We start from the raw sequence: 940,698 nt of genomic DNA, 5'->3' as shown, positions 1-940,698 counted from the left end.
TATATATATATATATATATTTTGTATTCTTTGTTTCTATGTATCATTTGTATACAAGGGGACCCGTAAATATAAAAATAAATAAATTCGAGTCTATCGGTTTCCACGTGAAAATAATAATTAACCCATTCTCAAACAGTAATTGCAATGCGACGATTTTCATCTTCTTTTCCACGCTTTTTCTATTTTATTATCGCGCGTTACAAGCATTGCGACAGATTTGTAAAATTGTTACACGTGTTTCGAGAGCCACGTGGCGAATCTTTAAATTTGTAATTACTATCTCGTTCATCGATTCACTTGGTACAGACCCCATGTGTCTCCACCGTCTTAGAATCGGAAGGAGAAATTTGTTTACGATGATTAACGCGATCTTTGATCCCTACGGTTCTACGATACACGTATCTTTAATCTTTTCGATAAAATTTTGCAATCCGCTCGAAGGACAACGATTTACGAAATTGTTCGCGTCTCGATCGTAACCCCGTTTCGAGCCACGGGATTATATACCTCGTGGCGTGTAAAGAATTGACACGTCACATTTTTAACGAATTCGGAGCTCACGAAACATCAACGACACGAGACAGCTCCCCGTAAAGAATTTAAACAAATTGTATATCCGCGAAATTTATTCACGACCGTGCACGATCTTTAAATAGGCGGAACACCGGTTCGTCCTTTGAGAATCTTCTCAAGCTCTGGTAAGCCGGAAATGCACGAGCTGTTTCCTTTCCTGCGGAAAAGGAGCTCGAAGGACAAGGGTTACGAGAATAGAAGCCAAACATTCGTAAATACCTCTACGTGTACGTTTGTCGAACTCACGAGGAAATGTGTTTCCTCGCGCAAAAGTCGAGAGACGTTTCCACCAATTTCGAACTTCCCGCGTCGCGATCTTCTGTACCCCGAGACTTCGAGAAGTTTTCCTTGAAATTAGAACGTACGCTCGTTGGAAAACTTCGTCTCTGCGCGCGTTGCAATTTTTCCAAACGTTCGAAGAAAAGAAGGACTACACGGCGATCCAAAATTCGAGCGCCCATAACGAATCCGTACGCGTGGGAAACGTGACGGAGATGTATTTCGCAATACGAGTGTTTCTTTAAACGAAGACGTCAGTTTAGAATTTTTGTTTTCGTTTTTTTTTTTTTTAATGTATCGTTGTATCTTGCAACCTATACTAGCGACGATAACCGTTCGTAAGGAGAGATCAACGACCTACGGTACAATAGGTCGTTCCATGGTACAAATACGTAACGATGCAATCTTGAAAGTGCATCTCGTGGCATCGTATTTTTATCGCGTTAGATATTTCAAGTTTTGAACTTCAACTTGTTGACGAGATGTACAATCGAGATCGCTCTGTTTAACGATCGCGATCTCGTGACGCATAATTCAGTGTATCGTTAGGTCGTTGAACCCGTGGCAAATGCGTTCTACGTAGCACGAAATAATGAATAGGGTGATGTTCGATTTGGAAAACGAATCTAACCGTGCCCGTGGGTAATCGGTTCACGCGACCCGTACCGGGGCTCGAGTTTTTCGTTCGATTTTCGTCATTGTGCGACGTGGGTAATTATCGTGCCTCGATAACGACGCAATTACTCGTCGGAAAAGACTCTCGTAATGTTCGAACGTTATTAACCCAATTAACGTCGACGAACGATTCGAAAGATCCACCGATCGTAAATATAAAATTACATCGCGGATGGAAACTTTACGGACGATTATACATTTATATTTTATTGTATAATCGGACACGAAGTGGGGTGTGGAAAATTTCCACGTCTCGTTGGGCCAAGATTATGTAAAGAAAACGAGCGAGCAGAGAATCCTGAAAGCTGCTGCTCCACTAATTGAGTTCGTTTGACACAATTTAGCTGGGCAGCGAACTTATGAAGAGAATTACGCAATTATGTAAAATTCTAATGGAAAGGTTCGACGCTTATTTTCAAACAATTTCACGCAAACGCGTACCAACTTCGTGAAAGTTGAAGCTCGAGTTGGGAAGTTCGTTTACCGTCGATACGAGACTTACGGTTTCTTTTTCAACGAACTAATTCGGTGTCGTCCGATAATCGGAGTTAAGAATTTAATCGGGCATCAAAATCATTGGATCTAAATCCAACAAACTTTGGAACGCGATTAAAACATCGTTAATCAATCTTTACGATAAGAAATTTATCGATCCCGCACGAATATCACGAGACTCTCGCAAACCTGTGCGCGTTTCTTTTCAAAGGAATTGAATTTTATCTTGGCGTAAAGTACTGTAGAATTCCGTGAAAATAATGAACTTATTGTATCGTTGATATCTTATTTCTTGTAACATATCGACTTGTTGGTAACCCGATTTGTCGCTAATTTTGAATCACGCTTGCTTCGAGTTCGAATTGTCTATAAAAAGTGTTTCCGTTTAAGAAGACAGAACTTCTCTTTTAGAGATTGCGAGCAATCACAGCGTAGCGAATAATTATTTATGAATCAACGTTACCGCCACAAGGCTTTATCCCATATACCCACGCGACCATGTCAAAGTTACTTTTCAGTAAAAAAGTTTCCACAATTCGATTCGTCGTAATATCGTTAAAACGAAATGGAAAATGACATTTCTCCGCGTTAAAACTTTAATTTCATACCTATTCGAGAACGTTCGATCCAACTTTTATAAATTCGGATATAAAGAACGGATTTACAAATTATTCGTTCTTCGTTATTCTTCATTTCTGCAAATTTATTTTTTAGCATTGTCGCTCCTTCTTGTTACAAGGAACGCGTAGAAAACTTTTTCTTTTATCGTACATCGTAATATACATACACGATAATTGTTACATTTTTACGAATATTAATCATCATAGCCGTTGCATTTTACGTTTTTTCCGATCCTCTGCAATTTTCGGCAGCGTGATTAGTATTTACGTTTACGAAATAAACGTTGCACAGGTCAAAATGCACTCGGAACGCTCATCGAGTTTATCTATTCGATAAGAGTCCGGATCTCGAGTACAAGAATACTTCTTTCGTTTATTGTACACCGTAATATACATACACGATAATTGTTACATTTTTGCGAACATTAACCATCACAGCCAATGCATTACGTATACGAAATAAACGTTGCACCGATGAAAATGCACTCGGAACGCTCACCGAGTCGATCTATTCGATAAGAGTCCGGATCTACGAGTACAAGAATACTTCTTTCGTTTATTGTACACCGTAATATACATACACGATAATTGTTACATTTTTGCGAACATTAACCATCACAGCCAATGCATTACGTATACGAAATAAACGTTGCACCGGTGAAAATGCACTCGGAACGCTCACCGAGTCGATCTATTCGATAAGAGTCCGGATCTCGAGTGCAAAAATACTCCTTTCGTTTATTGTACATCGTAATATATGTATTATTACATTTTTGCGAACATTAACCATCACAGCCAATGTATTACGTATACGAAATAAACGTTGCACCGGTGAAAATGCACTCGGAACGCTCACCGAGTCGATCTATTCGATAAGAGTCCGGATCTACGAGTACAAGAATACTTCTTTCGTTTATTGTACACCGTAATATACATACACGATAATTGTTACATTTTTGCGAACATTAACCATCACAGTCAATGCATTACGTATACGAAATAAACGTTGCACCGGTGAAAATGCACTCGGAACGCTCACCGAGTCGATCTATTCGATAAGAGTCCGTATCGCGAGTACAAAGTTTCGCGGAGAGGTCGCGAAAGTAAATGGAAACTTATTTGTACGAATACACGCGGCTTTATCGAGGTGATCGTGTTTAGCGAGCCGAGACTCTATTTTTACGGCACCCAAGGATGCTGAAAGGGATGCATTATACGAGGATGACCCAGTTTCGTTGCGGCGGCACGGTGTTCCTGGGTGAACTGCTGGTTGAATGGTCTCATCGACGTCACTATTCGCGAACTAGGTCACCATAGAATTTCCGTATCCCCCTGTATCGTAACGGTCCTCCATCGACAAAGAGCGAGGTGGGGGTTGATTGTTACCGGGAACCACGGCCTAACGAAGCGTTTTCACCGAATCGAATTAACGAAAATAGCGATGATTTCGTAAACTCGAGCTACGCGCGCAGTTTGCACCGTTGCATCGGGAAACAGCGAATCGATAAGCGCTCAGCGGGAAAGACAAATTGCTTCGTTACGATCGCTGGAAGATAACGTGGAATTATCTACGCTCGTTGTATCAAATTTTTTCTGTATTCGTTCTCTCCTCTCTTTTACATTTCCCTTCTTGTCCTGTTCCCCTTGTCCTGGTCTTTCCACCTCGTCACGCCGCGCGCGACATTATCGAGAGTAGACGACCACGACAACGATCGCGACTACACGGTTACGTAGGTACGCTATACGCGATTTACGCGGGCGAAACCTTTGACTTTACGATCGGTGTGTTTAGCATTGCGCAGGACGTCCGTTCGTCATGGGATCCAGTGTTATGCGAAACGCTTGAAAGCTCGCAGCTTACAAAAGGATCCCGGCATGAATGAATCCGCCGACATTGCTGGTCTCGAAATAGGCCACCGTAGTATGCTTCTTGCCTTTTGTACCGTACTTCGTTTATATAAACAATGCCCGGCCACCGAGACATAAAATTGTCGGATAATGTTTCGAACGGACCGACGAGTAGCGCAATTTTTGCGAGCGCACGAAACAGGAGATTAAGATAATAATAATAATAATAATAATAATACCAGCAATACCAATGATGATGAGTCTTTAGTTTCGCGTTGCTTTCAAACGCATTGCTAAATTAATTCCTTCGCGAGGTAAATAATACGCTTTCGATAATAAAATTGATAAATACTTGTTCTCTTTTTTCTTTTTTTCTTTCTTTACATTTGGAAGAGTAACCTTTCGATATTTTCAATTTACCGAAACAACAACCGAACCGTGGCATCTTTCTTTTATCGCGTAGGAAAATGTCGAACGAGAAAATTGTGCGAGTGATTTACAGCGATGTCCATTATCGAATTTTCGCCGGGAACGAGCGTTGGCACCTCGTTTCTGAAAGAAATGCAAGGTGAATGGACCAGTCGACGTCACCACTCACGAAGTAGGTCAGCCCGGGGATTTCAGTTCATATTTCCCCCGCGTCACGCTCGCCGCGGTGGTGGTTCATTGAAAACTCGAAAAACGTTAATTCAGGGGGATAGATTACCATATCCGGTGTAGGTCAAGACCTGACGTTTCCGGCGTTGCGTTCCTCGTGATTTTTACAAAAAAATCTTCAAACCCGCCGCGGAATTCTAACGCGTGAACATTTTCGTTTCGCACCGGTGTGCCGAGTTCCCCTCCAATTGGAAAAAGCGGAGAAATGTTCATTTAACGAGTTGCGTTCATTCAACTTGTCACACTTGTGGAATATTTCAATTTCATAGTTCGACGGTTGTTACGTTTCGCGTAAATATTCGTCGAGTGGATACTCCGAAAATATGATCCCACGATCGTGTATTCCAACGCGCGGGAATACAAATGGAAACTATTCGCCTCGATCGTCAGTACTATTTATACGCTCGTTAATGATCTCGACCGTTCGACGTGACTTCGAACTTCCTTCGAAGAAACGGAAAAATGTCGTTACGTCGTCACGCGCCCCCGCGAAGCGACGATTGAATTTTTTCGAAAATTATTGCCCGTTTCGATGGACATCGGTAACGAGGACGAGGTGAAAATTGCGAATTCTTCGATACTCGCCCACTGAAACGCAATCGATGATTTCCTCGCGAGGTTCCGTGTAATCTTTTTTTTTTTTCAATTATCCCCACGGACGATGCATTCACCTGATATCCGTTTCACGAAATGTCGACGTCGGATGTACTTACCGATGACCTTTCGCCTACTTCATAAATCCGTGTCAGACATTTAATTTGCAAGCAGATTTATGATCGCGCGGAACGTCTACCGAGTTCGAAACGAAACAGAGAATCCTCGTCGGTCGTTCGAAGACGCAACATTTACATTTTTCCAAAGAATTTGGATTCAACGAATGGAACATTTTTAGGATGGAAAACGAGATATTGTCGTCGGGAACGAGAACTCGAGAAATTGAAAGTAACGGACAAGTTGTAGATATTTGTACCGATTTTTAATCTCCCGTTGCTCTCATTTTTCTCGAGAGTAACGAATTTACAAGACAGCTGATCGAACAGTGTTCAAGAACGATTTATTCTATTCGTCTGTGATTAATTACCGATACATCGATGTTCGAAGAAATATGTTACAGTTCCCGATGTACTTGCACGGACGATAAAATGTTTGTGTAATACATTATGTAATAATACCAGTTTTTGTTCCTATATACGAACAAACGGTTGTATCGTGATTGAAGACACGTTCAAACACGCGTAAAACGTTCTCCAACCGCTGTTGGCGCGTATATGGTAACAGCTTAAAATTCATTTATTTATTGAATTACAGGTGAAAATTTTTGATAAAAAAAAAAGGTACAGAAAAATTATGGAGAATCGTCTTAGGATGGTTATACTATTTCTCACACAAATGGAGGAAACGAAAGAATATAGAAATCTACAAAATCTACTAACATCGATAATATTCCATTAAGACTATTAAACTGACCGTAAACTGTTCCATGAAATTCTGGTTGCAAAATTAAACCAACGTCTCTGTGAGTTTATATATTGGGTTTTTCAGAAATTCATTTCGTTTCTTTTTGGTGAAAACGAAATACGAATCTTTCAGAGTGTACAAACATTTGATTAAATTACATATTCTCCATTTTGGAAAACGAAACGACTCTTCGAACAATCCAATAGAATTGAACGATTTAATACCTGAAGAACGTCTCGATCTGTTGCGTCCTTGTCTCAGCCGAAGGGACGACGAATCCAGGTCTAAATTATCGGTACCCTTCGTAACCGGAAGCTTAAGGTCGCGAAGAGGTGAAACGCCATTTAAACGAGGCCTGTCGGTAATTTGTCCACGAGTCGTGCGTAAATTGTACCCTGGAAAGACGGAGAAATTTACGACCGTGTCCGCCGAAAAGGAACGGTGTCGCGAAGGTCGGTATAAACAAATTTATGTTGCCAAGTCGATATCGATGCTGCGACGGGGACTCACCGTAATCGTGTGGATAAGAGAGAGTGAGAGATAGATAGATAGAGAGATAGAGAGAGAGAGAGAGAGGAGAGATGGGTTGGGCGCTGAAAAGCGCGGTCTTTCTCTCGTGAATCGTTCCTCCTCGAGTTTGTAATTACTAAGCAGGGTTGTTGCTAGGGGCAGGTGAGCGTCGCGGAGCCGGAGAGAAATAAAAAAAAAAAAGGGGGCGACGATAAATTCCCGACGGTGAGAAATAAACGTCGAGATCGCGGGCAGCTCTTTCTCCTCTTCCCTTCCATATTCTTTTTTCTTTTTTCTTCTTTTTTTTTCATCCTCGTCACCGATAAATTCCCTTTCCTTTTCCATCGCGCGGATTATACCTACCCCCTCCGGTTGTTTCTCTTTGCGCCGCGGAACGTAGATCGCGCGAAACGATCCCTCCCCGCGTGTGACAGAGAGAGAGAGAGAGATGAGAGAGAGAGAGAGAAAGAGGCGGAAGAACGAAAGAAACGGGAGCGGCTGTCGCGTGAATAGCGAAACGAAAGCAACGGAATAAATCGGTGAACCGGATTCACCCTTACGGTGCACAGTACGGTGAGTAGATGAACGTTTGGGACGAAATAGGAACGTAACTTGTACAGTTTCTCAGTTCCGAAACGATACCCCTGACACTCTCTTCGAAGGAAATACAAATCTGTTTGTACGAGAAGGTGTATTGTTTTGATGAAAAATTGAAGTTATTTTACTTATCGTGAGTGGATGGGTGATATTATTTTACTTATTGTTAATATTATAATAGGTTAACGCAAGTTTGTAACTGTGTACCAATTTCTAGCGGAAATGCTGTCGAATTCTCGAGATCATGAAAATTTTTTCATTTTCGAAACGATACCCCTGTTTTGATGAAAAATTGATTATCCGGTAGGTGAAGTTATTTTATTCATTATTAGTATTGTAATAGGTTAACGCAAATTTGTAACAGCGTACATGAAAATAAGAGATCATGAAAACGAAACTGCCTTTAATTTACCGAGAATTTTCTTCGATCATTTACGTATTATCGTTCGAGATTTATGCGTCTGGATTCTGAATTTTCTACTCCGAATCTGAACGCTGAACAGAATATTTTAAAACGAAGTATTAGAAAGTTCACTTTCGAATAGAATTAATGAAAGCGTAATAGTTTGTAGCGAGAAGAACGATGAAATTCTTAAAATAGATATTCAAAGAATGCAAACGTTTGATAAAAAAACTACAAGATACTTTTCACCGTTTTTCATACAGATTGGATCGGATGTTGACAGTGATCGAACATTGTTTTCGACACAGATCGTAAACTGAATCTATTCGTAAAATAAGCGGAGCAATAAATACGTTTTTCGGGAGTATATTCCATAGAATATTTATCCAAGTGCAACCGAACGAGAAAAAAGAAAAAGTTCGAATCGTTGGACAACGAATGCAAGAAAATTAAGGATCGATACAAACTCGTTATTTTTCGGTAAGATGGGTTCTCTGAAACATCGTAACGTTGAAATAAAATTGAAATTCGTCAAATTCGTGTAAAGTTTCTCGATGTTCGTGCATTGTTTGTTGCAGTGCGCGTTACGTGGAAACCTAGACGAACGGTTCTGCAAAACGGTTCGAAAGATCTGGTCGTGACGCTCGAACACGCGAACGGAAGAAACGACGGTAAAGGTGGGCATAAATATCCGTGACGTGTTGCGAGATTGTCGTGGTCGTCGGAAGATGGCTGAGTTCTTTGCACCGACCAAGGGAACATAAATAGCGATTACTTGACGAAGAAACGAACTGAGAAAACTTCTCCAAGAGGATTCGATCAACGGGCCATTGTTCTCTAGCGAGGCCTGCGAAACGTTGCACAATACTATCCGTGCCGATGAAATATTAATTAGAATCGTCGCGGCGACGTTACGGAACCTCTTCCTACTTCGCGATTAGTTCGAGACGCCACCGAAGGCTGCGCGAAAAGACACCAATCGCGACTGTAACCATGCAACGAAAGTGGTACCACGAACGACACGGTTTCGATTATACGTGATTATTTTCTGAAATGAATACCGGTGATAAAGTTATTTGGGGAAAGATTTGTCTCGTAACCTCGAGCGAGAGAATTGAAAAGAGAATTAAAAAGAAATTTTAGTAAATCGATCGCGAATGAAACATTTATCGTTCTCGACTGTAACCATCCAACGAAAATGGTACCTGGAACGACACGGTTTCGATTACACGTGATTATTTTCTAAAATAAATGTCTCTACCGGTGGTAGTGTTATTTGGGGAAAGATTTGTCTCGTAACCTCGAGCGAGAGAATTGAAAAGAGAATTAAAAAGAAATTTTAGTAAATCGATCGCGAATGAAACATTTATCGTTCTCGACTGTAACCATCCAACGAAAATGGTACCTGGAACGACACGGTTTCGATTACACGTGATTATTTTCTAAAATAAATGTCTCTACCGGTCGTAGTGTTATTTGGGGAAAGATTGTCTCGTAACCTCGAGCGAGAGAATTGAAAAGAGAACTAAAAAGAAATTTTAGTAAATCGATCGCGAATGAAACATTTATCGTTCGTTGGTTGCTCGTACCTTTATCCACGTAAGAATATTGTCCATTTACGATGCGATACAGCGTACAATACATCTCTGAAGCAATGATACTATTTTATACATAATTCGAACAATCTCACCGATTCGAAATCTGAATCTATTCGTAAAATAAGCGGAGCAATAAATGCGTACTTTCGGGAGTATTTTCCATGGAATATTTATCTGGGGTATATTATATCAATATACCCCGAAATCTCGACGAGCTCTTTTGTACCGCACGCTGTGACGCATCCTGTACAATCGTGTCTCGTTTTCGTCGCGCGAGATACGCTCGCGTCGAGTCGACGCCGGTTACGAAATCGTGCTCGGGATCCGCTCGGGAAATGTATCATCAGCGATCGAAATCGCTGGATACGCGTGTAAATATTTACAACGTTTCACTCGTCCAATGGTTACCTGTCGCGTTTTCACGTTCGGTCGCCGTGAAGGAAAAAATAAAGTATCAACGAAAACCTCGGATACCTAACGGGGTAGGTTCACTCGTTTGGTTGTCGTACGTTACGCGTCGCGTTGATTTTCCAGTTTGTACGCAAATCGGAAGAGCGAACGCGGCTGGTATAATCGTGCTCAACGGCACCAGATATCGACGAAGAGAGAAGCGAAAGAGTTGCAAAGAAGGAGGGACGATCGAAAGGGGAGAGAAAGGCTGAGAGGGTGACGCATGAACGGAAAGCGGAAGCAACGGAGCCGCTCAATGAAAGAGCTCTACCCCTGCAGCGGATGCGAATGGGCAAACCGGCCCATTGAAGATACCTCGGATATTCGCAATGCGTATGCGCAGGGTTGACGTTTCTGTTTATCGAGCAACCGACCGTCTCTCTCCCTTCTTCCACCAACCCCCTCTCACCGTCTCGTTCTCTTCCTCCGTTGCCTTCCTTCCTACCTCTTTTATCAGTCGTCCCCTCCCTCCCCGCCTCGCGTCGTGTTTTTCTCTTACACCGGCCGACGACCGTTTATTTTCATCCTTCCCTAGCCCTCTCTCTTTCGCTCTACCGAGAGCACGCGAATTTTTTTCGCTCCAAATTGTTCATTGTTCGCGAACGCCACACGCCTCGCCTCGTGTACCGTTGAGAAACGCTGGAGAAGTGTACGTACATACGTGTTCACGGGCGACGAATCTCTTTACAGTCACCGTGAAACACGAATCGTCCTTCGACTGTTGCGCCTACGATATCCGATAGGTGGTTGCTCGATAAGTTTCGTCGTTCGATCAGAAATCGAGCTATTAGCTTCGTTTTTAGTTTTCCAATGATGGTACCGGGTTGTTCGACGAGTTCCCTCGTTCGATGAAACTTATCGAACGGTACGGTACTAGCTTGCTCGATCAATTTTGTCGTTAGATAAAACTTATCGGACAGTACTGTTCAATGTAGTACTTTTGAAGGTAGTACTGTTCAACGTAGTACTGTTCAATGTAGTACTTTTGAAGGTAGTACTGTTCAACGTAGTACTGTTCAATGTAGTACTTTTGAAGGTAGTACTGTTCAACGTAGTACTGTACAATGTAGTACTGTCTAATGTAGTACTGTTCAACGTAGTACTGTACAATGTAGTACTGTCTAATGTAGTACTGTTCAACGTAGTACTGTTCAATGTAGTACTGTACAATGTAGTACTGTCCAATGTAGTACTGTACAATGTAGTACTGTCCAATGTAGTACTGTTCAATGTAGCACTGTCTAATGTAGTACTGTTCAATGTAGTACTGTTCAATTTAGAACTATTCAATGTAGTACTGTCCAATGTAGTACTGTTCAATGTAGTACTGTCTAATGTAGTACTGTTTAATTTAATACTATTCAATATAGCACTGTTCAATGTAGTACTGTTCAATGTAGTACTGTTCAATGTAAAACTTATTGAACAACATAGCACGTACGTCGCGATACGCGATTCGATTTTATTCTAATTGGCACACCGTGTTTACACTTCGAGAACGACGTAGTCGTAAAAATTGTCTCGTGAAAAGTATTCCCGAATCGAACGGTTACGATTCAAACGCAACGAGAATTTCCGTCGGTAACGAAACGCGAGTTTAAACATTATAGAAATATAAAAATACGTTTTAATTTCCTTTCCAGTATTTAAGAACTCATAACTCGTAAAGATCTATTTGAATTTTGAAAATTGAACAACTCCGAAAGAATCTTTACCGCTTCCAATGAAAGATACTTATTTTTTCCACTTTCGAAAGAATTTTAACAACGTATCAGCCGACCATTCGGTTTCGAATTAATTCCAATTACACTTTACTTGATTTGTTTCTTTACATTTTTACGTTTCTGTATTCGTTCCGTACATGTAATAAAAACGCGAAGAGAAATAACGATAAAATTCGAAAGGTTTGCAAAAAGTGTAATCGGTTCGTTTGTAATTTTCTCGTACGTGATTTACATCGTTCCATGAACGATGATATTAGACGCGGCTTGGTTGTAATGGCTCGAAGCTGCATCTGTGCCGAGTATTATCGGCCCAATCGATCTGGTATATCCGGCTTCGGCTAAAACGTTGCCTCGCACGGTTCGTTTATCGTGTAATCGTCACACTCGTGTCACTAATTAGTCACTAATTACGAATGCTCCCCAACGTTCGGTCTGGTGCCGATGGTATTACAACACAGGAGGAGCAGCTTAACGAACGAAGCCTTTTGCCAGACGTGGGCGTACTTCCGTTTCACTCGGAGAATATAACCCGCTATCCGGCATTCGGTCGCGTTCCGGGGTAAAACGAATAATTGCTCGGAATAAAATTACGAACGGTGACTCATCCCTACTCGAGTGGAAGAGAGTGAATCGATGTTGGCGTAACTACTACACGTTTACGATAGTGCGCGACATTCGTAGAAACCTTGCAAAATCGCGACAATTCCTCCATTTCTTCCAATGTTTACCTTATTTTACGAATAAAAAAGAATAGAAAAAAAAATAACGGAATGTTCCACCGTGTAAAAAGAAATATTCCCCCCAAAATATTGCGATACACGAGTTACGGTACGTCAACGTTCCTCGCGACACGAGCCGAAGAACGATTTTGCTCCAAAATCGAAAAACCACGGTTCGAGATATTTGAAAAAAAAAAAAAATTTCTCGCGTTGGTTGAAACTTGAGAAACTACTCGAAACACGTGTAGATATTGCACGCATTTCGGACACAATTACGAGATTATTCGAAAATGAACAATTTTATTCTCGCGCTGTTCAAGTTCGTTCTCTCGAGCGTAGAATGAATTTCAAGAGCACCGGTATTTTCGGTCTTCAATTTTCTATATCGACGAAATAAATTTGTTACCACCGTGGCGAATACACGTGAATGCAACACGTTCAGTCGAAAAGCGGCGTAAAAACGACGATAGTTTGTTTTACGAGCGCGCAACGCTGAAGACGGCACGGTATATTTTTATTACGATGTAATTCCAAGTTGTCGAAAGTGAGGCTCACGCTACGCCCGGTATCTTTTGCATTATTCCCGTGCTTTCTATTTTCGTGCGGCCCGATAAGGCACGTTGCGATTATTGTTATTAACGTTGAAGTTTCGAGGACGTTGTCCAGGCGGAGAAACTTATTAAAAAGGTAACGCGTAACGAGGACGTTATTGTATTGTTCGACGAGTGTACGAGATGGTAGGTGCGCAAGCGCGCGCGGTGTATGCACTTCGGCGAGGTTTTCGAGTCACCGATGAATTATGCACGGTAGGGAACCGAGGGTCGACGTATTCCGGCAGCGGCAGAAACATTTCTTCCCGAAACACGTGTTTCGTCTTTCTTTTAGCATTGCCCACCGATGCGTGATTCCTGTCTCACGTTCCTCCTAAAAAGAGTTACGTATTTCGGTACGCTTACGGTTCTCACGCGGTTAAATCCGTCTCACGCACGATGATTCGCTGATCGTCGCGTTCGAGACGTTCCCTCTTCTCACGCATTGTAATTATATTATTTTCTCAGTGATCTCATCGAGCGTTACACTTTTGTTCCTGGCCGATGCCGACGCGTCGTTTCGGTTCACCCGGCTGCCTGAGAAATAAAGTATCGTAAAGGGTCGTACGGAAGGTCGTTCCGTTTTCCGAAATAGAACATCTATAATTTAACGAAACGTTCGTACGCTTTGAAAAAATCGTGTTTCATTTTCATCGAAAAGAAAAAATTAAAAAAAACGAAACGATTTTCCGAACGACCCGATAAAATAGCGATTTTTAAATTCGAACCGGACGCGTCGGGGATGTTTCATTTCGATCCCGATTCCGTTGTTCGTTTAACCAGGATTTATCACCGCGTTGGAAATAAATTGCTCCGTGTCCGGAGAAAAGAGACGCGTTATAATTAGCTCCGTTTATCCGAAGTTTCGTCGCGTTCACGAATATTCGATTCATCGTCGAAGAGCGTACCATGAAAACGTGATTTTCTTTCGCGAAACGGAACCGTTTCACTCCGAGTCGATCGAAATCTTTTTCGTTTTCGTTCAAGACACCTCGAAACGATCGATATATTTCGTCGAAAGTCACTACAGTGAACGATTCAACGCGAGTTCTTCTCTCATATCGGATCCAAAGCACGGTATTCGCGGATCGGATTAAAAGACAAAAGAGGAGTATTATTTCGTTGTAGCTATTGGATCGTTTTAAAAGACAGAAAGGGGACATTATTTCGTTGTAAAATTGGGAGTGGATCGTTTTGAAAGGCAACAATTTTAAAGACAAAAAGGGAACATTATTTCGTTGTAAAATAGGGATTTGGTGGTTTTAAAAGACAAAAAGGGAACATTATTTCGTTGTAAAATAGCGAGTGGATCGTTTTAAAAGACAAAACTTTAAAAGACAAAAAGGGAACATTATTTCGTTGTAAAATAGGGATTGGATCGTTTAAAAAACTGAAAGGGAACATTATTTCGTTGTAAAATAGGGATTGGATCGTTTAAAAGACAAAAAGGGAACATTATTCCGTTGTAAAGTAGCGAGTTTTAAAAGACAAAAAGAGAACATTATTTCTTTATAAAATAGAGATTGGATCGTTTAAAAGACAAAAAGGGAACATTATTTCGTTGTAAAATAGGGATTGGATCGTTTAGAAGACAAAAAGGGAACATTATTTCGGTGTAAAATAACGAGTGGATCGTTTTAAAAGACAAAACCTTAAAAGACAAAAAGAGAACATTATTTCGTTGTAAAATAGGGAAAGGAACCTTTTAAAAGGCAAAAATGGAACGTTATTTCGTTGTGAAAGACTGATCGGATAATTTGAAAAGACAAAAAGTGAATGTTACTTAATTGTAAAATGCCCAAGATGGCTGAAACTTTGCGCTCGGAGATCCTTTCGATGGTATACCGTCTCGTAGATTTTGAACCGCCAAAACCCAACCGAATCGCACGGAAATCTATTTTGAGCAATCGGACCGATTCGAATCAACATCGGGGAGGAAAATGGGCAGCTTTATTTTATGGACGGAGAAATTGCTCTTCTAACGGAGCCACCTACGGCAGCGTGTGGTAAAACGGACATTGCAGAACTGGAGGAATTTAGCTGAGAAAGGATGATTCACCCAGAATGTTCCCGAGATATTGCACGAACGTACTATCACCTTCCGAGTAGTCAGCAACACTATTCGAACAGAAAAACGATACCGTCGGAAGAATTCCTCGCAATTTGCGCTCGTTACGAAAAAATATTCGATCGTTCGGTGAGTCGTTTCGTATATTTCGGTGAAAACGAAACACGATTTTTTCAGAGCGTATAAACATTTTATCTGATCATACAATCTCCGTTTTGGTAAACGAAATCACTTCCCGAACAACCCGATACAATTTAAAAACACACGTTACAAAGTTCTCGATCCCGGCGCGTAGTTCTGTGCACTTCACGCGTACACAGTTTCGAGATTATTCGAAAAGATACTCGGAAGAATTTCATCGTCGATTTAGTCGGTCGTTTGCAAACGATCAACGAATATTTCCAGCGTTGAAAAATCGGTAAATCGAGCATTATCAATGAACGAATATTGGCAATGTGAACGATTAGAAATATTCCGCAACAAATTCGTACTCCGTCGCGACGAGACGATATATTTCAGTGTTTCATCCGGAAATATCTTTCGAGAAACGGACGATCGTGTGTACAGTTTACTTTTACTTTGAAAATGTATGTCGTATCCATAGGAATTTATGTTTATTTTATGAATAGTTGGATACAAAATAGCGCGGAGCAAACTGCTCGCTCTTTCTCTATGTATATATTTTTCTCTGTGTACATAAATACATATGTATATAGATATATATATATACTCGACGTATTCAAGTAGCAGGAAATGTAAAATTAGTTTCCGGTTAGCGACGGGAAGTGCCAAAAATGTTTCCTTCCCTTTGGGCCGACTATTCCAAAACTGGTATAAGGAAACAATACGCGGTAAGCGCTCGTCGTAGCGGAAGTAACGACCTAGGGATCCTAAGAGGGAAGCCGGATGAACCTTTAAACTCCTATTCGTAGAAGCGGGTCTCTGGACCCCGCGGTTCTTCGACGGTCCCTTTCTATCCTTCGGGCGTTTCGTAGAAGCCGGTATATAACCTTTTGTTTGCTTTTAGCTCTGGTTCGTGTTCCTCTGAATAGAAAATCAATTCTCGTCCGTTACAACGTTTAGGTGTCCCAGGTTTCGTTTAAAACACTGCACGACCGAAATTATCGTCGACGGTTTCGCGCGTTTTCTTTCTTTCTTTCTTTCTTTTTACACTTCTTTTTTCTTCTTCTTCTCGAAAATACCGTAAATCGTCGATGAGAATATCACGAACGATTCGAGCGCGTTAAGAATTTTTACGACTTCCTCTACCGTTTCGGCGATCCGAAAACAAACGAGAAGGATTGTCTTCCGGTCGTCGCGGGATCTCGATTCGCGAAATCTAACGATCCAATTGTAAATTGTACATCCGAAACGATTACTCGACAACGGAAATTCAATATCCTACAATAATCGGAAATTCTATACAATTTTCTCCGATCGAGTTACTCGCGATACTACGACTCCTGACAACGTTTTCCATTATTTACCGCGAATTGATCAACGAACGTAATCCGTTCAATCCGATTTCGCGGAAGCAATGGAAATTGCCCCGAGAATATCCAGCGGGAAATTTAACCGAGTTTTTCCGTTAGGAAAAGAAATAGTTTAAAAAGTCGCTACCCTTTGAACGGGAGTTTTCGTTCGCGCGTTACACGTTTACCCACGGTGATATTTCCCGCGAAATGTTGTTCAGATTACGTCCGGTATAAATACGATTATCGTTGGAAACGCGTTCAGAAACTTCTAAACTCGCCGTGAATATTCGCAACGTGCGTTAACTTTCGGATCGTTTTAAATATCGTTACGCGGAGGTAACTATCGAAGTTACCAACGAACATTCGCGATTCAATTTCACGACTACACGATACGGGAATATTGTCACGGAATATAACACTCGATGTTAGTTCTCTTTCTTCGTGCAGTACTTCCGTACGAATCGAATGGAAATTAATTCGATGTACGCTTTCAAACTATCCACGAAAATTCGAACACGATCGTTTACCGACGATCTTTGGTTTTCCAAACCAAATCTGAAAGAAATATCGGGTTGTTCGAAAAGTCATTTAGTTTCTTCTTTTTCTGGTGAAAATGAAACACGATTTTTTCAGAGCGTGTAAACGTTTTACTAAATTACACATTCTCTATTTTGGAAAACGAAATCACTTTCGAATCACCCGATATTCGAACAGTTTGTTCGAAGATCGACCGGATACCAATCGAAGGAATTGAAATCGGTGATTTGAACGATAGTTATCGTTAAATGCCCGTAACGCTCGTAAAAAAACCTTAAACGGTGGTTCGTTTAATACTCGTGGTGGTTTGTCGTACGGTAAAGGTTCACATTACCGAAGCAACGTACGGTATCGCACTCTCATTCTCAAAGTGAAACGCAAGCAATCTCCTTTCTGCACGTTTCGCAATTATGCATTCCGAGGTGCTCGCGCTCCGATTAATCATCGATTGTTCTTCGCTTACGCATGGATTTATAACAGAGACCGACACGCATACGCCGAAGGACGACGATTTTCCGTCTCGTTGCGACCGGAAACCGGACGTGACGTTTAATCATTCACTGATGCCGTGGAAATACATTTATAGTCTCGATCAAGGATCGAGTTTTATTATATATAGAAATACGATACGATTCTTCCGCCGAACGGACGGACAACGGCTCCATTCATCCCGCCGGTTGGATTTAATTAAAATAATAAGTAAAATTAATAAACTGCACGGTGAAACGGCCGTATTTTTACTCGCCGGCCATTAATTAAGAAAGTTTCGCGGCCCGATACGGTTCTATAAATACGAGCCAACGGATTCCGAAACCCGGGTTCGGTTATTGTACGGGTATTACGGGTAATTATCACTTCCGTCCAATATCGCGTATGATCGTTCGCGAGGAGAAATCCACCGCGTTGATTTCGCGCGTGTTCGTACGCGAGAAAGTGGATGTTACACGCCGAATGAATTAACGGCTTCATTTTTCATTCATATATTTGTTTTGTACTCTTTAAATCGTGCCTCCTCGGCGCCGACGGTTATCATCGACGCATCGGCTCGTTGAATGGCGGGAGAGAGAAAAAGGAGGGAAAAAAAAGTGAGAAAGAAAAAAAAAGAGAAAAAAAAAATCCCCCCCGAGAATGCACCGCAGTGGGAGTGCCGTATTACCGATAATCGATGTCTGATTTTTACCGTGAAAAAATAGATACTACCGACTTTCTCCCTTTGATTCGAAATGAACGTACATCGCGTTCGTGGACGAACGTCTCGTTCGTTGTATCGTTCCACGGAATAAATCATCTCACGACTTCTGATGAATCGTTTCGATCGAAACAGTGTCCGTGCGTTCGCAACGTTTCGCCAGAAACGACGAATTCGTTTCGGAAGTTTCGACGGTGGTACCAAGCGTGTCTGGGAAAAGTTTCGCAAAAATTGAACCCGGTCCGTGAAACGTTACGTAAAATCGACGTCTGTCGGAAATACGGAGTGAAAAAAAAAAAGAAAAAAAAAGCGTACCGGTTTTAAAATATCCGAATTCCTCGCCAAGGACGTTTACGGAACTATCTACGGTCGCGCGAAACGATACGTCGATGTTCCGTAGCTCGAGTGCATTATCTACCACCGGAACTACCTAATCGTCCCGGTCGATCTCATCGTTGATAATTCGTTCGTCGGTCAATTAACACGTTGACACCAGTTTTCCATATTTAAGGGTGTCCACGATGGTTGGGCAAACTGTAGTGTAAAAAATTGAAATATTCGATTATCTGTCGCTGTACTTTTTAGTTTATAGTATTACTATAATAGTATTAATATATCTTTAAAAGAAAATTGAGTAAAAATTGAAATATTCGATAATCTGTCGCTGTACTTGTTATTTTATAGTATTACTATAATAGTATTAATAGACTTTTAAGAGAAAATTGAATAAAACATTGAAATATTCGATAATCTGTCGCTGTACTTGTTACTTTATAGTATTACTATAATAGTATTAATATATCTTTAAAAGAAAATTGAATAAAAAAGTGAAATATTCGATAATCTGTCGCTGTACTTGTTACTTTATAGTATTACTATAATAGTATTAATATACCTTTAAAAGACAATTGCGCAAGATAATTGATTAATGCTATTCCTTTTCGTATAATGCGTTATTGTACACGTTTCTTCTTTGTTTAAGTTATGTTTCATTTGTATAGATTTTATACGAAGGGTTTCGGTCCGTTTATAAATAAATAAATAATAATAATAGTATTACTAACGGGGGTAATGATATTTAAAAGTTTACAAGTACAATCGAATCTCGGTAATTCGAACCTCGATAATTCGAAAACCTTTATAAGACGAAGATATTGTTCGTTTCCTTCCCCATCGTTATGAAAATCTTTGCAATTCGAAATATAAACCTTCTGTAATTTGAATTATTTACAACACAGGTAAGTGGGTAAGTAATACCTCATTAGGTATTATTATTAGGTGATTATTAGGTAATTATTAGATATTATTGTTAGGTGATTATTAGGTATTATTATTAGATGATTATTAGGTAACTATTAGATATTATTGTTAGGCGATTATTAGGTATTATTATTAGATGATTATTAGGTATTATCATTAGGTGATTATTAGGTATTATTATTAGGCGATTATTAGGTACTATTATTAGGTGATTATTAGGTATTATTATTATCCGACTATTAGGTTAATCAGGTAACCTCTACAATTCGAATTGAAAGAAGCTCGACTTCTGTAAATCGAAATACACCTCTGTAATTCGAAGTCTCATTTCCGCCACTTTTTGTAATTCGAATTATTGCGTTTGGAAATCGAAAATAACGAAATCGAAAATAACAAAGAGACTTTTCTCGATGAACTATTGATGTCAATTAAACGAGCTCGAGCAGCACTCAATACTCTACGAACTATTGTAGAAATATCTAATAATTGAAAAGGGCAGGTAATTTATCTTATAGTCTATTATAGTAAAATTATTGTAAATGGTAAAAAGTATAATTAGGATTCTCCTAGAGATTACAGAAATTAAAGAATATATCAAGTAAGAATTTTTTATATTATTCGCTAGTTTAACTATGGACCATACAATTATAATTGTTATAATTTCTATTATAACTCATAAAATATATAAATTTTGGGTTCTTAATGCAATAAACGAAGGGACACAACGTATTCTCTGATCTATTTTCTTACAGTAGAAAATACTATCGAAAAGAGTAACGCGTTAAAACAAACGAAAATTTCAAAATTTTTCAACAATGATAATATGCTTCGTACGTATATATATATATGTACAAAAGTGTAATATACATTCAAATTTTTCTGCATCGTTTTTTGAAACTTCGTTAGACGAAATCTCTATAATTCCAAGATCTTTTTCCTTCCCTTGAGATTCGAATTACCGAGATTCCACTGTATCAGAGTTCCTTTCTTGTAATCGCTGTAACTTTGCAGTACCGGTCACCGGTGACCACCAGTGGCCACACGTTCAACTTGTTAAATCATCCAACGAGCGTTTCGTTCGATCCGTTTCGAAATTCATCAATGGTGGCCACACGCAACGAGACCTTGACCTTCGCGAGACGTTTCTCGGAACCGTGAAAATCTTCCTCGTATCCGTCGCGTCTGGCCGGAAACGGATGTGACGCGATTACGGGATCGTTAAAAGTAGCCGCGGAAAAGAAAACATCAGGATTTCGTCGGCGATACCCGAGCATAACGATCGTTTATCAACAGATCACGACTCCACCGTCGGTGGAAATAGAACAGCCTCGAGTTTCAAAATTTCCTACGGGATCTCGAGCGCGTGATTTTCTTCTTCTTTTTTCTTTTTTTTTTCCATTTCTTGTTCTATCGATCGATTTTTTTCTCATCCACTTGAGAACGGATCGAGCACTCTCCGTTCTCGAATCTCGCGACCGGAACAGGAAATGACGCGGTCAGAGATCGGTTAACGGCCGAATAAACGCGGCGATATCGCGAGCCAAACAGGAAGTATCTGGATCCCGGATGTTTTTTTTCTACTTATCGACTCGCGAAATAACTATCGTCGGCTGCACCGAGCGGAAACACGGTGACGCGTGGATTCGAGATCGAGATGCAAAAACGATCGGGTTCGACGTCCGTTACGGATAATGAATGATTAATCGGAAACACGAGATCCGATAAGATACCGTCGTCGGGTAACGATCGAAACAACATTTCTTCGGAATACGAGACTCTCTTTCGGGATTACTTTACCAATAACGCAAATACACTCTTGATTCATTTTTCGCGTTGAATAATATATTGAACTTTGTGATTTACGAATTGTACGAACGGGATTCAAGCGAGGGTTTCTGTTGCGATACGTGGTCGTATTTTGCAACGATCGAGAAAAGTACGACGAGCGTAAGGTAATTAGACTGTAAACAGAAGGATGCTTTCACTTTTGAATAAAGAAAAAAAAAAAACAAGGTTTATCGGTCTTGCGAGAAGCACGTGGAATTTGTCGAGAGGTTACGAATGCTTAGGAATTAGTATGCGGTACACCTTCCTTTCACATCCAGCATTGCGAAATACGTTTCCTTAAGGTTGGCACATGCTCTCGTACTGAAACCAATTATCGACTTTGTTCTCTTCTTTTTTTTTTTCTTTAAACAAATCTTAAGGATCTTTCACGGGATTTGGACTCGTTCGCGGTCTCCGAATCTTTTCTCCTGCAGCCGCGATTCGGTCGGCACTATATGTCTTCAATATTTAACGTAGAAAAATAATAAACTCGTGTTTGAAATAATCTACGAAGCAAAATAAATCGGAGTTTATATTACACGTTGTCACGCGTTGATGTATCACCGTGAAAAAGGAAACGTTACCAAAATTGAATCGAAATTTCCTCCAAGTGTTATCTTTAACGCGAATCGATCGCCTCTTTGTCCAAATACGAAATTTACAACGTACACGTATCGCGTTTCGAGTCAGTGGATACGCGTCAATTATTTATTCGTAATACAATTACGTTGACAAACTGTTAATTTGAGATTCACGGTATTTCGAAACGATAGAGTTCCCCTTCTACTCATCGTTTTCGTTCAACTACGATTCCTATAGATTTCTAACTCTCGTTTCACCACTATTATTACTTTGTCTTTCAAATTTAAAGTTACCGTAATTTCCACCGTACGGTTTCCCGGTCGTAAAGTCGTTGATGCAACTCAACGTTTAACGGTCCGTGTAAACGCGAAGAAAAAATAACAATTACGTTTACGCGGAGCGGGCACGATCTTTCTCGCTCGTTTCTCGTGTTCGTTCTCCGAAGAGTTTCGTGCCCTTAGTATTTACCAACGTGTCGTATTCGATAGCAACAGCACAATTACGGATTCGCTGCAACCTCGTTTTTCTCCATCGAGTTCCACGTAGCGCGCGTCAAAGCACTTTGTCAATCACCTGTCTTCGGCAGGCACTCGTGCCCGCGCGAACCGAGTTCCAGCTCGTGAACGAAGGTCTTATTAATTTACGACTCGGTGCAGCTCGAGGAAAAGTACTCGAGGGAAATCGGGACACGAATTTGTTCGCGGTCGATCGGAAAACCAAATCGGCTGAAATTGAACTAATTTTCTCCACCGCGACCAGTTCGTAAATTAATTGATCGGGAATCTTCGGTATCCGAAGCAATAGACCGGTACAATGTTTCGGATAATGGAGTGCTCGCTTCTCTTTCTATGTATAGGTTGTTGGATAAGATTTGGCGGTTTTTTTCATTGTGAAAAAATACTATGACACTTTGACTTTGAACAACTGTTAAGATGCGAACGAGTCGACAGATCTGCACGAAACTTCACACGTGTTCATCAAACAGTAGCGATAGGTTGTTCGATAAGGTTTGTCGTTCGATAAAACTTATTGAACAGTACTACATTGAACAGTACTAAATTGAACAGTACTACATTGAACACTACTACATTGAATAGTATTATATTGAACAGTACTACATTGAATAGTATTACCTTGAACAGTACTACATTGAATAGTATTATATTGAACAGTACTACATTGAATAGTATTACCTTGAACAGTACTACATTGAATAGTATTACATTGAACAGTACTAAATTGAATAGTACTAAATTGAACAGTACTAAATTGAATAGTATTACATTGAACAGTTTTAAATTGAATAGTATTACATTGAACAGTACTACATTGAATAGTATTACATTGAACAGTACTACATTGTACAGTACTACATTGTACAGTACTACATTGAACAGTACTACATTGAATAGTACTAAATTGAATAGTACTAAATTGAACAGTACTTCATTGAACAGTACTAGATTGAATAGTACTGCATTGAACAGTACTAAATTGAATAGTACTAAATTGAACAGTACTACATTGAACAGTACTACATTGGACAGTACTACATTGAACAGTACTGCATTAAATAGTACTATATTGAACACTTTCATCGAACGACGAAACTCATTGAACAATCCAGTACCATTTGTAGAAAAATATACGAACGATTCGACAAATCTACAATGAACTTCACACATGTTTGGAAAAATAAAACGACGCACCTAATAGCTCCATTTCTCATCGAACGACAAAACTTAACGCAAACTATTATACATACATTCTTTTGTATTTCGAAAAAATCGACAACACAAACGTAAGAGTAATATTCTTACTTAAATTTAGACGTCGAAATTTTTCTTCTTGCTACTAATACACCATCTCGGCCATACATTTTTTAACAGGTACAATTTGCACGTAATTACGTTCTCCTCGTATTCCTAGATTGTTAACAAGGGGAATTTTTCACGACAGTAATCGTGGATCCTCCAATACCGCAACCGGGTTAGGTTTGATATCAGCGTAAATTCTTTTTATCGTCGAATCTCGCCCTATACTCCGCAACCAGTCGTTAACTCCTGTTACCTGTGCGTATCCGTGGCCAAGTATTATTATTATAGCTAATATCGCGGTATTTTCGTCGTTTCCCCGGTTATGAATCATCTCGCGTTCGATTACACCGTTTAATCGTATCGTCCCCTGAACGTGATTGGAAATTATTACAAGCTACGAAGGAATATCGAATTTTCGTGCATCTTGCCCGCTGAAAGCCTATCGTGAAAATTGGTGCACGTCGCCCGGTTCGATCGATGGATTCGCGAGTTTCTCGTTACATCGTTCGTTTTCGATTATTATTACACCGGCACGGTTGCACGTACATCCGCGTTGATTCGTCGATAAGATCTCGTCCCGTGCGAAAAACCGGGCAGAGTTCGTCGACGACGAGGACGACGGAAATTTTTTCGTTAAATTGATTTCGAGCAGGCCTACGAAATTAACACGGTTTCGTACGTGTTCCGAGCACAGGTGCTCTCCGTGTGTCTTACGCCCAAGTGTACGCGTACGCGTACATAAATACGTACGTGTAAACACGTGTACCACGGACGTCCAGGAAAGCGAGCGTTAATAGACCCGAGTGTGTTCCGCTCTTGAAAATAAAACGGTCGTTTCTTTTGCGAATAATTTATCGTATCGCGCGCAACGGAGGGGACGAATAAATTTAACGAAAGTTCCCGGGCCGGCCGCGGGCGCTCGTAAAACAGCAAATCGCGCGAATCGAAAGCAGAAACGTGGCCCACGACCGAAGAAACGAGAACAAAACTTGTATCGATCGAATCGTTTTAATTATTCACCGAACGATCGACCGATCCTCCGATACGAGTTGATCGTGACCGTTCCTATGGTCCCGGTTCGTTCGATCGACGGATAGTCCGAACCGATGATTTCCATTTTCTCGCGATGGATTCGAAATTTTACGGTCGAGCTCGTTCGTCGACGATCGATAAAAGTTGAACTCGATTCGATTCGGGATCGTAACGAAACGAAAGGTTGGGCAGGCGGTGCGAAAGTGGTTTGCTGCGTGTGTATCGATTGGGGACGCGGTTCGCCCACGAGACTAGCCTACATTCTAGCCCCTTGCTTCACCCTTCTCGGCCAGCTTGTCTTCCCCCCTTCGTCCCCTCTGCAACCCCCCACGACTTCGCCGCCACCACCGCCACCACCACCACCGCCACCGCCGCCACCACCACCTCTGTCCCAAGCTCGAGTCCTCATTCAGCATTCCCTCTTCTCGGCATTCTGCTTCCCCAACATCCCCTTCCTTGCTACCTTTCAATTGCTACTCGGACGCGGATGAACGAAAAGAGGGGAACCAGCGCGCCGCTACCGATAGAAGAGGGGGCCCGCGTGGGCCAACGGTGCGCCGGTCCAAAAACCAAAGAAAATCGGACCTGCTTCCAGATGCGAAATGGAATACGAAACGAGAGCTGGCTTTAAGGGACGGCCGGCTCAATGGACCGTCCGAAATACGTATCACCGCCGAACCCTCGCGGAGAAGGACGAACCGGGTCGATACTCGTTAACGGGCATCGCGATCTAACAAGAAACACGCGGCCGACTTCACCGAGGTTGCTTTTCATCGCCTTCGCTCGTGCCAGACCACTCTTTTCGTTCGTCCCTTTGCGTTAGTATAATGACTCGTTTTGCAACGGTGGAACTCGGGGCGAGAGTACGCGGGGAATCTACGGTGCAACGAAAAAGTCACATGGGAGAGTACTCGAGTCGATCTGACGGAAATATTGGAAATCTGCTCGTCGATCGGCATCCGCGAGCTCCTTTTTCCTTTTTTGCGCATCGAGGAGAGAAATCTACGAGCGATCGATAATTGTTTCTTTTTTCGGTTTTTTTAATTTTTTCTATCTTTCGTTCTATGGCCAATATTACCTGGAAAGACTGGAACTTGAACTCGTCGAGAAGCGAGAAATCTACGAGAGATCGCTAATTTTTTTACTTTTTTACTTTTCCATTTGTCTGATTTTCTATTTTTCTATTTTTCTATTTTTCTATTTTTCTATTTTCTATTTCTTATCTTACGACCTATGTAATCTAGAAAACTGGAACCTGAACGCATCGAAGGAGGACGCTCGTCGAGAAACGAGAAATCTACGAGAGATCGGAAATTTTTCTACTTTCCTACTTTTCCATTTTTCTGTTTCTCTATTTTCTATTTTTCTATTTTTCTATTTTCCTATTTTTCTATTTCTCATTCTACGACCAGCGTAACCTGGAAAACTGAAACCCCGAACGAATCGAAGGAGAACGCTCGTCGAGAAACGAGAAATCTACGAGCGATCGTTAATTCGTCAACTTTCCCATTTATCCTATATTCCAATTTTTCTATTTCTCATCCTACTGTGAACGTAACCTGGCAAACTGGAACACCGAACGAATCGAAGGAAGACGTTCGTTCGCAGAGATTACGTACCGGTCCACCCCGAGTTTCGTTATTACGACTCGTAACAGCGCCGGTCAACAGACACCGTCGTAAACCGTTATCGCGTTATCTCCCTCCCTTTCCCACCGTCTTCGTCCCCCCTCCCCGACGAAGGTATCCGCTTTGCGTTTAGGGGTGAATTTATTTTAAAAGTCGGCCCGCGTCTATCGATCCGTCCTTACCTTTCTACCCAGTGATTCGGTGAACGCTTCCAAAACCGAATTACCCTAACCGACTCTGAAATAGGTCAATACGCGCGACCCGAGAGAACTCGTCGATTCCGACCCAGACGCGGCCGGATTGAAACTGTCCTTGAACTATCTTCGTCCTAAAATAATGTAGCGTGAAAAACACCCGGTTACAGGTGGAGCTGAAAGACCGGAGCGCGCGCTCGAGCTTTCGAACGAACGCACACGCCTCCGTCCAGGGGACACACGTACACGTGAAACGTATCGTTGAAAAAGCCGAGGGGGATGCGTGGATTCGGAATGGACGACCGGTTCGAAAGTGTGCAGGTACTCTGCCGCTCGTGGGGTAGGCCGTGCAGCGGGTGGAACGAGAGGGTAGGGAAGGGGGGCTGCACTTGGAGAGAAGAAAGAACGACACCATGAGTAGCCGCAGCACCCTGCTCGGGTGGCGTTCAGGGGGATGAAGCGAGGCCGCGTACTGTAAAAGAGGGGAAGGTGGGTCGCCTCGTATCCGTGTCACGAATGCGCGCGTCTGCACTCCACCTCGCCACCCTCCACGGCCGCCGAAAGAGGTGAATGCAGTTGGCCGTCATTTTGCAACCCGTTCAGACGCCATTCAGATGCGTCCGATGCAAGTAGCCGGCGTCGCGCGAATCACTCGCCGCCCTCGTCGTTGATACTTCGAGTCGACGGAAACGAACGTTGAGGGATCGGTTCGCGCGATACGAGCTCGTATCGGAAAATTACCGACGAGAGATCGGGACGCGTTCACCGTTCGTTCCACCGACGATTCAACCTTCGTGTATCGTCGTGCACGGAGGACACCGAACGATCGGTGTTTTTCAACGCGGGAGACACGCGCGTGCCGCACGATTCAGACGCAACTTACGGACGATCGCGATCGAGGGTTCGATCGATCCGGGATCTCCGCTCGGCAATACCTGAATGGAACGTCCAGACGGTGTTCCCCACTTTTTCAAACGCGAGAGACCCAAAACGATGCATTTTTCGAGTTTCACGCATCCAGAGAAAGGACGCAGAACGGACCGAACTTCGCCGACCGAGAAACAACAGACCGGCGAGTGTACGACGTTCGTTTAGAGCACGGAGGAACGAATCGGGGGTCGAAATCGGTGAGTATACGAGACGATCGAAATTATTTCGCCGTCGGATTATGGTATCGCAGAGACGCGACTAGAAGTATACTCGAGGATTTCGTGCGTATCGATTCTTCCTTCGACGATGCAACGCGTTCGGTACCATCGATCCCGTACGACGAATCTCGTACGAGTTTTCTCCTCGATCGACAGCGAGAATTGGACATTTCGTACAGTTTTGTACGATTGTACATTTAACGCGCAATTTTTCCAATTACGAGTTCCACGGTGTTTACGAACGATACCGCGACCACGAATTTATAGAATCGAACGAAACAGTCAGGTAGAGTTCCCATGAGTCATTCCGTCGTGAGAGCGCCTAGAGCTCGAGAAATCGATTCGGCATAGTCTAATTCGCTTCGCCGGGGACAACGCGTATCATCTTCTCGTTAAAGCTGCAACCGAGTTCGTGAAATACGAATCGTCGATCGGGATCAATGTTGCTTCTTTTTTCGCGATCGATGATCGTTTACCGACAATTCGGTCCACCGTGTCGATCGCGCTTCGTGCGGTAACCTACGAGCGGACTGTTAAAGTTACGTATCGTGTCGTTAAACGTAACTCGTTGCGAAAATGTTCAAGTTACGAACGATTCGTATAAATGTTTTTCCACGCGGAATTTTTCGTTTCGTCGGTATGGAAACTGTGACGTAGAATCTGTACACATTTCCGTGAAATTTCAGGTACGAGAGATTCGGAGGACGGAGAGTATCGCGGATAAAAGAGAGCTCGTTGTAACGCGCGTCCCACGTGCTCGCATCGAGAAAATCGCCGCTAGGATTTATTCTCTTTTCCTCTGCTTTCCAACGCGACCGGACGACCACTTTCCTAGACGAAGGCGTCGTTTCGACTGTCTGGCAACCGCACTCCAAAAGGAAATATTAAGGTACCTACCACTACCATCACCGTGTACAACGGTTACGTTTATTGACCTTTGGAACCACCTTTACGTAACGTGATTTTCCCCTCCGCCCACGCGTCGTGCGATAGCCACGATAACTTTACCAATTTCCTTTGTTTCTTTCGAGTCGTCGACATTTTTTTCCATCCCCAATTTTTTTCCTTGGAATTTCGAGATGGTTAAAGATGGTTCGATGTCGTTTCCAGCAAATAAAAATACCTTCGAAGGAATCGATGAATGTTCTAGTTGTCAAATTACGATCTTAGGGTCAGAAATCGAGCTCGGAGGAAACAATGAAACTTTCGAGAGCGGATTATTCTTTTCCATCCCCAATTTTTTCCCTTGGAATTTCGAGATGGTCAAAGATGATTCGATGTGGTTTCCAGCAAATAAAAATACCTTCGAAGGAATCGACGAATGTTTTAGTTGTTAAATTACGCTCGAGGGGTCAGAAATCAAGCTCGGAGGAAACAATGAAACTTTCGAGAGCGGATTATTTTTTTCCATCCCTAATTTTTTCCCTTGGAATTTCGAAATGGTCAAAGGAGAACGTTCGATGTTATTTTCCAGCAAGTGTAAAATACGTTCGAAGGAATCGACGTTAGTTCTCGTTGTTGAATTACGCTCGAGGGGTCAGAAATCGAGCTCGTATGAAACAATGAAACTTTCGACGAGCGAATTTTCGAAAATGGATTATTTTTTCCATCTCCAATTTTTTCCGTTGGAATTTCGAGATGATCACAGAAGATTCGATGTGGTTTTCGAGCAAATAAAAATACGTTCGAAGGAATCGACGAATGTTCTAGTTGTTGAATTACGCTCGAGGGGTCAGAAATCGAGCTCGTACGAAACAATGAAACTTTCGACGAGCGAATTTTCGAAAACGGATTATTTTTTTCCGTTGAAATTTCGAAATGGTCAAAGGAGAACGTTCGATGTTATTTTCCAGCAAGTGTAAAATACGTTCGAAGGAATCGACGTTAGTTCTCGTTGGTGAATTACGCTCGAGGGGTCAGAAATCGAGCTCGTACGAAACAATGAAACTTTCGACGAGCGAATTTTCGAAAGCGGATTATCGACGATGAACGTTCGCGGGCATCGACTCGCCTCGAATAACGACGAAGCCTTTATAGTAAACGCTGAACGAGATTTCATTGAGCGCTCACTGAACTTTATAGATGCTCCTATCCAGTCGTGCGAATGGCGAACTCCTTTGACTGACGGCCTACCGTGCCTCGTTCTACGGCGATAATTATAGACCGATTCGAGATAAATGCGCGTATTAACGATACACGTACGCGAAAAAACGTTTACGCCACCGTTAACACATCCAGTTGCTTATTCGGAATTCCTTTGCCCGTAAACGATACAATGCGTCGATAACGAATACAATTATCGTAAAATGATCGTTAAACGGGTCTAACACGATTCATATTAACAGGATGATTTAACTATCGAACTGTGCAACGATTAACGATTAACGTGTTCAATTGCTTTATATTGATCGTATTTAACCAGCGAACGGTGTTTCTTTCTTTTGAAAGACGTTGAAACGAATAATAGGTTGTTCGATAAGGTTCGTCGCTCGATAAAACTTGTTCAACGGTACTGTTCAATCTAGTACCGTTCGATAAGTTTTGTCGTTCGATAAAAACTATTCAGCAATCTAGTACTATATTGTTGAATAAGTTTTGTCGAACGACGAAACTTATTAAGGAAGTTAGTACTAAACTGTTGAATAAGTTTTATCGAGCAACTTAGTACTATATTGTTCAATAAGTTTTATCGAGCAACCTAGTACTATATTGTTGAATAAGTTTTGTCGAACGACGAAATTTATTAAAGAAGCTAGTACTAAACTGTTGAATAAGTTTTATCGAGCAATCTACTACTATACTGTTAAATAAGTTTTATCGAGCAATTTAGTATTATATTGTAAGTTTTGTCGAACGACGAAACTTATTAAGCAAGCTAGTACTATAATGTTCGATAAATTTTATCGAGCAACCTAGTACTATTCTGTTGAATAAGTTTTATCGAGCAACCTAATACTATTCTGTTGAATAAGTTTTATCGAGCAACCTAGTACTATACTTTTCAATAAGTTTTATCGAGCAACCTAGTACTATTCTGTTGAATAAGTTTTATCGAGCAACCTAGTACAATATTGTTGAATAAGTTTTATCGAACGACGAAACTTATTAAGCAAGCTAGTACTGTACTGTTGGATAAATTTCGTCGTTCGATAAAACTTATCGAACGATACTAGATCGAATTGTTCGCTAAGTTTTATCGAGCGACGAAACTTATCGAACAACCAATTATTCGTTTCAAAGTCCCTCGAAAGACCTAGCATTATACCATTGAACAAGTTTCATCGAACGACGAAACTTATCGAACAACCTAGCGCATCGAAAGAGTAGAAACTCTCCGTTCGTAAATTGTACACAAGAGATTAAATAGAAAAAAACAATTGGAGCGTACGAACGCGGGGTTTCCGTTGGTAACAGTTTGGAATTTCAATCGCTACGTATCGATCTACGCGATCGAAAAACAACGGAAAACGGCCGTAGGTTATTGTAAAAATGTTCGCGTTTCGATGATTTCGGGACAACGTTTCGCGATGAAACGATGTTCGCGTGGGCGTTCGGTAATCCGTTTCGTAACTCGACGGATCGTGCGATTAATTACAATACGTTTGATCGCGGGAGTACGTGAACTTCTACCGTACGAGAGTAGTTGTTCCTTAACTCGATCAACTTTTCGACGAGAGAGAGAGAAAGAAAAAAAAAGAAAAAAAAAAGGAAGAAACCGTTCGCAAAGCGGCTCGCCGCCACCCACGCGATCTACGATTCGAAGACCAATCAGCGGGCCGCAATTTTACGCAACTGCGTGTCTGGCTGCGTGCGCCCTACGAAAGCTCACAAGCTCCCTCAGAAGGGTGAATGGAGGCTCTAATTTAGTCAGTGGCACGACCGCCCTACGATCCGTGCAGATCCTCCACGCTCCGTTGGTGAAACATCGTCCCGAGCGGGAGCTTTTCCTTCCCTGTGCACGGAACGGTCCATTCGTTCGTTCGTTCGTCTCGCGTCGTCTCGCCGTTAACAATGGGAATCGATTGTGCGGTGATTTCAATATCCAGCGAAACGATCGGTCATTTTATCGTGATCAGTCCTCGAGGCCCGGCTGGTCTAATTTCAAACGAAAGGGACGATCACGAGCGACTCGAGTAAACGCCATTACCATTCACCGCGTTGCATCGCGCGAATCGAAGATTTGCATCGACTCGTTCGCGGGAGAACGTTTCGTTTTCTCTCGTCTGTCGAATCGCGAAACGAGAAACGGAAACAGTTCTCGTCGTTCGTATCGATCGATCGGTAACGCGTCGTGACAAGTGTCGTTTGTATACTTGGTTAACGCGTTTACGTGGAATTTACGAACGAGAACGCGTACACTGTGCGCGATTCGTACGTTTCGTTAAGAAAAGAAACGAAACACGAGACGCGATCACTCGTTTACGTACGATCGCGGATAGAGGATACCGGTGTTCCCGAATGCTCAGCGAATACACTCGGTATTCGATACGTTCGTTCGTCGTTGTGCCCTCGTTTCGATAAATCGTGTACACGGATTCGTTGAAAGACGAAACGCAACGGGGGATCCGAAGATTCGGTTCTGCCACCGTTGGTTATTGATTTTTCAGCTGCTGCTGCTGCCACAACAATGATAGCCGGTTACCATTGTTGAGTGACAGGCATCAGCGGGCAACGTGTGGCTTCAGAGAAACGAGAGTTCATTGAACGTTAGCTACGAGAAACACAGTACAAGTATTGTACGATGCAACACGGCCGATTGCTACACGCCTACCGTCCAATCGAGAACACCACCGGGGGAGAATCGCACGAAAAGACGATCGTTTTTAAACATCCAGCGAAGCGAACGTGCAATATTGTTCGTTCTTTGGGACTGTTTGCGCTTGAAATCCACAACTCGATCGATTCGCGATTGAATCGACAACATCGAATCGACGCGCGTTCGATTTACCGGGGGAGAATTTATCAGAAGAGAATCTCACGAAAAGACGATCGTTTTTAAACATCGAGCGAAGCGAACGTGCAATATTGTTCGCTCTTTGGGACTGTTTGCGCTTGAAATCCACAACTCGATCGATTCGCGATTGAATCGACAGCATCGAGTCGACGCGCGTTCGATTTACCGGGGGAGAATTTATCAGAAGAGAATCTCACGAAAAGACGATCGTTTTTAAACATCGAACAAAGCGAACGTGCAATATTGTTCGTTCTTTGGGACTGTTTGCGCTTGAAATCCACAACTCGATCGATTCGCGATTGAATCGACAGCATCGAGTCGACGCGCGTTCGATTTACGACCGAAACGTTACCGTTTCGCTAACGATCGAATTTTTTATGTAATAGCGATACAGATGAAACCTGCACGCGTGTTCTCGAACGAAGAAACGGGGAACGAATCGAACATCGATCGAACGAATCGGAGTAAAGAAAGAATGATAAATAAATTCGAATGATTGGTATCGTCTGGACAGCACCGTGAACGGTTTTGATAATTCGATGGTTACTTTTTCGTTCGTGGTACGAAGACGATAGACGAAATATAAACAGAACAAGAGAATAATTGGGCAGAGGCGAATATTGGATGTCGGGGGCATATGGCAGGGATGAATGGGCAACATCCGGTTTTCTGAATCACCGAGATATTCTTGAGAAACGCGTAAGACGGGCGTCCACGTTCCCGTTCGGTCGAATATTGTTCGAGGATTTCGCCAATACCGCGTCGATAAAGAGCGAAACAAATACAAACGGCACGAAATTGCTTAACGCGAGCAAAATCACGCAAATACCGTGGTTTGCATCACGTAGCCAGCTGCGAGATAAACGAAGATCGTTTCATCATTGGATATACGTACATAGATGTATATATAGATATATATATATATATATATATATATGTGTATGTGTGTGTGTATTAATCGGGCAACGTTATGTGTCTGAAAACCGACGAGGAACTACAATTCTTTAACAATTTCTGGATGGAAAAATACGCAATGCTCTATTACACTTGCGCAAACATGAAGCGTTGCTTCGACGTTATTTTAGTTCACGGTAATTCAAACACCAGTCAATGCTAACAATTTCGAGTCGTTTCGTTCCCTTTACTTTTATTTCATTCTCTTTCTTCCTTTTTTTCTTTTTTTTTTTTTTTTTTTTCCGCGCGCGAAACTTTAATTTCATGCCGCGAGCCTACAGGATGATTCATCCTCGGGATGCATCACCGCAACATAAAGGTGTTTCTTTTAATGTCAACCACCGTGACGGATATCCGTGACCTAGAAACGTTCCCACAGTTAGACATTTGTTGCGATTGCAACATTTTTATTTCAGTAGCGGCGGAATAATCGCGAACGATCAATCCCGAAAGATCGGTCTCTCTCCGGCCGTCTCGTGTTCCGGCTACTTGGAAGTAAGATGCGCGCGATTGCCCCGTAGGATTGTTGAGAGGTTTTCGGGCCATTGGCGGGTTTGTTAGAAATGGTACTTCCGTTAAGCGAGCGTGTGACATTGTCCGCGTGAGAACGCGTCCGTCGAAATAAACGACACGAAACGGAGATACGTTGGTCGCCTGGAACGGAATAACCTTCTCACTTGGTCTCAATGGGCAAACGTAAAACTTGATTCCGAATGCGCTTTACTATCATTAGTTGCACGTGCTTCGCTTTCATTCACCTTGAGTCCCTCCCGCTGTATTCTCGGCGCTGATAGTAAACTGTCGACGGGATTGGCTCCGGTTTGCGTGCGCCTGCTCGCCGATTGGCTGGTATTTCCTCCCGCACGTAACCGAGTGCAAGGCCGAGCCGAACCGAAGCCCAGGTCAGGGTACCCGAACGGCGTCTTCGGCAGTTCGAACGAGAGGCTTGCGCAGACGAGACCGTTCGGTCTTCTGCTACATCGACATGGCTGTTTACACGTCCACGCAGCCGCTAGTTTCAAATCGCAAGCTGTTTTTCACTTTGAACAGAACGATCCTCGTATTCCTGGCGTGCGTGCTCCTCGCCAAAGGTATCGGATCGAGTCTTTAACAACAGGATCTTTCTTCTTCGCTCTTCGTATCACGGTGCCGATCTGTGCATTCTGTTGCCCGCGTACACACGCTCCGAAAACAGGATGTAGTTTATTTGTGTTCGTTGTTTTCGCGCCTGTGTGTAAATGGGAGGTGCGTGTACAGACGCGACCGTGTACGTTGTGTCTGTGACTGGAACGATGCTATTCATCCACTTGTCACATGCACTCTTCGAATTGGTGTATACTCCATCTGCTCGTTACACTGTTACCCTTCCCCGCTTCGGAATTTCCTTGGTGGCTCCGTTCATAAAATTAACGCACGATGTTTACTTCCTGTGTAACGGCACGAAAGCCGTTTCCTCCGATTTCCGAGGATCTTTTTCCGACGACTAGAATCGTGATCGGCATTGTCGTGAAGTAGAATACGTTGTCGATGAAAGCAATGGGAAAGTGTTTGGTATTGCGTCGATAAAATGTGTAACTGAATTCGTTTGGTAAAAATTTGATTTAATTATATCCGCTTCCACGTGTAACGTTACGCGAGTGTTGCGACATCTTAAAGATGCATTCGTAATTTTAAAGATAAAGTAAATTTATTTCTTACGTTTGTGTGCGTATGTGTACGTTGTTACGTTATATTTTCAAAGAACATTTTACATTTGTCGAAACTAGTATTCCGTTACACCGTATTACTATGTAGAGCGATAAATTTCGCTTAGTTTTCCGTACAAGTTGATTCCGTTATATTTCCATCGGTACCAAACTTTAAATATACAGTTCAAACATTGAAGCGAATATTACAGAAAAGTTTAATTCGTTTCGAGCGGTCGATCCGTAACGTTCGTTTCCTTTGCAGGAGGTACGAGTACTCCATTGACTAATCACTATGTAAATGATGCAAACTATTATGACATCTCGGGTAACGATGACAATTCGGATTCATTGGAGAAGTTTTACTTAATTACCGAACAAAGGTGGCATACAGATACAGTGCTGCCTATCCCTTTATTGCCATCTACCGAGGGAATGTCTGCTCGATCTCATCACAGGTATACGGTTAAACTTGTATTTAATACGGTGTTATCGTTTACTGGAAATTGTATTAAACGTACAAATTTGTTCCATCTAGGATCCCGCAGTCCATAACGGGACTGGATGATGCTGGAATGGATTTGCAAGCAGCTCAACTTAGTACCCGTGCAGGACAGGAGGTACGTTCCACTGCAACTTTATCATGGCTAGACTGGCAATTACCCTTCTTCGTAGCACTTTGTGCCATCGCTGGTGCTATTGTCTTTACATTCTTGGTAAGATATTATTTTTGTCGAATTTTATTTTTAATAAATTTGATAAAATTTGTCGAAATTAAACGATCTACAAACATTTTATTGTTTGTAGATTTTGTTATGGCTGCGGAAACAAATGTCGTGTGAAAAAGATACAGAAGATGGTGATAGGAGAGGTCTGGTAGAGGAAGGTGCTGTGTGTCATTCCGACAAGCTTGTCAAAGCTACAAAAGGATCGGTCGAAGGTCAATGGGTACATCAACCTACCGTAAAGCCATCTGTATCTATTCAATCTGTTCGAGCAGTTACTGGTTTACCAGAGGTATTTTTCTCAAACGTTTAGACCGTAAAAACAAATTTCTTATCCGTAATAAATGTTTTTCTTCGTAGGTAATGTCAGTGGCAACACCGGAACGCAGACCAGAACCTATACGTATAAAAGCCAAAGGATTATTGGAACGGCGTGGTTCGAGCGCAAGTTTGACTATAGAATTGGCACCTCCACCCGAAAGCCCGCCACACGTAGTTACACCTACTCGTGAGTGTACTGCTGAAGAATTTTTGCTGAGTGCTGGAAATGTTCTATCAAGAACTCAACTTAAAAAGGCCGTCAGTGATCCAACATTGCTGCACAAAGAATTTTGGGAAGTACCGCTTAATTTGCCCGAGGAACTAGATATTTATGGATCTTGGGCAAAAAATAGATACTGTTCTGTATTACCAAATCCGCAGTCAAGAGTAGTTCTACCAGGTTCTTCCGACGATCCTCTTTCAACTTATATCAATGCCAACTACGTCCGGGTATGTATAAAATAAAACGAGATCTGTCAAATTTAAAAGTTCTGTGTATTTTGTTTTGCACCGTTACTCGTTTAATTTGACAGGGCTACGACGGAGAAGATGCCCGCTACATTGCAACACAGGGACCACTGGCTCACACGGTAGGGGACTTTTGGAAAATGGTTTGGGCAGAAAAAGTTCCCGCGGTTGTTATGATGACAAAGTTACACGAAGCCGCTAAAACAAAATGCGAAGCGTATTTTCCGCTGGATAATAATAGTCGCATCCAAACTGGACCTTTCACTATTATTGTTACTTCTCTTGACACCAGAGACGGTTATGCAATCAGAGATTTAGAACTCAGATACGAAGGAGAAAGGAGACATGTGCAGCATTATTGGTAATTACTTATAAATTTATTCTGACTGTAATGTATTGCTGTAATATTAATGAATGATTCTAGGTTTGATTCATGGCCGGACCATGCTGTACCCGAAGCTGCGGATACTCTTGTTAGTTTAGCTGCAGAAGTAAACTCTCTACCAGGACCGGTTGTTGTTCATTGCAGCGCAGGAATTGGACGGACTGGATGTTTCATAGCTTTAGCAACGGGCATGATACAATTATTACGAGACGGGAATGTAGATGTTCTGGGCATTTTATGTCAAATGAGGTTTGAAACATGATTTAGATTGAATTAAAATGTCCCGTGTAGCTAGAAAATATTACACCTGCAAGTATATTTAAAAATCATCCGTTTTAGGTATGATAGAGGAGGTATGGTTCAAACGGCAGAACAGTACGAGTTTGTTCACCGTGCGCTTTGCCTGTACGAACAAACTCTCGACGGTGGTAAATCGTCCAGTTCAGGAGATTGACGTGACTGAGCTGACGCTGTGGGAATTGATCAGATTTCGCTAAAAGAAAATTAACCTGAGAGTTACTACAGGAAGGTTTGCGAAACGACTGTGAGGTATTGTCTGCAACATATTACTTCGTCCAGGTGTGAATATCTCTACTACGCAAGAAACTCTATGAAGAGAATCTTAATTTCAACTTGGAACTAATGGATGTCTCATTAGTCTCCGTTTTCACTCGTTTAAGATGAGTTTTGTCTCACTTAAGAAGCTGCCATTTCTATACTGCCATGACGAATCATTGACAATTAATATCAGTCACAAAGCTCAAGAGAGAAGCAAATGTTCAAATGATTACGCTATTCTTAAACGGAATTAAAACTGTTTGACAAATGAAAAGATTACATCAATTTGACTCGTGAAATGAAAGATCAGGGTTTGTCTGAACGTTAACTCAGATTTTTATGCATTCTCTGTGTGTCGAAAATTAGATTTGTCGGTTATAAAAATTTGGAACTATAGTATTCTCAGAAACTTGTACTTTCTACAATCGAAACAATTTTTCCTTAGCTTCTAGATGCAGCGATGTATTGCAAAATTAACTCAGCTGCCCAATATATACAGTTACAAATACGAATGCTAATGGTAATAAACGTTTAATTTGAAATGATGAAATCATAAATACAGAAAGGCAGATTGAAATTATCACGAAATCGGGACCCAGATTAAGTAAATATTTTTATCCTATTTGTAGTTCCTAGTTAATTTTACAGTTTAACGTACAGAATGATTTCCATGACTTTTAATTAATTTATCAACAAAGACTGAATGCAGGTAGTACAATACGTTTATTATATAAGTTACAAATCTAACTAGAAATAATATGCTTCTGTAACACAAAGCAAAATTCGTGACATGTACGATGGTCGTAAGAAAAGTAGTTTCACTTAAAAAAAAAAAGACAAAAAACAAAAAAAAAGAAACATTCAAAGTAGTGAATCGTAGGGTTGGTTCATTGACCTAAAACTTATCAGTAATGCAAACTTTATCGATTCCTGATACAGTAAATCAAATCACTGTATAGCGTTTTCTCGAAGTATTATATACAAAACTGTAATTATTTATTCTGTTTACTATTCGAAATATCAATTAATGTTTACAGAAATTCTGATGTAATCTCATAAATTAATAACGAAGTGAATCGCTGCTTTTACGAGTAATTAATGATTGGTCCGTTTGTTTGAAAAATTAATCTGTAGCTGACAATAAGTGTGATTTGAGCCTTTAAGAAAAATTGAAAAAGAAAACGATTTGGTTTTTCACAAATGGCAACAGCTGAGCGGCTACATTATTCAGCTAAAATTTTCTTGCTCGAACAAATGATCTTTATCGAACTATAGATTTCAACGTTGTAACAGTACCAAAGTTGTTATTAGTATTTGGTAACTATTACATACCATAAGGAGATATATTGCAGACTCTGCAAAATTTACGATGACTAATAATTGTTTGGACTTGAATTTGTTTTGTGCAACTGACTCTCATCGAATTTCAATGTAATCTGTTCCATTAGGCTATGCAATTGTCCGAAAGTGCATGTGCCGTAGTCAACTCAGATGTTATTTCAGACACAATTAATCAATTTCACCTCGTTGATCGTGTTGTAACATTTTTCATTGGAATTATCAATACGATGCCTCAAAGTTATTCTATCTCGAACGCGGTACGAATGTATGAATTTTGAGCAAATGATTGTGATATGTATACATATATACTATATATACATACACTTGTACATACGTTGTACAGAGAGTAAAATATATTTAAGAGAGTATGTATTTGTGTAAGCAAATCAAGAGTAAATTATTTATGAATATGTAAAGCCTTAAGCGACTTTAATTTAAACGTATTAATAACGTAACAAAAAATAATAATTTAGAACCCTTTGGTGTTCAATTGTACTTATGTGACGTAATAAATGTTTATAGTACCCATGCAGTATTTGCGTATTTTTTGAACGGATAATTATTTCTAATTATTCGTTCGGTAATTTGATCGTAAAATACATCGAAACTTTCGTTAAAGTTATTTCCGTTTTGACACAGTTTCCGTAATGTACGCATTCTTTTGGTGTTTAATTCTATAAATGAATTTCCGTTTCGTATCGTAAATGTTCAAAATTTAAATAGATCCTTTGATTCGTATTTGATCATTTTAATTACGAATTCGTACTCGATACGTGAAATATGTACTTTTTTTGGCTAACGGTTAGTGATTAATCGCAAAATGTACATCACCGTGTACGTTACGTGTATACAAATATTTGGGTAACAAAGGCTTTGATAAATTTGTCGATTTTGATTTACCGCGTCGGTTGCGGTTCAGTGTCGCCATCTTGAGTCTCGAAGTCCTTCAAACGATACTCGAAAGTTCCTGTCACATTTGGAGACCGTTCGGTACGAATCGTGGTGCTCCCTCGGTGAATTTCCAAACAGAAAGTTGCCCGTATCGATGCTAGCGCAACGGAAACGCGTTTCCACGAGCTTTAATCGCGAAACGTACGATATTTCGACATGTGGCGGGTATAGTGCGCGTTCTTTAAATTTCGCTCGAAGGAGACTGTGACGCGTCACGTGACCCGCTCGTTCTCGGCACGCATGCACGGGGCGCGTTTGCATGTATTACATGTCGTGCGCGTGTGGTGTCGGCACGGAACTCAAGTTTAGTCCGCGCCTCGGGATTCTACACGGCTCCTGGTGTGGCGAGCCAGCGGCAGAAAATCTACGGAGAAATCGTTTCCACGGAAGAAAAAAGAAAAGTCGACAGGTTCATTGAGTGTGCACGTTTCTTTTATACGGGTTACGGGATCTTTTTTCCATCGCGATGGTCTCGTTATCGTCGTCGTTCACCGTGCCGATCCCCGACGACGATCGTTCGTAGATCGAGTGTCGCTGCACTCGAAGGTACAGCGAAACACAGTGGCCACACGGAAGTAGTATCGTGAGCGTATCGTTCGTGAATTTCGAGGGAAGGACAGAGAAATACGGACGTGTGAGACGGACGGACAGACAGAGAGTGAAGGAAAAAAACGGAAGAGAGTTACATTAAACGTTGCGTACTATGTGGGACGTCGCGTCGAGTGACATCGTAGCCTGGAGACAAAATGGGGCCCGTTGATCGGGCCCGGAAGATCTCAGGGGTCCGATTATCAACGGAGGTATGGATGTCATCGGGGACGGGGACGAGCAAACCCTCCAGGCGATTCTCGGTGAGTACGATGTTATTACACGGTGAAAAACGATGCACGATCGAAACGTTCACCGCCAGCAGTTTCCGACGATTGACAAGCGTGACAGCTACGGAGTGTCGCGGTTCCCTCGCGGTTCGCCATACCTTCGCACGTCGTAAATGCGTTCCTACGAACGTTCGGTTGCTCCCGTGCATTGACCTTAAACGCACCGGACACGGCTGATCGCGCGTTTTCGTGTTTCGCCCTCCTTGCTTCTGACGGACGACGGGATAAACAGCGTTATCCTGCACCTCTTTGACCTTCTCGTGTATTTACCTACACGGTCCATTCTTTTTCCGGTATGGAATATTATTCCCGTGCGACGAACGAATATCGAATCGTGGATAGAAAATGGTCGAGCGATCGTTAAAGTTACGGAATTGAACGGGGGGAAAAGAAAAAAAAAGAGAAAAGGAAACACGACGTCCATCGTTTTCGCTTCCGGCGTTCGCGATCGTTTCTTGTTTCGATCGATAATCGTCATCGAGCGGAACGGTGAATCGATTATTATCGTCCCGAAAACTATCATTCCGTCGAAATCGCGGCACTCGAAACACTCGGAGAGAACCTTGCGTCGAGACAATTCCGAGACGCGGGTTAAACGTGTCGGAGATACGGAACGAAAAAGAAAAACAGAAAAGAAAAAAAACTATCAGCGTATCAATATCTTACAGCGACATAGTAGTGTTTACAGTAGCAGTACACGATAATATAGTAATATTTGCATCGAATGCTCAACGTACGTACGTTGAAGCTTTTAAAGTATCGGATATCGGATCGAGTCGTAATCGCTCGAGTCGATGGTTTCACCTTTTTCAAACAATTCCGAGCAGCTTCTATTTAGCAATATGTAGATTTTTCACGGAGAAACTGGTTACATTTGTATTACGTTTCTGATTTATATACGGCGTATCGACGCTTTCGGTGTGTCGAACGGTTTACCAACAATGAGCGATAAAGCTGTTCGAGTGAATACAAGATTTAAGAGATTGGTATTTCGAAGTGTAGAATTCTTTTTCTCTCTCTTTTTTTTTTCTTTTTTTCCTTCGACGTAACGCCACAATGGAGTCGGTCTAGGTTTGTTTGCCGAGTGATTTGCGCACTCGCGGCTGCGATAGCCGACCAGTTCGTAGATTGTCGTCACGTTGTCGAGAGATCATTCATAAATTTTTGCTGAATCGTTTCGAACGGTTTCGCGATGCAAAATTCTTCGCTCGCTCTGATTGATCTCCAAAGGAGAGCCGTGTGCCTACGTGGATACATTTACCCTACTTTTGCCTCGGCTATGCTACTCCCCTCCATACTCGCGGAAAAACCGCCTTCGCATACCTGTTACACACGTTTGGTTCAATGCATCGTGCTGCATCATTTCTCGCCATTATTCGGTTGCAACTATGCAGATCGCGGCAGCACCTTCCGCGTACGTACGTATGCATACGTGTGTGTGTGTACGGGCGCGGAATCGCGCGCAGAAAACAAAAAACACACGTTTCTTCGAACGTCTTCTTTCTAACGTTCGATTCCTCGATACGCGAAGTTACGTAAAGCGGACAAATCGAGGCACGATAGATTTTGACGCGCGGAGCGGTTACACGAGTAACGATAACACCGTCGAGCTGTTACACGGTCGCTACGTGAATCAACGTTTTATGAGCGTAGAATTTAATTGTTTTTTTTCTTTTTTTCACACCGAGATGGAACTCGAACCGAGATCCAGTGAACGTCACGGGACGATCCAGAGCCGAATCCCGCGTATCGAAAATACGATTCTATTTCAATTTTCGAAGCTCGTCGCGATAAGAGGAAGCTGGTATCGGGACACGTTCACCGTTACGTGTCTATAATGTGCTTAAAACAGACCGGAGAACCGTTCCGCGCGTAAATGAACGTTTCTATACGCACACGGGGTTAATTGAACGACAGAGGGAACTTTCGAGCGAGAGACATCGAATCTTGGCTGCGAATCGCGATTCGAGGGAACTCGCGCGAATTCGATTCGTCATTCTCCAGACCAGTTACCGATCATTCTCGATCGCGTTTTGCATCGAGTTCGACGCGTTCGGGACGACGATTTTCAAAATTACAGGGAATCGTGGAACTCGAGCAATCGATCGATTCATCGTTGCGATTTTCGCGCGAGTATCGTTTCTCAGCCTCGATCCGTGACTAATGCTTGGAATATTCGACGTTCTTGGCCGTGTTTGCACCTTTTCCCGAATACTCGCGCCTCGAGCTGGTCTTCTGTGCCGGGTGCATTCACCTGCAACGAGTGCACCGTAGCATTCTTTATCTGGGTCGGAGGTTGCAGTGTAACGCCAGGTACTCCGTTTAGCTTGATCTTTCCGTGCAGCCGGCTCGCGAGGAATATACCTGAACGTACACCACTCGCTTATCCGATTAACGCGAATTCTTCGCTCGCGGATAAATACGATCGAGTGTGCTTAACCACGGTTGGGTCTTCTCGGACCCGCGGGACTTTCGCATGATTGTATCGTTGGTACGGCTTTTCTTGGAAATTGACAAAGGTTCGATTCAAAGGTAGAATTTTTATTGGAAATGTTTGCAAGATCGAATTACGAGTGCAAACATTTTTGGTGGTACAGTTTTTCTTGGAAATTGAGAAAGGTTTGATAAAATGGTAGAATTTTTATTGGAAATATTTGCAAGATCGAATTACGTGTGCTAAGATTTTTGGTGAAATTATCGAGGCTGGAAATTTAACTATAACGAGATTATCGATTATAAATCTATGCACTTGTGGATATCCACGCATACGCATATGTATGTTATATATATTTTTGTATGCGAGTATAGTACGGGTCTTTCCGGACCCGGAGGGACTTTCGCATAATTGTACCGTTGGTACTGCTTTTCTTGGAAATTGACAAAGGTGCGACGAAACGGTAGAATTTTTATTGAAAATGTTTGCAAGATTGAATTACGAGTGTAAAAATTTTTGGTGGTACAGCTTTGTTTGAAAAATGAGAAAGATTCGATGAAATGGTAGAATTTTTATTGGAAATATTTTCAAGGTCGAATATGTAATATATATTTTTGTATGTGAGTATAGTACGGGTCTTTCGCATAATTGTACCGTTGGTACAGCTTTTCTTGGAAATTGACAAAGGTTTGATAAAATGGTAAAATTTTTAGTGGAAATATTTGCAAGATCGAATTACGAGTGCAAAAATTGTCGGTAGTACAGCTATTTTTTGGAAATGAAAAAGGTTCGACGAAACGGTAGAATTTTTATTGGAAATATTTGCAAGATCGAATTACGAGTGCAAAGATTTTTGTTGAAATATATCGAGGTTGGAAATTTAATTACAACGAGGTTATCGAATGTAAATCTATACACTTGAGAATATCTATACATACACATATGTATCTAATATATATTTTTGTATGTGAGTATAGTACGGGTCTTTTCGGACCCGGAGAGACTTTCGCTTAATTATACACATTTGTACGTAATATATATTTTTGTATGCGAGTACAGTACGGGTCTTTTCGAACCCCAGCCTGGTCTCTCTCGTGATTGTTTAAATTAACCGAGGATTTTGTACCGAATGTATTCAAAGAATTCGTTTCCTCGCTCTGGGTGATACTTTAATTGTTCTCGGCGGTGCGATTCTTCGCAAATTTATTGTGTTCTCACCGACCGCCCGAGATTGGGAACCGGAAACAGGAAACAATTAGGGAAATACACCGCCGAAAGTAATTGGAAGGGTCGCTTGTTTCAATAATCGTTGTTTAAGGTGGTATTGAGTACCTTAAAAGTCATCAACGTAGACAAGTACTCGTTCAGAAAAACGATCATTGCATCGTATATGCATTTATTTCGTTTCTGGTAACGTGATCGCCTAATTGTTCCGAGCTATGGAGAATCTCGTATTCAGAGAACGAATAAATTATACGAAAGAATTATTTTACTATCGAAACCATAGAATATTTCTCGAATACTTCCGCGAATACCTTTATCACGAACTTCAATAACCCATTGGTATTCAAATCTTCAATATTTTCTATAAGTTAACAATTTTCTACATCTAGTAAAATACTACTACCTTAAATAGCACAAACAAATCATTAGGTATATAAAATAAAAAAAGTCGATAACCTACTTTGTTAATATAGTATGTCAAAATACAATATGTAACCTCAGTACCTGGATAATCAGATCCCAAAAATCAGATTCATTCGTAAATGTTTCTAGTAGATTAGAGGATCTCGCGTTCGGAGAATGATATATCAAAAACGGAACATTTGTTGCTCACGTAAAACACCGTAGTATTTTTCGTTATGTCCGGTCCGTGTAACGCGAACAACTTTCAAAATGTTGCTCCGTTGGAGTAGACGATCCGACTCGAGAAACTATTATGCATTCGAGCTCTTGAATATTGACTATCGTTTGGAGCGCAAGAAATCTGACAAGAAAGAAGCTTCCATGAAAAAAGTATAATAAAGAAGAAAGATCGCTCCTGAAAGAAATTCCAAATCGTATCTAAATACGTTTCGGTCGTTTGTATCGGCTCGTTTACGTATTCTCTTCACCACATGTATTCTCCTCAAACCTGAACCGATACTTCTTTCTCCGTACAATAGTCGTCCGTTAGAAAGGAGGGTAACCTTGAGGCGGGCCAATAGATGGCGCTGTCGGTAGACCGCGCTAAATTATCCGCGTCGCGAGGGCGTGGTAAAAAATTCCGACCAATGGGAACCGGTGTTCGTTCCGGGGCAGATACTTGGAGCTCCCACGAATACATCGTTCAAGTGGTCGCGTCGCGAGCGATCGACACGCGACTCGTTTGGCCCGTCTCGTTCGATAAACAACCGATAATAATTGGTGAAAAGTTTCGAAATGGAATCACGGTTTCGCGATTATCGTTCAGAGACGGATTCTAATCCGTGCGGTGGATGTTACCGCAATTCGTCGGTCTTTGCCAACAATTCCACTGTTCTCTCTTCGCTAGCGGGCCGACAGTGAAAGTCGCCGCCGCGGTGAACGTGCTTTTCCGTTTATTCGAAATTAACGGCTCGATACTCCACTCCGGTGTAACCTGCGCCGTGTGCACCGACAGTTCCATTCACTTTTGATGATCGTGATTTCGTTAACGTTTCGTACCGAATTATTCTCTTCGTGTTTTCTTCTCGGTTGAAAAAAAGACAAACGAAGAGATCTCGTTGTTAACGTTTCGTATTGAAGGATTTTCTTCGTGTTTTCTTCTCGGTTGAAAAAAAGACAAACGAAGAGATCTCGTTGTTAACGTTTCGTATTGAAGGATTTTCTTCTCGTTTGGGAAAAAGGAAAATAAAGAAACCTTCTTGTTCTTGTTTGGTACCGATCGCCGCTGAATGATTTTCTTCTCGCTTGAAAAAAGAAAAGAGAGAAACTTCGTCGTTAACGTTTGGTACCGTTCGCAGCTGAACAATTTTCTTCGGCTTCTCTTCTCACTTGGAAAAAAGAAAAAGAAAGAAACCTCGTGGTTAACGTTTGGTACCGCTCGCAGCTGTGTTTTTTTTCGTATTTTCTTCTCGCTTGGAAAAAAGAAAAACAAAGAAACCTCCTCGTTCACGTGTGGTACTGATCGTCGCTAAATGATTTTCTCGCTTTAAAAAAAAGAAAAAGAAAGAAACCTCGTCGTTAACGTTTCCTACCGAATGATTTTCTTCGCATTTTCTTCTCGCTTTAAAAAAAAGAAAAAGAAAGAAACCTCGTCGTTAACGTTTTGTACCGAATGATTTTCTTCGTATTATCTTCTCGCTTGGAAAAAAGAAAAAGAAAGAAACCTCCTCGTTCACGTTTGGTACTGATCGTTGCTAAATGATTTTCTCGCTTCAAAAAAAAAGAAAAAGAGAGAAACCTCGTCGTTAACGTTTGGTACCGCTCGCAGCTGAGTGTATCTCTTCGTATTTTCTTCTCGCTTGAAAAAAAGCAAAACAAAGAGGCCTCGTCGTTAACGTTTTGTACCGAATGATTTTCTTCGTATTATCTTCTCGCTTGGAAAAAAGAAAAAGAAAGAAACCTCCTCGTTCACGTTTGGTACTGATCGTTGCTAAATGATTTTCTCGCTTCAAAAAAAAAAGAAAAAGAGAGAAACCTCGTCGTTAACGTTTGGTACCGCTCGCAGCTGAGTGTATCTCTTCGTATTTTCTTCTCGCTTGAAAAAAAGCAAAACAAAGAGGCCTCGTCGTTAACGTTTCGAACCTAATGATTTTCTTCTCGCTTGGAAAAAAAAAAGAAAAAAAGAAATCTTGTCGTGAACGTTAAAGAAAAGGAATGAAACCTCGTCGATAACGTTTGGTACCGCTCGCAGCAGCTCGATTTTCTCCGGCTGTTCTTCTCGCTGGAAAACAAGAGGCGAAAGAAGAAACCTCGCCGCGATCGTCGCGATTTTTGTCGCGAATCGGTGATCTTTCCGCGCGAACGAGGCCCGTGAAAGCTCGAGGAGAGAGAGAGAGAGAGAGAGAGAGAAATAGAGAGAGGAGCACCGCGTCGGAACGTCGCTTAACGAGATTAGTACGCCGGCGTTAAATATAGCGGCGTACTTTCCTCGTTACTAATTAATTCTCCGCGCTAAATTATGCAAGGCTCGGCCGAGTCTTGCGTGATCGCTACGGATACGAGCAACGGCACGGATTGCATTTTCCCGGCGTGCACGCTCGGTACTTCGATAGTCGTTCCTCGTGCTGGACCACGATTCGTTCCACCGATTTCTTCCCCGGAAAATTACGCTAGAACCCCCACCCCCCAACCGTTGTCGTCGCTAGGAGTCAAAAGAGCGCTTTTCCTGATTTGGACGCCGCTTATCGGCAGTCCGCGCAGAACAGCGTAACGACGCAAAACGAGCGTTAATGGCAACGTGCTTGTACACGTGCACACGTATGCACTTACGTGGACGCATCTATGCAGCAGCGCGTGTAACCCGCGCGTCATTCACTCCCAACCGAGAGAGATACAGACGGGTTGCTGCGACGCGATCTCGTTCCGCCATTGCTTTCAAAATATTCGATTTTTCGAGTTCCACGGCTTATGAAACTTACTCACGTCGAATAAATTAATCGAAACTCGACTTCTACCGACAGCGAGTCAAGTATCATTGGACACGAATCGAGAGTAAACGCGACTCGTGTGTTTCGTTCGAATGAGACGATACGATTTATCCGATCTTGTACAATTGGGTATTTAAGTTTCTATTGGGTTGTTCGGAAAGTAATTTCGTTTTCCAAAATTGAGAATATGTAGTTCGATGAAATGTTTGCACATTCTAAAAGAATCGTGTTTGATTTTCTACGAAAAAAAAAAACGAAATGACTTTCAAAACGACCCAATAATTTTGTTTTTTTGGTTGGCGGGTTTTCCGGGGTTTCGAAACGGAATTTAGTCTCGAGAGAAAAACCGATGCGTATGCATTTCATGTAACGGAAGTTGCATACGCTGGTAGGAATACAACGCGAATTGAAACAGCGTTTCACGTGTGTGGAGGTAAAAAAATTGATTTAATAGTCGGCGTAATGTTGGATAGTCTTCGAGTTTGTTCTTTTGTTTAGCGTTTGTTAGTGTATTTATGAAAGAGTGCAAGAATTAGTCGTACCGAAAGGAAACGATATTCTTACTGCACGTGTCGATGCACCGGGATTATCGTTCTGTGAAGCTTCTTCGAAAGTGTTTAATTACGGAGCTTCTGATAGGTTGTTCGATAAATTTTGTCGTTCGATAAGAAACGGAGCTATTAGGTTCGTTGTTTTATTTTTCTAAAGATGGTACTATCGTTTGATGAACGTGTGCGAAGTTTCGTGCAGATCTGTCGACTCGTTCGTTTATTTACAGTCGTTCAAAATCATAGTCAAACGTCATAGTATTTTTTTACAATGGAAAAACGACAGAACTTATTGAACACAATAGTATTTTAAATCAGAGTCGAGCATTAACTCGATCGAGCTAAAAGCGAAAAAGAATAACAATACCAAATGGAGTACCCTGTGCATTTATCGAATTTCTTTTATTTCGGTTCTTTAATTACCGATTACGATTTCTCATTCGATATTTGTTCGTATCGTACGGAACACAGTTGGAGAAATGTTACAAATCGGTTGGAACCGTCTCGATGCAAAAATTTCCAAGCAAGCGATAATTTGTCCATCGTATTTCAAATTCGTCCGAGTTCTTATCGCCTCGGCGTTGAACGAGACTCTCCAATTGTTTGCGCGGAAGTTGGTAAAATTTGCACAACATTCGTTTCGATCTCACCAATTTCATCGAGACGTGATTTTCACTTGTCAGAGTACGGAACATTCCTAAATGAAACATACGCTTATCGTTTCTCGAACGAAAGTCCGACCGACGAGGTCGAAACACTCGTCTCGCGAGTTCGTATTGATCGAACTTATTCTTACTTTGTAAGAATTCGAAGCCGGAGAATGTAAAATTGTTCCAAATTTTCCCACCTCGTCGTCATTCTGCGTCTTTGCAACGCGTGAAAAGTGAAAAAGTACAGTATCTAGGGTCACGGTTCACGATTATTGTTACTCGACGCGATCGAGTCACTCGTCTCGCGAGTTCGTGTTTCGTAAGAATTCGAAGCCGAAGAATGTGAAATTTTTCAAAATTTTCCCACCTCGTCGTCATTCTACGTCTTTGTAACCCGCGAAAAGTGAAAAAGTACAGTATCTAGGGTCACGGTTCACGATTATTGTTACTCGACGCGAACGAGTCACTCGTCTCGCGAGTTCGTGCTTCGTAAGAATTCGAAGCCGGAGAATGTAACATTTTTCAAAATTTTCCCACCTCGTCGTCATTCTGCGTCTTTGCAACGCGCGAAAAGTGAAAAAGTACAGTATCTAGGGTCACGGTTCACGATTATTGTTACTCGACGCGATCGAGTCACTCGTCTCGCGAGTTCGTGTTTCGTAAGAATTCGAAGCCGAAGAATGTGAAATTTTTCAAAATTTTCCCACCTCGTCGTCATTCTGCGTCTTTGTAACCCGCGAAAAGTGAAAAAGTACAGTATCTAGGGTCACGGTTCACGATTATTGTTACTCGACGCGAACGAAGCGAAACGATCGTTCGAATCGCGTACGTTTTCATTGGCAAGGCTCGCAAAGGTCGCGAGGACAGATTTTTATTGCGGAAAGTTTCTCCAGAACATCGTTCGTGAACGTAACGCAACAACGGTTACCAATTAGAGAACAAAAGAGGTGAAAACTTCGTTTGTTTCTCCCAAAGATCTGCCTCTGCACATCGAAGAGTTTCTGGAACAATGCGTTTACCTGTATCGAGATTAATCACGGTCGACGCGGCAAAAAATTTAATCGACTTTCAAGTCGTTGCATTTTTGCTCCCCCTTCGCGTTGTACCGGTTTTTTGCCGCGAAAACGCAAAAAAAAAAAGAAAAAGAAAAAAAAAACGAGCTAGACTAGCCGGACATCGGGTACACGGTGTATCGAAAACGTTTTACCAGGAGCCATAACTGTAAACTGGCTGCTAAACGCGTGAATAAATACCAGTCTCTTACGATTTTGTGTAACGCTCCTCGTACACCGAGTCACTCGAGTCTATTTGTTTGGCTTTAAACGGAAATCCTTGAAGGTATTGAGAAAAAAAAGGAACCTTCAACGATGTTACCGCTAGCGTACTACGCGTATATCTCGTCAAAAGATATGGAAAATTTTCAACGGTACGTGGACTCGCTGGTATACGAAATTATTGTATATTTCGCGATTCGTTCGAATGTCCTCGAGTTTCAATTTTGCACGCAAAACCGCTTTCAAAATTATACAATCGCGTTGTGCCGGGTTTTTGTGCAACGCTTTAAAAAAGTAGAGGTTTCTTTCTCTCCTCGAAGTGAAAATTCGTTCTTTGTTCGTTTCCACCGGAGAACGAAAACAAAAAACGAATTACGAACGAAATAATACAACCGAAGGTACCGTAGGTGTACTTCAGGTATTACGCGGTCGAAATCCCGTATTCGGAGTTTAGGTGTAGGTATTAGAACTCGTTCGTCGAACCCGGCCCACTGGTAGACTATTGTAACAAGTTCGAAACAATTTCGTCCGAATACTTGAACAAGTTGTTTATATTTGAACCACGCGGATCTGCACGACGAACTCGAACATCAATCCGAACTTGCGAATTACCTTAAATTGCAAATGGAATTTCGGTGTATTTACACCAATCTTTCACCAATTGCCAGACATTGAAACAGTGTGGTACTTGAAGAATTCGGAGATCAGTTGTTTCCGAAAGTTGCTCGAGCATAACGCGGATGAATTTCCCGAACACTCGTTAATTCGAACAACGCGAGATATTCGAGTCACGGTATTCTTTGTTTTTATTTTTCGCAATATTCTTCGTTCTAACGAAGTTTTCATACAAATGCTTTTTACGCGTTCAAAATGCGAGAAATGGACAAGATCGATGCGAACAAACTCACGATCGACGATAACTGGAACAATTTATCCATCGAACGAATATCCTATATTTTTGTTCTTTCGCGGATGAATTTCCCGAACACTCGTTAATTCGAACGCGAGATATTCGAGTCATCGAGGACTCAAACATATCGAGTAACAACGCGAGGTATTCTTTGTTTTTATCGGGTTGTTCGAAAAGTCGTTTCATTTTTTTTCCGTGAAAATGAAACACGATTTCGTTCAGAGTGTATGAACATTTGATTAAATTATATATTCTTCATTTTGAAAAACGAAATTACTTTCCGAACGACCCAATATTTTTCGTAATATTCTTGGTTTTGATACAAATGGTTCCACTTTTTACGCGTTCGAAATGCGAGATATGGACAAGATCGACAGGAAGGAACTCACGATCGACGATAACTGGAACAATTTATCGATCGGACGAATATCCTCCTACATTTCCGTTCTTCCGCGGATGAGCGCATCTGTCGCTCCAGTTTCACCTTCGTCGAATTTGTCTATAAATAGGAACGAATGATAGGTAAGCCGTACCGGTAGCACTAGTTTATTATACTCCATATAGTAATGGCGGCCATAAATTGCAACAAACGGTGTCGTGACGAGAGGCAATTTACTACTTACTACTTGCGCCCTTGCGTCTCTGCGAACGCGTCAACTTTCGTTCCGATGCTCTTCCTAAAATTAATACTCGACCACCAAGAAAGGACAATCGTTTCACGAATTTCACAGCGACGATTTGCATTCGTCGATCGTCACGGAGATACTAGGTTGTTCGATAAGTTTTGTCGTTCGGTGAAACTTATTGAACAGTATAGTACTGAGTTGCTCGATAAGCTTTGTCGTTCGATAAAAACAGTACTGTTCAATATAGTACTGTTAAATAAGTTTTGTCGTTCGATAAAAATAGTACTGTTCAATATAGTACCGTTAAATAAGTTTTGTCGTTCGATGAAACTTATTGAACAGTATAATACTAAGTTGGTCAATAAGTTTTGTCGTTCGATAAAAAAAGTACTGTTCAATATAGTACTGTTAAATAAGTTTTGTCGTTTGATAAAAACAGTACTGTTTAATGTAGTATCGTTAAATAAGTTTTGTCGTTCGATGAAACTTATTGAACAGTATAGTATTAAGTTGACCGATAAGTTTCGTCGTTCGATAAAAACAGTACTGTTGAATGTAGTACTGTTAAATAAGTTTTGTCGTTCGATAAAAACAGTACTGTTCAATGTAGTACCGTTAAATAAGTTTTGTCGTTCGATAAAATTTATTGAACAATATAATACTAAGTTGGTCAATAAGTTTTGTCGTTCGATAAAAAAAGTACTGTTCAATATAGTACTGTTAAATAAATTTTCTCGAACGAAAAAACATATTGAGTAACCTATTACATTGGGAGCGATCGCCCACGAAAATGATAAACGACCAACAATCTTGTAGAAATAGATTCTGCCGAGTTCCCTTCTAAATATGGAAATTATAGGCACATGGAGAATCTTTGTATCGATTATTGCCATCGATAGATCTGTTCCAAATAGATTCGGTTTCTTCTACTTTTACCATTTGTGAAATTGAAATTTACGATGTAACTTCTTTTGAAATACTTTTTACATTTTGAAAGGGAATCTTACAACTTTCGATAATTGCGCAACAAATTTCCAAATCATCAATTCAGCCGGAAATAGATTTTCAAGTTTCTTGATTGTATCGATTATTACTATCGGTAGATTTATTCGAAGATTCAGTTGCCTTTGGAAAAAGTATTCTTAAAACTCTAAAAATGATCGATAATTGTATAAAAATGTTTCCAAATCTTCTACTTGTATCGTTGAAATGTACAATGTAACTTTTTCCAAGTAATATTTACATTTTGCAACAACGATTTCCGCAACTTTCCAAAAACAAGTTTCCAAATCGGAAATTCAGCCGTAAATAGATTCTCAAGTTTCCTAAATGTACCATCTATTACCATCGACGAGTCAACACAAACGAGACACATCTTCTTCCACTCATTCGTACGATTGAAACTCACGCTTCGAAAAATGTGCGAGAAACGACCGGTAATCCATAAAAAATTTCAAACACGGCAATTCGAGTAAAAACTCGTCGAGTTTTGCCAACCGTTACAGGAACGAAGCAACCTATTAACTTATTTCTGTTCCGAACTTATTATTTCTATATTCCCGTAGCGGCACGAGTCGGTCGCAAGTACACGCAAATTTCTCGAAAAGTGGCACCGAAGTTTCCGCCGACAGAGCACGTACTCACTCTGTTCGGTTCTCCAAGTGAAAGTACAGTTAGTTCGTGTCTCTAATCGCACGTTTTTTCGACCCTTTTCTCGTTTACGGAACGATACGTACGAGATGTACGATTTATTTAATAGACGATGAACGTTCGGATGTTCCCGATACGGTGTATCTCGTTTGCCACCGCGCAATACGAAATTCCGTGCTCGTGTACCGTTACATTCGTATGATATTTTTCACCGTGAAATCGTATCGATCGTCGGGCGAAAGTTTATTTTCGCCGACGGACACACGCCAGCGACAATAAAACCGTTCGATCCGTAACGGAGCTTATCGGCGATCGCTGGACTTTAAGGATGAGTTATGGGAACTTGTTCGTACGACATGGCCGTCCAGGAAAGCACAGCGCAAGCTGGAGGTCGCTCCGTACCACCCACAAAAGCACATTGGTCGATGGAAAGCTCCGTGGATCCGCCTTTCGGTGAAAAGCTCGGGCATGCGTCGCTTAGAGGCCACCGGGGAGCAACCTATTGGCTACCTTATTATTGGCTTCTTTTTCCCCCGTTTCGAGCCACTTTTCTACCGTGCCACACCGTTGAGCCTGAACAACAACCGTGGATATAAATAACGATGAGACACGAACGAATATTTTGTCAGTCGCGGAGCATTTCGCTTTTAGAGATTGTATAATAAATATATGCGTCGCTATCTATTATAACGATGTGTGTGTGTGTGTGTGTGTATGCGTGTGTGAGCTTAATGTGGTCAGTTTTGAAATTTTTATACGCGTGTAAGCGAGTACGGTGTACAAAATGCGGAGAAGTCTTTGGTAACTTGAAACCGGGGTCTAGAACGCTACGTGTAGTTGTACGTATATCGAACGTAGATGTATCGAATACTGTAGGAGAAGTCGATGCACGGTATAATACTTATAAAAGTATTATATCGCTTTTGGAGATTGTACAATAAATATATGCGTCACTATTTATGATAACGGTCCGTGTGTGAGCTTAATGTGGTCAGTTTTGAAATTTTTCTCCGCGTGTAAGCGAGTACGGTGTACAAAATGCGGAGAAGTCTTTGGTAACTTGAAACCGGGGTCGTGAACGCGACGTGTAGTTGTACGTATATCGAACGTAGATATATCGAACATAGATGTATCGAATACGGTAGGAGAAGTCGATGCACGGTATTACAAGTATTACACGGTATTATTTGTTCAGGTTCCGAATGGCGGGGGTAACGAAATATTTATATACCGGACGCGTACTCGAGCATCCGGAAGATCTTCTTTTCGATGAAACGGAAAAAGAAACGATAAAAGAATATCGTTTCGTAGGGTCGAGCGATCCGATGGGTAAATATTTGTTCATCCAAGTATCTTGTACGATCTCAAGATCATTGACAGTTTTCTTCGAACAAGACGTCACGTTTTCGTTAACGCAGCGACGTTGTTTATAAGAAAAACAAATTCGTTAACGCGCGATTCGTCGACTTCCGTACGACCTTGAACAATAACTATCGCGATTGCACGGTGAAAAGTGAACCGTACGTGAAGTTTAGGTTTCTGGTTCAAGTATGTACCCATTTTATTTAAGCAGGTGTTCGAAATCGATCGAACGTTTCTTCGTGGCTGTAAAAACTGTGATTATTTATTTATTTATCGTACACGAAAATGTACGAAGCGTACCGCAACACTTCGCACACATTCTGAAAGGAAATGTGTGCATATATTTTTGCAACGGGGCACGTAAATTTTATCTACTTCCTTTTTTTCTCTATGCAGACGTGATTTTTGTTATTCAAGGCCATTGGAGGGTAAACAAATCCTACGTGATCGAATTTTCTTCCCTCTCTACGATAAAAATATGTCGTTCGTTGTGAAAGAATCTCGACGACCTTGGAGACTCGTAAAATACGATCGTGCATAAAAATTGTTGCTCATAAGAATAAATTTATTTAAAACCGAAAAGGAATTGTATCTTTTTACGCTCAATGTGCTTCTAAAACATCCTCGTGATCATTCTCGCGACATTGAGAGCGATAAATATTAAATTCTTTCGGAATAAAATTTAACTATAATCGATAAATAATGTAGCCTTGTCCAAAATTTTCTATTGTTCATAATATTGCAATACAATTAAAATTTAGACTTTCGCGAGCGACCGTATATACAATAGAATACAATTTAATTATAATCGACGAACAATTTAGCATTGTCCAAAATTTCCTATTGTCCATAATATTGGAATACAATTAAAATTTAGACTTTCGCGAGCGACCGTATATACAATACAATACAATTTAATTATAATTGACGAACAATTTAGCATTGTCCAAAATTTCCTATTGTCCATAATATTGGAATACAATTAAAATTTAGACTTTCGCGAGCGACCGTATATACAATACAATACAATTTAACTTTAATCGACGAACAATTTGTCCAAAATTTCGTATTGTTCATAATATTGTAATACAATTAAAATTTAGACTTTCGCGAGCGACCGTATATACAATACAATACAATTTAACTTTAATCGACGAACAATTTGTCCAAAATTTCGTATTGTCCATAATATTGCAATACAATTAAAATTTAGACTTTCGCGAGCGACCGCATATACAATACAATACAATTTAACTATAATCGACGAACAATTTAGCATTGTCCAAAATTTCCTATTGTCCATAATATTGGAATACAATTAAAATTTAGACTTTCGCGAGCGACCGTATATACAATACAATACAATTTAACTTTAATCGACGAACAATTTGTCCAAAATTTCCTATTGTCCATAATATTGCAATACAATTAAAATTTAGACTTTCGCGAGCGACCGTGTATACAATACAATATAATTTAACTATAATCGACGAACAATTTGTCCAAAATTTCCTATTGTCCATAATATTGCAATACAATTAAAATTTAGACTTTCGCGAGCGACCGTATATACAATACAATACAATTTAACTATAATCGACGAACAATTTGTCCAAAATTTCGTATTGTCCATAATATTGCAATACAGTTAAAATTTAGACTTTCGCGAGCGATCGTATGCTCCAGAATCTTTTCCAAGATTTTGCACTCGCGAATCCGCTGTAACGTGAATTTCCACTGCAGCCTTGTGAAAGAGAAAAACAACGACCTGTATTTTCAGGGCCGTGCAAGATCAATTTGCCAATGAATGTGATACATATCTAATAGATCGTTCCTAACGTTGACACACGAAAGGATGCCCTTCGGGCTGAATACAGATTCGTTTCGATCTCGAAGACGCGCGTATTGGTTCGAAACGATTGAATTGACCGTAGGAATTTGATCGCAGTCTGACGCCGCCACGTAAAAAGACGCGTGATTCCATTTAAGAAAATGACGATGACTTTCGAGTATTCGAAACCCCTCCACCAGCAGCGAAACAACACCGAACGAAACGCTTCGATTTTTGTCCGAAATTGATTCTTCTTAAAACGATACTCGCGCGAATCTTCCACAATGGAACACCTTGTGATCGAGAATATCTTTTCGCCGGTGTTACAAAAAAAATACAACTTAAAAAAAAAAAAAAGAAAAATTCTTCTCAAGGTTGACGACACTCGAGGAGAATTCTGCAACCTCACGGTTGAAACGTAGCATCGATAAATAATTAACTGAACTTTACGCACTCGTTGAAACCGGACGCTATTCGATTCATTTGTAAAGATTGTTTCGCGCATTTGAAAGCTCAAAAGGGAAAATAACGTTCGAATTGTTACAGAATAGGAGAATTTATTTTTAAAGTCGTTTTCAAGGTTCATCGCTCTCGAAGAGGATCGTACAACTTCACGGTCGGAAAGCAGTAATAACTCGATAAATAACTCGGTAAATAATTAACTCTTTTTGGGCCATAGTGGGTTCAAAAATGTCTCACCTTTTTAACGACCGACAAGCACGGCGGGATATTTGTCAACCCACCGTGTGAAATTAAAATAGTTCCACGATGAGACCGTTGATAATTCCATCTCGTAATTGAGTATCTCCTTGATCTGTTTTTTCGTTTCACTTGTTTTATACAATTTCTTTCGACAACTGTGCCTCGAAGACTCGATTTTGAGTCCACGATGTTCGACGAAAATCGAACGATGCCCATTGTCAATATTATCTCACGCACTTGCAAGGGGCAATGGAAAATTATTTATCGTTACACCGTTTTGAGGAGACTCGGTAGCAAAATGCGAAGTTCGACGAGAGATAGCACTCTCTTCCGGGCGCGATAAAATTGTTGAAAATCGTCCTTGTAAATTCGAGGGAACGGAGTCGAGCACGAGTAACGCGCTTCGTTCGAACATAAAGGAGAGACCAACGCGTAAAAATCATGCGCTCCCGTGTAGGTACACACGTTCGTTCGCGAAACTCATTTCAGGTCTCCGACCTGAATCGCCGTGAAAACTTCAGTTATTTGTCCGGCGGAAGTCGATGTGGAACGCCGCTGCTGATGACATCCTTGTTTTTGCAACAGCCGCGACACGTGCACTTTATTCGCATACGTATGCAAATAGAGAATAAACGGTGCTCAATGCCCGCCGCGATTACAGAGATTTTGACACCCGAGTTTTGTTTACTCATGTAGGGTCGTTGAACACGCACGCACGCACGCACGCACGCACGCACGCACGCATCAACGAACGAACGCGTGCACGCGAGGAATGGCCGCGCGAGTACGCGAACGAGGACTCGTTGAAAATAGTAGGTAGGTAGGTAGGTAGGTAGGTAGGTAGGTAGGTGCATCGTGGGCAACGTCATTGCGATAGTATTCGAAAAATATCGACGTGGAAAAATGATTGTTTCGCAACTCGGCCGAGAAAACTGGTCGTGACGATAGTTTATGGAACGGGTACAACGTTTTCAACGATCGTGCGCGAACGACTGGTTGGTTAATCTTTGGAATGTTTTCTGCCCGGTATCGCTCCGCCAAGACCGATTCGTTAAGTTTATGTACTTGTCCTTGATGCGAAGGCGTGAATCCTTAAGAATACTCTCCGCGGTTGCGTGAATAGGAAATCACCTGGTCGATCGGTTCGTTGCATATTTACCATTGATATTTAAATCTATTTCGGTCGTGGAAACGATTTTCTTCACATTTTTACGAATCTTTAAAAGTACTGTACGCGATTGCGTGAATGGGAAATTATCTGGTCAATCGGTTCGTCGCGTATGTATATATTTATCATTAGTATTAAAATCTATTTCGGTCGTGAAAACGATTTTTTTTTAATTTTGTCGAATCCTTAAAATTACTGTACGCGATTACGTGAATAGGAAATTATCTAGTCAATAGGTTCGTTGAGTATGTATCAATTTAGCATTGTCGTTAAAATCAATTTTGTTCGTGAAAGAAATTTTCTTAAAATTTTGTCAAATCCTTAAGAATACTGTACGCGATTACGTGAATATAAAATCACCTGGTTAAAATCGGTTAGTTGCATATTTACCATTGATATTTAAATCTATTTCGGTCGTGGAAACGATTTTCTTCACATTTTTACGAATCTTTAAAAGTACTGTACGCGATTGCGTGAATGGGAAATTATCTGGTCAATCGGTTCGTCGCGTATGTATATATTTATCATTAGTATTAAAATCTATTTCGGTCGTGAAAACGATTTTTTTTTAATTTTGTCGAATCCTTAAAATTACTGTACGCGATTACGTGAATAGGAAATTATCTAACCAATAGGTTCGTTGAGTATGTATATATTTACCATGGTCGTTACAATCTAATTTGTTCGTGAAAGAAATTTTCTTAAAATTTTGTCAAATCCTTAAGAATACTGTTCGCGATTACGTGAATATAAAATAACCTAGTCAAAATCGGTTAGTTGCATATTTACCATTGATATTAAAATCTATTTCGTTCGTGAAAGAAATTTTCTTAAAATTTTGTCAAATCCTTAAGAATACTGTTCGCGATTACGCGAATATAAAATCACCTGGTTAAAATCGGTTAGTTGCATATTTACCATTGATATTAAAGTCTATTTCGGTCGTGGAAACAATTTTCTTAAAATTTTGTCAAATCCTTAAGAATACCGTACGTGTTTACGAGAATAGGAAATCACCTGATCAAAATCGGTTAGTTGCATATTTACCATTGATATTAAAATCTATTTCGGTCGTGGAAACAATTTTCTTAAAATTTTGTCAAATCCTTAAGAATACTCTACGTGTTTACGAGAATAGGAAATCACCTGATCAATCGGTTCGGTGCGTATTTGCAATTGGTATTAAAATCTATTAGTACGTATCCATAGTATGTAAGTATTATTTACTCGTTCGAATCACCGTCCGATTTTTCGTATCGGACTCTGGAGAATCGAACGACGGGCTCCGAGACGGTAAATAAAATAATTCTTCCGTCTTCTGAAATGCAACGAGTTAGTTTTTAAAGAAGCGCGTGGAATTTGCTAACGATCGTTTAATACGTCTGTGATGCATTACTGGTCGCGTACCAATATTTACAAGATTCTTCGTCCTTTCATTTATCTCGTATTCTTTTCCCATTAACGGTGTAGCTTTCGTACCAGCGTCAATTAACGACAAAGCACAGCGTAAGATGTCGTTTACCACGGTCCGGCTAATAAAAAAAAAACTTTTTGCGTTAACCTTACTTACGCGGTACATTCCCATAGCGGGTCGGGTTTTGTTCGACGCGTTTGAAATTTTATAAATTCGATGTTCGTCTTCGCGTTTAATTACACGTGACGAATACATTTACGCGATACGTTAACGCATCGAGATTTGTTCGTCGCGTTTCAAGTGTTACGTATACGACATTTTACGATCACAAAGTTACAAATTTTACCCGTCGTAATATTCCGATCTGAAGTAAAAAACGTTCGCGAAAAATTCCCGTGCAAGAAATATCGTAGTAAAATGATCGCGGGAAACGAGTTCTTGGAGGAAAAATTTCCGTCGGTGTACGAAAGATTTCGTAGTAAAGATCATCGTTGCGAAACGAGTCATCGATACGCGTTCAACGGGTAAACATCGGATGCAATCATCCCCCGTGAAGATTTCTCGCGATTCTCTCGGCTCGATCCTCGAAGATTCCAGTCGCGTAGATACGTTCCTGCTTACGCACCTGTGGGTGAACCTGTTCGACGCAGGTTGTAAAGCCTGTTTACAGCCGTAAAGTTCCCTAAGCTGCTCCCTTCGGTGTTTATGCGAGCGTGGCTGAGAACAGGGGAGGGGATCGGGTAGGTGGTAAGTTGGTCGTCCAGGTGTAAATACATCCACGTGCGAGGAAGGTTCGTGCGAGTCCTCTTCTGGACGGACGAAAGGGGACGAACTATGGGGTGGTTTGTTTAATCGATGCCACGACTCTTTGATCCCGTTGTGTCCACAACGTTCCGTTCGCTTTCACAATCGCGGATTGCGCACACAACGTGCTCTTTGTTTCCATTGCACGCCGCTGATTCGCCGGAGTAAACAACAGCCTATTCTTGCGCGGGAGTCGTCGGAAAATTTAGTACCGCGGTGGGCTGGTCGAGCTTTAAACTCGTTCGTTTCTTTCTTTTTTTTCTCTCTCTCTCTCTCTTTCTCTCTGTTTTCTTTTTGAAGCGTTCCCTTAATTTTCGTTTCCTCTTCGACCGAACGCGACGATACTCGCGCGTGAACGGTTCAACACGCTCGAGAAGTTCGGTACGGCCACGATGACGAAGCAACACGCGCGTGTGAGTCAACGATTTCTGGGGACTAGTCGTACGTTCCGTCCGAGACGATCGAATCTTACGATACGCTCGTGTTTTATTATATTACGGTCGTGGTAAAAATCGAGGGAAATACGAAGGAGCAGCCACTTTGGCTTTGTATACTCGATGCGAGAGTCAGTCCGGTGTCCCGTCACCTTTTTCTTATTCCCACGTTTCTCGTTCCACGTTTCTTCTCTCTCTCTTTTTCTCTTTCTCTCTCTCTCTCTCTGATCCTCGAAACGCGTTCGTAGAAGGAGTTCCAGAGTGGTTACACGACGTCACATCGCGAAGCGGAAAAGTACTTTTTCTCTTGTTTTCCTTTCACGATCCTTGGCGCGTACACCAGAATTTAAAGCTCCGCTAGGTACCCGCGATTGCCATCTAGCCGCATACAGCGTCGCGATGCATGAATTAGAAAGACCGTCTTGATTGCAGATCGACGGAGATCCTGAAATGGAGAACCGAGAGATTTCAAGGATATGCTCCCCGGCCGTTTAACGGGGGATCTATCATCTTGAAAGTCACTTCGGTCTCTCAGATCTTTCGATACGATTACATTCTTGGCCGTGTACCTACAAGGTACCACACATCACCGCGAGGAAACCGATCGTAACGGCAACAAGGACTCGTTCGATACGTACTGACGTAACCTAATCGCTTTCGATGTTCCCGGAATGGTTAATTTCCGTCTCTGGTTCTTTTCGTTTGTCTACGTTTCACGCGAAACACCGTAACCGAACTCCTGTCCGATCGTTTCGAGAACGACGTCCACCGTTCTCGATTATTTCGCGACACGAATCTTTATAGGACCAGTTTTTGCGTCCCACGTACCACGTCGGATAACAACTCGGGTATTATTAATATTTACTCCGTGCTATTTTCAGCCGTTTTCGAACACAAGCATTTAAACGTCCACGATTCGGGAAACGAGCCGCGAGAAACTCGACCGACAAAGCTGCCCGTGCTCACCGATCATCGAGTTCAACGATAAACTACGAACGTTCCGGGTTGGAAAATCGATAAAATTATATTTACAAAAATCACCTCCCGTTCGTTATCACCTTGGACGATTTGATCGTTCCCGCGTCCAAAGAACTACCGTATGTCTCTCTCTCTCTCTCTTTCTCTCTCTCCACGACAATCCGGTTTTCTTTATTTTCGAATTCTTGCGCAAACTTCGCGAGCGCGTTACGCGTGAACCGTGTGGGGGGGTTTCGTTGTTTGTCAACGTACCGGGGAACGATACCGAACGTCTCGCTGGTCTTGAACAAATTGTCATTGCACAACGGCCGAGCGGGTAACGCGGAGTAACGAGACACGAAAAACGTCATTAACCATTACGACGGATAATGTTCTCGTTGCTTCATACGTCAATTGGGCGTAATAGCGGCGCAGTGTCGCTCGACGAATCGATTTACGAAAGATTTTCTCGTTTCTGGTCGGTAGGTGTGAGCCAGCCGGTCGTACGGAGGAGCTTGCAAAACGAAAGCGTCACGGTTAAGTAAACGGACGGGGGAAAATCATTTTAACGGAGAGAGAGTCTCGAAACGTTGTCGGGACGATTCGATTTGCCCGAGTTGCTAGGAATCGTCCTACTTATTGGAAAACCAGCGTTATCGGTAAATATGTTTTCAACGCGGAAACCGTTTCTGTGTGCGGCGGTAATTATCGCTTTAACGATTTATTGTAACAACGAAGCCACCGGGACGGGAATACGTTTCGAGCTCGTCGTCGCGCGGCCGAGAAAGTCGATCTCGGTCGCCGAAAGTTTTATCGACCGTTAAATTGTGCTAGGTGAAAGATAAAAACAAAGAGGCGAAGGGAGAACGAGCTGGGTAATAAATTCCATAGATACGAACACCCACGACCAACCATCGACGAGCCCATCGCGAATCAATCGCGAGGAAAGGTTTCGGTTGTTTCGAGCGGGTCCGCCATTAGCGTTTTAATCGAGATGGCAATTTCTGCCTTTGGCATCTCGAAATTATAATATATCCCGACACTAACGCGTCTATTACCTGCCATTGTCTCGTCTTGATACAATATTTCTCGTTATATTCAACTCGAATTCTTTTCGAGTTACTTTCCTTTGCTTTCGCGGTCTTGAACAGTTTCCATTTTCTCATTTTCCAATCGAGTTCTTTTTAAAGATACTACGATTAGAATTCTACGAAACTGTCGGTTCACTGACAGTCTCGATAGAATATTTATCAACGTTGATAGAGTTTGTAAATTTCTACAAACTTTCTTCGCTTCTCCCACGTTAGAAACGTTCGTCTCCGTTTTTCGAAACAATGTTACGCGACTGTTGGTCTATTCCGCGGATGGGTCACGTGTAATTTTTCGGTATTTTCTTTACCGGAAGGCTTGTTCCGTAAATCGATAAACAAATGAGACATTTATTACACAACGTTCCTAATAAAGTGAACACTTTTAGAAATAATGTTACGCGGTTGTTAGCCTTCTCGGATGGGTCTTTCGAATTATATTCATTTATCGAATATAATTTTTCGGTATTTTCTATACCGGAAGGCTTGTTCCGTAAATCGATAAACAAATGAGACATTTATTACACAACGTTCCCAATAAAGTGAACACTTTTACAAATAATGTTACGCGGTTCTTATCCTTCTCGGATGGGTCTTTCAAATTATATCCAATTTGGAAATGAATACGGATACCATTTCGGATGGTCTTTGAAATAATCCATTCGTCGAATATAATTTTTCGCTATTTCCTTTACCGATACTACACCGTGAATCGATAAATAAACGAGAACACACGTCCGAGTAAAATGAATCGTCGGATAACCGAACGGAGGCTTTCTTTTCGAGCTCGATTTTTCCAACTCGTTCAGCTTGTGTCGCGTTTTTCGTCGCGTTGGTCGAAGGACAGGTTCTCGTGTCTCCTCAGGATTCTATTACGCTCACGCACGAACCGCTAATTTGATATTACGTCACCAGGGCGGTACACGAGACTTCCGGGTTAAAAGTCAAAGTCATTCGTCGCGATGTCGAAGTTGGTTCCTGGCGAACGCAACGTGACGACGATTCGGGATACACGATTCGAGGCGTCGATTCACGGACAATGGAACGAGAAGACGTAACTTTCCAAAATTCTCGAGACGAACGAAACGAGACGGTATCGTTCGCGCGAATCGAAACGAACGACGATGATTGTTTCATCGAACACGAACGATTCAATTCGACGCAAAGGCGCGCGCGATTTCGACTCATGGAGCGAAGCGACCAATCTCGCGCGGGTAATTTGAATAAAAAGAAATGTCGCGGCTGGCACGTGTGAAACTTTCGCTCTGCGTAATTCACCATGTTAGGTGTTCGACGCAGTCGACGAGAGAATGCTTCTCGAGGAAACCGCGGAGGATTTCACAAGTGTCACAGCCTGTTGTTGGTTTAATGACGATTCGCATCACTCACGCTAATCGTATGTATATGCGCCTACTTGGAAGTCTCGTGGCACGTATTCATGCCAAGATAAGTATCCGCCGTCAGTATCTTCAATTGTCCTATTCCTTGGCGTTGAAGACGCTTCGTATTCATTTTTTTTTTTTTTTTCGTTTTTTTTTAGTCGAGTGGATAGATGGATAGATTTATTCGTTTTCTCGCGATCAACGTGTACACGATTTTCTATCGCCTCATTCATTGGCGTTGAAAACACTTCGTATTCTTTTTTTTCATTCGAATAGGTGTATAGATAGATTTATGCGTTTTCCGTCTCGATGTATACGCGAAGATCTTCTATTCCATTCCTTAATGTCGAAGACAATTTGTATTCATTTTTCTATTCGATCAGATGGACAGATTTATTCGTTTTCTCGCCTGGTTTGGGATCAACGTGTACTCCAAAATTTATATTCTTGCTTTCTTTGGCGTTGAAGACACTTTGTGTGCATTTTTTTATTTCAGTAGATACGTAGACAAATTTAACGATTTCTCGTCTCAATGTATACGCGAAGATCTTCTATTCCATTCCTTAATGTCGAAGACAATTTGTATTCATTTTTCTATTCGATCAGATGGACAGATTTATTCGTTTTCTCGCCTGGTTTGGGATCAACGTGTACTCCAAAATTTATATTGTTGCTTTCCTTGGGGTTGAAGACACTTTGTGTGCATTTTTTTATTTCAGTAGACACGTAGACAAATTTATGTGTTTTCTCGTCTCAACGTGCACACGAAGATCTTCCATTATTACATTCCTTAATGTCGAAGACATTTTGTATTCATTTTTCTATTCGACTAGATGAATAGATAAATTTATTCGTTTTCTCACCAGGTTCGCCATCAACGTACGAAGATTTCTAATACTTGATCCATTCTTCAGCGTTGAAGATACTTTGTATTTATTTTTTTGATTTCAGTAAATACGTGGATAGATTTATGCGTTTTCTCACCTGGTCCGTCATCGACGTGTACTCCAAAATTTATATTGTCGCATTTCTCGGCGTTGAAGACACTTTGTACGTTTTTTTTTTTTTTCTTATTCGAGTAAATATACAGACAAATTTATTCGTTTTCTCGCCACAAAGTATATACGCGCGAAGATTTGTGCACGTTTGTCTTACAATTTCCTCTCATTCTTTCCTCGGCTTTTTCTACCCACGTACCTGGGTAATTACACACTCCTGGTTTCGCTTGGTTCGTGTATCCCAACAATTAAATAATTTAAACAGAGTAGTTCGTTAAAACTTTCGTGCGGCTAAATCGTTGAAATATTGTTTTTATTGTTCGACGTAACGGTCCTCGGTCTCTTCTGCGTTGTTGATTTAATTCCACACTTCGAACAAATTGCTTCCTGTTCTACCGTCTATTAATCGTCTCGCACGCTGAACATTTCAACGAAAAATCGGTGTCCAATTCGACGATTGATCAGCGAACTTGCATCATCGTTTATAATTATTCGAACGATACGAACGTAAATATATTTTTAAAGCTGCACAAATATACTTCGTTATCGTTACCGTAGATCTTTCTTCGAACAGTACGTATTACTTTCATCGCAAATACACCGACCTCAAACTTTTCTTACGAGATTGTTACTCATTGTTACATCCGAGACTATTTTCGGGTCGGCATTGTATAGAATAATTTTCATCGTTTTACTCTCTTTGATCGCGTCCTTTTCCAATTATTCATCCATTCGATCGTTCCGTATTAATAACCCCGCGAAGGATACCGAATGCTGTTTGTATAAATGGCTCGTTGTTTACCGTAACGGTCACGTTTCTACGCAACAACGAACAGTTACGAGCGCGAAATGCCGAAAACGGTGAAACTTTCCGACTTCGAGAATAAAGAATTAATTCGCAAAATGCGCGATACTCGATCGAATATATTTATCAAAAGAACGTCCCGTCGGAAGATTCAATGCGCGCGAAATTCGAAAAGGGAACCGAGGACGCGAACAATCTCGAATAACTGTTCCTTGCCCGAAAATATTTGGAAAAGTATCGCGTACAGTGAACTTGTCGACAAACTACGATACATTTATCTTTTTATCGTACAACCGATGTACGATCGAACGAGTACTGTTTTATTTTTCATCGCGCGAAACGACGCGCGGAAATAAATATCGAAGCAACGCGTTTCAGCTGTTTCGAATTAAATCGGGAAGGGATTAAACAATAAAACTCGACGCGATAGTCGACGTATCGAATAATACGAGTTCGAAGATCGACGAAGAATTTTGTTAAAGTTCCTCGACGACGAACCTGCGTCGATTATGTTTCTCGCGGCGGCGGCGGCTGCGACGCGCAAACGTGCCACGGCGAGTTTACTACGCCGGCCGTTCTAGATTTTCACGGGAGATTGTTTATAATGCAAGAGAGAGGATGTGTGGACTACTTTGCGAGCCGCGAGTCGTCGCGCGATCACAGAACGCTCGTACGTTCCACATGCAGAACGCGAGCCGCGTAAAACCGAGGAAACGATCTCCTACCGTTGCTTTTTTCGTTCCACGCTCGTACGGCATCGTTACACGCGTGTAAACATCGCGCGACTCTAACGACCAGCCCCGAACCAAATTGTACCAATCGCGTTACGTACGAAATAAGTAGGTTAAGACTGCCGTAAAAGGTCGTAGCCGGTGTAACAACCGCGCGCCGTGATTAACATTTATCGCGGCGCGTAATACCTTCTCGGTCCGCGTGGCCCTTGAACGTAGAAACGATCGTGATTTTTTCAGCGATACTTGACAAGTTTCGATAATCCGTACGGATTAGATAAGACGGGCCTGGTTGCTCCAGCTACGACGATGTAACGTCGTATCGTTGAATATCTCGAGGGAAACGAATCTCGTCGAGGATCTAGAAATTAACGAATCGCGGAGAATATACAGAGATTACGGAACATCGTCGGGGATCTGGAAATTAAAGAATCTCGGAAATTGCGGAATTCTGTGGAGTATCTGGAAATTGAGGTACATCGGGGAATAATTATCTGGAAGTTACGGAATTCTGTCGAGTATCTGGAAATGAACAGATTTGGTCGATGATCTGGAAATTAAGGAATATCGTCGGATATCTCGACAGTAACGAATTTAGTGAAGTGTCTGGAAATGAACAGATTTCGTCGAAGATTTGGGAATTAAGGAATATCGTCGGATATCTCGAAAGTAACGAATCTAGTGAAGTGTCTGGAAATGAACAAATTTCGTCGATGATCTGGAAATTAAGGAATATCGTCGATGATCTGGAAATTAATGAATATCGTCGTGGATCTGGAAATTACGGAATACCGTTGAGTATCTATAAATTAAAAAATATCATCGAATATCTTGGAATTTGCAAATTTCGTTGAATATTTGGAAATCAAGGAATATCGTCGAAGATCTGGAAATTAAAGAATTTCGTCGAGTATCTGGAAATTACGGAATACCGCTGAGTATCTATAAATTAAAAAATATCATCGAATATCTTGGAATTTGCAAATTTCGTCGAAGATCTGGAAATTAAGGAATATCGTCGTGGATCTGGAAATTAAAGAATCCCGCCGAGTATCTCGAAATTACGGAATTCTCTCGAATATCTGGAACTTAAAACGTATCGTTGAAATATTTCGAATTTGTAAATCTCGTGGAATATCCGAGAATGAACGAACATTTTCGAATATCTCGAAATTTTCAAATCTCGATCGAGCACGTGAAATCTTTCGTTTGTCGATCGACGAACGTCTCCCGAGTTGTTTCCGAGGATGCAGCAGGATGTTTCGGTTCCCAGTTTCTGCACGATACCACTGATTTCCCTGCGAAGAAACGCCACGAGGAATTATACACGATTTAACGTCGTATCCACGGCGGTGGCACGGAAACAAATATTAATAGCATAATTACATCGATATCTCGGCCAGAATCGGAAATACGGCACCTTGGGAACCCGTGCTTCCGCCGGTTCTCGTAGAGTACGCGTACACGTTTACCTGCACGTGTGTTGCACCGCGGTTGTAAAAATGTCTCGTCGTATCGTTTCGTCACGTTTTCCATATTTTTTCCAAACTTTTTTTTCCTTCTATCTATCTGTCTCGTCATCGTTTTCCATTCGGTTCTCGTTGCTCGACGCGAAACACAAGGGCCTCGCGGTTCGAAACGATGAACGAACAATGCGCGCGAAAGAAACGATCGAAAGGCGGCGATTCAGAGACGAGAAAAACACTCGATAACGACAGAACGATGGTGTTCGTTCCTTTATCATCGTGGAAGTAAACGAGTCGCGTTAATCATTCTCCTGAACGGCGTTCTTGAGCAACACCTTCATCGATCGCTATCGTCTTCGACGAGGATGCACCGACACCTTTGTCCGTCCTCTCGTTGCGTCGGCGACGATTACGATTCTTTTCCACGACCGTGCAACCAACCTATCTCGCGAAACGTGCTTGACCGTTTCGAATCGTGAATTACGCCAAGAATCGTCGAGGAAACGGAAATCCAGCGTGACCGAACAAAAGACCCCGGACAAACCGTTCAATTGTGTCGCGAGTACGGGCTGCATCATATACAATGGTTAATCGTCCGTTGGATCATTGCGTGATTCAGTCCTCGTGGAGTATAGCCTCCCTTTTCATTTGAAAATAATCATCGTTTTATCGTTACGAAGAGTGGATCGTGTTATTCGGCTCGGTGTTAATCATTCGTGGAGATGAGAGCTATTATAGATGAACTTTCGTACGTCGTTCGGATAGAAGGGGAACACAAGATGCATTATATTTAAGCATCGTTTGTATTATACGATTTATTACAACGGGAAATCGAGAGTATTAAGATTAAGAAGATATTCGTACAAGACGATTCGTATTTTTTGAGAGATACTTTACGATCGACGACCGCGACCTATTCTTAGTTTCGTATCTAACGAGAAATCTTTGCTCGCGTTTGTAAGTCCGTAGTCGAAGGAATAGAAAAAAAAAATTGTTCCGATACCGAAGATTTATCTATACCGTTAGTTTTCTGTTGTTTAATAACTTTTTAAAATCGAGTTCTTCTCTACTCGAATCAAGCTGATCCATTAAGAAGGAACCCGTAATTTGTCTTGCTCAAGTATACCGAATAAAGCTTCAATCAATCTATCGTACCTCACTTAATTTCCACGAAAAGCCGTACAAATTGCACATTCGAGGGTTGCGGGTCTCCAGGGTCCGAAAAGACCCCGAGTATCCACACCAAGGATTTAAAAACCGCGTGTAAAACGTTTCTATCGGGCGTTCCGTATCGCTGGGAAAAATTCTCCACTAATATAGTAATTCGTCAATTCCTTCATATTGTAACATAATTTTCCGATACTAACGCGCGGAGAATCGGGTTCAATTCGAACGCTCGCGATCGTAACGAAGTTCTCGGTATCTCCGATTTGGAATCGATTAGCGGAAAGTTTGCCAAAAGCGCCTTCTAAAGTAATTCGAAGCGATGTGTGACCTAAACTCGTCCAAGGAACGCGAGTCGTGTAAGGAGACCGGTCGACGACGATGGTTTATTGCTCCTCTCTCGACTCTCTTTCCTTAATCGATTTCATTACCTTCGGTAGAAATAATTGCCGCGCGCACGAACGATGATCTTATTTATCCAGTCGCCTCGCCTCGACTCGACTCGACTCGATTCGCCATCGTATCGAACGGTATCTCGTGCCCGTCGATTTAATTCCATCGGCGCGAGTCGATCGTTTTTCGGTTCGCGTTGCTTGGCACACGTTGCTCACGTGTCGCCTTGGTATTTCACGTGGGCGCAACGCGTTCTCGCGGAGACGACGTGTTACTTCGCGAGATGGTTCCGCCGTTAACACGTTAAACGCCACGACAGTTTTCTAGACTTGAGCTTGTCCTCGATATTCGTTCGAAGCGTGGTGTAAAAAGTAGAAAAGTTCGATAATTCGTCGATGTACCTTTTGTAGCATTACTAACGAGAGTAATGATATTTAACAGTTTACAATTTCTGTATTTGTAGGTCGAGTTTTATACTTGAGCTTGTCCTCGATATTCGTTCGAAGCGTGGTGTAAAAAGTAGAAAAGTTCGATAATTCGTCGATGTACCTTTTGTAGCATTACTAACGAGAGTAATGATATTTAACAGTTTACAAGTTCTATACTTGTATGTCAAGTATACTAAGGATGTCCTCGATATTCGTTCGAACCGTGGTGTAAAAATTAGAAAAGTTCGATAATTTATCTATGTACTTTTTGTAGCATTACTAACGAGAGTAACGCTATTTCAAAATTTACAAGTTCCATACTCAAGGATGCACTCGATAGTAGTTCGTACCGTAGTGCGAAAAGTAGAAATATTTAATAATTCGTGGACGTACTCGTTACATTGCTAACCAGAACGATGCTGCTGAAAAGTTTGCAAGTATTAGAGTACGTGTCTTACGAAATTTCTCGATGTACCGCGATCGTGAGTGCATCCGAGAATCTAAGTGACTTTGGAGCGGCGGTCCCCAGGGACCACCGTGGTTCGTTTAACGTGTTAAGAACGTGCATTGTGTATCTGGCACCGTGGTTCCGTGTGTACGGGCCGTGCATAAGCGTAACGAGGAGCCTTGAGGCCCCAACCGTTGGAGACCCGTAGCGCGGTGTCGTCGCGGGGAGAACGAAAAAGATTTGCATCCCGAGGAGGCGTGGGTTTATCGAACAGCACTACGATGACGGTGGCGCGCGGTCTAAGTGATAAATACGATGCAGTTTTCTTAGGCGAGAGCGGTTTCGTATTGGCATTAGCGTCTGCTAGCCACCACCGAGCGTGGAGCGCAGGAGGCTGTTGTATTTGTATCATCGTAAAGTGACGCAACCGGTGAAAGCCGACGGATTCCGCGTGGTAAAGTTCAGCGAGCGTATCAGTGTGGGAATCAGGCGACTTTTCTACGCTCGAACTATGGGAGGAACGCATCGATCACTCATTGCCACGCTGTTGGACGGTGATTCGCGGAGCTACGTGTAGTACACACGGCGTTGGTGGGCGCTGCCCGGGGCTGGTTATTGCCCCGTGGTGTATCTCGAAAACCGCGTGGATATCGATGCGACGATCCAGCCTGCTACACGCGGAAATAGAACTCGGGGTATTAGGTGATCGTTTCTTTCCTCGCGAAATTTTCAAAGATAACGGTTCACGGGGTAAGACGAACGAGGATCGTGTTTTGTATAAATTATAGTTTAGAAAAATTTACGCGAAGCTACACATGGAAATAGAATTCTAGGTGATTGTTTCTTTTGTCATGAAATTTTGAAAAATAAATTTTTACGAGGAGGCGAGGATAATGTTTTTCAAAAATTATAATTTAGAAAAATTCATGTGAAGCTACACATGGAAATAGAATTCTAGGTGATTGTTTCTTTTGTCATGAAATTATGAAAAATAAACTTTTACGGTGTAAGATGATCGAAGATCGTGTTTTGTAAAAATTATAGTTTAGAAAAATTCACGCGAAGCTATACATGGAAATAGAATTCTAGGTGATTGTTTCTTTTGTCATGAAATTTTGAAAAATAAATTTTTACGAGGAGGCGAGGATAATGTTTTTCAAAAATTATAATTTAGAAAAATTCATGTGAAGCTACACATGGAAATAGAATTCTAGGTGATTGTTTCTTTTGTCACGAAATTATGAAAAATAAACTTTTGTTGTAAGATGAGCGAGGATAATGTTTTCTAAAAATTATAATTTAGAAAAATTTACGCGAAGCTACACATGGAAATAGAATTCTAGGTGATTGTTTCTTTTGTCATGAAATTTTGAAAAATAAACTTTTACGGTGTAAGATGATCGAGGATCGTGTTTTATAAAAATTATAGTTTAGAAAAATTCATGCGAAGCTACAAGATGGTACACGCGGAAATAGAACTCTAGATTGAGTTGATTCTTCCTTTCGTCACGAAATTATGAAGAATAAACTTTCACGGTGTAAGGCGAGCGAGGATAATGTTTTCTAAAAATTATAATTTAGAAAAATTCTCGCGAAGCTACCCATAGAAATAGAACTCTGGGTGATTGTTCCTTACGTCGCGAAATTATGAAAAATAAACTTTGACGGTGTAAGGCGAGCGAGGATAGTGTTTTCCAAAAATTATACTTTAGAAGAATGTTCGTTTTTGGGAAGATCGAACGAAGTTATTTATCGAGGAAATGTTTAACAACGTTTTCGATCGTTTTACATCACGTTTCGTAATGTAGCCGGAGAAAGGAAAGGAAATTGTGCAACGCATACATGACTAGGAGAAATTATTGTTTAGAAACAATTATAAAAAGATTCGTTGAGGTTGCTCGCCGTACGAACGTTTGGAAAGTACACGCGTCACGAACATACGTAGTAATATAATTACACACTTTTCTCTCCTCTCGCGATTCTATTAATATTTACCCGGTGATTTTAAATTATTATTTTTTTTTATGAATTTTCAACCTCGGGACGCGTCGAGAGTTCGTTAACGCGACCACGTGCTTTCGTTGTTACGTTTTTTTTCTAACGAGACGAGCGATTAAGGCCATCGATGTTTCCTTTAGCTCTGTTTGTTTTTCTCGATTGTTTCTTTAACGTAAAATGACATTCGTTTGCTTATGGATACAGAATACAGGAAGACATTGTTCTCGTTATTCGTCCTTCGTTCTCGTCCGTATTTTCAAGGTTCTTTTTGCAAATATTTTGTATTTTCGTATCGTGTACAATTAAAACGTTTCGAGGTCAAGTTGATTCGATCGGAGCAGCGGAGTTAAACAGAAACACAATCTTCTCTTATATACGATGATTATAATTCTATACCAGAACCATCTCGACAGTCACCGGTGAAGAATATTAGCGAACTTTAACTGAAAGTAATCCGACTTCGATCGATCGAACGAAGGCGACGTGTTCCACGAATACGTTATTGTTATCTGCAAAGAGGCTCCGTTAACGCGAAAACCTTTCAGATCCGAGTAACGAACAATCGAACAGTTAGATCGCGTCAATAATATATCGTAAAGAAATTCAGTAGATGCACAAAGTACATACTTCGAATAACAAACGCGGCTCACACCTTTTCTCATTTCACATGGACTGCAATGTTGTTTCAGTTTCGTGAAAATCTCTGACCTAGACTGCAAAAACCAAAGTATAATTATTTATAACTATTACAAATCTAAGTTAACTCAGATCTCTCCTAATTTCGTACAGTCTGTAACATTGTTTCGATTTCACCAAGATCTCTGACCTAGACTGCAAAAATCATGACACGATTGTTTGTAATTATTATTGTGAATGAGTAAAAATCGTAAAGAGAATTATTTAGAAAAGAAAGAAACATTAATGGGGGACACCACTTCGACGAATCAAAAGAATGGAATTTTTTTCTTCTTATTTTCATACAGTTTAGAATTTTCTTAAAGTGTGCAGAATGTTGCATCGAGAAGATATTTCGAAATTCGAACGTTCAGTAAATTTGCAGCGATAAATAAATTTGTTTCACGTTTCTCTCAAAGCTATATTTTTCCACTTTATTTGATACGTGAATTATTTAACTTTTTACAAACGTTTAAAGTCGTTTCTTATCGGATAAAAATGATTGTTTTATCATCAAACTTCGATCATTTCTACAACTATGAAAATTTTTGAAAAATCTTACGCAATATTTCAAACAGTCTCTACTTTTTGAATCGACAACAATTTTTCATTTCAAACCTCTAAGTTCTCGTCAACTATGGCAGCCAACGAACAATACTTCATCAGAAAGAAACAGCGAATAATTTCGCCATTTTGTACGATTTTTACTTTCGCAAAATTGTCAAACGAACCTGAAAGTTATATTTATATTCCCCAAGAAAAGATTATATTTTTCATTTATTAACTACCTGGGAAAAAATTCGCAAAATTGACCCATTACCGAGCGGTGTCCCTTAAGAAAAGGTGATCGATTGTACGCGATATCTCTTCGATCTTATCCGTATCCCGAGGACAATTATTGCATTCGAGGTTCGTGAATCGCAAGACAAATCGTCCTGGATCGTTGTTTGCGCGCACGATTTAACGCGCATTGAATCCCGAGGTAGAAAACCATGGATCGCATCCATTACGGAAGAAACATGGCCTCGCTCGTACCTCTTGATGCTTCGATGCCGTGTCTTCAGCTTAGGTCACGCTAAATCCTCTCCTTCCCGTTTCATACACCACGGTTCTTTCGCGTTCGGTTTCTCCTACGCGATACGTCGATTTATACCATCGATCCGTACATAGACGAGTCGAGTCGAGTCTTCCTGTTTCGAGTTTCCATATGCTCGATCGCCCATCAACTGCACACAGCGAATACAGTGTGCGATGCTTTTCATGTAACGCGTAATTTTATCCAAAAATTGACAGAAATATTTCTGGTGCAATTTATGCACGAATTGCTTACGCGAGTAATTCAATTTATCATTGCGGTGCAATAATTGATACTGTGACGGTAGTTAGGTAACGGTAAATAACGTGACTATCTAACACGATCTTCACGAACATTTTTTCAACACTTTTTCGCTCAAATCTACTCGGTTCGATATTTATCGATTCAACACTTCTTGGTTAAACACTGTCTTTCCTTCCGAAAATAGAAAAGCCATTATCCGATTTTTCGTTGGGTCTGCTTCGACCCCGACTTTCTCTTTCATTATCGTTGCTCGTTAAATGTTGAAGCTCGAAGCTACGTTTTCGTAAATCTACGCTAAGCTAAAATTGTGGTACTACATATAATAATAATTCAACGTACGCACTATTAACACACGTATGACACATTTACATCGGACGTTATCGTCGGAAAAAGGTGTTGAAAAATCGTTACACATATTCTCTTTTATTCTCCAATACTGCTCAAGAAAATTCACAAACCTCTCTCTTCCTCGATTTGAACATCGAAGATACAATCGACATCTTGCCTCGTCGAGTATAGATTCCACGCTAAGTTACAATAAGAAATTTTCAAATCATTTTCAAATTCGATATTCAATTAAAACTCGATATTGAATATACAGCAGCGACTATGGACCATCCAATTGAAGGTTGCAAACTCGAGGATCATATTTCACCATTTTTCAATAAATTAAAATCGGAAAAACCCAATCCTCGACATATGAAGGAAATTCAGTTAACGTTCTACAAAATCGTCTGTTTTCCGCGTACGTGAAAATTGTTCTCGAAAAATTGACAGAAATATTATTCAATGTACGTACAATCGGCACACGTGTAAGATATTTACATCGAACATATATCGTGTCTGTGACCTTCCAATCGAAGGTTGCAAACTCTAGGATCATATTTCACCATTTTTCAATAAATTAGAGTCGGAGAAACCCAACCCTCGACATATGAAGGAAATTCAGTTAACGTTCTACAAAATCGTCTGTTTTCCGCGTAGGTGAAAATTGTTCTCGAAAAATTGACAGAAATATTATTCAATGTACGTACAATCGGTACACGTGTAAGATATTTACATCGAACGAACATTACATCGAATATATATCGTGTCTATGACCTTCCAATCGAAGGTTGCAAACTCTAGGATCATATTTCACCATTTTTCAATAAATTAGAGTCGGAGAAACCCAACCCTCGACATATGAAGAAAATTCAGTTAACGTTGTACAAAATCATTTATGTTTTCCGCGTAGGTGAAAATTGTTCTCGAAAAATTGACAGAAATATTATTCAATGTACGTACAATCGGTACACGTGTAAGATATTTACATCGAACGAACATTACATCGAATATATATCGTGTCTGTGACCTTCCAATCGAAGGTTGAAAACTCGAGGATCATCCTCCTGGTGTACTTAGCAACGAATCGACGCGAGAACGAGTCAATGAATCATTCCACGGCTCGCTGTTCAAATTTCTTCCCGAGATCGCTAATATTTGCCACAAATCGCGAGGTGTTAATTCATTGTTGACGCGTAATAATAGTCAAATGCCCGTTGGTGTACACTAGCGCGAAACGTTTTGCGTACGATCGGTAATGAAAATGTTCACGTTGGAAAATAACGATCAGTCGCGGCTGCCGTTTCACGGTGGTCTTTTTCTCGCGACTCCGTTAAAAACCTAAAAACTGTGTCACGATAGAAACGAGATTGCGTTACACACGTTCACACGTACACACACCGGTCCCGATTACGTTGGATCGCGTTATATATTATACTTGTTTACGCGCTTACGCGCGCACGCCCACATTAAACGCGCTTATTACCATATTTATTGCTACGTCGGTAATATTTATGCCCGTAGACGAATACGTCACGGATGAATGATGCGCGTGGACGAGGTCGAACGTTTAGGGTAAGTGCACCAGCGCACGCATGTTCCAGCGGAACGGGATCGGAGCGATTTCTCGAAAAAAATTCCGCGAGGTTCGTCGAGCGATTGCACGAACGTGCATTCGTTTCGTTGGAGCGTTCGTAAAAATGTATCGTTTCAAGTTATAAATATCGCGAACAGTCCAGAAGCGGGACAAACCACCCGTAAATAAATATTGCGCAACCGCGAACCATTTTCCCATCTAGTGCACCGAAATGCGCGATGCGACTCGAGAGGGGATTATTATTTCGAGTAGCAGAGTCGGAATAATTTAGAGACGATAATCGTCCAAAGTCTTGTGAAAAGAGGTCGAGATTTATTTCTCGAAATAGTCCCCGATATTACTTACACCATCTTGAATGAAAATTATGTAATTTGAATGGAAATGTATATTCGTTGCACACTTTGCGCTCTCGCGATGCAAAACTTTCTCGAGAGTTCTCTTTTTTGAGATATTTTGCGAATTAACTGAGTATTTTTTGACAAATAGAGAAAAAGTTAAGAAAGTGTCGATATTCTCGTAGATAAATATTAAATATCCTCGGAAAGATAGAATAGTAGATACTTCCAAGAAAAATAATATCCCACCTAAATGGTATTTTTCTTAATTAAATTTTCTCGAAAAAAATTCGATCAATTTTTCTCGATCGGTGTGCCCCGTTTCTACATAAAGTACAATCACCGTGAATCACAGGTATTTCGTCAGAGAACACCGTCGTTATTTTACCGAGACGAACGATAAACGCGAGCAAGAGTTACACGCGTTCGTTAGCAATTCCCCGTGTTTTGGTATGCAAATAAGCAAGTCTAGGACATCATATTTAAAACCGTGCACCCCTCCCCAATGAGCTTCTGTTCCGATTGCATACGCGAGCGAAATACCGTTATTAACTGACAATTCATGGATCTGTAATTGTGTGCTCGATCGCGCGTGTGTGGATACGGCTTCATTCAATTATATAGATGCCAGCGTGCCAGGTGAAAGGTGTACAGGTGTGGTTAACGTAACCGTGTACAATGCACAATCGCGAAACAGTAAATAATTCGCGTACCCAATTACGGACATCCAGCGCGTACGTCAAAAAGTTAACCACCCAGAACGATAAATCGACGATAAAAATGAATCACGAGTAACTGTACGATACTGGTATTAATATAAATTTCGACGGTTCGAGTTCTTAACGTTTATTTACACCGTGCTGGTTCGAGTATCCGTTGAAGCTGCTCGCGATATCACGACGCTCGAATATTTCGATTTTGTTCGAGACGAGCCTTCGAATATACTATATACACGAATTTTTTTTAACCATTGTTCCTTTCGTATTCGAATAATTCAAATTTGTTCACGAGTCGTTCGAACGTAATTATTTGCACCGTGCTGGTTCGAATATTCACATATCGCGACGTTCGAATATTTCGATGTTCGAATCGAGACGAGCGTTCGAATATATACACGAATGTTTTTTAACCAATATTCCATTCGTATTCGAATAATTCAAATTCGTTCACGAGTCGTTCGAACGATTCGACTCGAACCAGTTTCATTCAACTCGCGTATCTTCGTCCATTGTACCAGCTACACCTGTTATTAGTTCATCGATAATTTTTTCCAATCGAATTGAACACGATGTACGTAACGGTGAAACAAAAAAAAAAAGAAACAATAATAACGAATACGTCGGATGCATACCGATAGAGATGTACGAGTCAGCTTTAACGCGCGTTACGATTATTTGCTTTCTTATCGCGTTCGCGTGTTGCCTGAAAACTTTTATTTGTCTGTACGAACGATTATTTTTCGTGACTTTGGAGCGTTTCTCTTTCTTCTTCTTCTTCTTCGGTTGTATTTTTTTTGTTCGTTACACGTTCGAAAAGAAGGGCATCGATGTTACGACGAGTCGATCGCGAAGACACGTATCGAGATACGATTCGGGTCGAAATTCAACATTTTTGAAACGCATATACGTGCAAAGACAATGGCGTGAGTCAGAGTCGACGGAAATCTGATTAATTGCGTTTCACCGCAGCTACGATTCAGAAGCGATCGCGGTGAAAGTGTAGCGTTAAATAGTCGAGACGTTATCGGTTAAGTTCAAAGGCCTAGTTTACACTTTGGAACGAATTTGGTGAAACAATCGACCACCGTTACTCTTTCGTTCGATCGATGTACCCGTACTTTCGACATCGTGTTTTCCACGATGAAAATTCTATTCGAGGGTACCATCACTGTGAGCAAAAAATGATTCTCTGTCGAAGAGAAAGGAACAAGAACATGTATTTCGATGCGTAGCAGTTCGACATCACGGTTTCGTTAAGAAATACGTTCGTTTGGCAGATGTTCTCACGTCGATCGTTAAATCGCAATAAATTCGCCATTAACGATGTTCGCGCGCTGGAAATATTAAGTTGGCGTATATTTTTGATGATCGTTCGATTACTGGAACGTTAGGAACGCGGGATCGTGTGACGAAATTCAACAATTTTGTTCTCTTCGTTTCATTTATTTTTTTCTTTTCATACGCGTACGATATTGTTCTTAACGATGCGAGATAACGGAATCGAACACTGTCGATGACGTATCCGTTTGTAGAAACGAAGGAGTTGAAAATCACGTGGAACTATGTACTGAAATACATAATGTTGTACTCAAAAGTATTTGAACGTTTAGTGGGAACAAAGTGAACTTGTAAAATTATCAGAAAATTATCGTAATCTTTTTCGAATTATCACCACGTTCGTCACTCTTCACTGCAAGGAATGCACGTAATCGACGTTGTAATAAAAATCTCACCATTTGTGTACAACGGAAGAAAAATTCCGAATATTTTTTTTCAATTTTCCAATGTTTCTCGATTACACGATTTCTAATTGTACTGTTTGGTTCCACGATGATCACGAACAGAGACGAAAAGAAAAACCCTCGAGCCTTTGTGTATTCGAAGAACCGGTCTGGAAAAGATATCTGCATCGAAGTGAACGCACAGCGTACGTACGTTTTCAATAAACGGGTAAATTAATTATACAAACAGCTTTTGCTAATAAGATGCAATAAAACTGGCGGAAATGAATTAAACCGGATCGATAAGTGCGTTTCGTATGAAACGAGTAGGCGTTCTAATACTTTTGAAGGATAGCGTACGTGTTAAATTGCAATTATATTTACAAGTAATTTTACAAATCTACGTAAAAGGATCTACCTTGCAAGAAACCTTGAAATTTCGATAGATTTAAAAATTTACCTTCGTTTCGTAAATCTACAAGGTAACGTACAAAATACATTATTTATCTACTATATGATATATTTACACGTAATTTCACAAATTTAAGTAAAAGGATCTACCTTGCAAGAAACCTTGAAATTTCGATTGTTTTAAAAATTTACCTTCCTTTCGTATATCTACAAGGTAACGTACAAAAGACATTATTTATCCACTATGTAATATATTTACACGTAATTTCACAAATTTATGTAAAAGGATCTACCTTGGCAAGAAATTTGAAATTTCGATAGATTTAAAAATTTATCTTCGTTTCGTAAATCTTCAAGGTAACGTGCAATAGAAATTATTTATCTACTATGTGATATATTTACACGTAATTTTACAAATTTATGTAAAAGGATCTACTTTGCAAGAAACCTTGAAATTTAATAGTTTTAAAAAATTACCTTCGTTTCGTAAATCTACAAAGTAACGTACAAAATACATTATTTATCCACTATGTGATATATTTACACGTAATTTTAAAAATCTACGTAAAAAGATCAACCTTACAAGAAACCTTGAAATTTCGATAGTTTTAAAAATTTACCTTCCTTTAATATATCTACAAGGTAACGTACAAAATACATTATTTATCCACTATGTAATATATTTACACGTAATTTTACAAATCTACGCAAAAAGATCAACCTTGCAAGAAACCTCGAAACCTAATAGTTTTAAAAATTTACCTCCGTTTCGCTAACATACAAATTACATTATTTATCACCCTAGAAAGGACAACGTTTCTTTATTCCTACAAGTATCGCGTACCCTCGAAATGGCTCGTAGACGAGATTCTCTCGTTCTTTTCGATAAAAGTCTCTATTATTTGTCCAAGTCCCGGAAGAGTGTGCACAGAAACGAGGACAATACGGAATCATTCGCGTTTTCTACACTGTACATCGTAACGTTTGCGACACGTATCGTAGAATCCTCTCCAGGAGGCTTGAAAAATGTTGCGAGAGCTTTCTTTTCAGCACAAAAACGTTACCGGATTTCCTAAGCAGCCGGTATGCACACGGTCATTCACGATTTCTCAAAGTTTTCCCGGAATCGATACCAAGCGAGGAGGAATGCGAATGGAGCAGTTCTTCGAAAGAAAATTATTGCACGTAGATACGCGCGATGCAGATCCATCCTGCGATCATCACAATAAGGATAAAAACAATGATAATCACGCCAATAACTCATTTTGCCCGCGTCAGCTCGTGCCGATGTTTCTACCGTTACTTCGGAACTGGTAGCGATAAATAGCTTTTTCCTTCTCGTATTACGAACGACCTGTTTCAGTTTTTTTTTCTCATTCGAGTGATACAGCTGGTACCCTTATCGGTCGATCGACAGGGAGCGAAGACGATCGGTATAATCATTCGAGGAGTAAGTATCCGATTTTGGTTCACGGGACGCGCCTAAGCGTAATTTTCGCTCTTCGACGTCGATCTTTTCTGCAAAATTGGTAAAAATTGCCGAAAAACGGTAAGTGGCACTCTTTTCTCGCAGTTTGTCACACTGATTTTCGTAATTCACGATTTCTCGACCAGTTCGAAATGTCGTTCGTTCGAAACAACGACGATTGCTGGATCGTTGCGGGATTTAAGGAAGAACAACACTCTGTAGAGTTTGTAGAAATCTAGATTTGTAGAATACTCTGTGAAGAATATCTCTATAAAATTTGAAGTAAATCGGGTGCGTAACTCCGGAGATTTCGTGTCGGTTAGGTTGAAAAGCATAGTCTCGAGAGACACGTAAAACAAGTTTATTTATCGCTGCAATTTCGCTGACTGTTCGAATTTCGAAATATCTTGATAACGTAACTCGTTATAGTGGTGTCCCTCTTAAAACGCTCCATAAGTGGTCCATTTTTGCCATTTTCAATCTTATTATTTTTTGTTGACTCGTCAGGCTAGTGTCCTCCCCTTTAAGCGACAAAGTGCCCTGTAAATGGTCCATTTTTGCCATTTTCAATCTTATCGAAAATGTTTGTCATTTTCTGGATGGTCCACGGATAAATCGAGATCGAAGAACGAGTGCAGCGATTGCGTTTGTTTTTTCAACTCTGCCGCGAAAAACGAAAGTGATCGAAATTTAATAATATAATTATTAATTAATTGATTCGAAAAACGAGAATTAATAATATAATTTTTCATCTGGACTCGATCGGGACGCGTTTCAACCTTAACACGTGGCTGTTGCCGATTTCGCGAATCGAGGCCTCGATTTCGAAAATTCCAAGATCATCGAAATAAACGCACTCTCTCGTTCGAGGAAAGTGCACGTTACCTTTCGACGATGCACCCGTCGGAGAAACGCGGACGAATCGAAAATCGAACCCGATCGTACATTGTAGTCGCGACCGAATCGTCGGTTTTCCCATCGTTGGATCATACTTATCGAATTCCGTGGAAATTCGACGAAATTTTTGTCGAGCTCGAACCGTCGATCGCAGAGTTCGTTTCAGACACGAAACGATGATAGACACGTGCACGTGGACGTCAAACGTTCGAGCACGATAATACGGTTATCGCCATACCTCGGGGAATTCATGCTTGTCTCGTAACAAAAAAGAATGAAAAATCTCCGATCGCATGTTCCGCGCTGCGATGTCCACACGCCAGCGTTTGTTCGAAGCTGCTGGAAATAATACTTTTTAAAAACGTACGCCACCGGAACGACGATCGGCCGAACGAAGAAAAGGAGAAGGAAAAAATTTAGAAAAATTAAAGAAAAAAAGGAAGATAAAATAAACGAAATATTGAATAGGGGAACAACGACGTTACCGAGCAACGTTACTCGAGTTTAACGATAGCAACGAAGAAGGAAAAAGCAAAGATCGACCGAGTCACTGCGGTGCATTGGTTAGAATGACTGCGTTTCATTTGAGAATTTAATTTTCGCGTACGCGGCTTTCGCATTAGCTCGCGCGCTCGTGTGGGACGATTATTTAATGACTGTGATAATTTTCTCGTTGTCGCACTAATTTCGGTTAGTTAAGGTCACGGCTTGGAGGCTTTGAGCTCCGTTGCGGAGGCCCGTCAGAGTGTAATTTTTCTCGTTAAGCGGCGGTTCGTCGCTTGACGCGAACGACGAAGTTCGAATCTTGGAAAAACGCGATCCGGACAGGCGACGAACGTTTCTGCGGTGTTTCCGCAACGTCGAACGTTTCTGCGGTGTTTCCGCAACGTCGAACGCGAAACATCGAACCATCGCGAACTCGAATACCAACGAACGTGTCTTTGTACCATCGATCACGTTTCGGAGTGTAACGATTTCCACGCGTGATAAAATATTTAGAAAATCGCGAGAAAGTTTGTTGTTTTTTTTTTTTTCTTTTTTTCGTATCGTTGCAATATTCAAGGAACAAAGATCTCACGTTCGTACGCGCGCTACGGAACGACTGAGCGGCGGCTGCGAGTGTGTGTGTGTTTGTACGTGCGTGAGGGGAATGTCCTTAAGGGCGGCCATTGTGAGAGCGGAATTCTAGAGACAATAGCGAGTGTAATTCCAAACGTATCGATTGCTGTGTTTCTTATTAGTTGACGCCGATTTTAACAAATCTTGCACGATCGTATGCACGTGGAATCTCGCGAGCGCGAAATTACACGCGTTTATTACATTATTTCGGTTATCTTCGATTTTCCAAACGAAAATCAATCGTTTTTTCAAATTTTCACGCGTTTATCACATTTTTTCGATTTATCTTCGATTTTCCAAACGAAAATCAATCGTTTCTTAAAATTTTGACGCGTTTTTCACATTTTCTCGGTTATCTTCGATTTTCCAAACGAAAATCAATCGTTTCCTCACATTTTCGTGTTTTACACATTTTCTCGGTTTATCTTCGATTTTCCAAACGAAAATCAATCGTTTCTTCACATTTTCTAGGTTTATCTTCGATTTTCCAAATGAAAATCAATCGTTTCCTCTCGTAAAAAATATTTCCATCGATGTGAAAACAAATTCAATCGCGTTGAAAGATAACATTCTAGAAAGACCATCTGGAATTTATCGTATATTAAATACAAACAATTACGGTCACCTTCAACCGCAATTCGTCAACTATACGTTGCTGTTCCTCTTTTCACTTTATTTCACGAAAATTGCGCGAAACATATTTTTTGAACTTCGACGCGTATCGATATTCCTATTTCGAAACTTCTTCGAACACTGTCAATGCATGTGCATCGGTAAGTCGCAGATAGGTATTAACAATTCATTTATGCATATTCTCAACAATCGAAGGTCACCTGCTCTTTGCAAATGATATTTTTCAAATAATCACATTACGCCTATCCTTTGTTTCTTTTTATAGCACGAGGTTTCTAAACAACGAGCCGCGCATCAAAAATATTAACCACCGCGTTAATGTTCACCGGTTGAATTCCTTTGGCGGTCGTTTCAAGGTGATTTTGTTTAACACGCTTGAATTTGATTCAATATTGTCCGCAGCCTTCGTTGCAATAAAAAGAAATTTCGATTTAACAAACCGAAGGTGACCTAGTAATCTCGAAAGCCGCGAGCGATAAAGATAAACCTTGGATAGTGCATAATGTGACTCCTTGAACGGTGCAACAATATTCGTTCGAACACCAATTTTTATCGAACAGATGGACAAAAACTAAATCGTACAAAACTTTCAATTTCCTCGATTTAGTACCGTTAGTCGATACACGGGAACATTACACGCTTTATGTTCGAACGATACTCTAATTTAAAAAATAATAATACTCGTTCTCGAATCGCGTCGAAAATGCACGCTACGCGAAAAAAACGTCGAATCGCGATTGCAAAAAAAAAGAAAAAAAGAAAAAAAAATATTTCCTCTCATCGACTTCGTGTTTACCTTGTCGTGCCGCTGGAAAACAGATGCTTGATGCTTAATTCGCGCGGAGATAACGCGCATTGTATTACAATCGGCGATAAGCAATGCGTGCCCCTGGATTTTCGCGTTACAGTGCTACATACGTTCCGACGTTTCAACAAATCGGCGAAACAACGCGCGAAACGTACACGGAGGTTGTGTTTGCGATCCCGATAAGCGGCGGAGAGAAAAAAAACTCAAACAATGATCTCACCGTGGCGAGGAAAACTGGGAAAAATGGTAAACAATCGCGTGCAAAATACGGGCGATACCGACACCCGTGTTCGCGGCTCTCAGGACTTTTCGCGCGACCGCTTACCGGAACGCGAAACTAGCGCGCAGAACCGCGCGCGTTATTTAGTTTATTTAAATCGATTCACCGTGCACGCTGAGATCATTCATTTTTTCATTCCGTTTTGCTACTTTTATCGTTGGAAAGCTAGACCAGTTACCAGAGGAAAATGTGAGCTCTGCGTACAGTTGTGAGAATTCCTTTTAAAAAGAATTGAATTTCAACGATCAGAATTTTCGCGAGTTATTTAATTTATTTAAATCGATTCACGGTGAGATAATTTCATTTTTTCCTTCTGGTTTGCTACTTTTATCGTTGGAAAGCTAGACCAGTTACCAGAGGAAAATGTGAGCTCTGCGTACAGTCGGAGAGAATTCCTTCTAGGAGGAATGGAAATTCAGCGATCGGAATTCTCGCGAGTTATTTAATTTACTTAAATCGATTCACGGTGAGATAATTTCATTTTTTCCTTCTGTTTTGCTACTTTTATCGTTGGAAAGCTAGACCAGTTACCAGAGGAAAATGTGAGCTCTGCGTACAGTTGTGAGAATTCCTTTTAAAAAGAATTGAATTTCAACGATCAGAATTTTCGCGAGTTATTTAATTTATTTAAATCGATTCACGGTGAGATAATTTCATTTTTTCCTTCTGGTTTGCTACTTTTATCGTTGGAAAGCTAGACCAGTTACCAGAGGAAAATGTGAGCTCTGCGTACAGTTGTGAGAATTCCTTTTAAAAAGAATTGAATTTCAGCGATCAGAATTTGACGAGTTATTTAATTTATTTAAATCGATTCACGGTGAGATAATTTCATTTTTTCCTTCTGGTTTGCTACTTTTATCGTTGGAAAGCTAGACCAGTTACCAGAGGAAAATGTGAGCTCTGCGTACAGTTGTGAGAATTCCTTTTAAAAAGAATTGAATTTCAACGATCAGAATTTTCGCGAGTTATTTAATTTATTTAAATCGATTCACGGTGAGATAATTTCATTTTTTCCTTCTGGTTTGCTACTTTTATCGTTGGAAAGCTAGACCAGTTACCAGAGGAAAATGTGAGCTCTGCGTACAGTTATGAGAATTCCTTTTAAAAAGAATTGAATTTCAGCGATCAGAATTTGACGAGTTATTTAATTTATTTAAATCGATTCACGGTGAGATAATTTCATTTTTTCCTTCTGGTTTGCTACTTTTATCGTTGGAAAGGTAGTCTAGTTATTAGAGAAAAAATGTAAGCTGTGTGTACAGTCGGAGAGAATTCCTTTTAAAAAGAATTGAATTTCAGCGATCAGAATTTTCGCGAGTTATTTAATTTATTTAAATATATTCTACGAGGCACGGACAATTCATATTTTTCTCCTATATTAGTAGTTTCATCGTTTTCGCGAATACTGAATTTTGTAACGCGAAATTCGTACGTTACGTTATTTATTTAAATCTATTCTACGAAGTACCGTGAAATAATAAATTCTAACTTTTCTTTCGCGACTTTAATCGTTCGAACGGTCGTCCAGTCGTTAAAGAGAAAAAGGTAAGCTATGCCGTTGGAGAGTAATTGAAATTCAGCGATTAGAATTTTCCATATCCTACGGAGCACCGTGAGATAATTCATTTTTACCTTCTCTTTCGCTACTCGTATCGTTCGAACGATCGTCCAGTCGTAAAACAAAAAAAAAGTTAAACTGTGCATACATCCGGAGAGAATACCATCGTATAGGAATCGAAACTAAGCGATCAGAATTTTCGAGAAAGGTTATTTTCACTGTCGGGATTTCGTATCGCGTACGATTAACGACCGATAGCATTCCCATCGTGAAAACGCGATTCACGTGTCGAAAACACGGATTTCCCTCGCCTGGTGAACACTCGTGCGCGTTATAGCGCATAGTTCCACGTTGTTGTGCACCGGGATCGAAAAACGTTGATTTTCTATTCCCGCGTCTTCTATCCGATGTTGATTCATCGCGTGTATTGGTTCTGCGTGGAAATTAATTCAGTGTAATACTTTTTTGCCCTCCCTGCTTTCAGCTCGGCGGTGCACTCTTTAAAATGAGCTTAATGAGCAAGAATTGAATCGACGTGGCCGCTGGTTATACCGGTTATTAGTAGTTCGCTAATAGCGTCTTTTTTTACACGTTCGAGCGCGCCGATTCGTCACCGACACACGACCGTCTTTCGTGTTGCCCCCTCGTTCGTCGCGTTGCACAATATTTTTTTCTGCTTTCTTCCTCGGCGCATCGCCTAGCGGTCGCTCGTTCCAGCGGCGCAGAATGCATGTGTAATGCAAGGTTGATCAACGGTTACTCACTCTTTATTATCATAATACGCGAGCACGTGAACGGGGATTAGTTAGCCGTGGTCTCGTCTTGCGCGTCGATTTCGAGTGAAACGTATTGCAAAAACCGTCACATCCCGGGAAATCGGATTCGTGTCGAGGTACAACGATCGTTTTCTCCTGTCTGGTGAGTTCCTCGGGTCTCTCACGACCCGTCGCGTCCTTACAATGCATCGTTCTACGATCGAAGCTATTACAACAGGTACCATCGGGTACTCTGTACTTCCTTATGGATCGTCTTTATTGAATCTCACGTGACCAAGGTTTAGAGATTTCAAAAGTAAAGAAACTCGTTTAACATCACTACCAGGTTTATTTAAAAAGAACAGGCTCGCTCCTGGTAACTCTCGCTGGACTTTCTTCGAGTTTGACTCACTTCGACAAATCTCTAACAAGTGTCCCAATTGTGCTTCTCTCGCAGCCTATATTCTCACGTGCATACATTCCTTTTCGCTCCAAAACTTAACATTTCTCACTTCGTGCATCTGGTCACGTTCACCGAAAATTCTTCTGTCTGGTGTCATCTCGATTGCTCGTCTTTCGCACCTTAGTTTAGACATTCAGTCATTTTGTTCACTCGTCTTTCACGCCTCGAAAACACTCGCTCGTCTATCCCAAACACTCTTCACATTTTCTCAGAATTATACGTATAGTACTCATTTCGTTACATTCCCACACCCAGTTCTCTCGTTGTATTATAAAGTCAAGACTCAAAGTTAAGAGTTGCATTCGGTAAATTTTCCATCGAAAAACTTCCAAAGCATGAATAGAAGAACGCGTTGGGGTTAAATATGTAATTCTAAGAATTCAAATTCCACAAGTGCAACACGTTGGATAAGAAAAGAGTGCAAATGTACTAAGGAAGAATGAAAGCACGAAGAATCTTACGATATCGATTGTAACCGAATTAGTTTATCGATACACTATTGTATTAACTAACGCAGGGAAAACTATCGTGAATTTCGAGTTAGCGAAGATACTACAGGATTTTCTTTTCTCGAAACAAGAGACTTTAAGAAAAACGAAGGGAAAAGCTTCCAACTCATGAATGAAAGAACGCGTTCGGATTAAATATGTAATTCTAAGAGTTCAAATTCCACGAGTGCAACACGTTGGATAAGAAAAGAGTGCAAATGTACTGAGGAAGAATGAAAGCACGAAGAATCTTACGATATCGATTGTCACCGAATTAGTTTATCGATACACTACTGTATTAACGATACACTACTAAGAGAACGTCTTTCCCTGGTGAAAAGAAATTTTTAGATCGCGTGAAGAGTACGACTGCATCGTCGATGCATCTTCGCTCGGCTTCTCGTGATAGAGAGAGAATTCCAAAGTATGGTACTCGTTCGATCATCGAAGTTAAGCTACGTTGAACACGCTCGGTACACGACAGTACACGTAAGTAGTCGATCGTCTAAGAATATATTTGTACTGTCGACGATCGGTGGATCAAAGTCCTAAAAGTCTGGATCCTTGGGTAATGGCCAAGACCTGTCGATATCGGCCAACACCGAGTGACAACATTAGCGACGATAGAGTGCACCGAAACGAAGATATACATTGGCATACGAACACTGTTGGCAAACACCGAGTTTTCACTGCTGAGGAACTGATCTCTGGCGAGAGTTGCGATTCGTATTGGGTCGGACGTTTCAAACGACGACTCGAGAACTTGGAAAACATTACTCGATCCTGTCCAGACTCTCCTTGACTCGATAATTACTAGCTTGTTCGATAAGTTTTGTCGTTCGATAAATCGAACAATCTATTACTGGGTCGTTCGGCAAGTTATTTCGTTTTTTTTTGGTGAAAATGAAACACGATTTTTTTTTAGAGTGTATACACGTTTTATTGAATTATATATTCTCCATTTTGGAAAACGACCTAACCCAATAGTTTCTCAGCTCTTAGGTACATTATATTGAATTTCCAGTACCAGTTAGAAGATAGTACAATAAAAGTCATCTCTGGTAGTCGTATGAATGTATGTGTATATGTGTATGTATATGTATATGTATAATGTCTTGCTAGAATGTTCTAGAAGATTCTATTTTACGGATAGGTGATGTTTATTAAACAAAATAAGAGTTCTTACGTTACCGTGTCGAACTGCGATTCGCAGTTAGTTTGAAAACCGATCTCGTAAAGAACGCATGCAAAGGGTATACCTTTAGAACTATTAATAAAGTTTGATTCATCGATAAACTAGAAACACCGAGTAATTATTTAATCACGCCCATAACCCAAAATTCCAATGCAATATGACTCGTTTAATATCGAAAGAAGCCGATAACCAATAATGACGAATATCTGGGAATCCGTTGTTTCCAATGTATAATCGTCAATCTGTACGTTACTTTTGGTATCCAATGAGAATTCCAACCGAGTGTAACAAACAAAAAATACACCACGAGACTTTAGATACACCTGATCGTGCACGGTCACCGATCCTCGATCTTATCACCTAATCTAGGATGTCCCTTTCGAACGGTGAATCTCTTGGCAGAACTTGAAATTTTAACCTTTATTTGAAATTTTAGTCTCACCTTCGGCCGAATATTTATCGCCAAAGATCGCGGGACTGTCGAACACGGATTTGTTCGGTTCTGAATCGGATCTATTCGCCACGAAGGTCGATCATCGTCGAAGATTCCCCGTGGTACGAAACTCGTCGAAAGCAACGCCTTCTCGATGAGAAATTTTGATCGATGTCAGTTCACGTTAAGTACCGGCCGACCGAGAAATCTGTTGCGGCTTGATAAGTAGAGTAAACGACAGATCGGGTAATTGGGGGTCCCTCGGAGTAAATAGGTGGCCATTTAACCGGGAGCAAACATTTGCATATTATCGGGCCGTCTGCGCACGCCGAGGAAAGAATTTCGAAGCGGGGCCTGGGAATGATCGCTGGGTGCTTCGTCGGTCGTGTGTAACGGTAATAGAACCAGAGGGGTTGATAGAACACACGCGGCCGCTTAATGCGTGCGATTACACGCACCCGTGGGTTCACGCACGCGACTGTTAGGTTCGTGCAAACTCGGCGGACAGCGTGCAGGTGGTTACCAAAAGAATTTCGCGGGAATAATTTCGTTTTACTTCCTTCGACACGTCATTGCGATCGCTTTCGTTCCTCTTTTCTTTTTTTTTTTTTCGTGTAATTACCTTTCCACGGTCGACGATACTCGTGGCCACGAGACACGTTGATCCCGTTGTTGGAACTTTTATTTTCAACCCGTAAATCGCGCTCTGGGTCTGTGAATTCAAACGTAGCATTTTTCGGATAATTTCTATCGCCTGCACTTCGAATTTTAATCTTCAGTCTATAGTTTGCACATTCTAAGTACATAAAGGTAAGTGTTACTGTTTTTTCGGATAATTTCTATTATTTTAACTTTAAATTTTTAATTTTCAATTGATAGTTTGTACTCTGGGTTTATAAACTCAAATATTACAGGGGTTTTGGTGTAATTTTTATCCTCAGAATTTTGAATTTTAATCTTCAGTCCATAGTTTATACATTTGAAGTCCATAAAGGCGAACGTTACTGTTTTTCGGATAATTTCTATTGTTTTAACTTTGAATTTTAAATTTTCTGTCGATGGTTTGTACTCTGGGTTTATAAATTCAAACATTACAGGGGTTTCGGTGTAATTTTTATTCTTAGAATTTTAAATTTTAATCTTCAGTCTATAGTTTCTACATTTCAAGTCCATAAAGGCAAACGTTACTGTTTTTCGAATAATTTCTATTGTTTTAACTTTGAATTTTAAATTTTCAATTGATAGTTTGTACTCTGGGTTTATAAATTCAAACATTACAGGGGTTTTGGTGTAATTTTTATCCTCAGAATTTTGAATTTTATTCTTCAGTCCATAGTTTATACATTTCAAGTCCATAAAGGCAAACGTTACTGTTTTTCGGATAATTTCTATTGTTTTAACTTTGAATTTTTAATTTTCTGTCGATAGTTTGTACTCTGGGTTTATAAACTCAAACATTATATGGGTTTTGGTGTAATTTTTATCCTCAGAATTTAAAATTTTAATCTTCAGTCGATAGTTTGTACTCTGGGTTTATAAACTCAAACATTACAGAGATTTTGGTGTAATTTTTATCCTCAGAATTTTGAATTTTAATCTTCACTCCATAGTTTATAAATTCCAAGTCCATAAAGGCAAACATTACCGATCAACTTCGATATTTAAATTCAAAGGATTCTCGGTGTAATTTTTATCCCTCGAACTTTAGATTTCAATCTTCGGTCCACAGTTTATATCCTCCGAGTCTACAAATTCAAACGTCACAATTCTCCGGAGGAAGTTTTATTGCTAGAGCTTCGAATTTCAATCATTGGTCGTTAACTTACGTTCTTGGTTTATAGATTCGAGCATTACCTTTCTTCGGACAATTTGAAGCGAATCGTACCTGTACATAGGTACATGCCTTTGCAAAATAAGCGACGAATCTCGTGTTTCTACTTATTTCCTCGTCAACTTGTTCGGTGTTTTTACCGTTGGACCAAGCTCCGTGAGAATAATATGAAAATAATAGTGGTACAAAAAGTAACAGCTGTGTTAGGTGTAGTAACAGTAGAGAGTCGTGGTAATATAAAAACATTGCAACGAAGTCGGAGAGAGTAGCTTCTCGGTGTTACTTCCACGAGTATAGTAGTATTTCATTATTCTCTGGTAACGTGTAAGTCGGTGAATTGTAAAATCAATTCCGTCGTCGTTAATCCGTGCACATTGTATCTACGAACTTGGCAATGTTTGAACGATCTTTCCGTTCTCTTTGCTGCTGTCTTTCAGCAGATTCGGATCGTTTCCAGGTGAGTGTCGCCAGCTTGGAACGAGCGGCCAGAAAAAGCGACAACATTTACCATTTCGTCGTACCTAAATCCTCCGTTCTTCTTTCTTTGCTTACGAGTTGCAGTAACAGGAAACCACAAATGGGCGATGTTTCAGAACCACGAAATTACATCAAAAATCACCGACAAAATTCGATTGGATTCTTAACGATAGCCGAGAAAAACACCGTCCCGTTTCTTTCACCCAAACAATTATCCCTCGTTATTATCTCTTTTCTCTATATTTCGAAACGTAGTAAAATTACGAAAGAAGAGGTCTGGGTTCCCGATACTTCGTTTAAAATTGATTTCGAACACCCGTCGATAAGATCGTTGCATCGATACGTTCGTTTCGTTCGCCCTTTAAATGTCTCGTCTCGAGCGATACGTTGCCCTTGCGTTACAAACTCGCGACGTGGTTTTTAAATTAATAAGCGAATTAGGGTGCTTCGAATTTATTCGCGGATTTCGTGTCGGTGAGTTGTTCCCGTTCGTGCACTGCGGATAACTCTAAATGTTAGCCATTAGCGACCGTAATTGGTAATCGATGTCGCTCGTCCCGTTTTGAAATTCATTCCTATCAAGGAAGCTTGTTCTTCGATAACGAAACACGAATAAAAACCTGTAATGGTCAAGAATACATCGACCATACGTCAAAGTCTAAGCATCGTTAGACTATTATCATCGAAAGGCCACGAACATTTATTTCCAATTCTTTGATACGCTTTCGGTACGTTTTATCGTTCGATAATAATATTATTCGTAAATTGTTTCGTTCGATCGTAGCGAATCGACGTTTCCTCGTTTCGTAATTCTTCGTATTCATATTTCGTGATTTCTATTACACCTCGAGTCGTTGTTTCGTTTTCTCTTTTTTCTTTTTTTTTTCGCTCATCAATATACATTCCTTGCACTTTAAATCATCGATAATACACTTCGAGTTGTCGTTATTGTTCTCGTAGAATTTTAACCAGCCGATTAGAATTTCCGCGGTTTCCAAGGTATCCTTCATTTTGAAAAGAGTGTAGAACGACATTGATATATTAAGTGAATGGATCGGGCAAACTTTACCCTCCTTTGTTCCAAGATCCACACAAGCACCGCCCTCTGACTCAGGGGTAGAACCCCACCGAAGTACAACTATGGTGGATGTACGTTTCAACGAAGAAACCGTTGAAAAAGTTACATAAAAAATGATTGGAAACGAAGCTTCGATCGTTGTAAAATAATACGATGCAAATGCCCCGCAGATAAAACTCTTAATTTATTCACCGTCTACGGAATTATTGATTTTCAACGTACGGGTGCTTCGTAAATTCCATACGTTACGTGCGAAGTCAGTTGGCACGTTTCGAAAAAAAAAAACTTACGACAGCTTTCCGTAATGTAATTTTCAAACACGTTTTCGTTATCGTGTTACCCTGCTTGTTATCATTTACGAACGTTAAAACGATTGAAAATTGCTACCGGTGAACGTTCGCGAGATAATTATTCTCGTCTCGAGTGTGTCTTCGAGTACTTTCTCCGGAGCCGTTTCGATTATTTTCGAACGAAGGATCGTTTCGTGAGAAAATTCGATGTTTCGTGAATTCGGTAGAGGGAAGCGAACCGAGCGCTACGATAATACGATATTTAAATCGCGTAAAGGACCTCGAAGGTTTGGAAACGTCGGGTACAATTCGTGAACTTGTTCGAGCGGTTCGAAATGAAAGTTTCGCGGTTCGGTGATTAATCGCGGGATTCATTTCTCGTATTTAATCGCTTCTATCGGAAGTGTTCGATGTCGGGAGGAAGTTCTGCCACCGATTCAAGCGCAACGTCGCGAATAGAAGAGCGGGAAGATTCTAGGGCACTTCGATACGATATTACGAACGAAGGGGTTGCGTAGAACTACCCCTCTGGTCGTTGGAGGCTCGTGGTAAGCGCCGCCCTCGAGCAGCCAGGGCCAGGGGAAACCCCCACTATCCTCGGAATATGGTGGTGGCACTAGCGACCCTCGTCGATACGGGGAGGGCCACGATAATGCCATTCGGTTTCATCGCGAGAAAACGAGGACCGCGGACAAGCAGCGTCCTCCATCGTTGCGTCGAATTTTTCGTGAAACGACGTTCGTCGAATGGTCGTCGTTGTAGTTTTAAACGTCAACGATAACGGTGATCGCGCGCGATGATCGTTCACGCGCGGTTTTCGAAAGTCAACAGTCTCGTCGTTTAACGTGTCTTCGATCATTGAGGTCTCCGGTTCGTACGGAACGATTCCTCGATACTATTGCGCGACTAATCGCAACGATCGGGCAGTGACGATGCATCGGTACGCGTCACGATCTTCCTACGCGAAAACGATCGTTCTTCGTTGAGAATTCGAGACCGATCGTGATGAAACGACCAGTGAGACTACCGGTTTTAGTATACGCGACGAGCATCCGGTTCCTGTAGCCACAGTTATGTAGTGACCCGGTGTTGTGTCCCTTCGCGAGACATTCCATCGAGAGTGATCGAGAGTTCGTCGATCGGTTCATCATGGAATTCCCGTGGACGCTACAACATCAGACCACCGATCCTGTCCAAACGGGACGCAATCATCCGAACGATCATCACGAGGATTCTGGGATTAGTCAGGTGGCCACTCGACGATTACTGGCCGTCGCAGGTAAATCGGTGAACGCGAACGAGTTTATCGGGTGACTCGATTCCACTGGGTTGTCTTGTGAGTTTTGTCGTTCGATGAAACTTACTGAACGGTACCGCGTTGAACAGTGCGTTCGATTAAACTTATTGAACGGTACTACATTGAACAGTACTACATTGGACAGTACTACATTGGACAGTATTACATTGGACAGTACTACATTGGACAGTACTACATTGGACAGTACTGTTCAATATGTTTTGTCGTTCGATGTAACTTAGTGAACAGTACTGTTCAATGTAGTACAGTTCAATGTAGTACGGTTCAATAAGTTTTATCGAACGTACCGTTCAATGTAGTACTATTCAATGTAATACTATTCAATAAGTTTTATGAAACGTACTGTTCAATGTGGTACTGTTCAATAATAATAGGTTGTTCAATAAGTTTTGTCGTTCGATAAAACTTATTGAACAGTACTACATTGAACAGCACGTTCGAAAAAACTTATTGGACAGTATTACATTGAACAATACTATATTGAACAGTATTACATTGAACAGTACTACATTGTACAGTATTACATTGAACAGTACTACATTGTACAGTATTACATTGAACAGTACTACATTGTACAGTATTACATTGAACAGTACTACATTGTACAGTATTACATTGAACAGTACTGTTCAATAAGTTTTGTCCTTCGATGAAACTTATTGAACAGTACTCATCAATGTAGTACTGTTCAATATAATACTGTTCAATGTAATACTGTTCAATGTAGTACTATTCAATGTAGTAGTGTTCAATAATAAATTGTTCAATAAGTTTTCTCGTTTGATAAAATATGAAATATTTCTACATTATTATAGAAATCGTAGTTTCGTTTGGGGAAGTACTTCCGGACAGTTTCGAATCAAGAAATAAAGTATAAACAAACGAGAACGCCTCGCGATCGTGTCACGTTGAATACAACCGATATTACACTAAATACCAGTAAGGCGAAAAAATGGAATTATTATTCCGTTCTCGCAGGGCACGACGCCAAAACGTTACCTTCTTTCCCGTCTTTTCAGCGAACGAACAATGCTAGGAAGCGCGAACGTTTATTACGACTTCCCGTAGAATCACGGTTCGGCGATACTGTTGCATTGTTTGCACGTGTGTAACGTTACGTAATTGCGTAAACGATTCATCGAATTTTACGTTAAACTCGGGCCGGTTTCGTACGAGCTTCGTCGAACCGTTTCGCACGTTACCGATGCGACACAACGACGACGATAAGAATCCACGAAACGATACCTCGATTATCGTCGATTCCCGATACATCTCGAGACGAAGGAAATTGAATCACGATGCATCGATATCGGTCGTACGTTACTTTTTACGTAAGCGTGGACGTAGTATCTAGATCGAATCAGAAAGTAACCGTGGAATTAAAATAATTATGTTACAGTATAAGATGTGGTACGAATTTGATATCTAATAGTACGTAATTGCGGTACTATTAAAACGGATATTGTGCCCGCGTTTACCACGGTTCAGAGGTGCTTCTGGAAAATTAGATTATTACGTTGTGGCGAAACAATGGAGAAATGTGCCTCTGCCACTCTCTCTCCGGCTATTAATGAAACGGTTTTTATTGCGCTCGTAATGGTTATCGGCGGAAATCCATAGATCCGTGCACCGCGGCTATTACTTCTAAGATACTTCCGGGAAGCAATTTTATACGAAGACAGTGGAAGTGAACCGTAACGTATCGATGATCCTGCCAATTCTACAATATTTCTCCAAGCGGTACGAATCCTATTTGACAAACAATATCAACGACGCGGACTCGTCGAGAATCTGAATTCTAAAATATTCGTTCACGCGATCGAAATCGTATTCAACGAACAATTATCAACACCGTTATTTCAAGAATGCAAATTTCCTCAACATTTCACCGCACGATTCGCACCCGTATTCGTCAAACAATATCAACGATGCAAATTCAAGAACATAAATTTCAAAACATTCTATCACACGATTCGCATTGTATTTGACAAACAATATCAACACCGTTACGCCAAGAATGCAAATTTTTGAACAACCTACCGATAAACGATTCACACTGTATTTAACGAGCACTACCAACGCCGTGAACATTGTTACTAAACGCAGCGAATATAATCGAAAATAAGAAATTTCTTATTTTCGCTCCTCTTGTTGCAACAACACACCTGGTTGCTACCTTCCCAAAAAAAATAACGGACAAATAATATCTCTCCAAAAATCAATTATTCTCCAATAATGCACAATGGAGATAACATTCTCTCACGGGTCGGTGTAAACTTATTTTACACTCGTCCTGTAATATTTATTCGTTCTTGGTATTATATTTATTCGTTTCACAGGTTTCTTCTACTCCCTTTGGGAATTTAATTTTGGTAACTCGCATAAACTTCGCGACTGTCGTGTAATATTTATCGATTTTTGGTATAATAACGGTAACGAAATCGTCCAATGAAAATCATCGGATTCGACGGCGGGAAAATTAGCCTTGTGCGAATTTCCACGACACACATCGGACGATTCGGTCAGATTCGTCGATGTGTTGTTATTGCTGTATCGTGATGGTCACGTGGCGTTGTTTCGACACCGGTTCGATTTTCGATTGACCATCGGGCGATACGTGTCGCGCTCGTTTATCGCTCGAAATCGTACACAGCTTGCGTGTCGGTAAGGGTCTCAACACCTGTCGGTGGGTCCGATCATCCCTCCGTGACCATCTAATTACCGTGAAAAAAGTTGCATCGAAGCTCGCTCGTTCCCTAATCGTTTAGGCGGTAACAGCGAATTCGGCAGCTGCACTTACCCCCGACGATTATGGGGCGAAATCGTCGATTCGACTCGATTAACTTCCTCCGTTTAAACGGTCTTCCGGTCCGCGGGTATCATACGCGATCGCGAAGTCTCACGGGTCAGCTGGTTGAAAAGCGATTTCGTGGAAAATTATCGGTGTCATTTTACACGCGTGCATACCCACCGGCGACAGGTGAGAACACCTCGGTCTCGATACTCTCGCTCGAACAGTTGCAAAGTGTTTTTCTTTTTTTTTTTTTTTCTTCTTTTTAGGAGATAAATTAGATCGGGTAGTTTTCTACTCGCTTTGGAAACCTAATTTCGGTAATTGTAGAAACTTCGCGACTGTCGTGTAATATCGATTGGCTTTTGGTACTGTATTTATTTATTTCACTTTTTCTACTCACTCTAATAGCCCAAACAGTTGCAAAGTTTTTTTTTCACAAGATAATTTAGATCGGATAATTTTTTACTCACTTTGGAAACCTAATTTCGGTAACTAGTAGAAACTTCGTGACTGTCGTGTAATATTTATTGACCTTTGGTACTATATTTATTTATTTCACTTTTTCTAGTTGCTTTGGAAAGCTAATTTTGGTAACTAGTAGAAACTTTGCGATTGTCGTGTAATATTTATTGGCTTTTGGTACTATATTTATTTATTTCACTTTTTCTATTCACTTTAATAGCCCAAACAGTTGCAAAGTCTTTTTTTCACAAGAGAATTTAGATCGGATAATTTTCTACTCACTTTGGGAATTTAATTTTGGTAACTCGTAGAAACTTCGTGACTGTCGTGTAATATTTATTGACTTTTGGTACTATATTTATTTATTTCACTTTTTCTAGTTGCTTTGGAAAGCTAATTTTGGTAACTAGTAGAAACTTTGCGATTGTCGTGTAATATTTATTGACTTTTGGTACTGTATTTATTTATTTCACTTTTTCTATTCACTCTAATAGCCCAAACAGTTGCAAAGTTTTTTTTTCACAAGATAATTTAGATCGGATAATTTTCTACTCACTTTGGGAATTTAATTTTGGTAACTCGTAGAAACTTCGTGACTGTCGTGTAATATTTATTGACTTTTGGTACTATATTTATTTATTTCACTTTTTCTAGTCGCTTTGGAAAGCTAATTTTGATAACTCGTAGAAACTTCGTAACTGTTGTGTAATATTTATTGGTTTTTTCTATTATATTTATTTATTTCACAAGGCTTTTTCTACTCACTTTGGGAATTTAATTTTGGTAACCAGTAGAAACTTTGCGATTGTCGTGTAATATTTATTGGCTTTTGGTACTATATTTATTTATTTCACTTTTTCTACTCACTCTAATAGCCCAAACGGTTGCAAAGTTTTTTTTTCACAAGAGAATTCAAATCGGATAATTTTCTACTCACTTTGGGAATCTAATTTCGGTAACTAGTAGAAACTTTGCGATCGTCGTGTAATATTTATTCGTTCTTGGTATGATATTTATTTATTTCACGTGTCTCAAGAACCGTCCGGTATCTACAAGAATTGAGCAAAAAGTACAGTAATCAGTTTCTGAACAATAGGCTCGACTTCCGACCGAAGACGAGGAGAGAACAGAGAAAGTAGAAAAAAGTATACCGTAGCGGTGTAACGTGTCTTTATCGTAACAGAGTTACGCGTAACGAGAATCGTGGAATTGAAATACGTGTACGAATATAGGTAAATTTACAATCCCGTTGTATCTCTCAAGTTTCCGTAAAATTATTCGCGATTGAAATCGACGGTCACGGTATGATAACAACGACCGTAATAACGTTTTTATTGTACCGTGTGAAATGATAATACGTGATATTTTTGGATCACCGACGACGCAAAATAGATTTCCTCTTATTCGAGTTTTCTCGATCGCCAATGGAATCTCATTGTCGGTGAAGACCATTGTTTTCGTTCCAGTGTTTATAAATATGGGTGAAGTCAGCCGGTCGTACAAGTTCTCGTAATATATTTACTTCCAATAGTTTGCACACGTATACACGTACCGATTCAAGATCCGTTGTAAACGTCCTCCCGGTTGCAAATCGTAAAGGTCTTCTTGGATCGGTGTCGCTCGAACGGATGCTAATGTCTTCCGACTCTTCGGTTGCTCGAATGCCGCTCAGATTTTATCCTTCGTGTACAGAAGATTTCCACTATCTTCGGTGTTTCTCGATGCTTATAAATACAAACACAAATAGGTGGAGGTCTACATTGAGATTCATTTAGTCGAAACTCGAGACAGGTGCTCGCGTACTCGATAAATCTTGCGAATCGATTCTCCCGTGAGACACTCGATTCACGAGAATTGAAACAATCTTCTTCTACGTTCCCGATTTATTTTACCAGCGCGGCGATATTATTATTTCCAAATTCCGGGAAAATTCAATTTAAAGAATCTTATACGGTAAACGGAATATTTTTACATTCTAGAATTATCTTCCAGTACGGCGATATTATTTCCACGGTTGGGGAAAATTCAATTGAAATAATTTCGTACGGTAAACAGAATATTTTCACATTTCCGATTTATTTTCCAGCGCGGTCAAATTATTATTTCTATATTTCGGGAAAATTCAATTTAAATAATTTTGTACGGTAAACGGAATATTTTTACATTCTAGAATTATTTTCCAGTACGGCGATATTATTTCCACGGCTGAGAAAAATTCAATTTACGTAATTTCGTACGGTAAACAAAATATTTTCACATTCCCGATTTATTTTTCAGCGCGGTGATATTAGTTCCACGTTTGAGGAAAATTCAAATTAAATAATTTCGTACGGTAAACAGAATATTTTCACATTTCCGATTTATTTTCCAGCGCGGTCAAATTATTATTTCCAAATTCCGAGAAAATTCAAATTGAACAATTTCGTACGGTAAACAGAATATTTTCACATTTACGATTTATTTTCCGCTACTGCGATATTATTATTTCCAAATTTCGAGAAAATTCAATTTAAACAATTTCGTACGGTAAAAAAAATATTTTCACATTCCCGATTTATTTTCCGGTACGACGATATTATTTCCACGGTTGAGGAAAATACAATTCACATACTTTCATACGGTAAACAGAATATTTTCACATTTACGATTTATTTTCCAGCGCGGCCATATTATTATTTCCAAATTCCGGGAAAATTCAATTTAAACAATTTCGTACTGTAAACGGAATATTCGCTACCCTCGTGGAAACGAGTTTCCTCTCTTATTTCCATTGTCGTTGTTATTAATTTCCGTCGGCAACGATCGGTATAATTGCCGGGGCATCGGGTAGTCGCGAACGGGGCATTTTACGACGACGAACGAAAGTGAGCCAATTTTCATAGCCGCGACATGGCACGAACTGCCATTTACAGCGCATTTCTATTTGCTTTGTCGGAGAAAGTCACTGGAGAGCCTATACGCGAGCCTTTTCGCATCGTTTGCGACTCGATCAACCGAGGCGGCCAAACTATACGCATTTTCACGCTGTAATTAAAACGGTAAGTTTTCTAATTTATTCCAGGGGTTATTATCATTCGAACGATATAGCAACAAAGTGACCGGACAAGTTTTTAACACATTTTCTTTACCGCGTACGAGAATCCGTAACGGTCGATTTTCATACATTCTCGATACGTTTCGCTATCTGTTCTCCGCATAAAAAAAACACACACATATCGGTATTTAAACCGGGGTAACTCGTTAATTGCGAGGCGTGGAACGCGCGAGTTTCGTAATGCTTTATTACCCGAGATTCTTCTTAATTACGAGGAGTTATTACATAAAAAAGAAAAATAATAATTCAAGTTCACTTCGAAAACTCGCGGAGAACTTTTCTATACACGCTGAACGGTTTTCCCGTACCCTTTCCTCTAATTCGTTCAACCTCGTAACAGTTTGACGTTGTTGCAACTATTAAGGAAATATTTCTGCGTTATTCGAACCCACTCGTATCTTTCGTTCCGTTTCGTGTCCGAGTAGAAACGCGAACCATTTTCTTTCTCTCCGCGAGACGATACGCGACTCTTGTTTACACGCGATGGAGACACGTACTGTTACGTCTAACACGTGTCGTCTTTTGCATAATTCGTTGTCGAATTCGTGTGCACTCGTGTGTCGATAAACCCGTTGCAACTCGTTCGGTGCTCGATTTACATCGTAGAGATTTTAACGGTAGGATCGCGAATCGATTAAACAAAAATCGAGAAGAGAAAAATGGCGCCACGTTGGCCAACTGCGTTTATATTTTCATCGTTCGTACTCCGGGCAAAAATCGTCGCGGGACAGTGTACAGAGTGTTTTGGTATAGAATCCTTGACCCAGAAAACGACTAGTTCGGGTATTTCGGTGAGATCGATACTCGAAGCTGAAAAAGATCCGATCCGAAGCCAAGGTTACTCGCGTCTGGTCCATCAAACGCGATTTAAACTGTTCGCGCACGAACTTACGTAAACACGTAACAACGTTACAACATCAACACTAATTATAACGTGTGCACGAAGCAAGGTCTACGCCGAATGATTCGGCGTTGGTTTCGATGATCGAGAACGATGATAAAGATCGCGAGGGAACCGTTCTCGTTCCGTTCGAATCGATCGCGTTTTCGTTCGGATCGTTTCTCGATTCTCTTATCGAATCATTCCGCTTCCCAACAAAAATTCACAAATGATTGTTTACAATCCCGCGATGCACCGTTTAGTCGACCGATTTAACGTACGATCACGGCCGCTTCGTCGAGCCGCTAACGACTTCCTTTTGCTTTGTTCCTAATAACAATGTAATTATTACGCAAAAGGCTGAAACTCGGTGAAACTCGTCGTCGATGGTACCGGCGCACCGTGGAAAAAGACAATCTTTTTATCTTAGAAAGTTCACTCTACGTTTCATCCTGCCACGACGATTTTGTCAGACAATAAAATTGTTACGGACAAACGTGTATGTTTGCTCGTTTCTCACTTTCGCGTCTCGAGTGCGTCGACACACAGGGAGGATATTTTTTTTTTTTCTTTTTTTTCCTTTCAGTGCGGAGAAAAATGTTATTCACAGTTTCCCATGCGATTACACGGGAAAAATAAGTTCCCGCACTCGTTTCGTGCGTAATCGTTTCAATAATCGAGGATCTCGGTTACGAAGAATTTGGAAAATTATTCGCGAATGTAGGAATTTCAAAATGGCGGAACAAGAGGACGAAGAGAAGCGTGGATGAATTATTTATTTCGGTAAAATGCTGTTCTGTGTACGATTTCGATCCCACAGGACCTCGGTTTCGAAGAATTTGGAAAATTGTCCGTGAATGTAGGAATTTCAAAATGGCGGAGTAAAAGGACGAAGAGAAGCGTGGATAAATTATTTATTTCGGTAAAATGCTGTTCTGTGTACGATTTCGATTTCGAAGAATTTGGAAAATTGTCCGCGAATGTAGGAATTTCAAAATGGCGGAGTAAAAGGACGAAGAGAAGCGTGGATAAATTATTTATTTCGGTAAAATGCTGTTCTGTGTACGATTTCGATTTCGAAGAATTTGGAAAATTGTCCGCCAATGTAGGAATTTCAAAATGGCGGAACAAGAGGACGAAGAGAAGCGTGGTTAAATTATTTATTTCGGTAAAATGCGTTCTGTGTACCATTTTAATCGTAGAATAACTATTTCAATCCCCCAGGACGTCGATTTGGAACAATTTGGAAAATTGTCCGCGAATGTAGGAATTTCAAAATGGTGGAGCAAGAGAACGAAGGGAAGAGTCGTATATTATCAGAAAATATATTCATATCAGTCTTGTCATCGCTTCGAGTTCGTTACTTAACACTTTCTATTTCGCGATGAGAATAATTCGAACTTTCGAAAGGCTTTTTTTAATCGTACATTCAAATTCAGAAAAAGTGGTCGCGCGACGAAGCGAGGCTTCGCGTATCGAAGATGGCGGTATACGATTTATCCGAGTTAAAGTACAAAATTTCATTCTACATTTTTTCATTTCCTCGACTCGCGATTGAAAGTTATTTCTCGGGAAAATAAATCGTTCCAATGCGTACAATATTTAAAAATAGTTCAAGTATTTTTAACCATTAAAACTTCAAATTTCTACGGAGCTAACGAAACCAAACGATCGTCGAAAGATTGCAAGAAATCGTTCGAAAATTATTTCCATTATTCGAGTTGAAATACAAATTTTCATCCTATCCTGTTTCTTCGTCCGAGTTGTCGTCGTCAAACGAATTTCTCGGAAAAGAAAATTGTTCCGAAACGAGTATTATTTCAAAGCAGAGCGCCAAGTATTTCTAGCTTTCGAAGCTTTAGATTTCTATCTTTCTAGTCAACAAATTGGATCATTGGAAAAGTACGAAAAAGTCGTTCGAACATTTCGATGAAACGTTCGCAGCGACTGCAAACAGTATAGACGCGACAGTCAGTGGTAGAAAGAAGTTGGTAGAAATTCAATGAAACTGGAGAGCAAAGTAACGCGAATTGCTCGACTGGTCGTAGTTCTGTATATAAAACAACGATTGTATACCTATACGTTTACGTATATTTAGCTGTCGTAATAATATTCAGATTCAAGTCCATCTTACTGCACCCAGGGGCGGTGTTTGGTCGATACTTCGAAGAGGGATTGGTTGGCAACGGGCCAACCACCGGTATAATTCACCCCACAGATTTCTGTCGCGTTTATTATACTGGCCTCTGTGTATACGTGTCCCATTAATTACGTCGCTGACCATTTCAAAATGGCGAATCCTCTCTGGGAAATTTTCTCCGGAAGTTTCGTCGTTTAAAACGCATCAAGATATATCGCGTTTGGTACGTTGTTCGAAGATTTTCAACAGTTTGGACATTTCAAAGGAGAATCGTTTACGAATAATAACAAAAATAACTATTATCGTATGCTTTGAAAATTTGATTTCCATTCTAACTTTCGAGCGTGTATCAAAATAACCGGAAGATATCGCGCTACTATCCTTAGGAGTCGTTTATACATTGTTCGAAGATTTTCAACAGTTTGTACATTTCAAAGGAGAATCGTTTACGAATAATAACAAAAATAACTACTATTTTATGCTTTGAAATTTTGATTTCCATTCTAACTTTCGAGTGTGTATCAAAATAACTGAAAGATATCGCGCTACTATTCTTAGGAATCGTTTATACATTGTTCGAAGATTTTCAACAGTTTGTACATTTCAAAGGAGAATCGTTTACGAATAATAACAAAAATAACTACTATTGTATGCTTTGAAATTTTGATTTCCATTCTAACTTTCGAGCGTGTATCAAAATAACCGGAAGATATCGCGCTACTATTCTTAGGAGTCGTATAAATGTTGCATTCCGTTTCGCTCGTGGATACGATAAATATTCGATTTCGAGTCGATTATTGGAAACAATTGTAAATTTATCGGATATATTCGTCTGTTCATTTTTCGTCGAGGTGAGACATTTTTATTTACCTTTGCGTACTAGGCGAGCAGATGTAAAAATACTGACCGCGTTATTCGAATAGGTATTCCTCGAATTATTTTCACCGATGTAATTTGATCGAAAAAATTCATATGATTATCGTAACGAGAATTGTCTTCTTCGCAGTGCAATTATCGATAACTTCGATGCACGTCGAGTATCGAAGAATGTTGTCATTATCGATGTAAAATTCATTGGAATTTAAATGAATTTTACATCGATACAAAGCATTCGTGTGCTCGAGATGAATCGATTTCCGCTGGTATCTCGGAATATAAACCCGAAAATATAAAGCGAGGTGTGTTTTTAGACGGACTTGTTCGATGGAAGACGTGGAACGTCACATTACAATTTTTCTCACGTCTTACCGACCGTGTCTTCTTTCACCTTCGATGATCGTCTGGGATTTTCCTGCAAACCTGGCCAAGAAAAAACGAGAGAAACGCTGGAACGTTCGCGTTTGCGTTTAACAAATCGACGATCTCCGCGAGCGCGTAAACTATCGAGGCAACACGGTGTACAGAGAGTTCCAGGAACGTGGCTACTGGAACTTAATCGCCTTGAAAAATTTACGAAAGTCCGAACGAACTCGTTTTTATAATACTCCGAGTTTTGTAACCCGTGGGTTAATAATATAGCGAAAGATTCAGATGATAACCGAAACGAATAGTTACGAAACGTGTTCCATACGTTTCGATCCAATTCCCGAGTCCTGTTCAAAGGATTGTCAAATTTAGGAATTCCGGTGAACCAAACGGGTCCGTAATTTTTTCGTGATAAATTTAAATAGAATTGTCTCGGAACGAGTATCGTTATCAACGTATGCGATTTCCTGTTTTCCGTCTTTGCGATCCGAGTAACCAACACCTGACTGTACAAGGTGTTATTCTACAAAAAAAAGAGACAATTTACTTTCTTCTCGCGAGTTCTATTATTCAGTTAACCATCGAGTTGGTTTCACTCTAAACGCGAACGTGGCTAATAATATTTTAACTAAATGTTCAATTTGTCTAAAATTCGTTGATATTTCTCGCAAGATACATTCCTCGTCGGGTGATAAAGCTCGGTGAATGTTACAATTGAACGTTTCGTCGCGAAGTTATCAAGAGCTGGAACTCCGTTTCGAGTCGGTACACGAGGTTTAAATTTGTACTTATTAATTCCGTAACGCCCACTCTGTCTCTCTTTCCTGTTAGTCTCTTCTTCCGTTAGCTGCGCGCGAATTCCGCACACGGACGAGCACGAGCAACGAAACGAAAAATTGATTTCAACGATCCGCGATTTCCACGGTCGCGGTTATACTCTCGATCGATTCGCGTCGGAGAGGTCACAAGACACTCGAACGAAGAGTATCTCGGAAATTGTTACACGGTTCGAGAACAGGTTCTGTTTTAAACTTGTTTCGACGCGTGTCCTTCTTTTGTCTTCATTCGGAGGCGTTGCAAATATCTCCAACGATCGCGGCACCGCGAAATCAACGCGATAGGAATTCAACAGAGAAAACACGCTCGTGAGCGCGAAAAACCGAGATTTCCATTCGGATGAAGCGTTCGCGATTCTAGGCTGCGTTGGTTCGTTTGTTCGTCGCGAACGTTGTTTACAAAATAACCGGCGAGCGCGAACCTCGCGATAAGCGCTTGGAAACGCGGTAACCCGGTGTTTAGTTAACAAATTACGCGGCTGGCGGCCGGTTAATGATTGTTGAACGCGCCATTCATCGACAACTACGACCAGACTCGTACGATATTTTCCGTTGGAAGTCTTAAAGGCGCCCTTACACTTGGTTGCCGCCGTGAATGGCCGGCCGGAAGCAACGAGTTATGACACTCGACGTGGAGTCTTAAACACTTAAGTGTACCCAAGGTACCCGCGTACGTGATCGCATTGTGTTCGGTGGCGCACGCACACGCGAATGTTTACCCGGAGAAGCTCGAAAACAGCTGGCCTGATTCTCACAACGAGTGACGCCGCACACGAAACATACGAGAGCGTCGGGACGCTTGAACGAGAAACCGAAGCTTTCGGTTGCGAAATCGTTCCGATTTTCTATTTACGACCAAACGAATTGCATTTTCTACGGGACGAGAAGCTCGTGAATCGAGAATCACCCTCGCGGACCCGTAGGTACGAAGGTACGAAGGTACGAAGAGAAATGGGTGGGGTTTTTAAGATAAACGATTCCAGCGATCGGTTCTTGAACGTGACGACATTTTGTACGTTCAGCTGTACCGTACTCGTTGGGATTCCAATTGCCCGTGAAATCTCGCTCTTGACCATTCAACGAATCCGTGCTTTCTCTTATGAGAGAATCATCGTTGTGCGACAACCACGGTTTAGAGCGTTAACCCTTTCGTTATCGAGGACGAGACATCTCGTTACCATGGTGGGTCGTACGATAGTGTGACTCTTGTGTGCCTTGTACGCGAGGAGGAAGTTTTTTATCTCGAAATTTGGGGCGAAGAATTTGTTTTTAAGACTATATTTGTCGGTGTAATTTTTATGTTGGATATTATAAAGAGTAATTTTTGGAGGAAGTATTGAATTGATGGTATATGTTTGCGTTAACCCTTTAGTTCTCCAGGACGAGATATCTCGCTACGAGAAGGTGTTGTGTAGAAATTTTTTATCTCGATATTTAGGGCAAAGAATTTCTTTTTAAGGAAAAATTTGACGGTGTAATTTTTATGTTGGATATCATAAAGAGTAATTTTTGGAGGAAGTATTGAATTGATGGTATATGTTTGCGTTAACCCTTTAGTTCTCCAGCACGAGATATCTCGCTATGAGGTGTTGTGTAGAAATTTTTTATCTCGATATTTGGGGCAAAGAATTTGTTTTTAAGACAATATTTGTCGGTGTAATTTTTCAGTTGGATATCATAAGGAGTAATTTTTGGAGTAAGTATGGTATACGTTTGAATTAACACTTTCGTTAGCGAAAAAGAAATTCTTCATCTTGGAATTTGGGGTAATGTTTATAAAATATTTTGTCGTACGTGAAAGGGAAATCAAGGATAAGTAAAGAATTCGTTCCATTGTTTCTGAATTAATTGCGTCGCGAAGTATAATCTATAGTAACGAAAAGGTCAACCCTTGTAGTACGATGACTGGGTCAAGTATGACCCGTACCGGTGGATCCAAACTCGTCTAATTCTTCCTCGTAAATATTATTACAGTATAGAGTATTTCGTAACAAGTGAGCAATATTTCAGTTACGAATTCAGCGCCTACAAACAACGAAAAATGTTCTTATCGACATATATATCCTATTCGACTTTGTTTACAAGATACGGGGAATTTTGTATTCTGTCGTTTGGTATTCGATCACTTTCGCGCGAGATGATCAAAATGTCATCATTTAAATGCCCGAAGTCGTTTCATCGTCGATGTTACCACGATTTTTTACCCCATGATGATCCTTGAATTTTTTCTTCAATTCACGTTTCTTTAACGTCGCAGTATTTCAACATTTTCGTTAGACATTGAATATACGATGAATAAAACTTGAACGAATACGTTGCATCGGCTTGTCCATCGAAAACATTATTGCAACGCAAAACTCGCTGTATCTCGTAAACAAAGTCAAATAGGACATACACGTTGAGATTAACCTTTTGTCATTGTCGTTAGGTGCTGAATCCGGCTCTGTAATATTGGGACAGGAGAACAAGATGGTAAATTTGGAAATGATAAATGAATAACATTTTTTTCTCAATTCGAAGCAAGTAATATTTATCTCTGTACCTGTACCAGCATATCTATTACATAGTGTTCTTCTGTACAATGAGATTCACGAACATAGCTGTTACAATTATCTCGCGTTAAGCTATATTGTCATTTCTAACGCATGTGTAACATCTGGTAATCGTTTTTCACGTCATCGCAACAATAAATATCAAGAATCGATTATGTCGTAGCTTGGTCGAATTTCAAAGATTCTGCGAAGACAAATTATTATCTTTAAAATAATAACCACGATGACTGAGTAACGTCAACGTCGATAGATATTATACGCATCTATTGGCGAAGAAATTTCCGTAAACTTGATCATTGGTCGATCAATGCACACAATTGTTTTCGCTCTTGCTATAGCTACAACCGACCCAGGATTCCATTATAAATAAAAAACCGGAGACCTTTAAATGTCTCAAATGGTTCCACCCGCCCAGACGTTCACTATCGTTCTTGTATCTCGACGTTCTACAACTTTTACCAAGAATCTCTTTCGTTATCGCTAACAATTTTGACACTATTTACGCGGATCAACACAAGGCCTTACGTCAGAATTATGTATATGATCGTTGAACTAATTTTTGCGTCTCCGTACGCGATCTCGTCATTTAATGCAACAAACTTTAAACCGCTTACGATTACAACGAACGTGTAATCTCAACGAATTGTACCTATCTCTAAATCATTCTCGTTATTTACAATTTCTGGTAAAAAAAAATTAGTATCGTTTACGTTGATCGTTATATTAAACTCGACGTTACGCTGTCACTATTAACGAAAGAAGCAAACCGTAAGAAGTAACTTTATTTTGAACAAAATACCAACGCGGCAATAAATATTTTCATTTATTTACAAAATGGTCGAAAAAATGTGCCTAATCTCCGGTCGGGAGTACAATTATTTTTGATCGTCTTCACCGATGTACATCGCTTCGAACGAAATACGAATAAATTCGTATTCTGAAGATATTGCACCGGGTGCATCGATGCATCTGCATCGTTGCATCTGCATCGTTCCTCGCGATATCGAGATTTCTTCCCGCGAATTAAACGGAACCTCTTATTATCGTATTAATATTTTACCAACTGCATAAATTTGTTCCATTCTATTTCATTCTACACGAGACTGTGCTTCACCTTCAACATTCGCGTAAACAACTTTTGCCGCGATACAGAATAATGTTCCGTCGTGGTGTCTCTTAAATAGGTTGCTCGATAAGTTTTGCCCTTCTCTAAGAAACGGTGCTATTAGCTTCGTCGTTTTATTTTTTCTAAAGAAGACACTTTCGTATAGATCTGTCGATCAGTTATACAGTTGTTCAAAGTCGAACCGAATTTTTTTTTACAACGGAAAGAAAGCACAACGAAACTTATCGAACAATCTAGCAAAACTGTCACCGGAGAATGAAAATGAAATTTAAAGTTGGCGAAAGTTTAATTTCATCGGAGTATTAAACGTTGTTCGACGTTTTATTTTTTCTAAAGAAGACTTCTAAACTTTCGTATAGATCTGTCGATCAGTTCTTACATATACAGTTGCTCAAAGTCGAACCTACCATTTCTTTTTTTTTACAACGGAAAGGAAACACAACGAAACTTATCGAACAACCTAGCAAAACTGTCACCGGAGAATGAGAATGAAATTTAAAGACGGCGAAAGTTTAATTTCATCGGATTATTAAACGTTGTTCGTCGTTTTATTTTTTCTAAAGAAGACTTCTAAACTTTCGTATAGATCTGTCGATCAGTTCTTACATATACAGTTGCTCAAAGTCGAACCTACCATTTCTTTTTTTTTTACAACGGAAAGGAAACACAACGAAACTTATCGAACAACCTAGCAAAACTGTCACCGGAGAATGAAAATGAAATTTAAAGTTGGCGAAAGTTTAATTTCATCGAAGTATTGAACGTTGCTCGTGTTAGGTATTTACATCGATAAACTTGTCGCAGCTAGGAGGAACTCTTCTGTTCCAAGTGCGCTTTAAATGTCACTCTTAATAAACGATCACGAACGCGCACACGCGCGCGTCCCGACGAGTGTGCGTTAACGTTGTTTCGTGCACCGAGTCGGTTGCAGGAACGAAGATGCAGATAATTCAGGTATACCGTGAGAGAGACATCCGCGTGGGAGTAGCGAGGCGTTGCAGGTGAGAACGAGCGACGTGGAATCGTGAAGTACACATACTTCGGGTCTAGGTGTTCGTAAAGGTCTTTCGTACGAACACGCGTAAGGGAATTATGTCGAAATCGTTTGGTTATGCGCGACACACGGCCTCTATCGTCTCGGTGCGTTTAACAAACTTCCAAATCTCGCGAGCTTTTACATTTCGAACTAGAATATTGGTCCGAATCCGTTTCGGTCCGCGTTGCCCGTTCAAAACAATAATACTGGTAATGACACAGCTATTTGCTTATCGCGGCTCGTATCGTTGGTATAATAAGTGCCAGACGCGTCGAGCGTTCATTCGATTACTTTAATCACCGTGCAGCGGTAGTAAATTAATTTAACGCTAATAAATTACTAGAACATCGAATAAATTTATACTCGTTCGTTGGTTATCACAGCTCGAAAAAAAAAAGAAAAGAAAGGTTCACGCTTCGCGTTCGTCGTTTGAAATTTCCTTCGTCGAACGAGTACGAGGGACGTTCGCACTTTGCACGAATTAAATGAGGGTGCGACTAAGGGAGATGGTTGCGTTGTTTATCCAAGAGTAACCGAAACACGCGTAAATTTCGTTTCTACGAGGCTTCCTTTTCGAAAGTTATCGATTTCGAAGCTTCGAGTATGGATACCTCGAATACGGCGACGGTTTGTGTGTTTTGAAACTTTCGAGCACGAGCTCGACACCGTTTCGAACACAACGTTCTCAAGGTGCACGTTTGAAAGTTAAACGATCCACTATCGAGCGATTCGAACAATAAATGAATGAGCGAAGGGAACACGACGATACACGATTATTTGCATTAATCGTTCGCTACGAATACTCTAATATTCGTTCGTAAATATTCCTTCGTTAATATTATATATTTCATATTCGGGTTAGGATTCAATGTGCGACCGTTTCGAATTATAGTTTTCGATTACTGGTGTACGTAACACCGTTGTTGCGTACAGGAAAAATGGTTAACGAAATAGCTGCGAGAAAACGAAAAAAAGAAAAAAAAGAAGAAGAAAACTGATTCGATTAATAATTCATTTCTGGTTTATTGTACGGTCGTAGCTGTTGCAAAAGGATATATTTAGACCACGTTTGCGTCATCGCGATATCTCGAGATCGTTGTTATCAGTTGGTACCCCCAATTAAGAGGACGGACGAGACCGACTGAAACACGCGTTTTGTTTTTATTTCAGGTCGGGGCGATTTCGTCGGAGGCATAGACAACGAAGCCCTGGACTTCTCGCAATTGGAAGATTTCATTAACAGCGACAGCGAACAACCAGCCACGTGAGTCTCAACGACGAAATTCTCTAGTAGAATAAATTGTAGCACGCCACGACTACTCACTGTTTGGTGGATCTAATCGGGAACGTAAACGCGGTTCTCGTATCGCGAGCGAGGAAAATTTCGAGCAAATCATCACGCGTGTTGTTTCGTAATATTTTTAATATTTATTTCGCACGTTAGTCTATTCAGAATCATTCTATCGAATCGTTCATCGAATTGATTTCTCGTTGAGAATTACGTTCACATTTGATCGATCTTTGAACACTCTCAACATTTCTGTCCTGTTCCTGATAATATTTCAACGATAATTCGACGCAATGATTAGAAAAATATTTCTTTCACCAACAACGTTAATTACAATACTTTCGTACGAACGTGTACGTTTACGCATTATCGCGTAATCGCAAGTACGCGATTTTTAATCGTAGTTGAACCTTCTATGAAAAATTTCTCCGCGCGCGATTCGGTGCCCGTGAAAACGTAAATTTGTAACATTTCCCCGGTCAACGACAAGATTCGAGTTTGGTCGGAAGCCATCGTTGACGCCTACATTGTCAACACACGTGCGTATGCGTTTCTACCGCAATCGGAATATCGACTTAACGCCCGATCGATCGTTACGAATCTTCCTTTTGATATTTCGTTCTGCGTTTAAAATGTCCCGTGAAACCGATCTCGCTTATCACGAGTTTCGTGGCCCGTGTTAACCGTGCAGATACACCGAACTGGTATCCAAATTGCGTTATAAACATCGTTGGTGAAGTATTGCTCGCAATTTGTAATTTTATCAGAATTGAAAAAGACGAACTCGAAATACGAAACATCGATTTCGTTCGATCTCTTCCAAACGCGTAATCCTGGAGCGAAGTACCATGTGAATTAAAATAAAGTACGAAGAACGCTCACCGCGTCTACCGGATTATCGTTATTGCCACGTTGTGTATTACAGTGGTATTAAATTATTATTCGTAATTACGACTCTAATTATATGTAAATTATTCGTGTTTTTAATTACGCAACTAATGGCGTTATTACCGATCGGTTGAAAATTCTATGGAAGTTATTCAATCCGTGGAAGATTTTGCATAAGAAATTTCAATTTGTTCGTGTCTCGTGCATCCTGTCTGGAGTTCCTAGATAAAATGCATTGCGCCAGTGACGATCACGAATTCGCAGTAACGACAAAACGTTCTCACTTCAGACACCCCGTTTCAAATTATGCCAATTAAAGAATTCAGATGTAATGCGCTTACCAGCGTGTTGCAATGGCACGCGTTTCCTGCCAACCATAGAACTCATCGCGCTGAGTCGCTGAATTGAATGGTCTAGGCGCAACGTGCTTCGATCGTTTGGTTCCACGTATTCTTTGTCTCGAGTTGGTCGTCGATCGAGTTCGATACGTGCGTACGAACGTTCGGACGATTCCTTATTTGTACGAATCAATTTCCAAATTCTGTTGTTCGTTCGCCAGTGGGAACTAATTAAAATCGTTTCTCGTGGATGCAGCGTTGAAACGTCGTTTGCCGAACGATTACGTAAGAAAATACGTTGCAACAGCTGCATCGATGACTCCGATGGCGGATATCGGGGAACACGAATATATTCCGGGTCTCGTTATTATTTTGAGTGAGCGGGTACCACTAGTCGATGCAGTGCACCGCGATGCAGCGGTTCTATGCACGCACTTGCGGAAGAACGAAAGTGCATATACACTAACGATCATAAGTTCGAGACCGCTCTTGGATAAATTGGGAATCATTTGATGAAAATCTCGTAATACCCGACATTCCTTTTAATTTTAGTTCCTCGCAGCTCCAATTTTACGTAAACTCGTAAGTGTGATGTTGAATTGTACAATTAGTTGTCTCTATTTTTGTTTTTAAACGAACGCAATTCCGTTTGACAGGAAGATCATAAGTTCGAGACTGTTTTGAACGAATCAGTAGTTATTTTATGGAAATCTGATAATATCCAAACTTCCTTTTAATTTTACTTTCCTCTACAGCTCTAATTTTACGTAAACTCGTAAGTACAATATCGAATTATACAATTAGTTGTCTCTATTTTTTTTAAACGAACGCAATTCCGCTCGAGAGGAAGATCATAAGTTCGAGACTGTTTTGAACGAATCAGAAGTTATTTTATGGAAATCTGGTAATATCCAAACTTTCTTTTAATTTTACTTTCCTCTACAGCTCTAATTTTACGTAAATTCGTAAGTACAATATTGAATTATACAATTAGTTGTCTCTATTTTTTTGTTTTAAACGAACGTAACTCCGTTTGAGAGGAAGATCATAAATTTAAGACCAGTCTTGGACGAATCGGGAGACACTTTATGGAAATCTGTTAATATCGAAGATTCCTCTCAATTTTAGTTCCCTGAATCTTCAGTTTTATGTAATTTCTTAAACGCAATATTGAATTGCACAATACGTATATATTGTATAACGTGAAGATTCTCAATCGAAGTGTTGTTCGTTTCGGTGGATTTCCGTGTGCGCAACCGGTTCTTTTAGAATCGATAAAACGTCCGGGTGCCCATTTTGTGTCAGCACGGTCGCTAATATTCTCCGTGTCCGATGAATAAATGTCGATCCATCGACGATAAGCTCGGTGAATTCGACGAATGGTTCAAGACGTTCTGGCGTCCAATTAATAATTATTCCGTTCGCGGGTAAACGACAGGTACTCGCGAGCGAGTTTCTACACTCGAGCGAATTATAATTTCGGTTAGTTTGGTTAGACTTGAAAGTGTAACGATAAAGGGACCCATCTCAAACTTATGGCCCGTAGTGTACGCGTCTGCTCGAGACGCATAGAGAAGAAAGAGGATAAACGTCCATGCGGCAGGCCGAATACATGGTCAGCCATGCAAGCACACTCGAATAGAGTGCGCGTGTGGAAACTGCAGACAGATATCATGTGGTAGCGACCGCAGAGGTGTAATGATATAATGACAGAGACAGCCTGGTCGGAATTGATGGAATCAGTGCTTGCCGCGTTAGGCCTGGTAATCCAACCTAACGCACTCGTTCCATTAAAGGCCCGGCACTGATCTCAGAAACAGATTTCATTCACGGATCAACCGAATGGAAGCTTCACCCTTGATCTTTCGCGCGGCGCGAGATTGCGAAGAAAGTCGAATTGAACGCAGATATGTAAATCTTCTTTCAAAATTTCGCACGAGCACTTCCACGACGATCGTTTCACGCAAAATTGTCGTTTATCGACCGAAACTGGCCAATCGACGATCGGTTGCGCTGTTGCGTTCAGTATAGTAGGTGTAGGACACCTAACAGCAGAACTGTACCGGAACGGGAACAGTCGAAGCAAGAGAGATTCGAAAACGGGATCACAGTAGATGCAAAACAACAGAAGCCCTGGATTCGCGCGATGCGTACACACGATACGCAATATCTGCATCGGACACTTTTGATTTGGTTCAGACGATTCGAACTAGAGCGACTCGATACACGAGATCACGGACCCCGAGGGCCTAATACCAACGGCCCTCGGAGCTGTGGAACCCGATACACTTGTCCCCGGATACGCAAGATCCCCGAGACTATTGTTTTCGAATTCGCGAGCCTCGATTCGACCCGGACTAACCGGGGTTTCGAATGTTCCGAGAATTCAAGAAATGTCGGGGATTCCAGGAAATTCGAGTTTCAGGATTTCGAGACTCGGGGTATTCCCAGAGTATCGGTATCACGGAGATTGTAGAGGTTTGGGAAGGGTCCGGATGGAATCTCAGCGTATTCGTGAGATCAGTGGGACTTGTGAGACCTCTCGATTACTTTGAGTCTGTGAAATTTCGAGTCCACCGAAGTCTTTAGGGATTTTCGAGTATCTGGATCATAAAGATTGTAAGGATTTCAGGGGGTCCAGATGGAATTCAACTGTACTCGTGAGATCTGTGGTACCTGTGAGACCTCTCGATAACATTGAGTCTGTGAAATTTCGAGTCCACCAAAGTCTTTAGGGATTTTCGAGTATTTGGATCATAAAGATTGTAAGGATTCCAGGGAGTCCAGATGGAATTGAACTGCACTCGTGAGATCAGTGGGGCCAGTGAGACCTCTCGATAACATTGAGTTTGTGAAATTTCGAGTTCGCCGGAGAGTCCAGAGATATTCGAGTATTTGAATCACGAAGATTGTAAGAATTCCAGGGAGTCCAGATGGAATTGAACTGTACTCGTGAGATCAGTGGGACCTGTGAAACCTCTCGATAACTTTGAGTCTGTGAAATTGAGTTTCCAATATCACTGGGTGTACTCTGGTAGAATCCCATTCCTCTGAAAGCCCCGATGAACTCTCGAGACTCCTGGGTCATTTTGTTAGATGCAGGATACATTGCACCTTGAACGTTGCATCATACGCGACTGGAGTCAACGGAGTTCAACGATTCTATGGTCGAGTATATCGGGCGTCACGAGTCTGGAGTCGAGTGTATCGAGTCTCACAGGTCCGAGGTTGAGTATACAGAGACTCACGAATTCGAGTATATTGGGTCTCACGAGTCTGGAGTCAAAGGTATTGGATCTTACGAGTCTGTAGTTGAGCGTATTCTGCCTTATGAGTCTGGAGCTAAGTGTATTGGGTCTCACGAGCCTGGAACCGAGTGTATCGAGTCTCACGAGTTTGTAATCGAATGTATTGTATCTCACGAGTCTGGAGTCAAAGGTATTGGATCTTACGAGTCTTCAGTTGAGCGTATTCTGGCTTATGAGTCTGGAACTAACAATAAGTGTATTGGGTCTCACGAGCCTGGAACCGAGTGTATCGAGTCTCACGAGTTTGTAGTCGAATGTATTGGATCTCACGAGCCAGAGGTCGAGAGTATTCGAGTCTCACGAGTTTAGAATCGAATGTATTGGATCTTATGCAGTCGAGTGTATTGAATCTCACCGTTCGTGGACCCAAAATCGTCGAAATAGTTTCACCGAGGTCAAGTTTATTGGTTTTTACGAGGCTCGTGTTGAACGTGTGGCATCTCGCAGGTGTGGAGTTGTACGAGACGATTACTGAGCGTGACGAGTCCGGTGCACCTTGTGCCATGAATCTGTGGGTCATTGTAACGAGTATAGAGTCTCACAGGTCCGAGACTCGTCTATATAATGGTAGTAGACTGGTGTCGTGTTTGTTGAGTTTTACGAGTTTTGGTGTCGAGTGTATCGTGTTTCACGAATCTAGATTCCAGTGTATTCGGTTTCACGAATTTCAGGTCGGGTGTATTGAGTCCTATGAGTCCAGTACGATCGATGTTGGTTATAACATACGTGGACAAAGAAGTGTATGGAAGATACTTAGATATTTACAATACTTAAGATATTTATCCACTTATTTATACGTGCATAAATAAGTTTTAATTTTCTCTCGAACGATATTTGCGTTGATTCCTTCAGAGTAGGATGTACACGCAATACTCCCGCTTAACAATCTCCGTAAATATACTTTTACTATTTAACTCGTTCTCTATTTTAAAAAGTATGGATTACATTGTCATATCGTAACAGATTAATCACAGTTACCGTTACACACAAGAATAAATCGAAATGCACATAGCCAGGACTCACGTATACACATGTCGGCTATAAAAATTCTGGAAGGATGGCGGGTGTGCAATTGTACCGTGTAATTGATGCATGAAAAGCGCAATTGCAGTTGGAGTTAGCAAAAAAAAAAAAAAAAAAAAAAAAAAAAAAAATATTCAATGATAATCGGTACAAGTTTCAAGGATCGTGGATTTGAAATCGCGACAAGGTAATTACATAATTACCACCAGCAATATAATAGTATGTATTATTCAACGTAAATTGTTGCGTAGATTACGTTGCGGAACTGGAATTCGTGGAAACTCGATACGGGAAACCCCAAAAAAGTTTGTCACCGTGATACGAACGTCGTGGACTAACCTATCGGGTCGTTATCGATCGGCGATTAGTGTAAATCGAGAGAGTCGTTGAATTTTTTTTTTTTTTAATCGACCGTTTGAATTAAGTCGTTGGATCTCGTTTCCTTGTTCGAAGACACGCGGATACCATTTGAAAGGTAACGTTCCTGTTAGGATACCGATGATACTCCATTAAAAATACGGTACTTTACGAGCGGGTGTATGATTGTGGAAATAATACTGTACGAGTGGGTCAGTGTCAGAGAAACTACTTTGCAAGTAACGGTATGCTGTATCTTGAGTTTCGTTTAAAACGCAGGGACGATTCAATATTCGAACCTTTGGCGAAACGTAATACTTAAATGGCAATTAAAACGTTAACGGTATAATCGATTCTCTCGGTCTGTTTCTATACTTCGCACGAGAAATTCGTCTTACTTTTTTTCGCGTAAGAAACTTTCAAACGTGCATCAATTCTTCAAAGGAAAATCAAGAGTCCAACTTTGTTTACAGATCGTTCGAAGATTCCATTATATAACGCTCATTGATTGTGTCTCGCTATTGTTTGGTTACAGCAATTTAAAATTATATTCGAATCGTGACGAGCATCGATTGTGTTTCGATATTTATTTATAGTTGCAGCAATTTAAAATTAAATTCAAACAGTTTCACATTACGTAGCTTTCTTCGAAGCACTCGGTACTCGTCCGAATTGAATTTTACTCGAACAGTTGTCCATGGAGTTGTCGAAACGACACCACTCTCGATATCTCCGGTCACGTTGTATTTCCATTGTAATTACGTGTTTAATTGTTTCACCTCTAGATATTTCGCGGACACTCTCGCCCACAATGAAAATGGGGGTGGAACGACGACCCATGGCGGCAGAGTCGAGGCAACGGTTGCTCAACAACCACCGTCTCGATTACCCTCTCCGATTACCCAAAATCATCCGGTCTCGAGTACGTGCACATCCGGTACCACAACCGTACCAAACGGCACTACTTACAAGGATCCGCAATCGTACGTTCACCCGTAAGTTAAGCCTGTCACGAGAAAGGAAACACAAATTCCAAAAAGTACACGTTTCGCGAGTTACACCTGCGAGCGTTAAGGGTGGACACCACTCCGAGACGTTGAAAATTGGGTAAATTTTGCGAATTTTTTTCCAAGCGATCGCTGCGTGTAAAATGTAGCCTTTTTTGGAGAATATAAATATAACTTTCAGCTTCGTTTCACTATTTTGCGAAAGTAAAAATCGTTCAACATGGCGGAGTTATTCGCTAATCCTGGAACCCCTTCTGGGGAAACGTTCGTTGGTCGATATAATTGACAAGAACCGGGAGGTTTGTAGTAAAACAAAATGTTGTCGATTCTTAATCTAGAGACTGTTACCTAAAGTGTAGCGTAGGATTTTTCGAAAATTTTAACAATTGTAGAAATGATCGAGGTTCCAAGAAGAGACCATCATTTTTATCCAAATAGCTACTTTAAAAGTTTACAAAGAATTGAATAATTAACGTATTAAAAAAATCGTACGCTACACTGTAGAATGACTCTACGAAGAATATCTCTGCAAAGTTTGAAGCAAATCGGACGTGTAGTTCCAGTGATTTCGTGTCGGTTGAGAAATACAGTTTTGAGAGAAACGTGAAACAAGTTTGTTCATCGTTGCAACTTCGTTAAATGTTTGAATTTCGAAATATCTTTTCGACGTGACATTCCGCGCGCTTTAAACTCCAAGAAAATAAGAAAAAAAAAGAAAAAAAATTCTATTCTTTCGACTCGTCGGAGCGGTGTCCCCCTTAAGTCGATAGAGTTGCGCAACACCGGAACAAACGACTGCAACGACGATTCGTTTCGCGGATCGGTAGATCGCAAATTGAGAGATCGAGAGCTACGGTCGCGCTGTTACGCGGCCGTAAGGATACCTCTAGCTTCGTTGAAATATTTTTCTCTTTCAGACACGCGTTGCCAGAAAGTCCACCGGACAGTGGCAGCGAACCACCGTATTCGCCGCCTGGTCACAACGATACCCAACACGTACATTCGCCACGTGAGTGTGTAAAAAATATTCGAAGATCAAGTCCAGGCGATTCGTAGCCCGCGGTTGGGAACGCGTTTAAAATTCCAGCCAGAAAAATGTCGTGCCGAGTCGCGTGCCTCGTGCTCGCGCGAGACCCCGATGAACTCATCCCGAACGTCCTCCAATTAAGGATTTACAGTTACGGAGAGCTCTACTATTTATTTCAGATCAAAAGGTAGCTCTCCAAGAAATGCTTCTGCATCATCAGGGCAATCAGGCGAACTACGCGTCGAATTTGTTACCATCCTCGCCGAGGACTTTGACCTCGTCCACCGATCCGATGTTGTTGACCCATTCGGTCCTCACGTCCCATCTGGCGCCTGGTACACCGAATCTTCAGCCACAGCAGCAGATAGGTCAAACGTTGGTGCCGCTGCCTCACGAGCACAGCCCCGGTAACATCAACACCTTGTACTCGTCGCTACAGTCCGCGCCCAAGAAGAGGAAACTGAGCCAGGATGGTCTTGTTCACGTGAAGCAGGTGCAACGAGTAAAATTTCCGATTACTAATATCGATCGATCGTAGTCATTCGTCAATTCGAAACGATGTCGCGATCGTTTCCGCGATTAGAACAGGACAAGGTGGGACGTCGATTGTTCGGACGAAATGGTTCACTTGTATTTAGGTTTCTTCGGTTCTCGTCTCGAGATATTTCGTAGCTCGTACTGTGCACGACACGCGAGAGGTTAGTGGTAAAGGGTCGACAGAACTGTGTACTGTAGGGAGCTGAGAGGTTGGTGAGACGTTACGGGGGTAAGATGGGTATCGGTGCTCTAGTTTCGGATGAAAGTACCGACACGACATCGGAGTAGTGCGTGAAAACTAAACGATTATAGTTTCTCGGAAAGTATCGTTTTTGCGATTTTATCGCGATAACAGTGAAGCTAACAGCGTGTCCTTGGAAATGCCAACTTACCAACTTAACAACTTCCCGAAGTACCTGCTCATCTGGGTATGCTTCTCTTTTAAAATTGTGTCTTTAGAATTTCTCGACCCATCGTTACAATCGTATGGTCTATCTTTACAATTGTACGACTTTTCTTTACAATTGTATGGCCTATATTTACAATTGTATAGCCTATCTTTATAATTGTACTTTTACAATTGTGTGACCTACCTTTACAATTGTATCTTTACACTTGTCTGACCAATCTTTACAATTGTATGGCCTATCTTTACAATTGTACAACCTATCTTTACAATTGTATGGCCTACCTTTACAATTGTACAACCTCTCTTTACAATTGTACGACCTACCTTTACAATTATACGACCTATCTTTACAATTGTATGGCCTATCTTTACAATTCTACGACCTACCTTTACAATTGTATTTTTACAATTGCATGATCTATCTTTACAATTGTACGACCTATCCTTACAATTGTACAACCTCTCTTTACAATTATACAACCTCTCTTTACAATTGTACAATCTATCTTTACAATTATAATACATAGTCTATATTTACAATTGTACCTTTACAATTGTACGACCTACCTTTACAATTGTATCTTTACACTTATCCGACCTATCTTTACAATCGTACGGGAGAAGATTGATCCTCAACCAGTTGTATCCGGGTTCCTTTTAATCCTTCCTCTTGAGCCTTCCTTTTAAGACTTCTCGCGAACCGTGGACACTAACTACCGAGTTCACTTGTCTCGAATCGAGCAAAACTATCCGTAGAGGTCACGTATCGAACCATCTACCCTGGACCAAGTACCGGACGATCGGCGTTCTACTTCGCGACTGTCTGTTTCATTCTCTTTCTAATTATCGACGTTGTCTCTTGTAGGAGCCCGAGCTGGGCACGGTGGAGCACAGCTGTAGCAGCAGCAGCGCGGTCCTGGACGGCGACGAGGTCGCCGACAACAGTTACATCGACGCTAGCTATCAGTGCATCCGATTTCATCCCTTTCAGCAGACGTCCTGGCACGTTCTTTGCGATCACAATCTGAAGGAGCTCCCGGTGCCGCATTATCGCGTGGACGCCGACAAGGGATTCAATTTCAGCAACTCGGACGACGCGTTCGTCTGCCAGAAGAAGAATCATTTTCAGGTAGCCATCGCGTTTTCGATCGTTCGTTGTTACGGTGGTTCGTCCGTGACCTAGAACCGGATTGTTCAAACGGCGAGGCGAATTTTTCTTTTTCGTTTCTTCTCTTGTTTCTCTTTTAGATCACCTGCCACGCTCAGCTCCAAGGCGAGGCTATATTCGTCAGAACCGGTGAGGGTTTGAAAAAGATAAGTAGCTTCCAATTACACTTTTACGGCGTCAAGGTCGAGTCACCGACGCAAACGATCAGAGTCGAGCAGAGTCAAAGCGACAGAAGCAAGAAACCGTTCCACCCCGTGACGTAAGTACACAGATAAAAGCACGAACGAACAGACGCCGTAAGAGAAAAAAAAAAAAAGAAAAAAAGAAAAATAAACCGATCGGGGGCACGTATTTGTTTTTTTGTTTTTGTTCGTTTTCTTCCGCCTTGGAAAGTGTTCACTCACGACACACGTTTCGGATCCTTTGGTGCGAAATTCTTTCATTCACGGTAGCCAGAAGAAGTTACTGCGTTACGCTAAAATAGAGCTGCTTTCAGGGTGGAACTGGGCGGCGAGCGGGTTACGAAGGTAACCGTTGGCCGTCTTCACTTCAGCGAGACGACCAGCAACAACATGCGGAAGAAAGGGAAACCGAACCCGGATCAACGATATTTCCATCTGGTGGTCGGTCTGCACGCTCACACCGCGGACCAAGCTAGTTATCAGGTGGTGGCTCACGCCTCGGAGAGAATAATCGTCAGGGTAATTGTCGACGTTTCCACGTAATCGAGATTATATCACCGTTTATCCGATGTACACGTGCAAAACGATAAAGTATACGTCCCACCTTAACTCGTCGATCGTGGATCCCTGAATTTCACGGATACGCGTAAAGACGATACGTACGAGACGAGTCCAAAAGCGATGACTTAAGAGACGTGAGTCAGTGAAACTACCGTTTCTATAGCATAGCCATTTTTAGCTATTCCGAAGTGAACATGGAAACTGGAAGAGCAAGCGACAAGAAACTTTTTCTATAACTGGCCGAGATCCTTAATCGTATCTGTGTATAAATCACCGCGAACGGAGTAAAAAAAAAAACTCTTGCACCGTTTTTGTCGAAAATGAGTAATTAACTATCTAAAACCGCGATTCTTCTTTTGGGCGTCGGGCGATAGTTGACTCTTGCGACGACTCTTGGATATTTTAGCTATAAATATTCATTCGAGGTGCGTAACTTTTTCGTTGATTTCGAATCGTGTCGATCCTTCGTCTGCCGTAGCTTTCAAAACTTTGATCTTTGATACTCAATTTACGCGACTGTGTGGCTTTTTAATTAACAATGAACACACTACGAGTACTATCCAGTAACGTGACAATCTATGGTCTATTGGTCTCGGTGGCTAAAATGTTCGTAGACATTTATTGGAACTCGATTCTCGGTCTCGAAGCACTGACCTCGTCCTTTATCTTTGGTACTCAATTTATGCAACCGTGTTCAACCAACGATGAACACACTAGGACCGGTTACCATCGAATAACAGGCTATACTCACTCGATCTCGGTAGCTAAAACGTTCATAGACACTTATTGGAACTCGATTCTTGGTCCTGAAGCACTGACCTCGTCCTTTATCTTTGATACTCAATTTACGCGACTGTGTGGCTTTTTAATTAACAATGAACACACTTGGAGTACCATCCAGTAAGGTGACAACCTATACTCACTTGATCTCGGTAGCTAAAACGTTCGTAGACACTTATTGGAACTCGATTCTCGGTCCCGAGACATAGACAGGGTTGTGTGAATTTTGCGATCATCGCTTTGGAATCGTGTACACGTGTAGCTACGTACGTATACGGACAATATCGATATTCGTGTTCCATATAGGCAAGTAACCCGGGGCAGTTCGAGTCGGAAGGTAGCGGTGTTGGCGCCGAAGGGGGTTGGCAGAGAGGAGCGGCACCAGACAGCGTTTATCATGCCGGTCGTGTTGGAATTAACACGGACAGGCCGGACGAGGCTCTGGTGGTTCACGGTAACATGAAGGTACACGTCAACGTCGTTTCTTCGTAGGAGACAAATTGTTTCGAAATGTAAATGAACGCTCGCATAATAACGATACGCGGTCGCAGGTGACGGGCCACATTGTTCAACCCAGCGACGCGCGAGCGAAACAGAACGTGCAGGAGGTCGATACGCGCGAACAATTGCGAAACGTGCAACAGCTGAGAGTGGTACGCTATAGATACGCTCCAGAATTCGCGCAGCACTCCGGTCTGGGTATCAAACACCAAGAGGACACGGGCGTAATCGCGCAAGAGGTACAACAGATACTACCGGAAGCTGTGCTACCGGCCGGGGATATAGTTCTTCCAAACGGTCAAAGGATCGAGAACTTCTTGGTGGTGAACAAAGAAAGGATATTCATGGAGAACGTCGGCGCCGTGAAGGAGTTGTGTAAAGTAAGAACGTTCGTTTTTTAGCGAAATCGTCAATCGTCGCGATGATGGTTTCCACGTTACGTTGTCGCTAAACGTTGCTCGATCTCGTTAGGTAACGGACAGCTTGGAAACGCGCATAGATCAATTGGAGAGAATAAACAAACGTCTAGCGAAGCTGAAGAGAGGCGACAGCCTCAAGAGTTCTATTAGTACAATATCTAGCATATCAAGTAACAAATACTCATCCTCTATAAATAATAAGACCACTGTACAGGGAAAGGCGAAAAAGTGCGAACGCGAAGACGAACTACTTTGCAGCAACAAGTTCATTCAGATTATCATTGTTATACTTATACTGATCATGGCGTTTTGGTAATTGGATTTCTTTACACGAACCCGTTCTCCACTCGTGTTTCGAACGATCGAACGTTTTCTGTACTCAGACGAGCAATCTTTATTGCAGCTTAGTCGCGATGGCGACCTTATACTTCTTAGAATATCAGAAACGCAGCAGCCTCGAATGGTCGGCGGTGGCCAGCAACGGGATGTTGGCTATAAGACCGGCTCGTCCTTCGACAGTGTCGAGCACACCTAATTACGATCCTCGTTACAACTCGTTGCTAGACAGCACGCTGTCCTCTTCGTATACTAAACACGGATCGCACGGTAGAGGCTCGGATGGTAGTTTATCCATTAAAAGCAACGCACTTTCGACCGAGGCGCCGCATACGAAACAGCAACTTTATTCGCAAGAAATCACTTGGTACCCGTTAAGTCACTCGGGCCCGCAACCGAAACTCGAAAAGAATAGGTTCGTCGCGACAATTGAAACGATCGAGTCGTATTTCGAATTCAAATTGTTCGACTGTATTCGATTGACCTTTTCAGTGAATTCCCTGGAAATTGGTTGAGCAGAAGTGGCGCTGGTGCTGTTCCAAGTAACGTGGATGAGAACGATCAGGGATCGGATGTGGACTCGTCGTCCGTGACCAAAGGTCCAATTCCTTTAGGTAGACCGGTGAATTGTCCGAGGCATTTCACCGAATTTGAAAATCCGTGTCAGGTATGATACCAACACCGGTTTCAATTCTCTCTGTTTCGTTCGCTGGATCGTTGCGCTCACCGAGACATTCATTCTTAGGTTTATTGTTGCACGGCTAAAATTCACCAGTTCGAAGATCCTCAACCCGATCATCCTCCGGAGAAGAAATCAATTTGTAAGTCTTATATCGTAATCGCTCGGAATGAAACGTCTAAATACGGTGCAACAGACGTGACCGTTGCTTGTGAAAATAATCCGATTAACTTTTTCAGCAGATCATATAGAACAACCGTTGAACGTGCACGAAGAGAAACGTAAGATAAGCAAAGGTTTTCAGAATGGTATCAGTCCGTCTGATCCGAGCACGCAAACACTCGTGAAAGAGGTAAAATATTGGGTTGTTCGGAAAGTCATTTCGTTTTCCAAAATTGAGAATATAGAATTCAGTAAAATGTTTATAGACTCTAGAAGAATCGTGTTTCATTTTGACCAAAAAAAAAAAAAACGAAATGACTTTCCGAACGATCCGATAATATCGAGTATATTTTACGTCGAAGATGATTCTAGGCAAGCTGCGTTAACATTCTTGTGCTAAGAGCGACGCATTATACTTTGTGCAGAATAATTACAAATATCTACACAAGAGAACAAGAAGAGAAACTGGTGGTGGTGATTGGGGGGAAGTTGCCAGTAACGCTGCGGGATCATTACCACCGGAACCTAAACCGCAATTGTGGATCGTTGCAGAAAGTTTTAATACTTCCCTCGATCAAAAGTATTGCTCAGCGTCCTCGCAGGATTCACCGAATAATATTACTTGTATCATTCCTTTGTCCAAGTATATGCCAGACACCCATCTCACGTTGCATTTTGTGTAAGTTCATAAATGTTGTGTATCGTTAACAGCCTGGTTCGTTAAATGGGACAAGCGTTTCAAGTGTCTTGTACTTTCAGTGGAATGCCTTGGTATTGGCAAGTGGTACAGCAATGCTCATTGCTGGCAAGTTCTGGCTTAGATGAATCCATGATATGCGGGCGGAAATACACGATGCAACAACCAGCTCAATATATCGAAAATAACAATCAACCAGGAGACAAATTATTTTCTCTCGATGTTGTTCATTATCTCAGGAAAACATTGAGGTTTCGCGTACCTACTGTACAACCACAAGAGGTAATTAGTACTACGCCGTATAAAAGTTGTACCGCCATCTTGAAACAGTCAACTGCAAGCTAATTTCTATCTTTATTTGCAGAATATTTGTAAGAATAAGCACGGAGTCGATTATTCGGAATATACATTGCACTTCTATCGAGATTGCGATGAATAATGAATTTTTTTAACGATATTACATTTCACAGGGAATTCAACGTCAAGAATGTACGTTCTTGTCCAAAAGATTGTTGAATATCTATACAGCAGGACCTTCTTGTGCCTTCGTAACGTATTCCGTCTCTATTTTTTCCAACTATAAAATTGTGTACAGTATGTTTGATGATACATATCATCAGGTACATCTGTAATTGTATTTTATATGTTATTGCAATATATTATGTAGTGTGACGATTATAATGATTAACAGAAATGGTTAGATCTTACAGACCCAAGTAGCGGACGTAATGCGGTAGAATTTAGAACATTCTTTTCGTTGTTTAGGAAAGTATGCGTATTATTTTGCTCGCCTCGTCCAAGATATATCGGATATTATAAAATAATATAAAAGTATTTGATAGTTGATGGGTGACAGTTTAAATGTTCTGCAATTTTCAATAATATATTTACATTCTTCAATGGAACCATGACAGCAACGCTTACGTCTTACACAACTCTTGAATCAGAATTATGATAGGTGCTCTTACACCGTCAAGTGTAAAATATTGTACAAAGTAAACGAAACTAACGCTAAAGACTAAATTTTAAAGATCATGTATATATTTTTTCAAAAGTGTAAACATATAAGAAATACACCCATCAACTAGTATTAGCACACTGTCTCACTTGTTTTCACACTATTTATACTTGTGTACAAAATATAATCATTATCAAACAGATGTGTTTGCGAACAAATATTCCGTAATATATTACGAACAAAAATTTCCATAGGATCAGTATTTCAACCGAATCTATATTTCGTATCTTGACATTAATTTATTAACACGTATAGCCCATACTTCGATATTGATTGATATACATACATATTTTAGAACAGGTGACAGGTGATATATTCTCTGTAAAATAAATTGAATTTTGTGATCAGCAATCGGGCGATCAAAGACTTCAAAGCACTGCAATAATTGTTAAACGATGCCTATTTTTCAAAGATGAAATAACGTTCAAAGTAACATTAACAATTTTGTTTTCATGTTTTGTTAGTTTGAACATTATTATTTACAGGCATTGATATCCTTTCAAGATTTTACTTCATTTTAAATACGTATCTTTTCTGAGAAAAGAACTGAAGCGTTTCGACGCTTAATTACTTTAATGCGAATAACGATAGATGTTTATAAAACGCGATATTATAGAATTTCAAGTTCCTAAAAGGTATTGTATAATAATTGTCTATTTCGTATTTTAGAATTAGGTGGATACATTTTATTTGCACTTACCGTATAAATAGTTATTAGTTGCATGTAAGTAGATTCCCACTATTATCATTATTATTATTGTTGCTATCACTACTATTGTTGCTATAATATGTAATAAGACTATTGCTGTTGTTATTACCTAATGTCGCTATATAATCGATATACATATTGGATTCAAGTTATGATTTCCGTTTGTGAGATTTGAAATGCAATGTTGTTAAATAATTCATTTTAGAAATAATTAAGAAATCTCGTTAATATTTAATATATCACCACTGTTCTTTGTTCTTTTCTTTTTTCTTTTTTTTTTTTTTCTTTAATTGAACAGTATATCAGTGTCTTGCTGAAATAATACGATCTAGAGGGATTGTCATATATACTTTTGCATAAATTATTTCATGCTTATTTTGTGTCGTTACTCAATTTTGTCTTACAAGTAATTCTACATTACGCCAATATACAGGCAAAATTGTGCAACATTGCTAGTTCACGTTCATCGCGTTATTAGAAACTCGAGAATAGGTCGTTCATTATTTGAATTCTTTATTTATGCGTGAGTATAGATGGTGAGCATACGATTTCTGCCGTCCATGTTTTTCCGTACATGAAAATGTTTACGCTAACTTATAAATGAATATTAATCTATTCACCGATATATTTTTACATAACGAGCTCATGTGCACGAGCTTTTGAATAGCATGTATCATTTTCGTATACGTAAATCGTGTAAAAAGAAGGAAACATTATTGTACAATAAAGTGTAACTGAAGTGCAAGTATAACGCAATATATTATAGCATAAGTCTTCATTATCGCATAAAAGAATTGTACAAGGATTTCAAATTTTTTATTTAAAGTTTTCACAGAGTTATATCACTTTTACGTTTCACCGTTTCATCTTCAGTTTCTAATTCGGTTTCGTTTTATGTACTTTATCATTTTTATCAAACAATACACAACCCGAAGAAATGTAAATCAAGTTTCCAATAATGCGAAAATGTAAAGTTCACGATCCTATCGAGTTTCTGCATTTTAATATTATTGTAACGTTTATGCGATTAATATACAATATTAATAATAGAAATATACATATGTATATGACATTACGTTAATTTTAATCTTGTACGTATCATTATCTTTTCATACAGAATCTGTCGAGGAAAAGGAGATTCTGCGTAACACGTTGCGAAATGGTATTTGTGTAACGTATTTAATTTACATAGCGTAGTATCTATTCTTTTCGTAGGAAATTCTACATATTGCGAACATTTGTATATTTCCCATTATCATTTAAAGTGTAATGCTTCGTTGTCGCATACGCTTTACATCGTCGTTCGATTTATTATTAGAATTTGTTATTGTTTTATATTTTAATGTATTATAATTTTGACTCAAGTTCAGACGAAACACACATTTTCTATATACTTTGAATCGTTCATTTTTCATGACGAATTCGCTGGAGGATATTATTTTCTAAATACAAGAGAGTGCAAAGTGCGAACGCGGCAATTTAAAAGTTAACGCGCGCGCACAATTAATAGAAGTGTCATAATGTCGAAAGAAAAATGGAAATTTCTATCTTGAATCTCGAATTCTAATCTTAAAGATACTCGCTCCGAGGTGGAAAGATTTACGTATTTGGTAGGAAAGAAATTTCTGTTTAACATAAACGGCATAATCCATATGTTTTTAAGTAACGCTAGTAGGATTTGTACATACAACTTAGTATAGCAATGGTATGTGTACTACTTGCGGTAAATTGTTTAGGTTTAAGGGAATAAAAGTCATATAATTACCATATCATTGTAATGACGTTAACGAAGGAGATAAATTACTCGCAAAGGTATAATTTCTCAAAGTTATTCTGCGTATTATATTTTTGAATAATTGGCATTCGAAAAACGGACGACTTACTTGAAAAATACTTTAATTATTCTAGGTGCAAAATGTTATTCAAAATGGTATTATAAATTTATCTGTGTCGATAGAAGATTTTCATTCTGATTTTAAATAAAATTATGGAAATTTGACAAACATCGCGATTACCAGATAAACACACGAACGATTGATTCACTAGTCTCATTATACTTTGTTCTAATAACACCGTTTTTCTCTTTTCTACTAATATTAAACATATTTACTATTTTATTAATACGATTTATTATTGCTCACCTCTTGGGCACTAAATAGCTCTATATTATGTATATTTGAACAGAAACGCATGTAAATGTTATATTCGCATATTTATGAATGTACTGTTAAGACAAATACATATAACAAACTTGTATTTGTAGGAAAATAAAGATATTGCTCCAAGAAAGCTATTGATTTGTCTTGCGTACGATACAATAAAACGAAGCTGCAATTGAATCCGTCATTTTGACACACTGTTCTCAACCGATGCGCATAATTAACCGATCTTTTAACGGCAAATAAAATAAAGAAACAACGTCTACTGCAACTCCCTTTAAACTTTGCGAGACTGTTAACGTACCTATTGTAACGACACGTATCATAATCATCGAAGATTAAAAAGAATCGTTATATATTTCCGTACGAATGTTAAGAGAAAATGGAGACGCACGATATCGTTGTATCGTAGGTTAATGATAATAATATTGACGTAAATCTCCGTCAGCGTATACAAAAGCATACGTACGAAGAAACGATAGGATATCCTCCGCGTCCTTGAACGACCAATCGATTCGACCACGCTCGCAGCAACCATTCGGGATTCGAAGGAAGGCGCAAGATCGAAGGAAGTAACACCGTGTTCAAGATAATCGCATAATTTATATTTGTATATACAGTCACTTTACAACGCGTACTTTTGTTATACAGTGTAGCTCACAAATACTTTAGGTCAGTGAACGGCGAGTGGTCGCAGTAAAGACGGTATCAAAGTAAAAAAACTAATTAAGATGATCGCTCTGCTGCGTGGGTGTCCTTCGCACGAAACAAATGACACATCGAACGGTGTCGTCGTAACGGAAGGTCTCAGCAATTCGTTTCCTCTTGTCGACCATGCGGGACGATCGCTTTTCCCGCCCAGAAAATTCCGGAAGCTACCTGTTCGAGTCACCGAGCTTCGTGGAGAGAAACATCGATTCCACCGTGTTCGTCCATACTGGCGATCGATACTCGATCGTGGATTTCAATCGCCCCGCGATCCGTCGCCGTCTTCTCGACTCGTTTAACGAATCGAGCATCGATCGAAACGAGATCAACCGACCGTTTCCCCCGAGTGCGAATCTCACCGTCCCCCGAACGCGAGGGCGAAGTGGAACGAACGCGAAGCGTGGAGAAACAGAGCGGTGGGGGGAACAGCCTAGCGGTGTGGCGGGGATAAGCCCTGGACGGCCTTGAGCGGCCAATTGATCACGCCTCGACCGCGGAGCCGGCCTCGGAGCCCGCGTACGACTTTGGAGTTTCGAGCGGGGAACGCGACAGTCCCTACCACGGTTTTCAAGCGAGCAAGGGTAATATTTTTTTTATGGTTTATTCTTGTACCGTTCCGTCGGATACACATGGTACACATATCTCACGTTTACGATAACACACTTATGTATGTAGGTATCGGCGCGGGCACATTCGCGTCACGTCGACGAACCTCCGCAGAAGGAATATTGGCCGGCTGAACGTCGACACACTGCGATCGACAATGGGAATACAGGCGTGTGTACAGCGATCGCGAATAGTCGACGACACGCGTTTTGGAACACATCTCGTTACGATTCGTACCTGTTTACTCGTTATTGCATGAACACCTTCTCGAAGAGCGGAAGCCGGGAGTCTCGGTAATTGTACAAGAAAATGTTTGCCCGCCATGTTCCAAAAGACGTTGCCAGGAGGGTAACGCTCGTTAACTTATCACGCTCGAAATCGAACTGCCGGTAGGGCAGAAATGAACCAACTGTTTCTTTAGAAATTTACAATGCTTGAAATTGTAACGGGTTGATATTGCTCGAAATCGCGAACACCGTTTCTTTCGCGATGAACGTTTAGCGCGTGAGCAACGCGTGTCGCATAATACTGGGCGAACCTCTGTTACAAAGTAATTCTTGCCGTTGTTTTTTCTTTCTTTTCTTTTTTTCTTCCTTTTTTTCTTTCCACGCTCTTGGAGACATGCGCGTTACTGGCCGCAAATTCGTATCGATATGTCGTGACAGCGGGACCTGTCTCTCCGAAGTAATACAAAAAATCACATTTTTTTGTTCAAAAATTGTTTGGATATGTGACGATATTGCTCGCGATCATTCGAATTCTCGCGCGTTACCAACGAGGAACAATTTACATTATTATACGTAAAGAATCGAGACGAATTGTGATTGTCCGAGGAGAAATGTTACTTCGAACTTCCTCGGGGGCACCGATCGCAACAAATCGACAGATATGACGAAGAAGATATGATTGGTTCGAGAGGTCGCGATTATAATACAAAACGACTTATCAAAAAACTTTCGTGCAAGCGTGCCTCCGAAATGAACGAACGCAATAAAAAAGTTCATTTTTAAAAATATCCAACGGTTCGTTACGGCAACGGGGTCGTCGAAGTTGAAGACGTTTACTTCTCTCTCTCACTCGTTCGTTCTTTTCGTTTTTTCTTTTTTTTCTTTTTTCTTTAAACAACAGTGACGCGAAAGTTTGGTCGATCATCGATGGTAGTGGGCTCCTACGATGAATTTTTCGGAGCCGCGTAAACGTCCTTGACATCGAACATCTTCAGATGGAAATGGGCTCGTATGTACATACCAATTAACGACAAATTGCGTCGACTTTTCGTATAAAAAATCATGCGTGTCGAGGATATGTATTCGTGTTTCGCGCTTAAACACTAATTACGTACGCGAGAGTGCGCCGAAAACAATCTTAGAATTAAGTTCTCGTTTCATCGTCGAATCACTTACATTTTATCGGAACGTTCGTTCAATTCGTTTATACTTTTACAAAATCAAAGAGGGATTTGTCGATTGCTGAGAAACGCTGGAAATGGTTCGACGATTTACTTAATCGGGATCCTCGACATTTATATACGGATCGCGATCCGGCAATCAATCCGATAGTTAAATTAGGCTTCGTGGAATACAGACGCTTCGGATTGGTGAGCAGGGGAAGAACACGTTGACACAGACATCTTGGTTTCCCGACGAGGTGACAGAGAAAATAAAACGAAGAAAGTCGTCGGGACACGGGATTCGATGAACATTTACGATTAATTAGGTCGTCCTGGCGAATTCGTTAGGTCCAACGCATGAACGTGCGCGCACGCGGTATACACTAAACGACAATTAATTCGTAGATCAGCGCGTGTGTTTATTTACAAGTATGTTTATTGTGGTGGTGGTGTGTATGTGTGTGTATGTACGTCGCGGAACAGTTTTTCCATTTTGCATGCACGCCTTCGGCTCACATTCAGACACTTCTCGTCGTTGATCATTCGATTACACACAAGCGGTACGTTATCGTATAATAATTATCATATCCTGTCGTTTTTTTCGGGAGTTTGAATCGTTTCCCGCCAACGATCGGCCTCGAGTGCCTCGCGAGGTCAGAGACTTCGTACTCGTTTCCTTTTTCGAAAATTACAGCCGGTTCGAAACACGTTCACCGTCGATTATTAAGCGCGAAGAACGTCTCTCGTTTTCTTTCGTATGGTCGGAGCCAATTAAATTGGCCGTTCAAGGACACTTCACCCGCTACGAATTGCAATGTTTATTTTCACCTCGACCCGAACGAGAACAATTGAAAATACGAAGTTAAAAATAGTCGAAAACGATAACTTTATCCCGCGCGAGAAACGATAACGATTCTTTACTTCGTTCGATCGTGTTACGATAAATTTTCTTAAACCCGACGATACTGGAAACTATACTAAAGATTATTTCGCGAGATGTTCATCGAAACGCAGATTGTATCCACAAGTGAGATTGTTCCAATAAGTATCACTTAGAATATTTTATCGATAGCTTGCTTCTCTGTTCGAGAAACAAGGAACGAGCGTCTGCAGCTAGAAGAGATTCTACGCAACTGGTGGGGGTAACGAAATGCTGTGGTGGGGATAGGACTATCGTTGGCCTTGAACGGTCAATTTCATTCGTCCGCGAACATCGTGCGTGTTTCAGTTTCAGAACCCACCGAACGACCTTCCTGGACGATATCCTTTTCGTATTCGATGGATTTCAAGATTAAAAACACTGATCGCACGTATCGACCGTGAACGTGTCGACCCTCTTAATACCGAGTCGTTTTGAGATTCACTCGTGAAAACTGTCAAGACCGTTTACGAAAAAAAAACAAAGAAGAAAAACGTGAACTTCGGTTTCAATCGTCGAAACAATTTTCTCGTTCAAATTTTATCATTCGGAATATTGTGTATTACGGAGCTCGATATCGGCTTAATGAAACAGCTCCGATATTTCGCGCAGGTGGTTGAATTACACGATTTGGTAATTCGTTACGAGAATTTAATTAAAATTTGGCTTCACCGCGCGATAAATACGCACCGCGCGCGTTTAATTGTTTCAAGCTTCAGCGTACGCTCGAATTCAAGTTCAACGTTTCACGATCGAAGCATCGATGGGAATATCGTCGGTCACCTTGGCACGGACGATCCTGTATCGTGTAATACTCTTGCAACGATACGTCGGTGAACGTTGCTCGGCAGATTTTCGCAAACGCTCGAACTCGAGAACGAAAACATCAAAGATCGTTGGGATCGGGAAACGATTCGACGCCCATTCGTAACGCGTCCTTGTTCTCGTCAATATCAGTCCGTTTACATTTGAATCGAACACGGTGTTCCGTGAACCCTGTATCGCGAAGAAATGACCAACATATCCGCGGAATATTGTACGCGTGTTAAGTGCGCGCGGATTGTCGAACGGAAGTGAAGTGTCTTCGAGGTGATCTCGGATTGTCCTCGATTTGCCTCGTGTATGATTGAAATGCAACAGGACATCGTTTGACGGATACAATCATCGTATTACCCTACGTAGAATTTAACCGCAGTGTCCATTACATGGAATGTAATCTGCATATTGGTATGTATAATATTTTATATTTATATTTATATATATATATTTATATATATATATAATATATATCTATTCCTTTGCGCATTTGTAAAAAGCCTTGCCTGCCTAGAAACAACGTTGTACGGTGTATCTGTTTCCGTATATATTACCACGCGCGTTGCGTGTTCTGTGTAGGTACATGTATACATTTTTGTGTGTGTGTACGTGTACGTGTACGTGTACTTTATTCTGGTATTTTTCCATTTTTGTTTTTTTCTCGCTACTGGCATAAATCAACAAGTCCTTTAAAATACATTCCTCTATTCTGATAATCCACGATCGTTAAATCTCTCTACCGAAACACTCAAACATAACACCGATTTATCGTTTTGTTTTGTTTTCTCTTCTTCTGCTTCTTCTTCTTCTTCTTCTTCCTCCTCTTCTTCTTCTTCTTCTTCTTCGTCTTCATCGTCGTCATCATCCTCTTCTCTTCGCTGTTTCCCTCTCGTCGCGGTTCCCCGCACTTGCGCGTTATTCCCACGTCCATTATTTTTTTTTCTTTTTTTTGTAGTCAGTCTTGGCATCGTAAAACATTTATAGGTGCTTCGATATATTAACTTACAGAGTAACGGCTAACGATTATTGATAAGTTTCCCCGCCCCTAACCCGTCCCCCTCTGTAACGCGTTCGTTTTTCTATTCTCAAGCTTCCATCACCCTCCAACCCTCAACCCTACGCGTCTCGTCGTAATTTTCGCCTCGATATCGTGACATGCTTCCTCTCTCTCACCCCGGTCCCCTAACCCCCCATTTTCCCCACCCTCCCGTCTCCCATGTTATACGTATACGCGTTAAATTGATACATATATATATCCCATATATGTATATTAATCTCGTCACCTTAAAAATATATTATTGTCCTTCGATGAGAACGTAGCATTGAACGCGACGCTTCTTCCTCTTGCTTATGCCCTCTCTCCTTGCACTTCGTTTCCCGATGAAAACGTTTGCGTTTCTCTGTCTCGTTCTCTCTCTCTCTCTCTCTCTCGTTCTTTCTCTCGTTCACGCGCTCTTTCTCGCTCTCTCTTTCTCTCTCGCTATCTGTCTCTACGCTATTCGAACGAAAAAATAAATATAGGAGTTTAGCCGAGCTGCATCGTTGGATCCGCGGGTTCACGATCCGTTTCCACGCGGCACGATCATCGTCGTTCCCTCGGGTACGGCTTTGGCAGGAATCACGTGTCTCGTTTGCGGCATCGGCTCCGATTCCATCCGCCATATTGTTTCCGGTAGAGCCCCGATCCGACCGTGACCGAAGCCTCCGTGTCCCGTTTCGGTTTCCTCCGCTCGGAAACGAACACCTTCCGAACGAGACTTCCCCCCGTAGGACGTCTCCGGGGTGGTCGGTTTCTCTCTGTATTGTTTTTCGTCTTCCATTTTCGTTTCGGCCGATGCTAACTGTTCGTGGACAAAGGCGTCGTCCATTCGACGAGCGTGGCCGGGGGCGACGTCACGATGACGATCGTCGTATCCGGGGTTCGTTATCATACGTCGTTGTCGTGACAGTGCTCGATCTTCCGCCTGGCGAGCTGAAGCCGCCGTTTGTCCACCACGAAGTCCGTCACGCAGCCCCTGACGCCGCTGTGGCCCGGTTTACCACCGACGAACAGCTTGCCGTTAGTCGTCAACAGCGTGGTCTCCGTCGATATCTTCACCGGGGGGAAGTCGTCGATCTGTATCATCGATGCTTTTCGTCTTCTCGAGGCTCTGATGTGGTGGAACACACCGTCGTCCACGTGTTCCTGAAACGCAACATTCATGGGTCAATCGTTCCTCGGAATTGCGGACAGCCGGAAACACAAGCCGAATCTTTTGTGCACGGAGTCGAAAAAAGGAATGTGGACGGAGTGGGAATACTGATAGATGTTTATGTTGTATTCTGGTCAGATTATACCTTGTATGATAATCGATACACGATAGTGTACCTTATAGCAGATACAAGGTATAACAGTGTACTTAAAGACAATAGGAATACTCGTTACTTCTTCCTGATTTCTTTCACTCCTTACACATGGGATTCGGTTTATTTTTCTGGGTAGACTGCTAGGGATGATTCTTTGAAAACATCGATCTCTCGTTGGTAAACTCAACGACCGAGATTATTCCAAAAGGATGTACACTGCGGGGTGTTTCGAGTTCTTTTAAAAATTGTAAGTACAAACCCTGCTTATCAAGGATATCTGTTCGTTTCGGCTCTTGTGGGTGAGCACCACTTGGCCACCGTGCAACGAGAGCATAAGGTGTTCGACTTTTCCTCTTCCGATCCAGGCGATGAGACCCTCCGAGTGAGTCGTTCTCAGTTTCAGCTCGAACTTGTTCGACTGTTGCCCCCGGCGCCTAAAAATATCGTTCAATGTGACATCCGTTTGTTGCGCGAATCGTTTCAACATCGATCTACGGTGCCATGGGACAAGGACATTACACATACAGGCAAGCATGACACCCAAGTGAAAAACAAAGCCATAAACATCGTCCCTTCAAACCTGTTATCGCGCTTTCGTCGTTTTTTATCGTTTCTCTCGGATCTTCCTCGAGCATCGACGCAACGAAACAGGACTTCGAACGAAGTCAAACGATCGTTTTGGCAATACCTGAAACGTTCTCGATAAACATTCGGAGAACGTTGCCCCTCGAAGTTTCAGCGGCCAGGCTTGAAGGGTTCGTCACGGACAATTCTCTACTCCAAAGTAATCGGGATCGTACGCGTGATATACATGGACACATGGAACACGATCTCCCTCAAACGAGTACACCACAGCTATTCTTCCTAGAAACTTACTCCGTGTAATCGTAACTCTCGTAATCGTAGTCGACGTCCTCCTCCAAGTCGTAGTCGGAGTAGGACTCCTCAAAGTACTCGCCGAGGGTAGTGTTAGTCGAGTTAGTACTAGTTGGTGTTACATAATCAGAAGGTTAGTGATACTTTTTTCGTAAGGATCTAGTCGGTCTACCGTTACTAATTTTATTGGACAGCCTAACGTGGTGCCCCTAATCGAGGAATACCTCAAGAGGTGTGCTGCAGTGATCTAAGAGATATACGACGGAACTGTTTCGATTTGTCTGTTCGGTTTTACCTTCTTCCGTTGCGGTGCCTAAATTGCAAGTAGTTGTTGCCCTTGAAGCGTACCGGTCTCTCCAGTATCTCCGGTGACACATCGTAGCCCATGACTGAAACGACGGAAGCTCCTTGTAACGATTCCAATTTAATTTTTAACGGGTAACGTGTCGCAACTGCCGGCCCGTTCGATCGAAGAGGAAGCAACTTACAAAATTCGCAATGCAGACCATCGTAATCGTTGGCGCACTTGCACAGATAGCTGTTGAGAAGGGGTAAACACACTCCTCCGTTCTGACAAGGATTCTCGTTGCTGGGGCACGGCAGACCATCGTAAATGTCCGTGTTGTGTTGGGTGACGTTCACCGCTAGATTCTGATAAGTCTTCCCGTTCACCATCAATCTTTGCACAGCTCCCACCAATCCGATCCAGGCACCGGCCAAACGATGTACCTCTCGCCAATGTCTGCGAACAACGACACGTTGATTCATCCCGATATTCGTTCGAGTGATCTCGGTTATACCGAACCGGATAACTTCGATCGCGTAGGATTCGTAGGTGACGATTTTTCGAGATTTTTCGATCGATCGAAGAAACGTACTTAACACCACCAACGTAGAGCGGCATTTCCAGGTTCAGTTCCATAAACGGGCTCCCAGACAGTCCTCTTGCGACCGTTCCGTCGTCCAATTGGAGGACACCCTCCCTGCCGAGTCTGCTGATTCGTACGCAATGCCAGGTGTCCAGAGTGACCGGATCCGGGGAGGTGATGTTGGCGATACCGCTCCCAAGATTGAATCTGAACACCAGCCGACCGTGGACCAGGTTCAGACTGATAAAGTCCCCGCGTCCGTTGTTCAATTGACCGTTGTAGAGCAACAGGCCGTCGTTCGCCCGAGTGAGGAACCACAGCTCGATGGAGAACGCTTTCGCCACATCCTCCAGACACGGGAGCTCGAGGAAACCGTCCTTGGACATTTCGGGTATCAGCAACTCCGTCAACTCGGCGTCAACTGTAAACGATCGAACAGGTTTAGAAGTGTTCCGTAGGAGTTCACGAGTCGTGAGGTCGTTCAACCCTCTCTACCGTGTACTCGTGCAGTTTCTGAACCGCCTTGTAAATGTGTTTCGGTGACGTTTACAATTTTGTTGCACTTTATTGAAAAAAACACCAGCGAGTACTCTCGGAACGTGTATCAATCTCTGACAAAACCGTTGCACCGAAAAGTACTACGGTTTCTTTAGAAAAAATGACTGAAAAAGTGTTATTTTTGCCCAGAAGGAGACACTCTGGTGTTTGGTGCGTACATTCGATCTTTTTATAAATCTTTTTATAAATGTATTTCTATTTATAATATCACGTTCTCACGGAGTAGATTTTCATCGATTCTGAACAGTGGTTTACTCACGAATCTCGCAGTGTTCCCCGGTCCTGCCCGGTGGACACTTGCAAACGTAACCACCCTGAGGAAGAATGTCGCAGGTGGCACCGTGTTGGCACGGTTCCCCGATACAAGGGTCCAGTGACTCCTGACAGTTCCTGCCGGTGAACTGGGGAGGGCAGATGCACCTGTAACCAGGCGGTTCGTACTTCTCGACGGCGTAGCTCCCGTGCTCGTAATTGTTGTTCTCGTAATCGACGTCGTAATCGTAATCGCGTTTCCTCGCGTTCTTCTTCGGTTTTCGTTGATCGATCGAAGCGCAATGGGACCCCTTGCACCGCACGATGTTCACACCGGTCTTGTTACGATTCTTCCCGCGTTTCTGCATACGTCTGCACTCGCGACCATCGCAGAGATCCTCCTCGAAGATCGGCTGACACGTGGCCCCGTTCTGACACGGTAGGTTCGCGCACGCGTTCTCACCGCACTCCTTCACGCGATAGGTCTCCAGGACGTCCTTGTTGTGGCCCACGTGGAGATCGACGAAGTTACTATTGATCTTCAGTTTCTGAATGCACCCGAGGAAACCGTGACTGGTGCCGATGTTCTCGTAAACCCTGAGAGGGGAAACGTGGATTACAAAGTAGTAAGGGAAGTGGTCTGCAATCGAAGTGCAAGTCGAGAAACCACACTTTAAAATAGCATGCAATCGAATCGAAGTGTAAATCGAGAAGCCACACTTTAAAATAGTATGCAATCGAATCGAAGTGTAAGTCGAGAAATCATATTTTGAAATAGTCCACAATCGAATCGAAGTACAAGTCGAGAAACCACACTTTGAAATAATAGTCCACAATCGAATCGAAGTACAAGTCGAGAAACCACACTTTGAAATAGTCCACAATCGAATCGAAGTATAAGTCGAAAAACCACACTGAAATAATATGCAATCGAATCGAAGTGTAAGTCGAGAAATTATATTTTGAAATAGTCCACAATCGAATGGAAGTGTAAGTCGAGAAATCATATTTTGAAATAGTCCGCAATCGAATCAAAGTGAAAGTGGAGAAACCACACCTTAAAATAGTCCGCAATCGAATCAAAGTGCAAGTCGAGAAACCACACTTTAAAATAGTATGGAATCGAATCGAAGTGCAAGTTGAGAAACTACACTTTAAAATAGTATGCAATCGAATCGAAGTGTAAGTCGAGAAATCATATTTTGAAATAGTCCACAATCGAATCGAAGTACAAGTCGAGAAACCACACTTTGAAGTAGTCCACAATCGAATCGAAGTACAAGTCGAGAAACCACACTTTGAAATAGTCCACAATCGAATCGAAGTGCGAATCGAAAAACCACGTTTCGAAACCCTCGAGAAAACAGCTTCTCGCGCTCCGTGAACTCGAGAAGCACCTACCCGATCGAAAATTGTTAACTTTGGATCACTGCCGTTCTTCGTTCCATTCATCGATTCACTTACTCGATGAAAGGAATTTTTTAATTCCGAAGAGAAGACGGGTCGATTGAAATTCGATTCCACCGAAGTTCAATTACAATAATTCTCTTATAGTTCGTTAATTTGAAGACATCTAGGTAGAATGTAACCTCTCTTTATCGAGGATATCTCGCGTATTTTATACCGGAGGACATTCTTCATCTGAAAATTTGTGACAACTCGTTCATTTTCTCCTTGGTAGAGGGGCACTCAAAAATGATAAGTGAAAGATACGTTACATTTTGCAAATCAATTTTCAAAATCGATTCTCGACACTGCAACGCTATCCTTTCGTAACAGAGGACCTCCTACCTAAACCCTTGGAGTTGGTCGGGTCAAAGTGACTCCTAGATTCAAACTCGTCTAATTGTTCCTCGCGAACACTGTACAACGATACAGGATGCTTCGCGACAAGTGGATAATATTTCAAGATTAAATATTAATTGTTCCTCGCGAACACTGTACAACGATACACGATGCTTCTTGACAAGTGGATAATATTTCAAGACCCGGTCGACTATTTAAAAACACCGAAGAAGTTCGTATCGACCTATCGTCCTATTCGATTCCGTTTACGAGTTTATCTCGATACAGAGTTGATCCCAAATGAACGAGTTTCGTCGCAGAAAAATGATCGATTCCGAAGAGAAAGTTCAAGTACTCACTTGGAGTAATTCGTCGGCATATTCCCGATGAACGTGTTCTGGTTCAGGTCCAACGTCTTCAGCATCCCCTGGCTCTGACCAGCTACACCGTCGCCGTCGTTGAAAATTAGGATGCCGTCCTTGTGGAATCTCTCGGCCGCCACGCGATGGAACGTTTTCATAGTGACTCTCTCGGAGGAGGTAAGAATCACCGGTCCGTTTCCCAAATTGTACCGAAACTGCACGAGCCTGTAAAAGAAATTGTAGAGGGACATTCGGAAGAACGTAAAGGTGCACGAAAGCTTTCAAGGGAATTAGCGGGCCCTGGTCCGATGACGTTCTCCGATCGAACACGGTTGAATTAAATTACCCCTCGAAATTAACCCCTTACACAGCGGTGTCCTACATACCGAGTTCTTCCTTTTATTTTCCCGAAGAATCTCGAGACACTTTGGTAATTTGTACAAAGTTTCGTCCAAGAGTGATGGTACAATTTTACTTCGCGCGGATCAATCACTTCTCTATCCAAATGGAGTTTTCCAAAATGGAGAATATATAATTTAATAAAATGTTTGTACATTCTAAAAAAATCGTGTTTCGTTTCCACAAAAAAAAAAAAACGAAATGAATTTCTGAACAACCCAATATATTCCATGTCGCTTAAACGACAATAAACGAGTAACTTTTCGATCATTTTTCAAATATTTTTGAGATCATTTGCGCAGCAAGGGGTTAGAATAATTCTTCGACGTCGTTGGATTATTAACCACCCGCGCTCGAGTTAACTCGGGGACAAAATATTGAGTTGTTCGAAAAGTCATTTCCTTTTTTTTTAGTGAAAATAAAACACAATTTTTTAAAAATTGTATAAACATTTTATCAAATTACGAGGTGTAGATATAATGGGTTGCTCGATAAGTTTCGTCGTTCGATAAGAAGTGGAGGTACTCGTACATATACTCCATTTTGGAAAACGAAATGACTTTCCGAGTAACCCAACAGCTACCGTGTAGTCTATTTTTAACGAAACCGCCACCGATCGAAATAAAAGTTAAAATTCGTTCAATTTCTCGTAGCGAAAGAAGAAACGAGAACGCATGAGAGCGCACAAGAAGGTACGAATATGTTTTGCACGAGTCTGGAAAGTAGACCATCGAAGAGAGTCCTCTCCGAGGTCGAAGCGGTTAATTTCCCCCGTGTTGCCCCATGATTCAATTTATCGGGAGGCAGTGGTTGGCCACGTGTCGCAGCTCGCCCGTTAATTCCGTGTGTTCGTTGAGAGTTCGCGGGATAACAAGTACGTTACCCGTCGACGATGGCCAACGAGACGAAATCCCCGGTCCCGTTGCTCTTCTGTTGGCTGTAAAGTATAATCCCGTTGTCGGCGTACGTCTTGAACTCGACCTCGATGCTGAACCTGTGGTAAGCCTTCAGTCTGTTCATCCTTACGTAGCTCTTGCCATCGAACGACGGCACTTCGTAATCCCTTTTGTTGATCTCCTCGTCGCATAATAGCCCGGTGTAATTCGGCCGGCACATGCAAACGAACGTGCCGCTGGGCAGGTCGAGGCACGTCGATGTCGCGTGACAGGGGTACGACAGGCAGGCACGAAATTCTTCGGTCGGTGTAACTGGCACGTAATTAGCTGGGGACAGGTTAATTAGATTCGTTCGTTCAACGTTCTTCGAAGGATTCGAGGAACACGGAATCGTTCGAGCCCGGGGAAGATCCACGCGTTTCGTTGGTTCCGGAAACGGTGGAAACTTTCTTTGGTGTGTTTGCGACCCGATTGTCGTACAATGGTGAAGTACCAGACGATTCGGACGTGTCCATATTTCGGGGACCGAATCCACGATTTCGAGTAAGTGCGAAACGTGCTGCGAACGTCTCGAATGAAATTTCGCGCGCGGGAAACTCGCGTCGAGTTTCGAATCAATTTCACATTTGAAACTAAACGTTGTTTGTGTACCCCTTTCGTTTAGAATATCGTGGGAGACTCGTGGTGAAGAAACCGGGTCGAACGGTGAGAACCATGAGTGAATCTTGTCCATGTTACGTTGAAATGTATTTTCTTGAAAGTATCAGAAAGAAACTCTTGTTTAATATCTTCGAGAAGAAAATTTAGCGAGAAGATTGAGAGTCGTGACCGATATTGTCGATTATGACATCGAAACTTAGATAATAGGGCAAGGGGTTAACAACCGCTTCACCGATTGCGTGACAAAAATATAAAAGTTAGCCATCGTTGCAGACAAGTGGTACAAAACAGAAGGATTTGATCGTGATATCTAAAACAAACTGTCCACTATCCGCCTCTATGAATATTTGTGCGAACAAAACGACGAATTAGACGAGGTGTGCAAAGTTTCAACCGAATCCGTGACCGGAGTGTATTGTTCTTGGTTTCGTTTCAGGTGTTCGATCGAAACCGTCCGACTCGATACGATCCGTGATTCCTTTCGGAGGTAAACTTCTCAGCTGGGTACGGTACATAAAATATTCAATCGTTTACCGAAGCACTCTTGTCGGTCGCTGGTCTCCGCGTATCCGTTTGAGCAGATGCAGCCACCGTTGGAGCATTCGCTATTGGGTATGGTGCAATCCTTGTCGTCGGCGCAGAGGTCACCCAGCAACGCTGTGACCACGCGTATCGTTGCTGGGGTCGGTCGGTACGCGGCCGCCACACCTGGAAAATAGAAGAGGGCTGTGAATCGATGTCCACGGGGCTGTTTCCCTCCTTATAGGTGGGGGAGGGTGAGGGTACAGGGGACCCACTTCCGACTGAACATCGTTCGGAACGTTATCGATCCGATCGGCGACGTCCAGCCGATCCAGAATTAACCGCAAAGCGGATTTAGAGCGGACGATTCAAAGCGACGAGGCGACACACGCACACCAACGCACGCGTACAATCCGCTGTCACGATCCGGCTGCTATTTCGAACTATTAATTGCGCCACGCTGAGAATGTTATCGCGAACGAATTACGTAGCGCCGGTTATTAGAGAAGCTAACGTTTTCAACGGAACGTGTCCCGTGTCTGTTCCGTGGGCTCGGTACGGTGGCACGTACACGGTGCCTCGAACGAAAGACGATGCAACCGTGATTTTAATTTCACCGAGGACGTTCCCGGAAACCGAAACCGAAACCGGATGTATCTCGCGAACAAGTAACGGCTGATTCGGCCCCCCGAATCGCGAATTTCACGTAACACGGATCTTGAATTTTCGAACAATTCTCCGAAACGATTTTCTTCGAATTTAACGACCGTTATGTAGATTTTTTAACGTATGATTTTTGAAACGGGTGTCGAATCGGAATGGGAAGTTCAAGAGAAAATTAATTGTAAATATGCGAGTGAGAATTTTTTTAAACAGTTTTCTTGGGACTTAACGACCGTAGTGCAAGTCTTCTTAAATTATAATTTTTTGAAAAAGGTGTTGAATCGAAATGGGAAGTGGAAGAGAAAATAAATTGTAATCATGCGCGTGAGAATTTTTTTAAACAGTTTTCTTGGGACTTAACGACCATAGTGCAAGTCTTCTTAAATTATAATTTTTTGAAAAGGGTGTCGGATCGGAATGGGAACTCGAAGAGATAATTAATTGTAAATACGCGAGTGAGAATTTTTTAAAACAGTTTTCTTGGGACTTAACGACCGTAGTGTAAGTCTTCTTAAATTATAATTTTTTGAGACTGGTGTCAGATCGGAATGGGAACTCGAAGAGAAAATAAATTGTAAATACGCGCGTGAGAATTTTTTAAAACACTTTTCTTGGGACTTAACGACCGTAGTGTGTCTTCTTAAGTTATAATTTTTTGAAAAGGGTGTCGGATCGAAATGGGAACTCTAAGAGAAAAGAAACTAAATACTCGCGTAGGAATTTTTCAAAACGCATTCATCGTCTTCAATAAACAACCGTACCGTAGTATTCCCGATTCTTTCTAATCTTCCCAACTTTTCACGCGTTGAAAACATTTCTCTTCGTCGTCAACAACTGTGACGTAAGAAGTTCTTTTTTTTCCTTTGTAAGTTTCACGATTATTCGCACCGATTAACAAAACGTAGCCGAAGTAACCGTGAACGAAATGTTGATGCGATCAGTTTTAGCGATGAGTGTGTTAAACATTGCGCGATAAATATATTACATTCGAAGCAGACAGACGTCGAAGGTGATTGCGTATTAAGGGTGCACGATTATTTAGAATAGTAAACAGAACGAGGGAGGTTATTTCCCGGTTTCATTTAGTAAAATGTCTTTGCGTGTGCTAAAATTATCCAGCTCCGGGGGGATTGGACGAAATGTTCCGTGAAAATGGGCGGGAGCGGAATGGAAACGGGGGTTGGCTGGTTTTTACCGTGCTTCAAATTGTCTCTGTCGATCGTGATGGTTTCTTGATTCGCTCGGTGGGTGTAATAATAGCGTGGATCCGGTTCTGGCACCAGCAAGTGCCTGGTAGATTTTGATAACGGAGAAATGGCGGCTGCTGGCTGGGTGTATTGCACCGCCGTGTACCTTTTAACGGGGAAGTCCGTGTTCACCATGGGATCGTCTGAAAATTTCCGGAAATTCCAACATTCTGCAGCCATTCGAGAATGCAACGAAAGAACGAGGGGCGTAGAAGGGGGAGTGGAGGCGCCCGTTGTTTCGAGCGGACTTAAAACTATTTAAACGATGGTGCTCTAACGAACCGCGTTTACAAACGAGCAGCGAATCATAACGTTTCGGTATGTAAATGCGTTTCCTTTATTCTTTATACAGAACCAACATTATTCTACGCCGGTTTTTTCTTTTTATATTTTCCACCCTTTTCTTCGTTCACATCGACCCACGGGAAAAGAAAAATTCCACCCACACGCTCGGGCTTCTTCACCGACCGGACCATTCTTAACGATTCCTGAATTTTTACCGTTTTCGTGTGTTTTAAATTATAATTAAATCAGTTGGCTCGCGTTCTTCGAACGCTCGTGCTCGTTCGTCGACTCTCCCGACGCGGTGTGCCCACAGAACCGAAAGGAATAAAAAATTAAAATAAACTACGAGATCCAGGGTAACCAATATTTTATACCTTTGTGAAAATAGAAAGTAAGCGCGGCAGGACCGAAGAGAGAGAGAGAGAGAGAGCTATTCTCGTGTTTTCCGAGTTAATTCAACGACGTACGAAAATAGAGGGCGGGTTTTAAATCATAATTTTGCTGGTTGCGAATTTGTTCAAAAAATACAGCATGTCGAAGTTCGAGAGTTTTGCCTATTTTCGCACAAAACGGGCCGTACGAATGAATTTTTATCCTCGAAATTATCAATCGTATTTTCTTGTTTCCATCCAGGAAGATCGACCTTTTTGGAATAAATTTTTTTATAACGATCGCTTTTTCGCAAATGTCGGTGCTAAAAATTTCAATAGATGTTCGACCTGCTTGTTCGAAGCTTTCTCTATAAAATATCTCATATATACATATACTAGAATACATTTCGAATTATTCGAGCTATTCAAATATTTATCGAATTTGCTAGAATTCTCCGAATACTATTCGAATTACCAGAGTTTACTCAAGCTACTTGAATACTTATCGAATTCACCATAGTTCTCCGAATACTTTTCGAATTACCAAAATTTACTCGAACTACTTGAATACTTATCGAATTCACCATACTTCTCCGAATACTTTTCGAATTACCAGACTTTACTTGAGCTACTTGAATACTTATCGAATCCACCATACTTCTCCGAATACTTTCCGAATTACCAAAATTTACTCAAACTACTTGAATACTTATCGAATCCATCATACTTCTCCGAATACTTTCCGAATTACCAAAATTTACTCAAACTACTTGAATACTTATCGAATCCATCATACTTCGAATACTTTTCGAATTATCAAAATTTACTCGAACTACTTGAATACTTCTCGAATCCACCATACTTCTCCGAATACTTTCCGAATTATCCAATTTTACTCGAACTACTTCAACATCTATCGAATTATCGAAACGATCGAGCTACTCGGAACCGATACTCGAGTAAACTCGGTTTCCTCCGAGTCAATATAGTCCCGTTTCCTCGAGTCGTCACGATCGCGCGAATGTTTCGAGTATTCGATCCCCTCCTCGACGTTTTAACGTTTTAATCACGTAGCGAATTTCTATCCCCGTTCCCCGTCCCAGTTGTCGCGGCAACGATAGGAAATCGTAGCCCCGCGCAAAAGAGAATCTCCCGTCGTGGTGCGGTGCAGGTTGGTGTGGGGTGTGCGGAACAGCGGACGAGGTGCGTTGCAATTTCTCTAAATAATGAGAATCGAAAAGCTAATTCTATCGGAGGCGGTAACGCGGCACCGGTAACAGGAGTTGGAGACGGCTTGATGGGATTTTAATTACTTTCCAATTGCAGCGTTGCTTCCTATTATTTCACATCGACGACTTCCGCTGCGCGCTACTTTTTCCTTCGTTTTCTTTTCAATTTTTTTTTTCCTTCCTTTTTTCTACCCCTTTCCCTCCCCGAGGCGCTCCAACTGTTGTACTTCTCCCCCACTTCCTCGTTTCTTCGAGCCTCGCGCCACCCCGTACTCGTGCACTCTATCGGTCCCGTCGTATTCGCGTATTTCTCTCGATATAATCGACTCGTTTATCGACTGCGGGACAATCCGACAACGAAACTTTTCCCTCGCCTCTGTCCCCATTGAAAATATTTTCCGCTCTGGAAATCGGTGAAGACCGGGGGCTGGCTCGTTGGCCGTGCGGGAGCGAACACGAGCCACGGAGAGAAAGACAGAGCGCAGGGGGAATGGATTTAGTCAATTTAAGAGTTCGCCGATTGGCGCAGAAGAGACTCTGACGGGAAATACGAGTTGACATTTACGAACCGAGGGAATTTCTTTCTCGACTCGCTTTGTCGATTGGCCTTTTCATCGGGGGCTCGTTGTTCCATTATTTCATTCTCTTCCTGTTTATTTTACAAAGAGTGCCGGAATAACGTCGGGGCTGCCGAGGGAACGAGGAGAGCGGATAGACGTTAGTCACCGTGTATTTATTCGTCGAAAGCGGAAAATTTTAACGAAGTCGCCGGTTCAAATGCGCGAACGGTGTTGCCGTTACTTTTCGGTTTTACTTTCGTCTCTCCAATCTTCCACCGTTCCGGGGCTTCCACCACGTGAAATTATTAATCTCTCTCGAGTAACTTGGAAAGAGATACGCGACCGAATTTGCGAACATCGATCGAGCAGCGCTCGACGATATCGTTGCGACGATACGGGTGGTAATTTTTTATCCGGTGTTCGATACTCTTACGAATCTCGGAGAGAAACGTTTCGAAAAAGTATACTCGGTGTCTCGTTAAAAGTTCCATACGGAACGAAACTGAACATCGAATTACGTTACACGGTACAATTGTCGCGAAAATTGTTCGTCGAAGTGAGCGACAACTAGATACGATTATGGAAGAAATTGTATTAAAAGAAACTCGAGCTTCGGAAAAATAACGAAGAGTTTCCGGAGCATAAACGCGGAGCTGTTATATATCTTACTTAATTCCACGTTATATACGTATAACGTTGAAAAATATTAACGCATTATGAGAAATAATATCCTTTGCAAATACCACTGAGCCAGCGGTTCTTTCGTTACGCAACTTTCCACGGTGTTATTTTTCCACGCTCGAAACCCTTAACCGGCTCCGTTCTCCGTTTTCGACCCCACGCGTTCCGAAAACCACCCCTCTCAATTTTATATTCACTCCGCGACCGAAACTGTCTCCGTAAGCAATATATCGATTCGTAAATCAGAATCTCTCGTTTTCCCGAAACGTAGCAGAAATCCCCGTGAAAATCGTCTCCCCTCGCGTTATTTACGATCTTTGAAGCGACGTCACCCGTATTGTTCCATCGGTTTTTCGCTGCGTCGTCCACGGTAGAGGGACTCGCGACGATAATGTAACCTGCTACGCGGAGATCTTAAATCGATGACGAATTACACGTACTCTAGCGAAGAAGATGGAAATCATCGAAACGGAACGAGATCGAGCGAAAACGAGCGACGACTAAAAGGCAATGGCGTAGACACGGACCCAGAATGCTAATACAGTATTCTAATATAGTATTCAGATACTGATCTTCAGGGAAAGAAAAAAGTTTCTTTACATTTTGTAATGCAATCTCGATGAATTCTACGTAATAATAATCGTCGTCGAGAAAAAGTATGACGATTCGGTAAAATTCGGTAAAATATAGTATTCTAATATAGTATTCAGGTACTGATCTTCAGGGAAAGAAAAAAGTTTCTCTACATTTTGTAATGCAATCTCGATGAATTCTACGTAATAATAATCGTCGTCGAGAAAAAGTATGACGATTCGGTAAAATGTTCTCATTCGTTCGTTCTACATAATCCGCAAGTTGTTTTCGCGTACTGATCGTTTCATTCGACTTTGAATAATTTTTCCATCACGTTCACGGTAAACAATCGTGGATTTACAATTTCGTAAATGCACTGTAAATTTTCTTACGCGATAAGATCCACGGTTTTGTATAGTCTCCGTTATTTTGCATAGTCTTCGATGCAAATACGAAGATTCTACTCCTATGCAAGAAACATACGAACACCGAGGATCTCTGGTGGTGATTGGGCGCAGCGAGGGCCTAGTATTGGCCCTCTGTCGTTCAGTTCGCGGATACTTGGCAATTTAAGATGTCGGTAGATACGCGAGGGATACTAGACACTGTTCAGGGTCCTGCGCTCGAGCGTGGTGCGTGACTCGAAAAAAAGGAAGGGGCGCGAGAAGGGGAAGCGGAAGGGGGTCGGTTCGCAAGCTCGGAGTAATCTGATTTATGTTTGACTCCGCGGGACGGGTCCCGAGAAGAAGAAGAAGAAGAAGAAGAAGAAGAAGAAGAAGAACTTCTTAAGAGATTGACTTCCAGCGACCGAGAGGACCAGACGCGGTCGGGGGTAGCTGTCGAAGGGGCTGAGCAATCGAAAATAAGGGGTGAAAGGTTACGGAACCGGCGAGAGACTTTAATAGATTCCGACGTTTCGTTCCGCGAACTTTGTCACCGGCTGCGGAATACTTTTGAACGCGGGTGCAGCTGGGGACGTCTCCTTTCGCACGAGTTTCCACCCGAAACTACCCCTCCGAACACCAACCCCTTGCACGATTCGACGCGTAATCCGATTCGATGAGTCAATCGATCACGCGTGGCTCCCGAGTCGAGGTGGAAGGATTTCACTGGGATTTACATCCGCGTTGTTGTAACGAGTTATGCGAGGGGGAGGGGGTGGTGGTGAGTGGTGGGGGGTGTGGAGGGTATTGGAAACGGTGCCCGAAAAAATTTGAGGGCGCGTACAGGCGCGATCGTGAGCTTGTAACTGGACTCGCATCGATCGCTTCGTAAATATTGATTTCGGTCGAAAAAACCGACACGACCCGACCGACTGTCGTATTGTTCGCGAGGTTACAATTTCTCGATCGTTCGCGGACGTTTCGGGTTTCGGGCATTCGTTAAAAGCGAGTCGATTCTTCTGTCGCGAAACAGTTGCGGTGCGCTCGGGCTGCGAAAGTCGCGTTTTTCAACGAGAGAATAGTAGAGGAATGGTAGAAGGATGGTAGAAGGATGGTTGAAGAATCGTAGAAGAATCGTAGAAGAATCGTAGAAGAATGGTTGAAGAATTGTAGAAGAATCGTAGAAGAATCGTAGAAGAATGGTAGAAGAATCGTAGAAGAATCGTAGAAGATCGTAAAAGAATCGTAGAAGAATTGTAGAAGAATCGTAAAAGAATCGTAGAAGAATTCTAGAAAAATTGTAGAAGGATCGTAGAAGAATCATAGAAGAATCGTAGGAGAATTGTAGAAGAATTCTACAAGAATCGTAGAAGAATCGTAGAAGAATCGTAGAAGAATCGTAGAAGAATCGTAGAAGAATCGTAAAAGAATCGTAGAAGAATTCTAGAAGAATCGTAGAAGAATTGTAGAAGAATTGTTGTAGAATAGTAGGAAAATCGTAGAAAAATTCTAGAAGAATCGTAGAAGAATTGTAGAAGAATTGTAGAAGAATAGTAGAAGAATTGTAGAAGAATAGTAGAAGAATAGTAGAAAAATGGTAGAATTCCGGGGGAGGAGAGACGAAAAGAAAAATTCGTTGGCAGGGGAGTGGGTAGCTCGACATTATTTCCATTACCTCGTTATTACCTCTCTTATGAGCGGGCGGTCCGAGTCTGGATGAAATTTCGCGAGTTCGTTTGGAAATTTCATTAACAACTTTCCAAGACAAATCGCCGTGGCGCGGATTCGAGATTTTAAAAACTACTTTGAAACGAATGACGGACGCAGAGAGCGGAGCGGAGCGGTGGTGGTGGTGGTGGTGGTGGTGGTGGTGGCCGATCCGAAAACTTTTTGCCCCGGATAAGTTCCCTCGTCCCTGGGAACTCGCGGAGACTGATTGGAAAGCTATGCAAAGGAAATTCTTTAGCTCGGGTCGCTCGACAGATTTATCGGAGCAGGCTCTCGATTCGTTCGGCTCGACACCGACTGGAATCTCCCGTTGGTGAATTTACGACGGATAACGCTATCAAAAAGCAGTCGGTACAACGTTTCGTTCCAAGTTCGATGGTTAGGGGAGCTCTCGCTCCGCGCGGACTAATTTATTTTGACGGGCGGACACCGCTGCTTAATGGTCACACGGCTCGGAGACGTTTTGGTTACCGTTTTCTTAAGGTCTCGATGTTAAGTTCCGGCCGGGCATATCTCACTGGGACCACTTAAGACGAGACTTCGCTCGGAAGTCGACGGTGATTTAGTTAAATCCACCTTCGGCGCTTAGTTTCGCGAGTTAACGTCACCAACTTTCCTGGGAATTTACCTACGAGTGAGACACCGGGTTACTTGCCACGGTTGGGGGGAGCGAGACGAAGAAAATCCCACCAATCGGCGCTCGAGTCCAACCGGATCTTTCGTATTGTTCGATTCCGTGACCTCGTTCGCGAGAAGACGTTAAGGCAGACTCGACGACCTCGTCCTTCGATCGTCGCTCAGGTGGTCGGGACAAAGATGGCCGCCACGGGGTGTATCGCGATCGAGGAACACGCGTTCGTGGACACGAGGTACGTTTCGGTTTATATTTTTCACGGATCGCTATTTTTATATTTGTACCCTTTCGATTTTTTACAAACGATTAACGTCGTCGAATCGAGGAAGCTTACGAAGAATTGCATCTCGTGAGATATAAAAACACGTAAAGTATTTCAACAAAATTGCCACAATCTTGTGTTCTCTTGACAAAAATAAAATCGTTACGATACAAACGCGTCGACTATTCAAATAAAATTGTCCATACTGGTTTTGCTTTCGGATATTTTACCGAGTTACCGGTTTCTCGTAACGGGGAATATTTCCAGCGCAAGGGGTTACCGTAACACCTTGTATAACATCGTTGAAACATCGCAGCTCGTAAAATGTGAGAAGACGTAAAATCTAGAAAGAAAAATGTTGCCACACGTTCGACGACGAACTCTTTCGTCTCGCGCCTTATTTTTCGGTGCAACGCGACAACGACGACTGTCGGAAGTGCAACCGCATCGCGTACGATACTTTTTGTTCGTGGTAGCGCGATACGTTGGAAAACTTGGCCGATCGCACCCCGTAGTTTCGCGACTCCACGGCAAACCGAGGTATAGTTGTACTCACTTTGCTTTCTTTCTCGTTGGACGGTTCATCTCGGTCGTTTCGAACTCGAACGAGTTCGCGCACAGGGTCGATCGCGAGTAACGTTAATGAAGAAAGCAAGCAAAGCAGCGGGGCAAAGAAGGGGGTTATAAACATATATGTATACATGTCAGTAGAAACTTGATAAGTTTATTGTTACGTTAATTGGATACAAAGGAACAGGTTGTTAGATGTTAGACCTAGTTTCGATCGTGCTCCGTGTGATTCGACGTTTCTCCGTTAACGAGTGACAATATCTGGTTAACGGTTCGTTAATCGTGCTCGCGACGTTTTCCTCTTCCACGTCGAAGCAAACTGGGCAACGCGAAACCTGCGCGTTACACGATCGAGCACGTTCGGTTCCTCCGGCTTCTAAATAACTCGATCCTAGATATTCGACCGTCTACGTTCGGTAATCTACAACCTATACTCTATAAAGTCGACGAACCATCGTTAGGTCACACCCGATGTTCGAATAAACCGGGTGTCGTTCGTTATCGTTTCGAATGTCTATTTATTTATACGGGGATGTAATTCGCTGCTCGTCGCGGTTCGAGAACCGGTGGAGATCGATAGAAACGATCGTCGACGGGTAAAGAAATCGTGGCGGGGTGGTATGGGCGGGCGGAACTCTAAGAACGGTGCGTACACATCGATAGCTACGGTCGAGTTACCGGCTGTTGCTACAACGTCGACACGAGCTTCGTAAATTCTCTAACACCGCGCCCGTTTCTACAGGAATCCTATCCCAGCAGCCGTAGTCGTACGATCGTTAAAATCGTCCCGGTGTTTGTTATCGCGGATGTTAGTAACGCAGAATATAAGGCGGCCTGTACGGCGTACGCTCAGTGAACCCACCTCTGCAGTGGCCGAAGGCCTGCGTGACCACGTCTGCCTGGTGGCGACAAGCGTAGAGCCTTAGCTCGCATTCGTTGTCGTATGTCTGTCCGTCGCTACCGCAGATCGGCACCGACGGTATGTCCGATGGACAGGACGACGGACAGACGCAGTGCGGGCCACCGATCTCCGAGCAGTGGCCCCCGGAATAACATTCCAGCTCGTTGCAGGACGTCGGTATCGGTGGTATCGTGTCGGCTGCAAGCAGATGGAACGGCCACGTTAGAGCGTAAGGGCTTTCGGAACTATCGAGTATCTCGATATTCGAGACCAGACGGATCCTAGAAGGTACCGTCTTCCCTCGAGTAACATCGAGAATCTCGTTTACGTTCGAGAATCTTCAATAGATCGGGATTTTTAAACATTATGAGAATTTAGATAGATGGTAGGTATAAGTTTGTAGGTATGTAAGAATGTTGCAATGTAGGAATATAGGAATTTAGGAATGTAGGTATGTAAGTATGTAGGTATGTGATATAGGTATATAGGTATATAGGTATGTAAGTATGTGGGTATGTAGGTACGTAGGTATATAGGTATATAGGTACGTGAATATGTAGGTATGTAGGGATGTAAATATGTAGATATGTAGGTATATAGGTACACAGTTAAATAACTATATAGGTACACAGATAAATAAGTATATAGGTACACAAGTAAATAAGTATATAGGTGAATAGCTATATACACCTAGTGATTTCCACGACTAGTGATTTGAGATTGATTTTAGAAACTTTAAGTTCTCGTAAGGCCTACAGAGACAGTAGATACTGCTCTCCTCGCGCGTGATACCTGAGTAGCAACCAGTTGGCGTCAATATCTTGTTGTGATCGGTACAGATCGTGCATTTCTGACCCTGAGTGTCCGGTTTGCAGACGCAGCGACCAGTATTCTGCTCGCAGTCCTCTCTGACGGAGCCAAACAGCGAGCAGCCGCATGCTGAAGCATCGTACAAAAGCGATTTAACGTCGATCCATCGGTGCCGGTGCGAAAAATTATTGATCGATATCGTCGATAAACGTTGATACTCTAATTTCGCGATAAGTCGGTTTCAAGATCAATTTTACACCGACGTCTAAAGGCTCCTATTATCCAAGTGTGTTCTTACGTATGCATCCTTGATGACCTTCGCTGATCTTGGTCAGTCCCCAGTAGCCCGGCATGCAACTGTTGCATTTCTGACCACCGACGCCCGGTTTGCATTCGCATTGTTCTGTCTCCGGGTTGCAGGTGTCAGAAACACTGCCCAACCTGTTGCAGTTGCACAAGCTCGGGCAACCTGCACCGTTGGGTCCGCGCGCGGCCGTCTTACCATCCGGACAGCAACCGTGCCAGGAGTCCGAGCACTTCACCGCCTGAGTCTCTTGAGCTGAACGATCGATAACAGCAACGATTCATTTCTCCGTTTATTTAACAATCTTCCCCGCTCTGACTCGTCACACGGTTAATTTCGAGCGACGAACAAGGTGGAACACGGTAAACCCTCGTTAATCTCGACACGGTTGATCCAAAGTAGATAGTTGGGAATATTTTCCAACGACACGGAACGTCCAACGCGAATATTTCGTACATACGTTTAAAGTTCGTACTTGGAACAATGTTCCCACGATTTTTCATAAAAATACGTCAACACGTATAGAAATCATGCGCGACTCGGTATCGTGTTACCAGAATTTCCTAATTCTACACAGTGGGGTGGGTTTCCTCGGTCCTGACGATCGAAATCGAGATACGGACGTTTAAAATTGATTTAAAGTCCCTAATAACGTGTTTGTGTATGTTTGAAGATATCGATCCGTGTCAGGTGTGTCGAAATTTTCAAGAGAACAATGTGAATCGTTTAAGAAGACTCGAGAGCTTTTTCAAATTGGAAACTATATTTCTCGACGAAGCGCGAGTTTTTTTTTCTCGCTGGTCGTTTGGTGAAATACTCCGTTTTTAATGTTTTCTCGTTTCTTCGAGGTCGTCCGTTGCTTCGTTAATTTGGAGCTCTATTAAACGACCTCTTGCCTCCGATTCGGATTAACGAGGTTTCATCGCATCGATGGAAGTTTGAAACAGAATCAACGCGAAACGTTGACGAGAGTTGGACAAACCTTTTCTGCAACATCGAGCGAGTCGTGTGGTTTGATGACAGTAACTGTTACTAGGGCAGTCCCTTCGTTCCGGTCCATTGCCGCAGTCGTATTCTTTCCCATCGTTATCCACCAACGGAGGATCACCGTTACAGGGCTTTACTTCCTGACCTGTATCGAAAAACATTTCTCGTGAGTAATATTTATATTCCTCAACTCTATTTCTACGTAACAATAGTTCGGTGCGCTAATCGATTTGCTGTAAACAATAGGTACGTACATCTTTCTAAAAAAACAAAAAACTCCTAAGCTAAAAACATCGATGAAACCTTAACGAGGAAACGCAAAAGAATCGATGCACGCGGATTCAACGAAGCAGCAAATTGCAACGTATTTAACCCTCGACAGGTTGAGTCGGTTTGATCGGGTTTGATCGGGATAGAAAACAAGCGACGCGTTCCATCCGATTAAATGACAAATTATATATCGTTGCATCAACGAACGTAGCTACCAAAGAGTACAATCAATGTTTTCGTACTTCGATCATAGTTCGAAGAACAGAAGATTTTCAAGTGACACGTTCCGACTCCACTCGACCCGGTTGAAGGTTAAAACCGTGTAACATTGACCGTGAGCGATCGAAGCGGACGAAAGGAATGTTAAAAAGTGGAGGGGAGGAAATGGCTAGAAACCGCACACCGCTTCGTTCCCCGAAAGAGGAAACAGCTCGTTAAATCATTAACCAACGGCAAAGCAGGGGACACACACGCATGCACACGTAGACGCGTACAATGCGGAACAGTTAAGTTAGTTGGAAGCAAGTTTGTCACGCTCGAAGCAATTAGGCAGCGAATCGACGTAAGTTTCCCGGCTGCTTCGAACCTTCGCAAAGATCGAGGGGTCTAGGCCTTAGCTCCTGCTGCCTCTGGCAGGCCTCCATTTTCATGGCGCACAGGGACGAGTAGGTCCTCAGGTCGCTACCGCAAACGGGATGCATGTTTTCCGCGGATATCGAGGCGCAGTCGAACTTGCAACTGCACCTGGGGTAGTTGTCCGGGCCTAGCTCGCAGGTCGCCTGGAAGTCGCAATTGATGTCCTTGCAATCCTCCCGGCCCAGGGTGCTGGTAGGTATCGCAGTGGTGGCCAATCGAACCACCGCTGGCGTCGACATCGTGGCTATTACGAAGCGATTAGGGAAAGGTTAGAGCAGTTGGTTAGTTCACCGAGGTTTGTTCATTTTTAGCGCGAGTTGCGGTTAACATCGAACGAGATGATCGTTAGTCGACACCAAGGAATTAGGTTCATTCGCCAAGGAGTTTCTCTGCGTTAGAAAAGCACATTCGTGATGTTAACGGCCAATCCCCTCCGATGCGTTCGGATACGCGATCCTTGTTAAGTACAGTAACTCTTAGTTGCGAGAAACCGAGCTCATTTTCACGAATCCGGGGTAGGTGCATTTTTCCCTCGGAATCCGATTCTCTTTTATCTCGGTTAGACATCGAGTTTGGATCCAGGACGGACCAACAACGAATTTCAACTTATTTCGAATAAAAATATCTTCGGCTCAATATTTTCTACAATTTTACATTTTGCGAGGTACGATGTACAAAGTCGTGCAATTTTTCACGGGATACTATACGACGCGAGTTGTGCTAAATTTACAGCGACTGAGAGTCGTCTTTCAAATTTAATTTAATTTTAATTTTCTTTCGTCTATTCGCGTTGTATACGCGGTACCAGTGGCGGTAGATGATTCGAGTCGCATGTAAGCGGGGTGAGATCGTTTCCTAGAAACGAGAGGTAGTGTACTCGACGAGCTCGCCCCTTAAAAAGTTCGGGAACGTACTCAATGCTGCTACAGCGAATCGCTCGCCGCAGTCGCCGTAAAATGTCACGTGCAAGACAGGCAATTTTGGATCCCTGTCGCAGGCCGCTTTCTGCAGTTCGCAGTCCGATTGGTAAGTCTTGGCATCGCTGCCGCACACGGGTTCTCCGTTGCTCTCGGGACACTCGTCCGGGCACACGCATACACCAGCCATGCAATGAGCGCCATGTTCGCATTTCACGCGCGTGCAGAGTTCTGAAACAAAGGTTTTCCAACTTTCTTTTTTCACAGTTTCGCGTTCATCTTGTTTCTTTAACCACTCGAGCGAAAATTTCGTTCCTACGTGGTGAATCTTTAATAAACCTCGTATCGATTGATCGTTACCGCGTGGAATCGAGATAGTCGACTCCCTTTGGTAGGGTAACTCTTGCGACGAATTAACTTTCTACGAGTATGATTCAGTATGATGTAGTACGGAATAGATACGACCAGTAGGACTTAGTATAGAATAGTTATGATCTAGTTTAGCTTAGTATGTAACAAGTATGATCTAGTGTGATTTGGTATGTTTCAAGTATGATCTAGTGTGATTTGGTATGTTTCAAGTATGATCTAGTATGGTTTAGTGTGTAACAAGTATGATCTAGTATGGAACAGGAATGATTTAGTATGGCTTGGTATAGAATAGATATCATTTGGTATAACTTAGTATAAAACAGGTATCATTTGGTATGGTTTAGTTTGTAATAAGTATGGCCTAACGAACGTGGTTTAGTATGATTTAGTATGGGATGAACATGACTTAGTATGACTTATTGAACGGGTATAACTTAGCACGAGTTAGTTATGACCTAATATGACCTAGTATGTAACAAGTATGACTTAGTTTGGCTTAGTATATTTCAAGTATGATCTATTGTGGTTTAGTGTGTAACAAGTATGATCTAGTATGGGATGAACATGACTTAGTATGATTTGGTATTGAACGGGTATGACTTAGTACGAGTCAGTACAATTAAGTACACTACTAATCGACAACGAACGTTAAAACTTTCGTATTGGTGGTACCATTGCGAAGTACGAGTAAGAGTGATTAAATCGCTTACCGCAGTCACCCATGTAGGCGATGGTGATTTGTGTCTGAGATCTACACGAGGCTACCTTCATCGTGCATTCGTTGGCGTAAGTTTCTCCATTGGAACCGCATACCTTATCCGCATCTGCTGGTTCTTTACCCTGAAACGAGATAAGTGTCTCGTCGGTAATTAACGATAATGAATCTCAGTTCAGCGCGGTATATTGTCGACTTCCCTCGAATACACGATAAATTTCAAACGTGTCATGATCTTCTCTAATTCAAAAACCAAGGTACATAGAATACACCTTGGTTACATTTATTTACTTATTTACTCATGATCATTGCTATTACACAATTTTGTTGCTCATCGTGCTCCGTAGATTCACCCTCCAAAGTACTATACACACTGTCGAAGAACAAAAGAGAAACATTGAACATTTTCTCCGATCCTCTCTAACTCGAAAACCAAGGTACATAGAATACACCTTGGTTACATTTATTTACTTATTTACTCATGATCATTGCTATTACACAATTTTGTTGCTCCTCGTACTCTATAAATTCACCCTCCAAAGTACTATACACACGTATTTCCAAATCACCCTGCATTACTCGAACAACTCACCCCGATAAAACGAAACTCCGACTACCGGAGCATCGTTTTCTTCGTCGCATCAACTCGTAGATTTACGCATGCAGGTTACGTTCGCGAAGAGAAACGGGCAGAAAAACGTGGAACGGTTCCACGCGTTTCGCACTTGTTGCGTCCCGGCAAGGCGCAACACGAAGGGTTCGGAGACGGGAGGGGTGGTTACCGGGCGTCGTCCTGACGTACGTAGCTACGTTGGCGTCGCGACGCCGTGGGACGAGCCCGTGCACCGGAGTGAGAAAATAATACGCGAAAGAGCAAAACTTAATTAGCCACGGCACGGTATCCAGTTCCCCCCCGTTGTTTGCTTATTACACGCGTTTCACGCACGCGTTGGCCGAGCGTTCCGCCCGGAGCGTTTTCACCGTGTCGCCTCGCCGTGCGCATAAGCGAAGCGCGCGGAGGAGACACGCGCGTTTACAAATGCACGCGTGACCGACGACAACGCGACACACGGACGTAGACACGACCGGATGTAATTGGAATTCGAGGCCGAAGTATTTCTGGCCACGGTGTACCTCTCAAACGGAGAATAACGGTGTAGGATTTATTAAGGCGTAGAGTATCGGAAATATTCGTTCTACTATCGCACGTGTTGTAAGAAACAGGAGTATCCCGAGTGGACAATACTTCTCGAGGTACTTCGAAATTGTAATCTACTGTACTGTGGAAAATAGATTATAAATGGTTCTTATTATTATTAATAGAGTCTACGTGTATCGTGATCGAATTTCATGCTAATTTACAGAGCTTGTTAACAATTGTCAACAACGACTATCGATCAGAGGCATACTGCTTTGTCTCTGGGGTACTAGAAGGCGTAGCGAGTAAATTAACTAAATTGTAAATAGAAAATAGAAAGTCGGTAATAGTTTCTTCGGTAAAAAATCAGAAAGAAGTGAACGTTTCTCGGCCAGATCGCCAAGAATAATCCCCTCAAGCTCGACGTCGATTTTATCGCGTCGTGCAACGCGCGCAGACGGGAAGATCACTTCCGGGTTAAGGGAAACGTGGCGGAATCTGTAAATAGAACGCCGACAGTGTCGAGTAATGTTTGCCGGTGTAATACGACACGGATGACTCGATCGATAAACTAACAGCGAACCAAAGACCCCTGACGAAGTAAATTAGTTTAACATTCGAGTCGACCATCGATTCGTGTTCCCTCTGCTCGTTCGTTTCCCCGTACTCTCTACCGATTAACGATACTAATTCGATTTTAACCCTACGGGAACAACGAACAGACGGGGAACAATATCCGCGAGCGAGCGAGTCGATTTTCGTTTCTTCTCGCGACTCGACGCCCGCGTTTCCTTCCTACCCTTTTCTTTTTTTTTTATCGTAACTCACGAGACAATTACGGAGGGGATGCGCGGTACTATAAGGGCGGTCGGGACGTGCCCAATATTTCTCGTTTGCAGTTCAAACAATTCCTGTAACCCTCATCTCTTTCTCCGCGCGTCCCGAATCGGTCCTTTACGTCTCGTCTTTTCTCGAAAGTCCTTTCGTTCCCGAATGCTGACGCGTAAAATTCGCGGGGAACATTGTGCGATCATGCGAGAAAGATGTAATTTCGCGTTTAAGACGGGAACGCGAGGAACGTTCGGCGATCTTACGCCGAGAATTACGCTGATGCATCGCAATCAGTCTGCAACATTCCTTTTCTTGGCTCCTTGTCCGCCATCGTTGGGAATGGGAAAGGGGACGAAGTTTCAGTTAAGATCGATCGAGCATCGATCGGACCAAACTCGATGACTTTATATCGGGTTGTTCGGAAAGTCATTTGGTTCTCCAAAATGGAGAATATATGATTTAATAAAATGTTTGTACGCTCTAAAAAACATCGTGTTTCATTTTCATTAAAAAAAACGAAATGATTTTTCGAAGGATTCGATATAAAATGGCGAAGAGAAGCTCTTTTCGAAATGAAAAGTTTGAAGATGCTTGTTTGAGAGAAACAGTTTCATAAGACGAGTGGTATGTATATGTGGAAATAATAACGAATTATGTGTAAATACACGTGGAGAGAAGTGTGGAGAGAAGTGTTTGGAAATGTGTTTTTTTCTAAGGAGTGTGCCTGGTATTTTTCAGAGTACACTAGGAGTGTGCCTGTGTGCGAAACAGGATTTAGAATGCAACGAGTGAAGGTGCAGTCGAGTAGCGTTAGAGTACCGATTATTGATTCTTTTCGTTCCATTTGTTCGAAATTCATTCCGATTTCACAATATCTATATCCACGTATTGCCAGTCTTACGTATCGATCTTAGTTGCGAGTCCTTTTCAAAAACAAGCATTATGTACAAGTAAAGTTACCATGCCAAGTGGAATATCGATAGCGACAAAAGGAAACATTTTTCTCCGTTTAAGATGATACTTAACGACGTTTGTTTCTTTTAACATTTTCCGAAAGTTTCGCGTCCGAAAAACATTACGACGAAATTCGTAACAATTTGTAACATTACGGGACTTCGAAACGAACTCTGTGTATACTTCTGCACGGTACGCCGAACTTGGAAGCTGTTCTTCTCGAAATGACATTTTTCAAGCTGGTTGGCACCGATATCTCGGGAACCAATAGACCGATACAAAGTAAATGTCCCTCTATCGTACGAGCTAAAATAAACTCGAGAACTCTCGAAGCAACAAAACTCGCCGAAGAAATCGAATTTTTTCTTCGACACGCTGTAATTTTTCCAATTTTCGGGCTCTCGTGTTTCCCTTACCTCGCGACACACGACAATCTTTCCAGGATTCTCTTGTTAAAAACGATCGAACGTCGCGCGTTTGGTAACTTGGGAAAACGTGAACAAAGGTCTGTACAATATTTGGAGATTGATCTTCAAGTTCCGATGTATATTTTTGGTAATGTATAATTTACAAGTTTTCCACGGAAAAAGTTTCTATGGGAAAAAGTTTTTTATGGGAAAAAATTCCTACGAAAGAAAATTTCCGAAAATTTGCAATGGAAAAAAATTTGTACGGAAAAACATTTCCTGTGGAAAGAAAATCTATGGAGGAAAGTTTTCTCCGGAAAAAAATTTCCTACTGAAGAAAATTTCGAATGGAAAAAGATTTTCTACGGAAGAAAATTTTCTATAGAAAGAAAATCTATGGATGAAACTTTCCTCCGGAAAAGATTCCTATGGGAAAAATATTTCTACGGAAGAAAATTTCCAATGGAAAAGAATTTCCTACGGAAGAAAATTTCCAATGGAAAAAAATTTCCTATGGAGGAAAATTTCCAATGGAAAAAAATTTCCTACGGAAGAAAATTTCCTATGGAAAGAAAATCTATGGATGAAAGTTTCCTCCGGAAAAGATTCCTATGGGAAAAATTTTTCTACGGAAAAAAATTTCCTACGGAAGAAAATTTCCAATGGAAAAAAATTTTCTATGGAGGAAAATTTCCAATGGAAAAAAATTTCCTACGGAAGAAAATTTCCTATGGAAAGAAAATCTATGGATGAAAGTTTCCTCCGGAAAAGATTCCTATGGGAAAAATTTTTCTACGGAAGAAAATTTCCTACGGAAGAAAATTTCCAATGGAAAAAAATTTTCTATGGAAAGAAAATTTATGGAAGAAAGTTTCCTCCGGAAAAGATTCCTATGGAAAAATTTTTCTACGGAAGAAAATTTCCAATGGCAAAAAATTTCCTACGGAAGAAAATTTCCAATGGAAAGAAAATCTATGGATGAAAGTTTCCTCCGGAAAAGATTCCTATGGGAAAAATTTTTCTACGGAAGAAAATTTCCTACGGAAGAAAATTTCCAATGGAAAAAAATTTTCTATGGAAAGAAAATTTATGGAAGAAAGTTTCCTCCGGAAAAGATTCCTATGGAAAAATTTTTCTACGGAAGAAAATTTCCAATGGCAAAAAATTTCCTACGGAAGAAAATTTCCAATGGAAAAAAATTTTCTACGGAAGAAAATGTCCTATGGAAAGAAAATCTATGGAAGAAAGTTTCCTCCGGAAAAGATTCCTATGGGAAAAATTTTTCTACGGAAGAAAATTTCCTACGGAAGAAAATTTCCAATGGAAAAAAATTTTCTATGGAAAGAAAATTTATGGAAGAAAGTTTCCTCCGGAAAAGATTCCTATGGAAAAATTTTTCTACGGAAGAAAATTTCCAATGGAAAAAAATTTCCTACGGAAGAAAATTTCCAATGGAAAGAAAATCCACTATGGAGGAAACTCTCCCCCGGAAAAAAAATGTCCAATGGAGATAAGTATGGTCGAAGCACACGCGAGAGAACTCGTACGGAAAAACGTGAAGAAAAACGCGTACAATATTTGGAAATTGACTTTCAGGGGTCCCGATGTGGACGAGACCCTTTAATGTCCGTCTCGTGGGGGAGTTTCGCGCGACTGTATCACGTGCTCTTCTGCGGAAGGTCGTTCCAGCTGATGGTTTCGCGTCGGTCTGCCCCATAATCGTCCTGTAACGTCGTCGTTGGATTTTGGATAGCTTCGGGGGACAGGAGGTGGTGTAGCTACCGCGTGTACCGTCGCCCTTGGCCACGTCCAACCACTTTTCCGATTCCCCCTTTTGGAAAAAGAAGCATGCCCCGCCGACAGTTACGCCGAACGACCGCCACCACGACGTCGCACCGTTGAAACTCGGAATTGTTCGTGGTTTTGTCAGCAGGACGTTCCACGAATCCGTGAATCTAACCCCCGTGTCTTGGGCCGGTTCCACCGACGAAGATCCTCGTCCTCGTCCTCGTCCTCCTCGTCGTCGTCGTCGTCTTCTTCGTCTCCAATCCCTCCTCTCCTCCCCATCTGCCCGGATAACGATATCTCTCGGAGGGCCCTGACGTGCTCTCCATTCCCAAACGAATATTTGCGCTCGGGGAAGTTTTATTTCACAGAGCTTCCAGGGAACCACCACGGATTACTCGCGATAACGTCGCAACGCCCTTTCCCTTTTCTTTTCCACCTCTTTCTTCTACCATCTCCCTTCTGACCACGCGTGTAGTAAGTTCCTCGACGCTCTTGGGATTTGCGAAAGTATCGACTCGCTCGCCTATTCTCTCCCGTGGGAGAGAAAAAGGAGCGGATATTGCCACGATCTCGAGGGAGGAAACGGATCGACGAGAGCCGGGTTCGTTCGAACGTTGCGTTCGTGACGTAGAAAAATTAGAAAAATTAGGAAAATTAGGAAAATTCCTTCTCTCGTAGGTTAACGTTACGAACTATGTCTCGAGGAACGATCCGTGACGCGAGAGACTCCAGAATGGTGGATCTCAAAACAGGAGACACTGTGTTTGTTAAATTTGATTTAACTTCTGATCGAGAGTTGTGGGTGGACACCTATAGGTGGATTATTTAAGAAGAATCGGAGATTCGGAAGAGATATCAACATTGAAACTACCCACGGTGAACGTATTACTATTTTTATCAGATCGTATACATATCTTCGATGTTAGATAGGGAAAGGGCAAATTAATTTACGAGTACCGTTAGTTGTCTATTTTGATAATTGTCTATGAATATCGTAGGCAAAGACACCATGAATAATTGAGTAATTTTGAAAAGAAGTTTGACACAAGTCAAATTGCCTCCTTTGATAATTCTAGTGTTAAACATCAATATCTCCTTCAACACTCTTACTTGTTTCGAACAGTTCCCCACCGTGTCCAGATCACTCCCTCGGAGGATCTTTTCCAACTCGTCGGATCGTACATATAAAGTTCCCAATTTGATTGAATATTCAATTTGATTGAATATTACTAATAACGTGTCGTATACAGAATGTTAAACATGACAATACTATCTAGATTTACGTCGCTCTTATTATCCGTAGCGATGAATATTGCCGACGAATGTAAACCGATTTCGAGGAGAGTATATTTCGATGTTGTTAATATTTTCCTAGGTAATTAAAAAAAAAGAAAAAGAACCAGATATAATACAAAGACGTAACAAGATACGAAACTTTTCTTCGTTTTCACAGAGAACAAAATAGAAAATCGTGTCGTACACACTCGACGAGTTCTAAAAATTCTAAAGAACGAACAAAACGCGAATTCTCAGAAAACGCGTATGCGTATAAAAGACATTCTCGGATCTGTTTCTTTCGAGTAGACGCGTGTACGCGTTCAAGGCGATCGTTGAGAACGAAACAAACGGTTCGTTACGCTGAACATTGCGCGGTCGAGCGGAAATGCGAACAGTCGTGTCATGGAGAGCGTATTCTGATTCCGGCGCGTATATACGCGCGACGGCGCATCCATCATCGTAATGAATATTTTACTACGATCGTGCTAACGAGCGAGGCTTAACGCAACGATTGACCGCGAGCACGTAAAGCCGAGAGAGATCGGCACGTTCGACGATTCGATATATTTAACGGCGATCGTTTCGCGCTCCAGCTCCTTCGATAAGACTGGATTTTTTTTCCACCGCGAACGCGATCGATCTCGCGGCGACAACCTGCCCTTGAAACGAACTCTCGTTCTCGATAATCTCTCGCTGCTTCGATCCACTGGGTGGAATCTTTTTCTTCGGACGAAGAAGAATTCCTTTCGTCGAATCAGATTTCGTTTCGTCGATCGTGTGCAACATTTACTATGATATTGTACAGGCTGAGTTTCATAGGGAATGTATTCGAGGAGATTTATCGTACGAACGTGTTCTGAATTTTTCGTTTTCGGTTGTATCGAGACGACGTCTTCTTAATAGACACTGTGTATTTTTAACACCGTAGCCGATAGTAAAATTCAATGATCAATAATAAGGTGAGCTCGAGTTGACTTTGAAAGAATATACGGTGTTGTTTTTGAAAAATTGAAGATCACCTCGATGTCTCTGAGAATACAAGAGACGAAAAATTGAAAAGGAATTCGTTCGTTGGAACGTATTTCGTACGAAATGCTTTTTTGTTATTCAATCAATAATGGTGAAAATTTTTGTAGAAAATGAGAGGAGGGTATTCGAGATGTTTTCGCTACTTGACGTTGAAAAATAATTAACCTGATCGATTTTCTTCGAAATTGGCGGCGAGAATTTTATTTGAAACAATGTCTCGAAAGTCGATTGTTTGAAATATTCTTGCAATTCTCGATCAAAGAACGATCGAGGATGTATTTTCTTTTTTAGAGACAACCGAGTCCCGTTTCTTTCAACGAGAGGGACGTAGAATTGGCCAACGACAGGATTGGAAACTATCGTTTGGATAACAAATGATATCTCTACGTTGGAAAATTGATATCGGTTAATTTCGTTTCAGAAGAAGCGTTCCAATTCACTTTGATAAGGATTAACTCGATGATTTCAATTCGAATCAGGGATTAACCTACTGAGCATGCTCCCGTTTCAACTCGAGTGTTGAGGAGATTCCAGAACGAAGTAGCTTTCCTTTCGATGCTTTATCTTCTAATGAGAAACTTTGACATTTCGTTAAATTACGCGGAGTTTGTTACCTTAGGTACGGTGTAATGCGATTAAGGTAATTTTAAACGGTGATACGTCCAATCGGGTTGAATGTTACGAATTAATCGACACGTAACGCACGATATTCTGAAATGAAATTCCCGGTAAGAAAATCGAAGGAAATTTCATCGAGTTACGCGAGAGTTCTCATATTTTTCAACCCTTCTGAACATTCGTTATTCACGAAACTTTGAATTCCTCGTTTCTTCGTATATTTCCTAATCTTTGATTCGTATCTTCTGGACGAAATACTGTGGACAATTAAGTATACAAAAACTCGCTCTATGGACACGGATTTAAAAAAAATTCACAATCTCGAAGTTCGTCGAAATGTTCACTTACCGAGTTCTCGCATTTTCCAGGACAAATGCATTTGGCTTCACCAGTGCTGTCGCTCTCGCACACGGAATAGTACTCGCACTTCTTGTTCTCGCAGCCATCTGCAAGCAAACAACAATTACCAATTAACGACCATCCACGGACCACGATTATCACCGTAGCTGGTTTGTCGGGCAACACGGATTCCCGGGCGATCTATCTCCCGGTAATTGCCCGCGAAGGGCAAAAAGACCGAGGCTGCTGACCGTTCGTCACGGTGTCCGAGCAGGTCGCTGAAAATCGTAAATCTCTCGCGATATTTTGCACGTCTCTACCCTGGTCGAATTAAAGAAGAGTTGAGCTCGTGGATCGCTGGAGTAAGTGCCCTTAACCCCATTGATCTCAAGATTACGAACTGAAAATTATGTTTTCTCTAGTATTCGTTGCTGTCAGATAATTTTACACAAATAATTCTTCCTCTCGTTATATGTACTTAGAAACAGCCATGGAGGATTTCATAACGAATGGAGCTTAGACTCTAGCCTTCGACAGTTGGAAAGATCTTTGCTCTTAAGTCATATTTGCTATTGGAGTTTAACTGTAGCAAATATTCCACGAGGAATACGTACACAATTTAGAGTGATTTAAAGGGTTCCACGTTGTAGCGTTCATAGGTGGCTGGACTAAGTACTCTTAACCCCATTGATCTCAAGATTACGAACTGAAAATTATGTTTTCTCTAGTATTCGTTGCTGTCAGATAATTTTACACAAATAGTTCTTCCTCTCGTTATATGTACCTAGAAACAGCCATGGAGGATTTGATAACGAATGGAGCTTAGACTCTAGCCTTCGACAGTTGGAAAGATCTTTGCTCTTAAGTCATATTTGCTATTGGAGTTTAACTGTAGCAAATATTCCACGAGGAATACGTCCACAATTTAGAGTAATTTACAGAGTTCCACGTTGTAGCGTTCATAGGTGCCTGAACCAAATGCCCTTAATCCCATTAATCCCAAATGAAAAATATCTACCCCCTAGTATTCGTTGCTATCAAATGGTTTCACTCGAATAATTCTTCCTCTCGTCATACTCATCTAAGGGTAGTCACGAAAGACCCTAGACTCGAATCTCCGGCAGTTGGAAAGATCTTTGCTCTCGAGTCATATTTATTGCGGAAGTTTAACGCAATTCCACCAAAGTTAAACTCTTTTCCTTGCCTTGTGTGTAAAATTACACACTGCAACATTCGTGGACACTTAGCCTAGCTGCCTTTGATCACATCGATTCGAAGATCACCAACCAAAAGCATCTACCGTCTAATGTCCATCACCATCGCGTGATCTGTCTCGGAATAAATTCATCTTCTCGTCGTGATCATCAGGGACAGGGTATCGATGGTACGACTGACTCTAGTCTCCAGCAATCGGAAGTATCTTTACTCTGGAGCAATTCCAGCAACGGTACGATACGAAACTCATTGCAACTCGAAGAAGACTTCTGTACCGACGATTCCCTAGAACCCCTAACTGAAACTATCCATCTGCTGGTATATCCACCACTATCGTTCGACTCGGTAACAATTCTTTCCCTCGTCATATTCGAATTATCACGAAGGTATCAAGCAAGATCCCGAACCCGAGTCTCCGGCGTCTGCAAGGATGTTTACTCTTGGATCGTTCTTGCTGCTGGAGTTTAACGCAATTCCATTAGGGATAAGACCCTTTCTCGGCCCGATTCGGGGAAAGTAGCACGGTGAAGGAGAGGCAAGACCACATGGAAAACTTTGATTCCACTTCGCACGGAGTTAACGTTATCCTCGTGACCGCCACGGTACTTAATCTACCCAGCTGGTATCCACCAGGGGGTTTTGACTCGTAACAGACCACCCCATCGTATTCGAATCATCGAGAACTTGGCTGCTCCGTTGTCCAAACGTTCGCGAGAGCCTCGCGTTTGGTCCTCGATGACTTTCGCTCCCGGAATTGTTTCAGACGATTCGCTCGCGATTGATTTCCGTTACCACGATCACAGGATTGAAGTATTTCCATTGAAATACTTACAATTATGATTATATGTATGTTAAATTTCATAGGATTTCCTTTTACGTCTGGGTTTCTTTCAAAAGACATATTTTTAGAAAGTATCAAAAAATATAAGACATGTTTCAGATATGTTTCGAAAAATATAATAAAGAAATACTTGTAATTATGATTATATGTATATTAAATTTCATAGGATTTCCTTTTACGTCTGGGTTTCTTTCAAAATATATATTTTTAGAAAGTATGAGAAAGTAATATGTTTCAGATATGTTTCAAAAAATATAGTAAAGAAATACTTGTAATTATGATTATATGTATATTAAATTTCATAGAATTTCCTTCTACGTCTGGGGCTCTTTCAAAAGACATATTTTTAGAAAGTATAAAAAAGTAATAAGATATGTTTCAGATACGTTTCGAAAAATATAATTCATACATTTCACTGAACGCGGATCGACGCCCTTCCGAAGCAGCAACCGATCGCCCTCCGTGCCCTGTCGCGGTCCGGCTCGCCTTCTGTTCGACGCTTAAACCGTCATTAATAAAGATTCTCGGTCCCGGTGTTTGCATAACTGCATCCGTTTCGAGGGAAATTATCTACCCAACCTCCGTATCGGGACAGGGTGGCATTGGCTGGATCCAAGGATTCGGACTGCGAACGAGAAACGAATCCTGGAGAGACGGAACGTAGGACGAAGACGGGGCTAGCAACAAACGCCGTGGACGAGAGCAAAGGAAAGAGACGGACAGGACGGGATGGAAGGTAGATGGTTGGCATCGAAGTAGAATTTGCAGTCGAGAAGTTATCTTTAGAATTCATTGAAAGCCGAGAGGAAAGGGGCGTCGGCTTACCCTCCCTCTGCCAGGCGACGTGTCGATGACGCTACTACAGTCGAGGGTAACAAGCGTTCGCGGGCCGGAGAAGGACGAGGTGTCTTGGGTGTTGGTGGGTTTGGGGGGATAGAGGTTCGAGAGGGAGAGAGTTGGAGCTGGCTTCTGGCTTTCCGTGCTCGCGGCGCGAGAATCCTGGTGACTGCGATCGGTACACACCAAGTCGAAGCCGGTGGTTGGCGTAGGAGTACGGTTGCCGCGCAGAAGGGACGAAACTGCATGCATATGCAACGTGCATGCCGCGAGGTAACAACTCATACAATTTCAGCGAGGGGCGAAGTCGCCCGCGTCGTGATATGCATGGAACCGAATCCCGGCAGTACGTTTCAGAAGTTTCACGCGATTTTAAACCATGCAAATTATCTCGGGACGGGTAGAGTTCCCTCGGTACGAATCTACCGATTCGAATGGATTTCTTCGTAGCGGATCTGGTCTTCGAGGAGACGGATGATGGCGCGAGTACCTAGCTGTTGCAAAAACACGAGTTTCGGAACTCGTTTCGGGGCAGATTGGGAATTATTCGTCGTATTGCTCCGCGGATGGAACCACGTCGCCCGGAGGTGTACGTCCCGGGAAATATTTACATTCAAATTTCTCGCGATAATATTCATTAGCGCGATGCCTCCAGAGCGGGTTAATCAGAGCGTGTATCCGTATCTCGCGTTTCCGCGTAACGTGTGTGTACGTGTACGTATACTTTGCTTTTGTATAATGATTTTATTTCTTCCCTTAGTTTTTCGGGAGTGGGTCGACAAGAGTCTATATATCCGTACCTGACGTTTCTCTAGCGACGTGTATTTTTCTTTCTATAGATTAGTTTCGTTTGCTCCCACTTCGTACACTCTTCGTTTCTCTCGGTGCGATTTTGGGTATCGAAACAGGAGAGTTTCGTTGTTTTTTTTTTCTTTTTCTTGCAAAGAATTGCGTGGCAATTTTTTAATTTCATTTTACTTTCCGTATAATATATTTCCTTTGAAAGAGTTTCGAGCACAAAAAATTGAGATTCTATTCGACTCGCCTCGTCGATTTGACTAAAATTTTCCTCGTAATCGGGATCTTTCACTCGAAATTCGTAAAGAATCTACTTATACTCGTCGGTATAACTATACGGTTCGAAATAGCAGGTTCACGCGTTACTTGAGTAATCGTTCGACGAATTCCACGCAAAAATGACGTTACTTCTCAAGCAGACCTCGCGTGCAGCTTACGGGAAAAGTTTCGTTTCGTCGCGTGTGCTCTTTCGGTAGCAGCAGTCGTCACCTCGTTGGAAATTCGCCTTATCGCGTTTTTCCAACCCGAAATATCGGTTCGACTCGTATTTTTCTCACTTTGCTCTCGTGTTGTGCAACCAAATTTTTTTGGTCACATTTACCGGCGATTGATCGACGGTGGAACGATTTAACGAGATTTTATCCCTTTTTCGCGAATCGTCGATAACCAGTTTTTTTTTTCCCTTTCTTCTCGGTACTCTTTCCGGTTGCAGCGTTACCCGGTTAAAGGATTTTTCAATAAAGATGCAAATTCCGTTAATGAGGAATTCTTAAGGTACAAAGGTACCCGCCGTCGTGCATTAATATGCAAATACGATTATGATATCGAAACGGGTGGGGGAAGATCAAAGGGTCTCGTGCATTGTATGGAAATTTCGCTGAAAGTATATCGAATCGTGGGTGTCTCCTTTGATTCGGTAAAAATTTTCGTCGCCGTAGGGACCAGACCGAGCGTAACAATTTGAATCTTCGATCCGACAGTTGTTCCGCGAGATTAGAATTCGATCCGTGGCGGGTCGAATTTTCGGTAAAAAGCGATGGAAACCGAACACGATCGTTTTTCGCGAAACGAAGACGAACGTTAAATTCTATCGCGAATGGATATCAAAAATTGCTGAATCGATCTTGTTCGTTCGTTCGTTCGATTTACGTTCTTTTCGTGCATTTGGAAGCAGCGATCGCTAAATATTTTATTTTCACCGTTCTGTCCGCCGTTCTAATTTATCACGGAGCATTTAACATCACGATAATAACACGGTTAATACCTTTGAATAATTGAAATCCCAATTTCCGTGATTGCCCGCTCGAAAGCATCTCGTTATCAACCCCCATATTTATTCAGGAATCGATTCGATTCGTTCCACTTTTTCGTCACGGGAGGAAGAAGCTGTCGAAACACGATCGAAGAAACTAACATTAAAAAAAAGATCTCAATCAACGACAATCGAGTTAGTCGAGGTACCGTATCGTCGATAAGTTTATTACGAACGTGGCGTGGTTGTTCGCGGCGATTTCGATCAACTTGTCGATATCTTTTTGCCGAGCGTCTATCAAAAATTAATACCGTTATCGCGTCCGAATACGATGTTTTACAATTTAAATCGACTTTCGAGTTTCCATCAAAAATTCGAACGGGAATTACTGAACAGCGTATACCGGAGAATTCAATAATAAAATATAATATTACGACGAGCGATGTTAATTTTGCCTTTAACCGTTTCGGTTACCGTATTGACATTGAAAAAGAGTAGAACAACTTGATCTTCGCTTCAACTTAATTGAAGAAACACGTTCCTTATCCGTGTGCTCGACCGTTTTCTGTCAAGGGAGAATTCTCGATCGGAAGTGATTGTTTGGAATTAAACGCAACGGAAACCGCAAGACCTGTACGTTTGATATTCGACACGCGCGTGCACTAGTACCCGGAGTACTCGCGCGAAAATTTCCGCGCGATTATCTCGCAGGTTTGCGAAGCTATCGATCGTTTCCCGGGTGTGCGTCGAGGTAACTTGTCTTCGCGGCTGGCCGCGATCCGGGATCGTTTCGTTCGTTCTCGGGTGTAAATTGCTCTCGGTACGAACGACAAAGGGATCTTCCCCTTTAAAACGGAACGAACAAACGTACACTTCTCGCGAGTAGTTACGAGTTTCGGTTCCCCGGAGCGAGTAGCACTCGTGTACGAGTGACCCGAATCGAAGAGGCGCAGAGCACAGGCCATCGGGTGATTCGTGCACGAATGTGCGGAAATAATTTGCGTTGGAAATGAACAATGCCATGTGTCACACGGCAGCCAGCCATCGCGAGCCACCTCTTCGAGTTGTGCGTTTGCCTCGTGTCGAGCTACGACTGTTCGTGACCGATTTCCATGAACCGTCCGCGAGAAAGAACCGGTGAGAACGGAGCACCTGTTTAAAGCCGCGTGTCGTCGTGGTGCCCGAGACACGATTTTAACCTAACACCGAAAATAACTATCACCGCCGGTTATCGTTCTCGTTCTCGTTGGCTCTTTCATCGGAAAGCTTTCCGTCATCGATTCGCGTTACGCGTACGACGCGAAATGCGGTGCAAAAATACGATTGTTGCTTGTCTCTAGCAACTCGGTGAAAGAGACTTTCAGCTTCGCGTCGCGAGATTAATCGCAAGTGAAACGTTCAAATAAATCGGTCCAGTTGAAATACGAATTGTTGGAACGAATGCAACAACGATCTTAAGGGTGGCAGATGTCGATTCTGCCACGCGGTCAACCGCGTTTGGCCATTATCCTTTTGGTTTTTCATTTTAGTCGAGTTGCAAGTCCAGAGTCGGAAAGACCACACGACACTGTCGTCGTTCACATCAAGACGTATCACTGTATACGCATTTCTTCGAACTTTATATTCTTATGTATACAATAACTATACTACTAGATACGCGAGATCCCTGCGTATTGTAATAAACTAGATATTATAATCTGAACTTTACAACACGAATCACTCTAATACGTATATACTGGCGAAAAGTTGTCGAGTTGTATAGATCGAAACAACGATACTGGTCGAGACGATGATCAAGGGTCCTTGTTTCACCTCTCGAGGCTTTTTATATGGTATTTTGGTGACCAACCGGCGCACCAATTAGCTGTTAGTACTTTTTGCTTGCTTCTTTCCCAGTTAGTACCTTCTGCTTGCTTTTCTCCCACTTTCTTCTCGTTTTCCCAGGTGTGATCCTTATCACCCGGAGTACCTCGACGAGTTTCCAAGACTGTATTGTTTCAAAATGGTTTCGTAACTTACCAAAAGGTCTCATCGACGCATTAAAGCAATCTTAATTGTCGTCGTTGAAACCGTTCGCTGCCTCTAGGAAATCTTTCTCTGTTGTCGCGCCGAGACGGTGTGCAATTTTTTATCCGCGCAAACAGGGAACCGTATAAATTCACGTTCGTCTCGCCGAACGGTGGAAATTCAACGAGATTCCAACGTTAGATTCGATTCGAGTTTATCGGAGGGTAGGTTTGTTTCTGTTTTCAAAATTTAGCGAGGTATCTCGGGAGCGCAAATAACCGACCGAAGTGGAAGTAAATTGAATGAAGGAAGTTGTGCAGTACAGACAGCCTCGACGTTCTCTTGTAATAAACGAGAGAGAGAGAGAGAGAAAAGGGAAAAGAAAAGCATCGGGGGAAGAAAAAGTAGAAACTAAAGGACAGCCGAGAAACCCGGGAAGAAGTTGAATCAGAAGGACGTCAGTGATCTGGCCGGTGCTTTTTCCGTGACCTATCTGTATCGAACATCCGAGTCATCTCTTTTTCCCCGTTTTATCCGCGGTATTGTAGGATAACGAAATTGCGTTGGGAGTTATCAATTGCTTCTTACCAAGACGCTGAAAGTCGAACGGACGCAATTACATTTTACGAAGCGATTGCTGAATTACGAACGACACGGTTACACAGAGTTCGAGGAAATAAATAATTCTTTATTTATTAACGCCGGTGACGCGCTCTTGGTCGTGTAAATCGTTACTGGGCTCTGGTAATTGATAGTTACTTGTTCCGAGTTAGTACTATTAACGAAGTTTTAATCGAATAAAAAAGGTGAAATTTTTACATTTTTCCGTACTTCGAATATCACTTTCCTCGGGTTACTTTAAGTTACTCGCATTGGTGCGATTAATTTACGATAATTTACGTAATTTCGACTTCCAATTTTTGTTCTTGTCGAAGGTGACCTGGATCAAGATTGGAAAAGTTTTCGGAACGTATAAATATCTTGCTTCTAAAAATAAATATCCGTGTCACTTTTTGCAAGATCGTGATCGTGCACGTTTGGAATTGAGTTACATTCTAGTATCCTTCTATATTAATAGTTTATTATTTCAGACACAAAGTTTATCTTGTTCTTTTAGGGGGTCGCCCTTAAAAAGAATTCTCAAACCGTCGTGATCGATCGAGATCGTCAAAAATAAAAATTCTACTACTTGCAAGTCCCAAATCTTGTACACACTGGGTTACATTCGTTTAGTATCGTTCCAAACCTGCCCAGGTGCAAAAATACAGAGTGTCCCAATCATCACCGGTCGATTTGAATTTCGCGCTATTTTTAAAACGTCGAACCGATTAATCCGAAACTTGACATATGTCATCTAGACAGATGGGAAATTAATCGTGGAAAAAGCCACGGTGAAAGAAGGCGTGAAAATTATTCAAGCGTATTACGAAAAATCGGGTATCTTTAACGTTAACCATTCAGTAACTTCGTAATCGTTTCCCTCGAAACCACGTGTCAACAATACAGAGACAATTCCATACCTAAAACACAACACCAAACGGATCATTAATAAAATTGATCCAAGTTTGTGCGAAAACGTCGTGAAAAATGTTAGGAAAAAATCAGTTCTCTATAAAAAAAAACCAACCCAAGAATCTATCTTATTCCATTATTAACTCCCGAGTTTGTACTTTCAAACGAAAAAAAAATATCGAGTTTACATAAACCGTTTGAGTTTTATTCGAAAGGTAAATCGACCGGCCATAATCGGGACAGCCTTCAATCTTTTCCCCTCTACAGTGTCACACCTCTCGACAAACTCTTCGAACGAGGTCGTAGAAACTAAAAAATTCCCAGCGCTGTTTCCAAATCCAAAATGGTGGGCATCGGGTAGGTTTGGTAGGTCCCTATCGAGCTCTGCTCTGTACGCGCAGGGTGTGGGTGGTGGCCGTCAAGGAAGAGGATTCGCAGACAGTCGAGTGGTACCGATGTCGGCGTCGGGGATGAAAATTCGAGAGAATTAAAGGGCCGCTGTCTGGCGGGGATCGGTACTCACTGCAGAGTCCCTGGTAAAGCACGCGAATCTCTCGTCGATGTTGACAGGCCTCCAGGCGCAGCTTGCACTCGTTCCCGTAGCTGATGCCATCGTCGCCGCAAACCGGTTGAAATTCCGCCGGACAGGTCGGACACTCGCAAATCGCTGTGCCGCTGGTCTCCGCGCAAATCGCGCCCCACTGACAAATCTGCAAAGGAACAGAAGAGGGGAATTATATCCGTTTTCGAATCGACTTTCCCCAACCACGAGCGTTCTCGATCCGAACGACACGTCGACAGTCTCTTTTCGCGTGTACTCTACTTTCTTTCGTTCTTTCTTTCTTTGGTCTGTTCGCGGCTGTTGAATAAAAGTTCGATCAATCGCGCGTGGATCCTCGTACCCGCTCGTTTCCAACATCACCTTTCGGCGACAGTCAGCTCCTTTGTCGTTCAACGCTCCGAGATATCACCCGTGGGCTACCCGATAATCTATCGTCCGCGATATTTTATCGCTGGCCGTTTTAATTCGCAAGAAGTTTAATGTGCACCCGTTTCGCGAAAATTCTCGGTCGGTCGATGTTTCATTCGCGCGATTTTTCACCGTTATCGCGCCCGTGCGTTACGATTGAATCGAGCAACGTCGTCGGGAGCTGCAACGAGGATTATGATTGTAAAAGGTTGCACGGAACGAGAGGGGTGGGGGTTGATTAGAAGACGAACACGATTTCGCGGATCGAGATTCTTAAAGTGTTGACACACCGGCTCGGAACGATACAGTTATCTGTAATCGCGATTATCTGCAAAAGAAGATATCTATGCTTTGGTATGAAATATTTATTATCTACTTTTAGAGTTTTACGCGCAGTTGGAACTCTTCGTTTTATTTTATTTACTTCTTTTAATTTTTAGGCGAGAAGACAGATGTATTCGTTATCTCGTACGATTAGAATTTATCGTTCGTACAGCTCGAGACGTTTAATATTTTGATTGTATTTTACGTGTTATTATTTTACCAAATTCGAACCAATCTGTATTCGTGTTTTACATAACGAACAGAACACTGAATCGACGAATAGTCGTTCGAAATTTTTATCCGGATAAACATTTTTCCAAACATGTGGTTAACAACCCGAGTTACTGGATAACGGGTGACCTGTGATTCTTCGAATATTGAAATATTTTCTTCCATAATTTCAATTTTCGTTCAACGAGTAACGGATAGAAAATTGTTCGTCTTTCGTCCCAAATTTCTATCCCAAAACAAATTTTGCCCAAAATCTGGTTCCTCAAATATTGAAATATTTCGCTCTACATATAATTCAAACTTAAATTTCCGTTCAAAGAATAACGAACAAAAAAACCGTCAATTATTTATTCACCGTCCGAAACATTTATCCAAATATACCTAAATTGTTTCCAAATTTGTTTCCTCGAATACTACACTATCTCTATATACAATTCAAACTCTAATTTTCGTTCAATAAATAACAAACCAAAAAACCCTCAATTATTTATTCACCGTCCGAAATATTTATCCAAATATACCTAAATTGTTTCCAAATCTGTTTCCTCGAATACTACACTATCTCTATACACAATTCAAACTCTAATTTTCGTTCAATAAATAACAAACCAAAAAACCCTCAATTATTTATTCACCGTCCGAAATATTTATCCCAATATACCTAAATTGTTTCCAAATCTGTTTCCTCGAATACTAGAATATTTCTATATACAATTCAAACTCTAATTTTCGCTTCACGAGTAACGAAGTAAAAACTATCGTTCACTTTTTATTCGTTCCCAAGTGGATAACTCGTTCTCTAGTTTGATGCAGCTTCGACACAAAATCAGTACCGACCTTCTCCGAACACGGCCCTCTGGATCCACAAGTTCCCGTGTAGGCGACCTCGATGTTGATCTTCGTCAGACAGGCCTGTCTCTTCAGCTCGCATAGGGACGTGTAGGTTTTCCCGCCGCGCGCGCAGATGGGTCTCATCACCGGTTCGCATTCTGGGCCGCATTCGCAGCTCGCTATCCCTTGTCGGTTAATGACGCACTGCTCGTGGGGGCCGCACTTCGCCTCGTCGCACGGATTGATTCCTGCACAATGGGGCGGATTAAAAATCCCCTTTCATCGCGCGTCAAGCCACGCTCGCGATAAAGGTTTTGTTTGCTCGCCAGCGGGAGCAGCTGGCAGTGGGCATTACGGGACGTTTATTCTAGTTGGCACTCTCGAGCCCCCGGATCGAGGGCAAGGCGGTGGGCGAAAGGGTGTCACGCGCGAGAGCGATGAAATTTTTCAACCCGGAAAGCTTTTTTAATTTGCATTCCCGGTTGTCTCGTAGCGGCTCGCAATACCTCTACGCGAACGCGTCGAAATTTAAAAAGCAAAACCTTCCACCGATTCATCCTTTCGTACCACGTATTTTCGAATTATCTTCGGACCGGAGCGAACGAAATACTGGAGCGTTTCGTCATTGTGCAAAGCGATCGTCTTGGCTGAGCGAAAGTTAAACGTTTCTTTTTTTTTTATGAAAGGTAAATGTAACTTTGTTCTATCGACAAACCTATCCCGCTTCACCGGGATGAGAAATAAGTTTCGTTGTATTCTTTTGGAAATATAAATAAGATGGTTCGACTGCTTGGAAACACGAACACGGTTCTTAGATATTCTTCAGGTATATAGACGGAATTTAATACGATCGAAATTTTGACTTGGTGAATTATCAAATATGTGTAATAGGTTGTTCGATAAGTTTTGTCGTTCGATAATACTAATTGAGGAACTTGGTAGATGTTTTTATGTTTTTACGCTTTTACACACGGTCAATGTGTTTTCGTAGGATTTCGATGATTTTTACGATACGATTCAAATTACCCGAACTGCAGGCGCCGATGTAGATCTTCCTGAGCGATAATCTCGATCTGCAGGCTTCCTGTCTGAGGCTGCATTCGTTCGAGTATGTTTTGCCATCGCTTCCGCAAACTGGCGAGAACTCAAGGCCGCATTGCTCGCCGCAACGACAGCCCGGTTGCCTCGAGTCGTCCAGCTGACAGATTTCCGGTTCTACGCACTCCACGTTACCGCAGGGATCTGGAAAATTAAATTGGCGGTACGCGCGTTGAAACGTTGTTCAGCTTTGCAACATCGAAGTAACGGTTTATCGTTTTGTGCATTTTACGTGCAAGTACCATCACGAGTGTCTTACACGGTCGGATAAAGCGATCACCTTGTACCTGTATCGCGATCCCTTCGTTTTAGAATTTCGTTTCAAAGCAGAAAATAGAATTTCCCGCTTTCGAGCGACGAAATGGAGATCCGTTCGCTCGAAAGCGGGGCAGGTAGCGATTTTTATCTCGAACCGAGCTCAACGCGAGATTTCTCGAGTCGACAAGGCTACTCGAACCCGGTGTAAAAATTGTCACTTGAAAGCGGGGACAGTATGAAGAAAATCTCGCGTACGGTTAAAAGAGACACCAACTCGGAATTTACCCTAATAAATGCAATATTTTCTCCAATAGAATATACTGACTGGAACCAAGTAGAATACGAATCCTAGAGTCGACGAAACTATTCGAATCCGATGTAACAATTGTCACTTGAAAACGGGGACAGTACGAAGAAAATCTCGCGTACGGTTAAAAGAGACACCAACTCGGAATTTACCCTAATAAATGCAATACTTTTTCCAATAGAATATACTGACTGAAATCAAGTAGAATACGAATCCTAGAGTCGACAAACCTACTCGAATCCGGTGTAAAAATTGTCACTTGAAAGCGGGGACAGTATGAAGAAAATCTCGCGTACGGTTAAAAGAGACACCAACTCGGAATTCACCCTAATAAATGCAATATTTTCTCTAATATAATATACTGACTGGAACCAAGTAGAATACGAATCCTCGAGTCGACAAAACTACTAGAATCCGGGGTGAAAATTGTCACTCGAAAGCGACCATTGCAAAGAAAATGTCACGCATCGATAAAAGAGATCGACTCGAAATTCGTCCAATAAATACTACGCTCTTCGGGTCACAACATACCGGATGGTTACAATTTCTATAAATACACTTTTTCCGCGAAATCACACTCCCGTCTCGAGTCTGGTCGCTTACACGAACACGCTCGATTTCTCATCGAACCACGAATATTCCCTAGCCCTCTCGTACCGCTCTAATTCGACCAAGTCTTCGTTTGCACGAACCGTGGAGCACAACATATCGGATGGCTGCAATTTCTATAAATACGCTTTTCCCGCGAAATCACACTCCCGTCTCGAGTCTGGTCGCTTACACGAACACGCTCGATTTCTCATCGAACCACGAATTATTCCCTAGCCCTCACGTACCGCTCTAATATCGAGCAAGTCTTCGTTTCCACGTACCGTGGACACGGTGGATCGATTTCTCATCGAGCCAGGAACGTTTCTTACCGTTTTCTCGGCTCGTAGGGTTCTAATTCGATCAACGATGAATTAAATCACCGTCCATCGTGGCAACAGTCGGTTCGAACGGTCAGTTTTCTGCTGAGAAAACACTCGAGGAGGATTCGGACAGCCGAGGGGGCAGATGTGGGGGTTGGTAGTCAGATTGATAGAGGCAGATAGAAAGAGCCCGCTGAGAAGTGTACGCGGTCTCGCGAGTAGGGCAGGCAAGGGGTTCGAAGGGGTTACCGTAGCGTAGGGTAGAAGCATGGCCGCGTCGAGATTAATCTTCGCCCTCGACCAAGGAAGGAAGTTGGATTCCGTTTCCTGTCCGTAGGCGGTAGGTTTCGACCTTATAGCGAGGCTGACGCGGCAAGTTCCCGAGCGGTGGTGTTTCTTGGGGTTAGTTCGAGTTACAGACCAGTGGAGCGGCTAAACTCGACCCTTCCGCAACCACCCTCGTTTCTTCCTCGCCTGACGTCAGTTTAGTGGCTCGTCCAGAGTTGTAATCGAAGCACCGTTACCACCCCTTATCCGCCCGCAAACCCTATCACGCGTGTCTGTTTACAAGGACACGTACCTCCGGATAGGAAATTGTATTTGCGTAGCATGATTCGCCCGTGACATCGTTTGAAGTGTCCACCGTTGTTCGATATCGTTGACGTTTGACGGCGATTCTCGCGTACGCCACCGTAAAGTGTCCGTTTGATCGTTTTCCCGCCAAATTATCGCTCCATCGTCGATACCAAAGCGCGTAACCGGTCGGCCCTGTCCGCGAGTTTCGTTACGAGTACGTTCGTCCATCGGTGCGAACGTTGATCGAAACTTTAGCAAAAGTTGATGAATAATGACACACGGTTCTGTTTTAAGCTACGTACTCGAAATTAATCGGTATAAACTTCCGAATAATATTATCGATTGTCGAAAACGTTCTTGGTGCACGCTAAGTTTCACGGTGGGGATCATTCGGTGCTAGTAATCGTATCTGCGAACGATCGGTGGAACATTATTGATTTTTTTACGGAGAGGTATTATCCTTTGAAAGCTCTTTGTCGAGTGCAGTACGGAATTAGGTTAAATACAGATTCTTGTTGTATTTTGTATTTATATATTTGTTCCCGGCAACGCAATGAAATCGTAAAGAAAAATAAGTTAGAGTTTACTTTATACAAATAATATCTAGAGAAGCAATTGTCGTGTTTTCTCGTGGTCGAGTAACTGGATATTGGTGACCAGTATATTTACAAAAAGAATGTAGAACATTTGGTCTATTTTTCATTCTCGAATTAAATATTTCCTCTTTTTCTTCGTTTATAATCGACTTACTCCCCAGTTTTTCGATTCACGGTTTCGTTACAAGTCTCGGAGAATCGTCGCGAGAAACGTCACGAATCCAGCATCCAGTTCGTTTCTCACGACTCCCGGATCCGTTCAGAGACACCGGTCACGGGTTGTCCTCGAGCAAAGGCGAAACCACGGGTCTTGGAACCACCGGGATAACTTCACGCGACATTACCCTGATGCGGATTTCTTTGTACGGTCGTCTAGGCCGGACCCGGATGATCCTCTCTGTATCGGCGTCTGCTCGTCGTTATCCCGGGACTACTGCTCCGGGAGCGCGTAGCGACGTTTCGTCGTCGTCGGTGCAACCGTCTCCAATGGGAACAAAAGACAAGCATCGCGAAGAAGAAGAGGAAAAGAAATGGGTAGAGAGATAGAGAGATAGAGAGATTAGAGAGATAGAGATGTAGATAGAGATATAGATAGAAAGATAGATAGAGGGATAGAGAGATAGATAGTGATATAGATAGAGATATAGATAGAGAGATAGAGAGATAGAGAGATAGAGAGATAGATAGAGAGACAGAGAGATAGAGAGATAGATAGAGGTATAGAAAGATAAATATAGAGACAGATAGAGAGATAGAGAGATAGATAGAGGGATAGAGAGATAGATAGAGATATAGATAGAGATATAGATAGAGATATAGATAGAGAGATAGAGAGATAGATAGAGAGATAGAGAGATAGATAGAGAGATAGAGAGACAGAGAGATAGAGAGATAGATAGAGGTATAGAAAGATAAATATAGAGACAGATAGAGAGATAGAGAGATAGATAGAGATATAGAAAGATAAATATAGAGATAGATAGAGAGATAGATAGAGACATAGATAGAGACATAGATAGAGATATAGAAAGATAAATATAGAGATAGATAGAGAGATAGATAGAGACATAGATAGAGACATAGATAGAGACATAGATAGAGATATAGAAATATAAATATAGAGATAGATAGAGAGATAGATAGAGACATAGATAGAGACATAGATAGAGATATAGAAAGATAAATATAGAGATAGATAGAGATATAGAAAGATAAATATAGAGATAGATAGAGACATAGATAGAGATATAGAAAGATAAATATAGAGATAGATAGAGACATAGAAAGATAAATCTAGAGATAGATAGAGAGATAGATAGAGACATAGATAGACATATAGAGAGATAGATAAAGGGATAGAAAGATAGATAGAGGGGTAGAGAGATACATAGAGGGATAGAGAGATAGAGAGATAGAGACAGAGAGATACATAGAGATATAGAGAGATAGATGTATAAATAGATGGGTAGATATATGGAAATATAAATAGATGGGTGGATATATAGATATATAAATAGAAGGGTAGTTATATAGATATACAAATATATACATATAGAGACAGATAGATAGCAAAATAGATAGCAAGATAAATAGACAGAGAGATATACAAACATCGATGTATAACAGATATAAAATGTCGGATGGACAGAGTGAAAGAAAAGAAGAGTCCTCCCGGATAAGAGTATTTGATCGCGCGCAACTGCCACGGCGAGAAACTAATTTTCCAGTCGGGTCTGGGGGGCGTCGATTCGTCGCATTTAAATTTCCAGAGGTCGCGATAATTTTCTTCTCACCTTATAATGCAACGGGCTGGAGAAACGGAGTGGAGTAAGGGATAGAAATGGGCGTCGGAAAGGGAGAGTCGGCTAGGGGGGGTATTAAAACAACATTGAATGTAAAGTGGACGCGAGGGAGAGGAGACCGGAGACAAAGAGTGGAGCAGAGTGGGGGAAGGTACAGATAACGGAGGGAAATGGGAAAAGATCGGGACAGGCCGGCGTCACTTGAAACCGTAAAACCCCTCGTAAATTGCCTTAAAGCCCTTCGATCGTGGACAGTGTGCGTCGAGTCCTCGATTCTCACCCCGTTCCGCACACCCCCTCGCCCTACGTGCCCCTCCTCGGGCGATTTCGTCCGAACAAAAGCCATCCGAGCGAGCGATAAAAGTATGTTTAAAATTCCCGCGTCGCCGCGGGCCAATTGTTTTTAAGTCCGTCGCTAAGACCCATCCGCTTCGCTCGTCGACCTTCTTTTTCCGGTGTCCCCGTTTCGACGCTCCCCCACCCCTCCCGTCGTCGTCGCGACGCCCCTCAACCGTCAACCCCTCGCCCTTCGCGTCAAGCTCCCTGTCTAATCTTTCGAGAGAGTCGCGCGTCGGAAACTTGCATCCACCGTGGCGGTCGTGGCTACTTTTTTCTTTTCTTTTTTGTTTCTTTTTACCCATCCCCTCCCTCGAGAGTGACCCAGCTAGCGGCGGCGCGCGTATTTTGCGTTCCCGCGGTACCACTTTTAAAAAGGGAACAATGAGCCACCGCTGGAACAAGAAAAGAATCTTCGCGTGGCGAGTTGAAGCCACGGATAAGAGAGGATTGAATCGAGTTCGGTCAACGAATCGAAAGATCGTTAACTTCTCCGCTCGACGGCCACCGTTTCCAGATTCACGGGACCGGCGAAGAGGGGAGCGAATTCTTATTTCGCGCACCGTTATTGTTCCGCGTGGTTTATCCGCTTACTCGTCGAGGACAATCCGTCCGCTCGGACTTCTTTCTCGTACGACGTGCGCTCCGCGAGGAAACGCGACCGCTCGTCGAGATCGTCGGAATGCCGGCCGGAAAGCCTTTTCTGTAAATTGTTTTCCGAGAAAGGGACCGACCAACCGACCGGGAAGTTATGAAATCCTTCGCGAGGAATGTCGCGGCCTGGAGGAATTTCGTTTAACAAAAATTCGTGTTTTTGGTGAACGAAATCCGTGTTTCGAGAGATCCAGCGCGATAGGGACACGCGTTCACCGCACGAGAAGTGTTTACGTTTCTGGATGCTTTGTACGATTGTCGAGAAAGATTTGGAAAATTCCTGTACACGGTACATGAACGCGGAAACTTTGCGTTCACGGTTATTTTGTACGGTTGTTGCTCCGTTTCGCTCCACACGGATCACACCGTACGACAGTTGCTATCTGTTGTGAGAAACAAAAGAGAAACGGACTGACGATAAGACGACACGTAGGATCGGGTATTCAGTTTAATAAAGAACGTCGATCCATACACACGAGATGCGTCGTTCGGCCTTACTTCCCTCGAATTCAAAGAAAACGCGCGAAAAAAGATCGAACCGGTTCACGCGTGTAAAAGAACACGAACGCTGTAGAAATTTTTGAGTTTTCGAGAATCGTTACACGGAACGATTGTCAAGGGTTGGAGGAAACAGGATGCGATTGGGGACGATTCAGAAAATTCGTTCGAAATGAAATCTTTCAATTCCGACACGATTCTGTGTTTCGAATTCGGTAACGTTTGCCGAGTACGTTGATCGATTAATAGTTCTCGATTAATTGTACAAAGACACTTCCGAACCGCGAATGAAACACGGTATTCGATAAAAACGAAGTGCCCTCGACGAGCAAGCTTTTTCGAACGAAGCTCGCGCGGGAATGGTCGAGTAACGACTGCTTTACGACTCGATCGCTTCGAAAACGCGCGTACCTGTATCGGTTCGAAATATCGTAACGCGAAAGTCGCGGGAAAAATTGCGAACAAATACTCGGTATTAAATTTCTCTCACCCGTGTATACCGTGTACACCGTGTGGAAATCGTTGCAAAAATCGACGAATACGGGTTAATAACGGTCTTGATTTTCGCATTCGTTTCGAACAAAATCGTCCCCGAAGAGGCTCTCGAGCGTCCCCTCTGCTCGAAAACGAAAAATCCTCGGTTTATTACAGCGGTATCTCCTCCGTTGTAAAAACGCGGCGCAGCGGGGGGAGGGTTATCGAGGGTGGCGGGGTTTTCGACGAGGGATTTTCGAGCGGCACCATCGTATCGCCCTTTATACGTACCGGTATTCACTGTTCGTTTCAATTCCCCCCACCCCCGGTAACCCGGGCTGTTTTAACAGAATTTACTTTAAAAGCCATTCGCGCGCATTTCTCTTTCATTTCGCGCGCGACTCGAATCGGCTTTTACTTAACGATCGTGATCGCCGTTGTTCGGCGATAAACCCGTAGATTACCCTCGACGAGATGACGGGGTAGCTCGTTTCGTTGCAGAGAATTATTTAATTCCCGCTCTGTCCATAAATACTAGGGGGATTTTCCCTTGATCGGGCCGGACGGAAAGTGATTCGCGCGTAGCCCCCTCGCTACGCCACTGAGGGGGGCGTCTCCGCGTAACGTGTGCGCCCGGACGCGAAATCGCTCGACGGAATATTCCGTCGGGCGCATAAATCCGCGGAGGTCGGTTCCATTTAGCGAAATTTTTCTCGATCGGATCGAGCTGGATGGGAACAGCCGGCTTCCATCGTCGAACGGGAAACGCGGGCGTAACATAACCCCCGTCCCCCCGTTCGGTGGACGGGGGACCAGAGAATCGGCCATGGGATGCACACGCTCGAATATCGAGCGTTTCCGCCTCGATACGCGCCGGCTAGGTATCTCGCGGCGAATTAATTTCGACGACACCTGCGGGCGAAACTTGCCACCCCGAAACCGCCCCTTCCGTTCCCCTCCCCCGCGATTATGACGCGATCCAGCGTAACGGGACGGCATGCGTTGTAAACCCACCCACTTAAACCACCCCCGTGGATAAATTCGACTCGATGGTACCGCCGCATTAAGTGACAATATCTATTAAAGTGATTTGTCGGGCGCGTCGTTCGGGTTGACTTCCGACGTAAATTGCGCGCCACGCGGACGACGTTCAAACGGGTTCTAACGAAGCGATAAATTTCCTACGGTTCGGACACACCGCGATACACTACAGTGTCGGAGGAATTTACGACTCGTCACCTGAACGACACGCTCAACAAGTCTGGACGTTAGATGAGGAATAGTGATTGGAAAACACCTAGACGGGGGTTACCGGTCGGGTTATACCGCGCGTAGTTTCCACAGAATGGGATCGTCTTTGTGGCCGTGTTGCCGTGGATGGAACGAGCGAATCGACGAATCGAAGGAGACTGGGAATTTTTGACGGTTTTTAAATAATCTGGACAGTGGGCGGAGAAAACGCGTTGCGGTCGAGAAGAGTGAGAGATGTATTCTACTATATGTTCGTGTTTCGAGTTGTCTTATCGAGAGGTTTTTTATTGGTTAGGATCTTATCCGCTCTTCTAGGGGATAAGAGTAGGTGAAACAATTAAATCGACCAGTCGAAAAACAACGGAATTAGATATTTTTTAATCGTTCTCGAAACTGTGCGTAAATTGTACAGAAGTATTCTTAGCATCGAGAAGAGCGAAAGAGAAGTACTCTGTGTTCGTCTTTCGAGTAGTCTTATCGAGTCACCGGAAAATTTAAACACGTGTATTCTTTTAAAATTTACCGAGCAAAGATTCTGATATCTTTTCAATGACGTTTCGAGTAAACGAAAGTCCATTTCGATATAGTTCCGTGACATTTATCGATCTCGTCGCAATGTCGTACCCCAGAGGAAAAATTACAAATTCACGAGTTTGGACGAGTAAAGACACGATCTTTGCTTTCGAAGAGCGAAGAAAATTTCAAACCTGATTCAAATATCCCTCCGATCCGCAACATTCTTAGCGTTATGCAATTTAACCGTACTTGGCGGTTTACGGTTAACAAACTTGCTAGAGAGAGAGCGCCATTCGTTTTTCCAAAGTCTACCGTTAAAGTATAATATCTCCGGTCCGTGGCTTCGAGGGATGGGTCGCAAAATTCGCGGTAAGACGAGGGGCGGTACGGAGGCGGTTGGTAGAGGAGCGTTACGAGCATCGTATAAGGGAATTATGCCCGAGGAGCAACGAGTGGGTTTATGTTAACAGCGGCGTCGCGGCGCTTCTTGCTCACGTGTACTGGCAGGAAGCCACTTCCGTTCGATCTGGTGCAGCCGTGAAACGCGACGGGGAACCCTCGCGGGCGTTCCCCCACACTCCTGCACACCCGTCCCCCCTGAAGGCAACCGAAGAGAGACGCCAGTCACTTAGGCTTTGAGCGCGTAAACTAAACGCGCGCGCACGAGAGAGAGAGAAAGAGAGAGAGAGAGAGAAACTGAGGGAAATAGAAAGAAAGAGAGATAGAGAAAATGAGGGAAATAGAAAGAGAGAGAGACGGAGAAACTGAGAGAAATAGAAAGAGAGAGAGAGATAGAGGAACTGAGAGAAATAGAAAGAGAGGGGTAGAGAAAGTGAGGGAAGTAGAAAGAGAGAGAGAGATAGAGGAACTGAGAGAAATAGAAAGAGAGAGGTAGAGAAAGTGAGGGAAATAGAAAGACAGAGAGAGATAGAGAAACTGAGAGAAATAGAAAGAGAGAGGTAGAGAAAGTGAGGGAAATAGAAAGAGAGAAAGAGAGAGAGAGTTAGAGGAACTGAGAGATATAGAAAAAGAGAGATAAAGAAGGTGAGGGAAATAGAAAGAGAGAGAGTTAGAGGAACTGAGAGATATAGAAAGAGAGAGATAGAGAAGGTGAGGGAAATAGAAAGAGAAAGAGATAGAGGAACTGAGAGATATAGAAAGAGAGATAGAGAAGGTGAGGGAAATAGAAAGAGAGAGAGGTAGAGGAACTGAGATATAGAAAGAAAGAGATAGAGAAGGTGAGGGAAATAGAAAGAGACAGAGACAGAGAAACTGAGAGAAATAGAGAGATAGAGAAACTGATATATGTATATATATATATATATATATATATATATATATATATATATATATATATATATATATATATATATATATGTACAATATATATATAGACAGAGAGAAACAGAGAGAAACAGAGAGAGAGAGAGAGAAAGTAGAAGTACGATGGTAATTTACGAGGATTTGGTGAATGCAGGGCATCCGAGTTACCTGGGGGTCTCGTTTCGCTGGTTGCATCGTAAACCGGGGGCGGTGTAAAGGGGAGGCCTACTTTGCGCGAAACCGCTGTTCGAATCCACAGGGGGCCCCCGGAGCCCGCGTGTCATCGGTTAAATTATGAACGATTTCACGGATGAACGCAAATGGAATTGTATATTCTGTTGCAACTTCCCCGGGAGAGATTTGTGGTTCGGTCTTAATGGGGCGCGTAATCGTTTACGGGTAATTCACGGGTGTTTTCGCGCACCGGGGGCGAGATTGGGGGGTTGGCGGTCGTGAATCGCGGCACTTTACAAGGATCTCGAGGATTTGCACAGAGCGTTGGAGAAAGTGGGAAGGAAGCTGGTGCGCGAGGCGCGCTTCGAAATTTGAACCCGCGTTAGCGTCGGCGGTGGCTGTATTTCGTGCATCTTAGGCATTGTTCGAAATCGTGTTCGAGTTCTGTTATCTCGGCTTCGATATACGTTCCGCGCGGAATATTCCGCTTCTGATCTTTGTAAGGATGTACAGGATGAAACGCATGCTCGTACCTTGATGAATCTGTACGCGTTAAGACGAGTAAAAAATACTCTGTGAACGTATGTCTCGCGTACCTTAGTTTTCGAGTTGTTAACTTGGCTTCGATATATGTTCCGCGCGGAATATTCCACTTCTGATTTTTGCGGGGATTTACAGGGTGAAGTACATTTAGGAGGTGAATCTGTACACGCTAAGGTGAATAAAAAATCGTCCGTGAACGTATGCCTCGTGTATCTCAGTCTCCGAGTCACGGATGATCGGTTTCAGACTGTTCGAAAAATACCTAACAAATTTGAGCGAGTTCAGAACTCAACGCTAAGGAATATCGATACACCAGGCGGATACTTTCAACTGTTCCTATTGACAATTTTTACACAAGACATTTTCTACCTATTTCAGTGAGAATCCCATACATTCACCGCCTGAAGTGTAAATTACACAATTTACAAATCACCCCGTACACTACGAGATCGAAAGGTTATTACCTCTTCGATATTACGTATTTTCCTAATTCACACCCTGTAAATGTTTTCTATATTTCTCCCTCGTCCATCGACGATCAAATTCCCAAAATTTCCAATTTCTCAAAAAAAAAAACTTTCCATCATAATTCTTCCCGAATTTGAATTCAAGCAAGAGTCTCAGGTTCGTCAGAATGTCCCATGATCCACTCTCGGGAGCCGTTCCAAAATCGTTTCGGAGCAAAACACTCGTAGAAATTCCGGTTCGTCTCAAAAGCGACTCGGTCTCACCGGACCCATCGTATTGTTCCCGCGTAGTTTTCACGGTATTTTCGTCGCGATCGATCGAGCGTCTGTCGCGAAACAAACACCCGAAGTATACAATCGGCTCGTTGCGCGTGTTCCGAAAAGGTGGTCGAGCGAGGCGCAACCGCGCGCGATCGGTTCGCATCCGATTCTCGCTCGTCTTTCCACTGGAAGGCTCGGGCGGGCTCAAAGTGAGGGAATACCTTAACCCGACTAGTGTGAGAATTTAGTTAAGCCCCGGTTTCGAGGAACTCGGTTTTCTAGAAGCTAACGTTCTCCCGTCGCGCGGATCTCCCTTTCTTACACCACCCCTCGTCCCTCCCTGTGGCCCCCCGACAACCCTTATTTCGGCACGCTCGAGCGTGAAGAAAACGACGCGCCTCCATTTCGGATCGGGATATTCACGGGAAACGAGCTAAAGCGAATTTCTCGGGGAAATGGAAGAAGCGGAGGAGAAAGCTTCTACCAAGGAAACCGCACCCGCTTATCTATCTGAAAGACTCGGGATAACTCTGCTCGCCGATTACACCGCGAGAACGACTCTAATCGGGATAATTGTAAAATTAGGCCCTATTATTTATCGGTGTTCTATTCCAAGTGGATGTAAAAATATTCTTTCTACCGTAGATGAAAATCGATTCGAATTATCGCGAGATTGTCATCGGGATTACTGTAAAATTGTTCGATTATTTATCGGCGTTCTATTCGAAGTGGATGTAAAAATATTCTTTTTACTGCACATGAAAATCGATTCGAACTATCGCGAGATTGTCATCGGGATTACTGTAAAATTGTTCGATTATTTACCGGTATTCTATTCGAAGTGGATGTAAAAATATTCTTTTTACTGTACATGAAAATCGATTCGAACTACCGCGAGATTGTCATCGGGATTACTGTAAAATTGTTCGATTATTTACCGGTATTCTATTCGAAGAGCATGTAAAAATATTCCTTTCACTGTAGATATTAAAACCAACAAATATATCGAAAAGAAAGTAAAAATACACTATACTTTTGGTAGATGGTAAATCCAACAGATATTTTGAAAAAATACCTAGTTACTGTACTTTTACCAGTATCTCAATGGGAGATGGTAAAACTAACAAACATTTCGGAAATAGGTACAATTCGGCGGCGTATGGATCGAATGGAAAAATCCCGCGAATTCGACGTCCCGTAATCGGAAGCTATCAACGCCGCCATGATAACAAGCCACGAAGCGCTGGTTCCCATGGGCGGAGGGGGATCGAAGCACGGCTGACGGATAATTGGAATTATGTTAATGCGGTCTCCATAAGTTCCTCGCGACTTTCACGCGCCCGTTGTCAATTTTCCAACCCACGGACACCGTTGTTACTCCCGATGGATTAATCGGTCCGGTTTCGCGCGTGTTGTTCGAAAAATTACTCGTCGCCATTCTGACGGGACGAACTCCGATCTGTCACTTATCGGTGAAGGATTCGAGTCACGCTCGAATCAACACTGATTCGTCGTAGTTAAATGTACAGTGAATTGGCGAGAGTCGCGACGATCATCTGATTCAAGCCAAGAATTTTTACTTGAAATTACACGGAATCGAGAAACAATGAATTGAAATCGACAGCGTAACGACGTGGCGACAGGTAGACTTCAAAATGCACACTGCTTTATTCGAGAGCTTGGTGGGTTTATATATTGGCTTGTTCGGGAAGTCATTTCGTTTTTTTTTTTTGTGAAAATAAAACACGATTTTTTCCGAGTGTATAAACATTTTATTGAATTATATATTCTCCATTTTGAAAAACGAAATTACTTTCCGAACAAGCTATATTGTTGTCTCAAGGAATGTTCTATGACACTGTACGAAGTACTGAAAAGTTTCATATGGCTAGTTTTTGACGTGTCTTATCGGAAGGGCGTTGAATCCGAGTTTGGTAGAGTTTCGGTTGACCCAAGGTGACGAAGCCATTAGAAATTAAACATCGATGGTGCACAATACATATACATACACCGACACACCGCACGGGTAGAACAAATTTTTGGAGACTCGTCTGGGGATCAAGATTATCTCTCGGACGCGACGAATAATACATAATACATATACATACACGACACACCGCACGGGTTGAACAAATTTTTGGAGACTCGTACGGGATCAAGATTATCTCTCGGACGCGACGAATAACCTTCGACACCACCCTAGAAAAGACCGATCCACTTTCGAAACGTTGGGTGCTCGACCGACGAAGATCCACCCCCGCGATATTCGATAACGCGACTTGGTCCCCGGGGGTCCCGAAGGACGGTGAACATTCATCGCTTCCATTCTCCTCGGTCGTGGTTTTAAATAACGTTAACGCTAAAGAGCCGAGAGTACTTTTAATCGCGAGCCGTGCAGCCCCGCTTTATCGCGTTCGCGGCTCTTCGTCGAGACCTAGGGACCAGAAACACCGGGGGCGGGTAGGGGGACGACGTAGTGGTCCCTGCCCCTGCTCCGTTAGCTGGCGCTACTTTCAATCATTGAAAAAGTTCGTCTGCCTCGAAAACTCATTTCCCTCCCACCCGTCCCTTTTTTCAATTTACCCTCGAGCCAATCGTCGCTGACACTGTGAGCACCGTCGGCACGGCTGGACGAGAGCGGGATAGAAAGCGGGCGGGGTGGGTCCGGGTTAGGCGAGGCTGGGTGGGGCCCGGGGGCAAAGGGACGAGCGGGCGAACGACGATCGAAAAGTCTCGAAAGTTTCGAGCTAATTTGATTTATCGTCGCAGCCACTTGAGATTCGCGACCCGGCTCGTTCCATCCCCCTGACTCGGCGTCGTCGTTGCCGAAGAAATTAGGAGGGGTCAGGGATCCGGACGACGACGAAGACGAGGCCCGAGACGAGAGGGTGAAACGAGGTGAGCAGAAATCCACCACCACCACCACCACCTTCGCCCCCCCCCCCTCCCCCTCCTCACGCCGTCCCTGGAATTCATTATTGATTTCGTCGTTTCGAGCAACGCTGGAAGGGGGCGCAGGGCGGCTGGTTACGATTGATAAAGGACATCCCCCGTTCTCCTTCACCTAAACCCCCCCCCCCCTTCCCTCCCTCCTCCCCCTCCTCCGTAATGGCACTCGCGACTTTCACTTCGATGAGAATCAGCCGAGAAGAATGGAAGCTCCTTCGACGAACTGCTTCCCGAATCTTTCGAGCGTTCTCGTCCGGTTATTATGTTTCATTGTTCTCGGTATAATTCGAGAAACAGCGAAGCGAACGGAACGATTCCACTCGTCGCGGAGACTTTTAGCGTCGTGCACCTAATTTTCCCTCTTCTCTCTCGGTTCTTTTCCCTCGGTGCACCACGTTTCGCCTCTTCTCACGGACCTCGCGGCTCGGTTCGCGGTAACGACGGGGACCGCGATCCATCGATACGTAGGTCGAGGAGCAATCGATCCCTGTGTTACCGATACTTGGGTTTATTTGCCGTATTACCGATCCGTTGTGAAAGTAGACTGTATTACCGATCCGTTGTGAAAGTAGACTGTATTACCGACCGGTTCTGGAACGCTCGAGAACGAAAGCTCGCGAACGGGGAAAGAGTCGATCGGATCTACCAATACGTCTGTCGAGGAACGATCGATCCCTGTATTACCGATAATTACGGATAATATCGGTATTACAGGTACGATAAACTGTGTTACCGATTCGTCATGGATGCGAGCTGTATTATCGAGCTGGAAGGTTACGGAACGGAAACGCAGCGCGTGGAAAATTGAAAAGATTGGAATAGATCTCTTGTACGTGTTGGCTGTATTATCGATCCCGTGTAAAATATTCGGGAACCGGGAAACTTGCGCGCGGAGAATGGGAAAGAACGAATTAGAATTCTTTTCTAGGTGTAGGTGACTGTCGCGCAAGATGGATAAAAAATTGCTTTCCCCGGTACTTTTATCTCATCGAAATGTCACGCGTTGGGAAGTTTCCGTGTTACAGCGAGTAGCGAGAACATCGAGAACGAAACCGAAAAACGCGGGACTCGAGCAACTTGAATTCTTTGCGCAATTGTCGATGAATCAATTCCGACTCTTACGTGTGTATCTCGGGTTCGTTTCTTTTTCTCGTATCGTTGCGGCGAAACGAAGACTCAATTGGTAGAGAACGAAACAAATTACTTTTCTCCCGCGTTCGTACAATAGCCTTCGATGAAATTATTTGCGGAGTAAGCTTTCGGCGATTTTACCGGCCATTCATATTTGTCCGGTTATTTTCCAAGGGTCCGAGCGAAGATCAACAATCGTTATATCGCGCTGAAATCGTCCCTGGGGAGAGACGTTGGTGTTTCCAAGCGTTTCGTTAACCGCGGTTCGCCATTACTGCAACCGTAACATTCACCAGGTTCGCTCGAAGAATAAGAAGCGGCCAGGGGGTGCGAACGAGCGGGGGTGGCGACGGGCAGACTTACCTAATCCTAAGTAAACGTCGCCACCTTCTCCAGCAGCTACCTGACTGATCAAACATTTGTCTTTACTACTCGCTTGATTAAACGATCGCCGAGTTTATATTGCATTCGAACTGGCGTGTCATCGCTCGTTCGGCCGCGTGTCGCGGATGGGGGGATCGTGTCGGCGATGGGGATGAAAAGTGGGATCGATCGGGACAAAAATCGTGGACGAGTTTAGGTAGATTCGATCGGGAAAAGAATACGACGGATCCAACGAGCGTTGAAATTTTCGAAGCGTCTTCGAAACACATCGAAACCCTGACCGATCCGCTTCCATCGCATTCTATTCGCGCAAGTTGTAATTTATTCATTAAAAATGTAAAAATGTCGAGGCTGAGCGTAAAATATAACGATGTCGAGCTTGAGAATAGAATCGAGGTAACCAGAAAGTTATCAACGATGTGTGTAAATGTAAACACAGAAAACTTAACGAACAATTGGAAAGAAAGCCATCCGCGGAGAAAAGTACGAAACTATAAAAGATTCAATAACACAAAGACGATTACATTGCTTTGATGGTAAGAGAGCCAAGCAGAGTCGAACGGAGAGAAAAAGTGGTGAATGAAGAAATAAATAAAAGTAAAGATCGTCTTGCGAGTAAGTACAGAATCGAGAGCCAAGAAAGGACCACCGAAAGCATCTTGGGTGGTCCTATCGGGGAGAAAATGGCATCGGTGGCGACTGCGAAGAAAGAAAAGAAGGAATCGGGCAAATCGTAAAGGGAATATCGAAGAAGAGTCGCAGACAGGGATGGAATCGTACCGGTGGAGTCGAAGAGAGCGAAGAAATGGACGTTGACGATCGACGACGAGTCGGGAAGTGCGACGCGTGGGTGAATCTCTCGTTCGAGAATCTTTCGATTCGGTGCGAGACGGTAGGAACGGGACACGGATGAAAAAATGTATTCCATTCGTTAGTAGCGTAGAATCGATTCGGTCGGGCGTGTTAAATCCGGGGAATATCGCGCGTTCGTCGAACTGCTCGGCCGATTGCCCGAGAACCACGTACGCGGCGTTGTGTGCGAGCGATTTAGCTCGCGCACGAACAGCTAGGTGTGAATTAAACGCAGCCAAGCGGCCGTCTATGCTGCTCGCATACCGCTAATTTATCACTGTCTTTCCCGGAGGCCGCGATGTTGCGGGCCTCCGCTCGTTTTCTTTTGTAGCCTTTATGTCTTTTCACCTTTTGTCGGGGCTCTCGTTTAATTCGCCGCTATTTTTCGATGCGCCATTGTCAGGGGGCCACTGTATAAACCGAGGCTGATTAATTCCAACGTCCAACGGCGCGAGTGACGCGCGAACTTCGGAGAGGAAGAGAGAGAGAGAGAGAGAGAGAGTAAAGACGCATTGTTTCTAGATTGAAGGCTTTTATTTCGGCGGAAAATTAGTCTTCCCCTTTGACCTCGTTTGTTTTTAATCGTTGATCAACGGGTATGGCGTAAACTCGTACGCGTTTAATACGGGAAAGTGTTTCGTTCGTGGTGGAACCAATTGAAACAAAGCGAGAATTAACTTTTAATCGACGAAGGGTGCGAAGAATTCGCGCGAATAGTCACTATGGTTTTGAGACCGAGACTTTGGGTATTCTGTTATTAGAATATTTCTACTCGTTGCAATTTCCATACTTTCAGAGCATCAGATTTGGGCTCGATATTTGACCAACGATGTCTGGAATATTCTATTCTTTATCAAGTGTTCGAATATTAAATTACTCGGGCAGTCCTAATTTAGGATACTTTTTCCACGATATATGCTACGATAAAAATGTTAGAGTGAACGGAGAAGTGAAGTGAAAGTTGATCTTTAATCGGTGAGGGGTGCGAATAATCAGTATGGTTTACGAGACTCTGAGACATTGGGAATTCTATTATTAGAAAGTTTATACTCGCAATTTCCATACTTTCAGAGCATCAGATTTGGGCTCGATATTTAACCAACGATGTCTGGAATATTCTATTCTTTATCAAATGTTCGAATATTAAATTATTCGGGCAGTCCTAATTTAGGATATATTTTCCACGATATATGCTACGATAAAAATGTTAGAGTGAACGGAGAAGTGAAATGAAAGTTGATCTTTAATCGACGAGGGGTGCGAATTATTCGCGAGGAAATAGTACCAACGATCCTCTACCTCGAGACTCTGATTTCTGTTCCCGATTCGCAGAAAAGTCTCTTTGAATATGTAACGAAAAGAAACTTATACTCATGGCCATTATAATCTTCACCCGTGTGGAGAATCAGACCTGTGTTCAATATTTAACCAACGATATTCGAAGTGTTACATTCTCCGTAAAAATTCGAATATTAAATTATTCTAATATTCGCGATTGAAAATATCCCTTTGCCGACACACACAACGTGTCTTACGAATTCTGTCCATCTGAACATCCATCTGGACGATGAACGATAAAAATGTGTTCGAAAAGAAGTCACGAGATCTACGGTGAACTTTCACGCTCCATTTTAATAACTGGATACATTTAATAAAAATTCCTACAGTGTCAAAAACTACGTTCGTTTATCGACACGTTTACATACATTTGCTAAAAAATTCACACAGTATCGAAAACTACGCTCATTCATCGACACGTTAACCCCTATATATATATATTTAATCAAAATTCCCACAGTGTCAAAAACTACGTTCATTTATCGACACGTTTACATACATTTGCTAAAAAATTCACCCAGTATCGAAAACTACGCTCATTCATCGACACGTTAACCCCTATATATATATTTACTAAAAAATTCACACAGTATCGAGAACTATGCTCATTCATCGACACGTTAACCCCTATACATACATTTCCTAAAAATGTACACACGATTGAAAACCATTCCAATTCATCGATACGTTTACATAGTAGAATTAGCCACGCAATTCGCAGTCTTCGGATTTTTGATTTCGAAACAGTGCAGGGTCTATCTCGAGACGAAAGAATTCGCGAAAACGCGTTTCCGCCATCGTCGACGGAAAAATGGTTTTGTAGTCGTAGCGGTGGCTCCTCGAAATTATATCCGTTCTCTTTTCGGAGATTACCGGCGGCCGGTCGCGTTCCAAGCGCAATTTGTGCGGAAGAAATCGATTCCGGCCGAATCATTCCGCGCTTTATGGTTTCCAGATTCAGCGAATAAGGATCGCGGCGATATTATCGGGACGCGTGTAGGAACGTCGCGAATGTAAACGGGTGCATTTGATCGGAAGTAATCTCGATCGCGCATAAAGGTACGGGTAAATACCAGCGCTGACAAACCAGAGCTTAAGCTTCACTCGACTTCGATTCGACAAATATTTGTTTCCATTGGAGACTTCGAATCCGCGCGGCGTACGCTGGCCCGAACGTGTCTTCGTCGCTGATAAATAATCTCGCGCTTGGAACCGCGTTTCTCGGAACGACCCGTTACATTCACGGTGTTACCGTTTTCACATTGATCGCGTATTTTCGACGCGACTGGCTTTGGAAGTCGACCAATTTCTACGGGAGTTTGGCCACGTTTCTCCGTATCGTTTCGCGGAAAGAGATTATATTTTACTCCGAATGTTCGGAATAACGTCTCTCGAATTATATCCGTGGTTCTTAAACGGTCGAGAGCGACGAGAAAATGGAGACTGTGAAACGAAGTAAAATTAACGAAGTTGGAAACGTTCGATGAGATCGGTGTACGGATGACAGGGTGTGCGACGAAATTTTAAACGCATTTTTCTCGAATCTGAATTTTTCGAATCAGCTGACAGTATATCTTAAATTCTCGTTTACTCGAAATCTGGGGAGAATCTTCAGCAGATTGTTTTTTTATCCAAAGTTTAATATTTGTTCGATATTCGAACTTCGAAAGCCTTAAGTTTTTAATTTTCGAGATTTTTCTTCCCCGTGGTTCATGCTATACCTATTCTCGTACCAATCAAGAAGCTATTTCGTTTTATCCTTTCACGTAAGTAGAACGACAGAAATTGTATCGGCCACGTCACCTAAGATTCTCCAACCTCTACACACTCCATTCCTTTCGTTCCTAAAAAAAAATCCCGAATCTACAGCATAAACAGAAATAAACGTGCCAAAAAGGTTTCACAATTTCTTCGGAAAAAATGAAATCGATTTCGTATTCCAGATTACCCGAATAAATCACCAGAATACCTCCCCTTTTTTCATTAAATTCTTCCCAAACGATATAAAAAAAAAAAAAAAACTCGCGAAAGAACCGAACGCGTTCTTGATTACTCGAGTCTTCGTTAAATTCTCCCCAAAAATGGTACGAGAAAATGAAAAATCCGTTGGTCACGTAACGGAATTGTGCGAGGTGTTTTCGCTAGACTCTGGGTTGAATGATCTCCGCAATTCTTACGAACGTTTCCGTGAACTCGTCGTGGTTGTCAATAGGGGTATACAACGTGTCAATGGGCGCAGGCTGAAGTCTCGCTGAAAATACTCACCGCATTTGCCTTGGAACGCCACCGTGATATTAGCACCCTTCGCGCAGGCTACTCTGTTCAGCTCGCAGAGGGACGGATAGTCGATCCCATCTGTGCCGCAGACAGGACTCGATCCCTCGTGATCTCCTAAATTCGGGCAGGATTCCAAGCATTCGCAGGAGGCCTCCGTGCCGTCTCTACTTCGTACGCATTGCGAACCGAGGGTGCAGTTCAGTTTTGCGCAGGGGTCCTTGATCTCTGCAACAAGAAGGACGGGTCGCGTCGAGAGGATTAATAATTTAGCAAATCGCCGGGCGCCGGAGTGGTCTCGTTGGCAAAACTTGGGATAACGAGTTTCCGAGTACCGCCAGTATCACAATGGGAAATACGTATACGTACACACTCGTACGTACCTGATGTTTCTATCGTGATAATTATCCTACCGTGGTTTCCATCGGTCGAAATTCTTTCATCGAACGTTTTCGATGAAATACTTCTTCTATGTATTATACTTTGTTTTTTTTTTCAATTTTGTTCCTACACGCTATGATATCGACGATTACTGTCCAGCTTCGAGATGCTTTTTACGATAGAGACTAAGTGTCGAATCGAAGTTACTTAGCTTCCAGAGAATCGTGATTCGATTGTTAATTTCTTTTTTTTAAACGAACCCATCTGATTTTTTACTTGTACTCAGACGAAGCGTTTCGAAACGAACGCAATGATTTCTGTTTGAAATTTACGATTTTTCGTTGAAACGATTATCTCGACCGATTTAGACTACAAATAATAGAATGGAATTTCACGAGACAAAAGTAAGGGACGCGTACCTTTTTTTTTTGGAAAATCGCTACCTCGAGATCGAGGGACAAAAATATTCGTGAAAATTGAATCTCGTTCGTGATTCGGTAATTTCGATTGTTTTCCTTCTTCCAAGTTCTCGACGTTTTCACGAAAGAATTATCCAGGTACGATTCTGCTTCCTTTGTCAGGATCAAGACCACTCTTCCCTATGTCCGACTAGGGACACCCTCTACTTGTCTCGTTGAATGGAGACAGCCCCTATCCCCTTTGTCCGACCAAACACAGCGTCTATTCCAGTGGTCCGGGCAGTGCTCTCCGTTATTCGCCTTGGCTGGCCAGTTACGGATCGTTAGGACTCGTCAGACTGGCTTTCGACACGTATTTCGTAATAATTTTCGAATCAATGTTCGTTCACTTCGGTTGCTCCGATAAATACTACGTGTCCCTTAAATTTGAATCGAACTTCTCCATCCGCTTCGATTAACGCGTCAACGGTTTACTGATATTTTTAAAACCACTTCGCAACCGTTTGGAAAAATATCAAAAAGCTGAAGTACACGCAGGGAGGAAACTAATCCATAGAATTATTTATTTTGTATACAATCTACGGAATTAATTTATACATCCACTGATCCGTGATCCTCGAACGCACAAGTTTTCGGACACCGATTCTCGTTACTTACGCTCGATTCGTTTGAATAAATAAATTTCTGTCTCTGCGACGGAATAATCGCAACAGTTGCAACGTTAGTTCGAACAGCGTGCTTTCGTCAGGTACGACATCGTTTATTTCCACGTTTTCAAGAATCTCTTCGTTTTCTAAAAATTTGAAAGAAAAATTGATTCTTTTCCGTTGCGATCGTACGTTTGTCTTCGTTGTTCTCGGTTGTCTTCAATCGGAAGGATAAGAAAGAAAAAATACATACACGATTGTACGACCAAAAATTGCACATCTGTGCGGGCCCTAAGGGTTGATTTTTACACGCTGCGATCGTACGCGTGTCTTTGTTATTTTCAATTGGAAGAATAAGAAAGAAAAAGAAATATACACACGATCGTACAACGAAAAATTGTACGTTTGCACGAGCCTTAAGGGCTGATTTTTTCCATCACGATTGTACTCGTGTCTTCGTTATTTTCAATCGAAAGAATAAGAAAGAAAAAAAAAATATACACACGATTGTACAACGAAAAATTGTACGTTTATACGATATTTAAGGGCTGATTTTTTCCGTTACTATCGTACTCGTGTCTTTGTTATTTTCAATTGGAAGAATAAGAAAGAAAAGCAAAATATACACACGATCGTACAACGAAACATCGGATGTTCGTACGAACTTTAAGGGCTGATTTTTTCCGCTACGATCGTACTCGTGTCTTTGTTATTTTCAATCGAAAGAATAAGAAAGAAAAACATAATATACACACGATCGTACAACGAAAAATTGTACGTTTGTACGAGCCTTAAGGGCTGATTTGTTCCGCTACGATCGTAAATTATTCATTCTCGTTTTCAATCGAAAGAACAAAAAAGAAAAAAAAATATATATATATATATAAACACAGAATCGTCACGGGCCCTGATCGAGGGTCCCATCGCGTCGCGAGACCGCGATAAGAATCGTTTTCTCGTCCCAGGGTGAAGCGATATCTCTCCCGTGCTGGAGAGGAGTTCGATCGATAAATTTTCTTCCGTAGCGTCGCGGTCGCTCCGGCATCAAGCGTAATTACAAACCGTAAACACGGCGCGCGACGTAAAGCGGCGTGAAATTAAATCCGCGCGATTCACGATGAATAAAGTATCGCCGCGCGGAGGAATGAAATACAGTCGCGAACGGGGGGCCGTGACCGCGCCACGGCCTTTCGTCTCCTTTCTTCTCTGGGATTTGAACAGATAAAAAAAAACAAAAAAAGAAAAAACACAAAAAAGAAACGAAAGAAAAACGAGGAAGAAAAACCTCCCGCGAATATTCAGCAGGGCGACGGCTAAGCCGGTGAAAATTTTTAATGGAACCGCCACGAAGGAGTATAGAACGGTAAACCCAATTAAAATGTTCTCCCGGTTCACGGTTGATACGATATCGCTGTTCCTCTTAAATCGGCGGGGGTGTGTGTACGTAACGTTAAGGGTGAGTCTACTTTACCTACCCCCAGATCGATCGTGGAAACGATTTACGACCGTGGAGAGTGTCTCGTTATATCGCGCCCGTGCATCAATATCGTCGTTGTTTTCACGGTTGCGAGGAGAAATTATTCGTTTCGAAGGAGCGCCCATCTTTCGATTGGATTTCGCCTGAAAGTTGTACTATGTACAATATTCAAGCTTTTGAAAAGTTTTCGCCCGAAATCGCGCGTTTCCTTTACCGTGGTACCGTACCTGATAAAAAAAGAAGACAAAAAATCCAATGCGAGCGAAGAGATCTTCATCAGGGTCCCGTGTCAAAAAGAAAGGGCCAGAATCGTTCGTGGAATTTTTCCTGGCTTCGAATAAGGGTCGAATACTCGAATACCGGAATATTTTCGCACCGATCGAGTATCCAGGTTAGTCGTACAACGCCGCGATTCGACAGGTTCTCCCTCGCGAGAATAATACAAACTTGAATTTTCGTAACTCGATCATTTTTCTAGAGATTTGGATAAAAGAAATACAATTAGTAGCGTAAACTCTACTCTTTCGGATAATGGAACATCGATTGAAAAATATCTTGAAAATATCCTGTGAAAAATTCCAGAAGAACATCATTCTCCTTAACTGTCGCCCCAGATTCTTCAATCTGGATGTATCAATAAATAATCGACTTCTCCAAATCGTATCTTCGCGAACGAAGAATCATTTCTATCTTCGAATCGAAGTAGCTTCTTAACCGATATGTTTCTCCTTTCGAAACGAATAATTCCAGTTTGTGGTAACATTCGTGGTGTTACGAGGATCGGGACGTACGAACCACCCTGTGATGTTTCTTCGACTATGTCTCGCGAGAAAGTCGGTGTAAAATCGATGTGAAAATTAATGTTGAATATTTGATCGCGAGAGGGTCCCTAAGGCTCGCGAGTTTTTCCGTCTTTCTATCCGGGAGGTTCGTTACGCTTTCCCGCGGTTACAAATCGAATCTCGTTGACCGGGAATAGAATATGGAGAGGCCGAGACGTCGTCGTTCCGCTCGTTATCCGCGTTGAAGTACCTTTTGGAAAAACGTAGCAGCACTGGGATATCGTCGACCCGGCGCACAGTATCAGAAGGACTTTCCCTATCATTGTTCGTGGCTTCTTCCGGTGCTCCGTTTCTGCAAAATCAAACTGACCGCCATTCATCCTCTCGTCGGTCGGGCGGTGCGATTACACGTTGCGTCTCGTCGAGCGTTGAATTTTCCATCTTTCGAGACGAGCGATCGCGAATTTTTGCGCGCAGAAACGACACCGTAACGTTAACGATGTTTTCCTTACACAAGATTCCCGAGCTTCCCGCCGATTGAGCACGAGTCGCGATCGATCGGTGGATAAACAGCGTCCCGAGATCGAAATTAGCGGAAATTCGATCCAAGCGTGGAAATTATCCGGGGAAATAATACCTACTCGCTTCGAAATCGGAGAAACGATTACAGATGGTCAGTGTGTAAATACTCGCGATTTAAATTATAGAAAATGTGACGTGGAATGATAACCATTGGGAGGAAACATACTCGGTGTAAAATTAGAGCAGCAGTAACGATTGGTTGGTAGACAAGTAGAATATCTTAGGATTGAAATTGTAGAAAGTGTGGGGTAAATTAGAGGTAATGATTGAAATTATAGAAAATACTTGGGTGAAATTAGAGCAGCAGTAGAAAATGGTTAGTATACGAATAGTATATCTTAGGTTTGAAATTGTAAAAAGTGTGGGGTAAATTAGAGGTAATGATTGAAATTATAAAAAATACTTGGGTGAAATTAGAGCAGCAGTAACGATTGGTTGGTAGACAAGTAGAATATCTTAGATTTGAAATTGTAGAAAGTGTGGTGTAAATTAGAGGTAAAGATTGAAATTATGGAAAATGCGATGTAAGAATAGAAGTTATTGGGGAAAAAAGTGCATACTCGTGAGTCATAGCTCGAATCGCAATTGGTGTAAAAACACAACGTGTTTTTGTAATTTCGATATTGAAATTATACAAAAAATGTAATAACCCAGGGATAAAAGTCGATGTGAAATTAAAACAGTCGCAATTGGCCATTGTACAGGCAACGTCTAAATATTGAAATTATCCGAAATTGCTGAGAATAAAATCATTGGGCGAAATACTCGCGCCGAATCGAAAATGTTGGGCGGAAACGATTTCTTACGATCGATATCGGAAATCCGGTGTCGCACTCGCGCAAGAAACTCGCAAGCACTCCATTTGAAGGAGCGTCGATGTGTCGAGACACTCTACGATAAGAAAAGAAGTAGGGAGAGAAAAAATTACACTTAATGAGATCGAGACGATACACGTGGGAAGCAGTAAGTACGTATCGAGCGAAGATAAGTGAGAAGTGACTGTTCTCGAAATATTCCGCGTGAAAAATTGCTGGAGAAATATCGTAGAATTTTCGAAATCGATGCCGTGATTTTCTAAAAATTGATAAGTAAACGTATACGAATAATAGTAGACGATTACTATCCGAAGAATCACTATTACTTTCCAGCTAAGTCGAGACTCAAATTCCTTAAGCGATCTAGATAGTACACGTAAAACTTGATGAGGTCTAACAGATCCGCACGATTAACTCGACCATCGACTCCCCTGTACAAATGTTAGATCAATCGTTAATCCTTGCACTCTCGAGGTCGCCATATCGAGTGCATTCGATCTTCGCGATTTAACGAGACGGTTTACTCGAGATCGTTCAACTTAACCGCCGCAAACTTGAACCCTTTCGAGACCGTTGTAGCACACTTACGGTACACCGTGCTTGTGAGTGTGATTCCCTACCCTGCTGTCGTATAAGTGTTAACTTTTAGTCGATTCAGAGATCGATCTATGTACACGCACGCGGCACGATTTTACAGGCTTTGTCCCTTCTGGTAACCATCGTGCGAAATAATTCACGATATTACAACAAAAATCGGACAAACCGGTAATATTTGCAAGGTTAAATTGCACAAATAGGTATCCACAGTATAAAAAAACCAAAACTATTCTCATTGATCCACGTACGCTCTCACGAGCTGTTTTTTTCATACGTGACAACTGTAAAGACCCCGTGAAAAATGTACAAAATCGATCAAGAATTTATACCTCGCTACAATAATTATCGCAACACTTACCGAGTTACTTAAGCGATAATGTAACACTTACGGAACAAAATTAGACATACACTGTATTTAAATTCGAGTTTTCCTTTTCATTCGGACACCACACCTGTCTCGTGGTTAATTGTACGCGCATCGCAAAGTACGAGCCGGTCGACCCGGTTTCTCTTTTTTTTCTTCTCACTTTGCACGTTCTCGATGAATACGCCGCGAAACGAATGTTCAAATAAAAGTTCGCGGTCCGTAACGTTGCTCAGGGTTTCCGAAACTGGTATTTCCGGCTCCATTTGGGAATGGATTAAAATTGTACACGTTCGGAGAAAGTAATTCCCATCGTGGTTAGAAGACTTAAATTTTTTAGAGCGATTCGTATTCAGTTCTCCAAACTCGGGCCGTGGGGGGAACGATTGACAGTGGTGTTGGTAAACGTTTGTGCCGACGTCGAAAGCCGGCGGTTCAGCCGGATGATGGATCGCGGCCTCGTTTGCATTCAATAACTCCCGTCCCGGTGTATTTTCGATTTGGCATTCACCGCAACCCGATTATCGTCGTTAACGCATTTAATTCGCCACCCGCTCGTCGTCGCGGCCATCGCGATCGATGCATTATTAATTATCGGCATGACAAACGCAATTAGCGGTCGGTTATCACGCGTCGAACGACGCCAGTCGATTTGTCCCTACCTACGACCGCGATCTTCCTAATGGAACGAATTTTTCCCGAAACGATCCAACCAAGCCGGATGTTCGAACGGTTCGAAATCTGGTACAGCGATAGAGTCGTCCAATAAGCGCTAGTTTCGAGGACGCGTGTTCGATTACATTCAATTTACACGCTCTCGACGATAGAGAAACTTTTCAGTCATTTTCTCGACGATTCCTGTTCGCTTGTTTCGTGTATCGTTTAATTCTCTCATTCGTACGTGCTCGTTTCTCTCGTATCGCGTATCGATCTTCTCCTCGATCCGTATTCGCTTATTTTGTATATCGTTTAAGTTTCACCTACGCGCGTGCCTTCGTACGCTTCTCTCGTATTTTGTATTAACTTTCCTTTCGATTCGTGTTCGTTCGTTCGCGTATTTCGTGTCAAATTTTCTCCCTGGTTCGTGTCTTCGGATTCTGTATTTTTCGTTTCTTGTATATTTCTCAATCCAGAGTTTGGATTTTGCGTACGGTTACCGGGACTGTCGATCTCGAACTGCAGTGGACGAATAATTGCATCGCATGTCCAATGATGGACATTGTTAATGGTATAGTTATTTGTCAGCAGTGTCATTGTCTAGAAGACATTGAAAACGTCAATAACGATCGCGTCTCTAGGACAAGGTGAAATTAAACCTGCGCTTAAACGAACCAATTTTATCGCTTTCGAGAGATGGCGAAATTGAATCTAGATTTACGCGAACTAATTTTATCGTTTGAAAATTCTGAATCCGTTTCCACAGTGGTTCTCACGTAACACGTGTTTGCACGAACGAAGGGAGACCCGCACAGGACGATACGATCGATCCTGGGACAATTTTTAACGCCACTCGCGAGACTTTAATGTTTACGCGAACGGGACCTTAAAATGTAAATGCAGGAGTGGTTCGAGCGACCCATTTTAGAAAGTAATTGTTGCGGGAGAAATTTTTGCCGGGGCCAATTTGAAAGTTAAATTAACCTGGAATTAAAAATTTCTACAGCCCTTATTTCCTTAGCGGTAATATATTCGACGAGGATCCTTGGCGTCTTGGAATTTAGTTACCAGGTTAGCGAAACAAGCTGCGAAGGATGTTACGGAATAATTTACCGTTAATGGAAGATATGGAAGTTATGGTGAAAACGGGGGAGCCGTATCACGGTTGCCCTGAATGAAATTTCGGCGTACGGGGAACGTGTTCGGTATTTGTGTACAATAATTAAGGAAGGAGCGTGCACTCGCGCGAAAATTCAATCGGGTGTTCCGTCCTCGACTACAATCGCCATCGTCCGAATATTCTTTCATTTACACGAATTCGCTTCCAACGTTTAATTCATCGCGTTCGTTCGTTTATCCAACGGAGGATTAACATCTCCATCCCAGCTCTGCACCCCTCCCCCGTTTAACTATCGCACTCCTATTCACCGAACGAAGTACCATCGGATATCAGTTAGTCGCATGCGGAATGGAATCGAAAAGCCAGCTTAATCGAGCTCGCGAGCCAATCTTTGCGCGAACGTTGCATGTTCTCTGCACGTGGAAAATTGAATGACCGATTCGCCGAGCGAAGAGTATCGTTAAGAACGGAAAAGTGAGTTTTACGATCAGCGAAAGAAGAATAGATCGTGTACACTTATTACGCGCGCAGAATTCTTTCTCGTAAACTTTTCACTCTTTAACGAAACGTCGAAATATGATTTTAAAACACGATCAGTTTTTGGGAACAGTAGTAATGGTCAGAGAAGTAGTACGACCCCCGTCTATGGTCAGAAAAGTAGCACGACCCCCGTATATGGTTGGACAAGTAGCATTACTCCTGTACATTACCAGACAAGTAGTATCACCTCCGTCTGTGATCAGACAAGTAGTATCACCCCCTGTTCGTGATCAGACAAGTAGTATTGCCACCACCCACGGCCAGACAAGTAGTGATACCCCTGTCTATGGCCAGACAAGTCGTGATACCCCTGTCTATGGCCAGACAAGTGGTATTACCTCTGTTCATTACCAGACAAGTAGTATCACCCCCGTCCATGATCAGACAGGTAGTAATACTCCTGTCTATGGCCAGACAAGTAGTATTACCCCTGTTCATTACCAGACAAGTAGCATCACCCCCGTCCATGATCAGACAAGTAGTATTGCCACCGTACATGGCCAGACAAGTAGTGTTACCGTCGTCCATGGTCAGACAAGTAGTGTTACCATCGTCCATGGTCGGACAAGTAGTGATATTCTCGTACATAGTCAGACAAGTAGTGTTACCCTCGTACATGGTCAGACAAGTAGTGTTACTCCCTGTCCGTGGTCAGAGAAGTAGTATTACCCCGTATATGGCCAGGCAAGCAGTATGACCCGTCTATAGTCAGACGAGTGGTCTGCGCTACTATAACGGCTATAACATCGTTGAAAATCATCGCACTTTATTGCTCTCGCGTTCGTTTGAAAGGCAAATGACTGCGCTATCCGACAATCTGACCAATACTTCACTCTTTTTTTAAGAAACCCACTTGGCGAAGAACGTCGACCGTTCCATCTTGGCGTGCCAAGGATTAAGAAACAAAGAAGCTACTACGGTGTAGAGTCGAGGATACGAATACATCTCCATCTGTAATTCGTTTTTTCCATTTCTAATTCGGTAATAAATATGTTGCGTGTTAAGCGCGTATTCGTTTTCCTTAATAGAAATCTATCACCAACCCTGAGTTTCCACCTCGCAGTATCTACCCTTACGTAAAGTGGCTCGCGATTGTACTTGTACGTTCTCTTATACGAAAATCTCTCCCAATTTATAAGTCTGATTTTAACGAAACGGCCGTGTACGATGCAATTTCTTTCGTCGATATAAAAGTGTTCCCAAGAAGATAAAATCAAGCCCTAAAAATTTATCATTGAATCTTTTCATTAATACAATTTTTTCTAGGAGATAAAAATAGTAGTGAATGTAAAAGATATATTTCCATAATCGACGTCGATTCACCAACAAGGAAAAATTAGAACAGAACTTTCGCCATTTATTTATCGGAGAACTCGTCTTCGGGATAGCGACATCCTAAATGTATTCGACTAATTCCATCCAGGGGCGGTTTGCCGAGCAGGAAAAAACTCATGGAAGTTTCTCCCTCTCAGAAACGTGGCCACCTTTCCGCTTGGTCCACCCAGCCCTCTACACCCTCGACGGGCCGCGCGGGCGTCGACGTGATATCGTAATTAATAATCCATTTTGCTGGTTTTTGCCGGTGCACCTGACCGTCGCAGTCCACCGCTTACCGCCCGCGGATAATTTATTATCGGTGAGCACCGCATTACTCCTGTGCTGACGGTCGGTTCTTCGTTAATGCTCGTCGAAACGTCTGTCAACTGTCGATGGCATCGCGCGAATACCCGCGCCCCCTCGTTTTGTTCCGTGTTCCGTGGCCGGGTACGTTCATTACGCGACGCGCGTATAATTTATCCTATTAAAGCCGGCAGATTTTGACGATACAGGCGCGCCAACGAAAATTGGCCCGCGTGCCTCGAAGAACGCCAGGGAACGCAAACAATGGAACGTGAACGATATTTCGACATCGTCAAGATCCGTGGAAATGCGTTTTCCGTGTCTCAGTACTCGAGTATTCGTGTACTCGACGAAAATAATTCGAGAATTGAGTACTACAATGAAGATAATTCGAGAATTCAAATATTCGACGAAGATAATTCGAGCACTGAGTATTCGACGGAGATAATTCGAGAATTCGAGTACTCGACTAAGATAATTCGAGAACTGAGTACTACAATGACGATAATTCGAGAACTGAGTACTACAATGAAGATAATTCGAGAACTGAGTACTACAATGAAGATAATTCGAGAATTCAAATATTCGACGAAGATAATTCGAGAATTCGAATACTCGACTAAGATAATTCGAGCACTGAGTATTCGACTTAGATAATTCGAGAATTCGAGTACTCGACGAAGATAATTCGAGAATCGAGTACTAGGATGAAGATAATTCGAGAATTCGAGTACTGGACTAAGATAATTCGAGAACTGAGTACTGGGATGAAGATAATTCGAAAATTCGAGTACTCGACGAAGATAATTCGAGAATTCAAGTATTCGAGTGTAACGCACACACTCGAGTATTCGAGTATAACTCACATACTCGAGTATTAGAGTATTCGAAATCAACAATTCGAAAACTCGAGCATTCGAGTATACGAGTGTCAGGCGACATTAATTCGAATACTCGAGTAGTGTGGTGCTCGACAAGAATAATTCGCATCCTCGAGTTTCGAAACACGTGCCTCGGGAGCAGCACCGTCGAAGAAATTCAAGTCTATGCACCGTGCATCACTAATTGTACACACACGTGTACGCGAGTGCATAAATTCCGATTCCACTTCGTCGAAAAAGTTCATCTCCTGACACACAATTTATTCGCGAAGCATACGTACCGCGTTCGATCGAAACGGCTCGGATATGGAACTTCGTGCAAGACGAATAACGAGTTTTCTGGAATAGAAAATTCAATAGTTCAATTCGCAAATATCGAATTCTCGCTATAATTTGTACACAATGTTATCGAACGCGGCACGTTTATGAAAACGTCTAAGAGGATGACGAAACACGATCGCCGGTTAGTTTTCCAGCTTGCCTGCCGATGATTGCCAATTAGCGGACCATTATCGAAATATACGTGGCTCCGTATCGGTTGGAGAACGATCGGGAAGATGAAGGGGTGTTCAAGAGGAGGGAATAATGGCTTCGAAGGGTCAGTTGTACGGCCCTTCGGTATGGTCGGCTCGTGTCGAACGAGTCTCATTAGGCAAACTTCGAGAAGAGCTCGAGTATTGTCGAGCCAGGAAAGGCAGAAGTGGTTTTCGACTGGCAAATGGTGACGAAGGATCGTTCGAGATAAGAATTCCAATCCTCCTTGGTAACCGCCTTATGGAGTCGCTTGACCATATCGATGCACGCGCGTTCATTAATCTGCATTTACGCGTGCGGTTGATGCGCGCTGGTTGGGCTTCTTTGTCGGTTAACTGCGACTAATGGGCTCTGGTTGGTAATTAATGCGCAAAGCCAGCGAATTCGGTAAAGGATATTACTCGAAATCGATCCTCTCGATACCAAAGCGATACGAGGATAGGCAGGAGAATTCTCTCGCAACCATTGAAGTTGCGTTTCGGTGAGCAGAAAATAGAGATGCACGAGAAATATTACACGGTGCGTTGCATTGCACAGATGTACGTGGTTTGTATCGTAGAAATAATCGAATCGTCCAGAGGGAAGAGTGGAGTCTACGGAAGAGTAGAAAACGATTAGATTCGAGACTGATAGACCGAAGAAGATTAAATTCGAGTCTGGTGGACCGTAGCGGACTAAATTCGGGCATGGTGGACTACAGAAGACTAGATTCGAGTCTGATAGACTGCAGAAGATTAGATTCGAGTCTGATAGACTGTGGAAGATTAGATTCGAGTCTGGTGGACTATACAAGGCTAGATTCGATTCTGGTAGACCATAGAAGACTAAATTCCTGTCTGGTAGAATGTATAGGACTGGATTCAAGTTTTGTGAAGACTGAAAGAAAAATACTAGATTCAAGTTCAGCGATGAATAAAAATTTGCTGCAACAGAAAATATTGAGAACGCGATAGACACTGTCCTATGCTATCTTAAGAACGAAGATTTATGCAAGGATTTGAAAATTCAAAAACATCCCACCGATTCGACAATTACACAACTATCCCCATATGGTATCTCACTAGAGATTGTCGTCCACTGTTGGTCCACTCAACGCTCGAAATAAAAAAACTTACCGAATGTGCACTGGACAAATTAAAGATCGACCGATAAAAGAAAAAGAATCTAATTAAGCAAAGACGCGTAATATCACGAATAACGCTTCGAGAATCGCGCGAGTTCGAAATAAAAGGATTCGTCGAATGTCCACCGAATTAAAGACACTATCGACCGATAAAAGAAAACAAAATTTAATTACACGAAGTCGCGTAATATCACGGATAACGCTTCGAGAATCGCGCGTGTTCGAAATAAAAGAATCTACCGAATGTCCACCGAATTAAAGACACTATCGACCGATAAAGGAAACAAAATTTAATTAGACGAACTCGCGTGGTATCACGGATAAAGGTTGGAGAGTGGCGCGTGGCGCCACGTTGAAAAATCGATTATTTTCGCGAGCGGAGACAAACGCGGATCGTTGGCCAGACGCAGTCGGATCAGCATAAACGAGATCGAAGGAGTGAATCCGACTGTCGTGATTAACGAGCGCGTTTCGGGCCGTAGAGTGGACTTTCCTAGAGCCCGTGGTAAGCGGATACGGGTTGTTCGGTCCGAGCAGGTCCTGGCTGGTAAAGGCATCGGATTCAATTCGGGATCGAGTCGACCAGTCGAAAGGATCGAAAGGATAACGTACCGGCTCGTTCTCGATCGGGTCGAACCGCGAAATTATACGAGCTCTCGCTCTCACTCCGACGATCTGTTGTTCGCGTGTACACTGGTGTGCATCGCGATAATACCGCGTAACTTGGAGGATTCGACGAGCAAACAGCCGGAGTAAGAGGTACGTGACGGTGTACTGGAAAGTTTTCCCGGTGTACGAACTTGTTCACGAGCGGGAGTCATTTTCCACGACTTCGTCTCGCGGATTTGTCTATAATTAAGAAGTTGGTCACACGTTCGGCTATAACCAATTTACACGATGCTCTCGACGATAGCGAACTTTAGTATTAATTTTCTCCTCCGTGTTACCTCGTTCAGTTCCGGATGGTCTAGAATCGTGTTTCTCGCGAAACGAATTCTGTATTCGAGCGATGGTTCATCGCAGAATTGTATCGTCAAAGGGCAAATGTTACGTTGTCGATACGATCGGTGTATAAACTTTATCGGTAGTTTATTTACCGGTTGTTTCGTAATGTACTCATTTTGGTGGAGATCGAAGGACTCGAGAATAATTTACGCGCGAAATATTCGAATACTCGAGTATTCGAATGGGTTGAGTATTCGAATGGGTCCAGTATTCGAATGGGTCCAGTATTTGAATGTGTCGAGTATTCGAATAGACGAGTGTAAGTTTGTTCCAGATCGAACGGGTTCAAGGTGCGAAGAATATTTTGCAAAAATATTATCGCTAAAAGTTCGATGCGTCGATTGCCTTCGAATGGTTGATTCCCGATCTAAACCGGGCATCGGTGCATTTCCATCGATGAAAGGGCGCGTGGTGGAAGAATTATTACGCAGTCTCTCGATCGGATCCAATTACCTTTTATTAGGTACGAGCACGCCACGCGTGTCCAACGTTTCCATCGATCGAAAACAAGCTACCCGTTCTCGAGTCATTAACGGATCGAATCACTGATCAATTCTCGTCTCGCGCCACGGGAACAATGGACTTTGTTCCCATCGCGGCCCGCGCTGAGTCTATCCGGCTGATTCTAACGCCGTTACAGGAAAGGAAAGGGGGAGAGATGGGGGGAGGGGGTGGTAGATGGCGGAGGAAGAGGTATTAAAAGCGCAATTACCGCGAGGCTTAATTACGAGACTCTTGTAACATCAGCCGCTTTTCTTCGTTCCCTTTTCTCTTCGGCCCTTTGAGGGAGACCACGTCTTTTGTTTGTCTCGCTCTTCGTCGTGACATCGCTTGGATTTTCAAACGCGATAATCGCGCGCCCCCTCCGGTTCGCTCGACTGTTAAGACAAACGAAAGAAAATTCACTTCGCGCCGCGTCGACGAGAACCCGTCGAGTTCCTTCGTTGTTTCTCGCTTGTTTATAAACGGTCCACGGTGTATTTTCAACGACGAAACGGGATTTTAAATCCGTTTGGCTCTCTAATTGGGCCGGTACTGCTCGTCGAGTTTCTCTCTATTCGGAATATTCGAACGTTCCGGTGATTCGAATACTCGGCGAGTGAAATTCTAAATGTGTTTGAATACTCAAGTGTTCGCGTACTCGATCATTCGAGTATTCTATCATTTGAATAATGGATCGTTTGAATATTGGATCATTCGAATAATGGATCATTCGAATACTGGATCATTCGAATAATGGATAATTTAAATACTGGATTATTCGAATAGTGGATAATTTAAATACTGGATTATTCGAATACTGGATCATTCGAATAATGGATCATTTAAATACTGGATCATTCGAATAATGGATCATTTAAATACTGGATCATTCGAATACTGGATCATTCGAATACTGGATCATTCGAATACTGGATCATTCGAATACTGGATCATTCGAATACTGGATCATTCAAATAATGGATCATTCGAATACTCTATCATTCGAATACTTATTTACTCGAATAATCAATTATTTATCGAATATTTTGTGCACCGTTCACGTATACGAATAGTGTGATATAAATTATAAACGAAGTTCTTTTAGTTTACCTCCATTTCTTAAACTATATTTTTATACAGTAAGTATTACGTAAGCATTTTCTTTTTTTTGCAATCTCTGTGTTACCAGCTTTAAAAAAGGCTCTTTCGAAGAAAAAAAAAAGTAATAAAGTTCAAACACTCTTAATCGAGTACTCAAATATTCGTAGATTATTCGTAGCGTTCGGGTACTTATAAAGTATTCAAACATTCGGCTGTTGGAATAGCAAAAAAAAAAAAGCGAAAAAAAAAAGCGAAAGCAAAATCATTCTGTCGCGCGGGCGTTCGCTAATTAAAGGATGCCCGGGGAAAAGACCGTATCCGGTGGATTTTCAGTCGTCCACGTGAATCGTGGCTTGTTTGCATCGACTAATGAAAAAACTGGATTGTTTCGGAACATCTATATTACCGTCGCCATAAATTCGGCACGTTCGCGTTACGAGCCGTTTCGATAGTTGTTAATTACCCCGAACAGCGGATCCGCTTTCTAGCGAAAATACACGAAACGTTCAAAGGCTGGAAAATAAAATTCGAACGTCGGAGTGTGAAATATGCCACCGATCGATTGTGCTCGAAATCGGTCACTTGTGTATCGTTTTGCGCAGAATGTTGCATTCTATGCACGCCACGCGGCAAATTAATTTCACGCGGACCGGTGAACAAGGAATAATGATTTCGAGCGACGAGCCACGAATTGAATCGAATTTTATATCAACTCGAATCAACAAAAATTTGCCGACTCGAACTTTCAGGTAAGACGAATGATTTTAATTGTTTCACATTCATCGATAAAGACGAGTCAGAAGTTGTTCCATAGATCGCGTAACACGATGAAGTATCTTTCGTCCCACGTGGACAAACCAATGATATTTCAAGGTCGTCAATATATCGTTTCAAACGAAACTATGTATTATTTTATTCATTTCTCGATACAGACACGTTGAACGAATGGAATTACCTGCAATTGAAGACCACACAGGGTCACTGAAGGGCAATTACGATAAGAATATTTTCTTCGTATAAATGTTGAACGACGTGAACAAACTAAACACAGAGTACGGATTGATCCCAAGAAAATCCGTTTAGCCTTCGAGGTGGTACGAAAATGATACTGTATATTTGGAGAACGAGTGGAGAGCAAACCCTACAATACAAAACAGATGTTTCGTGAAAGAGGAAGAAATCTCCCATGAGTTTAGTGCCTCGTCGTGTTTCTTGGATCCAACGTCTATTTCCTACAATTTATCCCGATATCAAACATACACATTTCGAACCCGTGTGTCACTTGGAACTCCCATACGGTGCAATCGGAACGGATTATCCTCCAGTTAAACCGTTGAAAGTATGTCTCGGTATTCGAGCGAAGTTTCTGTTGCCACGGGTCGGGTCCCAATGGCGCGACAATTTCGAGGGTGGCTCGTAATAACGAAAACGACGTTAAGACACCCCATCGAAATCGTTTTCAGATACTTTTGTAAACTTCCATATCGATGACCCTCTCCATTGGATCCCGTATTGTATCCCATTCCATTGTTATCCGTGGTTGGTACGACGACGCGAAGATACCGGTAGAATCTGTTTACGAGACTGACCCCGTGTTCAGGTTCGGTTAGCTCGAATCGTTAAAATGGAGTATTCGTGAAACGGAAAAAAAAAATATTGCAATCTATTCGATGGGCCTCTTTGTTCCAGATTTATCTACCTGTCTTCCTCTTCTTCTTATTTGAAGTATCAATGATGTTTAATCATTTTCAAACCCATGTACCGTAGAGATTTGATAAGTTGGCGAACGATGAAGGCACAGAAAAGAAAAGAAAAGAAAAATTTTTATATTTAAGAAAATATAAAAATGACAGTGTCGGAAAATTGTAATTATTCAGAGTTCATCTCGAGACGAATGAAAAACAGCATTCCTTAGATTGTAGTATCTTAAAATCGCTACCCACCCCGCTTTCGAGCGAATAACCGAATCTGTTGCACGAAAACGGGAATTATTGCGGACGCGTTACATTGAAAATTATTCGTTCATTCGACCAGTGAAACTAACAAAATCGAAACACACACACACATACACACAAAAATAGAAAGAAAGCACAAGAAACGTATATAAATAAATTTATTCCGCGTTTCGGTCGGAGCGTAGTTTGTAAATTGCGAACGATACGGAGAAATTTGCAATCGGAGCGTACGAACGAAGTAATTTATCCAAATTGTTTAGCGAAGGTGTTTAGAATATTAATCGGTACGGTGGAAATGGACGTTGAAACGAACAAATTCGCGCGCGATCGAACAACTCGATCAGGCAGGAACGAAAATGCCCGCTACCGAATAGCGAAACAATTTTTGGCGGGTTGTACGTCGTTTGTTAAGGCCAGATACGACGTAACGGCGCAAGCTCGATCAAACGAGTCGGTTGAAACGCTCGCGGCACTGGGTCGCTCGTTTCGACGCTTTTTGCGCGGAAAATTATGCGACGCGGAGCTTGCTCCGTCGTTAAATATTTCGACGAGTCGTGTTACCACGCCAGGTTGAAAACGCTCGAAGGTAAACGAAGACGCGCGCAGAATAAATCGATGGTTTTTCGAGTCCTCGTTTAAGACACGTTTCCCGCTCACGAGAAACCTCGGGCGAGTATTTGTTTCACGGCAGACGGGAGATCGAATCGCAAACATGTGGATAAGTGGAGCTGTGCGCGGTAACCGCCGGACGAGGACTTTGCATTTATTTCGGGAATTAAATTTTTTTTTTCAGCCGCCCGCTCGATCCCAACGGGACTGTTTATCGATGAGCGACAACGCCGGCGTAACGTGAAACGAATAAACAATGCGATAAGGCTACCAAGTCGCGGCTCCGATCGGACTATTCCGATATCTGGTTACGTTATTGTCCGTCGTGCCACAGATACGCGATATTTTACAACTTTCGAAAATAAAAATGTAAATTTCCTTCGGTCGTCGGAGCGGTACGAGATAAATACGATTAAAAGCGGGGAAAAAATGGGGAAAAAAAAATAAATACGAAAGGGTAGGTTAATTTCGCTCGAATTTCGTAAAAATTCGCGCGGAACGATTGCGCGCGTTTTTATTATTCGTTTTTGTTCTTTTTTTTTCCCTTCTCTCGACTTTCTTTCATCGCGACGAGTTCGCAAAATTTACGGATTTCAATAACCGGTAATTACTTCATGGGAAGCGAAATTTGTAACTTCGAGCCGGCTCGTACGATTAACCGTCGTTCGCACATGCTCGGGCCACCGGTTGGTAATTGCGTGATTTATTATTTAATTTCCGAGTAATCGTCGAAATTAATGAGATTATTGTTTCGATGAATGCGCGCTGTCGGTTCACCGGGGTCGATCGCGGATTCAATTTCTTCCGCTGGAAGGGAAAATCTTTCGAATTCGCGACATGAGCGACGAATCGTCCAAACTGAAACTGCGACGACTAAAAGAAAACGAACAATCACGAACCAGGGGAAGATCGAGAGAAGACGAGACGCGGGCGACACCGTCCCGATGAATATTTAAATCGAACGCGAATTAGTTCGCGATGTATTTTGCAAAATTAACGAAGTCATTATCCCGGCGACGTCGGTATATTAACGGTTCGTTGTCGATTCAATAAAAGAGCAAATTATCGAAGAACGTAATTATTTGCAATTGTGCGTCGGGTAGCATTTATCGCGTTTGTTAGCCGGTTGTCACTTTGCGTTCGCTGTTTGGCCATCGGTCGCACGGTCGGTTCCGTTCGTCCGAAAAACTTGCTTCGATTTTCATTTAATTTCCCCGTAATGATATCGGTGCATACGGCTCGCCGGTTGTGTCATCGATATTGTACGCGCGAGCGTGGTCGCGCGAACGCTTGTAAACTGCTTTCGTATAATGAACGCGCCGGCGCGCGTATTCTATCGTTATTAATAACAATTTAATTGCACAACGGGGAACTTTCTCGCAGAACCGAGCCGAATTAATTCCGTTGAAAACCGGTCGCGACGATTCTTTCGACCCCGTCTTCCCCGGTTGTTCGTTGAACCGTTTATTCGCGTCCAGTGAACGTTCCATGCCCGAGATTCGGTCTACTTATCATAAAACGAGACTAATGAGACACGTCTGACTTTCGTGAACGTAATTATTCTCCATTCACGGTCCCTCGTGTTCCGTTGAAACGACAAAAGGGCCACGCTCGGTTAAGTTTAGATAGGCGATCGATTTTCAACCGTCCAGGGACTGTTATCTACTTGGCTGACCACTGCTGTCCTCGTTCCACTTATCTGCGACTCAAAAACAGGGCAAACTCGACCCCAACAACCGGCAAAATATGTCCGCAATATGTTCCGGTGACTACGAAAGTGGCCCGTGTCAATATTTTTAGATTAAACTCGAAACACGCTTGTGGGAAATCAAACCCGTGGATTTTCATTCGTAACACGAGCAATCCCTTGTTTTTCAACGAGAAATATTTATTCATCGTTCGAACGTTTTCGACTTTGATTCGTCCCGCCTTCGGGGATAACCGGAATGGAGAAATTTGGTTTTTTCAGGAGTCCGGATTACGCCGACATTTTTTCAAACGTTTATTTTTCGGGCAACCGGGACTACGTTTTCATCTTTGAGAATCAAAGGAACGTGCTCAACGTACGAGTCCAGTTTTCGATTATGGAGGTACGGTCCTTCTCGGGAATACGTAATTGCAGAATTATACAAAGCCCTTAAAATCTGACAGTGAGATAGCGCGCAAGATAAACAATGTGGTTGGTTTTTTTACGTTTTAAGAAACTTTGAACGTTAAAAGTAGCGAATACATTTCGATTGGCCGAGAAGAATCTACTTTTCGATTTTTTTCCCCAGCGATTTCGAAGAACGAGAAATTTACTTTCGTTGTAATATTAATTGAACACAAAATTAGCGATAAATTTCATCTCTTCGGATCTTCGATTTTGGCTAGTTTTACAATTTCCGATACGCATGGTTCGTAATTAAAGTTCGACAAGAAAATTTATACCAAAAGCTGCAGTTTGCGGATTCACTTTAGGCTAACATTTTCGATTATACCATTCGCGGTTTTGCGATCGATTATAATCTGTAGAATATTGCACGAAGAACCTCTCGACACGATCGTGGCAAACAACGCGAATTTACGATACGGTAAAATATTTCAAAACCGTGGGAAAATTAATTACCAACCCGTTCCATAATATGCAATATTTGTAATTGTGTTCCAGTTAACACGGCAAATATAATTGAACGTAACCATGCGAAACCAGTAATGACATTAATACCTTCGCGTAATCGAACGTTGCAACGAGCATTACCCAGTCCATGTTTCACGGTATTACAATGAATTTAATACGAAGCGTGGGCATCTGAACAACTATATGGAAATTTTTTAGTTAAATGACAACCGGATCGATGGCAAATACAGGGAAATTTATACCGTAGCAAATCCTGCCAAAAGGTTTCCCACCGAACAAATTGGCCCTGCAACTGCCAAAGTTATTTCTCCATTAGAACATTATCGTTGCTAATAACGAAACGTTCTCGTTCGTGTGAAAATACAACAGAAACAAATAAAACAGACTTTGGAAATAGATTCTATCCTATGAAACACTGCCGACGAATATTCGATATTCCATTAACGAGTATCTCGTACAGAAAATTTATATTTCAACATTTCTCCGTCTCTCCATCTATCAAAATTTCGACAAATCAACGATTCTTCACCGTTCTCTTTATTTCGCTGATAAAATTACTTTATTCGCGATGAATTATTCCGTACATCGTTCTGTGTCTTCTCCAGAGATCCATCGTTGTATATTCTATCTTCTGTAGATACGTAAATAATTGTTGTCACTTCGAACCACCGTTTATTAACGTGTCTCGCGGTGAAGATCGGTTGGTTACGATCGATACTCGATGCGATCGTTGTGCAATTACACGAGCCGATAAGAGCGAATAAGAGAGACACATTGTGAAAAGTAAAGTCAACGAGACCCGAGACAAAGCCGAGTCTCGATACTGTCAACATTTTCGAGGACAAATGCCTGGCGGAGCCAGTCCACATTGAGATTCGTTTAGTGGAAGCACGCTTAACTGGCCGCGTGTACAATTGCACAAAGTGTCCGCAGTTTCGACACGGTATCGGCCATCACCGATCCAGACAACGACATCCGAACGTCACGATCCACTTATCTGGGGGGGCTGACCGCGTACAGACCTACTCCACTTATCTCGCCTCCCTTGCCGCTTTTGTTCCCGCCGCGAAAGCGCGCCACGAGGCATCGTGCACGCGTTCACACCGAGACCGCTCCATTATCTATGCTAATTAACGGTAACGTCGACCCCACAGGCCTGGGACACGTTGCAACGGGTTGCGCAAAAGGGCGAAAAGGTTAAACAGGGTCTAGCGAACTTACTTGGTCCGCCAAGACGGCCGGAAAATCGTGATCCACCGGTCGATGATTGTAACGGTTTGTATATAGGAATATTACTTGGGAATATTACTTGGGTAATTTTTTTAATTATAGATTATTTAAAGAGGTATTATAATTTAGAGGGTATTCTTCGATGTCTGTTTATCGTTGATGATAGAAAAGAACTGTGTACCAAGATGGTTATAAAATCGTGATCGATCACCGTTTGTCATTTATTTGTGATTAATAGTTGATATAGAAAGTGTACAAAGTGGATAGTATAAATGTTGCAACGGGTTGCGTAAAAGGGCGAAAAGGTTAAACAGGGTCTAGCGAACTTACTTGGTCCGCCAAGACGGCCGGAAAATCGTGATCCACCGATCGATGATTGTAACGGTTCGTATGCAGGAATATCACTTGGGAATATTACTTGGGAATATTACTTGGGTAATTTTTTTAATTATAGATTATTTAAAGAGGTATTATAATTTAGAGGGTATTCTTCGATGTCTGTTTATCGTTGATGATAGAAAAGAACTGTGTACCAAGATGGTTATAAAATCGTGATCGATCACCGTTTGTCATTTATTTGTGATTAATAGTTGATATAGAAAGTGTACAAAGTGGATAGTATAAATGTTGCAACGGGTTGCGTAAAAGGGCGAAAAGGTTAAACAGGGTCTAGCGAACTTACTTGGTCCCCCAAGATGGCCGGAAAATCGTGATCCACCGGTCGATGATTGTAACGGTTTGTATATAGGAATATTACTTGGGAATATTACTTGGGTAATTTTTCTAATAATAGATTATTTAGAGGTATTCTTCGATATCTGTTTATCGTTGATGATAGAAAAGAACGTGATTGAGTAATTTCACTTTCTTAGTAGTCTATCAAGACGGTTATAAAGTCGTTTGTGATTTATAGTTAATATAGAAAGTATACAAAGTGGATAGTATAAATGTTGCAACGACTTGCATAAAAGAGTGAAAAGGCTAAGGCCGGAAAATCATAATCTACCATTGAGTATTTTATCATTGAGAATAGAAAAGAACGAAATTGATAGCTTTAACGAGGATTGTGTTGACTTTTTCTCGAATATACATTCTGAGTACACACTTTCTTGATAGTCTACCAAGATCACCGTTCGTCACTTGTTTACGAATAACAGTTACTACATAAAGTATAATACAGAAAGTATAGATCGGAGAATTTCGAATATGACAGCTATCCAGCTCTAGGATTCGTTTCGAAGATACGATCCTCGTTTATACGTAACGCTAGAAAATAATATCTCTGATGAAAGTTTCTTTTCAAAGTAAGAAGCAAGTGTTGACAACACGACGAAGATGGCGCACCGCGATACACGCAAGTTCGACGAGATCAACGGACGTGGAAGGTAACCGTTGGCGGAATCGAAGACAATACGAAAATTTAAATTCTCGCGGCGCCAGCTCGGTGATCGATCTCCTCACCCTATGACCGAACGAAAAATTTCAATTTAATTCACCGCGACGCGTTCCGCGCGATATCCCGTTGGATCGTGAATCAACATTTCGTTGCCGAGTAAAAATTAAAGAGGATCGCGGAGGATGGGGGGGAGGTTCAACCGGTTCGTTTCACCGAGTTTAAATCACTTTCCCTTGAATCCGCCCCGCTCTGGAACGCGTACACCCGCTCGACTCACCACCGGCGCGCGCTCCAAGGGTATCTCTCGATCCGGTGGTTACGAAATTTTAATCGTCCTGTAAAATCCAACGGAACTGGATCCTGGAACGAGGTAACTGGACAACGAAACCGGTTATTGTTTTCCTCACCGCTTGAAAAGATCGCGTTACCGCGTCTGTATCGGATAATTGTGTAATTAACTTTTATCGAGGCACGAGTTCGCGTTCGTGAGTCCTCGTACGGATCTCTCGAAGACGTCTCATCCTTTAGAATTTTATCTTTGCAACGATACCGGTGTATAAATAAATTATCTGCCCTTTGTAAATTATCGGACTCGAAACGAAGTGAATTTCACTGGAAATATTTCTTGGAACAATTTGAAACGTAATTTTTTCGTTCGATGTAGTCTTCGATCGACAATTCCAATTGCTCGATGAATCGTTCGAGATTTTTACGGATTTCTCGAAGATGTCTCATCCTTTGGAATTTTATCTCTGCAACGACAACGGTGTATAAATAAATTATCCGCCCTTTGTAAATTATCGGACTCGAAACGAAGTGAATTCCACTGGAAATATTTTTGGAACACTTTCAAACGTAATTTTTCGTTCGACATAATCTTCGATCGACAATTCCAGTTGCTCGATGAATCGTTCGAGATTTTTACGGATTTCTCGAAGACGTCTCACCGTTTAGAATGTTATCCCTGCAATAACACCGGTGTATAAATAAATTATCGGACTCGAAACAAAGCGAATTCCACTGGAAGTATTTTTTGGAACAATTTGAAACGTAATTTTTCGTTCGACGCAGCCTTCGATCGACAATTCCAGTTGCTCGACGAATCGTTCGAGATTATTACGTTTCGTCGACAATCACGACGACTAGAGATCAGGATTTCGAGATATTCGGGGTAACCGAGTGCCATTGTTTGTTATTTTTACCTTACTCGGGCGCGAGGTTGTCGGTTTTTCGCGGGACTTCCCGCCATGAGCGCGTAAAAGCTTTAATTCGCGACGTTAAGCGGGAAACGCGACGAAATTCCAGAAATTCGCGACACGCCCGCCGCGCGGAGCTACCGTGTTTCGCTAACTCGATTTTGATGGAAGTTTCGTCGCTCCGAAAATCCGGGCGGTTCTAATCAACGGATTTCAATTGCAAGTATCGTCGAATCCCAGGAATTTTCTAACGGGAGCATTCCGGTTTTGTCGTCGTTTCTATCGCGATACCGAAAGTATCCGATCGCGAACTTTCCTCGAAATTGATATCGGAGTCATGGAATATTCGAAAAGCGTTATTAAGCATTTTCGAGGGAAAATTCCACACCGTTGATCGAAGTTGCTCGAAACTCGAATCGAACGAGAGACTCGACTCGGTGTTACTAATATAGAAACGAGTGCTCGTGTCGAACCTCACGGACGCATATTTCATTTAAAATGAATATTTCTCGATAGACGGTGGAGTAAACTGTGTGTAAATTAACGGGTTATCAATGTGGTCGATCAGTGGTCCCAAACGGTAGAATTATTTACCACTCGGTGCGGGTAAAGATAATTTTTTTTTAAATTAAAAATTTTCTTCCGCGCCTTCCTTTCCTCTACGTAACGTTTTCAACCCTCGTGCAAATAATACCGCCTAAGGTCGTCGAAACGAAAGAAGAATAACTTCAACAACGTTTTTCACCACAGTATTGAACGCAACGAACCTGTGTCCATATTGTTCCGTGTGTGCGAGTTCGTCTTATTAAATCTTATTATCTCCCAGTCGAGCTCTTTCTTGGTACTTTGCTCGTGGCTAAAAATGAAAATTAAAATTCTCTTTACTCGTAGGCAAGCAATCCCTTTATTTACCGATCTCGTTTAAAAGTTAAACGATTTTTTACGACTCTTTTTCTCGTTCTACCTCTTCCCAAACAATTACGAAACGTCTATCCTGTTTCTTTCTTTGTACAATTTTATCTCCCTACCAATTTCTACCTTGTTCCTTTCTTCGAATAATTTTACCTCTTACAGCTAATTCTTACCTCGTTCCCTTTTTCGAACAATTTTACCTTCTACCTCTAACTTTTACCTTCCTCCTTTCTTCGTACAATTCTATCTCGTACCGTCAAAGAGGACTCGAAATACCGTTAGAAACGATCGACGCAATCAGTGAATCGTTTGCTCGCGTTCGTAAAGAAAAAGTTTCAATTCTCACCGAGCAAAGAATCGAGTAAAAATTAACGACACTTGGAGAAGATTCGTTCAATTTGCAACTCGGTTGTTCGCAATTACGCGGAGATACGAAGCTTGAACGCGATTTACCACGGGGTCGAATCGAGAATAGTTAACGTCTTGCGCACGCTCTTCGCGGCTGGTTCTTCGTTACTCGCTGGAACACGTACCGATGCACACGCGTGTCGAGCAAACGCGCGTAATTGCAAGATAAACATACGCGCATTAACGGTACGTGGGGTCGTTGTTACTCTCATTATGCTAGTTTACGTTTCGCAGCGCAAGCCGAACGAGTCCCGCGCGTTTCTAAGAATCTAGAACCGGGGTGGCTCGTGAAACCTCGGCTGCGTTTCTCCCGCAGAATCGAGACTGAAAACCTATGCGGAAAGAAAATCGTTCGTTCCGTTAACGACGCGAACGGTTTAAATCCTCTCGTTCCACCGCGTACACGCCTCGATGACTTTTATCGTTGTCGCGATAACGATTTATCGCGCGAAACATCTTCAACGGAACTTGAAAACGATCGATCCTCGTTGTTGTTGCAGGATGGTCGTTCGAGTGTCTCGTAATAACGGGATCATAGTTCCAACGGTGAGGAACAACGCGCAGTGTTTCGAGAAAAGGGAACGAATTTCAAGAGAAATGAAACAAACGTTCCGTAACGGTGGAAAGTAAATCGAGTTACCGATCGTGCAAAGTTGCTTTTGGTGGATCGATTTAGTCCGACACAGTGTAGTAATAACTGGATTATACACGCTCGCGGGTGAAACGACCTTTTTTTTTTTTTTTTTCTCTTTTTAGGAGAGAGAGAGAGAGAGAGAACTGAATTTTAATGGAACTCGTTCTGTAACGACGAGGAATAATTAATTTACGACTTCACGAGGTTAAGTCTCTATGGTTGACAGAGTGTAACAATAACTGGATTATATTTTCATGGGTGAAATAACGCCTGCGTTTCGAAAAGAAGAAACTCGATCGCGATGCTAACGAAATCGAGTTACGATTTTACAAAGTTTCTCACGCGTTAAAATAGTCATTTTATATATATACGTACATGTATCGCGAAATAACTGGAGATAGATATTGTTCGAACGATTGTACGGATATTTCTCGGCTGGAATATTTAGTGACAATTTAAGTCGCTACGTTTCTAAGCTATTCCAAGCGGAGCAAGTATATATACAGTGAGAGGAATTGTTTCATACCGCAGAAACAATAATCGTGTTACAACGCATTAATCACGGCTTTGTGTTATTACTCATGCGAACATTGTCGACCCAATTACGCGTATTCCAAGTTGGCTTCGCAGAGAAATAATACATATTATAATGTTCCGGTAAAATATTGCCCGTTCTGGACATTTAATTATTATAATTAAGGAGTAGCCGCGATAAAAGGTGCTCCGATGAAGCGATCTCAAATTGTCGTAAGTCACGATGGCCGTAAATCAAAAGAATAATTAAAACGTGTTCGACCTTGTATTTCATCGTTCATTATTGTTCAAGTTGCTGTAAGGTCCACGAAACGAAAAATAGTTTGTTTCGAGGACTGTCGAACTTAAAGCGTAAGAGTACTGCTCGTTACGAGAGACCAACGAAATGGTGTATCGAGATCGTCTACTGTTCGAAGATGAAAAATTTACGGACTGTCTACTATACATTGCTGGAAAGATGACCAACGGGACGATACAGAGGCAAGAGGTGTACTGACTCCACCCAATCCCCACTTTGAACTCCCCACTATCGTACCGTTTGCTTCTGTTTCGTTTCGTCTGGGCGAGATTAGTAGCGACGAGAACCATTTCAACCAATAATACACTGCGTTTAAGATCACGCGTGCATAGAGGCGTGGCTAATCCACTACGAGTAATTACACCAGCGTTCCTTTCGTTCTTCAACTTTCCAACAATGCACAATACAAACTGAATAGCAGAGAGAACAGAGTAGTAGTCCACTCCACTTGATCCCCTCCAGAAAGCCACACTTGTAGGTTCATAGACAGCAAATTGCGCAGTGGTAGGGCGATAAGTATAAAAATTCACAAGAAATATTCCTCAACTCGAAAATTCAAGAAAATTTATCTGAAACTTTATACGAACATAATTCGAATAACCCTATCAATGGATCCATTATTTGTGTGAAAACATCCCCTTGGAGATATATTTTGCGTTCGCCCACAGAGGAGGAAGACGAACGATACTCATCTTCGACAAGTAATAATGATTTTACATTACAAAATTTTTCTTCGAAAAAATTATTATTTCTCAATTATCGTACGGTGTTTTATTCACGTATTAATAAATAATTAAGCGGGGATTTCGCGCGATTTCCGGTAATCGTGTTACGCTGAAAGAAACTGTTATAACTTTCCGACGAATCGATATATTCCATCAAAATTTCGAGAAAAGTTGGACATTGGCTTCCTGCGTCATATTTCACAGAATCGATATTTTTCACCCACATTTCGTGGAAAATTAGCCATTTTTGTACCATACCTGACACTTCCTGATGTACAATTGTCGATCTTTCGTGTTTCTTTATACGTTGATTGCAAAACAAGCCCAACAACCAACGCGCGAGTCATCCATTCCGAATATATGAACCGGTTCCACGTTTTCGGATAGACTCGTCGACTCAACGAAACCCCAGGAATTCTGGACTTACTTATAAAACTCGTCGGAATGCCGAGGAACCTTCCGGAGCGTCGGAAGACGAGGAAAAAATGGCGCGGACGACGCCTCTCTCCCCACCTAACGTCTCGAGGGAAATACGCGAGCCTCTCGTAGAAATAATGTGCGGCTCGTTTGTCGCGTCAGACAGTGATTCGTCTGGTTCGGTCAGAGACGTGAGAAAATGGGCGAAGACCAGCGGGAAGTGGTGTATTTTTCATCCGCGTACTTAGTGTCCGTTACCAGCAGTCCGGGAAAGTGCTTTTTCCTTCGCGGGGAATTTACAACGACGTCGGGGAGAGAGAGAGAGAGAAGAAAGAATACGAAGGACACGAAAGAAGACGGACAGATAGATAGATAGAGAGAGAGATAGAGAGAGAAAGAAAGAGTTTAGCTATGCACAGAGTTCCATTTCTCTCGAGCATAACCGTATCGCCCAGAAGACACCAGCTACGTTTTCTCTGTTAATTTTAAACATTTTTAAGGTCTTTATTTTCTTTCGTATCCACGAGAAGGGGGAGAGTCGTCAAAATATTCAAGTACCTGTGGATTGTTGTACTTGGCACTTTGAACATCCTTGCAGGGTAAATTAATATTAGGTTGTTCGGAAAGTCGTTTCGTTTTCCAAAATGGAGAATATATAATTGAATAAAATGTTTATACACTCTGGAAAGAATCGTGTTTCATTTTCACCAAGAAAAACGAAATGACCTAACCCGATAGATAACTAGTAGATAATTGATAAATTTTATGGGAGTACTTAACGTACGAATGGAAAGTCTTCTCGAGTTCTACGATCTTTTACCAATTAAAATCTTCCCGATCCTTTGTTTCGCGTTCTACGGTGACAAAGATTGCGATCCAAGAATCGTGACAACGTTTGGAGATTTTTGAAACTTCCAATCGACAAATAATACGCGTAGGTGTGATTAATTTTCATTCGTAAGGTTATTATTGTCGCTCGATACCGTTGAATATCGTTGTCATCCGATCGCCGATCGTTCATTTGCTTGCACAACTGACCGGTGAAATTATTTGGTAAAATCGAGAAACGATATGTGTATCGAAATAGGGGTAGTTTCTCGCTCGCGATTCGCAACGATCGTACGGGAATAAAGAAGAAGAAAAGAAGAAACCCGCGCACGGAATCATCGATCGAAATCCAAAGTCGAATGTAGGTCGGCGTAAAATATCCGAACATTTGTAAATGAAATACGCCCCCGGTACACGCATCGAACGAGCCCTCGTTCGCGACCGAAATTTCTCGATAAATGGCGGTAAGGTATTCACGAGCCACCGTTAAAAGGAGAAGCCACGACGAAACCGTACAAAAGTACCACCGAAAAGAGAGGAGAGCCGTTTCGTGGCACACGGTCTGACTGCGTACAGACAACCACTACTCGGTTTTAATTCCATACAAGTTTTCGAGCAACAGGAAAGACTGATACAAAGCGTGGCCGAACGAAAAGCAAAAGGAACGTCTGATGTCTGCCCCGAACGTGCTTCTCCTTCAACGTTCGGTGGCTCATAGCAGGAGAACGTAGGGAGGGAATCGGGCGGGTAAAAACGACGAAACAGAAAGGAATAGACCGTGCACACCGAGTTCTCAATAATGCTGAAAGGTTCTCTCTCCTCTCTTCGCCGAGAGGTCGAAGAACGCGAAGCAACCAGATTACGATTTTCAATGCGGCGTGTAATTACGATCCGTGGCTCGTTTGAACTCGTCTTGTGTTCTCTCGGTGAAATTTTCGCAACAAGATCCTCTCTCTCTCTATCTTTCTTTCTCTTTCTTTTTTTCGCTCTTGTCTTCCCGCGACAATCCACGAAGATCCACTCGAACGAACAAATCCGGTTCGACGAGCGGTGCCCGGAAGCCGGTGAAACATCCGGCTCCGCCACGGATACGTGTGTACGTATATTCAGAAGCGATAAAGTTTATGCGCGCGAGCATTTAACGACGGAAAATTATACCGAGAACCAACCCCCCGGCTCGTTGCGGGGCCGAAACCGAATGTATAATTCATGAAAGCACGCTCGGTGCTCGCCAGTGTCGTTAAAAGGTGCTCAATGTAGCTACCGCGGGAAGAAGGAGGAAGAAAGAGGCAAAAGGTGGCGGCGAGATACGGAAGGGACGATCGGGGCACGCGGTACGGCTGTTTGAAAAATAACACGCGCTGAACGAGAGGGTTGGACGAGGGATGGGGGTGGGGGTGGGACGAGAGGGATTCGGCGGCAAGCACCGCCACTTTTCCACCCTCGTTGCCGGTTCTGAAAACATTTGTCGAGCGAAGTAATTACAACGTAGACCGACGCCGCCCGAAGAACCCACCGGGGTGTTCGGGGTGGGGGGAGCTGCATTTCAAAACTTCCATTGTTCCCGGTCGATTCGAGAGAACCCGCGGAAAAAGAATCGTTCGCCAATCTCACTCCCTTCCCCCGACCGGCCCTAATAATGGATGGATTCCGATCGAGTAATTATCGCGTTGCTTCCGATGGAACCACTCTCGCACGACGCGGGATCGTTGCCCGAGTTTTCGTAACCGGTTTCAACGCCTCGATCCGTGGAGGGTTTTCCACGAGCGAGACACTTTTTTGGTAATTATTCGCGCGTTTGGGAATCATCGTTTCGAAAGGGATGCGTACGTATCGTGTCGCGTGTACTGTCGTTCGACAGGGTCTCACTTTCAAAGGAATATACGCATCTTGGATAGATCACGGTAGGAAATCGAGTAGTGGCGAAGATTGGGTACCGAATGAATTTTATCGAGATTGGTCTCATCGGGTACCGAATGAATTTTATCGAGATTGGTCTGATCGGGTACCGAATGAACTTTATCGAGATTGGTCTGATCGGGTACCGAATGAATTTTATCGAGATTGGTCTGATCGGGTACCGAATGAATTTTATCGAGATTGGTCTGATCGGGTATCGAATGAACTTTATCGAGATTGGTCTGATCGGGTACCGAATGAACTTCGTATCGAGATTGGTCTGATCGGGTACCGAATGAACTTCGTATCGAGATTGATGTTTCGCGAACATTTGCGTTACAAACTGAACTTCGTTTCTGAATAGGTACATCACACTGTGGTCGGATGTTTCAATTTCATAGAAATTCGTATTCATTCGTCGAGCTACGAAGGCTCGATTCTTTCAGGTTGTAGTAGAATTTCTAGCCGAACCACGGCTAGAATAAGAACGCTCGCGTGTTATAGGTATATCTTACATTTAAGCGCAGAGGGTACAAGACCTCGTGAGCTAGTAGCACTGGTCAAGAGGAAGAAAAAATGTCCAATCGACAATAAGGTTCTACGATCGATTCTTTCGGAGCAAAATTAATTTCTCTTACTACAGAGAGGAAACTGATGTAAGTATCTCCTGATTCTGAGGGGGAACTGATTTAAGTATTTCCTAATTTTGTATCCTGAAAAGAAAAAACTCTACAACGAGATAGTCAAACGAAGTCGAAAGTGATCACTGTAAAATATTTTTGGGTCATTTTTCACGATTCACGATTTTTAAATCTTTAAGTGCACCGGTAAGGAATATTTATTGCAAATTCGAAAATCACACCGAAGGTGACGGGTAAAATATTCTAGAAACAATTCCAAAATCTACGCGTGTTCTACGATCGATTCTTTCGGTTCAAAATTAGTTTTCCCTATTTAGGAATCTCCTCGCAGGAAATAACACGTAAACGAAGAAACTGATTAAAGTATCCCCTAATTCCTAGAATAAAGAAAACTGTACAACGAGATAGCGAAACGAGTTCGAAGGGGATCGCTGTAAAAGCATCCTCGGTTCGTTTCCCACGATTCGCGATTCTTCAATGTTCAAATAGCACCGGTGAGGAATGTTTATCGCGAATCCGATGAGCAACGCCGAGGGCGACGGTGGAGATATTTCAGGAACAATTTCAAAAATCCGCGCGGTAGACGAATCGTCTCTGGGAAACTCGAAGAATCCCCGGTATTCCAACGGAGGAGGATGAGCGAAGAAAGGTTACAATTACTTTGTCGTCGTTAAAGCGCGTGTCCGCGGGACGCTCACGAACGCGTGTACACGTTACCCGCGTATCCTCGTCTCCCTTCTACCCCTATCCTTAATGCGACCGTCCGACGGCGAAAATAAATTAACGAAACACAGTCACGTACTCTCTCGGTGGTTAGAGTCACGTGTGTAACCGGCACACGCGTGCACACGTCCCGTATGCATCGAAATTTATCTCCGACCGGGCGTGATTAATACTCCACGGTTTCCCCCCTCCCCTAGCGTTCACCGCCCCTCTTGGCCGCCATACATCACCGGTAATGATGTAATAACCGGTCTCCGCTCTCCTCGAGAGTACCACTTCTTATCCCCCTCCCGTATCTTTGTTCTTAATAACACCGAAAAGAAACCGGCCGATGACCGCGGCCGCGTGATGGATGAAAGCTCGGCCCCCACGGCTATCGGCCGGTTCAATCGTATTAAATAAACATCGGCGTTACGCGGAGCGATTCGTAAGTTAACGATCCACGGATTTGCATACCCGATGCAAATGATCGATCCCCACCTCCCGGCGGTGGTGGAGGCGGTGGCGACCGGGCGGTCACGCGGTGCGTTAACGATGCCATTGAAATACAATGCCGCGAGGGCCCCGGGGAGGTACGAGATAAGCGGTTTTATGGACCGTTCCACGATTCTTAATCGCGACCGAACGATTCGACGACGAACGAGTGCTTCGCCATCGGTTAAGCGTTGCGTTTCCTCGCGAGCGATTTACGCGCGCCGCTCGGAGGGTGAGAACGTTCGTTCCCTGGAAAACCGGGGAGATTGTGAAAAGAAACGGACGATCGTTCAACGGTATTCGGTGGTTCTCGCTCGCGGGTGAGAGATTACGGTGCGCGAGTTCGCTCGAAAGCGGGGTAGGTAGCGATAGCAGACTCTAAACGTCGTTCTTCTACTTTGCTTACTCTGGTATATGTCATATTCTTAGGTAGATGAATTTGTATTTTTTTCGGTTGGAATACAGTGATCGAATGCGAGAAAATGAAAATAATGTTCATCTCGAATTGAAGCGAATAGGAAATGTCCGAGATTGAACGATATTCGGTAGATTCCGGTTTCAAGTAAGAGAATCGAGATCGTGAGTTTGCTAGAAAGCGGGTTAAACAGCGATGATAGGGTCTGGGTTAGGTACGCTTCTTTTACTTTGCTTTCTCTTCTATTTATCGTTATATTTAACGATACTATTATTCGTTGCAATATAATAATAAAATGTGATAGAATGAAGAAAACGTTCATCGCAAAGTCAGTGATGAATGCGATCGCGGATTCGGTAGTTCCTGCTTTCGAGTAAGGCAATCGGGACCGCAAGTTTGCACGAAAGCGGGGTAGGTAGAGGTATGGATAAATTTAGGTCGCGAAACGGTTCAATTCGTCCAACCTCGATCTTTCACTTTACCTTTTTCTTTTATGCACATTTTTGCGTACTCGAACCGATGTTTTCCCTCGTTGTAAAATAAAATTCTGCAAATGTTTACGACCTCTACGAGTGAACGGGTCGTGGCCGTGCGCGCGCTACGCGACATAAAAAGGCGGGGGTACGATTCCCGTATTACGTGTACCCGGTGTAAAAATTGTCACTCGAAAGCGGGAATTGTCGTAGCTAGGAAATTGCGCGAAATCAATGCAAATGGGACTCGCGTGTTCCGAACATCGCTAGGCGAGTTATTGCTGCGCAAATAGGCGAGCGAGGGCCACCGTTGAGCGAAGTAACGATTTAGATTGCAAGCATCCGACATTTTCAGACTTTATTACGGCCAGTGTGTACCGTCGCGCCGGGATTAGTCATGCGACGGGGAACGATGCATAACAAAGATTAATTTGCTCCGTTTCTTTTGTAGTCGTCTAAGTGATTAAGCGAGAATCTCCTATCGCCACCGAGGTCGTTATATTTCTCATTGTTGCGCAACATTTCAATTTTCCTCGTGTCCCTCTTTTCACCCACTTCCGGTCTCGTTGTTGTTCAAGATCACCGATGCTCTTCGAACGGAAGCGATACCGAACTCCTCGGTATCGTTTCTTCGTCGCTGCTGCGCGTACAGTATTTTCTCGATCAACGTAAAAATCTTGGTAACAACGTTTACATTCGTAAAGGACAGATTATGAAAACAACAGGAAGTATGCTGATAAACCTTCGCCAACGTGTTCGTAAGATATTCCCGATTGGAATGAAACCAAACGCGATACAATTTAGACGAGATTTACTCATTTAGTAAACGATATTGGCTCAATATTTTTCACTTATTAAACGAGTAACTTCTCGTTTAATAAATAGGTAAATACCATCCAAATTACATCGTGTTTGATCTCCCTTAGTATCGCGTATAAATACTTCACATTTATCGCGGACCTAAGTTTCACATTTATCGTGGACATAAGTTTCACATTTATCGTATACCCAATTTTCACATTTATCGCGGACCTAAGTTTCACATTTATCGTGTACCCAATTTTCACATTTATCGTGGACCCAAGTTTCCCATTTATCGTGTACCCAATTTTCACATTTATCGTGTACCCAAGTTTCACATTTATCGTGGGCCCAAGTATCACATTTATCGCGGACCTAAGTTTCACATTTATCGCGACGCCAATGTGCTACGGTGTTCCAGCGATTTCTCCGAGTCGGAATAATCGTGGGCGACTAGTTTTAATAACGGGAATTATTCCCGTGTTTCGTGCACGAGTTCACCTCGTTCTCCCCGTTCATCCACGCGGTGTCCGCCTCTCTGCCAATTAACACCGAACAAAAACGGCGTAATTGATTTTTTCTGTCAATGCGTTCTAGTTCCAGCTAACTCGTGGATCGACGAAGCCGTCCTCTCGTGCGAAATTGCCGCGGCCATTTTCCCGCGTTGAATTTAATATCGCGTCCGTCGTTGATGAACAGACCCCCCTAATTGAGGCAGCCGTTTAAAATCTGTTCAGGAGTGCACGGTTTTTGGATCGCGGGAATCGATATTCGATTCCTGTTAATTAACGATACGATTTCGACATTGGTATCCGCCCGTCCCCACCCTCCCCCGGAGGCATTTCCCAAGTATTTAATTCGTTGGTAACTCGTACAATTAATTTATTTGGTAATTGTAGGATCGCGAGCGTACCGTAACGGAGGCCGGTTCTTCGCGTTAACGAATAATTAATTCGAACAAATAAATTTAACCGTCGCGAATTACCGCTGCACTTGAATAGACGGTATATGAAATTCAACACCGTAAAATTACACGTGCCATTCGCAGAGACGGAGTCGCGGCGTTTCGATATTTTCGAAAAGTGTCGTCCGTGTTGCGACAAGGCGTTCCGGGGAGTTACCGCTCGTTTTTCGTCGGGAAACGTTGATTTCGAACCGACACCGCCGTTCTGCGCGAGGCATTCGTTCCCGGCTCCGTATTCAACGATGAAATAAAAAATGGTGATACCGGGAAACGACAGAAAGCGATGACCACCGGCTCTTCGTTAGCGCTGCGGGACTGCTTTAGGAATAACTGATAAACGCAATCAACCTATGTAAATGTAGCTGCAACGGAATAAAATTTACGCCCCGTGCACCTGTATGCACCCATCCGGACACGCGAGGTAAGTGCACACCTTTGGAAAACAACAACCTGTACGTAAATTTCGCGAGAGAACTCGCTCTTGTTATTCGTATTCCCCCGGAACTATATTTTCGCTCGAGCCAGAGATTCTCGACCATATTTTCGATCGAAAAGGAATTCCCACGTTGGCGTCCCGCTTGTCGAAACGAGGTTAGAAGTTGTTGTGTTTGAAAACAGAGCCGGTGTACTTCCACACTTTCCTTCCAAAACTGTTCCTCGGTACTCATCTTCCATCCTCATTGTTCCTACCCGGTGTACAAAGTTCTGACCAGCCGAACGCTTCGCAACGTTCGGTTCTTCGTAATTATAAATCGATAGTCGGACAAAGCGATCGAGGCTCAACTTCCTGTCCGTTCGAATACGCTCTTCAGCCACGGTAATTACTAGCCGGGTGGCTGACACGCTCGCGCGAGGAGACGAGATACGCGTGCGTTACCGCGGCAACTGTACGTAACGCGCCTCGAAACGGAAACGCGTATCGCTGTTGTTGAAACGCCAACGGTTTCCGTCTCGGTCGTGTTCCGTTCCACCGTTTCGTTAATCCATTCGTCGATATTGTCTACGTACACAGCGGTCGTACCGTGGGTCCAACTAGTCGATAATGGCTCCTGAATTTCTTACACGCACGAGCGCGCCAAGCACGAGCCCAAAGACAAGTGCCGATCGATACTGCCGCCTATACAGGATGGTACTCGAACGAGTCACGTAACGTCCGATAAATATCGCATTAATCGCTCGCCATTACACCGATGGCTGGGACACAACGCTGGCGTTGCGCTTTACGCCATCGCGTGGTTCTGCGAACGGATTCGCAATTTCAACCGCGATTTGTCCTTCGATTCGATAACGCGTCCTCGTTCGCTTCCGGTTCCGCGTGGCCCTCACCGGCCGCGATTCGTGAACAACGATCGATTTAATCCTTCCTACACCACCAATACTCCCTTGGGTAGGAGTGTGTACTTTGTGCTCCGAGCGATGAATGATCCCTCGGTCGCGTGGTAAAGCGTCTTAATTGATGGGTATCGCGATGGTTCCCAATTATCCGGTTTTCCGTGTGGTAATCGATCCGTTCGTATCGAATGCTACGCTAACGAGAACCTTCCGACGGGGATGACATCTGTATTCTTTCGATTTTCATTTCTTTTCGGGAGAAACGTAACCGACTTCGACGCGTCTGACGATTCGTGCGAAGCGGATCTTTCGAGATGGATTTGGGATCTGGATGTTGAAATTCGACGATTGTCGGGTCGCGAGAATAGTATTGGAAAGGAATATACGTAAGTGTTTCAAAATATGCGGGCACGGAGAAAATGGAGAGAAAGTAACGTAAACGTACGATCGATACAATTTTGTTTTCTACTTGCAGTTGTCTTTGTCTTACAGTGATTTCTATCCGAAAGTAAATTCTTAATTGTGTTCCGCAGAGCTCACAGCGAAGTTGAATACCCGATAGTTCTAAAAGGATGAATAGGTCTATGATAAAATATTTAGAAGCTTGCATTCGAATCGAAGGTAGTTTGGTAAATTTCTTGGAAAGATGGTCGATTTTCCTCATTTCAATGCGTTAAAGTCGTCTCTGAAATCGTGCTACATTTCGAAACACTCTAAATACACGAAGATAAAGTGTAACCGGAATAAAGGAGCACCGTTGCGAAACCTAACCCTCGAACGTGGCAATTAAACAACGCTGATTGAATAATACGCGAAACGACGAACGTAACGACGTACCAACAATGTAAATTCTTATCGTTATTATTATTATCATGCCGAAAGAACGTTTGTAACTTGCCGATCACGTTCACCGATTACAGTCGCCACTTTCGACGCAACGACGGAACATTTATCAACACCTCGCGTATTATCGGGCTAATTTCACCATAAAAAATCCCTCGCGAACGTATCGATAAGCACGGAAAGTTACCAGTTCAACGTATCCGCGTACCGTTCTTCGAAAAACAATCCGGAAGATTATCGTTACGAGGCGAGACACGAGGAAACTTTCCCTAATGTGTCACGAACTTTTCGCGGAACCGAGGCTCCGGGCGCGCGAAATTACACGTTTCCTTATCAATCGTCTACCGACGGGGGATGGCTCGGTTAAGGGGGGAGGTGCCCCATAAATCGCAACAAATCGCCACAGGAAGAAACACCAATAGTCGCGAGACGCGACTCGTATTACAATTAACGGTGATCCTCGTTCGCGGCACGCGATATCCACCCCCGCAATTTTTCCTCGGACGCTGGGCGGGGGAGATCCCGTTTTAATTCGATAATACGGCCCCCGAAGGCGCGTAATATCGTGGCGAGGTCGAGTTCGCGTGAGCTCCCTTAATTTCGACCCCCTCCACCCTCACCCCTCTGTCCCCTCGTGGCTCCAGGAACGGTCGATCGAAGAAGAAACAAGGGTGATAATTATTTTTGCATTTCTCCTTAACCACCGAGACACGATCGTCCCTCTGTTCTACGTTTTTCTTTTTTTTCTTTTTTTGTTATTAGTAATGCTTCGGTGTACAACTTTCCACGTAGGCATTTGGTACGTATTGTATCGTACGTTGTTCTTAGACTCGAAGAACGTAAATTGTGCGTACAGTGGGTTTTCTGTTTCGTTCGTACCCTTCGAGGTACTAGTTTGGTTTATTAATGTTGATGTGTAGAATTTTCCACGTGGGCATTTGGTAAGTATCTTACGTTATTCTTAGACTTGTAAAAAGATATATGTATGTATTCTTAGACTTAGAAAACGTAAATTGTGCGTAAAGTGGGTTTTCTGTTTCTTATGTCGTCGCCCTTCGAGGTACCAGTTCTTTCTATTAATGTTGATGTGTAGGATTTTCCACGTGGGCATTTGGTAAATATCTTACGTTATTCTTAGACTTGTAAAGAGAATACACAATTTTCTTGTGAAAATTACCGTGATCGAGTACTCTGTTCTCTTTCCTCGTACAAGAGAAAGAGAAAAAGACTCAATAGAAGGATAAAATAAGCTCGAATCGAAGAAACAAGATCGATGATTATTTTTGCATTTCTCTTTAACCATCGTGACAAAATCGTCCCTGTGTTCTCCGTTTTCTACGTCATCGCCCTTCGAAGTTCTCTGCTCTCTCTCTCTCTTTCTTTATTTGTAGACGGAAGGGGGCTCGATAAAATCGCGACACGTCAGAAATCTTCGCCCCCCCACCCCCCTTGTCGTGCTGCGTGTCGCTCCGGGATCCGATAATCCGTGTCTCGAGGTTTTTTACAACAGCCTCGAACGGAAAATCATCGTTCCAACGCTCCGAGTTCCTGAGAGTAATTAAAATTTATCGTTTCGCCGGACAGAGAAACCGGCTGGCTTTCCGTTGATCTCAAACGTAGATTAATTTTTACTTCTGATTCGTGCGCGTAACGAAGGTACCCCCCGGTTACTCGAAACGGGGTGGTAAAGATACGATTGCGGATTGCTCGGAATCGTGTTCGAAACGTCGACATTCTCGAGCTGGTACAACGTGGTCTGCCCGATGGGAGGGATTTGCTGTTTTAATTGAAAATAGAACCTTTTGAAAAACACGTTTTGACGTGTATTTCTCTTTTAGCGCGAGAGCGGAAAGCTTCCTTCGGTTCGAGTCAATACGAGCTCTATTTAACGCTTTCGCATATTTTTGTAGAATATTAGAATATTATTTTTGCCTCCAGAAGTAAATTTTTAAATACAATTTTTCCTGCAAGCTCGATTCCGTTAACTGCTGTCAACGCTCGCGATACTTGCACGGACCAAATTACAGAGCCGGCTATCTTGGGTTAGAATTGAACTTTTGAAGTATACAGTTTCCTCGAAATGAAACTCCAAAGGAACCCTACATTTTAGAGTCGTTTCAATCTTACAACCCTCGGTGATCGAACGCTGTGATATCTGTGACATTAATATGGGAAACGCAACTTAAGAATTTTTTTCGTTCGTTACAAACTGAACAAAATAATACCATCTCTCGAATTATAAACAAACCGAAACTTTCCCTTGTAGAAGAACCACTACCTCAACGTACACCGGTTCCTCGACAATCATTTTCGTCGAAGAATTACAGAATGAAAGAATCCAAAAGAACCGTGTTCTCCCATCGATCCATCGACCAGAAATTCAATCCCTCGATTACGAAACTCGAAGAACAATATCCGTGGCTGTTTACTCGCGCCGAAGAACGTAACGCGTGAACAAAGAAAAAGCGTTCGAAATCGTGGTCGAGGCGTTTCGGAGCGTTGGCGCGGCACTTGGTTCGGCGGAAATCGCGGCACGGGGGTAAAAGGTGTTTCGGGTTGCTTCTCTTCCCCGTTGCTATTGTTTTGTTTCGAATTCACTGTCGACGGGGACGGTAACGAGGCGACAGAGGGCGAGAGCGGGCGTTGTTCCATCGAGACGCGAAACAAGCGAGGAGGAAAGTTTCATCGGGCCGTACGATTACGGGGAATTATACGACGACTTTTACGGCGCACGGTCGAGCGTCGCGTGCACACCCCCGTCCCCTCGTATCCAACCCCCTAAACCCTCGGCCAGGAGACGTTAAAAGGCCGGGCGGAACAGAAATCGTATAAATGGAGCGAAAATTCATAAAGGCTTTGCGAACCGTGTCGGCGGATATCCACGGATTTCCGCGATAAAAGTCGAGAGTGAATGTAAACGACGAAAGTTTTCATTTCATTCCGCATTCAGACGCGCCCCTCCTGCTTGGGAATTATTTTCCGCGTCCGAGCGCGGAAACCCGCTCCTCGGTTCGGTTGTGCACCATTTCGCGACCGGACCACCGCGTTTATTGTTGTACCCGGTGCACTCTCCTCGCTCCACGGTTAATCGTACAATAATCGTAATAACGCAAATAATAACCGGGATACGCGCGTTGAGTAGCGCGTAACGGTCCCGCGACGCTTTCGACGCTAGAATTACCGATAGATTTCGGTAGTGTGTCAGTACCAAGGTGTATCACGTATGAATTATCCGTACACGGAAAGAAGGCACGATGTGTATACATCGTTTAAACGATTCATTGTCGCTCGTACGATCGCAAGCTAGAATCGCCGTTGGCCGAAGACCGATGGTGGTGAACTCAGGTTCGAGTGAGAACGAATTCGTAGGCAAGGTGCATTGGCGTAGGCTTCCAATAAAGCGGCACCAACGAAGACCGATGGTGGTGAACTCAGGTTCGAGTGAGAACGAATTCGTAGGCAAGGTGCATTGGCGTAGGCTTCCAATAAAGCGGCAAGTATTCGCAAACAGAATAATTTACTTACGGTTTAGGTACTACCGCTGATTCAATAAATTGTTCGTAATGAATATAATTTAATATTTGTAATAATCTTTTATTTTTTTTTTTTGGAAAATTATTTACAGCGAAAAGAACCGATTTGTATTTATTAGAGATAATACAAAATTGCTTATAGACATTTCTATGAATACTAGCATGACCTGTTTCTGTGTAAATTGTAACTATATAGAATTTATATAGAAACGAGTATGAGCAGAGTTATATTATTTTCGATAAGTAAAAATTAGTTCTTTTCGCTGTACATAGTTTTCAGAATATTAACGATTGTTACGCATATTAAATTAAACTTATTTTTTCATTAGGAGAAACTTATCGAATCAGTGATAGTATTTAAACAAGAACAAAATCGTTCTATTTCTTAATGGTTAACATTTGATTAGAAGGCTACGCCAATGACGTTGTTTCTCTCTCATTCATTCTTTTCGTGGATGGATAATATGTACGTGTGTATGTCAAAAGATACCAATCGATGAGGAGAAAGAGAAATTTTAAAAATTGAACACACGTGTAGTACAAAAAAGGTCATAGCGTTTTCAGAAAACATGCTATGGAATTTAAAGTGAATTTCATTATGAAAGCAGTTGGAGCCAGTCGTTTTGTTTGGATGGTAAATCTAGTGTTAAAAATAAAATAACCGTGACGAAAGGTTTCTAAAAATTACAACCGCCTGGGGCAAGAAACTGTCAGCATCGAATACGAATGAAGGAAGCACCCATGGTGTGAAAAGAGACACGGAACAGAAATCCATGGACGCGCGAACAGGGAGGTCCACGTTCCTTAGAAATTTCATTCGGAGCTTTATCCTTCGTATTCGAGTTCAAACGATATTGATGGGTGCCGAATCGTCGTGGGCTACGTGTATAAAGTTACGTTTATTGCACAGGGAATCAAAACTTGATTACGAGAATATAATAGCAATAATAATAGCAATCATTTATTTGTATCTACGGGAAGAAAAAACCCTTGGAAAAAATTCTGAAATACGTTCACAATGAGAGTGACAATTTAATTGAAGCTAAGACCAGCTTCGTATCGTTGCAACGTCTGATCTTTTAAATGTATCAACGGACCGTAAAGAACAATTTCCTGTATTACGAACAGGTGTACAGAGTTCGAAAAGTCCTGTTATACCAGGAGAGGAGATTAAGTAATTTATAATTTCGAAATGAAAGAAAGTATAAATCTCGGTAGATCGAGCACGGTAAATTCTTGGTCGCGATGCGAGAAGATTTATGCGATCGATTTAAACGGAAATGCGAGGTACCGGTGCAGCTTTAGGCGCAAAGAAGTGTTCTATTCGCGGCGGATAGAATGGCAGGTACACGTTACGCGTACAACACCTTCACGTACGATTAAGGGCAGCACTTGGCCGTGCAAGTAGAATGGGGTCGCCCTCGGTTAGACAAGTAGAATAGATGAGAGCCTCGGGTAAGTGGAGTGTGGTCCGTTATTGACCGGACCAGTGGTACAGGGACCGATTCTGGTCGGACGAGTAGATCTCTCTCGAATTATCGTCGAGTACATCGGGCAGAAAAATTTATGCGACACGAATCTTCCAAACTTGGCGCGCACATTGCGTTATTTTTGACAAACGACCGTATAAAAAAGAACATCTCTTCGATTAATTTTCCTCGTATTTCTCGAATAGCAAAATTTTCTCACGATTGATAATTGATGCAATTCTTGAATAATTATTCCATTTTTACTGTTCTTGTTGTTATTATCTTGGACTTTGTTCTCATTCTGCAACGATAGTCGGTACGTGTTTAACACTAACCGTATCATACTTTTACGACAGGAACACAATTTACAAAAAGTTGAACAAACGGAAGAATGATCAATTAACGTAGAACTTTAAATAAAATTTCCAAACTGTCGTTCGATCGTTGCACGATACGGCCACCGTTGCCGAGTATTATTAACCCAGATTAAAAAGTGCCATCCATCTACTTCAGAATTTATTAGATAATAAATAAATCTCTCCGGTGATTTGAAATACCTAGCGCGACGCACGGTTCGCCCTAAAGCCGGAAAACGGCTTCCAGAAGCTTCCAGGAGCTTTGACTCCCGGAAGCTCCAGCTCCCAGAACCCGCGTTTGTCAAGACTCTTTCGCGAGCATTAAAATACGCTCATAAATTTCGCCGACGTCGTTTCACGAGCATCCGGCGGAGCGGACGCGTATCGATTTAATAGCCCAAAGCAAACAGCCACGTTTGGTTCATCTTGCGTTTTCCTGAGAAACCACCCCTTTCGTTCCCCCGTTATCGCGCGTCACGTGTTTTGCTTTCTGACAGGCCTATTCGTCGTAACATTTTCATGGAAACGTATCTCGTGGGGTAACGCGCGAAGTAACACATACACACACACGTGTATACTCCCCTCCATTGCATTTGGAAAACCGGAGGACGTTTAATTCTACGCAAAAAAAAAACAAAAAAAAAAAATGAAAAAAGGAAAATTTACTCCACGGACGATGTTCATGGGCCAAACCGCGCGAGCACGGTATAATAAAAACGTAAAAAGGGGCGAAGTAGGTATACGCTCGCGCTCTCTTAGATCTCGGCTCGTGCAACTTTAAAGTAGTTTGTGTCTAGGCCGGGTGCGCGGGAGCTCTATACGCCGTGTATGTGGCCGCCATAAACGTTCCCGCTTATACCGGGTGTGCTCGTTTATTTATGGCTTATCCGAGCCACCGTGAGCCAACGAGTCCGCCGATTTCTCGCCTCTCGCAGCTTCCACGGTTGCTGTTGGTTCTCTCGTATCCACCCGTAAGTGCATCCGGCCCGATTTATCGTATCGAGCATTGCGCAATCTTGCCGTCACTTTTCCCGTCGCGTACTATCTTCATCGCCCACTTTCCTCCTCTTCTTTACGCCTATGCGGCGTACGGGCTTCACCGTGTTACCCGTGATTTTTCTAGTCCCACGAGGACGGGAATTACGGTCTCGAGAACAACGCCGTTGATTCGTTTTACAGGAAGGAAATCTCTCGACTTGTTTTCAAAGCTTTACTCGACGCGACGACGATTTCGATACCGAGGCGGGGCAAACGACACGCGTCGATTGAAACTCGCTGAGTCGTTTATCCGGGACTGAAACCTACCCTCTTGTATAATATTTACGATTATCGACATTCCTTCCAGGTTCGATCTTTTGTTCTCTCCTTGTTATTAAAAGCAGCGATTGGATCGATTTAATGACACGCTCGTTAATACCGAGATATACACGTCGAGACTCAAGACAAGAGATATATATATATCGATTTTCAAGCATCGGTGTATCAACTAGGTCATCATTTGTACGGGCAAGATACACTTATTGACGTTTCGCGTTCTATCTACAGTTGTATAGTAATTACTCGAAAAAGAAATTTTCCCGGTTTGTTAGCAATCCGATTTCCTTCGTCGATAACGATATCGGCTTCAATTGGGGTCGGTTCTTTTCACAATGGAGTTGTTTACTAGACGTCGGATCGTAATCGGTTCCAGGTATTTTTAGATTTTTATCGAAGACGGCTAGAAGATTGAGATCGAAAATCGAATCGAAACAAAAAAATCGCGAGAGAGATATTCCTCGAATCGAGTGCAATACGAATTAGTATTCATCCCTTTGTATTTGAAGTTTTCTTTGCTATTTAAAACAGTGCAGATTATTAAGATTTCTATAGGATCGTCCTTGTACACTTCCTTATTCCTCTTTGATGTAATTAACAACGCAGTTAAAGAACAGAAAAAAAAATGTAGCAGAGAAGCAGATCTCCTAGGTCGTCATTACCCTTTTTATCCTCGATGTTACTCGTTGGAATCGTTTGACATTAGTCTCGTCAACATTACCAATCCCTGGTATAGTCAATCTTTACACACGAAAGAGACTTCTTTGTTCCGTATCGGATCGCACCGGAATATTAACATTGGTTACAACGCAAGTATCCACCATAAAATATTAATGTGGAACGAGAAATAAGTCTCTCGACCGGTTAAAACCGAGAGCTATCCATTGGTCATCGTAAACAGAATCTAACCAAAAATCTATCAATAAATTCTTTCGATGTTGCAATTCGAAGCTCGAACGCGTTTCGTGTGTGAAAATTTCACTCTCGTGTCCATCCAGCACGTACCGACACGCCCATAGGCGTCCACTGCGCGCGTTGCTCCGATTTATCGAGATCGTTCTTGCACTCTTCAACGACTCACTGTCGTCGATGAAAACGGTTCGATCTCACGAAAGTGTCCCATTTACTCGATTCACCGGTTCGCCCAGCGCTCCGGAGATACTTCTTTCTCGAATTCTAATTAAACTCGACGTTCCGTAGCTCCTCGGGCGCAAGAGCGTCCATAAATTGCTCGTACGCGGGACGAGCGGCTGCACACCGAGTCTCCGATCAAAGCTCCCGCGTAAAAGCGTTTTCGTTGCATTCCCCCGAGGAGAAGAAAACGCAGCGTGGGTTCCGTTCGCCTTGGAACCGCGACCTCGCAACTTCGGAGTCGTCGGTGCCCGGAAGCTCTTTCGCGCTCGAGGTCGCCGCGATCCCACGGTGTGTTCCACGAAGATTTCGCGCTGTTTGCGCAAGAAAACGCGCGAATTATTTCCAACAGCCCCGAAAGGTCGCCCTCCGGGCAAACGTTCCCCGCAAAACCGGCGCTGAAAGCTCACGTTCGGCCAACTCATTAGAAATCTCGGGCGTATTTGGGTAAGAGGTTCTTCTCTGCGCGCTCTCGCAGCCCGAGACTCAAAGCTTTGACCGTTCGTACGTGTTTCGCGGACGGCGACGGGTTACTGTCTGCTCGCGACGACTCGTTGCTGAAAATTGTTTCGAAAACGCGTACCGGTGAGTTAAACCACCGCCCGCTCTTTTTTGCCGCGGTCCGTTTCAGCTCGTAGCTTATCTCGTGGCGCGCGGACGATCTCGCGGCGTAATTCTTTCGCGGACCGTGGCGACGCCACTGCGCGTGTCGTTACACCGGGCGGTGAGTTGCATCGAATCGAGCGCGCGGACCAAGAGAATTCGTTCTCGCGCCGAGGAATATAATTCTTCGACTGGGCGAATCGGAGCGGGTAAACAGTCGATTAATTACAGCGTTGCCGTTGCTGGTGTCCCGTTTCGCGAAAGCCAGAAATAAATCCACCGATCCGGGGTCAATTGAACGTAAGAACGTAAAAAGGTCTTCGGACGATTTTGAAACAGACATTACCTCAACGTTTCGACACGTTTGGGTTCTTCCCGAGACTTCGAAAAGAAGTATCACGGACAAGGGTATTCGGACGCTTGATCGAAATTAATCGACCAAACGTACAAAGTACGAACTTACCGCGGAAATACAGTTCCCGAGTAGCGACGCGCTTAGAGGTTACGTGGAAACTAAACAGGGACACTGCGAGTAGTTTTACACGTTACATTGCACCGCTGTAAAAAAGAGAGCTGAACAGGTTAAGGAGTGTCTTTATCATACCTATGCAGGTATACTACCAACTCTATGCAGCGACAACTTGTCGACCAAGTAGAGATTGCTTGTCGAGAAAAGGAACAATCGTTCACGCGAGTGACAAAATCGTAACCAAGAGAAATTAATCAGGAATATGTAAATCGTGTCCGATCGTTTCTCCGTGCAACTCCCCCCTCCCCAACGTTTACCCGCCTCCTTCCCCCGCCCCTTTCGCGTACACCTTCGTCGCGCTCGCGTCCCTGTCTTCCACTGTCGCGACCCGAAAACCGATTTCGCGTGGCCAAACATTCGGACGCTTAATTATTAACATTTGAACGAACGTTTGAATGTTTACACGCCGCGCGGGGGCAGAAGGTTGTACGGAGAGGGGAGAGTGGAGGAAGGGCGCGGGCTGGCGCATCTCATTTATAATTCTCGCTCATTCCGAGCTCATTTATTCGCCGTGCGCGGCGTGCCCCGAATTTCCGGTCCGCCTAATTGGATTTTCGCTCGGCGGCCCGCCGGAAAATGACAATGCCGTCGTCATAAAACAATGTCGAATGATTTCCATCGGGGATCCATTAATGAGATTTGTACGAATTCCGTTATTTGTATAAATCGTTTCCCTACGACGAGCAAACGTTTAGCGCGGCGGTCCGCGGAAATCGCGCGACATCGACCGATGGTCGTTGGTCGTTGGAATTACAAACGAGGACGATCGGGAAGGGGGTGAAAACGAAGAAAAAGAAGAAAAAAGAAAAAAGAACACTGACCCCCGTGGAAAAGCTACGCGCCGTTGGTGTACGCTCGAAAACGGTCCCCCATGGACCATGGTCTCGGGTTATGGGGGAATGGGGGGCACAGGGGAACAGATTTATGACGGAATAAATTAGTAGGTATCGGGTTTCGGATTAAAATCCCACCGAGTACGTCCGATTAAACCCCGTCCCGTTGCGCGCGAATCCAATTATCCGGTGGCACGAAATGAAGTCTCCGCGGCATTTTATCTGTCTCCATCTCCGAGAGTATAATGGCGGCCGTCGATTCCGTGGCGCGGCACCGAGCAGCCCCCGAAACGGAAGCTTTCCAAAAAGGTGGGGAGTGGACGACGACGACGACGACGACGGAATTTCGTTCGAAGCCGCGCATTGCTTCGAATTAACGCGGGAAATTAAGTTGTCCCGTTATTGTCGACGGAACGATGTTACGGATTGTTATTTCTTGTCCCGGGTGGCAATAATTAAATTTTGAGAGAGAGTGAGAGAGAGAGAGAGAGAGAGTGGGAGGGAGAAAGTCGGAAACGAGAGTTGTCTCGCGTTGTCCAGGACACGGAGAACGAAAGATTTTAATTTAATTAGAAGAGGATGCTTTTTGTCGACGACTGTAATTAAATTGTACTCCGTTAACCCTAGCGTTGCCGAGCGTCTCGTCCAACGGGGCGCATGTTTCTCGGGGAAGACGAGATTCTTTCGACGAGCGTTCTCGTATCTCCACGATTTTGTAATTCAGTTCGTCGTCGTATCGGATCGAGAACGATTATTAACACTTAATATTCAATGCTAGTCAATCACCCGCTGAGGGTCCTTGTGTGCACATTACGCGACAAATAAACGCTTGGCTATCTAAAAAACGACTGGGTGAAAAATACGCGCGAAACAACACACTGAATATAATAATATAACATGTACGAGGACCGAGAATAACAATGCGTGAAAATAAATTGACAATCGATAGCATTCCAAACGGTGTTTAAATACTGCGAAAGAGCATGAAAATCGTTAAAACGAAGGATCGAACTATTTCCTATTGTGTATAGAAAGTTATCTAGCAATTACGTATTAAATGAGAGTGCTAAACACTTGTTCGATGGAACGTAACAATGTGAAATGTTGCTTGCGCGAATACTTTAGTCTCGATTGGTTCATCTAACCCAGATTCTACTGTATCGCGGCAACGAAGTTTCCTCGCGAGTGTACCGACATCTGAAGTGGCTCTGTTGGGTTAATTTACAACAAAAATGGCATATTCGAGTCGTCGCACGGTACAATACAACACTGGAGGAAGAAAATCCTAAGATGGGTTCTTATTTCGCGCATATATCTTCGTCACTCTGTCCCACGTGTCCTCTCGATTTATAATTTATTTCTCTCGTCATCGTTCGGATCGAGCGCGATCGAGATTTTGTCGATCAGAGAAAGAAAAAAAACGAAAAACATACGCGAATACCTCGTCCAACGAGCCAATTTCGTTTCGCGTATATTCTTCAAGAAGAACAAGGCATTCCGTCGAGACTTCCTGTGCCAAATTTATAATTCAGTTTGCTTCGGTCATGGTCGAAGCAGAGCGTAATTAACATCTTCCCGATTACCGTCGAGCGGAATTTCGTGTCTCTGAAAAAGGGAAACGAGCTAAGAAAGAAGAAAAAAGAAAACAAAAATTACGAAACCCCGCTGGAAGGAGCTCCGGAGGAAGAACACGATGACAACTTCAATGGCGAAGATTTTAACGAAGAGGACACCGAGGAGGACGTAATGGAAAGAATTGCAGACACGGACACGGAACAAGAAGCTGAATCGGGCGAAGATGAGAGAGATTCTCAGTCGCCGCGTTTCATCGCCAAAGACAAAACAACACGCTGGAAGAAACACAAACCTCCTCTCGAAAGATAAGAACCCGAGGGGGAAATATCGTCGCGTTTCTGCTCGGGACGAAAGTCAAAGAGGGAAACGTTAAACCGTGGAAGCTACTACTTCACGAACGATACGCTAAATACGTTTGTACAAGCTGAGAAATATATCGACGAATTTAACGAGGATTGTACCAGCGAAAGATGTACACGTATTGTATCTCGTTTCGTTTGCGTTAGATTCAGTTTACGAATCAAATCGTGTGTCAGTGATCCAGTTTCCGATCCAAGCGAACCATTCGAGTAGTACAAGAAACAAGAATTATAGTTTCTGGGAAACTGTAATTGCTTAAAGCGAATCCCTTAGAGCGAATAATTACTTTGAAAGAGAATCCCGTTTCAGGAAAGAAGCAGAGAAGATTGTTTCTGAAAGTGGTGATTATCGAAGATAAATTTTGTTTCTGCAATCTGTACTCCCAAACTCCTGTTATTTCGATACTTTAGATGCTCGAAATGGAAATTTACGAAACGCCACACGCTCTTAACGAAACTTGACTATTACACGATTGTTCTCTCTAGTTAGCAACAGATCTGAAACCGTGCAAACGGTGTACTCCTGTTACAATACTCTGTAGAAACATACGAAACGTTCCTTTCAGCAGAGAAACGTTTAAATACGTAAATAATTTTAAACACGATTATAATGTCCAATGCCTTCCCCCTCGACAATAGAAAAATAGAATAGAAAAATAGAATAGAAAAATCATTTTCTTCCCTTTTGAACGCGATTATAATATCCAATAAATACCTTCCTCCTCGAAAATAATTTCTCACGGAAAAGTTTCCTCGAATGATATTAAAAAACCATGTTTTTGGGAAGTTCCAGATGATCCGGAATGTCCACCGGTGGCTTCAGGATCGACACCTCGTTCTCGCGTTCGAGGAACGGGACGAAATCGAAACGCGAAACGGAAGCAAGCGCGATAATTAAGCAACGACGGCCTCCGGGTGGTAATTTTAACGTATCGTTGTACCATTAACGCGGAATCGAGATGTTGCTGGCAGCTCATTATCAATCGTGAACGGAGAGCGTTCGGTCGGTTGTTAACAACGCTCGCCGCGGTAATCTCGTTACTCTCGTTCTCCGCGCGGCACGGTACCGGGGTCCAGTGTTAGTTTCTTTTTCGTTCCCCGGTCGCTATGGAAACGTCGATGAAAACGAATTCGAGCTTCGCCTCCGGGAAACCGTACACAATTTCGCGCGGGATTTAAGTTTTGACTCGAGCGCGTTCCCGGGCGGTCCGCGTGAGTTTCAAAGCCGGTTTGGAAAAAGGAAGCTACCTCGAGCGGCCAGCCTTCCCCGCGCCGCGTTCACCATCGTCGAAAAAGCGGCCCCGACGCAAAGGAGAGAGGCTCTCGTTGCGTGGCCTTCTGTACTCGTAATCTAAATACGGACACAAAGACGGGGTCGAGCGAAAGAAGCCGGTGGGTAGCTTTTGCCGCTTCAAAGGGACACACCGTGAACGCGGTTACATCAGAGGAGCACCATCGGAGAGCTTCTCTGGAGGAACGCCGCGTGGGTCTTCGTTGCCCCACCCCCACCCCCACCCACACCCTGTCCCACCCTGTCCCTCGTCCGTTGCGGTACACGCCACAATTTATCGGCGATATTTCATCGTCGTGTAATGCCCGTGCCATCGACCGATTAACAAAGCTCGATGATATTGGGACGTAATTAAAGGGCCAGGTAGGAGCCGGTGGGGGACGAGCGATCGATTAAACGCGCGGTCACGGACACCGAGAGGAGGAAAATCCAACGGCGGTTCGTTCACCGAAACGATTCAACGACACCGTGAACGAATAATATCGTACGCGCGGATACGCGGACGAACGAGGGAAGAAACGTTCGTATAATAAGTACGGGGGCGTCTGCGTACCGCGCCCCCTGTCGCGCGCGTGTTGCGGTTTCCGCGCGCGCACAGATTACAGAAAACGGACACGTGTCTAGCACACGCGGCGGAACCCCCGTATTTGCGCGCCTCCCGGATATTACACCGTGGTAATTTCCAGCTAAAACAATGAAACGACCGTGTAATCCGCGGCGAACGGTTCCAACCGGAGGAAGGGAGAGAGGGAGAGAGAGTGAGAGAGAGAGGGGAGAAAAAAAATGAAAGAAGAAACACCACCACCGTCAGCGGCAGCAGCACCAGAACAACCGGTAACAGGAAGTCGGATATAATCCTGTATCGCGAGCGGTTAAACCCCCCCACCCTATACCGCCCCGCGCGGAAGGAGGGGGGTTAACGCAATTAGCCCCCGCGCTCCTACACCGCATAAATTCCAGCGCGGTTTCGCCCTCGGAACTTTCATATTCCGCTTCTCTCAACTTTCAACCCTTCCCGTGCCCCCACACCACCTGGCAACCCCTCTCCATCCTGTCAGCGGTAATCTCTTTCGATCCAGCGTCGATTACCCGGCCACCAACATCCCCCTCCTCGCGATCCACGAGAGTCGAACGAGAAAGTTCGCGCGGAGAAAAAAGAAGAAAAAAAAATGAAGAAACGGAAAGAAACGCGAAGAAAAAGAATTTCCGCACGGTCCGGGCCGAGCGAAAAATGGCGCGCTGGCGGCGCTGGTGTCGCTCAATATGGCGACCGTTGGAGCCTCACTCGCACAACAGACACGGGACGTACGCCGCACAACCACCGATCCGCGCTCGCACGAGGTTACCACGAGAGGTTAGGTTCCTTTCCCACGCAGACCCGCGGGTGGGGTGGTTTGGCGGCCCTGCGCTCGAACTACGGAGCCCCGTCGACGACGTGGATCGACGACGTGGATCGACGACAACCGTCGGACACTCCCGTCGGTACCTTCGCGAAAACGTCGTGACCGACACGATCGTCCCGTGACACGCTCGGGTTTTTCCGCGGAAACTCGAACAGAGAACGATCCCGCGACGACGAACCTCCTGCGTCGCCCCGTCCACGGTCCGCGCTTCTCGACGGAATTTCACGAGGGGGGAAGAAGGAAGGGTTTCGGCTGCCGCCAGCCACGGATTTTCCGGACACTGAGATTTGTCTCCGCCGAGTGCCACCCCCGAGAGGCGCTGGCGACCTCCGATATTGATTTTCCGGGGGAAAACAGAATAGAGGTGTGCCTATGATATACCACCGAACGGGTGGCTCGCCATCGGAGACGCAGGGTGGAACTTGCTGGGGGCAAGGAAGAGGGGTTCACTTCGTGCGAATTGCAGACGGATACGAGATTGTAACCGGCCGCGAAATAACTGACGGACGCGTCGTAACGTTGACTGTTTTTTTCTTCTAAGGTTTTACGATTTGACAATCGATAAAGCGTGTCGCAATCGTTACCAAGCTCGATCGTAACCACTGTTCTCGTGAACGCTACATTTTCTTTTCGAAGATGTTTTACTGTGGATCAAATAAGTATTTGTATGGGGACGCGTAGTAATGTTGAAAGTTTTTTTTTTTTCTTTTGATTTTACGATTTAACATTCGATAAAGCGTGTCGCAATCGACACCAAGCTCGATCGTAACCACTGTTCTCGTGAACGCTACATTTTCTTTTCCAAGATGTTTTACATTGAACCAAAAAGTATTTGTATAGTATATTATCAGGAAATTCCCCCCAGTCTTACAGATGAGAAGAATTTCCTTATAATATATTATACAAATACTTGTTCGATCCACTCTACGAAGGTTTCTCTTTAATATTTTCAAGAAAATATATTTAAACGTACGAATATAGACAAGATCCGCGAATCTTACGTTTGGTCCCATTTCCTGATCACGAGTCAGACGATATAGCGAGCCAAGGTGTGAAATACAAAGGATTCGAACAAAGAGATTTTCTTTTTCAATTTTAGCGAAGGTTCTTCAAGGTCGTAGAACCGTCGAAAATAAGGGACGCGTGGTGCTTTTAGTCGCGGTGATCCGAGTTTTAAGGGGTGAAACCACCCTTCGAAATTGCAGCCCTTGAAGCTCCCGTGGAAAATATCGAAGATAACCTGGCAAGTTTTTTCGATGTATTCTTTACGGTTTTCCAAGGGAGAAAGTAATCTCGGTAGGAGAGATTAATAAAAGAGTCGGGAGATCACTTTTCACCGGTTTTATGAGAAATTTTCTCGGGATACTCTTTTCATTTTGAACTCGTAATTAACAGGGAGTGTCTTCGATTCGTAAGAATATTTTGTACGCCATATGTTGTACACCGAATGTTTTGGAAATGTATAACCATCGTCGTTTCGAGTGATAAATCTACCAGTGAGTAGAAAATGTCCTGTACGTTCTATATACCTTGGTTTTCGAGTTAGAAAAATGTCAAAGGACGAGATGGACACTTTGAACATTTTCTTTGATCGTCCAAAACGCCCAGAAGATTAAAGTACATAGAAATTACGTTCGTTCAAAATTTACTCGTCTTGCTATGCAGATCCACTTCTCAACGTATGTACATGTATTTCCAAATCACACTGTACACTCGACAAAGATTAACAATTTCTCGTTGGCTCCTTTATTTCGCGTTTGTAAAAACAATATCTCGTCGAGAGAGATCGTGTTTGCCTCGATCTGAATACCTCTTCTATCGTGTGTACGAGGATTCTTTAACCCGCGAGTAGAGTGAACCGTTGGTGTTCAGACACTATTTTCTCGCAAGTGGAACAGGCCAGTGATAAGTAGACACGAGTTTCTCCGGTTTCGTGTCTACGGTTTCTCGTTCTTTTCGCAGAGAAACACGGCTGTCTTTGCGTCGAAGAACGAGAAACGTAACGGATACCGGGTGGTTAATAAAACATTGAACTCTCGAGGAAACAACTTTATTCAAGCTTGGTTCTCGACGCAGTCTCTTTCCAAATGTATGCACCGAACGGCACGGCTGTAAAGCTTCTGAATTCCTTTGTAGAAATCAAATGTCGGAATACTATTAAGCTCGCACGTTACATCGATCCGAGTGTCTTCGACGTAGTCTCGCTGAGCGAGATTTCGACTCGAGAAACGGAAAATAATTCTCGAGTGCCAAATACAACGAACGAGAGAAGCGATTAGAATTTGTAACGCTTTGTAAAAAATTCCTTAACAACGACTTGGTTACGAAAACGAGCTACAAACCGTTCGAATCTACGACAAGGTATCACGATGCAGCGTTTAACAAATGTAGTGGATCAAGAAAGTATTTGCACGCTATGTTACGAGGATACCCTAACTTGCAAGTCTAAATCGGACTTTGACTAATGAATGTTTCCACGCGTATAAAATATACTGGGCCGTATACGACACAATTTTTTCGTCGATAAAAAATGTTCTTTAGGATAGAATTAAGACTCGAAAATTCAACATTTTTTCATCGCTTTCGCGCAACTCGAGCTCGAATGTGTTACCGATCAATAGCAGTAACGATTGCTGGATAGTTCGAATAGTACTCTGTGAAAAAAATGAATCTTGAAACTTCGTAGATGCACCGTGTACTCGTATCGAAACTCAACGAGACGAGTTCGATTCTAACGCAATTTCTATTTCGTTATTTCTAAGAAGCGTTTCCTCGGGTGTTTGCTCATCGGTTAAATCGGTGTTCATAAATGTAAACTCCGTTGGAAAGCAGCTACGATCGAACTATCTAAATATATTTTCGAATCCTGTGTATACACTCGCGTGTAGTGTTTCGAGTCGGCCGACCGTTATCGAGTACTTCGTAAATACGAAACATTTATTTTTACGAGTGCGCTACTCGGTTCGACCGAACGTACCAATATTTAATTTACTCATATCGATCTCGATTGTGCCGCTAATGAAACTCCGACGAGAGTTTGCGCCCGAGTAAAATAAACCGTTACCGATCTGTGCTCGAGATCGTTGGACAAAATCTGAATTAACCTTTAACGAGTACAATGGTTACTTCATCGCGTATATCACACGGTGAAATCTATAAAACCCCGCGAAAAATTATTGAAATTATTTTTGAACACTTTCAAGAGAAACAAACCTGACGTTACAAATTACTCTTGTTAATTTACCCAGAAATGGGATAAATTGAATCACCCTAAAGAATTCTCTGTGGTCTACCAAACCCTATTTCCCCAGGTCCAGGTTAACACTAGATTTACCAACCAGTCAAACCGATTGGTTTCGATTACTTTTACAAACGAATCTACTTGAAATTCCATCGCATATATTCAAAAGACATTATAACATTTTCTATTCCACAGATACAATCAATTTCATAAGTTCTCTTTGTCCCCAACCGTTAATTTTCCGAGACCTGTATTAAGCCGAGGAACACCTTAATACGCCGGAATCTATCCGTAGTTCTACCGTTAAAAAAAAGGCAGAAAAACCATTGAATCTCATTCGACGCGATCGTAAAACCTGTAACACTTGCCGCGAAACGTAATTAAAGGAATACCGAGTGAATCGGGACAGATCGACGATTCGAAATGATATCTCACGGCTCGACGAGCCCGTCTTTACGAATCGTCCGCGCGTGCTCGTTTCTGGTCCCTTTCTTACGGCTCGGGCTTTGTCATTTTTGCAGCGCGATTTTCCGGCTCCGCTCTCGTAGAAAATTCTGAAAACTACGCGCGAAACGTGCGCCGCGCACAGCCCCGTGCAACGCTTTTTCTCCTCCTCCTCCTCCACCCCCCGTTGTTTCTTTTCGCCCTTTTCGTTCCCCGGTTCCTTTTATTTTTCTTCGCGGGAGCCGCGCAACTTCTTCCTCGATGCATCAAGAAGGCGTTCGCACCGCGTGACCCGGATCCTTTCATTCGTCGCGGTTCAGAGACGCGGTGAACGAGATTCCGCGTGTACGTATTCACGAACCAGCCACGGATAAAGCAGAGGGATCAAAGACACCTGAAAAATCAACCAGCCCGGTTTCTCCCCGCGGTTGACACGCGCTCATTAAACCACGATTGCCGGTGTATTATTCGCAACGCTTTTTACGTGCCCTTTTCCCTCTGTGATATCGACGTCGTGTTCATTCGCGATTCAGCTTTTCGTCGTGTAACGTACACAATGGGAAAGTAAACACGAATGCGCATTCGGCGGTTTTATTAGGTTCGGTGCGTACTGTGTGTCGGATTTTCGCTAATTGAGATCGTGCCTGGTTACACGTTCCGGCTGTATTATTTTTGGTCGGGAACTCGAGACGAATTCTTTTTACGGGGAAACACACTCCAAGACTATTTCGCCACGATCGACGCGATCATTTAACCGAATGTTTTTCGTTCGTGTCTGTATTCGTACGAAATTCAACGGGAACGTTTCAACGGATTCTTACGAAACTTTGTATTTACGTTCGGTATACTGGTACGAAGATTCGATTAGATTATGTGCAAATTCGACTCATAGGCAGGGATAATTAATTCTTGTCGATTTTGGGGGTTTCAATGTACGTTCGTTGTTTGAGAAAATTTTGGAAATGTTTCTAATCAATTTTAAAGAGGAATTCTAGCTTTCAACGATTGGATGAACTTTTGTATATATTCTTCGATGAAGAAAAATAAGACCAGATACTTCGAAGGATCGCGTATAGAATGTTTAATTTCCAACGTGGTACATTCATGATTAACACCTTGAAAAATCGTTAAAGGTCGTGGGACACCTCGTTTTCGACAATACGACAAATTTCGAGATCTGTGACACGAACGATCGAAGAAGTAGATCGTGTTCATAATGTACCGAAGAAGTTCGCTAGATGTACAAAGTTTCGCGAGCAATACCGCGAAAGGTACTAATGAAGTAATCGGACAGTTAAAGGTTAAGTTTCGCGCGTAATACCGGCGAGAAAATCCATTTTCTTGAAGTTCTTCGCGAGTCGTGGATTATTCGAAAAATTTACTATTCAACGTTACGCGTTAACGCTACGATTCTGACCAGAAATTTACGAGATTAGAATTTGAAGAAACGATTGTTTCATCCGAAAGAAAATGTGTACTGAAATTTATCGATCTCTCTCGATGAAAACAAAGAACAGAGGGAAAGCAGAGAAAAAGAGAGACAAAAATTCATTCGTCCGTTCGCGCGAAAATGGACACAAATCGCGAACTTTGACGTTCTCCACTTTTTGAACAAACTCGAAACCGGCGAAACAACGATTCGAACTCTCGCGCCCTTTGCTTTCACACGGATTACGACATATTTCAATTTCATAAAAATTGCTGAACTAGGATACGTAAAGTGGTCGATTTAACGCGAAATGACCCATACGTAACACGAATGTGGGAGCGAAGGTATAAAGGAGAACGTTGCGCGAAATAAAAACCGTTACGTTGGTTGCGCGATGTGAAACAATGTTATTCGCGTTGGAAGGTAAATACTGGGTAAAAGAAACTAGGAAACGAAAATTTATTCTCGGTGAATTGTATCGCGGGTCGGTTCCTTTGATATCCCTCGCGGTAGATTTAAACGATATTATTGCCTGTTAAATAATAATCAGAGTGGCGGTATTCAATTGCGCTCTTCCCGATTAATCCTCGAGGAGGTCGCGTCGCATTTCCGTTCTCGAGACGAATTAATCGCTCGAGATTTAAATTGCGGCTGGATGACAATGAAACTGGTACATCTCGTTCGGACTTTCGTCGCTTTATTTACCTTTGGCCCGATTCAATGCTTTGTGGACGTACCACCTTTGTTTCGTCTTGTTATTCAGCACGAAATAGACGCGCAGAACGCTTCCCGGGTCTTCGTCGCGAAAGAGATGCACGAAAAGGCGGGGATTACGTCGTTCCTGGCCCTTCACCTGCCCTCCACCGAGAAATAATTTTATTTGTCCTTTCGTTGGTCTCGACGAATAGTACACATTTTTTCCATTTGCAAATACACCGTCTAGTTTGTCCATTTACCGATGAAAAATAAACCGGTGCCGAGTGACGTTCAATCGAGTAACGTGCCTTCGGCCTCGTCCTTCGCAAATTACTCTTTTAAATTGTTCGAGGTAAATCGAATATCGAGTTTCCATCCAGGATTATCAAATAAGAACCTCTCTCTTTCTCTCTCTCTCTCTCCGGACGATAAATCGGGACCGTGTAATTGAATAAATTTTGTCTCCTTTCGTAAAAACAAAGAAACGAAGAAAAAAAAAGAAAAGGAAAAGAAAGAAAAAACAACTTTCAATTTCAATCGAGCTCAGAGGGTACTCGATTAATTCCCAGACCCCGCTTAATGATTCTTGTTATCGAGCCTTGTCGTGCTTTTCCAAGGTTTCAGACCGGAACACTCCGGAAAAGCTGAAAATGCTCAGTTTCTGCAGTGGAAAATGCTACTTCGTCGTTACGTGCAAAGCTTTGTCCCTTCAAAGGCACGCGAACTCTCATTGACGTAGTCTCGGCTCTTTACTTCTCAAAGACTTCGACTATTCTTTCTCTTAATTGAAACCGGTTGTTAGTGCCCGTCGATCGAAGGATTTCGCGCAATTTTTTGCCGTCAAGAACCGTTCGAGTCGTTTTCTTCGAGTCTCGAAACTTCTTGAAAGAGAAATCGTTCTCGGAAACAAAAAAAAGAAAAAGAAAAAAGAAAAACATTTATCGTCGACGAGTGAAATTATCCCGTTTTTCGTTGAGAAGCATCGAAAATTCGATACGAATTCCACGGTGGGCGTGGCGAACAAATACGTTTATTCGTGGTATATGCGAATTGTCGCACGGCTGTCACTGAATCGGGAAAATGACGTACAGAGGAGAGAACGATAACTAAATTCTCGCGGTGGATTTAATAAATTTAAACAATGTTAATAGATTCTCTATTGATCAACGACTAATCTATTCTATTTAAAACTGTTCTTTAATTTACATTTCTATGGTGTTAAATATTCGTTTATTTCCTCATTTATCGCGAGGAAAGTCTTTTTTTCTTTTTTTATATAAATAGTGCAGCGATCATTTTCGAGATACTTTATATTTTCTGTTGTATCTTATTCCAGCGTGTCCGAACGTTCTACGATTGCAACCGTAACACATTCGTATAGAGTTTCATACACAAATGAAAACTATCGCGAGAAGATACCCATCTCCCCAAATTCTCCTAAAATTTCTCCTCCGTCGATGTTTCCTTTCCTCGCATCGAAAAGAGCACGTCCATGTTTGAAAAAAAAAGAAAAAAAAGAAAAAGGAAAACAAAAGCATCTCGTCTCGGTTCCCAGAATCATCCCGCATATTGCACCGCGTCACACGTTTCGACGGTTCTCCTTGCAGGTCAAAATGCGCGCCATCTGGAATTCCCTATAAGCCGTTAAAAACGCAAAAAAAAATATCTCAACATTCACCGCAGAGCGAGTAACGCGCCTTACCCGTTCTAGGTTCGTTCGGTATCGTATTATTAATCGAGCCTCGGTATCGTTGATTCCCTTTGCCTCGATAAAACGTGGCGGGGGATACGGTGAATCAGGATCGGAGAGTCGAGACAGAGAGTGGTGCTCTCAAGGTCGACGATATTCCAACGTAAATCAACCGAAGACGAAACCTTTCCGTTGGTTCCCTGCGGTATACTACTCGCGCCGGGGAATCGGTTTCCACTCTTTGATTCTATTTCTCCGTTTCGCGAGAATCTCCTCGAGTGCTCTGCAACCCTCTCGAACATCTCCGTCGTCATTCTACCCCGCTGGTTCCTTATCCCCGGGTCCTCGAGTCGCGAAAGGAATCGCCGATAGACACAGGTGGGATTCGGTTAAATATTCAGGGTGCACCCGAAGTCGTAAGCGCATCGCCGAGACTCGTTTCGGGATGACGTGGGACCACGGATAGGGAGGAGGAGGACAGGGAGACGTAGCGGGGAGCTCGAAAAGGAAACGTCTGGCGGACATGGAAGATTGATGCAGCCGGAAACGTACGCCGGGAAAGTTTATACGGGACCGGGGGCCTCTGCGTAAAACTCGTTTTGATGGCGCACGAAATGCTTTTATTTGCCGCGAGAACCTCCGCTACACGCCCCGCGCCGAACGAATACCGCGCGAAGAGAATCCCGTCGAGCGATTTCGAATTTCCGATTTCGACGTTTCACGCCCCGTGTAACCGATACCGTACGTACCATTGTACAACAATCTCGTTGCAGCCGTGATTTTTCGCGATCGAAAATATCGCGTAACGCAACCCCCGGACCCGGTGAATCCCGATTCGGTGATACGAAAAAACATCGACCGGTTCCTTCTACGTGTCGTTCGTTAATTTACCCGGATAACGCGAATTCTTCTAGCGTTTCACGCGACTGACGGCGAGATCGCGGCAGTGTTTCCTCACTGGGAATTTAGTCTATTCTTTATAGAACAGAAGAGTACAGTTTCTCGATTAGTCGATTTAATAGGGTTACAGTTGGATAATCTGATCGGAAAATCAGGGGATTTAGCTGTTAGGATAACTGGTAAGTGTCTGTGAATACATGTATCGGAATTGGTATCATTTTTAGGGTAAAATACATGCCTTATCTGATGTATATTGGATAAGGAGAGAGAGCAACTAGGCGCCATTTTGTCGCGAAAATGACGTCGTCGCGTGAATAGGAAACTGACGATGTAATTCGTAAATTTACAACGTTATTCGTAATAGTGACATAACTTGGAAGACAACTCTCGATTTGCAATTTTAAAGCACGTCGTAATACTATTGCAACATTTATTGCAATAGAAAAAGAACGAAAAGAATAAAAATACAAGTTTACCGGTGATAGTTGACTAGTATTACACAAATGAACGATCGTTACGACTAGACTGCGGAGAACGTTCATTGTAAAGGAATTCAAACGTTCCGAAAGATCTAAACGCGATGGTGTGTTTCGATCCCATTCGATACGTCGAAGAGAGAATTTTCCCGGAAATAAATTGCGACCGATTGCGAGTTGTTCGAGAATAAAGTTTCGAGAGATGTGCGTGCAAGCGTCGAAGTGACTCAACGGAACTGTGAACGTTCGTACGTGAGCGAGGGTCCTCACGGACAACCAATGAGCGGTGCAAAGAGTCCGCGAGAGCCAATAAGAGAGTTCCGTTAGAGTCTTTCGAGAGAACTTAGCGCGTTTAGAGAGCATTAGAGAATTTAGAATAGAGACTAACGAGAAAGAGGCGGAGAGCCAAAGTAAGAGTTCGAGAGCACTAGAATTATATTCTAGAACGCTCTATTGTCTCACCTGTTAAATACACCTGTTACTATTAGTTGAAGAAAGGCCGTTGGATAACTCGCTTAACGCTCTAAAATTCTTACAACAATTGACACTCGTTTCCTCAGAACTGTGGCATTTTGTAATCTACGAAAGTCCAATGCATACATTTCGAAAGCTCAAAGTCAAGAATAACGTATCAGCAGACACTACGATAATATTTTATTTTCGAGTATACGTATCCACGATCTCCAATCCTGCTAATCGAGTACAATCTTTCAAATTTTCTTCCGACATTTACAGACCAGTGAACGGTCAAATGTAACTCATTACATCGGGCAAAAATAATTTTTAGCGCGCGAGAAATAATCTTAGGTAACAATTTGACACGCTCGCGATCGATCGAGTATTGTTTCGCGATAATAATCATGGGGTAAATGTAGCGAGAAATTTCCCGAAAAAATTTATCCTTCGGTGGTACCGGGAAGACGCGATCGTGAAATGGTCGTAGAATGTTAATCTATGTAAATGTTTGAAATCTATTCGGTCTCGGGTAGCAATTTGTAATCGTCTCGCAAGGTTCTTCTCAATTTGTCACTGAAATACGAAACAATCGTCGAGAGCAGCTGTCACGCATCCCCAACGTTTCTTTCCGTCGTGTCTTCTTACATCCTCTTTGCGGAGGAAGACGCTGGCGCCTGTACCGCCAGTAAAACAGAACACAAATTCTTCTTTACGTTCAGAAAAATACCACGAAGCAGAAGAAGGTACCCGGCCACCTAAAGAGAACCATACATCGCGTCGTTTCTCGCGGGACCGAGAGATAGTTTTGCACCGTTCCGCCACAAATTTTTCAACCTTACACCCGCGGCCATTATACGCGCTATCTTCTTCCGTGTGTACACCATCTTCGTGACGGCTGGCCGCGATGTACAACGCGAATTTACAAGTTGTTAGCTACCACCGTGTTCGCGGAGCCGGTTATTCGGTCGAATGGTATCTTGTTCGCGAACGAAGTAATATTTATCGAACGATAACGATACACCGCTGGAAAGACGGTACGATTGGATTCGTACGATGCTGCGAGAGATCAAGATATTTCCACATGGCGCGAGTGGTCATAAATTTTCAATGTATCAAACTTCCGACGAAGTTCCCGCGATTCGAAGAGTTACTTGGTACGCTTCTTAGCGATTCTGTGTACGTAAATTTGAAAAGTTCTACAAAAGTCTGACGCGGGTTCTGTGTTCGTAATCCCGAAGAAGTTCTCTCCTGGGGATTATTAAATACAGAATTGCCCGAAAGGGGTGGTGCTAACGTTGCTGAAATAATACCTAATGTTTTTCAAAGAGAAGTCTTCGATCATTCTCGTTGAAAAAGTAATCGAAACGCTATGTGAAGGAGGATTACATATTTTGCGATGTCATCCGCGAGAAGGTACTGTAATCGCGCCGATTAATTTGGTTTAATTTAAACGTTTGTAATTCTTGTAATACGAGGGTTACTAACTAATTCATCGTCGATCGCTTTCAAATATTCAATAAATACCACTGGATCCATTTGAAATAATCGACGTTACGAGAACTCCCCTACTCCTTATACACTCGAGTCAGATTTCTGGCCACGGTGGGCGTTTCCCTTTCACTCCGACCAATCGGTCCCCCGTTCCTTCCGCGGGACATCTTCTCAGCGATGCACAGTACATACTTTTCAAAATTCGAGTCTCGTCCAGCATCCATCGATCTTATTTCTACTTTCGGGATTACAAAAAACGCAATAAACGCAATTTAACAAGAAACGTTACAAAAACGTAAATTTCTCCGCTCGAACGACAAGGCGCCTATCGTTCTTCTTACTTTCAAATTACAACAAAAAAAATAAAGACACAATGTAACAAGAAACGTTACAAAAACGGAAATTTCTCCGCTCGAACGACAAGGCGCCTATCCTTCTTCTTGCTTTCGGATTACAAAAGACACAACAAACACGATGCAACGAGAAACGTTACGGAAACGGAAATTTCTCCGCTCGATTGACAAGGTGTTAACACCGGTTCTCTCGCGGACTGTTCAAGCTGCAAACGAGCAACCACCGCGTTTCTTTTATTTTCTAGAAAAGAAAAAAAAACGAATAAAGAACCGAGTAGAAGGTAGTACGAGAGAGAAGTGAATAGAGGGGAAGAGACAGAGGTCTGTAGGCGATTTAAACTTTCGGCCCACCGCGTTCGAGAAGCCGGATTGAACGTGGACTCGACGGAAATTCGACGAGAAAGTTTCCGGCCGTCTTGTCCAAATCGCGTGGCTGGAAGGGGATTACGGGTCCGTTGCTGGATTGTTGCTGGCGCACGGCCTCTCAACGAGAATTCGACGGCTGACAAATTGGAACTGCGACGCGTTTCTCGTTCGCCGTTCATCTCCCTGGAACGTTCGCTGGGAAAGAATTCGAACGTTAATCCGCGATAAGAGTACGTCGTTCACGAGTCGATGTCGCCCGCCTCGCAACGGAATTTATTCGCGAATTTGTTGTACGGTTTAAACGGGGACCCGGGATCGAACCGATGCAACAACGGGGATTCTCGAGCCATAAGTCTGTCCACCTGAAACATTCACCGGCCCTTCCACGCGTACGTTTCGCGAAGATTACCGACACGTTGGTGAGTCAACGCGATCTTTTCGAACCGATTCTTTTTTTTTTCACAGAGTACTATTTAACATTTTATCGAACGATACCGGTCGAACATTCTATACACTTCTCACCGATCACTCTGGCACGAATTCATTCCGACACCGGCTCCGTTACGGGGTAGACAGTCGCGTGTGAATGTACGGGCTTCTTCTTTCGCCTATGGAAATGTTAAATCAAATTTTTTTTAACGTTGTCGCTATATTGTGCGCTTTCTGTTACTATAGGGCAATAAATCAATGGTGAGCGGCAAGAAGCCGATGAATAGTCTACCGGTTGGTAAAGTACTAAGATACTAGATGATTGTGGCGATGTTGGGTCCGTTCGGACCCAGTGTAAGATCGTATTATTCAGCGTTTCCGCGTATTTCCACGAATCATGGCATGGATAATAATAATCGATAATAAAAATAAACGTGTATGACTGAAATTGTAAGCGTCAAACTTTATTCTCGCAATTATTTTCATTGTCTATTAGCTCGTGAAAAGATAAATTAGAAGTAGCAATGATCGGACATCGTATTGCAAAATGTTGCAGAACTTTCGAGTAACGATATTTTCATCCGGAACTTTTAACTTTTCTACGGTATTGAATACGATTTTTTTTTTTGGAAATCACACCGAACTCCACGAGAATAACGTAATTGGAAAGTTAACGCAACGAATTAGTGCAAGAGGGATTATAAATGATAAGAATGCTACGTCTCTAACGCGCCAGGATTGTACAGTAGGTATAAAAGGAATAAAAATATTGAGCGGGGGAAAAAGCGAAAATTCGAAAGTAAAAAAATACTGCATCATTTTTCCTGCAACTTGAACTGCAACTTTTCCTGCGCTCTTCTGCGCTAGGATTCTACAGAAGGTACGAAGGAAATAAAAACGATATTAAGCGGGAAAGGGAGAAATTTCATACGTAAAAAATATTATCCGGATCACTTTTCCTGCAATTCGGACAGTCTGGGAATTATTTAAACCGGATTAAGCAGCCGTGGAAGTTTGCAATAACGCGTAGCCACTGATCCGTTATCGAGGCAATGCACAGTTTTGGTCGCGACACGTGATCCCCATACCGGCACGGGAAAAATCACAGAGGGTACTTCAATTTCGCTGTCGGTAAACATTACGAGGGGCAGTATACCGCAACCAATCGAGTCCAAATTAGCATGCGAAAAGCTCCATTTTCGACGCATTTTGCGGAATAAACTCCCGCGAGAAAGTTCCGATTGTTGCGGTTACCGTAAAGCGATAATGGTAACAAACAGCTGGTTACGTTCATCGAAACGCATGGAATCGCATTACATTCGCTATCGTTCGACCACTTAATCACCGAGTGCACGAATTATCGAATGGAGGCATCGTGACGTGCGCGAACCGACGCGATAAATACCCACGGAACGAAATTCACCGGCAACTCGAAAGTTGAAACTTCCTAGATAGTGGCGCGAGTTGGTTCTAATTTTCGACTGGATTCTCGTTTGGATTTTCACGATTCGCCTACGAACAACGCACCGAATCCGGTTACTCGACCTCGAACACGTTCCAATTCGTAATTTCGTACTCAATTCGGCAGAATTACGGTTCGCGATTTAATGTCAGTGGTAATCGATAATCATTGGGAGATACGGGTTATTAAAAGAGGTAACTACAGCGTGATATATTTTACTTTAAGTATTATTTCTCGGGAGGGTGTAAATTAGTTTAACGAAACTAAAGTGTAGAAGGGGGTATTAGATGCAGTTTGCCTGCATTCTCTAATTTGTCCCTTGATTCTTATCTACAGGGTGAAGTAAACACTTCCAGAATCTCTTCGATGCATAGTTCGACCTCGTGTATATTTCTCGGAAGAGATTAATTTTGGTACATAATTACGTTTAGTTTGTTTTCAACATTGATGTTACGATCGTCGATGGAATTCTTTAAGTCCGTTCGCCGATCAGATTCCGTGGTTAATTTACAAACGATGTTTCAGTTATCACCGAATACTCGATCATTCCGGTTTATGGACTCTACAGTCCCAGGAGGTTCAGATTTTATCTGCAATGCTTACACGTTTGCAATGGTTCACGCGTTAACACCCACGGTACGTGTATTGTGCACGGTTAAACAGCGGTGTAAGGAAAATGTGTTTTCTTGTAGCTGATAACTTTTAAATTGTACGTTGCGTCAGATAGAATGCATTGAAACGTAATAACATCGCTCGAGTTTGAATTGTCGAACACATTTTTTCAACTTCTTACAAAGAACTGATTCGAGTTTGAAAAACCAACAGATTGCAAGAAGTAACCATCGTTATCCATGGAATCGATCGTGTTCAAGATACAATCAAACGTAATGTAAAAAACAATACAAAGTTTCGTTGGAATCCATTTAGCCGTTTAAACGCAATATATAACACATGTACATACGTACATACGTTCGAAACGTATTTTTGTTGCTGGTATTACGATCACAAGGATTACTTCGATATTAAAAATACCAATATAATCCTTCTTAGTTATCTTATGCACTGAATCTTCGACCTCTTATTTAAATCCTGTTCGTCGATACAATATACTTATCCAAATTCCTACGAAACAAGTACAACTGCTTCGACCGAGTAACTAACACACAGTAACTATATTTTTCTTCAATAATCGAAACGTGATTAGAGGTCTCAAGGAGTATTCCTCTTCGTAGAAATGGTTTCCTCGCATTTATTTCGATCGAAATACTTTCAACCGAAACAACGGTAAAATCTCACGAAAACGACCCGATGCGATGCATCAGAAACGCATCGCGTCACTCCGGTGCATCGTATTCGTATGTCGCGCGCCAAGATACGTTTCCAGCCGTTATCAATTTCCATCTTCGATGACTCCGTTTGTATCTGCGGAAATCTCGACAAAGCGGGCACAATCCAGCGAATTTGATCGCTTCGGAGTTAATCGAAGGAATCGCTCGCGCTCCAGGAACGAACGCTCGGAAACTAATTACACGCGGCGATACACCGGCCATTATTGTTAATTACATTTCGCTCGCGGCGGTTGCACCGTGAATTAAGAGCCGCGGCCGAACGCGATCGGTATTAACGACGGATTTAACCGGTAATGCCGATATAGCGTGTCAATCTGCATTAGCCTAACCGCGTATTCGCTTTGCATGCTCATCGAAGAAGTTAATATCGTTGCCCGGGCTCGATTTCTAATTACCTCGCGCTCAACAATGCCATCGTTTCTCTCGTCCCGCGATTTCCTTGGGTATCGCTCGTTCAATGATCGAAAATGATCTCTTCGATAGTTTCTTCGCGATCGGGACGTCTACGTGCACGTTTCGATTAAAAGCTGCCCCGGTAACTTATCGTATCCTTTGCATTATCGTGGAATCGATGTCAATTTAATTTTAATCGTCCATTAACTCGACGGTGTGATACGTAATACTTTCGTTACAGTAATAACGGTCTGGTTCTCGTTAAACATTCACCTGTTTTCACACTTTACCGGCCTTATCTATGCAACAAGAAAGTTTTGATAAAGCGTTAGACTTTCTTTTGTACGGCAAACCGTGGTTTCGAAACTCGGTCAAGTAGCCGTGAAAGCGTCGTTGCTGGATAAAAATTGTAGAGCTTGAATTTTGCGCAACGACGAAGATAATATTTAATTTCAGCGAAGAAGATTACATTTACACCGGTAAATAACGTACGTATATTCGATGTTTCTGATTTTTCTTCTTTTTTTTATTATTCTTTCGGCCTTAAATATCGTCTTTTCGGAAAACACTTTTCTCGATGAAATGTAAACATTTACGTATGGTGAATTTACGTTTGATAAGGCTTGGCAGGCCCTCTTTCGTAGCCTCGATCTTGAAATATATCTGTAACTGCGAAATGACCGTAAAAGTACCCTGAGCAATATTAGTTGTCTCGCGTGTGTTTTCATGGAAACACCACGAAAAAAAAAAAAAAAACACACACACATACCCCTAGAAATAGAATCCCCCACAATTCTTGCTCGTTGCAAAACAAACATCGAATCGCGTTTCGAAACCTTTCGACCCTTTCGATTCACGTTTTCCTCCGTGCGAATTTCCCTTGTTCCGAAATGCAACGAGGCTTCGAAATAAACTTCCAGCCGATAACTAACCGAGATTCTTGAAATTTCAAACGCGTAATATCGTCGACACTTGCCGGTGTGATTCTAAAGAAATTTTTACACATTCCCCCTATCGAGTTTCTTACGATTAACGCGCGACAGCGACTACGGTGGGTCTCGCCAAAGCGGAAAACTTCCAGTCCAACCGCTCGGGGACTAGATGTTAAAAATTAACGAGTGCCGCATTAATCTTCCGCCTTAATTGTGGCGGAACATACGCGTTAACTTTCCATCTTAATTACGGCGGAAATGCCGCGTTAATTATGCAAACCTTTGACGCGATGAGCGGAGAGAAAGGGACGCGGACCGGGAAATTAAATTTCATTGTGCGTTCGAGAAACGTAAGCTCGCTCGGGAAGCGATGCTCTGTATGGAGAATAAATTGCGGAAAAACGACGTTGCACGCCGGTTAAACGCGTAAATAAAGATTAACCCGTGGCCTCGTTGCCGGTGCGCTTCGACCGCGACGAAAGCTGGACAAATAACCGAGGAGGGTAGAAAACGTTCTCGTTTCCTTCGAGCCGATTGAACACCGCGTGCACACGGACACGGTCCTACCAAAGAAAGCTTTTTCAATCTCCGTAACTCGAACCAACGTGCTCACCGAAATTAAATAATGGAATAGCAACGTTCTCGAAAAAGTAAGTGGTCTTTGCGGAATTCATCCACGGAGAACAGGGCCACTTCGGCGCCGTCCGGAGCGTTTTTTTTTTTCGCGCTCGAATGCTACGCGAAATATTTTTAAATTGTCACCACGCATCGAGTTCACGTATAATCGTTAACTCCGGGGCGAGACGAGCTCTGGTCAAGTCCATGTTGGAAATATTCTTCACTCGTGTCGTACCAAACCTTTGAAGCGCGATATTTCATTACTCCGCGCGAACTTAACGTTACTGGTTTCGTAAGAATATTTCATTTCACCAGCTTTTTTTCCTTCCACGCGTTCTTGCGTTCCGTGTCTCCAATTAACGATATTTGATTCTTTGCGAGAAGCTTTCGATTCACTTGTAATTATTGGGACCTGCAATTATTGTTGTTGTTGCGTTTGAATGTAAAATTAGCGATAGGGATAATTTTAGATGCGAACTGTGCACCGAAACTTGATAATGTAGAAAAAGAAACGAACTAAGGTAATATAAACTGGTAGAAATAATAAAGTATACATCTCGCACTTATACTCTCGATAACTCGTGACTCTTTCCTGGTACGTTCGCACTTCGTTTCTGACACTATGTCCACATGACGGTTTCTACGAGCAGTTATTTTTGCGTTTTGTAAAAAAATGAATGCAATTGTACGAAACGAGGTCTAGAATTCTTGTTAATGTATTTTCAGTATTATGGTGTTCTCGTGGAAAATTAGAGACTATACCGATAAGATTAGGACGTGTCGTAGTTTCCTCAAGAATATAGGATTTTCCTTAGTATTTTGTACGATGGCTAATGTACGTGGCTAACACTTGAACATTTTTCAATTATCTTGGGATAGAAATACCGAGCTTCGAAATTTTTATCTGTTAGAGGTATCTCTAACAGAGGCACTGGATAGGTGAATATTTGTTTTATAGAAACGATCGATTTAGACGCTAAACCAGAGACACACCAGACCCAACCGATCGTAAATCCTCGTCCTCTTCCTCGACATTCTTCTTCCTCTCGTTTCACGACCCCTTTCCCACGTTTTCTGCAATTTTCAAACATTCAATTCTGTCCCGACCGCACGAAATATTTTCCTACTGCTTCTTAATTCACCGCCAATTGAAATCGATCCGATCTCATCTCGTAAGATGAGAAAAGCAAGACTCCAGAGACTGGTTAACTTTCGTGCCAAACGGATCGCGGTATTCGCAAACGAATATCGGTACAACTGAGTGTAAATTATCATCGTCTTGTTACGTATATCGATCTACTCGCTTCGTTGTACTCGTCCTCGTTAACTCTTTGACGAGTGTGGAAAACAAACAAAAACATAAACGGAACAAAAAAAATTCCAACTAAGGATTATTAAAGAAATGAACCTATTCAACTGACAAAAGATTCGGTTGTCACGTGAATTTACTCAACTTTAACACTTCGTAGTAAGTGTTGAAGAAGGTTTAGCAAGAGACACAAGTATTCAGTTTAAAGTTTAAATTTGGATTCTCTAGTTTATATGTCCTATATGCACAATCTTATCCCGTTGGATTGCTTTAGGTTATGGTAGGTGAGAGTAGGGCAAAGTTCAGCCGATGTCATCCAGGTATTATCATTCCTCGACTAAGCGTTGTTTTTGGTGGGTCGCAAGGATTGATGTCATCCGATAGTAAATAATCTTTGAACGATGAGTCGTTTGATGCTCCACACTGATATCTGTGTCTTGCCTCGGATGTATCGTCTGGGTCACGATATCAGGCTGGTTCCTCGAACGCAAAAAATATCGTCATCGTTACCAAACGTGCTAGGTTGTTCGATAAGTTTTGTCGTTCGATGAAACATATCGAACAGTACAATACTAGATCGTTCAATAAGTTTCGTCGTCGATAAACAGTACTACATTGAACAGTACCGTTCAATACGTTTCATCGAACGACGAAACTTATCGAACAAGCTATTAGATCTCGGCACGAGGATTGTACACCGCTTACAATCGAAGGTTACGACTTACGACTACGATCGTAAATCCACGGTGTCTTTGGTCGATGATCGCGCGAGAAACATCGGTTCGTTCGCAACCGGTTCCAAGATCTCGACGAAACGAAAGGTAACGAGCGTGTAGAACCACCGCGCGACACTTTCTAGGACAACCCGAGAGACTGTCGAACAACGAAGTCGCGCGAGGTATTCAACGTCCAGATGCAGAGAGCCGAGAGAAAGAAAGAAGGGCTGGCTAAGAAAACGAGGTTAAAGTTGCGCGCACACGCGAAAGGGAATTAGCCCGCGACGTTATTAAAAAGAATATTCATGGCATTCGAAACAACAAAGGGGGCCTCGGTGTTTCTTCCAGGGTTCCTTTGTCCCGTTTCTTCCGCTGCACGGTCATCGTCGGAAGGAACGGACACAGTCCCCTCGTCCCTTAGTCACGACTCGTTCATACATACAATTAGCGTGGGATTGGCGGTGAATTAGCCGCGGGCGCGGTTTACGACCCGAAAACACGACCGGTCCCTGTTCGAATGGTCGTCTGGAAGACGTTTATGTTCCACGTTTGCTGCGTGGCTCGCGAGCTACGCCCGCGAGGAACTTTCTGCGAAGGTGGTTTCAATTTGCACGGACGCTCTCACGTTCCCCCCGTGCGAGTCGCGAGATGCGAACCGGCTCGCGTGATCCGTGTATATATTGCCCTCGCGTGTTCCAATGGTTAACAACGCGAGCGTCGTTGAAGCCCGGTTGTGTAACCTCGCAGCGATGGTAATTCGGTAGGTCCTCGGCTACTAATTTTCGGAATTCTTAAACGGTATCGTGCACCGCTGGACAAGCGAACGTAAAACGCACGGAAGAGAAATTAACGCTGGAACTACCGAAAGGGGCGGTTTGATTTGCTCCAAATTTCTTTTTAAGATCACTTAATTATTAACGGGGTCTTTGCTCACGATATTCGTGGACAATTATAAAAATAGACAATTAATTTTTGGAATTCTTAAACGGTATCGTACACCGCTGGACGAGCGAACGTAAAACGCACGGAAGAGAAATTAACGCTGGAACTACCGAAAGGGGCGGTTTGATTTGCTCCAAATGTCTGTTTAAGATCACTTAATTATTAACGGGGTCTTTGCTCACGATATTCGTGGACAATTGTCAAAATAGACAATTAATTTTTGGAATTCTTAAAAGGAAGAGAAATTAACGCTGGAACTACCGAAAGGGGCGGTTTGATTTGCTCCAAATTTCTTTTTAAGATCACTCAATTATTAACGAGATGTTTGCTCACGATATTCGTGGATAATTATTAAAATAGACAATTAATTTTTGGAATTCTTAAACGGAAGAGAAATTAACGCTGGAACTACCGAAAGGGGCGGTTTGAATTGCTCCAAATTTCTTCTTAAAATCACTCAATTATTAACGAGGTGTTTGCTCTCGATATTCGTGGACAATTATAAAAATAGACAATTAATTTTTGGAATTCTTAAACGGTATCGTACACCGCTGGACGAGCGAACGTAAAACGCACGGAAGAGAAATTAACGCTGGAACTACCGAAAGGGGCGGTTTGATTTGCTCCAAATTTCTTTTTAAGATCACTCAATTATTAACGAGATGTTTGCTCACGATATTCGTGGACAATTGTCAAAATTGATAATTAATTTTTGGAATTCTTAAACGGAAGAGAAATTAACGCTGGAACTACCGAAAGGGGCGGTTTGATTTGCTCCAAATTTCTGTTTAAGATCACTTAATTATTAACGGGGTCTTTGCTCACGATATTCGTGGACAATTGTCAAAATAGACAATTAATTTTTGGAATTCTTAAACGGAAGAGAAATTAACGCTGGAACTACCGAAAGGGGCGGTTTGAATTGCTCCAAATTTCTTCTTAAAATCACTCAATTATTAACGAGGTGTTTGCTCTCGATTTTCGTGGACAATTATCAAAATAGACAATTAATTTTTGGAATTCTTAAACGGAAGAGAAATTAACGCTGGAACTACCGAAAGGGGCGGTTTGATTTGCTCCAAATTCCTTTTTAAAATCACTCAATTATTAACGAAATCTTTGCTCACGATATTCGTGGACAATTATCAAAATAGATAATTTATTTTTGGAATTCTTAAACGGTATCGTGCACCGCTGGACAAGCAAACGTAAAATGCACGGAAGAGAAATTATCGCTGGAACTACCGGAAGGGGCGGTTTGATGTGCTCCAAATTTCTTTCTAAGATCGCTCAATTATTAACGAGATCTTTGCTCACGATATTCGTGGACAATTATCAAAATAGACAACTACTTTTAGATTACAAATACTTGCAAAGTTCTGAAGAACGTTACCGTTATTACCAGTGATATTTAATAAGTATTGAATATTGAATCATTGTATACGACCTTTGAAATAATATCATTCGCGATAATCGTAGTTTGGATTCGTTCACTAGTTACGAAGAAAATTGAGATAGTCGAGGTGGTCCACGCTGTGTATAAGTTACTCGAGCACCTTAAAGAATTATGGTTATTTTTGCTCTCGCTCGTGAATCATTTAAAATTTCCAAGGTTAAAACTCCAAGAAGCGAAGAGCATGCATATACGAGCCTGTACGTAGAAACGAGTAATTCTATACCGCCTTAAACAAGACGTACGAAGTAAACAATGCATCAGGGAAAGCGAAAAATTCGCGCGTCGGTCGTACGAGAAGTATACCGAACGAAACAGACATCGAGTGATAAAAGTTTCGCGAATACGTACAATTTTTATAAAAATAGTGACACTCGTCGTGTCACGGAACAGTAATAACGTCTCAAATACCGTCGAGTCGGTTTTACGAGGGCACAAAAATTTAAACGCGACGCCTCGGATACGAAATAGAAAATCGATTTGTCGTCTGTAAAGTAGGAATCTTTCGTATCTGAAAGTTCAAAGCCCTCAAAATCATTATGTCCTGTCTCTGTACGAAGAGTGAAATTTATGGACCGTGTATCGATCGAATCTTTTAACTTCTACGAAAAACGAATCCCTCGATCGTTGATTTCTAATCGAAAATTCGAATCTTCGAAAAAAAACCGACCCAGTACGATTGGCGAAAATGAAAAAAACTGTTTTATCTTACGTAAACCAGAATTTGCTCTTTTAAAGTTAGCAGACCGAATAATGCGTGCCTCAGGGTGCATAGGCTGTAAACGTTACCGCGTTTAATGTCATTCCAGTTTTCCATGTCTGGATGCGTGACATTCAGATGTCGTCACATTTTTTTTAATCATAGCGAGAAAAATTGGAACTGGTCCGTAATTTAATGGTGTATTTGTTATTTCACGGTGTTCGTAATATCGTTCATAAATTTAGAGATAAATTAGAGTTCATTATGGCAAATATTTAAAAAAAAAGTAAATTTAAAACGTCGATCACCATTGACCGCCACATGCCGGTGAACGCGTAAATTAACTTCCGCTACTTAAATCTCCGTATCTCTGGAATCGATTCTCGACTCGATTCGACACATTTTCCGCGATCGATATTTCATCGTCGTGTACCACCGAGGCGATGTATACAGCTCGAAAAAATCGTGTAACCGAAAGCCGTGCGATTTTTGCGTTCACTTTGCGCTTGGAATACCACGAAATGGCGAATCGGGAGTAATTTCAGGAGATTTCAGTATCGCGGCCCTTATCGCGACGACGTTGAATTTCGCGAACGGGAGAACACGTCGCTCTGTAAATTACACGAGCTGCGAATCTAATAGAGATTACGGCGAATTTTAAACGCGGAAGGTCCTCGGGTACTTGCAATTTCGCTCGAATTACCTTTTCCATTGCTTGCCACCGGGGCACGATTGCTCGCGTTAACGCTGCGTTTGTGGTATTTCGGCCGAGCAATGAATTAGCATTATTAGACACTTGCTGATATACATACCTAATGCTTTGTCATCTGCAACAGGTGGTTACATCGAAATGCGCACAGGACGCGTCTCACGTAAAAGAAAATGGCTCCGACCGTGTACATCCCCCGGATCATTCGAATTCACGTTTGTACTTCCGATTTTAACTTTTGTTAACGGCGCGGGGATTAACTTTCGCGGATGCAACGACACGTTCTTTACGTGTAATTTAGACATTTTCAACGATATCGTACTGTTAGAGACCTCACGACTTTACTATTCGCGGAAATCCGATCGTGATTGAATAAACGAACGGGAAATAGGGCTTCGGAAAATAAAGAAGCTACTTTAATATCACTACTGTGTTTATTAAAAATTCTTAACGCGGGTCGTGCGATTAGAAGACAGAACGAGATCACTTCGGTTAGTAATTTACTCGAAGCTAATTGAATCCACACCGAATCGAATTATGTAAATTCTTCGACTCCAATTCTGAGTTTCGAGTCGCTCGATTCAAGTATCACATTTTTTCAATCCTGCTCCAATTTTCAAGCGGTTCGACTTGGATTATAAATTGATTGCCTCTTACTTTAATTTTCAACTAATTTAACTTATAGTTGTTCGCTTCTGTCTTAGCAAACTCTTCGACCATGATCGACGAACCCGTTCTTCGCTCGCGCAACACCCTCAAAAACCCTTCAAAACTATTACAGTAAGTAGTTACTTACCACTACTTTAGTAACTACTAAATTATTATATTCCACGCGCGTTACTATCACAGAAATCGTACACAAAACCTCGAACAACAGTCATCGACCCATCCAAACGTTCATCATCCCCAATGCTCGATATAAGTTAATCACTCGCTTCTGTAACTAAATAAATAATTAATGTAGGAATTATCTTGATTAAATCTCACGTGATAAAAATTCAGAGATTTGAAAAACAAAGAAACTCCTTTGACGTTACTGCTATGTTCGTTTAAAAAGAAAATACTCGCTGGCAGTAACTCTCGCTGAACTTTCTTCGACAAATCTCTAACAAGTGTCCCCATCGTGCTTCTCTCGCGCTTTATATTCTCACACGCAATTCATCCCTTTCGTTCTAACCCTTAACCTTCCTCGCTCCGTGCATCTGGTCACGTTCACCAAAAATTCCTCGGTCTGGCACCGTCTCGATCGTTCGTCTTTCGCACCTCAGTTCGGACATTCTGTCGTTCTGTTCCAGAACTGTATACATTTCGTTACATTTTCACATTAATTTCTGAAATTTGTTCGTTCGCTCCGATGCATTGTATACATTTGAACTGTATACATTTCGTTACATTTTCACATTAATTTCTGAAATTTTTTCGTTCGCTCCGATGCATTCTTTTAGACATTGATCCACGAGACGTTGGCATCAATTCGAAGCAACACGGCCCGAGCTGTCGGCACACTTAATTCTACTCATCGAGACGCGAGGGTTTGAAATTCCACGTCGAAATCTTCGCTAAATTCGATTACCGCGTTGCATCGCGTAACGAGTGTCCGCGCACGATTCCCACTTCGCGAGCCATTAAGTAATCAACCGTTGATAAACCGCTGGAAACGAGTGGACCTTTACGAATGTAATAGGATTTAGTATGGGGCTGCAGTCGGACCAACAGCCGGCTAGATGGCCACATCATTCGCATATTTGCCACAGCTTCCACGGCTTTTGGTAGCTTTGAGACCGGGTATCCGACTCCCATAGTCGTATCAGCGGCATATCAAGGGGACCGCGTTTGAGGTTTGGTCCGTTCACTCGGTCAGCTAACAGCCACGATCGATTTAGTTCACGAAGATCCCTATCGCCTATCGTTCGAGCTTCCCTTGAGGGATTAATTACCGGCTATCTCGATCCGATAAAGTCCGACACGTCTTTTTGACAAATGGAATCGACCTTGAACACCGACGTACCTCGTTTTCTCGTCACGTCGTAAACGAGAGGGCGTAGGTTTCTTTTTTCTTTCGCACGCTACGGAATACTATATGAGAAACCAATTTTTCTTAGTTTTACAATATTCCGAACAGCGCGGCACGGACTCGATGCGAAACCAAATGGTAGTTTCGTACGTACGTAGACGTTTTCTCTGACCCTGGTGATACGGATCCGATGTAAGTACGAGAGAAAAGTTTTTGCGCGTACACGTTCTACGGGTGTTAGTGTCGCGTGAAAAATTGCTGCGAATTATCCGCAGTGTTCGTGGTCTTCAACGACGAAACCCGTAAAAAGGTAGACCGCCGCTCGAAAGTTTCGAGCACCCTTCAAACTTTCAAATAAATTAACCTTCTCACGGACACGTACGAACCTTTGCCTCGGGATATTGTCTTTGGATATTAATCGAGCGTAACTCGAGACGAAAATTATTATTGTATTCGTACCCGAAACTGCAATTTTACTCTTGTAAAATCTCAACGAGGTGAACATTCGTTCGCGTATGTACGTTGCTCATTAATGCAACACTATTTTGACGTCTGTATAAAACAGTATCGGAATTAAAATCACCGAATAGTCGATCATAGATAGTTTGGTAAACGTTTCGTATTTTTGTAATTTAGTGTACTTGACGTATGTTTGAATCTCGTGACCTTTGTAAAATCATTTCACTACGAAGGAACAAAATTGTCAACTACCTGGATACAAAAAGGGCTTCATTTCCATAAAAATCGAAGAGTGTACACGGAATACGTTCTCCGTAAACAAATTCGAAAAGAACCACTTATTCTTCGAGCTCTCTAGTGTATACGATCCCTTATTTACACTAGAACTACCAATAGCGAACGTATTCCTATATGTATCAAACCACGTAGTTATCTCCGAAGTTAAATGGCGAAAGGGGCAAATTAATTTACAACTACCATTGGTTGTCCATTCTCATAATTGCCTACGAATATCGTAGGCAAAGACACCGTTAATAATCGAGCAATTTTCAAAAGAAGTTTGTAACAGGTAAAATTAATTCGTTGGGTAATTCCAGCGTTAAACGGTCGATGTTAATTCCGTGTCCCGTTTCGTTGGTGGGTTTCGAATGGCTTCGCGTATATAGAACCACGGTTCTCTTTCGCGGGCTCATAATTTTTCGGAATTTTTCACCAGAGGCCCGTAGTCCGGCAAAGTGAACGTTTCTAAGTAAACCGACAGTTGTTTCGCGGTTTCTTGCTCCCCGCCGTGTTCTCTATCCGCGAGAACAAATATTTTCCCCGGTTACCAGAAGTGCTTAATTACCGCGGCGGTAGTCGAATTAACTGCAACGGGGAACGTGTATCCCTCGCGTCGGTGGAATTGCATTCTCCCTGTTACCGGTAACGTAACGTTACTTTTCGAGCACATCGGCGAGCAACGGGCGTGCAAAAAGTTTCCCGGGGCGTGCGAGCCGCGAATCGAGCGCGGACCTCGAAATAGAACCGATGCGGTCGGACGCGGTCCGAGGCTGAGTTCGGATTAAAGGTGGAATGGACTCTCGGTTGCAGATGTGTTGGACGTTGATTAAGTTGGCTATGATGTAAAGTTACATGTGGTTAGCCATTGGCTACGGTCAGCACCGACGTAGCTCGATTGTGAATCGGTATCGGTAGGTGCAGATTGCGGCCGACTCGTGCTCCAACTTCGGTCTATTGATTTCTTCTCGCGCGCGGAATTTCGTATTCAAAGCCCCGCGCTTTGAAATTGGACTAGGGTCATACGACACGTTCCGACGCAGCCGTACGCGAAGAAACGGAAAATGTAATTGGAAATGGATGAACGATACGTCGAGGACGAATACCGACCGGAGGAGGAGAAAGGATCCGGTGAAAGCGGTGTAAAAGATGTACAGTTCTCTCTCTCTTTCTTTTTCTTTTCTTTTTTTTTGTTTCTCATCGTATCGAACGACACAGTCGAGAGTAATTAAATTCTGTATTACGGACGCCTCGATCGTGGAATAATTCATCTTTAACGGACTTAGGCGAGAAATCGTGTTTTTCGTGTAGGATCGTTGCAAGTTGACGAGCTTCTGCTCTACTTCTTCTACAATTTCGCGCGTTTCTTTTCGACGTTACGTTTCCCTTTACTTCGGAATCGAATGTTATCGTTTATATTATTATCGTATGTAATCGTTGTTATTATTATAATTTTAATACCGTAAACCACGTCAATATTGTAACATCGTGAACCAAACGCGTTGCGCAAACATCGTTGTCGATATCCTCGAGGAAAGATAGCATCGAACGATGAAACTTTTTTTTTTTTAAATTCGATTTATTTTTTTCACCCAGAGTCGCCTCATTTCCGGTTATACCACGATTTTCGGTACACCTTGTTCCATTCGGACACTGTATCTTCGGTAACGCAGCATTACGTACACCCTGCGAACGATCTGCAATTTTATCTCGGCATAATGGAACGCGATTTATAAACATCGATATCGAAACCGAGACATCCCCCGAGTATTTCTTCGATTTCACGTTCGGAATATCGAGTCTAGGAGATTTACCGTGATCGCGACACGCGTCCCGAATCCAACTTCTTAGCGGTATTAGGATCCATCGAAACTATCTCGTCCCCGTAGAAGTGTATCAGCGGTAGGGGGCACACGATCAGATATTCATTGGCCTCCGAATCGATCTGCAAATACAAGCCTCCTCAGCGTGTTTACATACCGGTAGCTGCTCCATAATACGCGTTTATATTCCAAACTGTGATATACATACACGGCTGCAAAGGAATCGGATATGCGGGTTTACAGTGTTGCGTGTGTCCACCCGCAACAACTGTATCCAACGTCCAATAAATCACACGGATTTCGTCAACAACACGGATCGAATTTTCCGTCCAATTAAATCTGGACGTTTTAAGAAGGACTCGATGGTAACGAACATACGTATTTAAACGACCACCGGATCGTAGCTGGAAACGTGTTTCCACCGTGACGGGTCCAGCGCCACGCGCGATAATTAATAAGCGGATAAAATTAACGTGCACGCGAATTTAAAGGATTCTTTCGCGTGAAATGTGTCTGCGCGTTCCTGACAATCGTATCGAGTATCCGTCGAACGAAATTATTTCATTTCGGTGCGAGCAGTCAATTCGTTGATTAAATTTCCACCGATTAATCCCTCTGTTCGTTCTACGAGGAGAGTACTTTGGAGTCTATTAGTCCGTCGGTTCTAACGAAAACCCTCGACGAATTTCCGATATCGAATTTCACGAAATTACGCAGAGATTGTTTCAGAGCTTCCAACGCGCGTTTTGCAAAATTCTGCCGTTCGAATTTATTCTTCCTTTCGATTTTAAACAACACGGAGTCATCGAAACGTGCCCGAGAAGATGGTAGGAGATAATTGTGATCCACGGGGAGATGGATAGTTTTGGAGGAACGCTGGATCGAAACTCGAAGCTCCATCTTGCGCTCGCTACTCGTATCAGACGATCGATTCGTTCGAAGTTGTCCACGGATTTTTTGTTCTTTGTATTTTTTTTTTTATTACGCGATAATACATCGCGATCGTACCTCTGAGTGTACGTGCAACGAACGTTTGTGCAATCTGGGAACCTTTATGATCGGATGACTGGAAAATCAACTTAGGAAGTTTACAAAGTACAAAATTGTGAAGAAAGACCAAGAGATAAACTCAAGAGATGAAAGAGAAGAGATCTTGGGTGGAATTCAAATGTAACGATGAAAAACCTTGATAAAGTTTATTACACTAGTGATCGGAATTTCGTATCGCATAAACTCGAGACTAGTAGCATTTAGTATAATTTCTCTCAAATCGAGAACATTGCTCGTACGATTCAGAAACTCAAAGACTTCAGAAACTGCTTCAACGCCGAAAGATTCTCAATTTTTTCTCACAAAAAGATCTCGAAGGTCTGGACGAGAACACAAGGTCCATTAACATTCTCTAGATGGTTTAAAAAATTCTATATCCTGAAAACTCTCAAATTACACCCGATCCTCTCTATTCGTTTCAATTCAGAAACAACAGACACCAGATTTTCCTTAATTGTAACCTCGAACTTCTCCCTATTACGAACTAAAATAAACACCGAGAAAGATACAAGAGAACGTCTCGAGAATGTTTTAATTCACCTAAACCTAGTCCCCGGGGTTGATGTCTTTGACGCGCTATCGAAGAATCTTCGATTCGGAAACCACCCCATTGGAAACGTAGGATAAATATCTCTTGGGGAGTCAAAAATTTAATACGATTTTCTCAAACACAACCAAATCGTACACCGTTTCGTGAAAATTTCCATTCGAAAGGCAGCTCGTTCCGCGTCCATCGCTCGAGGAACCTCGATCGCGAGTTCGTAGATTTAAAAGCAACACGAGTCCCTTCGAATCGACCGATTTCGGATCGGATTAAAAGGGCTTCGATTCGACGGCTATCTCGAAGGGAATCGGTGAGGATTTCGTTCCCCTGGATCGTTTTCAGAAGTCACCTCTGTCCAGAGGTAGAGCGACTGGGGACGTTGGAAATCTCGTTCGGCGTGTTTATAACCGGAGGTTACGGCTGGTCCGGAAGAAATAACGCGTATTGTGTTATTCGTTTACGAAAAGAAGGCACAGCGTGCTGGTATTCTCGGTCTAGTTCTAATATGTTGAATCCTTTTCCGTTACAGACGTTTGGTTGTTATTGGTCGAAGACGGTGACAAAGATCGATGGCGGTGATCTCGAGTGACAGTGAATGCATAGGTAAGGTGCATAGGCGTAGACTCCCAATAAAAGCGTCAAGTATTCATAAATAGAATAGTAGTAGACCTCCAATAAAAGCGTCAAGTATTCATAAATAGAATAGTAGTGGACTTCCAATAAAAGCGTCAAGTATTCATAAATAGAATAGTTCGTTTACGGTTTAGGTACTACCGCTGATTCGATAAGTTGCTCGTGATGAAAACACGAATGTAATTTCATATGCGTAAGATTCATTGATATTTTGAAAAGTATTTATAGCGGAAAGAACTGATTTGTCTAAATCTAGATAAAATCTGTTTAGTTACAATTCGCACAGAAATAAGTCTCGTTGCAATTGAAACCGTAACTTTTACGTTTTCTTACGTTACAAATTCTCCGAGGAGTTGTCATCCGAAACCTCTCGGAGAATTTGTAATCTAACAGATTACAAAGTGATTTAGAATTATGATGTACCCCACTCCGTTCCACAACGCGATGCAACGAGGGTCACCGCATCGCGTCACATAACCTCTCTATCTCGGCTCGAAATCCGGCTCGTTTTTCTGGCTACGGTTGGTCGCGAGTCGCTCCCGATGCCACGCGCATGCGCGTCCGCGCATACGCGTTCGCGCCTGCGCCCGAGCTTGGCGCTCGCGTCGCGTAAGAACGCGGTTATGCGGGAACGAGGACGCGAGCTCGATCGTTCGTATACGATCGGATGATCCGGTGCCGGTGTAAAGCGTTGCACGTCCAGCGGAGTGTAGCCCGACCGGGGGCAGAGAGGACGTCGGCACAACAGCGCTGGAATCGTGTACACCCAAATTGGACGGGAAATTTAGTGGCCTGTCCCACGAATCTCGGGTAGCCCCCACCTCTATCGCCCACCCACCTAACGCTATATCCACCCTTTCGCCGCAGTCCTCTTTCCGCCCCTTTCCGGTCGCCGAAACCGAACCATCGGTCTCGTGCATTACCCTTCCAGGCCCGACTACACTTTCGGTATTCGCGAAAACGCGCTCCGAAGCCAATCTATTGGCTCTCGCCCCTCGTGCTCTCCCCGGGTCGCAGCTGATTCCACGGGAAAACAGAAAAATCGCAGGGGCGTATCGTCTGTGATCGCTGCGTCCCCGACGTGTCCCTACCCCCGCCTGTCCCGGTCGCTTTCACCAGGAATTCGTTGATAAAACCGGTTGCCACGGTCGCGGCGTTCACCTTTTTCCCCGCGACTGGTCCAATTTGCCAATTCCGTTCTTTCGTCGACGCGTCGATCAATCAACGGTGGGGGATGGGGACTGGGTAAGTCCCGTAAATAAAACCGTCGACGGCCGGGAATACCCGAATGCAAAACGTTCCACCGCAGAGCCCAGCTACCCGCGCGAATCTTCCGATCTGGCGAACCGTTCGAGGGGAAATGGCGACGCGCCCGTCTATTCGGAGAGGGTTGAACCGTTCGAGAAGAAACGTCGACGATCGGGACTTCGCTGATCCGTACGAGTGAGAATCGAGTATGTTGTTTCGTTGGTGGTAAGACGTTGGGTAGAGAGGCGTTCGTGTATTAACTTACGGAGAAAGCAACGGAAAGGAAAAATAGAAATAGAGAGGTATCGAGGTGTTGGTGCACCGTGGAAAGGTTTGCGACAGGGAAGACTCGGTCGTCACCCGAGCATAGAAAGCGCGATAAATAAGAATTTGTACAAGGTGCTTCGAATATCGAATCTTTCCACATAATTGAGATCCCTCTTCGTCGATGGAGAAATCGTTAATACCACGTAACGTTTAGGTCTTGTCTCTGGTGGAATTGTGCGAAGTTGTAGCAGCGAAAGTGACTCAAGATCGAAGAGAACTTTCTTATCGAGTTACAAGCTATGCGTGTAACGATACAAATTAACGCGGGAAGTTTCCGAGGACCTTTTGCGATATAACAAAAAACTGCATCTTTCGATGTTTCCCTCAGCTTGCACTGCACTTTTCGTACGAAGCGCGATAATTCGGCAATGAAAAATTGTAGGTTAACTTTTAGAGAGTCGTTGCAAAGCGGTGACTTCTCCTTTTGAACTAGCTTCGGAACAAACCCTTATAAAAATGTATTAAATCTCGTACAATCGTTCGAATTTGAAGAATTCCCGGGGAGAAGAGGATCTTCGTCTTCTCGCCCTGTGTAAAATTTTTTTTCTAACAAAGTTTCAAACACGGACAATTTTCCAGTCGAAGATTAAGGATACTTTAATTTTGACGTGTAACGTATCCACATAGAGGAAAACTGTTCTTCACCAAAGGAAGAAGCTGTTCGCGCGAATGTGCGCGGAGAAAAATGTGGCTAAAATGCGCGTAATAAACCTGTGGCGTGATAAAAAGAAAATGAAACAGCGAAGATTTAACGGGTCGGATCCCGTGTTTAACATGGCCGTGGAAGAATCGATTTCCCGTGACCGGGGGAAAGGAGATTCGCCGACAGAAGGGTTTTCGAAGGAGCCGATAAGGGACGGTTTACGTCTCGATCGTATCGATGCGATCGACCATAGTAGCTCGCGGGACCGATTTCGTAAGAATAACGGCCACGAAATAATTCCACGACCGAGAAGAACGCGCTCGACCCTTTAAATCGTTCCCAGGACACCGGAAGCGCGTTTCTTTTCCTCGTACTCTCACCGTCATCGTTTCCGGAACTGCGTTCGAAACGTAAACGAACCGAAACGGAAGTCGTGGAATCGCGTATCCCTATTGTAGGGATTACCTTTAGTAAATTTGAAAAGTAAAGATACTTCTTTGATATTGCTACTGTGTTCGTTAAAAATAAAAACTGTCACTTCGATAAATCTCTAACAACCTCGAACAACAGTCTTCAACCCTTCCAAATATTTATCATCGGATATAATTAATGTAAGGATTATCTTTATTAAATCCCTCGTGATTAAAGTTTAGAGATTTGAAAAGTGAAGAAACTCCTTTGATGTTACTATTATGTTCGTTAAAAAAAAAAAAAACAGCTCGCTCACAGTAACTCTCGCTGAACATTCTACTACTCTAACTCACTTCGACAAATCTCTAACGAGTGTCTCCATCGCGATTCTCTCGCACCCTATATTCTCACACGCAATCGTTCCCTTTTATTCTAATTCGTATTTTTCCCTTTTATTCTTTCTCGCTCCATGCGAGATCTGGTCATCTCGATTGCTCGTATTTCGCACCTTAGTTCGGACATTCTGTCGTTCTGTTCCAGTACTCTTCTTTCGCGCCACTTCGTTTATTTCAAACAATCCTCACATTTTTTGAGAATCGTACGTATTTCGTTGCATTCCCACACTATCGTCCAGGTATCGTTAAATCGGCGACACCGAGTATCGCGGTGTAACGAAGTTTCTCCGGGTAACGTCGTTCCAATCGGATGTCATCGGCACGTCGGTGTCTACATTCCCATTTTGGTCTCTTCAACGAAATTATACGAACCGCAACGCGCAGCTACCCCGTAGGAAGAGCTGAGGGGAAGGAGAGGGGGTTGGAGAGGGGGTTGGAGAGTTTAACGCGAGGCGCGGTCGAGGGCGTGACGAACAACGGTGGTCCGGAAACGTTTCCGCGGTTTCTCGGATCTACTCCGCGCGATCGAGGCGATAGATCATCCGGGCCCGGAACTTTCGAAAGATCGAGACCTGTTTTTCTCCCGTACTGGGACACGGAGAACGTGTACACCATCGTTGGAAATTCGTAGGACGTTCAACCAATTTAGGAAATTTTGAACGCAAACGATAGCTACTGAAACTATTTTGCCGCACGTACGAACAAAATATTTAATCCAAGTGTTTCAAATAACGAGAAGCGTGTTCGAATCGTCGAATAGAAAAGGTACGGTAAATGGATTTGTGGAACGGTACTTGACAAAATGTTAAAGAAACTAATGGTTAAAACGTCGAGATTAGCACACGGAGGATGAGTAAACGAATAGAATTGCTAATTATTGTTATAACGTGCAAATTATTGCAAGTACTTTTCCGTTCTACGGATGGATAACAGTGTAAAATATAAGAGTGCTTTCCGTTGTAAATACTTCAACTTCATAATTTTTTCAAGTCTCTGAGCAAAATTGTTCAAATTCAAAAAATATTCAAGTATTTTCTAAATGCCTGTTCTTTGAATTGTTAATTATATCGATGTACGAAAATTTGTAGCGATGCTCCAAATATTGGTGGACACGTTCGACGAATTCGAAAGCAATAGTGGTTGCTTAACTATAAATTGTCGAGTATATCCCCCGATGCGAAACATCCGAGTGTAAAATCCCTATTAACCTTTACATCGATGCAAAACCCTTGAAGTCACGCCGACGTCGTTTACAGCGATGATTAAATCCGTGTCGCTGTAAAACCGCGAGTGTAAACGGTGTGCAAGGGGGGCCCGCGTGTGATTTTATGGGCGCGAGCGCGTGGTCTCGGTCGTTCGCGGGCACGGGAAGGCGAAACGAATCGGCTGGCTTTGTTGTGTACGGAGTCGATGAATGGATTAATCTCGGCCACGTGCTATTTACTCGACGTTATTTTAAATTAACGAAACAACGCTCGCATTTTAAATTAAATTTAGAATCGGGTTTCGCGAGTAACCGTTAACGAAATTTCTGCACCACGCGCGTTGTATACGTTTCGTCTAAACACTTTGTACCATTATCGATAACACGCGCACCGAAAGCGGGTTGTTGTTGTTCGTTTCGAAAAATTTTTCCACAAAATAAGAGAGGCTACAACAACCTCAATTAACGACAAACGTTTCCAAATTGTATTTTCGATCGTGGCTCTTGCTGAGTGTATAAAAACGAATTATGGTGTCAAAAAAAAAAAAAAACAAAAAATTCTTTGATCATTCTTAACGCTTGAAAATTTGTTCCGACGAATCGTATTCTCGACTCTGTTCGTAACATTTTTTAACGCGGGGTCGCTCTCTTAACGAATTTCAATTACGTTTCACTTTTACATTTCCAAGGTCTAGCATCGATTTATCGTTGGCAATTTTGAAAAAGCTGGACGCGTTCCGGGATAATTTCACAGTTTGAAAATGTTTTTAATCACCGATGACGTTAAAACCGCTCCATAGTTTCCCGGATGGCTTTTCAGGCGATCGGATGGGAATAATACCCGAGTGTGTTCGCGGCCGATTAAAATTCCCCTCCGTTGTCTGCACATATTCACATCGTCCTGGAAAACCCTTTAATCTGCATTGCGACCATTTACAGCGACAATTAAGCCCGACCCTTAATATCCCCGGAGGATCGTGTTGGAAAGAATGGGTTGAATTTGAGGTACTGCGTATACGCGACCTTTGTCCGCCATACATTTTATTTGCATAAATTTACCTCCTCTTGTCCAAACGTTTTTTATCGGTCTCTCCGGTTACCGTTTTAAACCACGATCTTGAATACGGACACGCGTGTAATATTTTTTAAATACACCCTCCAATTTAGATCCTCCATTGTTTCGTCTCCGGATTGAATCGCGCGCTGTACGGTTTTATCGCGTTTAATGCCAACGTCCTTGATCGCTGCCCAATGATTCATTACGCGTCCATTCGTCGCGATAGTTTTCAACCAGACCGCGAATTCGGACACGCGAAAATACGAGTGCAAACTTCTCAATGGAGAACCCGCGAAAATCGTCGAAATTAACGACACGAGCGATGGAAAGGAATCACGAGGAAAATTTTACCGCGCCTTTCGAAGGATACCCTCTTTCCTTTTTCTTTCCAGCGCACAAATCGACCCATCCTTCGAAACGATTTCACGAATACACTCGTCGCTCGCTGACGAGCAATTTTTTCCCTCGCATCGCGGTTCCTCCCATTGGAAGTGTAATGTGTCGCGTGGAAAGGGCCATACGCCATTTTATTTTATTTCGCGGAGTTTCTCGTTCAAAGTTTCCCTCGTAACGCGACACATTACACGCGTTACAGCTCCAAGCAAGTAAACGGGTCCGTCGTCGTTTCAAAGTCCTTGTTCCTGTTTCACGGTATACGTAACATCCGCTAGATCCTTACGAACGTTGCAACTAGCGCATTTGGTCGCATCAGCTCGCTACAATTACGGAATCTCGTGGCACGGATATACAGGTTGATCCGTTTCCATTTGCAAATTCTCGACGAGTTTTCTACAGTCGTTGGCGGAGCGAATGTAATCAATTATTTACGCACTTATTCGATCGTGGGTTTTATTCCGGGCGAAATGCAACTCGATCGCACAAATCGAATCGTTGATCCTCGCGGTGGGTCTTCACCGACCCGGAGACACTCACGCTCGACCGTACCATCGGTACAACTTCCAGTAGAAACGAAATAATCTCTGGAAGAAAGTACCGTAAAATACTAAAATTGTCCTCCGAAATATTTGCGCAAAATCGAATCACGGATCCATAAACACTCAAATGTGATCTCTCTGGTATCCCGAAGCGTCTGTACTACGAGTATCGTAAAATAATAAAATTGCCCACCGAAGTATTCGCGCGGTAAAATTACAGTCGGTGTATACACCCAGGTGTGATTTCTCCTGTAGTAGCGGCTAAAGCGGCCGTACCGGGAGTCTTAAACGTTTCGAGAGTTGCGCGTGTGTTTCGGTGCTCGTAATTTTTATCCGTGTGTGAATTTCTCGTTGGTGTCTCCTTGGCGGTGCATCGGTAATGGTGCTCGATGGGACCGTATATCGGTTTCAATCTTGTTCGTTCGGTGCTGGTTCATCGGATCCGGAATACGTACGATGCTCGTTTGCCGATAATAAACGCGAAACGGAACACGGTTCCACGGTGATCGTAGATCGTCGCGGATCTCGTAAATGCTTGGCGGGACGCTTGGTGGCATTATGCCGAGTCACGTATGGCTGGTTCTGGTTCGGCCGGTATCGATCCGAGGGAAGTTTTAATCGTTGTTTCGGCGGTGATGATCGAATCGGCTCAGCCGTTAACGGGACCACGAGCGCCGCGGCCACGAATAATCGCGCGACAGAGGAACCTCGCTAACGAGCCGGGAACTTTCGCGAAACCATTTCCGGCCGCGGAGTTTCGTCCACCCTCGCCCTGGTTGCTCCTCGTGCTCGAAACGGTCCTGCTTTCGCTCGGTCTAATTAACCAATCAGCACGGCCGGGCCCGTGCGGGAGATCCGGCTGCCCGCTCGGAAACGAACGCCTCCAGCCTGGATTTCCGCCGCCGTAAATTTACACGGGCCGCGCGCGCTTTGCTGGCTTCTCCGCTCGATTTGAGGATTCGTCCCGATTATGCAGAAATTTAACAAAGCCGCGCGCGCGCGCGCGCGAGCGAGCGAGCGAGCGCCACGGTACCGCGCGAGTTGCGAAACGGGATTTCGGTCCGCGTGTTTCACCGGGAGATGGATCACGATCAAAACGAGGCGAGCCCGAAACGTTTCGGTCTGGGAACCGACCGACCATTGTGGCGATCGGTGGCGTTTAATCTCATCGTGGAACCTCATCGTTCCCTCTTGAAAAAGAAACGACCGGTTCTATCCACGATCGTCGAGGTTGGCGCGACGTTTTCGATTCGGTCCGCGGTCTATGAAAAATCGCGAAAGGGTGCGCGTGAGAATTTTTACGGATTTGTTTTTATTTGGGAGAGTTCGTCGAAAATTGAATTGGACGATCCACGATGACTTTGGAAGGTGGTTCGTTAGCGGTGTGACTCGGGGAGATTTCCAAGTCGTTGGAAGACCAGTGATAAATGAAGTTTTCCGAACGTGTGTCTCGTGTACGTTAATTTTCGTGTTACGAATTACGTGTTCAACGGAAGCTGACAATGTACCGTCTGGAGGACACCGAGAATCGTATCGAGTCGTTTTAAAACAGTTGAGTAAAAACATTTCGACGCTGTCCAGATTCTTCCGTAAGACGATACTACGTCTCCTTTATGGGGGGTAGTCTGGTGATCCAGTATGAAAAATTGAATTTCTTGAATTTCTTTGCGACACTGAACGTGTTCCTCGATCACCGGTAACTCGAAAAGATTTCTCGAGCGTTCTGTTTAATAAAAACCGTAAATTCCCTTCACGGTCGGTTTCTCGTCCACGTCGAATGGATTCTTAAAAAGATTCTAATTGTCTATTCTATTTGAGCGACGGTTGGAATCGAGGCTCGGGACGTCCTCGACTGTTCAATATCCGGTCGACCGTGCGTGGATGTACATACTCGCCTCATATTCTCCCCTGGTGAATTCGAAGGGAGGGGCCTGGTACGGGAAGATGAGCACGGAACGGGGGTAGGGGCTTGGAGGAAGACCTGACTCCGATATTTGGTCGTGGGTTCCGTTTCTGTGCGGCGTAGGGCGGATGGGCGACGTTCTGGTACGGGGGCGGAGGGTCGGTTGGCGGAATCAGTGCCGGCGGAAGTGCATCCTGGATCACATCCTGCCGCGCTGCGTTCGCTTTTCCGTGAGCGTTACGAGGTATCCTGGTTAGGTCCTTGCTCAGCAAGGAGCACGAGCAGCGAGAGGGGTTGGGGTGGGGATTCAGGGAACGGATCGTGATTTGAAATCGTTTCGTCGAATGTGCGCGCGGACAAAAAAGGACGATAATGAATCCCCATTGGATCGAATTTCCACTCATTGCCGTCGCGCAGCGGAATATGTTCGAATTAAAGAGGTTGATCATCGTCCTACGATCTCACCGAACGTGCCCGTTTCCTCGTATCGATTTTCCACGAACGCGCTAGAGTACGAACGAACCAACCAACCAACCAACCAACCAACGAACGAACGAACGAACGAACGAACGAACGAACGAGCCCATCATCTCCACCCGAGCTTTGTCTCGTCGTTGGATACTTATACAACTAGACAGGGAGAGAAACTCCACGCTCGCGTTTCTCGTTGCAATTTTAATTTCGGTCGTTTCGAATTTCTATGCAAATTTAACACGGTAATCGAGTTTGTTTAACAATTAAATCGCGGCTTTCGCTCCATCTTCGGTCCCCGGTCGAACAGAAGCTCGGCTACATCCACCGCCCCGCCTCACGGTCCCCGTCCCCCTATCCCGGAAACTTGATAACGTCTATGTCGTCGGCCCGCGTGAATTTCATTGCGCCGTTTCGTTGTACGCTGCTGCGAAAAAAAAAGATAAAAAAAAGAGAAAATTAAGCAATAATTCCGAGGGAAGTTGGGAAAACTTCGTTCCCGTGATTCGAGCGACATTTCACGCGGACGAAAATTGGAACGAAAATGGCACGCGGAATCGGAAATTCAATGACGGGCTCGCGTACAACGAGATACGTACGTACAATGAACTCTAATAATGCCATCCGCTCGAAAGTTCCATTCGTTGCTCTCGTTCGACTCTGTAATCGAATGTGCGCGACGCGGAACGAACCGAATAACCACGGCCGTGGCACGCGGTAAAAAATCCATCGCGTGAAATCATCGGTCGTCGATAAACCACGCGGCAGCCACGCGCAACCAGGAAGAAGAAAACTAGATAAAAGTAAATCTCGGCCGTGCGTTTCACGTGCGCCATCCAGCGATCAACGGAATGACCTCCGCGAGATAACAACGACATCGGTTATCGTGTACTCGAATGGCGCCATTACCGGTTTAATATGGCCCCTCATTGTCACCGCATTACGAACGTCATGCCTCGGCCGTAGATACGCAACGATCGTGGCCGCCGTGTGTACGCGTGGAAAGGGACCCTATACCCAGATAGCCTTTCGGGACATTGAACGCGTCCTGTCCGATTGAACATCCTGCATCCGCGTCTACGTCGCCCACGAAATTCTATTTGCCGGCCGTGCGACACGTATACAGGGTGCCCCGATAGAAACCGGCCAATTGTATACACCGGTGCAGAGGAAACCGAATAATCTACCGTTTATCGTGCGATCTGCTTTCTCTCTCCAACGAGCCATTTTTCTCGAGGCTTTCGAAGGTGTTTCGATCGTTCTCCAAACCGATGATAGCTTTTTCAACCGTAATGACTTTCTTCTCGCGCGTTTAACGACGTTACGACGACACGATTCGAAAATAAACGGGAATCGAAATCAAGGGCCATCGGTGTGGACGTAACCGATCTAGAACGATATGGCCACGCATCGTCGGATTTGGCGATGTTAGATTTTTCGAAATATAAAATAACGCTCAGAGGGAATTATTTACGGTAACAAAGAACAGGAAGGAATAAGAAGAGCTTTCGCTACCGTTGCTCCGGAAATCATCGAGAAAGTACTCTGTCGCTCGATTTGGATGTACATCGTCGTCATTTTGAACATTACGAAGAATCGATAGTCTTCGATTTAAAATTCTAGCGTTTCGGACAATTTCAAGACCATTTTTGACCAACTATGCGAAAAGAAATGAACAAAATAGTAGTGATCTTGAGGTATTTATTTCATCTTTCTCATTTTTTTGCTTTCGCCTATTGGAATCTGTCCGTATAGTTTCTTCAGATAGAGAACATAGAATTTTCTCCGTATAGTTCGCAAAACGCCACACGAACGTCTCTAGCGGTCAATTTTCAATTTTTTCTCAGTACGTTTCTTTTCTTGACCGTTTCTTTACTTTCTTTCACCGTTCTCCGTGTTCTCTTCTCTTCGGTAATACACGTTCTTAGCAAAGTACCGTGCGTTCTATTCTTCCACGAGTTGTTCAAACTTCTCACCGCAATTCTTCCATATTCTCTTGTTCTTCAAGAACAAAATTCTTACATCATTTTGTTTGCGTACCTCTTACGTACTCTATTATATTAACCATTCGAATCCCAAGCAGCGCGATCGCGCTTTTCAGATTTTGCATCGAAAAATCTCAAACATAAAAAAAAAAACACTATTCCGTATTTTTCGACAATTTTTTTTTTGTTTCAATACCCCTTGGGACTCAAACGGTTCTCTATGCAAATGGGAATCAAATCTGTTGATAAACCAATAACAATAATAATAATAATAATAATAATAATAATAACAATAAACAGAATCCTGTGCGAAAGTCTTTCATTGTCACCATTAAAGGAGACGGATTGGAAGCAGGACACATTGTACACGGTCCCCGTGTCTGTTTGCGGCCTGACTCGTCATGCGCCACGTAAGGCTCGCCTGGATTTAATTAGCCATCCGAAACGCGCGTGTGCGCGTGCACGCACGCGTCGATTTTGACACCGCGTTAGGTGAACCCCCGTACTGTTACTGTTTTGCAAAAGCCCGACAGCGGTCGAATCAGCGCGTAATTCGATGGTAAAATCCCGTTTTGGCGCTGCTATCTCGCCGATCTTTCGCGTTCCAAATGAAAATCGCCGGCTGCTCCGATCCTCCGCATCTGGCTAATTTCCTAATTAGTATTCAGCCGTTAATGGAATATCATTCATTCGACCGCTTATGCGATTTAACTTTCGCGCGTTATTGAATACGCCCGCGCCACAATTTACGCGCTCGAGTTTCGTTTCCGTACCGTTTCGATCGGGACGCACTCCGATACACATCGCCCTTCTAAGTGCAAATATATATTTCATTATTTTCGGTTTATTGCGCGTCGAGTTTCATTCAGTGTGCGTATTTATTCATTTTGAACTTATCCCCTTTGGTATACGGATGAAAAGAAGTACAAAGGCAATTGAATGTATTGTAAGTAGGCAGTGAACGAGATTAGGTCTAAAAGTAGCTGCAATGTTAAAGACATCTAGCGAATTGTCGTAATTGTTCAGGTTGATAATGTTCATATTGATACGATTAACCGACACCGAAATGATAAAATTACGTATCGAGAATGATAAATGAATAAATTACGTTAGATTTTAACCGAAACAATAGATAAAAATGTGAACGACACGAATACCCTTTGTTCGGAGATACTTGTCTGGTATTATACGTGGCGCCATCTACTAAGACGACTCCGCCTGCCACCAGAGGGCTACTACGATCGGTTGTCGATTCTTGTAAATACTCGATCAATATCCCACCGAGCTCTAATTTATAATTGCAAGGCTGAGAAGATCGTTACATCTTGCTAAACGTATTCCGAAAATCATTTCCGAGTCACGAGAACATTTCACCTATTCGAAGTTAATCAACTAACCGTACGTGTGTACGTTACAAGTCCCCCCATGGTGTATTAATGCACAAGTTCGTCGAAAATTCTTTCACCTAACCGAGCCCTTCTAAAACGCTGTACAAATTTGGCAGCACATACTGTTTGGCCATCCTGTGCAAATGTTGACTCGAGCGGGTTAGGTTTATAACAGCGTGTAGCTGTACCTCGCCTTTGCATCGTAGCTATGTATTCTATATGCGTTCTATTAATCCTTTAACACACATTCCATGCAAGGCAGGTTAGGTTTAAACCGAGATTAGATTCGAAAGCATCCGTTTGATGCACCCCATTTGCACGATCAATGCACTTTCTGTCATAGTAATTACCCTCTGTTTCGCAATTGGTACGATAAAGACGTTACAATAACGATAACAAATCTTACATAATATTTCAACCGCGAAAAATTTCTTTCCAAATATTACCATCGAACGACCGATAAACTACTACCGTCACTGGATTCTTAACCTCCAAATTTTGACAAAACTACGAAAGAACATCGTAAACCGGTACACGCGTATAATCTCCTTTTGAATAATGAAAACTACCCTCAAAGTTCCGGGTGACATTTTCAAACAGACACACCGAAAACCAATAATCATCGATACGCAAAATCTCGAACCACCAGCAAGCGGATCGCTTTGAAGAAAATCCAACTACGATAACGTGGCGCCATCTACAAACCCCGTGGTATTTTCTATTCAAGCCACGCGACGACTCGCGAGAAAATCAACCATTCTTCGCGTTCGATTCTTTTCCATCTCTCGCGAGAAGTGCGAGTAAATACTACCGTTCACAATTTCAAGGATAGTTCTCAACCCTGATATCGTCTCCGCTGTAAAAGACACCCCCCCCCCCCCCCCCCCACGTGTAATATTCTTCGATGCCCTTACGCAGGTGGTCGAAATTTGAAACTTGTCGACGACGTTCCCTACGAGTGCTCGAATTCGTTATCCAGGATGTTTCGTTGGCTGACCGTGACGGCCGGTGTCACGCACTCGTGACTCGAGCGAGCAGTTATCGGCCGGTGTCACGTATACGTGCGATCGAGTCCTCCCGATAGCCAGCGATCGGGAGTCGTTAACGCGAGTTGTTCGTGGATCTTTTCGTTGGTCGTGAGCGCGATATTAATTTACGATCGCGGTGGGTAGACGCGACCTCATCGGTGTAATCAGGAAGCGCGTTCGATGGCACGCATCATTCCCCCGCTGACAATACATCGTAACGGGGTGCACGCGAAACGACGAGAACGCTAATGGGCCGTGTCTGGCCTCGGTGTCAGCTATTTTTCTTGCCTCTTCCTGATTCGAGGGGTGACCGCGCTGCACGACCGGTTACACAGCGTCGACAACGCCACTCCGCGGCTTTAATATCGTATTTATTCAAATTGCCCATTAGACCAGGGCCGTGTACGTGTACGTGCTCGTGGGCCCACGCCGGTGTCGCACGCGCACGACCACGGGATAAATGGACTCCTCGTGTAAATCGAATTCTAGTTTCCTTTTCGTCGTGTCGCGTTTCCTTTCTTTTTCTAGTCTTTCCTTCTCTCTTCTTTTCTCTCGACGCTCGATATCAATATTTACGAACCGGTCGAATTACAACGGGAATAACAGGCTACGGTAGAATTGGTCGTCGTCGCTTCTGATTAATCAGAGCGTCGATCATCGTTGATCCGACATCTACGAAGCGTTGCGGTTCGCTTCGTTCGGGGAAGAGAGGTACGATTATACGGATCAGAAATGTCGTGAATTGTTAACCGTTCTTGATGCGCGTATTTGCAGAAGGACTGCGCAGACGGATGAATGTTTTAAGGGAAGACGCGTTGCCGGTCTGTTTTGTGTAATAACTGACATTCAAATGTCAAATATTCTTTGCGTCAGCTGTCTCGTGGAAGGTGAGGTACTCGGGAGTTTCCATTTTTACGAGAGTATAAAGAAAAGACCCGCGTTACTACGTAATCGCGAAAACGTCGATATTGTGTTCTAAATTCGCGTATACTTGTTACGGCGGGATGTAAAAAAATTATTGAATCTCGCAATGAATACGTAAACGGCGCGCGTTGCCACGTAATCGCAAAAATGTCGATATTGTGTTCCAAATTCGCGCATACTTGTCACGTTGAGATATAAAAGGAAATCGTAGAACCTGTTCAATGAATATATCAAACGTTCGCGTTACTACGTAATCGTCGAAGTGTCGATATTGTGTACGAAATTTGCGTGTACACGTTACGTTTGGACATGGAAAAATTAACCGTTTTAATGACACGATGGGTATTAACGATAAAATATCTCTTCGATTCAGCGCGATCGTTATCGATATCTGATATCATTTTTTTCAATCGTATTCCACTGACTTTCCTTCGCTCGATCGCAACGTATCGCGCGTTATCGCGATTCGATGCTCGACGTTTAGCAAGGTATTCCGTTTTTAATTTCAACAGTCGGAAAGATAATCTGCAGAAACGTTCGACGCTACTAGAGGAAGTAATGCTTTAATCTGTTAAGCAGGTGGATCGTGAAACTAGATTTCTCCGTTCATAAGAGCCGAACATATTGCCTATATTGCCGCCCCCAACATTCTCCGCCCCATTGTCCGTGTTACTACTTTCTCTTAGTTTTAGAAGTCCTCCGCAAACTGGTTTGTCCGGGAAACAGAAATTGGATATTTCGAACGTAGTTTGAAATTACTTTCGAAAGAACTCTTTCGCAACTGGGGGATACAATTTTTAAACTAGCCGAACAACTAGCCGAATAAAGCTGATAATGAAAATAGTGAACCGAGTTTCTCGCGGCTGAGTTCCTTTCGGCGTTAAATATTTTCTCGGGATTAAAATAGATTAAAAGTATCGATCACTTTACACAGGCACGAGTCTTTGAAACGAAAGATTAAATTTAACACGAGACACTCGGAAAGAATTTTATTCGAGATTACCAAGTATTTGTGGAATACAGCTTCGATTTGTAACTTTAAAGATCGGTAAGTCGAGAAACGACCACAATTCGGGATTTGCACTTGAACACGAGTGAATTTCCAATCGTTACGATTATTGGAATTTTATTCGGGAACGCAAGGTGTTACGGATATTTTTCAGTCCTTTCACTTCGTAACGAAATTTATTCTCTTTGGATAAATTGAACTCGATATAATTTAATCGTTCGATAAACAAAACGTAAAACACCCGGAAACGAATAAATTTCAATTCTTTCGTTCGCTCTTTCCGTTCGAAACACGACATTCCTCGCACGCTCCCAACAGTATTCCGGAAATTTATTCACTCGTACACGTAATTGCGTCACCTTTCGTTTCTTTTTTTTCACACCGTTGCTAATTATTTCCATCCTGGCTACCGACGACGTAAAGTCGCAATTACAACACAGTTCCGATCTGTAATTTCAAAGTAATCCATAAGCCCGGAAGTGGTCCCAAACTCGAGCCTCGTAGTTGTATTTTTGCATCGTTACGGTCAGCGGAACGTGTTATTAAAATTTACTCAAACACGACGAGAATATTGCTCTTTCATCCCGTTAATATTACACGCAGAACGGGCGGCGTAATTTTTATATTTGCGTTCCGTCCGTTGGCGAACAGTTCGTTCCGCAAATTATATTTTTCCTCCAATGCGATTTATTGCTCTTTAAGTGGAAGTTAACACGGTTTCATGGTCGGCGTGTCGCAATTGACCTTTTCGTGTCGCTCGTTTCCCAGAAACGTTGATTAAAAACGACAAATGCTGCGCGTGATATTCGCCGACGTACGAGTCAAAATTCATATCGGCCGATTTGATTGTCGTTATTCTCCAACGAAAGAGCGGTAACGCTTTATACGTAACGCGGCGCGGGAATTCAGCTCGGTGCTGGTATTTACCCCTTTCGATCGCGAATAATGCAACATCGAAAGAACTATTTCGTACACACTTTCCCAGAACGAATTACCAACCGTTCGAATTACCGCAGAATCGTCGAATTTTATTAAACGGGAAACGCAAACAGGATTCCGTGCACCGATAACGAAACAATTGTTGGTAATAACAACGAACACGGAACGAAACGTAACTAAATATTTCGATACAATTGACGGTTGTTTTCACGATTTCGTTTCGAGGGACCCATCGAATTGTTGGAATTTTCGAAAGTTTCGAATACCGGGCAGTACGATCCAGAAATTGGATTTTAGCGAGGATACGGGAAATGTGATCGTTTTGAGAAATAGACGCGCCAGTGTCCTCGACACCTGTCCAATAAATTTCCCTCTCTCCGCGGAGGTAATATAAAAGATTTTATATTAAAGAATTCCCTCTCATCGATACGCAGAAGTTTCCGGCCGGGTTCATTTCAACGAAAACAACAATTTCCTTTTCTTTTAATCCCCGATCGTCCGTACAGGGCACAATTTCAGTTCCCAGGAGTCGCATCCGTGGCCGCCGATTTCCATAATGGTTCTAGCCGGTGAAATAATATCTGCGACTCGACTCGCGAAAAATACGGGAATATCGACGTTCGAGGGGGCGAAACCCGGGGAGATTTAGTATAATAATACTCCAAAACGAAAAATGGAAATCACGCGGTAACCGAATAGTGTATAAATACATTCAAACGGGGATAATGGTTGGTTGCAGTAGTTCGTGAACAGCGTTAATGTACCCTGTAAACTATTAAATTATATAGCAAATAGTAAATACTTCTACGATCATTTCCCGCGTTATGGCTATAAAATTAACCCCGGGAATATGGAAATCGTGTCCGCGATCATCCAATGGCTACATTTTGCGCGGTGGTTTTGTTGAAATATTAACCGATTTGCATCCGTGCACGTTTTACCCCCGCTCCCCGCTCCCTTCATCCCCCTACAGTTTTCCGCTGTTACGGCGGAATATAAAATGACGCGTACGGAGATTATTTGTTTTCCCCTTATGAAAAATTATGCCCCGGTACTATTTAGCGACGGAATACCCGACCGAAAATACTATAATAATGCACCGTTATTGAGTTGTAAATATTTAAAATTATCGATTCCACGTCAACCGGTCGGAGGTAATCAAGCTTTCGGAGTGACTTCAATAATGAATATTTCGATAACCGAAATTTTAGTTGGCTTGTGCTTTTTTTTCTTCTTCTAGCATTTATTCGAAAACATAAATACGCCACCGAATTTCCGCCGTCCCATTAAAATGCAAATGCGGTTTAATAAATATTTCGATGTTGCTATACCGGGAGTCAGGTTCGCGTAATTGGTCGGTGATCTCTGCGGTATATATTAAATTTCTTTTTTCGAATAATTCGTCCTCTCTTCGTAACAATTATCGAATATTTTTACCGTATTATTGTATCTTCCAACGGTTCGTAAACAGTTGTTTACGAACGGTGTGCGAAACATTTATATCGTTCTGTTCGTTATGATTCGAATTGGAAGGGAACTCTTCGTCACATTTTCACCTTGATTTTATCGAGTAAATAATTCCATCGGTGAGTAGCAATCTGTTTCCTTACTTCTCAATTATCGATCGAATATTTTCGTAACTGATCACGGAGCGATTCGATGTCAGAAATCGGGTCAATTGGCAAGACTTCTCGGATTAAACTGCCAGTAACTTGTAACGTTTCGTCGATTTAAAATTTCAAACGTTTAACGCGGTGACGAATTTCAATTTCTATTCGACGAATGAAACATTGATTCGCGTCACGGTAGATTCATCATCCGTCGAGTGCCTACGAGCGAAATATTTTCGTTGCACGTACACTCTTACAAATGGATCTCAAGCCGAAAGTAGACCAACGCGGGACAGTTTTTCGATCGGGTTACAATCGTCCGTGTTACGCCAATCGGATCCTTTAATCGCTCGATATTTTCGTCGAATTGCAAACAAATTCGGCGAATTCGAAACACAGCAGAATTGGAAATGAGCTGGCATTAATCAAAATTCGTTGCCCGGGTGTTCGTCGAGCATTACCGGGATCATATTTCTCGATAATTCGGAGTTCGAAATACTTTCTCGATGATACAATCCTCTTACAAGATACGATACGTAACATTTTTATCAAACGAGCTTTTTTTCATTAAACGAAGCATTTTTCAGCTTGGTACAAAAATCGTTCAACGTAAAGACGAATCAGAGATATTTTAAAGTCGAATCAATTCTTTCGATTAAAAGCTTACACTGGTTTTGTTCGCGGTACGAATTTATTGAGACAAATTCAAACACGGATTTATGAAACGGATACAACAATCCACGTATTATTCGCGCGTTACAATTGTCAGCAGAAGATAGACAATTGTAACCGAGCTTTGCACAGAGTCGATACATCGAATTTACAAACCGATGATAGATCGATCGCATCTGGATGGTGTTTGAACGAACATTGAGATGCGCAATGCAGATGTTTCTGTTTTCGGTAACTTTGGGTGCAACGACAGCATGCTATTTGTAGCCCAATGTGCGTACATAGTAGCTGGATGATCTAGATGAAGTACGGTTGAATAACCAACATCCTGTTTGCTATTACTCGCCCTGAGTCATTAAGCTCTTCCGTTGAACGCTCGAAATCTCGACATGTTTAAAACATGTTACTCGCTGCGATGCACTGTCTGGTGCAAAGGTCAGTTTCGCGCAAAGTTTCACTTCCACGGTACCTACTCTAAGGTCGTTCTCTCTCCATCGTTTCATTTAGCGTGTACACGATCCGAAAGCTACGATGCCTGATTCGTTTCGAATATTACGAGTTCTGGATCCGCGACGCGTTATTTCTCGATCGTTAGCCATAGAATTCTTGAAACGAGTCACGTCACATTTAGAAATACACTATCGAAATACACAGAGCGATTCAGAAATACGTGTACATACTCCGGAAGATGAATCTACGCACCAAGACGAGTAGAAAATGTCCTGTGAACGTATGCCCTGTAGGGCTTGGTTTTCGAGGTACGAATGATCGAAGGAAATGTTGAGTCTTTCTCGACGTTCAACAAGGTACGGTGCGACCCTTTGGAAAGTTTGCAGTTAAGCACAATAAGTAAAAATTGCCCGTTCATATTTCTCCGTGACACGATACTACATTCTCCTTACAGAGGTAATATGGTTTTAAAAAATCGAGTTGCTTTTTTCTGGTATTTTAAACATTTTCATCGATAATCCGTAATTCGAAAACTAAGGTATGCAAGACTCGTTCATTTTTTACTTATCTTAGTGCGTGGATTCACTCCCTGATGCATTTTTGGATCACTCTGTGCATCGTTAATGCATCAACGGTTTGCGAGTTTCCCTATGAGGTTCTCAATAATATCGGTTACCACTGCTAAAAAAGACACTGTACTACGGAGTTCTCCGAACGAAGAGTGTGCCATAGTCACTCCGGAAAATTAGGAATGCCGGTTTGGTCGCAAGTCGTACCGTAAATAAGAGTCGTATCCTCGAGTTGAAAGTCAAGTGTCCCGCGCGCGTTACATAAATGTAATCCACGTTGCGAACCCTGAACGGAGAAACTAACGTTGGCTGTCAAGTACCGGAAAAATGGCTAACAGAGAGAAGAATTAAGGTCAAGCGTGACAAATGCGGCCACGTAACATTTACCGAGGTAAAATACCAAGAATCGAATTGTACAACAACGAAGCGACGCGTACGAAAAAAGCAAGGAAAAATAGAACAAATTAGAATCGAGGGAAAAGAAACGTTTCGTTTGACAAGACGGTTGAAATTAAACGGAGAAAATGAATTTTTAATTTACAGAACTGTAATGCTCATTTGGACGAACGAGAAAAAGCTAGCGCCACATTTATCGTGCACCATTTACGTCACAAATTGTTTTTTAAAAGTTGTATTTTATCTTCGGTTCGAGTTGCAACGAAAAGAACTCAATTCATACCCCTACGTTCTTAACTCATTTGCATTTTCGTTTTAAATACGAAGCTTGCTCGGACCATTTTATATTCGATGATAAACTAACGACCAAAAGTAATTCCGTGTTTACTTATTTAACCGTCCATTCAATATCGAGTTGTCTATATGCGTTATTCGGCAACTAAAAGTAATTGTGTGCGGAATACTCCGCTCTTGACGATAAGCAACAATTATTGTGCGCGGATTATTCCGCTTAATGATGCAAATGGTTCGATACCAACGCACGTATCGACAGGAAGTCGGTGTACCCCGGTAAATTACGTTAAACGAAAGCCAGTCGCGGCCAAGGAAGCGACGGTCGATAATTCACTATCGATTGTTCGTTCCACGAGCCGCGAAGCGGAGCGGACGAGTACCACGAAGGTCCTCTCGATTCCTTCTCATTGTCCGAGAAACAGGAACACTTGAGATTCCAGGACGATCGGGAACACGTGGGCGCCGATTGCGATCACGTCGCTCGATTTATTCGTTGTATCGCTTGGTAATCTCGAGACGTCGAGGAAAGAAAATTAACCTTCCCCCTCTGTGCTACATTTTTTCGCTAATACGATATACCATCGGTAAAAAAAGAAACTTTAATCGTCGATAATTGTTTCCACCACCGCGGCACAATAATCAATGCTAATTTATTTTTTTTGGTTTCTTTTTATTGTAAGAAAATATATAAACGATTGTAGAGCGATAGGTTTATTACAGAGAGAAAGAAAAACCAGTGTATTTAGAAGATGAATAATATTTATAAATTTTCTGTACAATTTCTACATATAATTACCATTATTCAAATGTTCAGCCATTCGAACTTCGACTGCTCTATTGAATGTCCAAAGTACTAACGTAAGGTCGGTAAAACAAGTGACTTCCACGTCGAACTGTCATAAATTACTTTCCGTTGACCTGAAGGTTCAAACGATCCAGCTGTGCCGCCAAACCTTCCGATCTGTAGAAGTTTTAATTGTCGTAAAAGTGTGTCTCGAGTGACCCACGTTCTCGTCCTGCGAGTGTTAAAAATGTTCCCTTATCAAGTTTCGTTCCTCTCTTAGTAAGCGTTTTCGAAGAAACGTTGCGAGTTCCGGTCATCAGTGACCGTCATTACGTTCGCTGTGTAAAGAGAAAAGGACACGTTGGAGAATCGATATCGATTGTCTCGGTGATCAACGTTTCGATCGAACACGCGTCTTGGTGCTCGCTTTGGCCATCGCGTGTCCCTCGCGTTCACGTGTCGAGAGATGTGGACACGGTGGAAGAATCGATATCGATTGTCTCGGTGATCAACGTTTCGATCGATCGAACAGGCTTGTTGGTGCTCACTTTTCCATCGATCTCTCGATTCGCCAATAAATCCCGCGAGAGACGAAAAAACATCTTCGCAACGATTTCTCTTTGCTCTGGCTTAGGTCTGGGTTAGGTATGGGTTAGGTATGGGTTAGGTCATCAACATCCTCGCAACGATTTCTCTTTGCTCCGTGTGCGTTAATAACGCGCCAATCGCTTCCGTATCGTTTTGGAAAAATTCTTCAGAAACGTCGTCTCGCAGCGGGACGAACAATCGACGCGGGACACCGACAAGGCGCCGTTCCGCGGTTATAAATTCGTGAATACGTAACTCCCCGGCAAGAACGCTGTTACACACGTCCGTAACCGCATACATATTCATGGCCGTGCGCGGCGTGTCCGCGATATATAATGCACCGCAGCCTTTTAATTTCGGCGGTGTGCAACCAAGTCCCCGTCGCGCGCAACCGGACTGCAACCGTCGATCGACGTCGTAAATCGTGCGTCGCGTGAGCCTAATGACAGGGAGCGTTGCTGACTGTCGATGACGATAATGACGACGACGACGACGATAACGACACCTTATTGCCGAGCGTTGTCGTTACGACCTCGCTCGAGCGACGCACACCCCGCCCGTTTCGGACATCGACAACTTTTCACGCTATTAATTCATCCGAGATTGAACCGTCGAGACGTATACACACCTCGTGGAATCGACGATTCGAGGTATCGTATCGTTTCTTGGAAACTGGCTTTGTTCTTGTTCTCGAATCTGCGCACAGTGAAGGAGTACTGTGCTACCGACCGCTCTAGATTTTGTGTCATGGATTGAGTCGGAGTCGATGGGATTTGAATTTGAAAACAGTGATTTGTAGGGTATATAGTGTATACAGTGTACATATACACCACTTTCGAATCATCAATATCGTTCAGACATTGTCAGAGAACCTATGTATTTCAGTGCAAACACGGTGATTGTGTAAAGTACGGTAATCTGGAAATCTATGTCTATCTAGAAGTAATTTGTGAATCTCACCACTTTCGTATCGTCCATATTATTCAGACATTGTCAAAGAACCTATGTATTTCAGTGCAAACACAGTGATTGTGCAAAGTACGGTAATCTGTAATCCGTGTCTCTCTAGAAGTAATTTATGAATCGGTGTCTCATCACTTTCGAATCATTCGTACTACTCGGACATTGTCGGAGCAGCGTGAAACGCACAACGGTTCGTTAAAAATGACCCTTTGTGGGCAGATTTCCCCTCGAGGAGAAGTCGACTCGTTTCGGCAGGCAAAACCCTTCACAACGCAGCGAACAAACTTTTCCCCGGAAATATCGCCGGCGAATCGCGCTCGGATTTAATCCGAATCGACGGAACGTAAACTCCGTCACGAAGATTAACTCGGGGACGCACTCGAACGATATCGAAAGCGGTTTACGTTCGCGTTTCGAAGCTGCTGGTTCTTCTTCAACGGTCTCGCCAGCCGCCTATCCGTACCAAATTAGGGTCGGGCGGTATCGGGGAGGCGGCGGAGGCAGCTCTTCGGGCGTATTTCACGGCTACGGGGCATAAAAAACGAATCCTTGTTTATGCACGGGTAATTACTCCCGAAGCCGGCGAGGCGACGCGGAGGGACAGGGTGTAACAATAATGCCGCGTTCCCGCGCGATAATTTATCGGCCGTTGCGGAGGGAATGTACGCGAAAGCAGTAAAGATAACATTGAAACGCGAAAAGCTCGGTTGTAAAAGAACATTGGTTACGGACCAGGGGTAGAGAGGAACAGTGAGAAACGTGAGAAAAAATCCAAGAGGAAGACAGAAAGAGAGAGAGTGATTCTATGGTTGCGCGAATGGTACACGTGCTCGTTTTCGAAGCTGCCGAAAATTAATTTCCCGTTACCGGTGAAACTGCCCGTAACGCCGAAATCACGCCACGGGCGTAAAAATGACGAAACAATGACAACGGATGACCACTCCGATCACCGGTCGTCGTTCCACCTCGCTGATCCATCCACGCGGCGCGTAACGATCGAATTATCAACGAGGTTCGAAAATCGACAGAGAATCATTTTAATATCTGACACGTCAGCTGTTTCCCTGTTTCTTCTTTTTCTCTTTCCGCTCCCCATTTTCCCCTGTTCTCTGTTCCGATTTCACCCTCTCCTTTCAACGACAGAGGAATTCTCGATTTCCCGCGCCGGGGAGTTCGTTATTGCGCGATCTTCCTGCCGATTCCTTTTCTTTCATTTTTTTTTCTACTTGTTTTCACGATCGTTCTCTTCGTTCCTCGTCGTTGGTTCTTCATCCGGACGGTTGAAGAAGTCCGAAACGAAAACGACTCACTCTCTCTCCCGTTCCCTCTTCTCCGGTATTAAATTCCTGCGCGGCGAGAAGCAACACGAGGAATGACTTAATAACATGCTGCGCGGCGTGCTCGTTCTTCCGCTCCGCCACACCCCTCCGGAATTCGTCGAACGTGGATAATTAACGCGGTGGCGATTTCGATGAAGCGATCGGAATTTTCCAGGTAATCGGTGCCTCGAATACGATGTTAAAATTACGCGTTTGCCTCGAGTTTGTAACTCCTTTTCGTACGGTTTTTCGACGAACGAACTGTGCGCGTGCACGGTCGCCGACTAAGCTCGACTAATCCCACGATTATTTCACGAGGAAGGATGCGAGCACGGTGCGCGCATTGTTAATTCAAACGTTGTAATTTATTCATAAATTAACGGAAACGAGCTCGCTATTTTATTCATCGACCATTTCAAGAAGCCAGCGAACCGTGTACCTCGCTTTTAAAAAGTGTCTGGCAACTTTAATAGTACCTGGGGGTAAGAGAAAAGAACAAATTATGGTATTATATTATCCCTCGGGAAATCGTTGACTCCCCCATAGGCGTACACCTTGCTGGAAGAAGTCACGGTACAGACCGTGCTTTTTTATTCATTAAACATTCCAAGAGGTCGGGGAACCGTGTATCTCGCGTCTAAATAAGTGTCCAGCAACTTTGATCATTCCCAGGGGTAAAGAAAAATTGTATCATGTGTTGGGAAATCGTTGAATCGGTCCATAGGCGTCTTACCTCGTTGTAAGTATTGCTGGTGCGCGACGAGAAGGCAAACGAGTGTTACATCCCCGCTATAGGTAACCGGTTCCCCTATCATCGTACGCATTGTTGCTATTAACCAAGGACGATGAAGAAGATCGACAGCGACAATAAGTGAGATGATAGGAGAACTAGTCACTTGGAACGAGGGAGTGTAAATATTCACTTGCCTTCTTCTCGTGGGCGGATGATACCTGCGGTGTCGAGAAACTCGTACAATCGTAAATCTTGCTCTTTCGTTCGTTAAGCATTCCATGAAGAAGCCAGAGAACCGTGTCTCTCGTGTCTGAATAAATATTTGACAACTTGCGACGAAATATTTACCCCGTTAATACAGCAACGGTAAACAATTATTGTTACAAACTTCGATCGGATTTCCAAGATCCGAAAAGAACCATCGAGTTACATTTATCCCGCGGAAAATCGTTGATTCCTTCGTAGAAGTTCCTACCTCGCTATAAGTACCCCCGTTATAAGTATCCGAAAAGCTGGACGTATCGCGCAAGAAACTCACCGCCAAAAATTAACCCCTCTCTTGAAATTTGGGTTGCGCAGCCCTCAACCGTAATATTTTCCTCTCTCTCTCTTCGAACGACGCGCGAACGTTACACCGCGAGCCACGGACCGTTTCCCGGCGAATTGTAAACACACCTTTCTTCGTAAATCGTAAAGGTAGACCGTAACGCGAACGAAGAGTGGCGAAGGGAGGTAAAAGGGGGGGACACAAATGCGCGAGGGCGTATTTCAGGCAGCGTGGTCGTTTGCTCGCTCGCTGGTTCTCTCGCTCGCTCGCGCTCGCGCGCGCACGCTCGCCCACGCTCGTGGTGAGTTTACAGCGCGCCGTGAAACGAACTAACAGCGCCGATTTTCCCGTGGAACGAGAACAAGTGCCCTCCGGGAGCCCGAGGCTCGTAAAAGCGGAAGTAAAGAGCGGGCGGGGGTAGTGAAATGTCACGGGGCTCATTGTTCCGGGGGCAGCGACGGCCGTCGGACCGCCGCCGTCGGCCCCGGAAACGCTCGGCCCAGCGCCGCGAACTTCGACCGCGAAACTTTCGAATTGCCGCTGACGCGGAACGTTGAAAATTTCCACGAGGCGTCGCCGCGGCGACATCGCGCGAAACTGGCTGACGTAAGGCGAGCCGGATGGCTCGTGGCGCGTATCCTGGCCGCGGGTTAATTCTGTTGTCGAACTTTTTACGCGGCGGTAACGTCCCGCGGCGTAACCATCGGATAAAGTTACTCGCGTGTCGTGAATGCCTGAGACCAGCCGCGAGCGTACACTTGCTGGGGGGTATCGTTCTCTCCGTTGAGAACACCGAGAAACGACCCAGCTTTTACCGGTTACCGCTCTTTCGACGATGCTCCGCGGATACGTACAGGGTGGGCTCGAATTTGACGATCGAGATGCCCCGATGTACGTTTCGTGGACGAAAAATCGAACGAAGGTTGGGATATTGAAATCTACGAAGTGATCGTACGTAGTATGGAGGTATCACGGAGGTCACGATGTACAGGGTGGGCTCGAATTTGACGATCGAGATGCCCAAGTTTACGTTTCGTGGACGAAAAATCGAACGAATCGAACGAAGGGTATTGAAATCTACGAAGTGATCGTACGTAGTATGGAGGTATCACGGAGGTCACGATGTACAGGGTGGGCTCGAATTTGACGATCGAGATGTCCCGGTCTACGTTTCGTGGACGAAAAATTGAACGGATCGAACGAAGGGTATTGAAATCTACGAAGTGATCGAACGTAGTAAGGAAGTATCACGGAGGTTTTCGATTCGCGCGCGATTGTGCTCCCTCGTGCCTCTTAACGCGTAGACTTGTGCTTGAGCCGATTCTTGCCTTTTATTGACGGGAGTTGAATGAAAATTGAGAACGAGGCTCGCATAATTAAAATCTACGATGTTTTCGGGGGTGGTAACGAGATACTTGTCGAATCTTCTCGATCGTGGTCGTGTTTGTACGAGGACTCTCAACGAATACTTACAAGCGATCGCGATGAGTACAGTGCCAATTCTTTTGTTCGCTACTTGTTTCTCCACTTTTAAAACAGAGAAACTCCCTCGAACAATTTTGTACATAATCTAACTTGTAGGCGCTTATCGTATCGGTCATAATCAATAGTTACAATACTCGGATGCTACTGCTCTTAGATTCGGCGTATTCACGTTTAACACTTGTTAATATTTTATCTACCAAACACACTGTTGCAGTTTGTCCGTTTGATTCGGGACACGTACATCAGGTGGGTAGAAAATGACGAACGCATTGAAAGACGAAGCGCCCGATTCCAACAACACTGTGTTTGCGACACAAATACGATACAAATTTATAGCCACGAGAAACAATTCTTCTCGTTTCAAGATACATACCTGCAAGAAACGACCTGCCCCGCAACGCACTCATCGTACGAAGAGCAAATAGCGTTATTATTCGTTTCTCTTACCAAATCGAACGAAATTCGTAAACGCGACTTCTTCCCCGTGTTTTTCGTTCGTTCCTTCCGGTAGAGTCGTTCTCCTTCATCGTGATCCCGTTCACCGCGTAGAGAAGAGAACGCGCGCTTTATTCTCTCGAAACCGTAGCTCTTACATCGGCTGACGTCGGAATACCTCGGAATTCTGCGCCGCGAGTACCTGGCGAGGTACAGTATTTTATCATGGTAAATTTTACGTTCGGTTAGATACAGGGGTCGGGGGGGAGTACCGGTTTTACGATTTCTTTTACGCGCGACGGAAAAGGATGTCGTAACACGGTGAATATCTACGCACGGTAGCCAATATCGTCGTAGACGAGTGCACTACGCGTTCCTCGAATTAATCCGAATATACCGAATTCCATTCCGGTGAATTAACCTTAATTCGACGAAGAACCGCAATTTTTGTAAATCCACCGTCCACGAGAACAAAGCGCCTCGTCCTTTTACCCGAAGTGGCTGCATTATATTTCCAACCGGCCTCCACCTCCGCCCCTTCGCTGGTAATTGCATTAATTCGATATTCTCGTCGCGTCGGGCATTATTTTTCCGCAGTGTGAAAATTCCCTCTCCTCTCGATTCGTCCGCTGGCCCTCGTAAATTACCACCCCTCCACCCTCTCCTCGCCCCCACTCCCGCGACCAGGCGTTGGCGACTAATCACGTCGTCGAACGTTGCAACGACCACCGAAACTTTTTCTCGAGAGTTTCGCGAACAGGGAGGCCGAATTCGCGACAGAGGGCGACGCTTTTCGCGAATGGACGTCGAGATGTTAAACGACGTGTAGATACCGTACACAGGAACGAGAACTTTTTTCGGGAACGGTGCCGTTTCACGTCCCGTAAATAATTTTCGTTCCAGCGAAAACTCTGCCACCTCGCCTGGAAACTGATTTCGTCGACGAATGAGTGCTACCGTTATTCGTGGTCGATGTTCGTCTCGTAAAGGGCCATACACCGAATGGAACTCGTAGATGTAATCGAAGGGCCACGTAACAGGGCTTATCTCGCGAGCAATTATTGCTTCTGACGTTGAACAATGTATCGGTATCGTGTGAAAGGTGTTTGGTTCTCTTCGAAGATTTAAAACCGAAGAATTTAGAACTCTTCGTTTTGTACTTTCTGTCGCTTCGTCTCGCGTTCATAGTTTACCATCAACCGGTCGATAATGATAACTTTCATACAAATCGATAAAACTTAGTCTCCAGCGCGAAATACGAAAAATGTCGATTCCAGGTACAAGATTCTACAATCGTTAGAACGTATCTAGGGTGTGTGCAAGGTGGTTCGTAAGTCGTGTCACGAAAACGAAATTGCGTTAGAAGCTTCGTTTTCGAGTAACTCGATCGAGTACGTGCGTAAATCGTAATAAATCTAGTTTCGTTAGAGATACTAATATTTCTAACTCGCAGTTGACCACCGAAAATATAATTTTTTCCAGTAAAAGAAAGAAATCCACGGCGCGAGAAATGTTTGTAGAAGGTAAGAAAGTGTTCAATTTTTCAACTGGCGCTTGTTCTCCACAAGGAGTGTCTGATCGTCGAAACGAACGTAGATGTATTCCCATGGAAAAATGGCGCGGCGTGTAACGTGTTGGTGGAACTTAGCCCCCGTTTCGGACGTTCGATTATGTTTCTCCCGCGAGAGACGTCCAGATATCGAACGACCGGCAGATTCCCACCGCGGGACCGCAACTTTTTCGCAAACGGCCGCACGAACGTTTTGACGTCTGTAAATAATTTGGCGGGAACGCAGCGCTAAGGAGCGGGGAGGGAGAGCCTCCCCCCGTTGCACGGCGTCGACTCGGGGGTTGTTGTCATCCCTCGTCGAGAGAGGCGGTCGGGTTTGCGAGTTGCGGGTCCACCGCAGCGAAACTTTCCCGCGCCCCCGGGGAACGGATTTGCGGCTGGAAAAGTGTGAGCGAAGCGGAACTTTACCGGGAAGTTTTCACGCGGTGAACGCGCGGAGCGCAAAGGAAACGGACGGAGTCGAACGGTGTGCCAGCACCGTTGTTTCCGGAAGTTACACGGACTCCATTGGCCCGCGCGGTTATTGGCTGCAGCCTCGCGTGAACACGAACGAAATAAGTTACGCCCTCGGATGTGTTGCGAAGTAGGCCGCCTCGGCTAGGTGTTGCGTGGAGCGTTACGATTCAGGTGTTCGCGAAAGATAAATTCATGCGTTCTACGTGATCGCTTTGTGGGACGATCGAGCGTAGAAACTAACGCTCGTGGAACTAAACGTTGAGCGATACGGTGCTGATGGGCTGGTAAAATTTTATGCTCGCAATACACGACGGATAAAAAGAACATACAGCGAAGGTTTCGGTGGAGAATTTTTATTCGATATAATTTAATCAATTCGAAGTCGTTTTTATGTTTTTGGATCGATTAAATGTTTCATCGGTTAAATGTACAAATATTGTTCGGAGAAACCCACTGGCTGGATTCAATGATCGCGAAACGATCGCGCGGAAATAAAACACGACGATAATTAAAGTAACGTGTTCGTTCAATTTCGTTGAACCGAAATTCAAGGACCCGGGGGAGCGGAGAGGGGTGTTTGTTGTGTAAGTTATTCGAAACGCTGCGACACGAAGTGGATCGTTGCAGGTGTGAATGATCATTCGCGATTAAGTTTCTCCGCGAGATAACAGAGTGACACGGAAGATCGATAGACGTCACGGGTCGATCTCGGTTAGAATTTTAATTCGTTTTTTCGCACCGAACAATTTTCCTCCCACCCTGTGGAGTTTAAAACGACGGAAGAGAAATGTTACTTCTGGATTCGTTAAACTCCGGATGATCGATGTATCGATAAAAATAGACGCCGCGCGCGTTATTTCAGCGTTAAAAATTTCCCTTCGCGCCACGTCCGGATTATCGGAGCGATTCGCCTTAGGGTCGTGGCCCCATAATTCGTATAGAACCGGTACAGTGATTTATTCAGGATGTTTTTTCGATCGAACCGTTACGCGGCTAAGTTCTCGTTCGTTTAATCGAAAGATACAATTTCGCTCCGCGATTCGAATTCCAATTTTTATTCAACGATAAACCCACGAAACGTTGATCATTTTATTGTTCGTCGTTCGAAATTTTTATTTAGACAAGAATTATCAATTCTCTCGGCGAAGCTCGACGAACTCGTAAATTAACTACGGTAGACCAATCCTCGATCCAACTCGGGAAAATGTTTATTCTTTTCGAAACAAATTTCCCGACCGCGGAATTTGAAAATAAATACCCACGCGCCCGCCATTAATCAAGTTTCGCCGTCAGACACGTTTCACGGATTTATCAGATTCGATTTCACTGCTCCGATTAAATGCGTTTCATCGCGACTGCGAATTTTTCTACTTCGGTTATCGGGCAAACACGCTTTTTAATTACAATCGCAGGTCGTTCGGTTCTATCCGTCGCGGCATTTCTGAACCAGATTTTTCGGTGTTTATTCCAGCGACGTTTAGCGACGAATTTCGGTAATTTATCGTAACTGGCGACGGATTCTGGTAAACTGCATCGGTCCCCCGAAATTACATTCCGGTTAAAATTTGCTCCGCGCCGGAGCGTCAACCTGTTTAACGTCAAACGAAATTTCAAATGAATTTCGGCAACCTCTCTCGCGGAGTGGCTATAATATTTCTCGGGGACAATTGCTTTAAAAGGGTATACTTGCGCGCGCGCAGAAACGTTTCAACGAACTCGCGCTACTTCTCCCGACGCAAGCGAAACGAACCAATAGTGTTCACCGAAATTCTATAGCGTGGAAAATTTCGAATCGATCGCTCTCCGACGCAATTAATCGTCGTCGATTTCCTGTCGAACGAAATATCTTTAATTTATACGTGGTGTTTCTGAAAGACGTGTCCACGAACTCCATTCGTTCAGGGGATGAATCTATGCACTGAGACGAGTGCAAAATATTTGAAAATATGTTTTATAGTCCCCACTTTTCGAGTTACGAAGAATTAAAGAAATTTTCGATGTGTCTACGAACTTATATTCTATTATACGTAACTTAGCTTTCGAATTATGGACGAGCGAAGAAAATGTTCAGTGTCTCCTTCGTTCTTCGATATTTTTATTTCGGGACCATTTAAAATCTATCGTGTATTCAACGGAGGCCAATCAACTGTACAATGTACTGTACATAGTTGAAAAGTTGACTTCTGGAGACAACTTTCCTCTTCCCAACTATACACAATTTACGAGAAAGTATACAAAGGATATTCGTAGTACATTGAACATTTTCTTCGATATATAACTCGAAAACTAATGTATATAGGACACACGTTCGTAGAACGTATCTTGCCCACCTTGGTATACAAATTCATTCTCTGTATCGTGGACATGTATTTCCCAATCAGCCTGTATTTATTTCTAAGAATTTTCACGTTTCTTTTACATTTTTTCAATAAAGTGAATTTCAATTATTAGGTCGTTTGGAGTGTCATTTCGTTTTCTTTTTTTGGTAAAAATGAAATAAGATTTTTTAGAGCGTATAAACATTTTATCAAATTATATTTCTCCATTTTGGGAAACGAAATCACTTTCCGAACAACCCGATGGAATTGCACGACTTGGAAAGAATCGATGTGGGCTCGGTGTGCGTTGAAAAAAAATGGAGGCGTAACCTTGAAAACGTGTGGCGTTCAGGAAGCGTTTGCCTCGCGGCCAGACGGATCGATAAGTCGTAATTTAATTACGAACGACGATACGTCGGGCGGTATTTATTGCCGGGACACCGCCACCAAAATAATTCGCGGTAGTACGTGCTTATGCACCAGTAAATTATCAATTAAGTTCATAACAAATCGTCCGACCGCGGTCGTTCCGCGCGTGCCGCGAGGCGGCACTACCGTCGCTCGTCGATATTTTCCGTGTTTGAATGCGAACCCCTGCCAGCGGAGGCTGAAAACGCGAATATCAAGTGAGGTCGTAATTAATGATCCAATGAAACCGCGGCCGCTTATCAAGAATTATTTTAATCCTCAATTACGTTAAGAGTCTTTCACTGTTTGCCCAGATATTATCCGAACTGGGATCGCGCGCACAGTATCTCTGTTCATTTATTGCGAATATTAGACCCGAATGGTTGATTCTTATATGGATTGATATCTTTTGGAAACATTATATTGCGATACACGAATGACGCACAACATCGATCCGGAATCCGGTAAATGAAAGTATAAAGAGGAATTAATTACTGGACGTAAATTAATAATATACACGATATCGCGTATCGTATTATACTTTGTTGTAGGCAGCATTATATTACGTAACACGACTACGGAATCCGGTGGCTGAGAGTACAAAATAGGATAAATTTACGTCACTGGATTCTAGATTAACGTTACATGTCATTGTCGATGGGTACATTGTTATTCAATAAATCAATTTTCCTAAACAACAACTCCGATTGTGACTACTCGGAGCGGTGAACGAACAAAGAAACGTTTTCGGGGAAATATTTGGAAACGCGAACGAACGTTGAAAGCGATTGATATATTATTCGTGAAGTTTACGTTCTGTTCAATTCCACGGGGATTGAAATAATTGGTCACTGTTTTTTTTACACACGTTATGCAAAGTGAGTCGAGTAATTTATAATTTCGAAAAAAAGAATTCACCGTTCGAGGTACCCGCTATTTCGAATAAATTCGCATATCGGTTATTTTCAAACAACGTTGCGGGCGAAACAAAGGAGCGTTATTATTTCGAATAAATATTTCCTATTTTCGTTTTAAATAGAATTTTCCCGGGTCTGGTCGGTGACCACCGATCCTTTCGTTTCGCGTCCCGTCGTTTCGGACTTGAATGATATTTGAAAACGTAACGTATTTACGATGGAAGTTTGATTAATCTGCAGCAACATCGATACAGCGACTCGAGGTGGAGACGCGATGTTCTTGTTTCACAGATTCCGGCAGGAAGCAAGAAGTTAATAGGAGTTTCTCGGTCGTTTGCCCTGTCGCCTGTCTCCTCTTATCGTTTCGTCATTATAGTTCCGTGGCTTAAAACTTCGCTTTCGGTAAAAGTTGCGGAGCCTTCTCGGTCATCGCCGTGAAAGATGAAGTTCATGGTCCGGGAACGGGGAATGAATTTCCGGACGAGTGCGGGACGAATTTGAACGAGTTTGCGATAACTTCTCACGACGGAGACTTCGTTGCTTGTACTTTGATTCGTTCAAATTTTTCTCGTAAAGATACCCCGTAATGTTGCCCGAGAAAAAATTCATTTAGCTTCTCTGAAGATTACGCGCTTGGAAATGGCTGAGAATTTAACCGTGAACGGTGTACAGTCCGCGGATATCGTTTAGAAAACGCAGCAAGTTTTCAGACAATTTCTTAAATATTTAGAGACACTTACGAAAGTATATCTGAGAACTTGCTTTGCGAAGTTTGTGTCGCTATTTTCATTGTACTATAAGTTTACTCAGAGCGATTAAATTGTGAATCGATTACAAGAGCAAACTGAAATATTTTTATCAACGTAACGATCGAATTCGGTTAGCCGTGCGATAGAAATGAATTTTTCGTAGCTCGTTTCCAGAACAAATAATATTCCAGAATATTCCGTCTGCTTTCTCGTACGAAGTTACAACTTCGAAGACTCTCACACCGAGTTTTTTTTTCTTTTTTTTTATGATAAACGATTCGATCGTTTCATTCGTTGTAAAATTACGAGTCACCGAAACACCAGTTGAATCGCGTAAATCGCGCGACGAGAACAAAGTTAAACGTTTCGTTTCCGAGACGCGTCCCGTGCATTACGTGAGTACGTGCATTCCATTTGTTCCACCGGTATGAAATTAAAAATGGTGAAAAATGTCACAACAAACGGTTTCAGTCCGTCACACGGACCATTCGTCGTTACTCGTAACATCTTCCCCGTCTCTCGACGAGCATTTACAATCATCTCACGGCGCTCGCAACTGTATTCGTTTCGCATTAAAAATTCATTCCCGTATCACGGTTTGTTCACCCTAATGAATTCAACGTTGATAATTTCGGGAGCCCGCGTTGCCTCTACTTAAATTTTAAACGGGATCCGACGGGACAATAATCCGCGAGCACGACGATAAAAACGCAACGTCGCGCGAGAAATTAATTCCTCTCGTGCAGCCCGCGGCGGCACCCACACGTCGAAACTCCGCGATTTATCGTTTTCGGTAGATTTCTCCGATTTTAGTCGGAAACGTACCATTCCTAAATCCTGCCGCGCTGAAACGTACGGTCCGTTATTCCGTTATACGAGTCCAGGTATATCTAATATGGCACGAAAATCCAAAGGAAGAATGCACGCTGTTGCACGATTGTTCACAATATTTACAACCGAGCGATACACGTACGTATGAATGAGAGTGCTACGGAAATAGATGGACAAACTTCGATTTCGCATTCAACACCCTCTAAAGGTGAAAGAAGATCGTGTTAACACGTGTCTCGAAAATTTTCCTTCTCCAAATGCAAACGTTTCTTGTTCGTCGTTGAATATTTAAAAAATTTGTATCATTTTCTTAATGAAAAATTCATGGACAAACTTTGACGATTTCTGTAACAACTTGTACAGGCGACAGGATTATTTTGTCTACACTTCCAGGTATCTGTGATAGCGTAACGCAAGACTTTTGGAATTTAACTACAGACCCTTTAATGACTCTAGAATTACCTCTCTCGGCTGATTTGCCCTTTGTATGCAAAATTCTTAACCAATATATAATCTGTCCGATATCGTATCAAAATCATATCTTTATGCATCATCTACGAACCTAAGAAATGGTAATTTCTCTTATACTAGACTGTACTACCCTATTTACGGAAACTAAAATTGTATAAACAGAATTTGCACATCTGCAAATGAACCATTTTTCTATCGTCTTCAATCATTCGATGTTGACCGTAATCAAGAATCTGAAATTTCCTCTCTTACGTGTTCATTTAATGTCTATTTCATTATTGTTATTTCTCACTCTTTGTATTTTTCTCCTCTGCTTAGTTTATATCACCTCTAATTTCTATTATGTACCTTTGCGCAGTAAAGGGTGTACTCTCTTTCGTATATATACGAATACATTACTAAACGATAATAATAAAATAGTATTCCGTATTCGTCGATTTTACAGACAATCTCGACATTCTCGATGACGAATCAATGGAAAAATAATTGTACAATTATCGAACGTTACTAAACGCGAAAAATCAAGCTAGTAATTTAAATCGATATAAGACCGAACGTCAAGTGTTTCACATCGCGTCTAATTAACGATTGTTCCATGCACAGGGAAACAGACGAATTATTTAATAGGTATGGGATTATCGAAACTCCCGTATTGGCCATAATATTCGTCATTCATGAAGCGCGAGTAGGCTGTTAAGATCGACCGTGCACGCTCACTGTCGCCACTCTAATCCGGATAAATGTTGTAACATCGACGAACATGGACTCGCGTCAATCGAACGCACAGTGCTGCACGCGCGCAAGAATCACGCGCTCGTATCAATCCGATAACTGGAAATGGCGTGGGAGGACCGAGATGACGGAACGGGGATAAATTTTATTTCTATCATCTCGACGACGCGACCAAGTTCCCTACGCTACCGTTGCTGCTTGCTTTATGGCGAATAAACTGCTCGTAACTCCGGAAAGCGTAATGATCGGCCTGGGAGCGTTGTTTTCGGTCGAAAAATCGAATGACCGTGAGACAAAACCGAGAGGGTGAACACAACGAGAGACAGGCGGGGAACGATTGTTTTACGACGTATAACTCGTACGATCATAACTCCTCGAAGATGAGGAGTTTGAAAAGTTTATGCGCGTTTACATTTAACGCAATTTCAGCGAAGTAACTTTACGCTTAAAGTGTGTTCGTTCAGTTTTAGTTGAACGTGATGTTGTAATAAGAGAACCGGTCTTGACATCGGTTACGAGGGAGGGAGGGCTGAAAACACGCGGCAAACGAGAAACAAAATAATTACTTCGATAGCTACCAGCATATTTCTTCTCAGAGGAGAATTACGTTCTCGGTGTTCGTCTACCTGAAATATCTCGTTATTTCCTCGATTAGAAAAACATTTCGTACGAAATAAATCGTATTCAAAGGAACTCGTTAATATGTTCTTTTTAATTTTTGATATTTTACATTTCATAGGTGAGGGGGTCACCTTTAGTTTTTTCAACGACACCGTATATTGTTTCCAGCTCTACGTTCCAGTCGATAAAAATACGAATTCAACGACCGATAATAAGAGAAATATACAGGGTTTTTTTTTAAAAAAAACGAAGGTTATCTTTGTTCCTCGTGCAACACAAAATAACAAGAATTGGAAATGGATTTGTTTAACGAGCTCCCCTCGAATGCAATGTACTTTGTACGAAATATTCATGTATCGAATCAATACCTAACGAGATACTTCAGGTAACAGTTCTTATCGACTCGCTATGTGTAGCGTTTATTCTTCTACCTTTGAATTCAAGTATCTCGTTGTAACTTTCATTCGGAGTATCTTGCGAATTCTCTTGGCGATTATATCGCGAGCTTCGTACTGTACTGTGCGCGTATTAATTCAGACACGAGCATAAGTATGCACGTTACACAGACTGTATAAACCCAGAGACACGTCTTTTACGATCTCCCGGAATTCTCATCAGCAACCGTTCAACTGTCGCGCGAAGATTGACGGGTAACTCTATTGTTCTTAAAATATGAATCATGTACGCGAACATACTCCCTCGCTGTATCACGTTGCACCTTACGGAGACACGATCGTATCTACAACAAATCGTATCGTAACAAACTGTTTCACCGGTACATTTTTCTCGTTGAAACGAGTAGAAACTCTAAGTTGTCGATGTACGACCGTTACGTTCTTTAAAATGTAATACGTTACTTAATTTCACGAGATTGGAGAAACATGTATCGAAGTTGCAGTGTATTGCAGTTTATATCTCTTTTATTATTTTTTTTTTTTATATATTGCAATTGATAATGTATTTGTTTAAATTGTTTGTTCCGATCAAGAGCAGTCTTCTTTTAGAATTTTAGAAAATGTACGATTCTATTGAAAGAGAGACCAGGTGGGTGAACATTTTTTTTACAAGTCTTCGTCGATCGATCGTATAAACGATCTTTCCAATTTTCACGATAAATGGATATTTTGAGAAATATTTTCACAGACAGAAGACTAAAATTATCATAAAGCGGTACACGATTTTTTGCCAAGTCGTACAAGTCATTGCATTCAAAGGTATAAACGAAAGACAAATTTAGTAGCAACGCATATAATACCTTTACAGTAACATTTACCCGTTCCCTTATTTAGCGCATAATAAAGCCTTTGTTATCGTTATAATCTTAGAGTGCTCACGGTCTTTACAAGCTTTGCTCGTGAAAACGAGCCAGAGGACAAGCTTATTCATTAACGAATTATTCTTCCGAACGGAGAAACTGTTCCAATTAGACCAAACGTTTGTGACAATGCAACCTTTTGCGTTTCAGGGATTGAAAACATTCTTGATAATAATTTACGCAGGTTTCGTAACGATAATCTAAAGATACGAAATAATACTCGACAAACGACAATGTTGAATAATACAAATTGTTCAGAAAGTCAACATCGATTAGCAAAACAAATGTTATTCGCCGATAAATACAGTAATTGTCCTTCAAATACCCTCTTCTCTCCCACTTTTCAAAAAACTCAAAACCAACACCCAATTTCTATCCACCGCTTCCAACCACACCTGCTAAAACAATTTCCCCAATTTCGACTACATCGAACAATATCAAATCAATCGTACCGATCCTACTTCCTTTCATTTCAACGCAAATCATCTCGCCATACCTGCACGATAGTAATCACCGTAAAAGAATCACGGATCACCGACGATACCCTAGAAAGCAGAAGGTTTGAAACAACACCAAACTCCCCGAAACATTCCCGGGTGGCGTAGTTAAAACACCGAGGTTTCGTCGAATATATTCTAAAACTCGACTCGAATAATCCGCGGAGAGGTAAGCTTCGTAGCCGGTAGGTCGGTAGGTTTGCCAGATGCCCCGGTGTGTCGCATTCCGTCAGCGTTCGTAACACGAAGCCAACAGAATAACCGAACTCGAGGAACCAGCACCGCGTCTCCTCACACCACAGGGTACCTCGAACGCGGGATACCGGCGGAGAGCTGGTCGTTTTCATTTCCGGATTACCGGAGGCACGAAGTCGGAAAGTAAGTACACGAAGCGGGGGACGATCGTTCACCGTTCGGTGAACGGTTGCGGGCATGGTGGTACGCCGTGTTCGGTCGGCCTCCAGTTTATTTCAATTATTTAAATCCTTTCTGGCCGTACGGCACGCCGGTGGAGGGTGGTTCGGTTTAATTCGCTTCGATTCGCGGCGGGCGTGGATTCCTGTCCGCGCTAGCTAGCAAGCCTTCCTCCGTCCGATTTTCCGGCTGCAGTCCGGACATTCTGCGGCCTCGTCGTCAACCACCGAAGACTCCACCCCCGCGGTGTACCCCCGAGTCGGTGGTAGGGCGAGACTACGTGGTTCTCCGGGTCGTCCGCGTTCCAGAGAGATCCGTACACCGACGAACTTCTCGATTCGTACGAAGAGCGCCTCGTCTTTCAAATACTCCCTCTCGAGAGGAGATTTCGCCTTCCCTACCTACCTACTCCCTCCCCCATTGGAAACCCGTGGCGCGTTTTCGAACTCGCGCCCTCGTTGTCGTAAAATCAGGAATTCCTCCTCCGCTCGACCGACGCCATCGTTCTCCTCTGGTCCTCCAGATTTCTGTTGTGATCGCGCCGCCGAATTACGAACCGACAACCCCTACCTCGACATTGGTAAAACGTTTTCGGTAGAGGAATTTACCATCGCGACGATGAATTCTGGATCGATCGAACACACCGATACCCGAGCTCGCACGGTGCTAACTATCCGCGGTTGAAATTCTACTTTCGGGTTATCGAGGTGGCCGCGCAACGCCAGTTCTCCGCTATTCGAACGCGCCAACTTTCGACGAGGGCACGTATGCAAATGTGGTATCGGGTGTAATCGAACGGGATGCTTGATATTCTTTGGTTCGGGGTGGAACGCATGGAACGGAGGCGTGTTCCACGCGGTACGGTTTTTCAAAATTCATGGAGAACGGGTGCCGCGCAGCCTTGGTGACGGTAATGGTGTAACGGTGACGTTTGTTACGGGATTGAGATACTTTTTTTTGGAATTGGGAATCTGTATCTGTATTCGACGAGTGAGTTTTTAACAGTGACGCCGATTCTTTTGTGTTCGAATTGAACGGAATATTTCTCCATTGTTCGGAACTGTTACAGTTTCTGTGAATTGAAACTGATTCAATACGGAACGCTATTGAAAGAAGATCTAATTCGTTTAATTTTGCAAAATTTCAAATGTAGTTTCTTTAATTTTCAGAAACGAGCGTATCATTACGCAAGAATTCCAACGGTTTGGGAAATTTTTAAAAATTACTCTTCCTTCTTATTAAATGGAAACAAATTCACGTTAGAATTATTTACAATTGGTTTACTCGATTACTGTTAGTATAAGTTGCAACCACTTACTGTAAAAAGTTACCGTAAAAAGAAACAGTTCCAGTACGAGACAGTACGAATCGAACGAAAACTAAATAGCGAGAACTTGGTCCGCATCGTTCGATCGTTGGAAATTCGAATGCACAATTATTCGAATGCTTGGAGACGTAAAGACCGTTAGGGAGAAACATCGACTGCTCGAAAAACGTTAAAAAAATAATCGTCCTTTCTTCCCGAGCGAAAAGAAATTCACGTTATAGGGTTACAAGGCGGGTACAGGTCTCACGGTGGAAACGGAGCAACTATTGCGGGCTTCGAGTCGACGAGGATTCGTTCGGGTGGGGAGTGTAGCCCTTGGCACTGATTACGCGCGGCGTAAAAGACCATTTACGGTCTTACTACATAATTACACAACGATATTAGCGAAGCTACGTAATGCACTAATTTAATTATTCCACGGGCGAACGCGAAAGTATACAGAACGATGTTATTCTAAGTAGATGCATTACAAGGGGAGCCCGGGCGGACGTAGCAGCATGAAATTGCATTCATAATGCATCCCCTGTAGTCCTGAGCCCGTGAATTGCATGCGAGCCAAGGCAAAAGGCACGAAGCCACGCATATTGCGACAATGCGTCCTGACAGGAACGCGTGCAGGTCACGCAACGGGAGAAGTCGCGCCGTCAGTTGCAACGACGAGCGCGTAGTCTGGCGCGCTGTTGCCCGTTTGAAGCGCGAGACTCGAACAAATCGTTAAGGTGGAAATAATTTTCGGTTATTTTCTTTTACTACGTAAAAACCGGATGAAACTTTTCCACATTTACCGTGTACATCCTCCGACATTTCAAGATATCAATTTTTCGTTTTCGACAGGAACTGTCGACGGCGTGCAGCCTAGTATCTTTCTGTGTTGCATAAAAAATCAAACGGAGTTCTTCCTCGCGATAGAACTACGCATCGTAGGAACCTGATTCTTGTTTAAAAATATAAAATTAGCGACAATACGCGACGTAAATTAACGATAATACAGAGCGTTGGAATGTCTCGCGAAGTTTTCCACGGAGAATAACGTTTCTTACCTCGCGAGAAGCTGATAAATTGTAACTAAGAAAAAATGAACGTTTCATTGAGGTTTTGCGTTGTGAAAAGAAAATTGCCGAAACTGGCGTTTATTTTAGCGTTCTGCTCGAGTCTCCTCCCTTGAAATATGACGAACAGGAGAAGCAACGTCTCGAAACTCGATTCGACTCGGTTGGGTCACGAAAGCGGGGTTTGACCGAGAAATAGGACGGAACGATCGCAAAATTGCGTGCAATTTTCGGTATCGTGAAACGACACGTTGAAAAGATGATTGGAAAAGAAGCTAAAAGTAAAATTGAATTTAACGTACGCCTATGAGCAAGAGGAACTGTGAAAAAATATTTTCTCGCGCAAGTGAAAGCGAGTACGGTTCGCTTAATGCACGGTATAACGAATAGTTAACGAATGAACGAACCGATTCGATTAACCGACTATTAATCAATTTGTATTCCACGTCATAACCAGCATCTGTAGGTAGATATTTTTCGTTTTTTAAATAAATCCCCGGCTCTTAATTGGGGTACGATCGAAGGTTAGAACCGTAGAATTTAAATTAGCCAGCTTTCGGAAATTCTGGGAGGTGTGCCAATAATTGTCCAAGCTGGTTCCTGCCAGTCGCGCGGAGGGTTCCGATAGGAGACCAGTATCCTACATTTGGGACGCACGTGAGCTACATACCTATTATCTCGCTCCAAGGAGTCATTGACTCGCAACAGTTGCACAATTTACGAGAAGAACGGTGTCGAATTGCTCCGTGAGGTCTGTAACGCAGCCTCCACCACGACAACCGATGAAAATTACGACCGAGAAGGATAACTTCTGTGCACCGTGTTTCTGTACGTACGAACTCCATACTGTGTCAATTACGAGCATCGACTTCGTCACGGGCCCGAAAATTCCACGTCGAAGTGTTTTCGACTCGAATCGCGAATACCGGCCGGTACGTTCGGCAATATTGTATTCCATTAGCGCATTACTTTACGCAACTATAACTTTACCGAACATTGAAAATTAACAACGTGGTCCCGTCGAACACGGAATGTGCGTGTCGATGAACTTGCACGTGGAATACTACGGGCTATGGCCGACTCGATAACAATACATGTATCGCTTCGATACAGAACACAATGGAGGGAAAATGTATTGTGAACGCGGATTTTCAAATCCGGTGGTCACCGAAATTCTATTGGGTTGTTCGGAGTCATTTTTTTTTTTTTGTGAAAATGAAACACGATTTTTTAGAGCGCATAAACATTTGATTAAATTATATATTCTCAATTTTGGAAAACGAAATGACTCTCCGAACAACCGAATAATTCCAACCATCGTAGCCTGTGCGAGTAGAATTCAAACAAAGAAATCAAACGTTGTTATCGATTCGGAACATTGGCGTATGGAATATTCATACTGCTTTGTCTGGAATGAAACTTTATCCAATGAAAAGCGTACAGAGTGACTCGTTTATTTTTTCTGTCATCATTTTTTCTGATCGTTAGAAACAACGGAGGTGCATTGAAAATGTAATGAAAATATACCTTGATTCTTGGTTCTTTAAAATAACGTTTTAGGAGATGTGTAAATTTATACTTTTGGTTTCGATAATAATTAACGAAAGAAAAAGGTATATAAAGTTTGTTTCTGGGAGACAATAACGAACATAAAATACAGCAGCGAATTGCAGGGATTTTGTTCGTTATCTCGGCGGTATGTTCAATGTTTCTTCACAGTACACTCTCTAGCTCGTACTTTGAATCGTGCATACCCGTAATACAGAGTACAGTTCTGTGCAACGCTGTACCTTATCGCCCAAGTAAATTTTCTCGTTTTGTAACGTTCTGTTCGAGCGATTAATTTTCTCAACAGTGCTCGAATTTCTCGATTCTCGCGAGGAGTCGGCAAGTTGTCGGTGAGTCGAGAAAATATTTGAAAATTCCTACCGAAAAGAAACGAAACCGTACAACGGAAACGATAGTGCGACCAGTCCCACGTGTCGAAGTTTCTTCTCCATTGGTCGATCGGTCCCAATTTTTGTCACGCGCGTTGCGCCCTGTTATAACGGCACACTGATCACGCGCGCGTCCCTACGAATTCAAGGATCCCGACAAGTTGCGAAATCGTCTTAACAGCGGGAGTTCCGTACCACGGAACGTGAAACGCATTCGCGGACTTCAAAAGTTTCGTTTGCATTCCCAACTACGTCTCTTCTTAGGGGCACCCCTGGACTTGAAGCGCATAATCCTTCTTAATGGTGGGACGAAGATATTCATACAACGGACGTGGAATGTTTCCACGAGCAGGCTTTTCCTTATTTCGCGAAGTGGTTAAACTCGCGTGGAAGTTGCCGTCTCTCGGGAGCAACGGTCCATCTTTCATCGTTTAGAAAAAGAACGAACGACGGTTCGTTAAATTTCTACCGAGTAACTCATCGACGACGAAGGATTTCGGATTCGCCTGGAGGAACGAATTGTTCGGGAATATTTTCCTTGTTCTCGGAAGAGAAGAATTTTTTTTACATTCAGAAACTTTTTGAGTAGTATCATTTGGTGTATCTTTTGGTTAAGGAAATACTTGGACGTGTCGTTATTGAGTAGTAGAAAGTACTCGTATTCTCTCAAGTACTGTATATACTATATCGAGTACTATAAAGTACTCGTATTCTCTCGAGTACTACATTTCGATCTTCGATGAATTGAGCGAACAAAGAATTATTTTTCTATTCAGAAACTTTTTAAGTAGTAACAATTGGTATATCTTTCGTTTACGGAAATACTTGGACGTGTCGTCACTGAGTACTACAAAGTACTCGTATTCTCTCAAGTACTGTATATACTATATCGAATACTACAAAGTACTCGTATTCTCTCAAGTACTGTATAAACTACTATATATCGAGTACTACAATGTACTCCTATTCTCTCGAGCACTACGTTTCGATCTTCGATGAATTGAGCAAAGAATGAATTTTTTTTCCCCGTAGAAATATCTCTCGTAGTTGCGCTTTGTTGATAGAAAATGTGTCTTCGTTTCTAGAGAGGTTTGTGAATAATTGGATTCAACGAGCGTGCGAACAGATTGCAGGGTCGTTCCGGTGAAATAAATAATACTCCGTCGATCGATGTTCCGTAGCGCCGAATTGATAAATAATCAATCGTGGAGTATCATATTGGCGAATCGACGCGAATCGTCGTGTCAAAAACACGAGGCGCCAGAAACGCCATGCACGATGACTCGGCAACGGCGACAGCTGCCAGCAACACGGCCGATTTTACATTTCGAAGATACACCGGCGAATAGCTGGACGTGTTTCTCTGTTTTTCAGCCCGTTGAAAATAGTGCCAGCGGAATGTACCCCGCGAAATTGGCAAATAAACGTAAATATAAATGTAACTATTATTACCCAAAACATCGTAAATTCCATTCGATGCTATCTTCCATCGACTTTCGAAAATTTAACAACTCTAGCGAATCCATTGTTGTTCGTTTCTGTCGTTACTTTGACCGACGAATAGAAAACACTGTTCAAGTCGAGAACGATTAATACCAAGAATCGATTGCAATGTATATTACCGATAAGAAAACTAAAAAGTCGCGAAAGAATTCCTTATCTAACGTATTGAGTATCGTGAAAATGTAAGTCCGCAGAATCGTAAAGTAACCGTAGTTTCTCAATGTGATTTGTCTACGGGTTAGAGTCTAAACGTCACCACGGTGCATGTACGTAGACCGATGTAAAGTTATTTTACGAAAACTACTAAAACGAACCGTGGCGCAGTTTCGGAGTATCGGAACGGTATGTTTTATAAAATATTCCTAAAAGCGAAGCCGTAGCTCGATTTCAGTGCAGCCGAAGATTTCGATAGGACGGGGTCTCAGAGTTACGACACGGATCTGTGGTAGGTGATCGACTGACTTTATTCAATGGATCGTGTTCTCGCGTACAGTTCGATATCGTTGCTTTTCGGTGGACCTCGGCTCCTTTAAATGGTATAATCGTGGCCCGCAGGTGACGAGAGGTCGTACGGAGAATTTAGTCTCCGGATGCAAGTAGGTGCTTATCGTTCGAGATATGCGGATGTATCGTCCGGGTGACATTCGCACCGAAGAGAAACCTTGGGTCGGTGGGTCGACAAAAGAGCAACGTTCTCGATCGAGGCGTGTGGCCGGTTTCCAGCACCCTCCGAGCGAGGACTGTCCCTTTTGGGAGTTTCGCGGCAAACAGAGGGGTCACGCGACGGAGAGAGGCCACGGTTCTCGTTCTCCACCATAAAATTTAAATTCTAAAGACCATTCGGGGGTGAAACGACGTCGCGCGGGGCCGTCGTCCGCTCTCGGCTTGACCCAGCTTCCGGCTCTGTAGAGCCACTTGCAAGACGGGGCACGTCTGACTGCAGGGGTAGGGCACTCCCACAACCTCCCCCTCTTGGTCGCCCAGCCACAGCGTTGCTTCGTCGACTTGTTCCCCAGGAATGTGCGTCGATTTCTTTTCCCCGTTCTAATTTTAGCTCGGCTACCTAGAGCCGAGCGAAACCCATTTCCACGGTGCATTTCGCCTTTTCTCGGTTCAGTGTGCATCATCCGGCCTCGGTGCTGGCTGCCCGAAGGGGTGACCGTCTCCTTCTCCCGTTTCGTCCTCCTACCCCCACTCCTTGGCCGTGCCCGCCGTTTTCAAGCAAGTAGGTAACACCGACGGTCGAGAGGGACCGGACAGTTAGGTGGTAAATACATGAATGCGGGATGAGTTGGCCTCCCGGGCCGTTCGGAGTCCGCTACGGCGTCGTTGAATCTTTATGAAAATGGCGCTCGTGTTTGCCAATATTACCTCTACCCGAGCCGGCCTCTATGGCTGCCGCGAGGGCGTGCGCGTCCAACGGAAACTGGGTCGGTGGCCCGCCATAAAAGTCGATAGTCGGCCGCGCGCGCGACGAGACGGTCAATTTGAAATTGATATTCCCCTGTGCAGCTCTCGCCCTTCTAGCATCGCTACTCTACCTTCCGTTCGTGTTCTCTTTTTCCCCTCTCTTCTCGTTCCTTCTCCCATATTCTTTCTTTCTTTTTTTTTTTCTATTCTTTTCTCTCCAAGAGGAAAAAATACGCGAACCTACGCGCGTAGTATTGTACCATTCCGCTTGCCCGTTCCCCGCGCGGATTAAAAATTTCATTTCGCGCATGGATAATGAAAGAGACCCCAGAAGTCGCCCCGTACATTAACAAAGAGACCGTGCACTGACCCGAAATGGACAACGGTGGGGGCGGGGGGCGAGAACCCTGGATTTCTTTTTTTTTTTTTTTGTTTTTCATCCCTCCCCTCACCGAGACCGTGAACAATAGTCCTCTCGCGTTCGTGTTTCACGGGATATCGATTATTTCGGGCAGAGTTACGCGACAAAAGGTACGAAACAGTGGGTGTGCACGGAGGGTGGGTTGGGGGGTGGAGGTGGGAATTCGAAATCGTTCGCGTCATTTAGTCTCTCGCCGTTGTTTAACGCGTCGCGGCGAAAACAATCGCTAATGCGTGCTATTATTTTCCAGACCAGAGGTAAACGTTTTCTGGCGAGAAAGGGAATTGCAATTTTATTCGAGCGGAACGAATGGATGTGTTCTCCGCGGTAGGGATGAAAAAGAGAGAGAGAGAGAGAGAGAACAGTTCGATCATAACGATATACGGGAGTATTGAAAGCATCGGGCATTGCCCGCGGTATTTTTAATTACCGAAAAACTGATTAATCGGGAATTATTATTCGCCGCTCGTGACGGTTTAGAGCGTTCTCTATTTTGGGTGCAACGAAACAGGAAACGAGACAAATTTCTCGATCGCGGGGAGAGAAGATCGAAACGTGAGTATATTTAAGAAAATAATCCTGCCTCTCGGAAAAAATTACACTATCCACGGTACAAATCGAATTAACCGTGTACGCGATATGGACAGCTCGGGATGTTACTTAATTTTCTTGGACAAAGATACATTCTTCCATTGCACAACGTCGTGCGGTTTGTATGAAAAATAAACTAAGAGCGCGCTCGAAGCTTTCGAGCCACAGTGTATACACAGAGCGAATCGACGAGTTAATCGTACGAACGCGGTTACCGTTTAACCGGTAGAATTGGACTCTATGCGAACAGACAGGTGGAACAGGGACTGTTTACGGCTAGAGAGGTGTAACAGGGACTGTCCGCGATCGGTCCAGTGGAATATGGGCCAGCTTTCATCGTATTAGGGGAATAGGGACGGTCACTGGACGGACTGATAGAATGGACACGTGTCTGGTTGTGCGAGTAGAATAGAGGCCGTGCTTGGCCAGACAACGACGCGGAGGCATTCTGTAATCGCTGGAGTAAAACAGGGACCGAATCAGGCTGGACAAGTGTAATTGGGCCGTCAGTCGTCGGACAAGTGGTCGGAAATTGAATCTAGCTTGCGAAAGGAGAAGCGTGTACCGACAAGTGGAATTTTTAAATAAACGATGTCGAGGCACCGTGCAATAGGATCCGTACGATGGGTGTATATGTAATCAGGCACGTGATAATTCCACGCGGTCAGAAACTGTTGTATTCCGTGGGTGGTCAGAAACACTGTTGTGTTTCGTACGTGGCCCGAAACAGTTGTATTTCGTACGTGGTCAGAAACATGGTATACTATGCGTGGTCAAAAACAGTACATTGTACGTGGTCGGAAACAGTACACTGTACGTGGTCGAAACATGGTATACCGTGCGTGGTCAGAGAAATACTATACCGTACGTGGTCAGAGAAATACTATACCGTACGTGGTCAGAAACGTACTATACTGTTCGTGATCAGAAACGTTCTATACTGTCCGTGATCAGAAACGTATCAGTGACGACTACGCGTCGATTCCTCACTTAGGAGAGAGCGTGTTCATACACTTGAGATGTAAGCAGTCAGTCACGAGAGAGTCTACTGGTACACTCAAGATGTCAGTAAGACATGTCAACACGTAAGACATCGGTGGTCAATTAAGGAAAAATCTACCGATACGCTCGCGCTCGTTAAATTAACCCCTTTAAGTAATTAATTAATAGCAACTTTGACGAGCCTGACTCGTGATAATAATTTTGGACCAAACACGAATCTCACGAGTCAGACTCGTGGAATCAAATGTGGATCAAAACTCGTGAAATGAAGATACAAAGGCCATATATACCAAAATTAGGGTAGTATTTCGCATTTCGCATTTCGCTCCACACGAAATAATTGTATTAAATTATATATTCTCCATTTTGAAAAACGAAACGACTTTCCGAACAAACCAATACATACGAACGAATGCGGCAGCTTCTCTTACCAGGAGTCTCGCGCGATATTGTAGGCAAAAAGTTCAACCTTGCATATTTGTTTACAGCCAGAGTAATACGTTACGATGAATTTTGCACCCTCCTCGAACGGAAAATTCCACCACGAAACGTGTTAACGAAACGCTCTTTCCAGCTACGGGTCTTTCCGTCGAAAGTCGAGCTCGGGAGAAGCTCGCCATTTTTTCCATCGCCCTCGTGTTACTTTACACTCCATCCTCCTCCCTCGACGATCTTCATTTCCGTCCACCGCGCGTCCTTCCGTTCCGCGAGCGTGTAAACGATCCGGGTCGCGTTTCGCGCAATTCTCGCCCTCTCCTGGATACATCTCCAGCGTAACTTCGAGCTCTCGTTCACCGAACCAGCCGTTCTCGCGGATCGATAGTTCGGTCGGGCAGGATTGTTTGTTTTTCGATCCGTGCTCCGCAGGCACGCGGGAAATTTCAATAAAACGGCCGAGATTGCGGAGAAACGCGGACACTCGTACGAGGGAAGTTTACGCGACCCCCGGGTATATCGGGCTTTGTGTAAACGTGAAAGAAAAACGTCACCAGGAGACCAAGGGGGAACGGTTGTTGCACAGTCGCGACCAGAACAGACCCCGGATATAACGACAGCGGCAATTTCGCGCGGAGACCGGTGTAGGTTCCCGCGAGTTTGTTTCCAACGGACGAAAACCAGTCGCGAATGAAGTTCTACGCGCCTGGCTCGTGATTTTTCGAGCCACGCCAATTACTCGACACCGTTTTTAATTCGTCCTGCTCCAAACGTGACACTCGACAGTGCGCCGTCGGTGCCACTTGACAACGTTGACCCTCGATAACAAGAAAACTGGACGATGGGCGGGAATTGAATCGCCAGAGGATGACTTTCTATGAAATACGAGAGGATTCGAACATTGAGACGTCGCGAGAACTTTGCATATCACGTGGATGTATTCGGAGCCTGAGAAAGGCGAATGAAGCGTGTTTCAGAGGAGTGGTGAAGTTCTTAAAATGGTAACGATTTGTGTCGAAGACGCTGAGATATTTAGTTTAATTTTATACGGATATTATTCGTCTGTATAGTTAATCTCCCGATGAATAAGTCTATTTTTAGTACACAAAGAAGAAGCAATTATATTACCGTGTTTTATCGTAACGAAACTATCCCCGGAAAATATTCTGGAAAATAGGGTATCCAGCGAGGAGAAGATTGTAACACACGCGTGAGGAAATTAATAAAGTATGGGCTCGCGTGTGGGTCTTTGAGCTATTCTGGACGGTGTGGAATCGGTGTAGAGCGAAGCGTTTGGATAACTGCGCGTGTTCATTTCTAAGGAGTGCGTGTGTGGCCCTTTTCAAAGTAGAGTGTGTACGCGTGGAAGGGATTTAGGACGAGTGCGGAGAACGAAGTGGCCGAAAAGCGAGGGTGGAAGAACGTAGCACGGTGTGCGGTGAATCGTGTTAAAACACTCGTTAATACTTTTTGTTTGTATCCGTTTTGGAATACAGTTACCGCGAATAATACGAAAATACAGTTAAATATTGAAATATACAATACGTATCTCGAGACATTTATCCACGGATTTAGAATGATCTATAATTTCCTGAAAAGAAATTACCCGCGCAAGTGTGTCTCGAAACGTTGATCGAACGATATTGGTGTGGCGGCACTACCCACGCTTGCCACCAGAGGGAAACTCACCACCAACCGTTTCCCGCAAGTTCCCGTACCTGCTCCGATCGCTATATATACGACCTCTTACCGATCTTCCAATGTCCCGGCGTATAAGGCAGGGCCTGCTAGGATGCCTTACTGACGAGTCCACTAGCAGGCCCGGGATGAAACGCTTATCCCCACTTCCTTATATTTCCGTTCTTTCCTTCCTCTAACATACTTTAATTTAGCGTCGCCAAAGTGGTGACCCCGTCTAAGAACAACGCAACCTTCTGGACAACAGCACAGCAGCAGTAGAGGTGCAGCACAAGACGATGGAAGGAACGCAACGTAAAGGCCGATTTTCGTTAATCCCCCTCTCCGAGGGTTGACTCCTGAACCTGCCAGCGACGACACGACGCTATACTCCCGGCTAACCATCAGGATCAACCCTAGGAGGACAGCAGGCAGCTTTAGTCGACATGATTCACCGACCACACGGATGCGTTTCATAAGTACCGGTACGCTCACGCATCAACGTCGGACAACAAGTAAAATCGCGGCTTGAGCATACAAGGCTCGCCATGCGTATTTCGTAATCGACAGCAGCTGGGCCCTTACTACGAAAAAGAACCATTCCTCTCGTCCACTACTCTAGACAACCTCCTCCTGTGCCTTGTTGTGCCACCGAACAACGGAACAAATACCTACGCCACTGGGACATCAGGACGGAACTTCAAAGTATCGTTTACCACTGGCAAGGGGGTTATGTGGCGGCACTACCCACGCTTGCCACCAGAGGGAAACTCACCACCAACCGTTTCCCGCAAGTTCCCGTACCTGCTCCGATCGCTATATATACGACCTCTTACCGATCTTCCAATGTCCCGGCGTATAAGGCAGGGCCTGCTAGGATGCCTTACTGACGAGTCCACTAGCAGGCCCGGGATGAAACGCTTATCCCCACTTCCTTATATTTCCGTTCTTTCCTTCCTCTAACATACTTTAATTTAGCGTCGCCAAATTGGAATATTTTACAAATGTTAATACACTCTCGCTGGAAGCAAATACGGCAACGTTTATTCTTTCGTCGATCGAGGCCACGGGAGACGAGGGCGCTTGTTGCGTTCCTCGATCGCATATTTAAATTCGAAAGTAGTTCCATAAGTTACAATTGCCTATAAAAATACAAACTTGGACACGGGAGAAGAATTTGAATCGAAACGCCGCGAATAAAAAGTCTACCGTGAAATCGTGCGAAAAGTTTACGATCACGTATTTATCGGCAGTATCCTTTTAGTTCCGAACCGTGGGAGTGCACGTGTAAATTTTCTGTCAGGACATTCGGAACGAGCAACATTGGAATAAAAATGTTCCCGTCTCCCGAGACGTTTGTAGGGAGAATGGTCTACAAAAGGAAATTGGCACGGTTTCGCGGGGAAGCACCGCGGATCAAATTGTACAATTGCCTACACGCTTGGACGTCAATTTGAATTCGAAAGTTACGAACGAAACGTCTACAGTGAAAACATACCGTGACTGTGTTCTTTGTATGAAAAAATTTGCAAACCAGAGCTCGTTACGATTATTTTTACAATACTGAAGTGTGACTTTCGAATTCAGTGATTATGGAAGATACTTCTCTTTATTAGCTCTTCGGGTTTCTGTACTTGGAAATTAACAACGGATCAACTTCAACTTATAAAATAATCAACTGCAGAATTACGCGCACAATTGGATGTTGGATTAAAATCCAAAAGCTATAAAAAAATAGTTTACCGTAAAATCAAGCGATAACCGTCCCGTTATTGATTAGAATCAAAAAGCTACGAATAAACGTTTAACCTGAACTTATAAAGTAATCAACTGCAGAATTACGCGCACACTCGTGTATTGATTAAAATCCAAAAGTTACAAAAGAATAGTTTACCGTAAAATCACGCGATAACCGTCCCCAACGATAATAACGGATCCGCGAATCCGTACTGGTCGCCACTAGCTTCGTAATTCTGAACCGTGACTTTCGAATCCAACGATTCCGGAACGGAAGAGGGGTACTCTTCAGCCTACTTCGGTGGGGTCCCCGTGCACCGAGAGATCCCGACGCTTACAAAAGAAAATTGGCACCGGTTCGCGAGTAAGCCCCGCGGATCAAATTGCACGAGCCACGTACAAACTTGGGACGTCGAATGAAGAATTTGAATCCCGTGGCCAGAACTATCCCAATATTTACGAGCGCCGGTACGAGCCACTTCTTCCAATTCCCTTATCATTCCGTCCCTCTTTTCGAGAACAATACTCCTCCAGGGTACGCGCGTGCGATGTGAAACGACACGGTAGAGTCGGCTGGAATCGATATCTTCATCGTCGCTGCCGGGTCATCCGTTCGACCGATCGTTCTCTTCTCCTTGTTTTTTTTTTTTTTTTTTTCGTTTTTTTTCCTTTTTCTTACATTTTCTCCCTCTTCGTTCTCCCGAAGAGGGATTTTATCGTATTCGAGCGTTCCTCGGTTGGTTTCCGTGTTCCTTTCACCGTTTTCCGTTCCCATCGCGTCCCGACGCCGAGCTTCGCGAGACGCTCCGCGAGTAGCCGGCTCCTCTTTCTCCGTGGTCGCGGGGACGGATGCGAGCAGGACGCTAAGTATGCATAGCCCGGTTTCTGGCCTCGGAGTACGCGTTCGGACTTCACCTCCGGTTCGTAACTAGTTGGCACGGCGCCATGCATAGAGGCGCGCGCTAATAAGTGTACCAGCTTCGGCGGGCGCTAATATTCAGCCGGCTGACAAATGCTTTAATACCTGCCATCGGCAATACTTGCGAACCTTCGCCTCGTTACACCTTCCCTCGCAGCCGTGCTCGACTTCTTCCCGGTCTGGTTACTTCCTGTCGACCGCCTTCGAGGTCCCCGCCTCTCTCGTTGCTCCTCCAAGCCAGCCCGGTGCTTATCGACAGCCCGACGGAACTCGCTTTCTCGAGCCGATTGAACGCAAAGGGAAACGATAAGTTCCGCGAGGGGCGAAACTTCATAATTGGGACCGTGCTCGCGAATCCCCGCGAACGATCGGTTACCTCCACGCGGTGAACGAACGTTAGAAACGAGACGAACGATCGATGAACGACCGAACGATGGCACGATCCTTTCTACTCGCGAATTATTAACGGTGATTGATGTAAATTTTACTCACTGTTACGAACGAAACGAATGATTGATATGTAATGAAACAGTGGAAGGAAGATTCGAAGTCTTCGTTTCGTTGAGAAAAATTTCTAATTTTATCGTTCCTTTCTATTTTAATATTTTAATCGGGAATTCGGTTACTTTCGATCGAAACGTTCTCGAATCGGGATCTATTCCAGACTTACGTTAAATTAGCGGATCAATCGTATTAACGAGTGTATCGAATATAAGAGGAGGAGAGAGAAACCGATTCGGCTGGGAAGTGTGCGTGATAAAATTTTGTCATCGATTTTGGGAATTCACCAGATTGGAACGAATTCGTTGGAACGACGCGACTAAATTGATCTGAACCCAATTCTGGTAAAATGCATCCGATAAACCTGTTGTATTCATTTGCTGTGTTAAGTTTTCGTTCACCGAATACTGGAAAAATACCGTGACGCTGAATCATTACGCGGGACGTTAATTAATTTTGTTTCTTCGTTCTGGTGGTGCAAACACTGGATGCAGTTCGTAACCGTTAATGGAAACCACTTTCAACATAAAAGAAAAAAGACAATCTGCTGAAACCGATCGTATAATTGTTGATCATCGTACGTATCTTCTTTAAGATCCTTCTCGTTTCTGAGTTCGATTTAACAATTCCATACGTGACGTGCTGCTAGGACAACAACGATAATTGTCGCTCTTCCGATGAAATGAAATACTCCAATCGAAAAATTTTCTAGATTCATACAAACGAGAAAAATAAGAATTACCTTAATTTTATAATTCACGAACGTATATAAGCCGAGTAGATGCACGGTTACTCGAGCTTCGAAAAAATATCTCGCTTAGAAAATGTCGATGCCTGTGAAATCTATTCTACATAAAATGCTACATAATTGTAAGTAGCATTGCAAATGAACAAATACTTACAATATACTTATAATTGCGACTGACACGTCACACAACTAGATCCATTGATCATTTCCGATACTAATCTATGCGTATTTACTCGTTCCTCGTACTTATCGAAACGATTTAGTTGTTCTCCCAAACAAACGGTACTCCGAACTATTCACGCATTTCTTTGTTCCAAGCGTAACGCAAAAAAATGTGCAATTTGCCTCGAAATCACCGTGAAACGAAATATTTATCGTCGTGGTCGTTTACCTTTCGTGTCGCGACGAAAGAACACAGCCATCGAGCGGACCACGCGGACAAGAAGCGGAAACAGCTAGCTACGTCGTCGTCGTCGCGCTTGGAAAGAAGTTAAACGTTTTACTTGGCGCGTCTGTTTTTCTCCGCGTCGGTTCAAATACGCATCCGTAGATTAATGGTGGACCAGTGACGTCAGCGACACCCATTAGAACCGAATACGCTCGTTACACGTTAGAACGGAAACGATCGATCGCGGTACCGATAACGTCGATCGAAAACTCCAAGCCGAAAATCTCGATCGTTGGAAGTGGCTTCTTTTCCGATTTTTGACGGTGCAGAAGCAACATCGGTGACGCGACATATTTCATCAACGATACAACACGAGCGTGTACACACGGTCACGGTCGACGGTTACCAGAGATCGATCGACATAATCGATATTTACCACCGTGCGTTCTCTCGCTCCTAACGACGTGTTGCTCCCCCGTTTCTTTCGTACCAAGTGACCCTCGATTCCGCGAACGTTCATCGCCCCGTGACTTTTTCAACGTTCTCTCTCTCTCTCTCTCTCGTTCGACGATGTTCGTAAACAACGATGCAATCTCCAACGACATCTACCGACCGATTCGACGCACCGATGAGTTCTGCTTTTTCCGGTTCCACGAGCTTCGAGGGCGGATTTTTCGATTTACCGGTTCGCGGAACGATCTCGCGAGGGCGTTATTTCGAAACGCGATTGGAAATATTTCTTAACAATTGGCGGCAGCGTGGTGATCAAATTTCGTCGATTTACTCCTTCGCGAAACAATTTCACCTGGCGTTCTATCGAAACGCGAATGGAAGTATCTTTTAACGATCCATTTTCGAGCGATACGATTTGCAACGTCGAGGGACAAGGCTTCGAAGTCACGATGCAACGTGTACAGTGTAATTGTAAATTGTCTACGAATCGGATTAGTCGTATGTCGAATTGCGCGTATTTTTGTCATTGCTCGATGCAATCGCGTATGACAGTTTATCAGAACGAGACGAAGCGATAACGAGCGACGATTGAAACGCATCCACGTGGACGAAAATTCAGAATATTAACTATCGATGGAACGGGACAATACTCTTTTGTATTCGGAGAAATTCTATGCAACGACAATTACACACCCGACGAGTTGTTTTCGTGAGTTCATCGTTTCGTTCGTTTCTTCGAACAACTTTCTCATCGTACTCGCGGTAACATAATCGTGAGTATACAATTCCTTCGAACTTGTGGAATATTGCCTTGTTAATATTTTAACTTTCGGAGGCTAGTTTTCTTCAGATCCGTACCAAAGATATCTTTAATTTTATAAATGTATACTATATTCGTAGTTTTGTACATTTCTCGTAGATACGGAGATTCCAAGCCTATGCAACGTGACCATTCAGCACCTGATCATAGAGATCACTAATTACGGATCGAGTAGATCAAAGGCCTAGTTCGTTTGCTCCTTCGTCCAATAATCTCTGCATAGTATCACGAGTGGTATAACAGACTTTTGGAGAGGTAAGTGGAACAAGTCCCGAACGTACAAGTGAAACGAATAATTAAAAGTAAAACGAGAATCCTCGCGACGACTGTACGGAAATAATGTCCGACTTGTCTCGTACCGCAATTGATTTTCTTCTCCCTTCATTTTATTCAACGAATTATCCGAATTCTACGGTAATTTCTACGTATGCGTTTGTTAAGAATAATTTATCGTCGCGTATACTGTCAAACGAACGAGAGAAGTGATATAGGTACCCCGATCGGTCGTGTACCGGAAGTGAGCTCACGCTCATTAAGAATCATTTATCGTCGATATACAACGAGTGGAACTACAAGTAGAACAGGAACGGTGTTTGGTCAGACACCATCGCGATCAATTATCGTCGAGATGCATATTGTTTTTTTATTTTTCTTTCGTACGCATCGTGTAACTCGAAGCGAGATTTCTGGCCGCGTTTGTTTTATACGCGTCACGTCGAGTAGAGTAGTCGAAATCGAATGGAAATCCATCCATATCCGGTGGACTCCTGAGGCATCGGCGTTACACTCGCGATAGAACGAAGGGTCCCATATCCACGGATTCTCCGTTACAAATAGCTACTTCGAATCCCGTGAAAAATGTTGCACGCCATTCGTCAGGATTAGCTCGGCCGACAGCGGGTAGAAGGAGGTAGCAAAGGACAGAATGGCCGAAGGGAGATTTTCGGGAACGAGGGCCGGACAAAGGACGAGAAACGAGGTAGATAAATAAAGGGACACGTACGATATGCTTCTGCCGAGGAGAGGATTTATCCCCATTATTCATCTTATTACATTTGTATCTCTATTTCTTTTTTTCCTTTCCGCCCCCGCTTCGCACAAATTGCAACGGGCACTGCCACTGGAACGTTGAGCGTCTCGAATGGTTGAAAATCCGTTGAAAAATGATCGTCGATGGTCACTTTTATAATTACGGCCGAGTGCTAGGAAATTCGTTGCACAATTGCATCCGAGGCCCCGGTGCAACGCGATTGCAAGCGGTAACGAAGCTTCGAAAGAGAGGAACGGGGTCCAAGTAATCAACCGTTCCTCGCGCGCTGCGTCTAGTATTTTCGGCGATACGTTTTCGAAGTAAGGTGGAATTAATTTCTACAAAGTGAACGAAGAACGGTGAGTTCTCCCGGGTGAACTCGTATTAACGATTCACCGACTACGAACGTATTTTCAGTGTTGTGCCACTTGCGATCGTTCTTTCGGGGAATAATTCGAGTCGTTCACGCGCATTCTACCGGTTTAGCGAGGATCTAACGAAGATTTTTTTTTAATATTTAAACGATCGAGTAACGATGAAATTTAACGGTAACCGTGAAATATCTGAGCGAGTACGAGACGAGAGGAAACGGTGTACAGAATATGGAAACCGGGGAGAAGTCGAGACGAAGGAAGAAGGTAGCTGGAAGATTTACAGAAAAGGTACGGCACGTTAGGAGGAAAATAGAGAAATCTTTATGGCGAAGCATAACTCATGCCCCTTATTGAAACTTCCGCTCGGGAATGGATTAAGACGGCTTGCACGAAATTTGTCGAAATTTCCGGCCCGCGTAATTTATTCCCAACCCGGATTCAGCCACCTCTGGAGAACCTACGTCCCTTATCACTCGCTCTTATTGACTGGCCCAGAACGGTATAGCGAGGAGAAACGTTCAGGATGGCGAGCACACTTTCGTCGAAACTTATCGCACCAAATTTGGCGATATAAGCTACGGTGTTTCTTTAATTATAAACGACGAAATTAACCGTTAAATCTTCGTTGGTCTACAGCTTTACGATCTACTCTCAGATGATCATTCGATCGCAACATTTTGGTACTCTTAGGTGATAATTGATAATGATACAATTTAAGGTATTATTATATAAACACGATACATCATAAATAATTTCAGTAAATGGTTCTCCGTTGAATAATATTTAACTCATTAGTTCGTACAAGTGAGTGTTTTATTTTCCGAGTGTTTCATTGGGAACGAATTTTGGAAAATCTTTTTGCGTATGAAAATTATTAGATAAATTATTAGACAATGTGACAACACTTTTGTTTGTATTTACACATACACATATATTTACACGTAAATTAAATTTCTTTATTCGTGAAAACAACGACAGAGTCGAAATTGGATACAATAGAATGAAAATTCATCGATAAGAAGGAAATCGATGGACAAGACAGACACGGAAGAAAAGCAAAAGGCACTCTGGTATAGTTTTTTTAATTATTTATGATGTATCGTGTTCGTTCATACTTTAACGAAGTTAAATTCTAGTCGAAAGCACAGTATTTTTTTTTGTTTTCAGGGAACGTAGAAACATCTACGCGTAGATACTTTTTTGTTTGAAAGAAAATTTCAAATATTTTCTAGAAAATCGAAAACATCGTAGTTACCGATGAAAGAAACCAAACCGTGTTTTGTCGTTGACACAGGAAATATCCTGTGCTTCGGTTGGTAACTCGCCCATCCAGTTTTCCGAAGAACTTCCACTTCGAAACTTAACCCCTGTTTAGCGCGTTCCTCGCGAAGCTCGTTAACGTCGTAGGAAACTTGAAATAGGAGCACCCGTTCGAAGGATGAATTTGCAAGCGCTTAGCCTGTTTGCGGAAATTTATCTTATAATCGTCATCGGTTCGTATTTTCGACGCGCTACTGAACAGAGGAAACATGTAACGTGTATCGACAGGACCGGGTATAAAGAGACTTCTTGATGCTCTTCGGGGTGTAACACATTGTCGTAATGTGGACGAGTTTGCGAGCAGTCGAGTGCTCTTACACCATTTTAAACAACGCTTGCGCTGTTCGTAAATAAGAAACAAAATACTCCTCGTAAAAGAGAATATTATAATAAAGAAGAACGTGCTCCGTGAAATTTCAAAGTAAAAAGAACTCGAGGAAAGAGAATAACGTAGTTTATCAAATTTAACGGTAAAAAGAATTCAATGAAAGGAAATAATGCAGTTTATACCTCTTCGACGTGAATCGTGGAAAGAAAAAGAAATTTTCATTACGATCTAATAATAAAGAAACACGATCAATATCCGAGGAGAGAATACGAGAAAATTTGTTTCGCTTTGCTTCTAACGGCAATATTTGCAATATTACGCGCAACGCGATTATTTCTCAATAATTTCTGTCTATAGAAACAGGAAGATCATTAAATTAATAGAACAAGCATATAATGTCGTCGAGTGACTAGAACAAGTACGCCTGACGAGTAGATTACAATTGTATATTATAGGACTAGTAGAACGAGTAAGCGAGATCTTTGATTAATAGATTGGATCTGTATATGGTGAACTCGGTAGAATGTCCCACAATCAGATCAGACAAGTATAATACTGTCACATGCGGTTAGACGATTACACTGAGCCAATATATGATTTGGGGAGACGAGACTGACAGCCAAATTAATTGACCTCAAACATTTCACGGTGATCATAAATCACGAACACTATCTTTCATCAACCTGTTAACGCAGGGGGACGAGTTAACTCGACGTTTATACCACTCTGTATCTGAGATGTATTTCGATACTTTTTTCGATCCCTTAATTATTCACCTAAAGACCCCTAGTTTCCATTGTATCGCGACACTCGTATCGCTGTAAATTACAGTTGCATTCGCTGAGAGCCGAGATGCATTGCAATATTTTTTTCAATCCCTTAATTATTCACCTAAAAACCTCTGATTTCCATTGCACCGCGACACCCGTGCATCGCCGTAAAGTACAATTGTATTCGCCGTGACTCGAGACGCGGTTCGATATTTTTTTCGTTTCCTTGATTATTCACCTAAAGACCCCTAGTTTCCATTATATCGCAACGTATCAATGTAAATTACAGTTGTATCAACTACGAGCTCGGATGCATTACAATACTCTTTTCAATTCCTTAATTATTCACCCCTATTTTCCACCGTGTCGCAACGTTTGCGTATCGCTGTAAATTACAGTTGTATTCGCAGCGAGCCGAAACTCGTTGCGATGTTTATTTTTTTTTCAATTCTCCGATTACGTTCGCCTCGAGAACCCCTGTGGTTTCCATTATATCGCAATATTTGTATCGTTGTAAATTAGTTCTGTTCGCCGGGTGTTTGAGACGCGTTAAATCATCTTTATTCGTGTTTAACCAATGGACGTTTACGATGGAAAAGGCACTCGCGCTACAGGTTAAATACGCTGAATGAAACCGTGGGACTGGCTCGGTAAAGCTGTAACATAAACAACCTCCGTGGAACAGTAGGGGGGTTTCTGGTAGCTCGTTGGTGCGCGGCAGAAATATTTTCCAGTTCTACGTTCTTATCTATTCCGCTAATTACAAACAGTCGCGGGAATGGTGTCGGTTTCGCGAATATCCCCGCGCTGAGATTATAAAGCGGGCGTAGTAGCTGTTCCGTAATCCATACGCGACAATGAAACTCGCAGTCTATAGCCCCGCGGCGGTATCGTCGGCATGCAATCATAGCGGATGTTGTTATTTACTTTACATTCAGTTTGCGCAATCTCTAGCGCACAAACACGCGTAGGTATACAGGAGATGGCGTGGGCACCGTGCGTGCGTGTTTCGCCCATATTCCCGCGACTGAATTCGGTAAATGGAATCTACGAAACGGCCGTGAAGCTATCAAATAAATAGCGTTCCCCCGGTCACGAATCACCGACGCCAGTTCTTCCGTTTCCAATCGAAGGTGGCCCGAAAGCTACCGTTCCGAAATTTTCACCAATTTTCGACCGTCGAAAGACCGGTCCGGATCAACCGTAGATCGATAGACGAAAAATAAGGGATACCTGTATTTTTTTTCCTTTTTTTTTTTACCTTTTTCGAGCTGTCGTTTATTTTTTTACAGCTCTACAAACCGCGCGAACGTTTCGTACGTGTACTCATCGATACCGTTCATCGAGGATTCTTCGAACGAGTATTTCGGGTCGCGCGAAATATCAAAGCGATGTTTTTAGATTCTTTGTTAAACTTTATCACCGAAGAGCCCCCCTTGTCCACCGACAGAGTGTTCCGACGAATAGAAAACCAAACTCGAGGAGAATTTCTATTTAGATGATTGTTCCGTGAAATGCATTTCGATCGTGCTCTCTCTCTCTCTCTGTAACTCTCTCTTTCTCTTTTGTATACTTAGCGATCGTTCGAAATGAAATTCATTCGGGAATGACGCAGAGAGAATTTCAATATATTTCAATGGCGAAATTCTTCCGAGGACACTCGTGAATTTCTTCCGTGCACGTATGTCACACACGTAGCGCTATTCGTCCGCCTATCTCGTCTAATATCGTCGAGGATTTGTCGGCGTATCGTGTCACGTTTTTCGAACGCGCACATCTACCGCGCCCCTCCCTCCCACCCACCCCTATCGCCCCCGAGATATTATAATATTCGAATTGCACGTAGAATCCACCCTGTATAAATAGTATCCGGACGTTTTCCCTCGAATTCCCCTCTCCACGTCGCGATACCACGTTTGAAGGGTAATCTCGCTCGATCGTTTTCCAATTCCTTTCCGATAGCCGACCACCTTCTTCGAGAGTCGCGCAAATTAGAAAGATAAAAGCAACGGATGATAACGTCGGTCCACGAAGGGGTCGGATTCGTGGGAGTCGCCCCGTGGAAAGTTCCAAGGGTAAAAGTGTTCGTTAGCGCGACGTTTCACGTGCGCGAGTCGCGAGTCTCTGGTCGTTTATTGGTCCGTCGATATTGAAGTGTCTCGTTTAAATTTTAAATTCGATCGGATCAATATGCGACCACTGAGAAGTTACTTAATTTATATACAACGGTACACCGCCACGCGACCCTACCTTCTTATAATGAGCGAGGGATAAACGGAGGAATATCGATGCGGACTGTTTCGCGTAGCGCGAGTTTCGTAGACGAAACGAAGAATGGAAGAAGTATCGTGAACTATGAAAAAAAGAAAAAAAAATGAAGTAACACGGCAGTTAAGAAACAATACCACCGAGAGTGTTCGCGAGTTATCATCTGTGCCGACGAAACACGTGAAACTCGATTAATCCTGGTGGAACGAGCGGTGCATATTCGGTAGCCAAGTAGAATACGCCCGACCGTGGACAGACAGGAGAAATGCGTTCGTGTACGGTCAAACAAGGGGAGCGGGCACGTACGTGGTCCGACAAAAGAAGTAGATTCGTACGTAGCCGAACGAGTGGAACGTAGCCAGACAAGAACACGGAAGATCCTCGAACGTGCTCGAACAGGAGAAATGGAACGGTGCGTAGTCAGACAAGGGAGATAGATCAGCGTACAGTCAGACAAGATAACAGAGCGGTACGTAGTCGGACGAGAGGAACGAACCGGTGCGTAGCCGGACAACGCGAATAGAATAGTACGTAGTCGGACCAGAGGAACGAAACGGTGCGTAACCAGACGAGACAAATAGAACGGTACGTAGTCAAATAAGATAAATAGAATAATAACGTAGGCAAACAAGAGAAATAGAATAATGGCCAGCCAAATAGGAGAAATGGAACACTACGTAGTCGGACCGGAGGAACATTGCGGGGCATGAAGAACAGCCTCGTACGTTGCGAAACAAGAGAAATAGACCAATGCGTATTCAGACAAGATAAACAGACCAGTGTGTAGTCAGACAAGATAAATAGACCGGTACGTAGTCAGACAAGTGGAACAGACTCGCACGCTGCGCGACAAGAGAAATATAACTGTGTAACCGGCCAGTAGAACAGAACCGTATTGCGAACGACCCAGAACAGAGATGCGTACGGTCAGAAAAGTAGAATGGAATCGTGTCGGGTCGGACGATGCGATGAAGCTGCGTTCCAACTAGTCTCGTACAGAGACAAAATCCTTCGTTGATCCGATCTCGGTCGCTCGTACCATGACGCGATAGTATCTGTGTACACTACCAGTATACGAATGTTGGTCACGATCGAGAATAATTAATTTTCAACTTTATCGAAGTCAGAATGATCTAATTCCTTTTCAAGCGGGTATACTACTCCAGAATCTCGAAATTGAAGACTATTCAGCGTACGTGTCTCTATCGCCCTACGATTTTTCGAATTCGAGACTTTTCGCTCGTTAACTTTTCGATTTACTTGGGTCTGTTTGGACCCAGAAAGAGAAGTCTACGCGTAAATATTCCAGTAGAAAAATAAACAATTGTACATTTTCCTCCCCGCTCGCCACTTATCCCCGTAGATTTCGATCAGTCGCGTTCGTTACGATATCGATCGCGTATCCTCGATCGTTCCTCGTTTCTCGGTCCGTCTAGGTCCCGGGGTGGAAAATTTCTTCAAGGGATCGAAAGTCCTGTACAATATCGCGATATTTCGACGAAACATATTGGCTTCGGTGAGCCACTTTCTTACCAGCCAGGAATACACGAGCGCGGGAACACACGGCGTGTTTTCGCAACTTAAACATTCACTCGGTTCTGCTGTTTCGAGGCGCGTGACGTTTGCGTTCACCCTCGCGAAACTTGCGAAACGGCCGGGTAAAAATTCTTCGCTCTTCGATCCGGGCTAGGTTCGTGCCTCGCATACGGAATTTCTCGCGGGGTTCTGGCGCGGCTGTTACGCACGTTTACACGCGAACGGATACGCGAAGACCGGTGAAAGTAGACGCGAACCTCCATAAACAGAGAGGAGGAGGGAAGGAGGTACCCGCCCTCCCTCCCGGCCGCGCGCTGCGGAAACGCGTGGCCCTTACCGCCAGATACAGAGACGTAGAAAAATGTAACCAAGCGGAATCGCTCGCTGGGGAATTCGACGGCGCTCGGTTCTTGGTTTTCAAGGCTCTCTGCACACCGGGGGGTGGTCGCCCGCGGTACGAGCGTCACGTGGCGGAAACACGACGAACACGTCGTTCACGCGGCGGCGTCACGCAATTTCATATCCGCCCGAAATGCAACCTCTTTCCGCTTTCGTCTCTCCCGCGTTCTGGCTTTCCCCCGACCGTGGAAAACAAACCGAAAGAAACCCACCGATGAATAAATATTCTTCCAAATGTCTCTTGTTTTTCCTCGAAAGTTTTATTTAACCCGCGATAACGACGATTTGGTCAATCACGTCTGGGTCTAAACGGACCCGAAATTACCGAAAGGAACGCATCGATGAGTAAATACTATTACAAATGTCTTTTATTTTTCCTCGAAAGTTTTATTTAAGCAGAAATAAGAACGACTTGGTCAATTACGTCTGGGTCTAAACGGACCCGAGATTACCGACAGGAACGCATCGATGAGTAAATACTATTTTAAGTATCTTTTATCCTTCCTCGAAAGTTTTATTTAAGCAGAGATAAGAACGACTTGGTCAATCACGTCTGGGTCTAAACGGACCCGAAATTACCGAAAGGAACGCACCGATGAATAAATATTCTTCTAAATGTCTCTTGTTTTTCCTCGAAAGTTTCATTTAACCCGCGATAACGACGATTTGGTCAATCACGTCTGGGTCCAAATTGACCCGAAATTACCGAAAGCAACGCATCTATGAGTAAATACTATTATAAATGTCTTTTATTTTTCCTCGAAAGTTTTATTTAACCAGAGATAAGAACGACTTGGTCAATCACGTCTGGGTCTAAACGGACCCGAGCACATCGAAAGGAACGCATCGATGAATAAATACTATTACAAATATCTTTTATTTTTCCTCGAAAGTATCAATTAACCAAAGACAGAGGCTCGCGTCGGAGTAAGTATTATTTTCGGAATCGAATAAGATGCGAGAGAGCAAGGTTCGTTTCTCTATACGGGGATAATCGAAATTATACACGAGAGAAGGAAACGCGAAGAGAACGTTTACCTTAGCATTGAACAAATTCGATAGATTCTTAAGACGCGATATGATCAATATATTTGCACCACTTGTAAACATTTTTAACATATATGTATGTATAGAGAAAGATAAAAATTTAACGTATCGATATTATTTTATTTTTCTTTATGCCAATTTCAATACGGTGGATTATTACAAATTCGTGCAAGTACACGTCGGAACTTCGATAAAAATATACCATACAATTTATTTAGGGGTCATCGAGAATAACCTTGCAAATCGGTAGAATACGCACGCACTTAATCACTGGCAAGTGTCGAAAACTATTCCTTTTATCGTATTGTATTGTTATCGGTTTGTTTTTACATAAAGTGTATTGCGCATAAAAATCGCGCGATATACTGTGTATCGCATCACACGACACCGTGTGACCCATCCTTTTGACTCCGAAGTATTACGGATCGTTCGTTGAAAAGTAGAAAATCGTAACAAATGACGCGGTAAAATTTACTTTTGGAAATCAATTCTACTTTTCGAGATAATTGTAACGCGTACGCGTCCGTAATGGCGAGCGATTCCTGCGCACCGTGTAATGAATCGGGCTCAGTATTTCACGGCGATAACACGCATTGTATCAGCACAATACCGAAATGTATCTGGCGAATACGCGAATATACCGATACAATGTCGTTATCAATCCTGCTGAAGCCAAATCGCTGGTAGGAACAGGGGCGTGAGAATTAAATTTCGCTCGAGCAGGATGTTTCCACTGCACACGAATGGTACCATCCGGTTAAGGATGGAGAGACCGAGGGAGAAAAAATGACGTTGAGACGGCGAAAACGTGACAACAAAAACATCGTCGTCGAGCCGATTATCTGCTTATACACGCCGTGCAGAAGAGCACTGTAATGTAATTTATTAATAACTCGCTACCCGAATATTTATTCGTTCTCTTATACTGTTATTCGTACGGATCGAATTACGTCGAAAGGAACAGTTTTCCGATACGAGTGATAGTTTCGCGCCACGGGTCAAGAATTATTATTCGAGTGTTTCAAAATAATACCCATGGATTGTATCATGGAAGAAACGAAGATACATCGGCACGATTCTTTAGGATGATCCGAACTGAAAGTTTCCATCTGACGTCGTCTATAATAAAGATACACGCGTTCGAAGTTTTCCACTGACATAGTCTATAATTGAAATATACGCGTTGAAAATTTTCAATCGGTATCGTTTTCAATACGGATACACGCGTTGAAAGTGTTCAATCGACATCGTCTACGATATTAATCTAATTTTTTACCACAAACTGACATCGTTTGTGATACAAATATATAGTATACCTGCTGTAAGTTTTTAATTGACATTGTCCGTAATGAAAAATACTCGCATTGAAAGTTTTTCACCGACATCGTCTATAATAAAAATACGATCATCGGTGACTTGACATCGTGGTTACCGAATTCCGAAAACTCTACGAAATGTAAGAATCGTCTCCATTCGAGTGACAACTTTTCCAATGTATTCAATGTATGACACTGTACTAAATCTATAGAGAAATGTTCACGAATAAAAGAACCACCGAGCGACGTTATGCTCCGATTCGAATCAACTTCTGAAACGATTCAAGTTGAACAACCGTCGAAATAATTGAACGAGATTACGCGACAAGCTCACAACGACGGATAATCGAGACATTTGAGCTCTTTTCGAGTCTCCTTGGCGCGTTTTCGAGCGGACCGGTAGAGATCTCGCGCGTAGCGAGTACGAGCGATGGACCGGGCTCGTGGCGTCGCATCCGAGACGATATTTCACCGTGATGCGCGGGAGCCACTTATATAACACGCATAACTGCGCATTCTATATGTTGTTGCGCCAGTTCAATGTCATTATAAATCATGCTGCGGCATGGCTGGGTAAGAATGCCGCTGGCGGAATTAAATTTCGTAGGCAGCAACGCGTTACCATTGTGCCGGGAGTAACGGTGGGGACGTGGCTGAAAAGCTACGAGCCTGAGAGTGAGAAAGACGGTGTGTAGGTATGTGTATACGTGTGTGTGTATGCGTGTGTACCTATATACGTACGTACGCGCACGTAGAAAACAATGTCCCGAGCGTACCGCGCGTATCCTCCGTGTAAACCGTCTACGATGGCGCCTCGAAGCTGCAGTCCCATCACTTATCGTCAAAACACCGTGAAAATACCACCACGGCTTTACGGCCGTAATAATTGAAGAGGTTCTCGCGCCGCGGAAGACGCGGCCGAAATTGAGAGGGGTAAATGGAGAACCGGCCTTAAATTAGGGGAACGGCGATATTAGTTCCAGCGCGCGAGACCTACCGCGCCTCGAGATCGTTAAATTGCCGCGGTTGGAAATCCGCGGTGCTCGCTCGGTATTTGTAGCAATGTCTCGCGCGAATTGCGAGCAGCCACGGTTTACGTGGAACGAGCTGGATCGTTGAACGAAAGAAGGAAAACGTGTACGTGGATTTGCGGAGCGCAACGATAATCGCACGCGTCGGTTACGAGTGAATCGCGAAACGCGAGATTCGATAATTAGAGCGGCTCGATGTGTGGTCGGAGGTTAAATTATGTGTCGATTTGAACGGTCGAGAGGGTTAGACACGATCAGAGCGATACAATGTGTAGTTTTGCATAATCAGTGATATGTAGGAATTGTTTATTTATTGGTGGTGGTTGTGAAATAAGGGTGAATAAAGTTCTAGGATGTAAGTGTATCGAACGAGGTAACAGTAGGAACGAAACATTAACAAAACACGCGATTAGTAATAATCGTTGAGTGCGCTATTCTTTCTGAGAAAGACCCGATTACGCTTACGATTTTCCAACAATTACTACTGCCATGAACACTCTTCTCCCGTATCTTATATCCTCGCATTATTCTTCGCATAATTCTCAATCCCTCTCGCTCCATGCGTCTGGTCACGTACGCCAAAAATTTCCCAGTACGGTGCTATATCAATCGTTCCTCTTACATACTTCACTCGCTCGTCTATTCTAAACACTTCAGATTCTCTACGGACCGCACGCAATCCCTTTTATTCTCACGCATTACCACGTATACATTAGAGAGGTGTGATATGTGATCTTCCACGGACAGACTATACTGCTACAATTCGAATCCCAAAAATTAGAAATCACGTTCAAGGAATCCTTCGGAGGGGTTAAGGGGAGAGATACAAGCTGGAATAACGAGGACTCCTTTCGTCTTATTTTCATTTATCGTATTTCGATTGAAACGTTTTACGTTGGGAAGGCAAAATTTGTGCCCTCGGGTGGAAAACTTGATTATTGGAGTAAGTAGCTATAAACGTAGCGGTTGGAGTAGTTGCAGTAATTGCAAGAGTTGTAGCGGTAATAAAGCGGTTGGGCTAGCAGTCATAGTGGTATAATATATTGTAGTTTCTGCGAGAGAGAAGTACCTGTGTCTCGTGGAAAGTATGTATCCTTTTGCCAAAGAATATCGTAACCTCGATACCGGTTACGATGAGATTTGTCTTCTGTTTACTTTCATCCCTTCTTGGTAATTTTATTTTTATCCCCGCTCTGTGGAACCGTACGGCTGTACATTGTGTCTCATTGTACGAACAACCCCGCGTTGAATTATCAATCGAGAAATGCAACGAATTGAATGAAAATAACACCGAGCCCGATTATCGCGGCAGTAGATCGCGATCGCGCGTAGTCAGACGGACAGAAGACCGCGTTGGTGGTTATACACGCGGAACTGGTTCACCAACGAAGGTACACTCGAAAACCACGCTGCATCGTGCACGTTCGGTTCACCTTGAAGCTTCTACGAAGTACTTCGCATACATACACGATCGAGTCTACTTCGAAAACGATAAATACCGGGCTTGAACCGACACGGTGGATCGTGCGCGGGTCTATTCTACTCGCGGCTACAGGTTCGAGGGGGCGTTTTTCGCAATGTTTGTCGGCCGGGAAACCATATATCGGTTACTGTCGTTCGTCTTCCGTAGCGAATAGAAGCAACGGCCGTGTCTGGATAGAATTTGCACCGCGCGTGAAAATAAATGGTCCCCGCCGGGATAGAATTTCTGTACCGGTGCTTGTTACGTTGCTTTCCAATTTCTCCAAATGGATGGAAAACGTACATCTTGATCCACCAAGAAGGCCGTAGACACGATTACGTGCGATACACGATACATCGATCGTCGTTAATCGTGAACGAGAGCCGCTCGATCGCCTCGTGTAACATCGAAACGGACAACCGGTATCGCGATACGCGAATCGTGTTATTAATACAATCCTCCGTGCAATTACTGTTATTGAAGTTCGTCGCTAGCGTCCAATTGAGCACACGCGCGTATTTTCTGACAATTAATATTGATTATTATTTAATTATACCCGTGTCGACGCATCAATTTCTCACGAATGATATATACGGGCCAGTCATTAATCGCGCGATCATCCGAATATAATACTGTCGAATTTCGCGCGTACAGGGCCACGTATTTTACTAGCAACACCTGTCTTCCATATCACAGTTCCCAAATTGTACTTTTGTTCGGTATAATTACACGTAGGATATACTTTGGTAAGATCGCATCTGGTTCGGTAATTCGATCGTGAACGAAGGAAACGATTTAACGCGATTGGTTGCGACTTTGAGGCAAATCGCAATTTTTTTAATAAAATTCAATAGATTTGCAGCTCGACGTGCACGCGCAGATGGTATACAGGTGGTATTCTATGCTTGGGAAAAGTTTCCAGAATTTTTCACTTTCAATCTCCACAGAACTATATAATGTTGATCGCTTTCATCGATTTCCTGCGTACGAATACACATATTTAATTGTTTGTAAATGGACAAAATGGATTGCAATATCTGACGAACGCATGGGAAATACAGCAATCGAGAAACATATTTGTTTACGAAAGTACATACTTTAAAACTCGTTAAGTCTCTCAATATTGAAAAAGAGAAACTTTTCGTTGTTAACAAGCTTGTACATAAATTTTCTTTTTTCGTAAGATTAGAAGTATTTCGATCGATCCTAATACCCGCGCACAATATTCTCGTTGCAAGTCGACAAATAATCACGATTGCATCAAGATTGCATGCAATCATAGATGCAGTCCCGATTGCATCAAAATTGCACGCAATCGTAGATACAATCGAGATTGCACCTACATTTTTTCTAACTACTCGAAGGATTTCAGTCGAAGCTAACATTCGTATTTATACCTAAAGCGACTGAACGAAAATTTGTACAATCTTCGTTTATGAACATTTACTCGTTAAAATTCGCCACGAACTCCTGAGAAAACCATTCATTCCTGCTCGGATCCTCTCCACGCGGTGTTCCATTTTTCGCTTGGAGCACACACGTTCGCGTCGAAACGTCCGGGCGTCGCTATTTCCGAAAAGTATGCGAGCTTAGGTGTCCTGTATCGCGTCGACGTACCCGGAACACATTAGGCGATCAGGCTTCATCGGATTCGCTTAAATCACGGGCTTCCCGCTGGGGCTCGGATCGAATTTATATTCTCCGGTGGATATTTTCGCAGACTTTCTCGAGCCCGCGACTACGTCTCCCGAGAGACGCGAAACGCCACGGAAATCGCGCGACCGGTCGAAGGAACTCGAGACGACGAGACGGAGACGCAACGATTACGCGAAACGAAGATGCACGAGAGAGAAACGAGTTTCTCGACGAGCACGGAACATTGTTGCGCGAGCCTCGCGAGTATGGTTCGAGGAAATCAGGACGGGAGGCCGAAATTGATCCATTTCGCGCGAACACCCGGGTCAAGGATCAGGAGTGGAGAGCAGAAGGGCGGAAAACTTCTGACGGTAATGCGAAAGAACGTTGAGTAAGATGGAATGCCGTGAGACGCGGTTGGTACCCCTGGGTATCGACGAGACCGACGTACGAATCGAATTGCCTCGACGAACGAACCATGGTCGTGCACCACGTCACGAGGAATAATTCAGTCGCGCAACTGGAGAAACGTTCGAACGGTGTCTTTGATCGATTTGGTATCGGAGACGTTGATTCTTCGTTGTTTATTCGTTCGCGATTAACGGGGGAATTTACCGGGAAAGTATTGGTGAAAGGATGGGTCGTAAATGTTAGAAAGAAGAATGGTATCAAAGTGGCGATGTAAAATTTGTGGCTTGACTTCTGCACGAACTGTTCGAAAGAAGCCTTTTTTGGAGAATGAAAGGGGAATTTCTATGGAATAAAATTTGAAAAGTTTTGCTACGTTTGTGTTAAATTATAAATGGTTTGATACGTAACAAGTGATACGTGATACAAATTTAGTGACCAATTCGTTTAATATTCTTAAACTGGTGATAAGGTTCAGTTACGGAGGATTCTTATTGAACTCGGACGAGTGACACGTTTGAGATAATGGGAGAAGGAAGTGTATTTCTGTAACTGTTCATCTTTCATGATCGATCTACTAAGAGAAAGGGATATTTAACTTTTCTCTCGCTTAAAATATCCATCGGTCTTTTAGTCTCGCTCTTATGTCGAGTACATTAATACATGTAACACAAATTCTTACGTTACGCTGCATTAAAATTACAGACAAATCGAATCTACCTCGAGGGGAATCAGAACGAATGCGCTGAGAGATAAGAGAAAGATCACCAATCTTTTATTTACCTACGATACTCGATACCGAAATAAATTGCGATCTAAATGTCGAAAAGTTCAACATTGATACATCGTCTCGCAGAGCGGAGAATATTGTACAAGGGAGTAATTATTATTTCCAACTTCTTCGCATCGTTTCATACGAATATACCCATGTATCATAATTTAACTCTCGCATTGTTTCTCTTCTTCGTTCATCGGTACACTCTCTTATTACTCCGATGTGTCTACACAGAGCTCGTTGTTCTTAAAATAATAATAATCATTTAACTCTCGCATTGTTCCTCTTTTTCATCCATAGATACACTCTCTCCTCATTCCGATGTGTCTACAGAGTGCTCGTTGTTCTTAAAATAATAATAATCATTTAACTCTCGCATTGTTCCTCTTTTCCATCCATCGGTACACTCTCTTCTTATTACGATGTGTCTACAGAAAGCTCTTCCTTCTTACAATAATAACATTAATAAAAATACCGTCAACCAGATTCGATAACTCCCCAACGCTAATGAACTTTCGGATCGTCTAATTCCAAGATCGGAAATCGGGATTCTTGGAATTATTTGTTTCGCGAATCGGTTACTTCCATCACGTGCCGAAGAGAATTGACTACACATCGGGCCGAGCGGAACGTGGAACGATTCCTTTTCGTTCCGTTTTGACGTAACTGGTGTTGAAAACGGCTGGATAAGAACAACCGTGAGATATCGACGATTTACCGGGGCAGAAAGTTGGATAAAAGTTGGCCGAGCACCGATTCCATTACGGCTCGAGGATGTAATGAAGTGTACCGAAGAGATAGTCCCCGATTAACTTAATTACATCCCATTGGCTTTGACGCGGGCGACGTCTGACGGCGTAAAAATTCTCGATCTCGACTTACCTATTAATATCGCTCGAACTGCTTCCCGGTAACGATACCATGGTGGGGCAGGACTCGTTCGCCGTAGAGTCGAGAAAGCCCGCGTATTCGAGTGAAATCCAATCTCGATCGGCAATTAACTTAACGTTCATTCGATTTACATCGACCAGCCGCGAGCGCGAGCGAGCGCGCGCGTGTCTGCGTTATCCATAATGCAAATCGCCCGAAGTCAATTAGATCACGGTTTAAAATCAGCGTTTTATCGGAGTATCAAGGCGATAGAGGTGGAGGGAAAGGATACTTGGAAAGTAGACGACGAAGACGATGGGCGAAGTTTTGTCGTCTTCGCGCATTTTAAGTAATAGCCTTTCTCGATACCGAATCTAATAGCATACGATACCACGGCGATTCGGATAGGGCAGTTTGCTTTCCAATTAACGCGAGCGAGCGACCGATCGAACGAGTCGTGGAATATTTAAGCGAAACGCGCGCGAAACTTTATCGAGATCTTTGAAAAAGCTACGGAATTAAGGCGGCGTTTCTTTCTTCTTTTTCTTTTTTTTTATTTTTCTTCGTTCTTCTCCCCGAACGGAAACAGCGCCCGAGTAACTGTTTAATAAATGTGGCGCGAGAGAATTTTTTCGAACCGATACAGAGTATCGCGAATTCCGTTGAAAGCTTCGTCGATCGAGGGCACGTCAATGCGATATTCCTTTTAAGCTCGATTGGACGAAATGACAATTTCGAAGCTTTTCTAATGGGAGAAAAAAGTGGTACACTTCGAAACCCTGAAATGGAAGTACGGAGAAATTTGTACAGGTTTCTCGTATTTTTTCGCGAAATGTATGATTTTAAAGTTGTGCGTTCAAAATTGTAAGAAAACATTGCAATTGGGATGTGGAGAACAGATTATATACAAAGACAAGGATCAATCCAAGTAGAATTGTATCGTGTATGGTCAGACACGGTCTACACTCCACAATAAGGAGAATTAGGTTTACAATGCATATCACATTTATCTTTCTGTAACTGATCCGTGAAAGTACTTGGAATCAATTGCTACGATTAACACAAAATATAAATACAAACTTGATACAATTATATTCGAAATTCGTAACCTCTTCGAAGACGCGATGTATTCGTTCAATTCGGTAACTTCTAAAATTGTGCATAAATTTTCCAATGATATATCGAACTAGTAAAAGTGTCTACGTCGAGGATCAACATCAGTTCGAATCTTTAATATTTCTTTCGAAGAACATAATTCGTGATCGAAGATATTCAGCAATAATACTTCCTCCTTTTTATCGGGATAAAAGAGTCAATTCGAAACGTTTCCTAAAACTTTCATCCAAAATCGAATCAGTATCGTTACGTTTTTTGCAGATCGCGTGACGCGTTTGAAATTTTGTAACGAGGAAGAGTTTCAGCGTCTGGAAATCGCGAAAAATATGGAGACCTTGCTATAGCCTCGCTGTGCGTGATAAGTGGCAACCCTCCGAGGAAGAAACAGGAACGGCGGCCGAGCATTTCCGGTGGTGTGACGTGAGTCGGAAACGAAGGGATCGGGGTTGGTATCCGGGTCGGAAGGGGCCTCCCTTAAGCCGATAAAATTAATTTAATTTCTCGCTGCTCTCGTCCGTGTACATACACGATTACGACCGAGAAAATAGAGGGGAATATAATCTTTGCTAATCGAGAGAAATTATTCCCGAGAACGAATTCCCACCATTTCCGATCGTATCGGATCGTATTCGTTCCCAACCCGAGAAATACAATGTTTCACCTCGTAAACGTGAGATTTTTATTTCGTAGATTTCTACTCGACAAGGGTCGAGCACTACCAAAAGGGTCAATTGGACTTGTTTCGAAGTTCTTGAAGTTACTCAATTACTGACGGTGCTTTTGCCTATAATATTTGTGGAAAATTATGAAAATAGACAACTAACGGTACTCGTGAATTAATTTGTCCTCTTTCTGTCTAACATCAAAGATCACGTATGTGATCTGATAATAAATAATAATACTATCACCGTCAATAGTTCTGGTGTTAATGTTTCGTTCGTTGTACTCGTAGTTGTTGCAAGTTTTCATCGTACGAATTTGTATTTTAATCGAGAGTGTTTCGTAAAAGTGAAAGAAAATTCGTCGTTTCTTTGTCCCTGTTACGCGCATTAAGAAACAGCTGCTACATCGTGTAATATTATTACCAATTCTTGAGTACTCGTCTCTAAATGAAAAGTACGTGTAACGATAAAGGAATCGATCAGACTTTTTCAACGAACGTCGAAAATGGAAAAAGTGTTACGTTCATCGGTACGTCGAAATCTCGACTAAATCAGCGACCGAATTGAATTATGGTGGACAGCTTCCCAATTCTTTCTTTCGTTTCTGTTTGCCCGCGCGATTCGTGCGAGCAACGTTTCGAAAGCTTTCCATCATTCGACGCTATTGTTCCTCCTCGATATTAAAAACAAAGGCACCGAAGCCTGTGGGGGGAAAAAAACAGAAAAACACTCAAGCAGAAACGGGTCACAGTTCGCCGCAACAATCCGAGCAACGTTTCAGCGTAAATCAAAGTCGGCCGATTCGACGACGGTTTCGCCAATTTCGACGATTTCCCGCGAATCAAACACGTGGCCAATTTTTACGCGAACCGATCGAACGATCGAGAATGATCCAAAGACGGTGAAGGTTAGTCACGAGAAGGTACTGTGAAAATTCCAAATCGATTGATTGATCGCGATTCGAAGAAAACTGGTTCGAAAAAGTACAAGAAATATTCTACGATTCATATTTTCGAATCTGGAAATACCATTTGAAATACGTATTCTTGAATGAACTTCTTGATTCTGCATCGTGGTGATCTCCTTCAAGCGAAAATCGAATTTTTGTTTAAACTTTCACTTAGAATTGGAGGAAAATTACGAGTTGGAAGAAAACGTCTCTTGTCGGAGACTTGTCGAAACTTTGAACTCGTTTTCCTCGGAATGATGTTTCTCAAGCTTACAAAAGCGATGCAAAAATTCAGGAAGGAATTCGACTTGAAATTTTAATCGAGCGGGCAACACATCTATCCATCCACGGTACTAAACACACAATGAGACAATACGTCGCTCTGTATCTCTTACCGATAATTGAAAACGAAATTTCGTTTCTGTTCCGCGTATATCTGGGTCAGAAAAGACCCGGGCGGTTTCAAACAGTATCGAAGGAAGAATCGTCCGTAACGAAGTTTCGAATAAAAATTCCGCTATTGCATCGTACTTTCGTTTCTGTTTCACGTATATCTGGGTCAGAAAAGACCCGGGCTGTTTCAAACAGTATCGAAGGCAGAATGGTCCGTGACGAAGTTTCGAATAAAAATTCCGTTATTGCATCTTTTCCAAATTTCTAAAAACGAACTTGTGTCGACGGTACGATCGAATGGTGAAAGTCTCGCCGGGTCCGGAAAGACCCGATCCCTCGAAAATTCCGTTCAACGCGAACCGAGTAAGTTTCGTATCGCAACGGAAGTTTCGTATCGCGTAATCGTCTTTCGTGAATGCAACGAGGGAAGGGTCGTTTCGTTGCCCTTTTCCCTGTTTCGTTTCCCCCCCTCCCCCGGCTGTCCGAATGTTTCGTTTATCCGTTTTATTCGCTGGTAGAGGGGAACGCATTCCCGGAATCGCAGCCGATCGTCGGCAGATAATGGAAGAGCGTTGGCGAAAGACGCTTGAACAAGTTCCGAGTGTGCATTAATCGAGGAAGAAAGGCGGCGAAGGAGCGCGCGGAACGCTGAAAGCACGCGCGGAGGAATAAGAACGGGGTGTATAACGGGCGTACGCGGCGATGAAACTCGAACGCACCTGAACGAGATACTTTGAACACCGCGGTGGCGTAGAGGAGAATACGTACGCCGGGAGTGGAGAACATCGGATGGATAACTCGCGTAGGAAAACCACCAGGGACGCCCCGGCTACTTTACACGATACCGCGACGCTCGTCTCGCATTGTTTGCTCGCGTAATAATTTACGCGCACACGAGAAAGCTGTTAGAGAGAAGACAAGGCAAGTAAGAAAGCTCCCGCGCCGGGTACTTCCGCGGCCCGCATTTTCGGTGGAGCACATCCGCGATTACGAGCGCTACAGGATTCTGGAAATTGAACATTTCTTTTTACCCGCGAACGCCTCGGGTTAACCGTAGACAAATGACGCGGTCTCGAAGGAAGCTCCGTTGTTTAACTAATTCGCGCTACGGTCGATTCGAGCCGAGTCGAGAGATCTTTTCATCCTGGAACTGTTTCAGTGCGTTCTACGAACTCTTCGACCGAGTCTTTCACCTCTTCGGGAACGGAGTTTACAAGTTTGATTGCATATTTAATTTGGAGCGTGTATACGTCTGTTATCGCGAGATAATTACTAATTTCTTATCCCGTTACGTAGATACGGTTACACGGATGTATGTGTAAAGTGTAATCGTGTGTACAGAGTGTAAGAGTTCTAAGAGTTCTCTTACATTGAAGATTAAGAATTGAACATTTCTCGTAGAGTTCTCTTACGTCGTAGATTCAAAATTGAAGATTTCTCGTAGAGTTCTCTTATGTCGAAGATTCAAAATTGAAGATTTCTCGTAGAGTTCTCTTACGTTAAAAATACAAAATTGAAGATTTCTCGTAGAGTTCTCTTACGTCGAAGATTCAAAATTGAAGATTTCTTATAGAGTTCTCTTACGTTAAAAATTCAAAATTGAAGATTTCTCGTAGAGTTCTCTTACGTCGAAAATTCCAAATCGAAGCTAGAAACAATTACACGACCGCTCTATCTCGAGCAACGTTCGCGACTCTGTCTCTCTTAAGATCGGAAACTTCGACGAAGCTGGCACGCGAAGAAGATCGACTGTTTTTACCATCGGACCGGATCCCCTTGGACCGTAACGGTAAACAATAGTCGTGTAAATAATTCTCTCTTTCGCGCTTTCCACCGTATCGTTTTACCAGCCAACGAAAGGATTCTAGTTGCCTGTGCGTTTACCGTTAAATCACTTCGTCTCTACGAGGTGGAAATGGAACGAAAACAAGAAGAAAAAAAAGCAAACATAAAAAGGGACTTACGTTCCGCCTTGCTACAATAAAGGCGAACGTTGAATCTGTTTCACAGTTCTTTCGAGTCGGGCAGTTTTGTTTAATAACACGGAAGTTCGCCGCGTTTGCGAGTCGCTCGCTGCGAAGGGGGCTGCAACGAAGTAGAACCACGCCAGATAAGATAAGGGCGGAAAAAGGACGAAAGTAGACGGTAGAAAGGGCGGCCGTGGTGGAAGGAGCGAGAGAAACAGAGAGAAACAGAGAGAGAGGGAAACGACGAGCGTGATATACGCGCACTCGAGTCCGTTCGACTTCCGAACGAGAATTACGGGGACGCAACTTCCTTTTCCTCGCTCGATGTCCTCGACTTCCTCCGTTCAGCGTCCCCTTTCGACCCTCTTTCAACTTACCCTTCCGTCGATCGTTCATTGCACGGTAGATAAAAAGACTACAAATGATAAATCAACTCGGCGCAAACAGAAATTGCAGCGCGGTACCAACGGATCGATATTGTTCCGCTCGTGCCTCGATGCTTTCGCTACGAAGCTGCGAATCGTGTACAACGAGCGTGAATATTTTAAGCACGTTCGTAATTTTCTATGGTAACATTCTTCGCCGGTTCACTCGCGTTCCTCAATTCCGTCCTGTCTCTGTTTATATTCTGTAGTATTTGTCGCGATTCAATTATACGATGCATCAAATTTTAGCTCCGGTCTACTCCGATTCGATCGTTCGCTGCTCTTTATTCCTCGAGGTTGGTGTACAATTGTCGAATCTGTTCTATAGGTGCAATCGTTTGTTATCTTGAACAATTTCAAGCACCGTTAATTACGAACGGAAAATAATTCGTAGTTTTTAAAGGATTGTACGAGTAATAGTGACACAGACGATACTCGAATTCCACGTAGCCTGTCTACTCGAAGATTTTTATTATTTTGAACGGTACGCGAAGATATTGCAAAAGTCGTAGTATTTAAGAAAGGAGGTGTAATTTTATAGTAATCGAGCGTAAAAAATTGACACCTCTGTCTCTGTATTTTCACCTATAAAAATAAAACACTGGTACCATATTATGTATTTCCACGAACCTCGCAATTTTCGGCGAGTAACATTTTTGCGCATCGTTCGAAACAACGAAAAATAATCGAACGCACAGGACGGATCGTACAGTTCTCAATTTTTTATCCACCGGCACGGATTCGAATCCTCCTCTAATTTTCACAGAGCGACGAGTAAGTTCCAGCGAAAGATAAACGACGACACGGTGGTTGAAAATTCTCAGACGCGGGCACCGTTACGCTGGAACCGAATAAACCGATAGAAAAACGAGCCCACCGAGAGTTTTCTCGTAAATTTGGCTTCTCCAGAGATCTCAGTTAGTCCTGACTCCTGCGTGACGTTCCCAGACCTCTCGAGATCCGGAGTCTTCAAGGGTAATTGAAACTGCAAGACGAAAGGAGAAGAACGAGCGCGGTGCACGGTCTGCCGGAAGCATTCGATAGACTTTCCACGACGAAAATCGACGAACACTCTCGAGATGTTTCTCTCGAGTTTATTTGCGCGTAACGCGAGAGAAGAGGGTGCGTCCGAAAGTGAAATCGATCTTCGCGATCAAAAATACTCAACGACTCGTCGAGTATCGTTCCACGTGTCCCGCGATCGAGATCGTAATATTAAAATGACAACTACATACTCCGAAAATATTCGTGAATCAATTTTTCGTAAAACTTCCCTGAGATTTTTTCCTTTAAGTTTTTCTTTCTCACGAACAGAAGGATTCGTCTCTGGAAGAGATTCTCAAAATCCTATTTTATTATGACAGAATTATATACTTCTCAACTTATTTCAACTATCGTAACATTGGAGATATCCACTCTACGAATATTCGTAAATAATTTCCCGAGACTTTTTCCTCCTAGTTTTCTTTCTCACGAGCAGAACGATTCGTCCCTGGAAGGGATTCTCGACACCCTACTTTATTAGGGTAGAATTATAAATTCCTCAACTTATTTCGACTATCGTAACATCGAAGATATCCACTCTACGAATATTCCTAAACAATTTCCCGCCAGATTTCCCCGAGATTTTTTCCTCCTAGTTTTCTATTTTACGAGCAGAACGATTCATCCCTAGAAGAGATTCTCGACACCCTGCTTTATTAGGGTAGAATTATAAATTCCTCAATTTCTTTCCACTATCGTAACATCGGAACTATCCACTCTACGAATATTCCTAAACAATTCCCCGCCAGATTTCCCCGAGATTTCTTCCCCTTAGTTCTCTTTCGCGGGGAATGGAAAGATTCGTCCCCGAAAAGGTTCTCGAGGACTCCCTGTTTTATCAAACTCGTGTTAGCTTCCCCGGGGCTGTATCTCGCGGACACAATCTGCACTCAGGAGTATCGAGAATTTTCGCGTGGTAGCGGCACGCTCGAATTTTCTCGACGATCTCGCGTCGCGTCGAGCTCGTTCGAGGTATTGCGGGCAAACTTGAAAGTATTCCAAGTAATTTCCATGAACACGTACGATGTCGGGTCCTGTCTCGATCCCGGTAATACATTCCATTGGTGGGGCTGCCGCCTGTACGATTTTCACGGGTTCCCCTGTTTCCGATGCTCGAGAGGAACGTGTCGATACAAGCGCGCGTAGGCTCGTTTGAATAAAAGATCGTTTTGAGAATCAGCGCGCGGGCGACCCCGGGGGCGAGCTTTCTAACGGAGCAAAAATCGGGTATCGGGCGATGGTTAATTCATGGTGGTGAGATCCCGCCGGACGGGGCCTGGGTAAAAAGAGATCCGAGAGCTATAAAATACATTTCGAGCCCGTGTGCCCTGTTTTCCCATGGCTCCTCCCACACGCGCGTCCCTTATGTCTTCAAATTTTCCAGATCACTCCCACCGATATACGTGTTTTATTTTTACCGGCCACTTTCAAAGAGGGCGGAACGTTCTCGTCGATCGTGAGCCGAGGCTAGCGTGCAAAAACGCTCTACATCGGTTCAGGATGTTCAATTCCCGCGGAAGTGGTAACGACAATAATTTTAAAGTGGAAAAATCGAGACTGACGAGAAGAAACGAAGCTACGCAACGAGACGTAACGTTGACGCGTTTATTCGAGTTGTAGATGTTTTGTTGAGTCGTACCGTCAGAATTTGTGTAGAGAATTTTTTATCTCGCTGCGTTGTCGTTTGTACGCACGTACGATGAACATCGATCGATCGCGAAAATTTACTCTCATACGGAATCACGAGCCGTAAGTATAAGAAGTTACAATAACGAAAATCTTACAAATATTTTAAAGCTTCTTATAGAATAAAAAAATACAATACGTACACGTCAATATTCGATCGCGTTACTTTTCGTCTATAATTACCCGAATTGGTCTCCGCAAGCTTTTGATACTTCTCGACAATTTTCTCATATACCTGGATCGCGGTATAAACGACGCGACGTGCAAAAAGAATACACAATATTGGTGGTTAAATCGGTGAAAACGGTCACTGGAACCAAAAATGGTGTTACCGAATAAAGACGGTGTATCTGTACACGAAACGAACCGGTTGCGTTCTATCGCGAGGAATAACGGACACCGGACACATTTCTTTGGAAATTACAGCCGCGACAAATGGATTCACGTCAATCCTTATTCCGTGCACGGGGGCATAACTCCTCGTTTATATACCACCCCGTGTGCACACCTTTTACCCCACCCACCCGTTTACAGCGCGTCCGGAAACGTCCGGGGATACGCGCGCGTCGAGACACCCCTCCGCGTCTCTATTTTCGCGTCGGACGATATCCGCAACCGCGAATAATATGACGTGACGTTCTGGAAAGCGCCGCGATACCGGGACATTATCGTCGTCGCAGGATACCGCCGCAATAAGTTTCCGCTTTGCATCGACAGATCTACTCCCCGTGGGGAATGGAAATTCTCGCGGAAGTTCCACCGAACGCCATTAGGGAATCGAAAGCCCGCGCGCGCGTAGATGCGGGTGTCGCGACCAGGGAAAATATTTGCGGGACGGTAAATCTCGTATCTCCTCTCGCGGGGAAAAAAAGGAAGAACGATGGAGGATGAATGAGAAAGTAGTTTCGCTTTGGTCCCACTCATCCCCCACCACCCCTACGTCGACTTAAATTTCTTTTCGTTCTGGATGCTCCTTTCGGCGAAGCGACGAATTCGCGTATCTCGTTCTCAGCATGGGAGATTCCGTGGCTCGGTATTAGACCAGAATGGAAAGTAACGTAATCGCATCGGTGGATTACCTTTTCAGAGAAATGCGTTCGAGAACCCGATACGCGTGCACCTAAATGTGCGTGATGCAAAATTCGGATTATAATGCACAGTTTAGGGATCTCGCGTATCGGGATACAAAATTGAGATAAAGATATATACAGGAGTGTTATTTGGTGCGAACCAGTTGGAACTGAAAAGAAAATTCATAAAGAAAACTGGCTAAACTGTTGAACGCGTAGCGAACGATCCTTCTGCATTAGTGTGAACACATTCCTTGAACTAGAATCGACCATTCGTTAACGACATCTGGAACTCTCTTTAGATCGTTGTTGCGTTCGCTTCGACAGTGTATTGTTACACCGTGGATGAAAATTTGTGGTGGAAATGGGGAATCGGAGAGATTTGAGAATGGAGAGAAAAATTGAATCGGAGGATTTGTTTTCCAGGAAAATGCATTCGATAATCAATTTCGTACGCGTGCAGATAATTGCACGTATGTATAGATCGTGGATTATGTTCTTGATCGAATGAGCAATCGGATGAATTTTATAACCGGAGAGACTTTCGTAATTCACTCGTTAGAATTTAATAATTCGCTCAAGAATTCAGTGTTACGCGTTTCGAGATCAGAGCTCGATAGAGACTGTGTCGCGCAATGATGCGTTTCCGCCGTCATGACGTAGCTCGATGCAAAACTGGGCGAATATTTCGGCAACCGGATAATAGATGATGCGATTAATCGTATTTCACAGGAAGCTTCATTTTCGAGAGAAGTGCATTTCAAATTCAAGTACTCGTGCACTTAACTGGATACGTATACACCGTGAACCGAAATTCACGGTACGGATGAGACAGGAGAGACTCCACGGTTGGAAATAATACGAAAATAGAGAACAACGAAATTATATCAGTCTTTGTTTTCGAGGAGAGTGCATTTGAAAATTAATCTCGATGCAGAAGAATTGGTCGAAAGTATACCCTAGACCGTGTCGAGTTACAATCGATAACGACGAAGACTGGACAGATTACTTATGCACGTATCAGCTTTTGGATCTACTTTTAATTTAGGAAGAATTTTTCACGATAAGTACGAATGTTTTCTAGAATATCGCGTTCATTCTCTTGCGATGCACACTGTAAGAGTAAAGAACTGTACTCACCACACGCGCCCTGATGCTTCACACGTGTAGTTTTTCTCTGCTGGCAGCTGGCCTGTCGTAGGTAGCAGTAGTTCGTGTAGGTCACGTTGTCGGAGCCGCAGACAGGTTCAGAAGTCGAAGGACAATCGGCGGGGCACTGGCACGAAGGTTTTCCGGTTTCCAACACGACGCATGTCGCTCCCCAGGAACAATACGTCTTCTCGCAGGGCTCTGGAACGAGAATGCGACTAATTCGTAGAGAAACGTTTACGTTACAGGTACTCGAACGCAACGAAATCCGAATAAGATACGCACCGATCGATATTCACGAGCGAAACGCAACGAGAGAATGTTTAAAAAAAAAAAAAAACGATAAAACAAAGATCGCGCAAATTATTCGGTCGCGCGAAACGATACAGTTCGGTCCATACACAACCGATAGAAATTTAAATTAAATTGAACACCGGGGAAAAAAGATGCGGAACAAACGCAAACTAACGTTCGATTTATATCACAAATCACGCGTATTCAATTCCGGAAGGTTATTGACGCTTGCGTCCCCATACGCAATATTAAAGTAACCGTATTCAATGTTTCAAATTTCGATTCTTTTTGTTTTTGTAAAAAAAAAATGTATTCCCGTAGCAATAAAGCACCGTGCAAATTAACTTCTCGGTGAAATATCGCCGATGGTTTACGAAAGTAGTTCGGATTTCGCGTAATAAAATATTGACGATAATAGAACGATGAAACAGTAGTATTATTGGGAGCTTAAGAGAATGATACTGAAATTAAACGAACATTTATTGGTCAGTATTCGATGAACATAAACAGTTACACCATTTAATGACCTCTATCTCGTTTCTAGGTTGTCATAAAAATGTATTGCACATGGAATTGAAAAACTTCTTCGCGTTGCCTTTCATCGTCACTCGTGTAAGCTCCCAACAACGATATTAGAATAATCTTATCGATTAATAAAAAAATAATCATAGCATTGGAAAGCCTTACATGCATAGATATAATTGCGCAAATTGACATCGATATAAAAATTTTCTTGCGATACAAGATCTGCGTATTTTTAATTCTAATAAATAATACGTGTTACATAATAAGAGTATCGTCGAAATAGTTACAGGTGTAAGAAAAGTGTCTTGTACGAAACTATAAAGTACAAATGCACTTTTTCCGAAATGAAACGTCTCTCCTTTTTGCGTATCAATCGACAGAGTTTTTTATTTTCTAAGAAAATCTTTCTACCGGAAAATTGTTACATCGAGAGATACTTGAACCGTATGCTGAAAAATTACTATTCGTATCCCTCGGCACACGTACCGCGTTACGTTGAACCTTTATCGTATTTGTAAATAGGAATCAGTTTCTGATATCTCGTGTTTGCGTTATTTCCGATGTTTGCGCGGAGGATAGGTAGAAACGTATACGCGAGCGAGTACGCGGATCGAAAGACGCGAACGGTAATTTACAAACTCGATGTTAAAGTATCGCTATGAAATTTTCAATTTTCAATATTTTCTCACAATTCCACCAACGTCTGGATTAAATCTGTAGCCATGTTCTTACCGAAGAAAACGAAATGAAAATCACGAAGTGACACTTAACGGAAAAGACACTATTAAAATTAGCGTAACTCCCCTAATTTCGATTATGTTTCCCCCCAAAAAATTACACTTACTTCTAAAGCACGGATAAAAGATACGCGCACAATTTCGGTACGAAAATGTGGTGGCGTTTCGTTGAAAAAAATCTGAAAGAACAGCTAAAAAACTGTAGTGCAAACCAGAGGGCATCGTCATCGTCGGTTGCGCGGAATGCCCTTGCGTCGTAATTATGTTCGTCGGTAGTCTCCGTGAACCGAACCGGGAATACAGTTATTTGTTCCGCGAGTTTTTCCGGGTAACGTCGGCCCGCCTCCGACCCCCGTCCGGCCTCTCGCGGCGGTGGTCGGAACATTAATCCAACCGGGGCAAGAAATCGACGGACGAAGAAAGTCAATAAGAGATTCATATTCCACGGGGCCCTTCAAACGACTTGAAACGCAAACAGCTTTCGAACCGACCGACGTTCCGGTCGGGTATCAAAGCGTCCCCCGTGATTCCACCCCCACCGCCCCCGGTTTCTTCCAGTCTCGCAAATCTCCCCCTCGCGGAGTAATATTTCGCGACCGCGGCTGTAACGATCCTCTTTAACAACGAAGAGAGAGACAGAGAGAGTGGGGGAGGGGATTGGTCCGCGAAACGTTCTTAAAGGGAAACGGAGACACGTTCGAAAAGTTTCACCCCCTTCGAGAGGTAGCTGAAAAGGAACTCCGAGAAACTGAATTACGGTCGCGGAGCGTCGCGAGCGGAAATTCGTGTTTCGAAGGCTTTGTAGTTCTTACGCCGCCTCCGGGGGACCATGGGGTAGGACAGTCGATAAGAAAACACCAATTAAAGGAAGTCGCTCGGCGGAAATAATTAGCCCCGACCGATGACGCTCCGAGAAGGGACAACGACGAGGGTGGGGGATATCCGTCGGTCGACGAGGACGTCGAGCTCACTTTCTCTCGATGATCGAGGACGCGGGGCGTCGCGCGCTCACTTTCTCTCGACGACGCCATCCCCTTTCGCGTCAACGTTCCCTCTCGACTCTCCTCCCATCGTCCTCTCTCTCACTCTCTCTCTCTCTCTTGCGTCGCGTCTTTCCTTTTTTTCTTCTTTTTTACGGGGTAGCTCTCGGAGCTCCGTCGAGGTGAGATTCAAGGAAGCGCAATCAATTTTCCGGGAAAGTTGGCTTCAACCCGGAGGAAGAAGGCCGGCGGGTAACCTCGATGGATAATCCGAGCACCGCGGTCGTTAATATGGCGGACAAGTTGATCCCCCTCGCCCCTCATCCATCCCTTCAAGTTGCTGAAAAAATCGCCCGACTCGAGCTACCTCACCATCGAAGAGGTCGATCGGTTTTCCCGTAGCTTTTCTTTCTTATCCGTGGTTATCATCGTTCGAGCGGTGGAACCGGCGTCGGTTCGCGGAAGGGTGTGGCCATCGTCTACGGGACGCCGATGGCCGCTCACGAAAGCGTCCCGAGGAATGAGAGTGACCGAGAGGGAACGCGAGAGGACGAGAGAGACTCGTTCTTCTTACCCTTTGACGATTCCTTTTCCTCCGCGCGAATCGACGTACGGCCGGGACACCTCCCTAGCTCACGGTGATCCATCCGGCTCGCGGATTTGCGGTTTCCGACGTCATCGAGCCGGAGAAATGCCCGCGAGGCGGAAGGGTCGGTTCAAAGCATTCCCGTGTAACGTTTCAATGCTGTCCTTTCTTTTCCGGGGCGAAGCAGATTTTTCTAATATTTCAAGGCTTGAAAGCTGCCGGCTGACTCGAGAGCGGTCCGTCGATGCGTGGAGATACCGGAGGAGGGTATTAAACGTGTCGGGTCTCGAGTGGATCTTTCTCTCCTTCCGGTGGGATTCGGAGTGTTCGTATTACGGGCAGTTTAATTTTTTTCGAGCCCCTTTTCTTTTACAGTGTACAGGGTGTTCCGTACAGGGGAAGTACAGAGTTGATTCAGGAGAAATGTTCGCCTAAACGTGTACCGTATTCGAACTTGTATACGGGGTGTAGCGTGTTTTGCGTCGCGGTGCCTAGGACGCAATTTTATATCAATTTACTGGTTTCCAGTTGTTTTCGGCGAATATTAGTGGAGCAGTTAGCACACGCGCTACTATCGAACGATTCGAAGCAAGATTGCGAATTATCGATTGCAAGAATGAGTTATCCCGATAGTGAAATGGCCGACGAGTCTTATATACGGATTTGCGAAATGTATTACTGCGAGTATTTTACTTTATCGATAGTAGCGAGTAGCGAGTAACTGCTCTGCGATTGTAATGTTTAAAAATTCGTCCGATTTCGCGACGTCGAATAGGAAAAATAGTAAAGTGCAAGGTCAAACAGGGCATATATTTGTACGAATTTTTCTTTATATTTCTGTGTCTCGTAGCTACTCCTCCCTGTTCTCTTAGCGTACAACCGGAACATCCTGTACATATATTGCATATTAATCGAAATTCGGACACGGTAAATAGTAATATATCTATCGCGGATACTATTTGGCACCGTGTCTAAATATTTAGATTACTAGGTTATTTATTATGTTTACCATGATTAACACCGTGTTTACTTACTACGCGATCGCTATGTTACATGTCCTGGATTATTTGCAGAGTCACCGAAATCTGAATTCGGTTAATTGAAACAGGTTCTTTCTGTTTTTGTATCTTTAATTGATGTTCGTAACTGTGCAAATATTGATTAATTACCGCGTTATTTGCTTTTGGTAAATGTTTCCCGATGCATTCGAAAGTATTATTTTTATCGTCTTTAGAGTTCAATTTCCCACGATGATATTACGATCGAAATATTTGGTATCGTGCTGTAGACGTAGTGTAATCGAAGCTTTGATATCTTACTTTATCCTAGACCATCGTGATCTACTTCCATCTTTACAAATGTTCTGGAATAATATAATTTTTGCCCTATTCGACCTTCGATACCGATAAATCTCTATCAACTTGTCTAGTCATACTTCAACGTTGGTTTCATGGATAAATTGATGCGTTAGGTTACAACTTTGCACTGTTCTTCGTATTATCGCATCGAACCCAAGGTTTCAATTTTCGTTCAATGTAGAACGTCCGATCGGACAATATTTTTCATAATTATTTTATTTCGAGCTGCATCGAAATCATAGGTTATCGGCACAAATTCAAATTACAAGAGACGAACGGTATAAATTGAATACTCGATCCTACAATACTTGTATCGCGTTACATTTGCATTTCTATTACCCCGCGTGTGTGTACGTTACTCCGATAGATTTACAATCGTGTACGAGTTCACAAATCCACGTGTATTAATACAAGTTGTAAAATTGTTTCGATGGGTGTACGTTCGTCCCTCGACGTTGTTCGAAGATTTCCCGGAACGTTGAATTTATTTCCGGTCGGTCGTAAATAAGGTCGTTCGAACGAAACGCGTGTAACCGTTACGAGGACTTTGCAAAACGCATCTTAGGTCCTTTTTTTTTTACATTAAATATTCACGAGTCTTGTAATGCTCGTAACGAGAAAGAGAATCCCTTCTCTTCTTCGGTTTTCGAGATACGAGTTACGGGGTTTCGAAAATATTCTTTTTTATTTCTTTCTTTACCTTCCTCGACCATTTCCTTTTCCTTGTTTCAATTACACCGTTACAAGAACTTTCCAATACGTATCTCAAGTATTTTTTCTTTCTGTATTAAATACGAGTCAACTTGCAACGATCGATTTTCGTACAGACAGATATCTTTACTTCTTCCAAATCGTGTAATTTCGAAAATATTCTTTTTCACTCGTTCGTATTCCTCTACTTCTTCGTTCTTCTTACATATCTTCTCGTTTTCTTTCCGTTACATCTAAATGAGAAATGCAAAGGTTCCACCAAAGCTCCATTATACCTTACTTTGCAGACTCGATCCGCACTTACGATTCACCCTATCGAACTGTTCCCTCGTACGAGTAATCGAGAAGTAAATTCACGTCCGTTAAGAAACGTTACCCATTACCGACCGCGTAAACTCGAAAACTCGTTCCCATCTTCCGTTGTTCGCGCGATTGAGCACCGAGAACCGTAACTCGAACTTTCCATACGGTCGATGGTATCTGGTATACGGTGCTAGACGAGTTTTAAAAATTATCGACTCCGAATCGGGACTGAACCCGGACGCAAACCCGCCGGATTGCGCGGGGCGGTGTTTGTTTTGAGCGAAGCAGCGGTAATTGCGTTTTTCGACGAGTTCCCATCGGCATCGACTTCCGCGACCTTATTACACATCCAGCGCTTCCGTTTGCCCGGGAAATCTGTCCGTTTAAAGCCATATCCCTGAAACATCGGTGGAAGTAAAACCTTTCGAGTTCATCGCGTTCAACCCCTCCCAACAAGGCCTCCGGGCACACCGCGGGAAAATATTTGCAGATTTTCCCGAAAACATTTTTCGCCGCGTAAAAGGCAAAAAAGAGAGAGAGAGAGAGAGAGAGAGAGGGAGAGAACACACGAGCACCGAGACTTTAATTGGATGTTCGCGCAGTCGCTCCTATCGATGCAAATGGCAAATGTAACGCAATTGCGCCAATTTTTTCCAATTAACCTGGAAACAAATCATTGGCGCGATACATACGTTTCACTCTCTCTGCTTTTATCGTCGAGCGAAATTCGCGCGAATTTTACCGGTCGTTGATTCCCTCTCGCCGAAACGGACTCTGTTTGTGATACTTATGGCAAATCTTTGATTTCTTCCTATCTCCTGTTCTCTCTTTTCGCCTTATGTATGCTTCTCAGGATTGGATTTAATTCTATTTCAACCGGTGTACCATTGTTTTTCACGAGGACCGATTTACGCGCATCGCTGTTTTTTAAATATTGATCGACAATTTTCATCGTAGAATGTTCTCATTGTATCTCTCCACAACGTTTTCCAAATCCATTCGAAAATGAACTCTTTCGTTAGGGAATGTTTGTGTTACGCTCTGCGGTGTTAACGACTCGTCGGACTTAATTCCAAAGAGTGCGAATAAACATTGCAAATCCATTTACTTTTTACTACTCCCTAAGGAGTGGTTCCAAGTTCTTAAAATTAATCTGTATTTTTCTTTGTACTCTAGTTGTCACTATTTTATCAATCTGAGTAGTCATGCGTACGAAACACAATGTACAAATAATTTATATTCTTGTTTATCCACTCATGGGACGTTGTGCTTTCTCCAAAGTGAAGATTTTCTCTGATGTCGTACTTTCTTCAATTCTGAAGAAAAATTGTGCCAAAGGTACTATAATTGAGCGATGCAAATGTCTCTCCGGGTCGGAAAAGACCCAGACGCGTTATCAAAATCGTATATCGGTTCGGAGCGACATCATTACCGTAGGATCAGTTGTGATCCGTAGCAATTTTTCAACACCTTCGAAACTAACTTTTACATCTTACATTTAATTTTATTCGTTTATTAGCTATCCCTAGCCAAAGCGGATACCAATTACAAATATGATAAGTAAACATTGTCAAGGATAAAAACGAAGGAACATACACTTGTACTTCAAATAAATCTATTTACATTTCTACAATTATATACAATTTGTACAGAATACAGTTCTCGCCAATATGTATAATACATATTGCAAGTCTATTACGAACATTGTTTCTCAGTGTATTCGTTATCGACGTTCCTTCGTTATGAAAAAAGAGGACAAATGATTCAAAAATGAAAAATTTAATAATTCTCACAGTTAGCAGATATGTTCGTCTGTATACCCCAAACTTGCTACGATCCTGATCGATATCCTTGTACATAAACTTATCTTATCTCGCTGCTAATGGTAGAGAGGTGAAGCTACAGTCTTGTGTTTCGAGCACCCAAGCATAGGTCCCGCGAGACCCGACGTCCGCCGGCGGAAGGTTAATCTCCGAACAATCGTCCATGATGCACGAACGTCACGAGTACGAGGCTAAGTAATTATTAGGATTAATCGCCTCCGAGGTTTCCGTACATCAGCGTCGAGAGTTCCCGTTGCTTATCGTTTCCCAGCCAGCGACCGTTTCACGCAGCTTCCGGCACGGGGGCTGATGTTTCTCATTGTACCAGCGAGTCGTCTCTACGTGACACCGTGACTCGTAGAAGTCGTTCGCGATCGATTCACCACCGTATGTGAAACTCGTTTGGAAATTAATCGGCGCGGACCGTTTGGTTTCGTTGGAATTCGTTTACGGTGAACGACGTATTGTACAGCTAAGTACGTATCGCCGGAAGATCCACCCCGGCTTCTTCGGGGCCGTAGATATTCCGGGAATGGGGTTAGCTCCTTTCTTGCCATACACGCTGATGCAATCGCCGCTGTACGATCCATATTTCACGTAGTTTATAACGGCTGCGAAGGGGCGCTTTACCGTGCTACGGTAAACAGCACCACGTTAAATAGTAACGTGCCGCTTATAGTCAGCCAGTGGTAAGGGTCAACGTTCCAGCGATACACGATCCCGTGCTATGCTCGGTTCGCGATAACTTTGCCAATTTTTTTGCTCCACGACTCAGACAGATCTGGCCAAACTGGAGCTTTGAACGACCGCTCGAATAACTTTCAGTACGTAACGTCTTCTTTCGGTGATATTCTTGTACTTGGATGCTTTCAATTGATAGATATCGTTGTTTAAGATGCGATTTTGATTCACCGATGAAGCGTAGCATTCTGTCTTTAACTCTGGAAATATCGAGTAAGAAAATCTATGGTTAAGTAGTTGGATAATTTTTAAAATATGTTGTCTTCTTTCTGGGCAAGATATTCCCAAAACATTGGTATCGATGTTTGAAAAGGACACCAGTGAAAGGTGATGAACTTTTTTAGATCAGATTCGAATAAATTATAGCGAAATAGTGTCAACTTTACGTTTCTCCTATTCAATATTTCCTTCTATCAGCTACAAAGTTTCGATCCCAATTTCGAAGATAGTTATCAACCTCCTCTAATATTTCTCAACATTTTTCTACCAAATCAGAAACTAATTTTTCTAAAGTCGTTCCACGTTACTCTCGTTCGTAAAATCGGTCTGGTATCGTCGTACCAGCCTTACCCTTCAAAGTGTCCCAAACTCTGTGACAATTAGACAGACGACAAAATTACAATTTCGAGGGTAGTTCTCCTCATCTTTCTCTAATATTTCTCAACGTTCTTCTATCAGATTTTCGTAAAAATCGGGAATTGTCCCCTCGAAGTGTCGCAGGCTCAGTATCCAGTCGCGACAGTTGAACGAGTGTTGGAAAAACCGTTTTCGTTCGCCAAGTGTACCGAGAACCGCGACGATCGGAAGGACACTGGTTCCCCGAATCGTCCCGAGCCTGAACTACATGCTCCAAATATCTCCGCGTTTATTTACCCTGCGGTTCGTTCGATTACGATTGAGCCAATAACGCTCGCGGATACACACGCGGTCCGGCGCTGAATTTCAATATTCATCGGCGATCATTGCGCCGTACGACCGATGAAGTTAATCAATAGCAAATACCGGGGCGAACCGAGCTCATAAATTTTTCGACCCCTGCTCGCTTTGATGTCAACCGAGCGACATGTCGTTGTGCTCCATCGCGAGGGTCACGGGGTAAGGGGCGGAGCGGGGCGGAGCGGAGAGGAGAGGATTCGACCGACTCCCGATGACCACTCGACCGTGGCGTTTACGAGCGGAGGTCCGATCGCTCGATTCGAAGGCAGCTTCCCGTGAAACGCGTTCAAAATTCAACGTGCTCGATGACTTTCTACTCGAAATGTCAATCGTCTCCGTTAATACGACGAATCGATGCACGAGAGGAAACGATGATAACGAGGAGCGCTTATTAACGTGCGATTGAACGCGAAAGTACGTCAGTCGAAGACGCGGAGAACACGACCGGGGGTTGAAAAAGAGTACACGATAATTTGATCGGTAACGGAACGACGACGCGGGAAAACGTTTTCCACGATTTTTGGAGAACGAAGCATACCCTTGGAGTGCCTCGTGTCGGTGGTTCCTTGAAAACGCGACAGAAATGATTGAACAATCGAAGAGTTCCAAATTCTTTTGTTTTTATCTAGTTTTCTGGCACGTACAAATTGGAAAAGAGAACAGGAAAAATGAATAACCCAATTTTAAAGCGATACTGACAATTTTCTCTTCAATATTTTTGCACTCTTTTGGTATCGACGTTAATGGATACAGTTTATTGTGTCTTGTTCTTATGTTGGTGCAAGAATGTTCAATCGAAGGTTTACTACTTAACTAGCTGTATCTTCGACGATGTTAAATATTTCTTCACGAATGGAATAGTGTACGCGCCTTAAATGTAGAACAAAACCATACGAGTTGATCAATCGATCGAGTTAAATATGCCTTGACATTCAAGAGGACTCCCTTGTTCCCAAAGAATAAAAAAAATTTCACGATTTCAAACGAGACGGAACGCACCCCACGAATTACACCGCTCTCGTCTTTCTTAACGTTACAACGTACTTAAAAAAATTTTTTTTAAACCTCTGAAACTCTTTCCGCCGGTCACAAAAGTCGAATCGCGTTCATAAAGTATTACGAACCCGCGACTTTTACGCGAAACATTTCCTGGGACATAATTTTCAGATTTGTACAGACCGTGTAAAATGGCCACGTAACGTTAATATCGTTCGTAGCGAGTATCTACGAGAAAGTTCACCGTGTAACGAAATTCTCCCGTTTCTCGAAATGCAAACTTCCAAACGCTATTCGATTTCTTTTTCTTTTTTTTTTCTTGCACCTCTATCTTTTATTTTGCACCGTTAGCCCGCGACGTAGTACGCTACGATAACTGTTAACGATCGTATTCCTTTCCCAGCCACGTGTTATCATAATTTCCGCGGTTTTTACCGTGAAATGTGACCGAGGAACGAAAAGGGCGTTGCGAACGAGGCTCGTTCGACGATCGACGGTCTTTAACAGCCGCCATTACCCATGCGACACGGACGTCTTGTGTATCGTCCTTTACGATCGTTTTAAAGTACCGGTATGTTCGTATAGCGTCGACAGTGCATATAACTGGCCACCTCGTATCGCGATAAGGACGCGGCAGATAACGGTGTGTAAGGGCGGTTTCCGAGGTACCCTTACAGCTGAGATTTTACTGCCCGATAACGTGCTAATTCCCCCAAGGTTGCATATATTTTGTCTACACGCCATTAACAGCGGCGTTTAATTAAATAACATTTTCCCGAGAAATTAGTAAATGTTGCGCGTCAAGCTGCGCCAATCGCGTAAATAACACTTTGAAACTTTCGTTTATCACCGAGATTATCAACGAACCTTTTGTGCGAGATTTATTTTTGTGATCGATTCATTTACAACGAATAATTGAAAACCGTTGAAACTAAATCGAAGAAGAAAGATTGAAATCGTTCGAATCCTTTTCGACTGTTACCACGTTGCAAAAATATACAACGGAAAGACAATTATTTAAGATTCATTTCGAAACTGTTCATCGTTTACTCTGATTCTTACCCAAATGTTACTTTATATACGAATTTTATTCTTAATAGTCGATCGTTGTTAATTTTATCCGAGAACGTATAATTGTTAAGGATCTTGTGTCCGGAGACTGAATACTACTTGTAAAAGAATATTGGAACATGAAGGTTGTCGCCTGAATCCTATTTATTAACCGAGTATCTTTCTCGAAAATCTAGCTCGTATATTGTAAGTAGCTTACACGACGAGTTGGATATTTGCGTATTCGCGAATCGAACGAACAGGGTAAGTTGCGTGTGTATTTAAAGTAACAACAAAAAAAAACGCGATCCTCTCGCGGATCGTCTGCTTCGAGTGGCGATTACGGTGGTAAAAATAAATGGAAAACGTGGAATAAATTTTTTGTTTCGCGCCGAGCTTCGTTTTCGAGAAAATCGATTTTGACCGTTATACGTGACTCGAAGTTTCGATTTCGTCGATCCCGTCGCGGCGCTTCTCTATCGCGTTTGTACGCAGAGGATACGGAGTTAATTGCAGGAAAATAGAATTTTTCGTTACAAATTATTGCTCCCGTGCATCGTGGTGCAAATGGACCGCTATTTCGGTTAATCGCGCGCGTGCCCCGAGCTAGATTCCGAATCAATTTCCACGAATACGGTGGCCTCCGTAGGAAACAATATTATTCTGCTTTTTCCATTTCTTTTTTAACGCGCAATTTAACTCTAAACGGACCTATCGAAATCGTGAGGGATCATGTTTATCGATCACGTGGACAGAACCTCGGTGAAGCTAGATCTACGTAACTTCAGATTCGCAGAAATTTGGTTGATTTTCTACCATCTGGAAATCGTATCTCGGTTAGTTCACACATCGGAAACAATTTTTCCGCAAACTCAACGATTCTGATTGGATATTTTTAACGCGCGTTTCTCGTCCGTGACTTTCCTATTCACGGTGCAAGCGATTCGCATATTCCATCGCGTTTCCTTCGCAAACGTTGATGCGTTCCCGGCAGTCCCAAGGTACATAAATTATAGCCTGATTCCCCAAAAGGGGAGCCCCGATCGCAGCGTTTCGAAACGCTAACAGCGGAATTTTGAAATTCAGACGGGCAAACACGGCCTCGTGATTCGGTGTCGCGTTAAACGCTTCATGGGGCTTCGATTACTAATGGAACAAGTGGAGATTGATCCGACGGAACGTAACGTTATTTGTATCGATAACGCATTCGAATACACCGTCGAACATGGCCGTAGTATCTTACCGAAATTACCGAAAGCAACGGGAAGTGACACGTTGCACATGCACGCGCGTCTGTCCCGTAAAATATAATTTACAGGCCATCGAATCGAGCGTTTCTAGGATATATTTATTTATCTTTGCATGAAATTCTTCCCCGAGCGCGAAGAGCATTTATCGGACATAAATCGTATTGTCGCAGAAATTACGCGAACGTTTAAAAAAATTGTCCTCGACGCTCGTTTACGCATATTTTTCTTCGTTGCAATTCCCAATGTGCAGTATAGCGGATGGTCCACCAAGATCTGTCAGTTAAATTACTTGGAAACTGTCTGTGACGTGGACAAATATGTCGAACGTAATTTATGGGATATAGAACGTAGCTCTATAATTATTGTTTTTTTTTTCTTCTACTTTGCTTTCCCATCGAGATACAAAAGTCACATTGAATTTTTCACGCATTCTCTCCAATAACCGAGTCAAGTTTTCTAAATTTTTAGATTGAGAAATTCCAGATGATTCTTGTGGCGGCACTACCCACGCTTGCCACCAGAGGGAAACTCACCATCAACCGTTTCCCGCAAGTTCCCGTACCTGCTCCGATCGCTATATATACGACCTCTTACCGATCTTCCAATGTCCCGGCGTATAAGGCAGGGCCTGCTAGGATGCCTTACTGACGAGTCCACTAGCAGGCCCGGGATGAAACGCTTATCCCCACTTCCTTATATTTCCGTTCTTTCTTTCCACTAACATACTTTAATTTAGAGCCGCCAAAGTGGTGACCCCGTCTAAGAACCAACGCAACCTTCTGGACAACAGCACAGCAGCAGTACAGGTGCAGCACAAGACGATGGAAGGAACGCAACGTAAAGGCCGATTTTTCGTAAATCCCCCTCTCCGAGGGTTGACTCCTCGACCTGCCAGCGACGACACGAACGCTATACTCCCGGCTAACCATCAGGATCAACCCCAGGAGTACAGCAGGCAGCTTGTCGACATTATTCACCGACCACACCGATGCGTTTCATAAATACTGGTACGCGCACGCATCAACGTCGGACAACAAGCGAAAAACGCGGCTTGAGCAAACGATGCTCGCCACGCGTATTCCGCAATCGACAGCAGCTGGGCCTTACTACGAAAAAGAAGCATTCTTCTCTTCCACCGCTCTGGACAACCTCCTCCTGTGCCTTGTTGTGCCACCGAACAACGGAACAAATACCTACGCCACTGGGACATCAGGACGGAACTTCAAAGTATCGTTTACCACTGGCAAGGGGGTTATGTGGCGGCACTACCCACGCTTGCCACCAGAGGGAAACTCACCATCAACCGTTTCCCGCAAGTTCCCGTACCTGCTCCGATCGCTATATATACGACCTCTTACCGATCTTCCAATGTCCCGGCGTATAAGGCAGGGCCTGCTAGGATGCCTTACTGACGAGTCCACTAGCAGGCCCGGGATGAAACGCTTATCCCCACTTCCTTATATTTCCGTTCGCTCCTTCCTCACATACTTTAATTTAGCGCCGCCAAATTCTCGTATCTCGTTAAAAAAACGAACTCGAGAGAAACGTATCGTGGCGGTGTATGCTCCTGACTTTTACCGAAAATATTTCTCCACGCAATAAACGATTTTCGAGTAATTTCACCGAGATGTCTTCGTGGACCACCGTGTGATTTACAATGGAAAACAGAATTGTGAATAATATCAATATCCGTCTTTGTACAAATATAAATTTAAATTACACGTCACGTGCCCCGGGTATATTCAAATATGCGTTAATTACACGCGGAATAATAGTTTCGGATTGAGTTTAAATCGTAGTCGTGTTTTTGCCCAATATGCCAGGGAAAATGGAGTTGAAATTTCCGCGCGTAACTCTTCCACCGAATTTTCACCGCTGGTAGTACACGTACGGGAGTCATCGTTGTGTTTTTAATCACGGAACTCGATATTCGGTGAAATATTATATTTCGCGCGACAAAGTGCGACCTCGATTTTTGCGTAATTACTGTCAACCGTCGCGTCGCGCAGGGCGGAAAACAGGGCAGAGCCGACAAGAAGAAGCGACAAAAAAGCGATCGCGTGAAAGGAACCATCCTTCTGGCCGTTCGATTCGAGGCTGTGTCGGTTTCTTGCCGCCAGCTCGCGCTTTCCTGGCAAACTCGATCATCCGTCATGATCCGTCTTGCTTGTCTATCGAACGAGGCGGCTACCTTACTTCGGCCAAGTCGTTGGATCGCGTAGACGAACGTCTTCCGGAAGAGTAATAACCACCTGGACAAACCCGCCCAGATGCGGTACTGGTAACCACTGTTCGATGATGTTGATTCACTTGTACAATTTGCGTGGTACAAGTTAATTCAAGTCAAGTCATTTTACTCCGAAGAATTCGATTATTCGATATCAGGTTGTTCGGTAAGTCATTTCGTTTCCCAAAATCGAGAATATATAATGTAATGGAATGTTTATACGCTCTAAGAAAATCGTATTTCATTTTTACCAAACAAACAAACGAAATGACTTTCCGAATAACTTAATATAATGTTTCGTGAAATATTGATTTCTCGAAGAGTAACAACCGTCTAGATAGACAAGCCTAGGTGCGGTACTGGTAAGTCCTGTTAGATAACGTTGATTCAACTGTGTTGTACAATTTGCACGGAAGAAGTTAATTCGACATTTCAAAAAATATAACTTTCCAGTACGGTGATATCGTAATGTAATATAATATTTTACCGAATAGTAATTATGCATACTGTGTAAATCTTTACAAGTAACTACTATTCGAAGTATTGTGTTAATTCGTCCGTACAGTCGACACTAGTATATTATTAATTTATCGCGAACTTATTTCATGTATTTTCTCTATCAGAGACACCCCGTATAAGGTACACACACCGCTTTCCTTACTTCAAATTTTGATCCTTGTAATCCAACCAAAATTCAACGCATGTTTCTGCATAAACACCGCAGGTGTGAACACGAATGATTTTTGGGCACGTTCCGTTATCTAAACAAACATAGAAAATCCCCGTTCAAAATTTAACATCGATCGCAGCGAATGACGAGTTCGTGCGTATGCAAGGATTTTAAAAATTATTGTCGATTGTTTTTCGTACTAACGCGCGTTTATATAAACACTACGTATCGAGGTGTCCGATTTTATAGTATTTTTTTCCACCGAAGATTTCGACGCTGATCGATAACACTGTCCGACACGATTTTTCCCTTTCGCTAACCATTGGGTGATTCTTCTAGAGCCATACTCCCAAATTAAGAATCGAAACCGAATTACTGTATCATCCGCAACTTTTGAAAAACAAGAATTTTTTTAAAGACCTAAAATTTTTAACATGAAAAGTAAAACAGTTAGAAAGCTTTAATTGGTCATCAAGAATAAAGGAGAGTTTCTCGAATACAGTGGTATATAATTTCTTAATTGTTTTTGGTTCTAAATAATTATACATTAACGTCAAAGGATTCTATAGACATTAGCGAAGAAGAAACTGCTCGAAAAAAATATCAAAACGACTTACACGTCGAGCAGGCCGAGAAAATACATTAAAGAAATGATGGTTTTTGACGTATTGTTTCAGTAAAAATCGTTTTAAAATCCGGAAAGCAATAAATTCAAAATAAAACGAATGTTAAATTAATGTCTGTAGCAAACATTTATTATTTTCTATGTTTAAAACATGTGTTATTTCAGCGTATTTAAACGATATGTTACAAAACAATTTTTACTTCGAATATCGATAAAAATTAATTTCTACAGCTTTTTAAATGGTCCATAGTGCACAAACAAATGAGTATTGCAACAATATCATTCGGAACAAACGTAAATGTTAATAAGAATTACGTTTATAAACAAACATTCACTAAAACCATAAGCTTTCATTGATTTAGCAATATCTTGATATTTATTTATCATAATTATTAACAACCGTCGTAGGACTATAGTTTAAACAATAATGAACATTGTCCTGGTATAAATAATGGCTTAAAAGCCATCAATTTCTTGAAATATTCGGTTAGATCGAACAAAGACAATCGAAGTAACGGTAAGTGACCTTGTGGTGGGTATATAAGGAGTCGGCGGTTTTCTTAAATTTCATTCCATGGGGAGCCTCCGAGGTGGACGGATCTCTTCATTTTAGGTATCTGCAAGGAGGAGGGAGGGGGGCAACTCTTGGTAACCGGTACTGACCGCCGATAGGCGGGGGTCAGTACTGGCGACCATTCTCTTAATCCTTTTTTCTTTTTTTTCATTTTTTTCCTTTGTTTAATTTATTTTATTTGTTCTCCGATTTTAATTTGTACTTGTTTTTCCATGTTTATTTTGTTGCCACTGCTTCGTTTATTTTCTTTGTTACTGCATGACTGTATTTAATCACTAACCAACTTCATTTCTATTTTCAATTTATTTCTCTTAAGTAGGCACATCGGCAAACGAAGAAAGAAGAAAGAAGAGACAAGAAAAAAGAAAGAAGAAAGAAAAAAGAAGAGGACACTCTCATCGCAGCCGTCGCGGGATCTTTAGCTTTAAGCTTAGAATGAGTTAGTTTTAAGGCCACCATGTACAAATATCTGTGATCTGCCAAGTAATTATCCAATCTTTAGCTTATTTTTGCTCGCTTCTTCGTGCCTCAGCCCGGTCACCACTGCTTGTTGGGTAAGCAAGTGACCGGCCGTGTAGTTGGTCTGAACGGTCGATCGCCGTCTCTTCCGGTGTGCCCGCTTCCAGAGAGGGCATGTTGCGAGCACAGGAGCAGGCATTTTTGCCGGTCCCTGCGAAAGCCTCCAAAATAAGACCCTCTCGTCGTAAAGGTGAGAAACGGGGCACTCCTCTAGGGGAGTGGAGGCGTCGCTCGTTTTCTCTCGAATCGGACCCACTGAGGGGAAACGGGACCGACCTAGTAAGACCAACTACACGGTTCGTGTCGCGTCTTTCCCAATTTTGCCTCATTTTTCCATAATGTAATTGCTTGGCAGAACTAAACGAGGAGATCGAAGGAACATTGATTCCTTCCATCTCTTTGGTTTAGTAATTTCGTTTGTACCGCGCATCGAGGGAGATCGATGGAACTTTGATTCCATCTATCTCCCTCCGGGTCTCCGCTCGCAGCAACCTCCACGTGGTGAGACCTGGTAATCGGTAATACTCCCGATGAACAATAATTTTTCGTCGTGGGTAGTACCGAGCTAATTGGCTGCGAATTTGGAATAGTTAGTATATAAGAAACAATTGAAAACTTTCATACAAAGCGTTGTTGCAGCACGCATAAAAGACTGAATACTTTTGCCAAATATAACAACATGAATGTAACCGTAATGCATTACAATAAATTCATTGAGTACAACACGAGTAGCTTCTTTCTTCTCCTACTTTGCTCCCATTCCCTCCACCTGATCCGTAATACTAAGGCAAAACAGGAGATTTTTCTCCTTAACCATCATTTACTCCTGATGGAAATGTTCCAAAATTGTCGAGAAATTCAAGCAAAAGTACAGAAATTCATTCGAAAATCCAAGAATCCGCGGATTAAAAATACCTCCTCGCATATCATATGCTCCTGATACCAAAGTCCCGAAATCGGCGAAAATTTTAGCAAAAGTTCTGAATTTCGTTTGAAAATCCCGCAAAATTTCAATTCGCGGAAATTCTTGGAATTTGACGTCATTTCCAAGAATCCGCGGATTAAGAATACCTCCTCGGCTATCATGTTCTCCTGATACCAATGTTGCGAAATCGGCGAAAATTTTAGCAAAATTATTTAATAAATTATATACCACTATATTTGGGTAACTCTCTATTTTTGAGTACCAATTAGAATTTTTTAACATTTTTACTTTTCATGTAATACGTCGGACAGTGTAATAATCGATACCGAATATTGTGAATTTTCCGGTTCCGAGAGGAAGTGAATCATTTTGAATCAATCGCGACCGATGTGTTAAATTTCACCGCTGCGTTGTAAATATTAAATTATTCGCAAAGTTCGTTTCAATTCTTTTATACGAATTCAAAACGTAATATTTTATTTAACGTGCACATTTAACGAATCAAATATGCACCGTTTCATTCCACGACTTTGATTCATCTTTCGGGTAACTGCACGATACATTTCCTGCAAAATGAAAGTTCCTTACTCGAGGAGAATAGATCCAAATGACTTTTGAGCTCTTCCAGGGACCCGAATCTTTTGTCACTCATTGTGGGGAAAAAATGGCATTGATTATCTTAAATTAAAACTTAACAGTGGCTCACAAGAGAGATATAACAGATTCTGATATTACTACATTTTACGGAACTTCCAGTTCATCCTTATCATTCAAAAATTAATCGCTTCGACTTACATCACGTATGTTTTCAACAGCTCGTATACAGAAACCGTCTCGCTAGATAGTAAAAAATTTTACGAAACTTTCAGTTCCATCCTTTGTTATCTAGAAATTAATTCTTTCGGTATACACCGCTTCCTGCGTTCAACGGTTCATATACAGAAACCGTCTCGCTTAATAACAACAAATTTGACGGAATTTCCAGTTCATCCTTCGTTACCCAGAAATTAATTCTTGGAACTTACAGCGTTTCTGCTTTCAACGACTCATACCTGTACAGAATGCTCTAATTTGCTAAAAAAAGAATCTTATGGAACTTCGAGTTCCATCCTTCGTTATCCAGAAATTAATTTCTTCTACTAGCACCATTTCTGCTTTCAACGATTCGTATACGGAAATCCTCTCGCTCAATGCCGACCCAATAAACTTTTCAGCGAGCTTGATATTTAACCATTCTCGTTCGCCACCATCGAGTCTTTCCCGATCCGAGTTCGCGGCCGCTCGAACGATGTAGCAATTCCCCTCGATCCGTGTACGGAACGCTGTAACACGTTCCGCGTTGAGAAGTTTAATTGTAAAACAGGCGTAAGCGAGCGTAATCGTCGCTGGTGTAACTTTCTTCGAGATTCCCGTCCCGATAATCTTTAAACGTTCTCCAGCGTCGTTACGCTCGCCCCGCGGAGCTCTAATTGGCAAGTTGCAAGAGGCATCGAGCCGGCCCGGGAAATCCAATAACAGCGGAAAGCAACATTCCTTCCACGGTTCATTAACCGGAACAATTATTATCCGATTGTTGAAAAGGTAAACTCGATCCGGTGCGCGGATTTCCTAGTTGGCAGCGCGAGTGTAATTATTCCGCATGCCACTTGATTAGTCCCAACGAGCTCGCGTAGCTTTTCCGAGTGCAACGTCGCCCGAGCAGCGTCGCGACGCCTACTGTACGCGTGTGGGGGCGAGATGGAGCGCGAGCGCGAAAACGGATCCCAAGCTCGTCCGCGATACACGCCACAATTTCAACTTTCAACTTGTGCGCGCCGTGACTCTCTCCGGGCGAATGCAAATTATTCGAATAAACTCTGCTAATTACGCGCGTTACCTGTTCGCCCCGGAAACGCGACGCGTTTTCCCGCCCCCGCCTCCCACCGTCCACAATCCTCCCGGACCTCCGTGAAATTACGATTGTCCGTGGAACTTGACGGTAATCGGATAACGGATAAAAAAGATATACGAGCTTAGGCGAGTAAACATACTCGTTAAAATGGCGGTAATTAATGAATGAAACTGCAGCTGATAACGGCGCACGGTTGACTGCTCCGCGACGAATAAACAGTGTTTACCGTTAATACGGGAATAAAGTATAGAAAGTAAACGTAAATCGCCCGCGGATAAAAACATCCCGATAAAGTGTACGGAGTAAATACGCTAATTAACGTAAAGAAGCGTTGCCCGAACGGGAAGGATAATAAGATAAACACGTGCACGGTGGTGCCCGACGGATGTAAATAATTATCGAAACGGTGAAAGTAAATGAAAATTTCCAACGGTTGACTAATGAAAGACAAACAACGGTTGTTCGATAAGCTGCGCGTTAACGAGGCGCAGGTGAAAAGACTGGGTAGGAGAAAGTGAAAAAATATGGCTACCCAGATCCGTGTAAACAGCAAGGGAAAGTTGTTCATGACAACGAACGCCGCGACACGTGGCAATATGAATCTCCGTGGATGAAAGCTTCGCGGAAACTTCGATGGTGTATTATTCAGGTACGCGGGAAAAGTTCGGATCTTTGTCACAGGTAAATCGAAATCGAATTTTCTTTAGTATCTCGTTAGAAGCAGTAGTATTATCGAACGATTGTGTCTATCTTTTATTTCGTTAAGTAAAGTTACATTTGAAATAAATTTAAATCGATTGAGTATTTAACTATAAACTATAGTAACGGTGATAGTTCCTCGAAGATAAGTATCACAAATTAATTTACGAACCGGATAGTAGAATTCCCATTGAACAGTGGTATCTGTATTTCCTTCGAATATATTTCTTCCTTTTTTCGTAGACGAGTTGGAAATGATTAGAAACGTACATCGTCGGGACATTTCACCGCGAGAAATTGGAATAAACAATGTAAATTTCCGTCGTATATTCCGCAACGAACAATACGAACTGCCATGTTGAAAGCGGGAAATACGTTCGACGAGGGACATTACGCGGTCGAAAACGTCGTTAAATTTGCCAGCGATCGAACAATTTAAATTTGTACCCGCGTACGAAGCATTAACGTTTCGTAAATTAGTAATTTCGGGTGAAAAAATACGTAACGAGCCACGAAGGAACGCGTAAACATCGTATCGAAACGAGTCGCTGATAACGATCGCTCTTGGTCCAGCGATATTATTATTTTCAGCGATAGCTTTATTTCTTTTTCGATTCGGATGGTTTACGCCACTGTACGGTATAATTCTCGTCGTAAACGTCATTGTTCGCCGTATATTCCGCGTAATCCTCCCCGATCGCGTAGATCGCGACATCGAGAATTTATTTTCGTCGATCGTTAACGAAGTTCGACGGTCTGACTAAGTACGGTCTACTTACTACTGCAGCCACTCGGAACTCGGCGAATAGTAATTGAGCGAAGCATCGAGTGCACCGATCGGGGGTGGGGGTCGTAATCGTTGTTATAAATGGGGCGCGATTCTCCAGCACGGGACGAGGTCGTGAAAAGGCGACAAGTAAGATTCAATTAACGTCGATTTCGCGAAACGAGCCGCGTTTAACGCGACAGTTAAAAGAGCCGAAAGATAGAACCGTAATGGCGGCGGCGATATCCGATCTCGTTCGCAGCGACGTTCAAGTGCGCCTTTTGTCCAACGAATCAGCAAAAATCACCGTGATTGAATGGGACTCGTAATTGCGAGATGATTATATTTTTCTTTTCTTTTTTTCTGTTTCTTTTTTACTCCTCCCTTCCATCTCACTCCTTCTACCCGCTCTCAATATTAGACGCCATTTTTCTCGCGCGATCTCGACGTCGAATTACACGGCTCCGTGCACCTCGGACGCATTATTAAAAATGCAGACGAATTTCTAACGCGTGAGAATGAACGTAATGACACTTGGGGCCAGTTATCGGGAGATCGGGAGCGGGAGAGTTGACATCGAGCCGTGAAAAGGTTTCAGTTCCGTTTGTGATTAATATTAAAAACTTCGGAGTGCTCTCGCGCCATTAATAACGCGTTCCAAGCGCGTGTTTACCGGGCTTTCGGGGGTGTAATTTGCGACCGAGGTGAACGCAGTAGAAGGCGCCCGATGGTGGTGCTGTTTTCATTAGAAATTTATCACTCGGATCGTTTCGCAAGTCTTTGCGTATTTAACCGCGAGCGCTTCGAAATTTCGATACGCTCGATATTCGGGTTGCGAGTCGTCGAGGCTAAACGGTCGATGATAGTTTTCGATCAAGAACGAGAAGAATTCGTACGCCCTCGTCGTGATAGACCGAAACGTGAAAAGTGTCATTCACAAATTACTGTATTTTGCTCCGTTGTGTATAGATGCACGTGATGCAAGAAGTACCTGTGTGTTCTACTGTCGATACGAGTAGGAGGAAAAGCAAACTTAAGGCGAATGTCCCCATTACCGTAATTACAAGAACGTTTCTATCTAAGAACGGTAACTTTTTTACTAAGAATATGAGACGATCGAATAAAATATGGATTACTGTTATTACCGAGGTCTCAAGTTTCGAAATTATACAAAAATTATATTTGTTACGATATCCCTATTTTTCGATGAATTGTACCCTTTGTCGACTACCTTTCGTCCCCATTATTATTATTATTACTTTCTTTTTTTATTCTGTTCTGCATCTTTTGCTTCAATTTGCACGCGATACGTTCCACTGCAATAGAAATTTTTAAGCCAAATTTATTATCTTATCCTACGTGTTTCATAGCATGTATTAACAGCAATAGACGAATCTATCTCTAGAAAATTGACGAGACGCTCGAGGGAAGAAATGCGTGACGAGAAAGTTTCATCGATTCCGCGACGATGTTTCTCAGCGATCGCGATCGCAAAGAAACCTGCTCGAGCACGCGTACCGGTGGCGGCCATTTTCCTTCCTCTTTCGCGCGTAACGTCGAAAAAAGCTCACCGACTAATTATCCGCTCCTATCGGACTTCTCGTGCGCCCGATTTCTCTCTTTTCTTCTCCCTTCACAGTCTCTCGTTTCAGTTTCTTTCGAACGTTCGCCTCGACCCATTTCTTCGGCCAGCGAAGGGAGTTCGATTCCTTTGATCAGGGAACTAGAGCCGAGGAGATGCTCCGAATCGTTGGAACTCCTCGCCGAAGAGCCCCGACGTCGCGGCTCCGAGTCGTCTGTCTCCTTTCATCGATGGAGAACCCACCACGGGATCATTTATTAAGTTTAAAGCTCCCGCTCGTTTCCGTGCCGCGGGCAATTATCCGGCTCGAGTGGGTCATTTACAAGCTGTTGTACCGTTAATGATTCGATTTAAATACGAGACCAGAGGCAGAAGCCTTTTCGAGACGCGTCTCTAATTGTTGCCCGAGAGCCAGAAATTGGGCCATGGGATTCAGCGATGTTGTACGATTCGCTCGTTAAACGGCCTGAAAGGGATCCGCGTCTGTCTCCGACGTCCGCGTGCTCTGTGAAATATTTTTTTCGCGACGTTATTATTCACGCGGGAGGAATTGACCGGGGCCCTACGAATCGAATGTCGCGGAGGAGAAACTGAATCGAATCGATCGCGATCTACGCGCCTCGACGCGACACACTGTTACTGTAGACTCGTAGCGAGCTTCCAGAGCTCGATGGTAAAGGAAAAGGTACGAGATAGGGAAAAATGAAGGGTGAGCGTTTCGTCGCCTGCTAACGGACTCGTCGGTAAGGTTTCTCAACGAGCTCTGTCTCGTACGCCAGGATATCGAGCAAAGAACCGTATAAAGTGGCTCCCTAAAAAGTATTCGCACACTATTGTAAGGACATTCTTCTTATCTGTAGGACAGATTTCAGGGAAAGTTTGTATGACTGTAAAACACAATAGTGTACATACAAATAAATCTTTTCGTCCACAGGAAATTTCTTCGAGAAGGTGAAATCAAGCCTCGAAGATTTTAATGTTTCTTTTATCTTTTCGATGCAATTCTACTTGGGACTTTTTCACAAGGGAAGGATCGAGCCCTGATACACGTGTCCCCGGAAAATAAATTGTGAAGCACGTCACTGAGATTTTTGCCTCAGATTAGATCGACGGAAGTTGAACGATTTGTTACGTTCGACGTGCTAAAAATTGAATCAAATTTTCAAAATATACGCACGCGAGAACGGTTTCACGTTCGTTGATCTCGTCGAGCGAAACGATCGATCGTTTTCTATTCTGTGATCCTTCCGTGACGAAAAATACGAAAACCACGACGACTGAGTGTCTTTTCTCTCGAGGTCTTCCCGAAGTCGAAGGGCAACTCGGTCCGGGGCAATTACCGAAAAGAAAGCTCCAGTTTCCGGTGGTGGAGGCGGTGGCAAGCACTCGGAAGAATTGCCACGGAGTAGGCCTGCCACAGGCTGGCCGCTTAATAACGACAGTAGACGGGGCGGAACTCGCTCGCGATCCGGTTATGACATTCTAAAGCTTGGACGTTAAAGCGGAAACAAGGGGCACAGACGGTCCGTGTATCGTAAAAACTGGCGAGCCCTGTGGCAACTTCCTTTTTCACATTTCAGCCGGCATTAATCGTTCACGGTCGTATAAAGAAAGAAAGAAAGAAAAAAAAAAAGAAAAAAGAAGTCGCTCGTAGCCCGGTAAGCTAAGACCGAGGACAAGGGGAGAGGTGGTGTTGAAACGGTCAGAGGGGGGATGGAAAAGCTCGAGCCCGGCCAGCGATGCCGCCTCCGAGTTTAATCGTTTTTAAAAACTCCTCGAGACGAGCCGCCCCCGCTCGTGAAATTCTCCTTCGGTGGAAAGGCGACCAGATACTCTTGTCTACGGTCTGCCATCCTTTTCGTCGTTTTCCATGATAATTGGGCCGTGCTTCGATCATCAGGCCCGGAGTTAATTACTCGCGAACGATACACTGGCCGTATTGCTTTCACACGGTCGACGTGGGGAATCGATCCTCGATGGATCGACGCGAAAGAAGGGTTTCGGGGTACGAAAGATGTCGCGTTTCCGATAAATCTGAAACTCGTGGAGCCTCCGTGTCACGAGGGGCGAATCGTTGCCTAAAAACCGATCGAAAGTGTGGAATAACATTTTCTCGTGAGAGCCCTCGTGTCCCGAGAAAAGCGAGCCGAATAGTCTCGGGCACGCGCGCGATTCGACGCAACCTACCCATCTGATACTATTTATTTTTACTTGGATCATGGCTCGAAAGTCTTAGGGCATTTTAAGATATTTTGTGCTATGTGAATTATTGGAATTATTTACGACCGAATTTACGAACGTATGTTTAGGTAAGTAGTCTTTCGATTATTATTAGATCCGATAGGGACGAAAGATTGGTCGTGTAATCGATGGAGTCGAAATATTGAGGATTGGATTCCTTGGGACAACTGGTAGGTGTATATAAATATACACGTCGGAATAATATATACTAATTTTTGGGCATGATACATGGCTTATTTAATGTACATTTACGCGACAAATCTCACGAATATTCGCCGAGTTGAATTTTATGTAGAAACGTGAACAAAAAAAATGACAGTACAGTTTATTAATATTTTGGAACACCACTTGTGCAATTACGTAATATTCTAAAAGGTTGCAACTTCCGACTTACGACCATAAAGCAAATTTATGAACAGTTCGAAATCACAACGTTCGAATGTTTTAAATAACGAGAAACGTATCCGAATCGTTGTAAAAAAATTGTTTCTAATTACAAAAGTATGGCCATGGTTTTGAAACGAAGTTGTACAATATTAACAAAAATTACATCTAAACGAATTATACAAATATCATCGACTTGCACTTGCGATGTAACGTACGAAGAAGAAGTTCGTCACGATTTCATATATTCGTTACAACATTTTCAAGAAGCGTTTATTCGACTATTTAAAAGAAAATAATTTTTCTTACTTCTACTCAAGGAACAATCTGTGACCCATTAAACGTTAACTTCTCCAACACCCTGTATGAATCACGTTTGGACGTTTCCCAGTGGTCGGATATAAGGTTGTCTTCGTTTCCATTCCGCTCGGTTAACGCGTTTTACGCCATTTGCATCCCGTCCCGTCGTATTTTTACGATCGCGGTCCGCATTGTTATCGCTCACTTGGCATTCACTCCGCGAGCCCGGTGTCTTCGCGAACGCAACCGACAAAGCGAAAAATAATGTCGAACCCCGACACAGTCCACCCGAAACACAGGAGCAATTGTGCAGGCGTGTTGTGGAATACTATTATACGGTTAATTATCACAGACGGTTCTATTTACGCTAATTACTTCGGGGGAGCAGAGGTGCAACAGTGATCGATGCACACTGACTCGTAATTAGTGTATATACACGTATCCGCCAGAGGAACCTGTACGCCTCCGTGTACGTACAATTGCGCGAAAACGACGAAACTGAACGAGCACGGGAACGTTCAAAATCAATCGTAACGGCGCGAGTTTTGCGATAGAATTTTCCCCCGTGCTTACAGTTGCATTCAGCGTTACGTTCGTATCGTTTCTCGATGAATAATCATTCGCACCGACGAGAGAAAAAATCCGCCAAGACGAAGAAAGATCGTGCAACGATCAACGATCGATGTTACCGCGTGTAAACGCGAATAAAAACAGTTAAAACAGTGAGTTCGTCGCTTTCGATACACGCTCTATGATATTCCCAGACGCAAATTTGTCATCTCTGTTACAATATACCCGGTTCTCGCGAAGTAATAAATGTCACCCTTCGCGGATCTTACCGTGGACGGTGTGCAACGTAGCATTTCTCGACATCGATCTGGAATAAGAACTCAGAGTTTTCTTTCTTAATAGAGCCACGCGTCGTGCGAACACAAATCCTGTTTACGAAATGTAAAATCGAGTAAAAACAGCGGTTCTGGAATTTCCCCGAATATTAGAAGTTTCACGGTGGGTGTGCGTTACGAGAGAAAAAATTGAAAGTAATTCGAGAAAAGTTTCACCGAGGTCGGGTTGGAGACAAAAATTGAAAGAGATTCGAGAGAAGTTTCGTCGAGGTTTCGCGCTACTATCAAAAATAGCCGAAAATCACTTTCGCGTTTCGATTGAATCACACCCCTTATCATCCCCTCTTAGGATGGAAAACTGGGGTGACAGTAAACGCGTTAACGAGCCTTGGTATCGATCGGTGGTCGACTGGTTTTTCGAAACCGTGGGCTCATCGTTTGGATGAAAATTTCCGGGTCCAAGGAAGAAATGCACGAGCAAAAGGGGCCAGCTATGTATTTGCGGACAGGAGAAAGCCAGACACGGTGCACGGTGGGCCGCGATGCTCGCGAGGCATCTTCTCCGTTTTACTATATGCAGCGGCGTCGGGACGGCCAGACGAGAGGGAAGAATTCTAATACTTCGAAGCGGTACTTTCAAAGCGGTTTATAACGGTGTACAAACACCGAGGGAAGAGCGAGTAGACGAGTCCCCTTCCGCGGCTCGAGACGATACCACTTTTGGCGTACACTGTACTGTGTACACGGAAACGCGAGGCGTCCCGACGCGCTCGAGAATCGGGAACGCCGAGACGTTAATCTACGTACATACGCGTCCACGTCTCACTGCGCCCCGATGCTACCCAGCTGTCCCGCGTAACACGTCGTAGCTACGACATCGCCACGACCGCCATAGATGGATCGTCGTTGGAACTTGGCAACCGGGGCTAATTACCAATTCGATCCGGGAAAATCGTATACGCCGCTAAGACGGACGTCGTTCTTGCGGACCGTCTCGTCTGTTGGGAATAACAACGTTTCGAGGCCCACCGTTCGATCGTTGGACGAGCTCGCGATTCGACACTGCGCAGGAACACGCGCTATTCGCACGATCGTTGAACAAATATACCCAAAACGAAACGGATGGTACTTGTCCGGACTCATTCGCTGTAAACCACCGCTCCGAACAGTGGCCGAGTATCTCTGTCCGTACAAAGTACATCGTCGAGACTTCGTGACACTTCGATCCCTTGTCTCGCGATTTAACTTCCGATAACGCGTGTCGTAATCAACGTCACGGTCGCTCGCAACTCCGACTGCTCTCGTGAACGCTAAATGTTCTTTTCAAAGACGTTGGGTTAGGGTTCCTTTGGAATATTTTCGAGAAAATATATTGGAACGTGCGAATCTGCGCAAAATTCACCGCTGGTTCTTCCGGTCTCGCACGATATTCTAGGCCAAAGGGTTAATTTCCAATCTTGCCGACGTTACGTCTATCCAAAGCGAGCGACGCGTGTCACGAATGACTAGAATTTTCGAGTCAACGACGCTCGCCGTACCGAGTTTCGAGAAACCGCGAGACGGGATTCGCCATTGGCCGTGGTGTACGTTCGCGTGGAAAGAAGCTCGTCGAAATAAGTCCCTCCTCGGAAGGATCGTGCCCGAAGTAAAAAGGTGGTCTCTCGAAACGGTCCAACTTTTCGTTGGATGTTCCACCGCGGTACACAAAAGGGTAGATAGCTGATCGGGTAGCGAGGGGACGGTGCAAGTTCGAGCTGGCGGGGTGGCTCCTCGAACGGTCGTAAGATGCCAACGGTATCGCTCCGGTATCGGCGAAAACGATCGATAGCGTTGGCCACTAAACGTCGGGGCCACTCGAAATGTCCGAAGTTATCGATCGCCGCCACCGGCGATGAAAATCGCGATACGGTGGCCTACGAACGAGCTGGCCTCAAGTATCCGCGGATCGCTCGGTCATCGAGCTTTCCCCTTCAGGAGGGGAAGGTTAGGTCAAGCCAGCACTGGGTTAGGATAGGTCGACTCAGGTCGATCGGGCAGCGTACGGCAGTCTGCGTTTTACGATGGTGGCGCGACAGCGGTTGCCGACCGAGGGGCAAAAGAGGGGGTTGAAAGGGTGGTGGCGGCGGTGGTGGTAGCGGCGGGGGTGGTTCAGGGCCGGTCGAACCGCAACCTCACCCTCCGCAATTACAATGCTAATTCCGCGTACACGGCTCTACGGTTAATCGTCGCGCGATTTTCTTTACCCTTAAGCCACCACCGCCGACTCCCTCCCCAACCGTCCCCGCCTCTCGCCCTTACTCCGCCTCCTAACTGTGCACGGAGCGATTATCGCGCTCCCGTGAAACGCGTACACGCAACCGCGAATCTCTTAACGTTCCGCGCGACAAATGCCCATAACGAGCGTAAATTTCAACTTCAACATCGCTGATATACGGCCTGTGCACGCCGCTACACCCACCGGTGAACTTATCACCTTCGTGTAAAAATACGCTGAAAGAGAGACGAGGGGTGGCCGAACCGGTGGTTCGGGACACGCACCACCTTCTCGAGCATCGCTGTTGCGTCCACTTTCTTTCCATTTTCGAGGATTAAGAACCGAGTTGCTTCTCGGGTGTTCGTGTGTTCGCGAGAGTGTCGAAGTGGAGCATTTTTGGGGAGGGTGATCAGATTTTGGAAATTCGAGTCGAACAAGAGAAAAACTTTGCAAGTAATTGCTTCGGTTCGTCGTTTCGAATGATCAGTGACGAAATGTTGGTTAACTATGAAAATTAACGTAACACTTGTTACATCGTCTTATAAATATTCGATGAGGGTGAATACAGAGTTTTTTTTATATCCATTTCTACTTGCATTTTTTATGTCATATTTCTTTTATATTTCATGCCTCCAATAAGTATACAGAGGAGGAATAAGTGTTTCGGGAGGATACAGGATTTTTGATCCTTAGTGTTTGGAAAACATGCGTGTTTAATAGCGGTACGGAATGAAGTCTCGACTATATTGTATGCTTTAGCGAACACACACGTACACTTCGAACTCGAAGTTCGTACAAATTTGATAAAGCTTTCGAATTTTCAACTCAGGTCCACAAACATCGATATCGCTTCGAATTTTGTACTTTAGTCAACGTTAACGTTAAGACAGAAAAGAGGTTCTTTCAGCAACCCTTTTTTTACAAAAAAAAAGCGGAGTATCGAGCTGGATGTTTCACTCCATTCGATTCGCATTGTCGTGTTCTTCCTAACACCTTGAAACGACTTGATAATTTCTTTTTTTTTTACCCGATTTACATTCGTAGCGCGAGTCTCTAACATTCACAATGGACGCTGCTACTACGAAAGTTTCTTTTGTTTGAAAAAAGGTCCCACTCGATGGTAACGTTTGCAAAGTAAAAGCAACAGAGTACTCGAAACGAAGAAAAATGCGACGCTAAGGAGCTCGAATATTAAAAGTCGCACATTTCTTAATCCGCAAGAGTGTGCGAATAAGAAGCTTCGTCGAAAAATACTCCGCGAGAAAATTGCGAACGTGCACGAGCCCTATACATCTTTTCCTTTCGCGCAAAGTTGAAATTTTCAATTCGCTTACCGAATAACAGGTACTTCTTGTTACCATCTCGTCCTACCGAAGAATCTTCTCAAAAATCCTCGAATCTTCTTTAATTCTAAATCTAGGGATTCGTTTCAAATTTTTCACATTCGTGAAACAATTCAATCGTCGTCGAGTTCCAAAGTGTATAAGAAACAATCCAAAATCGAAAGGCTGAAAGACGAAATAAATGAACAATAATTGAACGATCGAAAATATTTTAACGAAGAAAATATTCGACGGAAGTCGACGACAGTATGACAGTATACATCCACGAATATTCAAAATTTGTAACAAATTCGTAAATAAAATGGAGGATATCGTTAATTTCGAACAAGATCGATATTAATCGATAATTGAAACGAACTGACGTGTCTCTCTACAACGATAATAAAATAGAACCGAGTATCGTTCCACGCAACGGAGAAAACGCTCGATAATTCCGAGGGTAATTCCACGGACAAGATGAGATTTTCCGAAGGAAAAAAGAAACACGGGGAAGAGAAAGAATATGAAATTTAATCTCGAAGACCGATCGAGTTGACGCGGAACCTACTTACGATCCCCGTATAATGACTCCGTGCAAACGATCCCCGTTACGTTCTCGTAACAAAGCAGCGATACGTTGCGCAACATTACAACAGTCGTTACTCATCGCCGCGACGCGGGTCTGCGCGGTGTCCTTACATTGTGCTCCTTTTTAACGGTGTACAATGTGTCGCGTTGCATAACGCTGGATAACGCACGCATTACGTCAACAGCCGGATCGATAGCCCTTCGAATAGAGAGCACGAAAAGTAGTAAAGCGTCAATGCGCGACCGGCGTAACGGTGGCTCGCGTCATACCAGAGACACGAAATGCCTAATTAATTAGTCGGGGCTAGGCGTAACACATCCAGCGATTATGTAACGGCTGACAGCCGACGGGATACTGTAATTACACAGGTACGGAATATTCAATTGGATACCTAACTCGCTAATAATCGACACGACGGTATTAACGGAGCATGGAATATTGATGGCCGTACTAATTTCCTGCGACGACGACACTGACAACGATCCAGGATGATTTTTCGGACGATTCCACGGGAAATTAATACTCCGAGGCTCGTCGATTCCTCTGTTCTTACTTATTCAAGGGACTTTCGTTCCGTGTCTGGCCGGATTTTCCACCCCCATCTACACCGCCACACAAATCTTCAAGAAGGTATTAAGTGTACCGGTGACCGAGTACACCGACAAACTTTTCGAAGTGCCTGATAAATAATGATCCGAGCAAACGACACATTGACACCTCTTCATCGATTATTTTCGCCCGTGGAATCGATAATTCTCAGCTTTCCAGATCGGTGCAACGTCGAGGTGAAACCGAACGTTTAAACATGTTTACGACAGATTACTGTCCGATTTTTATGGGATTGGACGTTGGGTTAATCGAAACGATGGAAAATAATATCAACGAGAGAGGAAATATGTGTTTATGACGAAAAGATCGTTTATTCAATTGTCATAGGTCAATTGTCTTCGTGTTCAAAGAAATAAGACCGGGTAATCGAGAGTGTACTGTATTTGGGCTCGTAGAGGGGGAACCGGTAAGTAAAATATCGATAGCAATTTTGTCTACTCGGTTTCCAAAGCTGAGGACCCGAGGTCATCGCGACGAGACACTACAACGCGAAGCATCGGCTTCTGGAAAGTCCGTAACAACTTTAGCGTCCCGATCTCATGCATATCAATCCTAAGTTCCTCAATGTTCTGTATTATTAACCCTATCCGCTCGATCTTCCGCGTATTAATCCCAAGTTCGAGAAGGTGATACCGATTCTTGGTCTTGGTCGATGAGCGACAATTTCGGGACACCCGGTACGCGTAACCGGAGAATGGAACGAAGTTTGTTGCCCCTCGAATCAAAATTAATCCCTGGATTGTTAATTACTCTCGATCCGGTTAACAATTGTAATCCTGTAACGTAGAAAAACAAATTGAGCTCGAAGAAATATACGTACGCGATACAAAAATATACAAGAAGGATCTGACAGGAAGTCGAACAACGATTTAAATCTACGTTGAAATATCGATAATTCAAACATATCTAAGCTATGTACTTTCACGAAGATATTTTCAAATTTTTAGATGCAACGCGTTCGATAGTTATCTCATCGGAATGGTAACAATTATAGCAAAACACGAGACTAACACGCGACTATATTCCGGTATCGTGTCAGGTCGATTACATCGCGGGTCGAGATCACAAGGTCTTCGCTATCAATCAGTTAGCGCGACTACGGGGTCGCTGTTATTGGATCTCGCGTTCACGATACCTTCGCTATGGATTAGCACGACTCCGGTTTAGTCATCCCCACTAGGTCGCGCGTGGTGTTTACTATTGATTAGAACGACTCTAGAGTCGCCAGTGGGTCGCACGATCGCAACATCTTTACTATCGATTGGAACACCGGGGTCGCTGTTACCAGTCGAGCATCGATTCGCAGAAACCGTAGGTATACTCTATCGAGCGACGTAGTCTAGATTTTGTAACATCGAAATGCGAGCTCGAACCGAGGGGGAATTTGTTCTCGATACAAATTCCAGATCCATGATGTCGGTTTTTCGAAACTCGGATAAGCTAATGATGCTCATAGGTATCAGGATCGATGGTATCTCCTCTCTTAGGACCACCAGATCGAGGATACCGGATGTCACGATCTTATTATAGTAGATCTAGTGTCCCGTGACACGTGAGAGCTGATCGTATCGGCTTTCAAGACCCCAGGGGTCGTTGATATCGGGTTGCACGACCTCGTGGTCATACTTACAGGCTTCCGGGAGTCAGCAGGTGACAGATCCCTCGATGCTCGTCAACAGTCTCCGTCACGACCCGAGATTAGCGTTTACGAGGGACGCGTAATATTCCGTTGCACTTATCGGATTCGTTTTTATCGATGTCTGCAACCTGTAGTCCCGCGTTGGAGACCACGAACGCGTCTTTCGTTCGGAAAATTCATCATCGGCGTGTTATAGCAGCGTAAAAAATTAACAATGGAATCTGTCCACGGATACCTATCGTCTATTTCGTACAAATGGAACACCCAATCTCCGGATCCATGGCTCGCGAATAACGTAATTCGTACGCGACGCGGAAAGTTTTTCGAAGAAACGTCGAACACTTTCGGTAAAACAGTAACTTTGTTGACTTAAACTGCGATTGTTCGAGATCCAGATACTTCGAATTTGGTTCGTACGAGGACCTCGCGACTTCTCCGACGTCTCGAAGGATTTCGAATTCCGTTCCTCGAGTTCCCGTAACGAAAACCCGAGGGTTCCTCCTGCACAATCTCCGCCCGGAGAACGTTTCAAGTTGGGGGGATCGGTGAAGCCAATCACCGGGGAAGTCGTCTCGACAGGGTGGTTTTCTAAATTCTGCAACGCTCGCGTCCCACCCCGTGTCGAGAAAAAAACTATACAGGGGTAAGGAGTGTTCTGGAAAAGCTGGCTCAAGGTTTCGTCGAACCGTTAGTTCCTTTCACCCGTGTCTCCACTGCTGAGAAACAGTAAGAGCTTCAAGGTTTTCGAATCACGAGCGGAATTTGCGAGTTCCTGGTTACAATTGTGCGTCGTAATTTTTAGCCACGTTGTTCATTGTTATCCAGTTACTGACAAAGTATCGATTACTCGTCACTTGATAAATTGTAGACTGATGAAAAATAACCGAGAAGCAGGAGCAAGAGCGCCTTCCAAATCACGAGCAGAGTTTGCAGCTTCCTGATTATAATTACGAGCAATATCCGAGAAGCAGCGAGAGCTCCGAGGATTCCGAATCCCGAGTAGAATTTGCAGGTCCCTGCGTAGAATTACCAGAATGTTCAAGGAACCTGAAGAGCACCATGGATTCCAAGTCCCAGTAAAAGATCTCTGGCTGTAATTGCTACAAATGGAAGTGTCACCGTACCGTATACCTAATCGTTCACAGGCTGCTATTTCGAAGCGTTTCGAGAAATCGAGCTCCTTCGTCGAACCGTCAGATCCATTCGTCGATATGCTCCACGCGTGAATTCGCAACACGGTGATCGCGTACGAGAAACAAGAAACGCGAGGAATTGTCCGATTTCTGGCTACAATTTGCCTACCAAGAAATCAGGGTAAAAATTCTTAATCCCGTGATCGTCTCTGGGAATCGTCGGGCCGCGTCGTAAATACGGTTGTCCACGTGATACTATTCGAATCCTTGCCACAATGTCTCGACGAAGTTCGCTCGTGGATATCGAGACGGAATGTATTTTCCGAATTGAGCTCGAGCACCAAGCACCAGCCACGGAATTGAACTTCCGGAGTTCCAACCGCCCAACTATCTCGCCCGCACCACCCACTATCCACGCCTCGATCCCCCCTTCACGCGCCTATAAAGGGTTCCTCGTACAAGAGAGAAAGCCAGGTGAGGGACAGGGGGTGGAGTGGGGGACGAGTTCGTGCTTGGCCACTTGCGGAATACCGTCAGGAGGCAGACAGCTACCACTAATCAGACTGATTCCACTTAATTTGCCGGGGTAATTAACCGTCTCATTCGACTCCGTCGACCCTAAAGCCATTCCTGAACCCGAACCCAGATACTCTATTATGCACGGAACCTATTGTGTCCGAGGATACCACCGAGGAAACGCGCGCCACGGAAACCTACGATTTCCCGCGCAGCCGTCTACCGTTGTTTCGGGATGCTCGAAAGTCGTCGTCGATTCGGCCCGATTCGTGAACCTTTTATGCGATTCGAGTACCTTGGAAGCGGGTCGCCTCGTCGCACCGTGACGCCCTTGTACACCAGGTTAGATGCAATCGATGGAGTAACGCGCGATCGGGTACATCACGGAGATTGTATGTTGTCGATTGATGGTGAAACCACCTCGAAATATCGCGTACTCTTCTTGTTGACCGTGACGATCTATCCACGTGACTACGATAACGAGCAACGATTGGATGACATTGGCGTAGACATAGATATGGAATATTAACTATCAGCGATACAAAGAAATTTCTTTTTGGAACATAACCTCGATGAATTCTACGCGATAACGAGTATTACGATTAAGTAACATTTTCTCGTTCAAATGTTTTCGGTAGTTACCGAAATTTTGCTCGCTTTTTAACATTCTTCTTTGGAGTGTATGTTGTTATTCGGACCAGTACCAAAGATTCATTTTACGAGTGTATAAGACAAATTTACGCGACACTAAGATTCGGGGTTTTGTATATTTCTCGCGGATACGGAGATTCTACGCCTATGTGAGGTGACCAATAAGCGTCGTCTAACGTAAGGATCTCTGGTAGCCTGCTCCTCTTTGTTGTTCAGTTTGTACTGCGCATCGGTAAAACTTTGACGTGCGGAAGAAATGTGAATAGGATTGGTCATAATGGATTAGCCACACCTCTATGCACGTGTGACTTTAATTGCAGTTTATTATTAACCGAAGTAGTTCCATCCTAATGGACAAAGAAGAAGGATGCACCAAGACAAAGGTAAATAGTGCGATAGTGTGAATTACGGAAGAGTTAAAGGTGAGGACAAGGCTGAGGCACTGTCCCTTTTACCTTTGTGCTGTCACGCTGGTCATCTTTTCATCTACGCACAGTAGGAACTTGGCAATTTACGTTTTCCACACGCTACGTTATTTTACACTTCTCGCTAGTAAATTATTTCGACGACTGTAGCTAGTTGGTGCCTTTTGGGCAGATCGTGACTCACTCCCGGTATGTTAATTCGACGATCGTGAATCATTGCCGAGGTCCACGGAACACGAACACGAAGCTTCGATTTCGATCAGTGGGTACAGTACGTACGCTAAAAATATCAAAATAAATGTCACCGGCGAGAGACTCCGCGTCCAAAGGAACGTAAATATTCCACAATTTTGTCTCCGATTTTCAGAAACGAAATAGAAGTAAGGCGTTCGATGGAAAGCTTCGACGGGACGTAAAAAGACTGTTCGACGTTTCATCGTCCCGAACCGACGACGAACGCGTTCGATGGTGGATATTGGGCGACTCGGTGCATCCGAATAACGAATTCTGCTCTCTTTCGAGTAGCAACCATTTTCCAACGAGTGCCTTATGCACATGGTCGCGCGACTCGGCTTCCGTCTCCGTGTCTGCGACAGACGCGCCGTGAAATTTTAACCAGTTCCGGACTTGTAATTTCTGCATTAAACGAATAAAAACCACGCGGGGAAATGGCACCGCCGATCGCTCTTTCCGTTTCGCGATTATTTTTACATCGTTCGCGCAACGTTCAATAATCGATTTTCTAGGAGAACGATTCCATTTTTGAGCAGACCGAAAACGAAATACAGAGTGATTCGTAAATCTATGATCATACTTTCGACACACTGAAATGGATCAAAAATGTACAAACGTATATTATACACAGTTTTGGAATTTTTAACGATTTCTTGAAAACGTTGAGCGTCTTCTTCGCCCTACGACATTTCTTAAAAATAAACATCTGTAGTGTGTTCAATGAACGTCGACAATGTACTGTATGGAACTGAGAAGTTGACCTCTGGATCAGGAGTCATCTTTCCAGTTCCCAACTGTACACGATCTACGAGAAAGGGTACAAAATGTAACTATTCGTGAAACCTGAAATAAGGAATACAGTTCACAAGACGATTCTTATTTACTTTAGATTCACGAATTCGTATTTACGAATCACCCTGTATTTCCCGTTAAGCGATCACCGGACGTTAATCGAGTTCACACTCGATACGACCGCGTTTCGTCTATTTTCATTACCCAGTTACGTTTTCGAACGAGTCAGTTTTCGGTCAAGTGGGTTTCTAGTTTCCTTTTTTTTTTTTTCTCTCTCCATCCGGAACGTTAACGAAGTACAACTCCAGTAATTGATCTCGCGCGATTTAATTCGATAACCGACATCGCGATATCGTTGGTCGATCGAACGATATTGTCCACGAGTATTCGGGCAGAGTGGGAGGATTTTCCAACCTCTGTTTCGTTTTCAACGCGAAAAGAATACGGCGTTGGCTCGACATTTCGGATATAAATGTGGCAGAGGGTAAGACCGGAAAATAAAAGTTAATTAAACTGTCACCTTTTGCGCGGTAGACTGGTCGCGGTTCACGTGTGGAGATCAAGCTGAAAAAAAATAAAGAACCGGGCAGAAGAATGTTAATGAGTTTTCTTACCTCTATCGTTGAAACGTTCGTATTTTATAATTCGTCGAGAATCTCTCGGCGACGAATCCCCTCGAACGAAACAGCGAGGTTATTGCCCTTTTCGACGTAGCGTCCGACAGTAACGAAAGAATCAACGCGAACGCGCATAAACGGTTTTGGGTACTTAGACGACAAATCTGCGTCAATTATACGATTACGGGACTTCAACGCGAAATTACGCGCAACGATAGTTGAAAGCGTTCCCGGTGAATTTCCAAATAACGAGCTTGTCGCGCGAGGCAACGTTGCGAAGTTCAACGTCACGTTCGTGGGAAAAAATTTTTTCAACGTCCGGCCACGGAAAATGTACCGTGCATGCTTTTACTTCGCAAAACGAAGCGCTCGCGAAACTATAACGTAATTACTTCTTGCAGCCGCGGTACCCAGCATGTTGCGAATTTTCACTTTAATTTCTCAATCCGTAGATTATACACCGGCTCTGTGTTCCGTTGCAAAAACGCGCGACAACAATTTTGTAAGCTCCCGTAACCGCTGGAATCAGAAAATACAGCGTGGCCCGAAATTCCCGCAGCGAGCGGGATCGTGGTGAATATTTTGCGCAAAAGTGGATCGGAGCTGCAGTGGATAATTTTTTCACGGAGAAAAGCTACTTCGAAGGTTTTGAGGACACTCATGCGATCGAACACCGCTTGGCTAACGCGTCTGACCATTATTGGCTACTTTCACTTGCGCGTCGATGTGTCGTTAGCCGATTCGGACGATTTATCGTAGTACATTGTTCTCGATTCTATATTACGACACTATCTATCGGAAAAGTAAAACAAAAGTTATTGGAAGAAGAAGGGTACCGAATAAAAATTTAGCGATGATCCAATAGGGAATAATTTGTTTAAGATGAAAGTTATTGGAGTTAGAAAAGTACCGAACGGAGATTCGTCGATGATCGAATAGGAATTCATTTGTTACATCTAAGACAAAAACTATTAGAGAAAGGAAAGTACCGAACGAAAATTTACCCGTAATAGAATATAATTTGTCGAATGAAAGTTTACCAATGATCGAGTATAAAATGATTCGATTCAGATATCTGTTAAATAATATTGTATCGAAGACACACGAAAAGTATAGCCGAGAACGTTTTACTACAAAATAAGGCACTTTATTTTAACAACTCAAACACTATTACTTATAATATACGTATCTACTTCTGTCGACAATAATAAATATCACACGTTCTGATTAATTTTACCTACTCGAAAACTAGTAACATAATCGAAAAACAAGTACAAAGTAGAAATAACCAGTCTTAGTCGGACGAGTTACTCGCGTGTCGATCGCGCGCGTACCCCAAGTATATTCGAAATCGATTTTTTTTTTTTTAAACAAAGCCCCATGCGAGAGAACTCCACGTTTCAATTCATTCATTTCAATCGTTCTTATCCGTTTACTCCTTCTGCATCGAAATCCAGGACTAGTGAGAATACTCGAAGATACTTCTATGCACCGTTCTTTTCTAATTATATTTAAACCTCGTTAACACAATCGACGAATAAATGACCGTGCACGTTGCTGGTTAGCGTAATTCGTTCCCGGAGAGGTGAACGCAGTTACACCCCGCAAAACAGATTCGTTTGGTTATCCATGAAACATCCTCGAGCGAGACTGACAGCGAAGCTTCGCGAGCTTGGCCTTTCCGCGTTTAAAAGGGAACGTGTACGATTCTGTTTCAGCCACGAATATCGCGCAGGCTGCCAGACAAGGGTGAGCCCGATGCGTAACAAGGCGGTTAAGTATCCATTATCCGTTCTGTCGGGTCGCGACCGCGGACAAAAAGCTTGCACCTCTGCTAATGGTTGGTTTGGCCCACGTTGTTCTGCGGTCGAACAAAAGCACCTCGAATGCAACGGTCATGTTTCCATTCGCCTCACCGTTTCTTCGTCTCTGTGTCTTTATATTTCCGTCGTTTCGCTACCCCCTCTCCTTCCATGACCAGCCCGCACCAATCTCTCCGTTTCCCTCCCAACGCGCTTCTCGATCCTCTTAAGTCGAGTCTCGTTTATATCGCTCGCTAAGGATTCGAATAGCATCCTGTGGACGATCAAATATACGATACCGACCGGTAATTTCCGTGGTATCTATAGAATTGTCGATATCGGTGCACTTCCGCCCCGATACTTGCATTTTTAACAAATTCTAAATTCTAAATTCTAAATACTAAATTCCAGATTCTAAATTCTAAATTCTAAATTCTAAATTCTAAATTCTAAATTCTAAATTCTAAATTCTAAATTCTAAATTCTAAATTCTAAATTCTAAATTCTAAATTCTAAATTCTAAATTCTAAATTCTAAATTCTAAATTCTAAATTCTAAATTCTAAATTCTAAATTCTAAATTCTAAATTCTAAATTCTAAATTCTAAATTCTAAATTCTAAATTCTAAATTCTAAATTCTAAATTCTAAATTCTAAATTCTAAATTCTAAATTCTAAATTCCAAATTCTAAATTCTAAATTCTAAATTCTAGATCCTAGATTCTACATACTAAATTCCAGATTCTACATTCTAGATTCTAAATTCCAGATTCTAAATTCTAAATTCTAAATTCTAAATTCTAAATTCTAAATTTTAAATTTTAAATCCTAGATTCCAAATTCTAAATTCCAAATTATAGATTCTAAATTCCAGATTCTAAATTCTAAATTCTAAATTCCAAATTCTAAATTCTAAATTCTAAATTCTAGATCCTAGATTCTACATACTAAATTCCAGATTCTACATTCTAGATTCTAAATTCCAGATTCTAAATTCTAAATTCTAAATTCTAAATTCCAGATTCTACATTCTAGATTCTAAATTCCAGATTCTAAATTCTAAATTCTAAATTCTAAATTCTAAATTCTAAATTCTAAATTCTAAATTTTAAATTCTAAATTCTAAATTCTAAATTCTAAATTCTAAATTCTAAATTCTAAATTCTAAATTCTAAATTCTAAATTCTAAATTCTAAATTCTAAATTCTAAATTCTAAATTCTAAATTCTAAATTCTAAATTCTAAATTCTAAATTCTAAATTCTAAATTCTAGATTCTACATTCTAGATTCAAGATTCTAGATTCTAGATTCTAGATTCTAGATTCTAGATTCTAGATTCTAGATTCTAGATTCTAGATTCTAGATTCTAGATTCTAGATTCTAGATTCTAGATTCTAGATTCTAGATTCTAGATTCTAGATTTTAGATTTAAGATTGCAGATTCTAGATTCTAGATTTAAGATTGTAGATTCTAAATTTTAAATTCTAAATTCAGAAATAAGCAAGTTCTCCAAGTCTATTATTTCACGGGATGTCCTACATGGCTATTAAAATACATTTAATCGATATTAAATATCCCTTCGTTTCGAATCATCGTCGAGTTGTAATCGATTTGCACACCACGAGAGAACCATTGCACACTTTACGACCGCTATGATCGCTGTTGATCGTGTTATTATTAATTGTAAACAGATACGACACAATAACACGTTCGTGTTTCGTGTTAGCTCACGATCGCTTATATCCTGATAAAACGATCGATTAAACGCACAGTACTATTGGGCTACTTTCGAGCTTTGCATCGACGTACCATAAGCACCCTCTTGGTGCAGTTTTTAACCGTTTAATTATACAAAGTTTCACAGATTTGTAAAATTTGATTTCATACGCAACGATCCAATGATAAATAATAAAAATAATAATACAATAATAAACTTAATCTTCCGTTAATTTCATTCGATATAATGTTATCTAAAACCCGATTCGAAAGAATCGCGACGTTACGCTGCATCGAACTGTTCCAAGATGGCAATCAGAGTTGCAAGGTGGCTGGTGGTGGGAATCGAAACGCGCGTACGCGGCTTTTGACGTGCACAATATCGCGCAATAAGTGGCACCTAAGACGCCCGAGGTATTCAAAACGAAAAGGGAGCCGGTGTTCGGGACACGAACGAACGGGCCGTGCGCGCGCGATATTTGCCCGATGCAAATGAGTCCGTAGTCGCGGTGCCCCGATGCAAACACAACCTCGACGATGGAAGGGTAGAGATGGGCTGGGGAAAACCAATATCGACGACTCCGGAACCTCGATGCGCGATACCGACCTTCCAGGTGCCGTGTGACCCGATATTGATAAGCAGGGACACAATGAACATAATATCGGCCGGTTCGGACATCGGGGAGCACATATCGAAGAACGTGGACTTGCGAAACCTGGTGACTGTAACCGCGCGCGACCCGTACGACCCAATACGGACGCGGTTCGATTCGCGGGACTCGGTGCATCGATGATCTCGATGCACTCGATGCACGAACGACACCGACTCGCGAGACCTCGATGCTGCCTCGATTCAAATGGTTACCCTTTTTCAACGATTTCCAACGCACACGTCGGAATAAATGTTCGAACTCTCGATATCTCTCGATTTAATTATACGTGACGGTTCATGACCGGTTTAATAGTCGGAGAATATTCATTTTGTCGTTAGATTTTGCAGATTTCTAAATTTCCTCGCTTCTCGCGTTACTTTCAGAAATATTGTTACGCGGCTGTTACCATTCTCCTATTACGGTTCGTATCATTTTTCCGCATGTACGTTTACCGAAAGGTTTATTCCTTAAATAAATAAACGAATAAATGTTTAATGGGTTGAGAATATTTATTAACGTTGGTAGCTTTTGTAGATATCTAAATTTCCACGCTTCTCGCGTTACTTTCACGAATATTTACGCGACTGTTAGCATCCTATTACTCTTTTGTGTAATCTTGCTGTATTTACTTTTACCGAATGGTTTAATCCGTAAGCGAATAAATAAATAACCGTCCTCCTAGCTCGCGATTTCTTTAATACCTCCGGTTCAAAGTCCACCGCTAACACCGTTTAACTTTCGCGACTCGATGACAGGGGTTGCTTCAGACCCGTTCGATTTAGTAGCTGATAACACACCTATTGCACAATTCACGTTTACGCGAAACACGATCGCAAGATGCATCATAATTGTAACAACTACATCCGTAAATGTCACTGTATCAGAAATACTATCCAACCCGGACGTGTTTCTACAAATATAAAAACTGTTCTTTAAACCTTATTCGTTTACAATTCCCCAATTTACCATCCCCTTTTCTATGGTGCGTAGAAAAATAATATATTTACGAGGAAGAAACGAAAGAAAATTGTATCAACTGTAATTGCTTCCGACCCAACCCCTGTACTCGCCGAGCAACAGAAAGAGTATTTTTATCAAATCCGTTTCTCGTTGGTTTCGAGTTAATAAAACGCACCGTGGTTGTGTGTCGAGTATTTTCACCGTTCGACGATTATTCATCGACTCGAGATCGGTTAAAGGATCGAGAACGCTTTTAAATCGGTTATCGGGGGAAGATACTTGGCGCGGTTCGATGCATCGATACCCGTTGATATTCGTAACGATGGTTATGTATACGCGGGCGGGCTCGTTGCGTCAAACCGCCCCCGCGACCTTCGATTGGAATGCAACGCGGCCCCCACGACGGACCACCGGGAATACGAAGACGGTGGAAAACAATGATTGAAACCGGTGACGCGGGGAGAGGTACGGGAATGGAGAAACAAAGGCCCACGGAGACAGTGGTACGCATCGGTGGCTGGAAGTCACGTACTTTATAAAACGTAGCAGCTACCTAGAACCGGCTCTGTGTGGTGGTGACGAACACCGTGGTACGTAGGAAACGACGAAAAAGGAGAGCAGACGGAGAGGGACGTGCGGCGTTCGAGGGGTACAAAAACGATCGTATTTGCCAGAGGAACGAGAACAGAGAGAGAAAGAGAGCCAGCTCCGCCGGAACATATGGTTTCCGTTGCAATATGGCGGGAAGAGGTACTTTTACTCGATAAATGCCATGAAAATGAGCTTTTTTCAGATATACCCACCCACGCTTCTCCATTCTTCGATCTATCCTCGCTCTTTTGTCTCAGCTACGCGGAAACCACGTGATTTTTCGGTTCCGCCTACCGTTCCGGTAACAAACGACCTCTCCAATGAGGTCTCACATTTTTGGGTTTTACCCACTCCCCGGGGGATATACTTTTTACCTGTACCGCTTCTCTACGGTTCCCGCGTTTCTTTCCACCGCGTGGCGAACGATTTGTATCTATTTACCGTTTAAACTGATTTACCACTGCCAGGGATCGCGGCAATGCTCGCAATTACAACGTGGCGGCGCGAAACCTCGTGCGTGAACGCGTGGAATATAAAATGGCGAATCGAACGGGTCGGTGCACGAAACGGGAACGATGTTTCGGGGAGAGGATCCGTTTCGGGAACATCGACCGAAAGATACCGGCGATACCGTGAGATATTACTTTTGAATATTGAAACGCGTATGTCTGTGTACGTTTCGATCGTCTTCGAATCACAACGAACTGGAAATTATATTACGACGGTACTCGATGGTATAAATACACTACTGTAACGTGCGAGTTATTTGCAACGGGTCGAAATAAATGTATAAAAGCAACTGGATATATCTCGCGATCCAATTGTGCATTACGACGGTGCTCGATAATGCAAATAATCTCGTACACGTACCGTATAAGTTATTCGCACGAGATCGAAATAAGTATATAGAAGTAAGTAACGATAGGTATATACGTCTCGCGATCCAGTTCTGTCGAGCACGATTAAGTCGGATCTCTTTTTACGTGGAATCTTCGAAGAGTGCATTGTACGGAATATTTACACAGTTTCGCGTTATTGTAAACTTTTCACGATATCGTACCCCGGCTCGTCAACCATCGAAACGGATTGCTTCCGATTATCTACTCGTAACGTCTGCGTTACAATCGAATTATTTAACGGTTGATTAAATTCCTCTCGATTCGTATAAATGAAATTCGTCTGTCTCCGCTCGCGCAGCGATACGTTTCTTTTGTTAATACTAGTACGTATAATTCTAATTAAAACATTATATTCTCCACTATGAATTACCGCTGGTCGTTTGCACGTGAAAATTAAATTCTATTTAATAAATGACACGGCGTTATTTTATGCCCGTCGCGAGGAAAGCTCCGCGAAAACTAAATGGATCGGACATCGAATATTTACCTCGCGTCTACCGTATTCGCCGAATTTAACGCTCGCGGATTACCGTTCATTCGAACATATTTAATTAATGTTCGACGAGGATAACCCTTAATAACCTTATCGCGATGGAGTTACCGCGGGACGAGCGATTCGTTCGATCGATTCGAAAAGGGAAGTCACTTACGACACGCGCTTCTCGTAAAAAAAAAAGAAAAACAGTTTCGATGAAAAAGTTTCGTTTCGAACGGAGTCGCGCATAATTTTGGAAATTCGGAATCGGAATTATTCGACGGTTCCATACGTTCAGAGGTGTACGAATACTCGAGTGTATCGTAGCGCGAAATTTGAAACGAGTCGAGGCTCAAACGAGCAACTCGAAGAAATCGAATGGATCGAAAAAATCAAGTAACGCGAATGGAAAAGAGTAGCTCGAGCTTTGTACACGCTTCGAATAGATTGTACGTTATTAGAGTAGCTGTGGATATTATTACGCTACTCTAATAATTTTTGCGCTACTCTATAATCGAAATATACACTACCGAACACAAGTGGAACACTTGAAGCATTCGACACTTTTGAACTGCTGTAACTTTGTAAACAATAGTGGTGTAACGATCTTTGTGGAGTCGTTTCAGAGGTTGAACTCTATACTTTCACGACCTCGAATTCAATTTTCTTAAATGCTTTTTCAAATTAGAAGAAAAGTGAAAAATTGAAAACAGTTGTTTCAAAAATATGAACAAAATTCAAACGGTTGAATTTTAGCGCGAAGAGAATTTAGTACGAAGTAAAATCATTATCATTTCGAAGACGGAAGCTTTCTATTTTTGCCAACATCTCTAAAAGTCAGTATACGGTTTTTTTTCCGCAGCGAATGTTTTAATATCTGCAAATGTAGCAATTGTTCCTAATACCTATGACACCTATCGTTCAAAATGAAACAACGCCGTTAAAAATATTCATAAACTAACTTCTAGCTAGGGTATTAGAAAGAGGAAACATCGCTCTTTAAATCCATTGTAATTTCAATTACAACAAACAATATTTAAAGACGCGAGAAGCGTTTGAATCTTACTCATACTTTTGGAGACAAACTTTTTCATTTTTTCACTTTCCTCCGTATCTAAACCGGCATTTGAGAAAATTAAAAATTAAACTATGTAAAAGCACAAGGTTCGACCTTTAAAATGACCCCGTGAAGATTGTTGTAAGATTATTTTTCACAAAGTTACAGCAGTTCAAAGATCGTGAACGTTTCGTTCCAGTGTCTTAATTGCGTGTTCGTTAGTATCCGTTTGAGCAGCTCGATTTTCCCGAACGATTTTTCGTTTCGTTTCAAGCCGTTCGGATCGTTTCGATCAATCAAACCGGGTTGAAGGTACAGCTGGATTCGTTTTATTCGAGGATTCGAACACGCCTACGATCCGTCTCGATGAACCCGTCTGCTGGCTCGTAATCTCGATCTCTTACCAGCGAACGCGCAACAATTATTTTACGGATAACGACCGGGTCCTTTACCTTATGAATGTTGCATTAAAGCCAGAACAGCTCGTTCGGACGTAAAGCTCGTAACATCTGCTCCGCTCGGCCCCGTTCGAAGCGTCCCGCCGGAACCGGAAGGGGCCGCTCCTCCCCGCGTGCTTGTAACGAGAGAATTATTTTAACGAGCAATGCGATGTGCCCGTCGATACGTGTCCTTCGTCCCTGTTATCGCGCGATCGAAAGACTTTGCACCTTGGAAATCGTGTCGCTAACCATGGACATCGTGAATCCGTAGACACGATGAATGATTAATTGTTGAAAGTTAACGTTCAACGGTACGCGCGGAAGGAGAAATATTTTTTCGATTAAATATCGAAAAGAGAGAGAAACGAATTGTGGTGGTCGTCGTATAAATTTGTTCAATAGGAGAATAAAAATTTATTCCAAATGTACACGCCCGATACCGTGCATTTCAATTGGAAGGAAACTCGAGTAATCATATTTTCCAAACGCACGATTGCACTCGAAATAGAGGAAAGAGAGGTCGCAAGAGAAGGTGGACCTTTACGCGCCCCTTCGACTCTTTTCTCCACCATTTTTTTCCCTATCTTTCACGAAACAGGAAGTACGACCTGTCCCAATTACGCGATGCACCCTGTATAGACGCAGATAAGGGTCGTAGAGCGTACAACTTCCCCGGTGCACCGTTGCACTTATGAAGAAAGTGAGGTCATAGAAAGATGGACCTTGATACGCCATTTCACTTTTCTCTCTAGCATTTTTGTTCTCAACGGAACAGGAAGTATGCGACCCAATTGCGTAATGCACCCCGTGCAAACACGGATACAAGGGTCCTCCGGTATCCGATGGTGCATCGTTCTTTTTCTTTCTCTTTTTTTTTCTTCTTTTTTTTTAACGCTTCTCTATTCACCATCTATCTCGATCAACGAGAATACTTTATGCCTCGGAGTAATTAAAAATTCTACCAGACATGCGACCTGCGTCGAATTTGTTCGCAAATTCGGTAAATCGAATTACAAATTGTTACCGACAAGACAGAAACACGACGACAGACAATCAGCGAAATATAATCGGCGACGACGTCATCTAACGGAACAATAGATTTCGATATCAATACTTATTGTTAGCCGGTTAATCGCGATTAGATCGTTTCACAGTGAACAAGTTATACGATGCACGACAAAGCGATTGTGTAGTTACGCGAATCCTAAAATTACAACGGTCCCTGCGTACATTAATCCTGTTCCGGTACCGTTGGGGATAATTAATCCAAGTTGATCTTAGATCGGTACGAATGCGGGAGGGAGAGTGAGAACTTGCGAAAGTAAGAAGTTGAATACTACAAAAGGAAAAGAAATTGCGATCGTAACTCGGTGCGTAATTATTTCCAGATCAAAGTTTTCGCGTTTCCTTAGTTTATCTCGCGTTCAAACTTCAATATCCGATTCAAAATACAGCTACGTGTAACGAATACGAATGTACACTTCGTCGCGGTTAAATCTGCGTTTCATCCGTACCGAGATTTCGAATGTGCAAGAAACCCGGACAATTATCCTCGTAGAAGTCACCGCGAAAGATGAAAAAAAATAAGAGACAGAGGCACGAAGCCGTTCTTTTTCACTTTCTTATCGCGAACGGAAGCACTTTCGAGCTCACAAAAAACCCACGCACATTTTTCAACCACCGTTTCTCACGATTCTATCCGCGAGAGAGAGAAAAGGGTTAACCACGCATCGTGTCCTTTCCAGGCTTCCCCACTTCCGTGTGAAAAGCGAAACCGTCGCGGACCCCGGTAGCTCGCGGTTGAAAATTTACAAAGAAAATATTAACCCGAAAACACATCTCTCTGCCACGCGATAGCTGTGCCACTCTCCCTCGAAAGGAACGACGGCGTTACGTTTCCATTGGACTTTTTTTTCTTCCGTTCCGTCACGCGGAATACTCCTTTCCAGACCGCGACGAGGCGCATTTAGCGCGGAATAAATTCCGCGCACGATTCCACATAAATTCCCCGGTTCCGGGCGCGGGTGTACGTAAAACCCTCCGGGTCTTTATATACGACGTTATTTTTCTATTATACGAGTGTACACCGTGGCTGACGTGTCACTCTGTTTACGAGCGGGCGCCGCGAGACGCGTCGCGTCGCGGCGAGTCGCGCACTTCGAAATCGAGCAACGAAAACAGATACGCGTCTCTATAGAATTTAACGAACGACGGACTCGCTAACGCCACCAAGGAACACGAAACGACACGTTCCCCACCGCCTCCTCCGCCCCCAACCTCGAAGGACACCGAATCGTGGTACGTCTTTCGCACAATGTAAACGGAACGTTTCGGGGGTGGCGGAGAACCGTATCGACAAAGGCAAAGCCCAAGGAACATTTTATTAACCATCGTTGTTAAATATTTGTCGGCAAATACCGGAAACAGAGAGAATCCTCTGCGTCTTGGTCGCCGCGGTATCTTGTGTATTCACCTTGCGAGCGTTGATATTCTTCTTCGAGTTTTACAGCCCCCGATCCGCCCACCTGAACGCGAGTCCAAGTAATTTCGACGTTAATTTAATATTTGAACGCGGCTGCTTTTCTTTTCTTTTTTTTTTCTTTTTTTTTCCTCCCCTCGCTTTACCCGGTAACTCGCGACCCCGAGCGAACTCGAAGAACTTCAGTTAGGGGGAAGAAACCCCGAAGAGTGGCTCGCCGCGAGGGTGTACTTTTTATTTTCGACGACGATTCCGCGCCGAATCCCGTGTTTTTCAACGCGAGAGGATTTATCGCCTCGCGTGGTACGATGTCGCGGGGATCGGAAATTAACGTTACGAGTGTCTCGTTAACGAGTCGAAATTTTACACGGGAATTTACGGATGTGTTATCGACCTTAACGGTCTTCAACATTTTTTCCTAGAATAATGTATTTTTCACTCGAACGTGCTAATAAGGAGTTAATGTATTTGCTGAATTTCTGATCACGATTCGATAACTTTTTGTCAAGCTACTGGAGAGCGAAGCGAAGTATCAGTCTGGTTAATTCTTTGATTGTAAGTTTACGGACGTCGGCCATTTTTCTTTAGGAAGCATCGTTTATCATCGAGATGTCCGGTAACGATGGTTAAGGAACGATCATTTTGTCCACGTTGTGTCTATTTTTCGAGATAATTACTTCTAAGGAATATTCGTGTACGCATTGCGTTTATTATTCGAGATATTTTTATTTGAGATAAGTACTTTTAATTGTCTCTTGTCTAAAGTTTAGAATCTTGAAACAAAGCTAATTGCAAGGACCCTATAGTCGCTAATTACTTGTAAAATTGTACTCGCGAATTTCGATAAATACTCGAGTAACGTAAATGTGTATCGTTGCAAAATGTTTGCACGTATAAATTGATACGTTTACTTTCATCGTTTTCGCGTAACGAATATCGAAACGAAAGGGTGGTATCGTTTCAATGGGAGAATGAAAATGTTTCTTCAAGCGCATCATCGAGCATTACCGAAACATTGTGCAAGGCTTGAGTATTTTTTCGCAGTCATTCGCAGTAACTCGGGCCCAAACTGCGAGAAAAACAGTCCTCGCTGCGAAACGTTGAACATAAACGTATAATCTCGACGAAAGCATCGTTCTCCGCGACTCGAAGATCCATCAATCAAAACGGGCGTCGAGAGCACGGCGCAAAATGGCGAAAGTAGAATAGAAATCGACGAACAAAGGTAATGGTTCGATTAACGCGAACGATAGCCGTTTCGTTAGTATAACATCCGGGGGTAAAAAATAACCCGGACTTGATATCGCGAAAGCCGATAAAAGAAATTTTTTTTCTCCGCAAAAAAAAAAACAAAGGTAAAAATCGATCTCATTAGATGCTCGCGTCGACGTATTTAATCATCTCGGAGATTTCATTTTGTTTAAGCAACGTTGAATTTAATTTTTTCCTTATTACTGTCGCCGTTATTTTCAGTCCTTGTTATCATTATCGTGTCACTCTCTCTCTGTGAAAAGGCACGGTTACGATAAGCATATGAAAAATGAAACACCCTTTGGTACGTATTTCTGCAAATACTGTAACGAGGAATCGTGTATTTACGCCTCGTTTTAAAATATATTTTTCACCGGTGAAAAAAAAAGAACAAAACAAAAAATTAGACAATACCGGTAAAACGCAGAAAAAAAAACATTCCTCGGTGATACAATTGAAAAATCCTTCTAAAAATACTCCCAGAATATATCTTGTTTAGATACGAAGCAGTTACATTCCACACGGGTAGAAAATAAATAGAAAATTTATGAAATGACGAATGCAGAGTGAATGTCACGAAAAGCGATGAAAATTGAAAATATCGATTATTTCGCTTCCCATGGTTATTTCTTTTATCTCGCTGTTAATATTCCGAGGTCCGTGTCTACGCCAATGGGCGGTTCCGCTCGCTCGTTATCTCGTCGTCTCTGTCCGCTCGGTAACGTATTCGTCGCGGGAAGAACACTCGCGCGGGATCTCATTGGCCAATAACGAAAATACGTGTGAATCTAGATACGATTGTTCGACAACTCTGCATTATCGAAGCAAATGGGTTTCTTAACCCCTGTCTCTCGTTCCTTCGTACCGAGCTCCTTCGGTCGTGTTACGTAAAACCCTGGCGGATGTATCGATAGACGTCGAATTGTCTACCCCGTTGTGTTTGCTCGGTGCATCGTTGTTCCGAATCTCCCGATGCGCGAAAGGAACGAGGGCGGCCCGATGGAAAAGACGTTCGCCGCAATCTACGAGCTGACACGCCGATCGGGAATGATGGAGCTCCGTTAAAACCGAGTCTCCGTGACCGATCGATGACTCCCGCATCGCTCCGCAAACACCACCGCCACCGCTCTCCATCCGTTCACCTCCTCGTCATCCCCCACCTCCCACGGAGGACCGTTTTTGTTCCGCGTGCGGCGCGCGATCGATCAACGAAATTTCCCTGGCGCTTCGCGTAATCATCGCCGGCGAATCACCACTCGAGGAATCAACGGAAGCTCCGAGTTTTTTTTTCGCCAATCGAGGCTCGAACGATCGATTAACGACGAAACGGGATTGCTTTTGTCGGATAAATGTACCGAAGTGCGACCAGAAAAGGACACGATTGCACGTTTTAGCGAAAATCAACTGTAAAGTGTCGAACGGTGGATATTTTCTTCACCGGAGGAAAAATAAACGACGAATTATAATTTCACGAAATGTTTTTTCTCAGAGTTATTCTAGTAATTCAGAAAGACATTTATTGGGTTGCTTTCTTCCGAGACGACCGTTTCGTAAATGAACGCGCGATTGGTGTAAATTTTTAATATCCGAGTGAAATTTCGAACGATAGGACGACTCGAACTCGCGTTGTTTTCAATTTTCACGAGCGATGTATCACGAACGATGTCATGGTCACATTTATTTATCGATTATATCCTTTTAATTTTATAATAGGGTATCTAATCCTAGTCTATTTATAAATTTTATAAAATTTATTAAATTCAATTTTAATTTTTTAATTAATCATACTTCACCATAAATTAACTATTTTTATTAAATTTTAATAGAACTTTCAATTTATTCAAATTGACATCAATTAATTTATAAGTTTAGTTTAACCGCTATTGCTGGCACTAAATTTATCCTTACTTAATTTTAATTTTTAAATAAAATTTTCATTCATATAATCATACTAATTTTTTAAAATATTTTCGACATTTAGTAAATTTCTATTTAAAAATTTATATAAAATCCATTAAAACAATTATACCGAATCGTTTCTTTTGAGAACGGAATACATTCACAGAATTAGACTCGATTGTTAATTGTGCTCAGAGACGTTCAGAGTACGGTAAAAGATACTCACGTTAACGTAAATATTCTCCAACCAGACACGTGTATAAGATAAAATACAAATACCCAGAGTTGCAATATTTTGTTCAGTCTCGCCGTAAGAAACTTCCAGTCGCGAAATGATCCAAACGTGCAACCAGAGTTCGTCGATTATCCACGCTCGAAAATCTTCGAAATACTCGAGAACGCTACAAACAACTACAAACCACGTCACCAGCAATCACTCGAGTCACCAACGAAGAATCGTACATATACGATAATCTCCGAATTATCGAAACGCACGAGCAACGAAAACTATAGGTTGTCCCCAACGAAAATGATTCACCGCTCGTGGATTCGATTCGTTTCAATTTTATTTTATTAGTGTTTCAACGAAGCGATTAAAATGTAAGTAGCGTTTTCCGTAGTTGTCTATCGTCTTTGGAACACCGTTCGAAGAACATTTGAAACCCGTGCGCGGCGATGAATGTTAAAAGTGAGAGCACGCGCGTCGTCGTTGCACTTAGAAATCGTGTAATAGTTGAAATCATGGCGGCTAGGGGAGGAGAAGAAGGGAAGAAATATTTTTTATCCCCCGCTTGGAAAAGAATTACGCGTCCCAGATTTTAGCGTCGCTAAACACACGACGCACGCGTGTGTGTGTGTGTACCGAACGTGTGCGGAAGCACGACACGGTATATCGTGGTAAATTCATCGGTTGGAGGGAAAGAGTGGGGAAAAATGGGCCAGTAGTTCAACCGCGTAGCGGCCACGTTTTCACGCTCGCGAGGACGCGACGCGTCAGCCGGATTTATCAGATATCAATGATTGTTGCGCGACGATAGATTTCGAGACAGTAACACGGCTCTGAAACGAGATCCGTTTCCCCCTCCATAGAGGCGTACACCCACACACCCTCCCACCACTCCGCACGGATCGTAAATCGGGGTCACTTCGATTCCAGGCGTTGCTGCCGATCCGTGCAGCAACAAATCTTCGACTTATCTCGAAAAAATAAATCACCGAGAAAATTAAGCCGAACGACACGCGCGACTTTCGCGAGCGACCGTATCCTTCCGCTTCTACGCGACCGAAATTCTTAACAAAACTTGTAACGTTGTTGCGGAATTCGAAGTAGAAATTTGAAAGAGAAATCACGAACGTTGATTATTAAAAACAGTTTTATCCCTTTTTAAAAACGGAGCGAGAAGTTTCGTAAATTTTTCGCAGTTAAAATAACACGACATTATACAACGTCGAAGAGCGTCGTATATAATTAACGAGTAACTGTTGGTCGTTAGGTTACAGCTCGGAGAATTTTCTTTTCAAACTTTCCATCGTTATATTTCCACCGATGGTATATTTTTCTTAGAAAAATATTCGAGATTTCGTGGCGATCGAGCCGCTGTCGCGACTGGAACAACGATCCTCGATTAAAGGACCATCATCGAACTCGTTAAACCTTCCGAGTCCAGCAACCCCGGCTTCGTGGCCGTTCGCGCGAGAACGGAGCAAGAAAATTACCCGGGTACGCGCGAATGGAACGAAAGAGGTATTAATCACGACTTAAAAACGCCCATTAAGTCGCATCTGGCATTGTCCCGTGAACGGTGAAGGTAGTTGGTAGGTGGGGGGAATGATCGCCGATTCGGACGTAAATAGGTTTCCCCCGGGTTTCTTTGATCGTCTTTCTCGGTGCGGGAGAAGCTCCCGGAATGACGTTCCACCATTCTCACGAGCGTTGAACGTTTCGGCTGGCGAAGGTGTGCAACACTACCTCTCGAAGAGACCTCGAGAGATCGATCGTGGCTTTCGAGTTACGTCGCCACGGCATCCGTGTACTCTATTTTTCGCTTTGTTTGCTTTCCGCGCGTCGCTTCCTTCGTGTCGAGCGTATAGAAAGACGAGCGAGGGAACACGTCGAGAAGAAGGGCGGCGAGGGTTGGCCGGAGGGTTGCAGCCGGGGACGAGGGGAAGGAACGGAACGAGAAACGTCGCTCGATGGGCGTCCTCGTCGAGGGACAGTACGAGAGGGAAGCGACTCGTGCCGCATCCCGATCGAGAGACCAATTATTTTCGAGTGGAAAACCGCGCTGAAAACCGCCGAAGAGATTCGACGCCGCGCGCGAGCTACACGCCGGCTCGAAGTGCGTCTTTTATTGCTCGATTATTTCTGTACGAGCGAGTCAGGGATATTCGGAGGAATCGAGGACCGGTACGTGTCTATTGCACGAGGTCGCGACGGAACCATGGGAATTCTTCGGAGCGAGTGGAACACCGAGAAAAACAGAGCGCGAAACGAGAGGACAGGAGACGGCCTCCGATTCAAAGCACCGGCTCCCAACGTCGATCATCAAAGGATCTGAGATCGGTCGCGTTTGTCGTTGCGTAACCGGGGAAACGATCGTTCAGGAAGCGTCGTTTTTAAGAAACTGCTCCGGGAAATAACGTTTATTAACCCGATCGTGCGAGGGATTAAGAAAGAAAAATCGACACCAGGTTTACGAACGTTTCTTGCGTTAAATTAACGCGTACCGGGTACGGTAGAGATAGATACACCGTGTAGAGAATTGTAAAATTGAAAAGCTTCGAAACAATCTTTTTCGATCAAAGTTGGTACAAATGATAGAAGAAGAATACGAACGATTTCTGTAATTTTCCTCATCGATCGAAATATAACGAAATTACGCGTCGTGTATACTTAGTGTTGAGAATCAATGAGAGAGGAGCTAAGAAAGGGGAAAGAAGGAATTACGGTTACAGATGTTTCACTATCGTGAAATTTTTGCACTTTTCGCGACCACGTGGACTCGTAGAGTCCTCGTAGAGTCTTACTGGGTCGTCTTTGATAGATACTGATCCTTTTGTTACGATACGAATGACTATAGTCGCTCGAGACACAGTTCTTCGCACAGTTACTCCGAGCTTCCAGATTTTCAATGTTTAATTGAAATACGTTTATCAAGGAATAACGTGTTTAACGTGTTAAACGGATAACTTGTTTTAACCTTTCCGGTTCTAGATCCTACAGCCGATACCTATGCAAATATTTGTGGACCTTGGCGCCAACTGTGGTCGACTCTCAGTAACGTTGCAATAATCGTCTGAATACTATTTCACGCGTATTGTAACGATTGTTTCAAGTATCGATGTGAATCTATGTCTCGAAATACGATGAAGATATAAAATGACGAAATTACATCGGAGGCTTTGTTTTCCAGAAAAATGCATTCGAAGATCGATCTGTTATACTACGCGTGCATCTAACCGATAGTTACGTATTTCGCCACAAACGACTGCCGTAATTGTTTTCCTATAGGATACAATATCGGTCACTGTTTACCATCAGAACTATCATTTATAGTAACGACGGTAACTGCCAGTTTCTATCGGACAAGCGATACAGATAAATGCATTATTATTGGTATTAAGCTGCTCTATTACCGAAACTACGTTCAACGATAAAATACAATCGGAACGTTGTTACAAAACTTAATCTCGATACATTGTTCCTCTGTACATAGCGTTAACGCTACCGAGGTCACGTTACATATGTATGACACTCTACAAGCCAAAACCTACAAGTTTCATCCTTTCTCTCGATATTCCCAAAGTCCTTTCAAAGTACACGTTTCGCAGAGGCACGAGTAACGGTAGGACATCTTTTTTACTATAACGCGATATCTCGCAGGTTAAACATCTAACTCGTAGCGTCGGGACGAGGGAACTCGAGTACGAACGAACCTAACCTACTTTGTACAGCTTAAACTGTCTTCCATCCGTGACGTAATGCAAGGTTTAAATAAAAACGATGTGCTGGACGAAACGAACGTTAATACGATTAAAATTGAAAGTAAACGAGATTAAGATAACACGCTGATGCACGAAACGAATATTACCACCGAGACAATTTTTTTTTCTTATTTACGCGAACGTCGACGAGACGATCAACATCTGTCCAACAATTCGAATGTCCTCTAAGGGGACACGGAAATATATAAGCGACAAAATTACGCGAGAGCAAAATTTTATAATAGTTTAACTTTCCTCGAAGTTTTCCACTCGTGAGAAAATCAGAAAAAAAGAGAAGAAGGGAACGTTGAATGTACATAAAAGCTTGCGGTAAATAAACTTTCACAGTGGTGTCGGTATTTCTCTTTAGGAAAGTCTCTAAACCGGTGGAGAAAATTATTTTTTCAAGAGTCGGAAGTACGTGGTATTAACTCCCACATACTGCACCGATCATTGAAAGCAAAGAAGATTAAAAGACCATATTCCGTTTGAAGTTTGCAAAGCTTTTGATCGGTCAATTGTGAAACGATTTCCAAGAATTACGAGTGCATACTCCCGTATGGTTTTTAGACGATAGACTGAACGGTAAATTACGTATTATTCGTGCGTAGAAAATTAAACGAGAGTGTATACATCGTGTGCTCGAAACGAAAACAAACCCCAAGCGAAATACTACAAACGAGTTATTATTGGGTTACTCGTTCCAAGAAATCTGCATTGCGTGTCGGTGATCGTTCCGAACGATATCCCGCGTTAGAGAAACGTAAGATGTAAAAGGTTAATGTATTTTTTCATAAGTTCCGCGAGATTGCAAAGTCGAATATCGTTCGAACGAAATACGTAGCTCCCAAGTTACGCTATTGGATTCGAGGCGACGCGTTCCCGGTTACTGGGTTGTAAAATAAGTTTTATCGAACGACAAAACATATTGGACAACCCATACTTCGGAAAAAAGTGTGTTCGAGTTATTGATAGACGATCGTAAAAAAATCTCCGAGTGCAAAGGGTCAATCTGAACAGAGATGTCGCGATACAGCGTAAATGGAGTGGCGAGGATATTCAAAGTGGATGAATTTCGTTAACGCTGGGGGAACACGCTTAATGCAGGACAGCCCCTCCGGTAACCAACGTCTGGATGGTCTAACTCAGCACTTTGATATTTCTTTGAACAGAGATCTGTGTCGCGCGATAGACCCGGTATAAAAGCAACGAACCAGGAAGGGTGGAAATCCTCCTTCTATCTTTCTACCTTGCCCACTATTCGACACGATCGCTGACTGTACTTAGCCCCCCACGGTCTTTCTACCTTACTTCGTTTCGTCCTTGAACGTAAAGGGAAAAATTGAAAGGACAAGGATTCCAGAATTTCCAGTAAACGAGACCCTGCCACGATTTTAACGGTGATTCGATAATTGGCTCGTAGAATCGATAGACAGATTCGTGGATCTGGGATAACATTCGTCGAAAACACGGAACGGTATATCAAACGGTAATAGCAATAGAGGGTTTAAGTCTTGTAGCAGAATTTGTAATCGCAACTCTCCTCTCGTGTACTTGCAATATCGTTGGAATAACAATATTTCATTTATCCGTACATTTGCATCCATGTATGCGTGACAAAGACTTGAATAAATCGAGCCACGTCGAAATAGTACTAACTCGTGATACTGCTCATAATTTTCGTAATGATAACTGTAACAACGTTAAATGGAATAGTAAGAAATACAACCGTACGAATAAATTCTACATCTTCGAGCTGGGAAGAAAATGGTAATTGACACAAGCTACGAGGCAGTAACCAAGGTCCATCTTTAGAAAATTACAGACGACTGCCTCGTTTTATAAAACTATTTCAATTGCATCCGGTCGATCGACGATGTTTCTTCACTTACGAAAGGTGCAATAATTTGTTCCGAACCGATAGTTAATATTTCGGTTCCGCGTCTACGCCAATGCTTCCGAGTGGTGACTCGTTACCGCATCGATGTACTCCGATGCGCAATCGCATTGGCCAATAACGTTGGCCAAAGTGCGCGTAATTCGAATTACGATCCGACTGCCATTTTACGGTTTATGCGCGGCGTAGACCGTGACTGGGAGTCTCGAAGACCAATCTCATAACACGCGATATTCGAACAACGTTCCCGTTCGTTCGGCCGCTACCGTACTTCGTTAAACATCCGAAACTTTTCAATTATCCGGAAAGTTTGGTAATTAACCTTTTTACACGGTGTGTCGCCTGCCTCGTTAAAACGTGCTTCACGCCGTGTTCGAGGGCGGAGAATTACGAGCAACAATCAGCGAAACGTTTCCCCGGTTCGTTCCACGAGCGAAACGCAACAATTTAGCCGGTATTGTTAATTTATCCCGGCGACTACGCGATGTAAACTGATCGTAGCCCGCGAGTGGTAATTCTCGCTTATACGGTGCCGGGAGATGGCGGGTTTCACGAACACGATACGTTAAGGGTGACGTGCGGGGGTTGGGTGGGAACCACCGCACACGAAGAACCACGAACCGTGCGAACGAAGCGCACACCACCATCGCGAGAGTAGATTATCGAGGCGAAGCGGAGAATACTCTCTGGCAAGTCGCATCGGTTTCCAATTTTCCGTCCGGGCGTCTTCGCCCCGCGCGTATTCCCGCTAAATTTCAATCTGGCCGAGCTGGTTAACGATAATTAGCTCGTAATCTCGCCGTGTGATCGGTGTGTGTTGCGTCTGGAACGAGACTACCTTGTTTTCGAAACGATTACTCTCGCCAAGACACCGACCCACGGCTCCCGTGATCGTTATTTTATTGTACGGCGTTCGCCGAAATCTTGTCAGCGCGAATATCGGCAACGAGCTTCCAATTAACCCCTCGGCGGTCATCGAGAGAAAAATTGCAACACCGTTGCTCCGTTTCGGTGTCCATCGAAATGCAGTTCGAACGAATGCACACGCGATGCGCGCCAGGGATCCCGATTCTTGTCGAACGAATCGATTTTTCGAATCGAATTGCGGATCGAAAGTTAGAAAATTAATTTTCTAAAATATTGACTACGAAAATCGATTCAGTTTAGTATAGAAATTTACTAGGAAATGTTTATCCACTTGTGTGAGAAGATCGATGGAAACATCAATCTACTTGTGTAAAAAGATCGATAGAAAGATCGATCCACTTGTAGATTTTCGTTGCAAGAAGACTACTTGGAAAAAAGTCGATTTTTAGAAAAATCGTTTCACGATCGGCATCCCTAATGTGTACCTTCTGGTTTTCTTTGTACACGCGTTGGAATTTTCCGATCGGCGTGTAGCCGAACGCGAATACATTAGCGAACGGGAAAAAATGCATTAGGTAGATTTACCAGTTTTTCGAATCTCGTTTTCCCGATGGAATGTCGGTATCCGGTTATCGACATTGCCCGCGGTGAGTGTTTGCTCCGGTTGTTGATGGATACGCTTTTTATAATAGTTTGCGAGCGAGAAAAATTTCGGACGAGACTTTGTTCGCGAAAAGACAGATTCGAAGATACCCTGATCACTTTATGAACGTGCGTACGGATTCGAATGAAAGAACCGAGTCGATTTTTAACGGATATCGATTATTATACCTACCAGAAGTGAGATTTGATCAGTGGTACACTCTATGCCCTGTACATGTATTTGCGAACACAGTAAGAGAAACGAGTGCTAATGGTCGTCGGTCGTAGTTGAGATCCAGCGAAACACGGAACGTGTTTCAGCAACTGTACTTACCGTGACACAAATAAATCGCGTCAAAGCTCTGCTAGAGTCTCTACTGTCTCTGTATTTGTTTACGCATACGATACCTTATAAGGCAATGTTTGTCAATTGGTGTTTGTTCCCACTGGATCACTCTAGAATCTACAGGAACTGAGGGGACAAGAGCACCAAAGTTAAGGGTATATTTCACACTGGAAAGGCAAGGGAAAGATCTTAACGAACATGCGAGACACAAATAAAAATTGTTCTAAAATTTCATTTCGTCCCAATTCCATAATTACAGACGATATTTCAGGACTTATTATCCTTTTAATTCGTCATTTTAGAAGATCCTGATAGCCATGCTTTCCAAGCGCTACTTTTGAACTCTAACCTCCAAAAAAAATGATCACAGACCATTGTAAAACACTAATGCATCCGACATTCTTGAGTAACGCGATTAGATACGTTTAATATCAATTTAGGAGATGTCTAAGGAAATGCATCACTGCTTTCACGCCACCCTAGGTTTGCGATACTTGCTTTGTTCGTTGCGCGAGCGGCAAGGGGTAAGTACAGTTTCGTGGAACTGACGCAGTTGCATCTCCTAGTTGACTAGACTCAGACACGACATTAGACGAAGCTCGACGTTCGTCTTATTTCCTACATCAACTTACAAATTGCTTAGTCGAATTTGCGTCGCGGCGCAACGAACCCGTAATGTATTTCCGAGCGCGACGACGTCGATTCTAATTGTTCCGAATATCAAAAGGTAGGCCAAGCGTGAAACAATATCTAAAGACAGAAGTGATTTTACCCGCGGTCTACCGGTGAATATCTCGCTAAACACAGCCAATAGCCACCTACGATGAACGAGCGTAGAAATTATTGCAAAAGACGATCGAGTTAATTTAACGGGTACGAAACTCGTGGGATCTAAGGTTGCGAACTCCTTCGAGCGAATTATAAATATTTCGAGCAGAGATCGAGCGATTGGGTTACGAAGATCGATTTCGAACATGCATCCAGGTGGTTCGATGCACGAATTTTGAAGATGTGCGATTCTGAAACCTACGTGGTTGACAAAAGTACCGATAAATATTAGCGATAAAAATACGTAACGGTAACGTTTCGATATTTATGAGGTGGCGAATATATAAATTTCGGATCGATGAAAAATTGGAGAAGTTTCGCGACGCAGGTGGTCTACACATGTCGAATCGATCATTTATTTAACGTCAAAATGCCACGGTGGATCCACCGCGTACTTAACGACAATTTCGTCGATAAATTTGTATCGTCGGTCCACGGTAGCGTAAACGAGACGAGAATATCTTAAAATCGTACGAAACGGGCGACATAATAATTTTTCCAAGCGGTAGACACGGACACGTGACGAGATTCCCTTTATTCCCGAGCGCCTTCGCGCCAGTCGACTTCGGCAGTCTTCGTCGGTTGTAAAACGATTACGTCACTCGAGCCCCGTACTTGCACCTGGTCTCGACTTCGATCGTCCTCCGGGAATTCCTCTAAGACTGTAACGACCGACGAGTCTAAGTGACTGGTCCCTCTGGTGGACCGTTTCGTAGCAAACGGGAGTAGCGGAAATCCGTCGATATTCATGCTTCGACGAGGGAACGACGAGCGCGCCACGTTTTGTCCGACGGTTTAAATAATTGAGACACGGGAACGTTTAAACTTCTAACGGGATCACGGAATCGGATTCTTGAATTATTTCGCAACGATGGACATCGATTAGAACCTCGCCACTGGTACTCGTACACAGAGACCGCTCTGTGTCTCGTACGGATTTCAAATAATTCTTACGTACGTACGAAGACGAAAAAAGTAGTCCCGATTGTTCGATCGCGTAAAAATACTCGCGAGCAACTCGACTGACGACGCTTGTTCGTCTGCGAGTTGCTCGTGCAACTCGGGTGGTTGCGACGCTCGTTTATCGGCGTTCATCGGTTAATATTACCGTATGAGTTTAGTGTATAATTAACTTAATGTTTGTATAAACAAAGGAATGATCTGTTGCACAGATGTGTATTCAATACGAACCATAGCAACGTGTGAAAAACATAGAGTTTTTTCGTTCCGCAACCTCGTTCGCCGAGTAGTCAACCGACGAGCAACTCACCGACAAAAGAACGTCGCGACCACTCGAGTTGCTCGCGAGTATTTTCACGCGATCGAACCGTCGAGAATACTTCTTCGTCCTCGTATGTACGTAGCAATTATTTCAAGTCTTTCCAGTCCATAAATGGCGCAATCTTCGGTACCGGATCATTCTGGTATCTTTGTAACCTAACCCGAGTTATGAAATTTTTAGAATCGTACGAATAGATTACGACGATGTTCCTTAATAATTCAATAAATAAGAAATCGTTATCCGGTCTGTATTCGAAGCTCGAACTCTATCTTCGGAGAACGATTATTATTTCAACAACGTTTCTTAACACTGACGTTCGAATCGGACCGCTTTTCAGAATAAATCGAGAAATTCACCGAAATCGGTGGAACACTTCGGGGAAACGATTACGTCCATCCAGTCGCGTATACTCTTTTAATCCCGGGAACTACGTCCTCTTCCTCGTTTCCCTCCCTTGGCCCTCGATCATTTTCCATTTCGCGAACATTTCTTTCCGCTACGATTTCTTTTATGGCGAATCAGTCGTCCATGGTCGCGTCGTAGCCTCTGTTCGAGGGGATTTAAAAACCGTCGATATGAATGAAAGACGGAGGCATAAACGAGCTCAGACATTGGTTCGAGAATACTTTCAAGGTAGCTGAGTAGCCCGGGCCGTTTAACTTCGCGAACCTGCCGCTTATTGCGCGTTGAAAAGAATGACGGAAAGTAGACTTCGTTAGAGGAGCTCAGATACGCCGGGACTTTCCGACAAAGTGGAAGCTATTGCCGAGAAGGAATAGCAAGTCTACGAGCAAAGGGACTTTAAATGGAAAAATCTTCCTTTCCGTAGAGTTTCTTCGTTCCACCGGTACCCTAGATCAGGATCGTGTTAACGTTCGTTAACCAAATAATAAGATACGCGTACTCGTCGAACGAAACGGAATTATTGTAACGTTCGCGCGCGAATTACACGCGCGTATTTTTATTCTTCTCTTTCTTTCTTTTTTTTTTCCAACCACCGTCGTATTTTAACATCATCGCTAACGCCGAAACAAGACAAGTGGAACCAAAGTTAATAAGGTAAATTTCCATTTTCCACCGCGAATATGCGAAAATTCTCCTCGCCGTGCAAGCACGATCTCCTCGTTAGATTCTACTGTAGATTCTTCAACCACTCCCATTACATTAAATTATCATGACACTCGAATAGGGGAAACGGAACCCGCGGTTAATATTGCGAAGTTAACTTCGACAAGTTTGCAGTGTAAATACGGAGAATTTTCCTGAATTCTACGTCACAATTCTAAAGTCACGTGCCGATGTTAGGGTCTCATCGTACAATTTTACGGTATTTTTTCAACCGAGCATTGTGTACACTGGGTGTCCAATTTTCTTTCTCTCGAGAATATACGGTACAGTTTGGTGAATGACAGTCATCATCGCAGTCGTTTATTTTTGCGCGTAAGATCAATCGTTTCGAAAATGTACCACGATTGGGAGATTAGGTAAATGTATATTTACTTTTGGATATACGTTATATTTTCTTGTCTTTGTATATTTTCGATTACCGAGAGAACCTCCCGTATCGCAATTTTCATATGATTTTTTATAAATTTACTCGTAACTGTCACGGGACAATTCTCCCTCTGTCGTTCGTATAATTTTACATCTATTTGTAAAGTCGAAAACGTTACGATTCAATAAATACTAAACTGGCAGCCCGATGAAAAGTTTTATTCCGATAAATTTGAATACTCTTATTGCGTTTTTTTTTTTTCGTATCGATCGAAAACGTGACAAAATAACTCGCCGATCGATACAGAACGTGCCTGGTTCGAAAACGAACGCACTTCAAATAACACTGACCCTTCTCTCTCATTTCGTTTCGGAAAACCAATTCCAAATAAACGTTCAAGATTGAAAACTTGAAAATCCACGTGGACGATTTTCAAGACACATTCTTCGTAACCGAAGATTCCCTGAATTTTTATTCTTCGCGCGACCATATTCTTAAAAAATAATTTTAAACTGTAAAAATGTCGTGTTGCAAATAAAACGCGCTACTCGAAATCAATTCTCTGGAACTGAGTATCCTCCAGATATTTATTTCTCGGATAAACCTTGTTCTACCAAACATTTTACAAACGATAAAAACCTTCTAATTTTAAATAAAAACCCTCTACTCTAACATCCCATCGACCTCTCTTCGGACTCTCTTCAAGTTACCGATACCAAATAAACGAAAAAAATACCCATCCCCGCGATCAACATCGATACTATTCAAAATCAATTCTCCAAAGTATCGTACGTACCACCGTACATACATTATATTTCCCGTACAATTCTTCTTTCACCGAACACTGTACAAACGATCGAAAGACCGTACGGCGGAACGCGATTCTGGAACGCAGGGGACAAAGGAGCGTTTCCTCGCGGTTGGACGCGCGAGTCTCCACGCTTCCGCGGCGATCTCGAATCGTTTAATTAAGGTTTACCGGTCCGTAGCCGGTAATCAAGCCCGCCGCGATCGTGCCGTTAAAATCAGGCATTCACGGTGCCGAGTCCGCGGCCACTGTTCGCCAATGTCGATGCCCGAGCGACCAACCAGCGTCCGTCCCTAGGACGCGGCCTGAATGCGGATTTTATGCTGAAAAGTTTAAGCGGGACGGATTTAATGGGACCGGGCCGTGTAAACCGGCAACCGGAAGAACATTCGAGCGGGCATTACGAACCGGGCACGAATCGTCCGCAGGACGAAAATTGTCGACGAATCGTTTCCCGCGACCACGGGGAGAAAATGGCCGCGGGTTTTTGCAGCTGGGGAAGATCCGAGATACGGCTCGGAGAGCTCGCCGATACGGTTACACGAGCGCGAAACGTTGATTCAACGATTCGATGTACTGGCTGGGGCATTTAAGACGACTCGTATCGGATAACCCGTTTATTTCCAACGCGGGAGAAGTCTCGAGGCGGAAGTTGTTCAACAGAACACGCGATGGTGAGATATTTTCGGTTATGGCTGAAATATGCCAATGAGCATTGCAAGGTTTTGAATTTTATTTGAACGAAACGGAATTTTTACTTTTGAATTTGGAAGAATGGTACGGTAACGGAGGAAGATTTCGAAAAATCTACACAGTTTTGATATGGCATTGTTGTTATTGGAAAATAAAAATTTCTTTTAAAGTGCTCTTTTTCAAAGAAATGGTATCGCATCGTTTTCGTGTGTGTTAATTTTCAATCGGAAGAAAGAAAATTATAAAACGATCCCAGTGGAGACATCAACGTCAAGGTTTCGCGAAAATATTTGATTTACGAGACGTCAGCGGCACTATGACTTCATTTGTGAACGCGAGTGGCGTTCGTAACGAACATAATCGAGTTTCGTCGTTCGAGCGTTGAAATAAGTGCAGCTCCCCGGCTGTCGATTTTAAATTTCAATCGAAAGCATTGAAATTTCAATTTGTACACGCGGCTCGCGCCCGAGCGGAATGGAAAATTGTTATACGAAATGACACTGTAACTGCTGAAAACATTGTAACGTAACTGTCCAAGCCCGACACGTGTAAATAGACGGATGAACGCACGATTGAAAATTTACCGCGTATTCCATCGAATTCCAAAACGCACGCATACGTCGAATCGGTCGACTTTGACAATAAGTAGCAGCCGTCACTGCGCGCTGAATGAACCGAGCGTACGCCCTATAATTAAGTTGCCGCGTTAATTTTACGACTGGACCGCATCGCGTAAATTCTAGATCCAATCAAAACTTGTTTGCCATAAAGGCAATTCCGGACCTGGACACCTAGCGCGATCAATAACGTTTCTACACGGGGTGAGAGGAGGAACGATGTTTCGCATAAATTTGCCGCGCTCGTTTCGAATCAAAACAGATGTCAAACGGTCGAAATCCGAATCGACAGCCGTACCGTTTTTAAGCAGAAATTGTTCAACGGCTCCGTAAATATTTAGTCCCGTATAAACTACGAAATCGTGGAACGCACCGGTGGGCATCAAAATACGTTTGGGGTTGCGTATCTATTTCCAGGCGCAATTAAAAGTGTCAGGAAAAAACGTTTCGCTTATATCACGATCACGGTCGACCGGAAAGTTTCACAATTTTACGCAATCGAATCGACGAATATTGGATTATCGATATTATTTTCTTTCTCTTCGTTTTATGCTTCCCGGAATGTTGTACCGTTTGATACGAATTTTTTTAACGGTATTAATATTATTTCCGTCGACGATAACGTAAAGCGATCGAATACTTTTCCCATGGTGATCGATACAATTTTTTGGGAAGGAGAATATAGAGATTTTTGCAAAAATCGATTACCAAAAGACGCAACATTGTATACGATCCTCGTCCGAGAGATTTCTTCTCAACTCTTAAATATTTTCGCGACAATACAGCGATATATACAATTTTCGACAAGTCCATCGAAAATTATTTATCTTAATTTATCGACCGCTATTTAGTGAATTATAACGTCCGTGCCGATTATCATTCGGCAACGATGAAGAACTATCACCGATGGAACGTTTCGAAATGCAAATTCTTTTCGTTCACAATCAGACTATTCGTTAACGCGTGTTGATAAAATCATCTTCGGTAACTGTACGTATAAATTCCATTTGATCTGGACCATCGGTTCTGCAAAATCATGGTGTTTGTTATATCGGGTTGTTCGGAAAATCACGGAAAGTGATTTCGTTTTCCAAAATGGAGAATATACAACTTAACAAAATCTTTATACACTCTAAAAAAATCGTGTTTTATTTTCATAAAAAAAAGAAACGAAATTACTTTTCGAAGAACCCAATGCAAAGATAAGAGTTCGTCACCAGGGCAAACTGCGATTCTCATTTACCTTTTTCGGTAGATGAATTACTCAATCAGCATAAGGACAGTATACAGTATTGTCTCGTTATAAGTCGTCGTTCGTATTTCGTTCTAAATAGTCTCTTTTCTCCATTGCTTTTGCTCGAGCAACCAAGACGGCGCCAGACGAAGAAATTTTTACTGAACATGACCAGATGCATGGAGTCAAAAAGGTGAAGGACAAGAATAAAAAGGAAGGAATATTTTCAAAAGTAATACAGGATGTGAGAAAACCCCGACTGCAACACTTGGAAATTAAGCGAAGCGTGTTGAATATCGGTTGTCATTGGTATTTCATCAAAGTTGATCGAAATCTAATAAAGACCTTTCACGAAACCGACCTTTGGTTACGCACCTTCTGTCGATTATACATTCAATCGATGGAGATTTCCAGACACCGAGGAAAAATACTGAAAAAGACATCGTGGAACAACGTCGTGACGCCGGTTCACCGTGAAAGTTAGAACCGCGGAGCGATTAAATCGAATCAAGGGGAAGAGGCAGATCTATAGCCGGGCGAGCGTAAGATATAGGGAGTTTTATGAAGGGACACCAGCGCTTCGCGATCGTTCGTCGCTCGACGCAACGGTGGCACAGTTACCAACGATTCGTTGTCCCTTGTTCCCCGGACGGGGTCAACGAGGGCCATAAATCAAGAAACGAACAATGGTACAGAGGCGTCCAATCAATTAGGTACGTTCGCGAGAAAAATGGCGTCGCCAATTCGAAACGCTCGTTACTTGCCTCCCGTAACGAGCGAACTGACGTTCGAAAGTCCCGGGACGGGGGCACGGGAGGGCGTGGTGGGGGTTTCGGGCTAGTGGTGGGGGGATGTATGTGCACGCGTGGATCGACGCGCGGCGGGTGTTCGTCGAAAACGAATCGCGCGTAAAATCCTTCGCGCTCCCATAAATTTCCAATTAAGTTCGACGACGCGGCGCCCGTTCGGTGCACGACGACGCGAAATGACCGCCGCGCGACGCCCACGCATTACCGCGTTATTAATGCGCGAAATGACACGCGCCCGAACGATGACCGATATTGGACAGATTCGAGGAGAAAATGAGGGGAGAAAATGACGAGTTTCTCTCGTCTCGTCTTAGGACGTAGGAGGAGAGGCGCTCGATGGGCGAGGAGAAGTTTGTTCCACGATTGTTGCTGCTTTTTCGCACTGCTTTTCTATTAATGATCCTCTGATATCGAACAATTAATTTTTTAACGATCACTTTCTTTTTCTTTAAAATATTTGATATACTCTTTTGTGGATCGATCGGTGGATTTGCGAGGGAATCGATGTATCTGGTCTTGGTCTTAGCACGTACGAGAGTTATTCAACAAGGAATGAGAATTTTAGCGTAAAATTGTTGTTGTTCCTCGATAATAATTTTCCTTTTATGATCCTCCGTCACTGAACATTTGTTCCGTCTATGAATAAAGTTTTGAACGATCTGTTTCTTTTTCTTTAAAATACACTTTTGGATGGTCTTTGATCGAACAGTAGATTTGTGAGAGAATCGGTGCGTGTGTGTTTTTTTTTTAAATATACTTGCGTTCAATGAGAATTTTATCGTAAAATTGCTACCGCACTCAATGCTTATTCACTTATTATCCTCTTTCGTCGAACACTCGTTTCACCTATAAATCAAATCCTTACTGTTCTTTTCTCTTTCCGTTTGACTAAACAGTTGTATTTCAACTCTTTCGTGAAATATAAGACTCGTCGATACAGCTAGAACATTTACTTCCCCTACACGCAGGTCGGTTAGAAACTGACGTAAAATTCCAGATAAAAATTATAGAAAATGAACAGGATTACGGGGAAGCGCCCATAAAAATCGAGAAACTTATTCACCAATTTTCTACGTAATCGCGGTCAGTGTGTATAATTTTCAAGAACGTTCTGCGCGCAAAAAACACTCGATAAGAATAAATACCCGGCAGATATCGCGAGTACGCGATCTTGGCGCGATAAAAATTGTTAGCGTTATTATTAACGAATGCACGGTCGAGTTCGCGAGACCGTAGTTGAAAAGCATCAAGCCGTAGTGATCTGCGAACGTTTCCTTCGCACCCTGTGCAGAAACGTGCTCGAGATTCGTTCTAGCCGCGACACGCGAGCCGCGCGAGGCTGATCGCGATTAGAGCGCGTACGAAGCAATATCTCGCGCGGAGTGAGTTGAAAATTGGTCGCGTGTACGTTGCATCTGGTTTGATTTCATCAAATGGCAAACCAGTCGCCTTTAGTCGCGTCTCGCTGCGCTCGCTTTCGATACGCGTCGCGACTAACCCTCTACGCGATAAGGAGCTTTCTAAAGACCTTCGGAGCCTTCTAAAGGTTAAATCCTTTGAGGGAATTCGCGGCGAGTGAGCAGTATTTTCCAAGGAAACTGTACCATCTATTCGCGGAAACTTCGACGCGACCTCGACGATTAACACCGCGAAAATCAGGCCGTCACAGTGCGACCCGGATCAATTGGCAATTAACCCTCTTCGCTCGGAACAGAGACTTTATGAAATCTCGATTCGATTACATCGAAGTATGTGGCAGCCTCGTCGGAGATTGGACGTCACCGTTCCTAACAGCGGAAAATTGGAAATTTACCTAAGCAATTTGCCACCGGCTCGATTCCGTCGTCAAGGAGGAGGAGAAGGAGGAGGAGGACGACGACGACGATCGCGCAGTAGCGATTCTTCATTATCCGCAAGTGGGTCGTTCCTCCTACGGGCCAGCTTTTAAACACCGTTGCGAAATCAATTTCCACGGTTATACGGAATGCACAGTGGTGTACCGAACGTCGTTTTTCTTTTGGTAGTTCGAGCGACGAATTTCGAAATCGACGAAATGAATCTGTACGGAAAGTGTGAAACGAAATCCGCGAATCGAGATCGAACGAGACGAACAAACTCGAAGAAAAGCGTTCTTACGAAAAAGATCGAAATGAAATCCACGAATCGAGATCGAACGGAACGAATACACTCGAAGAAAAGTGTTCTTCTTTTTGATCATTGTATGTTTCTCATTGATCATAGAAACACCGTCGTAAGAAATTAAGGGATGCAAGATCAACCGGACCGATACCGAGATCCGATCTAAAGAAACGTAAATATGTTTGCAAACTCGCAATAGAACGCATCCAGAAGTTATTGCATTTTAAATAACGGGGACGAAACTACGAGTTGAAACAGAAACAAAGCCATTGTTGCCAATATTGTCGATAAACACCACCGTGTCGATATCGATTTTGAATCGCTGAATCGTCATACGTTGAAACAAAGTGGTGTCGTTGGCAAAATATCGTCGCTGATTTTCACTCTGAGAGGGGAGTGTAAGGTTTCTTTTTCGATTTCTCGTTCGCGTGCAAATTACGAACACGCGGAGCCTCGTACGCTCTAATTTCTCGTCGCAATAATTGGATCAACGGCGAGATGGGATCGATGGATGGAAAATTTTCCCGGATATTTCGCGCCGCGGAGACGATAGTGAAAAATGAACACTAACAGCGGTAACTCACGAAAATAAATAATAACGAGTAATCATTCCGTGCCATAAATCACACGCCATGTGGTCAGTATCGCGCAGCCCACGAGCTATGGCCGCGGAGAATTAATAACAAATTCCTCCCGTATATTCCTAACGCGCGGAAATTTTCTAATTACCCTGACACGAGCCGAGGGGGTATCGTCCATTCGACCGATACAAACGACCCGTTATCGTTGAGAATGAGTTTCGATTTTACGCGAAACACACGACGGTTACCACAGAGATCCGATAACGTGCTTATTAACAACGATAGGTATAAATTCCGGTCGGTTGTCGAGGTATCGACACGTAAGATGTCGTTTCTGGCTGGCGTCGATACGATTCGTGCATCGAGTACCATCGAGGTCTTAACGAGACAACAATACGGCCGGTCCGTTGCATCGGAGTTGTCGATAATTTAAATAACGAATCTTTCCCCGAACAATCGAACATTCGTCGTTATTTTTCGCGCGGTACGTTTGTACAATCATTTTGCACATTCTGATTTCATATGGACTTTCAGTCTGAATTTTAAATATTTAAATACGCTGATATTACCGAGAGAAAGATATTCGTATAAAGTCAATTGGACGATAAAACAGGGTGAATTTTTTGTTGTAATTACAGTTAAAGATGAAATATAATAGAAATTTAATTTAATTTATTTTACTTTTCTTTTTATCTTACGAATTAAATCAGATATAATACGTATGAACCGAATTAATTGGTTTTTTAAATTTCCTATTAGAATCGATTCGGTGCGAGTATTATTTTTGTACTTCTTATGTTTGCTTCGTTCTGTAAATTCGAAAGATTCGATACGCTAAATTACGAAAACCCCATTCGGATTCCATCTTTAAACAGTTACCAATTACTTTCGATCGATCATCGAGTATAACCCATCGCTTTCATTTCCGGCTCGTGGAGTTAACCAAGCATCGAATTGTGTACGATAGAACCTCGGTTATACGAACTAATTGAGAGACAAAAGCGTTCGCATAAGAGAATTTTCACATGCTGGAACAAGCGGTTAGCACTCGAGTATTTAATACGTGAAATATGACACACGGGGAACAAAATGAATCAAATTTGTGAACAGATAACTTCGTATATAGAATACAAAATTTAAAAAGAACAATACCCTTCGGTCATCCTTCGTTTCAACAAACTTAAAGAAACCAAACAGATCCTAAATTGCATTTAGCAGACAAATTACATAATTCTTTCCATACAAATTCTAAAATACACATAGAACATTACATTCCACTTAACACTCGAAATCACCTAAACCCTTTATACATACAAAAGGAAACAAACACGTTGTACGTCTCCGTACAACAATAAAAAATCTACCGTCCACGTAACAGAACATTCGCGCAACGAAAAATTCCTACACTATAAAATTCGCATAAAGAAGCTTCTACGATGATTCGTGCCTAATGACACATTCCAACGAATCTCGGATCATCCAGAGAGCTCTGCTCGTGATTTTATGCAAGATCCAATCCCGTACGTAAATGGAAGCTTGTAAATAAATACGAAAACACGCCCCTCGAGCTCTTCGCTTCTTACGAGGGTTCCAACCCCTTTGATACCTCTGTAGCTCTCTCACCCTCTTTCCGCGAAACAACAACCGGTGTTCTCCGCGGGCGTTAATTATTTATCGTTTCCTCGAGCGCAGGCTCCCTTCCTTTCAATTTTATCGTCGTTGCTAGCAGACACGGCTCAATTCGGGGACTCGGGCGCGGACCAGACGACTCGATATTAATAAAGCATGGACGGGAAGATGTCTGTGAAAAATGTGGGGGTTCGATCTTACGGGAAAACGGCACCTAGACGACGACGACGACGACGACGGAACGTCCTCGAGGAAGGAACGAGCAAGGAAGAGGTATAAAATGGCCGGGCATCAGTCAAGCATCGAGGACACGGGGATAGAGACGTATTGAGCGACGAGGACAAAAAGCCATTGTCAAGCATGGTACCATGGGTAGGGAGAGCCGTTTGTTGTCACCTCCGAACCTTCTTCGGAGCGTTGTGTCCCGCCGCCCCGTGCACGCGAGTTGTCAACGCGCGCGACCCGGAGCGGACTTCATCCTGACACGGAATTGCGTGGCTGGAATCGCTGTCAATTATTCCGCACAATCGACCGATCCGTCAAGTACGACTGGAACGATAACAATGGCGCGGCTCGTTGTCGGTTCGTTTTTTTCCTTTCGTTTACGAAATTTTTCACATTTCTCGTCCTGTTATTTTTAATTACAAACGATACGGTTACACGTGTATACTTGTATATCGGTAGTCGAAGATTTTGGAACTACTTTCGCATCGTTGGGAAATTTTACCAGGTTTTACGATATCGTAAATTGAGGTTTATAAGGGGGTTGGTTTTATAAAATGTTTCGACGTTAACAATGTCCATTGTATTGGATTATTGTTAGACTTTGTACACTTGTTGTTTGGTCACTTGAACGAATTGTGCACAGATGGTTAATTGAGAGAGTGCAACATTGATTCTTGAGATTTGAGTCTTACGAATTAGGTTGTAAGTACACCTATGGATGTTGTTAATTACGACTGGAGCCAAGTTACGAGAGTGCTGAATCTAACGTTACTTGAATCTCGTAGAACTATCGCCGATTTATCACTTTTGTTAAAAATCGTAAATCATCGAATTGACTGTGGACAGCTGGTAAGTAGTGTAAATTTGTACGTTCTCTCAAGATTACACTTCTCGTTTTCTTAATTCTGATTTTATTATTCGCATTTACACTTCGGCCAGTAAATACTCTGTATCTCGCGACTATTTCAATGTATCTTTTTATGTCGGTCTAGAATAAAAATCAAACGGGTTTTTTTGCGTAAGAAAATTACGCATCGTATGAACCCAAATCCTGTTTAAAAGATATAAAGTTAACGATGATACACAGTTCTGGAATCTGTATGGAAATTTCAGAGAGATATCGGAACCGCGTGTCGTCATTAATTCGATACTTTTTAAACAGAATTTAGGTTCATACGATACGTAACCATATTACGAAGAAACTTCGTTTGTTTTTTTACTCTAGATCGACATAAAAAAATACAAGACTGCACGTCAACGACAGGGAGATTTAATTATAAATACTACAGCCGATACCACGGTCGATTTTGGTTTACTTTACTATTCATTTATTTCGTACGTATTGTAGCAAGTTTGTCCATTAATGCAAGAGGAAGTGACCGATATTCCCGACCGAATTAACGCTGTAGCTGTTAAAATGTTCAAATCATAAACGAGCTCGATTCATTTTAGTCTTTGTTCATTTTGTTCGTATTATACAAGGCAATTCCGTTAATGCGAGATGGTGAAACCGATACCCGCAGACCGAATTGATACTATCGCTGGTGAAATTTTCAGTTCGCGAATGAGTTCAATTTATTTCACTATTCATTCGTTTCGTTTGAATTATGCAAGGTGTCCCCTTTAACGGAGTATCTGGAACAGAATATGAGAAAAGGTCAAAAGGAAAGGTCGTTCGTGTCAAAGCCACCATTTTGATGAACGAAAGATTTTCAGATGTTCATCGAAACCTTTTTATACGAGACAACATTTTTTCATTAACGCAGTGATACAGCCGACGAAGGAACAACATCATTCGACCGTGTCCGATAGGTTGACCTTCAAACGACCTTAAACGGTAAAAGAATCATTCGTACGAAACAAGGAGACTGTACTCAAAATGTGAGTACTACAGCTCGTCGTACAAAGGGGCAAGACGAGACGACGCAGAGTACTTATTCAAGACGTATAATAAGTACATCTCAGCGGTATTAAATGTTGACTTCGAAACGAGAGGATAAGGAATTCGGTGAAAATATTTTCGTTGAGAATATCTAGACGGTTTTTATGAGTAATGAAAGTTAGAGCTTCGTCCTGCCCCACTGTTTCCAGTTGAACATCTGGAACAGCGGAGCGGTGATATTAGAAATACGGGTCACCGTTGGTCCAGATTTCACGAGCATTGTTGCAGGTTTTACCGAAACGTTTAACACAAAAGAGAGAGAGAGATAAAAAAAAAGAGACGAGTATCGCCGCTGCGTACCTCGTGGACTTTTCTTTCGAGGGACCGGAAATATCATCGGAATATCGTGGTCCCGTGGTACCCGTTCGACTCATTTTTCCGGATATCCGCGCCACGGTATCGCGAACTTCCAACATTTTCCGAACCGAAGTTCCAAGGAGTTGTGGACCCAGTCGCTGTCCGCCGTACGTGTTCCAAGCGGAACTATTAAGATCGACATCCATCACTGTCGAACGAATCGATACGCGAGACCGTGTAGCCTCGTCGGTTAATCGACCGAGAAAAACTACGAGCCTGGCGAAGTCTGAAGAAAGTCCTGGAACTATCATAAATTTCTGGAACAAGATAAACCATGACAACGACCCTTTCTTGAACGAAACTTTCGCCACCACGGTTCCTTGGAAATCGCTCGACCATTCTGTACGATTCTCCAACGTTACGGTGCCATCGATAAGGAAGGCCAACCATGATGGAGAAGTGTACCACGATGGTAGCTGTGCTTCACGATAGTTTTCGGTAACCGTTGGTTAATTATGAAAACGAACGTAACGCTGTTTCGTTCTCATCGCTGTCGGTTAATTGTAAAAACGAACCTGCACTGTGTTTTTTTCATGACCGTTGGTTAATTGCAAAAACGAACGAAACACCGTTTTGTTTCCATCGCTATTGGTCAATTATAAATACAAACGTAATGTTGTTTTACATCCGTCGTCTTGTATGTAACAACTGTCAATATAGAATTATTATTACGGATACTAACTTGAATAAAATACGATTCATTATACACTTCACACTTTCCGTATATAATGTACATATCTGTATATTATTATATTTTGTACGTATTTTCTTTTTAATTGTGGAAAACCTGAAACACGACACGAGTGATATCACAGAATACACGGAATACTGCTTTGCCTTAGAATTCTCCGCGTGAAATTTTACCGTACATCTGGGAGCGATTACAGAAGCTACACCGTGTAACTTCAATTCCTTCTCGCTTCGAATTTTTCTGCTACATTTCGTACCGTTCTCTGTTCTACTTCTCGGAAAGTTACATAGACTCTGACCACGTATCCTTCTCCATTTATATTTTCAATTCGCGCACACACGGACACCGTGACCACGGAAACTCTACACACCTGGTGTAACTGAAATTGAAGAATGAACCAAAGACGATACAGACGTAGAAATCGTTACGGTCGCTGATAACCGAAAAAAGAAAGGCGTTCGAGAATGTTCGTCGCTATCCTACGTCGCTTAATTACATACCTGCGTCAAGTTGTAAATAAAACGGAGCTGAACACAGTATTACAAAGTACGAAAACAAGAATACTCTTCCCGCTGGTAAATTGGTAAACGGTATGAAAAACAGCTCGGTTAAAATTTGCGATATTCTTCGATCTAAAATTAACTCGATAAATATACCTTCCCCCGTTCAATGCTGTGGTTATTTTTCTTAATAAAGATAGTCGTGCAAGGAATCATCGCTGTGCAAAAATAATTGTACACTCCGTTTTATAAATCGCGCGACCGTTGATGTTCGCCACGTGAACAGGATCTTGTAGAGAGATCGGCAACCTAAAGGAACAGGTAGCAATAACGCATAATCGGTAATTAGAATCACAGCCGGGGGAACTGGATACCTCTCTCTCTGGATACCAAGTAGATTAAAATTACTCTCGATCGCGATGCATACGATTAGATCATAGATTGCGCGCGTTACGATACACATTACTCGTCGGTACGATCATAAAAAAGTCTAACGTTGTTTATGCCACGTGTTATTACCGTCCATTCACTCGTAACCCTCGTTCCAGCGTGAAAGTAATTACAAACGAAGGAAGTAACAAATCGTTCCGCGGGACAGCCGTAATAAACTACGCCGAGTGTTTTAAGTAGTCGAGTCATTTCATTGTCAGACACGGCAGCGCCGCTCCAGAAAGCGATTTCCGCCTTGCAACGACGTCTAACCGTTATGTCTTCCATTTTAGAAACGACGATTCTGCGTCTAGACGGTCTATCTTCGACGTAAAGGGCTCTATCGCGTTTCTTTTTCTTTTTTTATCTTTCTTTTTCCCCTTTCTCTCTCTCTCTCTCTTTGTTTTTTACTTCACTGTTCATAAGCTGTAACCGTGGCTCGCGTTCCGCGGGAAAACGGGCGCAACGGGAGCGCATCGCGCTGTCAAAAGAACGTAAAAACTGTTTAAACATTCGCGCGAAATGGGGTATTTTTCACCCAGACTGTTTTACCGGTCGGCGGAGCTTCGTATTTCTGACAATAAACCCGACTACTAACGGCGTTATTTTACGCAAAAAGTAACGAGGTACCCCGAAAGATCGCAATTATTAGGTGTAAAACTTTTACCGCTCGCTTTTCTTCCCATTAAACGATGAAAGAGATTTACGACGTCGTGAAATTTGGAAAAAAAAGTACGGGCGGAATGACTCGGCGAGATTCGCGTGGCAATTCGAGCGGTGTTAAAGTTTAACGCATTCGAATCGTTCTTCGCCTCGTTGGGGCAGTGTCGAAGCGACGATCGTGTTTCGGAGAAACGAGTTTGGCGTAAAGTCGGTTCAAATTTAAAGCTTACTTGTACTCGAGGGGATCCGCTCACTTTTATCGAAACGTGTGTCGATATCTGGGGAAAATCCGTGCGCACCGTGCGAGATAAAGGGACTTCGAGAAAGGTTCCAAAATCGACTACTGAAAATCGTACAGATGTTATTCATATTTGACGCTATCAGCTTGCGAAAATTTACAGGCGTTTACCATTGCCTTCGATTCGTAATTGTCCACTTTTCGTACCGACTAATCGTTCTTACCTTGTTTGCGTAATTTTACAATTCATCATTCCAATCGTCTTTCCAAAATAACAACGTTCTTTGTTCCTAAGGAGACATTCTTAACACCAGAACCATCAAAAGGATCAATCTGACTCGTTTCAAGCTTCTTTTTAAAATTACTCGATTATCGACAAAGTCTGCTTACAATATTCGTGGACAATCGTCAAAATAAACAACTAAAGGTTCTCGTAAATTAACTTGCCCTTTCTCCATCTAACTTCGAAGATACCTATACGATCTGATGCAAATAGTAGTACGTTCACCGTCGGTAGTTCCAGCGTTGAAAACTCTGGGTGAATTTTTCTATTTTCAACTGGGTCCAAAAGGGGTAATTTTGTAACAACGTTCGTTCGCCCAGCAGGGAGCAACATCGAAATCGAGACACGCGATGGAATTTCAGGTAACATCGATAAAGTGACCGTGGCCAATCGTATCGACGAAACAACACCCGCGCGTACAAGAGAGAGAGAAAGAGAGAGGGTAGAAGCGAAACTTACGGAGCTTTTTCTTTCTCGTCGCGTGTCGTCGGGCTAATTTCTAAAGTCCGATAAACATCGGGCAATAGGTACGTCGGAGGTATCGATAAGGTTAGGGACGGTTGTGGGTGTTGGGTGGACGAGAGCACGAGTAACGAAATTACATCTCGAAAATCCCGACGCGGAGTGGTAGCGCGAGCGGAGCCGAGGGACCCGAACAAGGACCGATTTTCAGGATTGCCACGGAAAATCAATAGCCATCCCCCGGTTGCTTTAGCCGGCTAACAACCGTCTCTCGACGAAGGACCTCTTTGTGCCCAGGGAAGAATCCGGGGCGAAAGAATAGTCGATAATTGAAAATATTGATTTACGAACGGACTCGATTTCACGTGTTTCGCGAATGTCTCTCTTATACCTCGTCCGCGTGGAATAGCACGAAACCATCCCCGTACTCGTCGGGGGTTTCGGTTAGGGGGACGTTGCATTTCCTGAATCAACATCGCCGATTCCATCAACTGAGAAACAGAAACGCGCACTTAGCTGAAACCTTTCCTTTCCCCGTACTTATTCGAGCCATAACGCGAATTGTTCCCGCGCCCCGCCGACCACCCGCTCCGTCCTCTCGTGTCTTTCTTCTCGAATAACGAGCACCGCGACGAAACCGTTTCACGGTGTAATCGCTGTCGGGAATAAAAGCCACCGGCGTCGACGATTCGATACACCGAGTCCTCGAGTTCGTGTTTCCTCGCTGATAAATTGCGCAGGGATGATGGAGCGAACGGTGACCCATTTCCCGATCGAATATTAACGGAAAATCGACACATCTCGGCGAGACGATTTTCCGAAAATATTGGATACACGCTTGGGCTGGGTTAGGGGTAGGTGACGTTGAACAGAATCGGAGGAACGTTACGGTAATTATAGAAAAGACCAGGACGGTGCACCACTCGGAAGTGTAGGCTGGCGGAAGACGACTTTTTCGTGGAAACATTTTCGTCGAAATATTTGTCGAATCGTACCTCGGTACGAGTGAAATGTATAATTTGTAAATTGCACCGTAAAATATGGGTCACGTACTTTTTAACCCGAGCTGTAAGGCGAATATTTGTTAAGTTCCGGCAAACTGTACACACTTCCACTCGAAAGTTTCCGAATACTCGACTGGAAACGTTATCGATACTTGAAGTACCGTAACTTCGCGAAAAATAGTCGTAGAATAATCTTTACCGGGTCAGTTTAAAGATCGAGAACCCTCTAACTTTTCTACCTCTGTGTTAAATTCTCCTGAAAATACTTTTACACCAGGAAACGATTGAGAAAACGAAGATGGTTTTTTGAAAAAAGAAAAATTTTCAACTTTCGAAACCTTCTCGATCGTTCGAATAATTTTTTACCGGTTTAACGTTATCGTGGATTTGAAGACGGAACCCTCGTTTTTACAACGACTGTTTAAAAGTGGGTGTACGATTTATTTTCCATCGGGTTGTTCTATTTTGAACGAGACGCGTCCAGTCGACATTGGAATACAGTTTAGTGTCGATAGGATAATTGTCCAGACACTTGCAAAATATGTACCAGCGACGCAGAAATGTTACGTACCTGAAATTGTAACTGTAAATATCTTTGTAACTTTTTTACGGTGCAAGTAATACTTTAAGTTAAAAATTATTAATCGACACACCAGCTTTTAGGAGATTCGCGGTAATTTTAGCCACGTGAAACAATTTTTCGAACAATTGGAAACAGTTTGAAATTTTTCCATTTTTTTCCTTAAAATCCATTTCCAATTTTCCAATCCGTTGTAAGACGATATTCGGGGTAGGACTATTTTTCACGAAGTTACAGCAGCTCAAAGATGAATAGCGTTTCGATAAAGTATTACTATAAGTAAAAAAGTATTCTATATAAAATGTTCAAATATGTCGAGCCCTAAATAAAGTATACAATATTTAAAAATATGCCGAGCTATCAGTAAAGTATATAATATTTAAAAATATTCCGAGCGGTGAGTAAAGCGTGTAATATTTCGAATTAAAACGAACGTTAAAATATCATTGAAACGGTACCGAACGGAGAACGAAATATTCGTGAAATATTCGCCAACGAGTCCCGTGTAATATTTTAAATCGCGTCGAGATTTCTCCCGCGTGATTCGCATTTCGGAAAAGCGAACTATCGAGACGGCGAAGCGCTCCTCGAGAGCACGACGAAACTATTTCCACGCTTGTATCAGCTTCGCGGATGGTGACGTACGAGCTCGCGATAACAGGGCTCTCGAAAGCTCACCGCGAATCGATAACTCGCGTCGATCACAGATTCGTCTAGCGCGTTTGAAATCCTTCCGGGTGTTCTGGTTCGCCAAGGGGCCGCGACGACTGTGTAAACGCAAAAAAAAAAAAAAAAATAAAAGAAAAAAACCCCACCGAACTCAACGAAACGAATAAACGATAAAATAATCCACGTGTGTTCGCGCGTGCCAGTACTCGACGCGGTCGTATATTAACAGAATTCCGCGCGTGAAAACTCTCGAAACGCTCGATCGTAGACGAGTGGCGGCCGCACGCGCGACCAAATTGTCAGACCGTTGACAATCTTTCGCGTCGGTTGACGTGAAAGGCCGTCCTGTCGCGTGACAGGACTAATTGTGGAATATCGTTCTAAATAGAGGCTCATCGGTGCCGGTGCCGACACTCTGTCAATAATTTCGATGTCCTCCGTGTCAGCACCCGTGATATCGATCCCGTAACACCCTTGTTTTTCCTTAGCGATTCTCAACGCCGGCCATCAAAGTGGAGATCGACGCGCCTCGAAATCTCGTTCGAGAGGAAATTACGTTAACCGTGGCGGTGTTCGAAATTTTATTAACGCGTCACCGTTTTCGAAAACGGATCGATCTAACCGTCGAATGTGAACGTAATTTCGAATTATATCGATGGTATCGTTCAGTCTCCGATCGAGTGATTATCGTTGGTTAGAACATCGGAGATTGTGTTTAAAATTGGCCCTTGGTCGCGCGTCACCTTCGTGCGTTATTGTATATTTTACTGCTCATTTTGTTTCCGTAACGTGAACGATTTTTGTAATAATGGACAAAGGTAATTGTCGAATGTAATTGTCGGTGGGTTTGTTTCGAAAGTGCGAGTCCGTGGTCGAGAGGAAATTATTTATCGTCGTTTGTAAAATCGTTGCGCGTGAAACAGTGAATCGAAAATATAGAATCGTTATTTTTTGTTGTTATTCGAGTCGTTGTTTTCGGGGAGAAATGACGTTGAAGATCGAATGGATACGCGCGCGATCGAGTACTCGTCCAACGCGTCGGACCATTACTCGTTATTTCTACTTGCGTTGGTGTTCGATGGAACGAGATAAGTACCATTGACGATGCTTACAAATACCGTCACAAATGGAACGAGAAACGAACACTGTGCGTGTCGTGCACCATTACACGCGTATCCGTTCGATCTTCGTCGTTTTGCTAGAAAACAATGACTCGAATGAGAAAACCTTATTCTATTATACGTTATCTCTCGTACGCGCGTCGGTGTATTTTTTTTCTTTCCTCTGGTGTTGTTCCTATCTAAGTACTATCGAAAGTATACTTACGCACAGTTAAGCGATAATAGTAATTGATGAAGAATCGGTCCACGACTACTTAACCGCGTATCAGTTCTTCGGACATATTTTCCAATCGTGTACAAATTCTTACACGATAAAGATTAATTTTCTCTCGTTGCATCCCCTTTGTGCAATGTACGATACAACACGCAATGCACTTTTTCCCGTTGCATCGTACTCGCGAGACGGAACTCGGCACTCGACAGATTCCAACGATCAAAGAAACCCTATCCCGTGAACACTGCTCTGGTTTGCAAAACGGTACGCGAGTATCCTCGTTAATAAAAATTACCTTCAACGTTGAACGGACCCCGCCGAGCTGAAATTTTCTCCCGATAGAGAACCGGGCAAAAAAATGGCGAAACGAACGGAGGAAAACTTCTGCTTCGTTGAAATTGCTCTTGTTCGTAGAGAAGCTTTGCGCGAAAGTGAGCTTTCTTTCTAAAAAATTCGATTCGGTGTCGATCGAACCCTTGTCGAGTATTTTTTTCGTGCGGACCGGTTCGAGGGTTGATCGGGCGATAACCGAGTGCGTGCTCGAGTTTCACGGGCGAGACACACCGGTAGAGCGAGTACCGATGAAAACAATCGAGCACGCGTCGAATATCACGGAGAGTATTCGTCCCTCTCGATGTCACGTGGACGATGACGCGCGCTGACAGCTCGAATCGCGGGAAAGCGATTCCTGCGCGTGACGTCCGGTCACGCGGCGCGTATACGAATGCCGACCCGAATCGGACTCCCGAACCACCTCGTGGCGACCAATCGCTCGAAATGGAATTCGACGGGTCGCTCGTTCCCTCTCTCTATCTCTCTCTATCTCTCCCTTTACCTCTACCTCTCCGTCGAGTTCGTCTCGTCCCTCGCCACCGTCTACCACCCTGTCCCCCTTTTATCTGTCTCTCTCCCGTAGAACCGTCGCGGCGGCCATTAAACGTCAACGACAGGTCCCCGATGACGAAGTGCCGCCGATGCACAATGCCTCCGAGTGCAATCGCATCGAAACGAGTACGGCCGCGCCGAGCTTTGACGAAGTGCGTGCCCGGCCGGATTTATTTGTTTCCCGTGGACCGGTTCTCGGTCGAGAGGACGTTACGCGGGCCACGACGGGGGGGAAACGTTTCGCGACAGGTTCGTTGAATGCCCGTTTTTCGCTCGAGAGTTTCTTTGGGGTTCGATCAAAGGAACTCGACGACGGCACTCGTGTACCACCATTGCCAGCACCGAATCAAAGGCTACGGTGGGGAAATGGACTTTGAAGAAGTCCAGAAGAAAGTGTTACGCGATAAGAGACACTTTCTACGGTGGTTTCCGGTGCTCCGTGGAGCGACGTTTCCACCGTAGCTCAGCCAGTTGCAAACACCGTTGCTACTCGAGCAACTCGTACCGCGACCGGACGAAAACTAGTCGCGACTCTCGATCGGTTGTAACGCGGTAGCTCGAGTTTCGAGGGTACGGGGTGATCGTTCATCCTGCCATTGGTAAGTGGATTCCAAAGGAGTGTCGTCGTCTAAATATCGTGGCGAGAGTCGTGTTTCGTTTCTCTTGGGAAGATGGCACAGCGAGGGACAGAGACACCGACCTCTTCCTCGATCGGATCGTTATGTACTGTTCGTTCGTGAGACGAAGGCACAGTCGTGTTTATATCCCCGTTCCGGTCACAGTCCTGCTAGCTCTCCTAGCATCGTTGACATTGCTCGTTGTAGGACAAAAACGATAACGAAAATCGGCGACAATCGCTTCGAAACCGAACGGAACAGAATAATTCGTAGCTGCATTGGCGTAGCCTTCGAACGAAAGTTTCGAAAAGAACGATTTCCTTACTGTTTACGTATTACAGCCAAACGGTGAGATTCTCGTAATAGAAACGTAATTGAACGTCTCTTGTAATCATTAATGTCCCGAATTTCATTCGCGTCTAAAAGAATCAATTTGTATTCGTAATGTAAATCCGTTTAAACTTCTCTCTATCTCGATAAATTCTGTACGATTGAATAATGAACTAAAACTGAAAGCATCACTTTCGCGTTTGCTTGCATTAGAAATTTATATATGGTAATTTTAAAATAGCACAGACGCGAAACTTTTCTCTTCTTAAATTACAAATGAGAACACCTTTTTATACGCAATCGATGTAGTATTTATTTAGAACGAACTAAACTATTTAACTCGGTGACATCGCGAAACGATACCGATCTCCACGATGCAACAACTTCGTTACTTAACAGCCCTCGTCGACTCAAACTCGCTCGTTCGCGTTGTCTCTCATCCACGACTGCCAACTCCCAGACACAGAATTGTTTCCAACATTTCTACACTTGCCTCAGCCAATAGTGACAATCTATCCAACCAACGATTCCCCTTTTTACCGTACAATTTTAACTTTGGGTGACTTCGGTACTTCGGTACTTCAATAGGGTCACTGCCAACGTCCAACGCGACCCGTTAATCGTACACCCCTCGCGAGTACAAAAGCGACGAAACACGTAAGCCGAAACGTTCGAGATTGTGCATTCGTTGCGAGTCGATGCGTTGCGGAGGAGCCAGCTGGAGTTGGATTCGGTTCGTGGGTCAACGAGAGCTAATTGATCGGGAGACCGAATCCCAGCCCAGAGCAATTTGTCGAGTAAATATCGCAGGGGAAATCGTATTAAAATACCGTAACGGTCCAGCGCAGCGAGATAAATTTCCGAGGCAACCGTGGACCACGGAGAGGACGGATCCCGGACACTTGCAACGTGTTCCGAATTTAGTTTCACTTGAAACGTCTTTTACGCTTCGAGCCCGGCCCGCGCCACCTTCGGGGCTCTCGGTTCTCTCAACGCGCGGGACGAAATTTGTCGTGAATTACTCCCTCGATGAACACCCAATTAAACGTGTTATTATATCAGACTCGGGTGTAGGTAAACCGAATTATTCGACTACGGCTAAATGCACGTGAAATGATACCCGCAGCGAACGAACCGGGACATCGAGCTAATAAAGATACGAGGGATTCCGCGCGTTATGGCACGAAATTCGAACAATTCTGCGCGGATGATCGAAAAACTGATGTAATACAAAAATTGTCGCAATTTGCTAACCAGATCGTATCGTACGTATATTTGTACGCACTTTTCTCCGTGTTTCGGTGGGCTGAATTCGTTTCTGAAATTGTGCGCGCGTATTTTCGAATATGCTGATACAACTATTGGAATATTTAGAACGCAACGACACGAACCGCGATAGTTGTTACTTCGTGAAGTTTTCCAAACTGAGAATCTTAGAGCACGCATGCTACCGTCGTTGAGTTTATAAAGTTGTTCGTGAAGTTTCTTGTAAAGTGATTTGCCCTTTTTTCGTGTCAATTAATTATACTACTGGACAGAGATCTCTGATTTGTAAAATCATTTTTTGTTTCTTTTAAAATATATTTTTATCGTAAACCGAATTCGCAACAAAAACGACTTTATTCTCCGTAACGAAACAGAGCACAATTTGACAAAGACACGTCACGAAAGAAGCAAGCTGAAACGGCGAGGTACGGACAATTACTATCACATTGTACGCGGGACGCGTACCAGTACGTTTTTCGTGGATCGTTGATAGTCCTCGGAACACGTACCGGTACGTTTTTCGCTCGAATTTCGAAACTCTGTCCCTGTTCGTCCACGGAATAAACCTTCGAAAATGAACGCTACGTAAACCCACCGAGTTTCGATCTCATAGTTTTGTTCGAACAATCGCTAAAATGTTGCGACACTTCCTCGAGAATTTCGATCAATTGAAATTGTGCGATCACAGAACGTAGAAGAGTTGTTTCAAGACGAGTGAATACGAAACGATGTCTTTCGATGGTAACGTATCGTCGAAGGACCTTTCGTAGCGAGAAATTAAAATCGAATGAAAATTCACCGTACACCGGCAATTAGAGCAATTTCTAGAAAACCCTTCCGAGCGCGTTACATAGCCCGCATGCGGTATGTTAATACCTAACACCGAAAGCTATCGCCAGAAAGCGGAATTAATCGTAATTGGAAAGCATTTACCCAAAATGAACGCGTAGAACATCTCGCGAAACTGATCCAATTTACGAGACGATGATAGCCGGACCACAAATTCGAATAAAAGTAAGACCAAAAATATCGATTAAAATGCATCGAATCGTTTCGGCCGATCGAAGAGCAACTGTTTTCGGCTAGGCATTCGTCCAGAGTTTGCACGAGGAGCGCAACGTAATTACGCTGTAACGTTACCAGGAAACTCTGGAGAGATCAGTCTGCAACGTCACGACACCGTATCGCGTGGAAGATGGATCTACGACCCCTTGAAGGAGAATAAGCTGCACCATGAGCTTGCACGTGGTTCACGAATTACTGGAAAGCAGTGATCGGTGCGTTCCAGTAGCGTGTACCAACGCAACGAATTTACAAGACAACGAGAAGACCTCGAAATAGCGCGCGAGTACAGTTCGAGAAACTATTGTATAACACGATGGATACGTCTGTATACGTATGTTGCTTTAACGAGAGTTACGAACGTAGTACGTATCCGAGAAGCGAGAGCCGGTCCGCGAGAGTTTTTCTCGAGTCACTTTGTTTGATCAGTCTTAATGCACCGTGTTTACCTAAGTACTTTTGATGGTACGAATTAGCGACGAGAAATTCCAGTGGATTTGTCCATTAGAACGAAGGATCGGGTGATTTTCAGGAGAAGCGAGGAGAGTTGAATCGCAGAGAAAGGGAAGAGAAACGGAGACAGAAAATGTACATACGCGTGACAAAGGGTCTTGAAAATTTCGTAATTTACGGTGAAAACCGAAGTGGTTCTTCGTTCGAAAATATATCGAAAATATAGAGCGATCCGATGAAACGATTTTTTCAAATACACGGGGCACACGTTCGTAGTGGACAAACATTCAACAATTCGAACGGTATTTCTTTCGTTTGTAAAATATTTTCCAAGTTTCGTTCCGCGGTAGTATAGGGAATTATTTCGTGTACTTTCAACACTGAACTCGAGAAACCGATCTAGTAGGAAAAAATGCATTCTACACTTTTTCGTGTATTATTTAACAAAGAATCGTCCTACGAACGCCCTTACCGCGAATTACAAAATAAATATCGCGTTTCGGTCATTTCTGTGGAATAATTACTGTTAACCGAGTTACACGCAGGGAACACTCGCGTTGATCGATTCGTCCTCGTTGTAAATCGGAGATATCGTTACGCAAAATTCCCGAGTCTAGAGCATCCAGGTTCGCAAAGACAGACGAAACGACGACCACCGTGTACGAACCGCAAAACGGAACGCACGAACTAGACACGCGTTTTCCCATCGACGTAGCCCGATTTATTATTTCCGTGACATCGGTGTCTCTCGGCGCCTCGACGCCCATCGTAGTCGACCGTGAGCCCATCTAATTAGCGTCAAGCTACGAGTGCCCCTACAGTCTGTCCCGACGTCAACGTCGAGGGGCTCGAATCAAACCGCCCCCTCGTTGCTCCCGCCAACTACGCCCCCGACTACTTGATTCCACCGACGGCGGCGGCGGCGGCGGTGGCTGTCGGTGTCCGTGATTTTAGCCAGCGCTTCCGTCTATTTTGGCATGAGAACGACGCGTCCTGTCAGTCCGGATGCATTGTTACGTCCATTTCGGATTACGGTCACGTAGCTGACAATCGACCGGGCCTTTTGACGCGTTATTTTCGAACCTTTCGAATAACCGAGAACGCGGACCGAGCGAGGCACCACAATAGTCCTCGACGTGCAACGTGTTCGGTTTCCGGCCCGCGTTTCCAGCGACGTTGGGAAAACAATGGGAGACATACGAGAAACCGAACGCGAAATTGTGCAAGACGCGTGTAGGTACACGGTTGTCCACGATCGCGGGATTTTTGGTCAGGTTGGACGTAAATATTTCCATCTCGAAGACGAAACGAAGATCCTGTAGCGTAGATACGGTAACCGTGGCCTTAAAATCCAGTGGATACCGATCGGAGAAAGTAGGACGTTCCACTGAAACTTCTTAACGTTGCCTCGTAAAAAGAAAAATAACTCCAATCGTGGAAGGTCCCGTTCCAAATCGTACGAGTCTCCCGTGCGAGCGTTTTACGTTCTATAATTCTAAATATAGCGGAGATATCCGAGAGGATAAAGTAACGACGACGTATTTCACGTAGCCCGAGTAGATCTTCAATCTCTTCCTACCCTACCCCTACGAGAGCTGTCGTGCTCATTACTCGAACGATTGTTTTATATATTCCGAAGAGAGGAGCGTGGAATCGATACGAATCGTGTTCCACGAAGAGGGTTCACCCTTTATCGAGCGACGGTTGCTTTAATAACCTACGAAAAGTCTAGGGTCGTTCGTCTACGTAGCCGGTTGATTTGCATTCTTTTTAAAGGGGGGAGCCGGAGATCCGACAATGGCGCCCACGGTGGCTTCAAAGACGCGTCGGCCGGTCCTATCCCTTCGCCATTTTCCTCTGTGTAGACATAGGCTTGGCTTCGGCGGGACCGAAGTCTAGAAATTAAATTTTCGACTGTCCGCCGCGAATACCAAGCAGCCTGTCCGTAGAGGAGCCAAACTAACCTCTTTTCGCTCCGTGCTTCGTCCGTTTCTCTCTCTCTCTCTCTTTATTTCTTTCTCTAGCTCCTACCCCCACGATCGTTCGTCTTCCCTCTATCGCGAAAACGACGCCCGAAAGGGAGAGAAAACCGTCGACTATGATAAGAAGAAAAGAAGAGAGGGTGAGAGGAGGGGCTGGGCGCGATGCGGGGTGAACGAAGACGGCGGATGAAGAAGAAGGCTCGGCAATATGGCCGACCGGACGTCCTGTCAGGACAAGATATAAGAGGCTCCCCTGTCCCGGAGGACTTGGCACCCTTTTTCCTCGAGGCGTCCTCCGTCCCTCTCTCTCTCTCTCTCCCTCTCGCTTCGAGAACGGTTTCGCTCCCCTACGGTGTGTTTTCCAACGAGACCTTCCTCAACGGTGAATCATACGTGTTGGAAGACATCGGCTACGTGACGCAGCAGATGGGAAAACTTGATTTTCCGGATGGAACGCGGCCTCTTGCTCTCGGCCCTGTCGACTGGATGATCCGCGCCATTCCGGCTGATACGAAACCAATAGAGTTCCGATTCCAAGATCAACGAAGACGCTTCCGGTGAGACGTCAGGACCCCCTGTGCGTCGCGTGCTACGAATACAATTGTCGTTCGGATACCTCCGTGGATAATTTTTGCTTACGTACAGTATTCCGGACCGGTCGGGAGACACAAGTTGAATTCGTTTGGAGATTCACCGGAGGAGAGTTACGTGCAGAGATAAACGTATCGTCTGTATCCGAAATGAAAATATTCTTTAACAAAAATTGTCGCTAATCTGCGTGCAACCGTCATGGTAAATATTGTTCAGAGACTTCGTGTTCGAGAGCAAGAGGAAATGTTTCGAGCAACGTAGAGAGATTATTGTATCGATTGTGATATCTTCGGGTGGTATACTGTCGTAAAAGATCAATTTCGAAGTATCGATCATTATTGCGAGAATTATCGAGAGAAAGTGTGCATTTCGTAACAGAGTCCGCGCGAGGAGAACTTGGAAACCTAACTTCAAAAATACGAAACCATCGAACATATTCTCCCCAAAATCGAATCCGTTTCTCCAATTTCACACCTGATGTGAATGTCACTCGCGACCACTGCACGCTATCGTGAAACACAATTCGCGAAATCGGTACAACAGGGCCGCGTAACGCACGGTTAGAAATTAAATGCGAATATCGTCGATTACACGAATCAGAACGAACGCGTTACCTTCGGTTCGATTCTCCTTGTGTCGCGAGTGAAAAACATTCCCGCCGATCCGGGCGAGAAAAGTTATTAAAATTCCACGACGATAATAATCGTAACGACGTCACAGGTGTTCGGACGGTGGGGGGGACGTGACGCGGAGAGGCGAGCTATTTAAAAATTTTATTCAAATTACTATCGTTGGCGCCGGAACACGCCGGATAATTGTAATGAAATTCACTCTGCGATACTCTTTCTCTCTCTCTCTCTCTCTCTCTCTCTCTCTCTCTCTCTCTCTCTCTCTCTTTCCCGCGCGCAGAAGCGGCGCCAGCTTTGATCTGCCGGTCGCTCATAACCTATATAGCGGGCGCGCGCGCGCGCTCTTCTCGCCTACAAAGTCAATTTAATTACAACCCGCTGTGCCGATAGTTTACGTTGTCCGCTTTGAGTTCCGGCGATATAATGCACACGTAAAAGGATCATTTCTCGAAGAGTTATGCGCGCGCGAAACGCGGCTAATTACGCGAAGCGCGGGAGAAAGGCCGCCACTTAGTAAACGCGACGGCCATCTTTACTACCGGGACAGAACTGCGGGAAAATCTTGTCGCGGTGGATAACCTCGCTCGGAAGGGACTCCAGGATTCGATACGCTTTGCGTAATTTCGCCACGTTCACATTTTGTCCGATAACTAATTCCCTTTTGTCTTGACTTTCGTTACCCGGCTCGCGAAGTGCCGAATAGCCAGGGGATGAGGAGATATTTTTCCTCGGATTAGGTTCCAGCACGAAACCAAAGATAAACAACTTATTACACGAAATATTTCACGGTGAACCAATCAGTATTCAACCGATCGATGGTGTTGCTTTTTATTCGGCGACTTCGGTTCGAATATGTTAAAGCGAGAGAAAATTAATCTTTTCCTAGTGCGATTGGTTTCTGGAACTTTTCTAAAATCGAAGATCGGAATGTTGAATCATAATAAATGTTTAGGAAACTCGCAGGAGAAAGATACACCTTCCTGGTAATAAAGTACATTATTTATTGCTCCGATGTATCTATAATTATTGTAGAATAAAATACCGAAAATGATCAGTGGTCCTATATGTAATTCGGTGGTTAGGAAATGTAGATGTTTATTTAAACGTAACTTTATCAAAAAACATGATTTTTGAATGGGGTCTCGTTTATGTCTAAGGGAAACGATCATACCTTTCGATGCTATGAACAATAAATTGTTAACTTCATATTTTCCGTAAGTTAAAGGTCGTGTCACATATAGTGAAATTTGTATAATTCAAAACTCCCCTCTTTAAGGGGAAATTTCATTCTTGGACCAATGGAAGATCAACTGATGAGATTAGAAGGTGGAAGGTTGAAGCTTGAATTTTCTTCATATTACGAAAGTAGTTTTTGCTAAATATTAACGAAGTTATGGAGATTTGAATTTTAACATTTTCTCAGCAATAGTCGAGTGGTTCTAATTCGATGGCCAGGGACCGTAGATGGTCGATACTTTGTTTGTGAATTTTTTGTCCGTCCTCTCGGAATAATTCCAATACGTAAAGTAACAATTTTTGTACAATACGAGCTCGATCGGGTAACGGAAAAACGTGCCTCACGGGCTTTGGAATTTCACATGGGAAACTATACGCACGCGGCTCCAAATGATATACTAAAATTTTCCATCTACCTGTCATTTTTGTTTTTATCTACACGGTATGTAAACGTTCTTTTAATATACCATCGGACGAATGGCACATTCGACTACAATAGCTTTCGCAACCGTTTTGCCCGAGGCAAACCCGACCGGGCTCGATCGTACGTTCAGTCTCGGCTACGATCTCGAAGAGTTCGCGAATTTGTAAAAAAAAAAGTTAAACTTTACGCACGATTTATAAACTATTGAAATTTTTCAGAAAATCGACTCGAAACTGATCAGATCGTGAAGTAACCGAATCGAACCACGCCCTTTCCCTCTGCATCCCCCGCAATCTTTCACGTTTTCAAGACCGTGAAATTGCACTTTGTTCGATTACAGTAAACGAAAACGTTGAATAAAATTAAAAAAATAAACATACGTTGTGTACATTGCCCATTATTCGACATTTCTACTCGTTCTTCTAACATTGATCGTGGTATAATAATCAATGTTCCGACTCCGATTAATGAATAAATACTACGACGTACAAAGTACGAATTGTATCGTTCTATCATCGATATGTATAAACGTCACCGCGAATAGAAACAATTAACAACGAATAAACGCAACAGTCTCTCCAAATCTGAATCTCCGCGCAAGAATACTCAAAGTCGATTTTCTCGAAAATCCGAGCCCACTAGGAACAAAATTTACCCCAGATTTTCGACTCGCTGTTGCACCTAGAATAAATTCCGACCTCCCGTTGTTTCGTTTCATCGCGACAAATGTTGTACGTTCGTCTAACGCAAAACAAGCACACGGTTCCCTTTAATCGGTCTAATTGATTCGTTGGATCGAAGAACAATAGCAACGTTCACCGAAACACGTCGAGTCCCATCGCAATAATCGTGACTCGCTCGTTATAAGTGCACGGTATTATTGGGGACAGTTATTATTTAATCTAGTCGATTCGCCGTGAGCCCTCTCCCCTGCCTCTCTCTCTTTCTCGTTTCTCCGAGCTGTTATCATTATTGAAGCCAACGTCTACGCCTCCGTCCCCCCCTCTATTGCCTTTCCTGCTAATAACATTCAGCAAGTTCACCGTACAAGCAGCGAGCTATAAGCTAATGAACTTCGAACAAAGACGCCAATGTTGGTGTGCTTCAAGACACAGGGGACCCCTTTTAGAACTGCCATTACCTTCCCAAAGGACCATGTACTCGGAGCTATCTTTATTATGACCCTGTAACAGGGACGGCGGATGCATAACATCTGCGCCGGAATAAAGTCTGATGTCGATCGCGCGTCAGGATGAGTAACAGTTTTAGTTACCGGGCGTGGCTGTGTTCATGGAAAATTCGCTTCGTCGCGACACTTCGCGGCAACCGACATATAAAGTTCCGAGTTTCGACGACATTATCCGCGCCAGCGTTTCCAAAACTTTTTTTTTCACCACCGTGCACCCTTTCGTCTCTTCGAGGAATATTCTTACGAAGACTCGCCTCGCATCGTCACCGTTCGACACTCCGAAACGGAGATCGCGAGCGAGAATAAACCGTACGGAAAAGTTTCGTTAAAAGTTACAACGATACGCGAGTGTAGCGCGCGTTACGGGTAAAATTTATTTAATCGTACCTTTTTAATCGTTGATTACGATTTTTGCACGGAACACCGGTTCGCGAGATTGCGATGCATACGATAAATTATTTCGAGAGTTCGCCCGGAAATTTCGTTCGAACGCATTAACAGTTTTAATCGCGCGGCTATCGAGAAACAACTAATGAATTTTAGTCGAAAACTGTGACAGCGAAATCGCGATGATCCAACGAACGGAGAAAAGTATCGAATCGGTTCGATCCATCGAAGGCCTGAAACTTGTCCAGGTATCGTGTGTAGAATCAAGTAAACAATTTGAAGTACTTCGTACCGTAAAGTACCGTCTATAAACGCTGAAATTAGTTAAAAGTTTCATTGGAGCGTTTGCGCGTGTTCTTCTGTATGAAATAATACGAACACATAGGCAAACGACAAATATCCAAGTGTCAACCGTAAGAGAGAGAGAGGAAACTCGTGAAAATTAACTCTTTCTCCCGGAATGCATCGAACCGATTGTACCGTACAACTCGTACCCTCTTCTGTGTTATGCTTTGATAAACATTTTCACTTACCGAATGATCGAAACCCAACTGCCAATAGTTGCGCATTCCTCGTGACTCCGCGCGCGATAACGTACCGGTAGTCGCGACGATATTGAAAATTTTCCATGATTCGACTTTTCGAAGGCAACCGAACCGTTGGACGCGTTTTAATCCGTTTAACCGCACATTTTTTTAATATTCTCGATACACGAGTGCTCGAGTTTCGACGATGCTTCAGAATCCGAGACAAGGATACCATAAACGAGTACTTATCTCGCTTTCTCCTGCTGTCACCGAAGAAATTCAATATAAACAAATACAACAGACACGAGAAGCACGTGTGTCGATTTTGCGACAATTCTTACATTCCACGCGAAGCCTACAATTGGTCTATCTTTCTTCGTAATAAAGTATTAAGTTCGTAATGATAATAAGTTACTCGTTCTATACACGGTGACTCTGTGCGCGTTTGATTCACGTTCCGCGCAAGGTGCATCGGTTTAGGATAAACTCGCAAGAAATTCGTCTTTACGAACGTTAATAACCGTGCACTGGTATTATATTTCGAGCATCGAATCAAGACGACGACGATACGTTCACGACGAAACCGATACGCGTAAGATGGTCGCCCATCCTCCTGTCGTCTAACAACTTCCAGTGTCGCGAGGATGCGCGTACTCGAAACAGCCCGGCAAGTGGTGTAATAACGTAGTTAGTTCGAAGATGCTCTGTACACCAAACGGGGACAAAGTGGGCCACCCGGGGACCATTTCACGCTCGGTTGTAGATCGATGCCGTAATTGCAGTCTGGAGAAAATGGGATTCATGATTTCCTTTGACGATCCGGGTGCATTAACCACCTCGAGGAACGACACTTGACGGGACGCTAAACTAATGATAAAAAGATCGCGGATCGACGCGAATGGGGATCGATGATACAGGAAGCGCGAAGTTCCTTCCAATTTTCTTATTAACATTGGGTAAGTTCGGTACCGATATTCGTCGCCGGTCGACCATAAACCGGCAACTTCGGAAACTGTCACTTTGATTTCACTTCATTTAGATTAGCTCCGGGCGGTCGAAGTTCGAGCGAACGCATCTGGTCGAACGTCTTCGGGGAGAAATAATATCGTTCGATAAAGAGACGAATTCAAAGTGGTATCGATTCGGGTGAGGATAATTAGCGAATGTGTGGACCGTATGAATCGAGAGATGCGTAAAGGATAACGATAAACGTATAATAGTTTGAGAGGAAACGAGAGGAAACGAGAGGGAATGGAATGGTGGAAAATGGTGGATGGATTTAATGGGGAACTGGAGTTCTGGAAACGAGTTATAGAACGAAATGATTGACAATTGTAACAAATATCTTTCTACTCCGGTAACAGTTGTTTTATCGTTGCAAAGAAAAGTCTGCGATCGAATATTATATTTTATAGGTTCTATAGTTATCTCTATCCCGTAGATGACTCGAAACGTACAAGTCGAAACGTCGATAAAAGTGTTCATTTCGCGTTAAGATTTACGCGTCAGTATTTTCGAAGAGGTTAGTGTATTTTCAAATTCTACGGGTTACACGATAACTTCCAGTTTCTAAAAGTTGTACACACACGTAGATCGATCACGTACAAATCAAGGTAGAAGACGAACATTACGTAGAAGCGTGAAGGTAAAAGTTACGAGCAGGAGTCGGAAATCCAAATTTGAGATATGGGAGACGTCAAGAGTCGTTCTTATAATTACATTCAGTCGAGAGACATTATCGTTCTCTCTTTCTTGACAGAGGAACGTAAGCACTTCTCGTGTGAGCGATTTATAGGGACCGTGCGAAATTGTGCCTCCAAGACCGGGAAATTGTGCGTTAATAATTTATTTTAACACGCTTCGTAAAGTTCTGGTATTTGAATTTCCAACGTGCTTCTGAACATTGTCGTAACTTCTTCGTTGATTTTACTCCGACTTGCCTAGACCTGTTTCCGAATTTCAATCCAAGTGAATCAAAAATAAGGAACATCGTCGTCTTCGATTGATTCCAATTTATTTATTCGCAACGGTTAACAACTCGAGATGAGAAAAATAACGGTGTTCCCCAAAGTGTCATCGATGTCTGCGAACGCGGCACAATTTTCACGAAGGTCCTTTCGCGAGGGCGTTGTTCGAGCTACCTAAATTCGTAGAAGGAGTCTCGCGAGCCGTGTTCTCCAGCACCCGCGGTTTATAATCAGGCGGATTCAAATCTGCTCTAGAGGGCCGATCTTCAGCCGAAATGAACTCTGGGACATTGTTCCGTAACCACTCTCGAGTTGTTTTTGCTTTGTAAGCTGAGACGAGGTCTCGTTGGAAACCCCACTTTTGGTCTTTAGAAGGGAGTCACACTCGGGGGTTTTGTTACTCCTCCGAGGGCATCTTTTTAGTAGACTTTGACCTCAATTTTAACGGCTTACTCGTAACCAAGTAGCATTCCTTAATGGAACACCTCCGTTAACTGGCTTCTCGGTAGACCAGGTTCGAATCCACTTACGAACGATTACGAACCGAGGGTCGGTGAATATGGTCGTGGAAAACTTCTCGTACAAAACTCGAATAACCCTGATAACTCTCGCTCCCTAACGAAAATGAATAATTTTCAAAACCGTGGACTAAACTGATGGAAAACTCACGAGACCTCGAGACGCGATATCTGTCGAGGATCTGTTGCGCCCGCAACGAGGGAAAACAAGCAAAAAGCTGCGTTCGAACGCTATCGCTCGTTCGATAACATCTTTCTTTCGAGAGCTTCTCCCTATCGAGAGACAACTTCGTTACTTCGCATCCTCGATCGAACGACTCTCCCGTATCCTACAGCCGGAATTTCTATCGAGTTTATCTCTTTCCAGAGGAAGAAACCCGATAACCGGACAACGTGCTCTCTCTCTCTCTCTCTCTTTCTCTCTCTCTTTCGTGTCGCGAAACGGCCGACTAATTAAGTCGACCGACTAACGAAGACCGAGGACAGTCGTAAGTCGTCGGTAGACGTCGCGACAAGAAAGATGGAAATCCGTGTGCAACGGAACAACGGACAAAGAGCCTTCCCTCCCGAGAGCGTTTCCCGCTCGATTATGGATCGAGCCGTAATGGATGGCAATTACCGTTGAGTGCAGACTATAATGCAGCTCGATAATCATACCGGCACTTATGCTCGCAAATGAGGTGAAGCTGCCGGTCGCAATCAGTACGGCCGGTGAATTTCCACGAAACGATTTCAGACGCGATACTCTTTTCTAAACCGTCGAAACGCGGTCGAAAGAGAAAAAACAGGAAAAGAAAGAAAAGGAAAAAGTGAACGAGAAAGAGAGTGGATAGGGCGTTCCAGGTTCCTCTTTGGACCGATACACGCCGACTCTATCCGTATCGTTCCCCGTTAATTATCCGTAGCTCGTACGCTCTAATTATCCACGAGAAGCGCGCGTCCGGTTACGATAAAGCGCGCCGCACCGCGCCGCTTCGACGCGACGCGGAGAAATCTTTGAGGCGCCGACAATGTGATTCTCGATTCGAGCCGGGCGATGATCGCTGATTAATGCGCCACCAATGATCCTCGATACGCGCGAACGGAGACGCGAGATTAAATCCTATCTAAATCCGCGACTGTAAAACGTCTGTGTCCCTGGCGGTAAACTATTCATTTATCTCCGAAAGTGGCCACCATTCGAAGCAGGATACGGTTGCAGTCGGAGCGGTGTCTGTTACGCGCGAGTCGCTCGATCTCCCCATCGAAATAATTAACCGAATTAATGATAACAATTCGTAGAGCGTAAACGTCGGTTGTTCGTTCGCATGCGCGTTTTAATTTTTGAAACGTCCACCTCGTATCTACGAGCAGAGGTGGATGTTCGTCGTGACCTGATGCGATAGGAAAATTATAGTCGATTGGTTGCAACTCGGAAGATTCAGGTATCGCTCCACTTTAAGTTGTGAAATTAATCGCGAGTGAATATTGAATTGAATCGGTCCAGTTGAACACGAATCACTTTAAGACGAATAGGATTGAACGGAGGTAATGGTCGATGGTCAGGTCCTGGTTTCGCGTTTACTTGTTTCTTGTATAGTATAGCATTTTGGTGATCATCGAGAGCTCCAATCAGTTATTAGTATTTTTTTTACTACGAAAACTACTCACTTTATGGAATTTTTTCTTGTTACCTGAATCACGTCGGTCGGAATGTTTCGGTCTGTATTGTTTTTAAAGGTTTTTCACAATCTAGTAAAATTCGTTACTGACGTTGTCAAGGCAATCGCACTTTTCGGTGCTGAAACCCTCGCTGCCTCTAAGAACCTTTTTCCTAGTGTTACGTTGTAACAACATTACTTGCTCGATCTTTATCACGTTCAGATATTGAACCCTTCATCAGAAATAAATTAATTACATTCCTGACACAAGGAAATATTAATATCGGTGTACCTTATGCAGTTACTCTTAATCTACTGAATTCGTCTCTAAAGTAATGCCCATATATTTTGAAACACCCTGTACAACATATTCCAAATTTTGCGAAAGGGGACAAAATTTACGAAAGACCTGGATACTACTCAACAGGTGATATGAACTTCGATAAGATAAATTTCATTCCACGCGCCAATAAAAATCTTTCGACGACTAAACGCAGTTTATCCGTGTCGATGTTAAATTAATGTTTCTCGTCGACGAAACGTACTAAGAAATGCAAAATACCCAAACGCAAAAAAAAATAGAACTGTGACAACGCGACGATCGTGACACCAACAAGGATCAAAGTTTCCAACGAGATCGTGGAGAAAAGATGGCGTGGTAAGGAAAGTTGAATCGGGCGAGAAATTTGGAAGGAACGAAGAGAATGAAAGATTTCTCTTTTAGCCAAGAGGAGGGATCACGGAGCATTCGGAGGGATTTAATTGCGAGTCCTGGTTGAAGTTGCACCGCGAAGTCGCGCGAATGGTTATGTCTCGCGTTCGGCGGACTCAGCGCAATCGGTATGAAAAAAAAAGTTCCGCGATCGAGTACGGTCGACGACTAGACGAGGGATCGCGATTAAGTCCGTAATTCGGGCTCCTTTCGAAGCCTCGAGAGAAAGCTACGTGGCGCGTTCGTTGAAAGGAACCCAATTTGCGGGGAACGCGAGCCTCGATTCCGGCGATCCGATTTGTCCACGTCGTTTCAGGACCCGGCTTATCCGAGGAGCACGCAAACGTTTACTTTTGATAATTAGATTTCGACGGGGGGGAGGGCGTCTTCCGAGAGACGAGTTTCCGAAATTGGCGCGCACGTACGACGAACCGAAAGAAAAACTCGCGAGTCTCTTTCTCTCTCGGGGAAAAATTCAAAATTGCATCCAGCTGGTCGGACACGAACAACACCGTGGTGCCCGGGACACCGACGAATAAAATTAAGGCTACGCAAACGAATCCCCGATTCAAAGGAACAGTGCTCTTGCCCTCTGTCTCAGCCCTGATGAGAATGTCTCTGAAACTCCCCTTTTCCCTGCGTTTGACACTTTCAATTTATTCGCAAAAATCTCTCCTGTTTCTCTTTCGTCCTTTGTCTCTACCGAGCAGATATCCAACTACCACGGATTTCCGTGAATTTTTTCAGACACCGGAATCGATTATTGGACATCGTTTACGTAATTTATATTCCTACGAATTTCGTCGCGCGAGACACGAATCCGGCTACAACTGAACAATTCCAGCGTGCCTAGAATCGGATATTACTTCGTGTAATAATTTGAATAACACACGGAACAGAACCTGTACACCGTTCCCTTTGAACGAACGAAACATTATATTCGGAGCAACGAATCTTTTCGATCCTATGTCGCGTACAGAGAGAAGATATTCTTCGTTGTAAAATAATTATTATTATCCGTACAGGAGTACCTTTTGGTAAATAAAAATGAAGAATACTTTCGCGCAATTCCGAATACACTGTGATTTTAACAAAGCTTTGATTTCGATGCTTTCGGAGAATCTCGCACTGCTTCTCTGACCGAACATTCTTTAAATACAACATTCCTTGAACTCAAACCATCCAACGGTCACTTGTCAAGTTAATTTCCAATTGTTTCGTAATCGCGATCCAAAGTCGAACGTTGCGTCCCGTATTATTCCCGTAAGATGCTAACCAATATCTCTTTCCGGAGCGTCCAATCAAGAAGTTTGTTAGCGCGGTCGCAGGAATGTTATCTCATTAATTCCCGAATATTCCGGTCCGGGGCAGCGTTACGTCGCGTGCACGTGCTCCCTCTTTTCCACGCGGTTCGTCTATCATCCAAATTGAGTAATAAACCCTGACTCCGCGAGGTTGGCTTCAGAAGCACTTTAAAAGTTAATCTTGGTAGGCGTATCGGGTCCCGGGGAGACGCGCGAGTCCTTCCCCGGTTTGTCGTCCTTCCGCCACGTCCTTATCGCCCCGGTCCGCTTCATTCTCGCTCCCCCGGAACGCATATCTTCGTCCCCCCGACCCCAACCCCGAGCCCCGTGCTCCGTCTGAATTTCTGTGCAGGGAGATGCGACAGGTGCCGTGTCTCCCGGCGAATATTTCGCCCTCGCGTGCAACGTTCCCCGGCTACGACATTTCGACGTAATTACAAGCGGACGATGCCCGTATTTCTCGGAGGAAGAACGCGAACAATTCGAAGGAAAAAGTCGCTGGATCTGGCGCAAAGGGGAGCCTCCTATCGCGCGGATCGTGTAACTGGCCACGGCGAACGGGGACGACGAAGGGACAATTAACGGGGTGTTCTCGCTGCGAAAATTCCATTCGAAGCGATTCTTTAACTTGAATCGTTTCTGTACAGTCGCAGCTCTGTACTCTCAGAGCTTCGGTATCTTCCCTGTCGTTCGAAGCATATGTAACGATAACGCGGTATGAATTTCGAAGGATTGTTTTTTCGTTGTAAATATAGAAGTTAGAATATAGAAATATAGAAATATAGAAATATAGAAATATAGAAATATAGAAATATAGAAATATAGAAATATAGAAATATAGAAATATAGAAATATAGAAATATAGAAATATAGAAATATAGAAATATAGAAATATAGAAATATAGAAATATAGAAATATAGAAATATAGAAATATAGAAATATAGAAATATAGAAATATAGAAATATAGAAATATAGAAATATAGAAATATAGAAATATAGAAATATAGAAATATAGTATAATTTCTATAGCGTGTAACTTTGTACGACTGCCACGATCGAAGCAGTCGTATTGCTCCGAAACGGGTAAACCGAAATAAAATTCGATCGGTGCATCATCGAATTGCATCAACGTTGTTTCCTTCTCGAATCAACGTCACCGGAAGACCCTTCTTCGTTGGTGTTCCGTATCGCGTTGAATTTTCAAACGGTACTCGCGACGATTGTTCGATATCGTCGAGGTCTATCTTCTCCTTGTTCCAAATCCGTTGAAATTTCCCCCGTGAATGGACCGTGAGACGGTCCATACTACCGATAAATAGACAAAAATCCGTCTCGGTGTAAAAGAGATTCGATTAATCTCGTCGAACGAAAAGCGAGAACGCGGAACCCTTGAAACTCGGTGAACGTGAAGAGTCCGAGCTTTAAAGTAAACGAAACCGAGTCGCTGCATCGGCAACGAGGCAAACGATTCAGAAATCGTGTCAAGTATACGATACCGTGCCGAGAGAAATGGAATGAATAGTTAAACGAGACGACGGGCTACAGTCAACGATAAAACATTCAGTCCCGGTACCGATATTCCGATCCGTTATCGGTTTCCGTAGCTACTCGGGCCGCGGGATCTTTCTGGATTTTAAGGATCCATCTCGACGCTCGTGGCTGAATAATAAACGACTCCGTCGAACAATGGCGGTTACAGGCGTGCACGCTAAGTCGAGTTCGACGTTTCGCAATAGTTCGAGAATAAACGATTCACAGGGAAAACTCGTGGGCAGACGCGGATGACAGGATTTGAATTAAGAGCGAAAACGGTAGTATCTCGATTGCTCGGTGCAAGCTAAGCGCGGCACCTACTCTCGTTAGTTTTTTCGTCGATGGTGTTCGTACGCGAGAAGAAGACCAACCAGTGTTTCCATTCCCACTGTATATGGTTTACAAGCTCCTCCGCCGATGTACGTATTGTCCCTATTGGTCTCTATCGATTCTCGTTACCGACTTTGGATTTACTACTGTTCGTTCGCGAGAAGAAGGCCAACGAGAGTTTACATTCCCACTCCAGTGTACAGTTTACTTCTCTACCATCGTACTACACGGAGCTGGAATGACGTCATCTGGATCAACTTTTTACGTACGCGTATCCATCTTCGTCGTTGTCGTCGGTTAAAAGCGAGAATGAGCGCGATGGTAGAGGAATTGTAAGTTAGAGCGGGAATGTAAACTCTCGTTGGTCATTTTCTCGCGAAGGAACAGTAGCAGACACGAGGACTGTGACAAAATCGATAGTGGCCGATAACGACAGTGTGTACAATGGTGAGAGAACTGGTACACCGTATAGGTAAAGATGGAAACACTCGTTAGCCTTCTTTTTGCGGACAGACAGTATATCGGGCCGCTGGTAAAGCAAATAAAACGCATTATCGTTTTTAACGTTGCTCGTGGTCGCAACAAGTTGTTTATTGTTGCCGTTAAACGTTCGTGGTCATCTTCGAAACTACCGGAGACAGATAATTACTCAACGGCACCGGAAACTCGATATCCACTTTTCTATTCTATGTAGGTTCCACTATTGTTCCTCTCGGATATCTTCACGGAACTTTAATTTCGTTTTACGATTTATTCGGTTTTTTTCTCTCCCGTTAAATTTTACAACGCACAATCGCGCCACGAGTTCTTCATGCACTGATAAGAGGAACATCCAGAACTTGAATGAACGTACCTGGATTGTTTTTACTACGAAACATCGTAAAATGTTTCGTTACTTCCACGTATTGTACACATTTTTCCTTGCACGATGATTGATCGTAACTCGAGGGACTAGTTTCTTTGTACACGGTGAGTCGATAAGAACTGCTATCCGAAATAGCTCGTTACCCATCGATTCGATTGAAAAACATACCGTACGAAGTATCGTACATTGTACTCGAGAATAAATTTTACGTTCGTACATCTTGTATTTTCAGAGATATCGAAGTGATCTTGAGCGACACACTGCATTTTTGCCATTTAGTGTTCCATTGTAGTCAATAAGAAAAGGTTCAATGCCCCCTCTTCTCTACAATGCATCTCGTACGAAACATATTTCTGCGATAGAAATTAAAGTGATGCAAAGCACCACGATACAAAGAAATTCTCCTCTCGGTTACGAACGCAAATGCTTCTCGTTTCACTATATCGGCCCAATACTTGTAACAAAACTTACGGTAAAACTGGGCAGGTAACAGCGTTATAACGACCCATCGTCCTTGACGTGTAATTATCGGCGTACACAAGGCACTCGAAAGCCGAGGCTCCTTGTCAATTTGTTAAACCCGGGTCGATACCGGGTTTCAAGAATCGCTCAGATCCGCTGCAACGCGACGACATCGCCGTGCAATCCTTCCTTTTTCACTTAATGGTTGTCAGGTTTGACGACCAAACGCTATTACAATTTATTCTCAGACGATCGAGTGACCTGTTGCGAGAACCGATTACTCGCGTTAAACGCGTTGACTGTCGTCGCGACGCTCGACGAAGGGATTCGCGACGTCGCTCGCACAGTCGCCGACTTCGAGGCAACTTGTTGTTCGTTTTACATTTTTACGAACAAATATTCACCGACGATTTCTATTCTCCTTTCGCGCGCCCGGTGCGTCGCGTCGTTCGATTTTGTCAACATTTGGCGCGACTGTATCGATTTTTACTCGAGCTCGCCGTGTGCTGTCAGTCTTCATCGAAACTGTCGTTTCGTTTCGTTGATTTTCGCATCTGTATTCGTTTCATTTACAGAGTGTTTCGCGACTCTTTTTTGCACCGTATTGTTGTCGTTGATGCGATACACTGGCCTTCCGTGTCCCTTTTACAAAACCCTCATCGCTCTACATTATTCAGTCGTAGGTCAAGTATTAACGATAAGAAATAATCGTGGATTTCTTTTACGTCAATTGTAACCCTACCCACTGCAAATCCTACGGACAGAAAACCTAGTATTTTCGAGCTTCGATTTTTGAGAAATTTCTTATCGCCAAAGTGGACCGCGAATTGTCAGACGTACTATATTGCTTCCATCGACGACAAAAACGACTTCTCGAACCCTTTCCAACGTTAGAAACAAATAACAATCGTAGATTTCTTTACGCCTAAAACCACGTTGATAGTTAACCTTAATTTTAACATTACTCACCATGAAACTATTATTTTTTATATACACACACACATATACCTTTTCTTCGTGTCTTTATTTTCGATAAATGATCACTTCCAAGTAGAATCGCGAATAGACGATAGATTTATCCTCGAATCGACATTTATCCAGCATTTTCCAGCAAGTTTCCAAACATTTCACCTAAAAGTAGGGTAACTCTCCCTCAACGTTGCACGTGAAAAATACAACTCTCTTCACAAATCGTCAACAATGATCGTACGATATTATCGGCATCGTCTCCGGGCGCAAATCGAGCTTCGCTGCGAACTGTCTATGCCTCGATCGGGGTTAAACGGACGTCGAGGACTAGATTCCAATTTTCCAACCCTCGACGGAAGATCCCCGTTGTTGTCCAACGAATCGCGTTCACGGAACGAAGTTCTCGCGCGAAGTTGCCACGGAACGCCCGGCGTGTTTGTAATTGTCGCGCGATCAATCCGACCGAGCCCTTCCGGGTCCAACTCACCGTGAACAAACCAACGATCGACCAAGTTACGGCGCTCGTTGGGACAATCGCGCGACAAGACGAAGCGAAGAGACGCGACACGACGGGAGGGAGCAGCTTCGAATCGGTGTGGAGGAGAGAGGGAACAGGGACCAAGGCGAATGGATGTAATTCCTAATGGATGGAGCGTTAGACGACGCTCCGTGGCACGATGAATGTTAATATCTGCTCGGGGACGGAGTCGCAAAGTTTTCAATTAACACGAGAGAAACGGAAATTAGAGTGGCTGCGGGAAACCCGCGTCGAGGGCGAGAGGGTGGGGAGGGGAGGGGCCCAATGAGTCGTTTCTTGCGGGATTAGGCTCCCCTCCAAGGCCGTCGGATAACCGTTCCATTATTCAGGGATGACGCTTTTCAACGCCCCGGTGGTATCGCGCCGAAAATGACGCTCGCGCCGGCCGACTTCGAGCGCAACGACGCGTTAAATGAATCCGCGAACGGTGAACACCGTCCCGTGACGAATAGAGGAGGGAGTTGGGGGAATTCTCGAGGGGGAACCGCCGCCTTTCCAATTTCGAGAAATCGTTATTTTTTTTGTCGGTTGTTTCTTTCGGGGAGTTAGTGTTTCGAAAGGGCAGTTCGTTTCGATCGATGGCGTAGCTTTCGAAATCGCCGTTCGACAAAATTATCGATAGCTTTCGAAAGAAAGTGCTTTACGAACTGTCGATATTGTTTACTAAACGTACATTTATTTTTTATACGACAGCAAGGTTCATTCGGCTTTCGACAATTTTAATTTCAGTCGATCGCATCGTACGACTAGGGTAGCGCGCTACGAGGATGCTTTCACTTCCTACGCGCGTTAACATTTTTTTTATGAATCTTGGCAGGAATATTGTTCAAAGTGTGCTCTTTTAACGTTCGTATTGAATCTTTATATTGGACGTTCCGTGTCGTCGGAAAAAGTTTCCGGACATTTCACCTAAAAGTAGGGTAATTCTCTCTTAACGTTGCGATTCGATTTTTCGATTTTTATATTGACAGTAATAATAAGGTCCATCTACTACTGTTCCTTCGTGAGAAGAAGGCTGACAAGTATCCATACCTCTACTCTAATTTATATATCCATTCCCCTATTATCGAGCAAATTTTCGTCACCGTTCCATATACTACTGTTCCTTCGCGAGAAGAAGGCCGACAAGTATCTATACCCCTACTCTGATTTAAATATCCATTCCCCTACCATCGTGAAGATTTTTATCACCGTTCTATATACTACTGTTCCTTCGCGAGAAGAAGGCCGACAAGTATCTATACCCCTACTCTGGTTTACATATCCATTTCCCTACCATCGTGAAAATTTTCGTCACCGTTTTGTATACTACTGTTCCTTCGCGAGAAGAAGACCGACAAGTATCTATACGCCTACTCTGATTTACATATCCATTCCCCTAACACCGTGCAAATTTTTATCACCGTTCTCTATTCTACTGTTCCTTCGCGAGAATAAAGCAGACGAATGTTTCCATTCCCACTCGATACTCTTCCATCTCCCCTACCGCGAAGAAGGTCCGTAGCGGCCAATGGCGACGATTGGTGCGACGATATGGGAACCGATAGACAGTAAATCGGAGTGGGGATGTAAATACTGGTTTGCATTCTTCTCGCGGGCAGAGAGTACACGCGTAACCGAAATGGTTAACGACCGATGAAGCATTCAAAGGAAAACATTAGCGTTCCATCTCGTCGGTCCGGTACAACGGTTACATTTTGGTTTCGGGTTACGGAAGCCCAAGGATTCCAACGGGACATTCCTCCGACTCCCGATGGCGCACGTATCGGGTAAACTCGAAAGACGTGACGTCAGATGTTGCGCCATTAGGATTTCAAAGGACACTTCGGAACTCCGCCAAGAGTTTCCAGAATGCATGCAACAATCGGATTGGATTACTCGCTCGGGTGCTCGAGATGTACAGCCGCGAGTGACGAGAGGATATTGTGATCAAGTTTGAAGGATTTAGGGGAGGACGAGTGATATTCAGGACCGAAGTTGCCTATTAAATGCATTCTCCCCACACCTGGCTCTAGATCCCTAACACCTCGCTGTGCGTCTAATCTCTCGATGTAACTTCCAGAATGGCTCGTCTCTCGTCGTCTACAAAGGATGAACAGCCAGGCGTCGCGCGACGCGCGGAACTGTCCCGGAACATTGCTACATCTTCCTCTCGTCTTGTAAACCATGCCCGGAGAAGATATTACAAGATCGATTCTCTTGCCCCCGTTGAGCACGGAGACGTGCCCGGTCGAACGAAACGTTGATTACGGAGACAATCGATGGATTGTCCCCGGCTCACCTTTGTGTCAACTTTGCGTCGATTCGGTAAAGGTCACTTTACATCGTTGCGATCGTAACGGGATTGTGTCCTCGATCGAGAGCGCACGGGTTCATCGTTTGTATTTAACAACGCGATTCGAGTGTTATCCGTGTATCGGGGTACAGGTATACAAACTATAGTTTCGAGATACTTGAAAAAATAGATTTTCACACTCGTTAAATTCGATGCACCGAAACACAGGTACGTATGAAAGGTTGATAAAAAGTTTACGGTCCAGCAATCCTTCTGCCATTGCACGCGTTGTCGTTATTCGTGCGTTTACAACTTTCGACAATTCTTTTTCAATGGTTCGGCTACGCTTCTCGGTATTTGGAACATCCGAACCATTGAATGTTCCTCTGTATTCGTTTACATTGTTACGTATCATCAAATATTATTATAATGGTTGTCTCGTGACTTTTGAGAGTCGATCGATATTTTTCAGCCGTGTTCAAGTCGTTGGAAAGTATAAACAAACTCCCAATATTGGAACTACGATTTTTATCCACACGGTGTAAACTCGACCACGTGACCTTAAGCAACGTGATCTTTCTACGAGAGACTCAGCGTCGATTACGCGTCGACAACCCCAGTCTCCATGGAACAAACGTTCGGATACTCGAACACATCGGACGAGACGCGCTCCAACCACGTGGAACGAGACACGCTGCGAATATTTATTACGATCGGAGACGGTGGTTCCATCCCTGACAATTTTTGGTTCTCAAAGGCTTATCTCGGATGCTGTGCGTGGATAACTCGACTCCAATTCTCTCTCTCTCTCTCTCTGGATCTTTCTCTCCCTCTGGCTTATCTCGGATGTGCGTGGATGACTCGATTGCACTCCCCTCTTCTCTATGTCTCTCCGAATCTTTCTCTTTCTGTCCCTTCCTCCATCTTTCTCTCTCTCCTTCTCTTTGGATCGTTCTTTCCCGTTTGGATGCAATTTCACTCGCATTAATGGACCGGCGTGGAAAGATACGGCGATATTTCACGGGCGTCCCTTCCCCCCTCCCATGTTTGTGACACGGTTTGCGCAGAATTCACGCGATAAGATCCGGCGAGAATTGTGAATCAACTGACAGGAGATAAACTCGAGAGGTAAAAGGCAGGGCGCGGGAAAGGACAGAGAGAGAGAGAGAGTGGAAGCGGATGAAGGCGCGGGAACCTTGAAGTTTATTAAGATTAAGAACTTCATTCGTAGTAATTCCGCCGGAGAAGTACACCGCGCCCGTCCTGCCAGGCTTTTCCTATCTCCCGAGAAGACGGAACTTGCGATGGTAGGGGTCGGTGGGCGAAGCCAGCGCCACGGAGGAAGCGGAGGGGGTGGCTCTACGTTTCCCTCGAAACGCCCCGAAAGGTATTATAATTATTTCACGAGGAACCGGGATTATTAAAACGAAAACAGACGCCTCTCGCGGGGAAACAGCCTCCGCGGGAACGTATCGCCCCACGCGCCGAAAACTTTACCCCGAGGCGTGGCTCGTTTGCTGATTTTTCTCGGTTATTTCGTTCCGTTCCCTTTATCTTCCGCGGGGACCTACCCACCCCATCGCGACCAGAGAATTCTAATGGGAAAGGAGACACGAGATACGAGCGTGGACATTTCACGCGAACCGCGTAGAACGTTTTTATCAACGAATTATATCGTTCAACGACGAAGGGAAATCGAAATTGTTTTATCCAGTCTTCTCGAACGAACAGGAACGTTGCTACCACCTCGACACCTTACTCGTTTCGTTTTGCCGATCGAATTCGTTTCGTTTCGCCACGATTCAACGTTTTCGTATCGCGAACGCAGCACCGTTCAAGATACAAGTAACAAACATCGCGACAAATTATATCACCGAATCATTTCGTTAAGGCGCGATGAAAGTATCCGCGGCTACCTCGTTATTTATGTAGTCTGACGCGTGGCGGAATATGGGTTAGTTTCCCCACGTGGCGTCGAACACTTTCTCCCCGTGGTCCTTAACACGAGAAAAATATTATTTATACAACGTACGTCATATGATTTTTCGTGACTAGTTTAACCGAGTAAAGGGTTTTTAATATCTTTTCTTAGACAGTGTTTTACAATAAAATTGCCTTGCCAAAAAATCACACTCGTCTCTCTACAATCTTCTACGCCCCCCTTCGCCTATTTTTTTTCATCTCCTCGCTGACCACGTTGGAAAACAAAAGAGTATCTTCAATTTTTAAACGAACCGAGTTACATCGGTAATCGGTAACATTCGAACGTATTGCAATTGCAATATTTTTTCTCGGTTAAAGTACTGTCCCGAGGGCACTACGGTTTTCTCTCGACAAACTGAATTCCACGTTGGAAAAATGAGGACTCCTTGGACGCGAAATAATCGCCGACACGTTTCTTCGCTTCGTCGTGATTTTTTAAGCGCTGCCTCTGGGAACTGTGTTCGCATCGACCTAAATAGGCGATAGTCCGAAGGTGCAGCATCCAGAGAGTAAGCAGAGTGAGAAAGAAAGTCCAATTCTAGCTTTGTTATCGTTTCGGCGATGGCTTTAGCGTTACGCGGCTTGGCATTATCGTGCCGCGGGATAGCTTTTGTTCGTTTTGACGTTACCGTGGTACATTTCGTCCTTGGCTCGCTCGCATCGTACTTAAATTCTCGCGATAAGTCTACCACCGGTCGAATTCAAATCCTCAGTACAAAAAGTGCGCAGACTTTTCGAAAATTATAAAAAATAATACAACGAAGAGAAATATCTTGCGTTGGAATTTTACGCAGAGAGTTGTAACGTTACGAGACCGTTATATGATTTTAAAGCTTGTGGCAGCGGCGCGACGAGTTCAACCGATCAAATGATTCCAATGCATTAACCTCGCGTCGAGGTTGGTTAGTTGCTAACTATCGATGCGTTCAGTTACGCCAAAATGCCCTATTTTCGAGAAACGTGAAAATATAGGGCACGAAATTGAAGTTCGGTACAGTTCGGCATTATATTGAAGCGATCCGCTCGATTGATTCAATAAACGTTCGGGGATACTTGATAGTGTAACTTACGAATTAAAATTAATCGAAAAAACGCAGTCGATTGGTCGTATTCAATTCATTGTAATGGATAGACCGTGTTTCTGTAACTCGCCACATTTCTCGCGACTATGTAGATCCAACGAGATTAACTTAGCGTAAGAACGGTGTGCTAAAATGTTTATCTTACCGTAACGGGAACTTTAACCAGTCTGAGAACCGTTACGTATCCGGAAACAGAGCACACGTGCACTTTATCGATATAATAATTGCTCGATAAGTTTCATCGTTCGATGAAAAATGGAGCTATTAGATTCGTCGTTTTATTTTTCTAAAGACGGTACTATCGTTTGATGAACATGTGCGAAGTTTCACGTAAACCTGTCGACTCATTCGTATATTCACAGTTGTTCAAAGTTGAAGTGTCACGGTATTTTTTTTACAATGGAAGAAACGAGAAAACTCATCGAACCACCTAGTATGTACAGATACTCGAAGAGCACGACGTTCGTTGTTACTGGTCAACGTTTCTCGATGTACCCCAAACTCGATTAGGGTTCATAATATTCTTTCTGTGACGATTCTAAGCAGGAGTAAGATCGGTTTTTGGCCGCGAGAGACTATCAGGATGATTCGAAGAGACACAATACGCTAAGAGGGTGAAAGGAACGCGTTCAGGCCTCTTGGAGGTCCCGGTGAACGTATCGATAATATGCAAGAGGATGTACAAGATGGTGGTGAATACGAGAGGTACCATCACAGGTTCAATATTTGGTTTTGAGATTTTTGGGTGTTTCGTGGAGCGTTTCGTCTCGGAAAGACCCGCTTCTTTGAGTGGGCAAGCTTGCAAAGTTAGGTCGTACCAAAGAATCCTCCTAATTAAAAGAAACCGTCCCACTTGTCCCGGTACGCGCCTTGATCTTTAAAACGAGCTTATGATACTTTAATCGGTAGGAGAGGCCAAATCCCCCGAACCCTGATTAACGTTTGGACCACTCCAGACCATGAGCTAACCGGTTAAATTTACGTTCGCGGTGCTCGACTTTCCGTGAACCAGCGAAACAGCTGCAATTCGTTTCGTAAACTATACTCGTTTCGATGCGTAACTTCTAACACGTTCGTGTTAATATTCTTACCATTGGAAAAATAATCCAAGTCCAAGAAACAGAAACTAGAATTGCACAGTTTGAAATTATTTTTGGTGACTATTAACTCGGATAAGAAAAGAACTCTTCGAAGACCATTCTATCGATCTCGATGTATTCATCGCGTTTCGAGTAAGTATTCTTTCGTTTTTTCCTCTACGCGTCAGACCTTGTACATTTCTTTTTAAAACGAAACAGATCTCTGTAAACGAGTTCCCAGATACGTGCACAGCGAGGAGTCGAACGATTGGATAACTCCTCGTTCAATTCCGATACAACGTTCCCTCTGTTCGATTTCCACGTAGCCAACAAATAGAGATCAGGATTACACAGCTTCAAATTATTTTTAAAAACGACTCGAAAACATCGAATGTGTAAAAATCTACTCCGAGATCGTGGTATTGATCTCTGTGTAATAAAATCTCTACTATTCGTTACGCATCGAGTGAGTGTTCTTTCGTTCTCTCTTCGCAGTGTAAAAATCTCGTATATTTATTTTCTCTGTAAACAAACTTTCAGGTTACAACGAGAAGCCGAACGTTAGTCGTGGAGCTAACATTTTGCTCGATTCCGATTCGAACGTGGTAACCTGCGTTCGGGTTTCGCGCAATTAAATACATCGATCTCCCGTATCTTCGAATCCTTTTGTTCTTCAACGAGCTTATTTCGTATTCACGTTCTCGAAAGCGACGATACCGCGAAGAGTTGGTACTCGCGTGATCGCGGGACTAAAATTCACCGGTCTACTCGACGGGTTTCCGGTCTCGTTCACGGGTAATCTAACGGTCGTAATTCTGTTAGAATTCCGCGTTCTTCCGTGGAAGAACATAAACATTACCGCGATTGAAAATAACGGCGGCAGGGTTCGCGCCCGCGTTCCTCTCGTAGTAACGGAGTTCTAGAATCGAAGATGCCGCCTGACTCCGGCTTATGGCGCGATTAATAACACTTAGGTTGCTCGCGAAGGGGACCACGAGCTGGGTATATCTGCTGATATTTATTAGAATTTAGTGGGTGGCCATTACTTGGGGGCCGGGGCCGCTTTTAGAAGATGGCGGTGCCGCGCGATCGTAACTGCAAGAGTTCCAACGAGCTTGTTCCAGACCATTTTCGGGTAATTGTGATCTACGGCGAGGCCGGTTCTCGCGCGAATTATTGTGTCGTAGAGTTGTCCTTTCGGTATACGGAAAACATTCGTACGGTTGAACTTTAAACTCGTGGCTAGGTCGCCACTAAATAGTTCTCTAAACGCAAACTACCTTTATGTACGTCGGTCAAAGAAGGGGAAATAGTTTCTTGTATCGAGACGGTGAATCTATCGGGGAATCGAGTCGAGGTCTCTTTGAAAATCACCCACCGTTGCCCTTGTCACGACGGAATGAACGTCATTTTTCCTTATCCACGAATTTACGCGTCGCGGATGGAACACCTATTCGCTTCGAAGGGGCTGAACAACGTTTCGTAACGAATCGAGAATTATAGAACTTGTTGTTACAGATTCGGTCGCAAGAAATTTATTTTTCGAACAGAGATCTCAAACCATTTCCTATGGAAAATTATCACCGTTACAATCGAGTGTTCCTATTTTCTCTCATCTTTAAATTTGATCGCGAGAAGTCTATTTTTCAAACGAGTACCTTTCATTATCAACTACTAAAAAGTATCTATAGTAAGAAGGCTACTTTTAAACCAAAAATCTTGGAACATCGTCTACCTCGAAATACCATTGACCGTGTCACGATAGAATCCCTATGATTCTCGCCTCCGAATATACTAATACACTCGATCGCGAGAAATTCATTTAAATAAAAAAAAAAGATCCCAGAACATTAACTGTCACGATGCAAGAGTCTTCTTACGCATCCGGAGTCTTTTCTTCGGAATCGAATCCAGCCACGGAGCGTTCCAACTATGAGTCTACGAGAACGAAATCAAAGGAAGAGGAACGAGAGAAATATCTTTTGTAACGCGTTGCACTTTCAACGGATAATTACTCGTCAGAGGTCAGTGCGTAAAACGCTGTGAACAGAAGCGAAGGGTTGGAAGAGGATCTCCGAACAACGCGCGCTCCGCTCGAGCATCTCCTAACGGACAACGTGTCCCGACAACGCTACAAAGCGCAATAACGTTACCGCGAAACGTGCAAATAAACTTACACGCGTTTCGTTAAAACACCGCTGGATGGGAGGGTTCATCCTTCACGGTGGTAGCTTTCATAAAGCGCGAGAACATCCGTAACGTCGGCTGGAGGATTCGTTCGTTAAAAGGGTAAGAGGTTATTAATCGACGAGGCTTCGACGTCGAGCGGAGGGCACGGCCGTGTATATAAAACGCTTTACCGTCGGGATATTAATTGTTCCGCCAGCAGAATTTTTAATTGGTCCTCGCGAGCGCTCGTTAGACTGGCGAATCTCCGCCGCGTCGCGGCGCTCGCCGCGAGCTAATTAGACGGCCGCGAGTGCACCGCGTGTCTACATTAATAGAAAAGCGATGCACGATCTAGAAGGGCTGCCGGTGTTCCATCGATAACGTTTCAATTTGCAAACTGTCTCATAAATAATGTACAGCCCCGAATATAATTCACGTAGCGACCGGAGGCCAGGCGATGAGTGCGTGCGCGATTGATGAATTTATTACCACGCACCGGTTGATTATTTATTTGAAAATGGGAATCAAAATCATTCTAAATTCATCGCTCACGGAACATACCGCTACTGAATATTTCCAACGCAAACGGGAGCTCACGATTCTGTAATTACTTGTTCTTTGTTAATCCCTGTTTCGAATCTGTCCTTGGAAGAGGTTTCGAAGATTTTCCACGGGAGTTGGTTTCTTTTCAGAGTTCAAACTATTAGGTTGTTCGGAAAGTCATTTCGTTTTTTTTTTGGTGAAAATGAAACACGATTTTTTTTAAGTGGATAAACATTTTGTTGAATTATATATTCTCCATTTTGGCAAACGAAATGACTATCCGAACAACTCAATATATTTGTTTATTTTCGGATAAAACCCTGTGGTAGATAAAATGAAGAAAAAATTGTACAGAATCATCGTAGAAGGTTAACGAAAGAAACGAGAAAATTTAGAAATCTACGAAATCTATCAACATTGATTATATTCTATTAAGATTCTTAAACTGATCGTAAACTATTCTATAAAATTCTAGTTGCGGTATTAAGTAATGCTTCGGCGAAGTCCAAGGTGTATTTGAAAAGAACTCGGATAAGATATCGGAACAGGTGTAGAAACTATTTGATACATTGAGAACAAAATATAACTGAAAAAATATTCCACGTCGTTCGAGGAACGAACTGATCCTTCGAGGCTGAAATTTTTCACGTGTTCCTGTAGAACGCAACGTCGTGTACGAATCCGATTAATCGTTTCGCGAAGTCACGTGAACTTTTCCATCGCATCGAAATGCATTTCGTGCAAGTATACCGGATAAATTCAATCCGGAATATCGATTCTCCGTGGGCGAAGAATTCTTGAAAATAAGATCGAACCTAACGAGAAGCTAAGTTCGCTGGTTGGGCGGTGTTGGAGGAGTGTTACCGATAAACCACCGTGCATCGCGTTTCTTCGCGAGGCTTATAAGAGGAAAAAATCAGCGGCTTCGTCCAGACTTTGCTCGTGAAAGGCATCGTGGTTACACCAGGGACGAAGTTCACCGAACTTGCAGGCCCGGTTGGTGAACTCGTGTCGAAACTAAAATGTGAAAAGCGTCGAAGTTTATGGAAGAAAATTAAAGGGTTCGGTTGCGCGGCGAAGTTATTTCATCGAAAAATCTCGTACACGCGGTTAAAAGGGTTTCGCGTAACGAAATTACAAGGAGTTTCGCAGCTTCCTGCTATGTAGCAAAGAAATCGGCAGAGTTCCGTGACTTTCGACGACTGAACGGTATCAACGTTTCAGGGCTTCGAGGAACGAAAATGTAATTGTAAGAGTACATTGGTTATGTATTCTCGTTTTATTGGTAGTTTTATCGGTAGGAATTCTGGATCGGTGAATGGAAACGTCGCGGGAGAAATCGTGGCCACGTACTTCGGGGCAACAACGAAAACCCTGTTCTTGTCGAGAATGAAATATGAATGAAAGGAATGAAAGAAATTGCGCGCGGTCCGTAGAGAATCCGAAGTGTTTGGAATAGACGAGCGAGTGAAGTGTTTTCGAGTCGTGGAAGAAGAGCAATTGAGATGCCGCCAGACTGGGAAATTTTTGGCGAAATTTTTGACCAGATGCATGAAGTGAGGGAGATTAAGTTTAAGAACGAAAGGGAACGGATGCGTGTGAGAATATAAGGTGCGAGAGAAGAGTGTTTAGGGCAGTGGTAATTGTTGGAAAATTGTCGAAGCGTCGCGTAAAATAAGAATAGCGTAGTCAGTCTAGTTATTATTTGTGTGCTTCGTTAATGTTCTTACTACCACTTCGTTCAATACACGTATATCCTAAAACTTTGTTCACCATTATTTCATAAATATCCACCACCAATATTAGATAATTCGTACAATTTTAATCGGGAGAGTCTCGTCAATCCATCGATAATATTATCCCGATGATACAACGAAGGAAAAGTAACGATTTTCCTTTCAGAACAACGATCGAGAAACTTCCTTAGCTGTCGCTGTGTTTCGCTGTCTCGTTGCAACTTCGTTATCCGGTTCGAAGTTTCGAGTGCAACCGATCAGAATGACGCTGAAATTGCAACTGACTTTAAATCTACCGGGGATAGGGTGTACTGCTACCCGGACCCTAGCAGCCATCAAGAATGGTACACGGTTTTATCGGTGTTCTCCGGAGAGGATTGTTTACAAACCTGGCGAAAAATTTGGGTAAACTTCGTGGAATCATTCCGTTTTGGCTTCTCGAATTCTCTTTCGAGCGATCGCAACAAGCGCGACGAAAGATGAGATTCGTAAACGCGTCGATCGCGCCGAGACGAACATCCGTTTCGGATAGGAACGAAACGAACGACACTCTATCCGTCGAAAAGGGCAGTAAAAGTGCATTTACTGGGTTACCAGAGGACCATTAAATGTTTGGGAAGTTCAACGACGCGGCGATAGCCCAGGATGCATCCCTGAAAGACCGAAGTTCGAACGGCCGTTAATTAACTCATACCGGTAGCTAACCTGCTAGTAATCCACTTTGCAGTTCCAAGTTACGCGTCCCAGGATCCTCTAATGCGCTTTTTATTGCGCGTCGACGCGAAATTTCGTGGGAAAATTATAAATTAAATTCACGGCCCGTCCCTGAGGAACTTCGCACTTGGACGGTACCTGCGGGTAGACATTACGCGGGTGTCCTCCCACGATGCTCGTTTCAATCGAATTCACGACGTACGACGTGTTATTCATATTTAACGAGACGAGAATTCGCTTCCCCTTGATTTCCACGTGTCGATCGTAACCTTGTACGGAGAAAATCGAATCGATGTGCACACGGTGACACAGGTTGCTGGAAGTGGTGATTCTACGCGAGATGCTGAATCGAAAATATACGGACGTATGACCGAACTGTTGGCAGGGATGAATCTACGCGAGACAACGTTTCGAGAGCGCGAAGTAACGTTTTATCGTTCGAGGCTTCGTTTACGAGAAGAATAGCTTCGAACGTTTATCGAGTACGAGTGCACTCGATCGAGATGCAACTCGGAGCTACGAACGATCGTTTAACAATTTTTACGTCTTTCGTGTCATCCTTTACAAGTGTTCCAGAACTTTTTCACAGTACTGTGTACACATCTACGAATATATTTTCCTCGTACGTTAATTGAGCGTTACCGAGGTATAACTTGTAACGAAACTCGTAAGCGTATGTGGATTCGGACAGATCGTTAAAATATTCTTCTTCGATGGGTATTTTATCGTACTAGGTATAGCGCACGTGGCTACACAGCTCACGTAATTAAGAATGTTAATATTCATTGCGGAGCATTTCATATTTCCTCGTCTTTAACAGCTTCGAGCGCCAATTGATTCGTGCTCGGTCTACACGTGATCGAATTTTATAATTCTTTGCGCTAAAAGGTTCTCCCTTTTACCGAACAGAAATAAGCGAAAGAAGCGAAAACTGATCGATACACATTTGCCATTAAACAAAAGTTATCGTTTGTCTACCATTCGAGAGTGATCCTAGCGCCAGAAGTCGACAAGTCGAAAGAATAGAAGAATAAAATTCAAGAGATAAAAATCGCTCTAATTGGGAAATACGATACGATCGAACATCTATTGTTGTGTTTGCGCGGCAAAGTCACCGCCGATGTTACATTAGCGCGAAACGTTAATTCGACGCGTAAATTCCCTTCCCTCTCGAATAATATCTTCCCCGTCACGTGACAGAGTGCATCGAAACCGCGTTCTCCCCGCGCGGCCATTCCACATTTCTCGTCGTAATCGATAATGAAAAATTTAATCGGTCGACCGTGGTCGATAATGTCGTCGTTAATTTTACAACTAGGCGGAATCGTTTCAACGGCGGAGAAATTTTACGAATTCATAAGCCATCGGTGGACCCGTTTCCGCGGAATCGCGTTGCCGAGCGAAATACGTTCCGCGCTCGATTCACGTAGCCGCGCGAACCATTCGTAGAAAATGGCGTCTCGCTATTACGACGAGGAGAGTGCGCGATTTTGGTTAACGGCGAGTACGACAACGGTATAAAATACGGTAACTGCGGCGCGGAGTTTAGTACGCTTCGGGGAACCGTAACGCTCCCCTCAATAATAACAAACTTTCAACGATACGGTCCACGCAGCTGCGTATCCGCCGAAAATTATCGACAACTATTACGTATCGGTAGCTCGGAAAAACCATCACCGCCATCTGACATCGTAACGAAAGTTTCCCGATGGATCGTCACGGGGTTGCGAGTACTCGGGCGTCGGGACGCCTAAAAACTCGCGTCGCGACGACGTCACGGCGTCCCGAGATAAATAACTAAACTTTGTCGTTCGACTATCGTACGTTACGCGCTCGAAAACGCTTCTTCCGATTTCCCGTGTACGAATTTAACAAGTTGAGAGCTACCATTGTCACGAGTGACCAAACTTACGTTTCTTCGAACAACTCGCGAGGAATTTGACGCTTGTAAATTTTCGAACAACGTTTCGTTGATGATAGTATAAAATAATAAGTACACGAACGAAATTATCGAAGAAAGAAATTTCTACTTCGTACGTTACGGTTTGGGCAGATCTCGAGAACATCCGTAATCCAATCTTGTGTACCGAGTATTCAAAATTTTGTTTTTATTGGATGACAGTACCTTGTGAATTATCTACCCTATCTAACGACAGTACCTTGTGAATTATCTACCCTAAGAAGACCTAACCACTTGCTCGACAACCATCTACCTTTGCAAGTTTCACTTGAACCGTATTCGCGTCAAGTTTCGTTAAACGTTAGTCATTTCACATCACCTGCAATTTCATAATACTAGTTCATCGGTCACGCAAGATTAATTTAACCCGTAACACGTGTGAAATATTAAATCGAATAGGGTAAATTCTATCCAATCCGATTAAGAAACATTCGGTCCTTGGAGCCGGAATCGGCGAGAAAGGTTCGTCGTACATGTACGAATAAACGCGAGCTAATGGTTACCGTGGCTTACCCAATTGCAAATACAAACCCCAGTATAGGGTGACAAAATATTATTGGATCCGTAACGACTCCGGTTTTACCGCGAGCGGACGAGGGTCGAAACGGTTACCCGCGTCAAGGGTCGAGGCGTTCGCACGTCCAACCGCGTTACGTTACAACGTTAAAGACTCCATTTTGAAACCAACGGATGTTCCGTCTTGGCGCGTGCTTCGATACTTCCGGGTACAAGGGTACGTATCCAATTACGCATTCTCGAGGTCTACGAATACGCCAGGTTTTATCATCGCGACGCAACCGCGCCTCATCGATCCTAACGCTTTATAATTATGGTCGAAACGGTCTACCGTAGTATACAATCGGGAGCAATAAACGCAACAATTTATCGTTAACGATGCTCGAATTACAACAATAATCGTATTACAACGCTACACTGCCGTTCAACTCGGTCGAACGAATATTATTATCGATATTATTCGTATTATCGATACAGATATATGGGTATTACTCGTATCACGACGGTAACCAGCTATGGTATTAACCGAAGGAAAAGAGTTTAGTGGAAAAAATTCGTAGATTTTCGCGCGAAGAATAACTTTCGCAGAGACTGCTTTCGAAACTAATTTCGATCATCGAACACAGATCCAAAAGCATCGATCCGCAGATGGCGAATGAAACGATCTAATATTTAGTTGTTACTGGAGGGTTTGACTCGGAATAACTAGCCCTCTGATCGTACTCGAATCATCGAGGACGAGTACGGAGAATCGTAGACTCTGATCTCCAGCAATCGCGAGAAAATCTACTCTTGAACAATTTCTGTCGCTAGATTTGAACGCAATTTCACCAGTGTCGCTATCTGGAACTCAAGGTAAATCGAAGAACACTTCCGCTCCACACAGCTCGCAGACGCCTAGATTAAGTGTCATCAACCCCGTTGATCCGAAGATTACGAAGTAAAATTGTCTACCATCTAGTATCCGCCATTATCAACGAAGTCCGATGGGGAGCCCAGACTGGTTTCCAATAATCGCAAGGAAGCTCTCTCTCGTCATTTTTTCCACTAAAGTTCGACGCTCGGTGTGAATCGAAGAACACTCCCGAACCGTACAGCTCGTGATTGTCTAAACCAGGTCTCAACCCCGTTGATCCGTCGATTACTAACTAAAAAGATCTTCGTCCGGTATGAACCATTACCAAGGGGATTCGAGACGAAGAACTTGAGACGTTGGTTTCGAGCAATCGCGAGAAAGTTTGCTCTTGGGCCAATCTTGCCCCTGTAGCTCGACACAATTTTACCACTTGCGATCCAAGATGAATCGAGGAACACTTCCGTGCCATAGAGCTCGTTGATACCTGATCCAAGCGTCTATTTAGTACTACATAATACAACACGGAGTACCTTCCCTCGTCCTACTCGAATCGTCGAGACCGCGATACAAAGTTGTAATGCTCCCCGAATGATCGTAGAAAAGGTTCTCGTGATCCTAAAATCGCCCTACTTCCTCGAACGAAGCTACGAAACACCGACAAACCCATCCTCCGAGTACGCGTAGCTCCCGGTTGCCTTTAGCCCGAATTATCGCGTTTAATAACTTCCCGGAGATCGCGATGTCCCGGGCCAGGGCAAACGGGAACGAAATAAAGTAGAAACGAGAACACGACGGTAGGAAGTAGTTAAAGTAGTCGAGGCCGCGACAGTCGAAGTTGATCAAGTTTAGCGAACAGGGGAGCCGGAGCTGGGGTCGGAGGAGCGAAAGGGCCCCGGCCACGGTTGAACCTCGGTGTTCAGAAACGAACCTCGGTAATACCGGATGGCCGACGTGTAAGTGGCCGCCATTCTCGCGTTGCAACTTCTGCCGTCGTCTCGAACTTTCGTCCTCGAGAGCACCACGCCGTACACCCACCCACCCCCACTGACCTCCTCTCGGCCCACAAGTTTCGGATTCGAAGACGAAAGTTTCAACAGCATCGGAATTGGGTCGACCCTGTGTGACGTAACGAAGGGGCCCCCAAGAGAGAGAGAGAGAGAGAGAGAGAGAGAGAGAGAGAGAGAGAGGACGTGGAGGAACGAGAGGAAGAAGTCCTGCGGCTGTTCGCGGACTGGCGCAAAGTGGTCTCCGAAGTAGCGAGGGAAGTTCGACCCTTTTCGGATGCATTAAAGTTTTGGCTCCCGCGACGACACGGCGCGTGGACCTCACAATGGCCGGCGAACGTGTCGGCGAGATTAGAGCAACACGGAACAGAGAGGGCTGGGATCGCGAGGGAGAGACGGGCCTGGACGACGCGTTAAAAGAAAAGTTAACGCGGAAGTTTGCCGCGCGAGCGCATCCATTAAAGCCGGGTGAACGGAACCGGGTAACAGCCGCGAACAAGACCGGCTCCAACCGTTGGTAATTATGAATTATCGAAGCGGTTCCTTTGTTCTTCACGAGCCGTACGCCGGGACCCTGAGCAATATCAACGGGATTGCAACGCGTTGGCTACTTAGCGCGAGTGCTGATACATTTTATTAATTATAACGCGGCCGACGGTGTCCCTTCGTGATAATTTCGCGGTATCGAAGGTCAACGATCGAACCTTGACCTCTGTTCTCGCGAACTTTGGATGTGCTTCTACATCTTGGATTTCAGATTTCCAGAGACATGTTTTTTTTTACTACGGATGGTATTTTTGTTTCATCCATCACGATGCAGACTCGCGAGGACTTTGACGTTTGAATCTAGTCGTTTGACTTTTACTGTCGTGAATTTTGAACTTGGAGGTTTCGGATCTCTTTAATTGTATTTTTCCAGCGCAAGTGGAATTTTAGTTTATTAATTGTAACGACTGGTATTGGCCAGGAGGACTCCAACGACCCTGAAAGTCCTTCGGGATAATTCGTGGCAGTAATCTCGAACCTTAACTAACGCTGTTGCGAATTCTAGGCTTCGAGGTTTCGGATTTCCAGAGAGGTTTCTCTTTCGAACGTAAGAGGTAATTTATTTTAACAATTACGACGCAGAATATCGATCGCGTGGACCTCGATGACCCTGAACGTCCTTTGATCCTCGAAATTCGATCTTTCCTAGGCGTCGTGGATTTTAGCTATGAATTTTGAATCTCTAGTCAGGTTTTTCTATTACAAATTCGCTTCCTCTTTTCGAGGGAAGATTCGACCAGGTAGTGTGACCCAGGGACGTTCTAATATTAGATTAGAATATCTAATTTTAAAGTAAAACGCGAAGAAACCGATGGCCCGAGGAAATTGTCCACTTCTGTCCTACTAGCTACGAACACTACTCGCGATCTCGGGAGATATTGTACTCTCATATCGCAACCAATTTACAATGAAAATGTAGTATTGCCTCCAAGTTAGTTTCTCTTCGTTCGAGTAATTATTTTCGTAATTCTCGGACATCGAAAACTTTTCATAGTACTCTCTGTTGATACACTATTACATCTCGTTTATCCAGTCTCCGTAGATTTCTAAAATTCGCGTCAAATTGGATGAACAATATCACCACGGTATCGCGATTATTCCAAAATTCGACGAGCGTCAAAAATCGATTCCCTTCGCTTCGTAAAATACGTAAACTGGAACGTACTTCCCTGAAACCGTTTGTAGACACATCGCGAAGTAACCGAGATACGTGCGCGGTATCGTTACCTCCTCGAGTAAAAAAAAAAAAAACAAAGAATATATCCACCGGTGTGGTAGACAAACGAAGAAACGCACGAGTTGTGGAAAATAGAGAGAGCAAACTGCGGTTAACTTTATGCAGTGGCGATACCGCAGCTTCGCCAAGAGCATCGCGAGTTTGAAAACTTCCAGCACGTTTTTCTCGAAACTGTCGTTCTTCTCGACGCTGTCGTTGTTCGTCGCGTTGGCGGAATATCTGGCGCGCGATCGCTGTATTTTCCATTGAAAAGAATCGAGTTCCTGGACGAAACGTGAATACTTCAAAAAAATGATCGTTTCGCTTTCGATGTTTTCTTCGCAACGACGAAACAACCCCAACTTTGTAATTTCTTTTCCATTTGCAGCTACGACATCCACGATCGCGATAAAACAACACGTTCTCCGAATACAACGAAATTCTTCCACCAGAATCGTACCTAAACACATCTTCTACGTGAACAACACCGAGAGAAAGATTCGTTGAAACATTCGTAGCCAAGAACAGGATTCTTGAAACGTCCACGATCTTTACCGGCCGAATACGTTCTCGTTAACCAACGCGGTGCAACGTTACAGAGATCGTAGCTTCCTATTGGAAGTTACAAACGGGCGAATAGATTGCTCTCGGAATCCCCGTCCGCGAGAAGATTTTTCGCCCGTACGTGGTAAGAAACGTCCACATACGTCGTTTCCGCGGTATCCCGGAAAATGACGGGTCGGCGAGGCATCTTTTTACGAGAATCTAAACGACTCCGTCCACGACGTCCTTCGCTCGACGTCGTCGTCGTCTCCCCTTACGAGAGGAGTCCGTTCTTACCAACGCGGTAGAGCTCTCCGCGCCACGGATTTACCGGTAGATTGGATATATGCGGTTTGTACGTTATTTTTCCGAGTCCTTCAGAGGTGACTGCAGCCGCCCGAGAGGAGCTCGACGAGGAGACGAGGAAGCCGAGGGATCGCCGAGATAACAATGTGTGGTCCGAGTCTGGATGCTACAACGCCCCTCTATCGTGATTTTCACCTCGTTACGCGCGTCTCCTCGCACGAGACCTGCTTTTGTCGGCACCTCCATTTATTCCATGGCACACTCGTTACCTTTGCGCTCGCCGTTTCGGTTCCGCGGCCGGCGAGCATCGTAAAACGTCGCGTTACTTTGTCATAGTCTTAAGCCACGTACCGTAAGGAATCTTTTACGCCCGGCCGCACCGTGAGAATTTATCGCGCCGGCTAATAACGACTTTGTTACTCCGTGTTCGCGTGTGCTGCACGCCACGGATAATGCAATTAGAGTGCACGGTGCATCTCTCGCCGCTGCCTAATTCACCGAGTACCGCGCTACCTGGAAACGTTACGCGAGGACACGAGCTCGCTTCCACGAACCGTGGACCGATCTTCGAATCGAATAGACGAAACTTTGTTTTATTATTTTATTATTTCATTTCTTTATTTTGTTTTCTTTTTTTGCACTTATTCCGGTGAAGCTGTAATCGACTTGTCCGAGAAACAACATATATGGGACGGATTCGATTCGTTAAAATTTTCAATCGTTAAACTGTATACAAACTGGAAGAATGGGATGCATTTACGCAACGAGAAGAAGCTGCTTTCAAGAACCGGAAAATAATTCAATATTTGAAAATGTTGAGCTTTTTCTTACTTTCGAGGCGTCTTGGCTAAGCTGCGTTTGTCCCACGCGAGAGGTGAGTATCGTTAAAAATAAACGAACCGAATTTGGCTCGTCAAGATTTCCCAACTGTCGAACTGCACTCAAGTGAAAGAATGAGACGCGTTTATGTACCAGAAGATCCTCGCTTCCAAGAATCATAATACGATCCAATACTTGGAAACGTTGAACTTTTCTGAGGTGTATTTGGTTTCTCGATCCTTCCCCATTGATAAACTGTACGCAAGAATTGGACCGATTACACCAGGGAGAACTGCGATTCGAAGTTGCACGCGACCGCACAAGGCGTGCACGCTGGTCGCTGGAGATCTCGCTACCTTTCGATACCCACGAGAATCATTCCACGATTGTTCTCCAAGCAACGAAACACCAGGTCGGTCTCCAAACGTCGATTACACTGGTCCACGTTCGTAATAAATACACTCTTTGGAATACTCGTGTAAAAACGTCACGTTCCACGCGAACTTGACAAAACCGTGTAACGCGACGTCCCTAAACCTTCACGTTGGTGCTTCGCTGGTATCCATCGAGCGATTCGTTCGAGCGTGTCTCTCATCGTTCACGGTTTTCCTTTCGGATCGATCGTGTTCAAAAATTGATTTAAAAAGAAGAAAAAAAAGAAAGAGAAAGAACACCCCCGCACACGCGCGCGTAGACGGATCGACACACACCCACACGTGCCTCTGGAGAAGAGAAATACGATGTAGGTTAACGTTCCGTAGAGTTGGCCGCGTCGTTCTTCCGTGAAATGTTCCACGGTCTCGGTGCAAATGATCGTGAAACCCCGACCGCGCAATTACGGTTATGACTTTTCCTACGGGCCGCGTTTCGAGTGCACGTGAAAAAGATAAAAAGAATAGACAGCCGGGCGGAGGACGGAGGGCGGAGGGCGCAGGGCTGCCGGCGGTGCAGAGGGTGGACCCGGTTGGGGGGGAAGGGCAGCACGTAGTCAATATTTGCATGCCGCGAGGCGGCCGGAAGTGCACTCGAAACGACGGAGACAAGAACCTCGTGCCTGGCCAACCACTCTTTCCGGCCTGGACCCCCTCCCCCACCCCTACCCGGCGCACGAGTGCAGTCAAGGGTCGGCCTTTCGAGGACCCTTCTGTTGCCGAAGCCGCAGAGTTGCATCTCGTAAGATTCTCCCGGCCAACCCTTTCGCCCTTCTTCTCGCCCCGTTTACGGCTCCTTACGGCCAACGAATCGCGGCTACCACCGGCCCACCCGACTGATTTTCTGATGACGACGCGCGCCGGATAATTATTTCTCGTTCGCGGCCCAATGGGATCGAATGACGATGACGAAGCGCTATCATCGCCGGCCGAGGGTCGGTCCGAGGTCTTTGAACCGCGGTAAATACAACGCTGCGACGACGACATCGAGGACACCCTTTTGTAGGCGTATTCTTGTTTAGAACCCCTCGAGACCACCTGGGGAGACAATTAACCCTTTCGATACTGCGCACGTAGGCGTTCGGCCAGGTACGGGCGGTGAACGCCCTTTGGGCGTTCGGTGTACGTGCTTCTTGAACGCGAAGGCCGCGACTCCGCACGGTGGGCATGGTTCGTGGTAGAGTAGCGTTCGATTTCGGACAGTCGCGTCTGCGAATATTGCACCAACTTGTACCGATTGGAAACAAGTAAATATTGCGAGAATCGTGTTACGTTTATTGTATTACTATAGTCGCACGGTTGAATCTCTCGCAAGGGAAAAGAAAGATGGTGAAATAGCTGAATAATTCTGGAACGTGTCATCGGCCTCGGCGGAGGAAAGGTTCCTCCTGTCGGAGCCTCTCAAGTGAATTAAACTAAAGCTCATTTTATACTCGTGCTTTCGTTACAATTAAACGAACGATGAAAATAGAGAGTGTCCCAATCGTCACCGGTCGATTTACTTTTCTCCCCCGAATCGTTAGCATTATAGATCGCGATTTTTCGTAATACCGCTGCATAATTTACCCGCGTTCTTTCACCGTGTACTTTTCCACGATTAATTTCCCGTTTATCTAGATGACGCGTGTCAAGTTTTAAGTTAATCGGTTCGACGTTTTAAAAATAACGCGAAATTGAAATCGACCGGTTACGATTGGGACACACCGTGGAAACGAGGTAGAGACCGGTCCGTACCGACCCAGACACTGGGGTTTCTCGCGGTCGACAGGAGTCTCGATCGACGTTGGGTTAACCGGAGCTTACGTCTTCGCGGGATCGAGTCGAAATCGAGTTTTCAATTTCGTCGAAGGAAGGTCCGGCGCAGTGATTTGCGAGAGGGAGGGCGAGTACCCTCCCTCGTGTGGTCGGTCGGCCCGTTCGATGAATTTCAAGCAGCTTCCACGAGAATTTCTCGCCCGCAACGCGGCGACTGTCGCGTACCTCGAGGATATTAGTCGAGAGTGTACTCGAAGGCTGTAGCCCCGTGGCGACCACAATCACCCCGCGACTCGTCGCTCCGAATCGGATTTGCATAGAACAGGGATAGTTTCGTCCCGTTTCGTTGGCCATGCGTCTTTGACACGGCTCATTTCGTACGATTGGCTCGAGTCGTCGGACATATCGAGAAGGTAACGAGATCGATCTCGTCCGTTTCGAAGCTCAAGTAATTCCGCGATACGGTGAAATCGGAAACAAATCGACCAGGTGATCCGAGATTCGTGTCGCCGTGGCGTCTCGACGCGCAAACTTCCGAGTTGTCGAAACGACACGCAAGACGAAACGATACTTTGCGTGCGTGTGTCTGTGCGTGCGTGGATGTCACACGGGAAGAATGCGGACAGTCCAACGAGACCGGAGAACAGATAAGACGAAGGTGAGATAAGGTTGATCACCACGTGATCACCACGCGAGAGGTAACTCGGTAATTTTCAGGCTTTTGCTTAGAGAATGATAAATGTTCATACTTCGAACGGGCGAGTAAAATAAGTAAAATTCGTCTTGCGAACGTGTGTCCTCTGTTCTTTACCTTTCGAGTTAGAATTGAAGAATTGAAGGTGTTCCAAGTGTCCACTTCGTGCCCCGACGAAAGTTATCTAATTTTCGTAATACTATCGACATTGCACGATTCGTGTTTCAAAATCTATCGTATTCGATCGTATTACCGTGTACGTTAGAAGAATTATTACAACCGTTGTTAAATTTTATTTAATCGTGTATTTAAACGTACCGTGTAACTTTCGTTACCGTTGAGAACGCTCGATAACTCTCAATCGTCTAAAAAATGTACACTCGAGACAAATTTCACTTATATCGGAACGAAAGGGTTAATTCGTCTGGAGAGTTTTCTCGGAATTTAATATTCCGAGTTTAATTCGTCTAGAGAGTTTTCTCGGAATTTAATATTCTACTGTACGAGAACACGCGACGGAGTGGTTGGACAACTTTGCACAAACCGTTTCTCGAAACAACACTTTATACTTAACGTGTGTAGCTATTCGTAGTACCGATGTACTACCAGTAACTGATGTACTATTTGCCGAAGAAATCGGACGTGACTGGAGCGAGCGACGAAGAAAACGAACGAGCCAATGGCAAGAACGGATGAATGTGATCGACGACAATGTTTTCATCGATTTTCAATCGTACGATTGTATTTGCTGTTCCATTACAGTTACAGCTATTGACTCTTCTGCCCTTTTCACCCAGTAACACGAGTTATTTTTATTTCCGAATTCATTGTGTACGAAACCTATGAAAATTTTTGCTCCGTAAACTAAATAGTGCAAACTATTCGGTCCACGGTGCTCCGATACCGTTCGATACGGTATCCCGATGAATTCGTGACGTTCGATTCGAATTTGAATCGTATACGTTCAATGCGCAAAATAAGGAACCATTATACGACCTAGAAGTCGACGTCGACGAGTAAACATTTACTTGCAACGATTATCGGTAGGTCAAACGTAACCTGTATACAAATACAGTTCACCAATCGCATAGTAAAAAATCCGGGTAACATTGTTCACCCTTCACCAAAGAAACAACTAAAATCCAATGTATATTCTACTCCAGAATCTCAACTTTTAATAAATTTTATATATCTCTACGTATTCTTACGCATTTTGTACTAGTTGATAAAATTGATCGAAAAATACAATAATCGTATAAAATCGTTGCCAAGATTATTCCTGTAATCCGAACCGTAACACGATACGCGAAGAAAAACTCGTTTCGATGGCACGTCCTACCGTAACCAATTATCCGACGCGTGTACGATCGCACGTGTCAAAGGGTTAAAGGGCATCGTTTGACGGGGAATCGTCGAGGAAAAAATCCGCGTATAACGAAATCCACGTTGTCGTAGGAGCCAGCTGTATTTCCATACTCGGCGCGGCAACGCAAACTCGTGTAAATTCAGTCCCAGGAGTGCAGCTCGGTACACGCGGAGAGGAAATACGAGTACTCGGGCGCAGGAAGCGTACCTGCCCGGTGCACGCGGCCGTGCGAGGAACCTGGAAAATCCTGACCACTTGTTCCATGCAAATTCGATCGGCAAGTTCGATTCCGGTGGACGTTAACGCCCGGCGTCCGGGTCGCCTCTCGGTTCCGCGGGGCCAATATCCACGAGATACGGACTATCGGCTTGGTGCTACCGGCTGAGATACGAGAATTATAAAATAAACCCGGTAGGTACTCGACGAAAGGGAGCGAAATATTCCGGCCACGTGGCGCGGGAATTTATCTCGGAATGGAGCGAGTCCGTGAGCGTCTCGTAAAGCACAGGATCGAAATGACAGGATTTCTTCGGATTTTCTTGTAAAACGGTATACGGCGTATGAATTGCAATGTACACCGGTCTATTTGCCACCGTTGACGACCAACCAACACGGAATCGAGCGTTGCGCTTCGATTACGCGTTTCAAGGAACCGGGAGCCCGATATTAGACATTTTACCAATCGGTCCGAATCGATGTACGTATTGTAATTACATTTAGCGAATTATTACGAACAGTGGTATTTTACCATTTATTCGAAGCGTGATTGAGAATGGATTTGATACGACGTCTTGTAACTGTCTCGAAGCTTTTATAATGAAAACAATGTACAGACTCGTCGATGTAAGATTTGGAGCGGAATTTTCTATTTCTAGGTTTCAATTTTATTTACACGTTTACCAGTACTTATTTTCGATCCTCTTCGGTAACATCGATGTTACTAGCGAAATTGTTTCGCGTAGGATTGCAATTAATTCTCAGTGTCTTGATAAAAATTCGATCGGAGGAACAGTATAACGCGAATAGTATAACACAAAAATTACAATTAATTCCTAGTGACTCGACGGAAAGATTCGAAGAACTATGTAACGGTGATCGGGTAACTAAATTTGATTCGCGTTCGCTCCTGTTCGAGGATTTCGCTCGACATCGAACGAGTATCGTTTGCCTAAAAATTGTACCGATTGGCAGCCGCTCGTTACGAATACGTAATTTATCGGAAACCGATGAACGCGTTCGTCGCGTTAAAAGAATCACGGTTCGTCGAGGACTACGCACCTGTACGACTTGTTTCTTAACTTTCGTCCGTAAGTGTATGTGCATTTCGGTGGATCCTCGTGAAAACTTTTCCCAACCTTTACCCACCGCCTCTCCGTTCGCGGAAGTTTTCGAGACTTTGGTACAGGGGCGACCACTTCCGTGGACTTTTAGCATTTCGAATACCGTAATGGCACGTGTGGCATCCAGCCGAGTTAGAATACAGGCCGCATTGTGCGTCGGATGCGGCAACGATCGGGCAACGTTTCCGTCGCGAACTTTCGGAATAATATTCGGTTTCGCGGTTGAAGCGTTCCAACGAAATCTCTCGACTGTGTGCGTGTGCACGCGTGTACGTATGTGTGCGCGCGTGTGTGTGTACGTATACGTGCGTCTGAATACACGTACGTGTACGCGCGGTCGTGTATATACGGAAGAGAATTTAAATGCGAAATCTCTGGCGACACACGAGAAGCGACTAAACTGAAATATCGATTTATGTTAACGCGACTCGATTTCGTATCGTTGCGTTTAAATAGGGAAGCTTCGTTCGAGTTTTTCTTTCGTTCGAATTCCTACCGGTTCGAGGTCATGGGAAATATGTTCTCACGAACAATCTCGAAGTATTTTTCTATCGTTGACGTAAGATGCGTATATACAGGGTGAGTCGATAAGAATTGCTTATCTATAGAATATTTCAGAGGAAATATATTATATTCGAGGGGAACCCTCGAACGAATGTCTTTTAAATTTCCCACGTGTTGTATTTCCAGAGATACCAAGGTGATCTTGAGTGTATTAAACGACGCTGTATATGTTTCTTAAATTGGACTCAAGATCCATAGCAATGTTTATCGACTCATCTTGTGGCTACATATGCGTAGTAAACATTGGTTATCTGTGCATAGCAAAAATTAATCTAGGTTTTCGATCTGGAAATACTTTTTTTACACAGTTCGTTCCATAAGGAGTACGTAAGTTAACCTTAGCCTGATCTATTTGTTCAAAGGTTGAAGGGTTTATGGTATGCGATAAAGGGTCGAAAGACGTTTCAGTTTTAGAACTTCTTACGAATGTACTTTCCGAGGACAGATTATAGAAAGTGTGATTATAAAGAAGGAACATTTCACTCGCTTCTCCTTAACTCATTTCCAATTATTCGAAACAAATGTATATCGTTGGAAACAATTCTACGAACTCTTTTGTCGTTAGAAAGACCGAGTTGCTAGAAGGTGAGAAAATTCAAGCAAAAGTGTCATTTTAAAAATCAGAATCTTGACTCGATCGTCAAGTTCTCGGATAGAATTTCCCGAGAGTTTCGAATTACGAAAGAAATTTAAGCGAACGACGAGCTGGAGGTTCGAAGTATTTAAAGTCGAACCGATGTTCCTTAAAGTCCTAAACTGCTTAATTTAATATTTCGTTTCGTGCAAGAATGCCGAGAGTCGGATACCGCCGTTGAACGGGTCACGAAGTAACTTTAACAATGGAAATGAGCCGTACTTCTTTTTCGAACAAAGCCACGGAAAAGTTGCCAGGGAAAATATATTACGATTCAACGAGATGGACCGCGAGATGAACTTTCACTTTCTTTCCTGTAATTGCTCGTTTCTTTCGGACACTTGTCAATTGCTCGACGCATAGTCGATCGATACGATTTTGTTAAAAAATCATCGGACGACCGACTTCAAAATTCTCGGTCACCCGTGGAACTTAACGCAGCAATTCGCGTTAAAAAACTTTCAAATATCATTTCTCGTAAAATGTAAAAATATGTATACCATCGAGGTGAAAAATTTATCGTACTCGAAATGTAATTTTCATTTTAAGAAGTTTCATCGAGCGTATTCTTCGTCGCGGAAGAATCTTCGAATGCAGAGGATTGATCGAAATTTATCGACGAAATAAATCGCTCTACTATTTACTAATCCGAGCTACTAGCCAAAAAACGATCGATAAAAGTATTTCTGTACAAAATACAAGAATTTTCATTTCTCGATAAACAAGGCGTCGACTACTAAGTCTACAGTACTAGATCGAGATCCACCGATTCGCGAAATCATTTCTACCCGTCGATGAATCAATTCGTGCACGAACTGAACGATAAGTATTCGCTACCTCTTGCGTCCGTGTTGCGTAACAGATCGTCGAGGGAAAATTTCAAAATGTTTCCCACGACTACGGAGACAACATTTCCCAACAGTACGTATCGTTGGTGGCAGAAATCCAACATAAGCAAACAATAAACGAGCCATAACGCGCGCTATTCTCCGTTGCGCTTCTTCCCCCTTCTTTCTTTTTCGTCATTTTGTTTTTTTTTTTTCATATTTCCTCGGTCCAATCTGCGGTACGGTGCACCTGTTCTATTTACCACGCAACACGGATATAAAAATTTTCGTTTCCTCTTCCGCGGGAAAATCTCAACTTTCCGGCTTTTCCTTCGGGCTGTTTTATACGAGCTGGCGCTCACACACCGGAGCTCTATATTCGCGGACTGGAGGTTCCCCGTAAATCCTGGCAGCTAAAGTCGACGCATCATTTCCATATAGATGCTCCTGCGTGGGTCTTTCCATTTACGGAGCATTTGCTTTTCTCATCGTCGATCGTGGCAACGATCGCTCGGATCGAGCTTTCACGGCTATGCACCGGAAGTGATAAAGAGCGACTGTCGCGTTACGAGAAATGTAATGCGTCGCGTGATCGAGGCTACCATCGCGCCGGATTCGAGCGGAAAGTGTAGAAACGCAACGAATAGAGACTGGGTACACCCGAACGAACATCGAAATGCCTTATCGAGTATCGATTAGCGACGATATTGCGCGATTGTGTGCATTCTAATTATACCTCCGATCGTTCTACGCCTTTACTTTTGTTTTTTATGCGAAACCGATTGTTCCCCTTCTAGAAATTTCATCGATAGCGAAGAAACTCGAACAATAGCGAAGAGGACTGTTACGAGAGAAACGTATAAGAAATGGTACGTAGCACAATTCGTCGCAATTTGTGGAGGAATTGTTTAAGACCACTTAACAACGCAACTCGCCTTAGAGTATGCGGTTGCGTTTCTGTTATATAAACATTGGGATCGAAGGAATTTTTTGTCGAGTACTGTCTGCCTGTGAGAATAGGGCAAACGAGTGTTCGCATCTATCCACTCTAATTTATCGACAGTGGATGATCGGTACTGTGCACGGATCGCAGGAATCATGGATCTCGTCTTCTTTCGTCAGTAGACTTTAATTAGTATTTCAATAATAAACCACGGCTGAAAATGCGATAGAAGAAGTGTGTCTCTTGCACTTTGGCTAATTAGATCCACGTTTCTTCCGCAGGTGGTACTTTCTTGGATAAAAGCTTCGAGCGACGAATAAAAAATACACACAGTTTTTTGTTCGTTGCCCGTAGAATTGAAATTAGAATGCAAATTATAGAATGACGTATTTCACGACGAACGAATTTAATCGTCAATCGAATAAACGTCACGAATAAATCACTGTACGTTGGTTTTACTCGTCGCCTTTTGTTCGAGAAAAATCTCGTGTCTGACTCGAATTTGTACGTCACTTTTAAGTTAAATACATATGGCTTTTGGGACGTAAATAGTTTAATAGGAATATATTTGTTGTAGAAACAAACTCGATTTTCAAGTACCCTCGACACAATTTTAGTTTAAAACACTTTTCGATACAACGAATAGTTTTGGAGACATTTAAGGAGATCTATGTAAATCATTTGCATAATTGTAGTACATATCCTGGCCACTATCGCCAGAGCGTGTATATACGTGAATTCACATTACGAGTGAATAATTCTGTCCAGAAATACGATGACACGGTTAAATTGCGATTTAAATATTTTCCATTGCATATTTAAAAAGTTCCTTCGATCCGTTGCTAAAATATATTTCAGTTTAATGTTTACTTTCAATCAAATTGGAAGTGCTTTCATATTACACGCTTCTAATATTTTTATTTACATTAATTTACCGATCCGATTCCGAAATGAGTCTAAAATTCGAGGAAAAAGTCGCGTAAAAATTGGATTATTATATAAATACGGAGCACGTTATTAACGAAAACGGGGGCAAACGAACGTACATGTACGCATACGAACATTTTTATTTTCATCCCTCGAAAATCACCGAAATATCAAATTCGCGATACTCTGTGAAATATCATATCTGTAGATTTAATAAAAGAAACAAAGAAAGAAGAATCGACTATAAGGGTATATATTGTGCATTTTTCGTGTGAAAACGCTCTCTGTGTATATACGCGAATGAAATGTTCGTAGAAATGATGAATCGAGCCCAGGGTTAACGGAATTCCGCTTTTGTTCGTCAAGTACGTAACAAGAAACACGGAATAGATCGAAGTCCCCGGTAACCGGGGCAGCATCGTTCGTCATTCGAGGTTCGTTTGGAATTCAGCTCGAGATACCGCGATCCGCGGGGTCGCATAATCGGCGTCTTTCGACGATTCCTCCGTCGAATTTCCAGAGTCGTCCCCTGCAACCCTCTGCCCGACAGGACGGACCGCGACCGCGAAATGACACCAAATAACAGCTGCGTGCGGTGAATAATATTCGCGGCGTGCCGCCTCGCTTTTCCACCGCTGTAAATCCACGGGAATTTATCGCCACGCGCCAACGACATAATAAATAGGGGGCGTTCGCGTAGCTTTTTGACAAGCCGAGGAGCATCGTCGTCGTGCCACTTCGCGTTTTTGTTTTACACCGGCAGAAGTAAAATAAACGACCGGATACCTGTCAGCATCGCAACGTCCCGTGGAACGTGGCACGGTCCGACCACCGTCGAGACGATTGCTTCCATTTCGCATTAACCACGTTCCATCGAGGCATTGTCCTCGTACGTCGAATGTTACACCGGAAGCTTCGAGAACGACCGAGATCGACGAGTCAAGGAGAAGAAATGAATCGGAAGAGAGGAGTAAGTGGAATTGTAGACGAGTATACGTGGTTTCCGCTAATGGTAAATTAATTGAACGGGGTGAATCGTACCGAAAAATTTTGTAACACGTGGAATATTATACGAGAAGCTTCGAGAACGACCGAGATCGACAAGTGAAGGAGAAGAAATGAATCGGAAGAGAGGAGTAAGTGGAATAGTAGACGAGTATACGTGGTTTCCGCTAATGGTAAATTAATGGAACGGGGCGAATCGTACCGAAAAATTTTGTAACACGTAGAATATTATACGAGAAGTTTCGAGAACGACCGAGATCGCAAAGTGGACAGAAAATGAATCAGAGGGGGATAGATGGAACTATAGATGAATGCACGTGGTTTCGACTAATAATAAATTAATAGAACGGGGTAAACCGTACCGAAAAATTTAACGAATTTGAGGATGATGCGTGATGCAGGGAGTATTTAATTTGTACACGTGTAGGCATAACTATGTAAAAATATGTACCTCGAACTGAAGAAATATCGAGAAGCTCTTGGAATTTGAAGGACACTTCGGAATCAATTTTATTTATTTTTTTTCAATTTAACGTTATTTTGCGTTCTTTTTATTACTATTCAACGTTCTTGCTACGCACGTGTTACGAGAAATAAAAACAGCAAGTACGCAAATGCGTAAAAAGCGAGGTGCGGCTGAAACGCCGTTCTCGGGATCTAACCTTAATTTATTTATTCTACATGTAGAACGAAGCAACAGGTGAATCCGAAGTCATTCAAGACTATCAACACATGGTAAATAATTTGAAAAGTAGGTACACGTAACGTTGCGCAACACTTTCTAGAATAGACACTCTCGACGTTCGAGTTGTCAATTATTTATCGATACATTTGTCCAGTACGCGGCCCGGAAAGGCAGTTAATTATCGATATTCGAATATCTTTATCCCGTTAGTAGTTGCAAACTCTTCTCTACGAAATTTAAACGACACTCTCGACCTCGTTCGATCCGGGAGCTTTAGAGAAAGTTTCTCCAACTTCAGCCCGAGAGTTTCGTCTAGAAATCTCGGAAGATTTGTATCGTATTGTTCGATACGATTCGAATCGATCGTTTCGTTCCACGGACGTTCTATCGCGCCATTTTGTAACGACAAAGGTACTTCGGATTATAATTTCGACCAACTCGTTCCGTACATTCGCAACTGAATCTAAATTTGTATAAAAATGGGTAACCTCCTGGCGAATATTAATTCCCCCCATTGTTCGAAGTTTAAGAAAGGGGACAGGCCAATGAACAAAAACGAGGAGAGGAATAGCAATTGCAGTCTCTCGCGCAGGCTTACTTTACAAAAGTAATGTTTCAGCGACTGCGACGCGAAAAAAAAAGGAACCACAGGGAACACCGGTAAAATATCGGTGATAATTTAAAAGCAAGACCCATTCACAGTTATCCCCTCATTGTTTCATTAAAACATTCGCAATTGTAACTTCCCATTTCAGTCCCACGGAACCACTCTACTTTATGTCAACGAATATTTCTGACGCATCATTGTTACACTTCCAACAATACGTCAAACATTTTTCCTCCATTTCCACGAATTAACGCGATGTACAATTCCAACCGTGAAATTTTCACAACTCCCTAAGTATACGTTAAAAAATCGTGCCACGATCCTTCGATATTTTCAAGACAAAAATGATACGTTTGTTTCGTCGCGCTTGAATAATTTCCAACAATATCCGACAAATTGTGCGCGAATGTTTCGTCAAAATGAAGTCCTCGCCAGGTAAATGAAGTCGAGTTTCCTCGCCACTGTTACTCCGAAAGTGACAATTTACATCAACCCTCGCAACATTAACGTTTCGAACAATATCACGGACGAGACCACGCCCTGGGTCCAAACAGACCCGTGACTCGACCCGGCACAAATATTTCGAACAATTCGATTCTTTCCCCAATTTCTAAACAATGTTATACTAACTGTACGGTCGAACGATACGAGAGTCCATCCGGGTCCGAGAAGACCCAAGCTTGGCACGAGATTCAAACGAAAACGCTGCGACGATCTCGTTCGAACGCGACGAGACGAATCGCAAGAAAAATAATAAAAAGAATCGAACGAGTCGAGTGTACAGAACCGAGCTGGACGGAAACCAACCGAACGTCTACTCCGACGAACGATTAGGGGGGTCGAGCGTTGTAAACGATCGCTTACGAGGCGCGAACGAGAAACGTATGCGCGCGTCAGTGGCAGATAAAGTGTCAATATTTCCCGAATCACTTACGCGAATCAATGATCCATGGAAGGTAGGGATCGTTCGCGCGGTGTCTTGGAAACTTCGAGCGGCTCGATCAACCGAGGTAGCTCGCTCGTTACGCTAATTCGTCCGATGCCTCGAGGAACTTGTCTCGCGAGTTCGCCGATCGCTTTGCGAGTCCATTACAAAGAGACCAGTCATCCGATTATCGTGTTGCTCGCCCAAGGAGAAGTATCGATCATCCGCGCGTACCGAGATTCCTCGCGGCTCTGTAAGGATAGTGACCCTGTGTACCAAGGGCAAATCAGCGGCGTCGGTCGCGGGCGAATCCAGTCACTGAAGTATCAACTCCAGCGATGCGCAATCCGGCCCCTCCTCTGGGCTCCGAGTGCACGGCTTTGTGCACCCCTTGTTAATTAAGGCACGCTCATAATTGGCCACGTACACCGTCACGCACACAACTGGATCTTGCACGTGACTGTGCCCGGTATTTGTAGTTCGCGTCAGTAGCATCCTTGGGCCCTCTCTGTTTGTCTGGATGGCTGCGCCGCACTTGTTCGATCAAAGGATCGGGTACAGGCCGACTGGTTCGTACAATTCGAACCACGGAGCGGGGAGGGTCTCGTTCGAGCAGCGAACTCGACGAAAATCCACGCCACGCCGACGGTTTCCCGGAAATCGTCGCGGGACCGTGTTTTTACGTTTTGTTCCAACTTCGGAGCGCGCTGCGAGCTCACGGGGACGATTGTACGAAATTGCGCGTTCTTTTCTTCTTTTAACGAAGTATTGACCGATGAATTGGAAAATATTCTCCAAGTGGTGGTTTTCGGGAACGCTGGGAATCGAACAAAGCGACGAGGCTATGGAGCTGGTTTTAAGTTTCGGTTCGAGTCTCGTGCACATTGTGAACTCGCGCGAACGATTACAGGAAATCGTGTATTTTTTTCTTTCTTTTTTTTTGTAAAGTATTGACCCGATGAATTGGAAAAGATTCCCAAAGGGGTGAATTTTGAGAACGGTGGGATCGAAGGAAGCGACGAGGCTACGAATTTAAGTTTCACGATTTTAAGTTCTATTCCAAGTCTCGAGCACAGAGACTGTGAACTGTTGCACGGATGAAAGAAATGGGTCATTTTACGATAAGAAACTAAAGGAAACGATGTGTTTGTAAAGCACAAGAAAGAGGAACAATACCGTTGAGTCAACTTTCGTATATTTCACTTCTGCACATTACCCTACTACCAACGTTTTCGACTCTACCATCGTTCGTAACACCGATAGATCGAATCGTCCGTATCGCATAATAGCATGCAACCACACACACGTCATATCGAGTCTACGTCACGCCACGCCATGTTCTTCGTTCCTAACACGAACTCGTAGGAAAGATTAGAAAAAGCGTATTTCTTTATTTTTTTAGTATCGACCGATAAAAGACCCCGACGGGGGTGGTCTCTGAACACAGTGGGGGGGACGAAACAAAGCGACGGGACGTAGAATTGCGCAACGATCGAGTGTCGTTTGGTATTACTCGAAACAAATGAAACTACGAAAGAATTACAAGAACATTGTACCGATAAAGTAGATGGACATACTTCGTACTTGAATAATCGCTCGAGTTGAGGCGTTGATACTTCAAAGTGTTCCTTGACATCGTTAATTCGTTTCGAAAACGAAACAATAATAATCTCACGGAACGCTCACGGAGTGCCACGATTCCGCGTCGAGTGCCTGGTGGGGGAAGGGGCGGGGCCAGCGCTTCCCCCACCGCGAGGATATTCTCCGCATCGTCGAACTGTACATCTCCGCCACGGAATCGTCGCAATGTTATTCCCACGATATCCGGAATTGGTAACGGTGGCGTTAACCGGTCTCGTCGTCTCGGTGTTTACAAAGTCGAGCGAATCAACGAGACGACAGCGATCAATTTTCGTTCTTGCAGGTTCTCGCGGCTCGTCGTCGAGTGTGCGATAACCCGAGGACGGGTTCTCGCGAAACGAACGATCGTAAACCTTGGTATCGATTACGCGATCGGCGCCTATCTCAGGACCGTTTCGCGCGCGAATTTGAAAAATACACCCGTTTAATCGCCGCTCGAATGAAAAACAAACGGAACACGCGACGGTGATCACGCGGAGCGATGATTTTCCATGATCGGGCCGCGAAAGGCAACCGCGCGGATCAAAATCATCGCCGCGACCATTGATTGTATTATGCTCGGTCGCCCTCGGCGCCATGAACTTCCGTACCCGGATCAAAGGAACACGATTAGGTTGATTAAATTGAAACGGTATACGATCGTATGACCCGTGGGGGGGGGGGGGGGGGGCTATCGAGAACCGCATCAAAGTGTTATTCAGTTACGTGTTACGATCCCGAATAACGTCTAACGAGGCATCGAGAGCCGCGAGTTTCACCGTAATTTATCCGCCATTAAAATCGAACGATGCGCGGCGGCGCACCGATCGAGCGCCACTTGCTCGCAAATTATTATTATCTAAATACATATCCGAGTGTTCGGCGCGGGAGAGGGTGGTCACCTAGCTCTGTTCGGAACCCTCGTGATTTCCTCCCGGTGGCTCATTTACATCGAAAATTGGAACGATGCACGATACACGCGCCCGCGTGGCACCCGCGCGTAACGTTCGCTCGTTCGTTCGTTCGCTAGCTCGCTCGCGCGATCGATCTTCGCTACGTCGAGCATTTTGTTTCGTTCGGGGCATGTCGCGTGCAAATTTCACCTTAATTAAAAGCGTCACGTGCGATTGCCCGGGCTGAAGGATCGCGAGCACGGCACGCTCCGAAAAATCACGGCCGTATAAATCGAAAGGTGCGCGCCCGCGCGCCGAATCCTGCGACACGCTCGCTCCATTCGAGTGAAATTAAACTCTCAATTACTCGATGTGTATACACGCGATCGCGCCTACTAGTCGATTCTCGCCGTTCGTCGTCGTTCGCTACCGAGGGAACCGAAAAACGCCATAACCGGGGCAAACTATGGGGGATCGCGTTCGCGGTCGGAGGAAAAAACGAACGAGTGATATAATTATTTCGATGGTATCTCACTCTCGCTCTCTCTCTCTCCTTCCCTCTCTCTCTCTCTGCAGTCGACCTTAATTAAGCCAGCCCCCGGAATTGGCTATCCAAAAGCGGACCGGGGGATATATATCGACATCCGAGAGCGTTCCTGTGGCTGCGCTCGAACAATACATCCATGTGCTGTACAGTCCATTCCTCCAGGGTCAGGAGGTGCAGCCGCCCGGCCCGAAAACCCTATTCAATTATCTCGCTTGAGTACACCGGCTGTCCCGGGTGTCGTGACGATACTGCACGTGAACACTGCGGGCGGGCCGGTTTCTACGACGTGGAACTTAATTATATGTGCGACCGACTCCGCTTTATCGGAGTAAATAGTAACCCAGTGGCGGTGGCTATCTCTCCGCGAGCAACACCGAATATTAGGTTGCTCGAAAACCGAGTCGATATTTGATAGCCGTCGGATGAAATTCTAGCCAAAGCACGTTGACGAGGTGATCATTACGCTTGGCACAGCGGTCGGTAACCAATTATCCTTGTGGTAATCAGTGTCTCCTCCTCGTGGATAAAAGTGTCGTAAGATCGCCGAGCGATTCGAAACCAGTCGTTTCGCCAGCTGGGGAGATCGACGATAGGATTTCGACGATACGGTGAGTTACGGCGATACCTAACACACCCTAACCGTGCCGCCACGTACCCGTCGTCTCTCCTAATTCCTGTCTGGCCATCGATTTCTGTAAATCAGATCTGTCCACCGGTCCCGGTATGCCGTTTTGTCTTCCGTCCGTGACCACGCGATCGAAAGACGGATAACGCGGGAGAATTCGACCTGGCGAATTAACACCGCATCGGACGCATTTCCCACGACAAAGTGGACCGATCGAGGAAACGGTTTCGTCGCCGGGGACGACTTCGGATAACTTCGATACGCATCGTCCCGATACCGATTATTACTGTGCGAGCGCTTTAGGGTTAAGGGAGCGTGGACCCGATGAACTCGTCGAGAGAATGGACAACTTCTTTCGAAGAATGATAGTTTATCGTGGATTTAGATAGTACCTTAGCGACCGTGGACTAGTGGACTGTTTACATTTTCGAGCCTTATCGTTTTACACGTTAGGTAATTGGAGAATTGGATCAGTTGGCTGTAGGTGAATAGGCGTGAGTAGATTCATTGCTTTGGAATTTTCAAAGTTCTTTCAATTAGAAATATCGCGCTTGATTTGACTATTATGTTATTGTCACGGTTCTCAGTTACCGATTCTAAGAAAACTCCAATATTATAATATTTACAATCACTTTTGTGACTGTACCGTTTCTAGGCATATCCAGATCCAACCTTGACGAAGTTCAAGTGTTTCAACGAATCCTACAAACCATCCTATACAACCGAAGAACTGGATCTATCTACCAGGTGAATAGATGTACCCAAGGATTTTTTAAATGACACCGATAACGCGAAATATATCGCGTTGCGATTCCCAGGGATTACTTTTGAGTAAAGTATCATTTGCTAGGGACACGTCGGTCGAAAGAAGCTTCGAAACGATAGAGATTCTCCGAACACCGCGCTGGGTCATCGCGAAAATGAAAATAAAGCACAGCTGTGTATTCTCGTTTACTCGAGTCTCGGTATACCTCGATTTTCGCTATGAATTTTACGATTCTTGAGATTCTGGACGACCGATCGTCGCGTTCTATTCGATGAAAGTATTCGTCGAATCGACGACCCTATTCGCTCGTTAAATATCCAAAGAGTGAAGCGGTTCATAGGTGCGCTTGCGGTTTCAGGGTCGACTAAGTTGGAGTGACAACGTTTGAACCCGAGACATCTGAGGCTTAGTAAACTAAAGCAAACTATCACTGCCGCTTACCGTTCTTGGCATACCACCTAAACGCGTCACGGCCAAAGACAAAGCGGAAATGAGACGCGCCGGAAGATCAAGGCTGCCTAAGCTGTGTCGTAACTTCCAACGACAACTACTCTCGGTAACGCGCGCTGGGTACGTTACACCTGAAACGTATCCGAACGAATCGCTACGTCTCGTCGAACCCTTTCAACTGAGAATCGATCTAGGATCGATTCTAGATCTATTTTTCCATACAATGGTTATCGCGTATTTTTCGAGACAGAGGCAGCATGTAGTATTTAGCATTTAAATGAATACGATCGTAGAATTGTGACGTGTTTATCATTCCTCGTTTGTGTACTCTTCGTAATAAAATTGAACGATTGCTAATTCTGGGTCCGAAAGTTGTCGATATTGTTCTAATTTTGTTAGAAAGAATCGCACAGCGGTGTCACTAGGCTCGTTTAATAATATTTCACTCGTTGCGGTCGATGGATATTGATTAGGAAACGAATTAAAATTGGTAAAAATATCGTGGAAATACAACGATTAACAAGAAACACGTTGATAGTACCTGGTAATATATACACACGTAAGTGAGAAACACATTGATAGTACCTAATGACATCTACCTATATACATAGCACCAAGCTTTGCACGTCTATGATATTTTTGTTAATTTTAGTTTAGCTTTGGACGTTGCATCACAGGTTGTAGCAGTTTTTAAAATGTGTCCATTTGATGGGGAAAAAAAAACAGTGTTACAAATTGCATAATGAAAATCGTAACGTTCTGCGACATTTGCAACGAAAAATTTCATAAAACGACTCCACGAGATTATTGTATCGTATCGTATTTATTAATATTAATAAAAGCCAATACTCGGCTACGTTTTTCTTTACCCATGGTAAACCATGGACCCATGGGTCTAAAAATTTTATTTTTAATATCGGGATATTATTTCCTGCATTTTGTATCGTTGGTCACCGGTGATCGATACGCCGTTTAACGCGATTAATCGGTACGTTACGCGTGATTAAAATTTCTGAATTTACATTGCACGCCATCCTTTTTATCTACTCGTTGTCGCAAATATAATTCCTAGACCGCGGATCGTATACATCCACGGCATATGTTAATACGGGAAACGTACAGAGTCTATCGCGTAGAATACATTTCATAAATTAATATAACAATAATAATATTTCATTCGGCCCGGTTGCGTGTATTCCACCCGTACGTTAAGCGTGTCCCGTTCGCCGGGCTCGTCTACGTCATAAATGCATAAGATCCGCAGTCTAGTCACTCGTAACGTATCATAAATAATTTAACTCGTTCGCCTCATTGCGAACGATTAAAATTAACGTGCGAATAATCTATATCGCTGAATAATCTATCCAGGGTTCCGATCTAGCGCACGCATAATCGTTCCGGGCGAACGTACAATACATATTAACGCGAAACCCAAAAACAATAATTATCTCGGAAATGAAGAAAGATTTCGAATCGTATCCGAATTCAAGTTACTCGACGTCGATTCGTCGTGCAACGAAAGTTCACTTGGGGGGATATTTAATTAAAAAAAAAAAAATAAAATAAAATAAAACTCCCTCGAGTTCGAAAGTGTGACCACCGTGGAAAGTTTTCGGTCAAGTTGATCGAAACGAGGGTATCGAGGTTAAAGGTATAAATTATGGAACCTCGAGCGGCGCTCGTGAGGAAAGTTTTATGAAATCGGCTTGGCCGGTTGACGTGTTAGGGGTGCTGGACAACGCGAATTAAGGACACGAAAAGCGAGTTTACCGACCGTACAAAAGAAGTCCATCGAGTTTATCGTTGGAAACTTCTCGTCTTAACATCGACCACAATGGAACGAAATTGCGACCCACGATTAGCCGCCATTACTTGGCGCCGTAATTGAATCCGATTTTCAACAGCCAGGACCGAATGGCTTTCGACGGTCCTGTGCGCACGAACGTAAACACGTTACGTCGATCTGATCCTTCTGCGACAACTGGGTCAAGACTGGGTCTAATTGGACACAATCCTCCCGGTGAGTCGATACGTTCCTTGTCGTACGCCAGCGAATCGGTCGAGTATATATTATCCTATATACCTACATATAATATATATATATACACAGTATCGTAATCACGAAGCGGTACGGCTACGTCCAGGTATAACGCACACGAAAAGTACCTGTTACGAAACGCTTCGATTCATCAAAGACGAGTCTGACGAATCAAGAACTCCCCTAATCGAGGATCGTTCCACTTACGTAAATCCACGCAGCTTACAGACGTTGGTAACGATCGTTAACGTTAGTAATGATATCACGGTCGTTTCACGAGTCTCTGTATAATTATCTGCGCCGTCTTTTTGGAACAATGTACACCGTGGACGGTTAATAACTTTTACAATACGTTTACGCAAACTTTCTTTCTTATCTTAGCGCGTTAAACTCGTCTGTAAAATTACGTTCGCATAATTCTGAAAACCCCCTAGATTCGCGCGCGTACGTTGTCGTTTTACCGTAGATTCCACGTCTCGTCCCCGACCGTTAAATCTTTAGTTTCCAGCCGCGATACCGAATTCGTTGAACAAAGATTAAAATACTCCTCCGCGGGTACAATTTACTCGAACGTAAATACACGGGGACACGCGGTACGTGGGCTGATACAATGGGTGGAAAGTCCGTTCCAAAGACCGGAATTATATCGAAGCTTTCATTGTACGGTTGAAACGACGCTCGTCCCTTTCAACGTCGCGCAGCAGGCTTGCAATAACAGGATCATTTCGTGCGCGCTTATTTATTCCGTTCGAATCACGACAAAACGAAATACCCGCGCTCGAGACGCTCACCCAGTGAAACGCGGAAGCGTAATAAAACGATGTTCCGTCGTTGCCTTTGAACCTACGGATACGTCGATTCCAGTCGGCCTCTAATGGCCGTAAAATTTCAATCGGGCGTTCTCAAAAGTCGACCGCGAAATTATGTCACCACCGTTACCCCTATCGTGGAACTTTCGCGCGATAAAATTTTCCCGGTGATAAACCTGCGTCTGGAGAAAGATAATCGTGCTCGACCCGACGACTCGACACCGTCGAGGAAAGTCTCGCCGTTATCGAGGAGCTTATCTTTACTCGGAGCTTGTTATTACCGAGGAATTCTTTCGACGAAGAAGCTCTCCCATTTTTTCTCTCGAGCGGAGTAAAAGGCGTTGAGTTCGGTCGCTTTTCGGTCGCTCGAAATATCGAGAAATCGTTTACACGACCGATAGTCGTTTACTCTTTTCTCTGAATGGTGTTTCTTTTTTCCACCCTGAATAGTCTAAAACAAACTCCGAACGAGCTGTGTAAACGACACGGGGATATTTCCATTTGGATACAAATTTCGAACGAGGAATAAATTACGAACGTCATTTACGCGTTACTCGTTGAATGAAAATTAGAATTTGAATGACGGAACGAAATATTTTACAACGAACGAATGGAAATGCAACTGCGCGATTTAATAACCGGTGGGAATCGATCGCTACGCGTCGATTTTATACGTCTCTTATTAGAATACAATTTGTCTCGTTTCTGGATATTGTACAGTGTGCCTCGGCTACCATATCTGCCTTGTTTGTCGTTGCGTGATCAAAAATTTCTCCGGGCGAATTTACACTGTTTCAAAGTGGAATCGCAACAGTGGAATTTTTTCACAAAATTTCTAGATCGTAAGTATTTTTCGAAACCCTGTATTTATTATCATACCCTTATACAGAATACAAAAAAAAACAAATTCAAAGACTTCGTTTAACCATCCGATCATTCGATCTCCAGATGTTTGCGTTCGGGAATAATTATATTCTTTTAATTGAAACGCAAATGTTTCGTGTCTATTATGAATCGCAAAATTGTTGACACGAGAACATTATAGACACACGTGTTACCAGCAGGTTCGAAAGGGTTAAAGGCCACGCCAATTCCGTCGGGGCAAGTTTTAATGGCCGCTTTACGACACGTCGTGGTCGACCTCGACCGTTCCATCGGCCTCGTCCACGCCCAACGAAAGCACGGGCAAGGGCAAGGGCCGAGATTGAGTCGCGACGCACCTTGCGCAATTCTAAACTCGGGCTACGCGAACTATACTCGACGAACGTGTGACGCGAATACGTAACACGGTGGCAGATTTCGAACGCTTCACGGCGCGCGTTCGACGACAATAAACGAAACAATCCCGAGCAACTAATTTTCCACCGTGGTTGCTCGTGATTCGAATTCGGAGAATTTTGTTAATTTTCACGGAGGTACCGAACGGGGTCACGAGAACCGGTATAATTTAACGTCTCAGATTGGACTACAGCGGTTCCAACGAGACAGTGACAAATGGCGCGTTACCATTGTGAAAAAAGTTCTCGATTACCACTACAGCGAGCCACATTCCTCGTGATAATTCCTACAATTGAGATTGTACGTTGTCCGAATCGGAGAATTTGCTGCCCTTTGAGAATTACGGTCAATTGTATTCAATTGTATTTAATTTAAGGTACAATAAATACAGTTCGTATCGTTTGCATTGAATAAATTCTTATCGGTAGACAAACTAGGATCGTGAATATTTATAAATGCAATAGAATCGTCGCGTATGTAACCGTGTATGGAAATGAATACTCGTAATTGATAGATCGATATAAATCGATCGAACGTGTTGAACGGTAGAGTGTAAATACCGACGAGTCGAAATTGTCGAATCTCGAGGTACACGTTGTCTGGATACAACTCGAAGTAACTTGACACGACTCGAGAAAGTTGTTCGACATATTGTGGGCCCGGAATCTAGAGTCCAACAACGTTTCGTACCGTGTATAAAATCACCGTTGTCATTTATCGATAAACTACTCGAACGTACCGTGTAGAACACGAAATCGTAGATTCAATGTAGATTCACTACCCACTCGCCGAGATCAGATCTCGTAGGATCGACGTTGAATAATAAATTGCGTAGAACGTGGAACCAAACGCTTCTATTTCTATGCGTGTCAAACAACCATACACCGGCTATCGTAAATAATGCAGTGTACCCGACTGCAAACTATCGGAATCGACAATCCTCGCGACAACCGAGGAACATCGTTCCTCTACTATTTAGGTTACCAATAATCTATATCGCTCGTTTGTTTCCTTGGATCGCGCGTTAATGTCCATCTCGAGCTTCCGTTTGAGTGACGCGTGATCATTTAGGGCAACGATGCGACCGAGAAGTGTTTTCACACCGTTAAATGCATTTAACGCCCGAAATCGATTTAGCATCGAACCGTTTTAAGAAACGTCCTTGAACGATTCGAAACTCGACTCGACCATCGATACCTATCAATTACAATGACAGAAGCGCTAACATTTAGACGATCCAAATGTCAAAATAATTCGTAACTAACCGAAGTTAGAATCTCGTGAAATTTCTATGGCCGATCGTGCTACGATCTTTCGAGTTTCTAGGGGAAGAAGCCTGATATTTACACTACCAATAGTTAAAAATAATAAAATTTGTGTTACGGTAAAAAAAAAAATACGTACAAAATCGCGCGATCGGTTCTCAAATATGAAAATTTGCGCAAGAGTCGATTAAAAGTACCCGATGGAAATATATGGCTGGAAATTTATCCGAATTTGTTCAAATAACCCGTAAACTCCGATAACAGAGTAACTACATCGTGAGTTTTTATCTGCACTCGATGTTTCAATTGCATCGTTGCTGCAAAAAATGTTAACAAGTACATCTCGTACTAATATCAGTAACGAGTCGTTCGAATCGATGTATCGGTATTAACGATTACGCGATCGGTACCGATCATCGATTCCAGGTAACACGGACAAAAAAAATACGTCGACGTAAAATTGAAAAGTTTCTTTCGAACAAATATCGTGCCCAGTTCTCGAACGCGAAAAACGAATTTAACGCTATACATCGCGCGATTCTGTTTAACGTTCATTGGCATTATTCATCGCGGCATTAAAAGGCGGCGAATCGATATCCAAATCCGACATGGAATTAACAGCACGAATAAAATCGACGTCGAATTTGCATCGTTTCGGCTTGTAGCCGCTCGCGACACAAGATCCAAAGATTCTCGCTCGAGTAATCCACGCGATGAGCGCGAATCGATCTATCAGCCACGATCAATTGCCTGAGATAAATGTATAATGATCCTTTTCGTTAATTCAACGCGCGCCAATCCCTTTTTGGGCGTTCTTTCTCCGTAGCAATCGCTATCAATCATTCGAGATGGGGATTTGCGTCAACGAATTGAACGACGATACGACGAGAGTCTTCCTGACCGACTCTCGACCGCCCACACGTGCGGAGAATACAGAAAACGCGAGGGAACGTGAAAATACGGACAAAAATTTGAATACGAAAACGTTAAACCGTACGGGAAATTACGATATTTGTATCGTTGCCCATCCCTTCGCAAACTGCAAAGTAATTGATATTCTTTCGTAACGTTCGTTCGTCTCTGTAGGATAATTCTCGGTTTCAAGACGGAAAACGATTCCATCGGTCGCCCTGAATCCGAGATCGTCGCGAATTTGTTCTCGAAACGAACACAAAGGCTAATGAAAGTTACACAACACGGAGAACGAGCAAAATAGAGCAAGAACGAACGAGCGATCGTGAACTTCGAAGCGACTGAATGTGACAACGACTAATGCGATGTAAAGTTTCGTATACTTTTCGTTACATCTTTCTGAAAGTAATATCGAAGACTCGGCGAGGTTTCCCCGATGACTAAGAACCCGAACACGACAGCATTCGGATGATTTTTCTTTGCACGAATTGTTTCTAAAAAAATGTCACGAAGTTCGATCCAGAGATTCTCAAGTTCGCTACTCCAGGACCTAAATAGTAGTGGGGATAATTCAATAAGGTTCATAGAGAGAAAGATTGTCTCTATCGAGGCATTTTCCAGCACGACAGTGACTAACATTGACATTAACTATGGGCAATCGTGAACGCGTAGCACCCCGCTTTAAAGTTCGACAGATTTTTAAATCCATAGCTCTGAAACCCAAAAAAAGGTACAGACGAATCAATACGATTTATAGAGAGAAAAGAAAATCATCTTGCACGACATTTGCACACGTAAATTTTCCCTCGAATAATAACAACCGACTACGGGTAATCGTGGACACGTGATACCCCGCTTTAAAGTTCGACAAATTTTTAAATCCACAGCTCTGAAACCCAAAAAATGGTACAAATGATTCAATACGATTTATGAAGAGAAAACAAAATCATCTTGCACCGACTACGGACAATCGTGGACGCGTGGTACCTCGCTTTAAAGTTGGACACACTTTTAAATCCGTAGCTCTGAAACCCAAAAAATGGTACAGATGATTCAACACGATTTATAGAGAAAAAACAAAATCATCTTACACGATATTTGCACACGTAAATTTTCCCTCGAATAAAAATAACAACCGACTACGGACAATCGTGGACGCGTGTTACCCCGCTTTAAAGTTCGACACACTTTTAAATCCACAGCTCCGAAAGCCAAACGATACTACGAGGCGATTCATAGAGGTGAAAAAGAAAATCGTCTTGCGCGACATTTACCAACGTAAATTTTCCATCGAATAAAAATAACAACCGACTACGGGCAATCGTGGACGCGTGTTACCCCGGTTTAAAGTCCGACACACTTTTAAATCCACAGCTCCGAAAGCCAAACGATACTACGAGACGATTCGATACGATTCATAGAGGTGAGAAAGAAAATCATCTCGCGCGATATTCACCAACGTGAATTTTCCATCGAGTGGAAACAACGAGCGGCCACGGGCAATCACGGTTGCGCGCGTGCCAGTAACCGGGGCGTGGCCGGCTTTCAAGCGGCGCAGTTGAAATTCTTTTTCCCTGGGAGCCTACGCCTTAAACCGTCTAACGAGAAAATTCACGTGACCGAGCGCTCGCGCGCGATTCCTCGTCGGGGCGACGAGTGCGGGGCCGCGGCGGCACAATGGAAAGTTCGCCCCATTGTGGCGAACGCCTTGTCGGACAACGTTCGCCGGAAATAAAAGGGTAACTCATACCCCCGAGGGGCCGGCTGTTCGCCCTCTCCGACAGGGAGAAGGTCGAACCGGAGAAAAAGGGTTAACTCGGCCCAAATACTCTTAGCGCGAGCCAACTCGTCGCGGTAGTCGCCAACTTTCCTTTGTTCCCGAGAACCGGATGGCCTTCCTTCTTTCCCTTCGCGGGAGCCCAGGAGCTAGAGGGGCCGCGGGAGAGGGGGGGGGGGTGAGGGGGCGAGGGGGCCCAACGGGTAACCAGCAGACGGTACACGAGACAATGTCGCCCGCGGAGAACCCGAGAAAGCCTTTCGCCGGGGAATAATGACGCGAGCGTTTGATTTATCTCGAGCGACTCGCTGCCCTCTGACCGGAAGACCCATCCGCGCCGGAGATTTATATCTCGATTTATTAGGCGCGTCGAGATCGTACGAATTTCGGAACGCGCGTAAATATTCACGGGCCCGATTCCCTCGGACGAGGTACAGTTCGCGATTCCACGGGCTGATTTTCTCGCGGCAATTGAATCAAGATCGTTTAAACAATCTAACGATGATTCTTCGTTGAGTTTCTACTTTGCATACGTTGTAAGCACAGAAGTCTCGTCGACCAATCGATTGTGCAACAGGGTTTTCGAGTTCACTGGGAAGAAGGTACTTTGAGTATCCAGTTAAGTATCGATTTTCTCGATTGCAATCTCGAGAAGAATATGGGAATCTTTCTTTATGGAATTCGTGATCGCGGGCTGAGTACTTGGAGAAAAGTTGTCGAATCAATGTGTACTGTATCCGTTTCGTACGATTGTGATTGACATTTTGAAGCTACTTTTGGACGATTTGATTATTTTACAACTGTGTCTGTAATAAATATGGAAATTGGCACACTGTTGTTGCGCGAGAGATAGGCTGTTATTCGTGGCTCGTACTTTTCGATCCAACTGCGGGGAAATGAACAGAGTTCCAATGTTTGCAGATTTTGGTTGTTCCTTGTGACGAATAAGAGAATTGTGTACCGATGGTAACTCGTTGCAACCGAGTAATACCCTTTCGTTCAGTTTCGAGGTCAGAGAATTGAAAAAATTCGAAGCGAAAGTCACACGACACGGAAGAAAAGAAACGCGGGAGAAGAAAAAGGGTAAGCGTAAATCCAGGAAACTGAATTCAGCTGGCGGTGCACTTGACTTTCCGGCCAAGGAGCGAAGATAGGGTGTACATATAAATCGAGCAACTTAAGCCGGCATAATAGACTATCGATTCTATTCTCACGATACGAAGTCGCTGGAAAGCGGCCTCGTTGTTTTATTTTGTTTCCCACCTTTATTCACCGGAAAATTAACCGGAAACCTTGCACGTTCTGGCCACCTTGGCCGCAACCGTTTCTCGATGCAAGGAAATTTGAATTTTTTAACGTTCAAGGTTCGAACGTTCCTTTTGCGACTTTAATCGGCGATATACAATACACACTACTTGTAGTTACCGAGCTCTGCTAAATTCCTTTCCGTGAAATTCTCCATTTCGAAGGAAAAAATTGTCCTTTCGTCAACTGACATTTTTTCCAAAACCGAATAATTCCATTTCGACGAATAATTGTCCTACGTTGATCCAACTCCGAAGAAACGATCCTCTCAAATACTCCCCAAAGTACGACCGTACGAATTTTCAATTTTCCACAAATTTCTACCACTCTCGATAAAAAGAAGCGTTCTAAAAATATTTCATCTCCGATTCTAAATACCCTCGTTCTATTAAACACTCCCCAAAACTCGTTCGATAGCACCTCGTACCTTGCGTATCGATAATCCGACGCAGGTGACACGAAACACGATTCGTCGAAACCTCGTTTACAACCGTGTTCTACAAAAACGTTCCTCGTCGTTGTTGACGCTCGTTCTTGACGCACAAAAGAAATACGTTCATCCAAGAAGTTCTCGTATCGTTGAAATAGCAACCACGACGAAAGACACGCCCTGTGTGCATTTCCTTAATATCGGTGGACCCGGAGGAAAACGTCCCCACGTCGTGTACACGTAGCGCGATATTTCACCGGTTGGAAAAAAAAGGAAAATATAATTATGACGGTGGCAAACGGTCGCGTGAAATAAATTCCCGGGGCGAAGCAACGTCGTACTCTGTTTCGTTGACGTCGAGATTGCGAGCCATTACCGCGACGTTACGTCGACGGTTTCTACGTTGAACGTAACGACGGAGTTTACTTTCTCAACAAGTTTCTACTTAAGTCTTGCGGTTCTATTACGCCGCGGCGGCGTCGCGATACACAGTCGATCGTATATTACAAACTTCAGTCGTAACTAATGCCGCGCTTTGCCTCGCGTTTGTTCGGTAAACGACTAAGATCCGGGGTGGTATCAAGCGCTCGCACAATCGCGAAACGAGGCTTGGCTTCTCGCTGGCTTCCAATTTTCCTTTCGTTATGAACCACTCCCGCCCATTGCCGGAAAATCGAGCCCACTCCTAGATCGATTTTCCCTTGTTCGCCGCTTGATTAGGTTAATTGCTTTCGACCCGTTTATGTCACTCGTTCTCGTTGGTTCCCGTCGCTACGACTGTACCGTTTGCACATCGTTTCGTCGTTTCTGTCGTCGAGTATCGCGTACACGGGGCTTCGAATTTACGGGGTATTAATTACTTGCGCTCGAAACAATTTTTAGCCGACGGTATCGACGAAACACGAACCACCGTGAAACGTGCGGTAAAGAGGTGACTTTTTCGGGAAAATTAATTACTCTCGCGATCGAAAAATTTTTTTTTTTTACTCGATAAAATCGACGAAAGACGAACCACCGTGAAACGTGCGGTAAAATGTGTTTTTTTTTTCTTTTTTTTATGGAAAATTAATTATTTGCGCTCGGAAAAAGATTCGATCGATGGAAAACGAACCACCGTGAACGTACGGTGAAAAGGCGACTGTTTTTTTCCCCGAGGAATTACATTTTTCAAGTTGAAAAAATGTTTACTCGTCGATGGAATCGATAAACGACCGTGTAACGTACGGTATAATGTAAATTTTTCGGAAGAATTAATTTCTGGACATTTTTCGAACGCGTAGCAACGCAAATACGATCGCCGACGGGGTTGCATTTTTTTGGGGGGGATTTTCAACTTCTATTCCATTCGTTTAAACTGGCAACGAAGGTATTCGTAATTTAAAGAAGCACCCTCGCGAATATTTAAGATCTCGACAGTGATAGACATATTTAACATACGTTCGTCGTAAAGGAGACACCTCCGAGAAGCAGAATTCTTTGCTATAAAGTTTATTCTTCCATAAAATTCAAACTCGATTTACATGTTTCCGTTGAAAGCTTCGGCAAGCTGTTGTCGCCCGCCTTTGCAACCATCTGTCCCCTTGATGACACATTCGATATCAGATTGTCAATCGTGTATCTTCTTCTATATCTTGATTTTCTCTCGAGTTCAATTTATTGGCAAAACGACGAAGCTACGAGCAAGAAAAACGAAAGACATCGCACGGAGCGTAGCTTTCGAGAGAACACAACCAAACATTATACACACACGGTAAGTATCTGATCCAGACATTACAGTACATATTTTCGCATAAATTTTCTTTTCTTTTCATATTATTTATCTTTGTATTAGTTTTATCGGAGTTCGTCTAACACTTTAACATTGGACTACCAAAGGGCTCGATTCGACTTGTTTCGAACTTTTATTTAAAATTACTCAACTATCGAAATAGACATTGTACTCGTAAATTAATTTGCCCTTTCCCCATCCAACTTCGAAGATACCTATGTACTCTGATACAAATAGTAATAGTTCTAGCGTTGATGTTCGTAATAGAACCGTTTCGAAACTTTAACTCGATAAAATTCAAGATTGACTTTACGGATTCTCGTGTTTAATTATCGTTCGAGTTGCGCGAAAGTCACGAACGACGAACACATCGATGTAAGACTTCTTCGATCGTTTCGCATCCGAATATAAATATATCCCACGTGTACAACGCGAGACAAGAGCCGACGGGAACGTCTTACTCGCGAGTGTGTACGCGACAGCCGTAAGTTTCTCTCGACACACGGCCAAAGTTTCGAGTTTCTTTTCGCGCCGACTGGAAATCCCTTTGAGCGTCTACGCCCCCTTTGAAGATCGTTGGACTCGCGCGGCAGTTCTAACTCCGTAGGTGGAGAGAAAAGAAAAGGAAAAAAAGAGGGAAAATAGATGGAGTGCCGATCGTCCGTGAACGTCATGCGTTTTACCGTACCTGAAAGAAAGAGTCGCGAAAGAACGCGAAGGCACAGGGGCGCGTGAAGTCGTTCAACGAGTTTCGAGTAGTATTTCGACCGAAAGAACTCAAGGACCATACTTTCGAGCCATCATCCTTCTCTCTTACTCTCTATCTCTTCGTCTATTTCTCTGTTGTTGCTCCGCAGTCCAAATTTCGCGCAGTCACAAAAGAATGGCCGAAAGGGAACTTCCAGTTGACGAAATCGTTAGAACGGAGACTTTGTCGGTGAGTTTTGAAAATGGGCTAAAGATTCCGCTCCGGAATAACCGCTCCGGAGGAAACACAGACCCCGAGGAATCGTTACGTGTATCCGATGCTCGCGGTCTTGCCACCGATTCTCGGCTAACGGGCAAATAATGATGCGTTCTTTTTTTTTTTTTTTATTTTTTAGACCAATCGATATCACGGGAGAATTTTATCGAGGAGAAATCGTTTCTGAAACCCTCCCCACGGTGTCGAGCGGGTCACGGTATCGATCTTGTTTCATTTTATTATTTTCTCTTCTTTTGTTATTTCCGTCGTATGACCTTTTGTAACTCTGTGACCCGGTCACAGTTCCGGTGGCCACTTGTTACCGGTATCGGCTTTCGAGAGCGACAACTGTATTATTAACACGCTTCGTGCCCTTTGCCGGCTCGGATCGATGACTCGCGGGGTAAACATTTTAATTTCTTTAATCGAGTCACGGATAAATATCCCGTGCACACAAGAGCGCAACGAAAAGTAGTCGAAGGCATTTCCTCGAGGTTAGGATAACACGTTTATCTTTATCGCTGTACGTAATTTTATTTCTCACTCCATATTACGATAACATTACGTTGTACAAAATTCTGATACAAATACAAACACATCCACCGATATTTTCATACTTTCGCGACTCTTACTCCACTCGTTCGCAGTTCTTTTGCAATTCTTCGCATCGTGACGTCAAAGACTCGCGTTTCGAGTACGATGTACCTCACCGTTGAAATAATTGATCCGCCAGGGTACGCGATCTATCGAACAAACCGTCGATCGAATTCACCGTGTAGTCTCGCGGTGAAAAAATTGATAAAATTTCGAAGATTCGATCGAATCGACGTTACGCGGAATTTGTCCGCGTTACGGCTACGTCACGTACGGAACGTTTCTTTCGAGGGATGAATAACGATTCCTAATCCCGAACGGAAACCCTCGTGCTACCTTTATGCGAGACATCCAGGATATCTGGTCTTCGACAGGACTACGCGGCTCTTACGGGGCTGAGCTCTTCGTTACGCGCGATCGAAAACCGATAACTTCCGGAAATCACGTGCCGACGTGTGTCGTCGTTTTCGACGCGCGAAATTTCTGAAGCGTCCAACGCCGACGTCGCGACGACCGTCGTCCCTCGCGCGCGGACCGTAATCCCTGTGAAACTCGAATTCGTAACACGCGACACGCGTGCCCGTGACGAGTGAAGTTAATCTCATCGGGAAAGGCACCGGACGAAATTGCCACGGCAACTTTGAACCTTGAACCCTTCCCCGATTACATTTTTCCTTTTCCTCTTTCCTCCGTTCCAGACGACAAACGTTAAACATTTTTTGCGCAATGTCCGTGCCTCCGCGAATGTTTCGAAAGTTACGTTTGACGCGTTCTCGTCGGGACGTAACGAGTGCGTTTCATTAAAATGTAACGTAAACTACATTCGTCGTTTCTGTTTTGCTGGTTTCTTTTTTCTTTCTTTTCGTTTTTTATCGAGTTATCTACACGGACAAATTATCCGCTACGTGCGTTAATAATTTCGCGAATTAAACAGTCGTCGTTTCGCGCGCGAACTCTGGCGATTGTTTCTCGAGGAAATATTGGCGCTCGGGACACGTTCCAATGGATTCGGCGGGAAGAATTCGAAAAAGAAAAGAGAAAAAGAAGAAAACGCTGGAGGAAGATTATTAATTTCGACGAGCGCGCAGACCCGGGTTCTAATGCGCGAATATTTCGAATTTTCTCTTCGCGTTAACGAATGAACGAATGACGGAGGAACTCGCGCGGAAGAATGGCCGAACTCTTCGTTGGAGATTCGAAAAATTACACGGCTCTCGACCGATGAAAAAGTTACGAAATATATTTTATTAATGACACGGAACGATCAAAATGATTCTCTATCGTCGAGAAAACGAATGAAATCTCGTGAAAAATGAAATATAACTTTGTTCTTTACTCGTCGTACAATTATAATTATTCCATATGGATTTATCTTTTCAACTCTGTATAATTTTCTTCGACATTATCCTCCGTGTATTGTACCAAAGGTACTCCAGACACGTAAACGTTCTTTACAGGTCGTCGTGTAATCGTAATTATTGCATACGAATTTATTTCTTCGACTCGATACAATTTTTTTTCGACATTACGCCCCGTGTACGTTACTAAAAGTACTCCGGGCACGTAAATCGCATACTTATCGTTCGAGCCCATAAATTACAATTAAACCCCGTTGAAACAATAATTTAATGCACGACGCTTATCTTGTATGCACCGCGGCTAGTATCGTTGCATGTTGCCCCGAACGCAACAATATTAAGGAATAAGTCGTAATCCGCATAAATGCTGCCGCTTTAATTCAAACCAGGCGTTACAAGGGGCGGTACACATGTAGCTACCACATCGAGCATCGTCGACCCAGCCTGAAGCAAGCAGATAAAGGGAGGTTGACACGTCATAGGTGAGCGTGTTCTCGAGCTCGTTAAACCCGGGGTCGATATTCCCGAAAGGGGTAATGCAGCATCGGCCTTAATGAACACATCAAACGACTATACGTAAAAGAACCGATCGATGGGGATCGATCAAGACGAAGCACTAATTAAACACGACGCCGTACTCTTCCCTCGATAATTTCCTCTTTAAACACATAGTGTCCTATTTTCGTCGTTCCGCGTTCAAACTGTATCGACGATATTTAAAATCCGTGTTCAACACGGATCGAGCCAGACAATTTTCAAGGAAGAGGAATTACAATCGGTACGACAGAAAGTTCACCACGCGATTCTGTATTTATTAATTCGAGATTCCGACAAGTTCCAAAACCGCGAAAATTAGGGATATTCGAGAATACGTTGTCGATCGATGCGACACTCGTGTTTTCGATCGCATCGATTCGAACGCGAAGATTCGTTCGCTCGAAACGATGTTACGTAAAAAAAAGAGAGAAATACAACAACAATAAAAATATACGTAACCCGTAGTGTAAATAGTTTTCGTTTCCATTTAAAAAATGAACAGCGACCATTAACGGACGCACACCGGTGCGAAAGAGCGTGTCGTTCGTTCGGGGAGGGTGGATTTACGTGCTTATTTTCGCGAAACTAGGGAATAATTGTCGCGGTTTCAATTTTTATCCAGACGCGTCGATGGAAGGAAGGCAACATCGGTGAAAAGCGACGATGACGAAATTTTCCACGACGAAACGTGCTTCGGTGGTTCTCGACTTGTTCATCGCGGACCACCGTTTTCCCCTGTATGTATACATTTTTCTGTTTTTTTTTTTTTTTGTCGGGTGGTAGGGAGCGAATCTCGCGAAAAGGTATTATCGTTACCGGTGACGATAAACAAAGGCCCACGGTAGCCGAATATTAAATGTCGGTTCGATCGACGAACGAATATCTGAAAAAATTTACACCGGCGACGTGGCGCGACTCACGCACGGTTTAAAATATCAAAAAGAACAACCGCGGTGAACGTTGCGCGCCCGGTAACGCGATATTCGTGTTTCACCGGCCCGTGATTCGAGCCCGTGGATCCAATTTTCAATTTCGATTTTCGTCGTTGGCGTTTCCCGATGCTTTCCGCGCCGCGTCGCGCGGATCGAATTCTTACCGCGAACGAACGCACGATCCAGCGGTCATTCGGTAGCTTCGAGTCTCGAGCTACCAGAAACTGGCTCGAGAAGTGGATTTACGTTGGAGGATCGAGCGGTAATCTTATCGGTCACCTTCTTTACACTTTGTCCATTTCGTTGCAGCTTTCTTCGCGCTTTCAACGAACAGCCAATCGATCCGTCTTCTCTCTTTCTCTTTGTCCCTCTGTAATTTTCTTTCCCGTTCGTTCATTCCGTCGCCGGATCGCTCTCTTTCTCTCCCATTCTCTCGTTCCGTCGCTTACTTACTCTCTGGTTCTGGTTCGCTCGCTCACACCCTCTATCCATTTCTTCGTCGGTGTCTCTCTAGCCCCGGAGTCACGTTAAATTCGAGAAAGTGGGATGGCGGATACGAATCGTGGAAGTCGACAAAAAGGATCGTTCGTTGGCATTGAAAACTCGCTGTTTCCGTGCCCGCCGGCAAATCGCTTCTTTCTCCATCACAGAAAGCTTCCAATGAGCTTCCATTGCTCCGCGTCGGGATATCGGGAATCGAGTGTGCACGTATCCCCGGAATTGAACGCTTTCGAAGAATCCCGGCGCGCCGCAACCACGGTTTTTTGTGTTGCAAAACGGGACACTTCGCGGGCAAACGTTACAAATATCCGAACAACGTACCAACCAACTCCTAGCAGGCGCGTGTTGCGTTCCATCCGCAGAGGAGCGAAACGTTGCATTCGCGAGCGAGATCGAGGTACCGGGGTTTTTCGGGGCGAACCGCAGAATCTGCAAATATCGAAAAGCGGTCGAAGCTCTCGATGTTAACTCGCGGCTCTCGAAATTGCTCGTTGCGGTATCATTTTTTTTTTCTTTTTTCTTCTTTTTTTTGTTTTACGCTTACGATTCTTCTAGGAGACGAATTTAAACATTTCAGGCACGCACGGTACGTGGATTCGTTCGAGGAGGACGAAGAATGGCTCCGTTTTTGTCTTCGCGTCGCGCGATTCAACGACGAGAAATTGTTTACGGACTATCGAGGGTGTGGCGAGGTCGGGAAGACGAGTTCGAATTGGCGTCTAAGTTCGATTAACGGGTTTCTTCGGTGTTAAATGTGTATATTTCTTACGAGCTGAAAAATCATAGATGGAAACTATGGGTCGGTAAATTATTTTCGGTAAAAAATTTTGGATCGATGTGTCACTTCGATGTACAAAAATACTTAGGAGAAATTGAAGTGAATGTAATGCACCCTAGTTAATGTTTTTAGCATTTTCGATAAAAGAAATAAACGATCGATAAAAGATCGTGTCGAAAAATGAAAGAACACGTAGAACCCTGTCGCGAAGGAATTTTTTGAATTGGTTCCAATCGTAAACAAAAAACATGTAACACAAAGTACAACTACACACGATCGTAAATTCGAAACGAAACTTACAAACGAGTTACGGATAAACATCGCTATTAAATACTCCGAGTATCCCAGCTGTTTAGATTCGATTTTATGCAACACTCGAGTTCCTCTCTTCTACGCAAAAATGTTGCAATTATCGAGATATAGATCCTCGCGATCGTTATCCGAGATTAAACCGTACACCGTTCGGTAAATGACAACAAAAATCTACTCGAGAATGTTACAAGTATCGTTGCAATTTTACTCTCTTAAAGAGCTATCTTTATCACCCCTGGATCTTCATCCACGGAAAAAGTATCGTTTGGAGCGTATCATCGTCGCGAATATTACTCTATTCTAGGATCGCTCACGCAGCGAGAACCGTCCGGAAACTTCCATTCTCGGCGCGAGATGAAACCAAAGATCAAAAACCAGAGATCGGGACAACGTCTCGGAGATCGTCGACGGACATGGGTAACTACCATCGCGATCGTAAAGCGACTTAATTCGCCGCGATTCGCCACGAAACTCTCGCGTTGTTAGAAGTAACGATAACACCGGCAACGTAGTCCGACTAAACGATTTGCGCGGCTTCCACCGGTCGTCGTCTACGCGAAACAACAAAAATGTTGCGCAACACGCCGAACGATAATCGCGTATCGAGCGGTCGATCGACATTTTTTACAAGCCGACCGATGGAAATCTATCCCCACGTACCAACGTGCCCCGTTTCAATTAATTTCCAGTCGGAACTGGTCGCGTGCGACCAATCCCTGTCCTCGAGCAAACACAAATAAATTACGCGACGTTATCGCCACTAGATCGCGGGAATATCCTGGTGGCGAAAGAAGGCGAGTACGAGCTGGTGGGGGATAGAGAGACTACCCTCTCTCTCGTCGAAAATATATATATATATATACATATGTTTCAACTTAAGAAAATATTTCGTTTTATTTCCCTCTTAACGTACCATCTCGACTATGTTAAACAGACCGAATCGATCGGTTGAAAAATAGTACACTATTTTTAGATATTTCAGCAGTCTTTTACATTCGCGTATTCGAAGTTGAACGACTACCCGAAACTCGGTCATAACTTTTATAAAATTATTTTCAACTCGTCCAGTCCCGTGCATTTTACGCGTAATTTTGAGATTATTTAAAAATGGATGATTTTGGACTCGTGGCGAGAGAAAGCAACCCCGAAGTGGTGGGGACAGAGAAACTCCCCTTTCATGTGAATATGTCCACGTGTCCAGGGCAAATCGTTCGATTCCATCGCTAACAGGAACCTTATCCCCACTACTCCTCGCTGTGTTACATATCCATTTCAGGGCGCGAGGAAAGTCGCGTGATCGAGATCGGCCCTCGCGACGGATATAAGGGCTAGAGTACCGTAGATAGGTATCCCGTTTCCCGAAACACACACGGATCTCCGTTTCTTATAGAGTCCTAAATCTAGCCGATATCCCGATAACTTCAGCGGTCTATCGAATGGCGGGACGGTTTTCTTCGCTTGTTTGAAGAATTACGCGACGCGTCGGGGAACACGGTTCCGTTGCTTGTTTCGAGTTAAATAAAATCGGTAAAAATGGCGAGCCAGTTTTCTCTTTTACGGTAGTCGGCGAAAAATCGGGAAAATCATCGAACAGGCCACGCCCAGTTGCCACGCCCCTCGACCGTTGATTCGAAGACGTCTTGTACGCAAAATTGAAATGTAGTAAGTACTTATTGTGAAATATGAAGTTGTTCGGAAAGTCATTTGGTTTTTTTTGGTGAATATGAAACACGATTTTCTTTAGAGTGTATAAACATTTTATTAAATTGTATATTCGCTAATTTGGAAAACGAAATCACTGCCCGAACAACCCAATGGTACTTCGAAAGATCGATAAGTTGAAGTACTATATTTTCTTTATGATTTTGATACGTAGTTAGAATGAAAAAAAAAGAATGGAAATACGAACCATTAGAATGAGAAATATTTGACACGCAACGATATTTATCGAACTCGTTTGTAAAAGAAACGAGTATCGAGAAATATAAAATTAAAGGTCATTTACGCGTGCATAAAAATACCATAGGCGTATTAAAATGTGGAAAAATTATTGTTATCGTTATACTTTCGTAATTTAAACGCGCACGGAATTTATTTTCGATGGACAATAACTTGCTCGACGGAAGTAGTACGCGGATTATTTTTTGTTGATTCTAATTTAGAGAAATTGCGCTCTGTAGAGGCAATAACAATTGGAGTAGCGGCAATTACGTTCGTCTATTGTTTGTAATATAAGTGTGTTCACCGATATTTTCAACGGATTGCAAAAGTATTTTTGTTAACTACGTAAAAATTCCACGCTTTTTTGTTTTATTTGTGGTAGATGCATTTCGAATTGATCAATATTGACAACAATGAAACCTTTATTTTAGACACGGCTAGGCGATAAAATAGCAAAAGAATTACGTAGCGTTCGCAACGAAAATGAAAAGTTCAGACGGGAAATCGATACAGTTATCCTAGTGCGTCGAGTTTTCGATATTTTACGAACAATTTTGTTTAAACCTTTATTTGTACATTGATACGACGGTGACTGGGACACCTATGAATGCTCGAGCATTGGTGACTTGTAACTTTAAAGTTTAAATACAACTTAAATTACTCTCGCAAACGAATCAAAAAAGTATTATTCGTATGTTATAAAATGATCAATATTCTCATAATGTGGAAAAAAATAATGTCCAAAATTTTGTATTCCAGGCAAAATTATATTGTTGATTAAAAACTAAAATAAATATTGTGTGTACTCAAACGTTTCGAAGTACCTAATTAATATTTTTTCTTCGATCAAATCTCTTTCAAAGGATAAAATATTTAATTTTGTGTTTAACCGTCCTTTCGCGTATTGAACGTCAAATGAAAGCATTTCAATTGAAATCGATGAAAAGAGTTATTTTATAGAAGTTGTTCGATAAATGGTAATATTCGTCCAAGTCTCTTATTAGAGTGTTGAATCACTTCCATTTTTAATCGAGATAGCAAAATATTTCATGCTGTAAATGTGTACATAAAATTGCATAAATTTCTGTATTGCTTTAAATTTTCGAATAAATCTTTCAAATGAAATAAAGGTGTTCCGTTACACACCGCGTATCGCTTACATTCGCCGTTTCTGTTTATTATTATTTCTTTCTATCAAAGTTTGTGTTATTATTTCTCTCTTATCCAAACACCATGAAAACGAGCGATGAAAAAAGAGTCATCTCCATAGTGGTAGGTACGGGTATTGATTTTTCTCGTATATGGGATATCGTGTAAATCCGTGCCTGTCGATAACCCGATTTTTTGAATAAATAACGTTCGGTTCGTTCGCTCTAGAGGTGACATTAACTTCTCAAGAAATATTTCAACGTCCTGCCAAATTTGCGTCATCTGACCCCGACCCGTAACCCGAATCATTTGAAATTCTACGCCAAGAAAGCAACGGTGTCGGATTATCGTATAAAAATAAAACGGGAATGATTCCGAAAATATGATACCGATTCGAAACGAGTTCAAAGCTCGTGACAGATTTCGAATCGTTCGGTTCAAATTTTTGATGATTATTTTCATCCTGTACCGAAATTAGATACTTCTTCGCCATTAGTAACTCCCATTTCGATTCTCCGAACAGAGAAAAATACATATTTCAACTTAGGAAAAAGTTCGTTTTTATTTCCCTCTTGACGTACCATCTCGACTGCTATGTTAAACAGACCGAATCGATCGGTTGAAAAATACTACGCTATTTTTAGATATTTCAGCAGTCTTTTATATTTGCGCATTCGAAATTGAACGACTACCTGAAACTCGATCATAATGTTTTATGATCAAAATTCTCGATCAAAATTATTTTCAACTCGTCCGTTTTGGTGCATTTTACGCGCAATTTCGAGATTATTTAAAAATGGATAATTGTTTCTAATTCGATTAGAAACGGTGTAGAAAGCGTTGATTTTACAGGTTCGGTACCGATTTGCCGGCAGCTCGACGTTCTGTCTGTTAACACGTCTCTGTAGGAGGCTCCCGGAATGCTTAAAATTACGTCGAAGGTTGAAAATCGTCGAGACACAGGAGACGTACGCCGACGGAAATCACGCGAACGCGGGTAAAACTCGACATCGGGGGACCAGGAGATGTTGCGGTAATTCCAGACTCGATGTAACCACCAGCCGTTGGTATTACAGCAGGATGGGAACGCCAGGGACGCTCGATGTCCTCGTTGTCGTCGTCTTCGTCTACGGTGGAAACACGAAACCGAGAACCCTGCGATTAACGGAGAAGAGGGTCGACCGTGTGGATACAGATTACGAGAAAGAGGGACGGAAAGCAAGATATCAGCACGATATCAGTGCGCGGGATCGTTCGAAAGAGGAACGAAGACGGAACTAACGAAGACACCGAATCGAGGTCGGACAGAGACCGATAACTTTCGAAATAGTACGGCTAGTCCAGCCATAAGTTCTCCCTCAAAGTGTACCGTGCTGTTTCAAACGAAATAAACCATTATCGTTAACGACGTGGTCGCGACGATTTATCATACACCTATTCCGTGCTCGATCGACAGATATATTCGAAATCAACGAAACGTATCTAATTTCCGATCATCGAGTTCAAAACTTGTAACCATTTCGTTAGAAATAATTCTTTCACCTGCTTCGGATAACTCCCGCGCAAACTGGACTCGTCGAATCCTTACGCCGCCATTTTTCAATATTTTTCGCTGAAAATTTTCGCAAACCGATTCCAAAGTTTATATTTTTAAACAACGCGCGTACCAAACGGATACGTTCAACGGTTTTGTTGAAAAAAATTCTGAAAGAGCGACATATTTTTTGTTCACCGAGATCCATGTGTCCTGTGGACACCGCTGCAAACTCGATATCCACTTTTGTACTATTGAAGCTCGATCGTACCATTGTTGAAGTTTCTCTGGGGTATTTTTAACTACGTTCGGCCAACAGTCGAATACCCACGTGTACGAGAACTTGTAACAGAATCGGTTGTCGCCAACTCGACGAATGAAATTGACTCTTCGAGGTCGCTAATCGTGCGAAATGATACAAAGTAACCGAAACTAAAAAATAGATTAGACATTTAACGATGAAATGGAATACTATATTAACGATCTCACCGCGCAACTTGTACGGGCTTACTTCAATTTCTCACGATGGGTTCGAAAATATACCACCATGCGTATCAGGGTATTATAAAGATAGAATTTTTTCTTATCAGACTCTGTCTGGAAGAGTTGAACAGCGTTCGCGAAAAATGGCTGCAAGAATGGACTCGAGTTCAAGCGATTAACGCGAATTAAGTTCGCCCTCTCGATTAATCGTGAGAGCGCGTGTCGCGACTCGATCCGGAAACGCGTTTTTTCGAATTGTTCCCCCGTAATCTCGCCCCCTATGTACGAGCGAAATCCCTACGGGAACAAGCGACTATAGCGGGGAGCAAGATTTTTCAGGGATAACATCTCGTGACAGAAAGATAACATTCTGAAACTCGTCCCTCCGCGTGTCAGGCGTACACGAACAGATCGATGTATTTATATACAGGGTTGCGTGGCTGAAACGGAGCCGTGAAATATTTCTGTCGTTCCCTCGATACGGAAATGCTGTCGGCGGCAGATTTTCACCTCGGAAATTAAATTTATCGACGCGAAGCGCGAAGCTTCTTCGAGATCGAACGACGAGCAACAATCCTACGAAAGAGAGTCGCAAATCGTACGTTATTCTTCCAATCGGTTAAACATTCTTCAAATTTCTCATCGTTACGTCGACCGAGAACCGATGATTTATCTTCGAGCGATTCGAATCGAGTCGTTGCTAATTTTTGCTACGAAATTCCAACGTTGGGAGGAAAAAGACACAACGCGGGACTTTGTCGAAAGTTTCGTGTAGGAATATAAATGAGTGCGTCGCGTTAGCGAGAGATACTTCTCTTTTGATACCACTTTGCGATATTGTTCGGTTTCGTCTCGCTTCTTTAACTTGTTCAATGTTTTTTTGTTCGAGTGGTTTTTCGTTGGAGAATAATTTTGAAAATTCTTGGGAATAATTTCGATTTTACGCGAAAGAAAGTTTCTCGTTTGCATCGTGACCCGTGCAAGTTAACGTTTTGTTTTCCACCGTTCGGTGTGTGGGAAAAGTTTTGTCGAGATCTCTAGCGAAGTAGCGTCTCTCGATACGCGAGAGCAATCTCGTTACAACGATAACGGTCACCCGTTCCTTTTCACCGGTCCCACACGGTACGTTCTGGAAACGCAGACACGCGCGCGCTCACACGGACCCACCCACACAAAGACTTCAAACGTACAAAACTTTGACAAGAACCCATAGATTTCCCGGGGCGCTGCACGCGCCCGCATTCGTCTCTATCTATCTACATACGTAAAATATAAATCCGATAGTAAAATATGTGTACGAAACGTTGGCACGTGTGGTCGTTGCATCGCGCACCTACAAATAACTTCCTTCTTCGCGCAAGCACATTGTTCGTACACGATACCACTACGCGCGCCTACGATTCGGTTCTATAGGCGCACAATACGTCAGATCGTGGTTACCACCACGAGGGATGCGCGCGCATACACTGTCGTTCAAAGGTTCCGAGCACCCATTGATCTTCCAAATAAACGGATCCCTTCTACCAAAGAAAACGATAGTTCCATTCAGAAATACGAAAAATCCGTTCGTTTTTTAAACAAACGAATCTCTTCCACCAAAAATATTAATCCTAACGAAAAATATAGTTCCATTTAAAATTAACACGGTCGATATCAATGAACAGAGAACGAAGTTTCTCCTTCATCACCGAAGGAATTGCAAGACCTATACCCAAAAAAGGTAAAATGACATCCAACCGGAAACTATTCGAGAGTTGTACGAATCTGTTCGAAGAAGTTGAATTAAACGCAAACGGTGCGTATCCGTGATTAAATCTATTTCACAATAGACAGAAGCAACTGAGTATGCCTGTATTTTCCCACCGCTCTCGTTGTACTTTCGCGAAACTGGTGACTCGAGTTCTGTACATTCGAGTACAATTTTTATTCAAACCTCTATTCTCAGCGTCAATTATTTTATTCGTACACGCGCCTGAAAAATCTCGAAAATGTACCGAGTACCGAATCGACCATTGTCCCTAACATTTGAGCCACGGTGTACGTCGATCGCGGCGGGACGGAACGTTTCGCTGCGCCCGGGGGTACGATAATTCAGCAGAAAAACCGCGAAACATTTGTCCAACCGGCATTAATTCCGCGACTGGCGACCGTTCGCCGCCTCGAATCTGCATAAAACCGTAACGTACCACTCGATAATTCGACCGATACGCCGGTGTGGCCGCCAACCCCCACTCCCTGCCCCCGATCGGCAAACCTCGCGCCACCGAGTTCCGGTTACCGAACGCGATACCGTCGTCCCCTTATTTCACCGTGTTTTTTTTTCCACGACGCGATGGCGCGCGTCTCGTTTCGCGTAACGACGAGGGAATTTTAACCGCGCGCCGTTACGCGGCAGCACCGTCGACGTCCGCGACAGTGGGCGCCGGGTACTTCCGGTACGGAGGAAACCCCGTCGTCCGTTTTCGGAGCGACGCCGCTTATTGAAAGTCACATTTGTTCCGGCCTCGTTCGCGCGTTGTTACCGCTCTCGGCGCGCATTCTCCCCGCTTTTTCCCCTTTTATTCCGAGACGCGCGCGTACATTTGTAGATTTTCGGTAGGCATGTCTGCCTCTTCGTGGACCGAGGCCGCAGGCTGCGCGAGACCGTGGCTGAGTGAGCTGCGGGACGGAGAGGAATGTAGAGGAACGAAGAGGGGACGAAGAGGAACGGAGAGGGGGTCGCGTTGTTGCGATACAGCAACCGTGGCGCGCGCTATGACATTTACGAGGCCAGGAATGGAAAAATTGAAAATACCTTCGCACGGTTAGTGGAGAGGGGAGCGAGCGACGAGCGAGACATTCTTGCTCGGGAGGGGGAAACTTTCAGCGGACATGTCGCGAAACGCTCCACAGTTCGCCCAACGAGACGAGACACCGAATACTGATCCCGCGGACGTTAATGCGAGGAGTCATTGGTGTCGCGTCTCTTCGGACGGACTGTAGCTCGTCAGCGCGCGAAGACGCGTCTCGACTCGTCAGCTGCACCATCGGGAAACGAGGCGTTGAGGCACTGTCCCGCGAAACGAACGCAAGTGGAATTGACTGCTCCCGTTTATTATTGCGTTGTGCGGAAAGTCATTTCGTTTTTTTTGTTTCTTGGTGAAGATGAAACACGATTATTTCAGAGTGTATAAACATTCGATTAAATTATATATTCTCCATTTTGTGAAACGAAATCACTTTCCGAACAACCCAATAGTTTTCAGGTCCTCGGTTGTTACAGTATCGTTACCACGATCTCAATGTCCGCGTTAAATGTAAAAAGTTCATTCTCGTTACCAGAGCCAGTACCCTTTGAAATCTGCGAAGCGATTCCGATTGAAACCGGATCGCTCGTCAATCGATTACAACGTAACACTACGTATGTAACCGGAACGTAACCGGAGCGAGCAAGTGCAAGAAAGATAAAAGACGTGGGACGATACAGCGGAAGGAGGATAAAGATCGAGTAGCAACGCGGCGGAATGGAACGAACTGTTCGTTCCACCAATAAGAAAATCGCGAAAAAGAGCGGTGTGTGTTTGGCGGGAGGTTGGTGGTTCTTTGCAAATTGTTGGTTGCCCTCGACGACGAGGATGCGTCGAAAGGTGGAACAACAATGACTGCGGCCCGGGAGCAGTGAACAACCGCTGTTGCGTTCGTTCGTTTTAATTTCTCGGCTTCTAATTAAACCGCGAGCGCCGAAAAAGGTAAAGAAGGAAACGAAAGATTGGTAGAGAAAAATGGAGAACTCTGCGCGGACATTTTGCCATGCGTTGCGAACGACGCGGGAGAAAACCAAACGGTACAGCGACAACGGGAAAAGGGTTGCCTCGAGAGAGAAAGAGAGAAAGAGAGAAAGAGGATGAAAAATAGAGAAGAAGTACAATAGAGACGGACAACAGCCCAGACTAATTCGCTCGAATCGGAATAATCACGCGGTATCCGGGACGTTCGACGATTTCTATTGGAAGCCATCGAAGAAATATCCGTCATCGAAAACCACTCGATATCTCTCGCGACAACTTGGCGACAATTTCGCAAATAATTATTGCACGAGAGACACAAAGCGGCTTTCGAGAGGCGTTCGCTCGCCCGCTCGCTTGCTCGCGCTCGCTTGCGCGCGCGCGCGCACGGCCGAGCGCTTTCCCGTCGTTTCTCCCAGAATCCAATTCCGTGCCGCCTCTTTCAAATCCCTTTGTCACCCACGATAATCCCCCGGTAGACGTGGTCGAGTTGACGATGTCTTCTCTCTCTCTCTCACACTCTCTCTCTCTACTCTCTGACTCTGTCTCTCTCTCCCCGTCGTCCCGGTGTCGTCGAGTCGACGTCTCCCTCGATCCATGGACGGTCCTTCCGGTTCCCGTGCGTGTCTCCCTTCGACTCCCGTTTCGCTCGTTCCGAAATTCCATTACCACTTCCGCTTATGGATTCCGTGCTCGTGCTTCTTCGTTTCTTGCGCGTACTTTTTTTTATTTTTCACCCCTCCCGCCTTACACCTCGCCCTACTTTGTTCATTTCTCGTTCGAAAATACAGAGAGGCGAGCGAAGAAAAATGTGGCCGAGTTAATGGAAGAACATGGTCGACTTTAATTCCAATTATATCCTCCGCGGAAGGTGGTGAGGGTACCGTGTAAATAAAGTCGGGACAAGCGGCTCTTTCGAGCTGCTCGTTCGTCGAACTTTTCGGTTGCGAGTAACCACGGTCACGGTTGAGAGCACGGGATAATTTGAATAAAGACGAACGTATACGAAAGTAGGGGCGGTGGCGTGTATCGCGATGACCGTGCCCCGTACTCGTTCAATTTAATTGCGGATAATACACAGACCCGAATCATCCGTAAAATATCGCGTTCCCTCTCTATTCCTCGGCCATTGCGCCTATCGGGGTTTTCCAACGCCCGAAACGAGCCGGAGCAGAACACGCGAATTTCATCTGTTTAACATAAACTGCTTCGTCGGGGTTGATACGCGTTATTAAATTTCGACCTGCATCGTTTACGAGATTGTTCGAACAGGCGGGCACATTTTTCAACTCGCAGATATTAATTTCGCTTCGAGCGTTCGGTGCTGGATATAAAGCACGCACCCCCTCCCTTAGTCCCCCTTCAATGGGAAAGTTGTCGTTCCTGAAATTTTTTTTTCCGTTTTTCGCGATTCGAGAATTCCCTCGTGACGAGAAGGGTGGATCATTTTTCACGTTCGAGCCGGTTTACCGCGATTATCATTTTACGAAACCATCATTTTAGACGCGCGACGAAATTTACAAAATCGAACTGTCGAGATTGAGAGAACAGAGGAGGGAGGGACAAGAAATTTACCGCTTGGATAAAATGCATTAAAATTTGGTAAACTTTGCGTCCCCCGTGTTGCGCGTTATCGCACGAAGTGGAGGGAATATTAAAATCGGAACAGAAACGGGGTACGGTAGCGATTCTGTACTTCGAAACGAGTCGAAACGTTCATGCAAATTTTCCGCAACGAGCTTTCGTTTTTCATTCGTTTCTGTTCGAGTAGAAACTACTTCGAATTCGTTGAAACTTATCGGCTTAACGAACCGAGCCAATATTGATAGTATTTTGCGCAAGGTATTAATTTTTGTGCCATGTGGAATAAAATAAAACTCGGGTAACGCGAGTAATCCTTGCGGTTTTAGGGATGGAAAACAACGAAACGATGGAAGCTTGTTTGCTTTCGAGGAAAATGTTACTCGTTGCCGTTTCTTTCCGTTCTAACTGCGAAAAGAATTAAATAATTTTTTTACCGATGTTTCAAAAAGAACAATCAAGATGTTATATATAGAATTTGGCGAAAGAGTGAGAACACTACTTCGAAGGATTTACCTAACAATATACGTAATTTTACCGTTATCCTGAAAGCAAATTATCGTAACAAAAGTGTATTCAAAGAGTACATATTTAAGGTAGAATTTGTTATTTATTTCGATAAAAGAAAAATGTAAAGATTTCAAAGTACCGTACAAAGAACAATGCTCTTCCCTACTAATTGGAACGAACTCTCCGCGATCCGTTTCACCTAATTTCACAAATTCTACGATTCGAGACTCCCGATGTCTTCGAAATAAATGCCGGCTATTTATACATACCAGTGAATACTCGTCCTAAAAAGGAATCAACGTTAAAGTCCCTTCTTCTGGGAAATAAAGTAACCGGCGAAAAAAAGTAATTCCTCCGTTTCGATTTATCTCGCAACGGAGAATTGCTCTTGTTCCGGTTATATACCGCGATTTTCTTTCACGTTCGGCCCTAGCGGATGGAAGAAGCAGTCGCATTATAAATAATTTAAATGGATCGCACCGGAGCAAAATGGGGAAGGAAACTCGACTAAATTGGCCCGGCTCGTCCGCGTTTCGACTTTCCCTTCCCGTCGACAGGATATCCTGGGTCAACACCTTCCCGACCCGCTGTGGCTTTTGCGTATTTATTTACCCGTCCAGCGATTTATTTCGCCCGGAGTTGCGACCTGTCCACGAAATTCGAAACTCTGGCAAATTTTCCCGCCCGACTCTTTCGACACTTTTCGATTTATCATCGAGGACCACTTTCAACTCGAGATCTGTGCTCGACACACGGGAAACGATAATACCGCAGTCCGGAGCCTTCGATACGCTGACAATTTGAAAAATATCGAAGAGATCTCGCGTCGTTATCGAGTAACGTTTCATTTTGTTCGAAGCGTTTTTCTTTTTTTTTTTTTTCGAAGTTATTAAGTCGAGTTGTTTGAAAATAATTCAGACGAGACACTATTGGAAAATCTATACCGGTGGTTCATCGTTCTTACATTATTGATTCAGTACCATTTACGGCACAACGTCTACGTAATATTATTGCTAAGAAATGATCAAACGCTTACAGTGCGGCAATTATTACGAAAAAGAAACGGTGGATAATAATATCATCGAGCAGAACCGAAATGTCAACTCTGACGCGATCTGGAAACTGAAAACTCGTTAAATTTATCGCGTGAATTTTATCCAGTATTTGGAAATTTACGAAATGGAAATACTTGAGCGTTAAGTACTCGAGTTGAACTACGAGCGATCGAGTCTATCGGTAGACATCCCCATAAAGAGAACGTACCGCGCGAATCTCTCGGATGGATCTCGAATTGGTCGCGTTACGGGCTTGGAGCGTTAAAAAAACGCTCGACACGTTTCTCGACGGTAGAGACGAGGTAAATAATAAATCTGCGATTTGTCTACAAATGTTCTCAGTGGGTGCGGTACGAGCTGAGCGGACAGAACTTTCCGGGTAATAATTTCGATTAACGACCTCCGCGTAAACAGCACCTCGAGCTCCACTGCAGCTCGGAGAGATAAGGCTCGCCGGAAGACGGTACGAAGACGAGACTCGAGATAAGTAACGTTTTATGCAGGCGTTACATGTAAATGAAGGGGAGAAGAGAAGGATTCGAGAGAGACTCGAGAAGGTTAGTTTTGAGAGAGGAATTTAAGTGTACTTCAATCTCGTCGGAATCTCCCGTGGATCCTGCTCCAAGAGGAACGAAAAAATCTGATTCTCTTCGTTCAATTTCACCCTTGCTCGATCCCCTGTTTTACCGACCGAATACGAAACGGGGAAAAGAGTTCTAAAGTAATTGGACGATGGAAACGCAATCGTCTGCACGCATCGTTGTTAAAACTCTCCTAATCTTATCGCTACAGTGCGCAGTTAACTTTCCTGTCGTAACATTTACCAGGGTTGTTCCACCAAATGGAATTTAATCGAATTTCGAAATATCTATCGTAATCGTTACCGTTGCAACGTCTTTATCACTGCGTATACTCGGGGAAAGTGTACAGATCGCTACAGAACGATTAACTAATTGCATAACATCTAAACTCGGGTATACAGGAAGAGTGCTTTTAGAAATAATGTTAGTCTTTTAGGATGAGTCTGTTTAAGTTTTCGGTACTTTTATATAACAAACAGTTTTAACCCGTAAATAAATAAATAAATAAATACACAATGAACGTACGAAAATGTAGCGATGTAAAAAATAGAAAGAAATACCGATTGACCTCGGTTAAAGATCGGAATACGTTCTTAGAAATTAGAACAGCAAATACGAAGAACTGAATCCACAGACCCGAATGGAACAGCATCGAACTCTCGTCCCGGAATATTATCGCTGTTAATTGCGTTATTCTTATTATTACGTTCCTCGGTTTTGCTCGAAACCGTAGTAAGTGTTCTAGAAAGTACCGTTTTCTACGAAACGATTTCGAAATAATTCCCGCGACGATCGTTAAGATCGGAAGTTTACGGACACCTTACCTTCCGTGAGCTTTGACAATCTCTAAAAACGATTCTCCGGTAAAACGGTTCCAAGGTTGGAACTTTTCGTGCGCACGTTTTCAGCGGCTTTCGGTTGCTATCGTTTCGGCTCGCGAAACTCGGAGGTAATCTCAAATTTAGTCGAACGCGTGTCTCGATTGGGGTACGTTGCGGCAAAAGAAAAAAAAAAAAAAAAAAGAAAAAAAAGGAAAAAAAAAAAATGCAAAAAGAAGAACGAAGAAGAGAAAGAGGAAAAATCGCGAAGAAAGGTGGAAGCGGAGTTCGCGAACGAACTCGTCGTTTCTCGAAGCGGGCGAATAGAGAAGAGCTGCGGGATGTAGCGAGATAAGGTCGGCAAATTGCAGGCAATCTGGTTGATTAGGCTGCACGCTGGTAATCCTACAGGTTCCACGGAGGACCCGGGCCACGACCTATAACCGCCTTCGACGTGTATTAGTCGAAGAAACGGGAAAGGATAAGACGCCGGGAGAACCGACCCTAACCCAAAGGGCAGCAACGACGCTACATCCGCACGGTTCTAAAAGATTAGAGGATTCTTTGGAACGGGACGAATCGAGAGGAACCGATCCTTACCGTGCTCCAGATAGACGATACGTCCGTAGCTTCTACTTTTTCTTCGTATTCCTCGTTTCGTATACGCTCGTGGCACGAAATTTTCGGATGCAAGTGGCCCGTTTCACAGCTACCGATTCAACCGCTTTCGATGAATCGTGGTTTAGTGGGAAGAATTTGGGTTTATGACACGGTGGTGGTGTATATTTTTGACAATTGAAATCGAGGAGAATCAAAGCTACCGTTGAGATCTTCTGGGAGACGAGTTTGGTTTGAATATAAAAGAGACTGGTTGAGAAGAATTAAAGCTACCGTTCAGATCTTCTGGAAGATGAATTTGGTTTGAATGTAAAAGAGACTAGTTTAGAAGGATTAAAGCTACCGTTGAGATCTGCTAGATTGTAAGTTTGGTTCGGTTCCAAGAGTCCAGTTCAGAAGAATAAAAACTGGGGTTGAGATCTTATGGATGACGAGTTTGATTTGAATCCGAAAGAGTTCAGTTGAGAAGAATTAAAGGTACTGTTGAGATCTTGTAGATTGTAAGTTTGATTTGGTTCCGAAAGAGTTCCATTAAGAAGAATTAAAGCTATTGAGATCTTGAGTATGAGATCAAAGCGTATGAACTAATATTCGTGTATTTTTAATTTTCTAATTTACTCCAGCAATTTATTCGACGCAAAATTTTAATTCTTCGCTTTATTATTTCATCCTCATCCACCCCCGGTGGAAAGTGAGGAGGATAAAAAGAAAAGAATTTTGCCTTAAAATAATTCCGCAGCGAGTTTCTAATTATATTTTCATTAAAAGGCTCCCTCTTATTAACCAATTGAATTACGATAATCAGATATGAAATTTTCTTCGTGCACTTTTCGTTTCGCTAATATTGTATCTTTACTATATTATTATTTTTAATTCCCGGTTACTTACGAAGTGGGCTTCCTACCGTGAACGTCGAATTAAAAGAATTCTTCGTTATTTTTACTCCTTGTAACCTATATAAAAAATTACCTACACATTCTCTTCCATTCTCAATATTTATAAAGTTATCGAAGTAGTGCCACTCGCGTACCTCGTCCTACGTATACTTGTATCGACATTAAATCAACACCGTATCGAAATAAAAATTTCTGTTATTCCATTACGACCGAGAATAATTCGAATTTTACTTTATTTATCAAAATTTGTTAAACCAACATATTCATACGTCTACGAATTACTACTTCAACGAAAACACAAATGGACACATCTGCAAGGTTACTGAGAAAACGTTCGCGAATTTTCTAAAACTTCTGCAATAAATTTTCCCGAGAAATTCTCGATCGTGCTCGATCGTGCTCATTGGATTAAAATCTCGATCGAACGAAGAATTACGAGAAGTTAAATTTCGCGAATCAATTTACCCGAGCGTCATCAAGTAAGAGGCATCATCCTTGCCTCCTCGCATTGTCTGCTGCTCGAGATCTGATCGGCCGGATTGTTTCTGCAATTTGTCGTCCTTATCTCGGTAGATTTCGCAATCTCGATCTATTCTTTCCTAACCGTGCCACGGAGACCGCCTTCACGCATTACTGAAAATGGGCTTTTCGAAAGAATACCTCCGCCGGTTTCAACCTGGCGTTCCCCCCCACCGTCCCCCGTGCCCCCTCTTCTCTAGCCGCAATGTACGTAAATCTTCCTTTGCTCCCGTATCCTTTTGTCCCCGGGTGCACGGAAATCTTCGGGGTGAAATTGCAGTCGTGAGACACGAAAAAAGGAGAAGCAGATTTGAATAGATTCTCCTTATCGTCCCCGAACCTGTTCCCATCCCGTAAAGAGGAAATTCCTCTGGCCCACGTGGATCGTCATGTCGGAGTTACGATCGTAATAAATAACAGATCAACCGCCGGGATTTCCGCGCGTTGTTTATTTTCATCGTTCGGACGTGCGCGATTAAAACCGATCTCGCCGATGAAAAGCCCCCGTGTCAATTTCGACGAATAAATTATCCCACTACCGAAAATCTAGTTACAGTGAACACTGTATCGGGGGCTTCGAAAATCGTTACGATAAATTCCGGTCCATCGGTGAACGATCGTGCTCTCGGTTCTTCCATTTTGCAAAGAATTACAAATCCGCGAGGTTCGATCCCTAGAGAGATTCGAGAGTTACAGTTATACTTTCGTACGTATAGGTAATTCTACCGTTCTGTAAACAATCGGATAGAATAAGTCCGAGAATTTTTCGATTTACCTCTCGTACCATGTAAAAATACTATTTTAAAAATCGGTTACTTTCGATGTTGATCCCTGTAACACTAGTACGTTCCTGGATAGGTCTTTTTCAATTCATCTAAAAGCTGTTGTAGTGGATCTCTGTCCTTAGACCTCTCGTTGCATCGTAAAGTTAAAAACACGAGTTCCATTCGCGACATTTTTTATCTAAATACCTTTTAGAATACGATCGGACAGAGGAACGCATCGAGGTCAAAGTGCAACGAAACTTTTCCACTAACCCGATAGTTAACGACAGTAACGAATCACTCGAAATTTTGCGTTTCCTGTTCAATCTGTGAAAGATCGGATCGGAGCGCGAAAAATTGTATTCGAAGTCTCGTTAATTGACAGATTCGTGATGCATTGGTTTAGAATTGACGAGAATGTGGACAGATATTTAATTATACGATACGCAGATCTGTTTCCGAATTGTGGTCAAAGTTACCGGGTGAGAACAAAGTAAAAGATTGTACGTATCGGACGATAACGTGGAGATTGATAAGGCGTTAAATATGCTTTTGGTTATTAATGTAAAATTCATCGTAGACGATCAATGTCGTACCGGTGTCGCAGCATCAACGACGATACGTGCGGTGCAGTTAACGTTAGGTTAACGCAGGTACGTTAAGAATCAACGCGCAAAATTAGGCGCGTCAATTGTCTTCTGCGTGAACACTCAAATACGCAAGCAAATTCGAAAGGAAAACAAAACACAAATTAAAAATACGCGAGAACGTGATTTATCGGTCACTTTCTCCGGATTTGGATGGCAATATAATCAACGTAAAATATGAGCATGCGATAGTAATGTTATATTGTTAGATGAACACTCACCGGCATTATTACTGGCGAAATTTAGATCCTTACCTGAAACAGAGGAAGCAGACGTTGTTAGCATGATCGAGTGTCGTCAAGGATCGTATACAACATAATACTGACATCGATTTCGAGCCGCGTACCAGACAACATATTACATTACAAGGATATGCCGCTACACGCGACTAATTAATTCTCTCGCGGTGTATATAAATTAACGTACAACGAAGCTACCCGATGTAGACGCGAAAACGCTTTCGAGTATATTAACAACGTAACGGTAATTTATACGACTCGGGAGAAGCCGCCGAAACATTAAGCATTTTTATCGGGATCACGATTCGCACCGCGAGTCGAGAAACGAGATTCCTTAATAGTTCTTCTAATTAAGCGGTGCTTAACGTTCGCGAGAGCGCTCTCGAGATACCTCGTTCCAGAAGATATGTCAACGCGTGTTAGGATTTTTCCAGAGCTCGGTTTACGATGATGTTTCGCGAGAGACAGAGATCGAGAAATGGATAGATGGATAGATGGATAGATAGATAGATAGATAGATAGAAAGATAGATAGATATATAGATAGATAGATAAATGGATAGATGAATAGATAGATAGATAGATAGATAGATAGATACATAGATAGATATATAGATAGATAGATAGATAGATAGATAGATAGATAGATAGATAGATAGATAGATAGATAGATAGATAGATAGATGGATAGATAGATAGATGGATAGATGAATAGATGGATAGATGGATGGATAGATAGATAGATAGATAGATAGATAAAGAGAGAAAGAGAGAATTTTGCACCATATTCTTGACGGTGGTCACCGATTTCTTTGAATAGAAGCTTCGTTCCACGGTCGTGGCAGCATATTTTGGCTTCCGAAGGTTACTCTCTCTACGGTAACTTACGCCAAAAACGAGCGCCACTTTTGCACCGTGACAGCTTGCATCTTTGTCCTAGAGGCGGACAAACTCCGTGGCTCTGGGTTTGCAAGTTTTATATAAAATCCCTCTTTCGTATTTCTACCTGCGGAAACTAAACGGATCTACAGCGGAATATTTCTCCGTTTTACTTGAACGTTAAGAAACAACGCTCGGGAAGTAAATTCCGTTTGGTTGGGTCGAGAAACAGAAACGCGGAGTTAATTTATTTATTATTTATTAACGCAATTTAATCGTTGGAATGCATAAGGGCTTACCGATGCAAGTAAACTTTACGATAAATTCGAGTAACGCGAAAAATTATCGTTGCGATGTAACGCGGTAAAATAGATTAAAAATTAAGATATCGAAGATCAAATAGAGATGGAGAAAGGAAGGAAACAATAGGAAAATTTTAATTAGTTTTGTATTTTTAAAACAGCATTGTAACTTGAAAGTTTCTAGCGAAAAGCAAATAATACGGTTTGTTCCTAGATCGCAAGGAGCAACTTTTCAACAAGGATCTTAGATAAAGCTCCGCTTGACACAGATCCGCGATCGAAACGCATCTTTTTCGAAGGAAAAACGAACAAAATTCTGTTTTCAGAGTTCAACGAGCGACTCTTTTAACGAGCAAGCTAGATATTGCTCTGTCTAACACAGACCTACGAAACGGATCCTTTTCGTGGATGGAACAAATGATATTTCCTTTCTAGAATTCAACGAGCACGTTAGATATTGCTCTGTCTAACGCAGACCAACGATCGAAACAGATCCTTTTCAGTGAGGAAACAAGTAACATTTCCTTTCTGCGAATCAACGAGTACGTTAGATATTACATTGTCTAACGCAGCAACCTATCGTTGAAATGTATCCCCAAAAAAAAAAAACAATAATTTCCATTCGGAATTTCAACGAGCACCTTTTGTAACGAGCGTGTTATACATAACCCGGGACCTTAACGCGGATCCACGATCGAAATGAATAATTCTCAAATGAAAAGCAACTGTTTTCTAAATCCCAACGAGCATCCTGTTCCAAACGTGCGCGTTACGCGCAACCTAGCCTTAAACGAGCCACGATCGAAATAAATCGTTACCTGGTTGGAAACGAACAACGTTTCGCGTCTGGATAATAACGAGTCGACTTTAACGATAACCATGGAACACGCGTAACGAGTAGCGGGGCGGGAATCGCTATGCGCGAAACAACGTGCACGCGTGTAAACGCGGTGGAAAGTTTGTCGATTACGATACCGCAATTTTGCTCGATGGAAACGCTGGCGGAGGGGGTGAACGGTACAGGGAGGGGGCCGAGTGGCGGAGGAAACGCCTCGGCGGAACGGAAAAGGATTCCACGGGAGGATATCTCGCGACGGGTACGTAAATATGTAGGATCGCGCAGTGTGTATTCAAGTACGAGCTCGTGCGTCGGTGGTCGCGCGATCGCGACTGGTAACTGCGCTCGACTTCGAAAATCCAACGGGTTCCCCCACTCCGCCCGCTCCCGCTCCCACTCCCAGCCAGTCCCTCTCAACCATTGGTCGCGCTACTTATCTTCTCGCGATCGAGCCGACTGCTTCGCAATAGCGTTACACCGCGCTTTGTCCGCGCGACTATCTTTATCCCCGAGCTACTTCCTCGCTCGACTCGCGAACCGAACAACACCGTTGGATCGGCAACGAGGTTATCGATCCCCGCACCGGTACAAATTATTAACAACCCCTACCCCCGCCCCTTCCCCACACGTTCGAACCATCCACGTACGCGACAACGGAGAATTTTTTTATCCTTTTTTCTTTTTTGTTTTTTTCTATTTTTTCTATTCTCCACACCCCGACGCGGGGCGTCTCGTTTTATTTATCAACCGCGAAATTTATTCGCCACCCGGACTAGGTACGCGCAACAAATAAACAATACGAAGCCGTAACGTGTAAACGGTGGGTTTCGTGATTTATTCGCGATATCGCGTTTCCCGGTTGCCGCGAATACTGACCGAACGATTTCGCGAAAATATAGGACTTCAGATTAACATTGTAACCCGATGAATACGAAACGGTTTCCACGATGAAATTGAATCCGTGTTCGATGTAAGGATTCCTGCGATATGGTTTTTCTTCTTCGTTTGGAATGTTTTCGGGTTGGTTCGGCACGATCGTACACGCAGAATCGAAGGTATCGCGAGTACGTTCCGAAAGATATTGCACGGAACGAGGAGGAATATTTTACGGTAAAAATAATTTTTCTACTCTTCTCTGTATCGAATGACATTCGTAAGAACATTTTTCCGATAGTGTCTATTATTCGTGAGATATTCCACAGCGTTGGGGTAAAAATACAGAGACAGCTCGAGAAAGTGCATCGATGGAAACGATGCACCGATGCACCGATGCACCGATGCACCGATGCACCGATGCATAATTACTAAGAAATTATCGATCTCAAGGGGAAATATGATATTCGGGGCGTATTTATAAAACGGACACGGGATATTCGTGATTCGGTCGCGATAATTCTCGTCGATTCATCGAATTAATTCCCATCGAGGAGATCGCGAGCTATTTCGCGAAACGCGCGCGTCCGAGAGCGAACGATAAACGCGCGATGAAAATCAGCGACTCGCGGTTCTACTTATTTTCTCGAGTCTCGGCACGGGTACTTTTCTCCGTTGTGCGTTACACGTCGCGATTCCACAATCGATCTACACAGGAATACGAAAAAAAAGAACCGGGTGAAGCGGATCCCGGTCTGGATACCGAGGGTATCGGTAAAGTACCCCAGCTATCACGGAGATTGCCAGAGACGGTTCTACAAGTTGGTTTCACGACTTCATTTATTTGTTGTTCAACGTTTCCGCGAGTTCCCCCGGGTTATTTATCCCCCGACTCGATCAGGGATTTTTCAAAGCGAAGTAAGTCGAATATTCCGCTCCTCCATAGAAAACTTGCGGGGTAAGTCGTCAACGAAATTGTAGAAGTATTCCTCGATCGGATGTCTTCGTTCGAAAGTGTAATTGTTGCACACTGAGTCCGAATGTAAAGTTTACGAATTTCTACCGACTTGAGGAAAAAAATTGTAATTCGCATAAATCCACGATTTCATTCCCGAGATGGAATCATTCTTATGCATTCGACTTCCATCGGGGAAATGGAATAAGTAACTAGTTTTCAGAAACGCGCGGGAACGAAGTAATCGAAGGGAACCGGAGATGTGTAATCGTAATCGTCGATTAGCGTCTCGCAAACGTTCGGAACGCGTATTTGGAAACACAACGAGATGTTCTCGTAGCTTTCGTTCCCTGCGAGTACTACGAATTTCCAAAAACGAGGGTTAACGAAAATATTCTTCCGTTCGTTCGAAAAAATGTATCGAGCACCGTCGAATAATTTTTATTCCCGTAATAAAGTAACGCACGCCCCTCGTACTCAAATCTTCGAGATTTCGATGAACCGATTAAAATTGTCGGTAAAAATTTGAACAATTTCGCGATTCTCATTGCGCTGGGATTGCCCATCGATGAAAGATCTTCGATTTAACTTCGCTTCGGATTAATAATACAGTCATTGGAGAAACGCGGGGTTCCATTTAGAAATTCTAGTCCAACGATCCGATTCGTCGGCTCTCTTTTGTCCCCGGACCGGGAGGAAAATAATTCCGTTCGTCCATCGGACCTCCATTATTATTCCGGAGCGAGATAAACGGACACAACGTTCGATCGTGGCGTCGATGAATCACGCTTGTCCGCGGGTAATTTATCTGCGACGTTACGTCCAAATGGAGGATCATCTTGGAGACACCTTTATTCCGTTGGTCCCGTCCATTTAGGGGGATCCTTTGTCACCGCGACGATGCCGAGACGTGGCCTCGCGGCTCGAGAGAGAGAAAGAATCGAGAGAAAAATGCAAATTGGAGGGTACGTGGTTATATTCCGGTCTCGTTGCGCGAGAGGGACGAAAAAATCGCACGGGCCATGGTAGACATTTTTTCACGGGACGGAGGAACCCACCCAACCCCGTTTCCCCATGGAGAATTATCACCCGATGGTCGCGTTTACGTCTAATAAGAAAAATACCACACGGCGCCAATTTGTCGAGTATTACGCGCGAGCGAGCGTTCCGATCCGACGATAAAATTTTACCACGAAACGATATCACCGATGGAGATCGAAGTCGACCGACATTTTCAAGTATTCACGACGTACTGCTGAACTTTCGGAGAAAACCACGAAACGAGACGATCCAACCACTCGTCAGTTTCCACGATACCGAGACCAATTTCCTGACGGAAGATATTTCCTGCTCGGTTAATAATAATAATTCATTTACGAAAGAAAATTTTACCTAATGCAAATTTTAGCAAGTAATCGAACATTCGGTGTGACAAGTTTCTCGTCGTCTCGATAATTATTAATAACATTATTTATATTTTGGATGCGTTTCGAACGAAGGGTGAACGAATTTTAGGGAGAGCGATTTTTAATGCGTTTTGAGCGAAAGATTGGTCCATTTGCATCCGACGAGACTCAAGGGGCACGAGGTGAAATTGTTGCTGTAATTGTGAGTAATTATTATTCGAGACAGTTTCGTTACATGTTTGTAAAAATTCATGGTATTTAAAGTTAGCTCGGTTTGATGCAAAAAATGAAATTCTTGCTTTTATTCTCACGAGAGTATTTTTAACGCATTAACGAAACTCCTTCGGTGAATATAGTAATAGATAATTTTGAATCATTCGCATTCTACACGTTATAAGGTTCTGCCCGGTCCCGTGTGGCGATCATGTAATGAAAATTTACTGTAATAGTTTCGTGCTGGCAAATTATACCCGAAAGCCGTTGTTGTAATCGTGCCCCGAAAGTGTGATAAATTTGGGCAACCTCGTATTAGAACAATGGGTTATATTTGACAATTTCCATACGAAAATTTTATACACAATTTCGTTGATTATATTGTCTGACACGATTTTTGTCTTCCAATAACCAATGGATGATCCTTGTACAACCATACTTTCCAAATAAGAATCCGGAAGTCGAATTGCTGTATCACCCCCGATTTTCGAAAAACACGAGTTTTTGAAAAAAAAAACAGAATTTTCAACAATAACGAGTTATTACATGAAAAGTAAAAACGCTAAAGAGTTCTAATTGGTCTTTGAAAATAGAGAAGAGTTATTCGAACATAGCGGTATATAATTTATTAATTGTTTTTGATACTAAGTAGTTAGAAATTAACGTTCTCTGCATTATTTTTGCATTTTTACAAAAAGTTCCTTACTCAGTTTCCACGAAATTCTTGAGATACCAAACCCACTTCTTTCTGTGAAAAAAGATCGAAAATCGAGAATACGACGCCACTGCGAAGTAAAAGTTTGAATTTCAAGATAATTTTTCGATAGAAAAAGATTTTAATCTGTGCAAGTAAATATATCCGTTTTTCAGATACTTTTAATTTTAATTACGTTGAAACATTTCGTTTAATTCAATTTATTCGAGTAATTTTAGATATCACATCGTTCTTGTGTATTTTAATTAATATCGATGAAAACCTTTCCCAAGAACAAGGTTTTTAACTCCACATGTGGTAACGTTTCTATGTTTCTCTGTACCTTTTAAATTCTCTCGAATTTATCTCTGCATCAATTTCACGTGCAATGTTATTTTTCGTGTTTTCCTTCTTCGTGGAATATCATATTAAAATTAATCAAAGCTCCCGTACTGGATTTTGTAACGGACAGAGAGAATCTATGACGAACTGAATTTCAGGAATTAATTTTAAATAATAACAGTAATTAAAAACCGGGACAGTTTCGTTTAAGGTACCGTTCTGGTTTGGGATGTTAAAAATTACGAAATTTTCAAGAATTCTTTCGGAGGCAACGAGCGTGTATATAAAGGTATAAATACGCAACATGGCAGAGATATTTTTGTACAGTTCGTCGTCGCTGTAAGAATTTTTATCTGTGTATATATATATATATATATATATATAATTTTGTAACCGACCCGAAAAATTTTATTTCGTTGCATCGTGACGAATTCTGTGATCATAATTATCGGAAATATAATATATAAAAAATACGAAACAATTAAATCGTAAGAGTTGAACCTGAGAACTGGAACCTCGAACGTATAGAAAATATAAAAAATTATTCAAGTGTCAATGGTTTAAAGTACACTTTCCCTTTTACTTGTTTTCATGTTTCCTTTTCTTCAATATAAAAAAATGTAATAATACACAATAACCAAAATTTCCAAGGTTTCGATATTAGAGACACATTTACCGAATACGGCTGCCAAATTTCGAATCGACAATTCTCGAGACATCCTCTCAAAGCGATAAAGAACGACAGTTTCAAGAAAAACACGTTTGAAGTTTTCAACTCGCCAGTGGCCGTGCCTCGGTGGAAGTTCCCTGGTTGCGGTATTGTCACTGCGTAAAATTAACTAACTGTTTACTTTTCCTATTTCCTGGAACTTGTGTGTTCCTTCGTTTGCCTGCTACACAAGAAGATACAGTTTTGTTTACGGTAGTAACGATACAGTGTCCACACGACGTTATTTTTGGAACCACGACGTCCCTAATTTCTTCTGCGCAACCATATCCGCAAAATGTCTATATCTCTTACTTAACTATTCAGGGGGATGTTTCCAACGGTAGCGAGAATTTCACGAAAATACAAAAACGAACGAGAACGAAACGTTCTTCCGTTTTACAAATTATGTCGCGTGGAATCCAATTATCGACTATTAATTACGACCATCGTTTATGAAAATAACTGCTCCGTTTGCATTTCGAAATTTCGACTCTCGTTTCATTACGATGGGAACCTACGATATCGCGATTAATAAGAAAAAAAAAAAAGAAATCACTTCGTTAAGCAGCAAGAAACAAATTCAATGAAAGAAAAACGATCATTTGTGTTGCGTTTAGTCGAAAAAAATATGAGTGTCAAACCGGTTAAGCATTGGTCGATCGAAGGGGAGGAAGCACAGTCCGGATACACGATTTTCGCAGATCGAGGAGTGCAACGATGCAGCCTGCTGAAATTCGCACGGTGGATGCAATTTATCAAGAGATCGCGGACACGAATACACAGTTTTGATAAATTCGCGCGACGTTTCGCGAATTATGTTTATATTTGTCAAATAATCCACGTTCCAACTTCGTGGGAGCCGACGAGTGGATACGAGTTATCGGTGAAACCAGACCGCGTGGCTGTTCCGCGAATTGCGTTTCCAATGGAGAGGAAAGAAGGAAAAGTTGAAGAAAAATTGACAATTGGTCTGGTTGTTCCGTTGAAAGGATCGAGCGACACCCTCGGAGTAACGGTGTTCGAGGAGGGCTGGTTAGAACCTCGAAAGGCGAAACAGGGTGGTCGAGAGGGGTTGAAAATGAAAGTAGCGAGAGAGACAGCGGCGTAAACAGCACTTTGTATCGACGTCCGGCTCTTTTCTTTTCGCCTTCGTCGTGTAACCCTCTCAACGAGGTTTAAGTCCACTTCGCTCTTTCCCTCTCGGTTCAGGGGACCTTTCTCCTTCGCTCCATTTCACATCGCCGTCGATCACCCTGAATCTACCACTTAGTGCAACCCTCTATGCTCCCTGCGAGTGTCAACCCTTTCAGAACGAATAAATTCCGCGTACGAGCTCGCGATTATCGAGACCAGAGGATAGTAGAGTTTCGCGAGGATTCTCCGTAACAGAGCAAAATTATATTGCAAAAGTGGTTCGAGAAATATGGCTGTTCGAACCCGCCGGTTCGACGCGGAAATATTTCCTTAATTCCAAGAAACTCCGAAAAAGTAACGATACTTAACTCACCGTGTAAAGCTCTGGGTTTCCTAATGCGTGAATGATAAAATTTCAAAAATCCAACTACATTCGAGATTCTGTTCTCTGCGTCACGTTTGTCTCGATTAATCAGTGACGTCACAAATGTACTAAAATGTACCTGCACGCACATATATGCACACTTAAATATCCGTGTACAGGTGTATCCTAAATATCGATATTTAATTTCTTGATAAACGGTACTGTGCACGCTCGTACGTTCGGTGTAGATACACGTGTATTTTAAGAAGACGAATTTCCAATTTCTCAATACACGGTGCACGTGTGTATTAATACGCGTTCAAAACTCATTAATGTAAATCCCACTGATTCTGTTAGTCGAGAATCGAATCGAATCGCTCTAACGAGGGAGCCTCGGTCGACTTCGTCGATGTTTCCAGCCAGGTCAAATCCGATACGAGTCTTATTTTAACCGGAAGTGTGCATCAGAATGCCATCGTTGTATTTGCAAGGATTTGCACCAACGGTGCACGATTGATCCGAAGTTATAAAAATAGCCAAAGTCTCGCACCCATAACCGACGTCGAGAACGACTGACACTGATTGACTATGAGTGACGTGCAGGACCCGATTTGGAAGCTGACAGAGGTTCGTCCATTGGTTCACATACTCGATCTTTTTATACGTCACGTGTGATGCGTGGCCTCGAGCAACGTGTTCGCGTATTGGTCCCCGTTTATTCGACCGGACAGCTTCTTGGCTCGACCTTTTTCGAAGCGGTTCACCGATATCGACGCGCATCGTACGAACGAGAATCGCAACAAACGTTTGCGTATATACCAAACAACGAGTAAATATTCATTTCACGGTACGAAAGATGGGTCTATCTTTCACGGACACGCGTTTCATTTTCCCGCAGACTTCTGAAATGTGAATTCTCTCTGAAAATTAACATCGGTTCCTTTCTTTTAGTTTTTCCCTGTCGTTGGACGCGAAGAATTTAGCAGTGCTCTTCACGGTACAAAAGAGAAAGTTTTTACATCGACCTACGACGTTTAACGATCGAAATTGCCGACGATCGAGCCCGGTTACATTGTTTAGAATTATACTCTAAAGGAGATTTTCTCACTTCTCTTTTCCCTTCTTTTTTCTTCTACACTTCTAAGAAAGAATCCCGACTCAGATCTTCGTACCGAATTATCCCCTTTTAGTTTAATATTCTAACGAATCTTCAACACTACCAAATTTATTTCTTTTCTTATTCCTTGTGTATGTACACAGAGTGTCTCTGAAAAGTACAAGCGGGTATTGGGCGATTATTCGTGAAAAGTATGACAAAAATGTGGAGTGGCTTTTCTTTCGTTCGGAGCTTAATTTTCGAGAAACTCGAGTTCGAAAATCCGCTTACGAGTAACTCTGTTCCGACTAACAAGTTACCCCACAGTTTGGGATTATTATGTACGTGCATCGTTTGTAACGTTACTTTCGATAGGGCCATTTTAATGCCGTGATTCAAAATTTTCATTTTTCAAAAGAGATTGTTCAAGTCTTTGCACCGATTTGCGGTCCAAAGCGAATTTTCCAATTCGATTTTCTCCAAAATTAAACTCCGAGCGGAAAAAAAATTGTTCCATATTTTTTCATACTTTTTAACGAGGAGTCACCCGGTACTCGCTCGTAGTAATTTTTCGGGAACACTCTGTACGTAATGTCGGATCCAAATAAGAACGAATGTTATATAAACAAACACAGTTTAGAGCTTTGTTTAAAAGTTACAAAGTTACAAAGAACCTTGTTTCGTAAATTGATAAAAATACGAAATAGTAACGAAATAGTAATATTACGATACAATATGGTAATACATCAACAGCTTAGATAAATATAGACTAAATGTAAATGTTTACATTCGGTCTATCCCTATCTATGCTATATTTACTTTTAAATCCGTCAAACATTGCGAGCGTAATTTACGCTAATACTGTTAATATATTATTTGTCTTCGAAATGCTTCAGTTATTTACAAATCAAGAATACGCAGATATTCTCTTTGCTTAAGACTTTTGTAACATACCACTTTTAATAACCTCGTGCAAACATTCACTATCTTACACGAAGATAAAGTGTAAATACTCCAAGTATATTTTCACATTGTATAACCATTTAATTATTATTTCGACCTCTGAATAGAAAATATAAACCTCTAAACGACACACATTTATACAAAATCTTTTCCTTCGTGATCAACCTTCCTGTTGATCATGAAACGCGTTATCGAAACTTAAATCGTAGGGCAAGGGGTCGATTAGCACCTACAACGGTGCCTTAAAATGAAAAATTTAACGTTCACGGTTACAATCACACTGTGTTTACCTCCTGTTGATTATCACACGCGTTATCCAAACTTAAATCGTAGGGCAAGGGTTTTTTGATTAGCGCTCGGGCGTCATCGAAACTTAAATCGTAGGGCAAGGGGTCGATTAGCACCTACAACGGTGCCTTAAAATGAAAAATTTAACGTTCACGGTTACAATCACACTGTGTTTACCTCCTGTTGATTATCGCACGCGTTATTCAAACTTAAATCGTAAGACAAGGGTTTTTTGATTAGCGCTCGGGCGTCATCGAAACTTAAATCGTAAGACAAGGGTTTTTTGATTATCGCACGCGTTATCGAAACTTAAATCGTAAGACAAGGGTTTTTTGATTAGCGCTCGGGCGTCGTCGAAGTGTAAGAATATTCCTCCCCGGTGAACGACACGTTCGTTGAACAACGACTGCGGAATCGTATTAAAGTTTCAGCGTAGCGCAAATGGCTCTCGTGTCCTGACCTCGAAGTGGGTGGCGTTCTCGGGCGGATACAAAGAGAGGAGACGACGGACCCCGCGTTGCCTGTCCAGCGGAATCTGGAAGGTCTGGGAAACGAAGAAAAGCGTAAGAGAAGTTAGCACGGGGTTGGACGAGGCTCGCAGGGGCGGAAAACTGAAAAATAGTTGGCACCCGTTGCCATGGCCACTAAGTATCCAAGTCGCGACGACGGCTCGCCCGATACAACCGCTACTTCCCTTTCCGTCTCTCTTTTCCATACGGCTTAAACGAATGGATTTTATTATTTTTTCCTCCGCCTCGTCTGACCGATCGCAACGAGGGAACGGAAGAGGTCGTCTTAGACGTGAATATGAAAAAAAATATACATATATAGACACATGTAACGCGTGTGTTTACCGCTCTGAATGTTTCACACTGATCGTGAAGCCAACCGATTCGTAATACGTTACTGGTCGATTTCGAGTCAACGCTTTGGGCTCTGGGCATCAATCTGAGATGTCAAAAAATAGGTAGATTTTGCGAATTTTTTTTCCAAGTAATTACTAAATGAAGAATGTAGTCTTTTTCGAAGTATATAAATATAACTTTCAGCTTCGTTTCACAATTTTGCTAAAGTGAAAATCGTTCAAAATGGCGATGTTATTCGTTGTTCTCAGAACCCCTTCTGGTGAAACATCGTTTGTTTCATGTACATTCGTAAACTGGATACTATTATCTAAAATGTAGAGTAGTATTTTTCGAAAATTTTAATAATTGTAGAAATGGTCGAAGTTTGAAAACAATCATTCTTATCCAAAATGAAACGACTTTGAACGTTTATAAAAAATTAAACAATCAACGTATTACAATTAGTATGTTTCTTATAAAATAAGAAAAAATACAAAATTCGATTTTTTCGTCTCGTCGGTATGCTGTCTCCCCTTAATGCTCTCCGTCGATTTGCCACTTCGTGTAATTTCCCAACCGATATGCAACTACTATATTTTACAATTACGCGCGCGAACATCGAACGAAAGTACGTTCAAAGGGACTTGGAAAATTTTCGGAAACCGTATCTTCAGCGAAATGATTTCTTCTCGCGAAACAACCCTCGGTCCTCGACTTTGGAAAACACGAGTCACCGATTTTTTTGCTCTCTCAGTCCCCCGTCTATTGCGATCGCTTCGAGCGACTTACACGAGACGCGTCCAGACAAAGGTGAAACGTGTTCGTTCGATCCTCGAAATCAGTCATCCGATCGCTTTTATCTTTCGCGAGCGGGAAGACGCGCGGGGATAAAGTATACATAAATGCGGTATGCATAAAAGGGAGCTCGCGTTCAGGCAGCTGCGCGCCGCTGTAATACGAATGGCGACGCCATGAAAAATTGAACAACTTCGACATCCATTGTTCCCTGATGCCGGGAGATAAGAGAGATTGGGAGCCGCGTTCGGTTCCACCTTTCCGGCAAAGTCAAATTTCAATATTATCGCGACGAGAAAATTCGCTGCAGCTGATGCCAACAATTTCCCCTGTCCCCCACTCCGACGTATTTTCTCGAACCCCGTTCACAAAATTTCCTTGCCAGTCATTCGTCGAAACTCGGACGCGTTATCGAATCTTCGCGCTGCGCGCGACAAATTTCACACCTTTTCTTTCGTATTTTATTTCGATTGCCATTTTGTAAAACGACGCTAAACGATCGATATTATCGTTGAAAATTTTTAGTTTACCAAAGTCTAACCTGGTCACGAACTTTGTCATCTTGCACGTTATCTTCGAGAAGAAGATTTTTTTCTTTCGTATTTTATTTCGATTGTGATTTTATAAAACGATCGATATTATCGTTGAAAATTTTTAGTTTACCAAAGTCTAACCTGGTGGCGAACTTTGTCATCTTGCACGTTATTTTCGAGAAGAAGATTCTTTTCTTTCGTATTTTATTTCGATCGTGATTTTGTAAAACGACGCCAAACGATCGATATTATCGTTGAAAATTTTTAGTTTACCAAAGTCTAACCTAGTCGCGAACTTTGTCATCTTGCACGTTATCTTCGAGAAGAGTGGATATTCAAATTATTACAAATATTTTGAAATTGCTACTTAACGTTTGATTAAGAATGGAATCAAAAATGCACTTAATTCGTAGCAACATCTTGCAAGTATTTTAACTATATCTTTCAGCGTAGATTCTATTTCGTATTTATAGCGGAGCACTGATTACTCCGAACAGATTGTTCCTCTTAATAAACTACTGATTCTCGTCGCTTCGAGTTTGTACGTTCCGACTAGCTGTCGATCATCGAAGATACACAGAAGAATAACAACGAAATAACTGGGGATACTGAATTCAAAATAACGGATAAAAACATCAGGATCGATATCACGATGAAATTCGCGTCGACTGCAAACCCGAAATTCTACGCGTCATGTATCCCGAACTTAACGAACACCCGATATGTAACAAATTCGTAACGATCTGTCCAAAACTATGACCGCTAGTAAAATTCGTCCATAGTCGGAAAAACGACCTCGGTAATCGATGATCGTCGATGAAAAAGGAAAGAAGAGAAAAAAAAAGAAGAAGAAGGAGAACGGAGTTTCCGATATAATAACAATCGATCATAGAAATAATTATACCCGATTCCTAATTAGAGCCGATTACCGGCGGTAACTCAACGGCAGCGAGCGTTTCCAATCGATAGTTCGTACACGACGAGTGAATATCTCTCACTCGGGGGTGGGTGGTGGATCGGTGTGCGGGGTAGCGGGGCAAATAGCTCGAATTTTTCAACTTCGATTATTACATCGAGCACTCATTTCGCCGGGGAATTTTCCAGCGGGGTTCACCGCACTATTTTCTTTCGTTGCGTCGGAATGTTCCCTTTCGCCAAAGGGAAAACGAGCGAGTTCACCGTGTCCGGAGGGAACGGGCGCGACAAAGGGTGGATAGAGAACTGCAGTTAGGGTATGTACTCCCGGCTCCGTCCTTCGATGCTTGTATTTCACGACCTCGTTAAGCGCTGCGGTTGAACTTTGCACTCGGCGAGAAGGTCGCAACAAATAACTTCATCGAGTACGAGTAGCGAGCACTTTCCCGGAATGTCTGTTTCACTCGCCTGTTTACATACACGATCGCGAGAACGAGCCACGGATTACGATTTCGACGTCGCGGTACATACGGTCCTCCATAGTTCACTCCGCAGTTTGATTCGCAATAGAGGTCTGATACGATACCGGGAACCCGGAGAATGGAAACACGGTCGCACCAACCCTGCCAACGGGTTCCACGATTTACGTTGCCGAACTGTACTGTCGGTTAGGCACATGGCTCTCTCGTTTGAACACCAGGGGTTCGTTGATGCTTAGTTGGACCCCATCCGTACATTTGTGAATCCTTCGAGGAAAAATTCACAACGCCGTGTCGAAAGTCTTAAAGTAGGGAGATAGATGGATTTTAAATGTATCGATCTTGTATTTGAAAAGTGCTTCGTACGAAGTATTATTTACGAACTAAGAAAACGCATTGGGTCACTAGTTAGAGTATTAGGTTTCGTGTTGGAACACCAGGGATTCATAGATGCTTGGTTAGGTCCTATTTGTATTAGTTAAATTATTAGATCACTCGTTTGAACACCAGGGGTTCATAGATGCCTAGCTAAACTCCATTTGTACATTTGTGAATCTTCCAACGAAAAATTCAAAAAAGCCATAGTTGAAAGTTTTAAGCTAGGTTAAGATAGTACTAACAATAGCTTTCGAACGTACCAACCTCGCATTAAAAAACTGCTTTACACGAAGTATTATTTGCAAACTAAGAAAACGCATTGTCACTGGTTGGACTACTCTAGTTGGAACATCGAGAGTTGCATAGATACCCAGTTAGGTCCAGTCTTTACATTTACGAATTCTCTGATAAAAGACTCACGAATCAGCATCGAAAGTTTCAAGTTGGGATAAAACGGATAGCTTCTGAATTTATCGAACTATTATTATTTAAAACTGTATTCAATACGTTGGTATTTAAATCGTGCAACCGAGTAACGTATTTTGTGGTACACTCTTGGTCCATTTACCGTGACTAACATTGAATCAATACCCTCGTAATGCATCCACTTTGATCTAAGCGCAGTTTCTCCTGCATGTAAATATTTTTCGCAACTCCAAACCTCTTCCCACCGAGAAACTCCGTGTAATCTTGGTCTCCAAACGAAACCTCTCTAAACTTTACCGTACGCCGTCATTTCCGCTCCAATTTCAAAATCTTTCGAACCTAATGCATTATTACGTTCGAAGTTCTATCTCGGAACCACCTAACAATTTGAAATTCAATTTCGAAACGTACCGCCGAGCGCGCTGAACACTCAAGTCGTTCGATAAATATTAATTACACCGACCGGCGGTTCGTTTATTTTTTCGCGCACGGTTCGGATCCGCTCGTTTGAAACGCGGTGGAACTCCGAAACGGTAGGTACCATCGAGAATTTTCCACGACGATGGTTTCCAAGGGGGAAGATCGATTTCGTAGCGCGGAGAAATTCGTTACCGTTGTAAGTATCGCGAATTCCCCGTAGCTCGCGTTCGCCGAATCCGTTTTATCGGCGGGGTCATATTCGCCGGTTGAAATAAATCACGAGCCGCGAACCATTCTTAGATGCACGCAATTGGCTGTCTGCAGGCGTTCCCGAAGCGTAATAAATAGCAGCGCCGCGCCGTATGGAAATGAGACGGATATTAAGTTATGACCGATCGTTTGTCTTTTCGTCCGGGCGAAATTAAACCTCGGAAACTTGAAGTTCGAGGCGGCCGAACGAGCGCGAAACCGGATACAAATACACCGGGGCAGGAAATATTGCGACCCCTTTCGTTTCCCGTCGTCCTACACGAGGCGCAAAGTGCAAGAACGTGACTTAATGCGTTCCCGGCCTGCCGATCGCGAAACGGAATTCCTCCCTTTCGAAACCGAATGGAATATCCTCCGTGCAGATTTCTACGTTACATCCGCGGCGAGTATTTTTAATTCCCAACAATTTCGAGTGCGATCGCTCGACCATTTTTCCAATATCGACGGGATCGTCCGCGCAGCGTGACCACGACGGTGTCCTAACAAAGGACGAACTGTTCCCGTTCCACGAAAAAGATTTCGAGACCGAGAAACGAACGAAAGATCGATATAATGAAATTCTCGCTGCAACGGAATCGAATCGAGCGAACCAATTCATGGAAATACAGACGAACGCTAGACGAGCACGTTGATTGCGAGGAATACGAAATAGTATTCCGCGGAAAGTCGGTGCACAATCGATAGCTGGGTTTCCGCGTTAAATCGGTCACTTTTATTTCCGAGTCGAAACTCGATCAGTATATATATATATATATATTCTTCGCGTCGTGTACGCGTGGAAATTTGCAACGCATCTTCTCTCCCTTTTTGTCCAGAAATCTTCCTCTCGCTAATTTCGCGAGAGGGAGTATTTTGGTCGTTTAAGAAAATTGACTTTTGTATATTTTCCGAAAGTAAACACGCCTACGAAAATATCCGTACGAAAGAATTTCCTCCAGTTGGTAAAATTAATTTAATTATAGACGTTCGATAAGAGCAATGTCGAGTTTGCCTCGAATCCGCATTTCTCAAACACGGTTAACTGACCCTTTTCGTACTAACCTTTGTACCGTGAAACAGAGACTGAAATCCCTTAAAAAAGAAGCTTCTTCGTAGATGTTCGCTAAAATGTTACCGCAAATTGTTCGAGAATCGCGCAACAAAAAAGAACACTCGAACGAGCCCTTTCTTTTACCTCGACTCAACTCAGACTCTATACGAGAAACTGAAAAATATATACGAGAACGCTATCGAAGAATTTCTTCAACCGAGTTGATATATTTAAACAGCTCGAGTCGACGCATACACCGGGAAAATTTGTATCCCTACGCGGAGGGATGATCGTTCGGAGCAAGAATTACGGAGAGAAATATAGAGAAGCGTTTCATCGTTCCAGCGACGCCATCGTGCGACGCTGTACGGTCCGTGGAACGAATGGGTGTCTCGTCGCGGTGAAGGGCAGGGAAAATGTATTTTTCTCAAAAATTATTCTCAGCTCCGTCTCTCTCTTTTCCGCGACCCTTTCTGGCCGTTGGTTCGAGCTGCACGGTCGCTGCTCAGCCAGTTCTCCGCCAAAAAGACGATCCGACCGCGAATCTTCCGTCGTTCCTTTTATCCGGCCCGATAAATCCTCACAACGGACCACCCGGCGGGGAGAAAATTTTCACAGCCAAGCCATCGGGATCAACGGATCTCCGGCGTGCACGTTAGCTGAAATGATATTTCAATCCCGCGAGAAAGTTCACCCCGCGGCCCTGAGCCCCGCTAACGCCGTACTCGCGATTGATACTAATAAAAACCTGCCCCCGTCCTCGTTCGAGTCTTTAAACAAACGCGAGCGTAGCCTCCAGCCCGCCAGGTAAACGAACACGAGAGAGGCTAGGGTCTGGAATTCATCCGCGGGACACGGGACGTTCAACTTTGACCCGGACTCCGTCGCGCGAAATCCCAGTTATAGATCCGTAGGCGTGCGATTCTTTTGCGAATATCGCGAGCTCTTCAGCGATATTTCAGACAACGAAACGGAGTTACCGGTTCGTAACGATCGTGGCGCCGAAACGTTAACGGTTTCTGTATTCCCAATGGTGATACCTCTCGTTCGAGAGTGCCTAGTGGAGGATATTTTTATACGCAATTTCTTAATTTTTTCGCGAATCTCGCGAGCTGGTAAGCGAAATTTTAGTCGACGAGACAGAGTTACCGGTTCGTAACGATCGTGGCGCTGAAACGTTAACGGTTTGTGTATTCCCAAAGGGGATACCTCTCGTTCGAGAGTGTCTAATACAGAATATTTTTATGCGCAATTTCTTAATTTTTTTACGAATTTCTAGAGAGGGTAAGAGGTATTCGAATTATCGAATAAGATGAGCTCGATGAGCCGTAACGATCGCGATGAAAAAATATTAATACTTCCTTCTTTGTACATTCATGACACTACCCCTTGTTGACAGATATATCTGTCACAAACGAATGCAATTGGTGTCGTATATTCGCGTGATCGCGCGCTACAGAGCGTTGGACTTACAACCCTTTGCCCGAAACGACGTTCAACGATTATGGACGATCGTTACATCGTTAAATCGAAATATTCTCCAAAACGTGTACTATTTGTGGCATCATTTACTAATTGTAAATAATCAATACTTATACAATAGCTGGATAACACTAAATAACGCGAGTATGCAACTTTCCTTCCGGAAAAGGAAAGACCTTTACCGCTTTCCCTCGCCCCCACTACACACTCTCTTGTACCCTCACTCTTTGCTCGCAAAATTTCGCCAATGTATCCGTCGATGGGCCGTTCGTCGTTAACCGTCTTTTCGTTGAGCCTGGCTTCGACCCTTGAGTCCTGCTTTCTCTTTTATTGCCCTCCTCCGAGCACGATCCTTAAACTGTGTTCTCTCAAAGCCTGAACCTATCCCACAATTACGATACCACATATTTATTTTCGAGTTTCCGAAATTGGAGCTGAAATAACGCGTGCTCCTTCCGTATCGCGAACTCGAGTCGTCCCCAGTGTCTCTACCCAATGTTTCTCGTTCGCTAACGCAGCTAGTTCGAGGTCGTCTCGTTAGATCGCGAGCCGCCATCGGCGTAACAGCGTCACGATATCAGCGACTCGATCGCGCGCCCCAAACCCTCGACACACACCCACAGCCACACACACATATACACTATGAGGGCTTTTTCCTAGGAAGAGATATCCCGCCCTGAGCCAACTGTAACCAGGCTAGAGATGCCGGTCGAGATTTTGAAAAGACCGCAGACTTCCTTAATCCCACGCGCCGTTGGCCGGCTAGATTATTTGCCCTCCTCCGCCTCCTCCTTCCCTCTATTCCCTCTCGTTCCCCTCTCGCTTCTCCGATCCACGCGGACCGTTTTCGCGGCTGATTTAGAACCACTAATCTCGAGGCCCAGGAGGAACGCATCCTCGACGTTTCTGTATCTCGTGCGCGAGTAGACGCGCCACGAGACGCGAAACGGAAACGGGGGGACGGATTTGGCGAACGTCTGGTACGGACCGACAGGAAAACGGAGCAACCACGAGACTACGGGGGCTCACGAGGGTGGTTCGAATAGTTGACCGTCGTCCGTACATTTCGAATCAATTCTAGCCGGCGGGGTTCTCGTATACGGTGCACGTAGGGATACTGCGGCTCCATTTTCCAATAATACGGGCCGCGCACCGCGCACCGCGTACCGCGCGGTGACTTTAATCTTGTCAGTCTTGGACGATGATGTAGAACCACGACGGGAACCGCACGAAACCACGCGTCGCCGGACGTGTACGTCCGCGTTACCGTATGAAAAACAACCGGGTGAGTGGGAGAGGCCGGTGGAAAAAACCTCGGGGTGAATAGAATCCAGGGTGGTGATGGAACGTCGGCTGGTGGGGGCAAGAGTGTGTGTATTCCATTGAAGCGACAACGATGGGCTTCTTCTTTTGTGCGGGTCGTCCCTCGTGCTTTCAACCCTTGACCCAACCCTTCGTGCAACCGAAAACGGCCATTACGAGTGCACGGGGAGGGGTGGCCGTCCAGAGGGCGGGGATGGTAGAAATTATCGACGTAATATCGGAAACCAATAAGGACACAGATGAGAATTGGCCGAAAAGGCCGTTATTAGATATATGTTAGGCCGTACGTGAACCGGGGTAGGGAGCGCGCGGGTTAAACGCGAATTTTCGTCACGGTGTGCCGCGCGGCCCGTGCACGTGCGGAATCCAATAAAGTCGTGCGATCCAACGGGCCGCGTTTTATTCGTCTCGACGGTGCGTTAAAATCCGTAACGACCCTCTGACGAAACGAGGATCCCGCTAACCGTGATCCGGGACCCGTGGGAACGGGCCTTGTTCGTTGCTTCTCGAACGTCTGGCTGGTGTTTGTATTTCGCGAATATGAAAATCGGGAGTTTAAGGATAAGATTGCACGGTTGGTTGAGACGAAGGTGTACCTGGAAATTTAGAAACTCGGTAGTTGCCGGAGTCACGAATCGTTGTCGAGAACTACCGAATAGTTGTCAAGAGCTAACAAAGTTAAAACCAAGTTTAGCGATAATTGTACGGTTGGTTGCGACGGAGGTGTACCTGTAAATTTGGAAACTTAGTCGGTACGGTGTACCAGGGTTAAGAATCGTTTTTGAGGACTACCGAGTAGCTGGGAACAGCTAACAAAAGTTGAACAAACTCGACGGAGGGTTACTCGGATAACAAAGCGTGGGTGTATTTGTATCATTGGAAACGCGATTGGTACGATACGCTAGGCTCGTTTGGAACGATTGTCGAGGACTACCGAATATTCGAGGAGAGTTGACAAAAATTTTAATCGAGAATACGTCTACGTTCACTACCCGCGAATCCGGCTTGGAAATTTACACTTTCCCCTCAGCGTACCCAAACAGAAAATTATACCACGATCGTTTCTTCCGCCACTGGAATCTTCGCCCCGAATCAAGTTCGATACATCGATACTCCTTCCGAGAGAACAAAATCGGAGCCATTGACCGACAGAAGCGACGCTTCGTGAGCGAAAATTACCCCGCGAAGATCGACCGAGCCGAGCTCCCGAAATCACCATGTAAAATTATTATCCCCCGGACGAGAACGCTCGCCTACTTGAGCAAGGAATTTCCACTTAAGGATGTTTAGACGAGTCTTGAGAATAGCCCCTGGAGACGCAGTCTGCGTCTCTCATCAACCACCGGGAGAACAACCGTACAGCGCGCGCGAGACTACTGCAAATGGTTGCTCCCGATTTCTAATATTCCTCGTTACAAGCTGCGTCGCGTAACGAAGTATATTCCGTGGTCGCAATACCGTAGACACGAGGCATACCGTTGCCCCAGCCAGGTCTTAAGATTGCAACAGCGCGGCCCGTATTTGCACCGGTTAAATATAATAACAGCGGGGGCTGCTTACTCGCGAGAGGCGACTCGCGCGTTTAACACTCGGCTCTGGGTCACGGTTGGGGGAACGGGGGAGGGGAACCACCGCGACGACGAAACGATGAAACGACAAACGTAGAACCAACCCGTGGATAGGGGAGAGAGTTGAAACGCAACAACGCGACATCAACTTGTCGCGGTCCTTCCAACCGCGAACGACATTTTATTAAAACTCGCGCGCTGAGCGGCCGCGGCGTATCAAATTGGCAGGATATTAAAATATGTTTCGCGCCCGAACAAAGTGAAAATCCTGCTCGACCTGCGTCCCGTTTACGTAGGTGTAGCGCATACCGAGCAGGTGCGAGTTCATTAAAACTCACGGAGTAAAAAGCCATCCAAAGGAGCCGGCCGTGTTCCGTGGACGCGTCTGAACGAAAACGAACACGGAACTCGCTTTGTTCCTGAACCCGACACTCCGGTTTTAAGATTTTTCCATCGGTTCGCTGGAAATTTACCGTTTCGGGTACACCGTGTTAACACGTCGGGACGGAATTCGAAATATTAAGGAAGATGGAAGGTGTTTAACCGAGCGTGTCTCGGGTGTTACCTCGATGCATGAAATTTGGACAAGTTTCCATCGAAACAGATTTCTTCGGGGTAATTCTCCTTGAACACTAGGAATTTTGCGATAACATTTTGGGGCGTTTAGGGATTTTTCGATGTTTCGTATCGTTGGAAAAAATGCCCAAACGTCGACTATTTTTCGAGCCAAAAGGTGGTGTTCTCCCTTGAGAGCTTTGTTAAATTTGAAGAGGCAAGAAAAGAGTAAGAATATATATGATTGCTATACCTTAGCTGTAACGCGTACAATAGTAATAATATATTTTGATTGAACCAATGTAGATAAAAAAAGAAAAGTGTATACTCCAAATCCTGTCATTGGGCTGTACGAGTTGTCAAATCATGGACTGAACGCGCGACAGAGCTCGATTCTACGCAGAATTAACACCGATTGAGGCCGATTCGATTTGTCAATGTGTTTCACAATTTACTTGCAAATGAGAATTCTACGTTAACGATGCGAATGTACGCGAGTAACTGGTTTGCAGGGATGAACGCGTGATTTTATAAGGGCGATACGTCGTACTACACGAAATTCGTTCTGCTCGTCGTTACGAATCGCTAGAGCGATCGTTCAGCGATCGTTGCTAGGACGATCGTGGTGTTGAGTGTTCGTGCCTCGTGCATGACCAAAAAAAAAGAAAAAACAAATAACATCCGTCGATTTTTCGATTTTGAAGCCAGTCGTAACAATAACAGAGAGCAAATAACGAATAACGACATTGCCCTTGATTATAAATACGAACACGCGCATTTGGACTCGAAATTTATGTTACATATTACACGAAACGACGCCTTCGGGCGTAATTGAGGCCAAGGGAGGTCCAATTAAATATCAATATTGAATAAGGCAATATGGAATAAGGCATAAATAATTTCCACCGTTCGAGCATTTTTGCAACACCCTCGCGTCACATTTGTATGATAAATATTTCATTCTTTTTACGTACGTACATTGTTCGATCGACCTGAAATTTTGTGCATACTATACGCTCTAATTAACTATACTATATACTGTAATTAAGTTCCGAACTAAACGTACAAGTTTCTCTTGTTTCATAGTAAGATACACTTTCGATAATACGAAAATAAATTTTCAAAATCACTTCCCTAGTAGAATTATTCTTTCTTGGATGATTGCAAATGAATCCAAGATCTTTCAGAAAGAAAACGATTAAAAAATACGTTCTCTTTGGTTGCGTATACTTCGCAAGACGCAATGTTTCGATATAAAAGTATAACGAAACTTGGTTCTCGACCTTGGAAAATCTAAACTCGGGTCTTGAGGGACCCTGCATCCGACATTCAGAGGTTAAACGAAACGACGATGGAATCGATACCTAGATTTACTTTTAATCCGGACGTTTCTTTCGAAATAATTAACCATCCGATAAAATACGCTTCTTTCGAGTATCCGCGAATAACGGTATCCGTAGCACACGCGACCCTTACTCGGTAATCCCTTACTCAGGACATTTTTACGATTTCCTCGTGAATCCGATCTGCTGATCTCTGCCGCGTTCGCCGAGTCTAATTTCCAAGTTCCCCGTGTAAAAGAAGTTCATTTACCGTAACTTTTTTAACACGCCGTAAATCGGACGTTCCCTCGAGAATGCGCTGGCTAAGGGAGGGGGCGATGGTGGAGGGGGATAGGAACATTATTCCGACAAGCTTTCCACCGTATAAAGGTGGTCGAAGGAGACGCGGTGGCGCGACGCCAAGTCGTACTTTGTCGCAGAATCTTCACAAAAGAAGCTGCCGCGCGCCGGTGAACGTATTGAGATATCTTTGCAGCGGGTGGCGTCGCGGCGCGTGAAAAAAAAAAGAAGAAGAAGAAGAAGAAGAAAAAAAAAAGGAAAATCCTCCTCACCCGCGATTCTCCAGTATTTATTGACTCGGGGCCATTATATGTACACGACGTCGGAGCAACCGGGCAACCTCTCGGCCGGACTTTAATATCTCGAGGCGTTCGATTAATTATCGATGGGAATGATATTAAACGAAGAAATCCTGTCGTTCGTCCCTGGACTCTCGCTCTTTTAATATAAAATTGGCCGCAAAATATTCCCCCAGGATAAATCGCGTATCGACTTCCTTTGTTATTAAACCCTCGAAACGTTGCCACGATATTAATTAACCAACCCGTTCTCCTATATGGGCGATTCTGTTTCTTCGTTCCGCGTTTACCTTTTCACCGCCCGATTAATCAGAGACAGAACCAGCCAGTCCCCTCCACCGCGCTGATTTCATTTCGCGGGTTATTCGCCTACGTTTATACACGGAAATACGCGCGAGAATTGAACACGAAAATACAAATGTCTCGCAGAACCGTCTACGGATGAATCGTCTATCTTTTCTCTTTTAACGTTTGGGAAACTTTGAGAGTATATTTTTGATCGAAGCGAGGGACATTTATACGTTCCAACGAGATCTCGTGACAAGTGTTTTCGAAACGAATAATCTATTGGCGTTTTAGGAAGGGGGCTACTTCGAAATGGATTAAATTTTCAAACTTTGAGAGTATATTTTAGATCGAAGCGAGGGACATTTATACGTTCCAACGAGATCTCGTGACAAGTGTTTTCGAAACGAATGATCAGGAAGGGGGCTACTTCGAAGTGGATTAAATTTTCAAAAGATCGTTAAAACGATTATTTTCCCGAATCGAGTGAATCTATCGGGGGTTTAGAAAGGGGACCAGTTACAGGTAGATTAAATTTTCAAGAGATCACCAAAATAAATATTTTCGAATCGTGCAACTCTGTCGACGTTTCGGGAAGAAAGCTACTTAGAAGTGGATTAAATTTTCGAAAGATCAACAAAACGAATATTTTCGAATCGGGTAACTGTATCGACGTTTCAAAAAGGGACCTACTTCGAAGTGGATTAAATTTTCGAAAGATCAACAAAACGAATATTTTCGAATCGTGTAACTCTATCGACGTCCCGGAAAGAAAGCTACTTAGAAGTGGATTAAATTTTCGAAAGATCAACAAAACGAATATTTTCGAATCGGGTAACTCTATCGACGTTTCGAAAAGGGACCTACTTCGAAGTGGATTAAATGTTGAAAAGATCACCGAGAGAAACTTGTTCGATCTTTTCGATTCCGCGTGGCTCTGCTCCCCGATGACGATTCTTGTTCCCCGCGTCGCCCCCGCCTGCGGGGGTGATTTGTTCTTCGCTTAACGCCCTTTGTTTCGTTGCTCAACCGCGTTTGCTTTATTCCCCTTTCGGTGGTTTCTTTTTCATGCGCGTCGAGTGTCCCTCGCTGCCGTTTCTTTTTTTTTCTTTTTTTTTTTTTTTCTCCTCCTGCCGGTAAACGGCGAATAATCGTCTGGCCATGGGCCCGATCCCTTTGTTGCCCTCGAACAATGCGGTCTTCCGCCGCCTCCTCGCCTACCCGTAGTCTGCGTCTGACCGCAGGCTGAGCGTCGCTACTTGAGAACTTTGTACTCTTTTCCTCGATCCGCGTCACTCTCCGCGGCCCCCGTTCCGTTTCACCGCCTCCGTTTCCGTCGATCGCCGAATTAAACGCGGATTCCACGAAACTCCGAACGCATCTGCTCGTCGTACTTTCCCCCATATTTGGTAAGCACCGACCGTTGGATTATTACCTAAGTACTGTACAACGCTGACGTAAACCTGGAAGGAATAGTCGGTGATTGATCATAGTAAAAGCTAGCCTACTCGCGTGGAAATATAGCAAAGAGTAATTACTCGTTTCCGTTATCGACCGAATTGGTCGCACCTATTACAGGGTGGTTATCGTGCCAGTGTATTCTAAAAGAGTATCACTGTTTAAATATTTCTTGCTATTGTTCTTCTATCGCTTTATCTCATCTGTAGTCATTGTTTCTTTGCGTAAGCGAGTATTCGTTGGACGTTACCCCTTCTGGTTTTTAACAGAAACTTCATTGGAATATAAAAGCTGCAACAGCGTCTTTTCGAGACTATTTCTTTTCAATGGTGATTGTTACCGATTGTGACGATAATTATCAGAGGTAGTTCGTAACGAGTCCTCGAGTAGGTTCTCGTTCTCTTACTCGGTGACTCATTGCTACAACTTGTTGCCTCGTGGCTTCGTACTTTTGAAAACATTGCTCTCGTACGTTCTCGTTATCATTCTTCCTCCTCGCGTAGAAACACGGTACTGCCCGATTGGTCGGTATACTCTTCGACGATTTAATCACGGCGTCTAGTATTTAACTTTAGTTTCAATTTCCAGGTTTAGATCCAATAACGGTGGATGGTCGAATCCGGGTCTTTGCACTGCGGATAACATCCCCGTGGTATTCTCCCCGCTCTGTCGTTATTTTGTTTCACCTCCCCCCTTCGCCTGGTTGTATTTTCTCTCGCGACCGCCGCGTATTTGCGTTCGATAAAGACGTATTATTGGCATCGAGGGGACGGAATTCCAATCCTGTGTGTTTTCTTAAGTACATCCGCGCACGAACTTGGATCGAGCGTGTACACAATCCGCCGACTCGCTCGCCGAAAGGGTAGCGAAACCCCGACAGGGGTTGTACACCGCTCGTGCATCGTGGACGAGACACCGTGTATACGCCAACGTAAACGTAAGTCGTTACGCTGGAAACTCCGAACTTATTACCGTTTACCCTTCGTCTACCCTTCCCCTTCTCAGCCCCGCCGATAACCGAACGCGAAAATGCGAAACATCGGCGAAAGTTCTCGGAACGTGCCGTGCCGGTTCGTTAACGAAACGCGGCCCGTAAACCGGGCCGAGAGTTGCGTTTCTACGTAACTGCAGTTAAAATTTCGTTATCTGGCGAGGTTTCGAGCACGGCGAAGTATCTGCGGGCCCGCTATCGGCGAAACTAACAACAGTTTCGGTAAACGACGCGGGACCGGAGACGCCTACGAATTCGACCGATGAAATTCACGCGCTAGCGCCAACGTTACCGCGAGCTTCGATCCCGAGATCGCTTTCTAGCTCCCCCCTCCCCTCCTCTGTTGCGGTCCCTTACACCCCGAAACGCCCTACCGTTAGCGAAATCTCCCCTCGGTTGAACCTCGCTCGCGAGATCCACTATGATCCCCCCACGGGTGGGGAGGGGCGAGCGTATCGGAGAACCTCTGGCTTTATTATATTTAGCGAGTGCAAACAGTCGTTGCTGCAATCTACGAAGCCAGCGCAGTAGCGCAAGCAGGTAATGCTACTTCCAAAGTGACTCTATTATTGCAGTCGAATATATTATACAAACATGGCCGCCGTCGGTTAAATTCCCCTTACCGCCTAGCTGCCACCCCTTCGTCCCCCCCCCCCACCCCCGCGCGCACACCCGACCCACCACCCCTCACCGCCCCCACTTCCGGCTAGGTGGCTCGCGCGCACCCTCCTCCTCCTCACGGGCTTTATGCATTAGTGATGAAGTGCTTCCTAACCTGAAATTGTCTTTCTCACCGGGACAAGCGCCGGGCACGCCCGCTACCCCTCCCCAACCGGCGTGCACGGAACGAGCCGTGTTCTCTGGATCTCTCTCCTCTCTTTCTTGGCTATTTTCAGCCGCTCGCCGGAGAATTATTCAACGAGATGTTTTAATATTCAGCCACGCTCGATGCGCTGACTTTTACAGCGCCCCGCCTTCGCGCGACGACGCTCGGGAACGCGCTGGAATTGTTCGCGATTAGTTTCAACGGCGAGAGAAACGGAGAGGGGGTGTGTAAGAGAGAGAGAGAGAGAGAGAAAGAGAGCGAGAGAGTAAGAGAAAGAGAGAGAGGGAGATATATTTCTAATAACAGCGCTATTGGAGAAAAATGTCCTCGATAATCTAATAAATATAAAGTATTTCTATTCGTAGTAATGTAATTACGATTATCTTCGCGCGGTTTATTCTATTCAACCCAATCGAGGTTAAATTACACCATTTGCAAAGCGATTGGGAATAGACTGAGAAAGAGAAAGAGAGAAGAGGGTAAGAAAGTGAGAGAGTAAGAGGATGAAAGAGAGGCGAGAAAGAGAGAAAGGTGAATTTATAATAATGCTACCGGAGAAAAACGTCCTCGATAATCTAATAAATATAAAGTATTTCTATTCGTAGTAATATAATTACGATCATCTTCGCGCGGTTTATTCTATTCAACCCAATCGAGGTTAAATTACACCGTTTGCAAAGCGATTGGGAATAGACTGAGAAAGAGAAAGAGAGAAGAGGGTAAGAAAGTGAGAGAGTAAGAGGATGAAAGAGAGGAGAGAAAGAGAAAAAGGTGAATATTTATAATAATCCTACCGTAGACAGATGTCCTCGATAATCTAATAAATATACAGTATTTCTATTCCTAGTAATATAATTACGATCATCTTCGCGCGGTTTACTCTATCGTACTTAACCTGATCGAAGCTAAAACACACCGTTCGCAAAGCGATCGCGAAAAGTCGGTGAGACCGTTAAGTACTTGTACAAAGTTCGCGATGTTACCTATCGTTACGTACAATAATAATAATAATAAAAACGATAATAATTTTCGCACCGGCTCTACGATTAAAAGCATCGCGCCGTTTCTGAGATGTCTCCTCCGTGAAACGCCAAGTCGTTTAGAGCGGATTCTTTCCAATTACACCGTGGGAAACAATGTTTGCGGAAGTTTTAAGAATCGAGACTCCGCGACGTTTTTACGGCGCGTCGTCGTCGCGAACTGCAAGTTTTCTTTTCATTCTTTTTGTTTACGTTCTGAAAGTCGCGCCACCTGTTTGAAATGCAGATTTCCGCGGAGTAAAGGTTCAAGGGACGGGATGATATTTCTTAGCTAAAACTTTTTTAAAGAATGTCGGGTCTCAACGCCGAAGTAGTCGCGTGGCTTGTAGCGTGGCACGGGTCTCATTTTTGTCGACTGTTCTCGAAGCCACCTCGTCGCTTTAAAATACCGGTCTCGCGCAAAGCAACCATTAAATTTTATTCGTACGCGAACAGTTTCACCAAGGAGTGCTCTTTCTTCGACTGTATACGCGTTAATGGGGTAGGTGGGTGTATTTTGCAACCCTCGACAGATACTCGACTCGAGACTTCCATTTTTAATTGTACCTCCTTCTTACTTTACCTCCTCGACCAGGATACGATTGCTCGATGTCTTGGCCGTTGTCGAACAACGAATTTAACTTTCAATTTTATTCCATCGGCGTACCAAAGGCCCTTCGATTACAGAAAAAAAAAAAAACATGAAAGAAACACCTACACGAATCTTTGATCGTTCGTTCACTCGCTCGAGGACCGTGCTCGTGTTTACCAACAAAATTTATTTTCCAATGCTCCGTGAATTTCGATTTGAAATACACTAAGGTCAACTGGAGAAAAAGTCAACGTAATCAGCAGTACGAGAGAATCCAGAGTATCGTAGATGCCTAAGAAGCAATAAAACTCTCGTAAGTCGATTTGTTATATTAAACTTGACCGGTGAACATTGTTTACCAGCCCGTTAACTATTATATTTTGCGTATAAGGAAGAATTATTTACCAACCTTCCATCCCGAAGAACGAACGTATTAAAATTGTACACGATGTACCCAAACGAAATCAAGAAGGATTTTGAAATACGAAACGAATACTTCTTCCAGTACAGATCAGATGAAATCGACATAGTTTGGTTCAATTACTTTTCGACCGATAACCTGGATAGCTCGTCGTCGAACAGACTGGCTATTTGTTCCAACAAGCGCGTTAAGACAAAAGAAAGTGTCGGTGCCGAGTGTACTTGGGTAATGACGTGGACGAACGAGAGAAATAAGGATAGACGTGCAGGATGAAGAGAACGCGAAGATGAAAGTGCACGAGTGCGAGAAGGACGGAGGTAGACGAGCCACGATACAGAACTCGATTGACGATGACCGACAAAGAACAACACGACGAGACGAAGACAACAACGAGGCAAACGTACGTGTACAATGATTAAAGACTTTGATCGACCGTAACTGCTCACTTTTGTCCTATTTTCGAGCGAGCTATCGTGCCAGTTTTCAACGTAGATAAATTCACCTTTCTCGACGGTCTCTCGATGTGTTCCCTGCTCGGAAACCACTTGCACGGAATATCTACTTATACCTAATTCCATTCCACCTCTTAGGAACTCGTGACTATGGACTGATCTACTTACGAGATTACAAAGCTCCGTGAAACACTGTGGACTGCCCGATGTTAACACGAAACGCTCGATCCACTTCGTTACAGTCTTTCCGCGAATTGCGTTCAAAATTGTGCCTTCTCGAAAAGAATCGACGCACAGTTTCGTCGAATAAACGAGCAGCACAAGTTTCCCTTCGTAGTAAATCCCACGAACATGTCGCTGTTGAGAAACCATAATTTTCGAGAAAAACGGCCCGTTTTAAATTTCTCACGCGAGCCGTACACCGGTCTTTTCGAACGTCCGTATCTTCGTTAATTTTACGAACTCGAGGCAATCCTCTTGCACGCATATTTTCGAATGCATATATTTTTTGAGAAAAATGAAAAGAAAATCAATTGTTTGATACTTAGATTAAGAAAATACCACATAGTTCTTTCAATCTTCACGATTGATACTCGTTGCGCCAAGTGTGGGTCTTTTCGGACCCAGAGAGACTTTCGCATCGTTCGATTATACCGTTGGTACAACTTTCCTTGGAAACGAAGAAAAGTACCATAAAATAATAGAAACTTCGTTCAAAATACAAGTTACTCGTATAAGGAGTAATGCTCGTACAAGTAGAAAAAGAGTGCCATAAAGTAACAAAAATCTTCGTTCAAAATACAAGTTACTCGCATTAAGCAGTACGTGATACTCGCGCAAGTAGAAGAAAAGATACCACGAAACGGTAGAATCTTTCTTCGAGATATATTCTCGAGGTGAAGTTACGGGTCCGTTCGGACCCAGAGCGCGGTCCCACACGTTGAAATCGCCTCGTTACCGCGAGGATCAATCTGTATTTCTCTTTGCACCGCGAAGGGTTTATCCACGGCTACGAAAATAAAGAAATAAGTAAGTAAATATCGATACTCGGTAACTGGAATCGACGAGCCCGAGACAACATTTTCGAATCGGGATCCAACCGAGATCCCCCGGTTCCGTGGCCGATTTTTCCACCGCAGTGGCGCGTTTCCCGTCGAAACGTTTTTACCAATTCCAGCGTGGAAACGGCACGATATTATCGTATCGGTAGGAACGAGTAAAATAAGCGAGGAAAGAAAAATACGGCGCGGCCGTGGAGCGAGATCCGCGGATCCATCAAGGAGCAGCGATGAAATTATTATTTTTAATATAGGTAGCCGGAAACGATCGGTCGGGCACGAGGGAAGTTTCGCCGCCTCTACGGCGAATCGTCGAGCGAAACGACATTACGGACACGGGCCAACGAGCCGCCGCGGGACGCTTTAGGGTGAAATTAATTTGAGAAAAGGAAAGCAGGTGATATCGATTCATTCGAATATCCTATCGGGCTCCTCGAGCGGACCGCGGGCCTCGGTTCCTCGATATTTGCGGGATATCGATAATACCCTTTCGGACGAATAATTTTATTTCCGTCTGCCGGAATATATTAGTTCTTGCGCGTAGAGGTGGGGGTGGGGTGCGGTGAGACGGGTTCGAGGGCTCGCGGTACCGGTAACTTATATCCTCCTTCGTGTTTGATCTTCCCGTACCGGCCTCTTTCGTACACGCCCTCCGCCTCCCGTTCTTATCGTAAAAGAACTTTTACGGGGCGTGCACGGCAAGAATTTTTTGTATTAAACTTTATGCATACGTGTGTCTCGTGCCGCGCCTCGCGAGAGAACACACTGCCACCCGATGCAGCTGGCTGGGCTGGCTGGCTGGCTGGCTGGCTGTGTGAGCTCTTTTTTGTTTCGGGCGAGATCGTCAATCCCAGCGCGGTAAACCCAACCGTGCACGGGTTAGTGCTTTCGATCGCGTTCCCCTTGGTCCCTTTTGTCGCGAAATCGAGCCCCGGGAGGCGCGAGGATCCGAATACGATTGAATATTTGCGACGTCGACAACCGTCGATCGCCTCGCCTCGCCTCGCGAAATTCCTCGATATAGAAACGTGCGCGTGCACCGTGCGAGGAGGCTCGTCGATTTTCGACTTTCCGCGCGATTCTGCAACGCGATACTCGGAAATTGCGCGTCCACACTTCGGGGGATCGATTTATGCACCAAGACCAGTGAGAAACTTTCTACGGGAACTTGTGACCCGCGTATTTTGGTTTACGAGCACTGTCCGTTTCGATCGTTCCTGTACGATTAGAAAACGGAAAAATGAACGAAAAATTGGACGTTACGAGCGACTTTTGATAACATCAACGAAAATAGAAACATCGAACAACGAGCAGACGGTCGTGTTCAGTCGCGCGCGGCGAATTTTCAGAATCGATTTTCACGAAACCACCCGTGGCCAAATTTTATCGCATATTTTCAATGTACTTTGTCACGTACAACGACCATATTGCCGCTTGTACCGCCAATTATCGAACACCCTGTACAATCGATTAGAATCACTTTCGTCAACTCGGACGAGATTTTCCCGTGTCCCTTTTCGCGACATTTTATCATTTTACATTTATCGACATTCCATCGTGAACGAGATTAACAAATATCGCCGGTTTGTCCAAATATTTTTAACGACAACTGACACACCGATACCTTTTCCATCCATTTTTCACAACGACCTATCGAGTCCACGTCTGTTTTATTCGCGACCAGGAAAGAATTAATTTTCATGCCGGTTATTGTAATAGGTGCTGCCACTTTGGAACAACGAACCGCTTACAAATTGTACAAAGAATTCATTCAAACTTCGTAGAAAGTGAAACAATGCTCTCGGACCCTTTCATCTGGCCATTTGAAACTTCGAGCGAAAGTAACTTCAGTGTCTTGAATTACTCGCGAAGAATCCCGCGTAGAATATAACCGTGGCTCTTTTCGAATAATATGATAAAACGTACTTGAAATTGTATACGGGCTGTATCCTTTAAATTTGAACATGGCTTCTCGGCCAACACCGCTGATCTATCAAAGAAATGTCTTTGGCAAACGTTTGTCAGCGGTTACACAATTGGACGCTAAAAATGTTCAAAAATATTTCTCTTCGTGAAAAATCACTGTCGCCTTAACTCTTTCAAAATTCAACTACAAACTATACTATGACCTGCTGATAGTGATGACGATTCTTCGTCGTGAAGTATGGTGCAAAACATTGTTCCTATATTATTTGTTTAATAATCGTATTCGTTTGATAAATTTATTATTAGTCAGTCTTATTCCAAGTATGCACTTCGAAATACAATAATTTTCCATATTAGCGTTTCCGTCGATTGAATCTAGATTTCTGAACTCAAGGTCATCTCAACAGGTCGTACAATGGTAATTGAATTTCTCAAAAATATACAATGTCGTTTAAAAGACTCAAGACGATCTCGATTTTTTAGGAAAAAGAAAAATTTTCAATACACAAACGTTGCTCGAAAACTAACCAACTAACTTTTCATCGAAACGTTTCTTCGATAGAATTGTAAAATGCCTGAAGAATGGCTGCGAAGCTCAAAGTACACACTCTGCACAAGCCATCATAGAAACACAAATACAACGAAATATAATGACAATTGTGTATCTACACACGAGAGCTGCATACGTTCACACGTTCGTGACTAAAAGTTTAAAACACGAATTATAGTACATATTTCCGAATCACTGACACCATCGTCGTTATGTATCGTTCGTAGACAAGGGTTTATCATTCGACACGGACGGTAATAGTTTCGCGCGATACGATCCGATTCGATTCGACCGACGAGTTCGAGCTTTTAATGTGTGCTCGCATTATCCGAAAATCTAGTCAAGATTAACAGGATTGCCGTACCCTGTACGAGTGAGATCGATCGCAATCGACGAAAGCACAGAACGGAGGATGTTTTTCGAGTCGTTAACGCCGCGTGGAGCGATTGCGATGTTATACGAGAACACGGTATCGTAAAGCGGCGTGCATAATGAATGCAAAATGCTCCTGTTGCCCGCGCGTTAATTACTTTTTACGCGCTGGTTAACAGCTAAAGGTGGAAATGGAATCAAAGAAACGGGACGAGAACAAAGGTGCTCGACGCGAGGGAAACGTAAACGTACGTGCTCGATGCGAGACAATTTCGGTGGCTCGTGTTTGTCACTTTATTCTTTTTCTCTCTTCTTCTTCTTCTTCTTCGTCTTTTTGTTCTTTTCGTTCTTCCACGATAGCTTCGACACCCGGGAGGCGTCAAAAGCGAAACGCGGGAATTAAAACGTTATTGCGATAAAATCTACTCGTCGTTCGCGATTCTGTTTCACCGGCGACGCGACTTGACTCGCGTTGAGCACCGTGTTAACTTATGCCATTTAACGGCGTTCGCGAGCAATAATGTATTAAAAAAAAAAAAAAAATACTAAGAAGACGTTCTTTGGAGATAGAATTTATTTTGTAGATTTTAGCTTACTCTGTTCGAGCGACGAAACGAGAAACGAGTCTTTCGAGAACGACGATGGTACCGAAGTTTCCTGCGTTGCAAAATTTAAGAAAATATTCACGCTCAACGGAGCCAATTATTTTACAGATGGAACTTCGCGAAAGAATGACGGCTCAAAGAGAATCGTTTATACGGCGCAAACATCTACGATTTTCCCCCTATGAGATCCTTCTCTCCGAAGTACACTCAAAATGGTGAAAATAAACTCCGGAGACAAAGGACTGCTAATAATTCGGGACGAAGCAAACAACTTTGTACAAAACGCAACGCGGAGCATTATTCTTGGCATTCCAATTATTTTGGAATAAAAATATACGAGAACGAGAGCACGAAACGAAATAATAATTGTATTTCATTATTCCTATCCGTTTCGACATTCTATGATCCACAATTTCAACGAACCTGATTACAAACATACAAGGTGTGTCAAAAAATGTGGCGTAGTCTTAACCGATCGATGAACCTGACGAAAATAAATAAATCTCCGTGAACAAGGGTTGAAAAAATTAATCGTTTGCAATATACATACACAGTCTTCTTTTGTTCACGGAATGTAAAATAAAACTTGACAAAATTGTAGTTCATTTTAAGAAGGAATTTCTATATTACATTTTTTTACTATAGAAGATTCAAAGATATAAATCTTCACAGATCGTACACGCGTATGAAATATCGAATCTGTCGTTTCGATAATTCCTGAAATAGCACGTTGTCGACGAACCCGAGAAACACGATTTGAAAAGAAAAAAAGGAAACGCGAATCGAGTTCGAGCAATTTCGAGACGCGCACACCCTTCGACGTATCGTAACTTCGGTAACTTTCGGATATCGGTATAAAATTCGCGGATCGTGTCCTCGGGGACGCGAAATTTTGCACTTTCGGGAAATAAAAAAGAATGGATTTTTGCAACCCTCCTAATGGGAATTCTACCCGAAGAGCCCATTCGAGGTACAGCGCGCCACCCCCTCCGTGGATGTTTCAGCATCAGAATTTTTCCGCGTAACGTTGTAAAATTCGCGGAACGTATTTTTAAGGATATATACCGTCGCGAAATAAAAGAGAATCGAATCTTTCAACGGTCCTATCGGGAATTCCACCTCGAGACCAATTCCAAGATGGAGCTCCGTCGCACTTTTCGAAGTATTGTTAGTTCTTATCCGTGTACAATTCGCAGGACGTATCCATAAGGACACGTACCTTCGAAAAATAGAAAATAATTGATTTTCGCGACGAGTTAAAAACGCTCGCGACTTTCCGGCGTGTGATCCAGCGGACGAATCCGCTCGTACTCGCTCGTCGGTATCCGATCGAGATTTTTTCTTTTTTTCACCCAACTACGGAGAAGTAAATTTTTCCTCGAGATAAACGCGATTTCCCTTTCAAATGGCCGGAGAGTTCCATATACCGGCTCGCCGTATTATTTGGTCACGGTGAATGGATGAAAATTGCCAAAAATAGCCGGAAACGGACGTGCAAGCCTGGCTGTCCGACCAAGGGAGCGGATAGGGCGAAAAGGAGGGCGCGATAGTACCATTACGAGATTTCCAAAGGCATCGCCCGTCCACGAATTATCGTGTCGACGCGATAATGTCGGAACACGCGCGCCGTGACACTCGCGTGACTTTTTCCGCTCCGACGCGAGATCGTCTCGCGGGTTAGAGAGTCCGCGAAGAAAATATCTCGAAGAGACGCCATTTTTCCCGATCAGAAGCCCAACGAGACGGGATTTTAATTACGAGAACCTACCGACCGGAAGAAGCTTTCTTTGATTTAATTTCGTTATTATTTTCATCTCGAATAAGAAATACTTATTGTTTAAGTGTGACAGAATTTGTATTATTCTAGAAAAGGATTTGAAGTTATTTGAATTGCTTCTTTGACGATTACAAGTATGTTTAAATATAGACGAAATCGTGAGGGTGGATAATAACGAACCGACGCTGATAAACTAGATGAAAATTATAACTCGCGAACAGAGATTAAAGGTTGTACGATAACAGAATAAACGATAAACAACTTCTGCTTCTACTGCGGCTACTCGTTCTATCATAAATATATCCTCTCTTTCTTAACGCCCCGTGGCAAGTGACACCATGCATATTACTCTCACTTCGACTCTCTTCACTCGTACCGTACAGAAAACACCTAGGGACCGTACCACGCTACATTCGTTATCGCAACATAAACATAAAGCATACATCCACACGAACATTACTCACTTTCACATCCGAATGTATCAAAATCTATGTCAACCAGTACCACAGAGATGTGTCCGTCCGGTTGTACGGTTACAAGAGAACTGCGTACAGAACTATGTACAGGGAACAGTAAACCGTGTTTACAGTTGTACGGACGATAAATGATGAATCTGAGAATATAGAGAATATATATATGCATGCGTTGCAATATTCTGTCCTAGGTTGTGAACTACGTAGACCAATTTAACGAGATATTAATTTAAAAAGAAAAACTCCGTTGGATACAGTTCTTATCCTCCGTCCGAAATATATTACCACGCGTCGGTTACCGACGAGGGGTCCCGTTGGAATTCAACAGAAACGTTTACACAACGTGTAACAATTTACATTCGCAAGACTCGCAACCGAGCTAAATTTCCCTCGAACAATAGACACCGAACGAAAAATACCGTACAACGATTTATTCGCCGCGTTTATTCCATTGGACGGTACTTTGTAGAGGTGAAACCGATTTTACCGGCTTTGCGCTCTATTTGTTCGTCAGAGAAAACAGTTTTCGACCACCTATCGCGTTAACTCCGGTTTGGACGAGAACTCGGTGTTTACTTCACGCGCGATCAAAATTCAACGTGATCGGTTCTCGAAATACGTTTCGCGAAACGTTGATTCGAGACGCGTGTCAAAATTTTACGTCTTCGAAAGACTTTCGGACAATTCGTTCAATTTTCGTTTAGAATTTTACAGCTGAATGTTCCAAGTCCCGAAACTCAAAGGAAAGAAAACTCGAGATACCTTTGCGTGAACTTTTTCCAGCAACGCTGATACGAAGCAGGTCCACCGTATGTTTATCGTTCCAACGACCAATTAAGAAACCTAACGCATCCAGCCTACGCATCACTCGAAATTACTCTGTCCTGAACTAAGTTACGTAGGTCAAAAGATCCTTGTGTGGAAGAAGCGGTTAGGTCCGAGTTAGGTCTGATAGAGGTGAAAGAAGATCGCTTGAACGAAACAACTGGTTGCCCGAACCAAGGTCTGAAAGACGAGCGATTGACGTGACGCCAGTCTGAGGAATTTCGAGTGAACGTGACCAGATGTATCGAGTGAGAAAGGTTAAAAATTAGAACGAAAGGGAACGTATATATACGAGAATATAGAGTACAAGAGAAGCGTGATTGAAACACTATCGGTTGAAGATGGAGTCGTGTACCGTCTCGCTCCACACGGATCACACCATAGACGCACACTCTGTCCCTTTGTCTCGCACATACGCACAAGTATCGCTATTCCTTAAGACAAAACAAAAGAGAAACAGAAGAACGAAAAGATAACACGTGAGCCAGGGCAGTCAGTCAATTACAAAACGTCGATTCCATACGAGATACGTCATTCACCCTAATTTCCCTCCGATTCGAAGAAACCACGTAAAAAAAAACATCGAACCAGTTCACGTGCGCAAACGAACCCTAAAAGCCGTAGGAATTTCTAAGTTTTCGCGAATTGCTACACGGAACCAGTCCAGGTGAACCTTAGTCGAACGGTTCGAGAGAGTAAGCGTACTTGTAATTTGTAAGGGTTGGTGTTAGTTTGTCCCTATCGTTTTATTCGACACATATCCAAAAACTCTGTTCACCTTTTATCACTTCGTGTGACGATATTTCCTAGATCATTCGTTACCAATTCCGTATACAGTATCCGTATAACGGCTCGTTACACCGAGAGTAGCACTCGAACTGGCCCAGCCGGAAACGATGAAGTCGAGGAATAAGCCGTGTCGGTCGGATGTACGTGTATAACGATACCCGATCCGCGATGGTACTCGACGGACCGGTCGGGACGAGCCGAAAACTTTTTAAATAATTACAGGGGAACCGCGTCGTAGGGTCGGGTTTCGGGCCAGGGAGGTTCGGGGCGAGTGTACGGGTCGGAGGGACAGCGGGACGAAGGGTTGCAATTGAGTCGGATAGTAGCGTGGTGCCCGCCACCATCCCCCGGTTCCCCAACCCCCGACACCGCCGCTCCGACCTGCGGGCATTAATGGGAAAAGTTTGCTTTTATCTTTTAAACGCCCGGCAACACTACTAATTTCTAACTTCAGGCGTTACTTGTACCTACTCCGACGATTTCGAGTAGGTATACCCGGGGGCCGCGGGTAACCCCGCCACCTCGTAACGCCGCAGTCACTATTTTCCTCGCAGATAACGAATCGGACGTAATTTCTTCTCTTCTAGAGAGATATAAAGAAAGTGGCGGGACACTCGCTGGATCCTACCTTTATCCACGGTCACTTTTCGAGTATGTTAGAAACGGTGAAAGGTGGGTGACGGGGAGTCTGGTTGAACTTTGAAAACAGGCTTCGGGATAGCGGAAGGCTGCGTGTTGCGGTATAGTAATTTCAACGTAGCACTGATTCAGGAAAACGTAGCTTTAGGGGAATAGAGTTTTCTGGATCGTGTCTGGTAGAGGGTAGGAAAAGGGGAAATAAGGGACAGGGGTTTGGACGACTGGCCCAACGAAAAGATGGTTGACGACGGGTGGTTCGTGTGCATGGTTAGCGAAGTTTGGCGAGTGTTGGTGCGAAAGAGTGTATGCTGGGAGGGAAGAGGAGAGGACAAGGGTTTTTTCTTTTTTCGGGAGGAAAGACTGTGTCGAGTCGAGAGTCGTAAAGCGTCGTAGAAAATTGTATCGTAGAAATTATTCACTGTTATCTAGCTATTGTCAAAGTATTGATTATTTATAATTTGAAAAATGATTCCACAGTATTTACAAAGTGTCTCGTAGCGTATGATTATCAGTCTCGGGGATAGATTCTCTACGCGATAAGGATTAAAAAGAGTTCGTATACACGATTGTCCAGTTTGACCTTGTTTTCGAGTCATCGGGAGTGTTGCGTTGCGATAGTACTTTGGATGAATATAAATAGTCGAAGCACTATCATCCAACCAATCATTTGCAAACAAAACCTCGTAATTCGATTTCGATACGTTAGATGCGTACCTGACGTTTCTTCGTCGGACTAACTTTCGTTTTGTAAATCTGAATCTCGAGAAGATATAAATACACGATTACAATGAGTAAACTGTATTTCTAATTTCCAACGATCTCGACAACCCTAAGCTGTTGTTCGAGGAGCACGATAATTAACGAGACGCTCCAATATCGACGCTTCCCCGAAGCGCAACATTCCTCGTTTCGGTGGTGCTCGACGCCGCGCGATACTCGATCTCGGGTCTCGCGAGCAGCGTTGCGCGCGGTTTGGTTTATTCAAAACCTGTCGCCTATTAACTCGAAATACATCATCGACGATGAACCTCGCGTCTCCACCGTGAACCGGGTGGAAGCGCGTGCTCGTCCCGGTTAATTAATCATTCGCGAAGAGACCAATAATCGCAGCCTTGAATCCGTGCTCGTCGCCCGAAGGATCATCGCTTACACTCGCCCGCGTTTCTCGCGCCGCCACCGACGACGAGGACGAGGACGAGGACGAGGACGACGACGACGTCCCATCTTAGCCCCGTCTCTCTTTTTCCATCCGATCTATCTTGCAAGGGAGGATTAATTAACGCGGCTCGACCGTGCCGGGCCACGATCTTCGCGTAATTGCCGCGAGTGGCGTTGCTCCTTCGTGGCCGTTCTCACGGCTTATTTTAAATGCGACGTGAAATCAGCTTAATAGCGTCCCATGGAATCGCGGCTGCGCCACCCTTGGTCGTCCCACCTCCGTCCCTCGTCCTATCCGTTCGTTCGTACCTTCCGTTCCCTCGTCCTCGTTCGGAAAGGAATCCTAACGGGGCAACGAACCGTGACACTTTTAAGCCGGCCGGCTAAGACTCAAGGACTTAACGTCGAGTGCCGGCTTCCCTTGTTATCGTCGAGATCGTCCTGGATGATGACGATTATAAATCAAGCTGCCCCGCGCCACTCGTTAACTTTCGCGTACCCCTAGACAGCTGTTCGAATCTGGGCCGAGGAAATTCGAAGAAGATGACCCGGATAGCTCTATCGGCCGGAGTAATTGTCCGAGGAACGAAAACCCAGCCCGTGAACACCGGTTAAGGGAATCTCGAGGACCGCCAACGACTACGGAGGAGGTCCTGGACACCCTCGAGAACGCCCTCGAGGATTTTTCGAGCCGATTCTACGGTCTGGTTCGACGACTCCAATTCGGTGGTCCCCGAGTTTTGGAACGATTATCGCGTTCGAGTGGGGACCCGCCCTAACGAACGTCTCTCGATGAAAACACTTCGCGAAACGACGAGGTTCTCGATCGAGTTTCGTAGCTTTGTTTCACCGGCCACTTTAACTCCGTAACCGTGAAATGGACTTCGAGATTAAGCGGAAAGTAGAACGCCGGGAAATCTACTCGACGATTTCGACGAGCCGCGAGTAACGACTCGTTGTCGTCGTACTCGTCGTCCTCGTCGTCGTCGTCGTCGACGCGAAGATAAAACGATTCGGGGAAACCGATTATCCGGGATGTACGTTCCACGAGTTAATATTCAACGTTTCGCGCGTTGCTCTTGCAACCGGGAACTCGTTTCGTTAACGACATCGATTCCCCACGAGGAAAGAATCGGACGTCTTGATGTTCCCACGAGACAAAACGGCTGCCAATGTTTGCAATATTTTACAAACTCACGCTTTACAATTTTAGTAGCTCTCGAAGCAACAGGCCGCGCTTCGAAATTTACTAGAATCTCGAAAACGAACGATTCCGGAAGAAAAAATACTCCAACAGGTTAGTAAATTTATGAAACAAGTGACTACTCTTTTTGTCGTCTACATTCATTCTGTCCGTATTACTTTTACACTTTGCGCATCTATTCGTTTTTATTGTCATCAAATTTACCGATTCAGTGTCGAATGTGGGTTGAAATTCACCTCGGGTGAGTAAAGCTGCTTCTGGCACAATTAACTTTTCCTTCGTGTTTATTGAGCTAATATTTAGTTTCAAACAGTAAGACGTGCCAGCCACGTGAGAGAGTGCCTGCGCATGTGCCTGCACATTCAAACGAGCGCCTCGAACTCTATACTCGACATTCAGAATTGATAAAATATTCAAAGCGTGCAAAATAGATGACAGAATGCAACAGAGAAAAGAAACTTTCCTGTAGAAAGTGAGGCATGCGATAATAAACATAAATAGCTATGGTAGTCTAAACAGTCCCGCCAAATCGACGAGTCAGTGTCGCCCGTAGTAAACCGTACTCGACGCTCCGTTCGAGTCTCGCTCGTACCGAACTTTTAAAATGTTAAAACCGCGGAGTGTAGCGGAGAATTTCGTAACGAAGTTGTCGAGAAATTTTCACGCAGTTTTGGAAAAGTAGATTCGCTACGCTCGAACGATTTTTGCCCCCGTGGAAGGAAGATTCACCGACGGATCGCGGCGGTAAACGTTCTTTTGTTTACCGGAAACTGGATTTCGGGCCCATTCAACGGTTTAAGAACATTCCGGGTACACCGTGACGGAGCACGCGCACATTTGCTACAGTTGTTGGAGCAAGTATAACGTGATTACTCGCTCGAGCAAATCGTTTTGCGTCAAAACTCCCGTTTAATTGTCACGGCCATCAAGTTCCGGAGACGTTTCCAGACTAATCCGTCTTCCGACTTCCGCGAACGGATAGCGGAGTTTAATGAAAGACGGTTAAATCCACGGCGAGCGGAGGAGGGCGCTGGGTTGCTCGTAAAGCCTGCAACATCCGGAACGGAAACGAATCGATTCGAAAAGAAGGCGCGCGGCCTCGTCGTTTGCGAGGCGGCTCGAAAAACTCGCGAAAATTCCCTCAAAGTTCTTCGACTCTACGTAACGAGGTGTCCTCGTTAGCGCAATTAGTCGAACCACGGCGACGGATTGGCTCGCGAGAAACGAAATCGTCGAAACGAGGAGGAACACCTTTGGAGCGAGTTCCTTCGCGAAAGAAAAAATGATTTCTCCCTTGTCGGTCGAGCACGCGAAAGAAGACCAGACTTTCACGAAAATGAGTGGACAGAGTACGGAGTCGACTTTGAACGGTTTACGAGACGTTTAAAGATAAATAACGCGATCCTCGTGTCACGGTTTTGATCGTAATTATAGATGTGTGTGCGAAAGAGAAGATGCGCGCGTGTGTCTGTACGCGTTGTCGCAAGATGTCTGCCTTCGAGCGAGAGAAAGTGCAGTGAGCGATTCTCGCATTTGTTGCAACCGTAATTAATCGTAAAGATATTGTTCGTCGCTTGTACTAACTTGAAAACGTTCGTTGAGAACTTACGTAGGAAAAGATACACGAGAGATCCACCATCGTCGTCTCGAAGATCCTTCGAAATCGTAGCGTGTTATTTTACAAGTTCGTAGAATTTGAAATATTCAAAGTAATCGGAAGATCGTGCCGTGAATACATTCGCGCGATGGAAAAGAGATGCACGTGCCCTTGATAAAAGAAATACCAACAACCTTGAAAAGTATCTAGAAAGATCATTCGACGAAAAGAATATTTTTCTTGGTAATCTTCCTTCGTGGTATCGTTAAGAGCAAGAGAGATATTTACGTGGTCCGTTTCGGCACGGACACTCGGTACAGCGAAGAATCGTAAAAGAAAATCGAATACTCGCGTCTTTCTTCGAGAAGCCTATAAAAAAAAAAAAAGAAAAAAAGAATTAAGCGCAACCGATTACGAAATCTTATTTTCCGCATAAATTCGCTCGGAACCGAAGGAAAAAATAAATCCGCGCGTTAGGTGGCTCGTTCTCTGCGCCGTAAAGATATCACCGGGTTGGAACTGTAGTCGCACGAGGAGAATCTGATCCGAAGAAACGGTCGAGTCGAGCAGTCTTGGCACACCGGTTATCTTTCGCGGTTAAATATCTCGTAAACCGGTCGTCGACGCGTTACGGAATTAAATATTCCCCGTTTGTCCGTTCGCTGCGGAGATTTCGTTTGAAAATCGGGCGCGTAACGCACGCGGCGCGTACAGCCCCGCGAGAATCGGAAACTCGACGATAAATCCGCGTCTCGGAAGCGCGGCAATTCCGTGCGATACGTATCGCCGCCATAATGTACCGTATAAAGTGTAATTAGGTTGCTCCCTGGTTCGTTGTACAACATTGTTAATCCGAGTGGAAGGGCAGCGGCACGATTGGTCGGCCGTTTCGTGTCGCGGTGAGTCGACGGATAAAGCTGTCCAGAAGTAGTTTAAGCCGTACTCGGGAACGTAACAGCATCTGGACCCATTAAGGTCGAGACAGAGGCCGTTACAGGGTAACAAGCTTCTCCGCTCCCCCGCTGCTTAGCTCGCCTCGGGCTGTAACGATAATCGGGGACAGATACACGCGTAGGGGACCAACGAAAATTCAACGGATTTCGAACGTTCGCCCCGCGATTATACAAAATCCGAACGCGTCTCCGGAAATTTTCAATACGGAGCGAGCCGCGTGTCGAGCTCAAAGGGGTTGCATCTCGACGACGACAAAACGTATTTTTAGCATTTTTTGCGATAATATTCCACGCGCTCGAACGACGAGGAATTCCTTGGTAGAGAAACTTTTTTCACATCGTACGGCCGATGATCGAATTATTACGAACAGGAAAAAATACGTATTTTAGTATTTTACTTTCGGTGGTATTACATCGTGTATAATGGCGAGGGTACTTATATATGTATTTATATTGCGGAAGCTTTAAAATAGTTGCAAGGTGTTAAAAATATAGCAATTTCTACGACACGAAAGTATCGGTTCAACTGCATTTTCAATTCCGTTCTTGGCCAAACTTCGAATAAACAGGAAACAGTTTCGAAGTGTTCGCAATAATTCGATCGTCGACTGTACGTTGAAAAATTGTATCAGACGTACCGATCTGTGTTATCTCCGAATAGCTGGCATTTTTCCCCAGAGGAAAGCATCTCTTTGTTACTGTCCTGTAGCGAAATCAAAGGAATTGTAATTACGTCGTCGCTCGGTAACTTTGAAACTTTCGCGTTAATTTCTGTTCATTATATCCTCTCGAGATACGGTGCATTCTTTCTTTTCAAATTTGATGGGCGGAAATTACGGCAGGACTGGCCGCGATAGTACGCGAAACGATAAAAATCCTTTGGTAGTCGAATTACTAATTAGCGTTCTTTCCGCACGGAATTCGTTTCTTTCGAAAGATCGTCATTGTGTGGTCAACGAATGTATTCGTCGTTCGTTAAATTCGCGAGGCTTATTTTTCTATCGTACATAGTAAATTTTAATCTTACCTATAAAGTTACCTTCGTCCATCTTGATCGAACGTCCGGTCGTTAAAATTTCTCTTTCGAAATCGATCGAACCACTTTCTGCACACACGAGCCGATGGAACACCTTCTCCGTAAACTACCCAAATGTTATTCACTATATTTGTTGCCGTATTCCCTTTTCGAAACTCGTGCAACATCGGATGACGAAAATGGAGTCAATCGTTACTTCGTCGAGTATCAAATACAGAGTTCTTACAACTTCGCGACTTGTTGTTTTCGAATGTCTTCTACGGACTAAACAGAATCGTAACAGTTTCGTCACCTGAAACTTTCTAGCTCTGTGTGTTTACGACACGTATCGCAAGAAGTATAAACACATCGCGACACGAACTCATAGAACGACCTAATATTCCCTGTGTAGGACAAATCGAGCCTCGTTCGTCGATTGTTTTCGTTCAATTTGAAAAAGTAATTCGTATAAAGAAAAGTGTTCGAATTACTGGTACGAACGTTCTTGCTAACAATATTCCGTAAATATTCAGAACCTCGCGGAACAATTTCTACGCAAGTTCAAACACCAATAATTGAATCGTTCGAGATATCGTTTAATTACGAAGTAAGCAAATTTTCAGCGACTCTAGCCAAGAATATCGACTTGCGTATACTATCTGTGCTCGAGGGACACATTTTCCTCAATTTTCTAACGACTTCTCCGATGGTATTTTCAAGAGTATACGTCACCATTTTATAAGAAACGAAATCGCTCTTAAAGCGAATTAACTTACGTAATTACGCGATACTCAACAATACTACACGAATAATTAACCGTCGTAGACCCAACGATGCATATTTTCTACGCAAGGTACCGATAATCACTCTGTCAATAATTAAAATATATCCGGTCCTATACCTCTCTGCAAACGCATTTACTATCCTCTCGAGTATCTCGTTTGCCTCCTCGTCGCTGCTCCTTCCGTGGGACCTGTTCCGTATAACTTAAAAAAAAAAAAGAAAAGAAAAGAAACGAGAAAAAAATCGTCCAATTTTTACCACGCAAAGGCGACGTTAACCCCTTAAGGCGCATTAACTCACGTAAGAACCGACGACGCGCATTATAAAGTCTAATAGAGAAAGCGTCTCGGCGCGTGCCGCGGGTCGTGAGCGACTTAACCGGCTCGTGCCGCCACGAAATTATTCTCGAACCTGACTGAAATATGCCAGCCCGCGAGCCACCCCCCGGCGTGGCAGAAGCGCTGTCGCGGCTGGCTCGCTGTAAACACAGCGAACTGTACGCGCGTACCGCTCCCACGCCTCCCCTCCATTATTGCAGACGTTCCCGGAATTCCGTTTCAGGTAATTCTAGACTGTCGCGAAGGAGCCGTGATTCCGAATTCAATATCGCGCCGCGATGAATTTCATTACGTCGTACCTGCCCCCTTATCGAGCAACCGGCCAACCCGAGACAGACATCCCGCGCCGGGGATGAAATAAACTCGCGCCCTTTTCGATCGCGGTGGGAGTTTCGTTATCTATTCTCATACAGAGAAAGGGGATTCGAGGAACAACCGCGTTAACCCTTTGCGCTGCTTCACTTCTTTTTATCTATTGACCAATTCTCGATGAATTAACGTCCACGTAAAGGGACTTCATTTTTAAGAATCTGGTCAATAGCTGTCTATCGATCGAGACAGAACACATCGTAAACCGACCATTCGCGCGACATCTCTGCGATAAGGTTACTTGTTTATAGTTTAAGCATTGTATTATATACAGTCGTCACCGAGTAGTTGAGTAATTTGCTACTGGCGAGATTTGCTAAGAATATCCGCCCTCAGCACCACTGGGTCAGAATTGACCAATAATCGAGAATTGTTAAAAACGATTGAACTTTCTTCCTCCTCCTCGCACCACGTACAAATAAATCGAAGTTAAACGCGTGGTCGCGATTCGACCATCTCGGTAGCGATGAAAAGCGAGAAAAAAATGAAGGTAGCGATTTGCATCGTATCGAACGCGAAAGGTAAACGTTGCGACCGTGTACGCGCGATAATTTCTGTCAATTTCCTTAATTCGTTTCAATAACACTACTCGAATACTTAACTATTGTAGACGCAACGATACGTATTTTATACGCAAGGTACCAATGATCACTCTGTCGATAATTAAAAACATTCCGTCTAGCCCTATACCCCTTCCTTCGAGCGCACAATTACAAATCCGTTACGAGCGACGCAACGCTCAACAGACGGTTTGTGTAATCACGGAAGTGACCACGCCTCGAGATGAGAAAATCGTGAAATAATCCACGAATGTTCCGACGAGTACGCGGGGTCGTGACGGGACTGTACCTCGGTTCGCGAGAATGGAAAAGGGTCGAATCCGTCGGAAGCGTTCGCGCGTCTTCGTCCAGCCAAGGTTCGAATCGTTCCGTTTGCAAAGGTTCGTGAAAGCGCGGAGATCTCCCGGACGCGAAATCTGTCCCGGCGTGGTCCTCTTTGGTATAAATCTTCGTGCGTGTCTCGGCCGGCTCCAGCGCGAGACGGCCAATGGACGAGTCCGCGAGTGAAACGAGGAACGAGAGCTAAATAGGGAAGAACGTTGGTGGAGGTGAGGAGGTGGAGTTAAACTCCGCGAAAAACGAAGATTAACCTTTTGTCTAGGGGCAGCCACGGTATTCCTTTGTCCGAGTTGAGCACTCTGTCGCGACACCCTGTTTTTGTCCGTGGCGCAGTCATCTACCCTCTTCCCTCCTCGTATCCGTGCCAGACTGGCCGCTCGACCGCTTCGTCCTTTCGATTTTCCATCCCTCCACTAACCCTTTCGAATACGCGGTGCGGTGCGGCGCAGCCGAACCACTCGCAAGGCTCCAGCCCGTCCCGCGTCCCTCGTTGGAAAGTTAAATCCTAGGGCTCTGTAATAGCCACCTTCCCTTTGCGTCCTCCGACTGACTACTACACTTCTCTCGTGAACGTAGATTACGCCACGGGACACACGCGAACGCTTGAAATATTCCGCACCGACCCTCGTGAAGCTACCCGCCCAACCGAGAGCCAGTACGCGCGTTCGACCCTTTCCCTATGCCCGAATAACCGGACGGACTCGCGCGTTCTTTTGCGGTGCGCGCGGGACCGTCCTGGAAAACGAGCCTTCGTATCGAGGTAGCTTTAATCGCTCTTTTCCGGGGGTATTTTCCTCTTTTTTCTTTTTTTTTTTTTCTTTTTTCGCCGAGCAACAACCGTTGGCGATATGATTGAACCAGGATACGAATATCAGGATGTATCGATGGGACGAAAGAGTAGCTTGAGAAAAGGATTATAGCTGTGTGGTAGAGAGAGTGGGGAAAGTTTAAGAAATGAATGACGGTGTGCGTGTGTGTAGAAGTTTTCGGTTATACTTTGTTTTTGTTTTAGCGATTGATAAGCAGGTAATAAGCGTATAAATTACGAATAAAATAAGTACAACGGAGTGGAACTTGATTTAATTAGACACAAGAAGGCGTGTCTCGAAGTATGTATAAAATTATCAACAGCAATCATCCACGTGGAATCAATCCGCTTTGGAAATTAGTCGATCCACGTCTGAAAAGGGATCGTGTATCGACGCGAAGGATGAAAGACTCTTTGATCGGGGAAATTGTAGTTGAAAAGGTACACCGGTCTCGTTACGGTACGGTTCGATCGACGGTGAAGTTTCGAATTTACGCGTTGGATAATTCGCGAGACTCCCGGTACAATAAGATTTGTCTGGTAACTATCGCGAGCCAATTACGCGCGAATTAAAATTCGAAATAAAAACTGTGCGTTCGAAGATCCCGCGGGACCGGCGAAACGCGCGAAGTACGGAGGGTTCTCTCCCTTTTTTTTGTTTTATTTTCTTTTATTTCGAAGAAACGTCGCGACTTCTCCTTTTCCCTTATTTTTCTTTGATACTTCAACCGCAGAACGAGAACACGAAGTTTCCCTTCCGTTTCTTTTAGACGTCTACTAATGCGCGTCCCTGTTCCAAGGGTAAAGCACTCGGAAACGTATTTCGCGCGAAGTAAATTGTAATTTTATACCGGCTCGAGTATTATGGAATGAAGCAGTTTCGCCGTGGCGGGTTGGTCCGATTTTTTTTCACCAACTATCTCGCGGTTACTTTGAGCTCGATAGGTTTCAATTACGGCTGACTAAACACGGCCTCTTACCACTTGGCGCTTCAACGGTGCGCTGATATATTAATTACGCGCGCGCGTGGCCTCCCCTGCGCAAGCGTGATCGAAAAAAAAAAAAAAAAAAGAAATGGCGTACCCGTTCATCGATACAACCGTACGGAAGTATCATTATTTAAAAACCCGACGTCGAAGCAACTCCCGTGTCCGATATCCGCGATACGAGAGCGACTGTTTATTTCCCGCCCGGTAAACGCGATATTTTAAGTTCGTCGATGAATTACAACTGCACGGACGGTCTACGGGGAGCCGTATTTGTAATTTATCATCGTATCGAGAAAAAATATCGTCCTGCACCGATGCGCAGAGTAGCTGCGTCCTTGCAACGTGTTTAACTTTGTTTTCGAGTAACAACCGTGATCGTATAACTCTCGGACCGGGTTTAAGTGATTCTACGGAATACTTGATCAACGTACTCGACACTGCGTTGCGGAAGATCTACAACGAGTTTGTTTACACAACTAAATGTTTCGTTCGCTAGACGAAATATCTACCTATTTACATTCGTCGACGTATTCGACATCGTTAAGAACAACGATGGCGTTAAATTCCGAATTTTTCACCGGTATCGCACTTTCTGCACAAAAAGTCTACACATCTATACCCCGTGCGCATAACTCGCTCCTTTGACGTTAAATTCGTCCCCAAGGGTCTCGATCGCATCGAGCAAACCCTCCCCGTGAATGTATCCGTCTTCGATTCGACGTTTCGGTTATTAACGAACAACCGGGCTGTATCGACCATTCCACGAAGAAACGAAAAAGTATCGCAGGATCGATCCCTGGAACGTATCTCGGTCTCTCGAAAGTTCACCGCGATTCTCTATTAATCACGAGCCACGAGAGGAGATCGCGAGAGACCGTAACTGGTAGTTTCGCCGCGGGGATACGGAGAATTTTTCGCTCGCTATCGGCTTTATGGAACCGGCTCGCGCCTTTTTAATACTTTCGCGGGGACGAGTAGGGAGGGTTGTGCGATAACGCTAGCCGGGCGACCGAATCGGGCTCCATTTACGTTGAATTATGCGATTATCGGATGTAATGACCGATACACACGGTCGCCGTTGCAGCGCGTCATTGTTCCCCGCGTTTTCGGCGGGTAAATACCGGCGGTGTTCGGGATCTCGCGAACGGGGAAAAGAGAAGCGTACGGTGAGGGGGTGTGGGGGTGGAAAAAGGAAAAATCGAAGGTTCCGAGCGTGTGGAAAAAAAAGAGCCAGCTCCGCGTCGGTGAAATACTACCCAGAAAACCGAACGGTCTTCATAAATCCAGCGCGTAAATCAGTCTTTATGGAGTTCCCCCCTGGGTGGTGGAAGCTATTTGGAACACGGTACGTATGTATATATATATACGGTCGGTGCACGTACACGAGCGTCGCGACGCCGCGCCTGGGGCCAGCGAGCGCGTTTCACACCTGTGCGCGACCCTCGTCGCGGTGCGCGCCTCGTGCACCTGGAAATAAACCGGATCGTTTAAACGACCCTGTGTACCAAGATTTTTCCCGATACGGAGTGACTGTTGCTCGTTCGGACCGGTGGCGAAGAGACACTTTTTTTGGATAAATTAACAAACCTGGGATGAAATGTTCGAAATATTCGCGGGAGATTAAATTACGGGCCCGTTTGAATCCAGCCGTGGAATTACCTTCGTTTGATTCTGGCTGACACACGCGGGTCTGTCACGACCCAAGGAGACTTGCGCTATTGTAACGTTAGGGTGACTCGCGAACGGTGACATTTGATCTGTAACGATACACCGTGTGGTGACGTAGTTACCGTGACGATACAACGTTTGAGCGTTACGCTATGTTCGAGCTGAAACTATAAATTTTGACTGGGTAGGTTGCTCCGTAAGTGAGAGATCGTGGAACACGCGACTCGTGGACCGTGGAACCGATGTTGCTCGAGACGTTTCGTTTCGTTCGCGAGCATCGTAAACAAAAGGAAAACACCAAGCAGGGATTTTCTACAATCGGTCACGCTCGAATAAGAGGGAAAACGAACGTGAAAGTTTTCACTTTTAGCGCGATAAAATGAAAACGACTTTAATATGACCCATAGAAATCCTGAGGCGCGCAACAGCGATTAAACGCGGCGCTATTGATTGGAACGAGGTACATCTGTACACTTGGTTATTCGAATATCGGTGCTGCCTTATGACGTCGAATGGGGTTCAAGTAAACCGTGCGAATTCGAGTACACGCACTATTCGAGTTAGATCCGGTACCAATATACCTCTACTGCCTATTTCCGTGGGTTTCGACGAGCGTATCTTGCGCATCTCTTCCGTTTAAATGGCAATCGCACCGTAGAGTCGAGTGCGTCAAACGTATTCACCGATAATCGGAATAAAAATATAATCTATGTTTTCATAGAGGCGAAAGATCGTCGATGTTCAATGATCAAAAGTATTATTACTTTGTTACCTATTCGCGAAAGGTGTATTTGTACTTTTATATTTCATTAAAAATGTCCAGAATAATTACACGCAAAGAGAAATTTTCCTCAACTCCGACAATTATACAGCCACATTGAAGTGCGAGAGAAACTACGATTAGCATTCGTCTCGATAAATAACAATTACTTTTTCAAAATTATGAAATTTTCAAACTCGGAATTGTTATGAAATTTCTAACGAAGTTATTGAAAAAGAAAGATACGACGATGCGTTCGGTTACATCCACTTGAGTGTCGCTTTCTCGGAGATTATTTCGAATGCACTTTCGACTACCACTTTTCCTTTCTTTCTTGCAACGTTTCACTCTTACCGGACGTATCGCGGATATTATTCATTTCGTTCTCGGGCAATTAATACTAATCGAATCGTTGTAACGACGTTACGAACTCCATTTCGATTGGAAATAATTGATGATACTCGAGACTCGAGGACGAGAAAAAACCCAGCCGGGTCGAAACGGTCGTGCATCACCGCCAATGATAAATATTTCTCTCAGCGTTGCATCTCGAGCAGCGGGTGGATATCGGTCACGGATATCGCTACCGAGATTTATCATCGATTAAACCGACGTAATGCGCCATTGTTACCGAAACGTGCAGTCAGATGGGCACGTGTATGAGGCCATATTAGGATGAACGAGATCCTGGTATTGACTCGCAATCAGGCGTACAACTGGAACTCGATATCGACGGGCAAGGAGCGTACCGGAACGGGGCCATAATACGCGCATTATCATTACGATCGGGAATTCGATTGCCCGTTTCCTAACGACAATCCAAGAATCGTGTACAATGTGCCGTAATCCTTGCGAGGGGATCGTTCGATTCGTTGTTGGCGAGAGCGTGTGCACGAAATTTCGTGCCGGTTGCGTTCGAACGAGCGGCCACCGAGCGCTCGACGAATTTCCCTCGATTTTTCCGCGACAAACGATTATTCGTAACGCTTTGTCGCGTGCGCGTATTAACTGTCCCGCGATTTCGATAAACATCGACGCCTCGATGGCCGCAGTCACGTCCGCGTGACTTCGACCGAGTACCAGTTATCGCCCCGTGACACGGATACGTGACTTCGACGTAACGCCAGTTCTCGGCCCGTGACACGAATACGTGACTTCCACCGGGTACCGGTTATATCGGCCGGGGTCACGTATACGTGATTTCACGGTTTCGGCTGCTTTGTTATTATTCGCGAGATTCGTGCCGTGTGATGGTTGATGTCTGAAGTACGAAACGCGTGTAGTGTACATATTAGGGTTAGGTGTGTTTGAACGATTTCATTTTTGAATATTTGTAGAGTTTTCGAACGATATCAGATCATTTTACACTGCCTCGAATAATTCAATATTTTACGCGGTTTTGAATGATTCGATGTTCGAATATTTTATACAAGTGTCTTGAGTACTATTATTCGAATATTTGATACATCTTCGAATAGCATCGTTTCAGTAAGAAGACATTCAAATACTCATTCGTCAAGTTTCTCGAAACACCGATAAACACGTTGCTTCCCTCGTCGGAAGAAAATCGCACGGTCGTTAAAAATATTTTTCATGAAGATAAAATTTCCAACGAGAACAACGTACTCGAAGAACCGAATTTAGAATCCAGATCACGCTATTCGAATACCACGAATATCCGGATACTCGAGCGGTGCAAATACTCGAATTACGTTCGAACCGACTCTGCTGCGGTGTTCGAATAACCGGATCTTCGCGACGAATTCTCGCAAAGTGTTCGATTCGTGTCGGAAGGTTCCGGTGACTCGAAAATCTATATTTAAACGTCGAAAATTTCTACAAGCGTTCCCGGCCCGTATACGGGGCTACACGACCAATCCGAAGGTAATTCGCGCGCTCGCGCGCTCGTGCTGCTGGTCCGCGTGCGTACGTGCGGAGAAGCGATTCAGGGGGAATCGAGTCCGTAAATCTCAGCCGGTCGTCCCTGGAGAACCATGTCTCAGTCACAGCGCGCGATTGCACGAGTTAAAGGGTTTCGGTCGGGGCACGTATCTCTTAGACGCGTGTCCGTGTTCGCGCGGAATCTCGTACGAGACGACCCGAGCTCGAGTCTCCTTAATGCGACATTGAGTTTGAACTATTGTCAAGACCTCCCGAAAGCCAAGTTCAACGCACGTAGGTCTCGAACAACTCCGTATTTAACCTTCCTCGGATCCATCGGGCAAACCTACCGCTAATTGGCTCACAAACGCGACAATTTTTGATTCTTCGAGTCGAAGTATCGACCTTTCGATCGTCTAACCGCGCGAGATAGATTCTGGACGATGCGTTACCGAAACATCGGAACTTTCAACGATAAATTAGAAAGCTTTAACGATGAATCAACGCAGAAAGAGCGGCTCGTTACAACCGCAAACCGTTATATTGAATTTACCACCGCGAGCTTCGTTTCTACTAATTTTAATGTCAAAGGTACCCGCCGAACGATGTGTGCGATTTTAATTCGAGTATCGGTTCCGTGCGTAAACGTCTATTTACACTGCAACCGTACACGTGCATAGTTCTGGCGCTCGTTTCGACTGTGTCGTTCCACTGTGTGCCTTGTTCGGATACATCGTGACGTTACACGTAGATATGCACAGCTCTTTCGCTGTGCGCGCAATCTGTGACGCGAATTCTTGGACGATACTCCGGTTCTCGGGGAATTTGTGCGTTTCGTTAACCATTCAGCGACTATTTACGTATCTCTCACGGACGCTATGTTTTTCACACGTTTTCACACGTGACGGATATGTACCTGTGCAACGGATCGCACCTGGCGTTTATTTATACAAACAGCAATTACCCAATAGGAACTGTTTGGACCACTCACTCGAGGATGTATATGTATAATATACACGATATGAGATAAAATGTCACATTTTGTCAAAATTATACGGAAGATTACCGAATAGAGTATGAACGTTATTCGAGTAGTTCCGTTACTCACCGTAATGGTACAGAAATATCTACAAGCCAATTGCAATGAAGAGCCACGCTAATAGAAGAAACATTCCTCGAGTTTTGTAACATAAATATATACAAAACACGCCAATATAACGCTTCGTTTAACGAAAGGACGTTGCGTTCGAAAATATACACCGAGGGGAAAAAATCAGAAGACATTGCGAAGTTTGTACAAAAGGAGGCAAAAAGACTCGAGATGCCATTGTGAAAAATGTGACGTTGAGTCGCGCATAGATGCTTCGAAATCTATCACGCGCTGTATCGTTTTTTAAGGCGAGCTATTCACGTCGAGTCGCGTAGGGCAGTTTTCATTCCGCAACTGCATAAAACTGCATAGTGTTTCTCGTCGAAATTGTCTAATTGGTATATTCTCTATACGGTGGAGGTTGATGCGTTTGCACGACGATTGAATATTCCGACTGGCCTATTTCGCGTGGTTCTTGAAAAATAGTGAAACTCGATGGTGTAAACGGACAGAGAGAAAGGGAACACGTTATACCGAAATCCTGGATTGAAACCAGGGAACTTTTCACTTGTCGGATGACTGCCCCGGTGGTTGGACCGACCGAGCACTCCGTGAATTCTTTCACCCCTAATTCTAATATCAGAGTGGTGCATGTAATAGTTGCGGCGAACGCGCACGATAAGCTATGAATTCGGCGAATTCCTGTAACTAGTTCTTCCGATGAGTAAAGTTTGGGATATTTGAAGTTCCAATGAATTCAATAACAGCGAACTATTTAAACAGTCTACGATATAGAGAGGGACCCGGCAGAAAATTAGGATTTTTGCACCGCCGTTACCCGACTGAACCGCATTCCACGATCCCAAAATGTAGCGCAAATTCGATTACAGATTTTAGTTCTCAAATTCCTTGTAAATTCGAAGAATAATGGGAACTAATTTCCCCGATCCAGAGGACAGCCCGGAGAGGAGTCCAGCGATCGAGAGCGAACATTTTAGAATAGTTACGAGTTGGTATTTTTCGTCGTAGCACGAATGGCGGAAGGATCGAAAAATTCGTGAAAATTTCGTAAAATTCTGATTTTAACTTTCGACAACCCTATGTGGTTCTTAGGTCGTTAATGTTTATATTTTCCGTGTTCAATTTACACCTTTGTTCCACTTCGCGTCATTGTGAAATTGTTTTTATTAAGATCCCCCTCTAAGTTTGTATTTCGTTACGAATATTCGTCGGGGTATTATTGTACAACTTGTTGCAAAAGTTAAAAATAATTTGGGTTAGAAAAGGTAAACTGAACGTGCAACTTGATCCGTTTAACGTCGATGTCTTCGATCGCCTTCTAGCAATCGAATTTTCTGTCACGAAGTAAGAAGCACTTCGTGATGAACAATTTAGTTGTACGTACGAGATAAAAAAGCCACCTTGAATGATACTTTGCTACCAAACATCAGAAATTTTTAGAAGACGTCGTCACGAGACTTGAAAATTAAGGACCTTTGAGATTTTTGAACGATCGAAGACCACGCGGGCACCAGTCGCAATTACGACGTCTAGTTTATGGTTATGACGAAAGAACTTCTCGAAATCTCGAAAGAGTAACGAAGCGGAAGTAAGCGTCTTTCTTCTATTTCAAGAATTTATCAAATTATCCACGACCGTTTTCGCCACCGTGGTGCGTTAACAAACTTTAAAGTTTGCACGGCGCACAATTATTCGATTCAATTTAATTCAATTCGGTAACGTGTGGTTTCTCTTGTATACGATTACTGAAACAAAGTTTATCGAAATATACAATAGTTAAACAATAAGAAGAAAAATACTCCGAGCAGATCGAATCGCGTTTAAACATCACGAACCGCGCGTTAGATCGCGTTCGGTAACACGAACAACGCGAGATAGAAACGATTCGCATCGTAACTCGGTTATTTTAACGATACTTCACCGTTATAATTCTATTATTAAATACAACGAACGATCCATCGACGATTCTGTACATATAAATTTTTCTGTATTTTCGTTCATCAAAGTGTCTCGCCCGTGAATAAATAAATGGATAAAATAAACCATAAAAAGGTGTAAATCGACATTTCGTTCCTCCGAAGCGGATGATCCAGTGTTTCGATTCTACGAGCAAGATTAAACATTTCGACTCCGTACTCGACACACTGTACGAAATCTACGTGTCCAATTTTTTCGAGCGTCATTTTTCATCGACATCGAGCGACGAATAACGAGAATCGACACGAAGAAGAACTCTCCCCGATCGTTGTGCACGTAAGTGCGCGAGTTTCAATGTACTCTCGCGATCGTTCCGAGATAAATAAGGTCGGTATTAAAAAGAAAGATCGTCGGACGTTTTAACAATGTGAAAAAATAATAGAGAATCCGGCGTTGAGCACCGTCGGAGCATCGCTGAAACGGGTCAATATTTAAACTCGGCGCAAAACGCCCGCGGACGTCGAACTGTGTTTAATAAATTTTATTTACCGCGCGCGCACGCGCATGTACGCGACCTATTCTTCCCAAATCAGCCGGAACGAGGAACCTAGTTTCTCCTCCATTCGACGACCGGGTGGAAAAAAAAAAAAACGAGAATGTAGGGAAAAAAAAAAATTATAAAAATTCCGGCACAGTGGGACCGAGGCGGAGTTAGGGGGTAGGGGAATCTCGATAAACGACAGGCCACGAGAGCCAACGCAGTTGATTAATTCGTGCCTCCCGTTTTCACTGACGCTACGTTTCGCTGTTGACTGTATTTTTTTCTTATTTTATTTTTTTTTTTGCTTTTTTATTTTTATATCGGCCGCTGTACGCGCATTTTTGCGCCGTTTCCACCGAATCCATTGTCCGTGGTTCCATCGATTATGGCGTTTCTTAACCGATCAAGGGGTTTCTTCCGTTGATGAGCAACTTCTGCCGAATAAATTAGGATGGTTAGGTGTTGTTCGTTTTTAAATTTCAAATGGATTTCGCTGAACATCCGAAGGAAAGAATGAGTCGATAATAATGTGAAAAATTTCTTAACCTTGCAAACACCAGTCGATGGAAAATCTTGGATTTCGGAAACCATCGAGAAACATCAATATTCTCGAGATGTAAATGCATCGTTGATATTTTTATTTATGTAAGAATCACACTATGCATTCTCGAGGGTTGAAAACAACGTACGTCTCGATGTATACCTTTCTTTTATTCCAAACTGAGAGGAGAAAAAGAACACAAGTCATTCATTGACAGTATTTTGATAAGGAAAACGTCGTCTTTCCAATCGTTACTTTCCTTCGATGAAATCATTGACACTCGAAACTTTCCCGTAGAGTCTCTCGTCATTTGTTCTTCTCGTTATATCCTCTTGATACACGAGAGGGACCATAATCCCTTCGTCGGTGCAGAAAACTTACGAAACGAAATTACCATAAAAATCCCTTCGTGGTGCATTAACTAGCGTGCTTTCCGTACGGAATCCGTTTTCCCCGCGGAAAGAATGCCGGTGTACAGCTAGCTTATTGATTTCTCACTCGCCACGTTATTCGACAAATCGCCACGCAAGAGTTACAGCCTGCGCAGACAAAAGAGAAACCGAAACGACGAACTGTGTCTCTTTTTTCAACCAACGTGGAACGTTCGACGATTAAAAAATTCAAAAAAATGTCAAACTTTGCACAAACGTGGCTCAAGTGACCCTATTCACGGATCCATTCTTTGTTCTGCCAAATAAGCGATTTTAGGGATGAAACACCTACCACCTTCAGGGAAGAGACTCGAGTGAAACGACGTATTAAAATAATAGTTACTTTGTGCAATTTTTTTCGTAACTCGAGATCTACGTTATCGTAAATATTTTTGATGACAGACAGGACACGGAAAGAAAGTTTCATACAAAATTTTACGGCATTTGACATCTCATAGTGCCTACAACTGAATAATTTTCGGAGCACCTTTCTTTTCAAAATTTGCACCCCTTTCCCGAAAATTCTTGTTAGTGAAAAAGAAGAAAAGCGTACCGTAGTGACGAGAAGGAAAAGGAAGAAGGTTCGAGATATTTCGACACGACGTCGTTGCGGCCATTGAAAGCGATCGTCTTATCGCGATAAGGATCGGTCGATGCGTGGGAAGACGAGTGGAAACAAAGGAGAGATTAAACGACGCGCGTCGCTGGCCGGAAGAAGTCGAGAGATCGAGAAGAAAGGAGCCGTCGAATCGTCGAAAATCGATCGTTCTCTTGTCGCGTACAGTCGATTAACATTGTGTGCACAGTTTTCGACCGATCGTACCCTCCTCGTGTTTCATTCGTGTACACAGTTTTTAATTAATCGCGCGCTCGTACCACTTTCCGTGTACTCGTTCGTTTCGAAGCATTTACACCAAGAAGGAGAATCAGTTACAAATGCATCGAGATATCAACAGCACCGAGCGCGGGATAAACCGCGAGCGTCGGCTTATTTAGAAACTATTTGCATCGGTAATTTAAATGCGTCTCGAATTATCCGTGACATCGATATTCGATTAGCAATCGGCCGGTATCGCTGACAATGATAATTTTCCAAGCTCGTCGCGCGCGGTGTATTCCGTTTCTGGATGTAAACGGATCAATGTACGTTGCATTCAATATTTTTCATCGCGTACATTTTCTTCCCGATACCGAAATACGAACGTTCGTCGTTTCGACGCTCGATTTTCGCTCTGATCGATTTATGGATTACAAACGGAACACTAAAATCGACCGAGTCTACCACGAACGTTCGAGTCTAAGTATTCGAGCGAAACTCGCCACACGAATTGAATAAATACGGACAGATCGACCGCCATTTGTTAGTCCGTTGGCAAGGGTGGTCCTTCGAGAATATTAGTCGACCGCGTGTAAATATATCCTACCATATCCGACCGAAGAATGTGAAACACGTATAACTGGGAGCTGGAAAGATGATTTAATACCATGTGTAAGGGGAATGTGGACGGTCCAACGTCAGACCCAATAGGATTTGCTGTTCCTTTCAGCGGTCAACTTCTTAACAGAGCAGAAGGTTCAGAATAATTTTATCTTCACCACTGAACAATTAACGATGGACAAAAAACAATGGAGAGAGGTTAGTAGATAATATACAGAGATCATTGTACGAAAGAAGTAATTAAATATATTACGCGTGAGAAAGTGTTTAAAGAAGATCAGGTGCAACGTATCTAACGTGAAGTGTGCATGTGCATTTTTCACGAACCAGAAAATATTCATTATTTTATTCGTGATATCTGTGACGATAAGTTTTAAAGAATACGAAATGGAAAAACATTTAGAGAAGTATTTTCTATCAAAATTTTCCACCATTATTAATCACTTAATGTTCAAATATCTACTAACAGAATAACTGATCGGTTAACTGAGGAAAAATTTTTCGTACCCTTTCAATTACATTTCCATTTTCTCAATTATTTATCTTTATCGTTAAATTTCCAGGAAGAAATCTTCTTCCATTTATGGAGTACATTACAAATGACTTTTTTCAATGTTGTATTTTACCGACTCTGGCTGAAGTTAACGATAAAAGAAATTAAGGTAGTCGGTACTGGGGGATCTTCCCCTAACTATATCGTACAGCAACGTTATCCAATTTATGAATGACAGTTGATATCTTATCGAACACTGCCAGCACCGAGAATAGATACTTCTTCGTTATCCGAGCGTTCAACCGAGGCAACGATTGCGCTTCGGGGGGAAACTATGGATTTTTTTTTTTTTTTTACGTTTTATAAAAGTTCGAAGCCTTGAGAGCATTTTCCTGTAAGTTTCAGTTGAATTTCGAAGAAATAACGGAGTTACGAGACTTTAACTTACCGGTGCCGTAGATGGTGACTAAACTTGTGTTCGTTCACCCGAACCGTTATCTAATTCGCGTACACTATCGCTCAAAAATATGGGCCGCTCTTCCATCTTTAAAACAAACGAACTTTCTTTTCAACACGCGTGAACATTTTACCAAAAATATTATCCCGACGCATTAATCGAGCAATGCCTAAATACAATTTAAGACGAATATTCCGAATACACTTTCGGAGTTGGACATTTTATCGTTGCGTGTTCTTAACAATTTCGTTCGGTGAACTTCTTGAAAAAAGTGAAAATTCCTTGATACACGTACTAACCTGTTGCTTGAAAACGAAACCTCTCGACTGTCTGCGAAACGGTAACGAACTCGAAACAATTAATCGATCGCCAGACAGATGAACCTCAATATTCGTCGTTTGTGAACTTTTTGTATTTTTCTAAAGAAGATTCGGTATACGTAACTTTTATCTCGTATCGTATACAAGTAAAATGTCCTCTTGATACGAAAGAATCAAATTTTCAACTAACCAAGTACACGTTCGTAAATAGAAGCTTTGTTTCTATTAAGGTCGAAGGGTGCTCCAAACTTTGAACTCATTTGCATTCAGAAGCGGAATAAGTCGTGTTTTTCAAACTCATTCGCTTTGATAATTTAAATTTACCTTCAACCGTTTACACACTCGACCCGTATCGTTAACAATATCACTTTTTCCAAATGGTAAATATACGTATACACATCTCCGTCCACGAGAATTAGAACATCCTGTATTTTTCCGTAAAAAAGGGGTGAAAATTATTTTGAGAAAGATACACGACTCTTACCGTGGGTATCATATCTTTCTTCATAATACGATTTGTTCTGTGTAACCTTTTTAATATTATTTTTAAGGATTCGCATCGCGTTATACCCGTAAACAAAATTTCAATTTTGCCCCATCGCAAAGGTGACGTAATTCCGTTTCTTTCGGTGACCGAGTTTCTCGGTTAGTTTATAACGGTTTCGAATTCATTTTCGATAAGTGTCTTAATATCTCTGAACGAGGATGTAACTCGACTTTCGCAGATTATTCCACACCCTGTGATACAGTCCAGAAACCGCACACGGAATATTCCGCTTCTCGATGCAAATGGGTTAAGCTGCTAGTGCATACAGTGTATCCCTGAAAAGTATCCGAGTAAGTAAGCGGATACGAGGTGATTCCTCGTAAAAAAACAATACGAGAAACATACGAGGTAACATCTTATTTCGTTCGGAGCTTAATTTTCGAGAAAATCGAGTTTAAAAATCCGCTTACGACTAACAAGTTGTCGCATAATTTAGGATTACGATGGATATCGTGCGTGACGTTACTTTCGATGATGATATCTTTTCGAAAGCTATTGTTCAACCTTTTGCACTGTTCCACGATCGTGAACATGCTGGTTGGAATTATGTTCTCCACAGCAACGAACGACGGCAAAAAATTTGTTACACGTATCTAAATTCTTTATTACATCGCAGAAGTTTTGTTAGCGATTATTCCAAGGAAACTAACAGCTCGCTCGAAACGAGACAATGCAGAAACTCGGGTGAACATTGCTTAGAAACACGATAGGAGCGTTACACGTCTCTGGATGAATCGTAACTCGGTCGTAAGTGCGTAAGTATCTTACACTAAGTTGTTAGTCGTACGTACAACGCGAATTTCCAAACTTGATTTTCTTGAAAACCAAGCTCAGAACGAAAGAAAGATGTTCCATATTTCGTTCACATTCACGGAGAACTTTAAACGCGATTTACAATACGAACGTTACGTATTATTTCCACGTATACGGAGTATCTTAGAAAATTGAGAACAAGTTTTAGTGTCGTGCAGTACTCGTCGAAACAAGTGGAAACATCTTAATAAGCATAAGTCCAAATATCGTCAGTTTCGAAGTCACGAGATATTTTGTACTACGAGTTTTCGTGAAACAGTACCAACAGAAGAATATTTTCACTCGAGTATTATTGCATCCGTGAATATTCAAGATTCTGCAATTCATCTTTACTTTGAACGAACAACGAATCCTTTTCACCATACACACACGTTTTTACAAGAGGACTTGTTGAAACATATATCAAACGAGGGAATACACCTTCGAGTTCTTCAGAAAGTTTGTAACGGTTTTAGATTCATTTTCGATAAGTGTCCTTAAAGATCGCGATTCTTCGCGATACGCCTGAATAATTTACACGCGTTCTATCGCCGAGTACTTTTCCACGATTAATTCCCCATCTGTCTACACGACGTGTGTCAGATTTCAGGTTAATCGGTTCGACGTTTCAAAAATAGCGCGGAATTCAAACTGACCGGTGACGATCGGGACACCCTCTGTATACCCGCGAAAAGGGTTACGCGAGAAATTGTTACAATATTGTATCCAGGACGCGGTGAGTGACAAAGGGAACGATTAAAAATTTACAAGAGAAATTGTTGAAACTTCTCATGGCGTGGGGTGGAATAAAAAGCGAGCAACTATTTTCCGGCAGCCGGAAACCATGTTCAGCATTGTCGAAGCTAATTTTCCCAGGTCCCAGGAGTCGCGATTACCACCGGCCCCACCTTTGTCCGCAATTACCGCTCGGCGTTGCGCGCATCGGTCGCGTCGTTGGTGCTCGACGAGAATTTCGAGGAAAGAAACTGTTGGAATGAATGCAACAACGATCTTAAGGGTGCCAGATGTCGATGTCAGTTTTAAGAACTGTCTCCGTATCGGCGCGGAAGGATCGTTCGCCGCGCGGTCAAAGGTTTGGCCGTTTTCCTTTTGGTTTTTCTTTTTAGTCGAGTTCCAAGTCCAGAGTCAGAAAAACCACACTGTCGTCGTTCACATCAAGACATATCACTGTATACGCATTTCTTCCAACTTTATATTCTTATGTATACAATAACTGTACTACTAGACACCCGAGATCCCTGCATATTATAATAAACTAGATATTATAATCTGAACTTTACGACAAAAACGAACCGCGATTTTCTGCAACGAATTTCGAGCCTTCAACGAAACTCGTTCGATAACTTTCGAATTTCGTCTTTAATCACGTTCTGCGTTAAATTCGATTCTACATCTCCCATCTCTATAATCAGGATTCGATTTTTAACTAAACGCGAGTCGATACCGATTGAATTCGCAACGAGAACGAGAAAAGGCGGGGGTTGGCGAAGGAGGAGGGCGCGAGGCGCGTTAGTCGCGGATGAAATTACCGAACGACTGCCAAAAATGTTCGCGTCAGCGAAATTAGCGACGAAAGTGGATGAAAACGTGGCACGAAGCTGGTCGACATTTTCCGGCATATTTGTCTAATATCGAATTCGTGTCCGTGAATGAATTAATAACGACGAGCGCCGAGTGAAACCCGCGCGATGGATAAACCGTTTGAATGTTTTCAGTGGGCGGGACACGGTGGAAAACGAAACGTTCGTTAACTCTTCATTGGCGATCTTAATACGATATTTGTGCTCATAAACGGAGTATTCGCGTAACGGTTGTATCGAGGGTATTGAAATCGTTTCATTTCGAAACGCTAACGTTCATCGAGGAATCGAATTTTCTTTCTCGTTCGGGTAAAGAGCTTCGATAACGACGGGCAGCCCCCGTAGCGCGCGATATTGAACAAAATATTAATGGAAACGTAGAACTCGATTGGATAATTGAACGTTCATTGTATGGAAAAGCGAGTAAAGTGGACGCAGAACTCGCTCGCTTGCCAAGACGCTGCTTACAATTGACGGAACGCTAACAGACTCCGACACTCGCGCGTATCGACACGACAGATCGATGGTAGACGTCACGATCGTGATCCTAATAGAACTGTAAACGAGCAGAGACGATTCGTAGTAATGAATTTTAATCGAACTGTGTACGTTTTCGTGCATTAATGAAAATGCATTCAACGAGCTGGACATTATTTCCTCCGAGGACCATTTTCGTTAAGCTCGATGCGAATGGAAACTCGATGAAATCATTTGAACAATATTTCCGTTCGCTGTGTTAAATATCGCTCGATCGATTTCTTAGATCGCGATCGTATTATCATCTTTTTTATTTCGTCTTTTCACCGCTGCATCGGAGCAACATCGATCGCTCGATCCGGGTACGTAGATCGATAGAAACTCGTCGAGTCGTTTAACGCGCGACCAACGACGCTACACGAAAATTCGATTCGATAACTGTTATCGTATATGCAAATCGTTTCTAAAATGAACACGTAGGCGACACTGTTTGCGCGACACCGCTATTAATATTTCGAATTCACGAATAGAACGGACGTTTTCGGTCCGAGGAGAGAGACCGAAACGTCGAAACGATATTACCCCGACGTCTCGAAATACGAAACGGAAGAATTGTAACGCAACGCGAGCGGAATAAATTCGCAAAGTCTTCCGGTTCCCTACGGGGACACCTTGCGCGTCTAGTCTTGCGTAATAAAATGCTACTTGAATACCTAATCGGGCGCTTTGTAATTTGGAAAACGCCCATCGGAACGTTGCCTCGACTGTTAATATTAACGAAAGGATCGGGGTCTCGTCAGACGGATTCGAAGAATTCGAAAATTCCGGGTGAACGCCACTCGCGAATGTTTGCTTCTCGTTATAACTTGCACGAGATTAACGCCCGTCCCGTTTATTTACGGCAAACGGGTTTAAATAATACGTAAATTATCCGTCGGTCCTGTTAATATGACGGGCTAATTTTAATCCTCTCGTGGCACTCGGACCCGTTCACCCATCCCCCGTAAACCCTCACCCGCCACCCCGCCAACCCGCCCCCAAGCCCCGTGACACGTCGACTTTTCGCTCGTAATGCAACCGGTGCTACTGACCGGTTTTGTAAAATATAATAAAGTGTTATCGCTCGTTGTTATGCCGCGCATTACGCGGTCACCGTGCAATCTGGATACATCGAATGTACACAGGATTGTCCGACTAACGGCCAGATATTTCAGCGGGTCGATTTACTGTCGCGAATTAATCCTTTCGCGAGCACGGCCGGCCGTCGATAAAAATGGAAGTCGCGGAATTATCGCGTCAACGGATAATCGGTCCAGCCGCGTGCATTATTCCCGCCCGATCGGTGCCCCGAATCGAACGGGAACGAGCGAAACGAACAATTTTCCAAAACGTTCTTCGAACGCGAATCTTTGCTTCGCGAGACACGCGTCTTTCGCGGACAAACGAACCGGTGCAACGCGCGAGCGTATTTCGATCTTTGCGGGAGTATTTCGATCTTTGTGGATCGATGTCGATGATTTCACCAGCGAGAGAAGTTCGTTCATTAGTACTCGGTTTCACTTCTGTGCGTTAATTTATATATTTCCGAGCGAAATACGTTTAGGATACTTTTGTACGAAGTTACGTAAATATACTTTTAATTCCAAGCACCAACGACAGAGACGTATTATTATTATTATTATTACTGTATACCGTTACTCCTAGTTTCTCGAGTTCCGAAAATCACCTACATGCTCGATTACGCGAGAAGCAGTGCGCCCCCCCCCCCCCCCGCCTGGTGGCGAGTGTACGATTTCGCGAGAAACCAAACAGAAAGATTGTTTCCATCCAATTTTACCGCATACACAGACCAGGGGAACGCGGCCTCGAGCGTCGTTGAAAGGCAGCTCGAACGAGACGAGAACTTCGAGTGTTGAATGGAAACTCCTATCGTAACAAAATGATCGTCGTCACCACCGTCCGTGACCAAAGACCGAGAGGCCGAATCTGGCTTCGCGCGGGCTCAAAGGCCGGTGCACGGCTTCCCGCGTTCTTTCCGTGCGCGCCTCTTTGACACCGTCGTCTTTTGTCGGCGCGCATCTCGACGGAAGGAAGTGGGCAGAAACGAAGCTCGAAGTGGTATAAGTAAGAGTCGAAGGGAACCGCCGCGAACGGGGACGATGGGGAGAGGAGTGGGGTAAGGTCCACCGGGTGGGGGAACCGACGATACGGCGCGACGGGGCGCGTGTGTGCGGTGAGAGTCGGAGCGAAGGAGTGGGGAGAGAGACAGCGCAGAGTGGGGGGAGAGACGGAGCAGAGTGGGAGGAGAGACGGAGCAGAGTGGGAGGAGAGACGGAGCGCGGAGTGGGGGTAGAGCAGGGAGAAGCAAAGAAGAAAAGATTGCCGCGCGAGGAGAGTTCCAACGGGTTTGGCTTCGTCCCACGGAAAGCAATTTCTTAACGTAACCTTATCTTTGTCCGCGGGTATAGCTCGCACAGACCACGTACAGGCCTGTGCAAAGACGCGTATGTGCCGTGCACGCTAAAGTCCCGTCGACCGGCTCTCGCAACTCACGAGCGGGAAACAAGAAATAACCGCGCGCTACCAGAGCGACTCGGGGATCGCGGGACCCCACCCCTGTATCCCCTCCACCGACCACCACGAGCGCACTCTTTCGCTCGTTTTCACGGAATTTCCCCGCGTGTCGCGTCATCGCACGTCTCGCTTCGGTTTTCCGACGAATCGTCGCCGAGACGCTCCGAAGACACCGTCGAGTGTCACGTACGCTCGTCGATTCGAATTTCGCGGCAAGGAGCAAGTTCTACGCGTGGGGGGTGGGAGTGGGGAGGGGACAGAGTTTCTATACGCCTGTATGTAATTTTGAGACTATTGTGTCATAAGGATGTAACCTTCCGCAGTGTGCGAAAAAATGAAAACCTAATATTGTATACCAATTGCATACACGGCAATATTGATGTATTGTACTTCGTATTGGTGAGTTCGTCAGGGAATAATGTAAGCGCGTATCGTACTTAAACTGCGATTGCTAGATGCGTAATCGAACCGGCAAAGGGAAATATTAACAAGCGTTTATTCGTATCGACGTCGGCTGCGACGTACCGTAATAAGGAATAAATGATTCCGTAGGAGAGAGAAAACCATCGTTGACCTTGAAATTGTGTAAAACTAATTTAGAAAAATTTCGTCTCTGCGTGTATTTCTTCCAACAGAGAAGCTTTCGTGCGGAGAAGTTTATCGATAGGACGATAAACAACGGAGATATTTCGACCCTTCTCGACTCGCATCGTACTTGCGGGAAAAGTATCGGTCGATTCTCCCTCTAGTGGGTACCGGTGGAGCTAGTCTCGCGTGTCCACTCGTTGGCACACCGGTGACGGTGTCGGTGTCGAGCGAGTGTCGCAAAAGTATTGGTATGGAAAATTTGATAACCGAGTACCCGAGATTTCGACACCTGTCGATACTTCCCGTGGAGTACTTTGGTATCGAATTGCCGAAGTATCATCGATATCTCGTCGTATCGGTCTCGTCGCTACTTGAAATCAAGGGATGGGTTAACGGAATCAGTTCGAATTGCCGTACCAGGATACCAATTAAGCCGTCCCAGACCGTCGACGAAGCCTTCTCCCCTCCCCAAAGTCTTTCGTAATAACAATGGCCGCTGTGTCAGCACACGTTCGGTTTTGCGCTGTCCGACCATTGGTCGAGGCGAGTTCGTTGAAATTTCGAGGCCGATATTAGCGAGCAGATAATGCTGCCCGGTGCTAAGGTGCTTTCAAGTGGGGTTGAAAAGCAAAAGAAAAAGAAAAAAACAAACAAGCGCGCGCGCACACACACACGCTTATACACACACCCTGTAAAAAGCGAGCACACCTCCTCCTATATTTATACCACGTAAACCGACAATTTCACCCCCTCCGTGAGCTGCTCTTTTTCTCGCTCGAGCCCCTCCATCTTCCTGGCTCTCCGACTCTCTTTCTTCTCTCTCCGGGCCCGGGTGCACGGTTTTTTTCGCGTGTAATTTATCGACTGGATTCCTTTTTTTCCCACCCGCGGCCGCGTTCCTTTACCCTTTCTCTCTGTCTCTTTCATCCCCCACCCCCGTTCAACGTCCGCGCGCCACGTTCGCATTCACACCGCCAACCCCGACACACCGTGGAGGGGAACGAAACACGGGGACGCAACGATTTATAGTAACTGCACCCCGCTGTCGTAGAATATTTTCGGCGGAATTTCCACTCTACCTTTTTCATTCAGTCGTCTCTATGGAACTCCGCGCTCCTTCCCTTCTATTCAGCCCGGGATCCCTTTTCGGGAGGCAATAAAGCATAAATGGTACATTCTCCGGTTCGAAATAACGACGCGTGCACAGGGTGGTCCGCTGGAAACGGGACATCTCGGGGTCTTCGTAGCAGAGAAAGGAACGTTGCTAATGAAAGCTGTGTACGGCTTTCAGAGGGGGCGTGACACGGTTGAAACTGTTTCTTCGCGAGCAACGACGTGGAAAATATTCGAAAGGACTTCGTTTTTACGGAGTGGAACGAGCTGGCTTTTACGATAGAATTCGACGTACCGATGAATTCCGAGAATAAGAGCGTTAACGTGTACGTATCCCGAAGCAGGCAATTTCCGAAATGTGTACACGTGTACCGTGCATTCGTAAAGAATGGTCCATTGGAATGTTCAACACCTTTGTTGGATAGAGAATGTGCATTACTTGACCGACTCGTTTCTTCTTCGCGATACCTTCGTAATATTTGAATCGAAATGTTTTCTTCGTCACGGATGCAATGGTTTCGATTGGAAGGACCTTCGACACGAGTGCTGATCGTTTTCGGATGCAAGCTTTCAAGAAGTTTCTTTAAGCGATACAAATTTATGTATAGAATGTGTCGAAGGTGACCTTGCAGGCTTGCGTAAAAATAATATAGAAAAGATCGATGTGTCGTCGCCTCGAAGGTCCTTCGAAATATTGTAATCGGTGATGAAATAAAATTCGATTTCAGTTCGTTGGTTACGAAAAAAATTAAATCTGTCGAATTAGACGGTTCACCCTGTATATACAAGGTGATTATCTCGGCGGTGGGCTCAAAGCAGTACCGTTGCAAAAATGCTCCATAGATAATCCCGTGTGAGTTTCGCTTTTAGTTCACGGATGTTACGGATACAGAAACATGGACATCGGTCACTTGGTCGTTGGATAGAAACACGGGAATATCGTTGGGCTGTTTATGCAGCGGCACTTTCTGTGAGTTCACTGACGAGAGGACTACCCTATATATACTTATGCATCTGATTAGCAACGTAACGTGTTTCGCGTTTCATTCGCTTTCTGGCCGTGGATGACTCGTTTCGACGGATATTCGTTAATTAAGGCATTCCATTAAGACACTGAATAGCCGAGAGGACATTAAACGGAGCTCTCGTTCAAAGGAGATGCAACGATTAACCTACGTTTTCAAATATAACTTCGTATTAAAACGTATCTCGCGCGTACGTTCATAAATGCGTCCGCTCGTGCATGTATATTCATCGGATAGTAAATTCTTAATTCCCGACGTTACGAATTTATATACGCGCACCTCGCTTTAAAGGATTGAAGTACGTACGTATATTTGAACGAGGCGGTTGAAAGAATATCTCAGAGTCCGAAAAATGTAGCCATTAGTGTACTTCTGTGCCGTGGATCGCCGAGAACACCTCGAGTTCCGTGTTCATTGACACGAAACTAACGACCGATAGGAAACAAAACTCGATCCAACATTTCCCTTCCGATAACATTAGAACACCGAGATCGTAAAATTCCAAAAGCGCGCGAATAAACGTTGAATTCGTTACACTTTATTTCGCAGTATGAAATATTTTCCCTTGAATTTAAAAACAGAACCTCTCCGGAGTCTCTCTGGAGTAAATCCATTAATTAAATTATACGCGGTAAAAAAATTCGTTTACGAAGCGAATTCGTTAAATTCGCCTAATACATTCGAAACGAATAAAATGGTTGCACAATGCACAAAACTGGAAGAAAAATTCTCGAGGTCTATATATACGTATATATATTAATATTAAAAACACGTGGTATTCTTTTCGTACATTCCTCTTTTCGTTATATCCCATTGTTCTTTCGAATTAACAGTTCGTGTTGCCTAAGGTGCCGAAATAAAATGTGTGGAAGCGTTAAATCGGCTTCGAGGGACTTTGCCTCGGTAGAATTTATTTCAATTATTGGAGAGCGTACAACGTCATCCTTCGTGCATAAATATTACACAGTGTGCCACAGAGTACGCGTGCACGCATATGCAACGAATCGGTCGCGCAGAAGCTGTTGTACAGAAATCGCGCACGATCTGTACAGAACGATCGAAGTAATCGATGCGTTTCATTTGCACCGTGTTCGATAAGATCGAATTCTCTCGCCTTCAAAAATCTCTACGTACTCGCGTTGTTCTCGGTGCGACGAGCGAGTTCAATCGCGAAACGACACCGCGCGTGCGCGTACGCGAGAACGTTGCAGGTGAACGCGCGCGAGATACGATGCACCCGTGATTCGAGGGATGCGTGTCGCGTCGCGATGCACCCTCGGGAGATAAAAACCGATGGAAGCGTAGGGGGTGGTAGAGGACGGGGACCGTAGGGAGAAAGAGTAGCGTATCGGTGACCTTTCAACCCACGAGAGACCCTTGCTCACGGGGGTGGCCTTCGCCCTTCGCAATGTGACTCGTTTCCACGGACAGAAGGCAGTGGATCTCGAAACGGAACGGTGAATAAAAACAATTCCCCGCTTCGAGATATCTTTTGAAAAACCCTCGGTCCCGGTGGATACCCGGGACCCTTCCTCGCCGAAAACAACACCGCGTTAACGTTCGGATTAATATGCATGGTAATGCAGCGAGACAACAACGCGTTGTTCCGCGTGTTCGCGTGTTACTTGCGCGTGTTATGCATAGAGAGGACGTTTCGGTAACTCGATTAGAGAAAACTCGTTCGAGCTTCGTCGCTTCGTTTCATTTCGCGAAACGCAATCTCGCGTATTCCTACACGTTCTTCGTCTCGATCGAGTCCGGTATCGAGATCGGTAGGATAAAGAAGGACGACTCTTGTGACGAGACAACGGGGAGAATTGTTTCTTTCGAGTAATTGTTGGAAGATTAAGAACGACTTTGAATACACTTTTGGTGCGTGGAGTCTTTTGAAAATTATTTGGATGAAAAATTGTTCGCGTCAACGGGAACTTCCGTTACATTCATTCGGTTGAAATTTTTATAAACTCGATCGAATCGAACCGCAAAAATTTGCATGGTGACCGATCAAAAGAGGAAGTCGACTCCGGTGAGGAGACTGCGGGGAAAATTATTTTTTCTAACGATTGTTACAAGGTCAAATAACTTGAGACGTATATACATTTTTGAAAATTATTTAGAATGAAAATTGTTCGAATCAACGAGGGATCATCCGTTTAATTCCAATTTCGGTAAAAATGCTCGAATGGTGACCATCGCTCCTTCGAGAAAACGTACACTGGTTTCACGCACGGACGAAGAGGTTGCTTTATAAGAAGCAACAAAGGGGAACGTATCTCGAGAAAGAGCTTCGTTACCACGCGGCGTTGTTTAGCCGAATCGAGAGTATTCCCTTATCCTTTTACGACGCGGAAGCAACGATACGAGCGCGACGAGAGCCGATAAAAATTATTCGAGGTAAAGCCATTCGTAAATGGAATAAATTTCGAAGGCGTTGCGGAGCACCGCGAAATCCACGAAATTCCGAGATATTCACGATTTTTCTTGGCATCGGGGATGCACTCGAAACGTTGAGGCTTCTAAGAACGTTCGAACGATTCTGTGCAAACACTCCAGCCAGTCGATGGCGGATGGTTACATCGATGCGAGAGTATACCTGGCGGAGGACGCACGCGTTTTGCCATTTGTGCGAGTAACACCTACTCCGCGGTGTTAAAGCTGTTAAATCGAGTAAAACGTGTTCACGACGTACGTACGTATACGACTTTTTCGCTACTTTGGGCAACGTCGCGGTTCTTGTGCACGAAGAAAAGTTATCGATTCAATCGTTCCGGGATACAAAGAGTACCAAAAATTTAACGACAGTGATTTCCGTCTCGCTCGATAAGGTATATTAAAAAAAAAATAAACTACCTATTCTCGCATTCGTGAGAAATTTATTAAACACGTCGGTGTTCGCTAACCTGGCGACTTCTCGCGCGAGGAGAATAATTACGGTAACCGAGGTGAAGTTCCTTTCGAATTTCGATTTCACGAGGTCGTCCCGCCGGTTTCACCGTGAAAGATCGTACAGACGCTCGAAGACGTCCGCTCGATGAGGATCGCGGAAACAGGGTCTCCGATTGTTCACCATCGTAAATATGAGCCCCCTTCGTGGCTGATTTACGCGGAATTGAAAACTAATTGGCTACGGAGCACCCGTTGTCAACGAGACGTCTGATGTTGCACCAAGTAACGATAGTAGGGTAGACTCGGGTGGGGATACCGGACGACCGAAGTATCCGGAATATTCCCAATTTCCGTGCAACCATATTCAATATCCGGATGTTCAAAGTTCGGATACCCGCAGTGCGCATTGCCGAAACGATCGTATCGGCGAACTATTCAAATAATGGTAACGTCCGCCTCGTCCTTTGCGCCCAAACTTCGGTAATAATTGATAATCGACATTCGTGCTGCGTTACAAATTTCGCAGCGGGCATTCCGTGGCCTCGAAACGTGTAAGATAATTTCTGTGCTTGTTAAGGCGATGCCGCGCGGCGGATGTTTCCAGCGGGTCTATTGCCTTCCGGTCGTTCGAAATTCTGGGAATGGCGGGATCATCGTGCGCGAAAACGGTCAAATTAATTACCAATTGAAACGTAATCGATATCGGTGGCCCATGATCGTCCGATAAATACGCTTTTAACGTTATTGGCTCTCGACAACGGTATCCGCTCGAAATATCGGGAATGTAATTATTTTTGTCCAGCGGGTGCACACAACCTTGGAATCCAATGATCGAGAAACGTCTTCGAGAGGTTCGAGGAAGCACTCGTGTACGAGAATACAGATTCTTGTATCGTGGATTGGAAACAATTGGTTGGAAATTTATGTACGCAAAGAGGACCGCGAGACGAAGTGGAAGAATCGTGTACTGTTCGGAGCTGGAGAGATGACGAGGCTGAGTAACGGGGGTTCGATTGGTCGTGGTGCTAGCTCGGTTTCATTGGTAGTATTTAGTGGAATGTGGGCCCCTCTTACCCCTCTGTCGTCCCACTTGTCTTTTTTTCGGTGCAGAACAATACATTACCGCTTAGAAGTTTGAAGCGCACTTCGATCTTGAGAGAGATACAAAGCTCTTTTCACGAATGTACACTCGTTTCGTCGGAAACTTTATTCTTTCGTATTAGGAGAAGATTACTTGGATACGATAAGAGATAAGAACGTTCTATAGAAAAACACGAAAAGTTTACAAATTACGAGCATCGGGTTTCCATTTCTATACCGATCCACCGTATCCATTTGTTTCGATTACGATAATGTTTCGTGGACAACCGCGAGCGGGCTTTCGTTGTTAAGCAACAGGTTAGCATATGTATCTACAAGTTTCCACTTTTCTCGAGAAGTTCGCCGAGCGAAATTGTAAAGAGTTCGCGGCGATAAAATGGCCAAGTTCGAAACTGTAATCATAATTTTTAACACGAACAATTTTTCGTTTCGAACGAATATTTGTCTAGTTTACGGATGGAAAAGTGCTCCAAATTTTGTCAGCTGCAGTGCACGTGTGCAAATAAATTCGAAAAAAAAGCATTGCAGCGTTGATCCCGACATTTAACGATAATTTAACAACACGTGTATCAATATTGAACCGTGTCCCTTTTAGTACAATCCTATTCTCCGCTCGATGTACATATTTCGTCTGCTAATTGAAATTTAATTCAAACAGGAGATCCGCACGTACAGATAACTGTGCAATCGTTTCTTTAAACAACTTGAAAGTAAGATGACAGCTCGTCGCTGTCAAACTTTTACACGCGGGTACTTCTACTCGAACAAATCTTCGAAATAATAGAATACCGGAGCACCACCTATTATAATTTCCGGCCGTACTTGCTTGGCCTATCTCGGGAACTGTTAATTAACGAAACCATTGTCAAGGGGCAGTAATTATAGAAGACAAGAGAACGTACTTCCTAGAAATATGTACATTTCTCTTTCCACCGACGATCCGTCTGTAACTAACGAATTAATTTCTCACGTATTTCCCTTTCCGTGCTCCTCGACGTAGTACCGTTAAGTGCGAGCTGAAAAATCATAGTTCGTGTTCCGTGCTTAACCGTAATGTGGTTTATTGCATCGCTCGGCTCGTCTTCCGCTCGTGTGCAATTGAATCGTAATCGGACGCGAACTTCGAAATCGATACGCGTTGCTACAACGTTCGAAAAGTTCACTCGCATCGAGTTCTAGAATTTTCAATTACTCTTCTTTGTCCTCTGCAAATCTCACTTTGTAATCGTAACGATAATCGATTACTGATATCTACGGAAAAAATGTTGGTACCAAAGAAACGCGAAGTGGACAACGAGAACGAACCACGTATCGCAGAAATAGCTGATATTGTTTCTCTAAATCTATCGACAAAATGAATAAAGAATCAAGAACGTTACCGAAACGATTACTGCTTAAAATAAGACGGTTTGCGCAATTGCAATGACCCTAAAGTGTTCGGTGTGTTTCGAATAGGGAAAAAAGAATCTCCAATATTACGAACAGTCGAACACAGAGCTGAAAATACCGTAGGATATCAGGAGTGGAAATAAAATGATTTGTAACTTTGAAATCCAAAAGAAGATCAGTGAAGGGTCATTAACCCGAAACGAGAGACGATTGGTTCGTAGTTATGACAGTAAGTGGACATGGAATAAATCTACGTTGAACGGTTTCGATTAACGAAGAGTGACGCTTTAAATACGTAGACCGAATAACCGAGTCGAGTTCCCTCGCTACGAAAAATAAATTCACCGACAGTGGCTCACCGTTACCTCGCTTAACGCGTGAATTTCTCCCTCGGTAATCGTATCGGCGATATCCCCACCACCTCGTTCGTTTCGCGCGTCTCGTTCTCGTCGATGCCTCGACCATCGAAAGATTCGCAAACCGTCGAGTTATCGGGTTCGTGGCGAAACAATTTCTACCGAACTGAAATTTCGACGTGAGATTGTTCTTTGTTCGTGCACACCGATACCTGTCGGGCGCATCGAGCGCGATGTTTCCACCGGCTGTAAAATGCAAAGCGGCCACGAAACTTCCCGAACAAAGTGCGACGCCAATATACGCGCAACAATGGTGGGAATAGGTAGGGTTTGAAAAAGAGCCCTCGCATAACGCGTTTGACAGGATGATTTGTACCAGTGTTTTGTAAAAGAGTACGCCTTTTCAACGTTGCGGAAGATAACGATCGAAGCCAGCGGCGAGTAACGGCGATTAATGGCCTCTTTCACTTTGCAAAACGATCGCGATGGAAAAATATCGTCGGTGGTCTTGATTCGCGTGGAAACGCGATCCGATTCGATCGCACTTGTTTCAAAAATACCCTCCCGCGACGTTATTATCGTATTACGCCGCATTGTACAATTCTGGGGACCCGGTGGTAAAATCACGTTCCGTAAAAACGACACCGCCTGTTCCCTTATTCTGCCGCTGGGTCTTTTCCGACCCGGTGAAACTTTTGCACCGTTCGATCACACTCGTCGGTATATTTTTCCAAAGTATTTGGATAAGTAAAAATTGCACGACCTTGTAACTGTCAATATTTTCAATTTGACTCCTACTATCGGGTATGAAATATTTCATTCACACCACATTACCTATGCAATATATCTATGTAGTCGAACTGTGTTTTTACGAATCGGTGCAATTTCTATGGTCACTGCTGTACATCGTTGGCACAGCCTTAGAGAATTACGATAAGATAATGGGATCTTTGTTTGAAGTATGTGCAAGCTACGGGTCTGTTTAGACCCAACTGTGAACCTACCAAACCGCTGGTATGTTAGGGTTAAATACACTGTCTCGTATCGAGAAACGTCGAATCATCATGGAAGAAGAATCATTGGCTAGAGAAATATTGCAAAAATCGTCCAAAGTGCCACTTATGGGGAAAAATGTCGACGGTCGTTGAAATAAAAATGGCAACCACATTGTATACCGACACCATCGCGCGTGAATATAAAATCGTACCCGTTGGAAGCCAGCGCATCGAAAATTATCCGATACCACTGCCCCCCTCGTGGGTTTTACTTCTTTCCATTTTTCTATTTTTTTTTTTCTTTTCCCCCACCGTATCTCCAATCACTCCGACGATTGCAACATTTCGTATCAAAGATAGCGCGTGAAAGCAGGGCGATCGGGGAAACTGGGACAAGCTGCAGGGTTTTCCTAAACGAAGATACAAAAGACCGATACAGTGGTGAAAAAAAAAAGTTACATCCCGGCGAACGGGAGACGCGGCGGGGGATTATATCTTTTACTCGTGTAATTTTTGTTTCCTCTCCGGCGAGCAAGTTGAATATGCGCGTGCGGAGCGTTTCATTTTTCTTTTTTCATTTTTCTTTCGCTCTTTTTTTAACCGAAAATGGAACTGTTTTCTCGCGGACGGACGAACCAACAACGAATGACCGGCTGTTTCCCGCTCCTCTTCGAACATTACGAACCTGGATTCGTTCCGAAAATCGGATACAGGTATTCGCGTAAATCGATTCTTCTTATCGTATCGCGTATTAAAGAATTAAGGGTACGGGCATTGAAAACGAGGCAAAAAACAAAACAAAGAAAAACAAACCAAAGAAAAAAAACACTCGTAAGCGTATTTTACGGTGGTTCGCGGCAACGGCTCGCTGTTTCACGATCTGCGCGAACAGCGGGCGTTTTACGTAATTCTGGGTATTTATGCGCGACCATTGTTGTAGCTCGCCGAGGCTGAAAAATGACCGGTCCTGGCGATACTGACGCAACGGGGGGCACGCGCACGCGCGCGCGCGCGAGTGCAACCTGAACGCGATCGAGTAAAGAATAGCTTCCAAGAATTCGCCGTTCAATTAACTCCGAAGCGAGATTCCCGACGTGCCCGCGAACACGATGGCGTGACCGACCCTCGGATCGGGCCAATTTCGAGATTTACCGGGACGGTACGCCGGTGTTACTTGTAACAATTGAGTCGTGGCCCCTCTCCTTCCCCGATTGGCACAGACCCGAGATACTCGACACGGTGTCCGTCACGTCGGACTCTCGAATGACGCGTTCTTAAATATCGCGTGATGGCCCACCGAGCCGTCATCGTCCACCGAGTGGCGTTAAAGCGCCATTTCTGCGCGAGCTACGATTTTCAAGCTCTCCTGTTCGTGCCAGTCTCGTCGAGGCAGCCGTCGTTTTTCAGAAGCCTCGTTGTTCCTCACGGTGGAATAATATCGTTAACTTCTCGCAACCGTCGAGCTCGCTGATCTTCGACGTCGTTGCGAGAAGTTCTTATAACGCGGCTGGTAATCGAAACGCGTTTAACAGTGGAATCACCAATGGAATGGATTTGGCTCGTTCGAAACCTCTTTCGAAGATTACTCGATCATTAACGGCGTCTTTGCTCGCAATATTCGTGGTTTTATCAAAATGGAAAACCAATGGTAGTTGTAAATTAATTTTTCCATTCGAAGACACGCATGTGGGCAGATGCAAATAGTAATACGTTCATCGTTGGTAGTTGTAGCGTTAATTCGTCGTTTTGGGAATTGTAATGTGCGATCGGACCCGTGTTTACGAATACGATCATTCGTTGTCATATTTTCGTTGATCATTCGTCATATTATTTCGTGATCATTCGTTCGGTATATTTTTCGTCGAAATTTGATTGTCGAGTTTCTCGAGGGTTAAAGCACTGTGCACGGTTCACGAGAAATCAGCTGGAGCGACACAAAGACAACATGGATACGTACTTGTGTAATTTTTGTACTGGTCTTTCCTTCGTTTTTTACGATTTTAGCCAATTTTTTAAATTTCACGACCTATCTCTACAATTGTACAGAAGATGGGTCTATGGACAGTTAGATCCAAGTAATTTCCTTTCAAGTAACTTCTCGTGAACCGTGCACAGTATATATTTTAGTGTACGAATATCTGAAATTACTTGATAGTTTATTGTTTTTTGGATAATAGATTAGAAACAAAACTAGATCCAACAAAGTGACTTCTTGTCAACCGTGCACAGTACATGTTCTAGTGTACGAATATCTGAAATTACTCGATCGTTTATCGTTTTCTGGATAATAGATTAGAAACAAAACGAGCCCCAACACAGATGTGGAAAAAATATTCTGGCACGTAAGATCGCACATTTTTCCAACGTGATCGTAAATTTTCAATTGGATTTAATTTCGGTGATCGTATCGGGATATTTTTGTTCGATCATTGGATGATAATAATAGCGTTCTTAAAAATCCCGGAGATCCCACCAATAGAAAAGAATAAAAATTAATTTTCAGCGACATTAATAGCAACATCGTCAGACGGATTAAACAAAAGCTGCGAGTCGGTAAGTTAGCCGGCACTTGCGTGCTCGAAGAATGGAAACGGAAAAGTGGAAACTCACCCTCGATAATGGGTCGCTGCGGCTTGTAGGACATGTCTGGAAAGAGAAAAGGATTAATATTAGCGAAATTAGTCACAGTATGTTGCACAAGCGTAGTTAAGAATATTTCAAGCCGTAGAGAAGCGCGTTAAAGCCACCACCCAAGTTTGTAATCTTTATACCGTCTCCGTGAAGATATTACCGTACGTAATATCGAAGAAGTCGCTCGACAAAACAACCCCTTCGTTCGTTCGTAACAAAATTAACGTATTTTGCTTCGCTACTCGACGAGATTATCGTTCGTTGTACCTTGCTTTCTTTTGCAATTGTACGCGTGATCCACGCGTCGTATGCCCGACTTGCAATCGAATCTATTTTCGATACCGTCGAGTGTTCGTTCTCGCGTCGCGTAAACACGTTGCACAATTTTCCAAACTAAACGACGCGAGATCCATCGTCGCAACGAGTTCGGCGTACGACGAAGTCCCCGATCGTTCCACGTTCCTTTCGATTAACTCTATTCGTTCCCGCGTCGCGTTGACACGTTGCACGATTTTCTAAACTCGATGATCCTATCCATCGTCGCAACGAGTACGGTACTCGACGAAATCAACCCGTCTCGTCGAGGACGCGTCACGCTCGCAAAGTTTGTCGCGGCTCGAGACAACCGTAATTAACGTCTAAGCGCTAATCAGCCCGATCCGAGGTTTCTCGAACAACGAGACTCCAAGGAAGTAAAACTTACAGCGAATCGGGGTTAAGGTAGACGGACGAAGCGGGGGCAACTTCGGGGAGCAAATAACAGGGAAATTCAGGGTCCCCGGAGTTGCGCAACATCCTAGGCACTCTGACGTTCCTCTCGTGAAACTTTTAATTATCCTTTCCTGGGCTCCCTTTAATGAAGAGGTTCCACGTCCGTGGCGTCGGCACGTATGACGTTGAAAATAATTACAAGTTTCTGGATGAATTCCGGTACCGTACCCGAACGATCCACGTTCAACGAGTGCTCGTTCCGATGTGCTCGGTCTCGCTCTGGTATCAACTTCGTTTCGCTCTTCGTGCGTATCATAGCCGCCTAGCGAAGAATGCCTGACCGCTGACAGTGTTTACGACACGGTCACGGAAATTCCGTTGCCTTCGGAGTTTACGATTACCGGACGAATAACGTTTCCTGGGCTTTCGTGGCGCGCGTAATATTATCGAATCGCTCTCGCGAACGAATCGAAGCAAGATGGATCGGCCGCTCGAGGCCACTGGAGGGATTATCCCCACCGCTCCACTTGTCGTATATTCGCGCCAACTTTCGGACAACTCGCTCCCTATCTCTCGAACAGAGGGGTCGGCTGTATCACGGGGAAATTTCTTAGATTACGAGTAAAAGGAGATTGTCCCGGTGCGTGGACAGGATCGCCGTTGTACGAATTGGAGCAAACGACTTCTAAGAGAATCTTAGTTCCCTCGGAGATTTTCATCTATTTATGTTGGTTTAAAACCGTAGTAAATTTAGACCAACGTAACGATATTTTATAAGAACACTTTTAGGGTATCGAAGATTTCGATTATGACGTAGAATGGAGTTCAGAACTTGGTCGGTAATCGGCTGACTTTATTCAATATGTGGTGTTTTTATATACAATTCGATATCACGAATTTCGGTGGAACTTGAGCAGTTTTACGCGAAATCGTAGCCTATAGGTGTAACGAGAGGTCTTGCGTAGAATTTTGGAAAGTGAAACGCGAAGCGACCACGAGCAGCCCGTTGATTTCGATTTCACTGTAATAGACATCACTGTCTGTTTTCCACGCACACCTGCGTTCGTTCACAATTTGTCAGACAGACGCGTGGATCGATACATCGTAAAAATAGGGGCCGTGATTTTGATCCCACTGTAGCAGACACGGTTAATTTTCCATGTACTCGCGCGAACACCGTACACATTCGTCGCTGAACGTCCCTCGAACCGAGAAGTAGGCGTGAAAAGTAGGCGGGGCGTTCAACGGGACCACCGTTCATCTCATTTTGATGCGCCTGTAGCGGACGATACTCTTCTCGGTATCAATGACGCGTGAAAAGTAGGCGGGGCGTTCAACGGGACCACCGCACGTCTCGTTTTGATGCGCCTGTAGCGGAAGATACTTTCCTCGGTGTCAACGACACGTGAAAAGTAGGCGGGGCGTTCGACAGGACCACCGCTTGTCTCGTTTCGATGCAACTGTAGCGGAAGATACTTTCCTCGGTGTCAACGACACGTGAAAAGTAGGCGGGGCGTTCAACGGGACCACCGCTCGTCTCGTTTTGATGCGCCTGTAGCGGACGATACTTTCCTCGGTATCAACGACCACGATCATCGTAGCCTGCGTCGCGGTCCCCTCAAACAAGACGAAAACGTCTCATTTTGTCCCGGTTGGTCGCGGAATACTACCCACGGCGACTTAATATTTATCCTGTCTCTGACGATCCCCCGAACGGCCGGGGACCGAGAAAAACAAGGAAGCCGTGTGTACGCGCGACAAATATGTATTTTAAGCAGTGGGAGTTATTGCAGCGCGAGCCGCGAGCGAGGATCCCGGGGCCCGAAAACGTTCCCGTCGTTGATATGAATTGCAACTAACGTCGGTCGGCGAAACGCAATAATTCTTGCAATTAAATATACGTTACGGACCGGAGGATTTTTTAAGCGTCGCGGTTTTGTTACCGGCGCGCGTTGGAATATATTAACGCAGAAATATCGCCGGTTCGCCGGGAGTAATTCATCACGCATATGCATTCACGGTAATCTACACTGGTACGCGCGCGGAAAAATGGCTTTCGAGAGGGACAAATGTATTTTAAATCTGCGGCGACGCGCGTTCGAAACCGTGTATATACGTATATACATATATGTTTGCGCGCGCGTGTCTCGGAGTGGGGTAATGCAAAAATCAATGAAACGGAAATATCGCTTTTAATTCCCGTGGGGAATTTAATTTTATTTTTCTCGTCGCGGGTCCGCCGGCGGTGCAAGAGGAGGAGGAAGAGGAGGAGGAGAAAGAGGAGGAGGGAAGCAACGAGACGCGCCCGCGTTTCGGAAATTACTTGTTGCAATGGCGACCGTAATTACGTCGCCGGTGCAATTCATAAGTACTCCCGGCGCACAATTTCGCGATCTCTTGCGCTCGTTCGATAACGGTCAAATTTTATCCAACGACCGGAAAACGGGATTTCATTACCTCCGCGAAATTGTTTCTTAATTAGACCCGCTCGTCCACTGGATCGAACGTTCGTGTCCACCAACGCCCGATTTCCCGCTCGGTGCGCGGGGTGTACCTAAGTACTGTTTTCGAGCGCGAAACTGTACCCGATTCGACGCGGAATTGTTAATAATTATTTTCGTCGGTGGCCGGCCGAGGTTTCCCGGAAACTGCGGAACGACGGAAGGAAGGAAGTACGTTCGCACGGGACGGGCAATTACGTATTTTTCAGACGACGACGACGACGACGAACCAGAGGGACAATGTTTTACGCGCGCCCGGAAAAAATTCCTCGTTAAATAACTTTTTAATGAAGACATTCCAAGCGAAACATCCCCGCTAAGTGCGAATTTATTTTCCGCGCTGGAAGTCTCCGCGAGTCTCACTGCTATCGTCTCTTCCCATTGGAATTCGATTGCTTTCGTTTCCGTACATTTCGATCCTTGAAATTTCTCCAAAATCTTTCGAGCGTTCGCCACCGTCTAGAATAAATAATTTTCTTCCAGCCGACAATTTTCATTCGTAAACCTAACGGTTAGATTCGACGCGTGCGAACACTCGTCTTTCTAATATTCGACAGGGAGAACTCTTCGCTCGTTCTTTTGCATCGCAAGAGTTGCTCTTGGGTTATTCTTACCGCTGAAGTTTAACACGATTCCACCAGGGACCAGACTTCGCGGATCGGTAGCAGACAGAGCGTAATCAGAGAAAGAAGTTGAATCCCACGTGTATGGAGTAGCGTGCAGCGAAGTGAGAGAAGTAACGGGTGTACGTACCGTATCGGTATTCCAAGTCTAAGGTTTAACGGTACACCTAGTTACATTATAGTATGGTTAATTGATATATCAAGATTACGAGTAACCGTGTACCGTATGTACAACTGTACATAATATCAAACCTATACTTACAGGTATACACTATTGATACGCATATACGGCATGGCTAATTGGTACATCAGATTTGCGTGTACAGCTATACATTATAGTAAATCTATACGGTATACCGAACTGGAATAACAGATGCGAGACGCAACGGTATACCTAACAACGATACAATAGAAACACCCGTTAGATCTTCCATTCCGTCGCACACCGCTCCCCCGTTCCTTAAACCTAGAATTTAGTTTACTTTTCCAGCTACACTGGGAACAGAACCGCTCGAAACATCAAAGGAACTACGTGGCGCGTCTAATCCCGTCCCTGGGAAACGTTCACCGTCGCTGTCCTATGAAAAATGACCCGTCGAGGGAAAGAAGCTACCCCCTTCACCTCCTAACCGTTCGAGCTAGACCCCGAGACGCGTGCAGTCGGCCGTGTGCACGTTTCGCGCAGTTCGTGGCACGCGGCACTGGCAAACCGACGATATGTATGCAGCCCGCCTCTATGAGAACTCGTGCAGCCCGATATCGCGCCGATATTCCCCCTTTCTCGCCCCCACCCCCCCTGCTCCCCTATCGAGGCTAGGACTGCGGGTTGACACACATGGGAAACACGTGTTGCCACTCCCACAAGCCGACGGCGAATACACACGCTCGCGACACGCGAACGCGTGCACACACTCGCGGCGTGCACTCGCGTACTCGTTGGTCCGACACGCTCGTGCGTACACGGGACGGTGGATTCCGTGTGGCCCCCTATGAAACCGTATCAGAAGCTGCATCGTCCGACGGTAACACCGGAATTGCCCCCGAGACTGGATAACCACCGGCGTGGAGCGTGAAAAATTGACGGTGTCCGTTAAGCCTCCGGGGCTTACGGCGCGTATAGTATATTGGTTTTGTCCCGTAACGGTCAGAAACTGTGTCAAAAGTTGCAACGATACACGGTGCACGGTGCACCGGGGCACGGTGTGTTTTCCTTTCGCGTGAACATTTCAGAGACGATTCGTCCGCGCGAATTTTTTCTCTCGTAGGTAAGTACGAGCGGGGTGCCGCACGGCACGCGAAATTTCCGACGAAAATGTGTATCGCGTCCTAGATACAGGCCACTTTCAACTAACTTCGGGTAACTCTACTTTTAATACGTAATCCGCCACCGGTAGTGTTAAGGGTCTTATCCCTGATGGAATCGGGTTAAACTCCAGCGGCAAAAATGACCCAGTAAACTTCCTCGCGACTCCCGGAGACCGGAGTTAAGGGTCCTCCGTACAACCGTCCTCGATGATTCGAATACGACGAGAGGTCTAGTTATAACGAGTAAAAAGCCCCCATTGGCGGAGGGTCGGTTGTTGGAGAGGGTGGATAATTTTTGTTCGCGACCTACGAACGGATGCGGTGACGAGTCAAAGGGTTCCGAGTCCATGTGGCGATGTCGCGGGTGAACGTATTATAGAAAGGAAGTAGAGTAAATAACCGAGGTGAATGGACTTAATTCTTTTTCTCGACGAATCGACATATTTTTGTCGATACGATCTTGCGGGATCTTCGAGGAGATGGCACTCGAGTCTTCGAACGTTCTCCTTTTCGTACAAGTTTTCGAGGCTACGACTCTATCGTGCGCAACCTTGTAATAATTTATATTTCTTCTGCTCGTTGGACCGATAAGAAACTAGCTGTGAAAAATCAAATATCACGGCATCGAAGGTCTTTCAAACTCGTGTCATCCGTGGCAGAGAAGATAGTACACTGTACGTAGAATGAGAATGTGAATACTCGTTTGCCTTCTTTTCGCGAACGAACAGTAGCAGGTCGAAAGACAACGACGAGAATCGACAACGACCAATAGCGACAATGCGAACAGTGGTACAGGAGATAGTACAATCTACAGTGCAAGAATATAAATACTCGTTTGTCTTCTCAGTACCTGTCACCTTCTTCGTCGAGTTAAATGAACAGATCTCGTTCGCGTAATACGAATACTCGTATGGTTCCTTCGCGACCGGAACAAGTACCACGAGTGTCTCGTTTGAGCCGACTTCGACGACCAATGAACGACCGAATCGAAGAAACCGATTCACGCGCGGGAAAACGAACCGATACGAAACGAAGGGGTGGATTATTCGCCGCTGTGGAATCGTTACTTCGAATCGAAAGGATTCCCGCGAACCTGGATACGCGTATCGGTTCGTCTCGCGTATCGAAGCTATTTTCGAGGGAAGAATTTCACGCGCGATGCTCGCAGACGCGATATTTCATTCTCCTTTTTTCCATTCGACGGCAATACCGCCGGAAATGGCGGCGAACCACTTTCGATTTTCCGTTTCCTTCGTCGTAGGTACACCGAGACGAAGACGAAACGCGTACACCCCCTTCGTTTCCCTCCTCTCCTCTCCTCTCCTCGACCCACTCCCGTTCCCCGATAAACCGATGGGCGTTGGGTGACGAAGAGGAAGAAGGAATTTGCCACGCGAACCAACCGAACGGAATAACGAGACGCTTCTCTTTTAATTTTAATAACCCGCGACGATTTATTCCCCTTCGCCGCATAAATTATCGGGTCCTTCTCCACTCCGAGAAACCGCGAACTTTTCCCTGCTGGCGAATTGCAATAATTTCACGGAGACAATTGGCATCGGAGATTTCTGGCAACGGTGACTCGGTTACGAAGCGGAGCTGACCGTGACAACCGTCTTTAACCTTTTGTACATAGTGACTTCGACTGTGGTCGTTTTCCTTGGAAAATTATATCGGGGACGAATCTACCAAATTCGATCACTCCGACGTGCATTTATCTACGAGTGTTTGTACAAGGTGAGTTTAATAACCAAGGGGAGCGAAGGATTGTATCTAAATTTCATAAAAAATATACAAGTAAATTATGAGAAAACTATGGGAAAATTATGCATCGTTTGACAAGTGCAATTAGTTTGCGAACGAAACAATCTTTTCGACGTAATGAAATTCACTCGCGCGATTTTACATTGAGAAAAGAAAGTATCAGGGTAATGTGCCGAAGAAGCGAATACTTCTCGAGATATTTAACCTTTTGTTAACGCTCGTAATAAATGTGGCGTTCTAAACATTTTCTCGGGTGTTTATTTTTTTTTCTCCGCGTTTGAACGACTGCTTTTAATTCGCTCGTTCGCACCGAAACAAAAGGTTGCGAATGGACGAAATTTTTTGACCAAATCTCGCAAGAAATATCTTGGAAATTGTTCGACCGACTGGCTAGATAAAGCGTGCGCGTCTCGGGAGAATTTTCCAGCTCGATTTTCACAAAGTGGCTTCGAAGGAAAAAAATGTTTCTATTTTCTTTCCGACTTACTTTTCCGCTTAGAATGATCGTTTACCTGATCGATGTACGCGTGTAAAAAGACAGGTATACGCGAAGAAAATTGAACGGTGTTCGAGAACGTTAACGAGCACGCTACGAAAAGACGACAGCAGTCCCATAATTCAGAGTAAATTAGCCTGTCCAAGAACGGAACAGGCGAATATCTATACGCGGGACACAAACGGATCGAGCGATTGAAATCAGTTTACGCGACCCAACAATTCGATCAATAATGGTAATACGATCTGAGCTACGTACATGTATCAGAATTACTCGCGATGCAGAGTAACTTGAGCTGAATAATTCAAACGTTCACCGAGAGCTATCGCGAACCTTTAACCACTTCAACGTTGTCCGACAGAAATCGCATGTTTCTACTGCCAATTTACCAAGAACGGAATATAGGTAAATTAGATTCTCGGTAAAACGAATTCGCTCTTACTATTATTAATTTTCCAATCAATTGGGAAAAAAACAATTTGATTCTACTTTTAGGTAATGTTCACCGTCGCTGTAAGTTTGTCCGACAATAGTCGTCCATTTCTATTGTTAACGTTCCAAGATCAAAAATTAAATTATTCGTACATTATTCTTCGAAACTCGCTGTTAATCCCCTGAAGAATTGAATAAGACAGTTTCGTTCTATTTTTCAGTTTAAGGTACTCTTTAGCGATGCTTCAATCTCGTTCGTTTTTACCGCGAACGTAACACAAACGGAATTAGAATTCTCTAAGCTGATTTTCGATATCCGAAGCTCGCTATTAACTTCGTTAATTGTCCAATTAATCGAAAAATACAGGTCTCTTTTCAGTTGAAATGATCGTTGATCAATATCCGACAACTTTATCGTTGCCCGATAAAAATGGTCTATTTCTACCGCTAGACTATAAACGGAGTTTAAATTCTCTATTTACGATTCTCGGTATTCGATGCCTACAGCTATCGCTGTTAATTTTCCACTCGATTGAAAAAGACAATTCGGTTCTACATTTTAGGTGAAGTTATTGTTCGTTAAACTTTACGGCAAAAATCGGCCGTATTAACCTATAAACAAACTACAACTTCTCTATTTACGATTTTCGATATACGAAGTTCGCCAATTTCCAATCGATTAGAGACGACAATTTATATCTACTCTTCGATGGAAAAGTTATCGTTTGTCATTGTTGACGAAACTTTTCTATTCGCGTTATTGCGGTTTTTTCTTCTGTCCTCCGCTGCCTTCAACGAAAAGTGGCTCGCGTTTCGTATTAACGTCCGATATCGGCATACTAATCGGGCATTCAGATTTCCACGGAAACGCGGAACGACGAACGACGAGCCGCTGTAAACCATCGGAACGACTGAAACTGGCTCGTTACTTTCCCGAACTCCGGCAACGGGAAAGTGTGGAAAAGACCGTTCGATCGGGGCCACTCGTGCCGGCGATTGATTCTCGCGATATTTCAGGAAAAAGTTTCGATCCGACCGAGGTGGGGCGAAAAATGAAGAAAGTTTCTTCACCGGCTCCGTGCTCACGTCTTTCGTAACTGTGCCCACGTGCGCGATATACTTGCCCCGATTCTTTGTCTACATGCCCCCCGTGGCGCTTGTGTGTCGGTGTACTCGCGAATCACTTCCGGAAATTCACACGTACCGATGCCAGCTACCGAAACTTCGGTTACGTCGACCGACAAAACGACCGATGAAACCTACCGGAGACATCGGTCCACGGATTAGATTAAAATCGATCTACACGCAGCCCGGAAAATCGTCTCGAATTAGAAACAGCTTTCAAGTGCTTCGATGAGTTTTCTTAGGTGACTGAAACTCGTTTTCTTTTTTTTTCCTTTTTCATTGGCGAGCTAATAAATACACACCGTATCTGTAATTTACAGAACGAGCGAAAGTAAAGCTCGTTGAAAAATGATTCGAAAACGTTTACCAAAATTTCACCGCAATGGACTTCCTTTCAGAGAAAATTGATTTTGGAAATACGGGGGGCACGTGTTAATTTACATAAAATTCAGTTCGACCACTCCGATCGCAAATATTTCGTACGCGACGTACGTATGGTAATTCATAAGCGGAAATTAAAATGCTGAAAACATTTTGTAATTAGACGTCGATCAAACAAGCGCGTGCGCCGCCGTACTTTGAAACTGAATTATCTCGATGACGAAGGCTCTTATCGAGAAATGTTACCCGACGTTTTTTTACTTATTTTCGAACGAAGAATCGCGTTACAGTCCCTTCTTCTTTGGGTTTATCGTGACCCCTTTGTTCGTATCGTGTGACACTTACGAGTGAACGTTAGTTGTCTTCGCTCTGTCTCGTAAATTGTAGTAAATTTCATTTAGAAATTAATATTTCTTCCCAACGCATCCGCAACCAACGAAAATGACCGCAGAAAATCCTGGCGGGTTTAATTTTGCACACATTCGTTACAGACGGAGCGCGAGTGCGAAATTCCATTTTCATCGGAATTGGTAAGAACGTCTACATCGCTCCGAATTGAATTTTGAACAACATCAACCGTTCGTGAGCTCCGTGACAATTGTAAGTCTACATCACACGACGGTCGCTACTGTTGAGCTTATACGATTCCGGTCCGCTCCGAAATTCCATTAAGCCGTCTGCAATTAACCGTGACGCAATTGACAGTGATGATATTAGGCGCCTGTCGCTAATAATTGAACCTGCGTTCAGTTGACGTGGAGTCACTTGATCGACGGGACAGTTATCAGAACGAATTTTGCTTATCCAACGTCTATGGAAACACGATGATATCGATGATTCACCCTTCTCGAGAAGAATTCAGAAATTCTTACATAAAATTAACGTTCTGGGAAAGCACAGTGATCCTAACCTAGCAACAGGGTGGAGTATACATTCACACGACGGATTGTACGAATTAAAGTTTCACTGGAAAAATTAAAAATTGCACACTTGGACAGGAACAAAAGGTCCAGGCACAGTTTTTCCAAAGAAATTTTACACGACAACGTGGCCGACCGGTTTTATCAACAATGGGGGAAAATGGCGCGGAAACGCTGCGTCCTCGGGGCCCAACGATGAAAAGTGGGGTGAAGAAAGAGCACGGGGCGCGAGAACGGCATTTGTTAAATTAAACGTCAGCTTCCCCGACAGGACTTTCTTCAGAGTCCTTCTTCAGCTTCCGTTCTATTTCTTCCCGCGAAAGATGACCGTGTCTCTGCACGATTTTCGGCTTCGCGTATCGCGAGATCGACTCTTGAACGTCTCGTGTGTCAAATCTTTCGAACGAACTGGGTCGCCGCGGTCAACGACGTTCCTTTTATTCTCGAAACTCGGTGTATGGAATTTTCTCGGAGAAGATGTTCCCGTTTGAGAAAACTTAGTACGCCGTGTTCTCTACGATGATACTTGAACACGATAGTAACCGAGTTGTTTCGATCTAACCGCGTTTACACACTTTTCACACCGACCGAAGGGATCTCTCCGAAGAAAGAGACTTCAATTGGATACATTCCTTGGTAAATTGGCATTGTGTCTCTAAAAATTCACCATAATTTCGTTTCAATCATTCGTATAAATAATTTCGTAGAAATCAAATTTGTACTCTCGTACCAGTCATTTTCTTCAGCCAGTCACCGATCCGATTGGTCTCTTTGCGAAACATTTACGAGCTCATCGACACACTTGTGAATGGATACTTTCATGAAATACAATTTTGAAGTTTAGAAAAATAATTTCTTATTTTTCACCGCTTACACAGAGAGAACGTTTGGAAAAACTATCGTTTCGGGATAAGCATCGTTAAGTTCATCACAAACAGAAGGTGGTCTGATCCTCCAGGAACAGAGTCCTGTGCATTAAACAATGCAACCTCGAGCTTCTTCACTTCTTTAGGCGTTCTTCCGAACAATCCCACCCTCTATAGCTACGAGACACTAGTCATCGACGATCCTTTTGGCTTCCATTCGCCCATTTCTTCTAACCACGTGAGCTAGTACCCTGTCGTAAATCCGTCAGTGTCCCGTCACCTCCTCTCAAACTCTCTTCAAACGTGCAATTTTTCACGGTACTATGTATCTTCGGTACAGATCCGAACGAAAATATAGCACGCTCTAACGAAAGGTGTTAAAAAATGACAAAAATTCCGGTGAAAATTCTGAGACAGGGACCTTGGAGAGGTCTTTCCCGAAGAATAAGACTTTCGATGTCGAAAAATTCCATCGACACCCTGAAATTAACACCAACCTGTAACCTACCAATCGACTTTTTACCGCCAACGTTTATCGTTGACTTACTACTCTATAACAGAAAACGTGCGATATTAGTAGCAACGTTAGAAAGTTCGGTTCAATGTTTTCGTAGACGTGAGAAGCTCACAGATTCCGCTCTAAGTCGAGTTTGCTTCAACATTTCCAAAGGCGTGAGAAAAAGCTCATACATTCTCGCGCGATTGTCTAATCCCCAACACAACCGGTGTCAAGATGTATTCGCGATCGGTTGATCGGTGAGTAGTTTATAGAATGTTCAACAGTCACTGGTCGGTTAATGTGTTAATAAACGCGAACTCCCCTCCCCGTTGCACTCGCGCAGCCTACGCAAACGTCTCTCGGCCACTTCGTGTACCCGCCGGGAGTAAACGGTGTACCCCGGGACGGGTAACTGTAATGGGAAAACTGTTCGACGCGAGTAATCGCAACAAAAAGGTCTCGGATTCCTGCAGGAAATGATCCTGGATACTCACGGAACGGAGCTTCTTGCCCGATACGGCCAGCTTTTTCTCGCCGCGAAAGTTTTCGAGTTTCTCGGAGCCCTGGGACGGTTCGGGACGGCGCGGGAAGCGAACGGCCATGGGGAGGGGGAAGGGTGTGGTGGAGTGGAGAGGGTTAGTCGGGGAGTGGGTTAGAACCGTAATGGAGCAACCCGGAGGAACGCCGGCACGAGAAGAACGAGGGAAAAGAAAAGAGAGAAAGAGAGAAAGAAAGGGAGAAAGGTGGGAAGGAGTTAGCGGGATTTATCGGTCTCGGACTTATTAACTCCTACGGCGAAGTTAACATTAATCTTGACTCGAACTCGGTAACTCGCGAACAATCCCGATCGCGACCGATTGCTGCGACCTTTTTCCCTATTGGCTACCTTCCCCCTCCCACTACCGCGGCACCGAGAAATTCATGGGAATTCTCGGCGAGAACCGACGAGAACCCCTATTTCGACGTAGTAACGAAACGCGCGCGGAAAACGTCCAAACCCCTCCCCACTCTTCGAGCCAAAGAGGTTTCCCCCCACCACCTGGGCCTTCGCGCGACGTCGCGCCTCTGGTTGCGAACGGCGCGCGAACCACGTCGAGCAACTCCGACTGTTTCCCGAAATGCCTCTATGGATTTAATCCGGCATGAACCGCCGCGGATATTGCACAATCGGTCGGACGAGAGGCGGACGAATCGTTCGCCGGTTAAACACCCACCGTTGTTTCCCGATTCGGGAACTTTCCACGACAATAAGAAACTTCAGATTGTGGCTGTGCGCGCGCACACTTCCAACCCCTGGAAAACGGAGAAAAGATATATTATTTATGCGGAATAGTTTATTAGGGGGAATGGTCACAAAGGAGTCTTCAAGATCGTGGGATTGCGATCGGGTGAGGTGCGCCGGAAGTATTGCCGCTATCGTACACGTGATGATAGATAACTATACCTGTGTCTAGAGTAGACAGTACTTCTCTAGATACTTTTCAATCGTAATCAACTATACCGTATCTAGGGTAGACAGTGTTTTTCTAGATACTTTCCAATCGTAATCAACTGTACTGTATATAGAGTAGATAGTAGTTTTCTAGATACTTTTCAATTGTAATCAACTATACCGTATCTAGAGTAGAGAGTACTTCTCTAGATACTACGCAAACTTAATCGACTATATCGTGTCTGCAGTGAACAACACTTCTCTAGATATTCCACAATCGTAAACTATACCGTGTCTAGAGAAGTACTGTCTACTCTAGATACTTTTCAATCGTACTCAACTATACCGTATCTAGAGTAGACAGTACTTCTCTAGATACTACGCAATCTTAATCGACTATATCGTGTCTGCAGTGAACAACACTTCTCTAGATACTCCGCAATCGTAAACTATACCGTGTCTAGAGTAGACAGTACTTCTCTAGATACTTTTCAATCGTACTCAACTATACCGTATCTAGAGTAGACAGTACTTCTCTAGATACTCCGCAATTCTAATCGGCTATACCGTAACGCGTGTTTATATGGGAATATCGAGTGGATATTCTATATAGTTTACATTCTTTAGCTCCCCATAATCACACATACTGTTACCTTTGGTCGCTGCCAATCTTCATCACCGACGTAGACCGGTAGTGACAGTGAGTGCGACATCAGAAAAGACGGTACTCCGTAAAGTAGAACGAACCTGTAAACACTCTCTAGCCTTCTTCTCACGAGCGTACATGTATCAGACAGAACCAGAAAACTATCCATAGTACTTTCCAAACTATCGACGATTCCTGACCATCTCACCACTCCAACCAGTCCCCGCTATCAATGATTCTCAAAAGTCCCAAAAAGACGATCGAATGGCTACCGAGAACATACCTCGTGCCATCGTTCGCATCGAAACTCGTTACCGCTAAATACTAGCCCGTTTGTCGACAATGTCGCGCAATGTTCATCAACAAACTCTACAAAAGATCGCGTTATCCTCACGGTTTCGCAACCCGGAGAAATACCTCGGTACACGTACGTTACTCGCGTAGGTGTTTCCGATATTACCGCGTTCAATTCGCTCGAAGGAATCTGGTCGTTTTCGAGTCCGTGGTCGTAAAGGACGCCTTCTATCCGAGGTAAGCCTCGTTAGCGGCTAGGTGGGAAGCGAGGGCCAGATCGAGCCGCATCCATCCACGTCTCCGTAGCCCCGACATTTATCTCGCGGCTGGATTTGCACCGGTTTAAAGAGGAACGGGCTTTTCCGGCCGCGGCGAAAACACTTTGCAGCCCGGCAATTTCGAGCGGTTACGGGACGTTAATCGTCCCGCTCGTGCCGGCAACAAATTTCGCAGTCGCCGTAACGCGAGCGGGCGCGCGCGCGCCGCAACGCGGGGCACCTCCTCCGGCATCCAGTGCTCGCGCGACGCCGTGCCATAAAACGCGCCCGCGATTCGCCAAGGCGCGAAACGGCCGCGCTTGCAATTTACCCGCCGACCGAGTATCCAATTTCGTCCGTCGCCCGCTTCAAGCTCGCACCGTGGCTCTCGTTCCACGCTCCGTGACGCCTCGAGTTAAGCCGTTCTCCCACACCGACGAAACGTGCCGCGAACGGACGAGAAGACGACACGGTTGTCCATTGCCCGTAAACGCGGTACTTCGATCGAGATCGATAGTCGTACCAGGATAGAGTACGCGTATTTTTCCAATTAGTTGAAAGGATCTGGCAAGAAGAGAAACGAGATCTCGTACGACTATTGGTTACTTTCTGCGTCTTCGTTTCATCGGATCACGCTACGGAAAAGTCGATCGTTGTTTAGCTTAAACGTGGAACCATCATTCCTTTTTTTTTGTCGTTTAAAACACGCGACTGTAACTCGATGGACAAAAAGTTTCACTACAGGTAGAATCTCGAGCTTTTCTTCGACTCGAACGCGATTGAGAACGGATCGGGAGAACGATCGCTCGAAAGTCGTCTACGAGTAGAATCACTAAACCCTTCTTTCGCTCGAACGAGTACGATTTGGTAGAAATAACGATTGTTGAAATTTATAACTTCTGAGCAGTTTTCTCGCGTAAACCACGTCGGGAGAAATTGTCGGAGATCGCAGATAGTCGTCCACGCGTTGAACCTTGAGCTCTTGTTCGACTTGAACGACGCGATTGCTTGTGATCGTTGAGCCTTTGTTCCCACTTTGATATTTTCGACAGAAGGACGTACTTTCAATTTCATTCCATTCGAATGAATCGGTCTCACGGATGCGTAACAAGCTCTACCTTCTTCGTTCAAAGAAACGATCAGTCGAGTTGGTAAATTATTGTTTCGATACGTTTCTTAGCGATCGATTTGAATTTCAAGAAGACGAATCGCCCGATCTTTTTTCTCTCGCGTTTCCTCCGATCGCGTCGTTAAGGCGTTAGAACGAGTTGGAGGTTTCGACGCGCGAGCGATCGACCGTGGAGCTATCGCGTTTTCGATCGGGTCGCTTAGGTGAGAGAACGGCCTTATTGCTTTGCCCGGCCCAGGGGTAAAACTCGCGTTAGCGCCGCCATCAGCGGCCGGATATAGTTTCCTCGAGGGTCGACAGGTAAGTCGAAGGATTGACGGCCGACCGAGAACGGGAAATTCGAGTTCGCGGACCAGTTTTCGCGGATTTTCGGTAACGCGCGTCGCTCCTCGTGATTAATGGACCCTCCTGACACGAATTTTTGGGAAATTCGTGAACCGCCGCGCTGTGAAATCTGTCGCGCGTGTGGCTGGAAATAGGTGGCCAGGAAGTTTGTTAAGGGTCGACGGGATCGTTTCGAAGAAAGATTCGAATAGCTTCTCTATTCGAGAAACGATACGCGCGACCGACTAGATTAACGATCGAAAATGGTCCGCGTCGTATCTGGATACTTGGGAAATACTTCGAACGACGCGTTGCGTCGCGGTTATTGCATTTTTGAGATAGAATTGCGTCGCGATCAGTGACGTCGAGACTTTTCACCGAGAAAAACAGAGGAGTACGAAAATAATTTCGTTCCGATTCCGCAGGTATGAAATATCTCGTTTGAATATAGAATATATATTCGAAGTGCGAGATTCGAGTAATGGTAACGTAATGATTTATTGGTAGAAGAAACGGGCGATGATTCGACGAAACCGACGACGTTCGAATCTCCGATAAAGCGTTTCAGTCGACGACGACGACGACGACTTTCGATCATCGAGACGCAAGATATCCGGCAATCGCGGTAATGAAAATGCTAGCTCGGCGGGAATCGCGGCGGACTATTTCAGGATTATCAAAACCAATACGTCTCGAGAACGATGCGAGTCAATACGAGCGACCCTTGTGTCATCCATGTTATCTAACACGAGTCGATGTGATCTGTGTTGACTCTCGTAATCCCACTGTCATCCACTTCGAATTCCATGAATGTATTCCTCCTGTACAGAGGACACCCGCAGCCATCATTAACGCGTTGATGTACCATAATACTCCGCGATGTCTACCGTCTCCCCCATATCGACGATGACTCCGACAGCCTTATTGTCGTTCGCTCGATCTCAAAGGCGTTATTACCTGGCCCGATACGTTCGAATATCTTACGCTCGAATCTCGTGCATTGAAATACATCGACTCTCGTGGACAATTGTTGCGTAAGCCTCGTTGCCGCATTTAAAATCGCTTGAAAAACCATCGAATCGACTTTGAGCCGAGCTAGGGACACTGCAGACTCGACAGTTCCTCGACAACCGTCTACCTTCAGCGGTTCCTCGTCGAGTATCTAACCTAACCAGATCAACACTGATAGGTCTTCCGAGATCATTCTCGACAGTTCTTCCAGAATGGTCTACCTTCGACGATTTCTCACCAATCATCTATCCTAACTAGATCAAACCTAGTAAATCTTTTGAGATCATACTCAACTGTTTTTCGAGAATCGTCTACCTTCGACGATTTTTCACCAATCATCTACCCTAACTAGATCAATCTTAACAAATCTTCCGAGATCATCATCGGTAATTCCTCAACGAGCGTCTACCTTCGCTGAATCTTCCTCGACACTTCTTCGACAACCATCTACTTTCGCGGATCATCCCAGAATTCACACTTATCGAACACTAATTATTATCGTGCGCCTCGACTGATGCTCCTCTACAAATCGCTAGGATTTTAAATAGATTTTCAAGAACCTAAAGTCCACACACACAATATTACAATTAAGACAACTCTAGATCGCATTACGATACGAATAAATTCACACTTATCGAACACTGATCATTATTGTGCACCTAGACAAACGCTCCTCTACAAATCGATAGGACTTTGAATAAATTTCCAAGAAACTAACGCTGGATCGCATTACGATACGAATGAATTCACACTTATCGTATACTGATTATTATTGTGCGCCTCGACAGACGTTCCTCCACAAATCGATAGGACTTGGAATAGATTTTTAAGAATCTAGCGTCCACGTATATAATATTGCAATTACGACAACCCTAGATCGCACTACGATACGAATAAATTCACACTTATCGAACATTGATTATTATCGCGCGTCGACAGACGCTCCTCTGCAAATCGATAGGACTTCGAATAGATCTTCAAGAACCCAAAGTCCACATACACGATACTGCAATTAATACGATACAATTCGAACGAATTCACACTTATCGAACGCTGATTACTTTTCGTTCCTCGACAGGTAGACGAGGGCTGTAATAAATTCGCGAAGCCAAGGTCCCCGGTTGGTCCGAGCCCTCGGGCGGTTGCTACTTGCGAGGCGCGTGCAACGAGACCACGTGTCGGATAAAAAGGGCAACCCGAGCGTGAGTTCCGGCCGCCACAATAATCCGAAGAGCAATTACAAGGTCGTTGAGCAAGGCTGATCCTGGGGCCAGCGTTAAAATCCGTTTACCCGGGCGTCTCGTAAACCGTCGTCCCCGGGCGATGTACAGGAAGTTTGACGACCCCCGCGGCATTAAAGCTGCGTACACACCGGTCCGACATCGCGCGCCGAGGCCAAAGTCCTTGTAATTTATGTGGAACAAACGCCAGCGAGTTTACCAGGGTCGTAGCGGGCCGGATAAGGAGCGGATGAGATATCTCCGGCTTTAATATGATCGGCGACGCCCTTAATCCCGAAAACCCTGAACCCATCCCGAAGCCTTCCGTGGCGCGGCAGCAGGCAAGGTTGCACGAGAACGAGGACGAAACGGCGGAATCGCGGGAAACGTTCATAAAGGCAGATGCGAACACGTGCCTTACATACTAAATCCTCATCCTGCGCCAAAGCCCCGCGCTGCATGTTCACGACGTCGTGCTGCCGCATGTATACCGGGTGTCCCTAATTTCGCTCAGGATCTCGGCTACTCCGCTCCGTCTCCCGGTTCGAGCGTAACCGGCTCCCGAAATTGAACTCCGCGGAATTCAACGCGAGCGCGGGAACCTCGTTCGACGCTCAGCCTCCACCTCGTTACCCGAAGCTCGCTGAAAACAAGGTGTTAAGGATCGCGTAGACGTCGCCTCGCATTTGCATCGCGTTTTCAGAGGGACAACGTCGTTTCGCTCTCCGCGCGCGCAACCGGATTCGAACGAACGGAGATAAACCTTTTCGACTTATCGCGTTCTAGCGATGTGTACACTTATTGAACGATGTTGTCTCTTCGACGATTGCAGTTCGACTCAGCGGTGTGTAATCGCGTTGAGAAGGTGGACGAATCACGACCAAGTGTTTAACGCGAACTTACATTTATTTGCACGGTGAAAGGAGGAGTCTAAGAGTATTCGAACGTGATGTAGTTGAACTCTTGGTTGAATGCACAGGGTATTCGAGTGTACCGTAATTGAATGCACAGGGTATTCAAATGTATCGTAATTGAACATTCGAGGTATTTAAGGCTATTGTAATTGAAAACTCGGGATATCGATGACTATTGTTGTTGAACTTTCAACGTATTCGAATCTACCGTAGTTGAACTCTCCGAGTATTCAAATCCGCCATAGTGAAATTCTTAGAAATCCTAGTGCGGTGTACTTGAACGCTCGGGGTACTCGAATGTGTCGTAATTGAACACTCAAGGTATTCGGGACGTACCGTTCGTAGGCTATAACGCGCTAACGTATTCGAAATCTCGGAGTATTCTAATGAGCCGTAATTGAACGCTCAGAGTATCCTAATGTGCCGCAGTTGAGCGCTCAGGAATATTCAAATGCGCCGTAGTTGAACACCCAGAGGTATTCTGATGAGCCGTAATTAAACTCTCGGGGTATTCTAATGCGCTGCAGTTGAACTCTCGAGGGGTTTCTCAAGTGTACCGCTCGTAGCTGTAACGACTCGGTCCAAGCGCAAGGTTATTCTAATCTTTGTCCATCGAATTCGGTTCGACCTGCTCAAGTTCAAGCTTTCACCCGCCATTCGTCCATGGACGTGTACTTAAACGAGGGCATTCCGAAACGAGAAGCGATTGCCATAGTTACACGTTGCGCGAATTTCTCGCGAATCTCGAAGAAAGAAATTCGACGCGCCGGATCCAAGGAAAACCGATGGAAAAGTCCGGGACCACGGAAGAGAGATGATTTTCCGATCCCGTCGATGGTTTACGTTGAAACACCGTTGAATTACTCGCTCTCGATATCGCGGGGCGTCGGTACCTACGTTTGCACGCTGCAAAGTGGCGGGTTAGAATTTATACCTCGTCATACAGCAGTATTGCCTATCCGCGTCGCGCATCGACTCGTAACACAAATCTTTCGCCCGTTCAACGATATACGATTCATTTCGGCTCGATTCGTCAATGTTTGGTCATCCTTGTCGCGCTGCTCGGACACGTTCGTCGAGTGCGTTACCGGAAAACGGCGCACCGCCATTAATCAGGCGAACGTTACGAATCGTCGAGACTTCTGTTTTTTTTTGTTTTCTTTTTTTTCTTCTCCGTTTGAAATGTAACCCGCTCCGGTTGCCGAGATCCATAATTTTTGCTCGCACGAGGCTTCATAATCTTTACACCTCGCGATCGGTATCTAGGCTGAGTTACGGCCATCGATTCGTTGTTGCCACGTTTGCGGGATAATGATACGACTCGGGAACACGACGCGGGTGTGCAATAAGTTCCCCGCGATTAAGCTTTACGCGCATATTTTAAGATTAAGATTGTCGCGGGAATATATTTAATCCGATACCTCCTCTCTCCTCGAGTCTTGATTATTCTCCCGCTGTTTACACTCCGGGTTTTTATTCACCGAGCGACCCTCCCACTTACGATTCGGCTTGGCACGAGCTCGCTGCGTCGATCCTTTGAACTCGTGTTCTTCGACCTTCGTTTTAACACTTAACGCACAAGTAATAGAATTGGGACGGAAGTTCGCGTTGAACGTTTCACCGAGGGGGCCAAAATTTATAAACTTGTGAATAAAAGCGATAAAGACTGCTGCTTAAAAGTTTGGAGAAACCTTCGAATATTATAGAAGTATTTATGTATACGTATCTCGATTCGTTGAAAATTTAATTCCTGTGTTAAGAAAACACTGCTCGTGTGTGTTATAGATGTCTTCGATAATCGTATTCGCGTTTATTTCTTTGTAAGTCTTTACTTGAACTACATTTTCGCCGAGTTAGAATGGATCGTTGTTTAGCGCAATGTGTGCAATTTCATACTGGCTGTGCATCGGTCAGGCAAGATTAATGTGACGCGCGACGCGTGTCAAATGTTGCACTTGACGAGAAATTCGTGCGCGAAGAGATTAAAGAAAACGCGAGAAAAATATACTCCCGTGATCGTTAAACCACGATGCTTGTTGGACTAACAGAAATGAATATTTAAAATATCAACATTTTCATAAAAAAATTTTCTTTCGCGCTGAACTCTCCCCATTTGAAGAAACAATAATAAAACTACACGATTCTCTTTCGCGTCCATCGATTTTGTAAAACGATCGCGTTAAACTTTCGCGCGGAGGGATCGTTCCCCGTGACCTTGAGCGGCCAAACAAATTGGCGCGCACCTCCCGTCCACGTCCCGCGTCTCGTATCGCGCGTAACGTGGCGCTAAGAGCCACGTGTTCTCTGTCTATGCACATTTTCCAAAATATTCTCCCTCGTGCTGGACGCTCTCTATTTGAAAAAACAATAATAAAATTACACGATTTCCTTTCTCGTCCATCCCCGTGACCTTGAGTGGCCAAACAAGTCGGCGTGGACCTCTCGTCCACGTCCCATGTCTCGTATCACGCGTAACGTGGCGCCCAGAGCCACGTGTTCTCTGTCTATGCAAATTTTCCAAAATATTCTCCCTCGCGCTGAACTCTCCCCATTTGCAGAAACATTAATAAAACTACACGATTCCCTTTCACGTCCATCGATTTTGTAAAACGATCGCGTTAAACTCTCGCGCGGAGGGATCGTCCCCGTGACCTTGAGCGGCCAAACAAGTCGGCGCGCACCTCCCGTCCACGTTCCGCGTCTCGTATCGCGCGTAACGTGGCGGCCAGCGCCACGTGTTCTCCGTCCAGCCTCGGCGGTGTCGACAACGGAAAACGACGCCACGTAGGAACGGAATCGAATTGCCGAAAATTCCGTCGAAAATACGACGTACGACGAGTGGCTCGTTGGAACGGTCGCTGGACGAGTTCCTACGCGAACTGGTAGGATGTCGGCGTTTGTCGTCGCAGTAAATGTATTGTCCGCGGGACAATGCGGCGGCTGATTGCGAAGCGGCCGGGCGAAAACTTGACCCGAAAATAAACCGAATCGCTCAAACGGTCCTGTCGACCGCTGCCAAATGCAGCCACTCGGAATACCCGAGGACAGCAGGGCCTCGTTTCCGAACTCTCCGTCCCCCTACACTCCCCACCACCGCGGCCTTGATATTTTTCTCCCGCGTGGTAAAAGTGGTAGACAGAAAGCTCTCTCCCGTTCCGTTCATTGTGTCCGGACCATCGTTCGGTCCAAGTACCATTCGCCAGCTGATACCGAGGGAAGCGGAAATCGCACGGGAAAACGCGCACGGTCGATGGGCCCCCGGCGTGTGTGAAACCCACGCACGCGCACGCGTGCGGGGAAATTCGGGGTTTTCCCGTTTTTCCCGCTCCTTTGTTCGTTTCGGGTGTCGGGGGTTCGTGGAAAAAGGTGATTTCGTGGATCGAGCGCCGAAAGGGACGCGTACGCGGGTGATTCCGGGGGGTTGAGATTTTAACGAAGGACACTGGCTGCGAAACGAGGACGAATAAATATTTGCCGAAGCGGCCGAAGGCACGAGGACCGACCCTTTGATTAGAATTTCGACCAAGGGACTTTGTAACGGGTGAACGTTTACAGCGCTGTAGGTATACTATTTTTTTTTTGTTTTTCTTTCGTTTTTTCGTTTTTCCATTTGTAGCGTTTCCGGGCACAGATTTTTCAATGCTTTGAGAAAGATGTTCGTTTGAACGTGGAACGTGGTAGTGGCAGAGAACAGGTTACTGGGTGTCTTTTTGATGCTCTTTGGTGGTATTGGGTGATGTTTGGGTTACTGGGGAGCCTCGAGGAGGATTATGTTTGGGGTAAGAGGAAAGAGTGAGACGGTGGAAAGTAAGCGTGTGCAATATTGGAATTGATGGGATTCTCCGAAGGGGCTTGTGACGAGATCGAAACGTACACGTCGAATAAACATTGTTTTTGTCGCTTGTGTGTGAGTAGCGACTACTCTAATTACTATCCAGTGTGCTAGCAAAATATTGTTTATAACATTGACGTTGATCGTTTAATTGGGTGGCAAAATCTATCCTCGAAGACACTTTTTTCTACCAACTCTTTTTCATATTGAAATAAATATATTACAAACGAAGTATCATCTTTAAACGAGACATCGTTACCCCTGTATTGATACACTAACGAGTATCGTTATACCGTGAGGTGTTTTCCATAAGAATCAAAATTGTCTTGGGATTCTTTGCAGTTAAAAGTAAACGTACACTTACGGAAGAACACCCACTTAATTTTTCCATTTCTTTTTTTCTTATGGAGCCTCAATCGAGATTTAATTTATGTTACAGTTATTCGGAATTTATTCACATTTTCATTTTCTTCCTTTCGCCCTCTTTCTTCTTCCCTTTTTTCCTTCAATTCGCTCCAGTTGGACGAACCTCTATTTAGAATGTCATCGAGCGATAAATTAATTTGCCGAGTAACGCGATCGACTTTTCGCGCTTAATTTAAGTCGCGAGAGATTATAAGATTTCGGTCCGACTGTAGCCGATCGTCTCCTTAAGTGAGCCATTACTTCCGGATTAACTTCCGTAATAATAAAGACGTTATTCAGTTACCGGAGGAGAAGTTCGATTATACGGTAAAGCGAAATAATTGGATCCTTCCGAGGGAGTATCGTTTCGCTTACGCGAGTATATTCGTAATTGAATCGCGGCTGCAAAATATAGAACGAACGTCACTCGTAAACGGCGAATTGGTTGCCTCGAAACGAGTCGGTTTATATTCCACCCGAAGAACAGTGCACGATTGCCGCCCCTAGGCGTGTTGTTATCGCATAAACGACCAACCAAAGATCTCCGATGATTTCCCTATCGTTTCCGTGCTCCTCGGCTCTTCCCCGTCTAGTATGCTGACTTTGCGCGCGCGTGTCCCGGTTAAATAAATTTTACAGTCGATCGAATTATAAAAACCACTTCCGCCTCGAAACAAGAGCACATCCGATCGCGTGCAATTTTATTAATCCTCGAGTGCACACTTTCCTCTGAAAATTTCAAATAAATGTAAAAAGAAGTTATTTCGCTCGTCGACAATCGTAAACTCGAAATATCGCTCGAATTATTACCATATTAGACGTCTACTCAAAATTTACGTATCGTTGTTACGCATTTGAACGAATATTCGGATAGCTTTTCGTTCGAAGTCAATAACAATGCGCAAAAGATATCATATACAAATTTTCCGGGGTCGTTGTAAAGGGGAGATTTCGATCTTCGAATTCACCGTAACCTTGAACACGTGGAAAATTGTTTCAACGATCGAGAGCGGTTTGAAAATTTATAAACTTTGTCAAAAATACCATCCCGACTTTCTCGATCGCTTCCCGTTTGAGAGGACTTCCCGAATAGTTCGACTCAGGGAAACGAAAACGGAGGATTCGAGCTTCGAAACGAGCCAAGACGAGTGGCAACGTTCGCGATTTAAAATCCGAAAACAGTTCGCGAAACAATGAAACGACAGCCAACGTAGATTTTAAACAATTTCGAACGGCCGGAGAAACATCGTTCGTCGAACGAAGCTTTCCAACGGACCTGACAAACCTCTGTGAAAAAAATAGAAATGAAACAAAAAAAAAAAGAGAGAGAATGCGGTCCAGGAGGCTGCACCGTCGTTCGAAAGAAAATTTAATACCCGTTGCGTGGAGCTCTCGTATTGCGCGCGTCCGTGACGTTCACGTCGGAACAAAACGAATGGCCAAGGTAAACGTCACTTTTGTCCACCTCTATTCTTTAAACCCTATTCTTCCATTTACTCCCCGCATTGTAATTCCGGCCGAACGGTTTCGCTAGTGGCAAGTCTCTACGTGCCGGGCATGTCAAATTCGACACATAAAACTGCCGCGGAGACAGTAACCGTTCCGGCTTAACGTATCGTCAGCACGTGTTGGCGACGACGTTCACCGTCGTTGTCGTCGTCGACGTTGCCCATTATTATGGCGGTCACATGGACGGGCCGTAAATAATTGGTATCGGATGCTCATTAACGAAATGGCCCTCCGAAATCGCTTGGACGCGGACGCGAAGAAGAAAATTACCGGAAAAATCGAGGAAACTAACCCGTCCGACAAACGAGACGTACCATTACCCAAAGAACGAGAGTGGACTCTTTGCAGCCGCTAAAACTTCGTTAATTTCGTATCCTCCTAACAAAGCCCCGTTGACTACGGGCGTTCGTTCCCCGTGGAACGTGACTTATAACTTTAAACGGGTTTTATCGGTCACGGGATAAACGTAAACGCGCGAAGGAGCCGCTCGGTTCGAACGATCATCGCGTCCGCGTGATCTGTACCCGACGTTCGGTGAAAAACACGGTATTAACAATTTTCTCGGCGTCGAGACGCGACAGGAATAGTTCGAAGAGTTGACGTTAGCTCTTTAACCTCTCAACGACGGGCTATGTAGCTCTGACGGACTCTGCAATTTTTACGTGTCTTCGATACTGACCGTGCACGAGGAAAAGGTCGAAGAGTGTTTACATCCCCACTCTTCTACCATTATACGGGTACACGTAGCATCTTAATTATTGAGAATAATATAACAATGAAATACAAAATGTTTTCTTTTCTAACGAATTATTGCAACATTATTGTAGCATTGTATCTATTGTAAAATGTATTATTTACATCGAAAGAAGGAGCTGTGTGATGTACTTGCGTCAGTTGTCGACAACGCCCGAAATGTGCTGGGTTTTCTCGACATAAAATCTTAACAGCGCGATCGCGCTGCTTGGGACTCAAACCGTTAAAAAAGACTTAGCAACGTATTGATAAGATTGTCGGATAAGGCACTTGCCTTTCAAACGAGCGCGAGAGTATTAAAATGTGATGATTTTCAACGATGTTATAGCCATTATAGTAGCATAGACTACTCGTCTGATCACAGACGGGGGTCATGCTACTTGTCCGTCCACGGACGGCGTAATACTACTTGTCTGATCACAAACGGTGACAATACTGGTCGTCTTATCATAGGCGGGGTTATTCTACTTGTCTGATCATATACGAGTTATTCTACTTGCCTGTTCAGAGACAGGGTATTCTACTTGTCTGATCACAAACGGGACATTCTACTTGTCTGATCATAGACGGGGAGTCGTTTTACTCGTCTGATCATAGACGGGGAGTCGTTTTACTCGTCTGATCATAGACGGGGGTCATTCTACTTGTCTGATCATAGACGGGGGTTATACTATTTTTCTGACTATAGGCAGGGGAATTCTACTTGTCTGGCCATAGGCGGGGTAAGACTGCTTGTCTGACAATATATGGAGTAATACTATTTGTCTGATCGTCGGCGGAGGTAATTCTACTTCACCTTGAGTAACGAAGGAAAGGCGAAGAAATGGTAATAGCTGCGTTAAAAATCATCTCACTTTATCGCTCTTGCGCTTGTTTGAGAGACAAATGACTGCGCAATGCGACAATCTGACCAATAATTTACTAACTCTCTTCTTTATGTCTAATTGTCCGACCATACCACCGCACTTTCGATATATTGAATTTAAGGTACCTCAATTTCGATATATCGAATTTTTTGTGGGCCAAACGCCACCTGGAAAGCAAACAACTTTTGGAATTTGCCAACCCCTTCTTCGTGTAGCGATTTTCTTACTTATATATTGAACACAATCAAATAGGCCATAATGGGAAGAAAGTGGAAGGATTGAACTTCAATTTGCTTATGGTGGTAATAATTTGAATTCAGTATTAACAAAATGATTGCTGTTTGAATTCTACGTTGCTACAGTACTCGAGTAGTATGACCCGTATATAATCAGACACGTAGCATGACCATCGTATATGGTCGGACAAGTAGTAAGAACCCTGTATATGGCCCGACAAGTGGTATTACGTCCGTCTATGGTCAGACAAGTGTAAATGCGTGTGTATAGTCATACAATTATGGATGTATTTCGAGACAAGTGGACATGCGTGTGTATGGTCGGACAAGTTGAAATGCGGTTGTATGGCTAGAAATTTGATCTTAAATAAATGATGGGTGTACTATATACTGTGTACGTGTATACCTATATATCTGTACCCTACATACCTACACCCTATATACCTATCGTTTATTTAGTTTCTCGAAATTGTCAAGAGTCCCGATGTATTCGAGAATCTCGTATACTTCCGCGAACCTGAAAATTTCCTAAACTCTCGACGTTCTTAAACGACGAGGTTACCAACTCGCGCCTCGAATGTCGAGATCTCGGGCACCTCTGTTAGCATCGAAAGAACAGTGTGAACGAAACTGTTAAGAAAGACTCACAGTTTAGGTAGAAAAGTATTCCAGCGACGAAAATGAAGATGATAACGAGGAGGACCAGGAGCAACAGCAGTATAGTGGGCCTGCACCAGGGGTTCCCCGGCATTTCGGTCTGTCTGGCGTCCTTGACCCGTTTCTGATCGATGACGCTCGACTCCCCGCTGACGTTCACAACGACACCCTTGTACGGGTACTGAGGCGTCTTCTTCTCGGCGGGGAAACCGTGATCGTCCTCGGGATCCGAGTACACCCCGTAGCTCTCGAAGTTGTTCTTCCTGTATCCGTTCATCTTCTCCGCGTTGGTCTCCTCCTGGTCCTGGTTCTTTCGGGCGTAGGCCGCGGACGAGGAGGATCCCAACTCGCCGATCTTCAACGTTTGATCGTAGGACTTGTCCTGGTACCTGGACGAGGACGAGCAATCGTACTTGGTGCGCTCGTAGCTCTTCGAGCTGGTCAACTCGTACTTGGAGTCGTACGGTTTGCCACCGGTCTCGTAGCTCTGTTCATCGTAATCGTAGGACCGTGGCTCGTAAGATTTGCCGGCCTCGTACCTCGGCAAGGTGCCGTACATCTTGTTCGCGGAGTGATACTTGCTCTCGTACTTCCTCGAGGTGATATCCTGTTGGGCGGCGCAGGACAACTCGTAAGAGGAATCGTGTGTCTTCACGCCGGACTCGTAGCCCTTGGACGGTGCCGGCTCGTACACTTTCCCCGAATGGTGATGATGGTGATCCTTCTTCGGCTCGAGTTTCAACGTCTCCTCGGCGTATCTGGACGCGTACTCGTAATCCGTCAGATCTCGCGAGTATCTCCTGCCGGGCTCCGGGAGCTCCGCGGGATAAGTCCTGCTGAGCTTCTGAGCATCGCTCCTCTCGTAGGGGGCGTCCAGGTCCGACTCCTGATACGTTCTCTGATCCCCTCGACGATCGTACCTCAGGCTATCCTCGGGATAAATTCTGTTATCGTATCGGTCGATATCCTCCCTGTCATACGGGTTTCGGTCGTAGCCTCTGTAGCCCCTCGACTGATCGTGGTAGCCCTGCTCGTAGGGGGGCAACCCCGACGCCGACTGGGGATCCTGATAAGGCTTGGAGTCTTGGTACTCGAGGTACCGGGAGGATCTGCGCTCGCTACCATAGTCCATGGAGCCCTCGACCACGTTCGGCAGTTTGCTGCTTAAATTCTCACCGGTTCCGGCGGACAGTGCCTGACAGGTCTCCGCATGCTCGACTAAGTTCGGCAGCCGCGACAACGAGCTACCTGGTGTGTTCTCGGTTAGATCGAGCTTCAAACCGTTGCTGTTCGTCCTGCGCATCTTCGGGAATTCGCATGATCGGTTTCGCGCGCACGAACGACCGCCCGTTCGCTACGTTCGTCGACGAATCGCGCGGGAAACCGTCGACGGTTCACGTTCAGAGCAACGGGGAGATCATTTCGAAGACGGTTAACGGAGAGACGATCTTGTTACGAGACGTGGGTGTTAGTGGGTGAAGCGACACCGAATCTGGAAAGAAGAGAAGAGAGAGGGGGTTAGTTATGTTATTGCGTTAGTAGGAGGACGAAAGTGATTTTAACCTTACGATACGATGGAGGACGAGCTCCTCGTTCGATTGTTATCGCGTTGGGAGGAGGACAAGGTGATTGGAACATTGCGCTAAGATCGAGGACGAGTTGTTCGTTGGATTGTTATCGCGTCGATGGAAGGACGTAAGGATTGTAAAGTTATGTCACGATCGTGAATGATGTTCATTAAATTATGTCAATTTAGAATATGTGGGTTAGTCTAACCTTTGGTTGGCACGGTGATATTTCGTAGATCATTATTGTTTCGTGTGAACAGCGACGAATATTGTTATCTTGAACGACATTGATAATTGTACTGTGTACGTACAAAAGAGAAACAATTATGTAATTATACAGAGGAGTACGAAACGAATAGAAAGTTTCTGATCGTAGGTTAGGAAACTGTTCCTTCTTTGGATATAAACGCTATTCGTTTACACGAATAGGTAAAATTACGAGGACAGTTTCCCCGTTGTAAATATATATTGCGGTAAAGTCATCCTGTGGAACTTACGCGTTGTAAATCAATTTCTACCTAAACGTTTGACGTTTATGATAAAAAGCGTTTACATCTCGAGGAGGAAATACAGTCATTCTTCGTCCTTAGACAAAGGACTATGCCAAAGTTCGGTCATTTATTCCTGGAATACCCTGTAGGTTACGAGTGGCGAAATTTTCTTGCGACGAATAAATATTTATTCGATTGCTCGGTAAATTTACATGTACACCGACTCGTACGAACCGAGCTATCGAATAAATATTTATCCCGGTCGAATAAATCAAACGCGTATTTAATACACGTTCATTGGCATACGCTAATATTAATCGAGGAAGTTCGCTTCGGATCTTGAGGACTTGGCAACAGACAACCTCAGACCGGATACCGTACAAGAGGAAGTATCTCGCGTTATCGGATACTTCGGAAACTGCTGGTATCGGGTTAGATCATTACGTTTCATCGAGATGAAGTTTCACGCTCAAGGTCGTTCGAATTTTTCACAATATTAGCCAGCATATTCGAAACATTCTTTCGTTTTGAATTAAAACTCAGACTATAGGATAAGATCGTATACAATAATGTTTTATTATGCGGAAGATCCAATCGTCGAAACTGAATCTTATCGAAACAATCGTTGATAACTCGTCGAGTTCTCCCCGATATTGGCTAAAATATTTAAAACACTCTGGTACAGACAAATTAAAACTCAGACTACACGATAGGATCTTACAGAGAAAAGTTCTCTTATAAAGAATATCCAATTATCGAAACAATCTTCTATAGACTTCTCCCCGATATTAGCTATTTCGGTAAATAGCTAACATATTTCAAATGTTCTTTCGTATTCAGAAATTAAAACTCAGACGATACGAGAGAATCTTACAAATCGCTACTTTCGATCGAAAAGAAGATTCATTTATCGATACTCAGACGACACGAGAAAATTTTACAAATCGCTACTTTCGATCGAAAAGAAGATTCGTTTATCGATACTCAGACGATACGAGAGAATCTTACAAATTCTTACTTTCGATCGAAAGGAAGATTCGTTTATCGACACTCGCTTGTGTCGAAAAGATCGTTCGGCTGAAAATTCCCGTAATTATTGCGCATCGCGCAAAAGGCGGTTCCGTGGGAATCGCCATGTTTAATTGCACGTCCGCATTCTCGTGACGCGTGTCTAAGACGGCCACCGGCTCGCCAAGGTCTCGGTGCGTGCTTATCCGTAGCCCGTTATCGATGTATGTATCTCAATACAGTGTGTTCAGAGCCGCAATATTCTGTAAGCGCTCCTCCAGACTACGATTACAGCCGTATGCTCGGTACCTCACGAATGGTCGATATAACAATGACGACGATAATACTCGATCGTGCGTGACCGAAATGCAACGTTCGTTGCGGCCGACGATAATACTAGACCCTGAATTCACGTGCACTGACTAAATTTCCACGAGAATCGAAGCCGTATGCGTCAAATAAAATTAACATTCCCCGAATACCTTCTGCCTCTGGACAAAGATCGCGATATCTATTTCAATTTAACGAAGAAAACTTCCCTGATAGAGAACTCGGAGATCTTTCGAGATATTTGTCATTACACTTTGACGAATGTACTTGTTGATTTAATAACGTCGAAAATTCCGAAACTACTCGATTACAGACGTGTTTCGTGTACAGGGTGTTTCGTCTCGATAATATATCTCCCAAAGGACCGAAGGTATCCAAATTTTCTCCTCGAGGACGTTGTATATGGGTTTCTTTGTAATATTTTCAAAGAAATATATTTGAACGTACGAACGCGGACGAGACACACCCCTGGTTCTCGTGTTCCTTATTTTTTCTTTCACGAGTTTCTTGAAGAATCAACGAACGAACTCTCAAATTCGGAGACTCGAGAGAGTCGACAATGGATGTGTACAATGGATTTCGAGTATAACAATACCGGAAGATCGAATGGTGATTAATCCCGCTTATACCGTGGGAATGAATTTATAATTTCCGATCGAAGAAACGACGACGCCTCTAATGGTTACCAATTCGCAAATGGAACTATCCCGGCCTGTCGGGGCCTCGATCGATAATTAATTAAGCATGATTGCGGAGAAACGACGAAATGTCACGTTCCCGGAAGTTTCCACGGAAGCGCCGGCAAGAATATCGTTTCGTCGTAGTTGTGAAACTTCTCGAGTAGTGTACAATGAGTGCTCCGCAAACAGTGTCCCGCGAGAATGGCGTTTATCTTTCATTCGTACGTTACGTGAAAGCCGCGCTTTTATTAATGTATAATGGAGTAATCTAGGCGGCTAGAACTCGGCTCGGCTCGGCTCGGCTCGGCTCGGCCGTCAGCCGATAAAACGAAAGTTTGTTCCTCGAACGTAATTGAAAATCTTCGCCGGGTGATCGAAAGATTATTCGCTAACCAAGGAGATTCCAATTGTGGTTGATCGTCTCGCGAGATTCCCGATTTTCCTCCGAAACGTGCTGAAATTCAACTGAAAATTTTCCAAGGGATTGTCAACTCGCGAGGAAGGTACAGCCGATAGATGGAAAGACGACTCTCGAACCGAGTGGGACTGCACGCGTAAAGGGAAACTAGAAGGAATAAAATTCAAGATAAGATAATTTTTCGAAAATCGAGTACCGTGCGACAATGATAATTATCCCAGTCGTGCAACCGTGAACGCTGTACACCGATAAATTGTTCGTTTGCGACGCACACTGTGGGAAATTTCACGGCTCGTATTTATTACGGAAATTGTATACGCGAAACGAATGATTTTTTAACATCAAGAGCACGGATATAATTATAGTTCGATACAATTACAGCAACAGCAGGAAGCGCACGAATTCACGTGTAATTTGAATTCTCGATACGATCGAAACCTGTTCGATATTCAACTTTTGTATGTAAAATACTTGCGCGACACTCGTGGTAGTAATTACGCAAAATCGTTTGTTTCCGTTCGTAAATTGCAAACAAAAATGAACCATTCTGCTGACCACGCTACGTATTCAAATATTTCAAAAACAAAGGGGCTCGCAGCTTTTAACGGCGATGACGTGAAATGCGATTTCGATTCAGGTATTTTAAGTGAAACTGGCATGGCAGAAAGTATGGCTGAAAGTTAACTCCGTTGCGGACAGTTATTTCAAATATTATAATTCCGAGGAAGGAATTCGAGTTCGAAACTCGGCTCCGCTAACAGATGGGTTGATTCCCTTTTTCCTGTAATTTTAACATTCTTCCACGGAGTAACGCGGAGTGTCATGGAATTTCTTAAGCAATGCAAGGTATAAATCCACGGACGCGAAATTCGAAATATGGCGCTCCGTAGTTTACGATACTCGTGTTCCCGTACGGTTCCCGAATACGCGAGATTCTACAATTTTAAGAACTCCGATGCGATGCAGTCCGCGAGACAATAGTTCCTCAAAAACCAAGAACGGACGAATCGTCCAGTTTGGCCGTTAAACGAACAACAATTCGAATTCGACGCTTTTAACTCCGAACGCATGGAACGTTGTATCGAAATTCTCTTCGGAGTTAAATTTATCGAGCAATCGTATAGATACGTTCATTTAACGCGATTTCAATCCAATATTTAATTCAATAACTGTAATTATTCAACTTCATTTTCGTTAAGAGTATATTATCGAATTATCGATAAAAAGTGATCGTAACTTGAATTTCATTCGTGTCACGTTCTCCTCTCGCACGCTCACTTCGCTCTCTTCTGTTCAGGAGTCATTTTTCCAGCTCCCACCTGTACCTTTCCCGCGAATTCATAGTTAAGAGTATCTTATCGAATTATCGACTATTCTGACGTTCGTCGTCGTAGAATCACGACGAAATCTGGAGCAACGTTCAACAAGAACGTTGTTTCTTGAACAAGACTCTTTTCAAGAAACTCAAAGTATAGAGAAAACCTTCCTGGCTGTTGTTTCGGTATGGAGGCAGTTTTAGATACGTCGTAGCACACATTCGACGAGAGGCGACTTTTCCAAGAAGCTCGAAACATCGAGAAAACCTTTCTGGATGTTGTTTCGGTATGGAGGTAGCTTTAGGTACGTCTGAGCGCAGGTTCGACGAGAGGCGACTTTTCCAAGAAGCTCGAAACATCGAGAAAACCTCTCTGAATGTTGTTTCGGTATGGAAGTAGCTTTAGGTACGTCGGAGCGCACGTTGGATAAGAGGCGACTTTTCCAAGAAACTCGAAACATCGAGAAAACCTTCCTGGGTGTTGTTTCGGTATGGAGGTAGCTTTAGGTACGTCTGAGCGCATGTACGACGAGAGGTGACTTTTCCAAGAAGCTCGAAACATCGAGAAAACCTTTGTAGGTGTTGTTTCGGTATGGAGGTAGCTTTAGGTACATCGAAGCGCACGTTGGATAAGAGGCGACTTTTCCAAGAAACTCGAAACATCGAGAAAACCTTCCTGGGTGTTGTTTCGGTATGGAGTCAGCTTTAGGTAGGTCGTAGCACACGTTCGACAGGTGCGAGTAGTAGAGGTCGGTGAGCGATCGGGCCGAGCCGCGGCGCACGGTACGTGTACGCGCGTGTCTCGAGTAGTTCGGTAGGCAAGACCGATCGGCTGATCGATCGGCATTATCATTCCGGTCGGCTTTCCGTCGTAAAATGTTCTCCGGCGACTAAACTGTAGTAATAAGTACGACCAGGGCTCAAAGGAGAGAGTAATAAGTACGACAAGGGCTCAAAGGAGATTGCTGTTCCGCATGCAAATATGATTAGTTCCGGAGCGTAACTTCATTTGCGTATATTAAAAGCGCAGATAGCTCACTTTATGCAAACGACGACAGGATGGGCGTGGCGAGGGATACCCGTTACGCGAACACCGTGCTGCTACGGAACTGGAAGGCGGCTGGGGTTGGTACGGAGGGATGGGAGTTCGAGAAAAAAATGTTTGGCCAGGAATTGTAAAAAGCGAGCGGGCACCTACCGGACGGGAGGAGAGGCGAGGAAAAATGGTCGTCGGTCCGGATAGAAGCGGGATAAAGGCGCTCCCGTTTCCTGGATCCTGATTGCCAGTCGTTAAATGTTCCGTCCGAGCGGCTCACCGGTCGTCGTCGCGCCCCTCTTTTCGCCGCAACCGTCGACGTTCCATTTCGCAAAAAAGATGCTCGTAATTGCGAGTCACCTCGTTATGACAATACACCGGGGCTAAAAACCGAACATTCTCGTTCTTTTCGAACGGGCGTTGCTCATCGCGTGCACGGAACACCCTCACCGTAAAAAGAGGACGGATCCCGTGCACGAGTGGGAGAAAGTAATACGTATGCAGTGGGACGAAGTAGTTTGTCCGATACGAGTGAAGTGGGAGATGCAACGGGTGTACGTGTCTTTTACTCAATGGTAACAATTGGTACTACCTGACAATAGGTATACCTAACGATAGGTATACCGTTACAGTTTGTATCCGATGTACCGATAGAATTGATACACCCGTTACTTCTCGAGCGTGGTATCGGTGGACGACAATATGGATATTGGACCGTTTCCTTTAAACACGGATAGAAGATAATTTTATCGACGTAAGGATTTCCTTCTTTATCTCTATTTGTCGATCTTACTCGTGCAAAGTCGAACACCGCATATTTTTACCACGTGTAACGTTGGAATTCTCGCGAAAGTAAGGGGAAATATTTTCTGAGAAAATGTCCATAAACTTACGGATAACGACGGTAGCTTGGACGATAATACGTTGTCCGCTGACTCGAAATTATTTCTTTCAATTTTTAACAAGTTTAAGCACCTCGAAATACATTCCACGGATCGGTTGTTGTACGCGTACACTCAACGTACAAATACAATTGAATAGGATATGCATAAATTGTCATCGAGGAATCTTTTCCAAATTCGAAAATTAAAATCGCCCGAAACTCTTCACCGTATTTGTGACACTATATACATGGTACTTTCGAACAGCGGAGAATCGTTCGACGAAAACTGTAAGAAACCTCTTCGAGGACAAAAATTAGGCAAAAAATCGGGTTATTTCTCAGCTCGTCGGAGCGACGGTAACCTCTTAACCGGTAACTCGACGATCGAAGTTCCCTCCTTGGTAGTTTGTTAGTTAGGAGGACGGTCGAGCGCCCCCGGATAAAATTGGTCGTTCGGGAGAACCCGCTCCGGAATAACTTACAGGATTAATGAGCATTCAAAGTCAAAAGACAGTCGGAGAGGGGTTCCTCGCCTTCGTCGCTCGGGGGATTCTAATTAAAACGAGAATGCAGTGCGTCGTAATTTCATCGACAATTATTTCCTTCCGCGATGGAGGCTCTGTCACGGACAAAGGAGAGGAAAAATCCCCGCTTCCCTTCGAACACCGATGTTTGAAAACGAACCCGTCGCGAGCAAGGGAAACCAAACTGGTTTAACGAGAAGACTCGGGGTGCGGGTTGACCGATGTTTCGGCCGCGAGCAACGATCGTTTCGTTTCGTCAGGGAAACGAGAAAGAGGGAGAGGGGACTTTTTTCCCTCTTCCTTTCGTGCAGCTTACGAGCAATTAGCTCATTGCTACCGTGGGCTTTAGTTTTTGTTTCAATTTTCTTCTAATCTTGAAAGGAAATTTTCCGACGCTGACTCATTGCTACCTTGAGCTTTAGTTCTTGTTTTAAACTTCCTTTTAATTTTGAAACGTAGGGAAGTTTTCGAAAACTGTGCAAAAGAATCTATTTATTTATATTATTCGTTTTCAAAAATTCTACAACCTTCTATGGATTGCGTACTCGTCAGATAAACCTGTCCTTGGGAGAAAGGATCTACACGATATTAGTTCATTGCAACCTTCGACTATAGCCTTTGTCTTAAACTTTCTTTCAATTTTGAAACGTAGGGAAATTTTCGAAAGCTGTACAAATCTATTTATTTATATTATTCGTTTCCAAAAATTCTAGAACCTTCTATGGATTGCGTACTCGTCAGATAAACCTGTCCTTGGGAGAAAGGGTTTACACGATATTAGTTCATTGCCATCTTGGGCTATAGTTTTTATTTTAAACTTCCTTCTAATTTTGAAACGTAGGGAAATTTTCGAAAGCTGTACAAATCTATTTATTTCTATTATTCGTTTCGAAAAATTCTAGAAACTTGTACGGGTTGCTTACTCGTCAGGTAAACCCGACGTTAGGGGGAGAGTACTAGGCGAAGTTTCGCGAGACAAAGGGCACCGGAGCGCAACATTAATCCATACGGTAATCTCTCCGGTTGTCAGTTTTTGTCATTCGCCGCGTCTACCCGGTACCTTGTTCCCGTCGCCAGCCGGCAATTATTGCCACGGAAGGAACGTCGGGGGTGGCTGCAACTATTCCCGCAGCCGTGTTTTCGGATTAGTAATGTCTCTGGGCGTGCTCTCGCTCCCGAACACCATCGCCGTCGAAACTATTTTCTCTAATGAAGCCCCGTTAAAACTTTCCCGATATCGCACGGACACCTTTCGGTGTGACCCTTTGACCGAACCGATACCCCCTCGCGATTCGTTCCCGCCGGTTCGATCGACCAGATATCCCGAATATCCACCGGTAATAATTGCGTCTTGGTACGTAACGATCCGTTCGACCAATCGTCGCCATTACCACACCGTACCCCGCTTACCGAATTCCCACCGTTTCGCGACTGCTTCGAAAACCGATATCGCGCTAACGCCTCTTGTACCAGGGGTTCACGGAAGTCGCGACACGGACTCTTATTAACTCTCTCGCGTAATACCAGCGATCGAGAATACGATAAAAACGGTCCGCGTTCACCCCGAGGAGCGAATTTTCCGCGATTCTCCGCACGGTGTTGTAGGTACTGTTACGGCGACATCTGTTGTTCGGTTCGGGTGTTCGTGAATAAATTTACATGGATTTCTTTTTCTTTTTTCTTCACTTGTTTCGTTTCGAGGGAGTAAAATTAAATTTTTACGGAGAGGGATGACGCAACGATATTGAAATCTGAGCAGGTGGATACGAAGATACGGAAATTTGAAAAGTAATCGATGGAAGCTTCTGTTCCGATCGAGGGAAACTTTGTAGTAAATTTTGTGCAACGATCGTTGATGATGATTCAGTCTCGGTGATTTCGTTCGCAGTCGGTGATAGTGTACAGAAATCGTACTCGATAGCTCGCGAATCGAACACACTTCGAAATCGATTTTCTCGAAAACGTTGCATCGAATTTGTCTCGTTTCCTCGGTAAGAATCGTATCCTACGAAATAAGGTTCGATTCGTCGGTAATCGATCAATTTAGCGAAATCGACGACGAAACAAAGTTCGGTACTCGTATTCGTTGTTGAGTCGCGTTTCTTTTCTCTCTCTACCGTTGTATTACCATCGCGAAATAAACTCGTTGAAAAAATTCATACACTCGCGGAACGTACCTTCTCGTACCCGTATATTTGTACACGCGTCATTGGCCGTTACGTTCTCCGTTAATCTTGATACTTTTCCAGTTGCAAGACCCTCCGAATAAAATTCAAACATTGCGGGAAGTTCTCACTGGCGCTCCCCGCGACCCGCCTGTTTTGCATACCGCGCGAGCAACCCTTTCCTACTCTCCATTACTTTCTCTGTAAATAACAGGCGCGTGGAAAAAGTACTAAAGGAGAAATGTTTCGATGTTTTCTACGAAATCGTTAACCCTTCGCGAATTCCCATTGAACGCTACCGCGTTGTTCTTACGTTCCATACACAAGGTGGGAAGAGAAAAGGGGTCCAAGTGTTCAAGAAATTCGTGACATTCGATGTTCCTTCGACGATGTTAATTTCGCGCCGAAAGGATCGATCGTGGCACACGAGTCGATCGAACGCAATTCCATTCAATCGAACAAGCGCTACAGACCCTTTGATCCTCTCAGATTCTTCTCTTCCGTGTATATATTTTCCAAAAAATTGAAAACCTCAGCGCTGAGATTCGAGAATAATTTTTTCGAACAAATTACTCATCTTCCAATTAAGAAGTTTCGTACGAAAATAAATGTACACACTTTCACGTTTTACTTACTTTCTTTCTTTCACTCACTCCTCTCTGTATCTATCTCTTACTCTCTCTAACTATCTTTCTCGCACTCTCCGCTCTCTCTATCTTTCCCTCGTTCTCATCCTTTGTTCCACGTTTCTCCGGTGCAACCTCGCTCACACTCGCGCGCACATTTCACAACAAAAAACCACCTCGGAAATTTCATCCCTCCGCGCGAGCGTGTCCACGGTTTGCTCGCGAAACGTGGCCGCAACTCGGCCGTTAAATTTTCGAACGTTTCGGTTCCGTTTCGCCGCGAACTACGCCCGACTTCGATCATTTCGGACAGTCGAACCAACGAGCATCGCGTTCCCGATGGAAATTTCATAGCCGACCGACGAAGCTTCCGGTTCGAAACCACCCCACAGCGTCGCGTCGCGTCGCGTCGCGTCGCTTCCTCGCGGAGTTTCTCATCCGTAGTTCGCGGGAACATTTTTCGTGCATTTATTTGACAATTTGGCACGCTCCGATCGAGTCCGTTTTCCCCACCGACCCGAATCACCGGCGCGTGTCCCCTTTCGGCGGTCGCGTAAAAACTGTTGAATTATTTATGTTTTTCCCGGCGAGCCCGCAGTTGCACCGCGGGATGCAAATGCATCTCCTTTTTTGCAGTCCCTTTGAATGTTTAATGCGATGCCAGTGGTGTTCGCGTTCGGTCAGCCCACCACTACCCACCGAACTACAGAGCTAACGAGCGTTAACCCCTCAACAACGAGCTTCCTATCTCTTACGGACCCTACGATATTTTTTACATCGTCGATACCAGCTACGTAGTTGCGCGATGGTTCGTTCATTCTGTCGAGACGAGCAACGATAACGTGATCGTATTTCGTTAACCGTTTCGATGTAAGCGTGTGCAACAAAAGTGCGCTAGGCCTGGAAAGTATGGCACCGATCGAGAATGTCGAGAATCTGTATCTTGATTCTGATTCAATCAAATCGATCGTGAATACGGTTTTGGATTTTCAAAGCTCAAAAGCAAAATTTTCCAGTCAAGACTTGAAGTACCTCGAAGGTACGTCACCGATCGAGAAAATCGAGAATCCGAATCTTGATTGCGATTCAGTTGGGTCGATTTCGATCACGATTTTGGAGTCTCAACCTTCAGTAGCCAGATCGGAGAAATTACATTTTTTCCCCAGAAACTGACAATTTATGAATTCCAAAACTCATTTTTCACGAATCTGTGATGACACTTCTGGTTGCAGGATCCTTATCGAAGTATGTGTATTTATTCGTTATCGAATCTTGACTCGAGTCTTCTCGTCTCGAGACTTCTCGATGATCGACGTTTCGTAATTGGGTACGCGTATACAGACACGTTCATCGCGAATACTATGGACGTATTAACAAGTATCGTGCAAAGTATTCGGCGTCGAGATACTCCACAACAATTCGTTGAATGTATCACCGAAAGAGTTAACCGGAGAATATACACTCGTGTAGAGTTTATTCAACGATAGGCATCGCATTTTATTTTCTTTCTAGTCTACGATAGCCCGAAAACGTCTCTGCGTACTTTCGATATTTTCTGGAAAGTTTTTAAATATTCATATATTTAATTCTACGAGCTTTAACATAGTCGTGAGATCTCGTTACGAATATAACAACACACTTATTAAAAAAAAAAAAAAAAAACCAAAGTGTTTTCAATTCGATACTCGATGAAACTTCAACCCAGATGTATATTCGAAGTGTTCGTAATAATTGGATCATACACCGTACTTTCGAAGAGATAGTCATTTGGGAAACTCGCGAGCTACGAATTTCGCCGCGTTTTCGAAGCTATTTCACGGTGTGTAGAAACGCAGCAAGGTGCAGCATAATAAAACAGGTAACTGGATTTTCGAACGGAATGCACGCGTGAAAGCGTTTCGATGTTTGGCGAGGCGCTCGTTGAATTTTTATGGACGCGCGTCAACGTCACTTTAAGGACAATAACGAATAGTTCGCAATCGAAGGTGTTGATAAAATAGCGGAGAAATCGGTACCGGCGAACGTTGTAACGTATCGACACGTGTCCGCGAGAATAATTCGCTCGGGTGAACAAAGCAGCTGCATTAATTGCCCACGGTTAACAACAGCGAGCGACAAACCTGTCCGAAGAATACGTTTCATTATCGAATCTGTCCAGCTGCTTATTACCGATGACAACGCGTTGATTGCAAACGACACCTCTTTATTTCTCGTCGTGGCGCAAATGTTTATGAAACTTGTCCGTCGTACCGATTGCGTAACGCGCAATTAACCCGATAAACACAACGGTGATTAAACACGATCGAGAACACGGCAGAAATTAACGTGTCGTTCGAGTAACGAGAAGAAGCGAGTACACGCTCTAAGAATGAGTTTCGGTACGGTTAATTAATCGCATCGGAGGGTTTACGAGACAGAGGTACCAGTATAGAACGGAAACGGAAGTATCGAGCGATAAAAATGAAAATCGAAACGAAACATCGCTTTGCGTTTATGCATACGGATAGTCGACACGATAAAAATGAACGAATATCGCGCAGCGATGATAAAATAGTTCGAGCTACGTCGACATCGTGTTTTGAAGATTTGTCGAATTTGTTCAAGAATTTGTCAAAATTACTCCCGACTCGCGGCAAAATAATGATACGACGAGATAATATTTAGCGATTCCAATTTCACGTGTACGCAACAATTTATATGCACGAATACAAGCCGAAAAATACGGCTTGCTAACTATTCGAGATTGCGAATAACGCAAAAAAAAAAAAAAAATTGCAACGAAATAAACGAAGACACAAATGCGGTTGAAAATTCACCGAGGTGGTAAATAATATTTGTCCGGGATATTTCAAGGGATAGATGATTTTCGTCGATTAATTTTCCTTGTTGATACAAAGGAGACCGAGTTATTTAACATCGCGAGCTAACCGCGAGGATTGTTAAATAAATTCTCCCGGTAACGGGACGCTCGAGATTCATTCTCGTTGATTACAAATCCACCGAGGAGGTAAATAATATTTTTCCACGATTCAAGAGTTAAATAAATTTCACCGATTAATTCTCGGTTTCGATGCAAAGGAGTTTCTTGTTGCCGCGAAGTAACAGTGAAGATTTTTTAATAAACCTTTCCAGATATCAAATCCTCGAGATTCATCGTCGTGAAAACACGCTCGGTCGGACTTATCGCATGTCGATTTAATCCCAGGTGTGGATTAAATCGACCAGGATTTAATCCCAATTGCGAAATATCTGTAACTACGATGTTTGCGACGAGGACGTGTCGAAGTTTGTCTCGAATCGTTTAATGGTTGAATAATGAACGTGTGTCGAACGTTCTCTGCGTACTATTGTCTACTCGTAACGAAAGACGATCGACTATACTCAACTCACAAAATTTTCCACAATAGTAAATGGTGAACGAGGAATATTTGGATTTGTTTTTGGAACGTGATTAGCCCTTCTATCTTCTAGAGGAGAGAAACCGATGTTTCATCCGAGATAAAGCACGTAGAACGGTATTAATTAATTCTCCTAATTAAAAGGACCAATTCCTAGACCCCTGACTGCACCGTTGTCAGGGCTGACTTGTCAATGTAATTTTTATGCGATGGTATTGTAACTGCGTTCGATAATCCAAATTATAATTCTCTTCGAAATTGGTCTTATATTTTTGAACATGTTGTATATGTAAATGTTCAGAAGATGCGAGATTAAAAATAACAATCGCGGAAATAAGCAAACATTCACCGAAACCGTTCGCCTTCGCAGATTTCGCAATATCTTGATGTTTATTTATCATAATTATTAACAACCGTCGTAGGACTATAGTTTAAACAATAATAAACATTGTTCTAGTATAAATAATGGCTTAAAAGCCATCAATTTCTTGAAATATTCGGTTAGATCGAACAAAGACAATCGAAGTAACGGTAAGTGACCTTGTGGTGGGTATATAAGGAGTCGGCGGTTTTCTTAAATTTCATTCCATGGGGAGCCTCCGAGGTGGACGGATCTCTTCATTTTAGGTATCTGCAAGGAGGAGGGAGGGGGGCAACTCTTGGTAACCGGTACTGACCGCCGATAGGCGGGGGTCAGTACTGGCGACCATTCTCTTAATCCTTTTTTCTTTTTTTTCATTTTTTTCCTTTGTTTAATTTATTTTATTTGTTCTCCGATTTTAATTTGTACTTGTTTTTCCATGTTTATTTTGTTACCACTGCTTCCTTTATTTTCTTTGTTACTGCATGACTGTATTTAATCACTAACCAACTTCATTTCTATTTTCAATTTATTTCTCTTAAGTAGGCACATCGGCAAACGAAGAAAGAAGAAAGAAGAAACAAGAAAGAAGAAAGAAAAAAGAAGAGGACACTCTCATCGCAGCCGACGCGGGATCTTTAGCTTTAAGCTTAGAATGAGTTAGTTTTAAGGCCACCATGTACAAATATCTGTGATCTGCCAAGCAATTATCCAATCTTTAGCTTATTTTTGCTCGCTTCCTCGTTCCTCAGCCCGGTCACCACTGCTTGTTGGGTAAGCAAGTGACCGGCCGTGTAGTTGGTCTGAACGGTCGATCGCCGTCTCTTCCGGTGTGTCCGCTTCCAGAGAGGGCATGTTGCGAGCACAGGAGCAGGCATTTTTGCCGGTCCCTGCGAAAGCCTCCAAAATAAGACCCTCTCATTGTAAAGGTGAGAAACGGGGCACTCCTCTAGGGGAGTGGAGGCGTCGCTCGTTTTCTCTCGAATCGGACCCACTGAGGGGAAACGGGACCGACCTAGTAGGACCAACTACACGGTTCGTGTCGCGTCTTTCCCAATTTTGCCTCATTTTTCCATAATGCAATTGCTTGGCAGAACTAAACGAGGAGATCGAAGGAACATAGATTCCTTCCATCTCTTTGGTTTAGTAATTTCGTTTGTACCGCGCATCGAGGGAGATCGATGGAACTTTGATTCCATCTATCTCCCTCCGGGTCTCCACTCGCAGCAACCTCCACGTGGTGAGACCTGGTAATCGGTAATATTCCCGACGAACAATAATTTTTCGTCGTGGGTAGTACCGAGCTAATTGGCTGCGAATTTGGAATAGTTAGTATATAAGAAACAATTGAAAACTTTCATACAAAGCGTTGTTGCAGCACGCATAAAAGACTGAATACTTTTGCCAAATATAACAATATGAATGTAACCGTAATGCATTACAATAAATTCATTGAGTACAACACGAGTAGCTTTTTTCATTCTCCTACTTTGCTCCCATTCCCTCCACCTGATCCTTAATACTAAGGCAAAAGAGGAAATTTTCCTCCTTGACCATCATGTTCTCCTAATGAAAATGTTCGAAAATCGTCGAGAAATTCAAGCAAAAGTACAGAAATTCATTCGAAAATCCCGCAAAGTTCCAATTCGCGGACATTCTTGAAATTTGACGTCATTTCTAAGAATTCGCGGAATAAGAATACCTCCTCGGCTATCATGTTCTCCTGATACCAAAGTCCCGAAATCGGCGAAAATTTTAGCCGAAGTTCTGAATTTCGTTCGAAAATCCCGCAAAATTTCAATTCGCGGAAATTCTTGGAATTTGACGTCATTTCCATGAATCCGCGGATTAAGAATACCTCCTCGGCTATCATGTTGTCCTGATACCAAAGTCCCGAAATCGGCGAAAATTTTAGACAGTAGCAAAGCACACGATAACTAATCGCTGCACAACGCTTTGCCGACGAAAATTTTCTCGGGCTGCTCGAAATATAAAAAATCGTTCCGACAATTCTATCGAGCGTGTTCTTTTTCGGAAATATCTATTGAATTCTATCCCGAGTAGAATTTTCGTCCTAGATAAAGAACTTTTCGTAAAAATACATAAATAGTTCAGAGAAACTACAAATATCGGCACTTTTTTAAACGATGTCGTTTATTTGTAACGTTTTAGAACCAAAAACAATTAATAAATTATACAGCACTATATTCGAGGAACTCTTCTGTCTTCTTAAGGCCCGATTAGAAAAGTATACTCGCGCGGAGAAGTATAACAGGGAAAAGTGAATAATCGCGTCGTGGACCGAGTTTGGGGTTCGAAATTCGCTTAATATTTTCGTTTGTTTCGTGTATTCGTAATTTCGCTTATAATTTATTCACTTATAATTTTACAAGGAGTTCGTTTACTTAAAATTTCGCAAGTTCTTAATTTACTTACAATTTAACGAGCAATCAACTCACTTATAATTTTCCAAGTGGAGCACTACTTGTGACTATACTTTCGTTACCGTGCATCTTCGTGCTCGTTGATTCATACTGGTCTTTGAAATTATTTGCAAGCAACAAGGAAATTATAGCGCGTACTTGCGCGTAAATGAAAATTATGGCTTTCCGTTTCATGGATGCGAGTTACGCGCGTCTCGTTACTGCAACGCTCGAAACCGTGGCCTCTAATAATATCGAGCTCGACAGCGACTTCCAACAAACGTCGTTAAACGCGCGAAACGTGATGAAAGACGTCGAGCGAAAGAACTGGGGTGTAACATTATCGCGTCTTCGTACGTAATTGAGACAGCAAACGGGGGGGGGGGAAAAAAAAAACAAGAATGCGAGAGGGAACGAGCGCGGCGGAGACGACGAGAAGGGAAGGTGAAGCGCAGGTGAAATCGATTTTACCCGGCTGGCGCGTCGACCTATCGCGCGAGTCTCGAAAGTTACGTATTAGGTGCTTCAACCGTAATAGGTGCAATCAAACGTTAGGATTACGAGTGGAGCATTGACGGGGGCAAGGGATAGGGAGGGTTCGGGGGACGAACGAAAAGGGTTTGCCCCGGAGTTTCGGTTTCAGGTGCATAAACGAGGAGGGTGCAGCTGTACAAAAGCTCGCACACCTGTAACAACGGTAACATCGAATCGTGACGGTGAAACTCGAACGACAAATCGACTAAACAAAATTCAAACGAACGTTGAACTTTTTCCCAACGTTGTATTTCACTTTGGTTAATTTCATCGTTGTTGTCGTCGTCGTAAATTACGACGCGACCGTACAAGTATCGTTACGCGTCAAACGCTCGTACGAACGCGTTCGTTCTTAAAAAACAATTCCACCAACGTGGAATAATTGGAGCCGAGGAAAATACATTCGCGACGTACAAATGAACAATATTTATCGTAACGGTATAGAACGGTATATTAATCGCGTATACATTTATTTTCTATTTCTCTCTTTCTTTTTTTTTTTCTAACTTCCCTTTTCTCTATTCTGCATTACTTCACTGGGTTTTTGTTATGACTTTTTCGAAGTTACGTTAATAGAAGAATGTACCCCAACGAACGATATTTATCGTAACGATACAGAATGTATATAAAACGCGAATATACCTTTATTTCCTCTACGCACAGTTTTCTCTTCCGTTCTCTGTTTATTCTATATTATTTTATCGCGTTTTCATAACACCGTTTTCGAGGTTAGGTTAACGATAGAGTATAACTAACGTCCCCTTCGTATCGAACGCGTACGTGCATTCGTTTCTATACGTGAATCTCCTTTTTTTTCAACTTTTTCTCCTTCCATCTCCCGCACAATACCTTTTTCAATGTATACAATCTCGGTACTCTACAAATACATCATCATCGTTATTATAAATCGCATCTGGTGCAAAATTTACTTTCGCTTCGTCGCTTCCGAGTAACCCCACCCCGTTTCGCCATTCGAAATCGCGGTAATTCGAAAATCTATTCTCGGTCGTTTGGTCGTTAATTGTCCGACCTCGATCCGGACACCCGAAAATTCGAGGGAGAAATTTTCGGTTCCTCATCCGTGGAACGCATCCGCGTCGCGCTCCCGGATCGTTAAAATATTCCGCCGCGTAAAACGGAAACGACGAACGACGTTGAAACCCGATCCCGTGAACAAAGGGGTTTCGACTATAGGAAAGCGTAACCGCGTCAGAATTTTCGCGGGAACGAGCAAAGTATTCCACGGGATTCCGCGTTGCTGTTAACCTTTCCAGAAACCCTTGGTAGGACGTTTCAGAGGCCGTAAAAAAAAAAGAAAAAAAAAAAACAAAACAAAACAAAGAAAAAGAAGAAGAAAAATTCAACCGAGTCCCGAACTCGCCCCCCGTAGCAATTATTCCAACTTCCACGCGTAACAATCGCGGCGCGGGGCGTCGAGTAATTTCGCGCAGTGTGTTAATTTTGTTCGTTTTCATATTTTCTCTTTCGTTTCGCGGACGCAGCAGACTTTGCTTTCAGGTTCACGGATAAGAAAGCGGCATTTGACCGGCCGGGCGTACGTGCGCGCGCACAGTCGCAAAGACCTGAGACACAATGCGACACGTGTGTATCTACGTAGGTTGTGTACGTGCCAGTTAACCGGCCCCCGGTATGGCACTTTTGTGTCCGGCAGAAGTCCGCATTACGCCCCTGGGGCCACTTTCGTGCCCCTGGAACGTCTCGAACGGAACAAGTTTCGCACGGGTCCCACCCTGTGCACCGTACCCGCCCGCCCCCTCCTTACTCCACGGTTTCTTTCTTCCTGTTCGCGTATTCTTCTCCCCAGCCGTTAAATAAATACCTAAACACGAAGAGAACGACAACCTATCGTTGCCCGTTTCGCTCGAGAACGTGTTATTACCCTTATATTTCTCGTTCGTCCTACCCTTACACAGGGTGCGATAAGGCCGTGTTCGTTCACGGTGAGAAAAAATTTTCGAGAACCGGGTCGGAGGAACGCGATCGAACGAAACTACTAACGACTCCTCCCTACCCCTCCTCTTGTTCTCCGGTCTCCCGAAAAAGTGCGCTTCTGAAAAAAGTGTAACTCGTTCCGACTCCCGGCCCGTAACTTCGACTCGTTTTATCGTGTTTGACGATATCGTTACTACCGTGAAACTACGTGTTTCGAGGTTAGGTTTCGTGCTAGGCATTTTTAGCCCGTCTCGCGGTTCGTGACGCGCAATACGGACGGTTAACTATGAGAGTAATACTTGCAATTGGGATATAGAACGGTGGAATTTGTATTTTCAATTACTCGAGTACGTGTTAATTATTTTCAAGTTTTTGCAAGTAACGCCGGTGTGTACTTTCGGATACGTAGAAGAACTTATCGGTGAAATAGGATCCATTACCGTTTAGACATTCAAGTGCGGTTTTATAACGAATAATGACATACTGTAGGTAGTGTACCTGAGAAAACCTTCGCTCTAGTTTGAAACCTAGCAGTTTCCTTACTTTCGTAGGTATTGTCGGTATTGGTCGAGGGTGGTGACGTGGGAAACTAGAGCAGGGATGCAAACACTCGTTTGCCTTCTTCTCGCGCACAGGACAGGACACTAGGACCGTACAAAATTAAAAAATCTCCCAAACGTGTTATTCGTTACGTGGAAGAGGTTTCCGGTGTAAAATACCGTAATATTGTCGAAAACAATACGACGAAAATCGTGAAATATTAAAACTTCTAGTACTGGATGAAACGACGACAAATATTAATTTCCACGGTTTTTAAACGAATCGCGTACAAAACTGTTCGAAGCTTTTTTTTTCTATCTTGATACTTTTGTGCAGCGGTTCGAGAACCGATATCATTTCCGGGGTGACAATTGCGTTTCCGTCGGTGACGTCGCCGAGAACGTTTCGCGATCTGCCGAATTCGTCTACGCGAGATTTAAAATAGAAATTACACGGATTCGTTCCGCAGCCACCGTTCGTTCTCCCTTGATCACCGTGCGAAAATATTTCATCTCGAGGCTGGTTGGTCGTTGCTCGTTCGTTGAAAATACCAACGACGTTATTGACATTGGGACGAAACGTCGTTTCGTCGGTTCCTTCGTCGTTCGTTCGGTTCGTTCTTATCTCTGTTTTTCGCTACCCCAGGGAGTACCCGGCTAATAAAAATCGAACGTCAACAGCGCAGAACAAACGCAATTACGTTCGACTTCCGAAAGCGATTACGAGATTTTCCGGTTCTACGGGCCACGTGTCGCGCGTGAAAAAGGATCAGGTCCGCGGCCGGGCGACTTTTTCCCTTTATTTTTAAGCCGGATCGAGCACGCGCTCGTTCCGAACGATCGTTCTAAATTTAACAACGCGACCAGCTTGGTCGCCCGTAATCGTCCACGTAACGCGATTAAAGCCCGTGCCGGTCAATTTGTCTCGAAAATGCGACGAAACGTTTCTTCGACCGCCACGCGCTCTCGGGACGCGTCGTTTCGCTCGTGACGGATCGAGGGACGCTTCCGTTTCGTTCGCGCGCCGGACCGATGTCACCGGACGATTCTCCGTCAATTTTCTCGAGGACGTGCACGAACACGCAATATCATGATTGGGAAATAATATTTCTCGCCACTATACCCAGTGTTACAAGTTTTAATATAAACCCAGTTTTAATATTTCAGGATTTTCGTCCTATTGTTTTCGACAATATTACGGTATTTTTCATCCGTTTGTACGCGATTCGAACGATACCGAATACCGGAATACGGCTTGAAGACGAGAAATAAATTTTTGTATTAAATTTCACATTTCGTGATCAATTTTCTCGAAATCGAGCAGATTTCTTTCCGCTTTCTAGCGATCCAAATGTTACAAAATATCAATATACAAGTTCGATTCGCGATTGGAGTAAACTTTCTTCCCGGAGCGACATAACTGGAAAGAGTATCACGATTGGAGAAATATCTAACTAGTATCTACCGGACAGACGTCACCGAGCGATTCTTAATTAATTTTCTCGCGATCGTGCCCCAAGATGAATTATTTTCTTCATTCGCGCATCGTTTAAACAGCGTAGATAATCAGTATACAACAATTTTAAGATCGGAGTAAATTATGTCCGCGGAAGCGACGCGACCGGACGATTCTCGTTAAATTTTCTCGAAAATTTGCACGACTCGCAATTTTTTTTAGTTCCGCGCGATCCTCGGTCTCTCGTCAGAGTTTACGTAACGTTCGATTCACGAGGAATTTCGTCCCGTGATCGATGTAACTGGAAACGATAGGTACTCGCGAATCGGACGAATTTCGAGGAAAAACGTTGAAAACGAATCCTGGAGCTTTGTTCCGCGCGTTCGGATGTTTTTTCCGCTTCCCGTTGTTCTCCGTGCGCGCAACCACGACGATATCTCGCATGGTCGAACCGACGCGTTCTCACGAAGGCGGTGGTTTCACTGTCTGGTGGGTCGATTCGACGAGCTTCTCGGCCCGGAAGTTGGTCTCGAATCAAGGAAAAAAGAAGCTACGTACCCGTACAAGAGGGACCACGGAACGGGACGGAACGGGACGGAACGGGACGGAACGGGACGAACGAAGGAATGAAGAGATCCTAAAAACCTCGGGTCCGGTGGTAACGGACGGTCCGAAAAACCAGGCGGTAAAAAAGCCGCGAAGAATTACGGTCTGGAGGAAAAAAAACTCTTCTTCGATCCATCCCTGCATAATTAATTAGTTTCGCGGGGCCGCAATTACGGCACGTTTTCCGCTGAACCGCTCGAATGATTTCCATGCCGCGTAAAAACGTCGGATGATAATGCAACCACCCTCTGGCTGTCACGACTGTTCCACGCGATGGAAAAGACGAGACGGGGAAACAGAATGATGAAGAAGCTTTTTTTAACCCACGCCAACCTGCCTCGTGTAAATAAAATCCCCATTACGCGAATTATCGATCCGGCACTGACTCGTTAATATCGCGCGAAACGAGGTTGGCGAATTTTCGTCTCGAAGAAATTGAATGGATGAACGTTTTCACAGCAATACGATGGACATTGCCCGTCGTGTCACTTCTGAGCCATTTGTGACATTTTTTAACCCTCGTAGGACGAACGTGGGTTCGTCGCTCGAGACTTTACTTCGGTCGTCTTTCGAATATTCGACAGAGCGATAAAAGTATTTCAAGAATTATTCCGTACGTTTAGAGTTACCAACCAACAGCTGCGTAAATATGGAAGATATTATATTTCTATTGAAAAACGATAAGAAATATACTTCTGCGTGTAAAGAATATATAACGATACATTTGTAACGATCATTGTATTAGCGAAAATACAATTTTACGTAGAAATTCTGCAGAAAATGAATAAATATTATTCATTTTCCTAGTATGCTGGTTCTTCTTTTCTCTGTAATGAACCTGTATTTTTTCTCTGCAATAAACCCATTAAATGCAAGGAAAAAATTACACTTTAATATCTATTTATGCACGATTTTGGCATGGGTCAGAAACGAACCAGCTTCGGTCTCCGCGAGGGTTGAGTAACTAATTTTCAACTGCGCGTAATAAACAGTGTTCTGTATTTGACTCGGAGCCAAAAAGGTACATATTTTTAATTACATTCGAACACCCTCGAAAGAAACTATTCGATAACAAAGAGACACTATCAGAGATCGTTCATCTTTGAAGCGAGTAAATAAGAAACGAACGCGGTTATCAAAGAATATAATTTCTGACGACTGGCCGGCTAGAATTCAATTATACGGAACTCTAAGACTCGCAACTCTGCTTTTAATAAATTACATAGCGTGTCTTCCATTAAGAAGAATTCTTTTCAAAGAGCGTCGTTACCGACGACGCGACTACCCTTTTAAAAGAATCCTATTACAGAACCTCTAGGAGCACGACGCCGTTGCCGATAAATTATACAACGGTATAAATTTTACATTATTCGATAAATTTTACAAAAATATACCGCGCGTTCGTTATCGTCGGCGAGCCCGTGAAATTCGTTAAATAAATCGATTCGCGGTGAACGAAACGAACGGAGAACCATCGCGGAATTCGTGTTACAGGGAAATCCGGGATCAACGCGACGATTCTTTTGAAAAAGTGACCACAGCTCTTGCGATACTTCTCGATGACCGTGGAAAGACCCATACGGTTCACCACGTGCACACGGCCATTAAAGTCCGAACGAATTCGCAATTCGGCCACGGACAGTTAACACGATTCCTTAACGCGCTTACGAGCGCATCCTTTCGAGCTACCGTCCACTCGAAGGAAATAAGGACAAATGGATACGATTAAATAATAGACCACCCGGCGAAAAGAAATTTATCAAGGGTCCGCGATCGATGGTGTATAGATCGTGTACGTGATCGGGGCCATCGGCCCGATCGTACGGTTGAAACGACCAGACGAAGCTTATCGGGGCTGCACGCCCATCCGATATCGAACCCTTCCCTAACCAGACCTCTCCGCGGCTGATTATCGATGACCGAATTTCGACCGGTGAAATCGCACGGAAATGATCGATGTCGATCTCGCCCCGCCACGACTTTTTCCCGATTCATTTCGCCCGAAACCGAGATATCGAGCGCGCGCACTCGCGATAGAAAGTTCGCGAGATGGAGTTGAACCGTGTAACGTGATTATTAAACGGTGGTTATTAATGGAACGGATCGTCTAGATAGCATTTGACGCGGAACATTCGATAATTACCGAGCGAGGTTAACGAGTTTCCTTCGCAGTTCCCCGTCGAAATCGAAATTTTCGAAGCTTTCGCCCGACGAGCAAATGCAACACGATTGCACCGGTAATTCGCAATTTTTCACCCGCCAGAAATTGTTTCCCGGTTCCCTTCCGCGAAGTGTTAGGCTATTCGATGCGCGGAGTTTGTTTCCAAGTTGGAGAGGTGGGATGAAAATTTGAAAAATATTTTTAACAATCGAATCTTACTACAATAACGTAGAAGTTGAACGAAAGTGTGGGTACCCTCGTAACGGCCCTTCGAAGAAAAATTTTAAAAGATAGCATGGGCCAAAAATGTGGTACAAACACAGGTCGTTAATCAAAAAATCATCCTCCACCTTATCGATACAAAACACGAATCTTTGAACATTTGCCTCTCGATTTTTGGAAACATCGACACGATGTTCAGCTCGTTCTCTAAGCTGTCCCATAGTTTCAACCCCCGAAATTGTTTCACGCCCAATTTTACTCTTCAAAGTATACAACCTCGAGGCGTAGGGTTTATTTCAAATTTCTCGTCTCTCAAAATTCGCCTCTCGATCGTTAAAAACACCGATACGATGTTTAACGCGCGGTCTTAAAGTTATGAAAAAGTTCGCGCGGTCTCCAGAATTCGAAAATTGTTCGCCAATAAATTAACTGGCATCCAGACGTTCTATATATCAACGTAGCCTCTCCATTTAGCTACAAATCCAACGTCGATTGATTCATAAACTTTCTCTCCCAGATGCTGCTCATAAATAGCCGTGCCTGCTCCGAGTGTTCGTATCGTAAACCCAACCCTCGAGTAATCCTAATAAAAGAAATATTGGCAGCGTATTTTCGGAGCGAAAAGTTTCTAACCGCGTTTATTAACAGTCCATCGGGCGTATTACGAAGCAAGGGTTGAAAAAGTAACCTTTTTGCTTCTCGTAATGGAGAAGCTTCGAATATTGCGAGGCAGTTTGAAACTTTGTTACATCCCTAATTCTCAATATATTAATCGAAGTTGAACATTATTAGGTTCCACGGACCACTGCTACCCCTGATAAGACTTTAATCCCCGATCCTTCGTCTACCCTCGAGAACGAACACGCATACACGGATTTACAGCGGGAAGAAGTTAGCTAAATTCGACGATAGAGCACACTGGAGGAAAATATGTTCCGTGTTCCTTTTCGGATAATACGCCCCGAAAGTATCGACGAAACTTGAAAATCTGACACGAATTACAAAACGTCGACTACCTTTGTTCTCCAATATTTGTAGGCGTCTATGGAAACTTTCGACGATTACGATCGCGAAGGGACACTATCAATTTTGCCTTGCGAACTATCCTCGCGTACACGCAAACATTTTTATACCCGTGGATGTCCCTAAACGGCGATATCGTCGCATCGGTGTATCCGTGTTTCGTGGATAATATCTAAAGCTAACAATGCCTGTGTCATCGGTGCAGCAGAGACACCCGAGTGCATTTCGGAAGTACCAGCGACACTGTTTTTGCAATCACTCGTCGTTCTTTGCTTTTTTAATTTTCTCACCGAGAATCGAGAATTTCTCACGTTTCGTTTATTCCACGACCACGAGTAGGGACTCCATCGCCAACGGGTCGATGTTAGTCACTAGAAACGAGTACGGGTATATTTGAAACGTACGTAGAGCTGCACTCGAAATCGTGAATTGCATCTTGCGCACTCTAGACAAGACGATTTGGTACTTACATCCCCCGATTCACCGCAATTGCGAGAAGTCGATATTCGATAGACTATAGAAATACTTAACAACAAGGACGCAAGAATTCGAACCTCGCGCACTGTTTTTCACTTAAGAATGGTCAATCTTTGTACACCCTCCGTAACGTTTTCAACTCCACGGATCGTATGATCGTTGCTTCTCCAAAGTTTCACCGAAAAAGAAATTTATACCGTGACAGAGGAAGCCATTCGAGGTAAAAGATCGTGTTCAAACGCGATCGACTTTCGAAGCACATCGGACTGTAAATTGTAATTCAACTTCGCCCCTAATTTACGTACAACGTGGTCTTTAATGACCCTTTCCACGATGCGATCTTAAAGATCGAATAAAAAACAAAAAACCAATGCCAAAATTAGCAGAGATGGGTGCTCGAAAAACGGGACGGATGTATCAACGACAGAAAAAACATCCACAGGATACTATTCAATGTTTGAACAAGTATTCGACGTTAGAATCTACGTATCTCGTTATACCGGACATCGAACGAGAGGGAATTCTCCCTACCGAGCTACAATATACGTATTAATGAATACGTCGAATACGTCGACGAGCGGGGCGTATTATTAAAATTGTGCGCGCACCGCGACAAAAACGTTGTTACCACCGAGTACCGAGTACCGGTATTAAAATCTGGGTGCTATTTTATCGGGGCGAATGTTTCGGTTTCTCCCTTCCACTCGTTGCGCGAGTATTTTATAATTTCAACATTCGTTAGAGCGTAATTAAAAAAAAGGGATGATAAATGCCCCGCAAAACACGCCCCGCTGTTACAACTTTCGCGATACAGGTACCATTTTTTGCTATACGCGCCGCTCCGAAAATTCCCGGAATTTTCTCATCCTCTGTTTCAATTTGCGCGTCCCTCTCCCTCGCACCGTCACCCCCTCCCTCTCTTTCCTCTTTCCCGCCCTTTCTCTTTCCCTCCTTACGGGCCTCTCTCTCGCGAGTATAATACCGTACGTTCAGCGAATGGAAAAATTTTATTAGAACGGACACGGCTGGCCGGACGTCGTTCGTCGCGGGCATAAAAATTTCCTTTTTCCGCGTTAAAATCGTAAAATGGCACGCGGCACGAGCGAGCGCGGATTCACCGCGGGTCGTGATCGCGACGTCGTAAAGCGTCGTTCGCGCGAGCCGAGTTACGGCCCACGGGGTTTCGCGTTTACGCCCGGCGCGTGCCCTTCGATTTTCGAGACTTCGATTTCACCGTGACGTACCACCGTGCAATTACCATCGACACGGATTTCTCGTTAATCATCACGAACGACGACGTCGCCGTTACGGGACGAGAATGAAATAACCGTGCCGAATTCGACGAGGATACAGACGCGTCCTTTATTATTTTTCGAGCCGCGAAGGGTAACAAGAAATGGCCACTCGATTCGAAAGTCGAGCTCTGTTTTCTTTTTCTAGGGAAAGAAGAGACTAGAGAACGTTTTAGAGAACTTTGCACTACGATTTAAGTTTCGATAACACGTGACGTAATTGTCACGTAATAATTAAGGATTTGATAAAAAAATGTTGATCTCCAACGGGAGATCGAACTCTTTATTATTTTCTTCCGTATTACACTTTAATTGCGGTACCTTTGGTCACAGATTCGTGCGGATCTAATCACGGGTCAAGACTGATCTGTCTCCTATGTGTCGATACGGTTTTTATATCTATTCTTGTCCCGAGTGTCCTGCGTTACGTAAGGAGTGCGTCATTATGGGAACGGAAAGAGTCTCATGAGTTGTTATGGGAACGTATGCAAAAGGAATTTCGGTTATCAGCGGTCAGTCGTATGGAGTGCCATGCGTTGTTATGGGAGCGGAAAGAGTCTCGTGCGTTGTTATGGGAACATGTGCGAAAAGGAATGTTATCGGTTTTTAGTATGGTTACATGATCAACGACAAGATCGTAACTCTCGTTTGAAGCTAAAGTTTCTCTTCGGAGACATTATTTAAAGGTTTCTTCTGATATTTTCTAGAAAATATATTTGAACGTACAAATGGAGGCAGAACTCAACCGTGGTGATTCGGCAAAGAGAAAAATTGAACTCTTTTTTCTTATTGTAGGGAAAGGAGAGACTAGAGAACGTTTCGACACTTTGCACTACGATCTAAGTTTCGATAACACGTAACGTAATCAACGACAAGATCGTAACTCTCGTTTGAAGCTAGAGTTTCTCTTCGAAGACATTATTTAAAGGTTTCTTCTGATATTTTTTAGAACATATATTTGAACGTGCAAATGGGGACAGAACTCGCCCGTGATTCTTACCTTTGGCCCGATTTCTTTATCACGAGTCTCGCACGATATAGTATTCGAAGGGGTTGAGAAGTCGAAGTACCTGGACTGAACCACCTGATACGCTCGTTATACGTAACTCGTAAACCAAGGTAACAGCGAGGCCGAATACACGTGGGGGCAGATACCTGACATTGGAAAGTATTCCAAGTACCTTGACAATTATTGACTCTCGACTGAGTGTTCTTTTTTTCTTTTTTTTTCGTAAATGACAGAGATTGAAATATCGCTTGTCCGGTAATTTTAAAAAAAATTGGATAGAGTATTATTTTCCAGACGGAATCGGAGACGATAATTTCGCAGATCGATATTTTCGTACGAGAGAAAGTAACGGTGAAAAAGTTGAAACGTAAAATGTGTACTTACGCGGAGCAAGAATATCGTAGAATTTGGTTGGGAATAAATGCGCGCTCGCGTTACGGGCATTAAACGAATGAAGCAAAATAGTCGGGAATGGAATGGAAAAAAGGAGGAAGAAAAAATGGTACGCCCCCCAAAGGTGGCCGATTTTAACATTTCCAACGGCGAAAAATTCTTCTCAAATTCACTTTTGCCCCGCTATTATTGCTCCGGTTACTTTTTAATACGCGAAACGTTTTAAATTTGCAACGACCGGCGGTTATGACATCCACAGCGAAACCCATTGAATCAGAACTTGGAATTTTGTTTCGAGTTAATACATCGCTGTCCGCAGTCGACGTTAAACCGACGCGCGCTTCGCTCGTAATCCGTGAACCATGCGTTTTTCTGCGAGCGTAAACCCCAGCGCAAAACCAACTGTTGAAACAACAACGTTCCAAGCTGCTTTGTCAAACAGTTTAGTTAGCTTCCCGTCGGTCGCAATGCGTCAATCGTACACGAGTGCACGGTTCGTTCGATGCAACGTTTTAATCTCTTCAATTACCTGTTACTCATCGAGCTAGACACGACCTTTACTTTCGCGTCGTACAACGCGAAATTGTAGAAAGACAACGCGATGGTATCGGGCAGTGCTCTCCAGACGAGGTAATTTCCCCTGACCCTATATTTATCGTTACTTCTAAGTTTTGTAAAATATAAATCAACGCGATCGTACTAATCGCGTCTTCAATTTTTTTGTACGCTTTCAAACTTTTCCAGCTATGCGTACGAGGCTCGTTGTGGTAGCAGTATCGTACAGTGGGGATTTATTAACGAGGGCAAGTGAAGGAAATGACCTGGATCAGAGGAACCAAATATATTTCAATCGACCTTTTGCTTGTAATAAAAAATTGTTCGATGCTATCTTCCCAGTTCCAAATCTACTCGATGTCATCTTTCCAGTTCCCAACTGTACATTGAAGCTTCTATATATATATTTTTATTCTTTGAAACTCTGATCAAGGTTTACACCACCCTCCATTAATTTATACATTACGCGTGTGTAGATGGTAAACGTTAATCTATAATTTCACACAAACTGTCAAAGTGATTATATTTCCGCTATATTTATATATTTTCTCACACGTAACTGGCAAGTGTTGATGCGAAAATTTTCGTACAAACTGTTGCACAATATTGCATCGAGTGCACACATCGCATCATCGCACAGAGCCCATCGGAGCTATTGTAATTCCGCCATATTTATACATTTTGTACACGTAACTAACAAGTGCTGAACCACGATTTCGTACAAATTGTTGCACACACGGTTACACACACTCCATCGAGTAATTACACACGAGCTGTGAGAGCTATTATATTTCCGTTATTACGGTCCGGTATTTTAATAATGAACTTCGTCTAGAATGAACGACCAGTTCCGAAATTACATCGAGGCGGCCCGGACAATGGGTCAACAACGCACAAAAATCACTTCGATCGGTAATACCGCGAGGTTCCAGTGGCGTCGCGTTTCAGATACCCGAAATACGCTCGATTTCGCGCGGCGTTACAATGGCCCCGGCATATAATGGCGCTACAATGGCTCGTACGAACGTAATATTAAACGTTTACCTCCAATAATACCGATAGAACAATACGGCCTTGCCTGTGCCGCGCTTCGCCGTGCACACGTTAACCTTCCCAAATCTGTTGGATCCGCGTGTACACCGACATTGTTCGTACGGTGTTCGCGCCTGTGGCCGGGTAAACGATCGCGCGCACGTTTCCACGGAAATGCGAATAAAATTACGGTTCACCGTGCCCGTAATCATCTCGCTATTAATCTCCTAAGCTTCCGTCGACGTACGCGCTTCCAACGATAAGACGCGACTACCGCGTACAATTGACGATAAGGATTTCATCCGCTCCCGCGCAAATCCGCGTTGCATCGTTGCAGCATCTTTTTTTATCTTCGATCGGCGCTGATAAGATTCTACTCGACGCGCGAAGTCTCCGCGAACGAGACTTTACTCCGTTTGAAAATTCCAATCCTCGATACGTTGTAAACAATTCCTCTAAACTCCTTTCAAACTTTTCCACGTTTCGCTTGTTTCTCGGACAACGTGCCTAACTGGTACAATCGCGTTACACGCGACATCGCGCAACGAAAATGTGATGGACGATTAGAATTGAAAACGAAATCGACGGATATACGACGTTTGTTGCATACTAAAATGCACACGTCGAAACTTAAATGCATCTTTGGGTCATTCGAAAGTTAAATCGATACGTACTTTCTCTACGATATTTTTTTTCGATGAATTTTTCATACCGGATCGAAGGAAGACGGAAAAGATTGCTCGATGACGATATCCACGAGGTAAAATTTTCTCACGGTGAGTACTATGAGAATTATGATAATCGATCTCTTTAATTTCTTCGCTCCTCGTTCGCGTATCGAAGCGATTCCAAATTCTCAGTTCGGCGAGGAACAAACGGTATCGTACCATTGGTAGTTTCGAGGATCTACAATTTCGACTCGCGAAACTAATCGCAAGAGCTCGTGAAACGGCGAGCTTCAAATTAGTCTATTTGTATTCGTTCGATCTGGTAACCCTCCGAGCTCCCACTCGCGAATACGCCTCGACCGATACGCCTTCGAGTGGAAGACAACGGACGATTGGCTCGATTCGCGTAATTATCCACTCGTACGACCGTGGATCGGGTAACGGTGGAACAACCGCGGGAAAAATAGCCACGAACGTTCGCCGTCGCGACGACGATTACACGAGCGAAGTCGTCGTCGTCGTCGTCGACGTCGTTTCGCGTCGGGCCGAGATCGCGATCGCGAAAACGCACGGAGGTCCTCGATTATTCCACGTCGTTGGAAAGAACACCTTTTCGACGTACGGGTGCGCTCCCGGAAGTGCACTCGCGCACGGTGCGAGACAAAGGGTAACGAAAAACAAAAAAAAAAGGGGGGGAGGGGGAAAAAGAGGAGAAAAGGAACACGGAGACGTGGAAAGAAAGCACTGAGAAACCGTTGGACGCGCGGAGAAACGGAAGGAGACAAAAGTGGAGAAAACCGGGGAGGAAAGCAGCGGTCCCCGCGGACGTTGAAAAGGGAGTAGAGGGAGAGAAGGAGGCGGGGAGGCTTGAAAGGCGAAGGGAGAGGCTTTACTTCGGGAGGTCGAAAGGGCGAAAGACGACACGAGACGCGCGTAAAAGGGTCGGCGAAGATTATTTCTCGGAATGGTACAGCCGAGTTCGTGCATCCTGAAATGGAACCCCTGGGTTGTTCTCCATCCCTCGTCCATCTCAGCCCTCGTTCGTGGGGCTACTCACCCCCGGCCCGACCCAACCCAGCCCGCCCCTTCTCAGCAGCGCCACTGACGCGGCCGTGTTCCTTTCGCCTTTGCGCCGCATTTTACGGCTTTCTCGCTTTCTCTAGCGTTCTCTTCGCGTGCCCGCCGAGTTTTTCATGTAGCGACTGAATGACCAGACGTGGGAAAAGTCAAGGGGTTGAGACTCTTTGACGATCGCTTCGCGGTGGACAAAGCGCGGGACGAGGCGAGGCGAGGCGAGGCGAGGCGAGGCTAGGCTAGGGCCGGTGAACGAAGGAAGGGGCAGAACGAAAGGGTCCGCGGCACGAAACAACCCCAGGAGTGGCTCGAAATACCCGTGTGTTTCGTTTCCAACGATGCGGAATCGTTCCGTGACTCTGCCCCTCGTCCTGCCGCCAATGTCGGCTTCCTGCGTTTCCCTCTTAATTACCAATACCCACGACCGACTACGAAATTCGCGCGGTCGCAGTAAATTCACTTGCCCGTAATGGAAATTCGCGGGTGGGTCATTCCGGTGCCAAATCGATCGCTTCTTGCGCTCGATGTCAGCGATTCCGATGAAATTGAAATATGACGCGACCGCCGCGCGAAATTAGGGACGGTCCGGTTCGTCGTTACGCTTGCTTCGGATACGAAAAGTACGGGACGTCAAATTACGCGGGTGTCGGCGCGTTTACGGGAGGATTCCGCGAACGGAATGTTACGTCGCTTGGCTCGGGTGGGATTTTACGAGGTATGTGTGCGTTGTCAGTTTGCACGTTACGCGAGGAAATTTATACGCGAGAGACGATAGGGGGTAACCGTCGATGTGCTTCGGAGTAACTGTAATTTTGTACTTGGAAATCATCTTCGAGAGTGGGAAACGCGTTACCGTATAGATGCTCAAAAGTAACCACGATGGTTGATACTTTCGTGTTCCAGACTATCTCCGAAAGTGAGATCAATTATTCTTCCAGTGCTCAAAAATAACTATAATGGTCTGTACACTTGTGCTCCGAAATTATTTCCGAGAATGAGAGATCAGTTACCTGTAGTATCGGTGCTCTAAATTCATCACAATCGTCGATACTTTCATGTTCTAAATTATCTCCGAAAGTGAGATTAATTATTCTTCCAATGCTCAAAAATAACCACAATCGTCTATACACCTGTGCTCCGAAATTATTTCCGAGAATAAGAGATCAGTTATCTCTAGTATCGGTGATCGAAGAAAACGATCGTCGATACTTTCACGCTCGAAATAGTCTCCGAGACTGAGATTAGTTCTCTATAGTATCGGTGCTCGAAAGTAACCACAATCGTCGAAACTCCCGTGCTCGAAATTATCTCGGAAAACTCGTACAATGGAACGCTGCGAATTTCGTAACCGTGAAAATAACTCGGGTCTAGTTTCGAATACGGGGAGAAAAGTTCGCAGCGGTTGAATTCTAATGGACGGTTTAAAATATTCCCGCGAAGATGGTCGTTTATGGGAGAAACGACGAAAAATCTGGACTCGTAGCTTCGTGCCGGGTAATGGAGCTGGCGTCAGCGGCCTTGAAAAACTCCGCAATCTCTTAACTTCTTAACTTTTACGAGCGTTTTGTTGGTTCAGTTTGTATTGCGGTAAAAGTTCGTTTGCCCGGTGCTGCGGCACTGTTACGGTCGGAGTTCTAAACGAAGTCCCGAAGAAGTAAACAGTAAAACAGGATATCGGTCGTTGCCGGACACCGACGTAGGATGCGGCTCGAGAGACAAAACAGAAAAGCGAAAGGACTGAAATTGTCGACTTTACACGCTCTCGACTGAACGTATTCGCGCCTGTGGTATTGTTCTCCCACGAAATTTACAAAATTAGGTACTGCGCGAAGCCGAGAAATTGACCTCTGGGAAAATATCGCTCGTCCGACTTGATCGTACACGTTTCGATCGGCCCTCGAACGATCCGCGACCGAGCAAAAATTACTCAACGTCCACGTTTCCCTTCCACGTGATACTACTGTGCGGAGATCGTAAATTGCCAACGAATCGGATCAGTCGTCTCACCTCCGCTCACGTGCATTTTCGTTATTGGTCGAGGCAACTTGGAAAATCGACTTGGTGAAATGTATCGCGTGACGAACGATAAGTAGTGACGACTGAAACGCATTGGCGTACAACCGGAATATTTACTATCGGCGGAATATTGATTTCCGTGATATAATCTCGATAAATTTTATGGGATACCAATTATCGTCGAGAAAAAGTACTAAAATAAAGTAAAACTCTCTGGTCGCCATTTTCCGAATTGTCATACATGTCCAATGTAAAATTATCCACGGTGGTTTTCACTAAAGTATCTTTTAGGTAATAATTCTTTCCTATTACTTCCATGTGTTCGCGAAAGTTTCGTTATTCGATAAAATCGTCGTGTCCGTGGTTTTGTATACTTGCCACCGATAGATTCCACGCCTATGGAATGTGACCAACAGCGACTTGCTAAACTACAAAGTCCGTGCAGTACATTCCCCTCGATCCACGAGCCATCTTTCAAGCTCCCAACTGTACCTACCGAACTGGAAATGTATATCCACTACCGAACTTTTTACAAAATTATTATACTTTGGAAAATCTCAGCGAGGGAAACGAGCGTACGCTCCGACGCGGATTTCGACGATTGGAAACAATAGACGAGCGCGGTGGTTCTCTTTTCGCGAAGATGGCGGGGCAATAAGAGACGAGGGGCCACGAAAGCGACGGAGGATGAAAACGACACGGGAAACGAAGCGCGGTAGAGCTCGTGGCGTTCCGAAGAGGCGATACGACGTTGCGTTCAATTACGCGCGGAGCGGAACGCCGAGCGTGAAAGTATCCGGACGCGTATCGGGGCGCGCGGAACGAGCACGCGAAAGCGGAGAATACGAGACACGGGGGGCGCGTTTTTATAAGCACGGAGAGTACGAATACTCGAAAGTCGCGTACGCAAGGTAAACAGGGCCGCGTGTTTCCACGGGATAAGAGTATCTCCTTGGATGGGCTGCGAGGAGAACGACGACTATGGCTACGACGACGACTACGATGGTCGAAAGGCTCTCTTCTCCAGTGAAACTCGCTCTCCCGTGCGTGCAAATCACTTCTCGCCTTTTCTTTGCCTCGGTCCGCCTCCCTCTTTGTCCAACGGTCGCATTCTTTTTTCCGTTTGTTCTTCCTCGCCCCCTCTACACCATTCCGCTCTGCACCGTGGCCCTCCATTCTCCGCGAGGCGTTTCTCGCATACAAACGAGAGCCATCTTCCGGTCCGAAACTACCCCTTATCCGCTACGCGACGATGTTCGAGCGTAAACCGGGACAAAGTGCGAACGAATCGCACCGATGGGAATCCTCTCGGCCCAACTCCAACTTTTTCCGCTTAAATCACGGATACGCGAGTGTCTCTCCACCGTGGGGGAAAATTTACTTTTGGTTATCGCGCGCGTCCGCCGCGACCAAGTGCTCTTAACGCGTAGGGAGCACGTTCGGGATAAAACGTGTCTCGCGAACGCTGGGACCATCCGAGGATCTTCGTTGGCTCGAACGATACGAGAACGCGTCGGTTACGAAAGTTGCACGGGTTCAAAGTAATATATCATTCGGGAAGAATCTTCCCTCCCAGGAGTGGACGTCTAGAAGTAGAGGTTCTCTTTTAACGAAACTACCGAATCTTCGTACTCGATTTCGATAAATGCGACGATCGTTCGCTGCAACCGAGAGCTCTTAACGTGTACCGGATGAAGTATACAAAAATTATCGTTTCATTTTACGCGTCAATTTGTTTCAAATAAATAATCGTCCAACACTTTTTGTATACTCGACCTTCAAACGCATCCGGTTGCGTACAGATATTATACGTCAAAACGATAACACAATTTTTTTAGAGTGTGTAAACATTTGATTAAATTATGTATTCTCCATTTTGAAAAACGAAATGACTTTCCGAGCAACCCAACAGTTACCTTACCAACCCTTTACGAGATATTTTCGTCGCTTAGAATTTATTTCCCCGTTAAATAATCCCCGCCGAGTGAAATAATTATTCTGAATTTTATTCGCAACTCTTCGTTCAAGAATCAACTTCCAGGTGCTCGAACCACCGTTGCATCGATCGCGTCCAATTGAAAACAACGAAACGAAATTAATCCGCCCGTACCTGACGCGAATCTACCTACGCGGTGCACGACACCGGGCCGTAAAACGGGGTCCACGCGCACGGACTTAAACCGCCGTAACATCGAGCACGCGCGTACGTTCTCGGTACGTTCGCGAGCTACGTATTCCATAAATAAATCGCTAATTCGGTGAAAAATACGATCGCGGTGGCGCGTGGTCGGTTTTAGAATCTTCGTGGCGAAGTGTTCCCCTGGCCGGGAAGTGCCCATTTCGTTGCGCTAAGTAATGGCGCAACGATACGCGATACCGTCTCTCGTTTTATCTTCCCGCCGCGTGGTTACATAGGCGGCGAAGGGAAATGAAGCGTGACAAGCCGCATCAGCCGCGGATTAAGGGAAAAAGGATTTTATCGGTCGAGACCGAAGTCCTGAACGCCGGCTACTAATCGTGTACACAAGGGTTTGCTAATGGCCAAATTGATGGAATGTTGCGCGCTAGTTCGCGAAACAAGAATCGTTAAGCAAACAACCCCTTATCTCTTCCGCTTCGCGACACTTTCCGAAGATCAGTTTCGTAATTTGTTTAAAACTGGCTCGCGTCTACGACGCTTCGAAGGGTCTCGTTCCCCTGTCCACGATACGCGTCTTCGATAAGGAAGCTGACTGCACAAGGATCGGCTCCTCGATACAGTTTTCAAATGGGGTAGTCTTTTCGAAACGAGAAATTAATTAAAAAAAAAAAAGGTACGAGATAAATATCGGTACGACTTGGTGTAAATGAAAAGTGTTTGGGACAGAGAGAAAGTCATTGGAGTTTTATTGTTTACGGTAGCGTATCGATTTCGAGAGTGTGCATGGATCATTGAGAATGGGTCTGGAGGTTTTAGCTTGAAGGAGACGTGTCGATCGAAGAATGAAGTTTGTTACTTGTAAACGGGTCAGAAAACCGAGACGTGTTGATCGTAGAGCGGGAGTTTCGTTCTTGAATATATTTTACACTACCGTTGTAACAAGAAAGAATGTTCTTAACCTGCCCGAACGTCTAACGTTCGTCCAAAAAAATTGACAATATTAACGCGCAAATCTTACCGAGACTGATCGGTTCGTACGAATCGGGATTACGAAACCGGAAGGTATTACGGAACACGCAGTTCGCGGCCGTTTACACGCGTAAAAATTTATCACCCGTTCCCGTTGTAAAGCAAACGGCGCCCGATGTATTTTCCAGTATAAAAAATGGATCCACAGGTACGTGGAAATAAACGAACGTTGATAACACCGCGACATCGGTTCGCGCGAGTTTACGCCGCGGATAGATTCCCATTCGGTGGAAAAAATCGCTCCCTCGGGAGAAATCCCGTCGGAGTGGCGAGAAAGTTACGCGAATTTAAATCTTCGTAGCGTGGAGGACGCCGAGATCCGAGATTCGCGTAAAGATATCAGTCGGGTCGCAGCTCGTGGAGGACAGTCGGGCGGAAGAAGCATGTCGTAAAGGCTTCCAGCAATCTATGAACCCGTTTATCGAAAGTCAACTTTCTCGCGTCTCATCGATTCTCGCGTAGAGAAAGAGAGAAAGAGAAACAGAGAGAGAGAGAGAAAGAGAGAGAGAGAGAGAGAGAGAGTGGCCACGATGAAGTTCCGAGCGAACATGGCACCTAGAATTTCCGCGAAGGAAATCTGTTTCCTCTCCTCCGACTTCCTCTTACAACGCAAACATTCGGATTGGAGCACCAAACAGCTCCTATAGAGGTCTCTAACGATCCACGAAGAGAACACCTTTGTCTTCCTCTCGAGTTCGCCATTTTCTCTCGGTCTTTGGAACGGAGCACTCTCCTTCAGAGGATCGGATAATAGCAAAGAATGAATCACCGACGGAAAGACGGAGTATAAAGTCTCCAGGACCGAATGGAGACGAACAGAAATATTGAAAGGAAGTGTAACCACGCGTAGAAAGTGGAGAATTATCGATTGGTACTTTTTACGGAGCACGTTCGTTCGAAAAAGTATCCAGGAGAAAAGCTCGCGCCAAGAACGATGGTTAACGCGGTGGTACCGTAAGTTTTTATGGTGATTCATTTTTCACAAGTTCCTCGTTAGAGAACAACCAAGAGATTACGTTCCACTGGTAGATCGAGAGGATACGAACAGGAAACAATGGCGCGAAAATGAACGGGTGAGTTTTCGAGTTGTTTGACTACCATTGCGATTCTTTCGACTGTTGGGTCGTAGAATCTCGATGTACGAGAGAAACGTAATCTTTTGGTCGGCTAACGGAGAATTTGGAACAATTGTCACGATGTACGGAACGATAAAAATCATTTCGTACCGCCGGAACTAGTGTTTCTTCCATACTGAATCTATTCTTTCGCGGAAAGAATACCAGTGTGTGGTTAATTAATAACGGGGGTAAAACCGAGGCAAAAATTAAAGGGAAAGTTTTATATATTGAATCTCCGATCCGGTTTATTGTCGACAATTCGTTTTACACAATGTGAGATTTCTTTTTTAGAACGTTTATAAACTCTGTATAGAAACTCTTGTAAACATACGTCTCACCAACTACAGTTTTATGCGTCACTTTAACGAGATCTCTGTATTATTTCCTTTTCAATCGGTACGTTTCTGTACACTTTATATTGTGTTTATATTTACTTCTTCGCATTAACGGGGATTTAACCCGTTTAAATAAAGAAATGAACATATTATAATTCTTTCGAGTTTACCAAAGGCGAGGAACGATGTCAAAGGTGACGTATTTTCCTCGCGAAAAGAATGCCCTTATGGTTAGCTAATATTGGGTTGTTTCAACGGTAATTCGAGTAGATTCGTCGAGATATCAGTGCACTCTTGAATCTCCGGTTATATTGCACCCGATGCATCGGAATATTCTCGGGAAGAGACAAGGACACAGGAAGCTGCAAAAATTGCAGAAACCCGAGCCGTAAGAGCCTCGACAATCTCGTTGAACACTTTTCACGAGGATTCGAGGAAGAAGATGAATATTGAAAAGGATGCGGAATGGAAGTAAAAATTGGTTCGAGGACGTTGTCGAGGAACGTGAACGAATACTCACACTCTTCGATTCTCGTAATCTGTAGTTAAATTTCAACAGAGATGAAAACTTTCTACAAACGAGGCACCGAGACAGGTGTCTTGGCACAAGGATCGCTCTAACCTAGCAATTTTGATACCAAGTGCTTAAACACGACATAGCTCGCGACATCACCCGTCAAATAGACGTGTCGTTCGTATTCTCATCGCGAGTGTAAGAGATATTAAATTTCGTACGTCTTATAATCATTCGTTGACTATATCTTGCGTAATGTACCGAGTTACAAATCTATCGAAAGTTATCTCGTGAAGTTCGTCGATGAAATTTTGTGCAATTTATGCACAACGTTAAGATACATCGAACCAGATTTAAACGGTTGGTTTGAACCGATCTATTTGCGCAATGGATTAAAAATAGAGAACGTAAAATGTCCTCGAAACCCCAGAGTGAAACGCGCGAATACACATTAGTGTTCTCGTCCGAGAAGTAATTATTTTTACCATCGTTTACTTACACCGATCTTTTATTCCGAGAAAATTTTATTTTTCCAAAACGAACGAGTCATTTTCACACAGGAAGAAGGTCTCCATTGAGCGGAGGTTCTCTTTCGCTGACAAAAAAAAAAAAGAAAAATGAAGAAAAAGATTGTTTCGAACGAGCGTTAACCCAATTTGCATCATTAGCGTGTACGTGCGCGTAATTTTCCCAGCCATTATCACCAGGCGCTATATATACGCGCTATTTAAATCGCGAATGAATAGTGATGGTCGCGAGTAGAGTAACGCAGGTAAATTGCGTTTTGAAAATTTCCCGTACCATATTTACACAATTCCTCCGATTCGTTGCTAAAATACACGGCCATCTACAGTGACCGTATATTCTAACCGAAAAAGAGAACAAAACAATTAACACGACCTTTTATTCCATTGTTATTACCGAAGTATCAAGTTTGTTTAATATTTTTAAAAAATATTTGTACTTGGATTTGATAAAAAAAAATTGTTCATTTTTCGTACAATGAAAATGGATCGACCTTTTCATCGTTTTCGAAAAAATGGCGTTAAAGTCGCCCGATGAAGGGTCGAGGTACTTTTCTCGGTGATTCGTTACGACGATCCGTTTGGTAACAATTGTTGGAAAATTTCTCGTCGCGTTGTTTATCAATTTTCGACGCGAATCTCGATCCTTGTAGGTAACGAAGAAACTAATTTCCGGTGGTAGACGAAGATCGAACGCGAACGAGCGGTAGGGAGATACGTTGCGCGCGGCCGAGGCGGGAACGCGTATCTATAGGAGTTTAAACGCGGCAAGAGGATTAAAGGATATCGAGGCGCATCGAAATACAAATCGAACGAGGCTGGATCGCCTGTTGCATGCAGATAGATGCGAACGTCGAAGCGAGGCGCGCGGTTGGTCGGGGACGCGCGAAGCTAGGGGTGTGGGTGCTGGGAAAAAAATGAGAATCGGGCAGCGTCGGGTGTAATCTGGCCAACTTTCCCTAAAATACCCTGTAATCGACGATCCCGACCGGTCGAATATGCTCACCGTGGAACAGAAAACTGCTTAGCACCGGAATGGAAATCCCCGCGTTTTTCGAATTAGCCGACCGTAATGGACGAAAGCCGGCTAGATGGAACCTAGCGCGGAAATCCAACGATTCAATTTTCGTTCCCGCGGTGGTCCCAGCCGGAGATCCTTCGACGATTCGATCGTCGCGCGAACGATTACGCTCGTTCGCGGCTATACGACCGTGAGTTTACACGTACCGAACGATTGCGAAAGAATGGCCTCCGACCGTGTCGAAAATTCGTTCGATCGACGACCCGTGCTTATTCGTACCACCGTGTCGCATCGTTCGTTGCGACGATCGTTTCGCTCTGTTGTCAAAATAACCGAACACGATACGAGCATAGATACTTAATAACTGATTAAACGCTTAGTAAATCGTTAACGCGCGTGGCCGTACGTTTATCATCGCGTAATACGTATTACGAATTCGTCGAATACCTACAGTACGCTCGCGAGAAGATCAAAGTATTGAAACGAAACTAATCACCGAGAATAATAAATAAGTAAGCGGAATTATCACGGAATAAACGGTCTTTGAATACGTAACCGTGTACCTTGGTCACGATAGAAAATTACAAATTTTTCCAAATGTTTCTTTACCCACTATTCGTTCGAATGTTCCAACTGTCATCGCACCAAAGGAATTGTAAAACGATCGCGTAATCGTTTACCCTGTCTACACCGAATACCCCCGAGTGGTCCACGTACGAATACGAGCCCCTCGAACTCCGAATGCAATCTTCTCGCGCGCGTACTATAGATGCACCTCGATGGTCGAATTTTTGTACGGGCGTGCGTTTCGCTGGCGGGCTCGTTGGTACAAAGCGGCCAGCGTGTTTGTTTCGAACTAGCCGCGAGTTAGAAATATCGCTCGGTTGCACTTCGAAACGGGTCTGACGAACGTTGGAAACTCTCCGCGGCGTGTACGCGCGGAGTGTGTTTCCCCGCGGGTGATTGTCGCGAGATCGCGAAAATGTTTATCGAAGCTCGATGAAAAACAAATAGCACGGGACCACCGCCAACCGTCGTCGTTCCTTTTACATTTTCACGACAATCCGTGTCTGATGAGCGATGTAAAAACACGGTGGCGTAAAAAAAAACATACACAGACACACATACGAGCCCGTACGCACCGACACAACGAGCACGCAGGGGGATTTAAAGACCGTGGAAGCGAAATTGCACCCGCGCGGAGGCCCCGGGGCCTCCCGCCATCCACGGGACAAAGGACGACAAATTTGGTCGGTGTCCGGTGTAATTTATGATCGCGGAAAAGCAATTGCACCGTTTTCTATCGCGCCTATTAATCGAGAATCGCTCCGTCGTTTCCAGCAACGCACGTGCAATATCCACGAACGAATAGCCCCGTACGCGGATTATTTTTATTTTTATTCCGCTTTTTATTCCCTTTTTTATCTTCGCGCAGTCTAAGAGCTCTCGTTGCTGTTTCGCACCGAATTATATTTTTTACTTATTATTATTAGGAACTTTTGTTTCATAATTGCGTACACTGACTTTTTTTCGTATATCTAGGTTTCGATCGTTGAGAAATACCTCAATGTTACCATCCTTGATTCGTGGAAGTTACCGTGCAACGTCGACATTCAAATATTTACTTATTTTTAGTACGATATCAAGTTCCAAGCTTCTCCTCTATTTTTCAAGTTTCGTTCAACAATTCACAATTTACTACAGGGGAAGTGGACCATTCACGTTTCTTAATTGTCGATATTAAAGATTAAAGTATTCACTAGCTTCTATTAAAATATTAAGTTCGAAGCTTCTTTTCTATTTTTCACGTTTCAGTCAACGGTTCCTAACCCGAGCGAAAGAACATTCTCCGGTATAAAATTAACCATTGCCAGATAGGTATCTATTTTTCTTCTATTTTTGTTCTAAAGTTTCTATTTAAAAACCGTGGAACGCTCGACGATATTGCGCGCCGTCCCTGCGCAGAGACCATGCTAATCTTTTCTGTATCGTTTCAATTTTAGTGTTCGAACTGTTGAAGCAGGTACGAATTTTTCTCTGCCTATTTATCGGAGAACCAGCGCGGATTCCTCGAAGTCCGCCATGAAATGTTCGTTCGATAAAACGAGTTCGACATCCACGTCGACGGAACGCGAAATTCGTGCAGATGATCGGAAACGACGAGAATCGGTACGATAGCGATTTCAAAATTGAAAGTAAAATTGTACATCGACATATATTGCCGGTTATTAATAACGAACATGTAACCGAAAAATATTTATACGAGAGAACTGAATTCTACATAGAATTGTGTCCAACGTTTCGATCTGATTGTCTTCTTTTTATTAAATCTGTTCTCCCATTTTTTTACAATACAGTGTAAACTTATCGTTAATTTTTTCGACCCGAGAGATCAAAACGTTTGACACCGTAATTACGAGAAATGTATGTAGGTAACAACAGAATGAATATGGGAAAAAATATAGGAGTTTAGGAATTATAGACCAGAGTACAGAAACTTGTCGAATTAGTTCTCGTTTAGCGAGAAACGAGGAGTATTCAAAATTTTGAATTTCTACGTTGAAAGAACGGACTTAGATATTTATTATCGTGTATATACGATCGTTGTAAGTAAATTTTCCATGAAATGCCCGGGAAGAAGAAATTATCTCGAGCTTCTGAACGATAGATGAAATTAAAATAGTTTCAAAAATGCTGAACTCCTGAACGATGGATAAAATTAAAAAAGTTCCAAAAATTTTGTACCCCTAAGTGGAAGATAAAATTCAAACACCACCAAAATGGGAAACAACGTATCGATTTAATATCTAGCGTATAATCATTGAACTCGTCGCATTAGAAGAGTCTCGAAACTCTTAGCAAACTTGCACCGGCGCTCTAATTGCGTCTCAAGAATAGCGAGTATCGAATATTCCTGTTCAACTCTGTCAATTAATCTCGAATGTTTCCGGTTCGCTTGTCTTCGAATGTTAGCCGGATAAATAAAGAATTAATCTATCGTTCGGAGCTTGTCTACCATTCTCAAGAGTCGAAAATACAACTACGACACGTTCGAATACTCCGAAAATACCATGAACCACCAAACGCTTCTACGAGTTTCTATACAGACGAATCAACGTATCTATCACATTGCATTCCCAATTGTTTCTCTATCTTATAGTTATTGTATTATCGTAATTTTAACATAACGAATGTTTAGAAAAATGTAACTTTAAGAGAACATAGTTTCAAGCATCGTGCCTGAAATAGGGCAATGAAAGAGAAAGTTAACAAAATTTGACGAGCAACGAGTAAGGCTGCAAGAGAACGTGTGGTGGGGATGAGAGCAAGCGAGTAAGGGCTTTTCCTTTTTTTTTTTCTGGGAAGAAAAAGTAATGTTGAACCGAGAAATGTTGAACCAAGGAGTGTTGAGATTCCTCGCGAAGCGTCGTACAGAGTTGTATCATAATTACATTATTTACTGTCATGTATCTACTGTCTATGTATCAATTACTCATAATAATTCGACATTATAGTCAAACAAGTATCGTTCGCTAAGATTTTATTTATTTAAACTTGTAAGATTTTATCTCTTTAATTTTCTAAGATTTTATCTATTTAAATTTCTAAGATTTTATCTATTTAAATTTCTAAGATTTTATCTATTTAAATTTCTAAGATTTTATCTATTTAAATTTCTAAGATTTTATCTATTTAAATTTCTAAGATTTTATCTATTTAAATTTCTAAGATTTTATCTATTTAAATTTCTAAGATTTTATCTATTTAAATTTCTAAGATTTTATCTATTTAAATTTCTAAGACTTTATCTATTTAAATTTGTAAGATTTTATCTATTTAAATTTGTCAGATTTTATCTATTTAAATTTCTAAGATTTTATCTATTTAAATTTGTAAGATTTCATCTATTTAAATTTGTAAGATTTCATCTATTTAAATTTGTAAGATTTCATCTATTTAAATTTGTAAGATTTTATCTCTTTTAACCGTTGGTTTTTACGGGAAAGATTCGAATCGTGTCTGGATATCGCGACTCGTGGTAAATTTTGATACCGGTTGTTTCCAGTGTTTCCACGAAACGCAACCAAGAGAGAGCCGACCGCGTTGAAAAACGATGGGACACACAGGGACGATATATCGCGAGCGAAAAGTTCGCGTAGTCATCGGTGGATCGTTCAAGTGCCCGACCGTCCGATCCGCGCGGAATTTTTCGTGCGGACGATGATATGAAAAATGGCTCGCCGCAGGAACGGTGTACGAGTTTTTCCTTTTTCGAGGAACCCTCTGGATTTCGTCGTTTGATGTGCTTTACCGCGAGGCTAATTGGAAGACATTCGATCGTTGAACCGCAGCAACGTTATCGAAAACGGATACGTATAAAGGAAGCCTGCGGAGGAATATACTCTACGAGGAAATTACAATTCGATATTCTCTTTGTAAATTGTACCGCGCGACACTGTGCGACGTAACCCGGTTCGAAGTTAAATAAGATCAACGTACCATAAATCGGTATTTTCGTCTCCGTGTATAATCCCTCGAAAAAAGAGTACATTTACGTTCAAACTGCCCCGATTGGTTCCGTCGAATATACAACGCTAACAGCTCGGTATTCTCATCTCCTAAAAAAAGTTTTGCACGCTTAAAATGCATCGATTGACCCCCATCGGAAATACAACGCTAACAGTCCGGCATTCTCGTCTCCGAAAATGATCCTCCGAGAAAAGTATTTGCATATTTAAAATGCATCGATCGGCTCCATTGGGAATATAACGTTACCACCTGCGTCATTCGTGACAAAAAAGAAACACGCTTAACACAAAACCTTGCGAAACCTATCCTAAAACCTTGCGAAACATCGTTGCGTTTCTATGATAACCCGTTCAAACTCCGGACGATTACTTTTAAAATTTATACACTCAATAAATATACGTCTCGATCGTTGTACTTTCTTCCGTACTCTGTCCAAACTCCGGATTCTGAAATTCTATACAAAACTGATAACCTAAAAATTTGCAATAAAAAACTATCTCGTTCATCTCGAACAATCTCCCAATATATTTCTCACAGTATTGCCAATCGCTCGAAAATCCTACAAACGTTTGAACAATACTCAACGGAACTTTCATGATTCCCTGCCGATGAATACACTTCTGGTTCGACGAAGCGGTTCAATTGTTCACGGTTACCATGTCAACGGGCAAGTTCGGGAACACGTGACCCTAACGGAGAATTACCACCGAATTCGAGGTTCGTTCGTCCACGTTAATCGCGGGTGCCAGCGAGTGCCGCTCGCGAGGACGGATGCACGAGACGAGGGGCGGAGGGTGGACGCAATATTTTTCGTGCGCCGAGCTGCCATAATTCGCTGCCAAGTTCATAGACAAGGGAGAAAACGGGTCGGGAATGGGAGACGACAGCGTGAAAAAGAGAAAAAAAAGAAACACCGAACGAGAGATCCCCGAAGCTCCGTCCACGGGTTCCGCAGAGCCGGATCGAGCTTCGGGCCGGGTAGGGGGATGGAGTGGAGGCAAAAAAAAAAAAAGAAGAAAAAAAAACGCATTTCTGGCCGCAATATATCAAAGAGATACGCGTGTCCGACCGAATCACGACCGGCGGCGGCGCCCAACGTCGTCCATCCTCCAACTCGAGCGACCTGCACCACCGCCACCACAGACAACCCCTCCGCGCCGCGCTAACCCCCTGTCGAGAGATAACCTAATGCTCGGCCCTATTAACGCGAGGAGCGGGCCTTCCACCTCTTCGGAGCCCTTGAAACTACCCTCCACCCGTGACGTCTCTGGATTCGTCCGAGTGAAACACGCTCGCAAATTACGCGTCGTCGCGAGGAGGAGTGTGTCACGATACCGACCGCGTCGCTCGAATATCACAAACGGGCAAGATGCTTCGCTGAACCAACGTCTTTAACGGATGTTTCATTTTTGTACCAACGAAACTTTAATTTAAAAAAAAAAAACACCCGTACAACGGTCGTGCAACTGAATTTTTTAAGATACCGAAATTAGTTTCCACGTAGGAAACTGCACTTTATCTCGCGCGATCTTGGAACGAGAGATTCGGAGAGCTCGAGTGGTTCACGATCACGCGACATCAAAATTATTATTATTCAGCGACTTTATCAGAGCTGTATGCCACCGTGTAAGTGAAAATAACGTGACGGTACGATACAGCCGGAAGACGTGCACACTTAACGAACGAGGGATAAAAACATATTCTTACGAAACCGTACCTCGAGGAACGAGTCCACGTACTCGTGGATTTCTCTTTAGTTTCCAGATTTTTACGTTTGTTTGTACTTACGAAACATATCGTTCAGCCATAAGGCTTTATTCGAAAAGTAAGACCGTAATGGAAGAAAGGAGATCGAATTGGTTCACGTGTGTAAAAGAACGCGAAAGCTGTAGAAAAATTCTAAATATTTCTGGAATTATTGTACGGAACAAACAGTAACGGTGTAGAAAATTCTAAATCTCTGGAATTATTGCTCAGAGTAAATAGTAACGGTGTAAAAAATTCTAAATCTCTCTGAAATTATTGTACAGAGCAAACAGTAACGGTGTAGAAAATTCGAAATTTCTCTGGAATAATTGTACAGAGCAAACAGTAACGATGTAAAAAATTCTAAATCTCTCTGGAATAATTGTACAGAGCAAACAGTAACGATACAGAAAATTCTAAATCTCTCTGGAATTATTGTACAGAGCTACCAGTAACGGTGTAGAAAATTCTAAATTTCTCTGAAATTATTGTACAGAGCAAACAGTAACGGTGTAGAAAATTCTAAATCTCTCTGAAATTATTGTACAGAGTTACCAGTAACGGTGTAGAAAATTCTAAATTTCTCTGAAATTATTGCACAGAGCAAACAGTAACGATGTAGAAAACGTTGAATCTCTGTGAAATTATTGTACAGAACAAATAGTAACCTCGTCTCTCCGTGCTTGCGACGCTACAGTGAATTTTGTTGATTTCTTTATTCACCGTATTCGTCGGTCAGGGTTAATTAACGAAAATTAAACGAAGGCTGCGGAATGAAGTGGGAAGCGGCAACGACTCGAAGGAATTTACGAGGCGCTCGCCCTTCCGCCCTTCTTCTCGTCGTAAGGGAAAAGAAAGGGATCGAAGCATCGAAACAGACGCCGCGGACGTCGAGACGCGCGTTTCTCTCAGATTTACGGATAGTCCGTGCGAGCGTGTTTCTACGAAGAAAACGTAGAACCCGGTGAATTCTGATTCTCTTACCACGTTTTAATTGCCAATTTAACGTACTCCGGTGTGCTCGGTTGTTATCGCGTGGCACTCCGTTTGGCTTCCCGCTCGGTACGCCCAGTAACTCGCTACGTTGGAAAATTCCGGCCATTTAGAAAGCTTTTATGGCCGCCGTGAGAAACCAAAGGAAGGGCGGAGCTTTCTCGAGTAAAGGGTTCGAATCTTTCCGCGATAATTCGATTTTCCGTGAAAAGACTCCATTAATTCCGTGAAGTTATTACCGAGAAATTTCTCGTTCACCGAGATTTACGACGTGGACGCGCCCAAAGGTACTCCTGTTCTTTTCGGAAACGTTTCGGAGAAGAAATCGATGCGAAGAATCGCGTCGAATCGTTAACCGAGGTGAAAATAATCACGAAATAATAACCATATCGCGATCGTTCGAAAGACTACTGTCGATGTATGCAAACTGCTCCCATCGTCTCGCGAACGACCATCAACGACGATCGATGAACACTGGCTTAACCCATAACGGGCAAGATGAGGAGCTCCGAACCGGCGAATTTTGTTATTATCGAAGTCAGATTTTCTTCTCGAAAATTACTAGAAATATTTAAATAATTACACAGGGTCCTATAGACCCCGCTATACCGCATATCTGTCAAAATAACCACCGTACCGGTTCTGAGTCAATAAAAGTTAAATCGACTACGAAATTTAGGTAATAAGTTAAGTCTACACTACTCGCACAATTCTGCAAAAGGTTTCGTTACTTTATATTATTTTTATTTCATTTCTTTCCTGATACATTCTTGGATCATTTCGTTCGTCTACTCGTTACGCACTTTGTCATATCAATGTTATACAAAGGGGAATCAAACCCATTAATGAACTAAGAATAATATAATTTCATACGTTCGTAATAATTATATATACTATTAACAATTCTTATCGTTAGTTTGTTAAAGAGTAAATAATCATTATTAAATTCGAAACGTTTCTTCTTTCGAGCTGAACGTCCCTCGATATTCCAGTTCGCGAAGATTAGGAAACCGCACGGTACGTATCGATTCCGGAAAACGATTAAAGATTCTCGCTTTCGATTCCGACCCTTTAATCTCGTCCACGGAATGGAACGTGCATACGCAAAGTACACGGTGTCCGTTCGGTATCGTCGCAAATTGAAAGCCGGATCGTCGAACGGCAATTATTAATGGACAGTCGCGGGTTTAATAGTCGCGAGAAACTTTTACACGAAGCTCGGTACAAACACCGCCGCTCCCAGAGAATGCACCGTTCGCATGTCACGAAAACGTACATCACGCGGAGCAAGGTCTGATCAGCGAAATGGATTTCCCTTTGTTACATTACGAACGCATTAGTAAGATTCAGCTCGGTCCTTTCACGCCTTTTATTTGATACGACGCGAAGCACGGCGACCGATGCGATAGTGCGGAGCAACGATCGCCGTGAATCTCGATTAGGGTCGGAAATTTCGACGGGTCGTGGATCTACTCGTAAATCTGCGCGAAGAATAATTGAACGATGTCTAAAATCGGAGCGTAAGTAACGTTTCGTGAAACGTACGGGAAAATTTGGAAACGATTCCCGTACGCTCAAATTTCTACGTCGAATAATCGAACGGACGTCTAAGAGTCGAGTGTACGTAACGTTTTGTCAAATTTATGGGAACGTTTACAAATAATGCTCCCGCGTTAAAATTTCTACGTAGAGTAATCGAATAGATGTCTACGGTGGAATAAGGATGTAGGTAACGTTTCGTTGAATGTATAGGGAAATTTGAAACAATTCTCGTATGGCAAAATTTGCACGATAAATAATTGAACGGATTTCTAGAATCGAAGTGTACGCGAAAATTTGACGCGAAAAATAATCGAACGACTGTCCAGAACGAGAGTGTAGGTAACGATACGTGAAATGTATAGGAAAATTTGAAAACAACACTCGTACGTTAAAATTTGTGCAAAATATTATTGAACGAATGCCTGCTTGATTTGACACACATCCTTTCGTTTTGAAAAACAAATAATAATCCAATATCGAGAAAGTAATTAATTAACCGTTGATGCAAAATTGGTTAGAAAATTCGCTATTTTTGACACTGGCGTGTATCGAATTTTCCGAACGACCAAATTCGTAACATACGTCCTTTTAATCGCTCCGTTCGATCGTTGTTAATTTTACAAAAAATTCGATGATCGTACATCCATCGGTTACGTAAAATAATTTTTACGTAAAAAATTACGAAAAAAATTGCACAGAGTGCACTCCGAGTTCGTTGACTCGTTGACTCGTTAACAAAAAAGTGACGAGAGTTATTCGTAAGTTATCTCCACTTGGAGACGCAACAATTTCTGCATCTCGATCGAGCGTGCACAGTGCACTGTGTCTTCGACTTCAAAATGAACGCGATGTCTTCATCGTCCACTGGATCATCGAAGACGCTACTGAACACCTGCTAGGTTTCTTAATTCATTATCAAAGAACAATTACTCGCTGGATCATTCACTGTTACACTCTACAATTTTATCTACTCTTGCGCGAACGTTCCAATAACGACTCTCGTATTCGTACACGACACACAACTTGCAATTACTCACTGGATGGCTCACTATTACGCCATACTATTTTATCTACTCTATCGCGCTCACTTATTCGCTATTACACTATCGACGACTTCTGCTTCACGGAGTCTCGGTTAAAGTGTGGATAATATCGTAACGTTCATCATAGCTACATTCCGCGACATACTTGAACATAAACTGTATTAAGCGTAAATTGGCTTAAACATAAACTGTATCGGTTCAAGTGGACCTAGGATCCACCGTGCGAAGGTTAATCAACGTTGATGAAAGATTTTTCGGATTTCACGAAGCAGGTACTTGAAAGAAGAAGAAAAAAAAAACAGAATCAGAATCAAGAGAAAACCTTCTCTCGATATTCCTTTCTCCCTTTCGAACGTACCGAGCGACCCTCTCGACTCCACCCGATATTCGTAATTTCCCAAGGAATCTCCGCAGAAACAGGGTAGCCTACACCAGCCGTAAACGTTTTAATTTCCATAGCTGGTATCGCTGGTATCGACCAGCGATCGGCTAAAGAGGCTGCCGGCCGGTCGTCCGCGCGCTAATCTACAATTTACATGCCCTTCTGATTGCGTGTCCGAGTTCACCGGACGAAACTGCTGTTCCTCCCGGGATAACGGTTGACAACCACTGCTTCCTTCCTTCGTAACTCCGGATTAGCGTCACTATCGAGGGTACTAAATGTCCGATCGCTATCGTACGGCCAACCCTGATAACAGAGGAGAGCACGCACGCCTAACACGCCCGATTCCCGTGCTAATCACTGTTTTAATCCAATCCGCGATAGCGGCGAGGGTTAGTCGTGACGATAAATTGCCCGATAAGGCCCCGGGGCTCCTTTCTTGCCTGTTTTTTTCTCCCCTCCCCACTTCCTACTTCTTTCTCCCCTGTTTCCCCTTTTTACGTTTGTTCAACCCCTTACCCTATTTCGGGGTTAACCCGCGAGACATTTTCAGCGAGACGGCCCCCTACCTCCATCCCCTAACATCGGACAGAGAGATACTCGCCCTTGTAATCTGCAGTTTTACACGAATCTCGGGCCACCACCACCACCACGGGAGATAATTATTCCGAAGCGTATCTTGTTTTTTTTTTTTCGTTTTTAACGGGAACGATTTACTCGGCGAACAACCGTGCGGTGTGCCCGGGGATAACGGCGTATCGCGAGGACACGCTGCCAAGATCTACAAGCGTGTAGGGTTCGTTACCCTCGGTTTGTGGTTAATGCGAAAACTTTCCACGAATCGTCTCTATCGGTTCGCATTCTGCACGAGTGTCGTCTCTTCCCGACGCGGGTCGAGAGAACATCTCGCGAGAAGTTTCCCGTTTCCTGATCGAAACGAGATCGAAGACCGGATCGAAGAACGCCTCGTCGGGAGGGGGAACAAAATTCGTCGTACGACGTTCGAAATACGATATAAATTTATTTGGAGAGTTGGTTCGTACCTGTACGGTCGTCTACGGGCTGTTGACATGCTAATGTGCGTAGCGTGCGAAGAGACAGTACGAGAATGTAGAAACGTTGCGGCGGGAACGCGCGTGAATTTTAAGATGAGAATTTTTAGTCGTGCGGTTTTAGTTACGAGCGAATATACCATTTTAATGCAAATTGGGTACAATTGTTCTCGATGTTTATTTAAATTCTCGCATCTACGTGGCGCGGTAACGGAAGACTGTATTTTTTCTTTTATTTATTTATTTATTTGCACGTACTGGAAACTTTTTGGTATATAGATCGTAGATGTGTTTTGATTCGATTCAACATTCGCTCGCGATTAATCTCACAGCGTGAAGCGGAGCGATACTAGAAAGCATCTCTCAACGAGCTGCTTCGGAGCAAGTATTATTTTCAGCACCCAAGGATAATGTGGATGGAAGAAAAAATGAAAATTAGAAAGTTAGAATTTCGAGGCTCCTTAAACGGTTCGAATCTCTGAGTGTTCGTGCAAAGTTTAAAAGCGAAAACTTCTATCGAAATATTACAAATATGAACGAATTACGAAATCTCTAGAAATATCATCGTCTTTGTCAACACGTACGTAAATCACGTACGAGCACAAAAATTGATCAGTGGATACGATTTTGGTAGAAATCGGCAATTTGAAACTTTGGAACGGTAGTGTGGGTCGATCGGTATCGATGACGAGATAAGCAGACTCTAGAAACGCGCAAGTGGTCGCAAGAAGTGCAGAAATTTCACGACGATCGAGCAACTTTCGTGGCCTTAATCCCTTGCGCAATTAGGCGACCGATACGTCGATATCTCCGCCGGCTGATGGGGAAAAATAGCGCGTATCGAGCTACCCTATCCTAAACCCAGACATGGGCGGTCTTGAAGGAAATCGATTCGATCGGGGAGACCGTTGAAATTATGGTTCGGGATACGGAGAGTATGGTGATAGACGGAGCCATGAACTTCTTTTTTCAGAAACCATTGTTCCAGTATTTGTCATGATACGCAAGCTTCCCGTCTGACCTCGCCACGACCTATACTACTTATAGTCGCAACTGGACTAAATTCAACCTCTCGGCTTCTCTGATATTAATACAGGGGTGCATTCGTTAAATGTGCGCCATACTCGGGTTAAAATAAAAGACGAAGTGAAATATTCAGGGCAAAAATAATTTTTCCTATTAAAACGGTCGTTATTATCGGTACGCCCGGTCCCGTGAAATTGAATAGTCGATTGTAGAATATTTCCTCGCTAGGAGGTGCTGACGGAAGAAAATTATCGGATACTTTACTCGCTAGACGCGCGAAAGGTGTCGAAAAATTCGATTTCGTCGTAATTGCAACATTAATCCGCGAGAACGATTAACGACCACGGTTCCTTCTGCACGTTCGTTTCAAATTAATATTTACAGTTCTCCACGTCCAAACCGCACGTAACGAAAAAGTTGGGAAATTTCATCGAGACGAAAATGAGTGGATGCATAATAAAACATAATATTAATACTCCTCCACTCTTTAATTTTTACCCACCCTGTGCAAAGAGTTTTCGGTGTAGAAAAACTCAAATCGATATTTATAGTGTTCTATACGCAAACAATATTTAATGAAGAAGTCGGCAAATTTCATCGGGACAAAAATTAGTGGAACCATAATAAAACATAATAATAATACCCTTCCACTCTTTAATTTCCACCCACCCTGTGTAAAGAATTTTCGATGTAGAAAAATTCAAATCGATATTTATAGTGTTCTATACGCAAACAATACCTAATGAAAAAGTCGGCAAATTTCATCGGGACAAAAATTAGTGGAAACATAATAAAACAAAATATTAATACCCTTCCACCCTTTAATTTCCACCCACCCTGTGTAAAGAGTTTTCGGTGTAGAAAAACTCAAATCAATATTTATAGTGTTCTATACGCAAACAATACCTAATGAAAAAGTTAGAAAATTTCATCGGGACAAAAATGAGTGGAGCCATAATAAAAAACAATATTAATACTCCTCCACCCTTTAATTTCCATTTACCCTATCTGAAGTATTTTCATCCGTTTAAGAACGAATAACAATACCAGTTCCCACAAGGGTTGAAAGAAAACGAATGTCGTGAATCGTGTGTTTGTTCCCGTCTGTGATTATTTTCGTTCCTCCCGTGACGCGACAACACAAAGATCGCAAAGCACGAACGGACCGTTCGGGGCGCGAGTCGATCCAGCGACGCCGAAATTGCGACCTTAACCGTGTGGAAGAGAACGTGAAAAATCGGCAGCCATCGTTGTCTAATCGATTCGGCAATTTGCCGTGTAAAAGCACGCGGACTGAATTTTCGCGAGGATCGTGGACGAGGTCCGATTCGAGCGAACACTTCGGTTGTCTCTCGGAAAATTGCAGCGGTCGCGAGTCGATATTTTCCACCGCGCAACGAACTCGACTTCCCCGGTTTATTATAATTTATCGATGACCCCGCATTTCCATATTACGAGCGTCGACGGCGCCGCGGGGCTCGCCGGTACCGGGGCTACCTCGAACAAATCAGTCATCGTTACGCGGACCGGCAGCGACGTGATTATAATTAACAGTTCACCCGGTATCTGGAGCGTGATTTGTAACGCTGCGAAAGAACGCCGCGAGCGTCGCCGACACCGCGTATCGGAATAATACTGTGCGGCAAAATTCGAAACATCCACCGTGCCTCGACCTCGAAACCGATCCTCGAACATACCTCGATGTAACTTTTCGTCACTCTTCGTCTTCCACATTGTTCGATATTTCAAGACGCGACACTCTTTTCTTTTTTTCTTTTTCGTCTGAAATTTCTCTGAAAGTATAAAAGAAATCACCGCGTACGATTAGTAAATTTAATTCTTTCTTTTTTTCCAAACAGGGTTTAGATTCATGCGTGGCGTAATTCTATTACGAAAGAACTATTACGTTTCATTTCTGTATTCTAGATCGATCCTTGCAAAAAGATACGTTGTAACGAAATAGGAAAGTTTGTATCTTGAAGTGTTGGGGAATGTACACGGAACGTGACGAAAAATTTCGTTTTTATTTACGCGATAAAAAAAATTGCCTATTCATTAAAATAAATGAATTTTATTTCAACGTTTCGCTCGAATGGTCTCCCCTGGGAAGTGGGAATACCCACTTGAATGCCTTTCCGTCTGACTCGCCACGCGATAGAAAATCGTTCGTGGAATCGACCACCGGCGAGGTGATTCTACTGTTAGATTCGATTCGACGTTGTTCGACGAGAAATCGATTCTCGAGACGTTCCCGACAATGATCGTTGCAAAACGACGAGCTTATTTTGAACATACAAGACTCTCGTTTCTTATCCGATTGCATTCGAAGCGAGCTGCCCGATGAGCGAAATTCATACCATCGGTGCACGCGATTCCGGAACGTGCAAACGCTTAAAATTTTCAAAGCTTGTCTTTACCCAGACGCTCGGAGCACACTTCTCGTTCTTCGATGTACAGGTGATACGTTCGTAGAAGTGGACTCGGTGGACAGTGACGACCTGTGTGTCCGTGTGTGTGTGTGTGTATGGGCGCTGAGTTTGCGAGTGTACCGATCCGTAATGCCCGCGCATACCCTCGTGTTCCGTAACTCGTTTTCCGAGTGCAGTGTACGTTTCTAATGCCCAAATTCCACCTCGTCCGGACAACGAATACCAGATCGTAAACCACTGACCCGTCCCGGATAGAATATATTCCGTTTTGTTCGTTCGGTCGACCATAACGCTCTCCGCGAATCAATTTCAAGTATCTTACGAAATCGCGTTCGGTCTTCTTTGGATTCTTTTTTTAACGGAACGACTCGTGAGATCGAATGGAAACTTTGTCGGTGAACAGCAACGATGAAATTAGTTCGCCGATCCGTTTGAATTTTACAGATTCGGTTCATTTTCCATATTTGACGATGTCCTCGACGTTTTCTCAGAGTGCAACGTAACGAGTAGAAATATTCGATAGTATATCGGTGTACCTGTTCAAGTAGAAATATTCGATAGTTTATCGGTGTACTTGTAACACAATAAACATTATTTAACGAATATATCCGTACGCTTTAATTTTCGCACAAGTGTACCCGTGCACCCTTACGGTTTTGTATTTTATACCATACGATTGATAAGTTCAAGACGACCTTTGTACCTCGACAGAAGAGTAAAATGAAGAAAAATTAATCTTGGAACTATTTCCAAGCTTCTCCGATACAAAAATATCTGTACGAGTATTTAAACCTGTCCCCTTTGCGTCCATTTGCAATTAATATATCGGTTACTCGAGAAAGTTACATCCAAGTAACACCACGACCCAGAAATAAACACGGTTGCACCTTACCAAACCGAAACCACGAGCAAAGGTGCGAGTATCAGTGTCGTTCCACTGAGGTGACAATGGATAAACATCTCGTAATGTTTTTTTCCAGACAGAGGCTCTCGAGTTTCAACGCTGAAGGCTCAAAAGCAGATAACGTCCAGCGAAACGTGTCATTTGAAACGCCACGGACTGTGTTTAATTGGCGTAGGAACGTTCGTTCCTTTGCGCGGGCGCGCGCAATCACCACCAACCATGTGGAAAGAGACTTTCAAAGTGTCGAGCATAAATTTCAATTAAAGTTCACTTAAATTCGGGCGTATCAAAGCGCACTCTATTACCTTGCATTATCATTAACAGTACGCTGCCGAACTTACCCGTCCGACGATGGATCGCGCGCCAGTTTATAAAGCGTCACCCATGGAGGTATTAACAGACTGAGAGAGCCGGCCAACTAATCGATTTTTCGACGTTAATTGCACCTTCATGCCGGCGATTCAACTCCACGAGTAATCTCGATGCATTAGCGAGTGTTCCACCCGCGATCCAGTCCCCCGATTTAAACGAATCGCTCACTTTTTTCAACCGACGTGACAAACTCCGCGCGAACGATCTTCGATGGTGAGCAACGACTTTCGGAATGTTCGGACGAAGATTTTTGACAGTGATCCTTTTATCGGAGATGTTCCGGTGTAGATTTTTCAAGAAAAATTAACGTTTCTTTTATTTCGTTCTCTCGAAGTGTACACTCTTGAAAATACAATCACTGATGAAACTATTACGAACACTTTAAAGGTACTGTGAGTTTCTTACGAGAATGGAATCGAAAATGCTCTCGAAACGATACTTTGTTTCTTCTTTCTTAATGTATCAATATCGTAACAATATCTCAGAACTATTTAAAATTTTTCTAATAAAAAAAAATATCTATACGAGTATCTGTACCGACTCCCTGCTGCATCCATATGCACCAAATATATCGGTTACTTGAGAAAGTTATATCCGTACAGTGTCACGACCCAGAATTCTGAGAAAATCGTTGAAAAGACATCAAAGAATATCTACGAAAGAAACGTTCGAAATTCTAGAGCAGGAAACGGTATCGTACGATCGCGAGATCGCGTTAAGCACTGTTTCGAGATAGAAACACTTGCCGTTCGCGAAGGTGGGTGTACAGACGTTTATTTCTGGGACACATTGTACTTCGACGTTTGACTTTACGGGCCGTATGGGCCTAGAAGATGGCAATCTTGGTGGTTTTACAACCTCGTTTATTTCTTTCGACGAAGTGCATGTTCGTTCGGCGAATAGTGGGTGATTCGTGGTGTCGGCCAATGAAAGATAACCACGCGAGTCGACGGTCGTTCCACCCACGCATGGTGTACGTAAAAAATTTGAACTACGTAAAAGAGTACAGATAGCGTCGACAATACGAGAAGTGTCTTCCTCGTGTTTAGCGCGTTCCTCGGGCCCCTTTTCCGACCTATCGCTCCCTTACGACATATTCTTTCCTCGGTAAGCTCTTTCTTCCGCGCTCCTCTATTTCTTCGGTTCTTTCCCTGTATCGTAAAGTTAAAACCGCGAGTTTCGTACATTCGAGATAGTTTTTGCCCGGAGACTTTGTTTCGTTTCGTTCTTTTAAATCCGCTCTACCGTACATAGATTTCTATACACAGCCTCGCACACGTTTCTACCTCTCTACGAAGAAACACTCGCGTAAACATAACTAAGAAAGAAATATCTTTCAGAGACCTCGCACAACACGCGACCACTTTACTCTTGCCCCTTGCGTTATTAATATCTTCGCAAGCATTGTTTTCCTACTACTCGATAAAGAAACACATCGATGTGTATTGACACCGGTGTACTTTAATGTAAATAGAAACGATCGTTAATATCGATCAATTTTGGTAAAAGAATAAATATTTCAATTCGAGTTTCGTTGAATTATCCGACGGAACTTTGAGCGCACAATTACACTTTATAGTTAAATAAAGCAGGAAAAATCGAGCTGACTTTAAGAAACGTGACGCGCATTTCTTTATCAATGTTCGCGCGTCGATTGCTCAAAAATTCGATTTCTCGAATTTCAACAGATCGATATAAATTCACCTCGGTTCGATTCGCTTCTTCGTAAACGTTCGCTCGTCGATTGCTCGAAAATTCGATCCCTCGAATTTTAACAAATCGATATAAATTCACCTCGGTTCGATGTGCTTCTTCGTCAACGTTCGCGCATCGATTGCTCGAAAATTCGATCCCTCGAATTTTAACAAATCGATATAAATTCACCTCGGTTCGATTCGCTTCTTCGTAAACGTTCGCTCGTCGATCTCTCAAAAATTCGATCCCTCGAAATTCAACAGATCGATATAAATTCACCTCGGTTCGATTCGCTTCTTCGTAAACGTTCGCGCGTCGATCTCTCAAAAATTCGATCCCTCGAAATTCAACAGATCGATATAAATTCACCTCGGTTCGATTCGGTTCTTCGTAAATATTCGCGCGTCGATCGCTCGAAAATTTCGAGTTTCGTATTTCGAGAGATCGATAGAAACTCACGAACGCAGAGTTCGGTCGTTTCCGTGTACATTCCTCCGCGCACGGTTAACGGTGGACGCGTTTATCTCGTTCCGACGCGACGACGCGGCACCGGGACGCACCTGCCGCGCAACATCATTATCGCCGCGGTAAAGACGGTAGGGAAACCGTCTCGGCGTAGAATCGCTCGAGCTGATAAACGACGTGAAATTTTTAAAGATCATCCACAAAGGAAAGCGTCCTGTCAAGCGCAGCAGCAGCACCGGCAACGACGCGGTGCGGCGTGGCGGTTTTCCCGCGGACGCGGACTTACGCGCGAGTTTTGCATACAAATTGGCCACCGGGGTATCCGAGGGGACGAGCGGGGACTTGTTTACGATGACGAGTGGTTCGTCCAAGTTGCGAGCTCACGGTGCACGGCTCGTGTCGGCGTATAAAGCACCGAGAACCGTGAAGAATTTTAATTGAAATTACTTAATTAACGCCCCCGGACCCCCGTAACCGTTGACGTCGTGTGCGTAATTATGGGACGCGCATCCTCCGCATAACTGTCAAAGTAGCTGCGATCACGAGGAAGCAACGGCCACGGGAACGACGCGTTACGCGTGGCAATTTGCGAGGTATTTAGACATCGTACGGTTATAATCCCCCCGCGTAACCGGTGCTCGCCTATCCCGCGACTTTTTCATCGATCGTCGACGCCCGATGATTAATTGCCATTCATAAACAGCGCGAGCGTTAAGCACCCGGCCGAGTATTAGCGCGTCGCTCCGCGAAGATTTAACGGGATCGACCAAGGTGATTCCAATTTTACGCTTTATTTATTTCTTCCGAGGGAAAGATTATTTCGCGGCCTCGCCCACCGTTCGACCATTAATCGTTCCACGCTGATCCACCAACGGTGGGATATATATATATTTAAATAAATTCGATACCCCGTTACGCGACGAGTGATTTATTACGAATATGGAACAAGGAATACGTGTTGTTTGCTCAACGTGCTCGCGGTAGAAATTATTCTTTTAGACGATACCGAGGATCGTGATTGGTTCTGGACGCTTCGCGAGTAACACGAATCGAATCGAAGTAGTAATTTGGGAGTAGATCCTAGTCAATGTATCGTAGAATTTATTTCTACACCTTTTACGAATTGACCAATTTGCACATATGGTTTGTACACGCCGAGCGCACTTGCGAGTGTGTTTGTTCCCGATCTTACAGCTCCGAATGTTCGTTTCGCGATCGAATTATAAATACTTGTACATTTTTTTGGGACACGAAACGAGTAATGGATCCAACCGTAAAGAAATAGCTATTCTTTTGAAAAATAAATCGAGTTAACAAATATAGATGTGTCGTACGAAACAACGTCAAATGCATTTCTCCTTGCCTGTTGTGTTTTCCGAGTAATGTTTACAAAAATCGATAAATTTCACGTGCACCGAATATTCTGTGCAAATGATATTCGATAACAATGTTCAATTTCGGATCGTATCGATCCGAACAAAGATTAAAGCTTCATGGGACACGTGGAAAAAGATTTGTTAAAACTACAACCGATCGCGAAAGGCTTCGAACGAAATAACGAGTCCAAGTTTCGAAAAGATTCATAAGTGCGACGAAGAAAGGAACAAAGGACAAAATAAGAGAATCGAACACCCTATCGCAAAAGTTGTTTATCGTGTACGAGAAGCTTGGGACCTTATAATTTGATTGCGAACAGATCGGTGGGAAAAAATAACAAAAAGCGTGTATATACGCACGGTAATCCTATAGAAAATTCACGAGCCGCGTCGACAGTCGTAAGCCATGACAAAAACTAACGGGAAGATCGATAAAGTTATTATTACGTTTTGCCAGAAATCGCGCGTAGTCTCTGTGGTGAAAAATGTATACAAAAACGTAGCCGATTTGTTTCCAATGGAGTTGAAATTGAAGCTACGAGGAGAAGAGAAAAAACGGTAAACTTTATACGGTATTGTTTTGCACCGTATGATATTGAAAACGTCAAAACAGTATTCGCCTGCAGGGGAACAACAGTTACTGCTTCAATTGAAGGGCTCTGCGCAATAATCCTGGTATCTCTTGTTTTTCCTATGTTGCAGCCCGTCAAAATAACATTTTTCGCATCGTTTCGCGACCACCGTAGACGCTGTAAAATTTCCGCAGCCGCTAAGTGCAATAAAAGAGTACCATTTTTCTGATAGCATTCCCGTTACCGTAGGACCAACAAGGTATATATTTTACGTACTTTGAACTCATCTCCGGGAATAACGAAAATAGCCGATTTCCGTAGAGTACCTTTTAATTAGAAAATTAAGAAGACACGAAGCAAATATTCATCGCGAAGGAATAAGACGTTCGAGTTGTACCGAATTATAAATAACGTAACGTGAAGGATCTTCTTTGTTGAATTTGTCGCGTAATTTATTTATCCAGCAACGAATTTTTTATAATCGTTTCGTATTCGTTCCGGTAGATTTGATTCATTGTCTCGTTAAATCGATTCGAAAATGAAACAAGTCCGATGTAACGTTTCGTTGAATTTGTCGCGTAACTTATTTATCTGCCGACGTATTTTTTATAATCGTCTCGTATTTGTACCGATAGATTTGATTCATTATCTCGTTAAATCGATTCGAAAACGAAATAAATCTGGTACAACGTTTCCCGAACAACGAGCGCCCTCTTTCAAATGTACGCTCGATACAACTGGTTCGCGATCGGCAAACACAGACTGATCCACTTTCTATTTGAAGAAACGTATCGATTCCAGAGGTGACGATTGTCCGATAAAAGTAAACAATTCCAAGATCGTATCTCGTACAAAAGTTAGTTCGACCCGATCGACAAGGCGCAACGCTCGAAACGCGTAAAATATTTTTTTTTCCATTTTTTTTTTTTTCTTTTTTTTCCGCGTCTATTAACATGCACGGCGCGCTCAAGAATTCGATAAACGTTCTCGCGATGAATATTCATAAATCGACAGCACCGAGTTCGGCGCGATGAAACGCGAACTGATTATGCGTGACTCGCATTCCGTTGCTTGCGCGGACGAAAAAATTAATCGATCTCGGTCATACGACAATTACGTAAAAAATAATCGACGCGTAATTGCTTCTAGTCGAGAAACATTAGCGATCTATCGTTAACAGCGACGAGCGTTCTATTCTTATTTAACCCTTTCGATCGTGGATTTTCGATTATTTTCGAAACCGAGATAAATTCAGATGAAATTAATTTTTTTCAAAACATACCGAATAAAATACAGAACGATCTAACGGGTGAGAGAAAGTATATATTTTCTAGGAAAATAAACAGCAAGTATTGAACAGTACGTCGACGCAATAAATAACGAGTAATTATCGGTTTTAAATCGTAAAAACATATTACACAATTTATCGGAAATTGAACTCCTGGAGTTCCAATAATGACAAACGAACCTTGATAACCGCTCATTTTAATTTTTCATTTATTCTTTACGACGAGTAACGGTCTCCGATGGTTTATCGTTCGATAAACGAATAAATGAATTATCCAGTCGGTCCATTTTTTTCTTCCAAAAAAATACGTTCGTTCCATCGTAATACCGCGTATCAGTACCACGACTGAATCGACGAATAGAAGAATAGTACAAGTACAAAAACTGCAGTTTATTTTCTTACAAAAAAAGAACTCTACTGTCTAAAAAGTACCACAAAAAATTGTATAAAAAAAAAAAAGTGATAAAATATTGAATTTTCAGTGTTCGATTACACTTTTCGTCGAGCAAAGGAAACCGTGCCACCGTAATTACGTTCGTTACCGAAACCTCTCTAAACGCACCACTCGAAATAAGATCAGTACCTTCGAGGCGATTACTTCGACAAACGTAATTCCGTTAACGCGAATCGAAGTCTACCAGCGAAGAGTCGAACGCACCGAAGTTCTTTTTCGCTTTTTTCGAATCCTGTGTGTTCCGTCTATCGCGTGACAAATTTTCATCGAACTTCGTTACCGTTCGCGGAACATACACCGCGGCAATTTGCGGAATCGCATCAGCATACGTAACCGTGCGCGTTCGTGCACCCTTGCCCGCTCGCTCGCTTACTAGCTCGCTTACTAGCTCGCTTACTCGCTCGCGCCACATACTCCTCGAGCAAGCCCGCCGAGCGATAAAAAATACACGCGCGACATCAAAATGGGAGCATCGAATGATGTTTTATGTAACTACCTCGCATCCTCTTACCCGGAATTATGCAGCAGCCGCGCAATTTTATTTCCCCCGTCTGCGGCGTAGGGTGCACGCGCGCGCGATTCCCTTCTCGCGGGGGATGATTGGAAATACATAGCGAGAGAGAGACGACGACGACGACGACGTCGTCCGCCTCGTCTTTGAGACGGAACGTCGCGGAATGGTACACAAATTAAATTTACCAACCGGATGCAAAGAAAAATTCCATCCCCTCGGCGTCACGTCGCGACGACGTTTCTCGATCAACCGTTGGCCGTCATCGACAAACATTCCACCCCCGTCCACCTTATATCGAGAAATATTAAAAGTTTCGCGAGCGAGTTTCCCGAACCGATTCGAAAATGCATCGCGTCTCCGCGCCGTGACCTAAAATCATCGGGAACTCCGAGGGGGTGGGGGTAACAGCCCTTGAATCCACCCCTGCCTATCCCATTTTCCCTCGACTCTCCACCCCCGACCCTCCCCTCTCGCAACGGCCGCTCTCGGTTTCAAACTTTCCCGTAACAAGTTTCAATTAAATTTATCATTTCGACGAGGCGGAAACCGTACGCCTCGCATCGCGGCTGAAATTTCGAGCGACTTCGTTCGCGCGAGAGAGAGTGAGAGAGTGAGAGAGGGGGAGGAGAGAAACACTTCTCGAGCCTCGGGGACGGAACAAAGGAAATGGCGCAACCAACTACTGCGTTCCTTTAAAAACGCTACAACTGTAGCAGGGAAAAAATATGGAACGGTCGAGAATGGAGAGAACTCGGGGCGAGGCACAAAGGAGGTTGTCCAAACGTCGAAAGTGATTGTTGCTTTTCAACAAGTTCGGCTTAGGAGGAAATCGCAACGGGGCTGGAAACGAGCCTGGTGGTGCTACCGGTTAAAATGGTTCAAATTTCGAAGGGGGTACGAACGTCTTCCGACATGGTTCACGGTTGGGGAGGAACTGGGACCTTTCGAGGGATCTTGGTTGTGTTTCCGTGGTTGATAGTCGCATCGCGAGTATGAAACATTATTTAGATCCTCCGACCCGAGAGGTACGTTGTGAGGGACTCGTCGTTTCGAAGAATCTTCCGAAGGCAATGTTTCACTATTTGGAAAGGTGTGTACAGTGGTACGAACTTCTTTTTAAATACGATTTCAAGAGGTTTTTTTTTTTTAGTGAAATCGTGTATTTTTCGTAATGGTGTGTTAGTACGTTAGTAGTATGTAATAGTATACTAAGAGGACGAAGGAAGAGAACACTGCTGACTCTCCGAAGGAAAGAAAACACTATCGAAGAGAGAATATTACTGTTTCTTTGGAGAAAAGAGAGAACACCACTGTTTCTTTGGAAAAAAGAGAGAACACTACTCTTTCTTTCGAGAAGAGAGAGAACACTATTGCCTTACTGGAGTGAAAATAGTACACTACTGTCTTCTTTGGAGAAAAAAGAGAACACTAATGTCTCATTGGAAAGAAAACGAAACGTTATCACCGTCTCTCTGGAATGAAGGAAACGCAGTGTCTCCCTGGAGTAGAACCCTAAGAGGAATCGGAACTCTCGACGCGTACTCGATACACCTACGCTGGAATCATCCACTGTTCTCGAATCATTCGTTAAGTCTACATCGTTCGAACCAGTATTCATTCACTGATCCCAAGCGCACACACCCTCTACTCGTTCACACCTCAAAACATTCGCTTAACCCAATCGCGTAAATTTGACCAAATATGCACTTACTTATTTAAAGCAACGCAATAACGCATACAATGTGTACCAGTCGTCATCGAAATCGAGTATTCGTGTCGTCTCGAGAACAATCGCGAGCTACCGCGATACCGAACTCGTCCCCCTAGAGAGTTCGCGCCAAGGGAAGAATATCACCGCTGCTTCTCCGGAGTAGAAAGCTAAGAACAATCGTTCTCGACGCATATTTGATACCCTCGCCTACAATAGTCTCCATTGTTCGAGGTGGTCGTTTGTTAAGTACACGTTATTCGAGCCAGTCCCCATTTATTGGGTGGTCCTTCGATCCCGGGCAGATTGCACCGCACGGTGCAATATTCAGTGGCGTTCGTAGTCCAGCTCGGTCGGGACCTAACGGAACGCGTAATAAGAGGACCGGTGTGAGAGAAGGAGGGTGGCTTCCACGGGAGGAAACGCGCGAGTTTATCGGAGAAGTTTGGATGATACGGGGGAACGGCGTCCTTGAAACCGGCCACGTCCGGCGCAGGATCGCGAACCGGGGCTAGGGGCGGGCAATAAGTTTCCAAGTCTTGCGGAACAATTGACACGTCGCGGTAATACTCCGGCGGAACCTCATCCTCCTTTTGTTCCGGATGGCCCCTCGGCTGCGACACATCCCGAGCACGAGCTACCCCGAACTGTCGTACCAAGTCCTGGCTTTGTCGTGCGGTATCTGGTGCACGGGGTCCGTGCATTGCGCTCGGCAGGTCTGGTGGATGCAACGACGGCGTTGCTTTCGTCCAGGGAACGAGACGAACTTGTTCGGGTAGTTTCGTCGTCGAAATCGGCCACCTTCGCGTCGTCGCGGGGGCGTGCACAAACAGAGAAAGAATGTTTCGGTGGTGGTCGTCTCGCGTGACCGAAGACCTAGCCGAAGTCGTTTCGCGAGTGGAACACCGGAACTTTTAGCGACGATTGAGTATTATTAAATTCTTTTTTTTACATTTATCGTAACGGTGATAGGAACACGGGATAATTTGCTAACACTGGATCTGTGGTCGGTCGCGATGAGAAAATTTCAATGGAAATTTTCTCCTATTGGTATTCCGTTCTTTCCGTACGGAAGTGAATGCACATACGTATGGAACGCAGTTCGATAGCACGAAATTCCAAGCTGTTGTGCGAGAACAAGGGGTAGACAGGTGGTCCTTGAGACGGAGAGCGTCAATTAAATGCAGAGTACGTTGTTATGAAATTTTTAAAATCCCTGTTCTCGCGCGAGAACGGGGGACAGACAGGTGGTCTGTGACACGGATTTTTAATTAAATGCAGAGGATGGTTAGGCGAGGCGTTGAAAACGCTCGCGCCTCGGATTTTCCTTTTAATACCCCGCAACCTAACCTGAGCCAAATCGACGGGGGATTTGCGCCATCGTCGTCGCTGGAACGATACAAGGAGAACGAAACGGGTGCTCTTTTCTAATTATCCGGAATCAAATCTGACGCAGAATGCATTTACCGATAATCCAGAAGCGTGACTTTTTCCATCACGTGGACACTCCTCGGCGAGACAACGACGACGTTCAACGCGCATTCGCACTGAGAGGACATTGGGCATTAGAATGGAACACGAAGAGAATGGAAGTGAATTGGACCTGACTTGGAACTCGATCGGAACTCGACTAGTAAAGAACTGAATTAGAACTCGAAAGAAACGCAAGTAAATTGAAACTGATCTGGAACTCGAAGAGAATTGAATTAAAGTACAACTCGACGAGCAAAGAATTTAACGAAAGGGAGTAGAACTGAATTAGAACTCGAAAGAAACGCAAGTAGATTGAAACTGATCTGGAACTCGAAGAGAATTGAATTAAAGTAGAACTCGATCGGAACTCGACTAGTAAAAAATTTAACGAGAAGGAGCAGAACTGAATTAGAACTCAGCTGAATTTCTACGAACAGAGAACTCGATTAGAATTCGTTTGCAACAGCACAAGAACTCTGTACATCTTGAACATTCTTCGAAATCTAGCAATCGTTACTTCACCCTATATATTACATACCCATGGTGAGTTCTTTTGCGTTAATTGACTAGTTACACCTCGTTACATTCGCATTAGGAATACAACCGGAGAACAGTTCGCGACGATCTGTTCTGCGTCGCAACTCGCGCTCAAAGCGGAGTTCGTTCCTCAAGCTTCGTTAAAACAAATGCCTCTTCCAATGGGTTACTTATGCGAAACCGACTCTTCTCCAGCTTGGAGCACTCTTAGCACCGAATAACCCTCAGTCGCTGTAAATCCATTTGGTGTGAACGATTCATCAATGTGATGGATCGTGCCGAAAGTCCAACGTTTACGAGGATGAATGTGCCCTTAAGTTATATTCACCCCATAGCCGAAAACCATTATTTAACTTGGGAAGCCAGGTACCCCGGGTCCTGACGTTATCGACGCGCGACCGTCCATTGGAAAGTTAAATACGTCCAGATCGAACCGATCGATCGATGATTACAATCCCGAAAGCTGCATTCTTTCCACTTTTCGCTCGTTCGTTAATGTTTCAAGAGTATGCAGAGACCAGACAGGTTATAAATAGGTACGTACCGGCTGGTTACACGATCTTCGACTGCATTTCGTCTACCGACGAACGAAGAACTCTAATGAACGTTTTAATGGGTGTATAAACCGAGTTGCTGGCCCAGAAAATACCAACGATTGAAATTTAACTTCATTTACGATTAACCGATTTTATTTCGAATTGAACGCTAAATTTACCAATCGATCAAAATCACTGGTTCCAACTGCATTCGTAATGAAATTTACTTTAAATTCTATAGCACGTTTTCCGAAGACGTTAAGATTTTTTCTATTCTACACGTGTGAGCAATTTTCTAAATTTTCTAAATCTTCTTCTTCCACGTCGATCGGTATTCTTTTGGATACACATCGGGTATTCTTTATTATCCCGAAATCTGTCGATAGTTCTAGTATACGATCACGACGAACACCGATCGTTCCGTTCGATAATTTTGTAAAATATCACCGAACACGTTGCCACGTCACCTCATTATGCACGAAATGTTTGCCTCGACGGAGTCGATAACGTCGATGTATCGCTCGATAGGCCCGTGTAATCGTCGCTCGATGAATTATGCGGATATTATACATCGATTTCGTACGCAGAACGAGAGAAATCGTCACCGTTGGTCATCTTCTCGCGAACGAACAGTACATTTCCATAATATCCGATAAATTTCAAATACACTCGTATTATCAAGCTGGAAGGAACCTTAACGATCTCGGAAAATCTACGAGGAACGAAACAGTGTCAGAATAGCGTTGCAGCTGTACCTCGAGCATTATAATCCGTACCAGGATTGTTCCAATTACGTCGAATGATCGGACTACTCCCAACAACCCGTTACAACGAAGAGAACTTATTGGAGATAATTGCACAATTTTCTCTTTCTCGTTGTTTCATCCTATCGAGTACAGAGTACAAAAGAATCCAGGAACCTTCGGTCACCAGCGAGTACAAGGAATTCTACTCTTGGCTCAGTTTTGCTGCAGGAGCTTAACAAACAATTCCATCAGGAATACGAGAGCATTGAACTTCGATGTTGGAGACTTGACAATTCTCGTCGCGCGCTGCCCGCCCAGATTTTCATCGAATCACCGACTACAGATGTACGGAACAACTCCGGAAACCCCTAAGGAGTTTTACCGTTACGTAAATATGTTTGTTACGTAGTATAAAAAAAAAAAGAAAAACAATTCCACGGGGGACGCGACCCTTCCGAACAAAAATCTCATCCAACTTCCATCTCGACAATTTTCACCTTGGCCTCCAGAGATCGACAACAAACAAGCAATTCTCCGCTCGAATATTCAAAGATGGCGGACCGAGCGGAGAAACGGCCGTGATCTCGAACACGCTCGCGGCTCTATTTGCCGAAAGAAATTGAACGAAATCGTGGGGAAAATTACCGCGTAACTAATTGTCGAGGATGAGTCCGTAACGGCCGGGATCGGGGCGCAAGCGCGAAGGTAATATTTGCGAGCGAGTACGATTTAAATAAGTAATCGGATTGAAGCTCAGACACCATACGAGGTGGCTCAGTTGCGGAAATAGACGGACCTTCTACGAGCCTGAAAACTTGATAATTTAATTTCACGTTGCAAAGGAAGGTAATCCTGAGCGGGGCGATGGGGTAGTAGCACGGAGTAAAAGAGATTCCGCTGGATGGGGTTAGATGGGGGGGCTGGTTGGAGGGATCCCCGGCACTTCCGTCGCGGCGGCCAACCCAGGAAGTAACTTCTGTTTGTTTTGTTCCGGCTACAGTTGACAGGAGTTATGTTTAACTCGTCTTACGCGAGCACCCCCGGCTCCAGAACGGAAGACGAAGAGGAGAACGTCGAGAAGATGGAACGCGAGCTGGAAAACGGGGCTCCGTCTCTGTCCGACCGAGCCAACTTTGTCTTAAGTATCCCCGCGATGTATCTACGACTGGGGAATCCTGGCCAGAAATTAATACCGAGCGTGTGTGCACCGACGTCTCGAATCTTTCTCGATGTCAAACTCCGCTTGGGACAACGATGGTCCTGGGTGTACGGAACGGTGCGTGTAACACGGTTGTCGCGTTACGCGAAATACAGGGTGTTGAGCGTCATTTTGGTTAACGAGTTGTGTGCACCGGTGTCTCGAATCTTTCTCGATGTCAAACTGCACTTGGGGACCACGATGCTCCCGGATATACGGCGCGGTACGTGTAACACGACCACCGTGTAACACCACGTTCGGTATGTTATTTGAAATGTCAACGAGCGTCGCGCATAGTTTTGGTTAACAAGTTGTGCGTCACGAATCTCCCTCGATATGAAATTGTACTTGGGGACGATTCTTGGATGTACGGTGGTGGTGTGCGAAACACGGTCCTCCTGTTGTCCAAAATACAGAGCGCTGAGCGTTCGTTTCTCTATCCGGCGGGGTTTCGAATGAGCGAAATCCGTGAACGAAAGTACGGAAAGTGAAAATTACCTCTTCGATATTCGGAGCAAGACGACGCGTTTAGAAATACGTAAAAGGTTAGGTAAAATCTCTACGATTGTACTCTCGCGAGTACAAAATTAACCGAATCAAATTTGAACACATACGAAAGTTCATTTCGTACAGAGAATAAGTTTCCCTCGTGTAAACAAGTTTCCTTTTTTTTCGTCCCCGTACCTTTTTTCGTGTTTTCATTTTTCCATCTCTCCTCAAATAATACTCTATTCTCCATTTCGTCCGTCACCCTTTCTCCCTGCCCGAAATTAAAACTGTACGCGCAAAGAATCGTGCGGTTCTCCGCGGAAAGTTTAATCGCATCCGCGGATCGATAACGCAGCCGGGTAGGTGCGCGCGTGTTTTCGAAATTCGTACGAGTATCTCGTTCGATGCAACGATCGAGATGAAAGGACGTAATATCGAATGGAATCGTGGTCGATCTCGCGCGACGTATAACTAACCTTCTGGGCAGCGACGGTTATAACGCGAGCTACGTTCTAGAAGGTATTCGACGGATACACGAGTACGGCATCGAACGTTCCATCGAAATGCGACGGATGCGTCGCCGCCAGAGGCTGACGGCATTAAATTATGGCCGCCTTTGATTTCTCGGCTTAATGGAAGTAACGCGCGAGCTTTGACGATAGGCGAGTCTCGTGCAAACGCACGAGGAACTGGACGAGGGTGATTCATCCGCGTCCCTAATAACAAGGAAACGAACCAACGTATCAAAGTAAAAGGACGAACTCTATATAGGAGGTGAGTTTCGTGGAATCACGAAATCACGAAAGTGCAACGAAAGGGGTTGAACTAGTATAAGGACAGTCGTGACGAGATTTGAAAATGCAACGACAGATTATTAGCAAGGAACGAACGAATCGGAGGATAAATGTGAGGGGGTGTGTGGAAGATGAGTTTAGACTCTACTGAAAGTGCAACGAAAGGGGTCTATTAATTGTCTAAGGACAATTGTGACGAGATTTAAAAATGTAGCGACAGATTATTAGCAAGGAACGAATTGGAGTACAAAGATAAGGGGGTATGTGGAAGATGAGTTTAGACTCTACTGAAAGTGCAACAAAAGGGGTCTATTAGTCGTCTAAGGACAATTGTGACGAGATTTAAAAATGTAGCGACAGATTATTAGCAAGGAACGAATTGGAGTACAAAGATAAGGGGGTATGTGGAAGATGAGTTTAGACTCTACTGAAAGTGCAACAAAAGGGGTCTATTAGTCGTTTAAGGACAATTGTGACGAGATTTAAAAATGTAACGACAGATTATTAGCAAGGAACGAACGAATCGGAGTAAAAATGTGAGGGGGTATGTGGAAAATGAGTTTAGACTCTACTGAAAGTGCAACAAAAGGGATCGACTAGTCTAAACACAATCGTGACGAGATTTAAAAACCTAAAGACAAATTATTAACAAGGAACCAACGAATTCGAGTACAAAGACGAGGTGTTGTATAGGGGGTGAATTTCGTAGAATTGTAAAAACGTGAAAGTGCAACGAAAGGGAGCGACCAGTCGCGAGACAAATTTCAAATTTGACGAACGAAATATTACGAAGAAACGAACGAATCGAATTAAAAAGAAGAACGCGTACGGAGGGTGAGTTTCGTCGAATGGCGAAATCACGAGAGTGGAACGAATCAGGTCGACCATCGTCGAAGGAAGAATCGCGAGATTGAAAAAAACGCAAGACAAAATATTATCAAGGACTTCGAATTCGAGGGGCGGAACGATAAAAATCGACGAACCCTGCGCGCGTAGCGCCCAAGTGCTTCCATCAGTCTCGTACCGCAACAAAAAAGGAAATACACGGAAGACGAAAAAAATATCGTTTCACGAGCGTAGCGGAACAAGCTGCTCGTTTATTGGAAAACCCGGAACTAACTGAAAAAGGAAAGAGAAAAAAAAAAGAACCGACCGAACGCCGTTTTGACGCACAGAGTCACAAAAGACGAGCAACAATTAAAAGGAACGGCGAAAGAGTCGCGCGAACGCGCCGGAAAATATTTATCCAAAAAATACATCCGTCTAACCTATTTTTTTCTTTTATTTCTTCCTCGTTGGTCTCTCTCTCTCTCTCTCGCTCTCGATCGCTCCGCCTCGTCGGAACCCGCTGGACGAAACTGGATGCGCGACGTCAAAAAGTGAAAACAAAAAGAAAAAGAGAAGAAAAAAAACGGGAAACCAAACACGAAAAGTCTACAGTTCCGCTCGACCGAACCGGTACGCGAAATCGAAACGGACGCGCGCGTGTCGCGCGGGGTTAAACGTTATTTCCATCGGACGGTGGTTGTTCTCCGTTGACCAGCAGGTCGTTACACAAAAGTCACGCGCCCTATCGGAGTCGAGCCGTACTCTCTCCCTTCCATTTGCATACGCCGTGTACGCGACAACGAAATTGAATTCATCAACCGAGTTCGCCCCTTTCGACGAACCGGGAACAGAGACGTAGGGGTACGGTATTACGAGCGGAAATGTATCAAGCGTCGGATACTAAGCGAGCATATTGTTCCCCGTACACTGGCCCGCCGTTGGAAATTAGGGTCCTAGGTGTGTGTACGTTTTGCACTTAGCTCGAAAGCGTTGACCGGGCAAAGCCCGAGGCATTGCGAGTCTGCGCGCGTGGCTGTTTCGACATTGGCGCGAGCTCGGCGTGCTCGGTTTTCCAACCAACGGAAAAACGACTTCTGGGTTCTTTTATCGACTGGAGGAAGAATATCGGTGATCGTACGGTCTCGTTAAAAAAAATTAGCCACACGTACTCCTCGAAACGGTGCGACTCGTCCCGAAGAGTCCTTAACGCGAATACCGAAGAGTGTTCTTATTTGAACGATCCACACCGTTTGGGAAAAGGTTGCTCGTCTCTCGACAAGGACCTCTTGAGCCAGGGTACGGATTATCCGGACTCGCGAGACTCGATTCGAACGTCTGTGGACGATTCTGTATCCGATATACGAGTATGTAAAATGATCTCGAACTCGTTGGTCTCGATCTCGGTGAACTCGAGACCAACAACGATACCGCGAAGCGGTACCCGATAGAGGCGACTCGGACAACGAGAGACGGGATAGAGCCGATCCCACGGATTCCACAGTTTTTTCAGAGCCCGAAGACCTTTGGAATTTCACGAGAGTCTGGAAATCTTGAAGATTCCAGGGACGCTGAAGTCTCGGGGAGTCCCCTGCAGATTTCAGGGAATTCATAGGAATATCCGAGACCGTCGGAACTCTCGGGATTCCCGAAGACTCTCGAAACCCCCGAGACTTACCAAGGTTTCGAAGACACCTAGTACCCCAAGGACCCTTCGAACCCTTGGAACAGCTGAGACAGCTACGGAGTCATCGGTATTACGAGTCGTCTCGATCGTGTCCCACGGGACCATAGTCATCCCGATCCTCTTCCACGATTACAGGGGCGTCGATTTCGGTGTCTCGCGATATGGAGACTCTTCTCTCGCTTTCAACGCGTCTGGAATCGACCTGGTGTCGGATCTCGCGTATCCGAGCACAGCTATATTCGGTCCCGCCTGATCGTAACCATCTTTATCGTCTCCGACGATTACAGAGACGTAGATTCAAGTGTCTCGCTCGAGTTTTTCTTTCCGCAACGTGTCTAAAATCTATGGCGTCGAATCCTTCGTACCAGAGCACCGTGATATTTGCTCTCGCGCGATCGTAGACACCTTCAACGTCTACCGTGATCGCACAGATGTCCATTTAGGTGCACCGTCGATACGGATCACCTTTTCTCGAGTTCAATGCGACTAGAAACGACCTGGTGTCGGATCTCGCGTATCCGAGCACTGTGATATTCGGCCCTGCGCCAATACGTTCAACACCAATACGTCAGAGAGTTAGGTTCCCTTGGTTCGCGTTAGGGACTATCCCCTTGTAGAACCTCTCGATGCGGTTTCACGAGAGGAGATATCGCTGATCTTGATTCCCGCGAACCCTTGTTCCTATTAACCCTCGGACTGCTACAGTTCACAATTCCTTGCCAGAGTCATTTCTGACTGGTACAGATATTAATGTCTTTTGTTTCCACACTTTTCGTTGCTCGTTTATGGTGGTACGCTGCGAAACGGATTAGTCCTGGTTAATGGCTCCTTTAAGATACTCCCCTTTGGAAGCTAGAATCTTCCCTCAGCGATTCTCCTCCCTCTTCTGGGAACACTCGTTACCCAGGTCACGACTGTAGCGAAGCTAACAAAGTTTCGCGTTCCGTCCAAAATATTGACGACTTCCGCTCGATAATCCTTTCCATCACCCGTCAACGGTTATTCGTCCCGGAATTTTGGTTTCAAATTTCAAAAGCGATAGTTCCTTTCCAAAATTTTCTTTTGTCCCTCGCACTCTACGTACGTTCCGCCTCGTTTCAAAAACTGACAAGAACGATCTCGAGCAACGATTTAACCAGTAAACGGATATTTTCACCGACGAAACTGCGGGATTATGGAATGGTTCAGCACAAGAGAAAATGTAAATAGGACGTTTATTTTTAGATAAATATAACACAGTCGTGCAGCGGAGTATGGTTACGAACAACTGAACAAATTGTAACGATCACGTCGGCACACCACCGGAAAAAAAATAGGAAAGCCGGTATCGAGCTCATCCACCATTCCTAGACTTCTCAAGTGCTGAACGGTTCATTGTCGTTGTATTCCAACAGAAACCGTACTTCCTCCGCGGAAACGGTCGAATCAATCGGACCGATTTCAACGCGTTCGGTTTACACGTTACCCGGCCAGGTGAGATCGATCTCCGCTGGCCAGCGACTCTTCTCGCGCCGTGGACCACCGTAATTCGCTAAATATTCCCCCGTGTTGATAAATAAAGTAAACAACCCGGAGGTGGATGTTGTTAATTCGTGGGTAACAATACCGAAATCTAGCGAGCAATTTCACGTGGCTGGCGTGGGCCGACGAGCACGAAATCGGGCGCACTCGCGAGCCCGTGTTGAGACGCAATTACGTAAACCTCGAGGCGATCGTGCGCCACTGGTAACACAAGCAAACGTTCACGGGACCGTCGCATCCACTTAACGCGTTCAATTGATTTAATTAGACGCCGAGGGATCGGTCAACGACGAGAAAATTCGTATACGTCGTAACCCGGCGCTATCATCGGGCAAATAATGGCGCGTCGAGGGGGGTGGAAAGAAACTCTTCGAATCTTACACAGCGCGTAAAAGAAGATGAATGTCGCACTTCGTTAAGAACCTTTCTCCTACCTCGTCTCCTTCGCTTTCTCTTATCCAATTCCACCGGCTCTCGAAAACTCTTCCTCTCCACCCCCGTTCGACCCTGACTCCGATCGTCCCCTCTCCTTTCATCTCTCCCCACCCTTCTATGCTCGTTTCACCCTCTCCTACCTCTGTCTCGGTTTTAACCATGACTCCTTCGTCGAACTCGTCGAGACGAGCGGTTCGAACCGAGCCCCTCGCGATTGGGCATACAGTCTGAAGGACTCTTCGAGACCCTGGTACGACAGGGGTGCAAGGGGACGGGGTAAATGCACCGAGTGCTCGGATACATGTACACTCGCCCACATGTAACGGGTAGTAATGAAATCGGCGAAATCAAGACAGAAATTGAATCCATTCGATTTTACGCCCCGATTGCTTGTACCGCTCGGAGCATCACCGACGTATCGGTGTCTACGAGAGTGTGGGTGTACGCGTGGCTACGCGAGAGTGCATCTTCGTGGGTTCGTGCTTTGATAAATACGCGGGGAAGAAACTTTACCGGGAGTTGATTGAAAGGGAGGACGAGATTGGAATTTTGATTTTTCTAAATTGTAGTCAAAGGGGATGAAAATATCAACGTAGGTACGAAACTTGGCTTTTTGGTTTCTCTTATCTATTTCATTCTTCAGGCTTTCATTTTACAAGAGCGAAGTTTTCGGTGAAATTGTCTCGTTTTTATATCGAGGTAGCGCGATTTCACTGGTGGTTTTCAAATTAAAAAATTTACTTCCGACTGATCGTAGCTAAGACGATAGGATTTAATAAAATTCGATCCATTTTCAAAGTGGATTATTGGGAAAACTGAAATCGCTCCGACAGTGGAATTACGATCGTACGGTACGCGTACGCGGAAATTGATTCATCGACCACGTTCGCTTACGTACAATTAGAATTTTTTTCAATAATCCACGATCTATCTCCCTCGTGATAAATTAAAACTGAAATTAATTCGCCCGATAGCTCTCCCGAATATTTTCTCCGAGCACCTCTTTCACCGATACAAAGATACGTATCCCCCGAAAAGAATTCCAGAACGAATAGCAAATAAAACTTTACCCAACACCGTGGAATTATTTAAATTTGGAAAATTTTCGAAGAGAAGGTCGTCTTCTTTCTTTCAAAGATAAAAGCGTCTTCCGTATTCCCTGAACTAGTCGTACGTTGGTATGACTAGTTGGAAACTTGGAAACTCGAGTTCCAGAATTCCGAATGGAAACTCGAGTTTCAAATTCGTGACACTCGGAGCGTTTACGCGTGCACACGAACAGAAGAACGCGCTCGAGGGTCGACTTTCGAGAACGCGCGTTGTCGTCGAGATTCGCTACAACCGTACCGATACGAGGAATTGATAAGGTATCGGGAGCGTGGGACCGGATAAACCGTTCGCTTCCGAAAGCAAACACGCCCGAAGTTCCTCAAAGGACTCGATTCCTCCGTGGCTGTTGCGCAAGTGTTACTTTCTCCCCGGGACCACCGTTGCGTCGTTTTCGAGTCTCGCAATCTCGCATTCCGTCAGACGCGACGACGCCCGCACCCGCGGTGTGTTCTCGCCTTTCGAAGACAAACACGAGGAACACGGTTCCTTCTTACGTACATCTCGTATACGAATAAACTGCACCGTGGCGTACCACCCAGCCCGAAGGATCGTCGAATCTTGGCACGATTCCTGTCGCGGCTGTTCGACTCGACGTCCTCCCGTTTCGCGTCGATCGCGACACACTGCGCCGAGCAACCGGGAAAAATCGAAAAATCCACATTTGCATTTCACAAATACAGATCTCCCCGTAACTCGGCTCAGATTTATTTCGTGTATCGAAAAAATTCGCGTTACGAAACAAAAGTACACATAAAAGGAATATTTCTTATGAATTTCTTTCAGAACTTGAGTCGAAGTTGTCGAAAATTCCATTGAAATGACGCACGATTACGGAGAGTCAACTCGTAAAATAAGTATGCGGGGTGGTGAGTTTGTACCTTGGAAAAATTTTCCAAACTTTGCATTTATTTGTCTCATAGCTGGTCAGCCATCTGCGGCTATAATTCCGGTTACGATAACTCCCCTATCACTGTGACGCCACTCAAATTACCCGAGGCTCAAGAATAGGGGCCTTGGTTAGGTTTGTGTTAGGTTTATTCGCAATACTCGGTCCATTTTACCCAAGACTCAAAAATACGGGCCTGGGTTAAGTCTAGTTTAGGTCTATTACTTTGTAACACGCAGACCACTTTACCCGAGACTCAAAAATAGAGGCCTGGGTTAGGTCTGAGTTAGATTTATTCGCAACACTCGGTCCATTTTACCCAAGACTCAAAAATACGGGCCTGGGTTAGGTCTATTACTTCGTAACACGCGGACCACTTTACCCAAGACTCAAAAATACGGGTCTGGGTTAGTTTATTCGCAACACGCGGCTCACTTTACCCAACGCTCAAAAATACGGGCCAGGGTTAGGTCTGGGTTAGATCTATTGCTTCGCAACACGCGGCTCACTTTACCCAACGCTCAAAAATACGAGCTCGTAAGGCGCCACAGGGAATCTGTTCGACGATTTTTCGTACCACCGTCTTCGAATATTCCGAGACTTTTAACCCGGCTCGCTATTAGTCCGAGCTACCATCGCGCGCAAACTTTGCCTTCGGTTCTCCGCCCGCGGAAATTGCTCGGCTCTCTCCATTTGGGGAGAATACTCGGGCGGCGTAGGAACTCGAAAAATTTACCGTTCCTAGCTCGTTGCTTTCGATTCATTGGCCACGGGACACCGTGAACCCACGCGAGAAAACTTCCCGCGCCTTTAACCGCCGATTAAAGTCGTAGCGCGCATCGACTTCGACTCGCGATAAAATTTCAATTTCCCGCGCTAAGGACCCAAGTTTTCAAATGTGCTGAAACGCGGAGAATTTGTAACCTCGAAGAAGGTTACAACCCTATCTTAAAGGTTAATTGTGAAATCTGGACAATACTTTCATTCGTCGAGTTTCCTTTTTTCCATCGTTTGATCACATTTTTGGCTCACTTTGTACGATATTCTTGTTTTTCGAATCGTTCGTTCTCGACGTGGGAACTGCAAGAGTCTCTGTTCCGGGACAGTATAATTGTAAAATTAATCTTAAATTAATTTTAATATATTTAAGACTATACTTTCAAATTCTCTCGGATGAAATATACGCAGTATCGATCGTATCGTGTATTATTTATCACCAGAAATCCCCCGCGTAACGTAGAATTTTACTTCTATCGACGAATGAAACAAACCGAAGAAAGAAATCGTATCGATGAGAATTGTAGCAAACAAGTTCCATATACATGCAACGAATTGCACAAGGTAGAACAATGAAAGACGAATGTACTCTAACGAGATTACTTACAGTTTCACGTTCTCGATAAATAAAACTAACAAAGAAAAGGAAACATACCGATAATAATACACGATCTCCAAACATACGTTCGAATTGCACCTAAAGAACTGCAGGTAATAGGTAATTTCGGTCGCGAAATCTTTTTCTCCGGTGGTGGGGCTCGGTACAAATTATCCTCGAAATCTTCGATAAGGAGTAAATACTCTCGGGGATAATAACCTTGAAGACGAACCGCGGCGAAAGAACACGGACCAGAGAAGAGGTAAACTATGAGCTGACAAACGAGGCGCGGTCGGCAGCTCGCGAACGGCAGAATTTCTCATTTAGAGGAAGATAATCGTAAAAGAAAGTACGGGAAGTATGCCAAGCATGCCGGAATACTTGTAATTTAAGAACAGTCTCGCGTTGGGAAGCGGAGGGGGCGATTACGGGCCGTGGAACACGGAAACCGAGCAAACGAAAATCCAAAAGGGACGTTCGGTGGGGGTTGGTCGGTGTTGCTCGATCGGTAAGAGTGAAACGCGAACAAGACGGGGAAAGTAGCGTGGAAAATTCGTTGGTAATGCAAGCATTGCAGAGGAACGAAGGCACGGGCGTCAGTCGTATCTGACAAGGGGTCATGTTGCCGCAATAATGAATCGTTCTAGCGTCGACGAAGAGGGAGAGGAACGGGGGAAAAAAAAGGAAACGCACGGAGAATAAAAGAATAGTAAAAAGCACGAGGTTGCCGCACAGGCTACTTCACCGAGCTATAATTACGTGTGTGTATTCGATGCCGCCCGAGTTAGCACAATAATTACTTGCCTGTGTGTTTTGTTCGCGCTGAAAACGGTTCGCCAAAATAAAGTTTCGATAAAGGGTAGTAATTTGGAATTCGCGTCGTTGCGAAGCGACTCGTCAACGAAAATTTACTGTAACGGAAGACAGTGTTGTTTAACGGTATTGTAACAGCGAGGTTTTTTTTTTTAATCGTCCGCGATCATCGACGAGAAAGTAACACCGAGCACCCTTAAGGTGAGAGTACGTGGAAAATATTTCCAACGATCGAACATTTCCCTTAAAAATTCCCAGTCATTGAAGTTTCTCTATTCGTCGATGTATTTTTTATGTAAAAAATATTGTAGAAGTTGATTCCAATTAGTAGTAACAGTCGTTGCAACAAGTTGACATCTGAAGGGTATTTATAGGGTGAAGATGGGACCAATTCGTGTTTGGCTACTGGAATGATGGAACAAATGAATTTAAAATGAACTCTGTAAAATGTTACGGTGTCGAGTGATCAATCCAGCATTCTTAAAATCATTCCAATGCACAGTGGTAGATACGCAGTTCCATCTTCACTTAGGTTCTTATTTTTCTACGTACGTATTTACAGGTTAAAAAAAATTTTCTTCTCGTAAAGGAGTGTAGATTCGTTTAATCGTAATTAATTCTGCAAATTGGAATCGTATATCGAACGTATCGTGGAGAAAAAGAGAGATCTATCTTGGAAGGGATCACGGATCGTATCGGGTCAGACGTTTCGGTCGGTCTTCCTAAAATCTGCGATTTAACAACAATTACTCGACACTGTTCGTGTTCATTTAGCATTCTCAACATTCTAACTCGTACTTAAAGGTCCTTCTTCAGCCCTGTCGTTCGTCCTATTTATTCTATTCAACTCAAGTGGAAGATTCACAGTACTTTACCCATTTTCCCCGAGAATCGATGCGTACAAATTTTTACAATAAAATAACAACGCGCCCGTAAAATACTTCCAAACTTACCACTCTTCATACTCCGAGAAATAGATTACAACTTTCACACAAATAATTCTCCAAGACCGGTTCCGATCGAGCATCGTTGAACTTTTACCTAGAAATCGGACTGCGTAGGTGCAATCGCCTTCGGTGATCGCACATTCACGAAACGTTAACAACCAAAGGGGTCAATTTGAAGTTTCAAACTTCCTTTTAACATTACTCGATCATTAACGATATCTCTATCTACAGTATTTATTTTCTTCTTACTCTCGCCCTTCCTCAACTTTCGTGAAGCATTTAAACAGTAGAACGACCAAAGTGTTTAATTTAACCTATTGCAAATTACTTATCAAAACTACATAATTATCGACAATATCCTCGTCTACAACATTCCTAAACAATTATCAAAGAAGACAGTTAACGGTACTCGTAAATTAATCATCCCTCTCCCCATCTAACCTCGAAGATACGCATACGGTCCGATAGAAATAAAAATACTTTCACAGTCGTTAATCCTAATATTAACTTCTATACTCAATAGATGACCGTGAGACAACGATACGGTAAACAATGACTCGGAGTATTGTCAAAACAGACGTGCACACGTACGCTGAATAACCGACCGTGTACAGGGGTCGCGATCGAGAATCGCGAGAGTTTGCGCGCGCACGAATATCCAGAAGGAATTTAAATCGGTCTTAAATCTCTCGCTCGGTAACCGATCCAACTCCGCGTGGTAATTCCAGCCCGCTTTTTTCTCGTACGAAACTGACCGAACAAAGCCAGTGTTACCAGGCCGGATCGAAGTACGAAAAAAGACTGGCCTAGCCGAATAGCGTCAAATCACCTGGGCAACAGTCCAGTGCCGTAACCGCCCCGATAAATCGATAGGAGCAGCACGGTGGATGGAGTGATTCATCGATACCTACCGGCTCTCCCAATTTCCATTCGGCGCGAGGCAACCCTTAATCCACGTCCTTCCGTCGCTCGAGCCACCGGCCGTGACCTCGAGGCCCGTTTCAATTCCCAACCGGCGAGCAAATAAATTATTTTCCTTCTCCATTTATATGTACACCCCGCGCACGCTTCTTTTCCAACGAGGAGGGAAAATAAAAACGGGAGCAACAAAGAGCACACAAAGGCCGAAAAGGTACGCGAGGGCATCCGGTAACCCCTCTCTTACCGGTTGGTTCTCAACGAGTGATACTTCCGGACGTCTAGTAATCTAAGTAAAACTACCCTCGCGCTAAATAAAAGCACCACGGGGGTAATTAGTCCGCGTAACGCGGAGGAGTTTCCGTTCCCTTTGAACACCGACGCGAACCAGTTAATTAAAACAGCCGCGCGTATAAAATTCACAGCGAATCGTTGTAACCGTTCGCCAACATTTTAAGGGATATTGTTCGAGCAACAGTGTTGCGTCGAAGGTACGTATAGAGCAGCGGGTGAAAGTTTGAGGAGAGTTGGTCGAAATGGTTGCGATCTTTGAATGGTTGCAACGTTTGCGAAAAATAACCGTGGAGTAGTGGAGTTATTCCAAGGGTCGAGTTCTCTCGAAAAGTTTCGAGAAGATTGGGAAGCGATCGAAAAAGTGAAGATTGTTTGGAAATGAAAATGATTGAAATACTTCGAGCCGCTCGTGATTGTTTGGAAAATTTGTCACGTATCTGTGATTACCGTGGGCTCGAAGAGCGATTAGTCTTTCCTTCGCAACGAGCCTCGAAACGTTGGTGTACCGTTTTTTTTCATCGTAGAAAAAATTTGTCGAACGATCTGGCACGGTTCAAAATTGGTCAATTTTTTTTTTGTAAGAACCATCTTCAATTTTTCAATCGTTTCCCGGTGTATGAAAACTTTCGAGGGAATTTAATTTGGGAGTACGAAAGTAGAGGGTTCGATTTTTAAATCGACTCCAGGAATATTATTGTACGACTATTTTTAACGAAGTTCCAACGGTTCGAATATCGACAGTATTTCGGTCAAATGTCTGGAAAGTTTTGAGCGATAATGTATATGTATATACGGGTAGCGACTGTTTCGAATATTATAGTTTATCGCAATTCCGCTGTTTATCCTCGTTCGGTGAACCACCGACCTGTACAATGGTTTACGTTTACAAATTTATGCCCCGATAGATCGTTTACATTAACATTTCATACGGCGGTATGTATAGTAATTTTATCGCGACGGTGTTGTTCGCGTAAGTTGTTCCACTCCCATCGAATACTTTCCCTCTTTCGGACGCATCGTTGGTATAAATAAAACGTAATTGCTGCTGTTTGGCACCGTGTTGCGGAGAAACTGATTTCGGAGGGTGGGTTACGAGGGACCTCAATTATCGAATATACGATATCTCGGATAACGTGTTCCATCCGTTGCAAAATCGTACGAAGCAAAAATTCTTGCAAATTATATTTAGAGACTTTATTGTCGCGTACGAATTTTCGATAGAATCGATACCGTTATATTCGTGCACACGCGAGACGAAACGAAAATACTCTGTACATTAGGTTGCGTTAAAATAATTTTCAGCTTCGAAAAATAGTTACTCGAAGAAAGTTACCAATTCGGCTATTTCGTTGCGCAACGTCTTTTGCCCGAATTAAAAACGTGCATGGTTTCTCTCCTGAGAAATAAAAAAAAAAGAAACGTGACACGAAATGGAAGAAAAATAATTCGACGATGGTCTCCACTCGGTCCACTTTGTTTCGATTGAAATAATTTTCAGCCGCATCGAGAATCCTACCGATGAGATTCCAACGAAAGAGACTCAAATCCGTGTTCGCGATTGCACAAAACGAAACAAATGAGAAACAAATGTACGATCTCTATCGTAAAACATTGTTCTCCGCATTTGTCACCCGAATGCACCGCCGGATGCACCCTAAACGATATACATCGTATTACGTACGACGTACATCTTTCACCTACTTTTCAACGATTGTATATTCGCGCACACGGAAGATAAAGTTTGCACACGAAAACACCGTGCATTGGAAAACTGTAAAACGATGTTCAGTGTTCCTCGCGCGAGTTTAAAAAAATTAGAAATTCGCGCGGTTTCTCTCTAAATAAAAAGAAAAAAAAAATAGAAACGAGACACGAAATGGAAGAAAAATAACTCGAGGATGTTCTCCACTTGGAGAAAAAATAATTTTCGACCGCGACGAGGGGCTCTGGGGTCCTGGAGTAAGGAGCTTACGCGAACTTCTGTAACACCGTCGCGCCGGGAGTGACAGATTTAATTAGGCACGCAACGTTACTGGAAAAATTGCGACGCTTGCGAATCAGGAAGTGGAGGGTGAAACACAGCCCCGGTAGGAGATGCTGACGGCAACCCCCGGGACGGATTGCCGCCGGCTCGGGGCGCGTCTACTACCATCGTCAGGTATCTTTCGCCTGGGACCGGGATGCTGGTAGCTGCAGCCAGCTTTAATGAGGCAGGCGAGAACGCCGTGTGTAACAACTGGGAACCAAGTACCCTAAGAAAAGAGGGATCTCTCGCAGCGTATCTGCAGGCCAGATCCATAGATAAACAGGTCCGCCCGCTTTCGCGAAAGATGGACCGGGCATTGTTCCCTCTCGATTATTATCTCCCGAGAATCCAGTCTACTCCTCGGAGGGAACGATTGTTGCGAGCTGTGGAACGATCTCAGCGACCTGCTCGTCGAAAACCTACCGTTTACGAACGTTTGTCCGAACGATCGACATCGATAACGAATACGTTTGTGAAATTAATATGCGTTTTTCTTCCCGGATATAAGTGTACATTCATCTTCGTTTAACGATGGAACGTTCGGTCTGCGCGAGATAGTCACAACAGATACAAAAGGAAAGAAAAGAGCAACTTTCCAACTTTTCGCGATACACTCGAACAACGCACGTTCGGTCACCGGTTAAATTCAAACTCTCCTTTTCGTTTATACGGATCTATTTAGTACCACGAAGATGAAAGCCATTTTCATGTGCTGTACGAACAAATTGTATCTTTCATCAAAAATTTAAAAGAAATTTCCCTCAAATGGTCGTACAAAACCGAGACACCGCGAATTTCTTCGTCCACGACCGCGTGAGTCCGTGTTCGCGTATCACACCGACTGGTAATCGTATGGTAATTAATTCCAATAACGCTTACTTACCTCCCCTTTGATCGATTTCTTTGGGCAGTCGCTTCGTTCTTCCAAGATTTCATCCTACCGTGCCTCGTTGTAATTTAGTCGATAATATTCTCCGTTTCGCCTCGTACTCTACCGTACCTTATTGTTCGAACCAATGTATCACGCGTGTAATAAATGAATAAATAAACAACGAGAAATTCGGTGCGTTATTCCGTCCGACCGTCGCTCGAAAAATCTTCGAATTGAAACTATCCCAAGCTCGTGTTAGTGATACAAATAAGATAACTAAAAAAAAAAAAAAAAATACAAGAACATCCGTTTGCGTCTACTGTAACAACTTCGTATGTAAAGAAAAAAAGTACTGTGTTAGGAGTGCACACGGTGGGTAAAAAGGGACCCGAGGAAGGCACCAAGGTGGATGAACGAAACCTCTTTCTCTTTCGTTCTTTGTCACGTGTTTCGTTTGCACGTCGCGGACACTCTGTGCAGGTCTCGAACGATACAGGAACAAATAAACGCAGCTACGCTCGGTGACCGCGCGTAGGTACACCATCATCTCGACCAATTAGCGACGACCCCGTCGTCTACTCAACGGCAGCTTAAACTGCAAACACCTTGGAACGAAGGGTTATGACGCCGGAAATCGCCGTGAGCGTGGCTCCCGTTGCAAATCTTCCGTAACGATGCTTATTAACGACATCCATGACGTACACAATTCTTGGCGACGTTCGAGTTAATGAGACATCCGGGACGGTCGCGTGTTGCCAAGAAACGAACGTAGGAATCCCTGTCCAAGTGTCTCTCTTTCCACAGCGATACGTCCGTCCTCGTCTCTCTCCCCTCGAGAACGAACGAGAGACAGAGGGTGAGATATGGAGATAAACAACGTCGCATGTTCCAACGACGACGAGCGAGAAAGGTGTTGGACGAACAGGGCCTCAAAGAAGGGAAGAGGATGCACTTAAGAGGAGCCGAGCAAACATCTCGGCTCTCGAGTTCGCGCAAATCTCCCAAATGAGCTTCTATTAATACTACCGAGGGATCGGCTCGAATCATCCCCCGGATCGCATCGACGCGTACCAAGTTGCCCGAAAATTTCACCAACGAGGTTTCCTGTCCGATTGAGAAACGTTTCTTTAGAAAGCAAACGCGAGATCGGAACAATTTTACACCTTCGACTCGTAACGCGTGACCGCTGACTACCGACTGTCCACGAGAAGGTAGATTGCGTTTACATCCCCACTCTAGCGACTGTTCCACCGAGTCTCCTGACAACACGAACCTTGTCTACTGTCTACTGCCCTGTCACTATGGGTCAAAGACGATGACAAATATTTTTAATATTTATATAATATTATACCGCCAAGTCGATGAGATTCTTCCAACGAAAAAATAAGTTTACTTTAACGTCTTCGTAGTCGTTACAGCTACAAGAATTAATTTGTATTCGTTAGAAGTAACACGTATCCACTTAAACATGAAACGAATCATTCATGGAACGAAATAGAAGGATAACTGTTGTTTCCTTAGATCGTAAATTCTCCGAGGAACTTTGGACGACAACGGGTCCTCGGAGAATTTTTAACGCAAGAAAACAGCCAAAGTTATACTTTCGTTTAATTCCAACCTGACTTACTTCCCTGCAAATTACAATTGTGCAGAGTTTATCTCGATAGAAATGAGTTTAAATGGATTTGCGTTGTTTCCGATCGGTACAAATTACATTCTTTCGGTTATAAACGAATTTCAGTACATCAACGATTATCGAAGACGTTGAATTGTAGTAACTTTTTTCATTAGGAGAATTTCACCGGTGAGTCGGTAATAATATAAACGGGAATTGTTTTTTATTGATCGTCGACCGATAGCGAGCAACCAAGTACTCAGAATGTAAATACAAGTGTGGCTGCTCGCGGATGGACGGTACCTGTACAAATCTCGATCGTTTTTAAAGAAATCACTATCCGTGCGACGTACGGATTAGGTTCGCGAACGATCGATCCTCGAGATGGGCGCGATGTTTCCGAGGGACGGAAAATTTCAATCGACGACTCGGTTTTCCAGCGAATCCGAGAAGAAAACGCGTCGATCGAGTCGCCTCCTCCTCGAAACGAAGGGGTGCGGCATTTTTCCTTGTTTGTCGGGGGGCCACGGCTTTGATCCGTCGAAGATAATAGATAATTGGCGAGGGGGACTGCTATTGGAAGAGATTGCGAGTTAATGAGAAAAGTTAGGAGTTCTTGTTAGTACAAGATGAGACGCGGAGATAGCGACGAGGAGAAAAGTTCCGTTGAAGTGTGGGAACAGTCGCATCTCGATCCGAATACGCGGCCCGGCTCGATTTTTCCACGGACTCGGAAAATTCTATCCATTCGACCGATTCTCGTATGAAATGGATCCTCGAACAAAGGAAATTTTACTTTATAAACCGATTCTCGTACGACATAGATCCACCAACGGAGAAAATTCTACGGCTGGAACGATTTTTCGATGAAATTTCTTTCCTTTCAAGAGTCGTTACGAAACAGCTTAATGTAAAACGTGGCTTAGAAGATCGTCTCGAAGATCGATATCGCTGGAACTTGACGAACCAAATTTTCACAATGCTACCACCCCTTCACCGATAACGTTTTTTTTTACAATGGCCGTTGTGTTATTACCGTTTTGGAACGGTAATATTATGTACTTTTTGGATAGTCGAACCCTCTAAAATAAGGCAAGAACAATAACGGAAAGAAACAGCTGGTCGTTTGAAATCCTTCTAACAGTCCACGATCCATTACTCGAATCGTCAACTACTCACGACTCGACTCGAATGATTCTTTAACTTGTTCTTCCATTAAATAAATCCTCGAACAGAGAAAATTCTACCCATTGAATCGATTTTCTCCAACGAAATAAATCCTCCAACGAGTAAAATTCTATCCATTCAACCGATTTACTTCTATAAACTAAATTTTCTCTATTCTGTATACCGATTCTACTCCGAAATAAATATTCTCGAGCATCGAAAATTCGTACCGATAAACCGATTCTTTTATCAAACAAATCTTCGAACAGAAAAATTCTACCGTTAAGCCGATACTTGTAGGAAATAAATCCTCGACCGAGTAAAATTCTACCAATTGAGCCGATTTCCTTCCATAAACCAAACCTTCGAACGGAGAATACTCCAGTCTGCATCCCGATTCTTCTCCGAAATAAATATTCTCAAGAATCAAAAACTCTAACCGATAAACCGATTCTTTCATAAAACAAACCTTCGAGCAGGAAAAATTCTACCGTTAAGCCGATACTTGTAGGAAATAAATCCTCGACCAGTAAAATTCTACCAATTGAACCGATTTCCTTCCATAAACCAAATCTTCGAACGGAGAAAACTCCAGTCTGTATACCGATTCTACTCCGAAATAAAAATTGTCGAGCATCGAAAATTCGAACCGATAAACCGATTCTTTTACGAAATAGAATACCCGAACGGAGCGAGAGAGAGTCTCGGAAGTTCACGGACAGACAAATGCTCGTAAAACGTCCCCGATTTCCATTTTGTCGAGGTTCTGGCGGCGGTTCCGTATGCTCCGTGAAAAGTTCGCTCGACCGAACGCGAAAGCGTTCGCGTAAACTTATCCAGCGCGGTTTCACGCGCATCCGTCGAAGACCCTCCGGCGCGCGTTTCGATCATGAAAAATGCAAGAGGGTGTCACGGAAATCGGTCGACGGGGCTGTTACGGTATTTGTTATCGCTCGGTAATCAATAGACAGTCGGTTGGGCGTGCGCCGGCTACGGCTCGTACGTAACAGTTTACCGCAAACGATGTTGCGACGCACGTGAAGGAAACACAATAGTCAAAGGTCTCTATCCCCCGATAGGACGCCAGATGGCTTTACACGCTGCAATAACGACGCGTCTGAATATTTTAAGGGCGCGCGCTGACAACGTCGATTATTTTTACCGGGACGTTTCTTGCCGCTAACATCGCCCGAGAAAATCAATGCCGGAGCTCGCGCGACTTTCGAGCGAACGAGCGAATCGCTACTGGCGAAAACGACCAATTGAAATTCGAAAACCATGGTCGACGTAACAACGCGCCAACGGTAAGAAACTTTCTCCTTCTTTCTTACGAAAAATTAAAACAAATACACACCGTTGCGAATAAACGCTCGCTCCGTGACTCCGTTATTCTCGGTTACTTCCACATTTTACAAGAAAAATGGTGCAGATGTAATTGAACAATTTTTTCGCAAACCTTCGAAAGTATATTATTTTAAATACGAGATGAACGGTAGAATTTAATTTCCTGGAAAATATAGAATTTTCAAGTGTATTGGACATTATCAGTGATCGACACTTGAAAACTTTTTCAAGCTGGAACTATCACCGGTGAGCTTTCTAGACTTCGTATCTGCGAAATTAGAAGAGAAATAAGGCAAATTAATTCACGAATATTGATAACCACCTGCTGAATATTGCGAGCAAGAACACCGTTAGTAATTGAGTAATTTTTGAAAGATGGTCGAAACAGGTTAAATTCGACCGTTCGGTGGTCTCAGTGTTAATTACATCGGAATGAGCAATTGCGGACTCTCTAGGGGGAAATAGAGTTTCTATTATAAAAAGAATTGTTAAAAAGTAACAAAAGACCTACTTACGATTCTGTTGCTACGTTCGTGAGTGGTAGCTGGCATGGTAGCAAGTTTCTATCGTTCGAACTCAACGATGTGAAACAGACTTGTTGGAGTTCAACGATAAGAGAAAGACTCGAAGCTACATCGAAGTGTCGACGGTCCGTCTTCTTTTGTTTACGGTTCTACGGACAGGGCTGTTGGCAACAGAAACACCGGTCGGCAACAATGTCGGTCCTAAAACCGAGGCCATTCACTAGTCGTTGTTACTAGACGCGCGTATTTTACGATTTCATCCTTCTCGGTTAAGAAAATGACCGTGATTCGATACGATAGACAAGTTAGAATTTCTGTACGGATATATGCGTATTGTACAATTATCTGATCCATAGTTACTTGTACCAAAACTGTAGAACGTTCATCGGAACGTGCCAAAAGTAAAATCAAAAAACCATCGTCCACGAAAACGGTAGAACCTTTAACAAATTCGAATGTAAAGTGTATCGAGTTCAACATTTACGATATTACAAAAAAAAAGATCAAATGGTAACTGAAAATTTACAATTTACAACAACGAGTATCCATCGTAGAGATGAAAAAAAATTATTAAACGTTCGCTTTGAGATCGATTCTCAAGCGTCCGTGTTGTAAAACAAGTAGCAATAAGTCGCGTGACGTACTCGCTCGATAATGCGAACGTGACACGGCGAAACGAAATAATTCGACGGACGTTTTTTAATATTTAACCGGTTTTTCGATTTGTCGGTATCAACGTTTCGATAGCTCGAGCGGAATCCACGCGATTGGCCGCTGCCATCGACGGGTCAATATACTTTGATTTGCCGGCCCCGTTTCGAGGCTCTCTCTCGGGGGAGAGAAATGGCCGGCGATCGATAAAAATCAGAGAAGTGTTTCCATTTTAAGCGAATGCCCAGCAATCGGTCGTGGAAACGGGGCAATTTCTTAAGAAGACAAACAGTTGCCCGTCGTTATTCCCAAAAGAACGTCCGTGCCTGTTCGATCGATGCTCGTGCGTCTACTGTGCGTTGTTGGAAAGATGACACGCGGTAGGAACGCGGATATTATCGGTCGTGTAGTGGACTAGCCACGCCCACATGCACACGTGGTCTTGGTCGCGGTCTATTATTGGTCGAAATCGTTCCCACCTACTGTACGTTGTTTGAAAGATGACCAGCGGGACGGTACAGAGATAAAAAGGCTACAGAGTCTTACTAACCTTCACCTTTGACTACGTTGTAAATAAATAAGTACGATATAAATCAAACCGTGTTTGGCCTCATTTCGATCGGAGAGATCCGACAAATCTAACAATAATACTTTGTATGTAATATTTTGTATCGGTGGAAATTGTTTCCACCTACTGTACGTTGTTTGAAAGATGACCAGCGGGACGGTACAGAGATAAAAAGGCTACAGAGTCTTACTAACCTTCACCTTTGACTACGTTGTAAATAAATAAGTACGATATAAATCAAACCGTGTTTGGTCTCATTTCGATTGGAGAGATCTGACAAATCTAACAATAATACTTTGTATGTACTGGATTGTTCGGAAAGTCATTTCGTTTCTTTTTTTTTTGGTGAAAATGAAACACGATTTTTTTAGAGTGTATAAACATTTGATTAAATTCTATATTCTCCATTTTGTAAAACGAAACGCCTTTCCGAACAACCCAATAGTATTTTGTATCGTAATACCATGTATCGTAGACTAAAGCAAATTGAAAAAATTAACCGAAACCTTAAACGACAACGTCACTTCGAACCATTACGATCATTGACGACTTCAAAGGTTTTGAAAAAAAAGGGTAGAACCTAATCCGCGTTGTTCGATGGTCATCTGTCCTAGCAATCGCGTCGCCGACGCGACGAAGAGCGATGGACGCATCGAGCCAACGCAAAAGAGTTAAACATGGAAATTGGGTTTCCTCGATCGCGGGTAAATCTTCTCGAGACTTAACCGACCCTTTGGGACAAGGTCGGAGGAAGTGCGGTATTTCCCGTGCCGGAAGATGAATTTAATTTTTCGTCACTTCGGGACAATGGTCGTCCCCGTCGACGGTGTCACCGCGCGAATCGCGGTGGAATTCCGATCCGGTGGCTCGCGGAACGAGAAAAATATCCGAAACAATATTCCACGGGAGAATTCCCTGTTTCCAGCTGTCTCCGGGATTCCAGGGAGGACCGTGGAGAGGAGTGTCACTCGATATAGCGGAATCGGGGGGTCGAGGAGCGACGACGCGCGGCGTGGATCTTGGCTTACAGCTTCTCGAACGCGAATTCTCCGGGACGACGGCTGGCAAGTTTCCCTCGGGGAGTGGCGCCGTTTCTGGTACGCCGAGCGTCGCGGCGCGTCCGATCGCGGGGTCTCGTCGCGTGATCGTCGCGTCTGGAGGATCCACGGGCGTAAAAGGAGGACGCCGCGACGGTCGAGTCTCCGCGGGGTGAAACGCGAAAAGACGATCGACGGATACATCGAGAGAGCGGACGAGAATGGACGAACGAAACGCGTCCTTCTGCTCGCGATAAGACGAGACGGCTCGAAAAAAGAATGGAGAACTCCGATCGAGGGAAACGTGTTCGCGTGGGGGGGTTGGGGAGGTGAGCCGGACGACGACGGAGACTTCTGATAGATTTCCCTTTTAGCAACTTTTGTCTTTCCAGTCCCCGGAAGAAGACACGGCTTTCCAGTTGCCGTCGTTCTGACGGTGCAACTCTGCATACAAGACATCTCCATTTAGATGCCACTCGTCTCCGCCACCTTTTTCTCCCGCTGGTCCTACCTTCTCGTCCCTGTTCCATCGTCCCCGCGCCCCGTTCCTCGCCCGGCCCGTCACCTTTTCCCTCCTTTTTCCCGGTCCGCGACCCCGACCCCACCTTTTCAACGGCCATACCATGGCGAACGTTTCTCACCTTCCATTCCGCGTCCCCGCATTCGGCTTTCCCGTACGTCGATTTTCTTTCCGTCCGTGGACGTCACGCTGGCAATCCAACGTTAAGTCGTATCTACGTTCGCGCGACGGAACATCGTTACCGGCGAGCGATTTGTTTCGCGAGTTTTGCCACGCGATGTGCCGATTCGAACTTGTTAGTGGAACTTGTTGCGTCGTAGGATTAGACGCTACGGAGAAACAACCTGCGCACGGAAATATTGCAAAGTATTTCGATGCGCAAAAATATTCAACAATTTTTCAAGTATTTCGATGCACCGAGATATCACGAGACGTTACAGATCGTTTCGACGCGCCGAAACGTTACCGAATGTAAAATATTTCGATGCATCAAAACGTTACGAAATATTCTAAGGTACTTCGATGCACGAAAATATTGCAAAATATTTCTATCTAAGGCTCCTGGATTTCGGTCGCGTGGTGAACCGGACATCACGAAACGCTCGACGCGTTCAATTTTTAGAATCGACCTCCCACCATTGATTTCTTACCTCAAAAATTGCCCCTCGTTCCGTGGACGAAATTAGAAAATTAATTACTCTCCGGTCTTCGAACCGATAGAACCGTTCTCGCTCCACTTTAACGTTAACAACCGACCGTACCCGTGCCGTATACCGAACCGTAGTACCCGCAGTATTCCACGTGCTCCATTCCCCTGCTTCTCGCCTAGAAATTACTTTCTCGCGACAAAAAAGATCCCGCTCGCTAAATCCGAATTCTCGACGATCGTGACTTCCCTTTCCTGCTCTCCGCTCGGAAAGATGGCGCGCCAAGAGGGTTCGAACCGCTCGCGAAACCAGGTCGTTCGGGTCGCTCTCTTATCGGTCGATCAAAGAGAATAGGTAATGAATACGAACGAGGACTGAAACGCGCCGAAAATTATCCTATAGACCGTCGATTAAAGACTGCGCTATCTTGGATCGCAACGACTCCTCGTTGTTCCTTTGTTGCGCGAGTCAGATTCGGGCTTTCGCAGCCGTGAAACCGTCTTCGAGAACCCACTCGCGGATTAATGGACGAGAATCGTTCGAAAACGACGAGTCGAAACGTTGGGAGCGTGACGGGGAATTTCCGCAATTGAACCGGGCTACGAGAAAACCATGGTGTTCCATTCGGTATCCGGTAACCATCGTGGACAACCGTTCGTGATATTCGCGAGACCGGAGTAGCTCTTACGGAATTAATTTTCACAATTTCGTATCAATGTTTCGTTAAGAAGCGAACGTCGTCGCGGAGCAGCGGAAATCGGGTTTCTGGGGAACTCAAAGCTGCTAACCCGGTCCGACGAATTAATCTTTTCCTCGAAAGTAGACACTCGACAGGAATTGCCGTGCAGTATTCCCGTTCGTTAAATCCGACAAGCGTCGTTTTAAATTTAACTGCCGTGTCCTCGAAGCTGCTTCCTGTCCGCGTTGGCCGCCTCGAGATCGGGAGAACCGGAGGAGTTTCTCGATTTGTAAAATTTACGTCGATCGATCGTGTTGACGTTCGTTACTTTGGAAAACGTATTTTAATTGAACTTTTACCGGAATCGAGATTCACAGTTTACGATGTCGATAGGTACGATCTTACTTTTGGTATCGTATTTGTTTCGAACGATTTACGATCGAGTAACTCGTCTTATAGGGTAACTATGAAATTCAACGAACTCGAAGTCGACTCGTATTCGATAGGGAAAAAATAAAGGTCGACGCATTCTCCGTGCGGAGTAGGTTTGTATATTTCTTTGTTCGCGTGTTCGATCGAGCGACTCTTTAGCGCGTCGCGAAGAAAGAGGTTAGGTCGCAAGATAACGGTTCACTGAAATTCTTCCGCTTTTCTATATGCAACGATTTCGTGTACTTGAACTTGAATCTTTTTCAATACCGTGGGCAATGTTAGATGAGTAGAAATATACACAAGCGTGTACGTAGTGTGTATTAAGATTGCAAACAAAGAGTAAACATCATTGTAGGTATAGGTGCAGTATAGGCGTTATTCGAGTAAAATTTGGAACAACATTTCGGATCTTATATTATTTGAGTAAAGTATTCGAATCAAATATTACTCGAGTAAAATCTTCGAACCAAATATTAGTCGAGTAAGATCTTCGAATCAAATAGTACTTGAGTAAAGTCTTCGAATCAAATATAACTGGAGTGAAGTCTTCGAATCAAATATCATTCGAGTAAAATCTTTGAATCAAATATTACTCGAGTAGTCTTCGAATCAAATATAACTGGAGTAAAGTCTTCGAATCAAATATCATTCGAGTAAGATCTTTGAATCAAATACTACTCGAGTAAAGTCTTCGAATCAAGTATTACTCAAGTAAAGTCTTCGAATCAAATATTACTCGAGTAAGGTCTTCGAATCAAATATTCGAGTAAAATCTTCGAATCAAATATTACTCGAGTAAAGTCTTCGAATCAAATATTACTCGAGTAAAGTCTTCGAATCAAATATTACTCGAGTAAAGTCTTCGAATCAAATATCATTCGAGTAAAATCTTTGAATCAAATATTACTCGAGTAAAGTCTTCGAATCAAATATCATTCGAGTAAAATCTTTGAATCAAATACTACTCGAGTAAAGTCTTCGAATCAAATATTACTCGAGTAAGACCTTCGAATCAAATAGTACTTGAGTAAAGTCTTCGAATCAAATATTACTCAAGTAAAGTCTTCGAACCAAATCTTACTCGAGTAAAGTCTTCGAATCAAATATCATTCGAAGTACTACTCAAACACGATTCTGGCTAGAATAAACTACTATTCGATACGATTTCGATGAAATCGAATATGGCCAACTCTGGTAACGCGTGAAAGAAAAAGTAGGTATCAAAACCGCGCTATACGAAGGTTATCCGTACGAGCGTGTCGGTCGATCCGCGGTTGAAGTTCCCCGATGATACGTCGCTAATCACGCGTGTGACGAGACGCGAGACAGGGAAGGGAAAACGCGAGGGCGAAAATATCGGGGGGATGCGAGAACAAGCAATATCGAATTTCTTTTACGAAGAAAACAGAGCGCGCCGGTGATATCTGAGCCGTAATATTTTCAATCCACTGCCAGCGGAGACAAAAGTCGGGGGACCGATTATTTCCTGCAAAACCGGCGTCCCGCGCGGTGGTTACATCGACTATATCCGAAACTCACGGTACGATGAACCGTTTCACCGCTCGGCAAAAGCCGACCGCTGCGACTATGGCTCGCAGAAGAGGATATTAGAGTTCGATATCCTCGGGCTGAGTATCGATTTCCGTGAGATAGGTCACACAGTATTCTAGTGCCACGATGGAATCGCGACAGAGACAACGACGGTGGGGGAAAGGGGGTTTGCGGGTTGGAAGAAAAAAGAAAAAAAAAAAAAAGAGAAAGTCGATGCTCCCCGGGATCAAAGTTCGTACACAAGGGTGGCTTAGCTCGGGTGTAAAAACAGGAAAATGAGGAGGAAAAACGTACGCGCGCGCGACTGCTACATCGAGTCGAGTCGAGTCGAGTCGAGTCGATCGATCTTACACGCGCGACGTACGTAACGATCCCGCTGGACGTAAATAGAAACGAGGGGGGGCTATATCGAAGATCGAGGATGCGCGAAATAAACCCCTCGAACGACGAAGAGGGGGACGAAACGATCCTTGATGTCCACGGAATCGGAACGCTCCTTCCGTGAAAAGTTTCAACAAGTTGTCGAGGGGCTGGAACGACCTGTAACGAATCCCTCGACCCCATGTGCTTTGTTTCCTGCGAAACAAACAACGCCATTTAAGAATTCTCCCGCGATGAAAATTGCAATCGAGTCTCCTTGCTCGACGAAAATCTCCATCGTCGACGTTACCGGAATTCACCGCGGATCTCGTCACGTGAGAGAGACTGTACGCGTAATCTCTTCGTCTTACGTCGAATTAATCCTTCGTCGACGAATATCGAGACACTGGATAACGCGATGCGAATGAAAATTTCACCGTGATACAGACAGCGACGTTGGAAACGAATTCATTAACGATGACATCGATCCGTTCGAAACCGTGTCGTCGATCGACCAGACTTTCGCGTTCAAGTTCTATTTCCAACGATCGTCGAGAAATTTAAAAGCAACGTGCACCAAGGTTACCGATTATTCTTGAGAGAATAGATTTTTCGAATCGATACGGAACGGAAATTAGAAAACTGATTTGTTAAAATATCAACTATAGAAAAATCGATTCAAAATCGATATCTACTGTGAACAATTCGTAAGAAGTCACGCGAGACGATAGACGAGCTCGCTTAGCACTGTCTCGCACGATCTCCATGCGTCTCGTTTACTTTGTTCACTCGATCGACTTAGTATAGACTGTTTTAGTTGATGTGAAAAAATACAAGTAGAATCATCGACTGTAGATCGGTAACATCCTTGTCTTTATTATGTACGTTTCGTGTACGGAAGTATGATTGTGTGTGTATAAGAATGAGCGTTGCGTGAATCTGGAGTGTGAGTCATTAACCTTTTAGTCTGTAAGAACATTCTGAAGAACAGACACGTGTACACACCAAGTACTTTCAAACCACTAATAATTCAATCGTTCTCGTTTATTCTAAATCTTGTTCTCGGACCAATTGGACCCGCATTCTTTCCGTGGGACATCTTGCGAGCCGTGCACAGTACATCGCGACTTCGAGAATGGTTTTCGTTCCACGAGGACGAGTCGATGGAAGAAAATACGGATCTAACGTATTCGTCGATCCGAGTTTCGTAAAAATCGGAGATTCTTCTCGCGAATCGAATCCTCGACGAATCCACGTACTCGAGTTACCCATTTCGCGGTGAAATATCATCGTTGAGAGATCGTCGGCTCCCACGGAGTTCGCGGCGCCGATTATTCGGTAAACAGAACTTCGTTAGCGAACAAACAATAACAAGGAAATGTAAAACAATTAGCAACGCAATGCGACTGATACGATAACACAAGTGCGCGGTAAACAGTGCATGTAGATTCGATGGTCCGCGATATTTAACCGTGTTCGTGCGATGTTGCAACGATATTCGACGCGCCATGGTATTCGGGACATTTCAATGTATCGAATTCGATATTCTGAACGTATAGACTGTAACAATTCGATCGAAACGTAACCTTACTTACCGATCCTTTCTCCATCGACTCGATTCGAAGAAAAATTCCCCGATGAAATTAACTATCGCTCGTCGTGTTCGCGATACTTAGCAGAAGGCTCGTAGTCAGTATCTGCAAACTACGAGAACTAGAAAAAAGATTCGATACAAAAGTTCCCCACTATCCTAATTAATTATTTTTCGACCTCGCGTACCTTAACAATTTTTTATTCCGTGCTCGATAGAACAATGTCGACCAAATATTGCGCACAACGATCAATGAAACTAATTATTCCCGCTACCCTTCACATCGAGCAACTTCCGCTCAAAGTATTTGTTCCTGCGAACTGTATTATTTACAAATTAATTCAGGTGTACAGTTACACATTAATACAGGTTACGTACCATCGAGAGATTATTTCTGAGCTGTTTGGGCGGAGTGTTCGAGTTTCATTGGTGAGAAAACCACCCTGTACAACGAAAGATGGAATCTCTCGCGGCTGCGGATTCCGCGAAACGACCGATCGACACGCATCGAGAATCCTCGCGAGGCCAGGCGCGACGCGCTCGTAAAGATCCGCTCGAAATTACCAAGCCGGGAGCCCGAGGCTGATACCAGCCGCGAGGAGCCATTTACTTATTGGTGTCTGTTCGACCCTTGCGCATCGTTTTCGAAGACAACGCGGAAGGGAAGAAACGGGGTCGACTTCGCGGAAATGCATTTCCGTCGAATGCACCGGCAACCACTGTTCGCGCGGTTTCAACGTGCGCGCGCACCGGCGGGCGATTTTTTTCCGTGGAAAAAATAATATACGACTGTTTGCCGAAGCGTCATTTTTCCAAGGCCTCGTTTCCACCCGGCAGCGGATCGTAAAGCGGAGCTGCTCCTCTTATTTCTCCCGGCTAATGTGCACGTTCGTTGCAGCTTTCTTTTTCTTTTTTTTTTTTTTTTTTTCGCGAGCACGTAAGAAATTGCGGCTCGCGTGAGCGTTATCGCGGTGGCCGCGCTCACCCCCGCACGGTTCCCGATGCTAAATTATAAATAAAAAAAATTGTTTCGCGCACAGCCCGACTGAACTTTCCACGGATCGAAGCGACCGCCCACCACGTGAACCCTTCCCCGACGTCGACGTTTTTTTCGCCCTGTGCAAACATCCCGTCCGGCGTTTCGCTGAAAATTGATTCGTGCCTATCGCCCGGCCATCTCTTGGAAATTTCAAACGACGCGGAATCGCGTTCGATCGCTTTCTCGTGTGTTTTCTTCGTTTTTTTCTTTTTTACAGTTCCGTTCGAGAATCGAAGAGAAGTTACCGCAATGTAATAGGTTTGAAAGTAGATTTCTTTTCTTAATCTTTTTCTCCGAAGAGAAGTTTCTCGAAGTATTTTTTTTACGTTCAAGGTCGAGGTAAGGAGCGTCGTTAAGAGAGAAATTATCGATTCGTTGCTTGGGAATTTTAACCGTAAAGGGGGTACGTATCGCGCGAAATGAGAGAAATAGAATATACAGCAATATTCGATTAAATTTCTATGTTAATATATCGGTATAGTAGGTACACCCGTTACTTCTTCCTCTTAGTTACACGGTAATTCCAAACGTTTTACGCATAAGATTCGATTTCTTTTTCTGATTACGTTGCTCCGTATCTCCGGATGCAGGGAATCCTACACTACCCTCGATCTCACCTAAAGGGGTTGTGGGAGACTTTTGAAGACTTTTTGTACGAAAAAAAAAGAAATTATCTTACATCGAATTGATTCTTCGTCGACGAGCATCGAGATACTCTGAAAATCTAAGTATCAATACCACTCGTCTCAACGAGTATCGAGATACTCTGGATAACGTACTTGTGTGAATAAAATTTTATCGAGTCGTAGGTGAAATTTTCTAAACCCCGAAGTGGACGTGGGAGTCTTTGGAAAATTTTTTCCATGAAAAAAAATCGTCTTACGTTGAATTAATCTTTCGTCGACGACTATCGAGTCATTCTGGATAACCTACGAGTGCGAATGAAAATTTCTCCGAGTCGTGGATAAAGGGCCATTGGAAAATTTTTTCGACAAATAAAACCAGAAAACATCGTACGTCGAATCATTCGTTGACGACTATTGAGACACCATGGATAACGTACGAGTACGAATTAAAACTTCTCCGAGTCGTGGATAAAGAACCATTGGAAGACTTCTTCGACAAATAAAAAGAGAAATCGTTTTACGTTGAATTAATCTTTCGTCGACGACTATCGAGTCATTCTGGATAACCTACGAGTGCGAATGAAAATTTCTCCGAGTCGTGGATAAAGGGCCATTGGAAGACTTCTTCGACAAATAAAAAGAGAAATCGTTTTACGTTGAATTAATCTTTCGTCGACGACTATCGAGTCATTCTGGATAACCTACGAGTGCGAATGAAAATTTCTCCGAGTCGTGGATAAAGGGCCATTGGAAGACTTCTTCGACAAATAAAAAGAGAAATCGTCTTACGTCGAATGAAGTCTTCGTGGACGAGTGTCGAGAAACGCTGGATAAGGTACCGGTGCGAATAAAAATTTCAGCGAGTCGTAGGTGAAATTCTCCAGTCTCCGAAGTGGTCGAGGCAGTGTTTGGAAGATTTTCCACGCGTAAGAAAAAAGCCGTAGACGCGAGCACTTTCGCCACTCGGGTGTTCGAACGCGGCCGTCAACCGTTGATAAAGCCGGATCGGAACAAATGGCGCGGGCAGGCGTTGTTGCGCAACTCGGTGTTAGAAAACAACCACGGGTTACCGAGCTATACAGCGAGCAGGCCGCTGTGCGTTTCAGCCTGTTTCTTCGCCCCGTGGTACGCCGTCTCGTTCGCCAATTTTTACTTCTCGCCCGTTTCCCCCGAGTTCGATTAAATCGACGTACCGTGAATACGGTGAGGCAAATGGCCCCCGTAGAAACGCTCCGCGGGCGAAGTTCGGGCGTACCGATCTTTCGAGGATCGAGAAAGGGCGAAAAGCTCGTTACGCTCGTTCGAAGTTTCGAGCAGGATTACGCGCGCAGTCGCCCCGATGGTTGTAACTCGAGAACGCGGGGGATCTAATGGCCAGAACCCGCCCTCCGAACGAATATCCACGGCGATACAAATATCGGGCGAGTTGGAGGTTTTCAAAGGGACGCTTATCGCTTTTCGATCTGTTCCGCGTTCCTTGGCCAGAGTTTCCGTTTTTCTATTTCGACCGACGGGAATTGCCTTTTTACCTACACTCGCCACGGTAAGTCGTCGAACCACTCGACACACACGCCGGATAAAAACGAACCGATTACGAAACGCGAGAAACGATTATTAATTGTTTTCGTTACACCGGGAGAATTTCGTGTCCCGCGTCGAGGATTCCACCGGTAGGGACCGACTTTAAATTTCTTCCTCGAAGATAGATTCAAGGATGCTTGATTCGTTACACGAGTAGACAAATTTGCGATACCGGTTGGAAAATTCGAGGACACTTTGATATCTCGAAAATATACGAGGAAGCATTTCTATTCGGTGAACTTCGTCGAGTGCTATGTACTTTGTGCAAAATTGTTCTTTCTTTTAATCGATATACAAAGAGTTACTTTGGACGATAAGAGACGCAATAGTTGCGCGTACGCAACGAAAATTTGGTAAAAAGATTGTAACTTGAAACGAATAGTTGTACCAAAATCTGGTAATAAACTTTGGAAACTCGTGTCTGTGTTTCGATTCGCATTGTTCGGGAAATCAGTTTTTTCGAGACGTTCGTTACGCTTGCTCGTTTTCCCTCGATACGTAAACGTTGACGAAGTACCGGAGCAGATTTATGGAAATCTATCATTCTCGTCCGTGGGACGAGCTCCTCGACGCCCGTTGCAAGACGAAGCAAGGAAAATCCACGTGAAAGAGTCAACTTCAATCTCCTTGAATCGTTAACCTCGGTTCTCGTCTTCGGTTCTTCCGACTAAAACAAGCTGCCGCTCCGACAAACAACAAGTCCCGAAGTTCTGCAAGTTCAGGGTATTCGGAAGTTTTTCGTCCAATTTCTACTCGCGGCGCAGACTGTGAATACCCCTCGCAAATACTCCGTTACAGTTCCCACTTCCTATCAGCACCCCTATTCTCCTCCGCCATTAATTTGTCGAGAGCGTAATAAGTACGCATAATAGTGCGCCTCGCGTAAGTTGCTGTAACAATTTAAGTGGCACGCTCCAAACACAATCCACTCCGTTTGTTCACGGTCTACTAACCGTACCGTGTACGTTTCCAACATTTTCGAAATACATGTATTTTCCAAAAATAACTCACCGACCACCCGTATACGTATGACGAGTGTTTTCACCCCGAAGGAACGAATTTCGAGAGCCGATACAAACAGCGCGAAACTTCTCTCGATGTTCCGGAGAAACTGCAGAATTTCGACAAAATCGGAGTGTTGGTACCGGTGAACTTTACTGACGAAAAAGAGGAAAAAAGGAATGAACATTTTTCGGTGCCGCGTTACACCGTGGATGTGTCAACGAGCTGCGAAACACCTCCCGCTGTCGCTTCGATCGCGAAACACCGTGAACAACAACGAACAGAAACGAACAAAAAATATCGACGATCGTACGAATCGCAAATTGCCGGTGCGCGTAAGTCGCACGAAAATTCCAAGCACGGCCTACCGTTTCCGCGTAAGGAGATCGTCGACTAAATAATAAAAGGGTCTCGTATATAGGCAGTTCTCACATGACTCTCGTGAATAAAGTATCTCCTTCTGTCGTTTCCCAAGCTCGGTTTGCAACAACGTCGTTGGTGGGGGATGAGGGCACGCTGGTGGAACGAGCGACTCCGACGAAACTTTTTCGCGCGGTCCTCTTCTGCTTCGTGCGCACGCAGCCTCTCTTTGCCAACTTCTATCTCCCCCGTCCTCTCCCCTCTTCTCCTCTTTCGCTCCCTCGCTCTTTCTCGCGCTCGCGAGCGCGAGATTAGAAAAACGCCGTGTCTCCTCGAGACGTCTTTGCACCTCGAGGACCAATAGACAACCGAGAAACGTATTCCGACGACTCTCGACTTCTTCGCTTTCTTTCCGTTTCTCTCCCGCGCTGGTCCCCCGGTCTTCGATTCGTCTCTTTCAGCCCCCGAAGCTGCATACGCGGGAAACTTTTCCTCCTGAGAGAAACAGAGAAAGAAAGAGAGAGAGAGAGAGAAACGAGTCTCGCTGACTTTCGCCACTTGGAGCAAGTAGACTTTGCACGGGAGTTCGTTCGACTCGGAGCCCGAAATTTAAGACCGATGGACAGGATTATTCTAATGGTGGGTTTTTTCACCGTACACGTTGACCCAGTTTCCTTCTAACCGATCGAACCGTTTTCACGCGCTTCGCGGAAAACGCTCACGGCGATGTTTTCGCGTGTTTCACCGTTCGCTACGGAGGGTATGGACGGAAAGATCGGAAAAGTATTTCCAACGATTCTCGCGTCGACGTTTTTCTATTTCTTTCGCCCCGTTTCAACCCCTGTCGCTCAACCCCCGTTGGACAATGAGGCGAGTACACCGGCTACAAGAAGGATTTCCTTCCCGGAGGGGATCCGTGTGCTATAGCTTGCGTATCTCGACATCCGCGCATGTATACATAATAAATCTCTCTCTCCGTTTCTCCCTCTCTCCGTCTCTCTGTCTCTCCCTCTGTTTCTCTCTCTCGAATACACTCTCGTCGGGGAATAACACTTGCTATGTGTAGCTAACGAGAAGAGATCACCGACTGCGAGAAAGTCTCGTTTTATCTATTACAGGGAGTAGAGACGGGGGTCTCTGAAACTCGCCGTTTATTTATTTACGAACTTCGCGAACACTTGAATATTTTACGTTGGAAATAAATATCGCAGCGAGTGTAGTACGAAACCTTCCCAATATTAATTCGGCTTCAATTCCAATCTTAACTTTACCGCGTTAAAAATGTAATACTACTTTAAATCACGTTGAGAATTAATTTCGGCAATTTACCAGCAATGAATTTATTACGTAAGAAGAAACAAGGATATCACGAAAATGTTGACAAATATAAAACAATGAAAAATAAAGTGAGATATATATCCAGAATATATCTCCAGTAGTGAGAATATAATTCTCACATTTAACGCGAGGTCCTCGCGCACACTTAAAGCGGGAACGCTGTATCGGCAAAAAAATTCGATTAAATTTAACGTTTCCGTTGCACATCAATCTGACGCAAACATAGGTGCTAATTATCTTCAATATGAACAAAAGATATAAACAATGTTATACCAACAACGCTACCGGGCCAGCGAAACGCACCTGATTCCAAATAATTACCTTCGATCGTTTACACCTGGAAACGTACGAGTAATTATATTTTACGAGAAGCGCGCAATATGCGCAACTTGGCACGACAATGTACAATAAAAGCAATCGCGTGCAATGTCGTTCCTGACTGAAAATAATTAAAAGGCGCGTTTATGTCCAACGTCGAAAATCCTTTTTATCATTCACGATGTACAAGTACTAAAGTATACAAGTACAAAGGTATACAAATACAAATATGTACAATTAAAAATATGTACAAGTACAAATATGTTCAAGTACAAATATGTACAATTAAAAATATGTATAAGTACAAATATGCACGAGTACAAATATGTACAAGTACAAATATGCACAAGTACAGATATGTACAAGTACAAATATATACAATTAAAAATATGTACAAGTACAAATATGTAAAATTAAAAATATGCACCAATACAAATATGTACAATTAAAAATATGTACAAGTGACTCTCCATTTTCGATCCGGATTCACCGGTCCAAAAAATTGATCTACTTTGTCTCGCGCAAGCGGCGAACAAAGGGGCACGCTCTAAATCGATCGAGAGTGAATCGATCGGGTCGGACGCGTTAATAAACCGGTAATCCACCATGATCCCCGGTTATAATGATTCGTGACGTTTTTGGCGAACGGGTCGAGCGATTTGCTGCCGAAAATATTCGTACTCGCGAGCGCGTGTACACAGGGTGGGGCATGTCGAGCATGACGATTGAATATTTTGGAAAATATCGATGGCGTCGAAAAACGTTGTCAGGCGATAGTGGAAACGTTTTAGGGGTGGCCGATTAGTTTGCTTTTATCCAGGTACAGGTACCGAGGAGATTTTAAGGTCGTCAACTTTCACCAAACAGAATCACACGTTTCCCAATATGGTCGTTGAATTTCTCTCGTAGCGTACTACGCGCGTACACATTGGAAAACCTGGTTCCGTTCGCAAAAAGTTGACGACCTCCGAAACCCCTCGACACCGTGCACGAAAAAGCAAATTGGGCCGAACAATGGGCACCTGAAACGTTCGATCTTCGTTGCAACAACTTTTCACCCGAAATTTTCGAAACGGTGCAAGCCGTACGAAAAGGTGCAAGCCGTGCAATCTATCGATACTTACAAGGGGAAAATTCCTTGCTACAAAAGACACATGAAGTACATACACAACGAGAATCACAATTAAACCCAACAATGTGCTTCGTGCCGCAGTAACGGCTGATCTTCCAAATATAATGAACGAATAAGTGAAAAATCAAGAGCCTTACCAGAACGATAAAACCGTGTACACAATGTTTCATACGTTTATCGAAACGTGGACCAAGTGTGTGCATAATCTAAAATACAGATTCGTTGAAAAAAGTCGACGACTTTCGAAACTTCTTGTCTTGCGTCGGAAATGCAAAATTCGGGTAAAAAATCAACGCCTGGAGGGCTGGAACTTCGTCCGTTAACGTTTCTCGATATTGTCTGTTATTTTGGAAAATATTCGGTCGGTCGATTTCTCGTGGCCAGTTCTGTGCACCGGTTCGTTCGATCTGTCGCGTTTCGGAACAACCGACGCCGACGGTTTGCTTGCATTTTACATAGGTACGCCTTGCGCTCGGAAACGCGGAACGAAAAAAAAGAAAAAAAAAAAAAGAAAAAAAGAGTCCGCTAGGCGCCCCGACGATGAAACTCATCGAACGCGGCGACGGCACGAAATCAAATTCGCACACTCGCTTGGGACACGGAACGAGAGGAATCATTCCCGGAATTGCCGGGCGCGTCGGTTCGTCACGCGCTTCCGACAATCACGAAAATATCTACAGACACGCGGCTTCGTGATCGCGGCGCGACGACTGATTTTCCGAAGCGTTTCGACGCCACGGAGCGTCGAAGCTTCGAGACGCGCGAGAGACACCCACAAAGTGTCCTACGTTTCGTACCTGGACTTTCGTTTACAATTTTACTGACACTGGAACTACCGACAGAAGATTTTCGAATATTAAGGTATGTATCTCTTGTATACTTGTGTGTATCTCGGGTAAATAAAAAACAATCGGGGAGGAAAAAGAGAAATAAATTGCATCGTGAAAGCAATTGGAACCTTGACACTGGAACTATCGACAGAAGATTTTGGAATATTAAGGTATGTATCGCTTGTATACTTGTGTGTATCTGGAGTAAATTAAAAAAAAAACACAATTGGCGAGGAAAAAGAGAAATAAATTGCATCGTGAAAGCAATTGGAACCTTGACACTGGAACTATCGACAGAAGATTTTGGAATATTAAGGTATGTATCTCTTGTATACTTGTGTGTATCTTGAGTAAATAAAAAAAAGAAACATTCGGCGAGGAAAAAGAGAAACAAATTGCATCGTGAAAGCAATTGAAACCGGTCGTTTTGAGTGGTCGGTAAATTTAGTATCTCGAAAAACGACGAGGAAAAAAAGGAATTTATAAAATTGATCACATGTGTAGAATAGAAAAATCGTAACGTCTTGGGAAAACATGCCACGGAATTTTTGGTAAATTTCATCACGAAAGCAGTTGCAACCAGTCATTTCGACTGGTTGGTAAACCTAGCGTCGATCATAGATCGCGAACTATGGTAGTATCTACCTCATCTCTCGTTTTCCGTCGAATCGTCGAGAAAGAGAATACTTCTTCGACCCCGATATTTCGAACGTACAATCGAACAAAATGCTTCAAGGATAAGCATTCATACATAAATGCTTCAAGTTCAACTCTTGTTACTTTGTCCAACAAAGAAAAACGCGTACAGTAACCCTCGTTAATGCCCGCTCTATAAACCTGCAGTTTCGAAATCGCGGAAGGAGAAACGGCATCACGATTGCATCTCATTGTATCGCAAAGTTTGAAGAACGCGAGTTCGTACATTCGACCCGGATATTTCGAACGTATAGTCGAACGAAAAAAAAAAAACGAAAAAAAGAAAAGAAAAAACACTCTAAAAATAAAGAAAGTTTAACTCTTCGTGGCACCGGGACCACAAAAGAAAAAGTACCTCTTGATATTGCCCGGTCTGAAAAGCAGGAAAGTTTTCTCGCGGTGAAAACGTGTAAGGTGGGGAGACGGATCACGAACGTGAGAACCGCTGACGAGACGGGCCCGAAGAGTGACGAACGGGCAGATTTTGCATCGAGCTGATTTCTAATTACAATCCGGCCAGAAAATCGTCGGTGTGCGTTGGCCCGGCTGGATCGTATGGGAACTCAATTCCGCGATGATGGACGGGCACGCGTCCCACGAAGTTGAAGACTTAATAAAGGCTTTCCTGTAATGGCTACCCGGTGGAACGATCGCGGGAAGGGAAAGTGGCGAACGAAGACAGAAGGCTCGTAGCTCCCGGTCGGATACACCTTTCGACGTACAACGGTGCACGATTATGGCCCCGAGACGCGATCCCGCCGCGGAATGCTTCCCACCGAATTTTAACGAGATAAGCCCCATCGATCCCACTTTCCCGCGTAAAGTTTCCACCGTTTCCAGCGACCTCGTTATTGCCATTACGATTTCGAACCACGACGCTACCGTCGTTTAATTCGCGGACATCACTACCGTTTCGAGTAACATTGTGCCGCGAAATGATTAAAAAGACTTTGGAAATCATCGATACGGTTCTAGACCGACTCTGGGACCCGTTTGGCTCCTACCTTTTGTACGAACCGAGATCGTTTCGAGAAATCGTTGGGTGACGGTCTTTAGGAGAAAGTTAAGAATCTTGTTTTAAGATTATCTTAGCTTAACTTCTACGAAATTTTGTAACCAGTGACCCTGTGCTATTTTTACCATTTACGCTGGATCAAATGTATACCTTTGATAATGTATATCGAAATCTACGAGTCTACCTTTCAGTGTGTATCGTACACGTAAGCAGTTCGGATTTCGAAACGATCGATTCGATTAGTATGCTTGCCGAAATATGTATATCGTACGCGTGAGCAGTTCAGATTTCGATACGCTTGGTTTCGTGAAGTATTCTTGCGAAATATTTTTAAAACGGATACTCGATACGTTATCCGGAGCATAGGTTGGTAACGGTACTTGTAACCCAATATCTTCGTTTCGATCAATTGAACAGTTTCCATGGAAACTAAATTTTCAAACACCCGGTGGATCTCTAGCGTGCCTCGAAGCCGGCGCCGCGCAAACCGAAACATTAGTGTCATACATGTATGCATGGCGTGGCGATCAACGTGTTAGAGGGAAGCCAGGTCTCCGTACTTTTTTAATTAAAAGAATACATATTCAAGAATATTTTTACTCGAAAGTGTGATCGGTGATGCGCGATGGGTCACGGAATACAGCGCCACGGGGGAAAGACCGTGTTTCGGTCGGAGATGGGCAAAATTTGATTCCAATAAAAGGCAAAGAATAAAACCAACGTATAACGATTTGTTCGTCACGCTTGTTCGATCGTACGGTGAAATTTTTCTTCGTTCGTTGTGGAATATATTTCCGGTCTTAATTTTTAATCAACATGTAACGGATAAAGAATCGTTCGTCCTTTTTATTCGTTGTTTCTTTCGACTCTGATTTCAGCTCTCGCCATGGTCGAAACGTGGACGGATAAATGTGTTAGCGAAAATCAGAAAGTTTGCTCTCGACGATCGAATAAAGGATTCTATCTCGGTGAAAAAGAAAGAAAATGCGTATCCAAATACGGTAGTCTCTCGAACTAATTGGGAGACAAAAGTGCCCGGATAAGGAAATTTTCCGGTAATAAAACGATCGCTTCTCTTCGTATTAAACATTTCCCGGACAGAAATCGACAAAATGGACAGTTTGTTTCAATATTTAAGGATCTCTTACTTTCCGCCCGATGATAAATTATATATGTTTTTCAACGCGAGTAACCGTCCGCTCTTTCGGATGCTTGACGAATCCTCGTGCCTCGATCGAGTGAAAAATTTAGCACAATTTAATAAAACTACCGCAACGGTTAAACTTTTTTCATTCTCGATTCTTTTCGAACGAAACTTCTACCGCTGTGTTCGCGAGGGTTTTTCGTTTAAAATAATACGAAACGCTTTATAATTCGTATTACAATGTACTTATTTGTTTAATAATTCATTAAATATCGTTTATATTATAGATTAAAATTTTAAATTCATCAAATTCTATCCCGTTTGACCTCGTTATAATCGAACAAAAAAAAGAACTCGGAAATACGTTGGTCAAAGTTTCGTTTAAAAAACGAAGATCGTTAATCGATTCGACTCGCCGTGTTTGTATTCAACGCTAATACGTATCGTATATTTTGTACTTAATACCAGAATAAATTTTCATCGACGCCTGATGTTTTCCTACTGCTTTTAACACAGTGACCGTAAATCCAGTGTAGACCTTGACACTGATCGTTCTGTCCTCGTAAAGAACTAATCAACGATCGATGCAAAGATCTCGATAAACGGCGACCGTAATCCATCGAATACGAGCCTGTCGAGTACACAACGCGAATAAAAAAGGAGTCTCATCGACCTGTTACTATTATCAGTGTTTCGTCGATATTCGAGCTCGGATTGCGTTACGTTGTTCCACTTCAGAGCTTTGCGATCTATCGAAAGAAATCCCCTCCGTACGAACGAACAAATCGTAGATCGTTTCTCGAAGTGATTCGATTCTCACCGTATCCGAATATCGGGACAAATACTCGAACGTTTCGATAACAAGGGGTCTGGATACGCTCCGACGTGGTTTATTAGAAAATTGATTAAAAAGCTTCCAGGCCTCGCGTCCCTCGTTAGGTCGTTTCGTAAATCACCATGGGGTATCGATCTCTCGTAAAATATTACGAACGTCAGAATCTGGAACGGGCATCGGTGGTCTTTGTTCGTCGCGATAAGTCAGCGACGATCAATGGAAACGAGATCACCGGTTGATGGACAGGCACGTGTTACGCGAAGTTGAAGACTTGATAAAGGCTTTACCTGTAACGGTAGCCCGAAGGTACGGGAAGGGCCGTGGCTCGACGAAGGGAGATTGAACGCGGATTATGCACACGTATCGTCGCTGACACGTGAACGCGGAAAGGTTGTACATTGTTGTATCGCGATTGTGGTACACGAGACGCGCGTATTCCGCGAAGAAAGGGTCCGGTCCGTGTTTCTTTCGAGGTAATAGAATCATCGAGGAGTTCTTCCTGCCCGTGGAGCGATCGCGAGCGGATACGCGCCGCGACGGAAGGAACGTCGAGTTCAATCGGCGACGGAAATCGCATGGAAAGTCGTCGACGAAACGAGATTCGGAAAGTTTACGATCTCCGGTTACGCTACACGAAATGGTCTCTTACGTGAAAGACGAGACTCGAGCTTCTAGGATTGCGTTTAGCTTAATCTGTACGATTCCCTGCGAGACAAAGAGCGTTCTTCGAAGAGAAACGACGAGTCGACGGCTTCATCCGAGCTTAATTCGATAACGACGACAGACAGCTTGAAAAATGTACCAACGTTTCCTACGGAGTGCCACGTTTCCTCGAAATTTGTCCAACTCGAGGACACGATGGAATTTTTATCAACGATTTTTTCGGTACACTTGAAACGTGTTCTATTCTCGTAGAAAGAAGGTAATAATAGTCGCTCGGGAAAGTAGCTCGGATAAGAGATCACGTTTCGCGCGTGAACTTTCAAGTTGGTACGATCGATTGTAATTCGTTTCAGCGTTCTTCGTAATTAATATGCCAAGTGTGTTTCATTTTCGTGGGGAAAAAAATAATAGCTACTTGGAAAAGTAGCTCGGATAGTAGAGCACGTTTCGAGTTAACTTCGAAGTCGGTAACGAAAGGTTGAAAAATGTTATCCGAAGCAGCGTAAGTAGTCATCGCTCTGTGTCAATATTTTATACGAACGTAATTACACAAAATTAATACTTCGTTGGACGTCGCTTCGATTTTATCTTCTATCGTTCGTCTGTCGTAAATTTTAAATAAACTGTGTATAATTTTCGAATTGCATGCGCCCTGAATAAAAGTATGCTAATTGAGGGTTATGTTTAAGTGAATTAGAATTGCTAATTCTAACTCTGAAACTGATTGAATGAAATACCGGCAAGTTTTGCAAGAGTACGTGCAGATTTTCTTCAACACTTGCTCGAGTGTAATTTTTTTTTTCTTTTTCTTTTACTTCGACGCGTACATTTTACTAACTCTCCGTTAAACTTCGATTTAACTTCGTATTAATTTCGTATCGATCGAATAAATGAGATACGTGCGAATAAATCAAGCAAAAGAACAGACTGTTCGGTAACTTTAGGCGAAATAATACGAAACGCGAGGAAAGGTTCAAAGGGACCAACTTGGACCTAATACGCAGCTGTCAAGGTCTGCGATACAAAATTCGGTACAAGTTTCCCCCACGGACGTAATAATTTATCACGGGTCGAATACGATGCTCTAATCCAGCGGCTTCGTGGACGCAACCCGTGTACGAAACTTTTTCGAGATTCCATAAATTGTTGGCCGATTCGACGACAGCGGAACGTTTTCGAACAATATTTAACCTCCGGACGAACGTTCGTAACTCGTATCCCCTACAACAGTGCGCAGCGTCGAGTTTAATATTCGTTTCGCGAGTCTCGAATTAAACTCTTAATTATTTAATTCTCGTTCCTCGGTGATTCATCGTACCCCTTAACGTCGGTTTACCGTTTCATTTTCAACATTTGTCGCCAAACCTCTATCGTTGAACCGTATAAACGTTCCAACGACCGATCGATCGAGTCCGAGAGTTTTAGAAAACAATTTATCGCGAAATTTTCTCCAAACTGTGGACCCGATTGAATCGATTATTCGTGGCTTTGGGTACACCGGAACCGGACGCGACCAGCTCGCATAAATTCGACATAAATCCGTAGATTGGCTGCGAAACCGTGATGGAATTATTTTTACTGCTACTATCGATCTATTTATTTCAACCATGTCCGTCTGTCGACCTGTGAAATATCGTCCGCGCAAATTGCAGGCAATTTTATGCGGAAATCCGTCATCATTAGAACCGTCGATCATACGATGTTTATCGGTGCTCGAAAAATATTTAAAATATCGATGACATCCTGCGCTCGGTTATAAAATCTGCTATTATTCCCAATAGTGGTGGCATTTTCGATATTCTGTTTTTTTTCTTTCTTGAATCTCCAAAGGTACGTCTGTAAACGCGAGGATCCGAAAAATCGGGAAATGTTTGAAAATAATCGAAGAAAAAAGAAACAAATCTTCGAGAAAATAATACATTTACATTCTCCGTGAGAAACTCGCGATATTCGTTCTATCGCGAGCCTTGAACGGATCTTGAGCAATTGTTTTCCTTCGTTCTCCCAGTACTCTACGTGCTCGCAATACCATTCCTTCGGCCATGATTGACCGTACAAATGTTTTATATTCCGTTCTATAACATCATTTCGAACACTCACGGTCGGATAAATAAATTCGTAACCTACAAAAAATCGAAGCTGTAGAATTTTTCAATCGACTTCGAACTAGCTGGATTTGTTTCGTTCAATCCCACAGTGGATCGTTAAACGCGTCTCGAAGTACGCTAGACTGCCTCGTCGTAAACAATACACGACAATGTACAAAAATAAAGGAAAAAACATCGCCAATATTATCAGTTTCGAACCCATCGACAAAAAGAACAATGATATCGTTACACCGATCTAAACTTCTCGACACGTTTCACCACATCGGCAAAAATAACGCTGTCAATGTGTCCGATGCACAGGAGACACCGTATACCTAAAACTCGTAGCTAATGTTCGTTCCGTCTATAACTTCGAATTGTCTTTTCGATTCGCCGACCGGTGATACGTTCGGTCCGGTTCTCTCTCTCTCCGTTTTACTCGTTCATAAATGTTTAATAACGGCTCGCGACGTCTCGTAAAATCACACCCTCCCTGTACCCCGACCATGGTCGAGAATACACGTTCCATTAAATTTCGCGCGGCGCGTGGATACGTCGGGCATTTTTCGCCGAGTCGTAATCCGCTCCGCGGGCAACAAACGTTTTCGAGTGGGAGGAGAGAGTAGTACCAGGATCAGAACTGACTTCCGTGCTGTCGTTCGCTTTAACCGAGAACGCGTGTAGACTGCCTCTCTATTTCGCGGCGACGTGTACGTGTACGGTTAAATGTCTACGAGGTTTACGTGGAAACGTGCACGTGCAAAGGATTCGCCACGGAAGACGAGGCGGTAGGGAAAAAGGGGAAGGGGATAGGTAGGTAGAGCACGGGGCTGGGTTAGAGGATACATTTCGGTCTGGCTCTGTCTCTCGCCATTACCCTCCACCCGCCATTCGTATCCAGTGACGTAGAAACGTTCCGCGACGAGACCCACGCGGGACTACGAAATTGCTTTACCGCCCCCTCGCGAGGTCTTTAATTTGGTTTACTATCGGCCCGCCGACCCCTTTTGCCCGTGTCCGCAAACTTTGTCTCCGCTTTTTCACTTGCGAAAATTGCTCGACGAATCCCCCTACTCCCCTGCTCTCCTCGCGGAGCGAACACGTTGCGAGAAAAGAGGAAAAAAAATCCCGAAAAAAAAAATTTTACTACCCCTTCGTTGATTCTCCACCGAACCGAGCGACGAACTCGGTGCCACCGCGCGCGACAAATACTCGCCCTATTTTAATCCGCCAACGGGGCGAACCGAGAACGCGGGAAAACTGTGAAAACGTCCCCTTGATTCGATCGGGACCGTTTTCGCGCCGATTCGTCGCGTTGGATACATTTTACGATACCGAACGCGGCTTCGTTCGGGATGTTCCAAGTGATCGTGAATCGAAAGAAGAGAAAGTGTGCGTTTCGTTGGAGGAAGGAACGCAAGGGAGAAGTAGAGGGGAAAAGTGATTTTCTTTTAGGAGATTCGAAAAATCGTGGATAGAAGAAACGGGGAAGAAATGAAAACTAATTTTTTCACGCGCGAGATCGCGCAACTTCTCGTACACCCGTTGTACAAACGCGACGCGGTACCGTGATTTACGAATAGACGTTTGAAGAGTCGCGGACCAAGGAACGAAGAGAAAATGGATAATAATTTTTCTCCACGCCAGACCGGGAAGAACTTCGTGTAAAGAATAAAAGAGACATTGAAATGTACAGGGTGGTCCGCGCAACCGTTTCGGATTGTAATTCGGTTATCGATTGGAGAGAAACGTCGAAGAAGGAAAAAAACACGGACAGTTCGAAGAGTGGTGAATTCGTAGGAGCGTGGTTTGTGAATGCACGGTGCATGTGCATTCAACGAGTGCATTCTTTTTCTAAGGGAAATGTACATTTTCCCGTAGCGAAGATCCTCTCGTCGTTCTACGTGAAAATGTATTTAACGACGTAACGAAAAGGTGATCAATTCGCGAAATATTTTTTATAATTTTCTATTTTTTTTCTGTTTTTTTTTCCCACGTAAAAATGTATTCGAGAGACGTAACGAAAAGGTGATCGGTTCGCGGGATATTTTTTACAATTGTTCAAAATTTTTCAACGACTATGTTTGCACTTGGACGAAAATATCGCAATGGAAAATGATTCGAGTATCTTTTTCGATAAACATTTATTCCGAATATACCGCGAACTGATTATTTCTTTTTTTTTTACCACTACGCGCTGATACTATTATATTTTACGCGGAACAAGGGGATTCCATTCGCGCGAAAAATGTGCATTTCCATTTGAAAAACTAATGCAATCGCTGAATGCACATGCACCATTGCACGGATAAAAAAATATACGGTTCTACAAATGTACTCTTCGAACCAGACCTGTAAAAGCTAAGCTCCGGAGCTTAGGGGGTTTCTCCCGCTCCATCTCCATCATCGCGATGCAAAGTTAACTGCCTACACGCGTTCAAAAATACTGTTAATGCCCGTGCTTTTCGTTTGTTTGCACTTTCAAAAATATTTTCGTCGCGTACAATTGATAACTAGAATTCCTTCGACGTATTTCCCTAACTGCACCAATAACGTAGTTACGACCCGAAAAAGTCGCGTGAACCATTCCGTATAATATTGCATAGTCGTATCACGTAATTCGACACATTTTCGTGCTTTCAGAAAGGTGGCCAGAAAACGTCCGAAATGTATCTATTTTAAAATAAACAAATAACCTAAAAAGTCGCCTTCTGTCGTTCGTACACATTAAAAGCGAAGAAGAAGATGAATGATCATTAATAGTACACTGGAAGATTCGTTCATTTTTTCCTGTAGGAATCTATTCCCAGAAAATGAACACGATACGTCTAACGGTACATCATAATATATAAATAAACAATTCAAAAAATTCCCGAGAATTTCTTTGAGAATTCCACCTTTTCAATTCTATGAAAACGAAAGAGGATCATTATTCTTACGAACGCACTACGTCTAACGGTACATCATAATACATAAATAAACAATTGAAAAGAAACGCATCAACGCAGAATTCCCCAAAAGTTCCCAAAGAATTCTAAAAGAATTCCACCTTTCAATTCTATCAAAACAAAAAAGAATCGACATTGTACCCTCTCGATTCTGTCCTCCGTGTGTATCTACACCGAAATTCTACACATTCTATTTAATATCGTCTCGATCGCTAACAGGTCGCTCGGTATTTTTCAGTTCGGTTACGGGAAAATTCTCTTTCGCGAACTCTTTTCGTTCCCCGATGGCTGCAACGAACACCGCCCTAATTCGGTGCAAAGTATTCCCGTGAAGTTTGCCCGAATAATTCTCAAACACCCTGTACACGGTGCCGAAAAGAAACGGTACGCGATGTTCGGCCGAAAAGAAGAAACGTGATCGGCGTAAATTGTTTCCTCGAAATCGGTATCCCCGTCCACGGTTCGCGTTCCTTTCTGGTCGTTGTTCGCGCGAACCCCGTGTGTGCTGTTCGCGGTCGAACGTGTTTGCCGTTCACGGACGAAAAGCCCGTTACAGGGGTCCTTTGTCTGTCGGGAGCAGTAGCTCATACGACGTTCTCGACGAAGGGAATTACCGACGATGAAAGGAAGAGGAAGGAACTTGTCGACTCTACGACTGTCCCGCGAACGTCGAAAAGTCGCTGTCCCGATTTTACGCGAGGTAATCCCTTTCCTTTCTCTCGGCTCGGTACAACGTCCTCGTCGCTCGCTCGCTCGCTCGTTCTTTCCCCAACGGATCCGTGAGACGGTCGAAGATTGGTTCAACTATAAGACGAGAGTTTGCAGTATGGCTCGATCGTCTTTTCTCCGAAGGTTCGTGTCTACCGTCGGAGACATAAAAGTGACCAACGTGGCCGTTCCAACGACAATACCTTTTACTGGCGAGCCATTTTCAACCAACGGACGACCCATGAACCGAAAACTCCGCGCGAGCCTAGCGGAATCGCCCATCCACTACCACCACGTACCTACGGTGGGCACGTACCTTTTAAACGTTAAGCGTTCCGTGATTTTGCGCGCGAAGAATCCTTCGAATTTACGCCTCGAGTGCAACGTGTTGCGTTCCGAGCTCCGATACGCGCGACGAAAGAATTTTTAACGTTCGAAACGTTGAACGAGTTCGGTTACTGGAATCTTTCAATTCCATTTCTCGACGATAGATTCGATTGTATTCTCGTTCGTAAACGATTGTTTTCAAGAAGACCAAAATAGTCGAAAGTTTCTTCGATGCTTAACCCGTTCCTCGGGATCCTTTTCGATCCCGTTTCCCCGTAAGAGTTCTCGCGCGATTAAAGTTACCATAATCGATGGAACTGGACGCTCCTCTATTTCTTATCGCCGATTACTTTCCCTCACTCGGTACGCGTAATCAAAAAGTCAATTACGCTTTGGGTTTCGAACCGATACGATCGTCCTGACGGATGCGCCCGAACCAGCTTACCATAGACATCGCTAAATGTTCGCTGTACTATGGCGATAAACCATAGTACCGCGGTATCGAGTGCTCCTTGCGAGCGTACCTCGATCTCAACGTGGCTCCATTACGTTAATTTGTAGCTGAGATAACGCGTTCGCGTCATCGCACGCTGCGCTGCAACGTATTCGGCGCCCTCGCAACCCGTTAACCGAAACGACAAATGGGACGAATTCGAAATTACCCGTTTTCGAGCAATCTCGAAATTCCGCAGAGAGAAAACGAACGTGGAATACAATCTGCAAAAATGTCGAAATCGCGTGCGACAACGAAACCGAGATAAAATACTCCCCTCGTGATTAAACGTGACTCTTAAAACGGTGCAACTTCGTCCCGAGACACGTTTCTGCAAATCGATGAATAATCGTAAGGGGAGAAATTGTGAGAAGTGTTTTCTTCGAGGAAAAATTTTCTTCGAATTGACTCGTTTAAACGAAGCTTTGCGTATTTCGATTCCGTAGCATCGTAGCTGACGAAAAGAAGAGTTCAAAGATTCAAACAATTCGCTAAGAGAGCTTTCCTCCATTCGAATGTTTCTTTCTCGTTGAATCGATAGAATTACATCCATGGAAGGAGTGTAAAAAAATTAATTCTCGATCGAAACACAGATTGTTCAACAATACCCTAAACTACTCTCTGACCCATAATTCACGAAAGTGTAACAGTTATCCGCACCGAATCGCGTGAAAAATGTTCCTTCGCGCCCCCGCTTCGTGGCCGAAACCCCCGCGCGGGTGCCGCGGAGCCCACTTTGGAGAACACCGGGTTAAGTACTTCTGTAATTAATATTCCATAACCGCGCGTTGGATTTCGTTATCTCGTTTTCTCCATCGCGTGGTTGCGGTCGAGTTACGGCGAGCCGCGTGCCCCTTTCTCGCCCGCGATATTTTCTTATCCGGGGATCTAATAGCGGCTGGTTGCCAGGATCGGGAAGACTGACCGGTACGTTTATTATACCCTTTACCAGTTGCTCGAGTACGTCAGTGGCAGAACCAGCCGCGCGGCGCCACTATTTCGCGGCCGTGGAGGATAATTAATGCAAATGGACCGGCGCGCGCGTAATCGCGAGATAATAAAGCGATCATAGCTCAAGGAGGGTGCTTCCGCGGCGACACCGATGAATTATGCGCGATCTTCTGGTAATTCGAGACGATATTACCGGCGAACGCATAAATTTGTCGCGAGGGTAGACGAAATTTCTTTAAATCCGCTGCAAACGAGCACCGTGAATGTCCACGGAACGAAACCGAGGAAACCTACCAACGTGCAATTAATATTCGCCCGTTACGTTCCGGAATATAGTAATTCCGGTGATGATAATTCGGCGGCTGGAAAAGTTTCGTTTCTTCGTTACGCGCGTCGCGAGCTTTCCCGGGAAATTCGTGTTCCGTTCGTTTTGGAAACGCTCGAACCGTCGAGGTTCTTGGACACGGTGAGTCTCGAAAGGAACTCGGCCAATGGGAGTTTCGCTCGCCCTCTTCCTCGAACTTATCGAGGATCCTCGAAAAAGCGAAACTCGGTCGAAAGTAACCGGAGGGAATATCCAGAAACACCGTGGCGAGTGCCACTTTCCTCCGCCAATTCCGCAAAATCGTCGTATCGGCCCCAATGTTCCCGAATTATACCAATCGTTTTATTATCGGACCTAGACCACCGTCGATCACTGTGTACCACAGTTGGGTATCGTTGGAATAGATTTTTATTCAAATCGTACGTACTTGGAACACACAATTCGAACGGAATTCTATCCGATTAACATTTCGAACGTTCGTTTCAACGCTCTCTATGGACTCGCAAAAATTACTTACCAGCGTATCGTTCACGGTATCGTCGAGTTCGAATTTTCTTCTCTAATTCGAAAGAAAGATCGTGTTTCCACGATCGTTTTCAACGGAGTTACAACGGTTCGCAGACTGATAACTTCTCGGTCAATAATCCCTGATCTATCGGGTGATACTTAACCACGTGACAACGTATCGTTAGATTCGTAAGTCTGAATTCCAAGTTTCTCGTCAATACTCCTCGATAAAGGTATCTCCCTAGGTAACAACTTCTCGACATACCAGATTCGATACTTTTCACCCAGAACGAGCCACAACCGATGCGTTAGAGAACATACGACTCTATTGAAATAAAACGAAACTCACCCTTCCGGATTCTTTGCATTTCCATCTGAAAAAATAACCCTGAGACGTTTGAAAACACCCCCTCGAAGCCACTCGACTTTCGTTCGAAATGTTTCTCGCTACGTACAATAGTAACGAGTTCCAGGATAGACATCACCACAAACGAGACACCCGGTAGACGTCCCTGCACGTGCTCCGCTCGGTGACGAAAGAAATTCCACGCGGTTCTCTATTTGCTACTCTATCCAAATACGTTTCCCACGCCATTGCGTTCCTCGATGAACCGTGCCATCGAGCGCGTAGATTACCGGTAACATATTCGCGCGTCGGGAAGGATACTCGGGAAAAGGGAAAATCGGTACCCGTAGCTTCAACGTCGCGAATGGAGAGGGAACTGCTCGTTATTGCTCCATCGCGGAAAGACAAGATGTTTTTGCCTTCTTTGGAGCGGCACAAAGTACACGACGTCAAAGCGGAACTCGGAACGGAGAGGCGGGGTAAGACTCCAGCGAAGGTACTAGGTAAAAAGGTTACCCGAACGAAATATAGCAAAAGGAAGGGAAAAAGTCGTCGACGACGACGACGACGACGACGACAACAACGACGATGGGAGAGAGAAAGGCTGGAGAGAAGGTTGGCTGACGCGAACGGGGCAGGAATTTGTCGGAGATTCGCCAGCCAGAATGCCGAGTAAATCGCGTATTATGGAAAACGACGACGATGGGCGGCTGGAGGGAAATTTTCAGCGGTTACGCGCCCCGAAGGGGTACACACCGTCTCCGTGAGCCAGTGGTTAAAAACGACGCCCACTGGAAGCTTTGCATAACCGTGTCGCGTATCGAAACGCGAAACGGGAAATCCGCGTCCGGTATGCAACCGTCGCGAGTATCGACACGGCCCAGAATGCTGGGTCGCGATGCCAAACTTTTGCCCCTTCGGGAGAGGTTAATAACGACCCGACACGTGTGCGTGTCTGCGACATCTTCGTAGAGACGAAACGAGATTCCGTTCACGGTTTCGGCGGCAATTTTCGATCGTCGATCAGACGGATCGTTCGAGTCCACGGAGCTCGGAATAGGGAGAAATCGGAAAGCAACGTAATTGCATCGGAGGCTTTGTTTTTTAGAGAAATGTATTCGAATATTGAGTACGCGTGCACTTAATTCTATGCGTACGTATAGGTCAAAGTTTGTGGTACTAAGATGGAGTTTTGGAGATTCTATGGTTCGAAATAAGGCGAAAACGAAAAATAATGTAATTGCATTGGAGATTTCGTTTTAGAAAGAGATGCATTTGAGGATCGATCTAGCGTGTAGGCACCTGACATGTGTCTATATAGTTTGCGGTACAGATGGAGGGATTCTATGACACTTACGTAGCAGAGAAAGAAGAACTGGCCGAATGTTCCTAATTATTCAATTATCCGGATAATTCGCATATTCGAAATGACAACGGAGTAATTTGAACGGTTGGGAGTACGTAGCGACACGATATAAAATTGATGTACGATCGTAGCCGTTAGAAATTTATCGCGAGCTCGTCATCCGGACATTCGTATATTCCTACGTTCGACTGTTCGGATAACCTCGGTCCTGATACAATGGTACACGTGTTTCGAGCATCGTCGCAGGGGATTTATGCGAGAAAAAAAAAAGAAAAAGAAAGGAAAGATTGCACGAGATCGAGAAGATTTGGAACGCTCGGTCTGAGCAATCTGCTCCGTGGACCCTTCGGAAAGAAAGGATTTCGAGTTTCAACGAGGAACGATACAGTTCGTGTGACATCGTCGAACACCCGGTCCACGGAAATTCCGTGGCGCAGTGGTGTGGCGCCGGGTACCCGAATTCCCCGTCTGTTTGCTCTGAACACAAGAGGGAAAGTAGCCGAAGTGTATCCCTTGCCGTGCATGAACAAATCGAACGTTTCCCGTAGAATTTCCGCGTCCGTCGAGCATTCTTTCCGCGATCCGGTGTAACGTCCCGGTCGACGCGCGACCGCATTTGCATGAGAGAAACCCGGAGCGCACCACCCGAGAACGGAGAACGAAGGGGGCACAGGATAGACAGACTATGGCGATACACGCGCGCGTTCTATTTGATCAGGCACGGTAAACACGATATTTTCTCACGCGCGGATATATGGCCCGCAAATCCAGACGGTCCGTCCCTCGATTTACATCGGGCGCGTCATTATTTGTCCCGACCGACCCGCCGATATCGTGCACGAATTAGCGAAAAAACAACGAATAAAAAAAACAAAAAAAAAGAAGAAAAAAAACGAGAAACCGGAGGTGGGGGGAAAAAATAATGGAAGTATCCGGATCGATCGCTTTTGCCGGTTATTACACGGGCGCGCTTAATCCGACGTCACTTCGAATTCACTGTGGCGCCACGATCGATAAATATGTCGCTGAACGACGGGTACGCGTCGAGCACGTTTCGAGGTTCCCCAAGGTGGACTTTGATCGACGAAACGCATGACAGTCCAGCGATTCCGCGTTTTCGAGATATTAGTTTTCGAGATTAACGAAGCGTGAGTCGACCCCTTGCCGAAACACTAAACTTCGCGAAGCGAAGAGAGCGAATCCCCGCTTTCGAGATACAATTTCTAACCCCGGATTCGAGAGAAACAAGATTCTAATCGACCATTTCCCGAAGAGAGAACGCGACAACGAGGATCTAGAACGCGGTATAGTACGGTGATTCCCCGTTTTCGAGACTCGATTCTTAACCCCGGATTCAAGACCCACGAGGTTCGAGTCGACCTCTGCCGCGACATTGGTTCATTTTGCAAATCAGGGACGCGACAACGAGAACCTCGAACGCGATGCCTATAGTACAGTGATTCCCCGCATTCGAGACTCGATTCGTAACCCCGGATTCAAGACCCACGAGGTTCGAGTCGATCCCTACCGTTACCTTGTTCACTTAGCGAATCAAATTCGCGACGACGGTCTGGAACGCGATTCCTGGAGTCGCTCGGTAAGAAGTCCATTAATCAAAGCGATCAACAGCGTCGGTTTTCACGGGACGATTTGTAACGGGACTGGATGTAAAATCAACTTCCGAAGCGAATTCCGTGGATTGCGAAACGCTCTCCGTGACGTACGGTACTCCCTGTTTCCAAGACTCGATTTTTTTCCCCCGGATTCGAGAGCCAGGAGATTCCAAGCGGATCCTCTTCGTTTCGCGGAGCGTAGACGCGACGACGCGAGCCTCGTGCGGGATTCGTCGCGGCGGCGTCGAGCACGCGCAACGAACCGCGTGTCGTCGCGTCTCTGACTCGGAATCATTAATCAACGGGATCAAGGGACGCCGGTTGCCACGGGACGATTTGTATTTCTTGCGGGACCGTAATCCGTGCACTTTCTCATAAAAGATCGGGTAGTCGCGACTAAATTGATTCTCCCGCTCTTTCTTCCCTTAATCCCCGGCGTTCTTTCACGAGGCAGCCCGTTCATCGCGCGCGTGTTCCCCTCGTCTCGGTTTTGCCGCGGATCGCGGAGAAATCCCGTGGAATTCCACGATGGGATGGGCGGTACCGTGGGCTGGGAGGGTTGGAGGGGAACCGGATGCTCCCGCCGGATTTTCCATCTTCTTTTTTTTTTCTTCCGTCGCGACGCGATGGCGTCGCCGGGCCTCGAGGGCGGGACGGTAATTGGATAAGTTAATTAGCTTTTTAAATGAAACTTTGTCGAGCTTTTAGATACCCTGGCCGTTCGTTCGTTCGTTCGGTCGTTTTTTTCTTCCTTTTTCCTCTACTTTTCTTTTTTTTCTTCTTCTTTTTCTCTTTTTTTACCCCCCAAGCTTGCGGTCGTGTACCTCATCGTCGTTGTTCCGATCTCGGTCTCCGGATGCTCAGTTCCCTTCGAGGAGCTTTAAAATAAATGCCGGGTGAGCCTGGGGACCAGCCATCCACCTTGCCTCCACCACCGTCACCGCCACCGCCACCGCCACCGCCTCTCCTCCTCCACCTCCACGTGGCCCTCCCTCCTCCCTCCCCCGCTCCCCCTCACATCCTCTAACCCTTAATTGAAGCCATAACGCCGCAGAGCCTCGAGCACCCTTAATGCAGCCGAGCTGCGTCACTTTAATTGAAAGTGCACGGATTCCTCTGATAGCTGTGGCTGGCGGTTCCGTCGTGAAAGAGTAAGGCGGAGGAGAGGGTAGCCACGGGGATAGAAGTAGGCATTTACCTTAAATGCATCTTGAATCGCGTTTCACACAGCTCCTGGCCGCGCGCACACCGGCGTTTCCAACGCGGAACGGACCCAAAGGTCGAACGAGACCGCGACGCGGTATTCCGCAACGGAGATTCCGTATCGCGACCTCGCTTCGCGTATCAGGCCAAGGGTTTCGGTGGTACACCGCCCTAAAGTCCACGCGTCCAGGCATTTTAACAAATTTCGATCGTTGCGTGCTCGAATCGAATTACACGCGGCATCGAATGTATCGACACTGTGCGAATAATTGTGCATATTTATCGTTTCGAACAATGAGATACATGTTTCGAACCGTCGAATAGAAATTGTTCAAAGTCTCGAACCGACTCGCGGAGGAAATTAGAAAGAAAAGTAATCGCGAGGGTGCCAACGTTAACGGAAGTGGTGTCCTCGAAGCAGGAGGATGCGGACACGAATTCAGTGATCAATAAGACCTTAAATCGATCTTGAAAACATATGTTGCTTGAAAAACTCAGTCGCCTAAAAATTTCGGGGAATATTTCCTTTTTTTTTCTCCGTCTAACGAAGATCCTTTATCTGTTATCCACGTTTATAAATTTTTAGCCAAGTCGTTCGGTGTAGTTATTTCAAGCGCTGAAAAGTACAAGACGCGGATAATTGGAAGGGCATTCTTTCGATGGAACCCCTCGAATGCATTGTGTCTTCCACGGAACGTTTCTCGATCGTATCAATGAATAACGAGACATTACGGATAGGAATTTTTATCGACTCAGAGTGTATTCGATAATAAAATCGTGGAATCGAACCTCGACAATGTAACGATAATAACGCAATACTGTGTCCAGTAACCTTGTTCTCGTTTCGTTGAAATATATATATATATAAGTCGGTCACAGGATCGCGACCGGCGACAAAATCAAACGATACCGGAAAAGCAAATTCGTTTGAACTTCGGGATGGCCGTGTCGGTTTCGTTTACCGATTAATTTTGGTTCGCGGAGTGAATTCCGAGCAAGCCGAGTCAAACGAGCAAAATAAATTGTCCGTTCGTTGTTTGCTCAACGATAACTTTATAATTTATACAAAATTCTAAACAGTGTCTGCGATTTCTGGTGACCTTTAAAGATTGGAGCAACCTTGAAGAATTGGATAAAAAAATCCACGAATAAGTACAATGTACAGGATGTATCGACGACTCGAACAATCTGCATCGAGTCTGAGGTGATTGGATCGAAAATATTGGCAAAAGAGACGGATGGACGAACGAACCGCGAGATGGCCAAGATCGCGACATTAGAATCCCATTGGTCGTCGATATCCAGTAACTTTGTAATTGCAATTTCCGTGCAAGCGCCGCGAAACGTCGACGAGGTAAAATATCATCGGATAAGCAATTTAAACGTAACGCGCGACAATATACGCGCGATTACTTCGACGCGATACGTATCTGTATACGTGTAGCGCGTACACAGTCGCGTTATTTCTGCTCGCGTCCGCTGAAAATTTAGGTATCCGGAAATACGGGGACGCGACAAGGGCGGAAACAGATTTCGAAGAAAAATGCAACGTACGCGAGATATTCGTTAGGCGGACGGAAGACGAACAAAACGAAAGGAACGGAATTATTTTCCCGCTCGGTAGTCAAAACGAAGTACGCGGACCGCGGATTTCGGCTAGTCCAATTACTCCGCTGAATAATTGTCCGAACTTACGAGTTGTTGTTAACGAGTACCGTGGATAACTACGGCGACTTCTGTTTCTTGGAGCGAATAATTCCTCGAGCACGGCCGACAACTTTCTGCTCGCGAGCGAAACGAGAACGAGAACGAGATCGAGCCGCGTCGCGTTCACGGATGTTCAAAAACAATCGAACGAACACGAGGGACGGGGGTGGGGGAGGGAGGGAGGAGGAGGAGCGAACCGCTTCCTAATTGACGGAACAACCGTGACAAACAATGGGGGAGTGGGTCGTCGTCCCTAACTGAAAACTTGGGAAGCGCAATCAGAACTTGAAATCGATTTAACCTTTATCGCTCCCCCAATTATGTTAATTTTAATGGAAGGCTCCGTTCACCGACAAATTGTACCTTTCGTTTTAGCGATAAAACGCGAGACTTCGGACCGAACTTACAAAACAACAGGCTCCTCGAAAACTGAACCGCTTGTAATTATCCGAAGACGTTCCTCCCGAATCTTCAACATTCCTTTTTCATCCACAACGATTCACTCGATCGTTCTATCCACCCTCTAATTGTTACCGAGTAGTCTTCTTCTCCCCCCTTTTAACGTCTTTTTAACGTTTCTTTTATACCTTCTTTTAATTTTCTGTTCCAATTCCTTGCAATTTGTCCAGGGAACGATTAAAGAGGTCGCTTGAATATTTGATATCTCTGTAACCGGTGACGGTCGGGATCGTTTAACTTTTATAAAGAGCGCGCGTCGTGCAATATTTATGGAAACGATGGAAAAGAATGAAACGCGTGTTTCACTTCGACGGTACATACCAGATGGTCTTCCCGACGCGGTAGTTAAAAGTAATATTATGTACTTTGCTCGCCGGTTGACCCCGTTAACTCGACAAAACCGACGTCGTCGAGTGTACAACGAGACCGGTGACGAAGAACCACGGACGACGATGAAGAAACATCCCGACGTTAGGAACCTAATTCCACGAATCTACCGTTTCTAGGGATGAAAACACGTACAAAGGGTGTAGAATCGTAGGAACACGTGCCCGGTAAATTCGCGTACCGATACCGTACGGCGATTCGCGTTAACTCGATAATGCGCAATATTTTCCATTACGACGAGGAACAATGGAACGAAACGCGAAGCTCCGGGCTTGGCGCTAAGCTCCGCGGTAGTAGAATTTTCAGTTGTTCCTCGCGAATACGCAACATCCGTCGTTCCGTGGAAATCGTATTTCCTGATAATTAACTAAATAACTATTCCCACGGTAGAATTTCCATTGTACACGCGGGGGCACAGATTCCGTCCAATTAATCCGACTAATTAATCCGTAAAATATCGTGTCCGAAAGTAGAGTGTACCGTTAGTTTCGTTGATAACTTCCTTCCAATTAGGACGCGGATTACGTTTTCGAAATTCGATGTTTGCGTCGCGATACCGGCGGTAGTCTTTCAAATTTTACGTTCCTTTCGCGTCACGTACGAACGAAAGAAGCCCGACAACGCGCGCTCGTCTCGAAAAACTTCCAGAATGGACAATTTTCGTTACGGAGCTCCGTTCCCGCAAGTACGCCAATTTGAACGGGCAAAGGATCTTTTATCGGGAGCGGAGAAAAAAAATGAAAGAAGAAAAGAAAAAATAAGTATTCCCGATGGTAATCACGGACAAAAGTTTCACGGTCCCGGCGTGTAATTAATTACCCGTCGCGCAAAGGAGACCGAGTCCGTCGAGTCGTCGAGTCGTACCACTGGCCGCGTCTGACCCGATGCAGAACATTCCCCTCGTCCTTTCCTCGTTAACTGCAAGATTATCACTTCCTACTACGAGATCGCGTACTTAATTCGAAGCTCGTTTATCTTTTATTGCGAGGGATCTTCGCGTTAATGAACGAGAATGATTCCAACAACGGTACAATTACCGACGACATCGATACCGGAAAACGGAAAAATTATTGTATTCGCCGTTCCGCAAGAGTCAACGAGAACCGATCGTTCCTCGATCCTTGAATTCCCATTTCGCGTAGTCGGTTAAATTTCATTTCGCTCTTTAACGAGTCGCTCCTGTTGTCCGTTTTGTAATCAACGCTACAACTACCGATAGATTCTAGTGTATCAACGTTTTCCGCGTACGTATGTATCTCGGAGAAATCGACCGTCGAGGAAAAATAGGGACTTGTGAAATTGATTATACGAATAGAAAAGTCGTAACGTCTTTTGAAAATATACTATGGAATTTAAAATACATTTCTCTGTAACAGCAGTTGAAACCAGTCGTGTTAACTGGTTGGTAAATTTAGCGTTAAATGTATACTAGGTTATTCGATAAGTTTCCTCGTTTTTTCCATTGTAAAAAAATACTATGACGATTCAACTTTGAACGAGTCGACAGATCTACGTGAAACTTCACACACGTTCACCGAACAGTATCGTCTTCGAAAAAATAAATCGACGAACTTAAGAGCTCCGTTTATTATCGAACGTCGAAATTTATCGAGAAACCTGTTATATATTAGTCGACAGCATTGGTACAAATATGTTGATACGGATGAATCGCGTGTGCGCGAAGACACGATTGGACAGATCTCCTCCGTTGCACCCTATAGAGAAGTAGCCTGCGCGGGCTAATTAATTTCGATGCAACTGACACCGCATCGAAGCGAAGTTTCGACGAGACACGTTACCTGGTCGAAGACTCGAACGATCGGTGCAACGATAGCTAGAGTGATTCGCAACGAGCCCCGTTACGACCCAAGTTGCTCGTCCAATCGGGATTTTATCTCGAGCGTCATCGTTGCAACGACGTGGCGTGCCAATTGATTCGCTCGATACCGCGCGAAACTTAACCAGATACGCTAAACTTTCGCGCGATTAAGACCGGTAATGTTCGTTGAATTACCATCGAATACCCCACGAATCCTAACGTTTCGTCGAAAGCTGCAACGATTATCGAGAAACGTCTCCTTCGATGAATTATCGAAGAGCATCGGATGTCTCGCGTCGTTACCGAACGATACGAGTCAGTGTGCAGTGCGATAAGATCGTCGTACCGTTCGTCGAAATGAGCTTTCGTTCTTGAGAAGTTTCACTTTGAAGTTTTCTCATAAACCGTAGTCACAGTAACGGTATACACTGTAGTTATAGTAAGAGTAGATGTATATATACTTTTGAAGGAGAAGAGCCATTTAGAGAATTTCGTACAAGTACTGGAATGGTATTATGAAATCATGGAAAGCATAAATTTTAGGAACACAGCGCACGTGGGAAGAATGTTAAATTTTCGTCGCATTCGGAACTTTTATGCGTATTTGAAACGCTAATCGCGCGACGTATTTGTTTAGCGACGAAGACGAGGACAATTCTATCGACCTGTGTCGGCGCGTAACTCTGTTTTCTACGTGCTCCAGAATGTAAACATCGCGAAGAGTATACGTACATACTAACAACAAAGTGTCTACGTCCAACGTTGCCTGTTTATGATAGAACTTTGAAGCGAAATTTCTCGAGAACTAAAGCCAATCTTGACGAACTGTACGAAGCTGTAATTACATTATGTGTATACTACAAATTACATCCAATCTTATCCTAAAAGCTATTTCCACTCTGTGGGATATCCTTGCGAGTTAAATCTGTCCTCTCGAGGGTAGACGTGCACGATATTGTATTCGTTCGCAGAATCCTGCACGGCATCGTTATCACCCCTGAAATATTGGCTTTATTTTACACACGGTGACTTAGAAATACATGTACACACTTCAGAGGGCGAATCTACGCACAAAGACGAATGAAAAATATCCCAAGGACGTATGTACTGTGTACCTTGGTTTTCGAGTCGCGAGATGATCGGAGAAATTGTATCAAGTATCGAAGAAAAAATTAATTTTCCGGTATTCCCTTCGGTCGTGAATATCCTCTTGAAACGAGAACATCCGAGGAACGAAATACAATCGACGAGAAGAGCGAACGTGTCTGCGTTAAACACTGGAGCACAATTATTGCACGAAGTGAGTGTTAGCTGTGAAAGTTTCTCATCGAATACCGTAATCGCTGAAACCAAATTCTACACGGTACACCCTTGGAATTTATTTTAAAATAATGGAAGCGCCAAAGGCGGCGTACGAGAGAAACGAGATAATTTAATCGTAACGTCGGATCTCGTTAACGGTGCGCCCGTATGTTCGTAAGTGTACGAATTCCACGTGTTTCAGGTCGGACAATTTCGATTTCGAAAGCACGAAACCGCACTCGGGTTTCCTGGTGCTCGAGAAACCAAAGTTTTTCATTTTCATCGTCTTCGGTACGAAGAATAAAGCTCACCGCGACAAGCGTCGACACCCTCGACCACGCGTTGTTCTCTTTCGCGATACACGGGACCGAGTCCAGAAAAAAATCTCCACATTTACCAAGAAAGTGTCGGTAATAGCGAAAACGCGAAGAATATCAACGACAAATCGTTTCACGGATTTATCCAGCCATCGATAAACGACTGTCCGTCGACGCGACGTTAAACTTTCGATAAAAAAAAAAAAAAAAAATAGAGTGCCTCGATCGTGATTCCGCTGTAAATCCGCAACACGGGAACACACCTTTCGCGGTATCGTAGAGGGTATCGAAAACCCGGCCGTGACCCCAGTTTTTATAGCCAGTCAAGTTGCAGAGCGCGTAAAGGTTCGCCGGTTATCGCGACTAGCCGTAAAACTTGGATCGCGTCTATTACACTCGTGACCGGCAGTGATGTCGTCCCGTCGGTCAGTTGCTCACGCTCGTATAAAATGTATCGGCGTGCGGTATTAACGAGTCATGAAATCGGTGCATGGACAACAACGTGACGAAACGCGTTTTAATCCTCGACGATCGTACGGTACGGGGAACAATTTCGACGATTTATTTACAACGAGCGAACGAGCCGATCGAAACTGGGACATAAAGTAACCGCTAGTGGGTGTCGATGGAAGCTTCGCGATTAAGCGATCTTGTCTTTGCATTCGGACGGTTTCGGGACGATTAAAGGCATTAACGTCTGTTGGAACAACGTTAGCGCGAATCGCAAACTCGAACCAGCGGAAAGTTTCATCGATTTTTCGCAGCAACGAGTAGCGCTTCTTTTTCGAACGATACGCACTATTATCCCTGCGGTGTACTCGTGTTTTGCAGTTTTATTTGTCGAGCTCGAAAACGGGAACGCGTTAACCCCGGAGTATTCTGGGGAGAAAATAAACCTTCCGTGCGAGCATATTGGGTCAGACGTTATAGCCGGGCTGCGTAAAGCAAAACGAGTCGGTGCTCCTCTCTGCACATTCTACTTACGCGTGGTATCGTGCCCTCTTTAATCCGCGACTGTATTTTCGTTCGCTCTACAATAGAGTGCTCCACTTTTTTAAGTATATCACCGTTGGGTCCGATCGTTGTTCCCCGTTGGAAAAATACGCCAATCGAGGGAGCGCACTGCGAGCGAAACGCGAGTCGATAATTTGAATCGAAAAATCGCCAGTTTTGGCGCACAGTGTTGCGAGGAGAATTCGAAAAGGATCGAAACAGGTGAATGTATCGCGACGTCGGTATTCCCCAGCCGGCTGAAAACGACGCGATAAACTTCTCGAAATTTCGCGAACACTTTGGAATCGTTTTACTCTTTAGGTTTCTCGTCCAATTTTTGGATTCGAACGTTCGACCGTTATCGGTAACGACGAATAAATATTGTAAAAGAAGATTTTTCTACTTTGAACGCACATCAACCTTCATGTATCTGAACCTTACAATCGTTACGGATGAATAAATATCGTACATTTCGGGACGATCGAACCGTGGATACACACTCTACTGTATTCTACTTCGATCGACAGTTGAAGTATACGTTTCTCGAGAAGATTTGAAAGAAATTCTTTGGTAAAACAGGTGGTTTCCCGGAACAGTTGCGCCCTAGGTTCTCGATGAAGCCCTCGGCGAAGGTTCGTCAGGCAAGCTTCGCGCGAAATTCACTGTTCGAGAAGCTACCGACTCATCTTGGAAAACGTCTTTCGAATCTTCTCGAAAGATCAACGTGCACTTATTCGATTCGTCGTTCGATCGACGAATTTCGCCAAGAGGATCGTTTCGTAGCTACGGTGTCGTTAAAAATTCAATCGTTTCGATCGTAACTTTTCGCCGTGAAGCGAAAAAAATTCTCCTCAAAAAGTCCGTGTGTCTCCACGCGTTCGCGCGAATCCCGTTCGCCCTTTGGAGGAAATAGTTCCAAGAACTCGGCTAAAAATCGGCTTCTGTCGCGCCGAAGAAATCCAGACGCGAGCTTTCGACTCGTCCCGGCGTGTACAGGTGAACTCGTTTCGGGAGCTCGAGAGCTCAAAGGACGAAAGACAGAAATAAACGACGTCTTTCCGGGAAGACGAAAGGACGAGTGCGACAGATCGAGGGTCCAATTTCGCGCGAAAGGAAACGATCACGGGACTCGTGAACGTACATCGCTGCAAAAATTCACCGGTGTTTAAACCGACGAGAACCTCCCTCGATGGACCCTCTAGGAGAGAAACGAATTCTTCTTTCGAAAAAAAAAGAAAAAAAAACATTTCGGAGGAATTTTCAGAAGAATCGATCTTTCGAAAGAAAATCTTCATAGAGGGATTCCTCTCGCGGAAGAAATAAATCCGACGAGAACCTCTCTGGATGGACCACCTAAGAGGGTGAAGAATGGTTCTTTCGAAAAACAAAAAATTTCGGAGGAATTTTCAAAAGAATCGATCTTTCGAAAGAAAATCTTTATACAGGGATTCCTCTCGCGGAAGAAATAAATCCGACGAGAACCTCTCTGGATGGACCACCTAAGAGGGTGAAGAATGGTTCTTTCGAAAAACAAAAAATTTCGGAGGAATTTTCAAAAGAATCGATCTTTCGAAAGAAAATCTTTGTACAGGGATTCCTCTCGCGGAAGAAATAAATCCGACGAGAACCTCTCTGGATGGACCACCTAAGAGGGTGAAGAATGGTTCTTTCGAAAAACAAGAAACATTTCGGAGGAATTTTCAAAAGAATCGATCTTTCGAAAGAAAATCTTCATACTGGGATTCCTCTCGCGGAAGAAATAAATCCGACGAGAACCTCTCTGGATGGACCTCCTAGGAGGGACAAGAATCATTCTTTCGAAGAAAAAAACATTTCGGAGCAATTTCCAGAAGAATCGATCTTTCGAAAAAAAAAACTTTCCGGGGTAATTTCGCAAAGAATCGATCTTCCGGAAAAAATGTTCCAAGGGAGTTTCTCTCGCGTAAAGAAAAAACGAATCGGTCGAGATCTCGCGAGGACCGTTTCCGCCCGACAAGAATTCTCGTAGGCGGCGATAGACGACGTCGCGACGCGTAGAGACACATCGGGAGGGTGTGAGAAAAACGCGCGGCACGAAATTGGGATCGCGGGGTGGCCGCGGCGTCGGTAAATATTTACCTGTCGGGCCGTGGCCGTTCGTTTCCATCCGGTCGCTCCTGCTCTTTAATTAACACCCGTTCTCCGTCCTCTTCTGTGATCTTCCGTTCCCGGTTACCAACGGGATCGCACTTTGAAGATCGCGGAACGAAGGTGAAAGCTCGACAATTTCGTGAAGTGCTCGATAATTTCGCGAGCTGAATAATTTCGACTCGTTAATTTTCAGGCTCGCTCTATACTCGCTCGAGCCGGTTGATTTCGTTAGCTCGTGGATTTCGTAGAACGCGCGTAAAATCCGAGCGATCGGAGCGTCCACGCGGAGACACGAGTACATTCGCGATACGACGACGACGATATGCCCGCGCTCGAGGTTCGCGGCGAGACGATTATCGGTCCCGAATCGTTGATTCTTCAGCGTCCTGGCGCGCAAGCAGGTCGAGAGAGTCCCTCGATGGACTCGCGATCGTGGTCCGTTAGCTGCCGTGGCAAAAATTTTCGCCAGGTTCCACGCGGTACGTTTCGAACGACGCGAAAGAATCCGGAGCGGGTATCCTCGATCGCGGAGCGTAGCTCGTCGTGTCCTGACCGATCGTTTCGAAGGGGTAAGGCTTCTCCGTTGTACGCACTACACACCGAACACTCCGTAGGACGCCAGCACGGGGCTCGAGTACACTCGTTCACTGTCAAGTTTTATAATCCAACGTGCGAGTCTTGGTTGCTCGTGGTTCCGGTTCGACGTCCTCGCGATCCGTGCGCGGACACGCGTGTACACGGAGAACGGACGTTCCGTTTAGAGGTTCGCGTACGAGACGCGCGTCCCGTCACGGAACGCGTTTACCCGCTCGATGAACGACGAACGATTATGCCGCGCGTTCCGCGTTCCGGGATCCGCGTAGCCCGTGACTCGCGTCGGGAAACGTGCGTCCTCGGCGTCGCGGGGACGTTCGCATCGTCGCAAACCCCCCGAGAGGTCCGGATGCGTTCTGCCGTATCGACGACGAGGAACGTCACCGGGACGATGGCACGGCACGCGAGTTCGCCGGCCGACTGAAGCACGGTTCGATTGTCGGCCGACCCCAAACCCGAAACTCGCCTCGACTCCTCTCCGTTCAACGAATCCGGCCGTCTCCTTCGGTTTCCCCATAGGCGGCCAGGGGTGGCTCGGGGCGAAGAGGGCACCAACGGACCACGGGGAGGGATGGAGGGACTCCGCGCCTGCGCCAGGTGAATATCGCCCCCCCGACCGACCGAGAGTCTTCCTTCTACTTTATGCCCGACACTCGCTACTCCTGCGCTGCTTGTGCAGGTGAAATAGATACAGCAGAGGGAGGACGAGGAGGAGGAGGTGGTGGTAGAGGAGCAGAAGGGGGAGAGAAGAAGAAGAAAAAAAAAAGAAACGGGTAACTCGCCCCCGTTCCATCCGACCACCGCACCCTCCCCCCTTTAGACCGGTATCTTTTTAATCTTCTCTTTACGTACGACCGCGCGAACCCCGGGGGTGGGAGTAACGGACCCTCGCGCCCAACGACCGTTTCGCGCTCCTATGGCGATGAGTCGGAAGTTCCGCGATGTAACTTACGACCGCGGTACCGACTGGAAAGAGTGGAACTGGAAACCACTCTAATCGATTAGAGTATTAACGCGCCGCGCGGGCCGGTCGCGCGCGTGCTTTCTGTGCTTAGCGATGGGGGGACCAACGATTCTACGCGAAATTTTCGTTACAGAGACGACTGGGAAATTTTCCATCGATTCGGACCACGAGACGATCCGACGGTGAGGTGGACCATCTGGGGGATGGATTGTGGAGATTACGACACACTGGCCGAAACTCTGCACTCGCGACAACGATTCCACGGGTCGAATGATCGTTCGATGGTACACGATGCTTGGAAAATCGTTAGGCGACAATTCTACGTTGAAAAGTAAGGGGAGAACGTGGTGTGGAAGCTTTTCGCGCGAGGCTCCGTTCTCGAGAGAAAAACGAATTCGAAGTGCGTTCGTTGCGTTTTAAATCACCAATTTAACCAGTACCGTTCGAAATGTCCCGGTGCGTGGATGACTGTGCTCGAGGTATTAAAGACAACCGAAACGAATTGCTACGTGTCGTCTTTCAGTTGGTACCAGTCGTAGAAGCGTTAAGTGTGCAAGCTCTCGGACCGAATTACGCGTCGACACTCGATCAGAATACGTGGTCGTAACACGATAATTTGCAACGAACGAAACGAAACCGTTACGTCGTCTGATAAATTACAATATCTGTCGAACCACCGTGGACACTTTCTGCAGCGTCCTGTCGTTATTCATTTTTACGAACGCAACGGACAAAGACAAATGGTAACAGAATACGCGACAAGTGCACCGCGTCGAACGAACTTCGAATTCAATTTTCTCGAAAGGGAAGGCTCGGTTGTAAAAACTGTACACCGCCTTTTTTCCTTACTTTTTTACGTAGAATTACCCCTTGATCGGTCGAACCGCGATTTTCCACCCACTCTGTATTTAATCGAGCGAGAAACCCGATAGAACCGTAATAGAAAAAATCGCCAAAAATTACATCAGGACGATTGGTTATCGATTGGGTTTGGCGGTACGCTGCTACCGCTCGCGACGAAAGTGTATTGTTTTTAACATAATTAATTTCTTAACGAAGCCGAAGGAGCGTAATCGCATCGTTAACCAGGGGTCCGCGAATCATCCTGCAATGTTTTTTAACCCTTTTACTGCCAGTGGGTCGATACATCGGACCGTGGTGGTCTTTGCGTAGATTCGAGGGCATTTACGTTCAGCTCCTCTGACAAGGGGAGGGTTAACCCTCGACGATTTTAACGAAATTCGACATAGTTTCACGTAAACAGCAATCGTAACCGGAATTATTACCGTGTACAACGAACCAGTTATGGAAAAAATAAGTAAAATTTGGAAATACTTCTTTATCGGGTATAATACATTCGTAGGGTAGTAATTCTCGTTGATTTTCGCGTCATCTTTTCCCTATAGTTGAATCTTCTATATTCGAGAGAAACATCCCTTTGATGTCTACCAACGGAGTAAACGATCAGCGCTGGTAAAATTTCGATCCCTGAATTTTTCGCAATGCAATCAATTTTTCTCCGAGCAAGAAATTTTTCTTTCGATAATTGTCAAAGAACAGGTGAAGATTTTTCCAAATTGCTTCGATTAACATTTTCGGGACGATGGTTAGCCATACATGGCCATTCTACGAGAGAAAACGAGTTACCTCTACCATGGTTACTTTCCTTCGCTAAAATGGAAGGAATTATAACCGCGTGGTCGGTCGCTAACTCGGAAACTTTCCCGCTGATTGTCGCGTCGTTTCTCCCCTGTCGTCGTGCCCTTTTAATATACCGGAGGAACATAATCCCTTTGTAGCCAGAAGCGATGGAAATCATTTCGTATCACCGCTAACTAGCGTTCTTTCCGCGCGAAATTTATTTTCCCGGTGAAAAAGAAATACCAATGTACCGTTGGCTGATCGTTCGATAATATTCGAATAGAAATCGTGGTGAAAATCATCGCAGAAACAAAACTCAGGTTTATCTACGTGTTCTTTTCTTACAATGGACAGAAAGAAAAGAAATACGCGCGAATATTGTGGAAGAACGTTGAACATTCGGGCAGGTTAACGACAATACACCTCTTTGATGGTAATGATAACGTAAAGTGTGTTCAAGAACGAGATTCTCGTTCTACAATCCACACGTCTCGACATTCTGACCGAGACTCGTCCACGTTTAAAAAAGCCCTTTCTTCGATCGACACGTTGGTCTCCTTTAGCCTGAAAATTCCAAACGCGTTCCCAATGATCCATGCACACTCTCGAAAACGATATCGTACCGTAAACTATAAATATCCGCTCGATGCCTTTCGCTCTGTCCCACATTTCATCCACACCCAGTCGTACCGATATTTATTTCATACCTACAATATTCGTCGTTTCAAGAATCGTCCGACCTTGGTCCGTTTTTAGATTTCGTGTCGAACCCCGAACGGCTCGACCTCGAACGTTCGAATTAGAATCCAAGGGCTCTGCACACTCGTCCAAGCGTTGAATACGTATGAAATAAATACAGAAGTAAATGTAGAAATAAATGTAAAAATAAATATGGAAAAATTAATCGTCGTTCGTTGGTCCTTTGGGAAAGAACCAAAAGTATTGGCCACGTAGCTTGCAAATACCCTATCGTGTCCGATCGAAGTACGCGAAACACAGATACCGAACATTGGTCCTGCTGGAAGGATTCTCTTCCTTCGGGGATTCACCGTTTTCACCTACTTGCACCGAGTGAGTGCCGAAGGAGCCGCTGGCGACTTTAAAAACTTTTTTGCATCGGTAATTTAAATATTTCAACTATCCGTGCCATGGACGCTCGTCTCGGAGGTTTAACGCGTTACAGAAGTGGTAGGTTTCCAAATTAACAATATTTAACTTAAAATGTTGCGTAAAATAACTGCTATCGGGAACTACTATTTTATTAGAAGCTACTATTTTAGGTATAATATATACAATAGTAATATAATATCGAGTGCAAGGTATATACTGGTAATTTCACTCGAATCGTAAGAAAGGCATAAAGAACGATTTTAATTGTCATTTTAGACACTTAGTCAACATTTACACGTTGTTATTACACGTTTGACGAGCGTTCGGATAGTCACCCTATCGATACCTGTATTCCAATCCGGGACACGTTTTTCGGTCAAAGTAGAATAACGCGTTAAAAAAGAAACCCTTATAGAATTGCTCGGTAAAGGAAGGAAAAAGTTTAGATTTATAATTTTCCCCGCAAAAACCCTCGATGTTTCCGATGTCCAGGTAAATACCCGTTTCTTCGTAGAATTACACCTGTCCACTGACCAAATATGCGAGCAGATGTAATTTCGAGCCGGTTTCCAACAGTACAACGCAACGCACTGCAAAGTAAATTGATACAATTTTTGTATTTTTGTACAACACGCAAGAACGATTAATCGACCAACGATATTTCGGAGAATAGTTAAGGGAGTATCTCGTTTACCGCGAGATAAACAAAAAAGAAATTCCTGTACCGCTTTTCGTACATTCAGCTACACAGATCGACGTAAACGTATGGCTTGAAATTTTTGAAATCGACTTTCAGCCATCACTTCGGGGAAAATACTCGACTGCGAGCTGGCGTAGGTTAATAATCGTCGATTCGCCGTATTGTTTCCGCGAGAAGATTTTACCAACGAAAACCCACGAGCGTTGAAAAATTCTTTCCAAGTACGATCGAACGGTTGTGCGAATGAATGAACGTTGAATTTATTTTGAAAACGGGCGAGAATCAATCCGCGGGAACTGATACTTCACGCGCCTCGAGGACGCGTGACGAACGAGACGATGAAAAACGAAACGCTCCACGAACGGGAGAAACGACCCCGTACGGCCGACGATATTACGAAATCCGTGGATGTAACGTAACCGCGCACAATACCGCGAAACGAAGTCGGGATGCGCGAGCGTCGCCACCAATTAATTAACGTCAACCGCGATAAATCAATCGAATCGTTGTTCTCAACGTAGTCGACGGTTTTCCGCGGGTAACCCACGGAATCTCAGTTCCGTTCTCCGTTTCACCTTCAACCATCCACCCCTCTCTCTCTCTCTCACACACACACGCACACACACTCTCTCTCCTTCTCTCACTCTCTCGGCGTCTCTCGTCGCGGCGCTCCCCGAGTCCGTGTCGACGATTCGATGTGGGAAATCAATCACCCCGTAACCACTTCCTGGAAACTCCGCGAGCGTACGAGCTAGCGAGCAACCGAGCGAGTTAGCGCGTTCCGTCGCGCGCGTCTACTCGAGATTCTTCCGAGTTGCGATTCGTCCGTGTTCGTGCCGCTTTGACGTGGAATTAAAGCTCGAGCGACGAGTTCTCGCGATTATTTCGAGCCACGGGGCGGCGTAACGCTCACGCGCCACCTGGCCTCGCGTTATCGCCTCCATCGCGCACCGTTAGGATAACACCAGTCGTCTGACGCGTTCTAATGAATTTTTGCATGCGAACCGGCAATTCGTAAATCCCTAACGAAGCCACGGTGCGCCTCGTGTACTCGCGAAGACCAGCTTCGACGGAATTTACGAATACTATACACGATGCCTGGAAGAAACGCGGAACGGTGGGATGTACTGTGCGCGAATCGCGAGAAGTCATTTGAAAGGAACGCGGGTCTTGTTGGTCGTGGATCCATTTTCTTCGATGTGATCGTAAAGATGGGTCGTGGTAGATTGTTCAAAATTGTGGAAAATTAAGAAAAGGAGCACACCAGATGCACAGATGTGATTCCTTGAGGTTACTCCTCGTGGATGCGAAATGTACTGTGCACGATTCGCGAGAAGTCATACGAAAAGAATACGGGTATAACTGGTTACAGACTCGTACGATGAGTCGTGCAATTGTAAAAATTCATCCAAACCGTAAAAACGAAGAAAAAGGGTACACTCGGGTGTACAGCCTGTTTCCGTGTCCTTCCGGATGACCTCTTGCGAGCTGTGCACAGTACACACTGTAGATCGATATCAATGGAACGATAGATTATCCGATCTTGTAACACAAGCGATTGCCGGTATTCGAACATTGTACCAAGATCGTCGAGATTATCGCGCGATCGCGGCACCGTGGCTCATTGTTCTTCGTGTTTCTCGTTTCGTAATCGGTTTCATTTAACGTTCCGTTATCGCACGATCGTACGCTAACGCTACGTGTACCGTGTCGGCGGCGATCTCTGACTCGGTTACGCGAGTAGAAAGTGACGAATTGATCAGACGAGGCGGGATTCGCGTGGGTGGATCGGACCACTTCTAACCCGTTTCTGTTAATATTGAATAATGGTATAATTTTTTACATTTAGAACGTTCCAGAAATATCAAAGTAAGTAACAAAAACGTCTTACGAACATGCGTCGTGTATTCCATATTTTACGAGTTGCGAACACCCGGCATTTTCGAACGAGTGCGAAACTCGACGCTAAGAGATGCGTTTATTCGACGCGTGGATTCATCACCCGAGATACGAATACTTGTTTCTCGAACGCCTTGTATATTATTGTATACAACAACCGTGTGCACATTCTTCGACGATTCGATCGATTAAGTAGATACAATGTAGCTCGTGAAAGGAGACCCTCGTCGGTGGCCTCTTATCGGTTCAAGGCTTTCGGGTTATTAGTCCTTTATCGGGTCATTAAGTTCGGGTCTCTCGAGTCTTCTTACGCAGTCTTCGTCGTCGGCGAGTTTGTTCGCCGGTTCGTTGGGACGACTTTGGAGTCCACGATTGTGCGATTCCGCAAATTGATTTAACGTAATACCGAACGCGTTTCATATGCAGGCCCCTGTGCAGTGTTTCGTTGCTAACGAACCATGGACTCGAAGTTATCGTCCCGAGAGATTTATCGCGGGAACGTTGTACGATATCTGTGTTACGTTTCTTGGCAGAACGCACAGTAGTAACCGGTTTCTGCGGATCCAGATTACAATTATCACAATTTTATACGGTAGCAATCTGCTTTGGATCGTCAATGGGGTGAACTTTAATTCGTCCGTTGTCATTGAAAAACTTTCATCGCGTTTCATATAGTTATTCCTCGATCGGCAATTGTATCGTATAATACGATGGTACGACGATACGTAAATAATAATACTGTGATACTTCAGGTTTGGTCCCCGACTTCCGATTTGGTCCTCAACTTCCGGTTTGGTCCTCCACTCGGGTTTTTCTCGACCCATCGTCTCCGTACCGTTTTCCCGCGATTAATGTTATCACGATAGCTGCAACTGGATGCTCTGTGTATTCTTCTCGTTGCACGGTACAGTTAAAAACACGAGTTGCATGCTCGGGAACATTTTTAATCCAAAGAGTGCACGGTCGAACGTAGTTACGCTCGGAGTGTTAAACGAGGCAAATTTAACCGAACAAAATCCAATCTATTGCGTCGAAGACGTGTCACGTAACGAGATACTTGACGGTAGTTTGTGACGAGAATGGGGGTGGAACAATAAATATGAAAGAACAAAAAACTCCGTTTTTTTCCCCTCGAATGTTTTGCGTCGTTGCGAAACAAAAATTGAATAGAAACAAATGAAGAAAAAAAAGTAACGAGAGACGCGTCGTATCGCTAGTAGCGCAAAGGAGACGAGATTCGACGATAAGAAACCGCAGTTACCGATTTCAGTTCCTACGTACGATGTACTCGTCGGATGGATCGGTGGTAACGTAAAGGAGACGAGATTCGGCGATAAGTACAGGCAGTTATCGATTCCAGTCCCGTGTACGTGCAATGTACCCCTTTGTAACGTGTCCTTAAATTCTTCCGATCCTTTTCATCCGTTCGTACGGTGCTCCTCTCGCCGAAAAATGATCCTCGCATCGCGCGACGTCCCACCGCCGAGTAGGTAATCGTAACGTGCGCGATCTCCGCGTTGACACGCGCGTTACGGTGGTCATTGAGTACGAACAATAACAATAATCGAGATAACGCACGCAGTGCTACGCCGCGAGATCCGTTTAGCCACGGCCAAATTGCCAATATTATCAGTTATCGGATTATTACGGTAAATTGTTCGGGTTTGCCTTTACCAACTAGCCTACATACCCCGCTGGCGATCCGATTTACCCTCTCTCTCTTCTATTTCTCTATCTGCCTCTCTCTGTCTCTCTAGCTCTCGTTCTCTCTTTCTCTCTTGGTTTCACTCTCTCTTATTCGCTCATTCGTTCCCCGTTGCTTTCGCTCTCCCTTGCTCGCTCTATCGTTCCCTTTTGCTCTCACTCTCTCTCTTATTCGTTCTCTCTCGTCCTCTCGTCCCCTTTTGCTCTCACTCTCTCTCTTATTGGATTTCTTTCGTTGTCTTCTTCCCTTTTGCTCTCACTCTCTCTCTTATTCCTTCTCTCTCGTCCTCTCGTTCCCTTTTGCTCTCACTCTCTCTCTTATTCGTCCTCTCTCGTCCTCTCGTTCCCTTTTGCTCTCACTCTCTCTCTTATTCGTCCTCTCTCGTCCTCTCGTCCCCTTTTGCTCTCACTCTCTCTCTTATTCGTCCTCTCTCGTTCTCTCGTTCCCTTTTGCTCTCACTCTCTCTCTTATTCCTTCTCTCTCGTCCTCTCGTTCCCTTTTGCTCTCACTCTCTCTCTTATTCGTCCTCTCTCGTTCTCTCGTTCTCTCGTTCTCGGTCTCCTTTACTCACTCTCTCGCTCGAATTCCGCTCTCCCTCGTTTCCGCGTCTCTGTCTCTCCCGTGTTCTCCAACGAGTCGCTCCATCGTTTCCCTCCTTGGTCCCCGTAGGAGCGCGCGCGACACCGCGACCAGGTGCGCCATCGTTCGCGTAAACGTACAGTAAATTCCAACTTAGCCGAACTCTGTGCATAACCTCGCGCAGAAGTGTGACACGCTGCCAGTCCGCGGCGGGGAAAAGTGAATAGAAGGGGAAAAGCAACGACCTCGAAATATGTATTCCCGTACAATGCTTCGTTCAGAAGTTTCGAAACGCCCGACACCGCGCCGCGGAAACGTTTCTACTCGAGTTACACGGGTCCTGTTCCACCGCCCGTACCGCGCTAATAGGGTCGAGAGGTAAAGGGCATCGAGTCGCGAACGCCTTGGTCGTCGATCGTCAACGTTGACCGTTTCTTCTTTTTTTTTTTCAATTTTTCTTTCTTTCCAATCGATGCGAAGAACGCGCAACGTGTCTTCGTCCTCCGTCTCGTTGTCCGAGACGCTCGAGGAGAAGGTGTATCGAAAAATTCCTCCACCGCGGTTTATGTTCCACCTTTTGTAGCGCCGTTTATTATCTCAGTCGATACACGCGCTGTTTCGCTCGATTATCCAACGATTACGTCGCCCGAGTAAACTCGGCCACAGCCGTTAAGCGGTTAAGGGCTGCTTTTGATCGGACACTCGATGGCTGGCGACTGGCGTCTAGGACCATTTTGTGGTCATAGTTGACACGTCGGTGGCTCTGACGTTTGACGCGTTTTCTGTCGCTTGTTGTACAATGCGTTCCTGGAAGATACGCGCAAGCGAGCATCGGTTCATTTCTCGCCAAAGTGTACGAAAGAATACCGAATAACTTTCTTTCGTTCGGGGCTTGGTTTTCGAGAAAATGGAGTTTCAACGTTCTTTGCATCAACGAGGACGACTTGAACAATTCTGCGATCGAAATGACAAAAGGTGTAGCATTTGTTAAGTTACGGTTAATGGATACTTTGACAATAACTGGGTAACTGTACATAACGTCACGATTCTTCCCTCGACACTTCTCGGTTCGACACTCCTCCATTCAATACTGTTTTTCCTTCAGGAAAAAGGAAAAGCCCTTACCCGATTTTTCGTTGGGCCTGCTACGACCTCTACTCTATCTTTTGTTACTCTCTCTTTCTCATTGCTCTCCAAGTGCTGTTTTAAAGCTACGTTTTTCTAAACCTATGCTATCTTAAAATTACGATACTGCAAAGAGTTTTGGTAAAGTATCTTCTCCTTTTTTTTTGTCACTAGCGATTCATTTTTTAAAAAGAAGTGGTTAATAACGTCGAAGAATACGTTGTAGATTAAATTGCGATAAATATTTACCAAACGCAACTTAAATGTTTCACTTTCGACAAATGCATACGAACTCGCTAACCGAACCAACATCGACCCTTTGCCCTCGAAGATTCTCCCGGGACGAACAACCGGTCGCTCGACGAAATTTCTCGACGAAAAGAAAAATCACGCGTAATTTCAACGCGAATCTTTCGTTTCAACATTTCGCGTGTATTTCACCATTTTGCAACACACCGAACGTTCGAACGGTAAACTCTCAATTTTCCAGCGTGCTCCGTGACGCTGGTCGCCGCCCCGAATTCAATGACGACCGAGAGTCGCCTTTCGAGCGTGAAGGATTAAATAGGAAACGGTCGAATATTTGGATACACGTATTACGTGTATCCACGTACGAAAAGAAAATTAGAAACACCGCGCTATCGCTCCGTATGATAAGTAATCCCCGCACGCAACACCGGCACTGAAAACATCATCCGGTTCGATGCCCGCGAAGCATTATCGTGTTGAAATCTCCGTAACCTTCCTTAAACTTCCCAACCTACCGTGCGCGTACACACCCAGGAATGCGCATATAGGTAAATATCTGTACCCAGGTACGCGTAGCTAGGTGCAACACGGTCGTACATGCAATACCATCGTAATACCCTAAGTCTGAAATATAGGTATTGGCAATGGCGGGCTTCGAGTCCATAACGTCCTCCTACGGAAACGATCCTTGGACCCGGACGCTTCAGTTTACCACCAAAACTTCCCCCAGTATCGTCCCCTATCCGCGAGTACCAACCCTCACGAGTTAACGTTTTCTCGATCGGTAGCGTCGCATCGGTCGCGTGATTTCTCGCGTAGCGTTCGCGTAAATTCTCAACGACCGCCGCGATACCACGGACGAAATAAAAAAAAAAAAGAAAGAAAGAAAAAAAACCCGCGTATCTTTCGATATCTTTCTAGGTCACTGCGGATACCGCTGCTGCATAAAAACATCCGCATTGTTGTACAGAGGAGACGGTTCGAATATTGACCAAAAATACGCGAGCATCCGGAAGCAATACCTAGCTGCCTACCACCAGAGAGAGAGAGAGTTGAGCAAAGTTCGTAAAGCAACGACGATAAGCAGATTATTAGAAAATTTCCGGCAGCTCGTGCCCCGGACAGGAGACCCGCGATAACGCGAACACCCACCGTATTAAAAATCCACTTTAAAAGCCATCGTAAGGGACAGTTTACGCGGCGAACCTACTGCTATTTACTACGTCGTAAAGATATTCCCGCGGCGTATCATTGCTCTTGATAATAAATTGTTTCCCAGTGGTTCCAGTTTTTATCTAACGCCGCGGGTGGGAAAACCGTGCGGCCCCGTCGTTGAACGCAAAAATGAATACACAACGATACGACACCCAGTGCCGCGGGATCATTAATAAAACCGTCTCGGAGATCGTGCTCCCGATCTTCCCGTCGACACTACGTGCCATGGATCCATTAAAGTAATTTATTTATCGCGACGTGTAATCGTTCCCTATCTACACGCGGGGAAACTTCGACGCTCTCCGCAACGATGGACGACGCGCGTTTAACTATCGATGCAACGCGAGGGTCTTCTCAGACCCGGGGAATTTTCCATTCCTCGACCGGTACGGTTTAAGGAGTGACGCCACTCTGAGAAGCGAAAGAACGGAGGAAATTTTGCGAATTTTTTTTCAAGTAGTTACAAAATGAAAAATGTAACCTTTCTTGGGGAATATAAATGTAACTTTTAGCTTTGTTTGAGAATTTTGGGAAGGTGAAAATCGTACGAAATGGCGAAGTTATACCCCTTCCGGTGAAACATTGTTCGTTGGTCGATACATTTGACGAGAACTGGAAGGTTTGGAATAAAAAAATGTTGGATAATGTTGAGTATTATCCAAAATGTAGCGGACGATTTTTCGAAAGTTTTAACGATTGTAAAAATGGTAAAAGTTTGAAGAGAAAACAATCATTTTTATCCAAAGAAACGACTGTAAACGTTTGTCGAAGATTGAGTAATTAACGTATGAAACAAATCTTTCTACAAAGTTTATAAAAAATATTTCTATAAAATTTGTAGCAAATCGGATGTACAGTTTCGAAGATTTCGTGTCTGCCGAGATTCAAATTCCTTATCGGTTACAACTTTCTTTAGGAATTAAGAGAGATAGGATAAAATAATGGAATTTTTGTTCGAGATATTTGTGCAGAAAAGGTTAAATTACGGGTCGGTTTGAACGCAGGGATTGTGTTTTGAACCACCGGTATTGCGTTAAAATTGCGATTGTCCAGGACAGAAATAAATCGGACGCGTGGAATGAAATTTTCCGTATTCGATTTTCGAGAAAATTGAGCTGAAAATTTAACATACTCGTGCGCTACATTTAACAAATGTATTCTCTGCAGGGGTTTTTAAAAATCGGCACGGTGGAACGATCGGAGATAATACGGTAGTCTTTCATAGCGCGTTTATTTATTCAAGAGCTCGGTTATCGTTGGAATCGTTGAGAACGAACGGAGGATCGCCCTCCTCGCGTTAAAGAGACCCGATTCCGATGTGTCTTCGATCTTTACGATTTTTTCTTTCCGTCTCGTGACATTTTTATTGTCATCCGTGCACACATTTTCTCGTCGATTCCCACCGGTTTTATTCTACGTGTCGATTGCCACGTATAAACGGTAAGATCGTTCGATCGTCGCAATTCGATAGAATAAGCCGATAGGACCGATAGAGATCGACTCGCGATATTTGCTGAAATATTAAGATTATTCTTGCTTCGACGTTTTCGATCGACCAATTGGGGTCGCCCTCGGAATTATACGAAAATAGTACACGACCTGAAAAATGCGATATCAAATTATAGAGGGGAATGCACTCCGCGAGCTAGCGTTAAAAATTAAAACCGAACGAATACACTCGCGTGTACGTCGAGATAATGAATCCTCGGTTCGGTTTTAATTTTTATCGTCAACTTTTAGATTACGCGCTCTCCCTCTCTACAATTTTAGATTACATTTTTTAGGCCGTAGATTATTTTCGTATAATTCCACGGACGACCCGAATCGAGCGATACGCTTTTCAGCGCGAGTTTCGTACGCGTTAATATCGCTCGAGACCCAGGTAAAGAGGAACATCGCACGTACGCGATGAACTAGGCGTATCGCTCGAGTTCGCACGATTTAACGGTCAATCGGTTAACTTAGTTCGAAGACATTATATTGGAATTTTATTTCGTTACAGCCTCGTCTCTCCACCGCGTAGAATTTCACGAGTCGCATTTCCGTGGAGAGTTACGCGTGTATTTACATGAATAAATCGTTACGTACGCGTGCGTTTACTCGGGGTTCAATGGTTTGAAAAAATACCAGTAAGTACCCGTGTTCGATCAAAATTGTGCAAACACGAAGAAGTTAACACGCGTAGAATAGAATCTCTGTAAATTTCTTCGATGAATCTTCGTGAATCAAAATTTTTATTTAAAAACTTCTATTCGGTTTGGTAAAACGTGACGGTACACTCTCGTGTCGAAGGACAATACCAATTCCGGTAGATGGAGATACTTTCTCTAACAACAAAAGCAATATGTCATGTAAAAACTTTGAATACCTACTGTCCGTCCATGAGAAGAAGGTAGACGAATGTTCCAGCCCCACTCCAGTTACGCTGACTCTCTCCTATTGGTCGCTGTCGATCTTCGTCACCGTCTTGGATAATCGGAGTGGGGATGGAAACACTCGTCTGTCTTCTTTTCGTAGACGGACAGTACTTCTATTTAATTTCTCAAGAAAATAAATGAGGTCCTACGATTCGATTATCAACATCAACGTTTACAAACAGCATCAGCCTACAAATCACCCTATAATAGAACGCACGAAAAATCCTACTCGATCTTCCATTCCAGTTACACCCACTAGTTCTCTACTATTCCTCGCTGACGATCTTTGTCACCTTCTTGGATAACCCTAGTGGAGATGGAAACACTCGTCTGCCTTCTTTTCGTAGACCGACAGTACTTTCGTTTATTCCTAAAGAAAAAAGGTGAGGTCGTACGATTCGATTGTCAACGTCAACGTTTACAAACACCATCAGCCTCCGAATCACCTATTAATAAAACGCCCGAAAAGAATCCCACTCGATCTTCGAACTTCGAACTCGATTCTCCTGAAAACCCAAGCCCCGAACGAGGCGCTATCGTATCGAGTGTTTTCCACGTTCTCTCGGGAATCGCATCCTGTCCGAGTATACCAATATTTCGTGGCCACCCTGTACACGGTTCGGCGGAGGGGAATATCCTCGCGAAGACGAGCCGTCGAAAATAACGTCCACGGCAGCGCTCCTTTTCCAAAGTAGTCGGGACGAAGAAATTGAAATTTCCATCGTCTAGGCGCGCGTCTACGTGCTCGGAGACGGCTCGTAAATCGTCCGCGAGCCGTGCAACCGTGACGGGGCGCCGGCAACGGGATGACGATTTTGTTTTAATCGTGCCAACTTCGCGACGTTTGCCGTCGGGGGTCAGAAAAAGAGAGAGAGACCAAAACTCGGGCAGCGAAACGAAGACAGAGAAAGAGAGAGAGAGAGAGAGAGAGAGAGAACACCCGGGAAAACTGATTCAGGCACACGGACCGGAGGAGAGAGACAAAGGGGAGGGGGAGAGGAGATAGTGTCTGCCTGCTCGGGGATTGAGTTCACCCTTGTTACGGAGACACTGCGGCCGGGTAGAAGTCTCGTTCAAACGTCCTAGAAGGGGTTGGATGTAGAGACGGTGGTTTCAGTCGCCGAGCGTTTCCGAATCTCGGCGGGGTTAATAGTCGAACGTGCCTGGAGGGATTCTCCGGCGCTGCCTCCACCGCCTCCCGACCCTCCTAACCGCCTCTGCACCACCACCACCACCACCACCACCACCATCACCACCACCACCTCCTCCTCACTGTACCACCCCTTCACCCACCGCCGCGCCATTATTGTTCGTTTCTGAAAGGCTGAATCTCAGCATTCAGTCCCCTACTTCCTCCTTCCTGCAACCTACCCCCCATTCTCCCTCCCCGGAGCCGCGCAATCTCTCCGCTTCCGCGCTTACAAGCGGCTCGGCTTTCCTACCCTGCGCCGGCGGCTGTCTTGCCGCGATAATATGTTAATCAGCCAGCCACGGTGTTAATTAATGGTCGATGGCTCCCTGGCAAAATGTCGATCGGCACATTAGCTTCGGATTGAACGTCCCCGCACCTACCCTCCCCCCACTGCCACTCCGGTTGCACACGCGCGTCCGTACCACCAAACGTAACCGGTTTATTTCCGATCGGGAGAACCCAACGAAATTAATGGCCGAAGTAACAAGTTTCGAGCGTTTTTCGTCAAATGTGTGCCATCGCTACCTAATTTTTGCCACCAGAGGGAAACTGACCACCGATTGCGTTTCTCGCAAGCTCTCAAAACCTGCTTCGATAGGTATTGTTGTACGAGCCTTCAAAAATTTGTTGTACGAGTACCACTGCGACCAGGCGGCGAACAAAATTTGTGACGTTTATGGACTTAATACAGTGTCGAATGCAACAGCAAAGCGGTGGTTCTAACGCTTCCGTTCTAGGATAGTATGGACGTCGAAGATGAGACACGCTCTGGTAGGCCAATTAGTCGAAAATGTTGATAAAATCATGGACATCGTCGCGTCAGACCGACATGCGAGCAAACTTATTCCATTGCCTAGAAAATCGTTTGGAACCATTTGCACAAGGCTAGTCTCAAGAAGAAGCTCGATGTGAAGATTTTCTCGATGGTGAAAAACTGGCCCGAAGAGAGGCTTGCGAAAATGAGATGGTCGAGTTTTTTACCAATAGGGACGAGGACTTCTTCGATCGCGAAATTATTAAATTGCCTTCAAAATGTACAAAAATTATCAAACGAAACGGCGTATATTTGTTCTAAATCCGAAAATTCTAACTTTGTTAATTTCATCGTTGAAATAGAGAGAAAAAACGCTCAGTACTTTTTACTTTATCTATTATTAATATAGAGTCGTTCGATGGACGTCGACGATGATCTCTCCTCGACGTCATCGCTACGAACTCGTATCGGTGAAACTTCGCGAAACGTAACGGTACCGGTTCGAGGATCGAGGACCGGGATCGATGGATCGATGAATCGAGTCACAGTAACGTCGAACGCGCTACTCTCCGCGAGAGTTCGTCGAGCACTCTTCAATATCGCGTAATACGGTGTTTGTAACCGTCGTAGGAGTTTGAATATATCGAGGAAGAACGATAGAGGACAGCGAGGCAAAACGCCGATTTTTTAAACGAATGAAGCTGCGAGTGCGTTGAAATCCCGCGACAATGGTTCCGAGGAGTCGTGATATCGTTTCGCGATACATCGCAGAGTCGAGTTGGCGAGTTGTCGATCGATCGGGAACGTTGGGAAAAACATTTTCGGTGTTCGAGCCTCGATTGGTTAACTTTCGAGCAATCTTTCAAATCTTAACGGTGCGAGTGTGAAATTTCGCGCAAAACTCCACTTTGCTGTTCACCGCTTGATTCTGGTTTCTGTGTCGTGTTAAAGCGTCGTTGTAAAACGTTTGCGCGTGATTATCAACACTTTGGCACGCGGCAGGGTACCCGTCTAAGAATGTAAATGTTTTCTAATATCTTTTCGTTCTTTCGTGCGATTGCTCATTCGTCGAATGGAATTTTAATCACCGTTGTAATTACCAAGAAAATTAATTTCGTACAGAAATATTATAACGTACAGGACAGGTATACCTTTCGCTGGTAATAAATGGATTTACACGGGTTTAAATAGGTGTTCCGTTTCACCCAAGATCGCAGCGAAACGGAAATTTCAATAGCTCCGGAAGATCTTATTTCTCTTGCCAAACGAACATTCTTGGAGTACGGTATTCCAGTTCTCGATAGTTCGAAATTCACTCGAAGCATCCGGCGAAATTTCGTGGCTTTCCGATTTTTCGTTATCACGATCGAAAGATAAGCGTTACATTTTAGCCCGTTTACCTCTACGCAAAAGTCGTCTTTTATGGCGGTACTCGATTTAACGCAGGACCGATCGTCGGTACTTAATCTTTCGGCCATTGTACGCCAGTATAGCGGCTTTCCCACTAGGTCCTCTTATCAACGGATTTCCACTATAGTGGATTGCTTGTTTTTTCGCGTTGAAAGCCGCGTACATTATTTAAACGTAATGGTAACGCCTTCGTTCGTTTCGATCAGCATTTACTCGCTCACTGTCGCTCCAACGACAATATTTTACCTTTTAACTGAGTCGTTTGCGCGAAAAAATTCTTCGTACAGAGGTCTCTGTTGTAACAACTACCGTAGGTTAAAAATACACTAATCTGACTTTTATTTATATCCGATATTTTACCGACATCGAACGCTGCTCATAGACACACACAAGACACTCGACCCGCTATCACGACGATCTCGTTTCATACATCCCTAATGTTCTTTTAGATTCTCTTTTATTCGTTTCGGGGAGAATATTACTTTCGTCGAAAGATTTATCGTGTTCCTCTGTGCTCGTTCCGGTTAACCATTGGACGAAAATACGCGAAGCACTCGTTATTTAATATTCGCGCAATTTTTAAAAAATCGATGCGCATTTTTAACCACCTACGAGGCATTCGAATCCGACTACTGAGATTATCGTGGAATATTTAAATACAATACGAACGAATTGAGCGGTCCCAAATGCGTCAGAACTTGACTTCGGGAAAGGACAGGGCGTAATCGAGGCCAATGACATCCCAATTTACAATTTCGAAATCGTGACTCCATCCTGAACGAGTCTTACACCCTGAACGAACACGATCGTACAGAAGATCGTGCAACAGAGACTTGTGCAACTTTTCATCATCACGATCGCAACATAGATGTGTACTTGTACCATAGATAAAATACAATTACGGTTATTCATCTAACCGGTCGATCTTCTTTTCAATTATTCCTTCCAAACCTCTCCAACGTCATTAATTCATCATTGAAGGTGTAACCTATGGGTACGAACAAGAGTATAAGATTCCACACGGTGCAATCTTTATTGGAATCCGTATGAACACAAAACAGTCTCGACTCTCACTGTCCTCGTGAAGGTTAAATGTTCTTTTCCAAGAGATTACGTAAGGGTTTGTTCCGAATATTTTCAAGAAAATATATTTCAGTCACCCGTGATCCAATTCCCTTGCCACGAGTCTTTCGCGATCACGTATCTCGGTATCGACTCAAGTTCCCCCCTCTCTTGATTCGATATCGAAAAACCGCGTAAGCAGCATCGACGGGGGTCGCGGCGAACCGAAAAAGAAAATTCCAAAAATCGAATACCAATCGAGACGTTCGACGATTAAAGAGTCCACGGACCCAACCGATGCAACCGAAACACGTGGGTTTTCCCGCGCTGCGATCACCGCCCCCGGGGGCGGTGATGGAGGAACGATGCGTAAACTGTGGAAAGTTCGCGATTGCGGAAGAGATCGACTCGGAATTGTAGTCGTGGCGTATCGTCGAGCCGGTAGCTAGTCCTCGGTACTCGGTAGGGGGAGAAAAATAGTAAGAGGGGGGCGTTAGAGGGGAGGAGAGGGCGGTTTAAAAGTGGAATTGCAGCTTCCGCCTCCGACGTCGGCCATGCATAATATCGCCCGGGAAGTTTGCGCGTCGTCAGATTTCATCGGCATCTCAATGGGAAACGGGGCGCTTTGAGCTCTACCGTGAGTAGGGGGAGGGCGAGGGGGAAAGGTAACTCGCTCTTCAAACAAAACCTCTCCTACGGGGGCCTCCGAAACTCGTCTTGTCATCCGTTTCGGGGATCCTCCGGGCGGGTGTGGAGGGGAGGGGAGACGGTAAGGTCGACTCGCGGGAAACTCGGCGAAGTCGAATGTCACCCCGGGTAAGTCGATGTAACCCACCCCCTCGTCCCACTTCGCCCCCCCCCCCCCTACGCGGTCCCCTTCTCGTCCTCTCTGTACGCGCGAGAACGCGAGCGCTACCGGCGAGATAAATAGGAAAATGTGCACGAGTCAGCGTATGCGAAATATGCGTACAGAGAGACAGAGAGACGGAGAGAAAGAGAGAGATAGAGAGAGAGAGAGAGAGAGAGAGAGAGGACTCTTCTACCCTCGGTTCACGATGCGTTGAAAAGGGTCGCGGGCGCTAGGCGAGGCGTGTCTTCGCATACGTACCGCACAACTCGGCTCGGCTCGGCTCGCGCTCCGCTTTTCGCCTCTGATCTCCCGCTACGGGGCGTTTATTCTGCGGTTTCCGCGAAAGCGGATAAAGGAGAGCGCGAGAGCATTGATTATATTTTTCTCCGCTGGACCACCGAGATAAAACCGTACGCGTTATCGGGGGTGGAGAGGTCTCGCGAAACGTTCACCTTGATATATATATATATATTTATTTATTTATTTCTTCTACTCGGCCCACCCGCAACTTACTTAGAGGGTTTCAACACTAGAACTATCAAAGGGATCAATCTGACCTGTTTCGAACTTCTTAAAGTTACTTAATTATTAACCGTATCTTCGCTCATGAAGTCGCCCTCAATATTCGTGAACAATTATCGAAATGGACAACTGATGTTACTATTTAAGTAAATTGTTACTTAATTATTAACAGTGTCTTTGCCTACAATATTTATTCATTTCTTTTCCTCGACTCTCTCTTAACTTTCTTGGAACGTTTTAACACTAGAACTATCAAAGGAAGCAATCTGAACCATTTCGAACTTCTTCTTAAAGTTACTTAATTATTAACGTCGCCCACAATATTCGTGAACAATTATCGAAATGGATAACTAATGTTACCATTTAAGTAAATTATTACTTAATTATTAACGGTGTCTTTGCCTACAATATTTATTCTTTTCTTTTCTTCGTCCTTCCCTTAACTTCCTTAAAACGTTTTAACACTAGAACTATCAAAGGGAGCAATCTGACCTGTTTCGAACTTCTTCTTAAAGTTACTTAATTATTAACGGTATCTTCGCCCATGAAGTCGCCCACGAATATTCGTGAACAATTATCGAAATAGACAACTATTTTTTACCATTACGACAACTAATAGTACTTGTAAATTAATTTGCCCTTTCCCCATCCAATTTCAAGATACGTATATAATCTGATACAAACAGTATCACCGTCGGTAGTTCTGGCGTTAATCTTCCTTTTTAAGACACGATCGAAACCCTCGAGTTTACGAGACCGTCGTTCTGGACGGTACGTATATTTTTTAGGATCGGGAGGACTCTGGCAGCCGTGTCGTCGATGGTGAAAAAATCTCCGCGTTGCTACGCGCGTTTCCGGCGTTGGTTTTTTCTTCCTTTTCTCTGCGAGCTTTTAGCATCGTACCGACATCTAGGTCATCGGTGACGGGGATTTCTGTGCGCGGAACGTTCAGATTTTATGGAACAGAGTCTATTGGGTGTTTCGAGATATTCTTGACGAGTTACCACGAGCTCGGAGAGTATCCCGATCGGAGCCGAGTAACTCGAGCGACGCCAACCGAGCGATACTCGGTTTCGGCTATCCGATCCGAGAACTCGAAGAAACGAGCCTTTCAAATGTGTTTCAATCGTACGTTGCATCGCTACTTCAGACATCTCTAATTACTTTCTGGGATCTTTTAACAGAGCTCTATTCGTTTAACTCCTTTGTGCGTTTTCAAGCAACGTGTATCTCTAATCGTGCAATCTTTGGGACGTCAACGAATTTAATACGTAAATGCGAATTACTCGTAAACTACTCGCTCCAGAAAGAATGATGGAAAGTAAAACTCGAATCGTTCCAAAATGTGTACAATTTACCGTAATTACTCTTTATCTACCTGGTCGTGTAAAAATCGTACAAATGGAACATACGTTTTCTTAAACTTATCGTTACTCGATTTTCAACCGGGTACACAGTGAGAACGCGACTCTTTCTTTTCAAAGAGAAAGTACCAACCTGTTCACATATATCGAAAAACAATTCAAAGTATATATTAACCTCGTAATTACCAAATAATACGAGCACACAATTCACCTAGATAACTTCACCTATCTTTCCGAATTGTCAGCGGACAATTTCCCTTACGAGGTGGGTACACTCCGCTTACACATATACCGCGTGTCGTTTAAAACTCGAACGACCTTAAAACAACCATAACGCTTTCGAGCAGCGATTCTTCGAACGATCGAAGATTAAAACGAGACACTCTCTGCGCGACGCCTCTTATCCATTTTGCCGTGAAATAGCGGCCAAGCTTCTTTAACGGAGAATTCGTACGGTTTCTTTTTCTTTTTTTTTTTCTTTCTTCAAAGACCATAACTCCGTCGCGTTGGATAAAATTTAATCGTCCAACGATAACGCGGATCTTTACGGCGACGTTCTTTCGTCCAACGTGATCGTGAATAACGGACACGTTTATAACCGTGCACGCGGAACAACGTACTGGTTATGGTTGCTCCGACGAAAGGTTTATTATCTCGGGCGGCGTAACAAGGAATGGCGGTGTACACGGGGCGTGTATCCCGCTCGCGCCCAACCATAAAGGAACGTCGATCCGCCGCGTAATTTCCACATACTCGTCCTGGGTTAGGAGCGGGTGGTTTTATTCAGCGCGGCGCGGGCGAGTGCAAATTTTTAAGCGGCACGACGAAAGACAATCTCTTTATACGTTCCCGTCCTGTTTCCGCCGCGAAATTGCGTTGTCACCCTGCATCTTCGTCCTCCACCCTTGCCCCCTTCCGTCCAAAGGTTGAACACTCCAGTTCCGTGCGCGAGAACAAAAGTGAGAGGGACACCATGTAAGGAAAACGTGGAAAAACTCGTGCGAAAAATCGCTGTAAGAGACGACCCTCCAAAGATTTCAACGCTCTCTACGCGACATCGAGAATACCGTTCCAGTGTCACGGGACCGTATCGGAGCGACGAACAAAAATATAAACACTAGAGTTTCTTTCACTCTATACACTAACATGCACGGGATCGCAACAGAAGTACTTAAATGAAAACGGCTTAACTGATTCTTTACTCCGTGGAATAATTGAATAGATAACGAAATTCACTGATTTAGGTGAATACCTCCGTAGAGAATACGTCGACTAGCGAAAGTGGTTGCTTTAACGAAATATTCACGCTTGACTAAGGTGGAACAATCGATGAATTTTTATTCAGAGGGCGGCGGCTTATATACATGATTTTTGGTTATCGGTGATCCTGGTGTTTAGGCTTCGTGGCGGTCTTATCGGCGTGCTAGGTGGTCCTCGCACCAGCTCGAACGTGTCAACCGTTAACTACGCCAAAGTTAAGTGAAGATTCTTTGGAAACGTTTAAAAAATGTTAACTGTTCGTCGTACGGAAAAATATCTCGAATCGGAACTGTCATGGAGAGAAGACGCGGTAACGAAATCGATGTTACGTTAGTTAAGGTTCAATTTAGTTTATTTCGTGTAGGAGGTAACCGTTTAGGGTTGGAACGAATAAGAGAATAATTATAAAAGTGACGAGAAAGTAACGGTAACGAATTTTATACGATTCAGTCGTGGAAACGATTAATATTTCTCCTTAAATTAGAACGTTTTTTATCCTTAAAAAAATATTACGTCAAATGATTACCGGAATATTCGCAATGTGAATCTTGTTTCAAGCAATGTTCAACCGATTGTTCGGATGCGATCGATGCACAATTGCGTAATCTTATTATCGGAAAAAGAGAAAGAGAAACATTTTCAAGCGTTTCCGTAGTTATTGCAGCACATGCACGACTAATGCGTTCTCGCGTGTCTTCCACCGTCGTTGGGGGTTCGCGATAAACTTCGTTTCTTAATGCTCCTCAAAGGAAATAATCAAGTTGCGCTAACAGTTACGTTGATCGATGGTATTTTCCAATACGAGATTATTCAGTCGAGAATAACTCGGTAGCATTTATTTCCAACCGTAGACGGTGTAATACTTCTTTTACCTAGAATTCGATGCTCTGTGCAAATTCAAAGAGAAACATCAGTCTTATTCGAAACACTGAAAGTAACCGTATCTTTGCTGTAAATTATTGGAACAGCTTGGAAAGAAGATACAAGAATTATTTATATTTTCTCGTTTCGATCGTTTGGCATTGCAACGTGTGTCTATTAAATTGTAAAGAATACAAGTCTCGTTACTTACTCGATGCTGAAAATTCTATAAAAAAAATAATAATAACTGGTTAGAAACCCTCGCGTGTGAAAGTAACTTCGAACTCGAGTCGACGACTTCAGAACTGAGTCACGGTGTACGCGACTCTCGATTCGAGAGACCCGATCTATCCCGAATAGATACAATAGACTCGAATACGTACTTCTGGGTCTGAGCAGCTACAGAAGAGGAAACTCGGAACGCTGCGGAGACTAATCCGTAGTCTCGAGATTCGATAGAGTCTGTACCCCGTAGTCCGAGGAGATCCGAAAATGTAAAAGGAGTCTAGGAATCCTCGAGCTCGAGACTCTGGATCTGGAGTCACGAAGTCACGGATCCAATATCTGGAAGTTCAAAGGTCTGAAAGTCTGGAAGCCCGACTGTCCGAAAGTTTCAAGATCCGAACATTCGTATGTCCGGAAGCCTGACGCTCGAAAGTCTCCAAGTAGCGATGCTCCAGGTGTGTTCCTCTACTCTGGAAACTTCCGGAACCCTACCAGAACCCAACGACTTCCAGAGACTCTAGAAGAGCGTTCCCGAGTTTCGCGAAACTGAAACTTGTTCGTACCCAGACTCTACAGTTCCACGAGTAACGATCGTTTCGATCGAGTTTCACGACCCTCGAGTCATCCCCAAGATGTCTTGTCCTCTTAAAGTTGCCTCTACCGAGTAGTTTGGTTTCGTCGTGGTCTCTATAAATTCGTACGAGTCCAGAACAGCCTCTATTCGCGTTCCACGTATCGACGATGGTTTCCATCGAGTAGCTGGATACGTTTAAACGTAAAGCAACGCGAACGATCAAACACGCGTAACGCCTTCCGCGAGTTTAACCGGGTAAACGTTAATGCTCCCAGATTCGCGTTAAATCAAGTTTCGTTAAACGACGAATAAATCAAGTTTTTTTCCTCGGAGTCGTCGGACGGCGTTTAAAAGCGCGAGGGTTCGAGCGTGCAGCTTGTATACGTGTACACGATTTTATCCGGGCTTATGCGCGCGGAGTTACTTAATCCATACGGAATTCCAGGCTCGACAATTCTCGTTCTGCATGCCAAGTAACCCGCCTACCTTACGCTGTTCCGGGTTTTCACGACTTCTAAAAAAACGGTGTACGAGTCGAGGACGGAATGGCCAGACGATGATAATCGATTTCGAAATTGAACGTACAGGGTCTACGAATTTCAATAAATTCCTCGGTAATTCGCGAACAACTACCCCCTACGAATAAAACAAGAAGAAGGCATCGATTGTATTCGAAGATCTCAAAAATTACAAGTAGGTACATTGATGGAAGGCAAGGTAGCTTTTGTGCAAATCTTCGCAACCGGTATTTTATTTTTTAGGAACGAACATAAAAGAGACTTGTTTAACGAATAATCGCGGTCGCTTAAACTTTGTCGTGGAACACTTTTCTGTGTATATTGAACGTTGTTTTTCGACCATACCGAAATATATCTTAAGTAATATCGATCATTTCTAAATAGTAGTAATAATTCCGAAATAATATTGATCAATTCTAAATAATACTATTAATTCTTCAATAATATTAATTAATATTGGGTAACAGTAAACTATCAATAATAACTATCTAGGATCGTCCGACGAGTTAATCTTCGTAATGTCATCGTTCTCTAGACACACCCACTATGTATCTGCTTCGACATCCATAAAAGTTGTAATTCGGAGCTCGTCTCGTCTCCCCACAATGTCGGGTTATGACGTTACGGGTTATCGCGATATTATAGAATATCGTGGAATTCCAAGATGGCCGTTGCGAACACATCGAGGACCAAGAGCAAAAGGAGTTCAATTTCACGTTGGGCGTCTTTTGTGCCGTGGATTGTATGGACATTTATATATGTAATATCGATTCACGTGGTCATCGATAAACCTATCTCGAGCGGAGAATGGAGACACGTTCTCGGTACCGATGCTCCATTTTGACCCTCGTCGTACCGCGTGTGGGTCTTATCAGACCCGGAGAGACTTTAACTCGATTGTATCGTTGATACTTCTTTGGAAATTAAGAAATGTACGAAGAAAATGATAGAATTTTTATTCGAGACATTTGTACGAGTAAGATTGAAAAAAATTACGGGTCCGTTTGGACCCAGAGTCTCTCGCAATGATTAAACGTATTTTAAATACGTGTCACGTGTTTCCATATTTCGTCCGGCAATTAACCCGTTCGTAACGAATTTGTTTTCGCGGTCGAGTTCTCCGCTGGAATTTCCACGCGACAGGAATCTCGCTCTCGCGGTCGATATTCGATCGATTAATTCTCCGCTCGGTTCACCGAGCCGAAGACCGTTCGCGGACGCATCCAAAGAGAAGGCGAAAGAGGTCGAGGCGCGGTTACGGGCCGACGAAGCCTCGTGTTTGCCGTGACCGTGCTCCATAAGGCTCGCAACTTTGATAAGGATCGTTTCAATTATCCATTCAATTACGAAGGGCGATCCATAATCGTCAAGGGTCCCGGAAGCCTCGGCCAAGATTTCCCTAGCGCGGCTTCCTCGCGCGTGGCGCCCGGTGCTCGCCGAGCGGACAGCCGCGGTCATTTTCCTCGTAATTACGCGTCGCCTACGAAGTTTCCGCGATATTCCGACCGACTAACGTTTCTTACCTCGGATTCGATTAACCCTTATCGCTCCGACTGTTTAACGCGATCGTCGACCACCGACTCCAGTTTATTTTCGCTACGAGCGACCATAAGCGCCTTGTAAACGAACATATAACGAAACACCAATTGCAAACGAACATATAACGAGTATAGTCGCTCTGCACGGAACATCATTTACAAACGACCGTTAAACTACTATGGTCGATCCCCACGAAACACCATTTACAAACGCCCATTAGACGACTATGGTCGATCCCCACGAAACACCATTTACAAACGCCCATTAGACGACTATGGTCGATCTCCACGAATCACCACTTACAAACGAACATATAGCGAGTATAGTCGGTCTCCGCGAAACATAATTTTCAGACGACCATTAAACGACTATGGTCGATCTCCACGAAACACCATTTACAACGACCATTAGACGACTATGGTCGATCTCCATGAAACACCACTTACAAACGAACATATAACGAGTCTAGTGTCTCTATGAAACATCATTTACAAACGACCATTAAACCACTATGGTCGGTCTCCACGAAACACCATTTACAGACGACCATTAGACGACTATGATCGATCTCCACGAAACACCACTTACAAACGAACATATAACGAGTATAGTCGCTGTACACGAAACACGATTTACGAAAGACCATATAACAACTATAACTACTAGAGTCACTACTCAAGGTTCTTCGTACATTTACTAGATTGTTCGATAAGTTTTGTCGTTTTTTCCATTGTAAGAAGATACTATGACACTTCAACGTTCGACCAACTGTAAATACACGAGCGACTGGACAAATCTATACGAAACTTCACACATGTTCATCGAACGTTGGTACCATCTTTAGAAAAATAAAACTACGAACCTAATAGCTCCATTTCTTATCGAACGACGAAACTTATCGAGCAACCTATCACTTCGGCTCGCAATTTTTCACAAGTTCGAGTGAAGTAAATTTATCGAGAAATTGTAAATAACACCGTTGCGAAATGGTTAACGTGGTCGTGTTTTAAACACGACAATAACGCGCGAACAATAATCTTCGAGTCGTTTGAAAAAAATTTTTCATCCGTTTCGAGAGTAAAGCGGTGCGGAGTCGGGGTGAACGAAATGTTCGAAACAGTGCAAAAGAGACCGTGGACGTGTTTATTTCTAAGGAGTGCGTGTTACCCTTTTCAAAATACGGTGAAAGCGCGCGTGTGTGTGTGTGTGTGTACAGTGGATTTAGGGCAAATGCAGCGAGCGAAGAGGCGGTCGAAAAGCGAGCGCGGGACAGTGTAAACGTAGAGTGCGACGAATAGCGTTAAAATCCTCGTTATTAATCCTTTTTGTTTCATCCGTTAGAAATATATTGTCAATGTTCCGACCTCGTAATATATGTACACACCTACGGTAATATAATTTCCATAATGATATTTAACACCGGATTTACCAAGTCACAATGACCGGTTCCAACTGCTTTTTTAAAGAAATTTACTTTCAATTCGAGTTATCCGAAAACGTTATGACTCTCTATTCTATACACGTTATCGATTTTACAAACGTCACTTTTTCTTCGTCCATTGATTTTTCTATGGTATTTATAATACATACGAGGTGTACCTTAATATACCGGAATCTATCGACAGTTCTAATGTCAATGAATCGATTAAAATTGATCAACGTGTGATTAGTTATAGTCGATCAATGTGTGGTAGTTTTCGAAACTTTCACCAAGATGCAGCTCGGATTTACGTTCGCAGGTTTTATCGTAGGAAACTGTATTTTTTAGCGCTGAGCCGAATATTACAAAGAATAAGCTAGTCAGTGAAGTGCTTAACAAGCGCACTTGAAGTAGAACGCTTGATATCTGCGGTGCCTGCCAGCCACACTTGGGGTAGAACGTTGGATATCGAAGGTACCTGACAGGCACACTTGGAGCAATAAGGGTTAAATCTCGATCGTAGCTCTTGTTAAGACTCATGCGACCCTTCCTTTAACCCTCGAACGGTATACGGTTTTGGCAACGTGCGAGGCGAATATTGGGTCCGGACGAACTCGCATCGAAATCGTTCGTTCAGATATGAAATACACGTTAGAGTCTTATTATATTTACAAATACGTAAACGTTTGTTAGATCTGGGCGAAAAATAATGCGCGCGTGTACGTGTTACCACAAGATGTATACCTCGAGTACTTTTACTTTTACTTTTACTTATATTATTATCGTATAATTCTTCTCTGTTCTTATCCCTTAGTTTGTGTCATTCGAATTAGTTGAAAAACCACTACGACGTCTAAGTATGCGCAGAGTTAAATTCGATCGATCGGAAATTTTTGGAAAATATCTCGAAAATTAAGAACGATATTGTACGTTTGTGGGAAAAATTGTACGAAATATCGATTTCTACGACGTATTCGAAAACTAACGAAATCTACGTCGCAGAGACCTCTTTGACAACTTCACCGAGTATTTAATATTGCGTTCGTTGCGGCCCGTATAGAATGTTAGGTTTTCATCGGGGAACAAAGGTTGCTCGTCGTATCGCTAGCGTATCGCTAACTAGCGGACCGTTGTTACCACGAGCCGTAAAACAAAACGTTGCGGCAACAATCGTCGCGACAGCGAAGGATATTGATTTTTCACCGACCACGCGATTATTCGACCATTTGTCGCGAAAGAGTTGCGAGTGTTTATAGTCTAGCGAAAACCAACAAGGAACGAGGTACTATTTTCCTTTGGCGAGTCTCGAATCGACTCTGTCCAAGGGTTGAAAGCTGGTGTTTGCGAAAAATATTTGCAAATATCGTATATTAACTCTTTGACTACCGAATACTCCCAATCAACGTTTGCTGGGGACAAAATAATCATTCGTTCGCTAGTGGGAACTCTGCGCAAGATCGGATCGACGATGCTCAACTACGTTTCGATTCCGATTCTTTTACGTTAAATGAAACGATAGAAGAAAGTTATTCCAGACCATTCTCTATTGCATCCTTTATCATTTTCCATCGTGTCGTTTATCATTCCCCGATACATCCCCTATTATTTTCTATCGTAACAGACACACACCGACTCGAAAATCCGGTGGAACTTTATAATTTTCCTTCCGGACTATCGTTTTTATTTATTGTATCGTTTAACATCCTCCACTCGATCCTTTATTATTCTCCATCGTATCGTTCACCATTCCCCGATACATCCTTTATAATTTTCCATCGTATCGTGCACCATTCTCCGACACATCCTTTACTATTTTCCGTCGTAACGAACCCACCGAGTCGAATCCAATCCAACGTGGGAATCTTCGTTCCAAAATACCCTTAAAACCCTACAAATCTCCGTTCTCGACACTAGCCTCTATCAACACCGGCCATTTCCACGTCCTGTTTCTCGAACCATATTTAATCGCGCAATACTTTCCACGACCGCGAAATTCCTGAAACGTCACGACGAAAACGCTCGAAGAACACCGAAGAAACGAGATCGAGGGAACAGATTCGACCCGTGACGATACACTCTTTATTTCCACAACCGTTGATGCATCTAATCTATCCGGAGAAAATTTACCTCTACGAAATCTCTTTACTCGTCACCAACGCGCGACTATAAACACACGTTGTTAAACTTCGAAGAAACACCGTACAAATCCCGAACCGTGTCTCCTCGATACGGTCCGATCGTCTCTCCCGTTGCGATCGAACCGTGGCCCGTGTACGTGTATACCGGGTGACGCGAATATTCACCGAGAAATATCTCTCCGGGGCTTGTTACACGTTGGTGTCTCGCGCGAGAGGGCCGCTTGTAATCGATCGTTCTCGTTAACGAATTTTCTAACGTTAACGTCGTTCTGGTCAATTCTCGCGCATTCCCCGCGATATTGTCAATTAACACCTTTGTAGAGCAGGACGGTGTACGTACACTGTCGCCGGCACCGGTCCGAAAGAGGCTTCCGCGCGCACGGTCGTGTACAAGCGTGAATACACAGCCAGGCTGGCGGACACGGAACGATACCGGGGGTGTAGAGAGAGAGAGAGAGAACGGGTAGGGGGGTGGTGTGGGGTTGGAGGACAGCGCGAGAGGCGGACGGTCGGCCGTAGGTCGGATTCCCTGTGAAAGGGATCGTCGGGACTAGGGGGTAGAGGAATTGTATGTGATGCGGTCTCGAGGTCGAGGTTTACCTGGTCGCGCTACTGTGCAGGGATGCTTTGCGCGTGTACCATACCAAGCCGTGGTCGGGCTAGCTGATGGACCATAGTTCAGCTATGGTAGACCATCCCGGATCGTTTCTCCAACGGTACACGCATAGTTCGAGGCGTCACCTGACCTCGGGCTCGTCGCCGATGTCACCCCTATCCGGTCCGGTGTACGTATACGCGGACAGGTAACGCGCCCGGGAATACGAGGAACTGTCGATCGTGGTATGGGAGGGGAGGGGAGGGTGGAGGTGAAAAGAGGGTCGAAGCCGAGAGGAGAAAACGGATTCGAAGGGTGGGAAGAGGCTGAGGACGAAAGAGGTCGAAAGCGGTCGCTTCGACGGAGCGAAAGAGATATGCATACGTATAGGGTTGGCGATGACTGGCTGTGTGTTCCGACGTAATATGGGCTTGTTCGCGTTTGCGACGCGGTTCTCCCGCGCTTTGCAATTAGCCTTTGTCGCGAATGCGCCGACCAACAGAGCCCCCCACCCCCTACCTAACCGGTGAAACCCTCGTCCTGTTTCTCCTCTCCTCGCTGCCCCCCGAAGGACACTGATATCCGAGCGCGTGAGCAGTCGCTTTAATGCGAGCCGTTACGTAATCGGACCACGAGTCCAGCACGGTCAACGAATACGTCGTAAAAGAGACCATCGGTTCCGGACACGGTCCTCCGAGTCGAAACGTTCGTCACCGGTCGATCCGGTTACGGGTTCTACGGTATCGAACGAATCGGTGGTAATCTACGAGCTCGGCGTACGGGAGTAAACAATTTCGAGTACTCTGGGTAACCGGGATTAGACGCTGAAAGGAGAAGAATCGATCGCGGGCTAGAGCCCACCATTCACGAGCTATGGAAATAAACAATTTGGAGTCTTCTACGCGACCGAGATTAGACGAGGAAGAGACCACGGAGAAGAGTCGATTGCGAGCCGGAGTCCACAATTGGAAATCTATGGAAATAAATAATCTTGAGTCTTCTACGCGACCGAGATTAGGCGAGGAAGAGACCACGGAGATGAATCGACCGCGAATCAAAGTACACCATTGGAAATCTATGGAAATAAACAATCTCGAGTGCTCTACCCGACCGAAATTAGGCGAGGAAGAGACCACGGAGATGAATCGATCGCGAGTCAAAGTCCATGATTGGCAAACTATGGGAATAAACAATCTCGAGTCCTCTGGGTAAACGGGATTAGGCGCTGAAGAGAGAAGAATCGATCACGAGCCAGAGTCCACTATTGACGATCTTTGCACATAAAGAATTTTAAGTCTTCTACGCAACCGAGATTAGGGGAGGAAGTGACCACGGAGAAGAGTCGATCGCGAGCCAAAGTCCACCATTGGCGAACTATGGAAATAAACAATTTTGAGTCACACGCGCGATTGAGATTAGACATCGAAGAGACTACGAAGCGTCGAAGAATCGATCGTGAATCGGAATCGGATGGAAGCAAACAATTGCGAAAACAAACGCTCAAACATTCCGAGCCCTGAATGCGACTGAGCAACGAACGATATGTTTTCATTGAAACGCTTTAAGAGTTGTTCCGATAAAATTCAATTTATCGTAGCAAGATGCTCCTAGGTTTAGTTCTTTAATTACTTCGAGCAACGCGTAATCGTGAAAAAATATTCGTAATTGAAGCAACATCGTCGCGACGCTCGTAAATTAAAACGATATCGAGCAAACTAATTCGTTTCGATCCGAACGAAAAGAAACTTCGAATCGCTTGCGATCGAATTTTATATCGCGACCTCAAGAGAACCTCGAAAGTTACATCGAAGAATTCGGAGAAAACTCATCGACGATCTTGAAATTCCGAAAATCTTAGCTACCCTGTTGTACGTCTCGTTCCGACGAAAAAAATAGTCCCTCGGCTCGTGAAACTTCGTTCTCTCGTTTCTTTCGTCCCGTTGTACGCGAACAAAGGTAATCGGGTCGATTAAAATAAACGAGAATCGTCTTAGCCGTGTTGCAAATTCAAAAATATACCCGACGATCCCTCGCGCTTGCATTTTTCATTCACCGCGCGGAGAAACGTTTCAAGGCGAGGGAAAGAAAGAGATCAAGGGCACGAGATGATTATTACACGAATCTACAGTACCCGCACGCCCAAGAGTTTACCACCTTCGTCCGAGCGAGGGAGGAACCTTCATCGAGCGCTATGGGATTCCGACGGTGGTTGAACGAAAGCGGAATTCAAATTGTTATTTTAATATTTACCATCCGGCTCTTAAATCCCTCGAAAGCTCGCCAACTCGTGGGATACGGAGCGGTGTAATCTTCCTTGAAAAATGCTAAACGCTCGGACTTAACGCCTCGATATTTCTGACGGTTTTCGAGCGTTGCATAAACCACCAGCGTACGGTTCGTCGGTTGTCGGTCTCTCTCGTCTCTCGAGCGAGCCGAGAAGCGTTTGAACCGCGATCGGAATTACCGCAACGTTACAACGTAAATAATCGCCTGTACCCGGACAAGTCGGATGTAAACGAATCTTTTGTCGCGTGAATCGCGTACGAACGTTTGTTTCTCTTCAATTGTTCGTACACACATCTCTCGATGAGACACGATATCGGTGTACTGTGCACAACTCGCGAAAAGAACAATTAATTCTTCGTTCGCTTCGTCTAGTCCCTATTTGTAACGTCTCTAAATTGTACGTGCGATCAGTACAGCGAATACTAGAACTCCAAATACAGAAGGTGAGACAAAAATACGTGTCCATATTTCAGGGAGGGATGCACTAAGAAGAGCAAAGAACGTCTTAGGAACGTATAGAATATATATTTTAGTTTTCGAGTTATGAATAATCTAGCAATTGGATATCAAAGTACTACGATAAAATGGGAAGATGCTACGTGGAATAAAATGCTCGAGTAATTGGATGCAAAGTACTGTAGGGAGCTGGAAAGATGTCACCTGGAATAAAATGTTCGAACAAATAGATACTAAAGTATTACAGGGAATTGGAAAGATGCCACTTGGAATAAGATGCTCGAGCAATTGGATACCAAAGTACTATGGTGAAATGGGAAAATGTTACCTGGAGTAAGGTGTTCGAGCAATTAGATACCAAAGCAATACAATGAAATAGAAAGATGTTACCTAGAGGAAGGCGATCGAGTAATTGGATACCAAAGTACTACGGTGAATTGAAAAAATATCACCTGGAGTAAGATGTTCGAGCAATTAGGTAGCAAAGTACCACGACTAAATGCAAAGCCGTCACCTGTAGTAAGGTGTTCCAGCACTCAAAGCCTAGCTGTGGGTAGCTGGAAAGCAGTCACCAGGATCGACTCTACCCAAACGCGACCATGGGAGAGCCGGTAGACGATCAACTGGGCGATGTAAACACACACTGGCCTTCCTCTCGCGTTACTGGAACCTCTTGCACAGTTGCGAGAACCCGATGCACCAAACGGACGGGAATCACCGGAGAAGTCTCGAAGAAGCCCCGAGGCACGTGATCCGCGTTGAAAAAACAAACTCCGGACATAATTCTCCGGGCGAGGTCGTTGATTGGGAAATCCAAAGAGACCGTTAAACGCGCCCGGGGGGAGTTGATTTTAATCGAAGGTTATGCCGTCGGCAATAATCGGCAGTTAGCCGAGCACCGGTCTCCGATGAGGCTGGGGTTTGCTGATAACAGACTTAGCGGGTGCGGCAAGTGGCGGGGTTGGGGTCGGGGGCAGGGTTAAAACCCCTCCGGTACCGAGCATCCCGTGTTACGATTCCCTGGTCGGCGTCACGGCTACATTGCTAGAAGGCCGTAGAGCCGTGTGGAAGGAGGAGCCGTGTATCGATGCCGGCTGGATAATCGATTGATCGTCTTCTTAATTAGCGACCGGGGTATTTAGAGTGCCCATTCAATTACACAGTTGCGTAATCTGCTTACGCGGCTTCCATCACCGAGCATTCTCCTGCGAGCCATACCCGTTTCGCGTCACGTGGTGGTAGTATCGCGCCGCGATGCTCGCCGGCATACAGAAATTGGGTTCGACGGTGTTGCCATTCTGACGAGGCACCGATTAACGGTGAATCACGAGCCGGACGAAGCTCCGTTCGATTCTGGAAAGCTGTCGGGACAGGATGGCCCGCAGAGAGACGGAGGAAGAGGAACCGGACGAGGAGAAGGAGGACCTTTCGACGACGAAACGATCGTTTCCGCGTTTCTCCGGGAGAAATGGACGCTCCGATGGAATCTTTATCCAGTCTCGGTCGTAGGCTCTGTTGCGGGTAGAGTCTCCGTGGCCGATCGGGGTACTCTGTCGGATACCGGTCACCGTTCCTGCTCTGCGAGGAGCTTCTCCTCGGCTCTGGTCAACCGTGTAATCGGTTAGTCGACTCGACGATTCCGGACTCCTTCCATGTAAATAAATCGGAACGTTTTCGCGATCTTGAATATCTCCTACCTGGTCCGATGTTGGCACTCCGAGGTCCCGAGACTTTATCCCAGATTCGAACCTTCTTTGCGCGGAAATGGCTCTAACCACGGTGTACGACCTAACCGATCCGAGCCGGTTTTTATTCTCTTAGTCGAGGAACCTTTACCTCTGAAAGAGAACCGTTCTCGACGGTTTCACCGCTCCGGAACATCCTTTCATGGACCTTATAGTTCCGATTCGAACGCTCTTTGCACGGAAATGGCTCTAACCACGGAATAAAATCTAACCGATTTAAGTCAGTTTTTATTTCCTAACTCGAAAAACTCTTTGCCTCTGGAAGAGTATCGTTCTCAACGGTTTCACCGTTGAAAACGTCCTTCCATAGACCTTACATCCTCGATTCGAACGCTCTTTGCACGGAAATGGCTCTAACCAAAGTGTACAATCTAACCGATTCGAGTGACTTTTTATCTCCAAAGTCAAAAAACCTTTGCCTCTGGAAGAGAATCGTTCTCGACGGTTTCACCTCTCCGGAACATCCTTCCATGTTCCATATAGCCGCGATTCGAACGTCCTTCGCGCGGAAATAAACGCGCGTCGCTCCTCGAGGGGACGCTCCGCGGCGATAAACGATCGCCGGCTACTCTCGGCCAGATTTATCCGACGAATTCATCGCCGCGATATAAGTAACCCCGCGGACGAGCCCGGAATACCGTTGATATCGGCTATTTCCGGAGTTAAGGCCAGTATCTCGAATTAATTCTCACGATCGCGGGCCGTCTGGTATTCTCGGCTCGTCCTGTCGCGTCCCGAAACCACCCTCCAGACTACCCTTTGCCGACGGCACAACCCTGCACATCCCTGGAGCGGGTACGAGGTTTCCACTTACCGCTCCTCTCTCTCTCTCTCTCTTTCTTCTCCGTCTCGTCGCTTTCGCGAGCTTTTTACCCGGCCTGTTCCTCTTCCAGCTACAAGATGCGCCCTCTCCTGCCTCCACCACACAGCCCCCCCACACCACACCACACCCCTGGCTTATGACATCCCGCTCCCTCGCCTCGTGTTTCTTTCGCAGAAGTAAATGTTTTTAATTTCGCCGTGGTCCCGGCACCCTCTCCGCTTACAAACGAACGAAGCGACGAACGGAGCGAATAGGACGGAAACGCGAACGACGCGACTGCTTGCCAACACTCGGACCAGCGGTTCGTTGCCGTCCACCCACACCGACCCACCCCTCCACAACCCACCCACCCACCCACAGCTCTTCAACCCTCCCGAACCGTCTGGACCGGGCCAGCCAGTTTCGTCGTTCAGCGCTTTTTTGTCGTCGCGAAAAGTCAACGGGTCGTAAGACGTAAAAGCAGCAGCCGCGCCGGTTGAAACGACGAAACGAGACACGGGAACGGAATCAACGACGCCGATGGTAAACGTCTCGAATACCTTCACCGTGTAGGAAAAAGTTACTCGGACTTACTCAACCGCGAATTTAAACGCGCGGATCGAGAACGCGCGAAACAACGAATTACCGTACACGGGGGGAACTCGAATCGCGACGCGTCCGATGCATTTTTGAAAAATTGAAAACCCAAACGAAAATTGTCCGCGAGCCGCTGCGTTCGGATTGATTAATTCGCGCATCGATCGACGTGATCCGTATAGCGGCGAATATTGCGTGGAAAATAAAATACCTGGAAAAATCCCGAGTGAAATGAGAAAAATTGTAACGCGCGTCCCTCTCCACCGTCGTTCGATTACATCGATAATTTTTGTATTTAAAATCGAGCGAAATTTATTCGTACGCGTCGAATTTTACTTTAAACGTTTTCTTCTTTTTTTTTTCCTTCTTTTTTCATAAGGATCGCAGGTTGGAAAGAAATTATTCGGTTCGAGCGTTCGTTAATTCGTCGGCCGAGGAATAAGCAAGTAACGAATTTCGTTGCGATTCTTCGGAGAGAAAAAATGAACTACCCGCAATAAAGGGTTAATGCAGTCTATATTTCATCTTCAACGGTGATAGTCATTATTCAAAACAGTCGTTCCTCCCACTCTTATCACCGGCAGGAGTTCGTTTCTTATGAATAATGATGTCGGTTCTACCGAATAGAAAGAATTCATATCTCGCCGGTGGATTTGCTTTGCAAATACTACGCGGAAAATGGTTAAAAATATTCCAAGGACTATCTGGACGATGATTTACTCGAACGATCTTCGTTTCTGATAACCGACTTGTGAAACAGAATTAAATTGCTACCGCGGTCGCTCCTGACTTCGAACCTTAGCCCCTTGGAGCGTTTATACTATCGTTTGAACGATACCGTTTCGTAAAATTTAAGATGCAAAGGGACTTGTTCTAGATAAAGCCCAGCACAAGTGCGGTTAAAAACGGACGAAAATGCAATTAACAATCTCGTTGAAGATACACCAAAAATACGAAACTTTCTCGTCAATATTCTCGAAGTGATATAAATTTGAACGGTATCGGTTAGTTAGAAATTGATCTTCGTTAAAAGCTTCTTTTCCCGATACGATGGATCCTTGGAACTTTGCCTCCTATGACCAAAGACTAGAATGTTTATTTTCGAGGTAAGCCTCGACGACCGGGACAAATAGTGACAGCAGTTTTCCACACGCGAAAGACATTCGTTCTATAAAGTTCACAAAAGAAATATATATCATCCTGCTAACGAATAATCACCGCTATAAAAGAGAAGACTAATTGCCCTCTGCTCCGGGTTTTCTACATAGAGAGCTCACAACAAAAATATACATCGTCCCACTAACAAATAATTACCGCTATAAAAGAGAAGACTAATTACCTTCTGCTCCGAGTTTTCTACATAGAGAGCTCACAAAACAAATATACATCGTCCCACTAGCAAATAATCACCGCTTTAAAAGAGAAGACTAATTACCCTCTGCTCCGAGTTTTCTACATAGAGAGCTCACAAAGGAAAGATATCCCACTAGCGAATAATCAACACTGTAAAAGAAAAGGCTAATTACCCTCTGCTCCACGTTTTCTACATAGAAATCTCACAAAACAAATATATATCATCCCACTAACAAATAATCACCGCTTTAAAATAAAAGACTAATTACCCTCAGCTCCGGGGCTACATAGACAGCTCACAAAAAAAAATATACATCATCCCACAAACAAATAATCGCCGCTTTAAAAGAGAAGGCTAATTACCCTCAGCTCCGAGGTTTCTACATATAAAACTCACAAAACAAAGATATCCCACTAGCAAATAATTACCACTGTAACAGAAAAGACTAATTACCCTCAGCTCCGAGTGACCCACAACCCTCATCGGTATCGATCGAAGAGATCGATCGAATCGGTCGCGTCGGTGCGGAGGCAACGCGCGCAATTCGTCACGGTCTCCTCGTGCCGCGAAAGCGTAATAAATATCGCGTGTCCGGCGTCGTGAATCTTCGGCCCGCTCCTTGTATCCGGGGTTGCCCCTTCTTCGTCTGCCCTTTGCGCGAATCGAGAAACGGTGTATCGAATGTCCGCTCGAGTTGTCCCCGTGCTTCCCCCGCACGGAACGAGGCCGGGGCTTGATACGTCTGACCAGATGGAATTTTTCCACTTTATTTTCCCGGTCCTCTACGCGATATCAAATTCCATTGGCCCCCTCGCCGCGTCTTTTCGTCGTCCCCCACGCCACGTAGGAACTCGCGCGACGTATTTCACACGGACGCTCGTCCCGTTCCCTCCTCGACACGGTCTCGCGACTGTCTCCTACACGGCGAGGATATTCCGTTCGCGCGCTCGTTGCTCTCTTTTCGCGAGCGGAAGACAAGACAAATAAGGAGGAACGAGGAGGGACCGGGCGGAGCACGCGACGACGCGGGTTCCGGAATAACGCGATTATATCGAGCCCCTGGCGGACGTTCGCTCGTGAGTCGAGAAATCGATACCTATCGGAGCAGAAGTATGAAGTGCGTTTAAATTTGTCGGAAGTCGTAAGTCGCTACCAAAATATATTACCGCGTCGCGGGAAAGCGACTTCCGTACCAAACGCTTCCGCGAAGGGAACTTTTATCGAGGCGCCCGGCGAACCACGCGCTATCGTCGGCGTCACTTTTAACGCGTTTCGGGATAAACGATAAACGTCGATAAACGCCCGTACCGGGTGATTCGGATATACGTGTTCATAATTCGGAGAGGTGAATCTTCGGATCGTCTCTTGCGAACGATCGTGCCTTGGTTTTCGAGTTACGGACGATCGAAGGGAATGTTCCCGCTCGGAAATGAAAGCAAAGATGACAAATAGCACGAGACGAAGCGAAGCGACAGGTGAACGCAATAGCGTAGACACGGAATCAGAATATTAACTATTGGCCGAAAACGTTCCCTTTTGTAATATAATCCCGATAAATTCTACGCGACGATAATTATCACCGAGAACAAGTGTCACGATTGAGTAAAATTTCGTGACTGAAATAAAAATGACGAAGGGTTCTCGATCGACCAAAACTCGAAAAACGAGGTACAGGAAACGTACCATCGCAGGACACTTTTTGCTCGTCTTGCATAGATTCGTCCCCTGAAATATTCCCACTTTGAACAATTTCCTCGATCGTCCACGAATCGAAAACTAAGGTATATATATAGGATATACCTTTGTGGAACATTTTTGACTCGACTCAGCGCGCAGATTCACCTCCCGATGTACCGATACGTGTTTCCGAATCACCTTCTATACACGAATCGTCGAGTCACCGGTGTACACCGATCGGAAAGAAACGTAATATCGCGCGTATCTTTGCCCTATTCCTTTTTATCAATCTCTATCGGTTTCTCGTCGTATCCGTATATGGAAATTAGAAGTTCTCGACGCAAACGTGCGGGGCGACGCGACGCGACCCGACGCCGCGCAGGACGACGAATCAATATCCATTGAAGAAACGATACGACACGATAATAAGTTTAGCGGAAGTCTCGCCCCCCGAGCTTCCCGGCGTGCTCGATTCCACCCCTATTCCCGCGCGACAGATAAAGCGGAACGACTGCTCGCAAACTCCCTAATCAGAGAGAGCGTTCTATCAAGTTTGTTCTCTATGTACTTGATTACGTAGAATGCGAGACGGTAACGTTGTTAACGTTTGAATCGCGATATCGGGGCACGACTTTAATTAAGTCGAATTTATGGAGTAAATATCACGGACACGACGCGCACGTTCCGTGAACGCTCGCGGTGGCGGGAACTCGGCCGCGATTCGATTCGCCGTAATTTCGCGTTAAAGTTCCCCACCACGACGACAACGACGACGACGACGACGACGACGACCGTGAAGTCAAGTGGACGCTAATTACGCGCAACGACGCGATATCGACATTCTCGGTGTTCGAATCATCCGAGCCCAACGAACGTACCGCGCGCTACTGAGAAACTGACCTCTGGAAATAATCGGGACTCCGTATTGGCAAAGTTTCGATCGCTCTTCGAAAGCCTGCGACCGAGAAAGAATTACTCGAGGATAACTTTCTTCGAGAAAGAATTACTCGAGGATAGCTTTCTTCGAGGAAGAATTACTCGAGGAAAAGTTTTCATTACTCGAGACTTTTTTCGAGAAAGAATTACTCGAGAGTTTTTTCGAAAACGAATTTGTCGAGGAAAACTTTTTTCGGGGAAAAATTACTCGAGGTAAACTTTTTTCGAGAGAAAACTACTCGAGACTTTTTTCGGGAAGGAATTACTCGAGACTTTTTTCGGGAAGGAATTACTCGAGGAAAACTTTTTCGGGAAAAAATTTCACGAGGAAGATTTTTTTCGAGAAAGAATTACTCGAGGTACACTTTTTTTCCAGGAAAAACTACTCGAGGAAGATTTTTTTTAGGAAAGAATTACTCGAGGAAGATTTTTTTCAGAAAAGTTTTTTGAGAAAACTCAAGGAAGACTTTTCTCGGGAAAGAATTATTCAAAGAAGATTTCTTTCGAGGAAGAATTACTCGATTTTGGTGTACACAAAATTTCCGAATTTTCTCCATCGTCAGTCACTAGCATTTAACGAGTACGAAACGCGATACAAGAAAATTCACATTTACCCGATAGAAAGTATCCACGATCTTGAGAACATTCGACAAATGTAGAATTAAAAAGCCAATTCGTCCCGCGAAATCGTTCAAATTCCATCCTAAACGAACCAGATATTTTTCACCTAGACTTACAAACACGATCGTTGAAAAGTAAATCGCAAAATTAATCGAGACCCATTTCGACCCCGGATCGATTCAGCGAGTAAAAGATCGAGTTTATTCGGTGCGACGAAGCGAAATAGAAATTCAAGTTCGCGAAAACAAGACGTATCGCGACGGAAGCAAGGTGAAACGACGAGGTTCGCCGAATCGTTGTTTTACGAGCCGTACACCACCGCCCCGTGTGTTAATTGATGACGGGAGTAACTACACGAGCGGAATCGCTCCATTTTCTCGGCGGACGAAACGAAAAACAAATCGATCCAAGTCCGCGACAAAGACGCGATTACGGTTGTCCAGGTAACGCGGTGGTAATTGATGCCTCGTTGTCGCGAAACATGCCCGGAGCGTTTCCCTGGCATCGCGATCACCTCTACCCAACCGAAGGCTCCACGCTCGTGCTCGCGCTCTCGCGCACACGCGTGCGTTCGCTAACTTTCAGTTTGGAAATCCTCCGCGATTATTAGTTGGACAAGTAGTTTCCAACGTCTCTCGGGAGCGGTTCTCAGGGTTAAAGCGAGGCTTGATTAGGCGCGGCAACTTGTTTCCGTGCTGGCTCCTTACGGGAACTTAAACCGTATTAAATTGCGCTTAAGTCAAGCACGTGCTGGAAGGTCACAGTTCGTGTAACAACGAGCAAGAGAAAGTGAGTCGGTAGGTGGTGGTGATGGTGGTAGACAGGGTAGGGGGTTTGGTGCGGTGGAGGACGAGGGGGGAATGCGGACCGTAGGAAACGCAGCTACAGGCCGTAAAGACACGAGGTGCTACCGTGTCAAATGAGAAGAAACTTCGAGGAATTTAATAAGCGGGTCTCCGGGTGCGGAAACGGGCGAGGGAGGGTCCAAGTGATTCTACGGCAGAAGGTGCGCCGGGGAGGAAAGGGGAGGGGGGACGAAAGGGGCCCAACCTGGCGTACGAGCGAGCGAGTAAACGCGGAAAGATAGAATGAGATACGGCGGCTTGATTCTGTTACGAAGTTACGCAACTTTCTGGAACTGTCCTCCCAGGACCTAATTATGCGGCTGCCTCCGAAGAGAACTCTGCAAATCTACCGGCTCAACGTAAATACTGTACGCCGACCGAGACGCGATTTATATGCACGTCGGCTGCTCGGTACCGTTTTCCTCGCCCTTGGTAACGCCACGATTATTAATTATAATTTGTTACTCGTGAAACGCTCGATTCGAATAAGTGTGCGGACATCGCGCGCCTAGACGAATCCCAGCGATTCGACGAAATTTCGAGCGCTCTTCGCCCGCTGTGACATTTGTCGAAATCAAAGAACCGCCTAAATGGGAACCGATTCGAGCGATATTGCTGAAGGTCGTTCATGGATTACTAATTGTATAAATTGTAAGTAGATTTGTTATCGAACCGAGTAACTATGTAGACACACCGCGTCTACTTTGATTCGTGTAATCGGTTTGGACGAACTTTCGAGCGGTCTTTGCGCTCTGTGACATTTGTCGAAATCAAAGAACCGTCTAAATGGGAACCGATTCGAGCGATATTGCTAAAGGTCGTGCATGGATTACTAATTATAAAAATTCTAAGTAGACTTATTATCGAACCGAGTTACTATGTAGACATACCGCGTCTACTTTGATTCGTGTAATCGGTTTGAGCGAACTTTCGAGCGGTCTTTGCGCTCCGTGACGTCTGTCAAAATCAAAGGAACAGCCGATAAAAGGGAGCCGATACGAGTAACCTTTGTCCTTGCTAACGATCCTGCGCGAATCGTTAATTATAAAAACTGTAAGGCGTGTAACGAGTAACTGTATGGACATCGTGCACCTATTTCAATTTGGACGAGTATTGAAGAATTCTTTACGCCGTGCGATGTTTCTCAACAATCGAAGGATCGCCCAATAAACGGGAAGCGATTCGAATAACGTGTACACTGAATTTTATCCTAAGCGAGAGTATCTAATGTGCGTTGAACCGGATTGTCCTCTGTCGGGACACCGTCCCCTTATTTCCTAGGGGACGAATTCGGTGTCACGATACACGATAAATCGCAATTCGTTCCTAAGGTGACAAAAATAATCGTTCGGTTCTAGGGAGAACTGTGTAGCTGGAAAAACGTGTCATGGATCGAGAGGAACGTAGTATCGCGTGTAAGGGGAACGTAGTGCCACGTGGACAAGGTCGAGCAATTTTTGGCCCACTGAAGCGTCATTTGTAGGTTCTGGAGCGTGTTACCGACACACGTGCTCGCGAACCCCAACCTGGTGGTCCCTACGATCGCGTACACATCGTCCAGGGTACCGTGTTCGTTGTTTCAGCTTTACGATCTGTCGCTGTAACTTCTCAACCTTTGGGGCATTGAACGAAACATTTAACGCGCCCTTTAGAAAAAAGGTACTAATCGAAGATTTTTCCTCCGACCGTATATATCCTTTACGCGCGTTTCAACGATTCGAGTAAGCGGAGAAAAGCGATCGACCGTGCTATTTAATATTCGCGGCACGGATTTGTCATAAGTTAACGATCAAACGGTATCAAACACGATAAATGATGGAATCACGAGCACAATCGTACGCACATTCGGCTCCGTCGATGGTTAAACAGACGTTACGCGTTCAAAGCGTCTGGTTCGCTCGCTCTTACGTAGTCGATGAAGTTAATTGCATCCGTAACGAACGGTTTGGTTTTCTACCTCGTGCTCGCGCAAAACTCGACACCCACCTCGAACGAAGGGATCGCCGCGATAACGCGAATCGATCGAGAATTAGAAATATCACCTGGTTTCGTGGGAAATTTCTAAATTCGTCGGAGATTAATTAGATTTTAATATACAAATACTGGTGCGTGTGTACGCGGCCCGATACAAGCGCAATTTAATGATCATCGCGACGTACTATCCCCGAGGACGAAGTTCAGAACTAGGGGATGCAGGGGAATGTGTTTGACCGTATTAGCCAGGGGTGTGTTTGTCGGGAGCAAACGAGCGAAACCTCTAATTATGTTTGGCGTCGATTCCTTAAGTACACAAAGCAGGATCCGCTACAGATCCTGCGTCCGTCAAAGGGGTGTTATGTACTTTTCAAGGCTTAGGCGGAAACTCGAGGTCTACGAACGCGGGGAACGAATACGAGTGGAAACTAATTTCGATACGAGACGAACAAGGATCGACGAACGAACGAACGCGGATCCCTGGGACCCGACGATAAGTAAAATTGATCATTTTCGTTCCTCGATACCGACTGAACTTGAGAATTAACGGGTATTTGGAATTTCAATAAGAGCCAAGGGAATCGTGCACACGCGTCGTCGCGATGCGTATGGAAATATTGGAAAATCGATATCGTCGCGAACCGACAGCACGGACCGTAGTTATTATCACGATAGATATTGTACAGCTCGAAGTATGTACAGAACCGATTTATTTATTTATTTTTTTTTTTTATTTATTAGTTCCCATGCAAAGATATCCGAGAGTTTGAGAACTCGAACACGGAGCGCTTTTCTGAAAATCATTGTCGGAAATAATTTCAAAAAAGTTTCTTTCGGAAGAAAATGTTTTTCAATGTTATTCAAAATCTTGAGAAAAGATTAAGATTTTCAAAGGGCATCGAGTGGCGTTTTGTTTTTTAATACGGGCGATCGTGAGAAAAATAATCCTTGGGTCTAGACGGACCCGTAATTTAACCTTGCACAAAAATTCGATTATTTTACAGTACCTTTCTCAATTTCTAAAGAAAGTTGTATCGACGGTATAATCGAGGAATACAAAAATCTTTGGGTGCAAAGTGACCCACGCGTGGTACCGTGCAAGGGATAAACGATCTTAAGAGTCAGACAGCATTATCTACTGCAAGTTTCGAACGATCATCTCGAGGATAATGTAACGTAACCGAACGACGTATAAGAATTAAATGGTAAAAATATTGTCGCGCTCTTTGCTGGAATTTCTTTGAACCGGTACAAGTATAATGATACAATTATATGCACTTAATGCTTGACCGCATCAATGACTAATCGACGTCCCTTTAAATCGACGTTACTTTCGTGAGCTATTATCACGATGAACCGAGAGCTTTCAAAAATTAGCCACGAGAACCGGTTAGTCGAAAAACGACCCTTAACACCTTTGAACCGATCCAAGTGAATTAATTAACAAATTCTGTGTGCACTTTACGCCCTATTCGCGCGTGCCGCGTCAACGATGAAATTGATGTCCCTTTAAATCGACATTACCTTCGAAACCTATTATCACGATGAACCGAGAGCTTTCAAAAACCAGCCACGAGAATCGATTAGTCGAGAAACGATCTTCAACGCGATGGTCCACCGAAGAGAGAAAAAAAGGAAAAGTACAATAAGTATCCTCGGTTCTTAAACCAATATCGGCCGGTAAATTAGATAAATTATCCACAATTGAATCCATCGATGAGTAAACGCTAATCTTGAACGTTGTTGGTAGCGATTGACAATGGTTGACTAACCGAACAAAAATTTCGGTATTGGTTACAGGTAACTGAAGAATCCCTCGCCGTCGTTAATGATAATGAATAACCAAAATAAATTCCGGCTATCGATAATGGTTGCCAACCATAAGAATCCCGATCGTTTGTACTCGTTACCGTAACCGAAATTAAATTTCTTTCGCCGATAATGGGTTTCGGAGCAAACAAAAATTGTAATCGTAAAAATCGTTTAAATTAATTACCTTAATTCTGACACGGTAACTATTGGGGAGAGGAACTATTTTACGCGATCACGAGGCGTACGTATGAGGAGTACCGGAGTGTTTATTTCTTCGTTCCTCGACAATGTAACGATCGAAGGGTCTGCGTGACACTGTTCTCCAGTCGCTCTATCCCGAATCGTAAAACGTAAATAGTGCACGTATCACCTCTGTCAGTTCTCTCCAGATCTTTTTCTTCGCGCTATATTGTCCTAGCAATCAATAGCGTACACTAGCTCGTTACCATTAATTTCTCGATTTCCAATAAATCCAATTTATCGCGAAGCAAAAAAAAATCGATATTAACAATGAAATTTGGAAAATTTTTCCTTCGACAATTACAACCTCCACTTTCCAGCTACTTCGTACATTCGAACGCATCTCGAGGTCGATAGAACCAATCTTCGTACCCTACCGACGCAACTAACCGAAAGGGCTTTCGAAAACCATCCACGGAGCAGCCCCGTTAAAAAAATACGAACCAGGGACGAACGACAGAAGAATAAATTTCTCGGAGGAGAGTTTCCATGTATCTTTGCCTCGCAATCCCGGCGAACGTCGTGCATAAAGTGCAGGTACCGGAAAGGTACGGTTATGTCGAGGACCGTGTCGGTAAAGACGGTGCAAGTGAACAAGTACATGGTCCGTTGGTCTAATCTAAGGCTAAGTTGGGTCGGGTTAAAGCAGACGAGACCTCTCCGGTATTAGTCGAACCAGGTTAGTGCCCTACCATCCTACCAAAAGTTTCCCGGAGTCTCCTAGAGATATTCTTGCTCCGTATCCCCTACCACCGACCGATTCTGGTTTGCGCCCTTTGGCTTCTTTTACGACCGTGACGATACGATCGCATCGACGAATACCGGTTGTTTCTCACGTCGGTGGTCCCGACCGGTGTACAATAACAAAGGTAAATATTCGTATATTTTCGGTCGAGTTGCTCCGACGATACATCCGTAAATTCCGCGAGCAACCGAGACGTTCAACGCGCCGATTAAATACGACTGCAGTCGCGACCTTGGGAGCGAAATTAATTTCACCGTTACGGTCTCGTGACACGAATCACGCGATTTCGTTCCTAATGGTGGAACAGTCTGAGACGAAGAAGGACCGCGTAACCGTGAGGATACTCCTCGATTCGTAACACGGTCGAGGTACCGCGGCACTCGTCGACGATGCGCGCTGCACGAGCAGAAATTACCACCTAATCCGTGCAGGAGGCTAGAAGTCGATCCAAGACTGATTGCAATTAGAAGACAAAGATCAATGGGACGTTCCGTGGAGAACTCGTAAGCTTTGTACGCGCTCGCAACGAGTACGCACTCGCGGAGCAATCGCGCGATTAATGGCGCAAGTGCTCGCTCGGGACGCGCGTCTCGCAGGCTTTCGTCGTACACTGAGCGCGTATTTTCGCGGATCTTCCGAAAGGAGAGAGCTCGAAATGCTCCCAGAATTCTCTCCGCTCTAATTTAGTCGGTAGAAAGAAAGCTTTTTCGGTGAACGCGTTCTTTGAGGTACGTCTACGCAGCGAAGATACGTGACAATTGTCTCGCGATTCAACTCTCGCGTTTCATCGTACGTTCTATTTCATTTGTAAGGAAAATTGTATCGACTGTGCAACCGATCGAGCGAAACTAATTTAGCAAAGGTTCACCTGGGTCCGAAAAGACCCCAGGCGCGATACGAGGAGAGTTAAGTGTTTCGGTAATTCAACTTTAAACGATCGACTTTTTTTTTGATTTTTTTACGATACCTTCTCAAAGTATACAACTTGGAAAATATCCGTGCGAAAGGATCTTCTCGAGTTTGTAAAATTAACGAAGTTACGGGACGTTCAAAGGGAGCAGAGGCTATCGGTGTGCGTAACAAAAACTTTAAACGTCCGACACAGTGTATCTCGAGTTTCGGTCGATCGATTTCATTCAAATTTGGATAGAATCTTCGACAGACTTCCTTCTATCGCGCGGGACTACGAATTTAAATATTCGATGTTGTTTTTCTGATTTTTTCTAGCGCGCTAGAGACACACCACGCGTAAACATCGATGTTCGAATTGAAAGAGGCTCCGTTTTTTACATTTTCGAATATTTCCTTCCGCGTGATTCGCGTCATAACCGCTCTCCTACTGATCTAGATACTGTTTGATTCTTTTTATCTTTCTTTTTTTAAACATTAATAACCGAACATCGAATCCACGTTCGGTTAAAAATTATAACGCGAGCGTTACTCGCGTTTCTTGTATCCGACTTCGATATTCCGTATTCGAAGGTATCGATACGATCGACGCAACGATAATCGGATACGTTTTCACGGATGGTTTCGCATTGCGCGATCACGATCGAGGAATTCCCGTCGGTCGACTTTATTCCGGATTCACCGGAGCCATCTTTAAAATTTCCTTAATGCGAATATAAATCTCGTCGTTCGGATCGGGTAATTCGCAACGCTGAAAACTTGGACCCTTTGTCAATTTAAACCGAAGTTTCCCGCGAAAACATATTTTTCGGCTAATAACTCACCCGCGACACTTCCACCGAACCTCCATCTCCACATTCATATCCCGAGCTCGTAAATCAAGGAGAGGTCTTACCGCAAGAGTTTCCATTAGTCCCGGAAAAATTCATGGATGACAAATACGATTGTTTTACCTACTCACCTGTAACAGAAAAGAACGAAAAGTTTAAACGAAACGAATTATCGGCGATCGAGAAAAATGTTTGATATTTGGGCATGGATTTTACATCGGTTCAATACCGATTGTTAAATATTTGAACAATAAGAATGAAAAGGAGTTTTCCTTGATCATTTCCAAAGATTACAAAATACAAAACTTAAACCATGCGGATAAAAATCTAGAGCAAGCTAAGGCTTGTCCGAAACATTGATATCCTTTCGATAACCCGTCAGAGTACACGCAACGTAAAGTAAAATAATCTCAAGGGAGGTTAGGTCTGCATTGATATTAAAAGATTAGAAATTATGAAAAAGCTTCCGGAGTCACCTCTCCGATAAACTGCGCTACGATCGTTTCGTATAACAATATTTTCACGAGAAGCGTTACCCGAACGTTTGTTTCTCGATACGTACGGTTTCCCAGCTCGTGCTTTCGAGTTCAAAATTTTCATAATTTCCACTCATCGAAGTAAGAGGTTGCTCAGAGTCGACTTTCGGGTTCGAAGTTTCTCCGATACCGGGTTTTCGGAGTCGAAAACTTCCCTAGAACACGCAAGGTCGAAACTTTTTACTCTCGAGATCTTCGGATCGGAGCTTTCGCGCAGTGAGCTTTCGGTGTTGGAAACGTTCCGTCAATGTGTTTCTCGGATCGAAGAATCGTGAGGCTAAAGCTCTCGATTGTGCGCTTTTCGAAATCGCAAATTCTTTCGTTCACGAGCAAGAGTTACCACCCGAACGATGGATACTAATATCGCGTCTTCAAGGTCGATGCTTTCCAGTTTCGAACTTCCAAGATTACGAAACGTCTTCACCTTGAACTTTTTCGCGTAAAAAATCCGTTCGATTGGAACTTTCAAGGACAGCGCTTTTCGACTTTGCGTTTTCGCGGTTGAATTTCCAAAGTTTCGAGTTCGTCGTTTCGTAACATCGAGTCTCTCGATACCGAGATCCTGCGATCGAAAGCTCGGTGTTTTCAACGCGAGAGTTTTTCAACAGCAATCGGAATTTGATCTTTTTTACATCGAGTCCCTCGAAGCGAAGCTTTTTCACATCGAGCGTTCGGTATCCACGGTTCTTGACGTTCGAATTTCAAGCTTCTTCGATATCTTGGTCTCTTACGAGGAACACCGATCGAACGATGCCAAAATCGCATAGATCTTTCTCTAGAGTTCGAAAGTACGTCGCGAAGGTAGCGAAAATACGAATAAAAAATACCATCGAAAGCTTGTACGATTTAAGAAATCGACAAACGAGAAGGAAAACAAATTAAAAAGTAAACAATGTTCGCGCTTTACAGTCAAGTGAAACTTATTATTACTTCGATCGCTGTCTCGTTCCCTCCGATAAGTATCATAAATGTACATATATATATACCATCATTAACATCACGTACCATCGCGAATCTCGCAAATACTCGTCGACTTGAATTTCGTGCAGAAACTTCGATAGTAAATCGACGACGATACAATTTATTAACAATTTACGATAATACTCAGTTACTGCAACAATGCTACCTCGATTTACAATTATTTCACCACGAAGCAACTCGATAAACGTTCCAAATTCACAAAGTTGCGTCTCTTCATCGAGTATTGCTATCTCGTATAATTATCTTTTTATTTTACGTTTAAACGATCGGATAATCGTGGGATGGTCGCACCGTGGTTGCGACGATCCCCGTGAAATGAGTAAAAATGTTACCAAAGGACGTTGTACGCGTGCTGATCGATCGTGAGGCGGTCTGAAGTCAGTCTCGCGATTGTTTACATTCCTTGGTGGTCGATCGCGGGCGCTAGACTATCGCGTTCGTAATAACATGCCAACCTTGTTTCGTTTCCGTCGCGATCGGCTCGTACGTCTTCGCTCGCGCGTCGTACGGTAGAGAAAGGACGATTCAATAACGGAGTTCCATTTTCTCGGTTGGTTGGCGATGTTTTGAAAAATGCTGGCACCCGGAAGCGGGCGTGGATGCGACCCGGGATACGTCTTACTATTTCGTGGCCGATGCTCGCGTCTAGCGACGAAACGATACAATTGGAACCGAGGCCGATAATAGAACCGTGACGCGAGAGGAAAAACCGGGGCAAACAGAACGGATGGGGGCGACAGGGGGTGGTGGATGGCTGGAAGGGGGTAGAGGGGGTAGAGGGGGGGGGGGCTCCGGAGGGCGTAGTATCGGGAGTGAAACGGGTGAATCGGCGCGAATCAATCATATGCAAAACAGCGTGTCGATAAATCTCGGGGCGAGGCAATAAAATCGTATCAATCGGGCAGAAGCAAACGCAGCCCCTGGCGGAACTTTTCTTTTCACTCTCTCTCTCTCTCTCTCTCTCTCCTCTCGATTATGCGGAAATTGGGAACCGACTGGTCGTCCACGAGCGTAGACCGAAGACGAGATCTTCTCTACGAGATAGAGAAGGCTAGAGAGCGAGAGGAGAGCAAAGGGAGAAGTCCGGAGAACGAGGTAAGACTAGAGATCGAAAGAAGATTGGATAGCGAGAGAAGAGTGGGGAGAGATGATTAAATAGCAAGAGGAGACTAGAGAACGAGAGGAGATTAGAGAACGAGAGGAGATTAGAGATTGAGAGAAAACTAGAGAGCAGGAAAATATTAAATAGCAAGAGGAGACTAGAGAACGAGAGGAGATTAGAGATTGAGAGAAAACTAGAGAGCAGGAAAATATTAAATAGCAAGAGGAGACTAGAGGGAGAAGATTAAATAGCAAGAGGAGACTAGAGAACGAGAAAAGATTAGAGATCGAGAGAAAACTAGAGGGCAAAAGAAGAGAAAAAAAATATGTCAAAACAAACGCGCGATCTCGGTCTCTGCAGTGAATAGGGAAACGACGCGAGATACGAGGGACGGTATAGAGAAAGAAGCGAAGAAAAGTTTCACAGCTCGGTCGAGCGCGAGCTTCGTACGTAAGATAGGTGCCAACGAAGTTAGTGCATCGAGACCAAATGGTAACATGTATCCGCGGGAAATCGGAAGCGACGAATCGAGAGAGCGGCCACCTCCATTTTCTTCGAAGCTGGTGAAACGAAACGTTAAAACAGAAAAGATACTCCGAAATTTTTTTCGTACCTTTAACTTTTATTACGAATACTTTGAAACCGTTGTTTATCCGAAGTGCGAAGAATAAAATTGAAAATACCCTCGAAACGATAAAGAAAGTTACATCCATACGGCATCACGAGCCAGAAGTATTAAAAAATTAGCGAGAAAATATCGGGAGACGTGTTCGGACAATTACTGACGAGAAAGGTGCAGAGCAACATTTTCAATTCCATTCTTGACGAAACTGCTGGTAAACATTTCTACCGTATCGATAATAAATGTTGCTCTACATGGACGTTCCCGTCAACGGTATCGATCGGTAGTCCAGAATTTTTTTATTTCAATTTAAAAGGAAAAATCGAAAGTAAGAAAACTGATTTCCGTTGAAGAAAGTGCGAAATTAACAATTAATATCGATCATCGTTCCGATCGTTCGATCTCGAGAAATACTTAAAAAATTCTTTCGTTTTCAGAGCCGCGCGTTATCGTTAATTTTGCATTATTTATTTTTCAACGGAACACGCTCCGAAAGTTTCGGCCAGTGGTGCAATTACCGTCTCGCAGTGATCTCGATCGGTTTTTCATACGTCCCATCGTTGGGCGAGAATCTCATTTTTCCGTTTTACGATATTCGAAAATGACGTTACGCGATACCCGCTCGGACGAACGTATCGTCTCGCCAATGGATATCGACGAAACGTACGTTTCGCAACAAATTTCAGACCCTTCGTATTACCTTCGTGATCATCCAACCCTATGCGAGCGTAGCTTACGAGTTTCATGGAAACGTGTACTCGAACTTTCAAGCCGTGCTGTACACACCGGAGAGGTGAAACGATATCTAAAATAAGGCACAATCTGGGTCATCCGCGATCACATTCGCTCGCTGAAACTATTAATTATTCAGCAGGACCGTCTGAAAATGTTTAAAACGGATTTACGAGTCTATAGTACTTGTAAAAATAGACAAACATTGTCCAATCGCGTAGGTCCGCGCATCAACTTCGACGAGGACGAGGTGAAACAAAAACGTGGAGCTATTTTAAACGCGATACGTTTTGTTCCTATTTCCTACGGAAAATGTTCCACGCCTCTGGCTTCCGTTCGATCGGTCAACGAGATCTTCGTATCGTCGAATTAGAATCGCATCGACGGAATAAATAAATGTTAAGAGGATTTGGTTAATCGTTTATGAAACAACGAGCAATATATTATGTTAATTTCGACCTTTCGATCGCACACGCCGGCACCGCTTCTAAAATAAATAATTACGGCTCGGTTTTCAAAAATAAAATAAATCTCGCGTATCGTCCTCGAGATAAATTACTTTTTTTACCATTTTTACGGGTACGTACACCGTTGCTCGTAAAAACAATACGGAATCGATATCGTGGAAACGAAACTGTTAATTATAATTCGGTATCGCGCAGTTTCGAACCGAATACACTACCCAACTGGTACTTGGACGAAAATAGCGATACGTGTTCGATACTTGGCCCAATTAGTCACAATTCGTCATAGTCAACTTCTCAGCTTCCCATAGCACCCGATACGATAGAGCCTTCCATATCCGAACTAACAGGTAGATACAATTATAAACGTTCGAATGATAAAACGATCGCTTTTCCGATATTGATATTTCGGTCGATTAGAAACGAAGCAACAGTTTGTTTAAACATGCAAGGATCTTGTGTCACGGTGACGGCTACACTGCTTGAATAATTCTACGCTAGAATACTCGAATATTGGAGACCTCATTGTATCCCTATATTTTTAAACGCTAAAGTAATACATTGGTATCTAATTCCTCGAACCTTGGAGTGGGACGATAACCGTGTGTACAAACTTATAACAATTATTAACAATAATTATAATAATTATTGATTATACCTATAATTACTATAATATACGTAATACCATAGTCTTGTAATTACTAATTTAACTACTTATTCCTGGGCTGGTTCCCACAAAGGGAGCCACCCTCGTAAAAGTGTACACACCCTTAAACGATTTGACGTGTTACAATTTCCTTTTTTCTTCAAATCAATGCTGTATATACATATGCACGCACATTGTTGAAAATAAAATACGCCCAAACGCATTTATCTACAAAAATTCATCTCTTAGGAGGAATATACCAGCTTGTTCGATAAGTTATGTCGTTCGATGAAACCGATTGAACAGTACATTGAACAGTACTGTCCAATAACTTTAACGACAAAACTAATTGAACTTATTATACGAGGTGGAACTATGCGTTGAAAAGGTTCAGAGAACGCACGAAATACTTCACGCTGCAGATAAAAATTAAGAAACCCAGGCAAACTGCACCTATTGGGTTGTTAGGAAAGTAATTTCATTTTTTTCGGTGAAAATGAAACACGATTTTTATAGAGTGTACAAACATTTGATTAAATTATATATTCTCCATTTTGGAAAAGGAAATGACTTTCCGAGCAACCTAATAATACCCTCCTCTACCCACGCTTGTGTTTTACCTCGCGTTGCGCAAGATTCCAGCAAGAACGATACACTTTCCCGAGAAACCAAATACAAAGTAAAGTACAGTAACGCTATAGTTATTTCTTCCAATAACCCCGCGACTCCGAATACGCGTTTTCAGCGACGATGAGCCACGGTAACTCAACGCGATAAGATCGAAGAACGATCCAGCGGTCGTGATCTTTAATAAAATACATCCCCTGTGACACCGTCCAACATCCACCCGTCCCGCGTCCCTCCAAAGCGGCGAAAACTACGCTCGGTCGTTCTCGCGTTCACGACGTAGCCAGCTTCGCTCGACGAGGCAACGCAGGACGGTAACTTTTAATTCGCGTGCCCGACACCGACCAATCTGTGTCGTGCGCGCTCCTATTACTCCTGATAAGGTCGAGGTAATTTATTTACCGAGCGAGAGAATGGCATCGCGCGACTGCGTCTTTCCGTCTTTTCTACGGCCGTCAGGAAGAGACGTAAAAGAACAAGGTGGATGCGGGAACCGGGTAAAAGTCGGTCGACTTTTCAACAAACTCCCCCTTGTGTCCTGGACGACGGCGCGGAAAGTGTGGAAAGGTCGCCAGACGTATAGGAAATAAAAACTTAACGGCTACGTGGAAAGAACGTTATTTCGCGAGTTGGAAAATGAAAAGTCGGTGACGTCTGGAGGGGACCTTTCGTTCCGTCGTCGCGATCGATCCGTACACTGTGAACAACGATCCTATCCGTTTCGGGGATCTCGAATCGTTTCTGCTTGTAAATCTTATTTCCTGTCCGTTGTTCGGCCCGCGAATCGCACAGAGACACGGATGCGCGCTGGAGAACGGTTACGGTGCGACATCGGCCATCTTTGTTCACCGACACGGGAAACTGGGTCGCGGGATTCAATACGTTGAATCGTTACTCGACGATCAACGTCGCACGATTCTTCGTCCGCGTGCGCGATCTTGAAACTGTTGGGACTCTTGCACGGTTTTCGATATTCACGGTCGAGACTCGGGGAGACCGGAAACAAGGAGCACGTGACTTAAACGAACGTACCGATGTACGTAGAGTGTCGCGCGTCGAGAACTGTCGGGTAAATTACTTGGAAAGTTTCTACGGATTTAACGTCTCCGGTTACTTCGGAGAATAAAATCGAGAAACAGCGACGACACTCGGAGACACGAGTAACGGTAAAATTTTGCAATTGATCGAACAGTTTTTCGTTTACCTATCTCGATCCTTGCAATGTTAACCAAATATCGGGTTTACGATACTTCTCGTAACGTTCGTACTTGTACGTACTTCGCGAACGAACCGTTCAGCGATAATGGTATACCGTGCATTCTTTCGTACGATGCAAATGGATTAACCAGGGATTGATATTTCATTCTCTCTGCGATAATACAATGTACGCGCCAATATTCCCAAAGGGGATTAAATTATTATTGTAACGTCACAAAGGTACGGGATGGTACGCGTAATTGTTTCGAGTTCGTTACCGGTACAATTCCGGAAAATTGTCAAAGGAAAACAACCGTGAATGGAGTGCTGCGTCTATTACAGTTATAAATAAAAACACGGTCTTACGGGCGACCACTCTGCATAGAAATACGGTTTAATTTATGGAATGGTGCGTCGTCCACGGTTAGAGCGAAAAGAACAATGTTACCCGGGGAGGTCGAAGGCGGGGTAAAACCTGCCGTTACATTAGTTTCGACAATGTCATCATCAATTTTTATAAGCGCGAAGACGATGATGAATCGCGAGGATAGAGGGTGCACGCGACTTTATAAAACATGCTCCGGACGTTCTTCGTGTCGCGCGAACGACTCCCGAGACCCATCTATTAGAAAACTCGGAACCATGCGACCGCTTTGAAATACTCATCGTCTCTTGACCAGCGTTTCAGACGCCTCTTGCTCGTACATCTTTGTCACGACCATTCCAGCGGCGTTGCGCGACTTTCGGAATTCTATCGAACGAAATTTCAAGCTTTCACGGATTACCACCGACCCGGTTTTCCGTCCGGGTTGATTCGTTTTCGCAAACGCTCGAAAGACGATGTACACGAAATTCGTACTTTAATGACAGCTGTACCTGATAGTTTAATAACAGCTTTACCTCATTCTCGTACCGAAAGTACGATTATTTTTGCTTCGATACTACTTATCGTACGCGATCTTCAAATGTATCGTTATTGGTATCATTGTTAATCATTGAGTGCAGCATTTCTCGAAAGTTACAAATAAAATTGAGAAGCAATTATTTTACCCGTTACGGTAGATAGACATTGGCTAGAATACAATTTACAATCGACGAAAATAAGTATGTCGCGAAAATGAAACGGTAACTCACCACTATCGATCTCATCGTACGAACCAAAAATAGAAATAACAAATGCTACAAGCTCTTTTCCAAAAAAGTACAGAAACGTACAAAAACCTGTGTAGACTATTTCGAAGCTCGAAGTACAATCTAATTGTTCGTAATCGTTAAATTTATTTTAGAAGGATCAATTTATACGACCAGTATCTTTCGACTTCGAGTTTCTTTCCCGATCTTACCGCATGAATCAAAAAATAAAAATAAAAGGTGTACAAGTCCTTCCACAAAAAAGTACAGAAACCTACAAGAGCCAACGCAGACTATTTCGGAGCTCGAAATACAATCTAACTGTTCGTAATGGTGAAATTTATTTTAGAACAATCAAGAGTCAATTTCTCCGTCCAGTATCATTCGACTTCGAGTTTCCTTCCGGATCTTATCGTACGAACCAAAAATAAAAACTAAACAACGCTACAATTCCTTCAACAGGAAACAAAGAAATCCGGACACGGCTCGTCGCTGTCGAGTTATCCGTTTCGCTGGAACGTCAGGGTTCCCAGATCCGCCACGAGGGGCGAGGAATTGGCTGACAATGAGGGTGAGAGTGGCGTACGAAACCAGAAAGGGTTCCCTTCCGGGCGACCGTGATCGATGATCCGACCCAAGACATTGGACCTCTTCCACCCCTCGATCCACCACCCCCGAACCACCACCTTGTCACCACCTCGCGAGATACTACGTTCCAACGAATTTTTATTCGCAGTGGCCAAGGAATATTGCCTTCTCCTTGAATGGAATACCACCGCCATAAAAGCTTGATGGATTAAGGGTGACACGCTCGGATTAAACGTCTTCTTCTTCTTCTTCTTCTTCTTTTTCTTCTTCTTCTCCCTCTTCTTCTTCTTTCGCCCTCTGCGCGACACACGTACAATACAGCCTCGGTAGATCGTAACGCCGTGATTGCGCTCGCGGGAGAATAAATTTCATTTTCCGCCCGGTTCGCGTGTTTCGACGCGATCTCGCGAAAGACACACTCTTTATCGATCCTCGTTGCCCCTGGGTGCAAGAAAGAGGAGGGAGGGGGGGAAATAAGAAGAAGAAAAAAAGAGAAAAACTCGAGCGAAGAATAAGGGAATAATAGAAGGACATTATCGAGCAGCCGGGGACAGGATATGACATCTCTTCGATTACGATTCAGAGGCATGGCTAGAGGATTTGCAGACGTGCAAAGAAAGCCCGGTCGAAGGTGGAAAATAGAGGAGGCGATGTTACAACGACGACGACGACGGCGGCGTCGAACGACGACACAGAAGAAGACGAGGAGTGAAAGAAGAAGAAGAAGAAGAGGAAGAGGAAGAAGAGGTAGAAGAAGTGTGTGTGTAGAGGCGAGAGTGCGATCGTTTCTTCAGCGTGAAAGGATGTACCTCGCGGCGTCTCGAAAATCGCTTTCGTCGCCCGACACCGTTGAAATTTCATTACGCGATATTACGATTGCTAAAACTGTAGTCGTCAAAGTGTAATAAAACCTCGAGAACACACCTACCCCGATATTCGTCACGTATTCAAGGGACCGGGTGAATTGGATCCACGGTGGTGAGGAGAGATCGATTTCGAGGGGATTTGCCTTTTCAAAACGTTACGTATTAACAAGGATCTTTCGGATATTTTTAGTCGACGAGTAACAACCGTGCTGGAATTTTGTTCAATTCTTATCGATACAGTTGATGCGATCTCGACTATTCGCGTACGAGAGCGCCGGTGAAACAATGTTTAAAGGTTCAGCTTTCGTAGCTCGTGATTGTGGACGTTGAACGAACATCTGGGGAACTACGAGATCGTTACTCGTCGGATCGAGTAAATAAATATTTGTAAACACGAAACGACGACGCGATCGATTCGAAGCATTCGCGTTGGAAAATCCGTGACGGTCTGTTTAAACTCGTCGAAGAAACGAAGATCGCGTAACGGGATCTACGGTCGGAGATAACGTCGAAAACGATAAGATCCACGGCCTGGTTAAATTCATTAAAGAAACGAAGATCGTGGTTGAACCTACGCCGAGAGATAAGGTCGAAAACGATAAGATCCACGACCTGCTGAAATTCGTTGAAGAAACGAAGATCGTCGTTCGAGTAACGTAACAACGGGTCAATGTTCCCGTAGCTGGTAACCAAGGAGTCCGCGTTAATCTGCATTAACCGTTTCGATGCAACGGGCTTGTATACGCGTCTGATAATTGGTACGCATGTGCGCTGTGGACGCGTGTACACGTTTACCAAATTAGACGCTACAAGTGCTGTGGACGTACGTATTTAGACAAAGTAAAGTATTCAGCGCTGAGGTGTACCACAAACAAGGTAGAATATTCCGCGCGCACACGACCTACTCGTCGATAGTGTGCAGCATCGAATTGCTAAAAAAAATATAATCCAAACGATGGAAAGACGGTATCGAGTTTATATCATTTTTCTCGTACAGAATTAGACGCTACAAGTGCTCTGGACGTGTTTAGACAAAGTAAAGTAAAGTATTCAGCACTGAGGTGTACCACAAATAGTAGAATATTCCTCGTGTACGCGACACGCTTATCGAAAGTGTGTAACACCGAAAGGATTAAAAAAAGAAAAATGATGAAAACGACAAAAAGACCGTACGGGGTTTACGTAATTTTTCTTAAGAATAATTAGACACCACACGCGCCATAGATATGTTCAGACAGAATAAAATAAAGTATTCAGCGTTGAGACGTTTCACAAACAGTAGAGTTTAACATTAGAACTATCATAGGGGTGAGTCGACTCGTTTGAAACTTCTTTTTAAAGTTACTCAATCGTTATCGGTGTCTTTGTCTACAATATTCGTGAACAATTATCGAAATAGACAACTAACGATACTCGTAAATTAATTTGACCATTTAAGTTCGAAGTTACGTGTATGGTTCGATACAAATGGGAACCTGGTTCACAGTCGATGGTTCAAGTGTTAAAAAAGGAACGATCGAGAAGATAAAAAAAATAGTATCGAGAGTACACGATTCGTGCGTACATTTCTTAAACATAATCAACTACGACGATATCTCCGTTGCTTCAACGTTGACCAAAGATTCCAGAAATCTACATCGTTCAACGCGACACCGTTAGATACCGATTGCCACTTTCATAAAATCCAATTCTCGAAAAGAGAAAGGACACTCGTTGTTCTTTCGAGGTCAGCCTAAGTAAATTTGTTTCCTAAACACGCTTAAACGATTTTGTACGCCTCGAAGTGGTCTTATCTCGACTGGACGCGTACTCCGTTCAACGTGTGCGTAACGTTTTTAATGCGTCGGTTACCACACGATTCACGCGAGATTCTATCACGACTCGGCAATTAGTCACGCGGGACCAAAGCTTTGAAATAACCGATGAATGGCCGAGAGGCAATTAGACGGAATCCTCCTTGTTAGTTAAAATCGAGTCGAGTGTCTCGGTATTTCGAACGGTTTAAATTTCAGAAGTGACCCTCACCGATCGTAACCAAATTTGGTACAGTTATATAGATTTCACTGTTATAAAATCACAGCTACAGTGAGTGTAACTGTAATTTTAGCCGTAGACGATCAGTCGATTTTGAGCGAAACTGAAAAATTTGAAAAATTTCAAAAGATTCAAAATAATTGATCGATGGATCGTAACTGGAAAAAGAAAATAAATTTTATCGTGTCTTTGTAGTTAACTTGACGAAAACATACTATTCTGTTTTTAAAAAAAGAAATGGTAATTTTGGCTAATCGTAGTTTCCAAAAGATTACTTGTTCGTAATAATACTTACTATCTAACGATCTTGAAACGAATAATTTCAATTATTCTTCTAAAACACATCGTACATAGTACGATCGTACTTTAAAAAATAAGAAATCGAACGAACAGATTTTCGTACCTACGGTTGTAGAAATTTCGGAAATCGTTGCCGCAACCGCTTGAATTTGACGAATCGAATTGGTGATCGAACGCGTACTCGGTTACCGTGCAAATGAAAATAAATACACGAATAATACACAATATCGAAACACGCATCGCGCGAAACGCAACCGCATGTACAGTTTTCACGACGATCGAGAAAAATTTCATCGCACGGCCGAATTCACTCGCGGAACAAAAATCGGTGCGACTCGAGGTTGGAAAAGTGTTACCGAATCAACGAACGAAACGGAACTGAAAAACTTACGCGTGTACGGTAGTCGATATAAGGGATTCGTTCGTCACGCGTTCCGAAGTTCGTTGAAACTTCGATTTTCGAAATCTAATCGGACGTGTCTATGGATGACTCGACTATCGCCGGGTATGTATCCACGAACGCAAAATGTACAATCGATTCGAGCAGCCTTTATTCGCTTTGTAGACGGATCGTGGAAAGCGAGAAATACGGAAATAAAAATAAAATTTCTCCGATTCGTTTTATTCGTAAACTTCCCGATAACGGCACCCTTTTCGTCTTATATTTTCTCAAAGTACACCGCTTCGAAAATATCCGTCCAAAAGGATTTCCTCGAGTTCGTAGAATTAACGAAGTCGTAAAAAATTAACGAAGAGAACAGTGTACGGCTCGCAGCGTGCGTAACGAAAACTTCATTTCAAATTTGAAGGGAACCTCTGACAAATATCTTTTCATCGCGCGGAACCACAGATTTTTAAATTTGACGATGTTTCTATTTCTTTTTAGCTCGTTAAAAACTAAAAAGACACGAGATAATTGATACTCGAAGTTTCATTTCTGTAATTTTTACAAAATAATTTTTTTGTAACCACAGCCACTTTCGTATTAATCAAAGTGCTGTTTGATTTTTCCATTTCGCGAAAACAGATTAACGGGAATCGCAACAACCATTCGCAACTTCTGCAATTTTTATAATTTCCATTTCTCAAAAATTGCAAGTCTTGTTCAAACGTGGATAAATGCGGGTGCGAAAACTCAACACCGAGAGATCTTACCGTTGCTTCGGGAAAAAATCAGAAAGAAGTCGATGTTTTTTGGCCGGATTACCGAAAGACCTTTGATACGAGCGAATATATACGGCAATATTGAAAATGCAAGAGAATAAATACGTTCGCGACGAAATCTTCGTACCGTTGATAAACATATTGAATAATTTCTCAGCTGAATTACCAAAAGACCTTCGATACGAGCGAATATATAGGGCAATGTTGAAAATGCAGGAGAATAAATACGTTCGCGACGAAATCTTCGTTCCGTTGAAAAACATGTTGAATAATTTCTCGGTCGGATTACCGAATGATCTTGAATACAATTGAATATATAGGACAATGTTGAAAATGCAAGAGTATAAATACGTTCGTGACGAAATCTTCGTTCCGTTGATAAACATGTTGAATAATTTCTCGGTCGGATCACCGAAAGATCTTGAATACGATCGAATATATACGGCAATGTTGAATAATTTCTCGGCCGAATTACCGAAAGAATTTCGATACGATCGAATATATATAACAATGTTGAAAATAGAAGAGAATAAATACGTTCGCGACGAAATTTTCATACCGTTGATAAACATGTTGAATAATTTCTCGGTCGAATTACTAAAGACCTTCGACACAATCGAATATATGCGACAATGTTGAAAATACAAGAGAATAAATACGTTCGCGAGGAAATCTTCGTACCGTTGATAAACATGTTGAATAATTTCTCGGCCGAATTACCAAAGGACCTTCGTCACGATCGAATATATACGACAATGTTGAAAATACAATAGAATAAATACGTTCGTGACGAAATCTTCGTACCGTGAAAAAACATGTTGAATAATTTGAAAAATCGATCGAAAGTCGCGTCCTTGCTGTCCAATTGGCGGCAAAGAGGCCAACTGCATTACCGCCCGCGGACAGCTACGTTACGGACAGCGGGTACTTCCCCGCGTCTTCGAGTCTCGCGTCTCGCGAGAAGAACTCGGTACATGGAATTTAATACCCGATTGATAACCGGGTTTCCTGGTCCCCCCCGATAACGAATCGAAGAATCGACGAACCGACGCCTCGACCGATAACACGCGTCTCGTCCCCTACGACGATCCTTCTCGAGGACTCGTAAAACTCGAACGAGTAAACGATCGCTCGAACCGGGGGGCGCCGATGTAATTCATTTATTAAGTGGTTTCCAGAAACCAGTATTCACCGGTACGTGTGGGACGCTCGCTACGCGTACATCACGCTTGCGGGAGCTGTATCGTCGCGGCGCGAAATTTACGAACGTCGTCGCGGTGGACGCAATTAAAAGATAATAAAGTTCGAGGGAACGATAACTGTTGTACCAATCGAGTAACGGTTCGCGAACGCCGCTCGATAGAAAGAGCGGCACGATGCCGCGCGTGATTTATCGCGCGTATTAGCGCGTAATAACCGGCGGAGCGAATACGGAGTAGCCGTAAAACGATGGAAACAAATATACGCGCGCGGCGAGAACCGAACCAAAGAAGAATTCCAATATCGTTTTACGGCGATTCGATAGCGACCGGACGGGGGGATTTGCATACGAACTGAAACGATCGTTTGCATAAACACGACATTTTGGAAACCCTGTCGCGTTAATCGGACGGGAGCGTTTACGCTCGAATTTCCGCGTATTTCACCGAACGCTCGAATACCGATCGAAAGTTATCGTTCCTCGGGATCCACAAGCCTTATACTTTACGATCGATCTCGCCGTAAATTCGCCGCGAGGCCACGAAAGAACCTAGCGCACGTTTTATTACCATTTTCGCTGTCAACTACGCTAACAAAGATGGTATCGTCGGGCCATCTTTTACGCGCGTCTCGGGCCGTTTTTGTTTCTCCGTGTCGGGAGGGGACTGGCGATAGGGAACAACCGAGATCGAACAAACGGGAGGGAACAAAAGAGACGTTAGAATTTGGAGATTAACGGTAACGAGGTATCCATTATGTTCGTGCACAGAGGTGATTCGGAAATACGTGTTCGTACTTCCGGGGATGAATCCACGCGCCGAGACGAGTCAAAAGTGTTCCAAATACCTTGGAAGAAAGTGTTCAAAGTGTTGGAAAAAGATCTAGTTTTTGAAGCCAGGTTGCCAAAATACTTCCTCAAGGGGAATGCAATATCTTAGCGGAATTTGGACAGCATCCAGTAATTTTTATTTCCGAATTTCTTCCAAAGAACAACTTCTCAGCTACGTACAGTGCACTGTTGGTATCCGTTGAGTACGCGACAGACTTTGAGCGATCTCTGAAATAAAAATATCGAAGGAGAAAGGAGACATTTTGAACATTTTCTTCGATCGTCCGCAACTCGAAAACTATGACACACAGGACACACTTTTGTGCAACATTTTTATTCATCTTGGTGTTTCGATTCACCCCCTGGAATATTCCCAATTTTTTTCTTATCGTTCACAACTCGAAAGCTAAGGTATATTCCATTTTTGATTCATCTCAGTGTCTAGATTCACCTCCTAAAATATTCCCAAATTGAACATTTCCTTTGATCGTCCACAATTCGAAAGCCAAGTTACATAAAACCTACGTTCGTACAACACTTTTACTCGTCTTGCAGACTCACATTATTAATCTTACTCGTTCGTAGATTCGTAGATTTAGTCCCCTAAAATATAGACAAGTATCTTTGACACGCCCTGCGCGAAATTAACTCGCGAATCGGTATCGTTTCGAATTAGTCGTGCACCGATAAAAGAGTACAAGAGAAGTAAACGAGCGACGCGAAAAGCGAAGAGCGTTCCTTTAAAAAAGGAACTCACGTGATCGAATCGGGCGTGTCTCCGTTCTTACTTTCATCCCGGTTTATTTTACAATAATCCTTTCGGGGATCCATGGGGGTAGCCCACCGATAAACAGCGAACCGATGCGTTTATTTACGGCGGCTAGAATAGTAAATTATCGAATCGAGCGAGCGTTGACGATCCCGGGACTCTTTCGAGGGGAAACATTTATTAGGCGCGAAACGACGGTGCCTCGGAAATTAATGGCGGATCCGGAGGGCCGTAGGTATCTCGGATATAAAATATTTCGGACGATGGGGGCCCGTCGTTAACGCGGCGCTACCTAGAACTGGCCTATCTCGTTAGCGACTCGATCGTTAAGATCTCCGGGACATCGCGTGATCTCACGACTCGCGTTTAACTTTTACCCAATTAGGTAATCGATGCTCCGGACCCCAGATGTATCGGATGTATACTCGCCGATACCGATCTTCGTGATTTTATAAATCGTGAACGTAGACGCCCGCCGCGGGACAACCGAGCCCCGGGCCCTTACGGTGGACGCAACCCGCTAATCGATCGCAGCGGACGATATTTAAAAAGCGATTAAACCCACCGACGATTTGTAAATTAAAATCGTCGCGAGGTTTCGGTAACGATCCTTAACGAGTTTGGCGAACGATCGCGAGTTTCGCGAGCCCGGATCGTTCGAAACTCGTTCGATTCGTACGACGGTGTCGTGGAAGTCTTCGTTCGTCGAATAACGAACGATACTTTCGTTTCTCTCGTGATTCGCATCGTTCGCATCGGTACGATCGAACGGAAAAATTCGCTTCTCGTCGAATAATTGGTAAACGTTCTCTTTCTCGAGAGAGAGACACTCGTTTCTTTTCGATCAACAGTTACAAATTTATGCTACGTCGGTTCGTAACGTTTGTCTTCGCGCTTGAGATTATTCGCGCTTCGAGTAGCGAAAGATATTGTAGTAACGACCCTTTGTTTCAGTGGATCTAATTATCTCCTCGCTCGTATCGTAATCTCATCTCCAATAACGCGCTTTATATTTTTATAGTGTGTATATTTATAATATTATAGCGCGCAAGGGTTAAATTTTGTTCGTTTAAAAATTCGCGCGAATCGAGGAAATTGTCAAAAAGTTACGCATTCACCAAGGTTCAATTTTGGGTCGAACCGAGCCGAACTGTGGGTGTTAAATTTTCATCGGTACGAAATTCGCGTAAATCGAACATTTCGTCGCAAGGTCATTGAATTCAAGTTCGATTGAATTCGAAGTTCGATTGAATTCAAAGTTCGATTGAATTCAAATTCAATTGAATTCAAAGTTCGATTTCGACTCGAACAGTGCGCAAGGGTTAAACGTTTCGACTCGATTGAAAAAAAGAAAATCTCCAAGAACAGATCCGTGACCAAGCGTCACGGTTTTCTAGTCCCATATCGGGACCAAGGCCCCGTAGATCCTCCCCGTTGTTGCGCGCGCCATTATTCGCCCCGTTAAAACGCTCCCCATCGATGGTGTTTATAAAACAACGAGAAGCATCGTCAGGTGGTTCTTTCGCCGCGAAAGAAAATCTATTCCTACGTCCTTAACGCTGGAACTATCGACAGATTCCAGTGTAGTAAAGTGTTCTTCGTATGCCTTCCAGGAAAATCGATGATCGAGGAAAATGAGGAACTTATGAAATCGATTATACGTGTAAGATAGAAAAAGATCGAAACGTTTTTTGAAAGTATGCTACGGAATATGAAGTAAATTTCATTGTAAATGAAACTAAAAAATGAAATGCATTTCCCGTAAATGCAATATATTATAGAATAGAAAAGATCACGTATTACGAAAGTAGGCTACGGAATTTAAAGTAAATTTCATTGTAAATGAAATTAAAAAATGAATAGAAAAGATCACGTCTTACGAAAGTATGCCACGGAATTTAAAATAAATTTCATTGTAAACGAAACTAAAAAATAAAATGCATTTCGTGTAAATGCAGTATAGAATCTGAAAAAATCACGTCTCACGAAAGTATGCCACGGAATTTGAAGTAAATTTCATTGTAAACGAAACTAAAAAATGAAACGCACTTCGTGTAAATGCAGTTGCAGTGATTTCGACCGGTTGGTAAATCTATCGTTAAACGAAACGTCATAATCCCCCCTTCCCTCCCGGTGAAGAAAGATCCCTCTGTGCTCGTTCGAAGATCTGGCGCTCGCGCGGATCCCGGGTCGATCTCGGCGCCGGTCGCGGGCAGTAACGATCGCGCAATACCGGCGAGCCCTTTTTATTTATAGGGTAGTAAAAATTTAAATAAATTCCCACCCCGTAAGCGCGTAGGGTCTACGCCGCGGAGCCGACGACGGTTATTTATTCGCTTAAACAAGCGAGCGGAGCCGTTTCGCTCCGTCGCTGTCCGAAAGCGTCGTTATTCGATTTTCGGCCAAGTTTTACCGTTCCCCCCGGGCCCGACGATCAGCGAAAAGGCCCCGTAGACGAGCCCGTCCGCGACCAGTAGTAAATTTTCACCCTTCCCACCCAAGCTGTAAATTTACCTTCGCCTTTCAATAGGACCACGCTCAACGGAAGGACCCACGGTCGCGGGGGGAACCACCTCCTCCTCGCGGCCCTACCCCCACCCCCCACACCCCACACCCCACCACCATCCATCTCGTTCTTTTTCTCGCTCGCGTTTACTCGCGTTCGCTCGCTCTCTCCCTTTCTCCGCGTTCCTCTTCCTCCCGTCTCGTCACCCGCGGGGCCTTTCTCTTTCCCCCTCCGCCACCCCACCGGGTACTCTTGCTTCTGTTCATCGACGTCGAGAGACTTCGGGCCGCTTTCCTTTGCGTTTTATTAGTTTTCGCCGCGATGGCGATCGGGCGCGGGGCCTCTCGCGCGCGCGAATGGTGGGCGACGACGATCTCCCGGGGCCCGGTGTAGTGGTGGCAGCAACCGTGACGGTGATACGACGATGACGCCCGAACGGTGGTTAGCACGCGGGCCCCTGGTTGGCAGTGGTGGTGGTGGCGGTGGTAGTGGTGGCGGTGGTGGTGGCGGTGGACGAAGACGACGACGACGACGACGACGACGTGTCTCTTCCGCGCGCGCGGAAAAGAAAAGGCCCTGGGAGAGTGGAACGGGAGAAGGAGAGAATTCTCGGCAAGGCTGCGAATTCACGGGGCTGGGCGTGGACAATATTTATGTCCGCTTCCTCCGACCGTTACGTTACTCCTTGTTTTTTCGTTTTTCTTTCTTTCTTCTTTCTTCTTTCTTCTTCTTTCCTTCACCAGCGGGAATCCGTGTCGCGTCCAGCAGATTTTCTGCTTCGTTTTTCCTTTCGGCGAGAACCCGTGTTCCAGAGGTGTACGCGAGCGAGCGCGCGCGCTACCCCCTCCCTTCTCTGTATTCGAGTTGGTCTATCGCAACGATGGCCTTTTACATATTAATAGCGGCGGTGGCCACGCTCGAGGAACGAAAACCGGGACGCTTCTGTGCGAGAACCGCACCGTGAGCGTCTGGGCGTGTACGATATATTTACGTTCCTCTGAATTTTTAACCGATCGCCACGAACCGCCGTTTCTGCGCGCCAACACCCTCCGTCTTCTCGCGGGACGCTTCTTCGTAGGTCGGTGTGCGCGCGTGTATTTATTTTTTCTTTCTTTCTTTCTTTCTTTCTTTCGTTTTCTTTTTTTCTTTTCCCCGAGAGTCCTGGCAAATCGGCCGTCGCCGAATTTGGCTCGAGGCTCGTCCAGGTACGGCGAAGGTGGGGCCGCGACCAGGTTCTCGATGTCGAGATCGACGTCGATCCGACGCGGAACCAGTTACGGAATGACTTTATCAATCTCGGGACCGATCGGTCGAGCGAATCTCCTGTAAACGAGACACGCGCGACGACACCGCGCGACCGACCGAGTCGTCCTTCGAGTAAATTCTAACGTCCCTGGGAAACCGAGGGAACCGCGTGTTAATTGATTTTCCAGGCTTTCGTTCACCTGACTCGAGTACGAGATGCTATCTCGAAATAAAAATTTCTGATCATCGACGAAAAAATTCCACCTGCAACCGGTGTTCGCCTAACTCTAAATCTAACCGCGATCGAGCACCACACGGTGGTATACCGTGATAAAAATCGTGAAACGAAGAAAAACGAGCGATGGATGTCGGTGTGAGAAATGTTCGTCGATGGTACGCGAAAACGTTCGAGGTTACGATTCTCGTAACTTCTACGAATCCTTAAGTAAATCCTTGAGCAGGAGTTGCGACTTTTCCAATGCAGGAAGAGAAAAAATATTTAACCGTCGATGACCTTCTCCGTTCAGAGTTCGATGCGACGGATGGATTGCGAATTATGCACAGAATGTTTCGAAAACCAGCTCCGAGAACGGTATTCGAAAAGAAGCGTTCTCGAGTTTGACACGAGTCTCGATCGAGCAATGCCTCCGATTCTGCTTCTCCGTGAACCTTCTCTCTTTCACCGCTGCGCCGGTACTCAACGTCAAAGTCACGGTTCTCGAAACGTTGAAACCACTCGCGACACGTTCTTTCGCCAATAGCGGCCTCCTCGTAAATACATCGAGAGCATTATATCGGCCGCATATTTCTTCGTATCCGTATGCCGAAAATTAACCCTTCGCACGCGAGGTTTCTTTGCTACCAGAAACTGACGAGAAAATCCTTCGAGTCGTCAAATTCGTCCGTAATGGAACATTTTTATACACTTCGTCTACATGCGTTTACACGAGAACGTGATATTTAAATTCCATTTTGAATTCCAAAACGCGAAGTTTTCCCGGTTGGAAACTAGTACACTGAATTAAGTGGCGACCGAGGATCTCCTCTCGAGTCCAAAGGGTTAAAACCTGCGGCAAATGACGAGAATTTGGCTGGTAAATTCACACTTTACGATACTGAGAGTAACTTTAGAATGCAGACACAAATCGAGTAATGCTTTCATGGTATCATTGTACATCTATGATCTGTTTCCTTCGACTTACGGCTAAAGTCATCTATCGAGAAACGACGGAAGCGAAATTGTACATCTAACATAGTGATCTGAACTTTCACAACACGTAGAAAAAGATACTCGACCGATTCTCGTAAATGAGGAAAAAAAATGATTCGAAAGTAAAAATTGCAACTCCTTCGAATTGGAAAACAATATTCGACCCTCGAGTAGGTATACCGATACGCGGTTCGATTTCCGCCCGGTTCGAGTAATCGACGCTCCCGGAGCGTCGTCGGAAACTAGTTTCGAAGATCCAGACGTGGGTTCGGATACAAGGATATATCGGCGATCGCATCGTAAATCCCCGTGGCTGGCCTATCTCTCGGTCCGGGCGACGGAAGAAAATTACCCCCTATTCCTAGGAAATCGTGCGGTCGGCAACAAGTGGCGAGATGCAGGGGAGGGGCGGTGGGAAAGGGTCGGGGTCGGGCGATAAATTTGTAAAACCGATTCAAGATCGCGGGTACACGGGGCGGGCAGTGGTCCCCGTCGTTCCACGCCGCGATCCCCGAGTCCTTTTATCCGTGTCCCCCTTCGCGCGGCGCGTACACATATCAACTTTTTATCTCGACCGAGACAATTCGACAACGACCACGCGTCCTTATAAACAGACCACGAGCGGCGTAAGTATCCCCTCTCCGCTGCGCACGTCCCCGGTTAGGAGAACACCGCGCGCGGTCCGCGTGGAATCTCAACGTACCGGAAAAACGCACCCCGGACCCCTTTAGGTCCCCTTTGCTCCCCTTTGGTCCCCCTCGAGGTGTTTTTTATCTTTCCCCGGACCGTTGTCCCGTGAATCCCGGATAACCGGCAGATAAAACGGGGCGTTCGCGAAATATTTTGATAAACCCGCACGGTCCCTCGGAGCGTGTCGAAAGGGTGGTGCGCGCGGTACGGCTCGGAATTTACGAGCCAGATTGCGAAGAAATTTTCGGGGCGTCGAGACGCGCGCTACTTCTGGCCGAAACGATGTTATCGCGGGAAACGGTACGACCGTGTGTATTTTTAGGCCCTGACACGGAAGCGACCGATCCAGGAATAACCGACGACTACGTGGAACGTAATTTGTCGATCGGGCCCCGTGTATAGGTATCTCGCGGCGGCTCGTCGCCGACACCGGAGAAATTAAGTTATCTCGGACACCGTATACGCGGCCCGAGATATCGACCAACGGAACGAGCAATTTCGAAACAACTCCGAGGGGATTTCCAAGCGGGCCGATTCCTCGACGATCATTGCGAACGAGTCTCGCGGATATCGATCGACGTTGTTCGATGGATCGACGCGTCTACTCGCCCGGAGTGCGTTCGGTGATCGAGAAACTACCCAAGATTTAGAGCGTTATCGCGCCGCGCGAATCGTTCCGCGCGTGTTCGCGCGCTACGGACGACAACGACGCCAGAGCGGGCTTCCAGGAGCGTATTCTAGCAGCGAACCGCAAATTTATTTCCAAGATCTTTCCGTTACGAAAGATTCCGCGCGGACGAAACGCCGGGACCTTCGGCTTTACTACGCGTATGAAATATTTCACCGCAGACCGCAAACGGAAAGCAATTACGAAACACTTGGAAGCGGACGAGGCGGACGATAGCCGAGAACCAGGGACAGCCCGCAACCTCGTTCGATCTCGGGAGGGTGTTCGAAACTCGTGATGCTTCGGCTGCCTCTTTTAGATTTCTTTGGTCGAACATTTTTTTGAAACTCGAGATATCGCGGGGATCGTTTGGAAGAATGTGGCTTCGAGTGAAACGCGTTCAAAATTGTCAATTTCTGCGTCCACGAGACGCCAGGATATCTCTTCCTTTCTTTCCTTTTTTCCAATAATCATTTCGCGAGAATTCTTTCTTTCCAGAAATCGCTCCGAAAGAATTCTTTTCTCCGAAATTCATTTCGGGAGAATTCTTTTCTCCAAGACTCATTTCGGAAGAATTCTTTTCTCCGAAACTCATTTCGGAAGAATTCTCTCTTCCAAAAATGACTTCGGAAGAATTCTCTCTTCCAAAAATGACTTCGGAAGAATTCTTTTCTCCAAAACCCATTTCGGAAGAATTCTTTTCTCCAAGACTCATTTCGGAAGAATTCTTTTCTCCAAAACCCATTTCGGAAGAATTCTTTCGTTCCAAAAATCACTCCGGAAGAATTCTTTTTTCAAAAACTCATTTCAGAAGAATTCTTTCTTCCAAAGATCACTCCGAAAGAATTCTTTCCTCCAAAACTCATTTCGGAAGAATTCTTCCTTTCAGAAATCATTTCGAAAGAATTCCTTTTACGCAGAATCATTTCGAGGAGACTTTCCCAGGCGTAAGATAATTCTCGTCTAAATCGTTCCGATGTAAAGTACTGGAGAAAAAAAATATTAAAGGATCGACGGGTGCCCCGAACTCTCGGACGTCGCCGTACCCTTTCTCGATTCGGATAATTGTCGCCGGAGCGGGACCGTTTCAAAATATAATACATAGCTATTCCGCGGCGCACGGGACACCTCCGTATCGACGAGTATAAATAACGATTACGCCACCGTGAAAGTAAAAGGATTGTTCACGGCGGGCACGTGGGCCGGGCAAAATTTCGCGCCCGAACGCCGCGGAAACCGCAGCGTCTCCGCCGTCACGCGGATACCGCGGACCACTTTCGACGCGTATGTAAATGTTTGTCGTATATTAAACGGAAACTACGATTAATTAAACGGACGAGGTACTCGTTCGGGGGTACTAAATAAAAAAAAAAGAAAAAACAATTAAAAAACCTACAGAGCGGGGAGGGGGAGGGCCCCCGCGTCTCGGATTACCGCTGCGAGAACGCGTCGGCCTCGTAAATATGTGACGACACAGGATATAACACATGTTGCCGGTCGGGGCGCGCATGCATTACATTGCCGAAGCGCGTCTTAACTAATCGGAGTTATGGTAGCTGGGCGGTCTGCACCATTTCGCATTTCAATGCATACACCGGCGTGATTTGCGAGGGCGAGAGCCGTATAGTCGGTAGATAGCCTCTCTCGTTTCAGCCGTCTTTTTCTTCCGTCTCCCCCCCGTTTCGCCTTCTCCTCCCGCTGACCGCATACCAGCCTCGAACCGGGGCCCTTTCTTCGTACCATCGACGTGAACACGCGCGAATATCGTGCCCACGGACGCGCGAGCGCGCGAGCGCGCGTCTTGTCGATCTCGCGGAGTAGGGGGAAACAATTTTTCGGTGCCCGAACTTTCGAATTCGAGAGGTAGAGGAGTCAACATCGAGAGCCGAGACGAGTCGACTGTACGATGAGCGATCGTTTCGAAGCATCGAGATCGATAACAGAGGGTAATTACCAGAAGCGAGTCAAAGAAGAGACACCGTTCGCGTATGAACGATGGCGTTGATTTCGCGCGAAAAATTCCTCGATCTTGGCTTCTTCTCGGTCCGTGTGAGCGAGAGGGCCACACGGAGAGTAAACGCGAGTCGACTGTACGATGAGCGATCGTTTCGAAGCACCGAGATCGATAAAAGAGGGTAATTACCAGAAGCGAGTCAAAGGAGAGACACCGTTCGCGTATGGACGATGATTTCGGGCGAAAGAATTCTTTGGTGCGGGGTTTCTGAATTCGAGAAACAGAGGGTGCGACGCGAACGGTAAACACGAATTTTCTGTTCGACGAGCGATCGTTTCGAGACCCGTAAAACCGGGTCGTCGTTAAACGCGAGTATTTACAAGGCCGCGAGCAAGAGGAGAGTGACGCGCGCCCGAATTCCTCGGTTTTGAGTCCGTGCGACCGAGAGGGGGACACGGAGAGCAAACGCGAGTCAATCGTACGATAAGTGCCCGTTCGAAGCGCCGAGGCCGATAAAACCGAGCGATTACTCGCCGCGAGTGTTTAAAAGGCCGCGAGCGAGAACAGAGACGCGGGAACGGACCGCGGGTTCGCTTCGCGTAAAAAAATTCCTCGGTGTTGGTTCGCGACGCCGTGTGAGCGTAGGTAGGGGGACCCCGCGAAGAGCAAACGCGAGTCAATTGTACGATAAAAGACCGTTCGAGAGCGCCGAGACCGATAAAACCGGGCGATTATTAAGCCGCGTGTATCAAAAGGGCCGCGAGCGAGAGGAGAGACGCCGCTCGCGGACGGATCGCGGCGATACAAGCTCCCCGACGATGCTTTAAAGGTTCGAACGCCGATTATTGCTCGCCGGAGCTTTACGTACCACCGTATACGGAAAGTTACTGCGCACACCTGAGAACACGTGTGCGACCAACGACGATGTCGCCGCGCTACCTTCGCGCGTAAACTACCGTTCTCCCGCTGGACGGACGACCGCCACCTTCGCCGAATCGAAATACGATTAATTCGTGTACGAGCACCCTGACACCGGTAACGTCTTCGTTGCATCGGACAACAGAGAGATCCGCAAGGTGATTTTACCACGATGGTGAATACTAGATTTCCATTCGTGGGTAATAGGTTGTTCGATCAGTTTTATCGATCGATGAAACCTCTCGAACGACCTAGTGGAAAATGATCGCGCGATGTTCGACGGTTCGACGGTTCGACGGTTCGACGGTTCGACGGTTCGACGGTTCGACGGTTCGACGGTTCTCTGCAGTCCGACACGACACGATTTTTAATTCGTATCCATCGAGGAAATTTACGCGAGTGATCGCAATGTTTATCGTATTTTCAACCGTAATTTCTCGTACAACTCGAACGAGAAATAATTTAGAACGACGGAAGAAAGTATCGAATATTACTTCCGATCTGCGGTGAACAGTAGCGGTATAATGGAAGCGGTATAGTAGCGGCGATATAATAGTGGTGCTATAATAATGGCCATACATTAGTGGTGATACAATAGTGGTGGTATTGTATTGGTGGTATAATATTGGTAGTACAATAGTGGTAGTATAATAGCGATATAGTAATGGTGGCACACTACTAGGGGGTATTCTAGTACTAACGATACAGTAGTGGTGGTATAGTAGTAGTGGTTTAGTAAATAATAATGGTATTTTATTGGTGGTATAATGGCGGTAGTATAATAGTGGTTTTAGTAATGGTGGTACACTACTAGTGGTATGCTAGTAATATCGATACAAAAATGGTCGTGTAGTAGTAGTGGTTCAATAAATAGTGGTATCGCATCGGTGGTATAATAGTGGTATAGCAATGGTAGTACACCACTAGTGTTATACTAGCAATAGCGGTACAGTAACGGTGATATATTGGTAGTGGTTTGGTAACGTTGGTATAGTAGTACCGGTAGTGTATTAGATGTGGTCGAAACGCGTCGCCCGTGGCGAAGAAGAATCCGGGTGCAAGGAAGCACCGTTCGTCGAGGAGGGGCGCGAACGTTCGACGAGGAGGTCGTTCGATTTTTACGAATCGTCGTCGTAACGCTTCTGATATAGAGCGCCGTCGAGAGTGAAACATGCCGGTTCGTATCGCGGCGGTTCTACGCCGGTAATAATATCGCCGTGATGTTTTACGATCGGTGCGCGTCGGGCGTGTAACAACAGCGCGGAAATCATCGGGACGAAAGAGACAAAGAGAGCAAAATCTAAACGGAGTCGGGCGCATTAACGGTCGACTCCTCGAGGAAGACGTTTGTCCCTTTAGCGGGGCACGTAGGAGGACAGAGCCGCGGTCACAAATATCACGGTGTCCGGTGCTGCCGCGCGCGCATCGTCTCGAGCCGATCGCGTCCGCTCGTAATTCCTCTCGCGCCCCCTAAACCGGCAGCCGTAATTTTTCCGCCGATACGAGACATCGCCTCCGTTTCACCGTCTCCTCGAACCTACACCCGCCGCGGGGCGTACCTTCGAGAGAACGCGTACCATCCACCGAAATCGAATTCCATTCGACCGACTACCGACCGACCGTGTCCCGTTTATTAACCATTTGCTTTACGATTCCTTTCCAACGGAACCCGCCCGCTTTTTAATTTTATCGGATCACCGCGCGACCGGTATTCCTTACCGGGAAAATATTTCGCTCCACGCGCGAATTTATTTGCCCAAATGTACTCGTCGATACGAAAACATCTCGAGTACCCGTGCCCCGTTCGTCGTTAACCCTTCGCGTTACGATTCGTTTCGGAGGGGGCCCGTCGGGCTCGGTAATTTTAATTTTAATCGAAACTTCCCGCGCGCGTTACGAAAACGATATTTTACTTCGCGTCGAATTCACGTACGAAAATATACTCGTCGATGAGACTTTCGGGGCTACGAAATTCCTGTCGCGTTTGTTTCGATCGTTTCGGAGCAGAAAGTAATACCGTTCGAAGATAATATTTTATTTCGTGGAAAATTTATTTAGAGGAAATACGAAAGACACTTTGACTCCGGATAGCGTGGATTTACAAAGTAACGGCGAAGGAAAGGATGAAAATTATACTCATCGACGACAATATCACGACGGGCGTGCATCCGCCGCGAGGCGTTTCTCGAGAGCGCGTAGGATCCTCGAAATCGAATTCCATTCGAGCGACTACCGGTGCTCGTGTCCCGTTTATTAACCCTTTGCTTTACGATTCGTTTCGAACTGAACGCGCGTGTTCGGACTGTACAGGGTGGTCGGTAATTTACGGTACGAACCAGCCCGGGACAGGAAGACTTTGTAACTCGAAAATCAAGAACAAGGAAACCGCGTCGGAAGCGTCGTTTGCGAGCGAATTAATAAAGAAACGAACAAACGACTAAACGTTTGGTACGGGGTGATTCTAGAAACTGGGACGAGTTCTTTTCCGAGCGAGGATACAAAGTTCGTATAGGAGAAAGTTGGAACCCCGTCTCGAATCGAAGTGTACATTTTGTTTTACGTAAATCGATTCTTCTAGTCGTCCCGAGTATAAATATGTCGAGGCGCGACCATTGAAAACATAACGTCGTCGAAAGATGGTCCCGCAAGGGGATTCTATTCTTTTTGTCCATATACGTGTTTCCTCTCTCACAGTCGACGAACGAAACGATCATTTTTTGTCGCGTTAACCAAATTGACGCGGAAAAAAAAAAACCAGACCCAAATTGAACTCGTAAAAACGAATACTAATCGCAGAGATTAACGAAGCAGCGTCCAAGGTATGCGAAGATCAAGATCATCGGAGCATTCTCCCCTAAACGTGTAAACGCGCGATAATCTTTGAAATAACGATTGGTCCTCGAACAACGCGCAACAAATTACCGCTACAAAACTTACTTTATACTTTAAGACAAAAATACGCAACAACGCGTATTAATAATACATACCGTGTATTAGAAAAAGCAAAATTCCAAAATAGATTATACATTGTGATTAATTCTCCGGGGGACAAGGGGATAAATTTTACACGGATTTTCAACTACACGATTAATTACAAAACGCATCCCCCGCGTCGATCGCGGAACATTGTACACACTGAACCGAACTCCTTCCGCATCGTACGCGACGAACGTACGATCCTCGCGGGTCTAAAGTGACCCAGTACCGTCCGTTCACCGAGTCTCCTCGTCACCTCGTTCTCAAAGACCCTCGAATCCGTTTCCCGTCCGCGTGGAGAACCATCGGGAGAACCGCGCGCGAACTCGCACCACCCGCAAAGCACGGCTTCCTTATCCCCCGGAGATAAGGACAAATTATTACGACGGGACGTCGGCGGAAAGTGTCACGGCTTAATTAAAATCTCCGTCCGCGGCGGCCCATGAAGCGGATAATCCCGTTCGAGAAAGCCGGGCGCGCGCGTCCGCTTGTAAAGCCAGCGCGAAATATACCCGCAGATTGCCGCGGCTCGGTATCCGCGGCGCGTCGGCCATCGAAAGGGATTTAAATCGGATTCACGGCGGCGGCGATCGTTCCGAATGGAAAACGAATGGTACGAGCACGGGCCGTTAAATTACCTCGGGAATGGGAGTCCAGGCTGATAAGCGACGATACCTCGCCGAGCACGAAATAATTAGAAGAGACGAGCCTTAACTCGATCAAGGCTGACGACGCGACCGGTGATATCAACGCCGCGGCCGCGGCGGTGGCGGTGGTGGCGGTGGCGGCCGACAGATTCGTATCGCGTTCGCGCGAGTGAGCGAAACCGCGGGTACGCATGCGCGGTACGGGGCCGGGTCTCGCGCGCGGCTTTCCGCGCTCGCACGCAGACCGGCCGACATAATAAGGATATTTTGCATATATTAACGACTAATGGAGGCAATAATGGCGCACCGTCCCGGCGGTTCTGCCGCTTTTGTCGGCGCGAAGCTCCCTGGATATCCGAACTACCATTCCTGCCTACCCCGTTTTCCCGATCCTCGCGCGGCCCGAGACGACGCACCTGCGGCTCGAGTACCGACGCGAGACAATCTATACGGAACCTCTCGCGACTGACAGAGACCCCGTACCTGGAATCTTCGCTCGACGACGACGACGACGACGACGAGGACGAAGACGAAGACGATTTTTCCGTTTACGCGCGACCATCGGGAGCTCGTACATAAAACCGATTAGCGTGCAACTACGGCGTAGCCCTTCTCCTCTCCTCGTTCGCTCGCCTCGTTCCATTCGAACACGCTGGATACGTAATTACCGTATTGGGAATACCTTCTTATTAGCCGTGGCTCGTATGTTTCTGGTAATGAATTTTGAAATACGACCGATACACGAACGACGGAGAGACGACCAGGAGGGAACGGTGAAACGCTCGCAACAGTAATCCGCCGCTTAATATGTTAATACGCGGATACGCCGAGTATCGGCGCGTTTAAGACGCTTCTGAAATTAACAGATCGTAAAAGTTACATTAAAACGGATCTCGTCGCGCGGCTACGCGCCGAACCGAATCCTCCTCGCGGTGTACGCGTTTCCTATATACTCGCGGCTTTTTAACGCCGTGTACCTCCCCCCGCCCCGTTACTCCCTACTCCCCCCTCCCATCGTCTTGCTCGGCTTCCACCCGCTTAACGAACGATCGCTCGACGCTTTTTACCGTTTCTCGTCGCGAGTACCCGGCAGGAGAACGTCGACGACGCGTTTTTACGTCGGAGATTACGAGCGGGACGCGCGAGAAGAATTCCTAACGAGCGGTTCGAGAGAGAGAGTGGGAGAGGAGAGAGGGATACACGAAGCGTGTTTCCGCTATCGCCTCCGAAATTCCCTCCTAATTAAGCCATTTGGAACGCGTAACGAGCAACTGGATTTCTTGTTTACAATATCGCCGGGGAAACGGGAAAATTAAAACACCCTGGAACCACGAAATCGGTAAAGACGTCGTTCGACGGTGTAACGAGTATCGATGTTCGTAGATGGCTCCGTTTAGGAGTTAAATTTCCATCCGAAGAGGAGTCGATGTTAAAGTACTTAAATCGGCGTCGTCTATTGTCGCTCGACGGTACTCCTACGAACGATGTCACTTTGCTTTTTTTTATACAAGTATAACTTGTACCACCTGCTGATCGAGCGTAATTTTCCGTTGTAACCTCTCCAACGGTAAACAACTTTGTATCGGTGATAACTGTGGAGTAAATCCACCGAGTGTCTCGCTTTTGATTTCAATCGTTCCACGGTCTACCTACAACAGGTGTCTTCGGAAGAGTTGTAAAGATACCTCGAAAGTATACCAGAAGATAGATTTACCTAAACGTTACCTATTGTTTCATTTCTCGCATTTTGTAGGTACCTTTGGAATTCAGTTTCCGTCCAGGAGCTAAATTTCGACCGGTGACGTAGAAAATGGCGTGTGCCAAGGTGTCGATCGGTGTCGACTTTTATGAGGAATTTGTAACGATCGAACGTCTCGAAATCGGTTCGTCGAAGTCGACTTTGGAAGATTTACCTCGAACCGTACAAAACGTAAGTTTCTTTGCTTTATCTTTCGTATTGTTTAGATATCTTTGGAATTTAGTTTTCCGTCAAGGAGATAAATTTCGACCGATATTGTTTCTCCGAATTTTTAGGTACCCTTGGAATTTGGTTTTCGAAAGATGGCCTTCGGGCGAGGATCGAAAACGTTTGATACGTTGTCCGTAAATACGGAATTAATATTTTAATATTCGGTAGCGGATGAAATATCGCCCGTCGCCTATGGCCGCCACCGCGGCGCGACTCGACCACTCGCTCGTTGAATAAACAATAGCGGAGGATGACAGCGTCGCTTCCGAGCGAGTGACACCCAACGAGTTACCGCGCGTGTTATTTCACTTACTACAATTTACATCAACATCTTAACCGATAGAATCTCTCCGATCGACGTTTCACGTACGATCGATAATCGTTAACTGCGTTCGTCTTCCATGGACGAGGGATAAATTTCATGTACTTTCTACTCGTCGATCGTTTTCTAAAGTAGCATGTTTCACAAAATACGTCTACGAGCTATCGTGCGTGTTACTTCGTTTCAATTTGCATCGACAATGTTTAACCCAAACTGAACTCTTCGATCAGTGATCTACGACTGGATCGACGATCAGTGGTAACAACTCTGTGTACTCACTCTCGACAAAAGGAGGATCACTCTCGTGTACACTCTACTCGTCGATCCTCCTCCAAAGTTGCAAATTTCGTAAAATAGTCTCCTCTAAACATCCAACGCGCAAAATGGAAATATTATCTTTGAAAGTAGCAAATTTCGCAAAATTTCAAGAACTATCGCCCTCCAAAGAAACAGATTTTGCAGAATACCCTCTTCCGAACTTTCAACGCGTAGAAGGTAGCTCTATCGTCCTCCAAAGTACCAAATTTCGCAAAATAGTCTCTTCCAAGTGTCCAACTGGCAAAAGAAACTATCATCCTCGAAAGAAAGATTTCGCAAAATAGTCTGTTCTGAACTTCCAACTCGCAAAAAAAATTATCCTCCTCGGAAGAAACAAATTTTGTAGAATACCCTTTTCCAAGCTTTCAACGCGCAGAAGGTAGCTCTATCGTCCTCCAAAGTACCAAATTTCGCGAAATAGTCTCTTCTGAGTTTCCAACTCGCGAAAAGGAGTTATCGTGCGTAATTATTTCGCTCGTTCCAATTTGCATCGTCGATCTCTCGACCGAATGGAACTCGCGTACGCCCGGATCGATCGATGGAATACGCGCACGCGGAATTAACGCTTCTCGGAGATGTTATCGATGATTCGAGTTTTCACAAACGTCCGTGTTAAGTGGTTCGGTCCAGGGAAGGAATAATACATAAATCGTTCGTGACTCGTGTCCGTTTCCATAATGACATTCGCTGGACGAAAAGGAACACGGGTACGCCGCGTCTCAAGCGAAATGTTTGTACTCACGAAGGATACTCACGAGGTGTACTCACGAGGGGTACTCACGAGCGCCGGATCTCGCGAAAGCGATACAACGATCGATACGTAAACCACGACGCACCGTAAGCTTCGAGAATAGAAGATCTATTCGTTGGAATCGTTCTTATCCCGTCATGGTTTCCAGGATAAGGGCAACGAAGGTGCTTCCTATTGGATTCGCAGGTCACCACCGTGTCACGGAGAAATTTCTCGGATAAAAAAACCAAGAAGACCGTGTCCTGCGTACGACCAGAATCACCGATGTGAGAATTGATCGTTTTCGAGAGAACTGCAGTTCCTTAAGATGATCTACCTATCGTTGTTAGTTTAGAACGCTACCATGGTGCGTTCGAACTACGGTATCGGGATTTCTTAATGTTCTTAAACGCGTTAGAATAATACAGGATGATTTACTGTGATGACATTAGAACGATGCCCCGGAGATTTGACACGGAGCATAGTCGGCAAACGACCGATTTCTTCGTTCACCGTTCGAAGATCTTGCGCGCGCATCGATATCGCGGGTTTAGATAGAATTTGAAATCTTTGACCGGAACTGGGGTTGTCGTTTCGCGGGTTATCGTAGGGGGCGAGCGAACGAATTGATTTACGTCTGGTCGAATTAATGGCGACTCGCGAACGGGAAATTAAACGAGCAGCCCGATGGCGATCCGAGGATACCCGTCCGGTAAATGGGTTTAATCGAACGTCGTTACGTTTCGGTTTCCTCGATTTACATATTCGCTAGCCCGCCGCGCGGAACAATTACAGGGGAAAGTAAGAGACAGATTATCCATCGTCCGCTTTCCTCCGGCGAGACGCGTTAGCATGTCGCGTTACGCCGCATAAAGATGTCGAACGGGGAACTCTTCCCTACCACGCGAGGGCCCTTTCAATTAGGGGCTATTAGGGCACGTAAGGACCTTTAATCCCCGCCGGGTACACGATTTTTTACTCGGAGTTTTCGCCGTAAAAAGACGAAAACAACCCTCGAGCCCTGGCCATTAGTCACGCGTCGAAGCTCGCCGCGCGGTGAGACGCTACGCGACGCGACGCGACTCGGCCTTCGCGGCGCGGATATATTTTTACGACACGCTCGCGTGGAAACCTGTTCCATTGGTCGGGCCGTGTTATATTTTCCTTCTTTCTCCGTACAGAGAATCCTCCCGTCGTTCGTTTCACCCCGCGACCGCGACGCTTTTTTCCATCGGGTTTGCACTACTCCTCTTGGTCCGTTCGAGTCCGCTTCGAACGAGACGCTCGTAGGAGCCACCGGGACGCTCGAGTTAACCCGTAAACGGTGAAACGGGGCCCGACGGACCCCCAGGGAATTTTTTTTCATCGACGGAAATTTCAATTTGATCCGTCTCTTGATCAATTTCGTCCGCAACGTTGGACTTCTCCTCGCTCGAAGATACATGGAAACGTTCGAACGATTGCACGGGAGATATGTACATACCTTATGGAATTAAACAAATCCGGTTCGAAAACTCGAGAAAATCGAACCAGCCCGATCGTTGAAACGCGCGACCCGTAACGTCTCTCCGAGTAATTATTTTTCAAAGATTGGATTCCACGGTGTGCTCGCTTTCTATGTCGAAAGTTCAATTCGTAGAAAAGGAGAACCCCCCGAGAACGAGAGCAAATAAAGCGAATCTAAAACCGTTATAAACTTATCGAACGACTCGGCGGAATATTCCTCCGTTTGATACTCTGGCATCGTAGAAGTAGGTAACCATTGCGCGTGGACCCGTTGGAACGAAGCATCGAGAGGCAGCGTCACTCTTGCGACAAGGAAACGAGGGGAAAAATTGACTCTGTGAATACCTCGAGCTATTTCCCATCTCAAAATGGAAAACGTTCCGATTCTTATAGACGTGGATGTTTCTCGAAACGGATTATTTCGAGCCGTGCTTTCGAGAAGCGCGCGTCGATACGTAAGAATCGTAACCGAAAGAAACGCGGTTAAAAAAATTACAACCGCGTGCACCTATACTACGAACAATATTCGACGCGAAAGAACAATGTTCGCGCGTACGAGTCGTAACGTAGTCGTTGAACCTCGTAAGGTGTTCGCGTTCGTTGAAACTCGCTCGTAGACGCTCGTGTCGTCGAGTTACGCTCCGGGCGGAACATTTTATATACTCCTCCGAAGACACGGACCGATCGTACGTTATTGAGACATCAATCGCGCGCGCCATTGAGTCATCGCGCGCGCTTCGACGCGTACGAGACATCGTGCACGACCGTGTCGAAAAAATTCCCGATTGTTGGACGAGAGCTTCGAAGGTGGTACGAGCATTGTTCGCCGGACGAAACGGCGCGACGACTACGGCTAGAAATTTATGGAATTCCTCTCGGCCGATTACGAGCCGAGCGTGTGCACGAGCACCGCGAGGCGTTCGACGCGATACGTTACGTCGCACGGACATCTGGCAATATAACTGGCGCATTAATGCCCCGCCATTACCCGAGTGTTTAACCACGAACGCGCCTCCTGAGTAAACAAGCACTTGGCCGCGAAACGATAGTCTACTTCAGCGCCGCGAAGCACAGAAACGTTCGCTCCTCGAAACGGACGCACGGTCTCCCCTGTTTGCGTTACGACGACGCTCGATCCTCGACGTTCCATCGAAATAATTTGTACCTTTTAAAACGTTCCGCGAGGGTGCCGCGATTCCCACGAGCGTTTCCTGCGTCTTGTTCGTTGAATCCCGGCCCGTCGAGCGACGTGTAACGGGATCGAGACCGTGGGACGCTCTGTACCCGAATAACGTACAGACGTCTCGCGGACGTCCGAGGAACATCCGTTTCGGACTTTTTGTACGTCGAGAAGTCGTACTGAAAAAATTCGCGCGTGTTCTATGTAGGTTGTCGATTAGTTCTCTAGAGATTTGATTTACAGAGTGAGACGTTTAATTTAAAGATGTCTCGCGGACATCCAAGGAACATCCGTTTCGGACTTTTTGTACGTCGAGAGAATATAACGAAAAAATTGGCGCATGTCCTATGTAGGTTGTCGATAAGTTCTTTAGAGTGGTTTAATTTACGGAGTGAGACGTCTAATTTAAAGATGTCTCGTGTACATCCAAGAAACATCCGTTCCGGACTTTTTGTACGTCGAGAGGGCATAACGAAAAAATTGGCGCATGTCCTATGTAGGTTGTCGATAAGTTCTTTAGAGTGGTTTGAGTTACGGAGTGAGACGTCTAATGTAAAGATGTCTCGTGTACATCCAAGGAATATCCGCTTTGGAATTTTTTGTACGTCGAGAGGGCATAACGAAAAAATTGGCGCGTGTCCTCTGTAGATTGTCGATAAGTTCTTTAGAGAGGTTTGATTTACAGAGTGAGACGTCTCGATGATGTACTGCACAACGTCTTCGGAACGTCTTCCGAATATCCGAGAGTAACGTTTTCTGTACCTTCTACAACCTTTGAAAATTTTTAGAAACGAACGAGAATACCACGCTAGGAAGTAAGGTAGGTATTGTAAAAAAAAGATGGCACTATGATAAGGAAAACAATGCAAATTGTTACTTTTCGTAGTTTTCGCGTTATCTTTCTGAAAACGCTAGCGATGCACTCTTCGAATTACTCCGATTGGAACTAGTCCAAACTCGAGACAAATCGGACAACTTTCAACCGACTCGATATGTGCAATATTATTTCGTCTCTGCCGGATTAAACGCACTCGAAGAAGCGAAGGAGATTGAAGAGGGCGAATCGTGGAAAGTTAACCCTCCTCCCAAATTTTAGCTGAAATTAACCGTGCACATTCTCGAAAATTAAAAACAGAAACGAAACATCGAAAGAGAATCCATCCTGGAAAGTTAACCCTGTTCCCAGATTTTAGCTAAAATGAACCGTGCAGCGCACATTCTCGAAAATTAAAAACAGAAACGAAACATCGAAAGAGAATCCATCCTGGAAAGTTAACCCTGTTCCCAGATTTTAGCTAAAATGAACCGTGCAGCGCACATTCTAAAAAATGAAAAACAGAAAAGAAACATCGTAAAAGAAGATCCACCGTGGAAACAATCGATTTCAGGGAAATAGCAGGAAAAGGAAGAAAAATGTATAAAAATCCACGGTGGACATTTCGGACGGATATAGGCGTTACCGCGGATACGGGTGGCGAGCTACGAAACGAGATCGTCGGGTGGGCCGTGAGTTAAGCGTCTCGCGCGCGTGTAAGCAGCGTTCGGTATCTGTAACAGATCAGATACAAATGGAAGCTGCGACCAGGGCGTTAAGCGAGCCAAAGTAAGCGTGGTAGTTGCCACCGTGGTAGGTAGAGCGTAGTTGGCGCGGGCGACGAGCATCGTCGGGTGGGGAAACCGGGCTCGGTAGGAGGCACGAAGAAGCCTCGGACGAAATCGGTGCCGATCGGTAGTGGCAGGACCGACAACAGGTACATTCGCACCCGTGCCGGGTTAAAGGTGGCTGTAGGGCCCGTGGCGTGCGCCACCCTCCTTTGCCGCGGTGCAAAGTCATGGCATGACATCGCGATCGTAGCTGCCACGCGAGCAAGAGGAATGCGCGAGGAACTTGCCCGTACGAACCGTCAACTCCCTGCGTATAGGCGTTCTTTCGATTGTTTTCCAACGAAGCTACTCACGAACACGAGGATGTATGCAGTGATAACAGTCACCGTGGCGTCGGAAGCGAAACTTTCCTCGAGGAACTTTGCACCGAGTTATCGTTTCTTATTTTTAAATCGGTCGTCAGACTCGAGATGTCGGAACAGTGAGACCTTCGGTAGCTGCCACGGTAGCATACCTGTGATCGATGTACGGGTACTTGGTAAGATCAATACTTTATTGGTATATTCATTCGCATCTAGGCTGTTTCGGTTGACTCCGGTTACAAGTCCGAAGTTCGTGTTCTACGTATCCTAATTTTGAAGAAACCGAAAACAGAGTCGGAAGAAACTTGCTCTCAATTATTTTCGAGGTACCAACGTCAAGCTTGTGTACTTACAAAAAATATTGTTAAGGTAATTGTGAATCGATAAACTGTACAAGTTAGAATTTCTACATGTACGTCAACTCACGTCCCATCATCTATCGTACAATCACCCAATTATCGTTCACACGTGTTCGATAAAAACGTGCCCCGTGATAAAGCGCGAAAAGTAAAATTCTAAAACCGGTGATCGTTGAAACGACTCTTGACAAATTTTTCCCCCCAAAAAAATAACCATAAATCGAACGATACGGAACAACCGATCACCGGTTCTGTCCTACAACGACGAAGCGTTGTTTGAATTTCGAAATCTCTTTTCGACGGAACGTTCTACGCGCTTTAAACTTCAAGAAGTAAAAAAAAGAAAAAGAAAGAAAAAAGAATTTAATTTTTCTCACTCGTCAAGGTGGTGTCCCCCTTCGATCGAACGTGGCGTAAAGCTCGGTAGGAAGTTGGGGAATCCGGGCTCGGAATTGATTAAGCAACGGCGAGTACCGGCGGCGTCGCGCGGTGGGTGAACCGCGATCGTGGAACGAGCGAGCAAGCACGCGTGGAACGTGAAAGTATCGTGCGTAGCGGCGCGTGTGCGTACACGTAGAAGGGAACGAGAAACACCACCGTGGGGCCCCCTTGACAACTCGGATCTTAATTATATGCGACCATCGGCAGGTTCCGCCGCGACTTCTGCAAGTGTTCGCAATTACCGCCGCGATAATAATACAGTCGTTTAGCTCGGGGTACTTACGCGTTGCCGGTACAAACCCGATCGTACGCGCGCGCAAAGACAATCGCCGTGGATAATTGGACGCATCCCTGTGAATCGTGCCCGCGGCTACGCGTAATTAATATACGGCCTAGGGGGTTGCACGCGACCGTGTTTACCCTTCGACGTATCTATTAATCGCGACTTGTTTCGAAACGTATCCGCGTACATTTCTTTGCAAATGTACGCGCACGATTATTGCAAAACGAACTATCCTTCAACGATCTCGATACCTTTATTCGGGATAAACGAAACGGGTTGGAGAATTACCGAGCAATTACATCGGTTCGAGTACTTCTCTTAGGGAATTAATACGCAAATGTTTCGATCGTTGCCAGGGAAGGTATTTACGAATACAGAGTAACGGTGTAGATATTGTGACGAATAGGAAGATACACTGAATTTGTATCTTCTGTGTATAAACTCGGATCCGTCGTAGGTTACGATAAAAGAAATATTACGACAATTGAGGGGTTTAAGGGAATGTAACGGTGCAAAAGATGCGAGTAGTTGATTTTAGACTCTCGATTATCCGTAACTATCGCCGCTTCAACTGGATATATTCTCATTGACGCGAAAGCAACGGACCAACGGAAAATTTACCGATACGCGATGTTTTATTTTCGTTCGTGTAAATGCACTTTACGTCGTATCGGACGTTATTTAAATACATACTTCTCTCGTTGATTCTTATTTTCCATCGCGGTAGATTTTTTCCCCATTGGATTCCGTATTATCGTTCATAATTTCGGATTAAACGGCCAATCGTTTATCCGATCGGAGGTACCACAAGGACCGGTTAAGCGGAACTCTGTCGTTAAAGTTCTTGAATATTCGTAGTTAAATTTCCCGGTTCGAGAGCCGGGAAATATCGACCAGTAACATCGACTGGTTACGCGCGTCGCAACATCGAACGCATAAATATTTCTTGCCGCTTTTAGCGACCGTTACGAGGTCGCGATGTTCAAAGCAAACCGAAAACCAAAACGTAACGCGCTTAGCGCCAATATATCGGCAGAGGCGTTAAACTCGGAGCCACTAAGCGCCAACGGAAGAGAGATCTGGGTTATCCGACGCAGAACGTTAACCCTGCAATTAACGCGGCCGATCACGGACTCGGGCAAAAACCGATTTCGCGACGTCAAGATGGCCATCGCCGGGACGATTTAACGACTAAAAAATGACAATAAATTATCCCTAATTATCGCGTACGCCACGGTAACGGAACATTATCATAAATTTACATATCGAGTCCTTTCGGTCGGTGTAGCGATCGTTAGACGACGAAACCCTAGGGAAACAACGAAAACGCGCGCGTTCGATTTTTAGTCACGTGTTCGTCGATTTCAGAGTTTTCAAAAATACGATTTTCCTATCGGTAAACAAGTGTACGAAAACGTACTTTTCTCGAGCGAGGAACGCTTCGTTCCGGAGTAAATTCTCTGGATAACCCAACTTCTCCTTACTCTCTCTCTCTCGTGCTTTCTTCGATGCAGACTACTATTCGTTGCTGGATACACGACGAACGGGACGATACAGGGTCAAAACGGGTCCCTCGCTCGCTACGCCACTCCCCACCGCACAACTGACGGTGAGTAGCACTACTGTGCGCAGATGACGCGTTAACTAGGCAACTCGAACGCTCGACGCGCAACGCCTCTACTCACGTGCGTCATCGTTATTGGCCCAATCGGTCGCATCTATCGCCCGACAAACAACGTATCGAAACAAAGCGAGACAGAGCAACCGACATCGATACACAAACTAAACAACTGGTACGCAATAACGGTATTACGATCGAATATAATTTCTATTTTTCCTTACCCCGTGCATTCAAAATTTGTATCTTTCACGTATTGACTCAAACTGTCTATTGTATTCCCTTCAACCACTTTTGATCGATTCCATTGGGTTTTCGTTTTTTTTTTTGATGAAAATGAAACACGATTTCTTTAGAGTGTGTAAACATTTTATTAAATGATATATTCTCAATTTTGGAAAGCGAAATGACTTTCCGAAGAACCCAATACGCGTCTTGAACCAACGTCGACCACCAACGAACATTTTCAGACGCGGGAGCGAACGAAAATCACTTGGTGGTAAGCGAAGCGCGCAAGAAGTATGATTGATTTGCGAATCGTCCGTTGTGCGAACTTTTTCCTCGACCGCAAATCATCGTTCATCGTGGACGGTCGGCCGCTTGCGTATTTTCACGACCTTCGTCGAATCTTCGTAACCCGTCTTCTCGCCATTGAATGGCTCGTGACGCGTTCCCCGTACGGCTCGCAAAGCCGACGACGAATGTCCGCCGGTTTCGCGTTTCTACGCGTTCGAGAAATAGCGGACAGTGTTGCGAAGCGAGTATAACCGATGCGGTACGCGTGTACACTCTTAATGGAATAGCACCAGCGATGCAATAATTCTTTGCAACGTACCGGTTGTACTTTACACGCTCCCGAGTATTATACTCGGATGAATTGCGAAGCCGAGCGGTTCGCAATGTGTACGTATGCGCTCTCGAGCGCCGATGGGTAAACGATGAAAGTTTCTCGGTCACGAAAACGTAGTGGGCGTGCTAATACACCGAAAATTAGCCTCGGACGTGGAGTGTTTGTAGAAAACAAAGTAAGCGCCAAAATTAAGAAATTTTGTATTTTCTCCTTAAAGTACTCTACGTGCCAATAGGAGTACGGTGGTGTACCGTGCGAGTATCGCGCGTCTTTGTAAATAGTTGCAAATAATGCTAATAGCATCACCGGTACGCGAAGCGACGTATTCGTAGAAAAGCGAGTGTATTAAATATCGTGAATTTTACCTTCAGTCCTTCCTGCGAGTAAGACACGACGCGTACAGGCTACTCTTGGTATACGATTCTTCCTTTCGCGAATTCGTGTATCATTGATCCAAGAAATACAACATTTTGAAACGCGTTTAGCTTATTGCGGCCTTGGTGACACGCAACGACGATGGTAAGTCAAATTTTGTTGACAATCTAACGTCAGCAATGTTTCTTCGCCCTTCCGAGAAATCGAATTCTTGGCACTTGGTTTGTTTTCTACGAAGACTCTTCGAGACCCTTGATAGGTACGAAGTTGTTGCGTAGAGGAGAATTGTTGTTGACGTTTTACCTAGGGAACGACCAGGTCGCTGTCTGCTGTGCACATGTGGCTAGATTTACATTTACGGAACTGATAAGTGATTCGAGGGATGACGAACGCGTGTTTGAACCGAAACGCGTTACTACGAATCGGATTAACCGAGTAATTGATAAACGGATCTCGGACACTTTTCGATCACAATTTATATCGTGCAAAAAGTATTCCAATTGCGACTGTAGTATTACTCCCGTCTTGCGAACATTGAAATGAAACGCAAAAGGTCACCGAATCATTACCATAGTTCGTGTGAAATAACCAACGAAGTAAAAACGCGCAACTATTCGAAAACAAGATCCAATTGTTGGAAAATGGCGTCTGTAAAGGAGTATTATCGGTGGACAATTACGATGGCGATCACTCGTAAAAGGAATTCACTTTCTGGAACTCGTACATCCGCGAGAGAAACGGTCGATCCGGTGGATCGCGTTGTTTATTTACTTCGCGGGGTGGGTGGGGGGCGAAAAATCGCTCGGAATTCCTCCGCGCGTATATTTAACCCGTCCGCATAAATCTTTGCCCCGCGCGAACGTAGTTTCGCATAATTCTCGCGTTCAATTTCAACTATACGCGTCGTCGGTCTCTCGCGAGCGAGCGTTTATCTACTCGTTAGCAAACTGGCCGACTTCTGTTTGTTACCGTTAACGACTGCTATTACGAATTCTATAAAATGTATCGGGCCGGCGCGTATCCCGCACGGTCAATTTGCCTCGCGATAGCTCGCGAACGGGTCGTCGCGCGGAGACCGGCCTCTCTATGTAAATGAGAGGTTGCAATTAACCGGGGTGGCGAGGCAAGAGAAACGGCAACGACGACGAGCGGAAAGCGGCTTCTGTTCGCGGAATTTATCGCGACGAGCCGAGCCGAGCCGAGCCGAGCCGAACCAACCCGGCCGCGAGCGGCCCTCGTTTTTTTCAAACGCCGCGAGACGCTGGCCGAATTACGCGAAACGTTTCGAGTACAATATACGTCGGCCATTTCTCGCGTACGAGCTTCTTTCGCGAACGTGTCGCGCTCTGTCGGTAAATACCGAAATACGCAATTAACGACCAGAAGAGAGATCGCCGTTGCATCGAGTGTCCCGAAACTTCTTTTCGTAGTCCTCCCGTTTAAGGAGACATACTCGAGTAAAATATTTTCGACAATTTTTTTACCATTTTTACATACTCTTCAATGCTTCTAGATAGAAATTTTCGTTTTTCGTTACAATTTGTCAACATTTTGCGGAGTGTGTCCTATCCGTTACGATAGGAAACCCGTGTTTTTTTCGCTTGTCAACTTTCCACCGACGCACAGTACAAAATTGTGCGACGAGGAGGAGCTAGGGACCACTCTTTCTCCTATACCCCTTCGTTCGCCTTCTTTTCAGTTCCGAATAGTATACCTACGTATCTGATAATGCACAATAGTATTTAATTGTTTAGTGGAGAGGAGCTAGGGACCCCTCTTGCCTCTGTACCCCTCCGTTCGCCTTTATTCAACTCCAAACAGTATACCACGTATCTTCTAACGCACAATAATATTTAATTGCGTGAAGACTTATCTTGCCCCTGTACCTCTCCGTTCACCTTTTTTTCAACTCCAAACAGTATACCACGTATCTTCTAACGCACAATAATATTTAATTGTGCGAAGAAGAGAGGCCACGAACCCCTCTTGTCCCTGTATCCCTCCGTTCGCCTTTTTTTCAACTCCAAACAGTATACCACGTATCTTCTAACGCACAATAATATTTAATTGTGCGAAGAAGAGAGGCCACGGACCCCTGTTGTCCCTGTATCCCTCCGTTCGCCTTTTTTCCAACTCCAAACAGTATACCACGTATCTTCTAAAGCATAGTAGTATTTAATTGTGTTGGGGAGGAACTATGGACCCCTCTTGCCCCCGTACCCCTCCGTACGCATTTCTTTCTGCTCCGAACAGTATACCTACGTATCTGGTAACGCACAGTAGTACTTAATTGTGTTGGGGAGGAACTATGGACCCCTCTTGCCCCCGTACCCCTCCGTACGCATTTTCTTCAGCTCCGAACAGTATAGCTACATACCTACTAACGCACAGTAGTACTTAATTGTGTGTTAGGGAGGAACTATGGGCCCCTCTTGCCCCCGTACCCCTCCGTACGCATTTTTTCCAGCTCCGAACAGTACAGCTAGGTATCTGGTAATTTCGAAACGAGCGATCGGCGACGGAGAGCGGCGTAGCTCGGTTATCGTGGCGATTATATTGTCGCCGAAGCCGCCGACGACGAACGCGGGACAGATCGCGCGCGATAAACGCGCGATAATCGCCGGTAGGGAATTTTTAAGGGCGATTTTCGGACCGGACCCGGCCCCGCCATTAACGACTCTTTCGACGAATTAAGAAATGCCCGGGTGTCGCGTTATCTTTATGTTCCGTTTCGTGCAAGCAGCGCGCCGCTGCTCCCCCTTTTAAAAGCCGTGTTCCGAGGAGTACCGTTTCCGTCGCGTTTATAATTAATTGAACAATAAGACCGCGACGAACGCCCGAAAGCCACCGATTCGAGGGAACTCGTCCGACCGCGTTCCCCGGCTTCCTTCGCGACACAGATAGAGAAAAGGTTCGTGCCGCCGCTGCGCCGATGGGAAATCCCAAAAAGTATTATTAATCGCGGTGTCTCGAATTTATTTCAACCTTTATCGAGGTTTTACGGCCCAAGGACCTAGAATACGATGGGATTTTACGGCCCAAGGAATTGGAACGTGGTTTTTTCGCGTCGAAGTCGCGACGCGCAACGATCGATCGAGAAAAATCTCGTTAAATGTACAAGGTGTCCCCGAACCGAGGGAACACGAAAAGGGAGTAGGTTAATCCACGTGGAAAGATACAAAAATAAAAAGATTAATCGTCCAATACGTGGAACGAGATTTTCTCCAACGAAATTTTGTGTACCGGTAAATCGTCGTTGGAAATTCATCCAGTACGAGCTCGCTTACGCCTATGTCTAACGGATATCGCCACAGTTTCTCGCGTCGTTCCTCGGATTTGTTGGTAATTTCTTCGCGTTGATTGGTAAAAATTACTGGAAACGACTCCCGTTTCTCTGTCAACGTAATCGTATTCCGTGTGTTACACTTCCAGGAACGTTTTCCAGAGTATCTCTTCGGTTTCTAAACGTTCGTGCGCGAGAATAATTTTCTTTTAGTTCCCAACGTTCGTGTTCGATGTTCGAACGAACCCTTTCGTCGTTGAAAATGTGAACGAAGACGAAGTTTCCTACGTGTGTGTTCAATGTCCAAAGAAACGCTTTTGGTGTGAAAAAGATAAACGGAGATAAAAATTTCCAACCCCGGAGTTCAATATTCAAACGAACCCTTTTGTCGTTGAAAATACGAACGAAGAAGTTTCCAACGTGCGTGTTCAATGTCCAAGGAAACACTTTTGGTGTTGAAAAGGTAGACGAAGATAAAATTTCCAACCCCGGTGTTCAATATTCAAACGAACCCTTTTGTCGTTGAAAATACGAACGAAGAAGTTTCCAAGGTGCGTGTTCGATGTCCGAGGAAACGCTTCTGACCGATCGATCGCGATTTTCAAGCACCGTGCACCGCCGCGAGTCGTTTGCCATTGTGTCGGGAACGGTGCGGTAAAACTCGTCATGGACGAGCCCGAAGGACGAAGATAAGTGGGTAATTAATTAGTCGAGCGGCCATATTACCGTATTTTTCCAACGGGGTCCAATCAGGCGTGTATGCCCATGCTAATTGCGAGCCGGCGCGAGGCAACGAAGCAACGAGCTGTCCAATATTGAAATGGACTAATCCTGAAAGCCGCTTCGCGCAATTCATTTAAAAGCGAACGCACCGCGCCGACAAGTTACGACCCCACCGTACCGGCGCAGGACGTGTAAGACGATCGTCGTACGAGTTTCGCTATCGCTATTAGCGGAAGCCGAGCGCCGAGCGCCGAGCGGAGAACTCCGAATGGACACTGGAAGCCTTTGGGTATAAGACCGGTCGGCAATTAACGAACCTCCGTGTCGCTGGATTCTTTCGAGCGAAGCCAATACCGCTGTCTAATTATTTTTGCTAGAAGCGGACAATTGGATGTTCGAGCAACACGGGTCCGGTACGAGAAGCGGAACGCGACGCGTCGCGACTCGTTCGGTGATATCGCGATCTCGCCAATACGCGTCGACGACGACTAGACTTTACTCTGGAAGATGGAGGACACTTCGATCCGAATTCTACGCGGAGTAACGAATCCGTCGCGCGCTTCGATTACGGAGATACTGTCCGTGCGCGAGAAGAAGGCTAACGAGTGTTTACGTTCTACGGTTCACGGGATACTAGCTCCCCCACCGTTGCACGCGTTCTCGCTATTGGCGGGGGTCGAGAGTAGCCAATAGCGACAATTGGGGCGATGGTAGGGGAAGTAGTGGAACTAGAGTAGGGATGCAACACTCGTAGACTTCTTCTTGCTGAGGGATAGTACTATGGGGAGCCGGAGAGATGTCATCTGAAATAAGATCCTCGAGCAATAGTACGCGAAAGTACTACGAGGGGCTGAGAAGATGTCGCCTGGAATAAAGTTCTCGAGCAATTATGTGCCAAAGTACTATGGGGAACTGGAACGATATCACTTGGAATAAGGTGTTCGAACGATTTACCAAAATACTAAGAAGAGCTGGAAAAATGTCACCTAGAATAAGACACTCGAGTAATTAAGTACCAAAGGACTGTGAAGAACTGAAAAGATACTATCTGGAATAGGACACTCGAGCAATTAGATACCAAAGTACTAAGAGAGCAAGGAAAAGGTCATCTGTGATTAACCTTTTGCGGACGTGGTCGATCTTTGTCACCATTATCGACCAATAGCCAATAGTGTGGAACGATAGGGAGGTAAAAGACTGTAAACTAGAGCGAGGATGTAAACACTGGTTGACCTTCTTCTCGCGGACGGATGTTTCGTGACTATCACGAATGAACACCCTCTTAACTTTAATCCTTTCCACTCGGAATTTCAGTTGTTTTGGCATTGTACATCTCTCCGACAACTCGGAATGCCAGTTGTACCGACACGAACGTTAATTCCGATAACTCGGAATGCCAGTTGTATCGTCACGGACATTAATTCCGGTAATTCAGAATGCTAATTGTACCGGTGCGGACATTAAACGTAACGTAAGGTTTTACACGTTATCTTTGCGATATCTGCAATAGTATATTACACAAAATGTATACTTTGTTCAAGCAACTGTTTCGGAAGACAATACACCGTGAAACATTGAACAGTGTAAGTGTACATTGATCAATCGATAAACGATCGATAAAGTCCGATGTTTTTTATAAAACGAGTAATTTGATCATTTTTTATAGTAAATTTAAGCTTTTAATTAAACCGTCGACCCCTTACAATCTCTTTAACGATTGTTCTCCGAAAATAATATTCCTCGACGCGCTACTCGCTTTCTATTTCGAAGGTTCGATTCGAGAAAAACCTGACTCACTTGTATTAAACTCGAGTTCATCCTCGTGTCGTTAACATCATCGTACAGTAATCTTTCCGAGAAGAATCTCATCGATCATCTCGAAAGAACTGTTTGCCCCGTTGTGAAAATATTTTATTCGAAAGAAAAATACTTCTATACTTTCCTCTTCGAATATTTCTTAGAAAAGTAATAACAAAAATAAAACGTAAAAATCCCATCCACGTCCGCGCTATTACAAAATAATCTAGAGTTCCGTATTTCCTTAAAGAAAGTTATTCGAATCCACCGCGAAAATACTATCTACGTCTCTGTTTCTACGCAATTTCGATGCGTACCGTTTTCGATTTTTTATTAAAAATCACCACTCGATTTTACCGCGAACAGGTAGCGGGGTACCTTTTCGATCGTAGCAACGCTCCGATGAACAACCGTAACGACGTATGAAATTTCGTCGAGCGTATCCGTTTCCCGAATTTGCCGCGACAATAGCATACGTCCGCGGGCGTCGAGGCGCACGCGACGAGCACGACGCCGCTCGTAAATTTCCACGGGGATTGTAAGCGAGAAAAGGAACACCACGGTGGTTTAACGCACCGATATAATTGTATTTTCTCGCGGGCGCTCCGTGCGTGCGCAGCGAGCAATCGCTCCTTCTCCACGGTGTCTTCATTCCGACCCTACATCCAGTCTTCCTCCGCCGAGGTTATTTTACATTTTTCCCTCCGGGTACTAATCGCTTCCGTTTCGAGCGAATGCTAATAACGATATCATACGGGAATGCTTTCTTACTAATTACACTGTTATTAGGTTGGTGCGCGCGTAATCCCGTTTCCACGATGCTCGAAACCCGGGTCGGATAAGAAGAAGTAAATTGAACGGTACTCGATAGGTCGATCGTTGCGAACCCCATTAAAGAACTAGGTACTCCCCCCACTCTTCCCGATTTCTACTTTCGACGATTCAACGTGAATTCGTTTCGAGCGCGAATAATTTGATCGTTCCGAGGTGAACGTGAAATTTCATTCTCACGATTTGAAATCGACCAGTGGACGATGCGTAGATATTTTCGAAAGTTGGGAATGTAATTGAGAAAAATTATTTCACTCGCGACGAATAGACATTGTTTGGGAAATTGATTAAAATATACTAAAATATGTTGTGCACGGTAAGTGAGAAAGTTGAGTAGTATTGTTTAAAATCGAGTCAGAGGGAACATCGAAGGAACGGTGTCGAAGTGTTCCTCGAAGTAGATAGCGTTGCTGAAACAATAAGGTTTTCCATCGAGAGAAGAAACGACTTTAAGAGACTATTTTTAGAAATTCTCAACGCAAAGTAGATTTAGAATCGGTAGAATAATAAGATTTTATACAGGGAGAAAAAAACCACTTTAAAGGACTGGGACACTCTTGGCACAAAATAGATTCAGTATCGGTAGAATAAGCTTTTACACCGAGAGAAGGTGCTATTATACTTCAAAAGACTACTCTGGGCTTTTAACGCGGAGAGTCGACTCTTAACTTACAACCGCAAGATTTTAAGCGATTTCGTTTTCCAAAATGGAGAATATATAATTTAATCGAATGTTTGTACACTCTAAAAAAATCGTGTTTCATTTTCATGAAAAAAAAAACGAAATGACTCTCCGAACAACCTAATGATACAAGTTTCGAAATGGTTACGAGTCGAACGATACTCATTACACCCAGCTACTTCGAACTATGTACGACTTCGTTGTTCCCGCGCTTCGTGGGAATTCGAGGAATTCGCAACGAAAGCACCAACGAAATTTCGTGGATGGGCGTCTCGACGCACCGGCGTACGTATATTTTTCCACGTGCTCTCTACGCTCGCGCCTCCTAACTATACCTCCGGCATCACTTCGAATTTTCAACATTAACGCGCGATTAACTTTCCACGATCCGATCCCCTCCACTCGCCATCTCGAGCTTCAGAAATCGAAAGATAATATTATATATATCGTTTAATACTGCATATATATTGATTCGATTAAAAGAAACAATTCTCTACTCCACCCCGCCGGTAATCTTTCCAGGAACGCACAGTACATAGATCCTTTTAAAAATTACTCGGCATATCAAGTTCCAAAAAGGAAAGACATATACATCGTTTAATACTGCATATATATTAACTCGATTAAAAGAAACCATTCTCTATACCGTCCTGCCGAAAATCTTTCCAAGAACGCACAGTAGATAGTTTCTTTTAGAAACTACTTGGCATCTCGAGCTCCGAAAAGAAAAGACATATATCGTTTAATACTACATATATATTAACTCGATTAAAAGAAACAATTCTCTACTCCACCCCGCCGGTAATCTTTCCAGAAACGCATAGTACATAGTTACTTTTAAAAATTACTCGGCATATCGAGTTCCAAAAAGGAAAGACACATCGTTTAATATTACATATATATTAACTCGATTAAAAGAAACCATTCTCTATACCGTCCCGCCGGTAATCTTTCCAAGAACGCACAATACATAGTTTCTTTCAAGAATGTACCAGGTGACTCGCGCAACGAAGACAAGCTATTACATCCGATACATGCCTTGCACCAAAACATTCTACCCACTCGTACGTCGATAAACATCGAACGTATCTCCATACGTTTACGAACGGGAAATACACTTGTATCGAAAGATTTTCCCCCAATCGGCTCCAAACGAAACTAACCCTTCGAAACCTAATCGCAAATTCGATACGTCCACGATTCCGCTACGTCACTAGCTTCGACGAGATCCCGATCGTTCCTCGTTGGTACGCGCAAATCTTCTCTACCCGGTGGTCGAGAATCGCTCAGCTATCGATTAACGAAGCCGCTCGGGGTTTTCATCGCGATTCCACGGTTCGATTTACGATGAATCGGTGCGAAACGAGATCGAGCGTGACGACGAGAGAAGCGTAACATTAACGTTCACCGTTTCGTGTATAATTTTCCATTCTACGTCTGGTGGTTCCCGCGCGTTTCAACCCGTTGCGCCGTACGCGCCGCGCGCGTATTTAAAGATCGCTTGTTACGCGCAATCGCGGTCCTTATAGTTACGTGGAAGCGTGTAATAACGCAACGACGCGATACGTAATCAAGGTGGCCGGTGTGTAAAAGTGGGTACGCGGGTACGCGGGCACGCGGGCACGCGGGCAGATCGTTGCGGGCGCAACACGAGGCTCTCTCGTAGAGCTCTCGTAATAGCCGGCTGGCGCCGACATCGGTTCTTCATCCGCCGACCTCCATCGGGCATTTATGGCGTGCCGCACGATCGCATCGAGATACCATTCGAAATACGACGGAATTTATCGTGACGTCGCTCGCGATATCCACGCGGCGCTGAGGCCCCTACGAAGACCCTCCGACCGTAGACGCGATAAGGTAACCAACCAGACGCTTCTGGCTGACGAACGAGAGCCTCTCCCGCTCCGATGACTCGTCATTTATCCAACGAACCCCGTTTGCGCTATGCTGGAAGGATCGCGGCGCGTTGACCTTTACCGTACGCGCGCCCACCCATCACGATCGCACCTATATTTATTGGAACACCCACTTGCGCCGAACGAAGCGCTAATATCCTACGCCGCGCTTTATTATTCTAATTCCGTAACGTCGGCCCCGGCAGATGTATTCGATCGTTAGACACCCGTGCTCCGATGGATACGCGGGAATCCTCGGGGATACAATGTCCGCGAGATTTAACGTTGCAACTACCGAGGGTAAACGTATCCCTTTGTATCGGACCGCGTGTAATAGGTCGCTCGATCGGTTTTATCGCTCGATGAGACACCGAGTTGTCAAGTTCGTTTTATTTTTCTAAAGATGGAATGATCGTTCGATGATTATTGTGCGCGAAGATCCGTCGACTCGTTGGTACATTTACTGTTGTTCAAAGTTTCGTAGTATCGTATCAGGTGGTTCGGGAAGTGATTTCGTTTTTTAAAATGGAGAATATATAATTTAATAAAATGTTTATACATTCTGAGAAAATCGTGTTTCGTTTTCACCGAGAAAAACGAAATGACTTTCCCAACAACCCGATAGTATGTGATAGTATATCGTAGTAGTGACATCGAAGTGTCGTAGTATTTTTTTACAATGGAAAAAACGACAAAAGTTATCGAACAACCTGGTATACGTTCGACGAGTTGCGGAACGCGAAGAACAGGGACGAGAAATACGAGAACGATTCCCGAAAAGTCGAAAAACGGATTGCGCTAAACGACGCGGTAACGACACAACCCCGAGGCGTTCCGTTTCGCGAATAAAGACTTCGACTTTCGCCGAATGGGTAATGTCCGCATCGTTTTCGATCCCCCGAGTGAAATTTTCGAACGAGGTGCCGGAGAAGAGGTTATGTAGATGAGATAAGTTAACTACAGGTCCGCGGCTGCGAGACAGGACATGAATAATACGGTCATCGACCCGTAATTGTGTTGCACCTTCTGGTCAGGCAGGATCGTTGAAATCCTGCCCCCCGCGTCCCAGATTCCGCCGTAATCGAAGAGAGAAAACGAAGCAAAAATTTTCTACGACATCGCTCTCTCGTCGAGGTGTTTACCAAAGGCGGCGCGAGAAAACGCCTCCGATTTTTATCGCGACTCGTTGTACGGGACATCGGCAAGATCGCGGTCACCTACCGTAGCGTCGTTGTTTCTCGAACGAATGGACAAATTCTACGCGTGTGTCTGTCCGTGTGTGTGTATGTGTAGATGTTTTAGGTTAAACATAGTTTTAGTAATAGTCCTGGAAGGCGTGAAAAGGAAGCAACGGTCGACAGCGACGAATTCTTGGTCCATTTGGAAAACCCATTCTTCCAAACCGAAGATTCTTCCTTGGTTTCCCATCGACGTTTCAATTTTACACGTGTACAACTTCGCGATATACTCTTTCATTTCAACGATCACATTTATCGCCGCCGTTTCTATTTTAAACAACGATCACATATATCGCGCACCGACACTGTTTTCTTACTTCGATCAGCGATCACATTTTTTGCGCGCCGACGCTCCTTAGGATCACATTCATCGCGCACCGACGCTACTTTACGGTCACATTTATCGCGCACCGGAGCTACTCGCGATCACATTTATCGCGTAACGACAATTCTCGCGTTCACATTTATAGCGCACCGACGATTCCTTTCTCTCCGACAACGATCACATTTATCGCGTACCGGCGCTTTTCTTTACTTTGAACAACCAACGTATTGATCGCGTAACGTCGGCCCATTTCCTTCAAACAGCGATCACATTTATCGCGCACCGACCATTCCTTTCTCTCTAACAACGATCACATTTATCGCGTACCGGCGGTTTTCTTTACTTTGAACAACCAACGTACTGATCGCGTAACGTCGCCCCATTTCCTTTAAACAGCGATCACATTTATCGCGTACCGACGTTTCTTTAAAAAGGAAAGGGCCATTTTACCCGAAATTTCTCGACGGGGTTAAAGACAGGGGCTACGCTCCAAGGATCGTTGCACACCGTTGCGCTCTTCCGGTGTGAATCGCGCGCGAAACGGCGCGTCGAAATCGGTCATAACGGCAGTCGCGACCAGACGCGATTCGCGCGACAGTAGAAACACCGGGTCGTCGGTAATCCCCGTGCTTCTTGCTCGCGCGCGTAAATCAAGCGCGTAACATCCCCGAAAGCATTGTTTCGCGGCTTACGATGTATTATTGATGGCGATTCCGACGCGCGGCTGTTAATCTGCGCGAGGGTTGCGAACGAAACGAGGCGGATACGGGTAGAAGTCGCGGCTGATTTACGGCTAATTAAGGTTAACAAGCCGTTTAGTCTATTATTAAGCTGGCGTTTAAAGGCCGAAATCCCGAGGCGTATAAATTACCCTCTCGGGCACGAGGTAACAGGGCAGGAGTGGACGAAACGGTAGGAGGGGAGGAGGGTACGGGCGTTGAATGGCGCACAGCCACCCCCCTCTGAGAGCTCTAATCGCTCGACATATTTCCAAATTAAAGCCCGGCGAATGGGTCGCGGGGTCGATCACGCTGTGATTTTAAATGGCGAAATCTGCTGCCCGTGGACTGTTTGTTTCGAGATTTGTTACGGCCTCCCTCGAGACGCCCTACGACTCTGGCTCCCCCTCGGGGGCAACGGAGGGCCGCGCATCGACCGTGGCTGGACTCTCTTACACGGGACGTCGTCGCTGATCGATCCCGGCCCCTTCGACGCCTCGTTCAGGTCGGAGGTCCGGGACTTAATGACAGTCGTAACAAATGAACGGTAATGTCATAATCGAAACCGCCGCTCGAACACCGGAACAATTTTCGTCGCCACGATCCGAACGATCGTACCTACCCCTATTGTAATCGCGTCCGTTTTATTTTACCAAGGGAACCGGATCGGGTGGAAAAATCGATCGTAGACCTTTGAGTCTTGCGATCATTGTCGGAGAGAGATATTAATCTATGGGAGTTCATCGACGACACGAATCTCTTCGTAGAAAAATTCTCCTTTTCTGTACCGCGATCGTGTTTCTTGTTGTTCAGAGCCGAAGGGAACCGAAGGGATCGGTCGCGAATCGGTTGGAAAAATCAACCGTACCCCGTTGAGGCTTGCAATAGTCTTGTGATCACTGTTGAAGAGGGACATCGAGCCACGAGAGACCTTTGATACCGAACCGGGAGACCAATAGTGATTCTTTTCGTACCTTCTCGTATTTTGTTCGGTGAATGGTCGAGTTACGAAAGTCTATGGGCGCCGATTCGAGGTAAAATATAAGACTATCTTCTCGTAATTTGCAATCACTTTACCCTGTTTGTTGTAGAGTCGCATTGAGCTATGAAAACCTATTGTTGTTTCGCGAATATCTTCGTTCAAGAATTTTTCCCTCGATTATAATCGCATCCATCTTATTTTCTGGGAGTAAAAGGAACTGGATCGGTCGCGAATCGGGTGGAAAAATCGACCGTACCTTTTCGAGTCTTGTAACAGTTTCACGGTTTCTGTCGGAGGTTAACATTGAGCTACGTGAGACCATTGGTGCCGTTTCGGGAGATCGATCGCGAATCGCTTCGTAGAAAAATCGACCGTACTCCCTTTCATCTTGTTTACGAAGTAGTGACACGTAGCTGTGAAAGTCTATTGGGTCGATTCGGAGAATCGATCGTCGCTAATCGTTTCGTAGAAAAATCCCCCGGTATCTTGTAACGGCACTATCGCGGTCGTTGGAGAGTAGCATCGAGCTACTCGAGAGCCTACCGACGGCTCGCGAATCTCTTCGTAGAAAAGTCGAGCCCCCCGCGTCTCGTTCACGGAAGAGTGGCGTCGAGTCGCTAAAGTCTATCGGCGTCGATTCGGGGGATCCGTCGCTTCGTAGAAAAATCCACCGTACCCTCCCCGGTATCTTGTAATCGCCTTATAGCGTTTCTTGGAGAGCAACTATCGAGCTACGGGAGATTACTCGCGCCAATTCGAGGGATCGAATATCTCTTTTCTCGTGTGCTCGGCCAATACCGAACGGAATATACGCAAGAGCGAAGCGAAATGATTTCAAAAATTGTCTAATCGAAATTTGTGAAAACAGGTACGCTGGAAACAACGATACAGTAGTCGTTTGGCGTGCCCGATACATGAAACTCGAACGATCACAAAGGCTGGAAAACATTTGGTAGCTGCACAGTTCGATTCGCTACTATTAAACGATTTCTTAAATACGCGTGCACTCTTGTTCAACGTTCACCGACAAATTGTCTCACGACTTTCGTGCGGGAGTGTAGACGGCTTTGTGTAAACGTATGTAATCAACGCTAGCCACTGCGAATCCCTGAACACGTACCTGACATTAGGCGCGAAAGGGTTAACGACAGCGTTCGTCGAAGAGCGGCACCTTTGCTTGGGAGCCCGTCCAATGAAAAATCCCCTACCCTGTTCGCGTCTTGCGATCGCGTTCCTCGAAGAGCAGCGGTCGAAGCCTATTGGCGCCGATTCGAAGCATCGATCGCGAATCGCTTCGTGGCAAAATCGACCACGCTCCCTCGTATCTTGTAATCGCATTAACGGGTTCCTCGACGAGTAGCGACCGAGACCCGATTGGTCCCGATTCGGGGGTATCGAAGATCGACGAGGGTCCGATCGTCGATGCGAACGCGGTACGTCACATCGGAGAGCATCCACTCGACAAGTACGATCTATCGATAACGATCGACGATTGCCCCGGTACATAGACGCGAGACGTCCGTGGTGCCATTAGCATGATCTATGCCGCTGCTTCTGCGGCTACCGATCCCTCAGATGTTATCTGACGATGCCCGCCTCTCTCGAGATCCTCCACTCGGGGCGACTCACCGACTGACCGGGAGGAGGGAGGCCCCGAGGACGCCTCCGTTGTAGTTCCCCTGGGCCTTACTTACATATAGATTGCCTCTCATTTCTTACACCCGAAATATTGCCAATCGTAACGGACGCGAGCTCGAGCTCGAGAGAGAGAGAGAGAGAGAGAGAGAGAAAGAGAGAGAGCGAGAGAGCACCTTCACCGAACCTCGCGAAATTGCATTTGCATACGGGGCAGATTGTCCCGTTCCACGTGTAAAGGACCTCGCTCGTCCTTGGTGGCAGCTCGCGTCCTTTGTCGCCCCTCCGGCCCCTCGGTTCTTCGAGTACCCTCTCTCGAGCGAAATGAGTCGTCGAAAAGCGCGTCGTTATCGAGGAGGGGGAGGTAGGGGGGTGGAGGCCCGCTGGAAGGAACGAAGAAAAGAAAGAAAACGGGGACCGCGCGAAACGAACGAGACTCGTACCGGGCAAAATGCTACCATTGAACTTTAATAGCGTCCCGGAGAGAGGACGCGTCCCGAGCGCGCGATAATTATTCAAAAATTTCCGCAACACCACCCCCCAACTCATCCCCCTTCGTACCATTTCGTCGACTTATCTCCTCGACCTCCGGAGCCGTTAAACGACCGCCTCCGCGCGTCCTATTAAGACGATAAGGCTAAAAGCGTTCACGTGGCCGATGAAATACTTCCTCGCGGTTTTCGTCGAACACGTGGCTGGTGATGAGTTCACTCGTTCACGGTGCTGGACCTCTCCACGCGATGACTACCTACTGTCCGTTCGCGAGAAAACGCACGAGTGGTTACGGTCTACTGGTTCCCCCATCATCGCGTGTAATGTCGTTATTGGTCGAGGACGGTGACGAAAATCGACGCGTTTCTACAGAGGGTAAATCTGGTGACGTTCTTTCAATTCTCCATGGTACTTTGGTACCTAATTCCTGGTGACATCCTTTCAGTTCTCCATAGTATTTTGGTATCCAATTTCAAGTGACATCTTTTCAGTTCTTCATAGTATTTTGGTATCCAATTTCAAGTGACATCTTTTCAGATCTTCATAATACTTTGGTATCTAATTCCAGGTGATATTCTTTCAGTTCTCTATAGTATTTTGGTAATTCCAGGTGACATGCTTTTAGTTCTCCATAGTATTTTGGTAATTCCAGATGACATCCCTTCAGTTCTCCATAGTGCTTTAGTATCTAATTCCAGGTGACATCTTTTCAGTTTTCCATAGTATTTTGGTAATTCCAGATGACATCCCTTCAGTTCTCCATAGTACCTTGGTATCAAATTCCAGCTGACACCCTTTCAAGTTCTCCATAGTACTTTGGTACCTAATTCCAGGTGACATCCTTTCAGTTTTCCATAATACTTTGGTATCTAATTCCAGGTGACATCCCTTCAGTTCTCCATAATACTTTGATATCTAATTCCAAGTGACACCCTTTCAGGTTCTCCACAGTACTTTGGTATCTACCTTCTCGAGCACTTTATTCCAGGTGACACCTTTCCAACTCCCCACGATTAAACCTAGACTCTAGTCCGCGATCTATCCTCCCTACCGTCGCGTGCATCGTCGCTGCTGATCGCTGCCTTCGTCGTCATCCTAGGTAACTGTAAACTAGAGCGAGGATATAAACACACGTTTGCCTTCTCAACGAATCGTACTACGAGCAACTGGAGAGACATCACCTGGAATAAAATGCTCGAACAATTAAATACCAAAGTACTCCGTAAAGCTGAAAAGACGGCAAAGAAGCTACTAAAAGACTATAAACTACAATAGATTACAGATTGAAACAAATTTTCCTACGTCTCGCGATCCCTGTTCCCTCTACGTTAAAATTCATCGTTCGATTCCAGCGACGAGATCGCCTAAACCCTTTTCCGTTATTCGAATCTCGACGAGAGAGTAAACGAAGGAGATGGAATATTCCCCGAGCGTTATCGTCGTTGATCGATGCGATCGAACGTCGAGAGGTTGCGTATAAATCGAACGGACATATTGGTAAACACGTGGTGGCGAGACAGAGAGGAGCAAGGAACTCGAAAAGGCGAAAACGTCGGTGGGAAGAAACGCTCGGTTCGCTCGCTCGCTCGCTGGCTGTCCGTGATTCACTTCGGGGCCCAACTGGTTTCGGTCTGATCTCTTCATGAAAGGGAGGTGGGTCCCCTTGTCGATGGTTTTCGACGATACCGGCCCGGCCACCGTGAACGTCCGATTCCTCGATAATTTCGTACCGGACTATTTGTAATCTGTATATTCACCTGTCGATCCGTCAGTTACCCGCTGGAATCGAGATACCGTGCGTTCCGCTTCTCACCCGGTGTCTGCCAACGCCTAAACTCGCTACGAGGCTACGCTCGATTCACTCGCGGACGCGTTCTCAGGACAGAATGACAGCTACTTAGACCAACGGTAATGTTATCGAGTCGTGACCATCGAGACGAGCGACTCGACGACACCGAGAATTAACGTGCCGTGGAACCGTACGCGAATCGAAGCAATCGTATTGTTTCGGAACGATGGACCTCTCGTCGAAGTTTCAGCGAGTAGAGCGCCGACAGTACAGAGAAATCGTTGCACGTGGAATAAATCGTCGAGTGCATCGCGCCTGAGAAGTCACTCGGTGAAGATCGATGGAAAATGTTGGAACGAGGATTATATTAAGTACTTTGTTCCCGGATGTTTGTAGAAATAAATTTCGGGTAATATTGTTCCATATTAGCGCGTAAATGTCTCTTACCGACGTTTCCTAGCAATAAGGAAACCGTAATAATTAAAAATTTATTAACAGAGTAATCGATCGATACCAATGATGAATTACATTTTCATGTTTACGAATTATTAATATACGCGGGCGAAACTTCGACGCAAAGTATTCGTTATTTAATATTTGATCATTTTTTTAGAAGTTTCAACGTTTCAATTTCTTACAGACGTTTATATACGGATAACAGAGTTACCGCGGGTATTTAAATATAATGCTAATGGGTTGGAAGGATCATGGGTTTGCTATAGTTTTGAAAAAGGTACTGTGGTGACGAGTTTTCCTCGCGAGTTTCCTCGATCTTGCGGTAGCTGCGTTAATTCGTAGCGGATGCAACGTCTTCGCGACATCGCACGGTGCATCGGTGTGCGGGGGACTGGGCCTTAAGGCCCGTTATCCGAAACGACGGCCAACAACGACGGTCGAAGCACGAGAAGTCGTAATATAACGCGTAAAGCGAGACGTTTTTGTTCACCGATCGGAAAACGAGTTTCGAACAAAGAACCGATACCGAGTTTTGTTCCGAACTCGGTAAAAGTTCCAGCGAAACGTTTCGATCGATGCAGAAAGTGTACAGTGACGATTGTTTATCGCGTACGCGAGTTTGTCACCGATTTAAACGATTCGAGACGCGTCGGGTAGACGTTAACATTGAAATGCACGCGGTTGAGGGACTTGTTTATTTTTCGTTCAAGAAATAAGGTGGTAAAATTTCGTTTAAATTAATTTGGTTAATTTCGATTCACGACTTTAATTTCGTCGATTTTAATTTACAACTCTTCAATACCGAGTGAAATAATTTCTCCAATTGTACTTGCAATCTTCGAAAGGAAACCTACGAGGGGTTTAACAACCACGAGAAGAAAGTTCGAAAAGCGTGCGAAAAGCTGAAAAAAAGCTCGGTGAACATTTTCGTTACGATTGCTCGAAAACGAACCGAGATATTTTTTTTTTTTAAACACTATCAGTCGCGTCGACGATAGAGCGCTGAAAACTTCGCGAAGTTTGCGCGCGTTTTTGTTTCACCGTGTGACCGAGGACGAAAAATAGTTTTTTCGGCGCGAAAACGAGTCACGATGGTTGCACCACTCACCGTGCAGTTATTTTTCCTTCCAAGTCGCGTGAAGTAGTCGCGAGAGAAAAGCGTTACGGTGATGTCCCGGACGTTCGAGTCGCCGTTACGAGAACTCTCGAAGACATTCCGCGAAAGGACGTACAACAGTCGTTCGATGCACTTCTCGACCGTGTAAATCGCTGTAGCGTTGCGGAAGGAACGTACTTCGAACGAAACGCAACATTCGTCTCCAAAAATTGCCCGTAGTTTGTTAGTAAATTCTGTTATTTTCGGGACGGCGGAAGAAACTCGATAAGAACGAATGAAACTCCAGCACGACATTGACAATGCTCCAAAACGCACTGTACACTTAAATCGCACAACGTAAAACTACCATTTTTTTTAATCTACCTCGAGTTCTCAATCACGTACACATTTCGACGAGCAGTGTACGCGTGTATTTACACCGTGACTTTGACAACGTTCAATAAAACACACTTTGTATTTAAATCGCAAAGAGTGACACTGCTGTTCCTAATCTGTTCAACGATCCAGTATCTACGCGCGCGTTTAAATCGCACGACACAGCCCGGTTGAATCGTTTCTAGCCTACCGAACGATTAATCGTTCAACGAGTACCGTACGGCTTGAAAATCTACGTGTACATCGCTCGAGTGACAACACTCCGAACACACCTTACATTCGTATCCGTACAACGTAGGACGATCACGGTCTAAATTTTCTACCGCGAGTTCGACAACGCTCTAAACACACCGTACGTTTGAATCATACGACACGGTACAACCGGATCGTCCCTAATCGAACTGTTACCAAGCGTTATCCACCGTGTGAACGACAAAGTACTCGATAAAGAACACCACGAGATCACCGGGACCACCGTGACGCGAACGTCCGTCGTTCTCGAGGTACACGCGACCAAAAGCAACGAACGACGCAAAGTTTCGGGTAAATTCCCGCAATAACGCGCGGCATTCCAGGCTCCCAAAACGACCCGCCCACGCGGCTCACCGAAGAATTCGAGGCTACGAGTCCACGGAGAAAGAGCCAACCAAAGAGGTAGAAACGAGAGAGAGAGAGAAAGAGAGTCCGAGATCGGGCACTCGATTCCGTTCGAGAAAGGGGTACACGGGTCCGGCGCTATTAGACACGACGATAGAGACGAATTGAATTTCGATTATGGTCGCTCGTCGGACCGTGTAATTATATCTGTCAAAATATCGGCCCCCGAAGCCGTAGATATTCGCGTTACCGGCTAGAAAAGGGAATAGACCGAAGGAGAGAGAGAGAGAGAGAGGGAAAAGAAAAGGAAGATTTCGTTTCACGGTGCTTCTCAACGCGAAGACCTTTAATTATTCCTGAACGGGTACGCGTCGAGTCGCGTATCTCCCGATCGGGCCCCGTCCCGATGTCACGGTCGTCTTCGTAGGCGCGGAAGAGAAGAACCCCGTGCAAGAAAGGCCCCTAATACGAGATCTGTCCTCGCATATTTTTACGGTCGTCCGTTACATCTCCGCGCTTATTTTTCGTTTCTATTCAACCGGCCGGCCGGCTCGTCTTCCTCCACCCACTCTCTCCTACTCCCCTGCACCTCCCTTCTTCTGTCCGGTATAATAATTAATGACCGCTCCTACGTGGAACGCGCCGCCACCCAGGCACGATTCTCTCGCCGACCGCAGAAAATAATAAGGAATACGAAAACCGGCGGTTATTAATTCACGACGAGTTTCGAACGCCGTGGAAAGGTAGACGCGCCCTTTCGAACGAGAACTACGACCAACTACGGGAAGTATGAAAGTTCGCGCGATTAGACACCGCGTGGAAGCGAAGAGAGAAGATTCCCGCCTTCTTCACGGGAAAACGCGAAAGTCTGAAAATTTGAGCGATTCGACGCATAAGTGGAAGTGGGAGACTCGCGTCGTCTCGACGCGGAAGCGGGGAGGTTTGAAAATCCGAAGATTTGGGTGACTGGCCAAAGAGTGGAAGAGAAGACACTTCCTGAACGAGAAAGCACGAAAGTCGGAAAAGTCTGAAAAATTTGAAAGGTCCAAGTTAGGTCTGGGTTACGTTTGAAAAGGCTAAGAAGTGTAAAAAGTGTGAAAAATCTGAAAGGTCTGGGTTAGATCCGAAAAGACTAAGAAGTCTGAAAATTCTAAAATCTGGAAAGTGTGAAGAAACTGAAAGGTCTAGGTTAAGTCTGAAAAGGCTTGGAAGTCTGAAAATTCAAAAGTGTGGAAAGTTTGAAAGGCCTGGGTTAGGCCTGAGAAAGCTATAAGAAATCTAAAAATTCTGAAGTCTGGAAAGTGTGAAAAAACTGAAAAATCTGGGTTAGGTCTGAAAACCCTAAGAAGTGTACAAATTCAAAAGTATGAAAAGTCCGAAAGGCTTGGATTAGGTCCAAAAAGGCCACGAGAAATCGGAAAATTCTAAAACCCGAAAAGTGCGAAAAGTGTGGAAAATCTAAAAGGTCCGAGAGGTCTGAAAAATCTGAAAATTCGCGCGATCGATCGTAAAGCGGAATCGAAAAGTCACGCGGCGCGTCTACCTGGCCGAATGAAGGCGTCCCGTGGAACAAACGCTGTCCCGAGCTCGGGGTGAAAAAATGAGGAGCAACGAAATGCAAGACAGGAGGCAATTAGTGGAACGAAGGAACGAACGAACGAACAAGGGCACGCTTCGATGCCCGCGCGGGCCAGGTCGAAGAGGATAGCGGCCCTCGAAGACTCGAAAATCGATTCGACGAACAAACGACCGAGTCGGTCGCGCGCTTATGCGCTTCACCGGCAGTCGTGTAGAGAGATCCACGGCTTTCTTTTCGGGCGCTGCTCGTTCGACTCCGCCATTTTAACGACCCCCCTGGCACACAAACTCGAGGACGCGACGAAGACGACGGACAAACAGAGGAGGAGGACGGAAAAATAAAAATTCCAAGGGAGGAGGCAAAGGAGACCGCGAACGTGGCAAAGAATGGTCCGTTATTATACCGCCGCGGCGTGGACCCAGAAAATTGCAGAACGATCGAAGGGCAGAAAGAAACGAAGAAAAAGGAAAACCACTCGAATAGGGAACCGAAACCACCACGCGAGAGGGCGTGGTGGGGTGTGGTCGAATTTGTTGAGGATTGGTTTCGCTTGGATTTATATTTCATAAATTATTCGCCAAGCTTTTGCACGCCCGACGTTCGCGTACCGCGCGTAATTCCTCGACCGGTGGACGTTAAGGGTATTTTAAATACTCTTAATTGTTTTCACCAACTTTACGCGAATCGTTTCTCGAGGCTACGATCGATTCTATTTCACCATTTTTAACCCTTTGCCTAAGACGGTCTACTCCGCTGGAACCCTACCGCAGAAGGAGAAAACTGTACACATTGCGCGCGGACGATCGTTGGCATTTAGGTTTGTCCCTTGAAAAGTTGCTACACCTAATAATTTTTATAAAAAAAAAACTTTCCTTCCTTATCGTGGAACAGTTCTCCTCGAAGAAGTCCAATAAACGACATTGTTCCGAGTTTACAAATTACATCGCAATTGTAACCTCTTGGCCGAGATTACGTTCGAACAACGTTTAATTAATACGGGCAGATAATAATTTTAAGTGAAACGTTCGCGTACGGGAGAAAAAAGATCCATTTATTTTCCAAATCGAAGAGTTCTCCAAACTTTTCGGGAGTGTTTAACGATGGAAGGGTAACCTCAGCTCCCCTTCCGTTACTTAACGAGTGGGACGAAGTTTTTACGAACGTGGACTCCGACACGAGACGTAAGAACAGCGACGATCGACGTGTCTGAAAGATAACTGGTCCAAGTTATCTATCGGTCGATTGAGTACGGTAATTACGACGAAAAGAGAAATGGTCGGCCAACGTGAGCTCGGTCCTTGGTATAATTTCGGGCGTTCGATTTAACTTCGAATACTAACACGCGAATGACGCGAGGCAAGTCGAAGAGGTTAGCTAATGGCACACCGACATTCTTTCCGCGAGGTCAGTTGCTCCGTTGCTTCCTCGTTGCATTCCTTCGATGCAGTTAAGAGAATTACAATCGCCCATTGAAAAATTATCCCGTTGATATTCGCGTCACTTTTTCCCGTTCTCTCGGTATACAAAAACCGGACAGATTCGCAAGAAACCTTACAAATATCACCGAAAAATCTAAAAACCGAAAAAGTTACCACTTTATCGAATTCAGCGACCCAAGCTCAATGGACGTACACTAGCGTAGATACTCACTTTCGAAACCTTGAATCGTCGCAATCGATGCTAAACATCGGTTCACGATAGTACGCGTGCGTAGATCGGTTAGATCGTATTCTAAAACACGGAGAAACCTAATCTCTTCGTTGTTCGCTAACGGAGCAACGAATTGAATCTCGTTTCCAGCGATAAACCAATGTATTCCTCGCTGTTACGAATCGCGCGCAAAACGCGGGAGATTTGAATTTCGAATACGCGGAGTATCGGAGCGAGAGAAAGGGCAATTCGAGTTGTCAGACCGACCAACGAAATCGGTTCCCCGCCCACGGAATCCGTTTTTCCGCGGAAAGAAGGCCGAAGTACGAGCGTTCGTACTCTCCCACGGTGAGTCGCGGCAGTAATTTCGTGTTAGAAGGAAGGTGAGAAGATCCCAGCCGGGTTCTAACGAATTCCAAGTAGCTCGTGCACGATCCACGAAGTCGGTGCGTGAACGAGCCACCTATAAGTCGCGAGTCGGTATCGGCGGTTAGGGTCTTCGAACAGAGGAAACGTTTAGCCCCCGTTAAAAGGGCCGCCGATTAGCTTATCCGGCGATACGGACGAAAGCCGATTGGGTAAGGGCTGCTTATCGACGGGCCACTTAATCGTCTCGCGCGGTCGGTTCGACCGATCCCGTCGAGTTGTGAATCCGATTAGGTATACGTTTTATATCTCATTCGGGATTCGAAAGGCGCGCACGAGTCGGTCGGCGCGGTGCGGCGCGGCGCGGCTCTCCAAATGGATACCCGGGCTCGGGTTACCCTTTAAGAAGCCACGGTTTTAATTTGAATCTGTAACGTGTACCGCGCGGTTCCGTCCCCGCCGTATATGGAAATGATTTATCAGTGGCGTAAGTAGAATCTTTTATTCCGGTATCTCCACCCCTAACCGTAACCGCTGCTCGATCTCTCCTCGGATAACTAAACGTCGTCGAAGGAATCGGGTTTCCGTCGTTATATCCGCGTTTCGCGTTGCATCGAATTTCGTCGGATCTCGAGACCGTGGACCATCGTCGTTCGATCGAGAAATTTATCACGAGACCGCGACGTACCGCGTGCGACGATCGATAAATCGCACGTACGTGAGATCGTCGTCGAACCTCTCGCTCGGAGAATCTTAAATCGAACGTAACCGAAAAACGATCGCTGCACATTTTATCGTATTGTGGGAAATGCGACACGATCGTTGTATCGTAGCGTTCATTGATTGTATTACTTGTTCAACAAAGTACCATTTTTGAAGAATTCTTTGGAAAATAAATCAAACGAAACAATTTCAAATTCGAGTACTATTTTTATAAATGATATTAATTTTGAAATATTTTGCAAAACACAATTGCTATATATCATAGTATCCGTCGCTATATTGTACGTGCATCAAAGAATTTTTACACCGGTTGACAAAGTATCGCGTTCAGGATTGTAGAAAAGGCACCACCTTTGCTATATATCGTAATATCTATCGCTATATCGCACGCGCCTCGTAGAATCTTTACACGAAGGATAGCGATATCGATTGTGGAAAATACGATTGCTATATATCGTAGTATCTATCGCTATATCGCACGCGTCTCGTAGAATTTTTACACAAAGTATCGCGTTCACGATTGTAGAAAACGCACCACCTTTTCTATATATCGTAGTATCCATCGCTATATCGCAAGTGCCTCGTAGAATTTTTACACGAAGGATAGCGATAACGATTGTGGAAAACACGATTGCTATATACCGTAATATCCATCGCTATATCGCACGCGCCTCGTAGAATTTTTACACGAAGTATCGCGACGACGATTACGAATACCACGGACGGAGCTCGTGAACGGCGTCTACGCCACTGCCTATTGTATTATATATACATAGAAGATCCTCTCGGCGGCGAGCGAACTGGACCTTTCGGGTCCCGGATTCGCTTTTTGGCTCTCCGCGCGGCTCGGCGAGTAGGAACACACCGTGGAAACATCGCATCTTGATTGTACGAGATGAAAACTGCCGGCCTTTTTTTATAACTCCGCCCGGAGAGGAATTTTAATTTTCTCGTGAAAACAAAAACTGGTTCTGCCCGCCGGTGGAAGCCGCTCGAACGAACAGAGAGGAAGAAACGGAGAGAGGAGAAGAGACGGGTGCATTCCACCCACTCGAAGCTCCGTTCTCGGGGAAGGGAACGCCGGGTGGGTCTATGACATTCCACCCACTGTTTGGTTTCTTCCCGGGAGAAAAGGAACGACGCGTGTCGAAGGCAAACACGGGAAAGGTCGGTGGAGTTTGTCGACGAGAAGCTCTCTCGTGGTTTCGATGATCGATCGTCCTCGCCCTCCGTCGATGAATCGTGCTCGCGTTCCCCGATTTGTAAATGTAAATCTACCGAGCACGATCGACGAGAAGTCGCGCGGAAGAGACGCGGTTACGAGCGATCGTAGCTCATTTTCCACCGGTCGCGTGTCGCGCGAATTCTCCACTCGAATTTCGATAGAACGGTCTCGTTTCAACGGCAACGATCCATCCTCGATAGTTATTCTCTCGATGGTCGGTGTCTGGGGCCCTGATCCGATCCTACGAACAAAAACCACGAAATACCGCGTCGTACAGTAACGACCACGAGAGCTTCGAAGAAACTCGTGTTACAACGAATCGTCCTATCACGAAACTTTGAATTCGCGTACTTTTCAATTTATTTTTCCGATAACGCTGTTACACGAACAAACACGCGGTGTACGATAAGAAAGAAACACGGAACAAAAAATGATTCGATTGGAAGATAGTCTTATTCCTTGGTGCAATCCTGGTGGACGTTTAAACTATGTTGCGCTTCGTGTACAAGTATCGAGGTTTGAAATTACATTATCGTCTCAATTACGAGAAAGTGTCGAAACATCCGTACATCTGTACGAGTAGTTTGAATGACGATCGACAACCGAACTAGCGAGAGAACGCGATCCAAACTACGGTAACGTGCCGCGGGACTTCTTTCGAATCGCGCACAGTACACGACACCCACCCTCGTCTCTCACCCGTTGAGAAACTCGAGAAAGAAGAAGCGAGCGATAGTCGCCGGGTCCTGATTTATTATTATTCACGAACCGGCGCGTATCCGCGGAGAATCGTCCGTGTAACACTTTTCACGGTATAATTCGACGGTCCTGGATCCCTATCCCGCCTCGCATAATCAACGTGTAATTACGAAATAATTACGATGTTGCAAAAAGAACGACGAGTCGTGTTCCGAGGTAAACATCGACCAAAAACAACCCGGCTGCCGGTGTTCCTTTTTTCTTTCCTTTTTCTCTCTCTCTCTCACTTTCTCTCTCTCTGTCTCTCTTTTCTTCTGCCTGCTCTTTTTCGCCGTTTTATCTTCATCAAACGTTTTCGTCGGCAAAGTGCTCCGGGAGAGGGTTCTCGGCGACGTCACGTCGTGTCTCCACGAGTGGCTAACACGGTGAGCCAGGACCTCGTGGCTTGTCGCGGCGTGATGAATCGCCAATTACCATACGACCCGTCACTCACCTTCTTTTCCATCCCCCACCATCGTTCGTTTCCCACCCAGGCGTCTTTGCGCGCAACCTTGGTGACGCCAATCATGCTCGAGCGCGCTACACGATGTAATATCTTCGACTATTCTTAGAAAAACCTTCGATCGCCGTAGGCGACAATTCATCATGCGATAATCACGCGCCAAGTTCCAAGAGCTCGCGAGCTTTCCACCGCTATAGTTATTACCGTATGAAATTTGCAGCGCGAAGAAAGAGAGGGCGAGAGAAAGAGAGAGGGAGAGAAAAGTTGTCGACCGATCGAGTCGTCCGACCGGGATTTCTGGATCTCTCGTTAGCCGGTGCGCTCTATAAGTCGAACTATGTGTGCTCCGGCTAACGACAGATTTCTTCGTAAGCTCGATACTCGAAAACGATCGCTGCGAATCGATCGGTTCGATAAATTACTTCGGAAGGCGAAACGTAAACGCTCGGGTGGATTCCAGTTCTGGAAGTCGTGGCGCGAAAAAAGAATACTACGATCGGAATTCGAACGTTTACCGAATTTCACAAATCGATATTTGCTTCTCCTGACTTTCATTCTCCGAAAACTGTCCTATCGATGCTTTCGCAAACTACGTAATTTTCGTTCGAAAGATTTTTCGATAACCTCTGCAATTTATTATCGTTACAGCGAACTATTATTTCTCTAGAATCACAGCTATTACAATAGATGCAACTCGATGTTCGTGCTTTTCCAAACTCCTCTCATTGTATAATAAAGTTCAGTAGTTGTAAGCATCGAGGAGATTTTTCGAACAAGTATCGAGGTTCGAAATTGCACGATCGTATCGCTCTAGAAAGTGTCGAAATATCTATACAACACCTATCTCGTCGAAAATTCCGATCCGGAGAGATAACGAGTAGTCTGGAGGACGATCGAGCGCTCCTCGATCGGTCCCACGCTTCGTCGTCGAGCGAACAAGTATCGAGGTTCGAAATACCCGAAAGGATCGGTGCCGCGCGTTTCGCGAGGGGTTCCCCGTGGAATTCGTCGTTTCACGCGCGTGCGTTGTTTCTCCTTCCCCCGGCGCACGGGTTGGCTCGCCCCGCCCATTTTTTTCTTCTCCCCTCCCTGGTCACGGAGAGGACCGAGTCGAGCGTCGGTGCTTCGTTATACGCGGCTCATACGCGCACGGGGACCTGTAATTGAAAGCTGTTACGCTCGGTATTTTATGGCTTTGTCCTCGGGGGCATGCAAAACTCGATTCTTAAGGTCCTCCGACGCGGACGGGGCCGCCTTAAGTAACGGGGCACGAAAATACGCGCCTCCTAATTAAATCCGACTAAATTCATCAAAATCGTCGTTAAAGCCGCTTCTCCGCTCGCGGGGGCCTCCGCATCCAGCTTCGGGCAACGTGGCGGGCGCATGCACCCTCGCTCCCGCGTCTCCTTAACGATCCTTGCCGCGAAAACGAGATTCCGATCCGTCTAATTGCCGCGCGGCGCCGCGGTGCGTCCGAATACATAGCAGCGGGTGCTCAACGATCGGAATCGTGCCCGCGATACGGAAGGTCGTACCGCGAGCTCGTAAATTACGAACGTGGATCTCGTTGGCCAACGATCCACGATCGGTGAACGGCCACGGCCGAGGGGGGCCCACGGTTTTCGATCGTAACTCGAGACACATTCACCACGCGGTCCGCTAGGAATCCTTTCGGTACGAGGATTAAACACGATCTCTTCTATATAAAGGTAAATGCTCTTTCCCTCTATGTCTCATCCGGAATATTCGATGTTTACGCTAAAGAGTAAACACCTCTTTTTTACGTTAAAAAATGTAAAAAATTCTAAAGAAAAAAATTTAATAGTTTGAAGAATTTTATATTTTCTTCGCAGTTTACGAATGTCTATTCTCTAAACGCTTAGATTGCACGACTGGTGATATTTCGAAAGGAAAATTGTTCAAGAATCCTACGATTTTGTCGCTCGTACGGGAGAATCCCTTAACCTTATCGTTCCGATGTATGTGCGCGCGAGTTTGCTTTCCTTGTACGGGTCTAGAGTGCGTTTTTCAGATGGTCGAAGATACGCACAGTATCTCGTAAAGTAAACTTCTCGATGTTAACGCAAACCAGATTAATCGAGTAACAATCGTTCCTCTAACTACGTTGTATTATTTATGCCGATACAACACCGGAAACGCGTAATTTACGAAAAGATTCATAAATCTGTAAAAAAGTTCATAGACCTGGTACCGCTAGAAATGTCGGGTTGTTCGGAAAGTCATTTCGTTTTTTTTTTTTTGGTGAAAATGACACACAATCTTTTCACACACAAACATTTTATTAAATTACACATTCTCCATTTTGTAAAACGAAATGACACTCCGAACAACCTAATGTATAAAATAGCCAATACGTTGAACGCACGGATAGAGAAATATCTTCGTCGATCTAAATGGTTCGCGGATGGGAAATCGAGGAAGCGGGGAATTACGAGTGGCTCTCCGGGGCGTCTGGATAATTAGATCGTGTCTCGCGGGGTCTCGTAAAAATGAGCTCGGATCGTCTCGTCGAAGACGAGAGACGAGAGACGAGATCGGGATGGGTCGTCCGCGAGATCGGATCCACGACTCGGGCCCCCCGTCTCTCGTGGTATCGTGTGGCACGAGTCGCGCCGCGAACCGAGACAATCGTATCGATAACCGCGTCGATAATAATAGTAATAGCGATAACGTCTTTATGAGCATCCGGAGAAGCATCGGTGCGAGTGGGCGAGGTTACGGGACTCCTTGACCTTCGTGGATCGCCGAGGGACCCAGTGATCGGCGATCGGGAGGATCGTAGGAAGGATCGGTAGCCTGCGCGACACGAAATTGGTGGGGAGGGTTGGAAAAACGAGTAAAGGTCCGTTTACGTGTCACGGTGAGTCGGCAACGTTACGGTGGAACGAGGTAGGAAGATAAAGGCCCGCTCGAAATAAAACACGAGCCGCTGCCGAGCGACTCGAAACCGAGAACAACGCGCCGGGCCCGAACGACGAAGGGCGACGAGACACGAGAAAATGTATTCCCCCACCCCTATCGCTATCCCCACCACGCCCCACCCTTCCGCGCGCGAACGCGGCCGAGAGCTCGGCTACGTTGAGAGACTAATTGACGCGGAGCTCGGAAAAAGAAGAATACGACGGGACGCGGTATATCCCTGTAAATATCGTGACACGCGCGCAAATTAATGGGCAGGGCTCGTTCGTTCGCTCGCTCGCTCGCTCGCTCGCGCAAGAGGGAAGCGATTAAATTGGGAAGCTCCCGATGACAGGATTCGTCGGATCGAGTTCGAGCTTCCTCGTACCGAGCTCGGATACGCGTATCGTTCGTATCGCACGCTCGTAGAACTTGCGCGGTATTTTGTCACCGAGACGCGCGCTTAACCCTTTACACTCGAAGTTTTTGTGTTACCGGAAACTAGCACCTCGAGGAAATTCTTCGGATCGTGTAATTCACACCTCGCAAGATACACCCAACGTCCACCATTATGTCTCGCGACGATTAAGTCGTAGAAATTACGAAAAATAATTTCAGCATCTTCTTCGATAGGCATACGATGATTCGAAAATACGAAAATAATTGTTCACACCTCGCAAGATACACCCAACGTCCCCTATTTTGTCTTACGACGATCGAGTCGTAGAAATTACGAAAAATAATTTCAGCATCTTCTTCGATAGGCATACGATGATTCGAAAATACGAAAATAATTGTTCACACCTCGCAAGATACACCCAACGTCCCCTATTTTGTCTTACGTCGATCGAGTCGTAGAAATGAAAAAAAAAAAGAAATTTCTCGCTGTTCCAAAGTCGAGGAATTTCTAGACCTCGATAGATCGATTCACCGTAATTCTACGAAGCAGTACGAGAGCCGGTGGTCGAGCTTATCGTGGAAATACGCAACGCTCGCAGGAGTGTCTCGAGTGGTTTTTTTCCTTTTTTTTTGTCTTTCTTTCACCGAGGAACTGGCGCCCGACCGTTTCAGGGGAGAACGTGTGAGAACGGCAGCCCGTGAGAAAGTCTGGAAATACCGACCGCGTCGAATGAAATCTTTTAATTAGGACCGATACGAGGGCGGGGGATACGCGCCCTTGGCGTTCGAATAAACGAGTTACCCCGGGTGCTTCCAGGGTCCGAGCAAATTGGAGGAGATCGGGTCTCGTGGCTCGGGGCGATCCGACGATCTTGGAGTCTGGATCGCGTTCGTTACGGGCCTGTGCAGCGGGAAATAGCGCGTATCCTTTCTAGCGGCGTCGTCGGTGTTCGAAACCTCAAGAGGTATCGAAATTCACGCGTTCGGCGAGTAACGCGCCGACCGTAGGAGGTGACTTTTCTCCCTGGTGAATAATACGCGTCGATATCTCGACGAAAACGTTGCACGGGAAATTCGAGCCGACTCGTATCGATCGAGACGGATCCCTCGAGGCGGGTCAGTTCGGACCCACGCCGAGATGACTCACCGAAAACGTGGCGCGGGAAATTCGAGTCGACCCGTATCGACCGAGATAAATTCGTAACCGATGTCCGTTTAACTTGAACGTCGACAACGAAACTTAAAAACTCTTCGTAAAGGCGAGGTTTCGATCTTGTGGGTGAAAAATTGTCCAAACGATCGGAATTCGTTTGAGGTTGAGAGAATTTTCAGAGGGATACGAGCCAGGAAAAGTAGAGGGTTTGTCCTTTAGAATGACCCCTCGGAGATTATCGTAGGACCATTTTTCACGAAGTTACGGCACTTCGAAGATCGTTTCGGTCGAGTGGCCGGAAACCTTCGAGCGTTATCCAACAACTGGGAGAGAATTAACGCTGTTTCTGGCAATGATTCACCGTTTCGAAACGTTGGTTATTTCGACAAAGTGGTCTGGTTCGTGAACCGGTAGCCACGGGTCCGAACGGACCCGGTCGGTCGGTCCCCGCCGATTCGACCGCGATGTATATCGTCGTCGAGGACGGAATTCTATTCGGGCCGTGGTCTCCTCGTTCGTCGAGGCACGAATCGAGTCACGTCGTCGTTAAAAGCTTTTATCGCCCGGTTGGGTGTCTGGGTTAGGCGAAGGGACGACACCGACATCCGGAACCGCGTCCTCGTGGCCCCGTGGTCGTCTTTTTATTCACGCGACGACGGAAAGCGAGACTCGTCGCCCGGCCGTATACGCGCGCGGCTGAGAAAATAATCGTGGAAACGCGTGAGCGGGACAAAAAGGTCCCGCGACGCGGAGAATGAAAAGGCTGTGTACCTCGCGCGTAGAAACGATCGGTCGGTCCACAAAGGTGTTAAACGCGATACGCGAGCAGTCGAGCGGCACTCCGCCCCGCTCGGACGCGAGAGACCAACGGGGAAAGCTGAAAAGGGATATCTTCTAAAAAGCGGTTCTTATGCAAATGAGACGAATAAAGACGTCTCCCCGTGGCATCTTTAAATATTGTTACCCGCGCGGAATTACCCTAATTTTGTCCCGATACTCGCGCGGTTCTTTCTTTTTCTTTGTTTTTTTTTTTCTTTCTTCGTTTTCTTTTTTTTTCTTTTTCTTTCCTTTTCGTTTTCTCAATATTCGTACAGAACACGGGAACCGTGTTCCCGTATTAAGTTACCCCGACGACCGAACCGTGCCCAGCGACCAATTTTTCAGCAGCTCGGCTTACAAAGCGTGCATAATACGCGCCCTCGGTGCGGCACGCTCGTCGCTGTGCAATCAGCCGCCTACCTCGGACACGAGCAACACGAGGACCGCTGGTAAACCTTACCGAGCAACAACCCACCGACTAATCCCTCGGAATCGGCCTCTGTAGAAACTCTGCCGCGACACACCGCGCACGCGCGCGCCACAGACCGACCGACCGACCGGTGACAGATGCATTAAACCTTGTACGCGCGCGCCCGCCACAGTGCAAGCGAGCCAGCGAGCGAGCGAACGAGCGAGCGAACCAACCAGCGCAAACACGAGTGCGATTACGCGTCGCAATCTGCCTAAGAAATTATTAGAGAAATTCTCAACCGAACCCCTCCGTTCCTAATAACGTTGTCAGTTCGACGACTCGCGCTTCGAGCGTCAAGACGATTTCATGTTAATCGGGCGCCCGTTTTTACACCGTTATTCATGAACGTTTCAATCAACCGTCCGCACGTAAGGTAATTAACCAACGCGATAAATAATTTAACAGCCGGTCGTCGCGACGGTAGACGCGCGTTTCAACGCACGCGGTAGCGCGGAAACTCGAGAATTCGCGCGACCGAGACTCTTAACGAGGGAACTCGTGGATCCGATCCACGGACGAATTAGCGGCTTGAGAAACGATCTCGAACAATTCTCCTCGGCGAGAGGAACGGAAGAATTGAAATGCAGTTTTTTTTAGAAGTTTTCTAGGATTTAAGATTTCTAGGTCATCTTGGATTTCTTCTTAATGGAACGTTTAACCGTTCGAACGATGACGCGATGACGCAACTTTAAGTTGCCGACTTTCTACGCGTACCTAATATTTGCTACATAATTGGACACGTCGACGATTGCGAATTGATTAATTTCGATCGAAATCGACGGAGCTTTCGAGATACGTAATCGATAGATTCGAATATTTTGAAATTGATCTTGAGCGCCCCCCTTCGAGAAACTTTCGTTCTCGTATATTATATCGCGCGACATTTTTGTAAAAAAAATTCCCACTCGTGGCGGTCGAATTGACTTTCAAATCTTCGGATTTAAACGCACGACTTGCAAAGATTTATTTCGACCATTGGACATACCCCGTTGATCGGAATATATTTGAAATATCGTTTTATAACCTCAAAAATAAAGAAGTTAATTAAGGTGCTAATATATAGCGACTCGATCCGCGTTTACCGAGTCTCCGTAATTAATTCCTTATTTTGTTCCATTTTCGCTCCGCGGTATGAAATATTCAGAAATGATTTACGATCTCGAGCCTCCGGATTATGCTAAATTATGCCTAGTCTTTGAATTACGGCGGAACATCGTTATAATATCGTCCTCCGTGTACCACAAAATACCGAAACGCTCGAAATCATCGGAGGAATTAGCAAATATACATATAAGGTACCCGAATTTAAATACGACTTTCGTTCGGGAAAATGGAATCCATTCGATTACCATTTTAATTTAGGCAAACGAATTTCTTGCGCAATTCTCCCAGGCTGTACACACTCCACCCAGAAGGGCGATTCTAAAAGCGTGTTACGCAACGAAAGGTTCACTTATTTCGAACGCCAACTAAATTGAACCGCGCTGATACATACCTAATCGAAACTAGCGCGATAACGTTACGTTTCGTATACACGTGTTTTCGAACGTTGCTACGATATACAATATATTTTGACAAATTGGCAAACATCGATAAACGTACACGTTTATTTAAACACCATACGTAATAAATAAATGTATTATACTTTTATTTAAAGAAGATACGTAATAGAAAAATATATCATACTTTTACTTAAATAAGATACGTAATAGGTAAATATATCATACGTTTATTCAAGTACGATACGTAGTAGATAAACATATTATACGTTTATTCAAGTACGATACGTTTATTTAAATACGAAATATAATATTTTTAAATATTACACTTATTAAGTTGCATTAAAGTAATCGAGAAAAAACGCGATCCGACTATTATAGTTTTTGGATCGCGTGAATACTGGATAGTATTCACTATTAGAGAGAATAGAGAGAGGACGACTTTAACTCTTAACGAGTAATTGCGGTAGAAGATTTCTCACGGAAATGTATACCCTGGAAAGTGCACCGCGCTAATGCATTTCGAAGACGTCAAGACCATTCGACGTTCTCGACATCAGTCGTTAAAGTCTCTTTCCTCTTTGTCCAATAAATACGAAACGCCAACGCGCCGAAAAATATTCCCCGTCGTTTCGTTGGAGGCGTGTTGTTCGAAGAAAACGTCGATAACGATTTATAATCGTTCTCTCCGCGAGATATTCGCGATCGAAAGAAACGCGGGAATCCCGGACGGTAGTGCGAATTAGTCGTGAGACACGCTTCCGATAAATCGTACCGAGGGAAATTTGTAATTTACGCCCCGGCGGCGGGTGTCACGGTTCAACAAACGCTCGATCAAACATCGTTCGGAATAAATTCGGCTCGGAAGGTATCCGCGCGTTCGAAGACAACCATCCGTTCCGATTCCTCAGCAGCGAGAGTAATACGTTTGTTCGGGCGTCGTGGACGATTGTACGATTATTGGATTAGCAACGGGTTCCGATTTTGATGTCCAAGCACGGCTCGGCTTTGATCTCGTACGCGTACGTGGAACGGTGCACCACCGAACGACAAATGACACGCGCCATTAAGAATCACGGTTATAAATTGCAATCACCGATACACGCGCGCATGCGAGCGCCAACGAGCTTCCTTCTCGTACGGTACGTGCCGGTTGTCGAAAGAAATTCAATCGCGCTCGTCTTTGCGACCGAGCGGATCCTCCGACGTTCCTAACGGCGGATTTACTCGCGCGGATACACCGCGGCCAATCTATACGAAATTTATCGGCCACCCTAGGTAATTCCGGAGGGGAGCGTGTCGCCGAACGATGAACGCTTAACGCTCGTTCGCGAGCCGCGTGAAACTTAAGTCCCGCTTGGGTTACACGGTGAAACGATACACCTCCGAGCTCTTGATCCGATACGTTACCTGCTACACCGATCGTTCTTCCCGCGAGGGAAACGGATTCCGGAAAGAACGCTGATTAACGCGGGACGAAACTATCTTTATCGTTTCGCGTACCGTCAAAATTCTCCGTTAAACGGAGACATCTCTCCGGGACGCCAAAAAATAGGTAAATTTCATACAAAATTATATGACTCCTATTGTAATCATTTCTGTCTAAAACATAGGTAAATTTCATCAAGAATTGTATAACTCCGATTAGAATCAATTCTATCTAGAAAATAGGTAAATTTGATCAAAAATTGTATAACTCCGATTATAATCATTTCTATCTAAAAAAATAGGTAAATTTGATCAAAAATTGTATAACTCCGATTATAATCATAAATATTATAATCGGATTTCTATCTAGATAAATTCTATGTAATTGAAATTTACGCAAAAGTCCATTGCCTTGGAATCTATGATCGATCTGCCGAGACGAATCAACGGATGTAGATAAAATTTGAATCGCGCGCGATCGACACACGAGCAGACACGGTTTGCTACGAGATCGACAACTGACCATCGTTCGGTAGCAGGTGACTACAGCCGCAGCAGAATCGATCGCGCGAGTTGCAAACCGTACACGAGGGAAACGGATTCTAAGCGGAAAAAACATTAATTAGCACGGTACGGAAGAACTCGTATCGTTTTGCATGGCAACGCAGTTGTTTCTTTTTAGCAAACAACGAAGGAATTACGTTCCTCGGTGTACATTGAGAGGAAAAAATAAACTTTTAGCGAAAATCAACGAGAAAGTTCCCGGTGTCGGTGAACCGCGACGAGATTATAATTCCTTTGACCTTACCGAAGGAGAATAACTATAAATGCAATTGTCACGACGAAAAGAGCAGTGTTCAATTCTTTTCGTCGATGTTAATTTTTAACGAAACTATACGAAACTTCGAGTCGACCGGTGTAGCAAAAACTACGATTTCCTTATTGGCGCAAGACGAACGAAGGCAAGAAGAAGGAAGCTATAATTACAATCTTTAAATTATCAACGTAATAAAGTATAATTCTTCGCATAATATAAACATCGTAGAAACGATCTCAGTCGATAGTAATTAGGATGTCGGTAATTCGATCGAATAATAACTTTTATGGGTGACGGTAATAGCTCCTTAAATACTGTTTCGCGTACGCGGTATCACACCGGAAGAAAAATATTTCTTCCACGTCGTGCGCCAAATTAATTGTCCGCGACCGACTCGATTAAGCTGGACGTCGAGCGAGTTCCCATTATTCTTCTACCACCGGAAATATTAACATTGGACCAAGCACGCGCGACGTTTTAACATAAATATAATACTTTATTCGCGAATGGTAATATAAATATTGAGAGCGTTAACGGACAACCGGTATGAACGAAATGAACCGTTTCAAGCGTCGACTCGCGTCGTTTCCTTCCGGGTAACTTCGATTTTAGGACGTGGGGGTGAGAATGAACGTCTCGCGGAACCGAAACGCACAGAGTGGCGCGTATAGAGAAGACGTCGATCGGCAATTGGCAATCACTGTCCTTCGTTTGTTATTGAAACACACAGTTTCGTCACAGCGACCGTTCGCGACCAACGGTGATTCTCGAGATGCGTTGGATTCGATTCGTCGAGTGCTACCACTCGCCACTGACCGAGAATCGCGCGTGTCCCTTCCTACAGTTGTTCGTGCAGGTCGTAAACCCGTAAAGCTAATTTCGCGAGATGCAGACGTACGAATTTCTATTGCAATTAACGAGCCAGATGGCAGGGAACGTAAACAAACTCTCGGTTCTTAGAAATACGAACCACCGTCACTGACCTCGTGAAAATAATTTCGTCGAAGCAGAAAATTTACGAATTGTATAAGAGAGATTTTAAAAATCACGAAAATACCGTCTTCGAGTAAATGTATCGAACTGTGACGAACAACGGGGAAAACGTATGCTTTGGATCGTTGAACGAAACAACTATGCCGTAATGTAGATCTCGGTGTACGAAGGTGATTGTCTATAGTCACCGTTACCATCGAAAGGATCAACACGTTGAACTTTTTACATAGCATTACTCTCGTTAGTAATACTGTAAAGTAACAAATACGTCCACAAATTATCGAATATTACAAGTAAGGATCCTACAATATTATAACTTTACAGTTTTTAAATAGCATTGCTCTCGTTAGCGATACTATGGAATAGCAAATGCATCAACAAATTATCGAATATTTCAACTTTTTATATCACAGTTTGAACAAAAAGTCCACCGCGGCTCAGAATCTTTTTTCAGGATTATACGATGCCAATTGGAATAGACTTACTCAACCGCTGCGCAAACTCTAAATACTCTAATACTATTGCAAACTATAGAAATCCTTCCTATATTTCACCGTTTTAGAACTTAACGATTGTATTCTAAACGCAACACGTTTCAACGTACCTTCGTAGATTCACCAAAACCGTCTCTCGCATATATGTGACGACGGGCTCTGATAACAAACCGATGGGTCACACATACGTGACGGTTAGTAGCGAACGAGTTAACACGTTAAACGCCACGCTAGTTTACCATACTTAAGGATGCCCTCGATATTTGTACGAACCGTAGCGTTAAAAGTAGAAATATTCGCTAGATACACTTGTTATTCTATAACGTTACCAACGAGAGTAGTGCTGTTTAAAAATTCCGTACTTAAAAATAGCCTGGATATTACTTCGAATCGTACTATAAACTGTTGAAACATTCGCTAATTTGTCGATGTACTATTCTATAGTATTACTAACGAGGGAGTGGTGCTATTTAAAAATGTTCAAGTATCAAAGTTCGTATCTTTTGTAGATTGTGTTTAAAAAGGGATCGCACACCGTGATTGCTTCATAAAAAGAAAGAAAGAAAACGGTTTATTACTATAATACAGCGAACAAGAAACAGTAACAAAACTAATCTTTGGCTGGTAATTTCTAAAAAAAGCTAAACTATTACTCTTCTCTACTATACATTGCAAATGGCGCACACCAACTCTCTTCCTCTTAGTCAGTCTCTACCTTATACATTCCCTAGTTAGGAAAAACGATTACCACTCCAACAGTCCTGTACTTATTATTCTATAAAAATATCAACGAGAGTGATGCCATTTAAAACTCTCCAAGTATAAAAGTTCGTGTCTTGTGATCGCTTCGGAGAATCGTTGCGACTTCGGAGCATCGGTCCCCAGGGACCACCGTGGCGTCCGACGAGTTAAAGTGTCAGTTATTGGGCCTGCTGGCCTATATTGCGATCTAGCAATTTCACGGTGCGTTTGCGGGTTGTTTCGGTAGCGGTCGGCCGTCTCGGTTCCTTCCGTCCGTGTCCTCCTCTTTCCGTTGTGGATCGATCGCGAGTACCGTGATCGTCGGCGGCGCGTAAAGAGCTTTCGCGAGGCGGCGAGGCGGCGAGGGAGCGCGCGTAGGCGCCGTTCGATAATTAACGTTTCGAAATCGTATACGAGCGGGCACCGATCGAACCGCGGCGTCGCAACAATAGTCGCAAAACCCGATCCACGATTCATCGTCGAGTTTCTTTTCAATCGTAGATACAACGTCCCGCGTAGAAAAGAGTCTATTGTTCCTCTTCGGTTCCCCCCGTGCGAGGATGACTACGCACGAAACCGTACGCGTCGGTCCCGCATAGGCGCGTTCAACGATACACTTTCACGATCGAACGAAAGATCGGGGGAATTGCATTTCACACGTCTAATGTATCCGCGTTCCTATTCGGAAGCCTAGTTAAAGATCTGGCCGCTGCGCGGGCTCGATTCCACTAGATAGGCTCCCGAGATACGATCCGAATACGAACGATCGTACTCGTTCCTTTTTTCAATCGACGTTCCACCGGTCGGTGATCGCTCGTTTCGACCCGTTTCGCGTTTAATTGCTCGCGCGGTATCGTTCGCGGTAAAGACGTTGCACAACAACAATTTCGAAGCACCCGAAACTCACAGAAGATCGAGAAGACTTACAGATTCGAACTTTGCAACACAGAAACGTATCTTAACGACGCGAAAACGTGCGCTCCCTAAACTTTGAACCTTGTCTCAGTGATCGCTCGATATTCGTCACTCCACGTGCGCGAATCTGAAGATATCCCGATCTAAATCACGAGTCGTGCAAGTTCTCAACTATCTGCTACCTCGATGCACCTCGAACGGGCTTCGATAACGTCTACCTCGATTCGTGTGTTCTTGGTCTTCCGTTTCCGTACCGATCCGTTACGAGTTTCTCTCGTCGTCTAGAAATTCGTCGATCGAGAACAACCGACCCTCGTCCGGAACTATTTTCCGTAGCTGTTTCGTCGGAGGTTTCCACGCGCGAACGGAACGTGCTCGGCAACTCGCCGTAGCCCTGCATTAAATATCGGGGGGGGGGCGGGAAAGACGCGATCCAAGGTTTACGGAGCGGGTTCCGCGCAACGTGTTCGTCTCTCGTCCACGCTGGCGAACGTAGCACGACACGTGGGAAATATTCAGGACGTGGGTGTGCAACCCCGTGCGCGAACAGGGGTGAGGAAAAATCCACGAAATCGGGCACACCTGGGCCGCGGCGGTTACGTAGGTAGGGCGTGTCGGTGTTGGCACAGCTTGGCAAAACGCGTAGGCAGGCCTCGGTATTATGCTGATCCCCCGAGACTCGCCGCGGCGGCTGAACTCGCGCGCGTCGAGACTCGAATCGACTTTCAGGGCTCGCGCGCGCGACCGTACCAGCGAGCGAGCGAACGAACGAGCGAACGAACGAGCGCACGAGCGAGAAACGAGCGAGTCCACGCAGAAATACCGCGCGGCCGTCGCATTGAAAACGCGCGTCAAGTGACGCGGCCATACGCGCTCGCGTACATAGGTACGTGGGCGAGCGGTATAGAGCACCGAGAGAGGACCAGGTGTCGCAGGTAGCAGCGGTTGCCATTTTCCACGCGACGGGGCCACGCTGAAAAATCGCGATACGGTTTTCCCACGATCCGCGTCGTTCCACCGTCAGGGGACACGAACGCGAAGAATACGAATTCCACGGGAGGGAATTGTGTCAAAGTCGACTACTACGTGGATTCGACGAGCGCGCTCGAATAAATATCGAGTCGATACCAGACCGCGGTTCTACCCGGACGAATACGCTTTGTCGGTAAGCTCGAGATTGTATCCCGGGACGGACGATTTTAGCAAACGTCTCGAGACGGTATTCGCGAATTAAAGAGAAATGGAAATTTTCGAACGCGCGAGACACAAACACGTGTGTCTCGATGTATCTCGCGCATCAAATTTCGAACGGTTGCTTAGAGTATTGTACCTATTCGAAACTCGCGCAATGATGCACCGGTCCCTTTTCAATTACCCGAATCGTACGATCAGTGGGTCTCTTCTTTCGTACGATCACTGATACCTACGGGATTTTCAGAGCTATCGTTAATTTCACAAATCACGTACACCTTGGTTTCCTATAGATAGAATAGATAGATAGATCAGAGAATAGATAGATAGAATAGATAGATAGTATTCCTATAGATAGATAGCAATAGAAACTACAGTGATACCGTTTCGTTTTTCACCCTCGGGATCCGAGTATCCCCTTAATCGGAAACGAGAGCTCCAGTTAAGGATGCGTCTTCCAACGAAACGGAAAGCAGATAAAAGTGACAATAGTACCGCAACCGTCACGACGGACAAGAGTAACTTCGAGGAACCGTACGAACGTACTCGCAGAGCGGAGTTTAGGTTACGAATAAAAAAGGGGGATAATTTATCGAGGAAAAGAAAACGAAAGTGGCGACTAAGAATCACGGAATAGCTTCGAGGCTCAAGATTCGTGGAGAACTCGCGTTACTTCGAATCTTTTCAAATGTACAAAAAGATATTCTCGACTTACGGATATTTCAATTCGCAGACCAAAACTCCGCCGAGCCACGCTGCGTCGAAGACACGCGGAAAATGTTCGATCCTCGATCTTTGCGAAAAAAAAAAAATGTTCACGCGTCACTTTTTCCCACCGATTAGCGTCAACTTTATTCCTCTCCGCGCTCATCGATCTGGACGACTAACCCTCGAGAAATTACGCCCGGTAACGTTCAATTCTATTGTGCGGTCGTAATAACACCACGGCAACTGAGAATTAACCAAAACAATGGGACTAATGGAAAGCAAATTATGCTACCGTCGACGTACGCGAGCGTAAACGCACACGGTACGACGTGGGATGCGTCGATCGCGACAAATTGAACGTACGCGCGATTTCGATCATCTCGAAAGCGAAAACGTACGCGCGATTTACTGGTAACGGAAACGCGATTCTTCCGACGAAGTCTCGAAACGTTCGGTAACGAATACGAGCGTAAACGGAGACGAGGATCGGATCTGGACGAGAGCAAGACAGAGTCTATTTTACGCGCGAAATAAAGAGATCGAGTTCTTGCGAAATAAAATTGCGTAAAAGAATCTGGTACAGGTCGATCCGCGCGCGATGTCCAATAGAAAGAAGAGATCCGCTCCCGAGTCGACCTGCAAACGCACCGTGAAATTGGTGGATCGTAACGTAGGTCAGAAGGCCCGATAACTGACGTTTTAACCGGTTGACCACTACGGTGGTCCCTGGGACCGGTGCTCCGGTAAGAAAACTGCGTTCCGTACCGACGAAACCTGACACAATCGCGAAAAGATTTCGTTTCGCAACTTCGACCTATATTTGCGTAATTATAATTGGTAATTGTTTAGAAAGCGATCCACCTCCACGATTTCAATGACGGTGAGTATATCGTCGTGGAGCTCGTCCCTGGCGGTAAGTATTTCTCAACAGTGTACATTTAATTCGTTACGTTTAGATTCGGACCCTGGAATTATAAATAGAATGGAAAGTATAATAATAGAGTAACAAATAGAATTATAAATAGAATAGAAAGTATAACACCGGAGCAATAAATAGACTAGAAAGTGATTTTCACGCGTGCTTAACCTTACGGCCTTTATTATATTTCCGTTTTCCTTATCCAAGCTCCGTTAAAATCAACGGTGCTCTATCTTCGCTTCCAATCCGCGTCGAATGTTTTTTCGATGCACGATGTACTTACTACGAAAACCAATTCGCGACTATCGCTAAAGGTATTCCAAACTCGTTCACCGGAAACTCCTATCCGAAGCGGCCAGAACATTATACGATACGCGACGTAGCGACGTACGGTTTCGAATAACCTAAGAAACGATCGATGCGCGCAAGATTCGAAATAAGTGGTAGCCATATTTTTCTATCCTGGAAACACGAGTAGCAGTCGAGCAGGGAAAGGTTGTTCCTGACAGCATTTTCGACATACCAGGTTGTTCGGTAAGTTTTGTCGTTCGATAAAACTTATCGAACAGTACAGTATTAGGTTGCTCGATAAGTTTCGTCGTTCGATAGAACTTACTGAACATTACTATACTCTATACTGAACAGTACTGTTCGATAAGTTTCCTCGTTCGATGGAACATATTGAACAGTACTACACTGAACAGTACTATTTGATAAGTTTTTTTGTTCGATAGAACTTATCGAACAGTACTACACTGAACAGTACTATTCGATAAGTTTTGTTGTTCGATAAAACCTATCGAACAGTACAGTGCTGGTTACTCGATAAGTTTCATCGTTCGCTCGAACTTATCGAACAATACTCCACCGAACAGTACCGTCCGATAAGTTTCATCGAACGACGAAACTTCTCGTGCAAGCAATTCGATTCGAAACGCTCGAATCGGCGCGGACCACTTTCCAGTGCGATTATCTAATTATTGTTCGCGTTGTGCCGCGAATTAGACCCCGCCCCGTGCGAATAACTACCGGAGAGTCTCAAACTACTCGCCGAATGTTGGACCGGCGCCGTATGATTACGAAGGCGCCGTATCGACGGAGTCGGCGAGAAAAATCGACACGGCGGAAAAAAGGCACGGAAAGGAGCCCAGAGACCGGTGTCGAACGATCCTGTCGATTGCTCGGCGTCGTGGCTGGTTTTCCCAGCGGCGTTCGACTCTCTCTCTCTTCGTTCGTTTCGTTAGTTCCAACGCAGTACCCCGTGTCGTTCGGCGATGTAACTCGAGGCGCGAAACCGAGCAATTTGAATTTCGCTCGCGGCGGCGCGCTGCTCCGCGCGAAAACTCCTAATTACGTAGGACGTGGCTTTCGGAGAAACGTCGACGACACTTTACGGGGGCTACGCAGGCGCGATCGACTTGCAAATGATCGAGGAAAGCGGGCCCGATCGCGCTGGTGGCAACGATATCCCTGTCGGTCCGGCGGCATTGTAAGTTATTGAGATTAAACGATTACCAGGGTAACGCGGGCCCACGGGTACCGACGGACACTTTTATTCATCAAAGTCCCGGGGGACACCGGCGTCGTTGACACCGACGCCGCGGTCTCGCCGTAAGTCGATCTTCGAAAAAGAGAAAAACCGTGGTCGTGCGCGCGGGCACCGGTGTTCAACCCCTTCTTATTAAATAAATCATTCGGCCCTTTACACCGACCGGCCAATATCTCAGCTCCTCCGTCTTATAATTCTTACATGAATTTCTCTAATGGTCCTCGACGTCGCTTTGTCTTCCGCCAGCTAGCGCGACACTCGACACCGGCGTTTACCTGCCCTATCGATAAATTAACGCGCCACCGTAAGCCTCGTAAATTATTCCAGCGAAACGAACCCGTGAATTTTACACGACGGCCCGACAAATCGTAATGGTTCAACGACAGAACGATGCGCTCGTATTTTTTCTCGTTTTTTTCCTCTTCCGCGCGTAGTTCGACGTCTAGTCGCGAGATCAGTGTCCAACGGACCTTGAACGACGCTCGTGGCGTCGGTACGCGCGGGGCCCTTCGCTCGCGGAACAATCTTCGACGAGATAACGGACGCGAGTAAATGTCACGGGGGATTTGAATTTTTACCGACCGGACCCGCCGACCGTATAATTCGATCGCTACCGTCGCGAACCAAGGGAAAGGTAAACGCACGAATCGGAATCTTCCGGAAGCCTCGCGAAATTATCGAGCGTGACGCAATATCGATCGAGTTACGCCAACGGTGACCTGGATTTTTCTCCGACAAAGTTCGACGATCGCGAAAGAAAGAAACGGGAGGAAGCGAGAAAGAGAAATGGAAAAAAGAAACGAAACAGTTGAGAAAAATAGAGGACGAAAATACGAAGGAAACGTTACGCGAAAACAAACACTGAGTTACGAACACAGTACGTAGAAGCGACACTGCGTTAAAGTAAGCAACACTGCGTTTACGAGTTACAGAGTCGCGAACACGAACGCAGTGGATAGAGGTAACGCTGCGTAAAAGTGAGCAACAGTGCGTTTTCCGTCGCTACGCACGGAAGGTCGATCGTGTTCGTCCGGTCGCGTAATCGCGCCTTTTATCATCCGGTAACAATTTCGTGTCGTTAATGCTGTAATAAGAAACGATCGTTCGGTATTTTTAAGTTGCTCGTTTGAAAATGTTGTACTTACGCTCGGACGCGAGCACGACGTCGATAAAATATTCTTGGCGCGTTGCCGCAAGATGCTAGTTCACTCGGTGGTCGAGGACCAACTGCTGGCAAGAGTATCGGAATAAGCGAGGATATCGAGGACGATGAGAAACGCGTAGCTACGAGGATAAACACGGTCGACCTTCCGTGCTCCGCGATGGAAAATACACGGTTACGTATTTCGCGTACAATATTTGTTCGTAACCTCGTAAGGAAGCTTTTATCCCCAAATTTTTGATAACGTTTTCGTTAAATCGCCATTATCGAGAAAGAACACCGAATACCCTGTGCATATTCTTTCCACGTTCCGATTCGAATCATGTGCAATCTTACGGGTCGATTTGAAAAAATGTTAATATTTGCAAATTCTACGATAAACTCCCTTCGGTCGACCGTATTTGCATCGAGTAAGTTCCACGCTTTGGGTAAAAATACCGAATTATTTTACTCCCATCTGACTCCAAGTCCGAACGTCGAACTGTTTCGCGAAAATTCGAAAGTGTCCACGGAAGAATTTCTACCGTCGCGAGAGAAAAAGGACGCGAAAAATATCGATGCACCCAAATATTGCGAAATTGTTCGTTGGAAATATTGCCTAAAACGCGTAAAGATACGATAATTAAAGAAATATGGCGATCGATGGATCGTCGTCGTGATCGCTACTTACGAACTACCAACAGCGCGATGTTAATCGACGAGTCGTTGTTAGAAGTGCGACTTGCAACAGCGTGATGCTGATCGATGAATCGTTGTTAGAAATGCGACTTACAACAACAGCGTGACGCTGATCGATGAGTTGTTACTAGAAATGTAACGTACTACGAACAACAGCGTGATGCTAATCGATAGGTTACTGTCAGAAATACGACGTACAACTAACAACAGCGTAATGCTAATCGATGTATCGTCAGAAATACTACTTACAGCTAACAACAGCGTAACATCGATCGATAGTTTGGTATTAGAAACACGATTTGCAATTAACAACAGCGCGATGCCAAATCGATAGGTTATTATCAAAAACACGACGTACAACTAACAACAGCGTAATGCTAATCGATGTATCGTCGAAAATACTACTTACAGCTATCAACAGCGCAACGCCGATCGATGATTTGGTATTAGAAACACGATTTGCGACTAACAACAGCGCGATGCCAAATGGCTAGATTATCATCAGAGATACGACTTACACCTAACCACAGGGCGAGAATAAACCCCCGAGGTCAGGGAATTTCCAAAAGTAAAATAACACCGTACCGTAATTCGGTAGATCGGATCTTTCGAGCGGTCTGTTCGCGCTCAGTTACCTCGTTAAAGCGACCTTCGAAAACGACAGGATACGGTGTAACACGCTCTCCTACGCCCGACCGTTGACGATAAAGTTTCACGCAACGAGGATCGCGTACGCTCGAATCTCGCGAATAAAATAGACGAGCGATTCGATCGGCGCGCACGGTGGCCGGAAAGCGGCGATAAACCGGAAAGGTGTTACCGCGAGACGCGCGAAACGCGCGAAACGCGCGAAACGAATAGACTCACCTCTGACAGCCGCGTTGAGCCTGTCCAGATTCGCGAGGGTGAGCGGCACCGGGCCGAAGTGCATCACTATCTTGTCGTCCGCGCGTCGCGTACCGGCGTAACCGACGTCGCGACGCGCCATGAAGATCCCCGTGTAGCTTCGACGTATGTAACGACCGCAGGTGTCGTTCACCGTTAGATCGAGGGTGGCGTTCAGCACGCCCTTGATCGCCCTCTTGACGCGCACGTGCAACTGACCGTTCCTCGATTCCTTGATCTTCCCGGTGAATATGTAGTCCGCTTGGCGCACCTTCCCCATGAACGTCGTGTCGTTCCTGATGGCCGCGGTCAAGTTCGCCCGACAGTCGAGCAGCTCCTTCGTCGACGAGACGGCCAACGGTAGCACGATACCGGCCCACAACACCGCAAAACCGATCTTATACATTTTTCGTGTCCGCTCGCGAGCTATTTGGTCCGCGTTACGCATAACGCGTCGTCCCGCACCACCGATCGATCGCGCGCACACACTTGTTCGCGCCTCGTACGATTGCACGCTTCCGATCGAACGTTCGTGATTATTCTCGCGGCATCGTTGATTCGTTCAAAGTTCGCGCTACGGTTCTCTTAACGGGGTGGGTGGTGAGAGAAAACGTGGTCCCGAATAGTTCCGATCGATTCACGGTGAAACTACAGGCGACTCGAGTAACGATCAACGTCGACGTTGATCCGATTGATCTTCGGACACCGCGAAACGTTTCAACGTACGACGGTGGAGCTACGACGTGGACGGTAGCGAGCGTAGCTCTCGTGGGTGACGGTTTCGATCGGTCCGGCGGCTGTCGATCGCGTGACGATCCTCTCGCGAAAAAAAAAGGTACACACCGGGCGCAGCTTCAGAGCCGAGGACCTCTAAATGGAAACGAGTCCGATCTTACGAGGCGTGTGATCTTGAGCAACAGGTTGGCGCCGTGTGTCGACCCACGCTCGCCGATTTCCAATCCGCGCGACTCGCTCGTTTCCCGTTCCACCGTGGCAAGTGCGAAACCGCGCGTGAGATTCGATCGCCTCGGATCGATAAATCGTTTAGATTCGGCGGCCTGGCCCGACCGAGACGTTTTATCGCCACCGCGACGCGATCGAGTACCGATTCCGTTTCCCGGTATCGTCGCCGAACGTACGCGCGATCATCGACGATTCCCCGCGTCCGCGCCGCGGAGCATCGGTTGCCCGAACGAATCGCGCGATTTATTTCGCGAGCGTCTTCCTCGTTTCGAGCCGACAATCGTACGCGTTCGTAAAATTGTCCGATTCGGCGATAATCGTCGTTCGACGAGGGGGGGAATATCTCCGGCGTCTATCGATCGCGATCGACTTTCGCTCCGTACCTTTCGAAACGCGTTGCGTCGATTTTTCGGTTCACCCGCGATCGAAATAAAAGGAGAAAGAAACGCGATCCGGGCTCGTTCGAGACACTGATCCTGCACCAACGTTCTCCGTGCACAGTCACTGAGACGAGATCACTGGGCCGAAAGTACCGTCGTAACGGGATCTTCCGTCGCTTAGACGCAACGCAACGTCCGATCGAGATATCCGATATCGATGCACGGCCGTTAAACGCGAGCTACCGTATTCGAGCGGTCACCGATCGTACCGATCGACCGATTCGATCGACGATCGCCACCGCCGAACGGAGCACCGTGAACGCGAATTGTCAGCGCCGCGGTCGATATTCGAGACAGTCTCGGCGACTATCCGCGATCCTGCGCGAGAGTGAGAGAGCAGTGGTCGAGGTGGTGGTTGGTCGCGTGGAGGCACGCGCTGGACTGAGGAGGGCTAAGTGTGGATGCTGCAACTACAACGTGTAGGCGTAAGTCGCCTTAGACCAAGGGACCAAAGAGGGAGAGAGAGACCAACGCCGCCGAGTGTGTGCACGCCGCTCTCGGGCGCACACGCTCCCGCCTCTTTCGGTGCACGCTCTCGCGCGTCCGTGGCGAGCCGGAGAGGAAAACGCTCGGTGGGGGGAGAGCGAAGCGGCCGGGACAGAGAGGAGAGAAATCTCACCGAGACGACCGTGCGCGCCGTGTGCGCCGTGTGCCCTGTGTGCGCCGTCTGCGCCCTGCGCCCAGTATGCGCCTACTATATGTGGGTGCTAGTGACACACTTGTACCTTCAACGATATAACCGTGCGTGCACCACCGTCGCGACCACTTCGACGTTGCGCGGAAAAAATCGATCGAAACGCCCTCGATCGCTTTTGCCCGCTACGACCGCGATGATAAAAGCTGGTAAAGAACGAGACCCGGAAAATCGGGGATCGAGCGAGTTGAACCCGTTGAACCGTACGATGGTCCCTCAGGACCGATGCTTCGAAGTTACGACGACTCTCCGAAGCGCTCGTAACTCGACGACTGTAATACTTGTAAACTTTTGAGTAGCACCGTAGTTGGCGATACTACAGGACAACGAGTACATCGACGAATTAACGAATATTTCAACTCCTTACGGTTCGATTCGAATAAATATAAGCGACATCCTTGAGTATAGAATTTGTCAAGTTTGAAGTAGCATCGCTCTCGTTAATCGTACCGTGGAATAATGAGTACATCCGACGAATCGTCGAATATTTCTACTTTTAACGGTTCGATATACCGAGGACATCCTCGAGACATCCTCGAGCGTAGAAAACTGGCGTGGCGTTTAATGCGTTAACGGTACGCGTTGGGGTAAGGAAATATTTGCTCCGTTCCATCGAGAACCCTTCGCGTATTTTGCTTGTTTTGGGAATAAGCGTACGTACTTCGTTGGACGAATCTACGGACGCGGATACGTATACCCTGTATACCTTGATCTTCGAGCAACGGACGATCGAAGAAAACGTTCGAAGTGTCTCGACGGAGCGTTACCGCTCGCCTGGATACCGAATAACGAGAAAATGCCAAATGTTTCGCGGATGGTTTTCAATTCGTGGTTCGCGGACGGATACTGTTTGGAAACATCGAACAAAGTCGAAACGCAGCAACCTGGCCCGTGTATCGAGAGACGTAGAACGTACGTTCGTACACCGGTTACTCACCGTGGTGCATCGATTCGTTCTCCGTGTTACGGACGCGTATTCCGCGAACGACCTTTGCGTCTTCCTCGTTTGTAAATTTTTACAAAAATTCCAACCGAACGAAACACGTTTTCGAGAAGAAATCGGTCCGTGGTTCGATCCAGGAATGGAGAATCCCTCGCGTATTGGGTTGTTCGGAAAGTGATTTCGTTTTCCAAAATGGAGGATATATAACTTAATAAAATGTTTATACGCTCTAAGAAAAATCGTTTCTCAACTGTCTTCGCTCGAATAAAACGGAACGACTTTCCGAACAACCGAATACGTTGTCGAGGAGACTCCTCAGAGCGCGTTAAACGTTAAGAGCGCTGTTATCCGCGGCTGAGGCGTCCTTTTCTCTTTCTCGATCCGTGGACGAGAATACGCGAAAGAAAACTCGTGGAGCGAGAAATCGGGTCGCGGGCGAGTGGGCGTTTTTCGAATTGGTTTCTCTCCGGTGCGAAAGGTTCCCGAGAAACGGTACCCACCCTCGGAGCGGCGCGCGTCGTTGCGTGCTTAGCCGCGTTTAAACGCCTCTGCGCGGCGAGATTTCGGTCAACGTGGGTGACGACCGGCGGTGGGGAAAAAGACCCGAAAACGATCTAATCTGTATCGACTTAACGAGCTACGATCTCGAGCGGTTCGTAATTGATGGCGATCGATAACAGCGCGTCCCGTTCGCGCTCTCCTCGCTCGGTTTCTCGCGTTCACCCACGAAACGGTGGGAACCTCCTCTTTAACGAGTCCGTGGAAGTTAATGGATCGACTTCGACGCGACAACGTGCACGGGAAGAACACGTGCGCTCTCTCTCTCTCTCTCTCTCTCTCTCTCTCTCTCTCTCTCTTTGTAACTCTGTTTCTTTTTCTAACTCTATAACTCTTTGCGACCCTTTCTCCAACTCTCTCACTCTTTGCGACCCTTTCTCCAACTCTCTCATTCTTTGCGGCACTTTCTCCAACTCTTTCGCTCTTTGCAAACCGTTCTCTAATTTTCTAACCCTCTCGTTCTTTGCGACTCTTTCTCGAACTCTTCGCGACTCTTTCTCCAACTCTTTCACTCTTTACAAACCGTTCTCTAATTTTCTAACTCTCTCACGCTTTGCGAACCTTTCTCCGTCTCTTTCTCTCTCTCTCTTTGCAACTCTGTTTTCATCGAACTCTCTAACTCTTTGCGACTCTTTCCTCAACTCTCTAACTCTATGCGACCCTTTCTCCAACTCTTTCACTCTTTGCAAACCGTTCACTAACTCTCCAACTCTCTCGCTCTTTGCGACTCTTTCCCTAACTCTTTCTCTCTCTCTTTGCAACTGTTTTTTCCAACTCTCTCGCCTTTGCAACTCTTCCACCAAGTCTCTCCCTCTTTCTCTCTCTCTCCGTCTATCTCTCACCCGGCCGCTTTAATTTACGATAATAGTTTCCCCCGCGCGGAGCGGAACGGACCCAACAACTGATCTACGGTGTCGTCGGTTATGGTACATCATAATTTCCGCGGATATTTATATGCCCGCGCGTACAATGTTATGCAGCGCCACGGTCTGGGCGTGGACGGAACGAGATTCTTGTCTCGGCCGGCCAACCAGATACGGTCTCGAGTTTCGAACGTTCGCGGAAATCATCCTCGAAGCGGACGTCGCGACGGAGCCACCGCGCGAAAAATCGCGCTGCACCCACGCCTGCGACTCGTCGGTGACCAGGAAAACTCGAGAATCGCTTTATCGATCAAAAATGGTGACATACGTGCACGCTCCGATTTGTACGAAGGATCTCTCGAAACTGGAACGCGCGATTGTTCATTCCGCTATCCGTTTCGCGGAAGATGCACGACGAACGTGCGAAAACTCTCAACTTCTCTGTGCCAAACTCTGTTACGTCGCGCTACGATGTTTCGAGTGTTCGATCACCGTATTTGGGAACACTTCCCGTTAAATTGAATAAACGTGGTACCGGAAATTGCAAAGTAAGCGAGTCGTTCGTTCCCCGTAGGTAATTCTACCGACCGTTTCGCGAAACGGTAGTTTTCTTCTTAAAAATTGCATTTTCCTTCAAAATTGATAGTAGGAGGTCAAGGGGTTGACCTTGGAACGTCCTTCGGTTAGCGAACATCCCGTACGTATAAACAATTGTACGTTTCTCGTTTTCCAAAGTAACGGAAGCACGGAGATAACACTAGGAGCGTCTATCGCAACGAGTCTTCGATTATTGCGCAAAAGACTCTTTCCAAATATCTTTCCACGAACGCGTATATTTCAGAGGAGGATATCGAGGTTCAGGATGTTCAAAAGCGTATCACGAGGACGCGACGAACTCGAACAGTGACTCTTTCCAAATACCTTTCCACGAATGCGTATATTCCAGAGAAGTATATCGAGGTTCAGGATGTTCAAAAGCTACGTATCACGAGGACGCGTCGAACTCGAACAATGACTCTTTCCAAATACTTTTCCACGAACGCGTATATTCCAGAGGAGGATATCAACGTCCAGGATGTCCGAATCGCGATCCCGGACCTTGAACCGTCGAAGAAGCGACCGAGACCTTAAACGACGTTGAAACGTCGGGAGAGCTCGTTGTCTATGATAATAAAAGATTTAAGGCCAATGACGGTTCATGATGCTCTCTCTCTCTCTCTTTCTCTCGATCGTTTGCGTAACTGGCGCGGTATTACGCGGCCGATGCTTCGACTTCGAGGCCTCGTTGTTGACATTTAACGAACGGTCGTAGAAACTTTTCTCCAACCCGCGCGGACAAATGGTCGCGATAAATAAACTCGAACGACGCACGATCTACGGATTAACTCTTCGAGGGACAGTTGCTAAACGCGCGAAACGATACAAAATAACTAAAACTAAAAACTAGATTAATTAGATACTGAACCACGAGATGGAATATTAACATTCTCACCGTGCAACTTCTACGGAGTTATTCTCATTTTTCACGGTGGATTGGAAAATAATCCACCGTGCGCGTTAATGCTACGACTAGCGAATGGATCGATTTGACTCGTTTCGAACTTTTGTTTAAAATTACTCGATCATTAACGGTGTCCTTGTCCACGATATTCGTGGACAATTGTCAAAATTGACACGCAACGATACTCGTAAATTATTGGGTTTTTTTTGGTGAAAATGAAACACGATTCTTTTAGAGTGCATAAACATTTTTCATTCGCCCGTTCCCCGTCTAACATCCGATACGAACGGTGATACGTTCACCGTGTTGGTAATTCCAGTGTTAAAAACGTGGTGAATTTCTCGGGCCAGTGTGGCCCAAATAGTCGACGAAACGGCTCGTATCCGTGTACCGTAACCATCGAGAAAACGTGTACTAGTATCGAGCTCGTTTACGCAACGTATCCGCCACGCGATAACTTCGCCCGAGTCGCGGAATCCGCGCGTTTCTTTATCATCCGTTACGGGGCCCCGCGTTCGGAGCCCGCGACTTCCACACTTTCGAATCGGTGAATTTTCTTTCCCCGTTCCGGGAACGAGAATCGCGTTTCGTATCGTACGCGCGGCGAAACGGGCTAATAGGACGGTGCGGCGCGCGCCGGACATCGAGCAAACGTGGGCATTTTGATAGGTCAGGAATCTCGGGGGATAACGCGGCGGGACACACGGCCGGACCAGTTATCGCGACGCGATAATGAAACACAGATCCGTATCTGGCCGACGACGTTCGCCCACGTGGGCACGCGTTGAGGAATGCGGGCCTGGGTGCCTGGTGGCATTGTTGCGGGAACGTGCATCGATGGTAATGGGCGACGGTGACGTTAATGAATGCCTTACGGCGTGATCCGTACCGTATCGCCAGCCAGCGCCGATTAAACGAGATTTCTCGTCCGGTCGAACGGTCCGGATCCGCGGCTGGCACGCGATGATCGTTTTCGAAAGGAACAGCTCTGGAAACGCTTCTATGGGGACATTAAGTCCGCTCCATTCCTTGTGTACCCCCTCTCTCTCCCTCACCCCACCCGTGGTACGCGGCCTGGCACGATCGCCGACGAGCAAAGCGAATCGGGGACCCGATGCCCACGCTCCCTGGCGACATATCACCGCGGATCGCCGCGCATGTCCTTGTGCATGTCCTTACCGCATCCGCGAATCGCCTCGTTCCACGATGGGCGTGGTGTGTCGACGACGTTACGCCAAGCGGATCCTCGTCCCGTATCTTCCATCGGAATCGTCCGTTCCCGAACACGTAGTATCCCGCGAAGCGTTAACGGCCCGATTTCCTCCTCCCGGAGTACGTATATCGCTTACCTTCGTCACGGTTAAGGGACGCATACTAGCGGACGATAGCGAAACGTTTACGCGACTTTCGGTCAGTTGGGCGAATCTTGGACGAAAGTTTGACGAAAGTTTGACGAAAGTTTGACGAAAGTTTGACAAAAGTTTGACCAAAATTTAACGAAAGTTTGATGAAAATTTAACGTAAATTTGACGAAAGTTTGACGAAAATTTTACGAAAGTTTGACGAGCATTTGACGAAAGTTTGACGCAAGTTTCGGTGGAACGAAAAGATGGCGTTGACGAGGAGATCGATTCTTTCTCGAGGAGATATTCTAACGTAGATCACAATGTTTAGCTGCCTTCCGTTGAGACCCTTTTTGACGAAACAACATCGATATCATTTTTTTATCGACTTCGTGCGCTTTGGAAGTGTGCTACCGATCTTCGCTAGCAGAAATTTAATCACGCGTTCGAGGACATCTTTCGAGGTTTGGGACCGACGCGCGAGGCGAGTCTACGCAATTGTTTCTCGCGACACTAAGCGTCGAATCTTCCGCATCGAAACTCGAAACTCGCGCGAACGATGATGTTCGTAAGCGTTAACTTTGGCCCACAGATCGCACGCTATTTGCGTATCATCTGCGAAACGAACATTTCTTTTAAATACTGCCCTTAGTAACTCCACCTTTCTATCGGTAGACCAAGTACGCGATTTAAGAATAATTATTTCTCTCGCTTAAAAAATACGTCATTGAAGTCGTAAGCTCCGCTTTCGAACGAATATACCTGTATCGTTGAAAAAGAAAGACGAGCTCGAAACATTGTTACTGAAATCCACGAACAACGAAATCATCTCTCGCGTTTCGAAACGAAATGGACACCCGGTTGATTTACTTGCAATTTCGTAAAATAGACGAGAGAGAAGAACGATTGTTTCTCTCGCTTAAAAAGTACGTTGTTGAAGTCGTAAGTTCCGCTTTCGAGCGGATTTACCTGTATCGTTGAAAAAGAAAGACGAGCTCGAAACATTATAGTATTACTGAAATCCGCGAACAACGAAATCATCTGTCGCGTTTCGAAACGAAATGGACACCCGGTTGATCTACTCGCAATTTCGTAAAATAAGCGAGGGAGAAAAACGAGGTTTCGTCTCGCTGAATGGACGATTTGGACCAATCGACGACGACGAAGACGTTCGCGGTGTACGTATAGCTCGGCCGTTTGAAAGTGATTCGCGAGAGATCGGTCCGCGCACGATGTAACGAGCGGTGGGGATGACACCGAACGACGGGAGTCACGTAGGTATCGGATGTCGTCCGATACTGTTTAAGACGTTCGCTGCCAAGTCATGCGTAGACGCGCCACGCTAATGTTTTAGTTACCGCGGCCTCGTTCCTCGAGGCACGAACAATTTAAATACGTATTACGTCATGTAGAAATCCAACGAGCGTACTACGGTATCGTCCGTGCGAAAACTTTTAATCCGGGTTAATCGAAACGAAGGTAACGCGTTAAAGGAACAACTCGAAGACGAGTGGTCGAGTTCGTGTACGCGTCCCTAACGATACAAAATATCGGTCGCTCGATAATTTTAAAGATAAAAATGATCGATGTTCCGTGCGCAACTTTGGATGTTCGTATCTTGAGAATTACGAAGCTACTGCAACTAATATTTTACATATCATTGGGCACTTGTACGCTGTCATCCCGCAAAAGCGCGTTATAATCGAAGTCGACCGCTCGGGGTCCTTCCCTCGTTGGCGCGGTGCTTGGAGAAAATTTTACGATGTCGGCGCGACGGACTACGGACGAACGATAACGAAAGGGAACTTTCTCACTTTGATGCGTTCGGTTCGTCGACATCGTCGATAGTGTCGTAAATTTGAAACGAAAACGATGTCGCGGGAACCAAAACGAACAATGGAACGAATGCGCTATCGTCGAGAAATCGAGAGTAAAACCGTGTCCGTGTTGCGCTTTCGTTACCGCGAGAGGATCCGTGTCTTCCCGCTTGTGATTTTCTTAAAGTAAAAATCCTTCTCGAATGGTCGATAAATCGTAGAATTATTCCGTGAAATTTTCAGAGCACCGACGACACGTCCCGCTGAGCGATCGTTAAACGCTTTTTCGGAGCAACCTGTTCGTACGCGAGGAGGACGGGAGGGGAGGGGTACGCGGGCCGCACGGTAGACAAATCGTCAAGCGGGGGGAGTAAAATATGGCGATGGAAAGACGAGACAAGCTACCGCGCCGACTGATCCGCCAGCTAACGAATGGATCGATTTGCGTGGCTCGTTAACAATACACGTAAGGAACGCTAATGCGCCACTTTGTTTCGGGCGACCTCGCCGCGATGAGGGCTGTCCTGGAACGAAGGGAAAAAAAAGAGAACCGGGTCTCTCTCGCTGCTGGTGCTCCCTCCGCGGCGATGGAACTCGTCTTTCGCATGTAACTGTATCCTTGTCGCCCGACGGCGCGGGCACCGAGCGATTATCCTTGTCGCATCGGGACGGTAAGTACGTGTACGGTTGATTAAACTAATCTTATAAGCGCTCCGATCTACAACGGAGGAGCCGGTAGCATCGAGAATTATCGCACCACGGAGATCCGTCCCGTGTCCGGAGAAACTCACCGCGTCCAGTTTATCGTTTATTCGCGCTTACGCCGCGATCCCGGTTTAGCAGAATTTATTTACCGAACATAGAATATACATATCCCGTGCACGAGGAGAGGCAGCGGATCGCCGGGAGAAACCGAGCCGACGACGGCGGAACGAAGACGAGTTACGACGAGCGTCGCCTCTGGGTTCTTCGTCACGAACCGTACCACCCTCGGTCGCCGCGCAGCCTCGAGTTCGGCATGGAACTCACAAACGCTCGCGTGCGCGTACGCCGTAACGCACGGCCTCGTTCCACCTTTGTACGTTTCTCGAGAGCGGCACCGCGTCATTGTCGAACGATACGACAAATCACGATGACCGATCGACCGGGACGATCAAAGCGGAGCGAAATTCGGAAGTCGTTCCAAGCGGGATTTAAGACACCTCCGGAGAGAGGGACCCGCTTCGAGACACCGGCTTTAACCGCGCAACGAGGTGTCTTCGTACGGAGAACCGAGAACTGTGAACCGAGAACCGAGAACCGTGAACCGAGAATTGAGAACCGAGAACTGTGAACCAAGAACCGTGAACCGAGAATTGGGAACCGAGAACTGTGAACCGAGAATTGAGAACCGAGAACTGTGAACCGAGAATTAAGAACCGAGAACTGTAAACCAAGAACCGTGAACCGAGAATTGAGAATCGAGAATTGAGAACCGAGAATTGAAAACCGAGAACCGAGAACCGAGAACAGAAAACTGAGAACCAAGAACTGAGAACCAAGAACTGTGAACTGACAATCGAGAACCAAGAGCTATGAACCGAGAACCGTGAACCGAGAATCGAGAACCAAGAATCGAGAACCAAGAACATTCGAAACAAGATCCTTGAAAGAAAGAACCTTGGAAAGAGAAAAACGAACGAGGAAGCTTGGAACGAGAAACTTAAGACCGGAGAACCTTGGAACAGGGAATCTTAAAGTTAAAGAGGAACATCTTTCAAGAAAGAATCTTCGAAGAAAGTTGATTGTTCAATGTCGAGAAATTTGTATCGCACTGCTGTTACCGAGCGCGATGATTGTCCACGGTCGACGAACACGGAGATAGATCGAAACATCGATCGACGCGATCAAAATTCGAAACTCATTAGAAACCGTGTTTAGGTATTCCGAGCCTGCTCGTAACCGGTTTACTCGCAAATAGAGAACATCCTATTTTTGCGACGTTGAGTAATATTATGTGCGAACACGACCGTCGGATTTGAAAAATGAAGAAGATCGATCGAGACGCGCTCGAGGCGAGAAAAATTTCACGATTATGAAAATCGAACTTTGCACAGATCCATTCCACGATCCGAGATTTTGCCGAGACTCGATCCACGGACGAAGCGGTGAAAAATATCGGATCGGTATTATTTTTTATCGATCGATGTTCAAGGAGCGAAAATTATTCTCAATGTTACGCACGAAGTACGCACTCTTGATAATAATTTCTCTTCGTAGCATCGAAGATGAAAAAAAAAAAGTTTGGTTTTCGACGTGCACTCGCAGGCTCCGGATAAAAATTTAACCGAGTCGTTGAGTGACGCCACCTGTGGTCGAACGGATCGACTCCACCAACGTACAATTAATCAAAGGAAACGATCCGTAAAAGAAAAAAGACGCGGTAAGTTGGGTTATCACCGGTGCGTCGAATCGAATTATGCAAAACGACGCGGAACGAACGGAAGTAGTACCTTCTAAAGAAATGGAATATAAGTACGTTATATATTTAAATATAAAAAATTGCCGTTACTCGCACCGATACGATGTATAGGTAATTATAGGATATAACCGGATTAACGCTTCTACACGCTCGACGATCGCGAACGACGCGCGAAACAAAAATTTCGTCTTTTCATCGACTCGATACGAATCTTGGGCAACTTCTTACAATACACGTACGCGTAGTGTCCACGGTACAGCGTGTCCCGTAATTTGTAGCACTTGTTTCGAAATTGATCGTACATCGAGAAATAAAAGGAAAGAAAGTTCTTAGAAACAAAATTGGAGAACTTGATAGGGAAATTTTTATTGGTTTTTCTTGTTCCTCGACGTTGAGCTTCCGGAACGGTCGAAGTAGCTTCTGCGGAAAACAATGGAAATTATACAGGGCGTTCTAAAATACGTGAGCGTAACACCAGAGACGAGTACAGTGCGCTGAAATAAGAAAGAAAGTCGGTACGAGCGCATGCTCGACACGACCTTGTTTCCAAGTTACGGCCGTTTTTGTCTTCGAGTAATTCTTACGATACACCGAGCTGTTCCTTCGACCGTTTATAAGTAACGTTTCTCCTCTCGTGTACGTGGGGGGCCAATTAACCGACCACCTCCATCGCCGGCGTTAAATCCTCTGGATTTCTATTCGCAGGGACACCTAAAGTCTTTGGTTTACACCGGTAGATAACGTTGAGCCACTCCGTATCGCGTATTCAGGAGACTCAAAAATAAATTCGAACAATGCCTTCACTGAATTCTTCGCGTTTCTCGAAAACAATAGTACCTGGAAAAATTTCGTACGGAGGTGTACAAACAGTAGCCCTTAATAACGTGTAAAATTTTCGAGAATTTTCTACGTAGGTGTACAGTATACAAATAATATCGTAACCGATCGATCGAAAAAAATCCAACAGCTTGTGCAAATTCTTGGTGCCGTTTCAGCGCGCAAAAATTTCACTTCAGAGTATCGTTCGTATATTTTGAAACACTCTGTGTTCGATCGATCGAACGAGACGATGAGACTATCCCAAATTGATTTTCCAGCGTATCCGCGAAACCTTACTTTCCCCGATAGACCGATAAACGTAACCTTACGAAAGCGTGTGCTCGCGAGTACACAATGTACGTTGACAAAAATTACACGGGCAATAACACGGCTAACTAACGATATACCGGTATTTCCACAAACCGGTGCGACGTCACACTGCTATTTTCGTAACACCGCCTCTCTACGAGGGTTTCCTAAGGCGTAACCGGGAAATATCTATATAATACCGGTATTCTGTGTTTCGGTGCACGAGAGCCCGGTACATCTACCGCGGAGACGCTCCCCAAGTAAAAAAGCAAAAGGCAAAGTTTATTGCGCAAGAACGACGAGGTACGAGAACGTGGTTCGTCCACGTGGATAGGTCGCGATGGTTCGCGAGCACGAGAAGAACCGCGCCGCCGTGGTTACATACTTATCGGTGACGGTAGATCTTCGACGCGGGGAAGACGCGACGACGAGGACCGTGGGGCACCGGCTACTACCGTGCTCCGAAGCGGCGCGCAGAATCCCATATAAAGGCTTGGGCGCAGGTAGAACGCGCGGGAGCCATGAGCGAGAGCGCAACCGCAAACGCGCGAAACACGCGACCACGCGCGCGCAGGCGCACACACGCGTATGCGCGGACGCTCCGCGGAGGATGCGCGGCGAACACAGACGGAAGGCGAGAACGGTGGACCGTGCCACCACGACCACGTTCGCGCGAAACCGTGCACACGCCGCCGGTATATGGTGTGCGTGTACTTAGCATAAGTCTCGCACCCGAGGCACTCTCTCATCGTATTTCATGCCGGCTATGCTTATACGAGACCGCCTCTCGTCCTGCTCCCTTCGCCGTTTTGCTGCCTCCTATTTCTTCGTCCGCGTCGTTTTCGTCTCGAGCGTGGAACTCTTCGAGAGATATCTTCCCCCACCAGGCGTTCGAGTAACGAGAAGAAATCGACGGACGGGTGTACGTCGTTGTAACGACGCCCAACCGCTCGATTATGATCTCGAGTGTCCGCGAATTATCGCGCGCGACAACCGTACGCCTCGACCAGAATCGCCGATCGCCGCTACCTTATTACGGAATTAACGCTTCGCTCCAGACGAGACACGCGCGCCGCGTTCGCGTACACTTTAACCGGTGTACGCTGTTTCAAACTTTCCACGATTTTACGCAAATACGGCGATAACGGACGCGGGAAATTCGTCGTAAACCCGTTGCGCAACGCGTGGGATTTCGAAGTTGTTTGGACAGCGTCGAACTCTCCGCGCACCGGGAAATGCAATCGTTTCACGATTTCACGCGTTCGCAATCGCTGACGTAATTTTACGTCCACTCCGGCGCTGTACACCGTGTGCGTAATACGGTGCCTCCTCGATAAAGGTGCAACCAGATTTTTCGTTTCGCGTACGAGAAATCGCGTGTACCAAGAAAGCCGAAGAAACCTCACCCGGATCAATACATTCGCATTATTAGCGTATATATACGGACAACTTTCCTGACCGTTATCATCAGAGCGTATATATATTTTTAAATTTCCCATTCCACGTTTAGGGAATTGCTCAGATTTGTTGCTATGGTGACCGTATTTTCTAATCATAAAAGAAGACAAAAAAATATACACGTATATACATGTACGTATGAACTGCTATTTTTACTTTTACTATTAAAGACTTTGTAACACTTTTCAAATATTTGTTCTTGGATTTAACAAAAAAAAAAATTTGAAAATAAGAGCAAATTTTCGTTCTCTCGCGCGATGAGAAACGAGTTAAGGGCGACGTAGTATCGTGTGCGAGGGATTCGTGGACAGCTTTTATTTTCGTTCGCGGACCTTCGAAGGTCGACGAAAACGTTCTACCCAATGTGATTCGCGGTTCTTGCCAGGTGACACTTTTCCAACTCGTCACAGTACCATAAGTTAAGGGGAATGAGCGAGACGGAGCAACGGCGAGTCGACGATTGGACATCGATGGTTTCTCAGGACGAAGAGACGAAAGGCGGAGGAAGCTAAAGATATGACCGAACGGCCGATGGAATTGTCGAGGAGAATGCGAGGAATATGGAGAACGTGGGAAGTGTCGCCTAACATCGTTTAGAAATGTTTAAGATGTCGATAAACGAGGAATAAAACGAACGTGTAATAAATTTTTAACACAGCTGCGTATATATATTTACTTTCGTTCCAATTGAAAAAGAATGGTCAACGGAATGGTCGAGAAGAATGCAAGGAATACGTGAAATGCGAAAAATATCTACGGGCGTCGTTTCGAAATGTTTAAGGTGTCGATAAACGAGGAATAAAACGAACGTGTAATAAATTTTTGACACAGGTATGCGCGTTTACTTTCGTTCCAATTTGGAAAGAATGCACGATGGAACAGTCGTGGAGAATGGAAGGAATAAGCAAAACGTGGGAAGTGTCGCCTATCGTCGTTTGGAAATGTTCAAGACGTCGATAATCGGGGAACAAGGGAAACGCGTAATAAATCTTCAACACGGGTGTATTTATTTTCGTTCGAATTTGACGAGAAACTATCGAATCAACGATGCGGTAACGCGTACGAGAAATCGAGCTACGTGTTTCTGCGAATCGGTAAAGTAAGGGTTCTCGCGAGATTATCCGATTGATCTCGATCGATCCTGAAACGTGTTAAATAATCGAACGTAGCGGCTAACGAAGCACCGTAATAAAAATCCGGTAACGATCCTTGCTGATCGATTCTAACCGTGATCGAAATTCATTCGCGCATTTGCATTGAAACTCGCTCGATATCGCGCACAATTCTCGCGGTTCTCCCGTCCCGGGAATCGATCGTATATCACACCGTGCTCGAGACTACATGCATCGAACTCACCTTATAAATACTTCTGCACGCTTTAAACTCGCGCTATCGACCAAAATTCCGAGCGTTCGCTCGTTCGCGCCTACAACACGCGCCGCCGGTATACTCTATCGTAAAGTATCTTTCGTGCAACGTATTCCGACGAGTGCGTATCGGTAACTCGAGTTCCCGATATTTATCGATAACGGTACCGTAACCAGTATCTCCACTGTCGGTGAGCAGGTCCGAGCGAATCGTTGGAAGATTTGCCGGAAAGAGAAAAAGAACGCGGTGCAAGAACGGTGAGAAAGTTTTAAAAGTGAAAGTACAGTAGAGCCTCCTATATCCGAATACTCTAACGTACGATTATAATTTACGTTATACAACCGTCGCAAAGACGGAACATTCTTAAACATTGAAACAAACGTTTTCGTCGTTTCTGTTTCGATAAATAGAATATTTAATATCGGGAAGAGTACCGTACAGAAATATCGGCGCGAGAAACGAATATACGTTACTTGGTAAAATAAATAATTGAAACAAAAATAATTCCAACTACGGATTATTAAAAAAACGAATATTTTCAACTAACAATAAGAAAAGATTCTATTGTCACGTGAATCTATCCGATTTTAACACTTCGTTGAATAGTACTAAAAGAAGGTTTAGCAAAAGAAACAAGTATTCAGTTTGAAGTTTAGACTTAGATTCTCTGATTTATTCGTAATATATCTACAGTCTTAACCTGTTGAATCGCTTTGGGGTACGGTAGGTGAGAGTGGGGATTAGGGCAGAGTTCAACCGATGTCGTCCAGGTACTCCTGGACTATGGATCGTTTTTGGCGACTTGCAAGGGCAAGATTCGGCTGATGTCATCCAACGAATAGATAATCTTTGAATTGACGCTTCGCAATAATTCGATGGTTCGCGCAGTAACCGACGCGACGAACGAGTGACTGATTCGGGCGGATGCTCAACGAGCCGCGCACGCGAGACAAAGGGAATCGTTCGCGCGCCAAAGCGAGTACGATGATTTACGCGCACGCCTTAGGACGTTTTTAAGCAGGATTAATGTGGTTCGAGAGGAACGGCTTCCTGCTTAATCGGCCATGGCCAAAGTATTTATATCCTCTCGGCCGAAACGGTTTATCGAGAAAAACGACACCGATTCCAGCCCGGACGTGGTAATAGCCCAAAATTGAGCGCGCGATTCTCCGCGACGCGCACGCTTCCTACGTACGCACCGTTATCGAGAAGATAATAACGTCTGTGTTCCGGCACGAGACGTGGACGCGTGCGCGTACGCCTGCTAGACGTCTTCCTCGAAGAGACGCGCGACTCTTGAAACTGAACGTTTCACGGAACGCGAACACGAGCGCAGGTTATCTCTTCGAGAGTAAACGGTTCCTTTCGCGCAATTACAGGATAAAAGAAAAGAAAAAGTAAAAGGAAAAGTTTGTTCCCCGCGATAACGATACTTATCGTTCTTCTGTGACAGCTGTGCAGATACATTTTTAACTCTGTGTTTAGTTCAGCGTTTGTCGCGAACGAGAAACATACCCGTGTGAACTGGCGCCACTGTCTAGGACCCAATCGCTCGCGTTAACTTCGTTGCGTTTACCTCGGTAGCGCGCATGCGCGCGACGCTCGCCGGGAACTTCCGAAGCTCGTTTATCCGTACGGTGGCGGGGATCCCCGATACCGTAAACAACTGAACCTCGAATCGACTTCACAGTTGTCGTAAGCGGCTACTCGTCTCCGTAACGAGTCGCGTATCGATCGTAAATCGCGTACGCTCGGTCCACGGTTCACGTTAATGGAATCGCGCGACCGTACGTCCGTGGATCCGCGAACTGTCCCATTCGCGTTATCGAGACTCGCGTGGCATCGCGAGCCGTTGCGTTCGGAAACATCTCACGCGGCTGGATCCCTCTCGTTTTACGAGGCGAACGTTCTCGTAAAACGGCGTGGAGAAGAGCCGCGGGAACGATTGACCGAAAACCATCACCGGAACCGGACCGTCTCGTCGCGCGTTCGGATCGACGCGCGGATCGACCTTCGGGCCAATTACGGATTTCGACGAGCTCGCGTAACGTCGACCAGCGGTCCGACCGGTCCGTAATGCCGCGAAATCGTTCAAATTTTTCACTCAGCCGCGGAGGTCTGAAAACGTTAGAATACTCCACCGGGGTTATTTATCGAGCGAAGTGGTTTCGCTCTACCAGAAGATCTTCCAAAAGTACGAGGCTAGACGCGTAAAAAAGGAACAAAGTGTTAAAAGCTTTGTGTAATAAATACAGGTAGTCGCGGTCGAAGAAGACCACCTTAAATATCCGCATCGTTTTTAACGGCACGAAAAAACGTTTATGGCACAATTTGAATGGCCCGACCAGTTCATGACGCGAGAGAGAATAAAATTTTTCACTTCCCCGCGGCGGTTCGAGAACGTTATAATATTCTACCGGTTATTTATCGAGAGGAGAGGTTTCGCTCTTCCAGACGATGTTTTCAAAATACGAAAGCGTTAAAAGCTTCGTACAATAAATACGGGACGTCTCGGTTAAAGGAGGCCACCCACGTATCTGCTTCGTTCAAGGTTTCGAAGTCATCGGAAGGTCGCGACTCGGGCATTATCGAATCTATTTTTCTAACCGTTTCTTTCTACGCGATCGATGCGTTCCGCTTCCTTCGATCGTTCAAACATCTCGTTTCTTCGCTGCGTCGCGCGAACGATCGTATTTTTGGGAGTACTCGGTTACAGGAGGCGTTACCGTATTTATTTTAGAAACGTTGAGAGAGAAAAAAGTGGCGCGAAAATCAACGGGGAACGAACATTCCAATAATGGAACGATCGTTACACTTTTTCGAAGTACGTGTATCGTTTCTGCAAACACGTCGAATAACGCACACCTCCTCGTATCCTTTCTTCCTTCGAGAAACCACAAAAGTTCCACAGTTCCACAAAAGTTCTGCGCTCTAACGCTCTGATCGCCGATAGTTCTTTCGACTTCCTCGAACAAGTGTACCGACCGGAGAGACAACGCGAGAACGCAAAGCGTCCAGCACCGCTGCAATTGTATCGCGTTTTTCGGTGATTCGTGGCACCATGGCTCTCGAACGTGACTCGCGTTTAACGGCGACCGGTCGCCGTTACGGTGTTCGGGGTGGCGGTGATCTCGCACCGGTCGAGAAAACGAGCGCGTACCGGTGGAAATGAAATACGGACGAGAGACGAAGGCGCCGGACTTAATTTAGGTTGTTACGACGCGAGGCCCAGAGCGCCTCGCGAAAAGGGTGCTGTTTAAGCGATAAGTCATCCGGACGATAAGCCGCGGCCACGGCGAGTGAACCGTAAACGGTGCGAGAGAATACCCGTGGACAAGATGGAATTAAACTTTCACGAAGAAAAATGTAGGAGCGCGATCGCGCGGGGCTTTATCGCGTGGCCGGCGAGGGACGGGCGACGGGAAATGTAAATACCGATGGAAACGTCCCGAACGGTCCCGTTGCCGAACGATCCGTACGATCTCGCGACGGGGCACCACGAACACCCTCCTCACCGCTCCTCTCTCTCTCTCCGTGGGTATAATTACGCGTCTTTTTCCACGTGTTTTCAACCACCGTCTATTATTACGAGCCGACATTCCTCCTCCGTCCGTTCTCCCGGAGCCCTCGTCCGAAGCGATAGAATCACCGGGGGACGCTCGTAGGTTCCTCGGGGCGGTGATTCGCGTACGTACGTTGACGACCGGAAAGGAAAGACGCGGTCGTCGACGGACAGACGTCCGTGCCTCGAAACCAACGGACGGAGTCCGTATTCCTCGCGTATTCCTCGCGTATCCCGCGAACCACTTAGTCAAAAGGATGAACGCGCGCGCCTCCGTTTTGCCGCCGAGGAGATTCTTATCGCGCGCGTTTATCGAGGCCGCCTCGCTCGCTCGTTAACGGCAGCCGAAAACCGGGATAAGAGCGATCGGGAGGAGCTCCGCGAGAAACCCACCACCGACATCGCCACCACCCTTCCCCCGTCCCCCCGGGGGGCTTCCTGCGTCTGCGAAACGATCGCATCTAAGCTGCGCCCCGAGTCCTCTCGAGATAATCGTCGGCCAGGAGTTACGGGCAACCGCGCGTTTAATCGCGCGAACGACTCCGTCGGTGCACGCTGAACGCGAAACGCGCTCGTCGCGCGCGACGATAAATAACGCGCGTTCCTACGGACAGGTATACCGTAAAAGTTAACGCCACGGATCCCCGCGCGAAGATGGACCTCGTACCGCAACCGGTGCGCTCAGATAGGCGAGATACAACCAGACAACGTTTGAAACGCGCTGACAGCGGTTCGATGACTGAGTGGCTCGATACGACGTCGATACGAAACTACCGAAGCGGCGGCTCGGGGACCGACTCGTCGCGGTTCACTCTTCTTCGGGCCACGTTGGATCAACGGACGTCCTACCCTTTTTAATGCGCGCACTCGGACGTTTTTTAATCTACCGGGAAAATTTTTCCAACTCTGTACAAGTTGCACCGCGAGACTGTTAATATTCCAGCTTATATTTCCATTAATGCGCGATCAAGTATTTAATTAATTTATCGGGTCGTTCGGAATGTCATTTCGTTTTTGTTTTTTTGGTAAGAATGGAACACGAGTTTTTTAGAGTGTGTAAACATTTTATTAGATTATCTATTCTCCATTTTGGAAAACGAAATTACTTTTCGACCAACCCGATAGTTTCTAGTTTTGGTTACTTTGTATCGTTTCAAAGAGTTCAAACGAAACGATCGAGAACCCCACGAGAACCGAGAGTATGGAAACGAATTTGGATAACGTAATTAAACGTCTAATTAATCTAGTTTCTAGTTTTGGTTACTTTGTATCGTTTCAAAGAGTTGAAACGAAACGATCGAGAGCCCCAGGCGGACGAAGAGAATGGAAACCAATTTGGATATCAAAATTAAATGTCCAATTGATCTAGTTTCTAGTTTTGATTACTTTGTATATCACAATTAAATTTCAAATTGATCTAGTTTCTAGTTTTGGTTACCTAGTATCGTTTGAAAGGGCTAAAACGAAACGATCGAGAGCCCCACCAGAACGAAGAGAATGGAAACGAAACCGCGGGCGTTCGTTCTTATCGTCGATTCTCGCAAGTCAGGCAAAACGATACAAAACGACCGAATGTAACAAACGAATGCATTTGATATTCGATCGCGATTTATGCTGGAACGAACGCAACGTTGATGTTCAGGCGTGTCAGACATCATTAGCCAATGATCAACGTTAGTTTCAAGAACTGCTATTGTATCGGTGCCAGAGGATCGTTCGTCGCACGATGAAAGGTTTGGTTATTTTTTCTTTTAAATTTTCGGAATTTGTCCCGTCGAACAACCAAAAATTGCATCCACGGGCAAAACTAAGAAGAAAACGTTACATCGAGTTCGACGATGAACGTTTCGATGGAGAGTTATATACTAGCCTGCTCGCTCGTTCTCGTTTCGTTCACCTTGTACTCGAGGAACTCGAGTCTCGAGTTCGAGCGTATTCATGGAATAAAGTCGCCACCTGAACGCGTATCGCCGAATCGTTGGAATTCGAGTATACCTACCTTGCGGTGATTCGTCTCTCGAGAGATTGAGAAATCGTTCTCGTAAACACGACCACGCGGAGAAAGGTACGAGAATATTTAACGAGAAGGGGTCGGTACGTTTCACGTGAAACGCGAACCACTGGAAGTGATCGTCTATTCGGGAACGAAGCGGTGTGTAATTTTCGAAACGTTTCGCGGCGTTGTTCGGACTTAACGAAGAACGTATCACAGGCAACGAAAATTCGAGACGCGCGCGAACCGATCGATCAACCGTCGCGTATTTCCTGGCCTGAACCAACAATTACCGAGTTACGGGATAAGTCGCGGCGATACGCGCCAAGAGGAAGAATTTCGTCGTTCCTCGAAGGGAGATCCGAAAGAGGATCGACGCGGACGTCGTAACCGGCGTCGAGATCCCCGTCGAGGGAGAGTATCGAAGAAGCGTCGGTGGAAGGAACGAAAGAACGAACGAAAGATGAGAAAAGGGCGGGAGAGGGGAAGTTAGCCCGGGGGCACGGCATAAATCGCTATGGACAGACAGCATGTTCGACTAATTACAGATCCCTGATTACCGGTGGGCGCGACTACGTCCGACTAATAAAGAAAAAATAAATTAATAAACCGCTAATATCGCGGCCGAACGATCTTCGTGGCGCGAGCAAAGGAACGAAAAAGGAGCGTTTATTAATTTATCGCGATCGGAATGCGATAAAGCGGCGACCGCGCGTACCCGCTTCGAAAAGGATTCGAATATGTTATTTCACGCCGCGCTCTCCGAACGTCAAAATGTTTCGACTCGGGCCACTTACAGGGTGTTATTATTGATTTAAATTATTTCTCTTTCTCTCATTCTCTCTTTCTCTCTCTCTCTCTCTCTCTAAAAATCGCTTTCTCGTATTTGGAATTCGAGTCCGGTCCGATGGTAACGCGAACGTATCGTTGATCATTATCGCGAATCGTTGAATCGCGACGCGAAGGTTTTATTCATCGCGGAAAGCGAACTCGCGTTTCTCTGGGAACTGTAGTTCGGTATAAAGAAACGCGCGCGATCGACGTATCGACCGGAAGGGCAAAGAAACGATACAGGTTCGTCTTTGAGAGTCGACGATCGGGTAATTCGAACGCGATACAAGATACTTAAATATATTAACGCGTTAAACGCCGCGACAGTTTTCTATACTTAAGGATATCTCCGATGTTTCTTCAACCTGTAGCGTAAAAAGTTAGAAATATTTGCTAATTTTTCGATTTACTTATTTCATGGTACTCCTAACGAGAACAACGCTATTTAAAAATTTACAAGTTTTATACTTAAGGATGTCCCCGATGTGTTATTCGACCTGTAAAAAGTTGAAATATTCGCTAATTTTTCGATTTACTTATTTTATGGTATTCCTAACGAGAACAACACTATTTAAAAGTTTACAAGTTCTATACTTAAGGATGTCCCCAATATTTCTTCGACCTGTAAAAAGTTGAAATATTCGCTAATTTTTCGATTTACTTATTGTATAGTATTCCTAACGAGAGCAACGCTATTTAAAAGTTTACAAGTTCTATACTTAAAAATGCCCCCAATATTTCTTCGATCTGTAAAAAGTGAAAAATATATGCTAATTTTTCGATTTACTTATTTCATAGTACTCTTAACGAGAGTAACGCTATTTAAAAGTTGACAAGTATTAGAACTCGTGTCTTGTAAGCACTCTAGAAATCAGGACCCACTGTAGCGTTCAACTGTTTGATAAACCTGTGTGAAGTTTCGACTCGTTTGCGTATTTTTCGTCATATTCTGCGTTCCATTTTACAATGGAAAAAGCGACAAAACTGCTCGAAGAAGCTAGTATCAACGGTACTCGATCGTGCGGTCCGAGTAGGCGGAGCGAGCGGAGGATCCCTCTGGCGCCCTCTGTGCCGATCCACTCGTCTTCTTTTCGGTTTCAAATAATGATCGAAGGTTCGCGGGTCGCTCGTGATCGTTGCGGAGGATCGAACGGTCCGAGTTGAACCGACGCGGCCGCTCCTACGCCACTGGGCGAAAATTGAAGCATCAAAGGAACCGTCGACGAGAATCGATCGCTCGCGCGGATCGAATGGGCGGCGATAACACGGTGGAAAGGAGAGGTAGCCGAACGTGACCGAGCGGGGAGAGACGACGATGGTAGCGGAACACGGTAAACTTCCGCGTGGGCCTTTCTTTGCTCTTCAAGATGGCGCCTGGTACAACGGACCGAGACAGAGGCGTCCATCCGCGAGGATTTATTTTCGCGGCATCGAGATTCGACCGGCGTTGCTCGCACTCGTCTTCTAACGAACTGCGGCGAAATCAGGTCCCGTTCGCGTGTGTGTATGTATGTGTGTACGCATGTGCGCGCGCGTTCGCGCTCGCGGGGGCGTTTTCACGAGCAATTAACGCGGTCTTAAAGAGACCGAGAAACGCCCCCGCGAAGCGAGCGTTCGCTCTCCGCGTCGATTCGATCGGTTTCGACGCTTCGACGCGGCTAATTAATAGGATCGTCGGCCACGAACGACCAGCCGATCCTATTGTGCTCGTCTAGATCTTCATTACGACCGGGAGCGTGGAACTGGAAGGGTCCCTCGACGAACCGTAGGGAGTGTCACGGCTCGGTTCTGGGTAAATCGGTAACGCGGAACCCTCCACTGAGAAACTAGGTAGAATAATGGTACGAAGGTAAACAGATACAAAAACGGAGTAAAAGTACGATGTGCGGTACTTGCTGGTAAGACTTGAACTTTCTATTTATATGTAGTTCTATATATGTGGTTTTGTCTCGTTGGTTTGGGCTCAGGTACGGTAGATAAGAGATCTGGAGCGAAGTTTTATATATATAATTTTGTCTTGTTGGGTTCAGGTACGGAAGGTAAGAGATCTGGAGCGAAGTTCGGTCGATGTCATTTAGGTACTGTCATTTAGATACATCCCTTATGAGTTCTTTTGATACGTTAGAAGGGCAAAGTTCGGTTAACGAACGAAATTTCGTGTATCGCGCGTGTGAAATTTTCCAGCACCTTTCAAATCTTCGGAAGTCATTTTCCAAGAACATTGGACAGAGTTTGTCGCGAAAGTTGCGCAATTTTCCACAGTAATGCGCGAGACCACGTACGACGCGATAAGTGCAAAGTAATTAGACGAATTCGATCGGGAAATATTACCAAACGCATAGTATTCTCCGGACGTTGCATCGACGGATCGATCGATCGTTGCAAAACTTTTCGGCGGGTAAAAAAATTAATAACGCAGCGACGAGTAATCTACAACCGCATCGTCTTTTCGTGTGCAGCTGCCTTTGAAACGATCTTTCGCGTCGCGGGTCGGCCTCGTCGAAGTGTTTGGAAATTTCCAGGAAGTACAAATCGTTGGAATACAACGACATTGAACCATGCAGTACTTGAGAAGTCAAGGAATGGTGGACGAGCTCGATACCGGCTTTCCTATTTTTGGTGTGCCGACGTGATCGTTACAATCTATTCAGTTGTTCGTAACCATACTCCGCTGCACGACTGTATTATATTTATCTAAAAATAAACGTCCAATTTACATTTTTTTTTGTGCTAAACAATTCCATGATCCCACACAAATCGAGAGTGGAGGAACGTTTCTTCCACTTGTGGAAGATGCGCGCACGTATCGACGAATATCGAGTAACGTGAAAATACCGAATACAGAAGTGTCTAGGCCTACTTAATCGTTCGTCGTCATCTACCCGAATTCGTGGAAACCTAACGATGCGTTACGATGACGAGCAGCGAAAGATTCGATCCCCCTGTTCCGCTCGAAATCGTAAAAGTTACTTCCCCGGATAGACAACCGTGTCCGGACCAGTCTCTGGACACTGAATCGAGCACTATTGTGCACGATACGCCGAGTAACACAGTGTCGATTATTAAAAATTCTCCGACCACCACACTTCCTTCCTCTACACCGACCGAATAAATAAATAAACCCTCTCCTCGATCGTAGAAACCGTTCGTCGTTGCTCTATGGGTCGTTCGATCGGGGTACTTTTTCCCAGCCAGGATCGTTAAACGCTTCTGCCTCTCGATTCGAGTCCCGCTTAATGGGACACATCTTCGACGCGAACCTCCGCGATTCTTAATCTAACCGCGACTCGTCTCGAGCGACATTATTATTGGAAAAGCGATAAAGGCCTGTATCTCGGGAGCGATTACGGCAAAGGGCGACCGGTAGACCGGTGGCATCGCCGCTCAAAGGCACCGATGTCGCGTCGTTAACGGATCGGGAACGCGTTCGTTCGACGATTGAGGTATCGAATCCGAAGCGGGGAATGCCACGAGATCGGAGGCTTCCCCCCCACCTCGTCCGCCCCGTCATCCCCCTCCCCCCAACCCTTCGACCGAGCAATATTCTATTAAAGTAATAGCCGCCGTTATGGTCGTCGCGGCGAGTACCGGGGCAACAAATTTCTTATGGCCGATGTAAATCGGGCCGGTAAGTCGGGGTAGTTACACTGTTTAGCCAATTAGCGGAATGCGACCGGTTTTCAGGTGCACCAGAAGGGACGGTTTCCACGCATCGACGTTGCCTCGTAACGCGACGCGATATCGGCTCCCGCTCGACCAATGAACGGGCTCGCCTTAATAAATACGCGAAGCGTCGCGTAAACCTTGGAAAAATACGCCGCGTGCGCGAAAATGTGGATCGGTGTTCGCGAACGGGCGGAAAAATATTCTTTGAGACCCGAGCATCCGAGAGAAACAATTCGAAGGGAGGAAAGAAAAAATAAAGAGGAAGAAAAAGCGTATAGAAGAGGCGCGTTAATCGAGCGAAAGAGAACCCGCGTTACTTTCGCGAAATATCGATATTGCCGTGATTCGCAACGACGGTGTTCGGTATCCCCGGGTGGCTGGGTTAGCAGTTTCGCTCGAGACGATCGAATAAATACGGAACCGAAGCTGATCAATTTCTCAGATACGGCGTGGTATTTGCACGCGGTACGCCGATCAACGATTCGTGCATTTTCGTGCGCTTTCTTCGCTTCCACGTGTCTGCCACTGGCTTCCACCGCTTCTATCCATTAACCCTTTGGACTCGAGAGGAGACCCTCGGGGTCGCCACCTGATTCGGTGTACCGTTTTCGATACGGGAAAACTTTGTGGTTTGGAACACAGTGTGGTATGGTCTACTGTGTTCTCGTGCGAGCTAATTTTTCTGTTCACGAATTAGATCTACTCAGCCTCGCAAACCTTGCTCTTGCGACTCACCCAAAAACAAGCCACGATTCAAGAACGACAGTACCTAAATGACATCGGCTCGACTGTGCTCTGGTCTCTACTCTTCCCCAATATACTCCAAAACATACCAACAATATACATAGATCCTCGTGCGAAAAGCCCAAGTCTAGCCTTCGAAATGAATACACGTTGTATCTGTTGCTATAGCTTCCTTTGCTACGGTCTACAAGTGTTAAAATCGAATAGATTCACGCGACGATGGAATTTTTTCTCAGTCGATTAACCCTTTGGACTTCCTCGGAGGTTCCTCGACTCGAGGTATCTTGAACAGCTTCATCGAGAGCTAGCACCGCGTGTCTTTCGTTCTCGTCGACGAAGAACCGCGCGTGCCTCGATAGGCACGGCCGTATCCGCGCGAACCTCGGAGCGGAAACGACGAGACGTTTAGTCGCGCGTAACACCGAAATAATCCGTAATCTCCGGACACCGTGGAACGTCGAGACGACACGGAGAACCGGTATGCCCAGACGATGACGAATCCAGGCGTGTCCTCGGGCCCGATTGGAACGCGAGGCGACACGATCCGACGATAACGAGGTCGTTTTCGAATAGCCGCTGATTATGCACTTGTCGCGGGACAGTAAGCGGCATTCATAAGAAAGCACCGTACGCGGGGCTCAAGTGGTGCGCGAGCACCGTGACTCGAGTTTGCTGAACGCGGCTTCTGAGGACCGAGGTCGCCGCCGCGGCTCCTCGGTTCCAGACGCGCACGGTTCTTCCCGTGCCGCGGAACAAAATCAATCGGGTCCACGAATCATCGTAAATTAACGCGGATCGACGACCAGACGCGGCCGAACGTCGCCGAGGGGCCGCTGTCGGTACACCGAACGGACATAAAAATGTCAGTCGACCGGCTCGACCCGTACGCGGACACTCGGCGAAAAATCGACCATCGGCTCGCTACGCTCTCGACCCCGTGCACCGCCGTTCTCGACCAAGCGCGAACGAAAGGACGACCAAGTGCTGTTGCGCGACGTTCCGTGGAAGAGGTTCGCTCGACCGACGACTCGAGGACGCGGTCTCCGTTAGAAATTAACGCGACAGGGACGCGTCGAAACGGTGCATCGTTATCGCGATCAAGAGTACGAATTTTCTCGCCCGGGAATACTGTCTTGGAACTTCGACGGAACCGAATCAATCTTTTGATTCGAGAAGAATTTGAAGTCGAGAAGAATTTGAATTCGAGAAGAATTTGAATTCGAGAAGAATTTGAATTCGAGAAGAATTTGAATTCGAGAAGAATTTGAATTCGAGAAGAATTTGAATTCGAGAAGAATTTGAATTCGAGAAGAATTTGAATTCGAGACGATTCGGCTTCGTGTCTTCGATCGACGTTGTATCAAAATTTGTACAAACGAAGCGAAAAATATATACATACGTACGTGTAAAAAAGGACGTTTTTCAGTTGTTAAGAAAAATGTTTTCGCACGAACGAAGCGAAAAATATATACGTACGTATCTGTAAGAGGCGTTTTTTGGTTGTTAAGAAAAATGTTACCAATTTCGTCCCTTCGATTTTAAAGGAAACAGGGTCGAGAAATTTTGCACAATTTACTTTTCGTGTATTTAAAAAATGTCGAGAAAAAGAGAAATCAAGAGAGAGATATGGCGCATGTAAACCTACTTTCCCCCTCTTAACGTCGTTCGGAAATTGAACGCTACGTTACAAAATAAACGATTTCGAGGGACAATTGAACGTCGAAGGTTAGAGAGAAGAATTCTCAGGGGACAAAATTAAATACAAAACCATTTGTCAAAATAATTGCCAGTTCTGATCCACGAACGATAACGAAAAGATTCCTAACCTAAATACCATCGAAACGGTTCCACGAAACGATAGGGATAACTACGCGTCAATTAAGCGTACAAAAAGTGCATCGTTAAAGGTGCGCGCTACCGTAATTCGTATCTGTCGGAAGTCTAACCGCGCGATTCGGAAGCTTACGGTGTAACTAACGCCCTCTACGTGCAGAGCGAGAAACGATCGTTGGAGGTAAAAAGTCGTCCAAGGGGAGGTCGATTAACGAACGTGGAATATTCCAAAAACTGAAGTCCTGGGAATGACGGTTTACGATGTACAGCCCCGTATCAAAGTTCCACGACTCGTGTGACGATACTTTACGGATTATTCCAAACATTTTTCTTCTCCAAACGCATTCGAACTTTCGACGCGACGCGTGTCGCGGACAATGGCCTAAACAATCGAGGACACGGAACGTTCGAAAGGATTTCTCCCGAGCTGGATCCGCTTCGTCGTCGAATCCAAGCTTCCCGGGGCATTCATGGAAATCGCATACGCGAGCCGCGCGACGTTTCCAAGATTAGAAATCCCCGTTTCCGGTTTAGCCGAGGCCCACGGAGAATTATGTTGATCCTACTTAGCCAGATCCATTAAGAAAGACGCATGGTGGCGAGTTTTAACGGCGACATTGTTCTTACCTCGCTGGTGTTCGGGTTTCGGAACGATGTCGGCGGCTGGTTCGCGCCGTGGGAGTTTCGTAGTCCTCCCTTGATATTATTAATTCAACGGTCGAGGCTTCGTCGCCGTGGCACTCGTCCCGGGCTCCGTTGGGAAACGACAATTGCCCGGCACGGTTGAACGCGTGGACAGGAAGCCGTGGAAATACTTGTGGGTGAAAATAATGACGGAGGGATCGAGCGAAACCGAAGAGAGACGCGAAGACAGGATCGTCCGGGACCCAGCTGGCTGTAAACAAGGGATTTCGCACTGTCTTGCGCGAAATAAACGCGCGCGCGGCCCACCCACGCCTCCTAAAATCCTATTGTTACGAAGACGTCGCGTGCTGCGTGGCAAATGCACCAGCACCTTTATTCCCATTCCTTACTCACTCGGCTCTCGCGGGTGTATACGCGAGCGACGTTGTTCGCCCAACGGTAGACAATTAGACTCGTTGGATTTCGGTAATTACGCGAGAAGACGTCGCGCGAGAAACCGCTCGCGAAAATCCGCGTTTCGAAAAAATCGAGAAACGAAGCGTACAAGCTGTTCGTTCGCGCGTACAGCGAGCCCACTGGACAAATTTTCGTTCGCGACTGTGTGTTTGTATTGATAAAATTTCGAAGTTCGCATCTTTGCCTTTTTTTGTATTTTTATTAACAATACGTTCATTATTGAACGAGCCTGTTGTCGGATGCGTCTATCCGTTCGATCACTTCGTTACGAAGAAACGTGCGAAGCAATAATGTTTCGAGATTCCGATATTCGAATATCGATACTAGTCTGTATTCACTTACCAAACGACGATTTTTTCCGCTGTTGCTTCCGGTCATAGGAATCGCTCTCTCGTTAATTCGCCGACAGCTTCGCTGATTCTTTCGTAGCACACTGCAATAACGTTCGGTTTCGGTTCGCGATTATTATTCTTCTTACACTTTACACTTTTTGTCGCACATTTGTTAAAGAATACGTATCAGAGTACTTCGCGAAAGAGAGAACGTAACGGTCGGAATTTGAACGAAACGCTGCGAGCGATAATCAATGCACCGTAATACGATAAAAACGATCGTATCCACCGAGATCTAAGAATAAAAGTAATAAAATGGGTAATCGACGAACGTGTACAGTTTTACGGAAAGAATTATAATCTATTTTAAGGAAAAACACGAAAAATAAAACACTCTCAATGTTGCGCGTGCACTATTTGACTCGTTCGTAAGATTCTCAGTCCTACCACCCACTCGTCCTCGCGTATCCTATGCGCCTTCGTTGCCAACCTTATCGTCGCGTCCCTATTTCCCCAGATCGATACTTCGATCGATTCGTAACCTATCGTATCGTTCTTTCGTACAAAGCGATAACCTTGTATTGGGTTGTTCGGAAAGTGATTTCGTTTTCGAAAACGGAG

At 44.3% G+C, this 940,698-nt stretch overlaps 3 protein-coding genes and 1 non-coding gene across 9 annotated transcripts; 2 read left to right on the top strand and 2 right to left on the bottom strand.

The window, feature by feature from the left end:
- Nucleotides 1-34,790: 34,790 nt before the first annotated feature.
- On the top strand, nucleotides 34,791-39,878 carry LOC143144663 (tyrosine-protein phosphatase non-receptor type 7). The gene is made up of 8 exons (XM_076307304.1): nucleotides 34,791-34,954; nucleotides 35,814-36,006; nucleotides 36,087-36,264; nucleotides 36,356-36,565; nucleotides 36,634-37,044; nucleotides 37,128-37,423; nucleotides 37,487-37,696; nucleotides 37,787-39,878. The coding sequence occupies exons 1-8, from the start codon at nucleotides 34,849-34,851 to the stop codon at nucleotides 37,899-37,901; spliced, it is 1,719 nt and encodes a 572-aa protein (XP_076163419.1). The 5' UTR covers nucleotides 34,791-34,848; the 3' UTR covers nucleotides 37,902-39,878.
- Nucleotides 39,879-40,372: 494 nt separating this feature from the next.
- Nucleotides 40,373-131,667, top strand: LOC143144377 (myelin regulatory factor). Of its 4 annotated transcripts, none has more exons than XM_076306709.1 (18): nucleotides 40,373-41,148; nucleotides 113,001-113,094; nucleotides 119,818-120,027; nucleotides 120,957-121,048; nucleotides 121,246-121,568; nucleotides 122,878-123,141; nucleotides 123,261-123,439; nucleotides 123,665-123,881; nucleotides 125,010-125,168; nucleotides 125,255-125,584; nucleotides 125,676-125,935; nucleotides 126,027-126,374; nucleotides 126,452-126,626; nucleotides 126,705-126,780; nucleotides 126,881-126,990; nucleotides 127,226-127,479; nucleotides 127,560-127,779; nucleotides 127,862-131,667. In XM_076306709.1, exons 1-18 carry the CDS (start codon nucleotides 41,100-41,102, stop codon nucleotides 127,934-127,936), a joined length of 3,435 nt encoding a protein of 1,144 aa, XP_076162824.1. In that variant the 5' UTR covers nucleotides 40,373-41,099; the 3' UTR covers nucleotides 127,937-131,667. The 4 variants fall into 4 exon arrangements, with proteins under 4 accessions (XP_076162824.1, XP_076162823.1, XP_076162827.1 ...); XM_076306708.1 differs by having other exon boundaries at nucleotides 40,374-41,148; nucleotides 126,878-126,990; nucleotides 127,862-131,666; XM_076306712.1 differs by having other exon boundaries at nucleotides 40,375-41,148; nucleotides 123,677-123,881; nucleotides 126,878-126,990; nucleotides 127,862-131,665.
- Nucleotides 131,668-137,713: 6,046 nt separating this feature from the next.
- On the bottom strand, nucleotides 137,714-910,544 carry LOC143144453 (agrin). 3 transcript variants are annotated; one of them, XM_076306869.1, is made up of 28 exons: nucleotides 776,216-776,322; nucleotides 644,477-645,977; nucleotides 617,357-617,392; nucleotides 538,561-538,593; nucleotides 363,773-363,982; nucleotides 200,610-200,846; nucleotides 180,672-180,887; nucleotides 179,652-179,893; nucleotides 177,813-177,999; nucleotides 168,837-168,934; nucleotides 160,441-160,570; nucleotides 159,356-159,589; nucleotides 158,392-158,685; nucleotides 157,531-157,680; nucleotides 156,543-156,803; nucleotides 156,227-156,373; nucleotides 155,396-155,632; nucleotides 147,206-147,400; nucleotides 145,360-145,533; nucleotides 144,153-144,492; nucleotides 142,868-143,095; nucleotides 140,731-141,320; nucleotides 139,923-140,334; nucleotides 139,533-139,786; nucleotides 139,340-139,433; nucleotides 139,045-139,152; nucleotides 138,428-138,602; nucleotides 137,714-138,007 (listed from the first exon to the last, which is right to left on the bottom strand). In XM_076306869.1, the coding sequence occupies exons 2-28, from the start codon at nucleotides 645,786-645,788 to the stop codon at nucleotides 137,750-137,752; spliced, it is 6,852 nt and encodes a 2,283-aa protein (XP_076162984.1). In that variant the 5' UTR covers nucleotides 645,789-645,977; nucleotides 776,216-776,322; the 3' UTR covers nucleotides 137,714-137,749. The 3 variants fall into 3 exon arrangements, with proteins under 3 accessions (XP_076162984.1, XP_076162983.1, XP_076162982.1); XM_076306868.1 differs by lacking the exons at nucleotides 644,477-645,977; nucleotides 776,216-776,322 and adding an exon at nucleotides 910,461-910,507; XM_076306867.1 differs by lacking the exons at nucleotides 538,561-538,593; nucleotides 644,477-645,977; nucleotides 776,216-776,322 and adding an exon at nucleotides 910,461-910,544.
- On the bottom strand, nucleotides 687,323-687,427 carry LOC143145093 (U6 spliceosomal RNA). The gene has a single exon (XR_012991602.1). It is a non-coding gene; the product is annotated as a U6 spliceosomal RNA (small nuclear RNA).
- Nucleotides 910,545-940,698: the final 30,154 nt, after the last annotated feature.

This window comes from Ptiloglossa arizonensis, chromosome 3, assembly GCF_051014685.1.
Source record: "Ptiloglossa arizonensis isolate GNS036 chromosome 3, iyPtiAriz1_principal, whole genome shotgun sequence".
Taxonomy (NCBI): domain Eukaryota; kingdom Metazoa; phylum Arthropoda; class Insecta; order Hymenoptera; family Colletidae; genus Ptiloglossa; species Ptiloglossa arizonensis.
The sequence above is the reverse complement of the archived record's forward strand: the minus strand, read 5'-3'. Positions and strand labels throughout refer to the sequence as shown.

Excerpts from the sequence above, each read along its gene's own strand:
- LOC143144663 (XM_076307304.1), top strand. The coding sequence starts at position 34,849 with ATGGCTGTTTACACGTCCACGCAGCCGCTAGTTTCAAATCGCAAGCTG. Across the intron at positions 34,955-35,813 it reads GTGCGTGCTCCTCGCCAAAG|GAGGTACGAGTACTCCATTG; the intron begins GTATCGGATCGA and ends TTTCCTTTGCAG. Across the intron at positions 36,007-36,086 it reads TCTGCTCGATCTCATCACAG|GATCCCGCAGTCCATAACGG; the intron begins GTATACGGTTAA and ends TGTTCCATCTAG.
- LOC143144377 (XM_076306708.1), top strand. The coding sequence starts at position 41,100 with ATGGATGTCATCGGGGACGGGGACGAGCAAACCCTCCAGGCGATTCTC. Across the intron at positions 126,375-126,451 it reads CCGAAACTCGAAAAGAATAG|TGAATTCCCTGGAAATTGGT; the intron begins GTTCGTCGCGAC and ends TGACCTTTTCAG. Across the intron at positions 127,780-127,861 it reads CTACTGTACAACCACAAGAG|AATATTTGTAAGAATAAGCA; the intron begins GTAATTAGTACT and ends CTTTATTTGCAG.
- LOC143144453 (XM_076306869.1), bottom strand. The coding sequence starts at position 645,788 with ATGCGCAGGACGAACAGCAACGGTTTGAAGCTCGATCTAACCGAGAAC. Across the intron at positions 158,686-159,355 it reads ATTCGCTGTAGCAGCATTGA|CCACGATGTCGACGCCAGCG; the intron begins GTACGTTCCCGA and ends GCTTCGTAATAG. Across the intron at positions 139,153-139,339 it reads AGGCACCGCAACGGAAGAAG|TACTAACTCGACTAACACTA; the intron begins GTAAAACCGAAC and ends AACACCAACTAG.